Source organism: Melospiza melodia, chromosome 9, assembly GCF_035770615.1.
Source record: "Melospiza melodia melodia isolate bMelMel2 chromosome 9, bMelMel2.pri, whole genome shotgun sequence".
NCBI lineage: Eukaryota > Metazoa > Chordata > Aves > Passeriformes > Passerellidae > Melospiza > Melospiza melodia.
In genome coordinates this window covers 22,330,545-23,483,977 of record NC_086202.1, presented here as the reverse complement: position 1 = coordinate 23,483,977, position 1,153,433 = coordinate 22,330,545, and the positions used below count along the sequence as shown (strand labels likewise).

The window sequence follows — 1,153,433 nt, the reverse complement described above, 5'->3', positions numbered from 1 at the left end:
GACTGTTTGGCTAGGAGGTACATCCAGAGCCACTGTCTATCCTACAGCCAAACAATTTTCCCTTTTTTTGCTGTACTCTGTTGCCAGCTAAATCCTACTACAGTATGTTGGTTCTCTTCACAAGATGTCAGACATCTGTGAATGCATTAAAGATGCCAGCTTGGTTTTCCGTGAATATGAAAAGCCATGATAAATCCAACACTTCACACCTTTGCTCAATGAATGTTGTATAACTACATGGATTTCCTTCACTTTATTATAAAATACTATAAGGGAAACTAGAAAAAAAGATCAGAGCTTCTTTGTACCAATTTAAAATGAACCCCACAACTTTATTTGAGATAGGTAGATGATTATGAGGACCAATCAGAGGTCAAATATTTGTTTTGTCATGAGCTGGAATGGGAAATATTATAATTAAAACTTATAGTAGAAAGCTTTTTTGCAAGTTTTCAAAGTTCAGTAGGCTTGGGATCTTATGAAGTGCTTAATAATGAAAAAATTCTATGGAGAATTTTAAGGCAAGGAAGAAGAAAGATGACATTTCTTAATTAGTCTGTAGCCTGTTTCCCCATTGGGCAACCACGCCTCTCAAAGCATTTTAAGTAAAGCAATGTGCAAGCAGCTGCTCCTGCGACAGACACGTCTTTGTGTATTCTCTGGATGGGTGTTTGATTTGGCATTTCAAAACCAGTCAGATTCAAGACAAGGAGGAAGAAATCACCCAACAGTATTAAACCATATGAATACCCAGCAGATATTTTCATTTTATTACAGCAGTAAACATAACCAAATAGCCTTTGATTCATCTGCAGTGTTTGGTAAGACCTTCACCACCTACTGAGAGATGAATATTCAAAGCTCTTACTATTGTTTTCAAAGTCGAGCTGTACAAACCTTTTCACCTGGACAATGCCTCACTACCCTCACAGTAAAGATTTTCTTCCTAGTACCCAATCTAAATCTATACTCTTTCAGTTAGGAGCCATTACCCTTTGAGCTCTCACTTTGTCAAAAGTACCTGTCCAGGTTCCCTGTAGGATCCCTTTAGGCACTCAAAGGTGTTAGAAGCTCTGCTGGAACCTTCTGTTTTCTGGGTTGAACAGCTCCAATTCTCTCAGCCTGCCTCCACAGGAGAGGATAAATAAAAACTTCAGCATATAAAGAGCTCAGAGCTTAGAGCCTTTTAAGTTTCCTTACACTGAAGAGCAGGTCTCCAGCTTCTGTAAAATGTGTGCTTTAGTGAATTCCATACAGTGTTTAGGAGATGCTTGGAGGAAGAAATCTGTGGTACAGGAAGCCTTATTCTACAAGAAACTGGAATGATGACATATATTCTTCAATGCCATCTGCTGGCACTTCATTTAATAGTGAATTTTTCAAAAATGTCTACACTTAACATGCTTGTAAAAACAGGAGTCTGAAGTTTCATATTGTTTAGATTTCAACACCTAGCCAAAGAGAAACATGAATCTGTATTGCTCATGACCACTGCTCCACTTCCCTCGTTACCTTCTATAAGGATATTTCATGGATTTTTATAGTGGCAGGAATGATTGAACTATTAAAGGGCCTATTTAATCTTTAACTATTTTCAGCTCTTAATTCTGTTAGCTATTTCATACAGTAACAATACTGAATAATTTTTTTTAACCGGTAAGGAAGGTGTCTGAGATACTCAATTTACAGGGGATTTCCTAAATCTATATAAAAATATATAATCTATATTGATATGTAAAAATAATGAGAGCACTAATAATTACAACTAATGTGCTTTCAGTCAATGTTTCACCTCCAGCCAGTAACTGGAGCTTTTCCTTCCTCTTTCCTGAGCCTGTAGGCTCAGTGCACAGAGCAAACAGTGACATTCTAAAGCAGAGATATATTTATAACAGGACCAACAGCTGAAAAATCAGAAGACTTGTAAGAAGCTTAATGTGCAAAAGAGCTTGATGCTGGGGTGAAAGGGAGGGCACTGGGACAACCAGTGCTTCTGGTCTCTGCCTAGTCTCCTTTTAACATAATGACAAATGATCCTCAATGATTTCTACATTATGGACTCCTGATTATACTTAAATTATTTTGAAAGCTTAGATTTATGGTAAATTAACTCTTTCTCATGATTTCTAGAATAAGGCTGTCCAGTGCTGTCACAGACTGTAAAGGAGCTTTTGCAGTATTCAGGGTTAGTCTTGAGTGGTCCAAATTCTCTAAGACATTTATCAAGTAGTCATGCAATTAAGATTGTTTTCATACTTCTTCCATTTGAGAGGAGCAGCAGGATGGTTACTTAAGTTTATTGGCACTTATTGTATTCACCCTTTTGTGTGGTATTTTAATTATTCCAGGACTAACATATTTCAGAAGACCTTCAAAAGTAATCAGATTATAAATCAATGGAAATTATTAACCTATTAATATTTTAAATTTTATGGAAACACTTCAAACACCACATATCAAATTCTGCATTCACTAACTGTCCCTGCAGAGTTAATCCAGGAGGAAAAAGTCACATGGGACACAACCAGACTAAAATTACTTGAATAGCACAGGAAGATTGAAATGGTTTGTGACATGTAGCATGTCATTCCCCATTGTCTTGCACCTTTTGTAGTCATTTATATCAATACATTTGTAGCAATGTCTGTAAATGGCACACACATACATGATTGTATTCCCAGGAAACCCAAAGACATCAGACCCCATTTTTACAGATAATGCACAAAGAAATGGACTACAATTTATACCCTGTTATTCATCCATGAAAGACTAATTTAAGGTTTTGATCTACACAATATTCATATCCTTTTAAATTATGTGAAAGCTACTCCTTTTTAATAATGGTGCCTCTTACCCATATTAATACAGAAAAAATCACTTGCATTTAAAAAATTCTACTTGGTCTTTCTGTGCAATTACTTCCTTAATTTTGTGGAGATGCATTGACTCTTTAATTTCTGAGTTCAGTACGAAACAAATGGATAAATCTTTTCAGGATATAGGCAGGTTAAGAAGCCATAGAGGTTCTGTAAGCCAAAATGTAGAGGCAATCATTCAGCTCCAAAAAGAAAGAAACAAACAAAAAAAGAGAATAAATTTGAAGATAAAATCAAATGCTTATCAGCTTACCTGTGACCCCATTCTTATTACATTTGAAAAGCTCAAGTCCTCCAATTAAAATAAATTTTAAAAATACAGAAAATATATTTCATGAATGCATTGAATATATTTTTTGTGCTCTCACCAGTAAGACCTGTAGGAGTGAAGTTACTGAGTTTCAGAAGAATTAGCGTGGGCACTTGTTTGGGAAGACTGACATTTATACACAAAGGTTTGTATTATGGGAAAATTATCAGGTTTTGGTACAGTGCTCATTGGTGTAAGTCACATTTTTTCCAGGAAGACCTGATCCAAACTGTGGTACAGCTATTAATTAAAAAATGAGGACTGAAAAATTGTTGATCTGGTTTTCTGATAAGCTCAAAATTAAATCAATCATATTTCAAACAATTGGAAAATTAACTTCTTTTTACCAATCTCTAATTTAAAAACGTATCCAAATATTTTTGGCATAAAGTTTTCAAGAGGGAGAAAGGAATGGTGTGTCCTACCCTAATGATAGTCACAGAAGATGAACCAGAGCTGACAGATCTCCTGACAGAACCAGGAAGAGAAAGTACCCGATGTGGCCACAGGTAGAAACAGTGTCTATGATCTGGCACAGTGCTGTGTCATCAACAGTTTGGCACAACTATATCTTGTTCTGTCAAACACTCCTTGTGATGGCAAGTGAATTGTTCTCCTAGAATTTAGAGCTAGGAAAGTAAAGGGGAAAAGGAAGGAATGTTCCTCATGACTAAAGTGGTAAACCAATATACTCTAAAAACACAGAGACTGAAATCTATTCTTTGTATAAATCGATAGGATTTAATTCAAGAATGAATTCAGGGTGAACATTGCTACCTAGCCTCAAATTAGAATAAAGATTTTTAAAAAGAGAATGCACAACAGCCTCATCTCCTTTCATGAAGCTACACAGATTTACATGCACCTATCATTTATTCCCTTCTCTTGATTAAAAACTAATTTTTTTTGTGTCATTCCAAACTCACATGGGTTTTGCAGTTCAGGAGATGAACTAAAATGTGGGCACTGATTTTGCAAAGATGAAAAAATAAAAAAAGTAGGACTCTAAAAACAAAGAAAGCATTGGGGAAAAGTAAAACCAATCCAGTAATTATGTAAAAAAATAGACTGAGGCATTAGGATAGGAGAAAGAGCATACCTTCCTTCTGGGCCCGGCTTCGCCTTCTCAGGAGACAGAGTCCCTAGTAAATGCATACTTCCTTTCTCCTTTTCTTTTTTTTTTACACTGAAAATTTAATGTCTGTGACATAAACAGCTGGAATTAATGACAGCTAGAGTCACTAACTTTAAAAAGTTGCTCTGAAATGCATCTTTCACAAAAAGCTTGATCTTTTGGTTTTGATCAAAGCTATCAGTATTTTTTTGAACTCTCCTATTCTTTGTGTTGACAAACAAAGGAAATATGACATCACAAGCAAATTCCTTTTCGAGAACTAAAAAAATACCAATAGATCACTCAAAGATAAAAAGTGCTTATGTTACCAGTCAGAGAATCTCTTGAACTAAATGACAAGGACAACCCTGCCCAGAGGGATATTTTGTTGAGAACAGTGGTACCACGCATCAGAGAAAAAAAAGCACTCCTTTTCCACAGTCAGGAAAGGGATAGGGGATATTTCCAAAAGTACCCACTATGTGCATTAAGTCTTTCCTCACTAACATCAATCAAAACTTCCAGCAGGATTAAATTTTTTAGCATTCTAAAATGGAAACTTGTAATACTCAGAATATTCTGCAAAATCTGTGAGGGGAAAAAAAACCAAAAAGAAATCAAGACCGAGGGAGGGCTTTTGGAGAACCACAGTATAGAGGGCTCTAGGATTACTAATTGGATTTCAAAATCTCCATTAATTTGATCTAACACCATGAAAAGTGACAAAAGTTAGTACAGGTGGGTTGGAAGTAGTACCTTAATATTGTGATATTGCAATAAGAATCACTGTCCCAGAAGGAAGCACTGCATCTCTACAGCATCACATCTTGCAGGAGGAAAACAATTTTCAAAGTTTTCAAATTACTTAAGATATTGTTTGGGTTCATGACTATTAGGGGAAAAAAAACCCAACAGCACAATTTCCTAGCCTATAAGACAATCTCTTAAGAGAAGTAAAGGAATATACTATGATTTCCTAATTTAGGAAGGATAGGACAAAGTGCTGGAAAATATCCTGTAGTGAACAATATAACATTTGCCAGTAAGTTGCACAAGATGACCTAATTTGCCTTTTGCGTAAGTTGTTGATTTACCCAGATGATCTAATTAAAAATATTCATCTGAGGATGACTGATTACTAAGCAGAGCTGCACAATTTTGGAAAATCTGTCCCATGAAAAGTCCCATTTTTAAAAAGAAATGTAGAGCCCAGTGAGTAGACCAAGTAAAAAAATCAAAGCTACTGGAGATATTATAAGCAGGGAAAAAAACCCAAAAACCAGAACAATTAATTGTTAGGTAATGCACTTTTTCCGTTTCTTGAAAATGCTTCAAATTTCTTTCCAGTGTCCCAGTTAAGGGACCTACCTGGGATCTGTTCTTGCCCCTAGGTGTCTGCTCACTGTTACACTTGAAAACTAGTTTTAAATTATTGTCTAGAGGAGATAAAAAGTTTTCCTCATGAACTATAGGGGAGGTGCAGTAAAATTATACAAAACTATAGATAATTTGAGATAGTGCCTACCTCAGCATCCCTATATCACAAAGTCCTGTTGCTGATGCATGGATCTCTCTCTTATATATTATATTTGGGATCCATTAGTAAGAGTAGGTATGCACTCTGTGCCACAGGTACCCAAGCTGTTCTAAGCTTTACTACTGCACTGACATGAAGTTTCTAGCAAAAATATATCCCACTGCTCTAAAAACCACAGCTTGGATGTGTCAGGCAGCCTTCTCCAAATGCACCATTTCACAGGCTCAATTTTTTTATGTGCTGTTGTTAAATCTGAAACACAAAAGTTGGTTTGCTCAAAGCAGATGTTTGAGTTTTCAGTCAGGAACACACACTTCTATCACCTGCCCAGAAAAGCCTGGATTAATTTACTTTTCAAGCATTTTTGATCTCTTAACTCAATTTCTCAAGCAGAAAGCTTAGAGTATTTAGGTGAAGTCATGTGTTTGAAGCAAAGGTTAGAAGTGCCTTTAAACTGATTTGCCTTTATCATTTTCTATTGTTTAATTAAGTGGGGCTACTTCCAGAGATTACCTGCAGGTACATTTTCCACACAGCAAACATTATTATAAAGAGAGAAAGTGCAACAAACACAGTGTTGTGGTTTAACCCTAGCCAGCAACTCAGCTCCAGGCAGCTGTTCAATCACTTCCCCCTGGTGGGACAGAGGAAATCAGAAGGGCAAAAGTGAGGAAATCTGTGTGTTGAAATAAAGACAGTTTAATAGGGAAAGCAGAGCAAGGACTTTATTCTCCACTTCCCATGGGCAGGCAGGTGTTCAGCCATCCCCCGGAGAGCAGGCTCCATCACACGTAACAGTGACTTGGGGAGACAAATGCCAGCACTCTGAGCCTTCCCCCTTCTTTGCACAGCTTTACATGCTGAGCACAATGTCATATGGTCTGGACTATCCCTTAGGTCACCTGGGGCCAGCTGTCCTGACCTTGTCCCCTCCCCACTCCTTGTGCACTCCCAGCCTCTTCCCCAGTGGGTGAGGAGCAGAAAAAGGCCTTGGCTCTGTTTAATGCTGCTCAGCAGTGAGGAAAACACTCTAAATTATCAGCACTGCTTCATACCCAAAACACATACCCAAAACACAGCCCATGCCAGCTACTAGAAGAGAATGAGCCACCCCAGCCAAAGCCAGCACAATGCCATGCCAGGGCACAGGGACAGGGCTGTCACCAGGGCTGTGCGGGGGCACCTCCTGCTCACAGGCCAGGCTGGGAGCTCTTCTGAACTAGCCAAGCCTCACAAGTGAGCCAAAATGCCAGGGAAAGGCTGTGGGGCCTGGAGGGTGATGTTCAGCAAGACAAATGTAGAATTCTTCAAGCAGCTGAGAGAGATATCGCTAGAAATAATTTGATGGAATTGAAAAAGGGGAAATTTCAGTGTAATATTTTGACGGTCTCATCAGTGTCACCAGGACTGGTGAGACTTGTTCAACTGTGTAATAATTATTCAGGAAAACAGATGAAGTTTTGTCACAAGAAAAATGGAATAAAAAAAATAAATAATTTGACACATCATTCAGATGTATACTTTCTGAAGGAGTTCTGTACCAGCAGCTAGATAGGAGAAACCAGCTTTTTTCTAGGTCTGGGGCCAACTTCTTATCAGTATCTCTTCTCTGAAATTAGGAGAGTAATCCTGCCTTACATCTGACAACCTGACATTGAATTTCTGTGAGGCTTAATGTCTCCCTACAAAACACCTCCACTGAAGTCTCATAGGGATTTTGACTCTGCAATAATGTGACATGGAAATTTCCAAATTGATAATAGAAAGCTCAAATATATCATAGGAATAAGTGGTTATTTCTTGCTAAAACATCCCTATGACAGTGCAAGAGACCTGATGCCTATGACAATTCCATGCCAGCAGTGGAAGGAAGAACACAATCTGTTACTTCATGGATGAGGAGGCATGTTTAAAAAAATGTTTAAACATCCCTTGTTTTAAATGCAAAGCAGTTATCAGAAAAAAATCTGCTGCTTCCCATTTCAAGTATTTAATCTGTAAGTTGCATTTTTTTTTCTTTTTAAGAGAATAGACAGCTCTGCAAAAGGAGTTGATATTAGGATACTCATTAGAGGGCAATTATAGTCTACAGCAAAAGCAGTCCTGGAACTTCCATAAAATTCTTCTGCCCCTTTTCCACTGGTCATAGATCACATTTTCCAGGCTCAGACATCAGAAACCTCATAAGTGAGTAATCCTTAAAGAGTTTGCCTTCATCTTTTGCAACCTGCAGGGAAAGGTTTTCTCTGAGATCCGAAAGCTCACTGATGGTAAATGGTTCAGGTGAGACCATTTTCTCCAGCAGTTTTATCCTCACTGAAGTTAAACCCACTGCACTGAGTACTCAGTTGCTGTTTGAAGAGGAAAGGAAGAAAGAAAAGGAATGAAACCTAGTCTTTCTCCAGCTCAATCCAAATGCCTTTTCTGTAGACCTCAGAAACTGATTGCAATTTCAATCAAAGGAGCTTATCTAGTGGGGGCTACCATTTTCTCACAAAGCCCCCTGGCCAAGGAATTGTGTACAAAATGCACCCCAGGAGGATTAAATCTGAATGGGAGGCTCATTTCTCTCTGTCACTTAGTTTGCTCCAGCATGGGAGGGAGTAGTATGTTATCAGCAAGGGCAGGACCCATGATCTTAAACTCTTGCTTTGTCTGGACTGTGAGAAGTGAGACCTGAGACTGGAACAGTCACCACTTCCCTGCCTAGGCATGAGCCTGACAGCTCAGTCAAATGTTTCAGCTATGGCATTTCATCAAAGCTCCCACATTTCCCACAACTCCAAGCACACACACACACAACCATCCAGAGAGGTGGAAATATTTAGGAAATAACAGCAGTGTGCTGACAAATGTTCATTGTGAAGGGTGCTGTCATAGCAGCAAAGGCCTTCCTAAATCCACACAAATGGTTCCCATTAGCAAGATCTGATGATACTTGCTCACAGGAGGCAAAATTACCATTTATGAAAGACAAAGGAATAAAATGAGACCATGGTTAGACTATTAAAATATATTTATGTATTTGGGTAAATTGTATTTGCATCACTTTGTTTCCTTTTGACTATGGAAGAAAGGAGACCGACATCTGCCAGTCTTTACATTGTACTTTTCTGACAGCAGGGCTTGTGGAATAAAATCTGTTTATTGGCCACTCATTTATCACCTCAGCTAGAATTGGTACTAGTGATGAATGGTACTCATATTGCAGGAGTGAATTAAAGATTTCCCTCAGAAGAGATGTGTGAACCTGGACTTTTCCCCAGCACTGAGCTCTCTGGAGCAGCTCTGTCAGGAGCTGCAGGTGGCACACCTGCATGGAAGGATGGAACACCTCAGCCAGAGCCACAGGAGGCGTTTTCAGCCTGCTGCACATTTTCAGCCTGTCTCCCGTGTGCAGGATGGGGAGCTGGAGCACATACCCTAACTGAAGGACCAAATGTATGAATTTCAGCTGCTTCTTTTCCTAGATTCCTGCAGACAGATCTCAAAGGACAGCTTGGTATAGATTTAAACAGCTCTTCTAGAAATTCAGAGAAAATAAGAAGAAAATAATGCCAGGCTGCTCCTTGCAGGATCCAGGACACTTGTTTGGCTGGACAATGGGTGCAAGACTGTGCAATTGTTCCTTTACAATGTATGTTCTGATAGGTACTTCAATGTATGCCCTCCCACAGCTAGGGGAGACAACTCCTTGATTTTTGTTTCATTGTAAACAGAACAAATAACATTTTTTGTCATTCATTAACTCTCTAATATTTTCTTAATTTAATCTCTTCCACTTTCAATTATGAAAGCCTTTGAGATTTGAGTTGTTAGTCAGGCATGGGGGTGCTTCATTTAAGGGCTTTTTGCAATGGTTTAATTAGCAATCAGAGGCTTGTCTGCTTTGCTCAGAGACACTGTCAGAAGTAATAGTGATCCTTTGATATTAAATTTGGAGAAGTAGATTTCTGCTGATGTTTGATGAACTGGGATAGTTCAGATTATTTTTCCTCTCTCTATTCTCAATACCACTATCATAAATATGTCCATTTTCTAGTTGTAATCCAGGCAGGTATTCCTTCTCTAACCTTGGATAAGCAGAACTTGAAATTTTCATAACGTAAACAGCAAAATTATTAAATTCTTGAGATAAAGGATGACCATTTGGTCTGATAATACAATGCTGGATGAGACATTCATGGTCAGGTCTGTATAAAAACTGACATGGCAGTGAGCAGAGATACTTTGTGTAGCCCTACATCATCAATCAGTTGCTTAGATGCTTGAGATCATCTGCACATGCCAATTAACTGCACAGGCATTTTCTGCCTCAATTTCCAAATAGATTATGAACCTGATACACTTTAAAGCACCTTTTCTTCAGTTAGAAAAACCAGTTTTCATTATGTAATGATTTTTCCATTTCAAATCCTTAATTTCAACACATAAAGCCCTCCCCCTGTGGAAGAATGGGCATCAGAATTCACAGTATATCCATACTGGATGCAGTTGCTTTATTTTAATGCATTTGGTGTTATCGAGGGAGAGCTGGCAGCATAGATCTCAGCTGAATACTGTAGATTTTAATACAGGCTACATTTTGAATTTTAAACAAGACTGTGTGTACTATGAAATTGTAATTCATCAAGCTACCTAATTAATGCTTAGAGATAGCTGAAAAATAAGGGCTAGCTTATTTCCTGCAGTAATTTTGACATTCAGAATTATTTTTTGTACTGGGCTTTTTAGCACAAAGGTATAATATGAAAGGGTGTTAAGAAATGTTTTAAGACAATTCTAGAAAGATGTTAATGAGATGTTTTGAATTACCTCATTGCAACATTTAGTTTCTATGTTTTCATCAGAAATATAATTGATTTTTTCTCATAGAAAACTGTATCTTGCATTATATTCTGCTGTGAAAACTGACTAAAATATTTTAAACTATGATATTTCTGGTTATTTAAAGTTCACATGGGCTACAGATGCTGTGAAATATCATATATAGAGCAGATAAAAATGTATAGCTTTAAGGCCTTTCTTCCATGTACTACTAAAGCTGTTAAAAACTGCTTTATTTCACTGAAAGTGGAGCCTCTGGGATAGCACAGTATTCTGTGCCTAAGTGGCCCGGAGGGAATTGTCACTAGGATTTCAGATGGAGTTAAGATAGCTTAAGGCCATTACAGGTCACTTTCCTGGCTAGGCCAGGATGCTTTCAATGTCTGGAGCATCATGTGGAGTATTCCAGGTACTGCAGCAGCCCTGCCTTGCCTTGGCTGCTCTGGCTGGAGAAGGGATGAGAGGGCAAATGAGGCGCTGCACTGGCTCCCTTCCTTACGTCTTGGCAGCTGGGGAGGAGACTCTGGCTGGAGTGCCAGTTATTTCCCTAAGGACAGTTTGCTAAAGAGGGGGGTAAATGAAGTGGGAAATACCTACACGATGGCCAGACACTCAGCTTCAGGACATGAGACTGCTCCTAGTGAAATCTGAAATACTCTGAGGATGCCAGCTGAGTACCCATATTCCTTTGGTCTGGGTAGCTGTAGAAAGCTTGATTGATGGATCTAAAGGACATTATCAGAGCAAGAGTAGAAGACAATGGCAGTGATTAAAACCACAATGATCCACATTATGCCTCATGTTTTAGATAGGGTGAGCAAAATCATAAAGTTTAAGAACCTTTGGTCTATAAAACAGAAAAAAATTTTTAAGGCATCACTACAGAATTCCACAGGAACAGCCCTCTCAGACTTGGGAGAAATACAAGTAACCTAAAAGGCACTGGTCATGATTATATCTATTACTGCAATTGAATCTTTGGACTTAAAGGAGTGGCAATGATGATCAGTTACTGATTTATATTCCAGAAATATGCTGTCAAGGATTTTTTTAAAAGTATTTTTAATATATATTAAAATATTATATGTTTATTACCTATTGTAGGAGGCCTCAGCATTATGTAGAAGTATTTAAAAAAATTATGCTGACAGAATTGCAGAAGAGGTTAATATAAATAGCTCTTCTAGTGGAAACAAAGTGAATATCTGGGCATCTGAGCTAGATTATGGCTGGCTACTGTGTGTGCATGTGTGAATGTGTGTGCCTAAAATGACCAGTTTCCCCTGCAGAATGCACCACTGGGGAGAGAATGATACAGGGAATGGCTTATGGCCTGTATGTCTGATGGTAAAAATCAATGACTCGCCTTATTGAAAGGTGCCCTCAGGGGCAAAAAGCAGTGAATAGCTTATTAGTTTGTGTGTGCATGCTGGCAGATGATAAAGCAGCATTGAAATCAGTCATAGACCATAATAAAATACCCATCCCCATCTTAAAGCCAGTGTGTACTTCTGTCTCAGGGGAGAATGCCTCCATTAACCCAAACTGTGCAGTAACTCATCTTTAACCACAGAACAAATATGCAGTAGAAGAGGAACCAATAACAATTTCTTATGGTTACTGATGCAAAAAATATAGCAGATAAATTACTGATGTGTAGGGCAAGATTTTTTTGGTGTAATATTCCATAATTCTATTTTACTGCTATTTGGAATGGTATGGAAGAGTTCCACTGTGGATCTGGCCTGACACCAAAAATATTTTACTCATTTTCAAATCAATAGAGGAAAACATACAGTGATGCAACAAAGAGTGGATGCAAGAGACTGAATGTTCTGACCTTTTTATCCTGTCAGTGAACTCTGGTTCGGAGTATATTCAAATCATCCTCTCAGATACATAAACTCACATACAACTATGTTGTCACTGAAGTATTTACTGACCTTAAGATGTTGTCATCTTTGCCATGATATGCATTTGTTGGCATACATCTGATCAATGCCAATAATGCCTTCAGCAAACATAGGAGTCATTAAACGTGAAGCTTTCCCATAAGAACACAAGGGTAGATCAGGCCTAAGAAGCAGAGGTGATGATTTCTCCTGGTTGCAAGGTGAAAGTACCAACTTCTGTAAGTATTTCATACTTTAATTATTTCCCAAGAGATGCTGAGGGCATCTGGGCTCGCACCCATGGATATAAAAAACTAATACAAACTGTGTCTTTTTTAAAGGACTTGGCCCTGCAAAAATGCAATATTTTGCCTTGAAATATGTCATAGTGATGTCTGTATGGGGCAGAATAAATCCCTTAGCTGGAGCAACTCATGTGTAGCGTTTATTAAATAGATGGATAGATACATGTATACTCACACAGATCTGCTAACATTATGATAGCTGTGGCACTCCCTGAAGGACGTGCCTCTAGAAACCACAGGCAGAAATCCTGTCATCATATTGTTATATAGAAAGGTGCTAATGGCTTCCGTAACTGAGCTTTGAATGAAATGCTACAGGAAAAGAGTTCAGCATGGAGCAGTGGCATCCAGAGAGTCAGTAGGACTCTCGCACTGCTTAACTACATGTTCCTGTCTTAGACATCATTTCTGAACTTCCCACTGCTGCAGCTGCTGAAGGAAGAGTGATTGGGCTGTCTTTGCAGCCCTGCTTATCCCAAAGGAGCCTTGTAGCAGGGAGTTTCTCAGGTGTAAATTCAAGGGAAACAAGAGGGAAAGTCTGACTAAGCATCTGGCTTCCACTGAGATTTGTGCCTTGGAAAGAAGTGGTGGAAGGATTGGTGAATAGGATAGAGATACCCAAGTAGAGAAATCTACAACTAGAAGTTGTCCCTTCTTCTTAAGGAAGCAGTCCTTATCAGGCACAAAAGATGATCCTCTTGGATTTAGAATAATTTCTCACACTTCATCACAGTGTAAAAGACTACTCCCTTTCTACTGTGGCAGATGTATATGGATTTACTGACTCCACAGAGTAATTCAAAAGAAAAACAAGAAACAGAAACAAAAAATCCCCATCAACTTGATACAAATGTTTGTTTGTTTGTTTGTTTGACCGCTACACATAATACCACTACTCAGCAGTAAGTGGCCAAGAGATAGAGCACTTGTCCTCTTCTCTGTCTTCTTCAGAAAAAGTAATGTGTAATATTAGGCTGTAAATATTTTCAGTTACTAATTTCTTCATTCCACCATATCAGGCACTATTTTGAGGGTGGTCTACATATGGGAACTTGGACAAGCCAGTCCTTGTGTGGTATTTTCCCACCAACTGTGTAGGGCAAAAGCACTTACAGCAGTAGCATGATGAACTGATTGTGAAGAAAGATTGTGAGATGGCAAAATCTTTGGTAATATGGAGAACATATGTATCTAAGACAGATTAATATTGGCATACTTTATGTGATATATTATATAAAATGTGTTTGAAATTTGTCAACACGGCACTGGTCCATTACGGATCAATCTTTTCCTTATCATTGCATTTTAAGCTTTCAACACAATCATGAAAGACATAACACAGAGAATCTGCATGCCAAGAGAAATGAAAGAATGGGAATTGCACTTAGAAAAGGAAGTGGGTCTTTGTGTAAAGAAGACTGTCTTATATCTCCTCACAGGCCATATGCTGAGGAGGGCAAGCTATTCCCCAGATAAACGTGCAGGAAGGAAACGCAGATAGAAAGATAAAAATGAATACATTATTACTGCTAATTTTAAGAGAGGAAAGACAGCCTTCCTTGTACAGGGCTCCCCTAGTTCTTCAGAAGATACAGAGTAGTTTTGGACTTGTTGCACTGCACAAAGAGAGAGAGAATCAAAATGCCTGTGCTGCCAGTATGAACAATTTCCCAGACGTTTTCTCCCAACCAAGAGTAACTTGCAACAAGACTGTACACTTGATAATTAAACTTCCTCCTCAGAAAATACACACTAGTAACTTCACCCGCTGGGTACCTCACTCTCCTAACTCAATTCTCTCAAAAAGAAAAGGACAACTGACAGCCTTATCTGGGGACTGATCCCAAATCTGCTGCATTCTATGTCTGTATTCATGTTCATGTTTTGGATGAGACAAGGCTTGTCCTAGAAAAAAATCCTCCACTTTTCCCCATTTACTGGGCTTTGGTTTGCTTTTGGAGAGCACTGGATTCTGTTTAAATGAAACTAAATGGGAAATGCACTCCAGGATCATCCCTATGCATGCCAGCTCATGGTAGGTCAGTCCGTGAAACTAGACAAGAACTCAAGTAACCCTCCATTCCCAAACACGCACCCTGTAGGTGCCTTAGCAGCCACTCTTTCAAGCTTCAGATGCGCTTCTCTTGTGCTGTCCTCCTTGAGAGTAAAGATATAGCTGAAGAAATTCCTTTCTGGACAACTGACACATGCACAGCCTGACAAAATTGAAGAGAACCCTGCACAAACAAAGGGGAAGATTGGGCAGCTTATTAAGTCATGACACAGATTACCAGCCAAAATGGGAAAGTACATTTTGTTTTTCTGTAATTTGACCTTTCTTCAGGAACTGCAATTTTGCACACAGAAAAGAAAATAAATGCAAAAATTACTGAATTGCTGTGGACAGTAACATTTTTTTTGTGCTTTCCTGGGAACCTTATAATAAGACTATCCTAATTCCCCAAGGAGGTAAATTTGATATTTCTCCAGTGAGAATCCAGACCCCTTCTGGATATTAATCCACTTCACAAAGTCATTACGAATAATTTAGCATAAAAGCAGCCTTTTTCCTCCCAAGACAAAGCACAGAGACCGAAGCATTTGCAGAGCAGTGTGAAAAACATACTGTAACTGCCTTGGCTCCATTTGGATGGAGTATAAACAAAGATTTTGGCTGCAAATCCTGTCAGTCTCTTAGTCTTATTTAGGACAAATATTCAGGAAAAACAATGATAATATAATTTGGCTTGCCTTTTTTTTTTCCTTTTTTTATTTTCGTAGTGCTAAGTCAGTGCATAATTACTGGAAAGAATTTCTGACTGAATTTTAGATGAGCATTTTGATAAAATATAATATTGGAAACAATCTTTATCAAACATTCATGTGTAGTGTGAGAGATAAAAACAGGAATCCATAATTCATATGGCAGAATGTATTACCAAGTGTGAATAAGAGGCTGAATTTAAATGAGGGGGTCTGAACAATATTTTCTGTGAGGCATCTGCTTTAATCATTTACATTATTCACTAGGTTTTCCAGAACTGTAAATCTTAAATATATATTTGTGTTAGTGAGAATGTGTATGTAAATACACACATATATGCACCCATACACAAAGCATTATACACAGCCACACATTAGCACATATTCACACAGATACAGAAATGTGTTTGTATACAGAGACACAACAGCTCAGGGCCTGATTACAAATCATTCTACATGAATGAGAAGACTCCTATTGACAATGATGGATTTTGGGATCAAGACCTTAGTGCCTTGGTTTCTCACCTCACCCTGAGTTTGCAGTGAGATGAATCAGATTAAGATTAAAGGAAAGATAAGCCTTTATTTACCTTAAAATAATGGAAACATTTACTTGTTTGACACACATTATAGGAAAGAGAAAAACCCACAGGAAAACCCTACCCTGAGATGAAATCCTTGAGACTTTCGTATCAAATGTTATATCCAACTGATCTCCTCACCCAAGTTTTCAGTACTGGCTCTCTGTCCTTGGGGGTGCAATGACAAGAAAGACCTTGTCTAACTGTCCAGGGCTTGATCAAAGTCTGCTTGGGGGCCCCCAGGCTTCCTTTACCTCACTGACCCACCTTAACTCAGGTGGAAGGCATTTTAATCCTCCTCCCAGTGGTTTTCTCTGCCTGGTTCATGTGTATATGTTAATATGTTATGTTTATATGAGTTTATACATTAATTCTTGCCAAAGTAGCAAAAGGAGTCACTTAACGATCGCTGGGTGCCTCACTAAGCCCTAGACAGATTTTTGGTCCTTCACGATTAACCAGGCCCTCTTCTCATTGTGCTTTCAAATACCAGAGAGGCTTTATTTTGTTTTTGGGGGGTTTTTTTGTTTGTTTGTTTTTGGTTTTGTTTTTGTTTGCTCGTTATTTTGTTTACAACATAATAATGCCTAGATTTCACATAAGCACCTACTTGCTAGCAATACTTAATGCCTTCATACAGGTATGCTTTATGTATGAAGCAACTTCTGGCTCAGTTTTCACTTGTGTGAAGGCAAGTGAGGCTGGTAATGATTTTGAGAGCCTACTGCTCCCCACTCCTCTTCTGGAAGGACACCAAGATTGTCTGTCTTTTCCCAGTTGTGGTCACTGTGTACAGTTCAGCCCTCTTACCGAGAATTCCTTTTCAGGGACTTCCTTAGGACAGTGTAGAACCAAAGGAAGATTCATGATGGCAAATAACAAAAGACAAAGGCCAGCAGAACCCAGACTCAGGGTCTGATGCTCACATATTCATTCTGACATTATATCCCACATAAGGAGCATCCGCCATGCCAGCTTCTGTGTAACTATGTCATCTGCATAACTAATCCCTTTATTTCCATGTCCCAGTTTAGTGCCTGGTAAAGCAATGTCACAAAGCAGTAGCTGTCACTTTGTTTCAAGAGAAGGGCAGAGGATTAGAAATGGCTGAGTTCTACTGCACCTCTTCTGACAGGGCACAGGAATTGCCTGTTTGAAGAAATCAGCCTCTGCTCCTTCCATTACTGCTCATTTGCTACAAACAACCCACTTTCCCCCCACCCACCTTTTTTTTTTTTTTTTTCCCGTTGGAACTCTGTGTGCTCTTCACGTCTCACTCCCTTCTATTTAATAATGTGTTTCTTGATTCTAGCAGATCTGTTTGTCAGGTCAGGAACAGCTGGTATTGTTGCACAGGAGGTTGTCTTACTCTGGCATCTATGTGCTTACTTCAATAATTGTTGCTTTCTTGGAGGGTAACAGTGAAAAAATGATAGAAGAAAAAGACTCAAACACTGCAGATCTTTCTTAATACAGCATTCACTGAGTTATATAGGGCATATTAAAAAAATCACATTTTTTAATTATGTACTACAGACAAGTGGATGAAGAATCATGCATGAGATCCAGGCACTCTGAAGACCCATGAAAAGGAATTTCACCTCTTTTTATGAAGCTGAGACCAAGTGATTAAAATGATTGTATCCTATCATTTTAATTCTCTTTCCTCTAAGCTTTATTTAATGGTGCCCTCGTCCTCTGCTTAACCAAAATGATGAATTAATCCAGTTTCTCCCCTGTGGGGCAGAAGAAAAGCAATACTCACACATCCCATTCTGCCTATACTTCATTCACAAGGCACATTACATTTACCCATTTTTTCCCTCCTTGATTGTTTTATATTGTTATCCTGAGGAATAGACACAGATCATAGAATTTGCGACTGTGAGACATTCTGATAAGACAAGAAATCAGATGCAATGCAAAACTGTGCAATGTAATTTGGAACAAAGCACTGCTGAGAGGATGGGGAGGAGGGACAGACATGTATTTCTAGAAGATAAAAAGGGGCTGGCTTGCCCAGGATGTGTTGAAGCAGTTACAGAGCCCTTACAGCTCTGTGACCTTTAGCTGGCCACTTGGGAGTTCTGACACTGCTCACTAAAGTGAGCTGGGAACCTGGACTCTGGCTGTGCCCCAGCCAACCCCTTAGGGCACTTGTGAGGGTATCCTCAAAGCCAAATGCTCTAACCTTACCTAATCTGCCCTAACCACACCTAGCTCTTCAGGGCTCTTGTATTTCCTTGCTGGAAGTTCAGGAAGTGTAACTTAGGGCCTTTGAACAATGTTCCAGGGCTTGGATGAACCATTATCCCAAAGCGTCCCTGGTGAAGATTGCCTGAATCTACCAGTTTGTGTCCCACAGGGCATAATGGCATAACTCTTCACACCAGGCCTCACAAAAAGTCCTGTCACTCCAAAGCGCGCTGAGTCTCCCCAGTGGCTCTATGGCACATCCAAAACATTTATCCTTTCCACACACGTGATCCTCACATCAGCATCTAAATCCACTGTCAGCTTCTTGTCCAATAGATAGGAGACAGTTTGGAAGTGGGAGGTGGTTTAGGTACTCCTCTTCAACATTGTGCATCTCTCCTAAGATACTTTGAAAGGCTTTTCTGAAGAAGCACTTTCATTCACAGATCAACTTGGTTTAGTGTCTTAGATGAAAAGAAATTTTGTATCAGAGTTATAAACAGAGTAAAACTGAAAATAAGACTGTGACAGTCTCTCCTACTTAGATTTAGATGCATTCCTGCCTCAAGAATGAGCAACCACTGTAGATACTTGTCAGTGAAGTTGCCGTAGAGTTTATACATTATTCCAAATGAGGAAGGCAGGGATCCAGTATTTTCACCCTAATAGTTGCAGGGAAGAAAAATCTGGCTTACAGATGTGCCTGTGGGCCTTCTCCAGCCAAAGAATGGCCACCACCCCAAGGCAAGTTTTTGATGGCCTGGCCCATGCACAGTTTAGGCAGTCTGTGTTGTGCATCTGTGTCTGCTGAGGCTGATCACAAACCTCACTCCAGTAAGAGTTGTTATTTAGGGCTGTGTACTTGGCCAATGGGTCCCTTCATCAGCGATTCTCTGCTCCATCTAATGATCATGACTTCAGTGATGGAAATAGGTCATCTCAGAAGATGCCAACCTGTCTTGAGTCTGAGTGACAGCTGGCTGCTCTAAGCTGGAAGTCTTGATTAAGACTTTTTTGGTGTATCTTCTCTGAGTAATATTTCCCTAGTGGAAAGCTCCTTCCATCTTCTTGGATAAACCTTAGTGACAAATAAGGAGTAATGCAGGATGTCAGTGAATTTTCTGGGTTATTCTGCTCACAAAAAGGGAAAGACTGGAAGTGGGGTTATGTATTGAATGAAATCTTTGTTACAGGAATGCGAGTAGGGTGAGAGACCTCCGTATTTGGGTCCAAACTTCAGGATCATTCATTATCCAGACTCTTGGCACAGGGCAAAATATTTTCACTCGATGAAGCCTTTGTCATGGTAATTGATTACTATATTGTCACATCTTTTATTTTAATCACATCTTTTCGGACACTGCCAAGGTCTGGGTTGACTGCAGCGGGGTCATGAAAGTTATCATTCAGGGAGAGAATAGATTGTGACAGTATCACAGGGCACCCAGATGTTCCTGAAAAACATCTATTTGAGTGCCCCTTTCAGGAGGCTAAAACAGTGCAGAAAATGAAGGCTAGAAGTGGCCAAGGACTTCTAGATGGCACAGAGTGAGTATTGGGCAGATCAGTGAGGTGAAGGCAAATACCAGAAGGGCCTTGCTCAGGGAGCTTAAAGAACAACCTCTGAACAGTTTGAAGGTTTGTCTAACCATGTGATATGGAGATGTGATTGATTTCTCTAAGTAGTTGTCCTAAAAGTCTGAATTTGCAATGTGTAGCTCAGGCAATATCACTGGTGGAGACCCCCTTCCAGTGTCAGCAAAACCATTAGCACTAAATGATGACCCAAAAACTTGAGATAGCCAGCAGACTTCTTTCACTGACCTGTCACTTTTACCTTGGAGATGAGAGGTTGTTTGAGGCCAGTAAGAAAATCTTCCTTTTATGCTTCAAGGCTCAGTAGGCAACATGAAAATAAAGAAAGTGAACAATGCCTTCATAGGTTGACCAACAAAACAAAGGAGATGCCCTTAAATGTGTTTTCCAGCCTTAACAATAGCACCTTAAAAGGAAGCAATTTTAATGCTTAGAGCAATTGAAAAATGACCCAGAACAACTAAATCCGTAGCAGCAAAGATTAAATAAAGCACATACCACCTTTTTTGTATGGTCAATTTCTCCTTAAGGAAGATAACTCAAGCCTATGTATACATTCATGAAAGAGCAGATTTAGATGAAATATTGAGCTGCAACTTGAACAAGAGCAATGTTAAAAGGTAGTTTTCTAATAAAGATTCCATCCACATAAATAATGTCATTCTGCAGCCTAATAAAGCTACCCCTCCTACATAATTATGTAGGAAGCATAATACTGTGCTGCCCTGGTCCAACAGTCTCCTCCCCGTCACACACTCACACACAAATTCCATTTGTAATTAACAGGAAAATTCTCTGTATTAATTTTCTTTGCACTTTATAGAATAACAGAGAGATTAATTAAGAGGTCTGTATTTCTATTTCAAGGTTCAAGTATTTTCATTGAGCACATTGTGCTTTCAAAATCTGTAGTGTCAGCAGAAATCCTTACTTCAAAACACAGACATTTCTCTTCCTTAAGTTTTACTTTTATATATGCATTAAATGACTGTGAGTAGTTAGGAGGCCCAAATCACACTGTCACCTGTTATGTATCTAAGCTGTGCTGTAGATGTGTACAACACAAACACAGAAAAAAAAGTTTCAATGATGCTCATGACTTACTGCTGTCTTTAAATAAAGCCTTTCATTAGCAAACCAGCTACATGAATAGAGAAACACTGTTTCCCCTCTAATTATTATCTTCTGTGACATGTTTTTTCTACTTTTTCTTTTTTTCCAGTGGGTGAACCATCCCATTGAGAGGATTATTTATGTAGCTGGTAATCCTAAAAAATATTTACTTTTGTGACTAATTTCTCTACAGGAGTACTGCCTCTAGGTGTGAGAGTTAGTTTGGACAACAAGGGCTGTGATATAAACCACTCAGTCCCATTCAGCAGAAATCTTTGAGTTTTGCTCACTAAGTTTACAGCTCTCCTTAAAGATGAAGAGAGATTTAAATGACCACCCTGAAGAGGAGTCTTGGTGTCTGCAAGTGAATATACAAAAATCAGGAAACAGTAAAATTTTACTCTCTTCCACTTGTGCCCAGAAAAACATTTCTCTGCTGTTGTGCCATAACTCTAGCTCTGTGAAACAGGACGGGATTTCTCTGGAATGAGAGAAATGTTATCTCATGACAGAACTGGATAGAGATCTGGGGCCTGACTTCTGCTTGTTTAGCTCCTAAGCAGCTGAGCATTTTCAGTAACTCCCATGGAGATCAGCAGGCATCAAGAGCACTCACTCACTAATAAGGCACTGCCAATCAGGCATGAAGGGGCAGTGCTTTTCTGTGGACCTTTGTAACCAAGAATCTAAACTCAAGGTCAGTGTTAAAATGAAGAAAGGAAGGGAACAATTTTCCTGCAAGGCAGGGGCCAAGGAGTTGCACTTTGAAGCTGCAGTAATTCTTTTATGAAGACTTTATTGTTGACACCATCAACACACAGAGTTCTTGTGAGGGAGAAAAACACTATCATTAAAACAAGAGGAGTTCCAGAGGCAACTGATCATTCTGGGACGTGCTTGCAAGGGCACTCTTTTTGTCCATCAGAGTTAGCTAGGCTTACTTTATATGATCCTGCATAATTTTTAATATATAGCTATCACAAAGGAAAATACTAAGCAGCAAATAATAACTAACAGACCTAGATCCAACCATTTACATTCTAATTTGTTGCTGAAAAATTATTGAGAAATAAGGTATGCTTATATTTTTTAAAGTGATTGTAGTGAAGTGCAAAAAATTCAATATAAACTGTGAAGACAGTTGTAGCTGATCTGGAGCATATAAAAACATCTGGGACCAGACTCTGAGATTACTTCAGCACCTACTCCCTTTCTTTTCATAACCAAGAATAGCATTGCTTAAAGACTAAGAAAAGGAATGGGATTTACATGTATTAGAAAATACATTCTAAATATGTTTTAAAGGCCTAAGGCAACTGAGTGCATCATAAAATATTCACTGAGTGCTCCACATTAGTGAATATACTGGAATATACTGATTAACAGATCATAACACCATTGTTTTAGACAAAGCCTGGATGGTAAAGACAATCCAAAAGTCTAGCTCTTATTCAGAAAATGCAGTGGATGCCATTTCCCAATAATTTGGAATGCAGCTAAAATTTTTGAGCATTTTTAAAGTTCTGTACACCAGAAAATTACGACAAGCCTTAAATCAAAGCAAATATAAGAATCACAGAAATGAGGCATTGTGGAAGAAAAGTCTTGTCTCTGTGCCAGCAGCAGTCACAACACTGACAGGTTCCACTCTTGCTCAGCCCCTGGGCTGCATCACCACTGTCAGTCTCAGGCAGACTTGAGCATTCAGGGGTGATGCATTTCAGTCAGACAGTCCAACCCAGAGAGGAGAACAGCAAAATAAAGTAAACAAGCTAGAAATATCTTTTTTTTTTTTTTTTTGAAGGATGGATAGATTTTTGTGTGAAATAAGACCTGTTTTTTTCCCTGAAATATTTTTTGAAATAATTTGCAATGCTAAATAATTTTTGAAATAAAAAAAAGTTGTAGCATTTTTATCTGATATACGTTGGAAAATCTTGATAATTCTATCAAGAAGTATTCTGTTTGAAGCTTGCTTGCACTGCCTGAGAAAGTTCCCAATGAGATAATGTTCTGCAGGCCTTTTTCCAATTTATAGTTTTCTTCTCAAAAATCAGAGAGCCACTTGGCAGTGCTTGCCCTCATTATTGAGAGAGAGATTTGAAAAGCATTGTTATTAAAACATTATTTTTAAAAAGAAATATTCCCATTGTTCAGGTTGATTGACTTTAGATAAACATATTGAGATAAGACTGTATGCCTACACCAAAGAACTGAAACAACATATATAATTTACAGACAATTATTCATGATAATTTAATTAGCTCTTTGTTTCCCCTTGATTCACCATTGAACTGTAAGACATTTTGTCATGAATCTGCAGAGAATGAAAAAAATCAGAAAAGTAGTGAAGCATGTATTTCAGAAAGTAATGAAATTTTTACACTTTCTAAGTAGTCTTTAACAGCCTGTCATCCAAGGGAAAATCCCCACGGGTCTTCTAATCCCAAACAATATTTTTGGAAAATCCTGTCATCTCTTCCTACTACAGCCTTCTATAATTGAGACTGAGAACAGGATTCAGTTAATCTTTGGGTCCACCTAAGTATTTATCACCCTTCAAGTCTGCTTTTCAAGGTGCCTATGTAAAGCTCACTGTTTTTTGAAGAGAAGACTGCTAAATCATGCTGTGCTGAAGATTTCTTTATGCAAACAAGATCTGTCTTAAAAATTGAAAAAAACAGAAAGCAGAACTATTTATTTCAAGCAAGGGAAACTCCATCTGCCTTCAATCAGTACATGGACAACAAAGAGAGAATGCAGATTTTCAGACATATGCTTTTGCACAGATGTGTGAGCCAGAGATTGTGGGTGTGTAAGACACAGGCTAATACAGATCCTTGTGCATAAGTTTATGCCCATCCCCATAAAAGACAGACAGACACATGCAGAATTGCCCTTCCTCACTAGTTTGTGTCCACAGCTTTGCACAGCCGTTAGAATTTTTTAGTTTAAGTCAGAGTTATTTGGGGGTATCTCATAAAAGAAAAAAAAAATTAGAAAATTGTTTCATGTTCTTTTTTTAGGATGACTGAGGGGAAAAAAGGATCTTTTAAAAAGCCATTGACAGTGACAATAGTTATGAGGTTAACCTCTACTAACATGACCTCAATCTGAGAAACATTTTCATCACCAGCTCAGATAGTAGAAAACAAAAATCATTATAGATCAGGTAGTTGTTCAGAAATCTAAGAGGGCATGAACGGAGTACCTCGATCTATTTCTTAGTGGATAAATATGAATTCACAGTATGCAAATGCTTCTCATGCTGTCAAAAGTCACTAATTAGCTGTGATCAAGGGCTGATTAGGAATCATAAAGAATATTAATCTTTTTTCCTCATCTAAAAAACCACTTTCTACAGAATAGGGCAGAACTTAAAGGATGATGGTGGCTTCTTTATATGTTCATAGAGGTCAACAAAACTGGGCCTGCACCTAAGGCTGTTGTGTCTGGTATCTCTCTCACAGCTGCTTTTGTACTTCAGTAAAACTTTGTAAATTTATGCGTGTTAAGCCATATCTGGTTGGAGCTCACATTTAACCAAACCTTGTTCCTGAAACAGATTTAGTATAAGAGAAGGAAACTTTTTGTTTCCTGCAGCAGTGTCATCGCTCTCTTGCCAGGCCCACACTCTCTGTTCATCATCACCTGGTGGGGTAAGGAAACACATCCCAGCCATGAAACCCCCTGCACTGATCTCCCCGCTCCTTCTCCCTTTCCCTCAGCCCTCCTGAACTCTGCACCTTCAGGAACAGGCCTGCTTTGCTCTGTGGCTCTAGAATAATTTAGTTACAGCACTAACCTGTAACAGTACAAATGCTGTTCTGCAGAATTCCACCAAATGAATTTATTTTTAAACCATGTGTTTTAATTTTTATATTCAGCACATTTTTTAATGGGGAGTGTGACAAGAAAGCAGTGGTCTTAAAATATTTTCCTTTATACTTATTATAAAACTTTGGTGTTCCAGGAGGTAGGAAAATAGCATCATTTGTTAGCTTTTTCTTGGAGGAATGGGAAAAGGAGCAGATCACCCAGTTTACTTCTGCTGTATCCTTGGGGACTGTGCCTAGTATATCTGCACAATGCTCAGTTAACATATTTCATGTTTTAGGAGGCATAAAGTTCCACCCCATGGGATGCATGGCCCTAATAAGCCCAGTGAGATGTGGCCAGACTTGTCATCTTAGTGGGCTTTCAGAAAACAGTGCTAAATTCATTGCCTTTTTCCTGTAAACCTGATTCTAACTTAGGTCTCAAGCTGAGAGGCAGCTGAATTAACCTAATGTGCCCACTTGACTCTCTCCTAAGTATCATGATAGATTTCTTTTAATCTGCTGCAGAAAATAAATTGCTGAAGAAAAAAAATAAAGATTTGTACTCTTTAAAGACTAATCACTTTCAGGCACTGTATGGCAAACAGCAAGATTCAGAATGAATCCTTTCACTGCATTACTCATGACAGCTTACAACCCAGACTATTAAACATTCATCAATAAAAATTTAACATCCCATCTTCCCTTTGATATCCTCAACTGCTCCCTACATAAGACAACAAGAAGGCTTTCCACAGCTCAGTGTGATGGCAGGACATCAAAGCAGCCTCCACAACCAGCCTGCTTCGAACAGTGTCTTGTATTTAGAAAGTAGAGTTGTCACATGGGAGGAGAAAAAGCAATGCAGGAGATTCTCTCTGGTTTGAATATATATAATCCCTCCCAAGGGGTGCATTATGGCCATGTTGTGGCTAAGCAGCAAGTTGCAATTCACTTTTCTTCTTATAAGGATATGACAGACCACACAAAAGCAAAAAGAAGAGCTGGATATTTTCCTTTGTTAAGCAATGAGCACTACTCATTCCTTTAGCTGCAGGAAAAAAAGAACAGGCTTTTGCTTAAAAAATTACCAGGTTTTATTTATATCCTGGATTGACAAATTTGTTGTAGCTACTGTTTGCTAGAGAAGTGAAGACTGTAAACAAATAAATCTCTTTGCTTTTCTGCCACCTACAGAAGATTTGTGCTTGCCATTGAAAAGCCAAGCAGGGAATTTTCAGTGGGCAAATTCAGTTCAGCTGAACAACTTCCATTTTTAGCTACTTAATAGAAAAGAGCTGGAAAATTAGACCCTGACATAACCCTCTTCCAACAACTGCTGGGCCTGTTGTACTTACTGTCCTGACCCTGACTCAAATCCCATTGTAAGAGCTCTGTGATACAGGTAGGTTTTGGATTGGATGCTAAACTGAGCAGCCTTAGGGCCGACAAGCTTAGGCTTGTTCCATCTGCCTTTCTCCTGCTCCTACATCCTAACACTGGACATTTTTGCTGCCTGCTGTCCACCTGCAATGGCCTGGGGTTTCAGCAATGCTCCTGGCCAAAGCCTGCCTGTTTTAGGAAGAATGAAGGGCCAGGAGCTGGAGAATAAATCCCACATCATATATTGTTTCAGTTGTTGTGTTTAGTCAGAGCTTTGCTATGAGGAGGGATGTAAAAGGAAGAAAGCAAAAGTAAGAAAGCAAGGCTTTCATGGTGGTAGTAATTCCTAGGTTTGTGAATCATTTGATTGGAAACTTCCAGTAGCTCAGCATAGATTTTGGTAGCATGTTACAGTATCAGTTGAAATAATAAATTGAATTTATGTTAGCAAAGGACATGGAAAGAAGAGCAAGTACAATTATGTCTGATTAACCTGGTTTTGCTTAGTCTTTAGTGACCTGTTTAGCAGGTGGTGTGCTGCTAAGAAATCTTAGAAAGGACATGTTCCTTGTTGGCCTCTCTGTCATCCTGTGTTATCATCAGAGAACAGAAGTTGTTCAGATTGCACACGAGTTGCACCCACACCTGCTATGAGTGTTTGCTGTGGCCTTCTCCTCAGCTTCGTTTGTCTCACTCAAAATCCTTTGAGCTCTGTTCAATTATAGCACTAAAATGTTTGCAGAACAACAAGTTAAGTTAAAAAATGCAAGAGAGGTGATATGTGCAGGTTTTTTTTTTTTTCTGTTCTTAGATTTAAAATAAATTTACAGTGTTTAAAAATTTTCTATAGCAATAGCAGCAGCAACCAATTCCTTTTACTGAACCAAAAAAATTGTCTGTCATAAAGTCACAAATATTTTATACAACAGTTAGTGGTCTAAAAATTAGTGGAAATTAATACATTTTCCTATTTGTTTCCCCCCTTTAAGAAGCAGATTTCAATGTTTAGTTTGGGTTTTCTTTTCAGTTTGGAAATTATTCTGTATTCAGCAACATGGGATCTCTCTGTAATCTGCTTAAGGGCTTTCTATTGACTTTCAAGCTCTACCAGTGAAATAAAATGGGGTGAGAGAATGAAATGATCTGGGTGAGACAAGAGATTTCATTTGATTTTGAGTCAAGAAGAACCAGGGAAAGAAAATCACACCTCTTTATGTTGCTTCAGAGATGTAAAATCATGTCAATACCACCAGGGCAGGCACTGTGCTGAAATCCTACAACTGGAAGTGCAATCAGTCGTGCAACCACTGGCTATTTCAAAATGGCACAGTGCCTTCTATGTCTCAGACCACAATGTCATTTTTGTCTCAATGCCAGTTCATTCTGTGCTAGGATTGCCTTTGCAATGAACAGATGTCACAGAATCAGTCCTGAAATAATAAAATGGTTTGGATTGGAAGGGACCTTAAAGATGATGTAGTTCCAAAATCCTTGCCATGAGCAGAGAGCCTTCCACTCTATTAGGTTGCTCAGAGTTCCATTCAACCTGGCCTTGGACATATCTAGGAATGAGGCAGCTACAACTTCTCTGGACAATCTGTTCCAGTGCCTCACCACCCCCACAGGGAAGAGTTTCTTCCTATTCTCTAATCTAATCTAATCTAATCTAATCTAATCTAATCTAATCTAATCTCGAACTACTCTCAGTTTAAACCCATGCCCCCTTGTGCTGTCACTACATGCTCCTGTAAATAGTTTCTCCATCTTTCTTGTAGGCACCATGTGGGTACTGGAAGGCCACAACTAGGCCATCCAGAAACCTCTTCTCCAGACTGAAAAATGCGAATTCTCTTAGCTTTTTCACATAGGAGAGGTGCTCCATCCCTCAAATTATCCTGGTGCCTCCTCTGGACTGAATCCAACAGGTCCACATCTTTCCATCCACCAGCACCCCCAAATCCTCCTCAGCAGGGCTGCTCTGGATCTGTTCACTCCCTGGATTGTTACTGGGGCTGGCTCCAACCCTGCACTTGGTCTTGTTAAACCCCATGAGTTTCCCAAGGGCCCAATGCCTGAGCTTGTCCAGGTCCCTCTGGATGACAGCTTGTCTTTCAGGTGGCAAAAGCACCACTCAGTTTGGTGTCATCTGAAAATTTGCTGAGGGTGCACTTGATGCCTCTGTCTGTGTCATTAATGAAGGTATTAAATAACACTGGTCCCAATATAGAACCCTGAAGGACACCACTCATATCTCAGCAAAGACTATTCAGACTGAAAATTACTTTTCTGAAATTAATTTTCAGAAAATTTTGGACATTTCCCAGAATTTGTCATGTTTTCATGAAAGTGATATGATTAAGCATACATTCCCTTCTGAGATATTTTTCAAGAGAAATTTAAACAGGTAGGACATGATTCACAAATATGATTTTGCCAGGATAGTGAGAATAGAACTTTTCCTTTCTCAGAAGTTCCATATGAATTTTAAAGCCAGCATCCTTTGAAGCAGTCTTTCTTTGCTCTTTCACCTAGTTTCCATGACATTCCTGAGCAAACCCAGTGCAAATACACGCCATGGTTTTTGGTTCTTCAAATATGCTAATACTCTCTGCTAATGGGGGTGTGGTATGCAGGTTCAAGTCACGTGGATTTGATTAGTGAAACTTAATTGACTGAAAATTGTATTATAAACATGCCTATTAATAATGACTTTTATTCTTTACCACTAAAATTGGAGCAGAAGGCATTTCTAATTTTAAACAGGACAAATTCTTAATATAAAAAGCACATGATATGCAGAATAAGGCTTTGCTGCAGGGCAGAACTGCATCTGTTACCTCAAATATGTAAGCTGTGACTATAATTTTAAAAGCAAAATGATCTCACTTTAATACCTATGCATACAATTTTCATTCTCCTTAAATAGATTCCAACTAACTGCAAAGCAATTTGAGGAAATTCTCAGCATTTTGGTCAAAATTCACACCTGTGCTGAGAGACTGCAGAGACTATCTTGTCATTCAAGTCCCACTCCCATTCAGTGAATCTTGCCTCTACTCATTTTCTAAAAGATGATGAAAGGGGAAGGTGCTCAGCACGTCAGAAAAGCAGGCACATTTTTTGTAATAGTGGGCATTCACCGTTTTCAAGTGGCTGGGGTAGGTGTTTTGCACAGCAATGAAAGAATTCTCTGGTTTAAAACCATATCTAGTTAGTTATAATTCTACATAGAAGCAATTTTAGCTCTAAATTTTTAGAATGCTCTAAAATTCACATGATCTTTTCAAATTTGCACCGAGATGGAAGAATCAGGGGAAGTAAACTGTACCAGTACCATTAGTAATTTTAAGTGGCTTGAGGGTGTAACAGCAATACAACAACAACAGTGCAACTGTAAGCTGTAACTGTATTAATGCACAAGTCAGTCAAAACTGACTTTGACATTTTTGCAGTAGAAACAGAATATAAAAATAACTCATGACAGTAGCATAATAAAAACTTCAATGATACTAACACAGCTGGTAGTATCACCACAGCAAAAAAGTTCTGCAGGCAACAGGGGCAAAAGAAGCATCTCAATACAGTGGACCTCCTTTTCCTGCAGGTAAAAGAAATTTAGGGTCAAGCAGTCTCTCTAACATCAACCATCTATCTACACCTGAATGTTGTGGTGAAAAAGTCCTGTGTGTATAACAAATGCTCTTGTAAACTTCTCTACTCTTGCATACTGCAAATCTGAACTAAAAAGAAAATGCAAAGTATAAAATTTCTCCACTCAACCACTTTATTCTAACAACTGACAATCAAAAACACATTAGCTGCTGTCAGTCACCATCAAAATTTTATAATATTGGTATCTGTATAGCAGGAATTTAATCAACATATCAACTCATTTCACATATGTAAACACACAGAAGCTGATTCAGTCATGATAACCCTTACTATGCTAGAGATTTTCAAATAACTCAATTTTTACTCCTCCAGCTTCCACTGAAATATATTATGAATGAGAGAATTTAAAATAATTGAAATAAAATCCTCAGTCTATAGATAGTGGAGTAAAAGCACAAGCTTCTGTGGAATGAAATGTATCACACTGAGAAAACCACAAATATCTAATTTTCAGTGCTTCCCCCAGGGGCAAAGGAGACCAGAGAGTTCAGGGCTGACACCTAAACCATTGCAGATCAGTGAAGTCAGTGTGGACCAACAGCACTGAGGAAATGCAGTTCTCTCAAAAAATGCCTCCCTCAGTTAACTCTGGAGTTGAAACTCCTAACACACAGCCCTCCCTAAGATAACAGAGGTTTAGTTTAATTACAGCCATGGTCCCACAAAGCCCTGCTGTAGGAACCATTGGTTTGAAACTAGTCTGCCCAGGAGCAATCACTGGAGTGATCCAACAACCCATAACTTATCCTGAATTACAGCTGACCACCAGAGTGATACCAACAGCACCAGTGCAGAGTCCTGAGCCAATTCTGCATTCCTCAGAGTTTGAATATTTCTGTGTGTTTGTTTCAATCTGAGACAAACTGCTTGAGATTCAAAAGTCTCTGTTAGGGAGTTGCAGCATAAATGCTTAACCCTGTATTTGAGCTCATCATTCATTCACAGGCTTCTCCTCCCAGGGTAAATTTGGCACAAAATGTGCTGGTCCAGGGATTTCTCACTGCTCCCACTGTTCACATACAGACTTTTCACACTGAAGCACTTGGCTGGTGTTGAGCTCCAGACTGCCTCAAGTGCCACTGAACTTACTGGGATGCAAACACGCCAATGAGGGAGAAATTCTGAAAGCAGAAATGAAGAGCAGGCAGGCATTTAACACAAAATACCTGACCAGCACATGTTTATATACAATGAGCTGTCAGCAATAAGAGTAAAAGTGGGCAATATAATGTTGAACTGGTAATTTTTCACTTAATTTTTCACTTATTTCATTTAGTGCAAAACAGTTGTTTTGAAGGAACTGTCGGTAAACCACTGTTTTGATATTTTACAAATATAACCAAGGCCCTGTAATAAAACCACAAAGCCTTCTGCTGTGAATGCTGCCCATTATTTGTTGAAGTGTTATTCCCCATACAGCTGGAAGTGGGGAAGAGAGAAAGTACTATCATAAACAATGATATTAAGGCACAAAATCACAAAGAGTCACAGCTCTATATCTAGGGTGACACTGGTTTTAGAGATACACCATCAATAGAAGACAGTCCATAGGCCAGAGCTTAAAGTCAGGACTTGAAACACAAGTTGGTTACACTTTATGGTAAAAATCCATTTGAAATCGTTTATGGAGGGTTAATACGTGGTTAATAGATATTTAACACATATTTTAAGCTCTTGTAGCTTTTTTGGTGATTATACATGGCTGCAGATATTCCATGTACATCAGCAGAAAGTGATGGACGGTTATGAGTCACATTTGACCCTCCTACAAACAACCTATAATTATTTATTAAACACCCACTAATCTTTTATGAACTTTTCACACACTACATATGAATTTCTTGGTTCCAGAGCTGACTAGCTGTCATTTCTCAGAACACTCAACTTCCCCAATTATAAAACAAAGATGAGGAAATTGAAGTTATAGACCTTATAAAAATGCTAACTAAAGTTAAGGTTCTGTGGCATGAGTTGTACAAGTCAATTTGAGCTACACAGTTCATGCCTACTCCTTATAACAATTCAATATATTTATTTATCACAGAAGAGCTCCATGATACTTAGTTTTTGTGAAATAAATTCACAATCCTGGTTAAAGGCTCACTGCCTTATTTGGTATAAAATATCCACACAACAGTCTGTACAAATCCAGAACTAAGAAAAAAAATTATATCTCCTTTATGTATATGGAGACATGCAAAGATAAAGGACCACATTTTCCTGGGAGATCTTTGCCTTCACCTGCAGCTCATACTTTGTATACACTGAGGAAAATGCCTGGGTTCATTTTCAAGATAAGGAATGCAGAGTAAAATCCAGTGCTCCAGTTTCCCAGCGCTATGGGATATAGTTGTGCTTTTACAACAGGATCATCCTGTCACTACTTGTGAATATCAGACATATATTTAGATAAAGTCATCAAAAATTCAGGGCTGAGGACACCTGGGATATATATAATCCCATTCTCTTTGTGTGGGATCTTTGTAGGTCTGCCAATCCCAACTCAAAATAATAAAAAATGTGAGCCAGGCCTCAATATTTTTTTTTTTACTTCAGTTTTTCTTTTTGAACCACCTTAAAAACCTATTAGTTTTTATCAATAAATAAACTCATTTTCCAAGCTTTGCAATCACATCTTCCAAGTACAGGAGTTAGAACCTTGCTTTGCAAGTTTTTAAATGGAAGCTAAATTACTTCTGAAAAAACCAGCAGCCTCAAAACTTGCTAGAAAACCAAAGGAGGTGGAGATAATGTATTTTTTACCACTCCTGAACATAAAATTTTCTTCCCAGTTAAACCAGACATTCTGCTTATCAGGTAAATAAATTTGAATTATGCCCAACTCCAAGGAAATCCAGGGACCACACAGTACAGATTTTCTTGAGTCAATGAAAATTAATGTAATTTCCACAAATTTCTGTATGCCATCAAGACCCATCCTAGCATTTTCATAATTTTTATTTTTGGTTCAAAGAAGAATATAAAAAAGGAAAAGAAGCTGAATTATTTTAAACTCAAATTAACTGATTTTGATTGAAAGACTGGGCAAAGCTCCAGTGGTGAAGTGTGTGTTTTATACAATCCAGACTGCTTTGCCCTTTCCTTCACATAATGCTAATGAGTCACTTGAAAATCTGAGCAGTGAGGTGTGCTATCATTTGGGTTAGTCTATTCCAGTTTTAAGAAGGATTACGGATTGGGAACTACAGCTCTGCTGAGGTGTGGAGCTGCATTAATGGGTTTATTTGTAATACTAAATCACTAGACCTGTTCCTGCCATTCTTAAGTATCAGACTGCATTTGATTCCCTTCTCAAACAATTAGCCCAAGAATCTACAGTGCAGGAGAACAGAAAAAGCAAAGGGGAGTCATCAGGTGTTAAGCAAGAAAATGCCTGTACAGTCTGCCTATACCATGTAAACAACCTGACTTTTGCAAGCCATCCAAGAAGGAAATCAAGGCTGAGTACATTTCTTATATCCTTATGAGCCAAACAATATTTTTATCTCTTGTCTTCAGGGGAAAGTAGTTAACACAATTGTTTGGAATAATTTTGCATGGAGATGCTATATTAAAAATTTATAATATTCTGGAGTAACTCTTCAAAGATGACAGTGATCCTGACTTTGGAACAGGAAGGCTGCACAGTTAGCTCTTTCAGAACAGGTATTCTCCAGTAGCTAAACTGCTATGTTTCCTCATGTAAACATGGACACTAATGGATTCTCTTCAGATGATTAATCCTATTTATGCTACTTTTATCCAAGGGAACAGTTTCATTCTCAACTAAAACTGATCTGAGTCCATGCTTCTGTCAAAAGGGATGGTCCCTTCTCATCCTTCAGTTGCATATGCCTGCTACTTTTCTCTTGTAAACATTTGTGTTTGTATGATTGCTCAGGGATCCAAAGGAAAGAAGAAAATTAATCCAAGTCTGAAAAGGGATATTTTTCATCAAGATCAATATCTGATCTTCCTGTGCACAAAGTTCTCTAAGATGGATGCTGGCAGAATAAAAGATATTGCAAGTGCAATAAAAGTGGGGATATCCCATTTAGTATCCATGTGAATTTGTATCAGTTGAAAGTAATAATGACAGTGTACCCTGGCATAATTTCTCTTTTTTTTTCTTTCCTTAAGATATGTCTTTCTCTTGAAATTATAACATAAAATATTATAAAAATTATAAAATGTAAAAGTTATAAAACAAACAATTTACATAGGAACATAGTATTCAGGTGACTTTTTTCTTTTCCCCATGAATTGAAACTTTTTGCTACCAAGATGAATTTTTGTAAAATTCAAAGCTTGATTTATACATTAGGTCCAAAATGTAGGTCATTTAATGTTGGCAAGACAAATGATGACAGCTGGGTTACATAATGCCAATAACTTCATTTAGCAAGGGACACTTACTGAGTGACTGGCTGCTGTCAGGGCTTCATTGTCTGACAGCTAAATAAAACTTGAGGTGCCATGCCTGGAAAATTGTGTCAGGCAGGGAACATTCATAGCACTTTACTTTAGGCTCCTAACTCAGGTGAATAAGTAAGAAATTATTATCTGGATCCTATATATATGCACTAGAGAGACAGAAGCTTCTCTGGAGCTCAAGTCAAAGCTTAATGAGCGTACTGTAAATGACCACAAAAATCTCTCCTTTTTACTTGTGACTCTGCAGAGCAAGATTTGACTTAAAGGGAAAAAAAATAAAGCTTGAATTTATCATGTTAATAAAAAGAATGAATGATGTATCTTAGACCTTATTGGAAAGAGTTATATAGTCCCAGGTTTCACACTTGATTTGTTTGAAGAGACTGGGTGGAAATGAAATAAGACAGAGAGAGTGAAACTCGTAAATCATAAGAATTAAGGGTAAGGAGGAGAAGCTTTGCTTTTCAATTCCACAAGCTCTATAAAGGAAAATGGACTTTTCAGAAATCCAAGACCAAATCACCTTTGAACAAAGTAATCATTTTGTCAAGGAGGATTCTTCCCTAATCTTCTACCGAGGTCTCTCTATCAAAAGAAGACCACCAAGAGTGCTGCACCAGCATTTTCTTGGTATTGTTCTAGATCATCAGGAATCTTGATGTTACAATCATGAATGTTTTACTCTCCCTCTTTTTTTTTTTTTTTTTGTCTTGTGGTTTTAATTAGCTGAAAGATGGAAAAGGCTTTTATCCTTTGATTATAGTGTGAAAGTGTATTGTATGTACAGGAATCTCTATGATCCTATAACATTTACACAAGGAAGAGGTCAGACAAGCATTTGTGAAATAATTTCATAAATATACACCAATATTGAGTTCTAAACTAATATTGAGACCAGCACATTGATTTCTTCACAGTCTGATTTGCATAATTTTAGAAAATGTTAATTTTGTGGTTATGAACAGTAGCCTATCACATTTGGCAGCATTTTCTAAGTGTTAAATTTAAAAATACTTTTAGTATAATGCATAAAAGGGAGTCTATGTTTCTTTGATCAGTAATGTGTTTCAGGAATCTTTCAGAGTCCATTTAGTTATGAGCAGGTTGACCTGAAATCCCTGAGCAGGCATGGACTCACACAGAATTCACATCCATTCCCATGTGCTGATTACATCTTCACAACTGGCCTTGCAGCTGATGCAGCATGATAAACAGACTTGTTTTCCTGCAGAGAACGCACCTAAACTTTCTTTTCTCTTGGTTACACTGGCCCCACACCAAGCACTGCCCCATAAACTTCAGATATACATTTAATGCAAGTACAAATATACATTTAATGCATGTGCAGCTAAAAAATAAAGTCATGGGTGCCAGCAGCATACAACCAGTTGCCTCAGGCCACTAGAGGCTACTGTAGCCTAGTAGTAATACTCATTTTCTAGACAATTCTGCCATATATTGTTTTAAAAGAGAGGGCATGGAAACAAGCAGGGAATAACACACTTGATAGAATGAAGTAACTTGAAAAAAATAAAGAAAATGAAGTACATCTATAAAGAACATTTTTGCCCACTCCAAAAGATTTCTACCACGAGTCTGAACAGTGGCATTAATTAAAAACAGAAATTGTTTTTTACTACATAAATGAATCAGTCTTTGAATTACCTTACACTAAAGTATTAGAGAAAAATTCAGAATTTCTCTTTCCTAACCCTCAAAACCCCACAAATCATCCTGTTTTGCTCTCAAACAGGTTTCTAAAAAAACACAGTAGGAACAACCCACTGTTGCCGTAGGCTTTGGTGAATCCTTTAAACCAAGGTAAATGATATTAGATTCAGATTAGAACCCCTCATGTCTACTTTATATTCTCTCTCATTTTCATAGAGATCAGAGAGACTCAGGCTGATAAGTTCTCTATTTGCTTTATAATTTTTTTGCTCTGTTTTCCTTCAGATGCAATAGCACACCTTTTTAGTTACAAAGAAAAAGTGCATCTACATGAAGCAAACTTATCTGGACCCAGAGAAGTTATGTGCATTTCTAGTACACAATGGCTCCAGCACTCATTTCTGAGAGCTCAACAGTTTCTTATAGCAAAAAAGAAGTGAGAAAACACATCCAACAGTTTGCATAGTTTATCTTCTTATCCAGGCTAAGATTTCGGGCATCTGACAAGTGAGTAAAAAGCATGATATAAAAGTAATCATTAGCAGCATTATGTAGAACTTTTTATGAACATATTTAACATTATCTCCCAAGGGAGATATTTAAAATGAGAGATGAGCTGCTGCAAAGGGAATATAAAGGGCACAAGGCAAAAAAGGGATTAGGAACTCTAAAGCTAATGAATTAACATCAAATTGTTGCTGCAAATTTACTTATCATTCAATTCTTAAAGAATTTGCACAGATTCACCCACTAAACCAGTTGTAGGACATTAACCATATTCTATGTATTTTAATGCTGACATTAGTGGTCACTCCAAACCCCTATTTTCTCCCTACATTGTGTTTGTACAGTAGCCAGCACGACAGAGACCTGCTTGTGGGCTAGGCCTTCCAACACTGGTGTCTTGCAAGTGAATAATTCAGGGAAGATGATAGTGCAAGGGCACTAGTACAGGGAAAATTCATTCATGTTTTTCAATCTCTTAGGTCACCAGTCCAACTGACAGCAGTTACCAGATTTCATTCACAATATTTTTAAAAGCTACCTGCTCTCAGTTAGCTGCTGTTTCAGAGGTTTCCAATTACACTGTCTGAAGCAAGTGTATTTTCCCTCCAAGATGGTTTTATCTTATCTTGTTTTAACCCCTGTTTTCCAAATAGGCTGTGAAGATAGCACTGCCAAAATAATCATGATAGTGTACTATAATGTATAGGGGTTATCAACATCACAATATGGATCAGAAGAGAAACTGGACCACAACTTGTGCAGGGATTTATCACCAGCTGGTCTGTTAGCAATGAGGACTTCAGAGACACATCTCACTCCTGGCAAATTCCTGCTAGGGCAGGGCACTGCAAACCTCAGCCTGGCCTGGGGCCCATGCAGCAGGGGACAGGTGCAGCAGGCACTGCCTTGGCCCCTGCCCACTTTGGGCTGCAGCAGGGGACAGGTGCAGAGAGGTGGGCACTGTGCTGCTGGCAGCCTTTGTCTGGAGAAGGTCCAGAGCCAGCGGCAGGCTGAGCTCTCAGAATCCAGATGGAAAATCAGAACAGACATTAGAGGTGTGGGAGGCTCTAAACAAAGGCTACCTCTGAATCTAAGTCAAGTTTTGAGTTACACATGCTCTGATTAGGACAATAATGAGTTGTCAGTCTCCAGGGCAAAAAAACTAACCCTGGATTTTTGGATCCAGTAACTGGCTTTTGAGTTACTCATTAACAGATATTTTAGGATGCTTCAAGAACATCGTGGGCCATAATGTCTGTTCCTATGAATAAAAAAACACCAAAGGAAAAGGAGCTGCATGACATTTTACTAGTAGTAAGTTTGGCTTTAAAACATCATTAACATAAATTACTGACACAAGTTTCATAAGGGCTTTCTAGGCCTTGACACTACCTCAGAGCAAAGAAATGAACATAATGTTAATATCTCTCATTCTCGGGGTATAATACTGGCAGTTTGCAACTCTTTTGGGCTCCCACTCCTGAAGTTTTTGGTGACCTATGCTAGCCTGTGCTGAAGCACTTTGACAAAGATGGACAAACTTAAGCATATGCCTAACCAATTATTCAAGTTTGGATAGACTCAAATGTAATCTGCTATAGCTCCCTGAAGGCTAATTTGTACTAAATTTGAGAGAGAACATTCATATTATAAATAGAAAACAGACCTAACTCAAAAATTCAGTGACAGTTTAGCCTTTGGGGTGTTGTGTCAAAATAGGATAATTATAATAGGCAAAACTGGAGAACTGCTGATGAAACTAATTTCTATTTCTTGTTGAACTTCAGTCTCAGAATATGATACCCTAGTTCTTACTAGAATATATGCCTGTGGTAAGAAAATCATCAGTGTTGGCACTGGAGTTTTCAGCTGATGATCACATAAAGGATGGTAGTAATAACTCTGATTTCAAGCATCTTAATAACCAAATCTCATAGACACTTATAATGATTCATTCTAGGATCTCAATAGGGAGGAAAAAAATAGAAGTAAAACACCTTAATCATAAGTCATTCAAATGACAAATGTGAAACATATTTAAAACCGTATATCCATTTCTTTTTGGTGTTATGTGAAGAGTCTTCTAATCTGGAGAGGTTCCTGGTACAGGGGCTGTAACTGTGTAAACCATGGACATATTAATAACTATAACTACATAGTCAGCCATTAGGAGCAGCTCATATTTTAAGAGGTGTCAAAATAAGTTTGAGTGCCTCAGTATTCACAAAAAAGATGCTTCTAAAACCACTAACTTTTAAAAATGCAGATGGATAATTATAACCCGTTTATAGCCAGTCATACTAATACAGTTAAAATTTAGAATATATTTATGCACACAAGATTATCTGAAAAGGTGTGTGAACTAATTTTTAGTGAGAGATAAGAACTAGACATTTGCATTTTGAAATTATTTCATTTTCACCCACATGTGTGTAACTTTAAGTGGCTATTTCAAGAAATCTTATCCATCACTTACAAAGCCCACCACACTCTTTGATGACTCTTTAATCCCTGAGAGGAGCAAGGAGTAAAGCTTTTAACTACATAATACAATGAAAGGAAAATAAAGAGTTTTTAAAATTCTTCCATGTTCTAAAGACATGGGAGAAACAATCCTGCTGAGATGGTGGCTGCCAATTCACTCTGGTTTTTCAATGTTATTCCCCTCTAGCCCTTTGCAACTGGTTTTCAGACTTCCCTGCTGCTAAATTTGGTCTCACTACTGTCAGTTAGTGATTTCTACCTTGCTGCTACATTTGTAATGAAAACAATGGCAAAATCCAACTTTAGGGAAGACCTTCACATGGTGTTAATGTCTATCACCTTTAAAAGTCAGTACTTCTCACCATGCAAGTGCTAACTTTGTATATCCCCACAGCTAATCTTCAGGATCTGAAAGGATAAAAGCAAACAGGGCTAAGGACCAACCTGTTATAACTTTCACTGACAAAATCCCATGTTTACATTAATTCTAAAGAAAAAATATGAATAAAATGCAATGGGCCAGAATAGCATTAGAGGAAAGTGCAGTGGCATTAATGCTTTTGGTTTTCATTAAAATCAGAGGACTGAAGAAACTGAAATGTCTTCTTCAATATAACCCCTTGGCTAAGTCAAAATTCATTGAGAGACAAAGAATTTAAAATAATGTACTGTTGTAGCAGAATAACATATAGCAATGATTTAAAGCAATCTCTTGTTAATCTATTTACATACTTGATGAATATAAAAGCATAATTTGTAACTTGTATGAACATGTCCTCTGTATCATTAGGTTTCAGAGACAGTTTTCAACCTAACAGAAAGAGTGAAACTTTAATCACAGTCAGCTGAGTTCAGCCCAATGCAGGAGGAACACTTCACAATTAATTCTCTTGGCCCAGACACAGATGTCTGGAAAATACATTAAATAGGTCTGCTAAAACATTATTTGCCCTTATTAATGCGGAAGTCCAATATTTCCCACAGGCTAAATTAGATTATTAAAGTTCTTATATACCTTTAAATATCTCATCTTAGTTCTTCAAACTAATTTTACTTCCTCAGACCAAACCTCCCTCTCATTGCTGAGAAATTCACCGTGTCCAAAATTTCTCCTACTCTAAACCTTTGTTTACTTAGTCCAATGTCAAGAATGTATTTTATTACTTCCTGATTTCCTTCAAATAACAATAAATAGTGAATGCCCATAGTCAATTTTGAAATATCATTACTGTTTATACAAAATTTAACAAAAAAAATCAAAGGATTCCACAGCTGAATTCATGAAACCAAATATACAAATCTAAGCCCTGTTCCTGAATAATCACACAGAGAAGTTAATACAGAACACCTTTTCCCCTCTAACTAATGCCTCTTATTCTAGGGTTTCTTTTAAAAAGGAAATCTGTGACAAGCAGTATTTTCCAGAAAGAGTAGTTGTTGCATACCCACAGCAGTTGCAGGCAGCAACATTCAAACACTCTGTGGCTGTAATGTCCACTTGATTTCTACACCTTTCCTCAAGGACTCACTGTCTGCATGGCAAATAAGCACAGGTTCTTGTATTTTCATTTCACTTGTAATGATAATCAAGAGGCAAAGAGCAAGGACTAACCTATCACAAGTGTTATGATTACTGTGTAATTACTGAGTTTCTAATAAACAGACTTCAGATTTACTCTATTGAAATAAAAAGAATGATTTTAATAAACAAACAGAAAAAAATTCTATTAACGGGTATAAAAGGAGCATATTCTCTCAGTCTCACACTTGATTGATACATTCCACAATGAAATCAACATAACAAGGCTTTTGTTTTCTTTGTGTCTGTCATTTTACAGCTTTGACAAGTAAACATTGTTTAAGGAAAGAAATGTAAATATAAAGATGTCTGGTTTAGCTATCAAAGCTGGAAAATCAGACTGACTAAACAGGATGCAATCACAGACACTACCTTGCATGCTGGCTGCACTCTAGGCCTTGGAAATGGCAATGGCTGCTCTGATTAAAGGTGTCACTTGTTCACTGAGAAAAATCATGCCTGCCAACACAAGGGCTACCCAGAGAGAGGCATAAGAATGTGGCAGTGCAGCAGAGACAGTAAGCTGAGAGCCAGCAGGGCCCACACAAAAGGAGATTTTACAAGTAGGAGAGTGATGAGAGAGCAGTTACACAACCGGGATTTGCATACTGCCCCAAAAGAAGTGAGACAGACTGGAAATTAGCTCTCACACTGAAGGAAAGCCAGTGTAGCCAGCAGCTGAAAGAAAGCTTTTATTGCACAGTCTTGGAATGGAAAGACAAAGCAAAATCTCAAAGTTGGATGGGCACAACCTTATGGAGATTTAATAACACTAAAGAGGAGAAGGAGGGGGTAACAAAGCAGTAGGACAGCCCAGTGGTAGCCATGTGGGCTCCAGGAAAACACTCCTGGACCTCGGGAACAGCCTGTTTAGCAGCAGCTCATTACAGCCCTGGGGATATGCTTGTAATGTGTCACTGCTTGACACTGCAGCCTGTCAGATACAAGGACAATGTGCCTCCCTCCCTCTCCAGGCCTTTCTGGGACTCTAACATGGCTGTTCTCTCCAGCCTGGATCAGCTCACTGGGATATTAACTCTGACTGGGGCATGCCTACAAGGGGGTTCAGGCCTGCACCTCGCTATTTAAGATCACTCTTTGGGCATATCTGTGTAAAAGAGGTACAGCTGTGTGTATGCCAGGCTCAAGTGGATGAAATAAATACTTTCTTATATATTCATTTTATTTTGTGTTCAAATGCCCCCTGCACTATCACAAGCCAGCCAGATGCACCAACACCAAAGAGACCCTGGGAGGACACCAAATTATTCAGTGACATCAGCTCTGTACCCATTTACCATTCTCAGCTGCTCCTCACTTCAATACTGAAAACTTTTTTGAACTATACTTTCATAAAAATATGATCAGATTACGTTCATTTTTAATGGACAAAGCAAATAGGTCTCACATTTTTTATCTTCTTTACATTTTGTTACTCTTTTTATGTCATTCCACAATGTAGTAATGTCACAAAATGCTTTATAACTGCTGCTACAATGAAGGAAGATTTGGAAAATTGGTATTTCATACTGAAACAGTTATACTTTTTCCAGAATCAAGGGGTTTGTTGTTTTGTTTTCTTTAATTAGTTCAGCATTTCCTTGATAATAATTTTGACTTGTATTGTAAAGTAAAAATTAACATTAAAATATTTAATGTCCAATTATATTTTTCTGATAATTTATATTTTTCTGAAAATCTGTATGTCTTTATCCAAATTGAAACTTTAAAAGGGTGCTATTTCTTGTACAATTAAATGCTGATATTTTGGTTAGCTTTACACTTCTATGTATTGAAGAATGTCACAGTAACTTAATGGTGCAGTCACTGACATACAGGAGTGACATCCACTCGAATGTGAGTTTTGTGGCAGTCCCTGCAAAGCGTGCTGGCTCTTTCAGTTCAGCTCATGCATATATCCATAATTCTGGTCTGAATTCATGTCAGTGCCAGGGGTTAGATCTGCACTTGTAGCAAGGGAGGAGGAAAGTGACACCTGGTTCATGCCTCTAATTTGGATTTTGGAATGAGAGTGAACAGCTGGTAAACCTACTGGCTTTTCTTAATATGGCACCATCAAGGCTTTCTAAAAATGTGGTATGATGTGTGGGTCAGGCTGTTTTCTTTGCTATTTCTATCACCAAATTGCTTTTGTACAGATTTCCATATTCTAGACTGTGTTAATTATGCATTATGTAGTTTCTGTGAACAATTCCTGGTAGCTGAGCCACTGTTCATTTTGACTTGACATATGGGTCACAAGCATCCTTGATTAAGTAACCATGTCAGTAAGCATCAGCTACTCAGAATAAATATGATTCTAAATTAGAAATTCACCCTCTATCTTCTGTGATACCTCTTTCAAAACTATAGAAATAATAAAAGCACTTGTTCCAGAAAGCGAATACTGGAAAATCCTTGAAAGTTGAAATTTCTAATATTGAGACAAGCAGCCAAGAAAAACAATGAAGTATTCCCACCACACTGTGTTCATACCACTCCCGTGCTTATAAGCATTTGTCTGGAGTTCAGAATTCTAATTTTTGTTGCATAAAAATAATGTCAGATTCTCAGTGGGTTTTCCTATATGAAAAAAGATTTAGAAACAAAAATGTTGGAATAATGAAAATATCTGATATGAGACAAACATTAAATAGTGTGTCACAAAATTTTATATGACATGCTGAATTTTGAAAAATTTGGGATGATTACTGATAGCTTTTAGATTTTTTACCTTTTTTTTTACTTGCAAAACATTTCTAATGGCTCATTCTCTTTGGATATCTTATCACAGCCTTTATTTGATTTTTACTACCAGCAACAATGTCACAGAGCTACATAATAAAAGAATGATATAAAAAAATATGTGTGCTACGAAAGACAAAAAATGAGACACATTACAGAGCAGTATTCAGGAAGAGAACGGTGGTGCTGCATACATGACTGATACTGGGCTTGGTGAGGCACAAAGGTAAGAGCAGCCCTCCCCTTGCTGCATGGAACGATGACTGGAATTGACCCTGATCCAAGATTAGCAGTCAGGCGTGTCATTGGAAACTTTTACATAACCATATGACAGATGTCACAGAGCATACACGGGATGAATGCATCCTAAGAGTCAGGATAAGCTGCACTTAAAACTGATGTGCAGTCCTTCTGCTTCCTGGGATTAAGTGAGACGAGTTGCAGGGTGTGCTCAGTCACTGCAGCACACATTTGAACCGATTCTCTCATCTTCTCCTTTCAAGCAATTTAGCACTGGTGCTCTTACTGTATGTACTTCCAATTGGGGGAAAACTAGTTGAAGGGTTTTTTAGATTATAAATTTGTTTCATTTTTTGATTGATTTACTTTGATTGTTTTGCCACAGAACACCAATGTATCAGGGAATCAGTCACCTGCAATAAAATATTGCCATCTCCAGGAAGCAGTTATTCTGCACCTGCAAGGCACCTTACATTCTAAAAAAAAAACCCCCAAAAGCTGATAAATTTGGCAACATAAGAAGTAGTTATATAGATAAGGTCCCAGAATTTTGTTCTATATAATGAGAAATGCTTGAAAATCTCTCAAAAATTAGGATTGTTTCATAATTTATGCAAAATTACAGCATGTTCTAAACACACTCCAAATATAAAACTTGTGGATGAGATTAGGATTAATGTAGATTCAATTTCAAAGTAGAATTTGAAGCTCTCTCTTGCTTTTACCCCTGTAAATATCAAGCTGATCAAGAACTTCAAAATTAAATGGCCAGACATTTGATTGGCCGGTGATTTAACCTGCATTGCCACTCAGATTTCTTGTTGGAGAAAACTTTAGTCATTCACTGTAGGAACAAATAAAAACAGACAGTGACAATAGAGGAGCAGAGAACTGGCTGCTTGTAGAAGTAGTGCTTAAGAAACCACAGAAAGTGTGCACATGAAACTTAAGACTTGTCTTAGTCTAGTACTTCTATTTCATGTCATATCAGTCAGAGTTTTTAAATTCAATGTTGTGTTTCACAAGAGAGTTATGGACTTTTTAACTTTGCAAGAAAAGTCAGACTTGATTTACTTTTGCCATTTAAACAGCTCACAATATACAGTGTCAACTAAAATTTCCATATTTGTATTCCATGTAGACTCTTTCCCACATCTAGTAATAGACATATAATAGTATGAACAAATGGAGAACTGTAAGGAGACCAATCCTTATACAAAACAAGAATTTGATATTTTAAATACGTGGATTTATGCCAGTGCAAAACAAATTTTTCAAGTACTGCATCAACTCAAACTCTTACTTGGCAAATGAAATTTTAATTATATAATAAGACCATTAGCAAAGTTTTGTGTTATACCCTTAGCATAACAATCATAATTTCTTCTCTGAAAACAAAATATTTAAATTGCTTCTGCTATTCATTTTGGTAAAGGAGATGTGACATGTAATATGCAATACAAGAAAGAGCTAAGCTTCTCTGAATCAGCTGAATCAGCCCTGCTGACCAAATCAGGGAACAGAAAACTTGGAGTGCTGATAACAACTGCAACTTTGATGGCTTAGGAAGGAAGGAGGGGGAATCCCTTACAAAGTCTCTCAGGAGAGGTTTGTGTGAATGAAAAGAAAGCACTTTAAAAGCAGCATCTACCTTTCCATCCACACAACCTCATCACAAGTTAGGAAGCAGATGTCTCTGCAGGAGCCTCCACTGAGCAAACAAGAGAACATCCATAGTCTGTTTTATATATTTCTAAATCACTTGTTTGTTTGATAGTACTGACTGATCCCTCAGACTAATTTAAAGTCCTTAGATAAAAACTTCAATTACAAGGAGAGCAAAATGTAAACAGAACTTGAGATACCTATTAAACTAAGTATAATGTAACATTACAGAGTATAAAAGCATCAACAATCTTTCACTGACAAATCAATTTTCAACTAAGAAAAAAAATTCCTTTAAAGCTGTAAACAATGAATTTCATTTGAGATTATAGAAATCCCCTATTTCCAAGTCTTGGAAACATGGAGTAAGTCTAGGAAATTGTCCCACTGACAGCTGTTTTTTAAGACTCCCAAAGATTCAGACCCATGCAAAACCCTTGGAAAACAATAAGTAATATTTCTGAAACTTTCACGCAGGGGGCATACTGTGTGAAAATCTAAGTTTTATGGTAAGAGAGATACAGAGTTAGGTTAAGTAAATACTCTTGTTTGTGCTATATTGCACTGAGATCTCCATGGTTTCAATTAAAGTCATAGAACTCACAGACAGGTAGGATTATAGGAAACAAACATGTCTTTCTTCAGCTAAAAGTTACAGGTTTAACATGGACTGAAATACCAGAGGTTTTCAAATTTTGGCCAGGCCTTGTGCTTGCAGTTCTCTGGGTTACTGCAGATAGAACATATTTCTCCACTTACACTCCTGTTATAGTCAGTGGTTACGGCTCATAATCAGCAATACCTACTGCAGATAACAGATCTAAAATAATCAGCAAGAACACCTATATTTTCATCACTCTTCCAACAATTATAACCATAAACAGAGCTGGTCCTAAGTTTGTGTCAGAGCTGAAACTAAACTTATGGTATTTGCACCTTTTCCATCCCCCTGCGGTACATCAGGAAGCTTCAAATTAGACTTTTAGTCCTCCCATCCCATTCATACAGATGCTGAGCAGCCTGCAGCTCTCTCATTACCACTACCCGATGCTTACGTGTTCTCTGTCACACAGCAGGAGACAGACTGAACTGTTGCATAGGTCCCCAACAGCAGCCTTATTTCAGGCAATCCTGTATTTGGCAAATGATGTTTATTAGGCTTGTGGGCTGCAACAATATCTAAAGCCTTAAATGCCCTTGAGGAACATGGAACAGAGACTATCTTCTTGTGAAACTGATATTACATGAAAATAAGTATGAGTGAGCGATTTGAAATCCAAAGGAGTTCTGCAATCTGCTTCAGTGGAGCTGGATTTCAGCAAGAGCCTATGAATGTAAATCTCACAAACTGTAATACGCCCGGGCCATATGCTCTCCCTCGTTGCAGACACTCATGGTGGAGGCAAAGCAACACCAAATCACTCAGCGCTCTTCCTTCTTTACCAAACATGGGCACATCCCTCCCTGCGAGTCTTGCCCACCAAGGGAGGAAAGAAATCAGTGTTGTGCATGTGGCCTTGTAGATATAATCCCTCAGTGCTTTGGTGATCAAAGATACATCAAACTCTGATCCTCCTGGGCTGTGCTACTCCCTCGACTTGGTGTCATTGCTGTCACAGGAGCTGCATGGCATTCTTTGTGTCTTCACAGGTATTTGTCTGGTACTGCAGGAACCATGCAAACAGCTGAAAGAAACTTCTTTTGGACTATAACTGTGCCTCCCAAAAGAGACAAGGGCCTCATAAGGAAAGCCCTTGATCTTGAGGGAGAAAGGATAATTTTAATGTACTAATCTAAATGCCAAAAACCACAGGGGTAGACTTGTTTCCTTATCTGTGAAGATAAAGATTAGATGAGATGAACTTGCCTTTGCATCTCTTACATATTTTAAGGCATTTACCCTCAGCCTTCATCTGGATTACTATTCCCAACAGAGTGTTGTGAAACTATTCAGATGAAATGCTTTAAAGTGTAGAATTGGCAATGTTTTATTGTCAGGTATAAAACCTTTATTTAGGTTCTACCTTTTATTAAACTCCAGAGTTCTCCTATTGTCCCTGATGACATTATACTGCATCAAAATTAAGGCAAAGCTTTTACTGGGAGCTGTGCTATTTCTCATTACTTGGTAGTGCTAATGTTTAAATTCTAAGTCCTCTTATTGCTGATTAAACCCCCAAAGACTACAGGAAAATTTCTGCTTCACTGCTAGGAAAGAAGAAATCCAGCACAGTTTGTACCAAAGAGATCACTTGAAGAATGTACGTAAGGTTACTGCATTAATGAATAAAGCAAAGCATTATCATTTTTAATAGGAATTAAACAGCTAGAGGGAGAAGTAGGGCAATGCTGTGATCAGTGCAAAGAAAAACAATCTAACCATTTTAATTAACTGTATTTTAATAGCTTTAGTTATAATTGAATAATTTAAATACCAAGGGAAATAGTTAAATCTCCTAAAACTCTTCTTTTTATTTACATTTTAAATACAGTTCATGGAGAAGGGGTGGCACTGTGAAGGCTTAAAATAAATGGGTGGGGAAAACCTTACTAATTTCTGCAGCTGCTGGACCAACAGGAAATATTTATGGCATCTTAGTCATTGCTCTCTGCAGGAGCTCCAGTCCAAACCCTAATATATTTTCTGTTTTTCTCTCCAGTTCCTCAAAATATTACACAGTCCCTGGTGCTTCTACCCTTGACTGTTATAACCATAAAATGCACAGAAAGATAAATGTGAAGCAAGGATCATCTAATCCAATTTTTTTAAGTAGGCATTGGTGAAGAGGATCACTGCAGAAAATATAACTGTTGGTCAATGAGGAGTTTCACTTAGATTTAGACAGAATAAAGATATTTAGACAGAATAAACTGACACACACATTTGTCTTTTATAAAAAGCCCAATACCAGTCATAAACAGAGCCCTTCCCTACGATACTTTTTGTGTTGCCTGTAAGGATGATCACTGACTTCTGTGCTGGTTTTCAGAGTCAAGCTCTTATGAGGCTCATTCTCCCTCTCACACAGACTTTACCTTTTCATGGTTTCACTGACTCTGTTCCATTGCAGCAGTTCAAGTGAGAGGGGCAGGGTTCCAGCCCTGTCACTCCATCCAGTCTCTGAGATGGACCCTGCCTTGCACTGAGCCCACTGCCCTGCCTGCCACAGCACCCAAAATGCCAAACATGCCTTTGCAGGCTAGACACACAGTCTATCTCTCTGTGATACAATCTTTTGGCACCCAGAATTTTTTTGCAGTTTGGAGACTTTCCCAGCTAGAGGAAATATTTTTGTGTTTGAATAACATAAACCAGAGTTTCTTTCCAGTAGTATCTCTACATGACTTTTTAAAATGCTGTAAACTTTTCATGTCCAAAGTCTCCTATGGTGAAGCCTCTCTGCCATGCATTGCCTTCTGCTCTTTTGACCCTGCCATTACTCAAGGCCAATTAGCTCTTCTCTCAGAATTTACACTAAAGATAATTTTCCAATCACTTTTGCTGGCTGGTTTGGGATTCAATAGACCTCCGTCACATTCCCCCTCACTGGTTTATTTTCCAAACTGAAGAACCCTAGTCTATTTAATCTTTTTTTTTTGTAAAGTTCTTCCAAACCTTCCATGTGCCCTTTCACACACTACCACCTCTCTAAATCTCCTAAAACCTTTTCAAAACCAGAGAAACAGTGAACGAAAACAGTATTCCGTTCACACTCTTTTACCTTCAACAAAAGCATATTTCTGGTTTTTTCCCTCTGTTTCTCTTTTATAAGATTTTAAGTAAAATGTGGAAAGTATTATGGATGTACAGCATTCCACAAAGGATAGAGGCAAAAGTGTCAGTAACTCTGATATGTGGAAATAATCAATATAAATGCATAAATTAAAATATCTGTACATAATTCATGAAAATATGTAAACCCAAATACAACTAAGGAACAGCTCTTACGATTTTTTTTAACCAGGTGTTAATAATGACATTATTAACTGAATAGAATTTTGTCAGAATAATGTGGGTTTTAATGGAATTATTTCTCAAGTGTTCAAAAATCCTGATCCAAAAGCCAGCCTATAAATTTTGATAGGCTCAGATTTCTAATTCTGGCTCAACTTTTTCTGAAAATGTAAAGACAATGCTATTGAATCTCATTTTTATTGTTTTTCTGGGAGCCTGAAGGGCATTAGGTGCCTCACAGGCTAGGAAAGAGTCTGAAGTCAGTCTCAAAATGCTTCCAACCTAAACACACAAATTTGATTAAGACTTTAGAGGGTGGACCCAATGTGAAAACAAGATGGTCAGTCTGGTGTGGCTGACATTTTTCACTAGGGGATATTTGGCAATACCATAATCTCTAAAATTCAGTTCTTCTAGACATTCTTAAATGTCTGATTCCTAAAGACCTGAACCCATCACAATCAGGGTTAACCTTTTACTCAGTTTTGGCTTTTGTTTTCTCATTACCAGAAAAGTCATGACACACCTGCTTGGTATTGCATGCTGCACATTTGAGTAAAACCAGGGATTAGGAGACTTTTGTTGCCATGAATGGCAAGATGAAGAATCCCACAATTAGGAATTGTGACAGCATTCCAGAGGATGCTTGACCGTCCCAGTGTACAGAGCAACGGGGACATCTAATCTAATTTGTATCTTATGCCTTTCTATTATGGAAATACAAAATAAGAAAAACATCCAAAGTTTCAGTCCTGCCTTGAACTTCTCACTGATTTCACTGGAAAATTTACTGGTTTTTTATGAAATGCATGAAAGTTTAAAAACCCAACTGAGCTTTTAGGCAACTGGTTGCAAAACAGTCTATTGACTCAAAATCATGAAGAATTAAGTTTCTATATTATTAAACATAGGATATAATGAAAATTCTAAGCTCTTTATCATTAGTTTCCTGAAATTTCCAATTCACAGTAAAAAACAGAATAAAGGAAAAAAAGAACCAAAACAAACTTTTATTAAGCCATAAATAATTGTAATTTCTAAATTTTTATAATAGTCTAAGAGAGGCTTTATTGTGATTTCTGATTCATGCTTAACATGAAATATTTTATGCAATTATTCTAGATTCCACTTGGCAACAATGCACTCACATTGTTTATTTTTGAATCCTGAATTCATTCAGAATACATTTTTCTTGGTATTTTACTTCCAAGTCAGGCCTGGTTTCTGAAAGTTAAAAGGCTAAGAGTAGAGAATTATGACAGTACCATATATGACAGAAAAAAAAACCTTTTCATCTAAGATCAAGATTTTTTCCATAGCTGGAAAGCATTAGGAAGAACACAGTGTTCAGCAGGTCTCTGGATGGGGAATATTCACAGTTATAAAAGATGTTGTCATTATTGCAGTAAGGTGAAAAGAACATGAAAAATGGCAGCAGGAGGAAATTCCAGGTTCTGGAAGTGAGAAAGTAGAGAGGAGGAGGTCTTGAATTCCCCAAAATTGTCTAACATTTGTAGTAGCAGTAGTAATAATAATGATAATAATGATAACAACAACAATAATAACAACAATAGCAACAACAACAACCAGTAAATGAGGCAAGAAAAAGCATAAAACCACTTTATTTTATAGTGCCTGCCTATATATATTGACATCATTTGGACAGGAAACCTGTGCAATTCCCAGATACACATACAGACTGAAGACAAGGCTACCTCCACATTTGCAGCTTTAGGAAAATTCCTGTTTATGCTATTGAGGAATACAGAAATGAAAAGCCAGTGGGGATCCTAGGGGCCAAGGTTTTTAAAAGATATAACCCATATCTCTCAATCAGATCATGACATTCTACCAATTACATTCTGCATATAAAGACACAGTCAGAAGTTTTAATATGGATAGCATAGATCTCCTTTCCTTCCCTCGAGTTTCTTTGGATGTCTATCAACATACTTATTAGGGATCTGATCTAATCCCCAATGACACATCTGTGTGGGTGGCACTCATTAGAATATGCTCTCCAATAAATGATCTGCTGAGGTTATGACAAAATAAATGCTTATTTTCATTATCAGTCACTCCCTGCCACTTCAAATGCACATCCTCCCAGGTATGGCTTCAATCCAAACTGACATCTGAATTACAGTCAAGCATGATGCCAGATTTCAGTTGATAACATGAATGTGCACATGTAAAAGTGGAAGAGAGTCACAGCTATTTACAATACAGGAACAGCCTCAGAGGTGAGGACAACCAAAAGAAAATAGTGCAGTTAATTACCTAACTGGAGAGTTTGCAAGAAAAAGAAGAGGAAAAATAATAAAGAATAAATAGCAGCAGTTTGAAAAGCCTAGCTACAAACATTTTGAGAGTTCCACCTATCAGTGAGAACAAAGAACAGAAATAGAGTGGTAACAACTGATTTCATTACTGGATTGTCCAGCAATCTGTTAGCAATATGTACACCTGATTTCATGCAAAGCCTACATCTGTCTTTCTGAAACTTGTCAGAAACCAGAAAAGTGATGCAAAGAAAGGATCATCAGGGTGTGTGTTTGTAGATCTGGGGTCACCATTAGTAGGGAAAGCTAGACATGCTGAAAATAACTATATGATTCTTTTTGACATGAAACTAAAAGTAACGAAAGTATGTTTACAGTATGACTCTTTCTCATAAGGCAGAAAGATGATCTAAGCTGTATGACAGATGTCAAGAAAACTGATGTGTGGTTTAGGAAGATGCTTTTAATGACATGCTTGCAGCAGTTGGAAACAAACTGTCAGACAAGTAGCAATTCTTTTTACTGCAGACCAGCCCAAGGAAGTGGAAGTTCTGCCTTGGAAAATACTGAGGGGAGAAAGATTTGACTTACCCCAAGCAAACAACTTTTCTAACATGAGACAAAAATTTTCAGAGTTAAAGTTTTCATCTTTATCATCTTCAGTGTTCAGGGTGCAGTGGTACATGTTAAACTATCAGTGAAATGCTTTGGACCATGGTATTTTACTCTTCAGCCACAGCCATGCCCTGCCACTATGCTTCAAATTCCACAGTGAGTGGATAGGTAATACTCGATCCTAAGTTTAGCAACCAAGGCACAGAGAGGCTAAAGGACTTGCCAAGGTCATACATCAATTGAGCCAAATCTTCTGAGTCTCATTCAATGCCCTAATTACAAGATATTTGTTTCCCTTTGTAGCAAAACAGGAGATTTACCTGGTGTGTTGCTGTGTTTGAGGTAAGATACCCCACAGGATTTTTTACAAAGCAGGCTGAAAATATGGGAGGGAAGAAAGCAGAGAAGGGGGTTTGTACTCTGCTCCTTCATGACCCGGGGTGCTGTGCTAAGAGGAGCTACTTAGGCACTTAAGGGAGCAAAACTAAGTAGAACTATGGGAATCTCTAGGGAATATTCGCAACAGGGCAGTAGTTGGACTGTATGTCTCTCTGATGTACCATGAGAACTGAGATCTTTCTTCAGATTTTAGCCTCTCTAGTAAATTAAAATCTATACCATGGTAAACAAACTAGAATTCCCAATCCCTAGTTAATTCTGCAAATTAATATTTTTCTCCCTGTTCCAGATGCAGTTGGTACTTTACTTTGTTTCCTTTCCTACTTGATAATTTAATGCTACAGCACAATCTTAAACAGATGGCAGCACTTCAGAGACAGGTGACTTCCCCAGAAAGGTCGGCAGTAACGCACAATCCTTGGAGATGCAAACAATTATTTAAATCTATTGTTATCTTTAAAAGAAAACCAGTGCATGATTTCTGTACACCCTTTTGCATCAGGTTTATTCTCAAGTCTCTTCTCACCTAATATTTCAGGATCCTTACTTTTCTTCAGAAGGCAAAGTTTCCCTTCCTTTTTCACAATGTGTTTTTTATTTCTTAGCAGATGCAGGACCATGCAGTACAGATCTTTTCCCTCTTATGATGATGTCTGCATAGGTTCTCCCATAAAAACAATTAAACAGATCTTGAGAGTTAAAAGTTGTCCACGGCAAGCAACCAATGAAAATCAGCAGTGAAAGAAATAGGACTTGAAATATTTCAATTTAACAAGAAGTTACAAATACAGTTGTTAGAAATAGGTAGTCATTAGGTCTGTATTGTAGACCTGAGATCAAGACTGGAATGTAGTTTTCTCCTCATATCTTCTTTTTTTCTCTCTTTAATTTTTTTTTTAAAGAGACACATGGTAATTTTTTTCTTTTTTTAAAGGACTACTCTAGCTTGGAGAAAGTAAATAAATGCTCTACACTTAAATCTGCATTTTAATGGCATCCTCTGTACCACAAATGGGTCTCTGATTATAGCTATGATCTATTATTAAGTACCACTGAAAGTTCATTACTTCAATGTGTAAAACATGGTTTAAAATATGACAGAAAGCAACTATAAAGTAACAAATCAAGTAAAACTGGACTAAATGTTAGTATAAACAGCATAAAAATAAATCCTTTGAAAATTAAAACCTACTTTATTAGCTTTGGGGTTTATTTTAGCTCATTGTAATTTTTGTGCAGTGAACATTTCTTTTGGGGCAAAAATCCATTTCCTAATAAGTTTACATAATGCACATTTGCAGTCAGAAAATGATAATGCAGAATGACTTTTACTATTTAAGAAATGGAGTACTTCTATCGGCTATCATTTCAGATGTAAAATTTTTCTTGACCACAGGCAAAATATCTCATTTATAGATTGCAGTAAGTGGAGGGTGAATCCTGTGGTCATAGTACAAGATGCAAGTTATAGAGTTCAAGGTTATATTCCAAGCTCTGTCATACCATTCACAGGTGAAAACAAACAAGTCACAAGTTCACATATTTAAGGATTAGTATTGATTACCATTATAAGCTGGAATTTTCTGGACCAGAACATGAAAAGTAGATATTGCATATTTTAAATAGGTCTCACAGTACTTGGGAATTACTTGATGCTACACTTTTATGAAAAAGGTAAATATATCTGGGTATAGTTAGTTTTAGTCTTTCCAGAAGAACTGGGGAAATAGAAATTGCATTGTGCAAAGTATAAAGCATAGGGAGAAATTACTCTGCTTTGCTGCACCATACATGTTCAAGAAAGTATGCAAAAAGCATGCAGAAAGGTTTTAGCATGACTGGGAAGTAACATGAGAAGAGCCTTCCTAGGAAGTTGAAGAGACCTGAAATTGTTTCTTTCCTTGAAAATTAACATACTTATGGATTATGGTCCATCAAATACACCAACTTGATTGAGAGCTGAGCTTTCAATGCTTCGGTTCACACCTGTATAAGAACAAAGAACAGCAAACTAGACAGAAAAGTTTCGACAGAAAGATGTTTCAGCCACCAGAGAAATTAAGATTTCTAATGCAGCAAATAAGCTGGTTTAGAGATGGAGTTTGAAGAGGTTTATGTTGCTGCTGTTTTAGTGGCAAAGTGGATTTGATGACCCAGAAGTTCTGTTCCTGCCAATGATGCAATTTCTCTGTAAAATCACCTCAAGTCCTGAAATCAGGCTAATGTTCTGCTTCCTCCTAGTAAAACTGTCACCAACATTTGAGAAGTGTTCAAATCCTTCAATGTTGACTGCTATAATCATATCCTATCTCATTAAATCAAAAAACCAGGTTTGCAATAACTCATCAATACAGCAAACTGCTTACACTATTTATTAGGCACTTTGTTTAATTCAGACAGATTTCCTAATTCTGAATGATCTACCAATATGCAGATATTCACTAAACTCATTATGGCAGTATAAGTGTTTTCCTAAATTGCTATTTAATAAGGTTAAGAAAAATTTGTAACATAATATAAAGTTTGCTTTGTCAGTACTTCATCACCTTGGGCAGATATACATGAGATATAATTTCTAGAATACTCATTATTTCACAAAACCCTCAACATCACCACTAACAGTCAAAATTTTACTCTCAAATCAGTTTGTAAGGATTTTGTCTAATATAAAAATGACTGAAGTCAATAGGAACCCTCCAAAACTCCATAAGATTCAGAATAATACAAGGAAGAGCTTTTATTAATGTCAGTTTTCCTTTTTTTTTTTTTAAACCATGAGTAGAGAGCTATTAACTTAAGTTCCATTATACTAGCTGCTATACTGAGGCAAGAAACCGTGGTATATATTTTTGAGAGTGATTATTATTTGATGGAATTGTTCTATATTGTTTATGTTAAGCTTTCAGTTGAAGCTTGCAGATTTAATTTATGGAAAATGCCTAAAGTGTTTGACAGATGCTATAAAATCAAAATGAAATAATTAACTTGTAATGAGAATAATAGGTCTAAGGACAAAGACATGAAAAGAACAACAAAGTGATTCAAGGTGGGGGAGCAGGGGAAGCATTAGGCTCCATATAATCAGAGTTTTCAAAAGATGACTGAAGACTGGACTCATTGCAAAGGCTTTCTAAAAGCAAAGAAAAGGCAGTAGAAAGTGAGGTAGAATATGGAGGTTCAAATATTTAGTTGGTTAAATGTCAAAAAACCAGACCATGGGTGAAGATTTACCCCTGGAAAAAAATAGCCAAAAAAGACTTATTTGATAGGTTCAAATGAAGACAGGAAGTCTTTCTTGAACAAGTACAGGTTAAAATAATTGAATTACTTAACTGACTATGCTGGAACATGTAAAGCACAACGGTCTGTGAAATACAAAAGGTGAAATACTAAAGTAATACTAGAAGGGAGCACTGTAATCACTTCTTGTGTAAAACAGGTATTGTGGCAATCAGAAAACTGACACACAAGTGTGCTAATAAATTAGTCTATGACCTGCCCAATTTATGTGCCTCTTTAAATGTAGGACTGCCCTTATAACAGGATCTGGGCATTAAGTTGCATAACTCTGTTCTGTCTCTCCCTCATCCCACATCACAAACAGACCCATCCCTGTTTGATAGCCACAGTAAACACATATAGGAGTTGAACTGCTGATGCAGTCAACATGGCAGATATTTTAGTTTCTTCACAATAACCTCAAGGCAGAGCTTGAAGACAATGTAGTGGAATTTTTAAAATAATACAAAATGACAGGGAGGCTACCATCACACAGCAATTGTACCCTACGGTTCTTAAGAGGCACGAGGCAGAACCAAATGCCTCCCTGACCCCTGCAGGCACGATTATTTTGTAATAACCATGCCCACACCCTGCAGCTGCTGTTTGCCTTATAAAATGTATATCACTGTCCTATGGTGAAGAAAGAAATTGTCATTCTTTACTAATTAAAAACACAAAAGGTGGCAGTTAAGCTTGTAATTAACAGCTCTAGTAGACCTAACATTTAAAAAGACTAGGCCAGTAAAATCTACTGGCCCTTCTACCTACCAGAGACATCAGTGTCTGTTATGTCCTAGTAACACGAGATTAATCTTAGTCTGGCTTTTTAAAGCTAGGCCTTGCAGCTTTCTGGGGTGCTCAATGGTTCTTTTCAATAAAAGGCCCCTTTACACCTTAGAAAGAAAAAAAAAGGAAAAAAAAAAAAAACCAAAACAAAAAATACCCCCATAAACCTGTTTTATTGTATCCTTTAAGCATGGAAGGATAAATCTCTATAGTACAAGAATAAACAAACAGAGTCATCATAAGCAAGAGAGACAAAATGCTCCCACGTGCTTCCTGCCTTTCATAAGCAGGTTCTGTCCTCTGGAAATGCTGCCATTCCCTTACTGTTTTACAAAGTTCAGTAAGGAGATGCTGATATGAACAAGGACCAGCTAGCAATTTGCAGGCAACTGCAAGTGTTCTTAGGCAATCAATAGCTTCCACTTGGGCTGTGCAAGGAGGAGCCACCTCCTGTACATCAGTGGCTTAGTAACTCCTGTTGTTTGTATGGCTCCCTTTGACCCTTTTGTCTGCTTATTCAATTTGTTTGTAAAAAGTATTGTTAGATGGTATTTTCCTCCTGAGCTGCTGGACAGTCAAAGTAGACTTCTTTTACCCAGTAAAAGGGAGTGAGGTTAGAGCTCTGGGATCATGATGTCTGTGCTACAGGATTAGGTAGAAAACAGACTGAATCCAAGAAAAAGTGTCCATAATCATCTAGAAACACATAATAGCAATGTGAATATATACTTTAAGAAGTAAGAAGGGGAGCTGGAGAGATGTTCTTTTTTTTTGCCACAAAGTAGAAGTCTTGTCTCGAAACAAGCATTTGAGATGCAATTATTACAGTGGTGAAAAAAGACCTGACATAACAAGAGTTGTGTAAACAGAGTTGCTTGAGGGCATCCTTGCTATTGCTAGCATATGGTGGCCCCCTATTCCACATAAAATAATTAAGCTCACAGAGTTGATACAAATCTGTTGCCCTCAATAAATTCTTACTTTTGTAAGACTGAGTTATGTGATTGCCTATTTGGGAAGATCCAGACTAAGCCAGCTGAAGCTATTTATTCAGGTAACACATACAAACACCACAGCCAAACAATGCCAGAGCACAATAGGAGATAATAGGACTACTTTCTAATGCTGTTCTTCAAAATGCCCTTCATTAAATCATAATAAAGCTTCTTTGCTATTACAGTTCATTACAAACTATACAACCTCTCTTTGTAGTCTGAGAGCTGCTTTTAATTCATCAGATTTAATCTTTCAAATGAATACCAAGTTTTCCCCTCCTTAGCCTTTCTTGTAGTTTCTTAGATAACTTACAGTCTCTAATGGAGCATTGCATACAGAGCAGCTTTCTCCCTAATCAAGTTTTTGAAAATTACACCAGACACCTTTTAGACCTAAAGAAAAAGAACAACAGCAACTATGCTTGATGGAAGGAGCACTCAATCTTATAACAACCTAGCTCAATGATTCATGACAAATCATGGTCACCAAAGGGAAACTTGTGACTAACTGCCCCAGCTTTTAAGAGGACAATTGCCTGAGAACCCTTTAATAGAAGCAAGACTTGAGAAAGAGACTCTTTGCTTAATAGTGCTAACAGGCTAACTCAAACCTACACCCTAACTGCCCAGGTACAGCAGCTCAAAAGGAAGATATGAAAGCACTTTCTGCAAAGTTTGAAGCTAATAAAGGGAGAGAAAAAGCAAGAACAGGAATGTATTTTTCTTTTTAACTCTTGTTTTCCCCTGCTGTCCCTCACAAAACATCTAACCCCTAATAGGAGCCAAATTGACCCCCCTGAGCACCTCCTTTTTACAGAGTGCTGAAGAACTACTTAATTCTTGACAGCTGGGTCAGCCCAGAGACTGGAAATCCCTGTGCTTAGGGGATGCAGCTGTGGACTTCCCCCCTAGTCAGGGGAAGTGTTAACTCTTTCCAGAACCTGCTCCAGCAAAATCCATGCCCAGTATCTGCTTGTAAAGCAAGATTGAGCTGTGCACATGATGAAATGCTGAAGTTTTTTGTAAATAGCCTGTAAGGGAAGTATTTCTTCAATCTATGTCACTGGAAATCTTCCTCAAAGAAAGTGTCTCAAATTTTTTCTCCCCTGAAGTTAACATTTTCTGAGACTGGTTTGTACCATTTTGTACTCAGATTGTATTTAGCTGAAATTCAGCCATGCTGATTAATAAATTAGTCAAATATGCAATACTAAAGTATCTGTATACTCACATTTGGAGAAAATACTATTTAAATCCATAAAACTCAGAGAAGTTAATGACAAAGTGATATCAAATCAAATTAGCAACCTAGGGGCTAAATTTGCCTAGATCCATTGCTCCATTAAACTTTCTAACTGTGTGGGGTTACATGCCAATTAAGCAGTCTAGCCTATTTAATGGTATGAAAAACAAAGTCAGATTGTGAAGCCAGCAGCTGAGCTGAGGTGTTTGAAGGAGAGCTGTCTCATTCACTCATTTGGTCATGGCACAAGGAGTGCCTCTCCCTCTTCACATCTTGCTGTGTGCCCAGGCTAGCTGCAAACACCCCAAGAGCATTTTTCCTCCATGCTCTGCATTCTGTGTATAATTCCCACAGTGCTGGTCCAGGGCAATCTCTGTCTGTGCTCATTCCCATGGGCTCCCTGGGCTGTTCAAGGGCTGGATAAAAGCCAGAGCGCTCAGATATGGTGGCCACAACCCACTGCATTCATTAGCCATGCTGCAGGAACCACACTGGGCCACTGGGCTCACTTCTGCTGGCACAGTTACAGAACCTACTCTCAAATAGGAGCAAGAAGCTGTAGATTGAGATGCTGCCATTTACTGCATCCAGACAAAACTCCTGTGCCTGTACACAGCCATGTTTGAGACTGGGTGATGAAGGTACAGGTATGCAATGGGTGTTTTGTAGGTACACTTATTTCATGCATAAAAAAAATACAGTGTCTATCAAATCAGCAGCTCTCAATCAAATTATTGATATTTCAACTGTCTCTATAGCCAAAAACAACTGCAAGCTGCTCTATCACTTCAGTACCATGTATTGTGTGCATGAAGTTCATGAAAAAGGCTTAACAAAAGGCCATCAAATCCTGTTTCTCTGGAGTACTAGCACCCATTTATAGCCCTTTTCATAAAAGTATCAACTTCTGATAATGTTTATTAGACATCTAATCAGCTTCATTCCATCTACACAGCTATTCCAAGACCTCTCCCTTAGGTAGTAAAAGGGTCAGGAATTTTCCAACCTATTTCAATTCACAGCAAGCTTAATTTAGCTCTTTTCTCTCCATGAAGTTTATTCCTATGAATTAATTACATAATGTAATCTTGTTACCCCCAATGGGAAAGAATAGACTATACCCAATTCATTCTAAAAAAGGGTTCAAATCTATATTTTTATTCATTGTGTTGACTCTTGGCTTTGGATAAAATACACACAAGAGTTCCCACAGTTTTTAAGGTTAACACAACCCAGCCTCATGGGCTGCCAACTGTAGCTACTTGTGTGTATCAAAGCCGTGTGAAATTTGAAGTTACCAAGACATCCTTGCTAAAAATAATCACACGTATCTAGACCTTTTCTGGAAAACTTCATCTTTCACTGGTAAATACAGCAGTGAGACATTATTCAGGAAATGGCCAATTAATCAAATATTTGAGAAAGAAAAAAAGTAAATCAGCTCTCAGCCACAATGAAAATTTGTGTTATTTGGAAACATGCAGGGGTATTTCACTAACAGGGAGCAGAAACCCTGTTGTGCAATACCTGCTTTAGAGCTAGGGAATCTGCCACTAGCTCATTAGGGGCTTTTTCTGTTGATTAATACTGATAAATTAGTTCAGAGCACATCACAACAGCCAAACTGTCTTTTACTGTTTTAAAATATATCAAAGGTTAGTCCTCTCCTAAAGGCCTTCCAGTTAGGCTGGTGGTAGGCTCATGAGAGGAAATGCTCTTGTGATTGTGGTACTCACTATGAGACAAAGCAGAGTGTATCAAACTTTTATTCAGATATCTATTACCCAATGGTCATCCATTTGCACGATGATGGAGAAATGAGAGATCTGTGGAAAGCAACTCAACAGCATACACTGGAAAATTATTGTCTGATACTGTGCATCTAACAATAAGTTACAGATTTATGCTTCAGGTGGACTGTGTTTTACCTCTGAATCTCCTTCTCTTGGGAGGGGGTAAAAATGGAATTGGATTTATATCCCTGTGTTTTCTGAACTAGGCACTGCCTAATAATATAGGAGTCTAGGTACAGAATGGCATTAAAGGCTGTAAGTATTTGATGTTAATCAATGGATGGCTGTCTCAGAGGGAGTTTGCTCATTTCTGCCTTAAGAGAGCTAAATTGCTACATCTAGCTATGCTGGGCAGTATTGAAGCAAGCAGTCAATACTTTTTTCCCCAGAATCAATATATTAAAAAGTAGCTCAATGGAAGTGACCTGAGAAATGTGCTAGAAGGAAGAAAACAAGAAGCAGTCCACCTTGTGCACTATAGCCCATGCTGGTTAACCAGACAAAAACATACACACACCTGTAAGAGGATACAGAATTTCACAGAGATTTTGCCTGGCCCAGAACTGGTTATGTAAACTTCACAACAGTAAGACTGGAGGTTAAAAGCAGAGAAGACAAATATTTCCCCTTCCATTGACACCTGATACTGAAAAGCACTTAATCATTTGCTTAAGTCTACCCCAATTCAGGCAAGCTGTTAAGCTGAAGTGCTAGAAAGTCGATAGGATGTAAGCACGTGTTTAACTGCATTGCTGAAAGGGGCAGTCTGCAGCTCAGGGTGTGGAAGACATGACATGAAACACTGTTTTCTGCATTGGCCTTTGCCCATTGCCAGACCCAGCTTTCATGGCTGGCAGCTGAATCCCTTTCCATCCTTAAACTGAGAGAATGGTAGAGATGTTACAAGTTATACCCTCTGAGAAGTGCTGAGCACTGGGAATTCTCCTGATGTCTCTAAAGGACCACAATGTCTCCAGTGCAAAGTGAGGGAACAGGTGAAAGTCCCTAAGAGATTGCAATAAGTACATTTCTGACCCAAGGTGGAAGAGTGCCTTGCTGAGTCCTCTTACTGCTGCTGATCTTCATCATTAATCCAATATTTGGGGAGCACTGGAAGGGACTCCACACTGTTTTGATGGGAGAATAATTGACAGCCTTCCTAACATAGTCTGGTGCATTCCTGTGAAGCAGCTGAAGCACAAATGAATTCAACAGACTGGATAACCAAAGCCAGGGATAATGTGCAGTGACATGGTAACACTGGAAGCATGCAGTAAGGGTGTGTGCCTGTGTGCTTATGTATAGGAGGAGAGCTGCACCTGTGCCTCAGTCCCAACATCTGCTTTATTAATGGGCAATGCGTGCACTTTACAAAACCAATTTTGTTACACGATTTGTGAAACGTGAGTCCCAGGAGTGTTTTAGTGGAAGAGCAGAGGTAGTCTGCTCTGATTTCCCCCTCAAAAAGTAAACATGAGATACAAAAAAAGGAATGATTATATTTTAGAAGTAATATTTTCTTCCATATAAGCTTAACAATAATGCAATTCATTTTTCATGGTCTCAGAAGAGGCAATTAAATTTGCTGTGTCACAGTACCCTACAAATTAGGAAGGAAATATGGGTTTGTCGTGATGTGCTTTTAAAATCACATCCACTCTGCTGGTAAAAGCTCTTTTCATATACATGGAGAGGTGAGACCAAGTGTACTGTGAGAGGCAGCATCCTGGAAATGAAGAGCACCTCGGTCCTTCTGTCAACCTGGATTGTTGTGATATGTGTCAGAGATCTTTACTGACAGCTAGTATTTGGGGTCAGATTTGCACCTAAACTGATTTAGGTGCACCTTTTTTTTCTGTAGCTTTTTTCTTATATGATAGACAAAACAATAGCTTGCTGGAATATTTTTTTCCCTTTAAGGTTATCAATTATGAAAAGTATGGGTGCATGGAGCAAATGCATTTGAGTTATTGCTGTTTCTCTGAAAGGGGTGAATGTCTACTGAGCAGTATATGCAAGCAACCCTTCACCTGAACCAACAATCCAAAAATAAGCTCAAGGCTCCCAGGAACAGAAATATGTCTCCTCAAAACCTTCAAGGACTATTTTGGGTGCTAATATTTTCAGGCATTATGTCCTGGGAGAAAAGCAGTCTCTGGGCATAAATCATTAGACTTCTGACAAGAAGCAGCAACAAAAAGAGCCTCAAAAGTTGCCCATGGCAGCTGAAAAGAGATGAGTGTTATTGGACATGACAGGAAGTGATGGGGAGCTGGTTGCTAACCAGGTGTACATAGGCTGGAAGTAGATGATTAAAAACACTGTTATCCTGAAGTGGTAGGTAAAAGAAACAGCTAATTTTTTTTTCAACTTTTTTTTTAATAGAGGGGACAGACTTTTTTTCACTGTGACAAAAGTAAATCCAAAATTATTTTTATCTCTGGCTCCAGATAATTAATTGTATTGACAGTCCAGTTTGATGGTAGTACTATAAAAATCTAGCTTAGCTGTTGTTCTTTTTAGTCCTTCTTATGCTGCATGTCAGTCATCTGGGATACAGGTTGAAAGTAACCAGAGTAAATCATGCTCTGGTTGAAATAAGCAACTTACAGTTTAGGAGAAATTTTTTTAAAAGATCATCTGTATATGTATTGTTTTTCCCCTGGTCTTTGTTACATGAGTTTTATGCAGCTTTTTCAATTCAGCACTGGCTCAACTTTGGAATCACACTTAGATAATTTGAAAAGTGACATTTTCTCTTTTCATATCCAAGCTTGAGTATAACTACTTCATTCAGAGAAAAAGTTTTAATACCTTTTAATGAACAAAGTTTGGTTTTCTGTAGGTTGGGAAGAAAATCAAATTTTAAAAGCTGCATCAATAAATTCTGCCATTACTCAAAGCTGTGGTGACATCAGGTTTATGGTGATTTGTGAAGATTTTGGGGAAAATTGTGGAAAGGGGGTGTGTAGGAAGACATACAGCCCAGCCTTGTATCAGTTTGACACATCGCTCTCTCAACTGAGAGTTGAGTTGAAAAACAAGGCTACTTTGGTTCAGTTTCATTCCTTCAGAAGGAAAATGAGAACCCAGTATTTAACACAAACTGACACTTCCACTGCTGATGTCTTGTAACATGTTAACTAGATCACATTTGATCATTATTCCAGTGTCTAGAAATGTGGTCAGTAATACTTCTTTCATACTTCTAGAGACCTCTACAAGAATCAATTTTTTAAAAAATCCACAGCTAACTGAGAAATGAGTCTTTTTCATATGCCTCGGGGCATATAATTGATAATACTTACCCCAAATGGCACTTATTGCAGAAAAATGTAACCAGCTGCACAGCAATGAAAAATCAGGATAAGACTTTCTTTTACACACCAGTGCAGCCAGAAACATAACCTGGAAGGTCCCATTGGCCATTAAAAACTGTTCTGACTGTGGTGAGGTCATGTTAGGTCAGCACAGATGCATATATTACTGACATTTGTATTGTAAGTAGACATTAACTTGAAATCAGATGGCTATAACCCACTGGAGATTAAAAATGAGTCTGTGCTCTGTACAGCTGGAAAGGAGAACACAGGGAACTGGTACACAGAGCTGCAGCTCCCCTCCAAGAGGTATTGATAGCAAAAATCAGAAACCAAAAAACAATAAAAGCAACACCAACCTGGAGACACAAAATGTTTACCATCCTGCTTCTAGAAAGGCATTGGGAAGAGAAGTAAAACAACTAAACTTAATGGTATTTTCCTTTGACTGTGCATCTCACAATCACTCCCAGTAATTTCCTCAGTTTCAAAAAGATGTCCTGGCACCACTGGGAAGGCTTCCACTAATTTGAGTGCAAATATACTCAGCTGAGAAAATTTTCATACAAAGTGATTATATAGTCATAATATCATTAAAGGAGATTAAGTAATGGTTAATAGAGTTAAATTAATCATAGCTAATTGATTAAAGTATATGAACAATTTTTTTCAGCATGACACCTTCATTTGAAAAGCAACTTGGTCTAGGTATGTAGGAGTGGGGAATGGGGAAATTAAAGTAGAGAAATGTATTGAAGGAAGATGGCAAACCCTGAGAAGTACATGCCACTAAAATTTGTGGGACTTAATATTTCAAAGTACCATGTAAGTCCAAGAGAATACTCCCAGACTACAGATGAGAATGATACAATTTTGGGAGCAGCAAGGATAAACACAGAATATTCCTCAAGCTACGTCTCACATGTTGCAGTGCACCTGTTATCAGACTGAACCTATTTACTCCTTCAGCATTTAATAATGACTGGAAACTTTCCAAAAATCAAAAACAATGTGAGTATAATAAAATATTGATTTTAGTGTTTTATAGTGCCCCAATTGGTTTCATTTTCTTGAAAAAGGAAACACAGATTTAATATCCTAATTCAGCCAAAAATAGAAGCAACCATTTAATTAATTAAAGTTCATGTCACTCAATTAAATTATGAGTTTAGAAACCAGCAGACCATTTTTATAGTTTTACAAAGCTATCAGAAATACTTGCTGTAGGCTGAAATTTTTGCAATTTTTGAGTTAGGTTGGTTTGTTGATTTTTTTAATTTTTCTTTTTTTTGACTAAGAAATCCATTTTGGTGTTATGAATAAAAAAAGTAAAAAACTCCAAACTTTTAAAATGACGGCTACTGAAACAAAAAAGTCATGAAAGTGGCTTAGAAATATTAACAGCTCACCAGTTCTGTAAAACCCACAGAAGGTTTAATTTATTCACATCTCCAAGAGATATATCTCATTTTTCACTCAGGCCAGTGACCCTTTCCAAATTTCAATTATAGTGTTTATCTATTCCAGCTTCCCCTTTTTGGGTAGAAAAAATGTCTATAGGAAACAGTGGTGGAAAAGGAGCTATATTTATGTAGTACCAGACAATTACATCTAAATTACAAGGCATCAATGTCCTTCATTGATTCAAAGCCTTTAGCATGAGCAGGAAGTGTTGTGTGTATAGCATAGTGTGAGCTGTGTACATCAGTGGTTGGTCCAGAGCAGCAGAACAGTTTTCAAGTCTATATCATGTTATTTCTGTTCTCAGAGTGTTTTGGTGTTCATAAATTAGAATCCACTTGGAGAAAGCTAATCTGAAAGATCTGTCACAGGTGCACATCAAATGTGCACCAACACCTTTGGGAATATATGGGTTTGAATAATTTCATCCTTCCTACAGTTTCAGACTTCATGGATAGCTGGGTGTTCACTCCAGGGGACCAGACTAAATTTAGTCTAGAGGAAAACACCACAGTGAGTTAGGGTAGACATAAAGGCTTTAGCACCAACTGTTTAGATCTACTGCCAAACTCCTATTGTGCCTAATTACCTGCTGACATAGTTACAGCCTAAAACTCTGTTGCTCTAATTTAGGGTCATTACTTCTCATTCTAGATAGTAAAACAAATTACTCTCTGAGTAAAAAATTCTCTTTCTCTTTTAAAATAACATTTACATACCAGAACACTGCCTTCACTCAGTCTTCAACAGGCATCAAAGCCTAATCCTTCACTCTTTCAAGACTTGTCTCCTGGTTTTTATCTGGAGCTGCTCTAAGTACTCCACCCATTCCTAGAGTTGTGGTGCCAGCCTTTAGTGTGAAAGGCAAGGCTTATTTCATGTATTTTACTAGAGATGCTTCTCTTTTACTTTCCAATACAGGATCTGCATTTTTCCAGTAAAGGAAATGGACATAATGCTGATTCTTATTCACTTAAGCTCTGTTAGAAGGCATCCTTTTGTACAAAATTGCCCCACAAGAAGCTGTTCTCTGGTGCATGTCTGTGAAGCTGATTATTGCTCTCTAAGCACACAGCCTCACGCAGCGTGGCCTACATAACTCGCCAGCAGAACTCTGTGAAATCTTCAGTTTCTATTTCATGAGAAATTTTGCTTAGAGTCCCTGCAATCATTTATTGGTACTTCATTTCATAGGAAATGTTGTCATATATAGACTTTAGGGATAGAAGACAAGTACTTGTGTTGAAAAACTTGATAAATTTCATTCTTGTTTTTACTTGATAAAATTATGTGTCTTAGTCTAAACATAAATGATTGAAACACTCATTTCAAATTGAAATGTGCTTTTGAAGAGCCTAAATGAAACACTTTTAGTAGCATGTTTTCCAGCTTTCAAAGAAATAGCATCAAAATTGATGTGCTTCAGCAAAATGTTTAAATGAGTTGACATTTTTTTATACAAAAGTTTACTACATCAGAAAATTTTTGACCAGCTAATCTCTGTGTGATGTCATGGATAATTTCATTCTGGATATTGATTTGAGAAAACATTATGCATTAAGAAATACCTCAAATGTTGATAATCAAGAGGGACTGGCTCTGTAAAATGCGGAGAATAGTATATCCAACTGAGATAAGTCTGCATTTTACATAAACATATTAGAGAGTTTAGAGACAGTACAAGCTGGCCAGTTGTTAAATAATGTGACAATAGACTACAAATTGTCAGTGTCTGAAAAATGGAAAAATTTCACTGAAACAGTTCTTCATTGCAGATTGTATTGAATAAACTTTTTATGGACAAAGTTAAAAAAATCTCAGAACAGAAATATCTCAATGTGTTATTAAATAATGTGAATAAAATTATAATAAAAATGCATGGAATTGATGAAAAGTTGAACTTTTTTTCCCCGCTAAAGCCCTTGCACTGTATTTAATTTTCTTAAAACACATTGAAGATAAATAAATTCATCCCGATTACTTATAGTTTCAAAATCTCAACAAACACCTTAACAGGGCCTGGCTATTACTTCAAGACCTGCAAGTGCTCTCCATATGAAGCAGAAAAGTGTTAGCAACTAAATCATCTCTGGATGCTATTCTACTCCAACAGCAGCAGATTTCAAGGTAAGAATTTCTGTCTTGGTCTTAAGGTACTTCTGATCTGGGGTTTTAAGATGAACCTCTGTAAATCATTCTTTAGGGCTCTGTGTAGTAATACAGTATCCAAAAAATTGTAAGCAGAATTCATTCATCTCATCGTCAAAGCATGATACAAACACCACTGATACAAACATTACATTTAGATGTTATTGTCAGGTGTTACATAACTATAGCTCCCTTTCCACCACAGTTTTCTATAGACATAAGCAACTTTCTGTTTCATACATGAATAAAACAGGATGATCCCCTTTTATTTTTTTTTTTTTGTGATAACTACTCTGATAATTTAACCTACTGATTTTGAAAACAATTATTAGGAATGATACATGTTAATTAATGTGTACCTACAATTGGCAGAGAGTTAGTTAGCATCACCCATAGTTGCTGGGCATTGCACTTGAGCAGATGGTAATTGTGCACATGCTCTGAAGCTGAAGCAGTAACCCAGAACACACAGCATAGAATGAAACATAACTGAATTACTTCTCATGGATTTCTCTTTCCACTTTCAGGGACTGAAAACCTAGAATTACCTTCTCCCCTTTTAAACTTTCTATCCACTTACCTTTCCATTTGTCTTACTCTTTCTCAAACACCAAACTGAGCTTTAGATCACAGATTTCACCTGAGACTCGCCTGCCCTGAACTGTGCACTGCTTGCTGGCTATGCATCTTCTGTGGATATTGTCATCAACTTGTTTTACAAGTGAGAGCTCTGTCCCTCTGCTTCACTCAATGCAGTGCCCAGCACCATCAGGTCCCACTCTCTATCAGCAACTGTGAAAATTGTTAAATCAAGCTGCAGCTCCAGTACAATTTTTGAAAGGTAAAGCTGCTTCTCTGTGTTAAGTGATGAAACACAGCAAATTTCTAGCCCTTTTTTCTGTTCTTTAGCTGGCTTACTATGCACTATGGGTCTGCTTCTCAGTTATAATATTACTTTGACAGAATGAAGGCTCTAAAAGTAGATGTAGAAAATTCCCTCAAAATCCACCTTCTAGAGTGAGCCCTTACCCTGCAGCCTCTGTGTAGCATCAAAAAGGCTAAAGGGTTTTATAGAAGCCCTGCTTCCAGAGCCCAAATATTGGTAAAACTGGGGACTCTACATTATTTCAGGTAATCTGATGAAGGTATACAAAGAAAATATGCATTTCATCAAACTTCATCAAGTCGGCAGCACAAAGGTCATCCCTCCATTGGGAAATTCCTACAAACTGGGAGTTAGCAGAAAACTTTGAAATATTGCTGTTTCAGGGATAACAGAAAACAAATCCACACACAGAAATCACAAGACCCCACCTATGCCAATATATAGGCATTTTCAAGTCCTGTCTATTCTCTTCCCACTCTTTTAGCTGTATTAATTGAGATTCAGATAACAGGGTATAAATAAAAAATCTGGATTGTGCTAGTGTGTTCTGGTGGACGAAAAAAGCCATCTGCAAAAACAGGCGATTAAAAATATCTGCTTAGAAATATCAATTTGAAATGGGATTACACATTTGTATTTTTTCAGTGACAGTTGAATGTGGCAGTTTGTGGAATATATACGATTTTCTTCTTCCAGATTCCTCCCACTAAGTAGAGGAGGTCGTCCACCTTTATTGGTAGCATTTGATCTACAGCAATTCCCTGTCCTTCAGCAGCATGAAAAGCCTCTAATCAGCTGGTAGTGTGGACCCCAGCTGGAGAATGCTGTACACAGTAGTGAATGTGGTACCTGTTCAGAATGAAAATGTAGTGCTCTATTTGCTTAAAGCTATAGGCACCACTCCTTACATGTTAGTCAGTTTGGATTTGATCTTTGGAAAACTGGGGTTCTGAGAATTTGCAGCTCTTGGAAGGTGGCAGTGTTTACAAGAACATTATTAAAATGACCAAAGATTTCCATGCAATGGTGCTGTCCCCCCACCCCCATACTATTCTTTTGAATAATTCATGAAAATAAAAAAAAAAAAACACCTCTGTATAACACCCTGTTTGTCTGACAAGGAAAAGAGCAGAAGATGTAAAGTATGCAAACATTTTTTTGGTGTATAATTTTAGCACAACAGTTGTTGGCAGTCTCCCACAAACATCTCTTCCCAGGCAGAAATTAGTCACCAGGAAATACACAGACATGACTGTTTACCAGTAAGGACAGGGCCCAAGACATCCCCTCTATAAATGTAGTGTATGACAATACTGTTGCCTGAAGATGTCTTCATAAATGCATTTAGCAGATCTATCAGATGTGGTACTTGACACAGTAATTCCTCAAGGCATTGTACAAAAGAATTAATCAACTGCATGCAGAAAGAAAGATACAGACAGCAACTATAAAAAGAAGGCACACACAGGCAATTTTTACATTTTGTGTTTTTCAGCAACTCCGGTGAATGCAGCCAGATAACAAAAGTTTCCTCAATAAATGCACCCAGGAAACCAGTGAAGTTAAGTGAATCTGTGCAGGAGCCACTGCAGCAGTCAGCAAGGTCAGAAAGGAGGATTTGCATTTATATAGCGGATAAAGAAAAAAAATAAAGGCTAAAACAAAGATAAAACCAGCTGTGATTAGACCTCAGCCATGCAGGTGAGGAAGCAAGGAAGAAAGGGCAAAGACCCAGTCAATAATTTCCATTCAGACATGAGGTGGTGCTGTGGGGAGCTGGAGGGTGGCCACAACTCTCTGGCCCCAGTCATGTCGAAGCTGGTGAGGATGTGATGAAACCCAAAGGAGAAAACCAGCCACCCATACCAGGTACTAGGCCTACCCCATATAAATACTGATATCTGCCTGTGAAAGTGGAGTGCAAATTCTGATAACTTCTACTAAGACATCTTGGCCAAGAATAAACCAGGGTAATTTTCCATGTGGAGAGCTAATATCTATACAAAATATTTCCCTTTCAGCAAAGAAGAAGAGAAACAAACAGATGTGACAGGGCAACCTGTGCTTTCAACACCTTCCTTATCCATGTCAGCTCTACCTTGACCTTTTTTCTCAATGGTGCTCCAGAATTTCTCAGAACAGATCTTTGGGCTGCATCTCTGGCTCATAAGCTCATCTGTGTTCCTAACTGTAAAGCTTTTTCCTTGGGAAACTTTCAACACATCAGCATTTATTTTTTTAAAGCTGCCTTCTAAAGCATTATTTATTGGCTCATTTAAAGTATGTACAGCAGATAATGAAACAACATGCCAGACTATAAATATTTTTCCTCTACCAAATGCTTGATCATTCAAGCATTATTAACCTCTTTTCATTACAGCTACTCCCACCTTTGGCTAGAAGAAACATCTGTATATTGTGAGAGACCACAAAGCCCTGTTAGCATTCATAGATATTTCCAGTGCAGTGCTGGGAAAATACTCAGCCTCCTTTCTCCTTTTTCATCACCAGGACAGGGCTGGGAACTCCAAATTTTTTCTAGAACGCTGGAACCAGGCTAGCAGTACTCCACCCAAATAACAGCTTTTCCATAATTTCCCTTGAAACTTCAGGTATTTTCTAGATTATCCTTGCTATTACTCTGAGAGAGATTTTCCCAACAGTCTATTGCTTTTGACTTTTTACATGGGGAAAATGTTAGAAAGGTAAACTGAGGTACATGAGAGAGAGATAGAGAGAATAGTTTTTTTTTTCTTTAGTCTCTTTATGCTCACATTTTCCATGATGTCCATGAATCAGAGGAACCTTACATGAAGTGTACAAGTAGGGATATTAGTGAAAATGTCTTTGACTTAAAAGCAACACAGACAAATGCCTAGCAGGGAAGTTCTTGTTCTCTTTTTATTTTATTCTTCTTCTTTAATAATGATACATAAATTCATGTTTTTATTTAGAATATGGCTAAACCCTAAGAAAGAATGACACATCACACATTTTAAATAACTACTGTAATAATCAATGTCATGGGTTCTCCAAGGTTGAGAGCAAATTAACCAATCAACCTCCACTTTAATCAACTCTTAGGTGATTAGGGCAAGTGATTTGCAAGGAGCATGAACAGCACATATCAGCTTGCTGAGTTTTTGCTGACTCAAGAAGCCTTCTGTGTTTGCATAATAGATCTAATAAAGATTGAGAACTACAGCTGTGGAAGGCTGCCTGATATGAAATATTATATGAAGGATGTTATGATGATAATCTTTCTACTGCTGGCATACAAATAAGTCAAGTTGTATATATGTTTTGTTTGCACATATGCCCAATTACTGGCTTCTACTCACAGTGCAGCTTTTCAAAACAGTAATAAAAACATAGGCTGCCTCTATTTAAACACCTAATATGACTAATCAAGAAATTCTGTTCAATGTCATTTGCTTCTTCCTCTGATAAAGCTCTTCTGACCATCTTAAATGTCCTCCTGAGAAAAAAAAAATCACTCCTGGATATGAAGTGTCAGGATCCTGTCCTTATCTGGTGGCATAGAGAGATGAGAGAGATGAAAGATACCTGGTGATTCTGTAACCAGTAAGTGATTTTACCATGTGCAGCATATTTTCCTGAGAACTTGTGTCAGTGTATGCCACATGCAAGAAGGGATGTGGGGGGAAACTGTGCCTTCAAATCCTGACAATATAAAACATGAAGTCGAGGATGCAGTCTAAGTTATCCAGAAGCCTATTGTGCTGAACACCTGCAGACTCAGGTGCTTCCCCAAGAAAGATGCAGTTGGTCAGGGCTTCTGAGGATTTATGCAAATAAGATTAATATTACTAACAACAAAAATTTTCTGAGCACTTTCTCTGGTGAGAACATGCACAGATAAATCAAATAATTATACAATTGAACCTAGATATTTAAAAATACCTGAGACTACTTGTATCACTGCAGTGCCTCAGGTACATACACTCAGGCAGTTCCTCCTGCCTGCAGGGACAGTTATATTTTGCAATGTAAGAAACACAAGTGGCCCTTTTGCTAAAGCCATCTTCTCTCCCCTAGCTTATTACACCTCCTGCTCCACTGAATCTCGGCAGGATTTTCTGGTCCCTTCTTGCCTTAGATATATTCTCACAGTCATAATCTCATATAAATCAACAACCAAGTGCTGGACAGTCCTGTCTCTGGTCCCAGGATATGGGAATCTCAGTGACTTTCACAGGCTGCTGTCACTCTGGGACTTGGTGAGAAATACAGCCTGACAATGTGAGATCATCATGGGGCAGTATCTGTCTGAATTTTCAGACAGTCTCAGGAGAGTCAGTTGCTGTAGCTTCTGAAGCTAGACAAGGAACTTTCAGGCCCTGAAGCCTAAATCCTTAAGAGGAAATTGTACTGGGCACTCTGAGGCAGATTAAGTAGACACCTTCCCACAGCTGACCCAGGAGACCTCCCAGAAGTTCCTACTGCTTAATGTCCAGCCAAACTTTGCATGTGTTCTGGCAGTTAACATTTTTTTGACAAAACTGAGTTTATTACCTTGTCAGTCGCTAGCAGCCTCTATGGCAGACATAACATACAGCTCAGATCAGCACCCACAGAAATCAATAAAGGCTCCAAAGAGTAGAAAATTAACCAAGGGCTGATGTACAATTTTTCAGTCAAGAAATAATTTTTACTCTGTATCCAAGCACCCAAAATATGTTTGAAAAAGTAAATCAAGGTTCAGAAAGGAATAATACTTTAAGAACCAAAACTGAAGATATGCTGTGCAATGTTACAAGGACAGTCATGCTTTTTCATCAGGAACTGAAAATCTAAATAAAAAAATTAAATGCAAGCAACTCTGTAAAACTATCAACTGAAAAACATCTGCCATTTCACACAATAAAACAAAGAAAGGCATTCCTTAAAAAGTCACTTTCTTTTTTTTAATGTGTGTTTATTTGCAGATTTCCATGTATTTATGTTCAGAAGGACTTGTTCTCAGCCTTAATCAGATCAACATGCTTGTAAATGTGTATATTTTTCATAAACTTGGGTGGGCTACTAATCGTGTAGCCCTAATAAAAAGGGCTGTGTGGCAATTAGTTCTAACCCGCCCCTATATATAAGCACTATTACACACTGGCAGCAAATTATTGGGACAAGTCATTAGAGTTATAATAACGAGATCTGGAATATATTGAATGTCTGGTTACATAAACACAATCCAGCACACCCTAGGAAATTAAAGGAAATATTACCCAAAGAAAAATAATCAGTCTTTATTTCTATTGTAATGCCTTCTTTTTTTTCAAATGTTTTCTCATTTTGTCATATAAGACATTTTAAATCAAGCTGTGAAATAAGAAATACTAAGTGGCAAACTGTGGCAGCAGCTCTCTGGCCACAAAGAGCAACACATAACTTTCCCAGGCCTTTCTGGGGAAGGCTGTGAGAAGATCAGAGAAAAGAATGAGAAACAATTCTTATCTTAACTTGCTGCACCTGTTATTGTGAACATGTGGAATATGTTACAGAGATTTGTTTACCAGAGGGTGGTTTCTTAATTAGCCAGTGGTGATGGTGTTTTAATTAAAGGACCAATTAGGTCAACTTGTATCATAACTGTCTATAAAAGCAACAGGTTTCTTAATAATGATAATAACATAACAAAGAGATTGATCAGCCTTTGGTGAATCATGGAGTCAATGCTAATTATTAGCAATTCACGGACGCTTTGCAATGACAGCAAACCTTTCGGTAAACTTTATTCTGAGAGACTTGAAAAGCAATCCACTCGCAATGGATTGTTTGAATTTTGTGGGCAAGATCTAAATTGCAACTCGTGTTTTGAAAGAGAGACAAGAGACAGGTACCAGAGCAAGTCTGAAAGAAGCTGATGCAATGAAAGAGCATTGATTCATAGAAGTCTTCAGACTGCTCATGTGAGCAGGCTATTGTATATTCATACTATCTTCAGAGTGGTCTACTACTTGTCACAAGAACCCAACCAGACCTACTTCCCATCTCTCCTGCAAATTCTTTCACACCGAGACAGGAGAGCCCATGGTGGGAGGATTTGTGGCCAGGCCAGAGCTTTGGCTCTTGGCAACAGCACCACTGGCTTCCATCCCCAGTTGGTCTCTCAAGGAGCAAGCCCACAGTCAGCCTGGACTGCGGGGGTCACCAGCAGTGCAAAATCAAGAGTGGACTGAGATATCTTTAGACTGTAGGAAGAACATCAAAGGAATAATGCTCAAGGCACTTGGGAGTGACCCAGAGGAAAGGAAGAGCCTACATATCAGCATGAGAAATTACTCATCAGCAGAGCAATCCCCCACAGGGCTCTCAGGGTTAATCAATTTATACTTTATGTAAATCACAGATGAACCTGTCGCCTGTTTGCTGGCACTGTGGTCTTTAGCAGTCTGTCTGCTACTGGATTATTTTAACATTCTAGTGACCCCATAAAGTCACAGCAGTGTTCTCAGTTTCAAGCCACACCTGAGCTCAGGAGCAGCACCAAAGCTTGAAGGAATGTACATTTCAGCATCCATGTACCACTAACATTCCAGTCTGTGGTTGTCTTGTAAACACAAACTGCCTATTTTTTATAGCTCTACTAACAGTGACCTATATGGTCAGCCTGTGCAACATTACAGGGACAGTAAGGCTTTTTCATCAGGAACTGAAAATCTAAATAAAAAAATTAAATGCAAGCAACTCTTTAAAACTACCAACTAAGAGTTGATAGTTGAGAGGACTTGAGAGAAGCCAGTGTCTTTTAAAATACAAGATCTCTAAAAAAATTATCACTCTAGTTCTGGTACTTATTTACCATATTTTGAATTAAAGCAATGTATCAACTTGTATCAAGCCATTTGCTTTATTCCTACTTATAAGCTGTATTTACTAGTTATTTGAATCTCTCATTATTTGAACTATCCTGAAAGTAGGAAATACTGATCTCAGTGAAGAGTCTTGATAACAGAGTTCAACTCTGTGGCTAGACAGAGAGAGCATAACTTGTTCTGCATACAAACTTGCCACTGACTCCCAGTTATCTTCAGAAGCTCCATTAATAAAGCAAGGGCACAAGCCATGGCTCAACACCTAATAGAAAGTTTGGCCTTTGATCCAGTAGAGGAACTTTATTGTTTCATTGAGGATTGCCAGGTCTTGGCTTCTGTCCTGAGGACGTGTCATTCACCAGAGAAGTTTGCTGTTTCTGTTTGTTCTCAGTACCTGCACACATATGTAAAGGTAAGCATGTGCCTAGTCTCTGCAGGCCTTGAAACCTATTTTATCTGCCACAAGAGAGTAACATTCAGTCCTTATAAAGTAATTGTATTTTTTTCATGTAAAATGCTTTTAATTGCATAAGACTTTTTTTAACATTACCATACATAAAGGAAACTAGTCAGAAGACCTTTTTCTGGGACTTAAGAAATAAAGGTCAAACATTTCCTTTATTTCTGGTCTTTGACACATAGACTTTAAAACATAGCCAAGAAACTACACATCTGGCACCTTTGTTCTTGCTGTATTAATCTGTTCCCATCCAGTATGAGGCCTGAGTTAATGAATCACTGGTGCTGGATATGATCCTCAGGGAAGTTTTGAATTTACTGTGCTGTGTTTTATATTGATGGCATGGTGCTGCAGAACTAAAACAGACACCTGCCCTGGCTCAAAGGCATGTCTTTCACATGATTCAACTAATAAAGTTATATGAATAGGAATTTATTACTGAATTTTAGGAACACTAAAGTCACTGTTTATATAGTCCAAGGCTGGTCTGATCCTTTAGATGCTACAGTAAATTATGCTGCAGTGTACTGCCAAATAAACTGAGCTGGCTGTGAATTAGCCTGGGTACCAGAAAGAAATAACCATATTAGCATACTGTTCCAGTAATACATAACACCCTGATCTACCTTTTTCTAAGCTAATATAGCAGCTAAAATTATTTTAATGGAAAGTTACTCTAACCAAATGACTACTGTTTCTCTTTGCTCAGTTGCACTCAGCATTAAGTGAATGGTCTGATCAGACACCATGACTAGAGACACCCTTCCAAGAGTCTGCTATTTCTCACCTAGGCTAGGCAGTTTTCTCTGAACTAGCCAGAAGAAGGGATTAAATAGGTTAGTTGATCCATTTCCTCTCTTGTGAGCAGCCTCGCATAGGCCTGAGGGGGAGATGCGAGCTCAGGAATGCTGATGAGATTCTACATTTATCTCCCTGATGAAGAGCTTGTTTCTCTAGTCTCTTCCTTTCACACAGTTCTGCCTTTTCAGTCCCCTTGTACTGCCTGTGCTAGTCAAGGTACTGGTGCAGAAGGTGATCTCATTTCTGTTCTCCTCCTGAGGCCTGGGCCCAGGGTGTTCTGTGCTTTGCCAGGGGCAGCACGGCTGCTGGAGCTCTGCTCTGCCCTTGTGAGGTGAGGTGTGCCCTCCTTCCCCTTCCCTGCTGCCCTGCTGCTGCTCCCTGCACAGATAGCCCTCCTGGCTGGGTTCAACAGCAAGGGAGCCTGAAGGAAACAGTCTGTAATCCTCATGGGGAGCAGGAAGGGTTTAATAATGGAACTTGGCCTTTACTCCCTATTCTCACAGACAATCCCTTTTCTGTCCAACAGAATACAGAGGGGTACTCAATGCAAGCAGATTTCTAGGGAATGACACCAATTCAAATATTTCATTAGCATTCCCCCACATATTTAGTCAACAACATTGTGACATCAAAGGTGAAAGATGAAAGATAAAAGAAATTTTAGAGGGAAAGCAAAAGAGTCTGGAAGACATATAAACTGGCTTAGTGTAAGTGAAAACAACATACAAAACTCATAAAAAACTGCTGCTTTTACAGCTCTAAATCAGTGTCCATTGAAATGATTTCTTCCTGTGTCAGTACTGTCTTGCTGAAGACTTTCAAGGCACTTACTCATTCTTGCTACTCCTCAAGATCTCCCAAATCATTTTGGTAGTTACTAACTTAGGAGAGACGATTAGCAACCTCTTGTCACTAATCTATGTTCGTCTTAACAACTCCACACCATCTCTAGTCTTTATTACAGCCTATAAATGGAAAATTAATGAGAACTGTTCAAATTGCCTCACTGAAATTAACTGAGAAATGAAAATATCTACAATGCAAGAACCATAGACTGATGCTGTACAAATATGGTTATGAAACAAGTCAGGCTATTCAGGCTCACCCAGCCTCCAGTAATAGACAAGACTGAAAGCATCGAAACATCAGCTCCAGAGAAAATTGGCGCAGAGAGGATCTGACAAGAGCTGGAAGCTGAAGCTTAAGAAATAAACCTCTATTTAGAAAAAATAGATACAATTTTAAAATCTTGATTACTTCTCTATTATATTTATTACAAGAAAACAATTTACACTTTCTCATATTTACTGATTATTTCCCCAGGTTTTTTTGTTTTGTGGTGCTTTTGTTTGGGTTTTTTTGGGGGTTTTTTTGTTTGTTTTTTTTTTTTTTGTTCTGTACACATGCATGATGTATGACTGGCATGGTGTCACACAACAACAACAACAGTAGCAAAAATGCCTCAATAAACAATATAAATTTATCACACTAATTAAAATATTTATTGTAAATTAATTTTTTAAAGTCTAACCTTCCCTTCTTCTCTCATTCCCTTTTGCTTTTTTAAGGATAACTCAGTATGTAAGTCAGAATATGGATGTGAGCCATGCCTTCACTATAGATGCTTCTTACTCCCTTCGAACTTATGTCCTATCTAGTAAAGCAAACTATAGCTACACAGAAACTCCAAGTTTTAGTTTGCCAATGCCCCTGACAACTTCATCAATTAGTCTCCATGCTAGTAGGTTGATCTTATGTTACTAAACTTAAGCAGGAAGGGACTTCTCTTCAGAGGCAAGCAACCATAAAGCAATCAAGGCATCCAGTCCCAGTTAAAAGCCACCAAACTTTCCCAACTCCTTTACAATGCTAGGACAACTGCTTCAGAAGAGTCTTTTTAATTTCTAAAACATATGACTCTCAGCTCTATTTGTATCAGTATTCTCTCTAAAGGCAAATAGTCCTTTTTCTTTTCCAGTCTTTCCTCCTAGCAGAAAGAACATTATATTAGGCTGAATAAATCAAGGTGTTTTTTCCTTTTGTGAAAGTATGTAAGTTTCCCTGTTCATTCCAGTCAACTTTTTCTGTTACACCTTGAAATCCTCTTTCTTTCCTAAGAGAACAGTGTGATCATCATTCCAAAAGAAATCTTCAACACTATCAGTGTTCCCTACAGAAATATTTTTTTAGACACATCCTCAGACCACACCTTTTCCACAGCTGTGTTCACTGGTGATCCATAACTCTACTGTGATGAACTTAGAGGCCCAGAATTTTTCCTTCCCTGTTGTTTCCATTTGTATTTCTTCTAGATTATAATATGAACTGCTGCTTCACGATCTGAACAATTAATCCCACCTTTACAGACACCATAATCCAGTTCTCTTGTGACATTCTTAACCTCCTGCTTCTAGGAATCTCTTATCCACTTCTCATCAAGTGTCATTAGCTTGTGTTTATTTTCTGTGTCTGGGTCATTAAAAAAAAATTAATATTAGTCCTAAGAGTGGACTTAAGAATCCTTAAAGGACTACCTGGCTGTGGCCTTCCTTCCCCTTTCAGCATAACCCTCGTCTCTTCTTTTCAGCCAGTGCCTTATCCACTTCATAGTCTTGCTCTAATCCCCATCTCACCTGCCTTCACCAATAATTTCCCAGGTGGCACCAAATGCTGTATTGAAGGCCAGAAGGATTAGAACATTTCCCTTGTCTTCAAACAAGCTATTAGACAAAACTGGGAAACAAGGGTTGAATGTAGATAAAAAACCCAGTTAGAAATAGGCCCTGTCCCAAAGGGAATATCAGTAAACACTAATGTCAGGGAGAAAAAATATCGACATCAGGATGCTTTTGGTCTTTGAACAAAATAGGTGCCATTTAGAATGTCTTGGAATGACTTCGAAAAGAAAGAGTACAGTAAGAATGTTGGCTCCTAAATGATGTTTTTTTTCAGGATAAGTGAAGAGGATTTTGAGTTTTAGCGAAATAAGCTGAGAGAGAAACTCCCCATGAACAGTCCTGGATAGTTGTGCTGCGGTCTTATGACAAGTGAGAGTTGAGTCACTTGAGTTTCAGGCAGCAGTACTGGCCTTTTTTGATGCATGGATCCCTAATAGTGATGAATTAATTATCCATGTGTGTGACATGGTTATACTACCAAATTAAGCTAATCGAGGTGTCTCTTCTCTCCTTTGCTCCTCAGCCCCTGAGTCTTCCAAGTATATCCAACAAATCTTCTGACAGAAGCACAGCCTCACAGATTGTGACACGCACACATGCAGTGTCAGCATGGTTTGCATCCCAGATAATTCAAACATGCAATTTAGCCACAGCTTTTTCCCTGTCACTGATTTATTCACACAAGTATTGGAGAAATTAGCCTTGGTTTTCAGTGAGGACTTCTTGATCTCATATGTTTTAGAGTAAAAGTAATTTAAATTATCAGAGCAAATTCTTACACTTGTATGTGCTATTGCTGAATGGATAAGTTCTTTGTCAAGTATGACATGAATTGCTACATCACAGGCTCTAAAATTGACTTTGGAAAAAAAGAAAAAAAAACCAAAAGCAACCAAAAATGTTTGAATCAACACTTTTGTTGCAGTACATTTCAGTCAACATTTTAAATGCAAAATAAAATTTAAATTTAAAATCTAAATTCTCTTTGAGAAGTAATAGGTTATTTTTAAATTGGACTCAGTCCACTTCAATCCCCACAAAAAACTGACTCGGCCACATACTCAAGTTCAAAAAGAAATGTGGCATGTTTTTAACTGCTAAGAATGATTTTTCTTTTCCAATAGCAGGTTCAGAGGATTAATATGAAAATAAAGCCTTTCCTATCAGCTTGTGCAGACAATAGAGCAGCACAGGATATTATGATCTGCAAATACTGTGAATTCATGTATCCTGCATGCTACAAGTGGGAACTTCATTTAAGACCTGAGTAAATTGGCATGGCAGGGGCAGCAGGAAGGCAACTCAAGTAAAGACCTAAGGACCAGCCCAGTAACACAGAGTGGCCCCAACCTTTTTTTCTGGCCTCAAGAATGAAATAACAGATGTCAAGATCCTTTGTTGTAGTCCTGTTGTGGCCTGCCTATAGATTGGGATATTTGAATTTCATTTCCCTGCCTCCACTAAGAGTGTCTTTGAAAGCCTCATGACATTGGCTTTGTGTAGGTGAGGTGGATTTCCTCTATAGTTCGTGTTGGCACAGTAGCACTTGAAATGCAAAACACAAACATTTTCTTAACAGTGCTAAATGTCCTCATTATTCAAAGGCATGGAAACAGGCCAGAAACTGTTCAGATTACCAGTGAACCATTCAAGCTAGCTGTACAAAAGTAGGTATTATAACATGTGAGAAGGTACAGAGAAAAGTGATGACTCTGTTGACTGTAGGAACAAAGGCAGCGACAGTATAGGTAGTTTATAGTGCTTAATCCCTATAATCTGAAAGGTGAGAAAGGATCAAGAGGACTGTATTAACTGAACTATATCTGATTTTAAGGTTATGGTTGCTGCTGAGAGATAATCAAGCACACATTTTAGAACAGTGTGATTTAGAGCACAAATAATTTCATACCTGACGTTGAAATTACTTATTCCAGAAAAAAAAATTATGTATCAGATGCTGTCTAAACAAAAAATACTGCAGAGGCAGGGACCAGAGGGCTCTCCTGCATCATTCAAAAGACAACCACCATCATGTTAAATAAAATAACTTTAAAAAAATGAGCCTCAATGGGCTGAAGAGCCTTTCTTGCTTCCGCCATTCCTGATGTTTGTCATAATGTGCCTTTTTTTAAAATTACCCCCTCAATTAACTCATAATTGCTGTCCGTGCCATATGAATTATGCAGCATTTGATGTAAATTCAGATTCCCTGGCACTGAACAAATCTAAGGGCATTTCAGAACTTGGTGTAATTACAAAAGTAATCCCTTTAGACTGAGAAAGAAAATGAATACTATCTTTTTTCATCCCGGCTGGTTTGTGTGGTACTCCTGTGCTACGTTCCCCTTGGGCTGCCACGAAAGTGCATGGATTTGGTCTGGCTGAGATGGAATTCATTTTCCACACTGCAGCCCTAGCAGGGCTGTACTCCACTGGTGGCTAGAAGGTGTTTCTAACACACAGTGTTTTGGCCCCTGCTGAGCAGGACTGGCACAGCATCAGGGCTGTCTCTCCAAGAATTACCCCTTACCAATAGGCTGGGAGTGGCAGGATCTGGGGAGAGACAAAGCCAGGAGAGCTGACCCAAAATGATAAAGTGCAATAAAAGCCAGGAGAAAGAAGGAGGTGAGGAGCATTTGTTCTTACATTTATTTTCCAGAGAAACCACTAGGCATACTGAAACTGCTTCCTGGAAAGGGGTTGTACATTGTCTGTTTATGGGAAATAGGGGATAAATGTTTTGTTTTCCTTTGTTTCTGCTGAGGAGGAGTGATAGAGAGGCTTGGTGTATGCCTGGCACCCAGCCAAGGTCAGCCCACCACAGTGCAATAGCAAGGAAGATCCTAAACTGGGGTAAATGAGCACAGGTCAGGAGAAATGAAGGCATCTAGCCCAGCTGACACCAGTGGCTGCAATTTCTCCTCAGATTTATCCTTGGTGACTTATCCACTGAAACTCAAACTGAACTAGAGTCTGACTGGAAAATATTACTGAAAAAGAAAAAAAAAGGCAAAGAAGTCTTGCAATGTACTATGCTCTGAATTATTCAACTGTTTAAAGATTCAACGTTTATCCAAAATAAGAGGAGCAGGGACAGTTAATTGGTGCATTTAAATATAGGGCAACTTGTAGAACAGTGGACAAAGGAGTAAGACAAGAGGCAATGGTGAAAAACTGATGCATAGGAAGTTCCACCAGAATATAAAAAAGAACTTTACTGTGTTAATGACTGTGCACTGGAACTGACTGTATAGAGAGGGTGAGAGGTCAAACTGTCTGGGTGAAATCCTGTGCAATCTGTTCTAGAATGACCCCACCTGAGCAGAGAGGTTGGGCCAAATGACCCATGGTACTCCTGACTTTCTTCTTCAATCTCTGTAATTTTATGAATATTTCTCTAACTTGTTATGTTTGTTTCTGAAATCAGGCTTATAAGAGAATAAATAAAATATTCTAGAAGGGAGTCTGAATTCTAAGTAATTTCTAATGTTCTTGGAAACTAACTCTCAACAAATGTAAAAAATACAATAAGACTTATGCGCATCAAAATTTTTCAGAGTACCTAGCACAGAAAAAATTACTTCTGAAACTTCTGCCTCTCTTCATCTGCAGATAGGGGTGGGGTGTGTTTCCAGGGCTGAGGAGATCCTAGTGAAGCAGTGACAAGAAACGCTTGGAGGAGCTGAAAAAGCAGAAATAGAGCAAGAAGACAAAAAGCAAGGATGGGAGACAAGATATCCAGAAGATACTCTGACTGGTAGCACAGGCAGATTGCACAACAAATCAACAGTTCTTAAAGCCTACAGATTTTTAGTCTGAATTTTTGCCAGAATTTGGGCAAATTCTATGCAAAACTTCTCATTTAAACAAATTTGCACTGAGCTTGACTAAACTCAAACTTGAGTTTTCATGGTTAATTTTTCTTCAATACCAGGAGACATAAAATTGCAAGACAACACTGAAAAAAGTTTTGCATAGAAAGTCTCAAATACAGACATGCCTAAAAAGTCAGATGAATGAAAGTCTATTAAGAATCTCTCCAAATATGTTTCTCTCACATTAATTAAATAACACTACCATCAACATATACAAATACAATTCATTTTTTTAACTCCTCCAACCTGACCATAGCTCTGATTCAGTGATACAATGACATTTCCATCTTCTTAATCTATTTAACAAAGATGTGTTGCAACCAGTACAATTATAAGAAGGAATTTTTGAAATACATCAAGCACATCAATGGAACTGATAAGACTGTGATTTTCAGCAATTTTGTTATTGTGTTTGCTGCCCCTGATCACTCTAAGAAACTTCTGAAGCTGCACAAGTAGGAGTGAAGATGGGCTTTAAGCCATGAAGTCACATCCTGCTATTGACCCTGCTGTCAGGGATGTTTATGCAGCCCTTCTGATGGATTACCTGAGTTTATTATGATCTTTATTGCAAGGAACGTATGAAATAAAATAGTGTGACTATTCCTCCTTTACAGAAGAAAGGTGAGAGTGAAGAAAGACGATATGATTTTCCTGAGACAACTTAAAAAAAAAAAAAAAAGTATGCAAAATCATGGATGCTAAATTGAGCATGGCCAAACTTAGGCTTCCTCCCCCACAACAGGAGATAAGTAAAATTCTGCCTCCAATTTTTAACCTGGCAATCACATTCATTTATCTTAGTGTGTGGGGGGGAGAACAATCTAGCTCCTTTCTCAATATACTATAAACACAGAACTTTTTGCTGAAATAAAGAGCTGAAGAATCAAACTGAATAGATACTAAGTTCCATACAATATTGAAATAATTGCTACCACTATTCCTCACCTTTAGTATTCTTGCCTTCTGGTGGTATTTCCTGACTGTCATAAAGGGGATCATTAATATTATCCCTGCTTTGCTGCCTCTTTGTCTCCCCCTCCCCCTCCTTTTCTCTATATGGAGACAAGCGCTGTAGTCTCTACTGAAAGCTGAAGTATAACAATCTAATTGTTAATCAGCCAGTAGAGAGTGGCTGATAAAGCAAAATGCCATGATGACTTCCACTTGAGAGTGTAAAAAATTAGGTAAAATTGATCTTTGATGTACTCTTACCATGACTTCTCTTTCTGGATACTCAGAGTCCTAAGCCCACATTCTTAAAATCAAATATCCTTCCTTTTTAACAAGCATTATTACAAATCTGAAGTCAGTTGATGGTTTGTATTGCTTTGAACAGGACAATAGTTAAATGATGTGCCCAAGGTCATACAGAAAGTCTGTGTGAGGATGAGGAAGATTTTATTAGCTATGTACATTAACATTTTTTCTCTCTGGCTATGACAGCTCTAAAATTTATTGTCATTTCCCTAGGTAATGCCCTGTATTGCTAGCCTGATATCATCTGAAGCAAAATTATTTGCTTTCAGAGTTTTTTTAAGTATCCTAAAAAGATTACTGAGTCTGACTTTATTTTCTGACACTTGGAAATAAAGTTGCATTGCTACTGAAACAAAATTCAAGAGTAATTATGTTTCTGTCTAAATATTTGTCAGTAAAGCTTTTTATTCCGCCTCCCCTTCAAAGTCTGCTACATTCAAAATAGTTAGTCACACCACAGAGCACAGAAATTCCTTTCTGAACATTAGCCATCCAATCCAGCTTTTTTTAGAAGCCACCAAGAAAACGGTGACCCCTTCCACACACATATAATACAGACAGTCACTCATGCATTAACAGCCATAAACCCCCAAAGGTCGTTTCCATGACAACCCCAGGGTCCTTAATGACCCTGACAGTTCAATGATTTTGTTTTGTTTGAGAGTGAAGGAATAATAAGTCTTCTCCCATCACCCCCTACCCCCTCTGCTGCACTGATATGCTGTTCATTATCTGATCCCAGGCTCAGCCCTGGAGACAGAGCGGCAGCCAGCTCTGAAAGACAAGAGCCTCGCTGCAGACAAAGAGCATCGAAGGAGCTGAGCGTGCTCAGCATACTGCAGCAGCACCAGCCTCATTAATTCCATCACTAGCCCAATGAGTTTAAGCGAGTGCCAGGGGTATTACAATAGTTTGTAGCAATATGTTGCATAAGTGAGCCCCAAATCACTGTACAGTTATTTAGAAAGTACATTTTGCATACCACTAGCAGGACTGTTTCTGTTAATGATGTGTGCCAGAAACACAATAAGACATTGCAGCTAGTCTGCAGCAAGACCTATAATTTTAATGACATGATGAATAAGGCAATTAATGTACTTCAATCTATTTCCCATATGTATCATATTTAACTTCAGAGAACTAGAGATATCCAAGAGAAAGGAGTGTAATAATGCATCACTAAATGGGTAGGCTACTCCTAATTCTTTGAATGCACGTTTCTTAGTACTGCTCTGCAGCTGAACCTTCTATTCTTTAATTAGAAATCAGCTACAGGCATATGCAGACTTCCATTCCCAATATTATATAGAGTCTTCATTAAATGCTACAGAAACTGGCTTGTTGATCCAATGTCATTCTTTATGAAATTCCACTAAAAGCAGCTTCCATTGTTTACATGAAACTATATCCATTCATTTGATCCCAGCCCAGCATTACCTCGTCATGACTATGGTCTTACTAGTGCCAGATTAAACCAGCTCTTTGGTGACCTATTTTATGGATGGATGAATCTAAATTGCCTTCGTTTTCCTTCACTTCATAGATTAACTATGCATTGAACATAAATGGTATAAATTACGGCTTCCAAAAGGTTTCTCTAAGTAGAATCAATGGCCATTGGCTTTCAGAGTCACTACAAGTTGCAACTGTGTGGGGAGACCACAGTTGTGTTTTCCTCTTCCTACTCACACAGAGACCTGGATGCAGTATCCTGGGACTAAAACCCTCAGTTACAGCTGAAAGGTCCCTGTCTTTACAGATAGATATGCTACTGCTAGTTTTGTACCTGTAATGTAAGAGGTGGCCCAACCTTTCTAATGAGAGTGAGAAGCCTTTAATGTGCTTTAGATCAAATTATAACAATTTTGCTGTGTTCAACTTTACTGTATAACATTCAATCCTTTGATTTAGAGAAGTGCTTAACTTCAGATGGCTTTAGGAGAAACATGATATGGCACAATCCCCTCAGGGTACATGCGTCCTTAGAACACAGACCCTATAATGCAGCCATACAGAACTGCCCCTAACTCTTTAGTTCAATTCCCTGGAATTTATTTAAAAAATGTATCTTTTAGACAAATTAATATTCCCAGAGAAACTGTCTCCCTCCATACTTGAACTCAATGAGCAGCTTGAATTTTTGTTGCTATTTGTATATTACATTCAGTCATTATTTGGGGAAAGTTAATCAGTAAATTTTTGCTTTATTTTGAATAGTAGAATCTCATATGAATCAAACTACTCACAGAGGAAGTCAGAGATAGGACTGAAGCACTGGCACTAGACCCTTCTGCTCTCTCCAAGCATTCAATTTCCACTCCCTCAAATATAATGATATGCCTTTTAATCTTGCCTACACTAGGTTTATTCCCGTTCACTGCAACCTAAAGCAAGGTCACTGGAAAGTCAGAGACAACACGGCGAGTCCAAGTTTCAAGCAGGAAAGAATAGAGGTTTAAAGGAAAAATGCAGCATCTTGCCTCTACAGTTAATCGTTCCCAGCAGCATGTCTTGATTGTACACTACAAAGGTAATCCAAACTATCAGTTACAGCCACACTGCAGCCTGTGTGCTCCCAAAATATGACATTTCCTCCTGCATGCCATCCATGTTTCTCTCCATGATGGCAGAGTTTCCCAAGGTCTGCAGAGCTTCCCCACAGAGTGCTATACACGCCTTCCTAAGCAAGGCCTTTGCTCTCAGTTTCATTACCATGTTGTATGCATACCCCATGTTATGCAGAAGTAGTCTTGGTCTGATAGCAATTAAATATGCCCAGAGGCCTGGATTCTCTCTTCGAGTGCACATGCAGCTCTCATTAATGTTAATGTTGGCTATGCACCTTATCACAAGGAGAAGCAGGGAGATCTGTAAAAGTACCTAACCTGGGGAAAATCTGGCTGGGAAGCAAAATGATGTTGAGTGTATGCACTTAGGATGTAGTTCTCCATTTCAATGTAGTTTTCATAAACAGTGGAAAGTCTTCAAACCCACAAGGCAAAGAAATTAAGCACCTAATATGTCAGGATTCTTATACAGCATCCAAATATAACCATACTCTGTTTCTGCCCTGCTAACAGTACAACACAGTCAGCTATGAAACACAGTATATAGTTCTGTAGGAATTTTGAGATTTTTTATTATTTTTGTGACAACCAGAGACACTTAGCCCAAATGGGATTAGGATCCTACTGAAGTCTCCCCTCAGAAAATGTCTAACGTCAGTGTCTCTTCCCTAGTAAGTTTAGACATAAAGCAGGTAAGACAGACAAAAGAAGTGGTTATCTCCATTTCACATGCTAGCAGAAGAGGCATAAAGATGGAGTTACTTTCCCAAGTTTACAGCAACAGGAAGCAGAAAGAGATGGCCAATTTCCTGAAATCTATCCCTACTCTTTCACTACATCAATGTCTTTCCCCAAATCTGAAAGCTTCATCTCCCATCTCATTCACTTCAACAGTTCATGAAACAAAAATGCATCCCACAGGATTTTTTGTGGGATTGCCTTTTTCTTACATTTCATCTTGTTAAAGGCATGTAGCACATAGTAAAAGACAACGCTTCAAATTCCTTTTCCAGCAGGGAACAAAAGACTCTCACAGGACCAGGTTCTACTACCTTTAGGAGACATGTTCCACCTAGAAGTAAAAGATTGACCCAATATACAGGATTTTACTTCTTCCCCCCAGCTTTTACTTTTGTTTATAATCCTAATTTGCCAGAGACAATTTTAAAAGCTGTTCTTCCGCACAGTTATGTACTAAGCCAGTATGGTGCAGAAAGAAAGAAGAAAATCTGTAGTTTAAACTGAATGAAGATATGGGATTAGGGAGCAGATCTTCCTGATTCCCATCACATGGCATGGAGATCAACCAGGAGATCAGGTTCAGCCAGCAAGAATTCATAAAAGACAGGTCGCTCTTGATGAACCTGATCTCCTTCTGGCACAAAATACTCTCCTTTATGGACGAGGGCAAAGCTATGGGTGTTGTCTACCTGAACCTAAGTAAGGCTTTTGGTACCTTCTCCCCCAGCTTTTTCCTGAAGAAACTGACTTGGGCAGATGTTCTGTTCCCTGGATAAGAGACTGCCCGTGTGGCTGGGCCCAGAGAGTGGGGGGAATGGAGTTACATCCAGCTCATGGCTGGTCACCACTCTTGTTCCCCATGGCTCAGTACCAGTGCCATTCCTCTTTAATATCTATATCTGTGATCTGGATGAGGGCATTGAGTTTGCAGACAACAGTGATTTGAGTGGGAATGTTGATCTGACTCTAAAATTACCAGCAAGGAGGGTGTACCGAAGTGGGTATTAGTCTCTTCTTCCACATAACTGTGATAGAGAGAAACCAGCCTCACATTGCACTGGGGAGGCTTAGATTGGGATATTCTGAAGGGGTTGCCAAGAATTGGAGCAGGCTGCTCAGGGAAATAGTGGTGTCACCCTCCCCAGAGGTATTTAAAAGATGTGTAGATGTACCACTTAGAGAAAAGGTTTAGTGGTGGTCTTAGAAGGGTTAGGTTTATAGCTGGACTTGAGGATCTGAAAGGTATTTCCCAACTCTAATGATTCTGTGATTCTCTGAGGCACATCTGAATATTCATGAATCAAACCTTTTCCATGAGGGCATTGGTAATGAGGGGAAAAAAACAGCAATTCAGTGTCTGCACACCATGAGTCATCCCTTCCAACACCACAGCTGTTAAGTACAATTTTGTTAATTCATTTGGAAAACTTGGAATTTCAAGTTTTCACATATATACTGACTTGTGAAATAAAATTGCCATGAAGTAAAGATTTTAATGACTAGAACAAGTCACTTCAACTGAGCTTCTATAAAGCGTGTCCTAAATGTCTGAGGTGATATGAAATGTACTTAGGATTTCAAAACATTTTAAGACACCCATATGGACAATGATTCAATGTAGGGATAAGTGTAAGGGAGTGTTAAATAAGTATAGGTAATTATTTACATTAATGTAGTATCTCTCTTTGCATATATAAAATAAATGTGTATCCAAAGAGAAATTTCTTGAATTAGGATAATTTAAGAGCCATTTGAAACTCAGAAATATGCATTACCTTTTTTTCCCAATGGCACTGCTCACAGCTGTAATTTCCATAGCAATGAAAAGAAAGGCATCTGAAATGAAAGTGTTAAGAATAACAAGCTTTTTCCATTTCACTGTTAAGAGCAGGACAATAACTGCTAAAGTTCAGAAACAGCAGACCTGAAAAAACATTATTTTTATCACCTGCATTGCTAAAATGTAATCTGTGGCAATTTGCCCAGGCCTCCTGAGGTTGAATCAGAAGATACTACTGTTATTCCTCCCAGTACTTGTTGTTTGTGCTAGTCTGGGCACAGTTTGATGTCAAAAAACAGGCTTCTACTGCCAAGAGGACAGGTATTTAATGCTGGAATAAAATACACTGAACCACAGTAACCTCTAGCTTTGATGGTCTACTGCCTTATATTGGAATTATTATGAAACTTGGATGTATATTGTACATTTTTTTTACCAGCTGAAATTTTTTTACATTATTTGTACAATCATTAAGTTACAGATGATTTCTTCAGGTTCTGCAACTAATGACAAGCAAGTATTCTTTTCCCATACAATAAAATGATTCATAATCAAATCCTAATGCTTGTGCACAGTACAAAAAGGACGCCCCAATGGAAGAATAATGTGCAAGGCAAAGGTAAAGCAGAAGGTGTTATGTGCTGTAATTTCCAGGAATCTGCTTTACCAAAGCCATCTTGGCATTCTGGAGGACAGGCTTTTAGAGGTTGTAGGTGTTGTTCTCAAAGGATGTAAGCATTTACATGTCTGCTTTCTACAAAAATCAAAAGATGAATTGCATAAAAGCCCCAGCTGAAGGCAAAGCATTCCCAAGATGACACAGATAATTCAATAATGTATTAGAATTTCCATTTCTCATCTATATAAAACAAATTCTTTTGAGACCTTTACTTTCTTCTGAGTCTGACGCAATAGGATGTTGACCTGCTCTCTTAAACCAATTTATGGAAAGCATAAGACCTCACCTAAAAAGTATGGAAGTTTCTCAGATGTAAGGGATTGTGCTTGGTACAGACATCACGCCCTAAGCAACCCTTCCTAGGCATTGCCAGCCTTGAGTGTTCACTGCACCAGCTATGAGGAGCAACATATTACAGACACAGGTGCACTGAAACCCACAGGCTCACCAGAACACAGCTCTGGTTTTGCTCTGTCAAACCAGAGCAACAATCACTAATAAGGATTTTGCAATTGGTTTCAGCAAGAATAGTTTCTTACTGTGTGAACACTTATAAGCTTTTCTGATCAAGCTAACTGAGGCTACCTTACTGATTCATCCCCAGAGAAGTCATTTCGATTTTCATTTTTCTACATCAGGCAAGGAAAACTGTATATTTTATGCATTAATTTTCTTTCCATTTTCTAGCTGATATCTTGTTTGGGCTGCTTCTTTTGAGAGCAATAATGGTAACCCAAATAATGGTCAATAAATATTAGTTAAGTAACAAACTATCAAGAGGTGAGTTCTAAAAAGCAAAAGTTTTAAAAAGTAATTGCTTTCAACTTTTGAGCTTTATGTGACAGAAGAATCTGAGAACTTGCCACACAGAATTAATTTGAACACAACAAACTTTTCATTCATTTTGCAAACAGTTGTAAGACAGCACTCATGGCAGCACAACACTGGCAATTAAGAGGCAGATAGCGAGCTGAAGGTGCACTAAGAAATCCAACTAAGATGCTGAATCTTCTCTATTGAATTTTTTTTTCTTATTTTCTTCTCACCCTGGTGCTCCACAGCACAACTGAACATTTTGTCTCTTATTGTGTTTCTTGAACAGGTGTGCTAAAATAACTCCTCTTTTAAAACAGGGCATTCAGGATTCCAGATAATATGATAAACCTTTTTAGGTTTTTTTTTAAATTAAATGCATAAAAACATACTTTCTCATGCAGAAGAGTCTGTGCCTACATTTATTTCTGTATCTATTCATCTATATGTTCCCATAGGAACATTAATTTGAAAACATTTTGGTTAAAAGAATCTCAGATTAATCACCTACTCTGGCACACCAGGACTGGATTTACTGTTTCCATCAGCCCGTGAACGCTGCAGTGTCCTGTTACCAATTGCCATCCTGAGTGTGTTTTGTAAGCAAGGCCACGCTACACTTGTGGACCAAATGGTGTATGCCAAATGATTATGCAGGCCTTGAGGCACTCTGAGTGTATAAACATTTACACTACAACAGATCTTTGGCCAAGTGGCCAAGTAATTGATTACAGGGCTATGAATGTCACTGGATTTTAGTTATAAAAATCCCATGACATTAGCTCTACTTTGTGCAGAATTTGCACTGACAGTTTTTAAAAGTAGCATACTCTTAGGTAATTCAGAAGCAAGCAGTCCCTGCAGAAAATCATGGAGAACAAAGAGGAGAGGTTTCACCCTGGCTAACACTTCTTCTGAATTCAGAATACCTGACAATTAGGCAAATGCATTATGAAGGTTCCCTGTTTTGCTACAACATAAGTGAACATGAGGAGGTCTTTCCTATATGAATATTATATAAAGCCACAACAACACTAACCTATGTTAAAAAAAAAAAAAAAACAACAACCAACCCAAAAGAGAAAATAATAAAATGCATCAGAAGTATTTTAAAATAAAATCAGTTGAATTCTTGCTTTAAATAGAAATTGAATAGAAAATGTCAAATGCTGGACAAGAGACAAATTATTATAGGAAATATGTTTTTCAGTTTTAATTAATTTTCCCAACAAATCTTAATTAATTATTTTGAAAGGTAAGGAAAAATTCTGTGGAAAATCAGGAGATATAGTGATAGTCAGCTGTATAACATTAAAAGACAGAGGCACCATTTTTATCTTTAGAGGTGGCATTCTTAGACACACATATGATAATGAGGAGCCATGCAGAAGCATATTGGCCTTTAGTTTTAACATCTGCCAAACACCAAGTCTCCGACCCATAAAATCATATGGACAGTTAACTTTGCACACTGTGTTAAGCGTCTTGACTGAGCATCTCATTCAAAAATGCACATAAGAGCACATTCAATGTGCTTCTCTGGAGCTGAATCTGCTGTCCTGATTTCTTCTCAGTTTAAATTTTTTTTTTCCTTTTTCTGCTTAACTGGAAGAAAAAAATGTGCAAGTGCAACCTAATTTGATTCTCAGCATCAGACACAAAGGATAAATTCACCTCAAGTGACTGATAGACAAAAGCAAGCTGTAGGTTAGAGACAATGATTTTTACCATTCCCCTTGTTTGTAAAATGACTATCTGTCTAAAAGCTATGCCTTTGCAGGGCTGATGAAGAATGTGCTGCATCCACAGCATTTGTCAGAAATCTGCTCAGTGTGTTGATCTCGGGAATAACAACACATGCACTCTAAATGTGGTTTATAGACACTGTTCTCCACATGCTAGGTGATTATAGGTCCTCCTCCTAATTTACTCGAATTTCTGTATTATTGGTGTATTTTCCTTTCAAACACCACCTCTGGCAGAGATAAACAATTCTGCAAGCAAGCAACTGTGAGCATCACCACATCCACAGTGACAGCAGTGGGTCAGGAAGCCCATTCCAGAGTTCTGAGTTCACCATGGAACACCATGGCACTGGCTGTCTCCAAATCTGGATACACTCATAATAAAAAATGATGCATTGTTCAGAGTTAGTAAACAGTGTGCAAACCTGGACTTGTACAGCTCTTGCTGTATTTATAAGTGGTTTATAAATGGAGAGAGTGAAAAACTGAACAGGTAACAATTCCGTCCCTCAGTTTTGATTGTTCCTTTAAACTTCTGAGCAAAACCACCCAAGAATGAAGTTCTGGCTCTAAGATCCAAAACTGTTTTCTAGAACAACAATACTAAATGTGCTACTGATACCAAAAGTTGCAATCCAAAACGCAACATATGAATTGAACTTTTCTGCGATATAACTAGAAAATAATTACAAAGATATGTGGCATGTGATATTTACATTAGAATAGCACCCAGAATTAAACACTGTTCAAGCACTTTGTGACTGTTGGGAGCAATGCCAAGCTGCTTCCTGGCCAGTCAACAGACCCAAGGAACACAAAGGTGGTTTGGGGTTTGCTTTGCTTCCTTTGAAGTCCTGCCCTGCACAAAGGTTAGTCAGACTACACTGAAGGTCTCAGAACAGCTAATATGTTTTTCTTTGTGCAGGAGCCGTAATTGGAAAGCATTTTGAGCTGCAGGAGGGTAACCAAGCAGTTCTGAGAGAAAAGTAGTGCATTTCCTCTGTCACAAACAAGGAACAAATCACTTTTAGTAGTAAGAAGCCAGCAGCAGTATCTCTAGAACACCTGTGGAACAGAGCTGCCACTGTTAGAAATGAAAAAGACTTACTGATCTTCTAGTCCAGCTACCTGCAAATTTAAGACTGTACTCTACAGGATGTCTGCTATTGTTTATTTTCTAGACTGGTTTCAGAAGACCACATATTGGTAATCCCACCACTTTCCTGTTAAGTTTTATTCCAATTTCACATAACTCCCTGTCAAGAGGAGGTGAAGAGGGTGAGACTGCTTGTTATACATACTTTTTTTGAATTCCTTGCACTGTATCTGAATGTCCCTCCAAATATTTTTTTTGTTTCCCTACCTAGATAAAGTTTCTTTTTCATCTTTCTTCACCCAGATTTAATATTGCATCAGGAACCAGCAGTCCTCTGAGCGCTCATTCTGGTCAAATGACCACCACTGGACATTTTCTGGTTGCCCATTGCAGCTTGTTAATTTCTTTCTTTCTTTCCAAGCTCTGTGGGCAGCATAATTTTAGCAATGAGCTGTCCAGGACGACAGGCACAGCAAATAAGAGTAATCTAAGAGTGTAAGGACCTAATTAATAAACTAGGAGAAGCATGTAAAGGCAGAGTGTCAGAGCTTAAAATGAAAACAGGGACAAACATGTTGGTTTCTTGGAACCTTTGTAATTGTTTCATGTCAGAAGTGCCCAAGGCTAACCAGCCTTTAGTGGATTGATAAAGGACCAATGTGTCGGGTCTTATTTAGTGGAAGACCCAATTAATTATTATACAGAATTAGATGCCATTTAGCATTGCTTATATTACTGATGACTTGCTAATTTGGCTGGCTCTGATGTAATTACAATTAATTTACGTCCTTAATCCTAATGCTCTAACCTGGCTTTGATTTAATCAGGCGATGTGGAGGTATCACAATCAAAGCAGCATTGAGGAGCTCACTGCTAAAAAGAGATAATTACATCTTACAAAACATATCCTTCCCACCACTGACATGTCTTGAAATACTGAATCAGAACAGTGAAATTCTCAGTCAGAAAATCTCCAATGGCAAAGCTCAGAGAAGATCTGAGACCACTGCCCAAAACTCTTCTTTTCCTTCTCTCAGAACATGTAAGAACAGTTCTAGTTATTCAGCTGCAATCTACAGATCTTTGGATAAGCCCAAAGAAAAGCAAATCTTCATGCCATGCCACCAAGACACAAGAGGTGACAGACAGTAAAGCCGAACTGCCTGTAACATCTGGAAGAACACATCAGTGAAAATGAATATAACAGCAACCTAGAGCTCAGCTTCAGCTTGCCTTGATGAGAAGTCAAAGCAAGAGAAACTAACAATCCCTTTATCTTGGGGATACTGGTCTCCTGCACCCATTACGCATCCCTAAATGCCAGCTCCCCTTGACCCTTCCACACTGTCACTGCCTAGAGACAGCTGTGCCCTCTCTCTTATCCCAGAATGCATAGGATTTCTCTATAAGGAGTTCTAAAGGTGGGGAGGTCTCTCTCTCTGAGCCATTCCTGCAGCTGTCAGAGAGGGCCCTTGCTGTTGGATTGTCCTCTGGTGCCAAGGAGAAAAGCAATTTTGAGGAATCAGTCTTCAGATGTTTTCTAAGAAACTAGATGTAAGGCAAGCCTGGAGCCACAGAATTTTGCTGTGAGTTTTCTTACCTTGCTTCCTGATTTCCCCTTGGGTTGTACATTTGTCCCCAGACCCTAACAATACAATGTGGCCTCTGCCTGTTATATGTCTCCAAAGCTAAACTATTAATCTATAAGTGATTAAGTTAATTTTATTAATTCTTGAAGAAATATTTTAGCTCATTCATTCTTTAGCATATAACTGAAATGTGCTCCACTATGAAAAGCTTCTTTGCTGTTGCAGAATTGAAAGGCACAGAAAGTCTCTCTCTGTTCCCTGTCTTGGAGACCAGCCTGACAAAAGACTTCAGCTGAAAAGACTGCCATAGCAGAATGCACACAGGGGCAATGCAAATCTGCTTATTCTTTTGCAAACGGCACATCCTCTTACAGCCCAGAATAGCACATGCTAGTGAGGTTATCATAACACTGGAAGTTAAGACAGTTCACAGGCTGGAATGCAAGAAACTGTTGAGTGTGGGGAATTTAATTTCAGTTATCCTGGTTATGTTGCTTTGCAGCCATTAAACTGTTCTTTTTTCTTATAATCTTACTGCTGTGTAGTGCTGTACTGCAGTTCGAAAACAGTGAGCTTACCATTACTGATGGCAGTCACAGCAACTGCTGTACCTTACTGTCCCGTGTTTTGTTAACTAAAAGCAGGACATTTTTATGAGAAATAACATTAGCTTCCACTTTTGCTTTCTTGCTATGATACCTTCTAACTGCATGCAAGATGAAAGATTGCTTTACAGGACCCACAACTTCCCATCTTTCCTTTTAGCAGTTCATAGCAAACAACCTGTACCCAGGTGTAATGGGAAGAGAGCAGCACTCACCCCTCATTTCCTCTCCCTTTGTCTTGTTCATATTATTGTATTCAGGCTCCTGCACACTCAAGTCATCCCAGCTCAGTATAGCACTTAATCTTATCAAATATGTGCTTAAGTGCCACAGAAGTCCCTGAGAGTTAACAATATGTTTGTATGCTTTGTTGCAAAGCAGACTGTCAGAGACCTGCCTGTGTGCTCTTCATGAACAGATTGGCTCCAAATTGTTGCAAGCACTTTCATTAGTCAGTCTCTAAGACAAGCCTGCTTTTATCAAGCTGTCAGATTTTGCACAGAGGGGAAAGAAGAGAGGGTAGTTTTGAGAGGGAAGGAGAGCTGTTCCTTCCCTGTGCATGCAAACATCTCCCCAACAGCTGACAGAACTGCAGATGTGTTGTTTTGAGATGCCTGCTCTCTCTACAGCAGGCATGCTCCAGAGGAGATAATGGCTGCCATCCCACCGAGAGTGCTGTTATATGATCCTCTTTCAGTTATTTGAAATATGGACTTCACTCAGAGGATTCTAGGAATAGCTGCTCCAGCTGTTCTGGAGAGATAGAAAGCTGTCACAGGAGACATTGTTAGACTCTGCTAAAATCAGCGGCTGCACTAAAGATCTCACATAAACTCCTTAATGGTTTGTACCATTCAGTCAGGAGTCAAGGAGAAGTGAAATGTGGTCTGTGACTATAAGGCAGTTTGTATTCCATGCATCAAGGCTATGCTTGTGTTTGGCAGACAGAATAGGAAAGACGCTAAACGGATCCTTTTATCAAGTGTCTGAGCAGTTACTTGATCTAAGAGGTTTGTATACCTGCAACCAGCAATGTAAATGTCTGAGACAAATTACAAGGCAGCAGTAGTGTTACAGTGAAGGATGAAAGTGCACGCAGAAAGGCAAACAAGCAAAGCATTACAACAGCCACTTAATGGCAAACACATTTATTAACATCAAGCGCAATGTTTGTAGGTTTTCCCTGCCACAACCAGCTGCAGATGCCAGCTACTTAAAAAGATGAAACAGTGCAGTGAATAAAATTGAGGGATTTTTTTTTTTTTTTCCAATGTAGCCTGCCTGCATTCTTGGCAGAGGAAGCAGGCTCCTAGCTCTGCCTTCGAATGAACAAAAGGCATGCTGGCACTCAGTGAGCAACTTGATTTCACAAGGCCTCCTGGGAAGGCTGTACGGGAGCATGGCTCTGTGTCTGGCAGCTGCATCCTTGAATAAAAAGAGGAGGAGGAAAAGGGCAGGAAGGAAAGAGCACACAAGGTCTCCATACCACACATGAGAAGCTTTTACACACAACCAGACATCCTTGCCCCAAAGTATTCAATAAAAGAAGTGTTCAAGGTGAACCACTATACTTACTGCACACCACAGCAGCACATTTCACAGCCTACTGTTCTTTTATTAGAAACATTTCTCAAAGGTTTTATTGCTACTCATAGATTGTAAGGGTTTGGGGTTTTTTTTAAGTATAGGAAATACAGTGAAGTATAAGAAATAAATACAAATTTGAAAATTTGAGATACTTTATAAGGCAAAAATAATCTTTGCTTTTACTTTTTGCTTTTACTCAAGAGAAATAAGTAGTCAAAATCCAAGTGAGAAACTGTCCTATTGCAGCAGAGTACATCAGTTTATTTCAGTTTAAGGTATTGACTCAAAATAGGTATTTTAATCATGCCAATGGTATGACATGGACAGAAAACAGCTACAAAAATTAATGCATGACTCAGTGGAAATTCAGACAGAGGTAGAGATATTCATATTAGTGCTGGATTATATCTGAAACATAAGAGTGTGAGATAAACCTGCCATACATATGATACTGATTCTCATCAAGTCCTTAAACTGGGTAAGCAAGGTACAAGTACAGGATTGCTCACTTCAGAACCTTAAAAATATTATCAAGTTCAATGTAGTTAGGACACTTTTTTAAAAAGGCACTTTACTTAAAATGTTCCTCTGTGTTTCAGAGTCCTAGAAGAAAACTTCTAGACAAACTAGAAAAAAAGGAGGGCAAAATTAGTATTAGCACAATAATACTGGTGTCTCAGCACATTTCCAGGATTGGCCTTTTCATTTAACTCCAGTGCATTTAGACTCATGCAGAGAATTAAATTAATCATTATGCAATGGAAATCAGGACAAGTTTCCTTAAGGGCATATTGATGTTTTATCTCTCTTGTTCATTGACAGATGTAAACAGGAGCTGCAAAGGAGTGAGAATCTCTTCTCTTGCCTATTTCACATTCGTGAATCAAAGTAGGGCTTAATCTAATACTCCTGTTCTTTCAGCTGGAAAGAATGAGGGAGGGCATGCACTCTCTGAAAGTAAACTGGCTGTGAGGCCAAAGAAGGAGTGTTCAATTCTTTAAGGAAGATGGTTATTCTAATAAAAATAAACATCTAGTTATCTGAAACCACCGTCAGAGAAAGTGTTTATTTTAACTATTAGCTGTACCTGGTGTATCAGATTAATTCTTCCTCCTACTCTGAATATATATATATTTTTAATCATAAGTAATTTTGCTGACTGCAGAAGTCATAAGCAAGATTGTTATGGTTGTGAATTTTAGACAATAGAGCCTTTAAAGAAAAAAACCCTAAGCAAACAAACTGAAAACCCCCCAACCCAACTCAACCTTCATCATGTTACTTGCATGCCAAATTCTCACTAATTAGGAAGTGTTTTCTGTGTCAAATACAAGTTGCTTCTATCTTGCAAATGTTTCAGGGAGTTTATGAAAATTATGTACTTCAAACAAAACTGTCTTGGGTAGTCCACAATAGTCACTTCATTTCTTTGTTGGCTGATCACCTTGGGTTAGTAGTTTAAGCAGCTTACTCTCAGCAGAATCAAGTAATCCTCCCTGATCATCCACTTTACATCTTAGCAGTGTTTCCTTATTCACCTTTAGCCCAGTTCATCTGAACAGTGATGAACTTGATTCTCTTGACATTGTTTCTCTGAGTTTGCATGCAGCATCTCGTTGCAGTGCCTTACTCCAGCTTGTGAGTCACCAGTGGCCCACTCTGCCATCCCTCTTGGCAAGCCATGCACAGCACACGGCAGCCCTGGAGCCAGGCTCCTTCTCACAGACAAACTGAACAACCACCTTTTATAACAGACATAGGACCCACAGCAATTGGTATATTTACTTCTAATCAACTTTTAAAATGGCATCATTCAGCTGTGCTTAACCACATTACTTAATTTGCACTCTGCTTTGCTATCGATTTCTTATATCCTCTACAGATATAGGACATCACTCAATACAGCCTTTTTTTACCTAACACATTTATCTGCCAGCCAAAAAGCTGAGAAATTCAGTAAATATGTTTTTAAAATTAGGATTACAGCTCTCTTATAAATTAGTTTATAAGGCTATTTACTGAAAACATGCAGAATTATACACACAGTCTTTTCCAAAAAATCTCTGAAATAAAAATTAACATAAGGTACTAGAAAAATTAGCTTTGGTTTAAAAAAAAGAAAAAACCAAAACCAACTAACATCTTTTTCCTTAAAGAAGACCCTAGCTCTATGTCCAAATTCCTCTTATTTTCTATTCAGATCAGAGGATTTTTAGAGTCCATTGTTTTGTGTGAAGAATGGTAATTCTTGATGACTTATGAACAAAATGAAGGAAGATACATCTGGAAAGCTGAGGAAGTGGGAAATACTACATTTCCACTTAATTATTAGTTATGGGACAGAAAGAATTATGGATTTGTCCAGTGAGGAAAGAAGAAACGGGAAAAACACAGAATGCTTTTAGATATTTATCAGTTGAAACCCTGACAAAAGCATGAAAAGAAGTTGCTGTGAAACATTTCTACTCTTTCTAAAGTACATTTGAAGGGGACCTCACAAGTGGTACACAGGGTTTTCAGCTCCATCAATTCCCAAGATCTGATATTAAGCAGTTACATGGGAACCTCATTTTACACTGAAATCTGAGCACATTTTCTATCTCTCTTTGCAAGGCGGGACATCAAGAGTGTGGCTTGACTATTCAAATTTGAGAGCTCAAATAGCAAAATCAAATTTTAAAAAAAACCACTTAATGGTCACAGTCCTGTAAAGATATATTAAAAAAATTGCACAAATTTTTTACATGGGTTTCTTCATATTTGAATGCCCATTCTTCTCAAAATTGAACTTTTTAAAGTAAATTCTAGAAGAATAATTCTTACTTATATTGCAACAGTAATGAGTGCTTCTTGCTTTAAAATAAAATAATTATGTTCCAAAAAGTAGCTTAGTTCAATGAATTTAAACTGTTTGTGAAATCATTACCCACAAATCGTTGAGAACTCAATGAGTGGTTAAAAAAAAGCCCCTATACATTTGGTAGAAAATATGCACATTCGTACAGTAAGTATTTAAATAGTCATTTAGCATGTGCATTCTTCTGACTGTAGTGTAGAGTCCATGATTCCATATCCCCATTTTAGACAAGTAAAAATCTTAACCTGAACAAAAATAGACTCTAAATCAGAACAGGCCATTATCAAACTCTACATTTCATCAAAATTAATAAAACACCCTTTGGTTAAGAAAAAAACGTGATATGACTTATTAACCTCTTCAAAGTAACTCACAACATAAATTTCATGGGAGCTGCTTGCTCACATCACTGAAAAGAAGAGCTAAGCAAACAAAACCTTTGCCTGTAGGGACTAAGGCGTAGTTAAATATGTTTGGTTTAGCATTCACTTCTGTGCTAACTTCAGCCAAGTTGTTCAGTTTAAAGGGAATGATGGCTGTGAATGAAGTTAATATTTTCACAAGAGATGAAATTTGAAAAAGCCAATGTGGAAACCTGCTCTTATCAACAACTACATTCAATCAGGGGATTGTGTGTGCAGTCAATACAATTCAAATTGCAAATATAAACAATGAATAGCAAGCACTCAAAGGACCACTGACAGAAAACACGTTGTCAGCAGTTCACTGCCTGAATTATCTTAACAACAAACATTTGCTGAGTAATTGCAATCAACAAATTTGTTGAAACACATCCAGTTGACAGACAATTTATCAACAGGAAAAAGAAAGATAAACATGTGAAGAATCTTTGTAGTTCTTTCATTAATATTTGTGGTCCATCTTCACAGATTTGGAATTTAGAAAATTACCACGGGCCCTCCTGCCTCTGCTGTGATAATGCCACTTCTAATGCTATTTATAGCAGAGTTACAAGTTACACCCATACAGGTAAATAGCCTGAGTCTTCAGATAAGACTTTGTACTGTAAGATTATCACAAACATTTGCTTTATTTGCTTATTCTCAAACTGTGTATGTACTTTAAAAAGAGTAATAGGGTCAGGTGAAACACTGGAGACGGAGACTGCTCTTTTTCCTGGAAAAGAACAGTGTTCTTGGAAAGCCAAAAACAGCCTGTGGGAGGTAGCACAGAACAAAAGCACAGGATCATTACAAAGCACAGGGATTCTGATGCTCACATGCAGAAGCAGAGAGTTTGTGGGAAGTCCCAAGGAGCAGATAGTGATCCATCCAGGTAATTGCAATGTGAGTTGCTTTTCAGAAAGTCACCATGGTGTATCCACAGAAGCATTTTAATAGCTCAAAAGTGCACTTTTTAAAAGGAAATTTCTCAATTCTTCACTATTTCACACTCTTCCATACTTCACAAAACTCTGATGGAACAAAAAATATGGATTCCTTCTGAGTGAAATTACACTGAAAATAGTTTTACAGGAGCAAAACTTGTGTGCTTTGGGCACATCTAACCTAAGGGGAATTCAGTCTTACAAGGTATGTGGGTGGATGTCACTGTCTCACCACCAAATATTTCACTCTACAAAAACACCCCTGTTGCCCTACAGTACCTGTTAACATGGATGTAGCTTGAGGTGATGGAAACCAAGCCAGGAAGTAAAGATATATACACACAGTCCTGATGAGCTTACTATATAAACCCTGTATTCTGTCTCACATGCCCATTTCAAGGTTTTCTTGGTGTTAAGTAGCCCCTTTTAAAGTATAGTAAAATTTGGGCTTTTTTGGATTTACAAGCCTTTTGTGTTCTGACAAAACAAAAATGTATAGTCAGATTTCAAGGTTTACTTGACCACCACTTGGTCATCTGAATGTCATTCTTTGAATGCACTTGCAATTTGGAAATCAATTACAACTGGAAATAATGTTCCACACAAACATTAGTAACAACTATTTCCTACTGACTAGAAAATGAGAATCTCCCCATATGTAAAAAGGCAAATAAGCAAGACCCAGGGAACTACAGCCCAGTCAGCAGCTGGAAAAATCGTGGTGCATGTCACAGTTTCCACCTGGAAACTGCTAAGGCATATGTAAAGTAAGGAGGTCATTGATGAAAGTCAGCATGGCTTCACTAAGAGCAAATTGTGCCTGACAAATTTGGCCTTTTATGACTCGGTTACACTCATGATGGATGATAAAAGAGTGACTGATATGTTCCTGGACTTGTGCAAGGTATTTGGCAGTGCACTACATGACATCCTTGTCTCTACATTGGAGAGACCTGGATTTGATGAATGGACTACTCAGGAGATAAGGAATTGGCTGGATGGTCACACCCAGAGTGAGGAAGCTTGAGTACAACACCAGGCTGAGTGGTGCAGCTGGCACACCTGAGGGATGCAATGCCTTCCAGAGGGACCCTGGTGAAGAAATGGGCCCATGCAAATGTCATGGGTTCAATGAGCCCAAGTGCAAGGTCCTGCACCTGGGTTGGAGCAATTCTGGGCACGGGCTGGGCAGTGGGAAAAGCCCTGCTGAGGAGGACTTGGAGTACTTGTGGATGAGAGGCTGGAGATGACCTGGCAGTTTGCACTTGCAGCCCAGAAAGCCAGTCATCAAAAAAGCTGCATCAAAAGAGATGATCAGGGGGTTGCAGCATCTCTCCTATGAAGACAGACTGAGAGAGTTTAGGCTACTGAGATTTGGAAAGAGAATGCTCCAGGAAGATCTTACAGCAGCCTTCTAGGACTAAAGGGGGCCTACAGGAAGGCTGAAAAGGAACTTTTGAGAAGGCCGTGCAGTGACAGAACAAGGGGGAATGCTTTTAAACTGGCAGAGGACATGCTTAGATTAGATATTGTGAAGAAAATTTTCATCCTGAGGGTGGGTGAGGCATCAGAACAGGTTGCCCAGAAAAATTACAGATGCCCCATCCCCAGAAGTGCTCAAGGGCAGGTTGGAAGATGACCCTGCCCATAGCAGGAGAGTTGGAAATAGATGACTGTGAAGGTCCCTTGTGACCCAAACTATTCCATGATAATTGCTAGTGGAGCAGCATTCTAGCTCATTTGTCATGCTAAGGCTGGTGTTTGTGCTTTCACCTATCTATTTGTAGATGCAGTCCTGGTCATTTGCATACCCTGTTGACAAGCAGGTGACAAGCAGGTGACAAGCAGGCTTATTTGGTCCATCATTTCAAAGGTATTCCCAGCATTAAGCCCTGCAGAGTATGCTGCACGCCATAGGGAAATAATAAAAGGAGATTAAGATCTTTTTTACATATTAATGTATAAACTAAATTCCCGTAGACTTAATTCATTGCAATACTCAGAAGTGGTATTTTTTTTCCTTCCAAAATAGAGAATATTTATGTAGAAGAGAGTAGGTATGCTTGGGAACAAGCAATGAGTATAAATAAAACTAAAGAAATCAGAGAAGACTTGGCATAAATAAGCCAATTACATAGACTCTTGAACTGAAATCTTTAATAATGCATAAAGTAAAACACAGACATGCAGCAGAGCTAATGCTTGCAAATGAGCAAGTCTACGATGCGGAAACATTTTCCCAAAGCGAGGCTAACATAAAGAGTACAGTATCTAAAATGATCTCTCCAAAACCCACCCCGAACCAAATCATGAACCGAAAAAAAAAAAATTAATAAGATAAAAATATATAAAGAAGAAAATCTATTTAAATTGCATTTAGAAAAATTTCAACTGAAAAGAAGTTGAAGTCCAGTGGAGACCAATATACCATAATAAACCTTCTGTAAATAAATTATCATGTTTCCTCACAGACCCCTTTGACAATTTAAGATCTTTGCAGCCCATTCTCTCTATTGTAATCCAGCTAATTTTATTCAGTCACTAGGTAGGCACGTGGTTAGTTCAGCTCACAGGGGTTCCTGGGGACAGCTCCTCTGTTCCACATTTCCTCCTAAATCTGAGTTGCCATAAGATGCTGGGAACGAAAGCCCTGAGCACTAAAAATCACTGTACAATTGCCGGAAAGCTGAAATGGTGTAAATTCCTTCACACTAATACAGAAATGGAATTGAGGGGAAGACTGCAATTAGATGGCAAAGGGCAGCTAGAACTCTCATTTCCACCAGAGTGTTCCTCCTCAGGCTGCAGAGAGGTGCAGAGATCCTGTGTGGGTTGCATGGGGACAGGCATGGAGATGCTGCAAGGACGCATCACCAGTCCTTGGTAGCACAGTGCAAGGAGATCTCCTCACACACTGGCACCCTCCCAAATTCATCAAGGTGCCACATGCTCGCTGAGAACTGTGACTCACAGAATAAAATACAGAAACTGAACTATGCCACAGTTTCTGGGGACTCAGAAAATATGTTTTCCTCTTGTCTCATGTTGCTTGACTTTTACAGTGATGCGAACATTGGAAGAAAGATGAAAAAGAAAGTTGATACCCTTTGTATGGTGACAGTTCTGTGACCATCTTCCCTGGCCATTAGCAAATAGTTGAGCTTATTTGCAATATTTAAAATTTATTACATGGAATTTTTTGCCTTACAAAATGTTTCAAAATTAAACTTTTATTTATAATACATACCATAAAAGAGTATTTTTAAAATACTAGTTAATATATTTGGGAATAAAATTTAGTTCCATCTAACCCAAACTCCATTCAAATACTTTGATTTTTTTCTCACATAATGCATTAGGCTTGATAAAAATTAACCTTGGATCTTTTGAAATGAGTATTTCAGTAATTTCAAGATATTTAAGCATGCTTTCAAGTATTCCAAAGTTTTGGAACACTTTAGAAAATTCCTCCAACATTTTAGAATGAAAATTTGAACTTGACTCACATTTTCTCATTTTTTTCCTCATGAAACCATATTTGGTGAGAAAATGTGCCAAGCTTTAAGCAGAACATTATATATTCTATTACATCAAGGGGTGATTATTTTGTGACTAGTTTAATATCTCACTTCAGGTCACACATGCAAAAGCTGTAGTCGTTTTACATATTTTACCTTTTGCTTTATTCATGAATAAGGAAGTAGGATATTATAGGACCTGACCTGTTGGTCAAACTTCCAATAGCAATTGCAAGCAATTATGGCAAGGTGAAATGTCACTGTGCACTGAACCCCTCCTTGTTACTCCATCTACAGATTGGGCAGAAACCATCTTTGTTTTATAATGGAGTCTGAAAGAATTCCCACCTTAATCAAGACAAAAAAAAAAGTAAAAACCTGAATTCTCTCTACACTAGATTTTCACTGCTTGAAGAATCTTCAAAAACTTATGTTATGCTTCCTAGATGTATTTACATCCCATAATTTTTGTTGTGTGACTCATTTGAACCTGATGCTTGTATGCCAAAAATACAGGACAGATTATTATTTTAAAATATGTACTATACTGCTTATTTAACGATATAAACACTGATAAAGTTTTGGCTATCTAAAAAAAATCATTGATGCTGTCTAACACCACCAATTTCAATCTGCATGTTTCCCAAAAATTCAGCCAAAAACTGATCCACAAAGCTAATTACATATTACCAGTTATGAAGTCATGCATAGATTTTTCAAGTTTATTTCAATCTTTACACTATAAACCAACAGGAATGCAAAAATCAACTATCTTTATATTTTATTACTGATTATTATCTAACAATTATCAATTATTTGTTTCTATTTGCAATAAAATCAGTTTACTGATTTCCTTACAAATAGAAATAATAAGAAATGTAAAATAATCTATTGTGATATAAAATAATGTGTGTCTTCTGGGATCCACAAATCCCTCCAGCAAAATTAATTACCCAATAACTGCAATTAAATTAAATCAAATTCCAGCACCATAAAGCTAATCAGCCCAGAGAAAACTCCAACAGCCATCTACCTGTAAGGTCCATCCCCCAGGATGCATCCTGCAGGGATTTTTGGGTTTTTTTCTACAGACTGATGCATGACCAGATAGAAGAAATTCAGGCCATTTGGTAGCAATGGAGTAATCAGGTAGAGAGAGTTAGATCTCTTCACAAAAAACATCCTTACAACTCCCTCTAGCACTTCTTCATGGCAAAGATGATCCAAATTGGACTCTGAGGGAATTCAGGTTGTGACTGCAAGGTCCTGGAAGGACAAAAATTCCTTTTGTAACAGGAATTTCTGTGTCTTAGGGCTCTTAATATCATCAACAAATCTTCGGGCACATGTTTTACAATCATCAGTTTAAAAATGACCTTCATGGCGATCTTCAGGTACCTACTAGTACCTGAAGCAGATCCAAGATCAGAAAGGTCAACATGCTTTAATGTCCCATGCTGGAGTCACTTTCTGGCCAAAAGAAGCATGACAAAAGTCTGGGGGAGAATGGCAGGAACCAAAGTGATGGCAAGGCCAAAATCTGTCACCATCTCTCACTATAATCTGATAGATGAACACCTTAATGTATGGGACAAGAATAAGAAAAGCTACTACAAAAAGAATTCACGAGGACAAAAAATAATTCTAAACTATGAAATACTTAAAAGTTACAAAAGAGACATTTAGAAACAATGGAGGTTTTGAGGAGTAGGGTAAGGAGAATAAAAAGTTGTGGCAGGGAGGTAGAGAATGTAAGAGGAAACTAAGTAAAATGACAGAGAATTTAAGAATTGTGCAGGGTGTGAAAAGCCAGGAAAAAAAAATCCACTGTCAAGCCAAGACACGAAGCAGAGATGTAACCATTCTTATCTGTACTTGAGGGCATGAAATAATTCCTTTTTTAATTTTGCCTTTTTAATCCTGTCAATTGGAGCTGTCACTGTGGATGTAATAGCAAGTATCCCAATCACAATATCAAAGACTCTTCACTGACACTCCTCAAAATAGCATTAATATCTGCTCACTGTGGGTACTACATTTAAATGTTCATGTGCAGTGCTGTAGCTCCCCCTTAGTCAGGTATCAAGCTAATATTTCCCACTCTGCTTGTAAAATTGTTAACAGCTGGCCTAACGTTAGATCACTGGAGTGTGATTTGCTAGAACAAGACACTGCTAATAAGACTATTTCCTACTCTATCATGTTATTACTGACTCTGTATTTCCAAACATCAGAATTGGCCTTTAAAATCAAAGCAGGATTTAACTTTCCAAGAACAACGGGTCTGAACCAAGATGTCAGGCTTAAATTCTGGGGAAAGACGAATTTAAAATCTGAGTTCATGAATTCCACAAACATTCTCAAAAAAACCCTGGCTCAGTAAAATCCAGGTAGAAATGTCATGTAAAAGAGAAATATTGAAATCCAGGCAGAAATAGAGAGGGTGAATTTGTGATGATCCCCACAAGATCCAATACTGCACCATCTTGGTTAATGTTGCTTTATCACTACCCTCAGACCCTTGCTCTCACTCACTTTGGCATACAGAAGCGACAGGGACAGGAAAATTTAAAAACTACAAAGTCTTATACAGCAATACAGTAATTACTAAGTTCATGGACAGCTACATAAGAGAAAATGAAATCACATGATATGCAGAGGTCAAGCAGGTATATAGAAAATAGTAGTTTTATACCTTAAAGCAGTGGACTGCTTTAAAATGTTACAAGTTGCCTCTGAAAATGCAGATGATTAATACTGAATGACCTGGGGACTCCTATCTGCTTAAAGGATGAAATATCTAATTGGTTCACTGGATAGCAGGCAATTCAGAGGGGATCCATTATATTATCAGTATATATTAGAAATATAATAAAATAGATAACAAATTTATTGCTTACATGAAATATTTGTCTAGGTAAGTGATAAAGGGAAGGATAAAACATGTCACTCAGAAGGAAATTAAATAATTATATAGGAAGAGACAAAGTAGCTACTGAATTTATTTTGAAAATAGTATTATATAGTTTGGGGGTTTTTTTTGTGAATGTGGTATCACTAGGAATTTCATAAAGCTTCATTAAAATTTGGTGTGTGCTAACAGTTTTCTGTAGGAGCCTAAATAGATTAAGTGCTTGTGACCTTCAGTCTGGATAAGTAGTCTCCCCTTGGGAGGTGTAAAGCTGAGTGTATGCTTACATGGGCAGTGAGATGGAAGTGATCTTTTCTGTGGTCAGGCAATGTTCTTAAACAGATAGAAGGCAGTGTTGTGCTTAAACCCTTACCTTCTAGAAAATGCACTGAATTAAAAATTTCCTTCATTGCTTACCAAAGAACAGGACTCAGGTATCAAAGAACTGATGTCTTACACATTACAGAACCATAAGAAGCACTAACAGCAAACCCAAGGAATAAAGCACAAGAGGTGCAACTCTCATGAACCACTACAACTGGGGAGGTGCACAAGTTAATCTGACAAGAAACATTATCTGACAGTAAATGAATTTGCATTCATTTACTAATTTGTAATGCATATTTCAAGTTGATTGACATAACTCCTTGTAAGGAAACTTAGTCAATGCTCAACGTTGCAGTATGATAGTATTTTAAAAAACTGGATTAACACCTTGGGAATGCATAGGTAAATCTAGAATTCCCTTAAAAGTAACAGAAACATCAAAAAAACCCCACCCAAAAATAAAATTTAAAATCTAGGGATTTAGCAATATAGAAGATTAAAGAGTTTCAGATTTTGAGAGCCTGCTCTGGGGAAAAAAAGCCTCTAGATATTGGGAATTATATAATCTTAATTCTGAGAGATAGTAAAATTTCCTATTTACACACAGATTATGAAACAGTCACGCTGAAAGTAGCATAACATATTATCATAACATATTATTTTTGTTTCATGCACATTTAGTGAAGCTTTTCCACTTGGGCTAACATCCTTAATTTTGCAAAAACCACTGTGGAAATTTATGGGGTCAGGATTTGTACTTCACCTCTTCTCCAAAGTACTTATTAATACTGAAATGTTGCACAACAAATTAAGAACTGTCTGAGAAAGGCATTAGCCATCTGCTCTGTTGCAAAAATTACTTCTGTTTTTCATATATATCTACCACACACTTTTAGCTATTTCTAACATGGCAGAGATCAAGACAGAAATGTGGGGGTTTTGTGCTAGCTGAGTTCAGGGGGTGCTCAGGAGCTGCACCAAAATCTTTCATGTCTCTGCCCCCTGCTTTCCCCCCACTGCCTCATGTTCTGCACTCCTCTCCATTCCCAGACTTTGGCAACTCACTCTGAGCTCATTTCTCAGTTTTCTATAGAGGACAGAAACCATTATCATATAAATATTTAAATTGCCTTAGAACAATGGAAGTACTGCTACCTGCAGGTAGGTATGATGCTGAAAGCTGCTAAGTGGGTACTACCAACTACTTTTTATTTTCACCCAGGCCAGGAATGACCTAGGGTCTGCTGACCAGATAATAAGTTATCTCTTCCCCTAAATTTCCAACACTTTCTTAAATTTTCATCAATAAAAAAAGAAAAAAAAAAATAATAGCAAGGCACTTACTAATTGACTGAGTGTAACTTTCCAAGTTATGAATTGATATCCAGTGCAGGCTTTTGCATTGTTCAGCCAATTGCAAAACATGTAAAACATGTATGTAAGAGGGGAATTAGTCTTTTAAAGAGCCAATGACTGCAATAGCTCCTTTAATAGACTAATTCCCCTCTTACGTGGCAGATGAAACTTGATCATTCTCTGGACATGGGAGAACACAACCTGCAGAGTTCTGATTTGGTGATATGCTACACTACAATTTCTGCACTGCCAGCAGGTGCAGGACAGCTAAGTACATTAACTTTTGGCAGGAGATCTCCACAGCACCATCCTCCTAGTGTTACCACTGACCTCTGTGGAACAAAGTTACATAATTTTTAAAAATTTCTGTTTAGAGATGCTGAATATCAGTCCCATGTTGTTTTCAGCTTTCGCTCTTCTACAAGCTAAAACATTCACTCTGCTAAGGATGTCTGGAGCCATACAAACACAGCTTTGTTGTATTACTGAATATGGAGGCAGGGTTAACTGTTAGCATAGTGTGTGTATAACAGTGTCCAAAATGCACAAGTTAGCATCTAGGCCCAGATCCAAGACACAGACTGAAGCAAAGACTCCAGAAATTATATGATTATGCATCAAAGAAATTTAAACAATATGCTTCAGATATTTTGTATTTCAATGCTTTAAATGTGAGATAACGTTTATCAAGACCAAAAATCAAAGGACTTTGCCAAACGAGTTAACCTTGCTGTACATGTAAGGGAAGGTTTTGCAGCCTATGAATCCAAGCGCACAAAGTAGACTGAGAATACCACCATCAGCATAGATGCAAACATTAATAAAGGTAGTTGGCTCAAAGGGATTTGCTTGATGTTTAACTTTGTAGCTTATTGTGAATCTATTGTGAAACAAAATACTTGAATGTGTGTTTATTACTTATGGAAAGAATTTGATTATATAGTCCAATACTGTCATTGCTCTCATCTCTAACAGGATCACCTAAATTAATTTACACAATAATCTGAAATTACAAAAGCAGATATCTCTCTTAAAGGTAGTAGGCAGAATTCTCTGTGAGGCAATGGATTTAACAAGAATCTGATGAGAGAAAGGACACAAAACCAAAATAACACTTGCTGGGTTTAAATGTTAATTATCCTTCCTATAGCCCTTTGCTACAAAAAGTCCTTACTGACCATAATAATCAATGTATTCTCTGTAGAAAACCATAGAAAACCATTCATAATAATGGATCAAGGTTTTAAAGTAATGTTTGGCCAATACAGTAATTTTGGCCAAGATCTCGGAAAAAAAATTATCTTCTTACAAATTTTTAACTGAATTTTGTTGCTGTTCTATTTTTGTGTTGTTCTCCTGTGCAGCTACCAGCAATATAATATTTCCTGTTATGTCAAACGAGGTTCACACTGACTAGAAAGATGTTTCATGACATGATGGAAACATTTTCATACATGTTCATCTCTGACAGCTTCAGAAACCATTACCATACAAAAGATGACAGGATAAGGAGTATTTGTGCAGCAGAATCTAGACTATTCAAAGATGGAAAGAACAATTAAAAAATCAGGATACTTAATAAAGGAACACATGCAAACTTTCCCAATGATTTCTCTGGTGTTTTTTCAATTTCCTAGAACAAAGGACATCCCAAATCCAAAATTTACCTTTGTAAAATTAATACTTTGGAAGTTCATTGCCTAGTTCTCATTAAGTCAATGATATTTACCCAATTTAATGACTTTTTTTCAAATGGAATTTTCTTCACTTTGGGGTTCCATGTCATGTCATATTAAAGTGTTTTGTTTTGGTTTTCCTGTAATTTTTTAGTCATGACAGAACCAAAAAGATAAGTAGGCAAACTCTATCTGCAGATCTGTCCCAGTTTAATTTTTTTCATAACTGTAAAAATCTCCTCCTATGCTGAAAAGAACGCTACAAGGAGCAGAATCCCTTTATTCTCTAGGACTAAATTAACAACACTGCAACTCAGAGGCATTTCTTCTCCTTGCATTGACTGCATCTATAGAATGTGGTTTCTACATATTTCCAAAAAGATCCCCAGAGGACTGGCACTTGAAGCTTATGGCAAAAGATTGAACAATGAAACAGGTCAGCTTGTCCTAAGAAATCAGGTCATTCAGCTGCATGTCTTGTTATCATTTTGACAACAGGGGCGGGGGGAACAGACGCAGTTGTAAGGCAGCTCTTTGGGAGAGCCACTTACAGAGCACAGGGAAATGGCAACACTTCCACTGTGAAACCAAAGTTCATATTTAATACATGGTCCAGTTACTATGGGTGCTGGGATATCTGTTTTTAAAATCTATTTATGAGGAGAGCAAAACTTGAAAGTGATTTCAGATTCGTGACCCCACGAATTGGGGTTGTTGCTTTTTGGGGCGGCTTTTTTTGTTTGTTTTTCTGGAGGCAATGCAGTACTATTAAAATATTCACTATGGAGGACATTTTTTGCTGTGGATGTTTGCAAGAACAGATTGAACAATCACAAATTAAACAGTGACATGTTTATTTAGAGAATTTTAGCTTCTGGTAAGATGCTCAAAGCTTGAAATGGAAATTTGTTCAGTACCTATACATACTCCTATGGTTACAGAATTTCCTTTGCTTAGTTATAAACTCCAGGGGAAATACAAGATTTTCTCTGTGTACCCCCACAAATAATTTTGGCTCTGTCCTTAAGGTCACAGAAGCTCTCCTGAGATGGGATAGTTCTGATATATTTTGTCAGTCTCCATCCACAGGTAGCCTAAAGTGAAGACAGTGGTCTTTACACAGCCTCTAACTACACCCCTCCCTCAATGTAAGCAACCAGTGTGGAGAGTCAATCAGAAGGATAATGAAGAGAATTACAGGGATGCCTGATGGCTGCAACATCTTCTGTGGATGCCAAGAGAGCAGGCAGCTTGGAAGTGAACTTTTGATCTCCTAATAAGTAGAAATAGATGGAAATTGGAGAGCTTTTCAATTTGTTTGACTTTAATTTAGCTGTACCTGGGTGTATCTTGAAAAAAATAATTTTGAATGAAACATTGCTATTTGTTGGAACCTCTAATTTAACTTCTGCAGACAAAGAGTTTATGCACATGTGCACAAATGCATATACATCCATATACAGTAAATTTCCAATGCTTTGTTAATATCTTCCCTTTCTCTTGAAATAGTTAAGCTCATTTTATATTCAGAAAGTAGGAAGAGTAACAGTTCATGTAACTGCAAATAAGAGAGAAGGTAGGTCTGGTTGAGATGCTTTTCACTGAAATGCAATCACTATCTGAAGGTGTTTCCAAACCTCTAAACAAGCAAATAGAATAGAACATAATCATATGACACATCCAACACACCTACTGATTCTGATTCTTGACTTACACCTACCTGACAACACACAATTCTAAGTGTGAAACGAGAAGTTGTGAAAATGCCATCAGGACCTTCTATTGGCCTAGACACTGCAGATTTTGCCAGAGGTACAAAACCAAGAAACACAAGAGAGCAGGACCAAGCATGGTGGGAAGATCACCCCATACCTGGTACCCAGCTCAAAGCCAGACAATTCTAGGCAGGAGAAGATCAAAACACACATGATGTGAGCAGCAAGGACTGTACATTTGTATGTAGGTAGCTGGGCTGGGTAGGTGGCCAGGAAGCTAAACACTACTGAAGAGTGTGGGGTTGTGCATGTTATATTTAGAGAGGAGCAGCTAAGGCTGTTTGCTTCCTACTCTCTGGACAGCCAGGCTGCACTGCATTGCTCTGTGACCAGCAATGTGCAGTACTTCACTGCCACTCCACTCACAAATCTTCCCGAATAAAGGAAACCAAAAGGAAACCAAAAGGAAACAAAAAGGAAACCAAATTAATGATTGGTGCATTAAATCAGGTGTCTCCATTAAGGGTCGCATATTTTTTGCCAGAAGGTCTTGGAAGGAAAAGCCACAATTTAAATTGCGGTTTGTTTGTTTGTTTGTTTTTGTTTGGTTTTGTTTTTTTCTTTTTAAGAATGGCCACATTTACCAAAAGAAATGTTTCACTGTAGTTTAAGTAAATTACATTAATATGAAAGAGCCTGTAGAATTTTAAAGAATTTTAAACTGAGGTACTGACCTAAATCTTTACTAGAACAATATAGATGACTTCAGAACATTTACCTTGCTTTTTCTCTCTTTAATTTTGCCAACCAACATTTTGTGCTGGTGTTTAAATAATAAGCTACATTTTTAAAAAAAAGCTGTTCATGTCTGTTTCCAGATGAACTCAAAATTGGGAAAAATAAACCAAATTCCAACTTGGAGAGAATCTAAAGTCTGATTTAATAGCTAGCCTTTGACTGGAGTGCCAGGCCCTGAGATGTTTGCAATATTTAAGGTGCCACCTAAAAACCTATGAAATGATGCTTAGCTACATCTTCAGAAAATATTTTTTCTCTGCTTCTCAAAGATGCAGAATCTATTGAAAATACACCCATCAAAATCTGTACTACGTTGATACACCACTTCCTTTGATAGTAACTTGTTCTGTATTGCATCGGCCATCAGGCATTCAACACATATGTTGTTCATGAGGCACCAGATTCAAGAGAATAAGAAGCAGTTGTACCATTATAACTCAGCTGGCATTCAGCAGTAACAATTGCATTCATTTCAACAAGCTTGTCTTTTAAAAATCTATTCTCCTCTATTCCCCTGGAGAATTCAATATAACCATAGCTAGGTGCACATAGTATACAAAACACCTTCATCTTACTGTGAAATTCTAAACCCTACTCATAATAAAAAAAGGTGCAGAAAAACGTCTGTGGATCTGCAGGATAAAGTCTTCTTAATATCAGAAACACTCTGGTCAGAACATTTGGAAGATGCATTATCTAGATAAGCATTAACAGAAAGGCCTATCAGGAAAATTTCACCCAAACTACCACATTTTATTAAACACAGGGGAAATTTTAAAATCACCCCATTATACTGATGGCTTTAGTGAGCCTGTTTTCTCTGGCTCGAATATAACATGAAAGAGATCTGGCTTAACCCTAGCACTAAATAATGTGGAGAACCACCTTAATGTCAGAGTCAGATTGAAAGAAATATTTTCATCTTGGCAGACTTCACAGGATCAGGAGTAGTGCCTTTTGATCAATGTCAGCCTAAATGCCAGCTGGTTGGCTAGCACTTGAGGACTGAGCTCCACATTAGACATATTTTAACCTCACCCACACTTGCCACTTATTTAAAAGCCAGGGATCCTTTATGGAATTTCAGAATTGTGAAATCTGTGACATCTGGACCATGAAATGTTAAAAAAGATTGTCCTAGGCATGCAGAACAGTTTGCAAATGGAGAGAAAGAAAACAAAACTCTCCAGACAGATATGTTCATTCAGTATCTAAGAGAGATAATGATGACTGTTTGAGTGAAAAACAATAATATGAAAAATATAAACAGCAAAAGATTTTGAGATGACACTGATATTTTAAAGTGAGGAAAATGTGGTGTTCACAATCACAGTTTTAAATTATTGCACCCTAATTTTAAAGTGTCGTTTATATTGAAATATAAATGGGCAGAAAAACCCAGTACACAATTGGCATGTAGAGATTTCTCTAACTCACAAACTTCATTAGCACTTTATACTCTCCTCTCATCTATGCTTATTCTTGATCAATTAGGAAGACTGGCAGACATCTTTCAATATATCAAGCTAATTTCTTTATTAAACTGATTTTAAGCTGTTATACCTGTTCAAAAGATACTGTCCAATCTTCTGCATCCCTCTGGAATAATACTTTTTAAACACGTCTTCAGGTCACTATTTCCATTTTAGCCAAGTTGTAAATATTTTCTGTTTCTACATTTTTTTTCCATCTTCCTCCCTACCTCACTGTTCTTTCTTTGGAAACAGCAGTTGTATACTTTAGTACAGCATTTCAAATGTATCAACTAAATGGTCCCAATTGCTCTTATGCTTCTTGAGCCCTCAGTGCCAGGAACTGTTGAGACTATTTTGGATGCTCCATACAAATACAAGCCTATTGCTATGGACTTGTTTTTCTCAGTTCATCCTTTTTACAGACCGCAAATTCCTCATATCTTGAGAAGGTTTAAAAAGGTTTCAAGTTGAAAAAACTTTATAAATTGCTAAGGACAGCATACAATTCTAGGGATTAGTTGTTGCTGGACATAATTTTTAATTTTTAGACCACTCATACATCATTGATAGCCATCTATGGTTTCAGTGACTATTAGAATATACTTCAAGGAAATTCATACTGTGGAGCTTAAAATTTGTTCCTGCCAGCTCAAGATCTTTTTTGCATTGTTTCTTGCTTATTATTCATAAAGAATTTAAGATCACAAAAGCCAGATTTTTGCCTGCTGTTTCAATGAATTATAACTCAACATTACTGTTTCGTTCCCTCTCTTCCAATAAATCTCCCACAAAACTTGTGCAGTGTCTGTTGTTGAAGTCAAGTAATGGCTAGAAGGCAAAGAACTGTAACTGCAGTAGCAGTACAGATGCCTAATTCTGAGCAGCTTGATGATAGCTTAGAGATGATGCACAGCTTTATTCTTACTTCATAATTATGCCAGGAATCAGGATAGGATATTACATAATTTGTTTTAAAGAAAAGAAATTTTAATTAACAAAAAAAACTCCTGTGAACAGCTACACTGATAGCAGAAGAAAGCATGATCTTATCATACAGTCTAAATTTTGGTCCTATCAAAAATCTCTCTTCTAAGTCATCCTAGATTATTTGGAATCACCTCTTATGGAGCCTCCTGATCAAATTTAATTAGATATACTAGATAGGAGTGAAACCGTAATAAGGGGAGTTTTGAAATAATGTTCCTTGTGTTTAAAAAGTGCTAACACACTGATGGGCTAAAGTTTCCCCGTGGTCCACGTTGCCCTAACAAAAAGTCTGGATAAAGGCTGACAGCCAGGTCTCTCTCTGCTTAGGTAATTTTGCCCAATGAATTAATTGAGACTAATGATCAAAAATGTGAAAATATCAAGAACCTGTTGGGTCATTTGCCTCACAGTTGCAGAGGGGAATTCCATATCCAGGAGGAATCATCCCCCAGCTGTCTAGAGATTTACCATATCCAAGAGTACTCTCCCTGAAGGTAAGGTCAGGATATGCTGGAAAGGCTCTGCAAGAGTAATCTACACTTTGTCATGACTTATCCTAAACATCATTCTCAAGGGAGACATTGATATGCTTTATGACAAAGCTGGCCTGGGATCCATCTATCGTACACTGTGAAAAACAGAGAGGCAGGACCAAAATTTACAGCACACCACCCATGCAGACACACAATCCACCTTGGAAAAACACTTCCCAAACAGAGAAGAACCCAAGCCCCTTTGTATTTTCACAAAGGTACTGTGGTAACAGGTAGTAGAGGAAAAGGGCTTTTCATGGCAGAGATGAGCAAGGATGGTGCCTGTCTAAGGCAATAAGGGCAGGTGTACTTAACAGTCCATCCATAATGCTTAAAATCTACATCATGGGTAGATTGCAGGTTCAAAGACAGAAAAAAAAGTTTTCAAAAGGTGAAATACATTAACAACCCATACTTCATCTTACTGATATACATGATCTGGTCATGTATACATACTATACATGACAATAGTCATTATTGGAAACTTGAAATGCATCTTTGCCAAATATTATATAAATTCCCTTTGAATGTGAAATTATTTTCATCAGAAGAAAGTCAGTTTAGTAGAGATTGATTTTCTGATAGTGGACTTAGTAGCTGAGTATTTATTTACACCTCCTTCATAACTATTTGCTAAAGAAAGAGAAAAATGAATACCTAGTCAAGTATATTATTGCATATACTCTTGAATAATTTTTCCCCCTCAAAATTCCACCCAGTACACCTTGGGCTCGTTGCAGAACTGTACCAGAGAGAGAGGAGGACCATTCTCCCCAGCCCAGTTTCTTCTCCATCACCCACTTAGATCTTGGACCTTCAGGCCCAATTGGTAGGGGTAAGTCTGTTTTGTTTCCTTCTCCACCAGGAGTGCTAAGCTTGCTGAAGGGTGGAAAGCAGGCTTGCAATAAGAACACACTTGCTCTAATTCCATTTTTTAGAAACAAGAAACTAGTTGCAATGAAATTGTAGAGATTATAAACATTGTGTTCTATATTGTGCCATCAGATTTCAAGCAGATGGCTCAGTTTATTCAGCAGATGTCTGGGTAGTATGATCCATTCCAGTGTTTGGCTACAAATAAACTGACGAGGTTGACCAACCCTAAAGGAATTCATGAAAACTTCTCATGTTCAGAGTAGTTCTCAACAAGTATATTTATATATTACTAGCTTTCCCATGTAAAAATATATATATATATTTTTATTACTGGCTCCATTCATGATCTCACGGCTTTTTAGACATATATTAGCTTTCCTCTTCCAGAACAAAGTACCATCATCTTTGAAAGTCTCAGCTGCAAAATGTAGGAGTGAAAATTATGCTATGAATTTTTTATGATCCTATCCTATTTGGTGTAAAGTTCAAAGGTCTATAAATATTCAGAGATATGTAGGATTCTGTGGAATGTATTTCTTGGTTATATTCAGATCTGATAAAAAAACATTTGTGACATGAACTAGAAACAATTTTCAAAATGTGTTGTATTAACTCCCTGCTCATAATGGCAGATAAGAACACAGGACAAGAACTTTTCAAGTCTGTATAACTTTTACTTTTGAATAAAGTTCTCTGTAGGACTGCTAGCAGATGAATATTTTGTTTTCATGACTGAGCTGAGAGCTACAAAAGAATAGACACTGCTAGTAACCAGGAGCTAAGCATACTAAAAGAATGGAAACAGAACTTCAGAACCAAGTCAGCGGAGCTCTGCTGACAGCAAATTTTCTACTACATAAAGATCTGATCAGTCATCTAAAAATTTCTTCCAGTGGCAGAAGTAGCATCTAAAGAAGGAACTATTTATTTCAACAAGATTAGGATAAATGGTGGTTACATTTTTGTCATAGTAATTACAACAGTAATTAAAAAATCTTTCCTAGGTGTTTTAGAGCTTCTTTTATTCCAAGAATTGGGAAGCTTGGGAATCTCTTTTTACTTGATCTTTTTGTGCACACATTTGATTTTGTCAACTTCCTTACACTGTTGTATTTTAGAGTTTGAGATAAACACAAAAAATTTAGTTCCACTTCTGATGTAACATTTACAGTTTGTAAATTACTTAGTTTTAGAGCATTTATAATTCATGGCATTGGATGCAGATATTTTAGAGAATCTGTATTCCAAAATGTTTAAAAGTAAGCATATGCTTAAATTTGTCAATTAACTGTTCCTTATAGCTGTCATATATTTCACTCTCAGAGGAAATTAGAGCTTGGGGAATAGGAAATGGGAATCCTTACAACATAAAAACATTAACTGCACAACAAACTTTATATGTCATTGCATTTGTGGATCACTCATCCCCAAAGAAACTTGAAAACAGAATTGAGCTAATCGATATAATGGCCACACCTACAGATGTGTTACAGGTTTACAAGAATCCTACACAAAACCTAGAAATTACTCTCCTGAAAACTAATACCAGTTATAATAAAATACATATGGGCTGAATAACACCCAAAATTCCAGATATTTTACTCTAACAAAACCTTACCAAAACCCTGTTTCAGGGCCATGCTAATGCAGGCAGATTGCTTCTGGGCTCATACTTGTGTTTCTCCAAGATTTGTGCTGTGATTTCATACAGACCTGGGGTTCTGCACTGCATTGCATTGCACAATGAGCACACACTACAGCAATTTTACAGGCAAGTCAACCAGGTACCTATGGATTAGCAGGCACTTAAGCAATGAGGAACAATTTATATGCAAATTGGTTTTGATCTGAGACTCAAACTGCAGCTCAGGTGAAACTGAAGTATGTGAATCCCTTTTTTGAATCCAGAACTCTATGACTCATGCTTTTCAGATCTACCTGAAGTGCACAGCAAAGCAACAGCACAGTGGCATAAAAAGCAGAAGATAAAACTATTTTGCAGTAGAGAAATACTGCAGTGAGCTTGAAAGTGAATCAAGTAAGAAAGAAAAAAAGAAATAGAAGGAAAAACAAGTGAGAAGCATAAGTCTGGGAAAGTAATAACATTCTGCAAGAAGTTGCTGCAAAGCAAACATGAGTGAATTACAGTTTGCCAAAGTAGCTTAAAGCACCCTGAAAGAAGCAAAAGTCTGTCGGTGAGAGAGCATTTCCCTTCAACTCTGATCATCAAGTTTAAAGCTCTAGGGCTGTCACCAAAAGGAGCACAAGTTGTTACACCAGAGACGTTTTTAACTCGAGCTACATAACAGCCTTGCTTTTCAGTCACAAGGTGTTTCATTCTGGGGCACAGAGGCTCACTTTTAACTACCAGAGGACTACTTTTGTGCAGCTTGCTAGTTCCACTTGTGATCAGAGTTCCAGCCATGAGCTACTGTCTCAGCTCTCATCCTGGCCTCCTTGCTTTCAATTAACTCCTTAATTGCTGCTGTACTCAAGTCAAAGCACATTGGAGTGTTCAAATGCTCTGTTTGAAAATGCCTCAACTCATCATTGCAAGATGAGAGAGATCTCAGTAACATTCCTGTGCAGTTTTTAACTTTCAGTGCAGAATTATGTGAGTCTCCCCGACTCATGGCACAGACCACACCAGGACACAACAGATTTTTGTCCCCTCTCGAGGAGTACTTGGAGGATGCCACTACTGTTAAGTCCTGAGCCTGAAGTGAGGCAGCCCCAGTAGGAAAACTAAAATAAAATTAAAATAAAATTTAAAAATAAAAAAAATAAAATAAATAATTTCAATATAAAAACAAAAACTTTTAAAATTTTAAAAATGAAATAAAAAATACAGAAATTAAATTAAAATAAAAAATAAATAAAATAAAACAAACAATTACATTAAATTAAAATTAATTAAAATAAACTAAAATATAAATAAAATATAAATTAAAATAAAATGGCTAATAATTTTCACAGTCACATTTTGAACACTTGGTATTCAAAGAATTCCATTCCATCTGATCTTTGGATCAAGCTGTGAAGTTCAGCTTTGCAGCCATTCCCACTTCACCAGTATCATTCCACAGGCAGGGAGTTCTCCTTTCACCCTGTGGGAGTTCTCACTTTCACTGGGATAACAGGAGGGCCTGTGGTGTCCTCAAGGTCACTGAGGTGTCTGAAAGGATAGACAAGAATCTAGAGGGATTTATCAGCAGCCTGGCAATCAGTGGTTTTGGTGCAGGTCAGACTACTAGATGGTTCTGAAAATCCCAGTTCAAGCCTGTTTCCAGCTATAGGCACCTAAATCTCTTTAAAACAGGATTGCATGAGAGTCACAATAAGGTCATTTAAGGAGATCAAGTAAGCTTTAAGTGGCATGTGGCTATAAAAACAACAAAAGCAGCTGTGAAATGATAACAGCTTTGGACATGAGCTACAATAGTTAGGATTCTTTTAAACTGACCTTTTAGATAAGATAGAGATTAATAAAACAGCAACAAACACCATCCAAAAGTTCTCTTCTAAGTAGAAATCTGTGGCCAGAATTTTAAAAGTCACAACAACTAACTTTTTCTTCAAAAGAACTAATTGCACACTATTTTTCATTTATTTAGCTGTTACTAAAGAAATTGTCTGGACTGAATTTTAAAGTAAGCATCAAATTACGAGTTGGACAAAGAAACTGCACTGATGAGGTTGTAATCTACATTCAGGAAAACCAGCTCTGGTTATCCAATAGTTCTTATAGTCAGTGAAGTCTTTGGGTTCTACAAATAATGTACAGTGAAGTTTGTACAAAACCTCTGGGGTTCCAGAATACTCCCCAGCACCTCCAGGAGCCAGTCCTCAGCTTTTCCTCTAGGAATGATGACTCCTACTACTGTTCAAGAATTTCCTTCTCTGCCTTCCCCACCTCAGCAACCTTTCTCTCCACCTACTCTGGGCTCCTGGGCAAGCAGGGAGAGAGAATACCTAGAACAGAGCTGGCTCTCATGCAGAGCAGGAGTGGGCAGGACAAACATGAAGATGTAAGGGACAAGGGAGACACAAGTGATGGCACAGGGATCCTCCCCTGCTGCCACATATCTTGGCCACCTAGGAGGAATGAGAGCGGAGCAGCTGCCTGAGCTGGGAAGTACTTCAGGCCTATTTTCAAATCAAAGACAAAGTTGACAGTCTGATGTTCTAGGCAAGAGACTAATTTTCCATTCTTAATATATGACTGAGACAAAGAGGTACTTGAGGAAAATGGTACAGGCAATAATCCTTAAACAAATGAAAATGAAATACAGCATTTTATTATTAATTACAGTATGGTCAGCAACAACAAATCACACTAGTAAATTACTATAAGAGGCAATTCTATATATGCAATAATATTTTCATTGCCTGCTTATTTACAGGAATTTTTCCATGAGATAAGGAGTATTGTAACTGCTACTGAGACTCAGAGCAGGCAAGTGACATCAGATGACAAGGGACTGGTGCAGCTAAGCCAGAAGTGGAAGCCATGGAATCCCACACCATCACAAAACAAGGAATGTGTTCTATGCTTCCCATCGCAGGGCTCTCACATTGGCCCCTGCTGACCTTCTATCAGGGCCTGAGCAAAACAAAGCAACTCACTAACAAAAGCCATCTAGTCATTCTTTGCTTTCAGAATTTATAGATAAATAGCCTGTTTGCTAACCTTCACTGAGCTGAGCTCTGCATTCTACCAAAGGCATAAATTTGATCCAAGGAACCCTTCTGTGTCAGCTGGCTTCATTTTAGTCAGAATTGTGATGACCATGTAATGAAGTCACATAAAATGAATGCATTTTAAATGCCAGCAGTGCTACAACAAAAACAAATCTTTGCATTTCTGAAGGGTTTCTATTTCACTTACTATCACATGACTCTAGATTTGTGATGTAACTATTTTAGAATGCCTTTTTCCCCCTCCCAACATTGTAGTTCTGCAGATTTAAATGTCTAGGGTTTTGTCCTAACAATTCAGCAATTTTAAACTCCTCAGATTTGCTCTAACAAACACTACGATTTTGAAACTTTCAACTTTCAGGTGAATAAAAATCAATCCCAGTTTGGAAGTAAAATTCTGGAAAATGTCTTTTAATGTCCAAGGGTTACGTAAGCAGCCTTTCCAAGCAATTTCACCTAATGTGGGAGTACACAAATTCCATTTCCTTCATTTATGTACCAGAAACTGCATTCAGCTGCTTCCACCGTCCCTACTGCTATATTTATGTACATTTACCTTTTTCTTGGGTTTACATGAAATTCCTAATTATTTTGCCATGAAGTTTAAATTCCCTTCTTCATCAACATGGAAGGTCACAGATTTTGATAATGCAACAAGCTCGGAGGAGAAACCCCCAAAGTTCAGGAAAATGTCCTTTTTGGTACTAGCTGCAACTAATGAACCCTTCCTCCATTACTGATCACTGCTGCTCTGTTCTGCCCATACTGGTGTTTGTACGGTTACATTCAAAGTAGAAATGATTTATTTATTTAAGGTCAGAGCTACTCTTTATTTTTGTAGAGGGTTGAGGTTTCTGCTTAGCTGTTTTTCTAAAACCAGAAACCTTTTAGTTGACTGGTTTGCAGTTTAATCTCAAAAGTTGGTGTAGCAGTGCAATTGAAAAGGCAATGAACTCCTGCACTGAAATGAATGTCTGGGGGCAGAGAGAGGTGGGAATGTCTAATCTGGCTTCCTTCCCAGAAATGACATGACACAAATATGTTGTTTTCAGTGAAGCAAAATGCTGAGCCTCTAGGTAAATATTCCTATTTATTTTGGGTAGAAGGGTAATTTCTAGTCAGGCTAAGTGTCTACTGAAGTGTGTAATAATTAACAGAAGACTTAAAAAGCTAGAAAAGTTAAACTTTTTTCCCCATGAAATACTGCTCATAGCAGTCATCTGCCTGATTTGAAACAAGCTTCAAGGATCTCAGCAATAATAACTCAAGTTTACCAGAGAGGTTACAAACCCCAGTTCTTCACGGGACTTGAAAAACGAGCATTTTTCAGAAATCTAGATCTATAGTAGTTTTAATTTTCAGATAAATATTTTAAGACTGAATTTTTAAACATTTTGACAACTAAAAAACATAGGTTTAGAAGTTGTATTGAAATAAACCTCAATTTTGTTTCGAGATTTTTTCAGCTATCCCACATGCACAATATACATAATTCAAAAATACAGCAACAGATACAGTAAGAATTATTATTATTGTTAAAAAATATACATAGTGTAGCCTCCAGATACACAACCATATTTGGATAATCTTATTGAGAGAAGTTACAACTTATTCTTCCTACTTAAAAACCTGAAAACAATCACCGGGCAAACAAACACTCTAAGACCCATTTAGCATTTCTCATCAAACTACCCAAAACAGTGCACAAACAAGTATTGAAATCTGAATAAAGATGTCATAATTTTTATCAGATAATCAAATGATTAATAATGATTTGTAATTTTGTTTTTGTAAACATACACACAATTACATTTTCCCCCTAAATACTTCTGGTACTAGTGTAGAACAAAATATCAAATACCACAAAGGCTACAGCTCCAAGCGGAGTCCTTAATGATTCAGTAACATTTCGACACAGCTACCTGAAGTGCAATATTGTCAAAACACATAAAGAAGGGGTTACCCTGCCTTCCCCATACAGTCTACAGGTATCTTGTAATCTCTTGATTTGAATGAAGCCTCAGTCTGATGACACATTCAACTCATTGAAGCTCAAGTGCACCAACCCATTAAGCTTCCTCTAAAATGCAAGGCAATTATTAATAATTGTTGTTGTTTCATTGTATAAAAGTTCCTTTCATTTGGCTGGTATGTAATGACAATGCACTATGCCACTTTCATTTATATTTCTTTTACCTCACTTACTTGAGTCTGTCAAGATCCATAGAATTCAAAACAGACTTTTTTTAAACAGGCCTGCTTCTCCTCCACTTGTGCCTGCTATCAATTTCTAACAAAAATAACACTTAAATGAAAAGTTATAAAATAAAAGAAAAATTTTATCTTCTTTTAATGATGTTTTTGTACCTATAATACCTAAACTATCGGAAAGTTTAAACATCAATTGCTTTTGTTAAAAAACTACTCATGAAGTTCATATGAAAGCCAGCTCCATTGGAACAAATGATAACAGGGCACCGTTTATCTCTAAGGATCATTTTCCACACAATCTAACTCCCTTATTTTGTCTTTAGTCCACTTGCTTCTGTGCTCAAGTACTTAGATTTCGCAAATAAAATAAACTCTTTTCAATTTATTTTCAAAAACCTGTTTTATTATATTTTTACCTCTAGGGATGTTTTCTTTTTCATTATCTGGCTGGTAACAAGCCCAACACTAGGTTGGAAATTTCTTCCCTTGGAACCTGACTGTATCATATTTGCTCTACATTTCTTGATTGTAATGGGAATCAGATCATCAGTAATTATAGTACCAAATATATTAGCCAGAAACATGTCCTTTCATCCAGTGTCACATCAAACATTAAAATTATAGTTCCAATTCCAGAAATTTGCAACAATTCTCTTGAGTGATTGAACTCCTTCTCACATTTTCAAACCAATTTTTAAGAGTCCTTTTATGGCAGATGCATTCAGAAAAATAGTCTCTTAGAAAGCTGATGCAAAGACCCCCTCTAAACAGGAATTTCCAAACCCTGCTCATGGAACCACATCAATCACAGAATTGTTGGAAAAGACCTCCAAGATCACCAAGTTGGGCCTTTCTGAAATTTGATTTTAATTGCTAGAGGAATGGCTGGTTGAGCATTTAAGCTCATGAAACATTGCAGTGCAGAGAGCCATGTGCTGGTGGGTGTGCACACTTGCAGGGGTACGAACTTCAGCCGTCCCATCCACTCCTGGGGCATTTCCTGGCATCACCTGCCTCTCGAGGTTTCCTCAGCCCACCTGGAAGCTTTTACTTGGTATGGAAAACAAAGAATTCTCTGCCTTTTCTGGCCCCTAAATTTCAGGATTTCTAGCAAATTATTTGTCTTCGAGACTGTCATTCCTCTTTCAGATTACATTTGAAAGTAGAAAGGGGCATTAAAAATTAGCAGTAGATCACTGGCAGACACAGGCAGTATGGATATATAAATGTTCCCATAGAAAACAAAATTAAAATCTATATAATATAAGCTTATTGATGGTTTCAGTAAGGATCTCCTATTACACATCTATCTCTGCATCTGATATTGCTCATGACAATTTGGCATCAGAGTCATGCTGGTGTAGCTCCCATTACTTTCATTGAAAATAGCTGTGGACTCTGCTGAGGAAAAAATGGTCTTAGTGTATCAAAGAGAACTTGTCTGGATCAGAAAAAAATAAAGGATTTATATTCTAAGCTAGCTTATTATGATATATAGCTAAACAAGTAATTCTCTTTAAATGGATTTCATTCATTATCTATTTCTGGTAAAACATAAAAGCGAAATAAAAAGGTGATGATGCCATGACCAGGAGTGCACAGGCTCTGCCCTGAGTGAGGAAATACAGAAATCCTGAAAATCAGATAAAGGGACTCAAGCCAACATGTTTTTATGCCTGGCAGCCAAGTATTTATGCATTTTCCACCTAAGGTGATGAATCTATAACCTCAGAGTGTAGCACAGTGTAACCATATTCTATTTCCATACAACAAAACCTTTGAACTTAGGCTGAACTCTGTTCAGGAGTTTTCTGCTGAGAAAAGAAACTCCATTTGCATCGATCCTCCTAGCAGCTGTTCTCTTCAGAGCAATGGGTTCTGCATTCTCGGTAGGCCTAGAGTCAGACTTTTTTCTGACATGGTGTTTACATAAACAGAATGAGCTGTAAATTTCCAAGACCACAAATTATTTCTTAATGAACTTGCCTTCAAAATACACTTTTTACAGGGAGCAATGCTTCCAATAATTGCACATTGGCTGTTTAACAGAATATTTCATATTGAAATATGACAAGCTAAAGTGATTTTCCCTACATATTTACTCTAATATCAGATACAAAATGTTGACAATTTTATGTGAAACCAAACTGGCTCCCGACTTACACCTATAGCAGTGACTGAAATCGAAGCAACAAAAATCACTGGTTTTAACTGTAATTATATTAATCGCAAAACATACCATTTATATTAAAAAAATTAATTTGATTTTTATTTGTACATTTTAATAACTTTTCAAAAGAAAAGCTGACTCTTTTTAGGTATAATTTGATATTTTACTCTGATGCATTTATTTTGTTTATTTCCTCTGGCTGTATTTAACTCTGTGGTTTTACCTGATGACTTCATGTTTATTTTATTTCTAATGTTTAGCTGTATTAGAGAAATTAGCTTAGAAAATACATAAGACAATAACTTGTCAAGTTTGTATAAGGATGGGGTTTTTAGAGTTTATATGTATCAATAAGATTTTGATAGAAAGTGGAATCTGCTTAAGATAAAACAAGCAATTTGAAATTTTATTTGTTAAATAAAGTTGTTTTAAATATCTCTGATTCCTTAGATACTTGAAGTATTAATAAACTAATTTTCAGTGTAAATTCAATTTAAGTAACATGAGTATTTTTCTCCATTTAGTGATTTAAACACATTACTTCATTCTTCCAGGACTTTAGGACTCGGACTGTAAGATGCAGGGGAATAGCTGTTGCTTTTTCTGTTCTCCCAACTGGATTTTAATTTTGCAATTAATTAATTATAAATTTCCTGAAAAAAAAAAACCCGGAACACTAAAATATTCACGCACATGGGGAAGGCAGTGTTTCTATCAACAGCTGGCTTAATATTACAACAAACTAATTCCAGAAAATAACTGGCAGAATATCTAGGCTGCTCTTGCTATTTTCAAAGGAAAATTGTTATAATAGTTTGCAACAAATATATTGATGATATAGATTACTTTAATTTCTATGTGTATATAACACTTTTTTAAAACTAGTAAATACATGTCTAGAAAGTCAAAATCAAAATAGATCTCTTTTTTATCTACCTTTGAATGAGAAATATAACATAGACTGCTGTACTCTTAAATCTTGGAGGGAAACCCAAAAGTGGTTACATTATGAACTGTGACAAACCCACTGGTCAAAAATTAAATCTGTGAAGTGCAATAATTAATATCTTTTTTACATAAGTAGTCTTTCACCTCAAAGAACCCTGAAGCACTTGGCACATACACCTGAAATATACCTTCATAAACCTTGAGATTCATGCAAGAGCTTAAAGAGATCCTGTAAAAATTAGCCACTTATCCAGGATCTCCTTTTCACCACATAACTAACAGCTACTTCTTCAACAATTCTGAAAAGCAAATTCAAAAACTCTCTTCCTCTAGTAGCACAGGAAATTAAAAGCATCTCACAAATTACTCCAGTCCCTGCTACAACTTAAAATTTCTCTGGGGCCACCTGACATACTCTTCTTTGATCTCCCCTTCCCCTTGTAAACCACATAGCCCTTAGTCCTCAAATTGAAAACACACAGCCTTTTCATCTCCAGTCTCTGCAAAGGTAGCTGATGCATTGACTCTGTGCCTTATGGCATTGTCAGCTTTATATTGCTCCTATTACACAATGATTTACAAAATTGTTCAGTGGAAAGACACTGCTCTATCTTTATTTGTGTGTGATGACTCCACTGTACATGTAGATTGAAAAGTTCTGACTGATTGGTGAGGATCCTTATCATTCACCTGCTTACCCTGGATCTGTTAATGGATTTTATAATTTACCAGTGGACAACTGGGTTATAAAAACTGTTCTTGCAGGACACTGTGCCCACACAGCAGTTGTCACTCTGTCCTTTCCTCTGTCCATCAAGTCTAGAAGCTCATTTCCTGCAGTGGCCAAACACCTCATCATACACCAAATACCTCAGATAATTACACAGTAAGCAAAAATTTCTTTCAGACCCCTGCAGCAGCTGCAATCTGCTTACAGTTGTCTCACTAATTGCACATTTGCAGTCCTCATGCACTTCTTAGTGCATGTGATGCTCTAGCTTGTCAGGTACTTTTCCCCTACAGTCTGCAAAAATATGCCTTTGGCACAAAAAAGCCCCAAAGACTAAATGACTAATATTTATTTTATTTCTTTTAAAAATTCCACTAAGATACTTAATAACATTAGGCCCTTACAAAGTAAAGATCCAAGTTTTTGAAGGAATTTCATCAGAGCTGTGATAAAAACCAACCAAACACACCAACCAATCATTAAGCTTTCTGTAGTTCTGCCTAATATTTGGCATGATCCCACATTTCCCCAAAACCCTCCAGGCTCAGGGCTAATGGAACAGTTGCAAATATCTTTTTTGAGTCTCACAGTGATGAACCAAATGTTATTTTGCTTTTTAGTATTTGACTTTCCATCTCAGGTCAGTGCTCTAACATCAATCAGACTCAAGAGAGTAACTGGAAGTGACATAATTTGCAAAATACACCCTGCAGCACAATGAAAATGATGTAGTTAAATAAAAACAAACAGTCTGCTGGGTAATTGGGAGCTGAACTTATTTATTACATATTGAATGACTCCACAGATCTACTAAAACGCAGCTTCTGAGCATAACTAGCAAATGCAAAGGCATCATTGCAATGTACTCACTTCTCAGGGTAAGGGTATGCTGAGATCATCAAAACACTCACAAAGGAGCTCCAAACTTTGTTTCCCACCTTGACTTACCCAGCTGCTAAGACCCCATCAAAAGGGCAGCAGTATCAGGGCTACCTTATTCCTGGCCTTTTAGGGCTGTTCCAGCAGTTGAAGTTTGCTCAATGGTCAGGAAAAATCTAGTCTGCCCCTGCTCTGAGCATGAGAGGGTAAAGAAGTGGTGCTGGGAGGGACTGCTCTGGAATTTAATAACTGGAATATGCTCTTATGCTCAGGACATCCTTTACTGGTCCATTAAACTGACCACAAGGAAACCATTCCCTATGTACAGCTTTAGAAATCAGTTGCATGTTCCAACTTGATTATAATTCAGATAGGTTTTATACAACAAACTGTTGACATTGTCATTTCCTTATTTTATTACCCCAGCAAAGTGGTTTTCATTTATATCTCTGTTTGGAATTTTCACTTTGAAAAATATAACCAGTTTCAAACCAGAACAGGTAATTTACAAACACACAGAGACAGCTGACAAAGTGCATTCTGTTCCATAGTAAGAGTCAAGTCTTAATGAAATGAAAAGGTAGCAGAAAACAAACCAAAAGAACTCAAAAATTTGGTGACATTCTGTTTAATGCCAGGGCAGAAGTTTAACAGCCAAAGAATTTTTTGTCAAATGATAATAATGGAACAAAAAAGAGTCAAATTAAACTACTGGCAAAAATATGACAATTTCTGTACCATGGAATATTTTAATATAAACACCAAGCTAGTTACAAAAATCTAACAATGAACTTATGATACAGTGGAGAAGGAATGAGATAATAAGTGATCATTCAAGAACAGGCTCCTGTATCATGTCAAAGTTTTCATTTACAAATGTTATTTTTCCTCAGAGGAGCTTGACCTGTCTCTCAACAATGTCACTTTCTCCTCTTGCCATGCTGCTGCTTTCTAATGACTTCTGTTCTGACCACAGCATGTTTTTGCATACTTGTTGAATATTTTCCCAGTAGTGCTGCCATCCTCACGACTTGTAACAAAGGATCCCAAAATATCTTTTGTTGGCTCTTTCTAGAAAATACTGCAATAGTTGGCTTTGGATGACATGATTTTTCCTCTCCATTAAGAGAAATCAGAGGGTTCTCTGTAAGGCTGTATTTAAATACAAGTCCTATTTACACTGCCTTATTTCAGCCAAGTAAATTTCATACAGGTGTTTAAGACACCTGTTATTTTTCATACAAATGATACAGGCAGGCAGAATCCCTAACCAAAACACAGATATACTTTTTCTCAACAGCAGTGCACAAGCTACCTCTGATATTGAAGCTCCCTTTTGAAGCTAGTATAATGATTTAGTACTCAGTAGTTCTGATTTAATATGCAAATGACATCTAGCCTGAAACCCAGTAACATTCTACTCCTGTTCATCGTGCATTCCCAGGGAAAAGAATCTGTCATAAAGGAATGAGAAAGAGTTCTGGGTTAAGATACAAAAAGAATGCTGTACTTCAGTGGTTAAATGGTTCCTAACAGAAATCTGCTATGGTAATTTCTTTAGAACAGTTCAAGAGATTTTCTCTAATTTTTTTTCTTGCTGCTGTAGCTACATCAGTAACTGTGAAGACACTTCAGACCTCAGTCTTGGTGTGAATAGGCTACAATGCAGAGTATTGCATGTTACCTTTTTTTAATTTTCTATGTAAAAAGAAAATTTATCATCCATCCTTGAATGTTTTTAGATCGAATTCAGATCTGGTATATGCAGGTTGAACAGTATCTTTTGAGAAAATGTTAGTTTCATTTCCTACTAGTACTGTGTTTAGAAAGATACCAGCTTGAATTGTTGTATTTGGAATAAACCTGTGCATTCAGCAGAAGATGAGGGAGAGAAAATAGAATAGGCACCAGCTGAAATCCAGTGACAGATAGAAACTAGAAGGACTAAACCTTTTGATCAGCAGTTTTGTTTGCTGCAAAAAAAAATAAAAAAAGCATGAGAACCTCTCAAAATCTTTTTTACTGCTTTCCCATGTTTCTCAGAGTTATGTGATATATCTCAGTGAAGCCGTGCTTTAGAGAAAGACAATGTTTACAGCTAGATGAAAGGTGGCAAGACCATAGAAGCACAACTGTGTGAGTCACAAAAATATTTTGGATTCACCATTTACTTGCCCTGCATTTATTTATCTCTGTATGAACAATATCTGATTTCAATGATGACAAAGGCATTTGAGGCTCACACCAGCATTCATTCCATGAGGAACTAAATTTGGTTTTGGTGCCAGCACCTGCCTACTTCAAACTCTTAAAACTTACATAATTCTGTCATATTTCTTCTTTTCAAAGGGAAAAAACACCCAACATATTCATAAGTTCACTACACTGTGTCAAAAGCATAATAACTCGATCTTATTCTCCCTCCTCTTTGTTAGCCACACTTAACCAGTCATAGCACAAAAATATTGCCATGGCAACATATAGTGATGGCAACAACAAATAGCAAAGACATGGAGAGAACATCATTTATGTACAGTCCAGAGGCTTTTACTCACTTGAAACATTGCTGAGAGATTCTGAATAACAAATTAAAATTAGCAAATTTGCAATAGCGGAAGAGAGAAAAAGAACTCAAGGATCTTCTCAAAGAACACTCTTCTCAGACTTTTTCCATCTTTATGCACTTGTAACCCCATTTTTCTCACTCTCCCCTGCTGTAGAATGCAGGAACTTTCTGTATCTGCCACCTGGTATGTAAATCAAAAGTGTTCAGGATGTTGTATACTTTCCAAAAAACTGGAAATGCATTTATTTGTGAAACTATAACATCTAGGTGAGAAAATCATGCCTGCAGAAAGCAACATAGTAACTGATATTTTTATGTAGAAAACAGATCTGCCCAAGACCTGATATGCTAGAGGGCAAGACAAATTCTAGTGAGATTTATGCGTTTTATAACCCAAATTTAAGTCAGACAACCATTTTCTGACAAGCCATGATGGCAGCTTGGAAGATTGCTTTCGTTGTTGTTATTCAAGGAGAGAAAACCAGATGTTTGATCTTAATGAAGATCTTCTGAAATCAGACAGGTCTTAATGGATATAAAAACAGCAGTAGAGCAAAAAAAAAAAAAAAAAAAGAAAATAAATAGAAAGATTGCTTCATGGCTTTATCAGGAACTATCTCCAGTCAGGGTGCAGATGTACAGAGGTGACACGGGCATTGGTAGCATCAGGCTAGCACGAGACAACAAACCAGTAGATCTGGATGTCTCGGTACGGATTTCAGGGCAGCAGAGCACTGTTTGTGTTAGGAATGTAATACCCTGCACACACCTGATATCTCTCAGCACAGCTTGCTGAATGACTGCGGGGCCTGCAAGGGTCAATTTGGCAAGCAGGCCTTTGTAGGAATATTAATTGCAATGGTGGTTTCTATGCAAGTCAACTATCTCACTGCTGTCAGTGAATAAAAATGAAGTAATGCCCAAAGTATGCCAATAACTAACAGACTGGAAGCTAGTTCTGTTGCTATTCCCATTATTTTTACAACTCTAAAACTTTCCGGGTATAAACTACTCTGTTTTAACCAAGGAAGATCACACAAAAATTCTTCTTATTTGTCTTGGATCTGAACATCAATACAGAAGAAAGACCTGACACCAAAGCCAAGTGCACCACTCAGGGATATTCAGAAGTCATGCAGTTCACAAAACCAACAGAAATATTTCTCCCTTTCTCACTTATTTGCTTGCTACAGGGAATAATGATTTCTCAGTGGGTGGAATTATGATGTTTGACTTGGCAATGCAGTGGAAGCATCAGACTGTTTATAATGAAGGCCCAAAGTGCTATTTCTATTATTGGTATCTGGTTATGTCACCAGAATGTTCTCACATGTCAAGAACAGGTGTCCCCACTGCTGATTATAAATAAAATCATGAGCAGTCAGAATTTGGATTTAAAAGGAAAGAAGCAGCAAGTGACTAACTCCTGCACCTTCAAAGAACAGAATCTATCTGGGATCACTTAGCTGTGAAAAGCAAATGAAAGTTCTATCAAAACTAGAGGGAGGAGAAACCAAATTTGCAAACAAAAAACTAGCTGTGGGAATGAGAAAGAAAGGCAGGAATGAGAAAACTGAGAGGGAAGCTTGAATGGAGAACAAAGGACTACCTAAATTCCTTCAGTATAAAGTTAAAAGTAATAGAGAAACTGAGTGAATTCCAGATCCTTGAAAATCAAATTCAGTTCCTTAAATACAAGCCCAGATGGTTGACTGGTGTAAACAAATGCAACTTCATTAGTCCAGAGGGAGCAGTATCAATGCATACCAGGTGAGGTTTTGGCAAATCCACCTTCTGAGGTTCAATCAACACTCACAGGTTCTCAGGTCAGTGGACAGAGATTTTTAAGATCCATTCCCAACCTACTGTGATGACAAACAGATTAAATAACCATTTTTGAGGTAATGAGGAGATCATTGTTCACCACAATCATTCTTCACTTCATTTTTCATGCTAGAAAATTTTACATATTAACATCACCAAACCCATATTTTGGCAGACTCCACTGAATCTTGCCTGCCAGCTTCTTTCTATGACATACCAAATAAGTTATGTGCATGCTACTGCAGAATGATTTTCAGATAATTATTGGCCTCAAAGAAGTACAGTTGATTTGAATTATTTTAAGAAAGAAAATATGATCTGCACCAACAGGCCTATAAAAAGACATCTTCTCAATGCATTAATACCAGAGATCTCTCATTTGTGCCTCATCTGTAGGTCTGATGTTGGCTTGGAGTAACAATTACAAGCAGAAAGGGAGAATTTCAGTCTCACACAGTGATTTAGCTCTTGGACTCTGCCCTGAGAATGCAAATTAGACTACTGCTTGAGTGAATGACATCTGTGCAACTGGTAAAAATGCACATGTAACTATTGACTATTGGTCAAGTCAGCAACAGCTCAGTTCAGAATTCATTCCACTTGTTGTCCCTAATAAGACACTGAAAGCATCAAGTCCTGTGGCATTGTTTCCTAGGTCTTACAAGCTCAGAGAAGTCTAACAACTTGATCAAGGATATGATGGATGGCAAAGTGCTATCAGGGTCAACTCTCTGCTAGCTCCCACCAGCACATCTGATTATTCCCCACAAGGGAAACCACTCTGTCTAATGTATTTCTCTGCATATCATGGTGTTTATTTCTCTAACTTTAGATTTGTAGACAAAGTGAGCACAGGGAGTAGAACATGGGGAAAGTAAGAACTATTACACATAACAGGTGAAGGGAGATGAGAGAGCAGAAGCACTTGTAGATCCTAAAGGTGGTCATTTATTGGGATTTTTTCACTTTCTTGTCTCCACCATCATCAATAAAAACATATTTCCTGAAGAGAAGTGAGGAAGATGTAGAGAACACAGCAAACCAGTGCAAGCTTTCTCCATGCCAATGCTTCCAGGTAATGGAATATGACACTAATTCAAGCCATAAGTCACAATAACCAAAACACATACTTGACATCTGCAAAAATTCCAAAGCTGAGCAAAATACTTGCTTTGATATTTATAGTAGGAAGTAGAAACATTTGGTTAAATGAAAATTTTGCTGGAGATAGCTGCATATGGATTATTCTAAAATCAAACTATTTTTTGAAGAAAAAAATGCAGCTATAATAAATACCCATAAGCAAGCCACAGCCATTTAAAACATCTAGTACAGACAGCAATGTGAATTGAATACTAGCAATATCTGGGTGAAGACATTTGGTTTCCAGGTTTTCCTAGTCAGTTTAAGTACCTCAAGCAGGTGCTAGCTGTCCCTTTTAAAAATCAATGCCCCATATGTAAGAGGCACAACCTGACCTTCCACTGGAAAACTAAGTTATGCACAACTACTTGTGGTTTTTCTCCTTGCACAACCCTGGGAAGCATGTTTTTCACCACTAGGTAGTGTTAAATTGGGCACATCATTAAGTAACATGTGTCTTTGCAACCCTAGTTTAAAGCATTATCACTGGATAAGTTTATAACCTAAATAAATGCATATAACTATCCAAACAACAGAGCAAACTTGCTGAGTCCTCTCTTCTGGCTGCTTGAGGGACACTTCAAGTCCTTTGTGCCAAAAGCATAGTTTTATTTCTACAAGCCTCCAAGGACACCAAGAAGTCAATTGCTTCTGGGGGCTGAGAAGGGGGGAATGCTGCCACCCTAGCATTCAATATTTGAATTACTGAAGGCTTTGGAATGAAGGGATACAAGACACCAAGGGAAATACCATCGCGAAGGAGTCCAGAACTGCTCCATGTACAGCCACACAGAGAGCCTGCAGGGCTCGTGGTCCAGCCTCAGGGTGAGCCTCAGGTGCCTTTTGACTTGGAGGAAAATGCCTATCCTTTTATTTGGCTGTACTTAGGTTTTGAGCAGAACTTGCCTAGGAACATCCTTGTATCTGAATTGTGTGTAGGGCCTAAATTCTGGTCTGAGCCACTTCTCCAGTTACAAAATAATGAAAGGAAACAAAGATTTGTAATGAGTTTTGTCCATAATATTTAAGTTGCTTTGGAAGAACATGCTTTAGTAATCCAGCACAAGCAGTTCAATATATAAAAAAGGACACTGATTTTCAGCTAGGAATGTGTAACCTATGGTGCTATAATTTTGATATTGAAAACATATTAAAAGACATTCAATAATAAGTTAAAAGCCTCTAATTTCCTTAATAAACCTTACTGATGACTTGCAGGAGAATATGCAACTAGACATTTCAGATATATCATCAGTCTCCATGCTTTGCTGCACACTTGGGCTTCTTACTGCTTTATACAAACATTGAGTCTGAAGGTTGTTTGGGTTCTTTTCTTAAATACATCAAGTATTTTTCTTCACTTTCTCAGGGTCTGAGTACATTCTATGTAGCAAGAATTAAGCTAATTTTTGTTTGCAGGCTGACAAAATTCACATTCCAATTGTCTTTCTGGCAATAACAATTGTTCTGTCAAAGCTTCTGAAGCTAATTCTGGATTTGCTGTTTTATGTCATTTTATTTGTGAATGATGGGCTACTGCCCATCATTATCAGGCAGATTAATAAACACACAAGTGTATACTTTACATGCACACATTTGTTAAAGGACTTCATATTAGCATCAAGGATATTTCTCTTCTGGACAGACAAGGAAAGATACTCAGTCACATTTTAAGATGTTTTAAAACTCACTTTAGAGAGGCAACACTATTCTTCCAAAGGAAGCATTAGCACTGAATTGCAGAAACATGACTTCCAAATAACCCCAAAGCTCTAAGATGTCCCACTAACATGAAGTTCACTTTGGGAAGAAAGACAATCCTCAGGATAGCATGGAAAAACCCAAATGTAGGGTATCCTAACAGCATCCTGGGAGTGCTGGAACTCTGTAGGGCCTCCAGACCTCCAAAGGTTTGGGCATATACAAACTCTAATAGGCTTTGCAGTAACACTCTCTGGTCAGTTCTCATTTACCTGTTGAAATAATCCACAATTTCTGGAGGCCTACCTGGCCTCCAAAGCAAAACAATTCTTTAGAACTGAGATCAGGACCCTCAGAGGTGGCCTCTTTCAGCCAATGAAAACAAAATGCAGCTGCAAGTTTGGTTTAGCTATGGTGACTGGAATGCAGAGCTATTGCCCCAAGCTCTTCAGGAGAAGAGAAATGGGCAGGCTGAGACTTGTCTGTTGCTTCTTGCAGCATTCTCCTCCCTGTGTGGTACTGCCTACCTACCTCTCAGCAAATGCAATTATTCACTCTCATCTGCAAAGAACAAGGAGTTAAAGGGTATCAGCTGACAGAAATTCCTGGAACTATAGACCAACATGGTTTATTAAAGAGCATTCACTTTTCTGCTGCTCATGTTGCAAATAAGAAGAAAAGAAGTATTAAAATTACATATGACATCTGAGATATGAAAAGCAGCAGTCTTCCTAGTTCTTCCATGTGGTTTATACCTCTTATCCTAAAGACTTTAGAACTACTCAGCAGTACTTCTGACTCACATTCCTGAGCTCCTGGAGGCAGCCTGCAGCCCAGTGAAGCTGGAATAAATAGGTTCTAAAGTAACATCAGCAAACTTTTAAAGTGAGCCCTTTAAATTCAAGAGTCTAAAAGAAAAAAATAGCTTGTCAGGTGTTTGAAACCAAGCTTTCAAAGTTTTAGTGCATGACAATAATTTCTCATTATTTAAAAAAATGCTTATAGTGAAAAAACTAGGATTCCCACACAATTTTTTCTATTTTCATATGGGATTTGCTCATTATTGGTGTTAGCAAATGAGCAACGGAGAAATTTCCTTGCTGCAGCTCCTATATTCTTGCCAAAACTATGCAAGTAAAACTTAACCTTTTTGAATGAATCACAGAAAACACAGAAGAAATTCGCTTGCTCTTGTCTTGTATCCTCCTCCAGAATAAGCTTTTTGACCTTGCCATTTTGTACAGGAACACAACAAAATTCTTATATGGCCAGGAAAGTATTCCTAACTTATAACTTTTGGACAGACTGAAATCGTTCTCAGAAGCAGATCTCTCAATAGTTGTTAGGTTGTTTTTTCTTTTTCAAATGCTTCTTGTATTTCTCTTTCTTTAATACATCAAAATAAAAGGAACAGATGTTAACATACCTCAGCCAAAACTCAAGTAAGCCCTTATGGTCAGGTCTAGCAAGCCAGGAAAGATATCACTACAGTGGAAATAATTCCAAAACTGATAAATGAACACAAGAACATATAACACTACACAATGTCTGTAGGCCAATCCTCTTGGTAGTGGACATATCTTGTGCACTTCTGTAAAGTATGCCAAAATAATTTTCATTTCTATGTTAAGGATAGACACAACAACTGTGTCCTCTCTCCATGCAGTCTACAGGCCAAGTGCCACCTTGACTTACAGCAGTCCAAACCCACAGGATGGCCAGCAATACTGGCATAAAAACTGGCATCACTGTTTGGCATGTCATGGTAAAATAATGGCAGCGCTGTAAAGGATATAACATAACACCTAATTTTTAATTGTCTTCACAGTCCAATTCTGCATCTTTGGAAATGACTTTGTAGGACTCACTTGGTCTACTCTAGACCAATATGTCCAGTGTACAAACTCTTCCACCACCCAGGAACTGTCACCAACACAAGCAGAAATCTGCAACTTAACTTCATGTATGTGCTGCTCATATCACTGCTGGCAATAAAAGGTTTTGCAATATCAAATCAGAGCCTAAAACCACAGCTATTTCAGCAGCTGCCCTTTATTACCACCCTGTTTGTTGGCTAATGAGAATGTCAGGAAATTTCTGTCTTATTGTAGACTGGGTAAAGCAATCCTGTGCAACATCTTTAAATAATGTTGTCATATGCATAATGCCCTTCCTTTCCAAAGCTCTATCATACTCAGCAGCTATTCACTGGAATTTAGCTGGATGTCAAGCTCTTGGTATATAACAGTAGTACATAGACCCCCATGTCTCAAAAGCATAGCTTTGTTATTTAACACACAGCAGCAGAATTGAAGACACTCAATATGTGCAACAACCTAAATCTATAGGAAGAGGCTCTGGAATGACTCCACTTAAACAGGGAGGTTGACCAGATGACCCACTGTGGTCCCTTCCTATCTGACCCATCCTGTGACTCTGTGATTTTCTTATTAATAAAAATTGCAGAGAGAAAGGCAGCATCCATATACAGATTAAAAGGAGGCAAAATAAAAACCTTGGGGTTTTTTAGGCTAAACCTGACTGATTCTACTGATTCTACATTGGAAAGATCATTAGATTGTCTTCATCTGATTGTTTATGCTCTGCTATTTCAACAATATGAAGCTGAATTAAAAAAAAAAAAAAAAAAAAAAAAAAAAAAAAAAAAAAAAGGAAATGTTGGCAGTATTTAAGCCGGAAAGCTCAAAGCTGTGTCTAAAAACAGACAAAAAGGCCTCTTTTTTTTTTCTAAATAGTATTTAAAGTTCCATAGAATATGAGTTATGTCTGGCTGTCTGCTACAAGCTGCTTCTCAGCACTGCAATAATGGAAATAGCTTTCCTGTACTAACCCCACACTGAAAGGCTGAAAACAACTTTTATTAGAAGCAGTTCAAACCTCCAAATGTTCTTTATGTACAGGATAATTAGAGGTCAGCTATTTACTGATGTCTTCCTGCTTTATTTAACCTGCTTTATGCAGGAAGAACTGTTACATCAGCAGTAGTCTAAACTGTACAAAGATGCACATACCTTATATATTTTACCCAGCCCTACCTAGCAGTGCAGGGTGAGCGCTGAGGTACCACTATATTGTTTAGACAAAAAAGTTCTGAAGTCAAGAAAGAGGCCACTAAGGCCACTACTACAGGGCATTTTCTCAACCTGCATCAATGAATCAAAAATTAGATTAGCGAAAAGATGCATGATCCAGACATGAATATGAAGTCATAAACCCTTTCAGCCTAAAGGCAGCAGATCTTTCTTTTGAGCTGTGCAAAAACTTGTGCTACCTGTTTTCTTTTTGGTGGCCCACAGGAAGGAAGCCTGCAGTATCACCCAGGAGCAAGTTGCCCCAGGTTACTATAATGTCCAAAATCCAACTACTGGATGAAAATACAGATGGAACTGGGACAATCATTTCAACAGCCTGGCTGTATAATGACGGCTACTACATGTACTACGTGGCAAAAAAATCAGAGGCAGAGAAGATTATGAACTGTGCTTTTCTCCCCCTCTGTTACCACATTTTTAGAAGACAGACAAAAAATAAATTAGGGACGAAGCTGTAATTCTGAAAGTGACAGCAAGGGCAAGAGCCTCTGTTCAAGATTTTAACAACAGTTCATAGCTTCACACTGATTTTTACCCTTTATTGGTACCAAGAGATTTACCTTGAATTCACATTGCCTCTGTATTTATCACCTTTCTTTCTCATTCTTTGTTTCAGACTCTCCATTTGACAACATGTGTTTGTAGATGATATTTTTATTGCAGTGGATGTGATTTTGTCTATTTGAATGGTCTGGTAAAATTCAAAGAGGCTTATGGCACAAAATGAATAGAGTTAATTAACTATTATCTGTGGTATATAACCCTTCTAGATGGAAAGGTCTTACTTCAGCAGTCCTTTAGTATGATTTGCTCTATATTGTAGCTTCAGTAGAAAATGCCATAAAAGATTACTAATTAAAGCCAATTCTGTAAAGCAGACTTAAGTGTTGATCCAACACATGAATTAATCACTTACACAAACTTGTTCTGTTGGTTTAACAGGTTTTCAAGGTTTTGAAGCTTTGTATTGTCAGCTCATCCCTCAAGGTAGACAGCATCTAGCCAACATTTTGGTTAATTCAAAAGAAATTCAATCCTTCTGACTTGCCAGGCTGAAGTCAAATTTCTGTGACAAATTCAGCATGTTGTAGGTCCAGCATCAAAGAACATAGAACTAGAGTCTCAAGCTCCAAATGAAAAGGTAAGGGACTGGAGACAATCTTAAAACCCTGTGTTGGCTCTCTGTATTAGAGATCCATGAAGGAACGCCAGAATTTCAAGGAAGTTCACTGAGTAAAATGCATATCACTATCAAACAGTGTCTTGTATGAGATAATTTGCTTCACATTTTGTAAACAGTAATTATATGAAGAAGACTTTACCAGAATTGCCTTTCATGTGTACATCCACAGTTCTGCTCTCCTGACAGTGCAGAAATTGAATTCCATAGGCTGGGCTGCCAGAACGTCCTTCACTCTGGCACACCTACGTTCAGATTTTAACTTCCATAACATGCCAGCTCAGTGCCCTGCGTTTTTCAAATTACTAACACGTAAAGAAGATAAGGCCTGAAGCATTTTGAAAACAAAAACCAGACCCATCAATAAAATAGCTTCACATATTGCAAGTCTGCAGGCCTTCTTGGAGCCCCTCTTCTAAATCCAGACTTCCCTCCACAGTTGCAGACCCATCTGATTTATCTCTTTCTGCATCCTTTTGCACTCTATGTCATGTGTATGTATAAAACATACAGATACATAAGAACACACATAAATCATTTTTATAGAGAGAAATCTCCCCAAAGGCAGTATGCTGCAGACTCTAAATCAATCTATTTTAATCTGATCTTCATCTGTAATGGTTTTCTTGGCTGCAGCCATCAAGGAAACATCCTGGCAGGTGGGGAAGAATGAAAACATATAATATTTTTTTCTAATGGTTCCTTTGCACCATGTAGTTTTGACTTTCTAGTACAGAAAAGCCTGAAAACTCCATGAAATATGACTGAGCTTAGAACTAACCTCCAAAGCAAACTCAGATCTGCACAGCTGAGAACTCCCTAAAATATGAATATAAAGATGTCAGAAACTTCCTAAAATATCTTCAAAATCATTGAAGCCAAGTTGAAAACTGAACTTTTCTACCTAAGAACAAAGGTGAAGTTTTTTTTTCCATATAACCATTTCATCAAATGGATAGCCTTTTCTATTTCTAAGACTTTTCCTTCTTTTCCCAGTACACAAGTTTCAAGTCACCCATATTGGTTTTCTATTAGGAACTAAGACCACAAGCCCCTAGGAATCCATGTTTTGTCAGATTTTCGCTCCCTGTTGCCAAACTTAGTGCCTCAGTAATTGCCTGGGGCTGCAGTGCTTTGCTTATAGAAACAAATTATTTTCTTGATGGAACAGCAGGATTTGCACCTGCAGAGACTCGGCTTAGGAAGCCTGGCAAGCAATCAAGTGGGCAGCTGGGGAGCCTCTGTGCCCAGCAGCCTGCAGGACAGTCCCTGGAAAGCCAGGACGCCTGTCAGGTCACCTGTCAGCTGGTGGGCAGCTCGCTGGAAAGGGGGCTGGCAAAAAAACAACACCCCAGGACAGCTTAGTCTATCTATCTCCTAACCTGGCTTCTGCCAGTAACCCTGATGAATCAACACACCGATTAAAAAAAATCTGCTCTGTGACATCAACATTTAGAACAAATGAAGTAGAGTTCAGAAAAAAACTTTTTAAAATGCTAACCACAATTTTCTTAGATCCCTGAGCCCTCAGAAAGAAAATCAGCTCGAGGTTAAGTCAACGTTTCTTGCACATGTTGCACTGTGGAAAATAACTGAGAGCAGAGCAGTAAGAAACGCCCGGCAGGACCCTGGTTATGTGTAATGTAATGTCTGCACCACATTGGTCAAGGTTGCTCTGGGGCTTGTTCTGTGAAAGGCCACGGCTGTAATTCGCCTTCATTCACACACCTCATAAAATTGCAGAGCTGAGTTACTAACAGTGGTAACCACTTATTCTTTTGACCACGAAAACAATAAAAAGTCAGTTTGATTTTAATTTATTAACTGAAAGGAGGTTGGTGGTCACAGATTAGTCCTCTCTGGGAGTCGCTGCAGAACCCAAGCAACACTTGGTCTGGCACACAATAGGTGTGCTACAAAACCCTGCTAATGAACAGATAAAGCGGAATGGACACCAAAAATCTGCTTGTTGCTTTAAGCCACACACTTCAGAGCCACAGGCAACTTTCTATCAGAGGGTCAGACTCTGCCAAACAGGAATGTGCACATCACCACATGAGAAAAAGTTTTCATCTCATCTATTACTCAATAGGTTTGCCCAGTTTTCTTTTTTTTTTTCTTTTTTTTTTTTTTTTTTGTCAAATTGATCTGACTGCTGCAGCTGGCAGGAGAAACTAATGTTTTCACTGAGCTTTCTGGTTGGCTTCTTCTCCCAAACCAGACCTGTACAACATATTCTGACTTAAAGAAGAGCTACTGAACATGGAATTTTCTATCACATTTCTTACAGAATCATTGTTAGGTCAAATCTCAAGCAAAATAAATTGTTGAACAAACAAAACATGAACATGAAAAAATACACAAAACAAAGATTAAATATCTCTATTAGTTCAGTTTAAATTTCTGAAAATGCTCTCAATAAACACAGGAGAAAGACTACCCAAATAGTGTCCCTAAAACCACGCTGTCTCTCAAAAAAGCAGTAATTTCACACTCAGCTCTAAATATTGCACTCAGTTGCTGCAAAGACATTTCAATTTAGCCTGTAAAAACAGTGATTTCTAAATTATCAAAACAAAAAACAAATTAAGAAAAAACAGAAATAAATAGGATGAAAAATAGTAGAGCAGGTTTTCCAGTCTCCCTCTCTCCCCTCCCTCAAAACTGGGTCAAAAAGGAATACATGCCAAGAAAATGTGTTTTATTCACATCAAAAAAATCAAAGTCAGCATCAATCACTTTGATCACAAAGTATTGGTCCAGCTACTGCTCAGACCTCCAAAGCTACCATCTCACGTCTCCTGAAATAAAATGCCTTTTCTCCTAGTACATTAAGAAATCCATATGGGAAAAAACTGACCTCCACATCATAAGAATTAAAAATTAATTCCAAGACACATGGGTTTGGGTTGCATTGACGGGTTATATTCACTGTAACACAAGGCAATATGAGCAGCTCACAACACAAACTGTTTTCTTCTGCAGGCTGTTCTTGAGAAGTGCTGATACAAGAATTCAAAGGAATTAATATAATGAGAAATAATCATTACTATTCAGCAGCTATTGGTATAAATCAGAGTTCTGGATGAAGAAAGAGAAGTGAGGTAATTTTAAGGAAAGCTTTTTAAAAGGAAACAAAAATATGTGAAACAAGAACTAAAAGCAGCTGTGAGCATTCTAGGATTTATAAGCCTTCCAGGACACTGATATTTTCATCTTTGCCATCTCTGTTAAGTAACTTGCTTTAGCATAGCTTCTGATTACAAAGCCAGAATGGGACAACTGCAGATATTGCCACTTGCCAATCCTACCACACATGATGACTGTTCAACACAGAACTTTGCTGGTTCATATGGGGTTCTATGATATATTGAATCTCTTTCAAATAATCACACATACACACACAAAAAAGAAGAGTTACTATTAAGAAATCAATAAAAACTTGAATATTTGAATGCAAAGGATTCACGTCAAAGATCTTTTAAAATCTTGATAAACTGTTTCCTCCTGAAAATTTAACCACATATCATCACTGTAAGCAAAATATCTTTCATGAAAGCCAGTTCCTATTTTTGATCCTGACAGAGCTCTGTAGAGTACAAGGATGAGGAGCAAGGAATGTCTCCTTTCCATACCTCAATCCACTTTTACTTAGAACAGGAAAATTATTGTAAGCTACTTCTTTAGTCACACCTTTTCAATATTATTTAAAAACTCAACCTGCCAAGAAATCAGTTCCTCATCCTCTCTGGACTTTTCACCCTTTCTCACTATCTCAGGCAATCGACATTATTCTGTTTAGTTTTCCATGTGAAATAGATACATGTATATAAAGCTACTAATCTTTATTGGCATCATATTTGGTTTGAACACCTTAACCTATTCTTTTCTTTCTCTTTTGTCTCCCACAATTATCTGCTTATTTGAGATTTAGTGGACCAACCAATCTAACTTTCAATAAAGGAACCATAATAATCCCAAACTTACTACCACTACCCAACTGCTATCTAGTTTTTTAATATATTTCCCATTGTGTCTTGTAACAGCTAAAGAACATATAAAGTACTGAAAAAGCTGTAGCTGTAGACATACTACTAGCTTGACCTCAGCAGTTTAATTTTAAAGCCATTGCTTTTAAATTTTTCATGCTTAACCATCTTCATTCTTAGGCAATATCATTATAAATTGGGTAGAGTAAGAACCCCATAACTCCATAACAGTAAGAGGTTTTGAAATACTATGAATTGACAAGGCACCTTTTTTCCCCTGCAAGATGACTATTAGCTCTTAGATAATGCAAAGAACTTAAAAGAATCTGCAGGATCTTCTTATTTCTCACTGTTTCCTATATCTAGGGAGAATAAGAATTATTAAATATTTTAGTCCCCTACTAACCTCCAAATTGCCTGTAGTACACTCATTTCAGACCATAAGCCAGGTGAAAAACAAGATCACTTTTAACTGTATTGCCAAGTCTTTCACTATAAAGCATCAAATGTAGTCTTTGTATAGAAAAGTGCCCTCCTGAGTGGCCTAGATAATGGAAAATAGTAGGTACCCAACATTTCAGTTTCCTTTGAAAGTCTCTTACATTTTTCAAGTAACAGCAAGTTAAAAAATGCCCTTTTTCCTTAAAAATATTTAGTGCAATGTAAAAGGCTGTTTGTCTGCATTCTCACTGAAGGTTGGAATAGAGTTGTTAAGTCTCCCTGGCTATTAAATACAAAGGCTGGATAATTTCAAACATATCCATATTAAACAAAGTGTTCCTGACTTTTAACTGAGTTCTTAGCACTGTGACAATGAAGCAATAAATACCTTCTATTCTTTTCACTCCTCTAAGCTACTTTCTCTCTTCTTATATATCCATAAGAGAATGAGAACAAGTTCATAGCATTTAAACTTTTCCAGATATGTCAGCGTCACAAGGAATGTGTATTTGGAGCTGAGGCAAATCCTCAACTAAGAAAAGCAGTAGATGGGGTTAGTGGTAGCCCGTTTATTTTGCTGGTAATTCATTCCATAGTAAAGCAGCTCTATTCACCAGCCCATGAACATCACATACATTTACACTCCCATTTCACACTGCACTACATCAATCTAACACCATCTCTCAAGGGGAACTGTCTATATGCAGTCCAAATGGCTTTTCAGATGAAAAATAAGGGCAATGGCCTTCTATCTCAGGAGACTTGGTTCAAACCCTTGTTCAGGTCACAAGTTAAAATTAGTTTGGTGCTCTTGTCCTTCCTTACATTTGTGCTCCGGACACAACTGCTACTCATTCAGGCACAATGGGGTGTGACTGGCAGTCCTGGCTCCAAAGCAGGCTGCCCATGGCTACAAAGGAAGAGGATACTGCTTGCAATGTGTGTTGGCATGGAGAAAAAAGGGAACCCGAAAGGGGATGAGAAAAAAAGAGGGAAGAACTCAGGGTTCTCATTGGTTTTGGCAATATGAAAAGCCAATTTCTTTCTACTATCCTGGTCTTTTTTTTTTTCAAATGGGCAGCAAGCAGATTGAGGCAGAGCTGTATTTCTGACTTTTGAAAGTGAAGGGCCTTCTTATGTGCCTTGGTTCCCTCCAGAACACACATAACATCTGCAGTTTCTCACTGCCTACTCACACAACAAAGTGAATGGGTAAAATCATACTTTAAATATTCTTGTGACCATGATTAAAGAACCATCATTTTTCAGACCTATGTACTGAATCTTTGACATTCAGAACTACCTGACAAAGAATGGCCACCTGTCAGGAATTGTGCAACAGAAACGCTGTCTTGGACTATTTACCTCAGGCTCTCCCTGGTTTCCAGCTTTGAAGATACTCAGCTAGAAGGAAAGACAGTCTAGAATCTTGTTATTCCTGCCCAGAGCTGTCAATCCACTCTAACAATGAAAAACATCCTTTACTTTGTTGAACATAGCAGTAAATCAGTGCCATCTGCATAGAACACAGCAGCACCATCTGCATTGTGAATGTCTCACTGAAGTTCATTATTGCATTATGCCAATTCAATAGCAAGAAATTGCCAGAAACTCTGTTGTACACCCAAGTGCATGTTAATTTCTAGCTTCTCCTACTTTTCACTCTACCGAACAGTTTTCTAGACATATGGATCTACAAAACACCGACATGCATGTATAAGCAAAGTGTGTTGCACCTAAATCCACATAACAAGCTTATCTTAACTACATCTCCAAAGTGAAGAATTTAACCACAACATAAACTCTCATATGTTTATTCACAACCATATTCCTGTGAGATAAAGCCGGGTTATCCCCACATTACAGATGAAAATTGAAGTGCAAGACAGAATAACTTGCCCAAACCTATACAATAGCCATTCTGTGACAAAGCACAAATTTGAACCAATCAAATTCTAGACTAGCTTCTTTTCCACATTTCTGAGATAAGCTCCCAGCAAAAAACACTAAATACCATTTTCTCAAACAGGATATGATGAACAAGAAAGAAGACATGAATGACTAAATTATTTTAAATGGCAATTCAAAAACATGTAAAATAAAAAAGAATCTGATAGCTACCGTGAAGGAAAGGACAATGTCCAAATAAATAATTTTTACAAGTATTTGTGCTCCTCTCTATGATGGACATGAGTTTTCGGGAGCCGGGTACAACAGAAATATGGCATAAATATAATTTTTCCCCCAAAACTGCATTTCCTTCAACTGAATTTTATTTCACTTATATTCCCACTTGGCCTGTACATGTCTAGATATAGTTTCTTGAACAGAACTTAGAAAAAGAATGGATGCTTGTCATATGGGCTGCCACTCAACTTTGGTAATGCTCCTGTATCTAGCCAGCTGATGACTGAATGCTTAGCTATTCACTGCAGGTTTGTGCACGCCACTATCGAAAACATCGATATTGTAATGTGTAATCTGCAATTAATTACATGAACCACTGGATATGCCACTTACACTAATTAAACTTCAATAGGCACTACTTTGCAATACATGGCTAGTTCACATGCAACACACTTTCTTAAATAAGGCACTTCACTAAAGGATACTGCCAGGATCAGCGAAGGGTTTCACCATCAGAACTGCTGCAATTTATAGCAAAGGGAATACCCCATGTTAATGGTTGAATATCTGATATTGCACTCAAACTGTACCATTTGGTTACTATCATTACCTAGCTTGGCCTGCTAGGCATAATCAGACAACATCAAAATTCATTTGGGGCATCTAGGCTAAGATGGCAGGTTTATTCATGTACCAGGGCTTACAAAAGTTTAGGAACCCACAGTCATCCCTCATAAGCTTTTGTAAGACCAGCTTGGACTTCTCTGAAACTCTGTTCTAATCTTACTTTGAAACTCAAGTTCCATATTTTGATGTGTCATTTTTCTTTATTATGAACATTCAGGGACAAATTTTCCAAAAGTGTTTAGGCACCTAGTGATGCAAATAGGCAGCTTGTTATTTTTCAAAATCACTTAGGCAGGTTAGACAGCTAAATCCCTCTGAAATTAGAGAGAGTTAGGCATCTGACTTAGGCACTTAGAAAAATTTAGCCAATGCTTATTTGCATTTTCAGGCTTCTAATCATTTTTGAACATCTGTACGATAGGCTTTGATTTATTTAGGCTGGTTCCCAGTACATTACTTTCTCTCACCTGACTGAAAGAGCATATCTCATTAAGCAAGTTACAGATTTTTCTTGCAGACCATGTTAAGAAGACAAATAAGTGAAAGAGATGACAAGGTTGGGTTTTTTTTCTATAATTTAATACTTTTATTTTAATTTAAATAGGTAAGGAGGCATTGTGGAATAGTGGATAATGTAAAAAGACTGTTTTATTCTAAAACCTACTCATTCATTCAATGAGCTTTTTAATAGTATTTAATTTTGTTTAGCACAAAATAGAAGGAGGGTTTAAAAGCTAGCAAAATACAAAGCACTAAGTGTATAACTTGGTCAGATTATTTTGCTTATCTTAAAACAATATGAAAATCAACCCCAAAACAATTTCTCCACAGCTAAATGTCAAATTTGTCAAATTTGTGTAAAATTGTAATTAAATTTGAGAAACATATCAAAAAGACCTCATTTTATTGTAAAATATTTGTCTCTCCAGATGTTTGGTTTATAGTTTTTCATTGAATGAGAAACTTTAGGTTATGAAATATTTAACCTCTGAAATTGTACAAGATTGAGATGTATATGTTTTAACCATGAAACTATTCATGTTCAAGTTTCTTACTAGAAAATAACAAAATATTTTATCTTGTTTAGTTTTAAGATGAAGTTCTATGGAAAAGGGATTAATCAGGGTATGTCACACTACAATGGGTCCTTTACACCAGCTTAACAGCTTTTGAATCTGCTACAAAAATGCCACAATATCTGAATTAAAACAGATGAGATCCCAAAAAGAAGTTCTTAAAAGTTCCATGAAAATTTTCATCTGATTTTCTTGAGACGCTATTTTTGGTTTCACATATATGTTTTTTAGTCTGCGACAATTCTCATTTTTTAATTTTCATTTTTAATCAAAAATACCCTCAAGCATTTTTAAATACCCTAAAGAATATCTGAGATTTTTTCCCCCAAACTGTTATTTTGCCTCCTTTATAAAAGGATTTTTTCCAGTATACAGTTCTTTTCACTAGAGTAAAGGAAATGAAAGATTTGACTACCTCTGATGATTCATAATTGTACATTTTGTGGCTTCAATGACAGGATTTTTTTCTATTTTAGCAGGCATTAATTTATCAAAGGAACACAAGTCTAACGCTGTCTTCCTACATATATATGGCGCGGTTTTACTCAAGGTACAAATTTAATCTTTTCCCATCTTATGTTTACATAAAGGGAACAGTGAGGTCCAAATGTAAGACGTTATATATTGTAAAATAATAATCACTCTAATGCGTGGGTGCTGAAGTTGATTACTGACTTAAAGCTTGTAGAATAGATGTACCAGGAGAAGGGAAGAAGCGAGGAAAGATACATAGAATATATCAAATTTGATCAGGCAAATGCATCCCTCCAGGCTACTTAGCATGACCTAAGCTTTCCATTGGGAAACCAGAGTTCAGAATAGGATTTCTGCAATGTAATTTCAGGTGCAAAAAAGTTACATAATAAAAAAAGTTTAGAAGCTATTTCTCATGCTGTAATTTGTATGGCTAGAGAAGCAAAGGGCAGGAAATGTCCACAACAAACCTATTATTGCATTCTGCTCAAAATCCTTTCATTCCATTTGCCCACATTTGTATAGTGTGGTCCCAAGATCCATCTTTAATTGAGTCATGTCTTTGACAGGGACAGGAAAAGCTGTCGAAAAATTACATCATCTAGGTTTCCCTTGAAAGAGTTTAATTTGCTTGAGCCAAAGTAATTGGGTTGAAAACAAGTTTCTCTAAGATTTATAAAACTACTCTCTTTCACTGCCTCTTTACACAGAGACCCCACTTCACTAATACAACGAGTAGAGAGACAAACCCCAATCAACAAATCATTCAGCTATGAATTATTAATGTATACAAGCATGCAAAGGTGTATTTTTATAGATATTTATGTACACACACACAGAGATATGTGCACATGTGAAAAGCTGTCCCAGATCATTTCAGTGTAAAACTCCATACAAACCACTGTAAGCAGTAGGCAGGACAAATAACAGAAGACATCCTGAATTTACAAACCAGGCTTGGGAAAACATGTTCAGTGCAATGAAAGGTTGGAGTTAGAAGTTCATGGGGTTTTCTCTTAAAAACTTTGAACAGCAAAACATCAAGACAAACTGTCCCTCCAGTTTATATCTGGCAAACACAGATGAAAAACCCTCACCTTATGACACAGGCATTGACAGGACCAATTCACCTCAAAGTATGAGGCACCAAGGTATTACAATGAAAGATATAAAACCCCCCATAGTGTCAGAAACTGCAGATGCCTGATGAGAAGATTCTGACAGTTCTTTTCAGTGATGAAGATTTATTTGGAGGTTCAGGTGTCCCTAAGTTTAGATGCTTGTCTGGACCTCCGCACTTGTGAATAAATACAGGATTTCCATCATCACATGAAAGGTAACACAAAAGGATGGAGGTAAGGAAGCTGTGGTAAAGATGAGAATCTCATGGTATTTTGATATTCTGCTATTTATTTCAGAGAAAACCCGGGAAACAAAGGCTGACAGCTTGTTAAGGAAGCAGAACTTAGCAAAGACAAATTGCATTCCCTGTTGAGATTGATGAAGATTCTAAATTCAATACAAGGTTTTGGTGGAAAAATTAATTTGGCACTTATTTACTACCATCTGTTTCAGATATTCCAAGTGTGAACAAACAACATATCACAGACATGTGAAGGATTTGAAGCTGTAGAAGTAAACAGTATGGAAGATGATTGCTGCCTTCAGGAAAGACAATCCCTCTCAAACATACCACATTCTAGGCCTCAACCATGAATTAAATATAGGCTAAGTTGGTTAAAAATACCAACTAAAACTGTATCATTTCAAACTTCAGGTACAAGTCTAACACTATTTGACTGCATTTGACATGTAATAGTAAAATATTTGAAAATAAAGGGATTGGAAGAATGGAAACAAGTACAGAGGAAGCATGCTTAGCATGCCATAGAAAAAAAATCCACATTCTGAGCATGTTTTACAATCATATTTAAAATTGTTATTTTTATTGAGGTTCACAGAAATTGAGAAAATGCAGAATTTATCCCAGTGACAACTTCTTCAAAGATTAGAGAGCAGCACCACATTCTCCCCACTAGTCTGGCTTGGTATCACAAAAAATGATGAGTCCCAGCCCAGTCTTGTGCTATGTATCAGGCACAAGAGCTTCACTCCCACAAGGGTGAAGAAGGGGAAAGGGAACACATTCTTGTCCTCCTGAGTGCTAGTGCTCCTCTTTCTCCCCCAGTACTTCACACATATCCCCTTTCTTCCCTCAAAAAAAAAAAAAAAAAAGAAAAAAAAAAAGAGGAAAAGAAAAATACTTATTTGTTTTGGATTAATTGTGTGTCTAACAGGTAATTTAGGTGCCAACTGCTGCTCTGGGTGCACTGGTTGTCTGGGAACAGGTAAGGCAGTGAGAGAAGACAGAGGAGATGCCAAGAAAGATTTTTCCAAGGGCTTCACTGACCTTCATCTTAAGCATTAAGTGATATTACAAATGGCATGTCTGTATCATTAAAGATTTAGCTGGCAAAGCCTTATCACACTCACTATCACCAATTTTCATTTAAATTAGGCATCCAGGTTGATGAAATATATAAAATCTATCCAAGTGAAAAAGGAGCAGTTTTATAATTTCAGAAGACAAACTAGAGATTGCATTTGAGGCTACCTGGTGGGAATTTGGGGAAAGGTCATGATTGGCTAAAGGTTTTGCAGATAGCTGAAGTTTTGTGTAGTTCTTGATTTAGTGCCAAAAAAAGGAAAATGAACTCTAACTACCACTTGTGTGGACAGATTTCCTACTCACAGTTGGGCCTGCCTCTCAAGGAAATGCTACTTAGGGTCACAAATTTAAGAGTTGGGGTGGGTTTTGCTTGTTTTGGTTTTTTTTAATAGCTCTCTGTTCTGTGAGAGATAATAGGACCATCAATTTTTGTGTGCTTACTCTATTTCAGCAACCAGTGCCAAAATTACCTGGAGTATAAATAGGCCACAATCCCATGGATTTATAAATGAGTGTAATGAATCTGCCAACAAAGCTGAAGTTAACTGCCCAGCACATACTTAACAGGCATCTAGAGGTAACCAGATATCATATAAACCTGACAGAAATCATCACAAGTGCCACATCTTGTAAGAGCAGCGTACAGATCACAAAAGTGAATCAAAAATTGCCTTTGTTAGAATTGGGGGGGGAATTAAAAAGGGGATATTATGATTATGATGACAACAGAAAGGCAGCTCAGAAAGTTACTTCAGCTTTTATCTTACTGTCCTACAGTAAGGCATCTTCAATTTCATTTATTTTGTTTTTGTTTCTTCACAATGTCTCACCTATTTCTTTTTACACCACTTCCACAAGGAAAAAGAACAAATCACCTAATATGTGACCATCTGACTTTTTTTTTTTTTTTTTTTGTAAAAGGCTTCTAGAAGGATGTAATTGAAGTCAGGAATTTTAAGACTAATGAAACTTTTTTGCCACCTTTAATAGAATTCGATTCATGCCATACACAGTATGCCTGATTAAAATATCAGGTGTTTCTACCCCTTCAGCTGAGGGGTGTCTTTGTCTGTTATTGGACTATTTTTGTCCTTCTATTTTACCAGTTTCAGACACAGCTCATAGATCACATTCACTAAGGCATTCAGCCATTTAAGACACTGCCAAATTGCACTGCTCCAATGCAGAAGTTACTTGGCTTAGATATGTCTTAGAAGTTAAGGTTCCATTGCCACATTTTTCTTTTTCACCTACAAGTAGTTCTGTTTATTCCCAACTGAGCAGCCAAGCTATTGATTAAGTTGGCTTAGGTCAGTCCACCCTGCAGTTCCAGCCTCAATCCCTGCATTGTTTTCCAATAGCTTGCTTTATTGATTTAATGTTCTTGGCTCTGACTTGAGAATCTTGCTTTTAGCTTTAACTCTGTCCTGTGTTCCTTGCTCAAGTTTTATTTTACGGTTACCTCAAACTGTCCAAAGAAATTGCAGTCAAATGTAAAGATGCATTGGCTGACCTAAAAGGGAACAAACCAAATTAGGCAGCAGTAAAAAGGAACACAGGGCCTGTCACACACTAGTTTCAGAACACATATTTTTCAATCCATGTTCATATTATGCAATATCAAAAGTTCTCTCCATAACAACCATTGTACCATTTCTTCCACTCTACTAAAACTTTCGGGAATCACTGATCCCCTCTGCATAGCTGACTTGGTGGTCTTGGATATCTGAATTCCTAAAATGTTTTCTATTTATGTGGATTAATTAAAGACAGCAGTCCAATTTTTTACCATGTCATATCTTGTTGAATTACATTTGTGCTGAGAAAACAGTAAAATCTCATTATTCCTCTGGGGTAAACTTCTACACTCTTTGTCCTGTGGGGAATCAGACATACAAATCAGACTTGAGGTGTTTCTGTGAGACCCCCCACCTGTAAATCTGAGGGCAGAACGGGTCCTCTACAACACACATAGTTCCAATATGTGAATTTGCGTTTTGCAAAAAAATCCAGAGGTAGTCACTTTTGCAGTTCTGTATTACACTTCTGCAGCTGCAATTAGCATTCTGTCAGTGCATTTAGTTTGTTCTATTTATTTTACTGAAAAAGCATGGAAGATTTGTGTGTGAATAGTTCTAAATATATATTTTTTCATTGAACTAAAATATTGTTTGGGTTGGTCAGTAAAAGCTTTCAAGAAATGTATGCTTATGAAAATGTTTATTTCTGCAGAAAGAAATATTCCATTATTTGCGTAGTTGACAGTCAGCTTTGTTGTAGTTCCAAATGAAAAAGGGAGTATGCTGATTAGAGAAAATACAGCTATGTTCCATCTTCCTCCCCTGCTTCAGTAAGAGAAGAGCATTTGCATATTAATTCTAGGACTGAACAGCTGCATTCCCTAGAAAGCTCCATTCATTGCAGCACTGAGCCCCTGAAACAGGCAGGAGGAAAAAAAAAAGGAAAAGAGAAAGAAAGAAAAATAAAGGAAGAAGTGGGCATAAAGCTTAAGGTAGATAGAGACTAATTTTGCAGTTCTTTATTTCCAAAAGGAGTACTTTTCATTTTAAGGACTGCACATAGACATTTGCATAAGGCCTATCACAAGAGTATTCCAACCATCTGATGGGCACAAGGAATACTCTTATTTCCATTTCACAAAAAGGCAAACAGAGGCATAATGGGATTATTTACTAGGCTTCAAAAACTATTTATCTACAAATTTAAGTCTCTATTCTGTGTGAGAGCCAGGTGATTTGCCCAGGATTACACAAGAGCCATGGCACAGTCAGAAATAATTTCCATCTCTAGCTTCCACTTCCATGTCTTATCCTTCACAGTACAGATTCATGCTTGTCTTCTCTACTGTTTAGTTATGTTACATAACTTTAAAATATACTGAACACAGAGATACAGAGTTGTTTTGACAAGAACTACAACCAAGGCTTTGGTTTGTTCTGCTCATCTGCAAAAATTGTGAAGATAGAAGACAAAGGCTTCTGTGAGGCACTGAGCATTAATAAGTACCATAAGTTGCTATGTTTGAAGCACAGAATAATATTGACAGCAAGAAAAAAAAAATCATTAATTCTTGTCTTAGATGGATGCCATTCATGTTTTTTGTGAACTATGTCTGCAGCTGGTGATTGCCTCTGTGATCAAGAGATGTAAATGAAAACAGGTAGCCTCCCACAATGCTTCAGAGAACAGGATTGGTGGGAAGCAGGAAAATCTCTCTTCACTCACAAGACAATCTTCCTGGCATCACACACTTAATCTACGCTGGCATCACAAGTGTAAAATCAAACCAGAAACATATTAGAACAGACTGGCAGAACTTTTCTTGTGGAGGGTCTATTAAAAGAGTAACACTTGACATTAAAACACACAAAATTACTCTGCTGAAGGTCCAGTCCTGGACACATTTCAGTACCAACATCAATATGTCCAAACAGATAAACAGGGACTACTTTTATGAGCAATGAAGCTGTAAAATTCCACAGCATATTTATCTAGTTAAAGAAGGTCTCCTGCTTCCAAGTTACTTTGGCCACTGATATCTATTCCTACACATACAGATGCTCCAGAACCACTTGGAAAATTCAATTAATGCAATTACACAGTCTAAAAATAACTCTCCAAAACACTGGTTTTGATTCAGTCTGTTTGAATTCAATCACCAATGCCCGACTTAATATCTACAAGCAATGCAAGCAATGACAAAATTCTTCATCACAATGTTTCAAAGGATTGCCATTTATCAATGGTTTAGGGAGAAAAAGAAGCATTATTGATCTTATTAAAGATCATAAGTGCCTCCTGACCCTAAAGTTAAGGAATTAGGAGACAGCTGTTGTACACAAGAAGTAACTAAATGTCTTTAGCAGGTTACATGCCTTCTCCTCCTCAGCAGGGTCACAGCCACCAACCATATTTGCCTAGTCCCCCACGCTTGGAGAGCTCTTTGTGCAGCACAGCCTGCAATGTGTGGTAGAATGCCATCTTTTCTACAACTCACTGAGTCCCATGCACAATATCTGATTATTTGTTTTCTTCAAAAATGTGTGCTATGCACTAGCAATAAAAACTAGGAGCTTGCTCAGCTGCCTTCTGGAACTTCCAACAGTGTTTTTATAGAGACTTTTGCTTAGTCCTCCTCCCCCATGTGTTTTTCTTCTTCTAAATTAGAACTTAATGGAACTTTTGAAAGATAGAATCCTAAGTTAAAGGCAAAGTAACATTTTTAAAGCTTATTCAGCTGCAGCTATGAGATCACACGGTAAACTACCAGGAACTGAAATCATGCAGAGGAGAAATGTCAACTGTTAACAGAAAATGTATTTGAAAGAATTGTGGTTAAAAAGAAAGAGAGGGGAAAGTCAATAGAAAAAGAACTCTAGCATTTCTAGAAATGCTACCATTTTATGTCAGCCATCCAAAGGACTCAGATGAGCTTCTATCTCACAACAGATTACATGATTTGAAAAGAAAACATACTTGGTCTTGGCTTTTTTTTCTTTCCTCCCATTTTCTAAGAAGAGTTCCTGCTCAACTGGCAATTAGCAAGAGCATTACCAGTGTATCATACTGTGTTCAGGAGAGCAAAACCAGCCATAGAAGAGAAAAATCATACCTTCTGCAGAGATCTTGCACAAATGGTTTTCATATTTGCTGGTTTTCACAATGCAGCATTCCATCTCCTGGAGCATTTCATTGTGAGTAAGAAAGGTTCTTGTGGAACTTGTGCCTTGTTAACCAAAGCAACCAGGAGTCAATGGGCCTCAGCTCAAGGCACCCAACAGCCATGGTGACATTTCCACAGTTCTGTCCTCCTTCAGCAGTACCCCTGTAGATTTAAAAAGAGCTGTAATGATTGTGATGGTCACATTTGAAAATAATTTCTGCAAAATTCTACATTTCTGCAAAGCTCTTCCATGAATTTTCTGCACAAAATCATTTCAACAACTTCAGTCTAAGTATGACAAGTGCAGGAACTTGCATCAAAACTGTAGAATAAGCCCAGTTTGAAAAACTTCAGCATCAATTACACTCTAAATACATAGAATTTTAACATCTGGGGAAAACTTGAATTTTCATCAAACATAAGGCTCAAGTGATGTCTGACTGAGCAGTTCAAGAGGGCTTCTTTTAACTAAAATACCAAAACATATGTTGCCAGGAATTTGGCTGGATATAAACATTTCCTACGTCATTTAAATGAAAGATTTTTCTTGCCCAAAGTACCCTTTTCACAGTCACAATACCAGCCTAGGTCTAATTAACAGCATTATTTCACTATTTATGCATTTATTGTATAACTCCTTGAAGGTAAACTAACACAAAGAGAACCAGATTGATTATTTTACATGAGTTATAAGGATAAAATTTTATGTATAATCAGGTTTCTACAACTATATTGATGATAGAAATTTTATAAGTACACTAATATTTAAAATCTTGAGGAACATCTTCAAGTATTCTTCATTAGTTTCTAAAAGTATTAATTTTACTTAGGAAGTCAAGAGGTCATGGGCAAGTCCCCAGATGTCAATTTTGTTTATTTTTGGGGTTTGCTAGCTTGGTTTGGGTTTTCTTTTTTTGTTGTTGTTGTTGGAGGGGAGGACTTGACTTGTCTTATTGCCCTCAGGAAAAATAAAAATGTGCCACCTATTTCACAGTTTCACATCTTAAGCTTATTGACACCTTGCAGGTATACCTCACTCCTAAAACACAAGATCAAAATTTTATGCTTTTACATTTTTTATGTTTTTATACCTTTTCTTTCCTGGGCAATTCATGTTTAATATACATTCCAGGTGGTTGAAAGAGAAGTACATCGTTTGGCATAGACCTACCACACACTTTTGTCTTGCTCAAGACAAGCATACTATGTTCATGTCCTTAGCTTAGCTGAATGGCAGATTTATACTGATGTCAGAGAATGAGCAATTAAAAGAGTTCTCCTTATCAGCAACCTTGCCTGAATGATATTAGAGAGGACCAATCACATAAACCAGGACTAAATTCCTGCCAGGCTCTGGAACTGAAGCCATTGAGCTGACTTGGCTTTATGCACAGAGAATTAACGACAAGCTAAACACCACTTTGCTGTTACAAAGCAATATTTTACTGCTTTCCCCTGACTAATCCAGATGTCCTGTATTTACCTGTTTTGGCAGAGAGGAAGGGAACTGCTTGCAGCATCACCTTTCTCTCTGCTCTGTTGCCCACTTTCATACGCAGGACAGGGTCACACAGTCCTCCAGCTAAGGGATGACTTCTGGTCAAACAAGTAGAATCACACTTTCAGTTTGCACATGAAGATAGCTGGCCATAAAACTGGGATCTGGAAACAGCACAACTGCCAGGAGGTAGAGAGGGTCAGCTCCATCTCAGAGCTGCTCTGCTACAGTTACCTGGTGACCCCAGGGTACACACACATGTCCCTTTCAAGAAACTGCACACATACACTTGGGGCTTTTTGGTTTATTGTTTTCCAGGCTTAAATATCAGACTTTACAGTCCTAAAACTTTGGAAAAAGGGCTTAAAAGAAACCAAACAAACCTGAAGGTTCAGGAGACTATCATATACACACATACACACATACTGGATGATTTTAAGTAGAACCATGAAAGTTTTCAGTGTCAGCGTAATGCCACTCTAGGGAGCTATAAGGTCAGGAGAGATGCACAACCCTCAGCATCCACATGAATGAGCCTGTTCTGTTCAAAACCTGCTTGTCAGGTACCTCACCTGTGTGTTTAACCAAGTTCATGGTATCTGAGCTGTACTAAGTGCCAGGAAATCACTGCCTGAGTTCATGTGCAGATCAAACACATCCCCAACTGACTTTACCCACCTCCTTTCTGGGCTATTTGGTTCAAATTAGTGTTCTAAAGAACTCATATACTTAAACATGAATAAATGGCAAATAATATCTTTCCTATCACAATTTTCATACCAGACAGAAATAACTATGCTACACACACATTGGACTGAAATCATTCTGTTACAGGAGGCTGAGGGAAGATATGTAAAGCAAAAACTACAGACAATCATATAAAGATAATAATCATATTAAGTTATATAAAGATTATGAAGTCCTGGTACTATTCATGGCATTTGTGCCACTGTCAGCAAGTCAAGGTTATGGTTGTGAAGCAGCCTGAATTCAGCTGAAACATAAAAAAATAGAAAACTCACAAATGTACTGGAAACACAGACAGGTCTTGAGGTTAATCTTGGTATGATAAAGAGATTTTGAAGTGCCACAGAGAGTTATAAAGGACTTTAGAGTATAGCCGCACACAGTTTAAATGCTACCAATGCAAAAACAATCTTTGAAATCCCTAGATGAGAAGAACAGTTAGATTTGAATTTATGCAAATAATTAAGCTTGCTTAGTGCTTTGGAAGTAATCAGCCACAGTAGTAGAATTTTCACTTAGTGAATTATCTTCTGAGTTGCAAAGTGCAAAACAGATTATATGCTGGGGCACTGCAGACAGGTATTTCTCAGTGTTAATTCACTTGTAAACACTGGATATTTCTGTAAAATGGACATATTTTGATCCCCTCCAACTGACTCATTACTGCCCTAAATCATTAAGGTTTAAGAAAAAAACACTATACCATCTACAGTTACCTCCCCCCAGTTAGTTTTATAAGGGTAGGAATATTTACTTGAAAGCCGAAATCATCACAGGATATATGCCTGTAAAATCAATGTGCTGTGTCTTCCCCAGTCACAAGCTTCAAATACCCCTATGTTCCTATTTTTCATGAATTCTTATTTACTGGAAATAAAAGATCAAACCAAATTTGGAACTGAGCAAATTACCTGGTTTTTGTGTACAAGATATAAAACTGCCAAAGGCATTCTACAGGTGAATGAATATTCTCCCCGTTATTCCACAGAAATGTGTTTAACTTTGTGTGAAACTTGACATCAAACTCAGATTTTGTTACTTAGTGAATAGCAACCCTGCAGCCTTTGCCAAAACATGATCAGATTTTCTCACTAGATTACATATGCTTTACATTTCTGGAAGTCACAGAATTCTTTTAAGCATATGAGAGTATTTTCATGCTAAATTACAGTCTCATTAAAGTGGAAGGATTATAACACAAAACATCATGCAGATGCTATATAAAATGACTGAGATACATCCCAAAACAAGAATGCTTTTTCTCTATTTCTTTTCTCCTTAAGTATAAAATCTCAACCTGTTTTTAGGGATTCCTCAAGAATACATTACCTGCCAGAGCACTCAGGTCCAGCTGCTGGGATAAATGAAAGCCGTCTTGTGCTATGCTCAATTGTCCTTGTGCTACTCCTCATTTTTCCTAACACATCTTTTCCATTTCACATAGAGAAAATCTAAAGTACTGAACTAAGTACTGATGTTTGTGGAAAAACAAAACAAAATTAAAGTCAGATTTTCAGAGCCTAATGAAGCAAGCAGTAATAGAAGTTAGATGTGGGTGTTTCCCAGGCATACCATGTTATTCCTGCCTGCCGTGCTGGCTTTGCCAATGTACTCCGTTTAAATTCAACATCTCTTTTGCAAGAAAGATCTTGCAAATGCAAAACAGCTTATATTTATTATTTTCATTAAAATACAACCTGTGACAAACATTTTTATGATACTTTGACCCAGGATTAGCTGATTTCCAATACAATAGGAGAATAAGGCAACAACATAATAAGGAGCAGGAAAAAAAAAGTGAAATATAGAAGACCTCAACATATCAGAATGTCATTGCAAGTATATGTTTGCATTCCTACACTACATAAGATTTGATTCTAGAATTCTTTATCAGTCACATAGTGTAGAAAGTTTAGTGATACTAAAGGAAGTCTATTACACTGAAGGGATATTAGTACCTTCTGAGAACTCAAATCCAGCCTGAAAGAAGAGACAGATCTTACTCATTTAATTCTTTTTGCCCTTATAAAGCAAGAAACTGCGATATCAAAAGAGGTAAACAGGACTCCCAGCCTCTGAATTAAATCTCAGGAAGCAAAGCTGAGGGTATCTTATCACAGTTGTCAGTGACAAGGCAGAGAGAAAGCCTGTAGGCCTGGTTGTACTGCTGCTATCGACTACAAAATATCAGCAATTTTACACATCTGAAGTACATGGTGTTTGTACTTTAGTACTGCATATATTACTCCTCTATAACCATTTTAAAATAAGTCTTATCTTTATTTACTTATCTGTAATCTGAAACAAACCGTGTTGCTTGCTGTTGTACAAATAAAAAACCAAAAATAAAGGACCATAAAAAACATTCTTCCATTCCTAAACTTTGCTTGACATAAGGCTCTGTATTTATATTCCTTCATGGTCCTCTGAACTAACCTGCCACAACATAGCAACACAAATGACACTTTTTACTGAGCTTCTGAACAGAGTGATCTGTGTCACAAATAAAATTACACTTTTCCTTCTGTCACAGAGATTTGATTGCACTCATTTGGGGCTTCCCAGGTCCATCTACATCTCTCAACATCTCTAATCTAAATACTAGTGTCTTTGCTGTCACCCTGTAACGCTACTGCAAAGCAGAAAAGGAAAAATCCATCTTGTAAGCCTGTGTAAGTTTGTAAAAGTATCAGAGGCCTAGGATGCACGACTCCATCACCACACGGCAGAACAACTCCCACCATGGCTCCCCTCAGAGAAATTTTCAGAAGGATACCTCATTTCTTATGGCTGTGTGGCAAAAGAGAACATGATGGCAGGTGTCAGGGTGGCTCAGGACTGGGGAGAAGGCTTGTACCACAGTTATTTTGTGAAGATCTTGGGCAGGTCCCCATGCCCCCCGAGGCCGGGCCATGGCGCACGGCCCACGGTCAGTGCCACAGGTAATGGCGGCTGCCACGGCCCCTCACGCCAGCCCCTCCTGCGGCAGCACCAGGGGCTCCTCACGGAACCATCTGGGGAGGAGCTGTTTTATTACCGAGCCTGAGTGGGTCGCAGCTGGTGATAGAGAGACGGTGAATCTTGTATCTTGATCAGAAGGCTTGATTTATTAAGATATTATATATAATACATTATGACTATACTAAAAGAATATAGAGAGAGGTTTTCAGAGCAGCTAGGCTAGGCTAAGAATAGATAGAAAAGAATCTACAACAAAGTTGTGTTCAAGGACTCAGTCCCCTAGCTTGCGCTGGTGATTGGCCCTTAATTATAAACATAGGAAATGAGCCAATCAAGGTGTCCCTGTTGCATTCCACAGCAGCTGATAATAATTGTTTACCTTCTCTTCGGAGGCCTCTGGCCTTCCGAAGACACAGAAATCCGAAAGAAAGGATTTCTGTGGAGAAATGTCTGCAACACTGTTTCATACAGGACATTCACAATGCACAACTGCACATTACTGCTCTGTGCTGAGGTAATTCTTTGCAGGCTGCACTATTATTTTCTGAAGGAACACATGGGGCTACAGCATTGCAGCATCACATTCTTTTACATTTCAGGAAAACACTTCCTCCTTTTTAATTAAATGATGCTCAAGCTTCTTACATTCCTGATTATTTTTTATTCTTCAGTTGAAGAGCACTGAGCTGGTCTTGCCATCATTTCTAAAGCAAGCTTTCATACCTGCAATGTGGTCTAAATGACCATGCAAGGGTAGGGGGTGCTGTGCCCTGGTACAGTCTCTGGGCCAGCACAGCTTCAAAGACCAGAACCAAGTGCTTCCTTTCTCTGCCCCAGAGAAAAGGGGGAGAGACAAAAGTTAGAAAACTTCTTAAGAAACCTCTCAAACCACACATCTACTAGTTATATAGATCCCTCTACAATACATAAACACCAAAGTCCAGAATGGCTGAGGATGGAAAAGAAAAGCATGTTACCTGTTACCTCTGCCACAAAGAAAAGACAGCAACAGGTCTTTGGTCTTTGACATGGATTTTAATGCTTTAAAAACTAAAATCATGCTGCTTAGAAAATAGAATGAGGATAGCATAGCAACTGACCATTCTTTTGCCTCAAAAAGAGCAGAAAAGAAAGAGAGAGGCCCCTTTCAGGCTGCAAACAGAGCATCTGTACAGAAAGTTTTAGTTAGCAACCAGAACAGCTAACACTTATATGGAAGAAGGAAATTCCAGCTTGAAAAGCCAATTAACTTCTCTTCCTACTAATGAATTTGATCTAACCCAAACCAGATTATTTGGTTTGATGCTCAGAATTTTAACATACTGACTTGGAAGTCTGACCTCTAACAGGTTTCTAATATGTCAGCTCATGAGGTCCATCCATATAATTTTCTAGTGGTCCAAATCAATAGGATATTTTTTGCTTGTTTTAAGTTGTGCTGTATTTTCATGCTTTAAACTGCCAGATACCTCGATCAAGTTAAAGATGTAATTCAGTGCAAAATACACCTCTTACAGAGGACAGTCACAATAAAACACCTCCTCACACATACTGAAGAACCAATAGAAGCACAAGTAAACCCCAGTTCGAGGAAATTTAAGTCTTTTAGGCTTCTCTTAATAAGAAACATTTGTGTAACATCAAAGAAAGAGTTTTTATTCAGCCAGTCTTTTGTATCTTTCACAGCACACACATGCATAGAGAGGTAAACTATACATCTCTAAGAAGATTTTTCTTTTATTTTACAAATCCTGTGACTTGCTCTGCCTACTGTAGCACTCGAGGCATGTAGTGTCACTGACAGTGCATTTCTTTTTGTACTACTCCTTACCTCATCCCATCTACCTGAGACCAGAATATCAGGACTTTTATTTGTGCACATTTATAAACAGCTCCCTGGCTAGTAAACAGAAGTTAACTGCTAGCAGTTCTGACACAGAAGACACAGAAAAGCTATCGAAGAGTAAAAGGATAGCCATCTCTTCTGTTCTGTTTGGCATAGGTGGTGTTTCAAGTCCCTCTAGCAAGTATAATTTTGGATTAAATAGGATGGAAATTCATAATCATAAATTATTGCTGAGTTCTCAGACACCTCAACATGAACTAAGCTTGACATTGCCATTGTAGAATTATAGAATACTTGAGGTTGGGAGACACCCACACAAGGATCATTCAGTACAACTGGAAATCTGGAATGCTTTAGTTTGTACCACAGGGCTTCACAGAGGAAAAAAAAATTGGGCAGAGAGTACTTCCTTAAAATAAAGTAAGAAAACATAAATGTTTTGTTGTGTTCACTGTTCTTAGAACCACTTTCTCTATTCCACCAAATCCATTAAATATTACTTTTGCAAAAACCATAGTGACACTGTTATTACACCCTTGAAACAGAAAATCTTTCAGCAAGTGGTAAAACCCCACTGTGAAGAGCAAACAAAAACTATGGTTCATTTCTATCATTTCCTCATCTGTCTTAAAATTTATTGCAGGCTCTCCATTTTCAGTGATAAGACCCACACCTCCAATAGCTCACTTCTATAAAGCAAGGCTCCTGTTCAAACAACTGCTTAGATAATCCATGTTCAGAAATTAGGTGGGGCTGAAAACACGAGGACTAGAGGGAGGTTGACATGCAAGATAATGTCCTGATAGCACCTTCCTTTCCCCCTTCCACTACTGCTACCATTTTTCACACTTCGTAGTCTTTAAAACTGTCCCTCAAATCTGGATGCAAACTGAAGGAGGGATTCTGCTGCAAAACAGGGACAAGACCAGTGAACAGAAATTAGGAGATAGCAAAACAGAGGCAAAGGACAGATGCACGGAGTTCTGTGGAAGGAAACTTGTTTCAAAATTCCCTTTTCTTAGAGAGATATTTATGGCTTTGGCAGTCCAAGACAAACTCCCCATCTTACACAAACATCACACATGCATTGTAGTTCTGTAACAACACCTTAAACATAAAAACCAGAAGTTATAGGAACGGAAGTACACCACATCTTAGTTCATAATTTAAAAAATGAACAGAAGCTTTTGCCTCTCCTTTGTCATAGAATAAAAATAAATACCCAAACTTCAGGTTCTGACCACCTTGACTATTCTCTTTTTCATGCTAACTAGAAAGTCATAAAATACATGAAATCCTTTGAAGCTGATCTCCTTCATCACATTAAACTTGAAAATCAAATATTATGGACATATTATGAAAGAAAAATCAGAGGTTTGTATTTCCTCATTCAAATGGATACCAAGAAAACAACATTGCTGATTCTAAACAACAACTCAAGTGAAAATTTAAGAAATGCCTGCCAATACTTGCCAGAAATCAAAAGCAGCTACAGTATCTCTGTATTGAGCAAAAAGAAACAATAAAAACAGATGTTAGAGCAGACAAAATATCCTGTCTTTAGGAAATGAGACACAGCAGGGATTACAATATTTTAATTGGTCACTACTACTTTTCTTTTTCTTTCATTTAAATAATGCAATCTCATATTTGTAATCTCCCTCCCTTTGCCTTGGTGAACACACAGACAAATAATTTTTTTGTCTTAGTGCCTTCAAATGAATTTACAGAGGTATATTGTAACAGCAATAACCCAGCTGCTAACACCAGAGTCCTCAAAAACATTTAGAAGGAACAGTATGGACTTGCTAATTTATTTATTTTTGCCAAAAGAAGTCGAGCACCAGCAGTTCTTCCTATTCAAGCTTTCCTTTTCTCAAGTGAACAAGTACATGAAAAGCAATGAGATTGGAGAGAAATGCAGTCTGAGTGGAGGACATACAAGAAGTGACTAGAGACCAATCAAAAGTACAACTGCACCTATTTCAGTGATTTTCTGCATCACTGTAGTCCTCTCCTCGCCTCTGATGCAGCATTACAAGAGTTTCCCCATATTACTTTCTTCTTTGCACATGGCTGGTACCTCCTGTAACAGGTTTTATAAAATAAGATCACTGAGTTACTGTACCAATTTTATTCCTATTAGAGAGGTATCATCTTGCAGTGGTACATATATGCCCACCATAGGAGTACATAGAATATGAAAGAAAGCAATAGGAGTGGAAAAATGCACAGAAAAATATTCCCAGAAGATTCCAATTAGCAACTTTTTTCCCTTTCTGGCTAACCTAAGGAGAGCCAATTAAGCATCAGAAGTAAGAATAATAATTGAACTTACTGGAATACCTATGTACTAAAGAACCATTTACTTCTGTCAGTAGAAGACTACAACCAATTAGATTTGCACAAATAGGTTTGAATTCCAGACCTTTCCCCCTTGAATAAGTCCAGTATACTTGTTGGAGTCTCTTGAGACATACCAGTATATGGAGCAAACTTTTCTGATGTGTAATTAAATTACCTGAAATAAATTACAGCTTTAAACTCTTAATAAAATAAAACCCAAATAAAACCCATTTTTTAGGGTTCCATTCTTTCTTTGTATCATCATCTGAGGGGCTTTCTCTTCTGAGCATCTGGGAGCCATCATGTCAAGCTCCGGATATTAAATGTACATGTAGTTCTCTGCAGGCCTAATGAGTTACAACAGAGGTCACATTCTCCACTGCCCAAATGTAATTTGAACAATTCCTCACAACAAGAATTGTGACATACCTGTGTATAAACACTTTGACAGTAAAAATGACAGTAAACTTTGTAATTTCTCTTCTTTTTTTACAGCAGAAAGATCCAGAATAGCAACCCAGTTTCCCTTATCACTGCTACTATCTGTGACTTTTTTCCATTTGCTGCTCCAAGTAAATTTTTCTGAGAAAGTTTCATATGTTTTCATAGTAAAAACATAATACACAAGATGTGAAATATATTTTGAGAGCTTGGAAACAATCCAGCTGCTTCTAAGCAGTGCTCCTAAGTCTTGAGATAACAATGGGTTTCTCTAAACTAAAAACAGTGTGTTGTCTTTCAAGTAACTATTTATTTTTCTTTGTTATAACAGTGAAATTAAGATCCCCCCCCCCCCCATATTTCAGGGAAAGAAGGAAACAAATTCAAATATTGTTAGATTAAATAAAACATTTCACATATGGATAAATGCTAACTTTCTAGCATGGCAGGAAGACAAGCTGAACAGGATCATTTCTGCCAAAACCATTAGCAAATTGCCTTACGGTGATTGGCTTGGCTGTGAGTCTTAGGTTTTATGGGTTTGGGATTTTTTTCCCTTCTCTGTTTTGTTTTGATTTTGACTTTCTTTGAGGATGGAGATGTTGGATAGGGGGAGGATCAGGGAGTTACATTAATCCACACATAGCTTGTAAGTTAAGTCATTTCTTCTGGATATTTTGCTACTTAAGTACATCTGGCTTTGTTTAATGTCAGTTTTTTAACTGAACCACATTTCTGCTGCAGTAACCTACCATACAGTAATGAAAAGCTTGCAGTTCGCAGAGGCTAAATACAATTCATCCATTTCTGCCCATTTCACACTGCTGCCACAGTCACTGACTGTGTAAAAGTGGTTTTGTGTCTTACTACTTTCCTGGAAACCAGTAAGCCAGAAATGTTACAAACATGCATGCACGTACATACACACACAGTTTCACACCACCTATCTCTTTCTGGTTTTCAGCAAGTGCCCTGCTTTTTTGCTGTTTAAAGAATTCTTCTGCTTTCTCAACTACGTGACATCATTTGCCATTATGTATATCCCCTGCTGGAAAGCAGCCAGCACAGATTTTTCTGAGCCCCCTTTCTCCATCTCACCACAAACTCAGTTTCAAGCCCTTCCTTGAAATGCTTAATCCTTCTGCTATTGTGAACTGAACATTCGGGAGGAATCTGAAGCCATGACAACAGCTTGCTTCCTGAAGACTCTGCTCTGGGCCACTCTGGAGGCATCCCCACTGGCCAGGCCAAACAGTTCAATGCACTCAATTACACAGCTTCTCCTCTCTATGGAGCACTGCATTTAATGCCCTTCGTTTAACGAGGGAATCTCAAAGTGTCTGAAATTTGGGCTCACCTCTGTTAAATGCATGGATGTTCAGCACTTTCTTTGGCATTTCCCAAAGCCTGTAAAAGCTCCACCCATCTTTCCAATTTAAGTAAGAGAAATTGGTATTTCTGACATTGTAAATTCTGGAGAATGAAGATTGTGTAGAATTGTCTATTTGCAGCATTTAGAATCTTGTGTTTTTTCAATTTCCAAATGGTTCACACTGTATAAATTTAATAATATTTGAACTGAACAAAAGCAATCCACAAAATTCAGACAAACAGCAGCTTAAGAATAATGATAAATAAAAATAACAACTGCAAAAAAGCATAACAATGAAGCCTGCCACCTCAGGTTCTAATTTCTGTGGCAGTATGACAATAGTCCAGAATACTGCACATAAACAGATGAGAGGAAATTCTTGGATATACAACATGTGATTTAACCTGCAGAAGCTACAATATATGGCTTCACTAAGGCACTTGGCCTTCCTGGAAGGATCACATACATGTAAATCCCAAGAAATACATAGGGTAAAAAACCACGAATATGGCAAAACACACATGTCATCATGAATAGAGAGCCGTTTTTTTTCTAGTAAAAACAGTCTTTATCTAACCCATTGAATATTTAGTAGGTGTTTGATTTCCCATTCCCCCTCCCCACCACCCCGCCCCCCCCCCCCGGCTTGAATAAAACACAAAGTGGACAAGAAGTATTTTGTGAGAACTTTTATGGGTTTAGATCAATTAAACTCAGAATAGAAACTTTCATCTAGATTCATGGGTTCACTAACTTGAAGATTCTGCACCTAAACATGATATTTGAGCTACTGAACTAACAAGACAACATACAGAGTCCTATCAGTCAGCATGAACATTCCTTTTAAAAATCATGAAAAAAACAAACACTCTTTAAGCAGCAGAGATTGGTGGAAAACTGGGTAACCCAGCACTAATGTCTGGGCACTGAAATTCAAACAGAAGTGGAGAGGCAGTTCACTTGTTCAGAGCCTGACTCTGGGCAGCATGAGACTGAGGCGTTGCACAGGGTGCTCTGCAAACTCTGCTGGCTGCCTGCATTGTTTGTTCTCCCTGTGTAAGCAGCACTGAAACAAACACTCAGGAAACACAAGGTACAGGCAGTTGGTCAGGGAGAGAGCAAAATCAGGATATGTAAACCAACTAATGAGATCAGTGCAAACAGCAATTGCACACTGTGTTTCAAGATATGTGTAACTTATTTGGTAATTTCAGGCTGCCCTTACAGCATCTCTGGTCTCCTCCTTCCCACTGGGGCTTCTGGATCCCTAAGCAGCACAAGTAGCTGAAATATTTTGGCTACAAATCCCCTCCTCAATAAATCTTGTTAGTTAAAAACATGTCAGCATTAAAAGCTGTCTATCACACTATATAACTGCAAGTGCACTCTGCAATATTTTCAGTGCTTAGCAAACAAAAATTTTGACATATTTTATATTTGTGGATGTGAAAAAGATGTTCCTTGACATTCCATCTCTTTTTCCCAAAACTAGGATGCCAATGATAAGGGGGTTTGTTAACACTGTTTCATTACATACTCTCTTGTCTCCACTGACAAAGACTTCACACGGTATTTTCTGAAGACCGGAGGACTGGAAAAAATTCCTGACTACAGAAGGAAAGGCATATTACTGCATAAAATGTCTTTAAGAGAAAAAAAGGACAAAAAAGGGAAAAAAAGAAAAGAAAAAAAAATCAACCAAACCCAACAAAACCTACCAGACCCCAACATTTGGGTGCTGTAGCTGTTCATACAGGTGTGCCATCTTCCCAGGGGTCCTGTCTGAAAGCAGCAAGACCACACTGTAAAACTAATTGTTTTGCCTGTATATTTTGCCAGTGGATCATATGACACAATGAATAGATAGAGCCTGTGGGATCAACAGCAGCCAAAAAAGTGCTTCTGTCATTCTTCCCTGAGTAAGGGACATGAGTAAGCCCATTCCACTCCTCATCTCGAGACACAAGGACACAGAAATACAAGGTGCAATGACATCTATTGTTTCCAGGTAAAAGGGATTTTCTTTTCCCGAGAACAGGCACATCACAGGCATAGAACAGCAACATTTCAGCTTACTATGGGGAAACTGAAGTTTACCTATAGCCATGTGCATAATTATTAGAAGAAATTTATTTCCAGATTGTTTTCTTGTGGTATACAATTATGCTACCCGTGGAAAAGCATTTTAATTTACAATATTTTGTTAATTTTGAATTATAGTCTAAGTTCTACCCCACATGCAGGCACACTCACTGTCACTCATACTGAAAAAGGCAAAAAAAAAAATTCAGTACTGCATCTGGAATACTTACCAGTCAGAAATTTATTTCAAAATACTAACATAATATTTAAATTATTAGTCTGAGGACTCAGTTCTCTCTGAAACTAACTTCTTTACAAAAAGAACTCCCTCCATTTCTCTTTTTTTTTTTAATTCATAAAAATTGTGTCTAAGTTGTCAATTTTAAGTGACCTGAACTTATTTACATGCACAGAGCAGAGAAGAGAGTGCTTATAATGGCTCAATACAGGCAGCCCCATGAAGCAAGCCAAGCATTCCTGCTGGTCTTACATATAATCAATGAGCCTGCAGTGCATTCACTGATGAATTGGACAATGAGACTGAGAGTCTGAGTCATATTCAATCAACTCCATTTCCAGCAGCCTGTCAGGGATGATGGCAGATCTATTTTGCAATGCTGTACACATCAACCCAGTTGGGAGAATGCGTTTTTATGTGTGTGTGTCTGTGTATATAAATGTGCGTACATATAGAAAATAAGTCTGTTGGTGTACATATAAAGATAAATTGATGAATTTGTTCAAGAGTACATTTCAATGCAGCTCCTTGTTTGCCTTTTCTTAGCAACTGCATGTCCACCCAGAAGCTTTTTTCCAGCAACAAGAAAATTAAAGTACAGAGAAGCATATTCATAAAGCTGTGGCCATTCAGACTGAAGATAAAAACATTACAAGAAGATGGTAGATGCTCAGCTAAAGAGATGTGTCTCAGGGGCAGACCTCTAAATGGTCTATTAGATAGGATGAGATAGTAAATCTAATTTGCCAAAACGCAGGCGTGCTCATCAACGTTTCATGCTGTCAATATTCCATGCTAGCTTGCAGCCTTGATAGAGTTCCCATAGTAATGAGCCTGAGAGCTTGGGAGGATTTGGCTATTCCCTAGCCAGTCACCCTTTGTCTCACCAGTGAATTAGAGCTCCAGAATGTGCTCCACACAGTGGCTGAGCAAACAGCCCTTCAGGTGGCAGAGCTATGGCAACTGACCACTGACGTAAAATGCAGGAACAGCTCCAAGAAACACATACCTCCTAGATTCTCTGTGCCAGAAGGAAAAAAGGATGAAACTAATATTTTTTTGTTTTTACTTTTAAAAGTTCCAGATATGGATTCATTTGGGAAATGGACTGTGCCTCGGAAGGAAGTAGGCTGCATTCTAAGAAACAAGCATTAAGAAAAGTTGTGCTGAGGTTTTTGATTTTTTAACTTGGGGATTCTCCTCTCTTCCTTAATGTTTCTTAAACTAAAGTTTTCATCTCTTAAGCTTAAGCCTTGACCAAATGCAGGTCCCAGATCTTCTGCAGGCTTGTTTATCAGACTTCAGAATTCTGATTTCACACTGCAGCATCTACTTCAACAGAATATTTTGAGAAATATTTAACACAAATTTTAACAAATGCTTCTAGCAGAACAAAAGTATGAGCAAAACAAAAGAATAAAAAACCAGAGAGAGTACACAGGGTACTGGAGTGACATCTGGTACACTGACCAGCCTTATTTTTTGTTTCTGAAGGATGTTTTTCCATTTTCTTTTGATGATCTTAAATGTGTGCTTCTGTGGGCCATATTAACAACGCACTGGTACCAAAGTGGGAGAACAACTGCAGCACAACCTCCCTTCTTCAATTCTACCTGCTCCAATGCACATGAAATTCCCTAGTAAACTTACCTAACTCATTAATCCAGCAATTAACTAACCCAATGCCAAAAAAGTAGGTACTACAGGCAATGGAGGAGCATGGCCAGAAGCAGACAGATGTAGTCATAAACTCTCATAAACCAGTCACTCCTTGTTTACAGCCTACTGTCCATAATCCTGTCCTATCTCATTTCCTAAGGCCAATCTGGAGAAAGAGCATATCTGGATGTTACTATTCTAGTCTTCTGGTCATCAGAATAGGAGTCCTTTTCTTAGCCTTATTTGACCCAGATGCAAATGATGGGCCTGATCCAATGTGAGTGATTTTTCTCTATCCCACACAGGAATAGACAGTCCTGAAAAAACCCTTTGGGGAAGAAGAAGGGATAAAAAAAAAGTCTCTACTTGGACAAATCCAGATATCCTTCCTGGATATCTGGCCATTCTGATGCCAGAGACCCAGGAAGTGGATGCAAACTGAATTCCCTGCACTCAGCCAAGAGAAGTTTGTGCTGTACGAGATACTCAGCTGACAGCCTCTGTAGTTGTCAGCTGTAGGATTTTCCTGTGAAGAGCACCACTCATCAAGGTTCAGTGTAGGGCTGTTCTGAGGTTTTTTTCACCTTCTACATAAAATCAGATGCTAACTCGCTGGCCTGTTTTAGAAATCAACTTCTGAATTTGCTGCCACTCAACAGAATCAGGCTTGGAGCAGAGGTTGGACTTAAGACAACAAAGGTCCAAGCCCCATCAGTAAAAGGGAAGCAGGTTACAGAGTACTAAGGCAAAACTGAGGTCCATAATAGTACAACATCATCCATTAATTGTCCAAAGTTCTTCCAATAGCTACTGCAAATGACTGATCTTAGCCTCCTGTTACAGAGAGTTATAATATCATTTAAAATGCACAGTCCTGGTGAAACCTGTACCGAGAGCCTATTAGCTTTTAGGGACATGTTGAGTACCTGACATTGCTTGACAATTAACTTGAAACGAAAAAAAACCACATTCTGCTACTGACAAGCTCCTTGAAAATTTGTACTTTTTTTGTATCAAGACATAATTTTTTCCAGTAAAGAAAGCAATCAACTTGATAAAAAATCTAAAAGAAGGCAGCAGCAATAAGCTTATGGTGTGAAATAAAAATCACCTGTGTTTCACACTTACTGAAGCAATAAAAAACCATTTTCCCTCTACCTCTGACACTTTTGCAGAACTGAGTCTGCACAAAGGCTGTACTAAACGCTGTTAAATGTTCTTTAAGGAAGAACTTTCACCAGCATGCTGTGGTAAAAAGATGGCTATTTCAGCAATGTCCTGCTCAATGGACTTAGAAAAAGAAGTTCACCCATGTGCATTATCCTAATTACATGTTAACCACACAATATCCTTTCACTTTACATTTTTAAGCTAGTGCAGATTTTTCAGATTCTACTGCAGTAGATCAAGAGCTTATTAATGCATCAGAAAAGCCAGATCCTTCATGCTCAAGAATATGCCAGAACAACATGGGATGTTATGAACAATACAGTATTTCTAAATATGAAATCATAACCTTAAGTAGAAGGTGGGTTTTACTTTGCTTTATACTAAAATCAACAGGAGTTTTAACTATCTTGAATTTGGCTGGTATTACCAAAGCCAATAGTATTTTTTAAAACCAGTAGGATTTAATGCTTCTTATAACCAAATACAGCACACAATATCTTCTCTCTGGGAAACCAGCAGAGAAGGCCTTAAATAGAAAAACAATTCCTGTACTTTGGTTAGGGACATCTCAGCAAAGAAAGTAGATAGAGATTTTCCTAGGAGAGATCTGAACAGTGAGGAAAGAATGGTTCATACTTAAAACATTTCAAAGCAAGAAAGCAAGAAGCATGAGCCACAGAAGGAGAATTACATAAGGAAGTAGCTAACATACATTTCTGGGTGAGCCACAAAGAGAAAAAAGTTAGGTCAGACAAACTGTGTAAAGGTGGTAACAAGGAACTGTTTAGAAGCTACCTGAGGCAGTAAGTCATGGATTTCAACTTGAAAGGTTTATCTTCAAACCAAACTTTAGGGTATGTGCAACAAACATGAGGTTCTAATGTTGAAATCCATTCAAAGGGCATTTGAAAACATCTGATGTTCATATTTCAGTTTTCAGCAAGGCTCTGAAGTTTTGATCCGGCACTTTTATCTTTACCTGTTCTTCACTGAGTTTGTTGGAGTCCTCATTTTTCTAGTGTACATTTCTCTGCCTAGTTTCTTTCATTGGGCAGCTGGCTCCTGCACTTGGGTTGAACCATTCCTTGTTATTGACTGAATAGAGTTTGCAGTTTGTCCTTTTCTAGCACAAAGCAGTGGCTCTTGTGTATGCTCATTGGTTTGCAGGCTACCCAAGCCTCACATATCCACCACGCTGCTTTTTTATCCCCATTTTGGATTCTGTCACAGTTCAGTTACACAGGTACAACAAATTTGTTTCAGAATCATTAAAAAATTTACAAAGCCAAATTACCCTAAATAACACTGAAACCAATGTATAAAAAAGTGAAACGGTATGTAACTAGCTCTGAAATCCCAGTGTTCCTAAGTACCTGGGTTATTGTTTATTCATTTTGTGATCTAAGTGTCTAATTAGATTTGTTTTCTAATTAGATTCTCTAGCCCTATACCCATAGCTTGTTGGGGAGTTGCTGGTTATGTAGGCAAACACAAAAGCCTGCCACCATTCCCATTATATCCAGAACACAATATTCCATGATTCCCAATGAATGATGCCTCAAAACTAAAACTTGCCTTATGAGTTTTTATTTCAGGGCATTTCCTTTTCACCTCTTCCCCTCCCTGAATTACAGCTAAAGAAATAAATATATTTCATTTTTTCAATAGAACAATAGCTTAAAAAAAACCAAAAAACAAACAAACAAAACCCCCCCCAAATGGTTAATGTAAGCAGTAACTCACAGTTTCCAAATATTAAAATTTCTTTTCTAATTTTTCACACAGTGAAATTTCACAGAGTACACCTGTTTTTTTTTTCTAACTGCAGCTACCACCCTTGCAAAAGGACAATCCTGGGCTAATTTCAGCAATCTTGTAACAGACTTGATATTTGGACTTCTCTTCTACAGGAGGCGTCCTGTCCCTGTCACAACTGTGGACATGGTAACCAACAGCTGTAGCACCATGAACATCATCTGTAGAATTAGAAAACCTGGATGCTGCAAACATTACAGCCTCACAGCTGACATCCAGGGAAGTCTAAGATGAAGGAAATACAATGCCTTTCACAATTGTGCAGTGTCACACATTAATATTTTCAACACTTTAATTAATACTTCAGTAAATGCAAACTTGCTGCCTATATCCACCAAAGCATTGTGGTTTGGTTTGCAAACAACTCCCTTATTTCACAAGATACCATGAAAGAAAAAAGATTCATCACATGGCTCCTAATGACAGGGCAGAATTCTCCACAAAACGTAAACATTTCCTTCCCTTGATAAATGAGTTCTCTGGATTAGCAGTCTACAGAGAGCATTGCCAATAGTCTATTTCTACACTTTTCAAGCATCCTTATTCTTATGACAGGAAGTCAGAGGAAGGCAAAGTCCTAAAAAGAGATGCAGAAGATATTATTAACATCTCTGGCAGGTGAGCCTGATGCCCAATGGAAAAAGAAATGTAAAATATTTTGTTGAAAGATGTGTAACTAATCAAATTTGTCACTACAGCAAAAGCAGAGAGCCTTCAACAAGACCAGAAATACTCCCCAGTCATCAGAGTAGAAAGCAGAAGGGTTTAATGGTGTCAAGAAGCTATGGAGACTGTCACACAACCTGATCCGAGAGTAAATGATAGACATTTGATTTAACTACTCCATCTACTGGCAAATAATTATGGCTAGTGTAGAGATACAGGAGTTGCATATAAAAAGCTTTGTCCACAGAAAAACTCAGAGTTATTTTTCCCTTCTTTGAGCAAGTAGCAAATGAATTATCAGCATTGTAGTTCCTTTGCCGTTTCCAGATTCTGGGTTTTATATTAACACCATATCCCAAATGACAGTTTCAAGCTGAGTTTTACTTGAAGGGTGTGAAGATTTTTTTGTTTTTCAGTATAGCTCATAAACACACAAGATTTATATGACCTGCATCATGATATACTTAAGTTTTATTTGTAGTCCATCCAGTTGATTCTTACTTTGATTGCTTAGGAACACAGTAAACCTTAGGCAGATTATTCAAAGCTCCTCCTAAGCAGTCTTCATCACAGCCAGTGTGTTAAGATACAGTGACTTCACAAAATACAGATTTTAATTTCTTTTCTCTTAGAGAGAGTACAGAGTAGCAGAGGTCTGTAGGAAAACACACCAAACACCAAAGATCTACAAGATACAAACTGAACACAGAAACTGGAGACTTTCTTTCCTTCAAATAAAAGTCTCCTAAATAGTTTATTTTCTCCAAGACGTGATGTCATCTCTGAAACCTCATCTTTCCTACCCTGAACATCAGGGCATTCATAATTTTATGTGTACTATTTTTACAGCATGACTATTATAGAACGCCAATAAGTCTGCATTGTCACATGCAATTAGTTAAATTGCCTATTTAGTCTTTTCTGCCTTTATTTTCTGAATCCTTCATGTTCCTAATTTTTGAGTTGTCTAATGTAAATTCAACACAACAAGTAAACAGCCAATTTTCTTCACCCCAGTGGAGGAATGAAATTTGTGAACCAGACCAAACCCTCTTCTACACTCCTGTCTAGACTCCCAAGAGAATGTTGCCTGGGTATAGACACTACAAACACACTGTCATGCTCCTCTCAAAATCCCAGAAAAGGTTTGCCAGAGTTAGGGGAGCAGGTTTTGGAAGGAGAGGAGGTGACAGCTGAAGCACTCTATTGGTTGTGATGTTAAAACCAACAGCCAACCCCAAGACAACTGCTGGAAACGTGGAACAGCAGGTAATAATGGGCTTCTACCACTTCTGGGAAATCTCAGCCCTGGTAGAAGCATGGGAATAGAGTATGAGCAAGAAAAACACAATTAGCTTTTACCTCCTAACATCTCTGGAGTCACTTCTGTAAGTCCTGGAGCTGCAGCTGAGATAACAGAATTAGACCTTATAAACACAAAATACAGTTCTATATCCACACACCATCATCTGCGCCCTTTCTTTTAGAATTGGTCCATGAAATCAAAGTTTCTAGTCACAAGATTTTTTTTCTCTTAATCACTGTCCAACATTTTTCCCTAAAGCTGCTTACTACAGATAAGTACATCCTTGATAAGACAATTGCAATTTGTAACATACTCACTGTTACCTCCAAGGGGACAAAGCTGATAGATTTAGACCAAGAAGTACCAACTCAGTCATGTATTTTATTTCACAGCTATGCTCAACACAAATGAAAAACATGGGTATAATAAGATTCAAATAGTACTAAGGGCAGGAACTGCAGTCTGATTCCCAGAATCCTTCCAATTGACGCAAATGTGATGGCTTTTAAGAACACTGTTCAACAAAGAATAAATAACAATGATCAACTAATATACTTCCTATAGCTTTGTCAATTATTTTTTCATCAGGGTTTACAAGTTTGCAGTTTAACACCTTCTGTGTGATGATTCTGGAGGGTTTGGTCTGTGTGTCAAATCTGTAGTTTTACTTTACACCTCTCAGGGTCAAAACAAACTCTGGGATATGTTTGGTTGCACTAGTAACTATGGGTGTGTTTCGCATAATGAAAGGTTTCAGACTATAAATTGGGATTACTGATTACAGTCACAAAAAGTGCTGTTGGTTTTTTTATAAAAGTTTAAAAAAGCTCTTGAAAACTTTGCTGGGTATTGCCACAGGAGGGGAAAAAAAGTTGTACAGAAAAACAACAAACTTTCCCCTTTTCCATAGCTTTGAGATCCAGACAGGGAATGTGGTGAAGTTCCCTCCTTCTCCCCTCACAGTGCACCCAGCTGTGCATGTACGTGCAAGCTTCAGCCCTGCTCCTGGGTCTCTGCTTAAAGCATTACACTCCTGTGCCAAGTTCAGTGTTTAAACAAAACACTGGTCTGTTCCTTTAGCAAAAGCTATTCAACAGGATAAGAAAAAAGTTGATTTTCAGTGATGATTTAAATAGCCACATATGTTTTCAATGTCTATTCTTCTGGGGAAAATTTTTGCACTGGAATATTGGCAGCTCGGGCTCTGACCTCAGGAACATCTCTCATGGTTTCAGAAGGGATCTCTGCACCTCTTGTGTTTAAACAAGATAGAAATCTTGTCCACATTTCAGATGTTTCCCACTGCTTTAAGACAAGTGAAAGTCTGTTCCACTGAAATCAACAGTAAATGTTTTAACAGGGATAGGACAGGGGTTTTGCTGAATTTCAATAAATGGTTCCTACCATCTGCAGGGTCAGTGGTTATGAACATAACTTCAAAAGGAATACATTCAGATCCTCTAAGTTCAATAAAAAGAAGATGGACACCTAAGTGACTTCGGCATTAAAAAAAAAATCACCTGTTCTTCTAATTCAAGTGTAAATTATAGACAACTTTTTCCTCTAACTTCTGCAAAAAACTAATCAACCACATTCTTCATGTCTCTGTTAATACATCAGATTTTAAGTGAAATTACAAAACCTGCTTGACCAAAGCATTAGCATTGTTAAATGAATCAGGTGAGAGTTCATGGATCTGCATTTTTTCATAAATATATTCAGGCAAAATCTTTAGGCATCCTGAATTTGGATTTGAAAATGGATTCATTTGAATGGAGAATGCAAAGAGTATGGACTGGTTTCCCTGTCAGGAGCCAGAGGATGTCCCTGATCTCTGAGTGTGAACACAATCAAAGTTCTTTGTGCACTCTCCCATGGAGATTTCAGGCTGATTCTTTGTTCAGATTCAACAATTTTTCAGTAGTCTGAAAAAGAAGAAACTTCTCTTTCTATGGTGGTCTCTGAAAATAATACTATTTAAAATTACAGCATTTTACCTCACCATATGCCTGCAGGCAGCAGAAGCAATTGTCAACAAATATCATTGTTAATTAATTGGTAGAGGTGGAGAAAGATGAACACAGGCCGTGTTAAGATTTATATCAGACCCAGGAGTACAACTCCTCTTCAACCTTTATTTGTTTTGTCAATATGTAAGTGTCTAAAATGTGCAAGTCTCTAGCTCCCAGCGAGGGAAAAAAACTGTACAGAATAATATATCAACACAGCACCTTTAGGAATTTTCAAAAATTTTATCAGGAAATCCTTATGGATTCCTGACAGTCCCCTGCACTTGTGCATTATCTGATTCAAATTAGCCTCCTGAACAGCACACAGAACTTGAGCTCTAAAAAGGAGCTTTATAGAAGCCAAGAGCAACAGTCAAACACAAACTGTGCCATCCACACTGTGCATAATTATATTATGAATTACTATTAACTGTTACCACACAATTGTCAGCTATTAGCCTAACTGTATTGCAAGAAAATTAGCACATATGGGAGAAATTAACCCTCTCAAATCCTTCCAGTGAATACTGGAGTAGCTGTACTGTCTCTTTACTCTTCTGCCATAGTTGGAGCAGCACTATAACTTTTGTACTTTTGGCCAATGTGCCTTTGGGTCAGGCCCCTGTTTCTACCTGTGTCAGTGTAAATGGTGTAAATGTCAAAACAAAGAGTGCAAGAAATAAGCACAATTGTCTGTATGCACTCATAGACCACTAACTACCATTACATAAATTTTTATGCATCCTGTTATTAACATAATATTTAATTTTGTAAAACATATTTGAAAAAGGTATTTTCCCCTATTTTATTGCCATACACATGTTAAAGAAATGTGAGAGGTATACCTCAATTTGGTACACACTGATCTGGCTATTACTTGCAGACTCAGACCCTTGGACTTTTCTATTTCAAGTTAAGACAAAAAAGCAGAATTTTTAAAGAAATAAAATTATTTCACAATGAAGAAAACACTATCTCAGATATGTTTTATGCCTTATTTTTTGAAAATTTTTGCAAGAGCTTAGGCATGCACAGAACATTGAATTTCAGCTAGTGCAAAACTACATTTGGAGGCCAGAAAGAGCTGTTTCAATTAGCTCTTCTTCTCTCTCACAACACACAAAATTAATGTCTCCACCAGTAGTTTCTATATCAAGATCAAACTTCAAATTGAACAGCATATATTTCAAAAAGGCAATCAAGCTTTAAAGAATTCAGTAACACGTGGTAAAGGAAAAAACCCAAAACACAACCAGAGGTAAAAAATGAACGGAGAGCAGCTATTACAGACCTCAGAACATGCAGTTTATTCCTGTACCCTCAAGGCAGCATTTACTTTTACCCGAGCAGCTTGGGGTTTATGCTTATCTAATTGGTTCTTCAATCCTCTGAGGAATGTTACTTCCACAATCTCCACTGCTTAGTTTAGGAGACACCTACATAGCTGCTTTTTTCTAAACAAACAGCTGAACATGACCTATATCAATGGCTTTAAACACGTTCCTTTGGTGTGGATATAATAAGAACATGTCCTTAACTTAAAATGTTAAGGGATTTGGAGCCAAGTCTTTGAGTTTTAATTATTCAGATATCCTTAAAATATTTAAATTGATGACATTTCTTATGAAAGACCAAAGGTAGACTGGGCAGAATGGTGCATTTTTTCCCCTCATTTTGCACAAGACTCTGGTAAGTTATTTAGTATTGAAACTTAAAAGTAACTCTCATTTAAAAATTAGAATGTGCCTGAAAAAACAGTTCTGGATTTCTCATATGGCAGTTCAAAGCCATCAGGATCTGAATTATCATTCCACACCAAATTTCTGAAATAACTGTATGCTACTAGAAACATACTCTGCCATAAAAACCTATTTCCAAACCAAGTTGTCACCTTACATTGTGAATTATTCAAATTTGGTTTTATATGCTTCATGATATTTTGCACATATATTAATTGCAGACAGTAGGGAACACTTGGAGGGAAAGCCAAGGTGGGGTTCAGAAGGCCTTGAGCCACTGTTGGCCCCTGGAAGGATCAAATAGGCCTCATTACCATACCTCATTTCCCCACTGCTAATAGTAATGCCTCAGAAAGCAGAGCTTTCCAAGCAGAGAGGAAAAGAAAAAACAGCAGCTGTTTTACCTTAAATATGGAAATTTTTCCTCCTGCTACTCAAGTAGACTCCAAATACACCTCCTCCTTTTCCCAGGTAAAGGTTTTATCTATGAATTGCATCACTCAAACACTGAGATTCGTCTTTTTGGGTTTTTTCTTCAGAGCAGCCCCAGACAAGCAGAAACATTACAACTTTCAAAGGGAATGTTTGTATTTTCAGCTCAGCTGTATGCTACAATCTTTTTAGGTCAGGTCAGTTCGAACAGGGGCTGTGTATGGAGGGGGGAACAGCAAACATATTTTAACTGTCAGTCGGAACTCAAAGAAACAGCATGAAAAGAGGCAGCTCAGCTATTGGTTTTGAAGCAGTGGCATTTGTCTGTGAGCGCATAGCCTACGAAGGCGACAGGTTCTAAAATAATGGTACTGGAGCAGGCACTGAAATGTAAAACATATGTCACACTTCTCCCTGCTCGCAGAGAGCTTTAAAATATTTATAATGCTGCACCTTTCCCTGAAAGGTTTTTGCAGCGTTCTTGGGTTCACGGGTAGGTGAATCATCTCCCTAGAACTGCAAAGCTGATGCAGATTTGTTCCTCTGCATAAAGAGAAAGGCACAAAATTTAAGGTGCAAAGGCACGGCTAAGCAGCAGCCCTCAAAGAGCTATTTTGGCATTATGCGTTCATCCTGGTGCAATGTTTGCTTTCTCAAGTGGATTTTTTGTTTTAAACTACTGCTTCATTCACAACACAAGCAATGATATTACTACCTCCTTACCTGAGAATACGACAAATTTGTCAGGAAAGTGAGATCTAGGGCTTTAAATTAGGTAAAAAAGAACACAGAGCATTGGTGTGTCCCTGCGCATCCATAGACAAGGACACAAAGCTAGGTGATATGCTTTGTTTCTTTATCAATATTCTGTAATGTGCATTTGATTAGCATTGGAGAGGAAATTTTTTAAGAGTAAAACTAAAATGGACATCATCTACTTTTTCATCTAAGGAATTAGAGAGTCTTAAGAACCATCTGCCCACAAGACATTTGAACTGTGGACAAACACTTCTCTATCCCCAAGCTGCAAGAAAGTAACGGGCTGGCCTCTATTCTCCAGGCATGTAGAAAGGCTCAGATTTCCCAACTAAAAACCTTTTTAGCAGCTGATGTAACAATCTTTCAGCATCCAAAAAACCTGGAAGTCAGTTAAACAGAGGCAGATGGGATGTATGTGCAGAGTCTCATAGGAATACATGAAAAAGTTCTTTTTGAGTCAAAACGAACCACACCCAAACACATATATCCTCCTAAAGACCTGTCTGAAACCAACATATTTGACATTATCTAAAAATGTGGGGAAAAAAATGAAGGCATGTCCTGGTCCGTAATTCACACAGTGATTTGGAGGATGTATGGATCTTACTAAGACTAAAGGACAAAACATTTCTGTGAGTCCTTGTTCTGCTTGCCTTCTGTTACTAGCAAGGGCACTAGCAAAATTGCTAGATATTCCTTTAGAGTGGCACTAAAGCACCTCTAAAAGTCACTGCATTTAGTTAGAACTGCAGTATTACAAGTATGATCAGATTTATGACTGAGATGAAACTCAAAATTAGTTCAAAAGAAAATGAAACTGAGTATATCACATCACATTTTATACAACTTTGCAGCTCTCAAGATGGCACGATACCTCCCAGATTGGCCAGAGAATGCAGCTGAAGCAGAACTTTTGCTGCCACACGGGATATGTATGTCACCCATTCTCCCAACCTGAGGTGATACCACTTCAGTTACCAAACAGCCTCAGCAGGTTTCCCTTCACTTCGTTCTTTCCTGCAATCAAATACTATTTCCATGGTCTGAGACACCAAACAAATAGTCAAAATAAGAATACAAGAATGAAACACAAGTGTGACCCAGAATCTGGAATAGAGAGTATTTTACTAACAGGAATGGGGGGAAAACTACAGCAAACTCTGTATGAAGATTGGTTTTGACTGTGCACATTAGACTCAGAGATAAATGAGTAGTATTAGCACATATATTAAAAATACATTGTACATTCCTGTCTGAAATCCTTGGAGTGGGGTCCTGAGCAATTCCTCTTTCATTTTTGCTGCTGCCCAAGGGGGTTGACTCCTTAGGTTTTATGAGCAAAAGTAGGATTACATACATGTAAGGAAAATGGCATATAAAATGCAACATTTCCAAAATAACATACACAGCGAGGGAGTAAATTATGAACTGTCCTGGCGTAGGTTTCTAGATAGAATCAACGAGAACAATTTAGGTCACTCCCTTGGTACAGCAAATTATGCTCACCAGGCAACTTATTAGAGACAGTTTAGTTCCTCACAGATTTACAGGTGTCAGCCTGTAAAAAATGGTAATGGCTTCCTCATAAAATGTTCTCAATTTGAAAAAGGGAAAAAACCAGCATCATTGCTGTGCTCTCCCACACAAGATGAAATGAGTAGAAAAGGAAGTTGCACAAATTTAAGAAGCACTTCAAGCTTATTCACTGTATGAGCACAACTCACTACTGTTCTGGTCTGTGAACTTCTAATGTACACAAATTTGAGAGCATGAACTTACAATTTCGACATTGCATATACTTCTGTGCAAAATTCTGACTGTTGAGACAGGTATGGAAACTCGAGTATCAAGGATACATGAAAACACATGATAGGCATTTAAACATGTAAAAATATTCACTGAATTTTCTTCATCTGCTCATATCTTACTTCTGCCTAAATTCTACCAGACTGGAAGTTAGAAAATCGATTCCAATAAAATTTATATCTCCTACTGAATCCAATGTTATGACTCTTCACAATTTCCAGGAAAAAAACAGTCCCTCATAATAATTCTGATCTTTTAATCAGAAAACATTTTTATGCACTACTTTTTCTTGGGCCCCAACAGTACCAAAGTTACTGAAATATCACCCATAAAAGCATATTCAGAGATAAGCTGGGACACATTCAGTGAAGTATTTATCACAGTCAAGATTCCAAATTATTTTCAGCCTTGTGCAACTCATTTAAGTTTGTATTAAACTTAGCCAAGCATCTAAAATGTTATGTATCAGAACCAAGCCTATGCAAATCTGCTCTTATGTGATGCTAATCATCATTTGAGAGCAATAGGCACTCCATACTCAGACACAGGCTATTAGCAGCCTCTAGCTTTCTAATTGAAGGGGGGAAAAAACCACCAAAAAAAAAACCACCTCAACATTTTCCCCTGTTTCTTCATCTCAATATGTTCCCCAGTTTTTTAATGTTCTTCACACAGTGCTTGTGTGAGCACCCACTTCCTTTTTTAAATACTTTGCTTCATCTAAGAATCAAGTACCTGAAGATCTTTTTAAGTATCTGGTTCTGTAATAACATTTACCAAACCATTTCCTTCTCTCCACAGTGAATTACTTCTGGTGCATGGTAGCAATTTGGACAGCAGGCTATGCAGACGAATTTTTGTAGATAATTAGCTGAGAGGATATTCAGCAGAAGTGGGTCATATTGTACTTGTTCACAGATGGTTCAATAGAATGGATTTCAGCACATCCACTTCTCTAAATGCATAACATTTTGAAAGAGGAAAAATAAATAATTTTGTATGGTTTAGGAAATGCTAAAGAATGAATCCTTTTAGTGCAACAGATAATAGGTAGACAAAGGATTTGACATGTGCAGTGAATACACTGCATTGCAAATTAGTAGACAAAGAAAGGCACTTTTAGAAGAAACTTGCCAAGAAAGAGAAGGAGCAATCTCTGCACCTACAGACTCTGCTGTGTTACACGTGTCAAAGAAGTCTGACCAGAACTGTCATTTCTCTCCACACCATCCTCAGCTGCAGGTACTGCTGACTGAGTGGATAGCACCTGCTTAGGCAGTGCACAGGCTGCACTCTGGCTTGAGCAGAAGCTGGTGCTTCCAGTGCCATTTCCCACTGCAGCAGGATGCATCACCAACCAATCCTCCTCTCAAGTCTGGCAAAAAGAGTCACCATAGAATCATTATAAACTAAAAAGCACAACTCTTCATTTTCCTAGGATAACTCCACATGTGGACAAAACATCCTATAGAGCCCAGTGACAAACAGCACAAAGACACCAGGAGAGAAGATACAATTAAGCAAGCTACTAAATCCTTCAAGAGTTATTGCCAGTCTTTAACACCACCAGTGGAAAACCAAGGACTTCACAACACTGATGTTGTGAGTCCAGGAGTCCAATCTCTTTAGTAACTTATTACATTTCTCCACAAATGTGATTATAGCAGCGGCATTAAAAGATGGAGAAATCTTTCTGTGGCATTTGTTGTAGAAACCTAGTAAACTTATTTTCTCCTAGCAACAAGCAGCTGACATAGAATTATCACAAACTGAAAAAGATTTACCTCCAGATGATGAGACACCCCCATAAAATGCAGCCTAAATGTGCCCTCAGAGTTTACAGTGGTCACTGATGTTCATTTTGCAGTTTTCTGTTTCAGAGCTCAGACTGTGTTGAAGACTGTTTGCAGAGCAGATTCCGCAGAGAGAAATTCATGATATTTTCATGTTTTCCAAAACATGCAACTGACCAGATATTTAGTCATAAAGGGAGCATGAGAACTCAAATGTTAGTGTCAGGTGTTAAATCGCTTTTTGCTTTAAAAGATATACCTCTAACAAAAGTTTGTTACAAAGAAACAAATGTTGGAACAATTTACTTGGTTTATATTTATGTACACAAACACAGCAGGAGTCTCTTGCTTGCTGGTGGCTCTGAAGATTTTGATGTACGTATCAAAAAGTACCCCCCAAAAATGGGTATATATGCAAAATGCTGAATATCATTTGTCTGTAGCATCACTTCCAGAGTATCACACAAGTAGTGAACACATTCACAGACATGAGATTTTGGCCTACATGAACCAAAAAGGTGGTCCAAATTCAAATAAATAATCAACAAATAATTTAGCTGCCATCAAGTTCTTGATCATTATGTTTATTTTTTCACTATACCTTTCCTGATTAAAGAACACTGTTACATAGTAGCTACCTTACATCCCAGAGCTTTATCCCAGACAACATCCTGTCAGACAAACTTGTTGTTAGTAGAACAACATGTTCTTCTCAGGTACCTGCAGTGTCAAAAATTAGTGTGTAAGGTGGGACTGAGCACTTTCATCATGTCTGCATTCAGAAGTTGCAACTTCACTGTTTGACAATTCACTGTTCTTACAGTTAAATATTTAAAAACTTACCCTTTGCAACATATCTGCTAAAAGACAAAAGATTGAAAGGCATGGGGAGGGAGGAGAGAGTATGTGTGCCTTCCAGATCAGCAATTTCAATTCCAGGAAAATAAGACTGAGCTTTAGAGTTGCACACAGAGTGAAGCACTTAAAAATCTATAAACCAGTGATTTAACAAACCACTAACTAAAAGGAGGCATCTGATTATATAAAATTACTAAGCAGATGCCAAGAATGCTGTTATGGTTTCCAATCACTTACTGCCTAAACTTCACTCCAAAAGTGCTCCTAAGCAGCCCCAAATCTAGCCAGCATGGTGGTTGGGAAAAAATCTGGGGAAGCAGAGGGATATGACATGACACCAAAGAGAATCAGAAAAAGCCAGCACACACAAATTATTGTCTCTTTCCAGTATTTTCCACTTCTACCTTTCTACAAACAAGATATTTTAGCAACTCAAAGAACCAGCACCTAAATCAGAAAGAACTGGTTCAAGGAGGTAGGAATAAATTAAACCTTATTTGTCACTCAAGTTTAAAAAGGGAAGGCAGCAAATTAACAAAAAGACCTAACAGAATTAACAAAAAACATACTAACAGGCTTAGAATCCCTTGAAGAGTTTCACTTAATAATGCTTAAAACTCACCAGTCACTCATTTATACAAATGTTAGCAGAACATGGATAAGGAGCTAACATTTAAATAAAATCAGCTTTCAGTGCAACATCAATCCATAATCACATATAATTGTTTCAATATTACACTCTAAATTGTTTTAGAGATGGCTAAGATGCAATAAGGCTGACAGGTTGCAAAACAAATGATCAGTGTATGCATTAGGCCTGGAAGTTGTGACTTGCAGTATAAAATATGAATGAAAGCAGGAAGAATTTAATCATTCACCATTGCATAATTCACAGCATTTTTCTGCCTTTTTTTGTCATGGTGTGCATCCTGTATAAGACCTTGTATAATTACATAGGTAGTACAACATGATGAAGTTGCTATTCTGAATTATAGGTTGATGAATTTTGTATGTGTACTTGATACATAGAAATAGGCAAAATAAGCCACAATCAGTACAAAGAATATCTGAGGGTGAATGCAGTATGTTACACCTCATGGAGAAGTATCTGCAGTGACATTCTCATTCCCTTGGGAAAAATAGGGCCTTCATGGACTCTCTTTCCCAAGGAGTCATTTGAGCTTAATTTTCAAAAGGCATTAACCAAAACTTTGCTGAACTGAGCTATTCCACTTGGGTGCACATAAAAAATATGACAGAATGTTGTGCATTTTCTTCCAGAAAACAGCTAGCTGATTCATTCCAACCATGTCCCTGCATGGTCATTCAGGCTTTAGCAAATGTATTCCATCGTATATTAAACCATTAGGAATAAAGGCACTTGCTATTTGCAGTTTAATTCTGACTCATCTCACTTCTACTTTTTTCAACCCTTCACACTTGATCCTGAAAACTAAAAAACAGGAAACATATACAACTAGATGTAAAGTGCCAACTGGTATATTTTTAACACTGTCCCTCACTGTCACAAAGATAGGGCAAGAGAATTGTCCTCCTTTCAGTTCTATTTCTTTATGCAAGCAGAATGGAACATATTATGAAGGTAAAGAGAACAAACTGAGGACCTGATAAAATGATTTGTGGCTTGCATGATACACAGAATCAACTCACCATGGTTTAAAAGTAATCAAGTCAAGCAGTAGGAACAAATTTTACTTAAAAACATTTCAGAGTCTTGCAAGTGGCAACATCTGATAGACAGTGAAGAGATTGAATCCAAGCTGGCCAGGATTATTTAGAGCTCAGAAGCCTCAGCTCTCTCCTGGGTCAGAAAGAAAATGCCTCTATATTATGAGATACTTTAAAGTAGTGCAAGAATTATGCCAAGGGAATGGAAAGGAGGGAGGAAGATTATCTCAGCTTGTGTTCACAGACAAATCAGAACGGACTGCAGTTATTCCAAAGGGGCTCTGTCAAAGTATGTGGAAGCATTCTATTTTTTCACAGCTAGTCCTCACTCCCCTGTGTCCATTATTCCTGGAGTGCACAGGTTCCAAACCCCACCAGTGCTCAGAGAGCACAGAGTGCTCACTGCTGCTGCTGCTCCATGAAGATGCCATTCAGTGTGCACAGCTGCACACCTGCTTCCTTATTTAATGCTTCCCTGTTCTTTCAGCTCTGCTGCTGCAGTCTGCTGCTGAGTGATGTCTACTACCTGGAGTGAATTCCATCACAAATAATCTATTCTCCTGTTGCTTAATGCAAAGCCAACAAAAATGCAAACACTTGATTTCCCACTGTTCTCAGCTGCTGTTCTGGGGAGCTGACTAAGCCAGCTCACTTCCCAAAGGAAAAGAACTTCATTCAGATTTTTCTAAGGCTTTAGGGATCCACTGAAGTCAAGGGAGGTGGAAAAGGAGAAGGAATATGAGAAGAGATTAATGGAATAATAATATTTCCTTATAGCTTTATGCCTTTCAAGAACAGTACAAAGTATCATGTCTTGAACTGACCCACTATATGAAATGCCATTATATTTCACCCAGTCATCCCCTGCTACTCATGCTTTGTCAACTTATCTTCCAATTTTGATATAAAAACCCATCAATTCTCATGGCTTTCTATTCAAAGGGATAACCATGTTATCTGAATGATAGATAAGCATGGATCTCCATGGTCAATGTATACAAGCCAGCACCAACACAGACCTCTCTATATTAGCCATTATTTCTACCGTGCCTTGAATATATTTCACAACCCCCTACAGGCTGCCCCTGCATTCTGTAAACTTCCCATTACAACACAGATGTAGCCAGGCACCTATCCAGAGGCACAGAGGAGGAATTGTTACTTGCTGAACTATAGGAGACACTAAAAAATAAATGCCACCTGCCACCACCATGCCCACTGAAATGCTGAGCAGTGATAGCAGTGTACTTTGGGAATTCCTTGTTCTAATTTCTCTCCCTGATTTTTACATAGTAGCTACTTCAGGAATGATCTGCTACATTCAGCACAGATTTGCTGTACAAAGACAGTGAATGCACCTTTATTTAGAATTAACTCATCGATGCCTGTAAAGCAATTTCAAAGCTGCAAGTTAAATATATGCAATCATATGCAAAACTATTATAGATGGATAACTTGGAATAAAGCCCAACACTTCAAAATTAATGTCTGCAAAGTTTGCCTAAGCACATAGGGAGGGTTCACACAGAAGACAGGTGTCAATGGATACATGTAACATGTACAGTTACAGAACAAATCCATTCATCTTGTTTCCCTAGGTTTGCAATAAGCTGCTTTTCTACATCAGAGTCATGGGGTTTCCACATTGGAAACAGGATATGCTGTTTCCAATTTCTTCAGTGGAACCACCCACTGCCAGGTGCACAGCTGACACCTACTCAGCATCTTCAGGCAGTGTCAAAGATGCTACTTCTCTTACTCTGCAGGTTTCTCCCACATTTCTTGGTGCGAGGTGGAATCATTTACGTGGAAACCAGAACAGTAGTAAAAACTAGCAAGCTAAAATTTAGGTCAGTTTTTTAACACACACTCAATAGTACTAACAATTTGAGAAGAACTCTTGACAAAATTATTTTGAAAAATATAAATAGGTTCACTATTTAATCCATCATCTCTTTAATTAATAATTACCTTGCTGTTTCATTGTACAAAAATGTAACTCTTTATTTGAATAAGGCCCTGGAAAGAAAAAAGCTGCTGAGAATTGTTCATAAATGGTTAAAATCCTCGAATCATTGCAAATCCACTTCAGTCATACTCAGAGTCCCTAACTGACTACTGCACTGAATTCACTGCTATGTAATATCTGATCTGGAAATTGCTTCGTAACAACGTAAATGCATTTATGTTTCAAAAGGAAAACACGGTATTTTTTTTATGGTTTCTTGCTGTCAAAAAACCCCAAAGGAAAACAGGAAGTCCACGAGACAGATTTGATTATAGTCAGGAAGAAGGAATACACAGTCTTTGATTATCACAAAAACAACGCCACAGGCCTGTGACGACTTTGACTTAAAAGTAATAGTTTAAGCCAGCAGCAACCAAAAGATACTGGTACATTAAAATGCATTGACTGAAATCTGATTTTAGCTAAGTAAACAAGGTAGCAACAGTTGGGTTGGTTTTTGGGGGGTTTTGTTTGTTTGTTTTATTTTTGTTTCAAGAAAATATTTACTGTGTGCAAAGAATTACTTTAATCCTAATTAACATGTACAAAACTGAAGTTGTCATTGGATCTTTTCTCAAACATTTTATACCAATAATGAAAAAGGCAAATACACATCTTTTATAAGCAGTGCCCTTATGGAATAGAGTTCAAACAGAAGAGAGAAATGAATTGGAGGAAAGACATTTCAACTCTTTTCAAAAGCACAGGAAATTAAAGAGAAAAACCTGGATGCTCATGTATTCCAGCAATTAAAAGACACAGTGATTAGGAGTTATTTCTCTAACTCACAGTTGTGGAGGAGCTTGGCAGAACTATTCTGAAATAACAAAGAATAACTTAGATTAAAAAGAAGTCTAAGCCCAAGAAGGGTTTGCAAAAAGGTTGCTAACTGTTGCAGCATATGCCACAGCCCATGCTGCAGTTGAGAGAGCCACAACACACAGAGAGTCACCATAAAATATCAGAAAGCTCCAACCCATACACAGTAACACCATACCTCATTAGAAAGCTTCAGGCATCTGCCCACACAGAGTAACACCATTCCACCTCAGAAAGCTGCAAGCAACTGCCCCTCTTGTCCTTCAGCCCAGCCTTTTATCCCCTCCTGCTGATGCACTGCACCTGTGTGCCCTCTGCTCCCTTTGGTGGTTGCTCAGTGCCCCTGGGCACTCCATGGCTCGTCAGCTCCAATGGGATTCACCTGCTGCTCACAGCTGTGCCCACTGGGGATGAGGCTCAGCCCAGCCCCACCCCAATTAACACAAACTGTGCACCTACACATAACATCACTTAGGTTTATTCCAAGTGTTTGGTGAGGACTTCCCCCATCTTTCCCTGTTAATCTTTCCACATCCCCACAATTAAAAACACTCAGAGAAAAATGCAGCAATTCACATAAGTAGGAGTATCAGAGGGGACAGAACTCAGAACTTTTAGATTCACCCATCAAGTAGCAGATATGTAAAAAACCTTGCAAAGTCTCTCTTGCTTTCAGAGCAGCTCTGTGGCCTGGGATTGATAATGCCAGTTTAGTTTTGCAGGTCCTAAAATGTAAACATTGCAAACAGTGTGATGTGGCAGCCTTCTAACTCATCCCATGCGTCTCTTGGTCAGTCTCAAAGCCCAGCAAAACTGAGTGGGAACCTGCTGCTATTCTTATCCCACGCTTTCTGCCCCTCTAATTGTATGTGGCTCAAATTCTGAATTTGTTGTTCCACAACAACAACTGGAAATTTTAAAATTACTAAGAAGAATTTCAAATATTCTGTTCATTGTAAAGATAAGCTTATAGAAATCCAAAGCAGTGTTTGAACTTAAATGGGAAACTTCTGATCATTCTTCTTCTGCCTATACACACTTCTGCCCTGCAACTTACAGCACATGGAAAAAAAAATAGGCATATTTGATCCCCACTTGAGGTGTTTTCCTTAGTACTAGTAAAGGTAGAATTGCTGCAACAAGCACTGAGGAGAACCCCACAAATTAATACAAACATGTTTTAATCCATAAAATCATCTAGCTAATTTCTGTGATTTTTCTTCCTTCTTTCATCTCTAACCTTTCCTGGTTTTTAACATCTTATGCTTCAATTCACTTATTCCACCAGGAACCACAGTAGAAGTTTGGATAACTACAAAGCAAAGAACAAGTCTCCACACTCCTCAGGGACAGCTCAGGGCAGAAGGTACATGGAAGGCCTGTTGGCATGTCAGCTGACAGGCTAAACCCTCAGTTTCACTAGTGAGAAAACAGTGCCTGCAGAAAGCAGCTTAGAATGACAGCTGCATGCACACTCACACAAAACACCACTCAGAAGCCCAGAGTGGAGCTGCAAAGGCAAAAACTTCAGCATCACATTTCATGCTATTACCTCTGCTTGCTCCAGAACAGTCTGCAAAAGCTTTGCCATCACTTTTCTGAAGAAAAACATGCTGATAAATCTAGAGGACAGAAATAGCTACAGGAGAACAGTGATTTGTTTCAATCACTTATTTTTTCACTCACTTATAGAAAGCATGGGTGCAGTTATGCACAAGAATCAGAAACAATACCAACTGTTACTGAACCCAATAAGCAACTGCTCAAAGGCACCAACAAAGTTACCTTGGGCAAACTGCCTTATGTCTTGCACCTCCTTGGGCTACAGCTAGAGCCAACCAAAGCTGACACAGGGAAATTAGTGGGAGTTACTGTTGGATACAGCCAGATGGCAGAAGACAGAAGGCCAAGATAATTTGGCTAGAAATGAAACCTCTAACATTCATTTTGCAAGTATCATTCAGCATTTTCTGCCTCCCTTAACAAACTGAACGACCACCCTGCAGCAGAGTGTGAGGCACTGACTGCCACTGGCTTCATGGGCAGGGCCAGCACACATGCAGCTGAAAACACAGGATCTGAGGATCTACAACCAAAACATATATGGCAAAAAAGAAACCACTGCTACTTCAAAGGATTATCATACCAGAGTCAAGGAGTGAGCAATAGTGCTTCCGACAGGAGATTGAGAGATTTTCTCAGAATCCATGCAATTTCCAGTATGCTGCAAAACTCCAAACATGCAAAAAACCTCTAAATTAAATAGCTATGTAAAAGTTTGGCAACACCAAACACTTGGGAAATTATATGAGCCTGTATACCATGAGGTCAGTTTTAAATTTGTGAAAAGAATTCAAATGTTAGAAAACAAAATCTATTTTGATCTGCTACATACATGCAGTAAGACCTCCTTGAAATATTTCACACAGTGCAATACATATTAAATTTACATTGCATGGCCCAAGTTGCTTTTCTCTAATATTTTAAGTTTTGACTGAAGGGTCATATTCCTGATGTAGACACTTATGCTAAGAAACCAGTGTACATCCAGACACACTGTTTTTAGTACTGCCTTAGCACACGTTAAGAATTTCAAAAGCTCAGGAGAATTGGTCTAATGAGGGATTCATTCAAACTGCAGTGGCCACAGCCAGTTTTCCATGTACAAAGCAATAAAATTAAATGTCTTGCAATATTGAGCAGGACCTGTCCAGAATTCACCCAGATCTGCACTGGCTGTCACAAGCTTTGGCTGTGGATCTGATTGCAGGACGGACAGATATGGGCCTAAGGTGCCAGCCTAAGACACAAACTGGTCTTACTCCTTGTAACTTCACTACCCAGCTGGTCAGAAATATCCAATTTATTTACATATGATCCAAAACATACTGTCAAATCACAACAGTGTAAATTATTCTTTTCACAAATCCTTCTTTTAAAGGCATATAGACAACTATAAATCTATTCTGCTGATGTTACTAATTAAATCGTGTCCATATTACTATGAAGGCTTAGATTTGCTTTCTTATTTTATGAGATTGGTTTTCTCTTTGGCCTAGAACTTATGGAAATACATTTATCTGGGTGTTCTTTCAAGCAGCTCTAAATGACACAGTTAGCTAAAAACATTAAAATGGCAAGTGGTTATACCACTTTAAGTCCATCTATGCTGATGTAGACAAGTTAAACTCTGCATATGTATACATACACATCAAGCATACAATTTTTCTTAATCTACAATTCAATTCTTATTTTGTTTCTACTTGTTTATGATTCTCTTGTTAGAAGAGTAATATTGGCCAACACTTAAAATAGTTAAGCTACAGTGATGAAGGATTTCAGTACATGGAATGAAAACTGGCATTACTGTAAATCTATTTTGTAATTTAAATTTAACAATAAAAGTTACAAGACCACACACTCCTTTGCTCTGCCTTTTGGGAAAACACTGGTTTATGTTACCATACTGGGCACTTAATTCACACTTGTGATCTCAGTTAAACAAGAGGCAGACACCACAGAGTGTTAAATACAATGGTGTGCACATTTTTTTTTATTGTCTTCATAGGGATAACAGTTCAATCTCTCTGGACTGTTAATGTGCTTACTGAGCCAAGTAGCATTCCTGAGCTTAGGAAGACTTTCCAGATTAAAGAAAACAAAAATCTCTTGCATGCCTGAGAGATTATATTGCCCAGGGAGAAGGAAAGGAAAGGGAAATCATCTACAATTTAGAACCAATTTATTTACCAAAGCGAAAATAGATAGAAGATGTGAGACTTTCAGTTCTAATCCAGGTTTTATTTCCAAAATCTATTTGAAGCACAGCCTGATGTGCTATCAGTGAGTCTATTTTCCCCATCTGCCTTGCTCCTCTCTGTATAAAACCACCACTGCCATGCTGTGAACTCTGTGGGTCTCCTCATCCTCTGGCCCTGCTTGGAAATGCTGCTTCTGCTTAAAAGCATTCAAAGCCACCCTTCTGCACCCATTCATCTCTCAGAAAATACACCCCACTACTGAGCTGGGTGGGCAGAACCAAGACACTTTCAGCAGGAGCTAGTCCCTTTCTTTATTGGGAGAAAGCAACCTCAAACAGGCAAATCACAGCCCTGCAATCACAGCCCTGTTTTGCAATGAAATAGCAACTTTTGCTTCCAGTTTGGGGTATGAGGGTGGAGTCAGGACACCCAGGAAAAGGTAAAAAAGAAACAAACCCTATGTATATTCCAAGTATGTGCACACACATTGGGAAACAAAAAAAAAATCCTTTGGTTAGTTGCAACAACAGCTCTGCATGACTTGGCCCCATGTTGTTAACACTGAGCCTCGGAGAAGGCTCATGCTGGACTTCATTTCCATCATTTGCTCACCTTTCTGGAGATCACCAGCATCTAAAAGGATTAGAATTATGATGCAAAATATAATGCACTTTACCTAAACACTGTACATATGCAGCTTTATTTACCTTCACCCTCCTGTTATACATGGCCAATTAGTTACAGCAGGCACACCAGTACAACAGGAATGTTTCCTACGCAGTTTTGTTTGCTAAATAACCTTTGTGACAGTTTCTTGGCAAGAACTGCTGCAGAGAGGTTAACATATGTTAAGAATACATACAGCAGGCATTCCTAGTTAGAATGCAAGTAAATAGGAAACATCACAGCAGTAGCATTTCCCATGCCCACCATCCAAGTGAGATTGCTTCAGAAGTTCAAGGCAGATTTCAACAGCAGAATCTGCCACTACAAAAGCAATCTTCATCCACAGATTTATAGTCAAGAAGTTTGCTCATTAGTGATCCTAATCCATAACCAGCCTCCTACTTCAGAGACGGTGGTCTGAAAAGTAAAATTACAGGTTGGGAGAGGTAAAAATGAAATCTACTTAGAGCATAGGAGTAAAAGAAAAAATCCTTTTTAACATAAAGCCTAGAACTGCAAAAAAAAAAAAAAAAAATTAAGATCTTCAGTTCTTTAAGGCATATGAAACATAGCATTTGCTTAGAAATTGCTTCCCTGTTAGCACCAGGAACATCAATGTTCAAGATTTTCTCCTGTTCTTGTCACAACCACGTCCTTTCTTTTCCCACACTGGAAAATGCCCAAGTTGTCCTCCCACACTGCAGAGCAGTACACAAGCATCGCTGGGTACCGATGTCAACAAGGGTGAAAGGCTTAACAATGGGAGATTCTTAGAGTTGGAAAGGTTTCTCTGAGAGCTGCCTGGAAGAAAGCCAGGTGAAAGGTGCGAGGAAGGGAGCCCTTGGTGTCGCATGCAGTGCTCAGAATCATCTCTATTTTTGTCATCATAAAACTGTTGGAACTACCATAACCTTCCCCACAGTCTTACACAGAGAAACCCTGACAGTGGCTTCCTTACCAGCATCATGCAAACTACCTTAACTCCTCCAAAATCCCCTTTCTTTTGGCTACTGCAGCAACAGACAGCCTCCTTCCAACTCCTTACCTCCATCCCAAATCCCAATAGATTCATTCCTCATCAGTGACTCCAGGCATTGCTTGCTCTTTCCTTCCATTCCACTCATACCACAAATGTGCATTTTATCACCCTAAGGACAGTAAGCCTTGAGCTGATTGAGGTCCCAGGTTCAGTCCTTAAAAACAGGACTCCAGAGGTGAGACTCAACACATCTCTGCAGAAAATGTCAGCTGTTAGTGATCCTACTAAAGCCAGAACGAAAATAAAAATTAGAAACCATACATATTTCAAGTCTGCTTCTCTGCATTTTTGGAATACTTACATGTCATAATTGGTCATCCAACTGTGCTACATACTGTGTCACAGGAAACAAAATTAAATTATTACTGCCAGCATAGCAGAGTGAAATATACATAAGCATCACAGAAAAAAAGAAAGCTCACTTCAGGAAGAATTTGAAGGAGACAAGAAGTTACTGGAAGAAAAGCAGGAAACACTTACCAGAAAATATAACAAGTGGGTGATAAAGGAGGCCATAAGAGGCCAGACTTAAAAAATCTCAACAGAATGAGAGAATGGTAGGAAAAGCAGGGATTGAATGTGAAGGGTCTTTGAAACCAAGTGTCCTTTTTTTGATACAAGTATTTTTCCCATGCTGTTATTCTTGAATGTTTCATAAAACCTGGAATTTTCACCTTAGCAATAAAGTTAACCTAAAAGAATCCTAGGACTGTTTTCTGGCCCTAAGCAAGACTTGTACATGTATTGTGCCTGAGATGCAGGACTTTCCTGGACCAATCCAACAACCCGTGCACAGGGCACTCAACTTTTTCTAAGCAACTTGTTATTTAAGTTGAGAATTACATCTAGTTAACATGTAATAATTTGTTATGAAAATGACCTCTGAAAACTTTTAAGGATGAAAAAGAGAGATAGAATTTGAATGTAGCCACACAAGCATGTTACAGAATAGTATTTGTGGGGAACACGTGTAAAAACACAGACAGAATGCTTCACAAGGAAAACTCCCAGTGTTAACTAAAAGATCATATAAAGGAGTGTTTCTTAATCATTACAGATTTGTGCTTTATTCTATATTTCATATTGAAAGTGTAGTCTAGACAAATTGATTTCTTGTCATTACCCATGCAAGCACAGGAAAAAAAATGGATCTCTTGAGAAAGTTCTGGGCCAAGTTTGGATTTTCCGGAGCTACTCTGAGAAATGTAGTGTCTTTTGCAAAAACATCAGGAAATTAGCAGAAAATGAATCATGATAGAGATCTTCTCCTAATGTTTTCCAGAGTTTTCAGTTTTATGATGGCATAACACTGGCATTTGGAATGAAAATTGACTGTTTCCACAGCTTTTCTCCATGATTCAGCTGGTAACTTCCTCAAGGGGAAAAAAAAAACCCAAATCCTGACCAGAATATTCTAAAAATCCCACCAAGAGACTCCTTCCTTCTCAATCATTATTTGAAGCTAGAGACACATGCACATTTTATCCTGGCATAAAGTAGCTCCCATGACTATTAAGAATGCTGCTGCTCACCCCATTATCCATTAATTGCTATTGCATCACCCCAACCTATTCATTGCTGCAAGTCTTTGAGCAGTCAGCCTGTGAACTGGATTGGAGCTAAAGCTGCACACACTTTTGGAAAAGGGAGAGTGGAGATGATTTTTGTATTGCTGTCCTTCCCTGTGTGGCCTCACACCCAAAGCCTGCTCACTCAGCCTGTTTAAACATCACAGAGATGGGAGGAATGACAGGAGTTAAGAAGTTGTCTTCTCACAACACATTTGCTCAGATTTTTGGAGCTTTGGGGGATGTGCATTAAACTCAACATCACCCAAAATCACCAGGCTAAGCACAGATGCAGCTATTTCCTAAGAGACATCTGACCTTGCTACCTAAGAGCTAGATGAGTTATGACTACAGATAGCTTGATTTTTTTATGATCTGGCTGTGAGTGTTCCAGAGCCGGTCACACAATAGTAGCCCCCACAGAGCTGTTTCCTTATTTGCCCTGCTCCAGGGAACCTGTCACCCCCTTGCCCAGTCTCCTTCCTTTATTCTTGTTATTCCTTTTCAATCATTCCCTCTGCTTCCCTTACACAGTTAATAATTTGGCTTTTCCCTCTTTCTGAAGGCTAAATTTGTTAATTTTTGTTTGTTCTTTCCCCAGTATCTGTTAATTTGCTTCACCATCCATGTAAGTTCTTTCTAGTGCTTCTTTCACTCTCCTCTAAACTCTCAGATGCACTTGTGTTTGCTGCTCCCTATTCCCCTAATCTTCTGCTCCAGCTTTCCTTTACAAACATGTCCCTTGCTGCTTTTTTTCCACTAACTACCACATAAACAAGTAGTCTGCAAACAGAATGTTCTGTGGTATTTTCCTGGAAGTATTGTATCATCTATTCTCAGTCTGGAGGGCTGATGCCAAAAAATGAAATAGCTCTACCAGAAGGGACAAAAAACACTTTGTTGATAAACAGACACAGTAGAAGTGATAAACTCCCCAGTGACTACAACCTCCTATCAGGTATTTCTGGGGAGAAATGAGGACCCCACCCCCCTTCTCCAAACTAAATCACCACAATTCCCTCAGCTGCTGCTCTCAGAACACATTTTCTAAACCCTTCACCAGCTTCACTGCCCTTATAAACCTTATTTATCTCATTCTCATTTTAGGAGATGAAGGGAGAACCCTGAAGATTCAAGCCAGGCTTTTTAGAGAATACAGGCATTATCAGAATATTTGGAGGAGAGAATTCTGAACTAGTCAGATAACTTTGTATTTAAATCCTACAGCGACCTAATAAAAATAATTATCAGGAATTATAAATTTATAAGAGAAGACATATTTTCTGTGTATTAAAATCTACTAAGTCAAAGTCCATAGAATACATATTTTTATAATAAAATGTGAAGCTATATGATCCCTTTGGAGGTACCCACAGAAGTGCTTTTGGGCTTCAGGAATCAGATCCTTTCAATCTACCTGTGTAAAACCAGTTTAAGTTACATAAGGAACTGTACTAACACACACTAGGATGTGTAAATTTGTCCTGAATTGTGATATGAGCTTCAGATATGAGTCCATTTCCACAAAGTTCAGGAGAAAATCTCCTGAGGAGTACCAAAGGTTTCCTCTTCTGGGAGTCTAAATGAAGGAAAAGAGCTGAACCTGGGTATTCATTCATTTAGACAGGACAGCTGGCCTCTACTTTAAACAAACTAAGCAAGAAGGGAGAGAGACAGAATGGCCTCTCTCTTGAGCCTCCTACTGTCTACAAGCCAGCACATGGAGCTCTGGGAGGCTAGAACTTGCACTTCACGGGGACAAATTTTTAATTCTGTTCCCTTGATCAGCAGATATATATAGAGATATATAGACATATATATATACACATACATATATATATATATATGTACATATATATATACATACATACATGTATCTAAATGCACTGAGGATCTGAACTCCAATAATACATATTTTTAAATATAGCCTGTAAATACAACTAGAATGCCAGCAGTTCTTTCAATTGGATTCCTGGTGAATACTTCTCTCAAGCAGCACTGACCTCAAGGTCTTTTGTGGGCCTTTCTTGAAAAAGAAAATAAATTAAATTATTCTCCCAGATGGTGAGCCCAGCAACTCAGACGGTAATCCCCCAAGCTCACATCAGCCCATTCACAACACATCAAAGCACAGATCTTTTTTCACTCCCTAGAAAACATTCAAGCAAGTGGAAGAACTAATACATGCCTTAAGAAAAAAAAAAATTGTCAATCAAAATGTAAAACATTAAAAGAGATATTTGAAGAGTGCCAGAAAACAGTCTGTTTCTTTCATAGCTAACAACAGGAAACAGAAAACACCCCAAATTCTGAAACTGCTGCAAACTACTTCTGTTGTTAAAATAATACTGTAATACATAGTACAAGCAGTGTGAATCATATGGAATTTCTGTACACACACTGCTATAAAATTCCAAATCACAAATATTTTGCAAGCTGCTTTTCTAGTAACTTTCCTGAAGTGCCTGCTGCACAGCAACTAGAGGTTAACCACGCCTGCAAGGAGGCTCAGGGCAGAAAGTGCATTCTGCAGATGACATCAGGACTAATAGGGACCCCATCAACAAGACTGTTACAGCTAACTGGTTTTCATTGACCAGTGTGGTTTTGCTTCCTTTGCTCTCAGCACCCTTGAGCAAGTGGGAAGTCAGGCTGCTCATTTTATTGCTATGTGCTACTAAGAACACTTATGGTTAAGGTGAACACACAAAGCGTGGCTCCTTACTGAATATTTATTGTTATTGAGAAGGGAGATTTTATCACACTAGAGATCTTTAAATAGCCTTGCTAGAAAAAAGAGATATGAAGAGTTTTTTAGGTAAGCAAACACAGCTCCTCTGAACTTACACCACTGCAAAACAGTAATGGATTTGACAAACTCCAGTTCTCAGTAGTTTCAACCCAATACTTACATTTCACTGCTGTTCTAATACAGAACAAGGCTCAGTCAAAGAATTCAATACCAACTTACAAAATATCTTAATAGGCTACAGGAAGATGCTTTCATTTCCTAATAAATGTATTGAGCACTAAAACAGAGTCATGAGGGAAGTATCCATTTTGTTTTCTAAATACAGCTAAGAAATAATGGCAATGAGACTTAAAACCTATTTGATTCTTTTTATCTACACAGAAAAATTATAACTATCAGATGTTACTAATGCAGGAACAAAGCAATTTAAGTAGCTACAATCATCAAGGGTGGTGAGTTTTTTAAACTTACTAAGTACCACCTTATTAATGGAGATAAGGCCTACCCGGAAGGACAACTTGTCATTTTGGGTACCAGTTAGCGCGTAGTGGGGCAGAGCAAGCCATAGGAACTGTTACCAGTGATGCTGGGTTTTACAATCTGCTGCATACCTCTTGATGTGAAGGGAAACATTAAGGACAAAAAGCGTTGAGAGGAAAATTTTTTCTCATCCTTTGAAGAGAACTCTTGCTGGGTCCTTCAGCAAGAGCAGTGGTGGGATACTTGGAGGAAGATTACTAGTGGGAGAAGAAGAGCTGTAAGAAAAGGGAACAATGAGATTAAAGGGCCTAAAATGACAGGTAAGAGCTGAAGGTGCAAGAGCACCTGCACAGGAAATTTTCTGTCTGTTCACTAAAAAGGCACCACAGTACTGAGATCATTCTGCAGTTACTCTCCTAGAAAAGAACTATTTTTTCACTATCCATATTTTTTGATTCAATATTGATTGTTTTAGTGTTGCCAAAGTCTGATGTGAAAGTAACAAGTGCCACAGAGGCCAAGCTCCTCAAATGGAAGAGCGCAGTTATTTAATAATCTCTTCATTGATCTGGCTCAAATTAGGCTAGGACTCCAAAAGCACAGGGATTCCGCCAAGCCAGACTTAGGGGATCAGCACCGTGGCTTGAAGATACAACTTCCACTTGTTCTTTTACATAGTGTGATAGAAAGAGAAGGGAAAAAAAAGATCATCCAGCGCACCCCAGATTGCAGAAGTAAAATAGAGAGCCAGGGCTGCTGGGGATTCCAGCTCCACGGGATCATCCAGACAAGAAATCAAAAGCACATGGGTTAGAAACAAAAACAAATCCATATGCTGCCTAAGGGAGGAGTGCTAAGCAAACACACAGCAATACATTAACTTCTTTTTCTCTCCTCACAGCCAAGATGCACTTCACTAGAAAATGTCACTGTTAGACAATGATATGATTATTTTTTAAAGCCTTTAAAATTTAATTCTCTAAAAATTAAAAACTATTGCTTCAAAATTATTTTCTAAGTCTTTTGATGATTTTACTGTTGGCAAAAGAGGATAACACTTTTGCATCTCAGGACTCCTCACTGAGCATACCGTCTCAAAAGTGGCAGGAAGAGCAGCATCTTTCCTCTCAGTTTCTGGAGTTCGGATTCTCATACAGCTTCCAAAGCCTGTATAAACACTGCTGCCCAAGCAGGGTGCACATCAGCATTAGTTCATAGCAAAGCAAAGTGACAGACTCTGACCTTCACTGACAGCAACAGGGAACAAGGAACCTGCCCTCCAGCATTCAGGGAAAACAAATATCCCTGGCTTCCATACTAGTTCTCACCTTGAATTCTTTGGGTCAGTACCTCCTGATGCCATTTCACTGCTGAGTTCTCTAATCTGCTTTAAACCCTCACGGACCTTTCATCCCACCTCAGTAAAACCATTCCAAAGGAAATCCCTTAAGGGCGTGCCTACCATCAGCACAACATGCCAGCTCTATCACCTGTAAAATGCTTTGTTCCACCACACCTCGATTTATACTGAAATTTGAATGGCTTTGATGTGCAACTGAGAATCCACTACTAGGATCAAGCAAAAGAGTATTCACAGAGGTGAGGATTTGCAACCTTTTTGCCTTTCTTTGTTCCACAGAGTACCAACAAACAGAAACACATCCCTATACAACTGAAGAGTAGCCGGTAGCCTACTGTGTGACACTACAACAGGTGTTAAATCGAACGACTATCAACTGTTTGAACTTTGATTTAGGAACAGGCAACTTAAATTAATATTAGGCAGTATTAAAGGACTAAATCTCCTGTGAGAGACAAGACCATGCCACAACAAGACTGAAGCAACTGAATGAGGTCTCTTCACTCGGGCAGCACAGCTCCCTGGGTCTGCATTGATGGAATTACAGTTCCATCTCAAGACTCAACAAACCCTCCTCCAAGGCATTATATTATATATACATTGAAATTTGATGCTTATTAAAGCATAATTCAAGAAGTTCACTGCTATTACTTGAGACCCACACCTATCACCCCCAAATCAGTCAAGCCTGTTAACTGCCCTTAGGTGTCATAAGAAATCAAATAAATGTCTTGGTGAGACAATTTCTGTACAGATTCACATTTAATGGATGTTCTTGCTGAGTGCAACTGGAACCTCTTCCACTAGGTCAGGGGCAGAAATTGATGTGGGGAGCCACACATCTGAGCATCATATGCAAGCACACTTTCCAACAACATAACATTACCTTGGTACTAACCAAAAACCCTAAAAAGCACAAAGGGAGTTTCACCTTGAGTGGCAAGTCTACTATGCTGTCGTTCATTCGTTGATTCTGCTCACTGCCAAGTAGCTGACTGAAATGCCAGTTTGATTTTTTTTTTCTTTTTGGCTATTTGGATTTGAAGAAAATTACCTTTCTTCAGGTTGTAGTAACCAGGAAACATGCAGCTGAACCTTCAGGTCAGAACTGACCAGTACAAGCAATTTCTATGCTACACATATTTTACAGAGATTTTTATCCCAGCTCCCTTACTGGTGGTGACACTGAGAAGATTCAGAAGGACTCAGCATAATTTTCAGATTTACATTAGCATCAGGTATTTCAAAAATGTATTTGTTAAGTTGTTAGGGAATAGAAGTGGAAAAAAGTCATCATATTGTGCCTCTTCTACTATGTTAAGACTTTCAATTGGCTTCAGTAAGTTGGTGTGTGAAAGCAAAAACAACAGAAAGAAACACATGATCTCCCACAAGGGGAGTTACTGTTCCAGGCCTTCAAGTGTTTCTTTAAAAGAAGAGGGGAAGAAAGTACCTAAAACAGCAGGAACAGATATGGATCAGTTCTTAACCTTTCATTATTTTGCAAGTCTGGCCTTTATATAGTTTTTCTAATTTTTTTTTTTTTTGCATTATCCTGCAACTGTTGCCATTTCTCAAGATCCAATAACCCCTTAATGTTAGACAAATACTCATTCACCTGCCCTATAACACTTTCAAAATAAAAAAATAGTAAAAGTGCCCAAAATATCACCAAAACTGGAACAATACAAGCCAGCTTCAAGTGTCATGGCTTAGTACAAACACATAGTATCATATTTGGACAAGGATTTCAGAATAATCCCATGCCAAGTGTAAAAGGAGAGATCTTAATTGGCCCTTACTTCAGAGGAATTACCCCCTATGATATTTTCTGTTTGCCTTACTAGAAGCATCAAATACACACCACACATGAATAGACATGCACAGGCATTCCTACAGATGGATGGCCCTCAAGCAAAGGGGCAGAACCAGAATCCCTCAAACTCCTTCAGCACAATGCACAGAATTCAGCCCTGCAACACTGCGACTTGGTCCAGGATTTAGGCCAACGAGTCTTGAAATCCTTGACATATATTTCCCCCCTTCCAAATAAAACTCCCAGATTAAAAATAAGACCTATTTTATAAAACCCTACATAGCATTGCTATGCTTGATACGTTACTTATAGCGGTTCTTACCAAGTTGTATGTGAAAAATAAACAAAACCACTAAAGGAGGCAAGGAAGCAGCAAGTTTTATACACTTCTTGATGGAAAGTGAATTGTCCAACCCAAGGTTTCTTATCTGTCTTAATTCACATGCAAAACAATAAATCCTTCACAGCATCACTAGCAAAGTAACTCTACAAAATAACTGCTCAAGAATTCTACAAATCAAAACTATGATGATTTTCCTGCAGTGGAAACTACATATTTAGGGAAAAAAAACTACATATATATAAAAAACAGAAGAGAATATCTGCAGAACGATCCTAAATTTAGTAGAAATAACTGAGTGGGTGAGGGGGAATTAAGTCTAGCAATTAATTTAACAAAAACTTTAAGATTGACTTGACTATTTTGGATAGTAAATACTCAAGACCTGGATCACTCATAAAAAATTACACCTAATGTCCTGTTTCTCCTCCTATGACATAAACTTTACAAGATGATTCATGAATATACAGTATGTATTTAAATTACATGCACTGAGCTTGAAGCAACACAACCCTGCTGCACAAGAGTAAAGGCTGGGCTATTTGAGAACAAAAATATATTGAACAAAAGCTCTGTTAAAGCAGCTCTACTTTGTAAACATAGTGAGTGCTGAACTGCATAAGGGCCTAGGAGGGAGCCTATACATACTAAACAAATACCTGCATAAGTTTTGCTTTAGTAGCTTTTGACTGGAAACAGGTAGACAGTAAAAGTCAAACCCTTACCTTCCAGTTCCACTCCTAGCTGATTGATGATCTAGTAATTTTACATGCACTGCTGCTGAGTTTTTATATTAGGGTACAGCTGAGTGATTCTGTAGAGGTTTAATCATTTGTATGGCAACATAAAATTGCAATAACAATTCACAATGAGTTCTAATTAGTACTAATGAACTCAAAAACTGAACAGGTTGAGGTTTTTTCATAGTTAATTCAAACTTAAAATATCTGTACTCTTATAAATTAAAAAAATCCAGGGAAGGAAAAAAACAGCCCATGGGGTCAGTTCTGCAAAGCAGTTACTCCAAGGAGAAATGCCTCTGTAGAAGTCACTTTTTCCAAACAGTTCAGAACATGGTTAATTATAGCAAAGTGTTCATCAAAACATGTTGGAAAAATTTCTCAGTACATTTATAAAGCAGAAATTCCTAAGCATCAGAGTACGGCAAATCACAAATAACCACACTACAGGAACAATGAAGAAAACATGCAATTTTTCCATCTCTGCACAGATGCCAACTTCAAGGAAAAATTCTCTTCATCTCTGAAAGAAACAGAGAAAATGTGGGGCTTTTTCTGGTGCTAATAAGTGAATCAGTTGGCAGCTCCATGCAACAGGATTGGGGATTGAAAAGGAAGCTGCTGCTTGTCTTAAATGGAGAAAAAGCAGGTGTTTTGTGAGAAGACACACCTGCCTCCAAGCTGGTTTAGCTTCTAAGCCCAAGCCATGTCTCCAGCCTCCATTTATACAGTGCACCAGAAGTACAAAAGCCAGAGGTGACCAAGAGTCTCCAGAAGAGGTTAAATCTGATGCGCGCAATTTCCCTTTTTCAGGAGGGGAGAGGATGACAGAAGATGGGGACAGCAAGGAAATCACTTCCATGTGCCCTGAATACACAGTATGATTTGAGACAGAATTTCTCAAACAGTTGCTTAGTCTGCTGAACATTGATATTCATGCTGATGGCTTTCACTGACAGACTGGACGTCTGAGTTGACAGAGGAAGCTTTATTTTCTGATGGGGTCTTGGTCCCTTTGGCTATTGGTCTTCAGACACTGGGCACAGGACATGAGGTCGTGTCACACAAGAATATTTCATGACCCTCCTGCAGCATCACTGCTCCCTGTTCTTACACAGTCCTACAGTTCAGGGGGCCAGTGTGTCCTCTGCACTGGGGAAACCCCAACCACAATAAAGGACTCAGTGTTACTGTCTGCAGGTAACACTTCTTTAAAAGAAGAGGGGAAGAAAGTACCTAAGTACTTGCAAATTAAATCAGGAGGTCCTGAGAAGTTAAAAATATTTGCTTCTGCTTTGGAGGTTCTCCTCCCAGTTCAGAGCTCTTAGCATCTGATTAGCCATTTAGACATTTTCACCAGCTCAGGGTGTGTTCATGGCAGAAGACTCCTGCACAGCTCACCAGAATTTCTCTGTCTTCTCTAGGACACTCTTCATAAGTGAGAACCTCTTAACTGTCATCATTTAGCTATCATATTTTCTCCGTGTTGGTTTTGAAATTTACATAAGGAGAACACAGCACAGAAAACACAAATAGAAAATAATTGTCAATAACTTGTCAAAAGCATACACTTCTAAAAGCCAGAAAGATCAATAGGATTCATTCCCAAATGGAAAACAACAGGAGTCTGGGTGACAGGCAAGTAGATGGGAGAGTACTAGTTATGAAATGCAATCTCTGAGCTGACTTGATAGCATTTCTTATGTTCAGTATGTACAATATTAATTGGTCCTTAAAAAGTTAACCCAGAGGCAAGAAAAAATCCTGTGTTCCCTCATAATTTCTGCTGTCTTTTTTTTCATTTCCCATTGCTGCTGTCACACTTTGCTTTTCCTTACTTGTCATCTTACAATTGACTTAGAAGTATTCTTTTTCTATTCTCTGATTAAACATTCACTCCCTCTTCCTCCCCGAATGTATTTAACAGAAATATTTACTTTCCTCATTGTGCTTTTTCTTGTTAAGTATTTTTCTTTTTCAATAGTCCATCTTAATTGCAATTGTAGTGAATTCTCCAAAGTGTAGTCTCTGAGATCACAACAGGAATCTCTGCATGAAGAACATGACATAGCAATGCCCATGGTCACCACTTACCTTTCAGTCAAAGCACCTCTAGCTTGTCCAGAGTGACCCCACCAGTCATCTTTTCCTGGCTGATTCAGTTGAGTAACAGTCCCACAGAAACTCAAACTAGCAGAGGCCTGCATGACTAATATCCTCAACCACTTTTATCTCCTTGTCTTTGCTGTTCCACCTCTGTTGGAGCCTGCTAGCATTGTAGTTTCTTTACAGAGGAATCTGTAATGTTTCTTCGCTGATACTTGTAAGAGCAAGCTGGAATATATCTCAGCTATACCAGATTTCTTCCTTAAAGGTTACAGCCCTCCTTTCCACAGCAAATGGCAGCACAAAACCAAGTCATCAAAGCCATATTTGTTTGAGACTAGATATATACATATAACCAGCATTTATGGGAAACCACTTCTCTGTTTGACTATACATTCTTTCTTTTTAACTAAGATAGTCATACTATTTACAGGGAATATGGCAGCTTCTATCTCACCATGGCTGAGTTTATTATGTCTACTGACTACACACAAGTCCAATATTTTCCCCTTTTCAGTATGCTTCCCTAAGCAGATTCTCCAAATATTTCCTGGAAAGAAGAAAAAAAAAGCTGGAGGAGGAAGGAGGGGTGGAACAGGACCAGACCAGCAAGCCAAAACTATTTTCCAGCAGATGGTGCAACAAGGAACTGAAAACACTTGGCAGTAACAAATGGTTTTCTGAAAGTTAGTTCAGCTAGTTCAGCTAAGTTCTTCAGAATCACCCTGCAGCAGCCTGAGAGTTCAGATGTTTTGGTGAAGTCACTTAAGTTATGAAAAAAGGCTTGAGTTACTGCAAGAAGTTCAGGCCATCTGCCCCTCATATGTTTACACATAATCATTCAGGTGCAAACAAGAGCCATTAGCACAGGAAGAATTACATCCCTTGCAAACACATTCAAACTGTCAAAGAGTCAAAATAATGCAACAAGAGCTATAAAAGCTAATGTGAAAGGTCAAAGGCAAGAAAGCAATTTCCTTTTTCAGAAGTTTAGGACTACAATCATACAGTCAAACCTCAGCCAAACATCTTGACTGGTTTTTTTTTTTTTTCAGATAGGATCATTAATCTTTTTTTAAGATCTGAAAGCAGTGAATAGCCCAAGGATCAGCCAACAAACAAGTGAGCAATTAACAACGATTTGAACAAAGTCAGGGGGTGTGATGAGCTTCAAGACTGTGACCATTTCTAGCTCAAGCAGTTTTAAATCAAGAGGTGCAAGGAAACCTCCAGAAAGAGCAAGAGGATAGTTTCAGTCTCTTATTGTTACACTGTTGAACAGTATTTTTTTCAAGTGGCTGGAAAATTGTTGCTGCGCAGAGAGGCTGCATCTCACACAGCAAAGATTCCACCCTGTTCTTAGCTGGCTTTGCAGATATCCCAACTAATCTCTTCATTGAAAAGCCAGCACAATTTTATAGTTAGCTGAAGATAAGGAGAAGCAGTCTCAAAATCGCTAATAGAAGCAGAGCTGTCAATTGGCAGCTACAGCACCAGGAAACAGCAGTGACAAAAGCACTGCAGAGAAAGCAGCAGCAATGTGTTTAGGGAGCCAACACAGCATGTGAAAGGCTAAATGAAAGAGCAGATAGAAGGTATAAGTGGATGAGAACAAATCTTTTTGAGAAAGCATTTTTCCAATAAATTGTTTACAACCTGCAAACTGGGAATAGTTGAGAGTTTCTCTCTGTGTCTTTCCCCTTTAGCACAATTTCTGCTCTCAGGACTGGGAGATTTCTTTCTGTAAAGGACTGTGCCACTTCACTTTCTTTGGGTCATTTCTAACTGGGACAGGTCACTGCAAGGCCCTCTTTATTACAGCATGTATGTTGATGCCACACAAGTGAAAATATTTAAAAGACAGACTTTCTTCTCTCTCTGCTTTGAGCATCAATCTTAGGGCTGATTAACTAGAGCTGCATTCCTTGATTTGCATTCTGAAGGCACTCAGGAGAAATTGAACACTTAGATGATATTCAGGCAAATGAAGATATATTTGCAAGAGCTGCCATTTTTGTTGTCATGGAAGGTTTCATGAAAGAAAAGTGGTTATTTTGCAGGCTGTTTTTAATGACAATGACAATAATTTTCAATATTTAGTTCCCAAAAGTAAGATGATATTTGTACTAAAGGATAGACAAGAAGACAGGAAAACACAATTCTAACTAATCCCAGACAAGGGCCCTGCTGTCTGTGGTAACCTCATTTGCCAGTTTCTCTGACTGTACAACTTGAACAGTGGTACTGATGTTGGTAAACCACAGCCTACTGAACAAGAGGGTACTAGAATTAGATGCTACTACATTATAGCATCTAAGATTAAGCATACAATTGATCCTTTAAGTTCCAAGTCTTGCTATCAAAAGACACCTTTTTTATAATTTAATAAGTGGCTTTGGATTTAGATGTAAATCTAGTGAATTATCCCTGCATGAGAAGTGAGAATAAATAATAGCTGTTTCTAGTACTGTTACAGTTCACTAAGGTACAAAAATAAACTACCTTCAAAATAAGTAAGATATCATTGAAAATTATGGAAGGCACAAATATTTTTAAGCTACTGCCAGTTTAGACAATTTGCCACCCTATAATTCAAAACCTCATATCCCATATATTAATCATTACATGAACCATGCTTATTTATGGATATACTAACTTCCCAGACAACCAAGAGGATATTTTCCTGTTGTCCCAGTAACTGAACTATGTAACATTTGTTTGGCAAGCAGTTTAACCTGAAAGATAGCTAAAAGTAGAGATACTCATTAATTGAGAATACTATTTATATTATTTATAGAAGTAAAAGATGGGGATATCTGGGGGTATCTTTGATTTGCATTTGGGTATGGGCCAAAGCAATCAGAGCCAATAGCTGCTATGTGAGGCTAAGACCACTCAGCTTGCCTTCTGTTCCCAGAAAGGTGCAAATAAACAAATAATGAAACATTATTTATAATTTATGTGTACACAAAACTCAAAGATGAGTAAGAGTTAAAACAAATCAATCTAAAAGAGACCTAAAAGGTAGGAACCATATGGTTAATTACTGCATCTCATCTTTACAATACTTCCAGCACTGCTTCTTGAAAACGATTTTGGGGGAAAAAAGGACTAAAAAGGAAATCATGAGAAGAAATGTGCAAAGCTGACTGGGTTCTGCATCAATTGAGAGTAGTTTATAACAAAATCTATTAGCTGGGGTTGTTCATACATCTGTCCTGGATCTGGTACAACTTAATTATCACAAGATATAAACGTAATAGAGAATAATATATATGTTCCTTCTTGCCTGCCTGTCTGACTGCACAGAAAGGAGGAAGAGCAAAGACAAACCTCTTAGGCTATCAGTTTGTTGCACTGGAGAGAGTGAAAAACGAGGTGAATCAGTGCTCCAGGCTTTCATCTGGGCAGATATTCCCACTTCAGGCCACAGGGTTGAAAAGTTTACCACAAATTGAACTACCTTGCAGGAAGGTTTGAGGGTTCCTTTTCCTTCTTCAGGCTTTATAATCATAAAAGTTATGACAAAACTACAGCACAGTGACCTCAGAGACAAACACTTAAGCAGCCCTGCCCAGCCAAAGGACAGATCTATTGAACAATGCTGAGTACACTTAAAAGCCTACAGTCTTCAGTCATCTCTTACTGTAAGACTAACACGACTTTTTGAGCACATAATACCTTGTTCTCCAAACCCAAAATACACTGCAAAATCTGTATCCAGTTTATTTAATAGTAAAATATTTGCGCTATTTTGTATATTTCATATGTTATTTTTAGAAAAGTGTTTTCAAACAAAGAGGTAAGGATCAGTTCCTTCATCATTCAATTCGAGTCTCATTGTCATTTATCTCTGCACTACTTAAAACTTTTCATTCAGTAGGGAAATGTCACTTCAAAAGTTCTGTCCTGGAAATAATGGCAGTCTGTACCTCCTTACAACATTTTACTTATTATACTTAAAAATATAAGCCAAACGTTTTTTAGAAACACAAAACCTTTAGAATTACTGTATGCAAAAAGAATAAAGTGTCACTAAAGGAATGCCACTCTTCTCTTGGAATGTAATTTAGAACCAATTTCCATTTCATTAAAGAAATGCTATATTGTTTTCATGTAAAGAAAATAAACATTAGTATTTGCCTTATATTTCATTCAAAACATCTGCATTGCAAAGTTTTCAGAGTTTTCCATTTGGAATCACACAACTTAGGGCACTATTTTCCCCCATAGATGAACAAATCTACAGTAGGGACTTATATGGATCTAAAAGAAATCAGGGAAGCAATCATTCTAAGCATTTTGAAATGCACCAAAATTTTGCAGATTCAAGATAGGGCACAAATTAGTTATTTCATTTTTTCTGTTTTCTTGGCCTCTTATTCTGTCATCTGGCCTTTTCTGACTTCCCTTGAGACAAGCATGATTATGGGCTACCAATGCAACAACACTGCTGAACATTAAAAAGACTGTAAGCATGATAATGCCGGTGATTGGAGACTATAAATGGAAGAACTTTCTTATACAGTTAGAAAAAAAATTATCAAAGAGGTATTTACCCATGAAATTTGTTCCTCCTATTTTCCTTTTCTCCATTCAAGCCCGTAGGGTTGATTGGCACAGGGATTCATTATTACTCCCTTTCTGATAAAAGGCACCATACTACTTGAAGGCAACACAGTATAGTTGGTTTATATCAGGCATAAAGCTGATCTTTTAATTTGACATTTGCAGTGCTGTCCTTATTATCATGTGTGAACAGCCTAAAGAAATCAAATACACCATGTGGGTAATTTTGTGCTTTTGCTTGAAACTCTTTGAAAAGCTTATATGGAAACTGAAGATGGAAATAGATGACAGACATTACTTTGGAGACAGAATCAACTGAGTAATTAAAAACATACATTAAGCACAAACTTCACAGTAAAATCATTAAGGGAAAAGGATTACTTTACTAAGTAACAATAAAATTTGCCTTAAAAATGCAAAGATTGTGTTGGATAGATCTCCTTTTGGTATAAATCAAGCAAAATTTTTTGATTGCAATGCAGGTAAAATAAGCTCCCTGGTTAAAAGGAAAAGCCCAATCATACTGTGGACCAAAGATCCCTGAAGTCCAGGACTTGGCAGTGGATGCTCATGCAGAGTCCCAAAACCTGAACTTGATCTCTTCTGTGGATCTTACTGTCCTCTGAAAGGTCAATAACTCAGGAGTTTTGTAGTCTAGATATCAGATTTTTGTATTTAACAGCTCACTATGAACCTTTCTGTAAAATTCTTTAGGTGTTGACAGCATCACATGAGTTGGGTTACACAACACAACACTTACCCACAGCATGGGTAAAAAACTCCAACTTATTTCAGTCATATAATCATTCTCTAATCACTTCCCCCAGGCTGGACTAAGCTCTCATGCAGTCTCCATTCTGCCACTTCTTTTCAAGCTCAAGGGCCTGACTGTCACCTTGAAAGAAAACAGTTTTTCTACCTCACCCTTTTTAAACCTTCTCTGTCAAGTGTACTGTTCCTTCAGATGCTTTATTCTTTCTTCCTGGGGAAAATTAAAACCAAAAGAAAATTAGGAAAATGCATTCACCTTCTAATGATATAATGTGGGCGTGGGGGTTTTCTGTATTTAATGCAATAAAATTAACTTTGTAATAATTTTATTGGGCATTGGACAGCTTCAGAGTGATGAGCTGATGTTGTCAGAAAACTGCTCTTAAGAGGCTTGTCTAAGCTGTGGGACCAAAAGAAGGATTCTCTTAGGGGTTGGTGAGAATCCTCACCAGCTATGCACAAAACCAAGGTGTAGGTTCCCACCTTTGCCTGTCACAACAGACATGTGTAAGTAGGTGAAGTAGAGAAATGTGCTCCAGTAAGTCCTCCAGTTTATATTCCTAAAGAAACACAGCCTTTGGCACAACATGAAGAGCTATCCCACAATTAATATGGAAAAAAATCTCTACCATCACTTCGCTCAGTATGAATTGATTTATATGCATGTACACAGAGAAGATTATATTTTTACCTGAATATGATTATTTTCTCTCATCACTCATTTTTTGACTCAGTCACAGTACCAGGATCTTTCAGATCTGGCCCCATACACATTTTTACCCTAATGAGAAATATTATTTGAGGGGTGAATTCCATAACTTTGAATACAGGTTATAATCCTCTCCGAAACATGGAGGGAAACCAAGACAATCACCCAGCTAACAGATCTGTAGAATCAAAGGCAATGAATTCTGTATGCACACAGAAATATGCCTAAACTGATCTAACTGCAGGATCTAGTGTTAAAAACTAGTGCTTCAATAACCCAGTTCTTTAATATGAGATATTGTTCATTTGATACAATTATCTACTTTTATCCAGATAAAATAATCAATCTACACTTTCAGATAATTTTACTTGAGAGCATTGACATTAGGCAAAATTAAACTAACTGTCAATTAGGGAAGCTGAAACAATCAGCCAAGGAAATAGGAGTTAGGAAATCTTTTCCCAAAAGGCTCATCTCATGGGATGACAGCATCCACAGGCCACAGTTTCTACTCTAGTCAACTCTGCATCAAGCTCTCTGCTAAGCATATCCACTAGAAACACACCCAGGGTTGATTGGAAGATTGCAAGAGACAGACACCCACTACAGCATCAGGTACACTGTTCTACTGATTAATTGCCCTTGCTTTTAAAAGTTCACATCTATTCTTCAGCTTGTTTATCTTGCCTCAGCCTCTGGCCTTCTTCTACTGGATTTAATACCAAGTAAGGAGAATACACAGATAGACTACAGCAGAGCAGACAGGAAAAAGCAAATAACCAGGAACACTATTTACTTCACTTTGGAGCTCATAGTTCCAGGCTTTCCTCCCAATTATCATCATTAAAAAGAGCCCTACACACAGAGCTACCTTCCACAGTCCCCAAGCCTGCTTACAAAACTTCTACGTTTATTTTCCTGCAGTATTTCTGCTGATGTTTAGTACACATCTTCCCAGCTCTTGAAAGAGGAATTGCCAATGGAATGACCTAACACAGATCAGTACCTGGTGCTGCTGTCTTTTTGCTCATTTCCCAGAATAGTCTCCCCTTGAGGAAAAAGTGTCTCCCTCTCAGATTGAGTATGCTCAGGGGCCCAGCAGTGTCTGCACTGCTGTGCTCTGAAAACCTCCCACATCCAACTTGCTGCTCCCAACCCACTGCAACTCAATCAATAATGCCAGAGTTACAGTCCAAGAGAGATCGAAACTCTGAGGAAGAAAACAACCACAAATTTGCTAGCTTGTCAAAATAAAGTGTCACAGTGATAGTGTAACACAGCCTGTGCCCATCTACAAATATGTCTTTTGCTATCTTTGATGCTTCAGAGGTTCATGAATTACTGAGATCTTGCTTGCATTACTGAGTTTGATTTGTTTGCTGCCTGACAGGTTAGGAATGGCAGTTCACTGTTATGAAGTGAGCCCTTTAGATCTGCAGAAGGAAGTGAAGTGTCAGAGCACTAGCTGTAGTCATGCAAGGAGGTGACTGGAGGAGACTACCCCAGTGACAAATCAAAGCAGCAGTTGTGAAAGAAGCATGGGGAGGCTGCAGGAGGGAACAGTTCACTTGTCACTTCTGTACTAAATAACACGACCTTTACAACCCCATGCGTGTTCTCTTGAGAAAACAGAAAAAGGAGAAACAGCAGAAGGACTCTGCCAGTAGATTTCTGCCAGTTTTGGATGCCAGAATAAATGTGCAACCAGAAGGAATTTGGTAAATGATGCATAACTTAAATCTATATGATATGATGGGATATTCCAAGGTGTCAACAAATGAGAGAATTCAGGCGTCAAGATTGTGCATGCTGTGGCTCAGCCAAATTAACTACACTTAACCGTGATGGAGTACTGCACCAAAAAAGCCATACTAGTACTCCAGAGCCAATTCATGTATATTGACACTACATTATTTTGTAGCTTAGCAATATAATCATAAAGCTTGTAATAAAAAAAAAGTAAAACTAAACAAATAAAAGCTACAAAACAAAACAAAAACACAAAAGGAACTATGATACTGAAATATTAAGATATAAGGAAATACCTTAGTGTGTTATACTAAGAACCAGAAAAATAATTTTGCATGCACTGAACAGCACTGAATGCAGAAATAGAGCTTCCGTATGTTTTGTGACAAAAACGAATCAAAACACAGCATTCCAGCGTGCAGAAACCAAGTGCACATTGTTTTTAAAATTCATTAAGAGGCATCTGAGGTATTAACAGTCTCCATGGCAGCTTCTGAACAGGCTGCAAATTAACACTCCCTGACAACTGAGCCCCTTACCTATTTGAATTCTTCATTGACTGGTTGAATTGTTAAGAGCTAGAGTTCTATCCTGTCTTCATTTTCCAATTATTCTAATATCTCTTTCTGATCTGTTACTCCTTGACACAAAAGGATTAGCACTGCTCTACCTGTCATTCTCCAGACAACCAGTGGAATCTATTTAAGTGCATAAACACATGCATTATGTCCGTATGTACACACACACACTTAATAAATACATGTATGTTTTAGTAGCACATTACCAAGATCTACCAGAAGCACTCAAAAGTCAGGAATTGACTCGGATAATAAGAGATTGCAGATCCTCAAAAATGAGTGAAATTTCAGGAACAGGGGTGGGGAATGAGGCTACGAAAAGGACCCACAGCAAAAGGCACACGCTACACTAGGTTTTCCCCCAGAAGGAATACACAATCCTTCAAAAATACCAAAAAGCAATTAAACTAAGAAGAAAAGGAAAACACACACAATAATTCTCAGAAATATCTGCACAGCTATGAGATATTCCAAAAGGACTCTGCACAAAGCAGGGACTTGGAACAGAAAATATGAGTCTAAACAGTTAATATTTGGTAAAGCTGTAAGCAGCTGAAGACAAAAGCCTACAATGGGAAGTGTCAGGCATCTTAATAGCCAGCAATATAAGCACCACCTATAATAAATGAGGGAGGGACAGAACAATAGTACAAATAAATTAACTAGAGCCTAGAAACCTCAAACAAGTGTCTCACTTTGCTGAAAATAAGATTGTTTTTACTAACAAGTACAGGATTTTTATATGACATATTGAGAAGTATATTTCTTTGTGATGCTGGTCTATCTCAGAGGTATCATAAGTACAGAACCATGTAATGTGGCTGTTACTATGGAAACAACTCCTTTTCTAAGGAAAATCAGAAGGAGTAAGTCAAGTAAAATCTCAAATAATTTCTTGTGACACTGGTCAGAAACCTTGTTAAATTGCACCCTTAACTTATTGCATTCCCATTTCTGTCAATTCTTTCCTATTGCTACATGTTTCAGACAGAAAGAAGCAATACTCATTTTTCCCCACATTAATTGAAGTAATATATCCTGAGTATGCAGCACAGATTTCTTCACCTCAGCAGTGATTGCAGAACAGTCCAAGATAGGCTCTGAGGATACCATTGCTAAAAGATGAGCCTTGTTCACACAAGAATATCTCATCAAGGCATAACTTTCCACCTTCCATTCTAACAAAAAAAAAAAAGAAAAAGAGACAAAATAAAACATGATGTCAATTACACAGCAATTTCTTTATTTTTCTTACATAAATAAAAATAATTATATAAAGTTAGACAAGTCACTATAATAAGTGCAACACTCAGGAAAACAGAAAACAATGAATTGCTGAGGGTCACCACTACAAATTCACCTCTCTCCTAAATGTTTAAGGATGCTATTTGCTCATGACTCTTACTTGTCCTCTCCAAGTATTAAGCCTCAAATGTCCACAAAGTCTCTCCCTGATAATTAATTGTGAATAAAAGCTATAATGTTTAACTTCTGTTTCTGCAACGTTATCCAAGCCTGGTCTACAGGCTGCCAAATATTCTTCCCTTATTCAGTCTACCAACTGATTTTATCAACTCTCCATTTCCAAATCCATTTTTTGTTCAGTAAGGTCAATGCCAGTGTAGATCTGCTCCTTATTGCCTGTATTCAAGTAAGAACTGGCTCATCACACTTCCTGGAAAAAAAATGGGGCTACAAATCATTATAAGTTTTTTCTTTCTCACTATCACTTAAACACATAAAGGCTTTGTGCTACAAAAGGTGACAATTTGGGGTCATGACAATGCTTGACACAGAAAAGCAAAACAAACTTCAGGGAAATAAAAAAAAAAAAAAACTACACTTTTTATGTGGTTCCAACATTAAAGATATTAAAATCAGTAGACAGGGGCCTGACTGTCCCCTGCCCTACTACATCTGTAAACATCCAGCCCTTACTTTGCATGAATGTAACAGGAGAAATTTAAGCCTGAATACCCACAGCCAATATATTTTACATTAGCCTTTCATCTCAATGAATGACACCTCACTCAATGCCTCTGTGATGCAGAAAGGGAAAAGATTAAGCAATTACAGGGAATTTCAAATTCATTGCTGTCTCTTTGTTTTGGAAAACAAAGCATGAGCACTGTCTCTTGTCTGAATACTTTTCTTCAGTATAAAGATTATGCTTAGCCAAATGGGAGACACAGACTCTCTCCACATGGTTTTGGGGACCAGCTGCAGCATCCAGAGTCTGTTACTGCTCAGTACCTGGAAAATTATTACCTTATATGAGCATCCTATAAAAGAAAAAAAAAGAACATGGTTGAGAAAATTTGAATAATACATAAGTTGAAAGACATTGTCATCTGCTGGAAACTGCACAAACAGAAAAAGAGGTTTCAGTAATTCATCAAATAAGCTGCTTGCCATGAATTATTCACTTAGTTTTACTACTAAGGCTTCCATGTGCTTCAAGTCACACAAGTGTGATAGGGAGATAGCAACCTGGGAATCAGGGTTGTCGAGGTCTTGCCTGCTCTTATATTTTCCAAGAGAGGAAATGAAGTTAGAATAATTATATTTTTCTATTTTTATCTTTGCTATTAATCTCTTGGCTGGATTACTGAGGGATGCAGTAGCTCTGCTTTGCCCTTTCAATGCCCATTTCCTTTATAAGTCACTAAGGGGAATTCTTCCTTTCAGCTGTACTTTTCCCCTTTGTGAATAGTCTCTAATGATCAGAGAAGTCTAGAAGTGAGCTAAAGAGCCTGTGGATCAGACTTGTCTTCAGGATGGTACCCATATTCATGAAAGCAAGCAATCCAAAGAGAAAAAGCTTCAAGAGAAGTTTGATGATAATATTATAAAGAAGGGAGAAAAGAAGAGAGGAAATGAGAGCCACCTAAGGAACAGCATGAAATAACCATTAAGATGCAAACAGCTTAAATGTAGAATCCCTTCTCCTTGAGTTCTATTTAAATGGAGCTGAAGTTCCAAAATATATCAAGATCACAGAGAAAAAAATCATGTTCTTCTGATAAAAGACACTACTGTGTTTTCTAGATCTCCAGACAGTCAAAAAAACCCCATGTCTGAGAAAATAAAGGTCCTTCCTTAGTCCCTATAGGGCTGCAGAGGGCAGCCTGCATTCTTGAACACATCTGCAGGTAAATAAGGTCCCCTTAATGCCTGACAACAGCCCAGGAACAAACAGAATATTCTATTTAGTAAAGCATTAATTCCATTTGCTGGAGCTCTAGAAAACAAGCTCAGGGACACACACAGTGAACGTCAATCCACCCTCACAGGTTGAGGACAAACGCACTAATATCCAATTGGATTATTCCAACTTTTGTCTTATAGTTGTACACTCTTGAGTCTTCAAAGAAGTCCAAAAACTGAATGGAAATGGATTCTGCCGTCAACAGTTCACCAGATGTGAAGAATTCTGATATAGTTTAGGGAAGTTATTTGATGTATTTTTCCAAATGGTATTTTACTTCCCTATTTTCCATCTTTCAATCCTACCTGTTGCAGTATAACTTAAAACTAGCAAACATGTGCAGGATTTTTATTACCTAATAGTTGTAAGATTAATAGTAATGGGTGATGCCTATATTTAATATATGAATGAGGCTGTGATATCCAAGTAAAATAGTTTTAATTCATATTCATTCTATTTGTGAACCTACAAAAACACTTCAACCAGAAAATATTCAAACCAAGATCAGTATTGATTCTGATCCCTGAAAAATGCAGGCATTGTGATAATTAAAAATCAGACACGTCTAAAGAATACTTGCCAATACTGACAGGAAGAGAGGTATCTAGAATCATATGAAAACAAACTATGATGAACAAATATGACATTTTTCTTACATTACTTATAGGAGTCAGAGTAAAAACATACCATTGAGAAAAACCTAAAGTACTATTGCCTGCTACAGGCTCACAGCTACTTGGTCCCGAGGGCAGCACTGTGCGAAGGAATTCCATTTGTTTTATATCATAAAAGGATTTGTAATAATGTCCTTTTCATTTCTCCTGACAGTTTACTATAAATATATCTCATTCACTTTCAAATGCCACAGCCCACCAGCTGAGAAATACTACTCTGCTTCTAGAAACTTGCTGGCCACCAGATGGTAGGGACAGCCAGGTTCTCCTGCTTCCACCCTGGGGTGCTCAGGTCTGCTGCTCTGTCCTGTCCTGACAGAGGTACTGCCCATGGCAGAGGATGCTGTCACTGCTGCAACAATCAGATTCTGGGCCACAGTTTGCATCATCAATCAATAATATCAGTAAAGTGGCAGGTTATCTCTATGGCATAAGTACAAGGTTAATGTTACTATTAACCTTCTCATAAGGACTATATAAGTTATTTACACAAATATATACAAAAATATAAGTTTCTATACCCACCTATTTTTAAAAAACAAATGCTAAGAAGCAGTTAGCAAGCTGCCAGTCACTCAAATTGTCCTGCCATGCAGGCACGTCTGGTCTATGGGGTTTAGGGATGTTTGGCAGTCACTGTGCTTATGGTCCATCTGCTCACAGCAATATCAACAATGTGCCAGGTTTCTAACTGTATTCTTCAGCTACACTGTTTATTGTTCAAGTAGATTGTTTTCCTACCACTCAATACTGATTTGTAAACTGTGTCTCTTTTTAGCATTGTTTTCATGAAAACGAAAGGAAACACAAATGAGTAACAACCTTTCCTTCCCTGCAGTTTAGGGGAGGGCAGGGGGGAGCCCATTATTGTTGGTTACAGCTAATTTACTGAATAAGAGAAGGCTCTCCATCTAAATTTGAATATGTAAATAATCCAGTCAGAAACACATATCTCTCTGCTGTGTATTTAATTTCTACTTGCTATGCTATTCCCCATGCTGTTTTGCATCTCTCTGTCTTCAATTATTATCATTGAATCAGTCACAGAGTGTACATCCTGACTGTCACATGGATCTGCATCAAAGTCACACAAATATTCTCATGCCTATAGTTCAACTTGATTGTTTCTATGGTTATGACAGATATATTAGTGCTTTTCCTTAATTACATACCTTGCTATTGACCACTCTGTGAGCCAGCCCCTACATTACACTCTTTACAACAGGGCCTGCTGACATGAAGAACTAATATAGAAATCTATTTTTGCCCCTGAGCTGAGAAAAACTGAAGGCTTGAAGAAACTGTACAATAAAAGTCAATGCAGCCACAGATAACTATGGACACTGATTTAAAGGAGGCAGTAATATGAGACCTATATACTGTATGCAACATTTTGTGAGATAAGTGTTTTGATAAGCATGCTTCTGGTTTTAAGCCACTTAATCACCATATCAAACTTCCTGTGGATTTTGCTACATGTCACATGACACTGTACCCTAATCCTATAGTTGGCACAACAGTAGCTGTTTTCTCTCAGACATCTTGCATTTTATGCAAACTGCAGCCCTTCAGCAAAAAACATGTGTCTGTTTGGAGAGTTAATAACAATATCCTGCTAATGTCACAGAAGTTTATGCTGCTCCAAACCTAGCTAGCACCATTATCTCATTGTCTGCCTAGCATGACTCACAGAGGTTACATCAAGTAATCAGCCTAACTCTTGCACAATGGCCAAGCTCTTAAGATTCCTTGCTATGATCATCGCAGTGCACAACATCAGCATCCGATTCATTCAGCATGTCAATTCAACACAACTATTTTACACCAGGTGCCATCAGCATCTATTCATTGTGACACAGTACATTTTAGAAGAAAACCTTTCTTTAAGAAAAAGAATGGAAGCTCAGAGAAAGAGGGATTTCCACACTATTTCATCTGCCACAGCTCACTAGGCAGTGTGGCACAGTCACAGTCACTCTCCTTTCTGAGGCCAATGCACTAACAAAACAGAGGACTGTGCTTCTGATCTTCATGCATGCACTTCTACCCCCAGTCTCCAGAATCTTTTGGGAGCAGGTGGTTAGTACCAACTGCTGGTTCTTATAGCTCATTACAGCACCCATTACAGCACCAAGACATGTCATTCAGAACAGCATTGCAAAGAACAGGACCGTAAGAGAAATACCATCCCCTCCTCTTTATTGTGCAAACTGAATGCCGTGGAGACCCAAGACATTTCCATCTCTTCATCCCTCTGCAGTAATACCACCTTAGATTATACAGACAAACCAAAAAACCAGATGGATCTAACTTTACACCTACTGAAGTCTGCACAGAGCCCTGAAACAGCTTGGTCTGCCTGTGGAGGCACAGGCAGCAGGGCAAGGTATTATGAATGTAGAATTGTGACGTGAACAGGATGCACATGCACACCATTTACTTGTGAGCAGACCGAGTCCAGAACAGAAAACCTCACTACAAAAAGAGTATTATAAAGCACAAAGACTGGGGATAACATTGGGGGTGGGGGAGAGGAGATCAATACCCATGATGGGACACGTGAGAAAAGGAGAGAAATATGTTGGACAAAATACTCCAAGTACTGCAGAAGAGTCCTGCAGAGCAAAGAAGACACTACACCCATTGGAATGGCAGAGAGAAGCACTAAATAAGAACAACCTCTAATTCAGTAAAAGCAAAACATAAAGGAGGGATAGCCTACAAGTTAAAATAATGATAAATAGCATCTTAGACTTCCCCTTTTCCCCAAAGCACATCAGACAGGACAATCTAGCAGGGAAGGTGTGGGCTGAAGCACAGGGACTGCTTAGCAAAGCACACAGTAGTGAGGGGCAGGAACACAGGGATCATCACACTCAAGTCAAAAGGATAAGAAGAACTCAGAAAAACAGAACTAATTACTTAAACTGGAGTCTTGCCTGCTATAAAACCTTCAAGAGGTAGAACATCAGGTACAAAAGAAGACTGGGAAGATCACATATTGGAGTTCTGAGAGCACAAAAAGGAAATGCACCACAGAGAAAGAAAGTAAAGCCACACAAGGGGCTAAGCTAAATAACAAGAAGTTGCAAGTGAATTAAGAACATGAGGTCAGCAAAGGAGACAGTATAACAGTCCTCTAAGAGGTAGGAACTATAATTTATTCACCAGAAGGGGAGGAAAGGCAGTAATTCAATGTGTGCTAGAGCCAAGAATCTAAGTGTAAGGTTCAAAAACTACATATTCTGTCAAAGGAACTTGAAAGAGAAATAGCACACCAGGTCAAAACATTAGAATGGGGCAAATTACTTGGAAAAGATCAACTAGAACATCACTGGGTTTAACCAAAACCTCAGCTGTAACACAAAGATGCAAAAGCAAGTCATGATGGGGATGAGTTTTAAATAAAGTTGTAAATAAAATTTTACATTCCTGATGGGAAAAAAAGAGAAAAATAAAAAATAAACAATACATAAGTAGTGCAATGAAGGTCGGTGGTCAACAGGAAGCATTTTGCATTATTAAAAGGATTAACTAAAAAAAAAAAAAGAAGACAGCAAAATGCCAAATGTCTGGTGTAAAGAATGTATGGTAAAACTAAAGTTTCCACCAACTACTGCAGTGTTATATAAGTAGTGAAGAGAAACATGTAATGGGACATTTTAAATCATTACCAAAGTCAGGACAGTAAAATGGCCTGAAAATCCAGTCATGGCATCTCTCTGGTATGCAGAAATCTAACACAGTTGGATCCCTCCAGTAATCCTAAACTGTGACCACATATTCTGCAGGAAAAGATCTGAATCCCAGTATGGAATTACAGCCTCAGGTCCCTGTGGCTTGATCCATACTTCAATAACGTATTAATGTCCCATCTGCCAAAAGAATTCTTCTACCAGCTTTCCTTTATTTTTAACAAATAAAGCATATAACATCCCCCATGCTTTCATGCCTACCAATAGGAAAAAATCTGGAAAGGGTACTTATAGACAAACTAAGTGTCATAATGATTCTATGAGCACTTGCTCATTAAACACTCCTTAGCTCCTCAGGAAAACTCAAGTGTCTTTCAAGCAACAGAAATCCAAATAATAATAAGAAATACTTTTTTTCCTCACAAATCTACATTCATAACTAAAATAAGATAATGTTACTGAATATTTTGGTATATATTCACAGAGTCACACCCACAAAGAATCCTATCACCTTCCTGATTTAGAAGCCAACTGATTTTGCATAGGATAAAATAAATAAAGACTTAGAAATAAAATGGCGAATCATTCAATTAGTTTTAGCTTTCCAATGCAGCAGCTAAGGGAAATACTGATCAATACAGCAAACATGCAGCTTCCTAAACAAAAAGCACATTTCATACAAAGCTGAACATTTTTCTCCTTGTCACACAGAATTATCTTAATTATTGTTTCAAGGAACAGCTTTACATAGAATCATCTAGGAGTCCAAAATGCTGCTCAGAAACTCATCACTGGAATAATTTATGATTTTTTTCTTCCTAACATCTTGGGCTTGTTTGATATGCTTGCCATTTCTCTCTGACAGGGAGGTCGATTAAATCACATTTATATTGTAAACGTATGCATTGCTTTTTACCCTAGGCGGTGGATGAAGAGATACAGAGCCCCATGGGAAACGCGAGCCAATCCACTTTCATATTGCAAACTTCTGCTGCTCCGAAGAAATGAATGGTTGCCAGGGAGAGCTGGGAATTACTCGAGGATGCAAAATGTTATTTTAGAATCCTTTTGAGAGAGGTTTTTCTCTCCCCCACCTCACCATTTTCACATCTCCTGCTAATGCAGCTCACATCAGTTTCTATGAAAACACTGAAGGAATGCACTTCACCAGCATTCTTCAGAGGATCTGTATAAATCAGGCTTTAACTCTGCCTGCATAAAGCAAGCCATTTCTTTACTTTCAAAGGGAGAAAGGAGAAAGGATTTGTAACATTTTCCAAAGCATTATGTCTGCCAAAGATCATTTGAGATGAGGAAGGTCACCACATGTTTTTGAACTAAAAGAAAGTGCTAAAAACAGGGAGGGTAAAGGTCATTGCTTAGGGCCATGGAAAAATGAGGCTGCAGTATCATTAACCTAACAGAACTAATTAGGAAACATTCAGCTTTTATAAATTATGCAAAGCACTCCATTTACACTTTTTCAGATTTTTACCATAACAGAGATAATTAGGAAACATTTACAGCAACAGTGTAACCTAATAAAGCAACTCTTTCATATCAGGATACCTTCCCACTAATACCTGCATATCTACAACAGTCAGAAATAGGTTTTATTATCTGAAAAACCTTTATAGAAATAATTTCATTTGTGACCACAGACCAACATAATCATGTTGGTATTTCCCCTTCACTTGAGGCAAGAGCAAAAGTCAATCAACTTAACTAAGTAAATAACTGACTCTTTGTAGTTCTGAGGGCTTCTTGCTAGTTTAATTATAAGAGAAAATTAGTTTGTGTGATTTAACCTTAAGAATATAAACCTTGCCATTCAGGAATTATGTAAACTCAGGGTCAAATCCTACAGTGGAGTTCACTTCCACTTAGAACCCCTGAAAAACTGGAGAGATTTGACATTTTAGTATTAAATTTAACAGCATGAAGTACTCTGAAATATCAGCTTGGTTCTCTGATTAATTTTTACAGGACTTACATTGGCTAAGTGTTTTTAAAAGGATGCTCTAATGAAAAATCCTGAAACTAGGAATGCTCAGCAAATAATGACTTCTTTTGCAGATACAAAAATATTAAAGTTATTTATCTCCATACATCCTGTGTTTGTTTTCAAAACATGGTTTGTAAAGCTAATCAGATAATTTTCCTCCTCCCAGGGAGAAAGAGACCGAGAACAAAATATAAAACATGGTGAAAAAGAATGGGGGCTGAAATCAAACTGGGGAGGGATGGGTTAGGGGTGGAATTGGATAAGCGGAAAGGGGAGGTAAGGAAAGAAGTCTCATGAAAGTCTAAATTATAAGAATTCAACCACCTCTAGTATTTCAAGAGGTTAAGGAGATAAACAAATACATTCCTCCCTTCAGAGCTTCTATTTGTAATGCTCTAAAGGGTGACTTAGAGTGAGACTTAAAGGAGTCAGTGGAAAGATTCCCTGCACTCATCTTTAGATGTTCTGTATGAAATACAGCCTGATTTGGCTATAAGGTTTTGATGACAACACAGAAGACTTAACATATAATCATAGAAATTCAGCTTGTGAACTGGGGGAGATAAAGACCAAGAATGAATTTTGGCATACTACAGCTTTCAGAAAAAGTGCAGAACATAACTCAGAGAGTTTTCTTGTCTATCATCCATCATGCTTCCTCCCATGAACTGCACAATGAAAACATATACCATATGACTAGAACATCCACGTACATTTCTGATATTTTCCCTCTTCACTAAAAATTAAGTTTACACAAAAATATTTGGAAAACTTTGATGCTTCTACTACTGACATAACTCTAATACTGACCAGCTCTACAGAAAAATAACTCTTGAAACCTTTTTACAATATCATTGTATAAATCTGCTGCCATGAATCAGATTTAAACAAACATAGCTTTTCTCCATCACCCATGTTTATCTAGTTGTAGCAAAGTCCTCACATTCCAGTGCTCCGGTCTCAAAGCAGAGGATCAGCCCCTCAGACAGGTACACGGCACTCCCTGATGCATGGGGGAGTTTGCTCAAGTACTGTGTATAAAAACCAGCCAACATTGAATGATATCTAAGGAGTTTTAACCCAAACATTAACATTTTCCTTACTAGAACTGTCAACTCTCTAATCTTTATATTGGTTTGTGTTTATTGTTGTAATTCTATTTATACAAAGTACTGCCAGTGTATGAATCTCTTGCTGTTCATGCATTAGAGTTTTGTTCATGATTTTACATAGTTTAGCACTACTTGTACCATAAATGACAGGACAGCAAGAATTTACACTATATCATGAAAAACTGTTACAAGAACACCACAATCAAAATCTACAACAGTATCATTCAGTGTAGTCTGATACTTTTAGTGACATTAGCCCTAAGCAGAAAACAAGAAAACATGAGATTATATCTTTGGTTCTGCTACTCATCTGCTATGTAACCATGGTAAAATAATGATGGCTGCCTACTTCCATTTCTCCTCCTCTTCGCTTCTTAGGTGCATTAGGCAATAATTGTTAGGCAACAATTTTGCTCAAAGGTAATAGATACAAGCATAATCCTATAATATTACCAAAAGACAACATGGGCCTTGAAAGATTAATTACGTTTTATATTTCAATGCTTTGGATTACCTGACTGGAAATTTTCAGCTGAAGACTCACTTACCTGGTGAGTCACGAGAACATTGCACAGACAGACAGTTGTACTGGACATCAGGATGTGCAGTAATAGATCTCTGGTACAACTTTTCCAAACTTACTGCAACTATGGTTTAAAAGACAGCCAAGATATTGAAACAAAACACAGAATAAAAAAGAAGCTGTGACAAGTGCTTCATTACTTCCATTTACACTTAAGAAAAGACACCTTCCACAGTTGGTGTTGAATGCCAGAAAGCAGCATTGCTCCATTTCATAAACAGAGAATTCCAGCAGAGCTGCCAGAGTTGCTGAGTGAACTTGGAGAGCTTTGTTATCTTGGGGCTACCATGAAGGCTAAACATAGAAATTTATCCATACCTTTTCATAAACTGCAAAAGGTGCAAAAACAAAATAATATTGCAGCTTTGCAGATGGCACACCTTGAAAGCTCAGCTCTAACAGCCACATCTGTGGCTTCAGCCACTCAGCAGAGCCCTACCTACAGATTTTTCAGCTGTTCTCAGATCACCCAAGGGCACTGCTGTGGCTACAGCAGAAATGCTCTGTGTCAATTAATGTGATCTCTCATTACATCCAAATCCCATCCATGTTTCAGTCCTGATATGATGATGTGTCGTTTGTTTGTTCTTCTCTTGTCTCGTATTCCTTTAAGAGCAGGTGGCTGAGCAAGTTCTCCCTGCACAGCTAACTTTTTCAGCTTTAACAACCTACTCCTGTCCCAGGCTTACAGAGACACATAATGCAACCCTACCATCCCATAGCTAGTTAGGAATAGAGAGAAATTCCCTCAGCAACTTCTTCATAATATTTAGAAGAACTCTGAAGTGGAAATTTTCTCAAATCTTCCAACACCATCAGTGGTCTTTAAATAATCTTCTCTAAATTCTACAAGAGCTCTGTAGCCAGGACCCAAGTTTCATGAACCTAAGCCCATTACCCTAGCTGTTGTCATCTTGAGCAAATGTCTTTTTTTAATAATGCAAACTGATAAATTTTTTTTTAGCCTCAAAAAGCTGAAGACTCAAAACAGTCTTTAAGTAACCCTCCCTTCATTCAACTGTTCACCTAATAATTCTTTTTCTCTTGAATTCCATGTAAGTACAACTATATGAATGAGAAACATTTGCCCACATAAATAAAAGCTGCCTTGCCTGGTCCCTCATTAGTACAACCTGTCCTTTGTTTTCAGCTTCTGGGTGAGAGGAACAGATACACACTGTATTCATTAGAGTCCTCATTATGACTCTCACTACAAGAACAAGACACCCTAATTGTAAGACAGATGAGAAAGACAGCGGCATCCTGTAGTACTGTGACCTTTCCAACACTTCATATTTTGACTTGCTGACCATTCCATCTGCTTGTTGCACACTGCAGGGAAGAACAGGATAGTCATGCATGACGGCAGCTGGGAGGGAAGTTAACCCATTACTGTAAACCAATGTAATCTCACTACAAGCTTTAGTTCAGTCCTGTCTCGAGTCCTGCTAAACTGCCAGGGCTTACCCTGCATTTTTGTTAACAGAGGCAATACACATTTCTATTGCATCTCTGAGATCACACTCACAGAGCAAGCTTCTTTTGTGAAAAAGCAATGATGGATTACTATTCTGGGCAATTCTTTACAAAAAGTGACAAATCACTTTTAATTCCTTGGATATTCATTATCATACACTAATCCATCTGGCATTAAGGAAGGGATAATATTCAGGCCTGTATTCTTTCCTTTGCAATTTAGTACAAGTCTTGAATAGCTTTTGAGATCTTATTATCAGAGATTCCCCAGGTACTTTCATATCACATAAAATACTCCAAAATATTACTGGGACTAATGTCTCAGAATTTTTGTAACTTGACTTGAATATTACAGCATGAAGTTCTTCAGATAAGACTTGGCCTTTCCAACAGCAGTGGCACTTGATAACATCATTACTCCTCGTTGACTCTAAAAACTGTCAAAATTCCTTGCTGAGCATAAATGTTTGCAAAACTGAAGAAAACAAAAGCCTGAAGCAATAGTCCATACCAGGGAAAATGGGACAGACTGAATCTCTCCAAGTAGACCTGCAGACCTCAATAGCACCTTCCAGCACCTAAAGGTGGTCTAGAAAAATGCCAGAGAGGGATTTCAGAAAAGGGCACATTAAATAAGAGGGAAGGACCTTAAAGTCAAAGAGGACAAGTTCAGATCAAGTGCTAGAAAGAAATGCTTCACCATGTGGGTTGTGGAGCACTGGGAGAGGTTGCCCCAAAAAGCTGTGAATGTCCTACTCCTGCAAGTATTCAAGGGCAACTTGGATGAACATCCTCCTGGTCTGGTGGAAGGTGCCTCTAAGGTCCCTTCCAATTGAAACCATTCTCTGCAGGAAGTCATAATATTAAGGCACAAGCTGTGACAAACGCTACTCCAAAAATGACCAGAAATATATATAGATAAAAACATACATATCTTTAAATAAAACTTCAATTTCTTTTAAGATGATGAAGGAAGAACTATGGTAGAATATTACAGATCCAAGATCTACATCCGTGTCTTCTTCCTCTGAAGACTGACTGAGCCATGGAAGCAATCTGAAAAGGGTAAACCTCCCCGACATGTGACCAAGGGCCAAGAACAGGAAGGAGGTCGGTTACAGAATTGTAGGAACAGTTTCAAGGCAACAGTCCAGACTAGAAACAGGAAAAAGAAATACAGCAGAGAAGAAGGTGTCCAATATTTAAAAGAGCAACAAAATAAATAAAAGAGCAACAAATGGAATCAAACTTTCCACAAAATCAAACAGACAGACAGCAGAGGGCTGAAAGAATGAGCAGGAGTTGGTTACAGCAGCACAGAAGTTATGCTAAGAAAAAGAGAGGGAAGCAGAGCTACAGGAAAGCAATTGAATTTGAGATACTGAATTTAAGACAGCAATGGTTCAACAGAATATATTAAATATATAGTTAAAACACAAAACTGCTGAAGTGTTGCAAGGAGGTCCAGAGGAATATATAAAGCAGGGAATATCAAAGTTAAAATGCTACCTTTCCAAGAGCACATCTAAGAGTACACATATCCACGTGGGAAATCTAATGGAAATGTGATTGCCAAAATTACCCAACACAAACCCAAAGCAAAATCCAACAACAGCAAAAATACAATCCCAAAAAATGGGCAACAGCCTGGTATTCTGGCTTCTTAAAGTTTGATAAAGCTACACCTTTCTAATTGCTCTTTCCCTAAATACTGTTCAGTATGTATTATGTATTATAAATACTATTCAGTATGTATAAATAATCCTAGTCATGAGGAATTAATAATTCACAAATCATGAAGTTAAAATTAATTTTCCCATGTCTGATTTTCTTTAAAAAATACATTACACACAGTGGAAATGAAAATGGCTCAAGCTGTTTTACACTGACTAATTGTATTCATGTTTTCTATAGAGGACTCTTTCTCTTTGTATGAGAACTGTTAAGTCTTATTAATATTATTATTTAATAAGATTAGTAAAATTAAACTCCATCATTTAAAAACTCGAGAAACATGCTTTCCTTTGTTTACAGGTAATTAGGTAATTTTAAACCAGCACACAGAGAAAGAAATTAATTAATGGGGAGGGAGGGGACACAATGACTACAGAGAAGCTGATTGGTACTGTATGAGAACTAAGGCACACTGCTGTTTCATATATTCCAGTTACATAGCAGTATCTAAAGTACAGAGAATTTGAAATGCACAGAATTTTGCAATGCATTAACCACCTTTCCTGTGAAATAAACCATTTAAATCCTGTATTACAAATGAAGAAATGGACAGATTGTAAGATTTTCACAGAGATTTTTCATGTGCATTTATAAAACAACACCGCGAGTCAGTGATGTATCCAGTGCTGGATTGCAGAAACTCCTGGCATTGAAATAAGATGCAGAGTAGTATCTGCAATTATCTAAGGGATGAGTCCTCATGTTGGACATTTTGTTTCTCAAAAAAGCCTTTGATATGCAACGTGTTGGAGTATGTGACTTATTGATGCTCAACATGCAGCAAGGTAAATGTATATGTAACTGCTGAGGGCCTCATGCTGGTTTCCCCTAAATCACAGAATGGATTCAACATAAGATTTTGTACTTAACCACAATCTGCAAAAGGAGCCTCCAAATTACCCAAATCAGCTACCCCAACACATGCTAAGAAATACACATACTGAGGGCTGCAGGACAAATGGACAGAACCAATCACAAGCAGAATACACTTCTGCAGTAAAGGCTTGGCAAATACATTAAACAGGTGGAAAAGTCACTGAGCTGAAAAAACTGAGTGCACAAGAAACAATTTTATACCATTCTGAGATAAAGAACTGCAATAATTCATTAGTAACAGAGCAGCCATTTACGTACTCATGACTCAGACTGTGTGAAGACCAGATTCCTTCAACAAAAACTCCAATTCAGAGAGGCATTTAACCATGTACTTAACACTAAGTGCACACACATGCCAATTCTTATTCATCAAAAGGTCACATGTACACTTAAAGGCAACAGAGGATTGAATACTTTGGCATTTGAACAGGGTGACCAGGCTGGTCCAGCTCTCTCTATTGCAGCTTGTTGCAGCTTGTTAGCCAAGGAGGGCAGGGCCTGCCCTGCACGGGGAGCCTGGGCAGTTGAGCCCAGACCCCTCCCATTTCTCACCTATAATTTTGCTATAATGTACTGAAAGAGTCCTCTCATTAATATGCTTTGTGGGTCAAAGTACAAACAAATGTTCTCAACTTGTCCATCACCTGAGTCTTGTAAAGGGAAATCCCTTTCATTCCCTGCAAGAGGCTCTGAGGCAGAGATAGACATTCTTCACCTCTCAGCAATGTGGGGCACACTTGATTTACACACTGACTAATGGCCTTGATTCTGGTGTATATGAGCACTGAAAGGTGACTCCTGAGCCTTCAATCTTCACACTGGTTTGTGGGTTGCAGGTTTTGGCTTGGGATTTTTGTTTTTGATTCTTGGTTTGGTTTTTACTGGGTTTTGGCGTTTTGTTTTGGTTTGCATTTTGCTTCCTTTTTTAATACTTTTAGTTTGGTGGGGGGGAGGTAACCAAAAGGAAACAGAAAAATACCCCAGGACTTCAGCCTTCAGACATTATTCTCTCGTTATATAAACACAAACAGGCATTGATTAAGTTGTTCCTGAAACTGAACTTCTGAAGTTAACCAACATTAAAGTCTGTTACTAACATATTTGAACAAGATACCAATAGTTCACTGAAAATTCTATTTCAAGTACAGTGTGAAAGGGTGAAAGTACACCCCTACAGAACATCGAGATGTGGTCAAATTGAACATAAAACTAATGATTATAACTCATTAGGTTGACATTGAAAGTCTGTGATAGCAATAGATTAGAGTACAAAGCCATGTGACTGCCCAAATTATGTGACAGACACCAGGGTGCAGAGCATAAGCCGCATAACTTGATAATAGTAAAAAATACATCCTTCTTTCATTCTTGGCTTAGTGAAGCAAAAAAAAATCTCAAGAAATAAAATGGATGTGCATCATATCTTGATAATGTGTGTCATACAGTGCCTTTCATGTAATACTTCCCTATTTACCACCATTAACGTGCCATTTGTGCTAGATCATCTTCAGTCAAGAAAATAAATGTCAGGCTATTCTTGAAAGACCTGTAGTTCTTGTTTTGAAATACCAATCGGTCATACTGATTTAGAGAAATACCAGTATAGTCATATTATCTTGAAAATTCATTTTTAGTCTTTCTACCTCTACTACCTTAATTCAACTCTATTAATTACAGCGTTTTTCTCAGTGAGAACTTTGCTGTTACAGAATCAGAAATCTAATATTCAAAAACAGTCAAATAGTACAGGATTACAAATCCAATCTCAGCTATGGTAGAAACACAAACACAGCAGATTTGCAGCATTTTTTTAAAAGATTCTGCTGTATCAGTACTATAAACATAACAGTGTCTGTAAAAAAACAAACAAATCAGAAGCATCTAGAACATGGTGTATAATTTTTAAGATAGTGTTTGCTAGCTCCCTAATCCAGAAGGCATTTTTGGAATTTTGGTAAGACACTACAGCTTAGGCATGGCCACCTTCTTTTCTAAGGCAACCAAGAGATGCTCTCACTACTTAACACCTTCAGTGCTGATCGACTGCTCACTGATCTCCTGGCACCCTAGTTCCCAAGAGGGACTACGTTCAAATGAAGCCGTATCTGAGGATTCTCACCACAGCTATTATTTCCTAGGTGTACCTGGTGGAAGTCTATCAGCATTAGAAAAGTTAATTAGTCAACTGAGAGCTGGAATCTCACCAGGCTAATTTTTGCTGTCAGGGATAATGATAGATTTTTCAAGCCTTAAACCAACAATTGGTGCAAAAGATCAACTCACTAATGATTGTCAATTAGTCGTGTGACTGTTGACTTCATTTTTCTGCCTTTGAAAAACATGTCATCCTCATTCAACAACAGCCCACGCCACCTGTATTTTGCAGCTGTGAAAATACAGATATTCCAAATGAATCCCCAGAGACACTAGAGCCAAATGTTTTTCAGTAAACAGTAAAAGCCTTATCATTGTAGTGTTATTAACTATGTTAATTTGTCTAGCAAAGCACAGTGCAGCATTCATAACTGCAGAATAACACAAACATTTCTGACAATAAACTAAGTCATTCATTGTATTTGCTTATCGCTATCTTCGCACGAGAACAAAAAACAAGATTCCAGTTAGAAAAGTGAAGGTTCCCTCTCAGAGCACTGTCATCTTCAACAAACATGACTGTATCAAGATAGAGAGTTTGCATGTTCAGGTACATAATCTATAATTGTTGCAGCAGCAGAAGGGGTGGAGAGGTTCTATAAAGGAGAGTAACACTTTCCAGAAAGCAATTCAGGTAAGAGAAATTTATCTTCAACCCAACTGAACACAGCCTGTACTTTAGCAAGAATTTCCTTTCACATGAAAGAGCACATTTCAGTGAAAAATTTCAAAGCGTCACCTCACTGTATAATCTCAGCAACCACAGCCCAGGAAGTAATGGGAACTTCTTGAAGTCTTCCTAATAAATAAGCACATGCTTTTCCAAAGTAAATAGAAGGCTCTACTCCCACAGCAAAACCTCAAATTGGTGTGAAGTTTTCCCCTCACACTAATTCAAGGTCGGCCTCAAACTGAGTTGTTTGATAGAGTACCTCTGCCTCAATTCTATTCCGGCCACTCCCACATGATTAGCAGAAGCATCAAGTAGTCCTAACAAGAGCAATACTTTTAGCAAAACCTCTGCTATTAGAAATCCAGTCAGAATCAAACTAGACTTTACCCTTCTTTCACATTTATTAGTGTAGGTTATTAGCAATATAGACACAGAAATAACACCCCAGCATTTAACTGACAATGTTGAACACTGAAAACTTGGTTTTATGTGCAAAAAACCACACTATGGAGCCAGGTTCATGCAGAGAACTGTACAAACCCTCCTTGATTCCTAATCCCTTTAGCCTTTTTATCATCCCACCAGGCCCCCAATAAAAAATCTCAACTACAAGTAGTTTAGCACCCTTTACCAAGTTTTTTAGCCTTGCATGGCAAGGTCAATCATTTCACATAAAAAAAGAACATCTTCTCTTCCATCTCTCTCCAGCTGTTACTGACGGATACAGAAGGTCTGCCTGTGTCCTAAAAGCCTTCTACACTGGCTTTCATGGTCACAACCACTCTGCCTCAGCCCTCGTTACTTGAAAAAGGAAAAGAAAATGCAAGGATCAGCCCCTGAAGACACAGTATGAGGCTGACAGATCTATTTCCCAGATCTTACAGAGAGGAGTAACAAGTTCCCAAGGGACTGCAGGAGGACCAGTCAGACAAAGCCTTAGTGAACAGGCACACACGCCACACTTAGAACATGAAGCTCTGAAGGTTATTATAATATATTGCAACATGCCTTTCAGAAGATTTACAGAGACTGCTATCCAAGCTCTACAGAAAGGCAAATATCAATACATGTTCAGATCTAGCATGCCTTCCTGAGCTATCTGGAGGAAATTACTTTACTAGATAACCTGTTCATTATTTTGGAAAGAAGATAGTTCCAAGAAATCTGTTAAAATAAGATCCCTGTGATCTCATTCAAAGACTAAAAATTGATAAATGTTTTCACTGTATTCTAGATATAAAAAAAAAAGGGCATTGGGAAGCTCAGCAACCAGTTAAGTTCCCCTCATATATCAGTGGTGCTGAGAGGAACTAAGTTGTAACACTAATTTATTTACCATTAAAATCTAAGTAATTTATATACATAGAAAAGTAGTTTAGGGCTTACTTTAATAGTTCAATAAGAAGTTCAATTATCACTTAAGTGTTAGGAACTCGTTGAAAAAAGATTTTTAAAATTGTCCCAGACAATAATAATAATAAAATGTTACTCAGATGCTGGAAAAGGGTGTACTTTTAGCAAATTTAATAATTTTAAATACGCCAGATTTCTCATAAAACTCCATCTGAATTTTAAGGTCACAACCTAAGCATATCACACCACAAAAAGCCTTGCTTGTAGAGCCACACCAGTCTCAGTGTGTGCTCCTTCTGCTAAAGGGTTTCTTTAATGACTGCTACTTCCCACTGTCCTTCCTACATATCACAATTGTCTTTCATCCACATTTCTCTCTTCTCCTCTCCTTATGTGTTCATCTGTTCCTTCTACCAGTGGTCTTCAACTTTTTCTGTGTATTTTAAGTCCCTGTTCCAGAGCAAGCAAATACTAAAGATTTAGTAAGCCAGAATTAAGGAGTGCCTGATATTCTGAGTAAAAGCTAAAATTTATAAAAGGAGAAAAAGGTGTTCATCTCAAAACCTGGCATGAGAAAACTCCCTCGGAGAAGCTGTGGGCACTCTATGCAATGCATAAGAACATCTAGGAAAAACAAGAGGTAATCTTAAAGCATAATGCTTGATTCTACCTTTATTGATAACTACTAAGATTCATTCAGAATGAAAGCCTAGATAGACAAAATTCATCAAGATATATCATCTCCAAATTATAAGATTTGGAGCTTGGTATTTGATGAGCAGTTTTTGAGTCTCTCCAAATTGCAAGTTTCCCATCAGAAAGGGTTAGGCCTATTTACTGATTTAGTAACAGCAGCTGAATGGATGGTGCAATTTCCTGATTCTGACAGCTGGCACACATAAAAAAACAACAAAACCCATGACAGATCTAATAAAAATCTCAAGAAGTGATACTGCCCCCTCTTACAAAAAGGCTATGAAGGCCAACTCTCCAAAGATGTTGAAAAGATACTGCTCAATCAGATTGGGAGCTGTGAGTATTTACCAATTCCAAAAGCAAAAAAAAAAACAAAACACAAAGTACCCAGGTCCCATCACATATCATGGTCTAGTAATTAATGTACTCTATTTCTGTATGAACCAACACAAGGAAAGCTGATGCTAAAGCAACTTTTTAATTATAATTTTCCCAATTTCCCACATGGAAAAACAACTTTCAGTGATCTTAAAATCAGTATTCAGAATTCACAGGCTGGAGTGTAACTTCTTCTAATTCAGGTCCTGACTTGAGAGCAATGAATGACAGGGAGAATCTTCCACCTGGTACTGAATTCTGTTCACCAGAATTCCCATGTTGATTATTTCCACCAATTTTCTTTTTATTATTTATTTTTTAGAAAGCACACTCCTGGGAGCAGAGACTGCATTCTGATTTATGCCCACATGAAAAAACACGATTCCATCTTAGCTGGGGATTTCCATCCTGCTTGAGGACTGAAATGAATTAACCTCATTTGTGTTTTTAAAAGCAGGCAAACACAGCAAGCTGACCAGTAAATGGAGCAATGCCAGTTCAATTTGTAACTTCCATGGGTATATTTCAGGAACAGGGCATGCTGTAATGAAGCTTTGGGGGTTTTTTTGGGTTTGTTTTGTTTTGTTTTTTTTTATTTTAGATTAAATCTGGAGCTAGGGTAGACAACACATCATATGGGAAGAGGGAGAAAAAAACTTCATGCCATTGGATTCTGTCTCAGCAGGGGCCGAGAGCTTGACTGTTCTTTGGTTATTGCTATGCTGAGTGCTAAGATGGCTGTTAAATATTTTATCAGCCAAGACTAAAAGCAAGAAATGTGCTGAAAACAAAAGTTGAATGATCTCTGTTTTGAGTCTCACATTGTGTAGATACACAAGCAGGTTTTCTTTCCTTTTTTTTTTCCTCCCCTGCTTTTTCTATTTTCATTTCTCTCAAATGCCTGCCCCCAAAGCAGCTACTCTGAGGGTTTTCTTTTCCACAGCAGCAGCTGTGGTACAGTGCACGTTATCAGGGCTGACAGTTAACCGAAGTAAACATAAGGACACAGCAGCATTAGGGTTGTCAGTCTGAAAATAGAATTTCGTTGTAATTCTCTGCGTGAGGTCTCGGAACAGCCGATGGCTGAATTAAGAACAGTGCTTTTGCAGATTTTATGGGACTGATGCATGTGACTACCCTCCCTCCCTCTGTCACACTAGAGGCTTGGATGATAGAAAATAATGCAATTATCTATGTGTGTATGTATGCATGCACAGCAAAACATTTCTGTTCTCAGGTTCTAGTTTTTCCTTTCTCATGTCAGCTCTTTCCACGACTCCCAAACACCAAATACTCTGTTTTAGTTGTAGTGAATAGGCACAACAACTAAAAAAATGCTCCTTTACCACCTTAGCCCACTTCCCCTTCCCCTCCCCTGCACACACCAAAAAGACCCTCTTAAAATCCGTTCTGCAGCAAACGCTAACTTCCAGCTCTGAATTCGTCTTTGCTTTCCATTGTCACCTGCTAGTAAGTGTTTTTATCACCATCTGCAACATTGAGCTCTTCCTGTGGTTTCTCTCTGCCATTTCTAAGAATTTGACAAATAAATCACATTTCTTCGACAGATCAAATGAGAAAAATACGGGCCCCGCATTCCGGCTTTGTTTCAGGGAGTTTAAATGACAGTTTAAATGTGTGCGTCTCCTAACACACATGAGCGGAACCAGCGAGAGCCCCGGTTCAGGCTGAGCACAGTCCAGAGGGGGGAAGGCATCTGGGACTGGGCTGGAGGCAGAGCGGTCTGACTCTGACGGAGCCCGCCGAACGCGAGAATCCTGCCGAGCCCGTGCTGTGCCTGGAAAGGGTCCATCTTTGTTTCATAAGGTGGAGCCATTTCCTTAAAAGTAGCTGGGTGTCGATAAGCGCAAGAGGAGCTGGCAGTGAGCGCCGCGCTTGGCCGGGTGGTCTGTGCATTTGTCGGGAGCCCTGGGCTGGGGGCGTGTGCGCGGCGGGGCCGCGGTGCGGTTCCCGGGCGAGCGGAGGGAATCGACCGTCCCCAGGCAGCCGCTCCCCGCGCGGCGCTGCCGCAGCTGCCGCCGCCCGAGCGCTGGGAACGGCCCCCGCATCTGAGCCCATTAGTCACCAGATGTCACCTTCTGCTGCCAGCGCCTCCAACAGCCCGGCACACAATGTCCCCAGCATGCTGAACATGCGAGCGGCGGCTCCGGCAGCGGCCCTGAGCCATGTTCACAGTGACACCTACAGCCCGAGGGCACCGCCGCCGCCGCGGCCAGCGCGGGGGGGGGCTGTTCTCCTCCCTCCGCCCCGCTTGTTGGGGGGCTTGAATTTATTTTAAAGATACACCTCTTCTGAAGATGTAATTGATTTTCTTCACCGGAGGAAATACCAGCTTCTCTATCGATTTCTACATTTGCTGAATTTATTTTGTTTTCTCCTCTGTGTGATACCATAAAATGTTATTAAAAAGGTGGTGTACATCAAACAGAAAATTATTTGTTTTCCCCTGGAAAGACTAATTTTTAAAAACCACCATATTTTAAACATGTCCGCTCGATGGCAGGGAAAGAGATTATTTAGCATCCACAGCCATTACCCGGTGCTCGTTAGCAAGTTGTTTATGGGGCTGCAGAGCGCGGGGCAGAGGCGTCTCTGCACCTTCCCTGCATTCACCATTTCTTTTACAGCCTCACCAGCCTCCCAGCATTTCACTGGGAAGGAGCAAGCATGTATTAGAATAAGATTTTCAGATGTGTTTTAAACAGTAAACAAAATCCCATAGAGAAACATCTATGAAAACTACCAGTGCAATAAAAAAATAACATTAATAAGACTCTGCTGAATTAAGTAGGGGAGTGCGTACCTGGGGTTGTGTTAAGAGTGTTATACTCCACAATCAAAAACTGATTAGAAATTTGCTCTCAGTACAACAGTGGTGTCAGGATACTTGAGTAATTGTTCAAGTATTTCTGAGATGAATCCAAGTACAAAAAAGCCCAAACAAAACAGATGTCAATCGAAACCTTTAGGTGCTTCTGTTTAGACCAAGTAGAAACAAATCGTGCTATCAACTAACATGCATACTGAATATGAAATTTAGAGGGCATTTATGGTAAAATATACCAGAGAGGTGTGAGATCTCAGAATTTTCAAGGCAATGAAAAATTTAAGTTAAGCACATGTTTTAACATGATATAACACTGCATAAAGCTTAATTATTTTCAAATGTGTAAGAAAAACATTTTTTAATTTCTTAGATCGTATACCTTGATGTTGAAATAGATAAGTACATTTTTTACAGATCTTCTGTAAGGTAAATTCCTCTCCTTTGTTTACACTTTGGGTTTGTGGTGGTCCTGTTTTTTAATCTGATAAAAATTTTCACATGTAATTGTGATCACACAGCAAATAAAGGATGTTTGGCTACTGTATTGAATGGGCTAATAATCCACTCCTACACTTTGAACAAAATATAGGAATTAAGCAAAAATGCATTCGGCAGTAAAATAAAGTAGCATTTTGCATCAAACACAAAAATAGCTTTTTTGATACCTTGTACTAATGCTGTTTTTGCAAAATATTAATTTTTGAAAATACCTTTCTTATATTTCAACTATATGTATGCATAAAAACAAATACACTTTATCTGTGGGATATTTCACAATGAGGTCTAGATAGTAGGTTTTAGATTTGGATATCCTATGAGATTGCTGCAGCTTCTGCATCTATTGCTGCAGCTAAGGTCAGATACCTTGAGGTACTGAGACACAGAACCCTATTTCCCATGTTTCACTTTAAAAACTGGACTGTTCTTATTAATTTCCTTTAACTCTCCTACTTCATAATCTGATCTGCATGTAGCAGGGGGTTTAGTTATAGAATATTTTTTTTCTTTTTTGGAGGGAAGGCTTAGTATCCACACCATGACAGAAATGAACTGGTACATTTAAATTTATGCATGACATATTATAACACAGGTGCAAGAGTATTCAGGTTGCACAGTTCAGGAGGTTGTTGATACTTGTTTCCTGTGCATGTTTATCCCATTCCAGAGCAATACTGGGGCATCCTTTTTGTCTGCTCAGCCTGAGGCTGGATACTATTAAATGCAGTCTGCAGTGAAACACCTGAAGTTAATGGAATCTGTCTGAAATAGACCTTAGTATTTTCAAAATTCCCAGAAGTTCAAGATTTGTTTCTAAAAACAGCTATTAGCACAAGTGTCTATGAACACAGATCCTTAACCACCACCTACTGGTGCAGGGCACGCACACAACCAACATATTTAATTCTATGTTGAACTCCAAAGTTATTAATTCAAACAGTCTAAAGTGTTTAGAGAATACTTTCAAACCATTAAGAACTGCCATTTGTAAGACTTTGGAATCTGCAAGTGCTTCATGTAAAAAGCTGTTATGCTTCTATTATCAACACGCCTCAGGACTTAATAAAGCAGGCATTTCAAAACACAGCATGCTGAAATTTGGCATTTTCATTTAAGTGCTTACATGTTATTGAACAGAGGGCAATGTAAGGAAGAAAAAGAGAAAAATCTAGCAGGAAGGTCATTTTCAAAATTACGAATCTGTATTGTTGATGTTGTTGGTCAAAAGGTGCCCCAAACCATGTAAAATTGATTTTCTATTTTAGCACTAATGATCAAAATCTAGGGCACAGGCTCTGAATTAATGATCAGTTGGGTGGAGCTGATTGTATTAACCTCAGGTGCTCATTAATCCCTACAACTACTTCTATCAAGGTCATTAATGCTATTAAAAGCGAAATATTTACCATACAATTATGGGGTTTTGCCTTATGAAAAGACTTTCAGCACAAACTCATTGATTTTTGTTGTGTAGGTGCACTTTCTGGGCTCCCAGTAATATATCTACAACTTGAAAGAACTCACAAAAATTGTTGCCACATTTTCTTACCTTGTTGTGATGGAAATGAATTTTAGGGACTGGATCCTGGTATACCTAAATATAGACAAAACGTGCACTTCTAGTCAGTACTTGTTATTTACACTGACATGCAAAGGTAGCAGAGCTGGCAAGGACTCACTCAAAGCCATTCTCAGCTGGGAGGCAGGACTTAAATCCCTTTCCAGCTGAGACAGCCCAGTGCACAATTTTTCCTTTTTTTGACTTTTATCTCAAGGAGGTGGCAGGCTGTGATTTCAGCTTGTAATGAGCACCTTCTGCTCCCACCTCCTAAGAACAGAGGTGAGCTCTCCTGCAGTGGGAGCAGTGTCATGTGAAAAGCAGTAACTAGGTGGTGGTGGTCAGGAGGGGTTTTTGGAGTCCCTCAGCTGTGCTTTGTGACACATGGCCTGTCACGCTCTGTGCTGACAGAGCAGCCTGGTGGCAGAGTGTCTGCAGCCTCACTGGGTCACCCCAGGTCAAAGCTCGAGCTCACACCAGGCCAGGCTGACAGTGAGGCCTGAGGAACACAGGAAATGTTTATTAATTCACAAACCCACCCTTCCCTGAACTCTTGTGCACTTATTACTAGACTGAGTGGCATAGTCTTTATATCTGAAAACACAACAGATTCAATATTTAAGTTAAAAACATGAGCTAGTTTTGATTTGTGCCATAATATAAATTGACCTAATATTTCTTCTTTGCAGCTTTCTTGGTCATTGTCATAAAGTGAGATATAACTAAGTTATCCATTTGGGATAGCACAGCAGCAAAAGGCCACAGGCTGGCAATGATTTAATAAACTGTGACTCTCATCCCTAAGACCAGTCTACTCTGTGTGGTAGGTCTCAAACCCATAAGATTTTCCTACATCATAGTTTTTACTTTTGTCTTTTGAAAGAGAAACAAGCTTATATTTACTTTCCCAGGAAAGAAAACAAAGCCTGTAGGAAGTGAGCCTGAAATCGACCTCCTTATTATCAATTCCAGTTCCCTATCAGCAGCACCATATAATGTAAACTCCTTGGTAATTTCTTGCCCTTGCTTCTTTAATTAAAAGGTTACTTCAAAGCCTGACTCCTTCCATGACAAGGATCCTTCTTCTATTTCCAACCTAAAATTTATTCATGACTGACTACTTTATATCCATTTGTTCCTCTACCTGTCCTTTACATTAGGTAGCTCATCTCTTTTCCCTGTTTAAACTACCTCCACTTTGTTTGATGTCCAGTCAGTTTTATTGTCCAAAGTTAAATGAGCAATTTCTTTTCAGCCTCTTCTCACAAAGGCTTTTCATTAAGCTCCGAGTAATTCTGTGTACCTGTTACAGTTTGAGTTCATCTTTCTGGAACATGGATGAACAAACTTGTAGCCTGTAACGTGTGCCATTATGTTGCACTACTGAGCTAACATTATTCAGTTTCACATGGATATTCTTTATTTCTCAAACTCTAGGACCATGTTCCTGCCCTCCTCCAGCTGTCTCTCTCATGGACTGACTGACCAACATGCAAGTCTTACTCTAACCCTGTCATTTCCAGCTCACGGTCTCAGCAATAGTAAAATCTCTATAAGCTGAAAATAAAGAGGAGAAACTTACTACAAAATCTCTTTGTGATTAGTCCTCCACTGTGTTGAAACCAGTAACTGGCAAGACACCTCAAATCCCAATAAAAGCTCAAAGCACATCCAATGTTAATAGTCAAATTCTTGATGCATTCATTACCCAATGTTCCACACAATAGCAAATTAATCTATATATCTATATTTCTAGTAATAGAATACCAATAGTCTAAGGCTTAGGAGGGTTTATTTTCCAACCAACATGGATGCTTCAATGCCTCAGGACAAAAAAAAAAAAAAAAAAATCCAAACAAAACAACCCACCACAAACAACAAAACACCAAACCGATCTCTTGATTCTGTAAGCCACAATATTTTCTTTTATATTGAAGTAATGAAAAAACTTGTCACTGCATACAATGACATTAAGAGTCCTTAATTAGGAGAACCTAATTTTCTCAAAGTTTGTTCCTGGCAAAATTGCAGCTCTGAAAGAGTTTTTTGTGTGTCTATTTGCATCATTTTGGTTACCTACTTGCTTAAGTCCAGCTTAGCTGCACTGTCACAGACATTTTACCCAGCAAATTAGCCTGCTAGGGTCAGTACTTTCCCCAAGCAGGTTTAGAGTTTTATTTACAGTCTTAAGTTTGGCTACATCAAACCTTCAATCAATTCAAGTTTATTTTCTGTACACAAAATATTTGTATCACTAAAACAAACAATGAGAAAAGAAACCGCCACTAAATTGTCACATGCCACCCTCTGTAGACATGTGGGGCACGTGAAGATTTTTGAGGGAAAAGCAAGGGGGTTTTTTTTGATCCTTTGTAAGCTAAATGAAGCTTCCAAAGTGGCACACAGAAGCAATTTTATACTAGCAGAAAACTGCCACAAGTTTGTTTCATCCTAGAGGAATGAATGAGACAAGCAGCAATTTGTACCCACAACTAGCATCTGTCAGTCACCATTGATTTCTGTGCTCCTCAGGCAGCACCACTGTGGCCAGCATGAGACTGCATGGTAACAACTGATCCCTTTATTTCAAATACAAAATTTAGCTGGTGGGCTGCTCTCAAGTTTTCAGCCAAATCAAACTTCTCAGTGTCTCTTTGTACTCATCCTGTTCACTTCTGGCTAATTCAAACATGAGAAAATACAGCTGATATTTTCAAAGGATAAAGCAATTATTTAAAACTATAATTAAGAGTATTAAACCTGTCTGCATGTACAGGCATTTCATTAAAAATAAAATCTCTGAGAAAAAATAACCCTACTTTTCCTTTCTTCAAAGATTCACAAACATCTCAGCAATAAAACCAGAGTTCTATTTAGCAGTGATGTAACTGGGAAATAATTGTTAATATTTCACACATGCTGCAGAACATTCCGTCCTTCTTCATAAACAAATTAAGGATAAGCAAAGTGACTAAACAGAAAAATACAAACATTCATTCTCATTAGGAACTGTAAACAAGGTTTGAACATGCATGTGATGTCTGCTATGAGAACTCCTCCTGTCTCTAGAGACAAGATTGCAAAAGAATTTCTCTCTGACAACTATTCAAAAATATAATGTGCAGAGCACTGTCTTGTTAGAAAAACCTAATATCAAGTTGGTGTTGCTGTAATATCAAAAAAATTTGTCATTTTTCCACAATTAAACACTTGAAAATGAGGGGAAAAGCAAACTGAATAATAACAACAGATTTTTCTGACCAAACACACTCAGCAATGCACACATTTATAGTGATCACCCTTATAGGTATAAAAAAAGAACATAACCTTCTACAAAATCCTAGTGAAAAAAATTCAGTCTCACTGATTTTTATGTCCCTGAAAAAGCCTTCCTCCCCTCCCCGTATACTTTTTGTCTGAGATAGCAGAAACTATTTAGTGCATGAGGTGAGATATAGGCCAGGGCGAAGAAGCACACAGCAATCAGCTTATGCAAGGGCAGTTTGAATAACAGAGTAGTTGTCTGCAACACAGTAGACTGATGGGCTGCTATTCCCCAGCACTTCACCCAATCACATATTACGGAAGCATCATATGCTAACAGGTATTATTTAACTCTTCATGCTCTTTCTTTATTCTTACATCAGGATGTAGCCACCAGCACTGGTTTGTGGGAGCCCTCATAAATAAAGAAGAAAGCAAATGCCTTCAATACCTTATCATTGAACTGAGCTAGACAAGCAGGAGGTCAGCAAGAAACATTGAGCACAATAAGGCTATACAGATTCCTTGAATATCTGTACCAGAACAAGTGAAATTGCAAAGAAAACATCTATTTAGATATAGTGAACACAGATCAGCATGAGCAGAATATCTGGCAGATAATATGAGGTATCCCTATGTAACTGAATCACTCACTGCAAAAAAAAAAAAAAAAAAAAAAAAAAAAAAAAAAAAGAAAAAAAAGAAAAGAAAAGAAAGTAGGAACTTGAATCGTTCTCTGTCATGACAGCGTCTCTTATGTGTGGGCATTCCACTGCAATTTCAGCAGCTGCCCCCCAAGGAGCAGCCAAGTCTAGCAGCTTTCAGGAGGAGCTACAACACAGACAGCAAGCAGGAAACAGATTTTCACTTTAAATACCCTGTTCCCTGAGGCACTCCTGAGAGGACAACTACATTTCTGATATTGTAGCCTTCCCTACGCTCCCCAGTTACATCCTATTCCCAGTGGAAATTTAATCACTATTTTATGAAGTACAGTATAAGCTACAGAGCATCTCATATCTATGTCATCTAAGAAGGTGCCCTGTAGACAAGTTTTCAAACAAAATGCTTTATGTCCTTGTCAGCAAGAGCCTTATCATTCCAGTAACACCTTACTTCATACATTCCTCCAACAGTGAGACTTCTGGTACTGGTGTGGTACAGTTTCATTCACCTTCAGTAAAGGCTCAATATAATCAAATCATAGATTGGCTGAGGCTGGAGAGAAACCTTTAAGTGTTATGTAGTCCAAGCACACATGACCTCAGTCAAGAACTGTTTCACAATGACAGCAGCCAGCTCCTCACCCACTGGGGCTGTATCTCATCAAGTGCCACGGATTTATGAACATCCAGTTAATTTACAAGTTCCATAGCATGCTCCTCTTCCATTCTAGGCAAAGTACCTTCCTCCAGACTTTCTGACTGGTTTGAAAGACCTGTGTCCTGAACATTAGCCTCACCAGTACAGACTGAAGCAGAGAAAATGTTGAGTACCAGTTCTTTTTCACACCCATTGATGTAACAGACATATTACAGCGTCCTGAGTGGGTGGCTGGAGGTGAGAGAGAGACGGTGAATCTTGTTTCTTGATCAGAAGGCTGGATTTATTGATATATGATATATAATACATTATGACTATACTAAATAGAATAAAGAGAGAAGTTGCAGATGCTTGCTAGAGCTAAGACTAGAAAGAAAGAATCTAAAACAAAGTTGTGTCCAGGGACTCAGTCCCCTAGCTTGCGCTGGTGATTGGCCCTGAATTATAAACATAAGAAATGAGCCAATCAAGGCAGTCAAGCCATTCAGTAAGGAGGAATTTGTGTAGGACAGCACAAGCTTGTGTCTGTACTTTTAAATGAAGCTCACTAGAGAGTACTTTTCTGTTACATCACTTTCCATCGCAGCATCTTTTCACATTCCCTGCTCAGGTCTTTTCTTTTCTGCTTTTTCCTGACTTCTCAGTGGAGTATCTGCTGCCCATATCCTTGACCTGGCCTCCAGTGATTCCCCAAACCTGCAGGATATTTTCAGTGAGAAATGACTATAGCAGTGCAAAAGGAAAGCTGTAGGGAGAGTAGACATGCTCAAATCACCAGCCGGTCCTGACCAGACAAAAAGAGCCTGTGCTTCAAACGAAGCAGTTTCTCTGATCCTTCTCCCTACTGAAAAGCTACACCTCTTCAACATAAGGGCCCTAAAATTTCTATTGCTCTGAATATTCCTAGCCACTTGCCTGTCACACTTCAGCCATGTGGATTTTCTTTTGTGAACCCAGGGGTAGTGATCTGGGCTTGCCAGGTTGCCTAAGAGACTATAATCCCTTCCATTTCAGCTTCTGATTTTTATGTATCTATGAAAAAACGTACAGATACACATGTATAAAAATGTACAGACACACAGAGATATTCTAAACATCAGAATCACATTCCCTGCATCCCAGGGAATCAGTTTAGTCATCAGGAGTACTTGGGATGGCATGAGGGGCCATCTAAGTATTGCAGTTTTGCATAGAACGCACTACGGCAGTTTTTACACTGTCTCCTATCTTAATGCAATCTCTTATCCTTTTCTGTCATAATCTATGGGCTGAATGTGCTCTACAGGAAAGAATTTTTTTTCACTATATATCTTTGTAGAACCTTTAGTAAGTCCAACTCTCAAAGTTGGTATTCCCTGAAACACCTTTCCCAGAAATAACAAGATGCTATGCTTTTCACAAAACAGGATGTCAAAAACAGAGGGAAAATAATCAGTCTTATGGCCCAAAAATTTAATTTTTTTCTTCAAATTATGCTGGAGTTCTCTACCTATTCTTCATATGAAGTCTTTTTGACATCCAATACTTCAGCCTCCAATAAATTTTTACTTTTGTTGTTTATCTTTCACAAGATTTTTTCATAGATAAGCTTAGAACATGGAAACCTATTTTAGCCCATTTTATTACCAGAATTAGTCTTAACAAGGCCTCCCTTTGGCATATAATTCTCCTTGATTACAGTATCACAGATGCAGAGAGAGAGCTGCATATTAGAGGTCACAGAACCCACCAGTACTTTCAGCGGTTCATCTTTGCGTATATATCCATGTTGCTTTACTACAAAACAGTTTTAAATCACAGTTTTCAAACTAAGTCCTTATTTTCACTCCAAGTAATGACCACTAAACCCATAAATCATTTTACAGAACACAGTCCCTTTACAGAACAGTCCCTTTTCCTTAAAATTTTAAACTAATTTCTCATTTGAAATTTCACATGTGAAGAATTTCAGTAGTTTAAAAAAATGTTTCTCACATGAGTTTACTCATTATCTGAGCTCACACAAGTCAGTCTCAATACATAACTTTCCCTTTTGGCTTTGAAATTTACCTAATTTTATAAATTTCACAAATCAGATTGTTACACTGAATTGATTGTTTTTCATTTATTTTACATGTCATCCTCCCATATTTTCTTCTGTCCATTCTTGTCATCTCATCCTAAATCAAGTCAGAAATAAATTTCCTTTACACAAAATCGGTTCTATTTTATATCTACATTTAAAATTTTTTCTAAGGAAAGGTGAAGCAAACGTAGAATTAAGCACATATTGATGGTGCAGTGCAGCTAAGTCATGTATTGCATGCTGCTAGTTTTCTATAAGGCATCAGACATTAAAGTTGAACTGTTGCTTGGATTCTGTCATTTGAGATAATCTATTTCTGCAAGGAGACACGTTGGCTGTGTCAGGTAAGGATCTTTGTGGTCTAACTGAACTAACAACCAAGCAAGGCTTTACAGGAAAGCCAAGTATTGACCACAAGGAAAAGGAGAGAAATAGCAGCTTGTAAGGGCTGACAGGAAGCCCAGCTTCCCTTACCACTTAGTTGTGTGTATGAAAAGGTCAGAACTGCACTGCAGAATTGTCCCAAGCCTTTCAGACAAAATAAATAAATAAATGAAATAAACTAGTCTGGTTTTCTCTCTTCAAGCATTTCAGCTCATTGTTGCAGGTAGATGAAAAATTTCCTTGCATTTCTGCAAAGAGAATGTTATACCTAAATGGTCCCTGACAGAGCCACCCATTATGGCATCGCCTTCTGTGGTCGACAACGAAAGGAGGCACAAATGAAGTAACTGGACCAAATCCTAATGTAACTTCTTTCCAAACAGATTCTTTGTTCTGACCCATTTAAGCACCATCCAGGACCATAACATGGCATGAGGCTCTTAATTTTCCTCTGTGGTGGGGAGTGCCCTACCTATTTTAAGTGACTCGCAGGCTATGTCATGTTTGTCTATGGCTAAAAAACTGCATCTTGTCATTCCTTCATAACTATTAATAAAACCCCATCTATTAATCAGGGATTATTCTCTGCAGAAAAACAAATTTCCTCTTTTCCCTCCAAGTTATTTTATCCAGCTCAAATATAGTCAATTAAAACAAGTCTATGCATATAAATAGGGCAGATATTGCTCAACAGTGTGCAGTCTCTGTAAGCAAGGGAACCATACACTTGTCTGTAAGAGTTATGGAAAAGAGTAAAGAACTAATACAAAAATGTCTTCTACAACTCAGAAAAAATTCCTTTAATAGAGGTCTTCCTTCTTTTTGGTTTGTTTGAAGCAAGGGTTGTACTTGACATGCAGTCCATCTCCCTTCAGATTTTTTCCAATTAGCTCCTGTTTAAATGTGTCCCAATCTACTAAGAAATAAATTAGATATGTATACATAAATTAGTTACAGCAGACATCTATTATGCAATTTGCTTTTTTGTGTGGCAAAATTGCAGCTATTCCATTTGACGCGTGATTTCTTTGTTTCGCAATCCAGAGGCTGCAAACATTAGCCAGATTCAGAAAACACATCTCAATGCAAGTCCATTAGCCATCATTCCCTTACAGAGGGGGATTGTGTTTACCAGTGCCTTTGTAGTCCTCCCAACATTTCACCAGGTTTTTTATAACTTGGCTTATTTAAAATGTTGCCTACTAGAAAAGTCAGCTTTTATAGTTCACTGTTGCAGATCTTTCAGAGATAAACAGTTCTCTGACACACCTGGTTACTAATTCCCCTAGTTACAAATACCTGTGCAAAAGAGAGTCTTTCAAAACTGGCTAAGTGTCTTTGGAGAAACCAACCATCTAATTACACAGGTGCAGAAAGGAATTGTTATCATCAGGAAGAACCTCAGTTCACCATAAAATGCACACTACATTTTTTAGCTGATTTCTTTCTATGCCAAGTTTTCACAAGTTTTCACATTCAATGTCTCGGTTTTTTAAAGGTCAGATAGCACATAACATATTGAGAAAAAAATTGTCCCCTATAAGCACTGTTAAGTGGAGGATCTCTTGTGGAGAGAAAGGCATTTACCTTAAGGTTGGGCTGCTGTCCTTAGTCATGCTCTTCTAAGTTCTAAAGAATGAAATAAAGCCTAATGATCTTTACATCTCTCAAAGATCACAAATTTATTTAAAAAAATTTTAAAAAGACCAAAACAAACTTATTTTGTACACAACCAAAATTTTTTCAGGTTTTGTTTTCATATTTGAATTAAATTCAAATAATTTCAAGAAAGATGTCCAGAAATTACATTCTACTTAAGAGTACATTTAGATGCCTTTATCTGTAAGAAGATACTATAACTTTTCAGCTGCTTGAAATTCATAGAACTTGACTAATTGAATCAAAGTGCTAAAACTGGTGGAGTAAGATCAAAATTTCAATATCAATTTCAACGTCTCATCTGTTAAATTTCACACATGAGGCAGGTTTTCCACTTTGGGCATTGGGAATATAATTGAAATAATTTACATCGTTCATATGCAACAAGAGATGTTACCAACATGCAGTGAAAGAATTAAGTTTAAGGTCAGAGAAATAAGATTTTTACATTTGGATCTTTCAAACAGCAGAGGTTTTTATTTTCCTAGGTACCTGAAACCAGAAAGAAGTATAGACAGTGTAATTAGTACCCCACCCAGAGATTCTCTGCTACTGCTACACAGTACTGCTCAAGGTACTCAAATACACAGCACAACAAGCACAACACATACTTGGATCAGTTTTATATAGCTTCTTTTCAAAATCTCCCCTGCAGAATTCCTTATCACAGCAGCTGGTTTCCAGCTAATCAAAGGTGCACAGGTGAGAACACCACGTGCAAGCTCACGCTCTAGTGCCATCCTTGGCCTGGGAGTGACCCACAGCTAAGGGACAGGACTCTGCTCCCATCATAAGGCAAAGGCTTCCAGCATGTAGAGAAGGAAATGCTGCTAAACAGCCATTTTTGCTTTTGTCAACCCTCCAAAAAAGGATTTGTCAATATAAAAATTACGTACCTTACTGAGCGTTTCCTTCAAAACCCTTCCCATACCAGCTTGCTCCAAAACCAACTCTGATCACACTACCCAAACATTTATACAATTTTTGCTTCATCCACTCTTTTTTTGACCTACTTAGATCTAAAATAACCAACTAGAAGTTTCTTTACTCATTTTAGTGTTTATGCTGTACATTGCCCAAAACTGAGTAAGCAAACATGAATTCATCTTTTCCTTGCTGTTTGTAGAGAATGAAAATGAGATTTCCACTGGAATCTCTCAGTCACAAGCTACTTGAGAACCCTACCTCTTTTCACCCAATTTTGCAGAAGTGTGTATGCCATTATAAAGCTAGTGAAAAATAAATATTTGCCTATTGAAAGTAGTGCCCATTTTGCAGGCTTCCTGCACGCACTGCCATGGAGTGTTTGAAACTGCATCCCAGGGCGGCGTTAATTATGCATTACAACAGCTGCCATGGATCCAGCAGTGCCAGCTCCTTAGGATAGGTAGGCTTTGCTATTTGAGTCATGAATACAGGAGTGGCACACTGACAGCACTGTGCCTCCCATCCAAGCTGAGTACAGTCATCAGCTGTGATTCTAGTGCTGCTGCAGAATGCTCTTAAATCTGGATTTAGTCATGTTAGCCCTTCCTCAATGTCAAGAGCTTTGCATTATGTTTCATCTTAAATTTTATCAGAAAATTGTAATGCTCCTACTTCCACACCTGGGAATTTTCAGGGACGCTACACAGAAAAACAATATCAGAGATGACAAAATCCCTGTCCTTGAAGCACCTTGGATACTGTGAAATGTAGCAGTAGTAGCTGTACAGAAGAGCTTGGTGATAAAGCTGCTTGTGCAGAACACAAAGATGAAAGAAAAGACAGGAAAATACCTGGCAGACCAATAGAATTGTGTAGCAGAATCCTATCTAAGTGGAAAATGCTTCTGGTTTTAACCAAAGAGATAAAAATATTTTGAAAAATATAGAGGGAACAGGACATGAATGCTAAATACATTTGTCCTGCAGGCAAAGCAGCTACTTTTAATGAACTAAATGCAAAATGCTTGAGGTGAAATACATCTTGGAGACCATCAACTACATTTATTGTATTTGTCTTTCCTTATGCTTTAATATTTCTGCAAGGTCCTATGGTCTACAGTGACGACAGTCTAGTTAGAGGCCCTTGTACATACCAGATAGAATATAAAGGTCTAAAAGATTTATTTTTGTAATTCATGTTAAATTTGTATGTCATACACATAAAAAAAAGGAGAGGTTTAGGAGGAGAAAGAGAAAAACATCAAGAATAAGCCTGTAAAAACAAAAAAGACAACTCATTTGTCCACTGTCTAATCCCTGTAATCCACACAACATTCTATTCTCAGCTACCACTCTTAGCAGTGCTTTCCTTATTCAGGAGTCCCTTTCCAAAGCAGGACACTCACACCTAGCTGTGATAGCATCGCACCCACAGTATTGCTTTCAAGAGAGGAAGGGAGTGTTTAATTCTCTATTTTTCATTTCCATTTCATTTTCTAGAATAGCTGCTCATATCCAAGTTGGAAGCATTTTCCTGCAGGAAATGTAAGCACTTAAAGTTTTGCTGACTCTTAACTGCAACATGGTATCAGCCAAAAAAGGAAGGTAAAATAGAAGTCATTCTAAAATTGCACGTATTTACCTAAAACTTGTGTGCACACAGTTGATCTGTACTTCTCTTTCTGTCAAGGAGAGCTGACTGTTCTCCCACCAGCACCTGTCTCATGGAGTCATCTTCTCCCCAGACTCTCAGCTCCATCATCATGTGCTGCTTGACCCAAGACATATGGGCTTAGGCAAATCCCAGCTCCACAAAGAGCTGGGAGTGGTGACCTCCTCATTTTTATCCACTTACTTAGTTTACAACTTTGATTTTTATGAGCAAGAACATCTAAGAACCAGGAGCTGGACAGCATTTTCTTTCATAATAAAAAATATTTAGGCCCTAATCCAAAAAAGCTCTTAAGGATGGATGTAACTTCCATTACATTGACTTCAGTGGGATTACGTCGAAGTGTTGCGCTGGATTTGAGTATCCGTGGACTAAATTTATGTATAGCCAGCACTGTTGAACTGATCTAATTACTATATGTTAATTACTACAATAAACATTTCGGCATTTAAACATTCAGGCTAGGATCTGCCAGTACAATAGTTTTTGTTGAACTATTCAAGAGAAACAGTAAGCCTGCAACAGATTTTCTGATAGCAGATGAGCAGAACTGAGTTGACAACTGTTTGCGATGCATTTGGAGTCTGAAATACACAGAGCTCTCTACACAGATCTTCTCCTGAGACGCTTAAAAAGAAAGTGAGACTGATTTTGAAAGAAAATACTTGTCTATACCAAGCATACCCCTCCCCCAATAGTTTAGAAACAGTTTATTTTGGTTATTTTACATTTAGAAATACTCAATGAGCTAACAACATTTCTAGAGGAAAGGAAACATATGTAAAAAGAAAATTTTGGAAACCAAAGGATGTACCTAGCAAAAAAGGATCTTGTAAATACTTACACGTTTTGTTTTTCAAAAGAGTATTTTGGGTGAAAAAAGGCAGGTTAATTAAAACTATGAATCAATTCATACAGACAAAGGAATGGAAGAGAAAAAAAAACAATCTTGCTTTTTGGATTATGAGGTGCCTGGATATTTAGAGCAGATAAAATTTTACACAGGACCACACAACAAGCAAATTTCTCCCTAAAATCCTCAGCTGAAACCACTCCAGACCTGGAGGCACTGTTGAGTGAAAATGCAGTGCTGTTACCATCGTCCTGTGTCAGATACCCAAAAGTACAGCAACTGAAAACCCACAGATTTTCCTCAAAATGCAGTATTATGAATTATTAATGCATACTCTGGGAATTGCTTCCATTCATATTATTTGATTGTTTTTCATGCTTCACTCACTATCCCTCCCAGACTTATGTTCAGAAATAAGCTTATATTCTGCTCATTAATTTAAGATCTGAATGAAATTTCAGAAAAGATAATAGAGTATTTTTTCTTCTCCCTAGAATGAGATAAATTAGTTTGAAAAGTGCCAGAAAAGGTGGCAGTAGAGAAATCTGTTCAAGTCACCACTGTAATTTTTGCACCACTGTGATTTTCAGGAGTGACTAGACTGTTTTGGCTCAGGAAAGTACCAGATATCAAGCATTTAAAATGTTGAACTAGTTGAAGACATATTAACAATACTTTTTAGATTTGATACTGATATATTATGACAATTCTTGTAACAACAGAAATTTTGAAATTCTTCCAAAAATAAATGTTGTTGGAAATACTGCAGGCACTGTTTTGCTGCAGATTAACACAGATATGCTTCATTCAGGTTAGTGCCAGGACTAGCTTTGCAAGATTCTCGAGATTATGACACCACTGTGGATATGTCAAGTGATATAAGTCTCCACATCATCTTTCAGAAAGAACACTTGCACTACAAAGCTGATGTCCTCCAGGTACAAACTTTCACTTTTGAAAGCTTTTTACGTACTAGAATTGCCTTAAAAACCCCTGGGCTTTAGCACCTCATTGAAACTTTCTCAGCATTTTTAAAAGAGAAGCTGATAATAACAGAGTAAACAGTAACTCCATCACAACATCAAGCAATCACCAGGAGTCTCAGTTTTAGATATTACTGAAACATACCCCACACATCACATTGTATTTAACATGAAATCCTACTTTATGTATTACAACGTCCACACTAATTGTCACCTTTAATTTTCTGAAATGTGCAAACACTGCCATGTCCCTGTACCACATTTGCCTCATTTTACCCACACAGATTTCTTGATGGCACCACAGTAATTTGTTAAAACAGTCCTAAAACCCTCAGGGCCGCTCATTTAGCCACAATTATCCAGTTAAGAACTTCCACTTCAGAGGTCTGTCTCCCACAAATGTAAAAGGAATGAGGAAATCTATACACAAGGACCAAGCTACACTCACTGCATTCCCTTCTGTTACATGGGGAGACACCCAGGCTGAAACCCTGGATTAGGGATTTTATAACTGCAGTTTTTTATGGATGACACCATTGGAAACTTATGCTAACAACAGGAACATCATGTTTGCTTGCATTGCATTGCAAAGAAGGAATATTATCTCACTTGAATAGTATAGAATTCCCTTATTTGTCATTATTTTTTATTTTAATACTATCACATTGAACCAATACAGCCCAAAAGCTAAATACCCATGGCAAACAGCACTGCTGAAATCAAATGTTAGTAGGAATGACCACCTAATACAAAGAGGGGTCATCCAACCCCCTTATCCAGCCAAAGCCTCTGGAATTACTTAAGCCTTCACACTACTGGTAAGCTTTTCCTTCCTTAGAAACATCATCTAGTGGCTACCAGTAATGCAAGGACATTGGATTGACAACCAGCCATTATTGATGTAGTATTAAATCCACAATGCTACAATTCCTCAAGTAGTTAATATTAATTAAACAAGCACTGTTCTAGCACCATCAGCTCAGTCAACTTTGTTATCCAGTGGTTTATATTATGTATTTTGTGATATAAATTACTTCATATTAAACCACATTAAAAAAATATAAAACACTACAAATTTCCTAAAAACCTGAGCCTAATTTTATTTCTCATTAGTCCATACTATGTACTTACTTACAACTTGGTACTAAGAAGGGATTACTTGGTTTCTTGTTTGCATGAACCTCCCTCAGATTTTTAGAGACAATTAGTATAACAACCCTTTAAAAGAAAATGACTGATCCACAACTTTTCCTGCCTGGCCTACAGGTTTGATATGAGGACTTGTTTCCTATGGAGCAAATATCCCTCCATTGACCCACCCACACAGCCTGATCTCCAGAGGGAGGGCATAGACAAACTGACACAATGCACAACACCTCAAACCCCACTCCTGAAAACACACGTAGTTAGTTCACTATTAGCATTCTCTGCTGATAACACAGTGCTTGCTACAGGTCATAATATTTACACTCTATCTGGCTTTACATAATAAGGTCATGTAAGGCCAGCAGCAGTGAAAACAGGGTAAAGCTGGGATATGAAACAGAACAAGTTTATTTCTACTTGGAAGAGAACAATACAAGCCCTTCTGCCAGCTGTAAAGCAACACCATAACAAAATCATCTCAATCAATTTAAATAAGAAATTAGAGGCAAAATATTTAATTCCCAGTTAAGAAATTTCTAAACCATCAGTGACACACACGCATCTCCTATAATGTATCTCGTAGACTTTAACCTGAACCATGATCAGAATGGTCTTGATCTCAGTAAATGCATTTTTAAAGTACTTATAATGTACTGCTTCATCACTGATATTTTTACAAGGTTGTCAAAGAGAAATATAATTTTCATCCTCCTTTATTTCACTTTACTTCAAGATGTAGTAATTAACAAGAGGCTTTAGATGCTGGCAAAACTGTCCCTTTTGAAGTTTCTACATAGCTGTCACCCTGGAGATAAAGGCAGATTATTCAATCTTGACATTATAATGGTGAATTCAAGATAAAAGACTGGATTAGCAACTTCATAACTTCATGCCTAGAAAAAAAAATGAGATCACCATGAGGTAATTTTGCTTCTAGTTTTGAGGGTTTATAAAGTTTCTCAAGGATGAAGAGAGGAAGAATATAATGTCTTGAAAGGATAAGAAATGAATTATATATCCTTTTAAGCATTCCAGTAAAAATATTAAAGTAGCCTTTTATTTATAAATCATACAAAAATACTAGGGTAACCACCTGGCAGGCAACTTATTCCTACTTAAATGAGGAGTACTTTTATGTGTTACAGCTACACGTCTTGTTATATTTTTTTTCCTTCATTTGAACAGGAATAACAGGAAATGTGGAACTGAGCACATCAGGAGACTGACTGTCCCAAACCTTTGCACCTAAGACACTGCAAAAAGAAATAGCCTGAACACCAAAGAACCCTGTTCCTATAGGCTATCCTACAACTCTTAGGAGGTGTGTACAGTGGAGTTCATCTCCAACTGAATGCATTGTGTCTTTCTCATAAAACTGCAAACTCTGAGGCTGACAATCTGAGTTCTAAATCACAAGGGAAAATTCATTGTTAACTGCCTCTTACATATCTTTGCAGTATTTTGGTGCATTCTAAAGGAACTGTATAGAATCAAATTCCTTTGCCCTTGGAACACTACTGATCCATTCTGTGGTAAACAGGAAAACACCACAGGAAAATGACCCATCAGGATAGAATTCAGAGATTAAATTTAAGCCTTAAAAAGAAATATTTCATGAGGTCTCCCAAAAAATCAGAGATGCAAACCTAATGTTGTAGCAAATTCAAAAGGCTTAGTGTGGTTCAGAAGCTTATCAATGAAGAATCTCACTATCAGCAAATCAAAATGACAGAATGAAACAAGCACAGCTCATCAGAAGAGTAAGGAAGCATCTTTGGAGCAAGATATCATTCAGAAAGCTGGGGCTGTCATCAACTTAAAAACCCTTTCAGAACTAAAAGAAGAAGTTAAACAAAACCCCCCAAGGTATACCAAAAACAAATTCAAATACAGATTATCAGGACTCATAACTGCAAATAAGTTATTCTCCGTACACATCAAGAACATAAATATTATAAGAGAAACCGTAGGAACACAAATAATAACAGATAATCTGAAGGGCTGGTGATGATCACAATACACATGAAGGTTTCAAAGGTGCAGCAAAAAAATCAAAATCATTTGAATCAGTGCTGATCATGGAAAAGACAAGAGAGATTCCCATGCTGTGGTCCTTAATTTTGGAGGAATTCTAAGGGTTTCTTTAAAATTAAAATCCTCTGAAGAAAATAAGGGAAAACTAGACAAAGTGTCCAATTCCCAGGACTAGGTTATACTCAGCTAAGGATTCAAAAGGAACTCAGAGTGGAAGTTTAATCACTAGCAGTAGCATTAACAGTTTTGCTATGAGCAGTTGTAACACTTGAAGACCAATTAGTAGCAAATGTGACTCCTAGACAAAGAGGAACCAGGAAGATCCAACTCAGGGGAAAACTACACAACTTCAGAGAGGAAAAAAGTACCAAAGTACCAGTACAAAATGAAGATCCAAACATCTGAACAGGCTGTAAGATCAAAAGTCCCTATAACACAGGACATCCATTTGCCACATTGTTACTCGTCCCAGGGCATGCACTTCTGGCCACGGTCAGAGATGAGACAGACTGGCTACATAAGCATCCTGCTAATCAGAAACAGTACAAGGTTCTAAAGTCATGTTAATGCACCTAATTAAAAGTCCATCCCATTATTCATGAATTTTACAAAGTCAAACACAAAGACCAGACCAAACAGACTAACAGCAATCCTGACATGTAATTGACTGGATTGAGTGAAAAAAACTTAATAATATGCTAGGCATATGTTTAATAAGCTCCTCAACCCTATACAGTATTTATGCTGAAGGAATAAATATTGCATTTATTCCTTCAGCATAAAGGAAAAGTGATCATCTCTATCTCTGCTTGTACAAAACACACAGCTTCAGCATCTGATAGAATCCCACAAATTTATCATCTGGTAACAACAGGTGCTATTTCATTCTCAGTTTATTTCAGTAAATGATTCAGACATGAAAACTCAACTAAGTGAACATGTGTGGAACCCTCTCTTAGAACTCTTGAACTGTTTGTGTCAGAGGAAGCATTATACAGCTCTTCTTCCTCATGCTCTGCTGGGATACCACAGGGTTTTCCATGGGGATGAGTGAGAATCTCAGCACACTGCTACCAATTGCATTTAAAGAATTTTGATGGGACTAAGATTCAAGGTACAAAGAGCAGGACCTGAATGGCATCGCTTGGGAAACTGATGTAACTCACTACAAATCTCTAAAAGATCTTCATTTGAAACCTTATAAAATAATTCAAAAGCCTTCATGTTCAAAGAACATTCATTTCTATGATGATTACCTATTTTAGAGTATTTCTCAAATATGACTGTTTAGCCCAAAAATAAGGACTTTTCCCTCAAGAAGTCATTTACATCTCTGTTAAACACCATCTTCCAGGTTATGTGCAATCAAAACACTTGTCTTAAATCAGAACTCACTCCTTTTAAATGGATTAATTAGATGTGATCGCTGTTCAGCTAAACCCAAAAACCTTTTTTTTTTTAAACTAGAAAATATACCAGTAATCTTCAAAGATATGGAAACCTGGGGAGCAGTGCACCACTTAAAGAAAATCCTTTTAGATAAAGTGTTTCAAGAGCAAAGCCAGAAAAATCTGCAGTTCTGCTGGAATAGATGGGTATTTGCTAAGCTATGATTGTTAGGAATATTTTTATCACAGTAAAACAGAATAAACACATTATAAAACTCATTTTGAAGACAATAATTTGCCATGAAATTCAACTGCACATGTGTTTTCTTCTTTTCCTCCCTACACAGTTTAACAGTTCATTTACATTTGGTAAATAAGATCTTACAATACTGCACACTTTGACCTCCATTTCCTATAAAAAGGTATTTTTAAACCAAGGCTTTCTCCAATTAATTAATAGAGCAACTGCATAACACTAAACTCTTCTTTTTTCTTTTTGGCTGTTCCCACATGCTAATTGCAGTGACGCATCAATAAAGCAGATGCATTTTTCTGTCACGATTGAGTTTAGTGCATATTTAAAGTGACTTTTTTCCCTTAAACATCCCAAAGTAATTTGCAACCCTGAAATATAAAGTCCAAGAAAAACAGGTGCAGAATGCACATTTTTCTTTTGCAAGTTCTTACTCAAAAAAAAAAAAAAAAAAGGGTAAAGACAGCATGAAATGCAGGGTCTAGGAAAAGGAATGCTCAAAATCTGAATTTGATGAACTTAGCTCATTTTAAAGTTAAAAAAACTAACTTGAACCAGCTCTCAGCTGATTCACACCAGATTCATACATTTTAAATTCTCATATCTATATCACTATGTGAGAATTCACAGAGCACTGAAGTTGCCAGCAGGTCTCAGCTGATTCCAGAACAGAATTGTGAGGAGCAGGTACTTGAGCACACCCACTCAGTCTGTTTAAAGAAATTTTGACTGTTCAACCTTTTTTTCTAAATTCAGTATCACATATCTGTTAATTCTTAAGCTCGAGGAATTGATGTCTGTTCAGTGTGATGCAGTATTACTCTACCAGTGCTTAGCTGCAAAGAAACAGCTCTAAGATTTATGATTACTTCAGATTACAAAGTTTCAACACCTCTGGAGGCTGCTGGTGCAGGACTTGAAATGAATTGAGCGCAAGTCACACAGCACACAAAACACTGTCAAATTTGCTGTGAGAATTTCTGTACTATCAGCTTCAGCAAAGAGCAACGAGTCTCAACTGAGGGGAGGCTCAGCTACCTCCTTTCCCCCATCAGATCAGACCAAGGCAAATTAAAAGAGAATTCTGTACTTCTGACGCCTCTGTTTTGCCTGTTCTGACATGCAATGCCATTATTTTCTTTACATTTCTGTGAATCTTGCACATTTCATCAGGAGCCATTTCCTTTCTGAAGTCCTGAAGAGGAAGTTCACCCTCATAACAGGAAGATTAGCAACATGATAAATCACAGATTACTTTTAGAGTACCCTAAAAAGGGAAAGGAAGAAAAGAATACCAGGAAAAAAAGTCCCATTATCAAGTGTGTGTCCTTATATTCTTTAATTTGAAATGTTAATGAAATTACTGGCAGGCAGTAATCTGTTACTGTCACATGATAGCAGAAATGAAAGAGATGGCTTAGTACTGTCTTTAAATGTTTGAAATAAATTCATAAGAAGCAGGTGTCAAATTATAAAATCAATCAGAAAAAATTATGTGGTTTTCTGAAGATTTATTAATATAAAAGCAAACACTTAAGAGAACCCTAATATTATTTTGGTGGCATTTAAAAAAATTAAGATATTGTAGAAAATAAAAGATAAGTACTTCCAAATATGGAAGTACTTAGCATTTTAAAGTGCTATACAGCATGTGAAGAACCTCTCATCTCCAAGTGAATCATTCTTACCACTAGGTTAACTTGAGCTGCTGCTATGTCATCAGTGACTATACAAAGACAAGGGCAAGTACTTCAGTTAAGGATTCATGCTTGAGTTGTTGTTGATAGTTCTGATGAAAGGGTTTGGGTTTTCTTCAGGTTTTTTGTTTGTGCATGTATTTAATACGTGGGAAGGATACTTTGCAACCTTGGACAATCCTCCAGAGATAACTGAGCGCCAAACACATGATTTATGAAGAAACTCCTTCTGGGAAAGTCTGCCCATAAAGACAGAGTTCCCAATTATTTCCATAAGATCAGGTTTTCATTCTTACTATTAACTTTAGACTTGAAATAATTCTTAACAAAATAGAAAAAGGGAAAAAAAAAAAAAAGGTGATATCCTAGAGAGCACCAATGTTTCTCTGACTTTCCCTCTAAGATACAAAACGTGAGAACCAGACAGTAGTCCAAGAGACTCAGCAATATAAAATGGCAAGGAGAATTACAGCTCCTTTCCATAATACATTTCCAAAACAATCAAACAATCTGACAGTCAGGTTTAACTACCAATGAAACCAACTCTGTCCTTGAAATTTTATGCTTGAAGAAAATGCTCCTGTCAAGGCATCCTTATCAAAATGACCAGTGTGCAGTTTGTAGCAAATCTGTAACTCCAGACAGCTGAAGTCCTCCACAAGACATATGAGGCAACTCTTAAGGAGATGAAATAGAGGATAATGACAGAAGGTAAGTCCACAGGCCCTACTCCTAGCAAAGAAATCACCTGGCACTCCTGTACCTGACCTGAGCAGCAGCTGTGTGGCTGGAGACAAGGGGCTAGGGGTTCATGTGGCACAAATGAGAACAGACACCTATTTCTTCTCACCACTGGTAAATCCTATTATCCTTTAGCTCCTCGGTCCCAACTTACTTCCCATAAGAGCCAGTTTCAGAAATTTAAATAGCCTCTGTGGTTTCCCATAAAAGCAGAAATAATTGGCAAAATCAATTTCCTTCAGTCAGAAGGGGTTTTTTTGGAACACATTGCAAAGAGGGGAGAAGAGAGTTTTCCCATGCTGTCAAAATATTTTGACACATTCCAGATTGAAATAGGCCAAATTTTTAGTTAGCAATAACCTTTTATTTTGGTTTGCTTTGTGAAGCGCTTCTTTCAACAGAAATGCTCTCTGCTGTCCAGCTTTGCCCTCCTGCAGCTTATGGGACAGCACTGGACTCACCTTCTTGTTGTGACCTCCAGCAGCCCTTTATGCGAGCCAAGAAACAGCAGCAAGCTGTCACTTCTACATGGCCATACACTGCAGAGGCTTAGCTAGGAAGAGATTAGCCTGATTGCAAGTTGGGGCAGAGGAGAAAACTGCAATCTGCTGTTAGTATTAGAGGCACAACCACAAAAATGTTAATTCCTTTTTTTCCAATTACTTTATTGTTAATGGATGTGTTCAATCCCAAGCTCAGCTCTGGTCATGTTGATTTTTTTTTTAATTGGTAGTTTAAAGTCTAACTAGGTAGCTGGGAATATGAATACTGCCTCTACCCAGAGAGAATTCCAGTATTCATCTAGGAGCTGTACCTAGCTGCAGTACATTTATATTACATGGAGCTGAAATACTTCAATAGAACTACAGGCAGCTTCTAATTAAACAAAACTGTACAAAGGAAAACTCAACTAACTGTGTCCAGTTCTGGGCCCCTCAGTTTAGGAAGGATGTTGAGATGCTTGAGAGTGTCCAGAGAAGGGCAACAAGGCTGGTGAGGGGCTTGGAAAAACAAGCCCTGTGAGGAAGGACTGAGGGAGCTGGGGGTGTTTAGCCTGGAGAAAAGGAGACTCAGAGGTGCCCTTATCACACTCTACAATTCCCTGAAAGGTGGCTGTAGCCAGGTAGGGTTGGTCTCCTCCAGGCAGCAGCTGACAGACCCAGAGGACACAGTCTTAAGCTGTGCCAAGGGAAAATATGTGTTGGATATTAGGAAAAATTTTTTTACAGAAAGGGTGATAAAGTACTGGAATGGTCTGCCTGGGGAGATGGTGGAGTCACCATCTCTGGACGTGGTTAGAAAAAGATTGGATGTGGCACTTGGTGCCATAGTCTAGGTGAGGTGTTAGGGCTGGGTTGAACTCAATGATCTCTTCCAACCCAGTGATTCTGTGATTACATGCATTCCACCAGTGAAGACATGCAACAGCATAAGTTAGGAGTGTGTTTAAAGTTTAAATCCAATGTAGCCAGATAGATTTGGAAGTCTGTCAGCAAAAACTTGAAAACTAACCCAGTAATGTCATCTAGTACATTAAATGGTCCCATTAGAGAGACATCATAATAGCAAAACATGAATCTTGACATCAGCCCAATAGGGGACAACTTGTCCTACACAGCTCAAGGGGAGGAAAGAGCAGGAAGGCTTCCTCTCTGATCTGTCCCCAGCAGAGAAACTAATCAAAACTATTGTCCTCACACTTCACAGGGTAATTTGCACCAGAACTTGTGCAGAAAAGTATGACAGCAACATACACCAAAAAATCTCCAAGCTCCTGGAATTAATACTGGGATTTATTAATAAAGGCTCTGGAAACAGACACAAAACATACCACTACCTATGGGAAGCAAGGACTAGATTAAGGAAGGGGAGAAAATGGTTCTGCTTCACATAACAAAAATAATTAATTAGGGAAATCAGCCTACACCTTTCTAATGGATTACAGCATGTGTGCCCAGCCTGCCATGACCTGAACAACCCATGAAGAGGCAACTCTGTTCCCCCATACCCTTATGACACATCATGTTGTCCATATACTGAGGCTTAACAAAAACTGTTTTTCAGAGACGGCTTGAGGCTAAAGCTCGCAATGCTGCAGCCTCACCATGCACAAAGAGCACAGGCCCCATGACTCGCCCTGCTGCAGGCGCAGCTACAGCCCAAAAGGCTGCTCTGAACCCCTCCTGGAGCACCTACTCAAGCACTGGGGCTCTCCCGTGCTCCCTGCCCCGGGGATATTAGCTCAAGTCTAGCCCACCATAGATATGCTAATGCCGCTCAAACTGAGTGCTCCCAAATGAAACTTTTCCACTCACAAGCATATTGTGTGCTTAAATGCCATGAAAAAATATAAATTGTTCTCCTCAAACCCCAGCAGGTTCCTTAATGACTAAGCTCCACTAATTAGTAACAGCTGGTAATGAAGTGAGCAGGTACAAACCTAACCTCTTCAATTAATGCATAAGATTCTTAGACTAAACTAAAATTCAAAGGAAAGCTGTTGAGTTAGAAAAAATAACATTCAATGGTCAATATTTTTTTGTTGCCGAGACCATATTTTTTCTTCCAAAGCCACAAAAACCAATGTTTATCAAATGTAGAACCTATTTGTACTAAAACCTTACAATTTCCATACAGCTTAGGCAAACACAGCCTGCCATTACTTTGAAAAAACTAATGCATCTTTTTTGAACAAATAAGTCAAGACACAAACACAACAATCCAAATACAGAACACTGTTAATGGCCAGTTAACTCTATAATTACATCTTATCAAAAGTTATGTTTTCTGAAAGCTTGATTTGTCAGAGAAAGAGTCCTTAAAGAACCTGGGAAAGAGCTCTCCATTTTCCCAAATATGATATGACAGTATTCCAAATACTAGTCCTCTCAATACACCTGTTTTCATTTTAGATAGAATTGGTGATACCTTGTTTCATGATTATTTACAGAGAATCACTGCACAAAGAGATTTATAGCTATCTTGAAATGTCCTTCTCAAGGATGAAATTAAATTATTTTTCCTGTTATTCCACTAGTGAGGAACCACTACAAGTCTCCTGTTTATCGAGTCCCCAGTGCTAAGAGAAAATTAGATCAGGGACTTCCACTGTCCTCCAATGTAGTAGATTTTCCATCCAAAACATTTAATTGCCAATTAAAATAAAAATATTCAAATGAACACTCAATAGAAAGTTTGCCTTTAACTGCATTCTAAACCTGCTCCACTGAAAAACCAAGCGAAATTTTCTTAAATATAAAATGCTATGGAAATCTCCTGTTATTAAAGATGCCATAAAAGAAGGAGGAAAGCAAGTGAGGGAAGGGAAACGCTTTTACTAAGTTACTTGCAAACTGTTTGCCTAACCTTGATTACCACCCTTTGTACTGCAGGCAGATCTGTGCAGATGCCTGGTTAGAGCTCTTTAGAGATCCTTTGGGGGCTTCTCCATGATGAAGTGGCAAATGGGGAGATATGACTGGGGACTAAGGGTTATGTATTTACATATTGGCCTTAAGGATCCCCACTTTGAAATTCTTCATCCCAAGCGGTATTAGTTTTAAGCTAATAATCACTTAGTATCTTAGGTAATTAAAACTATAGAAACATCATGAGTTATTTAGCTAACTGTATTAGAATATAAGTCTGGGATTACCCAGTAGAGGGATTTTTGCTCAAATGGAATATGCCCTAGAAATTCTGAAATATAAAAGAAGAAAAGAAAAGAATGATCTATAAGTAATGATTTACCATAATGAGGCAGCTTGGGAGAAAATGGGCAACTCCAAAGAGCATCATCATAAAAAAAGAAAATAAACCCTCAAACGGATGGTCATCATCTTTTAAAAATAAACATTTGCTTGATCTTCGCAATTTTTTGGTGTGTGTTTGTATGCCCTGAGCTTCACACAAGTTCTCAAGACCAAATCTGTACAAGCCAGTGGAACACCCCCATTCATATGGCTGCACTTAGATCACTGCATTGAGATCTGGGTCCATAAATGTTGTCTGGACACAGATCCTGGACCAAGGTCTCTGAATTATTTCACTCTTCAGCCCTTGTCCCCTATGTAGTTGAAGATATATAAGTGCAATCTTGCTTTATACCAGCATATCTTATTCCCATTTCCATTAGAGAATACTTTGCCATCCCCCTGAGTATTCTCTTTACTAAAGGATCTACCTGTGGGTTGAGCAGGGATCTCATACGCTTTCATGTGCAAATAAACCTCAGATTAAGTACTGAACCTCGCAGTACAAACCCACATGGTCATGTGAGATTGAAAAAAACTCTTGTAACTTCAGAGGGCACAGTGAGCATGAGCAGGGTGGTAGTGGCAGAGTAAGATTTGCTGAGACTTCTGGATGCCAGCCATGCAATTCAACAAGTTGCCAAGTACCAGCTGAATAGGCAAAGTGGGGGGAAGCTGGTCTGGAATTGACTGTGAGAGCCAAACAGTGAACTACCAAGCAGTAGTTGTTACAAAAAGTGGTAGCTTATTTCTACTCTGGCATGAATATAATTGTGAACTCAATTTGTTTTGTTTTAAACAAAAGATAGCAACAAGATATTTCTGAAATAAAAGCTTTCATGGTTTTTCCTTTCTATTTAGTCTTTCCTTAAGCCATACAAATTTCCTTCCAATTGATACCTTCAGAGTTAAAAGACAGTTCTGATGGCACACATTCCTCACACAAAAATATTATTAAAATACACTTAGAAACACTATTTACAGGAATAAAAACAACTTGTTTCCCTTCATTGTCTTGTTCAGCAAGATCTGTCCAGAATAGGCTTTTACTTTCCCCTCCAAATCTCAAAACAACAGCAGGAAAAAACCAACCAACCTACTTTGCACAATTTACCAATAGCTGACTTTGTGCTCAACAGAAGCATTTCAGAATGTTTTACCAACATTCTGAGGCTCTAGGAAAAACCTAAAGTCTTCCTCTGGCCTTTAAGATAAATCACAAAAATTTGAGGCTCTGCCAGACATCTTCCAGCAAATCTACCTCAAATTGGTTTTACACTGTCACACTCTACTGTCTACAGTGTCCGTCTGCAAAATGTTACTGATCATAGAGAGTTTCCCCATATAATAAACCCAACCAGTAGCCAAAAAGCCACCTTGACCACTTTCAAAAATAGTACAACGTGGCTGTCTTTACTAAAAAAAAAAAAAAAAAAAAGACTACTTTAAGTCTTTAAGTTAAGGATGGGAAATGTAGTCAAAAGCTAAACATAAGGCAAAGCTTCCAGATGTTTTAAGTAATGCAAAATTTGACACAACTTCAGTATTGGACAGCAGCAAAAAACACAGGCAGTATCATACAGCAATTTTTCCCAGTATAATTCACAGTACCAAAAGGATATTATTACATATCTAGGAACTGGTGTTAATGTTCTAGGAACTGTAATGATACTGTTGATCTTTCAAATGAGGCATTCAATACACCTGTCTAGGCCATAGTTTTTAGTCAGTCTGCTCCCCCTATCCTTGTTTGGTTTTTTTAGCCTCCACATTAACTCTGTTGCTGAGCACTTTGGAAATTACCAGCAAATAGTGAGATTTGCAAAAGCACTTGTTCTTTGCTGGTCAGGTTGCAATCTACACAAAACAAATCTTAGTTTCCCTAAAATCATAAAAAAATCAGCTCAAACATATATTAACCATAATAAAGATTAAGATGATGAGATTTCTTCCAGTTCCTTTTTGTCACAATCCTTTCCACACACAAATATAAACACAATCCATTTTATATATATATATATATATATATGTATATATGTCTGTGTGTAGATATAACCCATAAGTCATTGAATATATGCATTTGAAAGTAATATTGAAAACTTGTTTACTTTGTAAATTTCATCTGTGTGGAGTTTGAAGCTATAACAGGACGCAGTCACATACAGAACAAAAGAAGCCCAAAAGAGTAATTTGAATCTGTCTTGAGTGAGTACATTTAATGAGTCTTCTAGATGTTAAGAGGTTTTATACACTTTAAAAAAAAAAATCATTTCCCAAATGCAGCGCCATGCTATTGCCTCTGAGGGCTGAGATAAAGTGATACGCATATGCTCAACACATGGATGGGAACGAAGTCGTTACCTTGGCAACAACAACCTTGAAAAGCTTCCTTCTACTAAATTACAGTAGTGACTATTGGAGAAAATATGTTTTTCCTCAGTCAGATTTTGAAAATAAGTTATTATATTTCATTTATAGATTTTTCAGAGCCTCGGACTTTTTGCAGTTAAACTACACCTGCTTTATCCCATGTACCTTCAAAGTTCTAATACATAGAACTTTCATAGTATTTGGCTTATATTGATTTCCAAATTCAATAAATTTCTTATTCAAATAAAGCTGCAGGTATTTAAATGGACTGAATTTGCCACCATTGTCTGCAGCTGCAGATATTCTACATGCAGCAAACATATATAAAATAAATATTTTTGCAGGGTTTAACAAATAGCTTTTAAAAATAAAGCCACACATAAGAACCTGTTAATAAGAAAAATATATTTCCATTACACAGAACATTTCCAAAGAATTGCTGTTTCAAAAACACAGCTTCAACTAAAGGATTTCCATATTTCCAAATTACTTTTCTGCTTATGAAAGTCCTGTGTCACATACAGCTAAAGAATGTATGCCTGGGAGAATTTGCCCAGGCCATCCTTGGCCAAAAGCAAATATGTTCCCTTTTCAGCTAGAAGAGTCTATAGAACATTCTTATCACATGTGCTACAATGTGAGACACAAAATACTTCCAAAAAGTTAGCAAATTTTTGATTGTTGACAAAAGACCAAAAGTCACAGCTCAGTGTACCAGAGGAGGAAAGCAAGAAACCTCAAGGACACAGTGGATATTTGATCAGGCATCACTGATGAATCCAGCATTCCCACATTTTGCACAATGTATACAGGCAAAGCCCATAAAGTCTTGTTCATAAGTCATATCTTTCTAGGATCCCACAGGTTTCCCAGTGCCTTCAAGAGATTCGAAGTTTACAATTAATCTCTCAGATACAAAGTACACCTACCAATTTTTATTATATTCGGCCTTATAATGGCGTAAATTACTCATCTTGTTCTTGCTTTCATTCAGTGTAGCCAGCCACTAGGAAAATCTTACATTATTTAGTTACCACTTATTCAGAAATACCTTAAAACAGTATATTAGTATGATAATCCAGCCCAGTCCACCTACTTCTTGGACAAAGGGATAGGAGGGTTACCTCTTTATTATATTGAAATTTGTGTTCAATACATTCTTAAGCTTTTTGTGCTTCAGGAAAGATATACTTTCTGAATACTAGTCTAATATGATAATTACTACCACCTATTAATCACTAGGCTCAAATTATGTTAACAAGTCATGAACCAGACAAGTCTTGGGTACATAAATTTGCCAGTATCCTACCAAAACTAGACAAAGAAAAGGCTGTCATGTCCAGCATGTCCAGTTACAACTTGATCCCAGTCACATCAGACAAAGTAATGAGCTAGTGAAGACAACAGGAAATTACAATTCTCTACCTCTTCCACCTTCAGTTTCATACACATGGTAACCTAGGAGCAGCAGCACACAGAAGTAGAAATCTTTCTTTAGTTTACAGAGGAACATGGAAATTGCTTGGATGAAAAACTACAGCATCCGTTGACATCCACACAAGAAGAAATTCTCCAGTTGTGCCCCATGCCTTTCCATGGGAGAGAATCCCACCATGGACTGCACCGATGGGTATAAAGCATGTACATGCATCGGACTATGAGACACACGAGACAACACAGTCTATAACATACCTTGTTATACCAATAATAAGAGGCACTGGGGACCTGGATGAGGAATGTACCTGCTGGAAAAAGCCATCAGAGGAACAGTTTATCATCAGTGTAATCAGGGACACCCTTTGTTGCCTATAATCTACTTAAAGGACACTGCACAACCAGAAGACCTCCCTTCTGTATATGCTTTCAGCCTACACATTTAGAGAAGCCCCTAAATTCAAGTTTCAAGCTTGAAACTTGCATCCCTCCTAAATCCAGCCATCCCCTTTGCTCACTGCTGAAGCCCCACTGGCAGCACATGACACAGCTTATTCATTTTTTTTTCGTTGCTAAGAGAATGCACGCTTTAGCTCATGACTTGCTTACCCACATTTCCCGGTCATTTGGAAACTACTTCTAAACCTTTCTGTGCTGGCATCATTTATTGGAGCAGAAATGTCATTATAGCATCATTTAGCATTAACATCTCTCCCACAGAGTTAACTGTTTGTGACCCCACAAGTCAATTACTGTAATTCCTTTCCAGCAGTGATCTGCTGCTTCTGCTTAGAGCCTGGCACACACAGGCCCAAGGAAAGATACACTAAGCAGGATACAAGGATCATATGCTAATAAATGAAAGATGTACTGGGTATCCAAACTGGGGAGAGACAGCTCAAATTAAAACTGCAAGTGCTTCAATAATTCCTAAAAATTCTTTCTAGTGTTACAGAGGTTTCTTAAAATAATCAATGCAACCAGATTAGAACAGTTTCACATCACAGTGCCATAATTAGCTTCAGCATCCCAGTACAATTACATAAGCAACAGCTGCTGAACTAAACCCTCAACCTTCCAAAGAGCTTCTTGCTTTCTAACTGCCTAGAAAGTGGATGGCCTAAGGCTTCTCAGCCTCTAAGACACTACACAACTTATGTTTTGCAAAGTATAAATATTCCAGTCTCATGGCAAAACGCTCATATGGCTGATGGCTTGTATCCATCTTACTCTGTTGGGAAAATAGTCACAAAAGAATGGAGCTAAGTAAAGAGACACTATGTACTTATATTTTTATCCAGAGTTAGCTAAAAAGAGCACAGGATCACCAGATTCCAGACTCTAAATGCTATTTTAAATGCTAATTACTGGACTAGAATCTACTCCCTTCTGTATGACATAAAAGTAAATGGAAGGGAAAGATACATCCATGAGCATTGTTCAAATGAGGTATTAAGAAAAATGTAAGCTTGGAATCAAAGTTGTGCAGTTCAGCAGTTAGCATTTATTCCATGTATTTGTGTGTTTCACTCCCCAGATAGTTCGCTTCAACACAATCTTACAGGAAGATACTTCTTGTGATGGATTTCACTGAATCCGGGCGGACATGACAACATGTAAACTTTTGACTAAATTTTTGCTGTAAATCAGTTGCAATAAACTTTTGTGGAAGAATTTTCTTCTAGAAAATTCAATTAATCTAAGTTACAGTTTCTCTATAATATCTTCAATCTAGTAAGACTTTGATTCCTAAAACATCCAGTTCTCTGCTACATGTTGGCTCATGTGTTGGTTTAACATACGTGTGCATGTCAGTTCAACATATCAGAACATGTGGGATGTGTTCTTTTTCACATCTAGTCAGCATATACCAAATGATTTTGCATTCTCTCATTCCATTCCAGCTATCTGATGAAGTACAGCATTTCCAGCTACTGGAAGAGCAAAGCACACGATGTTTCAGGGCGCTACTACAGCTGCCCATTAAAGAACTCTTGATGGTATGGATTTCTGGAGCAGGATTTTTAAGCAGAAAGGTCATACCCATGAGTCAGCAAGTAGAAGGACCTATAGCTGTTAATTTAAGATTATGAAAACTGCCATACTAGACTGAAATAAAGCTCTATCTTATCTACTGCAGACACAGGAGTATGCATTGTAAAACAAATAATAATAATAACTTTTAAAAGATAATGGCATATTTCACATTTAGGTACAAATGTAACTTATTGATTCATAAATAAACCATTTTAGTAGAAAACTGAATTCTCAATTACTACAGTTAATGCCCAACAAGAGCCAGAGGCCCATCTAGTGAGCATAAGAGGAGCTATTCTTCCTTTCTTACTCTTACCCGGCTCTAAAGAGTCTAAATTGACCAGCTAGGCCACAGGTGAGACAGGAAACCAAGGTGCAGTAAGGTGAACTGATTTGCTCCCTGTCACTTCCCAAATGCATGTCAGAAGTCGTGGACAGAATCAATGCCCTTAGAAATCCAAATCAGATTGCTTTTGTGTTTTGTAGCACAGAACTTGAAACACAGCTCTGTGAAACTATATAGGGCATTTGAAGATTTGCAGGTCTACAGCATCGCTATTTTTACATAGAGGACCTACAAAACAACGGAACATGTGAAACAACTTAATTCCGGAAAAATCTGGATGTTGCATTTTTTACCAAACAAAACAGATGTTGAAATTAATATGCTGCAGGAAGCAGAAATGGAAGGAAAGAAGAGGTATGAGATGAAGTCATTTATATCACAGTTCAGCAACTGTATGTAGCTCCTTGCCACCACAGATCTGCTTTCCAACAGCAAATAATAAAATTATACTTTCTGTGCTGTTAATTATATGCAAATTAAAATTGGGTTCACATTAATGCAAAGAGTTGAATATCCATTTAATCAGATCCTCCCTGCAGGGTCCAATGATAAAAATGACAGAAGACTTGCATTACTAATTCTGAACTTCTCACATTTTGTACCTACTTACCTTGCAAACGAACAGCTACTGTGACACCTGCCTGCTGGGCTGAAGGTTTATGCTGATTAGGTCCTATAGACCTAATGGTAATCCTCCTGAAAGGAAAGTTCAGCTCCCTGAGCTAGGAAATCTAAAGAGCAAATCCCTGCAGTAGCTGCAATCATTTAGCTGCTAAAATCAACAAGTTCCTAATATTCAAGATGATTTGATAAGGATTTAGGCTGTAGCCTATTCTAACATGCTCCATGGTGAGGCCACTGATCTATTGTTTACATCTCACTTCCCTCCCTTAAATCAGCAGGAAAGAGAAGTATCTCTAAACTATCTGATGACATATATCATGTCCATTGAGTTTTCTTTCCTGAAAAAGAGCTGCTGGGTATCTATCCTTTTCTCAAAGTCTATTTTTTCTGCTTTCATCTTCACTTCTAATTCTAGCATTGAGAGAAACTTTCCAAGGAATAGAAGGGCAAAAAATCTCCTTGATGTAGATTCTCCACATTAATAAAAGTGACAAGAGGACCCTTAACCCTGTTTAATAGCTAAAAAGACAAGTGGCAGGGGAAGAAAACAGACATTTTTACGAATGAGACCATATTCTATTATGCTGCCTCACACTGTGACAGAACAGCCTCATGAATTTTCATCTGACATGACAGTTGAAATCATTCCCTGGGTCCTAGTGCAGGGAATGCAGATTTGCCTTCCTCCCAACCTCACAAGACTGTTCAAATCAGCACCAGGTGGTCTGGCTTCTCATGAAGTCAATTATAGGGAAGAAGGATAAAAATATTCCCACACCACACCCTTCAAATACACTGCTCCATGGACAAGGTGCAATTCCTTTGGGATAGTAAATACCACCAGCCTCAGGAAAGGCTCTCTTACTGTGCAGATGCACAGCTTTGCCTAAAACCCCCAGGCAGTCCTGTTTAGCAGGTAATAGTGATAAAATTGAGCTGGGGAGAGGGCATTGAGTAGCAGGAGCAATACTTGAAGGGTTAGCTAAGTGTCATGGATCAGCTTGCATTCCACCCAAGGCTGCAGAGCTGACAAGGTGAAAGATGCAGACGTGATGGGTGACAGCAGTGGGCCCTGATGAAAACCCTTCCTCCTGGGTACACGTAGGAAGGACTTCTCTTGGAGCCAATTGCTGCAGAAAAAGTACACACGTGCTGGAAAATCAGTGCCATCTCAGTGCAACCCTCTCTAGGATCTAGAGTATCTGTGGGTCTAGAAGGAACTCAGTTACTGTTCTCTTATCAAGATCAAAGCAGTAAGAAATTGTTTCTTTTGATGTCATCTAACAAGATCAAAAAAGCATTTCATCACACCATTCAGCCTACCTCATACAGCACCTCTCAGATTCTGCCACTACTTTTCTTCAAAGCTGTGATCTGCAGCAATACTGGGGTTTAAAATCTGTTTCATTTCCTTACTTTAGTGGTTGCTAATTTAACATTGGCTATTAAATAAGCACAGAATATTTTGTTTAAAAGTTTCTACAGTATATTATACATATCTTGAAATTTCCTTAATTAGACATGCAATAAATGCACAAATGTAGACTTCAGAGAGAGTATTCTTTCCTCACTTAAGTACAATCACCGTATATAACTGCCAAGTACATCATTAAACCATGACAATGTTTTAGGTGCCACTGTCTCCCTTGCAAACAGGAATCTTTATGAAACAAATTCTTGATCTAACCTGGTATAGCTCCCCTTAGAAGCTTTTTTACTATATCCATTTTGCTACCGCCATAAGACACACAGCTGTAGAAGAGTTCTTTTCTTGAATGAATGTTTGGGGTTTTTTGGTATTTTCCAAACACATGCTGCTTTCTTGGTGTTCCTGATTTTATTTTTTTAATAAGCAGGGGTAAATAATTTCAACCTTCTTAATCAGTCATATCAAAGCCAGATTTTTACTTAAAGTCATATTTATTCTCAATGTCTACTAAAATTGGCAATAATATTTTCTTCACTGGGTTAAACTTATTGAGAAAGTAAATGTTACTTTCAAAAGAGATTGTGTTCTCTTCCATCTGTAAATTTAGATACAAAAGACTACAAAACTGGAAGCTCTACAATTCTGAAATATGTGGGAAAAGACAAAGTTGTTTAGACACCTAAAAATAGGTTGATGGACCTTTTGCTATCTATACCTTTGAAAATAGAGTGTGCTGAGCATAGATATTCACTACAGCTCATGTACTTTCAGTAGTTACTGAATGAGAGAGCTAAGTTACACTTCCTCAGTGTGTGTTTTTTACAATCATGTACTCATCTCCTTATATGTTTTTTCCTTAAGTAACCTAACCAATCACTTAATTTACATTCCATGAACCAAGGTATGCTTCTTGAAAAACCCTGCATGAGAAAGTATCCTCATAGCAGACAAACAATTCACCATTCTCTAATGTCAGAAAATGCAAAAATTAACAATATAAATAAATGCATATTGAGTGATGCAATTACTCACATATGTGTTTTTATAGATCTTTCTCTATTAACAAAATATATTATTAATTAATAACATAAGATTGCATCTGTTTGCAAATCAGTGTGTTTTAATTGTTTATACCTACCAACAGGACTGAAATTTCTTTAAGAAAATAATTAAGTACAGATTAAAATTAATTATCTAAATACAGAGCTCCTGCCTGCTGACTTACATCATGATTAAAATTGGTGATTTAAATCAAGCCACCCTACTGGGACCTACCAAAAAAAGTTTTCAGAATTGTAATGAAATAATATGCAGTATTCAGTATTAATTGGAGTGTTTTATGTTAGCCCTGGTTTCTGGAATAACACAGGCAAGAGCTTTTCTAGGACTGAATTCTTAATTTCTCATTTCCCCTTTCATTACAGATGCCAGTTACAAGGTTGTATTGCATAACATGTACAGTTTCCTTCATACAGAAAGCCACAAAAGATGGAGGGCATGGAACTGCACTGTAAGAGACAACCTTTCCAAAATCACTGAAATATATCAAATGAGTAACAGGCTGACAGAAAGGCAGGTATGGTCTATCTGTATCATCAAAATACCTTAAGTACCCTACAGAAACTCATTGGTCAAATTTGTTCATATCCTTAGATCATTTGTGACCTATTATTCTGACTCAGATTTCTAATTACCAACAAAATAAACCCTTCTGAGAGTACCTATGCATGTCTCTTGTCCAACATACATAGAACTTCTAAAGGTTTCTGCATTTAGCATCCCAGCAAGCACGCCACATATTCAGTTGCATGGAACTCTAAATATATGTTTTCCCTTATTGTCTTTATATATAGTCTTTCACATTACAAAGAATAATTAAACCTAATGCTGCTCACTAGCAAGTCTGCTTTGGATCTCAGAAAAACCAGCCTTTCTCACAGTTTGTGCATTTTGACTTTCAATCTAGTCATGCTTGCATTTGGCAATCTTTCATTTGCATAGAGAAATTAAAGACAGAAAAGGAGGTTTCTTAGGCAAAATAAGATGCAGCCATATAATCTCAGAACAGCATACAGACATAGTCTCTACCAAGAAAATTTCTCCATTCCCTAAAAACTCACTCCCTAAAAGTTATATTTGTCAACATCTCAGGAAAATTTTTCACCTCCCACAGATTACCACAACTATTTAATCATTAGGACATAACTATTACCAGGGCCAGATGATATCTTGAGATCTCTAATTACAACAATAAGGCAGGGAAACTAGTTCAGGAAGAAATGCAATTGCATCATAGAGCTAACATTAGGAGGATGTAGTTTATAAAAATGATTTTGTGCAACTGAAAATTTACTGTTTTGTCATAATGAGATACATGGCATTGACCTTTGGAGCTGTAGTACTGCACAGAAAACAGGGACATAGTAGTTTATTAGATGTCCATCAAAATTTAGTTTACCAAGAAAATTAAAAACTATGAAAATATATCTGCATCTCATGCTATTTCAAATTCCAAAGTCCTGGGAAAGGGACTTGATTACAATTCTGCCAAATCTCCACATTTCCTCTGGGTTCTTCTTGGGGCAGCAAAAGAGTAAACATGAAAAAAAATATTTTGACATTATATACATCTCTACATTTAAAGTTGCAGCAGACACTATTAGCTAACATATGAACATACACTTGAGTGACATTGCTGAATCTTCATATTAAATAATTTTCCCATTGCTATGGAAGAAAAAAAAAATGTATATAGCTCCAGTAAAGCTGCTCAATTCCATTCACAACTGCAGCGTCTGCTGGAGGCCAAGTGACAAGCTAATATGATAGTCAGCGGTGTGTCGCTTTGAAGTTAATCAAGCCAATACCTACACTTCAGAAATCCTGGGCTGGACTTCAAAAGATTGCAGGAAAAAAAAAAAATCAAGAAATCCTGAGGGGGAAAGTATGATGAAGGACAAAGAGTTGCCCATTTAGATAATTATGCAAATGGTCACAAAACTATGTCTGTGAAACTCCAAGACACTAAAGGGAGAAGCATTCATCGCAATGAATTACCTTGATTTGAAATGCAACAAATCAAAATTTGCACAGAGATCATGTCTTTCATAATTTAATCAAAAGCGTCCTTGCTCAACATAATAGTTTTTAAAACTTAGCAGGAACATCCAAGTTAGAGTTACTATTACTTCCTATTATTTCACCTCTGCTTGTGTGCTGCCTTAATACAGTTACTTTTATCAGCCAAAAATTCACTGCTCAAGATGGTTCTGGGCATCCACCAAAAAGCTCACAAGATAAAAATCCTAACAATTCCTGAATGAAAAACAAACCAAAACAAAATATGAGTGACAAAGGAGTAAGAAAGCTACAGTGTGTGCAATTTCCTCCCTTAGTTCTTCCAAGTAAGAACTATCCCAAAATCCTCCAGGGAGGTTTTGAAGGTCACAGAGGAACCTGAATATCTTGGGACATAGACCCATATGTGTTTGATCTGGCTGTTTGCCAAGAAAGACTTGATGTCAAAAGATACATGATGTTCCTCTGCATCAGTCCTCATCTCTACTTTCCACGAGAGATAGCAACACAGCTGTTGCTTCAGATTTCATTTAGCAATTTTCAGGGAGGGTCTTGAGGCTCTATTTTGGTTCCCACTGCTTGCTACTTTCAGGCAACAAGATGCACTCTTCCTTGCTGTTACTGTCGTTTTTATCACCTCTGGTTTATGTTGCATTTCTCTTCTAGCACTCTGCACTCACCTACTATGGCCTCTATGTATCATCAGATGCTGGAGTTACTCTCAGATATGTGTAGTTCACAAAAGGGCTCCTGTACTTGAAAAACAATTCAAAGTTGTTACAATGCAAATAAAAATAGGTGTTTTATATTAATCTTCTCAGGACTGAATGCTTCCAATGCAGAACTTGCTCTGCAGTGTGAAACCAGGTGACAGGACTGCTTGATTTACCAGAATGTCATGCTGCACCTTGCTAGCATCCTTCCCAAAAAGCTTCACATGCAAAATAAAAGCCTTCAAATAAAGGTAAGTTGCCAGAGCAGGGTCAGGCAGAGGAACAAACACAACTCAGCAACTTATCTGTCCTTATTCTGTGAGCTATAAATCAGGAAGAAAGATGAGAAGGTTCTCAGGTTGGTCATGACAGAAATAGAAAATCCCACAGTTTTCTCACCAGCTAATGGAACAGAAAATTCTAAAACACAAATACGTCGTATTAATAAAATATTAATTTAGATGCACAACCATCTCAATAATGACTATTAATAAAATTTTCCTGAAAATTGATATTAGTCTATAAGCTTTCTTTTTGCAAATAAAGAAACTCACTGAGACTAAAAACAGTTGAGGCTTCAGACACTTGGCCTCTGTTCACTGCTGTAGAGTTAGGAAAATTTTAGTGATTGTGAAGCTAAGAAAATTAGATAGAGAAGGTGCAAGACCGTATCCTGTCATCAGCCCAGCCCAACACTGCTCTTTCAGGTTTCTTCCTGTTCTCCATCCTCTTCCCTTGCTTGGTTTTACCAGCATGCTCAAAGAACAGGGACACAGATTGTGTTTCACACTGATCTTATGAGGGGATCTTCCCTCCCTGACTTTGTTGCACTATAACTTCAGTGCTTGGGAAGAGACAGCTGCTGAGCCCACAAGTCACAGGGAAGCAGCTACTCAGGCCCACATAGTCTTCTACTACTTTTCTTTTCAACTCAGGCAAGACTAATACGTAGGTTTTGGTAGCTGGGTAATCTTTTGAATCTTGTTCAATGGTTTAGAAAGCAAGCAGAGGGTGAACTGTTGTATTTCAGACAGATAAAAAGAACTCTGTAAGAAGCATTTTTTTCACCATTTTGCCTAGTTTGCTGATAAACACAGACCATTGCACTCAGAGGGATGGGGAATTTATAAGGCTTGGCACATTTGTTGTACTACTAAGGCATTCAAACACACCAAAAAAAAAAAAAAAAAAAATCAAAGTTTTCATCAGGCCATGAGCAGTAACACAGCCTGCTTCCACTGCACATTTGTCAGATCCACAGAAATTAGGAATTGGAATTGGGTCCTACCATTACATGTTTACTGCACACAAAATGTGCTTGACATTGTGCTGGCTCACAAAATTAAAACTAATTGTCATCACTGCCAATCAAGTCAGGACATAAGATGAGACATCCCTAAGCAGCTTTCTCAGACATCAAACACTAAATACCAGGAAAAAATATCCCTTTGGAAACCTATGTCAGCATGCAAATTTACCTTAAGATGTTCAGCGACACCTTACAGGAAAATTTGAATTAAAAACCAGCATCAATAAGACTTCCAAAGTACTAGAAAGCCTCACGGAAACTCAATGGCAAATTATCACCAAAATTCCATAGGCTTCCTATATAAATTTCAGCCAAATTGTAATTATGCAAATCTGCTTTGGATGTTTGGATCAGCATGACACCATAATGCTTCCAAGTGAAACATCTATTCTATAAACATCCTCCAAGTATCACTGTTTGTTCTCTGACTTACTCTTCCTACTCTCTCTGTGGGCATTTTGAACTTTAACTCATTTGGATTTTCTGGCTTCATTTTATTATTTTGATGGGGCGATAAATTAAAACTCAGTATAGCAATACAATTGATAACAAACTGAAGTTTCTCCTAAACATTTTGTTAGGAAATAAAAGTCACGTATTTCAAAGTTACTCTTGTTCCTAAATATTTTCACTTCAGCATTATCCTCTAACTTAAGGATCATTTTCTTTGACAGCTCACCTTACATAGAAATAAGAATATTGTGCCTCTGAATTCATAGTCAAGAAAATTCTGAGTTGAACCCAGATTCAAGCTGCAGAGATATTCATAAGCATTAAAACATAGATGGATGGTTATTGAGTTTCAAAAGCACCTGAAGACACTGAATTCTGAAGATCCCTCGTGGCATCTCTTCGTACTTGTGTTGTCAAATATCTTGAAGTCTGACTAGAATTGATTTTTCTGAAAATACAACAATATTTATGGGTAGCTAGAATTTTGATCTCATTTTTAAAACTACTAAAGATCCCATTGTTCTCAGATAATTTGGGCTGGAGATTTATTCAGATGATGAAATAGAGCTTTAGCAGTCATGAGGAAGATTCTTATTTTTAAGTACTTAACTAGATTTTGAAAGGACAGGGGAAACAAATAGTTTCACTGTCCTTTATAATGCTGGACCAGTCACCTTGTTGTTCATGCCAAAACAGCTCCCATTTTGAGTATCTAGTCCAGCTAAGATGACATTTCTATTGCCAGGCAGGTTAAAGATGCTGGATGACTCAAGAAAATGAGAGGGGCCCTCACTGGCCTCTGAATAGGAAACAGTCAGAACAAGCCAGCATGGCCTTGTCTTTAGTCCCCCAAGCTACCACTTAAAACTGTGTGCACTCCCAAAGACACAAAAGTTAGCAAGGAAAGATTCAGTTCAGTGAACATTTCATATCATCACCCTGGTGATTTTTTTTCAGCACACTTAATTCCTTCCTCAGATACTTTGCTTGCCTTTGGAATGCGAAGCAACACGGAGTTACAGCTAACAGAGCAGTGAGAGCCTCTTTGAAGACTTGAGTAAATGCTCTGACACAGAGAACCATGGTGATTTCCAGAAAACACTATGATACCTGCTCCATCATGTAAAAATGAGACTTTACAAAGCCCAACTTCAATTCATTTGAAAGCCTCATTTGAAGATCCCATTTTAGACCCTCTTGCTGTAGATTTCACTTCCCCAGCTACTTAACATGCACATTGGACCCTCCAACACTGAGCCATATAGATTTGTCTTTGTCTTTTGTGTTAATTATTAGCTGCTGCAGAGCTGTCTCTGTGGGTGAACGCACACAGAAACAAAGGCGGTAAGGTTGTAAAACCTTTTATCTCTATCAGGGCACATTATTTGATAAGGTGCTAAGCTAATAGCAATGCATGTCAAATTGTGTTTAGACAGATCAGTGTGCTGGGAATTGGAGGTTATATTTGTCTCTGCAAACCAGCACCTGCAGAAGCAAAGAGAAATTCATACTAATATTCACAACACTATGTAAACCATAAAGCATCTCAAAGTGGTTATTTTACAAATGGCTCTAAGATAAAAAAAGCTCTGTCAGTTTATTCTTTTGAGCTTTAATCATTCATATTCTCATAAAAGCTGTGAAAATAGGAAACTGAAAAATGGGCAATAAGCAACATCATATGGCCTATACATTTGGAAGCATATCTGAGCACCCAACTGGAGGCATTAATTTTGCAGTAAGATCTAAAAACCTGTCCTTGAGAAACTGACAAGGATGGGTATTAAGGCACCTAAAGCTGACAAAACAAACCACTTAAATACCCAAAACATTCTGCATGTTAAAAGAAGTAACACGGTGTGAATTTAAATCCAAAAAATCATTTTTATCTTCTGAGGTGTGCAACTTTTTTTTTTACCTGTATTTACCCACTTCCCTCAAAGGTACCTTTATCCTGATTTTAGTTAACTATGCTAAATGTTACGCAGCATCTGGACAAAACCACCAAATGGAAAGGCATCACTTGGCCCAAATGTGAACAAATGATAACGGGACCTAGTCAGCCTGGAAAACACACTGTGGCTCTTGCTCCAGAGACCTTCACCTTTTCAGATGGCTTTGTCAACTTGCACACTTGAAACCTGAGTCTTGTTAATCAAGGCTGTGTAAGTTCATTGCCAGAGTGTCTTTCAAAACCCTTAAGAGTTTTTTATGTGAAGATCTTGAGATATCACAAGGAATTACCCCAAATGCTAGGTGTCTAACTTACATAAAGGTCACAATCTTGATTATCTCAGTCACCGGAACCAAGAGACACATTTAGAGACTAGATTTCAGATACTCAAGGATGGCTTCAGCACAGTTAATAATTGGACAAAGTTTGAAATAATTTAGGTTCAGATAATCTGAATTATTCTACACACAAAGTCGAGATTAATTCTTTCTGTACATACCCTGTTATCCTCTTGAAATTAAAATCTTGAAATTAAAATCTTTCAACAGTTCAGTACTAAAAATTGCACTTGCAGAGCTATGTTAGATTGAGCTTATATGATTTTATGAGAGTTTTTAAGGGGACACTTAGGCATTTTTGTTCTGTCACTGGTTAATGGGCAAATTTGGGTGCAAAATGCCACACAGACTAAAAAGCACATAAAGCAGATGATTTTTTTTTTTCTTCAATCCCTTTTTAAGGAGAACTGTTGATGAAACATCTTTTATGTGAGTAGTGGTAATTAAACTTCACTCTTCCTCTTAGTTCTGAAGATTAGGCTTCCAGGGGAAAAAAAAATCACTCAATGTTGCCTTCAATTAATTCAAGATTTTCCCTGCTGGAAAACCTTTTGCATTAGTTTTCTAATACTGCATATTGTCTACATCAGCACTGATACCAGCCTGATTTGCTTATGGTACAAGCCAAGAAGAAAAATACTGACAACATTCAGTATTCAAACCAGGAGTCCATTTTCTACCTGGTAAGAATAACCATAAGAATAAGCTGGAAGACATGTAAATTAATTGAGTGTGAATCAGTAAATGAGGCAAGGAGCTCTATCTGCAACTATAAGGCAAATTCTCCCTTTTTGACCAGACGACCATAGGAGCTGCAGATGCCACACACACAAAAATATTCCCTCTCAACTTTCTCTTTACTGTGTGTCTGGAGTAGAGACCTTTTATGTACTCCCTAGTCTTCTGACCACTGCTAATTATACATAATCGTCAGAGAAACTGCTTTCTTCCACCCAAGTTACCCAGTCACAAGTTGATCAACATCATCCAAGCTCTTGATTTTGGACACAGGAAAGAGAAGAAAAAAATTCAGGGTGCAGCCCAGGCCTTTCCATTTGAATAAGCAGGCCAGCAAATAGGCAGATGGCAGGAGCAACACAGATGAGAATTAATAAACCATTACACAATGCTTTTCATCCAAACACGTGCAAGTGGGTAAACAGAAAGTTCATAATCACTATTCCGATCTTAAAGGTTAAGGCATGCAACTCATACAGAAATGAAAACACTTATCCCAGGAGGCCAGCAACAGAACTGAGAATAGAGGCAGCAAGGAAATGCACATCTCCAGTCCTCCTTTCCCTGTTCTCTTCCAAATGATTCTGTTCATCCTTAGAAATAAACATGAAGCACCTGCTTTTTTCCCACTCCTACTAAATATAAAGTTATTTTAATACCTTGTAAAATCCATCCTTCTCAGTCTAACTCTGCTATTAGTGTAAGGTTGATAAACAAAATATAACTATTGAGTCAAAACATGAGAAATTATTTCTTACAATATTGATTTTAACAACATCACTGGCTTGTATGTCATACCATTTAAATATATTTTCCAGTCACATCAATATGCTTGCATAGGGCTTCTGAGCCACAAATATATGTAATTCATAAGAGCGTGACACTTCAGCGAGAGGATGCAAATGAGAGCAAACAGCACAATCCAGAGAAACCTCATCCACCCACAAAGATGGGTTGTGCAATGTCACATTTTCCAGCCTATTTCTCTTAAACATGTTTTGCACTTTCTAGAGCTAAAAATAACTGTTACATTAGAAAAAGAGCAGTGTCAGAAACCAGTGCTTTGCTGGCTTTCTCTCCCCCAAACACACCATTCTTTATTTTTGATAGACACAATTTATCTGTAGCTTTTCAGACACATTTAACACAGCTGTTGAATGGCCATATTTAATATGAAATAAGCAGAAAACTGTATTTATTTTGTCTTGTGTAGATCTCATCACATCAATTCTGCTTTTACTGACATCCCTGTTTATCAAGGGGCTGAAAGAAATCTCCCAGCTGCAAAACTAATGAGGGTAGAGTGACTTGAAAAGTGAATACATATGTGCACACACCTAGACATTTTTTTCATCTGTGAATTTCACAGAATCACAGAAATTCTAGGTTGGAAGAGACCTAATAAGAATATGCATTTATTGTATAAGTTACCACACTGGAAAAGCAATGCAACAATGACTCTCCCCTCCCCATAAACAGAGATATCATCTTCACAAGACCATGTTTTGTTTTACCTCTTAGGACAAGATGAAAAAATTAAAGTGAACGTGGAAACAAAGCTATATGTTAAAAACGGATTTTTTTTTTTTTTTTTTGTAGAGAGCTCTAAGCCCTTTAAAAATAATTAACCCTTGATACATACAATTTAAACATGATTACTTCTCCAGAATTTTTCACACGAGTCCAGCACACCTACTCCAAGTGTCAGTTGAAAAATTAGTTCCATAGGTCTTTTTCTTTATTATCGATATAACACAGAACAGCCTTAGACACATTTCATATATATTGAAGTATACAGGAGTTGTTACTATTCCTTAGGAGAAAGGACATATATACCTGCTTCTTCAGACTGGGTACCTTATTTAGTGTTTCCATAAAAACCCAATTGAAAAAAATCATCATATATCAACATATACCTGTGCACTGAAATAATTAATGGTGTTAAGCAAAAGTCACCAAACAGTGCCACCTGCTGTAACCTGCCCAACAGTGCCAGCCAACAGGCCTCTTCTCCACCTCCTGAAATCAAGTACTGCACAGCCAAACACCTTCATTCAAAGGAGAGACTAAACAGCTATAGAGAGAAAGGAACAAAGAAACAAACAAACAAACAAACATCATTTAACAGGGCTCTGCTGGATTCAGAGTGATATAAATAGTCTGTTGTTCCAGTGTCTGTTTTTTAGTGCCACCCAGATCAGTGAATAGGCAGCAATCTGCTTAAAAAAATCCTCATAAAAACCCTGATCCTCATAGGCTGATACTGATAGGCTCAAGTAAATGGCTTTAGGAGCTTAATTTATGAACATCTCATTAATAAGTGTGATATGTTACTACTGAGATTCTAACAAGAACCTCCTACAGGTTCCAGATTAATGATTTTGCAGTTGAAGAGACAGAACAAATTGCACTGCCACAACCTGTGTGTCACAGAAATCAACAGCAAAATTCCCAAGATGTTTCTTCAGTACTTAAAAGTAACTAAGATATAATTTCACTGTGAACTATAAGATAGGGTGGTAGGAAACCTTAACCTGAGTATATATATTTTGTGGTGATGACAATGAGAAAAATAATTAGTCAAAATATTACAATATACTCAGGAGATACCTGAACCTGAGTGTGTCCAAAAGACAACATGATTAATTCCTAAAATAGCCACAGCTCATGAGAGAGACTTTATTTTTAAGGTGGTCTTCCTACAATTTTCACAGAATGCTGAGAAACAAGCATAGCAGTTCACACAGCAGAAGATGAACTGATGTAGTTGAATTCACAGAGTCAAAAACAAAACTAGGTTTCTTCATGCCCACGATGATAAAATCCACCCTAACACAAGTAAAGTAAGCTAAACGTATTGAAACAACATATTCAGCCAACATGTGGATAGAACAAGCTTTCTACACTTTCATAAATGTCTTACACTTGAAGCTGGTCAAAATGATCAGGCTGGCATCCCATCTTAGAGCAGAGTAGTACTCAGCACTGTCTTTCACCATTTGGATCCTTTACCTGGGGCCAAGAGCTCCACCTCTGCCAAGCTTTACAATTGCTACAAGCCATTTGATCATCACCACCTCAGAAGTTAATCAAGTTGCTCAGTAGAAGCATTTCCACCCAGCAGTTAACCAAACACAATGTGGGTGAAATTAGTCAAAATGAATAGAAAATGCTGCATTAATGTAAATTTTTATTAACAGAACCAAGGATATTTCAGTGCTACTTCTATCACTAATGTTTGAAGCACATCTCTACATGACTTTTAATTTGGAAAAAATATATTAAGTGCTGATTGATTTGTATTTTCTAAATCATGATGAAATTTCAGTTCAAAGTGTCATGTCACAGGTAAAATTGAAAAGCCACAGTAGTAATGACAGTAATGAAAAAGTATCCATTAATTCCTTGTATGCTTATCATGTAATTTATTTTTTTTTAAGGCACTGCTTTTCAGTCTTGTGAACTGGCTTCACTCAATAAAGATAGATCAGGTGAAAACACTGGAGAGACAGATTTTTCATATATCCCTAAGGAGCCCTTCTCCTTGGCTCACTGCAAAGGAACTCTAAATCAAGTAGATACTGAACTGAAGGCTGCTACAGTATCCCCTGCACAGTTATTCATATTCTGAAAAACTAAGCTCTAAGCTCTCATATCTTTTCACTAGGTGAGATCTAAGCCTTCAGGCTTTCCATGTCTCTGCACTCTTTCAAGCCCTATTGCTGTGACCAAGTATAAAACTTCATGCTGCTATGATACAAAAGTGTTTGCACAGAAATTAGCCTTTCCACTAACATCAAAAAATACCAACATACGGCAATTGCAGGTAAACTATTTCCCTGGAAACTCATGTGATCAAAAATTCATATTGTTCATACTTGGAGTTCAGTACTAGACAGGTTCAGAGCACTTGGGCTTGTTAACACCGGGCACTGATTAGCTCCTTCACATAAGATTATGGAAGTATTTTTTAGACACTAAAGGAATTAAAACTGAAAACATCCTCGCAAAATAAGAAAGTTCTAATGTCTTAATACAGATGGATGAACTGATGAGGCATTGAAACATTAAGGAAAACATTCTTAACTTCAGGTAAGGTAAAGCATACAACTCCTAATTCATGCATTTGAGAGAGGAACTGAACACATGACCTTACAGATCAAAATGTGGCGAAAAAGTTTCTAAATCCAGTGCTAAATCCAAACCCCCAATTAAAAAAACATTTCAACATTCTGTCTGAAGCATCAATTAAATGAAAGAAATAATTAAAAATAGTCCAAAAAAACAGTTACATAAATACAGCTTTCAGGTTACCTCGAAAAGACAAATGTCAAGTTTTGTTTTTCTTTTTGATGGCACTAGTGACCCAGAAATCACACCATGCTGTAGTGAAAGACGACTCACTTGGCAATTGCCACAGCCTCCCGTATTCAGGAGTGCTGAAGTGTAATCTAATGCAATTATTAAAACTGTCCAAGGTAGACACCAGTTTCATATTAGCATATATTATTACATATACCTATTTAACTATGTGTGTACAAATCCAGCAGAGAAACTTTGAGCATTTTTCTCCTGCTTAGTGTGTGCCAACAGGACTGAAACTGATACGGGTACTTAAACCCTTCCTTATCCCAACTTCATAGAACAAATACAAAATGGTGCTTCAAACATTTTCTTGGGGTCTCACCCCCTATATAAAAGTTTATTGGTACCTTCATTGTCACACTGAAGTCACTTCCAGCCAACCATCTAGAAAAAAAGCAAAAAACTTGAAGAGTATTTAGTGAAAAGGCTGCTTTCTATGGCTTGTACAAGGGAATGAAATTTTATGTGTGTGTTGCAAACAGTGTTACTTAGAAAACTTAAGTAGACAAACCCTGCAAGTTGTAATGAAAATATATTAGTTCTTACTATACAAGGTAACTGGATTTCAAGGGAAAAGTTCCAAACTACAATAAATTTTGCAACATCCATTCAAACAAAATTACTACTGGCATAAGTAGCAGACATTTTTCCTGACTATTACATGCCTCCAAATTTGAAAAAAAATTGAAAGACCCCTTTTTATAAACATATATCAGATACACCCAAGTCAAAAAACATGAAAAATTTCAGCTAAAATTTCTGAATATTTCACTAAGCCATTACCCATAGTATCATAAGCCACATGCTTAACTCCTTTATCAAGACTGTCAAGAGAGCAGAGACATAAAAGCTGTACAGCTGCATATAATCCACATGGCCACCATCTCTGCACCACTTCTAAAAATATCCATTTGTATTCAACAGTTAAATACAAGAGATTCTTGGATGCAACCTAGGATCAATCTTAAAGTATATGTATTCATCTGCAGCCTAGGAATATAAAGATGGCTCAGAGATGTGCAGGTTGATACTCTGACTTCAGAACCTATCCAATGAACACTATTTTAAGCATCTTCACTAAGATGTCACTTAAAACAGTAAATAGCTTTTGTCACACTTCTGCACGAAAACCAATTTCAATTGGAATACATTCAAAGAGGACCTATTACAGTGATTAGGAAAATGGGAGTGTCAGCAAAGTGTAGATAAGAGCAAACAGCTTTATTCTGCTAGAAAAATAAATGCTGAGAAAGAATATCTGACTTCATAGTATAATTATCAAGGAGGGATAAAAACCACTTAGGACAGATTACAGATCAAATGGCTTTACATTACAAATAGTCACACATATTATCCCAACTAGTCCTACAAGAGTACTCTTTCAGAGTAGCTAGTACAAGAAATATAACACTGTTTTTAAGCTGAAGAGAGAAATTATCTCCATATTCAAATCCACATGTATCTGATGTGGTCTCTCAAAGAGAGCACTTAAAATGCAACTAGATTATGATTTCTTTTTCATTATTTTACCTATGAATCCCCTACATCAGGACAGTAATGGCTACCTACAGAAACCTGGAGAGGAGACACTTTTCCCACAGTCAGCACAGCCTCAATTCTGCATGAAAGAATAAAAGAGGAAGAAAAACACTTCCGCTAAACAAGTGGAAACTGCATGCAGCTCATTAAAGAATTTGGGTACTGATGTTTCTAATGACAGTAACATATTTCTATTACACCTAAAATTTAATTTTTCTAGACTATTCTATCTATAATATTCTTTGTCAAGCTTAGATTTCAAGAGATCATTTGCACTTTATTTTGGTGTTGAGGATTTTTGAGGTTTGTTTGTTGTTCGGTGCTTTTTATTTTGCTCTTGGTTTTGCAGTGCTGCAATCCAAAGAATCATCTAGGAACTAAATTAATAAATCCATTGAGCCCCATTGTCACTACAGGATCACTGATGTATGCTACTGCCCTTCTATGTCTTACATACACAGACATATTTTAAGTCTTGATAACATATTTCTTACTGTCGTATCATAGGGAAACTATGTACTATATACACACATTTATGTGTATGCAGCTATCTATGCATGCAAAAGATACTCTGTGGATTCCTCTAAAGTAGATGCCCACTTCAACATTACTTAAAATTACTAGGCAGCTGCTTGGTGAACCAGTCTGAAAGTCTTTCCCAAAACTTGCTTAATTATTCAATAGTCAGCTTACAAGAGAGTTGTTATGGAGGATAGTACTTTTAGTGCACTCCTGCAAGATATCCATGCTCTAGTAGGGAAACTACCTGGCAGGTAACTTCAAAGACAACTAGCAAGCTGAAATAATTCCTGCCTCCAGTTGGCAAACTATCTCCAGATTTCTCAGAGAAAAAAAATGTACAGTGTTTGTCCAAGATTGGCCCATTCAATTTGCTTGTGGCTAAGCTTCTTTCTCTCACTGCTGAGGCACTATGTGGAAAATAAATTTAAAATCCTATGAGTTGGCAGTTGACTAATTGGCAGCAAAGGGGCATCACCAACTGCAGTAAACCACCATTTAAGCCATGGTTCACATGTATGATTTGTACTACAATTGTTAAAAATGTTCATCTTGACTGTAAATAGCAGTTCAAAGAAAAGAATTTATTAACAAACACAAATATATGTTTCCAGATATAAAAACATAGTTTTAGTTGATTTTAATTGCAAACTCATATTCAGTTGCTACAAATCAATATTTCTGATTATGGTCTTAAAACCACAAACAACCTGTTAATTTTTATTTCTCTGTTACAACAGTGACAATTACTGCACTCATGAATACTTTTATGCATGTCAGAAGCTACTTCAATTCCTGACTCTTTACAAAGCAGCTTGGGAACACATACTCCAACAACTGCTTTCTTCAAAGGACAAGTAAAAAGAAAAGGAATTGAGCAGAAATTCTGCTTTAAGAAAAAAATTAAGACCATGAGGGTTTGTGTACCCTTTGCAAGGCTCTATGCTTCTTCAAACTACTTGGAAAACAACTTGCAAGATAATGAACAGAAACAACATCACTCCATAGTGAGTTCTAAAAGCATATTCTGACCACTTACTGTGTTTTAAGACTATGGATATGAAAATTTTACGAAACAGCCTATGGGGCAGTCAGTGTCTGTACCAGAGAAATATAAGACTTAATTTACATCACCACACTGCTGCCTTGCTCTCTGCCTGGGGCAGAGACTGGTATACTGGGCACAAACATCTTTTTCTTGTCAATCCTCCCTGTCCCTTTGGTACTCCTATCTCAGCTCTTCTCTTCCTCTTCCCATTTCAATTTTTCCTCACCTTCACCTTTAGCAAACTTTCTCACTTAACACCTCTATCTCAATTCATTGACCCATTCTCTTCCTTCCAACCTTCCCAAGTTCTTTTTCTTCGTGTTTTCCATGCAATGAGCTTTGTGTATCCTCTGAAGGTAACAGTCCACATCAAGATCACATTCCTCTGTTCAGCTAAGTGATCCAGAAAATAAATGGGAACATCATGTCTCAAGTCTAAATCATTATCAAACCATTTTACTGTCTATGGATCCAGACAAAAAAAAAAAAAAAACACACACCCATTCCATGGAAAAAACGTCAGCATATCTTCAAGCCAGAAGTGCACAGATAGTCAAATTACAAGTTGTGACTGTAACACATCTACATTAGCTATGAATGCCTAACCACATCTCTGGTATTCTCCCTCTTGCTCAGCAGACAGCAAGAAGGAAAATTATGTTAACCTTATGTGCACGATAAAATAGGATGCAAAAATTAGCATTACATTATGTTTCCTATGTTTGTATAAGAGGTTTACACCAACAGGTCAATAAATCTAGGGGCTCACTGGTTTTGCATTAGTAAGTAGCTAGAGTAAATTACCACAAGTGGAAATTCAGTTATCAGCAGCTAGTGGAAATTCAGTTATCAGCCAAGAGTGATGGTAAGCTGAAATTTGCTTCCAATAGTAATATAAGTGACAATTTTTACAGTTTTGCCTTCCTGCTCCTGAAAATACTGAAACTAGCAACTGATGCCATATGAGTATGCCTAAAATAACAAAGAAAAAAAAAACAAGTGGGGGGTTGGGAGATGGGGGAGGGTGTTTTTCCAGTTGTTTTTTGTTTTGGGGAGGGGGAGTGTGTTTGTGGGTTTGTTTTCAAACTGGAATAGTATCAAGTCAGGCCCGAGGACCTTTTATAAGCACATGCCTTCCAATAAGCTCCAGGAGGGTTTTAATCTTTTTTTTTTTTCTTTGAAAAGGGCATATTTCTTCCAAAAGCACACATACAACTTTTGATTTCATGAAAGTTCAAGGCTGATGTAAAAGATGCAGGCAGTGGATTCAGGCTATTTGCCAATTTGGCTACTATTTCCTGGCTTTATTCTCTCTGCCTATTTTGTGACTAAGCCAGCCAAGTGGAAAATGCTGATAGCAAATAAAATCTAGACAGGAATGAGTAGCTTCAGCCGTTAGTTGTACTTTAGAAGAAAATTCAGTACCTGGTAAAAAATTATATCTGGTCTAAGTTGTACTTCAAAAACATAATTGTCACAGAACTGATGCTAGAAACAAAACAACGTGGATGCATTATCCTTTTTCAGCCAGACAGAGCAGGTACTCCAAGCCCTTGGCAAGAGCACTGCACCTGCTCCATCTCCTCTAGTGCATTAAGCAGTCTCTGGCACCAGTGGCAATGTGCCACCTTCGGAAGAAAAGCCATCCATCAGCTAGACTGCTTCAGACCCACTTACAGCTTATGTTAATGTGCACATGAAATGAAACCCAATTAGACTACAGCCTCCAAATTCAGAGCCAAACTTCCTATGAAGTTTAACCCCTTGTTTGCAAGGGAAAAACATGGGCAATCTTGAGATGAATAATTCTTCTGTGATAAAGCCACATCTTGATTTTGAAATCATTACTTCCAATTTCATGAATTCTGGGAAAACATTCTCACCGAACTCCAAGTGTCATGGGCAGGGCGCTGTGACGTGTGGACACAACAGACAAAAAACCAGTCAATTTTTTATAAAATAGTACAGTGCTATCTCCCAGAGCAGAACTTCAGATTCCATATTTGCCCATAGCATTTTGCCTTACAGAAATTCAAATCAAAACCAAAACAACCAAACTTATTCTCTCCCCAGAGGGCAATTGTTAAGCTGATTCTTTATATATTACAGGACTCTTCTCATTCCAAAAAGATATTCAAAGTGCTAGCTAGGTCTGATCTATAAAGCTTAGGCATATTTTAGCATAAGCTTATTTTTAATATTCTTCAGGGTTCCCTTTATTACAGTAATCCTAACTACTGTCGGTTTGAGGCATAGAAAGTTGACTAGAGAAGCAGCACCTTTTGGCAAGGGTGTTGTACACAATAAATATAAAAAGTATATTTTCATTCATCTTGGATTTTCTTTGGTTTATAACATCTCCTAAGACTAAATGGAATGTATCATCCTTCAGCAAAAAATTGCATCCTCCCTAACTACTAACATTTAGGGTATTTTTATTTCATAAAATTTGTTGTGGTTTAACCCCAGTGTCCCCCACGACACTAAACACCACCCAGTCACTCATCTATTCCCTTACATAGTGGAACAGGTGCAAAGTTCTACCTTAGCTGGCTTCTAGCATTCCTGTACTTCTCCCAGCTAGCATTCACATCATGCTAAAAGTACACAAAGTATTGCTGCCACCCATCAAGGAGAAAGGGGCCACCTGAATCTGCTACTTGAAAAATGAGGTTGATGGGCCTAGTTGTGGATTTTTTCAGCTGTGGCCTCAATTCTCTTCTAATATAGGCTTGTCCAGAGCCTAGCAAAGAGAGGCTCCAGCCACACATCTACTAGCATGCAAATAATAATATAAATTTTCCTGGGATAAACCAAATCTGTACATGTATGGGTAAAGAAGCCTTAAAACAAAGGCAGCCCAAACAGAAAAGTACTTTTATCCCCTCTAACTAGAGTTATTTGAAGAAAATTCTAACTACATAAACATGTTAAGAAGGTGATGGAGCAGTCTTTGTCTCTGGCATTCTTTTTCTTGGGTAGGGTTCACATAAACACATTCTGTAGAAAGCAGTACTGATAAGGACAGGATTTTTTTAAATTATCCTGTATTAAAATAGCTGTGAACAAAATGGTCTCACAAATTATACTCCAACACGCTATGGGACTGCTTTCCATTCATATTTAGATAAGGACAAATTAGTGAGCACTTACAGACAAGACTATTTACCACAGCCCTGGTACATCAGTTGGCAACCTGCATACATAGCTACCCCAAAGTCACTCTGAAATTCAAATGTACAAGCTCAGGCAGGTGTAAAGCATGTTAGCTTTCTGATGAAAGCATAGAACACCCGTAGCAACAGTGAGACGACTAGACAAGGATGTCTGCATATTAAAATTACATTACAGATGTAAAATCCCTTGAAGCTGGAGCAAAATACCCTGTAACTTTATAGGCTGGGCATTTTCCAAGAAATAATTTCTCAATTCTGCCTCAGTTCTGCTAAAGGAACCCAAACAAACCCAAGTGTGTTACTCAGTTGTATAGTTTTAAAAGATTAGAAAGAGATGACTGATTCTGTCTGTAGACTGACTTTTTCCTTCCCCATGAAAGAACTGATCCATTTTTTTCTAGTTCTCTGGCTTGGAGCAGGAGAGTCAAAGTATTTATCCAAGTAATAGGAAAGGATTACACATGTAGATGGATTTACGAAACATCAATCCCAGCAGGCTTCTGAAATTAAAAGAGCCTAATGTATGAGCAGTGATATATTTTACAATAAGGGAAATGTCAAGCTGTGGAAAAACTATTCCAGAAGGTAGCTCTGAGTTAAGTACAGAGTTCACTTCTGTTGTCACTTGATCCTCTCCTTAGAATTAAGAACTGAACTTGCCATTTTGAAACATGTAGAGTAGCAGCTACAAAAATCCACCACGAGAACATTCGTATTTGGAATTTTTTTCTTCTTTTACACAAGTTTAAGGGATTGTCAGAGGTCAAAGAATTGAACATCCCTGCTGAGTCACTTCCATGAAAGGCATGCTGTGGAACGGTGTAGGTGTACTTACTCTTCACAGCTATACAGACAGGACTAAAAGAAAAAAAAATGAGGGGAAAAAAAATGACAGACTTCCTCATTATGGAGTCCTTAGGCCTCAGGAGGGACTGATATTTTAAACAGAGAAGCAAGGATTTTCTACTCAAGAAAAAAAATATTTTCGAATATATTTCCAGTAACCACTAACACAATTAATTATGGCTCTTAGGACAAAGTAAGTGTGGTCATTGGGTCACTGTTAGGTTAAATTTGTATAAAAAAAGATTTTTTTTTTTGTCTTTTTGCAAAACAGCAACACAAGACACTTGCAGGTCTCAAAATAGCTTTTAATGAAAAACAGAACCACTTCTTGGCACAGAATGACACATACACCAGCTGCCCCTCACCAGCTATCTATGGTGGCTCCTCTCTCGCCGTAGGTGGCAGGGGCCTTTCCCAGGCAGCCAATACCCTGTGTTTCTCTGGCTGGGAGCAGGCTAATGAAGCAGAGTAGGAGCATAGCTCCCATTGAAATGCAAGATTGGGCTGAATGTTTGTCCAAGCTCTTAGAGATGCAGTGATTTTATTTAAGAGACTAACAGAACAACTTCTTACCTGCTTTTAAAATCTAACTGCTGATGAATGCAAATTTTTCTTGCATTTAGAACACATTAAAGGAAAGATCTACCAGTGTATAACATCATCAGAATCCTTACATAAAACAGTATTTTAATAAATGCTTTCTTAAAAAAACTAACCTTCTACATTCCAGCAGTGCATTTATAGCAGAGGTTGGTGCTAGAAGTAGAAGAACTATTGCATTACGTTCAGATACATTTCCTTACTGCAGCATCTCCTGCATTTAAAGGAAAGCTGCCCCCTGGTCCTTCCTGAACAAATAGCTTTATATGCCACCATTAAACTACACTCCTTGTGACACACTTGTCCCTGTGGATGGTTAGCAAAAGTGCATCAATAAGTTGATCTCTGTTCAGGAAACATGTTAAACACCTAAGTGCTTAATCTGTGAGTTATCTCATCATCACTACTCCTCTCCATGGTAGGTACAGTGAGCTGTCATCTGCATGTGAATTTTCTCCTGATTTTAACTTTCAGCATTTATCAGCCATAAAACTTTGGCCTGTGTAGCTCACTCTTCTAAAAAGAGTTTGGATTTAACTGTAATCATGGCTGTACATCAGATTGAATGCAAACTGTCTGTGTGAAAACCCACACAATGTTTTTTGTTCTAAGACTATCTGGAGAAAAACACCTTGTAAGTGCTAACTAAAGGCCTAATCAGGGGTGAATCAGATGAAGAATTAGTACTTCCACCAAGACATTTTCCTATTACTTACAAGAAAATTACTCAGTGTTGCTTCACAACGCAGTTATGTATAGACCACAGAAGCTCAGCAGATATTTGCATTTCCCTGAGTGCAAGGAAAGGACGCTCACAAACAGTAAGGTCAAAAGGAAGGCAGAGCCATCCCAAATCTCGGTCCCCTTAAACCTGAGGATTCCATGCTGTCTCGTGGCAACCACCCAGCTGAACTGCCAAGAATTGATAACAGCATATTCATAGCCTCTCCAGCATTATGGCTTACACAGAGAAGGTCCTAAGAAACCTGTCCCTGATGGAAGGTGGACAGCTGTCTCCCCTTTTGATTGAGGCTACCCAAATTTCTCTATATTCCTGAGGCCACTGCTGGTGGCAAATATGCCTAGTTGCACATCTGATCCTGTAAGAATATCCAAAGAGTTATTTACTGCTACATCTTAACTCCTTCACACCTTAGGAACTGCAGAGAATACAAAGGCTTGATTACTGGATGGGGAAAACACATTTTGGCACTAGTCAAAGCTATTGACCACTGGAGTCTGGTACAGAAACATGATGCACAAAAGTCTACCCAAAACCAAGGCAAAGTTAATGACAAACATTTTATAGTATCTGTATCAAAATGGCATAGAGGGACATACATAAGACTGGAGTACAGCACAAATAGGATGGGTGAGTTCTGACAGTGGAAATGCAGCATTAGCAGCAATATCTAATGTGCTGGTAGGCTCCAAGAAAGACTGTTCTCAGACAGCAGCTATCATAATTGCCTTTAATAGCAAATTATGCTTCAGTGTTTTTTTCAAAACAGCATAATAATAACCTTTAAAGCCTTGAGGCACCCATTGCAAAAATTAATCTGTAGTAAACTGCGTTTCCAATATAAGCTAAGAACCAGTGTCCATGCCTTCAGGAGGAAATCAGCCTATGAGAGTACATTCTGATGTGTTTCATCTAAGTGACTGCTGGAGCATGGCATTTCTCTACTCTTACTGTAGAGGTCCAGGGCTAGAGTTCACTCTGAGGTTACATATTTTTTTCAGCCTGGCTAGAGATAGGTAATTACACAGGCTGCAAACTCATGCCTGCTATGACAATGGGTTACATTTCATTTTTCTACTACTGCCCCGCACACCCATTGTATGGGTAGCATTTTGACTCCATACTAAAGAGATATAAGTGCACAGGACTCTATATATATTTTTTTTTAATTAGGGGTTTTTAAACGCAAAATTCTGACAGAAGAAAATTACAAACCACTGAAATAACTCCCATGCTTTCTGCTCTAGGTGATTCCACATTAGTAACACAATCTGTATTCAGGTCATTATACATTTAAAGCCAGAGCTCTAATTGAATAACTGGTGCCTGGTGAGTCTGTAGGTTAAAAAAAAAATCCAACCCAAGATCCACACTAGACCTGAAGTGCTTCTAGTAATTCTACCTTTGAGCAAGCTTTAAAATTAAAATTAAATGAATTTACAACATGTCATTATTCCTAGACCTTATGGAGAATATACTTTACTGCCAACAGAGACAGCTTCAATCATACTCAGCATTAAGTTGAATTAGTGTCCCAAAGTGCTTACTCCCCTCCTCCTTGTCGCTGGTCTTTGTTTAAGGCACAAGGTCAAAAATGGAGATGGGCTACATGCTGTTTCTAAGTCCCTCATCTGCCTGTTAAGGGGGAATCTTGAGTTTTATGGGTTTATGTCAGCCAACTATTATTAACTTAATTTATTAGGGGAAGTAGGGAATTATATGTTTGAAATAATGTATAATCAAGCTATTCTGGCAAGACCCTATTGACTTATAGGCAAACCTGTTCTACTCAGTACCTCTATATTACAAGTCCAACTTTCCCTCTGGGCTTACTGAAGATGTTACCGTTTGTATTTATCATCCTTGTGATCAAAACTTGCCATTCTTTTCCCCTAACAAAACTCCCTCTGCATTCTACTCCAAGGTGGCTCTCCTCAACCATTCATTTTTTTTTTCCTCTCTGCATCCTTTGGCAATGTTGTCTTTCCTTCATCTTTAGAAGCATGAGTCATTTGCCTGCATGAGGTCCAGAAGACAATAAGAACTTTAAACAGAGAACAAAGGTAATCCTAATGGAAGATGTGGAGGTAGACTTTGTATTATTTCCAACACTGGGAGCAGCTGCTTTTCTATGTAGAAAACACACGTGCTTCTAGGATTTGTTACCAGTTAAGTCAAGACAAACGTAAAAATACTATTTCAAGGGATCCCCTAATGGTTCATGAAGCTGGATGAAACCCTGACATTTGTAGAAAAACTTCCTGAGGCTGTACTAGCCTTATTGGTACAACTGCACAGTCCATAAAGAAGTGTTAACATGAGTTAAGGTAATTCCAGTGCCCCACTGAAGCGTGGAGATGGATCTGAAATGCATAATAATTCACGTGCCAACAGCTACTACATTCACTTCTCACACTCATCCCAGCATCAGCAGAGTTACTGCAACAGTGACAGATTATCTAAAAGTTTCCTACATGATCCAGACTGCAGGATATGAATGGTACTAATATATAAAGGGTATTAAAGAAAGCACATATTCAAAGCATATTCATCAGGCACTACCAAAAAAAAGTTATAATCCTTCACATGTTCACTCATTTTGGTAAAGCACTCAAACTCTGTCTTGTGTTATTCAAATCAGAAAATATTTAACAGAATATACCGAGCAATCTGCTATTGTTATCTTCTGCTAATGGTTTCTCAGTGACTTGGCTCCCCCTCTGCCCAGCCATCACCAGAACGCTCATGTTTAGGTAGATTAACAGCTGATTACCTAAAGAGAACCTAGGAGCACTGAAGATTTATAGCTAAATACTGCATAGGTATCTTTTAGTTACAAGAAGATCTTGGTGTCATTTCTATCCATTTGTCATTAAAGATTACTTTACTCTAAAGTTATTTTTAAAAAGAAATTGCAGGAGAAAAATCCTTCCATAATAATTTAATTTTAAACTGCATTCTGCTTTTCAAATCTAGACAGACTTACTATAAACTAAAATAAGAGGTAAAAGGAAAAAGACCTTATTTTTTGTCCCATTATTAGTTTATCAAGTCTGTCATCAAGAGGTTTGATTTAATCACCTCCACAAAACCTGTGCCATGTTCACGCTCTTACCAGTATCTCCCAAGGGCTGTGGAACTCGGATGCCAAAGAGTACAGAGGTGGTTAAGATCAGCCCCACTTAAACCCTGGCTTCATGTCTCCCAGGTATCCTTTCCCAGCTTGGCTCTGGGGATTCATTTTGTAGCAGTAACAGTACTGAATTTGAGTGAATGGGATATTCATATTCAAATAGAACTTGCTGAATAAGTTTTTATGTCAAGACTGACATGCTAGTAAGTTTCTTGAGGGTTCAATAGGAATTGGATTGAGTAAACACAGGAAAATGAACAAACAATATTAGCTATATCCTTTGCATTATTAAGACATTAGAACATTGGGAAACAGCCATAATACTGTAATTATCAACCCAAAATTTTAGGTACTGAATTTCTTCATTAACAACTTTCAACATCCAATTATCAAAACTGAGCCTTCAGTGAGAAATGAACAGTCATGGATATTTAACAGTGATTTAGAGCTTTGAAATAGCACAATATCGTACTTCTCTTAAAATAGCAGAGACAATTTTCTTTCATACACCCTAGCTCTGGGCTTCACTCTCTCTACCACTAACACACATAAGAACTCTTTACGGTGTTGAAGTGCAGAGTCCTGGAATTCTCATAAAACACTCAAGAAATGAGCAGCTGGAACATTAAGGTATGGAGAAGACAAACTTTTCCAGAAATTTTTTCAAATAAGCATCCATTCCAAAGACTTGCGTTAACAGAAAGGCTGCGGCTCATGCAAGCAGGTTCACAAAGATACTTCATGAGCAGAAGTTGGTCAATCTCTGTTCAAATACCTCACCTGTGTGGGGATTGGCCTCTCGTGCACTGGGTGAAAGAACCCATTCTGGGACAAGTCTTCCAGATGGAAGTTTACGGACAAAAGCAGGGAAGCTCCTACCCAGTGTAAAGCAGGGAAGTAGACATACAATGCTGAGGGTACCCACAAAACAAACTCTGCAGCTAAGTGAGCAGCAGACCCCTAGGCAGCTGCAGCCACAGACCAGCTGACCACACCACAGAAAGCAATGCTGTGCACATCCTGACCGTGCACACCTTGCATTCCCTTCACACATTTGAACAGCTTGAAAGGCTAATATCACATTCACAGTGCCCTTTGTTGTGTATACTCCAGCGAGCTAGGATCAAATTCAAGGGCAAGAAACAGCAGGGTAAATAAATTCCTCTCTAACATGTTCTCATTTTTCTCCAAGTCAGGTTCCACAGCTCAATCCAGCTTCAGTTTTGAAGAGGCTCTCCAAAATGCAGTGGAATATCATGGTGAACCAAATCTTCTGAAAAGCATCTCCAGGTCAGGAACAGAATAGTCTATCGGGTGTAAAGTGCGTATCATGTTAACCAGCACACATGGAGTAAAAAAAGAAGTTCCAAGACAAGACTATTTTGCCCAGGACAATCTTGTAGGGAAATTCACCAAAAAGCTGAGGAAGGGAAGCTAAAAAAACTGACGACGAAGAGTGAGGCATATGAATAAAACAGTCTGCTTTTACTTCACTTCAATCAGCACAAGCCAGGAATTATTTAACTACATTAAGCACAAATAAAACGCAATGAAGTCAGGTCTAAGGGAAGAAACTCATGTAAATAATGCCAAAGTCAGCTTGTGCATTACCAAGTGGGTACTAGAAAGTAAGAGTAAATTTCAGCAGTCTGTTTACACATGCACATCTCTGTCTGCCATTCTTTAAATAGATATTTTCCCACTCTACCTGCCACATCTAGAAAAACATTTCCCAGAAAAAAAAAAAGAAGAGCGTCTGCAATCATACTGCCATCTATCTTCTAAATGCTGTCTGGAAACAGATTGTCCTCTCTTTCCTTAAGAAGTCTTAATTTCTGTCTCCTTGCTACCATTTAACTTTATATCTGTATTATCTAACCACACATAGACTTTGAGATATCATTTTCAACAAAGATGCTATAAAATAAAGTGTTACTACACTATATCATACTACATCACTGTCAGGGCTCTTATCTGAAGTTCATTCTCCTCTGCAGTGAATTATTTGTTCCCCAAGATAAACGATAAAACAACTCCGAAGAATTCTTTATTTCCAGTTCAGTCTGGTGTGCATGTGTCCAAAAAAGCCCAGCTTATTGCTTCAGTGTTTTATCTACAGCATGCAAGATGGATTTTTGTGTTCTTGTGGTGAAGGACTGACACTCAACAATTTAATGCTTTATATCCTCTATTTAGGGTTATTTACTTCTGCTTCAAGGCAAGCCTACTATCTACCGTAAGGTGCCATAGCCTCAGAAAAAATTCCATCACGAAGACATTTCTCTATGAAAATAAAAACACTAAAAATCATCTCTATTCAACTCAGGAAAACCTCAGCAAGATACTTGTTGGAAAGATTTGGTAGCATTTTCTTCAAATGTGCTCACGTAGTTTAAGCAATACTTCTTAATACAACTATAAGCTATTCCTTTTTTAAGTTACTGTATCTTATGATGTCTTTAATACTTTCTAAGATTTTCTCCCACTATGTTGGCTATTTATTTTCATGCATTCACAACCAAAAGTAAACAAGTATCCACCACACTTGTTAAGCTCCTATCTCCTGGAGACATCACCTCTACTTACCATGAAATGCTCCTGTTCAAGCAAACAATCTGCTGTTTGCAATTTAAAAAACATTAAAAGAACCAAAAGTAGCAGCCTAGAATTAGACAGACACAGCTGATGACATCAAGTCTTAAACCATTAAGTGTCAGAGTTTTCACACCATATTAGCTCACTCTTCAACACTAATTTCAGCGATGAAAGGCTTTTCAAAGGAGGGTACTACAACCATTTTTCTTAACTATCCAGTTACAAGATAGAATCAGATCTAGACATCGTGCTGTAAGGTGACGCAGAAAGTGTTTCTTGAGTATCTACTTGCAGCCCAAGAAACCTCAGTTACAATATAAGGCATGGGGTTTAACAGCTTGGTCAACAAGCCATGTAGCAATACTGTGAAGAGAAGTTGGGGCCTAGAGCACAGTAATGGAAGTAGTTTATAGAAAAATGAAATTATATTTTGGGTAGTAATTAATATCACAGAATATCCTTGTTTAATACTCCAATACCTTGAAATAAACATTTTTAATTCATTATCTGATTGTTCTTACTGACCTCAAATATTCTGTAGAAGTAAACCTTACTCTCTGGGATTCCTACTAAATTTCATCTACCAAGTTAAACTCTCACTTCACAGACAGCTGCAGAAAGCTTTAATATTTTTATTCAATGCATCTGTGCTCAGCAGTTAGAAACTAATGTTCTGAGACACAGGAACCAGCTGCTGTTTTCTGAGCAAAACCATTTGGAAAATTAATCACTTAGAAATATAGGAAATATGAGAAACAACCCAACTTTAGCCCTCATTTAGGATGGCAGACATTGCCCAATAGGATAGGTTTTAGAACAAAAAAAGCGCCCAAAACTAAACAAAAACAAACTCATCAGAAAAATACAGCACACTGAAGCACAAGTGCTAAACAAGAAACAGAAAAGGCAGTAACACACTTTGTTTCTGGTAAGTATAAGAGACAAATTGTGCAAAGAATCTGTTCATTTTTGCAACTTGTCTAAAGAACTTGATGCTGGCTGCATTCGAGGTCATTACATGACAAAGAGGAATTAAAATGCACAACTTAAGGAAAGGCCAGCAGCTGCAGCATCCAAAAGCACAGCACACCAAAAAGGAAACAGCATTCAAAAGAGACAGTGCAGACCAATCCAGATACACCCCACAAATAGCCATGTTATTACTAGGTAGAGATAAAAGGAGCAATTTCAAGAAGGTAGAGTTGTGTCAAAATAAGAGCACTGAGCTTCATCAGTACTCCTAGAATTTTTATGCAAGAAAACTGGGTCACAAAAGACCTGAAACCACTGAAACAGATTATGTAGATACTGCTTGACTGAATTACTGTGGTTGCTTCACAAATCTCACCTTGTGTTAATAAAAGACTTTGCACTTGAAAAAACACACATCTAAGCCACATTTCAGTTGACCCAATTACTTTTTTTTTTTGTCCAAAAGAAATAAGGAGCTTTTAAAATCCGGTAGAGCCAAATTTAAAAAGTTTATTTCTTCACAAACCAGGATGTGTATCTGCCACGCTAATTTGCTGTCAAGATGAGCATCATTTAAAAGCCCAAATCAAACATGAACACCACATACGCACACAAAGACAGAATGCTTTCCCAAAACCTAGCTAAGTGCTGCAGAAGGTACTGCTCAATTCAAGGCAAAATACAAGACCACAGTTGGGAGAAGTCTCTCTCTAGTACACTGCCTAAAAGCAAGTGATAGAAACCGAGAACTTACACAGCCTCTTTTTGTGCAAATTTGAAACTGTTTTTTCAAACAAAACACAGACAGCTTCATCTCTGTCTCACAGCCAAAAAACAGGCAAAGTAGCAAACAGTCCTTGTTCACTGCAATAGGGAAGATGTGTTTACAAACAATTCTATGGGTAAAGGTATGGGAGTTAACATTTTTTAAATGAGGCTTAATGTCTCTACTAAGTTCAAGCAGCAGGTTGTCTCCTGAAAGAAGTGGGTCTGCACAATCCTGAATTTTAGAACTTTGGGGTAAAATGACGGGCTGAAGGGAGAATATATGGTAGGCAGTTTGGGAAGGCTGTATCTTCCTGGTACACCAGCCAAAGGGGAAAGGAAGAGGGCAACATGCAGCCAGGAGTTAAGGAGAAATGGAGGCTGGGCCCTCTGAAATCTCAGGTGAGAAAATCCTAGTGCAATGTGCCCTAGTGGACTCTTTCCCTTTATTCGAATATAATCCCCTTTATGGACACTAGCTTTTCTTAGCCTGTTTTTCCACATACTGCTGTGCTGGGAACAATGCAGTACAGCACCAAGATACAGGACAACTACCCATGACTTAGCAAAGCTTCAGCTGCCTAAAGTATATCTGTAGTGTGATAGCAGACAAATCTGTTCTAATCCCTGTGAGGAGCCAGTACTACTGGTCTTGTTCTGCTACAACTTGGCTTGCTCTCCCAAACACCCCAACTAACACCCAGATTTGAAATACTACTACTGAGGAGACTGCTTTTCCTACTCTTGGCTTTCCCAATGCAAACAGACCACGACAGTTTAGTTGTAATTCTTGAGGCGTACAACTTGTTACTAACTCTCAAGTAAAAGGATTCATTTTTAGCAGGTACAAATGAAACTACATGACCGACTTCATTTGCTTTCCATTTCACCCTTGGTCTCTTCTTTGTACATGCACTTCATTACCATTGCAAAAGAAATGGTTTTGTTTGGCAAGCTTCTTGTGTCAGCCAGTATTAGGAACACAAAGATCCTTTTGTATATTGTACTTGCTATTTTTCCTTCCTCACTCCTCTTCCTAGCAGACAAAATATACCTCATTAAAAATTACTTTGCAACTGAAAAATGTTTCAGTTACTTAATGAGGTCTTGCTTTTTGCCTGTCAGTTAACATAGTGAGTTACAGAAAGGTACTTATTATCATGCTAACTAAATAAATAGGAATTTATCTAACTGTACCAATCAGTAACTTGTTTAAAACATAGGAACAGTAATGTACATTGCAGCAAAGGTAATGTACTCAAAAATCTCTGCAAACACTGACATTGTAACATTAGGAATACCATGTGCAAAAGTATCTAACACTGATCAAGCATAGTATTGAATTTCTGAAATATCAGAGCTTTACTCTTACTACAGATAGAAGTTCCCTTTGCGTATAAGTTAAGAACAGAGGACACGAAGTCTACATTGACAATGCAAAACAATCAATTGCACCTGATTTCTCATCAGCTATCAGCATGATATATCTACTGATTACCAGATTAATTTAGATCTAAGGTTAAGTCTGTGCCCATGCTTGGGACCACCTTTTGAGAACTTTACTAGACCTGGGTGTATTTTCATCCAGTTTGAAGACATTTCTAAGCTTATTTTTCAACGTTGCCTCATCAGCATAGACAGAAGCATTGAGAACCAGCACAAATAATTCACTAAGTAAAAACTGAGAAAGAGCAAACACCAGGAACAATGTCTGAATGCCCCATCTTACTTTTGAATAAGACTTTCTACTGAAACATTATCTCGACAAACTAGATGGTTTTTACAAATAAAATAGGGCTTTTTCCAACACAGAGAAATTTAAAATTTCTTCCATTGAATGTGGTTTTCTTCATATCCCTAAAACATTGCCATTTGTCTTTTACTAGAATGCGAACTCACATTTTACTACAAAGGCTTCACTTGGTTTTATCCTGCACTTTGTTACTATGAACTTGACAACAGAAGTCCTGGAGTTTACAGTGCCTCATCCAAGGGGCATGCTGAAATCAAAATATAAATAATTCAGCAAAGAATCAGAGAGTGGCTCACAAAGGACAGTTCAGATAATGGATGATCCAGGGAGCTCACTACGATAGAGTATCCTCCTACAAGTACAAAAGGTGTGCTAGTTCTGCACCTGTTCAAAGGAATATAGCTTTGTGTTTTCTACATACTACTCAAAATGCAGTACAATCAATCATCAGAGGAGTTCAAAAATCTAGCCACTGTAGTCTTACAGAAGCTGCACTTGAAAACAGACCTGAAATTAACTCCTCCAAAATTAAGTGAAGTTTTGTTCAGACTCAAATCTATAAGAGAAAAACCTCTTTCCTAAGGCCTATGGATATGGTCTTTTCTGCTCCACCTGTAGAAGTGAAAATTCCAGTTTTATCAGAGAACCAAACTAATGTTAAATACACACTATCAAATGGACCTGCAAACTTTATACAGCAGACCAAACCAGTCATTTAGTTTTCATGACAGAAACACCTTTACATGACTGCTTTCTCCTTTTCCTGCTGTAACACAGGCCAAACACTCATATTCATCAAGTGGCAACTACGAAAATGAAAATGACAGAATTGGAAACAGAGGGGAAACGAGTCTGAGCGGAAAAAAAAAGTCTTGCTTAAAATAATGGTAATCAATTGATTATAAGCCCAACAAGGACCCCTTGTAGTGTGACTGCTGTAACTTCATAGTCCCATTACAATTTTCTCATCTCAGTAGAAGGGCTCTAAGTCTTGCTCATTAGCACACCATCTCCAACACTTAGCGTCTTTGACAATGTCCTAACTCATGATCCATGCCATTTGTTTCATATTCTTCTTATTACCAATTCTGTTTCTCCTTGACATTGTCAGGCTAGCAGGTAAGACACTGCTCTTGGGTACACAGGCCCAGACAGCACTTTAACATAATGTAAGAAAAAGTTTGAACCAGGCAAAATGGTTGAAAACTTGTCACCTATTGTGCTGCACTCAAACAGCAATAAAACTGTCTTAGAGCATATCATTACAAAAGATGCACTTGAATAATTTACAGAAGTCTCAGACAGTAGAATAAACCATTAAAAAGTTTATTTTCTCCCACCAGATGACTGTTTCGCATTTTGAATATTTAACATAATTTCTCGTATCAGCTCATACAAGAGATACCAGGGGATTTGCAATGTAAATTTAGCAGCTCAGAGAAATTTTTCAAGTGGTTTGCCACTACAGTGGTTGTTTTTTTTTTCCCTCCCTCTGCTCAGTGAATGATTTCTGATTTCAATAGGTGTTTGAGGGACCAATTTAGAAGCCAGCAATGTCCTTCATTGACTGGCTCCCCCAGTATAGAGTACAGGCAGCACTCCACTATAGTGAGGACTTCTATACGTCTGAGTTTGAGGCATTGCTCTGTTGCAGAACATTTATGAAAAGCTTCTTCTGCTCTGAATATAAAGGCTATGACATATTTTCTTCTCTTTTCCTTCTCTCTTTGTTAGTTTTCTTTACTTATCCAGTTGTCTTCATTTCCAAAAGGAAAATTAAGGCAAAGACCTTATGTCAGGATTTTTCTTCTACTAACCCCTAAGTGCTCAAAAAATATGTTTTGGCAATTACATTCAGTTTAGAAAAGTATTTCTCTGAATACCACACTGCTCAGTCTGCAACCAGCATGGGCCAGGAATTGCTCCACTGAAAAGACCACAGCGATTTGCCATCAATAAATAGATCAAAATCCTATGTCGGAACAATTTACCACAGCATGTGAAAAATCAGAAGTGTTGTCATAAAATTTTATTGACATGGTTATGCAAGAAATTAAAAAATTTTTGAAAAGAAAAATCATTAAATACCACATTGGAATCCAAAACTTGGACTACTTTAGCCTTGGAATCTCCAAATTTGTCCCAAACTATAGAGTATATCTCTGTCAGAAGAAAACTTCAATTTCAGAACTAAAGCCCTCTAATGTCCTTGTTCTGCACAGGCTAAACATGTTTGTTAAAACACCTTCTGGACAAGCTGGTAGTACATCAGAGTTCAAGATCCCAGTAACAACCAAAATCTCACCAGGCAGTTTCATGATGTCCTTATAAAACTTTTCTGCAGTGCTGAGGAGCCTCTGTCCTCATCACAGATTACCATCACACAGCAGCAGCAGCACACACACATTGCTATGCTGCTCACGTCCCAGCCTCCCTCCATCCAGAGACTGCAATCAGGTACCTGATAGCAATGCAAGTCACATCAGCTGGACTGCTGCCGCAGTGAGCTGATCCACGCTGCTGCCTTGATGCCAACACAAGGACACCAGGGCCACAAGACACAGGAGCCTGGCTTTGTATTATTGCAAATACTGCTCTCCAGATGCAGCATTCCAGGCCTCTTGCTTCTCTTGCAGGTATGCAGTCTACCTACATTCCCTCTTAGCCTCCAGCTGAGCAATGGCATTGTGTGACACATCAAATAAATAAATGAAAGAGTGCTGCAAAGAGGGAGTTGTGAGAACAAACACTATTCAATCACTACTGTGTTTTCAGTACTGTGGCTCTACTGCTTACTGCAGGTGATGGGTTTTCTCATCATCTTTGCCACCATGTGAAAACTTGCCCAACAGCCTTGAAGCACTGAACTTAAAAAAAAAAAAGTTCTGTCAAACACATTTAAACTGATTACTGATCAAAAAATAACTTCTTGACCTTGAGTTTTGTCACAAATCCCCATCTCCACATTGCCTATGCAATTTCTGTTTGGAGCTTTTCTGTACACAAAGAACACCAGGTACATAAAGAGAACATAAATCTGAGTCTCATTGTTCCAAGTATGTACCACTAGTACAAGCCTTTTCAAGGTCCGAGAAACAATGTTTTCCATACTCCAATGGTAAAAATTGCATCATGCAGTTTTCTACTCTGTCAGAGATTACAGTGTGGTAACGTGGTTCATAGCTGCAAGGAAGCATCAGGGCTGGGCTAAGCCAGCAAACCTGGGGCTGATGCACTGCTTCCTTCCAAGTGAACCTTTGTAAACTTATATACCTCCCTTCAGTATTTGCAGAACTGAAAAAGAACCCTGAAGGCCATGCTCAACAGTAGTTTAGATACACCACCTTAACACAGTCCTCAAATTCTTTGGTTGCACAAAATCAAGGTCCTGGGTGAATAAATTCGAAAGAACTGAGATGCACGGAAGCCTAAGGCCACTGATAGTGTTCCTGCACCCAACATTTCTTGTGAAAGGTGTCTGATAAACTTTTTGATGACCCTGCAGTCACATCTCATTCTGTCCTAAAAGACACTGAATGCTTAATAGTCTACTTTTTTTTTTTTTATGGGATAAAGATAATAACAGATAACCGTAATTTTGCCCCAGAGTTTCTGCAAAACTTGAGAGTTCAGTCATTTCATTTGAGTTGCTGCTAATGTGTTACCACAAAAGAAATGGAGCTAAAAACTCTGATACCAATGCACTAAATAGACACTTCACGAAGTGCAACACCTTAGTAAGTGCTGGTACTGTTCATTGTCCAGTAAGTACCTAGCTGGGACTCATAGCACTAAATACAGCATACATTCACATGGACAACTGCAGGATGAAGCTTCACACAACAGTTGCCACGAGACATAGAATCCTGCCAAGCCTTTGCAAAAAACCCTCACAGAAACATTCAGAAGTTAATTTAAAGTGCTACACTCTGTGCAACATGGTTAATACCCATTTGCCTTGTTTTTCTGACAAAAGCTACCTTTACATCTGCAGTGGTTGAAACCTGATTCATGAACCATATCTGTGCTAACGTCAGGCAAACAATGGCACATTTTCAATACACGTGTACGAAGGACTTGAGCACGCTGCCTTCATGCTCATCCTTTCCCAGATGATGGAAAACTCTAGTGAGACAGAGGACACCCTAACAGAGGATTATTCATTAACAAACAGCATAAAAGAAGCATGATCAAACTTACTTACACAGCTGAACATAAGTCTGCTTGATGCTCCTCTTTGCAGCACAGGAGTCAGTGGAAACCCAGAGATGCTCCAGCCTCAGTCGGCCGGGCACAGGTGAGGCCGGGCAGGGCTCTGCCACAGTACAAAGCAGCATCAGGCAGCCCCCAGCCCACCCAGCTCATGGGGACACCACAGTTTGGCCCCCATTTCAGTTTTTCAGAACGGCTCAGCCAACTTTTATCAGCACATCCCCACATACACAGCGGATCCTGGCACATCCCTGAGACCACCAGCGCGCTGTGGGCGCCCACAGGCCCAGTCAGCCCCCATCTGCTCCAGGCCTCAGCCGCCCAAACGCTGTATGGAGGAGGGACCCTCAGCCTCCCTGCACTGCTCCTGCTGGGGATGGACCCTCACCTGTCCTCCTCCATTGCTCATCTCTGCACCTTTTCATCCTGGCATGGCCCAGACTTGTAGTCCAGTGCGCCCTGCCCAGGCCGGGCGTAGGCTCCGTCAAACACCTGACTGCAGTGACCACTGCTGCGGTGGGAGCAGGACACCGGAGTGCCCGGTGCAGCTCAGGGACCCAAGGCCAGGGCAGGACATGGGAGTGCCCCATGCTGCTCAGGGACCCGAGCAAGACACGGGAGTGCCCAGTGCAGCTGAGGGACCCAAGGCCAAGGCAGGACACAGGAGTGCCCCATGCAGCTCATGGACCCAAGGCCAGGGCAGGACACGGGAGTGCCCGGTGCAGCTCAGGGACCTGAGGAGGACACGGGAGTGCCCAGTGCAGCTCAGGGACCCGAGGCCAGGGCAGGACACAGGAGTGCCCAATGCATCTCATGGACCAAAGGTGATCAGAGTGGAGTGACAGTGCCTGACAGACACCTGTGTGAGCCAGCTGGTGGTTCTGTGGTGCTGGGGATTTTTTTTTTCTTTGCTCTGAGGGTTATTTCATATCATTTGCTTGTTCGGTTGAGACGTTTTGGTTTTTTTAAAAAACATAGCCCTGTACTGACTTAAGATATCAAAAAGCTTAAACTCCACTCTTCTGGGTTTGCAACTTCCACTTCACACAACACTTCGGTAAGTTTCAGTGTTTCTACTCCAGATCAAGGTTTTCACAATTTTTGCTCATTTGTTTGGAGGTTTGTTGCAGGTTTGTTTGTTTGGTTCTTGTGGCTTTTTTTGCCTTTTTTATACCCTTGATGCAGAAAATACTCAGCAAGTTACGAAACAGCACTGATAAACAATATGGGTAAATTGAATTTATCATTTGCCTAAGAGAACACTACATGAAAATTATTGCACCTACATCCATTTTATTCAGAATGAAGGAAGCAGATCCTTTGTTGTCATCTTTCAGTAATAAAGGCTATAGTAAAGCAGATGATCCATGTCTAAAACTGAAGTAATTCAGAAGTTCAGAGACAAATGTTTTTAATTGAGTAATTTATAATTTTCAAACAGAAATTTACTAAAAAAATGAAATTCAAATTAAATGCAATATAAAGCCTCTATGTAACTAAGTCCAGAGTTGAAAAGTGATCTCCAGACTGTTATTTTTAAACTCAAATGCCCATAATTAATGCTATTTCAATTAGGCAGGAGGTGCCATTAAAGCTGGCACCACACAAGGTATCAGATGATTGTTTGATATTATATTTTCTTTTTAAGAAACAACTTTTTAATTTCCAATGAGGAACTCCATTGTTGATCTTTAAAACAGGGACTTTTCCTGAAGCAGGAACAGAAAAGCTCCTGAAAGCAGAACTAGCAAGGAAGGAATCACATGTAAGCAGAAGCAGTTTACTCATTGTGTGCTTCAATAAAGACAGAGTCAGTAAAAACCTCTAAGGCTAACAAGATGAAACATGTTACAAAAAAAGCCTCTGCACAAAGCTGAGGACTTAAGGAAGGACTCTCTAGCAATAAGCAGATGTTATCTAGGTGTTGCATGGGAAAGCATTGCAAGAGGCTCCCAGCACTCTAGTAGCAAGACAGCACAGAGTTTCCCAGCACGACAAGATTTTCTCCAAGCCCAGTTTTCTTCCTAAAAGAATACTTGGGCTGCGATGTTCCCAGCTGTCTGAATTGCTGTGGATTTCAGATTTTTTTTTATGTTACAAGAGGGAAAGGAGAAAACAGAGGAAATTTAACATATTCACCACAACACAGAGAAAAGGCTGACAGGCTCCTGGCTTATTTTGTAAACATCCCTTGAGAATATTCTGCTCACAGATGTGTTTCAAAATAACAGCAGTAGGTGGTAAACAAACACCATACACCTTTCACCAAGGAGCTTCAGTCATCTCTTCCTGATCTTAAGCTACCAGATATGCAACAATCCACTGTACCACATCATTTCTTTAAATGCATTTTCAAAATACAGAGGATGCATGCATGCACAAGATATTTATACTTGGACATTAGCTTTTGATGATATAGGACTGTCTTTGCACAAATGCAAAAAATCTGTTTTTCTTCAGCAACAAAATGCTACAAGAAAAGCTACAAAAATTATTTTATTCTCTAGATCAAATCCTAATGAATTTTAATTTTTCAGTGACAGAGAAAAATGCTCTGTTCTTTTTTCCACCAGCTGATCAGACATATTAAAACCAAAGAATGCCATTACAGAGTAATATAATTTTCTGCTTGAGATAGCACTTAAAATGTTAACCAATTGCCTGTGTGTTCAAGCCAGAAACTTGTTTGATCAAATTAGACTTTCTAGTCTCTACCTGAGGGAATTAAGGCAAACAGTTCTCTTGACACTTCGATTCAACAGTTAATCAACTTCACCTAGCAAAAATTTCCCATTTAATTTGAATTTTTCTGGGTTCAGCTTTCAGATATCTATGCTTATTTAGATGAAATAAGTATTTTTCTATAATCATTTCCTTCAACTGGAGGTACCATAACATCGCCACCAAGGTACTGCTTAACCCTTCGGCCCACCCAAACATATCCTTAAATCAATCAGTAAAGAACAGACTTCAAATAAATCATGGTTTCTTTTTCCTCCTTCCTCCCCTCAGTATATTGCAAATTTGGATTGAGTGCAAAGCATTCCAGTACTGGCAAACTGTGCTTAAAGACACAGGGTCATCCCTTATTTATGTTCTCCCCTATTTGAGGGAAGATTGAACATGAAGGTTCAGACTGGACATCTTCCACTGCAGCACACTTGGAGCTCATACCAAGTCACTAACCCATTACCAAGATCACAGAGCCACTGCTGCACAGGACACAGCTCCCAATTCAATGTCCACAGAGCCACTGCTGCACAGGACACAGCTCCCAATTCAGTGTCCACAGAGCCACTGCTCTATGTGAGACAGCTCCTTATTCACTAACCATGGGTTAGCTCACCCTCAATATCTGACTTTGCCAGCAGCATAAAAAAACAGTTATTTCAACAGACATGGGTCACCACACGGTGTCAACTACTCTAGAATGCTTTCCTTTCTTCTTGACTGTTCATTATGCTGCTTGTCTCATATGTAAATATATAATTAAGCAGGTGTCTGAGTATTTGTCTAAACTACAAAATGTGCTTGAATGGGGAAACACAAACTTACATTTAAGAAGCTGTATTTCAGCTTAGTACCAGAAACAAGGTTGTTCTCCATAGGTCTGATGCTCTGTGCTTCTGTGCCTCAGTCGTTTCCAATACCTGAGCTCACTCATTCAAAACTATCAGGTTAGCTCTGCTAACCCCAGCAGCCGGAAGCAATTGAACACAGTAAGATTTAAAGCTCTTTCCCACATAAGAGACACTACTTTGACCTTGGCTGTAGGGAGTCTGGCTGAGGGTTATAGCTGAGCAGTATAACCCTCCTCCCCAGTCCTCAGCCATTTCTCATCTAGCTCTGAGGACACCCTGTTCCCTTTTCCACATGCTACTGTACTTCATAAGTTCTTACAACCATTTCATGTGTTGCCTTGACTCCCTTATACTTACTGCCATACACTTCCCTCCATGTTTTGTAATATAAGGAAAAACATGAGACTGTCTACTGCAAAATGCTCCCTATTACCAAAAAAATTCATCTGAAAAACAAACCACCCATATAATCAAAGAGCAACTCTGCAAGCCAGGGATCCTGTTGAACAGATGGCTGAATGCCACCCAGGCTAACTCAGATTAATCTCCTCACTTGTTTACTAAACAAAGGCAGAGATACAGCCTGGAAGTTGGATATGTGGAGCCAGGAAAAGACAGTAACAGAAAAAAAAGTGAGGGAAATTTGAGCAGTTTTGGTGTTAATCCATCATCAAAGTAATTGTGGGAACCTATACACTTACAGATAAAACCATTGCCATTAGCAGTGCAAAAGGCAGGTAACAGCCTATCACTATTGACAAAGAAAACAAAAAGAGCACTGCTCCCCTCTTCTCAAGTGCTGAAGCATCAAAACACTTCAATAATTTGTTTAATTTTTGGTAAAGCTTAAGAATTGCTGCAAGACAATATTATCTCACTACTATGGTCACAAGCACCTTGAGGTACTTCCCTGGACCTCCTTCCATGAATTTTAACTATCATTTGTGCTTACTGTGCAAAACAGCAATGCACCAAAACAGCAATGCATCAATACCTTCTAAAGCAGCAGCATGTACTTTTGTAATGCAGTTAAATGAACATAGAGTCTTGCAAAGGCCCTCCGTCAAGTGCAATAGAGTACAAATAAGATCCCATGATCTGCTGCATTTAAGTCTGTGGCCAATAAAGGATAAGAATTAAAGCCATGACTTTTAACACAAGCACTGCTCTCCTCCATGACGCAAAAGTATCTCAGTAAGTCGCATTGAAGAGAAAAACAACAGTGTATTTCCAATAGGTGTTCAGCACTTGGAAGAAGCACCTGATAGGTCTTCAAAGGTCTTGCATGACATTTTCAACTGTGGAATCTACTGTGCTTTTTCCCAAGCTGGAACCCAGTAAGTTTAACCTGTCAACTGTGCTTCAAAACAACTGTGAGATTATTCTGCATTCAGACACGTGGGTTCCCATATTAATTGGCCCAAATTTATTGCAAAACCTGAAGACTACAGAAAGAGTTAGGTAGGTGAAAATCTGAGCTCATATTCCATACCAAGAAAAACTGGAGAAAATTTTTCACACTCAAAAGAACTTCTCCTTACAAGAGTTCATAATCTGAGTAATATGCATTAAGAAGTACTGTTCTGTGAGGTGCTGATTTAAATAGGCATTCTCACTTTTTCCATTCTCAATTATAAACTAGACTAGCTCCAAGGATGTATCATAGGGCCTACAACAGATGAGAACAGAGTAGCTATAATCTCCTATAAATCTTTCCTGCTTCCATGCACACCCTGTTGCATTCCTATGGCCAAACTGTGACAAGGACAGCAGTAGAATTATTGTGCCAAAAAATAAATCCCTTTACAAGAGAAATGAAGTGAAATGTACAGTACAAGGGACTGAATTATTCAGTAATGCACTTGGCACTGGAGATGTGGAACTGCCACTTTTCATTAACATCATCAACCTTATATGTCTACATAGTTTCTATATTCAGGCCATGTAGCACAGAGGTTCCAGTCACTTGAACCAGATGGGTCACATAAGTCATCTTTATTTCCTCCACATTGCTAACTCCCATCCTTTTGGGTCATGTCAGCAATCTGAACCACACAACAAACTCTGGCCCAGAAGCAGGTAGCTGTATTAAATCCCAGCCTAAATAACTCTGCCCATTCCAGAACAAACATAAAAATCCAACAAGTCTTCAGACTAACCCAAGGACCTTATGTACCTCAACAATAACCACAAAGTTCTGTAAGATCTTGCATCCCTAGACCTGAGTCTGAGGAACCACAGCTCCATTTGAACAAGATATTTTTCCTGGAAGACATCTCTGCTGGTGTCAGTGGGGTACAGTTAATTTTCATCAGTGTCTGGTGTGGGGCTATGTTTTGGCTTTGTGCAGAGCACAGGGTTAAAAACACAGAGATGGTTGTTATTGCTGAGCAGGGCTTGCACAGAGCCAAGGCCTTTCCTCTTTCCATACCGACACACCAGTGATGAAGTTGAGGGTGCATGGGAGCCTGGGAGGAGACACAGCCCGGACAGGTGACCCAGGGTGACATTCCAGACCATGTGACATCTTGCTCTATAGATAAAGTGGATGGAAGAGGTATGAAGGGGGGACATTTGGGATGATGGTGTTTGTGCAGCTTCAGTGTGATGGGGCTCTACTCTCCCAGAGATGGTTGAACACCTGCTGGCCCACCCAAAGGGACAGCTGATTGTTTTTCTTGTGGTTTTGCTTTCCCTGTTAAACTGTCTTGATCTCAGTCCATGAGTTCTCTTTTACCCTTCCAATTCTCTCCTAGTTGTACTGGCGGGGGAGTGGCAGATTTCCAGTCAGAGGGAATATATCTTCACACACAGTACATCATGACACCACAAGCGTTTTTCCTGCATGAACCACCTTCTAATCTATCCATCCTTGTTAGCACATTGGAAATCATCTGGTGGTCTAGAGAGAGGAACTTGAAGCCTTTAACTACTTCTGCCAGACCCTTTCACCACCATGCATTCAAATTATCAACATTACAAACTGGACTTCTCAAAATATACTGTGTCAAATAACATCCCCAAATAACAGATCAATGAATGCTGTTTGCTGGTACTTGAATCCAGAGCAGTCTGTCAGCAGTACACAAACACACCTCCTCAAGGCTCTCAAAAGAGAAATTGTAGAGCTGGCACATGAAAACACATGAACCAAGAGTTTTCCTACCCCCAAACACTTTTTGCCTGATTTGAGTTCTGTGAACTGATCAATTTGTTGGTTGGGGATTTTGTTGTTTGGGGTTGGTTTTTTTCCTACATAGGATAAGAAAAAAATTAAATAGTAAACCAGTGATGGCTGTAGACTCCTGAAGCATTCATCTCCAACCACAGCATAAGTGGCCAAGTTACTCCAAACTACACTTAGAATCCTCTCATCTCAGGGTCTCTAAATACTCTACAAGCACTTAAATACTAAGACAGCCAACAATGCTTTGATAAGGACAAGGAAATGCATGAAGAATCATCACCTGTGTGCAGATGGTTTTAGTCTATTTTCCAATTGGAGACCAAAAAGCATAGGCATTTTTATAGGAAAAAAAATACTAAACCCCAGACGCTTCCTTGAAGTGTTTCTACACACATGCACAAAAAAGAAAATTTGCCTTTTTTGAAGGGAGACATGAAATCCAGGTGTCTGAATTCTAAACTGTACCCATGTTTTTGTCTGCTGTGGAATATTTTGTCTTCATGTTTGGATCAAATGGGTATTGACACTAAGGTTACTTGAATTTTTCTGGGATTCAGGATGTTAGTAATTTTTTTTTTTCATCAGCATAACAGTTGGGAAAGCTTCTTAGTCGTCTAAAACTCAAAGCTAGAATTTTGCCAGAAAATATTTGTTGAAATGTTTAACTTTTTAAATGCTACAAAACATCAGTTTGATTATTAATCAAATTTTTCTGTTTGACCATCACTGTGCAAGCCAGAAGCAGGATTTTGAGAAGGATTACTGAGAAAATTCTGTATATCAGCATTGTTATGAAGAGTATTTAATTTCATCACTGGGCAAACAAGGCTTCAACTCTGCTATTTTGTGTTGTCTTCTAATTTGTCTGTTCGCAGATTTCAAAAAGTTTGACTAAACAAAACAAACATTTCACCAGTTGGCCATGTTTCTGCAAATCTAAAATGAAAACCCAAAGACCTTTGTTAGATTGTCTTGGCCATCATCACAACAATCACCACAGAACCAGCTTCTTTCTCCTTCTAACATTAGAAGGTCTACAGAGTTCAAAATGACAGTAATAACTTTAATTTACCAAACATCTATACACAGAGTACACATCTCATAGTGTAGTACAACTTGATTACACAGTTCATCTAGCAAAATTCACTTGAGAATCAGCCAACCATCCTAAAGAATCTAAGCCAAATTACATGCATTTTCAGTCATGCTTGAATAGCCACTACATTAACATAAAATTTGCCTCTAAAATCAAGCAAGCCAACCACTACCTATTTATCTATGCATCTATCTCCTCTTCTGCCTTGAAGAAAACAAGTGTGGTGGCCAGTTGAGAGAAGAAAACACCATCCCAAAAGCCTGCAGTATGCTGTATCCTGGGCTTGCTCATCCAGCTCTTTGTGCATGTTTCCCAGACCCAGGTGACTGCAAAAGCAGACAAATGAACTCAGGACTCACAGAACCCAAACAGGCTACTGAGCCTTATTGCTGGTGTTCAGTAACAACAAACTCACATTTTTACTAAAGGGTTTTAACCAAGCCCCACAGAGTTCAAGGAGTGTTTGAACAGCACTCCAGGCATGCGATGTGACTCTTGGATGTGGTCCTGTGCAGGGCCATGAGCTGAACTCAATCCTTGTAGGTCCCTTCCAAGGCAGCATATTCTGTGACTACCAACCACTGCTCAGAGCTCTTTAGGCATTAAGTGAGAACCACTGCCTTGGCACACAGCACCTCAGTGTGAGACGTGTCCCTCACATGACCATCACACCCAGCTGTGTGGGGGTACCAAACATGAACTGCCAGCGTGGCGCACACAAGTTGGCCAAGCACACATAGATGGTATTTGAGTCTCAGACAGAATCTTTCTGGAACCAAGCAATAGACTGGGTCTAGATCTGGGGTTGACTTCTTATCAGCACTCCTGCCATTCATGAACTTTGCACTTGATCAATATAAGCACACATATGCACTCTGATTGGTTTTTAAACCTCAGAATGAACACCAAATAAGTCACTTAATTGGAAGCAATAATGTTGAAAAAACTTCAGGCAAAAAGGCTAAAGGTCACCCTCCTTGGCCATACAGAGTACTTGAGGTACCTTTTTGAGGAGTTTAATATTAAATTTTACATAACAGAATTTCTCTGTAAAGATAAAGCCAGTAAGTTTCAAGAAAAAAAATTATCCAAATTTAAAGAGATAAAAGTAAGATCTCTCAAAACTTAATTATCCTACTCTGTTCTACTTACCTCATACAGAAACAGACATTTATTTTGCCTATACAGTATTTAGTTTACTGGAGACAAAAACATGATCAGTAGTTTTCCAAAATGAACCATGTTTACTTGGGTTGGCAGCAGGGAGAGCTTTTTTTCTGAGTCACATCCATGCCCTGCCACCTGTGGCAAGAAGCTTGTTTTGCAACAGAACAGTGCTAAATTGTGGATGAGGGTTGGAAAATTTAATTAAAACTCACTTCAAAACCAACACATCGTGTAAGCATCTCAGGAAATCTATAGGTTCATCATTAAATTCATTAGCAAGTTTATAAAATCCAAAAACAAAAAATCTGTTCAAATATGCATGAACACACACAGAGAAAGCAGCCACCCCCAGTAATTCAAATTCTCTTGGACCTGGTGTATTGTGGTGAGGCCCCCGGAGTAAGGCAAACACGAACGACCATCTGTTATTTTTGTCTGCAAAGCAGCAACTTCCCCCTGATGAATCTTTGATAGCAGCCAAGCAATGGCAGCAACTGCTGTGGCAGGAACTGACAGCCAGCAGCCCCAGCCTCCATTTCTTTTTTCACTCAACCTGCATGTTAAATGGCTGCTTCAAACCCAGGAGTAGCTCTTTACATATTAAAACCAAATATGCCTTTTCTGCGCTTTCATTTAAATTACAGCAAATGAAGGGAAGTGTCAGGGAGCAAGCGAAGGGAAAAAAGAAAGGGGAAAGAATTGGAGAATGAAGAACCCCTCAGGGAGCATTCATGGTGCCAAAGAGATACTCATTTTCAAGCACCATCTGTCAAGAGCTACTTGGAAGCTTTTTCTCTTTATCTTAATACCCTCCCCCAGATTTTACCATCTCACTTGCTATATACCAAGTGGCAAAAACCTCTACATCTCACAGAAAAACCGACTGGCCTTCCACTATTTGAGGAGCAAAATTGCTCTGCAGGACAGATTGAACTATTATGAAACTCAACATGAAGCTCCACTTAGGTGCATCTTGGATGCAGGAGACACGGACTGCAACTGACTTGTAGGGTTTTAGCACTGCTAAAGTACCATTTCAAGACAGCAAAAGAGTCTGAGATCTGCCCTGAAAGCATAGATTATTGTGGCAGCTCAACTACAGCCCCCATCCCACACAGCTTCTGGGCAGCTGCACTCAACCAACCTCTGTGGCAGAGCAGAGGAAATCAAATTAACTTGTTTGCACCACTGTAACATAGTGACAACTTCCCCATTTTATTTAAATCCACCCATCATCTGAGTTCTCACTCACAGCAGTTGAGCAGCAGAGACAAGAGAATGATTCTTAACTCATAGGTAAACAAACACCTTCACAGCTTCATAAGTAGATGTTAGTGTCGAAAATGTACATTGGAATGCAAGTACATGGATTAATGACTTATTAGAATTGGTATGCATATCTAAATAATCTCTGAAAACACAATGGAGAATGTAACAATCACGAGAGATTGCAAGCTGTTGGCACTCAGGAGCAATGCATTTATCAGCAGTGATGGGAGCATCAAGTCCAGCATGGTTTTAAACCAACAAACCCAGTACTGCCAGAAGGGCTAACTGTGATAACAGGGTTGCATTTTGCCAAAAATTCTGGACCCCTTTCACCTGATTTCTTCAGTCTTTGATCAGCTCCAGGACCTTCTGAAGTGTTTTTACAGACAGAAACAGGGACAGGCAGAATCATCTGTGGATAACAAACAGATCAGCAACTAGTTTTCCATGGATGTAGTATATATACCAGTTCTGGAGTTGAATTCACGTTTTTCCTATATGCCAGGCAAGGTCTTAACCACTAGAATACAGTTTTCCAGCTTTTCTTTGAGTAAGATTATAGAATTATTTAACACAATTGGGGTTGAAGAAAAGGTACCTTCCTCAGGCTTCGAATAATTTGACTCAAGCACAGAGCAGAGCTGGAACCTCCAACCCAGAGCAGTGGCCTAAAAAGGTATGGATATGGCAAGGGGGACAAGAGGCCCATGCTCAGTTAGATTCTCATCCCAATTCTATTGAGAATATGCATCACAAATAGCATATTTCACTGAAAATGTTTCTATATGCTAAGTGAGCCACCAGTGCATAAAAATATTTCCCTGTCACGTTTGATTGGAAGATTCCATACTTGAAAACCATCAAACCAGATCAAGATCAAAGACTGCCAAGACTGATTTTGACAACATTGTGGTTCAATTTTTCAGCTTACATTTCAGCTTTTAAGATGGACAATTTTTTGTACTTTGATTACAAATGTTAGAATCATAAAGCTTATGTTTACCTAAAAAAACAGGGTCTCAGCTTTTTTCAATTACAAACAAAAGCCAGAACAGTTGGTTGTAGTAAGCATCTAACCTGACATTTCAGAGGCAAGAGTGAACTTCAACCACCAACTATTTTGTTGTTTCCTTTTTAACCAATTCATTTTCTGAGGCATCACAGACTTCCGGCCCTTTAGAATTATCAATATCTTTTTCATAAAGGATGTATTCCTCCTGCAGCTTTGTTGCATACAAGGACAACTTCAAGATGTCAGACAACTATTTACTTTGCTCTACTATTCACCTTCTAATTTTCTTTGCTTAGTGAATCAGAACCACCTGTGGGAATGAACCAGAACGCCAGGTCAGCAAGATGCTGAACAAGATACACAAATACACAGAGTTTTAAGCATCTGCATTCCCTTGCTGTCTTGCAGAATTCGGCCTGTGAGATCAAGAAGTCCATGGTGATGTGTACACTCTATTCTGGGGCCCAGAACAATTCCCAAAGCACTGTTAGATTGATAAACAACTTTCCTCCAGAGCCAGTCCTGAGAAGTGGAGACTTATTTCCAAAGCAAGAGCTCCTAAGCAATTCTGAAGGTAAAAAGGTTCTCTTATACCTAGTGGGAAACAGAAGAAATCTTCAACTATTTTATCAGCAGTGTAATGGCCTAGTCAAGAGCTTGATCAATGTGGGAAGTAATCAAAACAGGTAATACCAACTGGAAATCGGACAAGACTTGTTATTTCTATTTTTCTACCATCCTACACACACCACACCAAGAAATTCATTTACTTTAAATTTAATAACTGAAAATAAAACAATTATTAGGCTTTTTTTGTTCTAATACCCCACCCATTCTAAATCCTTATTTATAACTAATTTTCTTTAGTTTTTTCTGCCTCAGCAGCTCTCTTATCCTTTTATTGATAAATTTTTCTTGCAGTTCCTATATTCTTCATTGGTGTTTGTTGTTGATGATGGCTCACACTCCATTCTGTTTCCCAGTTCTAACATGCTAACTCTACCTCACTCTACGAAACATGACCCAACCTTCATCTCCACTTGCTTTAACTTCGTGGTGGATTATTTTCCTACAGGGATTTTGACTGAAGATACAGGATTGTCAGTCTCCCAACTACTTCTTGAAATATAAACACCTACTTACTGCTATTTGACAGAGGAGGAAAAGAGAAAAAAAACAAAACACAAATCAGTGGAATTATCATTCAAGTAGAAAGACATGAGCAAACACACACTAACAATCTTGCTGTTCTGCCACCCAACCACTGCTTTCACTAAAGGGTATTGCATTTCAAAGTCTTCAGAGTTGTTCCTGATGCACTCTAGTTTAAAAAGTACCATTAATCTAACATATTGCTTTCTCCAAAAGGCACAACCAAGGAATCCAATTACAGTTCATGTTTGAGAGAATGTCTAGAGAGGATATATGATATGGGAATTCAAAGAAAAATTTACGTCTTTATGCATGTTTCACCCCAAATATTTTTCAATCCTGACATCATCTTGTGTAAAGTCCTTGCAAAATCTATTAATTACACTGACAGGCTTTAATTTAATGAAAAATATAGTCACTATCACTAACAGCTCAAATGAGTGCAGATAAACATCTATTCAGACATGCATCTATGTATATTTGAGTACGTAACACACATTACACACAGAAACATGTCTCCACAGAACAGCAAGCTAGATGATAAAAACACCATTCAGTCACATAGCATCTCCAAAGCACTTGGAGTGCTTTAACATTCCAGAGGATGTTAGTGATTTTTTCCTTGCATTCTGTTTTTCCCAGGTACATAACTAAGTTTGTCTTTCCGCCTACAAGAACATGGATAAGGCACAGATTTCATCAATACAGCAATGAGATACGGGACCCCCAGTATTACAGCGACCTGAGGAGGTCTTCATGGTGACAGAGAGGGACGAGAATCTTGTTTGATGATCAGAAGGCTGGATTTATTGATATATGATTTATAATACATTATAACTATATTAAAAAGAATAAGGAGAGAAGTTGCAGAGGCTGCTAACCTAAGAATAGAACAGAAAGAACGAATAACAAATTTCTGTATCCAGGGAATCTGTCCCCGAGCTTGGTCCTGTGATTGGCCCCCAATTGTAAACACGGAGCATGATCCAATCACAGGAGCACCTGCTACATTTCGCAGCAGCCGATAACAATTGTTTACATTCTTCTTCTGGGGCCCTCGCTTCCCAGAAGATGCACAAATCCCAAAGAAAGGATTTCTGTGAAAAAATGTCTGCGACACCCCAGCTTCTGGGACTTAATAAAGATTGTACACAATCAGTCCCTGCTTTTGAACCTGTACAAGAAAAAGAAAGTCTGAAAGAGGATTTGCTATTTGAAAGAAATAACAAAGAACTGAGTTGCAGAATCAGACTGATGTACTATCTCCAATTGCTCTAACAGGGGTTTTTATTCCTCCCCAGTGTATTTATTTTGCCTCAAAGCACAAAGAGTCCTAATTTCTAGAAGATTTTAATTTTGTTTTCATTGTGCCATAATAAAATGCATCTTACACAAGCGCTATTTACAGTAAGCATTCAAATTAGGTTGAACTCCCTGGACATTTCACCTCACTTCTAGGATCTGAAATTAGAGGCAAGATGTGCTCTGTGTCCACAGCATCCACTTTCTTGGCTGTTGCACCTTCTTCCAACTTGTCTTGTTTCACCTTAATAAATACACTATTTTTATGTAGCTTGAGCATCGTACATCTGGTAGGAAAACCAAGTACTCACGTTTCCCATAAGTGGAAAAACATTTAGCAGTTGGTTGCAAATTTCTCAGGTACTAAAAACAACAGCCATAAATAAAGTGATCATAAATAATCCTAATACAATTACCTAAACTGATAACTGGCCAAATCACTGCAAGAACTTTCACAATCACTTATAAAATCATCATACTGGTAGGATTGCTTTATGTCATTCATTGAACAAGTGACAGAACAAGAGTGTAATAGCTGGTTTGCCTACTGCTGATCTTCAAGCTCTTTTACAAGTGCACCTGGCTGCATTTCTGCCATCTTGACATAAAGGACTCTGAAGGAATAATTTCTCATTAAAATCTTATAGCTTCTCTGTGAAAGGATGTTGCTTTCCTTAGCAACATTCTCGCCAGCATATTCCAAACTCATGGATTAAGTGAAACACTATCTTGAACAGGTACCTCATTGCACAGTTCTAATTATTTCATCGAAAGACATTGACAGAACAGAAGATCCCTTTAAGCAATGCATATGTAAAACTGAAAGCAAATACCCACAGCTCTGTCCTACAGGCTAGCAAATGACCTTAAATAACAAAGACAGGCTAAAGAACTCTGCACTGTTTTCCCATTCACTGAAAGGAAGATTTGAAGCTCCTATCAAGTCCTCCGGCATATTTTTTTGCCTTATAGAGAACTTGCTAGATGCAAGCAGTAGCTTGATACACCAGAGTTCAGGTGAATCCAATTCTACTCCTATTTCTCCTTGTGAAACCAGTGGCAAAATTGCTACTGCATTCAGCAAGCAGAAGTGGCATCACTTCTTCTGAACTGACATGCAATGGAGCTGATCATGGTCTTGCATTTTCCTGAAAGAAGCATCAATAAACCTCTACATAATCTAGTGCATCCTGCACTTGACTTCAGAGTTTGAGTTCCATGCTCCCAATGCAGTTAGGATATCACCACCAGAAGTGTCTGGACATTGGTATAATCACTCCTGCATAAGTGGGGAAAATCAGAATTTCACTGTAAAGTGGGTTAATTCTTTGTTTACAAGTGCATTCTTGTTAGTGGAACAGGTGCAACAGCAGCCAGAACACTACCAGTGGGCATCACTGAAGACTGTGGCAGCAAGAAATTAATGCAGATAAACAGAGAAGAGCAAAAATGGAGAAAATAAGGTAGTCCTGCAACCACCACATGAGCTCCTACAACTCTCTCTATTAATTGTCATTCAATTCCCCATAGCATTCTAAAACCTAGATGATCAGATAATAAGAGGTTGAGTGGTATGCATAACATCAGGCTGATTAAATTTGTTTACTGATAATTCTTTCAGGTTCCTATGAATATCATGTAATTTTCAAGGTTTATTTCAAACAAATTTTATGTAATGCATTATTGACAACATCTTCATGGACCATTTCTACAATGTCATTCAGGATAATTATTTCACAACAGATTTTCAGAGTCTCTGATTCCTGTTGGGATTCACTTTTGCATAAATTACAGAGCAGCATATTTAATCAGTGTCTCTATTAGAGCCCTATGGCTTTTTTTTAGGAATAAGGAATGAGAGAATAGAAAGGTTTCAGGAGAGGCAAGGGAAAGCAAAGAAATATTTGTAAGCATGAATATTTTCTGAAGTAGCAAAGTCAAAGGCTGTCCTGCAGCATCTTTGCCTTTTTAAAAATAAACACTGGCATTAAACTTTTGACTTCATTAAATATTAATTTTACCAAATCATGTAATGGAGAGTTTTAAAAAATTCACATTTACATCACGGTCTCCTTAGGGTTGTTCTAAATAGTGAATTAGCCCCTCCATAATAACACCAAAACAACAATGAATCCAAGAAGTATCACTATGAGAATTCTCTATATTTCTTAACATATACCCAGAGAGATAAATACTGGACAATCATTTGACACCTAAACATGCTGAATCCTTATGATTACAACACATTCATATTTATTTTCTTATCTAACATGCTGTAAAGTTTGAGCATCAGAGCAGCATACCATATTACTGATTTTTTTAAAAAAGTTAATCAAAAAGACAGACAAATATGGCACCATAATTTGCCACTATATCAAAAACGAAAAAATATTAATTATTTTTCCTAGTAGATTGAAAGTTGTCCACTTCTGTCTGCTCAGAACAGAGGGTTTAAAAAAGTTAAAAACCTAAATCTCTTTGACTGGTATCAATCTGGCTTTCCCTGAATAAGGACAAAACAAAGTATTTACCATGATCTACATGTGATACATAAAATAATTTTGTCTGAGCAAGGCAGTGTTTCAGGCCACCAGAATATAGAGACCACAGCCAGGGGAAAGAGCAGTGCTGCCATTGCCTGGTGTGAGCCAGCCAGCCATTCTCATGTTTTATGTCTCCGTCACAGAGGCAAAGTGTGTTCCTGCTGCAGGGGAAGGGGCCCAAGTGCAGCATGAACCCAAAAATAAACAAACAGCTTGAGGAGCAGATGGGGTAGTGATTCTCTCCACAGAGGATTTAGCTAAGAAATCATGGCTAGCACTGGGACAGGCAGCACAGGAAAGGACACATCTCACTTTTCAAGCTCAAATTGCACCCAAGATTCACCAGAAATGCAATGCACCATGAACTCCAGTTTTGGTGGGTAGAGCTTCAACTTGCAGTGTTTAAAGAGTCACTGAAAGCTGGATGCCAGAGTATCTCTGGGTCCTTTGCTCAGCACAGAGTTCATCTGCAAGGACTCAGAGCGGTATAGTTCTCCTGTGTTGCATGCGAGACTGACTCCTTGAAGGCCCCATGGAGCAATCAATGAACAAGACACTCTCACACCTTACCAAATGCATTTCTATTTGTGAAGGATGTGTCAAGAGCTTGAGCCTGAGCTGTGTGAAGCTCTGCATCCTTCATGCAGAGCCACTATCACTCATGCATATTCATAATACCTGATCAAATGCAATGATGTCAACTTATACACATAAATAGTTACTCAAATATAGAAGCTACTGGATGATAACACTTCAATCCCGCTAAAAACCACCAGCTTAAACTCCTTAAACTAAGCTACTAAGACTTGACCGTGTTGTAGGGTCTCTACAGAACTCACAGACACATTTTTCTTACTCAAGACATGATTTCTCCAGAGCCACCTGGATCACAGAGCTAAGCCTTGCTGGAGCATGCAACATAGAGCACCCACGTGCCAGCATGCCACTGACCAATTAGAGCTCCTAGTTGGTGGCCATCAGGGTCATCATGGCTTGGCCTTTACAAGGAGCCTGGAAAGGCCTACACCCATGCCTTGCTTTCCATGGAAAAAGGCTTTCACTATTCTGGCATTGGGCCTTTCCAGCATCTTATTAAAAAAGTCAAAAGTAAATGAATTCTCTTTTACCATTACATACACCTGTACCAAAATAAATAAATCTATAAATTGTTACAATTGCAAGATGTTTGAGCCTGAGGCTACTAGCAGCCTGAGGCTCAAATGTAGTGAATTCTGCACTTACCCAGGTGCCAGACCTCTATTGTATCACTTCCTGATATAAGCTGACAGCACCTAAATGCACAAGTCCTTACAGAAAAATGCCTGCCATTCTACATATTTGGTAGGCTACTGGTCATATTTGTACTTTACATGGAGGGCAGGAATTGAACTAAAAAGCCAGCATCTAACTCAAGTTACCAATGGTTTTGAAAGGCCTTATATGGCCTTGTGGTAGAAGTCGTCATACACTCATGGGTACAAACAAGTTGGGTTTTGTTAAAGCAAAACTTTTGAAGTAATCCCACTGCAATATATTCATTTCATCCCTGCATGCAGACTTAAAGAAGCAAATCCAAGTAATTTGTTCACATTAAATATACAATTCAATTATCATTCATCAAGAATAAAAGCTTTAGGAGTTCATTGTTTCTTTTTCCCAAAGCAGCTTTAGGTTGGGACTTGTTTTGTTAGGTCTTTTTGGGTTTTGGTTTGGAGGTTTTTGTTGTTGTTGGATTTTGTTCTTCCTAGAAGTCACCTAGACAATTATAAAAAGTGTAAAGATGGGTAGATCTCTATGATACAAGAAATTAGGACCTGGTAAATATCACCAATAGCAGCAACTCATGACTCCGCCTGTAAAATAAGCCCTTTAAACTCTGTGTTGGCTATAAACAGAAGCAGCTCTAGCTTGAAATACAAGTACTAAAAGCAAAGCTGGCCTTCCCCCTCTTCAGTACAAGTCTGGTACCAGAGTATATTGTTGTATGAACTCAGTTTGCAAAAGATGAAGACCACTGCGCTTGAATACCTTGAAAATACTACAGAAATCTCATTTAAAAGCCTTTTAAAAGATACCTTTATTAAGATAATTCTACAGATACTGCCTGGAAAACTCCAATAAAATACATTTTCCCATGTGCATACACATAAATGTCCTTGGTAGATGTTAAATACCAGAAGATGTTTGTTACCACAGTACAGAGTATCGTATGATCTTCACCTGTATCCTACAGCAGATGGCAGAGGAGCCAAACTGCAGGAACACAGAACCACACAGAGTCTGACAGTGCTCTGAGGGTTTCTCTCCTGCCTCACAGCAAACCTGTGGGCAGCAGCTGAGCGAGGCAGAGCCCAGGGACAACAGAGGAGCCCCAAACAGCTGGTTAATGCACCATCTTCTCTGCCCCAGGAGAGCAAAGGACACAGCAGCAAAAACACCATGATGATAATTGACTGCCAGAGCTTCAGGCATTGGTGTGTCCTGCTCCCACTACTTAACACCAGCCTGCAGCTGAGAGGCAGGAGCCAGCTGCAATGGGGCCATCATCTACAGCATCTCCCTCAGCAATAAGAAAGCATACATGAAATTGCCAAGTGAGGACCTTTGTTCTGCAACCCAGACAGGGTCCTGGAAAGAAGCCTGGGATGTCAGCTTCCACTGACCAGTGGGTACAGGCAAACCCCACTGCCTCAGAGCCTCACACTATGGGCACCAGCTGTGCCAACTTCTCCAACACACGGACACAGACACACCAATGCCTGCAACCAATGCCTCCTTACACAAATCAAAGCACAGGCTTGGTGCTGGGGCACAAACAGGAATTACAAGCTAAAAAGGAGGAGGAAATCCTGCCTGACAACCCAGTCCTCTGACATGGAAAACACCACCAGATATTAGAGGTCTGCTAACATCTAAGGAAGCTCACGACAAAATAAATGGGAAACAAACTTCAGTGGACAAAATGCAGTAATCAGTCTTCAACACTTACTTCCTAAAAGGTAAGGCTTGATTAATCAGGCTCTTCTAACAAGCAAGGCTGGCTGACCTGCATCTTTCATTTTTATTATTAACAAGGATTAAAGCTCATTATTCCATGCGTTCCCCACCCTGGTAACTAGAGCAATGTTTGCCAAGAGTGATATCAGCCAGATCATCCTGCATCTTCATCCACAGCAAATACCTTTAAGGCCAGCAAAGGCTTTCAGAGTCATGGTCCCTTACCCTGCTGCATCTGAGTGAAAATCTAAACCAAATGAAAAAAGTTATTCACCAATGAAGAATCCAACCAACCACTCAGGCTCAATGTTAGAAGTGCAACCATCTTCATTTCATAGTTTACTTCATAGTAAAAGTCTTGCAAAGTCCTTGGTATGAGAATATTTCAGTTCAGGTCATCAAGAAAAAAAAATATGATTCATTCAAATACAAAGTGACCATAGTAAATAATTGCAAGGGTAAATTATAATTTTATTCACAATTGCATTTGCATACTTGCTATTTCCTTCCATTTTTATTTTCTGCAAGTGAGGATCCGTTTTTGATACTCAAGATAAAAATCTATATAAGTGACTTAATTTGAGTAACAAAAAAAGAAAATCAACAACAATTAGAAATTACCAAGAAATGTGAGAACAAGCAGCATTAGTGTTTATGATGACAATCTTTGGAGATGACAACTCTTACCAGACTCTCTCCCATGAAAGTAATGCCATGGGACAGAACTATGCTAATCAAATCCCCTCCTCCTGAATGCTACTATTTGAATTGAGGTAGACATCTAAAAGCAAAAAGAAGAAATTCACTGTTCTCCCCACATTCATTAGAGGGTTTTTAAATGCATTTTATTAATCTCTACCAACGTCTATTATTCTCTGTAGGAATATCATAGTAATAGCTCATAGCAGATAATTATAAAGCCGTGCACACAAAAATATATGTGCAAGCTTCAGTAACCGGAGACAAAGAAGGTGGGACAAAGAATTACTGTTAACAATTTAGAAATAGCATGGTATGAAACAAGGTACCTTTCTCCTCCAAATTACTTGAAAATGCTCTACAATATTGTGTTTGTGTGGCAAGGTTTTGGTCACACGGGGACTCCAGAGGTGGTTTCTGTGAGAAGATGCCTGTGTCTGACAGAGCCAAGGCCAAGAAACTCCAAGAAGCACCTGGTAGCACCTCTGAGTTAGCACATCCTAAAACGGGAAGAGGGGAAATGGACAGTGCAGCTGGAAAGAGGAGTGAGGATGTGAGAAAAACAATTCACTTCAGAGGCAGAGAAAACCAGCAGTAATGCCGGGCCCAGGAAGATGTCACCAGTGAGGGAAGGCATTTGAATATTTCGGTTTTATTTCCTCATTAACCTACTCTGATTTGACTGGCAATAAATCAGTTTTCCCCAAGCTGGATCTGTTTTTCCATGACAGTAATCAGTGAATTATTATCTCAACCCATGAACTTTTGTTATATTTTCTCTCCTGTCCAGCTGAGAGGGGGAGAGAGAGCAGCTTTGGAGAGCACTTGGCAGTCAGCCAGGGTCAACCCACTTCAGTACAAAACAAAGCACTAGTACATACCAGAAGCACAGAAGTTACCAATTCTACCATATATATATATGAAACCCAAGAGGTAATTTCCATTCCTAACAGCAGATTCTGTGGTACACCTTACCAAGCTGCTGTTTTTTCCCCCAAAAGTACCTCTGTTATATATGATCCTATTTTCATCATTCTTAAAACTTTCTAGAGTTGGACAGCATTATCAAGGGTCTTCCAGTGAGAGTGCAGTGCAATAATTTTCAGTAAAGAAACCCCTTTAAATCCTACACCATTATTTTGGGCTCTGTTTCAGTGTGCATCCTGAAAAGATACCAAAAAAATAAGTTCTTGCCCACTTTCTTGATACGCATCATTAATAAGGATTTTTCACCTGACCATGAGGGACTGGTAAGCCCAGACTGTGATTTTTGCCTCCTTGGAGATTCAAGTTGTTGAGAGGTTCCCCAAGGATCTGACATTTGGGGCCTGGGAAGGAGGGTTTGCTAGGAAGCACATCTTAGGAAACAGGGCAGGGCTCACCAAGAACTTGTGTCCCAGCTGACATGGGACACAAGCTCTTAGAGTTATCTGCAGACAGCCATTTTCTTTTTACACCTGTATTTCTGCTCTACATGAACCGACACACATCAGAATTTGAACTATGGGATTGGACAGGGATAATTGACATTTCATTCAGATAAAGGCAATTCAGCAGGTTTTGGTCTTTCAGCATCATCCCTCTGAGAGGGAATATGGCAGGTAAACCCAATAAAGTGAGAACACAGGGATGCTGGCTTTCCAAATCACAGCCAGCAACAGCAATGAAAACAGGACTGAACACCAGGCTCACCCTCTTTTATGAGGGGAACCTCTACTGCAAGTCAATCCTGAAACCTCAGTGCTTCCAAAACACAAGTTCCTACAGCACACTTATTTATTTGCTTTCCCTGGATGGGTCTTTACAGAAAAAAAAAAATCTTCCCCAACTCCCTTGTCACATTTTTTTCCCCAGCTTATATTTTTTTAAGCACATGAGTTCCAGTGGGTTTACCACTGGAAGCTCACAGTTAATAACTCAGGAAGAAGGCAGAAGTTGATGAAAGGAAGCACATATTGAAGCAGAAAGGACAGGATCTAAATTAAAGCATTGGATCAGGCACTAGCTTTTCCTGTGGGCCTTCACAAGCCACAGCCTCTTTCTGCCCCTGCTCCCTATCAGCAAGATCATTAGCTGAATAAATGATAGTTAAAAACCCATTAACAAAAGTCAGATTTGCTAGGCTTGATCAATTAGGTTTTCCAAGTGTAAGAGGATCCTAATTCACAAGCCTTATGGAGGAACTTGCTTCTGCCAAATGTATTATGCAATTTTTGATCACTACTGCCCTTTTCCAAACCCTTCTCCATGGCTTCTTTAAAAGCAGAGATTTGGGGCAGGTAAAGATAATAGGTTGTACTTCCTGATACTCACATCCAAGACTTTCTTTCTCTAAAGTTTAATTAATTTTATTCATTTGACTTTTTTTCTTTCCCCATCTCCAAGTCTGAGCAGGGAATGGAAAGCAAGATGGATGCTGCTAGATAAATACAACTGGGTTCTTGTTCCCAGGATTCACACCAAGGCTGCAGTGGTACTGTTGGCTGTAACCATTCAAGCTCAACAGCCCAGTGGGACCAATTACTGCATTTACAGTAAAACATGCAAGGAAATCTATCTCCCCATCTCCATATAACCAGGTTTACTGAAGGATAACCTACTACATTACACAGATTAATACTTCACTGAGTAAATTAATCCTCAGAATTTCACTCACTATTTGTGCCTTATAAATTTTAATTGGCTCTAAACTGCAACATGAATTTATGTGAGCGTATATTGATGAAGTAGAAGGAATCAGAAATTATTCTATTAACACACAGAGACAACAGCAAATGTTGGGGCAAACTCATAAACATTTATAAATGTTTACAAAGCAGGATTCAAACTTGGTTTAGAGGTATATCATTATAGCTGACACAGAACTCCAGGAGGAAAGCACAAGCAGCATTAGCAGAGAATGAAATGCACTGAAAATGAAAATTTCAGAAAGAGAAATGCTCCCAACTTCGCCAAGGCCAGATGCAAAGCTGAAGGGTAAGCAGTGCTTGTAGTATATTTGATTGTACCATTATTGATCCCAGTCAGTCAATACTACCAGTGCAGCAATCAGAACAGCTTTCCAACACATTGACATGCTGGCACACCATAAAAATGAGTGCTTGTACAAGAATGAAACACAGCACCAGATGTTCAAGTACATCAGAAGTACCTAACAATACAGACTGTCCACTTAAGGACATCATACAACTTCACAAAGTTTTATCACCAGGATAAAACTTTCCCTTCCATCCGTTCACAAATGTTCAGTTCACTGATTGAATTTCCAACTGTGTATCATGACAGAATTAGATCCCTGAAATATTACAAGAAAATTTTAAACAGTGGCTTGTTGGTTTTTTTACCACTTACTATGATATGCTAATCCTGAAACACAGCACTGATATTTGAACATCAGTACCATATCCCTACCCATAACAGCAGAGGCATTCACTACATATTATCCATTTCTGTGAAATACAACAGCAGCTAACAGTTCAGTGAATCAGAGACCTGACTTATAATTAATGTCAAGACTTCTCAGACTTGGGCATATGAAAGGCCAGCCCTCTCTCTGTGGCACAAACAAGTAATTATGACACCATATCAATCAATTTGATATGCTATGAATGTAAATAATATATGAAATAATAAGAGGCTGCTTTTTCTCTCATCTCAATTTACACATCTTTCTGAGGTTTCCACAAACATTTCTGAGAAGCTTCACAAATTGCTTTGACTTCCAGTAGCTAGTTATTGGGATGGCCCATTCAGCATCATTAGCAGGGATGCTGCTGTAGAGGAGAAAAAGGCCCCAAGGCTAGAACAGCCCATTGTGCCCATTTCCTCTTAGGGGTGGGTCACTGAACTGCTCCAGCAAATATTTTAACAGGAAAATAGGCAGTGCATCCCATGCTCAGAGCCCCTTTCAGACTACACTTCCAAGCTCTGTGAACAGATCCTTGTACTTATTATAGGGCCTACCCACAGCTTTAGCCCCTATGATCACAAGACCTCACTAACAAGAAAATCCTGTGCCCATATTCAGAAACCTTGATAGCATTTATTGTTTGAGTAAACCAGGAGCAGAAGGCAACTAAAATTTTCTTCAAGGCAAACTCCTTGAACTAAAAACGCTGATATCATATAGCAAACCCTGAGATTGCCCTGGAATTCACAACACCCCTTGTAACACTGACAAAAAATAAATCAATAAAAAGAAAGGAACCAGAATTTTTACCATCATATATGCACTAAGCTATCAATTCTTACATGTCTTCAGTTTACACCCTACAGCTGTGGAGGGCATCACCAAGTAAAACAACCTGAAAGAAGCAAAGCTACACAGCCTCCAAATTGTGAGCCATGTTATACTTTTTCTTACTAAAGAGATTTTACCAGCTCAAATTTTTGTTTTCAATATTGACTGAACCAAAGAAGATCTTTATATAAAGTCACCTTTAAGGTCAAAAACTAAGGAGTGAATAATTAGATATAATGACAAAAACCAGCCTTACTTATAAATAGTTTTTTCCTAATGTAGTCACTTCACCCACTTAACATCATGTCCTTTTTTACTTTACTACCTGCTGGTTTGCTCACTTTTGATATTGTAAAGAACAACTTCAAGTTTAGAGGCAAGGCAAACTGCCTCTTTTAGCTTAAAAGGAGAGACACTGCTGTACTCACACATGTAACTTCCTGCTCTTTGTTTTAAGCATTTCCAACATCTGAATAAAAGCAATTAAGCTTCTGCAGTCTTAAACAGAAATCCCAGAGTTTTCCTACCTTTATCTGCACTCAGGACTTCTTAGGGCTGCTCTCCTTGAATTTCAGGATAAGTGATGAATCCCCAGAGCACTCAGAAATATCTTAGTTAAGCAGTCACTCTTGCACCTTCACACCCAGAAGAAGTGAACCAGCAGATGTTCAGCCTCCCACTCCTGCTCCTCATTGCTCTGAGCAGCCATGGGGGGAGGAAGGCCAGGTCCTCCCCCAGGCAGCAAGAAAAGCTCCCTGGCTCACCTGGCCCTGATGGGCAGCAGCTGTGCTGCATCAGCACCCCGCCAACCCTGGGGCACAGGGAATGGGCATCAGCTGGGCCTGGCACAGCCCCAGCACCTGCCTGGAGTCACCACCCTTCTCCTCTGGGCTGGCACTGGCCATTTTGTGAGGCTCTTCAGCCTGCTGGCAGGAGGAGGCCTTTATTGATAAAATACTTATCTTTTTTTTTCATAGAACAAAGAGGGAGGGGGGAAAAAAAGGTGTGGTTGAATTTGTTGTTCTACATGTTAAGACACAGTAGAGGTACTCTAGTTTCACATCTCTCTTTTTATAATTGTTTCCATCTACACTGCATGTGTCTTGATATGAGCTCCTCTTGGTATGATCTCAGCACTTTCAAGTAAATAATAAGCAATACAACTAACACCTATCAAACATTAATTCTTTTATTCCATTTGGAGAAAGAGGAAAATATAGTAAAGCATTTTATGATGCTTGATACATATTTGATGGTGTTGTCCTCCATTTCTGTTGCTGCATGCTGCATGCTAAAATAAAGATGGCTCTTTATTTTAGTTTCTCTCTCAGGTTGCCTTACACAGAAGGGATTCAGAGTTGTCTGGTTGACAGTTTACAAGGGTAAAAGTATCATCTTTTGTAATGGAATTTATTGCTTTGACATCCTTTAGGAAAAGAGATGCAGAATGTAGCCCATTCTTTATTTTCCAAAAAGTGCTGAGCCAAAATAGAAAAGTCCATCAGAAGAGACTTGGCTAGAGACATTGCACAGACAGACCTAGTATGTTACATCTAGGCCAATAAACTAATTAGATAGTAAATATCAGAAGACCTACTTGTTCATTAAACTAATTGAGCTAATACTGTTCAGACATTAAAAGATGAGGAGTGAAAGCTATGTGCAAACAAAACAGCTGTAATGACTTTCTGATAAATACTGCCTGGCTGCATAAGACTGTGGGATATTACTCAAGGGGAGTAAAAATATTTCCTTTGCACAGCATCAATAATCTGTATATTCTGAGAGAATTTAAACACATGATTGAGATCTACAGCACACCATGTTCACTGCAGAGGTGGAGATGTTGCAGCTAAGCTTGTATTAGAAACCAGCATCCCTGAATTGACATCTCATCTTCAGGAAGGTATTTTATATTACATTTTTGGAGAAAGAGACAAGGGATGTTTGAACTAAAAGGTTGGCAAGAATAAGAGAAAGAATCAGTTATTGGAATTGTCTAATTTAACTTTTACTGCCTCAACAAAACAATCAAAATAAAGAGAGAAAATAGAGCTTCTGGGTCTTATATACTTAGAAGATGAATGTAACTCTTCTTTTTAAAGTTCAGATTTTAGAATCATCACAGAATAGTTTGGGTTGGAAGCAACCTTAAACATCATCTTGTTCCAACACCCCTGCCATGGGGAGGGACACCTTCCACTACACCAAATTGCTTAAATCCCCACCCAACCTGGCCTTGAGCACTTCCAGTAATGGAGCATCCACAGCTTCTCTAAGAAAGTTGTGTTTCTCCAATAAGATTGTGTGACTGCCACAAAAGTTCAGTTCAGCTGTCTCAAGTTAATTTTAAGAATCCACATTCTGCCTGGAGTAACTCAAATGGAATGCATAAATCACAGTGCTTCTTCCTTTTGAACAGTTAGAGGAAACAACATTCATATCAATGCCTTCAAACCTCTCAATGGCAGTTGACTGCTTTGGGCTGAAAGGAAACAGGAAACTATTCCAAAGATCATTTTCAAATGGACTGTCCTGAAGTTGAGGGTTTCTTATGGTCCTGGCTGTTTATACTACTCCACCTGTATCCAAGTGATAGAAATTCAATCACCCATTTATGAGATATCCTCTAATCTGATAAGAAACTGTAAAAATGTTTCGAGAAATAGATCTCAGCAGAACTTACTGCAGATGCCCTACAAGTCTCTTACAGCGAAATCATTTATTAAATATGTGAGAACCTGTCAGGAGTGAGGATTTCTGAACCTTGTCTTAGATTGTTTTTTATATATGGATTAATGAATGAAATAATAAATCAAGAAAGACTGCTGTGCTCTGATTATTCTCAGTTCCTTGTATACAGCTTCTTTTAATGTCCTACCTACAAGGCAATGGGGAGAAATAGCACAGAAGAAGACAGGCCTGGAGAGAATCAGCTCTTCTTTTTGTAGTGATTCTACCTAGTGCTGCTTACCCTTTTTTTATTCTATTTGCTCTAAAAACTGGGTGGGAAACGGAATTATTCCCTCCCTCAGAACACCCATGAGACCTGAGGGAATGAGTTTCTTCAGACATAGCAGAATTACTGACAATATTTCAGAAAACAGTATAGATTTTACAGCATATTTGTTCTTGTCTACAGTGAAGCATGGAAACACATGTAACAAATTTAGGCATTATTATATCTTTTAGTCTTCAAAAGCAGTCAGCTGTAGCCTTACTACTACTGTCAGTTACAGTCCTAAAGGTCACAGTTATTACAGAAAACCGTGTTGATTATTACAGAAAACAGTTGATCTGAAAGCAAGTGAGAGCACCAACATGAAGGTGTTACACCTCTTTACCAATTTATTTAATTTTTAATTATGTGAATTTGCCATACATAGAAACCCAAATATCTTGGAAATTAATAAACTTTCATAGTCTACACTGGAGAGTACCTGGCAGGTAGTATACAACAGGCTCCAAGAGTCTTTTCTCAGAAGCAAATTTTCCTTCTGTAGCTTGTAGAATCTGTCTAGATTTATTTTCTTTCAGGCATTACAAAGTCTTTGGGAAGAAGTGTAAATGAGGAGGAGACATTTCAGGTTCCCAACTGTGGAGGCTATATGACTTGTAATCACAAGTGCTCTGACAGTGTTTGCTATTCTGTTGCTGGAAAATCCCCCTTGCCTATCCTGAAGCTTTTATTTTCTCTTTATCCCTCATTTGCATTCTCTCTTTCATCCAAACAACACCACAAGTTCAACATTTTGACAGGTTGTCATTAGTACCATCCCTATCCTGAGGGCTAGATCCATGATGTACAATTGTTCTCCACGGCCTCTTTCATCTTTCCTATGGAGCAAAGGAGGATGCAGAGAAATTTCAATGTTTTAACATGCAGACTACTATAGAAAGGGGAGATAATGCATTTTAGCATTCAAAGGGGTAGGTGCCAGATTAATGTGACAAACCTGCAAGAAGCTGGATAGATAGCCAGGAAGAGATGACATAAGGTGCAGTAGAAAGAGTTTTAAATTGGTGCTGAAACAAGCCATGTTAGCACTGATGTCATGAAGTCATGGAGTGTTTGCATACCACAGCAAGTGTTTGTTTTCTCCTTAGGGACAGTTTGTGTTTACTATAGCTGACAAGAAGAAAGGTGAGGAAGAAAGAGACAGTCTGTTTTAAAGCAGGATAGGAGAAGAAGAAAAAAAAAAGGCAAGTCTTTCAAATTTTCCTGGTGTTTGGAGAATATTTTGCTCTGCAATTTTAACAGATTGTAGCTGGTGAAGGGTGGGAGTCCTTCAAAAGAAGGAACATGAGAAAACAAAATGGAAATTGTCAGTTAAATCCTGAATCTGAATTCACCAAGATGGTGTAGGGTAGAGGGGTCTAGAAACTTGAAGTCAAACAGGACATGTGTACTTCCTGATCTTATCAATCTAATATAAAATGGCCCAGACTTTATTTATCCTACATATACCTAGACTGTATTTATCTTACTGCTAAAAGGAGCAGATCACCTGAAATTTCAGCATGCACATATACTCATCATATATATATATACATATATATACTCAATAAATATGCACACATACTCACCTGCAGTGCAGTTTGGGTCAAAAAATATCCCAGCAGTCTAGGGATTTTTGGTTAGCCCTGTGCACATAGAGGGTTTAGAAGATAATAGCTGATGGGAACCACTGAACAGTCCCACTGATAATAAACCTGGGACAGTTCATTTCCCTTTGTGGTCCTGGGTTGGCTCCAAAGACAACAATTGCCAAAATCAAAAAGAACTCTTTCAATACAGTGACTCAATATACTCACTGAATATACATAGAAAGACTGTATTAAAAATATTTAACATATAGATACATTTTAAAAGTAAGTACTTAGCCTACTTAGCCTAGTACCATATCACGTTTTTAAATGAAAGAGATATTCTTCTATGTACTTCAAATATACTTCTATGTACTTCAGAATTGAGATGCTAAATAAAATCAGTATTTCAAGGTAGAACTGTGTCTCACTGCTTATTGTTCAGTAGCCAGAACAGAGTAATTTCCTGTTGAAATTAGAAATTAAACAAAAATTAAAGTATGGCTCGTCTCAGAAACTCTCAATGCAGACAAGTGATGGTATTGTTAACTCCAGTTTTTTGTAATCTATGTAGAGCTTTCTTTTTCTAATTGGAGATCCCTAACAAACACACTAAAAGAGACATGTATGTGGTGAATTTTTGTGTACAGACATGCCCAGAACATGCCCAGGTTAAATATCTTTAGGTGACACATCCTTGGACAGGTAATTTCTTGTTTTCTTTTGCACTAATGCTTAACAGCCCAGCTCAGAGGAGACCTTGGAATTCCTTAGGCCAGGGAAGATGTAGGAAATAACATAATTTTAAAGAATTTGAGAGTTGGTGTATTTGTTTTTCTCAGCCTTCATTTAGATTTACAGCATTAGGGAATGTTTTTAAGTATTTTATCCATGTATCAATTATTCTCTGAAGAGGGCTTCACTGTATATCTACAATATTGCACTTGTGCAGTAAAAACAAGCATCTGAAGAACCCTCATGAAAATACATAAAAGCCAATTATTGTGATTTGTGTTTACATTCCAGCTGTCTTCTAATGAGATTTTTTCCATGCCATTATAAAAAGAGGATAGTGCTGTCAATTTCTGGACTCAGAGATAAAGTTCATGAAAACATTTAAGTATCTATTTCACATTTTGTCTTATTGAGAAATTTTCCTGAAAAGATATTAATTTAAACATATCCAGGAGTGCCATTATGAATTAAAAAATCGATTAAATAGAAGCAAATAACTGCACAATGAGAGTGAACTCAGCCACCCCTTTATAGCCATTGTCCCTTCCCAACTCACAGGAACTGCTCACCTTTGATGATAAATACCCAATGTATTTTGGGGCAGTCAAAAGGACAGATCTGGCTTCCAGAGGAATTCTTCCAGACTACTAATATTTCTCCTTGACTTTGGGCAGGGGATAGATGATCCAAGGTGTGACCTTGTTACTGCCAGCATGGGAACTCCAGGCTTATGGAATGCCCCTATCTAACCTGCCCAGCCCAGGCGTGGAGACCTGGAGCCCCACACAGACACCAATGTCCCTGCCCAAAAACACTTTGCTGAGCATCCCAGCACAGCTCAGGCACCTGCCCCACATACAGGAGAAGTTGAATGAAGCCCTGTGGGAAGTGGGAGGGAGTGAGTATGCCACAATAACACACCCAAACTGCAGCTGCTGTAATAGCACAGTCAATGCTCCCGTTTCTTAGAGGGTGCCATTCTCAGTCTTAATTACAAAACAAAAAAATAATATGATCCTCTCACTGTATGTCTTTCTTCACCCTCTCATCTGCTCTGGTGTTTTAAATACCCAAGTTTTAGTTAGAAACAGATGCCTCAGCTTTAGCATACTCTTGTAATGGCTTAGTACTCTAGGTAAGACCAAAGACAGAGGAAAAATACGCTACGCTGTGCATAACTTCTGAGCAAATGGACTTGAATATTCATTAAACAACATTTAATTTAAACACCCAAACCCTAAAAGCAGCAACATATGGGCCTGTTTTATTTTACATAAGCTGAATAGGAGGTTGTGCCATTAGTTTCTGCAGACATAATGTTCATTACAAATGAAGTATGTTTTCCTTTAGGGAATGCACCACCATTTCTGTAGTGTTGTCATTCCCCCAAAAGGTTCAGTATACTTACCATATGAAGTACTATTCTTGGCAATGTGCTTCCAAATGTAAACAAAATTCCCATAGATTTTCATCGACAAGGGGAACCTGAGGCAAATTAAATTCCTTAATAAGAAACAAACAATGAAAAGAGCCTTCCCTTTTCAGTATTTTACCATATTTAAAAGACTATCTCGACTTCATAGTTTGGTACAGGGGTTTTTCTCCTACTCTTTGTGATGGAACATTTTTGCATAACTGTGTGATACGTGGTTCTACAGTCCTCTGCTGGCTAAAGGATTACTTGCACAATCCCTTTCTGAATCTAGTTGTCTTCTTATATGTGCCTTTACTAAAAAGAAAGATATTTGCTCTTGAAGTTTGCATAGATTAAAAATGGCTGGATAAAAACATTTTGATTACTCAGCAAGGTCCATGAAAAAATTTTGCACATGCTCCTGCACTTCATATCCCAAGATAGCTACTTAAGGGGTAAAACAATTAAAAGAAAAAAAAAAAAAAAAGTCTGGGAGAACTAAGCTGAACTAAGCAAGAGAAGATTCACTACAAAAGCAATTATTTTGTATCTTTGCTAAATAATACAGTTATAATGTAGGACTGAAGAAGTGTAGAATCTTGATACACCTGGGAAGTCTATCCCCTTTCATCCACATAACAGCAATATAAAATGCTTTGCAAACTTCCCTTGACCCTGCAGACAGCACCCTCAGGTTTCTGCCAGGTTTTTTTGGCACTTGTACGCACAGGGGTTCCAGTGGAGTACTGATAAACCACTAGGAAAGAGAGTGATAAATAAATTGCTTTGTATGAACTTTGTGATTATTATAATTCTTACAGGGTCTATGGGAACATAAAGATAGAAAAAGCACCTGCAAGCTGAACAAATAAAAGAAACAAAAAACCACTGGGTCCATATGCAACAGGCAGCTTGAACAGAGACAAGACATTCTCTTGGCTAAGCAGGCTTGTGGGTTAAAGAAACGTCAGGAGTCCTTAAGGGGACAGAAAAAGATCAAAGATTGAAGAACTAACTAGCTTCCCCACTTCTAAAACATAAAAATCAGTAGTAATCACACAAAGTATTTAAAGGACAAGGTGTTTATGCTATGGGCCAATGAACTTTGCTACTGAACATGGGGATTCAAGTTACAAACCTTAGAGAACGCCCCTAGTTAGGCTGCCAGATATGGGAACAGCTCAGTTGTGAGACTAAAAGGGTACAAAATTATGTTTATCTATCATCACTGACAGGAGTTCATCCCCACACAGTAAGTCTAGAATGTTCCAGTGTTCCCATGTCACACACACCACAGAGGAATAAAGTAGCAGGATATTTTAAGTACCTCACTCTTTTAAAGGCATAAGTGCAAATATACTTCTGTACAAATACATAGAATAGACTATTTCAGTTGGAAGGGAACTACAATTATCATTCTGTCCAATGATGTGACTGAGTCAGGGCTGCCCTTAAAGCAGATATAAAGGGCATTGTCCAGGGAATTGTAAGGTCATCCAGTGACATCCTGCCAGGTCTGCAGGAGCGCCTCACTTGTCTTCAGCAGGACAGGATTTTCTCAGGAGGCTCCCCCAGCTCTGTCTGTGCAGCACACCACATTAAAGCTCCTGTAAAACTATTTTTTACTCCTACACTGAGGCTTCCACCCAGGTCATCAGACACTTCATACCAACAAAGTATTGCCAGGAGCCAAAACATGGTCACACCAAAATAAAGTATTCACCATGCTGAGGGGACATTTATTTTTTTTTTTTCAAAAGCACAAATCCGAGTGACAAAAGGCAATTAACACAAATGAAGATTTTCATGCTTAATAAAAATGAAAAAAAAAAAGATGCATATTGCACTTAGTGTTTAATGACAGATGTTTATTTTTCAGCATTTCTTTGACCCTGGACACTTCAATTTCACTCTGTTTTCTGTGGTTTACGCATGAGTACAGTCCTTCAGAGCTTGTTTTTACAAGCACCATGCAGTTCAATGCTAGGAATAACCCTCAGTTTAATTAACTCCTCAAAAACATACAAGTTTAGTATTAGTGTGTGAATAGGAAGCAGCCTCTCCCAGTCCTAGGTCCTTACATGATTTTTTCCTTTTGTAATGCCCTGAAGTAGGGCCTCAATCAACCTCTCTACAATAACTGGAATTGATCAATTAAAATAAATACTTCAAACATAAAATCTCTCAGCTCTCATATTTTCTGATATCCTTCTACTTGCCTGAAAAAACAAAACAAAAACTTAATTTCACCTCTTGTCTGTGGCAGGATCCATCACAGTATCAAGAGAACAGGGAAACAAGCTATGCAAGAAGTATTGACCAACATTTAAGGAATTCAACTGTTTCCACTCTTTTAATTTAAAAACATTAAGCTGTTTTGATTGTTATTTTTACATTGGCTGTTGAACCAGACAGAAAACATTGAAAAAGCAAAATGTCAGTCCCAATTTTCTACTTGCAGCCAACACTGTGCAGGAGATATGGATCTGAGGTCATCTGTCACAGAAAAGTTTTATTATCAGTGATTGAAACCTGTTATCAAATCAACACAAATGATGCCTGGCTTAACAAACAGGCTAGCAAAAATTGACAGAAAATGATAGCAGGGTAGCAGCTCCAGTGCAATCAAATCAGATCATCATGAAAGGCAGCGAAGCATGTTTCTCCTAATGGGGGTCAGTGTGCAGCCTGGCCAGCTTCATTAAATAACAGCTGTATTTTAACCCAGTGAACACAAGTACAAACTGTTATCATCCACCCCAGTGAAGCACTGCACTCGTTGTTTTTGCTGGTTGTGCAACTACTGTGTTAGGAGAAGGCACAGGTGCTCTGAATCCTCTGCCCCAGCACATTGCTGGACTTCACCTAAGATCTGTGTATGAACAGCAGCCACAGAAAGAAGATGGAGCTTTGTCAGAAGCACTGGCTGCCAATGGCCAGCTGTAGGAATCACAGTTACCACACAGGATGTCTTTTAGTCACTTCTGCAGCTGCTTCATTAGCCACAGTCCTTACAGAGAGCAATAAATTAAGAGGAAATTTATGGAATTCGAGATGTGGACGAAATTTCCCAGCGCATATTTTTAAGACGTAACAAGAATTCAAAAATGTTAGCAACAAACTCAAGTTTTCATTTAATGCCTTCATAATAAAAGTGTCCAAAGACATGAATATAATTAGACGTGCCTACTCCTGACACTGATTTGTAAAAGTTTACTTATTGGAAAATTTACCTGCTCAGACGCAATTTGACCAGCATTCGTACAAAAAATAATTAACTACTCTAATCTCATCTCTTAGCAGTACCAAAAATCCCATCCAAAAAAAGGTTCACTAGATCTTGTTTTGCTCAAATAGAAGCACATGAGCAGGAAACATTGACAACAGGTATTTCAAACTTATTATATTAATCTAGTGTCATCAGTAGCTGTTACTAGACATTCTATTTCCTTTCTGTAAGAAACCAATGACAATAAAATGAATTTTTTATAGGAACTGACCAAAACAATATTAACAAGTTAATTTCTTCGGACTGCTGCAAACAGATTTGATAGTGACCTATATACTTCAGTTCCTAAATGACATATTTTCTATCAATAGAAAGAACTGACATTGCCCATTCAGCTGACTGTTGGGACTGTAGTCTTCTCAAAGCATACTATGCCTCATTTATTTCAGGCCACTGTTCGTCAGCTTCATTTCTTCCCTTCAATATTTCTTGTCAAACTTGTTACAAGCTGGTCCTTAGACAAAACCACATCATTGCACCCAGGTGGTGCCAAATTTTGCCCTTACCAAAGCTCTCTTCTTCTGTGCGGCCAGGACCATAATCTCTGCTGCTATACAATTTTGATTCCTACCTACAGGAAAACACCAACATTTTTTGTGTGTGCAACTCCAACAAGCCCTGGCCGTTGTAAACAGTGATTATTACAAGTCTTTCCACATATATAAATTTGAGATTGCTTGCCACCTGATTAATTTAGAAGTTGTTCTCCAAAATTCCTTCATCTTCTAATCCAGATTTCAGACTGTTGTTAAATAGACAAAATTACTGAGATCCTGAAATATCAGGGCCAGGCCAAGCAGGCAACAGTGACAAAGCTACACTATCTCTAAATGATGGGATGTGCCAAGTTCAGCAGGAAATAAAAGGGTTCCTTCAGCACACAGTAGGGAAAAAAGCGAAAATTCCAGTTCCACTTAATTGTTTTATCTCCCACAGGAAAGGGGATTAACCTAGTGTTCACAGCATGACATGTGCATTAAACCTCTGAGTTACAGACAACCTGCTACACCTTGCTTAGACTGGAGTGCAGAGGCAAACACTGGCAGAGCAAACCCACAACTGCTGAAGCACGATGATTGCAATAATATGGCACCAAGCTGTAACCATTTCAATCCATCTGCTTTGCAGCGTTACTGTACTACCCACATAAACAAATCTGTATTAAATAAAATGTAAGACATTACAAAGCTGAGGAAGAAAACCTTCAGTACTCAAATTCCAGAAACAATTTCTTCTGGAGGCAGACATCCCCCTCCAGAACAGTACTGTTAACTATGTAAACTCAAAACATCAATCCCACACAAGGCACTGTGCCACATACCTTTATGCAAGCACTTATTTACAGATCCTTTCTTGATTGCATAGCATTAAGGTAAGGAGGCCTCTGAAAAGAGCAACTAGAATTTGTGCCAGCAGACTAGAGCTTTCAAGTAGTAAACATTTGAAAAACACTAACTCTACAGTCTTCACTGAAACAGATGGTTTCCATTGAATTCAAACCAAGAGTGAAACAAGCATATCACTTGACTTCCCAGCTCCTTCACACAACTATTTTTAATGCATGTCTTCAAAGAAATTGACCTCTTTGGCAGGGGACAATTTGGCCTCCTTTCAGCCTATTCTATGAAAAATTGCTGTGTGTCTTCCTTGTATTTGTATTGCTGTGTTCACACCACCCCCTAGTGATTGTTCTATCACACTAAACAGTGTCACTCCTCTCTCCTTTCATGCTGAGCATTATATATGGGAAGTGTTTACTGCATACAGCATCACAGCTGTATGAGCTGCACAGCTAACAGTGTGATGCTGCTCAACACAGACAGCAACTCCACCAGCTCAAGACTCGAACTGAAGGTACTACAAGAGGCATTCAGTGCTTCTTCTATACTTAGCAGATCCTGTACAACATCCCCTTTCAAACTCTTTAACAACTCTTAGCTGTGGTAGCACTGGTTTTCTCCCTCAAACACTAAAAGCACTTTACCTGTTTGACAATGTGCTGCCCAGTAAAAAGGTAGTGCAACTCAAAACCAATGCATTTAGGTAAAAAGTCAGAGCCTTATTCAACACAGTTGCTAGAGCTGCCCAGTCTGTTTCAGTCCTACTTAAAGTACAGAATTTCTGCTTTCCATACTCCTCAAAATACCTGCACACCAGACTGCCCACACTTCTATCTTAAATGGCTCTTGTAACACTATCAGATCAAAAATTAGGCCTTATTAGGAGAATTAAGCTGACACACAGCTTGCAGGCCAGAGACAGACAGCAGAGCCTGTCCTGATAACTCAGGAATACAAGACAAATCCTTCCTAATGCCTTCATTAGCCAAAATCTTAACTGTGGAAGTAGGCAGCTCTGAGTGCCTCTGTGTGCATGTTTGGTTCTCCCTTGCTCTATGTTCTAGAGGTCTATATAAAACAGGCAGCCAAACAAAAGGACTTTGTAAACACAGTTTGAACAAGACCATGCCTACCTCCAACACTGCCTGCTTGGAATTAGCTCCTACTACTACCTGTAGGATGCTGTGGTTCACTTTAAATTGATACTCAAAACAAGACTTGTTTAATTATGAACAGATTTTAATCCAGTGCAAACCATACACCTATAATGAATTTCTCAAACATTACAAAATGGTAGCTTTTGGATCAAAATTAAAAGGCAAACCAGTATTTTATTGACAGAATTTATTGATGTTAAATTTAGATGAGCATTCTCTGCTTTCCAGAGTTATCCATTCTCTATTTCTTCATAGAATGATGCTGCCTGTAAAGGAAAAAACAGATCACTAACAGACAAAAACAATTTTTACACTTGTGCTTTTATAAAGCCTGAAGGACTGTTTCCCAAATAAGTAAGGTGAACCACACTGCTCTTCTTGTAAGAGCATAAAGCTCAAAATTTCCTAGCACTGCCATGGCAATAAATGAGCCTAAATTATAGCAATTTTGCAGAAGAGATCAACAAGCTACAACTGCTTTGACAGATTTCCGTTTAAGACATTACACTCACTATATCAGCTCCCAGACAGACTGTTTAATGTTTAAGTTCCTTCCAACTGAGTCACTCAGACCATTTGTAATAAAACCAGTTTTTTTCTGGAGCAGTCATTGACCACAGCACTTAGGTTCTCCTGCAGCAAAGATATAAAAATGTAGTCTGACTTGTCTGTAAGAGCATCCCGTTTCTAAGTATTTACCTCAAAATGAGTACCTGTAAGAAAACAACATACATCTCTTCCAAACATAGGTATCATGCTACTTCAATCTCTTTTAGACAATAAAACCCAAACATCTATCCTCTTCAGCATACCTACAAATTAAAAACAGTAACACTAAAGAATCAGCAACTGTGGTAACAGTAAATCTGAAGTAACTAATGTACTATTTCAGTCTTTATACTGATCAGGTATTTCATGCAAGTCAAGTCACATAAGATACCAAATCAGTAGTAAGTGCAAAAGTGGTTTGTAAATATTCTTAGCCTTAAACTCTTGCACTGGGTTCTATGTCTGCACAGGTACCAGAGTCTTTGCAAAAATAAACCTCAGAGTTGTTATCATAATGACCGCACTGCTGAATGGCTGCCCTTACAAAGCATTCTGAAGGCATACCTGTTATCTGTTTTCCACCTGAAGAATGTTCATTTACTGAAAAAAAGAAAGCATCAATTAGTAACAATTTTATCTAAATTCTACTACTGTAGAAAACTGAGCTTTGAGGGTTTTTACTGACATTCATGTACTGTTTTCAATTAACCACATTAAAATGTGATAGGAAACCCTCGAAGTTGTGACTACTGCAGAGACAGAAGACTTAGATTTCACTCACTCCCTTAAACTCAACAGCTATTTAGAGCTTAACTAATGCTCAGAATGCAACTGCCTGTTCAATTACACCTACAGGCCACAATGGCTTCCAAGTGCTTACCCATCCACACTTCTGTTTGACAGCCCCACCTGTCAAAGGCTGTCACAGCTACAGCTGTGACATTAAAGGGAGGGAGGAGATTATTTTGCATTTCAGTATCACTATTTTGAATGCAAAGGCCAGGAGAGGCACATCCACATATTCTTGTTCCCAATTTTAGCAAGCTCAGCCAGCTCTAGAGCCACAGAATGTATTAAGTAACACAAAATATTTGAAAATTCTTCTCTTGAAACTGCAGGGAAAATAGAATGGGAATGCTAAAGGAGTAAGAAGTGAAAAGAAGCATCAAAGAAAACAAGTCATCAGCATAGTTATGTCTGATTTTTCATGACTACGTCATATGTAACTTCTAGAATATACACTTGCCTAAATATTTCTCAGAATCAAGTACTGACAGAGTTACAAGGTAAAATAATTCTCACAGATTCTGTAGGTGGACTCAGAAATGTGTTCCAGGGCTCCTATTAAAAATTCTTCCACAGAGCTGTGATAATGATGATGAACCATACCACATCATGATCTCTGAACATACATTTCTGAAGACAAAGCTCAGTGTATTTCACAAATGGTTTTCTATAATGCAGCACAGAATTCTTCTCAAGTACATTGTTTGGGAAGTGAACAAAATAATTCATCTTAAGTGACAACACAAAGATTAGCAAATCTGGTAAACAAGTCAAATCTAACCCATGCATACTCATCAACTGAAAGATCATTTTAAAAGACATCAAAATATCTCTAATCAAAAGCACAGTTTGCCTGCCACTACGACTACATGTTAGTTTGACAAGCACTTGATACAGAAGTCACATCTCCCATGTAACTGCTACAAGGCACAATCCCTGCCTTCAATTTCTGAACTGCTGATATGCTGTAGGAGCTTCTATGAACTGGACACCATTAATAATTCAAGCAAGTCATCTGCTCACTTTTCATTAACACTCAAAACCAGCTACCTTCAGGTGCAAAAATCTTAAAAGAAAAAAGTTCCTCCATACTACTGGGATAGGTGCAACACAAAATGGCTCCCTTGGCACTGACAGAAGTGTGTAACATTAGGTTTTACTACTAGTAGTAACATTAGGTGTTACTACTACATCAAATGCTAATTTTGTGCCATAAACCACTGTAGGACTTCATGATTAAAACAGCATTAAAGCACAAAGGAAGAAGGCTCTTAATGTTTTCCAGCAGAGTAGTTCCCTGATCTACTAACTGTCAGTAACACTTGTTCCCTTCCACCCAGGGGTAACAAGAACTTAACTTGTGTAGTTACCTCCACTAACTACAAAATGTAACTTCACTAAGATTTCCAATTGCACTGTAATTTGTGTGTTAACTTGGAATATTGCTGGGCAATAGTAAATAAAGTTTAATGCTGACAACTGTGCCATTTCCAAGCACCATCTCAAACGTAGCAGGTGTGATGTGACTTAGCTTTCACGTACACCACTACTTTCACACAATGGTCAGGTTACACATGCAAGTGCACTGTACTGCTTTGAATCAGATCCTGTGGTGGCTGATCCAATGTCTCAAGTCAACAACATTGAGTTACTTGGATTTATTCTCACTGGGAATTATTATAAAGCTGATACACTAATTTCAAAAGGTCTGGTTTGCTAGTAGCCAAATTTTACTTCCATGTCACACAAATAAAATTCATTATGTCATTAAGTGAACCCTCACATGACAGATGTAAGTTCAAATCAAACATGCATACAAGGCAGTACAGTGCTTCCATTAAAAGAACAGACACATTTCAGTGATGTGTAATTCAGGCACCAAATCCATGCTCATTTCCAGTACCTGCAGATACTTCATTTCTGATGGAGAGTTCCAAGAAAGTAGGAAAAAAGCAAAAGTGAAGATTACTACAGTTCAAGATATCAAGGTATTTTCACAGCTACAGAACTAAGCATCACAACCCATTACCCTCTCTCCCCTTGTTAAAACACCTGAAAAAAAACTCACTGGCCTGCACAGCTTATTTAATTTTTATCAGAAGATGGAACACTGTGAGGGAAAGTGACTGGCTTCCCACCCAACCTGTTCCTCAGCTTTGGTTTTGTTTTATGATAGAAGTCTGCCTCCCCCTAACCTGCCTTTATCAGGTCACAGCCACAGCCCAGGGGTCTAGCCTCAGCAGAGGAAGACTCCACCACCTTGGGCATCAGTCCCTGAAACCCCAAGGCATTCTACCTTATCTTTCTTACATACTGTCCTCACTGCCTACACCACACATCCTTAACAAACTTACCTGGGTAAGGAACACCATACCAACAGTAACTTGGTGGAGTAAGCATTAGGGGTTTAGGCAGTCTGATTAACAAGTGTTAAAATTATCTCAAGTGTGTATTGCGAGACTGAGTTATGTGATTAGAGCAACACTGTTAGATTGATGAAGTTTAACAGTGACACAGAGGAAACAGTAATTTAGGAAGCATTGTTTCATGTCATATCAGCTAGGCTGGCAGCAGTGAGGAGCAAAACTAAGCTACTGAGCTGATGACAAGCTATACAATACAGAGTTTACCTTCTGTTATCCAGTAGAACAGGTGAAAAAATGGAAGAAAAACAATGTTATTCTGTTGTAGAACTCATAATCAACATTTCAATGGCATATGTTCACTCTGCCTTAAAAGATATTCTCATCCTACCTTCTTGCCAGCACCAACATTTGCCTTGGCTGTGCCCCTGACTTTCTTCATTCTGTTCTTACGCTCTTTTCGCTGCTTCCTGGAAGTCTTCTTCTTTTCATACAAGCCGTGCTATTAGAAACAGTTGAAAGTTGCTTTTAACATTGTTTCTCTACTAACAACTCTTTAATAGTTCTAGAATTTCTGAAATGTTCAAAAAAAGTTTACATATGAAATATTAACTAAGTAGTGAGATCATTAACTAATGAATGATTCAACATAGAACATAAACATCGCAGAGGCACATGGATCAGCCCCATTTCTTATGCTTATTTTATACTCCAAATACAGCTTTGTTAAAAGTTACTGCTAAACATCTCTGGTATTATCAGTTTTGCCTTCCCAATTCCCTAGCAATAGAGAATAAAAACACACTCAGCCTATTTTGCAAGTGCAGAAGTTAACATGTGCTATTTTACGAGCTCTCATACAACTGTACTTTACAAAACCTGAGTTTTTACACGTGCAAATCCTGATTTCCAGACATGAGAAAACAACATACCCTGGCAAGCCTGTGCTTGGGTTCGTTTTTCTTTGCATAGTCCAGGGAATCATAGATCATGCCAAAACCAGTTGTCTTGCCACCACCAAAGTGAGTTCTGAAGCCAAAGACGAAAATTACATCAGGGGTTGTCTTGTACATTTTTGCCAGCTTTTCCCTGATTTCTGTTTTGGGGACTGTGGCCTTTCCAGGATGAAGAACATCAATGACCTGAGAAAGAATTTAAACAATTTGATAAAAGGTCAATGTCCAGTACACAGCCCCACCAGGTGCTACAGTCACACCATGAGCTCAGCATTTAAACTAAGGCACTTGAGGAGCACAAGCTATAATTCATTTGACACAAAAGCATTCAGAAGTTTCTTGCTTCACTGAGTTATTTCAACTGAAAAATACCTTTAAAATTATTAAATCCAACAGTAGATGCAAACTTGTCTCAATGTCACTAAGCCATGTTCTCAAGTGCTACATCTACATGTCATTTAAATACCTCCAGAGATGTTTTAACCACTTCCAAGAGGAGCCTACTCCAATGCTTAATAATCCTTTTGGTGCAGAAATTTTCCTCAACATCCAGTCACAAGCTGGTACAACTCCACCATCACAATTTACCTTGAGCATACATCAACACATTTAAACCCATACGCTCTTACAATTCCTTACTTAAGAACCCCAGAGATTTTAAGGGCCCCATATTTATAGCAGCTAAGCCTTCTTCCAGCCCAGAACCACCAAAAAAATAAATGCAATTTTCTGTAGTCTTTTACCATCTGCTTGCGCTGCAGAAGTCTATTGGTCATGAACTTCCTGGTTCGGATGGTCACTGTGTCATTCTGCAAGAGAAAACATGCAATAAAACAAAACAATAGCTACAAATGCAACAGAAGCTGAATATGAGCACAAATAATGCACACTACCACAATGTTTAGGAGCCTCAGATATTGACAGTGACCTCACAATGTACGTGGGCTTGTCTTGGGCCACAGAAAACACCTTGAAGTAATAAATACAGCGAGAAACTGACAAACTCATCCCCAGCGTCCAAACAGAACAGCAACAAACACACCTTCACTACCATGAAAAGCTGACACAGCTTTCAGTAAAGGACATGGATTTCAATCCCAAGTACTCTAACAATACAACAGAAGCTTCCTCCTAAGCCCAAATGTTACTGCCTCTATGGCTTCCCACCTCTAAGCACAAGGGAGCACCCAAGATTCCTGGATGTTCTTGCTTGAAAAGAAAAACAGGTCAGTAGGTCCAGAAAAACTTAGCCAGTTTTTTCAGTAAATTACATGCTCAGCATGGCACTTGCTGTGTTAGCACTGGACCTCAAAGTAAGGACATGAAGTGGGTGGGGGGTAAAGCACAGGGTGAAAGGGAAGTAAGGATATAGAACAGAATGATTGACCATGCACTGCAACAGTAAAGAAACTCTTCCTAATCCTCACGTCAAATTACCTGGGCTCCAGTACTACTGCCTAGCACCAATAAACAGAGTCTGGCTGCATCCTCTGATACCCCCCTCCAAACACTGATAAGGCAGCCTTTCCATCACCTCTTCTTGTGCTGAAGACGTTCAGCTCTCTCAGCCTTTCTTCACAGGAGAAATGCTCCAGTCCCCTTCCACTGGAACCGCTCCAGGAGCTTCATGTCTGTCCTGGACTGAGGAGGCCAAAACTGGACATTCCTCTCCAGGTACAGCCGCACCACGGCTGAGAAAACAGATCAGCTCCCTCGAGCTGCCAGCTATGTTCTTCCTGACACAATGTACAAGTTTCTCTAAAAACCCTGCACATCACTGCTTCCACAAGGCTTCCAGAGAGGAACAGCCGCAATAATCGCGGATGTGACCCACGGCAGCCCCCAGAGAGCGGCAGCACACGGGTGCTTCGCTATCAGAGTACGGACACAGAGCGGCCCAACCCGCAGCACCGCCCTCACCCCGCAGGTCGCTGCGGCCGGCAGGCACAGACGCGCGGCGGCCCAGCCACAGGAGCGGGGGCTCGGTGTCCGCCATACCCCCGCGGGCGGGTGCGGGCGGGCCGGGCCGGCAGAGCGCGGCGGTGCGGGGGCGCGGCGAGGCACGGATGGCGCCGGTACAGGGCGGATGGCGCGGCTCAAACCAGGCACTCACCATGGCTGCCACCGCCGTTCCTGCAACCGGAAGAGAAAGAGACCGACAACCCCTCCCAGGCCAATTATAAGGAGGCACAGACGTGCTTCCACCAGTAGTAGAACTGAGCGTGGCGCCGCCCTTTTTAGCGTCGGTCCTGGCCCGAAATAGCGATGGGCGTGGCTTTCGTGTGCCCTATAAAAGCGGTGGTAGAAAGCGCGTAATGTCCTGATGGGAAAAGGGTGAACTTCCTGTGTGCCGCGTATCGCTTTTGGCCGAGCTCAGCCCCGCTGTGTGCTGTCCCTGTTGTCGGGCTGTGCCCGCTGGGGGTCCCGCCGCTGGTGACTTAGGGCTGCTGTGGGGACACGCAGAACCACGGACTGAATGTGGCGGCGCAGCCTGGTTGGGGAGTTGCGTGGGGCTCCGGGAGTTGGGCTTTTTTAGCCTCGGGAAGAGATAGCTGACAGAGAGCCTCATTCGTGTGCATAGAAAAGGAGGGGTGTCAGAGAGCGGGGCTGGGCTCGGCTCCGTGGTGCCGGCTAACAGGCCAAGGGGCGGTGTGCCGGCGATGCTCGGGAAGTTCCCCCTGAACACGGGGAGTAGTTTCTTTGCTGCGCACTGAGCACCGGAGCGGCTGTGGAGGTTCCCTCCGTGGAGGTGTCCCCCGGTGCCGGCAGGGGGCGCTGCGGGCGGAGGCCGCGCTGACCGCCCCGGCCCAGGCCCCGCGTGCAGCCGCCCGGGCGCCGCTGCAGCCGCCGCGATGGTGAAGGAGCAGTTCAGGGAGACCGATGTGGCCAAGAAAATGTGAGTGGGATCGTCCGGTGCCAGCGGGCTGTGGCGGGGAGCGGCAGAGTTGCGGGGAATAGAACCGCTGTAGCCGGAGCTGGCAGTGTTGGTGTGGAGGGCCGTGGTGAACGGCTCGTGACACGGCTGCTCCGCTCATCGGAGCGCTGCCGCAGGCTGGGCTCTCCCACATGGGTGACTGTGCCTGTGTACAGCTAGGGGGATGCCCAGGAAGGTCGATAAGTCTCTCAGATAAAAACCACCAACTCACCGTAAAACAGCTTTATTTTTTATAGTTATTTGAAAAGATCCTGTTTCAGCAATGTTTTGACTCAACCTAGCTACCTTTGCATTGTTTTAGAATGCTTTGGGGTCCTAAGAAGGGCAGCGAGGCTGCTGAAAGAACACCAGCCCTAGGGGGGAGCGTCTGAGGGAGCTGTGGTGTTCTGCTTGGAGAAGAGGAGGCTTAGGGCAGAGTTTATCTCTTTTTTAAAACCACCTGAAAGGAGGCTGTTGGCAGCTTGGAATTGCTTTCTTCTCCCAGGCAACCCGTGACTGAATGAGAATGCCTTAAGTTGCACTAGGGAAGGTTTAGATTGGGAATGAGAGAGAACGTTGTCACAGAAGGGATGTTGAAGCATTGAATGGTCAGCCCAGGGAGGGGTGGAGTCGCTGTCCCTGGAAGTGTTTAAGGAAAGCTCAGATGTGGTACTCAACGCTGTGGTCTAATTGACAAGGTGGTGTTTGGTTATAGGTTGGGTTCAGTGATCTCTGAGGTGTTTTTCAACCCAGTTGTTTCTGTGATAACTTGCATGTAGGTGTGCTTGTCATTATAAGTAGTTTTGCATGTGTGTGTATATATATCTATATGCCTATATGTATGTACCCGTACATATATTTGAAATTTCCTATCCCAGAAGCCACATCTGTTTTGGAATGAAGTCTCCAGAAGAGATGCGTCAGCAAGCTCACATTCAAGTGGTCAGCAAGAATTTGTATAGTCAGGACAACCATCACTCTCCGCTGCAGTATGGAGTGCTGGACCATCGCATGGTGAGGACCTTTCTTTGGCTTTCCAATCTCTTTCTGGGGAGTTGCTCAAGTGGTTAAAAAAAGGTTGGGGTCACTGAAACATACTGTTTGTCCAAAGTAAGTTCAAATGAGTCTTTACTTGAAGTTCATAGACTATTAGTTGCAATGCCAGTTACTATTTTTACAGTTTTGGTAGGCAGGAAGTAAGTTACTTTTCTCCCAAACTGCTGGGATACCCAGAGGCATGTGTGATTTAAATGCCACAGTGTAGATTGTAGTAATCTGTAAATAATTTCTAAGTAACAGTCTGTAAATAATTTGTAAGAGCTGCCCGAGTCCAGGTCATTGTTGTCAGCAGGGGCTGTGTGTAAAAGCCATTTTTCTTAAGGGTCAGAGTGACTGTAATGCTATTGCTGTGCTTCTGATGCTGGGGAAAAGGAGTGGCTTTGCTACTAGGATTCCTGACCAGTTTATAAACTGCTGTGTTCTGTATCTATCCTATCAGTTACAGCTAACTTTTCCTCTGCATGTGTGTTGTCTTTCTCCCAAAGGGAACCAGTGAAAAAGACCGTCCCTGTGAAACCTGTGGCAAAAGTCTGGCTGACTGCTTAGGGCATTATGGGTACATTGACTTAGAACTACCATGCTTTCACGTTGGGTACTTCAAAGCTGTGATAGGTATCTTGCAGGTAAACATGATCGTGATTTCCTGTCAGTTTCTGGTCTAAAAAAGGACATTTTCAGTAAAGATGATGCTTGAAAGTAGTTGAGAAGGCCAAAATAAGGTTGCATTAGGAACCTATGTTTGTGTACATTTTCTTCTGTAAAATACATGTATTTAAAGACCAGTCTTAGTGATGTTCTATGTAATCTCAGATTGAAAAATTATATTATTTTTCTGCAGTTTGAATTAAATATATGCAGGATAATTTGGCTTTCAGAACATCCAAGTAAATCAAAGCTCTGTTTGCTTTATATGGATTTAATGCCCTGCAGAGCTTAGGTAATTATTTGCCTTATTGACTGTATTTTTTCATGTGCTTGTTAGTGTATATTCCAGTATGTGATTTGGTCTTCTAATCAAGACAGTGGTATCTCATTCAAAGAAATGCACTGTGTTGAAGAACTTAAGCTGTAGTTCAAGAGGTTACATCTCTGAATGTGTCTCTGAAACAACTGTGTTTATATATGTTTACCTTTAAGATGATCTGCAAAACCTGTTGCCGCATCATGCTGTCAGTGGAAGAAAAAAAGCAGTTTTTAGATTACCTAAAACGACCTGGCCTTACATATCTTCAGAAGAGAGGGCTGAAAAAGAAAGTGTCTGAGAAGTGCCGAAAGAAAAACACTTGTCCCTACTGTGGGGCCTTTAATGGTGAGTATCAGCATGAGCAGTTTGTGATGTTATCTGCTTTGGTGGTTTTCACCTTGTGGTAGGATCCAAATCTTGAATATGTTTGTTCATTGCACAGCTAGTGGGTGTTCTCTCTGGCCTTCATTAAGAAACAGGTAATTGCATTTTTAGAGCCAGGCACATCCTTGTTAACCTCATTTGTGTGGATACTGACATTTTCCTAGTTGCTTGTAGTATTTCATGTTTCATGTTGTAACCAATATTTGATACTTCAGTCATGACAAAAACACCCCATTTAATGTGTTTTTAAAAATATTGGGAGCTATTGGCAATGATGAATATGTTCATACAGAAGCATTGATAGCATTTGTAATTTTGAGTGAGTATCATTTTTCATCACCGAAGTAAATTACCTTAAGATTATTCCTTCTTCAGGGCAGAGTATTTTTGTAAGAGTTTGTATGTGGTTTTCGAAATAGGTCTTGTTTTTTTTCATTTTTACTGATCACCTGCTACTGCTGTTTAAGGACTTGGTCTATTACAGGTTTATAGTAGATGGTTAGTCCATAACTTAACTTCTAACTCATGAAAATTGTGGGTTCTTTGCTGAAATGTTAAGCAACTCAATAAAAGTAGAGCTATTTTATCATAGGTGCCCTGTCTACACATAGGGGGCATAAACAGTGGGCATTTAGAGAAGTTATATGATGGGTCAGAATACTTCAGTGAAACAAATTGAGCATTTGGATTTGTCTGTGGAAGTTTGATGAATCATGTTAGCTGTGTGACATGAAAATATTTATCAGATTTTTCTGGTAATCCACTTCCAAAATTACTTCAGAAGATACTGGTAAGATACCTAAATGGCACTTCTTAATCCTGTTTTTAGTGTGGAAACTTCTACTTTAAAAATATCTGCTGTGAATGAGAGGAAGCTGAATTAAAGGTGTGGGCTAAACCACCTACTTTCAGCCTCAGAGGCTGCACCATCATGTAGGTATACCAAGCCATTCATATGAAAAGGTATAACTTGATTGTCCTTTTGTTTTTCTGAGTTTAGGAAGCTGCTTAATAAAGCTGATAAAGTTTTAACTTTTTCTTATGTTCACTGAAGGTTTAGCTTGTTTTAGAACTGTAACTTAAGTTTTGGTGGTGTTTTGTGTTTTTGTTTTTTTTGAAATAAAACCCCAAGGCAATCTATATTTAATTTCTTGCAGGAACTGTGAAGAAGTGTGGTTTGTTGAAGATAATACATGAAAAGTACAAGACAAATAAGAAAGTTGTAGATCCAGTAGTATCTACTTTTCTCCAGTCCTTTGAAACTGCCATTGAATATAACAAAGAAGTGGAGCCCTTACTGGGAAGAGCTCAGGTGAATTTTATTATTTACCTACATTTTTTGCTCTTTTTTGTGCATGAAATAAAACTTCTTAAAGCCTTGCAATGTGTCAGCTCAAGTCTTGTAATGACCCAAGAATTTTGTATATCAAAAGATGGATGAAGAATGTTTGTATCCAGTGCAATAATGTTAATTTCCTAAAATGAGAAATTTAGTATATTAGCATGTTCTGGTACACCATCATCTGCCTGTAAATAATGTTCTCAGTGTGTTGTGCTTCTATAAACTAGAACAGGAAGAAGAAACACAGGTCCATATAAAGTTTGCATGTATATATAGGTTTACTGTAAGACAGGTATTAATTCCCATGCATGCGTTTTTTTCATCAGAAGTTCTTAATGTTGAGAAAGAGCAGACTTAATTTGCTATTTGTTTCATTAGCTGTCCATTGTATTCAGTTTTGTTTCCTTCTGCTCGTAGCAAGCTGGAAAAATCTCCAGGTACATACTTGGATGGAAAAAGTAATGAACACAGCAGTAGATGTACTAAGACGAGAGAAATATCTAGGTAGTACTGTGATCATGTGATTTTTTTACTAATAAAATGACTGCAATGTACTGTAAGTTTGTTGTAGGATATTAATTGAGTTGCTTTCTCTATTGACAGTGAGATAGTCTCCATTAACTCTTGAGACAACAGAGCAACACACTAGGAAGTAAACATGCAGATACAGGGGAAAAATGGAATGAAAGACTATATAGCAAGCTAACATTTGAGATGCTAAAAACATTGGTTCAGAATAAATAAACCATGTTTGCATGAATAGTTCTGTATTTGCCTTTGAAAATGACTATTTCTGAGCATCAATAAAATAAGGGGGGGAGGGAGGCATTGGAACTTGATACGATGGCTTCTTCTCCCCATTTTCCCAATGGATTTTGTAGGAAAACTTGAATCCTTTGGTAGTATTGAACCTCTTTAAAAGAATCCCAGTGGAAGACATCCCTCTACTTCTAATGAACCCACAAGCAGGTAAACCTTCAGATCTGATCCTCACACGGCTCCTGGTGCCTCCACTGTGTATCAGACCCTCTGTGGTGAGCGATTTGAAGTCTGGCACCAATGAGGATGATTTGACAATGAAACTGACAGAGATCATTTTCCTCAATGATGTGATAAAAAAGGTGAGTCAGCCTTCACCCTCTGAGACTGCTGCCTTCAGAAGGATTTGTGTGGGATTGAATATAGCAAATGGGTTTAGTGCTTACAGTCTGGTGCTGTATTTCTATGATGTTGGGCATTTTACTGAGAGACAGGAGCAGCTTACTTCAGATGGGACTGGCTGAGTGGCTGCTTGCAGTGTAGGATCTGCTGAAGGTCTGCTGGGTTCTTATGAGAAATGTTTCTTCATTTCAGCTCTGATCCATTTACTTTTTTTTAATCTTTTCTTTTTTTTCCCTCTCCCATGACTGTCACACTTTTTGCATAGTTACTTACAATGAAAATATTACACCTATTGATTTGGGTTTGATTTTTTTCTTGTAGACCTTCCTCTTTTCTTACATTTTTGTGCTTTATTTATTCCACCATCTGATCTTGAGAAATCAGGTTTCATTTAGCATAGCTGTCAAATTGAGACTAAAAGATGATTTGACATTTTATCATTTGCTTAGAAGAGGGCTTCTACCAGAATAATACTTTTCACACTTGGCAAAACTGTTCCTTTGTCAGGCAGACAAAATGAATTGAATACTAATTCTTCTGTGATGGAAAAACTATTAACTACTGATTTTCCTGTCAGTTAAGTTATATTAGCTTAAGTTGATTGGGAAAAATGTAACTGAAAGAAATACCTAATTTTGTGAGCATTTGTTCAAAGCCCATATTAGTCAAAAGATTTTTCTTTTTTGCTGGGTTCCCTTGTGATGTGCCTTATGCTATAGTAATATGCATCTTCTCACGAAGTTATTTTCCCTTTTTCATTCCAATTGATGGAAGTTTCATGATATTTTTTGCAAAGGAAGAGTTGTACTCATACAGAAAACTTGTCTAGTTTAATATATGTTGTTACATTTATTTTCTGAATTGGATTACTATTTTGTTTAGCATAGGATATCAGGAGCCAAAACACAGATGATTATGGAAGACTGGGATTTTCTTCAACTGCAGTGTGCCCTGTACATTAATAGTGAGCTCTCTGGCATACCCCTCAACATGGCACCTAAAAAATGGACCAGAGGTTTTGTTCAGAGACTTAAGGGAAAGCAAGGTTTGTCTAAAAATTGCTTTTAATAATTTTTTTATAATTGAACCACAAATCTTTCCTGTTGCCAAGTCTCCTTCTGCTACTGCTGTGTAGCACCTCAGTGCTGTTCCTTAAATGATGTTCTAATGTACTGTCTTAACACATAACATTTTGACAACTTTTTATTTAAAGAGTTTCAACTGTTTTATTTTGCTAGGTCGGTTTAGAGGCAATCTGTCTGGAAAGAGAGTGGATTTTTCTGGCAGAACAGTCATTTCACCTGATCCTAACTTGAGAATAGATGAAGTAGCAGTGCCTATTCATGTTGCTAAAATATTGACCTTTCCTGAAAAGGTAAGTAGTATAGGACTCAAAAACTTTTTCTATTCTATTTTTTTCCCTAAGTCAGACCTTGATGATGTTTCTTTACTCACTGTAAAAGGGAGGGAATGTACTGCATTATGTTGGAAATGCCATTCATTGATGCTTTGCCAGTTCTCTTGCTGCTGGCAAATAAAGATCTGTGGTATTGGATGTAGGCAAGTGCTGGCAAGGTGTGGTGTAAGGAGTGACATGTCTACAACTAAGACTTTTGCTTCATGTTTTTTCAATTCATTCACAGATTTTTGCAAAGGAGTGGATGGGTGCTTTTATTTCTAAGTTTCCCTCCCAGATTTTTAATTTAATTTCCCTCTGATATCCTGCTCTAAGATAGGCTGGTGTTTTTCTCCTCTATTCCATCCTGCGAGTTCCCCTCGGCACTGGAGGCTGTGTAAGGGGGTTGTCAGTTGAGCCTAAAATTTGAGAATACAAAAGCCATCAGTAAAAACAAGATCCTGAAACATGTACTGCTTGTTTCTGATTGAAGTCTTTATGCAACAGGTGAACAAAGCAAATATTAATTTTATGAGGAAACTTGTCTGCAATGGTCCTGATGTTCATCCTGGAGCAAACTTTATACAACAAAGGCACACTCAAATGAAAAGGTATTGTGCTTATCTGTAATGATTCACTTTTTATTTCTCCCTATCACCTTGTTCTTGTTGGTATATGAAGGCAGTTATATCTGCAGGGATTAAAATTTATTTTTAGAACCTTTCATACAGGGCAGTAGAGAAAGATATGTCTTTATGTTCTCAGGTTTATTGTACCAGTTTTTAAAATAGTTTCTTGCATTTAAACTAAAGTGCACATGTACTAATGACGTTGAAGTGCAGTTAGATTATTTTATGTCTGAGTTGATCTTAGCTGAAATGGAGGGTGTAGAACAGACACAAGTGAAAACAGGTGGTTTTGGGCAAGTTGTACTGGCTGTTTTCATGTGAGAGCTAATCTAAAGTCAGTTTATATGTAGGAAGGAGGGGTAATACATGAATGAAACTTCCTATACTCTGATAGAATTGAAATAAATTCTGTGCACTTAAAAATGGACTTTTTTCTTACTTAATGCCTAATCACTGTAGCTTTGTTGACTAATGCCAAAATAGGTTCATTGCTTAGAATAGCAGTGACTGATGTTCAGTCCATACCAGTTTTGTTTTCTAGGTATTGTAATACAAATACTCCAGTGTTTAATGGAAAAGTTGGCATTATAAACACAGAATTAATTTTTAGTTGTCTTTGTTTAGTGTCTGTGTATCTTCTGACTGCATTGTTCTCCCTTCCTATGAAGGTTTTTGAAGTACGGGAACCGAGAGAAGATGGCCCAGGAGCTGAAGTTTGGTGACATTGTGGAGCGTCATCTGATCGATGGTGACATTGTCCTGTTCAACAGGCAGCCCTCTCTGCACAAGCTGAGCATCATGGCCCACATTGTGAGTGCACACAGGCTGGCACAGACAGTGCAGCCTGCAATGCCAGGCACTTGGCCTTTATGGTGTTTCTGTCTTACACAAGCAAAAATCAACAGCTCCTGCTGAAACAGTGTGTGAGGCAAGGATGAATGCAGTGCAGTTGTGCCTGTGTATGGGAATTGATGTGTACCCAGACAGGATTCTGTATGCACACTTCTTCCAACAGCCATAGTTGACCTTGCCATGTCTTCTTCTGTGAGCATTTCATTTTTGTGGAGTTGATGTGATCTCTACAAAGCATGTTGTCTTGTGTGCTTTTAATAAATATTTCATAATGAAAATTATTAGCTACATTTCTATAATATAATCTGAACACAATTTCTGTCAGTTCCTGCTGAGTCAAATCCTATAATCAGGAATTTTGATTCATTTTTGTAATATAAAAAGGAAGCACTTGAGCATGGCTTTTTTTTAGCCATGATTGACTGTGTGTACCTAATCTTTTTTTTCCTTTTCCAGGCTAGAGTAAAACCTCATAGGACATTCAGGTTCAATGAGTGTGTCTGTACACCATACAATGCTGACTTTGATGGAGATGAGATGAACCTTCACCTTCCTCAGACTGAAGAAGCAAAAGCAGAAGCACTTGTTTTAATGGGGGTGGGTAGATAAAATGCTCATGTTGGGATTTTGCTGGTGACAGATGGGCTGAGTCCTTTAGTTATTAACTTGCATGTGAAATCTGAAGTACTGTCAAGATTGCTGGGTGTGGATATTTTCCAACTTTGAAGCTGCTTGAAAACTCTGCAAAAACCACTTCAGAATAAATTAGGACTGTTACAACCTGGTAATCAACTAGCCTTTGGGGAAATTGCAGTGTAGATGTCATGAGTATGCTTCTGCCTGACTGTCCTTAGAGATGGCTACCAGGGTGACTCTGTTACCAGCAGATCCATCATTTGCTTCTGGTCTGACAGCCTGGGAATTGCAGTTGGATGGACCAGCTGGAGATGAGGTGGTGATACTGGGCTTGCACTGGAGAGTGCAGCTTCCCAGAGAAGGCAGGAGGGAGTGGGCTCATAGAGCAGGTCAGAAAGGGAGAAGGGAGGGAAGATAAATAAGGATCTGATGGTTGCAATCTTTGATCTGTGGTATGAGTCAGTAGCTGAGGGTTTACAAATCCATTGCTCCTTTAGCAATACCAAATGCTATTCTCAGTTCAGGTGTACCCATACAATTGTTGGCTGCAGCCTGTTGGAGCTCACTGAACTGACTTGTGAGCTTAAAAAGAACACCCCCAAGTGTGTGATTCAGGTCTGTGTGAGAAATGGGTTCAGGCAAAACTGCTCCATGGGTGGGGGTGATGAACTGGAGCCGTAGTTTGAGTAAAACAGAAGATCATGGGGCTAGAGGTGGCCTTATTGTTACCCATCAGGAGGGATTACACCACTTGCAGTATTGCAGTTGATCCCTATAGTGAATGTAACACCTCTTGTCCTTTCCCCTGTTCTCAAAGCTAGCTTGTCTTCCCTTCCCTGTCCTACCAAAACACATCAAGTTGTTTGCCACTTCTGTTTGGAAACAGAATATGCTATTTCCAGTAACTTTTCTCAGACTATTCCTTAGCTGTCAGTAGATGTGCATGGATGAAAGTGAACTGAAACTTCTGACTTCTTTTTTCCATCTTTTTGAAGAAAGCTGTAGTTCCATTTAGAATAAGCTTTGACCATCTCACCATAAAATAAATGTCTTAAATGATAGATTCCATTTTAAATAGCCAATGGAATATCAGTGTCTTCAAATGCATAACATCTTTTTGTGTCATGCAGACTAAAGCAAACTTGGTGACACCTAGAAATGGAGAGCCTCTTATTGCTGCTATTCAAGATTTCCTCACAGGTGTGTATGAGCTGGTTTCAGAGCTGTGTGATCTAACAGTTGTTCCTTCAGAATCACTTCCCTTTTTCAGAGATTTTCTATATTAATTAAAAACTTCCACCTTTCACAAGTCAAAGTAACATTATTAAATAAGGCCCATGTTTTCCTGGAAGATAATGATGCCCTCAGAGTAATTTCTGATGTTGTCTACCTTTATAGCTGCTATTATTACTACCTTTGAGTGTGTTTTTCTGCAAATGAATGTTTGAGATCTTTGTCTGCATTCAGTAGACAATGTAAACTGCTTATGATTATGGTAGAGGAATTAATTTCATTCAATAACTATTAGCTTTAACCTCCAGTATGTACCTTCAATGTCTTTAATGTGTTAGGAAATGTTCAATGAATATAAGGAAGAAGGTTTACAAAAATAAATACTGAGGCTTTGTTTTATTTAGGAAATAGAGTCTGAGATCAAGAGAGTAAGTTATATAAATAGACTCTTCGTAATTTTTAGACATTTAGTGTGGAGCAATTCAACAAAATTCTGGAAAGGATTTACAACTAAAGCTGTCTAAACTATTGTTGTTTTGCACAGTAAGTAGCTGATTCATATAAGAATGAAATAATTAACACTGAGTATGCAATGACTTTTAAATGGAATCTAAATTCAGTCTGTCATGATACTTTTTTCATTCCAGGTGCTTACCTTCTTACATTAAAAGATACCTTTTTTGATCGAGCCAAAGCCTGTCAAATTATTGCATCTATCCTGGTTGGCAAGGATGAAAAGGTCAAAGTTCGCCTTCCACCCCCAGCAATTCTGAAGGTGTGTCAAACTATTTTTTTCATGTTACTAAGGTTTTCTTTATTGTGTGTTCTTGACCCATAGTGATGCTACATGAATCTTTCAACTCCTCAAGTTTGAAATCAAAGGTACTTTATAAAGAAGAATTATGAATGTTGCACCCTCTTTCAGAAATGAAATGACAGCAGCATCTTTGAGGTTTTTTGCCTTTTCTAGTTAGAAAGGGGAACTCCCTCCCTCTAGTTAGAGGGAGCAGTAGGGCATGTTTCTCTGAGTGCATGCTCATACCCTGTTGTCAAGGATAACCATTCAGCACCAAGGAGGTTCAAATCTATGAAAGGGGATGTGTTTCAAAGGAATGCTACCATGCATTTCTACAAGTATGATTCTCTGTAGACTTGTTCTGTATGTCAGGCAATTTTACAATTAAATTCTTGCTTGCTCTTTTCCTGTAGTCTTAGCATAAACTTGTAATCTTTATTCTTCTGTTTCTCTCAGCCTGTAACACTCTGGACAGGAAAACAGGTTTTCAGCCTCATCCTCAAACCCAGTGATGATTGTCCTGTAAAAGCCAACCTACGAACCAAGGGCAAACAGTATTGTGGCAAAGGGGAGGACCTGTGCTACAATGATTCTTGTGAGTGACACTTCTAAAGCAGTGTTTTGCAAGTTGTCAAAGAAATCTTGGAAATTATTGAGCTTCCTGTAGGCATTGAAGCTGTGCTTGACATAAGTGTTCTTGAAATGAAAATAAGATCTTGCAGTTTTTCTCTAGACTTGAAGTCTGTTTTCTTAAACTGAAAGAAAAGTTTTGTATGATGCTCAGTTTGTCGTGGTGCTTTACTGTTTGAAGGTGAGAGAGAGGAAAGCAAAGCTTAGGAAGTGGTTGTTCAGAGGGCAAGTGAAAAAATTTAGTCTCTTGATGGGGGGTACTAATGCAGGGATTAGAAGTCAAACACTGTAAGGAGATAGAACATGCAGGGAAGATAAATCCCTAGGATATCAAACCATCCATGTCCTTCCACTTAGGGATGTCTGTGGCAGATGGAATGCAAAAACCACCATGGTTGAAAAGGCTGTAGAGGAAGACTTTTCTTAGGATTACTTTAATATGCATGTGGTGACTGTTGGAAAGGAACTTGAGCAGGCAGGCTTAGGCTGGTTCCTTGCTGCTCACAAGTGTAAGTTGAGGAAGCATTGATTTACACTAATTCTGTCATGCAATGTTGCCTCAAGAAAGAATTTCCCAGTTAGCACTCAAGCTCTCTCTACAGATGACTGAGTGGTTTCTGCAGATGAAAGGAAAACTCTGTGCTATGAAGTCGGTTGTAAACATTGTGGAACAATTTTTTAAGCTTCTAAATATTGTAGGACAAAAGGCCACAAAGCAATCCTGCTCACACTCCTGTGAACAAAAGACATTGACTTTCACAGTCTATTAATTTCATAAAATACGGGAAGAGTCCATTTTCTGAGTTACACAGGAGCACATGATGTTGAAAACTTGCAGGTTTTTTTGTTGGCTGTTTTCAGTTCTCTGAAAAAAATGCATTTCTGCAGACGGAGTAATTCTGAAAGTCCTCTGCAATTTCTCAAAAGTCTCAAGAAAACCTGAATCGTATTTTGATTTGATATTATAAGTGATAGAGCAGTGACTTGTACTTCAAGAAGATGATGCCTAAATTCACATTGAAAATTCTGAGCATAGACAGAGCTTCTATTTAAAAATTCTCTCCATAAGTGATTACTAATGGGTGGTGAGTGTTTTAGAAAACTGGTGAATTCTTTTTGCTTTTTCATTTCTAGATGTCACAATTCAAAACAGTGAGTTAATGAGTGGCAGTATGGACAAAGGAACCCTGGGGTCAGGATCCAAGAACAACATCTTCTACATCTTGCTGAGAGACTGGGGCCAGGTGGAAGCTGCAGATGCCATGTCACGTCTGGCCAGACTTGCTCCAGTCTATCTTTGTAAGTACGTTTCCTTGTAAAATAATACTTCAATACAGAAATAGAGAGCAAGCAAGATTTTTGCTTCATGTGACATGCTGTGCTTGTAAAAAAGTATGCTTGTTTTGAAGGTGGGAGACAGTGAAACAATTATTGTTGTGTTTATGAACTGCTTGTGATGGTCACATGATGGGAGGCAAAATTGAAAGTTCCCAATAGTATTTCCTGGGTTTAATTTTTTTTCTCTATATGAGATTGAACTCTAAATTTTTTTTTTCTTTTTAATAATAGCTAATCGTGGCTTTTCAATTGGAATTGGTGATGTAACCCCTGGGCAGGGCCTGCTAAAAGCTAAGTATGAGCTCCTGAATGCTGGCTATAAGAAATGTGATGAGTATATTGAAGCTCTGAACACTGGCAAGCTACAGCAGCAACCTGGTTGTACTGCAGAAGAGACACTAGAGGTACAATTTTTAATTAAATTAACTCTCCATATGCAGTAGAGGCTTCACAAATACGTTCTTGTACATTGAAAGTCTATGGTTGTCTTCTCAAACCTTAAAATACAAGCAAATACAGTCCCTAGGCATGTAACTTGAGCTGAGTCTGTACAGGCTTTAGGTGTTTGTATGCATCTAAAAAAGCTAGCTTAACACAGAACAACAGAAATCCTCCAGGGTGTATTGGGGTGATACTGGAGAATAAAATTACACAGGTAATTGGAATGAGTTAATTACATTGATCAAGATTTTTGTGGTTATCTTCTGTGCAGCACTGTGTGACTTAGAGCTTAGTGCAATGCTCAATTTAGCTGATATTTCTGATGCTGATAAGAGATTGTCATGTTCTTGGATACCCCTGTCTTATCCAAACAAAGACATTTTCTTCAGCAAACTGGAAGTTAGGCAAGCTGAAATTTAAAATAGTTTTACCTGAAGGAACAACTGGGTTTCTTTGTCTTCACTGTGTTTTGCACTCCCTTTAACTATTGAAGGTGTTGATGGGAGTGATAGAGTTCTGTTTGTGTGTTTTTTAGCAAATTCTGAACCTCTGAAATACTGTATTTCAGGCTTTAATCCTTAAAGAACTGTCTGTTATCAGAGATCATGCTGGCAGTGCCTGTCTCAGAGAACTGGACAAGAGCAACAGTCCCCTGATCATGGCTCTCTGTGGTTCTAAAGGTAGGGACAGCTGAACTTGGCATGTAGGTTGCTCACTCCTTCACTTAGGTGGAACTTTGTTCTTCCATCTTTATAGTTTGTTTTATACTGTCAGTTTGCGAGTTCATGTCATAGGTGTTTCAAGTGGTTAAGTACAGTTGGATATAGTTAAAGTCAAGGAGATGTTCTGCTATTCTTGTGTCTTGATTTTTAGTGCTAGTTGCAAAATATCTTGTTCTTAAGACTTACTAATTAATCAGTTAAAGGTTTTCAGTTGTGTTTCTACTTCAAGTATTTATATCACATAGAAAAATCAACAGTAAATGGTACACTCAGAATGGGAACCAACATTTTGTAGAATCATGGAATTATTTGGAAGGGGCTTTAAAGATCATCTGGTTCCAACCCCCTGCCATGGGTTGGACCTTCTACCAGACCAAGATAGGGCATCCACAGCTTCTCTCAGCAACCTCGTTATAAAGAGTTTCTTCCTGATGTCCAATCTAAACCTGCCCTCTGACAGTTTGAAGTCATTCCTCCTGTTCTATCACTACATGCCCTTGTGTCAAGTCCCTCTGTGTCTTTCTTGTAGCCCCTCTTTAGAAGATGCTATAAGGTCTTGAATTCTTGAGGGAGTTTTCATTTGTTTCATTTGTTTCTTTTAAGAATTTGAAGAAGTCACTTTTGCTTTTTTTGGCTGTCTAATAAATTTTTTTATTTTATTTCTAACAGCATGTCACTGCGAGGCTTTTTGTGGAAAGGCTCACAGGGGCATGTTGTATTCTAAAGAAATACTGAAATCTAAGACAAGAAGTAGATTAAGTGTATCATTTTTGTGGGGGTTTTGGGGGGGCATTGTTTGCAAACATATTCAGCAATTAAAACTTCTGAGTTAGTGACTTAATTCTCTAGGACTTAATTTGTTCTAGGAGTCCTGGTAGACTGAACTCTTTATGAAAAATATTGTTGAAGTATGTTTATTGTTTATTGAAGAAATTGGGAAGCAAAATATGTAGGTTAGGATCATGGGCTGTGTACAACACAATCTGTGATACAACCCAGGATAATAAAAGGATGGTAGCCAAATAAAGGCATGAATGTCTATGACTCAAAGGAAAAAAAATGAAAAATTGTTGCCTGTGTCATAGACTTCAGTGCATAAATGCACTTAAGAGTTTGCATAAATTCTGAAATTACCAGGACGAGTAACAGCAAAGCTTCTCTAAGTCTTGCGGTTCTGATTTGCTGAGCAGCTATGAGGCTAAATAATTCACCTTCATGGAAGTGAAGATAGCCCTTCACCCTCAAATGAGGAATATACTGCTTCCCTGATGAGCTTTCTTTTCCTTGTCTTTTCAGGCTCCTTCATTAACATATCCCAGATGATTGCTTGTGTAGGGCAGCAGGCTATCAGTGGGTCCCGTGTTCCTGATGGGTTTGAGAACAGATCCTTGCCTCACTTTGAGAAGCATTCTAAGGTAATTCTGGGGGTTTACAACAGACTGTGAAGGAAAGTGGAACAAGTTTCTTTAAACATTTTTGAGGAGACTGTGTGATGAAACATGCTGCCATGATATGCTGAAGGATCATATACGGTCAATGTAAAATGTTTTGTGTGATTTGGGAGTTAACAACAGTGCTCTGAATTGCCACAGGATGTCTAGTTAGCTTGACTTTTTACAGCTAATCTTTGCTTTGACCTTTCTAATTTAGTAAAGTTAAAGTGAGGTGAGGATACAATTTTGGTTCTCTTGATAATCCTAAAAATAATTAGCTAAAGTTTCTCACTGGTGTTACATTTGACTGCACGAATACTTTCCAGGAAAACTGCTGAATGTGTCTGGTGTCTTTAAAAACAGGTGAGAACATGCCAGATCAATCATTCTGGTTTTTCTCTTTTTCCACCAGGATGGCTACCATGGGTTACTCTGTGTTTCATGTTTTGGTCCTACATGAAGCAAGTGACTCTCATGCACTTGTTAATATAATCCAGTGAGATGAATTTCTTTCAAGTGCTGTTTGAAATCTAATGAACACTAGTGAAGGTTCTGGGTATGAGCCCATAGTCTAGTTTGTGTGCTAGCTAAGTGTCAGATGGTAGCTATGACACATATGTGACTAAATGTCCAAATTGCAACTTCTGAGTTCTGTAACATACTGAATAAGTAGAAAAGGAAACAATATTTAATGGTTTCAATGGGAAGGTAAAATGTAGCTCTAGCTGTTTTTCTGATTTATAAAGCATTACCTGTTGTTAAATAACAATAAACAGTGATTTTTGACTTGAAGGGATGCCTGTGTAAATTTCATTGTCAAGAGCTTTCCTCAGGGGTGAGGGAAACCATTCAAAAAAATTAATTATGTACATATCTCCAGTTGTATTTTTCCTAGCTTCCTTAGTCTTCAGCAAATACCTTTGCACTACTATAGCAAAATGAACATTCTTAATTGCAGTTTCTATTTTTGCATATTTAATGGAAGTGTTGGTGTAGTTTTGGGAAGGAATAGCTGGACATGTGGCAAGGAGGAAGGAGCAACTGTGATCAATTAGTTTGGGAGAACTAGGCAAGGTTTCTGAAACCTTTATTCAGGTCTAAAATGCGAATATGGAACTTGAGAGCTAAGCAGAGCTGAGGTCATTGTCCTGTGTTGGTGGGGGCATTGGCTAACTTGCAGAAAGCATTTAAATGACATGCACCATGTCTTTCTGTAACATACAGAACATGCATTGCATTTTAACTGTGTGTTTCCCACTCTTCCCTGCAGCTCCCTGCAGCAAAAGGCTTTGTTGCCAACAGCTTCTATTCTGGCTTGACTCCCACAGAATTCTTTTTCCACACAATGGCTGGTCGAGAAGGTCTGGTTGATACAGCTGTAAAAACAGCTGAAACTGGGTATATGCAGGTAATGGTCAGCAGAGTGAGGGTTTTATCAGTCTGCAAACGTGGATATTTCTCTTGTGCCTGTTGAGGTGATGGATCAGGGAGAACTGCAAACCTTGTGTGTTTTCAATGTAAACAGAGTAATTTATACTATGAAATACATGGCTTGGTCTTCTCCAGGAGGTGTGAAGTTTGTAAACAAGACCTCAGCTAGTGGTACAAGAATATGCTTGTATTAAGCTGTTTCTTCCTGAGTATGGGTAAAAGTCCTTTTTCCATGCAATTGTTGAGCACTACTTTCTGTGTAGTGTGTTCCTGAACCTGATGTGAGTGATGACAGAAATGCAGCTAAAGCTCCCTTTCAATGTCTGCTCTCTAGGTAAGAGGGACCGTGGTCATATAGGCTTAGACTGGTTCTGTAAGATTTTAGTGTCTTTGGTTGTAAATATATGTCCTTCCAACAAAGCTTCTTGCTTTTATGTGCAGTCTTAAGATTTGTGTTCCAACATTTAAGTAGTATGTGAATTATAGTCCTTGTCCCAGTGTAACAGAGAGCAGAAAAGCCAAGATAAGTTGGGGCTGGAAACACATTCCAAGATAGACAATTAAGTGTATAAAGACAGAAAAAAACCCACCTTTTGGAGTAGGTGTCTATTAGACCATTTGTCTCCAAAACTAATGGAATAATCTTGGCATGTCTGCAGGTATTTGCGTATATATAAATATAATAAGCAATCTGCAAAATATTTTTCCTCTTCAATTCTCTTCCTATATCAATGAATTGTAGCACTTGGACTTTGAAATGTAAAAAAAAAAATCTTAACATTTTATCTTAGCTTTTTTCTCACCAGTGAGAAAAAAAGTACCAATTCATAGTCTAGTTTAGGTGATCTAATGTGCTTTCATGGAACAATGAAGTCCATCTTTCAAGTAGAAATGTTTTAACCTAAAATGTTTGATAGCATGCTTTCTTTTGGGGAATGCCAAGGAATATGATAGTTAAGGGATTTCCCAATATAAGGAGTTAATGTAGGAGAAGCAGATAACCCAGATAGAAAAATGGTTTTAGCACGTGACCTCTTTGTTTTTTTCTCAGTGACAAGAATCATTGAGAGGCTCTGCTTTCATATACAAAAAGTATTGTATCCCTTGAGAAATAAATCTGCTTGGAAGAATATGAGTGTTATGTCAAAAAACCCACCCAAATAAATCCCTCAGACTACAATAGGTTTTTGCAGCTTAGCCTTAAATCATTAGCTTTTCTATATAATGGAATTGTAAATGTGGAGTATTGTGTTGTTGCATGAAATTTTCTTGACTTGAATCTTCTGTAGAATGTACAGTAAGGCCTGAGGGGTAATAGTTGATTTTAAGTAGGTTTTCATGCCTGCTGATCACTGTGTCAGATTTATTTCCCAAGTCTGTTTCTGTGCTTCTTGTATTGCAAATCAACAGCTGTTTTTAAAAAGATCAGTTTTACTTTCCTTGTACTTTTTTTTTCCCTTCAGAGACGTCTGGTAAAATCCCTTGAAGATCTTTGCTCACAATATGATTTAACAGTCAGAAGTTCTACTGGTGACATTATACAGTTTATTTATGGAGGGGATGGCTTGGATCCTGCAGCTATGGAAGGGAAGGATGAACCACTGGAATTCAAGAGAGTTCTAGACAATATCAGGGTAAGGATTGCTGAAATCCTTATTCAAAGTGTGAAAATACTGTTAAGCATGGAGAAGAAAGTAGTAAATAATAGGGAAAATTGTTTCAGTGGAAAGACTTACTTTCAAACTGCCTTTTTTGAATGATCCTGGTCAGTCTTTCAGGATGTGTGTTCTAAGAGTAATGGATGTTTTTTTCCAGTGGAACAGCAATTTGTGTATAGAGACCAAACCGTGTATAAGCTGTGACAAGTAAAATTTCTTTCTGTGCTCGAAAATAGTTTTGTGGCCTGATATCCAGCTCAGTAGATAATTACTGCTGGCTTATTTGGACACTAGTTTGGTACATTGCACAGATTAGTTCTCTATTAAATCAAGACTTAGATGTTCCTTGAGTTCAGCTGGCAGGCGGTTGGTCAATAATATTGTCATGTTTGAAGACTTGTATTGTTCAGTTTTGGTTTTGTGGTTGGTTGGTGTGTCGTGACCCCCTTCCCCCAGAAAAATGCCTTTTGCTGAAGTAACTGTTTAGATTTCTGTAATATGGGTGTAAAAAATGGGTAGAACTAGAAATGTCTGGGTGTATACCTTCAAATTTGCAGAAATAAGGAAGAGTGGATGTGGTTCTTCTTCCCACAGTAGTCTGATATATAGTGTAGAAAACCAAAACCAACCAAAAAAAACCCATTAAACAAACTACAAAAAGACACAACCAGAAATAAAGAATGCTGTTATTCAGTTCTCCATATCTGTGTTCTGTGTCTTTGCAATGGAGTTTTTGTGCATGTGCTGTCTGTGGATAACTCAGGTTTTTTCCTGTGAAGGCTGTCTATCCATGCCGAAGTGAGCCAGCCCTTAGCAAAAATGAATTGGTGTTAACATCTGAGTCCATCATGAAGAAGAATGAATTTCTTTGCTGCCAAGACAGTTTTCTGCAGGTAATTATCTCACTTCCTTATCACACTGTGATTAACTTTTCTTTAGGATTTAAGCACAGGACTTTAGCCTGTCAGGAGACTACTTACATGGCTTTTAAGGGTGAGTGAAGGTTCGCATGGCTGCTTATACTTTGAATTGTAAAATTCAATCTGTTTGAAAGAGCATTGGGCAATTTTAATATTTATGAGAGCAGCCACTCTCAAGACTTCCTTGAGAATCAGTGATCAAAGCTGTAGAATTAACCTGCCTGTAGAATTAACCTTGCAGCTATATAAAGCTGTTACCTTGATGAACCTTCTGATTACTGGCAGTGATGAGAAAAAATTCATTTCATGACCTGTATTTGAAGGGGTGCTTTTTAATAGATCAGAGTGTTTCAGAGCACAAGGTAAACCTGAGTTGCACTTCCATTGATAGAGTCAAATGACATCTGTATTTGAAATATGCTGTAAATCTTAACTGTAAGTCTGAAGGAAAAGAAATCAAATAATTTAATATTAGAGTTTGTGGATAAAGCTGGTTTTTAAGTATACGTATTGTAAATAATATAATGAAAATTTAAATAATTGTTATTAATTTCAGAAGTACAGATATGGCTACATCACCTTAGTGATAATTAGCCTAAGATTTTTTAAGTTTTAGATAGTTACGTTTTCTTCTTTCCTTTTTTTTTTGTTCATCCTTGAAGACATTAACTGAGACAGGTTATGAAAAATATAATGAGGTAATTGTAGCATGTGTGTGCCCTGTGTGAGCATTAATGTTAGTGCTTTTTAGCTAGAGATGTGTGTATAGTGCTAAAGTAATTGATTAGCATATATACATTACTGCTTGTTAAATTAAGACATAATGATCATCACAATTATTTAACTTAATGTGAATATTGTGACATGTTAATACCCATTGCTGAATTCAAGGATTTTGAGGGAGCTTTCTTTCAGTACTTGACACTTTTTTCTGGAAGTCATTAATTTACTCTCTAGGAATATGAGCATGTTTTTCTGGTGTTTCCCTTTCCCTTCCTTCACTTTTCCATTCCAGAACAGAGATGCTGCTTAGTGCTGTTATTTTAGCCAGAGGTTCCTGTAATGGGCTTATCCACTCCAGTCCAGAACATTGTGTGTCTAAAAAAAGTCATTTTTCTGTGCTTTTTTTGAGATGATGGAATAAAAGTGCTGTGAATGTGATGCAAACACACCAAAAGCTCAGCACACAGCCAGTCAGTGCTGCCCTATGCAGAGTTGGCCTACTGGGTCTGCCTGATCTGGAGAAGATTTTGCTGAGTCTCGTGGCACTGTCTGTGCCTCTGTGCATTCCAGAGGCTTCTTCCCTGCACAGATTGCCATGCAAGCAGTGCTTCTGGTGTGTGAGTGTGTGACCCCACTAACTTGGCTGCTGGACACCTGATGCAAACCCTGAACTGCCCTTTGGCCTAGGCAGCAAGGAGGAGCTGGCAAGGCCTGTGTTGAGCCACATTTTACTGAGCCTGTTTGGTGCCTCTTCATTAATCTGGTCCAGACTAAGACTTCATGGATTTAGAAGCTGTGAAAAAAAAAATCAGTGTTTTTTTGAGTCCACTCTGGAAGTTACATAGCTATGCTCATAGAGTACAGTATTGCACTAAAGATAATAAATCCAGAGAGAGACAGAGCTAGGCTCAGCAAAGAGTGAGCTACATTTTCATTCCATTTGTAGCAAAAATTAATCCATAGTTTGGGTAAACTGCCAACATATACTTGAGAATAATAAGTAATTTCCTCTTTTAGGTCTTCTGCATGAATAAAAATTTGTCAATAAAAAATAAGTTTTCAGAGATTTATCTTCTACCATTTTTTACTCTGGTCTATGGAAATAACATATAATTTGATTACCCTATTCAGAATTATATGTAATAGCTGATTTATTGTGTTGGAGTGGTTTGGATTTTTTAAAGTACTTTGGAACTCGGGCATTGTCAAAGAGGAAAAGTCTTCTGCAAGTCCTGCAACATTGCTTTTTTTATGCATGTGTAATGAAAAGATTAACCTGTCTAATTCCGTATTATTGCCTAAACATTTATTTTAGAAAAAAAATCACATTATGAATTTTTTGCTAATATGTTGGGGTCAAAAGCCTTTAAAATGTCCAAGTATATTTGTGAATAATGCTACTTACTGCAGGGCAGAAAAAAGGGGCAAAAACATAAGAATACATCCTGTCATCCAAGTGGGGAAGCAGCTTTGGAGCGTCCATTCCAGCAGCACTTCTGTTGCCTGTTCTTCCTTTTGAACTTGGTTCTGGTACTCACAGAAAAAAATGTACTTTATGGAAGTATCTTGAATGTCAGTAAGAATGTTATTTTTGAGAGAGAATTCTGTTAGAATGTAATAGAAATGTTTTCATAATGTTTCTATGAACTCGGCTGTGGAAAAAACAAATGGCAGTCCCTCAGATACTTACTCGTTTTTGCAATTAATTGCCAGTGCTTAGCTGACTGTGCTGGTTGCAAGGGGTCCAGTACCTAGTGCAGAAGCGGCAATGCTGTGTGACCATCACTCTGTTTGTTAGGTAGGACTAATGGGATAGAAAAGGGTTAAAAGGACTCTAAAAAATCCAAGTATTTGTTTCTCTATAGAGGCTTTCCTAAAATGTTGGTTGAAATAGATGGCAAGGATTTCCTCTTGCTTTTTGTTTATATTTTGGTTTTGATAACCTGTGTTAATGGTCATGACTTGCACCAAGTCCATGTTTGTGCAAGAGTTTAATCATGGATCTCATATTTCATGACTTCTAGTGTAAATGTATATGTCCAATGTGTAATGACCAAATAATCTTTTATAGAATACATGTTGGATATTATTCTAGTATTGTTTCAGTTTGTGTTCCAGTGAAGACTATTAGAACTTCTTTTGGGTAAGCCTGGTAAGAGAGTGAAAGGTCTATGTAGTATGACGTGTTGAATGCAATTATCTTCAAGACCTCTCCACAGCTTGGAGGAGTTATTTGAATCATATTAGGGAATCATATTATATACATGTGTATATAATAGTTCTGAGGTTTGAGGTTTCTTCTATCAAAGAAAGTGCACCTCAGATCTCTGATATATATCCAGCAGATATACTTCATATACTTCTTCTCTTGCCACAGTCTTTCCATTTTGACTATTTTGAATAGTGAGGGTTGAGTGAGAATGTGTTTGTGTCAGTAGTGCCAAGAAATAAGAATTTTGAGTTGGTGTTTGAGTTTTTAAATCACTTCCAGTAAGTGGGGAGTAGGAAGGGTCAGCCCAAGTCAGCTATCTTCACCAGTCAGTGTGTGCTCAGGAAGGATGCTTTTATTCAGCGTGGACCACAGTCTTCATGTCCCGCTACTGATTTGTGGCTACACCAAAGTGGATCTGGATTGCTAAACTCTAATGTATGTGTTTGTCTGAATTTTTATGTTCTTTTCTTCATACTGTGCATTATTAATTTATTGTAAATATTTGGAGCTTAAAGTAAATAACTTACTGTTCAAGACTTCAATATGGACACCATGTCTTTGCTCACTATGATTTTAATGTGATTTCAGGAAATTAAAAAATTCATCAAAGCTGTTTCTGAGAAGATAAAAAAAACTAGGGACAAGTATGGAATTAATGACAATGGCACAACAGAGGTAAATAACTTCAGTGTTGTAATGATGTCATTCTTTTCCATCTCCATAAGTTGATGCTTTTCCAACTATTCCATTCTCTTTTCAGCCAAGAGTTTTATATCAGTTGGATAGGATTACTCCAACACAACTAGAGAAGTTTCTAGAGACTTGTAGAGACAAATATATGAGGTGAGTGTTTACCCTGCTGTGTTCTCACTGCTGCTGTTTTGTTGGTAACATCTGGGCGTATTTTGCTGTTTTTACTGTCTGAATGTTGGTTCTGTTATGAATGCAGTACAAAGAATTAGAAACAATTGGCTCCAATGACATAAGCATTGCAAGACAAAGGTAGGATGCAAAAAAAAGGCATCACTGTCTATGGGTGGGCTTGTTGAGGTGGTTTTGCACAAAAGTTATAGAGATGTAACAGGTGGGACTTTTACGTCTGTCTTGAGTCAAAATCAGATCCTTTCATTAACAAACTTTGGTATCCTTTTACATTGTAAAAAATGCTTTATGTTTCATTTTGTTTCTTGAGCATGCAAAGCTACCTGCTTGTTTTTAAGCAGCACCTTCCTTCTGAAGTAATAGTAATCATACTAACAAGCAGTTTTAGCATTTAGCTACTCATTACTTATACCCACAGACTGTGTTTTGACAGCAGATTCTGGTAAAAGCCAAAAGTGATAGGATTCAGAGTAAGGAAGGATATTGTTTAAACACTTCACATTCTTACACCCACTGCCAGACATGTTTTCCTCCCCCTCTTGCAGGAGGTTTTTGAAAACCTTCAATGAGTCCATGCAGAACAAAGTCTAAATAGATGAGTTTCAAATTCAAATGAATCTTGATAGCTATTCTTGATCTACACAGTCTGAGGAGTTATATCACACTTTATTCTTAAAATGTTCTTTGATCTCTTATGCACTCATTGGATCCTTTTGTTTGTTATTCTTGGCTTCTACCAAGATAATGCTGGTGTTGATGTTCTAATCTCTTTATCCATTGAGATTAATTTCATTTCCTTAGACTTTTGGATTTGGTGATCTCTCCTTTGTGGCCTACCTGCATCAATTGTTTCCTAATGATTTATTCTTCTGGAAAATTCATGTATATATTAAGTTCTTAACTATTTTAAAGCAATTACCAGTTTTTTGCTTTCCCTTATTAGGAGTACTTGTTTACATTTGTCTTAAGTGTTTTTATATGTGAATTATCACTTTTACTATAATAAGTAAATGTTAGCATATGGTATTTCCCTGAAGGGAAAATGCTGGATCTAGTGCTTGATGCATAGGAGGAAGAAGACAAGCATTTTGTAATCTGTTATTGAAGTTATACTGAATCTAGTTATACTGAATCTGTGGAGTGATTATATGACAGGGCATCTTCTTGCTTTGTATGAGATCAGTCTTAAAGTATTGGTGGCCTTTTAACTGCTCTTGTTTATTTTTTACTAAACTATGTTAGCAAACTTCTCATATATCTACCAGAATAGTTTCTGTTGCTGTTTGCTTAGGATCTTATACCTTATTCAGTTCCATATCTCTATGTTTTTTTTTTTTTTAATCAGGGCACAGATGGAGCCTGGTTCTGCAGTAGGAGCTCTTTGTGCACAGAGCATTGGTGAGCCTGGCACACAGATGACTCTGAAGACTTTCCATTTCGCTGGTGTTGCTTCAATGAACATTACTTTGGGTGTGCCAAGAATCAAAGAAATCATTAATGCTTCAAAGGCTATTAGGTACAAATATTGTCTTGATCTGTTGAGGTTTTTTTTCCCTTTGCCCAAGTGAAACCTACTGGGTAAATTTGCAATACATGATAGCATTTTCCTGTCCTGAGCAATATACTAGACACCATTCAATGCAAATACCTAAACAAAAATATGTCTGCCCAACTGTGATATTTAAGCCCACAGAGAAAAATCAAATAAAGGAAAATGATTATTTAAGTATAATATTTCCTTAGACTTCTTACTTATTGTGAAGTGCTCTGGTGCTTAGCAGTACTTGAGGCATACCTATTTCTAGGTGTGCATGAAGCCATGCTTAAATAATACTAGAATAACACATGCCATGAAAACAGTCACTAGTACTTGTGTGTTTGCTTGTTTTTACCAGCCTGAAGTACCTGAACAGTAATTGTTCTGAAATACACCTGAGGAAGCTGTAGATCTCTTTATTTTACTAAATACTGCTCTAGATAAGAGAGAAATTCCATAAGGCAGGCTCTAATTCAAGTTGCCATCTCTACTCTAGCTGAGCAATTTCCTACCTGGGTTTTCATGTGTGTGTGTTTATTCTTGTAGCACCCCTATTATAACAGCACAGTTGGACAAAGATGATGATCCTGATTTTGCCCGTCTGGTTAAAGGAAGAATTGAGAAAACTTTGTTAGGAGAGGTAAGAAAATTGTATTATTGCTAATGCTTTAAATGGATGCATTAGCCAATTGCAATGCAACTGCCAATGGCAATTTTAGCCTTTTAGCCATTTATGCATGCTAATTGTTTTGTCCTTGTCTCTTAAAGATTTCTGAATATATTGAGGAAGTGTTTCTTCCAGACGACTGTTTCATCCTAGTGAAGCTGTCTTTAGAGCGCATCAGACTGCTGAGATTAGAGGTGAGTTGTTCAGTTCTTACAGTTCAGTTCTTATACCTTGGATACATTACACAGGGTGTCTTAATCCTGTGTCAGTAATCACACCAGGGGAAGCTAACAAAAAGGAAGTGAATGATAGATGTTGTGTAATTCCACATTACATCTGGAAGGGTCTCTTGTATTTTTTCCTTGCAAAGTGGATCATTTCCCGTTTGTTTGGAAGTGAGAGAACATACTCTGGTATGGTGTTTTGCTAAACACAGGGATGCCATTTCTGTCCATTGGTTAATGTACAGGCTGGTAACCTTCAGCCTAGGATACTATTTCATGCAATTTATAAGACTAAATGAGAAGAGAATATTTGGGGATTTTCCCCCTACATTTTTCCTTTTTATAACCTGTTGAAAGATGGCTCCATTTATTTGAGCACGTTGATACCTGCTGATAACCCCGATGTTTGCTGGCTGCCTTTTGGCACAGGTGAATGCCGAGACCGTGCGCTACTCGATTTGCGTCTCCAAGCTCAGAGTGAAGCCTGGGGATGTTGCTGTGCATGGAGAAGCAGTTGTGTGTGTGACCCCTCGTGAAAATAGCAAGAGTTCCATGTATTATGTATTGCAGTCTCTCAAGGAAGAGCTACCAAAGGTAAAAGCCAAGGCTGTCTCATGCTTTTGTAGGAGGTAATCAGTAGTAATAATTTGTTCCATGGTGGCAAGATGAAATAATTCTTGTTAGTATTGACAGTGATGATAGGCCGGGTCAGTAACGCAGATTGTGATGGTACTGCCTTGCTGTTGAAACTAAGCCATCCTTTACTAATATTTGTAAATAGAATGGGTCTGCCACCATTCAGACACGCAAACCAGAGTGTGGCAATGTCAGACATAAAATAGAAAATGTAGCTAGTGAGTAAGGTTTGTACTACAATGTCAGTTTTGCACTAGAGTATTTAAGAGCAGGAAATCTTACTCGTATGTGTTTTGAGTTAATCTTTACTCCATGTACTAGATCTTCTCAATAGGCTTGAGTGCTGCTAAGTGTTACCCTTTTTACTGTGTTACTGCATATATCAAAGTTACTAGGGCTTTTTTTGTTTTTGAAGGTTGTAGTGCAAGGCATACCAGAGGTTTCCAGAGCTGTCATTCATGTTGATGAACAAAGTGGAAAGGAAAAATACAAGCTTCTGGTTGAGGGTGATAATCTACGAGCTGTTATGGCTACTCATGGAGTGAAAGGAACAAAAACATCCTCTAACAACACTTACGAGGTAATGTCTGAATGGGTGCTGTGGGGTTTTCCCTGTAGCATCTTTATTACAAGTGCTTGTTTGTGCTCAGATGCAGCAGTTGATATGGAATGAAGCCTGATTCCACTAATACATGTCAGAATGCATTAACACAAGAGAATAATTCACTGGCAGCACTGTTCACCACAAAGAAGCTGCTTCTATTAATATTTTTTAAATGGAGAAGTTTAAAAGAGTAGCCATAGAAATGGAATATCAGTATGCTGTCAGATGGTATTTATTCCAGGAGTGTACTTGCTGCAAACACTTGATTCTTCATTCATGTAACATGCAACAATCTCTTGTGTAGGTAGAGAAAACTCTGGGAATTGAAGCTGCTCGGACAACCATTATCAATGAGATTCAGTACACGATGGTGAACCATGGCATGAGCATTGACAGGAGACATGTCATGTTGTTGTCTGATCTAATGACTTACAAGGTTGGTACTATGGTTTTTCTAAATCTTACATTGGCCTGTTTAAACAAATTAATTTAGTCATGTTTGAGAATGGTGGGTGAGCTCAGGAGATGGAAATTCATTCTGGGCTTAAGGAATTCCAAGTTGTACTGACCTAATACTCTTATTTGTATTTTACCCAAAATGCTTAATTACTCTGGTTCTTTGGGGGAGGGTGGATCTATTTTGACTGAAAACTAATTGATATAATGAGTAGGGAATGATAATTTGATAATGGAAAATAAGAATCCTAAGCATGGTGATGTGAAAAACAACTGTTTGGGTAGCCATGCATGCACTTTAAGGCTTGCTGTGTAGAAAGCCCCATGGGGAGTGGTTTGTAACAGCTGCGCCATATGTGAAGCAAAGGATGCAGACATTACACGCAGAATCAGCTGACATGAAAAGTCTTACTCAACGTGTTAGTACAAAATCATCTGCTCTTTACTGATTGATTTTTCTCTTTCACATCCAATATGGTTTTTAGAGTTGACTGCACTTAGTGAAGTAAGATTTTGCAATTTGCCTGCCAGAGTGCAAGGGTTTAATTTGGGTGAAATGGATGGAGTCGTGATTTGTTCCCAAACTGCAGAGCTTTGTTGTACTGAGCAGCAGCAGTCCCCAGGGCTGTGACCCTGTGAAGCTGCAGCACAGCAGTAGAAAAGGGATCAGAGTGCCATGTTTTCAACTTGGTGGGCTCCTGCCATGCATTCTTTTGCCTGTACTTAGACTTCTATGTGCTATCTGATATAATCAGGATGTTTCTAAGAAATAAGAAACAAACAAGTTGAGTTAGTTTAGAAAGCTAATTACCTTTTTTCCTGGAGACTGAAAAAGATGAAGATTGAGCATCTTCTGTAGTCTCCTGGCAGCTGAGGTCAGATTTATCTGTAGGTAATAGGCAGTAGATTCAGCATAGTACTCTCAGACCCCACTGAATTTTGTAGTTCAGCAGCCACTTTGTAATTGTCGAGTTTTTTCTCATGGCCGTGTTTCTTTCAATTTGTTCAATACTCAAGATCTATTCAAGAGCTATTAACCATTTATACCAGCTTCTATTGTATAGAAAGTATGATTTTTGTTTTATGTAAGTATTCATTACAACCAAACTACTAACTTTCAGGATGTTCAACTGTGAATCAGTGTATTATGACAGTACTATATTGTAGATAGCATATTTATTTATTTATTTACTCAGGCTTACTCTTTGGGTTTTTCCATCAATCAAGGGTGAAGTTCTGGGCATTACCAGGTTTGGACTGGCAAAAATGAAGGAAAGTGTGTTGATGCTGGCTTCTTTTGAAAAGACTGCAGACCATCTCTTTGATGCTGCCTACTTTGGACAGAAGGATTCTGTTTGTGGTAGGTATTGCCAAGTGTGTTACAGTTTTTGGTCCTTACCCAGCATCTGTAAAACCTCTTCAAAGCATTGGAGTTCTGTCTTTGTTAAGCTTCCTGTTCAGCTGGTATGTCAAAAACTTCAGGTTAAGTTCAGACTTGAGGCTAATTCATTCTAGAAGTCCTGGAAGTTTGTTGTGTTCCTCTACTTATCATGATCTCAGACTGAGATCTTGAAGTCAGTTGGATATTTGTTGGATGTTTCTTGAAGTAGGCTTTGAGTAATTTGGTTTTATTTCTCACCCTAGATCTCAGTAAAATACCAGGAAATCTGTCTTACTATCAATAGTTCTGGTTTTCCAGTTGTGAAAATTTTTTTATCTTCAACACCTAGAGCTGTTGAATAAATCTAGTACCTCACTCAGTATTTAGGTTTCATTTTCATTCCTGCTAAGAAGGGGGACAGGTACATCTCAGCCTAGCTGAAGATTATACTCTTACCTGATTGCTTAGGTCATTTAGCACTTGTACCTAGTAATAAGCAGAAGGGCCAAGTTCTTCATATCTTCATTTATTTCTACTCTAAAGAGATTAATATTGTGGGTCTTTGTTTTTTTAATCAGAAGTCTTGTTTATCAGTATTCACGTCTTTAACAGCAGACAAGATACTTGTCAGAAATTTCTTTTTAAATATATGTGTTCCTGAGTTTTAAGTTTAAGTACATTAGCAGCCACTGAATCATCTTAGTGAGTTCATGAAAGAATCTGCTAAATTTTGGCTAATATATAGCTACATATGCTCAAGTGTATGCATGCCCATATACATACAGCAAACAGAAAAGCCAGTCAATGAGTTCTGGCATTCTGTTTATCTCTTTCTTTAGTATTTTTGTCATGTGCTCAAATATTTGGAATTGAAATAATTTTGGGGTTTTGTAATGCCTTTGCCCCCATTCTTTTCAGGTATTCTTCTCCTTTAAGCTACATGTATTTTGGGACTGAATTATTAAAAAGTCAGTCTAATAGGTTAAATGGAGAAAAGAAGTAAAGCAGGTTTCACTCTTTTCAAGATCCGTTTATGCAATACCTACCCTCCTGGAGCTGAATTGGGAGTTTCTGGGTACTAATGAAATAAAGAAATATGCATGTGTTACGCAAAAGTTAACTAGTTAACTAGATATATCTTGATGGTCTTAGTGTAGCCAGTTGCAAGCAGTGCTCTGTGTACAGTGTTTTCTGAATCTTCATTTGTGTACATTCAAACTATGAATCAAGTCAGAATTTTAATTCAGTTTATTTCATCCTTTCTGCATTCAAATGTACAGCTATTTGTTACCTTCCTAAACATTTATGTGAATGACAGTTGAGTTATACTCCTGAGAATGTGCAAAAATGTCATTTAGATCATAACAGCATGCTGAGAGAGAAACACTGATATCTGAGAGCTTGCTTTGAGTGTGGAACGTTCATTCTTTGGAAAAGTCGTGCACATTGGTAGGTCTGGAATATACATGTGTCAGCACATTGCACTGGAAATGTTATAACCATCAAAAATCATTGGGACAGATTCAATCTTGCACTTCAAAACAAGCACTTTTTGAGTGGTGGAAATGCGAGGAGCGTTACAGCTCAAGTAGTTCTGTGCCTTTCTCACTGGGAACTTGGGGAGGTTTCAAGGGAGCCCTGCCAGGTTTGACTGAAGCCTTAGCACTGAGTCAGAGAATGAACATGAAGTAAGCTTGCCTTGCATCTTCTGCTATGAGCACTGTCTTCTCTAAAAACAAACCTTCTAAAGGGCTTTCATTACTGGACAAGATGTTTAGGTTAGGTTGAGTTTGTCCTGTAGAGTTTAACACTGTTAAGTAACATACTGGTTTGATGACCATGACATTTAACTTTGTCTAGTGAAGAGGCATTGGTCCTCACCTGTGAAGTTCAAGCACTTGCCCATTCTGTTTTGTAGGTAATACAAAACAGAATGGGCAAATGAAAGTAGTTTTGTAAATCCTTACTGTTCAAATGTTCACTGTGTTTGTTTTGTTTTTTCCTAGGTGTTTCTGAGTGCATCATCATGGGAATTCCAATGAATATTGGGACAGGTCTCTTTAAACTGTTACACAAAGCAGACAAAGAATCAACTCCTCCCAGGAGGCCTCTGATATTTGATCATAATGAATTTCATATTCCCATTGTTACATAGCACTTGGACAGAAAACAAGATAACAAACCGAGAAATAGTCAGCAAACAATATTTAAATTAAGCAAAGTGTATTATTGGTTCTATGTCTCTCATAGGGAATTGGTAAGTGAAATTATATCAAAAGAATTGCCCAAATGTTCACCACCTGTGGTTAGTACTGACCCTGAAAGAAAGAGTGCCCCAGAGAGTGGAAACAAATTTCAAGTGGTTTTCACCTGATAACATTTTCTTTCATGTGACAGTGTTAGCTTTTGCAGTTACCCACTGTGGGTGCAAGCTGTTATTAACTCAATATTTATTTAATGTACATTCAGATTTTATTAAAAAACAAATGAGATTTGCAAGAGAGTTCTGTGAGCTTGCCCAGAATGCTTTTGGAAGTGTTCTTTCAGCAGGAGCTGCAGAGGTCAGTCTACAGCTTTTAAGAACAGAAACTTCAGAAAGCTGGAACGGAGTCTGTGATTAATTCATCGTGAGTTCAGGAGCACAGTTCAAAGTGTTTGAAATCGTTCTCTGTGCTTTTGGCAGCTTTAATGAGTTTTTCTTTTTCCCAGGTTATTAGCCAGTAAATTATTTTCCTCTTCAGGATTCTGTTTTGGGACCGTATCTACAAGAAGCTGTATTTTATGGATGCTACTAAATTCTGAGAAGACTGTTGTAAGAATATTGCAAGTTGGAATCAGTAACTTAGAGCAGTCCTAGTTTTGGGAAGGTTTCCTAATTGAGCAGGATCATTGAGCAACCTACTTTGATTTTATTATATGGAGTACAAACTGAAGGATGCTGTTTTTATGCATTGCCATGAAATAATTTGGAAGTATTTTCAGCTGTAGTCCACTGAAGCAGTTATCAGAATGAATATAGAGCTCAAATCATTTCAGTGTAGTATGTTTAAATTTATTGTGGTGCTATGGAGGGAAAGTTCAGTAGTGTTTTCTCAGCAGTGTTTGGGTACTCAGGGTGCTCATGACATGGGTCAAGGTTGAAGAGAAATAAGTAAAGGGAAAAGTTGAAATTGTCCCCTCTTGAAGAAAAAGTAGGCTGCTGAGTATTCTAGCATTTGAAAATGAACACGTTTTGCTGCAGTTTTTCTTTATGTCCACCAAAAGTGTAAGTCTACATTCAGAGACTGTAAATCTATTGGTCTAAGTCTTCAGGTGCCACTGTGTCTGTTTTTTAATTCATCCTCCGTGCAGACAAGATCTCATATGAAGTTCAACACAGCTATGCTCAAATTATTTTGTGGTTTTGGTGTGATGCTAAGATCTACATTTGCCTAGATTTTGGCAGGGTGAAAATGAAGAATGCAGTGCATTTACTATCTGCTGTAAAAGTTATATATATTTTACTATCTCTGTTTTAGCAATAGAAATTTCAGAATAAATTCAAGTTTGCTTTGTGATCTCAGTGAGATTGCCACTTACTCATTTGTCTATTTCTTTGTCAAGATGTAAATTTAACATGGGTAAAGGCTTCGTGGAGAGAAAGCCCATAAACCTTTCCTGGGGTTAAGTACTTTGTTTTATCAGGGGAAATTCTACTGATAGTGCTTGACATTTTTGTGAATTAAGATTCTATTCAAGGTCTAAGTGGGTGCAGTTTGTACTGGAACAAATAACCACATCTTTCCTTTTTCCATTTTTTAATTGGTTGGGTTTTTTATTTGGTTGGTTTTGATTTTTGGGTTTGGTTGGTTTGGGGGGATTTTTGGTTTGGTTTTTTGTAAATATAGAAAAATGAGCTACTTAAATGCTGGATTTACTCTCTTGTATATTTTAAAATTAAGACTAAAATTACATCTTTTATCCTTGTCTTAAATATGACAATAAAAAGAGGCAGAGGTAAAGAATGTGTATCCCTTGTGTTTATTTATGGGTATATTCTATTTGCATAATTTATTTATGAATGAGCTAACGTCCATTTCTTTGTGTAGTTAGACAGTGGAGAATTATTCAGCTTAAATCTCAGGTGTTTATAACATAAATGAATAAGTAATATAAAACCTATCTTGCATAAAGCCACTATGTCTTGTCCTCAGAGCATGCTCTGAGCCTCATGCGTGTTTCAACCAAAAATAGATTGTTTACAAGAGCACTCTGAATTAGTAATTATTGTTTGAGCTCTCTGTACAGTCAGTAAACAAATTAGCTGTTGGATTTTACTCATAAGCGGCTTTTTTAAGCATCAGTTTTAACAGTCAAGAAATGGAACTTTGTAGTATTAAAATTGGCGTTTTGAATAAAGTTTTTAGCCCTAGTTTGGGTTTAATTTTTTTTTACACATAAATACTATTTTTATATTTTCCCCTCTTTTCCAATTAATGTGCTAATTAAAATTAGTTAAGTGTAAATTTTCAAGAAATAATTTTGATTTTGAATATCTGTATCCTGCTTTAATTTTTTCCATCTGTTTTAAAACAAATTTAGCGTTTTTAATAAATGAAGCACTTTGTTGGTGTGTTTATCAGGAAACTACTTCAAACACATCTCTTATCTGCAGAGAGAGAAGAAAACAGCTGTGTGTGCTAAATAGGTTTTCTGTTATGACTATGGAAAGTTGGAAGTAAATCCAGAACTGTGCTGCCTTGGTCCATAACTTGAAGAAATTCAGTATAGAGGGCTATTCCCTTTTTTGCTTATCTATGTTTAAAGAAAAAAAGCAAAGGAAAGCATGTGAATGCTGTGTTTTATAAATTAACTACGAGTAGAAAAAAATTGCTTGTTTCAGGACAAAGACTCCTTGATGTCTGAGCATTTGTCACTGTTTCAGTAGAAGTTGAAGGAATCACTGCAGTAGGAATTCCTCAGTTTTGTATCACTGTGCCTGTAGACAGCAATGTCTTTAGAAGCCCATAGCAAGGATATGGGATACAGCAGGATACAGTTTTTCATAGTTTTTGCATATTTTGCCTAAATTATTCTGTGCCAGTAACTAACCTATCTTCAAAGTGGTTGGCTAAGCTTTGAGTTCAGACCTAGGAAAGTCTATTGGTAATTCAGTATGTTCAAAAAATCAAAAGCAATTGGCATATTGTTATATTGTCTAAGAATAGACAATCTGAAAGGGACCAAATTAAAATATATGTTAATATTTTAATGGACCACTTCTTGGCAGGTTTAGATGTTGTTATGGTTCTGATATAAATGCATAGCAAATTTATCTTGAAGAATGAGTACCAAAATCTCACAGGCCAATCCAAAAGAGTCATAGAAAGCAAACAAGCCCTGCTACTTTTGTGTTTCAGTGCTTGTGAAAATGAATCCAAATTTCTTGTGACTGTTAAAATGAGAATTGTGTAACATTCCTTCTAATGGAATTAGGTCATACTATCATCTTCCACTAGAGAGCAGCGTTTTCTTTTGAGGAAAGAGGTATTGGGTAGCTTTCTTTTTCTATTGAAAATGGGGTTTTTGCAATATCAGGACATAACTTTCCCTATCACAGTTACATTTATCTGTTAAGGTGATGTACCTAAGGAAGGAGATGAAGGGACTGTATTTTCATAAGAGAGAGAGAGTCCACATATGCTTTTTCATTAATTAGTAGAATTTTCACTTTCATATCACTTGTCTATCTGGCTTAAAAAAACAAACACCCAAAAAGCAGTATTTCAGTAAAGGCTATAATCATTCCCAAAAGTGTGTCATGAGCTACTCCTGTAAAGTGACAGCACAGGCATCTGCACTGAGTGAGGACATGTCTTTTGCAGCAGCATTTTCCATGCAGCTGAGCTTGTTCCAGTCTGCATTCAGCCTCTCCAGCAGGCACTGAAATGCAGCTCCCAGAGCTGCTCTGAAGTGTGAAGTTCTGGCAGCTGCCTCCAGAGTGTCTCACATCCTTCAGCTGCTGCACAACTCCAAGGCAAGGCTGCATTAAAAACATTTGAAGGTGATGCTATTGATGCAAGAGACCAATGGTTAGGACTGGAAATAACATTAAACAGGTGATCTTTGTGTATAGACAGCTACAACCAGCAAGATTTATGGAAGATGACTTCCACATGAATATCTGAAAGCCACAAGGATGCCTGTAGTTTGGTAGTTCCTATTGGATTTGTGAGAAGCTGGCAGTGGCTGGATGTGCTTAGGAGTTCTGTGGGCCTTGAGCTGCTCTGATACTGCATTGCTTTAACCACCACCTTTACTTCTGTGTGCATCAGATGGTAAAAGGTGTTTCTTTATCCAAAGGGTCTGTCCTGTGAGTCCAAGCCTTCAGGATCAGGAATGATTGCATGCTCTTTTCAGAACCTAAGACAGTAGATAGGACTGATGTTGCACAAAAAATGGTGGTTTCTGCAAGTGCTGAGGATAGAGGGAAGAAAACTGAAAAGACAGGAGGTTCAGAAATAAGCAAGTGTGTGTGAAAATGGAGTAGGAATTCAGGTCTGCTTGGGGAAGAAACAGAGATGGCAGCTGGGTAAAGTGACACACAGATACTCATAATCTCTTTATGAAGTCCTAGTGAAGTAATGGAAATAGCTGAGAAAAGGGCAGGTATTTATTCATTCCTGTCATTTGTCCTGGGGATTGCTCTGAGTGGCTGTGACAAATGGTAGTTAAATCATCACTAATTTTGTAGATGACTGTTAATAATGAACAGTAACCCTGAATTAAATCCTTCAGGTATTGTATCTGTTTAGTTATAAAGCTCTTTCAACCAACTGTGTATAATTACAGCTGCTGAACTACAGTGATTGCTACTGTTAAGTGTAAAAACTGCTGTTCCTGATGGGTTCTGGTACAGCTCATGTGGAAAATTGTAACTATAATTAGCAGGCAAATAGGAATCTTTTAAAATGTGTTAATACCTGCAGTTAGATCAGAAATATTCCTAGAAAATCCTTAGCTGAGGTGTTTTTAATAAGATGTAAGTTGTGCTACTGGGACAAGAGACAGAAATTACATCAATTACTTTCAATTACGAATTACATCAGTTCCTTTCGTGTGTCTCTTCCTAGAGGAGAGGTGACAATATATATGAAGAGCAGACAGGTAATTCAAGGAAATCTGTGAAGCAAAGCTTTTCTATGTATTCTGTGTTGCTGTTGGTCATAGCCCTGTGGTGGCAGACACTCATTGCAAGCTGTCTTAATTTTAATGTTGGTTTTAGAACCAGATAGGCACCCACATGTCCTTTTTTACCCATTCCTCTGCACTTTCTCACTTTGACTTTTAGGATCCACAGAAAGCTGGGGAACCCCTTCAGATTTCATACCAAGTTCTTCTCCATGACAGAGGTGTTTCGCCTGGTGGAGACAGTGTTGGCCTGAAATGAAGCTGTTGCAAAACCAGCAGGTACCTGGATTATTCACCACAGGCATATTTTTCTCCTTTTTGTGAAAGTGTAGGTTGGTTGCTTAATCTTTTGACACATATGATAGTTTTCTCAGTGGGCATCTCTTTTATATGTTAAATTATATAGATTTTTAGAAGCAAAATAAAGAAAATTAACTGCCAAGAAATGCAAAAGCAATAATGAAATTGTGTTGGTAAATGTCACGAGTCCCAGAAAATGCCAGAATTAGTTGTGAGACTTTGAAGTTACTTTTCTTGATTTATGATTCCAGGTTCATTGGTTTCTGGGAGTTAATTAGTGTGGTGTGATTCATGCTGATGTGTCACAGGGAGGGGATTCTTTGGCTCAGGTTGACTGACAGCACCCCCGTGGTAAACTGCTGATGGTGTTTGGAGTGATGAGGATGGCTCTGGCCATGCCATGGTGCAGGCTTGAGGCAGGGATAGTGTGTGACTCCTTTCTCTAGGGCACAGTGGGTAGGGAATCTCTTTCATGGGTAGGAAGGACACACCTCACCCCTTACTCTGCCCTGATCCCTGCACTTTTCCAGTTCAGTGATGCTAAAATATCTGCTGTATCTGTAGGTACCTTGACAAGCCCACACAGTAATTTGCTCCCTTTCCCATATGCCATTCTTCCAGATCTTCCGCTCATGCAAATATTTTCCAGTTAAATCAGAGACTTTCTTTAAACTTTTATTTTTCAGAAGATACATAGTTCTTCTGACTAATGCTACTGCTGTGCATTTTCTAGTTCCCTTTGCATTTATTTCTGTCTCCTTGTCCTTGTTTCTCCCACAGATTCCTCCCTTCTGGACCCGTAGTGACTGTCACTGCTGGTGACACTGCTTCCCTGCAGCAGTGCTGTGTCAACCATACTGTGCCACTGGCTGGATTCAGCTCAGCCATGCAAGGTTACTGTGAACACTTGCCTGGAGGATAATTAAACCACTCAAGGAAGAAACATCTCCTCAGCACATCTGGATGTGAAATCTACTGCCATCAAAATTACAGCTATGGTCAAATAACTTTTGGAAAAAAAATGACCTTATTATATAAGGTAATATATTTGTACTTTGAAATGAAAGGCATCCCTGCTTCATGTGGCTCTTTATAAGTGCTAAAAACTGTATTCAGGCCTTTAGATCTCCATTTACTTTTGTCTTTAGCCTGTTTCTTTCTTCTTCAGCCTTCCTACTTAGCTGGCACAAATATCTTCTGCCTTGCGTGTGTTTGTATGTGTTCTGTTGAAAATAAATGTGGGGAAGGATGAGCAGCACAGCAGCTTGGGAAGTCGCTGGCAAATGCAGAATCAGTGAACTCTGGCTGCTACAGACTTAGGAAGACCTGGGGAAATCTTTAGACTCTGTACTTTAGATTCAGTCTGTGAAAGACTGTTAAATTAGAATAGTCTTGCCTGAGCATTATGGTTGTGAGAGCAGATGAGAGAATCATCAAGGTGAGTGAAGGGACTATGCTTGTGAAAACACACATGTTATAAGGAGTACTTACTTGACAGGATGTGGGGATTAAAGAATGTGATTAGCATCTGCTGTGTGTAGTTCTTTTCATTCTTTCATCTTCCAAAGAAAGTCAAAAAGGTTAATAGTTGGTGCTGTTGCAGTCAGCTGCAAGGCAGACACTGACTTGAGCTGGAAAAGGAGAGGGCAAAGCAGTGAAGCTCTAGGCTGCCATTAATGATCTTGGAAGGGGAGGGTGGCAGCTCTGAAGGCGAGTTAAGGGGGAAAAAATTCTAGGAGTACAAATAGCCCATGGTAAAAAGGATGATATTTGGCTTGCCTTGCTGATGAAGTGTATTTGTGCTTTATGAAATATCCCTAGCAGATCTGGAGACTTCTTATTTTGGTTATTCTTATGCATAGTCTTTTTATTACCAAACTGAGGCTTAATCCAAATCCCCTGGAAACCAATTAGAGATCTCAGCAGAACTGGATGAGCTTTGATATATGCATTATATTAAATATTTCTATCCATCAAACTCCCACCAGATAATCCATCTTTATAAGTTTCAAACAGTTGAACCACACTTCTCTAAATTGCTGCAGACTTGATTAAAAAAGAATAATTTTAACCTAAATTCTTTTTAAGGCTTCTATGCCACTCAGGCCTTTGTCTCAGATGTTTCTCCTTATTCTGGGCTGTGCTGAATATACTCTTTTCCATTTTGTATGGAGGTGTGCATTTTCTGTTTGTGTGGGGAGTTGTTTTCGTTGTTCAATTTTGACAAATCTTGGTATTTATAAAATTTTAAGTTCTAAATTATTTTTGTGCTATTTTTCTTTTTAAAAAACTAATTTGAATTGCTGAATGCTTAATTTTTACATTTGTGTTATGTGTGGGAAAAATACAAGACAGGTTGAAGATCTGTAGTTTGTTTTAAGCCGGATGATCAAACCTAGTGGAAGCTGGTAATGCAGCTGCCACTGTGCCAAGCTGAGACATTATTTCATTCTGGAACTCTCTGATGGCTTTCCCATCCCTCCAAGGCACGTAGGCTGAAGCAGCGACTGGAGTAATTTTGCCTTTCAAATGAGAGTGTAATTTAGGAGTTACTTCATTTCACATTTGTTACTGTTTGCAGAACTGATTTCAGTTAAGTCCAGTATTTTTGTCATTTTAACCACCCTTCAGTCTTTAAGTTTCATCTTGGTCCATGGTCTGCTTTGTCTGAGCAAATTGACTACAGCAAGTTGTACAAGGGTTTCTCTTTGACTTTATTCTCACTGTCATCCCAATGTTTTGTTTTCCTCCTACAAAAATCTTTTCCCTTTCCTGCCCAAGGAATGTCCTGCAATATTAAAAGTAAAAATTTCTTCTCCAATCAGAAGCATATCGAATTTATGTGGTATTTCTGTAAACAGAAATCCATGTGTCACTGTCAAGTAGCAGTTCAAGTCTTAGCATGAGCATGACACACGATTTGATGCAAATTTTTCAGTGTTCTGACCATCTACCTTTGTCTGGCTTTCACAAGCATTTGTAAAACTGTACAAAATCCATTAAAGTACACTAGAAATGCTTCTCCTGTGTCATAAACCAAGTGAATTCAGAATGCTAGAGCATTTATTATGAAGTAATAATAATAAATCCCCTCCAGCTCCCTACAATCCTGTTTCTCTTTTTCCACACATGAGGAGCTTTTGCAGTTCAACCCCATCTGAGTATTGGTCTGTTCCCAAATGTGGATGTGCTGGGTTCTGGGGTTTTTTAAGAAATGGGCTGCCACCTCTGTTATCCCCTTGGCTTAAGCATTGCAAAATAGATGAGCTGTGGGACGGGCTCTTCAGGCATGTGTGGATAGACAGGTGTTGCACAGCATCTAGAGAGAGAATCACACTTGCATGCACACCTGTCTCCGTTGTCTCAGGGAGCTCTTTGGGCTTGGACTAGACACACTTGGACTACCCTGGAATTTTGGAGGCATATTGACTTTTCTGGAGCCATTTTGTTTGAGTTCAGTTATGCCATGATCAAAGCACTGCCCCTGGAGTCCCTGGAAAACTTACCTTGTATTTGACATGGATTCAACTCTTAAACCCTTGTACGTCAATGAGCAGGGCAGCTATTGCTGTGAAAAGTACAAATGTCATTCTTAGGGCTAAGAGATGGAACATAAGGAAATGCTTTTGCTTCTTCAAGAGCCTTTAGAATGAAGTTGCATTTGAAAATACTCATTGCTGACAAAACCAATGAAGATGGTGAAAATGCACTGAGGCATTCTCTGGAATCTTTACTATTACATTTGACTATCTTCTTCAACTGCAGTTTGGGTTTTCTTCCTACAAGCTCCCAGTTTTTGCATGGCTTGTTTATAGAAGTTGCCATGGATGTTTAGGGCACCCATTTGCTTTTATCTCCCTGTTAGTGCTAAAAGAAGTAAAAGCAAATGATTGGTATAAATAATCTTTTGCCTTGACTTGAAAAGTGACCTAGAAACTGAACCAATAACAAGCTGCAAGCAACAGCTTTCAAAGGAGCTGTTTAACATCTGCTTGCTTATAGAAGTTAACCACATTACAAGCCAGCCCAGTCTTCCAAAGAAAATTAAATCATGCCCCTGGTCTGTTCTAAGCAGATGGGTACTGGGGATTTGCTTGCAGAGTGTCTTCCCTATAAAAGCTGAAATCCTTTCACCCCTGCAGGACTGCCACCACAGGGTTTCTGGTTTTCTTTTGCTGCCTCTTTTTGGAAACAGTTGTCTGAAAAACAGAAGTGATTGCGTGTATTCACAGCTCCAGGAGGAGATGATTTACCTACCATTTTCTTCTCCCCTCCTCACTCCAAACAAACAAATACCCTTCCTGCCAGCTATTCTGCCCTTGAGGAAGGCCTTTTCTTTCTCTTTTAACAAGTTGATTAAGTAAAACAAGTTTATTTGCTTTTTGAGCAGCCCAGGGGGGAATCTAAAACCTTCATCAAACAGAGTTTGCTTTCTGTTGAAGCTTGTTGAAGCTGACTCAAATAACTGTCTCATCTTCATTTCCATTTGCCCAGAGTGGGAAAAGACCATAACAATTTCTATCTGAAAACTGCCTAGTGCAGTACAAGATGAAGTGACTAGTAGGTTTTATAGCTACAAAAAAAAAAAAAAAAACAAACAAAAAACCAAAAAAAAAAAAAAAAAAACAACAAAAAAAAAACCCAAAAAAAAAAAAAAAAAAAAAAAACACAAAAAAACCCCCAAAAACAAAACAAAAAAAAGGGCAAAAAGTGGCAACATAATCCTCTGGTCTGCTTTCCCTCATAGTATGTCACGGATGTTCAGTGAAGAAAGAGCTAAACCATTTCCTGAAGTTCACAGTTACACGTTTTTGGGAAGATAAATGATCCTTGTGCTTCTGTGAGTGTCCAACAGCAGCTCCCTCAGTCTGCAGCTGCAGCAGGAGCTCTGAGGAGCTCAGAATTTATGGGCATAGCCCATTCCTGGATACGATACTGCCTGGTGAAATATTTTCCCTGGGCACTGCTCAGACTGCTCACATTATGGTTTGGGGTTTTTTTAATGGCTAAATGAGATCCTTTGATCTGCTGGCACATTAAACCAGCACCTTACTATCCTGCAAGTGCTAATTAATTGTCTATCAGTTACATTAATATTAAAAATCAAGCTGCTGTTGAGAGCTGCTTAGCTGCTAGTGTTTTGTGTTACACCCATGACCAAGTCTCTGTGGTGTTCACGTTGTACCTAAAGAGCTCTAATCTTGCTGGTTTCCTGTATTTTTCATATGCCTGTCTTGGAGATTGCATAACCTTCCTTCCATTAACTTATGGTAAATTTCTCAATGTTTTTCTCTAAACCTTCATCTGATGGTTTGAATCACATGATTACATGTGTGGCTTTTGTTACAAAGCCGTTTCTGGGATGCACAACTGCCACTGGAGCCTGAAGACCTGTATCCTAAGGGCTCCAATATCAAAAAGCAACTGAAATGTCTGCCATGTACTTAAACTAAATTTTAAAATCCTCTAATCTTGAAGAAAATCCTCCGGTTTTGGCCATTAGAATGTGTGATTGGTTCAAACTAAGGATTTTGAGGAGGGGATTTACCAGGAAACCTACAGCAGCGGAGCTGCTGCTGCGACTTGGGCAGCAGTAAGCAAGCAAAGAAGGAAATGTTTAAGGAGTGACAACTAATTTTACACAGAAGACTACTGTCCAATGAAAAGTTCCATTAGAATGAGTATAATAAGCCTGTTTTAAAGCCTAGATAAATCTAAAGGGTGTCCTATCAGAAAATATCAGCATTCTGGCATACTGTAGTAATCTGAATTTGGGTCACTGTATAACTTTTGGCATAATAAATTTGCCTCCATTTCATAACTTGAGTCTTCAAAATATACCCATGTTTTATGAAAACTTTCCCTGCACTTGCTAGAGAAGGTCTACACTGAGTTGGGTAACAGCAAGGTCCCTCTCTTAGACAGGCAAGGCTCTGACAGCTGGACCCATGGAAGAGACATTTGTGCAATGAGAAATTTATCTGCATTTTTCTGAGAGCAGACTTACCATTTGCAAGACAAATGCAATGTTAGAGACTCAGATACGACAAAAGGGTAGAAACTGCATTTCCAAAAAGAAAGAAAGAAACCTGGTACAACAGAGATCTACCTGCTACCTGGCACTGCCTGAGAAGGGCAACAGGCCATATGCATCTGCAGGCAATAGCTGGGGCAGGCAAGGCGTGAGGAAAAGATCAATGTTTTATTTTGCAGAGAAGGCAAAGGACTAAGACACACTTCTGGGAGAGGCAGGAGCAGCAGTACCTAGAGCCACCACTTCCCTCTAGGTTTTGAAATGAGACTCAAATAGCCAAGTTATGCCCTGCCTGAACACTGCCATTCCTGTGTTACTGCAACCCCTGGTGAAAGGTGCTCTTCAGTGCCCAGTCAGGAAGAGGAGGGAACTCAAGATTGTCTTCATTATTTCAAGTAGCAGAGAACAGCTGCATCGACCTAGAGCAGGGCTCTTAACATAATGCCTCTTAATGAAATTTGATGGCATGTTTCCTTTCCTTTACAGGAAACTGTTTAAGCACATACACAGTACAATAATATTGTTAAAGGAGATTAGCTGAGATTAGAAAGTCTTTAAAAAAGGACATATTTGAATAACTTGTGCAATCTTTCTTCAGTCTCCCTGTGCATGTGCCTTCCAAAAGCTTTGCATTGCACAGTGTCCTGAGGCAGGCACAGAGGGCCCTGCTGTGGCACTGGCCAAGGGAGGTGTGCTTAGTGGGTGACACCAGGCAGCTTTCACTTCTCACCTGTGCTGTGAGGCCAGCAATTAATGCACTCTGGTTAGTGAGCACTTGTGGATTCTGCAATTACTTGAGCTGCAAAACTGACCAACTTTAACTAGAGAGAAATAGGCAGATTTTCTTATAAATTCAAATAGACTAGAACTAACATAGTTTGCAGGAATTTGTAGCATTAGTCATTAGACAACAAAGGTAATCTCTGTGTATTTTGTATAGCAAAGAAAGTTGTTGAAAAAAAACATGGATGCAAAATTAGAAATTACTTTACAGGAGCATTAAATAAAAATGAATGGACCAAAAAAATAAAAATGAATAGGCCAAAAGTGAAGATACTTACTTCAAAATCACCCCATAGTTTCAAGTATTGTTGTAAATAATGACTTAAGGTTGAAAACAATCCCTAACTCCTCTTATTCTCTGTCTGCCTTTGCCAGAAGTAGAATGCCTAGCACAATTGCATTTCTCTCATGTTTTCATATGAGAGAAATCATCATCTACTGAGCTATATAAAGTGGCTTGAAACTCAGTTCAGGACCTGAATTCTCCCACCAGGTGTGTTGACAGGAAATTTTAGGCAACAAAGGCTGTCCCTTGTACCTCACTGAGTCCAGGTCTCTGGACATTAAATAAACCGCAGGGTTGGTTGGACCGGAGACTGTCAGATAATTGCAGTTCTTTCTTGATATAATTGGGTTACCACCACAACCAGTAAAGCCCTTTCAGTTTAACTGAAATGTATGAAATGTGAATTTAAGATGAGGACTGTTTGTGGTCATTCTGCAGTCTGTTTGCAAATTAAGCTAACATATGGTGCAAGTGAAGTTGGCAGCCCGTTTACTTTCAGACAGAGAAGTTGTTACTCTCCTATTTCTTTGATAAACGATTGTGTCCCTCTGCTACGGCTGACTACGGACACATCTGTACTCTATTCGTCATTTGCCTGGTCTCTGGTCATTCATAAAACGCTGAAGAAATTTACAAGGGAGAGGAGCCGGCAGCTATTACTAGTGTTTAGATCTCCTTTGCAAACTTTTGTTTTTGCAAATTCTAATGGACAAAGCCCGTAAGCAGTCTGTTACTATGTTGACGTTTAGCTTTTCCCGGTTTAGGACGAAATAAACCTTGCCGCCTGGAGCTGCCGCCCGGTGCCGACTCCGGCAGCCTCAACAGGCGGCCGCTCCCGCCTTGGGAGAGGGCAGCGGCACGGCCCGCCCGGCCCCGGCCCCGGCCCGTCAGCAGCGCGGCAGCGCCGCCTTTGTCTCGCCGCCGAGACACCCGGCCCGGGCACCCCGTCCTGGCCCGGCGGAGCCCCGGAGGGAGGAGCGGCGGAACCTCGGGCAGGCCGCGCCGCGGGTCCCTCCCCGGCCCGCCCCGCTCGGCGCCGCACGGGGGCCGGGGGCGCCTCTGACTGACGGCCGGGGGCGGGCGGCGGCCGGGCCGGGCCGGAGCGGGCCGGGGGAGCGGCGGCCGCTGCGGCGGGCGGGCGGCGCGGGGCGGGCGATGCGATGCCGCAGCCCCGTCTCGGCGCAGGCGGCAGCTTTGTGTAGCCAATATGGCTGCGTGCGCCCGCCGATGAAAGGAGGCGCCTGGAGCTGAGCCCGTCTCCCCGCACCCCCTCCCGGCCGTGTGGCTGCGGCGAGCGGCGGAGAGAAGTTATCCCGACTGCCCCGCGGGGGTGCGGGGTGCCGGGAAGCGGCGGCGCTCCCCGCGGCTCCCGCTCCCGGCGGTCCCCTCCCGCGGACAGGCGACAGGAGGAGGAGAAGTTGTTTCGCCGCCCGGGGGGGCGGAAAGGAGGCGAGCGGGGCGCCAGACGGAGGAGGAAGAGGAGCAGCAGCCCCTGACGGCGGCTCGCCCCCCGCCTGCTGGAGGAGGAGGAGGAAGAAGAGGAGAAGGCAAAGCCGCCCTCGGCCCAGGTCCTGTCCCGGCTCCGCTCCTCCTCTCCGGACGAAGTTTCGCCGGGGGCCGCTGCGGGGGCGCGGGGTGCCGGAGGAGGGCGGCCGGCGGCGCCCGCCCCGCCTCGGCCCGCGCCTCCCCGGGGGCGGCGGTGGCGGAGCGGCGGGGCCGGGGGCGGGCGAAGTTTGGCCGGCGGCGGCGGCGGCCCTGCAGCGGCCATGGAGCCCAAGCACAAGGAGCTGCTCGCCCAGTGCCGGCAGAGCCTGGCGCAGGCCATGACCGAGGTGGACAAGGTGGTGGAGCTGCTGGAGGCCGCCGGCGCCCTCGGCCCCCGCGACCTGCGCGACCTGGAGGCGGCGGGCGGCGGGAAGGCCGAGCTGCTCATCGCCCTGCTGCTGGGCAAGGAACGGGACCACTTCCAGGACCTGCGGGTGGCCCTGGAGAAGACGCAGCCCCACCTGCTCTCCATCCTCTACCTGAACGGCGTGGCGGGGACGCCGGCCGCGGCCGAGACGGGCGGTGAGTGGGGCCGGGGGCGCGGGGCGGGAGCCGAAGGAGGCGGCGGCTGCCCCCGCCCACCCCCGCCGGGGCAGCGCGGGCCCCTCGGGCCCCCCGCCCGAAGGTGGGAAGGGAGCGGGCGGGGGTCCTCCTTTTCCGGTGGAGAATAAAACTCTCCCGTGTTTGCTCTTGGGCTCTCGGTGCTTGTTTTCTGCTTCCGACCCTTTCGCTTTCTGTCCTGGCGGGAGCGCTGGTACTGGTCCCCGAGAGGTGCCGCGGATGCTGCTCTTTGCCCTTTGGAGAGGCCAGGCTAGCCCGGTTCTTGGGGCTGCTGCTGTTCCCCTAAGTCGGCTGGGGACTCGGGAAACCCGAACCCCGAGGGGCTATTCTCCCCTAGCACCGACGCCGGTGGTGTTCCACAGCCGCTTCTCGGCCGGGCAGAGCCGAAACTGCCCCGTGCAGCCACTGTGCCGGAGTTGGCCGGCGGGCAGGGCTCCAGCAGATGTGCCTTGGAGTAAATCTCGTAACTCTTTCTCTGGACAGACATGTGTTTGTTTGAGGCTATATTGTAGTAATTCTTCTTGGCGGTTAGAAAAGGGAAGAACATTGATTATAACAGATTAGGACATTGATTTAACTGCAAATCCAGACGAGAAGATTTTGGGTGTAAAACACCTCCTTAAGTAAGTTGGGGTTTGATCCACAGGTCTTTCCCCGTTCTCCTCCCTCCAAAACAAGTCACAGCCTACTTTCATGTGTACAAACCAAAGCTTTAAAATTACAATAGTTGACAGTATATAAGGTCTTGCAAGTGCAGCTCTGTTTCTAAATAAAAAATTGGAGTAAATGGTAATTCTGTGTTAAAGTGATGTGTAGGTATCATTATCCAGCGTGACCGAGTTGACTGATTCAGAAATGTGGGGTCTCTCCACTGTTGTTACTGGGTTCAGGATTTACAGTGTCACTACCTATTTTACATAAAGAAATGCTTTCAAAGGGCTTCCTGACTCTTACAAATTATACAATTTCTTTAAGAAAACAAAGCCCTTTAAGAGCTGCTTCTGTCTGGAAAGTAGTCCTTGCATGTGTGGTTGCACTGTGTACTCTGCCCTTGCTTGAATGATGCTGTGGATGGTAAGAGTTCTGTAAATGCAAATGCTTGGGGGTCTTAGGTTTTGTTTTATTTCAGTGTAGTGTAGTGTATGGCCTTTTCTAATGAATATATGGCAGGACCTCACAAGATGGGGGAGAAATGGACTGAACAATAGACCTCAATACTTGAAACATTATGTGGTCTGACATCAATGGGTGATGAGGGCACTCGCTGCCTTCCAGAATGGCACCCATGATGGCTTTGTATGGTTAGAGTAAAGCTCATTCTTGTCTCGTTGAGAAGATGCATTGATGGTACTGTGCTACCAGCACTCCCCAGGCTTAAAATCAAAGGTGTAAAGTATGAAAAATAGAAAAAAAATGAAGTGTATGTTGGACGCAGTAATAGTCTTAATTTTTAAAATGCAAGTTGGAATCGAAGAATGTCTCACAACACAGAATTTTCCAGGGAAAAGTACTTTGATTGTCAAAGTGAGCTATATCATGTTTGACTGACTGTGTTCAGGAGGCTTAATCTGAGTTAAACTAACGTGTGTGGGGAAGAGTGTTTCCTAATGTGATGAGTTTTAAAATGTTATTGCTTTCATTTATCAATGGTAATAAAAGCTAACTTTGAGAGTTTTCTTGTGATAAACATGTTTAAAAATTAGTTCACAGGAGATTGATTACAGTGAGCTTATTTAATAGTAGACCATAGAAAGGTAGTGGACCTGAACCTTCAAATATTGGTGCAAATATTCCAGCACCCCCCTGAAGAGGTGTTATGGTAATTAGTCATGAGACTGCTTCTGTGTCCACTGAAAATCTCTGGTAATTCCCGGTCTTTTTGTGAGTTTGTCCTGGATGTGTTTCACAAAGAGTTCATATTTGAGGGTAACTGTGATGGAAAGGTTCATGTTGAACATGTAATCAGTTTTATTCCAATATCTCCGTCTAGGAAGTTTGACCGCCCCTCTGCTCTTCTTGTGCCATTTGGGAGTTCTACTCCTTTTCACTGGAGATATTGGAGGTGGATGAGTCAAGTTACTTTTTGTTTTTTGGCAAGAAGTAAGATGTACATGTGGCAGTGAGAAGTGCTGGATTATGTATTTAAAATACCAAAGTGAAACAGCCCATGTCACGTAAAATGCCTTTATTCTTACAAGTAAAAAATATATATATATCAAACATCCCTTTGATTAAACCTGTAGAGGTGAATAAGTTTGAGTTGAATAAGTTTTTAACATACATTAGTGTGTGTAAAAATGATAGCTTACAGTGGTGGATGTAATTTTAATATTGTTTAGAAGAGGAGGCTAATAAAATGCATATCACCTGAATGCTTGTTGGAGATGAAAACTATTTGTAATCAATAATGTCTTGTAGTGGTGTTTGCGAATTTCTTTTTTCCAGTATGCTGCTGTTGTGAGGGAAGTGAGAAGGTAATTTAGCAACATAATTTTGTTCAAAGTTTAAGAAATCAGCTTACACACCACTCACTACAGTAGGATGAGTGTTTCTTCATCCATTTTGATGTGGTTAACATGTACCATTACTTGGTGTTTTCTTTCTTCTCAGTTTAAATATTGCCTCCTTTTGTGCTTTAAAGGTGATGTGTGAACTCTGTTGGGAACTCTGGTTGTTATTTATACCAGCAGTTCTTGTGACTGGCTGGACAATGTAGAGCTGACACTTTTATAAGTATTTATCTGTGCCACACAGAGGGAGGTAAACAGCTGGGCAGACTGCTCAAGGGAAATAACTGGGGTCCTGGTAGCTGCTGAAAGATTTTTTCATTCTTTCTCTACTTTACAAAGAGCTTTTTTATCTTTATAGAGTTTCCCCCTGTTCAGTCACCATTTAAAGAGATTTGTCTTCTATGGGGACTTCTAATTGCTGATTTTAAACCTTAAACTGTATAGTTTCTTCAATAAAACGTATGTTTTTAAAGTTTTCTCAATTTTGAAATAAAGCATAGTATGCGAAACTAATGTTAGTTAAGAGGGCAAGATCAAACAGGAAATTACCTTCTGTAAAGCAGAAGCTAAAACCAAGTGGGATTTTCTGTTTCATTTAATCATGTTTGGAGACTTTAGTTCTTCCTTAAGTAAAACCTTTGATTACTACATTGTACTTCTTTGTAAACATTTGAGAGAAATTGACTCTGCCCACGTGAGAATGGTTGCTTGGCTGTTTTGAAATCTCCTAGTGTTTTGCACATGGATGAATTCTTTAAGTAGTGTGCTATGTTTTTTGTTTATTTACTTGGGGGTCAACTTATAGATTACCATTAAATACTTGATTTGGCAAATGACCTCCATCACACATCTAGGAAATCCTTATCCTGATTAAAGAAGTACATATCCTTTATGATATGAAAATAAATGACTTCTGAGCATTCAGTTGTCTCTTAGAGATCTTGGTTACCAAAAAATGTCTCATTCTTACTATTGCTGCATGTGAATTTTACGTCATATAAAGAGTCCATGACAATAATGCAATGGAAGGTGCTTCATTGTGACAAGTGCTATGAAAATATATTTTCTTTACGTGTAATTAAAAGACCAGAATGGAAATCTGAGGAACCTATGTAAGTCTTCAAAGTGCTTCAGATAACATAGAGCTTTGTACTTACATTTTTGTGGTACTACAAAGATGGGAAAAGGCAGGTTTGGTTGTTGAGCTTGGCATTTGTTTCCAAGATGAACACGTGGGGCTACAGAGATGCAATTTATCTTGAAGCAGAGTCAATTGCTGAACTCAAAAGCTTCATTATGGCTTGCACAGTTAATAAAATTTTAGGTTCAGAGTTCTCTTTCCTATTAGCAGTTGGTCTTCTGTATTCCTCCAGCTGCAGACTGACTGTGTTAGGCTTTAAAGGTGTTTTCTTTAACAGTTTCAAGATGAGAATTTAAGTTTTAGAACTCAAAATTGATTGCATATTTAAAAAGATCTTTAAAGGGGCAGGAAAGAAAGAAGATGGTTGTAGATTGACTTTGAAATTTTTTCTTCTTTTATTTATTAAGGTTTATTTTTTTCTAATTGTGTTTGGTCGGACATAAAATGTTAATTCCCAGTCAGAAAGTAAATGTGGATATGTTTAAGACTAGGGAAAAAAGGAGGGATTATCTCAACTTCCTCTGTCTGCTTTGTATATGAAAAAATGAACCAAATTGTTTTGGACAATATGGGATTTGAAATCACAAAGTTTTAGATATTTCAAAGCCTTTCAGCATATTTAAAACCAAACACAAAAGGCAAGCTCTGTAAGTAGAAATTTAGGAGATAGGCAGCTGGAACCCACTTCTCTGACAGCATCACTGGAGACCCACAGGAAATGCAGTAATTCCAGGGCTGACCTTGAAGAGCTGGAATCATGGCTGCTTGGACCTGGTGCTGGGACATCCACATTTTGTTTCTTCTTTCCCATCTCTCACAAAGTCTTGACTGATCCCCCCCAAAGCATTGGCTGGTGACTGGCTAAAGGAGAGGGTTTGAGAGCTGAGAGACTCTGGAGGAAGGGTGTGAGGTGGGGAGGCAGGATGTGCTTTCCATGCAGGCACGCAGTTTGTGGTGATTGCGGTGGGGCTGGGCTGAGCCTCATCCCAGTGGGCACAGCTGTGAGAGGCAGGTGAGCAGCACTGACAGCCATGAGCCACAGGGGCTGACCAACCACCAGAGGGAACAGAGGGCACACAGGTGTAAAGCATGCAGGGTGAGGAATATAAAAGGTTGGCTGAAGAGCAAGAAAGGTAGAAGCTTAAGGCCTTCTAAAGTGGTATGGTCTTATTCTGTATGGTGATGCTTAAAGCTTTCTGATACTGTGTGGTGACACTCTGTGTATTGTGGCTGTCTCAACTGTGGCATGTGCTGTGACACTCCTGTAGGAGCAAGGTGGAACAAAGGGGAGCAGATACCCTTCTCCAGGAGATGAGAATTAGTGCTGTAAGTGTGTGTTCCCGGAGAGAGGGGAGAATGAGGAGAAATTGTAAAAACATCATTTACTGACTCAAGGACTGAACTGACAATTTTTTAATTAAGTACAATTTATACTCCCTTCTGTCACTGAAAATTGAAGAGTGGGAGAAGTAGAGCAGTGTGTTTGGGTTTTTCCAGACCTGTTATTAGTTCCCAGGGTAGCTACGCAAGTCGTGTTGCAGGATTTCTTAAATCGTGTTGATGAAAAAGCAGGCAGTGTTCAGAAGTCACCTTTGGAGCAGTGCAGCTCCTCAGCAGCACTGAGCAGCAATTAACCTTGATAAAACACCTGGCAGTAGTTTAGCAGTACCTGTGTCTTTTGGTGATCTCAGATTTTTGGTATCTTGTGGAATTGCCAGGCTGAAGAAATGCAGGGAGATTCTGGCAAGTGTCCGGATGGGTATTCCCAATGAAATGTCTAATAGTGGTAAGTTCATGGAAGTAGGCTCTCAATTCCAAAGAAGGAAATGCATCTTGTAGTAGTTCATAAATCCCAAGGGTGGTAGTTCTCAATTACATTTTTGCTGTGCTTAGGGAGGGAGTGGAAAGAAAGCTGCCCACAGTAAACTCCCAGGGACATTGTTTTCATCAGAGTAAAGGGAATAATAACCATTTTTGTGGTGCTGGTGCGTCCAGCTATCAAGTTGCTTTGGACACACACAGGACTTGGTGTCTTAAAAAATTAGACATGATCATTAAGGAAAGCCAACAGCTTTCTGTAACTTGCTTCTTACTTACTTGTTAAAGCTTAAAGATTGCCTGTTTCAGAGGTTTCAGATCTTTAGCTGGTTTTAACTACCGCTCTCAGTCTCATTGTTCTCTTGCAGCTGTAACCAATCCTAGTTTGTCAGATTTTTTGGACCCCTTGTCTAGCTAGTGAAAATCAGTCCACCACACAGATATTGACTTTGGGCTTTCCAGTTCTCTCAGCAGTCTCTAATATGAGCTAAGTATTTTTTTTTCTCCCATTTGCTGCTTGCTGTTGCCACTTTCTGGTTTTTTACTTTCATTTCTTTATTTTTGCTTCTTATTTTTCCTTGCTCCTATCAATTGTTACTTTAATTATTATTTTATAGCATTAAAATTCCTTATTCAGAATTCCAGTCATTAGAAAGCTATCAGTAAGTGTTGATAAACTGCTTGTAAGGATTCCTTACTCTGTAAAACCCCAAGGACTGAGCTGGTCAGTCCTATCATGGTTTTGGCTGGGGTTAAACCATGATAAGCCACCAGCACATATTGGGTTTTAGTGTGAAGCAGTTAGTTCCTGTTGTGGATTCTTTTCATAAGAAGAATTGAAAAATGCTGTATGTATAGTAATGCTAAAACGTTTCTTTATGTAAGCCGTTCATAGTGTTGATGGCGACAGAAAAACGTGTTGTTAGTGGATGTAACTTTTTGTGAAAAGAGCTGTAGTCACGTAGGTGAGACATCTAGGTTATGGAGCTATATTGAGTAGTTCATGGTGAAACATTGTTTGTGACCTTCAAGATGCAAGTCGTTGGCTGCTTTTTTGGGAACAGTGGCAATTTGGAACTGAATCATTCTGATGGAGGAGCTGGCAAGTTTGCAGTGGCTGAGCTTTGGCTTGAGGCTAGCGGTGCTTTTCTAGTAGAAGCAGACAAGAAGGGTGCTGTCCTCTGAAGAGACCGGTGTTGTTAGTCTGTCTCAAATGTTGGAGCCTGGCTCTTCCAGAAGGGCCATTTTTTTTGAGTTCTCAGTGATACTCTGGTATATTAATTCTTGTCAATGGGAGACAAAATTACTAAAATATTGAAGGAGGTCCATGGTGCTATTACTTAGAAACTAATTCAAAAAAGCCAGTGCACAGTGTGATGTGCAATATATGCCTGTCATGGGTTGTGGTGTACTAGCAGGTGTGTTGATGCTGATGGGGTAATTCCAGCATCCACTCCTCTTGTAGCTAACAAATAAGGTTAACTCTGGGAGCTCCTGCTGCCAGCTGTTGTGCAAGAGTGTGATCTCCATGGGACACCCTTTCCAGGCATCAGGAGCTCATGATAGCAAGAACTGATGGCCCTTGGAGTTGATGGAAGTACTTGGCCACTTGGGGTGAACGCTGAATGACATTTTTCTAGACAGTTACTGGGCATACAGAATAACATCCTACAACTGGAAAGCCCTTCTTACCCAAACTGGTGTCAGAGGAAGTTAAAGGCAGCCTGTTTCATATATATAACACCACTTTCTTCCTCACAGCTTTCAAAACCTCTAATTTCACCGTTCATGGGTTGAGCTGCTCAGCAGTTTGCTTGTTCACAGCATTAATGTGTTTGTTCTGGTGAGCTGGTCTTTGTATTTTTGAAAATCATAAATTTTTTTCTAGTTGGCTGATGAAGGCAATGTATTTTAAATAGCCTGTATCATCCTGATTAAGATTTGCTGACCTGCAGCTGGAGAGAAGAATCAAGTGAGAATGTAAAACCATTAAGTGTTTCAACTGGAGAGTTGAGGGGTTGGATTTTCGGAGACTTTTTATGTCGTTGACAATTTATTATGTATCAGATATGAACCAAAAAACTTCTTCCCCGCCTTCAAACCCTCAAAGCCAATGTTCTTTAAACTAATTTCAAAATCAGTTTTCCTAAAAAAAATCTCCTTTCGCTCTAGCTTTTTATTCTACCTGCGCATAATTGCTGATTCACAAACATGTTTATTATTCATGTACTTACCTTCCAGCATGTGAGTAATCCCCATTTATATGTATCAGGTTGGGCATGTGCAAATGTTGGCAGAATCCAGGCCTTGCATGCTGAGCTCTCTGGGTTGAACAATGTCATCAGTAAAGTACTTCTTGTACCTTAGAAAGTGAGGCTGATGGTTGTTTGCTGTTCAGTAGTGTTCAAAATGGAGTTTGTGTGGGAAGAGATAGCTGGGGTGTAGGTAGGAAGGTATTTTCCTTGAGGATGGATGTAAAATCTAGTGGGAATTGTGAACTCACTTTTGGTATAAGTGAACTGTGTTCTTTTGATGTCAGTGCACCAAAATCCTCTTTCAACTCTGTTCTCTTTTTCTGAGACTGACCAACTGACAAGTATAAGTATGGTTTTCTGTAGAAGAATCAGAACTTGTGGGTTGGGGAAATAAAGCTGGTGTAGACAATTACCAATCTGTCTGAATTGTTGCATAGGTGTTCATGGGGGTTTTTAATAAGCACAAAACTATATTTATTATCTTTATTGTTTGTTTTTCTTGTTTGTATTTGGTTTTCTTGTGGCTAGCTTTCCTCTGTTGCATGCTTTTGTGGAAAAATCATTGTAGGGGGAATTTTGGGACTTGGGTAACCATGTGATCTAGCTCTTTTTGGAGCACTTATATAATATGAGTTTGCCTTCCAGAGTTATGATCCTCTTGCAGAAAGAGCGGTTGATTGAGTTGTTGGGAGTTCTTCAACTAGAAAGTGACACAAGATTGACAGATGTTGTTTTAATAACTTCTTTCAGGAAATCTTGATACTTAATTTTAAAGTTCTCTTAAACACTTCATGCATAATCTTGTGAACACTTGCAGTGATTTTTAAGAAGGTCTCATTCGCATTTAGGTCATGATGATGTGTTTTTCAGGTGGTGAGCAAATGTATGTGTTTAATGGTGGTGAAATCAGGTTATCTAAAGGTTTTATTTGAGGCTAAATACATCAGCACAACAAAAATACCCAGTTATTAACTTCACTTCTCAATATCTAAAGTAGTCAGGAATTTCCAGTCTGGTTTTTCTTTTCTGAACACTTTGATGAGAGAGAGCAATGTTATTTGAGAGCTTGCTTAAGCTTTAATTGAATGTAGGATGTGTTTTTACTCTTTCAGTTTAAAGGCCATTTGACTTAAGTAGGTGTGGTTAAAAAGAATATGAAATGCTAAGGCCTTAAAGAAAAACAAAACAAACAAAAAACTCCTCACCAAACAACAAGTCATAACAGTAGGCTTCCCTTTGTAATTGATTAACTGGTTTGTTATTGTCATCAGCTGTTCCATCCTGTGCTTCTGATGTAAGACTGGACTCTGAACAAACTCTGTCGGTGTACCTGAATTTTAGTAATACTGAAAGCACAAAAAGCAGTACAAAATCCTCTCAAGATCACAGAAGAGGTAGTCTCAAGAGGGCATTCACTTTCAGTTCTATTATTTTCACCTTGAGGTATTGGTATTTTTCCCTTCTTTTAATAAAGGGTATTCTGAAAATCTGACTTGTTCGATCCTTTTTCTGCTTTCTGTGGCAATCAACCATAGGCTGCTCAGGCTGCCTGTTTTCCTCTCTGTATTTAGGTATTCTCTCACAGCTTTCCTTTGCTGTGCACAAGCAATCTTTGCTTTTCTGATGGGGAAATTTAAAGTTTTGAGGCTTCTAGTTACCTTTAGGGCATATTGGGAAAGGACACTTTGTGTAAGATGCATTGACTACTTTTGGTTAGGGGTCTGATTAGTTTGCCTCAAGGCTTTAACCCTGCTTCCCTCCCTGTTGAATAACCAAAGGCTGACTTAATATAGACTGAAGACATGAACTTTGAGAGACACGTAGTGAGATATTTTTCTGAACTGCGGCCCTTGAAAATGTGTAGGCCAGCACTTTAAAGTATGCTGTATTTCAGATATATTCATTTGTTATCCTGGTTCATGAACCTTTCCTATTTTCCTGGCACCTTTGAGGTAATCAGGAGTATTTCAGGGGCTGCATGCTGCAAGTGTCAGAGCAGTGTTTTGGCTGAAAAGAACCTTCCTTGATAACACAGAGTCCTAGTTTCAGATCCTAGGGTCAGAGGTATTTTCTGCCTCAGAATTTTAGGACTTGGTAGAGTATGAGGAGCATGGGTATTAATATGAAAATCAGTAAAAACATACAAGAAAAACTTGTCTGTCAAGGCTGGGGGCAATCCTGTTCTGTACAACAATGTTTGGCTGAAACCTGTGTGTGGTGTGTGCTGGACTGGAAGGAAGCACAGTGTAAATGCTGAGCTGTTTTTCTATCCCTGGCTGAGCTGATCTTCAGTCATATGCTGTGCATACATGACTTGCATAAAATTTCATTTGTCAAGGAGTACCTCATTATATTGTCTAGAATGTCAAATCTCAATTTAATTTTAGAGCCAACTATAGCAAATTTCTTCAGTGCTGTAAAATGCCAAGTTGTAAGCGTGGTTTTGATTCTGAGCTTGTCTTTTGGGGCCTGTGATTTCCTCCATACCAGTGATAAGCAGAAGGTAAAGGCAGACTGGAGCTGGAAGGATTGTAGTGGCTATTGCTTGGCTGCAGTAATGAGCATTTTGTTGCACTGTGTTCTCTTGTAAGGAATTTCAGGGTACTGCTCTGAAAAGTTCTTTTTCTTCTGCAACTCTGCATTGCAACAATACAATTTGGAGTTGATTTGTTTTGCCCTGTATCTGTTCAGCTTTCTCGTGGGCACATGAGCCAGATCCTTTCTGAGGGTTGTAGGTGCTGATGGAGGAAATCCACATTATAAGTTCTAAGCATTCATCTCATCAATTGTGTTATATGGGTACATTTGTGTGTGGAAATTTTTAGTACATGCTTTTTTTTAATGAGAAATACTTTAAAAAAATATGTATTGAAAGTAGATTATATTTTTCAAGACTAGTTTTCCCCTATCAAAATATTTTGACTTATTCCTACAGTGCACCCCTAAATTAAGCTTTGCTGAAGTGTGGTTGCATGCATTTTTGTTACTGTGCAAGACACAAATGCACAGCAATAGCTAAAGCCATTTTATTGCACATTGTAGTAAAATAATAGCTTTTGAGAGATAATAAATATTCAGAATAATTCCAATGTCTTATGACAGTAAGAGGAGGTGAATTTGGATCACTGAGGCTGTAGGATTTCTGACCTTATGGAATAGATCATGAAGCCTTGGCCTTGATTTAATTCTAAGTAGTGCCTAGTGTAGATAGTGTCTGCATTTTGTATGATCTGTTTCAGAAAATAACCAAAAGCGTGCTTCATTTGCTTGATTTCAACAGAACATTGTTAGCTTATGGAGTGGAATCTCATTTGGCTGGCTAATCTCTGTTCTCGATTTTCTGCTGTGCTCATGTGTTTTCCAGTTCACATGTGGTGTGTTGTGAAGACAGGCTTCTCAGCTTTCCCACTGAGTACTCAGTGTCTGTTCATGATGGCTGTGGTAGAGGACCTGTTCTCTCTGTTTGCCTATGTGCTTTGTGGATGATAAACATGAGAAAGAGCCTAATAGGAGAAATAACTCTGAAGAGAGATCCTTATGATAAGCACAGCTTCTTCAGTGAGACTCCGAAGTTATAATTACCTAAAACATGAATTTCTGATGTTCATGTTACAAACTTATTTTGGTTAATGCAGTTTTTCTGAACATTTATAAATAAAGCTAATACATGAGGTGACATGTTGGAAAGGGGAAATGAATTGTCTGTGTCTGATGATTGGATTGCAGGGTATACCAGGGGCTAGGCATTTCCTGAAAGGATTTTGAAAGTCCTTGAAGAAATAAAATTTCTCTTGAGTTCTCTTATTAAAGTACAGAAGTGAATTATGGAAGGTAGCCTTTCTGCTCCAACAGTTTTTTCATGTTGTGTGGGTGTTTTAATAAGTGCATCTTAAATACATGTATCTGCAACATTTTGAATATAAAATTTGGATTTGCCAAAGTGTTTATTCCTATCAGAGATCTTGCTGAACTTTCAGGGATTTTTTTCCTTCTTTTTTAAAACATGTCAAAGAAAATGCTTTGTGGTGCTTTTTTGTCTTAATTTTATATCAGCCTCAAGAAATTTACAGACTTTTGTCTAAAGAGGAATTACCCAAAGGCTAGTTTTCAGTAAGCATAGGCTAGTTATCATAATGAAAACAATGAAAAATATATAGTTCTCCCTGTAATTTTTTTTCAGATCAAGATTAGGATTTAAATAAAGTAACATGGAGTCTTAGACAGTTTTATTCTGTACACACTACAAAATATAGTGTGTGTCTTCATTTTTGTCTGGAAGTGGCATCATGGGGAAATGATGCCATTCTCAGTATTCCAAGCAGCTCTAGGGCTGTGTTCATTAAGAACTTCATTAAGAGCAAACCTGCTAATGCTTAAGTTAAAAATGCTCATTTCATCTCATCATAAAAAACAATTTCAGCTTCAAATAATGCTCTTTAAAAATGGCACTTCAGAGAGAAGCTTTTTTTGCCAGCTGCCTTCTGATGGTTTTTTTTCAGCCATTTTCTGGATGTCTGAGCTGAACATTCAGCATTACTGATGGTAATTGTTCTGCATTCGTTTCCTAGTGCAAAAGTAAAGAAGGAACATCATGTAGGTAAGTGTGAGAATGTTGGTCATGGAAGGATCGTCTCTGAAGGACTTCTCTGCTGTGGAGAAGAGGGAAAGGATGTGTATTCAGAGCATGATGTGAATAATGCGTTGTAAATGAAGCATGAGGCAACTGATCACAAGGACTGCTTTAATGATAAAAATCAGGTGGAGTTCTCTAAGAGCAAAAAAAATATATAGTGGGAAATTATGTGTGCTTGCTTAAGCTCTGAATTTGTTGGCAGACCTAAGTGACCTTTGAGGGGCTCAGGCTGGGGTGGCATTTAAGTGTTTTCAACTTGCCTTGCAAATCAGATGTTTTGTGAGCTTGGGGTCAGAGGAGAGCACACCAGCCAGCCTGGGCTCAGGGTCTCTCAGCTTTGTGGCAGGAGTGGAGTGATCATGATCTTTCTCGGGATTCAGGGCTGACGTGTAGAACGTGGCTGAGAGAAGTGAGAGCACCTCAGCCACCTCTGCTGTGGTGGCTGTGAGCTTTTCCTGGGTGCTTTGTTATGAAGGCAGTTAAAATAGCTGAGGTTGTCCTCACTAAAGGTTAGAGTTTGCACAAAGAACTCCTTGCCACACATTATAAATGTTTAAAAGCTTTTTGCTCACTGCTGCTGTTATAGTTGCCACTCCAGTGAAGTACGTCTGCTTTTGACAAATCATTTTGAACATCAAGGTCAGGATATTTGTTGCCCAGGTCCTTAGCATGGTCAGATAGTCAGTGATCCATAATTAAAAATGTGCATGAATACCCTTAAGTCTTCTGTTCTTAAATGTGTCACTTCATGACCCTAGAGTTAATAGTTGGAGTCTGAACGCTTTACCATTACATCTGTCTATTTTGTGATTCCTTTCTCAATTCCTGTGTAAAAATCCTCAAGAAAGCCCTTTGCAGTGCATGGGAGGTGTAGCTGATTTCCCCAGCTTGGATGGGATAACTGGTAAAATGGTTAATGCAAATTTAATCTTTGCTGCTGCTTTCAGATAAACAAATGGTTCATGTATTATGGTGGGATGTGAATTTTCTGCATTATGTGAGGATAAAGTATTCTTTTTTTGCTATGCTTAAATACTACTTGCACATCTTAAATGGAAACTTAGTAACATTGTGCAATCTTAGTACTGTTTTCAGACACGAAGCAGAAACTGTAGGTTTGTGATTAGTGGAAAATGCCAAACTACATGCTTTATGCCTTGCTATTGGATATTCCTCTTCAATACTCCTGGTATAAGAAACTATAGAATGATAGTTGAGTTCTAGTTGCTATACCATGTTTAGATGTAGGATTACGAAATTCACGTGAAAAGTTGATTCTTAGATGATTGTTAAATGGATCGTGATATTGCTGGCTCTTATCTCAAAATTGGCAACAGTTGTGAACTTCCATGAATGCATGGCTTTAGTGACAATGATGGAAACCTCTCCACAAGCCTTCAACTCATTATTTGGAGGAAGCCAAGGTGTGCATCCAGACACCATGGCAGAGCAGAACATGCATCACAAAACCAGAAATGATGTGCCAAGGTCCAACTTCAAACTTTTTTTGGTTTTTTTTGGAATTTAGGTTCAAAATCATGTGTTTTATACAGTTAATCTCACTTTAGAGATTCAGAATGGTGGTAAAATAGGGTTTTACAATTGGAGAGGTTTGAAGCAGAGGAGGGAGGAATTGATCCTGAAGGGTAGAAATGAAGCTGGGAGTGCAATACCTTCTCCAGTGCTCTGTGAGACGTGCAGCCTGCAAAAATGAGAGTGCAGCTGTAATTTTTTTCAAAGTTAGTGCCGTAAAGTATATGATGCACGCCTAAGCTAATATAAAAGTGCTGTGAGTATATCACAGTAGCTGTGTCTTCCTGGCGTATTTTGATAAAAATAGCCTACCAAATACAAAGTAGAAATACAGGAAAGCCTGTAACCTCTCCCAGTGGCTTACTGCTGATGGACTTTGTAATTACATCTGTCTATCTCCATCTGTACCCTGCTTGGCTAGAGGCTGGATTTAAGGTTAATTGTATGATGGAGGAGCCTGGCTTAAAGCTATATCTTAATTAGAATTCACAATCCTCTTTACATAAAAATATCTGAAAACTCTTTTAAAAAAACACTGATTATAGGGCAAATGAAAAGATTTTGATATTTCTTTTTTCCTAATTTGTGAATAACTTAAGTATATATAAATATATTCCTATGCCATCTGGTTTATTTCTCTCTTCATCTTACTCTTGGCTTCTGTCATCTTGCTTATTGCTCTTTGGCTTTTTAATTAAAGGAAAAAGCAGTAGAAATTACTTTTGTGATCACAGTAACATTTCAAAGGTTATTGAATGCTATGAAAAATAGTGCTGTTCTGTGTTTTGAGGTTTCACTGCTATTGAACATAGCTCTGACATGAACATACTAAATCCCTTTGACTTGGGTGTATAATATTCTAATTAGTGTAATTAATCAAATTTTATTCTGTAAAATAGAGTGTTTTTCAGAAATATATGGTTCAGTTCTTGAACTACCATACAGGGATTGCACTATCCTTGGTAAGGTTGTTACACTTAACTCTTATGTTCTGATGGTGTCCTGACTGAAATAGATCTGTTCCTAAAAGTTGTGGTTTGGAAGTAGTTAATTAAATGTGTAGGAATTAATGATTACAACGTTCTGAGAGCTCTCGGGATGCAATTTGGTGAAAACAGAGAAAATTCTGTCAGTTCAATGAGTTGTGTAAGAGAAAAAGCAGGAAAATACAGGCTTATGTTTCATTTTGATTAATTTCATGTCAAGTGCTACAATGTAACTTTGGTGTTGGATATTTTTGTTTGTTTTGTTTGCTTCATTTTTTTCAACTTGTAAAATCAGTTGTTTGGTCCCTAGAGATTTTTCTTGAGCTGAAGTGAGTTTCTATAAACTAATCTCTTAGGTCTTAAAAAAAAAAACAGAGGGAGAAGAAAAAAAAAAGGAGGAAGTTCTAAAGACCTTCCTTAAACAGCATCACTTGAAAAATTCAGTTTAACGAGGTGCATAAGCATATGCTCCTCTTTAGCAAGAGAACGCTTTGTCTCTTGGGTTGTGTTCAGATATTGCTGCTTGCATGAGTTAAGATGATTAAGTATGACCCTAATGTTGTTAAACCAGTGCCTGAGTTCCTGATATGATAATTTGCAAACAAAATTTGCTTTCTCATAGTGTCAGTTGCATTCCAGTTTGGCAGCATTTGGAAGTTAAATGCCCGGCTTGGTGATTCCTTGCTGCTGTCGGATATCATCTTAAATGGGAAAGGAGATGCTGGACTGAAGCTAAAGCATTAAGATATTTTTTCAAACCTCAGGATTTCACTGCTTTTATTTAAAAATTTTGTTAAGCACCTGAATCATGGGATAATAATTTTTAAGATCATTTTCTCAATTTTTAAACGAAGTTGATTTTTAACCCAAACATAATGTATTTTGAAAATACAAAAATATGCAGATTTGTGTACTGATTGTTGTCACTGTGGATCCCAAGTACAGGACTGCATGAAGGTCTGCCACAAGGCTGTGTAACTGTTCAGAGTACCTGACTCAAACTCATCTCTGATTAGCAAGTGATCTTTTTTAGTCATACTGCTAGAGCCATACTAAGAGTGAAGAAGGAAAGCATCTGTTCTGATATTTTTATTACTGCATCATCTAGGAACTTTTCGACTTTGTGACGTTTCATGATTAAATTACTGGCATGGTATAGATGTGTTGTGATTTTTGCCCCAATTTTTTCTTGTTTCGAGTCTGTCTTTATTAGTTTGGCATGCATGTTTGGAACTGGTGGTTAAATGAGGAGAGTTGTGTTTGGGGGAGCAGCAGAACTGAGCGGAGAAATAGTCCTGTGACAGCACCTTGGGATGGAGGTGGTGAGAAGGGCAGTGCAGTGTGGTGGGATAGATGGTGTTAATGCTGGTGGTGTCCTCTGCAGAGAACAATCCATGCCTGGGTTTCTTTGTGAGGAAGTATCTCTTGAGTTTATGTTTGTACCATGTGTACAGAACTGACAAGCCTCTGTTTGTGCTGGAGTGTTGTGCCTTATTGCTGTGCCTGAGTGTGTGGCAATGGGGTGTGATTGTTGTACTTGCTAATTGCTCTGCAGCTGCTCCCTCCTTCCCTCATCAGTGCCTTGGCTAACTTGGTTACATAGTTCTTTAAGAGGAGGTAACACAGTATCTTTGCAAACTAAAATTGTTATACATATGTTTAAGTTACTTTGCTCATCTCAGGATTTGCACTTTAATTTTGCAGTAAACTTTATACAGAAAAAAAAATCAAGCAGCGTTGCAGTCCCTTGCCTAGATCTGGGGTCAGCCCGAAGGCTGGTTGCGCAAAGCCAGTAATACTGCTTTATAAAGGGGTTGTACCGCGGCGCTAAAATTCATCCGTGAGTGACCTCTTGGAACTCTGTAACTCTACACCCACACATCCTAATTGTCTGCTTAGGTCACAGCCAGCCTTTGATGTGCCACAGAGCGCGGTAGGGTCCTGGGCCAGCTGGTTCAGCCGCCGCCCGCCGCTGCCGTGGAACAAGAGCCCTTTGTTGCGCGCGGGACGGAGCCGCGGCGGCGCTGCCACGGCCGGGCCGAGGCCGGGCGGCGTTTGCGGGGCGCTCTGCCGGGCCCCGGCCGGGAAGGGGTCCGCTCTGCGCGGGCTTGGAGCGCCTCAAATGCGGCTGTCGGTTCGGGGGCACTTAGCCGACTTCCCAGTTGGTGCTATTGCGGGAAATCTGCTTATGTTTCAGTTTATACCAGTGGAGTTTCGTGTAAAAGCTTACTAGAAAGTGGTTTGGGTTTCTTTGGCTGGTTAGTTGGGGTGCGGTTTTTGTTGTTTTTGTTGTTTTGGGTTTTTTTCCTACTGCTTCTCTTCAGCGGCTCTTGGGCAAAGACTTCTACTCATTTACAGTTAAAACTAATGCTGGAATGTCTTCTCCAGACCTATGCTGACAAATGTTCTGCTATCAAGAATAAATTTTTTAACAGAAAAATGTTGATACATACACACTGTCTCATGATTCCAAGTGTTTGGAGAACCAAAAATCTGAGTGATTACAGAGATGTTGCTTTAAAAGAATATTGCCGTGCCAGGATGTGCATGAAGTATTTTGAACCTGTATCTAAACTGATTGGCATGCAGACATGAATTTGTGTTTTATTTATCCAGATACTGCTCTTAGGATTGTTAGTGCTGATTTTATAGCTTCTTGCCACTTTAATATAAATTCATTCTGAAGCTTGACTTGCAGTGTTCCAGTAATTCTTGGTTGTTGGGCATACAGAACTGTAATTTCTTTAGGCCCCCACACCACAGCATTAACTTATATTTTTAAATCACAGAGACTGAGCTCAATTGTTTGATCATAGTTATAGTATATGTGTTGGTACATATGCAGTGCTTGGCAAAAGTAATATGCTTGCTTGTAATAATGCTTCCTGTGTGCTTTTTACCTAGTTTCTTATTCCAACTTTTTGTTTTCCAGCTTGCATTAACTTAAGCTTAAGGCTTATTTCACGTTATGGGCTTGCTTGCTGATCTCATTCATCCCGAAAGCAATGCTGAAGAGGGGAACAAATACAATTATAGCTATAACATAGTAGAAATAAGGAAAATGAAGTGTTATGCAGACAGCACCTGAAACCAGGTGATAATGACTATGGTTATTAAGCAGACTTGTCTGTCTTTAATCAGAGACCTGTTTGTGGAACACGGACTTGATGAGGAAGACAATAACAACGTGATAATGACAAAGCTTAGCCTGGCTGGGAGGATTTGGGAGCAGCATATATGAGATACTGTCTGTAGAATCAACCTGTAATCTTTGGAGTTGAGAAGGAAGATGAGTTGGAAGAGAGCAGAAGCAGAAATGCATTACTGTAAAGCTTCACTGAAAGGTATGGGAAAGTTGAGTGGTTGCATTGCTGTTGAGAATCTTTATGGGCTCTTTGTTAGTATTCCTCTGGCTTTCTGCTTGGTTTTGGAAAGGAAATGGTTGAAGGTTGTGAAAAATTTGGAGTAATGTTTCTTTTTTCCTTTTATAATTCTTTTATGTTACTCTTCTCCTTTTCTGAAGGATTTGATTTTTCGTAGCATTTATCTGTGGTTAGATGAACAGTGAATACATTTATTTCAGCCATTCTTTTGAGTAAGTTGGCTGTAAAATACAGCTAATTGCTGTTTACAAGCAGAAACTAATGGAAATAAATTGCCAAAATTCCTTTAAAGAAGGAAAAATATTTTGACTGAGAAATCAAAATCAAATATTCAATACAGCTTTTGCTTTATAAGGTTCATATTAAGAATTGTGCAGCATGAAGAAGTGAAACATTCTGTGACCAAAATCAGAGCATTTTAGTGGTTTGGTTGTGGTAGTGTCAAAACCTACTTCCCTCTTTCAGTGTTCAGCAGCATGGGAGGTTCTTCAGCTCAAGTCCCCACAACCTTGGCTTCCTGTGTTTGTGTGGAGACTGATTAAAAGCAAAATGTGGGAGAAAAGAATTATTTTTTTTCCTTCCGAGACAAGTGTGTGTCTTGGTTGTGTCCCTCCCAACCCAGGATGTATGTTCCATTGCCATATATGTGCTGAGAAGTAATTTCTCCTTGAACCACATTGCCTTCTTAGTTTTGTATAGAACCTGGAGCAGTTGGATAACTTTTCAGGTCTTGTGTGGCTTCCCAGGCAGTCAGCTTTTCTAGAGACAAACTAAGGGATTTCTGGTAACAGGTTGCCAGGAGCTAAACTGGCATGTCAAAAAAATTTCAAGCAAGTTATTGGTCCACATGTGTCATGTAGATTTTGGTAGAAGGGAAGGGTCCTTGTAAGTGTGCTGTTGAAGTAATGAGTGTGCAAGTGTGATGTGTCAATTTATAACTTCCTCCATTTATCATCATGTACAGAGGATATAGTCTTACTACCAGGTGAGGCTGGAAAATGAAAGCGTTGCAAATCTGGCTTGGACATCAGGGTTTTCTGCAAGTGACTTGTATGTGAACAGAGGTTTTGGGAGTCACTGTACTCAGACGTGGTTTTTTCATTTCTGTATCATCCTTCCCACACCCTCCATTATTTTATTCCTTGTCTTAAAATCTTGTGGAACTTCTCCTGGAAATCCCATGGCAGAGTTTGTATTGGCAGTGTATGTAAGTCTTGAGCTGTGGCAGCTGCAGAATCAGGGGGAAGTTGCTGTGTTTTGGATGTTCTGCAGCCTGTATTTTAGACGAAGTGAGTGCCATAGTTTGTGCTGTATAAGTTGATTGGCACAATGTTGGTTCTGCATAGTTTGTGTCAAATGGGGCATGGCTGAAATCATCAATTCTGAAGCTTTCCTGGCTCTTCCAGAAGACCTGGTGTACTGAAGGCATAAGTGGGGCTGCAGTTCGGAGGTGTTGCTTTTTTATGAAACTGTCATTCATAGTTGAACTTATTTTTTAAACAATACGTTTAATTAGAAGAGTGAGATGTGTAGTTGATGTTGAAACATTTTCCAGATTTTTTTGTACCTATACGTACACACACAGGTTCCTAGACACATCTGTAATGTACACCACTGCAAGACATTCTGACAGAGGACGTTGTGCTTTTAGTGGCTGTATGAAGCTGAAGTATTACACATGCTCAGTTCTTTAACTGGTGCAATAATTACTGTAGTATTTCAGTTGTGAGAACAGATTTCAAAATGAGCAAATTGCAATAAAGTAACAAGGTTCATAGTTTTGGAAACATGAGTAGCATTTCATCCTGCATATTAGCTTCTTATTCCACACCAAAAGAAAAGTCCCTGAGGACGAAAATAAGCATTAGATGGTGCACAGCAGTTGTCTTCTGCTGGCGCTGTGCTGAGGCTCAGCTTCTGAGGAGCCTATGTCTCCTGCAAGTTATAAAGAGATCTTCTGTCTGTTTTGATGAAAAGTGAACAGAATGGGGATCTCTGTCAGCTTGGTGTGAAGACTAAGATTTGAGGTCAGCAGCTTTTTCAGTCTGCAGGGAAATACAGCAATAGAGATAATGTGCCTTTACTGTTTGCTTCACTGATATAGAACTTAATTTATGTGAGACATAGAATTTATGTGGGAAGTAATTTTTTTTCTTTTGCTGTCTCACATTATAGCATTTGTTGTTTGAGCAGAAACAGGAATATTGAGACAAATGAGCATTGGCTCCGACTGTAGATCAGGTTTCTCCAGGTTTTCAATTTCATCCCTTTGTCCAGCAATTTAAAAGCGCTCTTCAGCATCCCTCTCAGAAAATTTTTGCAACATTCCTCTTTAGTATTTGCATTCAGACAATAAGCAGAATTTTATTGGCCTGCCTTTTTAACAACCACAGTACTGCCATACTGGAGCTTCTGTCTTGATAATAGGAGTGGGTTGTGTCATTCTGGTTTTCTTTGTGTGTACAAGCCATGCTGGCAGATATTCTGCTGTTGACAACTAAACACAGGACAGAAGGAACAGGGGTTCTTAAAACAAAAGTTGTGATTTGTTGTTTAGGGCTTCTGGGTCATGAATCTTACTTCTCTTAAAACACACTTTTAGAGCTTTAGTGTTGCTTGACTAGACCCATAGAGAACATATGCATACTACATTGTAACTGTAGGCATTCTATCCAGGATATTCTTTTGGTTTGAGTTTGCTGGAAGTTTTTTAGTAGAAAAAAGTCAATGTGCTAGCATTAATTTTTGGTTTTCAAATTGTTTTTTTTTTGTCTAGGTGTTAACATAATTTGACTTAATACCAAACTACATGAAAAAGGTGTTAACTTTTTAAAGATTTATCATATTTTACATGACTGTGATTTGGTTTCTGGATTTTTCTTATACTATACCTGCTTCTTGTTGTAGGTGTATGAAGTTGGGAGCTGTGTTTCAGGATGAGCTGTCACAAGGAGATCACAGAGGCTGGAGAGCTTGTGTGCCACAACACAGTTCAGAGTGCAGTCGAGAAAACTTCCCTACTTATCCCTCCTGCCCTTGTTCTTTGCATTATTTTCACTTGATGCCATCTGTGCTTAGACCTTCTATTCACAGGGACACAGGAGGTGTCAAGTGCCCTGGAAGTTTGGCATAGGAAGCAAAACACTAAAGCATGTGTTAACATGGGTATTACTCCATGATAGGTGAACATTTTCTTTCACACCACAGCATTTTGTCCAAACCTATTCCTGCTGTTAATTAGCATGGTAGTGTTTTGTATACCCTATTCCCCATTCTTTATCCTCTTTTTCTATGCCTGTGCCACTCACTAAAATGCAGTGGTTTATGGATGACCACTAGAGAACAGACTGAGCTACTATGAGTGTTCTGTTTCTCAGGAAGCTTTCTGCTTCCTATTAATTTTGGGAAAAATAAACAGTAATTTAACAATTGTTAATGTTGATTTCTGTTTTTTTTAATGTTGAATATTGCTGGCTAAAATGTCTGGCTGTTGAAACCCCATCTGTTATCTTTCTTCTTTATTTTCATTGTTTGTGGGAAGAACAATACATGTATAGTCTATGGACATGGTGTGTTTTAACAAATTTTAATCAGAAATTTTAAAACCACTAATAATGCTTTCAGTCATCACTAGATCTGTATTCATGCTCTTGTAAATGTAGGCCAGAGCACTTAGTATAAGATACTGTTGATCTTGACCTCAGGTATAGGAGTCGGAATTTTTTTTTTTAATAGATCATAGTTTTGGGAAGATAAGCCTAAACATAATCTTGCTTCTGTGCATTAACAGTGACATTCTTAATTTTTTTAAAAAATCTAGTTTTAAAGAAATTAATCAAGCTGCCTTATTGTTCTGTGCCAAGGCTTGCAACAGAAAATTGTTGTCATTTGTTCCAAGTGACAGCTGTTTGTTTAACTCATAACACAGAAAGCCCACCTTGGTAAATTGAATTAAATATGCAATCCACCTGTGTTTGTGCACCTCTTGTTGCCAGTTAAGACTTCAGGCTTTTTCTGCTTAATGAACATACATCCTTCAGGTACAGTATTCTATATTAAAAAAAAAAAAAAAGCCAAACCATTTCCTTACCTCATTTCTTGAAAAGTATAAGAGATAGACCTGATTTCTGGTTTTGAAAATAGAATACTAGATATCTAGGTAGGAGACAGGGATGTTGATGAGGTGATGTGTGTTTTGAAAGATTATCATATGTGTGTTTGGAGCCAAGGTCGTGGTAAGGTGTTTCTGGCCCTGTAAATGTTTGTCTGTTTGCTTTCAGAATACAGCTTTTCATTCTCTTCCCCAAAAATACAAATCATAAGAGCTCCCTCTCCCCACAATAATCAAATTTTTAATCTTTTTCATGCTAAGACAAACAAAAAATTAAAAGTAGGAAAATGATAGAAGTTGGCTTCAGTATGAAGATCAAGAGTATCTCAGAAAGCTGTGAAAGATGATGATAAAAAGATAGGAGAGATGTGTTTAGTACAGGAGTCAGCAGGTTCCTTAGGGCTCTGACTTCTGCTACTAAGGGGAGCATCTTGTGTGTTTGTTGCTTTCCATTGCCCTCATGGACCAAGAATAACTTTGCTAGTGCAGTGTGGATTTCCTTACCCTGTTTCTACTGATTCTAGTAGTTGGGGGGTTTTTTCCCATCCAGTAGAAGGGGGATGCTTTGTAAGATCCACTCTGTTTTGAAAACACAAAGCAAATTCTAGTCCCTCACGAGATGTGCCAGTAAAACATAATGGTTGTTTTGTGTATAGTCTTTCAATTTGAATGTTTATCTCCACGATTTCTTTGAATCATTGTGTCTTATGATCTCCTTAGCTGTCCATTATCACTGCTATTTATTTGCTGTATATTGCTTTTATTTGTATCTGCTCTTACTTTGTGTAGGTGATAAATGTGCAGTTGTGTTTCTGTGTGTGACAAAGCATCTCAATTCCCAATCTGCCAGCACTTTGTTTCTGATGAGTTCTGCCCAGGGAGCACTACTTGCCAGGCAGGCATGAATCAGTGAATGATCATTTAATCTGTGCAAATACTTGTCCTTTTTTGCTCGAGCTGAGGAACCGGGGAGGTGACATTTTAAAAACACTTAAGTTGTGACTAGAATCATCCTGCCTTGAAAACCAGATGATGCTGGTCTGCTGTGCCTAAATGTCAAGTGATTAATAGTCATGGTTAGTATTTGCACTTCTAGGGATGATTACAGGGGTTCAGCCTGACAGTAGCAGGAAGGAGCTAAGTTCTGTAACCAGGCAGGGCTTGTTCTGACTTGTTCAGAACAACATACTTCCCTGATGCAGATTTTTAGTAAAGGGGTGTTGCTCATCTCTTCAAAGGGCCATGGTAGCTCAGATATTCAGGGTTTAGTTTTTCAAAACTTTCCTGATGGCTTCTCTTTATGTGTGATAGTTGCTGTCTGATGGTGTCACCAATGAGCACTTAAAGTTGTGCTTTTTGATGGGCCAACTTCTTAATGTAGAATGAACAGGTTCTAGATGATCTTATATACAAACTGAGCTCAATTTTAAATTAAGTTGTTTGTATTCCTGGGATGGTGTTTCTGCATGGTGCATCTTGGGTAGTTGCAAATATTGATCAGCTCCTTGGTTTTGTTTTGTTTTGTTTTGTTTTTTTTTTTCCCTATTAGCCTACCTGAAGGTAACAACTTTGTTGTATTGCCTATTGTATTATAGAACTCTGATGCTTGGACTTGTTAATAGTGCCAGGGGGCTGAGACAGGAGCTCTGTTTGGGTGGATGAATAGGGTTTGTTGGGTTTTATTTGTTTTCTCAAACAATATACGTTTGTGCATTGAGATTCTTCCCTCTGGTAATCTGTCCAGACAATGGAGAGAAGCATGCTTTATGAAACTGAAAAATAAATAAATATGACCAACATCCAAGTCTCACCTGTCAGGAGATGTAACTGGATACATACAGAGAACATGCCAAAAAATAAGAGTGCTCATGGGATTAAATCTTTCTGGTTCATCCCATTGTCCTCATACTGAAGATAGTAGCAGCATGTAGGTAATCTGACTTTTGCTCTTGATCAAAAAAAGTCTGAGCCTCTGTGAAAGTCTGTGAAGTCATAAATGTTTCCTCTAGTTGGGAACAAGTTGCTGGGTGTTTGGCTTTTTTGTTTGGTTGATTTTTTTTTTTTTTTTTTTTTTTTTACCTTCAGGATCTCTTCAGTGGCTTGGATTTCTTTCCCCTCACTTATTTCAATTATCTTAATTCTGTACTTTTTTTTAAAGTCATGATTTATTAAGTATTTTTGGAGGATCTCTGCATTTTAAATAAAACAGAATCAGCACAAGCATCTTTAATTAAAAAGCAAATTTAGCCCTTAAGTGAAAAGTTGCAGGATTTATTTTCCCATCCGGGTAAATGGTAGCAGGGAAGGGAAAGCAATGATTTAAAGAGCTACATGCTATCAATCCTTTTTTTAGTTGAAGAATTTAAATTTTCTTTGAAGTTTGCCTGTGATGTTATTTGTGAAAGAAAGAGATAGTTATATGCTTTTGTACAAATTAAAACCCTTTTGAGATTTGTTGCAGTGTGGATTTTGAAATGTGAACTGCTTTCTAATGGATCCAAACTAATATTCACAGTTGTTTTTTACATATCTTCTAATGTACTCAAAATGTCAATTTTTGGAAGATATTATCCGAGCAGAGAGAAGATGTAGGGCTGAATATTCCCATGAGTAATTTGTGGTTTATAGCACTCCTAGGAAAGATGAAACTGTTGAGCTGAGCTCCAGTCGCCTGTTTGCTTTTACATACTTCTGTTTACACAATTAGACTTCCTTTTTTTTTTTTTTTTTTTTTTTTTTTTACTACTTTGTATTCTTAACAGTAAAATCATGCAGCAACATAAGAATTTGGGATTTGGGAAAATTGTGATTGAATGTAATCCACTTGTTTGTAATTTCAATGTCTTGAATATTCTTGTTTTATCTAATGGCAATGTAGAATAAGAATATCTCTGTAACAGCAGCGGTACTATGGGAGGATAAAGAAAAAAGTGGTGAAAATGTCTTGTAGAGAAGAGTTGCTCTAACAAAGATGGCTATAGTTCATGATGAAAGATTTAATACTGTGATAAATGGTGATGGTTCTGAACCTGTGTCATCTTTATTTCCTAAGCAGTTTCTCATGTTACAGAGTAGTTGAATTTGGTCTTCGTTGTAATGTCTTTCAAATATTTGGTGTTTGTGGGTGCAGTAGCACTGTAATTCATCCCACTTCAGGCTTTAGGAGGGGTTTTTTAGAGGGAAGCTTTTTCTTAGTTTATAGGACTTGGTTTTGATTATAGTTTAGTTAGTGCTTAACTGTATGTCAATGTTTCATGCTGGAAGCTGTATGTGAGGAAAACACTGGATGCAATGAATGTTTACCTTTTTTTCCTTAAACCCACTAACATTCTCATGTTTTTTTCTGTCCTCTGCACTCTTAACATCACTATTCTCATAGCTATTGTTGAAATGGGAAGCACAATGGAACACTTGATCCTGATGGCAACTAGTTTTATTGATGCCATCTCCTTTAGGAAAACCTCCAATATCTGCCGAATCTGTTCAAGGAAAAAAGATCTAATGAAAGCCAGTAGAAGAGAAGTGTCCAAGCCAGCCATGAAGCCTGCACAGCAGAGCTTGCTCAAGGCAACCTTTGGAGACAGAACATTTACTGGCTCTTCTGTTACTGATGTGGAATCAATGAAATGTGGGTGTTTATTTGGTTAAATGAAGAGATTGCACAGTGTTGCAGTTTGCTATGCCCAACCACCTGGCATATTTGAGGGTATGTTTGTGCTGTCGTCAGTAGGTGAACCTGAATGTTAAAACTGTCCCCACTCCATCTTCATGCCTGAAAAGTGGTGCTGATGGGGAGGTAGCCTCTTTATTTGCTCCTCTGCTCCAAAATGAAGATGCGAGATGGTTAAGGAGAAACCAGACCTTTCAGGCAGGTGACTTCCCAGTCATGACAAACCTTGACTTGTTTATTGTCTTAGTCATCTCTCTTGGGTGAGAGGCCACTCTTTCTCCCCTCAACAGCTCTGACTTCTGCTGTCCAATACACCATGTTCTACTTCTTCTGTGTTGTAGTCTTGTTTTCTTTCTTTCTTCTGTTCTTTTGTCACTTCTGTCTTAGTGGACTAGGGTATTATACTTGCATTTGGAGTAGCATGCTGGACATCATGTGCATGTGCTGAATTTTTAGCCTGTGTCTCTTCCACAGACCCCAAGGAAGTCAGCTGCACTCCATATAGCTTAGTGTGTGGTGTCAGGTAATGCTAATGCTATTGCTTCCTGTCAGAGTGTGATTTCAGGCTTTTATCAGTACACTGTTAAGCTTTAAAACTTTTTCCAGAATTGATAGAGCCAATAGCATTTGGCTGCCTGTATTGCAGGCGTTGCCACCCCTTTCCCCCCGCGCCCTTAAAGTTGCTCTTACAGTGAAAATTTGGGTTCTAGAAATCCTCCCCTTAGTAAGATCTGCCTGCCTCTCACTAAGGCCTCAAGTTCCCACCTATTGCTGTGTACACACACAGCAACTGGTTGCTTGGTAACCCAGACCTGTTGGTTTAAAAGGTCCTAAGTCATTAGGCACTAGGTGACTTGCTACACTTGCAGCATTTGCATTTCTCCCAAAATAATAACTACAAAAAAGCTCAAAGGCCAATTTAGTATGTTGATATCTTTGCTATGTAGGAAACATCCTCTCTAGACACTCAAATGGTTTTAGTCTCCATACAGGGTCTTGTTGTTAAGAAGCCACTAGGAACATCTGTGTATAAGCAAGGAAACTCCTTTGACGGTGAAAAGCACTGTGTGGCTGCCTCCCCACTCTATCAAGCCACAGCAGAGGCTGGGAACATGGTCTCCTCCTTGTCCTGCCATGACTGAGAGAGAAGGAAAAGTAGCAGCACTGGTGTCCTCCAGAGAAGAGGCAAAAAGCAGGAGTTGGAGCTATAATTGCTTCCAGATAAGTTCCTATTTTTCCAGCAGTCTCAGCTCCTAGGTAGAGTGAGCATTTGTATGCATGAGCACTCTGTTACTTGGAGGAAGATGGCTTTTAGTTCTATTTAGTTACATGTGTTACTTTTGCCTTTAGGAAGCTTAAGCACTGTTTTTCTGTGTATTCCATGTGTGTGTCAGGGAGAGATCTGCTCACACACGACCAGTGGCTGAGGTTATCGGGCTGTCACTGCCCCATCACAGCCGAAGGTTACCTCTGGTGAGGGATGGGCAGTTCTTGTGGGTGGTGCAGCTGTAACCAGAAGAGGCATGAAGTTCATGCCTGGGGATTTCTGCAGCAAGCTATTTTTGTAAATAGTTCATAGGTAATAGACTCCTGTAATAATCACTCAGTACAGCAGAGCAATTAAGGACATACTTCGTTGTGTTGTTTGAATGAGAGTGTAGGTGTGGTTTCTTTTTTCATATCTGTGTGTTTGTCTTTGGAAAAAATACAGTCTGTGGATCAAATTTATTCTTAATTGATGTTGTTACTTTCTCTGCCCCTTCTGAGGTCACAGCTGTGCTTGGAACTTGCAAGAGTTGTCTGGTGAAGCTATTAGCTTTGTGAAAACTGATAGATTTCTGGTAAGATCCTGTATGGATGCACACAGAATGATTGCTCCAATCTGTCTGGGTTTTGAGAAGGGTCTTGGTCACTTGGCCATGGATTTGACTTTTCCTTTGTCTGTGGTACTTGGTGTGTGCAAGTAGCTTCACACAGTTCTGATGACCTTCCTGTAACTGCAGATGTCCTGAAAAGGACTTGGGCCTGAAGTCTCTAGGTGACGAGGACTGACCTCTCTTACTGAGCAGAGTTTTGTACTCTATGCCTACAGAATAAATATGTATGTGTTTAATATGCAATTACTGCTGGCAGTAGGATTTCCTTATCTACAGCACTGGGAGGGGAAAAAGCTGTGGTTTTTTGTTCTTCTTTACTTGTGCTATCTTAAATGAAATTGAGTGTCAAGGAATAAAATTAACTTGCCAAGGCGACAAGAAGATTCAAATCAAATTGTTTAGCTTAGATATATCTTTTCTCTTAGCATTTTAAGTAAAAACTGCTATAAACAGAGACAGACGAAGCTTGGATCTAAGTGCTCTTCTGTATGAAAGTGTGTATAGTTTTTTCCATTGTAACAACGCAAAAAAGTTGAGTTTAAAACCCTTCTGTAACATAGCTTAATGGAACCATCTGGGGACATTTTTTTCCCCTTGTGTTTTTCTGAGTAAGGGTTGAGTATTGAAGTATGCTATGAAGAGCTATATAGAGAGAATTCATTTTTTTAGGGCTTAGCTGGGGAGTATGCATCTCCTTTCAAGGTTGCAAGGAAGCTTCTTGAGAATTATGCCAGATGTCACACAAGTAACATGAACCACTCTTTTGAGAGATGCATGGGTTGGAAAAGTCAAATCTCCCAACATGACTCGTAATTTCAGAGGAGGCACATTTAGTAGTGACTCCCATGTAGTCCAAGTTTGACTGGTTGTGTTGATACGTCTCTTGCAGTCCTAAGAGCAGAGGATGTGAACTGGTTTGTAACTTGTGCAAAATGAGGATTCCAGACTAGAAACATCAGGCTCATATGAGGAGGTACTGTGTAAGTAACTTCTTCAGTCAGTTGCTGGTTTGGTTCTTCAGTAGTAGTGGGCTGCTTTCTGAGAAGAGCATTCCATCTACTTTGTTCTGGCTCTTGTTAGAACAAAGTCAGTGTTCTAACAAGAACTGTTAGAGCTGTCAGTTGGCCCATGTCAGTGTGCTAGGGTTATAAAAATCAGGATATTCAGAGAAAATAGATAGTATTATAAGATTGTATTGTACTTAATGAGTTTAAAAAGGTAGATAGTATCAGGAGATGCTATCATAGATAATCCAGCATATCATACATAATCCAGCAAGGTTTATCATACGTTATCCAGCAGACAACTGAAATGTTCCTGATAGCTAGAAGGAAGAAAAAATGGATGCCTTTGCCTTTTTACCAGTGAAGGGGAATGGATTCCACAGAATATATTAATAGGAATTGTTAAAGCATCTGTGTTAAAAACAAAAATTAAAATAATTAATAAGAAATTTGTAGTTGTTTGATAAGATAGTTGTAGTGCCACATCATGTTTTAGAAGAGAAGACAGCACTGCTGCATTGATAATAATCAGCTCATGTGCAATCCACAAGCTGAAATATAAGATAATTTGCTTCACGTATCTGCACTGCATTTTTACTAAAACTTGATTTTGAGTTCAAATTTTTCCCATCTGCACTAAATACTGAGGTTGAAGAATTCATAATGAGTTACTCTTTTCTCTGCCTTTTGTGCATAAGCCTATGGAAGTAAATATCTCTCTTGTTCAGATGTTGCTAAGAAAATAACAATTTTACAGCTATTTGTCTAGCATTGTTGTTGATAGCTGAAGATCTGATGCTGTACTGACTGACAGCTAGGAACTGAATTCAGGGCATCTTTATGGATGTCTCTGGCTTCTGGCTTTTGAATCTAGGCCTTAACATAAATTGTCATATTAAATCATGATTATTACTTAAATCTGACTTTAGGTTCATTTTTACTAAATGTTTCAGAGAAAGGTGCCTCAGTCCTTTTTCATGTGTGAAGTGTTCTGTCCTTAACGAGAGTGTATTTGTAATCACTTAGAATTCCAGATTGACTTAAACAGTAAAGCAGCTATGTTTTCCCAAACAGCTCTTTTAATATTAATATCTAAATATCTCATTAATACCTCATTATAAAAAGTTTTTTCTATTGAAAAGGAAAATAAGCTTTTTGAACCTCACCACTTCTGTAAAACTGTTACAGACCAAGCTATTTGGGAAATAAAAAAAATGTGGAGTTTTAGCTGCTTAATTATTTAAAAAGCCATTTCATGTTCATTTAGTTTTCATGGTGTCCTAAAAATAGATATACAGAATAAATAACAAAGCTGTGCCTGAAAGCAGACAAGGAAGAAATAGCAAACTTTTGGTGAAATAGCATCTACTTCTGTTTGACCTTTACTGCTAAGTTTGTACCTTTGTTCTTGGAGTTGCTCATATCCTTCTGGGTAAATGGCTGTGAAACATCTGAAATAAGTGTGACACAAGTGGAAGCAAATACTCCATTGAAGGTTTTGTATGAGATCAGAATTTAGTGTCTGAATTTCACACAGCTTGCAAGCAGTGACCATGTCCTGTGGTTTGTGACAAACCTGGGTGCACAGGCTGCCATGGAAAGAATGGCTTCAGAGACAGAGCAGGGCAGATCCATGTAGTCTTGAGCTCCTTGGGCAGTTTTGTTTTTGTAAAGGCAAAGGGAACATTGAATTTTGGGTTGTTTCCAGTTGTAATCAAACAACTGCTCCCCCAGCACGTGGGAGTCCTGCCAATGTCTGTTTGGTTTGGTGCATGGAGATGTGGATAAAGCAATGTTTGTTGTGCTGCCCTCTCATCCGGTGCATTGGATTTCCGTCAGAAAAATCATTTGCTGACAATAAGTTGAATCAGCTGGCAGTCACTGCACTGCAAAGGGAGGTGGGAGGAGGAGCAGAATTCAATTAACAATGGAAATTTGTAGCTGAGGAGCATGGAGGGTTGTTTAACATTATCCTTAAACACAGAGAAGTAGAAAAAGAAATTTGTATGGGCAAAGGCTCCTTCCAGTCTCAGTCCTACATTAACTTAAGTGTTCCTGGTTAGAAATTGTGCCTAATTTAGGAGTCAACCATACTGCAGATGTAAATGCCATCCCTAAAGATGGATGACCTACCCAGAGCTGTGCAGCCAAGATCTGAGCACTCCCCATCATGTGAGATAAAACACCTCATGCTCCTTGAATAAACCCCCTTGTTCTTCACTCACTGAAGCAGGTTCAATATACTTGTCTCTTTGGCCCTGTGCTGAGGGTGTTTGTCAGAGAGAGGAACTGTTGTGACACAGTTTAGTTCATATAATGAAGCTTGGAAGATGAAATAGCCTTCTTTGAGTCGAGTTGTAAGATAAGGGGGGAAGGGAATAATTAGAGGATTGAAGGTGTATGTGCAATGAATTTTGCAAAGGTGAATCCCTGTCCCTTCTTTGGCCACTGCAGTCCCCTGGGATAGGCTGTGCTTTAGAGCTGTGAGCAGAGCCTGCGTATTTGTGTGGAGGAGGATGAGAAGTTTCTGTGTAGTGCTGCCAGTTGACAGCTTAGTTCTCTTAATCTGAACACTGTATTTTTTCTCACAAGTCATTCAGATATCATACTTGATCCTTTGTACTACTTTCTTAAAGAAGGTGCCAAGTTCAAGCTTGTTTTGGAGACATTATTTGGAGACAGCTGGCTTGGCTTTTTGTAGTTTCTCCTTTAAGAACAGGTGATGTCCAGTGTTACATGGTGTTTCACAATTCAGAAGTTAGAAAGAAGAGAGAAAAGTTCTATTTTCATTTTGTATGACTGGTTTAATTCCACCAGTCTTGATTTGATACTCCTGATCAGGATATTGCTGGCTTAGACAATTGCAGTCTTCTCAGGATGTGTAACTCTTCTTTAGGTTTTTTCTTTCTGTTTTTTTTTTTCCTGTTTCCACCATCATTTTCTTTCTTGTCAAGTAAAATACATATCACTCTTTCTGTGTGGCTGTTGTGTGAAAGATGAAGGCAAACTGGAACACACTTCTTTGTTGTCTCTGGAGGTGGCTTCCACACTTAAACAATAAGTTCCTTTCCTGAATCTGTGAGTTCTTAAGTGGCCTTCCTGTAATCTGATTAATAAAGACAGTAATAACTTAAAGAAATTTGACTTGCTCTAGTTGTTGAAAATAGAAGGAAATGAGTTTCTTAAGGTTCTCAAGTATATAGTGTAGCAGTTTCTAAATCCCTATGCTCTGCCAAAGCTGTTTAATACAGCCAGGAGCTGATCCAAAGCTTATGTCTGGATAAGTAAAAGAGAAAGCAAGTCTGCCATGTCAGGACAGGATGGTCATGTATTTTCCCTCGCCATGTGAATGTGAATCTGTAGAAGATATGCTTGGGTTTTGGTTTGCTTGTGCTTCTTGGGGTTTTCTTTTTGATGTAGTTGCTGGGTTTAGAGTTTTTTCTTATTTCTATTTTTAAGTAGGTATAGGTTCTACTGTGTTTCTCAGCATCCTGTCATTGCAAGTGTGGTCTTAAACTTTAGAAACATGTCAGCAATTATTATAAATCAGTGAATTGAAATCAAATGTAGCAAGTTTTACCACTGGGGGATTTTACCACTGGGGGATTTCAGTATGCAAAGTGAATACTAACAGAAAAATATTAAAGTGAACTATTTGGAAAAGTGTGGTGAAATGCCTGTGAACTAGGTGTGAAGCACTTTCAACCTTTATCTAAAAAAAGTGTTTGTCTTCTTACTGGGTTTAATGTTCAGATCTTCTTTTCTTTTGGTGCAATTTGACGAGATGGACAGTCAGAAAACAGTAAGAACAGGAAATAAAGTGGAAAATTCTTTTGGGGGAAGGTGAATTTTCAACAAGTTAATTAGAATACCATGGCTGTGCAGCTTACAAATAATCAGGGTGTTCTAGTGCCTTTGGTTGTAGAAACTGACGTGTGCCTTTTTCTTTTATTTTTTTTTTTTTTTTAAACCTGTATCTAAATTGTTGTTGGGATGATTTTGAGTGTTTTCATTTATGTGAGGAGGCATTCTAATGAGTGGGGAAATAGTGCTTGAAGCATTTGCAGGTACCAATGATATATTGCTAGCTTGATCAAGCAAAATATGCCAAGCACAATGCCACTTTAGCCTGGATTTAATACAAAGATGTATGCCAGGACAGTACCTCAAGATGAATTTTAATATTGTGACAGCTGTGTAGGGACCTGGTTGTTGTTTCTGATGCTTACTAATACTAATGCTTCTGATGACAAAGGTGGCACTTGTTACAGATAATGAACTTGGACCCTGTGTAATTTAAAAACAAAACGAAACCAGACAATGTGACTAGATTGTTGTTGTTGTTATTGTAAGTGAGGAATTATGAACGGGTCAGATGATTCCTCCCCTCTTCACAATTGTAGGTTTTCTTGATAGCATGCCATGCATACCGGAACTTGTGTCTACAAATATGAGCTAATGTTTTAAGAACATGGCTTTGGAGAGTCATATTTCTCCATTGATGAAGTCAGCTTCACAAAACCTTTCTGTCCATTCCAGAGAGCAGAACTTAACTCATCTTAAGTCCTGTCTCTGGCTTGTAATGCTGGACAAGAAGACAGAGAGGATTAGTTTCTTGAAGATAAGTGAAATGAAGATCAGTTAAGATGATGAGATTTTTGAGTCTTTTAATTCTTCACTCTTAAAAGCAAAAGCAGCTAATAATTGCTACAAGTTTCTTTAGATATGGAACTCCTGTGTAATCTTTTAGAGGAACTGGGTGATTTTGCCTTCAATTGCTGAGCATAATTAAATATCACTTCCTGGTACAAGATTTTGTTGTGCTTGAGTCCCACACGGTTTTGATACAATCTCAGTACATGTGGTCTATCATAAAGATGTCCTACTCTGTTTAATATATTTATTTGTTTTTTTCAGCTTGTGATTCTAGTCAGTCTAGGTCCAGACTGCAAGAAATACTGCAAGGCATATGAGTTTAGAATATGCAAGGAGGTTAAGTATAACTAATGTGGAAATTATTTAGCTTTTAATAAGCTTTAAATTTCTATTATTTGAAAATGTCTGAAATAGAAGCAAAAAGGTGCAGCAGATTTTTTCTGAAGCCAGTGTGTCAGTGATGTACTTATTGTATTTTGTTTAAGAATTTGAACAAAACAAAAAAATTAGGTCCCGTACAATTGAATAGAATTATTGTACCAAATATATTTAAAATAATTTTTCATAGAGATTTTTCAGTTTAAACAGTCTACTTCAAGATGCAATTTCTTGCTTATTTTCAATTTTTTTCTTTTTTGAATTGATTTTTCCATTATTGCTTATGTTAGTAAAATTATTTTATCAAATCTTGGCTTTCATTCATCTAACATCATAGTTACATGTAGTTACAGATGTCATGCTCTTCTCTAGTAAGAAGCAGAGGAGATGAACAAAAACTAATTTCTTTTTTATTTTCTAGCCTATCCTTCCTTCAGTCTATTCCATGCAGTTATTCCTGCTGCTTCTCAGTTTTTATTTCTTCATTTCAAAGAAACTAGAAGAGAGAAATATTGAAATATAAGAAGGAGGGACTCTAGCAAAGGGAGCTCCTGAATTTTTTGAAGCAGCCTTAGGGCTTGGCTGTTGTGAGCACAGCTCTCTCATCCTGGCAAGTGCTGAAAATAGCCTAGATTTAATGGCTTTTGTACATAATCATTGCCTTTCTTTCTACCATGGTGTGTTTATCCTGTCTGTGAGGGATGGTGGAGCTGTTTGGTTAATGTTTTGAAGTAGGACCTGTCCTTCTAGTTCTTCTGGTAAATAAAATCTGGCATACTTCTAAAATAGCTAAAATAAAGGGCTTCTCTGTCTGTTGATTTAGTAATACATGAGTAAACTTGCTGCTTTGTGGGTCCTTGCTCTTAAGGCCAGATACTGAAAGTTGCAAATGGATGCAAGCAAATTTTATTTACAAATTAAATGAAATTTTTAAGTGTGAATGAAGTTTGAGAAGAAGAATACCAAGTAATTACACAATGAATTAGGAGTTGGTACATGTAAAGACAGGAGAAACCAAAATAGATTGCCACTGTTGTCACAAGTATCACTCCTAATCTTCTGTAATAGACTTGAAACTCTGTGTTTTCAGTCTGTCTGAAATAACTGATGTACTTAATATTTTGCTGAACTCATTTTTACCATGTTATCCAAAATGGTGTTCTACCACAAAAAGTGCTCAGTGAAGTGTTCATTTACAGGTTATGCTTTGCCTGTTAGATTTTTGTGTCAGTGATGTGTCTTCTCTCTGATTTAGTAATTTGAATAATTTTAGTATTTTTAGTTAATTTATTTGGCGTCTACAGTATCAAGGAAATGAATCATAGCTTTTTTTGTAGAGAGGAAAAGGGGAGAAAAAGTTAATACTATTTTTATTTTCCTGATTCTAGGGTCCACCTACAGTGTGTTGTCCATAATGCCTTCTGACTCGGAAAGCAGCAGTTCTCTGAGCAGCATTGGTGAGTAAAGCATTAATATTAGAACTTGATGAGTGTGTCTTTTGGGAGCTGGGAGAACAACTTTTTAAGGTTGCCTCTGGGAAGAGTAGAGAGATATCCTGGTCATAAAATCAAACAAGTTGGCCTATAAGATGTAACCATCCATCTTCACCAGGAACAAGTGTACTTTCCTGCAGTGCAAGCTCAGCCTTGTCATGGCTGGCTGCAGTTGTTGCATGTAAAATCTGTTACATTTGAATATATTAAATGATATAACTATGCTTTGTGTTATTTAGTAAAATGGTGTAAAAGTGGCAACATTGTGTTTACACAAATCTGGACATATGAGAATATATTTAAGCATGTGTGTGTGTATGAATTTCTGTAGATCTGAAAATTATGATCAGAGTCAAAAGCATCATGGAAGTTTATTTATAATGTTAGCCAAGACCGTAGCCTTCTAAACCTTTGACAGTGGCTGTAAGCTTTAGCATTTTTTCCCCTGTGTTCAATGAATTGCTACATTTTCTCTGTTTTTAAAATCATTGGGAAAGATAAAATTGGAGGTATAAAATAGGAAAAAAATTGGAGGTATGAGAAACAATATTAGAGGTGTTTTGTCCACAAGATGCTCTTCAAGCAGCTCTATTTTTTTCCTCATCTTTAGTTTTACAAATACCTTCTGTTGTGAAATCTGTATACAAGTCATTTGCCCTGGATAGGGAATGCAGGCTCTTGCATATTTAAAGTTCCAATGTTGTGTCAGGCATCTGTAGACTTCCCTGACAGCACCAGGCAAGTCAGTTGTCTTTTTAAGGATGTGGGTAGACATCTGTTGCAGTCATTGAGTTGAACTTTTAACTCCAGCAAGCAGGAACAAGATTTTAGGCCTGAATGAACTATTTACTGAAAATACTGGAAGCTGTGACATGTTAGTTTGATTTTAATCAAGACCACACTTGTGTGCTACTGCCTGAAGGAAGGGTAGATTTCATTTGCTGCAAGTAAATTGGGGACTGGAAATAGAAAGAAAAAAGTTCCTAAATTTTTAGGACTTTCAGAAAGGCACCTTCCAAAGAAGGTAGTTATTCTAAAACAAAATCCAGTAAGTTTGTGGGATAATTGTATGAAGTGATGGCTGAGACAGGAGAAATGTGGGTGGTACTGTCTACTTCCACGTTCTTCATTTTAAAAAGGAGTGGCACATTTAAATCTTAATTTTGTTTACTTTTTTTTATGTTATTTCCCTCAAACTATGTGTTGTTCATATTTTAGGATCCTGAAGTTCATACTGAATTTGGATCTATGGATTTGATATAAGAGACTGTCCTCAGAATTAGTTTGTCTTTGGAGTTTGCAGTGATTGAAGTTGTTTTATGACCTGAAAATTAAATGCTACTATTGTCCATTATTTTGTTTTATTCAAATTATTAATGAATGCTGGGTATTTAATAGTCAAGAGATTAACAGCCAGGCGTGTTCTTTGTTTGAAACTGTTTATTTTATGGTGTGATTGTAGACTTGTTATTAATGAGTCTGATTTTTGCTCCAACTGTTTTGTCACCCTCCTGTCTTGTTCTACAAGAGACAGTATTTTTTCTGATCCAATATCAATAGAAAAATTGCTTAATAACTGACATACACTAATAGACATCTTTGCAAGTCACTTCAAAGATTATTTTAATACTGATGGATTTATTGAATGACAAACCATCATAACTAAATCTGCCTGCATGCCAGCTCCCCTAAGGCTTCATATGACTAGTTTGAATGGAATCCTAACAGATACTGAGGTGCTGTAGCATTTGAGGAATTTCCTATACATCTTGCCCCCTCTCTGTCCCAATAATTTTCACAAGGGTAGTTCTGTGCAGTTGAAATAGTAAGTTTAAACTATGAAATGAATGCATCAGTGAAAGTAGGTAAATATGTCATGTTTTGGAGGTAGTGCAAGGTTTTGAATCTGTGCAGTTTGACATTGGTAGTTATATGTGCACGCACATGTATATAAAGGAGTATTTTTAGTTCCCTGCTCACATAGACCTTCCTCACAGGAAAGATAAGGGATCTATTCTATTATAGCTGTGTTCAAAACACTGGTTTAAAATTAATACCTTGATTCTGTTTGCTGAGTAGCTCAGAAACAGATGGGCACGTTTGACTTTTTAGGGGAAATGCTAAAGGTTTTGGGGCCACTAAGTACACCCAGATAAATCTTCAGATAATTAAGCTTAGCATCGTATAATTAGGAGAGATAATACCATCTTTCATATGTAGTCGTTAGACTCCAGAGTTCATAAATGTAACTAGAGACTCATATGTCCATGTGCTTCTTCTTTTCTTCCCAAGCCTTAATTACCCTAGCTATTGTTAGAGATGGTTCTGTTGCCAGCATTTTTAATTGCATGATCTTTTTCTGAAATACTTCCAAGTAAGTCAGGAAGTTGTGAAATGGAGATGCTGCTATACATTTTACAGCTATCCTGGGTTTGAGTTAATTTATGAAGCTATAGTATATAACAATGGGCTTATTTTCCAGAAAAAGACTCTGATTTATGAACTAATCTTAAATAGAACTAAGATTGTTGTTAGTTCTGAGAACTTGGGCTCAGTCTCAGTCCAATAAATAAAGCCTAGTATTAGTATTTTGAAAGGAGAGAAAGATAAGACTACATCATTTGATCACTGTGTAAAACCATGGTGTACTGAAGTCTTGGGTGTGTTGGCAGTTCTGATTCTCTCATTGAAAGCCAAGAGTGCAATCAGCATGGAGAGCAGCAACATAGATGAATGAACAGTTATCCAGCAGCTTCTTTATGGGGAGCAAATGGCTATTTTTGAGTTCTCTCAGTCTTCAGTAATGTCAATATAAAAGTAGAGCAGAGAGTGATGCAATTTGCACAATGTGACTCAGGGATAAGCTTAGGGCTAGTCTATTCTGAGTACTCTGTTGTCATCCAAGCTTTTTTTCTCTTTCCCTGCCTCTGTGGGGCTTGCAGAGCATGAGGGAAGCAAAAATGAACTTCCATCCTCATGTACATGTGATAGCATAAGCAGTTGAGTGGAAGCCAGTTTCCCTCCCTGTGTAATGGCAAGTTAGCAGTCTTGAAGAAGAAACTCTGCCTTTTTATTCATTTGTATCTGTATGTAAATAAAAATGCTGAGTGATAGCAGTTTTTTCTTGTGTATTTTCTTCATTGTTCAAAATTATTTAAATGGCAATATTTTTTTGTTCCTCTTTTGCTTTCCTCCGTTTCTTCCTGATGTTTTAATAAAATTCATCCTGTGAGTGTAAAACAGGTGGTTTTGGTGGTGTGGTGAGCAAATACTCACAGTTTATTTCCAAAAGAGGTACCATATAAACTGCTGTAATGGTGTAATACCGGCACTGGCTGTCAGCCCCAGCTTTGTCCCCTCGAAGGAACAAATCCTCGTTAAATTGTCGTGGTCTTTCTCTGTATATCCTTTCCCTTTGTTCTTGGTCAAGACAAAGATTTTTGTGTGTAAATAAAAGCATCCTTCATCTGCCCACTCGCTGTGACCAGCAAACTCTCTGAACCAGAACTATAGTCCTGTGTCTCCGATATCAGAACAATTATTTATGGGGATTCAGTGCCTGCCGTGCCAAGCACGGAACAACAGTGTCACTTGGGAACTGGATAGAAACCAGTAACACAGCTCTGTGTGACAGTCCCTGGCAAGCCTCCACTTGACCAGTCATGATAACAGAGAGGAATAGAACGAAAAATCAAGACCCTTTTTAAAAAACAAAGATTTTAAAAAGTGTCAGTTTGTTTAGTGCACTTAATAATTTGGCATTTGATGCCATGACAGGATTATGGTTTCTAGAATCAAGCCATTTTTCACCTATCCTAGTACCATAATGAAGCTTCAGAGATGTTCTTTAGTGCTATAAAAATGGTTTTTTTCCTCCTGTCCTCAATGCTCAGATGTTTGAGGTTTGTTCTGCTTTGGTTTTAGGAAATGTTTTTTAATGGAACACAGCAGTTTGCATGCAGGTGACAGGCTGTGACTGGGAAGATGCTCCATACTAGTTTTTTTTTATTACAATAGTTTTTAACAGAGAGGCATTGCATACTCTTTCATTCTTTTAAAGTATACTGAGTTCCTAATTAGATGAATTTTGGAATGGAAAAGACCTTCTGTCTTTTCACATGTATAAATTTCTTCTTTCCACAGCCGGACCTCTTTGCATTGTTTTGATTGCAGCTGTCAATCTTGTAGCCTCTTCATTCCACATTGCATATTAGCACCTTTCTCTTTTAACAGACTATTACTTTTCTAGCTGTTCAGTTCTTTGCAAATGGTATCTCATCTTTTTCATCAAAAGTGTTTCTTCTTATTCTCAGTTCATATCACTGTGCTGCAATTTGCTGTGGGAGCTTACATAGATATAGGGCTTTGTGATACAGGGGTGTGAGGCTATATATAATGTTGCAAATTGTAGGATAGATCATGATACGAACAGTGCAATGGGGAAGAAGGTAAGGAAGTAGAAATCTATTTTTAGACTGATGGGGATTTTGGAGTTTATAATGAATTTTCATTGTCAGAAGGAGGTGAGGCTTTCTGTTCCAGAGTAGATGTAGATTGTTATGGGGATTAACATTGGTGGTGGCTCTACAGTTTACTGTAGAGCCACACCACTGGCTCTACAGTTTTATGCCTTTCCTTGCAGCCATCAGGTGGTCTGTCTGCACCAACTTGTCCAACTTTGACTTCAACTGACAGTATTTCCTTGCTTAACACTTGTTTAGCTTATCAGCCTGACAGGCTATTTACAAATTGGGTTTTTTCACTAATTGCGCTCCAAGTTGCTTAATCTGAGAGCCTTAATTCTTACTCCAAAGCAAACATTCCTACCCTCCCATCAGATTCCTTCCCAACAATGTTAGTCTTTCACTCCTCATTTTCATGTTGGCCGTTTTGACAAGTGTCCTTTCATGTTGTTGTGATTTCAGTTTATTGCTTCATACTTTCTACAGCTGGATGTAACAAAGTAATTGTTTCCACTATTCACAGGAAGGGTTCAGTTGCAGGTGTGGCTTATGATGCACTTTTTGTCTAAAATAAACACTCTATCCTTGTCTGAAAGAGTTATTTATTTTCCCTGACAGCCTATAGTAGTCTCTCCTTGTATTTCTTGCCTTTTTTTTTTTACTGACAAAATGTTCATATTTGTTAAAGACCCCTCAACAGCTAACACAAAGGAAAAAGTGACGACATTACACTTGCTGAAAGGCCATGAATAAGTAAGGAGAGGTACTAGGGACACTACCAGGATGTCACATCATACTGCTTTTCTGTAGAGCAGTAATTACCTTTGATGTTCTGCCTCCTCATCCATCCCTTTTTCTGTTCAGAAGTCGTTTTCCTTGGTCTCAATGACTGAATTAAAACTCTTCATCTAGATTTATTTCCTTTGTAGTAAACTACCCATTTAGTTTGCTGGAAGCAAGACTTTCAACTTGGAAATACACTTAAAGTAAACTTCACTCTCTGGTTTTACTGTTGGCAAATCATGTAACTGTCTCTAGGATTGATGCTTAATTTCTAGGTGATTTTTAGCGTGCTTATTAATAAATATCTCCTGTAAATAATAAGCATTATGAATAGCGTTAGTGTGTTATTGCTCTGTTCTTTGGTGTCTGTTTTCAGGCAGCTGTAGTCTGATATTAGTCATGCACAAGGTTCTCTCAACTTCTTTCTCTTCAAAGGTACTTGAGTGTGCTTCATGAACATCATGCCCTGTTTTTAAAAATGCAACATAACAATACACAGGTTGACTTTTCATTTATACTGATGCAGTATAAATCCCTTGAAAAAGGGACAGTGGGGTTTTTTTGGTGAGAGAGCAACTAATAATAGAGCTGTCCACTTGCTCGTGTTTTGCTTATTATAGCATCTTAACATTTGGCAGCTCCATGTAGGAATTGTTGAAGATTTGGTTGGTCTGCAATGATTTCAATGGAAGTAGTGTATGTGAATACCCATCTCCTGCACTCCAGACAGCACCTCTGGAGCATGGTGTCTTTCACTGCTCCTTGAGACCATTTATCAGTCTGTGCATTCAGGAAATCGTTTTGGTGACTGTGGTTTTCTTTTGGAGCTGAGAAGTTGATGTGGTGAGGCAGTGATCGCCACTCCTACAGGAGAAGATGTGGAGGATGGAGTGCTGGAGGAGCCTCATCCCCTGGGTTGGTGTGCAGCTGGTGACCATTGTCACTGTCCCCTTTGGGTTCAGTGTGCAAACTTCAATGTAGGCTATATTTTCAGTACACAGTTTTAAGCCTGACAAAGGTGGGATTTGAGCCAGGGAGTTCCTGTAAATTCAAACTCAGAAGCTCCCAGCTGTATATGCCTTGGTCATGGTAACAGATTTTACTCTCAGTTGTATTTCAGCTCAGCAAAATTCTGCAAGGGCTTCTCAAACTGATGTGTCTGCCTTTTCCCCACTGCCCCCATCTCTGCTATTTTTTAGTTTTAAGTTGTAGATTTTTTTTCATGTTGACTTTCCTAGAACCACTGTTCAGTTCTTTCTATAGTCTTAAACGTATTGCTGAGGCTGAAAGTTTATTTTAGATGCTGCTGGCTTTGTTTAGGTTTTTATATTCTGAATTAAAACTATATACTGAAATGCTACCCATCCTTTTTCCTTGCATGTTACATGATTGTCACTGCTTTCATAATCTGTTAGGTTTTCTGTCTGTCAGATGAAACTGTTTCTACAGTTCGTTATACTACCTTTCATTTTTCTTTCCTCAATGTACTGCTGCTTGTCTTTTCTGAAGTTTTATTTACGTGCATGCAGTTCTGTTCTGTGCTCTCTGCTGTTCCATGATCAATTCAAAAGGTACATCTGAAGAAATGTATCTAAACGATAACTAGAATGTAATTTAGATTTTAACCCTTTTCTAGCGCTCATAAATTATTGAAAGAAAGTAAATATTTTAGAATGCAATTTTCCTACACAAGTCTTTACTCTCAATACCTTCCCTAGCTTGGAGAGAAACCCTGTTGATCATGCTTTGCGATACCTCTTGCAAGTATTTTTTAGCACTTTCTATCATGATTTACAAGACCATGAAGAAATAATATCCTGAACATCTCAGTTCATTTTCTTTTTTTATGACAGAAAACAATACAGAAGGCTTGACTGTACAATGAGTAGTCTCCTGCTTGTTTTCAAGCGGGAAGGAGCACAAATTTATGAGTTTATGAAAAATCATTGTAAAAATAAGCCATTCTGTTAGCTTGCCTTCTGAATTAGTTGAATCTGTTGTACAAGTTTATTTCTCAAAGACCAAAGATTTTATTATAACTCAAAATATGTTAATGTTATTTCTTAAAATTGGCTGTTTATGCATTGGTACTCATTTTCTTATCACAACTTACTCATTTGGCATTATGGTACAGTTTGGTCAGGTTAAGTTTTTCAGCCGTTTCTGTTAAAATGTTCTCTTATTCTTCAAAAAATATGCTACCCCTTCCTCACATATGAAGTTAACTTCTTAAGCTGTAGTTTCTGTGTGGATATATCATCTCTTCAGTCATTGTTGATTAATCATCAAGAGTTCTATTCAGTATGTTCTACAGTAATGGATCTTTGTAGTTTCTGTGGAGTCCAGCATTTGGGCTGTAACAGGGAAGATAGGATTGCTCCAGCTTCTGTTTTTAAGGCTTTTCTTTTATACAACCTGTGATGGAAATCCTGCAAAATGTCACTTTGGATGAAGTCAGTGCATAGTCAGGACTTAGTGACTGTACTGCATTGTGGGTGAAGTGTGTTCTGTCCACACCACACATCCCTGCTGCCAGCTGCTCCAGGACTTGGTGAGTGCTGCTCACTGGAGACTGGCCAGGGTGTGACTTGAGAGAGTTGAGTCCTCAGAACCCAAGTGCAGCTCCTGTCAGGAATGCGTTGTGGGGCTCATCGAAGCAGATGAAGGAGTTACACTTGGCAGGATATGCAGTAAATGCCTTTTCCGAAATCCAGGTTGTCTGAGAAAGGAGGCGAGTTGCTGAAAGGTGGCACAATTTGGATAATGGAGATTTAGCCTTCAGGCTTGTGCGTTTTAAGATCTGCGTGACGGGTTGAGGTACAAAAAGGAAGTACTTTTGCGTAAAATACGCAGTCGAATGGAAAAAGAATATGAAGCTGGAAGCACAGGTCACTTTTCTTCTGCTGCATCAAGATGTCTGATGCAATAAAAGGATTTTAGCATTCAGCTCTAAAAGCTCCTTTAAAAGAAACCAAGACTGGAATTTTTCTGGTGAAAAAGGATTTCACTGAATGTGTGTGCTTATTTTTTAAGCATTCAGAAATCTGATTTAAGTTTTCTAAGACCTTTTGTACAACTATTGAAAATGGAAGCCTGTCAGGAAATAAAGCAGAGGTAAATTGTGAGTCTCCTTCTAAGGATAGGAGTGGGAAGAACTGCATTATATTGATCCGTGTTTTTACTGCACTTAAGAGGTATACATCTTGTGGCTGATATTTTGTGTCAAAAATATCATTGCATTAGAGATGAAAGTATCTGTTGATGTACTTGTAAAAATTGACAAGTTAATGAAAAGTAAGCCCTTTTGGTACTAGGACAAATGGTTTCACAATTGTGAAAAAAGCTTCTTTCCTAAGGCTAATTAGCCTGTCTTTATTTAAAGCAGACTTTTCTTTCTTGGCACAGTTTTGGTCTGTGCACAAATGTTCTTGCCTGAAGAAGATTGTCACTTGGATGCTGTTAAAGCTGTCAGGGGAGGCTGAGGAGCAGAGGTAGATCTCTGGCCTGCTTTTATTGTGCTTAAAGGTCCCCAGGGCAGCCCTTGGGTGCTGTCGAGGCCTTGTGTAGCAGACATTGTCCATGGGACTGCCATGGGGTTAGCAGTGATAGTAGTGATGGGCATTGTTCCTCCAGTGCCCTTTCCTCCCTGGATAGCACAGCAGCCTTCCTGATTCATTTCCTCCTTCCTCTTGACCTCTTGCATCCTGTTCATCTGTTTTGCTTGCAAACAGCCTCAGGATGACATAAGCTTTTGAACCTCTCTGTAAGGATGAGAAGGGGATTTTTTCCATGTTACACATCCTCTGATGTGTCAGCTCAATTGAGATGATGTGCAGGTTGCTGCTGAATTTATCAAAGACCATGCAGCTTCTCAGTACCTGAATTTGATTTGTCTGCCTTCACCTTTTAGATTGTTTATGAAATTCCTTTATCATTGATGTGTCTAAACTCTTTCAAATGATTATGTGTTCTGCCTTTTTGTATCTACTTAGTTATTTCCTTCTTTTATTCTCTCTATCCCCTGTATCATGTGTATTATTACTGGTTTCTTTCCATAAAAATATGTAGAATATTTCTCATCTAAAAGAAAGGCTAACTTCATTTTGGCAGTGAAAATCCTTAGTCCTTATGGACGAAGGGGCTTTGTCTAGATGCAGGAATGAAACAAAATAGTAAGAAAAGCAGCCTGCATTGGGAGTTCTTCAGAGTGATGTTGAGTTTGTCTTTTTCCAGAATGTACTTTCTTTCTGCTCTTTTTTTTATTTCTTCAGTTTGCTATTAGTGTGTTTGCATATATTATTAGGAAATAGATTAAAAGAGCAGCCTGTGCTCATAAATTGTCATTAGAGTAGCAGCTGGAAGGTATAAAACCAGAGATCCTGTTATTGCAGATGCTGTACATATGATAGTCCTGACACTGCAGTTATTTTGGTGTGGGAACTTCAAAGCACAGGTAGTTTTGCTGAAAAGTTGGAGGGGTTTTTTACATTCTGCAGTACCTTCATGAACTGGATTTAGGGATAAAAAGCCAGTCCTTACAATTCATTAGCATTTGATCCAGTGAAATAATATTGAGTTTCTTTCTTTGAAAGGACAATGAGTGGAGAGCATTGTTTTTCTATTCTGTTGTTGCTTAATTAACTAAAAAAAGGCCTAATAAAGGTACATCTTGACAAGTTAATACATATGGCAGCAACTTGTTTGAGTTGTATAATTTTGCAAACTCTTTATAAAATTTCTCTTTCGGGTAGAAAATAATTGCCTGTATATGTTTAAGCCTTTAACTTTCAGATCTGTGACCTGTATCTTTGAGTTTGCTTTCATGTGTCTGAGAGATACATGAGCAAAACTACATTTACAACTTAATTTTAAATGAGCAGAACTAAAATTAGAGTCGAATTACTTGTCAGCAGTTGTTAGGACGTGATATACCAGACTCTGTTCTCTTGGGAAGGAGACAACCTTGTGCTCTCACAGTTGTCTGAGAGGACAGTAGCCATCATTGTTCAACTCTGATATTAGGAAAGCTGAGAATTAAAAAGTCCCACAAAACACTTTAAAGTATGACTGCCCCGTAGAGGAAATGTGGTGTGTAGTCCAGTTGCAGTGATTGTAATGTGCTTGTGTTAGCCAATGTTGTTAAAAATTAAGCCCTGTTTTCATGATTTGTTGTTAAGTGAAATCCTTAACTTCACATACTAGACTAAGAAATTGTGAACTATGAAGACACAGAATTGCATTAAATGTTTTCTGTAGCCCATGGCAGAATGGTATTTCTGTGCTACTAGAAAAACAAAGGGGAGAAGAGCCCCTGTGCTGTAGTAGTTTCTTTGCTATCTCTGGAATAAGCTGATATGTCTATAAGCTGATATTTTAGTGTTTTTTGGGGTTTTTTTAAGCATGGGGATTGTCCTTTATTTCAAGGAACTTGACTTCTGTCAGTATGTCAGTTTGAGGTCTTTGCAGTTGTTATTGCTGACTTGCCTTGCCTTTTGAGCTGCTTGTAAGTTCCTGAGTAAGCAAGGCACCTGCCCATGCAAACTGAACTCGCAACACAGGGTCTTTCTGCTAGCAAGGGATCTGACTGGAGTTATTCTTCTTTCAACTCGCTGGTGAGAGCTTATATCAGTTGCTTCATTTTTGAACAGAATTCTGCAGACAGAAAGACAGGATTTTTTAACATTAGTGTTCACTTCTTTAGTGAAATTGTATTGTTCTTTTGAGCTGTTTGCTCATTGCCAAGTATTTCTCTCTTGATCAGGTACGACTGGTAAAGCATCATCTCCACCACCCGTGATAGACACGAGACAGATGAGTGAGAAGCTGGAGACGATTTTGTATCAGCTCCGCCAGGTGACTCGGGAGAGGGACGAGCTGCGCAAGCAACTTGCGCTTTCATCCCCTGGCTCCACCTTCGATGACTGCAGGTAAACAGGGAGGAAATGCAGCATTTGCATTTAGACTTTGATCCAGTGAAATAATAGTGTTTTCAAGTGCCTTGGCACTTGCTTGCCTGGAAAGCATCAAGGAGCTTGCAATGTATACATGTTGCTTATAACCTCCTTGCATCCTGGTGAAGTGGCTACGTCCATGTTTCAGAGCTTCCTGTTGAGTGCCTATCCCACTTTGTCCAGCAGTTTTTCTGTGGGACTGAGGGGAGAAGGTTTCATCTCTATTTGAGAAAAGAAAGCAAAAAAGTTGCTTAGACTTCATGGGCTTTGTTGTAGGAAGAGAAAAAGGACAGTGGATGAAGTATTTGGTGTTTTGAAAACAAGAGTGAAGAAAGGGAAATAGCTCAGAATACTTGGCTAGAGAACAGAAATGAGGAGAGGGAAAAAAATCTCAGCTATTCCTATGCTCCTGCAAAGAGAGAGGTTTGGATTTCTGCTGAGTGGAGTAAGTATTTTTTAGATCAGCTTTCTGGTATACATATGTTGGGGAACTTGTAGCAGAAATATGTTGAGAATAAGGAATTCTCCTCGATTGAACATGCTTGTTAAGTCATTTAACAGCCAGCAGGCTTGTCAAGCTCATTCTAATTTGGGGCCTGACGTTATGAGGAAGACAGTAGTCCAAGTATAAATTAATTATGAAGAAAGGTTTTTTTGGATAGGCAATATAATTATTTTATTTTGAATGGTTAAGGATCTGCTAATGTTTAAATATGTCTGGGTACACTGAGAACTTTTTGCCTGTATATGGTATAGAACCTTGGAAAAAAATTGTGTATCACTGAATCTGAAATAAGAGCAGAGAACAAATTTTCTGGGAGGTGTTGCCATCCTGTGTAACTTTTCTGTACCTTAATGTTGTTGCTGCTTGTTACTTAATCAGCTGTGTCTGTATGCGGTCAGGTGGTTAATTAGATTTTTTGTCTGTATGAGAAGGTTAAGATTTGAACCAGTGAACTGGCATAGAGAGAATCTGGAGGTTTTATAAACTCGATAGCTTCTTATCTTAATGCCCCCTTCCTCCCTCCTTAAGTTCTGAGGGCTCCTTTAAGAGCATCATCTTCTTTGTAGCCATCTCAAAGCATTGTGGGGATGGCAAAGGAAAAGATTGTCAAATGTCAACATCTTCTGCTCAGCTTCCAGTTAGTTAAATAGAAGGATTTCTTCTTTGAAGTTACTGGAGCTTAGGCATAGAGGATTTTATAGCTCACAATAATCGTCTGCATAATCCAGGATGCTATTAATAAAGTTCTGATGAGCTGTCCTCTAGCCTGCCCTAGTTTTCCTTTCTCAAATCAATCCTTTACTTTCAGTATAGGATTTGTATATTGTATAAAACATGAACGTTTACAGCTTCCAGAACAGCCCATCAAAGTAAACCTTGCATTTGGGCAGTCCCTGGACAGAGTATGTGTTAGATGGAGAATGCTGGCTTCCAAACAATCAAACATTTCAAGAGTGGGAAATGAATGAAGATTTTTATTGACTTACTTTTTCTTCAGTGTAAAAGCAACTACTGCTCCCACCTGCATACACATCTCTGTTTTTTGAAATCTTACTGGTATTTTGTTTACTTTTTGAATTCTTTCCTCTTACAAAATTAATCTTCATCCCTCCAGGAGTCCAAGCTCAGACTTGGTAAAATGTTAATACTGAAGTGTGAAAGCTGAGAGATGATGATGTGGGTGGTGACTTTTACTACCCTGGCTTTATTTTCCTGGCTGTGTGTGCTGCTGTAACTATGGCTGTACCAAACACAGGTGGTGCAGAGGCAGACCTTGGCACGTCACCTTGGATGCCTCACAATAGCTCACAGAACATTTGGGTCTGGACTGTGCTGGCTGAGGAGGTTGCAAAACAGAGAGCTGTTTTCCAAAGCAAATGTTGACTAAGTCTAGAGCAGTGGCAGAGGTGCCACAGCAGTGGATTGTGATGTGCTGAATCAGATCAGCATGTGCCATCCTGCTGGCCAGGAGTAGGATTGCTCACGCTGTGCCTGTGGATTGACAGTGACTGTGTGTGTGTATGTGTGCTGGAGATTAGGTGAAGGGTTGACCAAGTAATTTACCATGCTCAAGTTGCACTTTATAGACTTAAACCTGCTGTTATTACTCACATAATAGTAACAGTAGAAGAGAACCACAACACGAATAAATGCCCTGAAAATTGTGTTTCATAAGAGACTGTTTTTTGTGTTATCTGTAATAATTGTTGCAGTTACATTAGTAAATGATAACTCCTTAGAAGGTGTTAGGTAGGAGTGCCCACAGAATTGGACCTGTGGTTGGCATTAGCTTTTATGTGAGCATCAGTTATATGTAAATGTCAGTCTGGCTGTGGCCTTGTTTTACAGCCAGGGTAATTCCACTATAGCATGAAGGATTATGGGCCTTTGACACTAGCATTTTAAGTTTTGCTAATGTTTGAACAAGTACTTCCAAAGTAGTAACTGATACTTCTCCTTTATTGAAATTGTAGCTTTTAGTATTTTCTGGGGCATTTTAGCATAAAACTCTGGTGGTCTTGCTTAAACAAGAGTCAGCCACTACATGCAGTTGAATTGAGTGTTTTCTTGCAACAGTTTTGATTTTTGACTTCTCACCAATATTCCTTCTTCTCTTATTCCTGTTTTTCTTGCTGAGACATAAAGCCTTAGAACAGCAGTGTGGAACATATGGCCTAGGATATCCATGTGGTTTTTATTTCTTGTATGTGAGGTAGAATGCAGAATGTTGGTGGCATTGTTGGTCTTTCCTCGCTGTGTAGGTTGGCTAACTTGTGTAGTTACCTTTGTGGTCTGCATATGTTCATAGGTGGTTTGTTGGGTTTTTAATGTTGGTTTGGGTGTTGGTTGGTTGGTTTTGGTTGTGGATTTTTGTTTGGTTGGTTTTTTTTTAAAATAGTGTTAGTGTTACTTCAACAACATATAAAACACACATGATGGATGTTAGACTTGTAGAACAAGTTTCACCATAGCTTTCAGACTGGCCTAATAGTTTAATATGAACATCAACAGTTAATAGGTTGCAGTAAGCTTGATGTCACAGCTGAGAGTAAAACTGTACTCCAGTTAATGCTGTCATTTAAGACTGTGGTGGACAGATGGTATCTACTTTCAATAATTTCACCCTGAGGTCTAATTTAAATCAATAACTTGGGTTTTAATGATTCTGTCAAGGGTGTAAACATTTCAAATCAAGATTAACTTATGCTAACTACATCTGAATTTTAAAAGAATAACCCTTCACTAGTTGCAGTGATAAGTGTAATACTGTATGTGTAAGATACAGTTTTTGATACCCATCAAGAATGAATTTAAAAATACCATAAAAGACACCCCTGTAGGCAAGACTTGAACATTTGATTTATGTGATTTTGGATTTTAATTGTTGGTCAAGTTTTTAATCAAGGAGGGAGTTTTTGTTTTTTCTCCCCAGAAGCACTTCTCTAGAGAAAGGAGAAAAGGAGGAATTACATTCGAAGGCCTCAGTATTCAGCAACCCATATGCAGCTGAGTTGCCAAAAAGTACCTTATATCATACACACACTCCCAGAAAATCTGTGAACCAGATGTGGCTGGCATTTCTTTTTTTAGGTTTTAGTTTTTTATTATTATTATTTTTCTAACAACTGTTACCACTTCAGTAGTGCAAAACCATTTTCATTTTGATTCAATTGCCAGCTGCATTTCAGTTCCAGAATCCATGTTGCTGGTTTTTGTATGAGGCAAAGAAAATTCTGATTGCTTTTCAGGCTGTGCTTACAGAGAAGCCATTTGGAGGAGTCTGAGGTTTGAGGGAGGAAGAGTGATCTGTGCAGCAATGGAGCAAATCTGATATGAGAAAAAGCAGAGTTGAATTAGAAAGCAATTGTTTTCTTTTGGAGGCATTAGTTTCCTCTTTTGATGGTTTGCTTGGTTTTTTTTCTCATTGCCTGTGGGGTTATAAGAGACTCAGGAGATGATACAGGGACAGATGTCAGAAGCTTCATTTTGAAACTAGAAAATTCAATGGTGTGAAAAATCCTGTGACTGTACAGAGGAGGAACAATTCAATTCAGTCTCTTAGAAGCTTAGTGCTACAAAGCAAGAAGATATAATCCTGCTAATTTAGTTTCTAGCATATATACAAATCTAATTAATTCTAATCTACAAAAAAGGTATCATGTACAAGTACTGTACATTCTAGACATAATCTATGCTGTCAATTGCTTGACCATGTAGATTGTTTTAGAAAATTGCTCTCCCAATCATCCAAAAGAAATTTGAGTAAAAAAAATTATTTTGATAGATTTTGGCATTTATTTTGAAAAATGCTTGTCAGAGATTATATTGTGTTGGAGATTACTAATAACCCAAATTTTGTTCAAATAATTATCTTATAGAAATGTGTGGTAGACACTGACATGTTTTCCCATTATTTATCATAGCTTAAAATAATATGGTAGCACACAAACAGGTGTGTAATTCAGCACAATGACTTGGTCAAACTCTGCCAGCACAGATGTCTGTGTTTGATATTCCTTTGGAAGTCTTTGTCTCAAGTCTAACTGTCCTTCCTAGGGAGTTAAAGACAAGGTCCTCTAGATGCTGCCTTTGAGAAGCTTTGTTTAGCCCAGGCCTCCATTCACACCCAGCTGACTTTGGCAGCCTCTTCCAGCCCTGCCCTCACTGCGGGTCTGGGCTTTGTCACTGCCACTTGAATTTGGTGGCCCAGGAAAGCCAAGTGTGCCGTGATGAGCTCGTTCTTGTCATGTTCTGTGCTGGTGTTGCTGCTCAGAAGAGAGGAACATGCAGGTTCAGTATTTTTGGCCATGTTAGTGGTAATTAGACAGAATCATCCCATTATGGGATGTTACATTGCAATATAAAATTAATGTAAGTTCAACTCAGTGACTTTTTATTAGTAGCTGCATCTTAAAGGGAATTGGTCAGTATTTAAAATAACACATATTATAACCTAAGTGTCAACAGTTGTGTGATAACACTTCTATTGGATAATAATTTCCCAGGCTTTCCATTCACTTTGGTACCTGCTGTTTGATCCCATATTCTTTTTCTATGGTAGGCCTAGTCCAAAACCCAATCATGATTATGAAAGGCTGAAGATTCAGTGTATGAAGGCCATGTCAGACCTACAGTCTCTGCAGAATCAGCATACCAAGACACTGAAAAGGTGTGAAGAAGCAGCAAAAGAGGCAGATTTTTATCAGTAAGTATTAGTAAAGCTGTTCAAGGTAAGAGTTTACCAGTCTGTGCCCTATCAAACAGTATTAGAATGTGGTAATCAATTTTTTTTAATCCTGTTTTTCCACTTAAATTGCAAGATAGATAAAATCCATAAGATAAAACATTTCTGGCCTGTTTGAAATGATCAAGTATGGCCTGCCTGTTTTAGGAGTTTGAGATAGGATCTCCAGTGTGTTCATGGGATCAAAAAAGGAAGCCTGATTACTGATTTGAAGTTGCAATCTAACAGTTTTACTGTCAAGCTAGAGAGCAGAATATAATCCAAGAGAATGGAATTTCTTACTCTCTTTTAATACATCGTGGTAGTTCTTGTGACAATCTGTGTAAGTTATAACACAGGTTTAATTCAGCTGTTCTTTTCTCCTGCAGTAGTTGTTAAACCTTTGTGTTCTTTTAAAAAAAATGTTTGCCTTCTAAAGACTTTATCATTTGCACTGCAATCTGAATGACAGCAGGTTAGTAATCTGCATGCAAAGATGACATTTGCTTGATTGTGGGAATATAATTGGGAATATAATTTGTGAAAATGCTTTTCTTTTTAGCAGGGTGTTCTAATTTTAAGGAAAATTTTTTAATGCTTTGGTCATTCTATGCAGGGAGCATTAGTACTTCATTTCATGAGAAAGAAATGCAACATATCTTAGAACACAAATTTTTATATATAAATACATATTTAAATATGTAAATACCAGCAAGTATGAGAGTTTAAGTGGAATCATTCTGTTTCAACAATAGAAATACTTGTCAGTATTCAAAACTTAAGTTTTGATCTGTAGTAGTAAAATAGATTCAGTTGACTTATCTGCTGTTTTTCAGCATTGCTTTAGTATAATTTTAGGCTTGCAGCTTGCATTTTAATCTGGATGATAGCCTCCTCATGTGGCTCTCAGCTGTTTAAGTGAGAGGGTATTTATTTCAATAATTATAGCTGCCATAATGAACTTTGGAGGAAATTTTTATCTTGAGTGTAGTTGAAACACACACACTATGGTTTTCTTGGTTGTGGGGTTTTTTTGATAACTTAATGGTTTTTATGTTTTTGAAACAGTAGCACACAAGGAGATTTTTGTCATTTTCATCTGTGCTTTGTTTAGCTGCTGTTCAGCTGAGGAGCTCAAGACAAAGTGGAAATGAGTGGTGGGATAATGGCTATTATCTCAAGAATCATCATATTATGACATTTGTGTTTGTCTGCCTGCTTTTAATGGCTATGAAATGGCACTGACAGGTGGCATAAATCCATCATCTCTTCTGATGAGGTTTAAGGGTGCTGTGTATGTCTGTGTATTTTCACACTTAAGCCCCTGTTGGTTTCTGGTTTTGGTTGTTTTTTCTTTTTTTTTTTTTTTCCCTGGTGCTTGGAATACACAAATATGCAGAACTGAGTTAGTTTGACCTGCTTTCTTGGTAGGAAACTCATGCTTGAAATGAATTCCTCCAGGACTTTGTCCTTGCAAGCTGGCCTCTCAGAGTGTTTTTTGTGTGCCCTGACAGCACGCTGCACAGCCGGCTGCTGAGCGACCAGTCCCAGCTGAAGGAGGACATGGACACCCTGAAGAGGAAGAACACGCAGCTGGTGAGGGAGCACAACCACCTGCAGCAGTCCTGTGAGGAGATGAAGAGGCTGCACGATGAGGATCAGAAGGAGATAACAGACCTGCGCAGCCAGCAGCAGCAGGTGAGCCACGGCCTGTGCTGGAAGAGATCTTGGCTTCTTCCTGCCACAGAGAAGTGGGCTTGTGCAGCATTGCTGCCTTTAGAGTGTCTTAATGGGTCCCAAACAGCCTCCTTGCCTTGTACAGTATTGGGGAGATAATGACATTTTGATTACTAATTAATATTCTTTGTTTAACTGGAAAAAAAAAAAAAGTGTATTTAAATGCAGAGATGAAAAAGTGTACATGAAGATGGTATTTGCATGATTTTTTTTTTAATGGGTAGAAAGGCATCAGAAACCTAACTGGAAGTTGCAAAGTGATTAAAAAGATTACTGTTTTCCTAAGGTATTTTTATGGGAGCAGGGTTTACTTTAAACTTGCATGCAATGTTTGTTGTTGATTTTTTGGGAAGAATCGCAAAAAGTTGATTCATGTTTTTGAACTTGAAACAAAAAGAGACAAAATTTTCAGGACTGGAAGAGTTGGACATTTCAGATATTTGTATCACACACTGTTTCCAGGTCAGTGTTGTTCACATATTCTAGAAATTTAAAAAACAGTAATGTTAAGGAGCAACTGGTTGTATCAGGTCCACTGTTACCTAGGAAAAAGTCTGTTCATTTAGTTAGAATTGTTACAGTAGCATGTGGAATGGTTAAACAGAGTATCTGGGTTCGCTGTGTGTAGGCTCAATCACAGGGCAAACTTGCAAGTCAAACATTAGGCTTCAGAAGCAAAATCTATGCAAGCCAAAATAATTATTTGCTAGGGCAGGAGGGGCAAAGGTCAAAGCAAGCTGGATGTGCTGAATGGTACTTTAGGAGGTGCTTGAAGATGTGCAAGGAGGAGTGAAGATAGGTTCTTCCTTTTTATCCATTTTTCTAACACTGGCTTTTGAGTTGTGGTGTGAAACTGTTTAGTGGATCGGTTCAGAAGATAGCAGAAATTATTTACTGTGTCATCCTGGGCAAATAGCATAATTAGTCTGTGCCTCAGTTTCCCAGTCTGCAAAGTAAGGATGCAAAACCTCTGAGAGAAGGCTGTTCTTCTTTGCCATTCTGTCCTGAAGCTTGGAATTATGTGGAAGCACAGAAGGAGGCTGATGTATCATTGTCAGGGTTGATTTAAAGAAATCCAGTCTTATGTCAACATCATGATTAAACCTTTAAAGAAAATGATGTATGTGACTCTTAGTGGGAAAATCGTCTAACTCCATTTCTCAGCTTGTCAGAGTGATTCATGGTGTCTTGAAGGGGTGCCAAAGTCTTATCTTGTCCCTGTAATTTCTCATATGAATTAGTCTAACTCTCTGTTGATCCCTCTGATGTGTTGTTTCATTGTTAGGCCATAACAAAATGCATCTTGGTGGCCTCAGAGAGCACAAGCTTTTGATCAAATTACTCTTTGTGTGGGATTGTCATGGATTTGCTGTGTAGCAGCTGACCAGCTTAAGTTTCTGCTGCTCACATATGGAGTTTCATGTTGCCATGGCTGTGTTCCTTGGGCCAGCTGGGACTATTTACTTTCTTTCACTGGGATTTTGAATGGGAGATGTTTATTGCACTGGTGTCTCCATCTTCCTTTGGTAGGTCTGGGTTAGCAAGTTTATGCTGAATTCCATCAAATTTCTTGTGTATTGAGTCTTCTTTAATTATTTAGTGTGTTTTCAACATAAAGACATTCTATATATGCTTTGGACAGTGAAAAGTGGTTTATTTGAATTGCTAAATAATTTGTTGCCAAAGCTGTTCGTAAACTCATTTGGGAAGTAGTCTTGAGGAAAATGGCTTTCTTGGGTTTAAGTCTATGTATTTGCGTTTTACATATGCCTACAGTTTACCACGTGTTCAGCTTATCTGAAGTGGTTCACTGAAGCATGCTGGCTAATCATGTGTCCAGCTCTGTGTGGCTTGTGCTGCTGAATCCATTGAGGATTTTGATATGTGTGGAAATAGCCCAAGTGCAGTCTTGTTCCAGGGCCACTTTTATATATCCTGGCTAGTTAAAGGAGACCAGTGTCAGGCTGCAGAACTTTTGTTCTGTTATCTTGCCTGTGTAGCCAAGTGGTTTATTAGCAGTGACAGTTGTTAGCCTTCACCTCTGGGCAGTGAAGAGTGGGCAGGCTCTTGCTCTCCCCTTCCCTTCTCGTCTGCAGGCATCCAGGTTCCTCCGTGTTCAGGAACTGGTCCTTATTCAAATATAAGTTACAAAAGATGAGGAGCCCATTTGTGCAGCATAGCTGCTGCATGTTGGGTTTCAAATTTTTACAGTGCTCATGTTTTCTTCTGTCTTCCTTCTAGTTCTTCAATCCTATTTTATTTTCAGATAGTTAGGGATACCTCTGTAGGCTAATTGTCAGTATTATATAATTCTTGGCACCTCTCTATATAGAGTATTCCTGTTTCTTCGCACTGCTCCATCAGGGCCAGATTTCAATTTAAAAGACAAAACCAGAAAAAAGAAGCATAGAACAACAACAAAAAAGCTTACTGCTTTATTTCAGGCATATTTTTTGCCTTTTGAGAATGAACAAGAACTAGATTTGCTGACACTCATTAGGACTTTATGTTGCTGCTGGTCATGTATCATCAGTGTTGCAGTTTACAGAAAGATTCCTACGTTGATGTAAATTAATTTAAAACTAAGATTCAGGTCAGGCTTTATTCATGTTTAAATGGATTTTTCTCTTCCTGTTCATCTTTTATGTATGCTTTTTGAAACCCAGACCTCTGTGGGAAGTTCTCAGATGAAATATTGTATGAATATTAAAATAATATGCCCGAGTGTATAACATATTTTGGGTAGATCTTATTTTCATTATGCTTTTAATTATTTAATTAAGTCAGAGGGTACAGGCAACCTATCATGAATGCCACCTCGTGGGCATCTCCTGAATTGCCACTGTCATCTTGGTGATCAAGTAGTGATTGCCTCTTGTTAAAACTACAAGTTCTTCAAAAACAACTTGGTTTTAATAGGTGTTCATAACAATTGCCATAAGAGAGATTTTCATACACTTGTGCTCTTGTGATAAAGCAGATGTTTAACTCAACAGAAAGCAGATGTAATAATGCTTAGAATAACAGTGGCACTTGAAAGAAGTTCAGTATTTCCTTAGTCATTAAAAAATAAAAGGTTACTGAAATTGGTCTATATATTTTTGTTCTAATTCTGTTTCTTATGTATACATTCTAAATCAAATTTCTTGAACTGATTAGCAGTAAAGGTTATGGATTCCTGGCATTTTTTTAAGGTTATGAAGCAAAATGGATCATCAGAGATACTGAATAAACTTTACGACACGGCCATGGACAAGCTGGAGGGCGTGAAGAAGGACTACGACGCCCTGAGGAAACGGTACAACGAGAAGATCGCGAGCCACAACACGGACCTGAGCCGCCTGGAGCAGGCTGAGGAGGAGAACCGGCGTCTGCAGAAACAGATTGACATGCTCATGAAGCAAAGGGACACAGCAATTCATTTCCAGCAGCAATATTCATCCTCTCTTAGGAGGTATAACTGAATTTTCATACCTTTGACTTATCAATGCTAATGTAGCATCTTACTTCCGTTGTGCTAGAATCATAAATACCTTTCTAATATTTTTTCTAAAATTTTCCTCTAGTGTATGTAATCTTGCTGTGATAAGTAAGCATGTGTATTTATATAAAATTTTCTGGAAGATTCTAGAATGTGTGATGGGGTTGCTAATTTGGAGAATTGGTGGAGAAATTTTCTTACGAAAAGGGTTTCCTATTTACAGTTTTGGAATTTTATGAGGAATTTTAACCATTGTTTAGCCTGTGTGAGGAAGGCATACTCTACTTTTCAACCTATGTTTATTTTTAGTTGTAGATACATGAGTCAAATATAACCAGAACTTTGTTAAACCTCAGGCTTTGTTCTAAACAAATTCTTTAACTCATGGCAAGCCTGTGTATATATGTCCTTATTTAAATACTAAAAGCAAATCAATAATTTCTACAGATGTTTCACAAATGAAGATCATCTCAAGCCTAAGTTAACTTTTCATGGTGTTAGAATTGCAGACTGTGGAGGACTGTGAGACAGGGCTTTAGGGAGGAGCAGAGTTCTCTGGCTGCAGGTGTTTGGGAGTCTTGCTTCACTGAGAAGATGCTACTATGAGCAGCACACATGTTAAAATACAAGGGCACAGACACTCATAGCACACTTACCCCCACTCTGCTCCTTGGTGCCAAGCCTGCACAGTTAACCATATGGGGTGGGAAGGACATCAGCACGCGTGAGGACTGCAGAGAGCATCCATGGGTGTGTTAGGAATGGTTTCATTGACTATTAGGGGTGATACACAACTCCCACAGACCAAAGCCAAAAATGGTTTTCTCCACTTTCGTAAATGGTTCCTTATAATTGTTACAGTTCAGTCCTTAAATAGGTTCTGTACTATTCCTTAAGGTTCGCTAACATTCCTAAAGCAGTGGTTATTTTGCAGCATAGAGAATACATTTTCTAACAAATCCTCTGGCATTATGTTTTATCCATGGATACATGTGGTTACCCAGCCAAATCCTTAATGTATGAAAATGAGTAAGAAGTGTCTTACTGATGTTTCTGCTTGTTTTCAGGTTTGAATCAGTACAGCAGGAACTAAGCAATGCCACAGCACAGAACAAAGAGTTGCAGAGAGAGATGGAGAGATTACAGTCAGAGGTGACAAGGTTCAAAACAATGCAGCTGAAAGCAGCCAAGGATGCAGAAAAATACAAGGAAGAGAGGGATTCAGTTTTCAATGAGTACCGCCTCATCATGAGTGAGAGGGATCAAGTAATCAAAGAGGTAGATAAGCTGCAAACAGAACTGGAGCTTGCTGAGTCCAAGCTGAAGAACACTTCTTCTGAGAAGCGAGTGGCCAGTGAAGAGATGGAAGCTTTGAGACAGGTACTAAGCTATTGTCTTAGTGGGGAAGGGAAATGGGTGTATGCTGTTGATGCTGGAACCAGGAATGTATAACTGATTAATGGAAAACAGGATCCACTGCAAAGAGGGAATTGTGTTCTGATGTTTTCCTATACAATACCTTTTTACTGTCAATTTCCATGTTTGAACAGAGTACCTGCCTGCTGAAATTTCCTATACACTTAATTCTGTCCTGCATATTATAAATCTTTTCCTTTGCTATGTTAGTCTTTTAAATCTTCTTAAGTAATACTTTCTATAATAATATAGCTCTGAATGTCCATTATTTTAAACCTTTAACCTCTACAGGAACCGCTGGATACTCTCTGCTGTGACTTAAAACAGTACACGATCAAGTAATCTTGAATGCTTCGGCAAAGCCTGTGCTGACATGCCTGTTCTTACTCATTTGCCCTTCTACTGCCTCTAAGTTAAAGGGGATATTTTCAAGACTTTTTTTCTTTAGAATTTAGGCATGCCTTAAAGTGTGTAAAACCGGAACTTTCCAATATGTTCTTGAAATGCTTGTTTAACAGCCCTGTCAGAATGAAGGTGTTATTATTTGCACAACAGTTTGCTGTTGAGTTTCATTTCTGCTGACATGCATTCACTTTGCTATTTGGTTTACAAATACTTAATTCAGCATGAAATATATACAAGCAAATGTATTCCGTTGCCTATAAATCTTATTTTAGTCTTTTCAGAGCATTACATCTGAACAAAATATTCTTACAAAAAATTAAAGGTGGAGCTTTCTTTTAAATAAATAACACTATTTTTTGAGGAACATAAGTGAACATGTGGCATCAGAGCTTCTAAGTATGACTAAATTCTGGTGCTTAGAAGTCATATTTTCCAGCCCTGCATATTTGTCAGCTCAGTAATTCAGCTCTACAGTGAGTGAGGTTTTAATATGTTTCATACCTCTTCTACTTTCATCAAAGCATTTAAGCCAATCAAAACATCTCTTGATTTCAGTGGGATCTGGGTAGGTTAGGAATATTCACAGAAATAGCCACAATTAGTTGTTCTGTTCCAATTTGTTTTTTCTGTCATTGTGGCACTATGAGTAATTTGCCAAAGTGCCTTAAGGGATAGGGAATTAAAGTTTTAAATGCATGGGTATTGACTTAAATGGGTGTTTGAACAAGAACCAGCAAGAGCCTAGGACTGGGGAGTGTGGTGCTGGCAAGGCAGAGACACGTACTTTTCTTCACTCCCAGAAGTGGCCCTTCAGACATCAGAAATAACTGCTGCTGTAATATTCTGAAAGGTGTAAAATAGCCTTACTTGAGTTGTCTTGTTGTTCCTGTTTTTCTTTCTTGTAGCCATGACTCTTCCCAGGAAAAGGTTTGATATATTAAAAAAATGTGTCAATCAATGCATCAATTGACTTGAAATAGTATCCTGAAATGTGTCCCCTGTAAGTGGGATTGCCCTCTCTGTGCATAGTTGTTCTGGTGCTCCTTGAAAAGGCAACATAGTGGCTTTCACTTTGCCTGTGATACATGGCACCTCTAAGTGCTCTATAATGTAGTGCTCATTGATTGTTTAAAACAGCACTGAACTCATTTAGGTAATTTTAAATGTAGTTTCTCCCCTGAAGCTTGTATTTTCTAGTGCATCTTTGGTATCCTAGAGAAATTGTAAAGCAACTGAAATGGAGAAGAGGTTGATTTTTTTTTTTTTTTTTAACATTATATCTGAGCAGCTACTGCTGAGATCACACAGTTAATTTCCAAGTTAGACATGTAAGCTTTTATTAGTAACACATGCCCAAACTTATTGGTTTAATAGACATCTAAAATGTACAAATTTGGTATTTATAAATTATAGGAGAAATCTCAGTATTTTCCACTAATGGACAATTTAGGATTAAGGTCTAATGAACTTACCCAATCAAAGCCAGGGGTTGGATGTTACAGATTTCCCCCTCTCTTTTCTCCAATGGTGTTTTTTTGTTTTGCATAATTTTTTACTCTGGCAAATACTTAGAATGTTATGTTTCATTTCAGTGGTAGTCAGTTTTCCCCTCAGTTTAACTGTTCTGTTGTAGTTTGTCCTTATGTTATATTCAGGTGTGAGAACTTCCTTAAAATATAAAAATAATTCACAAATTCAGAATCATTCAACTCAAACTGCTCTACTGTTATCAAACAGAAGCTGTTCTAGTTAGTGCCAAATGTGGTGCATTCCCCTGTGCTGTGTAGTTGTAATTTTGTGCAAATGTCTTAGGAAAAAGACAGAGGTGAAATTTTATCACTGACCACCAGAGGCAATGCCTGCTCCTATTCAGATGGTTTATATTGAGTGTGCTGAATTAAACTGTGGTGGTGTGGTTTTTTTTCCAAACACTTCAAAGGACTGTAAATTCTTGTTTAGTGAAGGTCTTGCTGAGAACTTTCCCTCAGCCTTGGTGACTTTTATCTCAACTGCTTGTGGAAAAAGACTTAATATTATTGTGTAAGTTTTATACACACATTGAATGCAGATTTTATACAATCTCTAGTTAAACTGTGCAAAATTCTGGTTTCAGTACTAAAATTAGCCTGCAACAACAGACAGTTCAGGGATTTTTCTCTCTTCAGAATTACTGAGCAAGGAAGGTCTCACTGGTGTTAAAAGCACTTGGGTGTTATGGTAATTGAGATTCATCTACAGAGTGAGTCATTAATTCAGTGCTCATCTACACTCTACAGCAGAAATGGCTCTCTTCATGTCATTGTTAAAAGTCTGACTAGCCTTACTTAGATGCACATCTCAAAAACAATTCTCTTAGTACGGCAAAATGCAATTGTCAACTGCGCTTTAAGTATTCAGTTTTATTCTTTGCAAACTGTAGAAGAAAATAAAATTAAAATCAGTTTCACATAGTGTTTTTCTATCCTTAAGCACTTCAACTTTTTCTTTTGCTTTTGAGATGCCAGCTGTCTCTGGTGAGCTCTTAGCAATCAAAACATCAGTAGTTTCCAGCTAGGAGTGCCTATGTGTAGGAGGACTGCTTTGTAGACATTGACTGAATGCTTCTAGAGACCTGAGCCGTCTTGAAAATGTAGTGGCATGAAATTGGATTGTTTCAATGACCCATTCTTCTAATGGGATGTCTAATTTAAATAATTCTAGAAGGGCAGATATTATTTTAGAACACTACTACATTTGCCTTATATTTTTTATTACAATGCAGTTGAATTCCACACTTAAGATGTGCTGTCATTCCACTTTATAGAATATTGTAGTTTTATCTTCAACCTTCTGTAGCACATTGCTATCTTAATGGCATATAACTTTAAGGTTCCTTTAAAGTTTATAGAGAAGCTGTAAGATGCTTACGTAGCTAAATTATCTACATTATTTCAGTCCTGTAAAACTGAAGCAGTTTTTAAAAAATATTTGTGATGTATTCTTACCCTTTGACATATTTAACAACAATTTTTTTTAAAAAACACCAAGTCTGTCTGATTAATAACCTTTTCTCATTTAGGTTCCTCAAAGCTATCAGTGCTCCCAGAATCTTGCTTACTTCTGACAAAGCACTGTGCTCATGTGATGGTGTGATATTTTTAATACCACATTTAATATTCTTTGCTAGTACTTACTTGTATGTAATGTGATCTGCCCCCATTATTCAGAACATTAGTGGTAAATCTTTAGGCTTTCAAGGTGTCATGACATGTATTCAGTTGGAAAGATGAACTATTTCCTTCTGAACTTAACCTACTACAAACAATGGATCTTGTTTTAGGAGCTAAACTCTGCTCTAGTGGAAAGAGATCGAGCGATTTGTGAGAGGAATGAGTTACTGGAAAAATACTGTCATGAAGTGAAGGACAAAGCTGAGGCCCAGAAGGAACTTGATCAAGCTTGCAAGGATATAGAGACAGTGAAGGAAGAAAGAGATGTTGCCAGGAAAGAGAGAACAGAAGCTATCATCCAGAGAGACCATCTGCTGAGGGAATATTATCAAGCCCGTCAGGTATTGCAAGTGATGCCTTTAATGATGCCTTTTTCTTTCTTACCTTAGTTAAGTCAGTAACTTGCAAGACATTAAAGGTCTGGACACATTGGGAGTCCTCCCTCTTTTTCTCAAGTCACTCTAAAATACAAACATGTGCATGTATGTTCTTCAAGACATACTGACAGAAATTCTTGTTTGGAAAAAATGTGGTTGTGCTTTGTGTTAAGATTGTTTGTAAATATGAAAAGAAAAAGTTTACATTTTAACCAAATTGTAAGTCAATAGGTCTAGATTGATTAGTTTCATTTACATTCTTGAAATTAACCACACACAGTTGTTTGCAAGCCCACAGCTTCTGATGGGCTGTACTGTTGTAGTTGGCTTGTGTTATTGTGCTGCAAGCTTGGAGTTTTCTTTGTGTATTTGTCTTACTGTTGTCACCATCTCTCTTATTCAAAATAGGGAGTTTTGGGAGGGACAAGTTAACTTTAGAATAAAGTAATTCTTATCTAAAACAAGAAGCATTAAAGAAAAACTTTCTTTCAATTCCATTGCTCTTCAGTTTCATTACTTTGGACCTGTATGGATCCCAAGTATTGGGATTGTTGTCTCAGGGTAAATAATAGGTGTTAATGTGGGAAATATGTGGTGTCTGTCTATACTATATATATACTATATGCAGTTGCATATGGTAGTGTATCTTGATTTCTAAGCGTACTTGAAGGTTTCTCCTGTCTGCTAAGCAGATCAAGATTGAAGCACAGAATGCCATCTCTGAAATATGACACATTCACTGATGTTATTTTCAAGTGAGGGTTCTTATTCATGTAGTTGTACCAATTTGTGTGCTGCTGGATGAAATGCATTTCAGCAGGTTTTATCTTTCCTCTCAACGCTCCCAAAGTTGTTGCTGAAATAAATTAATATTTTTCATTAAATCATAAGAATTTAATACATCCAGCAACATAAAGATAGCAAAAGCTGTTTGTGCATATGTATCTAAAAATTGTGCCTAAAATACTTATCTGTTTCTTAATTCCTAGATACAAGATTCTGCTACCCTAGACATAGAAAGAGCAAACAAAGAAATTGAAATGCTTCGGAAGCAATATGAGGCAATGTCACAAGAACTAAAGGAAGCTGTCCAGGAAGCAGAAGTAGCCAAGTGTAGGAGGGATTGGGCCTTTCAAGAGCGGGATAAGATTGTTGCAGAAAGGGAAAGCATACGGTAAACAACTGCTAGATGATACCTGAGTGATCTCTGTAACACCGGCTGCACAGCTGATGCAGTTCTAGGATGGCTGCATTTTGCCAGCACTTCCTCTGCATTAGCTGTCACATGGTGATTTTTTTAAAAAATATTGAGGGCACCTTACAAGATCTTTGTCATTTTCTGTGCTTTCATAACCAAAATGTCTCTAGTAAATACCCTTCAGTCTATCAGCACTGCTGTGTAGGACCAGCCAATCATGCAATCTTTTAGGCATGCTATACTAATAATCCTGTTGTAGCTCTAGTCCTGCACGTAATTCTTTGCCTATGGGGACATGCATCAAAAGTATCCAACAAATTTGCTACTAAATATATCTAAGGAACTAAGAAAAATACTTAAATAAGGTTTTTTTCTGCTAGTTTAAAGAAGATAAATAGAAATAAGATTCTGAAAGGGATGAAGAATTAACACCTAGCATATGTCATTTTTTCTTCCTTATCATTTTTTATTTTGTAGATAGAAACCTTTTGAAACTGCTCTTTGAAATTTTACATTAACTATACAATGTGGTAAAGCCATTTACTTCAGTAAGATTTTAAGTAACTAGATTGAAACCTTTTTCTTTTGAAGAACTTTGTGTGACAACTTAAGGAGGGAGAGAGACCGAGCTGTGAGTGACTTGGCTGAAGCTCTGCGCAACCTGGATGACATGAGAAAGCAGAAAAATGATGCTGTTCGTGAACTGAAGGAACTGAAGTATGTTAGAGAAATGACCAAACTGCATTAAAGTTGGTGATGAAAACTTTGGTTTGTTAGCTGTGTTCTTAAGAGAGCCATATGTTGTTGCAGCTGTAGGCAGCATGCATTCATGTTGTTGTGTGTGGAAACAATGCCTATATTTTTAGTTATCATGGAAATTATTATGCTGGACAGTATCTGTTTTATCTTATTAATGAGACTCCTAGTGTAAACTTCCTGCTGTGGAGATGCACTTAAGCAATATTTGTATCCTTTCACTGAAGTCTTATCATCAACTGCAGCCTAGTTCCTCTCAACTGTTTACTCACTGGTTTATGGGAGATGTTTTGCCATTGGTATTTATCATGCCCTACATACTAATGAATCTCATCTGAGGGTAAATTAAATGCATTTTGGAAGATGTGATAAACCTGGTTGTGCACTTAGTCATGTAAAAATATTGCAAAAAATGTAAGACTATGTTAAGACAGTATATAGAAATGGAAAGTCAATTTGAGAGCAGACCAAAAATATTGGAAAGACAGAAGCCGAAAGAAATTTTTGACAGCTTGGATTTGTGATTTAGAAAACCAAATATAATATCCATCACAATCTTACCATTATTTTTCAGTTTATTGAAAAGGGGGTTGTCTGTGTCTGCAAGTAATAATTTTCTTTGCCTAGGGAAAAGATGGAAAATCAATTGGAAAAGGAGGCCAGATTTCGTCAACTGATGGCCCACAGTTCCCATGACTCAGCCATAGACACAGATTCTCTGGAATGGGAAACAGAAGTGGTAGAATTTGAAAAAGACAGAGTAAGTAAAAATCATACACTGCATTGTCTTGTGTATTGGATAGCCCTGAAGCCAGTTATAATGTTTAAATACTAGTTAAGATTAAAAATATGATTTTGGTTGTTTTAGTTCTTTATTGTTTGACAAAAAACTGTATGGGTGCACGTGGAGGCAACAAGTGCAGTTATAGCTACATGAAATAGTTGATAAAACCATACTGTTATATACAAGCTTTATAATTTTCTTCATATGCATGATAAATAAAAATAGTTCCTGCATCTAACGTTGCAGGGTACCCAGGTCCATGTAATGTAATATAGTGGTCTTTAAGTTTGTGATTCAGTGCAGACATGGTATTGCTAAGGCAGACAAAACTTAAAATGTGAAGGAAACAGGGATATTAGAGGCTAATCTTTTACTGGCAACAACCCTTAAAATCTATGCATAAAATAGTTAATGTTTTACATTAAGTTATTTATCCTACTTTTGCTCATATATGCTGATTAGAAATTTTAAAGTATCAAAAGTACTTATTCATGGTGAACATGTATTTTAGGGCAACATTACTGTTCAGTTTTAAAATCTGAGATGAAAGGAGATGATAATCTCTTGCTTGTCTGTAGAGGAAATTTAATCTCTTTTCTATATTGGCATATTAAGTAAGGTGCTTAAGTTTAGCAATCCAGATAACCTCTACTTCTTATTATCCTAGTAGTATTTTTCTTTATATAATTTTGCTTTTTTTTTATTGTAGTCTAAAATTTTTATTTGCTTCAATGTATGTAATTCTTTTATGCTCTTCTCTGTGAAATGCTTGGTTAGTACATCCCACTGTTAATGGTAACTTTTTTGAACATATAAAATATGCAGTGGTCTTCCAGATCGTGATTAATTTATCATAGCTTCTGTATATACCACAATTTCTTTGTCATTCCTGAATGACAAACTTTAGTGATTAAATTCTGTCCAATTAAATCCCTTTTATTCTACTGCGGTATTCAGGGGTCATCTTTTCTTATGCTCTTCCAATCTGTCTATGTTCTGACAGTGCATGTCTACAACATCATTGGTATGTTTCTTTTTTGACACAAAAAATATCATTTAGTATTATTATATTTTGAAATACATATTGGAAAGATAAGATGAACTGAGTACCAATGTTGATCCATCAGAATGACCATCTTTAAGGTGTTTCTGAAGTAATAATTCCCCTTTGACCAGGCTGTTTCAGCACTTCTGATCAGCTCCATCAGTTTTGTTCCTTGCCATCTCCTCAGTTTTAACGGATAACTAGTAGTTTTGCTTTTCCATTGTCTGTTTAATTAACTAGTAAGTCAAGCATATGATGCGCCTGTGCTAACAACATTGCAGCGTGATGAATTTTCCCTTCATGTGTAGTTATTTAGTTTTTCTTTACCTCAAAGATTGCTCTACATGTCTGCATCACTGAGATCAAATATGTGCACTTTGTCATTTGAATGTGTTTCCTTTTTTAAACATAGGGATTACACTTGCAGCTATCAAATTATAGTAATAATACTGTGCCAACCTTGATCAAATATAGGGAAAAATCTTTGCTGACCTACCAGGATTTGAATTCCAGAGTCAAGACTATAGAGTTTAATACATTTCAGTCATTTTATTTTTGCTTAAACTTCACCTATCTGATTAAACTTGTGTTATACGTAGTCATTCAGCTCAAAACTGAAATAATGCTCACTTTTCAGCCCTGATGCTGTGTAATGATACTGTGATCTCTACTTGATCCTTATTTTATGGCAGCCTCATGGTCTTCTCTATGAATTTTTTGTCCTACATGGGACATTTTGAAGAATCATAAGGATTTTTTTCATATTAGATTTTAAACTTAAAGTACCATCACCCTTCATTATGCTGAGATGGTTGATCCCGTCGACAGCTTCAAGTAGAGTTCTCTAATTTTTAGAAGTGCATTATTTAACAGTGAACAAAACAATAATAATTTAGTTTGTGGTTAGTTGATACCAATGTGCTATTTTTTGGATCAGTTTTTTTCCTTACAGTGACCTTATTATTTACCAAAGCAAGAACTACATGAAAATTTCCCTGATTTGTTCAATGACCAATCTTTTAAAGATTTCTGTAATTTTTCACATCAAGAATGATCTAATTTGGGTCAGGCTAGGTAGAATATCACCTCTAAATCTGTATTTAGAAACCGTCCCCCATAATGTTAGAGCTGTTTTTCTTGTTTATTTCTGGTCTCTAGTCATACCACAGCAGAGATCTGCCTGAGTTCATCACTAACACACAATGCTGTTTGCTTACCTTGCCAGTTGTTTTTTCCCCCATTCTTAGGAAACATGTCCTTGTTTTCCTACTACACAACCAATATTGTACCTTACAACAGGTTATATGAGTCTGAATGGGCTTTTTCACATGCTCAGCTGCTTTTCTGTTCCTCCTTGGCGAAGTTCCCATTTGTATTATTTAAGCCTTAATCTGAGAGAGAAGGATCATTCTAATGCCATAAGACTAATGGAAATTGGAGTTTATATATTTATATATAAAAAAATAAAACCTTACCTGATGCAGGAACCCTGTAAATAGAAGTACATAGTGCAAACATGCAGTAATGCCTCTTGGTAACAGTGCAGTGGTATCACTTGTTATTAATATTTTCCAGGATGATATGGATTTGAAAGCACTTGGTTTTGATGTGGCAGAAGGTGTGAACGAGCCGTACCTCCCTGGAGATTGCGGGATCTTCGTTACCAAAGTAGACAAAGGAAGTATTGCTGATGGTCGGTTAAGGTAGGCCCTGACTTTGGAAGATACCTGTTGGTTTTTTGATCATAATAAACTAAATCTCAGCATATTGGGAGTTGTCATCATTGTTCTTATTTTTTTAAGTTCTTTTTTTCTTTATAATTTGCCGTGTGTGTATTATTAATGTTGGTTGGGAAATCAAACTGAGAAGACCGATGCCTAAAAGCATTACAGAAATTAAACACTGTTTGACTCAGCACTCAAAAGTCAAAAGAATTTGAAATGTTCTTTTGTTGCCCTGTGCCCTGTTTACTCCATTATTAGAATCCCCACAAACCTGTATTTATTTAAATTTTGGGAAAGACATGAGGGTAAGTTATTGAGGGAGGGCAAGAGAAAAGGGAAGTAGAGCAAGGGGTTGTTTGGAACCATCTGTTTTTCTTGGTGTTGATAGAAGCTTTTTACTAACTCCTCTCAGTACAAAGCATTTCTTTTTTACAAGAAGTAGTCATTAGTGATTTGAGCTTATTCTTTTCCTGGTGAAGAGCAAACTAGTAGTTCTGGTTTTCATCTAGCTGCTGTTTAATGCTTTTTCAGGAATGGATAACTCCAGATAATGAAGGATGATTTTATTGAGATCAGCTCTGTTGCATGCCTTTTCATGGAATATTATTCATGTGCTGTGTCCAGCAAAGTGTGCTTATAACTGACCTGCCTAATTCTGTATATCTACCAGAGTGAATGATTGGCTGCTGAAGATAAATGATGTGGATCTTACCAATAAGGATAAAAAGCAAGTTATAAAAGCTGTTCTGAATGGAGGAGGTGTTATTAATATGGTGGTTCGAAGAAGGAAATCTTTAGGTGGGCGAGTGATAACACCTCTTCACATCAATGTTTCTGGACATAAAGGTAATGACTAAAAAGGATGGATGTAAATGGCACATGTTTGTTCAGCAAATAAGGCTTGACATAAAGGTACATGTTCTCTGAGCCTTTGCTTAAATCACATTTGCATGTTAATGGCCTCCTAGAGGGCAGTTTTCATTATTTTTTTAAGAAAACCAAGAATGCTGTTATTGATAATAGCTTCATCTTGTATGTACAGGTTTTCTTTTTGTCCTTGGGTGGGTTTTAGTTGATTCTTTTTTTAAATACTTGTCTCTAGTTGACTGCCTGTTTGGAATGTTTGTGGGAGTGTAAACAAGTCTGTTAAACCCAGCTACCCCATGTTTGTGTGATGATATTAATTTCTAGGATATTCAAAGTCCTTGTTTTCCCTGTCTTATTTCTTTGAAATGGTTTTCAGAAATTGAAATTCAGCTAGATTGGAAGTCATATTTCTTTCTTGTGCAGACAGGTCAGACATGCCATTTGAGCAATATATTTGAATTGCAGAATCAAATTCTTCTTTATCTATTTCAGATAGTGGGCTCAGTCTAGAAAATGGAGTATTTGTTGCTGCTGTTGTGCCCGGAAGCCCAGCTGCCAAAGAGGGTTCCCTTACTGTGGGAGACAGAATAATTGCTGTAAGTCTTAAAAATCCGTTTGCCTTGTTAAACTTTTATTTATTTTGTAGTGTTATCATTGGTGCTACTTATTAAGATGCCAGACGTTCCAATTAATTTTTACTTTTGCAATATTAAATCCTTTTTGTAAATTCACTGGATATTTATTCTAAATTAATGTTTTTGTGTGCTGAGGGATGAATATAATGTGCAGCTTATTTCCTGAGTTCATATGAGAATTTTTGTCGGCAGCATTAGCTTATTCTTTATACTTGGCTTTTATATATGTACATATACCTATATATGTGTATATATACACATACACACACACACACACACACACATATATTTACACATATATATATATCTGTCATTCTTACACTGACTATGAAGGGTCAGTTCCAAAAAGGCATCCCTTCATTGAATGAGAGGTTCCTGTTGGTACCACAGCTGTCATCTGTTCTGGGGAGGGATTCTGTCCCTGCAGCCTTTGCAGCCTTACAGGATTGGTGTGGTTTGTGCACTATGAAAGGGGAGGTGGTTGTTACTGGTACAACTGCACAGAGGGTGTAGTGAACTGGTGGTGTCACCCTGTGTCCCTGCAGGAGTAGCAGATTTGATTTAGGAGTTGTTCATTTTCCACTTCTGACAATGCACAAACATCAACCACACTTCAGTCACATATACATATGTTGACTAGTGTTTTCTCTGTCTCAGAGATCATCTACCTGAAATCCTTCCTACTTATTAGCTTTGATTTACAGATGTCTGTTGTGGTTTCTTTTTTCTGCAGATCAATGGCATTGCACTAGATAATAAGTCACTCACTGAATGTGAAGCTCTGCTACGAAACTGTAGGGATTCCCTTACTCTGTCACTCATGAAGGTGAGTAGCAGAAGCTAAATTTGCAGAATTCTCTTGAACTTATTGTGCAGAATTATTGTAGTTGTTCAGGGAAGAGTACATGCAAGGAATGAGTATATCAAAATGGGAACAAGACAACCATCTGGATGCATTTCTCTGGTGGTACACTTCCTCAACAGTTATTTCCAAAGTAAGGTTCTTGTGCCATCTAGTAGGAAGTTAGACTAACTTGCTGTCTTCTTTGCCATTTGTTTGGTGGTTACATGAAATGAGTACTACCACAATTGCTTGCTGCTTCTTGGGTTTTGCTTTAGAGCTGCAGCACTTTTGTACATGAAAGATAAACTGCCTGCTAACTAAAGAACCTTTTAGTCAGGAGGGAGCTGTGCACAAAGCTCAACTCTTGCTATCACGATGATTAAGTACGAGGCTTTGATTTTCAGTCTTCTTTCTATAAAATAGTTATTCTGTTTTGCTTTTTGAGCTTGAAATCCCATTATTCTGGCCCTGTTGCATGGATTTTGAGTTGTAATTTCAGATCTAGAGAGCTTGAGGTTTTAAGAAAGTAAGATGATGAAATGTTTGAGGGGAAATGGGCAATGAAATTTATCTTATTGGCAGCACTTATCAGAGGCAGAAGTAGAATGCAAGGCCCTTCACTTTCAACTGAGTACTTTTGCCACCATGTGCCCTTTTGGAATTGTTCTGAAAGTGTTACAATAATTTTTCTTGTTTCATTTCATCTGATGTTCTGTGCTTTGAATTGTAAGATACTATGTGTATATTTAGATAAGATAGTAAGTGTATATTCAGATCAAGGAGGCTAGGCTATGACTCATACTAAACAGAAATGAAACACAATAATAAGGTGATCACATGTGGTTTTTGTTTTAGGTTTTTCCTCAGAGTTCATCTTGGAGCGGTCAAAATATATTTGAAAATTTGAAGGATTCAGAAAAAATGTCAAACTGTAGAGTTCATGCATCAGAGATACAAGCACAAAATAAAAGAAATCTGAAACTCAACAGCTCAACCCAAACTGACATTTTCAATCCAGACATCATGGATGGCAAGAAGGAGCAGAGCGATCAGGGCAGCACTTCATTTTGTGATCACAAACCTTTCCCTAGTAACACATTACGAGTTGACTCTCGTAGGAACACAGTGCACAGTTGCCATAGTAATTCAGAGCACAGTCTCAGCTCCTTCAGCCCAGAGACTTATGGGGACCAAGGCTATGGAGCTGTTGACTTGGACAGCAGGAGGCTGCCTTACGAACCAACAGGAACTGACTGTGTGATGGTTGAGACAGCATTTGACAAAGGACATGGAACCAAGCACAGTGGTGGTACCTGGCCAAAAGTCATGGTTAATATCTCAGCAACAGAAACAGAGAAGTTCTCTGTGTATAAAAAGCCAAAACAAAGGAAATCTATCTTTGACCCTGATACTTTCAAAAGGCCACCAACTCCTCCCAAACTGGACTACCTTTCCCCTAATCAGGTGACAGGCCATTCACCTCAGCCATCAAAAGCTGAAGTGGCTTCAACTCCTCCAACTCCTCCTAAGAGAAGTGACTCCATCAAATTTAAACATAAACAGCAGGCAAGCTCTGCATCAGAGTCTACGGTAACAACGGGATCACCACCCACCAGCCCAGCCACTGCCCAAGCTCCAGTTTCCTTGGCACTTAAACAGGACTCTGCTACTCTCAAGGGGCGCAGCAGGAATGCTGGGCATTATTATCGGGAGGAGGGAATTGACTGCACTCACCTGGCTTCAAGGAAATCCTGTGAAGATGACATTGGCTTTCAGAGAGTTGAAGAGCCAGAGATCAAAAGACCACGGCCAAAATCGGCTCCTGCTCTGAGGCATAAAATGACCCCTGTGCCCATTCCTAATCCTGCACCTCAGGTAGCATCTTGGTATATTGAAGCACAAAACTAGAAACCTTGAAGTGTACTAGCAGTGTGGTTTTGGGTGCCCAGTTATGTACCAGAGCAGGAGAAGCATAGCCCATCCTCAGAATTCAGGTCCTCTGAACTCAGGCTCAGTTGGCCCTTGGCAGTAGCACAAAATACAAAAGCAATATGTGGATTCCAGTATTTAACAGGCAGTGGTGGCCACCACACAGAAAGATGGTGTTCTGCTTGGCTGCCATACCTGGAGTTTTAATGGTGCTTGTTGGAACATCTGGGCTCTGGTATACTTTTGACAATATGGAAAGATATTAATAAAACCACAAAGCATCAGGTTTAGAAAAACTGAAAATAGGGTTTCTGAAGTTTTACTAAGTCATATTGGTTGTCCAGATCACTGTACAATTTAATGGACTAAGGTGTGCCACCCATGATATTGGTTTTTTCAAATTCTTTCAATGTGTCAAAATAATTTTGTACATCTTATCTGAAATTCAAAGGATGTTAGGCCCGTTACACTGTAAAGGTGAACTGTTTATTAGGCTATGATGCGCGTTCAAAATCAGCATATAATTTGTTAGAATAAAGAACCCTGCTGAGAAAATGGTGGGCCATGTCTTGACAGAATGGATGGAAGAAAAACTTTTTGTGCTCTGGGAAGGTCCTATTTAGATGAGTGCATTATATAAACTGACATAATCAATAATGCTGTTTCAGGTCCACTGCCTCAGATTTGCTCAGCTGGCAGATAGAGATTTTTTTTTTAAATTTTCCAACTGAAAACAGAAGTTTATAGAAGTGTTATTTTTCTTAAGTGTAACTACATCATGATGACTAAGAATGTCATATTCTTTTCCCTTACTTGTTTATACCTGGGTAATCCCACCCAGTTCACAGAGTTTTAGAAGCAATACAGATGACAGAGCTGAATTGGAAATAGTGCAGGATAAGAGCCATATCCTGCAAAAATACTGGTGTTAGAGAACACCTGGCAGGTTTTTATGCCTTTTTTTTTTTGGTCTGCTCCCATTTTGTTTTGTCTACTTCCATTCCTTATGCATTTCCAAACATTTTTAGGGAAAAATAGTTATGGAGAGTTTTAGGCCCCTGTGTCAGCACTGCTCAGCAAAAAATGAAACACATCTCTATTACACAATCAAAAACCCTCTAGTCCATAATAGCTACTATGAAGGACATTAACTCTGTCCCAGCCAAAACCAGCACAACAAATGACTGAAAAGCATAAGAGTTTAATTTTGTAGCTGTAATCAGCAGATTTGGTCTGAAGAGCATTATGGCTAAGAGAAGGGGTCACAAGAACGGCGCTGCACGAAGTGAATGAGGGCGTATTGTGATCTCATATTTTAGCATGTGTGTAACAACAAAATAAGATCAAGATACTGAACACATTTGAGTAGGTGGTGTTTGCTTTATATAGAATATCAGGTCGATCCATTAGCACTGATAGGCCCATTTTTCATTGTAGTGCATTGTCATGGGCATATGCACAGCCCTGGTTATAATTGTGGTAATGTTTGTATAATGAGTAAAGAGTTGCCAGTTGTGACAAGGACACATGTAGGTGGGGACTTATGCCCAGGAGATTTGTTAGCTGGAACAGAGTGGGTGGTTTTGGCACTCACTGTTGAGGAGACCCAAAGGGTGCATGGGGACATATTGAATTTGCTTCAATGTGCTGCCAAGCTGTGTTTCAGGTGGCAAGGTAGGTGTTGGTTTGAGGTAAAAAAGAAAATTATATAATAGAATTACAATGACTTTTGTTTTTTTTTTTTTTTCTTAAGGTTACTTTATGTCTTTGTTAATTTTTGGTTTTAGGATTAAGTTAAAACTAGATTCTATGATTCTTTTTAATTTTTCTTCTCTTTCCCCTGTCCACCCAGAAAATAGGCAGAGCTTTGTAACTCTGAAGTTGTTGGCCAGAGAGCACAAGTGATATTGTGCCTCAAAATGTGGGCATTAGTCACTCTGAAAATTTTTTTTCCGGTGGAATTGCCCTTGTCTGTGGCAACTACATCACACTGGTTGTGACAGTGGTGCCCAGTCAGCATGCATTCACTCCTGAAGTAGTATTTGTAATGGCAAAATTTGTAGCCATAGTGGGTGTTGTAATTTTGCTTAGATGTGTATATACATAGCTAATTTTGTGTACTTTCATAAGTTGATAAATTTAGGTGTGCTTAATTCCTGAATAGTAGGTGGAACAATTACTAGTGAAGACATGAAAATGATCAAGTACTGTTCTAAGAAGGCCCCTCTGCCTTTTTGAGTCTTGGTGTTCTCAGTAATTCTTCATTTAATTAAAATACTGTTATCATAAAAACTTCAAGTACATTTTCAATAATTATTTTTCACTTTTTTCATGCATCAGTCACATATTTTGTATTATACATGTCAAATGTGTGAACGCCCCGTGCTGAGCCCTGCATTTGCAGCTCTCCTGCATCTCTGTCAATGTCTGAGCTATTCTTGTATATGCTCTTAACTCACCAGTGTCTACTTGCTATATACAGAACAGAAGTTGTGAAGAAGAACTTGTTGTTCAATAACAAGTTGAATTGCTTGTTGAAGAGAGGTTACTCCACATGTATCTGGAAATGCAGGCTTAGAGGAAAATGCTTTCTGACTTTTCAGTCAGATTTTCTGTAGATACCACTCATGACAATAGCAGCTGAAATATTCTGTGAAAGCAGAAAAACGTAACTGTATGCTGGGTGTTTCATTAATGCAAAAGGTATCAGTTAAATTGCAAATATTGGCCTAAGAAGATTACAAAATAATAAAAAATAGTAACAAAGTAGGATGGAGGAAAAATGGATAGAAGGACATCATTGAAAGACAAATGTGTAAGAGGCACTCTGGTGGCACATTCTGGAGCCGTTGCTTGGAAGTTGATGTTGCTTATAGTCCCACAGTTTGGCTGTTTTACTCTTTTAAATCTCTAACTTCCTGTAATCCAATTTCTCTGTTCTTGTAGGTGCAGAAATATGCTCCAGCTAGTGAGGAGCATCTGTCTCCAGAGCTACAGGAGTGGGCACCATATTCCCCCAAACGTTCTGCTAGGCACAGCGATGGCTTTGTGCCTCCTGCCTTATACCCTGGCAGCATGTCAGCAGGTGAGTGGCAGAACTCCAGACTGCTTTCTAGGAGTGCCCCAAGGCACTTGTCCACATTGGACAACATTGGGGATTAGTCGTGTTGAGTACAGAAGAAACTCGACTCACCAAACCTGTTTCCATGGTCTGTTGTAGTCTGAACATGGTGTGCTCAGATTTTGGACTGTAAAGAAGTGAAGCCTGGTTAAGAATCACTAAGGAAGCTGAGCAACTTCTGGCTGAAGGATTTGTGTTTCATCAGTTTCTGTGCAGAGGAGTTCTCAATACATTAGTGCAGAACAAGGTGTAGCCTGTCCTTTAGGAGGAAAAGTAAAATTTTTAGTATTTTTGAAAGTAAATGAAGGTATCCCAGGGTTTAGCTGCTTTATTTCTGAAACTCTTCCAAGGAAAAAATCTGATATTCAGGCATTGAAACATATTAAGTTCTACCTGTTTGAAGCATTTGGGGTATCTAATGTTGAGTGCCCAGACTGGCTCTGATCTTTATCAAAGTGAAAAGTTAAATGTGAGTATGTTTGAGATATTAAGATACTGAAAAGGGGACTCACAAGAAACTCAATATATATCAGTATAATCAGGTGGAACAGAAAACAGCATTTTATCTCAGTTGATAGAACAGTTTTCAGTATTGAAGTTCATGTTAGCAGGTTTTGAATTGGCACTGACTAAATGGAGTGCTTAAGGAGGTAATTAGGATATTATAGCCAAGCATTTGGTAAATGTGTTTTTTAGATAGATTGCTCAGTCTTTAGTGTCTAGTTTTAGGTTTCAGTTTTCAGCAGTAGTATATTAAATTTCCAGTCGGTGATACTGATTTTTTTGAGTTTATCCTCTCTTCCTGTAAAATCCCCCCCAAACTCCTCCTCTAAGTTCTAGAAGTTGTGGAAGATTTTATTCTTACTGGAGAATATGAAGGTAATAATCTGTGTATCTGGAACAATGGAGAGCTTCAAGCAATGGTGCCCCAATCAGTTGAAAAGACATGCTCAAGAGTAGCTCAGACCAAGAAGCTTTTGCTCTTCTGTGCTTTCTTTTACTCTTCTCTCACTTTGTATCTTAATTGCAGCAGCAATAGTATTAAAAGTATTATGTCTAACCTTGTAGTTAACTTTTATCTTAGCACGATACTTTTGCACAATAACTGAGTCAAGTCAAGCCTGCTATAGACAATATTAGATAATATGAGTCTGTCTTGAAATTTTTGCTACTGTGTTCTATGCTACCAACTCATTTAAGAGGAAATTTTAAGTTAGATTTCTGTTTAGTACTGAAGGATGAATATACTTAAAGCAGCTTGAATAATAAATTCCAGTAATAAATATTAGATTTTAAAGTCACAATAGAAGTGGGACTTTTTGAGGCAACAAAAGAGAGGAATCAGAATAACTATAGCTGCAGTCAGTTCAAGTGCCAAATGAAGTCTTGCATGCTGCTTGGATGACTAAATTCTGCATTTCTATTCCTCGCTGAAAAACTTCTGTACTTGAAAACAGAAAATCTTTTATTTACTAGCACATATTAAAATCCTATTCTGTGAGTGCATTCATTTTTGGTAATACAATCCACTTTATTACTGACTCATTGCAGAGTTATAAAGAAGATTTTAAACATGCATGTATTATCAAAAAGGTGTCATATGGTGCATAATAATGTATTTGTATACTATATTTTTATCATAAGTGTAAATGTTAAAATATATTATTATAAAATATTAAGGTATGTTTTAAATCTGGACTTTATATGCTAATAATGTTGATAAGAATATGCTTCTATCATTGAAGCAGGGACAGTACCAAGAAGCTTAGCGCCGTGTCCTGCAGTGACTGCTGTCATGAGAAATCCAATCTATACTGCCTGGAGCCATAGAGTTCACACCAGCAATTGCCCATCAGTTGCCAGCCAAATATGTCATCAGCATCTGCATCCCAGGTGTTTTAAAATTTATGTCTCCCTAAAATTTTTTTTCATTAGGGTAAAATTGCTTCTAGCAGTTTGGTAGAGTGCAGACTGAAACATGCTGCTCATGTGTGTTATTTTGATCCATTGGTCTCAAAACCGTTATGGCATATAAATGATGTGCCAGTTGCTTTCATGTCTTTCAGTAACTGATGGTTTAAAAAACTGATGGTTTTCCTCTGTCCCACTGACTGATACTGACAAAGAAATTAATTTTTTTAATTAACTAATTTCTAATTTTTTTTCTTGTCACTGCCAAAACAAACAAAGCTTTCTTCTGTTTTATAGTACTTCAGGCTAATTTTTTTCTGGCTTCTAATAGTTCATAAAATGGTGGGACAATGTGGAAGTGGAAATGAAAGAAGCATTCATTTTATTCCATACATGGGCTAACCAAAATTTTTTGTTGGCCAGTTTCTGTTTGCTGAGGTTCTTTGCCCAGTTCTAACTGTTGCACTATTCTACTTTTCTTTTGATGTAGTTCCCAGCATCAAGGTCGCCTGAGTTTGGACCTAAGTCATAAACACTCCAATGACTACCCTGAAAATTCACGTACAAGAGCATCTCATGGCTCAAATTCGTTGCCCTCTAGTGCCAGACTTGGTAACCAACTTTTCGGATTTATTTTCTGTGGGATTCCTGTATACTGGAAAAAATTATAAATGGAAAACGCCTTAAATACCCTTCTTATGGGATTGTCATGGTTGGCAAAGCCTGAAGGCTTCCGGTGTTCCTTTGCTTCATTTTTTGATGAAGAAAATAATATTCTTTATTTCTTTTGTGTGGATTTATGACTAAAGGTGTTCCCTAGAAGTTGCTGTGTTTAATTTGTTCTTTACAGTCTCTTTGAAATAGTCTCTGTGTGTGAGGGATCCTCCTTTCCATGCCTGTTACCCTTTAAAAGTATCCTTAGAGAGTTGGGACACAGGGCCAAAGGCTGAGGTTCAATGAGCTGGTGAGAAGGAAAGGAGAGAGTCCCTTGAACAAAATGTCAAGGATGACTAATGGCCAAATGTAAATTGTATTCTTGGAAAATAAAGTATACTTATGTCTAGTTGATTGTCATGTAAATATTTTGTTATGCCTAGCCTAATGATACCAAAGCAAATGCATGCTTTATAGCGGTAGCATTTTAATATTTTAGATTTATTTAATTTTTTAGTTATGTAATAACTGGGGGTTTTATCTGTGTTTGTGTTCCTGTGTTCCATCAAATATTGAGTAGAGCATGGTAGCTTTATAAGCACAGCAAATAGGGATGTAACCATTTGCAGCCAGTGTCAGTGGTCCTGTATTCATCCAAGCAGAATGTAATCAAAATACTTTAAATGCCCTTTGCAAAGTCCCATGGATTCTTAGTGAACAGACATTTTAGATTCTTGCTTGGACTTGGAGTGAAGTTTAATTTGGTAGGAAAATACTAAAAATATTTTTTCGTACAAGAATGTATAGTGCCTATATACTGTGTACCTGCATTGTGTTCTGCTTATGCTGACTGTGTAATCAAGATAATTTGCTATAATTGAGGTATTCACATTTATGAGGGTAATCATCAAAGTTTTTGTCTTGATCCTTTAGAGGTCACTTTAGTGCTCATTGAAGAAGTACAATCTAAATGTACATTTAGTTAATTGTAGTTGCTTTTACTTTTGTCTTTTTAATTTTTCCTTGTTTTAAAAATAGGTTCTTCGACTAACTTGCAGTACAGAACCGAACGAATTAAGATCCCTTTAACACCAAGATATCCAAGGTCCATGATGGGCTCTGACAGAGGTGAATTATTTTAGTAATTTTAGTTATACTGTTTTCAGCATAACCAAAACAAAGCCCTTGCAGTTGTTAAGTCAGGTTGTGCCACAGTCTAAGTAGGACAATTTTATTAAGGTTACAAAATCTACATTTTGCCAGAGAAATGTTAAAAAAGAAAAGAAACTTTCTAGTGAAAGTTGTTTTTTCTGGTGGTTGACTTGAGTACCGGCACAGTGAGTAAAAGTGCAGACAGAAGTAAGAATAAGCATTGCTGCATCTTTAGTTGTTCTTCTAGAATGATGCCTTGAAAATTTTAACAGTGAGCTGACATGGGGTTTTTTTGCTTTTTTCTTTAAGTATATGATTTGCTTACTGTTGTATCACTGGTTGTAAATTATACTTTGAAATGCAGTGAAAATATTTCAGTACTTCACTCAAAATTGCCTAGTGGAAGATGGTTCAAGACAAGCAGTAGTTGGAGTGCTTTAGAATCAGGAGTTGGCTGACAGCAATCAGCAACTCTTTGCTGCCATCATTGCTCAAATTTTCTGCAGCCTTAATGTATTGTGTGCAGTGCTTTTCCTAACTGAGCCAAGAGAGTTCTGAAAAATCACTTTCATTTGTGATTAATAGTTTGAGGTTTATTTTCTGTAGCTTTTCAAAGGGAGCAAAATGTCAGGGCAGTTGTTCTATAGATTACTTAGGAAGGCTACAACCAGGGTAAAGATACAATCTAAGTTATGTCAAGCTTGTTTGAAATATCAGAGCTTTCCTGTCTCTGTGTAGGATGCATGCTTGACTTCTGTTGTCTTTTTCAGGTGTCACATAATGTACCTCCTATGTAAAGGGAAGGGCTGTACATAAATATTTTGTTTGAAAACAAACCTACATATTAGATTTTTGTTTTACTTCTTTCCTGTCTTTTGTTTTTCTTTAAAATGCTTTTCAGACACGCTCATGTTTTAGCTTGTCTGTAAGCTTGTCTCCTGTTGAAAATGGCTGTAGTTGTTTGCACTTGGAGAGGACAGGTTTAACACAGTCATTGACAGTGAGTTTGCACTGTCTGAAATGAGTTACCTGGTCTTCCTAAGCCATGACTAATAGATAGTGAACCTCTATTACCTCCTCTTTCACGTCTCAGATGTGTGTGTGTGGTGTCTTTCACTGTGTCTGCGTAGATCTGCCTACCATGACAGGTGCAGGACACTAACACTCAACTGTTGCCTCTTCCTAGGCTCCTTGTCACACTCAGAATGCAGCAGTCCCAGCTTGATAACTCCTCCCCAGTCACCTCTGAACTTGGAAACGTCCTCCTTCACCAGCAGCCAGTCTCAGAACTCCCTTTCCACATTACCTAGGATTTCCATTAGCCCCGTATCTGTCGGAGAACGTAGAAAAGATAGGTAAGGCCCCCACATTTTTTGTTTATAATACTAATGTATCTGAGGAAATTTTGTGTGTTTGTTTATTAGTCTGAAGGAATGTGAACATTTAATTTAAATGAAAAACATAGAGATGTAGAAGTGCATCTCAGGTCCTGTTATTGAAGGTTTTTTTTCTTTAGAAAGTATGTAAGCGATCTTTTTGTGGATTTTAAGAATAGGTGATTTCATAAAGGTTTTGTTTCTTCCATGTTAGACCAATGGTAACACCAAGTAAGAGCAGTTTAAATTGGAATATACCCTTTCAGTTCAACTACCTCACATGCTTATTTATGATAACCTTGTTCTATATTCTAGAAATCTAAACAAAATTAAGACCTAGTAACGTTTGATAGCTAAATATCAAGTGCCTTAGCATGGCAGAATACATGCTCCAACCATTGTGCCTTGTTTCCATGTAACCAGATAACATGAAAAATTGAGCACATAACTGAGGAAGAACAGTACAGATGCAGTTTTACTGCAAACAATACAGAACATATACAGATGCAATTTCACTGCTCTGACTGATCCCTTTGGCTGTACCTGGACCACTGCTAGTAGTAGCATTTAGTATATGTGTATGTGCTTGCGGAATTGAAATCAAACATGATAGCTTTCTTAAAAACATGTGCTTTGTGTTTAATGACCTTATATCTCACAATGAATATTTCAAAGTTACATTGCTTATAGTATCAGTCTTGGACATCTGTTTTCCTTTTATCTTAATCTGGCTAGACTGAATATTTACACAAATTTGAAGCATAGAATAGTAAGACACAAATTTGAATCAGACTTTTATTTCCAGTAAGACAGCTAAGTGCCATTCTGGCAGTGTAAAAGAGCTCTGATGTGTTGAAATCAGATTTATGTCAAGTTCGAGACACTTTTGTATGCCTAATTTATGTAAAAACACTGACCATAAAAATGTGAATGATAATATTGTGAGGATATTCTGTATTTTAACTTTTCTGGTGGTAATAAAAAATTGTTCATAAAATACTACCTGAAACTTTTGTCTTGTTTGAAGAATTTGTGACTAAGTTATTGCAGCATTTATAGAATGTCTTGTATACAAAGAACAGCTTTATTTGAAAGGAAACATAAAGAGATTTTTGTGAATTTACATTCTTACTTCAGTGTGACACTTGTAGTACATGTACTCAGCTTCTGTTCTTGTATAAATGTTTCTCTGATTGTCACTTACAAAATCTGAGTGTCTTTTTTCTTTCTCATGACTAATGATGTGAGTGTTCAGCTGAACAAGCTGGGGTTTTGGCAGTCTGTATCTCTGTGTCTTAGAGCACAAGATACATTTTCTGATCTCTGGGAAATAACAATTTTTGTTACTCTTGATCATATTATTGAAGTACATCCGGGTTCCAGCCCTATCGCACTTGCTGTGCTTATGTATAAACCATAGTCTGAATTGATTTTCTAAAAATAGTATAATTCTAAGGTTTGGTGGTGGGTTTTTAAAACAAAACAAACTATTAAACAGTTCTCAGTTTAGGAAAGTAGCTACTTAAATCTATCTTAAGAAGTTTTTGAATTTTGGGTGGTTGTAATAAGCTTTCCATTTCCCACAAAATACAAATAATTCATTTGGCCTTTCCCCAGATAAAATTAATAATTAAATAGATTTTTAAAAAATCAATGTTTCTATTTGTTTATTTTAATTTAAATGAAAATTACAAGATCTCATCAATAAGGACTTTTTACTCCGTGTCTAGTGATTCTGGCAGACAGTCTGAATATTATAGGGAAGTGCTTCACTTGATTTTGATAAAACTGCTTATCAAATAAAATACCTTTTTAATGTTATCCTTTATTACTTTATTAGTGCTTTGCTGTACAGGCATAATTATCTGTCATTCTGTTCTTACTAGAATTCTCAGATACATTTGTATAGGTTTGATTCCTTCTTACTCCAATCTGAAACAAATTAATAATGGGTGTGGTGGATGAAAAAACAGAAAGATACAATAAACAAAGCTCCAAAAGATGCAGTTTTAGTTTTTAGTGTGGGAATAGACCTTGGTAAATTTTGTGACAAGAAGAAACTTCATAGAATATTGCTTACATGCTCATAAGTGAGTGAAAAAATAATCAGTTTTCTGCAAGTTATCAGAATTTAGTTAATTTAGGTTACATGCAAAAAATGTGAGTATCAGTAATAAGTTCACTACATGGGTAAGCAATTGCTGGGGGCATTACCTCTAATGGTGATATAGATGGCTGAGTTCCAGACTTGCATTTGTGTCAGCAGCCAACAGTTTTTATCTCATATGCATTAATAAGCTGGCAAACTATTGTGCCTCTGCTGCAGAAGGCTACCAAAAAGATCCCTTCAAAGACTGGCAATTATGCATGGTTATGAAACAATGTCCCCTTCCCTCTGTCCCCAGCCCCAAATCCTACTTTTCCCAAAAATACCCTTCCTCAGCCTCGTGCACTTTGGTGGTAGTCAGCGAAGTCCAGTTAACTCTTCTTGTTTCTGAAAAGCACAATAAAATAGTTTAAGCAGTTGGCACAATTTAGCTACCATCTATGTGGCATAATGAAATGCTAGGAAAGAAAGCATTCAAATTAATGCATGCCAAATGCAGTACAGTGTTATTAAAATAAAAAATACACCACACCTGGTGCCCAAGCTATTTCATTTGCACTGAGCTAAACTGTTAATACCTGGTGGTGCTTCTTGCTGTGTAGACATTTTAAAGTTTATAATAGTGAAAACCGGGACTTTTTAGAAGGCTACTCTTGGTTTATGCACATCATGGATGGACCAGCCTCATTTGTACAGGTGGATACATCCCAAATATGGGGATAGGAAAGGGGAAGGTATCAGGGTATTTGTTTGTATAAGCCTTTTTCTTGTTATACTTACTAGTGTCTTACTTCTGTTTGTCTTGTTCTAAGTGTTCTTGTCTTCTCAAATCTTCTGCATCTTTCAGATATCTGTTCCGTAATAGGTCTTTTCTGAGAATCCCTGTGGCTCCTAGGCCTAGGTTCTCATCACTAAGGAGTTTGAGGTTGGCCTGATCTAAGGTTGTCCTTCTCGAGCAGTATTGCGCACTTTGTGCTTTTTTTACGTTTGGATAATTGCCCTAAGGAGAATTTGCATGGTAATTGTAATGCTACCATGCAAACTGCTGTCCTAATGGCTTGAGTTTGTAACTGCTTAATTTTCATTACTAATTTGTGTTTCCCAGCATACAAATATGAAATATTATATTTGTGCTTTGTTGTCCTTTGGTTTACCACCTTACTATTCATTTTGTTTATTTTCACTGGCAATGAAGACTCCCAGCATTTGTATTTGTAACATATCCTTCTGGAATATGGTTTTACAATGACATATTATATACAGTGGTTCAATTACTTTGATATAATATGCATCTGGAATCTTCTTTCCTATCAACTTCATGACCATTCTGTTTATAATTCATATTTGCCATCATTTTTGGAGCAGTCATGTACCTGGTGTACACTTACTTCTGCCACTGTACATTGCATGGTGATAAAGGAATGCATTTAAGACTGTTGGCAATTAGTGGGGCTTTTTAAGTAACTGTTCAAAGCTGTTTTATTATTACAGTTCAGACAGGCATAAATATTGCATGTAACTTTGGTATTGTGGTGGTTCAAGTGCAATTTTTTCCAACTCAGTTTTAAATTTCTTTTTAAAAGGCCCTACATGGAAGAGCCACGCCATGTTAAAGTGCAGAAGGGTTCTGAGCCACTCGGGATTTCCATTGTGAGCGGAGAAAATGGTGGAATATTTGTTTCTAAAGTAACAGGTGGGAGCATTGCCCATCAAGCTGGCCTTGAATATGGTGATCAGTTACTGGAGGTAATTGTTTGCTTCCTATTGCTAAGGTTTGATAAATCTGCTTGTATGGCTGCAGCCATATCTGCCTTGCCCAAAACAACTATGTTGTGAAACCTTGTGCACTGTGAGATGTAGCAAAGAGTACACGCTATTGTAATAGTCCATAATTGTGATTGTTGTGGCATTTTCAGGGTTTATGATAAAAATCAGTCTTTTGATGGTATATCTTCATCTTGTCTTATACAGATGTAATTAAATTTTAAGCTAGTTAGTTTCCATCCTTAATCTTAAACTTCAGTCCCAATCCCATGCTCTGCCTGGTAAGGGGAGTACATCTTCAAGCAGCTGGCTTTTACCAAGTTTCATGCTGTTGTTGCTGTGCCATATTCTTAGCTAAAGATACCTGGTTAACAATTATTTATGTAGGCTCAATGATGTTTCTGCATACTGTGTTAGATAAACACATGGAGTAGCCTTTTATAAAGTACAGAACTGCTTTGTAAGTGTAATATCGTATTAAAGCACCTTCTGTTGCACAGCGTGTTTCTGATACTAAAATAGACCTGAATAGATCTGAATTTATCTTTAAATTCTGAATTTACTCATATTAGTGATCTGAATCAATTTGTATCAAATCATAGCACAGCTCAGAATATGTATGTCTTGTAAGAGTGAAAGTATTGTTAAACTCCTTGTCAAGTTACAAAGTATTTGAAAATTATGATTATTCCTTCCAAGGAGTAAACCCTAGAACTCACTGTATAGCAACATTTTCATTCTCCTGTTTTCTCCAGTGGGAATAAGTGAGCATTTAGACGTTACTCTAGTTAGGACACTGAAAGAATGAGCTTGCTGGTTTCCATTTGCAAACTTGACATTCTGGTTTGTGCAATTTTCCCATAGTTTAATGGAATTAATTTGAGAAATGCTACAGAGCAACAAGCTCGACTAATCATTGGGCAGCAGTGCGACACCATCACTATTCTGGCTCAGTATAACCCACACATGTATCAGCTTGGCAATCACTCACGGTCAAGGTAAGGCTGGCTAGACCTGGAAAAAGACAGCTCTCCTGTCCACACAATTATTTAGCTGATAGCTAACTTCTGTACACTTAATATGTTTGCAAATGTGAGCACGCGTGTGCTGACAAGTGTGATTGCTTTGAAAAATAATTGGTGAATGCATGTTTGTCAAAAGAAGAATGCTGGATACATCAAAATATATTTTCTCTTCTATTTGGGCATAATCCCTAAATATACTAACATAAAATCCAAGATGACTTCTTCCTAGGATTATGAAATTTTAATACTTCAAGTATTTTTTACTTTTTTTTTCCCCCAAAATCAGAATTTCCAATGTTAATTAGAGAAGGCAAATGACCTGGTGAAATTAGCCATCTGATTTTGATGCATGATCACACTTCAAAACAGAGCTTTGTCTTTCTCATAGACTTATGGTGAACATATGCGTTTTGTCATGCCCATTTGAGTTATAGGGTTTGGGTTTTATCTCTGTTACTCTAGAATTGACTTACAGCCAAATTAAAAATTTTGAGTGGGAAATATTTAGCATTAACCCAGAAGTCTTTTCTTCTGCTTTTTTTCCCCTGTCTTAGTTCTCGCTTGGAACCTGTGAGTAATCATTCCACCCCCCAAGGCAGCGGAGCTGCAACGCCTGACAATCATTCCGTGATCGACACTGTGAGTGAGCAGGACGAAGGGACAATGACACCCCCATCCAAACAAACCACTCCAACTACAAGTCCCCGGAATTCCTTAAGGTAGAGAGGGAAACTTCTGTCGTAAAGGAAAATAAATGGTCATGATTGGGATATGAAGGGTATTAAATCCGGAAGTGTACTCCTGTGAATGCTGTGTCTGGTTAAAATAAGTCAGCAGAAAAGTTAAGTGGACCTCAGGATAGAAATGTACATGTTTTCAGACTGTTTCTGAAAGATCTGCAAGGAGTGAAGAAAGCTTTCTGCAAGATTGGTTTAGTTGGAAAGGTGCTGTTTGTTGTTGAATACTCTGTCTGTAGGTGACCTATTCTGAGTAATATTTATATAAATATGTATTCTTCAGATGGCAAGTTGATTTTATGCATGGCAAATTTTTCAATTCTAGTACATGTTATTTCTATTTCTTTCTGTCAAAAGGGGCCCTGTGGACACAAACAAAAGGACCCCTGAACCTAGAATTGTTGTTGTTAAAAAATCCCAAGTTGATCTTGGGATCCAGATATGTGGTGGAAACCTGTATGGAATCTTTGTCTCAGATGTAGATGATGACAGCCCAGCAAAAGGACCTGATGGACTGGTCTTGGGTGACATGATACTTGAGGTAAGCAGTGCACTGTCTGCAGTGCACTGACTAATGGCTGGGATGGCATAAAGAGGGAGGTGCCAAGTGCTGTGCGGTCCCACAGTGTGGAATGTTCTGTGAGTGTGGAGTTCCTGCCCCAAAACCTAGGTAAGAATGGTCAGAAAGCAAACTTGAATTTTGGCTCTGCAGAACATGAGGAGCTCGATGATGTGAGCCTGGAGTACTATCACTGTTGATGGCACCGGATGCCTCAAAGTTGAAAGGACTCACATATGTCTGCCTGTAATTACTAACAACTGCTCCCTTCATCTAAATGGGAAGCTTTGAATCCCATGGCTGTATGTAGGAGAGAGGCAAGGATGTAAAAGGCACTGTGAAACAGAGAACAATATTGATCTTACCACTATGAAATTCTAAAGAGATTTTAGGGAAAACCATGTATTGTGTCTTTGACTCTGCTGTCTGTATCTGAAATGACAATATTTATCTACTTGTCAAGACTGTTAAATCTTTATGAGCTTTTCAGATACAAGTGAGCACCGAGACTCTCCCTTTGAACTTCTAGTGTCCAGATTTTGCTTTGTAATCATGTTTGACTTCCTTCAGACCACTTTCTACCCCTAAAATAATTTTTTTTTCAGTGTGAATTTTATGATTCTCAGCTTACACTTGGAAAACTTTCTCAGGAAGTGCTCTCTCACAGTACCTGTCTGCTGTTTGCACTTGAGTTTTTTGTTTTCCACTATAATGCCTCAGTCTCTTGCTAGACATCTGAAGGTGCAAATGGTAGTTGAGTTTTAAGTGACAAGACAAATATAGAAACTGCAAGTGAGAAAAACCAATTGTGCATGTTTTACAAGCTCATCTACTTCTATGGCTTGTTGAATACAATTTCACATCTAAAGGTTTATTTTTGTGTTTTGCAGTACGGGTCCATTGACATGCGAAATAAAACAGCTGAGGAAGCTTATCTTGAAATGTTGAAGCCTGGAGAAAATATCAAAATAAAGGCTCAATATAGGATAGAAGAGTTTAATAAGATAAAAGACCTTCCTGGAGATGGATTCTACATCAGGTATTTGAGCATGACTGGTAATGACAACATAAGGCTGTTAGGAAACACTGCCATGTTTTTTTAAATTTGAAATTTACTGATTTATCCAGCTATTCCCTCACAGCAAGTACACAGTCTAGTATAGCAAGTCTCTCTCTCACTTTTCACTCATGTATTCCTGAGATGTAGAGAATCCCACTAATCTGTTAACTTCTTTCAGAAAAGGGGTGTTTTTCCCTTGAGTTGATAGAGACCAGTTGCAGAGCCTGTTTGTATTCCTTTCCAGAGCACTTTATGACCGTGTGGCAGAGATGGAGCAGGATTTAAGCTTTAAGAAAGATGACATTTTGTATGTGGATGACACTCTACCACAAGGAAATTTTGGTTGTTGGATGGCTTGGCAGCTAGATGAGAATGCTCAGAAGCTGGAAAGAGGACAGATTCCCAGTAAATATATGTAAGTGACCTCAGTTACAGGATTCATCTTTAAAAAGTACTTGTTTTTACAAGTCTGACTAGTGAGATGCATAAAAGACTTGCTTGCTTCTGTTCTTTCTGGAAGATTGTAATACTTAGATATGCCATTTTAAGGATGGCATTCTTTAATATACATTGAATTATATATATTGCTGTATCAAGTTGGTTTTAATGCTGCTAAATAGTAAACTAGAAATGACAATGTCCTGGGGCACATCAGGCACAGCATCACCAGCTGTGATACTGTCAAAAGTATTAAAAATATAACTTTAAATACCAGCCATTTTGTGTGTTTTATTCTAGGATGGATCAGGAATTCTACAGGAGACACAGCATGTCTGAGGCTAAAGATGAAAACAGTTCATCTAAGACATTGTCAGCAGCAGCAAGGAGGTCATTCTTCAGAAGAAGGCATAAACATAAGCGAAGTGGTTCCAAAGATGGAAAAGATTTATTGGCTCTGGATACAATCAGTACAGACTCGATTCCTTTCTTGGATGGCAAGTACCTTTCTTATACTTGGGAGGGTTTTGCCTTTACTTCTCTTCCATTTTTAAGAAGGTGTAGCACAGCGCAACAAATACTGTTACTTTCTAATTGCTCTGAATACAAATGGTGATCATTATCTCTAATAAGAAATTTTTTTGTATTAAATTACAGGCCAGTGTGTTTCAAAATATTTTCCTAATTTCTCCCTGAACCTATTAGCATTATTATTTCATTTGGAGATAGAGATTCTTTTTGATGCATGGTTTTGATCTTCCTTTCAACTATTGAATTTCAGTCCAGGTTGCTTAATCTAGACAGAAATCCTGTGCACCACTCAAAATCTTCTCTTTTATTTCTTCACTCCTTTAGAAAAATCACATTAGTTATAATGCTTACTGCCTTGTAAGAGCTCAACAAATCAAGCCAGATATATCAAATATTGTGTATTGTTTACACTTTTAGGGATGATTGGGGAAGATGAGGGTTTCAATTTTTTTTTAATTCAACAACAGGTTCAGTTAGAAAAATCTCTAGTTTCAGCTGTCAAGTGGAAAAACTTCCATAATGACCATATTTTGTATTTTGCCATCCCTTGCGGAGGAAGTCTTCTCATAATTCCTATAATGATGCTTCTGCTTGTTTGAGGAATGCCTGGAAATGTATGCTTTTACAAATAAATATCTTCTGTGTGTGTAGATTCTGCAAGTTTGGCTTATCAGCGTGTCCAGAAAGTGGACTGTACGTCCCCTAGGCCTGTCCTCATTCTAGGACCTTTACTTGATGCTGTGAAAGACATGCTGGTCAAAGAATCCCCTGGAAAATTTTGCAGGTGTCCCCTTGGTAAGTATGCCAATACAGCTATTTTACCCATGCTTAGAATACACAGTAGTAACATCTGTATAAATCAACAAAATGTCAACACAAAGACGGATAACGCCCCAAGAATCTGGATTTGCAGACATTGTCGTCTCAGCCTTGTTCTGTGCCTAAGGAACAGTAATGAAAGGGGCTCTCTTGTGTGCAACAGAGGTTATGAAAGCTTCCCAGCAAGCCATAGAGCGGGGTGTGAAGGATTGTCTGTTCATCGATTACAAACGGAGGAGTGGACATTTCGATGTGACAACTGTAGCTTCAATAAGAGAGATAACAGAAAAGGTGAGTCAATTTTAATGCTGTAGTTCTTTGTACAATTTACATACTTATGTTGGGGGGTGGAAATTATGTTAGCAGTGTCATCCTTTAAGATATTCAGGGAACTGTTCTGCAGGTTACTAAATAAAATAAAACAAAGCTTACTTTTGCATGTGACTATTTAAAATGAGCTCACCTTTATAGAAACTAGAAGTGTTCTTATTCTTTTACAGTATTACTAAATAAAGTTAGAAATAATGTTCTTAAATTCCATGCTCTATCACCTCCAAAAAAGATGATTTAATTTTTTAAACTATTCCATTTAATGCAGTCTTATAGAATATAAACATCGTCATAATCCTGGAGACAGATGTTTACCTGAAGTCTGTTCACTGCTTACAGTTTTCAATCAAACCACATGAAAGTCCTATTAACACTTGTGTTTGCTCATGATTTCTGAAAGAGAAAATTAATAGGAATATTTAAACTTTGAAAAAGTGTAATGCATATATTTCAATCTAAGTTTTCATGCTATAAGTTCTTCAAGTATGTTTTTTTCCATCAATGCATGCTTTTGGTACTATGAATGCTATTTCTTGCAATTTTTCATCTATTATCTTTTGTTATAAATCCTTCGGGTACAATTTGCTCAGTAGTCCCAAAATGCTATATGTATGGCAAAATTGTTGGGTTATGATTTAAGTGGGGGAAGAAATGGGGGATTTGCATGTGTGCTTGTGCTTTTTAACTGAATGAGTGTTTTGCATTTGCATTTGATCTTAGGATTGTCATTGTCTGCTTGACATCGCTCCTCATGCCATCGAACGACTCCACAGTGTTCATATCTACCCTATTGTAATATTTATTCGCTACAAAAATGCTAAACAAATCAAGTAAGTCTGTGAGGGGTATAGTTCAGGAATGTTTATTCTACCTTAAAATAAGTCTAAGTTTACCTTTATTGTTTATTTCATCCTAGCCATTTTAAATCTCTTAGGACATCCCGGGAGATTGGCTCACTTGTCAGAGCCTGGTGCTAATAACACCAAGGATGTGGGTTCTATCCCTGTATGGGCCACTCACTGAAGAGCTGGGCTCAGTGATCCTTCTGGGTCCCTCCCAACTCAGAACATTCTGAGATTCTGTAAAATGGGAAAATAGTCCTTATAAAACCCACTATGAGGTATAGGGTCTTAACTTCATTTGGGTTGCATGACAATTTAGTGAATCTATCAAAGAAATAGAGACCAAACTGAATTTCCTCTAGGAGGATCTTTCCTGCTAACCTTTGTGGTACATTGCAAGAGTGATGTGGGTGAGGTCCATTGACATGTTGACCATGAGAAAGAGCTTTTCTTCATCTTCTTAGAAGGGCCAAGAGTATGGGTGCAGTGCCAATTGATTCATAGCTTCAGCTTTCCCACCTTCATTCTCCAGTAAACAAAGCAAGGGAAGTCCCCTTTTGCCACATAGTGCAAATACTGTGGTCTTCTCAGGCTGTGTTCTTTCAGTAATTGTGAAATTCCTGTTTGAATATAGCCAGGAACAAAGCACAGGACGTGCAAATGCCAGTCTCTCCCCTGATGCTTGAAAAAGCCTTCACACATTTTGATAGATTGATTTGGCAAGAAGGGAAATCATCTCCCAACATGAATATTGAGGAACATTTTGCTAAAAAAATCTTATACTTGTGCTGTCTTTGTATCTAAAGTTGAAGACTTCTTATATTCTTAATCTGTAGGTAAATTTGACTACTATCTATTTCATAAAGAAGATAAGTATCACTACTTTAATGTAGAAACAGGACATAGAGCAATGAGGTGTATTTCATTACCACTATAGGATTGTGATAAATGGAACTGTCGTGGCTTGACCACCTTTGGAAATGAAATTGTGACCATTACTGCTGTTTCCTCTTTTTGGAAAGGGACAATGGTCAAACTAGTCAAGCAAGGATTTCTGGCAGTCATCGGTATAAGTTGCACATTTTGTCTGCCTGTTGTGTGCACCAAAAGTTTGTTCAAACACCCTTTTTGATATAGCACAAGTTGGCATTCTCTGAAATGCACCACAGCAATGATAGGTTAGTTTAGTAATTATGTTTTTAAATAATTATTTTGGCATTTGTATTTCTCTGTTTTTTCATCTTTTATTTTCAAGAGCTTGTATAATAGAAAAGAGGCATCTCAAAAATGTGTCATAGGTATGATAACATGAAAATACTAAGTTTACTTGGTGCTTGATACTTCACAAGCCCTTAGAGTGATGCTTGTGCCCAGCTTTGTGTAAGGAGTACTGGCATGTGTATGAGATGATGATCCAATTCATATGAAATGGGAAAACTTATATTCTTTCTTCATCCACTGCCTCCCAGTCTCTGAAACTTAAAAGAAATACCATCTTGGTCTGAGAGCAAATAAATTTGTTAGCACTGAAATGATCCTGATGACTGTTGATGCTGCTGAGACACAGTAGATGGCACTCGGGGCCTAGGAGTCTGCTTGCATGTGAATTAGCCTTTCCTGTTTGCCCAACTAGAGGCAGTCTTTTCAAGTCCATAAAAAAAATTACTCTCATACAAGGTGTTTCTTTTTTTTTTTTTTTTTCTCTTTTGTTTGTTTATTTTTTCAGAGAGCAAAAAGACCCAATCTTCCTGAGGGACAAAGTTACACAAAAGCATTCCAAAGAACAATTTGAGACAGCTCAAAAAATAGAACAGGAGTATAGCAAGTACTTTACAGGTTAGTATTTAATAAAAGTTTCAGTAGGAACACAGTGGTAATTTAATCCATTTGCATTTTAATTCAAGAGATCAATGTCCTTTCAGTGAGCAGCTTGGTTTTTTCATTCTGCCTTCCCTTTTGACTAACTCTTGTTCTCTTATTTTATTTTAACGGAAGAGGAAATGTCAAGATAGAAGTCTCCTTTGTTCTGAATATTAGAATCTTATGATCTAAAGAGATTCTGAAAAGGTTTCATTACTAGCCAGTAGTATAGAAAGTATGGTCAGGATTTGATGATTTCACTTAGTGTTGTCAGTGTTATACCATGTCAGGAGTAGAAGAGTTTTCTAAATTGTAAAAATCAATCAAAACAACAGAAACTCCTGGTAGTTTAAACTAACAAATTATGATTTCTAAAGGTCCTTTCCAAACTCAACCTCCCTTCTGTAATTGTGTGATTTTGATTTGTGAGACATACTTTAAATGTTTCAACAATGGAAAAAAAATTGTCCAAGGCTTCTTGAGCATGCATTGGAATTTGTAATAATTAAATTCAACTTTAGAAGCCTTTTTAACTTCATAAAATTATGAAATCAGTCTTGGATTGTAGTATTTTTACTGGAGAAAAAAAAAACCAAACAGTGTTTGGAGATTCTCTGTTCATGTCAGCGTATATTTCCCTGTGGTTCCACATACCTAGAATTTTATCCCCACTCTTTTGAATGTATCTTGATGTTCGTGGCAACAAAATTTAAAAAGAAGAACAAACACCCTATTAGCCAAAACCTAACTTTTCATCTCCTGAACAATGGGATTCTTACAAAAATATTTTGAGGCATAACTGCCAAAGTGGAGAGACAAAAGGGTGTGTTTAGTTTAGAGCTCTCTCAGTGGATCCTGAGAGAAGCCATGTTCTCAACAAATGTTATATAATAGCCATACAAATGTTTTTTACATGGTGCATACTAAACCTACAGAGAACATGACATGAACATGGCCAAATTACATCACCACATGTTATCTTCTGCTTCTTGTTTAGGCATTTGTGGCATCTTAGTCTGAGAGAGTCTTATGTGTGTCTTCTGTTGGTGCCTCTGTGCTGTGGGCTCCAGCTGTCATCAACACTTCCAGATGCTGGTAGTCAGAGAGAGTTGGTGTTCAAATTGCACTGACATTGAAGTTTGTTGAAGTTATAATACTGTACATGAAGTAAGCCTGTAGATAGTATCTAGATAGATATAGGCATGGTTTATCTATTAGGTTAGTCATAGGGCTATAGGTCGTACTCTTTAACTGCTTCATGGAGTTCAGTTTTTGACTAATGACTTTCAAGTTGGCTTTGTTTCCTCTACCAAGTTGTGAATACAGTGTGTAATCTGAATCACTTCTTTTGCCATTTGTCATTTTTCATAGACCTTTTCAGTTACTGTGTTCTGTATCCGAAGTCACCTGACATGATTAACTGTAGTATATATTGCAGAGCCAGACATTATATATTTGTGTGACATCCTATTTTCTCTTCTCAAAAAGAAAAATTATGCCTTAAGCTGTGTAAGACTTTCCATAATTTTTCAGCATTAGTGTTAGCTGTAGCTAGAGGCTTTGCTGGCTGACATATTTCTTAAGTCAAAAAGTTCCTCTGTTTTTAAGTATTGAGGACAGTATGTTGTCCTCTCATATGTCAGTGGTGGCATTTTACTTTTTGTTTAGCAAGGATAGAATAAAAGGTTTTCATTTATCTTGTGAATTGATTTTCAGGGAGTTGCTTGCTGTTGGCGTTTTGTTCCTTGAATCTGGTTGATGATAAGAATTGGAGTAGCAACCACTGCTGTTTTATTTAGCTCAGCGATCTGTGAGCTGCTCATAATTTACTTCTAATATTTGTAAATAGTGTCTAGTTGCTACAGCTATAGTCTCTATGTATATTACCCCGTAAATATAAAACTCTTAGCACCACATGTTGAACAGAGGTTTATTATAGCAGGTTCTGACCATCTTTAGACTTAAACTTTGCCACCTGATGCCTCTGAAAATAGTACATGGAGGCTACTTACAAAACAGTTGTCTTAGCTGATTATAGCCATCAGTTCCTTGACTTCCCTGGATTGTTTTAGGAGCTAGCAGAAGAAACTGTGCATTGAATGCTTGACCTCTTTGCTCTGTTTATTTTTTTTTAAATAGAGACATGCATCTGTCAGATACTGAGTTGACTTGCTTAATTCTGATCTGTTGATAAACACTTCGGATATAAATGCAGAAGACTGTTCTTGGTAATTACTCATAACTGTTTGCTCTCATCTCATTTGTATGTGGGGTTTCCTTTTCTGCAGGCATTGTCCAGGGAGGAGCCCTTTCAAGCATTTGCACTCAGATTATGACAACTGTCGACCAAGAACAAAACAAGGTCCTGTGGATCCCAGCTGGCCCACTGTAGATTTATTTTGCTGTGAAACTACTTTCCAGATGTAAATAACCAACTAACTTTCTACCCAACGGACTCAGTTCATTTCTGTCTTTATAAAGATATCCATAAGTGATTTCTGTTTTGTGAAGGGGAATGATAACACTGAACACACGAGGACCTGACGAGGCATGTGGGAAGGGTAGATCATCACTTCACCAAGCTTGTCTCTCACATCGTACGTGTACACTTGACAGGTCGTCACGAGGGTGGTGACCTGTATGTACTTGTCCATGAGTAATGAATTTAACAATGCTGCAAAACCCTGTAGAATGACACGTTTACAAAAACCTTTTCTAAGTATTTGGTTCTTGCTGTTTACTTGAATGTCTTTTTGTTTTGTTTTGTTCTTTTTTTAACTCTGTGTCCTTTCACTTAATGAGGTAACTCTCCAAAATGGAGTGAAATTTCTTAGAATGAGCGGATGGTTTATGCGCAATGTGACTCTTAGTTACAATTTTGACCATTTCTAAGCACATTGTTGACTTGACAACCAGGTAATAATGTGGGATTGAATCGGTACGTCTTGGGAGTAAGCTCAAAAGGAAGTAGACCCCTGCACAGGGCAGACCACTGTTTGTATCCTGTCAATGCTTGTCTGTCAAAGATATCGTTTCTTGTTTTATGCATGAAGCTAATATTTAAACATCATAATGTATCTAAGCAATCCAAGTTTAACATGTGTTGACAAGTAATAATTTTTGGTTGTTGGGCCTGGATTAAGTACAGGTGGGGTAGAGTTATAAACTAGGCCTAGCATGCTGTGTTCTGTCACTTTTAGATACTGTAAATATGGAAAGCTTATGTTGGTGCAATTTTGCAGGGTAATTCTTAAGCTTTGTACTTCAGTGTGTAGCATTCACATAGACTGTTTTTATTTAAGAGCAGACCCAGTTTTAGGGCTTTGGTTAAAAGCCTTTAGAAAGGTACTAAATTGTTAGTGTTTTCACTGTCAAAAAATAAGTGATGGTTTAGTTTTGGTTGCAATACTTATTTACCTGTTGTACCAAACTCTATTATATCGGTTCCCTTTTTGGTTTTTTGCACTTCGGGCTCTGTGTTCCTAACACAGGTTTTGTACCTGTTTCTTCTGTCTCTTGTGCCATGTTTCCTGGGTACTGTATTTTAATTGTTTTTAAAATATTATTTGAGTAGACTCGCTTCTCAGTCACTGTTTCTAACATTTCATTATGTAGGGTTTCTAATTTTACACTACAGGCTGTAATTTTGCTTTTGTTTGCAGCTTTTATAATTAAAAAAAGGGATTCTTCTTGCACAGTTCTTCAAGAAAGATCTGGTCCTAAATTTAAATTCTGTTTTACAGTTGGTATTTTATAGTTCAAAATACTTTTTATAGTATTTATGTGGTTATACACTATATGCAGTATTCTGAACTATAAAAACATCTAAAATATATATAGTATTATACCATACTATTATAATACTGTATATATAAATTAAAAAATATTAAATTGAATGGGTTAATTAGTAGTTGAAGTACTTCTCATGGTGAGGGACAGAAGTTGTTTTTTGTTTATCCCAATTTTTTGTTTGTTTTTAAAAGTTCGAGATCATAGTAGACTCCAGTGGTACAACTGAAACAGACAGGTACTGTTCTGACATGGATTTTTCTGTACTAAATGAAAATGTCACTTTGTATCAAAAAAAAAGTTAAAGAAACTGATTGATAAATAAAGGTCAATTTCTGTAACTTCACTTGTGTATAATGGGTGCATAGAGCTCATGCTCTTCTTAACTCTGTTTAGTTGAGTCCTCATATGAGGTTTGAATTTCTGACTAAAATTGGTATACCCACCTGATAGTTTCAAATACCCACCTTGAGAAGCACAAGTTCGTTTTCTGCTGTTGCCTATCCTGGGATGTATAAATACCAGAGATGTTCACAGACTGTAGGACACGAGAAGTTAAAAAATGTTAACACAAACCAACATTTATGTTCTGCCCCATTGGTGTTAAGGATTTCAAATGGAAATGCAGCTGATTTCGATGGAGGCTTTAACTGAAGAATGAGTCTATCACTGATATTTTCAGGGGAGTGTCACTGGGGAAAAGTGAGAATATTTGCTCAAAGGCACATCGTAGAATGCTCTCAGTTTTTACACTTGTGACAGTCCAGTCTCTTTTGTTCACCGAGTTATCCAAAAGCCTAGGGAAGATAATTATGTACTAACTTTTCTGCTTTATCAGTTTCTTTATTCTCAGGTGCCAGATAGTCAGCTTCAGCATGAACCCAGTTTGTGGATGGACAAGTCTTGTAATCTGCATAACTAGTAATAGCCTTTAGTCATAAGGACTTGCACCTTACCTGCTCTTGAAAAAGCCACACCACAGTAACAGCATCTAATAGGGGATGAAGAAAATGAGAACAGGCAGGTTCTGGCAGGTAGGTGACAGCCATACATTGCATATCTTCTGATCACAACCAAGTAGAAGTGAAGTCATGAGTGAACACTAGGAGGAGATGCCTTTAGCTCAGATCAGGAGTTTCCTGATATACCGTTTTCTTTTATAACATGCCAGACATAGATTTAGCCCTTGTTCTGGAAAGAGTGTTTAAATAAAGAATGTAGTTATGTGGATATTTTTAAAGGAGTTGCAAAATAGTAACATTAGAAACAAAAAGTCTGAAAATTTCACCCTTATTCTTACAAGCCACAGTTGGGCATTTGTGGCTGCAGGTAGAATTAACTAGAAATAAAAATCTTTGAACTTTATTTTTCCACAGCTAAACTGACATAAAATGGCTGAAGATACTGCAGCCCAAAAATATCATTTGTTGTTGACAAACATCTACTTCCTTTCAAATCTCTACATTCTGTTCACATTGACCTGAACTGCAGGGCAAGTGTTTGCCTGATCCAAAATTACCCTGTGACAGCTGCCAACCTCTCTGCCTCAGACAAGGGTTCTTTTTCAGTGCCTGATGAATTTGGAGGCCATATCCTAATCCTTTGTTGTGAATGCAAACATTGCCTTAAGCAGTCTTGAACAGCTCTCCTAGGTCTGTCTCTGGTGGATGTATTGGTGGTTAAAATACCATCTTGTAATCTTTTCTAGACTTAGGTTCAAGGCTCCATGTAATTTCTACAATTCTGTGCCTGCACTTCACATGGACAGTTTCTGTTAAAGTAGACTGACACTAGAGCAATATGCACTGGCTTGGAAGCTAAAGAGAATACTATGAGAAGTACAGATACCCAATAGAGCAGACTTTGGTCTTGTGCAACAGCTAGTGAAGGCTCCAGAACTGCAGCAGAAGCTGAACAGCAGAAAAAGGGTGCTTGGCCTCTTGTAAATTTTCTTAGGTTGCTCTGCCCGTGAGTGTGAGAGTTTCTAACTCATTCGATTGGGTTTTTTTCCAATGTAAACTTGTGTGTTGTTTTGCTTAGAAAATGGCTGAAAAAGTACATTTTTAAGTACATTTTTTGTAACATCTGGTAGTAAACTTTTTAGCTGTTCAGTTTATAATTTCTCTTTGAATACAAAGATACGCTTTTGCTAACACAACACAGACGATGTGAGCATGAATCCAAAAACCAGGTGAACAGGGGATCCTATTACTTAAGTGTGAAAGTACCAGCTTAATCTGGGATTGGTCAGCTCTGTTTTCACAAACAATTCATTACAAGTTTTTGTAAGAGTAGTTGTCTTTTACAGTGTCTATAATTTTAGGTGAGGACTGGAGCTTTATATTTAGACAACTTCATCAGTTGTCTGTCTACATGGATCCTTTTCTTGAGCAAACTGTGGATAAACTGTGGTTAACTGTGGAAGCAGACTGTCACTAAAGAAATTGAAAACATTTTCAGTTCTGCCGTTATCTTGTATACTTCCAGTGTGGAAGATGTTTTGGATGATTTAATTTTTTTTAAATATTTATTTAATCTTATTATTTAACTCACTTGAAAAACAGTGAGAAGAGGTATATTAAAGTTTTTTCAGATTTCCTTAGATCTCATTTAATTAAGCAATTTTAATTAATTTTCCTCTACAAAATGTACCTGTTAAAGATGAAGAGGTTTTATCCTCCTGTGTGAAGTGTGAATTTCTAGGTGATTTTTTTAACAGATGTACACACAGGTTTTTAAAATATGAGTCTTTGTTCTAAAAATGTAGGAGGGAAAGTGGAAGAGATATAATAACTGTTTCAAGAATCAAATAATAAAATCTTAGTACTATATAGCCTAGTTATTTCATATTATGGTGAATTATCTGTCATTGATATGTTTTATTAACAGTACATCATATACTGAATGTGTGTGTTCACTGACATATTTTCTGTGTCTACCATATTGAAGAAAATAGCACCTAGGGCTGAGGAAGCTTTCAAAGATGCAGTATCTTCATTTATGACCCTTTTCCTTCACTGGCTCACACTTTAAAGTGTCCAACAGCGCTGCTGCTGTTAGTTAAGAAAAAGAAACTACCCGAGCCTGAAACAACAATGCCCCCCCAGCCCGGCCAAACCCAATGTACAAAACAAAACAACTTCTTTCCCACCAAACCCCATGTCCAAAGTGTCCAGTTTGGCTTTTTTATGACTTCATGTTCTTCCTGTCTTCCTGAAGACCTGTGAAAATTTAATATAAAATGAAAGACAGCAGTTTACTCTTAATTCACAAACATACTTCATATTTCTCCAGAATTAGAAACAGGTCTGTAAAAATGTTAAATTCTTTCAACATCTTGAAAAAAATCTATCTCTTGATAAAATGACACATACATTTGCAATAGCTTTTTTAATTTAAAGTTTTTTTCAGTGCAAATGTTCATGACATTCCTTATGTAATATTCCCTATACCCTTCCTCTGAAGGCAGGGAATGATCAGCTTTCTGAAGATGATGACTTTGATCTTCAGAGTAAGTGACCCTTTTTTTTTTTCAACTTTTGTACCTCATTTTGCTGCATATTAATCTTATCTTGTTAGCAATAACAGCAATCAATTTAAAATTATCTTTATTCCTTCATTTGACAAATCTGTTTGGTCCACAAATGCTTACATTTGAGTTCTGTACATTTTAGCTCAATCATCAGATTTTTTTAACCAGGTTGAGATGATATTTGTAGCCCACTGGGATAAACTTAAGGTATTAGGTTTCAAGCTTGTCTTTTTGGCTGGTATAAGAAATAAAAGGCTGAAAATGCTGCTTTGGATTTTTTATCTAAATACGTGCAAAGAGTTTAAATGTGATTGTAAGTTTCATAGTTTTGTGATGAAAATAACTGTTAGTTATAACATTTTGAGAGGATAATTCCAGCAAAGTCAGCCAAAAGAACCTAAGGTAAGAGAGAGAAAATTGTCCTCTGCCGTGAAAATAGGATTTAAGAGTGTCAGCAATTGCTCGTATCATTATAGTAACAAGTAGGTTTGTGATGCAAAGATGAGTAAGTGCAATTGCTGAAGAAACCAAACACATGGAGCTGAATTCTAGAAAGGTGATGAAAACTGCATGTCCTCAGCAACTGCCAGGGTTGGTCCCGTGGTGGCAAATGTGTATCACTTTTATCTGGGGTTGGCTGAACTGTATGGCCTTGGAAGAGCTTCTGGCTGAGAATATATTTCTAGCATTCAGATGAATTCTCATACTTATACCCTAACTTGTGCTATATTAAAAAATGTGTTGTTAATAGCTGCAATTATAATGTGATCTGTTGAAACCTGCTCTGACTGATTTTCAGTTCAATTATTTAGAACTCATTTGTCAGGGTGGCACCACATATTTCTTGCTAGAGTGACTGTTTTACAGCTGCAAAATAATTCAAGTGAAGTTGTAAAAATCAATTGGACATCCTCCCCTCCTCCTGGTCTTTACATGGCAATTTCCCTCAGAGCTGCAAGTCTTGAACTGCCATGAGTTCACTTGAGTTCGTCTGATGTTGACACTACTCTACTGTCCTGCACAGTGATCAGAGCTGTTCCCTGACAGTGTGGGATGAGGAAGCATTGAGTCTTTGCCTGGGTTAAATCTAGCAAAATGTTTCCAGTTCTGGCTCCATAGGGCAGTTCTGTGCCTTCCAGAGCCAAAATGGGATTTCTGATGGGCAATTGCTGTGTTTTCCTTTCAGCAGTCCCTTTTCTGCTATGTAACCATACACAGACATTGAGTTTTATCAAGTGTTCCATGAAATTGTTCTCAGGAGTGAGGTTGTAGTTTGTGAGAGCTGTGTTACGGATATATCACAAACTTTCCCCTTCTTTTACTGTTACGCGTGGCTTTAGTTTCCCTTTGCTTTCTAGTCTTTCTATCTCTGGTAGATAAATCTTCTTTCAAGGTGTGTCTCTTATCCAGTGCAGCTTTTTCTGTTTGCCCCATTCCTTGCTTTATGCTTCACTTACACATCTAAACTCTCAAAGATTTTTTCCATTGCTGATGCAACCTAATCCCTCCCTTCCTCGCCCTGTTATCTAATGCTGAAGTATTTTGGGACATTATGTAAAGTCTGTTTGTTTCACAAAGCATACTATGTGGTTGTTTATTAATCACTGGTTTGATTTTAAACACTTCTTGTCCTCGCTGTTGATGATCTCGTGAGCAGCAGTGGCTGATCCACTCCAGCATTCAGCAGGCAGCAGTTTCAGGTAATGTTTTAGCAAGGTCTGCATGTCTGCACTTTCTGAAAGCGATGCCTTGCTATGTTTCCAGCAGTGTCAGCAGTACATTTGTAGCAGGACATACTTGGTAAGCCACAGAAGACAGCTTGAGAAAGTCCACAAACCTGCCTTAAGACTGTGTCACCTCTGCTGGCTTACAGAGGCTTCAGTGTTTGGATTGATTTGGATTTCTCCATTCACTATTCAGATTCTGTGATTAGCCAGCACTGACTGTTAAGGCATGCGGAGATACAGCTGAATTGATTTGCTGCAGATTACTGAGATCCACAAATGGTGCCTGACCTTCACTAGAAATGAACTAATATTAGTCTAATTCTAACCTGCTTTGCTATCACATAGAATATTACTGGAGTTAAAAGAGGACAGTTTATAAAAGAGTTCTGAAACACTGAAATTTGCCAGAAGTAGCCATTTTTATCTTGTTTCTTTTCCATCCTACTCTTGCCCTAAAGCCCAGCTTTTAGTTTACACCCTCTGTAATGTCAGCTATTTCAAGATGCAGGTAGTCTGTAATACACAATCTAGTGTAAAGGACAAGAGCTGCAACAAACCACTATTTCATGTTTCAAGTTATGGGCCCTTAAAATCGTTTTTCAGTTCTCTTAGTTGTAAAAGGAGCCACTCAGAAAGATAAATCCTTTCTTGAAACAATTAAGACAGAGTTTTCAAAGTTATTTTCTTTCTTGTTCTCAGTGCTCTTATAATGAGACTTCCAATATCTGGCTCCCTTATTTTTAAAAATCTGATGTCCAAACCAAAAGCATCTGTGGCACCTTAATACTTGTTCCTGTGAAAATACTATTTTAGCTTCTCTGCCTCAGGGTATGTACTTCATTATGTAGACTACTTTCAACTTCTGTTTTATCAGATGTAAGCCTCATCTATTTCAATGATTTTGGATTTACGACTTTTTGTTACCCCCTGCTATTTATGGGATGTGGTTTTTTTGTTTAAATAAAGGGTTTTTTCCTTCATAACCCATCATCCAGATTGATGATGTGAATCCATGGTTCTACAGTAACTCTAAGCTGAATCATCTTAGTGGGGAAAAAAGTTAGGCCAGCTAAGTCAGCCAATGTGGGACTGCCCATGTAATGTATTTATGTCCCTGTGTTTTGTGAGTGGAGCGGTTTTTTCTTTTTCTTTTTCTTTTTTTTTTTTTTTTTTTTTTTGGGATAAGTTTTAAAAATCTAATTCTGCAGATACCACACGCCCCAAGAATGTGTCTTGAAAATCAGTGGCGCTATGGATAAGTAATTGACCAATATATGGATTTTTAGTCATTGTGAAAGGAAACATGGGAAAATAGTTTAGAGTGAAGCTGATGAGTCATATAAAATCCACAAATCCCTTATGCTGTTTTCTATTATTTAGCCATGTGTTTAATTGTAATATACCTGCCTTAAAAGGGTGTTATTAGCCTGAAAGTTACATTTGGAAAATAAAAGCTTTGGAATGGGATACTTCATTTAATAAGCATTGAAACAAGACATTCTTGAAAAGGAAAGCTGTTCTGTTCCATCTAGGTATTTACTCTTTTCCTGAGAAAAGATCAGTAATTTCTGAAAAAGAAAGTACCGTTTAAAAGAATCTTCAAGCAGGCTAATGAAAACAGGAGTTATACTACATAATTACTCATTGTTCAAAGTTGCGCTTGTGGATTTTTTCTTTGTGTAGTACAGAATGTAAAGTGATTAGAGAAAAAAATTATTTCTGGTATGTGAGAGAGAATAAATGTTTTTTTTCACAGTGTGCTAATACAGCAGTGCAGAAACTACAACAGAAGAAAAAGCACTAAAAACTATTTCTTCAGCAACATGTGGAGTATGACTTGCATTTATCAAATTATTCTTTTAAAATCTGAGAACCTGTCCCTTGATGCAAACTTACACATCGAACAGCTCTGACACACTATTTATTTTTAGAGTTACAACATCTCATTTATAGTCAATTCATGCTGTATATAGCACTGATTGTTTTTCTTGCAAGATTAAGAGCAGAGTTTTCAACTGTCTTCCTCAAGGTCACAAGCCTGGCAGTAAATTCTTCTCTATTTTTTTTTTTTTTTTCTAAATCATGAAGTACTTCAATAACAAACAAAAAACCTTCAAACAAAAAAAAGTAGCACACAAACATGCTTAGGTTTATGAAAATCTAATTGTATGCATTCTAAGACAATTTCTTCCATAAGACAGAAAGTATCAGCAAAATCGATGGTGAGAACTTGCAGCCCTAAGTGAAGACTCTAAATCAGCAGCTGCCAGACAAGGCATGGAAAAACAAAATAACTGAATCTTAAAATAATGTATGTGGCAGTCTATAATGCAAAATCAGTGGGATTTCAAATATTGGTGGTTCTGAGGGGATTGAAAAGTATTGCATATTGCTTATCTGTAGATCCAAGATTTCTAGTGTGTTAAATTCAGACACCTATTATGGGCTATTTTATAACAATCACTCTAAATTGATGAAGGCATACTAAGCCTTGTATGGCCACGGACCTTTAGTTGAGACCAGACAATAATAATCTAGTCTCTCAAGTATGCAAAAAGCATGAGAGAGCATCAGGCTCACTGGCTTAGTGTCAAGTCCTTCTTATAAAAGGTATGACTTAAAATGGAAAGCCTTTGTGACAGTTTATGCAGACTAACTTAATGTGTATAGCCTGTGCAGACAGTTATTTTCCACCTATTCGTGAATACACGAACTAGAATATTTGGCTTTAAACATAGAGGGGTGCAGAGAGTTCTTTTGTTTAGTCAAATAAATACTTTCCAATATTTAACCAGTTTTAATTTATGGGGAACAGATGGTTTTTCTTCATTAGTAATTGTTTTTCCAGAAGATAAGCTTGTATTAAAATTTGTGAGGATTCATGAGCTCTTTATTTTAAGTTAAGCTCTTTGTTGAAACCACTAAACTTTTTAAAAAATAGAAGAACCAGGAGATTTTTTTCAAGCTTCCAAATCCTGTTAGTTTCTTATATTCTGTTTCTTTCTTAGAGGCAGAGACTTTCAAACATATTGTTGCACTCTTCCTTGGAAGAAAAGCCTGTAGGTGCTCCTAGGATGCAGGCACAACAGAAGCTCACTAAAACTGCCTCTGCTTTTAACTCAGGTAAGATGCAATGGCATCGATGAGGATTTCAGATGCAAGTCCTGAAAACTTTTGAATCCACCTGTGACTAAAATTAAGTGTTCACAATTTCATGAAAATGAAAAGATTTTGGTTCTGTTTTGGGACTAGTGAATGGTTGGATTTTTATGTCTGCATCCTTGTCCCACTAAAACAGACACCTTGCTCCCTGCTATAGGAGCAAGAACAGGAGCTGAAGCCCATCACACTTCAAATGCCCCTGTCAGAAGCATATTTCTATGAAGTTCTATCTAAAGTATATTCAGTATTTTGAGTAATGGAAGCAATAGCAGGCAATTTTAACCTTCATAACTGATATGCTGGTTTGACAAGGCTTTCACAGCAGAAGTCACTGTTGTATAAGCCTTCACAGATACAGTGCTTTTCTCATTGTGGAAACATGTACAGCTTGAGTAGCATTTTCCTTTTATGACATATTCAGAGCTCTCTGCAGTCCTTTACAGTGTATTCATACAAATTTACAGAGGAAGCCCTCTAAGGCACAAGTTTGACATACCAGTTTCTAGTTACTTGGACCTTGAGCTTTTAATTTCCAAGGTCCAGAATTCAGTGATAACAGCATATTTCCCACTGACAAGATGTACACTTTCAGGTACCAGCTTCCAAAGTTAGACTTACAGAATTTCCTTGTACTTGATAAAACTAGAGTTGCATCTTCTTTTGTTTAGCCACCAGAGTAAGCAATGCAGTCATTAAGTTGTCAACAAGCTCCTCTGCCATGTGTTGCTGTCTTGTACCCAGCGCATGCAAATCGTCCCAGTGCCTCCCGAGAAGTCTCTACGTGTCTTTCCTTCTGTGAGCTGTGCTGGGCTGTGACCTTTCACTTTGGAGTTTCTTTATTCAGGTTACAGACGACACCTCTGTGTGCAGGTTCTGAAGCTGTGTGTGCCTGTTGCAGTGCTAACCTCTGCCATCAAAGGGCACAAGGAGCAGGCTCGCTCTGCATGAGGGGGAGCGTGGCTGTGCTCCAGCTCTGCCTGCTGTGCTTTCTCTGTACACTTTGGGCTGCTGCTTTTGAAGGGACTGAGACACTGGCTGTGTTTCTTGCTTCTCTCATCACCCTGCTAGAGGCCCCAGAGCCCCTGTTTGCTACACTTTACTTTTTCATTTGCTTTGACCCAATGGATGTGCTGTAAAATTACCTGTGTTTTACAGGTGTCTTACCTGTCTGCATTAGTACAAAATCTCACATTAGAGAGAAGGGATGAGGCAGGGGGGTAAAAGAGTGCTTAACTGTTCCTTCAAACAGGAAAATAATTAAAACAAGCTCTTTAACAGTGAAATTCTCTGTGAAAGGCAGAGCACCATGTTCCCAGATGTGATTGCAGGGGCAGGGGTGGGAGGTTTGTTTGAGTGCCTCTGGTTCTTGAAAGAGCTTGTATTTTATCCCAGAAGATTATAGAATCCTTTTTATGCAGCCTAATGTTTTCTTACAGATATGATACAGATAGGAAGTTGCATCCTATTTTACAGACAGAAAGTTGTGAGGCAAATAAAGACCAGGTTTGAAGAAATCATGTGGGATTTTTAAAATATGGCTAATAAAAGGTTCTAAATGATGCCATAAAGAGCAGAGGCATGCTAGAGCTCTAAGAATGTAGCTTCTCCAGAGAGCTGTGCTACACAAAGCTGTGTGAAGTGTCAAACTACCTTAAGTGTAGCTTATTTCTGGGTACTCACTGAGGCAAATAATTACTCCAGGAAATAACATTTCAGTATCTCGCAATCAGCATTTCTCTGAGTTTACTCCTCACATCATCCTGCTTCTCTTTCTTCTGGTCTTTCAGAACAGAGTTTGAGCTCTTGCCCAAGTGCTGCTGAAGGCCAAGAGCATTTCTTTTGCAGCTCAAAGGCAAAACTTGTTGCTGCCTTTTGTTGTTTTTCAGTGGCCCAACAATTCTGACCTGTGAGGAATGCGGGGGTAGGGGATGCAAACTTTTTGTTTTGTTTTTTTTGTTTTTTTTTTAAAGCAGAGAGACTGCTCTGTTGTTTGCGGGAGTTTGGTTTCTAACCTTTTTCCTTCTCTTTTTGTGTCTGTGGGGGTGTTTAGAGTTCGTGGGACTTTTTTTTTTAAAGTAAAATTGAGTTTCTCTTCAAGTATAACCCTGAGCAGTCCCACATAATTGATGTTGCCATGGCCTCCAGCCAGAGCTGGAGGAGTCATCAGTTAGTTCTAGCCTGGAGAAGAGCAGAGAGGGACACAACTCCCTCTCTCCAACAAGATGTAAATATTTGGCTTCTCCTTTTTGCGAAACGTGTAGAACAAAGGGAGCAATTTGAAGGAGAAAAGTCTGGACCATGTTAATTCTTAGCTTGTTAATGCAGTTTGTTCTGTTCTACCACCACTTGGTGCTAGAAGATCAGTATTTGTTATGCAGCTGCTGTGTAGCTCCAGTTTTACATACAGGACATCTGAAAGGCAGTTGAATCACAGCCTTGATGTCCAGCAGGCCCTGTGTGCCAGCATCCCATCCCTTTCTTTGCTGACAGGAGGGAGTCCATGACCAGGAACTGCATGGAGCTGTGCAGGGCACCTCTCCAGTGCCCTCCTCACTGCGCTTGCAAATGGGGTGTGCACCTGCCTGGCCTTCTGTGGTCTGTCCTTTCTGCCCAGAACGACAAGCCCTGCCTGTGCAGCTGCTGGGCTGCAGCAGCTTCAAACACAGACTCAACCTGTGGCTCTTGTGACAATGTGAAGGGCGTTAGACTGCCTGTATTTATTGACCTTCCCAGCAAAGTCATTTCCCCCTAATACAAAGGTATTAATTACAGATAGGGAGAAACATGGTGACTCCAAGGTCAAGAGATGAGACCATGCAATCTGGAATTTGCATCACAACTGATTATGATTATGCTCCAGCTATTAAAAGTTACAAGGCTGCATTTGTTATGTGGATGCTTGCTTCTAATTAAAGAAAATGCCTATCCTTTAAGAGCTCAAGAATAAATAGGTTCCAATTTTTATCTTCAACTTAGTTTTTCAATAGCCTTTTCATATGAATGCTAGGTTATTCATTTTCTGTGCTAATGTAGTTTGTGAATTTGTTGGATGAATTAAGGACTCCATTTGCGCTTACCTGATACCTTTAGAGACAAGCTTTGCCTGCAGCATGAGATAAAATGAGATTTGTAGCCCTGTCTTATTCTTTTCTTCGTCTATGGTGCATCTCTCTTCCTTATTTACTGTCTGTCTGTGTGGAGGTGCTTCAGACAGTTAATCTAGTCAGGTGAATTCAACATTGATTGCACAAACCAAAATGGACTGTGTGGATATACTCATTCAAGAACAGAGGCTTTTTGAAGTAAGTTACACTGCAGAAATAAAAGCTCTTTGAATTTTGATTCACATTGCAATGTGAGATGTGCAAGTGCTTCGCTTACAAATAAATTCAAATTACTTTTTCCCAAGTGACTCTTTGCAAACACAAAGGACTTGGTTCCCTGTACTCCAACATCTTGATAAAAGAATAAATTTATGTGTTTTAATCCTCACCCCAGTACTGATGTCTATTGTAGCAGAAAGATATGCCAATTTCCTGTATAGAAAATATCCTGTTTTCACCATTAACCTTGCTGCTCTATTTGTGTTTCAGTAGTCACATTTGTACTCTCTGCCTGCCTTCCTTATTGCTCTCCTATTTATCTTTTCATTATTTGTTATGGTTTGCTTATAGTGTAGATGGAGTACTATTTCTTTATGCAAGTCCTTTATGATGTTTATTGATGAGACATTTGTGAGAACAGCCTCATTGTACCCTGTTAGCATTTGTGTTTCACGTTCATGTGCAGCTTTTCAGAGCCTTTCTGTAGCTGCATAAATGAGACTCCCAGCCGAGATCAGTTCACAACATCTCCCTTTGGCATGGTAGCTGCTTTTCTGTTTTAACTGAGAGTCAGTGAATATGCTGAGTCTTGGATGAATATGTGCATCTGAAGCTGCAATAGTTTAGATGAAGATTGCAAGGGATTTGTCAGGTGTGTGCTTCCAAAGAGATGCTCGCTTGTAGCTGTACATATTTATCATATTTCTATTATGGGGCAGTTTTCTGTCAGTCACATAGCTTTGAAAGTTATATCAGGTACTTTTTTCCATCCTTTTCAGAGCCCTTGATGTGTGTCTTGACTAGAAAAAGGTAGGGTAGGCACTTACAGACTCCTGTATAGAGCTTTTCTGTCTCTAAACGACAGATTATTTTTTTTCCCAGAGCCAAGGTTGCATTCAGTACACTGGAAGTGGTGTTGAAAGATGCAGAAATAAGGAAGGAAGGTATGATAAAGTACTAGGTGAGGATTCAGAAAATTGTCTCCCATTTCTGGGAAATGGTGCCTTTTATTATCCTAGGCAAGTCGGCTTGGTTTGATACTAGGTATTCTGTGAAAATCTCTGAGCTGAAAGGAAAAAATATTACAGTAATAATAACCTTGAACTGGAATAAATCTACCTCAAATTCAGAAACTTTGCCCCAGGTTGTCTATATCTTCTGGAGTATGTTTTCTTCATGGGCCATCTAGGCTAAGGAGACTCACCCCAAAGAAGTGTCATTCTCTGTCTCACTTGGGTGAAGAATAACACCACTTTTCTTTCCTTGACAGTTTCTTTGACTTCAGACTCTAGCTTCTGATCAGTAAATCTGTATAAAACCTTGTAGAAAGAGGTTAGGATCTCATTTGTGACCCCTGAGCAACCCAGATAGGAAAATTTCCAGAACTGTTATACATGGAATAAAGCATTCATGTAACAGCTTTTAGACAGCATGTCTGTTTGGTGAAAGGAGGGGGCAGGAGCTGCTGGAGCTGAAACCGAGACACAAACCAGGGAGTGTTATTTGCTGGTCACAGAACGTTCGGTGCTTTACAGCGCCCAGCTGAGTGACATGAGAGAAATGCTGGTTCTCCCTGCTCTCCTTGCCCCATGCCCTTCTGGTCTGAGCTCTTTGAGAGTCCACAGAAATGGTCAAATGCATTTTCATTGCACTGCCAGTCTGCATCTATCATGAAGCTTCAGCAAACAAAACCACAGCATTTGGCAAACAGAGTTTAAAAGCAGAAAAGAAACCGAAGGGCACAAGTGTCACGATGCAGTTTCTGATTTATAGAGAATAAAGCATTTTGCAGGTACACATAACAATTAATACATAAATGGATAAACTGCAGAAAACTGGCTAATGGAATATATATAAATGAATTTAATGCCAATTTTCAAGCACTTTGGGCAATTCATTGTGTGCCTATCCAAAATTTTGACTGCACAGATAAATGTATTGATTGCAGAGCAAATGTGTCCCCCTTCATTCTTTCCCAATAATGAAAATAGCATTTAGTGACGTGGGAGTTGGATTTGCAAGTACCCAAGCAGTGAAGGCTGAGGTCAGGCCTGCAGTGACAAGCTTTGCTGCCAACTGCTGTCGAGTGGCAATATTGACAGCTTGTAGCATCACTGGAATGCCCATCTTGTGGCTGTCCCTGCCAGCATCATGAACTTCTCACAGAGATGTTTTATAGCTGCAGCAATTGTAGGCACAGACTGGGAAAGAACCCAGGACTTTCACCTGTTGCCATTGCTGTTATGCTGGCTAAAATCAAAGGGCTGGGGTGTTCAGGGAAGAAATCCAGAAAAGGGAGCACTGCTGCTTGGGTGAGGGAAAGCCTATGCTGAAAGAAGAGCATCCATGTTCCAAGAGCTTTGCAGGACAAATGAGTGCAAGTACACTGTATGCCTTGGGCATCTTGTGGGTAATTTTGGACAGTAGGTGTTTATTTCAAGGAATGCTTCCTCACCAGGAAACCTAGGGCACTGCAGGAAGGAGCACTGAAATTGCTGTGCACAGGTCATGCCTGAGCTCGGCCTCCAGGCTGGCCATGGGTACAGATGTCTCTTTCTTTGGGGGGCTCCTATTGCTTATTTACTTTTATTACTGACAGCTGCTCTCTTTTGCAAGTATGATATCCTGGTCTGATATTCTGGCCAAATTCTAACTATAATCCTTACCGCCTGCTTGACTCAAAATAGCCCATACATTAAAATGTGTCATTTCTCTTCTAACTGAATGTGATGTTTTTAAACAATTTCCATTTTTCACCCCAAATATGGCTCTTTCAGCTTTGGATGTTTCTCTATTTCTAGCTTGTTAAAGTACTTGGAAGGCATTATGCATTGCATGCATAAAGACAGGCTATTATAAATATTTAGCTAGCTAAAGCATTTGTGATTTTTTAACTTCAGAGTTAGAAGTAAATGGGATACTTGTAATGACTCTTGCATTTTTTACAGAAAGTTATCTAAGTAAATCTTTCACAATAGCTTAGGACTTTTTATGGTGTGCCAAAATATATCCTACCTCGATACCACTGGGATTCAGGAATTAGATGAAGTGTCAGAGAAGCTAAAACAAAGACTCATGCCTGGAATATTCCTAAAAGAATCCAAAAAGCATCAGTGTTCTGTGACTGAGTGGTGCTGTTTGAGGAGGGTCATTTGGTAAGTTAGTTTTCCTTTTTATTCAGGGAAGGAAGGGTGTTCCAGTGGAGTGCCTTTTTATGTTTTCCTTTTTCTCAAAGGCTCTGGGCAATCTCTACAAGGTTGTTCAGCCTCTCCAGGCCTTGCTCTTAGGCTATAAAATAAGAGCATTGGTACACCCTTTTCACATAGAAACGTTTTCTGGGTAAGACTGTGAGGTACTTAGTTCTGGCTTCTGCAAAACAGCTGGATAAATGTTTCTTAATAGTTTGATTAATATCCTATTAGCACAGTACAACAAATAACTGAAAGTACATTTTGTCTCTCTTTTAAGAAAATGGAGAATTTTATCTATGAGCAGTATTCTCATCTTAGCAGTATTTTAGCAAGGAAGTTTGAAGAAATCATGGCAAAAAAATGTTTGTGAAAGAGCTAATCTTAGACAAATACAAGTATTTAAAGAAGGCAAATGTTGAACTCTAGGACAACTGTTTGTGAAAGCAGTCTGGTTTCACTCTAATGAAAACAGCTCACATGAGCTATTCATCAAGTGTTTTGCAAGACTGGGGTTTTAAAAGTTAAATTTTTTAGTCTTTAGCTTGAAAACCTATTGTGGAAGTCACTTGGAGAATATTGGTAGCTGTGAGAGTCAGAACATGTTCAATAGCAATTCATAACCAAAGTATTTTTTCCAGTGTGTTAATCTCCTGGACCAGTAGTTCTTTCTAGATGTGACTTTTACCTTGCAGTCAGGCACTAAGAATGGAACTCTGAAAAGGAAGGTGTTCAAGGTTGTTTTGTTTTAAGATTATCGTGGAGAAGTTCCACGATGAAAGTCTTTCTGGCTTTTCAGACCAGGTTTAAATCATAAATACACACAGGGTGGCACAAGTACTGCTCAGTCTCAAAGCCATCCTTGTCTGCCTCTTTGTGCTAAAGGCATCACAAGCCACTGCAGAAAGCATTACACATTTCCATCATGTGTTTTTATTTTATTTGGACTGGACTTAAGCTATGTCCAGATGCTCTTTCAAGATGCTGCGGCTTTCATATTTTTCACTGTAACTGACCAGAAGTGATAATTTATATCTTGTAGAGCTGATGACTTAGCACTTTCCAAGTTAGATCTGGAGCCAAGCTCTGCAGTAATTATTCTGCAGTTGATTTCTAGCAGACCTTTGAAAGCTCAGTGTGGGGATGGGTGAGGCACAGAGGCAGAGCTGCAGAGCCTCTGACACTACAGCACAGGGGGTCACTAGCAGTTCATGCAAACTCCAAATCTCACCCTTGCCCTTTTTTTTCAAAAGAAGCTTCCAGTCTGTGATGGGAGTGACTGGTCTACTGATCTGTAGAAAGCAGATCAAAAGTATAACACATGTATAGTTTGCTGAAAAGATGTGCTAAAGTCTTTGCAACCTAATGCATCACATTTTGCTGCTCCTTCCAAAAACTGAAGATCCATAATCGCATTATTCAACAGCCTGAGGATCTCTACATCTGCTTTTCACTTACAAGTTTCACTTCTTGATTATTCTTTTTAGCTCCGAAGACAATATGAGTTAAAATGTATTTCAGAAAGAACCAAATGTGGAAAGCACAAGGGAGTCAAGATACTGCTCAAACTCCAGGGGCATATGGACACTGCCTGCTAGGTGTGATGTTTATGTCTGTATAGATTTTACCTAGCCCTTTTGTGCTTGACAGAAGATGAAAACAAGGGAGAAGCAGTTTCTAGCCATACTTGTGCATAGGAAATAGTTGTCTGCCTTTCTGCCTCTGCTGTTTGCACCATATTTATTCCGCAGTAGTTCTGCCAGCCTAATTTGTCCCGTAGTTCTCTTCAGTAATTTCTTTGGGAATATTATTTGTTTTATAACCTGACAGCTTTTAAAGTAGGAGTTAAAATAAAACTTTGTTTAGGCAGAGTGTAAGCCACTGCCTTGCCTCCTCTCCCAGCCCCTCAGAGTCAGCTCCCACACGGGGTCCCTGTCCTGCTGACCCGTGACCCTGCGAGTACACAGTCGTGTAGGAACAACGCTTTCCAAGAACTGGGTATGTGCTGCCCAGCATCTCATCGTGACTCAGGGAGTTCTTCAAATCTCCTTCAAAGATCCACTCCTTACAGGACTATTTAAACTTCACCAAGGTCACTTACTACAGTGCCATGGTAGGCAACCCGGTGTGGACATGAGATCATAACTTGCAACAGCACTTACAAAAACAATTGAGATACACATTTATTATATTAATATAATATTATATTACATTATATTAATATAATAAATGATACTGAGAAGGCTTAGAGGGCATCTTCACATATACTCAGAGCAGGAGATGTATATGCATTTTCTGTTTGCTGCAAGATTTGAGATGTGCTTTGGCAGCCCCTTGGTGCTCCCATCTGTCCACTGGGAATTGAGCTGCATGAAGTGCTTTGGGAAGCGATAGTGCCTCTTGCTTTTGAAACAGATCTTTCAGAATGTCAGATGCAATTTCATGCATTTCAGGATAATGCAGGGTCTGGAAATCAAACTGTGATTGAAAAGGTCTTGAACTGTCTCCATGGAAGTCCGTATTAAAGTAGTCCTACTCTAAAAATAAGGAAAGAAAAAACCCAGAAAGCTATGTAGTGTTGTCATTTCCAAGTTATCTCAGGTGAATATCCCTTTTCTGATGCAGAATTATCTCAGCCAGAATTGAGAAATGAAAGCTGCCAGCACAAAACCAGCTCTTTTTGGCATATCTAGCAGAATACTCTTCACTGCCCTCTCACCAATGCATTACCTCACTTCCCCTGCTACCAGTGCCTGAACACTGCCTATAAAGCCTGGCTTCTAGTGATATGTATAGATTGAGGGGCATGCTTGGGCCTTGGTGTAGAACTTCTGAAATAATACAGTTCATCCAAAGTATCTCTGTTGGATTTAATGGCTGATTTTCATTGCTGCTTTGTTTTCTTCCACTGGCATAAACATTTTCGGATTTTTAAATTTTGTTTGTTTTCAAGTCCATCCTCCCACCTGGAGTATTTACTTCTGTTTTTCCAATAGCTGAGAAATGCACTGCCTCATTTGTCTGCTATAATTGGCCCTTATTTCCATCCCTCTATGCCAAACACTGATTTAATTCCTCTTGTCTTGACCTTCCTTGTCTTTACTCAGGGAAGATCTGGTAGCTTGTTAATCTTTGCTTCGAGTCTTGTCTGAACAGTCAAGTACAGGAGAGGGTAAATCTTGTTCCCTCCTCATAAAGGGTCTTGGTAGACATTGCATATACCCAAAGACTGGGTGGAGAGGGTATCCTTTAGTCCTACTCACTCCAGAAGTGTCACATTTTGATTCCTCTTTTGGTAGATATTTCCCTGTGCAAGGGTACACTTTTGCAGAAGAAGACATGCCTATTTGGCCACTTGGCTAACCTAATCATGTTTTCCTCTCATTTAGGTTTATTCAGTTGGAGCTGCCACGAGCATCCTTATGTCAGTCATCTTTGACTGCCCCCATGTAGGCAGACTAAAAGTCATCAGAGTTCTTTCTTTTTGCAAGTTGAGATGGTGGTATACTCTGTCTCAGGTCTCTTTCTTACAATTTCTTGAGTAGGTCATTTCCAAAGTAATCTCTCTTTCTGACAGAACAGGAAGAACAAATCTGTTTTCTTGGTTCAAGGCCCACCACAGCAATTTTTTTTCTGACCCTCATGTTGCAGACTATTTCCTTGTTTCCTTTCTTGGCAGTCTCCTTCTTTGTGGTGTAGCTCCCACAGCTTCTGCTGGCCAGTACCTCTGAAATCTCCCTGGCTCCGAGGCAGTGTCTGCCTGGCTACTGCCTCTGTCTCCCACAGTGGAATGTGAGTGCCGACCACTCTTTAACTCCTAGGCCACTGCTTCCCTTGGACACACACACCAAATCCTACCATCTCCTGGTTAGCCAGGCAGCCCCTGCAGAGCTCTCTGCAGAGACAGAACTGCTGTTTGCAGTGCTCAGCTGCACTTCTACAACTGTTCTCTGACCAACACAGAAGTGTGCTTATATTTACTGGTGGCCTACCTATTATAGCTCTTTACATCCTTTATTATGGTGCTTTAATGACTTGCATCTATCAAAATATAGTTGAGATTTCCTTCTCTTCCATATGTGCTTAGGCTTGACAGGAGGGGGAATATCACGCGCAGGCAATAAGCCTGCCTTGCTTAGTGAGCTGAATAATTAGTAATTTACAAACTCAGTAAACAGTAAATGTGCTCTTGACCTTCCACTTGCACCAGCTGCCTGATGAGGCACCCAGCTGACATGTCCAGCTGCCTAATGCCTTTTCCTTGTGCAGAGCCCCCTCCGAAGCTCCTGCTTGCTCTGTGCCGGTGTTTCAGAAGGCAGCATGGTACTGCCTACGCTGCATTGTGCTTTCTGATTCACACTAATCCCCTCATCTTCCTATGGAACATTAAACATAATCACGATATTGAAAATGAAGGCGTTGCAGATTTAAAAGTGGGATCTGCTTAACTAAAAATAGCATTAAAGCAAACCCTGTCCTTCTGTACTGAAGGACTGGCTGGTATTTACAGTGCTGTAGAGTCATCAGACTTGAGCATAGGAATAGGAAAGAATGCCAACCAAGAGGGACCAGGAATTATAGGCTTGTTCTGGTTTGTTCCAAGATCTGCTCCTCCTTAACTGTGTGACCTTGAGCTTGTCATGTGGTGTGCCCTCACCACCACTTATTCTTCTGAAACATAGCTATAAGGCTGGTTTTGCAATGCCTGCATGTGAATGAAAGAATTTGTATTTCCAAAGTGCTTCAGGAGCCTTAGAGCTCTACTAGTGATCAGCAGGCAGCCATGGATATAGTCACTTTTTATTTCTTTGAATTCTAAAAGAAAAAAGTTTTTATAATAGAAAAGTTGAAGTCATTCCTTGGGAAGAAGATATCTATAGTGCACCTTCCAGTTTCCAGCTCCAACTGCCATGATTTCAAGATTCATTTTGGACAGGACTATGCAGTTTGAAGCCAACCTTTAAATACTGCATACCAAGGCAGCTACAATGGAAGGAAAACATTATACTTTCTTACCTTATTTTCATTTAGCCCTCTGTGCTCCTAAATTTTGCTGGTTCCTTTCATACTTCCATGTGATTCTGTCAAAGTAGTACTGACATTCAAAACAAAACAAGTAGTACTGACATTCAAAACAAAACAAGACTATTTATGTTAAGAACACTTTACTTCTCAGTAGATAAGTTGTATAAATGGTGCAGCTCCTGAATGTTTTTTCCCCTTTCTAAAGGATTCACTGTTTTCACTAATGTGTAATTTCAGAGAGGCTGTTACAAATGTAATGTTGAAATGACCTGGTCAGGAGCTAAAAGTATTCTAATATTAAATTAAATCAATCTCTTTCTTTAGTCCCTTAATTCTAAAAGCTGAAGCTCTAAGGAAATCACCAAGTGTCACCAGTCTTGCCAATCTGCTTATGCATCTCACATTATCAGTTTTCTTTCCCTTCACTCTCCCTATTCTCTGCAGTTGACTCAGGCATTTTTTCTAGGTCTTAAAAACCTATTTAAAACTCTACAGCTTGCCTCCCACACTGTCCTCTCTATAGTAACAAGCAGCTACAGTCTGTGTTCACATGTCCTGTGGTCTGCTTAGGGCCAGCTCGTCTGGGTGTGGTACCTGTGTTCAGTATGTCAGGAGAATCTAAGTACTCAATCTTTTACATCAAATCCAGTGAGAAATTATTGAGCATGATAATTACCGCAGGTCTCATTAGCACTGGTGAGCCAGTTAAAGCCCTATTCCATTAGATCTCGTTCCTCTTTTCATTCTGTGAAGTATGAAGAACACATGAAGAAGTTGTCTTTCCCTTTTACCAGAAGTAAGCAGTCTTTGATAGACATCCCTGCTTCTAGGGCTTTCAGAATACTTGATACTGGCCCTTGGCTGGGCTTAGGTAAGTCTCTTGATTGACTGTGTTACCTTAAACCACCAAGGTACCTCTTGCACACTCACCTCTCAGCTTCCAACCGAGGCTTGAGCCAGGGGAAAGCTGAAATGTTAGGGTATTTCTGCCCTTGGAAATGCAATGAACAGAATGCAACTCCAGGCAGTCAAAACAGTGTGAAAGATAAGAATTGTGGTAACAGTTGTCATGGATAACCCTGCGTTGTGAAGGAATAAAACTGCTATACTTAACTTTTACCTTATGTAGAGCCAAAAGGAGTTACGGTCCAGGCAATGCTTTTTGTTGTGACTTGCTGGCTATTATTTTTGGAATGGCTGCCTGAACCTCAAGAAGACAGTATTGTAAACAAGGTTGTGCTTTTCTCCTTCTTCTTGTCCACATTTAGACATGGAGTGAACTATGGTGATAATATGTGTTTGGTTTCTTTGTGTCTATGAAGTTGTCATTTGCAATAAGGTGTTATTGTATTTTTGCTGTCATAAAATTGCAAATTTTGAGAGGTCACATTTCATTTTGGATTTTCTACTGAGGTTTATTCTGGCTTAGGTATTTCTCAGACATCTATTACTGCTGTCATGGCTATAAAATAGAAGCAAGGATAAGCAGGCTACGGGAGATATATTTTGAACTCAATGGAATTAATATTTTTTCTCCTATCAGGCTGGATCTGCTCTCTTGGTAACATACCCATAGTAATAAATCTGGTTCTATATATAGCCACAGACAGCAGCAGCTAACTAAATTGCATATAGACAGCACAGGCATGGAATCCAGGATCCACTGTCTGAGAAGCTGCAGGTCTCCACCACTGCTGTTCAACAAGAGCAGATTGTGCTCTCTTGGTGGCTTGCAGTCCATCCTCCGTGCAGGGGACACTGTGACAGGCACAGGGCGAGGCACACGCTCTGGCTGAGCTGATGCCACCCAGCAGATGCATACATAAGCAGACATTTACATAACAGAAGGTGGCAGAACTTATGTAAACTTGATGTTTTATCTCCAATGCACTCAAACATACTCTTGGGTGCTGCTAGCCAAAATTCAGATTTTTCTGCTTCTAATTAAAAGAGCATCTGTTTTGAATATTCTAGAAAATTATTCCAGGCTACAAGACATATCAAAAAAATAGCTGCTCCTCTAATTAGGACGCTGAATGCTTATCTGTTTTTCTTCTTCCTTGTATTAAGTGGTCTCATTGAATTTGGTGTTCACTTCCATTGCAAGCTATCCAATAAATCAGAAAGGAGTTATCAAACATGTACCACATTTTAAAGAATGGTTTATGTATTAAAAATAAAACAATGCACTGTTTCATGGCATATAATGACATTTACATAAATGGCATGATGAGCATAATGTGGGGTATGGCATTCCATACTGTGCTGTGACTTGCCATTTTAGTGTTCAAGATCTAGCAGATATATTCAATAAAGAACAGCATTTATTTTAAGGAGAAATGTTTAAAATAACCCCCTGCAGTAGGATTTTATTTTATTTTAATGACTTTCAAAGGTCAACATGATTCCACAGCCATGTAAAGGAAGTAATTTAAGAAATTTTTAAAAATTCCAACACTTAGTCTTTCCAAGTAGAGATTGTTTCCATGCAGGCAACAATGAATATTGCTCATTAAAGCTAAAACTGGAGTATTCTATTAGAGGTATGAAAACTTATCTAAAAATCTGGTTTTATCACATCAGAACTTAGGAAGGTTTTGAGATTGTTGTTTGGAGCAAACTGTTGATCCAGGGTATAAAAGGAGCAGTCAGGGAAGATAAAAGGCATTGCTGAAAGCTAAATATATTGGCTGCATCACTATTCAGGGAAAAGGTGATCAAAGAAATTCTTTCACCTATACTTTTTTAAAACTAGGCATTAATTGGAGAAATATTGAAGATACCATAAAAGAGGTGTTACTTACAGAAATCCTCTACTCTCTTAGTAAAGAGTACCAGGATTTAAGATTATTTACCTTCACATTCAAAAATATGTTAAATTAAAATGGTTCATGTAGCAACGTGCTGTTACCTGTTTCTCAAAATGTTACCAGAGGCAGAGCCTGGGATGTGTCTGCCTTGGCTCTAGGCTGCAGGTTGGCTCAAGTCTGATTTGCATGCTAGGCAAATTAGTAGAACTGTAATAAAGAATACCATTAGCAGACACAGGTAGCTGTAATATACTGGAGAAGAGGTGAGAGAAACTTTGTAAAAGGAATGGCACAACCTCACACCTCTGTGTTTATTAACACAATCAAAGGCTTCATGAGATCAGAATGCAAAATGATTAGGATTTTGGGAAAGCAGCAAAGGAGATTGTTCATGAGGTCTATAAGGGCATCTTAGTAACCCTGGGATGAGAGGAATAGTTCAGTTCTGAATTAAGAACAGAATAAAAGAAACGGGACAACTCAGTGCTTAGTTTTCCATCAGAAGGATGTTGCCAGTTGCCTATTCCTATGTTATCTGTAAAAGAGAGAAAAAGTGGCTTGACCAAAGTTCCTTCAAGGTGATCAGCTCAAAAGCCAACTACAGGGAGTTGTAAGATGGCAAATGCAAAGCAGTTTACAAAAAGAAAAGAAACACGTGTGTGTGTGTGTGTGTATGTGTGTGTGTGCGTGTAGCTGATGCCATTCATAGGTAACCACTGAACTTTGCACGCGTGTTCCCCACATGTACGTGCTGGTGTCACAACACTGCCATCCCTGCAGACCCAGGAAACTCCACAAGTGGCTTCCTGCATCATGGATCCCCAAGGCTTCCTGCTCCTGGTTGAATGAGGCAGCAGGTAACTGAGAACAGAAACACCTGAGGGAAGAAAGCAAGGCAGGTAAGCATGAATTTGTACAGAATATATCCTGAAATGGTGAGCCCAGCCCTTTGCAAAGTGAATCCAGCCAGCTTATGGGCTGCTCTGCATAGTTAATAATGTCCATGAAGATCCAACATGGGCAGCAGAAGAGCCCAGCAGCTATCATGCTTTCTGTGTGAGAAATATAGCCATCAATGTACAAAAATAATTGTCTGCATACTTTATGTCAGCAGCCTTGTCAGTTTGATAATGGCTTCAATTCTTTATCTGGTTACAACATTAAAAAAAAAATTTTTTTTTGTATTGTCATTATAGACTGCAGTGGTAATTCTGTCTTTTTGATGATAGATTCTTTCCAAGGTAGCTCAAGTTTGGCCATAGCATTCGTTCTGGCTTGGCTCATTGAAAACATATCTTACTAAAAGAGACTGAAAAATAATAACAGCAAATGTATGTTGCTGGTTGTTCTGCTGTTTTGTTGAATTTTCCCTATCTTTGGTCAATGGTAACTTTGGCATCTCCAGTTGGCATCATTATAAATGATGCTTCATGGCTGCAAATGGCCTGGGCTGAAGAACTGTACATTTTATCACTTCATTGTAATAACAAACTTGCTGTCATCTTCAGAGAAATAAAAAGGTGAATTTCCAGGAAAAAAAAGTAAAATATTTCACTCAGGATAACAAATGAAAAGTGTACAGAAACTTTAGCACAGAACTGGAGAATATAACTAGCATGAAGACAGGAGGATTTTGCCATAACCAGTGCCTTTCTCTGACAGGGCTAAGTGAGAAATAATTCATGGTCAAGAGTTTGTCAGAGCCAGGAAAATAATTCACATTATAGGCATTTTTTTCTTCACAAGTTCCCATACATGTAGATAGTTCCTTGCATCTTGGTGGGGGCAGACCCTGGTCTGAAACAGGGTGTGTGTTTACATCTGCAGCCATCAGATGGGAGTTTGGATGAGATCTCAAATGGCAGTTTCTCTGTGAGCTTGTGTGAATCATTATTGCACGAGCTAAAAAACCAATCATTATTTTTTTTTAGAGGCTTTGCATTTCAGGAACCCCTTGTGAGGACTCATTTTTAAGAATATTTTAACATTTTTTCAGTCCAGGATCTACAACAAATTTTAAAAATACATGCTATTTTTATGTATAGCTACATTTGGTTACATGAACTTGTAATATTTTGAGTGTTTTTCCTGAGTGAGTGACCATGAAAAGGGGGGAAATTGCACTTTTGGAAAGCAACTGATGCTGATAGCTAGGAAGTTTTGAAATTCAGTATCTTCATGTGAACAAATTCAAAATCCCATTCTTCATGCTCATAGAAAGCAAAAATAATGAGCTAAAATTTAAGCATTTTTGCTTAAAACAGTAGGACAAATGGCTAACAACATGCATTTTTTATATACATGTAGTAAAGAGTCATTTGCTTCCCTTCCATACATGATACCTAATCAAAATAGATTTAAACCAAATTAACAGAAAACACGTTTTAAAACATTGTGAAGGCCCAACTGATGACTATGTTACTACTTAGCATTTTAGTAATTAATCTTGATTTAGCTAAAATAGGCTTGTCACTGACCTTTACTAAATTGATTTACTATCCCAAAAATGAGTGTATGCAGAGATTTACACTCAAATAATCATGTTCTGCACATCTTGGATTTGATTGGTATAAATGCTTGCTGAGATTAGTTATTAGATGGGAGGGAAATGATGATTCAGGCAGCAGAATGTGAACATTTCAGATGTGACCCCGTGGAGCAAGCTGGCTGGGGACACCAGCACAGACTTGGGCACTTGAATAAAGGCTGAACACTTGCTAGCAGCTGTTGACGTGGCAATGGAAAATACTGAGGGTTCCAGAGATTGCAGAGGTATAATTTGGCCTGCAGTGAAAGTAAGCAGAAATGCTCTCTGAAAAGAACTCCTGTTGTAATCAATGAGGTTTTGCCATTAGCTATAATGAGAAAAGCTAATGGGTATTTTTCTCTGTGTACGTTTTCGCTCAGTAAGTATTTTAACAAGTGATTTTTATGCATCATAGTGTATGAGTTTTTTTATCAAGATAGAATCATATCTGGTAAGCAATACTTCCAGCTGTAGTTAAATCTTCATTGTATTTAAAATGCATCAGAATATAGTATCTATTAGAAGCACAAGGAATAAATGTTCCATAGTTCACAGTATATATCAAATCTATTAGAATTTTGGAATTCTGCTAGGAATTTAAAGTGCTGCTTTTCATTTTGAGTTTACTTTACATTCACAGATGTCATTGTTTTAGGGACCATTAACAAGCCCTCTAATTAATTTCATGCTATGTAATACACAGTATAATTAGCAGAAAAACATTGTTCCCAGAAGGTGTGATCCTGCTTTCTTTTGAAATCAAGAGAGGAGATTTTGTTGTGGCATTAGATCCTACTACTGAATCATCCAGAAGAATGATAGTTAAGGTTTATAAAGTTTTCATAACAATTATGAAGCTCTGCGCCAGGACTACTGTCCATATGAGCACTAAACCATGAACTTCATGGAGAAAGACTAATTCTGGGTGGGTTTGTGGGGAAGGTGGGAGGAAGGAGGAGAGGAGTATTCTACCATCAAATACAATTTCTATGGTTTTTTTTCATGACTGTCTTTGCAGCCAAAATGACTTATGGTAAAAAGTTAGAATCCTCCCATCCCTGGTTAATTAGCCACACAGAGAAATAAAATCTTTAATAGGTTTGGAGAACTTAATTTGATGTGGCTCAAACAGAACACTTCTTAAAATCCCCTCTTGCAGAAATGTGTAGCAGACCTGTAACAATATTGCCTATGCTAAAAAAATATTTGACAGACAGGGAAACAAGGTTTCATGTTAAATTTATCATCGTGTGTTCTTGCTTCACTCATTCTATATATTCTCCTCAGGAGTTCACTCCTCCTTTGGCCCCTTTGGATAAAATTTCAGTGTGACTTCCCTATGCCCAGAAGTTTCCTAATGCTGTGGGTTTTCAGATCAAAGAGAAGCATGCATTCTGGGCTCTTATTGTTTGTCTTGAGGCAGATCAGCCAACAGACCTATCCAAAATTAGTTTATCATAGAAATAGCTTATTTCATGGTGACCTTTCCCAAAAGACAAGCAATAATGAAAAATTATTTAGGATATATTTTCTCCTTATAAGATTTACTGCATCTTTACTGATAACAAAATAGCAACATATTCCCTACTCTCATGATCTTTTCTCATCTTTAAAATATCTCAAGTATGTCTAATATTAATTTTCATTACCGCTGTCACTATGAGATAAAATGAATGCTATCATTCCTAACTTACAGATGAAGAACTGAAAAAAGCAGTTATTTATTCTAAAGCTGTTCCCTGGTTCTGACAATCTATTTTCATACATACAGGAATAGGATTTTTTCAGAGCACTCAATGTTGTGTAGCATTTCATGAGTTAACAGAATAATTAAAATCTGAAGTTTACACCACAATATGTTGAATTCTAAATGAAAATAGCCCATATTTTTAAAGCAGTCACTTGGACAGAAGGTCAATCAGCAGATGTAAAGGATTAAAAAAGTCACTTAATATGCCTAAGTGATGTTTACAGGATTCCTAAGATCTGAGGGGGAAGAGTTTTATAGAGAAAAATCAGAAAAAGAAACAATGGAGAAATCATTTAATTGCCTATTTCCCCAGCTGCAGTGTAGCATCTTACTTTTACATTTTCATTCCAGGATTATGACTGTCACACCACATTATGCTTTGCAAATGCCTTCAAGAATAGTTGCCACTTTGTAAAAGCACAAAACATTTAGAAAATACTACTTTAATCACAAAACTTTGTAAAAGCACAAAAATGTTGAAAACACTACTTTAATCACAAAACTATTTTTCTTCCACCAACCCTAAACAGTAACTGATTTAGTGTTTATTCTGCTTCTGACAATAAGAAGCATTTTGAAAACAGCCCTTCCAATGGCATTTTTCACTGTGACATCCAAGTTGTTATATCCTCTATTACAGCATGACGTTTAAATGGCTTTTGAGAGAAATATTAAAAATTTATTAATGATGATAATTAAGGATTCTGAGGGATAATCATTGGAGAGAGACCCCAGCCAGGCAAAGAGAGGTTTCTTTATTGTTACAGTAGCTATTTTCGTCTTCTACCTCTTCTTGGTAGATATTTTCCTGCTGGCTGATGCTTAGCTCACAACCTTAATGTCTCTATAGGATTCTATAGGATTTGGTCTCCTGTGCCTGCAGCTGTTTTCATGCTCCAGAATGCATACACATTCTGCTCACCCTTTTAACAGCTAAAGTTTGAAGTAAAGAAAGTTAAAATTCTTTTGATAGTTACCATATCTTCCCATGCCTGGTAATTCCTCCAACAAGCTTGCACTGGATTCCATTAGTGAAGCAGAAGTATCTCTTGACAATCACAAAATATAGTGAACAACATCACTTATTTTTTTCCTTAAAATTACCAGTTCTGAGTCTCCAGCTAGAGGTTCTGCACCAGAAATATAATGATTTCACCTGCAGTGGCATCAGCAGCAAGCATCAAATGAAGAGAGATTAAAATAGAGAGAGAGTGCTTCTATTTCTCATTCTCCTCTGTGCTTGTCATCATGCTGCCATTTCAGATATTGAGATCACTCAACCTTGACATGAGAAAAACTTGTCTCTGAGGACAAGATGGCAAGTGAAAGAGCAGCTTTTAGACGAGAGTCTCTTGAAAACACATCCTTGCAGACAATTGTGAAAATTCAGCATTTGCCTTCCCCAATGTAAACATTTTCCTTTTTACTTCCAACACGTAAGTATACATTCTTCCACCTTGGAAATGAGAAAGAAACCCAAAATTTTCAGCTTTTTGAGGATATTTGAATGATCCAGCCATCACAGTGGCTACAGTACACAAGCTGGTAAAAACACCTGTTTCAAACACAGTCTGATTTGTTTTAACCAAACTTTGCTGGCACTGAAAAACCATCCCCATAGAAATAAGGAGCTACATTCTTGTGCATCAAGAAGCTCTAAATGTATCTTTGGTTTTATTTCCCCTGCACTTTTACTGTTTCTATCAAGAATCACTCACAGACTTTTAACTGGCATAGTAAAAAAAGAGAAAAGAGAGAAAAAGCATTAAATGGAGTGAGGTTTCATATGTCAGACAAAAATTTGGGCAAGTGGAGCTCTTATTCATTCTGACAGTTTTCCTGGAATCCTAGGTACAATCTTAAACATCTCAGCTCTGTTACCCATCAATAAAATGGAGGAAATTGTACTTTATCTTTGTTTCACTGGGATGCATTGAAGACAAGTACATCTCAAAATTTAAGTTTCATAGATACTTCAGTAATGGGCAACACAGAAGAATGAAAAATAGCAGCTTCCTCAAGAAAGATGAAATTTAACAAGTTTAGCCAAGGCAAACTCTTAAGCAGTGAGTAGACAACATTCTGACCTGCGTTGGTGGATGATCTCAAAGTGTACCAGCTTCCTAAATAATCCTTTCAAGCAATGCTTTCCTTCCTTAAAGAGCCTCAGTGGGTGCCCTGATGTCCTTTGACTCTTTTACACTGTGCCTGTTCTGCCGCGCGGGTCGTGCTCGGGAGCAGCTTTCTCTTTGCACATCAGGACTGTGTGATGTGCAGCACCAGCAAAAACTCAAAACATTTCCTGTAGCTGCTGGTACTGTCCCTCCCTACGGCTGAGATGAAGACAGGAGCAAGTTTCAGGATCACAGGTGTGCTTTGCATGTCTGCCCTACTGCACAGAGATGATTTATTACATCTTAGGTTAACAGGTGGTAAAGGAGGAAGATAATAAAGGGAAGTGCAGGGAGGCACAGAGGTTTCTGTGTTGTTTTTTTCTTTTTTTTTTTTTTTACCTCTACAGAAATAAATTGAGACTTTCTGAAGATCAGAAGGTTTTGAACATTTCTTTGAGACAGAATAGAAATGTCCTACTGAGACATTGAGTGATTTCTATCCAGACATGCTGCTTCTGTGTTAAGTTTCATCTATCAAGGTCCTTGACAGTGTTTTGAGAACATTAGCTATAATGAGATGAGTTTAGGAGATCAAGGAAGGACAAAAGTTCTGACAAAAACTGCTACTGAAATTTTTGAAATTCTCACTGAGAGTAACTTTAGCCATTGACTACCCCTTTTTACTTCTGTTAGATCACAGTTAAATTTTAAATGGAACAGCACCAGTAGGATCACATAAATCGCATTTTTCCTGTCAAATTTGTTTGATTTCTTTTTGGTGTCATGTGAGCTTTAGTTGATTGTTTCCTTTATCATTTTATTAGTGATTACTGACTGAAGAAGGAACTGTATTTGTCCTTGTTAGGCTGGTGCCAAGCTAGAAATATATTACTGCTGCTGTCCAGAAAGTTGAACAAGAAATAAGATCTTTGTAAGGCATGGCAGGGGTCTTGGGAAAACACAGTCAAAATTTTCTTGACATATGTATCCAGGCTGAAATCACTGGTTGGAGAATTTGTCTTTCATCTGTTTCAGTACTTTCTGTCTCCTGTTGAAATCAGGTTTGCATGCTGTGTAGATAGAAATATTTCAGCTAGCTCTTTGAAATTTCATAATATATTTTCTTTGTGGTATTGGACAAATACTACTGTTGGGAGTAGGGAGTTGGGGCAGCTCTTAAAGGCCCAGCTCCCTCAGGGTCACACATATCTCTGCTCTCCCTTTCAGCTGCTGCTAGATGAAACTTGTAGTAAAAATACCAGAAGAAGAAAGGTGTCAAGACTTTGATTCCCAGTTTGATGATTCCCAATAAAGGTAAATATGAAGGCAATGATAGCAGCAGCAACTTCTCTAGGACAGGCTGTGTGCCTGCTCGGGTGGAGCTGTGTCCTGTTTTTCTGTTAGTCAGATGGAAGCACTGTCAACACCCTGCTTCGTGCCAGCCTCTCCTGGTGCAGAAGAGGAAGGGATTGCTGGTTTTCCAGTAAAAAAAATGTGATGGCATGGAATGTTTGACAACTCTGCAAACCTTGGAAGCAATTAACGGCACAAGGACAAATAATCAAAATATTTTGTTTAATGTCTAATAAAAAGTTATTAATGATTAAGAGGTTTTCTAGATAAATTCTTAATATCTCTAAAGACATTAATTAATAATATAAAATTTCACCCCATTTCAGCTGAATTTTTTTAGTCTTTCCCTGCATTGCTTCTCAAGGCTGGGATCCTGATGGCCATGTGGAGCTGTTCTTTTTATAACCATTATAACTGTTTTATAACCGTTCTTTTTATAACAACATTTAGGTTTTGAAAAATCACAACCATGAGTTCCTTCAGTCTCCGGCATTGTACTCTGAATTCCTTCTGGCTTTGTTAAGGGTCCTCTTCCTCTAAGCTTATTATCCTGTTAGCTGTTTTAATGTGTGCTCACTGCATCTTGTTACAGCTTTCTCTGTGCATTGCTCCTGGCTCCTGTTTAAGACTTTACCTCAGTCGAGGCTTCATCAGCACAAAGCAAGGTGGAATAGCTTAACATGTAATGGATCTGGTCATTTTATGCATTTAAGATCAGAAAATTCTGCTCACCTAGTTGCCTTATTTTTCTTCTGTTTTATTTCAGAGTTTGAAAACGAACCTTTGTAAGCTCTGATTTATAGTTCTACAGAGCTCATGTTGCCAAGACAACTATTGTAAATGTTCTCTTCTGGAAAAACCCTTGTAGACATAAGAAGCTTTCCCAGAGATATCATTCAAGCTGAAATGTTGTAAAATGAATAGTGAATTCACTAACATTTTTCCTTACACTGTCCATTTAATTGACAGAGTGGGGTTATTCCCCATTCTGTATTTGCAGTTTGTCATTCTTCATCCTCGTTTGAGTAGCATAAAGGAAAAAAAAAATGTCTTGATGTTTCTTGAGTTAAAAAGGACCGGGAAGTGTTTCTGGTCAAATATTTTAAGTACTAGAAATGCATGTTCCCTGTGTTGCTCTGACATCAGTTATCAGTATCTTCATAGGGAAAAAGCGGGGGAGGCTTAATTTCTGGCAGAAATATGTTAGCTGCTAGAGCAACTAAAGAAATTAGCAAGATTGTTGTTGGGTTTTTTTATCGATTTCTGGATTTTTTTTCATGATTTCATATTTCACTTTCTCAGCTCTGCATAATTCAAGGTGTCTAGAGGCAACAGTACTGACCCTGGACTGATTATTCAAATTTGGAAGCTGTAGAAAAGAGAGATATAAGCTACTATCTTAATTTTACCAATGGAGTTAATTAGACCTGTGCTTCAGTTCATTAACATTGGCATGGGTCTTTAGTGTTCATATTTGTTTACAAAAGAGCCAAAATCACATCACATGAATATTACAGCATCCATACTGAATAATTTAACGCTGCATCTAAACTGTTATATGAACAATCATCAATTTACATTGTGGGTGTTAATGAAAACCATGGGAAATAATCCATGTAATATTGTGAATGAAAACAGCTCTGTTTCCATCTTGAGATGGAGTAGTGTGGTTATTGTACAGCTGGTTTTGGATAAATTAAATCTCTAGATGCATAGCACAATCTCCTCTTGAGAGGAAGCCTTGGACATTGCATGAGCACATAGTGAGGAGTCACAGCTCGTGGGAGAGGAAAGAAGTTGAAGAACACTGCACCATGAAACACTACAGCAAAGCTTTAGAAAGAAATTAATATAATAATAAAAGGTAATGCATTTTCACACAAACTCAAACTAACCTGCATAAACTCAGCATCCTTGAAAAAAAAATTGTGTGACTGACTACTTAGCATCTCCTGAGCAAAGTTGCTTGAACTGGAATATTTTGGCCATTGCTCTATTTTCAATCCAGATAGGTAACACACTATTTACATAAGCAGATTCCAAAGCATTCTATGTTTGCAAATGGGTTAAGGTGCAACTGATAAATGCACAAAGGGCTTTAATTCTCCATTTATTGTTTCTTTTTCACAACAGCTAGTTTCAGAAAGCCCCAAAAGAGCTTTCAGAAGTAGAATGAGGAGCTGGTGGGAGCAGCCATGAACACATGCAATCCCTTCCTCCCACCAGCCCTCCAGAGGATACAAAGTACTGGGAAGCTCATTTCAAAAAACTATCATTAGCCATGACTTTTCAAAAAGGCACAAGTTTTTACAGATATAGCTGTTCTTGTTCTAAACATGTTTCAGTCATCAGAATCTGGAAGATAAAGAGACATCTGAAACGCTGTACAACATAATGGCTGATTAAAGATGCTGCATCCCCAAGAGCATGTGAACACAGCTAGGACAGAATTTTCTTTCTTTTGTAAAAACACACACCAGTTCTGCATTTATATAAAGTAATGCTTTAAGGTGGATAAAAAGAGGTTCTTGGCAACAGAGAGGTCTTTGTGGAGGAATATGTTACTTTCTGTAGAGTTCCATCAACATATTCAAATTTACTTCCAAGAATCTTCCAAGGATTAGCATATTTTTTTATAACTCCTTCTCAGATACACTGTGTCACTTGCTCTCACAGTTCCCATTTATAACTGATATCACATGAGCGTCATTAAGACACGGAGCAGAGCCTGAGTTGTTATGACACAGAATCACATATATGGGCACAAACTTTCTTTGGCAAGTAGTTTAGAGATTTTTTTATTATTGTTTTTAAGATAGTGTATCTATGCTAAATATAACTGCAGTCAAAACTGAAATAAATGGGGGTCCTGGGTCTCATCAAGGTTTAGCTCCATTCCAGATCATCTTGGCAAGAGAGCAATTTCCCAGAAAATTGTCAAACACTTTCAGCCCCAGGAACCACGAAGCTAGACACCAAACTCAAATTTCTTTCACAGTAACCTGTCCTCTCATTTGAAGGTAAGAACCCAGCCTTTATTTCAAGCAATTTTCTTCAATCATGGTGGGGAGAGCCCAGATCAGGCTGCAAAGCCTTGTGGTAGGTTTCCACCTCCATCTCTGCACAGTCACTAACTAGAGTAATTTACAAGTTTTATTTATTAAGCTCCAGGTGTGATTTCTCTTGACCCCTCCTGTTTCCTTCCTGAGGTACATTATGCTGAAGATATTCTTACTGCGGTGCTGTCCTGTGACCTGTGCCATAGGCAAGGAATAGATGTTGTGTGACTCTCCTGAGGCAGATATCTCCTCATGGTTACCTGAAACTGGGAGTGCTGGTGGGGTCACACCCTGCCTGCCTTCCTGTCCCATCCTGTCATTCTGTCTCCTGACAACATTGCCAGCACTGCCATCCCTGCATCTCACACACAGAGGAAGCAGACAGTTTTAAGCTCCACAAATGAAATACAGCTATCAACAGAGCTGTGGCAGACTGGAGCTCAGTGTGGGCTCGCTGCCTGAATATTTATTTAGTTCCTGGGCAAGTTTTCCAGCTGAATCTGTCTGCAGCAGCTCCATGGCTGGAGCTTAGCTGTGTGAATGTGTGCATTAACCTGCAGTACAAGCTTGAGAATGAGCTGCAGGGAATGTAGAACAAGATGACTGGCAGGAGCACAAGAGGATCGGGTGCTTTCAGCCAACCCCTCCCTTAAGATGTCCTCCAGTGATTGTGTACCAGTCTTACAAGTTCAAAGTTAAAGAACAACTTTCAACCAAAGTAAAGACACTAAAGCAATATGGTAGACTGGGGAATGATGCAAACTTTGGATTTTCTCTGATGGTTCAATGGCTCAGCAAATCTGCATTTCCGTCATGTACAGGGTAAGATTCACAGTTTATATCCTCAACAAAATGTTGAGAACATGAATCATACTGAATCTTGCAACTTCAGGCAAAGAGAGAAATCCCAAAGCAGCCATATTCCAAGAAGAAATAAAGAAATATACAGCTACCTACTACTATCACAAGTATTAAAATATATCATCTCTAATGAAAAAAAGCCCAGTGCATCCAAATAAAAAGGGATAATCAACTTGTAGATGGTGGCAGACTCCATAAATCTTATGACTCCATAAATCAATGGTAGCAGTACAGTGCTGGGTGGCTATTAAATATACCATGTTACAAATTACAGAATGCAAGACCTGATCCATACAGCTATTTGGATACCAATGCCAAGGGGAGGGGACAAGCAGCCCTTAGGGCAATTAGCATCTCCCAATGGGCTGCTAATGCAGTTGGAATCTTCCTCTTTCCTCCTCTGTGCTCTTATTTCTTCTCATTTCTCAGGTAAGTAAAGTTCAGGTAAGTAAAAAGATAATGTAAGTAAAAAGCTTAGGAAAGTAAAAACTTCATGTAAGATGAGAGAGATTCCTTAGATGTACCACACAACATGTAACAGAGTTAGGGATTACAACATTCTCTATGGCTCTATTACTGTCTTGTTGGAGATTTTTCTTCCAGATATTCCAACAGCAAATGTTTGCACAGTGTAAGAGATCAGAATGATAAAATAAATAAACATTGTCCAACTGAATCTGGAAAATCTCAGCTGCTTTGCTAATGTGTGCATGTGTATGTATGTGAATATACACACACTACATCACCAGGAAGAATGTGAAATGGAAGCCAGGGAGGTCAGTGTGACACCAGCAGTGCTGCTGGATCTTAAGCCGACTTCACTGAGTGAACTGCCTCTCTACAACCTTTGTAATTTGCCATGCTCTCTTTTTTTGCTCAATTAGAATTTTGTAAGTTGCTTTTGGTCCATGTAAATCTGTACCTGTTTGAATTTATCACCTTATATTCCCTATAAGCACTCTGGGAACTCTTGAAGACTGAAGTAGGATGCAAAATGCTACCCAGAAAAACTTAAACCAGCACTGTCTATACAGTGAGCATGGATTCCAAGGGGCTTCAGGGAGTACTAGGTTATGTATTTGGACTGCAGGGCAAAGGGAGACTTTTGGAACAGCATGTACATCTAGATGTCTTCTTATCAGCTCTGCAGAGACCCAGGAGCTCTATGTGTTGCACTAAGGGCATGGTTGAAAGCCTTGTTAGGAGATGGAAGAATGTGAAGAGCTGTAGCGTGGTCTCCTTAGCTGGCATTGCTACAGAATCTATCAGCAGGAACATTTGTCACAGTATAGAAAATGGAAACTTTTATTTTAGTCTAAATAAATATTCTTCTTACAGTAAGGAATCAGAGTTGAAGTGTGCGTGTCCTTTGGCAAAGAGTGATTCCCTAGTCTAAAGAGGCTAGGAAAAAAGATATTTCTAAAGAAATAAAAAAATATATTCTGTTCACTAATAAATTTTGCATTTTCTTTCTCATCTGCACAGAAGTTTATGAAGCACTAAAATAGTTGTTACACAGAAGTGCTATCCAGATTTTGCAGGGCATTGCTGCCTTCCTGCCTGCCTTGGCCTCAGTATGAAAGGAAAAGAAGAGGAACCGGGTAACCAGGAACTCCTCCTCTCAAGGTGGAGATTTTGAGTCTGGATACCCTTGAGTCCTGCCACGGCCCCATACCTTGCTGCATTCAGAGCTGTGGAAGGGTAAGCTCAGAGCTCTACCATTGTTTCTTCTCCTATTTCACTGTTATGTGAGTCTTGGCTTCATCTCCAAACTCCCCTCAGCTGCAGTGGTTGTGTGAAAGGGAAAGCTTTGCTAGACTTGTGCCAGGCAGCAAAGAGCCCTCAAAGACAGAGAGAACTTCAGCTTCTCTGTGTTTGATCTGGCTAAGCTGATGCAGCACAATCCGTGGGCAGGTCTCCAGAGCTTTTCCCAGCAGAGTGTGCAGAGTGGGGCTCAGGCCAGAGCAAGGCTGACAGCCAGCAGTGCAGGGAGCTGTTTGGGCTCCTGCCTTCCTTGTGCCTGCCTCAGAACCAGCTTTCAGCCTTGCTACAGGTGCACTTATACGTGGGTGACCAGAACATACTGGTGTGACCGGGAAGGAAGTGGCAGAAGAAAGCCCAATGAAAGTTTGTCTAATTTTTCACACATCAAAGACTTCCAGCACCACGAGGATTAATTATCCATCAGTCTCCTATGAATTACATAGGTTTGTACTACATGGGGTTAGAACTGCACCAGCAGACAGCTCATTTCACATGCTAATAGCCTTTAATATTCTTCTGTCATGTTTCACAATCCAATTATTATTCATTTATTTAGCAAATAAAGCTGAAAGGGAGAGGAAAAGTGTTATATTATAGAGAATCTTAGCCACAGAAGTGGCCTTTATTTTAGAAACTGCCCCTTTCTTTTTTTCTTCATTGACAGCTGGTGACATAACTGGTATAGAGCTTAGGAGGGAAGGGTCTTACCCCAGCATGGCATTCTGCCATGAATTCCTGTGACCTGGCTGTTCTACTCAACCAGGTCCTTCCATAGCCTCTATTTGTAGGGTCCCTCGTCTCTTTAATTCACCATGCTGGCAACATTCGTGCAGGCATTTAAGCACTTTATTTCCTTAAGTCAGATTTGATTAAAGTGACACATCAGAGACACTTCCTGCTGTAGTCCTGTCCTATCTATCCACCTGTTTTAGGGCATTCTATCCTTTAGCTGGTCTTTTGTTATATGCATGAGGTCCCAAGAGTGAGTTTCTTATTACCAATGGAGCATCCCTCGTTACCTTTCAGCTCATGTCTCCCTTTTAAAGTGCACTATAGCTTTTTTTATTCAGCTTCACTGCACTGATGTGTAAGCTTGGTCCTCTTTGATAACTGTTCCAGAATAAATCAGCATCTTTTCCTCCCTCTGTGAGAAGGGAAGGGGAAAAAATTGAAGAAAAGTTTCTAGAAAGGAAAAAAGCATAGCAGATAAAACTTGAGGAACGCCTTACAATGAAAACCTGAAAAAAAAGAACAAGGCAATCCTGTTATTTCCTTAAGGTGCAGCCTGCAAGCAAAAGGCCAGAGATATATATCCTGGACCCAAAGTAAATAAAAACCCTTTTCTTTTCCCTATTTTGTCTTATTTTTTTCACTGAAGAGGAGAATTACTAAATAAGAAAACATATTTCTTTGCTATGTAATGATGCATGTAAAAAACAAAGGAGTAGAATGCAGAGAATAGGAAATAAAATATGAATGTTAGCTTTATAGGACTGAAGGAGAAAAACCCTGCAGGCATTTCCAAAGCCTCTTGCTAATTACTGTTATTTCTAGCAGTTACTGAATGCATCCAGAGTATGACCATTGCTTGAATTCTGCTTTTGAATTTTTCATCACTTTTACTTTCATGTAGAATAACTATTTGCAGTCTTTAAGCCTTTAATTTTGTTTTCATTTAAACATGGAAATTTGGGGAGGATCTTGAGATTTAAAGAGATGTAACTCTGTTAAAAACCTTGCCTAATCAGGAGGGAGTATGAGAGACAGCAAGTAGGAGTATATCTATAGCTGTAGCATACTTCACAGCCAAAATGGTCAAGAAGGTTAAGGGGACACAGAGCCAAAAAAGATGATCTTATGTAGGGCAATGTCAAGGCCAGGAAGAGAGCACAAGCTTGTAGCTCCATCCCTTACATGTGTGTCCTCCTTGCCTCTGACCATTGCATAGTTGTTAAACAATGAAATTACAGTTTTTTCCATCTATTCAATTTAAAGCTGCTGCTGGCAAGATGGAATGTCAGATGAATGTGAACTCTTATAAAACTCTTTGTATGTATTTCAGAAAATGTTTCATTAGCCTTCAAACTTTTCTTTCTGCCTTTTCATTTCCAAGCTCCACATGGAAGTGGATGTTGGTGTCTCAGCCTTGTGCTTTGCAGAAAACGGGCTGCCATTCTCTGCTCACCTAGCTTTTCACGGTCTGTGTTCCTAAAGAAAGGCAGCTTGCTCTGCTGTCCTTGTCTGTTTCCTGCAATTGCTATCTCTCTCAAATCACTTTTAAACAGTTGTCTGATTTCATCTTCATTTGGGGGAAATGCAAAAAATCTGTAGGAAAATGAGATTTCTACAGATCAAGGAAAATATACTGGGCTGGAAAGAGAGGGGAGATTCTGCTGGTGCTCTGGCTGAAGGAGGGGCTGCAGAATAAATCTGAAATCTGTCCTGCTCCTGATACCCAAAGAAACTACTCTCCTACCTTTGCCCTGTTCCTGTTAATCCTATTGACTACATTTGGGTCACTTACTAGGGAGAAAGAAAAAACAAATGGTGGAAGTGCTTTTCACGTGAGCAGTCACCATAAGCACTAGAAAACATTGCTGGATTCCACATAAGTAGAAGTACAGAGGGGACACAATTTTTCTCAAACCTTGATTTTTTATTTCCATTAAACTGTTTTCAGTTATTTAGAACTGAAACATTTTTGGCAGTTTTAAAGCTATTTTATTTCTTTTTATTCATACTTCATTTCTATGAAGGGAAAAATTTAAATAAATAAGGTGAAAAGAAACAGGAAAAAACCCAAAGTTAATGTCATAGTTTCTGCCATTTCCATTGAAACATTCCCCTCAAAAAGTGTTCCAGTCATTTACAGAAGAACCTGTAGTCACATTATGGTCTCTTTCCTCTCATGGTTCAATCCATTTAATTTCAGGAGACTTGTTTGTTCAACCAGCTTCTTCCTGAAAAATTGCTATTATTAAGAAAGGCTAAAATTTTTACTTTTCTTGCGAGAAATGAATTGGCAAACTCTCAAATGATCTGTCTTGACTATATTGGTTTGTACTTCCAGTTTTTGGTTAAAATATCTGTCTTGTTTCAAATGGGATATATGGTAAAAGCCATGCTATTTTATTTTCTGCTCTGTAGCTAATGATGAAGCATCCCTACCATCTGAATTTTTTCTAGCAGAAATGAAATCTAAATCTGCCAGTTAATAATAGCTCTCTCAGGGATTTGAGGCTTTTCAATCCCTTTACACAGTCTTCCCTCGTATTATTTTGTTCTCTTCTCTTGGCAGGTGTTCTGAGGCTGGGATTTCACTTTTAAGGTACTGTGAACAGTGTCTGTAGAATCTGAATTACTTCAGTTTGCTCATCTAAAAGGAAAGCTAAAGGCAGTGAGGCATCCTGTTGTATTTGTTTACTGTGAGAGATATGTTTTTTAAGATGGATAAGATGTGACAGGGTGTCCATTAGGGCTACCCCTTTTTAGCCTCCTTTATGGAATGAAAATGTCTAATGATGTTAACTGCTGTTTCTGACAGGGGCCTAGAAATCAAATATTACATCTTGGACTGCTCACAGAACCCTTTTAAAACACATAAAATGAATAATCAAATGGGCTTTGGAAAGAGAGAATAATTTACTTTTAGTTTCTAGAGGAGGAATGCACTCATACATCCTTGTAAAGATAAAAGGAGAAACTTGTGGTTTTAAATTAGATCCATTACTTGAGGAACAGATATCTCTGAGTTTGAAATTGCATTGTGCAAAGAGCCCAAACACACCACACAGAATACAACCCAAATGTACAAAATGACTGAGGATGATATTTGCAGCTCTGTTTTTTATGACACAAGAAACCCTGTGAGAGAAAGTTTTTGTTTTGCCTTAGGGAGAGTATGTAGGCTCAGGGGAGGAGGAGATTGATAATCACAGCTAACACAGTAATGACTCCTGCCAGAAAGTAGCTAGCTCCCCAGGGTGGTAAGATTAGAGTCTTTCCTTCTGGAAGAGCAGGCAATGCACCAGAGCTGAACTGCCCTGTGCAAGTATGCAGTAAAAGCTCAAGCCTGGGCACAGCTGTGGCACTCAGTTCCTGCTGCTGCAGCTGGACAGGCAGCTTTACTATCTCATCACCTGCTAGGTGGAAATGAGGTTTTGTAGCTTTTCCAGAAAAGTGCAAGGCTGGCTGTTAAGACCCATCATCAGTTTTCCCCTTTCCTTTTGGACAGGAGGAAGAGTGAGGGCTGTAAATGAGCAGGCTTTTTTCTGGCAGCAGATGGTTCAGGACGTAAGCTCACATCCCTAACCTGAAGGGATTTGGTGATGGGATGTAGGAATTGCCACTCTCAGTCATTACTTCAAATCAGGTCTGTTATTTCTGAAGATTTTACATCACTGACCCAGTAATTTAAAGTCTGAGGTCCTCTTGGGGATGATGTAGCATTGAAAGTTTATTTCCTAAAGAAAGGAAAAAGCCACAACCCAGTCAACCAACAAACCAACAACCACCCAACAAAAAAACACCAAACCAACACAAAAAATGAAAAACACAAAAAAAGACCTTTGTTGTCTATCTCATATAAGACTGGGTGAAAGGGTTTAGAAGAAGACTTTTGCTTCTGTGGGGAGTAGCCCACCAGGGCTATCAGCACTGCATATTTTCTGTAGTGGCACAAAAGAGCTTTACTACAGATGTCAAAAAGTATGTTCAGACTTTTTGCATGTCACTTGAGAAACTTGCTTGAAAACCTCATTTCAGAAGGTTTTTTTCTATACTGCAGTAATATTTAAAATAATAAGGAAGGCAGAAATCAAGACATGTATACTAGTAATACTAGTAACTTCCACATTTTTCTTAAAAAAATCTGTATGGCTGGACAACATTATAGTATGAGAAATTATGATATATTAGATTACTTCAAGCTAGCAAGTTTGGGGTTTTGGTCAGTTAATAGAAAGTCTCCATCTGACTCCATGCACATTTCGCTTTGGTAACAACTGGTCCCTGATTGAAAACCTTTTAATAGAATGGAGTTAACGGAGTCAGCCAAAATGCTCCAGACTTCCTATAGCACATGGATTCTCTGTTCAGCTCAGTGCTATACTTCATCCTTTGCTGATGTATTTTGTGCTGTGGTATGTCAAGTAATGGGAACCACATAGGCCGGATGTCACCGCATTACTGAGATGGTTAAAGCCTGAAACTCTTGACTTGTCTTCTGAGGAACAGGCCCTTTGAAAAGCAGCACCTTCTATGTGCTATCTGGTCATATTGTGTCTTCTAGATACAGTAATGTATTCCTTACATCACCAGCTGAGAACATCTTTTTGGGACTATCAGCCAAGAAGATTAAGGAAACTAATACCATTTGTCTGCTTCGGATCCTAACATCGATTAGAGGAGAAATGGAGGTAAGAGAGAACCAATGCACAGATTCCTTTGAAGAAAGAGGGAAATGCTTTATATTTCCAATGGGGAACCATTCTTCCTAGGCAGCAATTAAGATAAATAATGTAATATTGTTTATATAGGCTGTCAGATAAAGTCCTCGGGAGCATATATTGAGCAATTGCTCTAAGTGGAGCATTTGTCATTAACCTGAGATGTGCTCTCTGGTTGGTGTGGCTTGTGTTACAAACTGAAGACTGAGCCTAAACTGGGGACATAAATTTTCTGACTCTCTCCTGTTTTGAAAGTAATGTGGTCGATAGCTGGGAGAAAGCCATGTGGCTGAAAGCCGTAATTGCCTGCCTGGCACAGAAATATCATCTCTCCTTTGGTTAAAGACATGCAGGGAGGGGAGGCAGGCTGCAAAGAGTCAGAGATAAAGTAGCCAGGGGCAAGATCTTTGCCTGAGAGCTTGGGGTGACTCTGGCCAGCTGGGACTGCCTTTTCTTTATCTCATGTGGTCATACATACACCGGTGCTACAGCTACATTTTTTCCTAAATGTGGCAGGTCAAGAGAGATTAAAAACGCCAGTGTGAGGAGCTCTGCCATGAGGCAGAGTGATGCAGAAGTGGAGAGGAAAAGTCTAAGATTTTCTCTTTTGAACAGACCTGTCACAGTCACTTATGCCTTGTGTTAACAGCCCATCGACCACCTACTGCTTAACACACAAGGATTAGCAGGGAAATCCTGACACCTGCATGGATTAAGGTTATACACCAGGAATAATTCATAAAAAGCTGGTTGTCTCTTGACTGTGAAACTGCATGTGCTGGGTCAACAGCAAAGCCTTCTTTGTAGCACAAAGTGGAGCATTAGGCTCCTGAAATTTGAAAGTCAAAATAATGTTTAAGGATGCATTTCCACTGCTGTTAACCAATTAAACTAATCAATGTCTAAAGGACATTAAATCAATGGATCAAGGTCGGTGTAAAATTAGCAAAAGCATTTTTACATGTAGGCTGGTAAGACTGTCTTTATGCTTATTTTTACAAAATATAATTCAGTATGGCTGAAGCAGAGAGAGGATCTTGCCTGGAGTGAACATTCTGATGCCCCAGTGCCTCAGCTGGATATTATTTCTAGTAGAAATATGTTGACTGTCCTTTACTTGAATAGGAAATGCACAAATCAGTAATTAAAAATGTCCAGAAATTTAGCAATGAACAATCAATTGGGGTCCTTCTTATTCTGGGCATCTAGTATGAGACCCCTTGAAGTGATTTCAGAGGAGTTTACAGGAATTGTCTCTGACAGTGTCACAGGTTTTGCATCCTGAAGTGAAGACACTCTGGGAAACCTTATGCTAATCATCAATGTTAAACCAGTAGAGTCTCTGTCTCCATTTCAGAGGGAACCCAAACACAGCATGTTGTTTACCTTCAGAATTTGATATTTTTGGTGGCACGTTTTACTTTCACTAAAAACATGGGCTGTGTAGGGTTTACATCCAAGCAGCCACTTTCCCCAGCTGAGTTAGCACGCACTGTTTGCCAAATGCAGACCTGGAGATATCATAGGAGCCCCACCCCTGCAGCCATGCTGTAATGCAAACCTCTTGGCATTTCTAAAAGAGCAGTTCCACATATCAAAGCATGCTTGTCTCAATTTGTGTTCAAATTTTCTCATCTGCTGTAACAGCTGTCCCTTAAGGAGCACAGAATAGGCTCTGCAGACAAATCCTACCATGGGAATTCTCCTCCAAGGGAAATCTTGCACTGTGGTAATTAACAGCTCACATGTTCAGAGTGATGCATGCCAGGCATCTCAAGCTGGGGAGATGTTAAAGGAGCCCTGATAGGGAAAGCTGACTGGCTTCAGATTCTGGTGTAGGACAGCACTGTTCTGCATAACTCTTCTACACATGCCAGTGCTCAGGAGTTACAGAGGAAGATGCACAAATGGGGTGTCTGAATGGAACTGAGAATTGGTATTCTTAACTGCTTGGCTTCGATTGGTTCTGTTCCTTTGTGCAGCTTACCTGGCTATCTCATTATTTTCCAACTGTGAGTGAGAGAATATTTCTCATACTTTTACTTTTCTGCAGATGTTGGGGGTCACAGCAAGGCTTGGATTCATGAAATCTCTGTTAAAGCTTTTCTGAAAGATCTAGGGGAGGGGGTCTAATTCCAGGATGACCTCAAATTCTGTGTCATACTTTTCTTCTGATAAGCAAGTGGTGAGGTTTTTTTTTCTATTTTTTACTCTGTTCAGAAGCCATTGTCATAGCAACTTCCCCTTGAGTCGTATTTAGGTGGTTACTATTCAACCTCAGGGCTATCTATGTAACTGCTCTGATTTTACCTGAAAAATTAAATGATTCTTAGCTTTAGGGAATAAACAAACATCATCTAAACCCCCATATTTATATGCTCACACACTGCAAAGGACACTACTGCTTCTACTGTGATATGATAAATAACCAAGCCTCATTTAGAAAGACTTAACAGTACAGAGTTAATAATTTTCATTTTTGAATTTTAGCTTTTCGAGAAAGGGACTATAACTGAATTATAGTTCTATCTTAATATAATAAAATGCATAATACAGAAATCTAATAAAGGTCAAAAATCTGAGCAGCTCTCAAAATGGAACAAGCACAATCACCCTAAAACAGTGCAAAGCCTCAGAGAACTTAAAACACCTTGTAAAATTTAAGGGCTCTCCTGTCTCCCCATCTATTGCTACTGCAGCTGTTCCTGCAAAAGTTTCCTTCTGCAGAAGTTAGTTTTAATATCAGTTGGAAAAGGAGACTAAAATATTTTTGCTATGATCAGTCCAGATGAATTTCACACCTCTCCAACAGAAGCAGCTAGGCCAACAGCAGTGAAGTCACACTTAATCCTTGTTTTGAGGGTTTAAGGGAAACATAAACCCTGTGCTGGTTCTCAGCTGAAGAATTAACGCAGGGCAAAATCTGCCCCTTTCCTTCAGCAGCTGGGGACTCTTGCAGTAAGCCGGAGGCAGCAAAGGGGAATGCGGCGCACAGCACTGTGCAGGTGCTGGGGGCTGACCCAGCAGGGGCTGTGCTGTTAGCAGAGCTGTGGTGCTGAGTGCTGAGCCCCCAGGACACGGGGGGGCCCTTGTCCCTGTCCCTGTCACAGGGACCAGCGCCCACAGCTCCCAGAGCTGCTCAGGCCTGGCTCGCCAGCCTGCGCTGGGCCTACAGCAGGGACTCTGGCAGGCCTCTGTGGGCTAATTGGCTTGACAGCTAATTAGAGCTCATCAGCCCGAAGCACAAAATAAACATGACATCCATGCTCTGCCTTTTATAACGCCGGCATTTCGCTTGTTTTGGTGAAGCCTATTCATGACACATAGATTGAAATACCTTGTTGATCCTGTTACCCATATGACTGCCCTGAGCACATGGTGATGCCTCTCCTAATGCCAGGAAGCATATGAATTACACAATTTAGGTCACTGCAGTGTTAACACAGGTCATCCCAATGGGAGCTCTCCCATATATTCAGAGATGTGATTGAAGGATTGAAAAAAAATTATTATTATTATTATGTGGAAGGACACACATATGGAAGATTGTTTGCTGAGCAACTGTTCCAGTGAAGGTTTGAATTGGATGCAATAAGTAGTGAAAAAGGAATAGCTGCTAAAAATGATGACTGAAATGACGATATTTTAATTCATAGGAAAATGAAAACATGAGTGGCTGATTCATGAGTTGTGGAAAGAATAACCTTAATACAATTGAGCTGATTCTGCTGCGCATTATGAAAAGAGCTGCCAATTTTTACTCTATACGCTGAAATATAACCATCATCTTTACTGTTATTAGAAAATAAAATTACCAAAATTAAAATAAAAAACCAAAACAAACCCCCCCGCCAAAGGAAAAAAAAAAATAAAAGAAACAAAACCCAAAAAACACCCCAAAACAAAAACGCCCAAAATATCCATCAATTTCTTCATAATCGAGCTGTATTTTTCCAGATCTAAAGAGGATGCCTGAAAAGGAAAAGGCTGACCTGAGGTGTCCATATCCAGTTTTCATGCCAAAACACAGAAGATGCACTGCAGTGCTACAATACATATTTGTTAGTTTAAATTGAGTGCTAGAAAGTTTTTGGGCAAGTGGGGCTGTCTGTTTCATCTGCAGGTGATTTCCAGACCCCGCACAGAGTCACACAGGCATTGCACTTGTTCTGTTTTGTTCTATTCTGTTTCTGGGTTCAGTTTTGCCTTCCAGGGAGGCTTCAGACATGTAACATCATCTCTAGGGCTGAGTCTGGACAGTAAGTACAATTATTCTTTCTTATTCAACTCATTGTTTAGAAGAACAGCTGAAGCAAACCTACCTTTTTAGGTGTAATTTTATTTCCACAAGTGAAAATGCCACCACATCAGGTTCATTTTAAATTTACAGTTGGTATATAAATGATCAGAAACACTGCAGCCTATACCTTAGCTGTTTATGAAAGATGCAGATACCACAATGACAAACATCACAGAAAACATTACAGTTACCCAAAGAACTTTTCTCTAGCTATGGGTAGAGAAAAAATACCATAAAGTATTGTTTTAAAGTATCCAATTTCTTTAGTAAGCTCGGGGAAAAAAAAAAAAGGAGATGCAAAATAGAGCTTTTTTTGCATGAATGGTAGTTACAAAGCACTTCAGTATCTGGTCCAATGAGATTCATCCTGATTAGGACATCCAAGTCCCATTATAGTACAAACAGATAAAACATCTAGCTATGCTTTATATGTAGGTATGTTTAATGCATCATTCCAATCAGGATTCTAGGAAGAAATACTTACCAAAATCCTTATTTATCAGGGATGTGAAAACTCAGGCAATAAGGGAAGAATCAAAGATTTTTATGGAAAAAGAAAACCCTGAACTTTGTGTTTCAAAGGCAATTACTGCAATTAAGTATGAAACAGCACCTTTCATGCCAGCAATTCACTCTGCATGAATTCACTTGGCCAGAAAAGTGCAGTTTGTTCTTAAAACTAGAGCTAGAGGAATGCAATGTTCAATCTGGGAAGATTTCAGCCATGTGTTGATAGGGTAAAGAGTTGCTAAGATTAATAGGAAGGGAAGGTCCCTATTGAAACCTATTCCTAAGGTTGAGAGAAAGGAAAAAATGCCATTTTCTTGGGTAATTGTTTCATTCACAAAAACAGAGATAAAAAACATGTGTAAGAACCCATGTGTGAGAGCATGGGGGTGAAGGATGGGCTAGTTGTGATCCAGAAAGCATTTTAAGTCTCTTATAGAGGAAAAATTACCCTAACTTTCCTTGAATTAGTAGGCAGGGGTTCCCATGAGCCTGGTTCATTCTATCACTGCAAGAAGTAGGGTAGGTCATATTCAAAAGCCACTTCTTTCACATTGCATGACTCTTCCTCTTGTGGTGTTTCAACAGGATTTTCAGTTCACAGTCATAGGATCATCACAGAGACTATTTGCCCCACATCCTTTAATACAGGATTCCATTGTTTGAAATGACATAGCAGCTTCTATGCATTTAACCAGTTCCTAAGGAAATGAAGCATGTTTATGAGTCCAGTTCTCATGTAATACAGTATATTATTGATTTTTACCTACTAAACAAAACCATTATGTCTTGGGATTACATATGTAAAGAATGAGCAGGCCTGAAATTAAATAAGATTTTTAGTGAATATCCCTTACTACAAAGTAGTAGATGCACATCTCAATATTTTACATGGTATTCTTTAATTATATTCGCTTTTAGACTACTTTTCACAGTCTGTATGATTTCCCCATTATAATTTCATTCTCATGGAAAATGGTAAAATGCTTATGATAAAGACTCTTTTGAGCCTTTTATTAAGTGACATTGTTTCCAATTGAGGGAAAAGAAAAATATGACTCATATATACAGGAGGATTCTGAGGATCTATTTCAGGACCTGTCATCAACCTGGTAGTAGTAATAACAACAACAACAAAACAACAACTATTAGTATTAGTATTTCTCCAATGATTCTGCAGTTCTCAATTCATAAGCAAGAACCTCAAAACTTCATGTCAGAGATATTAAAGGAAACAATCTCTACGCCTACCTCATTAGAAGGAGTTGCTCAGGAACCTGTTGTCCTTCTATACAGATTGCCCCTGTAAGGCTGCCAATGTCAGCAAGACCTTGGGTGCATCTGTCATGCTTCTGACTTTAGACTTGATACATGTTCTTCTGTGCGTTTGCTCATGAGTACAAAAAAATTCTTACTTTTTATTTTTGTGAGTTTGCTCCCTTTGCTTCTTGTGTTATATGAAAACAAGCAGCTAGAATCAGAAGACAAAGTCTCTTTTATCTACAGAATACTTTTCTCATAATTGAGTTAATATTGAAAGTCAAATTTTTTGTCTGAGACTTCAGGTCCTGAATGGACTGTATAAGTCAACAAATAAATTCCTTTAAATATACTAGCTAAACAAAATAAGAATTTTGTAACAATACTTGTATGGATTTTCAGGACCTGCTATTTTACTATCTCAGTGTACAAATGTCTTTCAGATACTTTCCTTGAAAGGTTTCTTCAGGATAAGAGTGCCTGTGGTACTGGTGGCTGCTTGCACTGAATTATTTCCTAGTTCACAAGGTGGTCAGCGACAGATTTCTTCTCACTGCTGCTCTGAATATCACTGCAGCAGGCTCAAATGCTCAATTTTGTGCAAGAGTGATTCCCTATTAAGAGTGTTGACTCTGTCCAACAGATCTTGTGATCCTTCCTTTAATGGCTGCTATTGTCTTTCACCACCTATTTGTTTTTAATCTGCTTAATGTATGCCTTATCCTGCAGTGCTCCCAAAGCTAATAGTTTATAAGACATCTCAATGTAGTAGGGCTACATGACTTGCATAAATCTACTAAAATGGTGACCTATTGCATCTTGCCTTCAAAATCTAATAAGCATTCAACTTTGTTTCTTAGCCAGCTGGCAGACCTTTGTGATATCATTGTGATTTTATGATGAAACACTGATGCAAAGCAATCAAACAGATGCAAAGCAATGATAACTACAGCCAGCTAACAGAGATAACAAATCTGAACCTAGAATGAAAGGTGAAGCAAAGGTTTCTATAGAGCAGCCCAAAAAACATAAAGAAAATGAGTGTGATGGCAGCCATGGCAATGCCACCTTGGGGTCCCAGCCCATTCTGCTGCCTTTTGCTCACATTTGTTCTCATCACACACCAGAAAAGGACTGAGCATTGACACTGCTTAATGTCTGTGTCCATGGGAGCATCTGATGTTTGCACAAAAGTGTTTCTCTGGTCAAGACACAGAAGTTGAAATTACGAATCCTGACTCCAAGGCTCTAGAAGTAATCCTCCAAATGGAACCCATTCCTGCCACAGTGGAGGGAACCAATCGAAGTATGCATGATCTGCAAAGCTTACATTGCAAAATGTGTGAAAGGGAGAACACCTAGTTGACATAACAGACATTTTTCCTTCTGGCTTTTGGAGTTAATGAGAAAATGATAAATAATCTTTCCTAGCAATCCTATTTTTCAAATAGACATGCTACTGCAGGAAAAAACCAGAGATTTTCTTCAAAAATAGAGATGAGAGCTTTGTGACCAATGATATTCAGTAGGCAATGCTTGGAATATTAAGTCCTCTTTTTTCAAAAGGTAAGGAAGAAAGCATAATGATAAATGAAAAAAAAAAGCCATGCCTTACTGACAAATGTTAATTTGTCCAAAGGTATTTCAAACGTGAGCCCCCAGGAGAGCAGGCACACCTGCATTCTCATTAGAGTTGAATGGTTAATCACAGAACTGGTTCTCAGACGTGAAAGGGCTCAGCCCTGTGCTCATCTCCAGCTGGGAGGCTGCCTCCCTAGCTAAACCTGGGCATGGCTTCTGAACCTGTCACTCACAAGACTGCTCCAGCCAGGAGCCCTATGAGGCTCAACCTTGCAGGTTTCACAGAGCAAGTTCTGCTACAGAACATTGTCATTCACAGTGACATTTCCTTGACTCAGTAAAGGCAGGGAGAAAATGTACTGTAATTTTGGATTTAGACTTCCCAAGTTGTCTAAGTCATCAAACAACTATTATTGGGATAAGTAACAGCCATTGTATGTCTTTTTACCACAAAAATGGAATTGATGTAATTCATGTCAGACACTGACATTGTGCTTTGTTGTGTAATGGGAAGGTGATGTTGGATTTGAGATTTGGTGAATGCAGCCAAAGTTTATCAGATGGTTTACCAAATCGAATACCTCTACAGGCATCATCTTTTTGGACAGTGATAATATCTGCTTTAGGATTGAGCCAGATTTGCCATTGTTTTTAACATTGATCTGTAAACTAATGTGATTTAGAGTTGGGAAAGAGGAATTACAATGATATTAAGGCGATAACGACGCTTAATAAGATTTGGCTCAGCCCTGTCACAAGATAACTTTCTTAAAAACTCCTGGCAGTCAGATATATTCAAGGACAAGTCAATTTTTTTTAATGCACACGGAGTAGGGAAGAAACTAGTGTCTCTTGTGGGAAGGCGTGAGCTATCTGAGAAAAAAGTGATGTAATTAATTTCCAAATCCCCCTACAAGACTGAACTGTTATACACCTGCTGAATTTTGTGCACCTCTCAGACTTAGCACTTTTCCTTTCCTTTTTCCCCCTCACTCCATCTGTTCGTATAGCACCTGTACTTCTATGCCTCACTGACTCTCCATCTGTTTCTAGAATTTGTATCTTTCTCCTCTGCTCATGGCCCTTGAAATTTATAATAGAAGTAAGGAGACATTAGGAATGAATGCCTCACCATGTTCATCTGACAAAGTCTTTACACTAATACTTTCAGTTCCTGCCTGCTGCAGAAACTCAAGCCTGTTCCTGCCACTCCAGGGCAGCTTTAGACGATTTCTAATAGCCCACCATCTGGTTCCTCTAAGAAGTTAAGCCTCATTTTCACCCAGCTGCTGCTGCTGATGCAGTTTGTACCTTTGTCCATGTTCATTCTTCATTAGAGAGTGCGATCCAGCAGCAGGATCGCTGCAGACCACTGTGACCTGGTTTTGTGCTGCCAATGACTGACTGGCTTAGCTCATGCTATACTGATAAAGTAGGTTTCACTCCCAGCTGGATGTTACTAGCCTGAAGTAAAAAATATTTCTCTTTCTGTGTTGGTATTGGCCATTTACCAAGTTTACTCTCACCTCTCACTTTGTTTCACAACAGACAAATTAAAAAAGAATTAAAAAGCTGCCATTCAGTGTGAAATATAAGGCTAGAAATTGATCCTCTAGTATATTAAAACTACAACACATTAAGTGAAGATACATTTGCATTAATGTCTTTAGTTACAAAACTCAAAAAATACACACACATAGGGATATTACTGCCAATGCTATTAAAGCAACCCACACGCTCATGCTCTACATTACAATACTTCAGCAGGAAAGAGAAGCTGAATAAATGGATGGTACTAAGCCCTTCAGAACCTCAGAACTTCAACTATATTTTAATACATATGATGTTAAACAAAGTCCAGCAATGGTTAATTATAGGGTGGCACTGTAAGTTTACTGGCCACATGAGAGTTAGTTTGTGCTCTTGTATCATGTATGGTCTGGTATGATGAGGGTTTGGTTACAGCAGTTGAGCCACTGCTGGGAAATTGAGTGTTTGGCACTTTTAAAAAGAATGATCCAAGATTCATGAAAATTAGGAGAGGTGTAGATTGTAACACCATTGGTGTTGGGGTGAAACCAAGATGTTTTGGATCACAAAACATCTGTTTACCAAACTAAAAGTCATAGCCATTTCTCATTGTACACTCTGTCAATCAACTGATTATCAAAATGGAAAATCTTCAGGAGTTATTATTCCAAAGGTCTGAGCCTCTCTGCCATTTTTAGTTTATCATAATGCAATTCAATCTGTCAGTGAATGTCACTTTGCTCATGTACACTTTGCTTGTAATGCTTTCAGTGTAACAAAATATAGTCACTCCCACCATTTCTTAATCTTCTGCTGGTATTCAGGCCATTTTAAGAAGGTGACCTAGTATCATTCTCTCAGGCATTTAGTTAATCTGGTGCAAAAGAACTTTAAATAAGTAGCTGCTCTAGTCTGTTTTATTGGAGAAGACATGCAGCTTTGCACAAATCCCCATGCTGGATGCCTGAGACATAACCTGGAAAGATATGTGCTTATATATTATTAATAAGTCATACTTTGAGCTTTTAAAGGACCTTTCACCTAATGCTCTAAAAGTGCTGTAGAGATATTTACCCCCACAATATCCTTTGTACAGAAGTAAACACAGGACCCATGGAGAGCAAGTAACTTGCTCAAGGTCACAGAGCAAAGGCTGCCTGTGCATCTTGGCCTAGTGATTCTGCTCTAATAACTAAGTTACAATTCCAACCTTCAGAAAACAAGCAAAAAAAATCCCAAAACATAGTAATTTTCTGTGGTCTGGTAAGACTGGCTGGAAGTGAGGTATACTTTGGACGATTGCAAAATGACCTCACTCAGGTGGGTAAGTTTAAAACTCAATTTAATTTTATATGGAATTATAACAGTAATGAAATGAGATTGAACTCAAATGAATAATGAGTTCTAAATTGAGGAATGGTGTGATAATACTTTCCATGGTTCAATTAGTCAGCCATCTGTAGTACTTTCTACTAATAGTTACATTGCCTGGTTTAGAAGAGATTTAAACGCCTCTGTCTGGTTTTCAAGAACATGTACCCATTATACAAGAGATATTAGGCATATAACAGGAAATGGTGTGTACATTGACCCACATCCAATGGATCTAAGTTTAATACGAAGACAGACTAAATATTCAAAATACTGGAAAATAACTGGAAAAAAAAATCTGACTGCAGCTGAAATGACCAGGCATTTCCTCTGTAACCAGCTACTTCAAAACCCTATCTCAGACTAGAATATCTTTTTGCCTTCAGTGCCCATTTTCACCATGAAGCCCCTGTCCCCACCAGGATGTTGCCTGGTGTGTTCCCACTCAGGGCTAAGGGTAGTGCTGTCTTCTATCACACTGCAGAAGCATTTGAAAGCACTGATTCCTCACATACAGCTTTATCCTCAGTAAGGGATATCTTTTCCTTTGTACCTTGACTTCATAAGGATCTCATTCTTCATCAAGGAGAGTTTAAAAAGCTCCTGAATTTGGATGTTTTTATTATTCTTAGACTGGGATGCCAAGACAAGATGTTTCTGTGCTGCAGAACTATTGGTCCAAGGTGAGAGCTGGTTAACATGGTAGGTTTGAAGAAGCTGGAGCAAGCTGAAGAAGGTAAGAAAATCTGTTCTGATTGTCCAAAGAAGAAATAGCTCTACCTCTACTATTTCCTGGAACCTGGTATTATCCCAGAGAACACTGAAGAGGTTACACTCCATGTTTAAAAATGGTTAATACTGAATTTATTAGTCTGGAAGGCAGGATTTGTTCTCAAAAGAGAAGTTAAAACATGGAGGAAGGTTGGCTGTATGTTTTAGTTTGTGTTAGAAAGCACTTACTGTACCATCCAGGAGAAAAGGCAGTATAAGCCCTCTTTTTTAAGAAGAAAAGTTGACATAATCTATGTCTTTAATGACAGTGATAAAGCCTGGGTAAATCTTTTACTTTGTGATTCATGCAATGCATACAGAAGTGTGTTGCATTGACACATCAATTAGGATCTAAACACATCTTAATTAGTTGCCAGTGCCTGTCACTGAAAGGGCACTAACCTGATGCACAATGAATGAAGTATATTGCCTAAATATTGTCTGTGAAAATAGTATTTATTTACATTAATGTTAACCTGCCCTTGGCAAACTTTTGTTGTCCTATGGCTCTGTTGAAGTTAGTTAATAATTTACTCATAATTACTTACCTATAAGAAGCTGAATCTTTCATGAAACAAAAGATGAAGTGTTTTATGAATGCGTTTTTATGTAAGCAGGGTGCATTTCCTTCTAGAAAAGCAATTTAGTAGTAAGCTGGTTTTGTCCATGGGACAAAAGTACCCTTGAAATTCTAATTTAATTTTTCTTGTTTTAACATGGCATGAATGCTGTATGGCTAGAGCTTCTCCAGAACCACATTTATATCACTGAAGTACTGGTTATTCTATGTAATATAATGTTAATATAGCTGTAGGGTTCTCTAGCACTTAAAACAATGGGAGTTTTTAATTGTGAGAGATAAACACTTTATATGGCTTTGCATTTCACCTGTCTTAATCCTAAGAGACATGGAATGATTATACAGCTTCATCTCTTCACAGACCTTGAAAAGTTCTAGGCTTCCCATTTCTTGACACAAAAAGAAAACACTAGAAATTTGATATTGTGGACATTCAGAGAAAAAAAGTCTTGATGATAAATTTAGTAAAGTTGATAATTCCAAGCAACACTTTATAATACATATTTATACACATAATACACATTATATATACATTTAATAATAGGTACAATTCATAAAAAACAGATCAAATTCCATAAACCTGTGTAAACATTAGAAACATTCTAACCATTGCAGTTGTCAATAGACTGCATAGATCAGTTTCTAACATGCTGAGGGCAGGTGAGCAATAAAGTATTCTCACATGTATAGCAGTGAACTTCCTTTTAGGAGAGGAGACGCTGGGAAAACCTGTCGTGTGAGATAAAGTCATAAAATCACAGGAGTGTATTATCAGAGACTTTGAATGGGGCTTGACTGAGTTGGTGAATAGGTGGAAGGTTTGTGATCAATGTGTCTCACAGTCAAATACAACTCAGTATTCCATTGCCTAAACCTTCATGTTAATTAATAATTAAAAATTATCTGCAGAATATCTGCCTGTGAACATTTATGAAAATACTTTATTATGCTTTTCTCCAAAGATATTGCTCCACTGATTACAAATTACCCTGTATCTAACTATTGTTAGATATGCACATGTGAATTATTATTAGATATCCACGTGTATCCTTCATTGATGCAGCTACAGACTTGTATTCAAAGGCGAAGCTGCACCCACTGCATGACACAAACAACTCATGCCTCTTCTCAAATAACTTATCATAGTTTGACCATAGGTTGAATTACAATTAGCTTATGAGAGGAAACAGAAATTAGCATCTGCCCATAGATCAGATTAAATTAAAGCCATGAACATGAGTTCAGCATATGAAACTATTCAGTCAATAAAGCTTCATTCTACCATTATTATATTGCCCAGAGGCTGCAACTGAAGGTGAAAACTGCACTTCCTTTATGTCAGTTGCCATTAGGTATCCCAACATTACACTGAATTTAGCACAGGAAAAAAAATTTTGCTGCTGGAAAATACTTCATTTTTAAGGCAGCTTTCATTTTGGCCTTGAACTCAACTATTTTGAATTCAGCCTGAGGGTATTTTGTTTGATAGCTTGCTGCAGTCTTAGTACTGCATGTAAGACTGCTGCATTAGCAGAGCTCTGACATTTGACACTTATCTGTGACTAATGATACATATTTGAGCCTCAGCAGCACCATTGACTTGTGAGGGGACATATTTGATTTTATCCATGAGAAAACAGAAAATTATGTCTTTAGAATGCTATTTCAAAGATTCATCTTTTATCAGGAGTATAAAAAATGTCAACCACAGATCCTTCAAAAATTTTGACTAAGTTGGGTATTAATTTTTTATTATTTTGTTAAAGAACATATAGTTCCAAACAGCAAAGAAAATGCAAAAGCTATATTAATTCTGGAATTAAAGGTGACCTTTTGCATGCTAGCAAATACAGCCCCAGTAAGATATACATGCTGATGAAGTCAGCAAGCAATTAAGGACATGACTCCTACACAACCTCTTCAGCTTACTAGTCACTTAATCATACAAGGTGTCGAGCCTTGTCACCCTGGACCTAAAACACATGCTTAATTTTAAACATGTGTCTTGGTTACAGGATTCTGTGAGATTACTTGTGCGTAACATTAGACACCTGTTTAAATGCTTTGCTGGATCAAAGCAGGAATGCTCAGCATTTTGCAGGATTGCCTGTTAAATGTGTTTTATCTCATCCTCCTATTGGAAAAACTCTTTGGTGGATATATGCTTACGTAATGGGAGGAGAAAAAGTGTCTTAGCATCTTCTGATTATGGTGAGATTCAGCTTTTCAAACCTTGCTGTATGGACTGATGTTTGATAATAAAAGACTTACTTTGTTCCAATTTATTTTCAGTTGAAAATTGCCAATTCTCAGCTACTTACCTCCAGACAAGTGTGAGAGACAAGAAAGCAAAGCAGGTCATTGCAAACACTGCTCTTCCTGAATTATGTTGAGGCTATTGTCAAAAATAAACACCACGTTCCTAAATGTGAATATATCCTGGGGAGAGCAAAGTGTAAGTGTCATAATGAGTTGCAAAAAAATGGCGTGGCTGCTTGTAAACATATGGTCTCCCCTTTATGCTTTTAGTATGATGTCTGATGTCTGATTTTTCAGTGTTAAGCAGATTTACACCCTGTGGATTTGAAATTAGCTAGTGCTCAGGGCTGTTCTTCTCAGGGGCTGGTTTCAGAACACACACACACTTCACATTTTTCTTGGTTTTTACATTTAGCTGACTTTTATGAAGATTTCCCTTGGCCGAATAGGAGCAGAGCAGCAGTACTGTCCTGCTATTGCTTTGCTCCCCAAACCACTCAAACTGTTCTCAATAGATTTTGGAGCCCTGCAGTAGGCTAAGGCTGGTGGCTGCTTTCGGGAATGACTGGCAGAGCTTCCATTGTAGGGACTCTGACTCTGACAGCAGTGACTCACTGCCAGTGCCACGTGGCAAAGTTGGCTGATGGACTTAAAAAAGAATCATCCAATGCAAACAGGCATCTGCGGGTTTATATTCTACAATGATGCTTTTTTCCCCTCCATAGCCTTTTAGTTATGCCTTAGATGGTTCCTAGAAGCAAGCAAATAAAGCTACCTGGCCTGCACAAGCCCAGTATGCAAGATACTTAGTAAAAAGAATGGAAAATTCTTCTAAAAAGAATGGAAAATAAAAGATGAGGCAATAAATATTTAGTTCTCCAAATTAAATCCATTAGAAAAAAATTAGTATTTGTCTTTGTGATCACTATGGCAATATCTGAGCAGTTCTGGAACGCTGTGCTTGTAGATAGTAGCTATGGCCACAGCATGAACACTTGGAAACTGGGGGACGCTGACTGCTCTGTGCTGTTATAGCTATGTAACACACAGGAGACAGATATAGATATACACACACACACATATATATTTGCTGCACTGCTATAACAGTTGCTGTACTGCTCCATTAGAAATTTCTGGGCCTATCTGGAATGACTAATGGGTGTCAATATTTATACAAAGAACTGGAGAGCTTCCACAAAACCAAAAGAAAGAAGTCCTGGCATTACCCTGATATGTTTGCAGAGTGAGGCAGCTGTCCTGATTTGATACAACTGAAAAAAACCCAACACAAACCACGGAGAAGTTTTACCCTGCTTCTTCTTACTGCTCCCCTACAGTGGTTCTTTGCACGCTACTGCACTTCTCTGTTCTGTCATCACCATTCAGTAGAGGGCAAAAGTTTGCTTCTTCTCTCTGGTTTGGTCATGAGGGCCCACTCAGAAGATGGGGAACTATTGCTTTAAGAGACATATTTTAAAGGTCTTTTTACGTATGTGATTTATTTTCCATTTTGCTGACTGCTATTTCTGTAGCTCCTTTGTTAGTCTGTGTGTTAACAGTGACTGCTATTATTCTGTCTTCAGAATATCCTGATATCTTCCTACTTTCTTCTCTTCTGGCTGGAAGGAAATCTCATTAGTACAAACAGTAATAAACAGGCCCTGGTTTGCAGGAGTCAAGAGTGCTTGTAAGTGTGTGGATTCATATTTATTAAATGTACTTACAGACCTCAGGCCGTCCAACATGGCTTAATTAATATCACTTCTGAGGTCATCATTTTGCTGTCACATTTTTTCAGATTCTGACTACGTGTTAATATTCTGTTAATGCATAAACCATACTAATTTTCCAATAAGAAGTGATCCTATTGGCAAGAAATGTCACATCTAATCAAAAGCTATGTGATTTGGGAAACTTGGTAAGAATGAGGAAGTATGTATGGGTCTAACTCTTAAGCAAAATACAAGGATATGAAGAATTGCTTTATTAAAATGGTAAAGAAAAAAAACCAAAGAAAATACTCTATGTTTGCAATATTCATTTGAATTAAATTTCTATTCATACCATATGGATTAGGGTGAACAAGGGATTTTCTTTAATATTTTATTTGGCTGGATTGAGTGCAAGGGTTCCAGTACAGATGATCACTCTGAATGACTGGGTGACCCATTAAAGCATTCTGCTGAGGTATGCCTTTGTCCTGCCAGCTGGAGGATTTTGCCAGGGTTAAGTGCCAAAATAGATCTCAATACAAAAGTTTTAACTAATTCAAGGAAATCATTACATAACCACACTGCCAAGAATAGTGTTCACGTATACAGTTACAGAGAGATGTGATGAGGTTGAATATATTCCTATTTGCAAAGTACTTTGATAAGAAGCTGTTACAGTGTGCAATATATTATCATGCTAAATATGTACTTCAGTCTTTGAATAGGGATTGGGCAGATAGAAAGTAAACTAAACAGAATTTTCCATTAGTATATGCTGAAATAGGTTGTCTAAATTCTGTGAAAAAAGCAAATGCTGAAGATAATAATTTGCCATGTGTAAATATATAGTTATGTGCATATTAGTATAATCTCCAGCTAAAATTTCCTCTTTTGAGTTTTTAATAAAAGGACAGTAGATCCAACCTTATGTGTTTCACATCAGCATCTCAGACAGCAAACATTTTGCATTGCAGCAAGAATCCCAAAATTATTTCATGATGTGATTTTTTTCCAGTATCCATCTAATCACTACAAATGTATTAGTTTTCAATTTTTTCTCAATAAAAAGTAGGAATAGTAAGGAATAGTATTAAAGTGAGGCTCAGAATTAATTATGCAAGACATCTGTGCTTATATCTGGAGTCTGGTTGATAGTGCATCTCCAGCCTTTGAAGTCAAGACCAAGTGCCCCACTGACCTCAGAAAGACAAACCTAGCCTCCTGACTAGAAGTACTTTTTATTATTATTTTATGCTATTTCTGTGTGTAAGTGCTTGCCCTGCCACAGCTACTGATGTTACATAAAACCCAATGGTGTATTCTACAGGGATAACACAAATGTGAAGAAGCCTGTTGGACACAAACCACTGGAACTCTGGGGTTTTTTTAACCTTGGAATGTATATACCTTTACTGACCCTTAAGCTGCCTCTTTAACATTTACTCTGTACCTTAAATCAAGGTTTAGGAAGCTTCTATATATAACCATTTAACAAATACATCGTGCTAAACAAGTTTAGGGTATATATAAAGGCTTTCAGCCTTTTTTAATATAATTTCCCTCAAGATAATAGCAAATGCAAAGGTTTCCTATCATTTACCTGGATTCAGTTAGACCATATATGCCTTCAGGAAGAACTGGGGAGTACACATTTATTCTCTCACATTATTCTTCTTAAGAAAAAATTTATTCTTTGTATAATGTAGTCATCATTTAGAGAACACATAAATCTTCACACTGTTACTCCATTCATGTGTTGGTTTTTTCTTTTCCCCTAACTGCCATGCCAAATTAATCCCTGGTGCAATATTGTGTCACCAGGGAAGCTGTGCCACTCGCCTGGACTCTAGTTTTAATTGAAAGATTTATCATTCCAGAGTTTCTTTGTCTTCTGTACTTAGTACATGGATCCTTGGAAACCCTGACTGCTTTACCATTACTGTTTCATTCTTTAAATAGTGTATCTTTTCCTTGTTTTTTAATCATGGTTTCTCTTAATGGAATGTGTGGAAAGTTTCCTCATATAAGCAAAATAAAAAGCCCCACTGTGATTTGCACTTGACTCATATAGGTACAGCTATGCAATTTTATTTAGCTTGTTATGTTTATTGCACTTTATTAAATAATTTGTTATTGATAATGTGGAACTGGGCAAGCTGTATTATGATTAAATGCAATAGCTTGTTCTTCTTCACATATGTAATTGCTAAAACCAAGAATACCAAGGGGTTTGGAGAATTGATGAACAGAGTTGGGGGTTTTAATTGCAAAGATCCAGGACTGATGAATATTTTAAATATTTTTGTGATACTCTGCACAGAATATCCACAAGAGGGAACTGTTTTACATAAAGAGGAGTCATTCCCTTGCTGCTAAAACACTCATTTCTGGAACCAAATCCTCCAGAATTACATTGAGTAGGCATGATTTTGTCCTGGACTACACTACATGGTAAGAACAGGAAAAACACAGGTCAGCACAGCGTTTGTTTTGTTCTGTAAATAGTACTGTTAACCAAGTAAATTTTGAGCTCTTGAATTGAAATATTAAACAGACAACTAATCTGAAAACAAATCCATTGAAGTTTTCTGTTTGTTTGGAATAGATCTCTCCAGGATGCAGAGCTTGAAAATCTTGTTTAGTCTGAAGGCAACATGGAGTTGTTGCCTCAGTAAATGAAGCATACAGCCCCAGGGAGCTTTCTCAAACTCTGCTTTACAGAGCCTGAACTGGAAAGCTGGCCTTTCTTTATTCATAAAGGAGTAAGCTCAAATGGGATCTAATGGAAGGGATATTCATTTAAGGATCATTTTTACCTCTGCCTATGAATCCCTGAATAAAATTCAAAGTTACCTACTTTGCTTTGTCTTTTGCAGATATTTCCTAGTAAGGAAACTTTCAACTGGTAAGGTAAGTCTCCCCAGTTGATATCAATATTTACTTTTCAGTGTGAGTTTCACAGTAAATATTTGTAGAACTGAGCCATATTTATGTAAATAAAAGTTTTGTTTATACGGATAAAACAAAAGGTTTTCCCCTGGATATATAGAGTGAAATTTATATACTAGGACTCCTACTGTATGCATTGGTTCGTTGGTTTTGAGTACCAGAACTTAAAAGCAGCCTTTAACAAGTGATCACAATAAATCTACTATCTTTGTCCAAATCTACAAGTAAACTCTGTGTGAACATGTTTGAATCAAATTATTTGAACATACAGACTACATTTTGTGGTGCACTTGCTTTGCTTTAGTCAGGGTTTTTCTTTAGGACCATCTTGGGTATGTGGGGGTACAGTATTATGGGATGATATTTTAGAGGTGCCTAATGATCCTGTTTGCATCTGGAGTGCTCGTGAAAACAGTATCTGCCCTGCTCAGCTGCAGCAGTATTGAGTCCAAGAAATACCTTTTAACTCATACCTTCTGAATGTATAAAGCAAGAAAATGGATTTTCAGACTGCAGCCCCTCTGTCAAATCTTCTTGGCCCTCTCAAACAACAGCAAGAGAGGATGTATGTTACAGCCATGGCTTCAGAGACTCAGCTCTTGTTATCTGCCAGACCAGAGTATGGAAGAAATCCCACCATGCAAAAGCCTTCCCTGGGATATGCTGTGCAGCTGCTCTGCATTGTCGTCATCTTTCAAGGTGCACGGGGTTGTAGTTTCTATTAGCTGTAAGAGTGCCTGTAAGTACCCAGCACTTCTGAAGATCAGGCATCAAGTGCCTGTGTTACGATGTTCCTGCCCTTGTTCCACTCCTGGTGTTTGCTGATGGATAAAAGGATCCCTAGGCATGTGTGCAGCTGTGAAAAGGGTGCTCATCGCAGGAATGCCGAGCAATGACCATGAGGACCAGGTTCTGAGCCCTGCAGCCAAGGTTGTGTGATCCTGTCATGGCAACACTTTGCAGTTCAGGTGGCTCTCTAGCTGTGGGGAGGGTTGGCAAAGAAAAGCCATGGGAGGGGGCAGCAGCTGCGGCAGGGCAGTCTGGGCTTGCATGTGGCAGCTGTGACAGGCACTTTCTTTTCAATCTGGCTAGTTTTCTACATCTAGAAATTCTCAACCAAGTAGTTTCCTGGGAATGGCCTGCTTCAGGTCTGCTATGTAACTGATTGTTTTTCTCTGGGACAAAGTAATGTGGCATTTTTCTTACATGTATACCCTTCCATATCATTATCTAATGCCTTCTCTATTCAGAGGCTCCTATTAAACCCTTCTGGAAAAAGGAAGCCTTCTCTTGAAGGAACAGACTGGAAAGAGACATCATGATAAACTCAGAGTCAGACAAACAGTGGTGTTATTGCATGATAAAATTGGGGGTCAGAGGGTTAGAGAGCCCCATAAAAAGCTTTGGGAACTCATAAAATCTCATTACCTTCACTTAAGTAGAAAACAAAAACAAGCCCCTGGCAGATGTAGAAACAGAAACTACTACTACTAAAGGTTAAGAGATTACTATTTCATAATGGTGGTTCTCTGCTGGTATAGCAACTAGATAAGATGGGGGAATGTCACGCACACAAAGCCTGCTGTATTTTACCCTTGGAAAGATGTCAAGAGGATCTGCATAATACTTGGTACAGACAACCCAGTGAGCAGACCATGTGCCAAACAGAGATTTTGATTTGTGTATAAATGAATACACATATAGACATATAAATTTCTCTGCTTTTCAACGTGAATCTGAAAAATAAGTAGGAGATGACTATCCAGATCTTCTTGCTGGCTTCCACTTTCACCCCCATCCTCACCAAATGTGTCATTTTATATTGTTATTTACATTCCTAAGGGTTAAATTCAGGAATGTTCTTGGGATGTGCGGCAATTTACGGCGTGTTTGCGGAGCATTTGCAGTACTTGCCCGTGTCAATTAAAGACAAGCCACGAATGCCTTCAGCGGAAAAACCCACGCCGCGGTCCCCGATGTTTATTTCACGCTCCCTTAGCGCGTTTCCATGCCAGCTCCCCCTCCCGCGCCGTGCGCATCCCCGGGCACCTGCTGCTGCAGCTCAACCGCCTCCTGCGAGCCCCGAGCGCGCCCCGCTCCCTCCTCCCTCCCTCCCCCGCTGCAGCCCCGGGCCCGCCGCCCCCGAGGGCGCCCTTGCGGAGGGGTCTCGCTCTCCGCGGTGCCGCGCGGCGCGGGATGCGGGCGATGGGCGCGGGGGCCCGGCGGGGCTGCGGGGGCCGGGGCCGTGACTGCGCCGTGCGTTGGCCGCTGCGTCATGACATCCTCCGAACCGGCCCCGCGCACGGCCGGCGCGGGGGGGCCGCTGCCGCCTGCCCCCGCCCCACCGCGGCTGCGGAGAGCGCGGCGCGGCGGCGATGGACGCGCCAGGGCCGGCGGGACTTGTTGGACCGGCAGCTCCCCGGCGCGGCCGGGCACCGCCTCGCCGCCACCTGTGAAGCGCCCGTCTCGGCACACAGCCCCCGCTCCCGGCTCGCCGTCCCCTCCGGAGCGGGCGCTCGGCGCTTCGGCGGCGCCGCGAGCCGGACCGAGCGGGCGCGGAGCGGGGAGCGCTGCCCATGGGGCGCCGGGAGCCCGCCTGAGCCGGCGCCCTCACCCCGGCGGCAGCGGCAGCGCGGCACCCCCGGCCCGCCCGGCACCCCCGGCCCGCGGGGCCTTTGATGCGCTCCCGGAGCGGCCGCGGCTGCGGGCGCGGGGCCGTCGCGTCCCCCGGCGGCACAGAGGGAGGGGCGGGAGCCGGCGGCGCCGCTGCGCGTGTGGGAGCAACAGCCTGAGCGACAGCCGGGCCCTGGAGGGAGCTCCCGAAGGATGGGCGAGGAGGCGGCGGCAGCGGCAGCGCACGCACAGATGGGCCAGCGGAGGATGAATTAGGAGCCACAGGAGGCTGCTGCTGGCACCGAGGGGGGAAGAAGAGAGGAAGGGGCTGGACTTGAAAGAGGAGGAGGAGGAGGAGGGTGCGCGGGGAGGGGGTGACTGAGTATCGCTGATAACAAGTTAAAGACTAATAACAATAATAAGAGACCACCTCCGGGAGGATCCGCGGCGGAGGCTGAGTGAGGGATCCCCGCTGAGGCCAGCGGGGTCGCAGCGCTGGGTATCTCGGAGAGACGCTCAGAGGCATCAGTTTGTGGTGGTGGTGGATGATTTTTTTTGGGGGTGGGCGGGGTAGGGGCTGTGTATGCGGGAGAAGGAAGGGGTGGGAATCTGAGGAGGAGACTATATTTTTATTATTATTTTTAATTTTTTTTTAATATTATTTTCGCCGTACAAAGAGGACGCTCGGAATTCACCGGCCTGTCGGCTCCCGAGAGGGACCCGGGAATTGTGCGGTCGCTTTTCTTCACCTGCTTTCTTTTTCTTTCCGTTTTTTTTTTTTTTTTTTTTTTTTTTTTTTTTTTTGTTTGTTTCGTTGGTTGGTTTGGTTGTTTGTTTGTTTTGACTGGGGGCTTTTTAAATTTTTATTACTCTCCTTATGGTTCCCCGCTGAGCAGCGGCGGCAGCAGCAGCAATATGGCTGGTGATGGGCTTTTTGGGGGGCGCTGGCGGCGGGAGGAGCTCTCGGAAGCCCCTGCGCGCCCGGCTCGCTGTTAGCTATGGCAAATGGCAGCGGCGGCGGCTCCTACCCGGGCGGCAGCGGCAGCGGCATTAGAATGAGTAACAATATCAACGCCAACAATCTCAACACAGACTCGTCCTCCTCCCCCGTCAATGTGCCCAAGATGGATGCGCTCATCATCCCGGTGACCATGGAGGTGCCCTGCGATAGCCGCGGACAGCGCATGTGGTGGGCTTTCCTCGCCTCATCCATGGTTACTTTCTTTGGGGGACTGTTTATCATCCTGCTGTGGAGGACCCTCAAGTACCTGTGGACTGTCTGCTGCCACTGCGGGGTCAAAAACAAGGTAACTCCCCCTTCCCTTGCCTTCCCCTCCTGCTGCCGGTGGTGGTTTGGTGCGGTGGTGGTGCTGAGGAGGAGCAGGAGCCCAGCCTCGCAGGGCAGGACACCTGGGCGAGGTGGCTCAGGGCTGCTGGTGGCACCGTGCTGGCTGCTCTTGGCTTGGGGCTGCTGGGAGAGCTGCAGCGTGGGCAGTGCAGCTGGAGGGTGAGGTGGTGGGTGCAGTCCCGAGGCGCCTCCCCGCTCCCCCTTCTCGTTTTCCGCCGGTGGCACGAAAGTTACACCTGCTGTGCGGCACTCAGCCTGTCCGAGAGGGACACGCCGCTCTGGTGGGACGGGGCAGAGCTGAAGTTTGTGTGCACCCTTGGGGCCGCATGCCATGGCGTGAGAGCTTGCATATCCTGATCTAAGCTCTCAGTTGCCTTGTGGAATGAGAAACTTTGGCAAAATTGAAAGGGTCAATTTCTCACTCAAGTGAATCTTTATGAAGCTAGTTCCATTCCCTGGGAATCTTTGACATTTCTGTTTGTTAAATTGTTTCTATCTAGAAGTACTCTGTACATTTGTAAGTATTCTCTTAACCTAAGTATGGAGTCTTTGAGGCAGCCTTTCTGCCCCTTTGGTTTTTGCATATTTCCAGCTGGAAGAAAGCATAGTATGTGAAATAAGTTCAGTTTCTGCTTTGAAGGGTCTATTTTCAAACCAAAGCTAAGAACTTGCTCAAGTCCAGACTTTCGTTTTTGATTACGAAAAATGAGATCCAAAGTGTTACCACTCTGTGTTGTGAAAGTGGATTTTGACAGACCCCAAAATAGACCAGCAACTGGAGTTTCTCCCCTTCCCTTTTCACATTTTTTGAATTACAAATGGAATAATATCTGCTTCAGTTATTCCTGGCACACAGACACCCACAAAAACACACACACCTTTTAATATATGGTTGCTAGGTTGCTGGTTTGCTTTGACGTACAGTGAGCTGTCTTCCCCTTTCTCCTGTCCCCTCCCCCTAACACACAGCACATACACCCGCACTGTGGAGGGCCCAGCATTTAGGGGAAGCCAGGAACAAAGTCAGAGCATGAGAAGTTAATGTTTGTCGTGTAGTTTGGGTTGCTTAAATGAACCTCCACGTTCCAATTGGAAGTTAAACTCTTACAGTGAGCTTGGCCTGTCTATGGAAGGAGTGATTGCTAAAGTTAAGGAATAAAAGCTTTTAAGTCAGCCTTAAGTGTCAGGAATTCTCTCAGACAGCACTACTTTTCTATAGGCTTTTTTTTTTTCCATTCAAAACCAAACCTGAACTTTCTTAGAGAAGTGCTAGCCAGATATGATGACACAGCTCTAATGAATTTGTGATAATAAGATACTATTTCCTACAGCAGTAAAAGTCAATTTTCAAGGAAGGGTGAGTAGTGAAGACTTAAGCTTTGGTTTTGTTGTGTATTTAGCATTTCTGCCTCCACAGAACGAGACGAATCTACAAAGGCTCTCAGGGATCTTGACGAAAAAGAAAAATCTGTGTGCTATTACCTTGTTATTACCTCATGCTTCTTCCCTTGAGAGAGTAAAAAGTTAAAGGCTTGTACATAGACTTCTATGCATGGTTTCTTGATGGGTGCTGTTGGTCAGATAGTCCATCACTGGGACACAGTCAGTTAAAGCAGATCAGTCATTTCTTAACCAGTATAGAAAGATATGTGCAAATTGTTTTTAAAAACCTCTTGGGCTAAATGTGGCAGTTTAGTAACAGGCTTTGTTGAGGGGTTCAAACACTTCCAGTCCCAACAGTTTGATGTACTATGGCTATGGCAGGTTGTAAGATTTCAGTTTATTTAATCTTTGAGAATGAAGTAGTTCCATGAATGTCATTCCCCGGGGCAGGAGGATAAAGGGCTCTGCAGGTAGGGGGAGATAGATGTCTCCTTTTAGATCCTATTTGTTCCACTTATAAGGATTTTCAAGACTCTGGCAAAGAAGAACTTTCAAGGGCTGATCCTGCATTCCTTATACGATAAAATGGGGAATTGAAGGGAATTCTGTGTATGCAAGGACGTTAGTTTTAACTAGTTATTGCAAAACACTTTTCTAGTATTTAGGGTATAAAGGCTAACTGAAGTAACAACAATTATCTGCAACTTTGCTGTTATCAAGCATATACTTGCTTGGTGAGTTGGGAAAAGCTGCTGAGGCTCCTGGACAGAACTGTGAATTCATATATGTGCTGTGTTGACTCTATTGGGCCTGATATAAAAGCAGTTTTGGAAGAAGTAGCTCCTCCTACTGCAGGATTGAAGAAGTTTTCTGCATGTTAGGAGCTTTCCTTTCCTCTGCTGCCTCTTCTGCTGCTCCACAGGTTGCAGGGGAGTTGGGCTGTCCAGCATCATCTCCCTATCTACACAAAGAGCAGTCCCAGTGAGAGAGCTGAAAGAAATCTTCCTCATGTCTACTTTCTGTGGCCTCTTATTGAATAATTCACATAAAAATGTGAATAATTCAGAGTTACTCTCCTGACACTCATGTCTGGATCTGTTATTGCAAAGTACTGCAAAAAAGTTTCATTTTTTTTCTCCCTGCTATATTCTAAGCATGACATTGCATTCCATGAATTTGTTGATGATTGTTTGGGATGTAAAACTTTTCATGACTATGTAGAAGGATTTAGAGTGTGGTTTGTTTGGAGTATCCCGCTCTTCAACTCATTTAATTTAAAGCTGGAATTTAAAACCATGATACAAACAGTTTATTACTTTGTGGTATGAAATTTCATTAATTTTTTTCCCCTTGGAGATAAGAAAGTCAAGATACTTTAAGTCAAGAATATGAAAACAGCTAACAGAATCATCATCATTGTCCCTTAAAATTCCATATCTAATTTATGTAATTGTATATGAATAGAACATGACTCTTAATCGTGTACTAAAAATGATTGTTGAAGGTTTAGGATTTTCATGCTCCATACTTGCTTTGTGAATTGGCATTAAAAAAAAACCAAACAAAACTGCCCAGAAACTGTAAATCTTTACCTTTGTTGTCAGTTTCATGTAGTGTGACAGTCATTACTATCAGAGCCCTTGTATTTCTTTATTTAATATGGTATATAATTTTAGATGCAATTTTTCAAAATTACCTACAGTCTATTTGCAACCAGCCTTGAAAAATGCGGTTTTTCTTCTCAGCGTTTACATCTACATTTTTAGTAAGGCTTAGATACTGCTAAAGAACTTGTCTGGTCATTGCTTGTTTTTTCTCCCTTGACCAACTAATTTCTGTTTCTGTATGAAAAGTAGAATGTGAGATTAAACTTCATTGGGTTGGACACTGACATTAGCTGTTCTTGTTTGTGATAACAGCAGAAAAATAAAATAAATATGCATGCTAATGTACACAGAGGGGCTAAATGCATATTATACAATCTATAGTTCTTTTGATTATATGGATCTGCCTCTACATATTCTATGCTCCTGGAGGGCATTTTCTGCTGACATTATCTGTTGTGGCTTTGGACAAACTCTAAAACCATGAAGAAGGAGCAGTGGAATGAGAGAGCACAGGTTTGGGGCACAGTCATCTCCTGAAGCTGGTCAGTGCAGAATCGAATGGAATTTGTTTCCTTCTGAAAAGTATGACACCAGAGCCTTTATTGCTGCTCCTTGGCTCCCCACTGAAGGGTACCTCTTACAGACCTTATATCATCGGGCTCTGGCAGGTAGAATACATCCTTATTGTGATGCTTTCAGTGTTTTGGAACAGCATTTCCTCCCCACAACCCAGGACTTGTACACATATCAAATGAAATTATGATTATAGGCAGCAGTTATTAGCCTGAACTTAAAAGCCCTTCTTTGACCTTGGTCTACAATTTTTTGAAATATAGTAAGTTACACAGTGCTTTTTACTCAGTAGAAACCAAGCAAGGTTCCCATTTGTTTTGAACAGAAAAAACCATGGTTTTGCTGGAAATACAACATTTGCAGAAGTCATCTTGGAAAAGTTAAGAATTTCAACCCAGAATTCTAGAGCCTGAGAAAGCTTGTAAGTGGGAAAATTTAAGTTGTACATAAAACAAGCAGCATTAATTCCAAGCTGGCTCTGGTGTGGGTGAGGCTTGTTGGTTTCTGAGCAATGCCTGCATTAACATCCTCTCCAAACAAAGAAAAGGGTTTGAGGCGCGATCTGTTGAAGAAAGTTGGAGTGTCCATGGGAGGACATGTGTGGACACCCAGGGCAGGAGAGTCCTTCATTTCAGTCCGTGCGTGGAACCGTCCCCTTGGCTGTGGTGAGGACGAGCTGGGCAGCAGCGTGTGGCGAACAACTGGGAGGGAGGCTCAGGGGATTAGCGGGAGCTGTAACGCGTTTTGTGCTGGGTCACATGCACAGCCTGGCTCAGGCCTTCCTGTCCCATGGCTGTCAGGTGCTCTGCACCCAGTCCCTCCCCGAGAGCCTCCCCAGACTGGTTGCCAGTGCAGAGGTGGCCGTGGTGGAGAGGTCAGGGTCTGGGAGAAGAGGTGCTCGCAGCCCTGTGCAGGTGGTGGTGTTTCCACACGCAGAGGTGGGCGCTGGTGTGGAGGGGTGCGTGCTGCTGCTTTCCACGCTCTGCAAAGGAAGGTACTTCTGGCTCTCTGGAGCCTAGGAAGGATTTCACATTTTATAAACACATGCTAAAATAGGTTTCTGCATGCAGAAAAGAGAATGCATGGACAAGGATTTAACCCGCAAACCAAACATTCTCAACCAAAATCATCATACTTATTTTCAAGGCTCTGCAACACATACATTTAAGGAGAAAATCTGCATGCAAAAAAAACTTGAAAGTCTCATGTTTGCAAATCCGTAAGTGCTGGTTGAAAACCATTAGATTTCACTTTTTCCCCCAGTTTAGCTCAATAGAAGAAATGCCTGTAATAGCAAACAAAAAGCTTTTAAGTAACACTGCTCCGTGTACTCGGTTTTGATGCATTGGGATTTCTGAATGAGGGCAGTTTACAGCCCCAGAGACAGAATCACTGAACATTTAGAGAGCACTAGCCCCAAGTATAATCTCTGCAGGGACAGGATCTAATGATTATAATTAAAACCAGCAATGATGGTACTTGTATGTCCTGTATTATTGAAAGAAAGTGGATTGTGAATCTTAGTCATTGAGTGTCCTTCCTGGGACAAATCCCACAAAGAAGCTGTAATCTCTAGTCAGGTGCAGCACAGAGCAGCAGTCAAGCGTTCCTTCTGAGATTGGCTCTTCTGTGGGATCCAACTCAGAGTGACAAAAGTTTATATGAATTTCAGGGCTGGCTGGTGATAATTCCTCAGCAGGATCAGGCTGTGGTTCAGCAGCAGCAAGGCATCCTGTAGTGTGAAGTTGGTAGGGCAGCAGTCGCTGTGGAGGTATAAACATGAAAATAACACTAGATGAAATAGGGGGACAGGGTATCCCTTTGGTTCTACTAAACATACCTTGTCACGTTGCATAAAATTGTGTATATTTTACATGTATGAAAATTAGTGAATTATCAGAAGTCTGAGGAGGGCACAGTGAATGCAGCTTGTGGAGGTTTTCTAAGGGAAAGATAGCTGAAACATTTTGTGTGGGTGTTAATGGTTAAAAAATATTTTTCTCCCGCACATATGATTTTAGTGGCAAAAGGAAAGGAGCTACACTTTAAAAAGCTGTGTTTCTGTAATGGGTTTATATGCTACTACATGGCTGAAGGTTTAGAATCATAGAATAGCTTGAGATGGGAGGGAGCCATAAGGATCACTGAGTCCAGCTCCCTGCTCCTTGCAGGAATACAATGCCTGACTGGGAAGTGAGTGCAAAACTCTGTTAGATCACAAGACTACACTGGCATTTATGCAAAATTACACAGGGCTACACACACCAGTTCCAAATTAGACCTCCTGTTTTGTCAGTGTGGGCACTTTGTCCGGGACACACAGGTCACCCTGGGTGACAGTGGAGGGTGGAAGAGCCGCAGGGTCTGAGTAAATGAGAAGGAATGATACCTCTCTTCCACGCCTGTAAGAGACATACTGGTCAGGAAGGGCCCATTTTGAATCCTGGTGGTATTTATAGCCTGAGAATACATGGGGTTTGCATCTTTGAGAGGAACACTTCATTTCCATATATAGTATCCATGGTTCTGTTTAAATGAATGTGCTGCCACTGAAATGTGTTGAGTTCCTTTGCTTTGAGATGATATATTGTGTGTATTTGTCTGTTTGAGAGGTACAGAAACGAGAGAGTTATCCAGGGTCTGTTGAAATAGAGGGAAGCAGTCCTAATAACTTCAATGGCTTTGGACTCAGGCCTAGATGTTACAGTGTCCTAGATGAATCAGATTTTTAAAAAAATAATATCCTAATGTTAACATTTTAAGCTTTTAAAAGCTTTTTTCTTTTATTGTATCAAGTTGTATTTACTTGGTTTGTGGCCATCATGTCTGAGATTTCACCATTAGAAACATAATATTTAAAAGTCACACATGGTATGTTTCCATTCCAGTCAAGAATTATACCTTCTGCCAGGCTCCCCTGGGGAATCAAAAGTTGAGTGCTTGAATGGCTGATAATAAGGGCATCTCTCCTGCAAGCTGATGTGTGCAATGGTAAATATTGGCTCTTTTTTTAGAACTGCAGTAAGGGCACATTTAGTGGAACTGGCAGAGGTCCCTTGCCCCATGGATCACCTGCAGAACAGACACATGTGCAGCTGCAGCCCTGAGTCCTGCAAACCTTTTTGCATGTCCTGAGCTTCACTACCTAAGTTAAATATCAGAACTGGTAACATAGAGTGGAGAAAATACCCTAAACTAGGACACAGAAATGGGGAGGAGTACTGTAACCTCATCAACAACTGCAGCATCACACACTCATCTGAACAGCTTTTCACTGTAACTGTTAAATACAGGTCTACCATGTTGTTTTTGTATTGCTCTTTATATCATAAATTTATACTACAGTTTTGCTTCCCCTTTGTCCAAGAAAATCATGACTAAATATTTTGGCATACTTGGATATATTTCATTCATTTTTCATGGCATCTTTTACATTTTTATCTAATGCTTAGCTCTTCTTTTTTTAACTAAAAAGGTGACTCACTTTTAATATGCTATTACTATTATTATTATTATTAGTAGGGAGATTAGCATTACTGGTGTTGGATTAATTTTCTATTTTAAGTACAGGGAAAACCTGGATACAGATATGTCTAAAAAAAACCTGTTTGAAAATGGTGACATTAATATTGCAAAAATAAAGAGAAATGTATTAGAATGATTCTTTATTTAAGCATTTCCTAAGTTTTCTAGTATAAACACTGTTCAATTTATTTTAGGTGGGATTAAGCACAGATATTCTGTAGGACAGCAATTGGAATGGGTTACTGGGGTATTCTGTGACCCATGGTGGTCCTAGTTGGTGCAGAGCACTTCAGGTGCTTCAAATAAGGTGAATCCTTTGGCTAGAAGTGATTTGACATCGCTTTTTTTGAAAGTGAGTTTGCAGATCAACAGGCAGAAGGTTTGTGATGTTCTTACATTTTCTAGGTTATCATACTAAAAGTATTGTTTCATAAAGAAGCTGACAAGCTCCACTTGGGTTTTGAAGACTGAAGAACAAAAATCTCCTATTCTTTTTAGTCACAGGAACAGCTTAGGTAGGAGAAAATATTGCAGAGTCTGTCTGTATGCGGTGCAAACCTTTTTCCCCATGAGGGATCTTTTTAATGCTTTGATTATGCACTTTTGATAGATTGATTTTGTTACATGGGAAGTTTTCCCAGCATTTGGTGTTAGTTTTCTTGTACTATATATATATATATATACAATACACTTATACCTAAAGGCTTCTGATTCCTTCAGGATCAGAAACAGGGGACTACTGGCTTTATGTTTGCATAATTTTTACATCACTTAAGACCCTCAGCTATAAGTCTCCTTCTTTTCTTTCACCCTTTATGGGTCTGGCTTCTGGTTTAAAGCCATACAAAATTTTACCTGACTAAATGCTGGTTTTCCTCCTTTGACACTGCCTTAGATGTATAACTTCTGGTGTCTTTTTATTAGAAGAGCTGAATTTGTATTACAGATCTCTTGTTTTGAAAGAAAACAATACAAAAAATGTCACGGTTTTGATATTTGCAAAAATAAGTTTGGTTGCTTTGCTGGAATGCGTCCCTAGGATATAATAAAATTTTAATTTATAAAAGTGGAAAATGCTGTCCAACATGTGGAGCTTTAGCTCTGCCTGTTTGATGTAAGTGATCAAGTTTTAATGTTAACCTGATGATATGTACAATAGGAAAACTGTGGTATCTCTGTGTTGCCAACGGAATGATTCTGGGAATGACAGAAAAAAGTGTCTGCTTCTTCTTATTTCCAATTTGTGGTATTATGTTTGTTATTAAGTTATGCATAATTTTTAAAGAAAACTTACACAACAGTTAGTTAGGTTAATATATGGAACTTGCATCACTTGCACAAAATAGCTGTTTGGACATCAAAATTTCTATTTAAGATCTTAATAAGATCTTAATCTGAATTGATTTCAGACAGTTTCAGTTCATTACAGAAAGAGGTATTGTTCTTGAAAACTTTTATCTCTACACAGATGTTTGTTCATTAACATTTTTTTTTAAATTTAATGTTGACTTTGCACATCATATTCTGGACTTGAGTTGGGTTTACTTAATCCCCTGGCTTCTCTGTATATATATATAGGGGAAGGTAGTCAAGTGTTTGTAAAGTTATGCACTGTTTTAAAGCTCCATAAAGCAATACTGTCTCTTGCATTAACATCTAATAGTCTTAATTTTGATTTTCTTTTAGCTAAGAGGTTGATACATACCCAGTAATAAAAAAAAATGTATATTATGAGCTGATTTCTCTTAGAAATAACTATAATAAAAATTAGGTTAAAAATAATTTTTCATGCTCTCATTTAAAAAATATTATAATTTCTGTGGCTATAGTTGCTTTAATAAAACTGTATACAAACGTTTGTCTTTATTGACTGTCCATGTGATTCTTTGTCTTTGGGTTTTGTGTTCTTTAAACTTTTCTTTTTACTTTTTTAAACAAAAAGGCAGACACAGAATGTCATAGGCTTGTCTGTTTACTTTTTATAGAATAATCAGTTTGAAGATTTCTGCTTGCAGCAGCTGAAGAGTACTGCAGAAGGGACTCCAGACTTGCATCAGGTGCAGCAAGAAAGCAAACCTGCTGAGTTACTAATTGTTAAAATCCTTCATTAATGATGATCCAGGGCGTTGCTGATTGTTGTTGAGAGGAGGGTCACGTTTCAGAGTGAGTTGATTTGAGGAGTGTGGGTGGGTGTGTTGGAGGTGACTGGGTGACTGACAGAGCTCCAGACTGTCATCCAGCATTTGGCTGTGCTGCTCCTGAGTGCTCTGAAATGTAGGGGCATACCCACTTGGTTTAGAGCATAGCTGATTGCATGATTATTTCTGTGAAGGTGCCTAAGCTGCATTTTATGGTGTTTGCATCTATTTTATGATTTGGTATGAAGGTAATGTAAACCATACCTCATTTGATCTAATGCCTGTTGAAGCAAAGTTACATCACAACTTTTTTTAAACACAACTTTAATCCATCAGAGCAAGTGAAGTGTTTTGTCACAGCAGAATTTTTTTTTTATTTAGTCTTCTTATACTGGACTTACTGTCCTGAGGTGCTGGTTTGACAGTGCTAATAAATCCAGACTGATACTGTGAGACTTGCTGCAAGGTACCTCAGCTGTGTTGACTAGTAGGTAGTGGTAGCTCCACATCCTAAACCTTTCTATGTGTTTTAAGGCCTTTTCACTGAGTAGAAATGCTTTAATAGGTAAAAATTGAATGCTGAAAGATTTAAAAAGAGAGGTTGTTCCATTATTGCCATGTTAAATATTGATTTCATGGTGTCCTTTGCAGGATAGGGCTTTGTTGACTCTAGCATGTAGCTAGATAACTTTTGAAAGTAAGCTCCAGCTTTCCCAGCATGGTTAGGTGAATTCCCTTCAGGTGACACTGTGTGGGAAGATGAGCTCCATCAGCACACCTGATCTGCTCCTCCTGTTCATGGGCCTGTAGTCCCTGCAGCTGGGTTGAATTAGTCTTGTGGGTATAAATGCTGAAGTGCATTTATAGGTTCTTCACTCCTTTAATTATATTGGGGTTGGATCCTGGATGCCTGGTTTTACATTTGTCGGTTTATTTGTGTTAATTGGGCTTGCTACTAATTTGTGAGACCATCAAGTTAAAGTATTAGGTGATTAAATCCACTGAGATTGGCTCAGTTGGTCAGAGTACAGTGTTAGCACCAAGGCTGGGGGTTCAATCCCTGTATGGGCCATTCACTGAAGAGTTGGACTCAATGATCCCTGTGGGTCCCTCCCAACTCAGAATGTGTGTGATTCATTCTTTTAAACAAGCCCTAGCCCTTACAAATCAATTATTTTAAATTAAAAAAAAAGTTTAATTCAATGTAGAAATTGTAGCAAATGCTACATTTATAGAATATATTTTAAAAAATAATCATTATAGTCCGCAGAATTTAATTTTAGGTTGTTTTTGTTTGTGCTCTGGCTTCAGGCATTTGATTAGATTATGTAGTTGAGTTAGCATCTCACTGGACTTCTGAAGGTGAAAACCTAAGATTCTTGTTTAGTTGTGTGACATTTGGAGCTAAAACTTTGTGCAAATGCTTTGATATCCGAGATGCAATAGACAGACTTTGGAGAATGGGCGACTCTTACAAGTGATGCAAGCTGGTTTGTGTTTTGTATTGATACATTTTAAGTAAAACTGTGCTGTGTGTCAATGCTTCTGTATCATTTAAGTTCTGTTTCGAGGACTAAAAAGCTTAAGTTATTTTGTAGCATTTTATGCAAGTGGGAAAATTCATTATTAGCGCTCCAGGATATGGTTGTGAAACATTCCACCCTATATAAAGAGCATTGTGCCTTCAAAATTTGACTTAGCAATTTAGAAGATGTGTACTATTTTTCTGTTGAAGTATGCTGAGGCCAGCTGGTTTTGCTGGCTTAGTTGTGCCAGATCCTCTTACCAGCTTTGGCCAAGGGGCAATGCTCTGCCCCATGCATCTCATGCTGTAAAAGCAGATAATAAGGAGAAAGCCAGGAGAGGAGGAGGACTGTCAAAAAACTGATTTGTCCCAGCCCATGTAAAGCAACCTAGTGATTAAGATAAGCAGATGATATAATTATCCACTCACCCCTTTTGTTAAATTTATGAAGGGAATGTAGTTTATGAGTCCTTTAGGGCAGTTACTGTTTTGAAGAGCTACAGGTAGTTATAAGTTGCCCTGCTGATCCCAGTTCCTGTGTAGATTTATTTTTTACATGAGCAGAGATTAAAAGGAATTTTAAAAAAAAGCTTTAATTTGGATGGAATGAAATTTTACCTGTAGTATATTGAGGAATTTTTAAGGAGAGAAAAATAATGTGGTGAAGGGAATGAAGGCTGATGACAAGAAGGAGGGATTCTGTCTAGTTCAACAAGCAGTGCATGGTATTCACTTTATATGCAGACACTTGGAATATGCTTGCTTCATTGCCATTAAGAAATAATCAAACACAGTTTTTGAGTTCCCATAGCCACGTTGGATTTAAAGAATAATGTTACTTCTAGGCTCTAGGAAGGTTCCCAGTTAAACATATGCTTGTTGGTTTTACTATTTTTAGCTTCTTTGAGCAGCACGTGTTCTCCTGAGATATTTATTTGTGAATGTTGTATTCTGTTCTTAAAAGGAAAATCTCTCTCTGTCTAGATTCTTTTTCTGTATCCAAGAAAGGAAAGGACCGGGGTTCTTGTCCGTGCTTTACTTCTTGGAAATCCTAGGAGACAGGGTAAATTAATTAAATCTAAAATGGATCCATCTGGTAGTGCTAGCAATGCCAGGGGAGAACAGGTGAAAGAATCTGAGCCAAAGAAAACATATAGTGCATTATATAACACGTCAGGTTCTTTGGGGCATGTTGCTATCAGAAGGCTGATCTTGGTGTTAGGCTTTTTACTTTTTGTTTAATCTTGTTTTCAAATCAGAGGGTTAAGGGGGTAGTTTGAAATGCTTTTTTCTGTTCCATTGCTAAAAAATAACTTTTTTCATTATTAATAAAAGGCAAATGTATTTAGTCCAACATGTGAGAAACACACCATTCCCTTTGGAATGGTGGTTTGGGTTTGTTTGAAAATAAATGGGTTGACAGCATTTGAAACAAGAATGAAATGAAGTCAGTTTCAGAAAAATAATTTATCTTTTAAATTTAGAAAGCTGTTAGGCAAAACAAAAATCAGGGAAGGTATGGTGCCAACTCAGTTTTGCCCCCAAATTTGTATAAGAAGAATACAAAATCTCTATGCAGCCTATTTGGTTGTCGAAATTACCTTGTTTAAATTCTCAGCAATATTTTCAAGGTAGTGATCGCATCCCTGGGAATAGGAACGTAAAAATGATTGTAAAAATTGAATTGTATTACCTGTTTTGGGAGGCATGAAGAGGTAAACAGTATAAATGCTGGGAAGAAGTGAATTAGATTAGAGGGGAAATGGCAGTGAGGAGATTAACGGAGGGTGTCTGCTCGCGGCTCCGGGGTTTGGTTTGGCAGGGCTCCTCAGCACACATTCCCATTTTATTGTGGCTCCATTCTGGCATGGTTTCTGTGCCACTGCCTGTGCTGTGGGGTGTGTGTCTGAGAGAAGGCTGCTGATGTGCAGCCTCTGGGGAAATCTCTTTCACCGGGGCAGGTGAAATGCCTGGCCCTTTTGGCGTGACTTTGGAACAAGTGGAGAAAGTAGGCCATGGAGCTTTTTGGGAACTTAGGAGCTTAGCAGCTAGATCTTTATCCAGCTTAAAAAAAAAAATCCATCCCATTATGTACCTTTAAGTCAAATTCCATCCTTGTCTATAATTTTTTTTAGCATCCTCTGTTCTTTTATTTCATGCTGCTCAAGTTTCACCTTTTTTTTGTAGTTTAAAAATCCCAACAAACTTCTGTGACAACATGTCACATGCAGGTTGGAAGGAAAATTCTTGTTTGTCTCACTTGAATTTGCATCTCTGAAGTGGAAGACTTTAGGTGGTTTGTAAGATTAACATAAATGTTAGTTGTCTTTTTGTAGCAGGGAGAATTTAATTCCATTTTTGATAAATAATTTTCAGGAAAATATACTTTCCCCCAAATTGGAGTACTTTCAAAACACTAATACAGTTTCAATAACTAGGGGAAGGACAAGGATGATGCAGGAGCAAATTTTTTTTTTTGGTCAGGTAAGAAATATTTTAGCTTTTAGTCCTATATTTTATTTCATCTTGTAATGTCAAAACCAAAGGCAGTTAACAGCTTGATTCATGCTGCTTTGTCAGGAATCTTATTTTGACAAGTGTTTATAGTTTTCAGGAGTTGTTTCCATATTAGAAGTTAATTTGTTGATCTTAAAACTGTGTACATCAGTTCTACTCTCTGCTGAGCTGTAGTATCTGAATGTTTCCATTTCTAGGGTATGGCTATATAAATATTCATGTCATATATACATTTATAGATATATATATAAATATTACCAAATCTGTTATGAAAAATTATGCCACAGTTTAACTCTTTTTACAATGTGCTCTTCTATTAGAGTGTATTATGTTCATTTTAATCTCTGTAATATATTGTGGAAAGTATGCAAGAATAGGAGATTAAATATGTTTCTCATTTGTAGAAGTATAATAAATTCTGCAAAACCCCTAAATCGGTTGATTGCATGACAAGTGATCTAGCTGCTAAATTACTGCAGAAACTGTGGTCAGCTATTTAATATGTTTCATTGGTTTTAATAACTCTTCTATTTTCTTCTGTAGCTGTAGATTTGTGAGGAATTTTGTGTGGTTTATTTGTGGAAGTAGCTATTTCAGCAGACGCACTAGCACATTGGAACAGGCTTGCTCACTGAGTGATGAGCCCTTGGGAAATTTAGCACAGCTTTTGAGCATTGGAATGAAAGAAAGAAGTGGCAAGCTGAGAGCAATACAGATCACAACTGGTCTGTAAGAAGACAGTGAAAAGAAAATGTTGAATATTATGTAATTTTTTTAAGTGCCTGGTGCATTCATGCCTTTCTAGGCCATTGCTATGCTGGGTTTTTTACGTGTGCCTGTTGTCTTGTGGAGTTCCCTTAACTCTTCAGTGCAGGGGTTTTAGACTTAGCATTTTAATGCTGTTTTCTTTTATCTCATCTGAAATTTATCCTCTCAATACAGACTGGAGTATACATGGCCATAAATTACATAGAGACTATAATTCCCTGTTTTAGTGTTGTTCTTTCTTTTGAGTGAGCCATTATGATTTGGAGGCCTGTTGCTATATTGACTGTAATTCATAGTTCCTGGTTAGTGGCCAAATTTTGGCAAAACTGATTAGCAGAAGGCAGAGAAGGTTTGCTACAGGTTCTGTATGTTTACATGAGAAATACATTGGTGATATCTCAGAGTATTCTACTTTGCAGAAAGAGGTCTGAAACAGTTTTTTGCAATAGAGCAGGCTGATGTTCGATGTTACTGCACTTCTACAGTGTTGGCCAGTTGAGCTGTAAAACATTAAATCACAACATAAATTAGCAGTTTTATACTGAAGATCTGTGCTCTCAGTTTTTTTTTCTCCACAAGAAGATTAGGTATCTCACTTTCTTCCTGTACTGTCCTCCTTACAAGCCCAATGAGTACTTCCCCAGCTAAGTCTGCATGAGCCCAGGATTAGGCTTAGTCCAGAAGGAGGTCTCTAGGTAGGAGCTGGTTGATCGGTGCAGCAGAAATAACCTGTGGCTTAGAGGAGCTCTGAACTCCTGGGCTCTGTGGGGGGAGAGCTGGCTGAAGTGTGGCTTCAGCTGGAGCTGCCACTGTGCAGCCTTGGTGAGCAGTCACACCCGAGCTGTTGCTTAATTTATCCAGATGACTTTGATTACCTGGATTCTGTAATAATGTAGCTCTTTTAACCTGTTTGTAAGTAGCTTTTTGACCGCAGAACTTAAGTAGTAAACCTTCATGGTATATGTATTTAAAATATAGCTCACTGACGGGATAATGTCTAAACCAGAAGTTTTCTACTTTATACTTTCCTAGTAAAAAATCAAGGTTGAGCAAATTCCTTTAGGCAGTGCTACTTAAAAACTTCTGGTAGGAATACCTGGAGTGGCTTTTATTTTTCAATATATTTTTAGATATTAATCCACAAATCCTAACATTGTCATAGCTGGGATCTTTGTGTGTGGCATTTATACAACTGTACAGCCAAAACCATTCAAAAGACTTTATTTAGCACAAATTTAGTATTTATTTTAATTTTTTCTTTTAATCTAAATTACAGTACTGTGGTACATTGCATTAAGAGATACCATATAAAAAGTTTTGCTGTACTGCTTTTGTTCAGGACTTCACAGCAGTTTTATTTTTTCTTAGTGGTTAATGCTTCTAGGAGTAATTCTCCAATTAAATACTTTTATCATCATAGACTTAAAATACTTATTTTTGTACAGCTGAGTATCAGTTTGTTTACCCAAATTTTTCCTCTCTTCACCCAGTTCTCTGTTCCTTTTGCAAAGAGCAGCCATTCCACGACTTTGTATAAATACAATACACTTTTACTGTATTGTCTCTGTGTAATTTTGGATAATACATGTCATGCAGTGCTGGCCCATTCTTCAGTAATTTATTATGATGTGCAACTTAGTGTTTGTGTACAGATCCCTCTGGTGTTCTAATGGTGCGTGTATGCTGGGGATAAATGATAAATTCCAGGTAATGTATGAATCATATGGGAAAAAGTGAGATATGCTTGCAGGACTGGAGGATGGTGGTTGTGGATATCCATCTAGTCTTGGGTGCATCTTCCTTGGCAGCCTGTATATTACTTTGTCTGAGGGACTGTAGGGCTTCTTATTTTTTTTATTTCTTTAATTATTACTCAGTAGGTAACCTTCTTGACACTTTGATAGGAAGTTTTATTATAATGCAGACTTATTTTACGTTTCAATATTACAACAATTTCCTCCACAACCCCCAAGTGGAACTTCAGCTCTGTGTAGGTTTTGCTGGAGGAGTCCTGTGGAGGCTCTCGATATTGGGCTCACCAGCTGTAGGTCTTTCCTGGGAATTGGAAGTAAAGGAGTATAATACAGGCGTTTTCTCATTCCAGAAAAGAAATAACATTATGTAGATTTACAAGGTTTTCACATTCTTTTTCTTTTAAATGCATCCAGCAAGTATTCTCAGTCATATCAAGTCTGAAGTTGTACTTAAGTAATTTTATCTGATCAGGACTGAAGCACTTGTTCCATGATGTTCTGAGAACTCTCGGTTCATATTGAAGGCACTGTCAGCTGAGGTTCTTAAAACAGTATGAAATTCTTAACTGCATAATTTATTACTGCTAGGGATACAAATGGGCCAGTGCCAAAGCCTGAATTTAGGATCCAGTCCAGGAATTCAACGTAAATGTAGCAAATGCTTGGCCAGAGCTGGTCCCTTTCCAGCACTTAGTGTCCGAGGCCATTCATTGTCATTGGTGACATCTCAGCATTTCAGTGTTTGCTGTTCTGTAAGTACTGAAAGCCTCCCAACAGCAGTCTAAGGAGGTTAATGAGTTTAAAAACCTAGGATTGCCAGGGGTTTGTGATCCCCAGAGTAGACTTTTTCCAGAGATGAAATTTTCTCATCATTTTGAGGAAAATTTTGTAGTAACAGATTTTCCACAGAGATTAAGAATTAATGAAGGAAAAATAAGCAATCCCCAAACAATTCACAGCCAAAAGTACTTTTATGCCTTACAGGGCTGTTATTCTCTAGTACCAGAAACACTATTTTGTTTTTATCTACATACAGATCCTGGGGGTTAATGGAAGATTACATGATGCTTATATGATTATATTTTTTAAAAATTGTATATTAAGCTCTGATAATTTCCCAGATTCCTTTAAAGAATTTTATTTATTGAAAAAAGAAAAAAAATGTCTCACAAGTTTAGGATAGATGTCTCAGATTTTGATTAGCTATAATTAATTTCCCTTTTTAAGTTTCAGAGAGTCCTTGCTAAGGAATGTACCTGCTTAATTATTTGTTCTATGATCACTGTAAAATAGAGATCTAAACCAGCCACATGTAACGCAGCAGCAGTTTCTGAAATTTCAGTATGTTACATAGGAATGGGAAGTTAGAGCTGGGCACAGTACATCTCAGAAAAAATGTGTATGGACGTGAAGAACATCAGTCATCAGTTAAGTGGAGCATAGCAGTTGTGTATGAGCACATGGAAGCACTCCAGGAAAGAAAGAGGAACAAGAAATATTATACTTAACACAAATTTGGCTTTAGGTACTTAAAGGTGTTTACCCACAATGAAATTTCTGGCAAGAAGCTCAGAATTTAAAATAATCTCAAGCATAAATGCACACGTGTAATTACTGAGAGCTGTGAATGAACTTAGAAAAGAAGCAAATTCTGCATTTCATTGAAAAGTTGAGTTTTGGAGACTGTGAGGATGAAAAATGTCAGACCACATAAGAGCCTACCAAACATAATTCACTTCTCCACCCACATCTATTCCTCATTCTCTTTGTGCCCCATAAACTCTGCCTTTTCAACTTCAGTGAAGGCCTCCTTTGTCTGTATTACTCAAGCAAGATCACTTTCTTCTTTACTCTTGTGTGCCCTTCTGAATCTGTGTATTGTGTGACTTTGTTTGGGAGGAGAGGGAGTGACAAAAACCTGCCTTCAAAAAAACTGAGATCCAGGGGCTGCACATGAGCATCAGCTCATGGAAGTCACACAGGCAAAATGTGCACATCCCACATCCCACAAAATGGAGGGGTGCAGAAGTTGTGTGGAATATTGGAGAATGCTCTAGCCTTGGAAAGGGAAAGTAGAATCCTGAATGGGCACAAGGAATGGTCTGAAAATATTCCTCAAGCTTCAGTAAACCCAACAATATGAGAAATTATGTTAGTCACAGGCCTGATTTATGGATGGATAAATTGCTGTATACAGAGAAATTTGTCACCTTTTGTTTTTGCTGCCTGCAGAAGGAAGAGTGAGTCTTTTACTCCTGAAACTTCAGCAGGAAGAGAGCAAAGAGTAGCAGCTATGAACCTTCATGGGGCTGAATGTTTGAATTCAAAATTCCTCATTTAAAATATGAGGAGCAGAGAGTGCAAAAAAACCCAGCAGGTACCACACTGTTCAGGAGGATGGATTGCAGTAAAGAGGGTGGGAGACTTGGATAGAAGTTGAAAGTCAGAATTGAAAAGTTGCTAGGAAAGAAGAATTCTTTTTACATTTGCTTGGTCAGTGTCCAGTACCTTTTTATCCAGTGTAAATAGGAAAAGTTTGTAGCACGTCACTATTGGTTTTGGTTTGTTGTCCAAACACTTATTTTGCTGACTTGAGTGGCAATTTAGTGTTTTTTCCAAAGTCAAATATTTGTCTCTGGTTTTAGAAAAACAGTTCCTTAAATAGATTGCCACTTGTGTTTCTTTGGAGCCTTTGAAGGCTAGTGAACTGCTGTGAAAGTTCCCCTTTTTTAAGATGAGCCACAGATACTAAAGGAAACAAATATTTGTCGTAAAATGAGCATAATTAAGTCCCCAACAGGAACAAGAAGTTTACTTGGTAGAAATGGAAGATGAAATTATGTAATTGTTGTATGTCTCTTGGAAAAACAGTTTTTTAAATGACACAACTTTGAAAGGGCAGCAGTACAAGGAGGATATTTTTTTAGTTTGAGTGTGATGGAAGGGCTTCCTAAATACAAATGACCTATGTAAATTCCAAGCTAAAAGCATGAACAGAATTTCTTGGGTTTTATTCAAGCTTTATGGAAGAAGGTAAGAATCCAGTATGTCACAGAAAGCAGAGAAACCTGTATGGTGCCAGAGGGTGCTGCTGGTCCTACTTGCAGGCCTTGGCTTTACTAGATGATTGGAGTTTTAATGGAAGCAGGTAAACTTGGCACACCTGTGGTCCCGCTCTGTAATACAAGCATCACAGTATCTTCTTTCCTGTTAATCATAAATGTCAATGTCTTTTACTTTGAAATAAGGTAATTGAGAAGTCTGGTATGCCTTTTGATTCAAATATCACATTTTCTGGCAACTGCTGAGTTGGAGAGCTACGTAACTTAGACTTTTCCATGTGAGATTTTAATCAATTTCTGTGCTCTATTGCCCATATCAGTTACAAAAGATAAGCACAGAGTGAATGAAAATTAAGAGGTGACCCTAATTAGGCACAGGCTATAAGCCTTTAAAACCCATGGTCTAAGAAGTGAAAGGTAGATTATATACTTTAAAAGAAAATTATGGTGCCATGGAAAAGAAGTGAAAAGGAGGGGAAGTTATGAAACCTGCCTTGTGGCCTCACTGTACGGAAATTCTCAGGTCACAGTTTGGAGGCAGACACTGAATCTGTAGAGGGATGAGGTTTACACCTTAATGGTCTTGAGCAGGTTTCTGAATGAATTCCAGATATGGCAGAAGTGCTCCTGGCTCCATATCCTTACATGGATATAAGCATGAGGTAAGTTTTCGCCCCTTACTTACCCTCCTCTGAGTGTGGGGTAAGTTTTAACTGTACATCTGCAAGTGTCCTGAGCCTCCAGAAACCAGTCTGTTCAGCATGCCTGTGCACCCAGAGCAGCTGGCTAATATCAGTCTTCCCCCATTTCTCATTGTAATAATTCTGGTGTGGTGCCATCTGCTGTTCTTTGGAGACCAAAAGATAAAAAAAATGGTACCTCTAATGTCTGTAGCCCCATGTAGCACAGTCTTTGCATGTATTGGAGAACATGAAAATGGCTGCTTCTATTGAGATCCTTCCCAGCACAGTGTGTCTTCATGGATGAGTAGCTACAGCTTTTACCTAGATATTTGGTTTAAGTGGGATTGTAGAATGTTGTATTTAATTTTTTATTAATGTGTGAGATACTAGCAGCTGCTAAATTTATAGGTATATCTAAATATTGGCTTATTTGTTGAGACATGCAAAAACCATACCCTGTCTGAGGCAGGAACTGAGTTGTGGCACTCAGTGTAACTTCAACTGTCTTCCCTCAGAAACTTCAAATGGGCTTTTTTGCATTCAGTCAGGCTGATAGTGTGGTGGGAAGCTGGAGCTGCTAAAGGAAATAGGGAGAAAATACAGTCTTAGAAGAGATGGTAGTACTAAGTAGCTGAAAATGATCAAATTGGGAACTTGAGACAAATGGATAGTACCTTTCCCTCTTCCTTTATATGAGGATAATGGGTTAATCTAAATTAGAGCAAAACCCTGAGACCACACACAGTTATATTGAGCAAATAAGAAATCTGAGTGCCTGGACTGGTATTTAACTTTTTTAAAACACAACTACCTCAAATATGGATAAGATCCAAAACTTGTAAGCATGTTTTGACCACAGTCCACTGGTGAGCAACATTCACTCTTGCAGGGAGCTTCCACTTAATATAAACTGTAAAAAGCCTAAAGGCAGAGGTAGGGTGTTAGTGGTTTTTCACCCCCTCTGGGAGTGCAGTGCATTGGGCAGTGGGTTCTGCTGCAGCTGTGTGCAGCTCAGGGATTTGTGCCTCTGCCCCTGTGACAGCTGGCACTGCCTGGGGGAAGTGCCCTGACCTCTGCTGTCATGGTCCAGCATGGACCAGGGCAAAACAGGTTGGACCTGGCCCTGGGAAAGTGCAGTCTCAGTGCTGAAGACTTCTCAGAATGTAGGTGCAGCTGCAATGCAGAAACTCCTGGATTATGTGATTTATTGCTCAGAAGGCTGTTTGGTAACACAAGACCTGGACAAGAAATTTAATCTCTTTAGGCCCATGTCTGATGATCGCATTTTGAATTCTTTGTTTTTGGAACGGCATCCAAACAATTCTGACAATGTCATTGCCATTATGTTTATCTGGTCTCCTCTCAGCTTTTAATTTAACTATTTTTATAACGTCCTTTGAGTTTTGACTTTATAATTTCTGAAAAAGTTATACAAAATGGATTGAATGTTGTCATTGTACTCTGATAAACTTGTCTGTGAAGGATAGCATCTTTCTGGCTTTCAAGGGACCAAGGTCTATGGAATCTGCTCTCTTATTGGCATTGTTCAATATTTGTTTCTCTATTTTAATGGCATCTTAATTGGGCTTTTTACCAGCTTTATGTAGGAAGGTAACAATTTATGGCAGATCTGTGGCATTCTAGTAAATCAATTGTAATGTTGTTCCTATTACTTACCTTTATATGATATTAGAAACTCAGACTTAAGAGTTTACTGCAAAAACACAGAAGGATTTTCCTTGGCTCTGAACCATGTGCACCTTCTGTATTCGTAATTAGCAACAGGGATAAAGTGCAAGTGGTGAACGCTGAGAGGACACATGCAAGGCTGGTTTCTTTGTGATTTGCCATTTTGATACATTTACTTAGATTGTATTTTAAGTTCATGCCAATTCCTTCATGAAACACTTGCAGCCTGAAAGCTCAAAAATCTCTCTGCATGCAAGTCTTCTAAATGTCTAAATTCTATATGAATATTCAACTTGTCTATCAACTTTTGCTTCTTGAGTATGATTTACATAGGAGAAAGTGAAAACTTTCCAACTCTGCTTCACAGATTTTGTTGGCTATAATTTTCAAGTCTTAAAGCTGCCTCTGTTAGCATGTAGTGAATTAACTGTACTTGGAAATTATCTATCCACCATTGGAAGATGCCTTGCTAAGTGTGTGTAAATAAGAATGTAAATCATAAAATTTTAGAAAGATCTTCAAGTAGACAAAATTATGTTTGGTTTTCTTGAGGTTGATGAAATTGCACGCAAAAGCATTGAGTGTGGATCTTGGTGTTTTGGAAGAGAATTCTTCATCTGTTCTTGCACTTGTAATGATGTTGTATATACCTGCACTTATGTGAAGATCTTAATATTGTAGGCACCAAAGCATATTAGATTGTCTTTGAAAACTCTTAGAGTGAAGCCCTGGTTTTGTTGGAGGCAGATTTTCTTAACTTCAAGGAAGGAAATGTAATGACTTTTGCCTTTGGTTTGGCTCCTCCTTGCCCTATTCCTGAGGCAGCTGTTGAAGCTGCCAAAAAGCACTGAGTCAGAGGTTTGCACTGACTAGTCTGCTGTCGATACAATATCACATTTGCTTTGCAGAAGTGCCAGCTTACAGAGTGGCATTTCCTGTTGGAGTGAGCAGAAGAATGGCAGGAGACAGAATTTACACAGCTGTCTAATGAATATGCTAAAACGTTTTGAGTTATTTTAAAATGTGGCTCTGAAATTCCCCATTTAGCTTATGCAGTTGTGAGGAAATAAATGCAACTGCCTCCAACGTGGTGAAACACTTCTGGAAGTTGCTTTTCCCAGCTGTGCTACTACAAGGTCACTCGCTGAGCCTCTGCCTGAGGGGAGGGAGTAATTGGTGTCCATGCAAGGGTTCAGCTCACCGTCTTCTCTCTTTTAGTTACTCTGTGTTTTCTACTCTAAAATCCTTCCCATGTTATCCTTCCACCTTTATGGCATAATTGCTCCTGTTCCAAAATCCCTGACTTGGAAAAGATGGCACCATTTGTTCTGCTTTCTCTGGACAGGGCATATTGGGTGCTTTTACCAGTTCTTTGGTGACTCTTAATGAGGTGAACTCCCCAGTAGCCAGGGCAAGTGCAGGGGAGAAGACCTGCATGGAGACAATATGTGGATGTATAAATAAGGGGAGTTTGGTCAGCCTCAGAGCTCTGCCAGTGCAAGAGAGGACAGTTTTTAGTGACATGGGCCAGATTTGATGGTGAAAGGCAGCTAAGGGGAAAGTGCAGTAGCTGAAACAAATAATACTGAGGATGCAGACTCCAGCACTGGTATTACTGAGGAGGAAAGTGCTGTAAGCCTGATTGTGAGGGAATAAAAAAGTGAATGCCAGTACTACAGCTAATATGGATCTTCCGATTTTGCCAGGGTAGCAGGGCATGTGTGAATGGATGTGGGCAAAAGGGGAACAGGGATGTAATGCTGAGCAGGGAGGAGAGGGCTGAGTAATGGGGTGATTTTCCAGCTGTCATAACAAAAGATACACTGCATAAAGCTATGAAAACAAAGTTATTGGGTGATACAGTGCTGCTTTTTGCAGTGTCTCTATAGCCTAATACTACATGTACTGAATCATAAATGCTTGTATGCTTCATGGAGGTTCTTGTGTGATTCAGCTAAGGAATTCTGACCCAGAAGTTTCTCCAGGTACAAAATAACTAGGAATGGAGGAAAGAAATGGAATAAAGCCAATTTAGATATATTGGTTTTATTCAGTGCAAGGGGCATTTACAAAGTATATGGATGCATTTTATGCTTTAGAATTAATTGTTAAAGCTTTTGATATTATGTGTTCCAGAAAAAAGTCAAAATTGTGTAGACTTTTAATTTATATACAAAAAACCACTAGTGAGACTATGTGCATTTGATTATTAACACATGAAAATAGCACTAGTTTATGTTTTCTTGAATTTGTCCTTATTTGTGTCTCACTTTTGGTTTCAGAATCTAATTTCACAAAATTTGCAGAAGCAGTAATCAAATTTTTTTTTTTTAATGGTTGAGATTTATCAGGTTTCATCTGTGAGTATGGAAGTTGAGTAACTGGATAGCAGGGAAAGATGCTGTGTGATCTTGGACTTGCTGCTTTGTGGGATATTCATCTGCTACAATATATACTTGTATGCTGTAAGTTTTTGGTTTGTTTTTTTTTTTTCCTGTAAAATGTACAGGTATTACAGGCTGAGTTTTTTTTTTTTTTCTTTGTTTTTCTGTATATATCTGGCACTATAATATATGCAGATGAAGCAAAGCTTTCTTATTGCCAGCTAGGGAGAGACTCGCAGTGTTGAGAGGATGTTCCTGTTTTTCTGTTGTGGTTTTGTATCTGATCACATGCCATGTTGTACATTCCTAGGCCTCTCTGTGTAAAATGGTTTGATGGGGCAGTGGTTGCATTCTGGGCAGGATAACCTGCAGCAGCTGAAGGGGCAGTGGCAGCCAGGATTGAGGTGAGCTGCCAGTTTTCCATGGGTTGTGGGTACCCTGTTGTGTCAGAAGGCTCCTCTCACTTTCTCTGCCTCAGGACTGTTCTGTGCCTGCTGATAGCAGGAGGGGGAGAGGAGGCTTCTCAACAGGCTTGGAGCTAAAGCCATGCTGCCTCCACCTCCATCTGCATTCAGTTGTCATAAATATTTCCTGTATGAATGCAGCCTCTTTGGTCCTGTTCCTTGAATCTGAATGTAAACAAGATGTACGGGATGGACTAACAGCATTGATGATTTTCTTGTCTACACAACTGGAAAACCACATCCATTCTGGCACGAGCTGGAGGAAGCTCTGGGCTCACATCCTGATGAGGTTTGAGTAATTGGTTGGGAATTTATAGCCTCCTTCCTTATTACGCTTGAGGTGGATACTTGTTTTATTCATCCTCTTCCATTAGATCCCAGCTTGAGTCAGAGGGTATGCACAGAAATGCTGGCTGTGATTGGCTTTTGGAGACAGTGGGCTGTTGCAAGTTCTTGCTCCATTTCCTATGGAATATTTTTTTTTTCATATTTTCCGGTTGCAACCTATTATAGCTACAGAGGCATGTGAGGTGTGGGTTTTGATTTATTTTTAATTGTGGTCATACTTCTGATGACTCTACCACTGTCTGCAGTCACTGACACATTGACTCTCCAAGGTGGAGGGGTTGCTTCTAGTGGTTTGGACAGGCCTAAAAGTGCTCTTTTTGTATATGCCTATGCATTCTCCTGTTTCAAAGGGATAATGCAATGTGCAACATACAGCATAATCATGTTGCTATTCCTGTGCCTCTTTTTAATTTGTAGATCAGTAATTTTGAGTATATAGGTGCAAACATAATGAGAAAATAAATTAACAGTAATAGGAAAGATGTGAGTTACTTATAAATAAATTATCTTTTCAAATGTCATGCAAGTAACAGGGGAATTTTTGCACACAGCCTGAATTTCTATCTGCTTTTGCAGGGTGGCCTACTTCTTGGAAAAAAAAAGTTTTAAAGAGAGTTTTAGCATTTAAGAGCAGTAGGGATCTTTTTATATATGTGTGTAGAAGTAATTGCTAATCTAAACTGTGAATGATTGGCAGATGATGGAGAAGAAACAGTGTTCTAAAGTTTAAATAGCATCAATTTCTCACTACAGCGCATAAGGAGGACCACAACCAAAGTAATATGACATAAATTGTTTTTTTTTTTTTTCTATTTTTATTAAGTCCATGCCTGGGCTGTAACTCTTCACCACTGACAGCAGCACAGAATGTGCTACCTGTTTAAATTTCTTGTCATGGCATAGATGAGCAAGGAACAAGGAGAGCGCTGATGGCTGTAACCTCAAGTAGAGCAGAATGTAGAACAGGGTACTAGAGATTTGATCTATAGTCTCATTTCTAGCTGAGAAGAAAAGAAACATGAAAAGCATGCCATAGGTAATGTGACATAAAAAGTTAAACATATCTTTTAAAGTACTTAAATAGCTAATACCTGTACTTGAAATTATTTGTTTTATATGAAGGCCATTTGGAAACACAGGGCAAATGCAAAGCTTGTGACAGGATACCAAAGAGAAAAGTAATCTCTAATAATAATTTAGAGACCTAAAAGTCATCTGAAAAATTATTCCTGTACATACTGCTAACTGGGACTACAGCCCTGTTTTTTTTTTCCTTTCTGGAGCTTTCAGCACCTTTTATATCTTCAGCTGAGTAGCTAAGATATGAACAACCACAAGACTTGGATCTTGGCGGTGGAGAGTGCAGTAGTGAGGAGCATCTCTCATTGACAGCATTAGTATTAGTTACTGTAATTCTTGTTATATGGAAATAGGTATGAGTAGCACTTTTGGATTTGAATGTTTTCAAGTCTTCTCTGTGTGTGCTCTATGCTTTGGTCTCTACAGAATTATTTCTGGCTTTCTTCCAGGACAGAACTTTTTAGGAGTTTGCTATCTGTGGGGTATGTGTATGGGGTTTTTTGGTGCTTTTCTTTGGTTGGTTGGTTGCTTTTGTTTTTGTGGTTTCATTTGTTTATTTATTTTAAAATTCCTGACTTCTGCCTCAAGATTCCTTTCTGGGTTTTTTAATAATAAAAGTTATTCCCTAATAGACAGCTCTGTTAGGGATAAGGTTAGGGATAAGTCTGTAGTTGGTGAGCACAAAGTGTGTGCTGCTGGACTTTTGGTTAGCATCATTAACTTTGTAATGTTACAGCTAAGAGATTTTGTTCCTGATGTGGGGTTCAGCCTGAAGTGGAAGTCTGGAAGTGGCTTCACAGTGCTGTTAGTTTTCTGAAGTGTTAGTATTTTTTTTTTAGTAGTTAGTATTTTGTTGGTATCCTGTAGTTACCTCGCCATAGTGTTGCAGTGAAACAGCAGGACAAGGAAAACTGAGAACAGTGGTGGAACAGCTCTGTTTTCAGAGCTCACATGCTATACTGTGGTGAGTACTATACACTCACACAGACTGGTGTGCAAGAACATTTTTAATTCCCTCAGGAAGCAGCAGTCACAGTGTAGTCATCTGGCAAACTGCTTGCATTCAGATGACGGGGCTGTTGGTTAATAAATCACCAACACCCCACCAAGGGACCATGAGGATGGGGAAGAAAGTGCAGTGGAGGTGAGTCACAAGGGCCCCACCAACAAACATTTCTTAGGTGGAAGGAATGTGTGCGGTGGTGAATCACCAGCTCCACCAAAAGTCTGTGTGTGCCTGTCCCAGTGTTTGTGGGATGACGAGTGCTGGTAATGAAAACCTCAGTAAGTAAAAATCAACACCTCTATAGAACACACTGTAAGGTTCTGGGCCAGTATTTTAAACCTGAATTTGTTCTAACTACAAGAAAATGTACTTTTAGGAGACTCAGTTTTTTGCTCTTTATTTCTTAAGAATTTTTTTTTTGAGGTATCATTTTTATCTGCCCAGGTTCTCACCTGTATTATTGGTGTCTAAGGTGCTGTGGTTGATTTAGTGGCAATTTGAAGAGGGGAGAATAAAAGCCTTCATATTCTACATTTTTTTCTCTTCATTCAGTGGAGTAAATAAAAAATGTTACCTGGTTTTTTGCTCTATGAAATTTTAGCCTAGGATTGACAAAAACATTATACATGTGGTGATAAATATAAAGGCTGATGTAATTCTCACATTTGTCTGTATCAAAGTAAAAGAGACTTGGTGCAAGACTTTCCTAAGTAACATTAGGATTGGCCAGATAACTGCATGCCTCCAACTTCCTCATTTCTCCTCTGTGCTTCATAGATCACCTGTGCTCCTTCCACAATATTGCTGCTTCTCACCTGTCCCAATCAGTGGCCATTTTCTAGTCCTAATAAGGTGTGATCCATAAGAGGAATGCTTTGTCTCAGCAATCTTTCTTAATGGTGGTTTCCAAATTTTTAATTTACAAACATATTGGACATTTGAGTGGCAATATTGATGCTTGTTTCAGTTTCCAAGAGGACTTGCCTATAGTTAAATGGGATGCTAATGGAAGTTAGGAAAAGAAACTAGGATTTACCTTATGGTAAGGTACAAGGCCTTGAGTATGTGAAACATTAAACATTGTGAGTTAATTATTAATAAAATTTAATAGACCTTATTGAATGAAATCATTACACAATTAGAAATTACTAGCAAATGTGCACTCTAGACTGCATTTGTCTTGGAGACAATTCTTGAAGAGTCTTGGAGCATTGTCTTGGAGCATTTGCATGAGGAGAAGGTGGAATTTCCCTTAAATAAGGGATTTTGTTAACTAACTGAGCTTTTCCAGCAAGAAATGAGTTCAAAGAAAGTGATGTCTGTATAGTGTTTCTTAATGAAAAAGAAAACCCAAACAAAGAAGAAAAGAGAAAAGGAACAGCTGCAACCTGACCAGAATGAATCTTCTTTCAAGAGCAATGTGCTCATTAGGAAGGGTGGGGTTTTTTTTCTGATCTTGGGGATTGTTCTTGGAGTACAGTGGAGAATGCAAGGACTTGAGGAATATCCAGAAATTTGTGATGGAAGGATGATGAATGTGGGGGGATAGAATGTAAGAAAATAAAGATAGAGCAGAAGGTAGTCTCACACCTGAGGAGTTGCAGCTGTACCAATCACCAAAGATTAGGAACAGGCCTGCCCTTAACAGGCCACAGCTGTGTCCAGTCAGAAGATGAGTGCCACAAAAGAGTGGGTGAGCAGAGAGCTGGAGTTTGTTGGTTGTATGGTGCAGAAGAAGGAGTCAGTGCTGTGAGGAGCTGCACATGAGAAGTCACCAAGAAGGTATGGAACTGTTGTGATAAGAAGACAACAGATGAAGGCTTTGCAAAATGCTGTCTAAGACGAGTGACTCTGGTAGTGAGGAGTCCTTGTTGTTATAGAGAAGGGTTTCTGATAGTCCTAGGGACACTGTAACATGGTGTTTGGGCTGTTAGTGCCCTGCCCTGTTCTGGGGGAGTTCAGAGTGATGACCTTTGGGCTGGAGCTGCTCAGAGGGGGCTGTGATGCGTGCAGGCTGTGGAGCTGTGGGAGCTGCAGAGAGGCTCTCATGAGGCGTGCTGTGCTTTGGCCAGACGTGTGGCATATGTTCCAACAGTGTGAACTCAATATCAACATGTCAGCAGTGGTGACTCTCCTGCATGTGTGCAATGTGCCAGGAATGGCTTGGCGTTGCTTGGATGGAAACCTCTTTGATCTTGAGAGTCACCTGTTGCAGAGGCAGCTGGGGAGTGATTCCAGCTCTGGGAGCACCGGTGAGCTTGTGTAAGCTGATTCCTGTGATTCCTGGCTGATTCCTCACCCAATAGCACAGGGCTCCTGGCTTGTCTCATGTCTGGCAAGTGGGTACACTTTGGAACAAGTGGAACTGCTCTCCCTGTCTCAGCAACTGTTTGTGGCAAAATGAGGATGTTGGAGAGGAACAGAATTCCTGTACTATGCTCTTCCTTAAAGAGGTGCTGCACATGCAGAACCTTTGTTTCAGCTGCTCTTAATATTTGAGTAGTGACCTTTAAGTGGGTGCTGCTTTCAGGGAGGTGATATGAGCACAGCTCACACATATAGATATGCTTAATTTATCTGTGCTCATGTTTACATGCTGAATTTGCAATTTGCTCATATACATCATATAGATATATCTGCTTTACTTACATAAAAAAGTAGTGTGTAGGATATTCCTTTTTGTAATGGCAAGAGCTAATCCTATTAAGTGTACTTAGCTTCTTCTGAAGTGGGGTTTTGTGATACCATGCTTACACATCTTTTGAATATTGTTGAAGAGAGAAAGCTGAAGAAAAGCATTTCTATTTGCTTTTTAAAGAATAGCTGTACAGTATAAAGACTTGTTTATTCTTCAAAAAAATATCCCCTAAAGTCACAGTTGCATCTTTCCCTCACATCCTATTTTTCCATGATCACAACTCAACGTTTTTTTTTTTCATTTTAAAGAACTTGCTTAAAATGCCTGCTAGCTTTTTGAATGACTGTGTAATGGATGTCCAGATCTATATATCAGAAGAAAATTATTTATTTTCTTTAAATAGAAAGAAATAGAAAGGTGTGTGTGACTTTTTTTTTACTTTACATACATATACACACACAGTTGGAAAAGAATTATTATTTCTTATCTTATATGAAGCATAACTTTTCTTTCATTCTTCACCTTTTCAATGATGTAGAGAGTTAATTTTTGTGTAGTGATTTGCCCCCACCCAATCACTTTGCAGTGAACTGGGATTGCAGCATAGAAACCTTCAGCTGTGTTTCAGTGCACAGGTTAGCTGATAGGAAAGCTCTTTTCAAAGTTGGTCCAGGTGAAACTCATTGTGAATTAGTGGTGAGTTCATGTTTGCATTCTATTTGCATAAACTCTGGTTAAAAAAACCCAAACAAACTATGACACACATTTTTATATATAGAGGCATATACATGTAGGTCAAAGGGAAGTATTGGCTTTTTAATAGCTTGACATGTTGACATTTTAATAAGACTTGTAACTCTGAAATTAGCATTTGTTTATTTTTAAGAGATGTTCTGAGAGTTGTTTGCTGCAGGAAAGGGGATTTTGCAATTCCATGTTCTTGTATGGACTTAGGTAAAATTACTGGAAGACAAGAAGCATTGCCATTTATGTGAAGCTTTTTTTGGCATATTTCAATCTATGATCATAGTAAAACTACCACTATATATCACAGGCTACTAAGTGGCAGATGCCAGATAATGATTTTCACTTACTTCTGCTGATTTGAACTGCTAATCTAATTCTGGTCATATTTTAGAAGGGCCAGATCGTGTTCTTCTAGAGAATGTAGTGCATCTAGTGCTTTTTCATTAGTCTTGTAGATCTAAGAGAATGAGTGATGCAAGAGATGGGAGGGATTTTATGCATTCAAAAGAAAGAACAATATTATCTAGCAGTTTCAGGCAAAATGTGGAATCCAAGGTTCATTTGAAACTCATCTCAATTAGCAGTGTTCAGTTTTCTGCTTTTAACTCTAATGGTTTAATTTAGTTTTATTCAAAATGTAACCCCCAATATCCTGATTCAGGATGCTATAAATAAAATAGCTGTCAGTGCAATGCCATCCCTGACTCCTCACTCCTGTTTCACTGGGGATGCTGTTTCTCTTCACAACATCTTGGCACTGGAGTTCAGCATTCATTTACTGGTGCTGCCATGAAATGTCATTTAATTCTTGGCTTTAATGTAACCATAGTTATTACAACTACCTTCAGAATGCTTTTGGAGGTACCTAGAGGTCATGGTGTTAGTCCGGCCAGCGTTTCATCCTGAATGTAAGGAAAACAGTGAAACAATAATGAAATCATGATTCAGAATGAGCAAACCCCTCAAACTGACCCAACAAAGAAAACACAATATGAAATTTATGGCCACACTGCCATGTGACTATAGTTAAGGAGATGAAAATTACACAGTGTAACTGTGTCTCATGCATATAATATGTCCTCTTAACATTTAAAAAATTAATAGAGCTAAGAAGATGTTTGGATTCAATGCATTTAAAGCAGTATAAACAGTTTGATGCCACAGTCTGTATCCCTGTTGTTAAGAACATGCTTTGTAATAGGCTCACAGCACAAAGAAGTACAAAATGCAGATAGATTTGTACTTGTGAGAGGTTAACAAAAAACCAGCTGTGAATGTAAATAACCTATGAAATGTAAGAAAAGAAAATGCATGCTTGTAAAACAAAGACTTTATCAGGATTTCCTCACCTCAAAATGGGTTAGCTGGACATGAATCAGAGAAAAGCACGTTGCTGCTTTTGAAAAGTGAGGTGCTGTTCATTTAATGGCTGTGCTGCCAAAGGCCTGGTTGTGGATGAGGGTTATGCTGCATGCTTGCAGCGCTGGGCACTGTCAGCCTTGGAAGAGTGATCTATAATATGCTGGTTAATTTATTTAAAGCTTTGGAACACATTCTCTTAGTACTACTTGGCTGACTTTCTGCAAGTTGCCTTGTAAAGCAGAGTAGGGAAATGGTGACAGCTCCTCCAAAATACATTTTAGTTTTTTTGGCTAATGTTTCATGTGTTTAAGCCCTGCAGTTTTTTTGGTTTTTTCCTCTAGAAGTAATAAAGATTTTTTTTTTTTTGTTATTTTTCTGAATTAAACAAGAGACTTCCATGTTATCATGACTTTAAGGATACTGAAGACAATTTCCCAGATATCACCAGTGCAGAAGGTGACATGGTCAGATTGGATGGTCTGGATCATCCAGTTCCTTTAGATTATAATATACAACTACAAAATACAATTGAAGTGACAGTGTTTTAATTTATAGCTTTCCCCTATTATTGCAAAGATGTGTAAAGCCACTGTCATTGGTGGAGTGACTATGGAAGTGAAGTTTCTCTGTAGCATGGCTGAATATAAACATTTGTGCTGCCCTGGCTGCCTTCAGTTTGTTCTTAAGAATCCTTCATTTGATTATGTGACTGATTGCCCTGGTGGATTATTTCTGAGCAGCTAAATGAGACATGCAGGGAGCCTCTGAATTGTCACTGTGGGGTATTTGTGAAATATTTTGTTTTATTGAGAACGGGACAGATTATCTCTCTGAAGCTGGTCTCTTCCCTATAACTATTGATAGCAAGCATATTTTGATGATGGATTTGGCCTAGTTCTTGCACTGAGTGGAAGATCAGGGCTCATTAAAGAGCAGCATTCCTAATTGCCTGTCAAGCGCATCCCGTTCCGTTGTGTTTTGAGAGTTAAAGTCTCCATTGCAGTAATTGGTGCTTGCTCCCAGCTCAGTTCCCTTGCATGGTTGTCTGCCAGTCAAAACCTGCCCTGACAGCTTTTGCTCTTTCCTGATCAGGCATCGTGGAGGGATTCAGCTGGTATTATCAGTCCCACATGTAATGTATGGCAGGACAGAAATTACAGATGGTTGAAATTACTTTTGTACAAAAACCTACTTAATAAAGTGGATTTGTGTAAGAATGCTATTCTGGACTGGCTTTTAGCTAATGTATTGTAATAGGAGTGCTTGAAATAATAAAAAGTTGTCAAAAAATGCATCCACCTTTAGCACAACTCTATCATAGCAGCATTGCCAACCTTCCCAAGAGCCAGCAACCAGCAGCAGCCTGTAGCATTAAAGCAGTTACAGAAATGCTAATACCTGAATATCAGGAGACTGTTACTAAGTCAGAGATGCCGTTCTTCAAGGTCACTTCCAGGGGCTTCTTTGTGCTTTTTACAAATCATTACCACTTAAAGTTAAGATAATCTTGGGGGGAAAATGGGAAGGGCTGATCCGAATGAAAAAGGGGGGTAATCTAGAAAAGCAAGACTACTGCTATTAAGAACATAGATTAAAAAATATCTCTACTTTTTTTGTCCTTTCATTTAAGCTAAAATAAAAATACATTTACGTATATATATATATAAATATATGTACTTACATGTACTCTAATAGCAGCAGCATTTTTGTTTGAATTGTGAAGTCATAGTCTAATTAGTCACAGGAACTTAATATTAAGTCTTCTCTAAGTGGTTTGCAGACCAATTGGAATAGGTACATAACACAAAGGAAAAGAGCAGGAAGGAGAGTGGAATGGCAGACAACTGCTGTGTTGTGGCCACTTTGAGTTAGCAGTGGACATCTTTGAAAAATAATAACCTAAGGGGCAAGCAAAAAGAAAGAGGATAAAAAGAAAATCTTTGAGAGACCAGGCTGGGGAGAGGAGACAGTACCTGAATCCTGCCACTGGTGCTGTGATTTGGGGCTTTTTCTTGCTGTCCTGGGATGAAACCCCAGAGATGGACCAGGACTTTGGTTTGTGCCAGGGGAGGATAGAAGAGGTAGAAAGGACCGGTCAGACTGGGCTAGCAGTGCTCGCAGAACAGGATGAAGCTGTGGCCCTGCTCCATGGCTCCCAGAAGTTGCTGCTGCCCTCTGTCCTTGAGCCTCTTGGTCACAGCAGTGGTGGCACAGGCAGCCTGGCTTTGCAGGGTCGAGCAGTCAGTCATGGCTGTTCTGCTGCTCCCCTGTGTTTGCTGTCCAGTGCAATTTGTCTGCTTTATCCCTGCCTAGAATTGACTCTGCTGGAGGAGGTTGCTGTCCAAGTTAACTTAGATGCTACCAGAGGCCTACTGATAATAAAGGATTGAGTGTGTATTGAAAGAGTGCCAAGTCTTTGTTAGATTGTGAAAGCAGTAAAAATTCTGTTTGCAAAAAATGACTGGAGCATGCAGTGTGGCAAATGTATGGCTTCTGCTGCTGGAATTTGAGCATAGAGTGCTGATGATAGTGTGACTAAAAAGACATGAATATTTAAAAAGTATTGAAAAGAGTTAGGAGTGAGATTTGCAAGTGCAAATGTCTTGAAGTCAGAGTAGGAAAGCTTTTAAAAGGCAGAAATGGGATTGCTTAGATATCAAACTGGTTTTATTGTATGCCACTTTGATACTTAAAACAAGCTAGAGAATTCTCTTGGGGCAAAGCTGGAACATCCAGGCTTAGTGAGTGAAAAATAGTAATTTGGTTCTTGCCATGGTCAGACCTGCCTTGTGTTATTGAGTGTGCCATAGTGAACCTCAGCTGAGAATGTGATGGTTATACCTTCTTTCACTTCAGTTTCTGGGAGATTCTGGATGTGAGCTTGTGTTATGTTTTCTGTGCCTGGTTTCTTGGCTGCCTCACGCTCACCTGTTGAGGAGAGGTGTCCTTGAATAGCAAGGTAAGGATCCACATAGAACCAGCTCATCACTGCAGAAGGTTTGCTGCACATTCTAGTGCAGATCCATCCCTAAATCTTTGGTGCCTTTGCACAGGTCACCTGAAACAGGAATATTACTAGTCTGGCAGGAGCCCAGGCGAGGCAATAACATGCATCATCAAATACTTACATAATGCTGTCACTGGAATAGCTAATGTTTTTTTTCTTGTTATCTGGCCTAACTCCTTGCATGACATATAGATTAGTTTTATCTGCACTGTGTGAAATTAGAAGTACAAAACCTGAAATAAAAAGTAGCTTATCAGCTCCTGTTCTGCAGACACAGAAATGAAAACTGTGTAAATATTGGCTATGTTTCAGCATCCTGTATTAGGAAACATGGCATGCAAATGGGTACGGGGAGAATGAATAGGGGACTGTACTTTTAAACACAAAAGGGCTGAGGGAAGAGACATGGCTCTGCATGAGCACGGCTGAAATGTGCATCCAACTCTGCCACTGCAGCCTGGGGCCCATTTTTCAACCTGTACTGTTGTACTGCACAGATTTTTAGGTTTGGATGTGCTCAACTCTGTAATGATCAGTAGGTCCAGCTCTGTGTTTTTAGACAAAATTCCCCCCTCACTTACTTTTTAAAAATATTAGCATCCTTCAGTGATAGGGAGTATGGTTTGCCAGTTTATGCACTGCTGTTGGATCAAAGATAAAATTACCAGTCAATGAAATAGGAAGTCACTGTTTTGGTGTCCTAGCTACTTACTTGGGTCTCCTAATAGATTTTGGTTTTTTACTGTTGGGAATAGTGTTTATGAGCAGTACTAGTCACTGTCTGGGTCTCTCTGGTTTATGCATTGTAATGGTGCAGACAGTTGTGCCTTTGAGCACGATTCCAATAGATTTTATTTGTGTCACTATATAATTGTCTGTAAAGTGTGTGCTAGTAATTTTTATACTCAAGATTTTGTGTAAATATAGGGTGTTTTAAATTAAGGAAAATCCTTTAAACCCATTAATATAACGAACACCTTGAGGAAAGTGCCTTTTTTGTTTTTGCCTTTAAGAATTTACATAAAGTTTTTGAAGATGGGTAGAATTAATCAATAACAGTAAAAGGTACCCAAATCTATGGACCAGATAATAACCTGAAATGGATGTTATAGGTTACAAAAATAGCTCTGGGCCTGATCAAGTAGCTTTTCTTAATGGAGGACAGGCAGCTAACATCTTCTGACCCTTGGGAACCAGCTGCCTTGCTCAGCTTTTGCAGAAAATATCTCACAATTTCTAATTATTTTGTTAGATACTCAAGAATGAGTATGTCCTCCACCATTGTGAAGCAATTTTGAACTCAGATCTCTGCCCTAAAGTTAGACTGCTGCTGTTCAGCGTTGCAAATTGAAGTGAGGCAGTTTTGCTCCCTGCGATCTCATCATGCCAAACCACTTCTATTTATACATGCACACCATCTTTAGAAATTCAGTAGGGCGTTTGTAAGGAAATGCCTGCTGCTTTGGCAGCTGGGTGGGGAGGAAAGGAGGTACTGAACTGTGTTTTTCTGCAGACCCTGTGAAATTACTCCTCGTGGGAGACCTGTGTGTTCTGAATAATCAGACTGCCTGCCTTTGCAGCAGTTACAGGTGGGCCTGGAGCTGGTGGGGACAGCGTTGCTAACTTTGAACTAGACAGCCTGAGGAGTAATCACAGCAATGTAGCTATGGCAACACAGAGCTCTGCTGGGCCTAGGCACTTCTTCTGGGCCAGTTTTGGAGCCCATGTGGAACTCCAGGCTGTCATAGTTATGCTCCCAGCAGTACTTGGCATAGATGGTTTTAAGTTAACAAGATGCATATCCTCCTGAGAGGGGTGTGGGACTTGCCCACCATTTGGGATGGATCAGTCAGGCTTGCTGAGGGAGAGCTGTCCATGCTGGTGTCTTCCATCAAGCCCTCAAGGTAGTTGGAATATTGATAGGTCTATTTACTACGTGTATATTATGAGTTGTTGGGATGAGTGTGTCTGGCAAGAGACCAGACAATCTTTTTGTGCAGTGCAGCCTTTGGTAGTCTAGGTCTGATCAATCAGCCCCTTTGAGGGGAGGGAAGAGTTTTCTTCCCTGAGAGCAATGAACTTGTTCAGGTAGAACAAGCTTCAGGAGTACGAGGGGGGAGCAGGGACACAGCTGGAGAGAGAGGAATTAGGGATGCTCACAGCAGGAAGACCAATCAAGATAAATTGTGGTGAAGAGGGACCTTGCCTTCCCCTAAGAAGCAGACTTAGAGAGCCAATTATAACACTTCAGTCAGAATGTGGATCCTTGTTTCAACTTGAGAAACAACCAGGAGTGGATCAATTAGAAAACGAGGCTGGCAAATGGGTCATGTCCTTTCCTTTCCCCCATCTGCTGCAGCAGATGTCTATCTTTTGCCTGTTTGTTTTAGTTATATTGAAGCATTGCTATAGTAGTTTTCATCCTTTTAGCAACTTCCAGCAAGTTCACTTTTGTAAATATAGCCCTGAAGTAGAATCCATGGAAGCAGCCAAATCTCAGTTCAGTTATATTTGCTTCAGCTGTCAAGTACTGTTGAAAGAAAGAAAGGAAGAGAGTGCTCAGATCCATGTTGGGAGAGCTACTTGAAATTATTGGGAGCAGTGATGGGAAAAGCAACTGCCTTTGGTGCTGGTGGGGAAGGAACATGCCACTTGGTTGATCTTGCACTGTTGTTTTGCCTTCAAGAAAGGGTGATTGAGTTCTGTCTCAGAGGCTGGCTCTTGTCCTAATGATCTTCACTTAAATGTTTTCTTGTAGCTGTAATGTCATCTGCAGATTTGTTCTGCTATCACATGAGAAATACAAAGTGCAGTAGTTTTTGATAAATTACTTTCCACTATATACACAAAAATAAGAAGTCCCTAGTTTATAACTATTTTCATTTTATTGCATCTTCTCAAGGGATACGTGCATGTTTTGTTTTAGTTTTCCTACCCGACTGGGAAAAGAAACTCATTACTTATTCAATTAAATTAGTTTCTATAAATTAATCAGGAATAATTGTGTTTATATGGGCCAAGACTTCCTCAAGGGGGCATTAAATGGGGAGTGATTTAAAATATATTTATTTAGAAATCAATGGCAGTGATTTGAATCTACCAGTTGAGATGAGTGTGGATGGCAATAGTGCAGCAGTTTGTCAGATTTATTACAAGAATTGTGATAAATCAAAGAAATCTTGTTAATTTACTTTAACAAAGAATAAGCAAATAACAAGCACAGTAGGTTTGCTAAGCCACAATATTGAGTCTTCTTGAAACTATTTAATGAAATCCAGATCTGATTTATGACTGAAGAGTATAGGTGGGGTTTCATCCTTGCAGAACAGCAAGCCTGCAATCCTAATTGAGACTGCAGTGTGTATCCCAGGAGTCCAATTCCATGCTTATAACTGCTTTCTGTGGCAGCTTCTGGCAGTGTAGCTGTCCTGTTGGGTGAGTGTGTGTGTGTGCAGATATAAAATATCTAAAGCTCGCTTATGGAAGTCAAGCTGTGATGCAGCAATGATATGAGAAATTCAGTTTCATGTCCTTTGTTCAGAGAGTTGAGTTACATCTGCTACCTGCTATTTTGCCTGTCCCTTGCACTGGACATGTAGCTCTTTTTCCATCTGATCCTCATTCTTCTTTTCTACTCTCCCTGCTATTTTTACTGTCTGTCAATCCCTCTCACTGTTCTGCCCTGATTCTTTTGGCTGATGGGATACTCCTCTAACAGTTACTTTTTTGCTGTGTAGTAAGTAAAACTAAACCCAAATAAAGCAATTTGAATTGGTTTGTATAAACTTATATGCAATAAATACACAGTTTATATTATATCCAGCACAAAACAGAAAATATAAAAGAAAAAAGCAATGACCTGATTTCTGGGGCAGGTTTTATCCAAAATTTGTCGGGTCCTTGGACTTTACCAGAGATAGTGAATATAAGTGAGTAGCTTTTTTGGTGTGTGTTTTATTTCTTTTACCTAATCTTGTTGTTAATATGTCTTATTAAATATACAAGACAAAAATGGAGCAAATAATTTGATTATTACCAGTTCATTAGGCTTAAAACATGAATTAGAGCCAACTTCAGCTTAGAGATTCATTCACGTGGCTCACACTGAGGTTGGTGAGAGGCACATGCATATTCACAAATCCAGAATTTGGCTTTATGCCTGAGTTTTTAGTAGACCAGTGTTCAGTGAAAGCTCTGAGGTAGTAGATCATTTGTTATTTACAGCAGATAATGAAACATTACTCTGATTTTATTCAAAGCTTTGTTACATAAAGTCTTTAAGTTGGTAACCAAAATATACTCTTCCAATACATTAAAATATAAATTAGAAGAGGAACTGTCTCTTTTGTAAATGACTGAAGATCTTGTTTAGAGGTGTTTTAGCTGACAAAATCCTTGGACTCGGTGTTTCCCTGGTGTGGCATTGGATCTGGCTGTGGCTGAGTCACAGGTGCAGTCGCCTTGCTCCCAGCAGCTGGCTGCTCCAGAAATGCCACTTGGAGCTGGAAACATTCACAAATATTTCACAGCGTTCTCGTGGCGAGAAATGCTTCTCAGCACGTGAGGGTCGGGGCTGGAGGGGCTGCCAGGAGCTGTCCCGAGGCGAGGCCGCCCTTGCCGCGCATGGCTCGCGCAGAGGGAGCGGCTCCAGAGCCCGGTGCCATTCCCTGCCCGGGAAACCTGCTGCCCTTGGCCCAGGCTGGGCACTGGCCTTATCTCTGCACACATAAGGCATCCTTTGGGATGCACACTTGTTTTTCAATCACACCGTGTCATTTAACTGCTGGTTTGGGGTTTTTTTTCCCTCCTTTGCACTGGATTTGAGCATCTCTTCTGCAGTACCCGTGGTAATGGGGATATAAGTAAGGGCTGAGCTGTGCCAGCATAGTCTTTGATCATTAAGTTTGAAATAAGCTGTTGATCAGTGAATAAAATCTTCTAAATTGCTGTTCCTGGGTTAGCTCCAGTTTAAAGGGGCATTGGTCTCCCTGCTGCCAGGTGTGTTTTGAGTAACCACGAACAGGTGGTGCAATGCTTCATCATCCAGTACTGTGGCTGTGTTACCCACACAGGTGCTGCATCATGTATCATTACAGTCCACATATCATTACATGCCATGCAACCACAGCAGCAAAATTGCATCATGATATCACTATAAAAAATAGAGCAAATTGAGTGGGGTGTGATGGGGAGGTTTGTAAAAGCAGCTGATTACCTTCAGCTCCCTCCATGCAGGCAACTGATTTATTTCTCAGAAAAATGCCTTGTCTCCTTCTTGCTGCAGCCAGAGATGACTTCAATGCTGAATGGCTTTAGTCTTCTGTAGGGCTTCATTTAAGGAATTTCCCCCTCCTTGTCTGCACACTGGATAGAACAATGCCCTAGAAATCAAAAATAGAAGTTAGTGTCCCAAAGGCAATGTCTGTCTGCCAGAAGTATGTATGACTTGTTTGGTGGCAAGTGTTTTAGAATTATGAGCATGAATTCATTTGGAAAAATGTAAAACCTGATCTCTTCTCCTAGATTAAATGCTGTCCCTCTTCCTTTATTTTTATGCTTGTATTGTGCCCTATGAATTTTAATTCTTTTAATTTATGTCCCGTGGCAAGTGCATCTGTGGAGCTTCTTACCCACAGTCAGGTTCTCTGCAGCAGGTGTTGACAGGCTTAGCTGTTTGCCTCATCGAGATGTGCATCCTGCTATGCATTTATATTATAACCCAAATCATCCCTTTAAGATACTATTCTCAGTGCAGCTTTAAATATCTTCAGGGTGTCTTGAGATCTGAGATGATTGGGAAATCCCTAATTCCCATGACCCCACCAGTATTTCCATTTAAAATGGAAACATTCTGTCCCAGGTTGAGCTTGCAGGAGACTGAAGGTGACAGGGAATTTGTGATTGTCTTCTAAGATAATTCTCTTTGGGAAAGAAAAAAAATAATTGCATGGATTATTCCTTGAAGCCTATTTTAAGTAAAAGTGTTTCCCATTTTCTTTGTGTAAATGCTGATTTTATATTTTTTTATCACCATTAGATCAGGAATTGGCCTCTTAAAAAAACCAAAAAACACAAACCACAGACCACCACTTGTATACCTTCAGCACAATCTGACACAACCTGATGGAGAGGCTGTAATGCTGCCCCCCTAATGTATGACATGCTCTGTGTCCCTCCTTAGATTAATGACGAGTCCACAGCTTTGTAGAGAGTGGCAGTCGCTGAGAAACAGTGCCAAGAGCTGGGAATGCTGGATCTTCAGTCTTCTTGCAGAGTACCGCGTTTCAGGTCTTAGCTGGAGGTGTGGGGAGGGAGTGGGAGCTAAAACTAATGAGCACTCGTGGCAGGACTTCCACAGAAACAGGTGGTGATAATCTGCGCTTAGTTATATTTCCAAAGTTACAAATTGAGTAATGACAGATAAGCCAGAATTATTGTTGAGGTAGGAGTGCTAGACCAGGAGGCAGATTAGTTACATGCAAAAGTTAGTTTTATAAATCTAGTAGCTATCTCACGAGCCATAAATCTCAAGAAAACTTGTATTCTGCCCTTTGATATTCTTTCAGTATTTTCTTTTAAAATTAAATTTTATCTTAGTGCTATGATACATTTAAAAACTTGAAATTATATCATCTTGCTACTCTGCTAGTTGCTTGAAGTATATTAAAATAGATTAAAAATCTGCAAGCCAAGTTTGTTTTCTTACCTGGCTTGCCTGGCTAAACACGAAACTAGGAATCCTTCCAAAAAACTGTTCTTCAATGGAAATACGATTCACTGAAATTCTCTGAATGAAGTTAAAACCCTCAAGTGAACCTGTTTTTCAGATATTAACTTTACCATAGCACAGGATCTAACAAGTAATTGAAATTCATAGGTTGTTTTAATTTTGTCACTACAGCTGAAACTTTTTTTTTTTAATTAAAAATTTAAAACCAAGACTTGTAAGACTGCTTCCCACCCCATCTCCTTTTCTTATCTCAAGGTAAACTGGAAAGATCAAGTATCCATTACAATTCAGGCTATTACTATGTAATGCCTTGTGTGTACACACACACACACTTCCATCTCCCAGGGAAATCTTGTGTTGAAGAGATTTGTTGGTACAGGAGCTATAGGTGTACATTTTTGTTGTCTTTATGATTTTTACAGTATACTTTTTTGGATTCTTTCATTACTTTTATCATCAATAGGATACTATTCTACTCCTTTTTATGTTTTTCTACTGACTCTGTTATAATAAAATTGAGCTTCCACATACCTTTCTGTGAATTCTGAGGTAATTGGAAAAGGTTTCTCTAGCCTGAATATTTAATTAAAGCCAAGTATAATAGCTTCAGGGATGCCAGAGTTTAAAAACCAAGTATGCTGAGGTGATGGTTTTTTAAAAGAAATTTTTCGAATTTGCCTGTGCAGTGGTAAATTAAATTTTAATGTAAATTTGAAGGCACAGAAGTCTTTTGTGTGTGCCTTGTGTTTTTAATGAATACCTGTGAAGTTGAAAGATTGCAAATACATAAACCTCCAGAGATTTAATAGTTTGGAAAATAAAACCTAAATTTTGTACAAGGTGCTATGTGTAGTTCTACATTTCATGATGAACCTGCACATTTCTAATGGAAGGCTGGACAAAACCTGTCTTTACACTGGATGATTTTCCAGGATTCATTGAAATCTGGGTTCACTACCTGCAAAAAATGTTGGTTTGCAGGGGAGTAAATGACCAACTAGAGTACTGAAAGTCTTGGGGTTTTGTTTTATTCATCTGAACCGTTTCCTTTGGGCAGAGCTGATTGAAAGAGAAGGAAAGGCTTAGACAGGAGATCTCAGCTACAGCTGACTGGCAAACAGCCTGCACATTCAACCCCAGTTTATGGATTATTGATTGCAGAGGAGATGAAGTGCAGCTCCTATTCTCAAGGCAAGCAGACTGCCTTACACAGAGTGCAGCTTAACTTTCTTTCTTAATTAGTGTGGAATACATAATGTGTGTGGAAAAAAGGAGGTCTTGTTAACAGGTCAGAAGAAGTTACGTTAGCCTGTGTATTGCCTGTCATGATGAAAGCAAAGTCAGGAAAATCAACCTGGATTTTTTTTTTTTCACTTAGTTTATTTAGGTATGTTTCTCCTTATATGTATAAATATTGTGTATATACATGTTTTTCAGTTGAGTACATCATCAGGTTTAAAAAATAAGGGGTTTATCACAGAAGTCTAAATTCACTTCAACAGAGAATTTCAAAGAGCTGAAATATCATAAACAGAGGTGGCTCTGCAAGGAGTGGACAGTGAAGCTTGATTAAACACACCTCTTTCCCTCAAGAGCTACCAACAAAATGAAATGCAAACAACTCTCACCTGACCCCAGCAACAACTAACCAAGGTCTAAAAATGACGCTTTTGAATTTAATGGAAAGGAAAACAGATGATGAAAATGGCACCTTGGGCAATATTTTGAAATCATAAACATTTGGGCAGTCTATGAACATAAACAGTTTTTAATAATAGAGGGAAATAGTATGGTATCCCCTCAACTCTCTAAACTTAGTCTACTATGAAGCAAGTGCTTGTGTGCAGTTATGACCTGAATATGTAATACTCTACATGCATTTTTCTTTTCTCCAGAGCAGCCCATGGGATTTTGAGTTAAACTTAATTTTCATATCTAGTTGGCAGAGAATTTGTGCAGAAATTGAATTAGAGTGCTCTGCTGGCTTCTGCTGTGTCTGCTGCAGAACAAGGGAGGGAATGTAAGATTGATGATATGAAGAAGCAGAGTTCCCCATATCTGGTAATGCGTCATAGTGGGGTGATCCTTAAAGGAAATCTTGTGTGTTTTTCTTCTATCATCTTGGGCAAGGATTTTGCAATCCTGTGTTTTTGAAATTATTTAGGGTGCTAAAAAAGGCCAATTTATTTACTGCCATTATGATTTCAGAAACCAGCAGGTATTACTTGTACAACTTAGTGAAACATTATTTGTGTTGCTGTAAGGAAAATTCTTGAACATGAGAAATAACATAGATAGACGGCTGAAGTGCCATGTGGCAAAGGATGGAGATAGAACATAATACTTTGCAGTTCAGGTGTGAAAAATGTGAGAGCTTGTTTAGTCAAGGTGGATATAAAACAAAGAAAAACCAGAAACCAATAAAAAACCTTATTTTTTCTCATAAATGTTCATCAGGAGGGGAAGGATGAAATCAACACAGTGCTACAATGTAATCAGGATGGGAAATGCTGCATATTAAGAAATATGTTCAGAGTTGTGTGTCCTAGGATAAAATCTTATCTGACAAAGAAGAAACTTAATTGGTTGGAAATTCAAGAAAAGGTCAGGGAATCATCTGAAATTTATAGAAATCTTTAGAAAAGATAGTTGCATTATTGTGCAACACCACATTTTTAATTTGATTAGGAGTAATGATTTGACTTCTGCAGGCCACTGCTGTGGGGGAGAATGCCTGTCAGCGAGGTTTATTTGCTGTCTGAGAGACTTGACAAGGGCAAATACTGCATTCTGGTATAAACCTAATTTTAGAGTTAAGTCAGGAATAATTTGCTAAAGTTTCCTGACCTACAGGAATGTGGAAGTGTGGTAAATGATTTGTTGTGTATACCCTCAGCAGAAAGAAAGAGTGATTTTTGTGATTGCCTGTCAGCAGTCACCGCGGTGCCAGGGTGGGTGTCCCCCTGCCATGTGCCCTGTGACGAGCAGCAAGGGCAGCTCCTGGACCCCTTCACAGGGACCCTGCAGCCCCTGGTCACCTCGTGGGGGTGTGGGGAGGCTCCAGCTGGATGATCACGTTCCTCCTGTTATCCAGTGGTTCTGCCAAGAGAGTGGCGAGCGTGGACCTTTTTAGACCTTATAATACTGCTTGCTGAGAGTGAATTGTGTTGAAGAGTTGATATTTTAGTTCGAATATTTTCCTTTCAGAAACAATTAAAGCAAATGGTGGCATAATGAGAGTCACCACAGAGGAGTTTGCAGACGTGGGAAGGGGATACTACATAGGAATACTACATCAGGGCAGTTCTTTCCTCTGGTTTAGGGCAGAGGCCTTTCATTAGGATGTTATGTGCAGGTCAGCTGTGGTGATTGGGGTGGGGCTGGGCTGAGCCTCATCCCCCATGGGCACAGCTGTGAGCAGCAGGTGAATCCCATTGGAGCTGATGAGCCATGGAGTGCCCAGGGGCACTGAGCAACCACCAAAGGGAGCAGAGGGCACACAGGTGCAGTGCATCAGCAGGAGGGGATTAAAGGCTGGGCTGAAGAACAAGAGGGGCAGTTGCTTGCAGCTTTCTGAGGTGGAATGGTGTTATTCTCTATGGGCAAGTGCCTGAATCCTTTTGCTCTGAGGTATGGTGTTACTGTGTATGGGCTGAAGCTTTCTGAAACTGTTCTGTGATACTGTGCGTATCCTGTCTCTCAGCTGCAGCTTTTGCTGTGAGAGTTATGTGTATGAATGTTTATTCAATTGCCCTCTTCTTTGAATTTGATCTGTGGATTAACAGAGGGTTTCTTTTCCAGAGGAACCTTCTGATATTTCTGTATTGCACTGATTGTATGCACATTGCTTTTATACAAGCATGAAAAAGCCACAAATTCTTCTGTGAACACCTTGTAGCATAGTGGTATTGAAACAAAACTCATGGATGTAATTCAGAACAAGAGATCTTACAATAGAGTAATGGAAAAAAAATTGCTGTTTTCTACGCTGTGTGAGACATTTGTTGCTTATCTTTAGTACACTGGCACATTAAAAAAAATTTGCAACCCAAGATAACTGAGGACATAGTAAGGATATGTATCAAATTGTGTACTAATGCAGATAATGCTTCCTAAATATATGTGGGGAAGAGTTCTTGATGCTAGTGTTAAAGTATTGAGTTGTTAACATATTGTTCTATAATTAGTGTAGTAGTCTTTATAGATGATATATGAGACAGAATGATTTAGTTGTAGGTTCAGAGGTCTGTTTTGCCTATCCCTTCTGTAAACCACTCTCTTGTTTTGAGTTTACCACCAATTGTCCTTCTGATCACAATATGTGCATCTAGAGCTGTACTGCCTTTGCTTGCTGAATGCTGTGATAATCAGCAGAATACCTTGTTTTGAAGGCTCTTTTTTTAAGGTAAAACTTTATCCCTGACAAAGATTGACAGCTGTTGAAACTACTATAATGAGGGTTTTACTTCCACTGTCTCTACAAATGTATCACTGAAGTTTACTTTTCTCATTTACCTGTGGAAGTGTTTACCTCTGCTGTTTTTCCCCTTGTTATCTACAGCTGTTCTTTTCCTTATCAAAACAACACTGCTGTCTGTATTTTGTATTAAAATAAAAAATTCAAGTCGGTGCAACAAAGAATGGTGGAAAGGCAAGGATGTGCTCCTTTAAAATAAACAGGGTCTTGTTATTTGTTCTGCAGTGTTTTCCATGGTTACACATGGCCTGTGGAATACAATCTGAAAATTGTATTTTGGTGAGCTTTTTTGCCAGCTGTTTCTTGTGATGTCCTCAGCAGGGTTTTCCTTCTCTCTGACATACATGTGTCAGGAGGTATCAGTAACCACTATTGATGGGTGGGAGAGTTGTTCAGGTCTGCATCATTTGGTAGCTGCATGAACAGCCCAGCTTGCAGCACTTTGCTAGGAAGCATTCCAGGTGCACTTGTCTGTGCTTCCAACTGAATGAACATGAATTCACTCGTCTGGGAGCAGGTTAGAATTGTAAACTTCATGGAGCCTTTCTTAGAGGACTGCCAAGGTGCAATTAACCACTTGAAGCATCTGGAAGGTCGCTGGTGGTTTTCTTGAGGTGGGAGGCTGTCATCCTGCATTTTGTCAATTCCTGTTTGTTTCTGCTGCCATCCCCCTGACTACACAACAATATGCAAAGCCAGGCTTCTTTTTCTCTTAATGAGGTTTGGGCTGTTTATTTTAATAAAGCAGTGACTGCAACTGTTTTTTTCCATGTATACTGCATATAAATGTGTGACTTTATAGGGCACAGAGCAGAAACCATAACAATGTATGCAGAATTCTGGAAAGGAGGAGATGAACATATTCACACAGTAGCAAAGCCTTATTTGGCACATAGACTCATCCAGGTAAATGAGTCATAAGCAGGAAAGAAAAATAAGAATCATAATCAAAGGAAATTAGTTTTGGAAAGGGACATCCTAACTCACTTGCTGATTGAGCTTGTCTTTGTTTGTCTTTTTAGCCTTGGCAACTTCTTAGTTTTGTTTGATGTTGTCCTTATGTTGTGAAGGAAATCTTATTTTTAGTTCCAATTTGAACCTCAGATAAAAAGGAAAAATACAGGGACCTCACCCCTGCCCCCAAATAGTTAAGTGCAAAAGCTTGTGAAAGGAAACCTGTATAAGAAATGTAACATATAAAGAAAAGAGAGGATAATATTTCTGAATATCGTAGCTCACTTCAAAACCCCAGAGAGCTTTTCTTTTATTATCATGAAGTATTTTAGTACACATCCTGTTAATATGTATTTCCATTCTTTAGTCTTTCTGGCCTACAGATAGAAAATTCCTTCACATTGCTTATCATGCTTTCCTGTTTTGTTTCCAGTACCATGCGAGCTTAGCTTTACTTCTGTCAATTTAAGCTACTTTACATTAATATATTTGCTATAAAGTATTCACATACCTATTGAAAATCCTTTAAGCTCTACCAAAATGGAGATGGCCTGATCTGGAACATCTTTGATAAACCAGTGTGACTCATCCCTGCTGTGACAGCTTCCCTCAGAAGAGCAGTGAGTGGAGAGATTCTCTGTGTTTTTTTTTTTTTTTTTTTTTCTTAGATTAAATGATCTGCTTTAGAGATCTGTTTGTAGTGATACTTGGTGGTTCTTTCAAGGATTTTGGTTTTAGACTCATATTTGAATGGCGGACTGTTGGGAATGGAGATGTTGCAAGAAAAATTAACTATGGCCTTTGAGGAGAAAATATTTTGTCTTGTATGAGAATACTAAAACTTGAATGTGATCTTGAATGTGAATTGTGTGTTTTACTGGTAGTATGCATAATATTTAGGAAATTAAGAGTATTGAACCATATTTCTTTCAGGCACTAACATATCCCATTTATGTAAGAATTAGCTCACAGAATTTGCTTCCTGGAAACAAAACAGTAGTGTCTTTAAATGAGGTTAAAAAAAAAAGTGATGTCTGTAAACCAGCTGAAATAAAAATATAAACGGAACCAATAAAAAGTAAAATTGCAGCTAAATGTACAGAATTTTATTTGTTTAGGGATTGCCAAGAAATGCTTCAAGGTTTTGAATGGATGGTTTTGTGGATGGGCCATTTTTCACTTTGTGTGTTTACTGTACAAATCCCTGTGAATTGTTGTCCATGTGTGAGTACACAGACTTTTCTCTGGCTGTTCCAGTTACATCCATGATTGGATTTTGCAGCCTGTGTGTAACTCTACCTTGTCTGTGTTTTCTTACCAGTTTGCAGAATACCAGCAAATAACTTATCAGGTCTGTAGTGAATAACAGGAATGGGTTATCCAGTGGTGCAAGCTTCTAGTGCACCTTCTCTTTCACTCTTAGAGTGGTCGTTACTTCTTTCCTCTTGAAGTTGCACCACTTCTAATAACCAGTGTTACTGGAGGACTTGCTTCCTTCTGGAGAATAAAGCAACTTTCAGGACACTTGGAGAAGATTTGCAAATGCCGCATAAAAACGCCTCAATCAGAATCAGAAGTTCTTTTCATGCTCTTCCTGTCATTGAATGATGCTTTAGCTCTTGTTCAAGCATTCATTAACTAAATTACATTAAATGACACTGTTCAGGGATGGGATATTACTTAGCATGGCCAAAGGTGATATAATCTAGCCCAAATGCCAGTTTCCAGTTTGTATCAGCTGAACAATAATAAAAATGAAATAGATTAATTGGCACTTTTGGGATTTGCTGAAAATATGCTACAGAGGCATGCATTGAACTGTATTCAAAATAGCCACAGAAATATCTGTGCTGTTGTATTTAAAATTTGCTTTGGCTGAAGGACTGACTTTTCCTTTCTTTTTTTTTCCCCCCTCTTCCTCTTGGCTTTTCCCTCTGAAGCAGTGTTTGGGTTTCACTGGGAAGCACGTACTTTATAATGGTAAATACTGTTCAGTGTGACATTTTTTCAGGGAGATAATGTGCTTGGGAGTGTCTCCTTCCAGGCCCAATGACTCAGAAAGCTCTGAAAATATATCATGGTGTGGAACACTTCAGAAGCATTGCAGGAGGAATTGCTGGTGACTAATTTAGTGACAAAACAGTGGGCATCAGATGAATTTTGTGCTTGTGGCTGATCTGTGCTTTTACTTATTACATCCTCAGTGTATCTGATGGCTACCAGTGTGATTTGGAATGTGATTTGGAATAGCTGCTACTCTTCTTACTATTTGTTACCTCAAAGTATATATCTGATATGCATGCAATATTAATAATCAATCTTTAATAATCTTTTTTAATATCCTGTCTGCTGTATGTTTGCACAAATTACACTGAAACTTTTGTCTTCTGTAAAATCTCTTTATATTTCAAGATTAGAGATTATTTATGTTAATTTAAAAGTCAATAAAGAACTTGCTGATAAAAGTTCAGTATCTGATACTTAAAACAGAAGAAGAGCTATATATCCTTATGCAGCACATTCCAGTTGAATATGAAGGAATATAAGGACCCTCAGTTAATCATTTTATGTAATTTTAAAACCTGAGAAAAGTGGACAGACTGGTCCAGATACACTGATACAGTGTTGAGATGAGATCTTCTTGTCTAGTGAAGAAGGGCCCTGCTCTTTTGAAATAGAAGTTAAGATCCATCTGTGTGGCCAAGTTAAGCTTTTGGGGGTTTATGTCTATTGTAGGCACGTTAACAAAGACAATTATTCCAGCCTGTACCTTTTGTTTTTGGAGGTCCTGATGGGGAAAAAAAAAAATCTTTTCTGTTTCACAGCTGCGAGATGTCATTAGGGTGGGTTTCATGTTTATTTCAGTGTTTCTGAGAAACTTACATTTGAGTTGAATGTTCTTTGGTTACTACTGTTGAACGGACTCTGTGAAATAGGGATCCTGCAAACACTTGAAAGATAGGGGGAAAATCATAATGACAATAGTGAATTTATTTATTGAAATAATGTCAGGGATGCAGTTCTAGTAAGCACTAGTGAAATAATTTTGAAAGAGGTTTTGCAAATCTATACGCTAGGGAAAGGTCTGGAAACTGAATTGACTGAGAAGTACTACCCTGAGAATTTACCTGCTTGAGTGGCTTTCAGGAAAACAAAATCTTAGCCTTAAGCAGTACCTGTTAACCTGTGAAGGTGGTAGGTGGAAGGTTACTAGAAATGCTGGAGTTTGGCAGAATCAAAGAAGTCAGGAGTTCTGGAAAATATCCAATTAGATGGTTAACTGTCACCTACAATAATAGTGAGGCATTACTTTAGATGCATAAAAGCAAAGTGGAATTAACTTCACTCTTCCTGGGCCATTTTGTTTTGACAAAAGCAATCTGTGTAAGAACTGAACAACAAGACATATATTTTGTAATGAGAACATCTGTCTTGGGTAAATAAAGTTGCACAGATACATGTCTGGAACAGGGAGTGATTTTAAAAATTTGATTGCGAAGCTTACATATGTTGAGGTTTTAAAATCTGCTAGAACGATCTCTTGACCTTGGAAAATACTTTCTCTGTTAGCTTCTTTAATAACAGCAATTATTAGTCCTTTCTGCAAGAGGCCTGTGAGCCTGGAGAAATTGCCATTTATTTTGTTAGACCAAGTTAGTCGTAAACAAAAAATAAAATAAAATCTGTTATTCTAGTAGGTCCTTTCTAAAGGACAGCACTCCCTTCACAATTCTAAATGTCACTGAGAGGAGCAAACACTAGAACCTGTACAGTGAGTTAGCTCAGATTTAGAGCTGCTGTTTGACTCTTGAGTTGGAAAGTAGTATGGGGTCCTGGTTTTGGCTGGGATGGAGTTAATTTTCTTCCTCATAGCTGCTACAGTGTTGTGTGTTGGATTTAGTATGAGAATACTGTTGATGCCACACTGCTGTTCTAGGTGTTGTTCAATGATGCTTAATTTAAATCAAGGACTTTTCAGTTTCCCTGCTCTGCCACCAAGGAGGTGCACAAGAGTTTGGGAGGGAGCACAGCCAGGACAGCTGATCCAAAGTGGCCAGAGGAATATTCTTTACCATGGAACATGGTGCTGTGTGTATGAACTGGGGGGACTTGTCTGGGGTGCCATCTGCTGCTGGGGGCCAGGCTGGGCACTGGTCAGCATGTGCTGAGCAGTGGTCACCTTCATTATTCATCTTCATTACACTCTCTCTCTCTCTCTCTCTCTCTCTCTTTCTTCTCTTTGCCATTGCTCCTCTCACTGCTGTTATTGTTATCAGCATTATCTTTGTTTTTCCAGTTCTCCTCCCTGTCCCACCACAGGGGAGAGGTGTGTGACCAAGTGTCTGCATGGTACTTAGTTGCTGACTGGGGTTAAATCACAATGTATGCAAATAAAATGGAACTTGAGGTTTAGAAAAAACAAGGGTTGTTGTTACTACTCTATTTTTTTCAACTGCCCATCAGCAGTGGTGCCAGACAGACCAAACATTTAATTTTTATCTAATTAAAAATGAGTAAATGTCATCAAGGAAAAACTTGCAACAGGCAAATAATGTCAACTGAAATAAAAATTTCTCATTCAGTTATAAATAAGGTATTAGAACTGATGTACATACTGGGAGCTGAAGAACAGAACGTGCAGAAGATGCTGCCTTGGAGTGCCCTGATGTTAGTGTGCTTCTCACTGCTGCTGCAATTAGAGACCAAACCCTGCTATGAATGTCCTGGCCAGTCCTTGGGGGCACCCTAGTAGCTGTAGGGGGTTCAGCCTCAGTTCATGGTGACTTTAACATAACCCGCTGCAAAATGGTGAGGGTGCATGGCAAATTCTTTTGTTTTCACTTCTAAGCTGCCTAGAAGATACTGGTACATTAGGAAATGAGAAAGCCAGCATAATAGAGGATGCTTGCAAGTTACTGACCTTCACAGTGTTCCCAGAACTGAAGCCAAGGGTTTTGGTAACTGCATTTCAGTACTTCTGGTGAAAAGGGTCTGGCCTGCCTTAGTATTTGCTCATGTTAGATTCTCATCTGGAAATGTGTGTTGCAATTTCCAAACAACTTGCCCTACTATTATTAGAATTGCAGTAATCCACTGAAGGAAGTAGCAGCAACACGTTGGGAGTATAGAGAACTTTATAAGACTAATTAGAAAAGAAAGTAAATTTAGTAAAGGAAATTTCCTTGTTGACAATTCAAATTGTATGGACTTGACCTAATTTGGATTTTCTTGAAGTCAGTGTTAAAAGGTATCAGAATGGGCCAAAGCAGAGTCCCTTAGGAGTCCTACTTCTGCAGAACTTTAATTTCAAGTAGTTTCTAATTATGACTCTTCTGCATTTTTGTGCTCAATCCTGATTTTTGTAGTCCCTGTTTGGCAGAAGGCACAGTCTTGGTGTAGTTGGGATCCCAAATGTGCCAATTCTAGAAGGCAAAGCAAGAAGAAATCTGGGTAACAATGAAATAATAGATTTTTCCCTCTTGCAGTCCTCATTCTCATTATCCTGACATAGGGGGCAAGAGGGAACTTGGGGATAAAACTAAAGGACAAAAACTTCCCTGATTGGCATGGTGGATGCATTCCTGAAGGGGCAGTAAACACACTATAGCTCTGTGGTACGTGGTAAGGTACCGCAGAGTATTATAATTGTTATATTATTATAATTGTTTTCTTTATTATAAATGTATTTTAATTATTTTCTTTACTACTAGAAAGCTTTTAAACATGGTCAAGATTTCTATGGTGCTATCACAGAACAGCTGCATACACATCACAGTGCACCCTTTATCAAGGTGTTAGTGCTGACCCTTCAGGTGAAGATGGCTTTTTCCCAAGAGGCAGCCTTATTCTGTCAAGTTAATAGAATTCAGGTGATAAATCCATACTGCTCTAGCAATACAGAGTGATCATTAAGATACATCACACCTGCAAAATATGCCATACCTTTGTATTGGTGGGGTTTTTACCTCTGCTGTTTGGACCTGTGATGGTGGTTTACTTCTCTGTAAGGAGAGAATAAATTTCTGTAATTAAGCAGGTTGGTTGTCTCCAGGAGTTGTTGCAGATGATATTTTGATTCAGCAAAAGCATGATGCATATTTATTGGCCTCAAAACATTTGACTGGTGGTTTAAATGCCTTTTAAGGGCTTAGGAAAGGCTCCTAGGATGTATGAAATAGAACTCAAAAAACAGACTAAAGTTCATAGTGATGACAGCTGTTTTTCAGGCCTGTTGGATGTCATATTTGAATTTTGGCTAGTGCAAATTAACCATATTTGTGTATTCCTATGCATGCACATGTGTAAATGAGCCATAGGTTGCCTGGATAACAGAACAGAATTGACCATCTAAATACATGGAATTATTTGCATAAAGCCATATATATTAGAGAAGTTTATTTTCTGCATTAAAAGCTACAAGAAAAGTTGTTGTTACATTTATTTTTAGATTTAATAATCTTACCTTTCCCTTGCTACTCCCCATGAGGTATTTAATCTTTGGTGTAGTATAACTACAGTAGTAAGTATTTGTAGTTCAAGTTATATGAAATGCTTATAGAATTATTTTATTTTAACCTTTTTAAGGTGAATTTATTACTTTGGCAGTGGATCAGTGCTGGTAGTCTTGGAGGCCTGACTCTCCATGTCTGTTCAGGTGCCACCTCCCCTCACACACATACATGTCTTTATTCTTTTCAAGCTTCATATTCTAACATTCTGGACAATTCCTGTGGTTTTTCAGCGTTTCTCTGAACATGGCATTAATAAAAGTTTCCACCTGTGATTGCAGTTTGAATACTATTTTCCTTATTTAGGAAAAAAGTTAAGCTGATTTTGGACTGCTCTTGCAGCCTGGTCTAGGTTGTGATGATCAGTTTCATGAGGTGGATGCTGAAATGTTTTTAAATCCCTGAGGTAGATTCCCTCCTTTGTGGTCAACCCTGCCAGAAATTTCTCCTTGAATGTTGTGTTTTCTGCCTGTCAGTTGCTGTGCACGTCAGTTCTCACTTTTGGTCTTGTTTGGCTGTTGTCCTTCAGCCATTACTGAAACAAGGGAGCACTAGCTAGCTAGAAGGTTATTAAGAAAGGTTTTTTAGACTTGGCAGTCTAAGGTAAGGGGCAAACAGAGAGAGCACAGCTGACCAGTAATACCATCTGGAGAACAAAAATGGTTTAGTCCTTTCAAATCTTCTGGTGACTTAGCGCATCTCTTGATTAAATTGCAGGTTTGGCACAGAGAAATAAGCTTTCTGCCAGTCTGCCTGTTTCAGAAGTCTCTGTATGGCAATGGACTTCATTAGAATAAATGTAGAGAGGAATAGAAAAGGTCTTTATAATTTAGGTAAAAAAGGAATTGTTGAAATCTCAATAAACAGCACTTAAAGTGCCTGACAGAGTAGGTGCCACAGAGTTCTGAATTTATCCCCTACTGTATCTATGTCATGTAACACATGCAAAAAATAACTCTAAACACTCTTGGACTGAGTTACACATTTTCTGGCTTGTTGGTTGACATATACAGGTGGTAGAGTCTGACCTAATTTTCTGTGCTGGATAAACACTGTAATAAAACTGGAAAAATAATTGGTTTCCACTGTATGTCAATTCAGATGTTTTACATAAAACTTGTGTGTCCCAACTTGAATTGTGAAATTTTATTTTTTTTTAACATCATCTCATTTATTTTTGGGTATGCAGATTACCAGAGGAATTCTTGCAGAATTGGTTTGTAAGTCTTCTGCCATAGTTTTTGTCTTGTGTACTTGAAGTTACCTTGCAAATATATGCATGAAATATAATTTTATAGTCTCTCTTGTACTCCTTCTTTTTCTTTGACCATACAGCTGATAGACCAGGTATGAGTGGCAAGTTCTACAGCTCTAGAAGCAAGTTCTAAGTTTTAGGCTCAAATGTACTTCAGCTGTTAAATACAATGAAATTATAGCTGTGATTCAATAAACTATGCCATAAGAGTCCAGACATTAAATTATAATAGTAAAATGTAGTCTTGCAGTCAGGACGATGAGAGGGAGGAGGGGAGAAGAGTAAAAAATGCAGCTGCTGCGGTGGCCCATCAAAAGATAAATTCCTGGAAAGGGCAGGGGATGTTGCAGAAAAGGGAAGAACAGGATGAGGTAACAAGTGGAATGGAAGAAAAATTCTCAGCAAACCAGAATAGGGTGAATTAGGGGGATTTTTTTCAGGAAGATCATCTTTAATTGATGGAAAACCCCAGAAAATGTACTTCTTTTGCTTCCTATATATATATAAAAGGCTTCGTTAAGCACAGGGGAGGAGCATTTCAGTGCAATATAGTAACTCAAGCCTTTGTTCCTTCAGACCTCTTTTCTTCACCTTGGGCAGTATGACCATTTGGAGAATTTTCTGCTCCTCTGAGTTGTGAAGAGCACAGTGAAGAGAAATCTATTCATAGCAAAGTTATTATTCATAGTTAAAAACCTTTGTTTACAGAACTGCAGGGCTGTTGGCTGAAAGAGGAAGTTTAACTTTGTATGATTGACCTGATCAGTTTTCAACAGTAGAAACAAGCATTGCACACTTTATACTCTGTGTATTCATACAAGTTCAGATTTTAATATTGAAAATAAAGCTTAGGAGAATAAGGATAAAATCCTCAATAGCTTTGATATTTGAAGAGTATTTATTTCTCTTTTAACCATGCTGTATACTTTTATATGTATCATTACCACACCACGGACCTGCTTACATTCTGTCCTGTCTATGGGCAGCAGCTTCATCCTTTTTATTTACTGCTTTTTCTGAGGAAGCCTCTTGCTTAGGATTTACAAGAGCTTTGTGCCTTACTTGTCAGTGTCTTGATGGAAGACAAGGCTTCTTAATGCAGTAGGCATCTGTTTTTTAATGGCTTTCAGTTCAGAAAGAAAAATCCAAACTGGATTTGTACTGTGTATTCGCAGCTTTAAGTGGTGGTTGATAATTTTTTCTCCCTCTGCTGTTCCTCTGAAAACAGGAGCTGGCCACAAAAGGTACTGCTGATAAGATGTGACGCATGTTTAATGTGTAACAAAAGTGCCCTGCAAAATCAGAGGATTTAGGAAATGTTTGAAGATATTGAGGTTGCCTGAGGGACAGCCCTCAGCATGGCAAGATACAGCATGTTGGTAGCTGGAAATCCAGCCAGGTTTAGTATGACCAGGCAGGCAGAGATGAGCTCAAAATGAAAAAGGGAACAAGCCGCAATTTTTCCTCTCCAGACTGAGACCTCCGAGTGTTCAGAACACTATGGAGAAATACTTCACAGATTTATATATAAATCTGTAAATGTCTATATAGATGTTTATAGATTTCAGAAGTGAAAGTAAAGCCAGCGTGGTCTGGGAGAGCTGCCCCTGCTCCTGTGCAGAGGAGCTGCAGCATCTGTGGGCTGAGGGACCAAAGCAGAACCAGCGCCTTGCTCTTTGGCTCCTCACTTCCTCCTTTAACTTCCTCCCACCTCCTCCACCTAAATGGACCCTGAGAGGGCAGAGTGGAGTTAATCTGGGTGTCAAATACAGTCGTGGTGTTTTTAAGAAAAGGAGTCTTTAGCAATGCATGCAAACTATATCCTGATTATAAGTCTACTCTGATCTAGAGCTTTCCAAAGCGCTGATTCCACAGAAATCTTTAGTGGCTTAAAGGTTGGTTTTCAGTCAGCACCAGATTTCACCTTAAATCCCTGAAGTGACAGTGATTTCAGAGGGTCTCTAGATACCAAAAGCCAGATGTTGGCTTTTTGCTAGCTCTTGTGTTTAGTGAGTATAGTAGTTTGCTGAAATGTTCGGTTATGCTTATTCTTTTGTTATTGTTATCGTTATCAACAGGAACTATTTGTCCAAACCTCAATAATTGACTAAGCCATCAGTCTTCACTTGGACAATTCCACTGAATTTAGTTGAAACAGGAAACTTCATATCAAAATACTGTATGTACAGCAAAGGCCAGTTATGCATAAATTACCATACAGTGGCTTATTCACATAAGGGAAAAACCAGGCTATGGTCTAGAAAAGAAAAAAATCATAGGTTAGGTTCATATTAAATTTGGAATGCATTTCATTATCTTAAGTGTAGGTGTGAGCATATTTTATTCTGCTTTATTATATAGCATACTGAAATCCCTGTGGAAAAAATTGTAATACCTTTCCCTTGGGGCAATTAGGACGCCAGTTATATCAACTTTTACTGTTGGTCTTTCTGTTTCTCCTGTAAATATCATTCTGTTTTTCTCTTCTTTGTAGTTAGTTCCCAGCTGTTGCAAAGAATCTTTTCCTGTCCCTTTGCATTAATACATGCCTTAAAGATTGTAAATAGGCTTTTCAGACTAGTTTCTTCTGGCTTAGAGACAAAGCATATCAGACATAACTATTTTTCTTTCGCCGTTCCTTGAGAGGGCTGCTTATTTCCAGTTGGAATAGCTGTAAAAGGATTCCTGACAAGTCGGTTTATCATGCACTATTTCATCCATTACTTTGAGAGAACCACTTTAAGATTCAAACCTCTCCACAGGGTATTTCACACGTCCAAATGAATGATGTGGACTGTTGGGCTGCATAACTGTCATCCTGCTCAGAGATGCAAATTGTACTCTGAATTTTTCCTTACTTGTTTAATCTTGTTCTCTCTTCACCAGTAACTTAAAGATTGAGGCTTGTATGAGCCACTTATTTTTTTAACACTCTGTCAGTTACAAATTGAGTGGACAGAGGCCGACAGGTTTTTATTTTTGATGGCATCTTCTGTTTTTCTGTGTTGTGTTTGTATTCCTTTTCTGATGCAACAAAACTTTTTTTAAGACACTGGTTAGGAATGTACAAGATTCTGTATAAAAGGCCTGATTTTGATTTAAGAATGAAAAATTCTTTTCTTGTTCTCTTGAAGGAGGGATTTTGCTGGGCCTTGTGTTATGAACAGTCACTAGTGGGTGAGATTTTCACTTTTCCTTCATTTCCATATATCAAATAAATAAGCAAAACCTCAAATGCAAAATATTTAGAAGTATTAGATCACTAGTAAATACCAGATTGCCTCCAAAGCCATTTGGTAGAGATTTTTCAGAGCATTTGTGCTGGTCAGGGAAGATTATGTGTAGACCTGCTGCACACACCAGGTCCCGCAGCTGGTGGAGTATTTCTGCCTCTAGCAGTGCTGCTGCTCTAAGGAGAACAGCAAAATAATGGTGGATGCCTCTAGGACACAGAGCAGGCAAGAGCACAAAGAATAACCTGCATGTCCAGAGTTTTGGTAGGCATAGACCTTGCCTAAGGATTTAGTAAGTATTAGTAAACAGAGAGAAATAAACAGGGAAAGAAAATCTATAAATGGTTTTGTTTTCCCAGCTCATATAGGAAAACATGAAATGGTGAAAGTGTTTTAGTTGTTGACTTTTTGTTTTGTTTTAACTGTCTCAAAATAACTTGGTATTTGCTCTCTGTGGCTGAGAATAGCTGCCAATTACAAGTTGTTTGTGAGTTCTGCAGACAGTGGTCACGGACAGTGGGTTATGTTGTGAGCACCTTCAGCCATAAATATCATTGTCTGGTTTGTATGGCATCAGGGCAGAGATCTCTTGATGTTGAGTTGCTGCCTCCCTGTTCTCTCTTCGTCCTCTCACCCTTCTTTTTCCTGTGTCTCTTTGAGTCCTGGAGAACCAGTTGCTCAGGAGATACAGGAGGTGGGATACTGTAGGCTGGTGACTTCACCTTATTCAGTGTAGGCTGTGGTTAAAGAACCTGGAAAAAAACCACAAAAGGCATTTTTAGCTCACTTTTAAATTTGAGGCTTCATGATCTGCATGAGCCGTTGTATGCAATACACAAGAGTTGGAAAAAAGTGGACTTGCTCAAATTTTGATCCCACAATTGTGTGTGGGTAAATTGTCCCAAAGAGAAACTGTAGGACATGGAAAAATAGATAAAAATACTTACCTTTTTTGAACTTTGCTGCTAAAGTTTATTTTTCCTATGGTTGCTGGCTTTCAAGAGAAAGCCAGGCATGGTGCACTGTTATTCCCTTATGCTGTAGTAGCTGGTGTGCTGAGCTGCTCTTTGCATGTCAGAGTCAATGTATTCTTTTGCAAAACTGCAGTTGCCTGTGGTGCTTAGGTGAGTGCACACACAGCAGTCTGCATTAGATTCAGATAATTAATTTATAATTTAAATGATGTAATAGTGCCTATTCTCACTTAAATATTATCTAATATTTGTCTGGTTTATAACATTTACCAAGTGGTAAATATGAATGCCCCTAATGAAAACCTCTTTTCAAAGAGCCTTTTGTGCAATGTCCTTTTTGAATGTGCCTCTGTAGTTTTATGTTGCTATATTTTTTTAGCTAACAAAATAGTGCTTAGTTACAGTGGCCAGTGTTTCAGTTTATGCAGAAATAAAAAGCCATTGAAGTTAAAAGTCAGCAAGTCTAGGACTATCCTGTTTTACCTTACTACTCAGTGTCAACCTTCTCAGAAAGGAGTGAATGGAAGAGAACTGTTAGGCTTTTTTATAGCTGATCTATGAGTATTTTTGTCTTTAATTTATGCAGTACATTTTTAGTTGTATTGTTCTCAGATCATAAACTTTCAATAGATAATAACTGCTAGTGTCATAGGGTTGGGTTTTTTCCACTCTTTCTCGTGTTGCCAAGATAATAAAAATACTTCCTCCTTGGTATGTCTGTTTGCAGGGAGGGTCCTTAAGCCGTTTAATTCTTAAAAATGCATAAAATGCTACCATGTTTCATGATAATGAGCTGTTAAGTAGCTAGTACAAGATGTTAGTTAAGACTAGCTCCAAATGTGCTATGATTTTTTTTTTTCTCTGAAGCTTAAAACATTTCATAATGAGGTAGAAACAAGCTAAGGGTGGAGTAGGCATTGCAGGTCTTCTTATTTGTTATATACTCTGCCGTTTCTGACAGAGCTAACACATTTTAGATAACTTTGGATTACTGTTTCCACTCACCAAGCAACTGTTCAGAGCAAATTAGTATTTCTTCTGTACCATATTTGTGTGTGTGTACATAGACATGCTGTATTGCTTGTGAATGCATATGTATCTACTCTATGTATGAAGTAAAACTCAGAATTCACAGTCTGAGCTACTCATTCTGAGTTCAGATGCACAGCTCAGCAAACCTTGGCCCATTGCTGCTGGAGATCACAGTTACATGACAGCATTGGCAGGCTAGAGAGGGAGACAGGTATGGATGGAGGCTGATTTGTCCCACTTTGAAGGACAGCAAGAGGAAACACATTTTCTCCTTGGAGGAACAGGTGTTATTTTTGTATTGTAGTGTAGCAGAACTGGCTTTACATTTTTACTAAATTTAACTTTTTCTGTGCGGATGTACCAGGCCCTTGACAGCTTTCAACATGGGTAAACATCGATGCTGCACAAGAGAAGGGAGAAGGAGGCACATAGCCATAGCAAAGCTTATCCTGCATTTTCTGAGAACACGAGCAAGTTTGGCTGTTCTCTGAATAATGTATATTGGTATTGCAGACAAGACTTGCAAGATGAGATTTCTGTATGTAGGTCACATCTACAACAGGAATGCTGTAGCCTTCTAGGGCATTGGTATGCTCTCCTGGCAAGGCAGCTGCAAAGCAGATGCAGTTGTACTGCACAGCTGTGTTCTGTACTCACCACTGCCTGTGCTGCCCAAGCTCCTTTGCTGCTTCACAACAGATCCTTCCCTAGCAAATTGTCCTAGGGACTCTGCTTTTTCATGTTGCAATCGGTGTTGATTTTAGTTGCCATAGATCTGTCATACAGATATTGCTGTTGTCTGAGCACTGTGTTCCAGGCCACTTTAAGCCAGTTAAGTACTTTGGAGAGTTTTTCCTTGTTTCTCCCCTGTTTAGCCATTGTGTTAGCCCAGTGCTTTGCACTGTGCTGTGCCGTGGGAATATTTGTGCTGATTTCTGGTAAAGATACTTGATATTTCTAGTTGGCTAGGCTAGTGCTTCTGACTTCCTTTGGATGTGTAGGGAGTTAATCACAAAAAGGAAGGAAGAACAGGATGTTTCCTATAATGCTGCTGGCCAAGAGACCAATAAATTGTTTCTTCAGCATAATGTAGAAATAACTTTGGACTGCTGGGGGATTAAGTTTTACAACAGATGGAACCGTGTGCTAATGGTATCAAATACTTTCTGCTTCTGTATTGTCAAATGGTTACTTTAAAGTGTTGAATGTTAGGTATGCTGGAATATTTCTGCCAGTTTTAGAAAGTCAAACTTCTGATTCTATTTTTTCTATATTGCTATTTCCATGTTCCATAACAATACCACCTGCAGAAATAGTTACAAGGGAGAAAACCTGAAGTGTTCTCAGGTGTGGCACATTATTAATTCACGCGGTGCCCTTGATGTGTGCACAGAGCTCACCTGTGAACGAGAGCTGCCTTGCAGACCGAGGCAGGGCATAAGTGGCTTAATCTGTAGGTTTTAAGAAGCGCTGCAGTGTCAGCAGTGCACGAGGGATTTAGTGTGCAATGAGCACAGAACACGTCTCCAGGCTAAGGAGCCAGGCAGTGGCAGGTAAGCTGATTGTCTGTGCCAAAGCAGAGTGGAGCTGCTGCTGGAGCTGCAGGAGGTGGGGCTCTGCAGCCAGTGCATTTCCCTGCCTGCAGAATGACTAAAGATGAGAATGGAGAGATCTCTGCTGGCACCATCTGTGATTCACAGCCACTTCATGGCGTGCTCATTGCACTGTGGGAGTAGGCTCAAGCTGGCAATTCTGTGAAAAGGGGCTGCAATGTGAGGGCTAATGCAGAACTTTGAGTCACTTCAGCTGCATAACAACAAATGGCATACATAATTACTTGTATTGGCAGAGAGGGGCTTCTGCCTTATTCTCTGACTACATTCTACTAGATTATGCATCTTAAATATTTTTAATTGTTTAGAACAGAATAAATTAATTGCAGAATTCTATCATTTTAGACTGTTGGTAAGGAATTTTTAACTGAAAGTATCCATCTGGATTTAACCCAGTTTCTTTTTCTTCCAATTTATGAACAGATCGTGCTTTTGGCATTATGACAGACTTTAAGTGAGAAGCTCTTTGAAATCTTGTAGAACAATGTACTGGTGGTGGCCAGCCTGTGTCCGTTGTGTCATTTACCATCTTCAGTTTCCAGTGGTTGCCAAAATACCTGATCAGCAGATAGGTGATTCACTCTAAGTCCTCTTTTAGCAAATAAGCAAATTCCTCTTTCCAGAGGATTGCTAATAATGAGGCTTCCTGCCCAAAAATGGGCCAGCATAATTCAGAGCAGGCACACGTTTACTTTTTCCATTTCACGTGGACATGAAATGAATCATAAGATGCCATGTAGATGGAGTATTCCCACTGCCATTCTGCCAGTGTTTGTTAATTTTATTTTTACATTTTAATTTTGAGGGGTACTCCTTATGCTTGTATGTTCGCTACTGACTTCTCTCTTAGCAAATGTCCCCATTTGTCTGTAGGATGGTCTGGGAGATGTTGGGAACTCTGAATGCTCTGCACTGCTGGGACCTTGCCAGTCTCAGCTCAGGAGCCATCACCTAGTGACACAACCTCTGACTTGCTCGTGCAGTTAGGCAGGGCATGGATGCCTTCTGAATTCTTAGCATGCTGTTTGGGTTGTTGATGCCCCAGGGACTGCCAACACCCTGATTCCACTGTTTCATTGTCCCTGGGAGGCACTGGTACTGGGCTTTGTGTGCTTACTTCACTTAAACCACTACTTGATCTTAGACATGCTGAAAGTTAAAAACATAACTTGTTATAATAAATTTATTTGTGGTGTTCCATGCAAGGTATAGGAACTTGGAATTGGGATAGCAATGAAGTGCAGCCTCATGCTGTGTTTCATCTCAAGGTTATTTTCATAATTGCCTGAAATTTTCTTGGAAACTGGTAGAATGACAGCAAAATGCTACTTTGGGAAGTAAATCTTAAAATCAGATCAGAAACATGTTTTCTTTGTCTTTAAATATTTTAAAAGATGCTTAAGGTGCTTGAAGTAAGTATAAATTATACTTTCTTGCAATTCAACATACAAATACTGCATTATCTTGAGTTATTAAAAAATACTGCATTAATTCCAAGTTTATTGCTTAGAGCATTTGATTGAAACTCCCAAGTTATTGACATAGAGTTTCACAGACCCCAGCTGGACAATAACTGTCCTGTTCAGCTCTCCAGCAAACAAATGCTTTGTTTAAGCCATCAGTGGGAAATCAGCAAAGGGCTTCTGTGCTCCTGAGGTATGAGTAATGTACGAGTAGTACAATATATAAAGGAGAATGGCTTCCAACGTCTCTGTTGAATAGTTTAATGCCTGATAACAGCTATCAGAACCTACCAAGTAATATTTTTAAAACTACTATTTACAATTTCGGAGACTTCTACGGGGTATATACTTAAAATGAATATGAAAGGATTGAACTGATAAGCTATGAAACATTTTGATCATTTTGTGTTGAGTATTTAAGAATAATTTCCTTTTTACTCAATATGAGATATTCTAGTACAAAAAAGTGATGAAGCTATACAACCCACACTGAAGCTGGATGATTTTGAATAAAGTATCTAGCAGAGATAATGGTCTTAACTTTAGTGGAGGGCTGCTTCCCCTAGATAGTAATTCAGACAGTTATTTCTGTCACAGCTAACTGAATAGCAACATAATTCTCAGTGAAACTATTGTAATTCAAACAAGTCTATGTGTATTGAAGGATTCAAGATGAAAAATGCATATCTGTTTTTGACTTAAGGTCAAATAAAAGTTAACAAAAGCGTGAGGATAGAGGAATACTTCAGAAGTTGTTAGATGTGGGAAATGTAATCAGCTGAGACAAGGTTTAGTTTTTCCACTTAATGTAAGTACTAACTGCTGCATTAAAAGAAGTATTTAGTGCCTTTGTCTAAAAACTGTAACACGTGTCTTTTCCAAGAATGTGTAGATCCATTTCTTTGAGATGAAAGTTCTGTTCAAAAACTACTTTGAAAGTATTTTTCAGTCTTTTTTACTAAGAAGCAATTAGTTTGGTAACAAACAGTTAGTGCCCCTCTTTGGTATGTTCTAGTCAATTGAAACTCACTGCCTTCCTTAGGGTATTGCAAGAAAATGGACTAAATTCAATGAAGGCATTGCTTGCCTTGTTGCCTTTTTTCCATTACATTTCACTTCCTCAACACAGCACCTTTGGCTTTTGTCTCTTTTATTACCTTGTTCAGGGGAAGTTCACTCTCATGAAGTTAATTCTGATCCCTCTTCTCTTAGTGTGGTCTGTGTTCCACAGTCAGGTCAGGCGTTATTTCTATCTGTCTTTGTGAACTAGTTGACTTATCTCTTTTTGATTTATGCTTAATGGCAGTGTTCTCTTCCCATTACCCCAAATAGATTTGTGAATATTAAATTGCCTGTTATCTAAGGTATAGTAGCCCTTTGAGAAAGGGTTGCTATACTTTATTCTACATAAAGTTAAGCATCCCAAGCATAAAGTAAAATGAAAAAGAGGTTGGGTTTTTGTTACTTCCTGAGTAAATCTCAGGGCCATGAGAAGCTGTGCCTTCTGGCCAATATAAACCAGAAAATGAAATGTGTGCATGAAATAACTCACCCAGTTCATCTGTAGGCATGTAAATATGACTTGACTTTTCAGAGGGTCACCTTCCTCGAAGCAATGAACATTATGATGGCAAAGCAGAGGAGTTACACCTGTAAGTGTTGCTCTCATTACCCCTAAAGGCCTAACAGGGCCGAAAAGAGGCTAGGCTTAGTAGGAGATAAGATTTTTAATTTAACTGAATGGCACTCTCCATTCAGTTGGAAGAGTAGATGTAGTTGACTAAAAAAATCTCAATATCATAATGATATTGCTATTACACGTGCAATTAGGAGGCCACTGGCATCAAGCTTGCTCATATTTTCCAGAACTCATAGAGGCCAGTTGGTAAGTCTGATTTTTTGTTGCTGCAGTGATTGGTACCTGTATTAGACTGGCAAAATTACTTTTCCACATGGTTGAGTAACAGAGAAAACTGTTAATATTTTCCCTCTTTCTCTTCCTTTCTTTCTTTGGTGATGGTAATGTAGGCACATTCTGTGCATAGTGAATTTTAAGCAGTGCTTGAATGTGAATTTTGGAATTGAAGCAACTGGGGACAGAAGCACACATTACTGTTCCCTTGCAAGTGTTCTTGGAATAGCTGTCAAGGACGAAGCACACAGCTCCTTCTGGTGTCTGGCTTCTGCGGGGAAGATTTAATTTCAAGCATTCAGGAGAATGCTGCTTTAGTGAACAGTTTGGATTTTTACTGATGGCATTATCATTTGGTATGCATAAGTAGGATGTTTTAAGTGGGATCACTGTTAAGTTTCCTTGCTGGCTCATGACCGGTTGTTGCTAAGAGATGTTCACACGTATTTGCTGTGTGAGGGAGTTCATCTCTGTTATGTAGATTTTGATAGCACGATCCAGAAAATATGAATATGCTAATGATTGAGCAGTACAGAGTGGGGGAAGAGCATGAAGCTAAAAGCTCTAGAATTTTTTTTTTCCAAAATTAGATTCTGTAATAATTTTGTGTTATCACAGCCATTTTCTGAAATATTTCTCTGGTCTTCTGAACAGAGCTTTCTAAAGGGTGGTGAGGTCATGCTGCACACCAGAAATCATTACTGTGTGGGAAGGTGGCATCCAGAATGGCTGGTGGTGTGAGCCTTCAGCACTGGTGTGGACTGAGCCCTTGTAGCAAATAATCCTTCCAGGAATGGTTGATGTGTTTGTGTTGTGGTAGAAACCCTTGGCGAGGTGCAGCGAGGGCGGGATGTAAGGGTAGGGTTTCTCTTACCTAGGGCACAATGTTTTTCCACTGCAAAGTGCATCTGAACCCCCACTACTTCAGTGAGCATTGCCTATTGATTTCCATGTCTCTGTGCTTCTTATCAGTGGGTGGCATCAGATGGTGAAAAACGAAGCATTACTGGAAGCGTTTCTAAGTAGAGCTTAGGAACTGTGGGGTTTTAATGGCGTTTGGAATCGGAAGTGAGAAAATAAGATGGTGATGTCGTGCTTTCCATGTTTTTTCTCCTGAAAAAGGAAAACCACAAAATTGTGATGTTGATGCTGTTTTTAGAGGGCAGAATTTGTTTACTTTTCTGCCTGCAGGCCTATAAATCATGTTGCTGATGTCAATTTCAGAAGGAATTTCTGTGGCCTTAAAACCTGATATTTTTCCATGTTCCTCAATTTAAAGATGAACTGACATGGTTTATTTGTACTAGAACTACCCTTTTAAAGAAAATGTTTATTATGGCAATAGTGATGATTCTTCATAGCAGTAATTTCGATCATAATGGATAATGATTTCACTTTTGATTGTTCAAGTACATAAATATTGGTGTCCAGAGAAGTAAAAACCAAGTCTCCCGGCACTGACCTTGTCTAATTGATGCATATCCTTTTTTCCAAGCTTTCTTTTTTCGGAGTCATCAGAATACCTTTTCACTTCAAAAATGCATTCTTTCTGTTTTTATAGATATAAATGTATTCAGTTCCAGCAGTCTGGCAAAGTAATACCTTTGGTATGTGAGTTTCAGGTAGAGGAAACAACTTTTTCATTGAAGAAACAGATTTCAGTTTCAAGCTTGGAAGAAATAATCTCAGACTATACTGATACTGTTCTAATTAGGAAAAATTACCTTGACTTTGTGTCCTTAATTGTTCTCCAAATGTGAGATAGTAATGACCAACTCAATACATTCCACTGGTTTGACTTTGAAATAATCCTGAAGGGCTTTGACTCTGGGAATATTGAAAGTAAAAAAGGGCAATGCAGAGCTAGTTGATGAACAATGCAATATGTGCAGAAGTAACAGGCAAAAGATGATTTACTGAGCTAGGAAAACATTCCGGGATAATTTAGAAGTTGGGCAGTGTTTCTGAAAAGCAAAGGAAACTATCTCCTTCTGGGCTGATTGTGCTAAAATTTCCTGAAGCTTTAAAAAAATTGTCCTCTTGTGGAATTGTGTTAGAACAGAATAGATTTTGGGTGGTGAGTAGACCCATCAGCCTTGCATCCCTTTCAAGCTACCTTCTGATGGGAACTGTCCAGTACCATTTTGACTGTTCAGGTTAACTGTAATAGTGAGGCAGAAGAACACCTGAAGTGCTGTTTTGGTTCTGTTGGACTGGGAGACTGGAACATCTTTTAAAGTTTTATTCTGGAAGGTGAATGTCCCCTGCAGCTGAGCTGTGTGTTGGGCAATATACAGTGGCCATGATCTTATATGTACCCTGGTATAGGTAATTTGGCTTTTACATGGTCATGGAACAATAAGTAAGCAACTCCTCATGAGCAGAGTTGGAACAGGGGCAGTGTGGATTTCAGTCCTGCAGTCCTTTGGAGAAATAGCCATGACATACTCTTTTAGTGATTGCAAGGTAAGAGTGCACTGAGAACAAGGGAGAGTTTTATCCACTTCAGTCAACCACATTGCTTCTAATCTTGTGGAGGGCCCTCAAAATGTCTTTTCTAGTTCTGGCTTAACATGAATTTCAAGTAATTTAAAGGCTCAGCACAACCTGAAGAGTTATCTTGGTTCCCCTGGTGCTTCAAGCTCCTGTTTTGTCCTGTGCTGGGTAATTTGTGTTTGTAAGTGCTTTCACAAGCAAATGTCCATCAGTTACTCAATTACAGGCACCAGAAATACTGATTGCTTCAAGTTCCATACCTGAGACATCATGTGGTTTATTTGATACTTCTGTATGAAATACAGAGAACTGGGATGGTTGAGCTCCAAAACCTTGTCATTAGTGCAGGATAGGTGAGGAGTGGTAAACAGATAGCTGAGAGCAGTTAAAGGCCCAATTCCAGAGGCTATCAAAGGCCCTTCAATCTAAATTCCTAACAGAAAATTCCCAGCATTCATCTTGGTTATGTAGTAGGTTTTGAATGATTGCTGGTGTGGAATACAGAGTAACATTCTTATTTAGTAATGAGGCTCTGCTCAGGTCTACCAATGCAACAGAATCTGCCTGTAAAATAATTAAAAATGGTATTTAAAAAGAGTAGGGTATTTAAAAAGAGTATATTAATATTGTCTGGCATTTTTTGCCAAGATTAACCATCTGTATCTAGACATAAGATAAAGCCACAACGGAGATTGTTAGCGGTAGCAGTTAAATGTAAATGTAATAATTCAAGGAAATGCCTTTCCAAAGACAGCTCTGCCTGTGCTTGATACCAAATGTGGAAGCTCAGTAACATTATGGTGAAAGATCAGTTTTTGTCAGTGTGGAAAGGCCTTGCCCTGGAAGGTGCATGGGCAGCCTTGTTCTTGTGTTTGTGCCTTGGGGTACCTTGCGGTGTGTGCTTGTGCCTGCAGCCATTCTGTCGTTCTATTTGGTTGCCTGTTCTGCTTCCCCTCAACTCTCCCTTTTCAGCTGCACTGTTATAAACATCCGTCCAAAGCTACTCCAGAGCCTTCACCATTCATCACCAAGAGTAAATTATGCACTCGGTAACAATGCAGCTCCACTGCAGCATCCTCCTGAAAGCTGATCTTGAGTTTTCATATCTTTGCCCCCAAATATTACAAATATCCTTTTTGAAAGTTTATATCATATATATCTGCCTCCTAAACCACTATTTCACCAAGGCTTCTTGTTTTCCTTCAGAAAGACTTTTTGTGTGTGTGGTTTTTTGTCCCTATCCTCCTTTAAACAGATCCAAGGCTTTGAGAGCAGCTTATGGCATTAGATGCTTTTAAGCCGCTTTAATGCCTTAGATAATTTTGCATTTCCCTTACTTCCCTTGTCCCATAAAGTAAAATGCTCCCCTGACCCCAAAACCAAAAGCACAGTTCTGAAGTGAAAAAGAAAGATGTGTGATAATGGATAGATACACTAAGGCAAAACCCTTGTAGGGCTTTTTCAGTGTAGTATCCTTTCCCTGAAGTGTATTTACTGTGGTCCTACATTTAATTGGTCTGAATTTTGTTGCTAACTTCAGATCTCCTGGAAAACTATACTGAGTTCCCTCATATTAGCTAATAAGTATTTTATTTAATTTAAGAAAAAGCTTAAGGCATTTTAAGGCAGTCTTCTCTTACACAGAGTTGGTTTTAAAAATAAAACAATTATTGTAATGGTAGCTCTGTGAAGGAAGTCAACAAGTAAGCACACAGTAAAAAAGTTTTGTACATGCTTGATATGTTATTAAATGTGCTCTGTCTTGTTTCTAAGCTAAAAAAGGTGACCTAAATTGAGGGAAATTTGGGCTTCGGGTGTAGGGGAATGATCACAGACTTGCATTTTGGCCAATAGTGAAAAATTTCACTTGTTTAACAGAAAATTGAATTATGTGGGAAGGATAGAAATAAGGAAGGGCCTGAGGTGCTTCTGAAATTACAGAAAAAACTGAAATCAGTTGAGATTTTAGGGGGCAGGGGGAAGGTCTGCTAGAGAAGATTATTTAAAACTTCAGACTGTCCTAAGCTTTGCTCTGTGAACAGTTATTACTGTAAGGCTGAATTTCAGCAGAGTGAGAAATTGCTTTCTAATGTGGGCTATACAAAACCTCTGAGAGTCTTCCATAGTTTTTGATAGCAGGTAAGAAATAGTAGGAATTATTTTTAGTGTTCGGAGATGGGGAGATAATATTTAGGTCCTGCTGAACTAAAGATAGAAATTCTACTAGGTCAAAACTGTGACAGCAATTAATTTCATAGTCTTGCACGAGGAGGAAGAAAGAAAAGGTATGTGAGGGAGCAAAGTAGATACAGGTTTCATTTGCTTGTCATATCCTTGAGGCTATGCCAAAATAAAAAACTCATTGTGCATTGTGACTCTTGAGTTCTACATCATGTGAATAGCCTTACCAAATAAGCTATTTCCCTGTTGTGTCATCTTAAGGACACATTGTCTGCCATTTCTGGCTTCAAAGCATTGTGCAAATGGGAAAATTTGGTTTGCTCACCAATGATTTATTGTCTTCTAGTACAACCAGGTTAATCTGTTTTTAAAAAATCTATACAATTAGCTAGTAAATAGTGTCTTGACTACAAAGATGCGGAAGTTTATTAAAGGAAATCATATGAGACTGAAGTGAAATTCAAAAATTTTTGATGTGTAGTCATGTGGTTATTGCTCTCACTTCAAATGAGAAAATTATGTAAAAAAGTATTATTTATATTTTGTTCTCCATGAATAAGAGGCTTTCCATATCTTCTTGTAAATATGTCTTTAGCAGAGCCTAAAGTGATCTGAACAGTCATTGGCATTTAAACTGTGTTCTTCCACCTGTGTCTGCCAGTGTAATTACAGATTCTAAAACTAAAGTGAATTGTACATAGAATTCACACCTGAATTATCACTAGAAGTAATAGAAGTAGTATTTAAGTACTGAAAAAGTGATAGCTTGCTTGAGGAAAATATATAATTCTCATTTTGCTTTGAATGCTAATCAACATTGCCAATCCGTCAATTTTACTGTTTTGTTATATGTTAGGGTTCACACAAGATTGTTTATTGTGTGTTGATGAAATATACACGGGCTGCCCCCTTCAAGTTTTTTATATGAACTATGCACAGTTGCAAAAACTTAGTGCTCTTATTCCCTGAGAAATCACTAAACTCTCCATAAGGGCTTACATTTCTAATAATTTCTAGTCTGTTTAGCAGCCTGATTAGCAAGTCTAACTTGAAGGCTCAGGAAGACCCTCCTTCATAATTCTTGATATAGCAGTACTATGGTTTCTGGACCTTTAAGTTCTAGACATATAAAAATCTCTTGCACTGTTTTACATCAGTCACCTAAGTCAAAGTGATCCACAGGAAACTGGCATTAAATTAGTTATGTCTGATCAATTGAAACCAGGACCAATTTCTAAGGAAGTACTTAAAAATTCTCATTTCTGTTGATAGGAAATATCTGATCTCTTGAGTATATTTGGATCCAAGGGAATTTTGGAACTTTTGTCCATCTTGTCTCTCCTCTAATGTGACTTTCTGTGCAATATCCATAGGAAAAGCAACTGTACTAATACCTAACTTGTTTATTTCAAATGTTGGTCTAAAAATGAATGAATACCAGGCAGCTAAACAGTGGTGTTAGAAACCTTTGCTTTTATTTCTAATTGGGTCAAGAACAGAATTGCTGCCATAAATTACTAGATTCCTTGGCTGGTGGTTTACTTCATCTTTTTCAGTAATTCTGAACCTGAGAGTGTCTGCAGCAATGTTTTCCAGTTCTGTGTGTTTTGGCACCTCCAAGGAGTGCAGATGGATTTCTCTGGCACCTGTTGTTGTACATTCTGCCTCAGTAACATCCAGAAGGACTGATGTAACCTACTTGAAAAAAGTAACGATGGACTGTGTTTTTCATCACATCTCAGCTATCCTTTCATTGTGACCCAATGTGACTTAGGGGACAGTGTCAGTGCAGGGAGGAGAATTTTCAGACAAGGATGCATTTCCACATGGTTGTGCAAACAACTTAGTATGTAATGGAAGGTTTCAAGCTCAAGTTCATTCCAGGCCCAAATGTTGACTCAGAGAAAGGGATCTTCTGTCTCAATCCCACAAGCCTGCCTGTTGCTTCTCTTTTAAGCATTTCAGTAAAGACTGTGCTATTTCATCTAGAGTGGTATGAAGTTTTTTTCCATTTTTCCTGGATCAAAGAGATGGGCTGTGTTGTTCCTGTCTGATCACATCTTTTTGCTGCTAAATTTATCTGGTATCCTCAGAAATGTGTACATCTTGCAGACCTAATTTGATACTGCATTACTGAAGAATTTTTAATTCTTACAATGGCTTAGGCTGTAATGAAAAAATCATTTACTACTGTATTAAGGCTATCTTCTACTACAGAGACTTTTCTGTACCTGTTTTTCTCTCTTCTCCCTTTTCCTCACTTTTTCTGTAGCAATTACTTGGTGTCTGGCAATGTGCTCAGAAAACTGCTGACTTGAGAGCCTGTATGGTGGTCCCTCTTGTCACTTTAATGACACTAGAACCAAAAGCAATTCCAGATTTCTCTGTAGATACCCTTTAGCTTTACCCTAGATTCCTTACTCTCTGTCTCAATTCCCAATCAGATCCCACTCTTAGTGCATTTCCACCCTGGTCAGATGTGTTTCCATCACTGAGGCTCAATGTCCTTCAAATCTAGGCTTGCTTTAGCAAGAAAAAGAGCAGCGGTCTTAAATAATTCTTTATAAGTAAGTTGTCAGTGTGACTTCTGAGTCTATTAGGGCATTTTTGGGGTTGGTCCTTACAGTAACACTGGACATAAAACCCATCCTAGAGAAGGAGTTGTCCTTCAGCTGCCTTTTCTTCCAGAGACATCTGTCACATGCAGGGCATTAAAAATAACCTAGCGGTTAATAGCCATCTCAAAATAACAGCCCAGAAAGTATTTAGGAAAAAAAGGAAATGAGAACTAAAATTATATTTCTGAAAAGTGTCACTTAATTACTGATTTATTTTAACTTCTGGAATAATTTCTGCTTGGCTGCCTATAACTGGTTTTAGCCAAAACCAGTGTGTCTAAGCCTGTGGGTATGTTTTTAGAGCTACATTGAGCTGTCAGCACAGAACCACAGCCCTGCAATAACTTGATCATGCTTTAGTGTGCCACCAGGCACAATTTTTTCTGTACATACCAAGATTTTAAAAGCTGTTTTAAATATTTCTTGCATACTACTGTCATATTTTTGTGATTGTTTTTCTGCCAGTGATGGTGTACTCGAGTATTTAATATGAGGCAACATATCAAACATTAAACATAGTCTGTAATAACAGAACTGTAACACCAAAGTCTGGTTAAAAAATCCAATATCCAGAATTTGAATAATGTTAGTTATAGCATGCTTTTATATTCAATGCAATTTTGCTTAAAAATACCAATAGAAAAAACCTCAACTTTAGAAATGATAAAGAAAGGTTATTTGTCTGCGTTTGAACAACCTTCCATAGGAAAGGAAACCTGGTAAGGTTCAGCACCTACACCAGCTGCTGTTTCTGATGCAACTGAAGACCTAACCATAGCTGAATTTTCATTTATGACTTTCTTGGAGTGATTCCTCTGCCTAGGGTGAGAGAGGTTAAACTGTGTTTTGAGACTGTACAGTGATCTGTTTATTCAGTCTCTAGCTAATTCTCTAGGGCTGAGACAGCTCACATCTTGGTGTTCTCTGTATATAAATTTGAAATGTTTTGAGAAAACATATTTTATGAATTTCATTGAGAAGAAGAGGTAGAAAATATGTTTTGCATCTGCATTCTTTTTTGGGATAGATTTAATATAAGTGCTATTGGGATTGTGTGTGTGAGAATATCTCATGTGTCAGTCACAGAGGACTAATGTGCTAAGGTGCCAACTGGAAAATATCTTCCTGTACTTCTGCTTGTAGGTGATGGTTTTCCAGTGTACTAAAGCTCAGGTGATGCTTATTTTTAAGTACTTTATTGGAATCTGAAATTCAATTTGATTTGGAGTATTTTAACTTTTTTGGTATACCCATTGAGGGGGACCATTAATATAACAAGGCAGACACAAAAAGATGGAAATTCAGTCCTTTACCAGTTAGAAAAGTCAAAAAAGTCATGTGGTGGTCACTATTGATGCACTTTGTACTCTTGCAACAGATTCTTTTGTTATTGGGGTGAGGTTTGAGGACAAGTTTTTTTCTGAAGTTTTTAGCAGTATGATACTGTGATCCCTCTTCCACCTCTCTAACTCTTGCACTTTGTGTCACTTCTGACATCCCAGCTCCTTGGAGTGATTAAAGAAAGGATTTAGCCACTGTTGATTGATGGTAACCATTTCTTGCTAAGTGCAAAGCACACATCTTGCCTTGCTCCGTGTCCTACCTTGTCTCTAGAAAATTAAACAGTGTTAGCAAAGGCCACTTTTACCTAATGGATTAGTGTCTGCTTGTTATCACATCCAAAGGAACAGATGTTAAATAGTGCTCCAAATGATAGAAGAAATTCACTTTCATTTGGAAGTATTTGAGAGTAAGATTTATTGTGATATCTTATGAATACTCTCTACTAGTCCTTTTCAATGGAGACTAATGGAATGTGAATATGGGAGTTAGAAAATTGCTTTCTGATGTCATGAGGTGTAATTAGCTGGCAGAATGGGCATGATAAGACCATCAAGCCTCCTTAACAGGAAACCAAAGTTATGCATCATGCCATGCACTTCAGTCTTCAAATGTGCAGTTCTCATTTAAATGATCTATTTTCTGTGAAATGTGTCTGACTTGGCATTAGCAGGAGTGGCTTCTGGCAAACTACAAAATGTATATTGCAAAGGAAAATGCAACTTTACTTGTCCTTAGTTTGAACAAGGAGCTGTATTGTAAAGATACCTCCTGAGGCTCTCTGAAGATCCTTACATTTCCTCATTCCTCTGTTTCTTGGCCTTTCCACTGAGGTTTGTATCCAGAAGTGCCTATTGTTCTCTGTGGCCTGGAGTGATTATCTAGAGAGTGATTTATTAACTGTCTCAAGCTACTAAATAGCTCAAGCTAATCATTGACGCTGATGACTGAAAGGTTAAAGTCTTCTTCAGTTTATAGCATGTCCCCTTCAAATGACTCTTGTGCTCAGGAAGATACAGAAAAAAACATGTTCTAAGCCTAAAACCAATTAAATACAGAAGTTTCCCTGTCACCTTTCCCTTCATTAATTCTAACCATTCTCTAAATCCCCAGTCTTTTTATGAGGTTTCTTGTGTATGACCAGTGCTCCTTTATTTGTAATGCCTGTATATAAATTATAAATAAATATGTATATATCAGGGATGCACATTCAGAACTTCAGTCAAGTCACCTATTGGTTTTGTCAGTCTTTTCCACTGTACAGGGAGTTTGGTCAGAGAACAGGTTGAAGATCTTAACTTGTAAAACTAAAGCTATTGTCAAGATAGAAGAGTAGGTGACATCAGCTGAGATCTTTAAAATGTGTATTTACTTCAGTTGGATTTCCTGCTTTTTAATGCACTATATTTCAGTATGCTCTAGTTTTAAGACTTGAGGATTAGTGTTGAGGTTCTGGAGCTTTGCTGTATGGTAAGATTTCTTCTTTCTGAATTTACTTTATCTCAAGAAGTAAAATGAATCTGTTTGTATCTGTATAAACTAAAGGTTTAAGTTTGATATTGGTATGTGCAGACTAGTTAGGAGGTTTATTCTATATCCCTAATGCTGCTTTGATGTTTCTGTCAGTGGATTAAAGACAGGTAATTTATGGAAAATTTCTTGCACTTGTGCTGTCTGTTCAAAGCCATATGTTTTGGTTTTAGTATTGTTTCAATATTCTTCAAAGGAATTTATGTTCTTGACTTTTATACTGGATAATATGCATGGGGAAAATAATAGGTAACTTCTCTCTGCCTTGAAAATAAATCTCTGCAAAAGTGCAACATAGTATAGACATAATGGTATCAGTGACCTTTAATAGAAGCTCTGGTTTCAATGATTCTAATCCCAAACAGAGTTGTAGTAGGTTAACAAAGGCTGCTGGTACTTCCTCTGCAAGTAACACAATGCAATAGTCACAGGAATATTTAATCTGTTTATGATGTGGCTTTGGTTTTATCATTCTAAACTCTTTTTCCTGTAGTTCAGTTGATAGAAAATGCTGTACAAAACAACATCTGTACTGTAGAGTGTGATGGAGGTTTTAAAAAAAAAAATTTTAGGTTTCTCAATAGTGTCCCTTATGTAAGCAAAGGAATAGAGCAGAATGCCACAGATCAGCAATTTTTTGTGTTGTTGAACACAGGCTAAACCAGTGAGGAATAATCCAGTTTGTGAACTGGAGGTTTCCCTCATATCCCACTGGATTACAGGCCATGGAGTTCTGTAAACCCATTGCTTTTGGAGAAACCGAATTGGAAATTTTTATGGATTGTGTGTGCTAAGAGCAGCACGATACAGGGTTTGGATGTAGTTCTTTCCCAGAAATCTGTTCCTTTTTTGGTAGTCAAAATACCCTGGCAGTGCTCAGGGCTTTCAGAGAAGGGAGAGCCTGGTGTGGCCCAGATTTGCCCAGCCTAAATGCCATCTAATGCCACCTAAGTGCTTTTGTCTAATGTTTCCTACTGGCCACATGCTTTTGGAAGCCTGGAGCCAACCAATGAGAACCAACAGGCATGGGGCCTATTGTGGAATTATATGGGATTAAAACTGTAAATCTGAGCCATGGCTATGCTCTTCTGTTTTTTCCCCAGGTGTACCAAACAGCACCAGTCCTATCTGAGGGTGGTGTGCAAACCACAGACTGCACTGTCCCAGTGAAAATGCTGCTGACTCTTAAAGTGTCATTACAGCCACTGTTCCAAGCCTGAGCTTCTCCAGCAGCACCTGAGGATGTTCTTTTAGTTCCTGCTTTGGGAATGTGGAGAATGATTTGTTGGACACTTCTAATGGGTGCAGGCAGTGTTAGCAAGGGCATTGTTGACCCACACAGCTGGCTGTTGAAGTGGAAAATACTCTGTGTATAACAAATTGTAAGATTATTTTGCAGGATATATTTTGAAAAAAAAAATAGTAAAATCTATTTTATTTTATTCTGTGGTTCTGTTCTCGAGCCTCAGAAAACACCAGGTCTTTCATACTTGGTTATGGTTGCAGGAGAAGTTGAATTGTAGGTGGAGTCTTTTGTTTTCTTTGCCTTCTCTTGTTGCTTTAGGAGTTGTTTTTGGTGTGGAAGTTGTTCTTTTTTGGGTTTTTGTTTGTTTTAGGGACCTGGTACTATCTTTGGTGGGATTCTAGGTAAGAGAACAATTTTTTTATATCTGGAGCTTTGAGGGATAGACTTGCAGAATTGTATCTGGATATGTTCTCACAAGTTTTTTTTCCTGGTTACAATGTTTTGGTTCTAATAAGAATATAACCTGTGCTGGCTTACTACTTTGTGCATATTCATGCTTAATCTCTGAAGCTTTATGACTGTTCTGATATTCTGTATTTTAGGGAAGCTCATGCTTGTCTTCTCCAGTTCCTAGGCCCTTCACTGTGCCTCACAGCATGGAAATTGGGAAGACAAAGGAGAAGCAAGTGAAAGGCCCATTAAAGTTCAGATCGTTATGTTATGAAAAATTTAACAATGGCTTATCAAAAATTTAATTCAGTCTGATGAATGAACTGCACAAATCTAGAATGAATTCTTTGCTTTGATTAAATAAAATGGAGGGACTTAAGAATTCATTCCAGTGCTGTAGGATAAAGTGCTTTTGGACTGTCATAATAAATGCAGAGCTTTGTCTTTCTGATGTAAGTTATTGAGGACATGCATATTCTTCCTCTCTTTCTTGGAATCAAATCAATTTAAATTAGAGCTGAAATCTGTCAGTGGAGGTCATTGTTACTGTTCTTGTTTTCAGTATTATTTGAAAAGCCATATGGAAAAGAATTATGTTTCTTAGGGAGGGGCTATTACATACAATTTAAAAGTGTTTTCATTTTAGAATAAGTGCTATGAAATTATTGAATACCTTAAAATTTAAGAATTGTTGCAATTATTTTATACAATTGTGTATGTTTTTATTATTAAGGTAGCAGACTGCTAATTGAGGTGGAGGTAATTTCATGGCAGTGGTACACTAATAGCTGTATGAGGTGCCTTGTGAATCCTTTGAAGTGTAGTAGTGCTGTGGAACAATAAAGCTGAGGATATGTATCCCCCCTTAAAAGGATTATTGCTTTATAATGTATTTAAACAGTTAAATGTAGTTATTTAGAAAGTTTCATATGATTATTTCATCATCAATTTAGATCTAGAATATGCCTTCAGAGAATATATGAACAAGCATAGGTTTTTGAGTGACCTGTATGGAATGGCTTGTTGCTGATAGTTGAGTTCCATGTTAAAGCTGTCAGAACCATAACTGTTGCTAATAGAAATTACTTTCTCAGTTCCTCTATTTTTTTGTAGGCGAAGGTACATTTGAAAACTGCTGAGAGCTAAATGTAGTTCACCCATAGGCTTATTGGATAACAGTTCTGCAGATAATGTGATAAAAGTAGACTAAAAGTTAGTGGTTTTGGTATTGGCTTACATGGGGCAGGACTGCTATCATCTTGTCTGACATGTTTCATCATTGTGGAAATTGCTTGTATCATAGAAGGGGAAAGCAATGAGAGCCTGAGAGGCCAAGCTAGGGTAATATGCCCAATTGCTTCACAAGAGAATAATGGATGGTAGTCAGATAGTAATGTTTTCAGAACAGGTACTAGAGGTAATTGTAAGTCTGGGCTCCTTGAAGAAGCTTAGCTGCACGTTTTACTACTGCCTGATCCAGTGATGAATTTGTCAGATATGTCTAGTTACCAATTCCATCCACTTACTATTAACTGAAATGATGTTGTGGGGTGTTTTCTTTGGTTTTGCTTTATTTTTCATGAAGATCATGAAGAAACATAAAATGAAACCTATTCAGCGCTATGGGTATTGTCATCTCTGTCCAGTTTGTTCTTCTGTAATAAAAATGAGTGTTTCTGAATACTTCTAGTGAATAGAAAAGGAAGGAAAAGATTCTTGTAGCATTATGTGGCCTTTCCAGTCTGAACTGCATAGCAAACTGGTGCTTATGGCACTGGTCTCCTTTGGAGGATGATGTCTATTAATTGCCTATTAATTAAGCAGTATGTTGCACTCCAGGTGATTCCAACAAGTTCAGGATTCCAGATTCTCTCATTTAGTCTTGCTGTCATCAGATTTTGTTTTCTGTGGCAGCAAATGAGTCTCCCTCATTGCTAAAGGGAACCTTGACATACTAAAGTAATCACTGGATTATTAATATGCCAAATAAAAATAAGGTTAATCAATAAATCACTGTAGATAAAATGGGATAGAAGAAAAATGTATGTCAGTGCTTGGAGTGGGGTGATGATGAGGGCTTATGGAGGAAAAGATTGCTCCTTGGAAATAGCAGCATCCGTGGAATGAAATGGGATCAGAAAGGTGAATTAAGTGGCCTTCAGTATCTGTAGGCAAGGGTTTAGGATTAGGAAGCAGACAAGCATTGGAAAGCTAATGAGAAAAAGCTCTTGCTGGATAAGAAATACTGATGACAACAGCTGAGTTTAAAAATGCCAGTGATATTACTTCTCCTTGAGTTGATAATACACATTACTTTTTAGCATATTGCTGTGCCTCTTAAAGTGTGATTAAAGTAATTAATAAAAAAATAAGTCTACTTATATGAGTTGCAGTAATTGCAGTATATTCTATAGGCTGCCAGCTCTGAGTGACATAAACGAGCTTTTCTGCTGAGTGTTGTTGGCACTCAGCTCTTAGTGCACCTTCAGTACCTCTGATCTAGTTCCAAGAGATTTTTCTGTACAATACAAAAGGTATTTTTTTCTTCAGGACTAACTTGATGAGCAATCTGCATGGCAGGAGAAGCATTTTTTGTTTCCAAGAGAAAACTTGCATTTAGAAAAAGCAAGTCCAAACTATTGATTTCACAGTCTGACTTTGGGATTGTTTGATCTTGATCTGCCACTCTAGACAGCAGTTCTGCTACATTTGGTGATAAAAATTAGGAACCCAGAAAGATTATTGGAGTTATAAATATTTTTTTTCCTTTCTTTCCTTCCTCACTCATCTCAAAAATTCACTGCCTTTTAGATAGATTGGTGTGGAGGTTTCAGTCTTATTATGCTGGTTCTGGATATTTTGACAGCTTGTAGGATCTGTATAGGGAGATCAGAGGTGAGAGGCTCCAAATGTCTTCAGCAATACTTAAATATAGGAAAAATACAACCATGAGAACCTTGTAGATTTTAGTATTTACTGGATAGAAATTGTTTTTTAACTAGACAAAAATAAGAATTTTGAGAGTGCTATTTGTATAAGAAAACTTATGACCAAATTCCTACAAATCAAATGTCATTTGACGACTATTGTAGAGGTTTTTTGACTGTAGCAATCACACATTGCAATCTACGTGTGTCCATAGTTATTTGAATTCTGATCTTGGCAGAATAATTCCTGTTATGTCCCTTGTCAGAGATAAATTCCTCTCTGAGATGAGTTATTTTGCTTGACAGCAGCTCACTTCCACCCCATACCTAAAGACATAATTTGAGACTTCTGATCTAAATTGAATACTTAATAGCTTGTCACACTTACTATAAATAAATCTCCTTAAAGGCCAGCTAATGTAATTATTTTAATTAGGAAATATTTTAGTATGATTGCTCTCCTTTGTTCTATTAATTGCTCATCACTGGCAGAACTGACTCCATTTTTCCATAGTCCTTGATACTTTGCCACTTTTCCCCTTTTCTCTTATTCTTCTGTCTATATCAGCTACCTTCTCAAAGTTACAAGTGGAAGTTCTGAACTTGTTGCTGTGTTTTCTGCATAGAAGTTTTTAAAAAAATTTTTTTATTTTAATTTTTTTAGGTCTCGGGTCTTAGTGAATTTTCAGCAGCTGGTTTCTTTCTTACCAGCTTCTTACTCCTTTATCATTCTCTTGTTTTCACAATTTTGGTTAGAAAAATAGGCAAAACCCCCCTTTTTCTCTGTGCCTCAAATGCTTGTTACTGGTCCTCAGCTGGGCCTGCCTCATGTGCTTCCCCTTGGTAATTCTTGGTCATCTCAGGGGAGGTCATTGGATGGGCTGCTCTTCACCCTCTACTTCAAGAGCTGTGCCTAAACTCTAATGGATTAATTTCACAGCATCTTTTGTTCACAGTGTGCTATTGCCTTGTGTACTGGCAAACTTTGTCAAAGTTCATTAGTAAGGCAATTGGAAAGAAGGCAGTGAGTATAGATAGTAGTCAGCATTGTGGTTTCTGTCCTGAAAGTCCCTACAGGTTTCTGTTTGATATTTAAGAAGGGTTTTTTTGTGTTCTGCTTGCCTATGCTCCCCTTGATCTTTCCAGAGGCCGTCCTCATATTGCTGGAATACTTTTCCTCAAGCTCTGCTGATTTGAATTGATTTTAAATTAAGGTAATTAATGCTAGTAAATTATGTATTGGGGAGGAGGGGATGGGGGGCAGGGCATGAAGGTGACCCAATTCTGGGAAGGCAGAATCTGAAAATAACCTTAAGGCTTTAAGAAGGAAAAATTTAATCAGTTTTTATAATTAATGAATGTTCATGCTCCAGCAATATTTCCCACAGGGTGCTTAGAATTCAGATTTTTGAGCTCTGCATCTTGTATGAGAGTGATATGCTTGCTGTGTTTTTTGTTTTGTGCCTATGAAAAGGAAATTTCGGCTTCTGAGAAGATATGAAAATCTTTAGGGCGTGTATAGAAATATGAGCACACACTGAAGGATGAAGGATAGAAAGCAATTGGGTTCTGCTGTGTATTTGTGTATTATTGTTATCATTTCTCTTCTGCCTTGTAGTCTCTGCAGAGAAATGCTGAAAGCTCACTGCCTGACCTCTGTGCTCCAGAGCTTTTCCCTCTAAGTGGAACATTGGATGAAATTAGTACAGGAGGACGAAAGCTTGTTTTCATGTTCTGTTACTAGGAAAAACCCAAACTGCTAAAGATGTGTGCATAGGGATTTTGAAGGGTGAAGATGGAAAATTTATCTTTTTCACTAGAAGAAGGGTGGAACAGCTAACTGTTGGTTTAACTCAAAGTGGTGTTAGAAGTAAAGCAGACCATAAAGTCTGTGCTTGCTAACTTTTAATTTTTAGTTCTACAAGACTCATCCTGAGGTACTTAAAAATCTCGGAGGCTGTGGACCAAAGAGATAAAACTAACTGGAACTCCAGAGTGAGGAAGATGGGTCGTACTGAGCAGCATTTACTCGCTGGGTTGTACTCACCAGTGCTTTTTATGTGAACTTCCACGTCCAAATTTTCTTGACCTATGCAACCCAAATATTATTTGACTGAAATTCGAGTACAGTATTTCCTGTTTGTTTGATTTTCCAAATTGCCAGAGTCTGGGAGAGAATTAGGTTTGAAAGTGTCCCTACTGTTTAATATCTCTGAAGAAATAAGTATTTTTCCCTGATTATGCATCTCAGTTACTTACACAGTTTAAGTGATTTTTCAGCTTTTAGTATTATTTAATTTTATTCTTGTAGAAAGCAAAACATGGGAGATGAGAAAATCTAGTTGTTGCAGTATGGTATTGGACATGAGAGACCTCAATTAAGCGTCTGTGGTGTCACAGGCTTCTTGGTTGGCACTGGGGGAATCTTGCTGGGTTGGTGGTTCCTTTGCAATTGTGTGATTCTATGGCCCTGCAGTTCTGTAAAGAAAAGTGGTGAAGAACTCTAGAGTCACACTGTAGCAGAAGCCTTCCTAATGGTCTCCAGAAATAGAATTTATCTGATATTTGGACAAGTAATTGATCATGGAAGCACTGCTTCCAATTTACTCCTGCAAATAGTTATCTGATAACAACTCCTTAGAACAAGTTAATTTGCATCTACAGTAGTCTGCAAGAATGGCATTTGTACAGGAGACTTTTTATATCCCTGATGTGAAATGTAAACTTCAATAAAGCTCTTCATCTCTTTTTAACAGTAGCCTGTCCTTTGGAAATCTTTATGGAATGATTTTGGTAAGTTTGAAAGATGATGTCAGTGACTCCCAAGAGGCCTCTTGAGGAAGTTCTATCTCCCTGGGTGGTTTTTTTTTTTTTGTTTTTTTTTTTTGGTGTAATTTAAGTCACTGATAAGGTTTATCTGGGTTACTACATCATGATGCTTTATATTCCCATTCTCTCCTTGACTGGCAGCTAAAGATAAGATTGATGACAAAGATACTGAATGTCTGGCAGTAAGGATGCTGTGATTGCTGTGTTGTCAGAAGGCAGAGCTGAGGAAGGAACCCAATTCCCTCACTGATTCACTGTGGTCAAATCTGGACACAGCTAAACTCACTTAAAAGGAAGGGTGAGGAAGTGAATTTTCTTTCTAATGAGCCTGAAAATAATGAAAACATTGTTAATAATGCATAGATTGAGGTTTGTTTATTTTTCTTACATTTTTAAATTAATATGCTGTAATCAAGTACTAGCATGAGTGTTCACAAATTCTCAAATGTAGAGAAGTTTCTGAAAGGTAGATCTGTGCCAGGAGGGGATAAGTATTGATCAGACAATATATGTTGTGATTACTTGAATTTTGTATATTATAGAAAGGAAAAAAAATTCTAAGCTTGGCCTAATTCTTGTTTTATTTCCAGTAACCATCTCTTGCCTTTACTAAAGTATGCAGTCTGTGTAATTTTTTACTAGTGGAAAGTTTAAAGAAACTTCAGGAAAATGAGTCTAAAACAGCTTTACTAAAAATCTGCTAGAAAGTAACTATGAAGAATTGTTATGATACCTAAAAAACTGAATTGTGGTTTGTGGTGATACTAGGAGACTAGAACTGACAATGAGATGAAAGAAAGGCTGGAAAAATAAAGCTGATTCTTAGGGAGGGTACTATCACATTTTTATCATTAGCCAAATTAAACTTACAAAATCTCCCTATTTAGTGCCATGTTTAGCAAAACATGCTTCATCTGTGCTATCCCTTAGAATGTGGTTTCTAATCCAGTCACTCCATGGAGAGCAGGGCAAGAAAGCAAGAGACACAAAATCTATGGACATGGTACTTTGATTTGCTTACCTACAGTGTCATGTCTTGTGTGAGGAGCAGCTTCTGTTCCACTCCAGGTTGGGCAGAATCCTTCCTGCTAGCTAGTTTCACAGCCTCCTTCACTGTCACAACAGTTGGGTGGTTGGGCAAAAATACTAGATTATGTTGTCATTTTTTAAGCTTAACTGCAAAAATCCAAGCCAGATTTGTCTTTGAGCTCGGTCTCTAGATGTGGTTTTCACATAAAAACTGTGTGTAATGGGACATTGGTGAGTAGGCAAGATAAGCTGAACTTGGTGGTGTTAAGGGTGCCACTGTAAGGAATTCTCAGTACTTATCTTTCATTATCTTGGCATCTTTGATACACTATACTAATGTTTTGAAACATTATTTTCATATAGTTTTCACTTTGGCACACTGAAAGTGGTTTCCTAGCACTAAGACTAGCCTTGGTTCCATTTACTTAGTGTAACTGATTTCCTGCAAGTCAGAATTACTGTGTTAAGTTTATTTGGAGGTGTTAAGCATCAGCCTGAAGATGTAGACTGTTGCTGGAGAACTCTTTAAGCTTCTGCTGGCCATAAATGGCTCAGCATTAAGGAAAGATCTGAACACAGACATCAGTAGAGGCACTTGGCCATTATGAAGTTACACAACATTTCAATTCCTGCATGGAGATGTAATAAAATAAATCTGGTTTTATATGCCAAGTGACGCTACTGTAGCAATGCAAATGACAATTTTGATTATAACAGTACTTATTTACAGCAGAATTAATTTCAAGTATTGTTTCATTTAGACTCTGAAGGGAACTCATCCCATTTCTCTAGATAGTTTATTTTGTCATTCTAGTTTATAACTTCCATTGCTTCCTTTAATCCTCATTAAATCTAGACTGTTGTGTAATTCCTCTGTGCTCAGTGACTTGAAAAGTAATTTTCAAAATCAATTATTATTATTTTTTAAATTAGATACAGCTAATCTGGGTAAGTAAATGATGCATTTCATGCTAACACTGATAGGACATGACATAACAACCTGTTAAGTCTACCAATGCTGAGAAATTAATGCCTGAATTTGCCCCTTTCTCTAGTAATAAATTATCTCTACTATTAGTTGACCTGAGATTTAGTGAATTGTTCTCAGTTCCATGTGATTTTAATGGGACTTAAAAAATCCAAATATCTCTTTCTTGAACACAATCAATGTCATTATTCCTATGTAAAGAAACCCTTATAAATGTAGCAGTAAAACGATGAGACTGTCATCATTCTACAGGGAGCCATGGCATAGAGGGGAGTAGGTTTGGCATATCTGTAGGATTTTTTCACCCATCACAAAGTAGGGAATGTTTCCCAGCATTCTGTATTGACCGACATGTGCTGGTAACACAAAAAAAGGAGCAAGGAATAGTTCAAATACATGTGATCCTGACCACCTTTTTAAGGCAACAGAAAGCCTTGGTCCTCATAACTAGTTTGTCTATCTGTTTTCTCTGTGGCTGGAGGCAAATTCTTTTTCCTTTTTTTTTTTTCTTCTTTAAAAAATAAATTTGTTTTAATCTTACTATTTTCAATTGTGTTGGCTCAACTAAACCCAACTTGCCCTTGCTGTTTTAACGGGCAACTTGTGGTTTTAACTCAGGTTGGATTAATAAAATGCATTAACTCAGAAAGTCTGTGTTGTAAATCCAGTTGTAACATTGCTTCTCAATTTTCTGGGAAAAAAGCTTGTACAAGAGATCTGATTAGCAAGTGAAGCTACTTCTGTCTAGCAGACAGGTAGTGTGTCACAGAAGCAATCAATCCATCTGTGACTAAGAATTACGTAGAAATAGAATACAGGAGTTGCTGATGAACAGGGGAATACAGAAATGTGGATATAGGCATGGATGTGTCTGCATGGCATACTCAGTGGAAAGGCAATATTCCACATCCCTTCTTGTTCCTGTGCAAGAATCATTTGGCAGGGATCTGTTTTCATGAAATTCCTTGGTGGATTCAGGCTGAGAGGAAAGGGAGGGAGAGAACATTGAAATACTGAATTGTTGCCATTTGGGGTCTTACTTCAACATCTGAGTCTCTAAAAATTCCCGTTTCTCTGTTGTGAATCCTAATTTGTCTCTGCTGGATGTTTGCCGCTTTGGATGGCACTCTGGAGAGTGCCAGTCGTATCACCAGGTGCCTCTAATTGGATTAGACAGTCCCACTCCTAGCCCTTTCCTAAGATTTATCCTGGCTGCCATTTCAGAATATGATTTCTGACTCTTTCTATATTTAGATTGGATGAAAGCTGTGAGATACCTGCAAAATGGAAGGGGCTTTGATCCTGTCTCCCTTGAAATATTTATATGGAAGAAAAAATGTTTTTTAGAGCTTCTGAATCACAGGAGCCAGGAGCTCAGTTGGATGCCAATTAAATCTCTCCTGTCTCGCTTTCCTGTTTGCCATTTGCCCTTGTTTATGTGGACAATGCAGATCCACTTGCTGCTTGGTGAATAAGCACTGTTATTTTATTTATTGTGACACATACTTAAATTATTCTCTAGTTAGAAATATTAGAGCAAGGTGACCAGAAATTAACTTCCATGAAATTTGTGATTGCATTTTTTAACATCAATGTGTTTTCATTGCTGCTAATAATATATTTTCTGTCTTTTAATATGTGAAATTAACCTATAATTCTGGGTTAATGCCTCTGCTTAGAAATTCAGCAGTGTTTCATTTATCACTTCATAAGCTTGTGTACTGCTTCAAGATTTCAGAAATCTCAATTACATTTCTAACAGTTTAGCTGCTAGGTGCACATTTATTCTGAATAAGTGTTGTAGAATTTTTCCTTTGGGCATAGCCTAGAATAAAGTTTTTCATCTATGTCATCCTTCAAAATGGTAGTAAGGGTTATTTCTGTATTCTGTTTTGTAACAGAATTGCTAGACTAGTCTTGAAAGACTAATTCCCCCCAGTCACTAAGAGAACTGTTCTTCTTAGGTCCCCAAACGAGAGTCAGAATGTCTTCCATGATAGATAGATGTTTTGCTTTTGCCTTGTGACTTGATGAAATCTTTAGATATGTGAGGCAAAACAACTGCAAGCATAAATTCGTGATCTTCTCTTACTTCCGAAGTAATTTTCAGCCAATGAATGGTCTTGAACCCTTTTTTTCTGAAGGTCTTTTCTCTTTCACCCAAGAGAGGTGAAACAAATATTTGTAATTTAAAAAAAAAACAGAAGTGAAACAGCCTAACACCCCCACCCACCCAACAGGCTCATAATTGATTAACAATTTCCTGAAGTGCTTGACCTCTTTTCTTCCCCCAGAAGGTATAAGTTTAGCTATTTCCATTTCTGGAAAAAAATTTAGACTACTTAAGGCATTGCCAATTGAAACCTCATACCTTTAATATGCACAATATTACATGTATATATGTTACAATGGTAGTTGCTTCTACAACTTCAGCTAATATTGATTCTGTGGCAATAAAATAATAGAACTCTGTAACTCTGTAAGGCTATAATCTTGGGAATTTTCTGAAGGGTCTTCAGGCCATTCTGCTAGAAACAGCTGGGAGATATCTAGAGCTTGGAAACAAGGTCCTTCTGATACATCAATAAATGGTGACAGTTTTGAAACTGGAAAACTCCTTAAATGTGGTTCTGTTGTGAGGAAGGCAGTCATGACTTGTGTAAGCTGATGTATTAACACACATGGAGTAAAATTCTACTGAAGCCATTGCAGTTGATAGGATTTATATGTGTTAAAGGCAAAGACTGTTGAATCTTTTCCTAGTAATTATTTCTAAAATTAAAATAAGGCTGTATTTGAGTGTCTTATGTTGATTACTAGAAATCCTGAGATAAGATTTCAGTGGAGAGCAAGCTTATGTTAGAAAAAGAAGCAGGGGAAAAACCCCCTCAGCCCCCGAGGGTGATGAATCTCATGAAAGGATTTTTGTAATATTCCACTTCTCTGATATTCTCCATTTTGCTCAAGACTTCTGGTGCAAAATGTAAAGCTTTTTTGTTAATTTGTTTGTGAAGCAGTAAGAAGAAATGCATGCTATCTTGATCCTTTTGGGGAGGGCAATTGCCAGAAGCAAACTGTCTTCTAAACCAAATATTAGTCTGTGAGAACACATGGTGGAAGCTGGGTGTGTGAAGTTGGGTGTGAGTGGGTTTTTGGTAGGTTTTTATTTTTGGCCTGTCTGGCGCCAGCTCTCAACCATCCTTCAGAGAGCTTTGTTTAGAAATAATGGCAAAAAGTATTTCATAAGCTACCAAATTTGGAAAGCCAGTAAATGCTAAATGGAGTTTTTGTTTTGTGATGGATAACCCATATAACATTGTGTGGCTTGTCTTTAGTTGTGTCATTGATTTAAATATCTCTTAAATGTTCCTCAGTGAACCTTCATCAAAAAGAGTTTTACATGTTGCATTTCTGAATTGAACGGTTATTTACATGTTTGAAGTATGAAAAACAATAGTGAAAGTTTTCATTCCTGCTGTGCTCTGTAAATTAAGCTGCATTTACAGTGAAAGGGACGTAATAGTTTACATTTTCTTCATACCCAGGTATGTTTTTTGTCTACTTGACATAAATGAGGAAAATAGCAAGAACATGGGCAAAGTTAACTGTAGAAGGTGATGCTATGCTCTAACTTTTCATCATAGCAAAGTGGCTTTGAATTCTAATTTTTTTGTTTGTTTGTTTCCTTTAAATACTTAGGAAACAAATCCTAAACTGCCATTTGACAGGTATTGCTCATTACAGGTTCTCCTGGGGAAAGCTGTGACTGAAGATGTAGCTGCAAGGTTCTCAGAAAAGTACTCTAATCTTTCTTAGCATCCATTCTCTTTTTTTAAAATTTTATATTAGGATATTTATAGCAAGTAGAACTGTATATTTTTATTCTTATTTAGAAACCTGTCCATACCCTGAACCTCATCTTGCATCTCTTGGGCTTAAGTTGGCTTTTTCTTAACCAGTCATACAGAATGAAAAAAGACAAAAAAAATCAAACTGAAGTTCCTACTTGTTCCTTGAAATAATGTTTCCTTGTGTTGAAGCCACAGAAGAATGAAAACTGAATGGATAGACAAAACCAGAATTACATGAATGAGATTACATGCCTGACCTAGTTTTCATAGACTGCACAGGCTTGAATGACTGCAGTAGCAGCATTAGAAAAATAAATCAAAATGTGTAGATATTATTTGATTTTTTTAAATTATGGTGATCTTTTAAGATTTCTAATGCAATAATCACATAATGTTGTTTGGTTTACTTATTTTATGTTTAAGCTAATAATTTTTAATATAAATTTTTCAGCTAGTCCTCTTGCTTCATTGAAGCACATTGACAGCCAGATTTAATGAGACACAGCTGAATCTATTGGTAAATTTTGCAAGCAAAATCTCCTTAATGTTACCTGTGAAGAATGAATTATCATTTCATTGCTCAGCTAGCCTGGGATGGACAGTACCTCAAAGAGGAACACACAAAGAGTACTGAAATAAAACCCCAAACATCAAACAAATAATGCAGTTATTCCTTGTTACTGGTGTTATTATTTTGTTTTTTAATCAGGATAATTGAGGCCAGGTTGATAGACTTGTTTGAACTTATTTTACCCACTTCCCTTGTAAAGACTGCTGTGTATGAAAAACCAGGGCTCCTGCTGTATGTGCTTATTTTGTATTTCTTTTAAAATTTTATTGGCATTACTCCTCATTTACACTGCTATTACCGCACATACAATAATGTTCTAGAAAATATATGTAATGCCAGAAATCTAAACTTGAATAAACTGAAAACTGGGACATATTTTTGGCTAATAATGATGTGGTTTGAGGACATTTTATCTTTTTTTGATGACTGTTAGAAGAACAGAGCCAATATAGGAGATAATAATTTGCAATTATAATTCCAAGAGCTACTGAAGTGAACCTTTGTTAGGAGGTATTCCATAACCACAGAGCATCTGAGCCAGGAAAAGAGTTTTGTTATATCATTAGATTTGTATGCCTCTGTGTGGGAAATGAAATTTCAAATGTTTTCAATACAGATGTATAAGCATGATGTAAGTGGCACCTTTTAAAGATCTGAACTTTTTGACATAAAAAAAAGGAGCAAGTAGTGTAACAGTGGACTAATTAATAAAAAATTCCAGCTTTCTGTGATAATTTTGCTAATAAATAGTATAGAAAAGCAATAACTGAAGGAAGTAACGTGCTAGTGAATGTGGATTGTTTGGATGTGATTTGTCAGTTGTGATAATTTTCTCCCTTGAAGGGATTTACACTTTCTGTCAAGTGCTCTGTAAGGCTGTTGGTTCTTGGTGTGTTTTTTGTTTTTAAGACTTTTAAGTTTGTGAAGGACGGGTATTATGTACAATTATAACTTTAGACTGTCAATTTTCAAGGCCCTGATTGTGCTTGGAGATCCCAATCACAGTTGGTTGACATTAAATTTCGTAGGTTTTCAGTTTAGGAAAGAAAATCAAATACTGCCTGCTCTGTAGCATGGGACATCTGTCTTGCCTGTGCCAACTGAAATCCTACTTGGAATTTATTTTTCTATGTGTTCTTTGGCTTCTTGTTGTAGTCTTTGAATTGTATTTCTCTGCTGGTTTTTTAATGGGCGACTTTTATAAGCATCAAACCGTCTACTAACTTTAGGGAATGCCGTGTTCATATTTAGTTAGAAGCTTTGAGGCTGGCACCGACCCACCCTACTGGATGACAGAAAGGAATTTCTAGAGTGTCGTACTATACTCCTGTTTTTTGCTTTTATATAAATTCATAGACTTTCTCGAAGCAATTATAATTTATTTTCCTGAACGTGCCCGAAGGTGGTTCTTGGGCTTCAGCTGTGTTTTCCATCAAACAGCACTTTCCTGGAAACACCATAGGAAGAAGTAGAATTCCAAAGACAACAGCTGAAAAAAGCCACCTTACCTAAACCTATTTCTGGGAAAACCTCTACACAGAAAAGCAGCTTTACAGACTTCCATAGCATTTAAATGAGCAAAGATTTGGAGTTGGTTGGTTTCTTTGTAATGGTGCAAAGAAATGGTGCATTACATAGCTCAGAAACCAGTGCAGTTGCCTTTTGATTTATCTCTAAGCATACTGAAAGGAAAGAAAGGAATTAAGTTAAATTCTCTTGACTCTATTCTGTGCCATCTTCTAACCACTCCCATTTTTGAAAAAGCACATATTATTGCAGTTTAGGTAGTTTCCCACTTGGAACCCAGCACTGGAATTCGCAGTTGCCCTAAAGTCAGTTTCTTTGGGAAATGTCTGAACTCTCTTGTGTTACTGTTTTCTTGTTTCTAAAACAGGAACCATGCATATCTGAGAGGAATCTCTGACTTTTAATTCAGTTAGTTTTCATGTCCTTACCTGGTGACAGTATGAAGGCAGTTGTACACTGTGATTAAAGCATATCTTTTTGGTGGGAAGCAGTAAACTTGCCAGGAGAATGTTTGGACGCGAGTTTCTGTATGTTTCTTGATTCCATGTATTTGTGCAAAATTGTAGGCAAAGGCTGTATTTTGGTTCACCTTTCTCTCAGGTTTCATTCTTGTGCATTTTTAGATTATGTAATATTAAGAGCTCCTGTTATTTTTCATCAGAGAATCGCCATAGAGCCATTGTTTTACCTTCTGGTGCTATGTGAATGCACCAGAATTTCATCTTTCAGTTAAAATTGATGCTGATTTTTCTGAAGGTAAACCACATAAAATCTGATGTGCAGGAAGGGGAATATTATTTTCATGATAGCACAGCCAATTTGAATATGCAAGACCAAGTCTTAATACCTCATCTTTCTTTATCTTTCTTATATACCTTCAGAGATTATATTTTCATACAGTATATTTACCTTTTATTTATTGGTAGACAGAAGCAGGCTTTGAATTTGGGAAAGCAATACACCTGTTTTTTTGCTTTAAACTCCCATCTCCTTCATGTTTGTGTTACAATTCTTTCAAGGGAATCTCATTCTCAGTTACCTTCATGTACAGAACCCCAGGACAATAGTGTTCAGTCATTTCTTCTGGTGAGTTTGGTAATTAAAATGTAATTTTGTAATTAGACTTAGCCCTTAAAATAAGAAGCAGTTGTGCTATGCATTATTAGGTAGTATTAGCTGCATAGACCTTTTGTGAGTACATCAGAACCTACAGAGAGTTCTGAAAATAAGAAATAAAACTTACAGTAAACCATAGCAATCTGTGGAGTGAAAAGTGTTTGCTAAGGTCTCCTTTTCTGTTTAAAATCTCCTTTTCTGTCATTCAGAGCTTTCCTCGAGCTTGTGCTTTATATGGTGAAATTGTCCTAACTTGACTTCTGGGAAGGAGTGATTTTTGGGTTTGGAAAGTTCAAATGTCAGAATATTGGAGGGACAAATGGGAAGAGATGGGATTGAAGTGATCTCCCCCACCCCCAAATCTCCATACAGACAGCTGAAATGTTGAATTATTACAGTTTGACATAAAAATAGCTCTGGTTGCTAGGCAATGATGAAGATCTGTTCTATAGGAAACCAGATTTGTGTGGCCCAGGATCTAAAATTGTGTGCCTGTCGTGTGTGTGTTTGTTTCTATATGTATGAATGCATATGTGTGTACATATATATGCTTGATAAATTAAAAAAAATTATATGAACTTGCCAGTTTGCATACACTAGTGGCTTGTCGTTTTTTTAACTTAGATTTCATACATGAGTACAGCAAAGACTTAATTGTTCCAAGCCCTCTCATTCTTAACATGACTAGAGTGTCATGAAAATGGAAAAAAAAAAACCTCCATAACTTCTACGTTCCAGTATTTTAAAAATGGAAATTTAAGAATTTCCATTTAAAAAATACTGTAATGCAGAATTTATGGGTTCTTTGACAGTAAAAATATTATAGGTAGTTCCTTGTATATAGGTGATGTAAGAACATAGAGTCATAGTACAATATGGAAATAAAAATATTGTGATATTTCAGTGAAAATATAAATGTATTTGAATTAAACCAGTAAGTTTTATCTCCTTAGACTTGCTTTTTGGTTTCGTTCCATTTTTTCTCGATTTCACAACCATTCATTTTTATTACTGTTTTTGTCTGATTCACTATTATGTAATTATCATGAATTTGATAGATTTCAGTATATTTTATGTCCTTTGAATTTTCTTAAAGGTAACGTTAGAAACTGCTTTGACTTTTCTGTGTTCTAATAATACAGGGACCAGCCAAACTTTTAGTTTCCTCAGCCAGCTCTTTGGCTCTCCTGTAGAGCTGTACCTTCATCTCAGGCAGTCCTTAGAGCCAGCTAGGTCTGAATTAACTGCAGTAGCAATACTTGCTGCTCCTAGGAGGCTGAGTCTCAGCCTTAATTGGCAACTTCAGTCATGCACATGGAGCAGTATGGTTTCTTCAGTGCTTATTTCTCCATCTGCAGAGAAATGTGCTGCTGTTCTTCTCTGGTGTTTTTTTTTTAGCATTGCACAGCAGTGTGAACCCCCACCTCAAACCTAAATGCTCTACAGACACAACAAATTGTAAGAGGATTTCTGTAAACAGGAAAATTAAAATTCCTTTTAGCATACTGATTAAGCCAAAAGCATATCTAAATTGGGTTTGACAGTGGCAAGAATAAGAGCTAAAATAGGGGCCTGTTTTGCACTTCATAAAAGGGAAGCATAACAATGGGTGAGGAGTGTGTCAAACATTGCAGAGGGGCGGAATACATATTTATCAGCCTCTTTGAACAGAGTACTTGAGCTTCAGTTTCATCTGCTGCTATAAAGAAGCAGTATCAGAGCGTGAAATTGGCAATCAAGTAATACATATGCCATAGCCAAAAGCAAAACAATTAGCTGCACGGATCCACAGTTTATCTACTGATTCTATTGCAGTTGCAGCTCCAAACTTGATGGTTTTTAGCTCACTGAGCAGCAAAGGCAGTAAACAAAACTCATTTGCTGAAAAAGTATTGTTCTAGCCTGCAGCAGCAACATAGCCTTGTAACTTTGGTGGGCAATATGGTGCATGTAGCATCTGTAGGGAATGGTAACATGTGGCTCTGTAGTGTAGGCTAAAATGGACTAACTCCTGTTAAAATCAGTTGGAACTTCGTGTACTCCAATATATATCTTCATTTGTGGATGTGTTAGAGAGAACCATTCAGAAATGTGTGTTTAAGACCAAAGCTCATGAGCAGTGCATGTTGGTCAGGTTTGGATTTTAGTGCCTTTAAGAAGTGGGAGCATAGCTTATGATCCTTTGCACTGTGAACTACAAATATGCTCCTCTTAAGTAGTGTTGGATTTTATAAAGTATCAACATATTAGTTGATACTTTAACATATGAGTTAAAAACCTCCGTTTGAGTCCATTATTTTTTTCTGTGCCTCCTGATAAAGTTAAATCAACATAAAATTGCAATGATGGATAAAGAAAATGCCTTTTTTTAAATTGCAGAACCATTTATAGGTGTGGCATCTATAAATTATGGTCTATGGCATAAAAATTGCCTAAGAAATCATTGTGTTGCTCAAATGTTATATATTAAGTAAGGAAATCTTAAGGCTTTAGGCATTTTTCCAGGCACAGTCATTTTGCTAGACTGTAATAAGGTGCACAGCATGCACTGGATCTCAGTTAATAACATTTATTTATAGTTTAAAGATGTTCCCTGTAGCCATGTTTTTGTGCTGTTTGTTTGCTCTTGTGGGCAGTTACAAAGCAGCATCCACTGTTCTGTGAGAACAGGCACATATGGAAGGCAAGTCTTAAGCTCTGCCTTTCTAATCCTTATGAATGGGGTTTTAATTCTGGGAGTTTAACCTATAATCAGTGGTAGCCACAAATTCCAGTGGAAAGGATCTTCATTTGGCATATCATGGTAACAGCCAGCTGTCCTTCAATTACAGAATTACACATGCTATATCGGCCTTTTAAAAACAGAGTTAGAGAATGTTTCCTCTGGTGTTTGCCTAAAGGCAATTTAAAGAAGGAACATGTGAAGGAAATAAAAAAAAAAAGCACTAGATTTAATGCACTTGTCATGTGAATTTTTAAAGTAATCAGGTATAGGTATTCCTATTCTGTATCTTTTTTTCCCAAGATGTTACAGCAAAGCAAATTTTACAACAATCAAAACACAAACCTGTATAAGCTAGATTGTGTTCATAGGCTTTAAGTCACCAGCTTTCTTATTTTTTCTTTTTTTTTTTTTAATTTCTCTTCCTTCTTTAGCTCTTCTTTTCTACCTGTAAACTTGATCATACAAGGAGGATATTCCTTGACATAGCCATGTGTGTAACTTGCAATTTCTGACACAAAATGTATATTTCTATGTTGTGATAAGTGACTGTAATTCTTTTAGCTGTACTGATTCAAAGTGTTTCCTTTCTTTATGGGGGCTTGTTTGCCCTGCTTTTTTCTTTAAGCAGTTAAACCAAGGCCAATCGTTATTTTCAATAATAAAAGTAAATAATTCCCTTTTACATAAAGGGAATGTAATTAACAGCTTTGTATCAAAGATAAATATAGCCCAATATTCTTTTGCAAATGGTAGCCAAGAATGGGTGCCTATAGAAGAGTATTTAAGCAAGGCTGGTATATATAATTGTCCCTCCTTTTCCCTCCAGACCTTCAGCTGTTTGCCATGTGAATTGTTTTTGAGACCTGTCTAGTTAATGTGTGGTAAACACAACATTTTTTTTACTGCAACAATTGTCGCAGTACCCAATTAGTAAATGGCTAATTTTTCTTCCATAAGCGTGTTCAGTGTCTAACCAAACCCAAACAGATCAGAGCAGTAAACTGCAGTTTTTCCAACTGAATCTAGTGTGTTGACCAACACCATTTAATTTTTATGACTAATGTTGTCGCTGTAAAGGTTGATACAAGCCCAGAAGTTATCCAAGATGAATTTCAGGTCAAAGATAAGTGATATTAACATTTTTCAAAACAAAATTTAAACTTTCTGAAGGGGGCTTTTCAGAAAATTGTGTGTTATGGGTGATTCAGAGACACTTGCATTTCCATGTGCGAGAGGAGAAATGTTTGGTTTTCCCTTGTTCAGAGTAAAGGTATGCAGAAACTTTATCAGTGATATACAACTGCTGGAGATTTTCAGATCAAAATTTTCTTTACTACACAAAGCAAATAGCAAATCCTCAAGGGCTGCAATCAGACTGAGTACAAAATTGCTTATTTCCTGCCCTTTTCTACAAGTCTCCATTCAGTTATCATAGGAAATCTGTTATCTAAGGAAAGTAAAAGTGGATGGAAGATATGGTCTTGCTTAATCAATAAAATCCAGCTGTTCTAACCTTGGGCTTTTTGCTCATCCTACATGAAGGACTTTGATAATTTCATTATGTAAGACTAAATAAGATTTTTTTTTCTGGTAGATGAGTATTTATAAATTTATTTTCACATAATTATACTGTACTTTCACTTCACTATACTAGACTACTTTCACTATTTTTCAGGTGAAGCTTCCTGTAACCTTTAGCTTATGTTCCTATTGATATAATTCTGATCACACTTTGTTAAGGGAGATGAGAATTGTTCTGGTAGGTTTTTGAGCACTTAGTCAAGTGTTAGTTTATTAACTATAACTACATTGTATGATATAGTAATTTGTCACAGTTGTTGCACAATTTAAAATGGTAACAAAATTTTGTATGTACATATTTTACTACAGAAATGTTCATTGATGTGCAAATATATTCAGAAGGAATTCAAGGTACAGCTAATTATAGAAGAGCAAGCTTTCAAGAACAGGTGCACTTGGCTGGTTTGTTTGTTTGTTTCACAGCGGGTCACTGAATTGTTCATCAGAGGGAAAATAAAGTATTATCACTATCACTGTTCTATTTATTTAATAGGTTCCAAAATAGCATAATTTCTCTTTCGAGTATGTGTATAGAAAAAAGGAATAGAAAATGTTGAAGAATTAATACTTCTTGATTTTTATGATCTCTGAGGCATATGTTGTTGACTTTATGGTTAACAAGTACAGATAAGAAGTATAATTCAGAAGTGTGTTTGAAAATGCCAGAAGACTATAAAAACTACTCTGGGAGAGAATTCTGTATGTTGTGGAAATTTTTAATGTAATTTTAAAGAATGAAATTCAAACAAGTTGTTTAGTGTCTAAAAACACTGTATTGAAGTGGCTCTTCAGTGGTTTTATATATTTTTTGTCTTGCAACAGATTGGCTGTCATTAAGTGGAATAGGAATGCTAACTGCAAAGCAAAAGGAAATCAACAGTAAGACACACACACAAAAAAACCCCAAAATGCTAACCAAAAAACCCTAAAGCCCAAAAATTAGGAAAAATGAAAATAATGTTGTAATACAGTTAAAGAAATTGTAGTGAGTCCTAACTGGCACAATAAGAATTTAAATTCATGTAATTTGGTGTTCACAGAGCTGTTTCCCATGGTATGTTGATTAAGAAATAGGAAAGTACTCAGCAGTAGAGCTTCCAGGAATGGCCTTCTCTGTTTTAGAAACCTAAATTTCAAAAGTGTTGCTCCTAAATGTTAAATGAATTGCTATCAAAAGACTGTTGGAAAAGTTCCATGTAGCTTTTTATTTGTTGCTTTAAACTGTTTCATAGCTGGTGAAGAATTTTTTTGCTGCTGTTTGGACTGTAGAGTAATGTTTCAAAAATGCTCCAGGAGATTTTTGTATTCTGTGGTGAAATGTTTCCTTGGCATTGTGTTAAGGACTGGGCATATCACCTTTGATCTTGCAATCCAGGGATTATTGTGCTAACTGGGTGCAGTACTGGTTAATAGTGATAGTTTAGCTTGTTGAATGTTGAATTTTTAGCAAAGCTGAGGCATAATTTGAGATCTGACTATTCAGGAATCATAGCAGCCTGTTCCTGATTATCTTTAGTCTAATGTTCACTTCTTTCTTTCTCAGTTACCAAAAAGAATAAAACACAAACTGCTTTAGTATTGTTCTCAGCCAGTGGGTTAGTCCTCAATTAAGAGATGTTGCTTTTGTATATACTATGAGTCTCTGAAGTATTGAAGTACTCTGTACTTAATTCTGAATTATTAGCTTCTGCTTCCTATACCTCTATATGCAAAATAACATTGTTTAGAATGAGATAATGTTTTTGCTTTGGTCATGACTAATTCAATATAACACCAGTTTTAAATTCTTACCTCTTTTGACTGTAGTACCACTCCTCTTCTGAAATAATTTTTTCATGGAATCATAGAATGGTTTGGGTTGGAAGGGACCTTACCCCGAAACAGATATATATTCATGCTAGAAACAGATATAACTAGGCAAACCTATTGCGATTTTCTTAGTACTGCAAAAAAAAAACCCGAGAAAGTGATGTTAAAACTAGTTTTCCTATTTGCAGCTCTGATATAGTGAGCAGAAACTTCAGTGAAACAAGTAAATCTTGTTAATAATAGATAATTACTAATTAGAAGCCTATGGAATAGGTTTTGTTTTTTTAAATTTTGAAGGTAAAATACATGTGTGTTGGTGGTAAAATCAGGTTTAAAACTTTGTATATGAAATAATAAAGGCTTTTAAGTATTCAATTATTACTTAATTGAACACTTAACATTAATATTACATGTTAAAAATGTCTAGAAGGTCATAGAGTGTGAATCAATACAGGTGATGCAATACATGAAGCATAGCTTGCAATTTTACATTACTGGAAAGTGGAGGAGGAGTCATAGCATAGTAGTCAAGGTAAGGGGAATTATGGGGACTTGAGTTGAGAGGGAAACTGATTTACCCAGCTAAAAAGAAAAAGTTTACCTTTACTTCAGCTAGAGAAACAGGACAGAGGTATTAGCCCTTAAGCCTTACATCTTTAACCCCTATTTATGCAGCTTTTTGTTTGTCTTTTGAACCCTGAAGACAGACTGTACATCTTCTTTTACTGTACATTGACTGGAAAAAAAAAACAACCAAGAAACCAAAAAATCACCATATGGAGTAACTTATAGAGCCATATGTTTTGTCCTGTCCCAGTGGGAATGTGTGTTTATAGTTTCTGGCTCAGATCCTTATTGATTCTTATGAATCAATACACCTTTATTATTAAGGTCACTGGCTTGGCATTTCTTTAAGTAAAAACAAACCAAAAGCAACCCCCCAAAAAAACCCAGAAACAAAACAAAAAAACCCCACAAAGCAAAAAACCCAACAACAACAACAAAAAAAAAACAAACCCAAAAAACAAAACAAAACAAAAAAAAACCAACAAAACCCCTAGGTAACCAGCCAAAATCCTCCTGGTTTTGTTCTGCCACTAGCTAGTTTTCTACCCTGTCTATTCGAATAACCAGGACTATAAGTTTGATTAGACCATCTGGTCCATTTGTTGATAAAGCTATGTTTTGGTTGCAAAGACACATAGGAAGAGGAAGAAGGATTGGCTCTATGCTCTAGAGATAAGTCTGCATGCATTCATAAAGGTGAAAGCCTTTGTTTTTTCGTCTTCAGGGACTTCTGCAGAATTTATAGTTCAGAGGAGCTTGTGAAAGATTCAGAGTAATCAGAGGTGAAGTTTTTTGGATGTCTGAGTATGTTTGGGTAAAAACATGGATAGCATGAACAAATTTGTTTTCTGGGGTAGCTTTGTCACAACATGAGTATTGAGTAGGCTGGTAAATGCAGAGGCCCTCAAACAGCTCTTTTGTCTCTCCAGCAGCTCAGTCCTTGCATTTTGTCTGTGCTAAAATCTTCTCTTAAGCCTAGGGAGTATCCTGAAAGGAGAGTGTGTGTACATAAGAGAGTGAGTTAATTGTAAAACAAACAAACAAGAACCAATAAACCTCCAACAGAACAAAACCCCAAACTCACACTGAGGGAAGGAGGGAAGAATTTTATTACAGTGAGTTGGAATTTGTGTTAAAGTATATAATTTTGTCATTACTTTTTCTCTCTTAAGGATTCAATTTTTTTTATCCTTTTCTATGGTTTTACTTCAGCCATCTCATAAACAGCCTACCTAACAACAGTTTGAATCTGGCCTCCAACAGAGCTGACATTCTTATAATGATATGCCTGTGTTGATGAAAAATTTCCCCCACTAAGGTTCCAGCAGAACACTCTGATTACAGAGAGTGCAGAGCACAGCAGAAAATCATACATTTTTAAAAATGTATTTTTTTAGATGATTGATGATCACTTTATTAAATATCACTGTTGCTAAGTCTCTGAGTAATGAAATTAAACACCCTTCTGAGCTCCAGGGTCTGTTTTTTTTTCCCCCGCTAGCCTTTGTTGTGTGTAATTGCTTAGAACTTTGTGTAAAACATGCTTTGTTTTATAAAATATTAGTACACATTGGAGTTTGCTTAGTTAATAGTTTTCTGTTACTCCTATGGTTATATGCATGAGAAGAAATCGGTGTAGGAAAAGATTTCTGTGGATCTGAGAGATTCCAACTTAATTTGTAGGTAATAGTAGTGGGCTTTTAGAGGAAATATAATTGTTTCATGATTTTTGAATTCCATAAAAAGTGAAAAGTGAATGAAATTTTCAAAGTTTTCCATTTGAATGTTTCGAACTTTCTTTTCACCCAAGGAATAACGAGGAGACTCTTTTCATGGAGAGCCCTTTAAAATGTATTTCAAGTCATGTTTTCTTTAAACACCACAGTACAATAATCTGATATATGACTTAGTCTTAAGGAAGAAGCTTGTTGCAGAGAAAGTTCATTTTATTCAGCAGAAATCTTTTGCAACCTGGGATGAGGGCCACTGGATGCTTCTAGGCCATGGTGGCTGCCAGTGTGGACATGAGGTAAAAAACTACACATCAGTTTTAGTTTATTGGGCACTTTAGAGGTTTTAATAAATTGAAGCATTTGAATTGTGCATGGTGCATCCCATGGTACCAGTGAGGACTTAGAAAGTCCTTAGAAAGTCCTTGAATCCTTTTATTCAGTTTTATATCTGCCGACAAAATGGAATTTGTTGTACATAAGACTCCAGCTTTTGTAACCTGCAGATCCCATTTTGTTTATTAAACTTCTTTGTTAGGATAAAAGCCATACTTTTAAACTCAAAAAAAAAAAAAAAAAGAGCTGATCCTACAGTTCATGCTTTCCCTTCCCAACCCCCCAGTTTCCTTCAGCTGAATCTGAAATGCAGAGATATTATTTATTTCTCAAATGTATCCCCTAGTTACATGTATTACTTCAATGCCTTGTTGCTGAATAAACTAGAATCAGATATTTGGAAGATATGAATTACTTATGTATGAATCAGTACTTTTTTTTTTCCTAAGGCTTGATTAAGCCCTTTCTTCTTTTAAGAAGTAGTTAAGGTGAAATTTTTAATGTCATGTGATACTTGCATAGGCTTGTCAATGAATCTCATTCACAGATAAATTATGGGAGGGGGCACCTGCATCTTGAAAAGCTGTGTGAGGTGATTATGCAGCACAGTAAATGGAGAAAGTCTCTTATGGTAAGAGACTTATCCATGGTAAATGGAGAAAGTTTCAAGCTGATGAGTAGGTTCAGTAAAACACATCTTGTGAATGGTGCACAGTGTGACAACCTGCTTTGATGAACTCTTCAATCTTTATGCTGCTGCAAAACTCTTTGTCAAAATAATTAATATAAAATTTAAAAGAAAAAAAATTGGAGTTCTAGGCCCTGTAATAACATTATCACATTGCCACAGAATTGCAAGATATAAACAAGCAGCACTGAAGATTGAAATTTCCATGGTAGCCTTAACTTTATTATCTGTCATTGTAAACTTCTGCTCTGATGAAGGTCGAGCAAATTAAAACTCAATATTTTTTGATGATTTAACAGTAGTTGTACTTTAATTTCCTCTTATTTAATCTTACCAAAAGAGCTATAAATTTAAAATTACCTATCCTCTCACCTCTGTTCATTACCTTTTCTGCTCAGGTGACAATAACTGCCTGCTTTGTCATGCATAATTTATAGGCAGAGTGAGTGTTCAGAGGTAGCATATTTTTGTAACATATGCTGTATCTGCTGCTTTGATAAATTTTGAAACCAAAAACTGCAGAGTCATGAGACAGAACAGTGCCTGCCTCACTGGCCCTCTGCTACTCGTGCAACTCTGCCAGGGCTGCTTCTGAGCACTCAGGCCTCTGAGGAGCTTCAAAGAGTTGCTGTTTTCATTTAGAAAATGACCTATTCAGAGTAGGAGCTTCACACAGAAATTTTGGTATAGGCAGATTCAGTCCTCCCTTGGAACAGGATGCATTATGAGAGCCAAGAATGGACACAAGGTATTTTTATTTTCCACTAGTCCAACTTCTGATTGCTTAAAAAGGCAATGTTCAATGTCAATGTCATGCATCAATTCCTAGCATTGCATCACTGCACACTAGAGCAGGGATGATCTCTGTGCTGCTTTAAGTTATTCCTGTTATTTAAGGTGATGAAGTTAAGAAAGTCAAAGAGAACTCACTGAGGTTGTTCTCATTCTATATAGCATAAGTAACAATTAATGGAGATGTAATATGCAAGTCAGTATCAATTTCTTCTCTCTGCCTCAGATTTCAGTCACTATCTGTAAATTTGGAACAACTGTGTGTGTTTCCTTGTACCATAAATATATCAGGTGCTGTATTTGTAGTCTACAGGTGTTGACATTGGATAATTTGGATGCTGCTAGTTACTGTCTAGGAAGAGAGCCAAAGTAATATGAGCTACCGAAAAGAAATTTAACCTTAAAGAAGAAAAAATTCCTTGTAGAATAATGAGATTAACATTACATAAAATTGTTTTCATAGCAGTGGGTAATAAATCAAGTCACATCTACTTGATTAAATAATAGCACTTGTACATTTTTTACAATGTGATGTAACTGGTCTTTTGGAGGGAAATGCTGAGTCTAATATAATTATTTCAACCTAATCATTAAAACAGTTGGCAAGTAAATCTGCATTTTCAGTGTTTTGAAAAGTAGAGCTGTATATCTTTGCTCCAGATTCCTGCACATTTGTGTGCTCTCTGACTCCCCCCTGTACCAAGTTCTTGCAGTCTGAAAGCTGCATGGCACTCTGTAATCTCAGAGTGAGAAGTGTTGTGTGCTAGTAAATAGTTTTAATTGCTTAATTGGCTGACCTGCTGCTCTTCAAATATTTATGTGCTGCATACTGGAACTTATTTTCCTGCATCAGGATAGGCTTAGATATGGCTTTGTATCCTACAGAGAGCTGCCTTTAATTCATTGGGCTTTCCTTTAGGATTGTAATACAATGAGAATAAATGTTGTGCACTACCCTTGAATAAAAAATGCCTTAGAGACGACTCTTTTATCAAATTTGGCAGATGACAGAATGCTTCTCTGCCAGTCTTCAAATTATTGTTATACATGTGTTTTAGGATATTACCAACCTGTTATGTTTGTGACTCTCTCAGGTTTTTTTTGTCCCACTGCCTTTCTCCTTCATCTTTTATGCTGTAATCTTTAAAACCTTCTGAAAAATCATAAATCTATTTATAAAAATGTATATGCAAATAAATTTTATTTGAGGCTCCCCTTTGAGGATTGCCACTAAATTATTGAAAACTTGCTATTTTATGTATAAAGAAAACTCAAGTGTTAAAGTCCATCCCCTTTATGTGAAAATGTTTGATTTGAGTCAAATGAAGTTCTCAAATTCCTGTCAGCAAGTTTTTGAGGAGAAAATGTGTTCTTTCAGCTAAGGAAATGAGTGGTTAATTCTCTTTATGTAAGGACCAATATTCCTGTTTTGGAGTAGCTATAGTACTTTGTGCTTTGTCCTTTAAGCTGGGCATTGCTTTTCCTAATCCATGGATTCCTTGTGATTTTTGGGCAATAGAAATGCGATTTTGAACATTAGTTTGTCACAGGTGCTAGCTGCCTTGCCACTCTGTATTTCACAGAAGAGAAGAAGAATTTCCTTTTGCAGTTCAGTCTAGACATCTTCTAGGATACCGCTGATAGCACGAGTGAGAGATGACTGGGAAGTTAATGCAGTGAATGAAAACATCCTGTTTGCTAGAAGGTACAAACCTCCCTTCTGTGACTGAGCAGGATGGAGAACAACACACAACTGACAAGATACTGTGAAGTTTCACTGCACTGACAAAGCAGTTTGATACTTATTTTGTAAATGGTGCTTGAGTATATCTTGTAGTGAAATAAACTTTCTATTTTTGGAACCTTTTAATGACTTAATTGACTATTCCTGGCAGTGAGTAGCTATTTCATTATTTTTCTTACTACTGGATCTATCACATAGTCATTTTGTGAAAACTATGCTTGTAATCTAGATCCTATAGGTCAGAAAAGATTTACTAGTCATACTTCTCTTAAAATTAGAAAAACTTAAATGTGGTTTCTTTGCTATCTTTCATTCTTTCATGGCAGTAAAAAAAAGTGCCAAGAGGTAATGACTGAAAATCTTGAAATTGCGTATTACTTAATGCTAACAACAACAACAAAATTACAAGCAATCAACTAGAGTACTTCCTGTAATCAAGATAAACAAGTTAGGTAATTTCCCCACTGTTTCTTACTACTTTCTCATATTTGAGACTGTTTTTTCCCATTTGTGAAGCACTTTGAGACTTTTGGATAAATCCTGAAAGCATTTTGTCATCTGTGACAGATATTTTTCACTCAATAGGATATAGGTAATTCAGCATTTTTCATTTCATGACAACATCTTTATCAATTTTATTTTCAATTGTGTGCTTAGTTTGATTTGCCGTCTGTTAGGTGGGAGGAAACAAAAAGAGGAGGGTAACAGAAAATGCGTGCACCTTTGTCCTTTATGCTTTTCTATTCAGGAACACTTGTCTGTATTTTTTATAATTTAGTCCCATCTAAAGTTCCTTCATATATTTTTGCAAGTTTAGGTTCTATCATACTTAAGGCTAATCTACTTAAAAGGATTTTTAAAGGCATATTTTGAAAGAATGATTTCAATGTAAGGCTTGAACCACAGAAAATACAGTTGAAGACTAATGCCTTACATGGTAATTGTCTAATTTACTTAATGGACATATTTCTGTGATGTGTAGTGACCAAAGAATAATGAAAAGTATAATTTCATTTTAATTCAGTGCCCCCATCAATAAAGTGAAGTGCTTGTTTGCCCTCTTGCCTGCTACTTGGTAATTGAAAGGGCCTTCAGAGAATATTTTAATGTGGTAATAATTTGGTCTTAGTAGAGAAAATTAATAAGAAATGCTCTGTTAACTATAAAAAAGGAAAATAAATGTAAAGGCTAGGTATTAGTTTGACATTTTGTGAAATATTTTCAGGGGTAATTTTAACCTGTACATCACTGACTTATCCTATTGTTTTATTTACTTATGTATTGCAGACAGTAAGTTCACTTGTTACATAATCTTATGACAAGTTCAGAGGTTACTTATTTCTAACAATGTGGTCTGATACACAATCAGAAGCTCCAAAAGCAAACTTAGTTCTATTTTTATCAGTAAAATTAAATGAATTTTTTTACCCAAAATTCTTAACTTATAGTGAAAGCTTACATAACTATTGATATAAACACTTGCTAAATTGAACCAATCATGTTTTTGAAAAGCACTGTTTGTCTATTTGAACAAGAAGTTGCAGTGACTTTCTCTCCTTTTTCATTTCCCTATCTTGTCTGGAGTTCTTAATTGCTTCTCTTTTACACGTCTTAATGTTTGTCTTATATAACTAACCTAGCAGCTTTTACCAGTAGGTTTTTAGTGTGTTTTACTTTGTGATTTCACTTAGATTATGTCTGCGTTGTCTGTCTTGGTGAATATCAAGACACTTAAAACCCTACGTGTATTTATCTTTTTAAGATTCCTATGCAACGGAAGCTGTTGTTGCTTTTGTTTTACAGCTGCAGGGTGAAGACATGAAGAGGTTAGACAATGTGACTGAGGACTTTGAAAATTTGATAGCAGAACAGGGAGATTCAGCATTCCTCTCAATTATTAGGCTGGAATGGAAATGTGCCAGACAGTTTTTCAGTTATTTGGAAATACTGTTTCACATCAATGAAAGTGTTACATCATAACATTTCCATTAATGTGTAGAAATTTTTAATCTTTGAAATGAATCTTTCTGTACTTAAGCTTTCAGATAATGTAGGTGTCTGCTGTTTCTTATTCTTAAGTGAGAGCCATACCCGGGAACCCTTCATTTGACAGACTGGAGAACTATTTGTGGAATCATGGGTGGAACACTATATTTTACTAGTCTAGTTTATCTTGTCTCTCAGGTCAAAGTTTTAGAATTAATGCAGCAATTTTTGTCAGTCAAAGCAACGATGTGAAAAGGGAATTCTATAAGAGTAACCTGTACCAGAAATATGAAGGTCACAGAACATGAAATCTGTGAGCATTACTGAAGGTTTGGACAAATGCAACAGAAAAGCTGGTCAGTGCAAGAAGAAGAAAAAAGATTTTCTGGTGGTCAGCATAGAAAGTAAGGCTCTGGTTGTAAGGAAGGACTGGCAAGGTGTTTCTTAGAGATCCTTGGGAATGCAAAAAACAGAGTATAACATCTCAGTCTTAAACTAATAAGAAAAGCTTTGTATTCTATTTTTGACTTATTTTTCTTAATCTTCCAAATTTGCAGACAACAAATTTATATGGCTTGTGAATATTTTATGAGAGCAAAATGCTGGGTTATCTTATCAGCCATGTTTTCCACAGATCATTCTGGTTCTCTTATTCAGTGAAAGCAATAATGTTTGTCTGGGTATCAATAATTAATCTTTTGAAACAAGTTGAACCATAGCTACAGTATGACAGTTGACGTCAGTGAAACCTAATATGCACAGAAATGCTGTGGATAGGCCAGTTTAGAAGTACCTCTTACCTCACATTTAGTTAGTTTAGCCTTGGCTTTCTCTTTTCTTACAAGTCTGACTTAAAAGAGGTTTGGAAGTCTCCATAAAGCTGTTCATTTCTCACATCGCCATTTGTTTTCTTTATTAATATTCCAGTGAAAGCTTGTGTTTCCTAAACTGCACTAGAACAGGTGAACAGCTGCAGGGTGGCTTTTTTGTTTTGCTTGTTTTTAGCACTGGATGAACTGGTACTCAGTAGCTGTTTAGATGGAGACAATAGATGGTAACTTTATCTGACAGAAGGCTTCTGCTATGGCAGTAGGTACCTGAAGTCTTAACAGTCACTGTACATTGCCCAGCTTCAGAGAATGCAGCATAATATAATATTATGGTTTTATATAAATTTAAGACCCCTATTTGGAGATGTGAAAATGGTGAGTGGATGTATTGAAGGACATGAAATTAAATTATTGATAGAAATCTAATAATTTTAAACAGTGTTTTAGACATTTGCCCAAGAGAAAGGAGAAATAGTCTCATATGCAAAATTATTTCTCTTCACATAGCACCTCTTGGTGGCTTTGGTGAAACAGGCAAATGAAAAGGAAAGAAACGTAAATACAAATTCCTAATTTGTAAGAATGGCATTATCATAGTGTTGTTGATTGATATAAAACATTTCATAAAATGCCAGGCTCTAGGAATGCAATGCTGTTAATTTAAGGGCAGTTAATAGAGATAAAATTATTATTTGCTGGCATCATAATCTAAAGCAGCCCTTTCCTAACTGCTCCAAATGATATTTTCTTTTTGTATTATTACTGCATTCATTAAACTAGGAGCAGCTGCCATTCTGACAGGCCCTTTCTCATCTCATGTTATCTAGGGTGGAAGTCAAAGGCCAATACTGTGTTTGCCCAGTTGGTGTTACTGTTTTTAAACATCTGCTTAGACTGAGCATACTACTTTCTCTTGAGTGATGTGGTCATGACTCATTGCTCTGTATCTCATTACAGGTGATACTTAATGGTTTTTGTGTAATATTCAGCTAGTTACATGTTAGGTAAATGAGGTTACCGAATCCTTTTTTTTTGTTTCATCACATTTCAACCCAGGTATTTTCCCTCACGTTATTGACTCCCTGTTTCATATGTTTTAAAACATATCTTAACAAGATAGCAAGTTTTTTCAGTACCATATATCAGAGACTTCTTTTCAGGTTGTGTTCATGTTTTCCTGTGTTTTTAGGACTTGTAAAAAGATTATTCTTAGATGATCTTTTAAGGTTTCATAATAATTTTCTGATTTGATTTTGTGTTGTCCTGAGTTGGATGAGGTGTCTGTGCAGTGGTTCTATGTTTGTATAGGTATTTTAGAGGTGAAATGGAACAGGCAGGACTATGTTTTGAAAACTGTTACCTGTTTTTGAGTGAATTTTGCCTTTTTGAGTTCTTCCTTAAGGTGACTGTCTTCAAGAATCCCAGAACTTAGGTAATCTAAATCAATACTTATTGCTAAAAATAGGAGACAAACCATTGAAGTTTCTGGTCCAGGTCTGTGCCAAGCCATTGATAGAACACTGAGTACTGATTCCTGTACACACACCTCCTCATCATGCTAGTTTCCATTTAGTCATTAAGTTCAGGAAAAATATATTTCACAAAATTCTGCTTCTCATTTCATCTACCTGCGTGTTCCTGCCATGAAGTAATTAAAATAATGAAAACTGGTAAGCAGAGTGGGTAAAGATCTCTTACTTGTGGTATTGAACTTGTAAATAATTAAGCAGCTATCGTCACTGTCAGGTTATTACTTTAATCACCTTTTTCAGGTGTTGGTTACTCAGTGCACTGGGATGAGGAACTAGCAATGAAACAAGACTATATCCTTAATAACAGGACTGAATTTTTTGCTCAGTATAAAAAAAAAAGGCAGCCTTTAAACCTCCTTTAGTGATCACTGCACAATTGCATAATGACTCAGGGATAAACTTTTCCTAATGCTCAACTGCCAATTAAGTAAGATAAAAGCTAGCTATGTAGATAAAAAAATATAAAATATCCCAACTGAATACAAATATTACATAATAGCAACTAATCTGCATGTTAATTATAGCTACAATAATGGCAGGAGCTAGGCTGATCATGAGAGTCTGTTCCAAATCATACTTGCCAGGGGATGATTATTTTACTTAAATTTTAATTAAGAAATAATATGGGTGGGAGATTTTCATAGAGGTGAAGTAAGTAGCATAAATACAGAAATATAGCCATTCAATGCATTAAAGACTTTAATACCTTTAGAGAATCAAATACTGAATAGGTTTGTCATGTTTTACTGCTCTATTCTATTGGCAACGAAAAGTCAATACAGCAAAAGAACTGTAGGTTATGAAAACCTTTTCAAAATATAAAAGCTACCTTTCTCCTTCAATTAAGTAAATTGCCTCCTATTTGAGTGCTAGGAAATTTTAAATTATTTTCATATCTTGTGAGCAATCACATCTATTGACAAAAAGATTGGGGGTAAGGAAAATGTACACAATAAAAGAATTTTCTAACCTTAATACAAGTTCAATGAAATTGACTTTTTTATTCAGCTTTTTGTTTAGTGATCTGTGGTTCTGTGACTTTCTATAGCAAGGTCTGTAGTTGTGTTTTTAGCAAGGTGTGCATCTGTGCACTTTTAAACAAGCACTGCTGGGTAAAAATATCAAAAAAACCTGTGGTTTCATCCTGGCTCTGCCAGTGACTTCTCTAGTGACTGAGTTAGGTACCTCATCACCACTTCACTTTCTTATCTGAGAGCAAGAGATAATTATACCTCCTTTACTATGAAAGCCACATTGATTCATTCAATAGAAACTTGTACAGAGTATGAAAGCTCACTGTGCAATGCAGAGGAGGACCATGGAGTAAAACTGGTGCGAAGCTTACAGTTCTGAAAGACAAGCTCTAGCAGTTACAAAAGGCAGAGAATCTGGTGGGAAGAGGGAAAGAAATGTCATGTGTGGTGTTTTAAGCAGTCTGTAGCTGTCAGGGCTGTGGGCCTCCCATGGGCCAGGGGCCTGCCCAGCGCCATGGCTGGGCTGGAGCCTTCTTGGGCCAGCCTGGGGCAGCAGCCCGTGGCTCAGGCGCAGGGAACTGGCTGTGGCCTCACCAAGGCTGGAAAGGACAGGGCTGTGGGAGCCCTGGTTGGGGCTGAAGTGGTGTCCTGGGCCACAGAGGGTGTCTGAGTCACGGAAGACCCTGGGGACAGCAGCTAGGATCGGTGAAGCCTTGGAGATATGTCTGTGTAGCCTAAGCTTCAGTATTGGTTGGAGTATAGAGCCTAGTGTTCTCTTTCCTGGTTTGTAATCGAAACCTTGATGGTGGTGAAGGCATTTCATTGGGTCTGATCTCTGTGGCTTTGGGTCCCAGCTGGCTCCAGGCAAGCGTTCCTGTCGTACATTGCTGTCCTCTGCAGTGAGCTCATCTGTAGGTTGTGCTCGGTGCGTGTGCGGCACAGGATGCATCTTTCAACGCCGAGAGTAGAACATCTGATTCACTGTGTCCAAATTTGTCTGTGAATGAGGTCCAGCTATGCAAATACAAAGTAATTTTAAATTTCTGTTGCATTATTTGCTTGGGAAGTGTACTGAATTACTGTTGTAACTCTGAATAATTTGTTATTATCAATATAGTAACATCACACTTTGCTGTAATCGCTCGTAAGAACATGGAGCCTGCTTTCTGGGAGGGAAACTAATAGAGAAAAAAGAATCTGATTAGCTAATTAAGTTGCAGTGTTGAGCTTCTCTGAAAACAACTGTTGGTCTCTGTTTTACATTTTTAGCATTGTTCTACTGTTCATTGCTGACAGATTTAATGACATTGCTTTATTAGCTCAGTGTTACTCTCAGGAAGTTCCTGTACCCTTGTGTCCAGCTGTGTCCTCAAGGCCATCTCACAGCTATGGGTTTTGACCATCACAGGATATACTTCTACTGCAATAATTATCACATGACCACCATTTATACAGCATCTTTGCTTGTATAAAAGATATCCCAAAGGGAATTAATGGCAATTGATTTCCTGCTTACTGGCCTACAGACAAGTAATCTGTAAACAAGATCCTTCAAGCTGTTGGTCTGTGCAGAGTGCTTGGAACACTAATGCAGATCTAGTGCTCAGGACTTGCTTCACTGCTGAATTTTGCTGCCTTTCCTATTTTTGTTTAGCATAACTTGTCAAGTATTCAGGAAGTCATTAGTATTATGCTGTCACCAAAGGCATGCTCGTGGCACAGTGATGCTTTGCATGCAGTATGATTTAAACACTGTACAATCCATGCTGGCTTTTCCTGTTGTTTCCCTTGATGTTTGTGCAGCACCCATGACTGTTGCACATCACAGGCAGTCACAGAGCACGACATCCTTGCTGCAGCATCCATGAGAGACTGATATGAATTCCAGTGCATGTTACTCATCAGTGAGCTTGGTGCAGCTGAGGCTCCTCTAATTTCTAGCTCTTCTTTCTGTGAGAGCCACTTACTGACAGAATAATTCCTGTGATGTATTAAACACTTCCATTGAAACACAGGTTCACTGATAGCGTGGCAGCTCCCTGCAGATTCTTTATGATGGATTTTGTTCCCCTCACACTTCATAATTGCTGTCTTGTTACATCATGCTTCTCAGTGAAGGTTTACTCAGATAATTAATTCTAGTGATGGGAAATTAAAATTGTACATAAATTACGTTCACACCTAGTATGCAGTATTTTGAACTGATACATCGAAAGGTCTTTGGGTGTATGTCTGACAGATTCATTTGTATGTAACTGTGTAATTGCAAATGGAGCTGTTGTCAATTATGTTGCTTGTAACAAAGTAACATATTGTATATTTAGTGCTAAGTATACGTTTTGAAGATGTAATGTCAAGGAGAGTATTATCTGGTTAGTCTGGTACCTTATAGAACATTTCTATTTCTCTTATTTCTAAAGATGTGGCCAAGTAAGTTCTTAGTTTTACCTAGCAGGGATCCAGGAAGACAGATTTTCTGGTTTTTATTACCATTCTTGGCCCCACCTGTAGACTGAATTTCACTGTCAAATTGCTAACATTAACTAACCCAAATACTTACTTTGCAGGAGGCCCAGAAGATCAATGGTGGTGGAGATACACAGGCAGATGGAGCCTGCAAACCAACAGATGAAAAAGAGGAGAATGTGGCAGCAGAAGTGGGATGGATGACGTCTGTGAAGGATTGGGCAGGAGTCATGATATCTGCCCAGACATTAACTGGCAGAGTACTTGTAAGTTTTCTATGATTTTCTATGTTTTTATTTTAAAGGAAGCACTGTGTCCCAGCATTAGTGGAGGATTTTTGATTGGTTTGTTGCATCAGCACTGAGTCAATCCCAATTTTCTCTGCAAATAGCAGACTAGTTCCCACTACAAGAGAGAGGCAGAGACAGCAAGTAAGAAAAAATGACTGCCAGTCCACTCACCAGCCTATTTCGCTACACTGCCCCATGATTTCAAACTAGAAACAGTGAATTTATTAATTTCATATTAGGTGTTAAAACGAAGACTATAAAATATAGACCTATTTTATCTGAAAGTAAAATTGTACTTGGAAGAATGGAAGCAAAACTTGGAAATTAAGCCCAGTGTTACAAATGTAGAGAGTGGTCAGAACTGTAAAGCAAAGACAAGATTGAAATGGCTATGCAACGAGATTTGTGATATATTCAATAGACTAATAATGATTTTATATTCCCTTTATATTTTTCTTTATTAGTGTAAAAATCCTTCAAACCTGTGAGCAGTTACAAATTAAATGGAGACAGATGATAATGTGTGGTTTAAAGGGAAAAAAACTTTTTCATTTTTCACTTTATTTAAACATAATTGCTTTAGAGCATTGTCAAATATTAAAATACAAGGGTTTTCTGTGGAGTTCGCTGCAGTAAAAAGTGTCTCCTATGTAATTTGGATTAGTTTTCTTTTTAGAATGCACATACTTATAAACTAGAAGCTAAAGTGATTAAAATAACTTCAGAGAATCCCAGTGAAATTTTGTAACTAGTTTGAAATAAAATCATCACTGAAATATAATGTTCTTGGTGCCACAACCTTTGAAAATGTGACTTTTGCTCTTCAACAATGTAGATGGGAATTTGACATGTGATTTAAAAATGCGTCCATGTTAAATTGCATAAGCACATGATTTGAGAACATGCTAATTGAACCCATGCAGTTCTATTTACATTTGATGTTGAATGGCATAAATATAAATAGCAGTAAAAGGTACAAGTTTGCATAAAATCTGTTCAGGAAAATACTGATTTACTTTGAAGTGCTGTAAAATGCTGTAGATGATGGAAGTATCAGATTTCTGAGGTGAGTTTCTCAAAGAAGAATCAGACACATTCATAATCTCAAGATGCAGGAAATTAAACATGTTTATGAACTGATTTTGCTTCCTGAAATTATATCATTTGAGTAAGAAGAAAAAGATTTTCTTAATTAGATGGAGTGTTTGATATACAGAATGAAGTCTCATGTATATTGTTGAATTTGACACAGTTCAGTCAATGGGAATCTGTAGACCCTTGACTGGGCTTCTGAGAAATTATTAAAAAAGGGTAGAGGGCCTCACTACTGATTTGGGGAAAACCAGTGGATCTTTAATTATGTAAGTGTTTATAGTAAATTTTCCTGGGAAATATAGATAGGTATTTTATGTGCCTTTTGGTTTGTTTCCTTGTGTGTTTTGGTTTTTTTCAGTATTTTTCACAGCTAGATTTGTACTTGCTGCTTTTTATTTACTTTTAATTTCTTTTTTTTTTTTTTTCTGAATGAGAGGACTGAAATTTTTTTAGCATTGAGGGGGGAAAAATCCCCACAACCTCTTGTGATATGTAATAGTTTTCTAGCTGCCAGAGTGAAATGTAATAGTTCAGAAATTGTGGGGTTTCTCCCTGTTTCCAAAGACACAGTGGCTGTTATCTCCTTGCTTTAATGAGAATAGGAGCTCAAAGGATAATTTGATATTGATATTTGACAGATAAGAAATTGGACAAGCAGTTGTGGCTGGTATGCACATACATTTTTTGACAGTGTTCTTGACAGTATCAGCTATTTCACCAGGTTTTCAAAGCAAGAAGAGAAACCTTCAGCAAACATGAGTATGCAACAGTTCAGAATTCAAATATGAAGCTTAATACATTTTCTCAAGGATCAGACAAGTTCTCATAAATTTCTTTTTTTTCTTTCTTTTTTTTTTCATTTTGGATCCCTCTCATCTTGGAAATGTCCTGTAACCAATCTTCTTGTGAAATTAACATAGCTTTTTTTTTTATTTTTTCTGAGCATGTGTAATATTCTTAGGATGCAGCTAATCTGAATAGAACTTAATTTAGAAAAAAATATATTAATTGGCAAGAGAGTAGGAATTGAATGCATGCTTCAGTGATATAGTCTTTCATACTCATAATGTTCCAAGCCTTTTACAAGTCCAATGTAGCATTAGTTTTGCAGCAGTGAAGCACGTGCATTCTTTGATAAAACAATTTGTTTTGCTCTGACATTACGATTTTTCTTAGGTTTGGTGGGACTTACAGAATACCCTAGTCAGGCAAAAATAAATAGTGCCATATCTTCCCTTTAGCTGTGGTCTAGGTTTCTGAACTTAAAGGAGAACAGGGAAAGTCTTTCTCAGCTTCTAGATCTGACTGCACAGGCAGGAATCACAAGATGTTCCATGCCCTGGGTGATATGGTGTGGTTTTGCTGGTGGCCCACCCCTCTTTGTTTTTCCCTCCTCTTTTTTGGTTTTGTTTGCTGCTGCCTTTTTTTTTTTTTTTTAAGTTATTTTAGTTCTTGGAGATGGAAAGAATTACATATGTATTTTAGATTATACACTATTACATTTGTATAAAAGTTCCCTTTTCCTCATTGAGGTCAAAAAGGAAGAGAAATTACATAAGGGTTGAAGAGCAGATTCTTCCCTAGCTGGGGCATTTGTAAAAAGGCAGTGCCCAAAGTGCTGAGCATCTTGCAGGGTGTCAGTGTAACTGCACAGGTCTGATCATTGCAGATGTTCAGAGATTATGAACTGCTTGTCAGTGTTTGGCACTCACCTGCCAGCTGTTCATGGGGAATGGTTTAGATTCTGCTCATCTCTATTGAGAAATGAACTTTGTCTGTTTAGTTATTTTTAATCTTTCATAGGCCTTGGTGGCACATAAATGAATCCAAGGGATGAGTTCTAGATTGCCTTCATCCATGACAATGATGGGGGCTATTTCCAGGGTTTCCATAGGAATAGGAACAATGTTCTCCATGTAAGTTCATGAGGTAACGATAATGGAATAGAGTAGGAAGTGTTGAGTAAGTCTTGTTTGTTTCTATGGTAACTGCAGCTAGTTTAAATTCCAGTTATGCATTTTCTGAATATTTATTTATTATTGACAATAGCAAGGGGGGTTTTTGCAGTTTTTTTTTTTTTGTTCTGGATTGAAGGGTGGGCTTCTGCTCAGAGTCTGGTGAGAAAGTTCTTCTATTACACATAGGTCTTTAAAACTGCACATAGTTGCTACATTTAGATGTAGCAGTTCTGATTGTTGTTGTACTTTTTATTTTTGGGAAACTGCTGTAATTTCAGTGGATCTTGTACTTAAAGGAATAATGCATACTGCATGGTGATTCTTGGGCTGTCCTGTGCAGGACCAGGATCAGGATATAATGATCCTAATGTATACCTTCAATTCAGCATACTCTATGAATAACGTATGCTAAACTTAAATTTTCTTTTCTCTGAGATTTTTCATGAGTTAAATGGCTAATCAAGCATAAACTGTGTGTTTTCTACTCAATTTTACCAGTTTTAAGTACTGCTATGTGGAGAATGGATAGGGTTAGCATAAGGTACATGTACTGGCAAAATCAAATCAAGAAATGAATAAAGAGTAGATTTTATAAAGAAATTACATGAAATATACTCAGAACTGGACTTAAAACATTGCATTTGAATTCTTAACTCAAAAGGTGGAAAAGTAGAAAATTAGTGTATACATAGCACATGCAATTTATCTTATATAAAACTGCTTATTTTTATAGGCCTCCTTTTTGTAAGCCACATCTCACTGTAGCCTACTCTACCTTATTTTCAGTCAGGTTATAGCTGCTGCTATGGAAGTTACCCATTTTAAAGTTATCTTCAGACTTAGGGCTGTGTTGCAGTGACTTTTGTGACCTTTAGATAGTTGGCCATGCTTGCAGAAACCATTCTAATAGTATTTAAAAGCATGAGGCTTTTCCTAGAGTGGGAATAAATATCTTCTGCTAATTTTTTTTTTTTTTTGCCAGTACCACTTCTTTTCTTGTCTAAATTAAGGTATGCATGGCATTCTGTCATTAAAACGAAGAAAAGCAAACACACTTTTAAAATAATATTATATAAAGTTTTGAATGGTGTGATTATTTTGAGGAAGTCACGAACGTGTCTGCTCTTGAGATGGCAAACCTGGTTTAGGTAAACTTCTGTTATACAGTGCTTCATTGGTGAAAAATTGGTGTAAGACTGCACTATTGATAACCTGTATTGCTGGATATGCATGTCAAACATAAGTAAGGGCAAGTCTTTGCTACTTTTTTCTTGCATGAATCTAGCACGAAAGTGTGTAAATACAGAAATGTGCCTTGTGGTAATGGTGTGTTGATCCTCTTGATTAATGTGTAGTACAGGGGAAATTTATCTTACACCTATGGGCCACTGACAATAGCCAGGTATTGAACAAAAGATACAAACACAATTCTGCATATTTACAAAGCTTACTGGAGGAGACAGATGGCTTCCCCTAAGGCATTTGTGCTGTTTCTATGTGAAGGGCTGCTCTGATGATGCAGTTGATAATATTGGGGTTTTTATGGTGTTTTATTCTCTTTGTGCTTAATATATTTGAAAAAATTGTGCTTGTAATTAAAGCACTGATGTGATAATGAATATTTTGGAAGAAAATTCTGTGTATGTTTTTGTACAGCTCTACCATCAATCATTTGTTCTGATGCATGGGGTAAACGGCACAAACTGCTAAGCTTGTGGTAAAAAGAAAAAAATCTCCATTTTGATGTTCAGCAAAATTTTCACACAAAATATTGTCTATTAAAATCAGTTTCCATTTCCTTCTTACCTAATTTTTATTTTCCTTTTGAAACTGTTTTTAAGTATTTCTTGAATATTCAGAGGTTTCTTGAGGAATATTCTCAACATATCCCTCAGTAGTTCTATGTGGCTCCTTAAATTCGCGTTGCTTTGGCACAGGAGATTCCTCTCTGCTTTAATTAATGCTTTGTTTTAGCTTCAAATGCTGCAGCAGAGACAACTTCAAAGCTTACTACCAAAGCTGCAGGAAGTCCCACTTTTCCTGTGAAGTCTGATGTCTGTACTGGTAAGGTTTGGAAGGCTTGGTTCAATTGAAGTAGTAGTAACTCTATATTTGCCTTTCTGAAAAGGGAGCAGGTAATCTAATGGTAGAAACTAGCATGGAGAACTTGTCAATTAGAAGTAAAAATCAGGGAATATTAACTACTTGTTCCGTATCTTTTACCTAGAAGCTGGATGCTCTCAGAACCTTCCATAAATCCAGAGCAAAAAGCCATGAGTTTAAGGGAGGAACTTCCTTGTTCTCTTGAATGATCCTGCTCCTCCTTCCTAGTTAGTCCTCATCCTGCAGACATTTCCCTTCAGCTTGGGATAAAGATAGGAGAAAATATTTTAAGTTGGGGGGGGAAGGGAAAGAGACAAAAGCTCTTCAGAAGTTTAAAACAGTCCTGTTGGCTCTGTGAGTCTTGTGAAGACTGCTTCTATTCATCAGAGCTATCTAGGATAGGAGGGGGAAAAAGCAATTTCTGCAATGTAATGCCATGCCTTCTTATGAGCTATGGAATTGCTAACTGTGACTGTGAAGGAGTCGTCACAAAACTGACTTAATTGAGGCAGGGTAAATATAGAATGGGAAAGGAAACAGTATCTGATTCTTCCTCTATTTCTGGTCCAAATTTAATAAAATAAAAATTTCAAACACAGTGTACTTGTTACTGCTTAGAATGGGGATACCACTTGGGAACTAAAAGTGAAATGTGGAACCCAATCCTGCCTTCTACAGACTGCATGCAAACTAAGCCATCCAGTTCTGTCAGATGCCCACAGTCCCCTCATTGAAAAACATGTAACTCCTACAGACTGTTAAAAAAATCAGTTTGTGCCTGTCAGGGGTAAAATCTTTTAAAAATTACTTCAGTAGAGATGAGTAGATTTTAGTGAGCCATCTGATTGTTGTGATATACAAAATGTGATGCTGTCATGAGCCTGCTGTAGAATACTGAGCTCTTGGTTCTTGTCAGCCATTATATTTAATCCTGTAACATGTATTCTGAAGGTGTTGAATGTCCCTTGAGAAAGTATAGCTATGTATCTTGGTAGCAAGTATGAGTATATTGTCAGCAGTTTAGTAACAATGCAAACTCTTTGTAATATCCCTGTCAGCTGTTTAATTTTATATTTCTTCCTTATTTTTTTAATCTGTTCATTATGACAAGGGAGAAAGTCTTCTCTTGTGAGTTTGAATGCTTTGTTTTGGATTTTAAAATCGAGCCAACTCAGATGCTGTAAGGTTGAGTTCAGCTTTGGAGTGGCGTTGGGGCAGTTGGCACTTGATGTGTGTGGGCTGTGAGTGTCATTGGACTGTATGGACAGTGTTCCCTGCTGCCATTTCTTGTCCATGCTGCAGTTTGGCCCCCATGCATATGGGAGCTGCACCACTCACTTCTATTGTTTCAGCTAAATCAGAGTTCTACGTTCTGCTCTAAGAAATTCAGCAGGATATTTCTTGAGAATTATAGTAGTTTGTTCAGATTTATTTTTTCAAGCCTGCAAATTTGTGGTTTTTGTTCTCAACCATGGCCAGAGCAAATGTTGTCATTGGTGCTTATGTCTGATTTGCTTCAATGAATATGATCAAGCCGCACACTGTCAGACAAAGTTTGAAAACTGTTTTGTGCTACTTAGAGGATTTTCTAAGAATATCAAAGTAGATGAGAATCCAAAGTTTTTTCTCTATTACAAAACAGCAGAATAAATCATCATGTCATGCTAATAGAAAAGTATTGGAGAAACCCATAGCTATTTTCATATCAATCTGTTAAAAATGTTGTAATAATTTCCCTATAGATTACATTTTCTGATTTGCCTTGTTTTCTCTCATGGTAATTATTACAAAGTTATTTTGGATAAGTTGGTGGTTTTCAATTTGCTGTTGCAGATGGCTGAAAAGTGAGAAGTAACTAAGAAAATCAAGTTACCAGATTGATAGGTTTACAGTTGCTGTTTGGTATTTTTAAATACAATGGATAATTTCAAGTGTGTCTAGGCTGGAAAAGGTTGTCAGCCACTGGCTTAAAGCTTTTGGAGGAGTTAGCTGGGCAGAAAACCCTTCTCTATTTGAGGTATCATCTAGAGGATTCGCAATAGATGGTGTGGTCCATAGCAGAAACTTTAAATTTCCTAAGCATTTTTGGTCACTCTTCAAAAATAATGGGAACAGTGTGAATTCAATAGCTGCAGCGTGTGACTGCTGAGGTTTGATATGTTTTCTGTTCTCATATCTAACAGTAACTTGCATGACTTTGAACATGCAACTAAACTTTGTATTACTCCTTTGTTTCTGTGCAATATATGATTCAGATTAATTACCCATGCTTTAAAAAACATTGAAATCAACTTTTAAAAAGTAGTGAAGTCAGAACTTTTTTTTTTCCCCAATACCCATTTTCTGTTCTAAAATGCATTTCTGTCCTATATAGTTAAATCAATCTAGTAATATGACATGCATGTGACATCTTTATATAAATTTTGTATATTTATACATGAATGATTTTTACTTCCATATTATGCATTTGGAGATTGTGCACTCATATATCAATTTTTTTGACTGTACAGGCTCTTTTCCTTAGTGTTTTTGTTCTGCACTTCTGCTTTTTTAAAAATTTCTTTTGGGTCTGATAGGTGCAGACAGATAATCTGAATTTTTCCTTGCCATTCAGTCCATTAGAATTATTATGTATTCTCTTTTGGAAAAAGTCTTGGGCATCAACACTAGTTGCTTGTGGTCTCTTTACAGCTAATGGCTCTTTATATGAATGACCAATTTTTTAATGATGCAGTTCCATTGGATATCCAAAGCCACTGTTTTATTTCTACAAATGAAAAGCTTGTCTGTGTGAGATGTTTTATTTTACTTAGAGAATGCATCTTGTAGTGTAAAAAAAATGTTAGACCTGGTTTTATAAAAATGAAATTATATATCTAGTTGAGTTATCATGAGTTAATTCAGTGATATTCAGGAATTACAAGAATAAGTGTGTGATGAAGCCTGAAAACTTTTAGTTTGCCACAAAGTAAGCATTGGATTGAGAGAGGCTTGAGTCTTACCTCCTGTAGCTAAGAATACTGACATCAGATCCTTGTACTTGTAATGGAATCTCTACTTGTCTTGTTGATTTTTTAAGGAATAGGAATATATGAAAAAGCTTGGAAAATCTTCATTTTTGTTACACTTTGACAATTAGCATACTAATTGAAAATAGCTTTATTATCTGCTATTAAGTTTCATTTGCAGGTACAGTGATGAGTATGTGTGAATCCTCTTTCCCATTTTGTTTCAAATATGTTAATATTGCAACAACTTCTGACTTGGCATGAGTATTGGTGTTTTAGTGTTATTTAGGTGTTTATATAAGAGGGCCCATTGTTTTTGTCAGTAATACAAAATACATAGAAGAAACAGTTTTAAGTTTGGTTTGGTGCACTTGGGTTTGTTTTTATGTTTTGGGATTTTTTTTTCTTTTTTTAATTATTAAGTGATGTCTGCATTAAATTAGGCATCACCATTTGAAAGGGTTGGATTCAAATTTCAAGACTCCCAAACTTTTGTCAGCCAATCATGGCAGCATGAGCTGTTGAGGAATGTTATATGTAGTTGCCAGTAAAATACTCTACAGAGAGAATTTTGCTAAGCAAAGCCCTTTGTTTACCTGATGGAAATGCAGGTGGGTGGAACTAATGATACCATATTTCTCTAGGTTTTTCACATTAATCCTAATGAACATTTCAACCAGTTCACTTGATACTAAGCTAAGGCATGCTCTTTTGTTCTTTTTGATGTGATAGCACCTGATACAACTTGAATACTGTAAGACGAACTACTAATGACCTACTGGTTCATCATATAATTTATTCCAAATGAGGGAATTAATGGTTTTTGTCATCAGCGCAGCAGGTTTATTCTTAAACATTCAAAATGCTTGGTCCTTCTTTAATCTTGCCCATGTTTTCTCTTTCTACTGAATGTGTCAGACTATACCAGACTGGGAGGTTTCTATGGTTGTTTCAAAGATTCTGCTTCAGATCAGGGATTTTTAGTCTGAAATGCAGTATAGTCTCTCATGCTTTACCCTTAAGTTGAAACAAACAATAAAAAGTGTGTTTTGAGAAACTGCCTTGCTCTCGTCTCTCAGGTTAAAAGACCACCTTTGCTTCTTATGCTTCCAGAGAGCTGTGTACATGCCTATTATTTCCTAACATAATACATTTTCTACAACATAATACATTTTCTAATGTATTTTCTGATAACATAATATGTTTTCTAAGTTTTGTTCTTGTGGATGATTCAAAGTCCTTTGATTTCTCTAACAGAATATATCATTATGTCCAAGAATTTTAGTTTAGACATTAAAGGAGTACAGTAAGTGCTTCCTGCACCTGTTTTCTGGTCTTTTATGCTTTTGGCATAAGAGATGTGAAAAAGTGACTTTTTGTTATAAAAATGAATAACTGACTATTAAGAATTTAACTTCACCTGGGCAGCAGTCATTAAATATTAATGCATATAATTAGTACTTCTATCTTTTGTACTAGTTGCAAATATTATTGAGTATTTATTTGGTCTGTGTGTGGATGTTTTCTACTTTTTAGACTGGAGAAAAGGTAAACCAGTTGAATTTTAAAGCCTCTATGTAGAAAAAGTTGACAGCAGTATGTCTGCTGTGATAAGCAGTTACACTTTCAAGAACTGTAAAAACAAAATACATGCCTTTATTTGCTAGCAATGCCAAAAATATCTAAAAAGCATAAATTAGCTGACAGAAGTGTCGACAAGTGTGTTATTTGAGTTACCTTCCTCTGCGTGCTGGTTTGCTTCAAAAATACGTAGTGTGATTCTTTGTCAAAATGCTAAAAAAGAGTTCAGAGGAAAATCTAAGGCACTGTAAGACTAAAAGCATATCGGAACACAAAGTTAAATTCATTTCTAGCTTCTGGGTCGAGTTTTGGTCTTGTGCTTAACTATGTAATTTAATTGAAGTTAGCTCAGTCGATCCATATTTACACTGCTTTAATTGAGGACAGATGTAGATGGCTAAATTTGAGGATGAAAATAACATATATGGAATAGTATGTTCCTGTCAGAGAGCCAAATGAAGCTTTATCAGAACTGCAGACACCTGTCTTCCTACTAGAAATTTAAAGAGAATACATGTGCAGGCGTATTGGTAATTTAAAGCTAATTGTGCATTTTTCCCCTAAAGGAAGAGGAATAGGTTTTAGAATTAAAACAAAGCAGAAAAACTCTCCTGCCACAATCCTCTAGGGAGTTTCTAGGCTCAAGGTCAGATGCTGTTGAATAGAAATGAGATTCTGTCCAAACTCCTCTGTCAAGCCTTTCCCTTGGCAGGACCAAGTATGAGCATAATATTTAATGGTAGTGGCAGTTAAAGTTTGAGCAAAAGTTTGGCTGAAGCAGGTTCTTAAAAATTTGGGGACATGCTGGTTTTATATGGTTCTCTATAGCACTTGCAGTTTTCTAGACATCTTTTCAGTGTTGGGATACTGTGCCTTATTTGCAGTTTGTGTCTGTGAGCTTCAAGATGGAAAACTGGTACTGGAAATTTTAGTAAAACTTTTAGACTTGTCAGTGAGGTCTTTTCTCTTGTGTTTGACTAGAGAATTACATTTTTCCCTCCCCCACTGATGGAAGCCTTGCCATTTTTTCCTTGGTAAAATTCTGTGAAATGAACGAACCAATTTTTTCCCTGTTTCTGTAGGAAGGGAATGTGAACCAATAAGTTTCAATGAAATATAATTTCTGATACAGTCACCTAGTAGTGCACTTCCTGCTGAACTGAAGGTCTGTTAGGTTCACACCCCTGCTTACACGGAAATGCATCCTTGTGATGGTTACTTCCAAGGACATGAGTATCTCTACATGTTGTACTTCAGTAATTATATTCCCAAAAGACAGCAAAGGAAACACAGACTCCTTAGTGTGTGTATCTTCTGCTGATTCCAGTGGGAGCAGGGATAGACAGAATATGAACTGAAACTGTATGCGTAGGTTTTAAAGGACAGGGATTAGATTTTGGTTAATGGTTTTGTTAGTCTTTTGAAACAGTACTTGCTCATTTGCACTACAGTGAGGCAAAGATACCTGCTCTAAATGCAGAATTGGATAACTTGATTTCTTTTTTGAGTTTGTCTTAAGGACATTTCTCTTTACTGCCATGCTGATTTCCTTTAATGTGGCATAGATAAATCCATGTTTGATAATAAATAAACAAAGGAGAATTTTATTCTTGCAATTTAAACAAGATTTAAACAAATTTAGATTTGCAGATTTAGACAGATTTAGATTTGTTGACAGATTCAGTGTTCTATGAAAACTGTTAAAAACCACAAGCTTTGTATTAAATCATGTGTACTTTCCTGCACTGCATGATATTATCTATGGGTCTATAGATAAGATTTTTTTTGTAAAGTATTTTAATGCAGCCATGTAGAGACCTTCATGCTGCTGTATAATAAAGCAAGGTCAAGGGAAGTTATAATGCAAAGCTTAATGCTTGGGGTTTTTTTCTTCATCTTAATATTTTATTTTTATAGTTGCAGGAAACCATGTTTTTAATGTGACCATTGCAGCAATAAAGTTTCATAGTATTTCACTGAATAGAGACAACAGTTAGAAGTAAAAAGCCTTTATTGCATGGGAGGCACATGTCAGCTTAGTTTATGGTAGTTGGAAAAGGAAAGGGAAAATTATAGGGGTTTTTCTTGTCCTGATGTACTAGAGCCCACCCCACTCCCCCATTTAGCCAGGTTAGGCCAGCCTTGTGGAAAGGTAATACATTTTATACTGAAAGCATTATATTAGTGTCAACATTTTCATTTAAAATCAATAGATCTAGCAATGTTTTAATTAACATAGTAAATTGCAAAGCATTTCTTTGAGAGGTACTTTGAAATAGTTCCATGAAAAGACTATCAATCCAATGTTAATATTATGAAATATCTTGACAACATAATGATTTCAATTAACTCTGGTTGGAAATTTAACTTGTACTCATGTAAAAAGCTTGAAAAGAGAAGTTGCTTAACATAAATTCTGGCAGGGGTGTAGTAATACTCATCTAAGTTATGTGAATATAAGACATAACCTGGAAACTGCTTCTTGGTTGAGCCAGCAACATTTGGCTTTCCCCTGTAACATTTTATGTAGTTATATGCTACCATCTATGGAACACAGTAATCCATTATATTTTGTTCAGTTGGATGATGAGTGCAGGCCACTGAGCCTCCACTTCAGAATCACTGACATCCATTTGTTTGAATTTTTTTATCCTTTTTTTGATTTTTTTTTCTTTTTTTTTTTTGGAAATTCTGTTCTTGTTTGCATTCCTCTATCCCCTGGTACAGTACCCAAGATTATGATGGGTATAATGTTGTTCTTACAGATGTTCTGCTACAGGTGCAGTTATTTTGACAAAAGTTGTCTTTCCAGGACAGTCTGTAAGAGCAAATAAGTTATCAAGTACCAATTTTTTTAAACTTGTAAGACTCTGAGGTATGACTCATTTATTAGAAGAATGTTTCATTACTTAACTTTTGAATGCTAGCATGGGAAAAGTGTTCAATTTCTCTTGCTTCTTTCTGTTTTCACACAAAGACTCTGGTTGAGTTTTCATTTGAAGGAGTGTACCATGTTCAACAGTAGCAATAAAGTCCTTTTGCTTTTCCCTGAAAGACAGAGATAGTGTCAGAACCATGATGTACAGGCTGAAATTTCATATGAGGCAGAAGTATCTACCACCTGAAGAAAGAAAAAGCCCAAGAATAAAGGTTTTCAATAAATTTAGTTCTTCCCCCATAAATTTTCTTCTCATTTGTGCTTGGAATGTAAAGGCTATGCTTATTATTTATGTTTTTGTATGTATTTATTTATTCTATGAATGTTCATTTGTCATATCAGTCTTACCTAAAAACATTGAATGAGTTTGCTGTACTAATTTAACAGAAAACTTTATTAGTAGCTCTTACTGTTTCACTAAGGCCCTGTGGGCAAAACAAGATCAATAAAAGAAACCTCATCTAAGTTTAGGAAACAAATGCATAAAAACTGTAACATTTTCATCATGTCTCATAAATCAGAGCTAGGCTTTCCTAAGCACTGCAAAGACACACGAGCATGAGCAAGTGCTTTTCTAGAGAGCTTTCAGTTTGATTAAGATGGAAAGAGGATCTATGAGAGCCAAACTCACATTCTGTAATGAATCTTGACCCAGGCTTTTAATAGCCAAAATCAGAACTGAATATTGATTCACTCTGCCTGATTGTTCAACAGTTTATTTTGTTATTTTTATGATCTTACATTACATCAGTTCCAGAAACTCATGACTGCAGTTAGTTGTTTAATTAGTGAGACTAAATAGACAGTTACGCTGTTTGGAAGAAATACCCCATTCTTTTGTGATTCTGGATGTTTGTCTTGTAGTAATGAAGAAAAAGGCCTTATAACTTCCTTTTATTTTGGAGAAGAACTAGCACTAAGAAATAATATTGGTTATACTCCTTTCCAGCCTTGCAAGGCAGAAGGAAAACTTGGGCATATTTAGCATTGGCTTCCTTTGCATCTCAGATGGCTTCTTTATGATTGTGTTTGCGTGAAGGTGACTTGGATGAGGGGAAATCCCCTGGGATCTATTGTGCAGACAGGTTACTATAGAGGGTTTTCCCCCTGGCCCTTTGAGATGAGGTAACCTGCTTTCAAATAGTATTACCTTTAAATAGCATGCCTGGCCAATTCTGTCAGATTGTATTAGGAAACTCTTGTTCTACCTCTGTTTGGAAAAGAAGAGTAATATTATTACATAACAGTTGAAGTCGTTTCTGTTGTGTGTGTGGGGGAAAAAAAAACCCAATAAGATTATCAAAAGACATTGCTAATCTTACTATGCTTAATTTCTTAAGCTTTGAAATATAAAAAAAGACATGTATCCTAAAATGTTATAAAAAAAAAAAGCCCGCCAAAAAACCCAAACCAAAACGAAAGCAAAAAGCATCCTCAAAACCTTGAACACCACACCAGAAAATTTCAGAGTATGAACCAGTTAAGAAATCAATATGAATGTAGACTCCTTAACTTTCTCTATCATCCTACTGAACACTTTAAGAAGAAACTTGAAGCGAACTTCATGCTGCTTGTAAATAATGTAGTAGTTAGGTAAGAGTTTCAAGCAGTAGTCATTATGACCATGAACTGTAGAAATTCCAAGATTACCTGTCAGGTTTTCAGACCTGTCGCTGCACAATTAGTTCTGTGCTGTGTTGTGAAAAGCCTGCCATAGGATGGAGAGAGGCTCTGTACAGTGAGTGCGTAATGATGGAAAAATCAGATTCTTATAATGCTAGCTTTGCAGTTTTCTTGGGTGTGTTCCCCTACTTTTTTGTTATTGGTATACAAAATTTCCCTTTTTTATCTTTCTATACACTGTTTTTTACCAGAATATACTTTAATGCTGAACTAAATATAGTGGAAGTGGAAGTAGCTGTCACCTTCTGTATTGCATTTAAGTGGGTATGGAGACTGTGGGTTTGACTCTGCACTTGCCTAGAATTCCAGAACACAAAACTTCAGTTTCTGGTTTGTATATTGCAATCTAGTTTTAATATGAAAAGAATGTTCTCTTGTAGCATTCTTCATCACCTGCAAAATGTTTTACTCAATTGCAATGCCACTTTACTAGAAAGGCTTGCTGCAAGTTGTGTTTTGAAGAGGATTGAAAACAATGTCATTTGACTTCTGCTGTCTACTTAAAAGGAAAACTTAAAAGGTATACTTAAAGGAAAACAACTTTAAAGGGAAACTTAAAAGGATAATGTAGGGATGATTCTTCTCTTGACTTGGTAAAGAAAGAGACTTAATGCCTGCTGATTCCATTATTGTTTTGCTGAGATACTGGGATTGAAGATAGTAACAGAAATATTAGTGGTCTTGTCCACCTGTTGAATCTTGTACCTACTTCAGTAAGAACTTATAAATGTTCTCTAAAAACAAATTTTAACTATAAACTCTACATCTGAACTGGGTTACTAAGTAGCTTCTTATATTTTTCAATATACAGATTTACATATATATTTGTTTATTCATCTGTAAATAAGAGTAATGGTGAAACACTGGCAGAGGTTGCTCAGAGAAGCTGTGGATGTTGAATCCCTGGAAATGTTCAAGGCCAGGCTGGATGGATCTGGTGAAACATGTCCCTGCATATGGCAGGATAACTACAACTTGATAATCTTTAAGGATCTTTCCAACTCAAACCATTCCATGGAATATTTATCCCAACAACACGTAATACCTGAAAGCTGCAGCTATTACGTAATCATTCTCTTGGAATAAATTCTGGCCTTCTGGATAAAAGTTTTATGATAATTAAATTTCTTTGATCACTTTGTTATTTCTGCAGAACCGGCCTTTTTAACGATACCATCATTAAACAAAGGTATCTAGTTCTGCAGTCGAATGGTCAGCATTGTAGCAGAGCTCTGGTATTCAGATGTTTAATTCTTCATTTGTCCCTTGACAAGGTTTGGTCCTCATTCATGTTTCCAATTTGCTGACATTTATCACAAGAGAATTGTGATAGGGTTTTTTTCCTTCACAGGTAAAGACTCAAGATGAGCAACTGCTAAGTGATGGTTTCCACCATAAAAAGGCATTGTGATGTCTCTTATACTTTTGGCACCCTGTATTCAGATGGTACACCAGCTTAAATATTAATATTGGACACTATTAAAGTAGTACCACATGTAAAACAAGACAAAAAACCAATTCTCACAAAGTAGAGATTGTTTGGGGTACTTAATTCGCTCATTTGCTTCTTTCATTTAGACATATGGATGGCAATAATAGCATCACTCTGTGCTGTCATACCTGCCTATATGCTCTAAACTGATTAGACACTGTCTTATCTACTCATGCAGATGATCAAACATGTGCACTTCTTTAGTGAGATAATTCTGTAATTTAATAGCTTGGAGCACAGTCTGTAATCCTCAGACTGAATTTTATCTGCTGGCTAAAGAATTTATATATTACCTATATCTTGTTGCTAAGCAAATTCAGGGGTTTTACATCTTTTTATCTTTAATTTTTTTCTGTCATGTTTAATACTGACATTGTGATTACATCACAAATGGTACATGTGCAAAAATATCCTAAAAGTCTTAAAGTTTTTGCAACTTTTTGAAATGCAGGTCACTTTCAATTTGTTCACTTTTAATGCTGATCAGGAATGGAAAATACAATGTGACAGTACAAGCTTTTAATTAAAAAAAAATCTTCATCCAGACTTACTTCTAATTCTGCCAGTGTTTTTGAAAAAACTGTTATAAGGAAACCACTATCTTTGGACAACTTTGTGAGACAAAACAAAGATGCATGGAAAAGTATAACCAGCCATACAATTTCTATGGGATTTCTACAAGAGTCCTACTAAATGCATTTTGACTGTAGTCTGATTAGCCTTGTTTATTTCTCTAATGCTCACATCCACTCCTTTCCTTTCCACAAAATATTATGAATTATAATAAATGGAAGTAAATCTTAATTGTCTATGTCCCTGAATCCAAGGAATTGATGTTGATTTAACTTACTTGACATTTAGTTTAATTTAATTATGGGAAATCTCTGTTGGTAACTAGCAGAGAGTGTACATGGTTTCCTCATTATCTTGCTGTGAGAGTGTGTGGCTGTTGTGTTTGCTCATTGTCTTGATGCTTGTTTACTCAGGGCCCTCAGGGAAAACCATATTCAATAATTTTGTGATCATTTTTCCAGAAACAACAGCAAAAAAATCTTAGTGTTTTCCAGTTTTCAAAACTGACAAAAGCCAGTGAAATTTAGCTACTTTATAGCATGACTTCAACACAAGTGGAATATATTGTTTGGATTTGGAAACCCCACCATAAATTCTTAAGAAACAAGGATTTCTAGAAATAATATCCAGCTGAAGGTGGCTATTTTCATATAGTATCTAAACCAGCATTAGAACTTCTTTTGGCAGTCACTGAATGACAGTGCTTTAGTGTTCTATGGGAAGCTACAGCAGTGTGCAGTGGCCACATGTGGGTGGCATGATGTGGGAACAGAAAGCTGTAGCTAATCAAAAAGTTAATGCTGCATTAGTTCCTGCATCAGAAATCTGTGCCAGTGTGCCTGGCTAAAATGCTGTTAGCCTGCTGTAACCATTGCCAGGCTTGTAATTTCTGTTGGGTTGCAACACAAAACAGAAACTTTCAACAATTGCATTGTGGTTACCTGCTATTCCAAGGTGACCCATGAACTAGGGCAGTTGTACTGATACAATACTTGGTGTTCCCAGTTATTGAAGTTAAAATTCATTCCAGTCTGTCATGAAGTGAATGATAGGAGTTATTGAAGAATCTTCTGGTTTTCAAGTGAGCAATATGACATGATTCTAGAAGAATTAGAGGCGCTCAATCAGCATTTGCTACATACACATCTATAACAAATGGAGTATGTTAATTAAGATGGAGTTTTTAATTTCAAGAGCCATACGGAGCCATATATATACACATATACATACACATATATATACTCATATATAAAGCTCAATCTGTGCTACATATCTGAACAATAAGCTTGTGGCTCGAATTCAGTTATGAAACATGCTCAGAAAGCAAAGCATGTTAAACAATTTGCTTTTAAGGAACTAGAACTCCTTGCTGTCCTGACCAGAATGTCATCTGGGGCTCATTTGCTTTTAGCCATTTCTTGGGTATATTCAAGTAGTCTTGATCTACAACAGGTATCTTGTATTAGAATGTGATTTAGAGGCAGACCAAGAAATTTCTATCAGCAATTGATTTTTTTTTTAGTTCTAAAATATGTAACGGTAATTACACTTGCTCACTAAAGGATAGGTAGTGGAAGATAAAACAAAGAAACCAAAATATAAATATTGAAAATGAGTGCAAGAGGTGAGACCAGCCTTTCAAGCAAATCAGGATGTGATTGTGGACTGTAGCACCAAGTTAGTATTGCTCCCAGAGATTTTTTTCTGTCGTTTATGAGGATTTGTTTTTTTTGTTTTTGAGCAGAAAAAGCAAGTATGCATGTGTCCTGCTGTGCTTTACTGTGATCTTTCTAAGGAAACAGTGAAGTTTTTCCATGTACATTCCCAAAGTATGAATTTCCATTTAGTATGGCACTGTTCTGCATACCCTCCAAAAAATGCCTCAAAACCCACACCCAAACATCAAATCCAAACAGGTTCTCATTTTACATTAGTGTTGGGCATTAAAGTTTGAAATGACAGGAAATCTTGCCTGGTTTTCTTCACAATGGCCCAAAGTGGACTCTATTCTAGATAAATACAGATGAGCATGATGGTCACAGGATGCAGCTTTGTGGCTTCTTGTGGTCATTTAAGGCAACTTATCCTGTCTGTTTCTGACAGCTGTGAGGCCAGAAAGGGAGTTTCAGAGTTCTTTCGCTTTCAGCACTCTTGAATGATGTTTTCTCACATATCACTGTGCTATCACTTCCTATGGCAGGCTGCAAAAATGGTTTTTGAGAATAGCTTTTCCTGATTTTTTTTTGCAATTAAACTTTATCACTGCCATAATGCATCATCTCAGTAAATGCTGTTTATTCTTAGACTGAGGACTCATTGTACCCACCCCTTAAAGGACAATAAGGTTCAGGGCAAGTAGTGCTCTCTTTCACTTGAATATGGTTTTTGTGGACCTTTCTCCTCATTTTATAGCTTTTATCTTGACATGCCCAAGACCAGAATAACAAGAGAGAGCCTGAAACTGAAAGGGGTGTTTTGTCCGATGTCTTATCTAAAATTGTGCTTTTTAAAAATAGTGTTAGCTTTTTTATTAGTGTAAAAAGTAAAGATATGGTTAGGCTAAGAGGGAATTCATCCCATATTATTTAAACTATGACAACCTGGCTATAATTCATCAGGTGTCTCTTTCAGTAACTATAAAAAAAGGAAAGCCCACCAATTAAACTTTTAAAGGAACTGAAATCAGCAACGAGCAATGTAAATTGCTCCTTTTGTCGTGCCTCATGTTTCTGTTGGTGAAAGATTAAGTCTGTGTAAAACCTGTTTAGAGTGAGATAAAGCAGGAATAAAAGGGCATATGAAAGAAATCAGTGGAAAAACACAGGCTAGCAGGACTAATCCAGATTACTTCTTGCCTACGAAGTATATGAATAATAGGTATGATCATTTCTTACTGGTTTTTACAGGGGTAATTTTGTGTTTACTTGGCAGCTGAAATTCCTACCCACAAGAAGGATCTCCAAGGAAGGGAGGGTTTAAAGACATCTTGTCCTGTTCAAAACTAGTAAAAAACAGTTTTTGGGAAATGGCCAGCAGTGTTTCCAACTCTGTATTTTACCACATTTTGTAGTTTTGTATTTTAAACCAGGAATTGTTTTGCTCTAATAGTTGAGAGTATCTAATCCTAGGGCTCAGTATTAGGGATTGCTTGTTTGAAACTGGTGCAAGTATTCCTAAAGGCACAATAGCCATTTTCTTCTCACTTTCAGATTGCTTACAAAAGAATTGCTTACAATTCCCTGTTTCTATGATTTCAGGATTTTGGTTTCTCTTATATAATGGACTGTCAACTACTCATTTTTGTTTTATGATTTAAACCACTAGCTCTTTGCAGATCACTCAAAATAAATCAATTGCTTCTATATGATCTTGAAACGTCCCTCATTACTTGTTCGTGTGAGATTGTCCTTTAACATCACCCTAGCAGGAGCATGTTAGAGGTCCTATATTAGACACAGTATAATGTGCTAAGTAGTGCATTAAAATGACAACATAAGAGGTAGTTGCAAGCAATATTCAGTATTTCAAAACACGTTCAGTTTGGTATTGCTGCTTGTCATTGAATGAGTGCCACAATTTGATCCCTTGGTGTTTTGTCCCTCATCTTTGGCACGGTTGACGATGGTTTGGCACAATGCAAAGAGATTCATCAGAACATTAGAGCACATGGAAGTTCAGGAAATACAGTTCTCTGAAATGTACATGCAGTCTCTCTGAAAGTTAGCCCCCTTTTTCAGTACGGAACTCTCTGAATGTTTGTCGTCTTATTGTGGTATTAAAAAGTAATTTTATTTAACCTAGCACAATGACTATATTAGGTCTGAGGGAGCAATGTTCCACTCTTGACATGGTGGTACACATGTGCAAATCATCAGATGTCAAAATTAACTTGGTGAAGGTTTGGTAATGCAAATATTGCTGTTCTTTCTGGAGATCTCAGGCAGGCAATGAAAATGTAACTGCTGGAAAGTCTTTTTTAGGAGAGGATGCTTTAGGGCTATGCTGAGCAGCACTGAACATACTGGTAAGACAAGATGCATCAACAACTAATAAAAATAATGCAAGCTTCCTCAAATATTCAATCTCCCACCTTTATTTTATTGTTAGTTTCAAGCAGGAGTGTTGTTGCTTGCAGACAGCCAAAGTGAAATATCTTTGTTAAACTGCATGCTGACAAGCATCTTAGTACATGGAACATAATAATGAATTATTATCTGCCTGCAGAACAGCGTTTCCTTACCTCGATATCAATTTTGGAGTCAATCAGGGCAATGTCCTTAGAGCTGGGATTTTTGGATAATACCCCTTATGAAGTGCAAAAAAAGGTCAAAGCCAGAAAATGAATAGTGACACATTTTAGAACCACCCTTGATAAGAAGGCTTTTGTGTATAAAAATTCTCAGAAACTGGGCTGGGTTTTGAACTCCTGTCTCTAATCACATAAAGATTAGGACCCATGGAGTGAGCTAACCTGTTTTGATTAACGTAACCTCTTTTGTACTGATTTCAATGTTGAAGGTATGAAGCAAGTTTAAAATACCACCCAGAAATTCCACCAAGATGCCTTCAAACAAGCTTTTCTGTGTACAACATAAGGACTTCTTCCAAAACTTGATTAAACTGCCAGACTGGATACTATAAATATTGGTGATGTGCTCTCAGTATACTATGAATAGTACTGATCACATCACCTATAAAAAGACTTAGCAGTAATGTAAAGCATGTGGAAAGAAAAAGAACCCAAAAAACCACCAAAACAACAACAACAAAAAACCCAAAGAAAACAACTGCCAGCTGCCTGAGGTGAAAAAGAAATATTCTAAATTGTTCAGTATTTCTCTGTTATTTTTAAAATTCCTCCTGAAGATATTGATGTTCTCAGGCACACAATAACTGGAGGAGATAGGAAAGTGACTACTAAGCCAATCTGATTAATGACATGGGCCTTTCCTTATTTAATAGACCTGATTTTACCTACTGGTTAAATTGATGTTACTGTGTATGTGGATTGCATAATGCAGATGTAAAGTTATTGTAATTAAATAATACTGATACTGTCTGTAAAGGGTTAACTGTGGCAGTTCTCTATTGTAAATTCAAGTGAACAAAATATTTCACGGAGTAGGAGGACAGACATTTTGATCAGAAGGTCATTGTCCTATTAATAAGGAACTAATAGGTTTTCCAAATGAATGACTTGTATTTTCAATTTGAGCAGAGGTGAGAGTACGAGGTGATAGAACTGAGGTTCAATTGAGAGTTTAATCCATGTATCAAGAACCTTTGTCACTGAAATGATGGTGAATAGATGAATTCATTTACAAAGTGTAATGAGTTCCTATTGAGAATTAATTATCTTGGAACTTAGTTCTGAAACTGGAAACATATTTGACCCTTGAAATCAATCTTTCTTTTTCTCCCTTCATACCACCAGAAACTAGATAAAACTTCATGAGTTCAACATGATGGAAGTTAGGATTTGTATTTTAAAATCTTTTTTAACACGTTGTAATGCAAGTATGGACGATGTTCTTATTCTCTTTGTTAGTTCTGGTACATGTCTGAATTCTGACTGCAGTTATTCCTGAAAATTGTTGACTTTCAGTTAATATATGTGGTGGTTTGTACTTTTGGCATTGTTACATCCTAATGTAGTTGAGCACCTGGAAACATAAAGAGAAAAGCCAAGGATGATTTTGGAATTTAAGGCAGAAAACAACAGTGAGAGAATAAAAGCCTCAGATATTGCCAGGAAAAAGAGGAAAATCATGGAAGGAGCAGTGTCTGTCACGGAGAGAGACATTCAGAATAACAGACTAAGTGGCAATGCAGATTATATGACTGGATTTCATTATATGAATTATGAGGCAAATGACCTGGGCTGTTGCATCTAATTAGTATATTCCTAGAAAGTAAGCAGTATTTATAAAGTAGGAATTTTTGGGTTTGAGTGTTAATTTATTTTCTGTCAGCTCATATCTTTGCTGCTTCTTTTTTCTCTTGTATCAGTACTGTATTGAAGGGGAATTATAGCTGCAATTGCTGTGAATTCTTTATAATCTGTTAAATGCTTTAAAATTGGTTAATCTTAAAAGGACAACCCTCTAAAATCTAGATTTTTTAATTATTAAAGTAGTTTTAAAAATTAATCTTGTCCATAGACTTTTTAATATCTTCAGTTTTCCCTGTAAATTGTGGGTTGTGCTCACAGAAATTTAATCTAGATGACAGGCGAGACTGATTTTCAATATTGATCGCAAGCAATCTTTCTAATTGTAGGATAGAATACTCTTTCAGTTCTTCAACTTTTCTGTAAGAAGTTGAAGATGGAAGATTCTGTAAGAAGTTGAATTTTTTATATTTATGCTTGTGGCTGCTTATGCAGTTGGTTCTTGTTGATTTTTAAAGGTTTAATAAATGATTAATTTCACTTTGTATGTAAGCCTCCAAACTTCAGAGTTCTTCCAGAATATTCTCTGAAGGGATACCTTAGACCTCATAACTGGTAAAAAGGTCATTCATCCTTTCTTTGCCAAACGCCTTTCTAGATGTATAGTAGATTTGGGAAGTACAAGTGTTTGATTTTTCAAAGCAGGGTAAATTGTATCAATGAGTAGTCAGCCTGTGTAACCTAGGGAACTCACTGTGCCAGTTCTTCAGGTCCTGTTCTTCACTTGTCTCCTGAGTCACCACCTCAGTATCACGCCCTCTGTCCTCATAGTTCTGAAGTCCATATAGAATAAATCCAGTAGTTTCAATTCTTTCAGAGTTTGCATGTACATGTGAGCAACTGGGAAGGAATTGGAAACTATGTGGTTGCCCAACCATGCTTTGTGGTAAGTGAGGCTGGTGATCATCTGCCCTACTAAATCTGTCCCAGTTAAAAATGTATGCAAACACTACAGCTGCTTTCAAAGAAGAAAAACCAAGCAAACAACCAATATACAGAAACCCCTCCAACAATCCCCAGCCCAAAAATCAAGCATCACAATAAAAAAGGCCCTGATTGCAGCTGGTGGTTCAAGAAAAGAATAAAGATATTCTCTCATCCATTATGTCACTGAAATGATTGATTAATGTCAATTGAATTTTTTTTATGGAAGTTATTCCAAAATCAGTCTGCATTTCATTGGTGATTGACATGATAGCTGAGCCACTGGCATAACGTTGATGTTTGAAGCAATGCATTCCTGGGGATGCTGCCCTGGGGATGGTCCCATTATCATGACCGTGCCTTTCACTGCTTTATCCTTATAGCTACTCCCTCAGTGGTCTGACAAACCCTACTGCACCATGTTTTGAAATCTGCCTTTGTCATCAAGTTTCCACTGAAGGAGCAGAACCTGAAATCTAAGAGGACGAGCACTGGAGCAATAAATCCTGTTCTGTTGTGTGCAGTTTATAAGCATCTCTGGCACAGATCACTTTATTAAAGCAACATCTGCTACAAAATCAGTACTTGGATTAGGGATGACAGCCATTTGCAGCCAAATGAACTCTTAAAAATAGAAGATATTTAAGTTTGACAAGGATTAATGTTTTGTTAGCTTGCTAAATTCTGAAGGTTTACAGTAGCACTTTCTGTGGTTGTTTTCTGTGGATGCTCTTTATATTTAGTCTAATGTAAGTGTGATCTGCATCACCAGTTTTCTCAGCTTGCCTTATAAGATTGATTGGTCTTATATCTGTCTGTTCTCTGTCACGAAAAATCATGAGGTTAGGGATATGACGGCAGTGCTTTTCCCATTAGGGAAGCACTTAGAAAATCGTCTGGGAGGGCCTGTCTCTTCAGACACTTCTCCCAGATCTACTGCCACTGGAACATCTATAGCCAAACACAACAAGCTTCTGTTCAAGCCTTGTCAGTGTCATTGCTATTTTTTCCTGCCACAGGATCCTTACTGTACTAACTTGAAATATGGATGGCTTGGTCATTTCCATGCTTCAATTAGCTTCTCAATCACACCATTTCAAGCTGTTGGGACATAGTAGCTGATTCCAGCGGCAACATCTGCCCATTGACTAGAACAAGCAAATTATTTTATGGTTTCGTCTGGTCCAGCATCTACTCCTTTTAATTTCCTTTGTCTAGTCAGAAAACATTCAGGTCTGTTTCTCAAAGCTTCACTCATATAAGTAGACTTATAAAGTAAGTGCTGGGGAGAACTTTTACCCAAGTGAAGGAAAAAAAATCCCACTTTTTAAGTGCATGTGAAGAAATGCAAGCTGCCATGCATTCAATTTAGTCAGAGAAACCAGATGGTTCATGTTGCATTGATTCAGTCTGTTGGTTCATATGGTGAAAAAGATGTAGTTTGAAGACAAGTCACTGGCATGTTTAAATGTCATGTGTTACAGCTAACTCCTGCACTGACTGCATGGTGCTGCTTAAAAGCCCAACCTGAGACTGGTGCCAGGTAGAAAGGTCAGAAAATTGAAATAATAAAGATCAATCTCTGCTCTGAAAAGCTTATATTTAAACAAGACAGTTGAAAATTTTGAAAGAGATCTTAATGCAGAAAGCTGCAGTGCTTTGATTTTAGGAGAGTCTCAAAGCAAGTGCAGACAGAACAATAATTCAGTCCTTTCTGATGTTTTTCCCAAACCCATTGAAAGATATCCATACTGAACAGGTAGGAGATGCTTCCTCTTTTCATTGCTCCTCCATTTGCAATGAGCATGGCACAAATCTTTCCTTTGAGACCCAATATCCATTTTCCCTCAAGTAATGTCTGCCAAATACAATTTTTTGTGTTTTGGTGGGCTTCTGAGTTAATATATTGTTAACATGGTGCTTTGGATACGGTTTTTTCTAATTCACTGCTTTCATATCCTCATCTATTAAATGGCTGAACTTCAACCAACACCTCAATTTTCTGATAGTTTTTCTCCTTTTAATATTTTTTTTCGCACGTATTGTCATACCTGGAGTCAAAACTCTTTTTTTATTTTATTTTTATTGAAGGACAGCTCTTAATGAAAATATTGAGCAAAAGCTTTTTCTATCCTCAATATTTGTTTACTGATCTTCCCTTTCCACTCAAAATACTTAAAACAGTATGAAGTTTGGAGACACATTTATTTTTTCCTTTAGAGTGGGTTTTGTAAGAGATATTGGTCAAGACATTTGACCACTCTCCACTCTGTGTGTCTTCCCCCACTCCCAAATGTGTGTTATGGCATTTCTACCTTGTGGAACCTGCTATTTCACCTAACTAGTGGTTAGATACTATGGTAACAGGGGCTATATAAAGTAAGTAGGATACTTGACTTTGATATGGAATGGCTTGTCCTAAGGCAAAGCGGCAGGACTGAAAGAAACATGTTAGGACTGTAGGTGATTCTTTGGGTGCCCTGTTGCTCCCTTACCCAACAATTTTTTTTGCCTTGAAAAACTTCTTGTGTTGATTACTTAAAATTTTCTCAGAGACTTAATAATTATTTCCCCATTAATCCAAGTCTAGAGTGCAACTTAGTATCTGTTCAGATGTACTTCTCTCTGGTTTTCATACTCTTTAACCTTTGTGCTCTGTTTTTCCTGTGTCCTTCCAAGGTGTTCAAATGTTGTCTGTAAAATTATGATCTTAACAGTTGAAGAAACCTAAGAAACTAAAAATGCTCATTTGTTTAAATATGGACACTCTCCAGTTCCACCCCCCCAGCATAACGGTGACAGAATGTTGTGTAAATGATGGGTTTCTCAGATTTAGGTTTATAATATTAACTACATGCATCTAAAATGGTTAATATCCAGGCTATACAGAAATGAAGATGTTTCCTTAAGAGCTTTTGTTCACCTTAGACCCAAAAGGAGTGATTTCTTCATAGCATGTATGTTTTTCTATGATCACCTGATTCAATTTGGTTAATTACTCTTACAGAATAGAAGTGCGTCAGATACTGTGGAATCAATAATATATTAAATCTCAGAATGTTTGAAACCAAGAAACACAAATGTTATTTTGGATTAATTTTACCTAAGTGTTTAAGACATTCACTGTAGATGTATCTTGATCCTATACAGTCTATAGTCACTTTTTATAACTCAGCTAATCTTTCTTGAACACTATACTGGAATGTGTAGTGTGTGAAGTTTGCATGGATTATCCTGATACTTTTGGACTCTGAGCATACATACTTGCATAAAAGCTTTTGAATTAGGTACAGAAACTATGCTTTAAATCTTTTGAAAACATGGTTCCACTGGCAAAGTATAGTCAAGGGTAAAAAAAGGGTAAAAAGTAATGTTAATGAGTGTAGTATATTTTCATTTTGAAGGAGATTTGTTTTGTGCAGTGGTTGAGAGCTATCCACTGGTTCCAATTCTGTGGAAATTTCTGTGTCAGGAGGGTCTCAATTACCAAGATAATTTGATAAAATGCTTGCTGTGTGACTGTAGAAGAAAAATATTTCCCTCTCCTCATTTCAGAAAGAGAGAGATGATTTAAATGTGATCTATAGAGTTTTAATGCATTGCATATACTTTTGTATCAATTTATTTTTGGGAAATTGTAATTTAAGACATTTATCATATCTCCCCCTCTTTCTGCCAGGTATGCTATGCTAATATATTGATTGATATTTGATATACTAGTTAGTGAATCATACATGAAATTAATACATCAGTCATTATGTCAAACAAGGCTTTAATACCAAAACATTCCTAATAATTAATTTAATCAGTTAAATAATTAAAAATGTCAAAGTTGACAACCTACAGATTTTTTCAAGTAAATTTAATTATGTCAATAGAGCTAGCTATATCTGGTGCCTCAAAGTATCAAAATATATTTACATATATCTTATAGTAATATTTTATAAAATGTTACAGAATTCCCTTGATTCCTTGTTTTTTGAGAACAGTGGTTTCTCAAGGCAAGTGTTATGCTTCATGCTTATGTAAGGCACAGGATTTTGGCTGTGAAAAGCTGATTAATAATGTATAGTTTAATTAGCAATATAAATAAATGTTAATTCTGTCAAATGTCACAGGAACGGTTGTCATACCTGTGGGAAGGATCATGCTTACTTGATTTCTTCTTTTGCCTTCACAAAATTTAGATGCAGGACTGGGCTTACCTTAGCTTGTAAAGCATAGGAGAGTTCTTTATAGATGTCAAATGGTAATACATTTTTTTGATTGGAAGAAAACAATGATAGACTTCTCTGACTTGCAGGATTTTGCTTCATTATGTACTTCAATGATTGCTGTTATTGAAAGCCCTTGGGTAAATACATACTCGTGAAGAAATAGCAATGTGATTATTCCACTGTTTGGCAGATTTCAGTCCATTTAGTCTTCTCTATTAAATTCATAGCTCCTCCTTTAAGTGAGTAGCTATTTCTGGAACATACGCAACCATAAATTTATTTAATAACAGTGTAGCTCTTATTATCTGAAAACAAATTTAGTTCACAAATAATAACTTTTTTCATGGGGCATACATAAGCATGAAAAGCGTGAAAACTATAAAAAAGCATTTTTAATGCAGGTTGTTCTGGTGATTAGCCATAACAGGGAAAACTAATGAATGCCTTGTTATGCTGTGTTGTTGATAAAGATATAAGCATTACACTGTATTTCATTATTATTCATTTTAGTCTGTATTAAGCCTTTTTCTTTATTTTATACATTCTTTTCTGTTTCAAATAGAAGTCAGAGTCCTGAGATAGCTTAGAAAAACAGAATGAAGCCTCAATAAGTGTTGAATGTTCTGTTGAGGAATTAAGTTTGCTGGCCTGTGAGCTACTGAGCCTCAGCCCTGTAATCCATGGAAGGCCAAGTTAAGAGCTTCATGGCATCAGGACAAACTCTTGGTTGTCTAGTCAGACATTGAAATCTTAATGTGGATTAGCATTAGAAGCTTCTATAGGATTCCATTTTCTGAACAAGATTCTTGCTTGAAGTACACTATTCAGAATTACAGATGTCATCAGATCTTAATGTCATTGATGAAATGAGCATTCGGCAGTTAAATGCATATTAATAAAATGATATATAGTATTATCTAACTCTTTTTGTAATCTTTACTCTCTAGATTATGAAAACCTCTTCAATAAGGATGTTTTCAGAATTTAGTAATAGACTAGTTTATATGTTTTTATGGCCTCTGAGTTGTAGTCTGTGTTATAATTGTAGAATATTTTTTCTTCTGATTCATGTTTACTTCAGCTGTGCAGGAGTACAAGACTGTCTATGAAGTCAACATCATTATAGGTGACTAGAATTAGATAAGGTGTAAGCGTTTGCTCGCTGTAAATTATTTTGTTCCTTGGCTCTGAGATAACTTCTCTCAGCAATTTCTGTTAGTTTCATATTGCATTTACATCTGATTTGGAGCCTGCAGAGTGTGATTGAGCTGTGTGATTACTTCAGCACACTGTTAGAACTGGAGAGGGCAAGCAGCATTCTAAGAACCTGTGTTTTCAACTTGTGCTAGGAGACAGATACTGGAGTTCTGACCTTCAGTTAAATTTTTTAAAAAATCATACAATTTAATTGAAATTTAAGTATAAACAATCAAGTGAGTTTAAAAGTTCTAGCAAGAACTGATTGCAATTATGTAGTCTCAGTTCTGTCACCACAGATTAGACTTCCATGTCTCTGAATGAGGGAGAAAAAAAAGAGGAATGAAACCTAAAACCAGCAGGGACGAAAGCTGATACAGAGGGCAGTTTGGCATCTTGATTGAATTTTGTAGCCTTGTCCTCACCTCAGAGGACCTTTCTGAAGATGCCACAGGCAGAAGCTGTGAACTGCAGTGTTGGTTGGAGTGGTAGAAGGATGACTGGCTGAAATTGGATGGTTCCAGAAATAGTGATCACTGGGGCCTTTTGCAGAGGAATTGTTTCTTGCTGAGTTTAGTCGCATTCCCTTGGTGTCTTATGCTTGCTAATAACAAAATAATGGCTTGAATAATGAATTGATCTAAATTATATAGAAGGGAAGCCCCAGAAGAGAATTTGGCTTAGCACCTTCCAAAATTGACAAGGGAACAGTATGGAATAAATAGCTTATGTAACAATAAGTCTTGTAATTATACACTTGTTTCAGCAGATGGATGTGCTATTTTGGGACTGAATAACAACTGAACATTAACTCTAGTAACTTGCTTTTTCAGTGATGGCAATCTGGACAAATGTGCTGCAACTCCAAGAAGCTAATGCAGCTGGTGGAGGCAGATCTCTGCGGGCTGGCAGCCTGCTGTGCTCCAAGCCTACACCTTTAGGGATGACTCACTTTTTGTTCCTGCTCATGCTCGAGGCAAAGCATTGATCTGATCATGGAGTAGGAGTGGACAGAGTAGCTTCTTTCTGTTTTATCTGCACATCTAAAATACCAGACAAATGATCAAATATTAGAAAATCCACCCATGTGTAAGTGTTGGGTGGAAAGCCTACACACACTGAGAAATATTTTGTTGTATGATAAACCTAGCATGAATGACTTTATCCAGTTCCACTCACATCACCATATATATCTCTTAGTACTTTTCTGTAAGAGATCAAGTTTTCTAGCCTTATTAGAGCTCAATATGGGGAAATCATTGCAGAGAGCTAACTATGCACAATTTCCCTTTCCTTAATTTTATACTGGAACTTCTTTCATTGTGTAGACCCTATATGGTATGAGTATTTTCTCTGGTGGGTTTTTTATGTTCTGTAGTTATTAAAAGATAGTATCTCTTTGTGTAAGTTAGGAAATTTAGAACTGTACTGCTTTTTCTAGGTAACACAGTTAAATAAAAACCTGGTTTAAATTTATGTTTTCCTTTCAGTTTAGGTTTTCAGAGATGGCATTCAAACACATTAACAAGGCAGTCCTAAAATATTTTTATTATTATAATCATCATCATCCTCCTCCTCATCATCATAATCTTAATGTCTGAATTTTGTTTCTGAGATATATTTCAGATTTGTTAAAATACCTTAGAGTCTCTTTTTTATATTTTAAAATGTTTTCATTATATGCGGCTCTTAGAAATGAGAATCCATTTATCATTATCAAATATTTTGCAAGTGTTACACAGGCAGATAGTTTAAATGTAGGACTGTCTTCTGTGCAATTACTTTCATTCCTCCTTGATGGCTTTTTTTTTGATTCATACACAAATGACATCTTTTGTTTCTTGGTTTGTTTGCATTGAAAAGTAAAGTTAATCTACAGAAACACAAAAAGACTACATAAAAAGAAAACACATTTCACCCTTCTGTTTGTTGAATACTAAATGAGAAGAGCGTTCAATATTTAATGTGGTAAATTGCTTTGACAGTATCTGCTTCTAGGGTCTCCTTGCAGGTGTGTTTTGCTTGTGTGCTTAACTGGCTCTGTAATTAGAGCAGTTTGAAGCTTGTTCCATACTCTGAGCTGCTTTTATTTGGGTAGGGAAGCCAAAACTGTCATAACATGTGGCTCATAATTACTTTCCATGTACGGTCAGAAAAGCGCTTTGGAAAAAACCTCTCAGAATTCCTCAATAGGCCCTGTCCTGTTCTTGTTGGGAGAATAATAGCATAGCTTGAGATGTGGATGAAGTGTGCACGTGATTTTCGTCATTGAAGTTGATTTTTTGGATTTTAGCAAAACTTTTTGTATGTTCTCTCACAGTATTTTTCTGGGAAAAATGTCCAGCATAAAGCTATACAAGTTTGTAACACACTGAGTGGAGCATTGGCTGGTGGGTTGGGCTCAGTGTTACAGTAAATGAGATTACATGGGGCTGGTGGCCAGTCACCAGTGGGGCTCCACAGGCTCAATTGTTTATAGATCACCTGGACACAAGAACTGAATGTACATTGAGTTTGCCAACAGTACTACAGTCGGAGGAGCCTTACAGAGATCTGGACAGACCAAGAGCTGGATGTCAAGCAACTCTATTAACTTTCAGTTTTACAAGAACAAGTGAGGCATTCTGCACCTGGGACTGGGTAGTCCTTGTTACACATCTGAAATGGGGGCTGAGAGGCTGGAGAGCCTCACAGAAAGAGATCTGGGAGTTGGGGTTGATGGCAAGTTGAGTATGAGTCATGTGCCCTGGCAGCCATAGGGCTGACCATATCCTGGGATACATCAGGCAAAGCATTGCTGGCTGGTTGAGGACAATGATTGTTCTGCTCTGCTCTGTGCTTGCATAGCCTCACCTTGAGCACAGTTTTGGGTGCCTCAGTATTAGAAGGGCATCCACAAAGAGTGTGTCCAGAAGAGGAGTGTGACAAAGATGGTGGAAGGTCTTAAGGGCCAGACACATGAAGAGCAGCCGGAGTCACTTGGTCCCTTCAGCCTGGAGAAGAAAAGGCTGAGGGGTGACTTAATCCCATTCTGCAACTTCCTCAACAGGGGACAGAGGAGGGGTAGGTGCTGGTCTCCTTTTTCTGCTTATCAGTGAAATGGGATGAAGCTATGTCAGGGTAAGTTCAGACAGGACATTGGGTTTTGCTCCTTCAGTGAGAGGGTGGTCAGTCACTGGAACATGTTCCCCAGGGAGGTGGTCATGCTCTTAGTCATATGATTTACTTTTAAATATTCCCATGAGGATCAGGGAGTTGGAATCAATGATCCTTATGGGTCCCTTCTAACTTGAGAGATTCTGTGATGTCCTGGTAATTCCATATTTACTATATTACCATATTAAATCTACTAAAGATGTTTTCAAATAGTTTATTCTGACAATTTCCATTTACAAAATGCAATTTTCAGAATCAAGCTGTATTCTTTGTCTTCAGTTTGTGTTTTTGGCATGAGAAGAATAGTCGTACAGTCTTTCCAGAGAATTAAAGCATCTTTCCTTTCTGTAATAAGCTATTGGGTGATTTTCCAGTACTTAGGATGGTTTGGGACTTCAGATGCTTTTACACTCATTTTCTTTCCCCAAACCTTTTAGCTCTTTAGTGGGCTTTAGTGAGGCTCCTATTCTACTGAATCCTAGTATCAGCTTACTCTTCTCTTAATCTCAAAGTATGTAATTGTGCCTGTAATTGGAAATAGACTTGGGTGTATAAGCAAGCTCTATGTGTATTGATTAATATGGAGTCAAATCTTTGACCTAATGTTGCTTAAGAAATTAAGCATAACTAAACTATCTGTAACGGAGATTTCTAGGATTCTCAAATTAATACCTCTAACTGAGCTGCGGGATGAATATGCTTGTCTTTATTTTTCAGCTTCTGTGTTTGATATTGACAGTCATGACAATAAATGTGGGGTTTTTTTCACTTAGTCCCAATGCTGCAAGGGAAGACAACATTATGTGTCACCTGTTCATCAGTCAGACAAACCTGCCTTCTTAGAAGTCAGTTAAACAGAGATGCCCTGAGTTTCATCTCTGCTTAAAGAAACCAGCCAGCTATGACTTTTATATTGCCTGGAATAGGTGTTTTCCCATGTACATATGTTGTATGTGTGTATATATCGTGAGGCTTGATTATATAATTCTTTTAACTTAAAAAGCAGGTGGGAAGTTGAAAATTAGGTATTTGATGTTGTTTTTATAAGGAAAATTAACTATTAGGTAATGATGCAAGACAGCTCCATTAAAAGTGTTTTACAAGTGTTAAGGATGCCAAAGACAAGATGACAGAACTGGTCCTGCCAGAAACCTTCCCCAAAGACCTTAATTTTTACTGCTTGGGAAGAACTTGCAGTACCTAACTGGAAACTCTTAATCACCTGAGTTAGGTGCAATACAATTAGCTATAGATCTATTTTTCTGGTGTGTAAATCATGCCAAAGACTAAAAGCATCTGATAATGCTAAGTACCACAGTTTTCAGAGATCCAGGACTTCCAAAACAACCTGTTGGTTTGATTCACAGTATCAATGTAAGTTACAATTTTTCTCTGTATACATTGAAGTACTCTCCCAGCGCTTCAAACCTAGTTTCTTCAGACAAGAATAAGTTATTTGAATGTCAATTTCAAAATTCACTTATGGGTGCTGGGATTTTCTTACATTTACAAGAGGAAATATGCATCTGTTTCTATGTTTACACTACAGTACAGTACAGCTAATATCAAAGGATAATTGAAACAGGAAATGGAGATCTGGCTGTAAAAGATCAATTACTACAGAATAGTAATTGTCCTTAATGGGTCTAGGCCTGAAATTATTTTTCAGACAACAGCTCCTTTAATTTGATTTCATTAGTTTCTTGGTCTGTAAAAACTAATAAGGCCTGGGATTGTAATGCATACATCAAAGAAAATCTCCACAAATAGTTATGATTAAAATATTAATTCATAAAAAAAATCTCAAAACATGTTTTAAGACAGGAAACTACTAAAAATTTGTATTTAAAAAAATATTTGTATTACTAAAAATTCTTTGTTATAAATTAGTAACATGAAATTCAATGAGATTAAGGATGAAACCGAGGTTTTTAATTCTTCTGACTCATTTTTTGGTATTTATTTTTTCATGTGGCTCTGGAGTGGATCCTTAATTTCTTTCTGTTTCTCCTGTTTTTAGCTAAGGCAGCTTAAGGAATGATTGTAAAATCATCTGTGTCAATACCAGACTCACAGAAATCTTGATTTTCATACTGATTTCCCTTTCCTCATAGATTACTTGCCCCAAAGTAAGCTGGCTAGTGGATTTTGAAAAATCTAGACATATGCCACAAGCAACTTTTTGTGGTCAAAATGGGTTTGTTTCCTATACTGAATATATAGCATCTCTTGTATAGTGTGCATTTCAGTCTGTCTGGCATGAGATCACCAAACTTTTGATAAGCAGACGTGTATGATATGTACAAATGTGCAGCTGTATGTGAGGAGGACTAGTCAGTAGCTTGCTGATGTTGAGGTGGCAGAGACTCAGCCTTCTGGCTTTTTGTTCGTTTGTTTTTGCAGTAAATAGGAATTAGTTGGTCTCAGTGCTGATTCTAATCAGGAAACATACCACCAAGGCAGTTGCAATACTATTTAGCTTCACTTTGATGCAAAGGAAAGGAATTGTAGAGGAAATTTGTTTCACATAACTGACAACTTAAATATTTGGTTTGGAGGCTGAAGTAAGCACATGGATTCTCCAAATAGGAACAACATGGAGAAAATTTTCTGTGGAAGATGGGAATGAATTTGACAGGGCTCCCTTCATAGGGCAATTTTGCTGCTGGGCTTGACAGCAATGTCCCCCAAATGTCCCCAGGCTCCCACTGAGACAGCAGAAACTCCCAATATAGTAAGCTATGTCAATTTAAATACAGCATCAGGGTGTTTTGCATCCTTTCACAGCATCCAGACACAGCAGCTGACATCATGCATTTCCATTATATAGGTCTGATGTTCATTGCATGATGTGCAAAGAGACACTTGGCATTCAAAACTCATGAATAAGTCTAGGCTGCTTCTTCTGTTCTGCACATGGTTTGTATGGGCATTTTATTTCAATTTGTGACAAAGAGGAAATCTTTGCAGATGTTTACTTTGACTCAGTGATGTATTGACAGAGATCTTTAGGGATATATATATAACTATGTACATACCTAATGTCAGGAAGCTAGATGCAGGCATCATACTATTTTGCATTCATGTTCTTCCTTGTTTAGTTAATGTAAGTTTAAAAAAATGCAAAGCAACAGCAAAGATGACTGAAGGCCTTATATCACAGTACAGCATCATGAGGACTCCGCTGCTCAGTAACTGCTTCCAGCCATCTCTGGCTAATTTGCATGATTTGTGAGGATGCTTCTGAAAGGTTGAGCACAAATACCTAGTCCAAGATTAGCTGCAGATAGGCACTAAGCTCCACCAGAGAAGCTTCCTTTCATCACTCATTTGCTTCATTCCTAAAAACCAAGTTAAAATTTTGCAGGTGAATATATATAAATATTTGTACTCTGTGTTCCAAGGATTGACACATTTCTTCAAGGGAAGGCAATAATACAAGTTTAGTGAGTGAGATTTAATGGAGTTAATAATATGAGTTTAGTGAGTGAGATTTAATGGAATTCACTTTCTCCATGCACTGACCATGTGATTTAAAAATCAAAGATTGCTTTCATCTATGAATAATGATTAGTGAAGAAGGTAGGGCTTGTATGAAATTTTTACCACATACAAGTAGAGCAGGTGGTTGCTAGAGGCAATGAAGTGTTTACTGGACATTTTATTGTGTGAATGATTTTTAGGCTGTGCTAGACAGGCAGATTTTAGCTTGCCCGGAGCTTTAGAAATCCTTGAGCTGGCAACAGTGGTGTTAACAGTCTTGGCAAGATGAGCCTCATAAATATTAGAAGAAGCAAGAAAACTTTCAAGTCTTTAACCATGAAAATACTCATGAGGGTGCCATTGCTTCTAAACTTTAGTTATTTCTGTTTCAAACTTCCCTAACTTGTTTCTTATCCAAGTATGTTTGTGATTAGCATTTGCAGCTCTAACTCAGTTTCTCTTTGGATTCTGCTAATGCTGTTTTCATGAAGAGATCACTTCACTGAGCACTTTCTGTAGAACTTCTCTGGAAGTCAGTCTTGTTCCTTGTTTTTCCTATGAATTTTTTCTGTCATGCACAGTATATGGCAGGAACAATATAATTTTAAAAGTAATTTTCCATGCCCTTTGAAAAAGTCTATCAGCACATAGAATAACAAACTTCTATGCAATGATTTGGCACATGTCTTTGGGGCAAATAGATTATCTTTAAATCTTTATAAATTGGCAAAAGTTGTTTAAAACCAGGAAGTAAGGGTCTGAAGTATTCTCTCTTGCAGTGTGGTCCCACCTCACCTCTTTGTGTTAGCATTCAAATCAGATGCTTCAGGAGAACAGTGGAGATAATTTTTAGTACTAAACCCACAAATTGTTAGCCTAACCTGTTGAGTGGAACATACCACTAGCACTGAGGAAGATACAGCATGCATCATTCACGGTACCACATTTTCATTACTGTAAAGAGGAGGGTTTTAAGCAGGAACTACTGCCAATTTGTTAGAGTAAGGAGGCTAGCATTGGATTATTTTTCTTTTTTATTTGCTTGGGCTGAAATTACTAGCTGCACTTTCAGTGTAGTAATTAGTAATGGAAAGGTTTGATTTAAAAGTGATTTTCCTGCCTTGGTCACTATAGCAGCATTGTCCCACTGCATGGAGTCTGAAAGACAAAATTAAGTTGGAACTTGCTGGTGCTAAATATAAAATGGAATCTAGCCAAAGTTATTTCTTTGCTTAGTTTAGAGAGGCCACTAGTCTGTGATCAGAATTCTTAGTAACTATATAAATGCTTCCTAAAGATGCACATGCTTTAGTATAATAGCTTCCCAAAAATAAAACTCATTATTAATGTGCTTACAAGATAAGCCTCAGGCCAGTGTCATATGTGCCGGCACATGGGGTAATCTCTTCATTGTTTTATGACTAAATTGTTTACTGACTGATTTACGTTGCTGTGGTGCTCCACAAATATTCCTAAAAAAACAAAATATGTTTTTTTCTTTTTGCTTTAAAGTAGCTTCCCTACTTCCTTAACATACTGAGTGCCCAGTGTAATTACCATACTCAAAAGAAGTATACAACAGCTTTTTGCTGTCTCTACTTCATGGAGAAATCAGAAACTGCTCTTGTGTTGAGTCACGTACTTAATTCTATGAAATGCGGAAAGTATTGTAATGAGAAATAACTACCTTCTCTACTTGTCACCCCTAAGGGAAATGGAAACAAAATCCAAAGCACTCAGTATTATAGGATATTTTGGAAGAATCAGGGAGCCCCACCCCCTTACTCTTTTTTTAGCTGGTAATATTTGCCACTCAGCACTGGCTTAGATAAGTGGATATAATGAACTCCCTAACACATTTCATGGTATATAGTGAACCAGACAGATGCACTGAGGGCAGAAATGCTAAGTTAGTTGAATAGCATCTGCAGGAGGCCAGATTTATTAGTTTTTAAAAGCCTGAAGCTATTCTGTGCATTGCTTTCCCACAAAGCAGTGTTTCTCTGTCTGTGCACTCTCATGTTTCACTCTAACCTATATAGCAGGATTCATTTCTGGATCATGTAAAGAGCCTGGAAAGGCACAATGCTGAGCTTACAGGGTTTGAAATGAAGACAGATCCATAGTCTGTCTCACACGCTGTTTTAATTGCTTGTGATTTATTCAAACTTCCAGGATCACCAAGTTACTTTTTTGTGGGATAGATTTTAAAAACTTTTTTAGATGTTATTATTGCTGTCATTAAAAGGCATTATATAATTTTTGTTGCCAGATAAAACATCTTTTAGAGGTACCATTTTCCCTAAGGGTCAGTGAGAGTGCAGTTTGCATTCAATGTTCCCAAATTGTTGCTGTTGCTTTGTTCATGAGCACCCAGATAAATGGGGTGTGATAGGCAAAAAGAAAATGTAAATATAAGAACATAAAGCATAAAAGACGGAAATCCTTTACAGGAAAGTAAAGAAAATTCAATAAATCCACTCTTTTCTATGCCATAATTTTCATATGAATATAACCGTGCATTTTAAAATTTGACAGTTATAAACCAAGATTTAAGAGAGATTTGAAATGGGTAAGGGACGTTTCCAACAGACTTGTTCTATATTTGAAATTCTTAATGGAGTTCAAAACTGTTAATTTCCAAACACTAAGTTGCAAATAAGGAGCCAAAAATTATCTCATTGGTGCTGGCTGACTGAATCAAGATGTGGCACTAACTGGAATGTACTGAAAAGTGAATTTCTAGACTCTTGAATGTTGTTGTTGGCTGTTGGGTCTTGTTCATGTGACTATATAAAAAGTCAGTCCATTTTCCATGAATCCTTGAATGACATCATAGTGAAATTGAAGTGACTGACAGAGAAAAAGCAAGGAGCAAAAGAACAATTTAATGGCCTCGGTGGATTTAGGACCTGATCCAAAGCCAAATGACGTCAGTAGAGATTTCTGTTGAGCTCTTTGGACTCTTAATAATTCAGATCTTGAAATCTTGAATGTAAACAGTGTGTTAGCCAGTCCAGGTGTTGCAGGATGCAAGGAAAACTTATGGGAAGTGTACTTTATGCTGTGATTTAAGGTTTTTAAAAAATTTTTCTGTCTTTCGAACACATTGCCTGACTGTACCTCGGAACTTCCAAGGCAGATGAGGAAGATATAAAAGAAGGTGGTACACAGACTGCATCAGTGAAAGAATTTTTAGCACAAGTAAGAATTTCATGGAACTAGGATTGCTTTGGAAAACATGGTAAGATGAGAACTATAAAAAAGGAAAGTGTGATTCTGGCAACCACATCGCTTTCAGTAGTGCGAGTAAACATGAACAGAGAAGGCTTGTATGTGACTAAGGGGTTTTACCTTGCTCTTCCCTTTTGAAGATGAATAGATGTGTATAGGGGTTGGTTGTAAAAATGAATGATAATTGCTTCTAGACCACTAAGGAAAAAGACTTCAAGCAATGTATTTAAAATGGTATGTTAAAATAGAATGCTTATCAATAAGGGACCTCTTTAAAATATATTTTGTTGAAAACTGTACTCTCAGTTCTGTGAGGGTCTATATTGTTAGTGTATATGCAAAGTTACTCTATAATGGGGAACAGCTATATGGCTGAAGTAACTGTCACCCAGCAGTGTTGCATTTTTAATAAATCCAGGCACATGTACCTGTTTTTTGGAGCTTCCATGTAATGGATGTTCAGTTTACTGCAATAAATAGGGTATTTAAATTTTCTGCTGCCATTTAATTTATGAGAATTACCTTCTGAGGGAAGTGTTTAAACCTTCTCAATTACATTGACTCTCCTAAAGTTTTTTGTTCCATTGTTTTTTCTCAAATAAGAAAATATATCCAAGAAAATATATCCATGTATGTGTATATCTCCATATGCATGGAACAGTGTAACTTTTTGAAATATTTTGATGTATTTTGTTTGCAATAGAGGGTTGTAGTTTGAAAGCAGCAATGGTTTTTACTTCCAGAAGCTTAAAAAATAACATGATAATGCTTTCCAAGCCAATTTATAATAGCAGGTATGATTCAAAGGATGCCTGAGTCATAGTAGGCAACCTGTTCTTGTTTGCCTTGAGAAATCTCATTGAAAGGTGACGGTAGGCACAGTATCAACACAGATTTCTGCAGCTATCCAAATTTATTTTTTAAGTAAGATGACAAGCTAAAAAGTCCACATCTGTGTTATTCAATAATAATAAAGTTAAAAAAAATACAGCTGGCTGATGGCATAGTCATTATGGAGATTTCCATCATCGTTTAAAAACTCAGGCATGATTTCCAGGTTACTAGTGCCACTCAGGATCAGCTGTTTGTTTTTTGGCCACTGATATGATGACCCCATGTACTTTTTTGTTGGCTTTGTCCATCTATAAGGAGAACTGGTCTGAAATAATGTTCGTGTATCTCTATACTTCCAGTTTGTGAATAGCAAAGTTATGTTTTCCTCTTCTTAGGTTCCCTCTTAAAAAATGTAGTCATTAGCACTAACTTTTCTTTAGAAAGGACTCTTAACTCTGTTCATCCATCTAATTGGCCAACAGCTGTGAGACCTCTGTGTGTGATAGAATTATCAGCTTTTCAGAGTTGAGATGGCTCACAACATGGTGTGTGTGTGCACATCTGTTGTTCTAGTGGGTGTATAATATCCTTGGACAACATTTTCAAAGCAAAGAGGTTATGCAGCACCTACCTCTTATTTTAAGAGAAACATTTGCTCGACAGGTAAACTGCTCTTTTTAATACCGTGACAATGAGAAGAGGATGAGAAAAACAATCAAGCAATAGTAACTAGCTCACTTCAGTAGCCATTTAAAAGCAAGAGCCTGATTTAAATGTTCTGATTTGTCATCTGAGCCATCTTAAGAGAATGAGTCTTAAAGAAATGAAAGGGTTTTTAAAACATAAATATATAATTAGTTTTAACAAATGAGATTCCTAAAGTCAAAGTTCTGATTATTTTAATTAAAAATGAGAACAGGATCAAACACCTTTTGGCCATAATCAGTGGGGATATACCATCTTAGCAAAAGGTAGAAATGTTTGGACTATATATGATTTTGAAATGCCTTTTTTGTTTTTTTTCATTTTTCCCTCAATTCAGAGCATTGAACTAGGCTAGTAACTTGAACATTGATTTTAGCCAGGAAGTCAGATGATAAAATAAATATTTGAGTAAAATTAGTGCATGTTACAGATCATTGCTTCTTTTCATCCAAGTAGTGAGCGAGCCAGATGATACACTTTTCAGGAAAATTATAGCCTTTTCTGAAGAAGCAGAAACTGTTGAATGACTTGCCTTTTTACCCTAACTTTTCCTTTACTTCTGCTTTTCTCCTGCATAATTCTATGACTACGTATGCAGAATGCAAATTTCCAAAAATAGTTAGTCGATTTTCTGAGCTTCTTTCTACTGAGAGGGAAATCCAAATTTTGCCGATAAAACCCCCTGAGCCTCTGTGTAAATTCTGGGTGGACAGTATAGTTAAAAATGCTTGGCACTCTTTCAGGCCAATTTGAAGTATATGCTTGTGTGCTTTGTTTTGATTCTGCTAAAGTTTGACAAGGTTTAGAGCTATTTTTCTGTTACTAGTTCACAGATTTAGACAAATAGTACCATATTTCACACAGTTCTAATATGGTGTAGTCTGAACCCGAAGAGTCTTCAGTGTTTTTTTGTTCTTTCTTGCTGTGACATTAGCCACTAGAAATTCTCATTACACTTTGTTCTCATTAATCAGTTTGGTGTCAGGGACCTTGCATCTGTTTTTTATATAGACGTGTCACCATGTTGACAAATCACCTTATAAATGTTACAGCAGAAGTGCTGAATGGATTTTAATGAGAAGAGATTCACTGGGGGGAAGGAAGTGTTAGCAATAGGAAAACATAAGTAGGATTTCATCACAAGTATGCAGTGCAGTAGAAGATATTTGCCAGAATCCCAAACACATTTTGAGGCTGGGGAGTTAGAGGGTAAATGTGCTCACATCACTGTGAAGTCTCTGGCTGTCATTGATTTTTATTATGTAAAACAAAGTAATAGTTCAGGCTTTGCACATTTTCCAAATGACAATGTATAAACATACCATAAAAAATTGGTCCTTTATCTGCAGAGCTTATGATCTCTGATTGCAGCTGTCAGAACAGATTAGATGAATGAATCCATTTTTTCAGCCTAGATACAGAAATTTTTAGAAGTCCTTTAGATACTTGTGAAATAACTGCACAGCTTTCAAGTACTTAGAATGGTGTGCCAAAAAAATAAATGGATTTTGTCCACACTCCATTTGTTTTTCTATATCAAAATGCATTATCTGTCCACAATGTTTGTGTTGAAATATTTTTTTACTATGTTGTGATTTGTTATGTTGGAAGCATGACACTTTGGCTAACTGGCTGCATGTTTTTAAAATATATTTTATTTTATAAGCCATGTCCTTGACCTCCACATTTCTATGAATAGATTTAGTGAAAAAAACCCCATATTATAATTAAGGTGGTCTAATGAATTTGTAAGTTTTGTCTTGAAATACAATAAGGTTATAATAGGTACCCTTTAAAAATGAAGGACATATCACATCTTTAAAATAGTTTACTGTGAAAAAATTAGAAAAATGTTGTCCTAAGTGTTATGCTGACTATTCATAAGAAAATTAAGGACTATTCTTTTTTTTGTTATTAATCAGTATTGCAATAGCTGTGTTGTTTCCATCTCTTCTGTGGCCCCCAAAATTCAAAGTGTCAGTTCGTCCATCCTTATTGGTATTTTATAATCTCCATATATTTTAGAGCTTTCCATGTCAACTTAAATTATTTTTCATCAATGTAAAGAATTATATTTGCCTTTCAAACCTGATCTTTTAGGATATATGAATGATAGATTGTTTTCATCACAGAATGCTTCATTAAAAAAGGCTTTACATAAACACATGTTTGTGGAAAAGGTCACCCGCAAATGTGTTACAAATATGACAGTTTTATTGTATCTCTAAGAGTATTGGCTTGTTTTTTTCTTTTTAAAACTTAATTAAAGATATATTCAAGAACCTCAGGGCCAAGCTTAAAAGCATGGTCTCTAGCTATTTCACACCAGAAGATGACTAAAAAGAACACTGAATTTAGGTCTAAAACAAAGTTTTTTTAATAATTGATGCCTGACTTGTAAGCCTTGTACATTTGGGAAGGATAATCTGAAAATACTCATTTTTGTTTGCCATACAGTGCATTTGTAAAATTAATACCTTCTTTAATGCTGTCCCTGTCATGTGATCATGTAATAAACTCATAGGCTAACTTGTGACATTTTAAAGATTGAAATACAACTTCAGTAGTTCAAAGGTCAGAAGAAATACAAAGGGAACAGAGAAAAGGATATCTATGCTCTAAGGAACATATTCTGAAGAAAATGAGTAATAGCTTTGTGCAGTGTGTAAAATTCAAGTTTTTAAAACATATTTTTTTCTCTGCTAAGGACTTACTGTGGTTAGTGTTGCTTCATAAATTGTCAATTTGTAGCTGTTGTTTCTATATGCCTTCTTGTAGAAGAGAGCAAAATTGATTGAGGAGGCAAACTGAAGTCTTCACTGTGTTCTGTGTAAATGCCAGTGCTTGCATGTACAACATCCAGGAGGAGATCACTGGTGGAAAGGCTTCCCAAATAGTGCTTAGTGTATGCTCAAGTTTCACTTGTCTTCCTGAACTGATAATTTCCTACAAGTCCTGCAGAAATCAGTCAAGTTTCTCAGCAGCTCAGAATCTTTGGTCTCTTTTATTTGATATTATTCCTGCTCTGTGGTTCACTTGGTATTCTCTGTTATTCAGTCAAGCTTATTATTGGAGTTGGGAATATGCAAAGTTTCTTTTCAAAAAATCTGCTTACACCCCGATAATTTGAAGGCCCGTGCATCACAACACTTTCTGCAGGTTAAACTTGCTCCTATTAATAAAAAATCTTCAGTGAGAGGCCTTAGAGATGGAAAGTAACAGGTAACTTCATATCCAAAATTTACCTGATCAGTGAAATTGAGAGTTGTAGGTATGGCTTTCTAGACTGTTCTGAGTCACCTGTTCTATTTGGATCCTTTGCCCTTTGATCTGGGCTGTGCATTATTAAGGGCATATCTGAATTTTTTTTGTCCTTTAAGTGCCCATTAAGCAGAGAACCTTTACCTGCTGTTTCACCTATTGCACCTCAATAGCTTGTGCCAGGGAGGAACAGGGCTGACTGCCTTGTAGGGAAAAGGAGAGTGGCAGGCAAGGCCATGCCCTCAGCAATCAGGGTCATTCATCCCTACCCCCAAAATAATTTTGTTATTTTAATGGAATCAGATGATAGAATTAGGCATTATTTTCATTTTTTTCTTTCAGGCCAATTATAGTGATGGGTGCTTTTTACTTAATTAGCAATTTTTGAAGCAACCATCCTGCTGAGATTAATTGTATGAGTTTTCTGTTTTCTCTGAATGCTAAGACTGTCTGAGTCTGCAGCAAAATGCAGAGATAAAGGGGATGTTTGTATTCAGCTGCTCAGATGATATGGTCATGGTGATTTAAGTCCCATTCCTGAAGCAGGACTGAGACTCAACTACCATTTGTGATAACTGCTTGAGAAAGCTGTCACACCAAGCTGCTTTTCAAACATTTTGCAAGTCTGTATGTGCTTTTTTGAACTTGAACCTGTTACAGTATTAAACAAAATATTAGTTTTATATCATAACATTATTACAAAAATATATGCACTGTACTAATAATATAAATTACCAATATTAATAATAACAACAATTTTCTAGTAATATTCTAAGCTCAGGCAATCTGCCAAAATCTTGTTGGGAAGTCCACCTGACAATGCCAGAAACAAATGTGCCATTGGTGTTGGTGCACATGTGTAATATATGGAGCACAGTCTTGCTTAGAACACATTTACTGTGGTGTCCCTGGAGCTGCAAGAAGATAAATGGGTACTCGAAAGGCTGCTTGCTATTTAATGGTAGAATATGCTGGTAACTTATCAAAATGTTGTTACAGCACTTAATTAAACAAGACTCCTAAAGCTTTGGACTCTCAAGCCCCAAGTACTGCAGTGAAAGTAGGCAAAGTAGAACTGGTGTTAGTGAAAATGCTTCTGCTTATGCCACCTTTGGGTTTTGCATATGGGCACCCATTATTTGGCTGATTTGCCATGACCATGGCATTGCAGCACAAGCTTTAACAAGCCTATAAAGTGTTTCTTATAAAAGTGTTTGCAGTTGGACAGAACTCAAGTCAGGAAAAGGCTATGGAATGGATATACATTTTCCTTTTTAGCTTTATGAAATTGTTGACATGCCAAATATGTTCTATGATGTTATAATGTACAAATAGCAACTCTGATATTGTACAAGATGAATTTGCTCCATGACCCCTAATATCTCTATTTATTTCAGCTGATTTTGCTGTGCTATAGTGTCCTCCACAGTGTGTGTAATAGAAATGCATATATATAAATAGTTTCAGACTAGAGTTTCACTGACTCTCTGCTCTGCTCATCCTTCTGCTATTCCTCAGTTCTGGCAGTGGTATTCCTGATCTCCACTTAGAACCTTGAGGAAGAGGAATCGAATTGACAGTCACATTCTAGTAATCCACTTTGTCTTTGTACTTGAGTGACCAAAACATTTCATAAATACATAAATTTAGTATTTTAGATAAATTATTCTTTCAGCTCCTATTGTCATTTCTTTCTCCTTGATAACCTCCTGCTCACCTGAAAGGACTAATACCCAGGTATGAAGTAGTGTATAATTATTGCCAAGTGTGAGTAGGATGAAACAGAGAGAAGAAGCAGCAAACATGTTGGTGAACTTGGCTTCAGGATAATAGGCATTACTGACTTCTCATTAAAAAAAAACCCCACATACAGAATCCTTTATTTATGGAATAAAAGTATTTAGAAGCTCCAAGATAGTTCTGACAGCTTATATGTATCTAAGCTGTTCTTTCATTTTGTAAGGTTGATAATGCTACACTAATTCATCTTTCCAGAATAAAAGCAGTGATATTTAAACGAATCAAAGTTCAGATTTTGGATCCTTGAGAAACAAATGATGCTAGAAAGCCATAGAATGCTCAGGCCCTAGTTGTGGTTGATAGATTTGCAAGTATTTTTAATGCTATGACCTCATTAATATAAAGCAGAAGAGCCTACAAAGGAAAAAATGTTTTAGTCTCTGTTTAAATTTACAGATTCTCAGCAGTCTTATTTAAAAAAAAAAAGTGTTTAAAAGGACTTCATAGTGGTAATAGCTTTTCTTTCTGTAGTACAGTCAGGGATCTGTAGCCTGGCTGAAGTCTGGTAATTCCACATAATTTTTGTCTTTTTTCCACGTCTTCCCAGTACTTAGCATTATAAACTATCTATCCCCATGCTGTATTTAACTTCCTAGCCATCAAAGGGTTTATTTTCCTGCACCTTTTCATGGTAAATTAACTTGTTTAGAAACAAGGTGATTATGCAACTTCTCTTCTTCTGTGTCTATTTCCATCAGAAGACTGACACTCTAAATCCATGCAGTTAATCCATGGTGAAATGTCTTTTTTTCTCAATTCCATTTGCCAGGATACAATAGGCAACAAAGAGGTGGCAAAACTATTAAATTTAGATAAACATTATTATGTTTAAATCTGTTTTATGATTTCTTTAGACCCCATCCCCCAACCTCTTAATAAAAAACAAAGCTAGAAGATGAACAAAAAATCTAATAGTGGGGAGAGAAGGTGATTGTTTTCTTTGGTGTGGGCTCCATTTCATGCTGCACTAAAGCATGAGGCCTATTGTAATTAATAATTTGAAAAGGAAGTGTTGAATGGGCCTAATGAGTGTAATTAGGCTCTATTAGTAATGTTAGAAGTTGCATATGCATTAAAGGGAAAATACAGTCCTGAGTTTTATTCTAGCTTTCCATTCAGTGGAACAGAGCATTGCAAAGTTTCATAATATAGGTTCCTACTGTATGTGGGTCTTACTGAAGAAATCAAACATGCCAATACATGTGCTTTAGAAAAAACTGGTTGAGAGGATGCTGTTCTCCTTGTACAGACACCTTTCCTAGATGAATGTGACATTTGTGTAAGAGAAAGGTCATTGTTAGGCATGAAACAAGACTGCTTGTCTACTGTAATCCTCTGCAGATAATGCTTTAACTGTAACTCTCTAAGATCCTGCTTAATCTCAGTTTATTTTTGTCCAGGTCTGTTTATAAGAAATTTAACCATGACCTTACAGCCTCCAGGTAAAAAGGCTGTTTAAAATGAAAATAGACTTATATTTGTGATCATTTTTAACTACCAAAACCACTGATTTTAAGGGAACATTTCTATGAGAAGCAACATCAGGCACATTGCACATGGCAAACTGCCCACATTACTTTAATGACCTTGAAAGGGATATTATAAAATACTTCAAAAAAACTTCTGAAATCTTAATTTTCAGCTATTATATCCTTGTTTCATTTTGTAGTTTATCTGAAGTTGTACTTTTTTTTTTACATTCTGGTCACCTCAGTTTCTATGTCATCCTGCTGATCATTCTCTTGGTCTTGAATTTCAAATTTATGTTAAATGTATGTTTGGTTTATTTTTTTGCAGTAGTTACTTCATTTTTTGTTTTTAGACTTTTTTTTTCTTATAATCATATTTAAGAGTATTCTGCAGTCACCTGACTATGCAATTTAGTTTATTATGTCTTTTTATTTCAGAATTTTGTAAAATTCAGCAATGTCATAGCGCTTATAAACTTTATTTACTCTTCAGATTAACTTGGATAATGCTCTTGGGCCCAAGGTGTGATTCTTGGGATGTCCTGTGCTGGGCCAGGAGTTGGACTTGGTGATCCTGATGGGTCCCTTCCAACTCCATGTGTTCTATGATTTTGTGATTGTGGGCTGCTCATTCCCCTCCAATTAGGGACTCCACAACTGATTATTAACATATAGCTGAGACAACTTTCTAAAACTTTTGCAGAATGAATCCTTGCAGGAGTAAACTACCAAAGAGATGAGATCGGCTCTGGCTTTATTTGACTGAGTCTTGAAAGCCTTCAAGGACAGGGTTTCCATAATGTCTCCAGGAGAGCTGTTCCTGTTGCACTGGCCTCTTATGGAAGCCTTTTTCCTAATGACTGGCAATGGACATGTTAGGATGATATTCAGTTTTTTGGTGAAATTCTGCATTACAAACAATTATTGTATGTTTGAAAAGTAAGCACAATGTAGTGAGTGCATGATCGCTACTGGGTCATTCTTCTTGTATGCATTCTGATTCTATTAATGCAAATGTGTAAAGAGCTACAGTAGAAAAAAAAAAGTGATTAGATGGTAATTTCAATCCTGATTAATGCATGTTTATCCCTTCAGTATATTTATGTACTAAGCAAAATTATCAAACTCTAGAAAGCTAGCACTCTCCATTATTCTCAAGTAGTTCTATTTTTTTCCTTCGTTTATTTTTTTGTAATATGGATGAATGAGTTGTTGAATTTGGTTAAATGTTGTGAGTATGGAAATCTGACAGCAATTAATGACTTAAAATTCCCTTGGCAGGAGATGGAGAGTGGGTTGGAAGCAGAGCAAAAAAAATTGGTCAAAAACATAGCAGGGTGAGTGGAAAAAAACACAGGAGATTTTGTAGAATGAACAAAGGAGGAAAGAGATGCCAATTAAAGTGAGCACAGAATCAACATCATATTGTCCATAGGGGCATACTTTTAAAGCTTCTACAAGGATTCTACCACTCCTCTAAAAAAGGAATAAAACACAAACTTCACCTCATTTAAAGTACCAAATTTTTGATTAGATGAACCTCAACAAAAAAGAAAGCAATAATGGGGAAGAACAAAGGCTCAGAAATTCAATTTGGTTTCACCGTTCTGTAATAGCCTGCAAGAATTCATTTTTTATTGAACTGTAGGTACAAATAAATTTTACATTTTTTTTAGAATACATTTGAAATGTGTAGTATTTTTAGTATATTGGAAGTTTGTTTTCTTTCTGGTTTTTCTGTGGCCCATAAATTCAAATTCATGAACTTAACAACCAAACTTAGTATATGTGATTGTGGACTTCTCTAGATATATGAGAGAAAGGATTCTCAAAAGAGAGAATCCTCATCCTCATATTTACCTTCTCAAAAGTTTTAGCAAAGGAAAAAGTAGTATTTCTGGTGTAAGCAGAGAAGATGAAGAATGTGTTAAAATATTGTGTTGAACAAGTAACGTCCTGTAACTTTGTGTACTGTCAGTCTTTGTCGTGTAAGTGAAAGCCTGTAAATCCCTTTGTTAATCTCATTAGCTAGATAATTTCTTAGTTAATCACAATTAGGTCTGATTCTGAGTATGTCCTTGTTTACTCTGTATGAAAATATGAAATATTTTTACAATTTAGAAATTCGGGATTTTTTGAAATATCTTAATATAAATATCAAATAATAAATTTTCATGGCATTCCATTGATATGAATATTTTAATGAACAGAAAATTATTTTAAACAGGTGAGATTAAAAATGGGGGAATAATAAATGAAGATGTGACTCACACAAACTGAATGCCACCAAATGTATTATTATTTCTAGAATGAAAATTGTTCTCTTGCTGCTCTGGAAGTTATTGTACCTCATTGAACCAGAATGTCCACAGCTGCTTGTAAAAGCAGTTAATGAATTACCGGACCAGTTTTAAATTGGAGTCAAAGTAATGTTAATCAAGGAAACCTGCAAATAAATTTTGAGTTTCCATTCATAGATGAAAAAAGCCCTTCAATACAGAGAAATGCTAAAGACAAGTGTGTGACTAGAACTGGGATCTGGGAGACATATTCATGATATAGTGCTTAGAAGTGTGGATATCTGTCAGGGCATGCTAATCTTAAATACTGTAGCATCTTAATTTTTCTAAAATAACTATTTCTCAGTATCACAACTATATTATTCATAACTCTTCCTTTCTTTAATATGTTTCAAGTGCCAAAACTGTACAAGTTTGCAGTGAACATTCATGTTGGATGTTCACATTGGCTGAGTAGTGTTTTGCGTGAACTTTGTGTATGTTTGCATTGAAAAAAGTAACACGCACATCTATCCCCATTCAGACTTCATACACAATCTTGCAAATAGCTCTGTTTCAATGAGAAATTTTACACGTTAAAGTAGCATTTCATGAGAAGGGTGACAGACCTCAGCAGCTGAGTAATGCTTGTTGCCTTTAGTTTACCCAGTAAACTCCCACATTACCATTACTCAGTTTGGAAAACACCAGGAGAGTGCTACTTGTGCATCTGTGATACATGTTCATTAACCCAGCACAGATGTTATTTTCAAGGCAGAATGAATCAGCTTTGTTCTTTAAAGTATAATTGGTAGTACTGGGGTTTCACACCTAGTTCTATGAAAAGCAAATGAGGTACTTCTGGCAATAAAGAAAGGGCAGATGGAGCTTACTATACATTTGGTGTTTGACTATTTATCTGATTTCTTGGGAAGTTTGTGTGTTGTGTGTGATGTTGCCATGGAGCTGCTGATCTTCATATAGCTTCATTATATGTAGTTGTCTTGGATGTAGCCTTTGATATGATCTGGTTTATTGACATATCCTGAAAATGATGTCTCCTACTTAGGTTATTTGTACAAGACTGGATTCTGTATCTATCACCATGTTTATTTGCCAGTGGTATATTCAGAAATTCAAATCGCACTTTGCTGTGTTGGTCTAGACACAGTAGAGATCAAAATATTCCAGAGCAGGTTGCTTACTGAAACTGAAGGAAAAAGTGTGGTTGATACCTAGCTGAAGTTATTTTAAGAAATTGAATATTTTCTAGGAATAAAATTATTTTGAGGGAAATGTTTTTTCAGTGCTATTCTGCTGGGTACAGCTGAATATTAGCACATACCAAGTGCCAGGCTTTATTAGTGATAATCTTCCCCCAGGGTTTTGTGAGAACTGAGAGCTTGTATGAATGTATATCTCCGTTTTAGAAGCAGTAGAGAACATGGTTATCAGATCGGTTAAAATCAAAATACAGTTTTGTCTTCTAAGTCTTAAACTAGTCTGGACTTTAATGCCTTGCAAAACAAGTATCTGTCAAAGCCCACGGCCTGTTTTACCTTTTTTAGTTAATGGAAACATAGTCTCCTTTTTTTCATGTAAAGTTTGCTTTTTATTGTGAGTATGTTCAATGAAATTATCCTTATCCTCCACTATTTTGAATAATTGTGTAATGCCAAGTGTTATGCAATGCATGTGCTCTGTGTTCAGCCAGCCCTGCACGGAGATTAAAGGCAGGGCGAGTAGGTTTGCCAAGGAGCAGTTCTGGCCAGTTAACAGCCTGGCGAGGCAGGGGCAGCCAGCTGACAAGCTCCACGCTGCAGAGTCAGACCCTGCCCTTTGTCATGCCAAAGGCAAACCTGTTTAGGGTGTTTAGATACATGGAGCACAAAATCTTGCTACCTAAAAATCTAAAGAATATCTTTCGAGGAGAAAATGCGTGTGGAAAAATTGCTTATGAGGAATGTTTGAAGGAACTGGGGTTGTTTAGCCTGGAGAAGAGGAGGCTTAGAGGTGACCTTATTGCTCTCTACACCTTCCTGAAGGGAGGTTGTAGACAGGTGGGGTTGATCTCTTCCACCTGCCAGCAAATGACAGAACAGGAGGACACAGTCTCAAGCTACATCAGGAAAGGTACAGGTTGGATATTAGGAAAAAGTTTTTCACCGAAAGAATAATAAAGTACTGGAATGCTCTTCCTAGGGAGGGGATAGAATCACCATCTCTGGATGCGTTTAAAAAAAGACTGGACGTGGCACTTGGTGCTATAGTCTAGTTGAGGTGTTAGGGCATAGGTTGGACTCGATGATCTTACAGGTCTCTTCCAACCTCATTGTTCTGTGATTCTGTTTGTGAATGTAAGGCAACAAAAGAAAGGAGAACAGGAGCTGGTAAGAAGTGTACAAATGGAGGAAACAAAAGAAAATGGCTGCCCCGTCTCTTTAGTTTGTGGAATGTAATTTAACAGAACAAAAAATATTGGTAGAAGTTAATTATGTTGGTATGAGGTAAATTTCTGTACATGTCTTGCTTTTAAAAGTTTAATAAGGGTTTGGAAGATATTTGATAGTGTATACTGAAGTTAGATACTGCTTGACAGAGAAATTACATTAGAATAAAGATACAGTTGGCTGTTGAGTATAAATTCAAGTTGGACCTATCAGAGAATTTTTAACTTCAATGTCACTCCAAAAATCATGAAGTCAAACAAAATTAGTTTCTCTTTGCCCCTGTAGCAGCTATGCAGAGTAGATAAAAGGCATACACTGAGGCAGAAGAGATAAGGTTTTGTTCACATAATGCAAAGCGATCCTTTTGCTACTGATGCTACTAATTATACATTAATTACCTTGTTATGCTGTGACATCATATTGGAGCTGAAAACAATGAGTCAAACCTGATAGTGTACTCTGTTTTGTAGCTTATTCATAAGATACTTTGAAAGGTTTATTTATTTTTCTTGCCCCAACAGCACTTTACAGTGTTTGTTAGGAGAACAAACTAAACACTTAAACCTGTGAATTTTAATGAGTGCCTTTGCAAAGTGGAAACTCACCAAGGAAATTAGTTAGTAAATCAGCAAGGCCCTTGAGAAGATGATATATTTCCAGATGGGTAATACTTTAGCAGTAATAATCAGTTTCATTTGGAAACAAAGTAGAGGCAGTAAAAGAATAATGAGAGTGGTGGAAATATATGTCAGGCAGGTTATTTTTGTGATGTCTGACAAGTTGGTACAATTAAAGTTGCATTTGATACTACATTATTTTGCACAAACCAGTAAATAATTTTCTTACTCATCAAGTAACCTTTATTTATTATAATACAAAAAAAAAGTTCTGAAATAAAATTTCCAATGTGTTTTTGAAATGGTTGAAATAACACTTTGATCTTTTTTATTCCAAATAATATAGAAAAATTCATACAGGTTACATAATTTTGGTTGTGCCAAAAGTAGATTTTAAAAGAAAAACTTACTGGATGGAACAGTTTATCAAGTTGATGAATGCAGAGGGACAATACTTTCCTGCTGTAAAATGTACCTTTAACTGAGGTTTCAGTAAGCCTTCAGAATTGAATGATGCCAGTAAGTTGTCTTTCTTCTTAAATGGAAAAAATAGTATACAAAGAGAAACACTTTTCATTTTTCAAATGTTACAAGTGTTGTTAAATGTAATTTTTTGCTCTCTGTGTATACCAGTTAGGCCTAGTGTACCACAGCTTCATCTGTTGAGATATCTGAGCAAGTATCTTATTTTGACACTGATTTATATAATATTTGGCATTCAATTTTAGAACATTGCTTGTATCTTTTTTATATTTAATATTGTCATATTATTCAGCTTTACAGGCCTCACCAAATTAGAAATCCAAGAAATCATATAAAACTCAGGAAGCTCATACAATAATCAATGAAAAAATGCAATATAATTCAGCTGAAAAAAAGAAGGAACTTGATTAAAAAGTATTTGTTTTGACTGATTGGTTTTAAATGGCAAGTTGCTTCTATATGGTGAAAAAACCTGAAACATATGGATGTATTGTAAACCTCAGTCCATGAAATTGCAACTAAAGGAGCTCTTAAGTTCATGGCTTATGCAACTTTATTGCAGTGACGTTAAAAGCTGACTAACACATATTAGCTGTGATAGATCATTAAAGAGCTTCAATTCGTCATCGCAGTGAAAAATAGGATAATGAAGATGGCTGAGTGTCAGTTGTTAGTTCAAATTTGAGTTTGATTTGGTGCAGGAAAAAAGGCAATCCAGGTTCTCTTAAGTTCATGACTCAAAGTAGGACTTGGAGTGAATTTTAGTCACACATACAATAAGCAGAAGAATTCAAAATAAGGATGAAGCTAGTATTTTTATGTTTCAGAACAGGTTCAGTTTTCACACAATCAAGCTCAATTGTGGTCTTCCAATTAGAAGTTCAAACATATAGATCTCAGATTCAAAACACATCTTCCTGCACAAGGACTAGCAGAGAAAAACCTGGCTCTTTAAACAATTGTCTTGCCAGGACAATTTTTGAAGTACACTATTCATGTGGAACTTGCATGGCCTACTTTTCAACTGTGTCAGTCCACATGGTGTGAAAGAGAAATAGTGTGAAGACCATGTACATTCTATAAACAGGTGAATTCAATATGTGGGATTTTAGAGTTAAATAAAAGCTAATGTATATGCTGTGTATATTATTTTCCTTCTTGTTTCGGTCAGTCTGTGCTTTGCTTCCGGCCTTTTCCCTGACACAGCCTCCACAGAGCCCTCACCATCCCTGGTGGGCTCAGCCTTAGCAACAGCAGTGCTGAGTGCAGGGAAACCTCCAGCAGCTTCTCAGAATTCACCCCTGCAGCCCCCCAGCCCTACTACCACAAACAGGTCGTGCAAACCCTAGGGAGTTTTATAGCAATCGAGATCCTAAACTCCCATGCACAGTCTGAGCTTAAAATATGCAAAACCCCATTAATTCTTGTGGTTTCCACTACTATATCAGAGTGTTCTTCAAAGTAGTATTTCAGCGTCTCCTTTGAGTTCTGCATCACAGTGAAGAATCTTCAGGAGCTTGAATTGAAGGCAGGAACTTTTGTCCACTAAAATGTTTTCTGTTGTAAAAAAGATGAAAGAATGAGGTTTTCATCAGTCTGCTGGAGACAGTATTTTGTGCATGTGAACAAATACAAAAAGATGGTAAAATCCTCATACTTTATGTCAACATGAGAAAATGCTGTTCCTGTACTGAGAACACTTCGCTCTGAGATCAGACTAATAACAGTTTCTCTTCTTTTTTTCTGTGAAAAAGGAATAGCAGTGCGCTTGGGTAATGTACATTTTACATTTTAGTTTGTGTATACACCAGGTGACTGGAGAGTGAACATCAAATACATGAACACTGACCTGGCCACAGAGTTTAAAAGCTCCTGGACAAAATGAGAACTATTTAATAACTGACTCATTGATGTTAAATACTTGATTTTAAAAAGTGATGAGGTAATAACTTGACCAAACTTTTTTTAGTGTCAAGATTATTGAGGTGGAAGATAATTCATATTAAAATCTTGCTCCATTTTTAGAAAGTGGGGGGCATAATAGAATGGACCATTTAACAATAAACACGAACCACAACAAACAGGTGCTCTATTTATTCAGTGCAGTGGTCATTTGCTTCTAATTCACTCAAGAACTGGTCAAAAATAAGACAGTTTGTTTGGTTATTGAGCAGCTTATACCTTAGACTGTCTGTGGCAGAGTGTGCAAAATCAGTGTCACCTGTTCTAGCAAAGTCTCTCTTCATCCACAGCAGCCTTTCCTCATGCCCATGTTTTATGTTGTGGAGTAGCCCTGCAGCATGGTCTTGTCACTGGTGACGTCCTACTCTAGTTCTTATAGTTAAGAGAGAGCTGCAGCTTTAATTTCAGTCCTGTAAGCACATGACTGTGTGCTTGGTCTTCCTGGTGTCTAATACACCTGTAACCATGATAAGAAACTAAACTATGGCTTGAGAAACTGCTTGAGCAAGATATCTCCGAGGAATGTGTCAGTGCTGCTGGCAGTGGCGTTAATGAATCAGTACATGGACTCCCTTTCAGAGTCAGCAGTCTGCCTTGGCACGCTTTTACATGGGTCTTTGTTGTAAGATTGATCAGAGAGGCATTCTGGGGTTTCAGGCAATCAGCAAAATGGAATTTTAACATAGTGTTTGAAATTATGAATGCTGAAAGCTCTGTCTTCCAGCTCTGCCTGAGAGTCAGAAAGGAAGCATGTCAGCCAAGCTGTTGAGAAAACAAATTATTTGTTAGCATTAGGACTTGATAGTCTTCCTTCTTGTGCAGTGTCATCACTGCAGTATAAATATTTCTCATTTTCAGATTTGGTATAAACACTTTTCAAGTGTTACTGCCATTTTTTAAGTGTCACTGAACTACTTATAATAATTTTCTTGTTTTTGCTCACTTTTTGGTCCTGTGTGTGGGGCTGTAAGTGCAGTGAAGTGGTTCAGAGGAGGGAGGAGGTCATTGACAAAACCCAATTGATGAGATTTTGGTTTGATAGAAAACCAAAATAGACCACTCACTCACCCTGATGGTCTTTCTCTTTTACCTGCCAACTTTTCCTTTACTAGACAAGAACAGTGTCTTTAGGGGAGGCTGAGCATCAGAGAAGTGGATGTAGCGCAGTGGAGGAAAGCAGCTGGGCCTACAGCTGGGACAGAGAAACTTCCTTACCCAAGCTAAAGACTTAAATTCTTGTTACAGATAAAGATGTGCTAAAAAGGTAATTTCATTGACATCTGCTTTTCAAACTTTCTGTTTAAGAATAGATTCTAGAAAAGTGACCTATTTTAAAATAACATGGTTTTTGAATAAAGCAACATTGGACTGAATCTCTGTAGGAGCTCAATAGTAAGTAGAGTTTCAGGGGCAGGGCAGGAAAGCACATTAAAAGAAAAAAGAAAAGGGTTTACACTTCAATGGCATAATTTACCTTACAGGAATCTCAGCCAGGTTCTGCAGTACTTATTCAGAGAAAACCGCTTTGTGTTTCACAAGGTTTGCTCCTGGATGTTTTTTATAGTTCATGAAAAATATATATTTTTTTTTGCAACACTTAAAAAAACCTTCAAATCCATTATTTACTTTCAACTTCTACCCATTCTGTAATGTTGTTAAAATGTCAACTAAAACTGCATATTAACATAAAGACATGGAGTTGTAAGAATATATCTTATAAATCTTATTTACCATGACAAGTGTGTGATTGCCTGGTAGTTTTTCCAATTTTGTTTTTGTGGTGGTTTTCAGAAGTGCCTTGGAAAGAGACTATAGCTAGGCTGAAGCAAGCATGCAGAAAAGGGGAAAAATTATGTACCAGCTGACATTTATGAAACAGAATATAAGCTGAAGTTGGATGTTCCTCATTCTCCACCCACTTTTATGCCTGTGAATAAGACCACATCATAATGAACTTGGTGGCCTTTCATTCTTACACCTTTATAAAGGACCCTATAAAGCAGGTGGGATAGTAGGCAATTTCCTAGGTCTCTAGCCTCAAAATGGTGTCTGCATGAAAAATAAAGATGCAAGTCTTTGGACATATAGAAAAAGATTCTCAATAAAGCTTGCAGTTTTAAAATTATAACTACATAGCAAAACAAAAATTGCAGGGAGCAGGTTGGATGAATAAATCAGTCTTTGCATCCTAACAGAGAAACTAGTCTTTCCATCCTACTACTGAGAAAAAACATTCACTGCAAGAAAAGGTTTGTTGTGTAAAATAGCTTTTACTTTTGCTTGCTGCATCGTTTGTTTTCTGCATTGGTCTTTAGTGATAGTTGCAAATCACTGATTTTATTTCATACCTCATGTAAATTTCCTATCATTTGGTAGATAGTGTTGAATCATAATTCCAGATTAACAATATTCACAACATGACATCACCTTGACAATTACAGTATGGAAATCACCAGTGCCTGTAATTGATGGCATCAAAGGCCTCCTTGTCTTTCTCTGAAATATCAAGGTCTGCATATCAGTGCAGTCTTGTGAGTCAAGATTTGACCTACAGAAGCATATAGTTATGCTTATGCAGATTTTACCTAAGATAAAAGGAAAATATGTATTCATGTTTATTCAAGTTGCAGAAACACCTGTATGAACTTTTGTTCCATGTTATTCCAAAGCCCACTGAAACTGGCTTTCTTAATATGAGTGAATGCTTACCCATAAACCAAGATCACCACAACCCTGAACAGTCTACTTTAGGTTTACCTGCTCCTTTGAAATTGCTAAATTTTATTTTTTAATTATTTGGAGAACTCACATCTCATGATCAATGACTGTATCAAATAATTAATTGGCAGCCTTTTCAGTTCAAATTAGTCTAAAAACCACAAGAGCTCACATTGTCTCTTTTTTTGTTGCTGTCGGAAATTGAGAGGTCTGATAAGAATTATGTTTTGACATAGCCTCTGTAAAATTATTGAGGTTTATGCCTTTGTTTGGAACTATCAGACTTCTTCAGACCAAATTACTAAAATTTAGTGAGTGCTACAATTTACAATGCTCAGACTTGCACTCTATAGTTTTATTTTGTACACTAATTAAAAGCAGCTTTTTGTATTCACAAATTCTCATGTATAGCTGGATGATTAAGTAGGCTTAGATTTATTCCTAGTGATAAAAAAGTCAATTTTTTTCATCTTCAAAACAGATTGGTTTGAGAGAGATTTTCCTGTAGCTATCAGTCAGAGTGATCAAATTTGGCAAAATGAATGAAGGACAAACAATGGCAGAGAAAAAGGAGGAAAAAGATGCTTGAAAAGGTGACTTTCAAAAATACTGTGCTCTTTAGCTCTATCGCCAACTTTCCCCCCTTCCTACATGACGTAGTTTCCTTTTGCTCATTTTCCTCATTCATGGTCCTGTGTTTGATATCTCTGTTAATTGTCACAGAAAGCTTCTGATATAGTTGACATTAAGCTGTGCCAAATTGCTGAGCAGAGAACATGACTTGAGGAGCAGTGAGCTCCTGAAATTCCTCATGTGAATGGCTGAAGGTTTAGTGGTCCCTATTCAAAAAGTCATGTTGATGGCTACCTCCCTTTAGAAGTCTATGAAACAGTTATGGATTTTTCTAGACTTACAGTAGAAGTTGACCAATGTATTTGCAAGTATTAGAAATTGTTATACTCTATGTTTGGTCTGGAAATGGAAGTGCTAAATTAAATTTATTATATTATATTATAAAAGGTTTAAGAGAAAACCCACATTAGGTAATGGTACATGGAAGATGAGAGCTGTGATGTTAGTACTGCAGCAGCAAACTCCTTTTGCAGCCTGTCAGATGCATTTAGCAGTGAGTCTTTCCCCTTCTGTGTCTTGTTTTCATAATGTTTTAAAGTACATTCTTTGACAAGCATTCAAATGCTCTGTTGTGTGCTGAATGATTTCAGCATTCTTGATTCAGTCTTGAATGAAAATTTACTAGGCTTTACTGAAGCCAAATACGTGCACAGCTGTATCTACCTTTGCTGTATGTGTGAGTTCTGGTGACTGAGAACCTAAAGAGTTCAAATGGGAAGTTACTTGTTGCTGTGTTTATGGAGTTCAGCTCTTTGAAATTTGAGAAATAGTAGCAGGAAATCCGAGTAACACAAAATCTGAAAATTTACCAATTTATTCAATTATAAAACCTTAGTAAGGAGGAGTAACCTCTTTCTCTATTTCTTCTTTGAACATTTATTGGCATGACTGTCTGTTGTGTAGGTTGCATGTCAGACTAATGTCAAAATAACTGAGGAATGTGAGGATTCCTTTTGTCTGCCATACAATCTAGTATTAATTTTGAATGTATAAGGTAAATAATTTCATTAAATGTCATCCTTAAAATGATTCATTCACAAAGAAATGTACTTCCTTTCAGTAATTTCTTATGGCATGGCAGTAAAGCTTGAGCTCCCTTTACCAGTACTGTTAATATGTATAATATTGTACCAATGCACTGTGAATTGGAGGGAGAGGCCTAAATTCTCAGAAGGTCCACATTTGGGACTGCATTTTTTCTTGAGATCTTGTTTGAGTGGTTTCCTTACCTTAAACCATTTACTTCAGAGACATCTTTCTGATTTTAGCATTTTAAAGACACAGCATTTTGTTTACCCTATTGTATTATTCTTCTCTGGTGTTTTTACCACTATTCTTAGTTTTATGTTTTGTATTATCAGCCACCAGTATAAGACCTGCTCTGGTGCAGTGCAGGGTGTGATAGGGGACCCTTCCCTGAGTTCTTTGGCCTTTGTACAGTTCTGCAGTTGAGCTGGTTGGTTTAATTTTTGCAGGATCTGATTGACAGTTCATCACTGGTGTCTCTGAAACAACATGCCTGACACAAGCAGGATTATTGGCAGCCTTTATCTGCAGTGAGACAGTGAGGAGCTTGGAAAGGAGAGCATTGACATCCCCAGTAGGGCGGGTGATGGTCACCAACAAAACACTTTTGCTCAGCATGAATGTAGACCCAGCCACACATCCACTGTGAGAACTATTCTTCTACCAATGTACAAAGAGTGAATTTGACCTTAATTAGGTGACTGCTAGGTAATCAGGAGGAAGAGCCTTTTAGGTTGGGGAGCAGAAAAGCCCCTCAAATATGCAGATATTTACAGACATACAATTCCATCCACTTATCTCCAGAAAGTGGCACATTTTGATAGAAGGTACTGCTATTTTTTGACTAATGATACTGAATTGGAAAAGTTGCATGTATTTTAATTGGTCATATTGCCAGGCACTTTCCCAGCAAACCTCATTAACTTCAAGCTACAGAGCACCATTAACAGATGGGACTTTTTGTCTTGTATTTTTTCACTAATTAGGAAATCTCAGTCTTTTCACATTTATAGATTTAACAGAAGTTTTCATTTTATTGTCAATATGTCAGTAGAAAGTTGAGAAAAACCCCAATCTGTATCAAGAAAGCAAAGTGAAGCTGAAATATTAACATATATTGAAGCATGTACAGAACAGATGACAGGAAAAATGCTTTTTGAAAATCTTTCCTCAAATCATATTGAAACTGTGTGTGGCAAAGTATATAGAGGTACTTTTTTGTTTATTTGTTTAATTTTTGTTTTTGTTTTTTTTTTTATTTATTTCTGTTCCTGATGTGTACTCTAATAATTCCTTAATTTTGATTTCACAGCATTCCTTATAAAAAGCAGTCTGCCCAAATGAGATGTAGTCTGTTCAAGTCTATGCAAGAAAGCTGAATCTTTTATTGGAGAGAGAAGTAAACAGAGCTTGTGGCAGGGAGACTGAATTTGCTAATTCTCTTTAGTATGATTTCATTCAGAGATGTTTCATATTCTATTCCCCGTGACTTATTACATCAGTTACTTACTACAGTCATGAGTAGTTAGGCAAGCTCACAGTGATTCAGGCCTTTACCATGGCTTTTACTTGTACCTTTCAGATATTCCCAAATTACTGCTCTGATGCATAAATTAGATATTTGGGAACTAAATATGTGCGAATTTTTTTTTGGTAACTCTTCTCTGTTTGCTCTTATCTGTTTTCTGTCCCAGAAATAATGTTGTTTCTATATTTCTTATCAATATTATTCAAGTCTGTAAAAAGAGATGCATTACATATGAACTGTATTTTTAAAGATGTATTTACCATAAGTACAGAATTTTAGTTTTAGTAATAAATTAAAACCTTACTATACTGGGTAGTGACTTAGTGGTACTAAAAGTATAGTTCCAGAAAAATTGGCAAGAAGTTTATCATAGAGTTACTGACACCTTTCTACTTAAATAAAACCCTTTAATGCACAAACCCCCTTTGCTGTCATAGGCAGTGCTGCTGCCTCTGATGCCATGTCCTGTTTGGGGTCTTGCTGGTTGCTGTGGCCTCAGGAGAGCTCTCAGCTGTGCACGATCCCCTGCAAACACCTGCAGTGAAGGGAGTGGGTGCCCTGATGAGTTGACATGGAGTATTCCTGCCAAATCCAAGCAAGAGGGAGAATTGAGAGCCTGGAGAGGTCGAGTAATGTGCTTGTCACACATCACAGGAATGGTAGGACTAAGGACAATAACCAAGATTTCTGATTACTCATGGTCATCAATCAGAGCTCTTGCTGGACTACTTTGATGCCTTTTGGTTTTAAAATTAAATCCTTGCTATGAATTTTCTGACAGACATTTACGGAGAATTTACTGCCCACTGGTTTATCAGGTAATCATTTCTCACTCCTCTTCACCTCCTCTTTTGGATAAACTCAGACTTGTCTTGGAAAATGTAAGCCTATATGAGCTTTGCTGAATGGGAAAATTTATATAGCAAAAAATCTTGTAAAGCTGCCAAATTTACAGCACTGTTTTTATTGTGTGCTGATGACTAAATTAGTCACTGTAAAATTTAATACCTGATGAACTTTTTATTTAACTCCTTTTTGTGTAATAGCAGTAAACAAAAAACAAAATAGTAAAATGTCACTGAAAGGAAATGACTTGCATGTAAAATCTTGTAAAAGATTTTCAAGTCTGGGTTTCTGAAAAGTTTTTAATGTGGCTATAAAAATTGCAAAATTTGGATTTAGTGTTTTAGTTGCTTCAAGCTCAAAATGAAGATTTAGTAACTCAGAGTTAGCAATTAAGTATCTAAGTTAGCAATTAAGTTAACTCAGTTACTAAGAGTTGGCAATTTTAGGTAAGATACTCTGCATCTTCTATGGTCAAGAAGGTCTTACTTTTGTTAAATTGCAGAGATGTGGGTGCATCTCCTAGAGTCTACAAAGTAATGCTGGGATTGCCAAGCCAGAAGGAACTGATAACTTCTGAAATGTAACTTGAAGCAGGTGGATCCTTAGGTTTTTATGGTTTTCATTCCTAACAAATCTGGAGAAGCAAATTCTGTCTGTCTATCAAAGAACTACGATTGATTTCTTATTTGATGGTTAAATGACATTTGGGGTTTATATTTAAGTTATGAGAATTTTCATCCAAGTTAGACCAAAACATCAGGCTATTCACATCTTAGCAGTGCAGACATTTGTAACAAAAGTTTGATGGATCATTGAGGCTTTAGCTTTATGTATACAGGAACTAATTAGTGTTCTCCATAACTAATTATAAATATAAAAACAAATGAAATTTTATTTCAAAATCATAGCTGATAAAACTGAGTATCTTATTAAGAAATTTTACTGTGTGAATATAGAAATGAAAACCAAGTAAATTTCAAAAAATATTAGTAACTAAAAACCTACTATATTCTAAGGATTACAGTGGCTTTTGGGTAGAATAATTTAACCATAGAATAAGAGTTTGAAAGAAACATTTTTGAAGAAGAGTACAGAAGAGATTGTTGTCAGAAAAAATAAGAACTCTCTGATGCCCCAAGGTGTTAGGGGTTACAGATTTCTGAAAGTTTTTTTTTTTTTTTCACTGCATACATCCTATTTTAATACTTAATTTTGGAGGAAAATAGAGAGATGATTATTCCTTTTGGATTTTCTGCTTTGCCTCTTGAGTTCTATGCTATTTTGTATTAATTATGTTTGGATAATTTAATCTTGTATAAGCACGAATTTGCCTTTGAAACTTCAAAGAGTTCTGTTTCAACTTTCACAGGACATTCAGGTGTTACAGGGTATGAGAGTCTGAAGTTCCTGCTCTGGAGTCTCTTCATTAACAACTGTAGCCCTCCTGTCTAATGAACCAGCCTTCTTGCTTTCCCCTTTATCTTCAGTAGTGCAGTTTTGGAGTTGTAGGGGGAACAGTGCCACCCCTTGGATTATCCCTTTGTTACATGGGCTGGGGCCTGAGCCTATTTGGGACAGTGTTTCTTGGAGTTGGTGCGTGCCTGCAGTATTATTATGCTGTTACACCCTTATCAAAACTCCCCTTTTTTTCTTTATCTTTTTTCTTTTCATATTTATTATGAATGCCTAAATTTTGACTGCAGTCAAAGCTCTTCTAGAACATCTTGGAATCAGTCAAAACATTTTTAGTTTTCCTTAGATGAATTTTATCTGCAGCTTCTCTGACTCTTGCCATAAAAAGGCATTCTTCATTTTTGTTTAAATCTGGGGCTGGATTTTTCTGTTCCTTTTTTTATGATAGATTTAGAGATATGCAGCAAATATTCCATGTATTTCCCCCTCTTTTCTTTAATCAGATTGGTGTTTATTTTTAATTTGTTAGTAAGTGCTTAGTCAGTATAGCTGTTAGCAAATGAGTTCACATTTATCAATCTTATACAAACAGCAAGCTATTATAAATTAAAGGATTCTTTCCTTCTGTAGAGAGGGTTATAATAGATGTGTAGCAATTGCAATGTTTTGGCAAACACTTTGAAATAATAAACAAAGGAAGCAAACTTCTTGCCATGGCCTAGTTAACAAGAAAGGCAGTAATTCACATACATGTGTGCTTTTCCCTCCCTCAGATTTGAGTTGCTGTGACTTTGGGGTATGGGTCTATGTTTGTGACACCCCTCTAGCCTAGTAAGGTCTCTAAAACAGTTATTATCTTCCCTGGCAATCTAGGGAACACTAGAGCAAACTCAGTAATTGTCATCCTGGGTCTGGATAACCAGCTTACCCCCCACGTTCTTTAAATGGGAATACAAAATCTTACATCTGGGACATTATCATATAGCATACAAGAGTTTGGGGTTTGTTAAAATCTATTTCTTTTTTTAAAATTTATTTTATTATGGCTTTAACCTGATTGGTTCAGGCTCTGCTTTTCCCACACACTTGGTGGTTTCAATTTCAGCTCAAGTCCCCTGTCACTTAGAAAAGGAAAAATGTGTTTCTCTGCTAGCAGGTAAAAAAAATGGGGTTTCATGTTCCATTCTCTTCTATGGTTTGTTGAGACATTATGTATCATGTTAGGTATGTGTTTCAAGGCAATAGAAGAGAAAATAAGCCTTGATTTAAAATCAGGCGTGTATATAAATATATATATATTTTTGCATTTTAGTGGCAGTTACATGGACTATCCCAGAACACCTGAAAGCCTTAAGTGTTTTGGAAGGTCTCGCCCAGAATCTCTATAAGATTTAGGCAGCACAGTGATGATTAGCAAAGGATTGGCTATAACTGAAATGTAAGGCTGATGCAGTGTTTTGCTGGGTTTGCTCTACAGGACTCCTTTGGGTCAGAGGCAATGACTGAAAGTCATAACTCAGGACTTGCTATGTGAAAAGGAAAATAAAAGTTTTACAAAGCCCTTGTGTGCTTTGTGAAACTTGAATGAATAAGAAGAGTATTTATAGAGTCCCAAATGGATTACAATCTTAGTTTTTAAAATTTCATTTCCAGCATTAAGTGGCCATTTCAGCATTCTGCAACCCAAGACTCCTGCCATAGGGTAAATCTCTTTTGTCCTGTGGCTTTTTTGGGGTTGTTTTTTTTTTTCTTTTCTTTCTTCTGTTATTTATAGATTGTTTGCTTTTTATTGTTTCTTTATTGCTGTTTTCTTTCTTTCTTTTTTTTTTTAAGAGATACCTATATTTAATAGCGGCTTTGAGGATGCTGTTACTATAGAAATGATTCCACAGAATGCAGGGTAAAACATTACCACTAATACTTGACTTTAAATTATTTGAAAGTGAATAGCTGTGTTTAAAACTGGTTTGGGAAAAGCAAATTTTTTGCCAAAAATTGTAAGCTCTGTGTTCTCAGAACACTCAGCACTCTTTAAAAATTTGTTTTTAAAAAAAATCAGACTTCACTTGAAATGGATTGATAATAAATTATGGAGCAGATTTGATTCAGATTGAAACCGTGTTTGTATCTATCTTGGAATATTCCAACAGGTAGGGCAGAGTATGCATAATAATGTGATTCCCACTATCTTAATTCAGAGAAAAATGGGCCTTAGGATTGCTGCTAATCATAATTTGGGATATATTGTCAGGTAACAATCCACATATTCTATTCACCACTATAATTTCTTGTGATGGTGAGACTACTACCAGTTGATATGCATTTAATAGCTTATTTCACCTTGCAACACCTGTACACAATGAAAGAAGATTTAAACTCTAGATGTTAACACAAATAGATTAGACTTAGGTAGTAAAAATGTTGTTTCAATGCATTTCATGCATTGATTCTTGAATTTGATGGACAGTTCTCACTGGTTCAGGTGATAATGCATCAGACAAGACAACAGATACTTGTACTCAGGCAAAGTACTCTTTTTCAGAAATTCACAAAGTAAAAAATATTATGGTCAGCAGGATATAAAAGTAAAGAAAAATCATTTAAGTTTTCAGTTGAATAGTTATTTAAACAATTAGTATTAATTGTGTAACATTCATACATTAATGACTGTTTTATTGGAAGATATGTACATGTTTGATATTGGCCATGCAGAACTTCAGAGTTTGCTTATGTAATAATTATTATACCTTGCTTCAGATGATGCCTTTACAGCACTGAGTGACAGCTGGGAGCAGAGGGATGTCTACACTGTTTCAGAAAGTCTACTTAGAATGAAAACCTTGTGTGTCCCCTCCTTGCACTGTTATCCTCACTCAGGCTTGTTCATAATACAGCAGCTTCAGAAAGAAGTCTGAAGCCTGTATTGAATCAAGATGGTTTTATTCCAGTACTCATCTGTAGCTTTAAATGTTAAGACTGTCAACAAAACTTTTATCATGTGCTGCATCAAGTTTTGCTTTAAACTGTTTGACAGTTCTCTGTAGTCTCTATGGACATGAGTGCATTCTTACAGTTTTCCTGTGGGTTTCACATCCATGTGTAAATGGAAGTTTGGTCACTCTTGGTTTATGTACCAATGAGCAATCCTGACGAAGAGGTCTGGTAAAGCCAGATTTTTTTGTCTCTTTGTAATGCAAGAAAGCATTCTTTGATGATATATAATGTTTGAAGCTCAAGTAGGACTAATTTCCTAAAGAAAATAAGAGCTGAAATTAAAGTAGCTTATGATTTATTTTTGCTGTCTTTTTTTTTTTTTTTGTTTTTCTATGTAAAAGAATTAATGGTTAATGGTGTTAAATAATTACTCTTTTCTTTTCTTTTGTAGGTTGTCTTAGTCTTCGCTCTTAGTATTGGTGCTCTTGTAATATACTTCATAGATTCATCAAAGTGAGTATTTGAGTACATTTTCCTTTCTCTCCTTTCCTGCAGCAATTATACATCTCGAATTTCTCCATTCATCTACTTCAAATCAGTGCTTGGTCTCATCGCCTGAGTGCAAAGAACTCTATAATAGCAAAGGTTCTACAAAAATAACTCAAGGAAGGGAAAAAAATATTACATAAACTGAATTGAACACAGTCACATTGGATCTGTAGAATGGAGAGGAAAACTACTTTTGTGTAGTTAGATTATACGTACTCTTGCAAAATTATAGTTTTTATATTCATTACACATGTGTAGAATCTTTCTTTCAAAATCAAGACTAGGATAAGAAATGCAGGCTAAAAATATTTGTAAGAAAGTTGCAGTTTGGAGGAGGAAAAAGCATCTGGGGAAACTGACAAGAATACTTCTGAAAACCTCTGCATGCATTAGACAGTATGAGCATCTCTGTGTTTCCAGCTTCTGAGCGTGATAGGTTTCTACCAAGATAAGGTGAACTACTAATGCTCTGCAAAGCATCTCAGTATTTTTTAGGTTTACTCTGATGTTATCATACAGTGGTGTGGTTTTGGCCAGGCAGAAGAAAATTTCATCAGACTGGGTGGTGGTTTGATACAAACAAGATATCTCAGACCATATTCTGATACTGTTCATACTCCACCCTTGTGTTCACATCGAGCTGGGCACTGTCAGTGTTGTAACAGGCACACTGATAGCCTAACACAGAATAAATGAATAAAAAGGGACTTAAAAAAATATTCTTCCTTGAATACAGCTCTTTTGGGAGAGTGATATTCTGAAGAATCAATAGCAATTTAAAGTTCTATGATGACATGCTTGTGCTTTCTCTGAGCTAGTTTAAGGCTTTCCATTTCTGCAGCTGTTAAGATTGTACGCCAGAGTCAGTCCATGTGAGCCTGCCTAGTGTCTGTAATGGTAGTAGTAATGTTCTAAACCAGTCATTCTGTGACTCAGAAAATCAGACATTCCACTGCTGACATCTGTACATCCTGGTATTTAGGATGTGGTGGCACACAGCAAAAGACGTTCTTGGGTATATGGATGCCAGCTCTGTGTTGTGCGAGTTTCAAGCCGTAGATGTGTCAAGTATAATGCAAATAACTAAAGCAGAGGTTTTCTTTGTGGGGAGGAGCCATGTGGTGGGAAAACTCAAGGTCTGTCTTGAGCTCCCTTGGAGTGAGGACAATTGGTTTTCCTTCTTAACATTGCAATGAGTGTTTCTGTTAATTTTAGCAGTTTTCCCTTAATATATCACCACTGAAGTATATAAAGTGGTCCCTTTCTGAAGACTTCTGCAAAATTTTTTAAAGCAAACTGGCAAAACTTCTAGATACCTGATATTTCCAGGTCAAAAATGTGGAATAGATAAAAACTGGTTTTTACTTATGTTTCGATTTCAGATCAACTACAGCTATTTGTCAGGTTGATTGGTTTCTGTGAAACTAGTGGAATATATAATGAATTTTTGGCACTGCATTTTTGAGTCTTTGACTGTTTTCCTTAAGAAGAACAAAGCTGACAACATGGGAGACTTGAGCTTTCTTTGGGCCACCCAATCCAAGTACTACTACCAGCTTATTGATTGCCTGATCAACAAGTGTTTTAATGGGGCATTTCTCTTGGTTTTCAGTCAACATTTAACTCATGCTGCAGTTTAAATTCAGGAACCTGATGTTAGCATACTGTACTATACTGTACTTGCACACTTTTTCTTCAGTTTCTCCTCCTTTCTCCCCTTTTACCCTTCTTTAGTTCTACACACACATCTTGGTCTTTTCTGTGGTGTTTTGTTTTGGTTTTTTTGTTTTTGTTTTTTTGGTTTTTTTTTGTTTTTTTTGGGTTTTTTTTGGGGTTTTTTTTTTTTGGGAAATGCTTAGTGGATTAATTTATGGTAGAACACCCTATATATATCCCCAAAGGGAAAAGTTCTGCTTAATTTTATTCTGCTGACCTGACACCCATTTCAGCAATGCAGAATCAAATACAGTTTTATACCAGTGTATTGAAGATCTGCAAGTGCATGCTTGTAAAAAGTCATTCTTTTGAGAATTTGGTCAAATTATTTTGTATATGGATGACTTTTCGAAAGGACTGTGATTCCCTCGAGGAAAACAGTTTTCTTGTGCTTCTTCTATCTCCTGTGATGCCTTTGAGTTCATTTTTTGGCTGTTGTATTTATTATTTAGGGTGAAGCAAGTCTGTTTTAACTATGCTAAGAGTTAGACTTCATGATTCCAATCTAGGTGATTTTTGTCTACTTGTTCAGCAGCAATTTAGCTGGAAACATGTCAGAGATACTATACTAGAACTTACTTACCAAAACATTGCAACGTGAAAAGTCTGATTTTCTTGTTTGGGAGGATTCATGCTGGTTTCTTGCCATTGCATGAGAATAAATTAGGAAGGAAGGATGCATTGGAAATCTATATATTTTTTTTGAGAAGTTTCCTGTGTGACAGCACCATGAGATAGGTGTCATTAGCAAATTCTCTTGGAAAGTCTTACTAGAATTTTTTTTTTCTCCTGAAAGCAGCACTGTGTTTCAAGTCCTTATGAATTCTCTTGTGGGAACATTTGAGGCTAAGTTGTGATAGTGTACTGTGTTTGGCTTTCCTGCTTGTTTGCTACTGCTTCTGTGTTTTGTCTTTTGAGAGACATTTGATTTTGCTCAGCAAAATCTTCTACAAAAATCCTGCAAGCCTGGTGATTCATTCAAATTTATTACAGATACAGTGTTACTGCCCAGGAGAATTCACATCTTTTTCATTTGTGTAGTCTGTGTTACCCCTTTTACAGACATGTAGGAGGTATAAGGTTTATCTGAATAGTTCAGTAAGTCTGTGTAAACATAAACACTCAAGTGGTTTTAGATACCAATCTCATTTTCATTACAAGTCCTTAAGCTTTTCCATAGTAACTGGAATAATCTGTAGAACATTTTTGATGATTCCTTCTCAGTTTCGTGGCCCTTCAAGGAAACAGCAATTTTAAATTAATTCGTAAATCAACAATGCTACATCTGAATTTTAAGTGAATCTCATTGGCCTGATGTATAAAAAAATATGAAGATGAGTCTAATAGGATCAGAAATCAGTTAATAGAAAAAGCTCAGTTTGAGCTTTGATTTTATTATAGCTTTAAGGTTACAATTTGTTTTTCTGAATGTATTATTTCTTTTCAATTTGCAAGGCATAGAAAAGTAAAATATTGATTCTTTTTTTTCTCAAGTAACCAGTTTAGGGCTATGCTGTATCATTTTGCTGAGGACATCCTGTGCAGTTCATGGTTCTGTACTCCCAAGTAATGTATTTACCAGTACTTTGGGTGTGCGCAGATTTTACATAGCCTTTCAGTCTTCATATTTGAGGAGTTAAGTAAGTAGGACTTCAATTGTACTAAACTTTGTTTCAAGCGTTCGTGCTTATAGTGAAATCTACTCATGCAAAAGTATTTTAATTATGTTTATAAAGTTTGCCTTAGAACACTCGTTAATCCCCACTAAGTGGCTACAGGAGCATTCTTCATGCTAAGTACGCAGTAGAATTATTTTATATATATATATATATATATTTTATTTTTTTTTTTGTGATGCATGACTAAGAGATATAGAAGTTGACTTAAAATTCTGGGATCTGGTTCAAGGAAATGCTGTTAGATTATGTTTACCATTGCTGAAATTGCTAAAACTTCAATGGTCTGTGTCTTGGCAAGTAGATTAAAACACTATTATTCCCTGACAGTATTATTCCCTGCATTCTTGTGAGGGGAGTTTACCACAGTACCTTGCAGCTGGTGGCATTGTAAAATTTTAATATTTTGCTAATTTTAATTTTGTTAGCACTGCATCAGTTTCTGTGAGCTGATAAATTTTGTTCCATGCTGAAGGAAATCCAGTTTATATGTGTTCTCTTCGCCTATTTTTTACCTAAAAAGGGAAAAAGAATCTTTAAATTCCCCTTAGTTATATTAACTGCTCACTTGTCAAATGGAGTGATAGGTGTAATTTTCTGATTCAAATAAAATTTAGCTTAAATATGTAAGTGAATTTCTTGTAAGTATTTATTTTGAAGTAACGTGGGTTTTAATATTATAACAGAATTTTAACTTCAGTTGTTCCTACTGCTGATTCTCAGCAAATCACAAAGTTTGTGTTCATAAAGCCTCAGTCCATACCCTTTAAACTGATACATCATTAAATAAGATTTTTGGTCATAAGTATTTTAATTTTATCTTTACTGTGCTTGTAGTCGGTGCTGAGTGTACACCATTATTGCTTTAATTGAAAAGTTATTTCCAGAAGAAAGCCGCCTTAGTTGTGACAATGAACTCTAATTTTCTTCACTGCTCTGCAAATGTTCCTGGGAAAGTGTCCATAGCTAAGATTCATTGCTCTCATTAGCATGCTGCAGTGGAAGCCAGGTGGGTGAGCAGCTCAATGCATGGCCTCTGCAGGCAGCTGAATCCAGGAGGATTGAAGGTCTTTGTTAGGCACAGATGGTGTTAATTATGAGTCAAATCCAGCAACAGCAGTGATATGATTATTTTAAGGCAAAAACCAAAAGAAACAGGCCACAGTGGAGGGGGAAAACCACCTGGTAATGATTGTCCATGTGTTGCTATGCACTTGCCTCTCTAGGACAAAGGGATTAGGTATGATTATATGTCTCCTAGTTTTGTTGTTAGACATTGTCCCTTAACCACCAATTGTGTATTGTCTTGAATTATTAAAAAAATCTGGATGTAGTGAGGCATACTGAAAAATTAGATGCATGATTTATGTACTATCAGTCTCTTAGCTCAGTGTTTGCATTCATTCTCTGACATGTTCAGAGAGCTTGAGTTTGGCAAATTATTTGCAGATAAAATTTGTATAACACTACCTGAATAACTCCTCCAATCTATTTACGAGATTATAATAATGAATAAAGGAAATTCCTCTGTATCTGTTTATCACGTTAATGAAATACATTGGATTACACTGATTTTTGCTCATGGTACAGAGTCTCTGGTTAGGCAATATGGAAATATTCTGAGTTCTCTAGACAAACCACTGTAATGAAGTTTCTGTTAATCAATGCCAGTAGTTTGTGTTTGTTAAGTAATGAAAATGAATTGTTGCAAATGAATTAAATGAGCAACATTCTGAATGATAAAATGGCAAACAAAAATAGAGTTCTTTCATAATAATTGGCAAATCAAGCTCTGGGGAAATTTTCGGGTATTGTTTTTATCCCTTGGTGTTCTACAGAAATTCTTAGTAATTGTAATGCACAACCTTGATGATGAGATAAATTCCAGTGGGATTACTCGTCTGAAGTGTTGGGCCTTGTAAAAGATCCCAGTAACTGCCACTGAGTACCATTGAGTGAAATTTGACTCTCTTTTCTTAATACCTGAAGGAGGCTCCTTCAAGTGTTTATAGGTGTTGGTAAGATTATTTGAGCCTTTGTCAGACAGAAGAGCCTCTCAGCCCTCCTCATATGACAGGGCTCCAATTCTTTAACATCTTTGTGCCTTTCACTGGTCTCGCTCCCCTGTGCCTGTGTCTTTGTGCTGGAGACACATTTCCTAAAGCAGCCTGGAAAATGCTGCTGACCTTCTTTACTGCAGGAGCCCATGGGTGGCTTAGAGTGAACTTCTTGACTCAGGTCATTTTCTGCAAAGCTGCTTATCCAGCTGCAGCCAGTTGCATGCCATGCTAAGGAATCACTGAAGTTCAAGTTTGTATAATTTTATTGTTCTACAAATAAGTCAGTAATCTGAAATAGCAAAACTTTGTACGTGCAGTGGTATTTACTGACTTTATTTGTATGAAAATGTTGCTAGATAGGCCTTTAAGTAAATATCTGTCACCTAAATTAATGTGTTTGTACTGGACATAGCAGGCTTAAGAGCTCGATCATTAAATAGCTAAGTCCTCACTTTTTCATAAGCAAATTCTTATATGGTTTAAATTCTTGTCATCTCCTAGATGAGAGTACTGTATTTCAGGAATCAGATCCTTCTTTTTTAAGGGTTAAGTGGAATGTACTGTTTTTTTTAAACATTTGGTCTTTAGTTTTTCCTTCTCCAGTTTCTGGTTAATTGGCAGAAATCTGATTTCAGTCTAGGCAAAAATCTGTACCACTGGCACATTTTTAGGACAACACTTTTTAGGAGAGTAAGACATGCTGTGCTGCTCTTTCAAGTTTCTCTCTTTGAAGAATGAATGGGGGAAATTAATCAGAAATGGAGGTCTGACTTAGGTATTGTCTAATTTGAGTAACTTGTTAGCTACATTTATATTACAAGGCTTTTTCAAAGAAGCAGGATTTTACACTAAAATGTCACACCCTGTTGAATAGGGAGGGCAGACATGGTAGTGTTCCAGTAGGGAAGTGGAATGGTACTCATAGGTCATTTCATGGAGAAATGATAAAATCTATATAATTTGCAACTGCAGATTTAGTTTGGAACTTAAGGAAAGTTTGATAGCCGTGACAGTGGGGAAATATTCAAAAAGTGAATCAAAGGATGATCCTGGAATTTCCTGAATCACTGGTATTTGGCTTGTGCAAGTTATACTTGGTGATGTTTTGGTTGGTAGGATGTTGGAATATGTGATTATTATGTCTTCTGCAATGTAAAGCTAACTATGTGGCCTGGAAAGCTAGATGGAAATTAGGACCACATTTTTGCTCTGAATATCTAAGCCGGCAAGAACGTCAAGTGTGTCTATACAATTTCAATCTTACAGGAATATTTTTTTGCCAAAAACTGCCATGGAGAAAAAGTGAGCATTTAAAACCTTCATCTTTTGTAACTTCATTACTGATATTATAATAAACTCAGAGACACTCAGAAGACATATGGATCCAAGCCCAGAGATGATGTATGATCCTAGCTCAGGGCAGACTTTTTTTCCTACCGTGTTGCTTTGCAGTTCAAAGCCAAAATTACTTAGATAACACTTTGGCCATTTAGTGTGACTGGTCTGTGAATGTTTTGGGTTTTGTTTTTGTTTTTTTAAATCTGGAGGGTGTAGATGTTTTAAATCTTTCTGTGTGTAGACATACAGGAATGTTTCTGAAAATTTCATGTTAGATGCTAGCATTTTATTTCTTATCTAAAAATGAATAACAAATGCAACAAATATGTAGTACCACGAGGTAGAAAATTATTTTTCTTCCGACTGTGTTCCAAGTCCATTCTGACACTTTATGACAAGTGACATTTATGGCAAGTGAGTTTGCTGCTTGTTCTGGAGCTGTTTGTAAGAAATACATTAAAACCTGTATGTTTGGACTTGGATGTTATAAAATGCTTGTGAATCAAATTCTTTTCTCTCTGCTGAGGGGTGGTTTGGTTTTGTATCTCAGGGGTGCTTTGGTATCCCCCATGAAGCATAAGATGAAGCTGTTATGCTTCATATGGGATACCTGAACTCCTTCAAGTGGGCAAGGCTTGACAGAGGCTGTAGCAGATCTTTGTCCCACCTGGCAGGTTTTCTCCAAGCCTGTTGTTAAAGGACATTTGAATAACACTGGTATTCAACCCTCCTGTGTGCCAAACTGCATCTTTCTTTCCCAATGAGTTGCTTCTGCTTGTGTCTACTGAGAAATCCAAAGGCATCAGCTTAAACATCAGGCTGAAAAAGAACTACAGATTGACAGCTGCTTCTAGTTGATTCCTGGCAGTCTTCATTGATTTCTAGTTCTGTTTGGGGAAGATTATTCCCATCTGCTCTAAATTCCATTACCTTCTGTAGGGCAGGATCTCAAAGTTTGATTTGTGCAAGAGTAAGGTCTTTCACCTGGAGGTTCACCTGAAGGCAGATGTCAGGCATAATCAGGCATGTTTAGAAAACCATACTTGTAAATGATATTTTAAGTTCAGGAGCTTATCCTCTGCTGCCCTGCTTGCATAAAACTTGCATTAGTTTTGATACCATATGCAATTCATATCTCTGCATGAACTCAAGTTTCTGAGTCCAATGAAATCAGAGTGTTGAAAGTTATGTCTGTTTTCTAAAAACCCCTGAATCAATGCCCTTTTAAAAATTCTTTCCATGACTATGGGTAAAAACCAATTGTAATAGAACATCTCCATTTCTCATTCCTGTGGTTTGCTAGTCTTTTAAATTTATATTTATTTTGAAAATTATATTTGTGTTGCAGCACTACATGTTATGCAGCATCTGAAGCCCAAGCTTGCCTGCTGGCATGAATTACAATTTACTAATTATTGTTGTCTCTGAATAATAATTTACTATTTCTAGAGCATCAGTAAAATAAGCTTATTGACACTGTTATGCTTACATATGCATTTTTGGATAATGACTTGGATCTGACTTAAGAAATATGGATAAAAAATAGTTAGATTAGCATTTATTTGTTTAGATTTAATGGCTTAGGTTCTAGTAACTTTCACTGCAAACAAGTTCTCAGGAAACCTGCCCCGTGTTGGTTTTCACCACCTACACAATAATTTGAAGGTCAGTTTGTGTAAGGAAACTGTATAAATCACATTTATGGCCTGCTCAGTTTCACTTCTCTGTTTTCATAAATTCATACCATGTTGCTTGATGTGTTTCCAGTATTGCTGCGGGAACATATTCTTAAATGACAATTCAAATTCTTTCAAAAACCCCACCAGTGTATAATTGATTTACATGTTAGAATCTTTCCTTATTTTTTTCCCGCTTTCCAAATGAATGTCTGCATTTTTTGTTTCATCCCAAAGCATCTGACAATGCATCTGCAAATATTTTGTCCCATGCTTTCTTTCTCTGTAGACAGATTAGTTGTGCACACTGAGATAGAAGCGTTCTTCCTTAGCACTGGACAAATTCCCAAATCTATATAATCTAGAAGAGGAGATAACTCAGCTGAGGTTTTAAAAATACCAGACCATAATACTGTTATCAAAACATGGCTTGCATAGAAGATTGCTTTTTAGAGTGGAGTTAAACGTATAATCAGCCCTACCCCTCTGCTTTTAAGCTACAGATACAAATAAAGATGTGACCTCTTTTGCTTTTTTCCCCCCTCCCTTTTCTCCTGACAGCTTGACAAATTGTAGCTTTTGGGACACCCCAGTAGTTGATGAGTCATTTCTGCTTAAAAATAGAATTCCTTGCAGCAAGGACACCCATTCCGCTTTGGACGCATGTGTCACTTCTGACAGAGTCACAGGGCCAACTGTGCCATGTTAATTAAGCAACCAGGAGGAAAAGAGCTCTCTCTCTTCAGTAAATACCAGAGCTGGAATCCAACAATACTGAAAAAAAGAAAAGGGAAATCCCATATACATGGACATGAATACCTGCAGGCTTTCCTCCCTTTCCTGTTCTTTGTGAGCATTTTGAGTCCTTTATAGACCCCCGGTGCAAAGGAGCAAACAACACTATCCTACCTTCCTTCTGTGCCACCCCCTGCCACTTTTTTTAAATTTTTTTTTTTTTTTTTTTTAATCCTCAAAGACCTGACAGAAAACCAGCTTCACAAATGGAATTGCAGGGTCTAATTACTGTGAACAGAAGAAAATTTGTAATGGAGCATTGCAATATTGTTATCTTTTATTAGTGAGGCACAGAAATGGTGCTGCACAGGAACAGTGATGAGCAGTCAGCTGTGTTCAGCACCAGGTACATGTGACAGAGTACCCTATGCAAGCCTCAGTAGGAGAAAGTATTAAATACAAATGTGATTAATATTAAAATGGCAATTTGTGGCATTGTAGTAGACCTTGCTCACTTTAACATTCATAAAGTTTTTATTACTCTTATCAAATCTAGTGCAATTACAGGGAGTGGAGCAGGTTGTTCTTTAGCAAGATTTTTAGCTCGTGGCGTATTTATTCAGCTGCTACTGATGGGAATTATTTGGCCTTGAAACTGGGGGGCAGCCCCTGGAGTGGAACAATTATGTGGTGCATAAAACCCTATTGCTGCAATGATTTTTCTTAGACATTTGAAGATTTGTTTTTCCTCACAGGTTTTGTACTTTGGTAAGCATTAGAAATAGGGAATTTTATGCCAGCTCAGCATCCATAAAGTAATCAATTCTTACAATTCAGGAAATGGCATGAGTTTGCTGGAGACTGTGATACTGTAAGGTTCTTTAAGAAGTGTAAGTCTGATGCAAATAGCCCTAAAAGATACTGCATCAGCCATATATTACCATTTTTAGCCTTTTCATTTGTCATCATTTTGAGCCTAATATTTTCTCAAAACAAAGTGATTTTCCATTTTCATGTAATTATTTAAATTTGTCTTAATTATACTCCATCGCTGCTGAAAAATATCATTTTTCAATCAAAGTGGCTCAGTTTCTATCCATTCCTGTAATTAAAATGGAATTTTAAGAGTAACGTTATATGGATTATACGAAGTATCTTTTGATTTTATTTATATTTATACTGTTAAACAGTATTAATTCTGAGTAAAAGGTGAGATGTATCTGAACTCAGATAACTGGTCGCTGGTTTGCTATTCAGAGTCATATTAGTCACAACATTCATGGGTGACTTAGATTTAAAAAAACCAGAAGTAGATACTGGTGTCAACAGTCAGTATCCTATTATTTACAGAATATCCATTCATCACTGCAAATAATCTTTCTGAATAACACTAATACTTAAATTCTTGTAAAGCTCTTTGATAACTTAAAGATCAAATTTTTCCCACCTTACATTTGAAATTTGGTGTCACTGATTTGCATTTTGTTGATATGATGAAATTCAGGTGAGAAATAGGACTCATAAAATTGTACCAAAGTCAATAAGTAAAAAAAATTACTATTCTTAGTATCAGCCAGATTACTAGTCTCTGTATAAATTTAGATTAAATTTTTAAAGTATTACACTTTTCCTGTAGATTGAAGCATTGCAAAAATTTTGTGTAAAATTAAGGGAGTACAATACAAGCAAAAATAGAAAAGACTGAAAGTAGGTTCAGGATTATCTTAGTTTGCCTTAATTAAAATTAAATTGCAACAGGGTATCAGGGATATTATTTTAATTGAGAATGCTAAATGAAGGAAACGTCAGTTGAAATGGATTCTATTGTTTATTGACTTTGGAAATTTAGAAAGATGAAATAAAGCTAAAAATTAAACTCCTCTTGAACTACTGGTAAGTAATCACTATTGGTGATTACTTATCTCTAATGAAACTAGGACATACTTCACTTTATTAATTTAATTCTTAGATGCATATGAAGACATTATGGTAGCTTAGGTTAAGCATTTCTTAAGTAGTTTATTTTTTAAATTCCTGTGGTTGTAGACTGGGGAAAAGGCTAAAAGAGATTGTGAAATACCACTGGTTCTGGAATTTAAGCCAAAGGGCCTATTCTAGTCATTTTGTCACATTTCTCCATATAACAGTTTATACAGTATTGTGTTTTAAACAAATGTCTTGTGATCAGAAAGATATGTAGACCTAATTTTAAAGATGTGGTGTGTTACAAAGTTTTCCATTTGCCTGGAGAACTACTTGCAGTGGTTAACTTATCTTGCTTTTAAAAATGTGTCTTAGCTTTCACTCTAAATCTTTACCTCTATCTTCCATTTACCTCTTTTTTTTTTTTCCTGTTGTGATATTTCCACTCATGTTTTGTAGAGCTATTTCTAGACATGTTAAAATCACATTTTAATGCCCCTTTTTTGGTATTAATTTAACAAACTCATTTTCAGTTTTGTAAAATAGTACAAGGTCTTAAACAGAACCATTGTAGCAGGTTTTTGGGTTTTTTTTCCCCTGAACTCTTTGGTAGTTTTATTTTATATATGACATTTCCGTTTAAGTATTTTACAGTCCGTATTGGATACTATTGGACATTAAATTCTCAGTGATTTTTGAGTGCTTCATTTCAATGCATACCTGCATTTTCCTTTTCTCCTCTGGCTATTTATGAAAAACATGATAGTTATTTATGAAAGGCAAAATTAATGCAGTGCTCTCGGCTTTTACTGCTGCCCATTTAGTTAATACACAAGGTATATCATGCTATAAGTCATGAAGAAAACTTTTCCTTCAGTTCATGTTGCAGAAGCTGCGTATTATTTGAACTGATGCCCAGAATTTAATTTCTTTCCAACTGCTGAAACCTGTCTTCAGTGATAGTTGTATTCATGCTCACATATTATATGTGCTGGTTGGCATATATTGCATAATGCTGTGTTTTTGTGTGTCTGTGTAGAAATAACCATTTTGGAAATGGGTTCTTAAAACTTGAATTGATCTGAATAGTCTGTGCACATAGATCTGCACAGCACTTTTCTGTAGTGGCTCAAATATTCTCTTTGTTCCCCCAGTTTGTCTCACAGCTCCTGTGTTGTACAGAATATTAAGAAAAAGTCTTTGATGAATAGAACAAAAAATGCGTGTTTCTGTTTCTTCTGGATAATTTCACAGCAGCAGCATTACTTTGTTACTGCTTGTAAAAGCCTGTAAATAGAAAGGATAAAAGGATAAAAATAAATCCAAGTTTTGGTGTTGAAGTCTACTACAGAAATGCATATTACATCAATTTTTCTAAATATTTACATTTTCTAGTCTGTTTTGAGAAGTATTCATTCCATCTGTATTTTATTACTGTTTCGGTGCAACTATACCTACCTAAAGGCTGTATGACTGCATTAAAAAAACCCCTTTAACTCCATTTCAAAGCCCACTAATCCTACACATCTTTGTTTAAAATATTAAGTTGACAGAAAGCAGATACAAGTACCTCCCTCCTGCTTAAGGCATTCAGTAGTTTAAATGGAATATAGACTCATCGCCATTTATGTCCTGGAAAATATATCCTGTCGCTGTTCACAACCCTGTGTCTTAGCAACAGTGTTTGGAGGGGAAAAAAAAAAAACAACAACCAAAAACCCACCCCTCAAAAACCAACCCACGCAGCAAAAGTTTTCCAAACAATACTGTTTATATTCACTGATCTACATCCCATGTTACATTTAGTGATGACTTGTATGAAAGAGGAAAACCTGTTTTCTCTTAGTTTCTGTAATGCAGTGAGAGTTTACAGTAGACTTATTTATTTCTATAGTTTGATCTTGCTGGATGAAATGCACAACATGGAAAAAGTATGCAGTAACTAGGAAATTGTTTTATATTGATACAGAAAGAATTGGGGTTAGAGGGTTTTTATGTTTATATTTAAAATGAGAAAAACATAAAAAAAATATCACTGGAACATCTTGATATGAGTCAGTGAAGCCAGAGTTCCCTTCCTCTGGTTACTCAGGCTGGGACTTCCCAAGGAACTGTAGGGAGTCTGGTTTATATTCCTCCTTGTGACACTGCATGCATATGAAGCATTGCCTTTTTTTGGGGGGGGTGGGGGGGAGATGTTTTGGAACCTTCCTTGATTTTTGTCACTAAGAAAATTAATTCAGAAGAGGTAGAAAAGTATTTCAGATCTTACTGTGCATTCTGGGCAGTAACAGAGCACCATCTGTCAGCACTAGTTATGGTCATGTGAAATATTGCATTGCAAAGAATCATCACAGAATCTCAGACAATGCTGACTTGGAAGGAACCCACAAAGATCAAGTCCTACTCCTGGCCTTCCACAGAATTACCCCCCTGTGGAAGAGTCACACCCTGTGCCTGAGAGCTTTGTCCAAGCACTGCCTGAGCTCTGTCAGGCTGGTGCTGTGACCTCTGCCCTGGGGAGCTGCTCCAGCCACCCTCTGGTGAAGAACCCTTTCCTGATATCCAACCTAAACCTCCCCACTCAGCTTCAGGCCATTCCCTTGGGCCCTGTCACTGTCACCACAGAGCAGAGATCAGTGCCTGCCCCTCCTCTTCCCTCCACAAGGAAGTTGTGCCTGCAGTGAGGTCTGTCCTCAGTCTCCTCCTGTCCAGGCTGAACTGACCAAGGGACCTCATTTGCTCCTCACATGGTGTCCCTTCAAGCCTTTCCCCATCTTTGTTACCCTTCTTTGGATTTTATAGCTTAATATCTTCCTATATTGCAGTATATATGGTAGGAAGTCGGACAGAAAAAAGATTTTTCTGATCTCTTGAAGAGTGGCTTGAGAGAAATGTCTGTGACAAACATTTATTTCCTGAAAAACTGCAAGGTTTATTGGTTCTGCCGCATATTGCACTGTATCTCCCATCTTCCCCCCTTTTCAGCCATTTGACTGGACCTTGCTTTTTTTGTCAAAAATAGTAATTTGGACATGATTTTGATGGGATTTGTTTTCTCTTTCTGAGATTTCATTGTTTTTAATCATCCTCTACTTTCTGCCTCATACCGTACTTTAGAATTAGTCACGTAAGTCTATGACCTTGATTATCTGAAGCTTCTTGGTTTTTGAAAAATGAGTAATGTCCCTTTTTTTCTATCAAGTAACAAGAGACTTAAGTTTTCCCAGGTCCAGCAATGTTAGGTGTATCTCATCTGCAAAATTAATTAGGTAAAATCAAAATTCAAGTAAGTAATCTACAACCGATTGACTTTGTTTGAAGGTATAATTTTCATGAGGCACATTGATAAGAAGAGTGAATAAGAACCTCCTCTTACCTGTCCTAGATATGACTGTCACTTACGTATTTGCTTATAGCTTTTAACTGTCCACTTTGGCCACTGGCCCATACATTGGTGTGTGCAAAAGAGGCAAGATGCCATTTACTGAAGGTGAACTTCCCAGGACAGCTGACCAGTTAGGGCAACTCAGTGTCCTGAGGGGGTCCCAGAAGAACAGCTCTAAGTCAATTAGCCACTCAACAGCATTTAGATAGATCCTTATTCTAGGAAATATTTCTTACATCATTTTAATTCTAAACTGTGGTAAATTGTAACTACACCAAGCAAAGTATTTTGAAGACATCTGAATTCTGACTTTGCTCCATGTCTTCTTGGAGTACTGTAAATGTAAACAGATTTGCACTATGGTAAATGTGAGGGCCAGGTGTGTGATGTAAAAACAGAGTAAGCAACCTTTCTAATATTTCCTTTCAAATTTCTTTATCAAGCTTCAGATAATTTCTGCTTTATAGAGGGGAATCCTGTCAGGTACAATTTATTTTTATGGAGATTGCTGCTTTTTCACTTATTCTCAGTGCAGCTCATACTCATGTCACTCATAATCTCAATTTTCCAACAAATATATTGGCAGATTGTGATACAGGTTTAGAAAGCATAGTAATAACTTAGTGGACAAGAAGATGTGCATCATGGTTTTATTGTGAGATTTAGTATGAGGCTGTAGCATTCCCAAAGAAATTAATAAAAGAGGTAATGTTGCTGAGGCATTATTTGTTATTGTTAAACCAAGAGCTTAAGAAGCATTTGGGGTGTTTTGATAATTTTTGTTACTAAAGATACCTTATGCAGAAGATGTAGGTTGGTTTTTTTTTTTTTTTTCTTTTTTTCCCAGTGGAAATTACTTGCTCCTAAAAGCTTAATTGACTAAAACCAATGGAACTGAGCATGCCAAGCATGCCAGGAAATGTAAAGAAAGACAGGGAGTGATTCTTCCCACTATATAATATCCATATTTGATTTTTGGTGGTATTACTGTATGAACTTCCTCCTCCTTTGGCAAAGGAAAAAATTATCTTGCCAAGTCTAAAATGCCTGTTGAGATTTCAGAGCTTGCAGATGACTCAAAAAAAAAAAAAAAAAAAAAGCAATCTGTAGCAAAAGTAATTTTGGAATGTTGAAGATGGGAGAGAGGACTAATCTTAAGCCTGTGGGTTGTATGCAGTTGATTTGGCTTGTTTTTGTGTTCATGTCACTGCTCATTAGGTTTATTGTGCTTATGTGGGAGTAAATCTGTTAGTAGAGTTTATAAACCCTATAATTTTAGAGAGGTGATTTTTAAAAAAAAAGTGTATTATTATTTTTATACTGACTTTGTTTATGTGCTCTTAATAGTAATTAGTGTCCCTATAGGAAAGTAGATATGCCTGGTAGAGAATGAAAAGTAATAAACTGGAGCTACTAATGAGCCAGAATATAAACTGAAGTGGTAGCCTGGTCTTTTTCTGTAAGCATATGATTTCTTGATAAAAAAATTAGCATCCAGAAGGTCTAGTGGAATTATTATGCTGGAAAATATCTTAAAGTTTTAAAATTGAATTTTGGGAAGTATATCTAGTGATCTGTTTACATGTACAGATACTGTTTGACAAGTACGGAACTACATTTAGTGTTTCACTGGAAAAATGAAATCAAGATCATTTATTGTCAATGTATGACTGGTAATTCCTTACTGAAAAAGCCCACAAATTTAGTGTGCTTCGTTTTCTTAACTGAATACGTGTAAATATTTATATAAATGAAGCTTATATGTAAGATAAAATTAGCTACTTCCTGAAGTTGTAAAAATTTTAGCTGTTAGATACAGCTATCTAATATCTATTTTCATAGTTTAAAATTTTTCAGTCTTTGGTGAGCATGTTACATTTATTTTATTTTTAAACAGCAGTTGGATTGTTAAGTCGTATTTATGGTTGACTGTCAAACCAGGTATATGGGATTTATGCTTCTAAGGAATGCATTGGGTTTTATTTAGCACAGAGAGTTTCATGAATCAAATGTTTTGTTTTCTCTCAGTGTTAGCATTCAGGTCTGTTTCTTTGAATCTTCCATATGGAGTGTTTACAAGTACTGTTGACCATCTGATAGAAGCTAAACAAAGTAGGTAAATCATAGTTCACAGTGTTTCATTTTTCATAATGTGTGTCTGAGTAGTTACAATTTCCTCATAGTCCCCTTACAAATGTAACAGAAAATCTGGAAAAGGTGTTGCTTGGAGTTTTTAAAATTTTATTTCTTTATACATATTAGATTTTGTGTTTGTCTTTCTCAGTTTCTTGATATTATTGTGACTAGATCTTTAAAGAATGTTGTATTAATTTTTCCCATTAACATTTTAAAATTACAGAACACAGCTTGTTAATATGTGAATAATAATATTTGAGTGTTCTTATCTTTGGAAATAATTAGTTCTATTAAAATATTACTCCTACTAAAAACCAGTAAATACTTTACCATACTGGAACATTTGTGTAAAATGAATGACCCCCAGTGGTCATGTTGTAGATTAGCCTCTGTCTTTTACCACTTTTCCTAACAGGAATAGAAATGGAAATATTTTAGGTGGGACATCTTTGCTAAATGATTTTTATTCTTAAGAGTTACTTTCAACATGGAGTTGCAGCAGTCTGTCCTGAAATATGTATTTTAGCATCTGAGGAGAACTGCTGCATACAGACAATAAGGAAAAGGCAACTCTAGCTGGAAACTGTCCTGTTCAGAGCCACGTGTCCAAAAGCAGGATCTGCACTCAGTTATATTTAGGCTTCTGCCAAATATATTTGTTTCTTCATGTTTTTAAGAGGCATCAACTAAAGGTCCTTCTAAAGCAAAATGAAATGTCATCAAGAGACCTTGTTGTAATTGGCAAGAAATTTTGCTATCTGCTCATCATAATTAAGTGTTAATGTTTTGAATTATTATTATTCTCTTAATTATCTAGATTAATCACAGACACAGAACCAAAAATTTTATCTTCAAAAATCTTTCCAGTAATACAAAAGGAATATTTTGTGGTTCTGATTCAGTTCTAATCAATAGGATTTGAGGATTATTGGACTCAGTTGGGGATTGGGACCTTACAGGCCCCAATGCTATATGTGGCATAAACAGATCTTGGCTTTGTAGAGATTTTTTTCCCCCCTTTAGCAAGTTTATTTAGTAGCTTTGTTATATATATTTGTCATATATGTTAATATCTATGTTAGTCTACTTAAAGTATCATTCCTTGAAATATAAAATATATATTAATGATTCTAGTATTATATTTGTGATTCTATTTTTTTTCTTTTGGGGGACTTATATTAGACTAAGTGTTTCAGCAAATAGTACATACTCTCTTTTCCCTATATTTGAGTGTATGCGTATAAACGTATGTGTTTAAAATCCTATGCATTCTGTAGGTAGTTACTGAACATGAGTAAAGCAAAGAAGGTTCACAGCCACTCAGCTCTAAATCAGACTTCAGTCAAGAAGAACGATGAGACTAAGGGTGATAACTTGCCCTCATTTTTCAGATATTAATGAGCCCCATTTGTACTGAATTTCAATTCACAGCAGTGCTGAAAGTAGCAATAAGAAAGAATTGCAGGTGAGAAATACAATTTTAAGCAGCAGATCAGATTCTTTAGCAAACCCAGGCTCAGCTTCTGACAAAAATGGAGGTGTCATTCATTGCTGCATTTTGCACACTGTCCTTAGGCTGCTTACTCCCACTCATGCCAGCTGCCAGATCTTTTCCAGCCCCCACTCAGCGTCTGATGTAGGCTTTTACATCAAATGTAGTGGAATGAAATAAACTCTATCTGGACCTCACTGTGATTCAGGAGACTGATATCTGTTAACACTAAGGGAGACCACTTGAAGTCGTGGAACCTGAAACTGATCTCAAACAACATGGGCAAGGAATCATGATGTAAACATTTCATGATCATTATGTAACTCCTAAGGGATTCTCTAACATAAATTCAGTCAGTTCAAAGACAGTAATGTGGAAGCACATTATAGACAGAATTAAATTCTTTAAATCCATTTTTCCAAAAATAGATGGTTGAATGGAAAGATCAACAGAAATATGATAGATGCAGCAGAAATGAAGAAACAGAAAGCTAAGCCCTAACATGTTCTGTATGAGAAATGCGGAGGCCCACATAAACAGAGGCAGGAAGAACAGAAGTTTAGGCTATTTTATTCATACATAAATTCATAGTTTGGCCACAAAGTAGGAGAATAAAAGGTATTTAAGAGGGGATGCATATATACAATATTAATCACAGTTTAAGAGGACTAAGTAATATATTGCCTGTTAATTTATGTGTTGTCAGTATTTATATCAGTTAATTTATGTATTATCAGCATGAGAAGGGAAACATTATACATCTTTGTACTACCCCAGAAAAGAATAGCAACCCCTCCTCACTAGTTCTTTGTTTACAACTTAAAAATTGTTATTATGACAAGTTAGGAAATCAATGTTGACATGCTGATATGTAAAGTGAGTTCATTAGGTACATTTATTAGTACTCTTTCATGGAGAATATTTTCTGTCATACAATTTTAGTTTTTATTACAGTTACCACAATTCTCTAGAGAGTCCTTTGACTTCAGGTCTTAGAATAACTATTGATGTTATAGACAAGCTGAACCTGTGCTGTACATTAAAGTTATAGTGATTAAGTACATAATGCAACATTTTTGGGTTCTTCCTAGTCAATTGACCACTGTATAAAGCAAAAATCTGTTCTGCTTATTCTCCTAAGTGAATTTAAACAGAGCTGAATTTAATCAGTTTTTGATGTAAAAATCTGTTAATTATTCCCTTCAGTGCTATCCTCATCTTTACTAAACTGAATTTACAGTATAGCGAAACTACACAAATCTCACTATGTTAGTAGTAGCATCAGAAGACCAAAAAAAATCTTGGCAGACCTACAATATTTATACAAGGTTTGATAAGTGAGTTGTGGTAATTTTCTTTTACTACCCAGAGTTGTTACCCTGTCTCTTGGGGCTACTTAGTGCACCACAGTGTGCTGCTGCTGTTATAGAAATGCTAAATGCATATTTACAAAAGTGCAATAATGATTTGTCATCTTCATAGATCTCAATACATGTGCTTGATGGATTTGGAGCATGCAGATCCAAAACTGTGCTTATGTCTCATCTTTAGTCCTTGGAGTGCTCTGTGCTCTAGCCAAAATCATGGAAGGTGATGTCAGGCAGGGTAGGGTTAACGGCAACCCAAAGGAAAGAGATTGTGCTAGGAAAACATCCAAAGGAGTGGAGAAAGTCTGATTTCCAGACTTCATAAACTGGAAGGGCTCAGACACTAAGAATCAGTAGGTATTTTAGAGGAACATTTTGTTCCAGATTTAAAAAAGACTTTTATTTTTAAATGCGAGTTATTGGGAAATTTAACCTTTATGGGTATAACACAGAGGCTGGGTGTTATAAGCTGTGTTTTGCCTAATTATTTAACTAATTGATTCCTTTTTTTTCATGAGGTCTTTGCACAGAATTTACAGGAGTCCTTGATAGATAGTTTCCTTAGCTGGTAGTTTGCATTAAGTATAAGGTTAGATATGATTTAGAAAAAGAATTAACTGACAGCTTGTGAAGAAAACAGACAGCTATTAAAAAAAGGTGATTTAGCTTTGGTTTTATGTGACATTGACAGCACTTAACCTTTGGTTTCCTTTGAGGTTTTCGGTCAAAAACCAATTGAATTTCATGGTTGCTTTTTTCCCCAAAGCTGTGAGACAGCTACAAAAATTTGCAGGGGTATGCCAGTTCATATTATTAAGTTGTGCTCTCACATTTTAATAACATAACATTTCTTACCTGGAGAAGATCCTCCTTTTAACTCTACTTCTTTTTCATGTGAGAGGCCTTGTCACCTTCATAAAAACATAGTAAGTGTAATGCATAATTTTCTCTTTTTTCATTAGTACTAAAAAAATTTGACCATTAAAATGCAAGTAAGGGGGAAAAGGGGCTAGAACAGAAATGCACTATTTTTCGTTTGGGTTTTTCATTTTTCAGGTATATTCTGTTAGCGTGGGCTACAACTTTTGTAAGAGGAAAAAAGGAAAGAGAAATGTTAGAAAGAGTTGAGGAATCAGAGAAGTTCCTTGTCCTTAAGGATCCTCTTAATTTAGGGTATGTTACCGGGGAGGCAGGCTGTAGTGGCCAGGGTTGAATGCTAGATGGCCCAGAGTGGCCCAGCACCTCCAGTGCTTCCATTGTCACTGTCCTTCCCAGACTGCCTCACTCATCTTGTGTTCTGACATTCCTTTTGGTTTTCCCAGCTTCTCCTGCTGTTCTCTAGCACTTCCCACATGAAGGAAAGTGATCCCACATCACATCACAGTGATCCATTTCTCCCAGTTGAGTTTAATTTGAAGCTGTCTGGAGCTTTGGGAAGATACGTTTGAAGCAGTCAAAAGATATTTAATTGGTGACTAGAAGCATACATGCATGAGTAATCAAATTAGTTCTGTTAAGCTTTTTTAATACTTGAGAATATTTAACATTTCAGAGTAAAAGAAAATTGGTTATAGACAAAAGCTTTGATGTGGTCACTTGCAAGAGAAATGGGAACCTTAAGTAAACCCTGGCACATGTGTGAGACTCAGGCTTTAAAGCAATTCAGTAAAAACATGTAATCACTCTGGCAGATGCAATTTCAGTGCTGTCATGAGTAACAAGAATAGAAACTAAATTCTTCAGAGCTGTAAAACCAGAAAGTTCATGCTGATACTTTTTATCTCTCCCCTCATAATATAAGCAGTGTAACAATATAGTTGGAAATCAAATCTGCTGTATTTAGGAGCTTTTTACAAAAAATTTTTATAGCAGCTGTCAGCATAGGAAATTGTGTATATATATGTGTATATATATATATTTAACGAGCAGATTCATACTGAGAACATGCTACTGTAGATCTACCTGCTGATTTAACTAATGGTCTGAGCTCTTTTTATTTTTTAATGTTATTTTAGAGTCTGTGTATTTTTGAATGTTCCTCTACTTGTAATGCCTCGTGTCCTTTCCAAAATGGTACCTGTCTAAATCTGAGCTGAATGACCCTTTTCTCAGAAGCATTTGATAGCATTATTTTTACATATAAAAGGGATATGTTTTATCTCTTGGAGTAATTTACAGGTTAACTGAATTGTAGGTTTCTGAAATCTCATCCATTATGTTAAAAACAAACAAAAAAAATTCCTATATTTTCTTCAAGTTTTTGTTCTTTCTTTACTGCTTTAAGCAGCACTGATGGAAACATGAATCCCTCATACTGCACATTACTGAATCATTGTTTAACATGGCAGTTTCCTTAAGTCCTTTTCTTTGTCCACTGCCATGTAAAGTTTACATTTCTATGAAAGTGTATGTAGTTTGAAATAAGATCAATATCTGTTTTTCAATAATTCATAATAATATTGATCAACCATTTTGAGACTGAAAAGTCTTTATTTAGGTAAGTACTTGTGAAAAAGCTACCTCTTTAAAATAAGCCCTCTTATTCAGTTTCTCAGAACTGTTTGTTCGCTTTTGATTATATCAGAAAATTGGCATCTAATTAATTGTATAGCATACTGTAAACTAGAGTTAATTTATGAATTGTTCCTTTTGGCTAATGTAGCCTCTAAATATTTTATCTTTTTATTGTATTTGAGAGTGGAATAATTCTGATGTGGGAGAATAGTGGATAATTTTCCTCTTGTAAGAATATATTTTTTATTGTGTGACTAGAATACTGCTACTTTTCTGAGAAGACCATATCAACTGATCTAAATGCAGCTGACCAGAGACATTTCTATTCATAATGGGATTAGATAGCATATTTTTTAAAATGAAACACAATTTCCATGCATTTGTTATCCGTTTGGGCAGGGCACACAGATGTTTTCATTTTGCAGACACCCACTATCTTGAAGTTCAGCATTTGTGGGCTGGAGATTATACAGGAACATTTTCTTATATATGTTCAAGTGCTATAGAGAAGCATGAAGGGGATTTAGCAGTTTGCCATGAGCCTCTGTGCTGTAATGTTTATTAGTTAAAACACTGTAGTTAAACTGCCAAAAAGTCTAGCCAGGGATACAAGAGTTCAGCTTCTCCAGCTGCCAAAGAATTGTGATCTATTCATGGGCAGGTAGGAAGGAACGCTGGTCAGTTTTAGGGGCTTTTTTTCCTTTTTCAAGGAAACCCCTTTCCACAAGCAAGTTTCATGCATTTATTTTAAAAATGAACAGTGAAGCAAACTTACAGAACAACCAGTGCACTTTAACAGTGTTTGAATGGCTATAATGGGCCTGCCTGCATAATATACATACTGTATATCTTTGGAATGAAATCTAAGAACTGAACAACACATGCATTGGCTCTTCTTGACAATTACATGTGATGACATCTGTTGACAAAGTATTGTTAGCAGCAGAGATCAGAGAGACATGGCATGTGAAGTCAATTGTAGCTGCCAACAGCTCAGATTGTATTACATGGCGGGCTTGGAAATCTCTATTAGACTCTGCAGAGTGTCAAAATATAGGTAACTTGACAAGGTTGACTGAGAGGTTTGTGTGTAGAGTAAAAGGATTTTCAACTGCTGAATTAAGGGCAGATGTTTTACAGTGAGAACTTCAAAGCTTTGGATTTGTAGCAAAGCTGTTTACTGCAATAACAGTGATGGGAGTCCTTTCATTCTTAGGGAAGCTTTCAGGCTTCCTGTTAGCTCTCTGGCTGGCACCGAGAAGGTGATTGCAAAGAGAACTCAGTTATTCCTCCCACAGTAAGCTGTCATTGTGATGTAATATCACATCCAAGCTTCCACACAATCCTAGTATGTAAAATGGTAATAAGGAAAAAAGTTGAAAGAAATGATGCCCCAAACATTGGCTAATCTCTTTGTAACTGATTTCTTCTAACAGATGTTGGTAATAATGTGTTTGACTCTAAAAGTAGGACTATGTTAGTAAAAATGGGTAGTTGAAAGTCAGACTTCTTCTTGGGCTTAAAGCTGAAGGTGTTTTAGGAAACATAGCCAAAAATTTAGTTGCCATAGGTTTTGTTCTAATGCTTGCTATTTAGAGGTTAACCTACATAAGATTCTATCAAGACTCAAACTAAGATGCTAATAATAAAAAAAAAGCAGACAAATATAAAAATAAAAATCAGTATGCTTTTTTGCAACATTGTGTTAAATTTTAACTTTCCTAAATTGGACAATAGTATTTAAATCTGCAGAACCAACATTGTTATGAAATGTGTAGTAATCAAGCAGTGGACCTATGATCTTTTGTCAGTGTTCTCCCAAAAAAACCATGACAATTTCTGCAGCCTAATAGTCATTGCATAATTAGTCATTTCATAAGTAGTCATTTCAGTAGGACTTCCATAAACTGTGTTCAGAATATTTTGTTCCTAAATATATTCCTGTTGTTTTTCTCTGCTATCAAAGTACCATTTAGAAACTTGCCTTTGCTTTCCTTTCTTTCATATTATTGTTATCTTTTAATTTTGGGATAGGCACTCTTAATATTGCAAACTACATTTTGCAAAAATGCACTCATGGCTAAACTACAGGAGAATTATATTGCTGTATTTGTGGGCTTCCTCTAGACTAGAGCAAAGTAACTTTTTTAAAAATCCTTTTATTAATGAATGCATCAGGAAAATGCATTCCCATTGTTCTATTCATTGTTGTGTATGGTAATGACAGGTATATGTTTGTCAGTGCCTTCAGAATGCATAAGGAGTGTTATAGGAGTGGCATTATCTTAATGCTACCTATTTTTGTAATTACTTTTTTCTTTAAAATAACACAAGATAGTGATTAACAAATAAAACAGATAAATGCTCATATTGAGTTTTTTCCACCTCATTTATGTCCTTAATGTAAAAGCCATAATGTTGTGTTTTGTTGTCTTTAATTTTCACTGCTTAAAGCCCTGTAAATTAATTTTTAGTGTGGACTTCAATTCAGAGAGCACTTACTGGGGAGGAGAGATTAAGAAATCAATTTCACAAATAATACTTTGCAGCATTTACTTAAAAGTAAAAGCAGCAATTTTTAATCTTGTGACTCCTGGCCAACTTTCAATATATAAGCCTGTGACAATATTTCCATCAAAAAAAATCCCTTTGCCTCTCAGCCATTAAAATTTTCTCCAGGGTTAAATATTCACTTGGCACATTTAGGCCTAGAAGGAGTTTTGTTCTGGCACCCACAGGGGCTGCTGGGTTCTCAGGCTGCTCGGAACCTTGGCTGCGGCAGAGGTGCTGCCCCAGCCCCTTCCCCTGGCTTCAGCTGTGACCTCTTGTGTCCAGCCAGAGCTCCCTCCTGCCTTGCCCTTCCCTGAGGAGCAGGACCCATTGCTGGCAGCACTTGCGGCGGTGGCCAGGCCATTGTGGTGGCAGGGGGCCAGGTGGCTGTTCCCCTGTCCCAGGTGTTCCCCCGTTCTTCACCATTCTCTGATGGTGGGGCTGGCATGGCGCTCCTGGGGCGCCCAGCAGAGAGCCCTGCCAGGCCCTCCCTGCCCTGGCCTTGCACAAAACAGTGCTAGATTGAACGACATTAGAAAATCACTCCTCAGTGGTAGTGAAAATAAATAAAATAAAACCTAGATTAAATTCCCCGAGAGCTTGGCAGCAATTTCCAGTCATCTTAGCTGAGAGAGGTGGGGAAAATGAGCTTCTGTTTCAAAATCTGGTGATCAGTTTATAACTGAACTTGTGAAGAGGCACCAGAGCGCTCTGTCTGAGACTTGTTAGAGAATCTGTGGAGTCTTGGTTGCAGAAAGCAGTTAAAAATGAATTTTGGGAGTATTCACAGATCAAGGACATCTTAAAATAATTGCTTTGTTTGAAGCAGTTAATCTAAACTTCATCTTAAATTGTATAATCTATGTTCCTCACTAGTTTGCTCTTAGTTCTTTCTTTAGGCATACCTTTAAGCTGTAGGTAAAACTAAGTAGGGGCAGTGCTTTTATGTGGGCCACCAAGCAGGCACAGAGTTGGGTTGTTCTTTAATCCTTGAAAATCTCCCTAGTAATTTTTACCACGTTATTAGATGCATGTACTATTCTATATTATAATATATAGAATATATTTCATGGTTTTGTGGTTTTATGCAGGTAGAACAATTGCTAATGTATAATAATTTAGACTTTCATCGAGATGTCATGTAGTTACATTAACTTGACAAATAAACTGTGATCTACTTCCATTTTCTTCAGCACTAAGCATTTTTATTGGAAAAGCTGAGGTTGTGAACTTGGCAAACTGAGGTTTGTACATCTGTACATCATAAGATAGGAAGGTTTCCATGTAACTCCCAAGTTTTTAGGTAATTCAGGGAGAAGACTAGTAATTTTTCTTCTGTGCTGTGTTTGTGTTACTCTGAACACTGTAAGTCCAAGGTTCTAGTTCATTGGATTTTTGGTAAATAGAGGGTAATATGTAGAAAATTATATGAGCTTAGGGTAAGATGAATAACAAATGGATGGAAAACCCCCAGTGAACAATCCTAGCTCAGTTTTAGAGCTTGAGGAAAGATGCACAGGCAGAATGGTTTGGGGAAAGGAAAACTCAATTTGCTTTTTAATATTTTGCCTTACCTACAGAATCAGTGCTGTATTTTAGGGTTTATTATCATTGTATTCTTTCTTTGTTTGTTTAGTACTAGGCAAACTCAAGTGTATTATCCCTGGTGATTTTATCTGTCCCATAGCTAAACTGCAGTTTTGGTTGAATGTTGTAGCTGAGATATTTCTTTGTAGTTCAGATTTTGGTCATATGTGTGTAGAAATATGTGTGTTGAATTACAAACACAGGAAATGTAGTCTTTTATAAGATCATAGCAAAACCAGCAGCTGTACTGTGAGCTAATTTTTCCTAGTGGTGTTTGGAAAAGCAATCTCAGGTAGAAAAGACAGTAGGTTTTCAGTATCCATGCATCACATTAATCATTGCAATAACAGTTGGTGTGATTACAGAATGTATTTAATGGATTTTAACATCGTTGTTGTTACTGGTAAGCCTGAGGCCTGTGCATTTTAACCTTTAGAACCTTTATGTAATTTGTGCAGCATAAAAAATGAGAAAACAATCTCTTCTCTACTAAACCCAGAAATAGAGTAAAAGAATTTACAGGTGTACTGTGACTTTGTATACATTTTTTTGTGAGCAGTTATTGCTAAAACACCCCAGTTTCCATTTCAGTTTTTTAGGAGGTTAATGGATAATAGTTTCTGCTAGTTGATCTGTGAGTAATGAGATCCTTTGGGTTCACCTGAATGAAATATGAAGATTGAATGTTTTAAGTGCATGTTTTCTCTTTATACAACACTATATTTATCAAGATTTTGTCTTGGTAAATGAATAGTAGGCAGAACTGAATCCCAGTGGGTTTACAGTGTGACATGAGGAGTTTTGATTTTGTAAGAATCTGTAATTTTTAATCTACTTTTAGGAAGCAATGCTTTTTCTATCTGTGTGAAGATATAAGTCCTTTAATGTAGTAGTACTTGTAGCAGCTTGTAGTACTTGGTTGCAATGAGAAATGTGAGAATTTCTTCTCAAGTAGTTCAGATGTTGTATGTGTTATATGTGAGCAAATTTGCAAAGCCATAACTGATAAACATGATGTTCTGGGAGCTGGCACAAGAACCATGATTTTTTCTGCCAACAGAGCATTATCATGGTTGCTTACTACTCATTTAAAATGATAATCTCCCAATATTTTGGGAGGGGGACGATTCATGTTGTGAGGTGGAAATATTAATAAATTTTAGAGCAGATTGATCAAAGGTATCTTTCTTCTCCACATAGATGTGTTAACTCACAAAATTTTTAATTGGTGCCATAAATGGCATTTAAACACATCTATACCATATTTAAAAAATTATATTTAACTTGGCTGAGCCCCTCTCAACACTTAAATGTTAGACCTGCCTGTAGCTATTATGAAGCATTTGAATTGCAAGGGAAGAATGCTTAAATTATAAAAATATTGTGTGTGGTGCTTATATTGAATGCCAAATATATGTATTGTGATCACACAGAACATTAGACATATTTACTCCCTTCCCTTCCCAATTTATGAAGCTGAATTTCACAAGAACTTTTTAAGAATCAGTAAATTCACCTATCTGTAAAGTTGAGAGCATGACAACTGGATATAATATATTAACAAGGGTGTTTTCAGTGTATCTTCCTTTATTCTATTTGCTCCTGAAAAATTCTCTCAGAAGTTATGAAGAAGGCAGAGAAATTAGTAAAACACATTTTTTCTTTAAGACTTATCTATTTAATGGACTGTTTTTCTTTGCAATAGAGATATATAGATACATAGAATTATGTAGGTATATTTTTATACTTTCAGTTACTAGAATTTTTTCATTATTTTCTTGTTCAGAAAAAGGCTCCTCTACATGTCCAACTCCCCTTCCTGCCAAAACCTCCTCGCCTGTGCAATTTTGCACACTGCATTGGTTAGTTGGATTAAGTCAGTGGAGTGACTGCCTGCTCTCATCATGGAAATCAGACAAAATTCCCTTCTATTTATTTTGTAAAGCTTGTTGAAGACCATTACTGTCTACCTGTATAAATCTTGTTTTTCTCAAATATTTGTTGAAAAGTTAGGGGGCAATTTACAAAACACAAAGCAAAGTCTGCACCAATTGTTGGGAATTATTTTGTCTCATTGATGTTTGCTATTGAGAGGGACAAGCCCTATTACAAGAATTGTTGAAATTATTATTCTTATTATTTGTTTTTAGTTATCATAATCAATAGAGCTGTCAAGCACAAAACACTTCACTTTGTAGGCCAAGTCTGTGTTTCTCAGCTAAATAATCAATCAGTAAATTGAAAGCAAGGTGCTGGGGTAGGATGATGCCAGCCAGTGATACAACAGCAAACAGAATACTGACAGCCTTTTGGAAGTTTTGCATTGCTACATATATAAAACTTGGGTTTATGGAGAAAGAGAATTTTTGTGTGTAAGTGACTAACATTGAAACGTAAATTGGAAATCTTCTGTATTGATTAGGAGTGTCACTAACACTTTTATTGGGTTTGGAGAGACAGGAATGAACCTGCCTGTGTAGATTAATCAGTGAAATCACCTCTCAGGCAGGAGGTAAATGAAAATAAATTACTTGCCTGCATGAGATCTAAGTCTGTTGAGACTGCTCTAATATCATGTGTGCCTCACTCAAAGGCTGATCCCTGATGAACATTTGGAGCCTTCCTCTTTTCTTTGCACAAATGAAAAACACCCTCACCTCCAGGACTGAATGCCTAGAGGAAGAACAGAACAGAAAATTAGGTCTAGAATTTTAGTAAGCAAGCAGACAGCTACAGGCTAGTGGTAAAATACCGCAGAAATGGGAGGGAAGAAATGGAGTATATTTGGCAGAGTGACAGCTTTTATTTAAAGGCAGATTTTTCATTCTCTGAGTTTCAGATCTAAAAATCTAAAAATTGGCAGACATTACACTGGAGATTGCTTTTTCTCAACATCTTGAAAAGCAGTCTTTGGAATGATGTACTTTTTGGCATTGTCAGAGGATACCAAGTAGGTGATACAGTGTGCAAAAGCAAAGTCTGTGAGGTGCATACAAGTGCATATGTAGTACTTAAAAAAAAGAACCATTCATGAAAGAACAGTTGCATAGAAACAAAATTTTCCAAGGGAACATTTCCATGCAATCAAATGTAGTAACATACAATGGAAATAGACCTTAGCATGACAGCAGGCCTGCTAAGCAAATTAATATTCTGAGCATTAATTTCATGCCATGTGGCTGTAAGATTTCATGCAGGTGCATAGTTGTTTAGTTAAATATTTTTCCTAATAATCATAAAGTCTTGGAAAGATATTTTAGTAGAGGAGGAGAGGGATTCAGTGGTGGCTTATTAAAATAAATGAAGATCTGTTTCTCTTTCAAAGTACTGATTTGGGTGAAGAATTAAAACTCATAACCAAAAGAAAAACAGCAGGTGGAACCTGGAGTTTGGAAATGCTAACTGCTGGTACCACTGTCCTGGTATGTTGATCAGGGTATCAGTTTCACAAGACAAGTATTGAGAAGCTTATTCATAGCTCGGGCAGAACTATTAATAGAGACACGTCCCCTCTCTGTACCTCTGCACTCCTAAAGAGTTGCTGCTTTGCTGCAGGGAACAAGGGCAGTATTACCCCTGCAGCAGCACGCTGTCACTGTGGAGGGCGTGACACAGCCTGACCAGGGTCTTGTGTGACAAAATAGAGAAAGGAATTGACTTCTCTTGCATTTAGAGGGGTATGAAACCAGTCTATCCTCTACTCTCAGCATTCCTTGAAAATATTGTGGGGAATAGGAAGGGGTCTGTGGTACTTCCCTTGTTTACTTGGGTTCATCTTCTGCCTCCTCTGACTCAATAGCTCATGCACTCTCCAGAATTTTGGTTTGAACGATGGGCAAAGCAGCCTCCTGCTGAAGAGAGAGCAGAACTGGCTCATTTACTCAGTCTGTGCTGCCATCTGAATACAACTAGTAGTTCTATGAGGTTCAAATGCAGCTAGGTCCTTATTCAGAAGAGATAAAAGGAAGATAGTATTCCAGCTAGGAATTTGACTGTTTGTTGGCTGAAACACATGAGATGGAAAGGAACCAAAGGGTGTGGGGATTGTGACATTGAGTGTTCAATAGGATTTGGGCGTGCCCTCAGTGCCTTCATTGTAAGTTCTTCTAAACCTTCTCGTTCACTTTCATGTCTGTTCTTAGAAATGAAAGTCATGTTAAATTGAAGAGTCATCTAAAATTAAGGTATGCTTTATATTTGTTCCTCTACAGGACTTGGTCAGCCAGGCTTATTTATTTGTAACTGGCAGAGGAAATATCAGAGGAAAGAATTTAGGATTCATAGCTAATGTTTAAACCATCTGTAGGGATACTTCAAGTACACTTCCTCGTGCTATCACCAAAGGCAATTTTTTTTTCTAAAAAGGGCATCTTAATGTTCAACTGTTACAAGATTTAATATTTGTTTCAGCAGTCTTTGGGGTTTTGTTATATTTAAAAAGGCCTTAAAGCTATCAGGACATTTTTGTACAGGCTAATTTTCCCTCCAACTTCCTGCCACTCATTTCCCCTTCAAGGAGTCACATAATCTAGCTTAGAATGAAATAAGTCTTACAGTGATTTGGTGTATATGAATCATTGGAAAAATTGTGTTCCTTCAGTACATAAATTTATTCAAAGTGAAGAGACACATCCTAGACACAAGTTCATTTTTGGCTAAAGTTGTTGCATCTATAACAAATCTAGATGGTGGTGGGAGAATAAAGGAGGAGTATTAACCTGTAATGAGAGCTTTTTACCTTAACAAAAAAAGTGACAGAAAAAGTCTCTTCACAATAAAAAAATACATGAAAGCACGTTTTATACATTTTACTCATATTTTTCAAAGGTTTGCTGCCATCCTCGTGCTGGTTCAATCTAGGACTCAGAGAAAGGCTCATCCTCAGAAAGGCTGATCCTCAGTGTGAAATGTTCACCTGAAAGCTGAATCTAATTTTTACCCAGTTGCTATTTTCTTGGAAACCTAACATCCAATAGAAAATATGCTGTTCATTTGAAATGTCACATTTCTCAATAAGACACTAGTATAGAAACCAATATGGAAACACCATTACCCACATTTACTCTTTTGTTTCTCTAAGACATCTTAATGATGCAAAGGAACGGGCAAGGATGGAGTTCATCAAGGGGTAGCCTCATTCATTGGGTAGTATTAAAAACCTCTGAAAAATATGAGTAAAATGTATAAAACATGCTTTCATGTATTTTTTTTATTGTGAATTTATTGTGAAGAGACTTTTTTTGTCACTTTTTTTGTTAAGGTAAAAAGGTCTCATTACAGGTTAGTACTCCTCCTTTATTCTCCCATCTAGAACCATCTAGATTCCATATAGATGCAACAACTTTAGTCACTGGATTCTGATATCACTTGCTGTGTCCTTCTTTTCCCTGGTTATATCAGCACTCTATCCTTGCCAATTGTTTGTGTAGATATGGTTCTTCCAGAGGATGTGAAATGCTTTAACTTATTTTTAAAATTCCCTTTTGCAATGTTTACTTTTAATCTTCTATTTTTTTCTGTAAAATATTTAATAAATTATAAAATCAATACATATGCAATGGTTGTGCATGTAATCTCAAACACACATTCTGCAATGGCAGAGATTTGAGCCTGTGCTTTAACATCAACAGTTAGTAATATTTGTTGTGCTAATTCACTTACATGGAACTGCTTCAAGTATGGAATCACATTAGAGAGAAAATCCTGGGCAGACGGGGGCAAACTGTTGTGTGGTCCTTAGAGGGTGTTTATGGGAAGAATTACACCATTAGGGATATAGTGGGGTTTGTTTTTGTTTGGTTTTTTTTTCTTTTTTCCTTAATGTGAGAGAAACTGTCTGGGAAGGGAGTGAATTTTGGAAAGGAAAAGTAATGGGCTTGCTTGAGCTGGGGACAGAAGTGAAGTAAACAGCTACAGCAATCAGGATAGGCTGGTGTTATTCCAGCCTGATGTGAAAGGATGACTAAGTACATGCATTGTGGACTCTTTGAGCATGATATCTCAAGGCTTGTCTCAAGGCACTCTTAGCTCATAGGAAAGAAAGCTTTTTCTCTAAACCAGCTCTCTGTCATAAACATGAATGTCTGATGCAAATTGAATAAGCTTTGCTGCCTAGGGAAAATTTGAAACTTCAATGCATTTGGTTTTGTAGCTAAATGCAGTGGCAATGTAATTGTTGAAATCACCACAGGTTAATGGATATGAATCCAGTCACTCTGTTGTTCCTGAACTTGCTTATGTCCATCTTCAGTCAAATAGTTCATAAGTCTAATTAACTCACTTACCTGGTTAAGTGAAGCCAAGTCCTCAAAACAGAAAACTACAACTAGGACTTGGATCCCTTGTTTTGTCAAACTAAACTTTCCCAGTAATTGGTTTATCAAAAGGAGTTTTATGTTCAGGGATTGGAAGGAATTGACTCCAGGGCTAAATATCTCAGAAATTTAGTTACACTTGATAGTTCTGGTCATTTATTTTAAATAGTACACTACCCTTCATAATGATTAGGTTTTATAATTTGCAACAGACTTGTATGAACTATGTAAAGTTTGTTATGGCCTTTGGCTACAGCAAAAGAGAGAAATTCTTGCTATTTTAGATTGTAGATTGTTAGGAAATAAATGAGTTTGATAGCTTCTCTCCAGCTGAAGCAGGGAAACTTTTCTAACATGAGGTTGGTTCCGACCTGCAATCTGAAAACAGATGAATCTCTTCTTACACGTAATAGTTAAATCTCCAAATGAGCTGGTTTTATAGCTAAAAATCAGTGTAGGACAAACTGTTGAGTAAATGAATGCTAAACTGTGCTGTAACCTGATCATTGGAGATCCTTACTCTTGGAGCTTCTATCATGCTCTGCTGCATTAGTAGCAGACACCAAGCATATGATTCTTCTCCTGTTGTGTTTACTATGTTCTGTTCATATTCACAGTGATGACATTGTAGAGCTCAGACCAGCTTTGTGTTGTGCGAATCTCGAGGATTTCTCTGTCATAACTAAATGAAAGATTACTGCTGTATTGTTTTTATTGAGAAGAAATTTAAGGACTGCTTTTCATCTTCTTGCTGAGTCAATGCTTTTCAAGTTACATAAGAAAGATTCTTCTATTTCCACAAGAATGGGAAAGTGTCCATATATAGTATGTATCATTTGTGCTGTGATACATACTTATATGTCATAGTACATACTGTGTATGCCACAATTCCTGACTGTACTGGAGCTATTTGAATGGTACACTTTGGAAGTCTGTGAGTTCCAAAATTTTTGGGCTCCTCATCTGCTTGCATTAAACAATTTACTGGGTTTCTGGCTTTGTCAGCAGTGCTTTAATTGCTCTTGACTAAGTAACCTCCTTCTCAGGTGATAACATTTGCATGCACTGTGCAGCAGTTTGTAAGGGCATATCTGTACACCCAAGAAGATATTCACATGTTTAATAAGCAGCTAATGAAAGATTCTGCTAGCCTTGTTAAATAGCACACAGTGGCCAAAAGTGGTATGAGTCTGGACTGCAAGTTCTGTTTCTTTGAAAAAGTTAGAAGTGTTTGTCTGGAAAAAGAATGTGAATTTCACTATGTAAGAGTAGTACAATTGGAGGTTTTATATCTGGAATTAAAAATTTAGAATTTTTTTTTTACCTGTCAAATTACAAATATATTGACCAGTTTCTCTGCAAATATTCTAAGACATTTCAAGAGGCCAGAAAATTACTTCTACTGTCAATTATTTGATTTTATTTTAATCTAACTTTCTATGACAGTTTAACAACTAAAAAATTAATATTTCACAAAGTACTAGTATATAAAAACAAAGATACCAAAAGTAATTGTACAGCAAATGGATAATAGATTCTATTAAAAATCTTATACAGTAAGTGAAATTTAGTTTTCTTGTTAAAGCTATTTTTTGATGTCGTGTGAATTGCTATCCTGCATAAGTAGTTTATATATTTGTGAACTGTGCTAAAAGTAGAGTGATAATATACATTTAGAGGTAATTAAGAAAAATTGCTTGAAAACAATATGCCTATTGATAAACATGGAACAAATCCTTTTGTAATGGAACACACATAATAATATGTTACAATGCTACAAAATCATACAGTTATCGTCACAGGGTAGTACCTCAAGTGAATGCTGCAATAAAATAAATTACCTGCTCAATTAGGTCTTTCTGAGCTCTCTGGAATTAGGCTATGCAGTACTGTGCCCAATGTACATGATTTAGAACAGGCTAGGTGGTCACTCTGTAATTCCAGTCATGTTGTTATGTTCAGTGCAACTGTGAAGGTGAGTAAGGTAAAGGCAATTCAAGACAAGTTCTGAAAAAAAAAGCTGCTTAATTCAGCAGAGATGTCTTTTACTAGAAAAGCAGCAAAAGGTGACCAAATAAATCACCCATATCAATGCATCCTTTTTACTGTCCATATTCATTTAGTTTGGTTGATTATGCATTCAAATCAGTGAAGCTTGTGTTTTTTGGATCCCGTGCACTGCATTGAAAATTCACCTCTGCATATCTGTGTGTTTATGATCTTTAGTTATTCATCGATGATTGAACACATTTGACATTTTGAAGTTGCTCTGTATCTCATTATTTCATCTTTTTTTCTTCAAAATATACTGAAAATTCAGGTTTCCTTTGAAAGCTCAAGTGAAATTATTTTGAATGAAATAGCAAATGCTTATTTAAAAGAACCAATTGGATTTCAGACTGGTTACTGTAATTTATAATTCCTCCTCCCTCTTCTTCTTTCTCATCCTTTTTGTCCTCCTTTCCAAGCATCTTCTCCCCATCCCTGAGTAATACTGGTGCTATGTACAGTATTTTGTTTACAGTAGTATAAACATTCTCAGCCTGTGACTTCATTGCTGAAATAACTCACCTCTTTCATATCAACTCTTACCTAGGAGCCGTACAGCAGACTCATTGATGTAGGTTTTTTTCTGCATGGCAGCCCAGGCCAAGCTGGTTTCATTGCATGATGCAACTTCACCTTTTTTGGTTGTCTGTGGGATTAATTATAATCTATTCTTGTATTGCCTGTGCATGCCAATGTGTTTACATAATGATGTATACACTGAATGCAGTCTAGAGCATTAAGTGCATGAAATGGAATTAAAAACAAAACCATAACATAAGAAAGTTTGGGCAAAAGTAAATTATGCTTATCACTAACTTTAGTTAAGCTATTATAGCATGAATAGGACATAATATGTATCAGGTCTATGTATTTAAAATTTCCAGCATATTACAGTAGTTTAATGGCTAGAGGGACAATTTTGGTGTGGTCAAGATGTGAGGAGGAAAGGATGTACTAACTACCCTATTGTGACAAGGACTGAGTGGTGTCAGTAGTATCAGAAACACAAACCTTTCCCTGCTGTCAGCTTCAGCAGCAGGTGACAGTGAAAAGAGGTAAGATTGTAAATAATTTCTTGAAATTCAGAATTTAGGATATGTTTTAACTTCAATAGGTTTTTGGGTTTTTAAATGATAAATAACCTGCAAAATAATTTAAAATTTATTGATTTACAAAACACATGGTGACATTCCATATGAAGAATTGTAACCCTACTTGAAATTTCCTTTACAAATGACATTGTGACAATTCTAACCAACCTGTTATTCATATGTTCTTAAATGTATTCAAATGAACCTTTCATCAGCACGGTATAAGATATGATTGAATTTTTATCCTATTCTTTCCTGATAAAATGATGAAACAGCAGTCTGGGAAGTGACTTGAAACGTTGTGTCTGAGCACAGTTTCTCTAGTACTGTTGATCAGTGCAAATGTTTAGTGTATGCTTGGAAGTTACAATTTGTGCACTTTTTGGTGTCAGAATTAATGTGCAGATTTCAAATTAATATTCATCTTGATGAGTAGGTTGTATAAGTTTAACTTTTAGGGCCTATAATATAGAATGTTATGGATATTTGAAAAATGGTCATATAGAAAACAGATATATATAAAGGAAAATATGCTCTTAGTGTGTACGTTTAGGCAGGTAACTTAATGAATACATACAATATATTTAAAGTAGTACAAAAGACAAGTAATTTCTACAGCTGTTGTCATGCCACCCACATGCTGATACTATGCTTTCCTAAGAATTGGTGCTATTCAGGATTACCTAGGATTTAAATTTTTTATATTATTCTTGGAGTCCATATATAATGGCAGGTTTTTTTTTCCCCCCATTACAATGAAGGAAAGTTCTGTTAGTACTCTAAACCAGGTCTGATATGTTATCTCACAGTAACATGAAATTCTTTCTGCTCTCAGTGCAAATGAGATTATTTTACCAGTCCTTTTGACTTCCCAGTAGCTCAGTGTGTAAGTTCAGCTACACACCTGTTCTCTTGTGCACAGCAGCCAGGATACAAAGGTGGTGGATGTTACAGTGCAAGCCATTTTGAGAGGTGTTAGGTAAAAAAGGCCACTATGTATTAATTTTAAACTCTACTATAATCCTCTTCTTATATTGATGTAAAGTACTTTTATATCAGGATTCTAATAATTGATTTTGCAACTGCTACAGCTGTAGGCAGTTTCTTATTCCATTTGTTAATGGAGATAAAGTTACTGCTGTAAAAGAAAGGCATAGTGTCATTAATCTGCCTAAAAGCAGCCTTGTCTTTCCCATTTAGAAAAAACCACTGGGTGAGACTTTCACTCAGGCTTCAGGCTAATTTTTTCTGAAAGTTTTAAGTATTTTCTTATTTTTTTTCTTTGTTTAAACTTCTATTATTTTGCAAGGTAAGTGTGGCTATTCAGTGAGTCTTTCATAGCATCAGCATTTTGCCTTAAGAATATGGTAATTGCACTTAAGCCAGTGGTGCTAAATAATCAGGTCTCACAGCTGCAACAGCTGTGACACAAGCTTTTCTGAGAAGGAAAATTTACTAGATTGCAGTTATGTAGATGTGGAAATTAAACCACAGCAGAGGAATTTATGGGTAGAGAAATTTATAATGTGTTTCACTGGTTAAAGGTACATGCAATTAAGACTCTTCAGGGGTCTAGATTAAAAAAAAAAAAGGAAACTGGTAGAAGGGATTTTCATGACTGTTAATGTATGCTAGGAGTGAATGTGGCCTTGATTGTGCCCAGAGCTGGTTCAAGGCAGAGGAATTTAAAGAGCTCTACTGTAATGCTCGGGGTATAATCAAAGCCATCATGAATGGTTACTCTTGATAGTTGCAAGGTTTTTTACTTCAAGTCATCTGTTCAGTATCGCTAGGAAAGTGTAACAAGTACACAAATACAGGCTTCCTTGTGGCAGGTTACAGGGATATACTCCACATCTCATAGTTTGGAAGGGGAGCAGCTGATCTGCATGACCTGAGGTACCCTAAATGTACCTTAGGGCTTAATTGAGCAAGGATCTTCAAAAAACCTTTATACTGATGGGGTAGGTAAGGCTAAGAGGTCCTCAGGAGGAACAAGAGGGAGAGTCTGAAATTATGAAAATTTGTTTGGGACTAAAATATCTTTCAATTTTGTTTGATGGCTCATGTTATGCCTTCATTTGAAATAAGAAAAAATATATCATGCCTGGTGTAACTGCTTATTGGGTCTGCTTTAGAGTTGCTATTAACACAATGTGACTAGGTTTTATTGTGTTACTAATAGATTTGGATCATGCTGTTAGATAGCCTGACCAAAGAAGCTGATCCAGGAATGTAATGTCAATTTTCTAGCACTTTGCAGTACTTCTGACTTACATTGTTCATTTACATTATTCACTGTTGTCAAAGCCAAATAAGATACTTTAGGCTGAAGTTTATTTCTACTCAGTAAAACTAGAGAGTAGCCAGATATTTTTCATCACAATGTCACAGGAGGGAATTCTAGAAATGACAGACATGAATGAACTGTGAGTATTTTACACTCCAGTTTTTCTGGTATTCTTGTAATTCTCAGTTAGAATGGTTGAAATAAGACAAAATTTCATAGGACAACAGTATTTTTTTTATAAGTTACATACAGTATGCATGCTAGCAAGAAATGTATGGAAAGTACATTCAAAATAATCTGTAGGAATCAGTTATGCATATAAAATAGAAAATTAGAGCTCTGTTCTTTGCTAATATACAAAAGAAAAAAATATTAATTTCTAATCAAAGAGGATAGATGGAGAACATTCTAATTTTGTAATAATTGTATATATTGTATATATTTTTTCAAATAATTCAGTCAGATAAGAGAGAATTTTAAAAGTTGCGTGACAGTATCTAGAGAATAATCAAAGGCACTGAGATGGAGGAGTAGTTGGAGCTGGAAATGCATGATGATGCTGGGCTGTTGAAAACTGAGTGAGTGAAGTGGACAGCAAATGTGAAAAGAACTGTTAGGTATTTTTAAGAGATGGCAGCTGCAAACAAATAGAACAAGGAATCTCAGGAATTCATTCCTGTTGCAAGGTAAGAGTAGCTATAGATAAATTTATTCAAACAGGCACTTATCTAAGAGTTCTGTGATTTGTAGGCCCTCTCCTAAAAAAAGAGGAAATTTAAGAAATATCTTAAAGATCATTCTATTGATTAATGCAAATGCAAGGACTGTAAGTGGTCCATATTAGCCAGGCTGAAAAGTATTTACTGTTTTAAAATTCAGAGATTTGCGATCTCTCCAAAGAATCTACTCCAGTGCTTGTCTGTATTTTATAAATGAAAAGGTTTTATGCTGCTGATATACTTCTCACTAACCTTATTAATTTCCATTTGTCAGTTCAATGTCAACATGGAAAGAGTAGTAGTATTAATATGACTTGCTAGCATGTCACCAATTTTCTCTTTTCTGGGGCAAGCAGCTACAACTTACTACTCCTAGACAGACTTTGATAAAAACTATTAGGTAACAATGAGACAAGAAGTAATAGAAAGATATCATTATGTAGAAGATAAATTATTAAGATTGTCGACTTTAGTAAATGAGGTATGCAGTTCAACCAAATCCTTTCATAATACAATCAGTATAAGAGATAAAACTGAAGTGGCTTATTAAAATTTGTCCAAAAAGTAAGGTTAGTTGAAACAGTATACACATATTTTTTTCTTTGAGAAGTTAGTAGTCTCACACAAAATCCTTTTTATTAAAATGAAATCCTTTTTATTTAATTAAAAATGTGATCCCAGGCATTGTTGTGCTGTCATTTTCCTAGAATTGATTTGTCATCAGGGAGATTGTTTTGTCAAGGTAATGTCATGCTATTTTTAGTCGCCAGTGTTCTTGATTAGCAATTAAGGAATGCAATGCAAAATAAAACAATAAGCTCTTTCTACTTATCTATGTGGTTCTTAGCAAAGGTTTTCAAATTAAGTTACCTTAGGATGAGAATCTTACTGGTGTATTTTGCAGGAAAGCCCCTGCTCTGTCTTTTATACACTACTGAAAGAAGTCAGAAGTTACGGAGAAGGATTCTAGGCCATTCACTTGAGCCACTTAAGCTGTTATAACACTGAGCTCCTGGGTGTTTTGCTGTTCGTCAGGGACCTTCCTTTCACTTCTGTTTGAAAAATTAGAAAAGATACTTACTGCAGACAGTAGTGAATAACCACACATCCTGAGGAAATTATTATGCTGTTTTCAGAGTGAGCAATTTAATGCATTTTTTCCTGTATATCCCAATAATTAAATATCAAATTTTAAGCAATTTTTTTTTTATTGTACGTAATTTTGTGTTTGGGCTGAGGAAATTAGCTCATTTCAATCTGATTTTGCTTGAGTGCTGTAGAACATTGGCTTGTGTTTGTCTGGGGAATCTGTGAAAGAAGCATGATGTGCTTCAAATTAATGGCAAACTTGAAAAGGAGAGATTGAAACTGAGCATTATGCTGAACTTTACAAATTTTATTAATTCATTTAGGTAAAATAATTATTGTCAATGTTACTTGACTGTCACTTTGTTGCCAATTGCAAATAGCTCTGTAAATTTGGTAGCATTACATAGGCATCAGGAAAGCAGACCTTTGTTCTGCAGTTGTACCAACTAAATTTGCCTCCTAATTTCGTATGTGAATGTTGCAGGAGTTAAAATTAGGAGCTTCTTTTTTCTTTCCCATGGGAAATCCACAACTGTCTTAGTTTCTAAATGGATTTAATTTTGCATTAAAAACTGCCAAGTTACAGCATTTAAATATATGTTTAAATTTTAAATAAATTTCAGTCAAAGGGGAAAATAAGAACAGCATAAACTCTTAAGGCCCATTCTTTATGACATGATGCTGAGAAGTGAAAGGATCAAAAGAAAAAAAATCTCTGATTCTGAGAAAAATGTTTACTAAAAGACACAATTGTGCCAATTTAGTACTTATTGATCTGGTTTTGTTGGTTTTTTCCTTCTGATATTGGATGTTTTTTTGAAGGACAATAGGGAAATCTATTCATGTTTCCCCAAATTAGTCTGAGAGCTTGCCAAGGTTTCCTCCCAAGTTATTAGGAAGATTGCAAAGAAGGACTAAGTTGTAGAATGCATTTGCGAATAGATGAGTCATGATGACTTGTTTAATTAGGTTAGAAATAGAAGGGTTAATAGTCTATTGCCAGCTTGTGGTCTGTCAGACTTTAAAGAATAGTAGAAGATGTTGTAATGAAATTAGAAATGGGAAATAAGGACAGACATTTCAAGTGTTCTTGCGTTTTGTTTTTGTTTTTTTTTTTTCTGAAAAGCAGAGTGCTTGCAAATTATGAAGTGTAGGTTAAACACAGTGTAAGAAATCTTGGAAGAGAGCTTTATTTCATGTTATTCAACAGTTTTATTTTAATCAGACTTCTATTTTACTTATTTTGAAATTGAACAACGAGGAATCTGATTGGTGATGTAGTTCAAAGACAGCTTAGTGTGTATGAGTCTAAGATCATCAAAGTATTTTCAGAAGGAATGTGTGAGGTGCATATCAAAGTGAAGAGGGAAGGCCACTCCATGTGTATACTGCAGAAATGGAGATGGAAACAAAGATAGTAAAACAGACTAACCCAAAATAAATTCATTACATGCTGAAGTTAAGGGGGTTTTGTGAGTGGAAAGAGACATAGTTTCATCCATTAAGCAAAGGGGAGGCAGAATTGAGAATTGGCAAAGTACTCCAGGATTTGACATTGACACACTTCAGGAGCAGAAAGTTCACACACTCTTTGTGTGTATAGGAGAAACAGCTAAGAATTTAGACGTAGAAGGTTGAGTGGTCAAATAGGATTTAAATGTAAATAAAATAAGAAGATACAAGAAATGATTGCAACATCATCCTCAGCTATCAGGCCATAACTGTCTACAAAATTTGGTGAGAAGGGGATCGCTTCTCCCTCACTCACTAGCTCCAGGTGCACGAAACCTCTAAAAAACATCTCTAAGCAGGGATGTCATGATCCCATAGAGTTTTATGGACCCAGGCCTTAGGGCTGTGACAGCAGATTATGAGGCACTTCTCCTACAGGCCAAGGGCGTCTTCACCTTGCCTTGACCAGTGCCTTGTTCTGGTGGTCCAGCTGTCTGTCCTTCCTCCTTGGCAAGGAAACCACCTTCACTCTGCCCGCTCTTCCTGCAGCACTAACTGAAGGTGCCGGCAGCAGGAGCTCCCCAGCGGTGCCCCACGTCATGGCAAGGGACAGTGAGGTGATTCAGACTTGTGGTCAAAAACCTCATTGGTGCAATGACTCAAAGAAAGGCTTTCTAAACGGAGATGCACTTAACAAGCATCTTGTGTTGAGAAGATGAATGCAGATACAGTAAGAAAATAATGTTTTTCTTACTGTGGGCTCACAGGGTTAGGAAGTGAGGAAGCTGCTTGAAGTAAGAAAAAATATGTTATGCTCTCTGTCCCTTTTAAGATGTTTGGCATCTTTGGTTCTAATTAAGTCTTGGTGATTTGCTTTAATTATGATATTTGTTTCCCAAGGTATCTATTTGATGGGCATCTGCGCTATTTTGCTGTTTGTTCATGCCTGTTTCAGTAAAGAAGGTTTTAACTGCTTATTCCCTTCTGGGCTGTGTGACTAAACCATAAAGGAGTAAACCCTTCTGCCTTAAATGAAAATTGCTTTTACTAAATGATAAAATGTGGCTTTTCTATGGTTTTACTTTAGTACTACATCACTGAAACAGAGTTTAAAATCCTAACCATAAGCAACTTATTTTTCTTTTTTGCTGTACTGTTCAAAATATGTATTAAAGGAGTATAAACAGACACTACTGTATCAAAATTGTGCCAAATTTTTCTACTCTAGTCTTCATAAAATGTGGTTTGCTCTAGAAGTAAATTGCAGGGAATTCAATATTAAAGAGGAGCTTCCAGTAAAACAAAATAATTTGAAAAAAATCCCACCACTTTAAGCAGTTTTATGTACAAAGAAAATTTAGATGCCCAAATTGAGGTATTAATTGCATTGAAATACAATTGGAAAGTGCACTGAGTAGAGTGTCAAATGATGCCATAATAATGAACTTCTAAATATTGAGTGGTTTCTCTTATTTATTTATTTATTTGTTATTTATGTTTTAGCAGCATCGACTGGTATTTCTGTACATAGCTATAATTTCATTTTAAAATTTACTCTCCTCAATGGACATTCCTTCTGATGGAAAGTGTGCATTTTACTGTCTTTTCGTATAATGTCCTGTTGTGCACTCTAAAAACTGTCATGAGTACAGAAAATAAAAACTTCTTTTTCATATGATTTTTCATATGATCACTACTTTAAATTTTATGTTTTATTTTATTGATATGAAATTAAAAATATTTTTATCTTGTTTCTCTAATGGATTTGGCTTTTCCTCCACCATTCAAAAAGCAGATTCACTAAAATTAAAATTGTAAATTAGGAAAATTCTCTGAATTTCTAAAATTTTCAATATCTTCTTAAAGTTCTGAAGTTGTAGCAGCTGTAGTAAGACATTAACATCAGTACTTAATTGGTTGCAGTACAAGTAATTACTTCTGTGGCGGTTTATGAAAGTTTTATATACATATCTTCAAAACACTTGACAAAATGCAAGATTAATAGATTAATATGTCTTAAAATAAACATTTTCCCTTTTTTAAAAAATAAAATTATACACAGGTAAGGATTAGTCTTTGCATGCCTTGTCATTAAAAAGTAAGAGAAAAAAAAGGCAAAAATCCGTTAGGAGCAGACGGACACGATGTGCCAAAAAATAAAACAGTCCACTTTCTTAGCTAGGAAGAACTGTAAATTGCATATTGTATAGTTATTTTAAGTGCTGAATTGGGTGTACAAAAGCTTTCCCATCATTGTGAGGAACATTTAATGTAAAATTGTCCAGACAGGTGTCACTGTGATTGCAAAGCTGGTCGAAAGTCTGAATGACTTTCCTGGAACTCCTTCTCCTTGTTCTGTGTGGTCATGATGGCAGTGGCTGCGCTGGGACAGAGCGTGGTAGTTCTTACTAAGGCCTTGATCTGAAGGTTGCAATGGGCTTTACAGCTCCTATCAAGAGGTGAAAAGATACAGTAAAACCACTCAAGTTATTTTCAGCTCTGTTGCAATTTCAAAAATCCTGGAAAAATCTGAAGGCTTCTGTGGGAATTTTCATATTAATATACTCACAGAAGCAATTTCAAAAAACATTAAAAAGCATTTTTTGCACTCTCACACTCAATTTATGACTATTCAAGGAGTAATTCCAGTAGAAACATTTTGATGCATTACAAACATTTTAAGCGAAACAGAAATAAGCGAGAATAATAAATACATGATATAAACTGGTGGCAAAAATAGTTCTTTAAGCAGCAGTAGGGTCTTTTGAATGGAAGTGACAGGTGGTGCAGCATGTGATAAAATTGTCGTGCACAGTGTTGACTTCAATGCTGATTGCAGCAAAGCTTTAAGGATGCTGGGAACACCTTGTCAAAGTTTTGCAGGAAATATGTAAAATTAAATGGAATTATTTTGTTACCACTCTTGTAGTCGCTCTTGCTCATTGAAGTAGTTTATGCTTATTATAACTGTACAACTGGGCCTCATAGCTACTAGTTTTGTTGTAAAAATTGTATAGATAATCAAAGATGCTCTTTCAAAGTACTTAAAATTATTAGAGAATCATAGAATCATTTATTTTAGAAATGACCTTTAAGTTCTCCAATAGACCACGTCTCTAAGTGCTACAGCTATACATCTTTTAAATACCTCCAGGGATGGTGACTCAACCACTTCCCTAGGCAGCCTCTTTCAACGTGTGACAATGTTTCAGTGAAAAATTGTTCCCTAATATCCAATCTAGCCTTCCCCTGACACAACTTGAGGCCATTTCCTCTTTTTCTGTCACTTATATCCAGGAGAAGATGTCAACCCCCACCTTGCTACACCTGTCCCTAGGGAGTGGTAGGGAGTGATAAGGTCCTTGCGGAGCCTGCTTTTCTCCAGGCTGAACAGCCCCAGGCCCTTGTGCTCCCTTCCCCACAGTTCCCTTCTGTTTTATCTCGGCCCCTGGCTCTTTTGCAGTGTGGGGCCCAGAGCTGGGCACAGCGCTCGAGGGGTGGCCTCACCAGGGCTGAGTACACAGGGATGCTCCCTTCCCTGGTCCTGCTGGACACACTGTTCCTGTTATAAGGCTGGAAGCTGTTGGCCTCCTTGGCCAGTTTGGTGCATGCTAGCTCACAGTGAGCTGGCTGCTGATCAGCAGCTTTAGATCCTTTTCCAAACACCTTTAGAGCTGCTCTTCTCCAAGCCTGTAGCACTGCATGGGGTTGTTTTGACCCAAGTGCAGGACAAGGCATTTGGCCTTGTTGAACTTTGTACAGTTGGCCTCAGCCCATGGATTCAGCCTGTTCAGATCCCTCTGCAGAGCCTTCCTACCCTCCAGCAGGCCAACATTCCCACTCAACTTGGTGTCATCTGTGAGCTTACTGAGGGCTCACTCAATTCCCTTGACCAGATCATAGATCTACACTCCTTGGGCTCAGCCATCCAGCCTTTTACCCAGCTGGTCCAAGCTATGAGCAGCCAGTTTCTCCAGTAGAATGCTGTGGGAATTGGTGTAAAAAGCTTGACTAAAGTCTGGATAGCCTTCACAGCCTTTTCCTCATCCACCAAGCAAGTCACCTTGTCACAGAAGGAGATCAGATTGGTCAAGCTGCACTGCCTTTCGTAAACACAAACAGGCTTGACCTGATCCTGTGGTGTCCTACATGCGCTCTGTGCTGGCTCAAGATGTGCTCCACGACCTTGCCCAGCACCAAGGTCAGGCTGACAGGCTTGTGGTTCATGAATCCTTTTCCTGATCCTTCTTGTAGATGAGTGTCATATTTCTCAATTTCCTGTGAGGTGGGACCTCTCCAGTTAACCAGGTCTGCTGATAAATGATGGAAAGTAGCTTGGTGAGCATTTCTGCCACCCCCCTCAGTTTCTTTGGGTGGATTCCATGCAGCCCTTTGGATTTGTTCTAAATGGTGTAGTATTTTACTGACCATTTCCCCTTGGATTGTGAGGGCTTCATTCTGCTCCCTATCTGTCTTCCAGCTCAGGGCACTGGGTACCCAGAGAACAGCTGCTCTTACTATTAAAGACCGCAAAGCAGGTATTAAGTACCCCAGACTTCTCCTCGTTCTTTGCATTATGTTTCCCCCATGTCCAATAAAAGATGGAGATTCTACTTAGCTCTCCTTCTGTTGCTAATGCATTTCTAGAAGTGGTTTTTTTTAAATTTTCTTTTATGCCAGTAATCCGATTTAGTTCTAGTTGGGCTTTGGCCCTTCTAGTTTTCTCCCTGCATAACCTCACAACATCCTTGAAGCCCTCCTGAGTTGCCTGGCCCTTCTTCCAAAGATGGTGCACTTTTATTCCTGAATTCCAGCCAAAGTTCCCTTTTCAGCCAGGCTGATGGTCTTCCCTGCTCATCTTTTTGACGCATAGGGATGGCCTGCTTCAGTGCATTTAAAATTTCCATCTTGAATCATGTCCAGCCTTCCTGGACTCCTTTGCCCTTCAGGACTGCATCCCAAGGGTCTTTCTCAACCAGCCTCATAAACAGGCCAAAGCCTGCCCTCTGGGAGTCCTGCTGGACCCCCTCATTATTTCTCCAAAAATCAAAATCTATTGTTTTGTGATTGCTGTGCCAAAGACAACCTCCTATTGTGTCATCAGCCACCAGTCCTTCTCTGTCCAGAAAAATAGCTCTGGCGGGGTTCCTTCCCTAGCTGGCTGATTTACCAGATGTGCATGCCAGTTGTTGGAGTATTGATCCTGCCACTTTTTTCAGGGGGAGGTGCCCATTGCATTTACAGTTCCATTGTTACTGTAAATTTTATCTAGTTATATGAAATCTTTCCTGTCATTGCTAGTATGCTATTTCATTGATTTTTCTCAGACATATTCTTCTGTCCTTTTGTGGTATAAATGTATGAAACCATGCATGGAAGGGGAGTAAAAACAATTCTAATAGTCTGTTGTCTTTTTCAGAAGTGAAACCTTTGCTGCTCTAACGGGGTGAAATCCCATAGGATATGCCACATGATTTTAATATAAACCAGGGAGTTTTATTAGTATTATTGCTGGTCCTGGAGACCCTTGTGCACTACTAAGAAGTACAGCACTTCTGGTGTTGGGAAACTCAATGTAAAGACAAGTTTCAAATTGGCTTCTTTCTGCAGAATTGTGCAATGATAAACATTACTGGCCCTGTTTTTCTTACAGCTCAGATGTCAGCTACTAGTGAGAAGAAAAATCAAATATCCAAACGGAAAGTTTAATTTAGAATGTTTAAAATCTTTTATAATCCATCTGTGAAAAAATTGATAATTTCTTCAGCGTCATGCCCTTCTGACAAAATCATCATTTGAAATAAAAAAGAAGGATGCTGTGTTTGTCTTTGAAATGGACAACTTAAATATTGAAAGAGAGGGATTCTCTCTGAAATGAAGGAAGTTTAAAGGATATGACTAGGAGAAACAGTGGTTTTGGTGAACAGAAGTTACTAATCAGGATTGTCATCCATTGGGCTAAGTGTTTTGCCAAAAAAAAAAGTTTTATTTTGCATTAGATAATTTGTCAGATCTTGTAGGTTTTTGTAAAGGACAGTGACACTAAAGTAGAGCTGTTAGCTGCAACCTTAGCTGACCTTAACTAAAAATTGCTCTCTATCCTGGTTATAAGCCTCTGCAGTCCATTAGCTTTGGTGAATTTCTCCAGCTTTTGCAGGAGCCTAACCCAGAGTTAAGGGCTGGTGCAGGGTTGTTGGTTCTGTTCCTCTGTATTTCCTGTTGGTAGGGTGCACTGTGGCTCAGTGTGTGGCCTACCTTATTTTGACAAAATCCTTTGTTCTCATTAGTGCTTTACAGAAGATTATCCAGTTGGGTTCTCAAATTACATCCAGTATTTTTGTAGCTAAAACTGTGTTTGTAAATATGGGGTATTGTCTGCTCTCCTGTATGTTAACATATGGCTTCTCTTCCCTTCTGCCTGCTCTTGTAAATCAATTTTATTTGAACTATAACAGAAGTGTCTCATAACTTCAATGCCTTTCAAATAGCCTTTGAAAAACAGTTTTAATACACTTTCCTATAGCACTGAAGCTTCTTAAAATATGAAGCTATTGTACATCAAGGAGAATTTTGCTGTATACATTCATGCATCTAGAGACAGGAGAGAGCATGCTGTAATTAACTTGTTTGACCTGAAATGTATACAAGGAATGGAAAATCTGGCTGCATGTGTAATGACCTGGTAGTCCAGGTAATTTCCTTTATGCCTTAAGTTAGGTACCTGACATTCATAACGCATAGAATCTTGCTTGTTGAGCAGTCTAGCATTATACTTGCAGAAATACTGCTATACTAACTGGTATTATATTCATGTTCAGTGATTTATTTGATCTAGAAAGCCAACAAATTTCTGCTTTTCGAAAAGGAGTTTTCTAGGGCTCCAAATGATCAAATGATCTACATTCTAGTTTCCCTCTATTACACTTGTGATGAACACAGGATCATTTGCAATATATGTGTGTATATATATGTATATATGGTGGGACATTATGTATATATAGTATATACATCAACATATATTGGGACATGATTTTCACTTTGGTCTATGACTACAACATTGGACTGTGGCTTCAACAACCTGTTTTAGAAACCTTACAAATAAATCACTGATGATACTTATGGAAGTTACCACCTTCCTTAGATAAAAGTATATTTATAAAGTACCAGTTTGTATAGAGCAAGCTTTGGATCTGTCCCACTGTCAAACAGAGCATAAAATAAGAAGCTAAAATTTGCAATGGCTGCCTGAGACACACAAGGGTATTTTAATTAACATGCATGCAGAAATTAACCCTTAGAGTACTGCTTCAAATTCTTCAATTTATTTTGTTATTTAATTTTACCAGTGGGCTATGCTGCTTTTCTACTCAGTTCATAGTACTGTACATAAAGTACATTAAATGGCCATACAAAAAAAAAAAAAAAAGTGAGAAAAAGAAAAAAAAATCCAATCAACTTTTTATAAACAAGGGATTCTACAAGACTAAGTACTCCAGGTTGCTAATGGGTAATGTATTCCTAAGCAACTATTTTTTTTAAAGGTTTTATGAATTAAAAGCATGTAATGTTTCACTGTACCTGTGTACTTGTTAGGTTTCTTCCTAAAGTATCATAGGTGTGTCCTTTAGAAAGAAGTCAGTTCTTTAAGGGTTAATGTGGGGTTAAGCAATCCTGAGGTATTCTCCTGCTTGTCCTCTCCTAAAGGTATCTGCATGTTAATTCTCAAATATTACCTGAAGAGGTGACTATGAATACTGTATGAATGACTAACTGAATGAATGAAATAGTTCCTTTGAAATGCTTGCTTGTATCTAGTAAAGGACTGGAAAACAGAAACCTGATTTCTGGATCAAGGTCTTTAATGAAATGCAAACAATTCTCAGCAGAGTAGAAACTCACATACTTACAGTTTATTCTGATTTCTTTGTCTTTCAAATAGCCCAATAGAATCCTGCCAGAATTTCTACAAAGATTTCACATTACAGATCGACATGGCTTTCAATGTGTTCTTCCTACTCTACTTCGGCTTGCGTGTAAGTAGTGTCTTTCTGGTAGCAGGAGGCAGGGAGGGAAGGCAGCTGCTGTATATGGAGATTGAAATAGAGATTGTATTTTCTTTGAAAAAAAGACAATATCTTCTTTAATGCAAAGAATATGAGCATGGTTTTGAAATGTGCAAGTCAAAGTTTTAAGACTTAGATCTGCTCCATTAAATATCTTCATGATGCACTCGTTTTTTCCCTTTATTTGTATTTTTACATTTAATGTTTATATAAAGCAAATGTTTCAATTATTTTTTAATTATTAATCAAATGCAAATGGCAGTTTCACCTTATTTAAGCACATAGGCAAGTTCTAACTATGATGCCCATGGCATCTAACCTTGCTGCTTTCCCAGGGCCGATCTTGTATTCAGGAGAGAGAAACGACCACATGGTTTCATTCAAAAGCCTGAAGTGCTGCTGCAGTCCCAAACTATGCCTTGTAGGAGTCACCCTGCTGATCTCCTCTGGACTTGTAATGATGGGACTCTGTGAACAGCTCTGTATTGAGAAATTTGTGAACACCAAATGCATGATAAGACTACCACCAGCATATTTGGTGTGCTGGAACAAAAGTGATGTGCTTCCAAATACTTTATAATTGCCTGCAATTTTCTAATATTACTGATACATTGTCAACAAATGTGGAAGAACTATTTTTAGCACAGATACTACAACTGATAACATAGATGATCTATCTCTCTAGTTGGACCTTTCATTTTAATCTCAGTGTTATTATCAAGAAATTCACATTACAGACTTCTTTCCATGTTCTGTCTGGACTGACCTAAAACATCAGTTACTACACTAACTTTTGGGTTTAATATTTTAGAACAGATACCTGCAATCAGCATGATAATAATCTGATTATTTCATCTCTTCCCCTCTTTTTTTTTTTCTTTCCAGTTTATAGCAGCCAATGACAAGCTATGGTTTTGGCTAGAAGTTAACTCAGTGGTAGATTTCTTCACGGTCCCTCCAGTGTTTGTGTCAGTATATTTAAACAGAAGTTGGCTTGGTAAGTAATATAGTTTAACCTTTAAAATGCTTGTTATAAAATTACTTTAGCTTTGCACATTTGGGTGGAGAATCTGTTGATCTTATGTCATTGTATAAATAGAAGAATGTTTCCAAAGTAGTTTTCAAAGTGAATTTTAAGCAGAAATGTGGATTTTGTCAGAAAAAGCACTTACTATATCAGTTTTGTTTTCAACTCTTTACTAATCTCCTACTCCAAGGGGCGGAGAACTTCCATTTTGGAAGTACTGTGTAACTGCCTTTATCAAACCATGAATTTGATTTGTCTCAGCTCACAACCTGAACAGGTGATCTAGATCATTGATTCACTGAACTGGATTGCCATGGATCATTGTCAACAATGAAATCAATATATTCTCATTGCATTTTTTTAAGCCAGTGTGGATTAATTTTGAATCCACTGAAGTGACTGATTTGGGAGATACATTTAGACACTTAATATTTTTACTGGACTGCTAGAAATGCAATAGAAAAGGTGTGCCACATGTAAAAGGGAATGCAAAATGAAATAGAGAGGACACTCAATTAAAAACATCCATAATATGCCAAATGGAGTTTCCTGTACAAGTGTTATAGGAATTTTCATTAGGAAAAATGAACGTCAAATGTTGTGATTTTTTTTATTCGGAGAAAACATCCTAAAAATGGCATATATCTTTAGACAACATATGAAACCTCACAGTTTGGCAATTCATACCTCCAGAAATACAGGCACTTATTGTCCCTGAAAACTGAAGAAATTCTTATCTTAAATGTTTCATATGGAAAATCAAATAAACCAGAGGGTCTTTAGTAGTCTTTTAACTTTTTCATCTTAATATAGAAGTGCAAAGATACAAAAATTATTGATGAAATTTTTTTTTATGGAAAGAGATCAGTTAATTTATAACCACAGTAAAGGTCATATCAGTGGTTATTAGTATGCCAGGGAAGAAAGCAATAAAACAGCCAGAAAAGATCACTACACATCCTCATATGACTACTCTCTTTATCACATATCACTTCTGTCACATATAGAAAACTAAGTAAGACTTTTGAAAGGGAAAATGTCATACAGCTCCACATTATGTTAGGGAATAAAATTTAAAAAGGAGGTATGTAAGTAAAAAACATGCTTATCCTTGAAAGAAAATTGCCGATTTCGGTAGCTATAACTTTATCTCAGATTCCTTGCATTATGTGAATTAGAGGGATGGATTTTCACTCCTGTATGGGATATATCTGAGTTTCCCAAAAACTTTGAGGTTGAAGTCCTTAGAGATTAAGTCTGTCTGAGAGAATAAATAGAATCACAGGATCTATTGAAAAGGAATATGAAATGAGAAAGTAGCAAGACCACAAACTCTGGGAAATGAGGCAGAGATAATTATTTGGAATGAACACCCTTCATGAAAGTGACTGCGTAATTGACTGACTCATGGTGACACAGCAATCCAGCTAACAGTACTGACAGGGATAATGAGAGCTTTTGCACATTTAGCAGTTTCTGCTGCATGGATTTCATAAGTTTTATGTCAGTTTTCAGGAAGAGTTGAGCACTCATAGAGTTGAAAGAATTTCCATATCTCTTAATTCCACCAACATCACTTGATCTTGATTTCTTGTTTAAAACCCCACTTTGCCTGTTTCCTTGTGGAGTTCCCCTGAGACATTTATCACCTGCTGAGGCAAAAAACTGATGTGTTTTTTAGTGTAGTCATCTTAGGAATAACATATTTACAATGTTCTAGCTTTGCACCTGCTTCCAGAGGGGTTTTCATTTTAGATAAATCATCCTTAGTGAAATCATTCACTAATTCAGAAACGTGAATGTTTTGGATTCCTAACATGGCTTTAATTTAGACCAGAAAGTTATTTTGAGAAGCTGTGATGAAAGAATTTTTAAGTGAATATATCAAAATGTATTAATGAAGCCTGTATATTCCTTTTTACACCTTTGAAAGGGATGGCCAAATTTACTGCCTGTAGAGCTCAAATCATACATGTAGGTAAATACCCTGGTAGGACTGAGTGTGTGAGTAGAGGGGAAGGGAATGTGTTTAGACCACATTATTTAGTTTCAGGCTAGATGGCTACTTTGCCTTTTTCTTTTATATAAATATTGTAATTGAGAGAGATATCCTTCTGCTGAGGGGGATTCAGAACAAATAAGTTGTGGGTTTTGCACAAGTTGTCCCCATGTGTCTGTAGGATTAGCAGGGAGGTTTGCCTTTTAGTGAGGCAAAAATCATACAACATTGGCACATTTTAAGAATTTCTTAATGATTTAGCAGGTTGCCTTTGTGTGCTTTAGATTTCAGGATCATTAGGAGCCAAAATAAAACACACCATCTGGAATGTATTGTGCATCAGGATCTTTCCAGTTTATTTCATTATTGATTCATGTCAGTCAGCTGTAATGAGTTCATTGAAGTACTTGGCAGAATCCAAGTTCCCAAGTGGCTCTGAATGCCCAATTCTACAAGAGCTGTCCTGGTTTAGCTAACTGACTAGTATCACTATAGACCCACAGTTTGAGCAGTATTTTAAAGAAACCAAACTATCCTAAACAAATGATAAGCTTTGCCTATGGAGCAGTAAGTGCTTACAGAAAGATGTGAAGCATAGCAGAGGACATGCTCTGGATATATCATCTGATCATGTAGAGAAGTGGAAGGCCATTGGTTTCTTCTGTTCTTATGCTGGCTCACAAATGCCATCATTCAACTATTGTACAGCTCTTAGTATGTGAAGCCTTCTCCTTTCCCTGATACTCTTTTGTATTCAGCTGTTCTTTACATATATTTTTGCATCTTGAAATGCTGTATATGAATTAAATTTTCAATCAGTATTCATAGAGGATATTTCAAATCTAGTCTTCTACCTAGATTCCAGTTTGCAGACAACATTTGGTATTGAAAGACAGATCAGATTATACTTTTTCAAAAGTTTTCTAGGAATATCATTATGATCAATGTCTAAAGTAAAGATGAAGGCAAAACAGCACTTCAAACCTGCAAAATACCAGATTTTTAGATTTGGTAAAGCCTTCAGAAAGGGTTTCTGTGGTATCGTTTTTGCGTGCAGAGGATAGCATAAGAAAAGGAAGCACGTGAAAAGAGTGCATTTGGCATATGAAGAGAGCTACATATTATTGATAAATTTGAGGAAATAGAGATAGGAAAGAAATTTTTAATGAATCTGTATAATTTAGTGATGTATAGTGCTTTATCGTGCTATATAATAATTTCTTATGTTCTGACTTGAAAACTGTACAGAAATGAACATCAGTGGGTTTTTGGATGCTCATTTTCATCTAGATCCCCATGACATTTTTCCAACACTGTTTTGCAAACAGTAACATTTGTGTAGATACTTGCTCATGAGCTACAGCTGTGCTTTATCAAATCATATGTATTGCTTGCAGAACTCTCTACAAGAAACTTTCTGATAATGGTAGGACAGTTCTCCAGGTGCAGGATTCTACAGAGTGGAGAGATTCTTCCCAAGGGAAGAATGAGTTACAGGTGACTTTGGCAGTGAATTTTAACCAAATTATTTCCATGCATTGCTGAGTTTGTGTATTTTGTTTATAGTCCAAGGGAAGGTAGGCTAATAGGGTTGTTTGACAAAGATAATTTGCAATGGGAGAAATAATGGCATGGTAAATTTTGTTGTTTGGTTTGTTGGTTTTTTAACCACAAAGTTGTCATAATTTGAGTATCCTAGCTAAGTTTCAGATTCAGAACTTTCTTCCTTTGGATAGGTTGTGGTCTGAAAAATTGGAGAGTCCTACAACAAGTTAATGTCTTCCAGTTTTATTTAGTAAAGACTCAATAACACTTTACACGCTTAAAACCCTTATTCTATCTTCTGTGATAGCAAAGCCAATTCAAATATCTGAAATGCCTTTAATCATGTACTTGTATGCTTATGAAAAAAGAAATATTGATTTTATGATCTGACGGTATTGAACTAAATTGCCTTGACAGGATTGTATTGTTAGAGGGGGATTTAACATAAGAAATATGATCTTGGCTTCACATTTTCAAGACTACGTGAATGAGGAACAATCAGCCTTAGATTGTGATATTAATACAAAGTTATCAATACAACATAATATATGAATTTGATAGTGTCTTATTATTGAATCACAGAAATTAAAGATAAAAAAGGTCTTTTAAACAATTTTACTTCCTTTTTCTGACCGTATGTTTCATCTGTTCTACTGTACAGAAAATCAAGTGATAGAAACTGTTTGATTCCTATAAATTCTATTATCAGGAGGATTTTTTGTTCATCCTTATTTCCTCACATGCTTTTTAGTCTAAGTTGCTGCTGATGCTGTACTTTTTTTTCAGAAAATCATTTGAGATATATAGTGGGGTAAAGAAGAGAGACAACACATGCAAATATAGACACATGCAAAGCATAGAGAACAAATCTCTTCAGGTGGTGATTAGTGTAGTTTGGGAAGGGGAGAATTTTTTCCAGTGTTTGCTCAAATTCTGTCCAGGTCCTGTTCGAGACATGTCAATTCATTTTGGATGAGACTTGTGGTTTCAGTACCAATGCCTGGTCAGAGAAGAGTATTTCCAACAACTCTGGTGGAAATTCAGGTTTCTTGTTGAATCAGAGAATGAAATTGGTTTAGAGATAAATTTGGAGAAAAATTGGTTGTGTCTTATTAAGGTAGTTAAGGCGATGGTGTGAAGCATTCTGCCCATCCAGCAAGTGTTCCTCAAGATAAAGCTTTAGTTAAAAATCTGTATATGAAAACATTTGTTTTAATATCCTGTAGACTTTCTTGCCATAATCTCTACAGAACAGCTCATCCTGAAAGCATATTTCAATCTGTAGAATATTTGATTCCTTTTAGAAAACAGTTTAATAGAATTTAGTTACGCTGACACAAAGAAGCCTTCTGATAACTTGGTTATAGGGATACCACTTTGACTTTGCATTAATTTACTGGATTTTGGTGCATCTACAGGTTGCAAAGCCCCCTTGCTCAGCACCTTAAATTTGCAGTAATTTGCAATAACTTTATCAAGTGTTGTGCATTTCTGCCATCTGTTGGTGGAATCTTTGAGTGCACATCAAAATTCTACAATTCATTTCTGGGCTCCCAGGTGGTAAGTTAATATGTATAGTTCCTTGTAGGCATTCAGTCTAGTCTTTATACACTCTCCCGTAGTTATTCCCCTGATAGCTTCATCCGCTGCTTTTTTACTGTATTTTTTAAAATATTTTGAATCTGTGTTAGTTTGTTGCTGAGTGGGATCTGCTCAACTTTGAATTTTGAATGCTTGTTGTTTACAAGCAACTTTATAAATAATACAATTGATTTCTACCCAAATCCAAAACTAGAAGTTCTTATACCTAGAACATGACATTTTATATTTTGACATTTTAACATGAATTCCATGATTTCTCGTTACTCTTTTTGATCTTTGGCTCATTTTGCATTTCTAATTTCTGTAACACTGCTCAAAGGAACTATTTTATTTTATAAACCCTGGACCAGAAGTACTGCAATGTCCATGTAGCTCTCATTAATTCAGCACCTAGTGTGCCTCTAGTGTGCTCTGTGGTGCGTGAGTCTGGGTTTATGTGGAATTAAGAAAAGATGCATTATTCAGTTTAAGTAATTAAAACCCCCAAACTGCATATCTGTGTTCCTCCTGACGTTTTTGCAAGACTGAATTAATCAAAGGCAAATCCTGTTGAGACTGAAGTTGATATAAACTGATGCAAAGATAGTTGGGCTTTCACTAAAAAGATTAGAAGTTAAGAATTCCATATGAGACTTGAGAAAGTTCTTCTGTGTCTGTTTTTTTCTGAATATCAAAGGGCTCTGATGGAACTGATGTACTCACCTGAGACTGGAATTTTATTTAAACTGGATCATTCATATCCTTCCTGTAATCTTTTGGCAATTATTTCACTCGACTTTATAGATATGAAACTAAGAAAAGTCAAGAGAGAATTTGATTAAGATTTTTCACTCTTGTTATCATTCTACATTCAAAAGGAGAAACTTCATTAATATGGTCATTTACATGCACTGCTTGACCATCACCTGAGAGGTCCAAACCCCACTGGGATTAGGAAGGATGACTTCTTGTGCTTCAGTGCTCCACATCAGTATGAGAAGAGCAGCTGGTGAGAGCCTGCTGCTGCTAACACCAAGGCTGTGGGCTCGGTCCCTGTATGGGCCACATACCTGGGAGATCCTGGTGGGTCCCTTCCACCTCACAATATTCTGTGAATGTGTTAAGTTTTGACCTTCCTGCTCATGTGACATTTCAGAATTAATAGTTGGATGGCTGAAAATCTGTTCCTTTATCCACTGTTCTGTCTTTACAGTTGCAGTATATTGCTATACACAGACAGACAACATACAGAGAAGGAAAACTTGGGAAGTGTTCTTACAGCTGAAATATTTAAGGCTTTTTCTGAAGTTTTAAATTGCAAGATATTTATACCATATGGCAGTTTCATACAATGTTGACTTTAGTCAAGGGAACAGTATCCTTCATAGTTTGTCACAATTTGCCACTAGTTTCACATCAATTTTTTGAATGCTTAACATTCTCTAGTACTTCTGTATTTATACTCTTTCAATATACAGGGCTTACACTTGATTCACTGCTGACCCACAGATATTTAGCCTTCGTTAACCTTGTTATCACCTTCAGCAGTGTTTAGTATCATGCTAACTCCAATTCTGAATGAAAATAGAAACACATAGAGCAATCTGTTAAATGAAGGACATATTTCTGCACCACAAAAACATCTCTGAAGTTATGACTCTTCCATTGCTACTTGCACTGCAGTGGCTTACCTAATGGATTGCCAGAAAGTTTGCCAATAAAGCTAATGATGCTCAGAGGTCAGGATATACAGGTTCTTTAGATCTGTCTCCTTTTTTGTTGCTTCTTTTAGTTTCTTCTGTTCAGGAAACTTTAATTTGTAATGGTGTTAAAGAAGATGCTGCTAAACTTGGGAGTGCATTTTTGATTCATTTAGGCATTTAGTTTTTAATTGATTATGTAAAAGTCAGTACATTGTATTTATAAATTTTATATAGTTATTAAAGATTTTTTTCTCTAAATCTATCTAGTGAACTTCTCTGCTTTGGTATATATAAAGGGATATGAAGTGAAAAAATTGTTTTCTTGGTATTTTAGGTTTCAGATATCAAAGCTTAACTTGTCTTCAAAATTACGTTTACCAGAAGCAGGTTTTCCTATGATATCTCCCCAGATGCCCTTTGATTCAAAAGCTGAATGTTGGAAAAGTAGTGTATTTAGCTTCATGATTTCATTTGTTTGTTGCTAGTGAATATATAACATGAGGCAATACAAAAAGAGAATAATGCGTATTTTACTTTAAAAATAGTGTTAAACCTTAGAAAAATGAGGGTTTCTGCTTAAGTAAAATGGCTTAAGCAGAAGTATATAACTTCTGCTTAAGTATAAAAGTATATAAAACTTTCTTTCTACAACCATTTTATTGTTGTGGTTATATGTGACTTATACAGGGAAATTATTTTGCCGTCTTTTAAAATCACCTTTTATAAAGTAAGGCAGATGCAACTGTGCTACATAGACAGGTTTAGTCCACAGCATTTTGTTAAGCATTATCCTTCAAGGAGTGCTGGTTTTATTCAAAACAGTAATATTGAAGCATCACTGTGGATGTTTAGCTGAAATGGATCAGCTATCATCTGAAGTGTGAAGTTCAATTTGAAGAGGTTTTGCATTTAAGTTGGGATATCTAGCAACCATAATCTTCATAATCAAAAGTAAATTGTTGTAGTCCCTTAGAAACACAGATGACTGAGAGCAAAATGCTTTTTGAGATTTCTGAAGTACTCAAACTCTCTAGTCATTAGTTCTCCATTATCACATAGTTACTCTGCTTCTCTGTAGAAATTATCTGTCAGCTTTATTGTGGTCCTAATTGCTGATTTTGTTTTTCTTTAATCAGCCCCACACCATGTGGTACATTTTCCCACAAATCTGAAGGAGTTTTTGTGAATGGGTGAGCTCATGGTGCACTACAGAGCCACACTGGTGCCTTTCCAAGCCCTGTGCAGCCAGCAGTTAATGCCAGTTTCATTCGTGCACTCTGCAGCCCCATGGCCGTCCAAAATGTCATTTGCTTGAAGACAGGGAGCAATTGCAGCTGGCCCTGGGCTTGGGGGTGTGGATCATACCTGCAGAGCCCAGCAGGAAGTCTTTTTTTGCTGAGAGCTAGATGGAATATTAGTAGCCAAATAGAGCACTGACATTGCGTGCTGAAAGTAACATGAGGATTATTTTCACATTTTAACAGTTTGCTCAATTTTACTGAATTCTGTTCTGGGATGCTTTTCTCTGAAGTTAGTCAAGGGAGCCAGTGAAGTTCTAGTATTGATTGCAGTGTTGTGACAGCAGAAGAATGAATCACAGCAAGATAAATATAAATTCCTGATATGGTTTTAATATCTTCCACAACCTTCACATTTATGTATTTATTTTTATTTTTCAAAATGCAGCCTTTGAAAATGTTTCCTATTCAACATTCATCTTCCCTGATACCAAAAATCCTAAGTCCTGGAGGGGTTCTTACCAATGTGTGTGTATGTTAGGGCTGCTGTAGGTAATGGGTGTAAAAGTTCAATTTTTAATTACTAACAGAAGTGATTAGTTAAATATGTAAGTAAATAAATTCAAAATATTTTATTAGAAAATATTAAAATTTGTTATGTAGATACATAATTTATAAATATTCTATGCAATTTCATTATTTGAAGTTTAGATACTTATTCAAGCATAATTAATGAAGGGTTTCTTGATGGCTAATGTGGTTGGGACAATGATAACTCTGAAGAAAAAGTTTTTTCATAGTGGCTAGTGTGCAGGCAACATATATTGTGATGGAGTTTCTACATGTGTATTATTGTGAATATGAATTAAAAGGAGATGGGATTCTTTATAAAGCAAATGGTATTATTTGGGCTTTTATTATCTGTTAAATTCCATGTTTGTTTTTTTCTGTGTTGTTTCACTTTCCTTCCTGTTCAGAGCCAAGTGCAGATATCAGCACTGTAAGAGCAGAAACATCTGGAAATATCATCTGAATTCTTTCGTGTTCACTCTCACCTGGGAAATTAATCTAGATAAAATTTTATATCATTGCATGTGGGGCAGATCCTGTAAGAAATATGCTGCATTCAGTGGAAAATAGCCAAAGATACATAGATGTGAGGAACAGTCTTCTAGGAAAATTTCAGACACCTACTTTACTAGGCACTGGCTCTAATCTACTCTGATAGTGCACGGAAATTTCACTATCTTCTCTTATTGATTGGGCAACATCAGCCTTTAAGGGAAAGCCTTTCTGTGCACCTGAAAATGCGAGAATTTTCTTCTCAGTAGGCAGATCACAGATTTTCTGTCTAATGTGAATTAGAAGAGGAGAGTTTTAAATGCTCCTTCCTTTACTGGCTTTATTCTTGACTCACTCTTAGTGACGAATTGGCACTTGCAGTTCTCAGACCTCGTGTTTAAACATGATGCACTGCTGAGGAGGTGAAGACTATTTTTTAGTACTGATTGGGGTGAAATAAGGGGTGCTGAAACACAGTGTGTGGATCTATACAAGAGTTGTGTTTCCAAAAAGAAAAACACCATAATCTTTAACTTCTGGAATTTTATGACTATTTTTTAACTTATGGAATTTTATGACTAAGTTCTTAATCCTACAGCTGGTCAGAAATACTGTTTATTGTTTGTACAATATAAATTTGCACAATATGCAAGGAATCATTCTGTATATTGAGTAAAAGGCTATTGCTTTACCAGGACAAGCATAATTTTTTTTTTAATATTTGTCATCTATCTTGTCAGAAAATAGAATTAATGTTTTTTGCACCTGGATCAAAATCACATACAGAATTTTGTGGTGCATCATTTTCATAACTGGTTTCTCATAATTAATTTATCTGCATGTATCTGCTCATATCCATTCTTGAACTATTTTCTTTGTGCAACTCAAAGGCTGAAGAGGCTCACTGAATAGGATGCATTATATCATACTAGTTGATTAGAAGTGAAATACTTGACTCCTTGTCAAGCCCTGTTTCATGGCATGCTCCTTGTTTCTTTGGCAGTTATGGCCTGTGCCTTGTGACTCACGGGAGCAAAGACAGGCACAATTGCAAGGCTTTTTTTAAATCAACCTCCTGCAGCACGAGTCAGGCTTTAGATCTGGCCTTTGCCCTTCCTTTGCCTTTGTTCTTATCATTTGTTCTGCCCTATGGTTACAGCCTCTCAAAATAGCACATTCCTGATTTTAGTGCAATTTGTTCCTGATGAATGCCAGGGAAAATTATATAAGATGCTAACTTGTGGTTTTTCAGGAAGGGAAACCTCTCTATATTGAGTTGTAATGGCCACTTTAGAAAGCAACCCCCAAATTTCCAACCTCCTGTGCAACCTTCTTTGCAAGGTTAGCTTGCTGGGGTTTAATCTCTTTTTTCAAGGCGCATTATGGTTTCTGTAGCACCATCAGTATATTGTACAATTAATATTTTTCTCCCCAAATCACGGAATTAAAAATATATATATTTTCCATCTATTTTGAATATGGAATCACAGTATCTGGAAAGGATTACACAAATGTAATATGAAAAAAATAGAAAAACGAGAGCTGAATAAATTCTTTGCCTTTTAAACTCTTTTTTACCCACTAGGTCAATATGAATATGGTTATTCTTCCCTTCATGGTTTCAATCTTTTGTTAAAAATGGCACCAACGTCACTTTGCTGGGATAATACTTCTTTTGTAATATAAAATATTTACAAGTTAATGGTCCCTGGTTTTATGCAAAGATCTGCTCTTCATTTACTACTGGCTATATCTGTGCTTGGTTTATGGAATATGATACAGTTGTTGCCTGAAGTGGTGTAAAGCAGGAAAGTGAATGTTTACATATTGAGTGACTGGTTTTATTCTTGCTAATGCCAAGCTTTCTGAAAATGGTTTAATAGCTTAAGACTTTGAGACTAGGAGGTTAAAAATAAATAATGCAACTACATGCGTTTTCTCAGGAACTCACGGTTCGATTGTAAATTTACCTTCTAAATAATTTAGTGAGATTAATAAGTGGTAAATTCTTGGCAGAATGAGCATTATTCTGGTTTTGTCATAATCTATAGATGTTGCTACAAAGCTGTACTAAAAAGTAGTTGTTGACCAAGCTGTAGAGCTTTTAAATTTGGACATGGCAGGTTATTTTTTTTTTCTATGGATAATACTTTCACCATTTTTTGAAATATCAGCAATGAAAATTTTATGGGCCATTTTGTGTACAGCAAATGGCTTTTACATTGTCATTTCAGAAGCAATTTAAAAGAGAGAAAAGGTAATGTTGGGAAACTTCTGTGTTCACTTATTGTAAATTAAATTAAAAATGAATTTTCAAGGAGAGATCAGTCAGAGGATATAACAGTTATTTTTCTCTGCAGCAGGTTTCTCCTTGGCAGGTTTCCTTGTGTTTTGTGGCTTTTTGCAGATTGAGGTTTTGAGCACAACTATAAGCAAATAGCATCCCACAAAAGCACAGCAAATCCATCACCCATGTCTAACCTGTGGTTTAAAGGACAATAATGTGATACCCACTTCTATCCACTACATTGGTTTTCCGAGGCAGGATCTAATCTTCCCTTGCTCTCCTTCAAGGTGATATAGCAAGTACCTAGTCCCTGCATAGCCAAAGGTAAAGTGGAGCTTAGCTGCTGACAAGTCTTGCTTTCTTCTCCTGCATTTTTAAGCTTAATAGCTTCACATTTGGATGGACTTTGAAAGCAAGTTGTCATTTAATCATAGCAGTACTTCCATAAGTATGTAAATCTGTTTTTGTGACAAGTTCAAGAAGGGTCATGGAATGATGTCCTTCAAGGGTATGCTTCTGTAGAAAATACGAAAAACTTGTAAGTACCTTGGATTCATTGAAGGCAAAATAGGTTGTTAAAAGTCATTCTAGAGCTCTTTATAACAAAATGTTTGTTGATTAGTTTGGATTAAATACTTCAGAGCAGACGTTTCAGGTACTGCTGATAACACAGGGCTTTGGAGTTTTGGGTCTGCCTCAGACCAGGAGGCCAAGGACCATGTCCTTCACAGGGGCAGGAAACAGTGATAGTCTACTGATGGCACCACCTTCATGAGCTTAATTGGACTCCAGGCTTTCACTCAGATGTTCATCTAAGCTAGAATACTTAAAAGGTACTTTTCTGGATAGCTGAAAAAAAAAATTAGTCTGCAGAGAACAATTTTCTGTAATCTAATTTTACATCTAATATAAAAAAATTGACCAAGTAATAGATTGATGTTATAGATGGTAGCAAACTCTAAATGTCACTGAAAATAAGAAGCTGTCTTATGTAATCGAGTTGTAGAACAAAATACTAAAAAATAGTTATTTGGAAAGCAGAAATGTCTGCACAGGAAAGTAATACCAGTAGCTTTGTGTGGCTGGCTGTGATTTTAAGAATGCTTCTCGGCACAATATGCCATCATCCTGCTGCTGCTCAAATTTATATACATTTTTTTTAACTTGTCGAGCAGGTTTACTTTAGATATAATCCTAGTTTGTGTCATTTAATTTATGTTTTCAAATTTTGATGTATGCAACAGATTAAGCAGTGCACTGACCGAAAAGAAATTGATAAAAATCTGGCTATGCCAGGAAGCTGAGGAGTTTAAACAATACTGTCAAATTGTTAAAACCAAAATAATAGGTCATGTAAACTAAACAGCATGGCTCTTGCTATTTATTACTTAGGTCCTGTTTTCCTTTAAAGACATTCCAGGCTTTCAAGGTAAATGGATTCTACACCCAAACATTTGCTGTACTAAGTATAAAGTACACTAATGATAGGTTTAAAATTGGATAATAACAAGATTACAATACTAGTCAAGAGGAAATGCAGAAGGAAAGGAAAATAGTGTGCCTTATATGGTAAAAAGTTAAGTAGGACGTGCATTCAGTTTGAGCTGTACAAGATGTGATTAGTAACACAGATAAGTACTACCCCATTCAAATCTTTTCAGTTGGAGAGGAATGATTCAAGTGCTCACAGATAAATCTTGGATGTTTGTCACATGCAGACATAAACCCCATCCCTACAGACTCAGTGGAACCTGACTGTTGTGACCAGTGGGAACATAACCAGGTTGTTTGTAAGAACTTAGTGTTAAAGGTTACAATGTAAAGGACTCACTGAAGTAGTTTGCTTCACTATCTGCATGTTCCTTATAATTTGAAATTTCTGTGTACTACAATCCCCTTTATATTTGGCAGTCCACCCCTTAATAACATTTCCAAAATGCTTTGAAATCCTGTGTATTTCATATAAGCACATGGTGCAGCCTATTTTTGTGTCTGCTTTGCATTGTACTCCAGATGGCATTGCTATATTTGTGGGTCTTCTGAGGCCAAAAACAAGGGGAAAAAAAGGAAAAGAAAAAAGAAACAATAAGCATATTCCTCAAAATGAAGATAGCTTTACACAATGAAGTTTGTGTATTATGCTCAAAGCAGGAAAAATCATGAAGAAAATCTATCATATGAAATGGAAGAGGATGATTACTTTTGATTTGTAGAGTGGTAGTTGACTGAACAAAACTCCAGTTTTGTGAATATTCATAGAGCAAGTCAGCTTGAGAGAGCTGTGGACTCTATTCTTTGCGCTCATGCTTGATGGCTAAATTGCTTTGAATTCTTTTTCCTTCAGTAAGATAGTTGTCATTAACTGGGATTGGAGGAAGGGTTGTTGTGTTTATTTGAGGTTTTTTAATTTCATCTGAGATAAATCCTGTAAGAGTTGACTGATTATGTTACCTCTGCCTTCTGCATACCAACTTTAACTGGAAAACAGACATGTGAGCTTGCCAAAGAAACTAATACACAGTAAATAATTCCCTTTATGTACATATATTATAAGAGCTATATTCTTTGCTGGAGTACTTGTTCATTCCAAGTGAACAGCATCATGTTTGTGGGTTTTGAATCAATGGGTGTGGTTCTTTGATGTATCTGAAAGAAGCTTATGTGGTAATATCCGGATAGAAGATGGCTTTTAAGCTCTAATACATCTCGGATCAGAGGAGCATCTGCGCTGCCTGCTTGCTTCTGTGATTTGTTTGCCTATCCAGTTTGTGATAGCCTGTTTTGTCAAGCTGAGTTTTGTATTTGAATTCACTCCGTTTGTTTCAAGCTAACGGAAATGAACTAGATTATACTGCATTATCTTTTGATAACAACCGGTAAAGGGGAACTTTATCTTGTGTCCAGTTAAACAAATCTGCTCCCAAAGAGAAGTTCTGTTAAAGAAAGGACTCTGAGCTGTCTCTCCGTGTTGACACTGAATTAGCAAAAGAAAGGGTATAAATCTGTGACCATCTTTGCTGTTAGTGAGTGCTGTGACTGAAGACTGCATCACAGTACTTCGCTGCAGTGCTTCTGGAGCTGAAGATACAGTCATGATTCCCAGCAAGATTTTAGTGTACCACAACCCTTCTGGGGGCACGCGTACAGAAACGTACAAAAGTACTAGAAGGCGTAAAAAATCTCATGGAGAATTGTTCAAAAATGGATATCGTGTCAAACCTGGACATAATATCCCTGAAAAGGAAGAGCAGCGCACTTTGCGAAACTCCTTGGTGTCTTGTTATAGGGTCGGCTCATACTGGGGTAAGGTCCAACTCTGAACTTTTTCTTCAGAACTGTTATGCTGTCTCTGGTGCTAATATTACTGTATTTCTAAAAAAGATATTCTGTTTTATATTTTAACTTAAAAAGAAAAAGCTGCAGTATTTCAGTTGCTTTATAGGAAGAATTTTTTCTCAAACTTATGCAATATACTTCTCTCTCCCCAGCAAAGGGGTTCATTGTTCACCTAGAATCAAATAATCCAGTCTTTATTGAAGGATGGAATGTAATATTCTGCAGTGTTGGTGTGATCAAGAAATTTTGTTTGAAGCTGCTGTCATTTAAAAGGTGTAATATCAAGTTGAAGGAATGTACAACAGAAAGATTTATTCTAAACTTGATTATAGTTTTACTATCCTGGTCATAGAGCATTGATTTTTTTCATACTGCAGGCTATTCCCTCCTCTTGTACTGTTGCATAACAGAGGTGGGGAAATGTATAAAAATATTTTGTCTGGGTTGGTTTCAAGGAGTGACAGATTCTTTTCCTCCCATTCTATTTCTTCTTTTTTTTCAGTTTGAGCTTTCATTTTCAAGTCTATCTACAGGAAGTAAGATCTCAGAAAATTCTGCTGTATTCTATGAAGATGTTCAAAATGGGATTATTTTGCATCCTAAAAATTATCCCTCCATTCTGTGTCTCAAAAAAGGTTCCTAAATATGGATTCTGGGTTTTTTTCTGACTTCAGTAAACTGTGTGATCTTAATGAAATCTAGGGTGGAAGTAGCCATTGATAGCTTTGATGAAGATGTTGTTCTGATGAATGGGTGAATGGTTTGTCAGTAATAAAAGTGGCAAACAGAATCTCTGTGTATTGAAACCTTACACCAATATTTTGGACATATTGTTGTCTCTTAGAGAAAAAAATAAGCAGCCTAAGGCAGTAAGATGGGGATTACATATTTCATTGGTGAGAAACAATGTAATGCTTGGTGTTGTTCTTGTCGAGTGACCTCTCATGTCGAACGCAGAAATATCCCAATTCCTCTTTCTATTTATGAGAATCTCATTTCAATCATATACGTATAGTTGTCATGATTTCCTTGCTTTTCGCTTTAAAGATTTAAAATGGGAAATTTCCTTTTTTTTATTTTGGTGGGGGGGAGGGGGGTGGATTGGGGTTTGCAACCTATAGCTAATCCTGGTTGCTTCTGGATATTAGTCCAGTGGAAAGCATCAGTTCAGCAGAGAGAGTGCCAAACTGTCTGACAGACAGGAAAATACCCTATTGCTTTTAAAGTCAAATAAAGCTGTAAATAATACTCCTTGCTGTAAGCTTTATAGATAAAAATAATTTTCTACTGTAATTGTGTTGCTACTGGCACATAGTCTGTTGGCCGTGTCAGGATCACTACTCTGTTCTAAAGAATCCATCCATTTTGCTGGGTCCTTAGTAAAGGGTCAGAAAAAAAGTACTCCTGCTATATTCTAGATGTAGTCTGGTAGTTCAGCATGGCATATTCTTCCTATTGAACAGATAATTGATTTCTTTAAAACTGATTTCAGGGGTTTTTGACAATATGCAACTTCTCCTAGTGACAATTTTTTACAGATTTTAGGTGGAATACCATGATATGAAATATTTTATATTTCATATATTTTCACATATTTTATATTTTCAGTGTAATTTGAAAACAGTCTGTTTGCTGCACAGGCAACACAGTAGCTAAACAAATATTTTTGCAGTAAAAATAATCCTGTGGAAGAGTTGAAGTGTTCATTGAAGGTTTATTTGAATCATTATACCTACAACTCAAATTATTGTACTAGAGGCAAAAGCTATTGACTAAAAAACTTTGTCTCATATTGGTTTTTGTCTGTTCATATTGTTTATAATCATAGAAGTTTTTTCTGGTCTTGATATCTATGAATATCTTATCTTTGTTCTGGATATTGCAGCTGAAATGAACTCCAAATCCTAAGCATATTTTAGTCATCCATTTAGAAGCAGAAGACTGAGAAACTCAAGAGGTCCTTCTTTTATTTTATCTGTGTATTTTTTCTTTTATTAGAGAGATATTTGGGGTAAATTAAATATTTTGGTACTTACTTTTTTGTATAATTTGTTGTATAGCAGATTAAATCCTATTCTGATCAGATCCCATAAGAAAATTTGAATGTATAACTCCTTGCCAAGAAAAAGTTAAGTTACATGATGGAGAGAAAGTAGGAAGCATTTCCTGAGCATTCTGTTTTGCAGTTTACAATTAACTTTAGCAGACAGGGTTATGGAATGTGCAAAATTAGAATGGAATTCACTGTAATTCATAAGAAACTTACCATATCTCAACTCTTGGTGAAATCATTTAAATGTAAAACAGTTTTGTAGGTATTTCATAAGAAAAGAAATTCTTCTCCAATTGTACAAAACACAAACTTTGCTTAGGAAAGAGAGCTGTATGCATTTGTATGTGTAGCTGAAACAGCTTTGGGGAAGGGGAAATTTTTGTTGCGGCTCCTATGAGTGAATTTTGCTTTCTATTTTTGACACACAAACAAATATCGACTGTTTCTGTTCTCGGTGAGGGGATAGCCCTGAGAGAGGTGGCATGGTCTCAGTTGTGAGGCAGTGGGTGTGAGTGCCCCCTCAGCAGGTGTGCAGGAAGCACCAAGCTGAGTGGTGCGCTTGGGGTGCCTGAGGGGACGGGATGCCATCCAGGACCAGGCCAAGTGTGAGAAGTGTGTCTGTGGGCATTTCCTCAGGCTCAGCAAAGCCAAGTACAGGGTCCTGCACCTGCCTTTGGGCCGCCCCCAGTGCCAGCACAGGCTGGGTGAGGAAAGGGTTGGAGGCAGCCCCTGCAGAGGACTGGGGGTACCTAGAGATGAGGAGCTGGACATGAGCCAGCAATGGGAGTTTGCAGCCCAGAAAGCCAATTGTGTGCTAGGCTGCATCCAAAGCAGCATGGGCAGCAGGGCAAGGGGGGAAATTCTATCCTCTTCTCCATTCTTGGGATCCCCACCTGCAGCTCTGTGTCCAGCTCTGGGGCACTCAGCACAAAAAAGGGGATGCAAGACCTCTCTGTGAGGAAGGGCTGAGAGTTGGAGTTGTTCAGCCTGGAGGAAAGAGGGATTTGGGGAGAGCTTATTGTGGCCTTTCAGCGCCTGAAGGGCGCAGACTTTTTAGCAGAACCTGCTGCAATAGAAGAAAGGGTAATGGTTTCAATATAACAGAGGGCTGTTTAGAATACAGATAAGGAATTTTTTTTACCATGAGCATGGTGAAACAGTGGAACAGGTTGCCCAGAGAGGTGATAGATGCCCCAACCCTGGAAAAATTCAAGGTCAATTCAAAGCCCCAGACAGGGCTTTGCAAAACCTGATCTAGGTGCTCATTGCAGGGTTGGTTGGGCAAAATGACCTTGAAAATTCGTCCCTATCCAAACTATTGTATGATTCTGTGAAAATCACATAAAATGAAATACATGTAGGAATATAATAGGAAATCTGTTCATGCCAAGGAAATTTCAGTATACTGGAAAGAATTAATTTGCCATGTATTAATTGCTTTGGCTTTTATAATTGAAAGCCAGCCATATTTTGTAGTTTAAATGTCCAAGCAAACACTCTAGTGATTTGTTCTTGCTTTTCCTAATTCTGTTCTTGAAGGAAATTTTTAATAATTGTGTGGGCTGCAGCAAATGCAGGACTTCACCTATAATGATTTTCTTATTCCACAAAAAACACATTGAATCCATAGTATTTTTCATCTATCATATGATGACTCAACTATTAAAATATAACTTAAGCCTTACAAGGATTTGGAGATAGAGCTTTTATTGCTAGCTTAGATGTTTCTCAGGTTTCTTTGTGAAACATAGCAATGATCTTACCATTAGCTTCAGATGCAGTGATAAACATTTCAGAGGCAGGGTGTTTTTCACTCCAGCCATGTTTCATAAAAGTTTATAGGGAGCAGAGTGAGGAAAGCAGCTGAATGAAAAAGAGCTGGAAGGTTTATGGTTGCTAGTAAGGATCCTCCCCTTCCCTGTCTAACCACATCCTTTGGATTGGAGTAACAACTGTGGGAACTCCTGGAAGTGGAGCAGAGGGATGTGTCTCTCACAGTTTCAGCAATGTGATCCAAAGTTATCATTCTCTAATTGCAAATGGATCTGACATTTAGCATTGTTAAGCTTCATTTTATTGCTTTTCATTTAGGTCCCTGAATCCATTTAGCAAGCTGTGATTAATTTTCAGAGTTACCCACAGTCAGTAATTAAAAAGAAACTTTATATCCATATAATAGACAGGAATGTACTTTAACACTACTTAGGAGTTTTAATAAGGCAAAATATAAGAGCAAATATTTTATTTAACAACTGTCCAATAATACTGCAGGAAAAACTTCTTGATATAAACACATCTCGCCACATGCACCTTTCTGCTTGAGGGGAACCTCTTATTCCAGTGAAGTGATGAAAGCTGTGACCAGGTTTATATGTTTGCCAGGATCAGTATTTCCTTAAGTTTCTAGAAATAAAAAGTGGATTCCTGCACTGGAGTTGGGTAAAACAGATGTCAATAAAGAGAATCTATGAGAAGAAGCTGCTCTGGACCTTCTTGTTACAGTTGCAATATCACATTACACAACTTTTATGTAACTCCTGGCTGTACTCTCTAATAGAAATTATCCTTCATGCTTTACTTTAATTTTCTAAGCTCTGCATATGTACAGTACAGAGTGTACTTTCATTCATATGCCAAAGATCTGCAGCCAAATCATTTACTATCAGCATAAGACTATTTTAATAATTTAAGCCCTTAATCTTCTCGATTAGTTTCTCTTGCACACACACTCTTTGTCTTACTGACTTTTTAGTTGTCTGGGAATTGCTATGCACGCAATCTGATTTCAGCAAAAAAAGGCTATTTATTTGTAAAAATGCTTTTTGAAAAATAGTGGTATGTAATGTATTCCCGTAGTTATAGACTGATGGAAAGAATTGTAGTAAATTTGCCATTTTCAAGAGAAAAAGTGTGATTTCTCTGTTTTCCTGCATGAGGTTTTTGAAACGAGAGTGGAGATAGGGAGCATTATCACTATAAAAGATTTTACGTCATTAAGATTTACCAAATTTAATCAGGCATATACAGTCTACTTTATCCAGGTTATCAGATCTCTTGCCCATGATCTGTTATTTTTCACTAAGCAAAATCAGACCTGCCTGTGTCTTTGACAGCCTGAAAGAGAAGGACATGTGCACTGCAGCTGCCAACAGAAACCTCAGTGAGGTTTTTCCCCCTCAGCTTTCAGCCTGTGTGTCTCCTTCCATTACTTCCTACAAAAATTAACACTTTCTGGTAGGATAAACCTGTTATTAGGGAAATAAACTTAAAAAAAAAATTGAAAAAACCTGTTAAGGATCCTTGAACAATTAAATATGGAAGAGCATTTTAAAGGTATTTGACATTTTGTATGTTACCTGTTTTGATTTAATTGATCACTGTCATTGTGATATGCTGTTACAACTTGAATTATTCTTTACTATAACTTTGTTTTCTTTTACTGCAGGTTTAAGATTTTTAAGAGCCCTTAGACTGATACAGTTTTCAGAAATCTTGCAGTTTCTGAATATACTTAAAACAAGGTAAGACTTTTTCTTGGATGCTGATTTAGTTAATTGGTGACAGAATGTAAATAGCTTTGATTTGGGGCCCTAGTAACATATGATTTTCTTTTCTGGAAAAACCCCTGCACTTGTTATCTATTTTTTAAGCCTTTTTCTGCTGATGAATGATTTGTCAGTGACAGCATCTTTTGCTATGTCATCATTTTAACTGATGCATTGTTATGTTTGAAATACCGAGCAAGGTTATGTGTTGATAAATTAAAAGCAGAATTATTTACATCGCTGTGTACTGATTAAACATTGCTTCTTTTCATATAGTCAGTCTGTGTTCTGCTGTCTTGAAAAACCTGAAATCAAAATTCATTAAAAAATATGCAGTTAAAAAGTATTTTGAGAAATTCTCATTGTGGCTCTTCCAGTTTTTTTGAACTGAGCATCTTTTTTCACATCAAAAATCATTAAATTTACACTGAGCTATCTTTATATTGTGTTCATTGTCCTTAGTATTTCTTCCATATAATAATTAAAATTTTTCAATTAACCTTCTGGCTTACCTTTGGCCTATTAATACATCAATGTTGTGCAGGAAAAGCACAGTTTTGGACAAAAGATCATTTTGAAGGAAATGAGGAGAAACCTTCCCATGCCTTGCAGTTGAAGACACATTGTTTTTCATCATTCTCTAAAAGGCTGCAGGGGAAGTATTGACCACAGCTTCCAATAATTACTGTAAAATCAATTCCATTTTGAAAACTTCCCCTCTCTGCAGTGGTTGCTATAGATCTGTGAGGGCTTTATATGCAGGTAAATCCATTCCTTGCTGTGATAATTTGTAGCAATAGGAAAATAGGTACTGAAATTTGTAGAGGTTCACAGTAAACAGCTATTTCTTCAACCCTAAACCAACCTTGAAACTATTCTCTGTGCTGTAAAATTCTCATACTATCTGTCTTTAGTTACTGGAAGGAAGCCAATTCTGGTCAAACAAAGACATCAAAGAATGTAAGGTGAGGTCCCATAGCTCAGAATTCTCAGTATGGGAATGGAGAATAAGATTTAATATGCGGAACAACTCTGCCATAAGAAATGGCAGTCATTAGAGAAGCCCCATAAACTCAGAGATTTTGGATAAAAGCTAATAGCCCCTTCAGTATTGGGGGATTTGGTGAAATTCCAGATCCATAAATGTGCATTAATCACTTTCAAGGTACTTGGAGCTGGTTTATTTAAGATTGACCTGTTCACTGAAATAGCCTTTCTCTGGGGCAGAATTTACTCTTATATTAGATGTCATTATCTCTGTGATTATTTATACAACTTCCAAAATATCTATAAACCTCAAATGTTGATTAGTGAAAGCCGGTAAAGTAAAACTTTCTTATATGAGTGTTTCAGTTTAGTCAGGTAATTCATTTTTAGCAGTTCACACTAACATCATTTATTTAACTGAAAAATTGTCACTGCCTCAAAACAGTTTTTTATGTCTCTCCCTGTTCCTGGTAATGCAACAGAAAGTCATGTCTGCTCTCTTTGTTGCCATACTTATTAACCTGAAATGACCTGAATAATGTTCACAAAACATTTATTTTTTTTAATGGATGTGTCAAATTAAAACAAATTAACAGAATGCAATTTGTTTTAGAAGAGTTTCTAGTTACAACTGACATAAATTTGATTGTGTAAGTGCTTGAGGTTTCTTTTAATGATTTCTATGAGTTTAGCTTTTAGAAAGCAGCAACCTAGAAAATTCATTTATTACTGCTACCTTTAATGAGAAATTTTCAGTGTATTCTGAAGGTACCATCGTAACTGCGGTTCACATGCTGCACACATTTTCTATTTACAGTACCACAATACTCTTAAATTGAGAACTTCTGGTTCTGAATTATTTTGCTTCCTAAAAAAATAAAGTGTGCTGAGCCCTTGTGATTGATGGACAATCTTTAAAAAATTTGTACAAGTTAGAGCAGTTAAACTAGTAGTTTAAACAAATCTAGTATTAGTTAAATAAAATTTACTTCCCTAAATTCAATCAATGATTTCAATTACATACTGTGGCCTTAGACCTTTATTATTACTTTAAAGACTCATAGAGTGTTATATGCTTTTGGCCTGCCAATGCAACATTATTTTGCTCAGGGATGGCAAAAAATAATCTTCTAGAATTAAAATATTTTAGCATTTTTTGCAGTCCACTTCTAAGGTTTTAGTGAATTTTTTGACATTTTATGAATTTTGTGAACATAAAGACCAAGAGTCAATGACAGACCTTGAATTGTTGAATTGGGATAGAAAATTCAGTATATCATTACTAGCTCTGAAAATAAAGTAGGGAGAAAAAAGTACTTTTTATTATTTAAAAATTCAGCAAAAGAGAAGACTTCTCTGTTTGAGGTGATATGTATTTATATGAAAATGTATGGAACTAATTTGACCTAGGCATTTCAGTGCATTTGGCACTAATAAAAAAAAAAATGCGAAGATGAAATAATTGATAGAGTATACTGGGCAATACTATGGTTTTAATATTTAGTGCAATTGCAGGGAAATTTTCTCCTCCTTTTCTCTTTTCTCCAGTAAGAAAAAAAATTACCGTAACCTCTAAATGAAAATTACTCCTGGAATTATTGACTGAGATATGAGGATTAAAGGAATGTGTATTATTTACACAGTGAGCAGAAAGGCCGTTCCAAAAGCTGGATCCAGTGAAAGAAGGTGCACAATGCAAAACCAGGGACTGCAAGGAGACTAGTAAAGTGTTAGGTGATTATTAGAATATCTGAAAAAAAGCTGAGTATATTTGAAAAGATCCTGTCAGACAAAGCAAAATTTTACAGTGGCGCTTTAAGAGACTGTACTCTGCCAAGGACCCGTTAGTTTCCCTAATTTGAAATTAAATGTATTTCACTCAAGACTTTTTGTTCCCATGTTTTATGGAATTGAATTCTACAGTTTTCAGAGTTTTCAGTGGAAAACTGTATTCTTTTCTAATATTTTTCAAAAAAATCTTCAGGGGCTTAAGCAGGGCTCACAGTAAGGGATTTTGCACAGATGTTGGAAAGAGCTTAAAGAGGGAGAAAATGTTTATGACTAATCCTTCATCTATATTTAGACTCTGGCAGAAACACGGGGAGTATTTCATAGAGGACAGACAAGGCACAGTGTTTAATAAATCTTCAAAAATAAAATGTACCAAAGAAGTCATGTAAATAGTTACTATTAATGGGTGTTACAGTGATATGAAGAGACCAACAGACACATAACTTTTTATCAGGAACATCTTGTGTTCTAAGCTCAGATGAAGGATGATAGTCAGCCTTTGATAATGGAGCTTTGCATCAGCATCACTCCTATGATTTTGTTTAATCTGGGAACTCATTGGTTAGGGTCCTGTGCTATAAATGAATGTTACCACTAAGAAAATAGGGAGCTTAATCAACCATGGTTTAAGAAAGAGAGAAATAGGGAGTATGTTGATGTTGGTGAACACTAATGACAAGACTGCTGATATGCTATTTTATTTTTGAATACAGTATTCTTTTCGTCTGTCATATTAACCAGTCATATTCTATTTCTTGTACTCCCATGTGTCTACTAACTGTAACTTTTAAAATATCTTTTAAGGACCTGTACCAGCTAATTGTACTGGTTATTTTGTTCAGAAAAGGATGCATTTTTATTGTCCTTAAAGTGTTATAAACAGAATCATTAATTCTACCAAAAAATTACTACTGCTAACAATGATAGCGATTTTGTTTTCAATTTTTATAGTTTTTAATGTATTGCTTTAAGGATAATTGTGGGGTCTTTTCTGAGGCATTACCTTCTTATAAATATTTACAAAAGCAAGAATAGGTAAGATTGTTTAAACACAGTCATACATGGACAGCAGTTCCTGATGTTACTGTTGAATATCCTTCTTAGGACAGTGATTTTTGTAAGAGAGAGAGCAGGTTTTATTTGTATTTCCTCCAGAAGATTTTAGAGTATGGTGTTTTCCTGCAAAACTGAGCGAGGTCTTTGTTTCAAAATCCCTTCTGGTTAGAATAGGGAAAATACTACTCAATGTGACTAAAAAGCATTTGCATATGTTTTTGGTGGGTTTAAATTACACTTTTTTCTTTTTTTAGAGAAAACTGTGAGTGTGAAATATGAAATACTCTACTTTCATGTGAATTTTCCCTAAAGAGTTCCATAGGAATAAGCAGAATAATATGAAAATACTTAGGACTTTACACAGGAATTGTGAAATACCTTAGCTCTTTAATTTAAGAATCAATTTTCTCATGTATTTTTTATGTATTTACATGTGAATAATTCAGAGTGTATAGCAGTGAAAAATGAAGAGGTGAGTGCAACTGAGAGGCAACCAGATTATCTGTGAAAAAGCATTATTTATTTCTAGTAGTTTGTTTTTGACTACTGATGTAGCTAAGGTTTCTGTTTGGCTTTCTGCTCCCATTCATTGGGACTTTCTTTTCAAGCTATCTAAATGATGAAAATATGAACTCTCCAAAGGAAAAATAACATATATTATACATAAACTTTTGAATAAGTTTTTTAGGGAATCTTCCTTTTGGGAAATAATCATCAGGTTCTTGAGTCTAAAGTTTGCAGTTGTATACAGGTACCTCTAAAAAATATGTGACAAATTCTAGTCTAAGCTCCTATTTGCTCTGTTTATTTCCAGTAATTCCATCAAGCTAGTGAATCTGTGCTCTATATTTATCAGCACGTGGCTGACAGCAGCTGGGTTCATACATTTGGTGAGTGCATTTGCAAACACTTGGTTAACTTTTTCTGCCGGACCGCGGGCTCCGAGCTGCTTTAGTGCTGCTCTGGGTAGCGCCGTACCCGTCGGTAGAGTGCAATAAGGAGGAACTCCAGCTCCCCGCAATAAGGAGCCGTGCCAGCTCCCCGCAATAAGGAGCCGTGCCAGCTCCCCGCGATAAGGAGCCGTGCCAGCTCCCCGCAATAAGGGCATGCCAGCTCCCCGCGATAAAGAGCCTTGCCAGCTCCCCGCGATAAAGAGCCGTGCCAGCTCCCCGCAATAAGGAGCCGTGCCAGCTCCCCGCGATAAAGAGCCATGCCAGCTCCCCGCGATAAGGGCATGCCAGCTCCCCGCGATAAGGGCATGCCAGCTCCCCGCAATAAGGAGCCGTGCCAGCTCCCCGCGATAAGGGCATGCCAGCTCCCCGCAATAAGGAGCCGTGCCAGCTCCCCGCAATACGGGCATGCCAGCTCCCCGCAATAAGGAGCCGTGCCAGCTCCCCGCAATACGGGCATGCCAGCTCCCCGCAATAAGGAGCCGTGCCAGCTCCCCGCGATAAGGGCATGCCAGCTCCCCGCGATAAGGGCATGCCAGCTCCCCGCAATAAGGAGCCATGCCAGCTCCCCGCAATACGGGCATGCCAGCTCCCCGCAATAAGGAGCCGTGCCGGCTCCCCGCGATAAGGGCATGCCAGCTGCCCGCGCTGAGCCCCGCCCGTGTCCCCGAGGAGGTGGGCCGGGGCTGTGGCTGGGGCTGTGGCTGCGGCTGGCGCTGGGGCTGGGGCTGGGGCTCAGTCCGGCCGTGCCCCGGCAGCGGCGCGGGCCGGCAGCAGGGGGCGCTGTCCGCCCGGGAAGGCCCGAGCGAGCGGCGCTCGGCCGGAGCGGCTCCCCCTGCTGGCGGCGCACCAAAGCTGCATCCCGCCGGGCAGGAGCGCGTTCCAGCTCCTCCTCTTCTTGCGGGGTCAGTCGTCTCATGGTCGCCCTTGTGAAGATGCACAGAGGTTTTGAGTGTTTTAATTTATGGTCTATTTCTCATTCACGTAGAGTCGTATTTTTACACTCGTCTGAGCAAATGTAGCGTTTTGGTCTAAAAAAAATACCTTTTTTTCCTAGTTTTTACCAAACAGCACAACACCCCTTAAATACTACATCTAGAGCAAGGGAATGCTGTTTTCTAGGATTTTTCCTTCGCTTTCAACAAAAGCTTTTCTATTCCACTGTAGGAATACTCAAACTTCAACTTCTTACTATGGAGCAAATTTTAGATGGCACACTCCTTTCCCACTGACAAATCTATAATTTTATCTTTATGGTGACTGGCTATTTGAAAAAGTAGTAGCATTCCACTTAAGGTGCCAGTAATGCCTTCAATGGAAACATAATCTTTTAAAACAAAACATTGAGGAGTGTAATTGCATAAAAATTAAGATTTACTCTGAAAATATTCTGAACACATTTTTATAAATGGACTTACCAAACTACATGAGTAAGTTACATTATTTAGTGGTGCCTGGAAAAGATACTTCCCATAAATGATCTGAGTAGCAAGGCTGTATATACTGGCACAAGAACTGCAGTGCTCTATTTGGCACAGGGTCAGGTTCTGTATTTGATGAAAATAAATCACAGGAAAGCATTCAGAGTTTGTATTATATGCCAAATATATATCTATATACACACAAAGGCACGTGCATATATGGGTAGAGTTAATTTGAGGTTAATTAGAGTCAGTTATAATTAATATAATTCATTATATGTTTTCTTGTACATTGTAGGTGGAGAACTCAGGGGATCCATGGGAAAATTTCCAAAATAATCAACCGCTAACATACTGGGAATGTGTTTATTTGCTGATGGTTACAATGTCCACCGTTGGCTATGGAGATGTTTATGCAAAAACAACCCTTGGTCGCCTTTTCATGGTCTTCTTCATCCTTGGGGGATTGGTAAAAATTCTTCTTTATGTTCTTCTTAGTACTCCAGTTACCTTAAAACTTGATCCTCTATATCTCAATGTTGTAATTAAGGGAACAATAATATCTGGATTATTAAACAAAAATTAATTATAAAACATTAAATTATGTTTAATATGCATTTTTTCCTGTAGATAAATATTTTGGTAGAGCTTGTCAAATTAGTCCAGAATTAGTCCGGAATTAGAATTTTTCAAATCCATTTAAATGATTAATGCATGTGAATATATGAAGTGCCTTAATATTTCAACATAGAATGTTATTTGTAGTCCTCTACTTGTTAGTGACTGGCTGTAGAGCATTTCTGGAGGTTGCTATTGATATTTAAAGGCACTTTGCGGTTTCAGAGGTCCTACCCACCCTTCTGTGTTCCTTCCCAGAATTCCAACAAACACTGTGGCTTTGGACTGCCTTAAAGAGCAGCTTGCCTGATCCAGATGATGGCAAACCACACTCCCTTTAATTTCAAACATCCTTTCATGTCATGTAGTACAGTTTTAGCTCACAATTTATCACGTTAATTGTGAGCTTATCCTTTTATAACACCAATTTCTCATGTTCTTTGTCCTGTATGTGAATAGCGCCCAAGTTACTGTCTGTCTTGCCAACTTTTCCATTACTTGTCAGTGCTAGTAATATTATTACACCTGTTGCAATGTTCTCTAAACTAGCCAAGTTTATTTTAGTATTTACCCTGCACAAGGTGAATGCTATGTGGGTGACTTGTAATGTCTGTTGTGCCCATGCACACATCTGTATATTGTTACCTCACCCTCGTCCATTGGTTTCACATATACATGCATCTCACAGAGGTGCTGTGTATATAACCAAGGTTATGAATGCCATATATTGGACACACACAGATATGTATGAGGATTACATATATGCATTCTCATCTCTGTTTATTGACATGTGAAGACTAAGATCATGTCAAATGGCAGTAGCTCTTCGAAGTATCCAGCCACAAGGAAGCTGTTTGTTGGACAAAACATGGCAGAATAATTTTTATTTTCTCCTCAAAACCTTTTTTCTATCACATGTTATTCCAATCCTTCTAAACCCCAGAACTTTTGGAAAAGTTTTTTTGGGGGGCGGGGGGGGTGATTTTTTTGTTTCTTGATGGGGACATGACCCCTGATTTAATCTTTTTTTTTTTTCTTCTTTTAAATTCTTAGAATGGGGGGAAAAGTCTGTATTTTAAAACAGAAATGTGACAGTAATGATAATACTTGGCTTTGGTATTTTTTACAGTGGGGCTTGGATAGGTTTTTTCCCCCTCCCCTCTTCAGGAACAAATAGACAAAACTGGTTTTTGTGACTAGATACAAGTTTGAAGTAATTTTGTTCTTGTTTTGTTTTACATGTCCATTTTTCCTCTTTTGACCATTTTCTTTATTTATAAGGTGTGTACCTTCTCCAATATCAACTTTTACATTGAGCCTTCTTGTTTTGTTTGATAAGAAATTTTTCTTTTTTTTTTAAATTTTATTTTTAAACAACTGCATAGATCTACTTCTTTTGCATTTTCAGATCTTAAAAATATATATCTTCTGAAAATATTCATCATCCCCCTTTCTTTGGCCTCTCTTTTTAGTCTTTTCTTCTGTCTCCTATCTTCTTCTTAGGCCATGTTTGCCAGCTACGTCCCTGAAATCATAGAGTTAATAGGAAACCGCAAGAAATATGGTGGTTCCTATAGTGCGGTTAGTGGAAGAAAGTAAGTATCCCAAGAGGCTCTGCTGCCTCTGCTGCAGTAGAACACTCTCTGCATGCCATTTTCTTTTTTTTTTTTTGTGTTTTTGTTTCATGCATGTAGGCAATGTTTGCTCGCTACGTGCCAGAAATTGCTGCTCTCATCCTTAATCGGAAGAAATACGGCGGAACTTTTAACTCAACCCGAGGCAGAAAGTAAGTCCAAAAAGACCAGGTGTGGCTGTGGGACTCTAAAGAGCCCCTGAAGGTGGTAACAGCTGACTCACAGCTTGCGAGGCTGTGTTCTTTGACATCAGATGTTACCGCTGGAGAGTTATCACACTGTAATTAGAGACCTGGGCTGTGCTATGGTACAAGTCACAACATTTTGTCCCTTCTTCAAGAGAGCCTGGATTCCACTCAGAGTACACTGACACACCTTGTAAAAAGTACTGCAGTTACACATGCAGTTCACTTCTGCAGCAAGGGTGAATTGTCACTCCACCATTTTGGGCATCAGAATATCGTGAGGTTTGTCTCTTAACTAAGTGACCATGATAATTGGCATGATCTTCAGACAACTCAGTTCTTAAGAAAACTTTGTTTTACTGGATGCAAAATAGGAGATAATATTTACCAGTTTTTTTGGTTGGACTGACTATGTAAGAAGTCTAAGAGCCTTGTTTCTCCATGTTCAACCAGCAGATTCAGATCTCATACAACTTTTTCTGACCTTCCATGGGTATTGCAAACTCTCAGTTTAGAATCTGTGACCAGGGATTTTAAAGCAATTCTCTTCCCTGTATCACATTAAGCATATCTGAAGAAGAGCAGGCAGTAACCTTAATATCAAAACAGTATGGTAAAAAACCCAAACCTACTATTTTTACCTGGTGGCAAAGGTTAAATTTTATTGGACCACATTACCTCATTACATTTCTATTGAAAGCCTGCTTGTTTTTTTGACCAAGTTAAAGCTAGCTCTTTCTGGCATTCCCAGCTCCGGGACATGCTGAGATAAAGCCTTTACTGAGCTAGCTGTCCTTGGCCATATAGAGATCGCCATCCTTCATTTCATTACGTACCATTGTGACATCCACTGGTAGAGTATATTTGCCCCAAAAGCCTAGTCATACAGAGAGTCCTTTTCATATGATAAAGTACTGCAAGAAATTTATTTAATGAATTGTCCTTCCTACTTTAAGGAAGATATTTTTTACTTTGTTCCTTTCAAATCATCACCCATGCAACGTATTGTTGAAGTGGATTATGGGTTTGTTGCTCCTCTCTGTATAGCACAAAGACTGTAAATGTCCCAGAGAGCTAATTCTAGAGCACTTTTTTGTATCACTGTTTAGATAAATCAAAGTTTTAAAAGTAAATGTAACTATACTATTTTTTGTTCAATAATACTCAAGCAATTAGATAGGAAACTTCAATATGTGCATTTATTGAGATACCCTCAAATGTCTTAGGTAAACTGTGAACACTGATGCTGGAAACTTTCATCACTTACCTAGACAAACTAAATGCCTTGATTTATTTCTGGGAATGAGTAGTATTGTTAATTTCCCAAAATATTTATTTGTCACAGAGGCCAGAACAGTTTCATATTTATATTCATACTTGTTTTCTCAAAAGAAGTTTTTCAAACTTAGAACGTATCTCTCTGTTTTCAGAGCTCTAAAAGAGTTAAAGCAGAGGGCAATCTGGTTAAAAACCTGTTTTGCACACAGGGTTTGTTCCTCCCCTTCTACATTGTCACTAGTACCCAGCATTGCTCAGATGTCTCTAAATTTGGACCTGATCTTCAGTCAGAACCCCACATCCTGAAAAGCTCAGCTTCAGATTACAGGCTTCTGCTAGCTTTGGGGCGTGCTTAATTTTATTTTTTCACTTTTTTTTTTTTTTTTTTGGTCTTTCTTTGTATGCACTGTTTGTTTTTATCTCACTCTGTCAGTGATTTCTCTGCTGATCTCTACTGCTCATATAATTTATTGCTTGAAACTCATCTCTGTCATCAGCATAAAAACTGTTCAATTTACTTTTTGCATTGTTTTCTGGTTCAATTATTAATTACTAAGTAGTTTAAAGATGTCCTTTGCTCATGTGGGTCTTTCATCAGAGAATCTAAGCTTGAGAACTGCACAGTAAAAAGCCATTAGGACCCCTTGTTTGATGTTGCTTTTGCAGTCAGTAGAACAAGATTGATGAAATGTTATGTTTGGCCAAAATTGAAGTTTTCATTTGGAATTCAGTGTTGAGAGAATGGATTGTCAGAACCAGTAAGTTTTCCTTTGCTTGGGATATGGGCATGTGGTAGTAATTAGCAGTATAAGGTCTTTAGTTGAGCAACCAAGCATAGATTCTGGCAGCAAAAGTAATGAGAAACTACAGTTGTTCTTTTTCTAATGTCAGAAAGTTTCCAGATTAAATACATTTCCAGTATGAAAACAGCTGAATTTTGGTGAAAGATATAGTTTCAGCCCTTGAAACAGAAAATGTGTGTACTTTTTAACTCTGTACAAAATACATTATGATCCCAGTACATGGACTCTGCTTTGTTACATCTCTATATGTGTTTATTGTCGTGCTTTGTTACAACTATATATTTGTTTATATATTGTCATGGTTTAACCCCAGCTAGCAGCTGTGCCAGGAAACAGCACAACATGTTGCCTCCTAAACTCAGTGTGTAATAACATGATTATTAAACATTTAGGTCAGAAATTAAAACCAGTGTATGATTATGTATGTTGTTTTGAGTTTTACACCAAGTGACTTTAATACTACGGAGAGCCTTGCCATGGAATTCTAACTATAAAGGAGCTAGAACGTAGGCATAAAAATTATTGATACAAACTTCACTAACTAAAGAAGAGAAATAACAAACATCAAATTTGAGCTTACATTTCATTTTGCTTTTCAGCCAATGAAGTCCCCAGAGGATCATAAACTATACAGGATTCATTTTGCATAATAAAGAACCTTATTTTTGTTTTAGATGAGACCCATACATAGAAACTTTAGAAATAAAAGTAGTTTGTAGACTGTTATCACTGGTTAAACTTACGAGATAATAGGTTCATTTAGTTGTGAAAGTCCAAAGGGAATTTTTTAGATTTTAAATTGAGTTATAATTTCTGCTTTATAATATTATTGTAAAGAGACTTCTAAGAAACAGGAATGTCTTCATAGTCTTTCATTGAAGTTTCACCTTCAGCTTTTAAATGAACAGCAGTGCTTACTGTTGCATTTATACCAAAATACCTATACCAATATATCTATACAAAATTTATTTTGTATTTACTAATTTACTTTTCAATCAAGATTGTTCTTGTTCTATTTCTGTATTTGTGTGTGCATTCAATCAGACTGAATTTTAACTCTGTGAAATATTTTCCAGTTGAAGATATTAATTTATTATAAATCAGCATGCACAAAGCTTTAGAAAGCATATGGAAAGAACATTTGTAAACTGATGAACTCAGCCTGGATAACTTCCTGATTTTTTCAGACTTTACATTGAATTGATGACTTCTAATTCCATGGACTAAATTATTTTGTCTTTTTTATGCAATCCTGCTATCAAATCCGATGCAGAGTCTTTGTGGGGGCAGAAGGCAGCTTTGCCTGGGCGGGTGTGGCAGAGCGAGCCCGGAGCCGGCTGAGCACGGATCTCGGGCCGGAGCAGCCGCTGTGCTCCCTTCCAGCCTGGCCCATTCCGGGCCCTGCATGTGTTTGTATAAACTGCTGGCTTTGCCACCATCGTACGGGTTCATGCTAGACTTCATTACAGATTTAAAAGATGTAAAAATAAGTTATCCAGAGGCATTGTTGTAGTTAATGTGTAAGATTAAAAATGCGTTTTAATGGAATCACAGTCCTTTACTGTAAAAGGTATTAGAACCTCCTGTTTCTCTTCTCTCATGGTCTGCTCTGTTTCCCAGAGATTTCTACAGATTTCTTAAATTTACAAGCCATAAATTACCAAATCATCAACATATCAACAGGAATAATCATCTGTTAGAAATTCCTTCCAGAAGGAAACATGGGATTCAATAACTAAACTTCACAGAGGAAAATAAAAACTGTAGACAGATAGATATGGTAAACAGAAAGAAAAACAGATAATTCAAGTTGACAGGTCATATTGAACTCATTAGACATTTGAATTTCATTACAAATTAGAAAAAAGAAAAGTTTAGGCTTAACCAAAGAAAAGGTCCATTTGCTGCAGTAATGAGAGGCATAGCTCCAAAGAAAGTGACATTAAATTCTTATATTAAATAATTTGATGCAATATGTAAGATATTATTTTTTCAGTGGGATGAGAATGTAATAAGAGAATGTGACATGGATTACATTATGATCCCAAGGGTGTCTCTATTTCCCATCTGCTAGCCATTCTTCTAATCCCACTTTTTTAAATGAAATTTCACTTAGTGATAAAGAAAATCTGATGAGTGTTAAATAGACTGACAGATAGAAGAAATAGGCAAAACTTCATTTTTTCAATTTTGTGTGCATATTCAACTATATCCATTCTTTTGAAAGTAAGAAGGGAAATGTGGGAATTGACATATAAGAACATTTTGAATTTAAAATGTATATTTGAGGTCTCATACCACATTCCACTCCTACAATAACAGCGCTTCTTTATGTTTCAAGTTGAAGTTTTAAAAGTTCCTTTTCTCTGAGTAAACTTTGAAAAACCCTCTTGGGTTTGGCACCAAATAGCAGTAGATGCTGTTCAAATTTTGACCCAAGAAAGACTGAATCTGGTTTATACATCTGCTGATCTACCATATTCTACAAACTGTAAAGTATATGGCATTCCAGGCTGTGTAATGTGAGATGGCAGAAGTGATGAATTGTTCAGCAAGTTTTAGAGACTTCTTGCTTTCAATCAGGTTCTGTTGCAGAAAATTGCTTGTGACATTTTGGGATTATTTTTGTGGAAAGAAATGCACTGGCTCGGTTCATGGATGAAATGCTCAAAAGTATGAAGATCCTTTCCTAACCTCCTGCATTGCTTACAAAGGATTTAATTATTTTTTGACTCATTGAGCACTTAAAAAACATGTAAGGTGATTTGAAAATGAGTAATAATGGGAGAAAACAATGTATTTATTAGAAACTACTTTCGGTTGAATTCATAAGTAAAAACAGGATGGCTTGTGTGTGTGGTATCTGCCCCACAAAATGTTACAAAAATGAAATCCAGGGTTTGGAGGGATTGGGACAGTCAGTTAAGGTCTGTTTGCAAGTGAGATGCTAATGCTGGAGGTGTAGATTGCCCCTGCATTTAACTGTAAGCTTTCCAGTACGGGCTCCCTGTGCATGCTCTTCAGTAGTTTTATCCTTCTGATTATAGTAAACTGCTCACTTTTGTCTTCTGGTGATAGACATGTGTTGTGCATAAATGTTGTGGTATTTTTCATAAATAAAATTTTTCATAAATAATTTTTCTAAATAATATTGCCATTCAGACTGAATGAAAGAATGAATATTCATTTTAAGCTGTAGTGGAAGTCCCCACTAATCCAGACCCTATAAGAAACAAATCACTGTACTTTCACTTTATTATGGCTGATTTGGAAGTGTGCATCAGAGAAAGAATATTAACTTTTAAATTGGTTTATAGAAAAACATTGCAAAATTCCTTAGGTCATGATCATAAAAATGCAAGATAAGTTCATCTAGCTGTAGCTGAGCAAAGTTTAAACAAAGCAGGCCAGAGTGAGTCATGCAGGATAGCATGCCATTGCAAACAGACTTGGATGAAAGCTCTAATGTGTAGTTTAAACGAAGAAGTGTGCTATTTATCCTGGATTAAAGGAGCTGAAATGCACTCTTGTATTGGTCACAAAGTGACTTAATATTTGCATCAGATGAAATTTCAAATGCCTGACATGAACAATTTCCTGTTTGTGTTAATCTGCTGTAGGATCCAGTAGGGTTCCAGCGATCCACATACTGTGCACCACATACTGAATGGAGCTTTCTGAGGGCTTCCTGGTATTACCTGATCCCTTTTTCTTTATTCATGAATTAAGGGAGAATCCAAAGGCACGGAACCTGGTGGAAAGAAAAGATATTTCATGTCAGAATTAAGCACATCAGCAGCACAAACACACTCTGGTTCCTAAATAGCTGACAGTTGAAGCTATCATGTCCAATTTACAGAAATTAAAGGTACTTGAGATATGTTTTCACATACTTCAATTACATCTCCTCTGACAGTATGGCCATATGCTTGTGCACTTTTAATGTTCACACATATTTTAGTTTCTGCAACACTTCCTGGTAACTACAACACTTTTTTGATTTTTAGTCCTTCAGGAATAAAGAGAATAATAAAAATCCACTTTTGGACAGTTGCAGGAGAAAAAAATGATAAACTTGCTTGACAGTCAGTTTGCTATATCCTTTAATATACTCTGTCTCCTTTAAACTAGGAGATTTATAGAGCCTGATGGGAGAATCAGATTGAGAAATTAGCTTACACTTTAATGATTTTTCTACTGTACACGTTGGCTTCGTAAGATATTATTAGAGGACCATCGTGTTTGGGCTCAAATCTTCTGTGAAAAAGAAAGGGAAGCACTTCAGATTGTGGCTGCAGAGCACTTACTACTCTAACAGAGTTAATCTGAGAGGGCAGTTTATGTTGAAATAAGAGAAAGACACAAAAACACACACGAAGTTTTGAGGTGAATTATCAGAATCCTGAGTAATGTTTGGTAAATCATGAAAAGCACAACCATCTAGAAATGTACTGTAAACCGGTATGTTTAAGAGTGCATATCACTGATAGATAAACAAGCAGACCACATATACAGTCTCTGTTGACGTTTTTTGACTTTTTTTTTTAGCAAGAAAACGTGACTGACATCCATCATTTCTTTGAGCAAAACCTGTTGTACTTTACAAGCTGCTGCCTGCTTCAAACAGAGCAGCCTGTTGTTGGTATATAAAGAGTTTAGATGGTCAGTAAATGAAGGAAGGAGCAGAATGCTAAGCAGAAATACCATGAAAAGATCTGAGCATATGTATTTGATATAAATATCATTATTTTATAGAGGCATCTAGAGCAATATGCACCCCACTTCCTTTAGTTACTTGACAAGTGAACACCAAGTATTCAACTGAATACTGAAAAGAATTTTGTATTTGTTATTGTTGATTTATTAAAATAGACTAGTTGGAGTAAGTCTTTTCAGGTTCTTTATACTTATTCCAATAAAATGGATGTTTTTTGCAAAATAAACAGGCTAAAGATTTGCATTTTGTATTGTGTCCTGTGAAGGAAGAGCCATGCAAAGATCCTTTTTTAAGAATCCCATTCAGAGTGGATCTGTTTTCATTTACAGTGCTATTTACATGGTTTAAGTGTATGTTCTCAATTATCTCATGCCAAAAATCTAGATGTTTTAACTTTTGCTCATTTTATTGTGTTCCTTACTGAAACAGTTTGTCTCCATAGTAGCTTTGTATTTTCTGTCTCCATATTTGTTTACCTTATAAGAAGCTGGAGGATTTTTAGTAAATTGATCATTATGTCAATACTAGGGTGGGAAAAATTAGTTATCATAGAGAATTCCAATTATGTAGAATCACAGTTCAAATCAACTGTGTACATCTGTGCCAGTTCTTCATATTTGAAATATTTTCATATTTTTTCATATTTATCAAATTCATTTTGAGAATGCTAAATATATATGGAGACGATGAATTAGCCTATCTTTGTTGATAGAATATGGCTCCTGATAAGCTTTTGATTCTTTGTAAAAGGTTTATTTTGCAGCCTCACAATCATACAGTATGGATTCCCACTGGTATATTAAACCAGTTTCATATCTGATATGTGTACCAATGACAACGCCTACTTAAAAAAATCTTAGTCCTCCCAAATACCTATCACTAATAAAAATGTCTAAATTCTTAAATAATGTTTTTCAGTATGGCAAGGGAATTTATAGATTTTATTTTTAAAGAGTAAAAAAAAGAAATAATAATAATGTACTGAGGTTTTTCAGAAAGAAAAGCTTAATGCAGAAGTTAGATATTTCTCTTGACCAAATGAACTTAATTGTGTGTCTTTCTACTAACCAACTCTTTTGCAGAAAACAAAAGACATCCACTATGTTGGCTTTACTTTCTCAGTGCATGAAAAAAATGAGTGTTTAAAAAAATTGAAAAGTGAATACAATGGTTACTAAAACAAACAGAGGAAGTTATAAATCTTCAAATCATGTACAGGACAGATTGAAACATTATAAGTTCCAATATAAACTCTTCAAGTTTTCTTAAATAATACACCTAATAACTCTCTATGGGCAAGTAGGAAATCTGTTTTCAATTTATTTTACTTCTAAGCAAAAATATGACTTATGTTAAAGGAGCATTTTTTTTGGTGGGAGTTTTCAAGCAAAAATTAATGCAAGTATCTTGTCAGAAAATATTCTTTGAAATCCAGGAGGTTTTGTTGCAGTCACTGTTTAGGACATTGCCATGCACTGTATAAGAATAGCAAAGAAGAGAAGAATAGATTGTGTCCAGCTCCAAATCAGAGTATAAAAGGAAACCACAGTGCAGATGCCTTTTAACACTCCAAAAACAATTAGTCCTGATACCCAAATGCAAGAGTTTTTGGCAGCCAAATTTTTTTATTTTCCCTGGAGCAGATTGCTGTGAGTCCCTACTCAGGGAGCGTCATAACAGGATTGTACCAAATGCACCTGCTTGTAGCAGGAGCTTTTTGTAGCAAATACCCTCTGGAGGTATCTGAGGGCATGAATTACCTTGTAATCTTCTGATACTCTGATTGATAATTTCTTCTGCTATACAATATTTTGGGTTGCACAGCCATACTTTTAAAATGTGGACTCTAATTAAAAAAAAAGAATGACAGAGAAGTACCCACATGAAGTGAAATCAGCCAGGGAGGTAATAAATTTTCTCCATGGGAATGCAGTGTATCTGGAGAGCATTCAGTAAGAGACCCAGCTAAAGCTAAAAGCACTGGATCTGTACAAAGAACCTCCCCTACAATCAGGAATTATTTCTGCTATCAAAAGCTATAAGCTATCCAGATGGAAAGTTCAATTTCTTAATTAGTAATAGATGGAGACATTTGAAGAAAATAATACCCATAGTTCAAAATCAGTCGTCTTGGAAAACATGCACAGACAGTATAAGGAATACAAATTATTATTTTTAGATGCTGTTTATAATTTCCCTGGGACTTGGTGAGTTTTTGATGCTATATGGGTTTATAGTCAGGAAAAGTCTGGAATACCACCAGACAGAAAGAACTTGCCTGTATGTTAGTGCAATGTAGCGTACCAAACAGTCTGTTCAGAGTTCACATCAAGTAAACTACTAAGGTTTTAAATATCTCTTCAGAATCTGAAGCTTCCTGAGGTTTTCCATTGCTGCTTTATGTGTAACAATGCACTAAGTTGCCCCTGCACACCTCTGGCAGCTCAGGCAGGTGAGCAGCAGGGAAGCAGGGGCAGAGTCCTGCTGGTGGGGGCAGTTCATGGTGCTCCCCTGTACCCAGCGTGCTGCAAAGCTCCCAGAGGAACCTCCAGAGCACCCCTTGGCCAGAGGAGAAAGGCTGACCTGATTTATTTTGTGTCTTGTTTTCTGATACTGTGCTTACCATCTCATAAAACAGAAAAGCTTTCACTTGTGTTTTTGTGATTTTTGTGTTTGCAGTCCAATGACATTTACTGCGCCTAAAACTTATGTTTAAAAGAAAAAAAAAAAAAAGGCAAAGCAGAAACTATGAATAGCAAGTTTAGCAATAAACATTCATGTATCGAGTCCTATGTTAAATACAAACTAGCATGGCCAGACTCTCTTGTAAACTTGTATTTCTTGCCTGTTAATTCAAATGAAACAATTGAAATTTTAGGTTGTTGTTATTTCTAAAATCACATTTGAGTCCTAGGGGTGTCTAAGTACTCATGTAAAAGGAGTTATCATATTTCAAAATAAAGGTTTAACACACTCTGCTTTGCCAAAAAAGTGATAATAGTAAACAATGACTTTATGTTGTAAAGTACTCCCCCTCTAGGATTTATGGTAGGAAAAAGATTTCTTGCCACTTGTGGCCTGTAATTGGAAAGCTTTGCATTACCTTCCTTGGCATACAAGTTTGCTTCAACTATAGAAAAATATTGAATCATTTTAGGGAGACTGGCTGTCATAACCCAAAAATTTAAAGAGTAAATCTGATTAGAGGAGTTAAAAATATTAAGATGTGTAAAATGAGGAAATATGACTTTGAAAGGGACTGGTTAATACAGTGCATAAACATACATATAACTGATCCTACTTATTGTTAAATGTGTTATACAACCTGGGCAAATGGCTTTACAGGTGATAGTGTGTACATGGATGTATTTGCAGTTGCAAAAACCTTTTGTAATTTGTATTTTTCTTCTCTGACTTCGTGGAATAGGATCTAGAGAAACACCAAGAAGAGACTAATGCTCTTTTTTCTCAATAAGTTATCATTTCCATTTCTGCTTGCTTGCTTGTTTTACCTTCTTTGCAAAATTAACTCTGATTTTTCTGTAACAGGCACATAGTTGTCTGTGGTCACATAACACTTGAAAGTGTGTCGAACTTCCTGAAGGACTTCCTGCACAAGGATAGGGATGATGTCAATGTAGAAATCGTCTTTCTGCATAAGTGAGTAATCTTTCAATGTTGGTCTTATCATCTCTTACTAAAACTCATTAGGTTAAGCTGTATCTTCTGGGAAGACAGAGAATATTTAGAGTACCAAATAACCATAAAATTAATATTTGCATTTATGTTTATTAAAAATATGTCTTGAGAAAAGGTTTTTTTCCATGCATTTTCCATAACCCTGTACTAAACATATTTGTTTCAAGCAGACAGACTTCAGACCCAGTTGTATTGTCTTTCAGCTACATAGCTAAATGTATATTTGAAGTGGGGATCAGGTTATAAAATAAAAAATATTGAAATGGAAATAAATACATCCAAGATTGTTTTAGTGGTAAATATTCCTAGGGAAACTGCCAAAATACTGATAGTTATATCAGTAAAACTAATGAAAAACACTGTATGTTGTACAAACTTATGGTATCTGAAAACACCTTTTCACCCTGGATCTCTATAGGAAAGTGCTTATTTTAAAGTCCAGAGTATTTATAGAATGAAAAATGTAGGTGCAGATTCAGTTTTAATATAACAGATACTCTACACATGAATTGACAATAGAAATTGAATTCTTATTGTGGTGATAATCAGTACTGCTCTTTATTCCATTAATATACACATACCAACACACACATAGTATCTTGCCTCTTTCTTATGTGGAATTTGGAAAGGTGTCTTAATGAGGTTGATGTTTCTTTCATGCTCTACGTGATGTGTAAGTCAATGATAATTTAATAACTATTACAATGCCAAATAGCCATGCCTGGGAGGAACTGCTTGAAAAAGCCACATGATAGGAGACAGTATCTTTTCTGTTCTGTAATGGTGTCTGTTTAGAAGAGTTGCAACTTATAAATGTTATATTTTTGGATTCAGCAATGCATTCTGCACTTGTTGTCAAAGAAAATGATTAAAAAGTTAAGGATATAATTTGTGATGATTTAACAGTGAAAGCTGAAAACTAAGCATCAGCAGTAGGTCCACAATTTTTCATCTAGTCCTTTCAATTTGAGCTAGAGATGACATCCTCAAGTAACTACCTTATTTTATTTTACTTCCTCTCCATGCAACAACAAGTGACTGTGAGAGGAAATCAGGGATCAAGTTTTCCACAGTGAAAATGTGTGCTGATAGGAATCAGGAAACTGCACATTCACAAGAAATGAGTTTAGCACCTTGCTGCTTGTTTGTGCCTGTAGCTATTAAATTCCTTATGTTTTAATGATTGGCACTAGAAAAAATATTTACAAGATTGGTGTCACGTTATGCAATTGACTGTAATCAATTTAATTTTTCTTTTTGTTTCTGGCAAAATAAAATGAGACAAAGTCATGGCATCATTATGTTTGTTTTAATTGTAGCTCATAGAGGCCTCAGGGTCCCTGTCTGGTATCTTTTTCTGATTTTTAGAGATCTTGCTTTGAGTTGTTCTATTCAACACAGTCAGCTGTTGTGGGAATGGTAGGGACATGCAGAGGATGATTGTGGTACTATATAATTTCTGGGTAGAATGCTGGTAGAGGGTGTTTACAAATGCTTGCACCCATACTTCTGGATTCATGTCCCTTGGAAATGTACACACAGTGAACATGGGGAGTAGCACAAGGTGGGCCAAGAGCACTGCAGAGACAAGTAAGGCAGTGAAAGCAATTTAGTGTTTGTCTTTTAAGTAAGGCACACTCTTTCCATGCCACAGAAAAGCATCAGCAGAAGTCTAAATATCTAAAATAAATAAATAGGTGGGTTTGTAAATGCAGGAAATGGAGCAGTTATGGAAATTGACCTCTCATTTGCTCTTGTCTTTTCTTCTTCTTTCCACTGCAGTATCTCCCCTAACCTTGAGCTGGAAGCTCTTTTTAAACGACACTTCACTCAGGTGGAATTTTATCAGGGTTCAGTCCTTAATCCCCATGACCTGGCGAGAGTGAAGGTAACAGCTCTGTTGTTCTGTTCTGCTAATTGACCTTTTTCTAAGTACTCCTTGAATTATTTGGGAAAAAAAACAGACACTAAAGCCCTTCTTCATGTAACCCCAAAAGAATGTTTTTCCATTTCTATTATGTTAAGTAGCTATACTGGTAAACCTTTTTTCCCCCATATCTTTAGATCTTCAAAGCTACAGCAACAGTGACTTAAGATACATTGTCTGCCATTCCATTGAACACTTTATGAGTTTTTCATTGATGTTTCATTAAAAAGTGTATTTTACATTAATATTTGATATAGCAAGATATTGTCTTACAGTAATTGCTTAAAGTGCTGTTGTCTTAACTTCTCAGAACAATTGAAAAATATTTTTTCACCCTCCAAACACTTTTTCTGTTGTCTAGAATCCAGAAAGAAAAATGCAAGCTGAGATTTTTGGTAGATAAAGTTAGATAGTTTTACTTATTTAGATATTTATTTTCTAGAATTTCTAAATTGTAAATTATTTCATTCTCTTAAAGCATGAAGCTTTAAAAAAACAAAAATTAAAGAAAAATCAGGTTGTCAGACACATCATTAACTTTTTCATTTCTTTTTTTTTTTTTTTTTCCCAATGGAATGCAGCTGGCTACTTAAGTCAAGAATATTTTATTAGTACTATGTAATTTACACTTTCTGGAATACTAATCGTGTCTTTTGTCCATTTTGACTGCAGAAATTGCCAAAGATTTTTTTAGGCTAATGCACACTGTTTCAGTTCATCAGAGCATGTCCTAATTATGATCATAAAATCATGTGTTCTTATTTTGTGTTCTGTATTCCACCCTTCTTTGTGTTGGTATTTGGTTGTATACACTGGTAAATACTTTTGTCATCTACTTTGAGTTCTGTAAAGCTCAGGTTTGTGTGAATCTAGAGCTGTGGATAGATCAGTTGGCCTCCTCTTGCTTTCTAAATCCAGTGCTCAGATTCTAAATCAGTTCTGCCACCTCTTCCTGTCTTGAACAGGAACGTACTTCAGTTCCCAAACAAAGCTGCAGGACTTGTGGGAGCACTGTACTGATGCAACAGGAACTTCTGATGGATTTAAAAGTCTAAATTCCAGTATCTGGTTACAAAAGATTAACATTAGCACCTTTGTGTCTCAGCTGATACAGAGTAAGAGTTGTCAGTGGAACTGCTGACCTGCTCTGATCACCATAAGCAAGTTTCAAGAAATTCTCTGTGTGCACAAGAATGGTCGTGATCACTGTCATGAACTCCTATTAGCCTAGAAACATTTTTGATTAGCAATATTAGCACTCACACTCATGCAGCCAGTGCTGGATTCCATGATAGTTTATGAGAAAGGAAGAGCTGGAAAGAGATGTTGCTTTATGTGTTTCCTTTTTCTTTGGTGTCTCAGATAGAGTCAGCAGATGCGTGCCTAATCCTTGCCAATAAATACTGCGCTGACCCAGATGCTGAAGATGCCTCCAATATTATGAGGTAAACTCTGCAGTTTTTAATAGCTTTTTGGTCCTTAACTCTGATTAGCTAATTTTATATCTGATATGTTGCACTCAAAGAACACTGTAGGATTTTTTTCTTGAGGACAAAATAAAAGTTCCTCACCAAAATCCAGAGGTGAAAATACCTTAAATTCCTACCTCCGCTGTTTCATCTGTCTATTTTGTGTGTCAGAAGAGCCACTTGGAACAGAGGCTTTGATGCGCTTATTAATTTTGCAGGAGCTAGGGTTTGAGTACTCCTAGCAGAACGCAGAGAGGAAGGGAATGCAGTCAGATTGTAGCAACAATGCATGCATGAGTGCATGCACTGCAGGGGCTGTGCCAACGATGGGGCAGAAGCACCTTCAGTGCTTCATTCCTGCTGCTCCTGCAGGTAGTGCACTGCTCAGGGGATAGCAAAGATACAAGGCAGTTTCTCCTGTCCACATCCTGCTTTTTTTACACTGAAGACCAAACATTGCTTGTTTTGATTGACAAGGCATTTACAGCGTTAGGGACCCCCAGATCTCCTCCTGCTTTCCTCCTTGTAGTCTATGAAGGGAGGAGATGAAACAGTCAGTCAGTAAATGGCAGCTAGAGTTACAACAAACCTAAGCCATTCCATTTTTTGTTTTGTTCATACAACCCTAGTTTTAATGAGACCAGTCTCCTTTTTAAAATTAAAATCTCAGTCAGTGATTGATTAAAAGTTCTCTAGTATTGTTCTCTAGATTTTACTGGCTTGTCAGATGTTTGCATGCTGTGTATTGAAGGGAAAGGGAGAAATAAAAAAATGCTACTAAAGTTGCTCTTCTGGTAAACTACTCCTGTGTGCAAGAGATGTAACTGTCTGAAAGACACAAAAAATACACCTAGTTTCATTTTGCAAACATGGTTTGAGTTGCAATGCAAGAAATTTTTTTTTTACATTGATTGCATAAATACATTAAAATATTCTAGTCACAAGTTGATTCATTCTTAGTAGATTTAATACATTTAATGTAATAAAATGCAAAACTTTTAATGTGAGAGTGGAATTCTCTTGTGTTTTGTCACAATTTAATTTTAAAAAATTGAATGCTTAAACAATTCAGCAAGAAATGGAAAATTAGAAGAAAGACTTGTTAAAAGAATGCAATATTTTACTTTTCCTGTTCTAGCTTTGATATGCTAAAAGCACGAGCCAGACCAGTAGTTTACAAGATGCATTCTACAAAACACTTATGACATTCAGTCTTATGAAACTGATGATTCCATAATAAGTCAGATTTTTTTTTTTCATTGCTTTATCTTCTTTTTCTACCTTTAGGTTTTAAATGCAGGACTTTTTTTTTTTTTGTTTTTGGTTGTTCATCTCTTTAATTTTGCTCAGTACTTTTTTCATAGTACAATATCAATCCATGCATTTCTCAAACAATTTTCTTTCAAGCCACTTAAAATCTATACACAGTTGAGTATATCTTGGATTCATTAAGTAATTTAGATTGCAGAAAATGTGCAGATTATGCAAGTAGCCCCATGTTTTATAGATTCTGCATTCAGTTATCAGTTTTATATTGGTCTTTAGATTAATCCATCAAAATTAATAAATTGGCATGTGTAACACAAAATCATTATTCAAGGTATTTAGATATGATGAATATCTACCAGCTACAAAGAAATAATATGTGATGGGGTAGAAATTAATTTTTTCAGGCATTTATCATTGGGAACTTGATCAAGTATGTTGATTCAAAGGCACAAAGATAATCCCTGAGGATGAGAAGGATGTAACAGTTCCAAGTACATTATTTTCCTAATAGGATGAGTATCTGAATAGTGCTGCTAAAACAAGTCTCTTTTTCTGCAAACTCCATAAGGACAAACCATTCAACTGAATATTTCTAGAGGCTTATTGCTCTCCAGTACTAGCCACTAATTTTTAACCTCAGTTTGACTATGTGTAGATATTTCAAAGGTCTAACATCAATCAGTTTGCTTTACAGGCAGATGAATAAGGGGGTACAGTTTTAATTGTGGGACTTGACAATGCAGTAAAATAGAGGTATTTGGATGCATTATCTAAATAACCAATCAGTTAAAAGTTATTTTAATTGGTTCTTCCTTTTCTTTTTAGAGTTATTTCCATAAAGAATTATCATCCGAAGATAAGAATTATCACTCAGATGTTGCAGTACCACAATAAGGTAATATGATGGCCAGTGTTTCTTCTCAGAGTTTTTTTGCTGTATTGTATTCACTCATACATAATTTTTCTAGTCCCAGTAACAGCAAGCATTTTCTTTCACAAGTAAAACATCTTAATAAACCTTGTCATGTAATCCAGTTACAAGGTATTTTAGTTTTATTTGTATATGCAAGGAACTTTATCAAAATCTTGACATTTATGAGTTGCCTAGGATCTAATTCTCAAAGCTAGTGTCCATGGTTGATACTGATTCCAGATGACTTTTCACCACCTCAGTTCTCTAAGTTCTGCTCTTATTGTCTTACTGGAGGTTATTGTCATTTTTTTATTCCAGCATGACCATGTAGACGTGAAATTGCCAAGCAGTAGGTACAAAATAGATAAATTTGTGGTTTTCAATATAAAACATAGCCCAGTTATGAGATTTAGTACTAAGAATGTTGTGAAGTTCAAGATGATAAATCCACTTGGGAAAGAAATTTGAAAAAAAATTTTACGGTAAATTTGTGACCCTTAAACACAATGAAGTCAATTTATTCAATCCTGAGATGAGGAAGTCCATAAACTGCTGACTAACAGGGCTAGGAAGGATATATCAGGTAACACAGTGCTCATGTGTGGCCTGCTTCTTTTATTAGCTCTGAAAGAATCAATCACTGCCCAGTGTTTGAGAAAAAGCATGACTGGGTAAACCTTCATTTGATGAAATACACAATAAATCTGGCACTAAGAAGGTTTGATAACAGCTCCTTAAACCTGTAGCCTGTTGCTAGAACAAGAGCAATTACTGTTGCTTGTTATGTGCTCTTCCTGCATGTTATGGAAGAAGCCTGTCTTTTTACAGAATAAAAGCAAGGAGTTTCTCTGCTTTAAACAGCCACAGAGGGGAAGGGTTTTTTTTAAATACTGCAGTTTGTTTGCTATTCTGATGGTTATGTCTTCAAGAATAGCTTTTATCAAAGTGCTGAGCTGTGGAATTAACTTAGGAAGGGGAACAAGGAGGAAAAACTCTGTGCTTCCTGGTGTCTACACAAACATAGACACCAGGTGTCTATGTTTCTCATGTCAGAGAAAATCCAACAATTATGCCAGGAACTGAACAATATTTGTCTTTATCTAAGTTATCAGTTTCAATACTGCAGATATGTCTTGCTGAGTTATTTTTTTCATTCTGTCCTTATAAATAACATTCTTAGAAAAAAGGGTTGGTTTTTCACTGTCAGAAAGGGGTTGGTTTTTCACAAGTACTGTTCTTCAAGGTGGGAGAAATGAAATAGAAAAGACAGATGATGTTGTATGCATTTTAAAATTCTAGTATCCTTTAAAGGTTGCAGCTTCACATAAGTTGAAATCTGAGTTGTATTAGCTTCCTGTGTATTATGTGTGTTCCTCATCAGTCAGATGGTAGCTCAAAGTGTTGTAAAAGGAACATGCAGAAGGGAAGGAAAGCATTTACAACATTGTTCAGGTGTGAGCATGGACCTGACAGAGTGCCACAGCCGGCATGTCTTCAGTAGTGTAGCATTTTATCGTAGTGGGTAAGAGTGGAACATTTCTCAGCACAGAATTAAGCTATGAAACACTTGAAGTGCCTACTCAGAAAAAATCAAGGCATTACCAGAGAAAATGATTCAGAACTGTCTTCTGTTTCTGGTTCTTCACCTGCGGGATATTTTGTTTGTTTGTTTTCCAGGCCCATCTACTAAATATCCCAAGCTGGAACTGGAAAGAAGGGGATGATGCAATCTGTCTTGCTGAGCTGAAGCTGGGTTTCATAGCCCAGAGCTGCCTGGCACCGGGCCTTTCCACAATGTTAGCCAACCTCTTCTCTATGAGGTCCTTCATAAAGGTAATGCCTTTCTCATTAGAACATATTAGTCTGCAGTTCAGCTTGTCAGAGACTGGAGTAGAGAACATGACTCAAATGTGAAACAGATAGAAAGACAATAACAGATTTTGTAACACCAAAACAACCAGCACACAGTTCCATGCAAATTTTTGCTGAAAACTAGGCAATAAACTAGGTTCTATCGACTTGTGAGGTTTTTTTAAAATTTTTATTCAGCAAGTGTCTGGCCTTTAAAGTATTTTCCAAATCATCATACATTTCCAGGGAGATATTTTTGGCATTTTGTGTTTTTGCTTGATTTTAGCCAAACCACATGTTTGTCTATTAGAAAAGTTGCTGCTGCTAAAACAAAAATACAATTTATCTAAGTGCCATGTGGCAAAAAATTGCCAAGAAAAAGGGACTGGTCATTTTTGTCTTTGACATCAAAAGACTACTGGACCTCTGACTGTGAGTAAATAAGGAACATGTGTTAGAACTGAGGCCCTAACTTCCCACAACATCATTCATGTGTTTGTTCCTCCTCAGTCTAAGAGCTCTTTTGGATTTAGATTGCAAAATTATAACCCAGTTAGACTTCTGTGCAGCTGTACTGGTTCACTGGACCAAGGCCTCAATTGCAGCAATCATTGCATCCTTCCTGGTGCATTTCAGGGACAATGATTCCAAACATAAGGGTGGGCAGTTTCCAGTCTGATGAGTGTTCTTAGTGGGATGGGAAACACTGGAGTGAAAGGAAGGCCATGGTCCACTCCATTGTGCAAGTAAGCCAAAAATGAAAATACCCTCATGTCCTCAGATGAGAGAGCCAGGACTGCTCTCTTAGAGGCGCATATGTTGGTGCATGACAGTGAATCTTTATGGGCTTCTTATAAAGTCCTGACATTATTATGAAGGTATCCTTAGAAGACAGCAGGCTCCCATGAAAAAATATTTCATACTATTACATTTAATTAAAAAAGACCAGTTTTCAATATGGAAGCAGGTCTGGGCTCTGCACTTTACTGCCTGCAGTTAGAATATCTTCATCTCTATTTACATTCTTAAAAAACCCAACTGAAAGAAACAAGCAAACAAAAAAGTTGTTTTACTTCAGCAAGCCTGGAATCTGTCTGTGACTCTACAACATATTTCCAATTTGATATCAATCCTTTCTATCTGTATCCTAGAAGAAAACTTTAAGCATCATTCTCCTTGCCAGTCAGTTTGGTCTCTCTCACTCCTGTCTGCTCTGGTAACCCAAGACTCTCAGGAGTGTCAAACATTTGTGACAGTCTCACTAATGTATGCAAATTACTGAGGCAGCCTCTTGCATGAACTCGGGCTCTGCAGCAGAGTTCATATGAAAAGTTTGCTCACCTTCTGTCTTTCCAAAATCAGGAGGGGTTAGTTTTCTCCTAAGGAGATCCAAATATATTGGTATCCTCAGAAGCCTCAGTCTTAATTAATTTTAATATATTATATACATATACATATACATATATATATACATATATATATATAGTCTTTATTTTAATAACTGTACTAGAAATACACACTTTTATGGCCTGGATTTTTATCTAAAAACATTTAAAGAAGTCAAAACCTGGATATGTACAGGTATCATGTTTCCAGAAGTTATATAACCACTTGTGCTATTATCTTAGCCAGCTATGTTTGATTATTTTATAATACATTTTTACAGTCGTTCCAGTACAGTTACAGATTAGATCTCATTGATGAACACTTCTAAGCTGAAGGCTCAGCTTTGCAAGGCGTTACTCAAAGTACATTTAAGTATTTCTCTGTATACAGAATAAGCATAAACATAGCAATAAATTTGATTTGGGGGAAGCTGTCATTGTCAATTTTGCTCTTGTGTCTGATTATATAGTTTTAAACAGAGTAGTGTGCAGACATTCCTTAAATTTTGAGACTTCAAGTGTCACCTTCACATGTCACTTGGAGGAAAAAATGCCATAAGAGAGCACATTAAGATTGCAATACTCTGTTAATACTGGTTAAAAATATATTTGCCATATAATTAAGAGTGAATTTTCTAGGCAAGTAAAATGCGCATCTTCGCTTCCGAAGATCTCTGATTAATTCAAAATCTGAAGCCGTATAAAAGTGCAAGAATTGAGACACATTTCTTTATGTGACTTTAACCTTGTTGCTGATAACAAAAGGTTCATTTATTTAGCTGAAAGAATGATCTTTCTCATGTCTGTCTCACTCTAAACACTTGAAAAAGAAAACTTACTAAATAGTGGCTGTGAATCATCAGTGCATTGTAGGAGAGCAGCTACATTGATTAGGAATGCTGAAGAGGACTCTACTGAAGAGAAATATGTCCATTCCCTAAAATAACTTTCACCCCTTTTCATTAAGAACATTCAATTTAAGTACTGTCAGACCTTCATAAATTCCTTAGGTAAACATTATTAGTGGAGTCTCTCACCAGTCAGGAGATTGCCAGGAAAATGTATGGAAACTTCTGTATTTTTTAATGAAAGCTTGAAATGTGGGTTTGTTCCACCTCTATAGCGTGATTAGAATGTGATTTAATGTGCCATAAATGTTTGGTCAGTCAAACACAAATGAACATGATTGATGGTGACATTGCACACATTTAACTCATTATGGGTTACTTTACAGCAAAATTATTTGTGTAAACAGTCTGCTCAGTGTTAGAAGTAAAACAAACTAAGAAACCTCAAAATATTATATTTGTTCCTAATATTTTCCTTTTGGTTTTAGCAATATAATATCATATGGAATCCCTTATATTCTTTTTGGCACCAAACTGAACAAAAAGGAAGTCAGCTCAAAAAGATTAATATTCTGTAAACACTTAAAGACAGATTGCACCAAACTATGTGATAAGGGGAAAAAACCCCGCAAAACATTACACCTGTAAACTGTATTTTAATAATCCAGTCTTCTTATAACATAGACTGTTACTGTTGTATTAAAAAAGGAATTTGGACTCTTTATTAACTTGCACAGTCTGAGAAAAAGATGGAAATACTGTACTGCAAGTTCTGTATTGTTTGAATTATCAAGTGCATACCAGAAGTCTGTCTATATGAAAAACATTGCAAAAACCAGATACATGGAGTAATAGGCAGAAGTGATTAAATTTTGTACAGGCCAATCCTACAGGCCAATGTACAACCTAAAAGCCAAGTTAGTATTGTTGTGTAAATGAATAAAATGTGGAATGTGGTACTCGAGTGTAACACAAGTCCACAGCCAAATTAGTTTTGTCTTTGCTCTATAGGTAAGGCAGCCCATGCACCTCACTCCAAATGTCAGAATTATCTAGAGCAGTCTCTATTATCCTCTAAACTATTTTGAGGGCAGGAGTTTTTTGTGGGCTCTTTCAGCAGCTTTTGCTCACATCTACACAAATGCAATGCCCACTTGACATTCCTTTCTTGTCCAGGCTGAAAGAGAGAGATAATAAAACCACACAGATCACAGATTCATATCATTGGGATGCTTACTTACACTGATGGAACACACCAACTTGTTTGCTCTTTATTTTTGACCACCTAGGCAGCCTTGGAATATTTCTAAGTGTAGAACTGGAGAATGAACAGTGAATTCCTTGACATGTGGGAGGGCTTTAAAAGGGGGAGTGAGAAGGAAATGCAATGTTTCAATTTATTGTGAGGTTCTTCAGGAAGTTGCATAATAAACTGATTGCATGATCCTACTCACAAGGACCTAGATCAAATATTAAATGTAGCCCATTACCAAATACATTTATCTTCAGAGAGCATGTAAAGATCTTCCTAACTGTAGTGTTTTTAAATCATTGATTCTAGGAATTAAAATCTATTTTAGTTTAAAAGTCTTTGCTGTGTATACATAGCATCAGTCCTTGTGATAAGAGTGTATTTGTCTTGGGCTAAAGTCTACCATGGGACTGCATTTTCAGTCAATCATTTGAACAGATCAACACCTGTCTATCCTTTGACTCATGATTTGATAGAAATCTTGTCCTGTTTTGTATATTTGAAACTATTGGATGTAGAGCCTGTATGCCTTTCATTTCAAATCCAACAAGGCCAGAATCTAAAAAGAGTAACATGTCATTCTATTTCAAGCATACTCTCTCTGCCTTGACCCACTACAAAATTCTACATTAGTATTGATGGGGAAAAGTGCATAAATCTCATTTGAAATTAGAACTAATCTCAATCAGTATATTTGATGTTTTATAAAATATAGTCTTTTAATACGAATTTTAAAAATCATCAGTGCATACAGAAAGCTGTGGAAGTAGTTGACTGAGATTGTAAAGTGTTCATAGTACAAAGGATATTTATTAGCTTTGATTTCAATGGACAATGGAATTGAGTAAAGAAGTAGTTGATAATTTATAATAATTAAGAAAATGCAATTATAAGACTGTAAATCTATGAAGCTTAACTCTATGATATGACCATAAGAACTGCTTTCAGCCAGTTACTTCTCTGTCAGATTTAGATATCCATATGCAAAGGCATAACAAAACTAGACATAGATTCAAGCAGTTTGGGTGGGCTGGAAGGGCATTATGGGTGAATGGGAGGAAATATTTTAGCTATATTGCTTTCACTGTACACATCCTTTTCAACTCCCATTCAAGAATATTCAAGGCCATATTGAGTTTAGACAAGGGATTATGGCTTTAACCTGGCACAGGGCAGGATTGGATTAGGAATTAGGATGAAATTGTTTCCTGTGAGGGTGGTGAGGCACTGGAACAGGTTGCCCAGAGAAGTTGTGGTTGCCTCACACCTGTGAGTGTCCAAGGCCAGTTGGATGGGGCTCTGCACAACCTGCTCTAGTGGAAGGGGTCCCTGACTACAGTGGGGCAGGTGGAGTGAAATGGTCTTTAAGGTCCCTTCCAACCCAAACCATTCTATGGTTCTGTGGGTACTTCCTTTTCAATCTCATCCATATTGTTTGAGATAGAGAATTGTAACTTTAAACATCCTCGAAGACTTTGTCCCATTTTGTGCTCTTTCCATGGTGGTGAAGAGCTGATCTTATTCAATGCTAAGGAGCAGACTTTACATCTCCTTTCACTGTGCTATAAAGGAGCTGGATATCCACCATCCTTTGCCTTGCAAATAGCAATGAATAATCCTAGGTCACAATGCAACTCTAGCATTTGTTCTCTGTCTTGATAGTGATGCTTAGATCTTGGCAGAAGAGATTTTATAGCATGAGCAGGTTCAGATACACTCAGTCTTTCATGTACCCATCATTACACTGAAGAGCAAATGCTAGGAGCAAGAGTTCTTTTGGAGCTACAGAGCTCCTGATAATTACACTGCTGGGTGTATTAAAGGTTTTCATTTTCTTCTGACAATACTAATGGCTGTGCTTGCAAGAGCTACATCACTTTTTCATATCTCTGTCACCATGTCTTACTAGGAATTATTTTATGTAAATATATTTGCTGGTAACAATATTGTATCTATATATAACATAGAGGAGAGCAGAAGAGTATCGTGACTTAAAAAAAGATTCAGATGAAAATTACATTTCTTCTCTTGGATTGCACTATGTAATTTTCCAACTATTCTTCGTATTGAAGAAATGGCTAATTGAAGCAGTGGCTAATTTGTTTTGTGACTATCAGGAGACAGAATTGCAGTGCAACTTAGTCAGGGAGAGATAATAATATTGCAGTACTAGAGAGGAATCAGAAAGATTCAGGCTGAAGTTGTTTTGGTAGTATGGCCCATTCTGGATAGGTTCCATCAGTCACCTAAACTTTAAAATATCATCACAAAGGCTTAAAGTAGTGAAGTGCATAATGACTCCCAAAGTATTTTTCCTCACAAAAAAATGCCAGGCAGATGACCATCTGTCTCTTTGAAATCACTGGGAAAATGTCGTGGTTCAGGTGGAGATAAAACAGAAAGATCATCTTTAGTCAACTGTTGCAATCATCTTATAATAATATTTTATAGCATCCCAAATATTAGCAACTCTTTTAATTCTGTAATCAACATTTTGTGGTATTCTAACAGATCATATCTTAAATACTCCAATCACTTAATGAAGTTTAATGTAACACTAACTGGCATCAATGGAGGTTGGTCATTGCTTTGGGAATGTTTGGTTTTTTCCAGTCCCTTCTTGGTCCTTGACTAAGGGTGAGTATTTAACTATAGACTGATCTGGAGTTCCTTCCTCTAAATCAAAACCATCTGCCTAAAGAAAAGAAAGCAAGGAAGGAAAGTCAAAAGGGAGATATGTAATGTATTTGTATATTTTTTTCCAACCCCAGGTGGTGTCAATGTAAGAAAAAGCCACAAAATAGACCAAAAGTTACAAACATGCCCTTGCTATCATTAGTCTTAGTTTTTTACCAAGCCTGGACTTTATCTCTCTTCTGTATATAGAGTTGCTGATCAGCAACATTTGCAAGCTTCCTATAAATAAAAGGGTCATAAAAAAATGTGATATGGCTTCTCTGTGTGTGGTGGGGAATAACACAATGCAAATTCCTTTTACCATCCCACATGGCCTCTGAATGGTGGAACAATTTCTGTGGAAGAAATTTCTCCTGATTGTTTGCAGCCCACTTGTCAGGCTGTATATGATTTGGAACATCTCCATATTGCAATTTATTCTTTCAGTGGTTTACATCTCCAGAACTAAAGTAACTGATTACTTGGCAGCCTGTCAACAGGAGGAGAGAATAAAACAACAACAACAAAAAACCAACCAAAAAACCAAAACAAACAAATCAAACAAAAAAGGCAAAACCCAAGCAAATAAAAAAACCCCATACCCTACAAAAACACCCCAAACAAAAGAAAAAAAAAAGGAGGAAAAAATCATTGTAACTTATATTTCACCAGGTTTCTTAACAAGTTTCCGTCCTCCTGTTCTTTAGAGCATTTTTTTGGAAAGAGTTTGAAAGAGTGCCTTTTGGCTAGTTCAACATGAGAGAAAGATTGATGAATCCTAAATTAATAACCAGCCCGTGGAATAAAAATACAAACTTATCTAAAATACTATATTAAGTCCTGCCAGAATATTCCGGGTATGCTGAAATTTGAAAACCTTACATTTTTTGGTCCAGGAGAATCATAGAATCACAGAATATCTTGAGTTTGAAGGGACTGACAAGGATCTTTGAGTCTGACTCCTGACCTTTTTCAGGACACCCCGAGTCACACCATATGTCTGAGAACATTGTCCAAACACTGCTTGAGCTCTGTCAGGCTGGTACTGTGACCTCTGTCCTGGGGAGCTGTTCCAGTGCCCAACCACTCTCTGGTGGAGAAACATCTCCTGATATCCTATACCTCGCCAGGGGTAGAAGCTGTTCAGCCTGGAGAAGAGAGGGTTGTGTGGAGATCTTGTAGAAACCTTCCAGTATCTGAAGGGATCTGCAGAGAAGCCAGAGGGGGATTCATTGTTATGAACAGTAGTGATAGGACAAGGAGTAGTAGGTAAAAACTTAGAGAGAAATTTAGGCTAGATATTTGGAAGAAATTCTTCACTGTGAGAGTAGTTAAACACTGGAATAGGTTGCCCAGGGAGTTTGTGGATGCCCCAGCTTGGGCAGCGTTCGAGGCCAGGTTGGATAAGGCCTTAAGCAACCTGGTCTAGTGAGAGCTGTCCCTCCCCATGGCAGGAAGGTGATCTTTAAGGTCCTTTCCAACCCTTAACATTTTGTGATTCTACTATTTTTAAAAAGATAAAATTTGGAAACTTTTTCCTCACGCTCTCTACAACTTTATTTCACAACATGCTCAGTGTGCTTGAAAAGATTTCAGTGTATTATTTTTGCATTGATTTACTGACTACAGGGACTCTGTTTTGAGGGGTTTTTTCAGCATTCTAGCAAATCCCTTGCAAATAAGCCATGTTAATTGCAGTAACAGTGTACTGACTTATGTGTTAAAATCTGATTCATGTTTAAGCAGTTGCTTGTAAGTTTCAAAGAAAGCTGTGGTTTTGACTCAGAACTCTGCCTCTGTTTCTTTGGTTTTAGATTGAGGAGGATACGTGGCAGAAATACTACCTGGAAGGAGTTGCAAATGAAATGTATACAGAATATCTGTCTAGTGCCTTTGTGGGTTTGTCCTTCCCTGCAGTTTGTGAGTAAGTAGAAATACATTTAATATGCAGAAATATTTACCTTCTTGTAACAGAAATCTAAGTTTTTTGCATGAGACCTTTTCACTCTAATGTGAGGACTCTAAGTCCTAATGTTGCTGCATCAGATAGTGTCTAATAAAATAAACATTAAAGCAATCACACTGAAGAATCTGAAACGTGGTAATGCCTGGTTACAGGAGAGATTTGTAATTAAGTGATTGTAAATTAAAGCATAAATGTTTTTTGTCTTGAACAAACTCATAAACAATCTTTTTAAATTGAGTAATTTGCTCACAAATACTATCCTGTTATTTTTCTAATGATTCCCATTCTTTGAGTAGTGGTGGTCAGCATGACCATCTTGGCTTTTGTTCTGTTCCAAGGAAACTATTCATTAATTTAAACAGATGTCATGGAGTCATATAAGCACTGTGGCACTCAGAGCTCCATAGAAGTGGTTGCAAACCATTTGCAACAAGTAAAATATATGAGAGAAAAGATATGTCTGTTCAGTTATGAGAAAGAAGCACATAGTACATAACCATAGTGCAAGCTTTGTTTCTGGACACTGAAAAATGCTTAGCCTAGAATGAGTCTGTGAATGAGAGATTTGTATGCAAAAGGTTTGTATGATAAGTACTCTGTCTATGTAATCAAGTTAGTTTTGCACACTCATATTTCCTCTTTGCTCCATTCCTAGAGGAGGAAATGGAGAAGTAAAATACAATCTCTTATGTAAAGGAGGATGAGGATGCTTCTACTCCTCTTAACTTTCCCACCTTTCCCAATTTTAACAGGAGCAAAAACATGGCATAAGAATGAGGGGGAGACAACTGTTAGACTAATATTATCCATTTATAAATTGTTTAGGATGTAGCTATGACAGAGCCCAGTCTTCAGTTTCCTGGTAAAGTTAAGGGGTTCTCAATCCATCCTTCTACTGTGTCAGCCAAACTCTCTTGAGTTTACTGAGGGAAAAAGTTTTTTACTGTAGGCACAAAAATTTGTGATTTACTGAAACCGGAAATCTCACAACAAGCAGAAAAGTGTATCATATTCAGAATGAATAGTAGTCTGTGCTGTTAACACTAGCTACAGTAATGAAAATTAAATCTCCACACCAAACCATTTTTAACTGTGTCAAGTTTCTATATGAGTTTGTAGGAAGATATAACTGAGACTGTGTTTGACACAAAGCTGACATTCATTTATCTGTGCTGGTAGAATGGAGATAAAATAATCAAGAAAGAAAGGGTGCTTGTTGAGATTTAGAAAGATATCTAAATTTTGGAGGTCTCCTCAAGCACTTTAATTAATGAGTTTAGTGCATAGGTATTCTCATTAATGTAAGAATTGACTGCTCAGTTTCCAGAAGAGCCGAAGGACAAGGACAGCAAAATGTCCATTGCATTGGTTTGTGAAGAGGAAATTGAATCAGTGTAGTCTTAGTGTATTCAGCCACCTGTGAAATATACAGACTTGGAGAACAGGTCTTGTAGTGTAACTTTTAAAATTCATGCAGGCGACGACATTTTAAAAGTCTGAAATTGAATGAAATGTTCTGCTTCCTCAGGTTATTTGTCATAAATGCAAATCTAGGAATGTGATTCTTTTGTGAATAGGCTGCCATGCAGTCTGGATAACAAAGAGTGTGCAGAGACAGTGAGGATGGGACACTCAATATTGCTGAAGAATTTCCATCTTCTGACGTCAACACTAGGTTGAAGAATTAGATGGAAATAGAAGTTAATATCACTCTGCAAGTTCTGTTTATAGCTCCACGTGTGTGTACTGTGTGAACCTCTTCCAACAATATATTTTGAATATGTGAATGTAGTTCCTGATATTCTATGCCCTTGGATATATCTGGACCAGGTGTGAATGATGTTATTGAAGATGAACTCACCAGTCTGTCTCCTACTAGTGCAGAGCCTTCTAATGTTTAATGTAAGACTAACCTTCACCCAGGTTCCAGGCCTAGCACTCTCCACCCCAAAATGTTCCTAACGAGGCCAGCGTATCTCTGCAGCGATACTCAAGCAGCGGGAGCAGCCACCTGCCCGTGTGTGGTGTTGGTTGTGCACAGGCACTGACTGCTGGCTCTTGTCTCCCTGCAGGCTGGTGTTTGCCAAGCTGAAGCTCTTGATGATAGCCATCGAGTACAAGTCGGAGAAGCGCGAGAGCAGGTACGGCCCACGGCACCGGCCCGGGCAGTGCTCCAATGCACTGCCAGGAATTTGGCCTGCTTTGTTTTCCAGAATGAGCATAGCTACTCCTTGAAACATTTCAGAATGTAATTAGCATGCCATCGCATTGCAGCATTTCGCATAGGCCTGAAAGGGACTTATTTCTGCCCTCTTCCTCCCTAAAAGTAACCCAAGTCAGAATGTTTAGTAAAAAGTGCAGTAGTACATGTGTCTCATCTCAGGAGTGATTTTACTTACGGAAAAGCTTACAATTTTTGTGTTTATAGCATATCATTTTTAATCAGACATCCAACATACACTACTGAAAACAGAAAAATGGAAAACAGATGTGATATCAAAATTCATTATAGCTATGTGTATTATCACAATACAAATTTCATTTAAATTAGTTTGAGGGAACCAATTTAGATATGTTACAGGATAAACAAATATAGGGTAAACATAATATTTAAATAAAATTTAAATATCTGTTCTGACAAAATTTACATGACTAACATAATGAAACTGGAAAAGATTAATTTAGCCTTGAAATTACCAATTGGCTGGCTATTTTCATTAACCAAAAAGAAAAAAAAAATCATTATTCTTAGTACAGATTCACAGATGGGAAGTGTTTCTTGCATTTTTGTTTTTGTGCAAAGGTTCATAGAAACATGATTGAACATTGGAGTCAATCTTCCATCACCTTGTCCATTAATGTTTTAAACAATATTCATTTTTATGTAACGAAAACATTATAAATGTTCCCTGAAACATGTGGAGGGTCATCTAAAAACATATGGCAATACTAACTCTGAGAGGAATTTGATTCTCCTCTTTTGCAATTTCATTTTGTATTGCTGTAGTAGACCTGAAGTGATACATAGTAGTTCATCTTCTTTTTGGCCACTAATTACCTTTTTGTGGCCAAAGGGCACTTTTGGGGACAAATTCTCCTTCTCACAGGAGAACCAATTCTATCAATTGAACTCATTCTACATTTTCTGTGGTTTTGAAAGTTTAATACTTAGCATTAACTTTGATAGTTTTTCTTAATTAAAAAAAAATCTATAAAACCTGTGTTAGAAATTTGATATGGAAAAAGCAGTGTTGCAACCATTTATGAGCATTTCCATGCCCTATAGTTGATTTTACTGGATTCTTCCATATATTATAAAATGAAATGTGAAGTGGTGTATGTACTATTGCATATAATTTTTGATCACATTACGCTGATTAAGAAATCCTTTTTTTTACTATCAGATTTTTTATGCTGTATTTAGCTACTTTGGGCTCTTAAATTACTTTTCCATTGAAAGACCTCAGTCTGCATTGGCTAATGTAAAACAAACAATCTATTCTTCTGTCTATGAACAATTTAATCTTTTTCTAGAAAAAGGAAAATACAATAATAACAGCAGTTGAACAATTTACCAAATTTTGTGTCTTCAGTATTAGGAAATATTTGGTTTCTGTTTTTCTCCTAACAAATATTGGCCAGCTTTATATTGCCATTACTTCAGTTGTTGTTAACTTACATAAATGCTAATATTGCAGTCTTTTACAGTAATAACAGATTGTTCTTGGCTTCCATATCATTCTTTGCATTAACTTCAGTGGAAGTTGGATTGAGTTCTTAATCAAAAGGTGATGCAGAGGATCCCAGAAAAAGTAAAAAAGTGTGATACAATCATATATTTCTTACTTAAAGCCACACAGGTAACAGCTTGCAATAATTATTATAGTAGGGAAAAATAGAGCCTAAAATTGCTGGAAGCAATATTAAGAAAGAGATATTAACAGCTGGATTTGTTGAACATGTATGTAGAAAGAGGAGGATAAATACGGTAGATAGTCAGATTTTCTTATAACCCTGATTCACAGCAATATCTGCTGATTTTATTAACCAGTGGCAATTTTATAATCATTGTTTGATCAGTCACAGAGCTACCTGCAGCATATTACTTTTCTACTTGCTCCTGTGCTCTTCAAGTCAAATATGTTAACTAGTTATCTGTGGTTTTCTGATCTTTTAGTCAAACCACAAAGGTAATGCAACAAAACTTCAGTTTCTCACCTCCTAAAAATACTTGCATTTCTGTGCATCTTATTAAATGAAAAGATGCAGAATTAAAATAAAAGTTAGAATTACACAGTTTAGAAGCACAAGCCATTTTGAACAATGTAAATTTGTCATTTGTCAATTATGTTTGTTGATACTGACATTGGAAATATGTTATTCTGCTATTATCCAAATTTCTTCCCATAAATTCTTCATAAGGTGGGAACTGATATGGATATGGATATTCAAGTTTTCAGTCTTTTGAGAGTGACAGAAAGTAGATACATGCTGATTTATTTTATAATTATACTTTGCGTTCATGTTTTGTAGAACTGTTATGGAAGAAGTTTTATATAATTTAAAATTTAGAGAAACAATGTTAAATATAGTTAAAAATTTAAAACATTATGTAGATGGCACCCTTTCGTTAAGATCTAATACTCTAATTCTGTTTACTGTAGGGAATTTGAAATCAATAGTAATTAAAAATTATCAGAACTCTATCCAAGTTAATATTGCTGTACATGTTAGTGGCAGTTGAGCTTCCTGCCTGCAGATGGTTTTTTCTTCATTTTTCCTGAATCCTAATAAAGCTACACAAAACAGAAAGCACACCTTGATAAGTTTTGTCAGTTTAGGTAGGTAATTAATAACAATTATGATTTTACACAATTGCTTAAAAGCTGATATTCAAGCCTAAGTACAATTAATATAGTTATAAATATGATAAATGTATATTAGTTTTCATATCATGGATAGAGTATCTAGAGTACGTTTATCGTTTTACACAACTGCTTCTCATTAAGGTATCTTAAAGATTCATTAAAAACCTTATGATTAGATTTCTTAACCTTTGCCTTTATATATTTAATAACATTTAAATTATTTCTCAGCTATCAAAGAAATCTCTGACTTTACAGAATTCAATTTAGAGTTTCTGACTAGCCACTAAAATCTGCACTCTAGTAACTCCAGCTCACAATATCAGTCACCATTCCTTCATCTCTAATTGCTTTCTGGGAATGTTATAACCCATGATTAAGAACAGGAAGCACTTAAATTATTTTTTGTCTCCCTGATGCAAGCCAAATACTATCACTTAAAAAGTGTTATTAGCTTATTTGGAGAGGTTTTTCTTTTTTTGTAGAAAAATGCAAAGGAAACATAGAGAACATGAACCTGAAAATATCCCAATGTTGAATATATAGCAAAAAATAACAGCTCAAAATTCAGATTTTCAAACCCCTCATCTGAAATCCCTTTTAGAGAGATTTCTGCCTTCCTTTCCCCCCTGTATTTTTATCCTACATAACTAAGCAAGAAGGAAAGCCTAACCAGGATTCTTCCGTCCTGCTCCCCATTTATACTCCACTTGTAAAATTTTCTCTTTGTCTATCCATATATTTGTTCTCATTCTCAGCAGAAAAACCTTTAAGCCTTGAAGACGTTTAAATAAAGGGTTTTTTTGCTTTTGCTTTGGTGTCAGTTGATTTCTTATCCAAGTGTTTGATTTGCAATTTTTTTCTTGTCGTTTGCAGAAGCCGAAAGCGGTATGCCCTCTTCGTTACCTTTCCTTCCAACCTCAATCCTACCTTCACTCCTTCTAACTTCAGGACTAATTCCTTGCCAAGAACACAGGAAGATAACATCTTTGTCTATCTTTCTCTGTATATACACACACATATATATTCATACATATTCATCTATCTATGTGTGTGTATATATATCTCTGTGTATATATTTATATATGAGCCCCCAATCTCAAAGAGGAGAGAGAGAACCGCATTTTGTCTCTCCAGTGTTTCTTGTGACTCACGCACTAACTTCTTTGCAGGAAGTACAAAATATAACAGGATTCATTTTTTAGGCTTTTTTTCCCCTTTGTGGAGTCATTGGTGTATCAGATTGTTGCATTTGAAAAGCAGATTTCACTGTTAATATCTCCTGTCCTCATTTTGACTGTATCATGACGATGTATATTTCGTCTTTACCAGCCCTTGTGCTGCCATGGTTGTTCATATTCACACCGTCATTGATGTCCTTCTTTCCCCAGCTCTTCCTTCAAAACACATCTTACAATACAGTAGTTCATGTTCTCTTGAAGTCTCATTCTCCATTAACAGCAACCAAATACCTGATTCTTTGCATTTCTGGTCCTGTTTTGAGTCCAGTTACTCATAATACAGTACTCATTTAATTTTTTGTACTGTTCCAGTGAAAGTGCCATGGATAGTTTATTATATGTCACATTCATTTTAATGACATTTATTAACTCATTTATTAAGATGTTACTGAATGTATTTTTTTTCTCAGCTTTGTAGTTTTTTTTTTTTTGAGATGGCATGTTTTGCATTTTCTTTGGTGTACCATGCTGTGAGTCCCTCTCTAGTCTACATTCTATCATGCTGCTATTGGTTTGGAAGTAGATAAGGCATGCTCTTTCATATCCTTGTCTCTCCTCATCTCTCTTCCCCCAACAGCTTTTTTTTTTTTTCCTAATTGCTTATAGCAGTCTGTCTGACTGTCAGTGATGGTCTTTGGAGACCTGCTGTCATTGTCCAGACATTTCAATTTCCGTCTTCATTGTACTCTTCAAACTCTATTTTCTGTGTCTGTTCTGTTGTGTATGTTGTATGTGTTATGTGTATTTAAGTTTTAGTCTTACCTTCCTATAGTTTCTGAGTAGATGTGTGATAAGAGAGGTGGCTTCCTGTCAGTTTGGGATTATTGATATGATCCAACTGCAGAGAAGTTACTGCAACACTTAGCATCTCCAAGGATCTGCAGCTGTTGCACCTCTACTTTGCTTCTTGCTTTTAAGTATATCTTATCTTGTGGTGAAGGCATGTTAATGCTGGCATGATGAGCAATATGAAGAGGTGTTGTACCAGGTGAAGTTGCTTGCTCCCAGAATAAAGTTTATTGTTCTGCCTCATTGTACTGATAATGAACCACTTCTGGAACCAGAAGGAATAATTTAATTGTTTTCAAGTGTATTGAGTTCACCATCACTATTGAACTAGTTTGGAGTATGCCCAAATAAAATACCTCATGCACATCCTGTAGACCATGACTTAGGTGCTGTTGTAAAAAACTTAAGTCCTGGGAGCAACCTTTTATATGCTTGTAGTAATTAAGCTTTAATGTACTGTAGCATGTAATGCGCACTGTGTCTTTTGCCTTGTATTCTTTTCAGTGTCTTACTAGATTTTGCTGTATAGAGCATTATGAATTCATGTCAGTGATAGAGCCCAGAAAAAAGAAGCAATATTCATGAGTTACAGTTAGTGTGAGAACTGGTATGTGCACAACTCCCACTATGGAATTTGTGCATTTACACTCACACTGCACTTCAAAACATACCCTGAAAAGAAATATTTCCAACTACTTCTGTAGTTGGATGAATGGCGTGGTGTGTTTTAAAAGGCCATTATGCTAATAGTGGTACTTTTAATCTGGGCATAGTGTGAAACAATCAATAATAATAGCTGTTTTTGTCTAAAAGTATAGTAGCTATAGTAAATGATAGCACATGATTTTGTTTTAGATAATGTATTTATAGTACTTAAAAATATTATATCTTCCTGATTACTAGATAATATTGCTACTGTTTGAGTTGCATGGGGAATGGTACAGTACATCTACCACAAGATTTAAAACAGGATTGTTACAGCTTTTGCCATACGTTTAGTCAAAATTTTGGTGTTTGTGTTTCATTAATTTCAACAATTTGTCTTTCTTTAGAGTAGGGTGATGGCAGTCACACAGGGAGCCATACAGCTGAAAGCAAACAAACAAACAAAAAGAAGTAGGGTTACTAAATCAGACAGGTTTCCTTGATGCAGGGATGAACTGTTCAGTTGGTCTCTGATAATGGATTTCATCACACCTGACTTTGTCAATCAAATTGTTAAGTGTCTAATCTCCTGTTAGTTGTCCAAATTTAGTCCATAATTGCAAGGGAAGAGAGAGACAGTTCTTGAATGCATTAGAATTCGATCCTAAAGTAGATGAGATGAATCCCACCTTTAGTGCTGTCTAAAATGTAAAGTTGAAAGTAAGACCAAACAGGAATGACTAGTACATAACAGAGGCATGGATAAGGAAAATCCTTAAAAGGCCTCTCCTGCTCCATGTCTCTATTGGTTGACCTTATCTGTGCTTTCAGTTTGTAGTCCTCATGAAGTGCTGCTAAAATGTCATTACCCTTTGCACATTTGCTGTGCTGTACTTGCTAGGCATCTCCACGTGCCTTTGTCAGCTCAGTTTAAAGATTTTCACCGTACTGTTCCATATTATTAAGGTCCCTCTTTTGTTCTTCTCAGAGAAGGCTGACAGTTATGCAGATGACAGATCTGAGTGTCAGCTACTGTACTACTGTGTCGAGATCAAGAGTTCAAAGTTCCATCCATTCACAATTCAGCAGTAGTGGAAGCCTCCTCAGTTTCAAGCTGCGCAAAGCAAATTGTGGAGCTGTGCCACTTAGCAAGTGGCCTGCCAGTAAATACATTCTGCATAGTGATGGATCAGACTCTGACACAGACTGGTTGTTTATTCCATGGAGTTCACCTAAAAGATGGCTGAATAGTCGAAAGCTACAGGAAACATTTTTCATCTCCTACTGAAATCTTTTGTATGCTGATAAATTATTAGAAGTAATGTTTTAAATAATTTTTGTATTTTGAAAAGCTATCAGCTTTCCATAACTTCGTAGGAGTGTTTTAGACCAAGAAACATAACTTGAGTGAAATATGTGTGATATTTGAAAGCAGGACCTAGCAGCAGAAATGAGTAAAAAGTAAATAGCTGGAGGAATTAGTCTCACCTCAAATGTCAGTTCACAAATTGTCTTACAGTTTGAGTCTCCAATTATTAGGCTCTCCATCAATTACCTTTGCGTTAAAAAAACCATAGAAGATACACAATTAGTAAAGGAAACCTTAGCTTACTTTTAGTGCTTTAAAGGAAGATATAATATGGTATGCTTCAGCTAGGTCAGAATATTGGTGTCTTTTGGAGTCAATCATCCATGCACTACCAAAAATGGTATTGAGCAGCACTCGTGTTCTGGAGTAGTTTCAGATGGATAAAGATGGATGAACTGATATTTTCATGTATCTGTATTTTATTGAAGGTAGCATGTATACTTAAAATATCAGAAAGATATAATTCAATAAGTAAGTTGGGCACAATTAACACACAGTGAGAAACATGAACAGATGTCTGTTCTCCCCTGTCATATGAAAAAGTCATCATGTCCAATCTGAAATTTTCATTGAATGTAAAGAAAACCATAAACATTTGTCTAGAATTTCTGTGACCTTGTTTGAGTTTTGGGGTTTTTTTTGAGACTGTGTATATTTCCATTTGTTTTTCACCTGCTAATATTTCTGTCAGTCTGGGAACACATTTTCAGCTGTGTAGATAATATTAATGATTCTTTCCTGTGTTTTAAGTGTTGAGTGTAAAATTGGATGGGGCTTTGAACAATCTGTTCTAGTGAAATCTGTTCTAGTTACCATGACATGGGAGTTGTAATTAGGTGATTTTTGGGGATCTCTTTGAACATAAACCATTCTGTGATTCCTAAGAGTCCAACTGAATTCAAAGGTGATATCCACATTTTCAGTGTGGGACATTTTCATTGCTCTTAGGTTCATGACCCTGCATCTAGTCACCAAGTGAATCTTTAATAACAAACAGGGTGACTTTTGCAGATAAGTGTAAAACACAGATTTCCACAGTGCATATTCTATTCCACAGGTGGCTTCCTAATTGTAATATTATCAAAAAGTAATGGAACCGACTTCTCCTAAGTTTATGATGGTGAAGTACATTAAATTCCCATTGAACACATTAAATCATGTTTAATTTACATGGCTTTAATTGCCATGTGTCCTAAACATTCATGTGTGAAGGAGCAAGCAATCATGTGAGCCCTGTCACGAAGGGTTTTGTCCTGAGGGATGTATTTCTGGAATTGCAGTCATTAAAGAAATGATGACTACATGGTTTTAAGCTTGCTATTACTTGACTACTCTGTGTGATAACCTAAACTAGAAATGTTATAGAATTACAAATTTTGAACAAGATCTTACAAGATTCTAAAGTTCTTGGCCTTTCTTGCTTGGTTTCATGAGCTGATTTAGGAGAGAAAAAAATCCAGTTGTACTTTATGTTAAAAAAATGTATTTGGAAAAAATCAGTGTCATTTTCATTAATATTTTTTCTGATGTGTGGCACAAAATGCATATGGATTAGCTATATGTATTGCTATTAAACCTTTTGAGTTTGTAGTTTTTCACCTTTTTGTTTGTAGCCTTGTATATATATAAATGAGACATTAGCTGAAGCTGTCTCTCCTAAAACTCCTATTTAGTTTACCATGTACTTATATTCTCAACTATGAGGATAAATATGCATATTTTCATATTGAAAAAAAAATGCATCTCTAAATAACTGATGGATGTATTTTCCGTGGAATACTCAGAAGACTGTTTTGTTTTTCTCTGTGTTGTTTGTTCCCTATATTCTGTTTTAATTCAAAACGTTTCCCTTGCTGTAAATATTAGAGTGAGTGCTTATCAAAGCATAACTTCAGTTAAGGACACTACAGGTGTCATAAGAAATAATTGAGTTGCAGGTTTCATAAGCAACTTTTAATGTATCCATACAGCTCAGTAGAAATTGCTCATGATTTTGCTCTGGTGTGTATATAAGCCCAAAGCTTTATGAGCTTTTTCTGTAATTCTTAGCCAGTAGCAGGGATGGGGCAAATTAATTTTCATTTCCAACAGAAGCATTAACTGTGATCACATCTATATTTTGTAGTTATAGATACATTGTATTTGTGAAAGGAGGTATATGTGAATGAAGTATAAAATCTGACAAAAATAAAGTCTGTACACTGACCCATGTGAATTGATTTAATGTCTCAGAAAACCCTGAGATACAAAATCATGCTCACAATACATTGCATCCTAAATGAAGCCAGTTACTTCCAATTTAAGACTATGTTCCATGCATCTCCAAAGAACTGCTTCATTTGTTTATTACTTCATCAAATTTTAAGTGTCATTATGAGAAGTGAACATTTATAGATCTAGTGGTTACTTCAGTTTGTGGAGTTTGGGTTGTTGAGGTTTAGGTAGGATTTTTTTTTCCTCTTGGGTATGGTTTATCCATATCCAAGAATTGTATTGGGGGAAAAAAAACCAGCCTGGGTCCATGAAAATAAATGTGTTCATCTTTTTACACTGAAAAGATATAACACTTATGTGACTTAAGAATCAAGTAAGGAAATAAAAATTATTTTTCAGATAGAGCAGTACCCATTTGTACCTAAGAAAAACAGCCAACCCAAATTACAAGACCTTACTTCTTTTATAAGGAGCAGTATAATAAATACATGAGATTAGCCTCTACAGAAGATTATTTAGTTTAGCAGCTAAATTCTCAGTGTAATGGCAGGTTACTACGTACTAGCAGGCAGGGAGGAGGAAAGGCGGAGATTAAGATGGCCAGTACAGCACTCTGCAAGTGCTAGGAAGTACTTTGTGTGTTCAGGTGACAAAAGCTTGTGCAGGAAAGCTAAATTTGCCAGCCTATTTTTGACCTGAGTAACTGGTTTCACATGAAGAAATTCTTATGTGGTTGTTTCTTTTTGTTTTTTTTCCTTTATCTGTTTTATTCCATCTTAAACCTGTGAAATTGCATTTTAAACCTGCATTAGGTGGAAGTTTTCATTGCAACTGCAGCCATTAGGCCCAATTCGCTAACAAAGAAATGCTAGATATGACAAGAGATGATACTAGTTGGTGGTGGATGATACTAATTTAGCTGTGTAACTTTATTTCATCCCATTTATCTGTGTGTGTAATACAGGTGTTCCTTATACCATCACTTTTCATTTTTTGCAAATATTAGCAAAGTGTGCTGTGGAAATGAACCTGCTTTCTGTGGTGATACCTTCCAATTCCTGTAGTTCTCCTCTCCTTTTTATTTGTTGCTAAGCTTGAAACTGTGAATGAAGGAAAGGGAAGGATATCTGGGTAGATGCTTTCTTTGAGATTTGGTTTCTGTTCCAGCCTCTGACACAGGCTGTCTGTGTGAGCAGGAGATAATTTAGACCTAACTTTCTGCAGCTGATCTCTGATTAAGTATATTAATTATTTTCCGAATCAGAGGCTGGGCTTTTGGAAATGCTGAGCATTCTCACAGCAAAAGTTCCTAGAAAGTCTATATGAGCTATGCAATGCTAAACACTTAGAAAAATTTGGCCTGTAGGCATCCCAAATTAATAAATACTAAATCTCATAGTTACTTAATCTCTCCTCTGTAAAATGGGGTAATACAACATCTTCATTCTTTCTGTCAAAGAAATTGTTTATGAATCTTTTGCATGCTGTAGTGATGAACATTGCAGACTAACACATGAGAAAAATATGATGCTGATTTTCAAGAGAGATAAATTACAGGAAGCCATGCCTGAAGTAATGGCAGTAAAACACCACTTGAGTGAAGTTTCAGATTGTGAGAAGGAAGAAGTTTGTGGGTATTAAATTAAGAACTGTATCATAAGGTCTACATAAAGGGGGCTGAAATATGACTTCATGACCAACCTTTTACTTCTGAACTCATGAGCACTTTATTTTGTGGCCTGCATATTCTTGTCATAGGGTGTTGTGGGCATGTGGAATTACACAAAAAAATGTGCACATTATTAATCTTTCAGATATATTATGTTGTCATACTAATTCATTCCTAATGTGTAGAGAGTACTTAACATATTAAAAAAGAGATGTAATGAGATCCATTTCCCCTCCTATCAATGGCATGAACCTTCAAATTTTAGTAATGTATGTCTGTTCAGCATTGTGCTTTATTTTTGTATATATGTACTTCCATAAAATCAATTTTTGCTAGATGGACAAGTGTTTCAATTCCTGGTAGTCTTTATTTACTCTATATTGCATATGCATACCACTACTACATTTTGAGTTAGAAAAGCTGAACTTTAATAAAAGATGAAGAGAAAACTTCTGAAAAGCTATATTAAATTTTAGAGAGCCAAAAGCTTAGATATATTTAACATGTATAAAAATTACTGGAGAATATATTTATATTTATCTGTATATTCACATTTAGCTTGGTGCTTTGCAAAACACCTTTCCTAAAGTCTAGATTTAAATTATTATGAAAATAAAGATATTTCATAGACATGGAGTACCTCACTTGTTGATACTAGTTCCTTTGTCAAAGTTAGCTGAGGCTCTTCTGCCATGGTGGTTGGGTTATTTTTGTTCTTTCATGGCTGCATAGCAGTGTTTTAAAAATTTTCTATTCATTTTATGTTTTTTCAGCTGTCGTGACTGGTTGTCTTGTACCATTCCCCTTGAGTGTATGTGTGTATTTATTATTTTAAACAATAACATTATATGTCCAGATAGGGGTCCCATTAACTTTCTATTTCACTAGAAATTGGCAAAAATTTGCATCCAAGGATTTAGTTTCATAAGTGATATTTTTGTTGTTATTGAGCAGTGGCTGAAGGTTTTTTCCTTTTCACCATATTGTGAATTTGTCACCACTTTGCATGAGACAGCAAGCAAACAGCAATGCTCAGCTTCACACTTCACATTTCTGAGAGGACTTTGTGTAGTCTATAATTAAAGCAAAGAGATAAGAAAACAGATGTAAGCACTTAGATTATGTGGTTATAGGCAGAGGCATTTGACTGTCTCAAACTAAAGTTTTTGTAAAACGCATGTGAAACTCTTATTTGATTGGAAATATCAAGGAAGAAGGGCTTAAAATTTCCTTGTGGCCTTTCCTAAATAGTGGGTCCCCTATAACAGAATCAAATAAAGCTAATTTGGAAGATTCAGCTAAAATTAATATAAACTTACTGTTTTGTTGGTTTTGTTCTTGTTTCACTGAGCAGTATATTAATCAATCCTGGAAACCACGTCAAGATTCAAGAAGGTACCTTAGGATTCTTCATTGCAAGTGATGCCAAAGAAGTAAAAAGGTAATTAAAATGTTTTTATCTTTGAATAGAAACAAACATATTTAATTTCAGATTTTTTCTTTACATGTAAATTCTTCACCTAATTTTCATTATCATCTTTTTAAAAATTCGGAGAGGGGATTGAGTTGTTACTCCTGAACCACCTATGTGCATGTAGTTCTCCTAACTATTGTCCTAAGTACCAAGGAACTGAAATTTGCAGCAGATATGAAAAGAAATAAAGAGACTGGGTTTTGAGTCCTCCTAGAAAATGTGAAATATTTTCATTTGTTTTCTCTATACTTATTGTGTCTCAGAGGAATTACTATGAGAGAGGAGGACAAGGATGACACTTCTGTTAGATTCTGGTTTAGAGGAGTTCTTATCTACACAGACTTTAGCAAATTCTTGATGCGAGTTAGCTGCTGTGTTTATTCTGTAATTGCATTAGCAAAATAATATTTATGTTCTTGTCATTTTCCTTTAATGGAGCTGCAAACTCCGCAGCCTCATAATAATAAATCAAACTACAAAAGTGCATTATATCCATTGCAGCCAACTTCACAGGCTCAATGTACCTGGGTGTGCTAGATTTGGGGTGAAGGAAAAGGAGTTTTATCATATTGTGTTGAGGACCAAATGTGTGTAATCTTGTTTGTTGGGATTATAGTATGCTTGGAAGGAACAAAAGAGCAATGTGATAAAATAATTTTTCAAAGAAAAATATTCAGTGTCTCTATAATTAAAAAAGAAAAAAATTAATATTTGCAACTGAGTTTTTCCTCATTATTTGTATCTTTGTTATGAGTCATGCAATCAGATTTTTACTGCTGTTCTCCATGAGTTTGGTATTTTAACTAAATCCTATACTTAAAATGATATTCAAATGATACTCTTCATTAACTTCCAACCTTTTAGGATTAAATACAGTGAAATAATACCTAACAATGCCTACTTGCCCTGCATATATAAAGAAAGTCAAAACACCAAAACAGTGAAATTGGAGAACTTGACTTCTACTTTTCTTGGAAGAGCTGAGGTAGATTTTGGCTAGGTGAAATGTACAGAACAGGGCAGCAGTGCTCCTGTCCTGTCACATCTCCAGCACCATCTCTGGAGCCTGTGCATCCTGCACTGCCTCAGGGACTCTGCCTTGCAGCATTCTGTTCCTTTCCTCTCTGCTGCTTTCCTCCACTTGAACATGCAGAACTGTCTGCACATTGCTTTACTGAGCTGCTAGTTTTCTTTCTTTTATAAGGCATTTTACACTCTGCAATGAACTTTTTCTCAGACTAAGTGAAATGGCATAATATTTTAACTGCTAAGATTAGGGAGAAGTTAACTGTTATAAAGGCGTTTAGACAAATTTTTCACATCATTCATCTGCCACGTTTTATTTGATAGTGAACATGAAACAGGATTTCCAGTTCAGTCTGGCTTTTGGCAGAAGGCTATGTTTAGAAATACTCTGCCTCCCTTGCCACGATTCTTGGCTGCTCTGTGCAAAGCAAATGGTTATCAGATGTGTTTCTACTAACAAAGCCAATTATGAAAAGTGTTAATTTCACCCTTTGAGCTATCAATCAGACTCAGAAATATGTTCTAAAATTGAGATCTTTTGGAGGGAAAAATGATTTTACAATAAAGCATAATTAAACATGTTTTATACCTGAAATGCAAATTAAATTATTCTGGCTTTGTTAATGAAGACATTTCAACCCCCTTAAGCTAAAGTCATTCATATTTATATATCCCACAATGAGATATAACCTACAATGTTCAATTACTCTTTCTGTTAGAATAATTTTTGCATTTTCAGAAGAATAGTTTCCCATAAGAAGCAATTACACCTACAAACAGTTATGCCTAGGTAAATAGCTTCACATACAATGTTAACTGTTTAAATATAATACAAACTACCTGAATTGCATCTTCATTATTCCTTGTTCATTTACATGTTAGTGTGAGTGCCAGAAATCCACATTCTTCAAATCCACTTAATTTATCCCAATTATCTAGAATAATTTTATTACAGCAATAACTTCAGGTATTTGTTCTTTACTTTGGACATGGGATTGAAGGTACCCTTTAGGACAATTGTGCTGCAGTGAACTTCAGAAACATGATTTCTAGCAATGACCAGTATCCAGTTCATGTTGTGAAGTTTTTGTGATGGACTATTTGTGGTAGTTGATTCTTGTTTAATAAAGGGGCTTTACAGCTGGACTGAAGAGAAATTTTAAAAATTTGAGGCAGTTTTCTCTTCCTGGCTTACATTGACATTTACTCATGGTTTGAAAAACACTTTCTTCTCATTTCCTTGGAAGTAGTTGATTTTCTTTTTGGTGGAATGTGAATATCTTGAAGACCAGAAACTTTCTGCAGCAAAGTATACATGCTCAGAGAAGATGTTTTCCTTTTACATTTTGCATCTTGGAAATACTAAGGCAATTTCACAGCCTGAAAGAGTAATCTTCCTGTGAGTTTCTTAGAGAAATAAAGTGTGCTAGGTTTAGGACTTACATATTCCATTGGTAGCTTCATGTTATATTGATTTTAGAAATGTTAATAGCATTCAGTGAGGTCTCCCTGCAATTTCAATTTGTATTTGAACCAGTATGAAGTGTTGATGTGGTTCATCTCCTCTATGCTAGACCTGATATCTTTCTCATGATGGGTCACTTAACTACCAGTATAGTTCCACTTGCAGTGGCCATGCTATAATTAATCTAGAAGAAATAGTAGAAGAAATAATCATCCTGGCTGCAGGGGCAAAGGCTGTGTTTAATCAGAGGCTGTAAATAAATATTGGTTTGGTTTTGTGTTTTTTTATATTTTGGACTGTAGATTTGTTTCAGTGGCCTCCTAATTGTTGTAGCAATCTAATGTTCTCATACTGTCAGCAAAATGTATGGGTTTCATCTGAAAATTTGCTGAGGGTGCACTTGATGCCTCTGTCTGTGTCATTAATGAAGGTATTAAATAACACTGGTCCCAGTACAGATCCTAGAGAGACATCAGTTGTAACTAGTGCCTGGTGGGACTGTGAGCCCTTGATCACTACCCACTGAATGTGGCCATTCAACCACTTCCTAATCCACCCGTGGAATCCATCACTCCAGTTTGGAGAGAAGGATGTTGAGGGGGACCATGTCAAAGGCTTTACAGAAGTCTGGACAAATGACATCTGTCGTACTTCCCTATCTGCTGATGTGGTCATTCCATCATAACTGGTTGGTCAGGCAGGATTTTCCTTGGTGAAGCTGTGCTCCCTCTCTTGAATGACCTCCCTGTCCTCCATGTCCCTCAGCACAGCCTCTTGGAGGATTTTTACATGATCTTTCAGGCACAGAGGTGAGGCTGACAAGCCAATAGTTCCCAGGGTCATTGTTTCTACCCCTATTTAAGATCAACGTACAGTGTTGATCATACAGTAATGATCAAATGTCCAAGCTGAAAAATTGGCACAGGGTGCTAGACAGTCTTTTAAAAAAACCACCCTGGTAGCTGATGAAAACAAAAAGTCCTTTTTTGTGATTCAGTTCATTAGATGCTCTTTTTTCTAAGATGAACAACAAATAAACTAATACACTGTGGCATAGTTATCATACATTCTTCCAATTACTTTTCAAATAAAAGTGTATTAAAGGAAATACTGATTTGGAGCTTATTGTTGAAATTAATGGTCTTGCAGCAAATATTTCCTACTTTCAATGTCCAAACCTTTGCAAAGATAAAAGTAAATTAGCATTGGTGTGTTTCTTTAATTGGTCACTGCAATAAGATGAAATATAGGACTAATTTCATTTATAAGGATTAAGAAATGTGTCAGTTTTTCCATTCTGTCTCTCCAGGGCATATTTTTACTGCAAGGCCTGTCATGATGACATCACAGATCCCAAAAGGATAAAAAAATGTGGCTGCAAACGGCGTAAGTAATATTTCTATCCCTCCCTTCCTCTCCTTTTCATGAACTGTTCAGCCCTGAAGAATACCTGTACATGCATTTACATGTTTTACACAGTGGTACAGAAAGGCTAAGAAATAAATGCACAGCAGCGTAGTAAGTGCTATTTGAGTTTCTGAAGTCCATATGTTTTTGTTACATTTCACACCACTCACACCTGTGTCTTCGTTAAAAAGTAAATTAAGGACCAATGCTAACAAAAACTGAAGAACTAAGTCAAGCTAAATTTAACTGTGGAAATTTCTGAGTTAAGAATTAGCCAACAGTGAAGTTTTTCTCTCATTCATAACATGCAGATTGTGCAAGAGAAGAAACTAGGGAATTATATTTTATCATATCGCTATTGAAATTTTTTTTCTTTTTAAATAAATGAGCAGTTTTAGTGGAGGAAAGGGTTGTCTGGAGGAAATGAAATATTAGCATCTCTTACATATATGCTTTTAGCTGTAATGCTAATATTAAGTTTAGTTAGGTTCTTAAACTGTTGGGACAGTTTTTAATGAAGAAATGAGTGTTTGAATGGAGATGAGACTTTGCATCTGAATTTCTATAAATATGTAGCAATCAGCATTTTACCCATATATGCTTTGAAAGGACCTTTTTCAGGAGCTATCACAACCACACTTTGACCAAAGATGTGCTTGACCCATGCATATTTGTAATACCAATAGCAGAATTATTTAGGAATCAATTTCTCATTGAATATGTAAATATTTATGTGCATTCCATGGCATTCTGCCATGACAAACATAGTTCAGTTTAAAAGTATTGATTAAGTAAATTGAGAGATCTCAGAAGGGCTTGATCATGCCTATTTTACCATTACTTTTAAAAGGGGAAAAGCTCTCTTATTTATAGCTTCAGTCTGCTATAAAAAAAGCTCTCTTATGTAAAGCTTCAGTTATCAGTGCACTGTTATAGAGGATGGAAGAAAGCCTAAGCTGAACATTCTCTGCCTTTTGGAGTACCTGAAATGGATGAAGTCTTGAAGATCATTTTCAAAAGAAAAAAAAAATTTCACTGGAGATTTTCAAAAAAACTCCTGTCCTCCAAAACACCACGAGTGTGGAACAATAGTATGATAGGGAGAAAGCAGCTGGAACTGACAGAAAATGGTATTTATCTTCCCAGTAGCCACAAGGAGAGCAAAGCACATGGAAAGCATGCCTGATGTGGAAGGAATGTATGCATTGCCTAACATATTGGAAAAAAATTGTTCAAGAACAGTTTATCCATGTGAGAATGTGACCTTTGAACTGCTGCCAAAGCCAATGAGTCTGCTGAGTAAGTTCTGGTAAAGCCAGTTACAGATGCCTCAGGGTGCCTGTGACTCTCATGAAATCTTTTTTCAAAATTACTCAACAGTTAAAGAGAAATATGTTACCTGCTTAATTTTATCTGGTTCTGTCAGGAAAAAAAAAACAAAACAAAAAAAACTATTTTATTTCTATTTTCTTCTGTACTCCTCCTTCACATGGTGTATGCTTTTTTAAACATGTCCCGCTTAAAAATTTAATAAATCCCAAAGATCTCTCAGTTTAACATGAGACCTACACATTGCATAGAAGATAGGAATCAGGAACTCGCATTATAAAGGTTAAGAGCCCTTTATTTTTATACAGTAATGAGAATAAAGGTAACCTTCTCAGTACTTTGAAACTTGGGAGGAAACGGGGTATGACCCAGCCAACACAATGGATATTAGCAGCAGCAAAGCCTTGGAGAGGCAAGAGTAACAATTTGTGTAAGTAGCAGTTGGAAGGGTTACAAATGGCATGGTCACACATATGAGTGCAATAAATGAAAGTTTGTTGGGCAGATGAACAAACGGAGTTAGGGAGGCAGAAGGAGGAGGTGGCTCTCAGAGCTGGTGCAGTGAGCACTGAGCACTAAGGAGGGAATCCTCTGAGTCAGGTGAAGAATAATGATCAGTGAGAATGACATCTTAAATTTCCCTTTCATTGTCTCCCCGCTCCTCAGTCTGCCCTCTCTCCTGCTGTTTCTTAGACACACAAGGGGTCACAGATACCACAACAGTGGGCAGCCTGTGGAAGAGCTGAGAAGAGCTTTCAATGAGGAGCATGCTCACAAGTATTATAAATAAGGCAATTGCTTTTCTTTTAAAGAGCTGTCAGAAAAATTAATGAAATGAAAAATTTCAATAGTAATTAGTGATTTTTGTTTCTCAAGTTTTGTTGGCAATTTTGAAATCCCTTTTATGGGACCTGCTTTTTGTGTTTGGGTTTGTTTTTAAGGTAAGTCTTTAGTGCAGAATGTTATTCTCATAAAATGTTTTAGCTTTCAAATCACTAATCACTTTTGAAAAGACTTAGATATGTTATCCATGTGCAAATGATGCAAATCATTGGTCTTAAAAATGCAATTCTAACCAAAGCAAAGCATAAATTGAGAAAACTTTCTCCCTGTTGGGTTAGAAAACTATCAACTATTATGTCAACATGTAATACATCACTAGGCCAATTTGATTTTTGACACTGCATGCACATGCATCTATATAGTTCTATATGACAAATACATGCTTTAATGAGTGAGTAGCATGGTAATTAGAGGCAGCTAAATGTGGAAAATATGTAAGATGAAAGGAAAGGTTGTATATAAAAATATTGACACATTCAGGTGAATTAGATGTGAAAGAAATGGAAAACTTAATTATGGTGGCTCTAATTCATGCAGTTTCCCATAATACTTAATTCACATTCTTGAATAATGCATCTGAGGTTGCACTTCAGTTTAGACACTTTCTGAATATTAGCTTGGGGTATTGTTGGGGTCTAAACGTGAGTCTGACCTACATAGCCATTTGTCCAAACTCGTTAGGCCTAATATTAATAATTCAGGGCAGATCAGTACATTTCTACAAGGCCAAGGATAATTCATGTAATCCTGCTTTCCTTTCGCAGTTTCTTTGCCATCCCTTTCTCCTTACCCATCCCACTCCCTGAATAACACATAAATGCTGATGGCATATTGTCCAAAGAAATACTTGTGTGGAAATTTTATTCACAGAATGTTAATTTTTTTTAATGTTTTCAATCTCTTTCCTATTCCACTTAACTGTAGTTTTTGCAGCAAGAGGCCAAATATATGTATATATTTGTATAAAATGCTGCTACGTTGGGATGAAATCTCTAAACTGGATGACCTGTTCCTCCTGTTTCTTTCATTTTGTACAACAGCTATGGTCTAATTCTCTATATATTTTTTCCAGTGACAGTGCTTGCTGTGAACGGTGGGGGTTGAACCCCAGAGGGGACAAATCATGTGTACATTGATGTGTTTGAAGGAATTTCTTGTAATCTATGACAATTGACAAACTTTTGATTTATTTTTCCTCTTGCTGCCTTGGAACACGGCCCCTACTATATTTTAACTGCACACTGATAGTGATCTATTGTGAGTAAAAATGGGTTCCCTGTAGCCCAGAGTGCGGTCCAACCTGTCTTTCTCTAGCAGAGAGTATTTTTGTTCAGTATTTTGGTTCTTTTCTTTATTTATGTTGCATGTAGCAGTGACGTCATACCCACAAGTTTCTCATTGTTCCCACCAATGGAGATTAGGGTGACGAAGAAAATACAGCAGTTTTCCCTTCTTCCACCTATTTGCCCTTTTTTTCTACAAGCTTATTTTTATCCCTAAATGAAAATTAGATCTTGGCAATAGTATTTCCTTGAAATTATTCTAGGGGTATCTCATGAATTTTTAGGGATATTGGTTAGGCTGGGGTAATTGCCACTATAGCACTCTTTGCTGGGTTAAACACAATTCATCTGTCAGGTCCCTGTTTAGGTTTTCAGTACTTTGTCCTTTCCATTGCACAGCTGACACAAAGAGTAGCACAGCACTTTTACTGTCCTTACCTAACTTTTTTCTCCCCAATGACAGAAAAAAGTGTTATGGGAGAAAGCCAGACAATTAATTAAAAGTGTGATTTTTTAATGTATAAACCCAGAGATACCTTCAACAGGAAACAAGCTGCAGTGATTATTTTCCTGAGCTTGCTGGTTTTGACACTACTTACATAAGTAGACACACACTGACTTTCCAGGGCCTTAGCTGTAAAGTTTTACAGTATTATTATATCTAGAATATGAGCTTTATGGACCACTTCATGTCAATCCAGGTCATACCACTTGAAAGCGTGCAGGATCTTTGAAGGCTCTCATCAGCCACTTTGTGTGTACACTCATGGTAAATACAGCATTTGGGACATGGAAAGAATTTGCTCTTAGAAGTACAAGTGCTGCAAAGAAATGCACTGGTTATAGGGCAGCGTTGGGATTATATGGGCTTGTTCTTTCGAAGAGCAAGGGGGATCCCACAGCTGCAGTGCAGCGTTGCTGTGCCAGATTGAGGCTGTAACTTTACTGTGTAGCTGCAGCTATTCTAAATAAAGGAGGCCTCAACGTGCAACTTCAACATTTTACCAGATATTCTGAATTTATTTTGTGGAAACACCTCAGGTCTTAATCAGGATTGAGATATTTTCCCCCTCTCATCTATACACACTGTGGGATCTTGCAAAGAATGAAGGAATAATTTATGCTCTTGATAAAGAAGGCTCTGGCCTTCTTGAAATTATGGTGGCCTGCATCATCATTATTTGCTATTTATTTTATTGTGGAGCCTGCAAACTATACTGAAGGATTGAGATCCTGTTGTGGAAGAAAATATTCAAGGATAGAACAAAAATTTCTTCAAACATCTATTTTTAGCCAATAAAATGATGCAGCAAAAAGATGTAGCAGCAGGAAAAAGCAGATTGTGAAACTGGTCAGCGTGATAAGAACCAGCAGTAAAACAAATAAATTCTATAGGTGAAATGGTGAATCCTATTGACTTTGAGGCAAAATACTAGAAGTAATCTGGATGTATCTGAAGCAATGTATTTATTTAAAATATGTTCTTATGTTGAGACCTTTGTGAACTAAAGAAATTCATTTAAATTGTAATAAATAAGTGAAGGAGTTCTTCATGCTGTGAAAGAGCTAGAAAAAAAAAGGTCATGTAGTTTTGCTTTGATTTTTTCCATTTCCCCAATAGCTTAAGTTTGTTTAGAAAAGTAGTTTGCTTTGAGAGTGCACTGGCTGTGAGTCTTCTGTAAGGTAATGAAGGAAAGGTCATGATCAGATTTGAAAATTAAAATGAATTGGTCTATAAATGTGCTATTACATCAAAACTTGAGTCATTCTTATATCTACTAAAATAGGGCAAGATGTCCACTCAGATCTCCTGCTGTTTTTCAGTTTTGACATAGAGCAGCAGTTTGTGAATTGGAGCAAACAAGTAACCAGTTGTCATTGATGGCAAAAATTGCAAGAGAGTGAGCAAGCTCCCTTGCTAGTCTTGACGTTGACTTGTAAAAATTAAATAATGGAGAGATAGATTTTCCTGTTGTGTTAAGGTGAATAAATTCTCACCAACAGGTTAAGGTACTGCTGTATTTTTCAGGAAACTGAAACTGTGCTGGGGGAAGTCCTGTCTGTGTGTCAGTCTCATGATGCTAAGCAGCATTGCTGGCAGGCGATCACTCCAGCCTGGTCGCCTTTAATGCTGATGATTTTTCACTCACACTTTGGATCATGAGAACTTGACGAATTGAAATAACAGTGTGCATTTCAATTCTGAAGTGTCTTGGGACCTTTCTGTACCTTTTTGTACCGTTGGGGGGTCAGGAAGGCTCCCGCTCCTGCTCCTGAGCAGCTGCTGCCCGAGAGAGATCCGCTAGATGTCCTCGGAGCTCCACCCTGGCTGCGCTGAGGAGCAGCCCCAGCACAGGGGGCACAGCCCGGGCCTTGCGAAAAATCAGGAGAGAAGAAGGAATACTTTGTTCTGCTTTCTTTAAAGAATAGGGAAAAAAAAAAAAGAAAAAAAAAAAAAAAGAAAGAAAAAGATAAAGGAGCTGTTCCTTGACATTTTAGGTAGAGAATAATCTGCAGTTTCCTTTGCTTATTTTTGCAGCTGGAAATATTTCCCATTACTGTTCGTGAACTCTAAGTAACACTTCAGATCCAGACAATCTACACATTTTAACTGTACTTTTTGACTTTTTGAGATCAGAAGTAAGGTCTTGTGAGAAGCGTAGACATCTGGGGAGCTATTCTTTCTTTTTATAAAAAGGAAGGCTACTACCTTCTGAGAAAAATTGCATCTGGAAGTTTCTACAAGTATTTATTTACTTTCTAAGCAATTGAAAGAAACTTTGCTCTCCTTTTGCTCTTAATGAGTAGTTCATATGTGCCTTGTTTTGTAAATTATTTAGGCAGTCTTAACTTAGTGTCCACAAAAGCTTCCCCTGATATTTTTACTGATTAGTTTTACAAATGTTGTGTGATTGTCATCATATAAAGTACAAGGATCTGTCTTTTCTTTTTTTTTTCCCTATTTATTATACAATTGAAAATAGGAAAGTAGTCTCCTTAATTTCCCAACTTTTGTTTTCACCAGTATCAAATTACAATTCTATTCAACATTTATAACACATCTAGGAATAGAAATAAGTTGATTCTTACGCAGGTCCTACAGGTGTCAGATAAATTTAACACACACACACAGAGGCTGTTCTTAAGGTCCCCCTGTCTCTCTGATGATTCCCATTTTCTGTTAATGTTTATGGAAGTTTTATAGAAAATGGTATGTGTGTGGCTGAACCATTTAAAATCATTTCTGTGCTGTCTTTGACCTTGTCACTAGTCATCCCTACTAATAATGCGTGTTTTGTTTTATTTGAAATAAGTATTGTATTTGGTGTGAATGTAACTGACTGTATAAAAGGAATGAAGAGTAACAGCATGTTTTCTTTCCAAAAGTTATTGCTCTGATATGCAGTTGCTTATATACTTGTTAAAATCCTTGTGGCAAGTCCTTTCTGCTGCTTATATTTCCAGGTCCAGGCCTGTTTCCTGCATGATAATGATGTGAAATATTCAAATGCTGCATGATCTCCAGAACAACTGACAATAATAGTTAAAAACAGTCCCTGAAGGGTATTGCTTTTGAGAAACGCCATCATGTCCTTCCCCTATTGAAGAGAAGGCCTTAAATTTCCAACTTTATTGGTTTAATTCTGATGAAAATGGTACAAAAAGTTTTCTTTCCTAGCCTTCTTTGCCCTTAAGGATGATTTCTTTTTAATTTCCATAAATTTGTCCTATCCTGTTATTGACTGTTGACAAGATATGGCCAGAAGTAAATGAAAACCAGGGACTGTTACTAACCAATGACGTAGCAGTTGGGAATTTCTGAGCAGTGTTTTGCTACAGCATTTGATTAGAAAAAGTCCTTCAAAACAGCTATAATTACAGCAAAATGGGCCTGCTTTTTCAACCTCACCTACTGTCAGTGTGTTGCACAAATACCCTTTATTTTTCTTTAATTTCCTTAAAAAATAAGAAAGTAGGCATACTGGAAAGACTGTTACACTTTTGGTAACCTATTTCACTTTTCTTTTACTGTCCAACTTTTCAACTTTAAAGAATGTGTTGGGAAGAGTTAGAGGGAAAACACGGGAAAATGCTGTTTTGAATTTTCTGTGTAGTTTGAATGTGTATGCATCAAAAGCTGCAGTGGAAACCTTCTTACTAAAAGCCAAGCTCTGAGGAATGATGTACTATGCAATGAACAAGCCTGATGCTGCATGATGAATTTCTGAACAGCTGTAAGATAACTCTACTAGGATGCTAAAAGAACATGGCATCTGTCATGCGAGCAAAGTTTTAGAGGAATGGGGTCGCTGCTGAAGAGATCACTCATTCATCTCCCTCAATGCCTGTTTTCCACAATCATAATGTTACCCTTGCTTGACAAGTATACTGTATGGCAAGCCATCAAGGCCTTAGAACAGGACTTGACCCATCTGAGTGATTTCAATCCCTCTTTCCTGGTGACTGTGGGATTAAGAAATTGGAAAAAAAAATTCTTTTAAATTTAATGTCATTACCATAAAGCAAAAAAGACATCCTAAACTGAAGATACAGGCCAGAGAAACATTACCTTTTTTCTGCATTTGCTTTTAAGGTTCTGTTTTTGCCTGTCAGTGTTGTTTTGTTTTTAGTATAATTGAGTCAGTTCAATCTAAACCATTACCAAAAGTTGGTTCAGTGCAGCATGTGAAACAATCTAAATGGCCTTTGGATTCCTTGAGACGTAAACATGCCTGATTCTGATAACATGTAAGATTCCAGGATGGTAATTATACATGAATTTATAAAATAGGATGCTCTATATTTCTAGAAATACATAACAAGGACATTCAGATGACTGAAAGATAAAGATGTTCTGTCTGACCTGGCACTTGTTTTGGAACTAACACCTAATTCTAAATTCAGTTATTTTGTTCTTGATTGACTTTTGAATCCAAAGCAGAAGCCATGCCAATGATTGGCTCAGCATGTTTCAGTGGACCAATGCTCTGTGTGCTTTTGGTGATGCCTTATTTGTGAACTGAACTTAATGTTGAGCATATTTACCATTTTTAGTTTTGTCTCCTATATGGGCAAATTTTGGTATTCTGTCAAGAGTTAATTTGAATTCCTGAAGATAAAATGTAAGCAAAATTAACTTTTTTGGAGAATTTTATTAATATCTTGTAACTCTTTAATAATGTATAATTAATTGCAGTTAAGGTGGTTCTTGGCACAGTTTAATACCAAAAAATTATTATAATACATTTAAGAATAAATATATTTATATATATGTGTGTATGTATAATGCATATGTGTGTATGAGTGTGTGTATGTAAGAAAGCATTTGTATGTGTGTTTCTGTGTGTGTATACATACATACATATATTTATATATGAAGAAATCTCTGATTTTTACAGGAAACAGGATAGGCTAAAATACCTAATGGACTAGTGACTTTTGCTTTCATTTTAATCCAATGGTATTAATTGTGCCAAGGGAAAAGCATATTCCTATTATTCTGTGCTTTTACTGTGTTCTATTGTGATCCGAACACTTGACTGTAAACAGTAATTTTTCCCCATGACTGCGGTCACCCTCTAAGACTGAGCAGAAATAAAGAGCAATTAATCTTTTGCCCTACTTTTAATGTACAGCCAAAGTGTTATCAATAATCTCATTGCATTTTTTTTTCCTGGGTCAAGACTGTTAACATTAACTAAGGCCTGTATTAAATCCCTTAAATTACCTTCCAGCTGCCTTGTTATATCTATAACCTTGCCATTAACCTGCTGCTCTTCCTCTCCTCCCATCCAACACATGGTTATAGCCAAGATGTCCATCTACAAGAGAATGAGACTGGCATGTTGTTTTGATTGCGGACGCTCTGAGCGTGACTGCTCTTGCATGTCAGGCAGTGTACATAGTAACATGGACACCCTTGAGAGAGCCTTCCCACTTTCTTCTGTCTCTGTTAATGATTGCTCCACCAGTTTACGTGCCTGTAAGTTTTAACACCAACACATGCTGTTCCATGTTTGTGGTGTCTGTGGTATCATCCCTGTCTTGTGTCGTGCATTGTAGTTCTGTGAGTTTTTACTGGGCTGATGCTTTTTCGAAAAATCAACCCCAAATTTGATCACAGCTCTGTATTTATATTTCTGTTTTTATTTTTAATGCAAAAAAATGTAAATCATTATTTTGCTTTATGTGCTCTTTATGAAGCATCCTCTTGCAATAGCCTTCAGGACCTTAGTAGCGCAGTATGGTGACATCTTTTCTCTTTAATTCATACAATACAAATTGTCATTAATTAAGCAATAAGTGCTTTGGTGGAGGATCAGACCTTTGTCTAAATCTGTGACTGGTGCCAAGTGGGAACCTTTAATAATACTGGCACTAGAGCATCATACAATGGGCAGTGAATAAATATACAGGATACAATATAGTAGATGGAATTCTATTCTATGCTGCTACTTTTGCCTTTAGTTTTGTTTGTAACTCTTCATTCTCAGTAAAGCAAGATCTTCCATCTAATACAGAAGCCACAGAAATGTTCGTACTTTTTGTAAAATCAGTTGTTCTTTTTGTAGCACCTTTTTAGAAAAACTAGGCTGGTGCAAATCCCTGGTACAAATGTTTTGAAATTAAATGTAGAGTCTGTTCCATAGGACAGTAACATTCTGGAATGTGCCCTGAAAGCTCTTTTGAAAGATCAGAGTTGAGAGGGAGAAGACAGAGAACCTAGAACCATTCTGCATGGCGATTAATTATTCAGACAAGCTGTAGGGATACCAAAGCTTGGATTATCAGTGTGATGTCATCAACTGAAAAAGATTGTTAAATGGTTTTTTGTGTGTTTGTTTGTTTCATTTTCTTGTCCTCTTTAGTCATTCTTAACAGGCAAAACTATGTCTTGGGACAGGAGCTGTTTTCCTTTCCCTACCCAAATGGCAAAGGAAAGCTATAAACTTATTCAGCTACAGCTATGAGAATAGATTGGAGTTTTGGTCAGGAAGCATGTCCATTTTCCAAGGCAGGTCATTTTGGACCAAAGTGCCTTCTGCTATGAAGACTAATGTAGATTTTAGATTATGCACCTGGTTGTCTTTTGGTACCATATTGCAGTATGTAGCCCAAGTGGTGAATGATTTTGCTTTAACTATTTTGACTTACGAACTATTTTTCCAGTCACAAATATAAAAATTCTATAATTGTTACATTTCTTTTGTCTGAAGACCGTATTAATTAAAAATATTCTCATAGGATTTCTTGGAGATTTTACCAAAAATCATCTCTCTCTGAGTATAAGCACTCTGAACATCCTAGCAATCTACTTGCTTGCAACTCATGTATCACCATAAGGTGGACGGTTCCTAGTTTTAAGTCTTGTTGTAAATCACAGGACTTAAAACTAGGATAAACACAGTTTTATCCTTTAATGAGAATTTTATCAGGGTAAAATGTAGTAAAGCATACTTTGTTAAGAAAAGCAAACAAGAAACCTTGTTTACAGGTTACCTGTACAGTTTTTTGTACAGTGTGTCAGCCTCAGTAACACTGTGCCTAGTAGAGTTTGTAGGGTACAGACTGGTACAGAGAGTTTGTGGCTGGGCCCTGGCCACTGGTGTTAACAGCAACCAGATTAGGGTAAATTAATATGTCCCCTGCAAGTGGGTAAAATTTCTGCCATTAGCACTGTTTGGCAAGGAAAGAAAAACTAATTTGTAGGTTTACCATGGCTTTCAAGTCCACTTAAGACTCTACAGAGGCAGATAAAGTAAACATTTTTGATTGTGTTGCCTGCTGAGCCAAAACCCTCCACAATAATGGTATTATTTCCAACAAAAGCCAGAGCTTTTTGGGAAACATGTTAGAGCTATGTTATATTTTGAAGGATAAGTGATATTGACAGCTTTGAGGATTTTTAGCATCCTATCCTTCATGGGCCTTTTCCCCCCTTCATCACTCCTTCAAATCAAAAGAGATCTCAGTCTTCCCCTTGTGAGGCGAGTCACCTTTGACTGTTAATAATAAGTACGAAAATCAATACCAATTCACATGCTTTGCAAAGCAGCATAAGCCTTTCTTTTCCAATTAAAATATATATATGCACGCAACATTGCACTGGCAGGGCTTCAATAGAAATCAGTGTGTTTTCTTTGCAGCGCACGGGGGTTGGACGATGCCCATCTTGACAGAGCTAGTTAGCTCAGAGAATGGTGGGGAGAGTCAGCTTTTCATTAAATATGAGCAGATGTGAAATGTAGAGTGTTTGACAATTAGAAATGGCAGCAGCAGGGCCCCAGAATCAAAGTGAGGTCAGATTGGTGGATCAGATTACCTCTCTTACATTCTTTAGTTGTTCTGAAAATCATTTTAAATTAGTGTCAGTGGAGCCATGATGGGTTTTGCCCTTTGTCTTTTATGCTACGACTGTATTGTTTCCCCAGACACTCATTAAAGGTCATTATACTATTACAGGGCTTGCTTTGGTCGTGGTGCCCCAGTTGAGTTGGTCTGCTTCCACAATTGCTTAATGTACTTCTTTCTTTCCTTTGTTTTTTTTTTTTTAACTTTTGATTATAAAAGCGGGCTTTTTTTCCAAGGTAAATAAAATCACAGACCATTGTATGGAGCTTCTTGAAACAATGTGTAGGTTTTGTAAGAATTAGTGCTGTTTCTAAAAATCGGATGTTGAGTAGAAGATGTCAATTTACATATTCAGTGGTGTACACAGGATTTAATCTTCTAATTGCATAATCTGCAGAGAAAGTAACACTTGCAGTGTATTTTCCACTGTGAATGAGTGTCTTTGTTATTATATTGTTTCTACTTTCAGCAAATGAAAATTGGTATTATGATTAGGTATAATTACATTAAAAGAGCTTTTGAATTTATAGGCTGTTTTCTGGAAAAATATACTGATAGTTTTTCTAAATGTAAGGAAAGAGAATTTTAAGTATTTTTTTTTTTTTTGTATCTACATTTTTACAGCTTTAGCTGTATTTGGTAGATTGCTACATGAATAGCAAATGAGCAAATGGTCCAAATACTTCTCACATTGGAGACTCAAGTCAGAGTGAAGCACAGCACTTAGCCACTGAAAAACCTGGGGTGGTTTATGCATTGAAATTATGTTATTAGCAAGTGTGATGTTTCTACTTAGGTCTGTGCCAAGTCTTGGGGGGTGCCATTCAAATGATTAATTGATACAGACAGAATCTTAACCTGAACCATTTATTTTCTGTGTTTCTCCATCCCCATATGGCTGTGCTTCTCGGGAACATGAAAAGTTCATGTTCCTAAAGGAAACCTTTCCTAAAGTTGTTGCTGCACCCACTACCATGGGAAACTAAATTTTCAAGGATATTCTTGATATTAGGCCCCGACATATCTAATTGAACTTGTAAGAAAATGTGCTTTGGCATGCTCTGGTAGTTCTGAGAAGCTTTATGGGAAGACTTTTGCTGTGGTGAATATAAAGGATATTTGGAGACAAAAGAAAATAATAGTTATTGCTACATTTTGAATTTAGGGTTTAATCCAGACTTTTAGATATCTTGCCTAGAAAGACCATACTAAGAAAAGTTGGAAAAAGTGTAACTTTTGAAAGAAGCAAAGCATGTATCTACCTCTGTGCCAGACCAAGTTTAAAGCCATATATTCCATATAATCTTCTAGTGTCAGCCCATGTTTTATTCTGTACAAACAAGTTAGCTGCTGAATCTTTCTCAAAGGACCAAAAATCACATTCTGCAAGGTTAGGTGAACATTTTGGGTACCAAGGTTGGTAAACTACTCAAACTATAACTGGTGATGGGACGGACCTTCGCAAGTTAGGCCAAGAAAAGTTCCAGCTTCTTCATTGACCTGTTACTTCAGACCCTGCCTGTGTGTCTTTACAAGTGAAAAAGCCAAATTCTATACTGAGAGTTGAAATTATGTAGAACTCACTGATTTATCCAGGGAGATGGATGTATAACAGATATTGGTCAGTGTATCTAAAACTCATCAGTTGTATAAATATGCTTGGGCTTTTCTAAATGGGTTGACAATTATCAAGTCCCAGGTTCTTGAAATACTGGCTGAAAAGCCAGCATATTCTATTTCTCCTAAAATGTGAGAGAGCATCCTCTCATTTCTACAGAGGATGTGTCCTCTGCTTTTCTAGCCTATCACTTCTCTAGTCCTGCTGTAGTAGCCAAGAGAAGACAAGCAGCTGCCATGCATGAGCTGAGGAGCAGGAAGGACAGGTATGTGACCTCTCAGGAGACAACTTTCAGTGCTAGAATTTTCTGTTCACCCTTTAGAAACAATGGATTTCTGTTCACAGGATGTATGTACCACCTTGTGCTAGCTAGAGACTATGAGATGCTCATCCAGCTATGAATATCATCATATTTACATTGCATTTATAATGCTCTGATAATGACAGGGTGGGGTAGTACCACTGCTCTCTCCCTCTACACACATTTTCTGAGCTGTGAGACTTCTGCAGTGGCCACAGGAGGGAAGTGGGTCTGTTTGCTTGGAAATCTTACTTTTGCATATGCTGCATAAATCCTTTCTCTTTTATACAACCTACTCACCTCTGTGTGGTCACACTGTCTCATCTTTGTCCTGCACAAAAATCCAATAATATGCTTTTAATGTTTTGAGGAAGAAGAAGAGATTGAGGGAATAAATAGGCAACTGGGTCTTGGAAATAAAAATTGGGAAAGACAGATGCTCTCAAGACTTTCTGAATGGCATAAGGTCCTAAACAAATGATTATAAACAGATTGTTGTGGTTTTTACAGCTTACTTCTATGGAATGACCCCATTTCTGTGTACTGGACAATTGTTGTATGGGCTAACTATTTTTTTTTTTTGTGAGATTAATGAAAACAGAACATTAGAATGAGACATAGTGCCAGATAAATTCTTGGTAATTCAAAGGCGCAGAGAATATAAATAATAACCCCAAGAAAGGAACTGTGTGTGAAATACCAATTTATGTAAAACCAGTTCCAGATATTGTCCTTTTTAGGGTGACAGATTTTTACTTCAATTAGATTGGTTTCCATGCATTCAGTGTTGTATTCCTGATGTTTCTTCGAAATACTTTTACAAGACTATGTTTTCCCTTTCAAAATAATGAAAATAATGTAAAAATGGGTACCTGTGTTTATTTTAGTCGCCAGTTTGTAAGAAAGAACACTATTTCAGACAACTCAGTTAAGATACAAGTCCAGTACCACTGAAAAAGAAATCAAGCATATACACCTTAACAGTTGTTACTGGGGCATGAGGGGAATCACCTTCCTAAGCCATCTTCTGAGAATGAGCCACTGTTGAGAAAGCTGGACAGTGGGGTTTTAAAGCCCATAAAACCAGACAAAGATGCATTCAGATGTTTCCACTAAAGAAGATGGGAGGAATTGACTCAATAAATGCAATCACAGTTTTAACTAACATTCAAGAAACTGCTTGCTGGAGCAGGGGTTTCACTGAGCCAACCCTTTGTGTGCCTTTCTTGCCCTCCTGATGTCCAGCCCTCCTCAAGGAGGTGATCCCCTCCTTGAACCAACTGTACTTTGCTCTGTATTGGTAATAGTGAAACAGTGATCAGAATGGGCTGGTAAATGGCCTCATGAGTCTCCAAGAATCTATTCCATCACTTTCTTCACATATATGAGTGCACTGTGACTTCTGTATTTCCTCTTCAAACACTGAAGAGACAGCACTAATTGCAAAAGGGGAAAAGTGACAGGAAACAATAGGGCTTTTGCAATAGGTGACTTCAACTGTGTAGTTATGCTCTAAGACAAAAAATGAATCCTTTATTGTTCTATATTTTAATAGAATCTGAGTGCTTCTAAATTATTTAAGCTTCTTTTGGGCATAGTATGAGCATATAGGTGAATACTGAGAGGTAGAAATGTTGTAGTAGGAAAAAAAACCCCAGAACCCTCCAAACTAAGCTTTTTTCAGAAGGTAAAATGGTATAAATGAGACAACCTGGCTCATTGCTAGATTATATAAATAATGAGGCATGCGCTGTTCCAGGTGATTTTTGTGATGCAGCATATACCCCTATGCTGATGAGAGTAAGCTCTGCCCACTTTGTGATGTGTGTAACAAGGAGATGAACTCTCACATCATCATGGGTTGGAGGCACTGCTAAGTTTAGCATTGAAACCTTTGAAAAATTGGGATAGTGGGGGAAGGAAAGATCAAAAAGTCTGCTTTTAATTTCTTTAGGCCTTTATGTTGAGTAGCAATTCTTGCCAGGGTCACAGGAAGGGGCTGGGGAGTGCCTTGCTTTTATGGGTACAAGCTAGGAAAGATGCTGTCTGCATCCTGTGGAGTGAATTTAGCAGAGGGCCTTATGCAAGGTGACATGGAAATTATGTTTGCATTTTTAGTTCCTGAGTGTGGCTGGTTGTCACGAAACTCACCATGACAGTTTCTTACCACCAGGCAGCAGATTCTTCCTGTTACCTCCTTGGTGTGGGACAGATGCTGGCCAGTTAGGTCTCCTTCTCTGCTGCTTTCCAGCTATTTCAAGCGACAGATGCCAGAGCTGGCTCGGTTTCAGCTTGAGCATTTCTGTCATAGCCCTGCCTTGAGCCCAAATTCTGACCTTTACTATATGAAGTAAAGTATTTATGAACAAGCAGTGGCTTGATCCAGAGCAGGCTTAGAGCAAATGTCAAGTGTCAAGTCAGTCTCCTGCCTCCTTATACCACCTGCATTAGGAACCTGGATTAGACCCTAGACTACAGCATTGACTGCCTTAGGCTTTATGGGTCTGGAGAGACATAACTTATTAACAAAGAGTTATTAAATTTTTATCAGTTTTATAACGCAATGTAAATGCCTTCTATGAATCTACATTGTATTCATTATCATTTAAAACGTTAATTAAGTCAAAGTTGCATTTAATTTACTTCTAAATGTGCCTTTGGGAGGAAGCTTTTTAAAACAGCTGTAGAATTGAGAAGCTCATTGATGCTGGGAAGTTGTTAGTACCATTTTTCAGGATAGGTCCCCCAAATTGATTGCCATTTTGACTCTTAGCTAGTTTGTGTGGATGTTATTGGGCAAGGTCTCAAATTAATACTGAAACAACAACGGCAGAAAACTATCAGCTCATGCTAATCCCAGAGACACTTTGATATGTAATTCATGTTCTTTTCCAATTACTTCAAAACTAAAAAATTTGCTATGTAAATCCTGTACATGTCATACTTTTGTTATAATTTATTTTATTTTTCCTTATTCTTTGTCTCCTTTTATAATTCAAGGAAAAAACATGTTCACCAATTTGGAATATTTCTCCTCAGATTGAGAGAAAAATAAATCCTCTGGCTTATATCTTACACATTTTATGTAATCTGAAAGTATTGTAGTAAATATAAGGAGGGGGTCATTGAAGTATATAACAGACCAAAATATTGTTTCAACATATAAAGTGGAATGCAGTTTAGTATAAAATCCCCTAGAATGAAAGCCCTTGCTTTATGCATGGCAGTGTTTTTTATTTTGATACATTTTGATATAAACACAGGAGAAATATGGAAAATATCAAACATAGTGAATCCATCATCTGATTATTCCATGGGACCCCTAGCATATTAAATATGTGTGTACCTTTATTCAGGTTTGCATTGACATTAGTAGTCACTAATATGAGTTCCATACTTCTAGAACTAGAAGCAGTGGCAGCCAACTTATTTCTTTCCTAGCCTAGGAAAATCTATTGAATTAGAAGAGGAGATCTTCAGATTTTATCAAGATCAGTGTGGGTCCAGCAGAGTGGATCAGCCCCCAGTCTGAATGTCAGAAGCAACTTACAAGACAATTTTTCTGGGTCTTTGTGTTTTCTACTGAGTACCTAGATCCTTCTGAGGTATTTGTGTGTGCCAGAAAACACAATTTCGTGAATTATTTATGTTCTGCATGAAAAGAGGAGATTGTTGTCATATAACTCCATATGAGGTTCTTGAAGTGCCACAAGACAAGTGCCCATGCTGTACTGATGCTTTGATTGGGGTTATAGTAGACAGGAGGGTGTTGGACAGAACATATGAGGAAAAGTTTTAATTTATTTTTAAGAAATCATAAATACATTTATTTCAGTATGTAAATTTTTAACTATGTTGATAATATACTTTATAATAAAGTTCAGTCATTCCTTCACTGTTTGAGACTATTCACCAACTTCGTTTAGCATTTTTTATAATATATTTATAATATTTTAATATAGCTTTCCTTATGATACTTTTCTTAATATTGAATGCTGTAATTCTGCGATTCACTTATTACCAAAGATTTTAGGAAGCATGATGTGTGCTATCTCACACAGACATGCTTCACTGATACTGATCAGGTCTTGTTAGCACAGTACAATAATTCTCAAAAGGAAGGGTGGAGAAAGCATTATTAGTGTGTAAGATGTGTCTGGTGTTATCTGGTCAAACACTCCTGTGTGCATTTTAGTTTGACTGGAAATTTTACCTAGGCAAAAATGGGAAACAAAAGTGCTGCAAGGCAAAGATCCCAATCTTGACTGTGCCACTGACTTACTACGTGACTATAGTTCTTCCCTTCAGAAAATGAAAATACTGTGTTCTCAATCTATTATACTGTATTGCATTTTGTGCTGAGAAGTGCTTTGAGATCTACATTTTGAAGTCCTAAATATAAGTCTAAATGTTGTTTTGACATAGGCATTCCCCTTCAGAGGCCAATTTTCAGATTTTCTGATCTTTGCTTAAGAATGTAGATGCATAGCAAGAACGAGAGAAGAGTGAAATGGGGTGGGGAAAGAAGGTGTGGGGAAATTACCATAAATGCCTTAGGGCTGTCTAATTTAGAGAGGTTTAGAAAGGGTATACTGTATGAGAGGGCAGGGGTAACTTGAGTTTATCTGCATCAGCAGAGAAGTATCTCTGCTGCCATATTTTTAAAATAATCTGAAGTTTTCAGCTGCTTCTGAACTTTAATTGGAATGCAGACCTTGTTTACTTAGAAAGCTGCTGAAGAAAAACCAAAAATTCATTAGAGCATCTTTGATCTTTGTCATGCAATTTCCTTTGTTCGTTCTTGCATAAAAGATTTTGCTTTCACTATGCATGTTCCTTTCTCTATTCCCATGTTCCTGACATTATCTTCACTCTCACTCCATGGTGCTGTATGTTCCCTGACACAGCAAGTCTGGCAATATGGAGAGAGATTTTATATCACCCTATGCTATGAAGGAAGACTGGCAGCAGGAGATGGAGGCTCTGTTTTTGAGCAAACTCTTGTCAGGTGTGCATCTAACAATGGACATAGTTTAGTCCAAGATTAGCCCTGCTTCTGTCATACTTAGATGATCCCATGTGGGATTGGTCATTAAGTAAAACTAGCAGCTTGACACATGGACAGTAATTTGTAAGTCAAGATAAATATTTGCCTAGCTAGTAAAGTTTTATTGGCTGATATGACAAAGATTCTTCTTGAAGAGAATAAAAACAATTGCAAGTTCTGAGCCTAATGTAGAGATGATGCTTATCCCTGTTCCATGAGCAATATGTGGTGAATCCATAGGTGCAAACTGATAGCATATTTCATTAGCAGGCATTTGTCCAAAGATTATTTTTTTCCTTGTATTCATGCTTTAGCTCTATTAGAGTAATTCCTGATCTACCAGAAGATGCAAGGACTGCCAGGTTCTCTGTGATCAGTCAATCACAAGATGGGCGGCAGCAAGGGAGTGATACAGTATTTATTTAGAATTGCAGGGTATGAAAATGACAATAATTCACACGATGAGACAGCAGAAGGATGAGAAAAAGTGAGATGCACTGCTGAATAGAACAGGGTGTACTTTTCTGGCTTGCACTACATACTGTCCTTTCCAACATATGGGACATGTGTCCCAAATATTCAGATAACGTACTAATATTTCTCATCAATAATGGACTCATAACAATTCTTGTATCTTGTCTCATTTTTGACAAGAAACAATGCTTTTTACTTGGTTCTGAACAAAATGAATAAGCTTTCCAATGAGTAAAACATAGTTTGCAAACTCTTGGATGTTAATAATTGCTTTTGGTGTTCCACAGAAAAAAGTATTTACCCTGTTGTGTGAGGTTGCACATTTTAAGTTCTACTTATGTTAAATTTTAATTTTTGACAAATTATGTTTTGTGAAAATTGAGACATGAAAGTGTAATTTTTGTTTCATTTTATGAACAAAATTCAGCAGAGAATAAAATCTGTTTAAATTTCAATAAATTTTCTTTTTTTTTTTTTTTAGAAAGATCTAATTTTTTCAATAATTCTTAAAAGATGGATTTTTTTTCCACCAAAACTTGTGTTCTACAGGAAATTTACTCAAGGAAAAACAAATAAATAGATAAATACATGTGAATATATATGAAGAATTTATTTAAATATGTTTTGATATTTTGTGTTCGAGAGTCTCCTTGCCCTGAGTAACAAGATATACCTTACTTATTTCTTCATTCAGATATAGGAGAAAAAAGAGAAGACAGTAGGGCTGGGACAGATGTCAGTCTCAGCAGAGATCTTGTAATGGTAATCATAGTGCTAAGATTGCAGAGCCTGGAGTCAGTAATGTGATCCTCACGATTTGACAGGATCCTTCCATACAAGGAGTCCAATGTGCAGGCATCTTACACTTCAGAGAGTTACATGACTCAGCAGAAGCCCTTGGTTATGTTTGGAAGAGGAGTAGATGAACAAACAATTTGCAGTGCCAGGGAAGACAAGCCAAGAATCCAATCACATAATTTGGACTTGACTCATCTTACATCAGTGTGAAATTCTGTAAGAGCAGGGATTGATGTTCTTCTAACTCGCTGACACCAGATCTTCCTGCATGTTAATTTATAAAGTATGAATTCTGTTCTCTATCTGCACTTCAGTATGCCATTATCATAAAGGTTATGGCATTCTTAGAACTACTGACACCTGAATTTGCCTCTTTCAAGTGTAGGATTAGTTAAATTTTTGTTTCAGATCTCCCCTGTTACCACTACCACATGTAGTTTTCATTAGAGCATGATCTGTGGAGAACTTTCTGTCTTTCTGTTTATTCTGAATAATCCCTGAGAATACTATCTCCTGCTTCATGAAAGTGCCCACTCTGTGTTTGGATTCAGGATTTCTAGTGTTAGCATGTCTAGTGGCTGATCAAACTTAAAAGGTCGTTTTGATTGGCTGATGGAGTCTGTGAATGCTGCAGCTCATTCATCAACAGCTTTACTGATACTTCTGCTGCTAAGTAGCAAAATTCTTGTTTTGCATTTAAAATTGTAGCTTGAGGGCATGCCAGAATCATATCTTCAAGTTTGTATATTCTGCCTCAATACTCAAGATCCACATACTCCTCAGGAAACATCCTAATATTGTCCCTTGGGTCTCACAGATTTCCCCAGCAGTATCCTTGAGTTCTGCCCATGAGGAACATAAAATATGTCAAAATATGCATTTGGTTTTAATCTGCCCTTAGCATATAAGTCTTTTGTGCGCCCTCTTCTTTCTCCTCAAACAGGACAAAATAAAACCCTCAGAGGTAGAGCTCCAAGCAATTTGATTTTGGAAGATTACTTTCTTGACAGCTGTCAGCGTCCCCTGAGCATAGGATTTCTGGATGCTTTCAGTATCTGACTCTCAAAACATCTGGCAGCAACAGTATTTCCAAATATATTGGCATCCTGTGGCATTTGTGTTTGATATAGTTTCTTTTAGGGTAGTAACTGACTTATAAATCTTATGGAATTTTATACATCAATTTTTTCTTTGTTGGAGAGAGTTCCTCAGCTCCAGGTGATCATAGAGTTTATTGTGAAGTTGGTGTGATAATACAACAGAAATCCTGGCAGTTCTGTGGTTTCCTGCAGAATCTTCTTTACTTTTTTTAAATTTTAGCAGTCTTCTTTCTTATCATGCTACCTACTTTGAAAAGGGATATCACCTGTATTTAATTTTATGCTCTTAGTGTTTAAGTGATTTTTGTGCTGAGCACACCAAGTGCTCTATAGAACACAACTTGGTAACCTGCTAATTCAACACCTTGACAATCCTCTCGAAAATTCTCCATTGCTTTTTTCCTCTTGATTCATTGCACTGTGTGAGAACAGTGAGGGTGCTCTGTTGAGCTCCCTTCTCTTTCTTTGGTAATGCCCATATTCTCATCAAGGTTTGGTTAATGAATCCAGAAGTACCAAGCACAATGCAGTTGGGTTTCATGAAATTTTCTTTCTAAAGCTGTTCCTCATCATGGGCTGTGATGTGTCTGATCCATGTCATGAGCTAAGCTAGGCTGGCATCTCTCTGTAGCTTTAGTATCAAAGTAAAACCTAAAAGGACAAAACATATGTAGTTATTTTTTTTTAACATTAATATCAGATTAGTTGGGTAGATTCAGTATTACTTTTTTTCTTTGTTGCTAGCCTATGTAATTTCATGCCATTATAGTTGGTCTTAGATGAAGTGAATGAGGTGGCATACATTCCCCTCTCACAGTATTTCAAAAGAGATGAACCCTAGTTGCTACAGAAGTGTCAATCTCATCAGTAAAGTAGGTTTTTTTAATAATAGAGAAATTATCTGAGAGAATTCATTACAGTAATTTTTTTTATTTTGTATGCAGGTATTTTAAGCCTATTCAAGTTGTGTTTGAATTTATGATCCTTGCTGTATACATCCATTGTTTTGAGTATTCCTTCTATGAAAAATCAAAATTATGATGTTAGTAACATTGTTATTAGTTGTAACCATTAGATTTCTTAGCTTATGCTTTATTTTCTGCCCATATGGGGTGGATTGCCAGCTCTTGCTTCCCATAGCAATCAATTTTGGCCAGGCTGCTGTGAGCTTATTGCAGAGATATGAGTTTTGGAGATTTTTGTTATTATTGTGCTGGTTTACTTCCTTTTTTTTTTTTTTTTTTTTTTTTTTTTTTTTTTTTTTTTTTTTTGCGCCAGTATTTACCTAGAAATTATGTACTGTACTTCCCTAAATTTCCATAGCAATTGATTGTATTTCGTCTCCATTTTTGCTATCACTACTTTGCTATTGTTTTGTAGATTTAACCTTTGTTATTTATATCTTGGTTGGTTTTTATGTTAATATATTTAACAAGTAGTATTGTTTTTTTAGATGCATTTGTTAAAAGCAAGAAAAAAGCTTCAAAAGAATGAAGTACATTGTGGAATACACTAAAGTAGGGATCACTTAGGAAAAAAAATACTCATTTCTTAGTGTTATAAAGAGTATTTAACTGTGTATCTGTATCTAATAAAACCTGCCTGTGTGACAATAGCCTTTTAATACAGCAGGTTCAATCTATTTGATTAATTTTAATGTTTACCCTGTGACTTACAGTACTTTGCATAAAACAATTTGTTTGTTAACATTGCCTGCTTTTATGAAAGCCATAATTCACCTAATAGAGTATTGTTAAACTGCAGCAAATCTGCTAAAAATCTTCTCTGGTAACAACATTTCTATGTATAAGAACAGCTGAGAAATAGTGCACTATATTTATGCATGGATTTGGAGACAGGAAAACAGCACTGGGTCTTGAAACTCCCTGTAACCAGCAGGTGGTGGTGCTGCCTTAGAAATCAGTAGTGGCTGAGGAGCCTGCAAGAGCCTCATTATGTATTGCTTTGCTAAGGAAACAATTTTATTAAAAAAATATTTCAGATGGCTCTTTTAAATGGTATACAGTTTTTTTCCCCATACTTGTTTCTAGAACCTGTATCTATGTAAGTAGGCTCAGCATTTTATACTTTACCTATGAAATTATATGATGGCCACACACATAACAGGAGTGTGAAGACCTCCATCCCAGAGGAATACTACAGCTAAGTCTGAAAGAGTATTGGGGATCACTGAGCCTGATCCTATGAAAATTTAGTAAATGGAAGTTCTTCCACTGATGTGGGTGAAAACTGAATAAGACGAATGATAAGAAAGCCAGAGGTGAATGTTAATATTTCAGTTCTTTTTGTTCAGAAACACAGACATTTCTACACCCTTTTTTTCAAAGATAAACACAAGCCAAAAGAAGTTTAATGGTATCAAATTTTACAAAGTAAAAAATATGAATAAACCCCCAATTTATCAGTTGCATAATAACCACCTAGTTAAAAATAGAAACAACCTCAGCCAGATCCTCTCAAGTGTGTTTTCAAAAGTGAGGCGACTCATGGGGAAGCAGAGGAAGAATTGAAAAAAACTATGTAAAATCTTTGAATTTAAGAATACAATCTCTTGGATTTATAAGAAGTGTAGGAAAATCTTTACTTCACCGTGGTATTGGCAGGGACCTAGTCTGTCTTTTGTAATGAACAAGGTAGATAAAATTTTATTTCAATTTAAAACTTTAGAATATGTATGTTGAAATTACACTGGAAATATGTATTTTTAAGATGTTAAGATAAGTTGGCACTTCTAAATGGAAAAGAGAAGTAATAATTCTAATTAGATTTCTGCAGGATGAAATCTGCACTTTCCAATGTTCACAAGAAGGAAACAGTTGCAGCAAGGCTGAGCCGGAATTTGTGGAGTCCTGCTCCAAAGACATGGAAATATCGCTTTCCTGTGCACTGAAATACTCTGCCTGACAAACACAATCTATGCTGTAAATATAAGATTTCTAATCCCAAGGAGTGGAGCAATCACCAAGGACTCCTATCCTTACTTTTACTCATAGCTACTTCAAGGCATTGTATATTTTTCTCTGAATTTAATGGAGCAGGGGGAGTATAAATAGTAAAGAGATCATAGGCACAATGATGAGTAGCCTTTCAAATTTAGATTTTTCTTTTTTTAATAGTAGCTTATTTTTTGTCCACAAGTAGAACGTCACTGTTTTCTGCAGTGACTGATCAGATTGTGAGTGCTTTTAGGGGAAACTTCCTTAACTTTGTAAAAGCAAGACAGATTCCTCCTACAGTTTAGCAGAACTACATAACTACAGTGTGCCCTTGCTAGTGTCACAACTTCTTCCTCTGTGTCCCTTATAGTTGGTGTCAAAATCTTCTTTGAGGCAATAGGACAAAGGACAATACAATTTGGGTTGCTGTGCATTGAAACAAGGATAGTCTATGACAATGCATGGAATATTATAATTTGCTAAAGTATCTCCCAAAGATGTGTCTTTTGGCTTTACATGTCACACCTTGGGGATCTGTCAAAGGGCTGCTCATAAGGAAATCAGTGCCCTTTAATTGACACTTTTTTTTAAAGGAAGGGAAATAGAAACACAAAAATAAAAAGGATGTTACAGTTATTCAATGTTAGAGGCACACTTTCATGTCTAATAAAAAAAAAAAACAAACCACCAAGCACTGTAATAACAGTATCACATATGAATACAGTATATTTTTATGGAATATATTCAAAATGTACTTTTCAAACAACAGTAGCAACATCACAGTCTTACTAGGTCTGAGAAAATTATAGATTAACAGCCACAATTTCACATCACTTGGTCACTTGAATTCTAGCAAGATCTGTGACTAATAAAATCCTTTAAAACAGAATTGTCTGCAAGTGAGCCACCCAATGCTGTGTAACCCAAGATCAGTGGTTAAACTAAATCCCCAGTTCTCTGCCTGTAGCCACGGGGTAATAGGGCAGTCTGTTAAAATGTTACCAACCATGTGGCTTTAAGCAATCCTTTTGTACTTTGCTGTGCTGAAGACAGCAGCTGGGGCTCCAAAATCGTAGTTCATAGCTGCTTGTGACTTGGTAGGAAGCACAGGGTCTGAACAGCTTTTTTCTGACACTTGGGGTAACATTTTCTGCAGCTCCTCCTCCATGTTCAGAGCAGAAGGGCTTGTTATAATGAAGTAATATAATTTAAAATTTAACTCAGCATATTTACACTTGCCATAACAAGGAGACACTTTGACTTTCCTTATTCTCCAAAGTGCACTCTGAAAAGACAAAGTTAGTTCCCTTCACTTTGATGTTTGTCTGGAGAACAGACCCCCCTGAAAATGGACCATGTTCTGGTTTAAGTTCTGCAGTTTAGGGACATCTCCATTTCTTCACTCTTTCCCAAAACAAACTTTACTTTATTGAAATAGTATTCTATATGGGTATGGCATAGTGGAGAAGTCTATTGGACAATTAAATGGACAGGGAGGACAAAAAAGTCCACGGATGCTTTGCTTTTTTTTTTAAACTTTTCACTTGACATTTTTCCAATAACAGTTTAATGACTTGAATAAACAATTACAGAGTGAATCATAATTTGAAAAGGCAGTGGAGAATGAAGACTAAAAATCAAGAAAAATGTATGAGAGAATACTAAAATTTGATTTAGAAAATATGTTCAAGGTTCAATGGACCTATGACTTAGTCTAAGTATAAATTAGCATTTGATTAGGGATTGAAGTAGCTTTTTTTCTACTGTGCAGACTTGGCAGGGAAAAGAGAAGATGTTTGTTATGTACAAATATTGTCCTATTGTCTGTATACCTCTGTATTGGAATGAGAAATCAGATCCATGAAATCAGAAGCCTTTCTTCTCAAAATTGCACACGCCATTGTGTGTAAAGTGCTGTATATATGGGAAAGGCTTGCTTCTAATTTATGACAGCATATACATGAGTTACGAACAGCTCCTGATCTAAAGTCCACTGAAGTCTGGGTAAATGTTTTTTCTGACTTTACTGGACTTTGGATTAACCACAGTTTGGAAAGCCTTAAACCACTTTGCTTGCTGAAGTCATAGTAACAGAGAAGTGATAATAATTAATCCAGCATTCATATTAGTTGTGTTATTGAATTAAACTGGAGGAGCAAAGAAAAAAATACCATATTTCTGTGGTAACCTTAGGAAATTACTCTTAAAAACTAGCACAAATGATGTAAATCCATATGCCAGACCTTTTTCACCAAAATATTCAAGTTATTGGTTTTCTGGATTTCCAAATTGCTTTGTAGTCTATTTTTCATCCTATATACAAGTTGCTCTAAAAGATCAGGAATTTAAAGTCTGTATTGATTTCACTGAGTATCAGAGCAGCCATCTTAAATTAATAACAGGATCCAGCATGGCAAGATTCCACATTTGCTGGTAACTGTCTTTTTTTCAGTATTCAAGGAAAAGCAAAGATGAGAAATATATCTGTAGCTGAGTTTCAGTTCTTAATGTGGGAAAATAATTAAGACTGAAAGACCACGTATTATTAATACAAAATTTAGGTATTGGATACTAATAGAAAGAAAAAGGAAAAAAAGAAAGAAGTGGTCGACACAATGCATTTGTTTTGAAATTTTTTTGCCTTTAGCCAAAAAGTACAAGCCTGGGACAAAAAGAGGGGAAAAAAAAAAAAAGAGAAATGTTTCTTCATCTGCAATTTCAAAGAGAATGTCTCATGTAACACCATTCAGTATTTGCAAAATGTTCTGATGATGTATTCTTGACATTCTTGGATCTTGATGTTTTATCCGCTTTAAGTGGCAGACACTGCAACCAAAAGCCAGCTTCACCTGATTTTCTAATGGTGTTAGTGTGTAGATACACAGCGTATCTTTTTGTATTAAAAAACCAGAATGAAATGCATTTCCCTGAGTATGTAATGCACATAGAAACAAAAGCAGCAATCCTGTTTCATTTGGATTACCATTTCAGACACCTAGCAAACACTGCTCCGTAGCTTCTAAAATTAACATTCTTGTATCTCATCAAGCACCATTATATTGTAGTTTCTAGTCAACGATTTCATTACATCTGTTACCACCAAAAAAAAAAAAATCAAGTAAATTTGTTAAATAAATAGTTCACTGGCATGAAATGATTTTTAGAGGATGAATAATGTGGGGTGGGTTTTTTTTCCCCCTAACAAATAACAAATGTTTTGATTAAATCATATTTCAATACTATGCTAAATTCCAACCCCAACTGATTTGGCACATTTCCTTTTTTGAAAGTACCTTTGATAAGAAATGCATTACAAACTCATCAGTTTAGCTTCCTGTTAACAAAGAGACAGCAGCCGTCTGGATTATTCTAGATCCGCAGTGAAACTGCCACACTATGTATGCTCAAAGTAAAGCTGTGCAAGTTTGACAAGGGGCAGATGAATCCAGGAGTTATTGTGCAGGGGTTTAAGTCTATGCGGCAGCTGACGGTTGAAATAATCATCTATACATCGCTCTGAGCTAGCTGAGGAAAGGTTGAAGCTGTATATTTTCAACATATCTAGCCTAATGGTTAATCTGTTGTCTTGTACAGGGGGTGCTGGGTGGAATCACAGCAATAGCTGACAGTTTGGAGGAATTGCTGTGGGTATTTTCAGTTGCCTGATTCACAAAGTAGGTAGAAAAAAGTCTAAACAGGCTTGTCATTGAATGAGGCAAGTCATGCTCGTTGTCACTCCCATCAAAAGAACTCTGGTAGCCAAAAGCTCAATCAACATATTGATTATTTGCTTTTAGAAATACAGGGCTGCAGCTTATCTTCACCCCTCAGCCCATGAAAGCTGAGCCAGATTGCAGAAGGGTGACTGCTCCTTTGGAGGTCGGCTTGGAAGATGTTCAGGAGAAAGACATCGGTTAAGCTGGGGGGAGAAATAAAATATTTCTTCAAACCAAGATAGTTTAACTGTTAGGAACACTCTCTGTATTTCTAATGCTGGATCTGACATATCTTCACAGTGACATGGCATTACTCACTGCAGAGATTAAGGGGGTGCAGTATGAATTAGACTGAAACAAAAATGAAGTATCTGCAAGTGACAGCTCTGGCTGATGGCTGACTATGAAGGAAAACACTGTGCTAGTGTCTGGTGAAAAACAGTGCTGAAAGCCTAGCAGCTGATAGAGATGGGGGAGGAGAGGAGCACTGAGTATCAGTGGTGGTTGTTTAGAATGTCTGGTTTTGGTCAGGATATTTTTTCTCCTTTAAAACACATTTTCATCTTCCCTTCCAGGCAAATCATGCTGAAGCCAGTTTCAGCCATTTTGTTGAAAGCGCTGTACTGGTATTCTGCCTTGTTACATTTAAATTAAAGCTCAGCCCAGTTTTAAGTTATGGCAAGTGTATGCTCACGAAGAATAAATAGAGATTGCCACAGGCATTAGTTTAACTACATTTGTTGTTTTAAAAATGTTCAGGGAGTTGCAGATTGCAATTCAAATTATCTTCATTAAAATAAATAAAATGTATAGAAATAGAAACAGGCATGATTCCCTAACGCAGTCTGTAGGCAAGTGTATATTCATTGAGCTTGAAAGGGAGTTCCTGAGGGTGGGGGTAAGGAATAGGAATATATGCAACTTCAAAATACCTTTACAATTACATTAGTATATCACATTTAATACATATTATTTTTTTATCTCTCTAATGCTGACAGGCTTCTTGGGCAAATTCTGCGCAGCATTTATTAAAAGTAGATTGTGTTCACCCAGGGTGCAATTAGAAAATACTACAGACAATGGAATTTCTTACCCTTACTCTACTTTTATCCTGTTCCTTACTGTTTGCCATTCTCAAAAAGTAGTTTAAAATTTGGTCTCAAAATGGCTCTCAAAATATTCTTAGGTAATAATAATGCCTTATGGATACATGAAAATGTACTGAACAGTTCTAAGGAACTTAGGCAGCATAAACAATGCAGGCTTGTGACTGTTTGCATTGGAAAGAAAGTCATATGTCATGCTACATAAAAATAAATTAATCTAACTATGACTAGTAAAATAGTCCTGTTTTAGTGGACCTGGTGGTACTAAATTCATCCCATACTTAGTAAAGAACCCTGGTGGATTTGGTGGTTGTAGTTTGATGTTGCACAGTGGTACGAAGAATTACCCCAGTCCAGACAGTTTGATTGCCAAACCTAGTGAGGCAGTGACAATATGTAAGGATGTATTTAGTTCCATAGAATTAACAGCAATCTTTGTTTCCCAAATATGTTTTTTATGGAAATCAGCCCACATAATAGTGCAATCGGATTATAAAGAAATTATTGATAAAAATCAACTGTCTTTGCTGAACTGGGGAATGCTCCATAAGTGTTTTAGGTTCTGCACACTATAGTCTGTATCTGCTGAAGCTGACCTGTGTTTCTCACCTGGTTGTGCAGAACTGCTTCATCCAAAAGCTCTGTGCTTGCCCGTGTAGTTCAGGGTGTATTCTGACAGCCCCATGTGTGTGGCACAGTGTGCACCTTCAGACTATTTACACTAAGAGTAACCAGTTTCACTCTTCTGTGGTAAAAAAATATGTGTAATTTTAGGAGGAATGGAAAAAGAGATTATTATCTCTACCAAAGATAGGTCATTCAGATATTATTCTGTAATCCTTGCTTTTGAAGACTGAGTAAAAAGACTTGGGCCATAAACTAGTGGAGAAAGAAAATTGTCCTATGTACAAATAATTTCATTACTCGTCCACTGTTGGGCTTCTTCCGCTTTGATCTAAGCTCTTGAGGCAGGAGGTTAGAGGTCATGGGATGAAACCGGTAGTTAGAACTTTTGAATCTGGAATAATTTGACCAAAAAAAATTGGCAACGTGTTATGCCCATGCCCAGTGGTAGTACCTGTCCACGCTGTTGGAAGTAAAGGGAAGTAACTTAGGTTTTAAGCAGCTCAGTCCGCCTTCCTGCTGAACAAGATCATGTGGTGCTGTTAAATATGATGCCAAGCTCCAGATATGAAACCATACCAAAAGACAAGTATTTTTGTTCTGACACATGCTGTGCCACTGCAAGCACAAAATCTTAGGAAAGCTTGAATTTGTCTGCATGGAATATGCCATAAAACATACACTGCAATGGAAGGTTATTGCTTAATAGTCAGGTCTGGTATCTGAAACCATCACTTATTGAACTCCAGAAGAGACTGTAAAAAGATTATGGTGTTTCTTATAACTTGATTAAAGGGTTGATAAGCTTAATAGATTCTGGTCTTCTTCCATTTCATGTGAAGATACTTTGATAGAGGATGTGGATTTTTAAAGATTATTTCCAGTACTATTATCTGCACTTTAAAAATAGAACTGAGTTGATGCATTTTGAGGCCTTCAAATACATGCTTGACCAGTGACGTGTAGGGAGATAGTTCTCTGCAGATATATTTTATCATCTGAAAATTATTTCACTTGGAGGAATATCAAAAGTAGAAGTACAAAATTTGATATAAAACCCAGTAACTCTGAGGTAGAATTGATAATTTTCATGTAGTGTATTCAATATTTTGTCTTCTTGTCATTATTGCTAATCAAAGATATATGCTCTCTTCTGATGATTTAAAATACATGTGATCTCTGGTGAGTATGCATTATTATTATTATTATTATTATTATTATTATTATTATTATTATTATTATTATTATTATTATTATGTTACTTCTATTAGTAAAAATGAGAATAGTATAATAAATTAGTTTTTAGTTCTTTTCTCACTAATTTTTCAATCTACCTCAGAATAGTAGCAAACCATCAAAAGGTCATTGAATTGGAATGGGTGCTTTGCTACCAACCTGTTCAACCTTGTTAAAAGGTACCTTCAAATGACTCTTGTAATTCCTATACACTCACCTTTTCCATGAGAGAGACAGATTTTGTGCTTGAAGAAAAATGGCAAGCATGGGAATGCTATTTTTTTATCTTTCCTGTTACCAGATGGTGTTTCTAGCTGGTGGTAAACTAAACAAAGATCCCAAAAAACATGCTGACCTCAAATACTTTGCCTCTACTCTCTGCTCAGTGTTCTCCATAGAATCTTTAAGGCAATTGAAACATATATATATGTTTCAATAGTAAATAATGCTGCAAGTTTATCAGTCCGCCAACTACTCGCTACCTAAACTTCTTACTTCATTATACAACGAATAATAAGGTCTTAGCAGCTCTGTTCTGTACCTTCTTGTCTATACTATACTCATTCAGAATGAAACAAGCATTAGGGGAAGATCTTTATTGTGTGTTTTTACCAGAAAAATATTTTGTTCTTGGTTGTTACTGCGGGTGCCATTTGTTAGAGGTATTAGTAGATAGGGTAGTGTTTAAGTAGCCTTGATATATTATCAGTGGAAGACAAAGAGTCACAGTTTTAAGCTAAATCCATATTTAGGAAATTGAATTTCTTAACTTTCTTTTCAGAGGTACTGTGTATGACCTCCTGAAATTTACAATATTCAACACTGTTGAATACTCAACAATTTTTACGTGGGTTCCTTAAAATCAGTTTAATTCCATAAGTATGCTTGCACAATTTTGAAGTGGTGACCTTATGTTTTCTATGATTCCTTATTTATTTTAATAGCAGCAGAGTGCTTTACCTCCCCTGTCATTTTCAGTAGTTTCAAAGAAATAAACATCTTCCACAGATAGTAAATCTCAAAGCCCTTATCAACATGGGGAAATAAGTATTACCTCAGACATACTTACCGTAGGATGGGATTATTGCTTAAAGGTGATAATATTGTTGAATAATCTTTCTATAAGTACTCTTCTATAAAGAGTCATTTTTAGAGGAAAAAAAGAAACAACAACATAAGAAAGCTGCAGGTATAAACCTTAATTTCTGCTGTTGGAACTGATATCTTAAGCTTTAATGTCTGTATTTCCACATAATATCAAAATTGATTCATTCCTGTAGTTTTAAATGTTTTTTTATTACAAAGAAATTAATTTAAATTTTTTTTTATTATTTAGAAGTAAAGAATGCAGCTAGACCAAGTTACCCAAAAGGTTCATATCAGTTCAAGAATGCAACTACTAATGCATTGATTGATGCCAAGTCCACTGAAGGAATCCCGGAACCTGTTCCACTTGTTAATAACCGTAAAGGGAGCCTCCTCCTACCCAACAACCCCTCGCTGCTGCACCTTAACTTACTGAGTTCTGTTGAACAAGGAAAATCTACCTACTGTAGATTGCAAAGGGCACTCAGCTTGCCTGTAAAATACCGCTACCATTCCCAAAAGCCTGGGTTGAACCAAGATCTCCGTAGGTAGCCCAGTAGTTGGATGCATAAGGCAATACAGAATGGCTTGTGCATGGTTTTGCAGTCTGTCTTCAATGTGACTATGACATTACTAATGCTCTGTTAAGTGCTTACAGATGTGGGTTTCTCCAGATGTGGTGATTAATAAGTTAATCGAGATAGCTAGTCAACTAATGTTTCTGGGTGGTTTGTGCTTTACCTTTCAAAGGATTTAATTGCTTTGGAGCATTTACATGCTAGGCAGAATGAACTTACCAGGTATCCCAGTTCATGTGATGTTCAGTAACATCAATGTTATTTCAAATTTCAACTCTTTTTGGTGTCTAAAAAGGCATCTGTAAATTAGTGCAGCTAGTGACCTGGGAGAGGCAGTGAACGAGACAGTGTTGTTTTAAAAATAGCTAGAAAATAACAAAGAAAAAAGTTATGAACTTGTCCCCTGTTTTGGAAGACTTACTCTTTGTTTTTGCTTTAAAAATGAAACGAGGATAAAAGTCAAGTGATATGTGGCTACAAATGTTCAATTCATATTAAGACTGTTAAAATTACCAGCACATCTTAAACCAATTCGTGGAACATTGTCTGGAGGTTATGTCATTGAAATAATGAACACTCTTTACTCAAGAATAAGCAAACATGTGAAAACATCAGTGTAACTTTAAATTAAACTCCAGCATAAAACTGAGCGTCTGAAGCCTCATTAGACTCGCCTGACATTTTTTTTTAGCATTGAGTCTTCCTGAACTGCAAAACTGTTATTAGACAAGCGAGCTCTGGGTTGTTACAGCAGTACAATAAGTGTTATACTTAGGGATGTGCAAACAAGCTCTTGAATGTTATTAGAACTCAGAGTTCCAAATCTATAAAACTCTGTGTCCAATTCTTGAACTTCCAATTTTCATTAAAGCGGTAGAAAAAGTCTCTGTAACATAATATGGCTGTAGTTAATAAAAATCCTGTAGTATAAAGACATAAAAAATGGGGACTCGTTAACAAAAAATAAACATACAATATCAGAATTTATTTGTCATATATCACAGCCCCACTATGCAAATATGTTTGTCTTTCATAAGAACAAGTGAATTTAAGACTCCCTTTTAAATTAATGCAGACACAGAAACCATGAAACTAAAATATTTAATAACCTTACTAAAAATTTTGTGAGATCCACTTCTTTAAATAGGCAGGAAATTGATAGGAGTATCTGAAGGATAATAATTAAATATATTTTATATCCTACTTACTACTAAGAAACCACTTGTGAATTATCACTGCAACATTTTTGGGAGCCAAGCCATAGGTAATAGCGTCCATTAGATACTATTCACATATTTCAACTTCATGTGTTCCCTTCCCTCATTCCTATGGAGCCGTGTTGCTAAACTGCAGATGCCCTGTAAACTCTGTGCAGAGATTTCAATGAAAAATAAAACTTGATTTCCTGTCGTATGATGAATATAGATCTACTTCCATTGCTACAATGAGAATAAATGCCTTTCTTGGTTAAGCAACAAACTGAGACCCCTCAGAAGGCTTTGCTAACAGGAATTAACCAGTCAGCCTTGCCAACCTGGGGCTTTGCAGGCAACTGGTGACAGTAACATGATTTGAATATGACAAGCACACATCCAAAAAGGAAGCGTATTTATTGCAGATGTAGTACCAATAACAAGTGCAGACTGCTAGAAATGTACTTCTAAAAGTTGTTATTTTGGATGGTTACAAAGTAAGACTTTGATTTTAATTGGGCAGCAGGTTAGCATCACCTGGCAGCACTGCAGAACAAAAATGTTGGACCATATAGTACAAAAGCATCCTTATTGTATTAACTTACAGAATTTGAAAGGATCAGGAAGGAGTCTTATTAGCTAGCTGAAAACCTGAAAGAATATTATTTTTTAATATTGTTTTCTCTTCAGCAGAGAAATATTTCTGGTTATAATATTATCTACAGTTGACTTGTGTTACTGTAAGATTTTTGCCTATGGTCCTGATGGATGTGTATCTCCCTTGAACTGCTAAAATTGTATAACAGCACACTTGTGGTGCCATACTGCATCTCTGGACAAACATTCTGTAACCCCATGGTAACAGATTAATTTGAGGGAAATTTAGAACTTTTACTCCCAAGACAGTAAAACAGATCATTTGTTGTTTTCTGGAAGGAACATTTTGCATGATTCTTGTTCATTTGATCTTTTAAGTAGTGGAACTGAATATTTATATCCAATAAAGAACAAGAGAGCACAGTGGATATCTTGAAAGCTGTTGTCTGTGCGGAATAGCATGCAAATAACTTTTTGGTAAAGAAGTTTAAAACAAGGCTAGGCCATTTTCAAGAGAAGGATTTGAAGAGGGTGTTCTAAAAATCACAAAGACTTGTGCTTTTTTGCAATCAGAGCTGCAAAGATATTACCAAAAAACCAATTCTGTGCATGTTCACTTCATGGTGCATGTAGCTAAATACTGAAGCGATCTAGTTTAATATGTGCAAACTGTCACAGAAAGAAAATTTCAATTTGTGTATTTTTGAGAATTTTCTGTGGGCTTATTTATTTCTCAGCCAAATTTGACTGAGAGGCATTTAACTAACCATCAATAAGCATTTATACTATAGGACTTTGATTTGGAAAAAGAAAGAAAAGTCAAATGAGAAGAAAATTCCTTTGTCTTTAGGGATGCTGCCTAAGAAGAGAGGAAACTTAGTGAATAAATCATTATTAGACAGTCATTGTTCTGATCTAAGTATTATCTTTTACACCACTCTTTGGCACATTTATTTTAGGATTAGCTTTGTTTGGTCGCTTTGGGTTTGATTTTTCTCTTTGCAGAGTTTCTTTGGTTGTGACTTCCTTGTTCTAGATGATGCCAGGTCATCTAAAAGCAAAATCTGTCTTGTCAGGGCTCAGCCCTTTGGTCTTGACCAAGGCAAAATGAAGTTCCATAGCAGGCTTGGGCAAACAGACAGAGGTGGTAGGCTGGAATGCAGTCTGTAATAAAGTAGTGTCAGAAGAGAGTTATAGCAAAAGACTATTGTTTAATTTCTTCACAGATAAGTCTGGTGCAGGTGACATATATCCCACTTTTGTTGTTTTTCTTATGTATCTTATTGCAAATAGTATTTTTTTCTCAACCTCTGCTTGTGCACTGCTAATGTGTACTGAGCTCTTTAAATATAGCAGCTACTATTACTACTACTGATGTCTTTCCTTTTAGCTTTAAAGTTAAAGCTTCCTAGGCATCAGTTATAGTATCTTCAAATTAATTTTTCAGTTAACAGTAGGATGGGAAAAAGTTTATTTTTTTCTACTTTGTACCAGAATAAAGTCACATTAGTATGAACCTGAGAAAGCAGGCATGAGTTTATTCCCTTTGATAGTACATGTAAAAGCTACATACAGATTATCAAGTGCAGTTACAATCTCAAAACTGGAAAGATGGTGGTTAATTCTTATAGATGAGTTCTTAGGAAGCTGCACTTCTTTAAGCAATACATATTGTGACATAAGTTATCCAAGAGTAGTTTATGACTGACAAAACTCGAAGTGGTTTTCTATCTGGAAATCAATCTGTCCTTGAAAATGCACCTCATGCTCATTAAAAGATTGCATAACACATGCATTCTCTGTTATACAGGTATTGTCTCCCCACTTCCATTCAACCTCATTCTGTTCACTCCTGTTAAAGCTCCGTTTTGGGAGGAGAGTAGAGCGATGAGGTCTGACTTGTGCTGGAGATCTGTGCACAATGGCAGGCTGCATTCACATTCCCGACTAACTGAATCATTGAACATCAAGGCATTGAATATTTTACGTCTCTTCATGAAGACTCTGTTGTTTGGCATGTGAGGAGCGAAAACCAACTGGTGTCTAGTTCATTAGCAAAAGCAGGCTGGCAGCTGTTATGTTGATATTGAAAATAGTACTTTATCTGTCTGGGAATATAGCAGAGCACTAATTCTATTTTTCTGTAGCGCAGATTAACTGATAATAACTCTAAGAATAACCCGAATGTGGTTCCCCCGCCTTTGTTTTTGAAGTATGAAACCAATTTGAACACCTGTGTTCAAAACCCTGGTATTCTTCTCTGCTTCTCCTTCAAACCAATCTCTTCGACTAACATGTATTTGATTTTTATTACTGTTGGCCTATGTTAGCAATGAAGTATCAGTGCGTGAATGGACATAGAGTGTGTGTTCTTTGCTACTTCACTTGTATTTCACATTGCACTCAGAGCAGTACTTAATCTCATGAGTTCCTTATATTTCCAGTTGAAGATGAGCAGCCGTCGACACTATCACCCAAAAAAAAGCAGCGAAATGGAGGCATGCGAAATTCACCCAACTCCTCACCCAAACTGATGAGGTAAGACTGTAAGAAACTCATATCTTCATCTCCTTTCTTTCTTCCTTCCTCCTCTCCTCCCCCCACATCAAAAATAAGGGGAGGGGGTGAAAAAAAAAGATTGTTAGATGGTTTCTGAAAGGCTGAAGTATTTATTCTGTCAGCTTGTCAGCAGTTAATGACAGAGCTGAAAAAAAATTCTGTCATGAAAAACAGTTTGAAAAGCTGTTTGAAAAATACATAGGCTTTAAAGTCTTAGCTGTCACCCTGTCCTGTCCATGTGTAGTTCTTAAACAGCAGTGGCACTAATGATAGCACTAACCAATCAGGGGAACTCATGTGGTTAGTTTGCCTCAGGCAATTCTCTTTTTGTTGGATTCCCTCTGAGTACTGTTTTCTGTACTTAAGGCCATATGTGAGATGTATCATCACAATCAAAAATGAACCTGAATATTACCTTCCTTTTATCCTGTCGATTGAAATCAAATTTCTGTTAATTGATTTAGACTGATGAAAAAGTCTAATAATATATGTACTTGCCAAAGCAAAGTTCAAAACTAACGCAGTTTTAGTCAAGCTAAAAGCACATTAATTATGAAATACAGGGATTTTTAAGAGGGTAGTATATGCTCTAAAAGTGGGTGATGAAAACAGCATCTTGTTAGTGATATTTTCCCCTCTTGCTATGTGTACATTATTTTACGCTAGCACTCTTTTGTATAACTATGTAGTTTCCTTTTATAGGATAAAATACCTCTAGGACATTTGTTAAAACTAGAACTGCAACAAGAAATTGTAATCTCTTAAAATATTATGTGATTTGCATTCTATCTCACTGTGCTTTTCCTTTTACCTGCTCAACTCAGTCAAAATTAGATCCCATAGTAGATAGTTTCCGACAAGGCTGTTCCTGCTCTGTTTTTGCATATCCTGTGAACCCAGGATAGACCCTCAGTCCATAATTGTATCCATAAATACTATAGCAGAGATTTTCCCCTCTGTGTATATATATGTACACATACACAGAAAATGTAAGCTTATTTGCATATATAAACAGACACATTCGTGGAATTTGAGATTTATGTGTGTATAACTGTGTCTGCTAACAGAGGTTAAGTGAAAAAAAAATTGATACAAATATATAGTTCTTTCCATAAATAAAATCTCTTATCATTTTTGTTGACAATGATTTTGTTCCTGTAATGATTCTGGATACAGGTAGGTGATATTTCTCTTTGTATTTCAGTCACTAGACTGGAATTTTCTTTGGGTAGTTACAGAAGCATCCATATTTGTTTATTGTTTCTGCAATATAGGGCATATTCAAGGACATAACTTCCACAAATCGTCTTCATCTCTGTTTAGACTACAGAACCAAAAGTGAGATTGATTCACAGAGGGAAAATGCACCCAGCTGTGGCTTTTTTTTCCCCTATTGACCATCTATTTCTGTAGAATGTGTCATTAAAAGTTCTCTGCCTTCCTGTTAGCTCAGCCTTGCCCATATGACACTGATTTACATGCTTGTTTACAGTTTATGAGGAAGAATAAAATGAGCATACTGGCAAACTTCTCATTTTTATAGTGCCAGTTGTCATGCTAGCATAGTTTTCAATTTACTTACCTTTGGTCAGTCCTCTTATCTGGTGCTAATTGTTTTAACTGCTTAAATTTTAAACATGTGGAGATTCCCCCCCTCACCTTCTCCCAGATTCTAATTTTGGGGAAGTAGAAGTAAAAAGAAAGAGAAAGGGAGAGAGAGAGAGAAGGAACTGAACACACTGTCCCTGTTTGCTATGTAAAGTATGCCTCATTTCTTTGATCTTGAGTAATAATAATTCTGGGGAGTTATACTGTTTTCATATGCTTCAAAGCTGTGTCAAAGTTTTGCTGCTTAAGGGTACTTCTTTATTCTATTGGCTCTTGGGTACTGAGATGACAGGTCCTCTGTACTAGGTGCAGGCTTTTTCAAGTCATAGCCTTCAGCAAAACATCAAATTACCAAATACAGGGTAACATACTTCTACACAAATGCCTTTCCTGTAGATATATTATACCATATATATTAAATACTTTAGTGTTACACGGTACATTTTATGTGCAATAGAAAGTGATGGTTTGAGGTAGCCTTAGGGGTACTTTTTTCCACAAGCAGAAAAAGCTAGTGTATACCGTATCAAGTATGGTTTTTACAGGACTTTCTGCCCGAAGGCCTTTGTAAATAAGTAATGATCAACAGATTGGCTGTGGGTTTTTGAAAAGCATGCCTGTGTCAGTTTGCATGATGGGGGAAGATTTTCAAAGTACAGCCTGCTTTCATTGCCTGCTGAAGAGGGACTGAGGGAGAGTAGTCGTCCTGAGCCTGAGCTGTCTGCTCAGTAGCACATCAGAATTGCTAAACACAGGTTGAGCAGCGAGTGGAGAACTTGCCAGGCTTCCAAATCCAGACATTGTTTTCTTCCTCATCTCTGTTGCTGCTAAATTTATTCTCCAGCCCAGTGTTGGCACCCTCAGCTTCTCCCCAGACCCAACCGTCTCTTCCTTTTGCTCTTTATCTACACTGACTTAACTTTGGTCCAAGGTGCTAGAAAAGACAAAGTGGATTGAATCAGCTCTGTTAAGATTTGTTTGTAATGGTCAAACTCTTTTCTCCTCTCTGGAACAAAGGTGGACTGTATAATCTGCTATTTCTTATCCTTGTAAATTACAGAAAGTGACAGGTACTTGCTTTCCTGCCCAGAAATCTTTAGTGCATGTCAGCTAGAAGTACCCAAGAGGTAAATCAGCTAAAGCACTGTCATGTCTGTAGCTGATATTTATCTTTAGAAGTTTTTTTGTAAATTTGCTTTAAAAACTCCTTTTTCAAGTCAGTTTTTCCCCTGTCTCACCTGCCCAGAAATAGCTGGCTATTTTGCAAACTTTTTCTCAGTTGTGGTTTGAGATCCAGAGGATCTAGAAGGAGCCTGGAACACAAGAAGTCTGGAGTGTGAAAACAACAAATATGTGAAAAATTCATTAATAAATTGAAATCCAAATTGTGACTTTTAAATCATTCTGAGCAGCCCTAAAGTTAAGATAATGTTGAAAATGCTGCATAGGTTTTAGGTTCCCCCAGTGGTGGAGGGTATTATGCTATCAGACAAAACTTTGGCTTCTTGTATTGCTTGATTAGAACAGAGGATGGAAATGGTATCACAGGGATTCCCTGGGACCTCGTGACAAGTGGCCTGACCTGGTGAGAGAGTGGGAGTTTTTGAGATTTACTAACACATAAGTAGAAATCTGCATTACCAAATATGAAATGGATAGATAGATTGGAATCCTTTTTAATGGCACCTTTTTAATGACTCTAAATTACAACATATTACTAACTGATATAAATAGACAATTGATATACAAATGCTCTTTGTGTGCATCATAGATGGTCTAGACTCATATTTAGGAAGTCACTGTTCTAACTGAATGCTGCATCACATCAAATGGCATGGGCAGAATCACACTGATGCAATACTAGAAGAGTCTAATGATTCAGAAACAAATCTTTCAAATTCCAACAATACCTACAAATCCAAATTAACCAGAAAAAATACTCAGCATTGTCATGACTGTTTTTACCCCTTTTACATCAGCAAAAGTTTGTCCCATTAAAGGTACAAGAACATGGATACTTTTTAAAAATAACTGGAACTCCAACAGGAAAAAATATAAGTTAAGATGTGAACACAAGGACATGCTATTGCAGTAAAAAGTAAAATTTAAATAGGCAATGGAAGGAAAAGGAAGGCAGGCTGTGACTGGGAGAGTAGTCACATATCATGTATCCTTCATGAGGTGGAGAAGAAAAGTAGAACTGATCAATGCCTCTGGTATCATGCAGCAGTATCAGTCCTTGTTCATCATCTCAGTTGCAGGTTCTGATGTGTGTTATTGATGAGCAGCCACGTTAACTATGAGGAGGCCATGTTGCCTGAATGTCAAATAGCAAAGCTAGTTTTTAAAAAAATGTGTCATTTTGGATTCAGAATGACCAGTAAAAATGTGAAAAGCCCTGGATATGAATCAAAAAAGCCACTTAAATGATTGTTGCTGAACCTCAAGTCTGTACTTATTGCTTTGGTAGCTGCTACTGCCTGAGTGGAATACACTGACTTGAAGGAAATGTCAGCCCAGCCGAGTTAAACTACCTCTTAATGCAAGAACAAATAGCATATGACAGGGCCCAAGGGGCCTGAAGAGCAAACAAATAGTTTGTCCCTGTCCACTCTGGATGTAGTGGTGTAGTTGACATAGGCCTCTAGACAAGTAGCATACTCAGCAAAGGGTCATTATCATTAGTGTCCCTGATCACATAAGAATCAGAGGCATCAGAGGACACTAGGTTTTCAGTGTGTTGCCAAGGAGAATTTCGTAAGCCTGAGGATTTTTTCTGATTGAGGATCTAAAATAATTCCCAACCAAACAATAAAACTTGCTCAGAAACTGTCAAGACCCAGCTAAATGACACAGAAAAACAAGTGAGCTCTTTGGCATACGTTTCCAGAAGCCTAATGAGATTATTTATCTGAAGTTGAGGAGGAAACCTCCTGTCTTTTTTCCTGAAGTTGTGTATAATATTTTAAGTATATGAAAAATGGCTGTGCAAATTTATCTCCTCATCCACCCACTAAGCCACATACACTTAAATGTACATACACATTTTTGCTAGTGCCACTCAGCATGAATATGCATTGCCTCTGCCATTTTAGTGCTGCGCTTCCATGAAATGAAGCTGTGAGCTTTCTCATAGGAACAAAAAAAGAAAAAGTGATGGCAGATCCAGAGAAGCATTTCTCAAGCCATAAATGGTAAAATGAGTTGACTCTGATAATTTTCCATGACTCCCTTAAACCAGACATGAAGGTAAGGTTTGAAAAAGTGAAAACCCATGGATGAGCCATAATAATGGTATATATTTATGTCCCTCAGCCTTGGAAGTTTCAATTTTGTACTCAAATTTATATCCAGACTATGTGCAGTGCTAATATGCAATGATTAACAAGCTGCAACCCAGCAGGTATATAATAGCATAATTCACTTCTTGGTTCAGTTTTACAAGTTCACTAGGGAGCAACAGGAGTAATTCAGTGATTGCCATGTTTCCTTACACCAATTTTTAACAATATTATAGAATCAAAATATTTAAATTTGGCAGTAGTATCTTTTAGCCTCCTGATTCTCAATCCTATTGGTAGACCAGGAACTGGTAGGTTTGGTTTCCTGTTTAATTTGTCTCCTTTCCATTTCTTTGTTGAAGGGCTGGCTTCTTGATCAGAAGTATGGTACCCAGGTTTCAAGAAGACTGTAGTGGGTTGGTGCTGGCTGATGTCAGACACCCTCAAAAGCTGCTCTCTCACTGCCCTCCACAGCTGGAAGGGGAGATAAAATAGAACAAATGGGTCATGGTTTATGAGATAATGACAGAGATTACTCAAAAAACAGACTCACATTAGAGGTATTAATTTAATTTATTGCTAACAAAATCAGAGCAGGATAATGACAAGTATAAACAGACCTCAAAACATCTTCCCCCCACTTCTTCCTCCTTTCCAGCTCTACATCCTCCCCCCAGAGGTGCAGGGGGATGAGGAGTGGGGTTTCTGGTCAGCGATCACATGTCGTTTCTCCCATTGCTTAGGGAGAGGATCCTTCCCTGGCTTCAGTGTGGGGTCCATGCCATGGGAGAGTTCTCTGTGCACTTCTCCAATGTGGGTCCATTCCATGGGCAGCAGTTCTCTGCAAACTGCTGAAATCTGGGTCACTCTTCCACTGATTGCAGTCCTTCAAGGACAGGCTGCTCCAGCAGGGCTCCTTCACAGGGTCACAGGTCCTACCAGGACCTTTTCGTTCCTTGTCCTTAAATCTGTTATAACAGAGGTGTTACCATCATTTCTAATTGGCCCAGCCTTGGCCAGTGGAGGAAATTTCTAGCAGTTTCTTACAGAAGCCACCCTTGTAGCACCCTGGCTACCAAAACCAGGCCATGCAAACCCAATACAGTAGTTGTGTTATAAGCCATGGTAATAAAAACAACATCCGATTTTTTTTTTTTTTGAAGTTACTCAAAGTCTTGGACAAGTCTTTTTGGGATGAGAGAGCAGGAAAGGAAAGGAGAATTATCCTGCTGAAGAAAAATACAATTTTTATAAAGTTCAGGGTAACAGGAGCTGCATTCAGATCAAAGGAATAGAAATAAAAAGCTCTTTAGCTATAAACTAGGTTTAAAGAAAAAAAAAAGTATTCTTGTAAACATTGACTGGCAACAGTGCTTTCAACATAATGTCACACTCTTCATTTATGTGACAAAAACACTCCTATAATTTATGATGCCAATTAACTGTGGGTTTAGTTTTTACAAATGAGAAATTATTTTTTCAGGTACATTCTCCTACCCCTCAAAGATTACTAGTTCTGCAGCTTCAGTGGATCTAAATGGGAAATCTTAAAAACAAAAGACACATTGACTGTGTGCCTTGTCTCCCCCTCATTAAATTGCTTATGGAAAAGTCTGGAAGTTAACAATTTTGTTCTTTTTTTATGTGAGAAGCTTCATACTTCAGAAGCATATTTTGATTGTGTCCTTAGGTATCGAGATAATTTAAATAACAAAGTTCTTATACTAAGCAGCTTTATATCATTGTTCTTAGTAGTCTTGATAAATTAATGGAAAATCTTCAGTAAAGCTTCTGAGAATAGTAAAACCAGCAACATCTGGTTAGAGCAAGAGGGAAGAAAGGACAATTAACACTGTAGTTTGGCCCATAAACTGGACAAGGCAATAGGTACAAACTGTATTAGATATAGTCTTCTTCCTAGATTTTGGGAAAAAAGACAGCATGAGATTGTAAAAATGTGATGATAGCTTCTGAATATGACTATGAAAGCATTTAACAGTAAAATGAAGGTTTTCTTTCTCTTGTCACACTGGGTTTTCTTCTCTAAAGCCTGGTGCATCTGGGCACTGAATCCTTACAAATTTCGTTTTTGATTAACCTGTGAAAGGAAAGATCAGTGAGAGAGTGTCATTAGTGTAACACACAGAGGCAACAAATTCTCATTACCACTTAATGCCATCCACACAGACTGCAGGGTCACAGGGAATGGCTAATGGTAGCCGACAAATGTTGGGTGTATTAGTCACAAAACATTTGCTGAATTCCATCAGAATGTCGTGACAACCTTCATAGCTAGTCCCAGCAAGCTGCTGGAGTCACTGGAGTTTTCCTGTGACAAGCCGTCACTCTGTCTTGGTTGAGCTTTATAGCACCAGTCAAAGCAGTCAGAGAAGATTGAAGTGACACAGGCCCACTGAGTAAATAGTGAAACATGCAGCACATCATGAAATATTCAGCCAGGGTGTAAAAGCTCTAAATGCTTTTTCAATTATTAGCACCTGCACTGGCTGCACACATCTAACACTAACAGCATGTTAATTGCCACAATTTGTTAGGGTAGTTGTAGGAGAAATTTTGAAGGCGTGAGATGTTCTTTAGCGTGTCTTCAATTCCTCTCTTACCTTCAGCAAACCCACTCCTTCCTCCTAAAATTAAGCATCTGTGTGCCTATACTTGCTAAGACATAACCACAAACCCCTAAGTCAGGTAGGAAAACTCAAAATTCCTGAACCACAGGCAGGGTGTCTCTAAAGACCCTGAATCTTGTGCAGGAGACTGCTGAATATCTTTTTGTGCGCAAAATCCAGATATGTCTACCTGAGAAAGGCAGAGTTGCAGACTTAAACAGACACAGGTTAAAGAGGATTAGTGTTTTTATCAGGTGTGGTTCGCATTGACTTTATATAAGAGAATTTTATTGGAGGACAGAACAAAAACTAGCCAAGGCATTGTCTTAATAATGCGTAAAGACTAAGAGATTAGAGTTTATTTTCAGGCAACGCCAGGGTTCTCCCTGCTGGTCACACAGCATTCTTGTTCCCAGTGCTCAGCACTCAGGGTAGTTCCACTGCAGACCAGGGAGGGCATGTTGCTCTAGTTCTCAATTGCACGTGTATAATAGCATAAGACAAGGGTGACATAATACAAGGGTATGTTTAACAATAGCCATTTACTGAGGCAGCCCTTTAGTCCTGAATAGTCTTTTCAGTTCTGTCCATCCCCAGTGAGTTACCCAAAAGTTTCAGACTCAAAACCTCAGATTTTGCAGTGGTTATAACTGTGTGCTAGGGAAGCAATACTCTTTGAAATGTAATGTTGACTTCCTTGCAGTAGGTTTGCTGTAAGTGGGATTTATGGTTTTGCTTTAGGCTGTTGTCTTCCAGGCAGGCTTTTTGGGTTTGCAGCTGTAGCTTGGCATTTAGCGTCGTTTTCAAGTTTAATTGCACATGAGTGGCATTATAGGCTCTTCAAAACCTTGAAAAGATGGCATTTTGCTCTTCATTTTAAGTCATGCGTATGTAATGTCTGCTATAAGAACCAGAGAAGCTATTTTTAAACTGGGGTTATGGATGAGGGAAATTTAACTTCTGTTCCTTCCATATAGGCTATACATGTCTTTTCCCAGCCAGAAGGACCAAATGCTTTGGTCATTGCAAGTCATAAAAACCAACATCTCAATTAAAACAAGTACTAGGGGTTTAATGGACAGAAAGTGCTTTTCTTCATATGATTTGAATTCTTGAATCAGAGGACTTTGCAGCCCTGGAGAACATAATGAGTGCAGTGTGAATATAAGCATTTCTGCAGTAACCTGCCTATGTGACTCAAGCACAGCTTGACAAGGCCATCTTCAAGGATCAGGAGGCAGAGAGGGTCTAGAAATATTCAGTCCATTATTTGGCTGTAAGGGCAACAACTGTAATGCTTTGTGTAATATAAATTTTAATGGGAAGAGGGTGTCCAAATGCCTTAGGCAGATTTGACAGCTTTGGCCTCTCTGTGTGTCTATCTTAATTAATTTTAGTATTTGCAAAAGAGGTTTGGATTATCAGATTAATGAGGGTGTATATGTCCAAAGTAGTAATACTATTTTATAACTGTTCTGATCAATTCAGTTTTTAAATACATAAGTCGTATCTTCTGATACACTCAGTAACATCTGAGGACAAAGTTGGACCTAAGTAGCAACGAGTTTCCAAGGTCCACAGACAGCTTCAGGGATCACTTTAGTGAGAATGAAACAACATTGAATAAAGAGAAATTTAAAAAATATCTTAGCCCAAAAGATTTAAAATTACTAAGTCCACTTACATGGATAACCCCACATATTGTGAAACAAAATGTGGCTAGTCATATCACAGAGTCCTTCTCAGGCAATAATCCATTATCCTGGAGTAAAAGTAGAAAATACTATCTCTTAGCATGTTTTCATGTTGCGTGTCCCATCCTTTTTGCTTCCTTTAAGGTTCCCACTTGCTATACTCCAAGCAATAAAGCAGAGTCTAAACTGTCTATGATGCTGCCAATAAATGCATGTATTGATAAAAAAAACCCCAAAAACTAAAAATCCAAAGGGTTTTTTTAAAAAATCACAATTTGTTGCCTAAAAATTCAACAGGGGATTACATCTGATGATTCACATGCTCTGGTTTTCTCTGAAAGCAATTTATGTTTATGCCTAAAATATTCTAATAAACCTTTGGAAGAAGGTACTTTGAATGTTCCCTGTTAGGATGCAAAGCCCTAAAGAACTGTGCTGGGCTCTAAGCACTCACACTAAAAACTGCCTCAAACCTCAAGGCAGTTGACCGTAATTGGATGTCAGATATCTGATACCACCTGCTTTGTTATAACATTCCTTTCAATTTGTATCATTTCTGTGAATCATTTTTATGTCTGGGATTAGAGTATTGCTAAATAGTCACTTGTGTTAAAGCCTCAGATAATCTATTTAATTTTAAATCTCAGAGCAGAAAGGAAGCACTGACTACAAAACTAGAATATGGCATTGTTTAAAAATTGATTTATTACAGTTCCTCTGATGAAGGATAGGGGGGAAAGGAAAGTTCCTTCTTAAATGTTCTTGATTTCTGAAAGGAAAAGATGTGATTTTACTGGTGAACTTTGCTTTTGTAAAGTGAACTTTTCAGTGCTCCTCTAGAAAACTTATGAAGAAATGTTCTGTGGAAGTACTGGGGTAAAAAACCTAACCCTGAAACAACAGAAAGAAAATCATTCCTCAATGGAAGCTCCTGAAGATTCCTAATATTTTGGCAAACTTTCTTATTTTGAAGCAAATAGATAACACATTCCATTAGAAAAAATAGCTGGGACAGAGCACCACTAAATGTAGTCTGAACATTAGTGCAGCCTTTAAATTGAAGCGTGTGCAGGGCTGCAGATCTTATTGTACCACCTGCAACTCTGAGCAGATGGGGAATGCCCAGTGAGTGGCATCTCAGCTCTCAGACAAAACTACCATGGCTGCATCTTGCTGATGGATGCAAGAGAATGCAGAGTCTATATGTTTTTATAGAAATTTTAAAAAAGCCAACAGAACAACAACCAAGCCCCCACAACAAAGGCCTTTGATACAGCTTTTTCATCTCTGCTTCCTACAAAAGAGGGCACACACTATGCAAGGCCTGTTATTATTCATCTTGGAGCAGGAACAGAGACTCCAGGTAGTCCAGTAGGGCTTCCCTGCTGCTAGTGGGTTACAGTGAAATCACTGAACTGTATTCTACTGAGAGAATTAAAAAACTTTGAGAACATACTGTTTCTTCTTTCCAGATTAGTCTGTGTCTTTGCCATGTGGGGCGTTGATTGTCTTAAAGCATCAGAAGATTCTGGTTTAAATGGAACATTGTATTAATAATTTCTCAACTTTTTTTGAACCACTTTCTTTGGAGTTGACCCTGAGTGAAATACATGAGAATTTTCCGCTGATTTCAATGGATCTGTAATCAATGGCTATGAAATCACAGTAATTGATCACCCTGACTGAATTTGAGATTGTACTTTTCACAGGAAGCAAGCGTTGGTTGCATGGTAACTTAGCATACCATGTTGAAGGTAAATTAACCTATATCACACACCATGTTCACAGTCTGCTTTAGCAGTCCAGGCAGAAGAGAGGATGTCGCCGCAGTGTGCTGGTTCAAATGATTTAAAAGCAGGAAACTTTCCTGTTTTAAGAGCTCAGAGCGTATGGGCATTTCTTTAACAGGCTTCAAAGGGCAAACTGCTTTAAAATTTGGATACCTGTCTCAGAGCAATTAGCATATTCTTGCATTGCAAATACTTCTTTGAAAAGTTACAGTTCTATATCAAGATATTTCAAGCATTCATGACAAAAACCTGAGGTAAAGACTGTAGCTTTCCAGACAAAGCACTATTGAATCATGCTAAATATAAGATTTTAGGGTCAGTTTACCCTGTACCTTGTGAATATGATTCTGCTAGTGCTATTGCATAATGCAGTCACTTAGGGGTCTTCACCAGCATGTGAGTGTTGGAGTCACTTAGTACTTAATTTAATGTTTGATTTTAGCATATAAATTAAAGGACTCTGTGTCTGTGCTTAGATGTAGCTATATAGCTGGAGAGCAAGTTCATAAAAATATCTTTTATTTGCTTCTCCTTTGAGAAGCCTTGTGCTTTAAAATATTCCAGCAGAAACACTTAGAAGGTTATCACAGGTAGAGTTGTCAGAGAAAATGGACATTGTTGTTTGGTATTAAAATCATGTATTCCAGATGTGGGCATTTGTTAGTCAGTCTGCTCTAAAATGACATACTGTTAAATCTTTAAAAGGCTTCAGTTTGGGAAAGCAAAATATGATTGGGCAAATTGCTAAAATATTTAAAGTGCAGCCTGTTAAAGCTTTTACTGTGAAGAGCATCACGTCAGAAGTTGTATGTGGTAAAAGCAAGTAATTGGCTTTCCATACTTATGCCAGTCAGTCAGCATGGGGCTCTGTTCCTATCCCTTCTACTTCACTGCAGATGCCTATAGGAACTTTGATATTTATTTCAGAGGGGTGGGACTGGAAAGAAAAAATCTTGGACGGATGTGATGGTGTCAGAAAACCGTATTTAAAATTAAGTTGTTATTGGCATAAAAGAGGATAGAAAGTCATTGAAACTGCACCCAACATTTAAAATTTAATTTTTTGTTTTGGTATGCCGCTTTTGTTTAAAAATGTCCTTATTGAAACCATGTTAAAGTGTAAATACATTTAATTTTTTTACTTTTGTCCCTCTTTGTACATAGCTCTTGGGATATCTTTCCATCCATAATTCATAGTATTTTCCATTTATGCTGTCCTCAACTTGTTTTTCCCCAGGCATGACCCCTTGTTAATTCCTGGCAATGAGCAGATTGACAATATGGATGCCAACGTGAAAAAATACGACTCTACAGGGATGTTTCATTGGTGTCCAGCCAAAGACATCGAAAAGGTCATTTTGGTAGGTATTGATGAGGAGTTGTGTTTGAAAAGAGGTTATTTAAACCATATAACTGATGTCTAATGGATAAATAAGTTCATCTCTGTCACAAAATCCAGTGTGTTGAAATCAGGAGCAAGAGTGATGAAACCAAAGCTAGGATTTTGGTTAAAGAATTTTGATTGCATAAATCTTTGTGCCCAGTGCAACAATAAAAAGTCATCCAGTATAGGGAATTTCTTTTTCATAAATTGAAATTTATGTATTTGTTTTACATCTTTATAGAGAATTAAGATTAGAAATACTTGAATTCTTAAATACCCCACTTTTCTCTTTACACAAGAGAGTAATGATTCTAACACAGACAATTGATGTTTTGACTTATCTCTTGTTTATTGATGTTTTATTAATTATTGTTAATTTATTTTTATTAATTTTGCTCTCTTAGAACTCCTCTCTCAATTCCCAATGTTTCAAGATGCCCAAATAGGCCAGAGCAAGTAATGCTCCTACTCTGACTCTAGCATGTTGCAGTGAGCCCTGTCTATGTTTGTTTCATTCCTTTAACTGGGAAAACCATCAAACTGACTCAAGTCATTAAAAATAATTAGGAGGCCTATCACAGTCTATTTTGAAAGTTTATGCCACTTGTGTTCATGTACTTATACCTAAGAGTAGCAAGTAACTAACCCCAGATCTCACACGCAAAACTGATTATATTTGAAATGAACTCCCTGGTGGATCTTCACTTTGTCGCACTTCATAAAGCTTTTCCCGAGCCTGCTCTCTTAGATTTTCCTGCACTGTGGCATGGTGTAGCCAACGATGGTGACAGCCCCAGTTATTCTAGCAATCAGGGGTTAAAAGCTTGTCTCTAGTTCTCCTCAGGGGTTTCTGTAATAACTCTGACATTGCCTGGAATTGCAATATCAGTGTTTAAATAGCCAAGCAAGTAAATTCTAAATTTTGGAGATGGAGCTTGAGATGGGGTTTTCCTGAACAGCTTTAAATAGCATCATTTATTTGTAATCAGCAAGCAAGAAGGGGTAGCCCTGCTGTACAACATTTTAGAGATAAAATAGAGATAAAAATCTTCCTTTGTGGTACACATTTTAGCTGGCAAACTGCATGTTGCCCTGCTTTGAAAAGTGTTCCCTCACAAATGGTGCTGGGGAGTGACTCAGTCACCATCTCTAGGTTATGCCATGTTATTTTTTTCCACTACCAGCCTGAATCTGCAAGTTTGCCCCGGTTCTTTCTGCTTCATGCATCATCACCAATACACTGCCAGAAAAATGCTTCCCTACACCTTTTCAAACTCACAGTCCACAATTTATGTCTACATTCATATCTATGCAAATTTAATGCTGTCCTTAGAGACCGCACAAGAACAAATTAGTGCATAATTTGAAGATGATGAGATTTCCCAGGTTGTCTTCTAATTGATACTTGATGATGTCCCAGTCAAAAAAGAATTAATTTTTCTGCCCAGGATCTGTTTTGGCTCTGTGACATTCCAGCAGTATCAGGTAGTTAGAAGGGATTTTTGCCATACGTGGCTGCATACAGATTTATGGAGTGACATTTTTTACATACCTGCTTTCAAGACTAGGTCTCTGTCCTGTAAAGTCTGAGTATTCCAGATGCATGGGCAGAGGCATGGGACAACTTAGATGCTTCACTGGAGGATTCAATCCTGTCTTCTGCTGTTTGAAGGGCCAAGACAACTCTCTTGGTCAAGCTGTATGAAAATCAGTGTAATTTCTCTGGAGAAACTGAAAGCTCATGCATTTTTTAACTGATGAGAAAACTTCTAATCAGAGTTCCCATTCTTCTGACATAATGAGCATAACTGCTGCATATTCCAATCTTAATTGCACACCACCATGCTTCTGTAGTTTAGAAAAATGACTTATACTGTGGATAAGTGAGAGGAAAATTTTGCGTATTGCCACTGGTTTAGTTTTGTTCATTGGCAAAACTTCTGTGTAATGGTAAAGAGTGTACAATTTCTTGGCAATATGGTAACAGTGGTTCTCCAACTACGTGATGGAGCACTACAATGCCAAGACTGGCTTCAGAAATTAAGGTAATTTTTTCCATGTGGCTTCATTTAATCATCTTGGTGTTTGAGTTGCCTGCTCAACTGTACTAAACAATGCTGAAATTAGTGCAAAAAGTTATTCTTTCACTGAGACAAGAAGATAATTCTGGACACTATTCCAGAATTCTGGACACTATTCCAATATTCCAATAATTCTGAAATATTGTTTGAATATTCTCCGTGAGACCTTTTCCTCAGTAAGTCCAATTGGCCTGAAAGTTTAGTACTAGTCACAAACTTGTCCTTGTATTTTGAGAGAAGCTCTGTGGCATATAGTGGGCATCCACTGGAAAGCAGAGCAGTGTAGGGCATTCATGGATTGCTTCTCAGAGAAGCAGCAGCTTCTCCTTAAATAAGAGCTTTGACTCTAAGAGATTATGGTCAACTCACAAGATCTGAGTAATATCACAAAGCCCTACTAGGAGCACTGGACACTCAACATCTTCCTTTCCAAATTGGCATTGAAAAACCCCATCCAGTGATTTGTCAACCAGGGCATGACTTTGCATCTCTTTTCTGTTATCCTTAGCTAAACCTACAGTACTGTGTAGCCAGAGTCACAATCCACATGTATAGAAACTTGCACAGCACCAGAATTTGGTCCAATACTATATCTTCCCATATGCCAGAGGACTTGTAAACAAGAACAGTTGTTTTTTTTTTTTTTCTGCTGAGCACATTTAATGAAATATAAATAAGGGTAAAATGAATAGCTGTATCAAACTATTTCTTTGTGCATGAACAATATTGACAGTTGTATTTTTCCTGGTTTTAAACTCAATATATGATTTAAGATTCCCTTTGTTTCATTTTTCCCTTGTCTTTTTGTTTTGTTTTGTTTGTTTGTTTTTAGACTCGAAGTGAAGCAGCGATGACAGTTTTAAGTGGGCATGTAGTCGTTTGCATATTTGGGGATGTTAAATCTGCTTTGATTGGATTAAGAAATTTAGTGATGCCATTACGAGCCAGCAACTTTCACTACCATGAACTCAAGCACATTGTGTTTGTGGGTTCACTTGAATACCTGAGAAGGGAATGGGAGACACTGCATAACTTCCCCAAGGTTTCAATCTTGCCTGTAAGTTCAAAAGCCATATTATTGATACTTTGTTATTTAGGACACCAGCTGGATAGATTCGTATTGACTTTGATCTTAGGCTTTTTTACTTTTGTCTACTTATAGGCCTGAGGACTTAGATTTTCCCTTTACTGTGTCTATGAAAACGGAGCCCTGTGAGACCTTATTAGATGTTATTTGCTGCAGTGTTTGGTGCCTCATCATCCTCATCGGATGAATTTCAGCTGCTATCAGATGTATTAGCTGTGTTATGTATTGACCATTCACTGTAGCGCCCTGCATGGAGCTGGTTCTGATGTTGTGATTTCCCTGACAGAATGACAGTAGTTCTTTATGATATTATTTATGGTTTTATACCCACAAAACCTTTGAAAAATTATTGTTACTCTGTCAACATAATATTTATATGTATTCATAAAGACTTCCTGTGGACTGGCCTGCTTTTTAAGGAACACTGCCCTGGCATTTCAGTTCAGAGTCCTGTATGAAAGTACAGCAAAACCCTGACCCTTTTTAAATCAATGAAAAGCTCCTATTGATCTTGGTAGGCACAGTCACTAAAACTACAAAAGCCCCTTTTCTCCTATGTATCATTATGATTCACTCATATGACCACAATATAGAATCAAGAGCTCCAGGACTAACAAATAAAGTCCCCCAAGCTGGTGATCTTAGGTGACCACAGCTATAAATGACATGTGGGAGCCCATGGTATAAGTGAAAGAAAATGCTCAGCATGTTACATAGCAAAGTTAGTTTAGATATTTTTTAAGAACGAAAAATTGTAAGTTTACTAGTTTCAGTAATTTCATTTCAGCAGTTAAAAATAAACAAATCAATGATGAATGTAACTTTAACTGAATAATTGGGAAAATAGCTATAGAATGAAAGGACTGTCTTTGCTTTTTGATTAATTCAGACTGTAGGTCTTTGTTACTGTAAATGCAGTTTTAGTGTTAGCCCTTGGCATTTTTCTGTAACCTGATCCAACAGATGGTGTCACAAGATTCTCTGCTGTCACAAAAATGGTGTCAATATCAGATTTGGTCAGTTAATATCCTCCTCTTTCTGCCAATTCCTTTTAATTCCAGTCACTGTGAAGGCTAAAAACTAGAGAATCAGAATTAAATTGATAATACTGTTGAACTATCAAGTAGAATAGAATCCCACCACTGTTTCCAGTATATAAGGTTTATCCATTATTACAATATGTTTTTGCTAAGTTTTGATTCTGAATTCTGAAGAGGCATAAAATAAATATACACCAGCTTTACTTTCCCCAGTTTACACCAAAATTCAGAATAGCTTTAGATTAATTTTGACTTGAACTGCTTAAATAGTTAGTTGATGCAACTTTAAAAATACAGGAATTTATAAAGGAATTGTATCTGACATAGTAATCAAGAGTGCTGAAGACCACACAGACTTCATTCCTGTTACTTCCATTTTTTTTTCCAGCCTATCTGGTTCAAAATGGTGATATAAAGTTAAAATATCTGATGTAATTTTACTAATTTTAAAATGTACTTAAGGGTCTGAGATTATACTTGTAGGAACCTGTTAAAAGGAGGCCACTTTCATATTTCCCTGTGCTTTGGTTCACAAGGTAAAACTTGCTGTTGATATCTGATGGAGATGTGGTTACAGCTGAATATGAAAACGTTTGTTCTAGTTAAAAAAAAAAAAAAAGTGGAATTTAAAGTCTGTATTAAGAGATGCCTTTAAGCTGCTGAATAAACTCTTAAAAAGTAGGCAAATGCCAATTTTAAATATCCTCAGGCAGCCTTAATTCTGTCCCTTTGCATAAAATCATTAGGAGTGAGCCTCTAATTAATTACATGATTGCATATTATTTTTCCCCACAGGAACCCTGCTTCACTTGGTGCACAGTACAGGCACAAAGGGCAGGATTAAGGTGGCTGGAATAATCATATTCTAACTTTGGAGCAGTTTATAATGAAATCATATCTGTTTGATACATACTTTTCACAAGGCTTCATGCCTCAAATTATTGAAAATTACATGGAATAATTAAACTGGCAAACACTGAATAAGAATTGAGCTCTTCCTTCATGTGTGCATTTTAAATTCACTTTTGCATTGAGTACTCTCAGAGGAGTTCAGGAGGTATTCACCATGAATGATCAGGAGATGGAAGACCAGGGTCTTGACTTGATTTTATGAAAATCACTGCATGACACTGGGACAGTTATGTGTCCTCATCATCAGGGTCTTTGGGTACAAATCCATGTGAGGCAGCAGAGTAGAATCCAGTTTCCATTTAAAAAAAGGGAATATATTTCCTGGACCTTGCAGCCCCTGTGATGTAGACTTAATATTCTGTAACTACAGTTGTGGACTGTTGAATGTGAAAGGCAAGTGTATTTTAAACAAAAAATATCATGTTAAGTGTCATATCTCAGCTTTGTTAACTATGAAAAAAATCCACAGGCTACCACAGCATTTCATTTTAATGATTCCGTTCTCTGATTGAGGATTGTGGAACAGGGAACGTTGCACAAGCTGTGCCCATTAGGATAAAGTCCTGCTTCTGTTTCAAAGGGTTTAATCACACAGCTTTGAAGCTCAGTGTGTTTTCCTTCTAGAAGCACCAAAAGCGTGCTTTGAAAAGGATTAACCTTTTCTGTGTATTGCTTTAGGTAGAAAAAAATAGCTTTGTCCTGATTGCATTTCAAATGTGCAGGACACGTAATGCTTTCCTGTTTAAATTGCTGTTCTTTTGCCCAAGACCATTGTGGCTTGGTAGTAGATAAATAGACATTTAAAACACCCCCCTTGTTATATTCAGAGAGCCAGAGGTTGCCACATGATAGCAGCTTAAATCAAGACAATTTCAAGTCACCGATGAGATGTAGAATGCTGGCATTATTCCTGTTTCTTGTTTGTTAGTAATAGCTTGACTGAGTATTGAGACTGAACCTAAAATGCTGCCATCAGCACCAACTACCCTTTAGATTAGCACACATCTCCTATTCCCTGGCACATAGTTAGACCAGCTTAATGTCAGAGCATAAAAAAGATACTTGTTAAATAATTTCCCAAAGCTCCTTCTCAATCTTTAATTTGTTTTTCTTTTTTTTTTCCCCTCTCGTGCACCCCCCTTTTCTCCTCGCTGTGCCGAAGGGTACGCCATTAAGTCGGGCTGATTTAAGGGCTGTCAACATCAACCTCTGCGACATGTGCGTTATCCTGTCAGCCAATCAGAATAATATTGATGATGCTTCGCTGCAGGACAAGGAATGCATCTTGGCGTCACTCAACATCAAATCTATGCAGTTTGATGACAGCATTGGGGTCTTGCAGGCTAATTCCCAAGGTAAGGACTGCCCTATAATACTTCTCTGCAGTGCCTACAGGGGACAGGACCTGGCAGGAAGAATATCCCTCACTCAGTAATTCAAAGAGCCCTACATCAGCTTGCTTGACAGTTAAACCTGCTGATTGGTATGATGGCTTTTAAAGGGACAGTCACGTAGTTTCTCTGCTACATCACAGAGCACATCTTTCAAAAGAAAAATGAATGAACATGAAACTGGCATTTTTTCTCATTTTGAAATTTTCCTAGATAATGTATAAAAACGTCGTTTTCTCACTGTGGCTTCCTTTTCAGGGTGAGTTGCTGTTATATAACTGGTGATAACTTGCAGTTAGTCTTTGGAATACCTGAATTCTGTCTAACAAAATTTATTTTTATGTAAAACACATTGAAACTACAGAGAAAATGCAAGTTTTAGTAACACAACCCAAAAAGTAAAATAAAAACAACAAGAACTTTTAATTTTCTTTGCAGCTTTGGCACTTCTTGCTCAAGAAGCCACAGAGAATTAACTCAAAGCTGATTTCTTCCCATGGTTTGACATGCACTCATCCCATTTAAGAACATTGAACAAAATCTTTCAGTCTTTCCAGAGAGAAGGGGACTGATTCATAGGTTGCCAAAGGCTATTTTACACCATCTGTGCCTGTGCAAAGCAGCTGCAAAGCAGTCATAAGCACCCTGGCAAAGACCATCAGTGTAAAACAATCATCTTCCCATCCCTGAAGGGTCTTGCAGCTTATGCAGCTGAAGTCCTACCTTTGATAAACCTATTAAGTGCAGCAGTAAATATTCCCTCTGGATCTAGTTCTGCTGTAAATGTAGGTGGAAAGGATTGTGCTTTGGTCTGCAGTTTCCCCGAGAGCCTGATCTAGAGATAGGTTTCCCTCAAGGACTGTGAGAACTAAGATTAAGTTCAGATTTTCCTCTTTAAACTCTAATCAGGAAATAGGAATTATATGCCAAAAATCAGAGGATGCAGTGGAACTTCTTGAATATAGAAACTTGAACATAGAAAATTCTTTGTTAGAATCAGCAATAAAATAGTGGAATTCAATACTGGAATTAAATTGTTCCTGAAAGCTAAAAGTTTGAACTTTTCAAAGTCAAATTGGACAGTTTTCTGGATAAGAAGTAGATTTAGCGAAGAAAAGGAAGAAACTGATTGTTTTCAATCCCATGAATGTTGAAAGTTTCAAATCTGTGGTCTGGAAATAACAAAACCCCAAATATTTTAGAGTTCTTTCTTCACAAAATTTTGAGGCCAACTTGCTCACAGTCTGATAGCTTGTAGTCATGATTAGGAAACTCATTGCAGAAGTGGAAGACATGCATAGAGGTTCCTTCTTTTGCTGGTTTAGCCCTGGGATCTGAAATTCTGTGTCTCAAAACTAAATCTGTACTTCCACTACCAGGCTAATGGCTATTTGTCAAATCTCTCTCAGTCTCCTGTCACACACATAATTAAAATAATCAAGAATCTCTTCTTGAGCACAAACAGTCTGAGAGAATTTTCCATCTTTGCTTAGAAGTTAGAGACATTTCCAGCACTTGACTGTTTTATTTTACCTCTGGGAGTACACAGGGTCACACCATCCCTCAGTGAGGATAGAGAAACCTGTCAATATCCAGTCTTGTGCACCACATGAACACTTGTCATTTTTTACTCTCTATCCTTGGAGGTATTCAAGACCTGACTGCACAAAGCTCAAAGAAGCTGATCTGACCTCATGGTTGACCCTGCTTAGAGCAGGAAATAAGACCAGAGACCCTCCAATGTCCTTTCCAGACTGAATTGTTCTGTGACTCTCTAATACCCAGGTTGCTGCTGCAGCAATAGGTCAGGAAGTGTTTGCTGGCCACAGTCCAAATCCCTTTAGCCCTTTTAAATGTTGCTGATGCAGAGAAGCAGAAGAACAATAGGTGAGCACCGTTTTAGAAATTTTTGACATTTCTTCAGGTAAATACCGGACTGCATGTTAAAAAATTAAAGGTGACTCTTTCCATAGCTGTTCCGGGGAAACAGGGCATAACATAAGTCAGGTAACCAGCAGCCTATTTTAATTGGAAGCACTGAATGAGGAGGGGTTCTTGCAAGCCCAGTTGCTTCAGAAAACAATTATCTTCACAGTAAATTCTCTGTTTATGAAATCTACAACTCCTGACTTGGTTCTGCTCCTTTCAGTACTGTAAATTTTGTTGAAAGACCTTGAATAAAATGATTAGACTGTCAGAAGCAGTTAGAATCAGTCAATAGTACAAACTTTACTGGAAATTATATGCAACGTGACATTTTTGTCTCTGAAACGCAGCTTTAACATACGGTGGACACAACTATCATGACATTTACATAAAGTAGGTGATTCAACTTTTGCTGGTCAAGAAGCAGCATATTAGAACAAACTCACAGATTCTTGCTGGCAATTAAGTACCTTTATTTATAGAGCAAGTTGTCATTTTATATTTTGTATTGCTTGCCTGAGTTTTTCTAGATCTTAGTGCATGATTTTGAATTTAGACATTCTCATCAACACCATGCTTGGATGATGTGTTATTCTTTCATGTTACTTCTGTTACTGATCATCAGAAACACTGACAATAGAAAATATGGAGGTGTGGCGGAAGGTCAGTTGCCCTGTGACAGGGTGTTGAAAAGAGAAGAAATAAAATATGTGAGCAGTCTAAGAAATGTATGGGGTGAGCTGCAAGATTTTTGGTGAGGGATTTAGCAGTATTTGCTATTCTGGGTGAATAAATAGTATTTCATATGTATAATTATGTAGTCAGTAAGTGATGGAATCTCATATGAAAACCTGATATATAATTTCATGCTTACATTTCTGAAAAAAAATACAGTCGTTTAATTGATAAGTTATTGAATATACAAGGATCTTTCTAGTGTGTATCTGTGATTGTTTCATTTCAGCTTTAGGCAAAAGGTGACACCAGTACAAGAAGGATGCCATAAAACCAGGATGCGAATTTATTTAACCATCAGATAAGCCATAATTGTTGGCAAGTTTGAAGTACAGGCCTATGTCTATAACTCCTTTGCTTTAAGTTGGTAGCAGGAAGAGAATCCACACATTTTGGGATTTCATTCCATTTTTCTTAGAGCTTCATCCTCATCACCTGCTTTAACACCAAAGTCACTCTCAGTCCTAGGCATATAAAAATGTATCCATCCAAACATGCCCTTTCCAGCCAGAGATGTAGCTTTGAAACAGAACCCAGGTGCAATCTGAGAGGAAGGATCTTGCAGAAGGAGCAGGTGGGTGGACACATGACTGCATATTTGCTGAAAGGGAAATTTCTGTAACAATAGGGCTAGCAATTCCCAATGGATTAAGTGCTGAAAAATCAGCTCTGAATTAATCTGGTTTGCATCAACAAAGGATTTTCTGACTACTAGTGCAAGATGAACTTAAAATACACACAGCCATTCTCATACAGAAGTGAAGATTTGATGGTATTTCCTTATGGTGTAATAATATCCCCAGGTTTTCTTACTGGTTGACAGTAATTATCAATTATCTGGACCTTCTGTAAGTAGTGCAGCAACATTTTTGTCCTCTGGCTTGCCCATCTTGGGTCGTAACTGATCCTGCCAGAATCGCATCTCATCTAAGCACAGAGCTCTGCCTCGACCATCCACAGAAGAAAAATCCAACTCAAAGTTCCAAGACACAGGAAAAAAATAATAATCTGGACCAGAGCTACAAATGACCTAGCATATCCAGAGGGGATGGCAGTAAACTATCTAAGTTGTCAAATCTATGTTCATCATCAGCTGTCTGGCAACATACGACCAGATGCATGGCTACACAGAACTGCTTGTGCAAACAACCTGTTTTCCTTAGGAAGAAAAGCTTACTAACAGTTTTGAAAGGATTTTTTGGTCTCCTTTACATAAAGTATGTACTTCTACTCAAAAAGAAAAGAAGCTCTTTGAAATTAAACCTGTGCTGTTGGAAGTTGTCACGTTGAAAGTGTTCTCAGGGCTGTCTGCATTGATCGTTTCAAAGGTGACTGAGCAGCTCTGTAGGCTTGCTAGAGGTTAGGGCTGCAGACTCTAATGCCCTGAAAATGAGCTTTGGAAATCATCCCGGCAGTTCATTGCCTTTGGGAGACGTAGAACCTGGATTCCAAGGCCAGAAAGGCCAAAGTGTGTCCCACTGAAGCTGCAGCACACTATTGTTTCATTAAGATATCTCAGATTTTGAAGCACAAAATGCTGTAAAGTGAGAACTTGGCTCACCTCTTCACAAAATTATTTATAAACTCAACCTTGTTTTTGTCAAGGAAGCCCTGTGCTTGTCTTGATCACCTCTTAGAGATCTTCACTGATTGTCTTCCTAGAAAGATCTGTAAAGAGGTGTGTATTTATGTTGGAGAATGAGGTCACCCACAGGTACTGGAGATTGTTTTTTATTGTCCTTTCTGTTTCTCATTCTGTTCCCTCAAACAGAAATGAAGATTATTTCATCAAGAATTATTTTGGAGAGCAGACCAGAGAATTTTAGATCCATAGTCATACCATGTGCTCCTCAGTCATAACGTTTTTCCAAAGCACCCAGGAGGACTGGATGTGTGATGGGTTCTGCCTTGGCCGTTAAGCTGGGAGACCTCCAGTAATTTTCCTTTCCTTCATTTTGTTGGCATTTCCATCCTTTCTTCTTCAAGTATCATCCATTGACTGTTCCTATATAGTTTTTCATGCTTCTTGATTTTTTCTTAGAGTCCTACTTTGTGGGGATTTTACTTGTTATTTTATCCACCAGAAGAACATGGCCCGACACAAAATATTTATCTTCAGTTGTAACTAAAGCTGCTATTTGGCTTTCTTCCCAACACCCAGAAAGACAATTATACCTAACTGTTTAGAGATTTATAAATACTGTACTGGAGTAGCCTCTGGGTAGTAACTTTAGATATCCAACTCAATAATTTTCTTTTATTGGATAGTGATTTAGAGCATATTTTGAGTCCTATATAGTCAGAGCAGTACATTTCATTAAAAAACACTTACTAAACAATAAAGAAAAGTGATCTTATTGCTCCAAGCAGGTCTAAAGTACAGAAAGGGGAGGCTGTATAGTAACATTTTGTCCACAGACATTCTAAGACAGATCACAGTACAGCAGTGTAGACGTATTTCAGCAAAGTAACAATTGCAGCTGTTTTCTGAATGACTTCAACTTATGAGAATTTTCCCTAGGAACACTATTTCAACACAGGAGAGATCTTTTTAGGGCCCTCATTCACAATTCTCATAATAGATCCTCCAACAAGAGAGAATAAAGAGAAAAACATGAAGATTGGATGAACTCCTGTGTAATACATTTCATACATCATGGCAGGATTATTCTGGGGAAAATCCTATAAAATCAAGTAAACATACTCAGAATTTTACACACTGACTTCCAAGTGTAACAAATTGCACAAGGTAAAATAGCCCCGTACAAGTTTCATTTGATCCAGTTCCTTTAAAAATCACTTACAACTTCATTGTCATCTTTTGTTGCAGCTGTCTTAAACTTTGATTGAAAGGACAGGAACAGCCAGAGTTTCATTAGACTTATTTCACAATCTGATAACTAATTCTTGTATCATTACAAAGTTTTATGAACTTAGTCTCACAAGTTGCTGCAAGAAATTCATTAATAAAATGAATTTGAGATCTGCTTTCCATTGTGATTGCAGATAATGTATTCTTTTCCACCTCTACCAATCAATAAACCTTGATTGTTTTATTTCTGAAATGTTAGCAAAAGGCAGAACAACCGTATTATTGGGATTGAAAATGAGAAAATTCTTAAATAAGGGGAAAGGATAAATACTGTCTGAAGTCCTTTGTTAGAAATGGTTTTTGCTCTTTCTTGGAGATAACTGTATTTCAATGCTGCTAGAGAAAATTTTTTATAAATTCAAAGCAATAGTTTTATTCCTGAAGGAGAGGGGGTTTAGTGAATGTTGAATCTCATATCCTTTATTTTATAGTCATAAGGTTTAAAGTTAATATTTCAGAATATAGGCTTGGATAATCATAGATTAAGTTAATTTTTAGGCTTTTATGGAATTCAGTATTCTGTGGCAACTCCAGCACTGTTTCCTCTGTTTAATTTGTTATATTTAATAAAAACGTAGGAATAAAGAATCTTGCTTTTTTAATGCAGAAAATCAAACTTTATTTAGCTGCACTAAATAATTGCAGAATTTAAGGAGCTACTTTACCTCTTTAGAAAGCTTATAAGTAAATGTAGAATGTTAAATGTAAATGTAATATTAAAAATAAATAAGAGAATAGTGCTGGCAGAAAGTGAAAGATTTGGGGTAGTTTTTAAAAGTGAGCTATGACATTAGCTTTATTCTTTTCAACCCTTAGATTCCTGTGTGTCTGTGTATATCAATGTCTTTTAGACTGCAGAATGTTTGTTATACTTAAACTAGCTCATAATTACCTAATTCATACAGATGTTTTGAAAGCTACTCTCCAAGACAGTATCAATCCTATCAGTCACATTTTCAAAAATGGTTTTCTACATTAACATCAGGTTTATTGTTTTGCAGGATTGATAGTTTAGTGTAGGAGTTAGCACCTGATTAAGGATGTTTTTACACTGGTTCTGAATGTTCCTTTTGTTAGCATCAGTTGTTGCAATAATAGTAATAATCCAATTAACAAAATTTTCTACTTGGTTGAGTGATTATTTTTTAGCTAACTGAATTTTAAGTGGTTGTAGTTTGGTTTCATTAGCCCTTTTTGAAACAAAGGCTGACCATCCTAATTAATGAAGTTAATAACTGAAAAATGAGATAAGGGCCAGACATGTCCCATATCACTATTTACCCACAAAAAATAGTCCAATTTTTGAAGATCAGGTCTCTGTGATAAATAACTCAGCATTACCTTTTTGCAACATGCACATAATTTCTTATCCTGCTGAACTAGATGGATCAGTTGATAGCTGTTATTTATTTTATGGTAGCACACTGGAGCTCTAGATGGAATTAAGAGCTTGTTGTCATAGTCCTGATATATACAAGAATAAAATATGGCCTTTGCCCTGGCAAGTTTATAATCTGATGCCTTGCTTGTTCCAAAACTTATGTGCTCAATGTTATACAGGTTAATAAATCTCTCTGACTTCAATGAAGCTGTCCACCTGTGTAAAGTTAGATTATGTGCAGGTCTTTGCAAGATTTGGACTTAAATAAACTAAAGAGTCTGTGTGGGAGAGAGGCTTTTCACTTAACTTTTTTCCTGTGCTGTAGAAACCAGCTCTGTGAGGACCTTGCTATGCTTCCTGTCTTCACATGAAACCCTTGGCAGGAAGGATCCCATGCAGCATCCTTCACATTTTTGGTACCTTTCCTTGCAGCTGGACACCAGTGTTGCCTGCTGGAATTGCACACACAAAGTAGTTCCCCACATCCCTCAAAGTTTTCATGGAAAGAGAAAAATTATTAAGAAAAGAGGGTTTTCAATTTTATTGCTTATAACAAACTAAAAATGTGTTGGATGAATGGCTGGAGAGACATATTCCTTTGATACAATTTGCTCTGGTTTTGAGAAATACTGGTAAGGTCCTGGCCCAAATACCTTTAAGTTTTCACAATTGCTTCTTCCTCTTCTGCTTTAAGATATCTTCTGCTTCAGCCAGAGAAAAATAAAACAGGATGAAGGAGGTAGATAATACAGTACATCAAATATGTGATCTCACACTTAAACTCTATTTAAGCATCCCAAAACTGTTGTAAATTTATGGTAACTCAAATTTATTATTATTTGCTATTCAGCGTCTTGAAAGCAAACCCCCTATTATGAAGGTGTACTATTTTGTGCATTTCTGATGCTGAGGAATAAAAAAATGCACTCTTTTTATGAGCATTAATTATACACCAGGCAAGGAAGCAATTGCCTCTATGTTATGAAATATTAAATCAAAATGCTTCCTGTTCCCAGATGTCCCAGAGATAAATACAGCAGTATTTTGAAGCCCCACTCGGAGCTGTTTTCCCTGCAAATTTATAGTTTTGTCTCCATTTTCAGAAAACCCTGTTTTATGTGAAGTATAGCACTCTTGGTAGTTTTTAAGGAGCAAACTCCTCTGGAGTTGCCTATGTAGGCAACAACTCTTATGTAGATTGCACACAAGGGATCTGAAGTTGAAAGGCTCCTTTAAGATGACAAATGGGTTGAAAGTGTTATTGTCTTTGATTGCATGCCTTACATCATCTGTATGTAGGAATAAGAGAGCTATACTTTATCTTTAGCCATTTTATAAATATTTAAGTCCTTAGAGTTGCCTAAAGATATTAAAGCATATTTTACAGTAGTTGGAATATAAATATTATATATAGCACAAGATACCAAAGTAGTTTAATGAATTCATAATTTTCTGTTCACTTTTATTGGAATGTGTTTTATGTTCCAAAACTTCCATTTAAAGAATAAGAGACCATTCTGCTCCCTGACAAGATGTGAGCTGATAGTGAGCGTTATCAAGGTTCCCTTAAATGGTGATATGAGGCTGCAATTAGCAAGACAAAAGGGCACATGAGTATTAGAATGTACTGCACCCACCTCTGTGTTTTAACTTTTAAAAAAACTATTTTTAAGAAACCATATGTAAGTCTTTAAAAAACTGTAAGGTGTTTTGCATCTCCCTCTGTGTATTTTCTAAAAGTTCTTAATTGCATAAGAAGTTGTGCATCTAGATCCAATTATACTGAGGAAAATTTTTAAAATTTGAAGGTAATTTTCAAAGATAACCAACCACAAAAATTTTACAACATGAAATGTGTAAAAGGTCTGTGTTTCATGGCTTTGAATACAATGTATGTTGTTGTTGTAATTCTAAATCTTTCAAGTTCCCATCAAATATAAAAAATTCTTTTTAATATTTCACAGTTTAACTATTTCCCAGTAGGAGTCCATGCTGGGTAACGCTTGCTAATTACCCACAACAAAAGTAGACACACAATGCTGGTAAATTACCTGACCCTTTGCATTTTAATGAGACAACAAGGATTTCATGAAGTGATGTTGTTTCAGTGGTTAATGGTGTCAGCAATGTTGTAATTGTAGGCTGAGGCACATTAGCTGCACAACCACATGTAGGAAGGGTTTCTCTCAACAGGCCCTTTGGAGAATAGAATAGGGTATTATCATTAAGCCTATGTCATTTGCATGCTGCTAATCACTTACTTTATTATCTTGTGTATCCATTGTCTTTCTTTAATTGCTCTTTAAATGAAAATTAAAAATAGTTCCAGTGCCCAGGATACTTGTGATAGCATCTTGATTATGAAGATAACTTCAAGAAAATGGAACATATAGATAATATATTGCAGGAATACAAGATAGTTTGAGAGTAATGTTCCACAGCAGGCAGCCTCATGAGCGTGATTCTGGTGTCTCTCTTTGCTTCACTACGTATTGTTTGCTTAATAAATGGTTATTTATATTCATAAAGGTGATGGGGTTTTTCTAGAGATCAATGTCACTGGTTTTGCTTTACTGTGGAAGGAGGTACGAAGCATCAGTATCTAGCAGACTTTACCAGTCTAATAGCAATACAGGAGAAAGCTGGATTTTTGTTCTTTCCAGTTAAATCCTAGCCTGTGATCTCCAAAGCAGAAAAGCAGAATCTATCACCTGCTAGTGATTTGCAGAACTTTGACAGCTTAAGATAAAATTTATAAAATTTTTAGCATTCTGTTTTCAAGAAAGACCTCTTGATTTAAGTTTGACATGATTAAATATGAGACAGCCCAGACTTTCCATAATAAGCATTTTCTAAAAGATTGCTAGCTTCTGGTTATCAAGAACCTGCTACTTCTTTCAGCATCTGCAGGATGCGATATTCAGGCTGACTTGAGGCACAGCCTTTGTTGAAGAATCAATACTGCTGTGCTCCTAATAATACATTATTTTTGCAGCTTTTCCACATCTTAACATACTAGAGCTGAAAAGTAAATTATTAATTTTGTAAATGATGTGGTAGGAATTTTTGTTGAAGAAAGTTCTGAACTAGTTCTTTAATTTATTTCTATTCAACACACCCAAATAAGTTTATGGCTAATGGAATTTTTGTAGTGGCTTATTTAGGGACAAGATTAAGATCTTACCAAATGTCTGTAATGTCATAGCAATATTTGATCTTTTGCAAACTTTCCTTAGAACTTTGAAGCATATCCTGTGGAAATATAGTGGAGATTCCAACCTTTCATGCTGACTTGAAGTTTGGTTGCTTGCTTAAATTTTCTGTTCAACTTCAATTGTCAAATACTCTAATTTAGGAGCATGATTACTGGTTATTAGTGAGAGGGAAGGTATCCCTACAGTGTTTACAGTATATATATTTTCTGTAGGTTTGACAGAGTTTTTTCTTAAATGCATAGACAGGCTGGTAGTATGTAGACAGGCCAGTACACCCATGTAGGGGTTCCTGTTTCAAGGTTCCTGCCACTCTGCTGGTTCTGTGACTTAGCAATGCATCTCCAAGCGAGGGCAAAGACAGGCAGGCATTTTCAAAACAGCTCCTCTAAAAAAAAAGAACAAGAGACTGAAATCAGGCAGCGTAGTGTGGGGCCTGAGAAAATGTTACTTATTTGTTTAATTGATTAATAGGACTAACAACTCTACAGTTACATTCTTAAGTCATTAGCCACCAGTGCGAGCTTGCTCAAAAATAGTTTATGCTGTAAGAAAAAAAATCAGATTCAGAACAGGGGCTTGGCCACTTTGTTTAACATATTCAGTAGTGCATTTTAGAAACTGTGTATATCTGTTGTAAATCCTCAATAGTTTGCAAATTGTTACTATTCTAACTTCTAACTAAATATCTGCTTCTTTAGTGGCAATGTAAGCTCATCTGTCTGGACCTATCTTCCATTTTCAGTGGAAGATGTAGACTGAATTATATAGACAGAGTGCTTCTAAAAATTTGGACTGTGTCTAGATTTTCTTTAATGGCAACTTGCTCACATGTCACATGCAAATCAGTCTTTACAACTTATCTGCAGATTTATATTTTAGATTGGCCCAAAATCACCACTTCTTAGCAAAAAAAGTGCACATTGCAACTTGAATATTTATTCTCAGAATCCTATCAAACAATAATAAATAGACTAAAATCTCTCAGAAATATTCAAAATGCCTAATTATAAGGAAAGCTATTTCCACTGATATTGGTACTAATTAAATTAAAGCAAGGAAGAAAACATTTTATTTTTTATCAACCCATTTAAGTCTCAACTAAGCAATAATAAATAGGAAAGTTAATGTATTAAGTGTTTGTAGACATTAAAGTAGTGTTTAGATTCATGGATGATAATAAGTAGGCAGTGCTGAAAACCAAAAAAACCACAATAAACCAAACCAACACAAATAAAACCCCACAAAAAACTGCTGGAAGTTTTCAGGATGTCTGTACTGTGACTGGATACTGTAGTATACATTTTATGATTGCCATTTAATTTTCACTACTTAAAGAATACCACATTATATTTTGCTGTTATCACTGTTTTTAGCAGCTTGTTTGCTAGTTTAATGGGTTTTGAATCCCATATAAATAAAGTAAATAAGGAGGTGGTGTAGAGACACTTCTGTAGATACTTCTTTAAATATAAAAAGACTTAGCTGTCAGAGGTAAGGAAAACTCTTATAGATTTTAGAAAAAACTCTGATAAAATAATGAGTCATTCTGTCATGACAAGGAATTCATTTTCTTTTTAAGATTAATGTTTGTAAGAGGAGAAAGACAGTGAGCCAAAACAGTGCAGACTTAGTAATGGAATTTTCTCTTAAGAGCAGACTTTACCTCACTGGTTTTCTGAATACCTTTCCTTTTTTCTTGGTATATTTGAGCAAATAACCTCTTTATTTACACTGCTGACTGTATGCTTTGGATATGGCCATCAGAGGCATGAGCTGCTCTCTGAACTCGATTCTGACTGAAGCAGGGGTTTCCACACTTTACAGGTTGGGTGAACCCAGTGGCACCAGTGGTATCACTGCTGACCTTCAGGCAGTTTTACTGACTCAACCTTAGGTACTATCAGTAGCTAATATATTGCTACTGGTACAGCATTCAAAAATATTCAATTAGAAAGCTACTTCAGATTCCTCCTGATTCCACAGCTGTGCAGTTTGTATTTGGGTTTTTTAAATGGTGAAGAAAAAAGGAGTAGAAAGAAAAGGTTGTGATTTCTTGTGCTTTGCAAGGGGAAGTTGGTTGAGTTAGCGTTATATAGACTGGTATAGTTAAAATCAACCTGATACTCATTTTCACACATGATATCTACAAAGATGTCTTCAACAGACATGCTACTCTGAAGTTGTGTGCTACAAAAGGCAGTATTTGAATGACAAAGAGCATGACTGGGATTTTTTTTCCATATTTATGATGTTCAATTTGGAGTACTGGTAAAAAGTTTTGGCTTGCAGAAAACCTTTGCAGTGGCGTGCTGAAAGCTTGAGTGCCAGCATTAAATTCCATGTTAAAACCTCTTTTAAAGAGAATATATCCGTACATGAACACAGGATCCATGTTCCTTCACTATGAGCATTTAATAAAGCCCTGACATTTTTAAAATATATTTTTTAATCAACTGCCTACTGGCACTTGACTATCTGCATAGAACAACCTGTCCACTAAAAGCTTCTCTAGGATTTGGTGAGATCTGGCAGGACAGGACATGTGCACAATGGGCTCTCTAGTCAGCAGGCTTTGAGAAGTTGCATTTTACAATATAGAGCAATGTAGAAGAGGAGCTTTTGTATACTTGCAAATAAATTAGACTGCAGGAAATATGCAGGAGGGCCTGTGAAGCATACCTGCCAGAAAAATTAGAGGTGGTCTTGATCTGAGTCCAACCTGTGTCAAAGCTCAGCTCTGGGAATTCAGTTCAGATTTCTTTGATAAAATGGGGCTATAGCCTTCACAGTTCAATCTTTGATCCCCAAGACAGCCTTGAATGTGGGATTTTAGTTTTGACACAGCCTGTAGAGAAATTAATGATGTTTTACCATAGGTTTCCAGCTCAGTTCCAGCTTGAGTAATTTGCAAGTCTGCTGGCACTATTTAGCCCACACAGACCATGAAGTCGGCCGTAAGTAAGTCCAAGTTGATGGAAAATCAATATTGCTAGAACAGAGTGACAGATGTTGATTATCATAAAATGTCTGTTTAAGCATTTTGTACGTATCCATTTCCTCACTGCAAACACCTGAATTTTTTGTAGAAGTTACAAAGTAATTGTACTTAAAGATGTGGACTCGTCTGCTAAAGAAATTTTCAGAATACATATTCCAAAAAATGACTGCTGTCGTTATTACTGTTGCTGCTCAGGGGAGCTATTCAGATGCCTCATTTATTGGAGCTTAATAGATTAAAAGTCCAAATTGAGTCTCATGATATAAACCTAATCAAATTCTAATCTACATAATTTTCCCATAAGCAGCATTGGGAAATTTGTTTAATTTATGTTTCAGTAGTTGCCAATCAGATGTTGGACAACACTGTTACTTTTATTTTTCAAATATTTGAATTGATTACTTGCTATGATATCTGTCTTTGCTCTTCCTTTTACACTAAGGAAAAATTCACTTTTTTGATATAATGACTTAGTGTAGAGTCTTGTCTTACATGCCAATATATCATTTTTAGTGGTGAGTTTTCCATTTTGTTTCTAGTTATTGAATACCTGTCTCTCTAAAATAGGTAATGCAGCTTAATTTATTTGATAATTTTTATTCAGCGTATTTATTTTTGCCTGAGGTCTAAATATGCAGAGTTGACTAATGATTAAACTGAAAGGAGTTTGGCATTGTTATATACTAAATCATTTTAGCTGCAAACCTGTGCTACAGTTAGATGCTACTAACTTTGTGCCCTAGAAGCACCTAGTGTAGAAAACTATTGAATAGTAAATGAGGAGAAGAAACAATTAAAAAATAAAAATTATAAAAAAGTAGCTAAAAAGGGCAAATTTAATGTTGTTTACTGCATAGAGAAATAGAGTTTCCATTCAGGCAGATTAGAGGGAAGTATGGCTAGCAAGTACGTATAATCTTGCTTAAAGTGAGAAAAATAGGGAGAAGTGAACATTAAGGCTGTGCTCTGCAAAGTATTAGTAAAGAAAGCCCATTTGTTTTGGTAGTTTTGGGTTGTGTAAGCTTGTGGCGAACCTTGGCAGAGTTAGGGTTTGGGTAATTACCACATAAGATTTTGTGAAGGGAAAAAGATTCCTACAAAGCCAACCACAAAAAAACCTAGGCAGTTTCAGGTGGACTTTGTTTCTTGGGTGTGTATGACAGTGAAACTCAAAATGGCACTGAAACTGGGAAGAGATTTATATAAGTACCTGTTAACAGACCCCTCTAAGTTATACATAATTCTGCCCTAGGTTTAAAATATTACACTTTTCTAATATATTATGCTGTTCACAATTGAAATGGAATCAATGTGGTGTGATTCAATGCTAGACCTCAAGATGATGAAACTCCAATTCTTCTCTTGATCTTTGTTTTTACAGCTTAATCCTACCTTGTTAGAGCAGCCCAAGAACCTGCAGGCCTATAAATCATTTACACTTTGAGCACAGGGGGCCACTAACTCATCCAGGAATGGATCTCACACTTTGGGGAGCGGAAACTAGCATTGAACCCACTGCCCTGTGCTTCCATTAGAGCTTTGATTTGGATATTTTCACTGTAGGTTTCTGTAATTCAGCAGAAAGTGAGCACAGCGACATTAGAGAAGAACACTTTCTTGGCAGAAAGTGGCAGCTGGTTCTGTGTGACATTGTCTCTCAGAGTTCAAAGCTCCAGTGTTGTTTCATTCCCAAAGCATTGGAGGGTTGCTAAAGGTGAGAAAGGTGTCCTTCTTCAGCCTCCACTTTCTGTAGATTCACCTTGGCCTATGTTTGGGCCTGGAGTGTCTCTGAAGATGCTCTCTCTCTCTGAGAGAGCTGGGAGCTTGTGTAGTCACATCTGGCCTCCCACATTCCTCTCCTTTTCCAGACCTTTAGCGATAATCTCCAAGAGATTATTGGATATTCAGCACAAATCACAGTAAAACTCAGAACTGAAGCCAGAATTTAGGATTTCCAGGTTCTCAGGCCAAACTACAGCTCTCTGTCTCAGAGCCCATGGGACACTGAAGCTAGAATTGTTTCTAAATTGAATGGCTGTAACAGATTCCCATGAATGTCAGCAGCTCTTTAGCTGCATGACTGCTGCTGAACTTTCCAGGTATACCCAAGGGCTGTACTTTGGAGAATAACAGGTATAGTCTATCATTCAATTGAATTCACAGGAATATTAATGACATTGTCAGCAAACAGTAGCAAAGGGATACAACTGTGAGGTCCTTTCTGAGAATTATTTCTTTTTGGCTGCCTCTGCTTAATGAAAATACTTGTCCCATATTTCTGCATGATAACCTGTCGAGGGCGTGTTTGGCAGTTCACCACTTATGTGTTATTCATATTTGCTCCAAATATTATTATTGTCTCATATTCTTTAGGTGAACCAGAGGTAGCTGGATGTACATGTGCTTTTTAAATTATATTTGTGGACTTTAGTGCATATATCACCCAGTAAATGCCATGACATCTTTCCCGAAAATAGCGTTATTTAAAGGGTGCTATCAATTTACGAGGTTCTTTAATAACAAGGCCACAACATTTAGGTCTGTCAAGTGGATTTTCAATTTGGGATAGTGCCTTCTGCCTGCACAGAGTTCCAGTTTAGTAAAATGTGTATCTTTGAAAAGGAAGGGAGAAAAAGAAGAAAGGGGCAGAGAAAAAGGGGAAAAGAATCATAAAGGATCCATTATGGTCCTTAAGAACGGAGGATAACTTATAAATGTAGCATAAAAATCCATTTTTGTGAATATGCCCATCTGGGTCATGGTGGAGTCAGTGGAACAGAAGCAGCGCACATCAACAAGACAAATTTCCCTCCACATTAAAATCCCAGTGAACCTTTATTGGTCCCCTCAGCAAACTCTAAGAATATATTTACTTCTATGAAGAGCAAACTTTCCTGCATTTTGTGGGACGTTACTCAGTTAAGTGACCTGCAAAGAAACAAAAATTAATGGTTTATGGCCAGCACAATCAGGAGATCATTTGGCCATCAGGCCAGTTGTTCACACATAAGCAGAGCAAAATTGGTGGTTCTTTCAGTGGAAAAAATGCATGTTTAGCCATCCCAGCATTCTTTAATTCTGAACTTCACTGCAGTGCCACTGTAGGTCTCAGAATTCCTGCATGTTACTGCTGAGACACAGTTAGTGCCTCCCCGGGAGGACCACGGGTCAGCTGGCTCAAGAGACACAGAGCTCACGAGCCCAGTGCTGCTCATGCCTTTGTTGGTGCAATTTTGTAAGGGACAGAGAGGTTTCATAGCCACCTGGCCATGCTGAGCTCAGAGCAGGGGAGCATCTCCTGGTAAAAAGAGCTTGCCTGCTATTACCGAGGAAATTTCCCCTGTGCTCTCTTTCCACAAAGGTGAGAACATCTTTAAGATTAGATTTTTGCTTCTGATGTAATTGATTAGTTTTTGCCTACTTCTGTGAGCAGTAGTATCTTAGAGGGAGCTGGGAAATGCTCTTTGCTCAAAATCAAGACGTTGAACCATCAACTTTCTGCAGAGAACTGCAGGAGGCTCAAACTCCTTCAGAGCAGGTAGCTGAGGAGGGACATGTGAGTCCCTGCCTGTCCTGTCAGGGAGGGATGCTGCCGCCAGGAGAGAGGCAGTGACTGCTGACTGCCAGGCCTGGCTGCTTTGGAGCATGTCAGGAGCTCAAAACCTGTGTTCCTCTCAGAGCTGTGATATTCTTAATCCACTGCTTGGCAGTATCTTGTTTATCTTGTTTCAGATAGGGGTGGGCTGCCTCCTACTGAAGCTTCCTCAGTTTGGTAAGGGAGACATTGCTGTCTCCAGCTACCTGGAGGGAGGTCGTAGTGAGCTGGGAGCTGGTCTCTTCTGCCTGGTTACAAGCGAAAGGACAAAAGGAAATGGCCTCAAGATATGCCAAGAGAGGTTTAGATTGGGTATTAGTGAAAATTTCTTCACTGTAAGCGTTGTCAAGCATTGGAACAACATTCCCTGGCTGCCCACGGAAGTGTTGGAGTCACCATCCCTGGAGATATTTAGGAGACATTTAGATGTGACATTTAGTGACATGCTTTAGTGGTGAATTGGTAGTGCTGGGTTAGTGGTTGGACTTGATGATTTTGAAGGACACTTCAGACCTAAATGATTCTGTAACTCTATGTTGTAGTGATTATCACTATAGCCAGTGGTGGTGGGTTGACTGTGACTGACAACTAAGTTCCACAGTGGGAAAAAAGCTCATGGCCTGAGGTAAAGCCAGTGAACCACTCTCCCAGTACAGCAGTTTAGTACCAGCTGCAGTGACTGCTGGAACTGATATGATTTCGCTTTACCTCCTAATTGTTAGCAAAGAGAATTCCCTTCTCCAGAAGTCTCCTCACTGTCACTGCATTTCCTTCCACAGGCGCTGTGCTCAGACTTGCACAGACATGTGAGTTTTGCTGCAGAGGTTGCTCCCATTAAGCAATTGTAGCCAGAGCTCCCCCAGTTGTTAGCAGAACAAGGAGATGCTGTGTTTGTGAGATCACAACTATCAGCCCTGTTTTACGATTTTTATGAGCATTAATGGAACAAGGTTTGGGGACTGAAGGAGAAAATGGAATATGAAAAGGAAAATGAAAAGAGGCTGTGAGGAAAGCATGTCATTTCTAAATGAATGCTCTGTGCAGAGGAATTGAATCTTTTCACAGCTGAAAATGGATCTTAAATCTGATGCCCTAGCTTGTTTCAGCTTCTGTAATGAAATAGAGTTTTCCTAATACCCTGTGACCTGAATTTCTCCCTGCTTTATGGGTGCTATTCCTTGACGTACAAACCTGTATTTTCTCAAGTCAGCATTTGATGATGGATGTCAAAATACAGGTCATGTATTATGCATATAGCATTACCGATTTAAGGTGTTTACTTGTCAAGTTGAGGAAATTCAAAAGTGTCACATTCACTGAATCTGCACAGCTGTCACTTGTAGTTTTTCATGCCTTTAAATGAAAGTTCTGATAAAGCAGGTTAGTTTCCTGCACTTTTTTTTTTGTTTGTTTTCTCTTCTGGAGGAAAAAAATAGACAGCCTGTGTATGGAAATTAGTTTGTGACTTGGGAGCAGGAATGTGTCTTGAGGGTGTTTGATAGCACACAAAACCCCCAAATATTTCCTCTTCCTGAAAACATTCCACAATTCTTATATTTCTAGAAGTGTCTGAATTAAGTACGAGCAAGAAAATTAAATTATCAGATACTTCTCACATCTTTCAAGACAGTAGGATGAAAAATATTAAGGCATGAGTCTATTTTTCATTCAAGGAGAAAACACAATCCCTTTAACATGCTTCCTGCATTTCAGACTGAATGCACTATGTGTGCAGTGTGCAATTACAGAGCTTCTGACAGTCTGTGTCTAACAAAAATGCCACATTTACTTCAATCTTCTGACGCCATCCCAGGAAGACAAATATTCTAAGGGTTAGAGAGGTGGCTACAAATGGCCTCTGATGGAGAGTGTGCGTGTCTGTGTATGTGCACGTTGCAGTGAAGGGGAGGCAAGAAGAACCTGCACATTTGGCTGAGTTACATTCACTAGCTTACTTCTATTTGCTTTTAACTGGCAGGGAAATACTGCTGTGCTCCTACCACCTGAAGGGCCTGATTCACTAGGAGGTGGTTTAGGAAGTGTGTCCTGAGATGTGGGTAAGAGGCTTCAGGAAAAAAGGGAGAAGCAGAGCCTCCAGGGATACTCCCAGCAGTATAATCCCTGGAGTGCATGAGAACAATATTAGTTTTGTTTATTTTTATATAAGTGAGCATGAAAAGTCATCATGTTGCCATTTTGACTTGTAATTCAGTGGGGGACCCAACTGGGCCTGCCACCTTAACTGCACAGGGAATCTGCAGCTACCTGAGCTTTTTCTAATGTGACAAAGGCTGTATCTTGCATCTCCTAAACGAATGCATTCCATAATACAATGCAAGACACTGGATCCTGCTGCAGAAGGAGGTGTCACACTAACACCCACCTGTCCTCAGATAGCATTTCCTCCCCTTGGAGTTCCACTTCAGTTTTTCTGCTGTTGTGAGAGAGTCAGTGTTACCTGTAACTTACACGGTGGTGACTGAAAGACATCTGTCAGACTGGTGAGCCTGAGGAATCTCAGGCTCTGCCACGAAGAGATAAACATTCAAAGGGCCAAAAAAGCTCTCAGTCATAGTGCCAGATGCAAGGAAATATCTGCAAACTGAAACTGGCTGGGACCACAACTCCCTGTCACCAAGCTGGTCTTTGTGAGTTCAGCACCACAGGTGGTGTGACACGACTGACTGTTAACATTTCTGATTGCCTCTAAGAAATCTGCTTTATAAAGATTTTCTATCCACTGATGATATTATATAGAATTTCTCTACTGACTTAGGTTTCCCTATGGCAATGTTTTTGTCTTACAAGCCCGTTGAATATATCATATCCACTTCTTTTCTCCTGAGGAATTTCTTCACAGACTTTTCACTCTCTTTTTAAGCTATCCTGTCTGTACAATCACAATGTTGCATCTAGTTTTCTTGTGATAGAAGTAATTCTTACCAGTACCTTCTGCAGAGCTAGGGAAGTCTCTTCCCAGTGATTCTAGTTTTATTACCTGTATATTCTCAGTGCGATACAGACAAAACATAGAGATAGATGAATGGAAGGAGAATATTAAATCCCATTAAATCAAGAAGCCCAGATCTAGTGGTCCTTGTAGTTTAGGGGCAGTTTAAGAGTGATGTAATTATCACTGGAAGAGAACTGTAAGTCCTTAAGACAATATAAACCAGTACGAGATGCTAACAACTACAATTTAGTTTAGAGATTTCCTGGTCTGTAAATTGGTCCCCAAGTAGAAGGCAAGGTATCATATAATCATTCTCTGAATTCAGTACCAGGTGAATGTATCCATGAATTTAACGGAGTGAAACAATTTTCACACCTGCAAGAAGATAGTGAATTTAAGTCAGGAATTAATTTAGCTGTGAATAAGTTAAGAATAAGTGTATGGAGAATTCAGCACTAGTGACAAAGGACCAAAGGTCTGTCACCTGGATGTCAGGTGTGAAGTCAAAGAACTTGGAAATAATATTGAAAGAAAAAAAAATGGAATGTCTTTTTTTTTTTTTTTTAAGTGTGTTTGAAGTAAACTTGGCTCAATTTTATTCCTAGCAGACAAATATTTATGTAAAAATGCTGCCTTGATATTGGTCTATTGGTCTATGAAACCATAAAGTCACTTTCTAGCTTTACCATCACTTCTGCAATGACATTAAATGAGCATTCACATGTTTTCTATAGCTTTACTGGAAAAGGGGGATGGAATGCACTAGTCAGTCTCAGTGGTGAATTTCCAGGCCTGCTATTGCATGAGCTTTTGTATAACTACCCATTTTTCAGTACTTACAATCAAACTCCAAAAGGTTTTGCTTGGGTATTTTTTGTTTGAAGGAAAAAAAAAAAAATATAAAAACACTCAATGTCAAGAACTCCATTTCAAACAGTAGGCAATCTGGCTGAAAACAGTCTTTTTTAAAGGTGAATGTTGCTGGTCTCCCAATTTTTTTTTTCTGTGACTGCCTTCCAACGTGTTTCTTCTTCCACCTTTATTTCCTTCAAATTGTCACTCTTTCCAGTTCTTTTCAAGCAATCCTCTCACATAACATTTGAAAACCTATGTCTCTTTCCTTTCATCCTATCTTTTTGTCTTGTAGACTGGACCCTTCCATCCCAGTATTCCTACAATTGTAGTCCTCATAGAAATGCATATTATAGATGGTACACATGAAAATTACAAAGACCCTACTATGTGTGGGTGGTAGTGCTCTTGGAAAACAGTTGGATAATTTTAAATCTTGACTACTGCTCAAACCTAAAACTGGCTAATGGAAGCAGTTTTTTCCTCATGGTTGTATTACCATTTACAAACAGTACTCTTTAAAATCTTAATTGCTGTTTAAGCAAAGGTTTTTGCTTTGGAAAAGTTTGTTTTTTGGTGGTGGTTTTTTGTTTTTTTTTGTTTTTTTTTTTTTGTTTTTTTGTTTTTGTTTTTGTTTTTTTTTTTTTTTTTTTTTTTTGCGTGTAGTTTGTACTCTGTAAACATTCTCTGTTTTTCCCTCTTCTTTTCATTTTTTTTCCTTCCTTTTAGGCTTTACACCTCCAGGGATGGATAGGACATCTCCAGACAATAGTCCAGTCCATGGCCTTTTACGTCAACCCTCCATTACAACAGGAGCCAACATCCCTATTATAACAGAGCTAGGTAAGAAAAGCTAAAATATATCCTTCAAATGTACATTCCTATGTCTTTTTCTCACTTTCCTTGTTATGTAGATACAGAAAAATTACCCATACTGTTACATTTTCTCTTTTGATAAGTGTTTTAAATTACTCTCTCAAAAGAAAGTTTAGGAACAGTTGATTCACTTTATTTGAATAACTGAAATAAATTTCCCTCCTTTGGGTTTTCTCCATTTTCTTAAATAAATATTCTATCAGACAAGATGATTTTTGCATAGTGTAACAAACAAGCAAGGGTCTTTGGGCTAAGATTAGAAAAGGAAAAAAGGCCAGAGTAAGTGTAAGCAGATATTTCCTGTGTATTTAATCAATTGTAAGAGGCCATTTGTTTATTTCTTCATGGTCCAAAACTGTTTAATCATGTGTAACCAAACTCTGTTTAATAGTATGAGATATTTCACTCCTGAGAATATGATGATGGTAGGTAACTAGACTCTGATTTCCACTCTAGCTGTGGGTATTCATGTTGTCAAGCGGTGTGATGTGAAGTGCAGAAGCTGTTCTGTTTCTTTCATGGCAAATACAAACTTGATTTGTGGTCCTTTGTCCTTCTGTTTTCTTTTTCAGTTTTATTTTTTAGAGCCTTACCTGTCTTTTTCCCTTACTTTATTCTCTTTCTGTACTTTCTTTCCCCCCTAAATACTTTACTTACTAGCTAAGCCTGGCAAACTTCTGCCTTTGGTTTCAATCAGTCAGGAAAAAAACAGTGGAACCCACATTCTAATGATAACTGAACTGGGTAAGAAGTGCCTTTTTCCTTCACATCACTGTGTTATTTTCTGTTGTTGTTCTTACTGTCATCAGCTTTTCCTTTATTTATCTGGCTGTATCAGAGGGGCTACCCTCATGGCACTGCTTTGAATGTGTTTTATTTGTGGTTCTGGTTGAAATTGACTGTCTTGTTCTGGTCTTCTTAATGATTTTTTTTCACGCAGCATCAGTAAACCTTTGATCACACTCGTCTGACCTGCCGGCTGTTTTCATAGCACCTCCTCACCAATTCATTTTTTTTGGCCTAAGTCCCCACCTCCCTGGCCCTCACTCTCCTACACCAATTTCTTTCTTCTTTTCTCTTCTTTCTCTTTTTTTTTGTTACTTCAGCCCGTTGTCAATTTGGTGGACATGCCTTAGCAGCTTTTCACAGGAAGTCCAAGAAGAAGTAAAAGATACCAGAAAAAACCCCAAGCATCATAATTTCCCTCAAGCTATTTTTTTTTTTTTTGTTTATTTTTTAGAGTAAGGCTTTTTCTCAGAAGCTCAGGTTTTGAAGCTGTAGAGGAGCAGCCAGGCTCCTGCGTGGTTCCCTCTCAACACAGAGTGCTCTCACCAGCCTTTGGAGCAGCGTTTGATGAGCTTTTCCCTATGGCACAGCACCACCCGTTGGCACCCAGCTCTCCTGGCCCACAAATCCCAGTGTGCTAACTTGCACCAGGAAGATAAAGATGCTGAGGATAAACACAAACCTGCAGAACTCATGATAGATTTTTAGTGGCTCAGGAACTGACCCCACGCATGGCTAGCACAGTGTCAGGTGTTAGTCTGCCCGATGGAAGTGGAAAAAGAGTGCTACTGTCAATGGTGCCTACTCTCAACTAGCAAATTAAACTGAGATGCAAGCTGTTCAAAAAGTACATTTTTCAAAAAGTACAAAGGCTTTCAGACACTATATTGCTTAAAAATCTACCTAAATTGATAGGTACTGTACTAGAAAAAGAAGTATTGTGGATCCTGGTGTTTTCTTGGATGAAAGTCTTCTGATTACCAGGGCAGACCATTTCTCCTATTACAGTACTAAGGTGTTATGTTTTAACAATTACATCAGGAGGTGCAAAGACAAGAGTTTTAAATTCTCCCCTCATCTCATTTAGACAGCTATTATGAGGCTTTATCTGCAGTAATTCATGTTTTGTAAGTTAAACATAGCAAGCACAGTAGTATAGAGAGTTTGGAAAAGGAGTGGATGTACAAGAAAACTATATGGGAAGAATTGAAACTGTATGAGAAGAAAGATCAGAATAGTAGGCGGAATCATTTCTGGCTTTAGAAGACTAGAGCTGAAATCTGATCAAGTTAACAGCAGTTCTCATGTTATTTTCAAAGTTTGCTGGGTTGGCTCAGGAGACGTGTTCACATGGGGAATAGGGATATCATCAGTGTGTGCAGTTTCAAATGCTCAAAAACTTTTTCATTTCCCTTTCTTGCATGGGAACTGAAATTAATTTGTCATTTAGTAAGCTGAAGGGTATTTCAATGGCATAGCTAAGCAGTCTGTGCGTTCATGCCTGAGGGAGACTAATATGGAAATGAAATATTTCATGAAATACAATCCACTTGATACACTGATCTCAAGGAAACAACTCTTTTTAGTTGGAATGAGTTGGAGGCAGAGGGCTTAACTGTGACAATGAAATGCCAGAGAAAGTCAAAATGACAAATACTACTTTATTTGGGCTTTTCTCTGAAACAGCCTGATTTAGACTCTTTTTCACACTGGCTAATGTAGAATTTGTGGCTGAGAAAGTGAAGTTATAGAGACAAATATTTGAACAAAAGACAGTGCTGCAAGAGAATAACTGCTCATTCATTCAGATAGATGCATGTTAAAGGGACAGTTTATCCTCTTTTGAGCCCTAAGTGCATTAACACCACTCCAGCAAGAATCACAGCAGCACATCTAACAGATGCCTGTGGGCTATATCAGAATTTTTTTGACAGCCTCTATTTTACAACAGGGTTCTAACTTTGTATCTTGTGATAGAATTTCACATTAACTCTACATGCATACAGCCTCAGCCAATATACCAAGATTGTCTCAATATACAAGTTTATCATATATCTCATTTTGAGCGCAGGCAACTGGTGCCACGAAGCTGCTTTCCAGGAAAGGGATAGGAACATGTCAAGAACAAGAGTGTCACCTCTTACAAGCAAGATAATGAGCAACAGATTTTTAAATGCACATTTTCACATCCATCTTGATTTCGTTTTCAGTGACGTCAAAGACACAAGTCTGTGTTTCCAGACATATGCCGTTTCTTTTTCTTTGGCTGTGTGATGTGTTAGGTCACATGCTGGTGACCCAGAAACATCTTTCGTTTCCACTCTTAATATTATTATTGTTATTTTCAGTAAATGATTCAAATGTTCAGTTCTTGGACCAAGATGATGATGATGATCCCGACACAGAACTGTATCTCACTCAGCCTTTTGCTTGTGGAACTGCATTTGCTGTCAGCGTGCTGGACTCCCTCATGAGCGCAGTAAGCAAACAAATCTTTTTCATTCCCTTCCATCAGACTTGCTGTGAAAGAGAGTGGAGGTGTAGAGTCTTTTCCAAAAATAGGCAGAAGATGCTTTTTTCTTAGTGTCAAGAGAATTTTGTAGCCTAAGCTAGGTTATTTTCTTAGTTGGACACTCTAACTGAGATATCTAGGACTTCCACAAGTCCACAATTTTGTAAGGAAACAGTCTCATGTCAGGTTTTAAGAATCATCCTTTCAAAAAACAATTGTCCCTTCTGCCTAAAATCCAGACTCAAATTCAGTGTGTCAGTCCCTGTGCTCACCATTCTTGTCAGACAGCATCAACTGTGTTTTGAGCTTTTAATTTCCTGTAGCCATGAGCAATGCTCTGAGTATGAGTGCTGGGGGACACTGGTAGAACTCCACAAAAGCCATTGTACACATCTCATGAACTCTATTTGTGTGAAGAGAGGTTATCCTCTCTTTTTCATAAGAATTTCCTTATTAATCAAAACTTCAGTGCATGCCAGAAACTACAGATGGTGGCCCTTGGTTATGTCTACATTGGGGCTTTTGTTTGCAGCCATAGCACAGTTCTGAAGCAAGCCCCTGGGTCATGCTCCTTTTCATCCTCCTCATATTGGCCAAGCTTCCAGACCAGCCTTGCTCTGTGCGAGCTACACTTCATCCAGAGGGACCCTAAACTCTGCTAGATATAGCAAGGACGTAGTCTTTTTAAAATCTGAGCATGGGCTTTCTGAGCTCCCCATGGAATAAAGTTCATAGGGCTGGGAAAGATCTGTTGTAGACACCAACTAACACCATATATGAGCAGATGCATTTCTCTAAAGGAGCCAAGTCTGACCTTCACCTGAATTCAGAATGAAACTTTTTTGCTTTTAAGAAAAATGTGTAGTGATCTTTATGATTTATTATTTTATTTGTATTTCATATTTAGGTATCTGTATTTTGCAGTTTTCCCTGCTATATTTTCCGTATGTTCGATCCACACATAAATGAGTCTACACAGATAAAATTTTATTATATACATTATTATATAGTTATTATATAATTTATATAGTCACATTATAAATGGGCATAATTTAACATGAAGGTTCCAAATGTTTACTTAGAGCTGTTTATCTACTCCCATTATTATCTAAGTCAATGTCTCTGAATGTATTGCTCAGTAGGGCACTTCAGAATCAAGAACAAGTAGGGTTAATCCTTCTGGTTGCCACAGAAAGAGTGAGATACTGTGGACAGTATTGCTTCCTTGTGCAAAGGTGTCTCAAGTAAATAATAGTGATGCAATGAAAAATAGGTACAGCATGCCTGTTCAGAAATTCTAGTGTTTTTAGTTATTGCTAGCTTTTATTAACTCTTAGTTTTGGACAACATGCCCTCTGTTTTTGCAGTTCCATTCTATAAAAGTCCTTTTTCTGAACATTTTCATGTCTAAGTGGTGATATTATGTGTCAGGGACAGTGCAGCCTGAAGCCCGAGAAATGTGATAACAAGAGTAGAAAATTCTCAAAAAAATACTAATCAAGAAGAAAGGCAAGGATTCAGTCAGTTAGAATTGTTCACTATCCTGTCTTTTCTTTAACCAGTTTTCTGATCAGTGGCAGTGTTATTTTCTCTTTATTCCTCAAAGGCCCAGCAAGGAGTTGGAAAAGAACAATTCTTCTTGACCACTCAGAAAGTGTAAAATGTGTGAGATGCTTTCCCTTTACTATCCATATTCTCATGGGGAAGGTGTGTTATCCTTTTACTTCTTCTCCAGGGAAAAGAGTGTTTCTCACACAAACTAATCTGTTTTCACTATGTTATTTCTTACCTTTATTATCTTTTTTTCCTGAAGTACACTTGGTTTTAGCAAACAGCTTCTATTTCATGTGTCTGACTTCATACTTTCCAGTATGGGAAACTGAACCCCAAATCCTAGCTAAATTGTGAGATCTGTAGGCATGCTTTCATCCTATTAATTGCACAGGAATTCTGTAAGAAGTATATAATGTGTGCTCTGCTGCCTTTTACCAGCTCACTTGGAGACAAGTATATAGTTCATTATTCTATCTACTTAGTGATTCAGTGGGTTTTACTGCTTATTTTTGATAGAAAAATTCCATTTTATGATCTCTGTTGATATCTGTGTAATGAAAATTGCTTATATAGTGTACAATGCAAATTTTCATGAACTGCTCCTTTAAGAATCAATCGCTTCCCACAGTAGTGGGGTTTTGTAGTAAAACAAAAGTCAAATAATAGCCATGCATACAGTATTATTTCTGATCTGTGGGTCATTTGAAACATGCATATAGATGTACGTGTAGGAAAAAAGCTACAAAATATATTCAGAATAATTTACCTAAGTATTTCATTATTGGACAGTAATAATAATAATAATAATAATAATAATAATAGTTCTACAGTATTCATCAGTATTAAATTATAAATTTTTTTATAGTTTTGTAATATTGAAGTAATTTAACCCAACTCATGAGTCTCAGATTAGAAAATGTGGTAACTTTCTAATTCAAGTCTGACTGCTGGAGATCTTTACATTCTGCTGGTTTAGCATTATTTCCTATAAGATGACAGTACTAGATATTTTAAGTTTGAAATTTTCTGTTATTTCCTTCTTTCAAAGGTAAAAGGCTTAATGTAGTTTAGTTTTCAAAGTGCCATGTACTGGTCATCCCAGTTTGGCTTTGCAGCAAGGGCAATATTTCCCACAAGGCCAGGATTCACAGTGCAGTAGCTCAAACACCATTGCTCAGAGGACAATAACCAGCTCAGAACCTGCTCTGTGTTGTTGATGAGTTGGGAGCAGTGATCTCACCAGGTTTGCTTCAAGAGCTTTACTGTGCTCTGTGGGAAGGCTCTGGGCTTGGTTCATGTTTTAACTCTGGCAGAGGCCATTGTTAAAATGCTCCAGCTAATCATTGCTATGTCTTTGAAGAGACATCTAGTGCCATCAGGTACTTAAATGCCTGATATATTAATATTTATTTTGTCGTTGCATATGCAAACCCAGGGAAATAATACACATTGTCTGTCAGTCTCAAGGCAACACCACTTCTGGAAAGCAGAGCATGCCTTTCACTAAGTGAAATGTAACTAAAAAGTGTGGGATTGGAAGCATCTTTTAGGTTATGTAACTGGTTTTTAAAAATGTTATCTTCAGCTATAGAAAAGTTATGTGACATAGGATAGAGGAGCAAATATTTGAGCAGAAGGGCTTATTTCTGGGTCTTGTTGAGATAGTTATTCCATAAAATCCTGTACATGCAAGGAAACCAGTTTTCAGCACACAGAACCTTCAAAGGTTTGAGCAGTTGTCCTGAGAGCCAAAGCTTCCCCATTCCTGCTTTTGGCACTGAAGCAGTGCAGCAGTGGTGGCAGGCTGGGGTCCCTCCCACACCTGCACTGCGCCAGACCCAGGTGCTGCTGGAGACAGGTGATACCACTTAACATTCACTACCCTGGAATCCCTTTCCGTGTGCCAGAACTGCAGGTGTTGATTGTTTTCTGTATTACCAAATCCTACATTTTCTTCATATAAACAGAAGTACAGAATGGAAGAAAATCATTAAAACATTTAAAAATAACTTTTCATTATGTCCCATACTCAAGAATTCTCCCTAATGGATCCTCACAGTCTTATTTATATAGAAAAGAAACTATTCTAATCTTTGTTATGAACACAAGACTATTTTCCATGCAATTCTGTTCAGAGAATTAGTAAACAGCATCTTGTAACTTAAAGTGTCCCAAACTTCTTTAAAGTTTGGACAATAGTTTCAGAATTAATAGATTTTCAAATGCTGAAATGCTGTTATTTATTGTCTGATGTTTATTCTGTCTCAAAGACCCTTTTGTTATTGGTTTGAATTACTGATGTTAGCTTAGTCGTTCCTCAGGTTTGGATGTATATTATTCCTCCAACTCAATGAGAAAAGCAACTTAAAGTATTTGTTTGAAAGTGAGGTTAAAAACCACATGTGGTGGAGGAGGAGGAGGAGGAGTCTTCTTAAAAGAAATTCATTTTAAAACCCACTAGCAAACACAAAAAAGGCAGACATAACTTGAAAAATGAGAATTTTAGTGTAATTATAAATGAAAGGCAAAGTGCTATTAAAGTTAAAGCAATATTATTAAAAGATGTGCTAATTTTCAGTTAAATTTTCTGTAGAAGACCAATTAGTTTAAAAGACATGACAGCATTAACTGCAAAACATAAGCACTCTGGTAATTATACTTTAAAAATGATTGAACAAATAGGAAAGCATCCTTGAAACATTTGAAAGAGCTGCACTACAATTCTGAAGCAAAGGCTAGGTGGCACTGCTAGCTCAGATATCTGTGTCACAATTTCCTTGCTATTTACCCAGTTTCAGTGTGTATGATGCATTTCTTTTTTTCTGTGTTTAGAATACACCTATTTCATGCTCTCATTCCAGATGCTGATTAAAATGGTGTCACACACATGTCCAGTGTGGGGTTTGGTTAACGACGATAGCAAACAAGTATTTCTTCAGTTTTGATTTTACACTCAACAAAAGGGATTCTTTGCCATCACTGGAAAGTGCCTTGTTACTTTAAGTACAACAGCACCTTTCCAAAGACATTCTGTAGATCAGTTTCTTATAAGTACTGGCATATTCAGGCCATGTACCCTCCCACAGAGCAAGTAGAAGATCACACTCAAATTAATTTCAGTGTATTATTATTCCAGAGGAAATGGATATCAGCTAGTTCAGCTTTTCAGTGTTCCCCTAGTTCCAAACTGGCAAGATGTAATGAGGAGTCTGATTTTTGTGGCAATCAACAGCATGGGCAGACAGCTTTTTCTTGAGGAGTGCTAAATACTTTAGTACAGAAGGAAGCAACCCTGTTTAGTGAGGGTGAGAAGTTACAGCTTCCTATTCACCCATCTTTTCTTGCTTATGGTTGGACATTTTCTGATCAGATGCAATGCTGCAGCAGTTTGTCCTGAAACTTGGAATATTTTCTCCCAATGATTGCAAAAAAAAAAAAAAAAAAAAAAAAAAAAAAAAAAAAAACCAACAAAAAAAACCCCCCAACCAAACAACAACAACAAACAAAACAAAACAAAAAACAAACAAACAAAAAAAACCCTTAAAAAATAAAACAAACCCAAGAAATATCTTTTGGCTGCATTCATCCATCTGATTGAATGGTGCCATCCACATCAGTCATGGTGTGAAACCCAAATTAAGCTATTGTTCCACAATAAATGCTGCTTCCTTTGCTAATAAGGGTCTTAGCTTTGCCTTAGAGTATGTATAGCACAGTTGCCAAAGAGGGTGACTCTGATTTCATCTCTGGGACATCAAGAAAGAAGTAATCATGCCTGAATGTCTTCTCTCTCTCACAGTGGCAATTCCTATTAAACATCATGTAATCGCTCCAGATTACATTCCTGCAAGGGGTCACATTGATCTTTCCATAAGTTAAGAGAGGTTTCAGTATTACACTTGAATTGTTACCCAGTGCATCCACATGTGTAAGGGCTGATTTGAGATCAGCTGTTGATTTAGACTGGCTGAATCTTCATGAACCTCTGCCTGTGTCAGACTACTCCTTACAATATGCTTTGTAGCTAAGATATGTAGTGCCTTACACAGGTTAACTTAAATAATTGGAGTTGATGAGATGCAAGTATTTGCTTTAGGGCATGTATAACAGTAAGAATATGTTCCTCTCATTTTAATTTAGTCAACAGGTGAATGGCATATATGCCTATGTAAATAAGCAGAGAAGCTTGAAGTTAGGAAACTTCAATGTAAATTGAAAAACATTGCTGCGTAGAACTCATTTTCTTCTGTTTTATGTGTCATCTCCAGCAAACAATGAAACTGAAATTTCGTTATACAAAGAAAGAATATCAAAGCAACATGGATAGGAAGCCAGTTCTGCTTTTTGATCTCAGGATAAAATATTTCAACCTCTACCTCAGTTTACCCATGTATTAAATGCAGTTACATTATATGGCTAGAGCAGTGAATTTCATTGAAAAGTATTATTTTAAAAGTCTTATCTTTAGACAACAAGCACTGTTGGAGAATTCACTATTCATTTTTACTTGGTTGGATTACAGGCATTTGTTATAAGTCCTAAATTCAACAAAATCCAGAAATCTAGTAATGTCAATCCTGTGTACTCTACAGTGAGCTCATTTTTTCCTTTTATGTTCCTTGCACTTTCAAAGCTTCTGAAAACTCAGACATTGGTGACATTATAAGTGACAGTCTTTCCTTTTTTTTTTGTTCAACATTTTTTTTTGCCCAGTACAATACATTGCAGATGTTTAACTGAGTATGTCTGAACTATACCAGTATACTTTTAAGTGAACTTGAAAGTCATTCATCTGGATTTAAATTAATATTTTAAATACCCATTGTTTGCCTGACAGACCAGCAATGCTACAGATGCTGGCAAAATGTCAGTGTGGAGTAAATCTTCCCTAATAAACCACACTTACCCTATACCCTAGAGTTTTTTAAAAGGACCACCAGGATCCCAAACTCATCATACATTTATCTGGAATGAACTCAAGATGTTTAATTGATATATGCTTATGTCTGAACACTGTCAAGTCTCGTAATAAGATGTTTAGTACAATACATCGGTTAGACTGCTAGAGTCCAGCCACAGTAATAAGTAATGACATTTGCAGCACAAAGGCAGCTCCCCAACGAATTGGTGACAAGAGTAAAAAGGCAATCTAGCCTGTGTAAGCTCTAAATGTGGTCTGAATTTTACAATTACATGTCCTAAAGCCCATTATTAGACATGAGGGCGATGAGAAGGAAAGCAGTCATTGCATCACTACTAACACCAATTATAGGAAACATAAATCATTCAAATTTTTGTACTTTAATAAAAATCAGCCTGAATTGGTGTTTAAAAGGAAGGATCTAGTATAGGAGCCTAATGGGAAAGAAGAAAATAGAGTAATTGGAGGCTGCTGTCTTTTCACTTTCTATATAAAATTATTTGAAGAGACAGCCAAGAACTTTAAACAGCAGAAACCCAGAAAAGTTGTAATTTGGATGTCTTCAGTTGTGACTTTAATGGTGTTTGCTTAAAGAGCTTTCTTTTATCTCTGCAGACATACTTCAATGACAATATCCTCACACTGATACGGACATTGGTAACAGGAGGAGCCACACCAGAGCTGGAAGCACTGATTGCTGAGGAAAATGCATTGAGAGGAGGTTACAGCACGCCCCAGACACTTGCAAACAGGGACAGGTGTCGAGTTGCTCAGTTGGCTTTGTATGATGGGCCATTTGCAGACCTAGGGGTAAGATCATGAGGGAAATGCAGGACCAAGGCTGGTCTGTGCTCTGTTAGCTTTCTCTCAGACTGAGTGAAAAATCCATCTCAATAAGCATATAATTTCTATTATTGAATCTAATAGAGCTTTTGGATTGTTTAAAAATTTATAGCACAGAGGGCCAGGTTTGTTCTTTACCTTTTTAAGAAGCTGTATGACTGCCCAGGATCCCTGCCTGCGTATTTCATACAGAAAATCCTGTGGCTCTTCCTCATTGTCAGCTAAAGAGATGGATGAGCTGATATGGATGATATAACCATTATAGCAATAATGAATTCCAATTTCATTCAATAGGTATAGATATACCTTTTTTGGGTGCTGATAAGCTTATTCAGTGTTTTCACAGAGCTTCCAGTTCTTGAAATCTGCTTATTAGCTTGAAAACAAAGGTTTGTAAGGTTTGGTTTCTGCTGGTGTTGGATGAACTAAAATTCCTATGAAATCATAATCTTCTGATAATTTGACTGCACTGTTCTAAAGGTGAAGTCAAAAAACAAGCAAAAAAAAAATAAAAATCCCAAACCAGATAATTAAACGGTCTTTTAAAAATAGTGCATTATATAAAAATAAAATATCTAGAAATGTTTTCTGGACCACATTATGTAATCTTGAGGTAATCCCAAAGCACCCACTCTGCTTTGATGATGATGTAGGATTTGATGTTTCTTAAATTAACCCTGTGTTGACCAGCTCTGTCCAAAAAGAGCAGAATGACCTTCACAGAAATGACGGGGAATCCCTGTTTAGGGATTAGGGCAGGAGTGCACAGATAGAAGCCTACAGCCTTTCAGTTGATGTAGCAGTCTAGTTGCAGCTGAGACTAGCAGCACATCAAATACTCTTTGGCATGCAGCTTAACACTTCCACAAACAAACTAAGCAACACCAATCTTTTGAATGCTGTTTCACCAGAGCCTCAATTGCACTACATCTGGGAAGGCAGAATGCATTGACACTCATGATTATTTAAGAATCACTATTTTGGATATAGAAATGAGCAAATCTAAACTTATTTTTTGCTAGTCATACATTTAGTCATAATTTTACAGCAGCAGATAATTTATTATCCTTTTAAACCCATTGAATTCTAATTTCTGTTGTGCTCCTCATTTTTTTTTTTTTGTCTGGATGACAGTATGACTGCTGCCAAGAAAGGGTCAAAGATACTAACAATTTTAATACCACAGTTAATGTAATTTGTAGAATATGCATTGTCTGGTACAAAAATTTAGATTTCCAGCTTAAAGCAAATGACTCACTCTTTCTAATTTGACATTATTTTATGGACTAAGGCTCTCCAAAATAACAATCATCACTTTACACTTTTCAAATTTACTCATTTGAAATAAAACATTTAGATTATTCATTTCCTTGGGCTCTCATTTGAGACAAACAACAGACTGTCTATACATTGCCCCTTTTTTATAAGTTCATACTGCATGACCTGTTCCCTGACGGAGTAAAGAAAGGAAAAAAATGTGCTTTTCTCTTTTTTTTTTTAATCTCCTCTCTTTCCTCTAGGACGGAGGTTGTTATGGAGATCTGTTTTGTAAAGCACTGAAAACATACAATATGCTTTGCTTTGGAATTTATCGATTAAGGGATGCACATCTAAGTACTCCCAGCCAATGCACTAAACGGTGAGTCTGGTCTTTTAGAACATCTCTGCTTCACTGCTCTGCAGTCTTCTCAGCAAGGAAAAGCCCAGTGCCTGTAATAAATATAGAAAAAGAGCTTGCTCCATTTTTGTATAACTTTTCCACAATCCTCTTTAAAGATTTCACCATGATTCTATCTGACTTTAAATCATAAGCTGGATATCACAGTGTAAGTTGTCAGCTGATTTTATTCAAAAATTTTTAATTAAATATTCAGAGTGCATCTTTAGCTTGTTTGCTCTATGATGATCCACTGTTTGCCTGCAAGGAAAGGACTTCAGTTCCCTTATATGAATCAACTCTAAGTTGTGGGATAATAATTTAAATTACAGTAGCTAGTCTTTTTTCTGAATGCCCAAATAATACTCCTGTGGGCTTCCCATCAGTACCATCTGTGTCTAAGCATAACTTCTTCCAGTAAATGGAAACCCTTCTCTTGGTAGACTACATTTTTACTTCAGTAGCACCAAGCCTGACCTTAGTGCTTTAAATAGAGCAGACACATTTCCATCTTTGCAAACTGAAGGCCGTTTAGCAGCTTGCTTGAAATGTGTCTTAATTAACTGCTTCCTAGAAATACACACACAGACCCATACCAGAAGTATCACAAATCTACCATCTGTTACTGTTTCATGCTCTACAGAAAACATCATTATTGGGTGAACATGGCAATAAACAGCCCTGCAGCCCACCAAAGCGGCTTCTTCTATAAGAATTTGAATAAATTGGGTAGAAAAATTGAGTTGCAGTTTAGATTTACACTGTAGTTACTATCTTTGGGATTATTTGTTGGCGTAATAAGGGACTTCTGTCCCTGAAGCAGCTAAGCAGATTTCTTATGAGCATTGAATTAATTTGAAAAGAAGTCATGAGCTTCACGTTCAGTTTTTACTCATTTCTTGCTTGGACAGAAAATGCCGATTGCCTCGCTCAAGTCTGTTTTTCACATGCATGAAAAACTTAGCAGCTGCTCTTATAAGTCCTTCATACCCTGAAAGGCCATTAGGTGAAGGTGGGGATTCTTGAAATTGAGCAAGTTTTTATTTCAGGCCTGGGATTTATACTAAGCAATAAACTGGATTCTTGGATGTGCAGATTTCTCTTTATAAATGCTCTTTGAGGCCATGAATGTACATGTGGAGTGAATTAACAAAATTAACCTTCCTATAAAGTTATTGATGTATTTTCCGTAACTTGTTTTAACTACAGTCACAATCCACACCAATAATTATATCCCTTGTTCTGTTGGCTATATTTAAATATTTAATAACTATGTAAATATGTATTTAAATGTGATATGTATTTAAATAAGCTGCATGGGAAATCCTCCTCTCTCTGCCTTTCAGCCATTCTTTTAAATACTGTTTGTGGTGGGTATGGTACTGGTTTTTTGTCAGTATATAAATATATTCGCTAGAGTCATTGCATTATGGTGCAGTCCGAAAAGGACCATGATTTGTATGGTGGTTTCTCTGAAAAATCATTATGTGACTCACTTGAAGAACATCATTCTCAGGCATTTTGTCTGTCTGAAAGAAAATATAAAAAAAGTGACAGCTGACTTAAAAAGGTCCTAAACCATAGCGGGAATTATGTGAGCTAAAACTAGGTACAAATAGAAATGCAAAAATTGGACTAAGTGTTCCTGAGCTAACAACTCTAGAAGAAATTTTTTAGTATAAATCTAAACCTGTTTTCTTTTACTTTCTTTTTTTCTATCTTCCGTTCCTTCCAGTTATGTTATCACAAACCCACCGTATGAATTCGAGCTTGTGCCGACGGACTTGATCTTCTGTTTGATGCAATTTGACCACAACGCTGGCCAGTCCCGAGCCAGCCTTTCTCATTCCTCCCATTCCTCCTACTCTTCCAGCAAGAAGAGCTCATCAGTTCACTCCATCCCTTCGACAGCCAACCGACCGAACCGCACCAAGAGCAGAGATTCCCGGGACAAACAGAAGTATGTGCAGGAGGATAGACTTTGATATGTGTATCTGCTCCCACTGTGTGTGAAACTTGCATTCACCACCCATTCTCCCCGGTTAATGTTTCCAGCAGTAATGTTCCCTGTTTTCCCATGGAGTTCTCCCTTTTTTGTACACATATTTTGCATATGTATGACAGTGTGCATGTGATTGTCATTTTTATTTCACCACCATAAAACCCTTAAGCACAACAGCAACAAAGCAGACGGACCAAAAGTTATTTATGATGCTAGGGGAGAATAAAAAAAGAATTCCAAACCCATAGGCACACTGAAAACATAAATAACTCACTGCAGTTACTCTACATATCCGAAAATAGAGTATATTTAACATGAACACTTGCTCTTGATGTCAGAGTTACACAAAGAAAGTCATTTAGTGCAGAAGTGTTGATGTATGTTGCAGTAGGTTTTTTTAATACTTATATTTACAAAAGCTCATACATTTATTTGAAGCTTATAAAACTCTCCTATTGAAAAAAAAAAAAGCAAAACAAAAACCATGCAAAAAAAAAATTCCTGCTGATTTTTCACTCTCAAAGCTTATGTTATATAGGGCTTACACTCCTTGTATAGATTATTGCTAGACATCTGCTTTATACCAAAGCAATATCAGGGACTTTTCTGCTTGTTCAAGAACTTTCTCTAAAATACTAGGCTTTTGGAGATGGTATATTTTCCCTTTAACGCTGAAATTGTCAGGGCATGAAGTTTTACAACTCCAATGGTTTAATTTAAGTTTAGAAAGAGTCTAATTGCATATTAAATTATTATTCTGTCTATTTATATTGCCACATGAATAGGTATATTTTCTTTCACTTTTGACATTTGGGATAAAAAGCCATATGTATCATAAATATTGGATGTAAGTCATTAAAAACTGCCTTCTTGGGACTTTTACGTCTTTAAAAGGTGAATTAGTCACCTTATGTACAGAATAAATAATGTTCAGAAAAGAGCAAGCATTTTTCTATGCTTGCATATCAGATCTCAAGGGACTTTGTTCCCTTCCCCAGATGGTAGTTTAACTTTTCCAAGTTAGTGTTCATATAAATCTTCCAACAAGGGTCCTAATATGTGAAGAACCTCCAGAAATCTTGCTGCGTGTTCTACCTGTTTTTCTCAGCAGGTGCATGCCAGTATGCAGGAATACAGGGAAGACAACTGAGTGCCTTTAAGTCTCTCCCATTTGGGGAGAAAAGGTGCTGTGCCCCAGACTGTTAATGAGGAGAACAAGAGGGCTGGGTTGGAAACACTCACAGTGCTGAGGCGTCGTGTTCCGTGCACTTGCCAGAATTCAGTTCTTGCAAATTGTCACCAATGACACATGTAGCCAAAAAAAGTTGTGGCAGGGAGCTAAATAAAGTAGTGGCAAGGAACCTGCCCTAGACAGCCATAGGAATGATAGTTCAGGCTTGCTTTTACTTTTTTTTTCTTGGTTTAAACTTCAGAAGCCAATGTATATTTTGAAATATACAGCTATCTCTAGGTTTATGGAGGGTTTCCGAGGGTAGGCAGGGCAGAAACACATACCCTCTTCCCTGGCTATCCAGCGAGAAAGCATGCAGACAGAAAAATATTTAGATTTGGAATGATTAGCATTGTAACTGCCAACCCAATCAAGGTGCTTTTATGGTTAGTTTTGTCTTCTACCTTCCCCTTCCCCACGCATGATAATTTTGAAGATTTGCTTGCTGTGTGAATTGACAATAAAGCCAAGCACTTTTACTGACAAAACCTGGAACCGTGTAAGTGGGCTACAGAGAATACCACTGTGCAGTGCTGAGCATAATGATTGGAATACAGTCTATATGTGTGAGTGTGCATTCAAACGCAGCTGTAAGTCCAATCAGTGAAATGCATTGCAAATTATGGTTGCTCCCCTACAAACGAGACTATTACAGTTGCTCTTCATCATAAAGAAAAATTCACGTGTTCCTTTTTGCAAAGAAAGTTATCGTGTTTTGCCCTCAGAATATTTATTGCTACAAGGATGTGCCAGTTAAAGTGCTCAACCAGAAATATGACAGTTTAAAAGCATTGTAAAACTTACATAGCTTACTTCTTTTTCTAAAGTGCAACAAGGATGAATAGAATGGGCCAAGGTATGAAAATTAATGGTTCTGCATGACCTAGCAACTGCTGTGGGTTTCCCTCTATAACTTTGTCCTTGTGAAAACTTGTGAAATTAAAAAAAATAGTTACAAACCTTATTCAGTTATTGGTTTGTTTGTTTGGTTGATTGTTTTGTTGGTTTTCTTTTGCCTTTTTTTTCCCACCAAACCAGAAGTAAAACTGGCTGCTGCTGCTGCTGCTGTTTCTCAACCCTGTTTTGTTTTTTTCTCCTCTCATCTGCTTGCCTTTCTAATTGCACGTGTCCTTTTGTAAACACCCAGGTTCCTGCTCAATGAAGATGCCTATCGTGGTGCAGACATTACTTTAATTTCCCATTCCTCATTCCAATTTCTTTCCTACTTTCCCCTCCCTACTCTCCTATTCCCCATGTATGTACATGAGCATCTTTTTATGTTGGCAGAATTGATTGAAGATAGTTGAGAGCAGTTACACATGTTGGAAGAATGTTAATGGCTTTGACACCAAAATGCTTTTCCATTAATGTTTTATCTGTTTTCCATTTAGCAGAGAAAGAAGGGTGTTAATATGAAGCCACTTGTCACATGCTACATAATGATCTTTATCCAAAAAAAATAGTATTTGTATAACAGTGCAGCTCAAATAGAAAAGACATAAACAGTGTACATTAGAGAAGTAACTTGACTACTTTGTGAGCAGCAGAAGAGGATTATCTAATATAAATCTAAATAAAATCTAAATTCTTCAAATTACATTGGAGTCTACTCCACCTCTGTCCTCTATCCTGAAGTTAGAATTCTAAAACTTTTGACTTTTAGTAGTATTGTGTATAATTTCCACTGCTGACTATAGTCAGATTGATCAAATACTTTATTATAGTGATGAAGGTTTTCTGATATGGATATACTAATGGAGGTTGATCATTATAAGTAGAGAAATACTTAAATCAACTTTATTTTGGTGTTTATATTGAAAAGTAAGAGGAAATCTCCTGTTCTAGCCCAAGTCAGAGAACCATAGTAGAATGGTTAGTTTTTGAAAGTGAAGAATTATCACCAATGTCAGGAAGTGACATTTTAGGATTTTAAATTAAGTTCCTGCCATTTATATCAGTCCCAGCATGGTTTCAGTGTTGGAAACCAAATTCTAGCATTGACACAAAACCATGTCTAGCAAACCTGCAGGATCTTGGCATGGGTTCCTGTTGACCTGAACAGAGAGAGTCAGGCATTTTCCAGTGAAATTCCCATTGTCAAAACTAAGAATTTTGATAGTTTAAAAAATAAAAAAATCAAGAACGAGTCCAGAACATTATCTTTGTCACAAAACTTTAGTTGCCCTGGAGGAAAGTAAAGTTCTTCATAGAAAAAATAGTTTATTCTCTCTTTCCCTGCAAATTTCTTACTGCCTGCTACATGTAAAATATTCATCTGCTAAACAAAGAATTTCTGAATAGGTGGGTGGAGAAACTTTCAATAATTTTCTTTCTCATGCAGGAACAAATTACATGGAAGAATTTTCAGCTTAGTTATAAACAAAATGGTTACATGCAGGGAGGAGACACACAAACACATACATGTAAACTAATTTGAAACTGCAAGTGTCACTGAAGACAAAAAAATGCATGTTTTAAACAGTTGAACGGTAACCTGGGATTATGGTGAGAATACAAATATAGTAAAACCTTTGTGTTGTGTTTGGGTAGTATTTTCTTTGCCTCTGCTTAGAAGAGAGGGTGTTTCACAGTGACATTTGCTCTAAGTTGCTACTCAGTCCAAAATTAATGATAGAAATTTTAAAGCACCAATACAATGAATCTCTTGGAGAGAATTGCTGCAATCCTATACAAGTTGAGGAAAACTGTATTTTGAGCTTTTTACTTTGGTTTTTAATATCCTTTTTTTAATGCTGAGGGGAAGAGTGTTCCACAAAAACATTAATTTTTATTTATTTGTAATGTGAGCATTTAGCCTTTTGAACCCTCATGGATGCACTGATGGTGATAGGCCATTACAAACATAGATGTCTGAGAGGAGAGTAAGTGTTTTCTGCCATCTGATACATTCAGTTACTGAGCTGTTCCAATTTCTCTCAGGTGATGCTGTCAAAAAGAAGCCTGTCAAATAGCGTAGGAAGATCAGGGACTTTTTTAGCAGCTCTTAAAAAAATAAGGTACAAAACTATGCCTGTTGTCACTATAATGTAGAAACATTTCTGGTAAGGATCAATATGCATATTACAAAAGGGAGAGAAACAGACTCAATGTGACAGAGAGCTTAAAAATACTTGGTGAATATAGCAATATATAAAGACTTTAAAAAGGGGGTTCCTGAGCTGATGTAAATGAAAAAGTAAATATTAAAGATAAAAATCTGTATTTAGACTCTGGAACACATACCAAAATCAGGCTTTAAGCTTAGCATAAAAGACTGAAAAGTGTGTAGGGGCTTCAAGAAGAACATTTAATGACTGGGAGCAGAATATCATAGTGTCCAAGAGTAAAGATCAGGGGTGTTAAGCTCACATTTCAAAGTTAAGTAGAGAGGCCGATGAATTTGCACAGGAGATTCATCATTATGTGGTCAAAGATAATTATGACAGCAGAGAGGAACAGGAAAGGTATAAAGCTGGATCTAAGCATTGCATGCTGGAAATGATAATGCTTGGGTCAGGGTTTCAGCACTGGCAAAAAGAAATCTAAACAGCAAAAGACATTAGAATCTACTAGCTTCTGCATTTATTATTAATGTTCTGTATGTATTACTTGCCAGGTAAAGGCAAAAAGAGACTGGGTGGTGTCTTTTTAAAGAACAGTTCCCTATATAAGAGTTCTATTTTAAATTTAACACAAAAATAAATAGCTTATTTGGATAATTTTAGGAAAAGCAGGGCATTTTGAAGTGCTTTACACTGGCTGCTGAGAAACACAACACAGTTCTGATTCCTAGCACTCACACAAGCCTCCCCTTACTTGGTACAACAATGAATTAACTTGCACCAAGTTCTGTTTGTAAGGAAAGTTTTTGCACCATGTGTTAAAAAAACAAGGTAGCAATGAAAGTTCACGGTGCTTAACTTGCCTCAAAATCATTTTAAACACAAACCATTAGAAAACTGTTAGTTTGAAATTGTTTATGTGATCTCACAAGGCTTTTAAAACATGATAACCATCACACTTTACACCTCTCTGAAAGGTTAGTTTAATCGTAGATCACATAAAATTGGTTTCCACAAATGCATAATGGTTCATGTGTCACACTTGAACTAAATGGTTTTTTAAATGGAGCTGAAATTATTTTGATGTGTACACATTCCCAGACTTCTTTTTCCTACAACCTTTCTTAAACCGGCCCCCATCAGGAATCGTTCCCTTAAAGTCTCATTAATAATTCAGATGTTCTGATTACTTTAAAAGATCTATGGAATTGAGGCTTTTTTTTTTTTTTTTAACTGCTTGACAAAAAGATAAATGAATGTAGAAAGAAACGGTAGGAGTCTGGCAAGCTGTAGATCATCTCTGAACAGATTGTAACTTTATCATTCTGTCAGGAAGAATAATTTAAAGCACTTAATCAGTTAGCTTCAGTGTGCAGGATGTAACATTATGAATTCCTATCGTCCAATCTGTTCAAATCAAAGGGAACTTAATTATAATAGGTGAGAGAGAGGGAGATGGGAGATTGAACAGCGTACAGACTCAGGCACCTTTAAGGGGGCAGGGCATTATTTAGTCTGGTCACAAATTAGTAGGATATTTTTAAACACAAGTGAAAAGCATTTTAGAAAATTACGAGAAAAACAATGCAGTAGTTCCATTTCCCTTCAGTAATAAGCCATTAAGTAATATAATTCCTGGGTTTGATTTAATTTTTTAAAAATGTGTAAAAATAGGTTTTAATGTGGAAGGGGATTTGGTTTGTAAATTCTAAAAAATCTATATAAAGTGGAAGTGGTTTAATTTGTTATTCATGAAAGTAACTGAAAAGTCCAGTAATTCTGGAGATTAAGCTACTTCTTGAGAGACTTGAAACTTCAAAGGTCTTTGTTTATTTTTGTGCAGTTATGTCCAGGTATTTTTCCACTGTTTTTCTCAGCCTTTCAATTTATTTCCTCTCCTTTACCTCCTGAGCTTTTGTGCTCAGTCCTTGGGTTTCTAAGGTGAATTTTGCTTGCTAATTTTAAATAATTTATTTATTAAAAAATGAGCATTCTTTCCACTCCTGTTCTGATTCCAGACACTGCAGCATTTCAGTGGTTAGAAAAGTAGCAGTTTCTGTTATGTAAGTGAGGCACTAAAGCTTCTGCAGCATTTTGGATTCCCCATTGGAGTGAGAAGTAGCGCATACATGTAAGAGTAGCAGCTCTGGTACAACACACTTTGAACCTCCCATGTAATAATGAAATGCCCAGAACCATAAGTGTCCACTGCTCTGCCCACCCACCTCTGGAACCTGTGGAAGGAGGACAAGAATGGAGACAGAACTCTGTTCACAAATGCTTGTCAAGGCACAAGTGCACCTAATGGCCATCAGCCACTCTCTAGATCAGGAGTTCCCAACTCTTGGAATAAAGTTTTCTTGTAAGGTTACATACCTGTCATTGAGAAATTACAGCAGAAAATGCTCTCTAAAGGGTTTAAGAATTATTTTGTTTTCTTTTGTGAATTTTAAGAAGCTTTTTTCCATAGCTGCAATGGAGCAGTGCAACAGAGGGGTTACAGTGCTGAACAGCTGGGAAAGGGCTGCAGTGCTGCAGCCTCTCAGCATCCTCCCACATTGCTCCCAGCCCACCTTAAAGCTGCACCATAAAAATTCCTCCTGTGCTCATGGAAACAGGCATTGCTCAAGGACAGAAAAGAAAGAGCTTCCTCTCTAATTTTCCTTTAAGTCCTCACTTCCTTTGCCTTGCAGTCACCTATCCGGGCTGATCCATTCAGGATTAGCTGGAGTCCCTGCCACCGTCACCTGCAGTGTCTGCTGTGTTCCCCAGCCCATTTTAACCTCCAGAGTTCAGCAGAGCCCCAGCACCTTGTTTCAGAGTAGGGATTTAATGCCCACCCTGTGCAGCAAAGCTGCTGTCTGGCAGCAGGAATGCAACTCCTATTTATTCTAGCACCAACTGCAGAAAGTTCTTTATGTTCTCCTGCAGGATTTTCTGGGTCAGCTGTAGCCACCACCCCAAGGCTGGAATGGTTCAGAGAAGTCTCTGACTCTTTAGGTGCTCCTCTGTGCATAGACTCACATGCTCTTTTCTGTATTACCCTTATCCCAGCTGCTCTCCTTGGCTTCTTAGTTTAGACTTTGATTTGTATTTTTTTTTTTTTTTCAATAAATGAATCACCTGAGCATGGGCACAAGAAAAGAGCTCTCTTACATCCAACAAGCAAACTAGCATATTGGCAGTTTTCTTTAGCTTCTATTATCAAATCTGCAAGTGTCATCCTCCTTTCATGACTGTATTTTCAGAGGTATTAATCTAATGCACTGTACTGCTAGTAATTGGTCATAGTCACCTTCTATTGATCTCTGTTTTCTATAAACTTTACTGACTGCTCCCTTTTTCTTTTTTTTTTTTTTTTTTATGTTTCTGTGGATGTGTGCTTCACTAATTAACACTTTCATTTTTCCCTCCTTATTCTGTCTCTACCCCTTTTTGCTCCTTAGCAGAAAAGAAATGGTTTACAGATGAGCCGGATAATGCCTATCCCAGAAACATTCAAATCAAGCCCATGAGCACTCACATGGCCAATCAGATCAATCAATACAAATCGACAAGCAGCTTGATACCACCAATACGAGAAGTTGAAGATGAATGTTGACTCCTTCGAAGCCAGAACTATTTTTATAAAGCCTGACAAACTTCATGAATGGTGATGTGACATTTATTCCTCTTACTTGCTGAACCACTGATGGAGAAGTTAAGAAGGGCACGCTTAATGGGAAAATAAAGTAGACAGATCTTTGTTTGTCTGCCTTTAATATTGCTTCCACGTATTTTGGAAACTATTTCATTTATAAATGAACATAATCAAAACTAGTTCATGTATAGCCTCTAGCATTTTAAATTATTTTTATTTATTAGAAAAAAATATATTTTTCTTTTTTTTTTTTCATTGTTAAGTATTTTCCCTTTAAAAAATGGCATATGTGGCCAGACTCCTAAGAATTAAAAAAACCCAACAAACCCTCAGTCTTTGGCTTAAAGGAGAATGATGGTCACAGTTATAAGGATATGTAATTAAGAGAGACAAATGATATATTTACAAAAAAGAAAAAAGGCCCAACTTGTATTTTAGTAAATCAAAAAAAAAAAAAAAAAAAAAAACCAAGAAAAAAACCCTACACTTCACCAAAATGTTTCTTTATCAGAAGATGTGTATTTTGTTCAGCATTGACACCAGCTCTTAATAAATTGAACTTATTTATTTTCAGAGTTGAAAGTCATATTTTTGTACATGTAACATTCTTCAGAAATATTCTTTGTTTTATGAACATGAGCAGATCACCTTGGCTGTGTGGAGGTGCAGTGGCCCCGGGCTGTGCCCTGCCCCTCTGACGGTGGCACCAGGGGAGCACGGTGGGACACAGGCACAGGGAATGTCACCCCCAGCCAGGGCCAGGGGCTTGCAGGGCACTTGCTAGGAATGGCAAACCTGGCAATTGCACTTCACTTCCCATCAGCCATCAGCAGGGGCTAATTTCAGGAAGGCAAGCTTGGCAAATCTTCTTCTTTTGCCATTACTACAGTGATTTAATCCAGAGTGCATAAAATAGTGCATGGAAGCATCAGTTATAAACCACCTAATCTACCACATTTTGTTACTTCCTTACTTCAGAAGTGCTGATGGCCTTTCATTGGTCTGAGATGGAATAAATTCTTCCTGATATGTACAGAGATTTAGCTCCAGAGCCTTGTACTTTAGCAAAAGCTCATACCCTGGTAAAGGGCACACTGAATCTCCTTTTGGTTAATTCAGTCTGGGATAAAAACTGGTTTAGCTCCAGCTCTACAATCTCACAACATGCTGTCCTCAGTTAATTCCTACAATAAGCAACATCTTATTTTAGCAGTAGTTTTTCTTAGTTTTTTTCTCCTTTTATTTATTTTTACTTTGCTGGGACACCACACACAAAAGTACAGTAAAAACCAAATAAAAATAATAAAAGTGATGAATGTATTTATTATGATAACATGCAAAAGGCCTTTGATGGGTGCCTTTTGTGTCAGCAGTTTCACAAAGTTGCCAACAAGCTTTATAGCCATCAGACAAAAATGTGATGTTTCATATCTGTGCTGCAGTATCCACCCACCCAAACATTTATGTTCTAAATGATTTAGTTACTCTCTCTATCTCAAATAAGCAACATCTGACACAATTGTGTGGAAATAAAAAAAAAAAAAAAAAAAGGAAAGGCTGTGATAGTAGGGAAACAAAAACCAAAACCACAAAACCAGTCATCAGGAAAAGCAGATTTTCATCGTGCAAGTTAACTTTAGGCTTTGTAATTTTGCAGAATTGTTAAACACCACAATTAAACATACCGTGGTATTTTTATCATTAGAGAAATATCAGTGAATCAAACAAATACAAAGCAAATGATGAATTTATTGTGAAAACAATGATGTCCACTATGTAATCCAACATTAAGCCAAACTATCTCAGCTTTAATGTTTGTCCACTGGCTGCAGTACAAGTATAACCATACTAACACCTAATAGACTTTATTCTGGAGTGACTTCTTGGACTGTGACTATTTTGTTGTTACATTTTGTAGAATAGCTATTTAAAGACAATAATGAGAATTGTTAATACAGTATCTGTAAAATTGGATTGTTTAAAATATTTCACTCTCCTACAGAGTAACAAAACAATACAAGCAGTTTTTCATTATTACTTAGATGCATGTTTAATGCATTTCACAGTCCCCAAAAGAGAAGATAATTCCAGTGAGTTCTTCCAACATATGCTGCTTCAGCTAGTGACACGTTATAATTTACATCCAGTCTCTGCATTGGGTCATGTTAAGCCTTTTCTTTGAAGTCAGTGCTCCTTTTTCATTTATGAACTGCATTCATATTACAACCAGAATGAAAAAAGCTGGTCTTGAGTACAGGAGAATTGTAGAAATTTGTGTTCAACCTCACCAAATACATATGAATTTTGTTTTTCCTGAGAAGGCTGGTGTTTACTCTAGGGGCATAGAACATTATGTCTTACACCTTATCATATACAGTGCCACTTCTGAGTGTCCTTCCTTCAGAAGTGAACATTCACTGGGTAAAACATACTAATGAGTCAAATACAGCACCCCTACATTGCTGAGGTTTGTGTGTGTCTGTCCAATTTAACAGTCACACCCCAAAATGCCATGCTATTGTTTATAAATAAAGGACAAGACTGAACACATTCATGGGCTTTCTAGCACAGAGAGCTCCATATGCAATGGTTGATTAAACAACACCCACAGAGAGCAAACAAGACAGAGAGAAACAGGTGGAGTTATGGGTCTACATTTCCCATTTGCAGAAAGGCTAGAATCAGTGATATTTTCTTACTCCTATTTTTGATAATCAGAGATGCAGGACGGATGTCTGGAAATTAGATGGAGGAACAGATAGAAAAGGAGTTGGAATCTTTGATATTCAGCCATTAACCACTATAATAAGGCCAGCACCAATAAATGGATATTTGAAGTTATATCAAAGCTGGGAAAAATGCTGGGAAAGGGACAGCTGACAGACCACATGATGACTGATACAGAAATAAGTTCTTGGTCTTTTTCAATAACTTTTACCCCTGTCTCAGAAGGCAAAGATTTAAAAAAAAAAAAGGGTTTGGAGGATTTCCAGGTTTTTTGTGGTTTTTTTATGTTTGTTTGTTTTCTGGGACTGGTTTTTTTTTTTGGTTTTTTTTTTTTGCATTAATTGCATGCACTACTGACACAGGCTATAGAATGCTTTCTGGTAACTCATGTGTTGGATAAATAGTGTGTCTGTGTGTGCGTGTTTGCGTATATGCATGTCCACACATGCACACACACATAGCTATCTATGAGGGCACACACATGCACACAGATATGTATGTGGGTACAGACACACACACATGTACAGGGGTGTGCAGGTATTTGATAGAGTCATCACAAGAAGGTGTCATCATTTTTATTTTCCATGAGCTGGCGTGAAGAAAGGCACAGAAAAGAAGAAAATATGACTTGCAGGGTGGCATATAGAAGAATTTTTTCCTGCTATCGCCACCTGGTTTGACCAGAAGCCAGCCATCCTGGTTAGTTTTATTATGAGAGATGCACGGAGATTATGCTGCAGAGGATAAACTCTCACTGCTGCAGCTGGGCTGTGCGCCTGGCCCTCCTCACACCCTGCAGTTCTCTGCTCCCACACTGCCAGAAAGTGTGCTGGCTCTCTGTTTCATGCCTATTGGTTTAATTTGGCCCCTGAAGCCCCTGAGCACCATGAGGAAAGGATAAAACTGTCCTCTGATAGATTTGGTGGCAAGTGCCAAGCACAGCAAAAGCTGAGGTATAAAGTAAAGATATTCATAGTCTAAATGCAAATTTTAACACCTTGATGTGATTGCGTAGTTCCTTCTAAAATAATAAGTATATGATGTATTTGTTAATAGGGAAAAACAAGATAAAAACATTTCCTTGTACATTTTAAAAGCATTCTAAAACTGTCACTGACATTTTAACACCTTGTCTTTCAAATCAGCATCAATGCCCAACAGTAGGGAATACATGGGACAGAAAGTACAAACCCTTTGATCTGGGCCAGGCATGGTCAACTGGATGTGAAAAGAACTAAATGGCCTCAGCCAAAGGCAGGACAGGACAAATGTAGTTTGCAAGGCAAGGCACAGGAGACACTGAAAAAATATTTAGACTTTTATTATACATTACTGGGTGGTGGTGGATGAGGTTGGCTGTTTTTGGCCTGCAAAGGAAGATTTTGCATTTCTTGAATTCTTCATGTAGTAGAAGGAGAAGAAGAAAGTAAAATAGTGTGTTCTCATTCAGGTTTTGCTGGGGCTGTGTGTGTCTAAACCACAGCTAACAACTACTGCAATAATTGGTTGCATAAACTGGTGAATAAACATATATGACAAAAAAAGAGCAATAATTTACAAATGGCCAATGATTTGTGTTTTCACTGCTTGGCCACTCACTGGTCAATCCATAAAATTGTTAACAACTGCCCTGGACTAGCTGACTCACATGGGCACAAACGGAAACACAGAGCAGGTGCTTAAATGGTTTTAAGAAGTGGATTGCTAAGGGCTCCTGGATCCCAATGTATTTGAAATGAACACATATTGAGGTCAATGTGTGTGTGTGTGTGTCTTGTTTTTACAGCTGTTATCATTGTGAATTTCTTCAGCACCAAAAGAAGTGTGTGTCTCACCTTTCATTTCTAGTTTTGAATGTGATTAAACAAAACAACCAAGAGTGTGAAAGGCGATGAACGGGACAAAGTGAAAACACAAATCTGTTCCCAGTGTTGCAGTGGATTAGCCTGGGAATATCTGTCAAAGTCAATGGCAAGTGCATTAAAAAATTCAGAGGAAAGGAGAACTCTTTATAAGACTTCTGTTTTTCTCCTTTCTGTGGCATCTGAACCACCGAAATCCCCAACATGCAAACAAGCACCTTTTTAATTTTATTTTTTTTTTTAATTCTAAAGGTTCTTGAATAATCACAGGCTTAAAGTAAATATTTTTAAAGTCATTATATATGCACACCAGGTCTCCTAATATTCCATTCATAGTATTTTCATGCTGAGCAATAGCAGTGGGTGTGGGTTCCAGCCCCATCTGAAATAACGAAAGGAATGTAGTGGCTCTTGTGCTGCAGTCACTGCCCAGGATGGTGTGTGGGCCTTTAGTGTGGGTAAGTCAGTGCCAGCTTTTATCAGAGCTGTATTTCTGTCAGTGATGCACCTATTCTGCACAGGTCCTCTCTGCTCCAGAGCGTGCAGCCACGCTGAGGCTGGGCAGCTCTGAGCAGCATTCTGTACACCAGGTGAATTCCACTGGAGCCAGCAGTGAGCACTGCTGCTCTGAGCTACCTGCTCTGCACGGTGGTGTGGTGCTGGTGGCTGCCAAAAGGAGAAGGGGTAGGGAAAATGAAGAAAATATAAAATATAAGGTATTTCTTTTCTTACTTTGGTTCTAATTTAGAGCAATATCTAACTTAGGAAGCTAAACAGTAATGCTGCATCTAATTAGAACCTTTATGATGTTGAGACAAGGTTTCTTACTGCTTCAGTCAATGCATTTTAGAGGACATCTCTATAAAGTAAAAAAAGCAAACAACCCAGAGCACAGCATATAGGCAGTTGAATAAGTGTAATAAAACCCATAGATTTTTCAGAACAAAAAATTGTGGCATATGAGCATTTTGTTGACTGGATGATAACTAGTAGGAACCAAATAAGAATGTCAGCAGAAGTTATGTCAAGCAGTTAAAAAATTTCTGCTTCTGCCATGGTCCCATAGCTTGGGACACACATGCTTAGCCAATGCAAATACTCTAACCTCTGGTAAGAAAAAAAGAAAAAAAAAAGAAAAAAAAAGGAAAAAAATATATTACTTTAACTTTCTCATTTCTGTAGAGTTCAAAACTGATGAAACCACTTTCTTCCTTTGGAAAAAACACACACATGCAAATACATATATACAATATCTTCTGATTGTTTCACATGTCTACATTAGTTATATTTTGGAAGTGGAGATGGTGAGGGGTACACTGAGAACCAGCTAGCATCTTAAAAGTTCATCAAGAAAAAGGAGTATGACTTCATCACTTTACTTTTACCATCATGGGTTGGTGAGAGAGAACAAATGCTGGTGCTCAGAAATGATCTACCTGACTTTGTCATATGTAATATCCAGTGAAAAATATATCGTCCTGTAAAAAGGGTTTGTACATAACTTGTACATGGTTTCATTTTGTATTTTTCTCAGATTAAAATTTATGTATTTGTGTTCTAAAAGAAGGAGATATTGCTGTGGTTTTTTTTTTCTCTTCTAGAAAAGTTTGCAACTTGTATCACCAAGTCATAAATATTACAGCATTCATGAAACCAATGCTGTTAATACATTGACTGAAGTCTAACCCCACAGACTTTCTCTCTTGCTTACACTCCAGAATCACGCTCCTGGCTAACAGTAATTAATATCAGCTGCAATGGAGGATGCTGTGGGCACTATAAATGAGTAATTCTGCACAACAAATGGCACACTAATACCAGCTAATACAACAAATAGCACACAAATACAGAGAAAGTTGGTATAATTTAACCACTTTTCATGGTTGAGCAGACCATTTCATATCACCTTTAGCTCTGATAGATCAAGTTAAGATGGATTGATAATTTTGCTAAACAGCACAAGATTTTCTACTTTCTCATGATGATTACATTTAAAAATTATCTGCAAGTTTTGGACTATGTTTCCATTTCAGGGAATTAGGTATCATCCTATATGCAACTGTATGGTTTTTGGTTTAAGAAAAAAGAGTCTCCTATTGGAATATGTAGGATCGTGTGCATGTGGCTGGCATTCTGCTAAAAAATACCCTTGTCATTAAGGCTGACATAATTAATCTCCCAAAAAAGCTCCCCCCACCAAAAAAAAAAAAAAACCAACCCAAAAAACCAACAATCTAAAACAAAGAAAAAAAACACTCACAAAAAAAAAAAAAAAAAAAAAAAAAATTAGTCTCTTTTCAGTCCTCCCTTACTTACCACAAGTCTGCCCTTTGCCACCAGATGCCTCTAGGGGAAAAATTCTATTTTCAAAAAGACTGTAAATTTTCTCTTACTTCAAAGACAGAAGACATTCAGACCTATTTCTAAGTAAGGGCACTCAAAGACCCTGAGCTTGATTCCTGGCTGTATGTACTTGACTGACCTCTCCAAAAAGCACTCCCCTTCCCCCATGCTCTAGCTCTTAAAACAAGATTTATTAATATACTTTTTTAAAAAACATTCATTATGCTAAAATTTTCACCTAGCTCTGGGTCTAGTTTGCCAGGTTTTACTTTCCCATTTTTTTTCACCAATGAGACACAAGTCTCCAGTAACCAGACATATTCTGTCAAAAATAAAACCAGTCAGTGGGAGAGTGAGTTCAAAGTATCCCAATGGAGATGCTGGAGAGGGATGAACACTCCAAAGCACTTCTTAATTTTATTACAACTTTATTCAATTTCCACTTTCCTTTCCTGCTTGGAAGAAGAAACTCCTCTTTCCAACATCCTTGTCTTCTTAGGCTCTCCCCAGCGACTTGGAAATCAAGCCACAGTAACAACTTGTAAAATATTTTATTGCATTTGAAACCACTGACTCTCGAGAAACTTTAAACATATCTGTTAATTTTTCAGTTTATTCACTCAAGTGTTATCCAGTAAATTCTTTTTTTAGACATCAGATACATAAATACAATATATATATACACATATACATAAATGCAATACAATACATATATGCAAAAGCATTCATTGCAAGATACAGTGCAAAACAGATCAACAAATGTTTTCTCATGGATCAAAGACTTTCATGTAGGATGCATAATCCATATGTGCAGACTCAATTAGGTAGCCCTTCACTCCAGGTGAATAGCTTGAATGCAAAACTTGTCTGGAAATAAAAACTCTGGTGATACCAGAAGCCAAGAAAACCCATGATTTTCACATATATATTATTTTCCCACTCAGGAAGAGAAGGTTTCAAAGACAAGTTTTCCTTATGATAAAATTTCTGAAGGATGCTGTAAAATTCATTTCTTATTCCCCCACTGTACATGCTCGGATATCCCTGTTCTGTCTTTTCTTAATACACAAGCTTCATTGCTTCTTCAGCAATATTCTAGTCAGATAATGAAAAAAAACCCACTCTTTCATCATTCTGCATATGGACATAGTTGCTATGAAGTTATAATAATAAACATGGGCAAGACAGTGGAATTTAGGAAACCTGGAAAGTTTTCAGGTGAGGCTACCATGGAGTCACCCACACTGATGAACTGCTTCTTAAAATACAGGTTAGAGAATCAAGTCAAAGCAGGTTATGAAAATTATCAAATTATTTAAAAACTTATGCACTGACATGGAAACCTGGAAGGAGAAAAATAAGAGATGATTATGGGAGTAGACTATTACATGTGGCAATTGAGCTGGAGAGTTTTACTGAGGGGGTATGGACAGATAAAGTTTGGGTAGTTGGGTAACCCACCCATTTGTATGGATGGCAAGTATGACAAAGAAATCCCTTTTACATTTACCAGTTGTATTGGAATTCCTCTTTCTAGTGTTGGATCAGTTTCTGCAAGGATACATTACTAGGTTTTGCAGGTATTTCTCATACTTGGACTCTGCCCAAATAATTTGCAGGGAAGATCAGGGCACCAAGCAATGAAACTGCTTGTAGTTATTTGATACAATTTGTTGTAGCTGGACTTTTAAGAAAGAGTTCTGTTAATGTGTGCTCAAACATCTGCAGGGTGTTTTTTAGGGAAACCAGCAGTCTGGTCTTTGTAACCTGCTTTGATGTGTCCAATCTCACTGAAAACTTTGCTCTGGCCAGAAGGAAACCCACTGCTTTCCAGCAGCAGGGCAAGCTCCAAGGATTATTGCCCTTTCTAATTCACATTCTTTCTTCAAGTCAATTATTACCCTCATGCCCTCTGCTTACTCCTAGGAAATCAAAACTGTCTCTATAAACAATAGGAAAATCTATTCTTGTTTTACATTATGTTTTTCATCCACTTTTGCTAAAAATACCCAAGATAGGCCTGGAAATCCCTTTCAGAATCAAAGTGTCAGTCAGTGTATGACATGCCCAACATGCATAACATGCTTACTACTGAAAATAGTAGCTGGTACTACCCAGCTGGCTACCCATGCTTAGCTTTATCCCCTTTAACACTTAGCTTCGTAGTATATGGGAGTTTTAATATTATTATGATTATTGCTACTTCCTATCACTAGGATACACATCAAGAATACTGATCAGAGAAGCTCTGTACAAAACAGTATCTCTTCCACTTCTGCTGGCACAGGATATGAGTCCTGGAAGAAACTGATGTAAATTTGATTACTGTATGTTTAAAATATCATGGTGTTCTTCACAGTGACCACTGGGGAATTTGTACATGGTCTGGGCTTTGACACAAGCACACAGGGCCTCCTCCAAAAACAAACAACAGGAATGCTTGCAGTCCTGGTAACAGCTGGCTCTGCAGGATGATTTGTACAGTTATTAGCTGGGAGTTATTTTCTACAGAGTCCTTGTAGTCCATTCAGTGCTGTTGGAGGCTGCAGGATCAGCTCATCATCCTCCAGCCGTTCTCTCATTAATACACCTCTGACCTGGAGGCCTCTTCTGAGTGGGACAGAGACTCTCTAGTCAGTTTAATCACCTGTCTCTTGGCTATGCTGTGAAGACATAATTATCAGGATTAGATTGAGAACATTAATTTAGAGCAAAAATAATACTGTCTGTAAGACTTTGAAGATTTAAATCCCCAAGACACAGTAGCAGAACCCTGGTAAAGCCCATGTTGTTGGACAGTGACCTATAGCTGTGTCCAGGTCTCACAGAGAATATTTATTTCATGATACCTTTAGCATGCTCAGTAAGCACATGCACCATGTTCCTTCCAGCAAACAGCAGCTCTTTAACATAAAATGCCTTTTGAAGGCAATTGTGAGTCTTGATTGTCTATGAAGGCAGACTAATGTAACTGGGTAACCAAGACACTTCAGTTTAAGTGGAATGAATCTATGCCATGTATTCTGTCATGCCTTTATGGAAGAACAGCTCTGATATACTGCAATGAAAGACATTTTGGTAAGGGGGATGGCTTAAGGCCACCTTCTTTTACAGCTCACCTATCCAGGGAAATAATAGTAACATAGAACATGAGCTTTTGTTATAACAAAGTTATTTTTCCGTTTAGAAATAGGAAGAATCTCCAAAACCTATGATACATATAATTTTCCATGCCTCTGTTCCTTAGACCCAGCCCATGGTGCATAGCTGAAGAAGCAAACATTTACTCCATGTTTAAAGTTAACCTGAAATATAATTACATGGAATCTGCTATTGTTTATTTGGAGCAGTTAGCTTTCACATGCTCTGCAGATTAAAAGAAAGTTCTGAACCCCCTAATTTATGAGACCAACAAAGAAATAAACATTATTCAAAATTGTTAAGGAAGAGGGTAAGAGAAGCAGAAAGTATATTTGGCACATCATTAAGAAAAGATGTGTTGGAGCAAGTGGAGTGGAGAAGACAGAGCAAATGGCCAAACATTAAAACAGAAAAGCACAAGTGCTAGATCAGGAAAGGAAACCAACTGAAAACATGAGGATGGGGGGGAAATGATACAAAAGAGCTCATGGTGGGTGCAGAGTGATCAGGCCAAAGCTAATGAGCTTCTTCTCACACTCTGAAATCGACAGATCTACCACGTGCTCCAGCGAGCTGTGGTTGCTTTCCATAGCGAGGCGGATGACTTTCTATCAGATGTGTCATTGGGGAAATAATTGCCAGCAATAATGGCGCAATAGCAGCACACTCCGAGCACAATTTATCCATGTCTGTTCTATCTTTCAACTTCAAAGCTTCTACTGCCTCACAGATCACATCAAAATGACACCTCTGTCGTTAATAACAGTGGTCTAATGCAATACTGAGAAGTCAAATCACTTCTCCAGATAGGCGGAATGCCTCATACAGAAACTAGGCATGTGCACGGGTCCTGACATTCCTATTCAGATTTGTATTTGTGGGGAAGAGGGTGGGTTTGACATACAGATTTATTCACATTTGCAACGGCCTGTTTTATAAAGCACAAAATTCACTAAAATTAGAAAGGAGTGGGAACCAGAGTAGCATGCAGAGCCTTAACTTATGCAAAGTGAATGCCTGGATGTAGGAAATTTCCCTTTGCACAGCCCACAGCACATGTTAGCCAGTGTCACAGGTCAGAGATGTGATTTGTCTTTAAAGAAAGAAAGAAACAGATGAGTCAAATAAAGAAAAATGTACCTTAAAATGCACACTGTCCTTGTAGGCAAATGCACATATTTTTCTGGATCTAGGAACAAAACAAGCTGCTGTGAAGCCCCTCCTGGTGGTCATTACTCAGGTAAAGAAGAAAGCTGGCAAACTGCAGTTATTAAAAAGAAAGAATTGTCTGTTTATTTTCCAGTGCTGTTTGAAAATTACCATAGAACAGTAAATCTCTAAATATGAAAAATATGTATGCTTCTTACATAGTATACATAAACACACATGCAGCCAACATAGTGGCAGGGACACCATTTGTTTAAGTTTCATTAAGATGTGTAGTTAAAAGCCTTATTAAAAAGGTCCATTTCTCACTTCAGTGAGTTCAGTGAAATTTATTGCCTGAGGGTTAAGTACTGCTTCAGAGGAAAAATGAGATTTAGGAATATTTTCATATGTTACCATCTTTTCCAACAGAAACATTTCCTATAATGGCTGCTTGGATGGAGGGTTTAGACTTCACTGTATGTTTTCACAGTGCTTTATGTATTAAAATAGACAATCAAACAAAATAACCAGCTCTCAGCTTCACCTCTAAGAAAAAAAAAAGGGAAAAAAATCTTCTTTGGGTAGAAAGCAAGGCAGATTTTTTGTAACAGATTTATTTTTCTCAGTTATTATTGCCATTCCACAAAGATGCTTAGAATACTTAGTTAAAAAGACAAATAAAGAAAGGGAAATCAATGGGAAAGGAAAATTTTCCCAAACTCCACATTTTGACCTGTTTGGATGGTGAAAAGGAGACTTTCTAGCAGCCATTAGCAGTGTACTGCCATTGAATGGGTCTATAGTGTAAATTACTGACTGAATATTTGTGTGCTTTGTTTCGTGTGCTGGTGGCCTTGTTATTTACTGATTGTAGGCATTTTGAAACAGCCTAACTTGAAAATCAGTTCTGTGAATCAGATTTTGCTTCTAGATTATGGGCTAGGAGAATGCTTCCATGAAACTGAAATTCCTCATGGGCTGGGGAAGTTTACAGATGCACAAAGAAACTGTGTACACCTAAATATAATGCACTGAAAACTGCAGTGATTATCCAGTGTTTTGTTGCGTTGGTTTTGTTTTTCTTTTTTAATTATTTATCTTGAAGCTGTAGACAGGAGACTGCAGAGAGATTGACACTGCTCGGGTGCTGCTGCCGTCTTCATCAAGGGAACAAATTTCAGGCAACGTTTATTTCTTGTTCCGTAAATATTAAATGGCAGCTCAGTCATCAGGCCTTGCTTTGGGATAAGGAGAAGGAAATTGTGGTTTGGCTTTTTCTGAAGAAATTCGAATGTTTATTAATACTCTTACTTTCAAGCCAGCTTATTTAAGCAATAATTTTAATGAAGTCTTAATTTTGCATTTTTCTGGTGTTTAATTCATAATTTTTGTGTTAATTTATGTCCATGACCACAGACCCTTTCCTTCCCCTCCCAAACACCAATTGCACTCATGTTACTGTGTAAAAGTTGAAATCGGTTCTCTTCTCTTTCTGTGCATAGACTCCCCTCTGTCAGAAACAGCGCCCAGTTGTGCTCAGACAGAGGGGTAGAGCACATTTCTCCAAACCTGCCATGACCATTACTTTGCTGTCAGTCAGCAATTTTTGGTGTTAATTTTTTTCTTAAATTGACCTACAGTTTTAAAATTGAGAGACTGTCTATGATTTTAATTTGATTTATTACATTATTTAAGTTTATTTACTTCATTTTTGCCTCAGTTGGCTTTCCTTCTATTCTGATTTTTTCATAATGTTTCAGCAGGAAAAAATACAAAAGCAGGAAGTTGGAGCAGCAGCAGAGCATTTCCAGTTTCCCTCTTGGTCAGAAAATTCTGCACAAACTGCACATCAGAGGTGGCTTAAATGAGAGAGTGTCTCTATATATTCTCCATTATTTATGCTCACTGCCTTTCTAATGTTTCCTCAAGCAATAAATGTTGCATTTTGTCCAAAGGAGTGACCACCAGTAGCTGCTGCAACAAGTATTTTTTTTTTATTTATTTCAGGTTCTAGATTACGTATATACTAAAATTGCAGGGGAAAAACCCCACGGGATGTAAATTTGTCATAGCAGTAAGCTTAGAAATGCTTTTCTCCCTATGGTGGCTTTGTAAAAAGAAATACTCCTCAAACCTCTGCCCTGTAATCAGCCAAGGACCCTAACGAAAAAGCACTTTTAGAAAGTGCAAAGATATAATAGTCCCAAGATGAATCTGCCCTACAGTTCCATTTTCTGCCATACAAACGTTTGGGAGCTTATCGTTGAAGCCACATTAGTCTTGATTTAAGGTCTTTTGACACATTATTACAGCACACTGCCATCACTTCACACCTGTCATTCTGTCAGTCAGAAGAGAGGGAGGGGAAACAATTTTGATGTCAATCAACAAATCCTTCGGGAGGTGTAACCTGTTAAGACATATTACCCTTTGCCCATTGCGATTTACAGGCTTTGAATGTAAAGGACATATGCCAGAAATAATTAAAGACTAATCTTTATTGTACTCACTTACGAATGAAGGCATTTAGTACCACCAGCACATTTATACTGTCCAGAAGAAGAAAGAGATAGAGGAGCAGAGTGTGATACTACATCTACTCTTTCCATTTCTATTAATCAATTGTTCTGTCTGGATGTTAAAATCCTCTGCCCTCATGGAGCAAGGTGGTCTTTCCTCTTACACTTGTATTAATGTCCTAGCAACATACAGATGATTCCAGTAGGATGCAAGATATGTAACATTGTTTTTGAATCAAAACAGTATTTTAAAAATAGAGAGAAAAATGGCAAGGAATTGTTGAAAAAATTATCAAGTGAAACAGGAAAAAAAAAACAAAACAACAAAACTAAAACAAAACAACGAATCCTGTCCTCTACATCTTAATGTCTACAAAAATCAATCTCAGCCTGGAGAACTACAACTTCCATAGGCATGGCTTTGGATCACCTCGTAACTACTCTGTTGTAATTCACTTGGAGGCATCAAAGGAGTGATGTCAACCTCAAAATCTGAATTTAGGATCTAAATCCTGAGTTGAAGGAGGCTATTTTTTTTTCCCAAGCTAGGTTTTCAGAGTGACACAGAAGAAAGAAGCATTACACAGCTTACTTGTTACTGTTCACAACTCATCTCTGGAAGAAACATCTTGTCCTTAGACTGACCTTAGAGCTACAATCTAAAGGAAATAACAGCAAAACAAGAATAGCTATGGAGTAAATAAAATAACAGGCAGGGACTATATAGTCTGGAGAGAACCAGAATAAAAAAAATTAATTATATTGTAAATTTTTTTACACTACTGCACTGTATTACTATACATAGAGCTGGTTTGGGCGGGAAGTTGGGTGGAATTGTGGAAGCTCTGACTTGCAGCTGCCACCACACGCAATCAAAACCCTGCTGGGAGGATAGTTTTGCAGTTTTGATAGCTAATTTAAAACAAACTTTGGGCTCATTGTCCAAGAGGCAAACCCTGCATCACTAACTCATCATCACAGAACATTTTCTTGCCTCTCCTTCCAGCTGTACCTCCCCCATTTACGTGCAGACCCACATACACACAAACACACAGGAAGAGACGAGTGGAGGTGGGAACAAGAGAGAAATTGCCCCAGCTGTGCCCCAGACCTCTAATGACTAACACAGCACTCCCAGATGAGCACATTGAGTGTGGTGGGCTCTGCTGGTAGGTGGGGTATCACAATCACACAGGTGATCTGGACACACATTTGAGCGCCCTCAATTTGCATTCACAAATAGTTTTCACCAAAAAAAGGCAGAGATTCACACGCAGCCAAAAGCATTGTGCCTACATTTGCTTATTAATTTTACCTGTGGGCTTTAGCTGGTAGTAGTGACAGAAGTGCACACTTACAGTAACAGTTCATTTTTCATTTCCTAAAATATGGAATCAATCTCACATATTAAAGACTACACCATCTCAGCTCTCACAGTTTGAAGAGGTATTTGAAGGAGTGGGAAGTTGAAAGACAAGGAAGTTGTAAGGAGCGGTGGATTTTAATTCACCATTTTTCACAGAGCTAGGAAGAAAACAAATGATCCCTCATCATCCTTCTAAACAGATACTCTTTATCTCTTTTCACATTTTCATTACACTTTCCTCCACCTCTACTTTCTGCTCTCTCTGGAGGTGGCTCAGACATGACCATGTCAACCAAACAGACCTTTTACCCCAAATTCAACCTGCTGGGGCATTCATATACTTTCAGTCGCTGTGGCAAGTTAACATACATCAGCAGCTGTCCCTTAACTGTAAACTATAGTGGAAGCAAAAAACAGTACTCCAATTTTTACATGAGAAGCCAAGACTCTCTAGGACAGGCCAGAATTGCTGATTTTGAGGAAAATCAGCACTCACAGCCATGCATAAAGCAAAAACCAAATAACTATAGCTAATACAGGAGCAAAAGATTATAAACAGTGTCTTGTCTAGTATTTTGTGGTAACTGTAACATAAAGAAGCTCTGTGTTACCTGCTGGCAGCTGATGCCTGATTCTGCCTTTGAAGAGGCAACATTTTTAAAGCAGCACAGGCAATGGAGTAAAGCAGGTAGAAAATGTGATTGAGGCTGGTGGAAAATGTGAATGAGGCTCTCAGCTTGAAGCTGGTCAGAACAGAACCTTGTCAGCCTGCAAGACTGTCGAATATGCTGTGACATTTAATCAACTGCTTGACTACAGGCTCACCTTTAGTGTCTGTGGTGAAGTGAACATGATTCCCCTCACCTTGCTTCACATCACACATCACTTTTCAGTGCACTGCTGTAGAGAGTTGGGTTATAGCCTTTTTTTTTTTCCCTAAGAGGAACACAGTAACAGAGGTCAGCTACAGTCATGAATTTTATGAAAGGTTTGCTGGGAAACCACATTAAATGGCAACATCAGTCCATACATCAGCCCTGTAGTGCTTTTATTCCAAGACTCTGCAGCTGAGTGATTTGCAATGTACTTGCATTTCATGGCCATCATTTTTAAGCAATGTCATTTGCCTTGGTATCCGACACTTCAGCTGCACCAGAATCCACCCAGCTATTCATGATAAATTTCTTCCAAGAAAAAATCTCCACAAGAAACACTCCCTGGATCCCCAAACTCCAATCTTCAGAAGCTTTGGATATAAAAACAGGCACAGACACCTCAAAATGCAGTATTGACTGAAGAGAAAAAGCCAAGAATAAAATTACTGTCCCGGAATTCAGAGAAGTAAAAAATTTTGATTAAAAATTGAGGTCAACCGGATGCTATGAAAGCATAAGATAAGGTATATATCATTAACATGGCAAAAAGAATGCTTTTTTAAAAAAAGTTTTTGAAGGAAAACTGACACAAATTACTTTTTTCTCCAGAGAAATTTTTTTTCCCAGAAATGATATCAACTCTATTCCAATCACAACACTGGGTATTTTTTTGTGTTTACTATTGTAAAATATTCAGTTGCAGAAGTTATGTCATGTCTATCATGTCATAGATCCATTTAATTGTCAATATGAAATTGTGTTAAAACACTGGGCCTCTTAATCCCTTCTGAGAAAGGGGTTACTTGAAAGGTAACAGTAAACACTCAGATTTGTAAGCAGGTGTGTTAATATTTGAACATCAAGGAAAGACTCTCTATCATCATAAGTAAATTTTCATGAAAGTCTAATAAAAGTCATACTCCTACTGGGATATCTCAGAGAGCTGGACATTAGGCAGCAATCTTTATGGAGATTTCTTATGGAGATTTCTTGCATTTTGGAAATTGTCTACTCTGGCATATTTAGGAGTGCTCACAACTCAGGAAGTATGTTCCCAAAATGGCTTCACAAACTAAATTTTTAAATATCAGATGTCTTTTGACAACAGTACCTACACATGCTCCTAATTTCACTTAGGGATTCTTAGGCCAGAATTCTGTCTACAAATCAAAGGAAAGAGAGCACAATGTAGCAGGTGTGACAACAGCACAGCATTTGGCCCAGTATTTAGAAAAGAGAAAAAGAGGAAAATGGTACCCAACAGCTATGGACCCTTAACAGCTGGAAGTAGCAGCTGTAAGGCTTTTCTTGACCTTCCTGTTTTGACAGACTTAATTTCTATTGCAGAATTTCCAATAATCACTATAAACGCCTGCAACACCACATAGCCCCTACTCTAAATCAAAGCTACTTTAGCAGGAGGACTCAAGCAGTCCATTATCTCCACCTGTTAGGAAGGTAATCTGTATCCATGACAGGGAGAAACTGCATGGCCACACTTAACTCTTGTCACCAGTCATGAAACCCTATTTGTTGCAGACCCATTGCAGCCATGGCAAACTGACTCACCTTGGATTTGTTCCTGTCTCCACTTTAGCTCAATGGCTGTGCAGTCAGTCCACAGAAAGCCTTCCACTCTAGGACCAGGGAGACTGAGTGCTTGGAGCATTGGTCGTTGGCTCAGTATTCAGAAAGTAACACTGCAAACAGAACTGTAGTAGATAACACAGCAAGAATGGTCAGTTACATACTTAAAATAAACACTTTTTTTCAACCAGAAACCTCATATATTTGTTCCATGTGAAATATCCCTCCTCCAGGAATAGGAGTTCAACATGCCACCCAAGGAAACTGAGGGAGCTGAATGAAGGTGCTGGTAAGATGGGATCAGAAATCACAGTAAATCTGCTTTCCATTTATGCCTTAAGTTTTATACAAAGAGTAACTTATTTCCTCAAACCTTCTCTGTGTTTAGCCATGGATCAAGAAATATTAATAAAGAATTGGCTGACCTCTTGGTTGTGGTAAAAATTAGAAATGCATGTTTGCCTGAGAAAATTGAATCCGATCGCACTATTTAAGCCAAAACCAGAGGATGTTGTAAAGGAAGTTTCAGTTCAGTATATCATTTCTCAGATGTTAAACCGTAAATCTGAAGCCCTTCCAGGTCATGCCAACATCAGTGGTTGTCTGATGATGCCTAACAGGCACACAAAAAATGAATTCTTATTATCTTAGTTTCAATGCCTAAATTAGAAGACTCCTCATTAGAAAATGGACACCACAGAAAATACTATCTGTGGTACTTGTTAGCTGTTACCACATAGCAAGGAAAAGCCAAAGCCAAAAAAAAAAAAGGCTTTGGAAGAAAGACAAAGTTTTCTTTTCACCCATTCTCTATGCTTGACAAAGAGGACAAACTGATAGGGCATCTACAGAAAAATCTACTGAACAAGTGTCTTGCTTTTCTTTATATTCTAGCAGTTCTACAGAGTGAGAGAAATGCAGTCCCCAGCTCTGCCAGCGTGCTGTTCTCCACAGGAGAAAAAGGAAATGTGCACGTCCGTAAATTTCAGCAGTAGAAAAAGTTTAAGGGTGCTGTCACCTCCTCCATGGTATATACAGCTTGGTAAATAAGGGAGAGGGAGCTGCTCTTGGCAAAACCATTCGGCATTCTGTGCCCAGCCTTCCCTCCCAAAATAAAATACAATGCTCAGTTTTTAATGGTTCTTTGATGTATGGCTCTGTTCTACCTCATCATTCTAGTATGATTCAACAAACATTAGAGAGAAATTCTTCTGTTTAAATCCTTTACTGCAACAGGAGCAAATATCTTACTTTTAGAAAACACATTTCTTAAAGATAAAATACAATTCTACAATACTCTTTCAGATAGAATTGCCATAAGTCAGATACCCTTGTTCAAATAATGGACTATGAACCTAATTTATCTTGTGCCTTCAAGAAGTACAGAACTTGCTCTTATTAAGGTGCTCCATTATGAGAGTCTGTGACTGGTACAATGAATTGTTTTTCAGCTGTGCTGTGGTTGCCATTATAAGTCTTGTGGTTGAATGAAAAGGCAATTAAGGGGGAAAGTATTTAACAAGAGATCAGAACAAATGATACAGTTTTAAGGACACATCATGATCACAATGACATTTAAAGTGTCATTCAGCTAAAATAAAATAACAATATAGAACTGCACAGGACTCTGGCAAGAGTGACAGAAACAAACCTATTAACTTAGGAGAAAAAAAGCCACTTCATGCTGTAATAATACCTTTAAGTCCCAAACATTTGTTTCCCACCTCCTTTTCACTTCTCACCAAATTACAAGCATATGCAAGAGCAAATATATGTTTCTTATTGAAATGACCTTATCAAATCTATACCTGGATGATTGACATACCTAGATGGAGTTTTCTAATGTTCTGTTTTCAAAAGACAAGCTTCCTTTCAAATTCCAAGTTTTAAATGCTATCATTCAAATTTTGAGGAAACTGCTAGTGTGCATAATAAATCCAGAAAAACCCTCCAAGTTCTTCTATTACTTAAAGAATGTAAGTCAGTCCAGTGTGAGGAAACAGTCCTTGTGCTATGCAAAAATACAGTACTCAAACATGACAGCACTGGACAGCACTCTATGCTGTAAAAAAAAGTAAGCAGAAGTAAAGAAAAGCAAAGCTGTGAAATGCTTTGATACTGGCTTTTCCTGTCAAAGCTGGATTGCACAAAGTACAGTGTAGGTCTCCTGAGGTGTAAACACCTGAGATTTTATTTAAGTTTTTCCTAAAGAGTCATCAAATCAAATCCAAATTTTGGTCCTCAACACCAATGTTTCAGCAAGGTACTTCTAGGAGCTGGTGTATCTGATACTACCTGTAGTAAGCCAGTCTTGTGCTTTATTCTGTTTGCCTGTTGACTCTTATTTGACATTTAAACACTATTTGCTCATTTAATTTTCTGTTAGTTCCAGAAATTCAACCAAACTAGGTTTCAGCAAAAATTCTGTTTTTTATAAAGTTGTGTCTGGGTGCAACTTTTATTCATCTCTGTATTAGTTTCTGCTGCCTTTAATGACATTTCTTCATCTCTTTCCCAGCACCCTACAGGAGGCCTTGTTGGAAGAGACAGCAAAATCAGAGCTTCTGGATTTGCTGTCATTTTGCTTCTAATTCAACTGAAGGCAATAAATAACAATTCAAGAGAGTGGCATCTGAAACCTTCCTTCCTGACTTCCTTCCCTTAGCAGCAGTATTGCTGTGAAAGGCAGCTACAGAGTACCTGTTAAAGTCTCTTTTTCTTCAAAAAACAACAGAAATGGTAATTAATGAATGACTCTCACAAGCTGCCCTTAGCAGGCATATCTTTCTTGAACAATTTTTATGGACTTTAGTGTAAAGTCAAGGAAAGTTCCTTCTGGCTCTTTCTGTCCTCTCCCACCCCAAAGTTCCAACCCAGCTGTGAAGTTGCTCTGTTGCTCACACTGAGTAGGGGTCATGTAGGACAGTTCTTAATGACTAACAGGTTTATCAATATGTGTATGCTCATTTTAAAAACCATCTTGCAAAAAGTTTAACTCACAACACCATTGACAAGAGTTTCTCTCTGTAGATCTTTTACTTGAATTGCCACAGAGCAAGTGAAGGGGAAATTAATTGCGATTGCAGAAGCATCATGGGACCAATTCACATCTGACATGAATCAAATTCCACTGAAAGTGTGAGAATATCTCTATGAACACTGGGTATGGCATTTCACAAGGAGCAGAAAGAGCTTTTAGAATTATTTGCCTACATCAGGTAAATCATTTAAAAACTAGGAGATAGTATTGCTTTAGTCAGAAAAAAAAATGCTTTCTATTGTTATTGTTAAAGAAAATACAGATCAAAAAGGTGAAGGAAAAGCAGAAGGGTTTTTTTACCCATATTAACAAAAGGATACATTTAAAATGGATTTTTTAATTATGTGGGGAAATAATACACTCATGTAGTGGTTGTTAAATATCAGAAATTAAAAGGCAAGCCTGAACTGCAGCCTAGAGTTTTTAGAGCAGTCTCAGAGCTTGGAGAATTCATAAACCAAGCACACCTTCTGACATAACTATAAAATGTGGTATAAAGCCTAGGAAAAAATAGCCATCTTGAAAGGGTAACAGCACTTTTATGAGAATTTCAACTGCACCATGGCAACATCAAGCCGTCAAAGCAAATGAAGGGCAGTAAAAGTAAAATTAAAAATGATGAAGGGGACACCAGCTTGCTAACAGCTTTCCAAGCTGTAAAGCTTTCAAATATTATCTCTTCATTGGTTTGTTCAATCACACATGCTGGTTACCAAGCTTTATCATATTATGCATCTTTTCCATCACTGCAGACTGCCAGGTTTTGATGGACCTAGAGTGAAAAAATAAAAAAAAAGCCTTTTCCCTCTCGGTTCACACCCCTCCTTCCCCCTTATTGGTTTGCCTCTACTGGTGCATATTGTCTATATGGTGACACCTTCTTGTATAAACCAAAGATACTGAAATTATGAGAGAGTTCAAAGTACTTCTGGCCACCTCAGCTTTCCATTCCTGTCTCCTCCTTGTTTCAGCCATGTGCCCCAGAGCCTGTCCCCACAGCTTTCAAACCCCAGACTAGGTTTGGCTGCTCTCTCAGCTGGGCCATGTATCACAGCACCCATGGCTTAGAAGGCCTCTCTTCAAAGGCTTTATCACCTGCAAATAGCAATTTCCTCGTTGGCAACTCATTCATTGTCTCACAGTGAATTTGTTTTACTCAGTTCCTTGAAGCACTCTGAGATAGTTTTCATGCAAGACTCAAATGCAAATGTAGAGTTACTGTGCTGTGTGCATTGAAGTTGAATCTCATATCTGCTCATAGGCCTTGGTAAAGAAGCAAAAGCTCAGTCTCTCTGATCCATTTAATAGCATCTCACAATTAATATTTCTACATTAAAGAGCCACAGCTTTCTGCCTGGGCCTTTGCTCCTGTGATTCCTCTCATTTTTTATTAGCTGCAACATGATTCATGTTTTAATAACTTTCTCATTTAAAAATAGCATTAAATCAGATCATAAACATTGTATATATGTTTCATTGTCATTAAAAAGACCTTATACTGCAAAAAAAGGTGTACTTAAAAAGAACATTAATAAAGTTATAAGTAGAAGGGGCTTTTTAAATTAAAATCAGTCATTAAAGGACCTCTATCTTTCAAGGCAGAGAATTATCAAAATGTAGATTGCTGAAACTGTAACACATGACAGTTTCTTTTGGGGCAGAAAGTGCTTGGACACTTTTATATTTAAGTTATTCATTAGTAGAAAGGACATTGCATGCAGGCATGGTTTATTTCAAGCCCAAGATAAAAAGAGCTCTGAAAATGTAACTAATAAATATGAAATATCCTTTTTTTTTTAATTTTGTTTGTTTGTTTCTGGAGAGAAAATTTTTGTTATTTTCTCCAACCAATCAGATCAGTATTATGACCTCCACAGCAGCACATGGATGCAATTCAAAAAGGAACACTGCAGGTCGTTACAACTTCATCAAACCCAATGGGGTATAAATGGTCTTTTTTCCTTTTTGGTCCCACAAGGTTATAACCTGGGAGCCACAAGGTAGAGTAATTGTAGCCATATAAGAAAATAATACAAAGTAGGACAAAGTTTAGAGTAGGGCTTCTACTCCAGGCCAAACCTTGCTAAACTGAAACTTATTATTTCTTTTCCTTAGGAAAACTTTTTTTTTCTGGCACAAATTAGAAAAATAAAGCAAGTTATCATCTCTACAATAGTTGATACCTTATGCCTATGAAAATGGATTGTTGCTTATCAGTGTCCTGGATCTGGCATTGCTGAGCTAAAGGAGAGATCCAGGTGGACCAGGATCTGCTCCTCCAGGATCATCCTGCCCCAGCAAAACCTGAGAGCACCCTGACTCACTACACCTGCTGCACCACTGTCCTGAACACTCCCTACCAGTTAGTCTGAACAAGCCTCTCTGAAACTTCTACAATGAAGCAGAATTACAGCGTGGGCCCAGAGATCTGAAAAGCAATTTCCCTAAACAGGTTACGGAAGTTAATAGAAGTTTGCTTGTATTAACCTATTTGGATGAGAAAAGTGATGAAAAGCTATTGTATTATCTATAATCTATCTAGAGATAAAATTGCACTCACACAGCACAGTACCTCTTGATAGGGACTAATATTCCAGCAAGAGTATTTAACAAATGCTAATGAATGTTTAATAATTCAATGAATGTTTGCAACTCCTGTTCAAAACACATTCAGGGATGTGTTTCTTTCTGGTTTTCCATTGATGCCAAACTAGATAAAATTCAACCGCTATTTTTACAGAAGGGTATTAAAAACTTGTCCAAACATACAAGCATTTACAAAATGTGTATTTTACAACATGTTTCAAGGAAAAAATATTAATAGATTTGAGATTAAATTGTCTGGATAAGGAAAAGAAAGCATGTTTATTCATTACCTCTAGTAATAGAGATTTGCCCTTTTGCAAGTGCCTCTAATATACACAAAAGTGAAATTTATTGTCAAGTTTGGAGAACTCAAACCTATTTTTAGGCTTTTCTAAAAATATGTATGTTTGCTTTGTCTTGCTTCACAAAAGAATGTACTCCTTGTGCAGACGAGCAGCTTCCTTTTCTGGACTCTCAGCTGGCATAAGCACTGTTTGCCTGGATAGTTGTCTGTTTTCTAAATCTGCTTAATAGTTTCTAGCATTGAACGGTGCTGCTCAGACAGAATTCACACAAAAGAGGCAATGCAGTTTGGGCAGGTCAGTTTAGTGAAGCTCCTCAATGGTGAAGACTTTTCAGACTTCTTTGTTTGCCTGGAACTTCTCTACTCAGTGTCTGGGTTCATACAAGTAAAGACGACTGGAAGTAACAGATTGTTCAAGAAAACATGGGAGAAACATCAATGAGTGGGGAACATCAGCAAAAGTACTGATGAAAAGCTTTGTTGACCATATCGCTATTCATTGGACGTGAGAGTTGACATAGATATCACACTGAGCATAGAAGTGAGGGTGGGCAGCAGAACAAATCATCAGTGATAACATTTTCTATATTTAAGCATCTTCACCTCAACTATCTGCCAAGAGGAGTGCCTACTCTGGCACTTTGAGAGGGTAGAAAAAAGCATTTACAGACATAATTGCATCATGCAGCTGGATGCAGGATGGGAGTTCCAGTATCAACAGAAAGGAACTTGAGAAAGGACCTGGTCTGTCACTCGGTGCAGTCACATAGAAAAGGCACCTGCATGAATCTGAAACAAAGATGTTGGCATACCAAAAAAGGGGAGATAATATCCCAAGGATCAGAGATTATATCCACTAATCTCTTGTACTTTTCTTCAAATTTAAGTCATTTTTCTATAATCCTTGAATAAACTTTTGTACTAGAAGGTGGTAAGCACACTCTAAATGAGTTTCAATCTAGTATTTTAGGCACCCTATTCCATGCCCTGCCAGAAAAAATCTGGAATCAGCAAGGAAAAAATCATCTTCAGAATGTTAGCACTGCACATCTGAAACAGGCTTTGAACTTTTATGTTAGACCTCAAGAGATGAAAGTTTTGGTTTTTCTCATTATGCTTTTAGGAAAAAATGATCAATTACTTCCCTTCAATCAAGCCCACAGTTCTGTTTGATTTCATTTTCTTATGTTTTTACTGTGTGGTGCCCTGAGACATTTATTTGATAAAGTGCCCCATAAATGGGGATTTTTACTGCTATTGTCGTTGCACTTCTTAGGTCCCAAACTATACATTGTTGCCACACTAACGTTTTAGACTGTCTGATTTTTCATTGCTGAGAAGGATTGATCAGTCTTGTTACTCTTGCTAGGGAGACCGATATATTTTGTAATTAATTGAGTAGCCTCTTGCAGAGCTCTGTGTTGGACTGGCTGCCTAAGCAGAGCCTTGTTCCTCTTCACACACACCTCTGGATTTAGCTAACAATGCTATAACAACAGTAAACAACAAAAATACAAAGTTCCCCACAATAGTTCTGTTTCTTTGGTATTTATTCAGCAAGGAGCCCACCTCATCCAAAAATCCAGTGCCCTCTGTTCCCTTTGGTGGCTGGTCAGTGCCCCTGGGCACTCCATGGCTCATTGCTGTCAGTGCTGCTCACCTGCCCCTCACAGCTGCAGCCAACTGGGGATGAGGCTCAGCCCCACCCCAGTGACCACAAACTGTGTGCCTACAATAAATGATCAAGTAGAGTAATTTAAATCAGCATTCACACCAAGCTGAGTTTTGCTTCACTTTTCTTTACTGAATATGATCTCAGTTACAGGAAGTCCACAGAAATTCAGTTTAAGTCAATGGAGTAATAAATGACTTACTCAAAAGTAACAGATCAGGATGTGCTCATCTCACACATGTATCCAAAATCTGATCTGCTTACCTGACTGATATAAATACATTTAAATACTTTTATTATTGTAGCTCAACTGGGTCTGAAATAAAATTAGTACCGGTGTACTAAATACAGTAAGAAACTTGTGATTTTCTACCCTGGCTCCTTTTGGCCAGAACAGATGGATCTGTTTCCATTTTTCATGCCCTTTAATCCCTTGTGCACAAGTTGACATCATGTTGATAATTTTGCTGTAGCTGCAATATAACTCCTAGCACTTCCGAGGTTTTTTAATCTTGGTTAATGTAGCTCTTCCGTACTCTGGAATCTGCTGCAATGGTGGATGTGCCCACAGCTCTCTTTTGCATGAGGGAAGTCAACTTCTCACACCAGGGTGCTCCGACATCTCGGGAGAGAACTGTAGTCTTGCAGACTGCCAGCATGTACAGCCACAGAGGGATACAAGGTTCCAGCAAAAATACAACTTGTTATGCTCAATAAAACCACACTTCCCTATCACACACACTATTCTGTCTTTGCTAGTCACCTCCTTACACGTTTCCTAATCAAAAGTATGAAAAAAAGTCCATAATGCATCAACAACTTGACAGGGAAGGGAATATAGATAGCGCTGCATACTACTCTGTATTGAGTTGTCCCATTTCATCCTTAGAGGCACTGGAACACAGCCAGCAAGACATCCAGGAGGGTCAGATAGAGCCTCTAGACAGATCTTGCAGTTCAGATTTTCAGAAGCAGCTACTATGAGCCAGGTGCTTACAGACAACAACCACCTCTCTCAATAACCTAATGATTTGATATCTCTGCCTATTAAAATATTTTTCCAGCTACACAGAAGTTGCCATTTTCATTTTATTTTCAGCTGAGGGATTTGGTACTATTATTTTGGTACTATTTGGTACCATTATTACTATTTCGTATCAGTTTAATATGGGCATGTCATGGTTTGACACTGGCCAAACACCAAGCACCCATGAAAGTCACTTGCTCACCTTCCCCTGCCACAGCTGGGCAGAGGAGAGAAAAATTAAACAAAAGGTACATGAGTTAAGGGCCAGGAAAAAAAACACTCCAAGGGCAAAACAGGCTCAAATTAAAAATACTGTTGATAAAATCAGAGGAGGCTAATGAGAAGTAAAATAAGACCTTAAAGATACCAACCCAACTTCCCCCAGCTCCAATCCCTCCTTCCCACCGACAGCACAGGGAGACAGGGCATGGGGGTGTTGGTCAGTTCATCACCAAGATTTTCTTCTGCTGCTCCAGGAGAGGAATCCTTCCCCTGTGAGGCCATGGGGTCCCTCCCATGGGAGACAGCTCTCAGTGAACTTCTCCTGTGTTGTTCCAATCTCATGAGCAGCAGCCCTACCACACGTGCTGCAATGGGAATGCCCCCCACAGGCAGACAGTCCTCCCAAAACTGCTGCAACGTGGATCTCTCACTTTCCACAGGGCGCAGTCCTCCAAGGACAGGCTACTCCAGCCTGGAAGCAGGGCCTTCTCTCCACTGGGTCCCCACTGCCTCACAGCCTCCTCCAGCCACCCACCTGCTCTGGCATAGGCACCTCTCCAGGGGCTGTGGGTGGATCTCTGCATCCCTGCGGATCCCCACAGGCTGAACAGACACAGCTGCTTCACCATGGTCTGCACAGGGGCTGCAGTGGAACCTCGGCTCTGAAGCACTTCCTGCCCCTCCTTCCCCCTGACCTTGGAGTCTCCATGTTGTTTCCCTCACATGTTCTCAGCTCCTCATCGTCTCTGGCTAGGAGAAAGCTGTGTGCCCTTTGTTTTTATTTTCTCCTCAAATATGTTATCACAGAGGCCTTACCAGCCTCTCTAACTGGCCCAGCTTCAGAGCCAGCAGGGATTGGCTCTGCTGGACATGGTGGAAGCTTCCAGCAGCTTCCCACAGGAGCCACCTCTGCAGCCCCCCTGCCGCCAAAAACCAGGCCCTGAAAAAGCAACACAGGGCATGCAACTGTAGTTTGTGTTAAATCAGCATCCTGTGATAATAAAATGAAATAATCTCAAAGTAACCATGTTTGCACTTTTCCTCATCTTTGAGTTTAAACATTCTAGAAAGAGCAGTCATCAAATAAAAAGCTTGATAAAAATGCCCGTCCCGCCATGAGGGATCTGCTTCTCAATGTCCTCTTCCCTTACCCATCTCAAAACTCAACTTTCTGCAGAAGAAAGGTTGGATTGTGGTGGTCATCCTCTGATGTTCACCTCTCTGCACCTGGGCTCTTACCATGCATGTCAGAAAAGCAGTCACTGCTTTGGAAGTGGCCAATTGAGTCCTTAACCATCCACATTTTAGTCTTCAACATTTCTCCCTGCAAAAGGAGAAAAACTGAAGCTCTGAACTTGCTGTGAATACCTACACTATTTGATAAGAGACATCTCACCAGTGTATCCTATGATAAATGGGATGATAGATGAGAGGATTTCAGCTGGGGTTAAGCAGAGATAGATCAGGCCCAGTGTAACCCAAGTGAAAAATTACTTTCTGTACATGAGCCTCACTGAACTTCTATTTTGACTGCATCTCCAAGAGTGGGACACTTGTTTAATACACAAGTCTCTGAAAGGCTTTGCATCCAAACTAGTAACTAAGCAATTACCTTGTAATCAGATACAGCGTTGACAATGCAGTCAGGTGGCAGCGTGTAATTACACAGGGTAACATCACATGCAGTATTTTGCTCCACACCTTGCAAACTAAGTGCTGCCATACTTTTTTCTCAAGCTGAATAAGACTCTGGAGATTCTACACAACCGGAAAACATGATTCTCGCAGCTTTTTTGTTGACATAAGTGAAATGCCTAGACAGGCCAATAAAAAAAAAAAAAGGTGGAATATACCTTCTCCACTCTCTTTTATTTAGGATAGTATGAAGTGTCTTAAAGGAAGGGTTTGGAGACCAAGTCATATATCTGTATCTTTCCCCTGGGGCAGATTCTCCAACCACTGCCAGCTGGAAGACCCACTCTCTGCACAGGCAAAATTTAGCAATTCATCATGTCAAAGAATAAGGAGAACTTCTCTGACTCTGGGGATCGATCTTAACACCCAAGGGGCACAAGGGCAGGATATAAAGTCTCTGAGTTACTGTTAATGTTGCCTTCTAGTAATAAAGGCCATCCATTCCATCCATTGTTGTTAAAATTCCAAACCTATTGTTCCTTCCGATGAGAAAGTACCCACACTTTTGGGATGTCTGAAAAGTGACCCAATTCATAGGAGTAAAATAAAGGTAAAAAAGGTAAGAACACCACCACCAGCACCAAATATTTCAGGCTACCATTTAAAACAGAAAAAAGAAAACCCACAACAACATAAAACACAAACAACTTCCCCATAATTTTAGAATAAATGTTGCACTTCTAATTTCTAGAGTTCTCCAGACAGACAGCTTAAATTGATGGTTTGTTAGTGAGGACTGGCCCCTTTGTGAGATGTTTTCAGAATGATTGATTTACAATAAAGTGGCTCCTGGTGGGTGCACGCAGGTGGAACTGATTCAGATCGATTCCACAGAAGCTGACTAATCAGCTGTTTAAACTGGCAGAGTGCTCAATGACAGAAACAGTGCAGCTATCATTTTCTATCTAAGATTACAAATTAACTTGTTCTGTTTATCCTGTATGCCATCAATATGGAGAAAAGCAGCTGAGAGGGAAGTGGGATTCCAGACTGATGGTATAAACCCTTTCCTGCAGATATGCTCTTGAACATCGACAATAAAGGCACAAAGGGAAATTTCATTACATATTAATGAAACCAGTGGAGAGCAACACCAAAAGAGGATGACTTCTTCAATTAATTAACTAGGATGGGAAGTCAACAATATTTTTAAAATGCGACCACAAAAGGATAAATCAATGCCAAAATGGCCAAGAGTAAATATGTACTGTCCCACACACACCATCAGTCTGCTCCTCTCCATGCATTTTATATGCACCCCAGAGGACTAGCATTTTTAGAGACTGGTATTTCCAGAAATGATTAATGCTAGGTAATCAACATTTCAGCCTCTACAGTCATATCCCTGAAAGTGTCATTTTTACAACAAGATGAAAAACTCCATGGGGAACACAATGTATGTGGGTAAGTGAAAGGTGTCAGAGAGAATGTGGGTAAGTGAAAGGAGAACAGATATTCCCTGCCTCCAAGCTGATAACAAAAGCAGGGGTAAAAGGGGAAGGGGGGCTTAGCAAAATAATTTTAACAATCTCTCATTTCTAAAGCTTCCTTCATGTAATATTTCTAGCATTTGAAAAATCTGTGATTTCTTTTTTTTATCATTCTTCCTCATCCCACATAGACCTACTCCATCTCTTAATTCAATTTAAAGGTGCAGAAAAATACCAAGTATGCCCAAGTTCAAAGGGTAGCTACCCTATTTTTGCCAGCAGGAGACAGAGATGATGGTACTAAAAGATGAGGTTTAATTAAGTTACCAGAAAAGCTCCTCTTCACTAGCCTCTTAAGGCTTAGATGGAAAAAGAAGTGAGACAGAAAAAAAGTATAGCTCTCTGTAACCATCAAGTCCCTCTCTTTGCAGAGCTTGAATAATTCAGTGATAATTGCTCACAATTTTAAGGGCCCTTTTATGTACCTATTAATGGTCTGAGAGCACAACCTGGGGTTAAAAACCAAACAAACTCAATCCCCCTGACCATCATCAATACCTTTCAAACTGATCCAAACTAAAATGAATCACTGAAAAGTGCTGCACTAACACCAATGTTTATCCTATAGAAATTTAGATTTAGTTACATTAGTAACTTAGATACATCAATCCTTCAAGCATTAAGATGACTGTCAATCTGCTTTAGTATTTGCACACATTTAAGGATCGACACCAAATCAAAACTCATATTTTATTGTAACTTTGGAGCTGCATGATACATGGTCTCACTGTCATCTGCTTTCCTCTGGCATTGATAACAGAAATCAAAATACTAAGCAGATACTGACATTAAATTTGGTGGCCTAGGAGGTAAATATTTTGACAGATGTACTGCTAAAGCTACTTTTTATTGCTACAGAAAGCAAAGTAAAACTTGACTGTCAGCAATAAAGCAAAACAATATATTGTGTTACTACATGCATGCTAAATGTGAAAAATAGTCAAGCATGTTTTTAACATGAAATAAGTCTATGAAGGGCAATATATTTGTGTCTAAAAAGGAAAAGCAAGACAAAACTCTTGAGCTCTTCAACATCTTACTATAATCAGACAATAAATGCTACTATTTCTCAAGAAAGGAAAGGACTTGAATTTAGAAGAAAATACTTACTAGGTAGGATAATTAGGAAGGCACGTGCGACATTTAGATGTGTCACATTAATTTCTGTGTTCATCTGCTTTTGAGAAGATTAGCCTCTTGACCTTTGCTGTCGTAGCCTTGGAAAGTGTTGAATGCCCAGCATACTGAGGTAAAATTTAGCTGTCTCATTGCTGACTTCCTCATGAGTCCTCAACCCTGACCTGAAGGGATCTTTTCTGCCTCTCCATCTCCAGAGAGGAGAAATAATTCAGTGCTCCTGCACATGTAGGCCCAGCTCTCTCTTGAGCAAGCTGCCAAAGCCAGCTGAGTTATGTGGGCTCGTATTGTGATGTGGGCTTCTCACAGCAAATTGATCTGATCGTACTGAAGTCATTTCATCTCAGACCTTCAGGTTGATATGCAGTCTCAGAGGTGAGATAAGCTACTTGGCTCTGAACTGCAGAAGACATGTTTCTTCATGATAAGATTGCCAATTCAAAATCAGACACTGCTTGGACAACCAAGCACAGGCATCGAGCATGATCCATCAAACAGAGTTTTGTTCACACATATGTAGTACAGAAACAGAGACACAAACTTTTGATGCCTGAGACAACAAATATAACAATGTACTTTAAACAAAATCTAGTGTAAAATTCAAGGAAACAACTTATCAACTGACTAAGTAATGTGGGATGATGAGATCATGAGAAGGGATGAAGAATCCCAAAGCACAACCAGTTCATTCTGGGTTTAGAAAGCAGTAGTGATTCCAGACTGAACAGTGTATATTGCTGGTTTCTGTTTCCTTTCACCATTACATCTTCTCACCATTGTGTCACCCAATTCCCACATTTACTGCAGACCCCTCTCTGAGACTTCCCTAAACTAATTTTTGATTGACCTAAAACATTTGGGAATGTATTTAAATTTTTCACTATGAAAAATCAATTACAGCCTGAGCAAATTTAAACAAAAATATTAAAACATACGGCTTTTCTTGTTGCAGCATATGTTGCAGCTGAAACAACCACAATACACAGGGCATCACCACACAATATCAGAAGTCTTCAACCCATACAGAGTAACACCATTCCACTTCAGAGAGCCTCAAGCACCTGCTCCTTTTGTTCTTCAGCCCAGCCTTTTATCCCCTCCTGCTGATGCACTGCACCTGTGTGCCCTCTGCTCCCTTTGGTGGTTGCTCAGTGCCCCTGGGCACTCCATGGCTCATCAGCTCCAATGGGATTCACCTGCTGCTCACAGCTGTGCCCATGGGGGATGAGGCTCAGCCCAGCCCCACCCCAATTAACACAAACTCTGTGCCTACGTTTTCTGGCTGTCAATTCAAAAGAAACTTTGCATTTGAGAAGGAGTCAGCATTAATAACTCTTTTCTATCGGTAATGATAACCTTATAACCAAGTAAATAAACCGTTAAAAATGGGCAGAGTCAGATACATAACCAACCTAAACCTTTAGGCTCAAGCCTTGCTCTTATGGGACATTCAAAATAATTCTGAACTGTTATTTTCAGCGGTCACTTTTCTTTGGTACATATACCTCTTTCAAGGTCCTGGACTGACCAGAGTTCATGACCATGCTCTGTGAGATTCATTTGCATAAGAAAAATTGGAGGGGAAAAGGAGAGAGTAAAAAACAGACATAATGAAGACTTGCATAAAATGGTACAAATGGCAGTAACTGATGCAAACTGTTTTACTGTAACATTTAGGGAAAGGTCTGGAAAAGCCAGAATTTTTTAGTACAATATTGATGTCGAGAAATTAAAAGAATCATTGGTATAATTAAAACAAACATTAAAATTTTCACTGGCATGTGGGTTCTTACACAATAACTGATAATTTATTCAAAATCATTTCTCAATAAAGAAAACATGAAAAGTTCTCCCCAAGCTAGGAAAAAAAGGAGGCCATTCTTGAAACAAAACTGTATGTCAAAGATATATCATTAGATGTATATATAACTGTTGAACAGTCAGACATGACTGGGTTTTCAGTGCTGCTTTTAATCTTGCAATAGCATGTGCACAACTTAATTGCCCACAGGCAAGAACTGAGGGAGTTTTTATTTTATTTTATTTCATGAAAGACCAGATGTCTTCTGTATTCAAAACCTTTTGGTCAAACCAGACCTTTCACTTAATATTTCTCATTGTGATTTGTGTACAAAAGGTAGAAGAAAAGAGACATTAAATATGGAATTTTATTAAAGATTTGCACTCTGGGGAGCCAACGTTAGATCTAAATCTAGTCAAGAATTCAACAGGGGTTTCTTCCCAGGTGGGGAAGAGGGTAATTAACATAATGCAGGAAAAGAAATTAATTTTAATAGATTAGAATATTTTATATCAAATACAAATTTCCAATTGATTTTTGCACTTGAGTTCTAACAGTTATAATATATTGAAGATAGGGAAGTATAATAATAATGATGACATTAATAGCACTCTAGTGTAAAGAATTATTAAGACTTAAATGTGATACTTTTCAATAATGGTAGACGAACTGAATTTGAGACATGTTCAAGGAAAGCTTCAAGCATTGATTTAATTTAGTTTTATACTCAGTAAATTGGACTAATGTCATGTCAGTATCCTTAGGCTTAAAAAGTAAGAAAATAGAAGATTTCCCTCCTCCTTCCCCTGGCTTTTATAGTTAAACTCTCTCTGGGCAGTAATATATATTTGGTGCTATTTTTACTCTAAGCAGCATCATAACAGAGCATTTAAGATATATTGCTTTGGCAGCAGAAATGGAAATATACCTGCCTGCTCACACCTGCCCAGGATGGATTATCTACTGGAGCTTAACATGGGGAGTCTGGACAGAGCAAGACTCATCACACCCTGATGTGCTAGAGCTGCAAAAAGACACTTTTCTATTTGTGTAAACAAAAGGGGCTGGCCTGACTGGGAAGGCCTTTTTGTGTTTGGTCAGCGAGCATTAAAAATCCTAACCATAAGGCCAAAGTCTTATGAGGCTCTCTGTATGACATGGCATGTTACCAGTCTTCACCAGAAGATATTTAACTTACAAAAAGATAAAAATAATAGAATCCTTTATAATAACATTTATAACAATAACAACAGTTTTCAAGGTTTTCAATGCCTTTCAATATTTTTTTTTGATTTCACATTTCTGCATGCTTCTTTAAAGAGCAATCTCTTCCTGTAATGAGAAAAAGAGACGGTCAAGTTTAGAAACACATCTTAAATGGCCATTAAGCCCTGGAAAAGGAAAATGAACAGAGAGACTGTTTTGGGCAGGAAGACCTAAACACAATCTACCAATCACTATTTTCATAGAATTTGAGTTTTACCATGAGCTTCATGACAAACAATTAAACACAGATATATCTTGAGGCTGGTGCAAAAGCCTGTCGTTTCTGACATGGGTCACCAAGAGCAGTGTGTTGCTCCTGTTGCCACAAAGCATGACAAACTGCCCAGATTTGCTGCCTTGTTTTATCTCAGAGGAGTTTAGTGTTTTTTTGGTCTGTAAGCAAAGTTATGCTTGTCTTAGGTTTTCAGGCCCAACATCAGCAATGGAGGGATGGAAAAAAAGCTTTCCTCTCCAATACCAGATTCCAATGTAAAAAGACAGAATAAAACACTGAGATCTACAGCAGAACTCACAGGCGGAAATTGTATGACTGTATAATTATCTCACATTTAGCTAAGATCCACACAATTCCCTTATGTCAAATTCAGGCAATTTTACTATCACAACCTGTGGCATTATTTCCCTAGTAAAATATTAAGAATTATTTTTAAGGTGGCTTTTGAGACTCTACTTATCAAGAAGTTTGAACTGTGGATAGACTTGTTTTGCACAAAATAATAGGTTTGGGTGTTCCATTAAGCTCCTTAGAGAGGAAATGAGGCCTCTGTAGCTTTTATATCACTGACTGGACTGGCGAGAACAGCCAGGACTCCAAAAGGGCTTCATTGTGCTGGTGGAAGGAGTAACAGGAGATAAATGAACAAGTATTGTGGTTAATGCCAAGCTGTGGTTGCCAGCATGGGCTGAGGAGGTAGCTCCCCTCTGTCCTCAACACTGCTGCTCCTGCAAGGACCTGCCCAATCCTCCCCGAAAGTGTTAGTCCTCCCGGAGCAATGAAATCACACATATACATAATTTTCCCTTTGCTAAATGTGATTTTGAGAAGGTGACAGGCACATTAGGTATTCAACTCAGGCAGAGTACTGAAATTACTATCAGATGGATTTCAGGTGACATCTGAGTTCCCTCTCTCACTGAGGGCCATTAGAGCCATGAGTGCTCAAAGATTGCTTTCTCTGTAGGGATAGGAAGAAATTTCTTTTGTACCAAGGCAGCATGTGCAGGATTTTGAGACACTCTGCAGGGGAAAACACTCTGTATTTGAGTGAAAAAATTAACTGTATGCAAAAGAGTTGCAATTACTACTGAATAAAGACTTTAAAATAGGCAAGCTGGAGTTTAACAGAACTGAGCAAGAGATGAACATTGCTAAAATGCAAGTATTTGATATTGAGGACAATGCTGGATGCTATGGGGACTCAGACTGGGAAGAGCACTTACCTGTCCCCACCACCCCAGGCAGGAGCTTACCAGGAGCCCTGCATTGGGCAGCACACAGCTGTGTCTGGGGACCTGCTTGGTAGGACACAGCTGTGTCTGGGGACCTGGTTGCTCAGCAGACCTGAGAACATGACTAAGATTTCCTTTATGGATGCAGTCTTCACGGACCCATGCCGTGAGATCACACCTGAGTTTCACAGGTAGGAGCTCCAACAAAGGCCAGAAAACAGCTCTCTGTGTTGGTTCTTCAATTTTTACTGTGAAGTTCTAATACTGTGACACTGCAATTCCCAGTGTTACTTCCTGTTTTAAATAACAGGCTCAGATGTCGAGGGAGTAATGTAGAAACTGAATAGGAATTTGAGGTTCTGAAAAATACATTTCAAAATCAGTCTTAACTAGCACTGTGATTAACAGCTTTCTGGGGAAGCACTGACCAGGGCTTGAAACCTGCAATTTAACAAAGTGGAGAGGAGCTGGGGGAGAAATTGCTCAACCAATTTGTAAAAATAAGTGATGCAGAATAAATAATGTATAATTAATATACACCATTCTGAAACAGAAAGCTTACAATCTTTCCTCTTACATAGCATAGAAAAGAGGACCTATACATTTTTTCACAGTATATGAGTGTGGCTCTATGTAAATAACATCCCTTGAAATATAACAACACTTAATAATGAATACTTATATAAAATATTGCCTTATGATGCCAATAAAAAAACTGTAATGCTAAACATGTAACAAAATGAATCATATAATTAAAGGGTATACTGATTCAAAGAAATTGGCCAGAGAATTAAGATTAGCTTTGCAAGCTATTGTTCAAGCTATCGTATCAATATGAAATAAATGTAAAAAAGAAAAAAATCTCAGCTGTTATTAACTTAAATTACCTCCAACCATATGCTGAATATGCAAGCAACATAGGTCAAAACTAATCTCACCAAATATACGCCATTTAATATTAGCTACCTACTGTAAGGTACTTGTCTTTCTCCAAAACTTCAGCATCATAAATGTCTCAGTCTTGCATCTGCTAGATCTGGTTGGACTCCATTATTAAAAGCACCTCAATTCTCATGACAATTAGTCAACTTTTAAAATTCTTCATTACCAATGAAAAATATTGAAGTTTTAACTTCAATAACTCTCAGTCTGAGAGTCAAATTTGTACTTGAGTTTTAAGAGTCCTTCATAATGTCAAGTTTTGTGCAGAACATCTGGCAAATATGATTAGGATATTCAAAAAAGAGATTGTCCTTTTAATTATAAAACTTTATGGATTTGAAACACCCTGCTAAAAATGGTCACTATTCGGTCTGATATCATTTATTACACAAACTGTAATGAATTTTGAACAGAGGAAACATGACAGTATTATTTATTGGGAATTTAAAAGTTCAGCAAATGTATCGAATCAGCAGCACCTTTAAATAGCATATTCATTGGTAAATTCTCATGAAAAGTTGTTCACAATGAGCAAATGAGGTAACTTCATCAATATTAACAGAACAGAGTCCTTAATAAGTAGGGTGTCTGAACATCATGTTAGTGGAATGATCCAGCTTTAGCTGTGGAATTGCAAAAATACCTCCATTATTCATGATCTTTTCTAAGGCACATTTTTTCAGGTATAGACTGTGCTTTCTCACATGTAATTCATCTCATAGGGTTTTTCACACATCTATCAAAGGTTAAAACAAATCTCCTGCAAATTTTACCTCCAAGATAGCACACTCTTCTTCTTAGTGGGGCTTCAATTGCCTAAATTTGCCACATGACTGTCCAAATCATTAAGAACTGAATTTAATGTGTATTTCAGGATCTCTCTGGCAAGGGCTTTTAATTTTATACATGTAATGTAAATCCATAAAGCAGCATGATCTAAAACTCCTAACAAACTTATTAATGAATATTTAAATATGCATGTGTTGTTGGGTTCTCAATTAATTATATAGCAATATTGTCTCATATACACCTTAATTAAATTAATTATTGATTAGTGCACTTTCCACTGATATTCCATTAACACACAATAACTGTCTCTTTCTATCTGGATGAAGTTTTAATTCATTAAAATGTGGCTGAAAGTGCAAAGTTAAGGAAACAAATTCAACAGCAGAATCATTTAAATTCAAGTAAGTGAGTAAGAGTAAAAATGTTAATTACATTAAAAAGGAAGAATTAGCCATGAAACTACTTTGGCAGTTTAAAGTAATTGATTTAATAAAGGATTTCTAAAGGATTACAGTCTTAACAGCAGAAAGGATAAATCTGTGGATGTGGCAATATAGGAGAATTCTCAAATTATTTTGTTGTATTTGTAAGATTATATCCGTGCTTTCTTTCAGACAGAATCCCTCATATTTTAGGCAGCATCATAGATTTCTAAATATTTCATTATGACTGTTTATTTTCAAACTGATCACCTACAAGCTATTTCAATAGGTTGATGCTGTAATTCTCATATGATCTGGCAAATAATTCACAGTGCTTTTATGTTGTCATTAACTGTCACATTTTTTGAGTTAAATATGAGTCCTGTCAATTGAAAGTCAAGAAGCTGCTTCTAAATTTCTCAATTTCATTAGCAATTGATTCAAATCACTTCCATAAAAGAGTCTAGATTGACATATGAATTGCAATGGTTCCACAGTTTAGTGATTAATTAAGTAGGCTGTAAGACTCACATTCAGCTATTTATTAATCTTAAAATTCTTGCTTCATTATACAAGGCTTTCTAATTATTACATGTAAATACTGTATTTATCTTTTTTGAGTTTTGAAAGAAGTTAATTGGTGGGAAAAAATAAAAAATCTTTTTGATTGGTAAAGCTGTTGCATCAGTAACAATCATCTGCAGGCAGACCTGAAGCAGTGTTAGAATTCTTTGACAAGGTGGACTGTGAAAGGAAGTCAACATAAAATAAAAACACTTATTTTAAAAATAGAAAGTTATGTCAGCATGTGACGATTAAGCCACTTATGGTGCAACAGTACAGTTTATACACTGAACCACGTGCTTTGTGCTTGTTTGTATATCCTCCATATGATATTAGATCTAATTTGAATGCAAGAAAACCGAATTTAAACCAAAACCCTTCTTTTGACCTTGTCAGTAAAGAAAACTGGATGGAAATTTGACTAATGTTCAACCAGACAAAAGCCATAAATGTAATATACAAGAGAGTATATTGATTATTTGATAGCAACTCACTGACTTGAAGTTTTAAGTTTGAATAATGCAGATGTTTTCATTTTTTTTAAGAAGGAATCAATAAACGTAGTTCTTTGCCTGAATAATTCCAACTTCCTTCTTCTTGAGAGTATGAGTGTCACAGTGACTCACCCAAATGTTGCCAAATTAGTTTGCTTGGTGTCCATTGTTTTTAAGAATATCTACAAAAAGAGAGATTACAGAATTCCCCTTTGCTAATGCTCAGTTCTGGCAAGGTTCTCCTAATAATGATGAAAGGCAACTTTTTTTTTTTTAATTGTAGTTTCATTCAGGTGCTGCAATCAAAGCCCAGGTTCATGCAACATTTATCATAAACCTATTCTAAATAGTGCTCACTTTATGAAAATGGGATCTCTTCAAAGGAAGACTGAGAGATGAGGGCATTGCTCTGCATGATTTAACTCCAGAGATGCCTGGAAAGGCAAATAAAGGATGAGAGTTGCAGAAGCTCTGAAACAGCAGGTCCTCAACAACAGGTCACAGCTGGATCAGCACAAACTAAGTCCCAGCAACAGTCCAGAGTACTATCTTCTGAAATTAGATTTTTTTAATCAACTGCCAGAGGCATGTAAGATTGTAAATCCCATAGACTTTTAGTGTCAGTTGTGCTACTAAATGCCTTAAGCACCTTTGAAAATCCCACCTTGGCCTATTCTGTCCATTGGCTCATCTAAAAATGCACCATATGTGGTTTAGTAACTATAAGCAACCTGAATTTCAGCTTTTCATCTCAAGATGTCTTCTTGAGAGAACAAATTGATTTTGTGGATTATCAGTTTTAAGCTCATGAAGAGCATAGGCAGAGGTTCCTAGCAGTTTGGGGATCTGCACAGTTAAGTAGGGCTATGCTGAACAGGCTTACCTGTCCAGGATGGGGTCGTACAGCAGCACTGATTTATTTCTGTACCATTTTTGGAGCAGCTGGCAAGGGTACAGTGAACTGGGTGTCTCAGCATTTGTGCTCACTTTACTCTTGCAGTGACATGGCTGACACAGCTTTTCACATCTCTAGTACTTCACAGCCAGTTACAGAGTCATATTCACAGAGGAAAAGTTTTCCCCATCCTGCATGACTGCACTAACTTCAGTAAAGACTTTAAGGCCTATTGTTTTCAGGACATATATATTATTGGAATGGAGATATCAAATCTACCTGACTTCACAGTCAGAAACTTTCACATGCACTCTTTTACTTCTACCTCCTAAATGAAACCAACATCAATCAGACTCACTGCACTTCATTGCAATTTAGCATTGTATTGTATTTTACAGCCTTAGGGAATGCAAAGAAATAAATTCAGGCGCTTGTAATTTAGAATTACAATAATTAAGTTAGCTTGAAAACAAAAGGTACAAATTAATAGGATTCAAAACATCACAAATAGCTACATGTGGTTAGCTTCAGGTGTCATTACACAGTGCCATTGCCCACAAGATTGCTGCTTCCACCGGATACATCCCATGAGAACTAATAGAGCAGTTTCATTTAATTGGTCTATATACATTATTCATGTGACTCTGTGATAATTCTGGACTCATTAGAGGGGAAGGGGCAGCAGGTTTCCTCACTATAGAGCACACAATGCTGAACATAAGTTACAGTGCTGTTCTAAACATGAGAGATTAGAGGAATTGTGAAAAGGAATTGGCAAATATTGTAGGGAAGAATAATAAAGAATAATTTGATTTCTTAAAACAAACTTCTGAAGGTAATGAAAAATGTAATATCAGGCTTTAGTACAGCCCAGGACCTCCAAAGACTCACATTAAATTTATTAGATGCTTGTCTTCTGAAAGGAGTACTCAGACTTGAGCATGATGACTCCATCACAGTGCATCCTCTTTTTCCCTGCATCCCTTTTCACCAGAGAGAACTTAAAAGAAAATGGTAGGACATCATAACACCATTGGCTACACCTATGGCCAGGTGGAGAGACTTCCATCCTCTATACGAAATATGCAGTAATCCAGTCTCTTGGGTTTTCTACAAAGGTATCAGGGAAAAAGACCAGTAAATGCCCTGTAAGTCATCCTAATTCTACTTGATTTTGTAAACAAATCTTAGCATGGCAGAGAAACAGAGATGGAAATTATAGCAGTACAAAGGCTTTCTAGCCCAAAAGATGCATTTGTAAATTTATTAAAAGTACAGAAGGAACAAGACTGAGGCTAGGGACCAACTTGTTGGTCTTTACATATAAAAAAAACTTTAAGAAGTCTGTTAGTCTGAGTATTGTTTAAGCAAATGACAATGGGTATTTCAAAGCTTTGAGAAATCACATTCATGAACTGTTCCTTCAACTACTTCAAAGTAAATGCTTTTTTCCTTTTGATTAAAATACAATATTGCACAGTCCTTTACACAAACTTGCCATGAATATTTTAGTATATGATTTTACAGCTATCATGGGCATGTGATCTACTGAGCAAAGTGCAAGATTAATGCACACCTGCATGCCTTATTCAGAAACATTTCAAATGAGTCTGCAACTTGCACACAATGATCAAACACCAGCAAGAATTAGAACACACTCTGGTTGTCATAAAGTGAACTGACTGTCATCTAAATGAGATTCAGATTTATAAGATGGCATTAATAATGAAATACTTGCTGCATTCCAATATAAACAGATATTTAGATCACAGATGGTAATCGCTTTAACTGTTACAGTCAATTGAGTGAATAATGCAATCTATAACAGGGTTCACAGATGAAATGGAATTTGTAGTTGTTAATTTTTACTAAGAAGTCAAAGAAGACTTGCATGTCGAAAAAATACGCAATAAAAACAATGTCTTCTACGTCCTTTCTGTTTTAATTCATGTTCACATAATAAAATAGAAAAACATGTTTGGTTTATATGGGGAAAAGAGACACGGAGAAGTGATTTGAAGTCAGATTGTGCATTAAGAGTTATGAGATACACATTCTCATCTGCAATGTAAAACAGACTTAGCTCTACTTACTCTCACTGTCAGTACAATCAATAAATAACATTTTCCATGACACAATGTGGTGAACTGCACGACAGTATCAGCAAAGACTCTTTTCCTTTCCTTGTTGACAGGTGTATCCACTCTTTGCTCTTTGTGGTAGAACACACAGAAAAATATTAAAGACTGCTACACTCCAACAGAAAATGCAATAAGCTCATCATAAAATTCAAAGGAAATGTCTGTTGTCTAATTTCTATCATGCATAGACAGAGCCAAATAATCACCAAACATAGTTTCTCACCACAAAAACCCTCAAAGTGCTACAGAAATTTGCTAGTGAGACTGCATGCAATTAATCTAAGCAGCTTCTCTCTTTATAAATTTAGAATACGAAAAGGTATGGAAAATACTCTTAAAAAGAGAGTTTCAAAGAGAGCAAAAAAATCCCCAGGCAATACAAAAGAAAACACAGAAACAGAGTGGAGAAGTCGCAAAAGAAGCCGATCAATGTAGTAATGAGATATTTAAATTACTAAATCAGACTCCAGGCTTGATCTTCAGTTTGGTGTGCCCGTTACCTGCTCACATTGAGCCAAGAGAGGAAAGTCAAGCCAGGAAGGCTGCCACAAGAATTATGATTCCTCCTTCTTTAAAAAGTAATTACAGCATATCCTTGACAACATGGAAGATTGTTCTGTGAGGAATATCTTGAGAATTCCTGTTTGAAGAACAAAGGTTGTGTATGTGTATCTAGATATACACATATCTATCTACATATATCTTAAGGTAAAGAGGAATGTTGTTCCCTACTCTGTAGCCACAGCCACAGCTGTGACTATTTTGCTAAACTTTAAACACTGTCACCTGCTCCCATCAGCCAGGGTTCTGAGCTGTGTCACACCTACCACGTGTGCTGGAAACAACCAGAACACAACTGCTGTTTCCTGAGTCCACTTCTGGTCACTTTCAGGACACCTCCTGGTATGGTCATAACTTAGGTTTAAACAACCAAATGTGGGAAAAGACTAAACAGTTCATAAGGCGGCCTGCTGAATGAAAAACAACAGTGCACTCCCTCAATAACAAATGAAAAGAAGCTTGAAGGGCAGCGCCATAAAAGTATGAGCCAAACTTCAGCCCAGATGCTGGAAGCAAAATCCTGTATAAATTTTTATTAGTAAATAACAGCTTGTGCTGTGCCTCTGCATAAGGGAAAAATGTACCTGAAGTGTCGCGGCAGGCATTGTCCAGAGTGCCAAGACTTTCCCAAGGAAGTGGCTTGGAGGTGACACCTCCTTGGAGGCACAGGCATGTCTGTGCTCACACCAAGTGATTTCAGCTCTTCTGGGATCTGGGTGACACAGAAGGAGAGATGGGGTCTTCCTGTGGGGCTCCAAGCACAGCTTTATTGACCTCCTCCCTCCAAGACACCCAGGAACGCCGAGCCGCTCCTGCGCGCAAAGTGGGGTTTATATATGGACCTCAAGGGGCAGGGCAGAACACCAGGGCCAATGAGATGAGGGCACAGGGGTGGAGCAAGGGGAAAGGGCCAATGGGATACAATAAATCTGCATGTCACAGCAAGGCATGCTGGGAGGAGGAGCCTTTTAGCTCACCCCAATATGGGTGGTTTTCCCTCCGGGGGGAGTGTTGTAGATTCTTTCCCTGTTGGCCCACCTGCCTTCACACTAAAGGAAAATATAAAGTCTAATGTAGGAATCAAAAAACTTGGGGAACAAAAAGCAGCAAAGAGCCAAAAATGAAGTTCTAAATAGTAACAATATTTCATTGCTGTGAATTGTTATGCGAGGACAATGTATGATTCTGAATGGCACAGGGAGAGCTAGGTCCATTCCCTATGGTTGCCTAAAATGATTTTCCACGGCAATGTTAATTATGGCAGATCAGGTAGAGCCATAAATAATAAATTATTTATATCCTCTCCTTAAAAAGCCAACTCACCAAAAATAAACGCCAACCCACAGTCCAGCTACCCTTAGTTATGCTAGAAAAGTTACATTTTCAATTATAAATTCAGAGGAATAATGTTTATATTCTTACCCTCCAGGGCCTTCAGCTAACTGCTAACAGATTTATATTTTCTGAATTGACTTCAACAGAAACTACTTTAAGAAAGTCTTATTTTCTGTGACTACTATGTGAAGCAGAATTAATATAGAATAACAATAATAACAGCCTAAAAAGTCTTTGGAAGAGCTGAGGCTTCTTTGTGCTGCACAATAGGATGCCCTCATGTGAAGTATTCTTATGTTTTTCCCTCATCAGAAGTACAATAGAACAGAATTGAAGAAATCTACAAAGGGGAAATAGAAAGAAGCATGATGGGACATACATCTATTGAAAACTCGGAAAATTTTATAGTTATTCAGTTTGAAAAGGTTGGATAGCTACAGAATACTTGAAAACAAAAAAAATTGCAAACAGCAAAATGAAAAGTGATCAGATTTCAATTTGAGAGTATTTAGTGCCTGGCTAAGAGAAACAAGAGGAAACATCATAAAAGATAATTTGAAACCAATTAAATGAGATACTTTATGCACCGGACATAGCTGACATATATTTGTATTTCTTATATGGTGAAGTACTAATAACATTTTTAATCTTGGCTTAAAGAATCTTTTAGTGTTACCAGACAAGCAATTGGAAATTCTGATTGAAATGGTGTTTGTAGTGGTTTCAGCAAGCAAGTATATTCCTGCCAGGAGAGATAGCAGCTATTGTGACTGTTGGAGTCTCACCTGAAAAAAATTGTTACAGGAGTTGGCCAGCATCAAGAAGCTCTTCAAAATGGAGCTACTCATTCCAGTTAATGCAAGTCTGGACATACCACAAGAGGGATTTATTTTGCAAAACCTCTTCATCTTTTTTGTGTTCAATATTCTGGCCCTGTGAAACTACATATTGCAAACAAAAATAATGATCTTAAATAACTATGAAAATTACAATAAGTTGTCCACTGCCATACCAGTAAAAACTTATTCTTTATTTTACAAATTCTCGTCATCAGAGAAGAAAGATCAGTGCCTACCCCTCAGCTTCCCCTTATGAGGATGCTGAAGACCACAGTGAGGTCTCCCCTCAGCCTCCTCTTCTCCAGGCTGAACAGACCAAGTGACCTGAGCCACTCTTTATATGGCTTCATTTCAAGCCCCTTCAGCATTTTCACTGCCCTCTTTTGAATTTTACTGGCTTAATACCTTTTTTATATTGTGGTGACCAAAACTGCACACAATATCTGAAGTATGGGTCAACCATCTAAGGAGAGTCTCAACGAGTAAAGCAAGAGAACTCAGTGATCAGTGTGTCAAACTGGGTTTAGATTATGATGAGGTCCTTTAATCCTCTAGAGCAGAACCATGTCAGCTAGTCTTAGGCCAGCCTGTTCCACAGCTCTCCTGGCTGGTTTATATGGGAAAGATCCCTCCTCTCCTCCCTCTTCTCAATATCAAGCTCTAGTGAGGATCACCATAAAAGCTGACCAGGAAAAGGTTGAGGCAGGCTTTAAGGATAAATAATGCAGTTTCATTTCAGATCTGGAATTTAAAATTTGTCTCTAAATTAAGCTATTTTGCATAAATTATCAACAGCTATGTGTATTGTTCATAGAGGAATAAAAACCAGACAGAATAAAGAGGAATCCTTGAAAAGGATAAAGATTTTTTCTTAAAAGGACAAAAGACCAACATACTGGGGGAAAAAAAAGTCCTGCAAATTTTCACTTTTGGCCTGTAATACCTAAGGACTTGATTAGATTAGGGAGGAGTCTTCTAGGTTGTTGTTGAATGCTTAGCACTAGAACAGCAATTGTGAAAGTATTTCATCAAAATATTAACAACCATCCATTAGATCTTGCATCTTTACTAAAGTAAAGAACAAATGCATCAAGTAGTTAAATAGAGAAGGTCTCAAAAATTACTTTAAGGTCCCACAAAATTAGCATTCAGGAAAACTTCTCCAAATGTAAAAACACCTACTTCAATTCTTGAATGAGACCAAGGCTACTTTTAGTAGATTGGCAATAAAAAATAAAATAAAATTAAGCCTAAATATTCTATTTTAGCCTAAAGGGTCCCATTCAAAGCTATTGAAAAAATTTTAAAAGGGTGATTACGCTCCTAATTTCAGTGCCATTAAGAGCCACTTTGGCTGCAAGCCGTATCCCTCTTAGCCAAATCAACATTCTGATGGCATACAGGTATTCTGCAATATGCTGAGCTTTCACTTTTAAATACATTTCAATTTAAACTAATACAATAATCCCACATTTGCTCAGTCTTTAATTTAAATTGCAGGTAATGTAATATGGATATAGCGGCAAACATACTGTCTACTAGCAGTTTTACAGTGAATGCTTTCTGGAGTCTGGAATTTTAATATTATTTAACTGAATGCCACACAATACTCCTTCAACTTCAAACACTTTTTCTGATGCATAGTACATATTATTTTCTTTTCCTGTCTGACTACTTTGTATAGAAACACATTTTATTTAATACATAAAATATGTCTATAGCTCAGACATAAATACTTTCTAAATGTATAAGATTAACACTTAAAAAAATTAAAATTGTGAATACTACTAATTATATGTATTTATGCCTGATTATTTAATGTTGACATCCTAAGGCTGTATTTTCACTAAGCAAGAAAGCCTCTGGAGCATCAGAGAATGGCAGATTTGTTTGGAAGAGGAAAGAATTCCTGGCTCTGTGTTCTCTTCTGTGTAACAAGCAACTGCCTGTGTATGGGCCTGAATGAAGAAGATGGAGGAACCTTTTTTTTTGTCCCAATCAGACAGTTTCTTCTATGTAACAGAACCAAGTATACCTCTGCAACTTTGAAAGTCCAAAAATGCAGGCATTGCTTCCTTACCATGTCAGACCTGGACTAATTCCAGAGATTACTCACTGCATTTGCTAAATAATGGTAAAGTATGGCTATCCAGAATTTTCATTTCACAAGAGAGGACTAGATAGTTCCAAGCAAATAAATAAAATTTAAAGAATCTCAGAATGTTAACCTGACAAATATTTTCCAAGTCAGAATTCTTTATGTAAAATTAGTCTGGCTCAGGGAAAGGGCATATCCTAGACCAAAAAAATTTCTTAATATGAAGTGAACATTTCAACATGTTAGGAATGGTCCTAGCAGCCAGCAAGAAATAACTATAAATGCAAATACAGGAGCACATATTCTGCCTCTCAAGAGCACCTCTTCTGAAAAGAATTTGAGACATTCTATATTTGTGAAACATTTATTCCTTTCCATTGAAAGGGAAAAGGAATCATAACCATAATCATCTCTGACCATAGTACAGCATGTGAAATATTTAATCAGTGGGAAAAACCTTGGACAGTTGCATTTTTTGTTCCAGATCATGTTACTGGAAAACCTTCCTAGTTTGTGTTCTGAGATATGTCTTTCAAAGACTTGTTTTTGCACATCTTTCTCATTGGCAAATGCCACAAAGAACATTCAGAAGGCCGTGCTGTGAATGAAGTGTTAAGACACTGACAATACTTCAGATAACTTAGAATCAAAGCAGAAATATTAATGACTCTGTGATTAGAAAAAAACTGTTTCTAATGTGTGGGGAAATATTACTCAGTACTTTCTCAAATACTGGTGCAAGGCATTTCATTATTTATTGGGTTAAACAAGAAAGTCAATAAGACACTTCTGTCAATAACCTAAACTATTAGCTGATGATTGGATGATTGTGTATTGGATTGAATGGAGAGAAATGGTAAGCTACTGCAGCCAAGCACTGATATCAACATCTTCAGTCAGATTTCTTATGATATAATATGTCCTAGGCCTGGGTAGCCTTGCAACACTTCAGATAAAGAGTGAAGAGTAAAACTGAAATAATTCTTACTTTTCAAAAAAACCCCTTTTCCTAAAGTGCTACTTCTATAGCACCATTCTTTCATTTGCTGCCCATGGCCCCAAGATAAGAGCTCAGCCTGTATTGACATGTTTTCAAACAATATTTCCCAGTTACTAAGCTGTGTATGAAAGATGATTCTTCACGTAAAAAACTTTGAAGATTTTCCTTTCTTCTCATCAAAAATCAATGTACAGGAAATTGCTCAAATTTGTCAGAATAGCCACTTCTGTTGCAGCTTAATCATTAGACCTAGCCTGCAAGACAGCCAGCTATACTACCTTTCCCAAGGAAACAGCTATCGTGTCTTCCAACCAGTTAGAATTTTTTTTTTCAAATCAGTGGCTCTTTTTCACTCCTTTTTGCCTAAATCACTGCTGAAACCATGCTTGTTCCAACCAAATGTGGTGTAGTAAGAAACTAATTTCTAGAGACAGTAAAGATCACACACTCAATATAGCAAACACAAGAAGGAAATGGCTGAGAAAAATATGCTTGCACTGTACAAGTGAGAATTTAGAATCGTGAGCTGTGAGATATGTCTTCCACTTGCCATTACCCTAAAGCTACAAGGAAAGAGGGAAAAAATATTAGTTACAGGCTGCTACACTTTCAACATGATGAAGAAAATGTTCCATATATCACCTAACCCTCCTCTTTCCAAAATACTGTTTTTCCTTATGGATATATATGTCTCAAGTATGAGGAGTTTTTTTCCCCATCTTGGTTTTCTTATTTCTTTCTTCAACCAGAATCATCTTAAATTACTTGCAAGCTACCTAACTCAAAGAGCAAAAATTAGAAAAGAAAACAAACTAAATAAACAGTGGCACATTCTTCCTTCAAAGTAAAGAAGCTACCTGGGCCATAAAATATCAAATCAAGGCAGGAAAGTGCCCTAAGCAGCCACAGCCCTTCTGTGTCTGCTGGCCAAGCTACACAGAACTACCTGTAAATTTTGTAACTCTAATGAATCATCAGTGATTAATACTATTGAGGTGGAATGTACTTCATTGAAATATTCAGTGTCTCATATCGGTGTCACACACCAGAGCATTAATGGGATCAAGATGCAACAATAATAGTTTCCATGACAATGCAGCGCATGCTTTCAGCAGCACCTCCCTGGGTAAACAGTAATCCTTCAGAAAAACAAGAAGGTCATTACAGCAACTTGTCAAATCAATGCAGAGAGTGTCTGAGCCGATTAAGGCATCTTCTCTCAGCTCTGACATGGTGTCAATAGTACTGGGCCACTAGTGCTCAGTCAGATGACTGAAGTGAAATGCCCATCAGTCAGAGAGCTGAGGTGGACTAATGATTCCCTGTGCTGCCTATTAGAACTACATGACAACTCAATCCTGTTTGCTTTAAAAAAAAAAAAAAAGAAAAAAAAAAAGAAGTGACCTTGTTGCTTTGTTTGAAGCTGAATTAAATTGACAACAGCAGCTAATCTTTACCTAGGGCGATTAACAGAATTAAAGTACAACAACAAAGGCACACAAGGTTTTATGCTTTATATTCTTAGTTTGATAAAGCTTGCAGTCTACTAGGGTCTTTACAATCAAGTACATTGTAAACAAGTATTCCAAGCCAAGCTATATTTGAATGGATTTGAATTAATCTGTTTGTAAGAAGACACTATTTTGAGTGAGTAAATGTGCAGGGATAAGGCAGAGTTTAATTACAGCAATAATCAGCCAGTGGTCAAAAAAAAAAAAAAAAAAAAAAGAAAAACACAACTGAAAGAAAATTTGCAAAGCCAATGTTTAAGGGGAAAAATCTACACATGTGGGTGCTATGCTAGGTAAGGAAAGGATATGGTCAAGAAGAACACGACTTTAAAATTCTTTAGAGCTGTAGCTTTTAGTGTGAATTCCCTGTGTCACAGTATGTTCTCCAAAATGCAGGACTACAGTATGAACCTCATTGTTCTACAGATATCGTGAAAATATTTAACAAATATTCAGTATAAAGCAAACATGTATAAGCATGTAGGTATACATGTTTTTCACCTGAGGCCATTCTAAAATGATAAGCTAGATCAAAGTCCTCATGTCCACATCATGTTTCTCAGCAGTTTATCAGTTTACATTACTGACCTACTCAATCAAGAGGAAAACAGAAGTGACGAGAAGGAAGGAATAATCCTGGGCAGAATCTTTTTTCTATGTTAAAGAGAAAATCTGAGTTGTTAGTAAAGTTGGAAGATTATCTTTCTTTATCCCTTTCATTCACATTTTTCCTTAAATATGCAGTTTTTACCTACAACACTGGTAACAAAGTTGATTTGACTTCAACCTGTGAGCTTTCTGAGAAATATGTACCAAACCATTGAGCCTGAGATTCAGACTGCACCAAGGAAAAGGAGAAAAAATGTGCAGCTGCCCAAATTCTTTTCAGTGGAGCCTCAAAACGTAGCAAAGCCAAAGCCACAGTTAATTGATGTTGCTGGACTTCGAAACAAAACATCATTTCAAGAGCATACATCAGATGATGTGAATAGGGTTCAAATCTACAGAAAATCTACAGTAAAAAATGATACAAAGCCTGCAGAAAACCTGCTGCAGAGCAACAAGCATGATGAGGACAAAGGGGATTTATGTTTACCAAGACATAAGTCATTGGAAGGACTAAATAGCTCAAGGGACTGGTACTGAGTTTGAAAGCTTTTCACCTCTTAGTATCAAACTCAAATCTAGCCCCAAGCTGTAGCTATTGAAGGTCATTATCATCCAGTGGCTGTTCAATACTGTGAAAACAGCCCAATTCTCACTGGACAGGGAGTCACATTTCAAAGACAGCAGCATTTCTGAGGTTCATTAGAACCCATAATTTTGGTTTCAGCATAGAGCACTTTATCAGCTGCTGAGCATCATGCCTTCCAGAGGCTGACAGATCAGACAGGGAAAGTTTGCAGTGCTGCCACCGTGATAGCCGTTCTGCATGCAACAGAGACTTTTATCACTGTGTCTCAAATCTAGCAGCCTTTGAACTGTAACTGCACAAGTTAGAAAATATAGAATACATTTAAATATTTCAGTGCTTGATCCTGGTTTTATTCAAAAAGCAGTGACAATTTTGAAACAGTGGCTCACTCACACAATCTCAAATAGCAGAAGACAAGCTTTTAAGGGTGAATTTCCACCAGCATTTGCAGTGAAAGCAAGCCTTAGACAGGAAATACACAAGCTTATATTTCCTCTTAAAGTTGTCATTCTGGGCTCTAAACAATTTATTAGTGGTGTGTCATATGACGTTATGTGTTACCTTAGTTCTCTCAATATTAGTTTTTACATTGTGTATTTCTCCACACCAGTTGACAATTGCACTCCTAGTTAGTTTATGTTGCACAAAAGGTTCACATCAGAGTTCAGTTTTACATAATTGTTTAAAGCACATACATGTCAGCAAGCCTCTGCAATTTGCTTTCAGGCAAAGTAAAAATCTGCTGTCCCAGAAGAAATTCACCTTTGTAGCATGGAATTTCCAGTGGTACTGATAACCATACATCATTATTTTGATGCTTTGAATAGAAGATTCTCTGGACAGAGCCATAGGATTTTACAACGCCCAGCCCATGGTGGCCCAGCATGTCCTGCTGGAGTTTGACAAAGCACACCCAACACTATTCCCTCTGTCCCTGATGGCAGCCTGCTAATAGGTACTAGATCTATACAGCCCAATAGCAAGAATTTAAAAGTATTAAGGCCTTCCACAGGGGAATGATTTAATTGTCAGTTGTTAATCAAGCTGACCATGTTTCACTAATCTTGAATTACTTGTAATCTGACAGTACATGCACACATGAGAAAGAACATTGGAGAAAGAAAGGATTTTATGCATTAATTCTCAAATGTGAGTAAGAGCTCTCTCATTTTATATGATGATTGAAACTCCATTTCAAGTTAGCCAAAAAATAATGAGGGAAAATGATCTATTTCTACATGCAAATTAAATCTGATGGGACGTTAGACCATTCTGAAAAAGAAAATTCCAATGACTGAAGAAAGAAAGCTGATTTCTTAAAATTAAGTGGGATTTTCCCAATAAGCATGAGCTTCTTGAAGACAGAAACTTTTATTTGTGATACTATATGGATCCTGAAACACAATTAGGAAGAAGAATTTCTTTCAGGTTTCTAACAAGCATAGATAACATCAAAATTGAGTCATTTCCTGATTGTTAGTCAGGTAGTTAATTGTGATGACAATTATTGTCTCTGTCATGAGACAATATTTAATTTTAATTTTAATTTAAATGTTGCCATCACCAACTAGAAGAATTAGTGAGAAAAGATATATAGATTTTCTGACATTTGTGTATAAATAAAGGTTGCTATTATTGCTAAACTATCCCCTCATAGATCAAACAGAAACTAAAACCAAATGAAGTTCTCAAGAATGCTTGTTGGGAGAGTTTTGTGAGCAGTGTATCTCTTGGCATGATGTTTTACATATGCCTATTTAAAGTTCTTGCTGAAGCATTACTGCTATTTAAAATATTAAAATTAATTTTAAAAACCCTTCAAAGTCACAACTGATACTTTAAGGGTGATAGCTTATCTCAACAAAAAATAAATGTCCTGGAGACTAAAGCCTCCGACCTCTGTTGGGTAAATCTAGAAATATTTGTTCAGTGTAAAGAAGGTGTACTTTATTTTGAAGTCAGAATTTGAGGATATTTGCATATGCCTTCATTAATATCTTGAATTTGCTTTGGAAGTTTAAATACTCTTAGCAAAAATCATAGGATCACAGAAGGGGCTAGGTTGGAAGGGACCACAGGGGGTGAGCCTGGCCCCACCTCTCTGCTCAGGCAGGGCCATCCCAGTGCACAGGGCACAGGATTGTGTTCAGACAGCTCTTGAATATCTCCAGTGAGGGAAATTCCACAGCCTCTCTGGGCAGTCTGTTCCAATGCAGGGTCACCCACATATTAGAGAAATTCTTCCTCACATTTTGTGCGGAACCTCCTGTGCATCAGTTTCTGCCCAGCCCCTCTTGTCCTGTTGCCCAGCACCACTGGGCACAGCCTGGCTCCCTTTTCTGACATCCTCCCTTCAGATCCTTACAGGCACTGATAAGGTCCCCTCTCAGCTGTCCCCTCTTGAGGCCGAGCAGGCCCAGCTCCCTCAGTCCATCCTCATAAGAGAAACACTTTTATCCTAATCCTCTTTCTCACCCTCTGCTGGACCTGCTCCAGGAGTTCCATGTCTCTCATGGAAATAGAATATGAACCACAATATTTGTCAACAGTGAGTGAAAGGATTGCTGGAAGTGAAGATCAACTTCTGAGTTTATGAAAAGGATGATAAAAGGAACACTTCACACTCACAAATGGTCCTCAGACTGTCATAGGCACTGAAGAATGAAGATCTTGCTAAAGGGAGACTCAAATTTCTGTGAATCTTCCAGAGTTCTTCTTCTGTTTTACAGATGTATACTTACAGAAATGGTATTGTATCTCTTATGTGTGCATATTAGGGGCATACATCTAATGTTAGAACACCTAAAAATGAAGTCATTAAGGTTGTAAGAACTTTCTGAATATGTCAGCTTCAGATGCTGTTGTACAAATTCTGTTCTCCCTAGCAAATGCTCTCATGCTCCCATAGGATGTGATGTAATGGACAATGGTGTTCATGCCCATGAAATCATGCAGCCCAATGGGAACCATAACAGAGAACTTGTAAGCATCAGCAAGGGTTTGAATGACTGTAATTAAGTAACCTACTTCTCCTCTGGTGTCCCACCATGACAGCTGGGGTCAGCTGCAGCACTTGAGTCCCTGAACTTAAATGTCAGGGGATGTTGACAGGAAATTCTTAGCAAAAGCCCTTCACCTCTGGAATTTACTGCTCTTATTATAGCTTTGATAGAGCCCAGGTCAGTTGACAATCAAGATGTAGAGGCAAGACCTTTTCATTAACACTTCCCAAAAGAGCCATAAAGATGCCTTTTTATATGCTATTGTGACTAATTAGTTACTTAATCACTCTAAATTAAATAAGAAACCATATTTTGAATTCCCATATTTTTAGACATGACACACATAGCTAGAAACACTTTTTCCTTTTTTTTCCAAATCAATCAAAAATTTCAGAGAGAAGCCGTATATTAAGAAGTTGAATGGAAGGATGACTGAAAACACAACAGACACACAATGTTTACATCTGTAATGAGAAAAGCAAAGAAAATGTACAGTAATGAGGGGTAATTTAGAGAATAATCAAAGTAATATTGTAATGACTACAACCAGCATATCATGCCTGAAGGGAAATAGCCTGAAGGGATATCTTGCCTAAAGGGATATGGTCTATACCACAAAAGCTTGGAGCCATTGAAACCCCTAGAGAAAGACGATAATGGCCGTACATAAAGTATAATTTATTTACAATTTGAGGAAGGCTTCCATCAAGTCCCTAATGACAGGCTCACTAGTTACATTAAAAGCTGTGCTGATTCTGATAAAGGCATGAAGTCAATAAAGTAGGCAAAAGGAATCTGCAGTACAAGGGGAAAATGGATGTTGCTTGCTAGGCAAGAATAGAAATAGAAGCCTGGATAGCAACATAGACTTAAAAAATACATATTAAAAGAACTCTCAATACATGATCTCACGACAGCAGACAGATTGTGGAGACTACTAATAAGGAAGCATGATCTAATGTGAATCTAACAGCTCTATTATCTGGGAAATATTGAGAGACCATTACAGAGATTCATTTGTGTATCTTTGCCAGTATTTTATTCTCACCTAGTCTTTCCTTATGGTTTTAACTGTTTGTGAGAAAGGGAAATTGAAGGGTCTTTTAGGTGTAGAAGTCTTCCAGCTATGTTTTGAAGTGCCTCTGGATAAATGAGACATCTGTAGATAAGTACATTTGTAAGGATAAAAGAAGGAGAAATTTTTAAATTGCTGTAAAGGACAGTATACTATGTAGAATAAAAACAAACAACAGGAAAGTGCAAAATAGTATGCGAAAATAATTTTTATAAGAAATTATTCTTTTGACTCAGTAATATGAAACAGGAGATAATCCACTGGTGTAAAACTAATGAATAAAGAGGAAATCACCACTAAAAAAATCCAAATTTGGAAGAGGTTGCTACAATACCAAAGGAGAAAGTTTGCCACCTGCTTAATGGAAATTTGAGGAGTTCATATTAATTTTTTCTTAATTCTTGTCACATTTGTGGTGGTTTTAAATAGCTTGATTTTTGGTGAGGGGGAAAAAGTCAGCCACAAAAGTGGTTTTTTTTCTGTAAATATTTGCAAGATACCACCACTGCAGCTACAGCCAATTCATCTGAACTTGTGCAATATTTAAGACCCAAAATCTGATTGCTGGATTGCTCTGCAGATCTTAGCCTAAAAGGGGATCTCCTTGAGATGAAAAATACTTTCTTTCACTCTTTTGTTGTATCAAAATTTCTATGGCTAGTGCAATTGAATAGTTCAATAAATTAATTAATTAGAAGAGAACCGTCAAGGTTTTTATCCATGGTTTTGTTTTAGTTTTTCACAACTCAATACTTTTTATAACAATCAGCACAGAAAATGTCTTTACCTGCTCATTCTACAGGATATGGATATTTCCTGCAGAGCTCTGAAACCTTTACACCTTCTGCCTCATGTGACCATTAAATTTCAGGGCTGAAGCATCATTTTCACTGAGTCGATGAACTGATCTCTAATTCTTTTGTGGAAAATATGTGGTACATCCATCAGGTCAGGAGGGTACCTGCAGGCCAGAAATTCCTAAACAAGACTAAGGATTGGAAAATCCTGATAGGGAACCAATAAACTCTGTGGAGTTGGAAATAGTGGTTTTGAAGCTCTATCTTCCCCTTTGGGATGCATACAGTTTTAAAGGCATGTGCTTGCTTTACAACCTAGAGAGGATTTAAGACTCTACATTCCTTGTAGAGATAGAGGTATCTTTATGAAGATTTGTATACTCCTAATGGTGATGCATATCTCCACATAAGTCAGGCATTCCTCTCTGAATTTCCTATGGGGTGTTCCCACTCTTGGGTATCTGCTGTAGGTGCCATCGTGAGATTCTTGACAATTCTCATACCTTCAATGCAGAATTCAGAGACCTCACCTAAGGCTCTCACTACTGGTCTGAGAAGGAGGCATCTAAGGATTAATAAATAACCACAACACACAGCCTATACCCATCTGTGACTTTTGTCTAGTCCCTCAAAAATATAAGCAGGACGTGAAAACCTAAGCTGTTCAAATGACTACATCTTGACCTTTTTTTCCTTGAGCAATCAGTAAGCTTGTGGTAGAAAAATGTCAAAGGATGGGCTAAAGAGCAAGAATGTGTGTGTGTAGCATGAGATGAAGCAATCAGTCTTTATGAGGAAAGCAGCATTTTTCCAATAAGAATTTAGTCACAAAACAAAATAAATGCATCATTTCAGAATTATAAGCAACTTTGGAAGGAAAAGCCGAAGTATATGAAAAAGAAAAGTTTGTTCACAGGTAAAAGGACAAGATGGAAAGACCCACCCTGATTCTAAAATTCAGAAAATGGAGAGCATGAAGGAGAGTGGGGTTTCAGAGGAAAGAAATGTAAATGAAATATTGACTTCTCATGGTAGTAGAAAAAGACATTACAGAGATAGTCAAGTTATCACATGTCTATGACTTCTTCACTCGCAAATGCTCTCTTTGGGAGCAGTAAGACAGCGAGAAACAAGGGAGATATTTATTTGAAGCTGTAAAAATTGGGAATAAGAAATACTGTAATCTTGAACATCCATCAGAGCATAATTGCAGTTTTCCATTTAGTGGCAAAGTATGACTTTCCAAGGACTGCTGGAAGTACCAACATTTCACAAGGACAGCTCTGATGATGAGTGATGATCCTGGTGTCCTAGTCAGAAGCTTTAATATCTTTTTTTCTTGCCTTGCCTTCATCCCTTGCAATGCCATGCTGCCAGTTATAAAAGCTTGGTGTAATCCCCAGGGTTTATAAAGAAAGTGCATTAGGTGTAAGGAGGGTAAGGCAGACATTGGCTTTGGCAGCTTGTGTGAACTGATGAAGAGCAGCAGCTAACTCCCACAATGGAGCAGGAAAAATGTTCTCCCCCTTTGAATCACTAATCAGACAGTACCAGAGCAACTTATCTGAGACAGAAGTTCACCATGTTTCTATGCATTCACATACCTAGCATAGACTTCCACTAGACAATAAATATTTTCCTTTTTTTTCTGAGTTTGCATTAATTCTGTACCTATCTCTACAAAGTCAATTATGGTTTAAAAACCTGAGTCTAATAAAAACAAAATTGAACCTTCTATGATGAAACTGTACACAAGGTGAGAGGTAGTAAATTCAAGCATTTGGGATTCTGACTTTGATACACTTCTGGACCTGAAGTCTCATCAGGATAGGAGAACACAATTTAAACAGCTTTCTCTTGCATTGGCTTATTCACATTAAGTACAACAAGTTGCACACAGCAGGAGAATCTCAGCCTAGATTAGCAATACCATTTTTTCACAATGTGCAAGGAGGGTAAAGATCATGCAATTAAAACATGCTGCAAGCAAACACAATCACTTAGCACTGAAAAAAACCCCAAAAACCTCACCTAGTTTTAGACAGTAAAATAAAACTGCAAGTAATTAAACATTCACTTGAAAAATTTTCTAATAACACAGCTTCTTCATACAGCACTACTATGAATTCCTTTTCTGCTTTCTTGAATATAAGCCATGATGTATCTAAAAGCTGGTAAGACCTACAATGGAGTTTTTGCTAGATTCATTGCAGTTTGCTGTCAAGTGATCAAATCCACATACTTATTTTCTACCAATATTTTTGTGTACATTGCCTCTGACTGCATACCACAGCTAGTAAATGTATGGTATATTTAAAGGTCCTCATCAAGTCATTAAATTATTACTATAAATAAAATTCTTTTGAAGCCAAGTGAAATACAATAAAATCAAGACTTTTTTCAAAAATCCTTCTGATTAAGAGGATTTTGAGCCAACAGAAATAAGCCCATTCTGATGATATTCATGAACTAGTATTGAAAATGTTGTTATTTAGTTGCAAAATAAGATCTTCACTGAACTGTGAAAACCGTCTGACAACCCATAATTCAATTTAAAAAAATTATTCCTTCACCATCCTCGTTTGCATCAAGTAAATTTCTTGAATGTGATCCTCAGTAGCTTTTTGTCACGCCATGAAGACATCTCCCTTTTTTTCCCCCTCAGAATACTTGGTCCCAATGCTTCAGAGGCTGCTTTGCAAGGATCCTGTACATGTAAACACAGGATTCTTTCACTTTGTATTTGAGAAATAACAGTGCCATGAGACACTAATTGCAGACCATTCAAACAAACAGTAGTGTGCACCCTAAAGTCCTTATCTAACTTGACAGCAAGTCTCAAAAATGTGGACAGCTTCCCCAGGTATTTTTCTTTGTCATTGGCTGCAGGTATGGAGACCCATTGGCTAAACAAATCCCAAGGAAGGAAAAGAATCCTTAGTGTGTAAACTGTTGCTTGTTAATGGGCTTGAATGGTTCACAAAGCCTAAAGAATTGTCTGCTTCTGACCTTAAGAGAGTCTTAAATCAATTTAGTCTGAAAGTACTCAGCTCTTGCTGAAGAGTGACCCAGAGACTGGTTCTAGCTTTCTGGAGATTAGCCAGACCAGCTGGTGTTCACCAGTGGCTCTGGTGCTTTTCTTCTGCTGCAGTCTCAGCAGAAAACATTCCAGCACCTTTAACACATGCACTGTGTGTGTACAGACACTTCTGATGCTTTTGATGTTTTAAGAGTTCACTATTATACCAACAATACAGTATTAGTTATTCATTAATAACCTTTATAGATGAGAATGTATGCTTGAAAAGAGAAAACAAGTCCGTTACCTTTTAAAGGTTCCTTTCCTGCATGCCTCTTCCCCCATGTTGTCCTTGCACACTGATTCACAGCTCCTCAGAGGGTTACAATGCAAGCACCCAGCGTGGTGAGAACTCTGAAACACAGAAACTCCAGCCTGAATCATTTTGTCACTCCTTACATGTTAAGACCAACTTGTGCTTTCCTCCATCGTACAACAGTCCTAAACCTCTGTAGTGCTGTAATCTGACATAGCAAAACTAGTAAGGGAATACAACAAAGAAAGACTTCAGGGATATTTCTAGTATTTTTGTGTTGATGAATGTCCCAGTTTCCATGTTAAGAACTGCCCATGCTTCTTTGCAAATGATCAGCTGTATCTTCACCTAGGTAATTGCTAAAAGACTTCCAGTAGATTCTCCTACTCTGATGCCTTCTGTTTCAGCACCACGCTAGCTTTTTAATGAGGGTGCTTTTTTCTAATGACAAAGCAACCTGCAAGCCACAAGACTTACAAAGGAGAGGCTTTATTTACTGACCAGCTGATAGCATTCTGCATTGCTACAGTTTTGTCACAGCTCATACTGATGAGTCAGCTAACATGTGATTGCAATTACTGGAACTAGAGAACAAATGCAGTTTTGAGAAGTGTTGCATTGCCTCACCCCATTTAAATAAGCTAAAATAAGAATTGAAAATACCCATCTGCCCCTGTGTGGGCAGTCTGTGGGGCTAAACAGCAATAGTATAGGAGAGGAAGGAACAGGTTCATAAACAGTGATTTCATGAAGTAAACATGAAATTGAGTGAATCAACAAAAAACCCCAACACTGAAATTTAGACAATATAAAGAGAGACAACATTTGACGTGGATGACCTGCACAGAGAAACAGAGGAGCACATGCATATAAGAGAGTCTAAGGACACTCTTGAGCCATGGATGCAGTGAAGTTCACTCTGGAGACATAGTTACCATTTGATTTATCCAAGTTATAGAGATGTGTACGCAGATATAAAAGCTGCAGCAGCTGTGAAAGCACTTAAATACAATACTTAAAAGCACTGGGATGTACCAAGTGGTACAGAAGTAGGAAACCAGTATTTACAACACAGAGTTGATCAAAGCCAAGAAGGCCGGAGACAGAAATGAGCACTATTTACGAGAGGTCTGTGATCATATTCACCTCAGGAACCAAACGGCTGGTGTCAGCCTGTGCCATTCATCTTCAGGAGGCTGTAATAAGTGATAATGATGAATGTAATCCACACAGCCAACAGCTTTGCCAGCAAGGTAAATCATATTTAGCATTCTCCATTTTTGAAGTATGTGCCCTAAATATTAATTTACAACCTTCCATAGCTCTTATCTTATAGACCAATATTTTTCATCAACTAATTTTTAGCCTTTATATTTTCATATTATTCTTCTGGATACTTTTAAGCAGCGTGGAGCTCACTGAAGCTTTTTAGATGCTAAGCATTTCCTGTGCAATGAATTAATATATGCAGTAAACTAGACTTGGGCCTCAAACAAAAAATATTTCCCAAAAAGCAATTCAACTACCTGAAATAAAAGATGGAGCCATCTCCTAAAAGGGGAAAACAAGACAAAAGAAGAGGACTTAATTGCAGATATCTTTTCATAATGTGTGAACCTACTTTTTAGATGTCCACTGCTAGTTCTCACTAAATACTCCACAAAACATAAGCATCTTCCATTACACTCATACAACCACCAACAGATCCCTGATCTAGAGGCATCATCTTTGGACTTCATAGAATTTAGAGAACTTTTATTTCTTGCCATCAGTTAGTTTTTAAAAAACATATATAGTATAAGCAGTCACAATGCCCTGTGGCAAAGTTCAACAGCTTAGATTTTCTTTGTAAATAGAAACAATTTTTGCTTACCCATTACTTGATGCAATTTTAGTTTAAGATTGTTATAGACAGTGGATAATTACTCATCTTTCTATGTCTGCAACAACCTGACAAGCTTTTTCTTATGTTCTTCTCTCTGTGCATCTTTTAATTTCTCTCATTACAGATTGAAAATTCCCACTTGAGGGAGAATATCTTGCCATATTTCTCCCCTCTTGTACTTTTCCTGCATTCATTACTGTTACTGTGGACTGTAGTTTCTACATCAGCATTTAAATAGACACCTCCTATGAGAATGATACTACTTTGATTCTCTTGCTTATTTTGCACAAGTTCTGGAATTTTATTCAAAGTTTGATAAGACATCTCTTTTAATCCATTTTCCTTCTTCAAGATCCAGAGTTTCCCCTATTTATTCTTACCATTTTGACAGGAATCTCATGCCTAACTTCTCTGGAAAAAGCATTCCAGCAGTTCTTTTCACCAAATCCTGCCTCTTGAGATTTCACAGAATCACTGAGTATACATTTCAGTTAGGCCACTAGGATTTTAAAGAACAGCAGCTCTTTTAATCACATTACATCTAGACAGCATCTGAAAGCCTTAAGTGTTTGATCACCAGGTCTTTGGACACTTTAGCTCACACCAAAGGCATAGATCACAATTTGGACCAAGCATCCCTGAGTCCAAGTTGCGTTGGGAATGGCTGCACAGCAGGAACGGGCGCGTTTGCAAGACTGGGAAGTGACCCTGCTGCTGCCAGTACACACACCACAGACAGGGGAGTTACAGCAGGACATTACTGGTGATTAAATGAATTCCTAAAGCCATGACTATACATCAGTGTCATAGCTAAACCCAGTTGTATAGCTATGCAATAAGACAAAATAACATAGTTCCTTAATCTTGTGTCCAATAACAGTATGATTCAGTGTAAGATAATGTATCAAATAGTGTGTCCTACTCTTTTTGGACATTAATCTTGACAGAAAAATCTTTAGCTTTGTATGGATTAGTCAATGCAAATTCATTAACTACTTGTCATGCTTCTAATACAATCTGCCCTGACCCCAAGACTTGACAGTGTAGTGTTAATCAAATCTACAGAAGTTCCCATATAGAGAAAACAATCTGTTTCAGGTTAGACAGATTATTTTTCCCTAAAAAAGAAGGGGAAAAAAGGTTGGAATAAAGTATGTAAGAAAAATATTGTAAAATATGACTCCATTTTTTTTTTTCAAACCCTTTAATATTAATAATATTATTCACAGTTCTCTGTATTGAAAAAGGTTTAGTTTGGTTATTTTTAACTTGCATCTAGAAAACAGCCACTTCTTTAAGGTAGCAAGTCTACCTTACAAAACAATGAAAACTTTAGTTTCAATGAATATATCTTTTTACCAAAAAAAATATTTGAGTGAAATTGATATACATTCACCCTACACACTAGGTGACTTGCAAATAGCAGAAGAATTGCAACAAACACCTACCAAACTATTTTAGTTTTAACTACCCGGTTATAGTTTGCCCTTTGATGCATTTGGCAACTATAGGATTCACCTTTCTCTTTGGATTTTTGTCTGTTTATTCACTTCACTGTTTTTATTCCTTTTACAAAAATCTTTAATTACCTCTTTTTGCACATAGGGCTGTTTATGGATTTATCTTCATAACCAAAGGCAATATTTCTTAAGTAATTTCATTAGTTTCTGACTTATTTAGGAGGGTACCCCCCCTCTTCCTCTTCCCCCTTTTATGCTAGCTTCTTAATACCTTGTTTTTTAGTGTTCTGCTAGTTATATTGGCTATCTTAAGACAGTTTCCTCTGACTGTAATTCATCCAGAGATTTGCCTGGAAGGGATTAAATGTACAAATCTCAACCTTGTTATCACCTAATTTCATGGTTTGTTTTACCTTCAAAAAGAAACGTCTTTAAGCTCATGAAAGTAATTTCTTGCATAGTCATTAGATCTGCATTTAATCACATGCATGGTTTTGAAGGTTCTCTACCAGATTTTCTTTACTGCAGAGAGATATCTCTGACACTGAGGTGAAGCCTTAGCTAACATGTAGGCATTTGGGGATTTCTCTCCTGAACATTTCAAAGATCTGTGTAACACACACCCAGATGATGGGGATGGGACTGCTGCTGGATATTGAAACTTCATATTTAGATTAGCCAGATGCTAAGAAGTGAAAGAACAGCGCCAGATAAGACTATCAAATTGCTATATATAACTTTTAGCATCTTAATACACTGCAACATCGTGCTTAGAAGTAATAAAGTCACACAAGATTTTTCTGAAGCATTTCAGTTATACGGGACTACTTTGTACTCGGTCACTTCAGATCTTTTGAAAAACTTTCCCAGAATAATTTAGGAAAAGGTTTTAATAACCAAAAGCAAATAAATTGAAACATAATCATCTTTTTAACTAAACTGAAGCAAGCAGACACCATTGTCCTTGTTATTTAACCAAGCAGCTTGCTTAATGTCTGAAGTGAGAATGGCTAATGATTCCCCTTGTCTTTTAACCAGACCCCCCACTCTGAACTCTTATAAAGAAAATATCAGGGCAGGGAAATTCCTGTCTCCTGTCACCCCTTTGCCACACAGATTGCTGCCACATACTCATTCTCACTCACAGACCAGGGACTCAGTCTTGCATATCAAGAAAAGGTCTTGGTCTCTATGCACAGAGATCAGCAAACTGATCCTAATAAAACCCAGAGGACGTTTAACTTTTAATAAATTAATTTGCTTCTCAAGAAAATGATTTTAGATGTCTGGTGTTTCCTTTGCCTTGTTATGAACTCAGACATATGTCAAACCTACCTTTTCATTTCTTTTTTCCTGCTGTGATATCACTGACTGGAACAGGGCATTCCTTACTAAAGCACGATCAAAGAGGATGAAATCGTCACGATGTAGATACTAACATAAACCAGAACCAAGGAACTTCTGCTTTGCAAAACCAATCACTGAAAGGTCTAAAAACTTATCACATTAATTAAAAGGATGAAACTTGAAAAGTACATTTTTCTCTCAACATCCATCATGAAACAAACATCATGCTCCTATTCTACTTCCTCAAAGGAAAAAAAGTTGTGGTCCAAAATAATTTCTAAAAAATTTTTCAATAATTGGTTTTGATGTCAAAATATGTATAAACACTATAGAGACATTTGTGGGTTTAATTTTATGGAGGAAAGCAAAATGCACCTCTGTCTCACTCTCTCTAATGTCTATAGATGCAGTTTTGAAAAAATAATTTTAATATTTATTTAAATGTATGTAAAATAGATTAATTTGCTAGCAAGCAATACGCATTCTTATATTTTCTATGAAAATTCAGTAGAGACAGTATTAATATATACAAATAAAATAACATTTCAAACAATTGAATTTAAAATGCTTCCATTTATTTTCTGCTGCATTCTCTGTTCTCATATCAGTCACCAGCTCTGAAAGCAAGTATCTTAAGTCTTTTTCTTCTAATTTTAGGAAATCATCTTTACCCTATTTGAAACGTACAACTTTGGTTAAAAATAGAACAAAACAAATTGTAACTTCAGTATAAATACCAGTGTTTTGAAACCCCAATGACTCTGCAATGTCACTGTTAAAAAGTCATCCGTCCCCACAGAAAAAGTATAACCGAAACCTTCTTTTCTACAAGGAATTTGAAGATAAGGTGGGGAAAATTGTTGTGGAGTGGAAAATTATTAAAGAAAAATAGAGCCATTTAAAAACAGCAAAGCATTTCATATTGCACCAATCGAACTGATTGCTTCAGGAGAGCAGGTACCTCACAGGGGTCCAGCATTTACCTTCTCCCTGTGGGCACTTGTACTACTTCTTGGTATGGCCTATATCTGCTGCAATTTAAAAGCTACATTCTGATAGCTACTCTCTTAGTAAAGATTCTGTTCCTGGAGAAAAGTTTTAATAGAGAAACTGTATTCAATTCTAGTTATATATGTTTATGCAAGATCCACAGGGTGCAGATGAAGAAATTTTCAGCAGTATCACAAAGTAGGATGGGTCTCCAGCCATCCAATAATGAAATTTGCCAAATAAGGAGAACGAAGGATTTAATTACCCATGAGAGTTACCCTTCTCCTATATTGAGAAAAATCCTGACAGAAGAGTTGTCCTTTAAGTCTTTCACCCTGGAGATTTCACAATGCTCTTCTTATTCACCTGTCCTGCCACATATTCTTAAGGAAGCTATCTCTGACTGAAAAAAAATTCCTTTTGGACTTACTAGTGTCTGAAGTCTCCTTTGTAACTAAACTATGACAGTGCTGGAGGAAACCTTCAATCTTAAACATCTCAAAAAAAAAAAAAAAAAAAAAAAAAGAAGAGTCATAGAAATGCCTATGTCCATGCTTTGTTCAAAAACTGAATATGACCCATCCACGAATAGCACTTTGGTTCTAACAGGCTGGGCATTAGGAAAAGAGAAAGAATTTAGTCCAGCTCAGATACTGCCCTGTTAAATTTTAAAAAGTTGTCAAATGCACAGATAAATTATTGCCACATGTTGATGAGACCCATATGTAGGTAAACTAAAGCTGGGAACATACATGCTACTGATGGGGTTATTTAATGGTTAATAAGGGATGTCTGGTTTAAAATTAACAGAGAAAAGAGTTTCCACAATTATTAACTGAAGACTAGATAATGAATGCAAGGCAAAAAATAATTAAACTAGTGAAAAATTTCCAAGGGAATTAGCTAATAATTAACCCAGAAAAGAAATTAATTTGTGTAGGTTACCTGAAAAGTAGCTAATGTGTAAATCTGGTTATGGGTGGTTAACATGCATTGAATTGACAAACTGATCAATGAATGAAAAAGTTAATGATTGATGGGGATATACCAATTAACCCAGGTTAATAATTAAGGAGTCATTAATTAGTTAAACCTGGTAGCTTGGTGAAGAACTGCAGCTTCTTAACTGAACACATGTACATTTTTTTAATGCTATCATAGCTTGAATGACTCTTGGATTTATATTAGTTCTGCCAATTTTAAGCAAACATTTTAAGTTTTGGAGTGCTGAGACACATAAAGACTATATTTGTTTATACACATCACAGCTCATTGTTCACTCTTGGGAATGTGTATTTGATAAACGAAAACAAAATTATTTTGAAATACATGTTGCTATTTTCCCCAACCAAATTAGAAACATCCTGCCCTTATGTTCAACAAACACAGTGGGGTGTTCATATTTAAAGATTTCTACTTGCATATGTGCAACTTGTCAGGTAGTTTATGAATATTTACATATTAATTGGCCTGACATCTGTCATAATTGCATATTAATTATTTTTGTTTTAATCTGATAATTGATTTATTATACTGCTGTCTGCAACTCTAGGGAAATGTCCCTGAGGGACAATGCATGCACACAGATTTGGTCTTCTGCCTACAGCACTCCTCTGCTGATGATCTGAAAAAAGTTTTGCTGTTTTTTTTGTAGTAGAAAGATGCATTTTAGAACTTGAAACAGTGCTTGTCAAGAATTAGCTGAAAGACAACCTTTGACTTCAGTGAGCCTCAACACAGGCCTGTAGTCAGTGTAACAAAGCATTTCTGAAACAGTAGAATGACAAAAATCAATGGACTTTTTGATTCTGGATCAATGGAGAATTACGATTTCAGTATATAAATTATCCACGAAGAGGAGGCTAAGTTACAGATGTGGGAGAGTCACAGACTGCATCAGAAATGGGCCCTGATTCTGCATATGAACAGAAATAATGTTCCGATTCTTAATTCACTGAAAATCGACACTTAAAAGAATAAATAAATATACGAGCTTCACTAAACTGTATGTGTGCTTTCTGCTGAGACAAAAATGTGCTGTGCATGTCAAAAAAACAGGTAAAGCACATATATCACTGTAGTGTAGCAATGGGCTATAGGAAAAATATCCAGGAAAACTCTTGAACTAGGCAAGGAAATGCTGGAAATGGCTTAAACCCAACCAGGTCAGGAAAATCTGAGAGCCTGTTGGAGCAGAACTCTAACAATGCAGATTGCTGTGAGAGCAGTGACATGCTGACCACTTGACAGAAATACAAACATTTTCAAAAGAAGGTTCTCCCACCCAAATCTGACTGATTTCAGACAAATAAGACAGTCTGAATTTTTAGCACTTTCCCACCCCTGAAGGAGTGGGAAGAAATAAGTATTTGGATTACTGGCACAAGAAAACCAGTCCACTGCTCCCATAAAAAGCCTGATCGTGATATTCACGTGACATGAGTCAGCCTGGAGCACCCATTTCAGTGGGGTATCCCCTTTGTGCTGACTGGGACAGGAGGAGAACAAGAAGGAAACAACTCCAGAGGTGATCCCATGCCAAAGCTGTAATAAAGCATGGCAGAGGAGAACGGAGATGGAAAGCAAATTGCTTTGAAGGGGCCATTTTCAAGTTCAAAGCAATGAGCATCCAACAATTTGCCTGTTATGGCTCATCTGATGCCAAAATCTCTGCACACTTTCCCCCAAAAAGGTTCATTTTATCCAACATCACCCTTATAAACATAAAGCTAACTGAAGTTTCAATCATTTGAATTACAGATGCACGACTGCTTATCTGCATCTCTGCCACAATATGAAAGGCAGGAACGAGAAAAGCCTCAGCAATATTCTGTCATTACCACATGGCAATTAGACTACTATATATATATTTCACTTGACATTTCATTGATATAGCCACTTCCAGTAAGTTGTACTACATCTTTGAACTGGCCTATCCTAACAGAGTCTAGCATGGATTTGGATTGGCACCAACATCACTTCAAACCCTGCCAGGTCCCTCAGCCATTCCATTTGTAACTTTCACATGATTTCTCATTCACAGTTTAGACCTTGAGCAGAAAGGAACTGCATGGCAGCCTGCCAAAAGAAGTGTTTATTGTTTATAAATTATGAACAACGTGTGTATTTCTGCAATTGGCAATTTCTATCTTAACCAAAGCAAGCTATATTTATAGAAAATTGGAACATCGTGTTTTGTACTATGTTATGGCAGATATTATCTTAGATGAAACAAAACACGTGCATGAGCCACATTAAAAACTAGGGCTTAGTTTGTCCAGACCCAAAGGGTACATTCTAGTTCTTGCATTATTAAAAGTCATTACCACTAATTAGCATACAGAAGTAATATTTTATACATATCTAGTGGGAACCTGGTTACTTTTCATGACATCTGCAATTTTTCTAAATAAGCCTTAATAAGCAACATTAAGGCTTTAGTGCAAATCCACAAATGGAAAATGGCAAATCAGATATTGAATCTGAATGCTGAAACTAATACTGAAAAAAAAATTAAAATGTTTCTGCTGCACCTTATGGAAAACCATCAAATTTATTATGTCGAAAAGTGATATCAGAAATTCAAACAAAAAATAAGTTCACTAATTTCCTGGTTTTCTTTTTAAAACCTTGTCTATTGTTCTGTTTCTTATAAAGAGAGTCTAAAGGATCACGAGGGCACTGTTATGAAAATACCTGCAGTAGTGATAGAAATATCGAGTAGCTCTCAAGTATTCATTTCTAAATAAAAGCTTGAAAGAGTGATTTCAGTTCCTGAGAGCAGAGTCTAGCAATATTTGAAAATAATGAGAAACAATTACTTGCTGCATTGATAAATATCTTGGGAATATCTCCACAAAGTATTGTGACGTTTTTAAGAATGGGAACAATATCGTTTCTTTTCAAAGCTAACTTGTATCTAAAGTGTATCTTGACCACATAATACAATTCTAAAGCAATCACCTATAGAAACAAAGAGCTGGAATGGAAGCAGGAAACAAATGGAACAGAAGAAAGGGAAGAGGAGAATAAAAGGAAAAGACAGAGAGAGAGAGAACTAAAGAGTATCTTAAGCCACTCTTACCCTGTCTTTCTGCAAGCTGCAGAACACAGATGATCAGGAGAGAAATGGAAGAAAGAAGAACAGGTTTGGAAGCTTCTATAATACAGCATGAAACAGCCAGGAGCAGGAGTCCTCACAGAGTTTTACGAGGAGGCTGCTGAGACAGGCAGGAGTGTTCCCTTCCTGCTGTCAGGACAGCCTCATGCTGCTGCCCCTCATGGCACTAGCCTCACTGCACGGCTGCTCTTCAGACTGACTGGGTGACAAAACAGATTTAGCTGCCTTTTGGGTTTTTGGGTTTTTTATTTTCCTGCTCTGGCATCAAGGAGACTATGAGGGCAATGGGAGTGTAGGAATCACCCACAAGATAGTAGAGGGAAATCCATGATTACAAAGGAAATTTCTCCCCCAGTTTCAGAGATGACAGTGACCCAGACTGGGAGTTGATTGTGTTGCCAGCCCAGCCAAAATAAGGTTCTAGGGCAAGGAGAGCACCAACAGGCTGTGCACAGACCCTTCTGCAAGAGGGTCCTGGAGCTTTGGCCTGGCACGCTCCCGCACATCCCAGAGAGAGGCCAGGCCCACCCCGGCCCCGCAGGAATGGCGGGGTAGGGAGAATGGTGGAGCATCACACCCACCTTGCACTAGCTGCAGAACTGCTGCCGAAAATGAAGGTAATTAGGAGTTAACAGAAGGAAGGAGAAGGTGGGAAAGCAAGATCTGCAGGGACATGACCAACATGCCACAACACTTTTTGTACCTGTATTATGTTTTGTTCTCATATAGAAAAGTATGTCACAGCCCATCCCTTGTATTAGATAAATAAATCTGGGAATAATACCTTTCTCTTTTCTCTACAAGCTTGACAGGTTTCATTATAACACTGTTTTCACCTCCACCTTTCTGGAAGGTGAACTCAGAAGGTAGCTGTGCCAGAACCTCCTTCCCAAGATCAAACCAAGAGATAGATATGTACAAGTAAAAGAAATTAGGTGTGACTTTATATAAAGTGTCACCTTTACAAATATATCAGCATAACACAAGTCTGATTTTGCAGGATTTCCAGCCATACATGCACATACAATATTTTGTCCTTCTAACCTCTGAAAAACACAATTTTAAGGAACTTGAACACCAAAAGTTTTAATACCTTTTAGTTTCTATGTGTTTCAGCTGTTTTAGTTTCTATGTGTTTCACACTTAGGAATTTGTTACTGAGGACACCTGGAGAACACGAGAAAGTACACAGCACTGAAACCGTGGTGTTCTGCCTTTGACATAACATGACTAAAAAAGCACCTAATTTAAAGTTTAAAAAAAAGCCAACTACAGCATAGCCTTCCTACATGCCTCAGAATATTTAAATATCCCTGCTTGGGGTTTCTAAGTGGCAGCTGTTTTAATTCAGACAACATATTTATAGCCCTTATATCTCTGTCTCCCTGTGTGTCACATTCTCCACCAGAGAGGCAGCTACTGAACATGTCTACACTTTGGTCTTTTTTTGGCCCCATTTGATTCATTCGATCTCTCAGTAGCCAGTAATTATAGCTATATATATAACCTTTAGCTTCCCAGTGATATGTATGGTTACACCTCTCCTCTCTTCTGTGAAATCCTTTAGCTGAGTGTTCTGAATTCATTCCTCTTTTGGGGATAATGCATGTCTCAGTGTTTCTGCAAGGGTACAGATCAGGGGCTATGGTGCTAATTTAGCATCAGCATCACTACTGGAGAAACAGTTATACTCTGTATTGACTAATTTTTCTCCTGTGACTGTATTGAACCTGCTCCTCAACCTTTTCTTCACAGAATGCCATCACCATCTGAGTAATACATCATGAGTGCAGTTCACTCTGATGATGTATTACACTAACATATCATTAGTGCAACAGCAGAGCAAGGCGCTTTGATGATGTATTAATGCAATACATCATCGGAATGAGTCACTCCCATGATGTATAACTCAAAAGATGGTACTATCCAGGGAAACATGGACATCCAATAAATCAGGGACAACATTAAAGAATAAAATCTAGGACATCTTCTAGGGAAAAACAAAGCTTCAGAAACCTTTGAATGAATACAGCATGAGGTTTTCCCTAAAACAAAAACAAACAAACAATAATAGAAAGAATACAAATTTTCATATTAATTTTATCAGGAATGTAGGTTTCTGTGAAATACAATTACCATGATATTCAAATTTGAATTCTCTTCTGCAATGACACATGATATATGCAGGGCATTTTAAGTTAGAGAAAGATTATGTGGTACAATTGGTAATATACTCACTTGAGACTTTTCATATCCTACCTGGAAGCAGAGAAAAAGGGAAGCAAATGCAAAAAAAATCCAAGTCTCTTCCCTGCAAGAAAAAGGCGGAAACCTTTTTGAACTGCTAAAAGGAGCAATTAAAATTTTGTGTTAAGATTTACTACACACTTTACATAAATCTAACAAATCCGTCTATTGACAGTAGTGCAAGCAGAAATGGCAAACTTTAAATAAGTATAGCACTGAGGATTAAAAGGCACTTACTCGTAAATATTTACCTAAAAATGTTAGCTCTGTAGATACAGTTAGTAGGAAAAAAAACCCCCACATATCCATGGATTTACACAACTGATATCAACCTATGAAATGTCAGATCCTAAATACAGCAACAACTCATGAGAAAGCTACTAAATGCAATTCTGAGTGAGTTGCAAAGTTATAAGAAATTTTAATTAGAACATTTAAAAAAATAAATTTGAATTTCAACATTCTGAACAAACCTAATATAAAACAACAATGCCTCCCTGGTCAGAGAAAATACATATTTTGGGAAACAAAAAAGACAGAGGGTTTTTTCTCACTCATCCTGCGGGTTTTATGGCATGGCCAGAAAATAACCACTGCATGAAATATCAGATAGCACTCTGCTCAAACAGTGAAAGACGTCTCTGATGTTACATGTTTATTTTTGGGTTTCTTATTCAAACAAACACCCGTCTTTTGCTCACACATGCTTGCACATGCAGACACCCTGCCCACCACATACCTTAACGTGCTTAAAAGGGGTAACTTCCGAGCAAGCCTTTCATACCCTGAGAGCTATTGTTCAGCAACAGCTCTGCAAATCCCCCTGCCATGAGAACAGATAGATTTTTGTTGATGTTGTTTTGTTTTGTTTTAAATTGGCCTCAGCTGCATTTGATTGCTCCAAGCTTGTGGAGATTTTCCAGCTGAGGCCCTGAAATCCCCATTAGGATTTAACTCCTCAGTCTCACTTTCCCCAGCTCCCCAAATCCCAGTTCTGCTGATACAAATAATGAATGTGCTCATATGTGTGTGTAGGAACGATAGAGGGAAAATCTCAGTGTTTAAGTGGTAACCCTGAGCCTTTGTGTTCAGAGAGAAGCCTGGTGCTCCCTGCAGACAGTGATCGCAGGGCTGGCTGAGCCCTCTCTGTGGCTCAAGCACAGTCCCAGCAGACCTTGCTGGCTGTCATCACTCTGAGCAAAACTCTGGCATTTCAAGTCATCTCAGTCACTTTATGAAAGAAATCACTTTTCTTGAAGCATTTCAAATAATTGTGGTGTCTAGTAGGAAAATATATTTAAAACATATTGAAAAGACCCCTGAAGATGGAGCAGAACTGGTAAATATTGATGAGAAAGAGAGGAAGTGGGGCTGCTCTGCAGAGGTTTGTCTGCAAACATCAGCTTCCTTCAGCCTGTAACCTACACTTGGGGACCACTGGCCCCATCATAGCAGCCCTACTCTCCGAACCAAAGCTGGAGGTGCCCTGGGACTGGAGAACATCCCTGTGTGTCCCTGGCCAGCTGGCATCCGTGGCCGAGGCAGAGTCACAGAAGGAGCAGCTCCTCCCTGCCGTGCCCCTCTCTGGCTGGGGATAACCATGTCAGTAAATGTCACAGTCTGCAGCGAGCTGCAGCTCTGCTGCTGGGGTTTGAAGGCAGAGCTGCTGATTCAGAGCTGCAGGCCAGGCTGATGCTGGCCACGGCACAGGGGGTGCTGGGGTTACACAAGAGTCCGTCCTATCAATAAAACACAGCTGCCCTGAGGGGCATAAATAGTATACAGGGTTCTTAATTGCCTCAGCAGTAGCAAAGAGAGAAAGAAGCTTTTTTTTTGTTTTTAACAAAAGGTCTTTCCTGTGCTGTTTCAACTAAACCAATCCTGCCTGTATTCCTAGGGAGTTGCAGTTCCTTACAGGCATTTAAAAGCCTCTCTAAAACTCACCAATTTTCTAAGTGCCTTTGCTGGCCAACAGCCGTAGTTTTCCCTTTCCTTCAGTGTCTTCATGTCTTCATGGCACCATATGAAGTAAAAATAAACACATTTTGTGCAAAAATTCAAACAAATGTGGAAGAATCCTGCTTATGTCTCTGTATTTTAAGCAGTGGGGCCAGGCCATGACTTTCCATGTAACAAAGGGTGTTGAGGCAGTTGGGTCAAAAGAGAAAAAACAAGCAGAAATTCTCCCTATCACAGTAACCTTACACTAACATCTACCCTCTTTTAATACGTGTGAAAGTCAAATGCAGAGAAAAAAAAGGCTGACCTAAAAAGACAGTATCAAGTATGAAGTAATATCAAGGAGTAAGCCTCCTCAAGTCCCACTTCTTTGCAGATGTTGCTTTTTTAAGGACATGGTTCTGTACATTTTGAGTAGGAAAGGAGCCTTTATTATTTGGCTTAATTCTTAATTGAAACCATCCTACAAGCAACACAGACAGTAGTCAAGAAACGTAGATGAAAATCTTAATACCAAAGTCCTTGTCAAATTCAAGCGCAAATAAATTAGGAGTATTAACTACATCATGTGTGAGTCAAGACCTAGTTATTTCTGCTAAAGAGGGCTTGATTAATGAGACTGTGGTTTTACATTTATATAACAGAAACATCTCTACTCCCTCAATCTGCAGGGCATGGGCACTCAAAACGAACACATTTTAAATAATTACTCACACTCGATCTCCTCATGACACAGGTCTGAAAATTGCTCAGCCCTTTCCTTCTTACTTTTAGGAAAGGATTCCATTTTAACTTCTCTCCCCCATTTTGTATGTAACCAGTGAACCTGAAATCATGTCAAAGGACAGCTTTAAATGTAGAGTGAGGAAAATAGTCCATAAGCTCAATCCTAATAGTTTGATTTCTATACCGCACTAACAACTTTCTTAAACACTATGCTCTTGGGTTTGATCTTCTCTGAGTGGTCTTTTTACATTTTATTTCTTTTTTTCTTCCAATTAAAACTATTATAATTTAATGTTAAGAGGTTGCCATTTTACTGAGACTTTTTCCCAAATACTCTTCTGAAATCTGGAAAATAACATCCACAGAGTAAAATGCAACTCTGCTGAATAAGAGGGAGTGTTACATTTGCAACTAAGCACACTATCTAGCACTAGAGTCTGTATGTAGAGCAATTTTACTTGGATTTCATGGAGAGAATCCTGAATATATATTTAATTTCAAGCCATTCTGCGAAAGAATCCCTCTGAAAAAATTTTATTTGGGCATTCAAGCAGGGATGTTAAAGACTGAGTCATTCAAGGATTTTAGTTCAGAATCATTTTGTCAGTATGAAAGTGTCTTTATATCAGTCAGAAAAGTCAAAGTCTCAAAGTGAAATTCTTTCTCTGGGCACTTTTACCTTGAAGTTCAAATTAAGTTATTTATTTATTTCATCCAAACAGAAAGTACTAGGCACTCTACCCAAAGATGGCTTTAATCCTCAGACAGTTATAGACGTTATGGCAAGTGTTTACACTTCTCATGCTATTTGTCACACAGTATCCTGTTAACGGTTTTCATGTGTCATGGCATCCCTTGGGATGGCTCCCCACCTAAACTGAACCATAAAATAGCTCTGCTTATGGCACCTGTGCTTTGAAAAACTGGGTGCAATAATAAAGAGGCAACTTGCAGGTTAGAAGAGTAAAAAGGATCTCCTAATTCCACTTATCATGAATTTCATTACAAGGGAGCTGTGTTTGGTGATTCAACATAACAAATTCTGCACAAATGGACAAGCACAGACTTGATTCAGTTCTGGTTATGCCAACCACTAAATACACTGAAGCGGTTCTGTGGGAACATCAACATACATCAACATGTTCAAGAAGCTTTCCACTTTCATAGCAATAGGTAGACAGTAAGTTTCTGAGAATGGATACCTGTGAGTAAGCTACAAGCAACAGAAATATGCACATCTAGCCCTGCTAAACTTTTGTAATGCCATCTTAAACTCAGCTGTAATAAATAAAAACCTCTCTCTATTTTTTCTGAGCAGTTTTACAAGATGGAAGTGCAAGTACTAATAAAATATATGGTTTAATTAACTAAACTTATGCTGCAGTGTACATTAGAAGTGGATGATTTACAGAGTGTTATCCTCTTCAGGACAGAATAATGCAAACAGCATAATTAAAAGTTGATGAGAAGTGTATTTATTGAGTACACAGGAAGAATAGACACTCAGATTTATGATACACAAAGTGTACCTTTCATTTGCAATATTAACATTTTAAAGTCCAAAACATCAGCATAATGCATCCAAAGTGTTCTATGCAGCATCCATATAATTCAACCCTGTGAAACCTCACACTGCTGATGGTAAATTATGTGACCCGAACATATACAAGTGTAACATGATATATTGTGATATCATGATTATGTTCATTGAGATGTCTGTGGATGCAATATATCACATTTGCCTGTCTGTAAGTACATGTGAAATAGTTGAAGGGCCATTCATTTATTTGTGACATGAATTTCAGAGCCATCAGTCATAGACCCATCAATGTAAAAGAAGTCACTGTTTAATTTTAATGAAAGTGCTTTTAGAAAATTCCAGCTAGTATTCATGCAGATCAGGGCCTGTTGAGCCTTGGGTATTTGATATATTATTTTGAGAGTTCAGAGAGTGCATAACCATCCCAGAAGATAAAATGTAAATTAATACCCTGGGAATTTTCAAACCTGTAAGCTAGGTAGACACAACCTCACAAGACAATTACTTTTATTTCTGTCCTATACTAAACCCAGTTCAACATCTTGGTATTTGGAAAAAAACAGTATTTTGAGGTATAGAGGCAGATGCTATGAACAACACCTATTAGCCAGACATTAACACTACTGAATATTTTAGAGACACACACACACAGATATCATGTACCAGGTAAGGCTTTATGTCAATATCTAAACCACCAGGTAAATAGACTTCAAACCAGCTGTAACACATCTCAGTTATGAAATGAAGTTGTCTTCCTTGTAAGCTTAGTGTATTTTGAACAATTTGATGCACAAAAAAAATTATAATGGGGGTTTGAAGATTCACATAAGAAAAATAATTGTGACTGTAGTTATAAAACCAAATTTGGAGAGAGATGGCAATTTGTGGGAAAAAGAAAAATAAGCTTCTTTATATAGCACCATCTCAACATATACATTCTTTTCAGAAAAGAATTTTTTGGAAAGGTGAAACTAGATGAAAAACATCTGCTGGTCCCTTATAATTAGGAGTTTAATTCTTTCTGAGAACTTCCTTTAACTCCTCTCCCAATTTAAAATGTATTTACAGCAAAACGTTTGGGTTCATTCTATAAAGTCAGCAGAAATGGCAAACAGGTCTGCTAACAGAGATTAAAATCGTTAGTTATTTAGCAGGTTTTCCATACATAACATGATGCTTTTGAGAAGACAAAAGGTACTGTGACCTCTAATTAGAAATTTCATATTATCCACAGGTAAACACACGGGAGCAAATTTACTAGAAGAATGGATGGTTAGATTTAAAGCACCAGTATTTGCTTCTCCCATTACCAATGCTCAGCTGTGAACCTGGGTTCCCAGTTATGTAAGAGAGGATCACCTGTGTTTGGATAGATCCACTGCCACTACCAGCTACTCCTGTGGTGTCACATTTGTGCACACAATCTGCCCCAAATGTGCTCTGGCCTCTGACCTAGCCCTGCTGCATGTATGCTTACAGTTAAACAGTATTTTAAGGCTTTTAATAAAGGTGGCTGAGTAATCACCGTGCCCCAAGCTCTACTCAGCACACAGTCCTTCCTTTCAACAGAAATATGAATAGCTAAAAATACACACCAGATTTTAACTAATGACAATCACTTTTAAGTTGATAGAGTCTCATTATAAAGTAGTAAGTAAATACTAATTACTGAGGATTTTTCTTTCCTTCTCTGCCTATAGCTTTTTGGGGCAATTTCCTCAAAAGTTTAAAAAGAAGGTCAGAGTGTTCTCTTGTGCATAATTATTTCAATTTGAATATATGTGGAGATTTTTTTGATTGAGGGGTGTGTGTGTAATTGCATAAGACTAACAATAATTGGGCCAGGAAGCAAAACGTACCACAGATATCAGGCTATGTATTCCCAGATAAGAAAACTGGAATTCCCCTTTTACCATATCTTCATTTTTTAATTATAGTTTGCAGGTAATATAAAGAATAATTTGTGGCTCTAGTATGGATTTGCGGTGAAACCTTGGGAAGACTACTTGAACTCTTTGTATTATAGTGTTTTCATCACTTCAAATTAACCAATAAGCAAAAAAAATCTCTGCCTTTTAGATGTTACTATTAAAAATGTTGCTATTAAGAATATAAATATTATTATTGAAATGTTATAATAATTGAATTATTATTTTCAGCCTCAGTTCAATTTAGGAACAAAATAAAATAAATTAAAAAGTCATCAAACTAATGAACAGCCTCAGCTAAATTAAGTATAATGAAAGTACTATCCATTCCTTTTCACAACCTGCTTTCTTACTCTTTTTTGCACTTATTCAGTTTTGGTTCAATTATTTTTATACTATTTAGAAAGATATAAGGATTGGGATACTAAGGTTCAGATTACCAATCAATATTGGGACTTTAATTTGTTGACTCTTCCTGGGAATAGTCAACACCAGCTACCTAACATATATGAGCCCAGCTCACTTTTGCTTAATGGGAAATGTCTTCTCAAGGGCAAGTCAGGATATAGCAAAGGACAGAATAAATTATGTTTAGTGATGGCCCCTTTGGGATAAGGCTAATTTTTCCTAAAGTTATCTGGGAAATGCATGTATATTAATGCAGCAGCCACCTCTACATAATTTCTCAGGATAATACATTTTCTCTTGGAAGCAGTGTCCACACAGCTTATTTTTGTGGAATAATGTCTTTTCTGAGGTTCTGACATTTTTCACAAAATAGACCCTTAATTAAAAAAAGATGCCAAAATTTAGAGATTTACTATTACTCATTCTACTTGCATGAAATTTGGCATGAGGAGGCTGGTTTATAGAAATCTTTTTCTCTTCATTTTCTTATGTGAAGGGCCCTTTCCAAACTGGCTTTAAATAAATGGTGGCAGTGACAGAAACACTGGGATTTCCATACTTTCCCTTCTATTCCATGGGATACCAGTCCTGACACTCAAGTAAGGGATAAAGTATCCTGACTGAGATATTTTTTAATGATGTCAGATAGTTACTGCATTGTAAATTATGTTATCACTTTAATTCAGTTGGGAATATAATTTAAACAAAATCATTGGAAGAAACATGAGTTCAGCTGGTGGGCAATACTTTTATTTTTACTTTGGTCTAAAGAGAGGAATGGTCAAAAAGAACACAAAAAGATTCAGGCATCTAGTCTTCTTCTGAAAAAGGTCTGTTGCAAGTCTGAACTCAGATATGAATCTTAACATCATGGCTGGCCTTGCCTGCTTTCCAGACTGAAAAAATAATGCTTTTACTCTTTGAAAATTTCAAACTCTGCTTCACACCCATTTCTGACAAAAAATGAATTACAGATATGAACTCAAGCCCCTAACTCTTTTTATCCTCTCACTTCATCCTTCCTCATGTATCTGAGTTAGATTTGTTTGTGATTAGATTTATTTGTGATTAGATTTTTTTGTGGATTAGATTTTTTTGTGATTCCACAGCAAGCACAGCCACTGCTGTGTGTTTCATTCTTCCTATCACTCCGTACCAGGTGCTGAGCACACCTCGTGCTCTGATCCCACTGAAAGCAAACATCAGGCTGGGCTTCTCCTCCCTGTATTTCATCTTTTTCCAGTGTCACAGCACACCCTTTTGTGAAAGGACAAGGGTTCTCCATGAGAGTTTACTGTGGTTTTTGGAAGCAGCTACCTTATGTAATGCATGCTGTCTTCCCCTCTTGCAGCAGGGTCACAAATGTGTCCAGAGTCCCCAGCCTGACGATCCATTACAAATGCATTTCCAGCTAGAGAGGTGAACTCAACACAAGATGTACTTGAATCCACTGATCCATCAGCACTTATTATCAAAAACATTTCAGAAAAGGAAAAGAAGAAGATTGTGTGAAAACTTTTGAAAGGCAAATGTTTTAGACAAAATGGCTAAGAAAAGCCTTCCTTGCAACAAACCCAATAACAAATTAATGGTAATATTCTAAAATTAGACCTTACAAAAATCTAAAGAATATGAGAACCAGAGCACTTCTGAATGAAGCTGAAACATGTGAAAGTATCATACAGTGGAAGATATAGGTAAATGTGTCTTTTCTTCACAATTTATGAGCTTAATTTCCCTAAGGCCATTGTGTGGCTATGGTGACCCTAACCAGTAGCAAAGCTGAAAGGAAAACAGAAGAAAAGGAAGTGGAAGAGTACTGGGGCAATAAAACAAGCAGGTCCTCAGCAGTGGTGAGTTGCTGAAATCTGTTACATTTCAGCTACAACCAGCGAGCTGCTGATGGTCAGTCAGTGGGAGAGCAGGACAAGAAAAGAGTTCGTCCACTTCCAAGCTTGCCAAACAAGCCTACCCCCTTGAGTAACAGAGCTCTTCTTACCCAGGCTCCCTGCAGTTTGTGCACAATCAGATTTTCACTTTCAAGTGTTTTCCTCACCGCTCTGCAAAGCCCACTCTATCCCACCCCCAAATTTCAAACCCAGGGAGCTGCTGTGGGAGGGGGAAAGCGCATTTCCCTTTGCTGTGGGTTTCTCCCTACAGGCTCAGCCAGCCTAGCAGATGGTAGTGCACCAGACTTTTTCTTTTTTCTTTTTTTTTTCCCCTCTGATGCTAAGCATGATTTACAGGCTTGAGTTATTATTTATCATTATTCATTTTCTGTCACCAGTGCATTGAAGGTTAATAGAAATGCCAGCATGCTCACTGATTTACTTAGTAAAATATTTGTTCCAAGGTTTAGGTCAGATGATTGGTGTCTGAGCGAGCTTGAGGTTTATGCATTATGAAAAGCAAGCTGACTTGACCTTGAGCCACTAGCACCAGCACTATATATTACTTTAGTGGAGTGACCTTCAGAGCCCCAAGACACACTAGATGTATTCAACACATGTTTTCTTCTCCCATGCTACTGACATTGTATACATTCCAGCTGAACTTATGTAATGTAAGATGATACTCACTTTTCATCTAATGAATTTGAGTAGGATGACACATTCAACTAAAGCCCCCACCCTAGAGGTAACAAACTACCTTTGACTCCCAGATGGACTGAGGCTCAACAAGTACTTCAGGCTCATTGACATGCTTTGTCACATGGAGCATCTGGTTCACAAACCCACACAGGATGCAGAGGGCCTGATTCTGATATTAACCACCTTGGTACGAGTCAGGAGTAATTCCAATGACCACAATATTAAGTGAGAAAAATATAAAGCCCATGGGTGAAAATTCACAAATTGGCAGGATTTATGCCTGGATTATACTTCTTAATACTTGAGTTAATAATCCAGCCCTGCATGCCATCTCTTTTTTTTCCTTTGTAAATGGACCCCTAAGTCTGGTACGGTGTTGTCAGACAAGAATAAACATATGCAAACAATGGTTAAAGAAACTATTTTCTTACCCTTGATTTTCACATTGGCCCAGTCTTCCCTCTATTCTCACTTGTGCAGCAGTATATAAGTATCTTCAGATGATTTCTTTTTGTTCTATTTGTTCAAACAAACAATGGCCACTATAGCCAAAAAGAAAAATCTTAACAACGCTGAGATTTAATATTATTAATTTGAAAGGCTCTCAGTTTGCTGTCAGCTACACTGGGACAAAGCCAGACTAATTCCAGACTCTTTAGTGGATCTACTCCAGATTTACATCAGCAAAAATAAGAGCAGTTATTTGGCACAATACTTGTATGCATTTTTTTCCAGCTTCTCCTTAATTCTTCCCAGGTATCAACCAGAGAAACGTCATCCCTAAGAAGAATTAAAAGCAGAACCTTTTGCCTCCATACCCTTTTAAGACAGAAACACCTTCTTAATTTTTCACTTCCCCCATACATGACATTTTGAGATAGCTGAGATTTATATAGGCAGATTTGGCAGCCTTTTCATATTTACTTACACTCAGAGATAAATCAAACTCAGGGCACTCTCTCCAAGAACAAGTTATTTGTTATCTGACTAAGTAAGTGTTAGTGGATCAGACATAGGAAAGGTATTTCTATTATAACTGTGTTGTTTGGCTATGATTTACTTTGGTAGAAGATAATAATTTTTTATTCTTGATTATACACTGTATTCTCTTATTGTCTTATATTTTTCAACATAGTTAGTTACTGGAAAGGGTAGACAGAGAGGGAGTTGGACTGGTGTTTGACACATTAACCAAAGGAAGGAAACAACCCCATGAGCAGAAGGAGAGAAAACTTAATCCTGCTGTTAAATCAGAAACAATTAAACTCATGTGGGGTCTGCCAAGAAAAAAAAAAAGCACTTCTAGAGAAAATGTGGGTGAAATTTAATTTTTTCACTTGATATCTACATTAATCCTACAAAAGTCCCTGAAAGGAAAATGTTTAAATACTCTGGGTAGTAATTTAACACTCCTGCTATCCACTCTGAAGGAGAAAAACTCAATGAGAATAACACCATTATGTTCTCAGGGTGCCCTAATTCTTTTCTTAAACTTCTTTCTTAACTAAGAGCAACAGATTCCTCTTCCATAAGCAAAATTAAAATTTCTCCAAGACCACATCTTTTTCATCTTTCATCCAAGCTGACATTGTTTGTCAAATAGAGAAATGTAGGACTGCTGATTCCACAATTTCAAATAGTGGTGAGTTACTTGCCTTTAAAAATAAAACAATAAAAATGTATAACTTCTGTAGCAACATCAGAAGCAATGTTGTGGTGGGGCACAAGATTGGTTGAATTTGAAGCTTTCCTTCAGCAACTAAGAAAATCAAAGCTATTAAAAATCTAATATTAAGTCCAAGAGCAGAATTTTGCTGACGCAACATAATGTGATGGTAAGAATATCTTAAATGCACCTCTTAGTCAAGAATTGAGTAAAATAAAACAAATTTCAGTATATAGTAAAACAGATCCTCTAGCTTTCCATGGAGGCTGCACCATCAGCATCAACAGAGGTGTTACTGTCACACCTCATAACTTATCTGGTACAAAGTCTGGTACTTTGGTAGACAACAGTCCCAAAGCACTGCAGTAGACAGCACTGTACTCACATGCCACAAATTTGTCTTTCTTTTTCTTCAGCAAGATTTATTTACCTTCTCTTTTCAGCCAATAAAAAGGTTCATTACCCTGCTCACATTATGGTACATACTAGGGTTTGCTATTAAAAGTAACCAGCATGCTCTCAATTAACCTTTTCTTGTGTTTCCCTGGTGACCTTCCTGCAATTTCCAGAACTGATCTAGAAAGATAGAGAAAAGTAAATATGCACCAGGAACCAAAACATTTTTTAGCATACCTATCTACCCAAAGCCATAAAGTATGATAGATGCTTTAAAACAAAATGAATGTCAGTCTGGCTGCTGGAGACACCACAGAAGACAAACCACTCCTCTCAGTAACAGAAATGCTAGAGAGAAAATCATATCCTGTGCACTCATGGCATATTATTTACTGTTTGTATTAAAGCCATTCAGAAAAATCCCTTCAGAAACAATGCTGTATGAACTCACACAAAAAGTCACTGTCCTCAAAGCTCATGCTCCAAAGAGAAAGATATTAGTTCCTCAGTTCCAAGCTAACTCCCTAATGAAGGCCAGGTTTCCAAACCCTCAATGTCCATGATATGTACAGTCAAAGATCTAGATATGCTGAACTAATAGGACTTTTTTCATCTATCCTCCCCACCAAACCTTCTCTTTCCTTTTCTGCACATCAGCCTGGCTTCTTAACTAACTGCATGATAGAGAACTGAGCTTCAGAACAATCTGTCATTGTTTGGACATGCTGGGCCCTACTGGCAAGCTAGAGCCAAGAAATGGAAAGAGTGATACAGCAAAACAGTGTTGGGGTAAAGACAGAGGAAACCCAGCTCTGATATGAATGGCAGCTTATTACACCTAAAGGAAAGAGGAGTCTGTTTACAAATTTATGTGCTTATGTAAATCAGTCAGTCAGTAATAAAAAAAAGTAACCAAAAACCTCATAAATTATACTGATGTCTGTGAAACTCCTTCATCTGCCTGTTGAAGCCAATTTTTTGCCTTTTCCCCACCTTCCCATTTCTCTGCCTTGCGTTGCTCCACTATGACCACTCCTGTGTTTGTGATTCAGACTTAAAACACGTACTTTTGAATAGCCCAAGCTTAATCCAAAAGGATGCCTACACAAGTTCATGATGAAAACCTGGTCATTATGGTATGTAATCATCCCCAATTCACTAAGTTATAATGAGTATGTACACTTTCAATGTTCTCAGTAGTGAACAGCCAGAAGAGCTTGGAATTTTAATGTGCAACTTCAAGCAACAGATGAAAACACATAACACCCTAACACACAGAGGATAAAATTAGATAATATCTCCCATCATGAGCTAAACCAAGGTGCTAAAGTCATTGCATTCGGCACTTCACCTCTAGAGAAAGATATTTTCAGGCATTTAGAGGATAAAGGAGCAACAATATCTAAGTAAGTAGTGCCATTAGTTTACGCTGCATTTGCCTTTCAGGACTACAAAATAGCTCATACGATTTTCGTTTCTTTCTTTAGTAATCATTAAAATATACCTAATAAAAAAGATTATTTAAAGCTATTTAGGAAGAAAATAACTCCTGTGTTTTTGTTAGAAGTACAAGTGGTGATACAAGGCATCTGAAGTAATATTAATTGCTTCTTGACAGCTCACTGTCTTGACGAACTGAAAATCTGTTACTTGTTCCAAGCATAGCAGTTGGTCATTGTGCCATAAGTTTCCTATAATAGTGACATCAGTAATATTGGCAGTTGGAATAGAAAACCTAAATTTTTGGGGTGGCATTGCAGATGACATTGAGTAAGTTAAGTTTATTTAATTTGATATTTTAAATCTCATTTGACATGTTAAATATCTTTTTTATAAAGTCCACTTACACAGGGAACTGATTTTCCCCAGAATGGAGGTCAGTAAGAGTTCTGCAGACTAAATAATGATTGCTAGAGCATTAGTTCCAGACTAAATTTAACTGATTTTACCTTTATGCTTGAAAGCATTCTTATAAGGAAAACATTGACACTTCCTCTCTACTGAAGAGAAGTGGTGCACTGAATGATCTGAGGCATGAGGGCAGTGAAGTACTTTCCCTAGAAATGCAGAGGCATAGAAAAGAAAATTATGATAGGAAGACTGCTGAACGGCTACAGAGTTGACCTGCAAAATTCTGACAAAATCTTACCTTTTGAAGAACTTCTGTGAGCAGAGAAAGTGGGTCATTTGGAGCAAAACTGAATTCAATTTATATATACTGTAGTTTAACTGGGGAAGTATTGTTTAAACATAGCTCCTTGTTTTCAGGCCTTGCTGGGCCACAGAGCAGAAACAGGATATAGTTCTTAATGAGATGTGAAACAGATGGTCTCTTCCCTCAATAGTACTGAATTTCCATCACCCTTCCTTACAGACAATCTCCAAGTGCTTAAAAATGCGTTAATACGGACACAACCGTAGCAGGGTGAGCGTTGCTGTCCCTGTGGCTGGGGGAGCTGTGCTGACAGACACAACGATTCCCTGGCAGCCACTCAGCACCATCCCTGCAGCAGGGCTTGGAAGGGAACCCAGCTCTCCCAGCTCTGCACACCACAGATCACTCCCCCCTTTCTGCCATTCCTCCTGCTGAAACACTGGGCTGCATATCCAAAATCTGAAAGTCTTTGTTCCTTAGAAGCATGATTGGACTAATTATGGCTCTATTGTCATGGTCTGAAACAATGTACAGACACAGCAGACAACATTTCTGGCTTTAAGTATGGTAAATGTCAGTGTTTATGTTTTTGTTAGCTGTCCTAATTATCATGTGTCCTCTAAAACTCTCTGTTGTAATTACCACTCACCATACTGACACCTACTGCTAAGGAGAGAGCTGATCGGCTGCAGGATTTCTTTATTCCTGGACCCAGCCAACAAACTGCATGTGACACCAACAGATGTTTCTGGTTTTAAAACAGTGGGAACTTCATGAACTGTTTTCCCCAACCTCCCAGGAGTAAATGCCACCATAGTTGAAAAGTTGGAAACATTTGTCAGGCGCTGAACAAAGCTGTGAACGAATGCTACAGTAATTTACTACTTCTATAGTCCATTTTTTTTTAAAAAAAAAGAGAGGACAAGACTACAGAAAGACCATTAGCAAAAGCAGTACTGTGGGGGTTTTGCCAGTACAGGCTTTGTGTCCACATCTGTATTACAGCACATGGAGAAACAGCTAAGGAGAATATCACTCTAGAGAGTGTTTGTAACTTGGTGTCTTTTGTAAGGGAATGCCCATTAACTCTCAGGGCTGTTCTGAATTGTGTTTGCAGCATAAAGGGAATAGCTTGGCTCAGATTCCATAGCTGTAACTGTACAGAGAAAAGGGAGAAAAAAAAATCAATAAGTTCAGTGTAAGCAAGTCAGAGCAACCTTTAAAATAATAAGACAAATCAATTTATTTCAGAAATGTCTTTATTTCCAAATGCCATTGTTTGGTACTTTCTACTGTCATTGCCCATGACATTTGAGAAAACTTGGCTCTTAGTCATTTAGGTGCAGCGGAAATTATCATGTAACAACCATGTGAAAAATTATACATTCACCTCAGTGCAGATCTGTTGTAACAACCTTGTCCTATGGGGTAAAGAGTGTTTAGGAGGCGGGGGAAGGCAAGAAAGACAAGTTTTAAATATGGACAGAAAAGCCCTACTTTATTGCTATATACAATGAAAAGTAATTATAGAGAAAAATGAAAGCTGCTTCTTGCTGTTAGCAGGAAGAATAAGGGAATTCTGCTCCTTTTTAAAGCTTGGAGTCCATTTTGATATAATTGGTTCCAGAATTATTTATGACATTAATTGCTGCATTATCGACTGCCTGTCAGCTCTTCTGGCAGTTAGTCCATCTTTCTTACCACAGAAAGCCAGCTCAGCCCAAACTAGACTGACAAGCTAATTATACCCATCTTCCCCTTCAATGACAAATGCTGCTCATCGGAAACCTTTCTAGAAATAAGCTTTCATTCTTTCCCCTTTTTCCTGAGCCAGACACAACCAATATCTCAAGGTACAGATCACAGCTGAAACTCTGCTCACAGGGCTATTAGCTCTGAACATCTCACTTGAGCCAAAAAACCTAAGCATCTTATGTTATCAAACTGTATGTCATTCCCTGATGCTAGTTTTCAGAGGATGTGCACTGGGCCGTGGCTGTCACTCAAAGCCGTGGCAGATGGAGCAAACCTGACTGCATTAGCTGGGCCCTTCTTAGCAGCTGAGGCAGGACTCTGACAGCCATGCCAAGGCTCACAAGAAAGACTCTGCATTTCCCTCATGTAAACTTCCAGAATCAATCGTTTACAGCTTTTATTTCCCTTTATTCCACAAATGAATGGTGACATTGCCCAGAAAAAAAATATTCTTTTGGAACAAGGAAATAAGGAGTACTGCTGTGAGAGGAAAGACATCTTGGAAATGAGGGGAAAGTTCCTCTTTCAGAGGAAAAGAAAGGACCTGGTTCAAAACAACGCTGCCACCTCCATCAGAGCACAGGATGATGTTAAACCATCCTGGTGCCCTGGATGCTCACCTGTGCAGGGACCTGGTACCATTCTGGCATGATGGTGTAAACTCTTCTGCACCACTTAACCCAAAGTCAGTACCTCTTTTCCATTTTTCAGTACTTTATATATAAATACATATTGTGCTTTTTCAATATTTTCTTTGCAACAATAAGGGATTTGAACATCTCTGGGTTAATTTCTTTGGGGTTTTTCCCCAAGATTAGAAACACCTACACTGTGACAATTGTTACCAGATTTTGGTCTTATTTACATAGAGGCCAGAGTAGTAAAAATTAGGATGATCACAATACTAGCCTTGATATGTGCTCCTCAGTGTCTATTGATTTGTCCTCTGGTTCAGCTCTTTGAATTCTTCTTTGAAGAATTCAAAATGGATGTGTTGGCTGGTAAGAGAGCAAGGAGTCAACATCTCTTCTGAATGGAAACAACCATATATACACTTTGTAGAGATGATACAGAGTGGACTCAGTCTAGCTTTTTCAGAAAATGTTCAGCATTACAACTCACACTACCAGGCCCCCCTCCACAGGTGGTCTCCAAATAAAACCCAAATACTGAATTATACCTCTGCCTAGATGAAGGTCTAAGATAGCTAATCTTACCACTACCTAAACCTGCTATCCAATGCATTCAATCTGACACCTATCAGCAGCACTAAATTTACTGAAACTGTACTATGAATTTCAACTAAATAAAACTGAGGTCTATATTTCAGGCCTATAGTCAAAAATGTCCAAGGACATTGCAATGTCTGTGTTAACTTCTTATTTCATGCAACAGCACATTAAAAAGTAAACATGGACCTGGAAAAATGGTAAGAATGCCAACTAAAATGACCACAGGGCTGCCTTGATTTACATTCTGTCCTTTTATGTCCTTATTTCAGAAAACACCTGCAGTCTGCTGCTTGGACTGAGCAGGCTCCTGGTAGGGCTGTTTTCTTTGTGAACACCAGGTAGACAAGCAGAGTGGGGGTTGTACTTAACAGTCTTGTGCATTTTTCACTTTTTCTAGGTAAATTCCATGGGAAAAGCAGAAGATAAATTGACTCTGAAGCTTTACAAATTGGTTACTTAAATCACTCCACACCTATAAATTGTGTAGTGCTGTAGGTCATCTTTCTTTAGACACTCATGACAAGAAACACTAAAGGAGAGAATTGAGACCTGATAAGCAGATTAACTGCATGCTAAAGTGTTATGGAGCAAGTAAGAAGAAAGAAAGATATGTAAACCATCTGCTCAGTAGATGATGCAGCAATATTTGAGTCAGTGCTTTGTGGTTTTCTGTAACAAATTACACACTTTTGAACAGAAAGCTACTGCATTAATGGGATTCCCAGAATTTCAAATAGATATGAAATGTGTCCCTGATATTTTGAGAAAACAAGACCCAGGAAACGATAGGCTAGTCAGTCTTGCTTGAGATCATGAAGCAGATCCCCCTGGAAACCATGCTGAGGCACACAGGAAATAGGAATGTGACTGGTGCCAGCCCACGGGGCCTCTCCAAGGACACATTGTGCCTGACAATGCTGACAGTCTTCTGCAGTGGGGTTTCAGACTGGTGTCTAAGGGAAGAGCAAAACACATAATCTACCTGGATTTGTGCGCATCTGACACTACCCTGCACAACTTCCATGTTTGGAGGGACATGGATTGGATGGATGGAACACTCAGGTTGGATGGTCACAATCAAAAAGTTGTGGTCAACTTGTTGAAGTGGAGACCAATGATGTGTGGCATTCCTTAGGGACATTGAGATTGGTGCTGTTTAATATCTTTGTCAGTGACATTGACAGTGGGATTGAGTGCCCTTTAATATCCCTTCTAACCCAAACCATTTAATGATTCTATGATTCTTGTACAATTTTCAGAATCAGACCAATTGTGACAACAGAATCTCTGGTAAAGTTTTGATATTATAAACATGGCAATTTCACTTTAATTCAGGAATGTGCAATATATTCTATTTTTGTATATTTTGTAAGGTAATTTTAGCTCTAGACTGTGATCATATAAAACACAAGTTAAATCAAACAACTACTCATTTGCTGGAAGTAAACTCTGGGAGATGTAAATTGTTTATAAATGCAGCAAGATTCCTTTTTTCCTTAGTACTTGGCATTCTGAGAGCGTGTAAACCCCCAGGAAGTGATTATTAATGCAATATATTAAAAATCTGAAGGTTTTCCTATTGCTGACTAACCCTAGACTTTCTCCCCCTACCTATCATTTCAGTGATCATAATTCAGAGTAGCTGATAGAGAACTCCCTACTTTTTTATGTTCCCATGTTGCAGTGGTCTTTATAATGCTTACCCACATTAAGCACTAAACATGTTTGCAGAACACTAAATACTCCAAAAGAGAAAAATATGCTTTCTTGTAAAACCATCAGTAAATATATAAAGTAATACTCAGCATGTCAGCATTTCTGCCCAATAACATAATGAGGTGATAAGTTACTTCAAGAGCCCTAAGAATAATAGCCTACTGGATTTTAATTTGTTGAGGTTAAATGAATAGCCTTATGCTTTAAAAGGGTACCTTCCAGCACCAAAAGCAGAGCAGGACTGTTAAGGACTACTTGACAGCTGAAATAAAGTTCCTGGGGCTTGTATACTGCTGACCTTGATAGCTTTTTAGTTTAAAATGCTTTAAAGGTGCATGTACGACAACACTGGCGAGGAAGAAAAAAAAGAAAACAAATGCCAGGAGATCTAACAGAAGCAAGATGCATTTGGTTTTGACTTCTAATTAATCAAGATAACATCTCTTTCAGCCATTAGACAGTAAAATCAATAACCTGGGCAGTCTGACTGCCAGTTAGACTTATACACCAACACCTATTATTGGCAAAACTGTGATGTATTTAACTATTTCATCCTTTATTATATTAAAAAAGGTAACCGGCCTCTGTGAGAGAGTACAGGAAAAAGTCCATCACCACAGTAAGTTGCCATCCATCCCCTGGCAAAAATTCCACTATTGCCCCTCACTGAAACCTTTCTCTAACTGCTCCTTTCCCTTATCAGAGTGACTGACTGTTGTAGAAATTAGTAGTATTAGTAATAGTAGTAGTAATAGTAGTAGTAATAATAACAATAACAATATTGCAGCAACCCAAACCTCAGCTGCATCACTTCTAGATCTTCAGGGAAACTGAAAATTTTATTTTTTTTTATTTTTTGGGAATCAGTGATATTCTGACCTAAGCAGAAAATACTACAAGTGATGCTGCTATAATATTGCTGCAGGAAAATAAATGGCACCTGACCAGAACAAGAGGCAGATCTCAGAAATCATTACAGTGGCTTCACTTCAAGGACACATTAAACTAATTCTTTTGCATAAACAGACTATTGTGAGGTCCTGCAACCTCTTTTCCTGGTAACTAATCCCATTAAGTCTGTGACATTCCTACAAAAGTGCCAAATCCTGAAATATTTTTTCATTAATTAGCTCATTTCCCAAAAAATCTTATTGAATTTAGACTCTTTTAAGAAGAGCCGACAAAACAAGCTTACATCCCAAAGAAAAGATCCAGACCATTTTATCTGATTTTAGGAAGTCTTTCAAGCTTTGGCCTATCTTAATATATGAGATGTAAATGTGAAAGGTTTTTTCTAAGGCTGCCACTTTGAAGGTCACAAGAACTTTGTAACTATTTCTTTCCACTAGTCAGAGAACCAGAGGTGGTACCAAGTTCTCAACAGATCGCTGGAATTAGTAACTCTGTTCAAGACCCGCAGTCAAGGCTGCTCCATTAACCCACAGAATCTGTTCAACAATGTTGGGACTTGCTGCTGCACAGCACAAGATTGTTTTCCTTCCTCTTCCCTAGCAAAGACTATTTTCTAACTGAATCTCTATTAAACTACTTTTACCACCAGAAGGCTTGACCCTTCATATTAAATACAAAAAATCAGTAAAAAATTTTTACTAGAAAACAGAAGTCTAGGAAATGGTGGATGTTATGGAGAGGCCCAAAATAACATATAAAGGTTTGTTTGTTTTCAGTCCTTCCCACACACTGATGATAAAAAGATTCCTAGAAAAGATTAAGCCTTTATAATCAGCATAGGATAAGCAGAGTGCAGCACGGCTCAAGACATGAAATCAAATTATTTAGCGGATGCATATTTAACAAGGACAATAAAAATGGACCAGTAATTATTATATTAGAGTGTTTTCATGCTATCTTTGTCTTTTTCTATTCTTTGTGGTGATCATATGTACAGTTAATTACACTTAATAATGATAATTATGGCTTTATTTTACAATGCAGGAAATTATCTCAATCAGGCATTTCATAATGCATAGGATGCTATGGAAGTTATTACAGCAGAAGGGAAATATTTAAAATCAACATTGCACTCTAGGGGTCTTTTGACTTATCTTCCTTTGCAGTGCCACTAATCTATTGTACAGTGTGGGGTACCTCCCATTAAGGCAAATGGGAAATCTCTAGCTTACATAAATCCTCTGAAACTATCTGGCAGAAAACTGAGTTTCATCTGCAGAGAGAAATGATGAACTTACATTGCTGAAGAGTATGCAAACCTGTTCTGCAATGGCACAAAAATGAGGGGATGGAATCCAACACGATAATTTGAATGAAGAGTCTCTCTTCTCTACTTGTCTCTAGTTTCTTTGAGATGATAGCCCGTGTATGAGAGGGGACAAAGATAACTATGTCCTGTCTTCAACAGGAAGATGATGCACAGTGGAGAAAAAAGATCAGGGATGGTCCTTTTGCCACAATATTAACTCTACCCTGTGGAAAACACTCACTTCCAAAGATCATTAGATCCATACATGATTTACAAAGACTGCTAACTATAGCCATTTATATATTATAAAAACTGTTGCAGAATTTTTTCTTCTATCCTCTAGGTCCTTTAATACTCTTCATCACTGTCATAGCTGTAAAAGAATGAGCCATTCCCTGTGCCTTTTTCCCTCTATACCTTTCTTCTTACTGATTTTCTGATCCTTTATAATTAATTTCACTGTTTGTGAAGGAACATAATACACGTAAAAGCTTTTGTTGCAGGAGGTAGATTTCCAAACACATCCTGACAGAAGGACATTATAGTGTCCCCAAAAAGAGCAAAGAATCTACCATCTCAGCTTACACATTCTTACATTCCAAGTCCTTTGTGCATCAGTCTTCAAAACATAGAAAGGGTCCCCACTCTCAGCAAAACAATTTCAGGTGTCATGGTCTGCCAGCAACAGAACCACCTTGTGCCACTGTAAATGGGAACAAAGGGACGTGGTTTGCCTCTCAAGATGCAACTTGACCTGTCAGAGAGCAGCATTGATTTACATTTCTGCTGCTAGTTAGACAAGGCTTATTTCCTCTGTGAGGTACCATTAAATATTATATGGATTCCTCTCTGCTATCCCTACGGGTCTCAACTGCAGATCTTCCAGGATGTGAATTTTGGGGTGAGTCCATGTACCATGGAAGCTGCAATCTACCCGTTGCATGCAGAAAGGGCAAAGCTTCCAGCCAGCCTGTTTCCCTCCACTGGTAGCACTGTGGAAAAAGAGCTCAGCCTGGCACAGAGAGTCTCTGTGGGCAAAGCCAGCACTGCCTCCTCTGCCTCTCAGCTGCACCAGCTCCTGCTGCAACTTTCTCCACCATCCTCCAATGCAGACACACAGGAAGGGGTTCACTGGTTGAACACCCCATGAACACAGCCAAGGCATAAAAAACCATGTGAAATGCAGATGTTCAGTTGTGAGCATCTTTTTCTTCTGGGGCAACCAAGCCAATCTACATTTTAACATCAGTGTTTTCAAAGGGAGAACCTTGACATAGTCAGAATTCAGGTCTTAGCACACTAACTTGATTTCTTGCAAACTTGTGTTTTAGAGTAGAGGAAAAAAGGTGAAGGTCTCTTTGGATATATATATATATATTTTTTTTTATTTCTGACCTAATGAGAACTATGCCAATATATGGGTTTTTTTTACAATGTTTTCAAGCTTTTGGCTCTGCAGTTGGGTATAAAGATAAAAAGTAAAAACACTATTTAAAATATATTTTTGAACTTCAGACAATGAAATGATACAACATTCCTTCTCAACAACATGATGGCTAAATGGATAGTAACAAATATATTTTTCAATACTCTAATAAAACCGTACAAAAAATGTGTATATTAAATGTATTCTTCTATTGAATTTTCTCTTCCACTACTGTAATGCTGTGGATGTTTTGAGTCTTTCTTAACATACAGAATGGGGAGGACTGTTAAAACCCTGCTTGATTTATCACCATGCCTAGGTAGCCAAATGATTTAAGTAGAAACCAGTCCAATAGCCTGTAGGTACCACTGACTTTTTAATACAAAGGATTTTTATTTTTTTCCAACTTGCCAGAGGATTCACATTATCAGAGGCTGATTGTATTTGGAAAATGCTTAAATTGAATCTTCTCTATTCACCTCCCAGGCTGCTGAATGAAAAAGTATCCCCTATGTTAAACTGGAAGTTAGATGAGGAGCAGGCACTCATCCACTGCAATCAATGACAAGCTAATGGGGCTGTTGACTATAAATTCTCTGGAAACCTAGATGTGAAGCTCTTGATTCAAGTGATCTGTGCTGCAGACCCTGAGCCACTGCAGACAATCAATTTTATGTACACAAACTTTTTTGGCCAGCAATAAAAGACACACTATTTGAAAGAGCATGCCAACATGATAACTCCAAAAGAATGTTATTTTATGCTGCCTGCACCTCAACCTTACAAGGATGTGAAATATCCAGAGGTGGTACAATCAATAAATTATTGGCTCCTTGGTACAATAATCACCATCATGGTCCTGATCCTAAGCTAGTGTAAATAAATAACATGGGTCATGCATGACAAGTTGCTTCTTCGGTGGCTGAAGCCTTTTTGCCTTTATATGTTTTGATTATTAAGAAGTATCTTTGGCAAGTCAGTGCTATTTCTGAATAAACAGTTCATGCATTTGGGTCACCCTTAGAGAAAGCTTGAAAGACTTATCCCTCTGACTTGGGGGAAAATTGTAGAAAAAAGGGTGCTGACCTCCTGTCTGTCTACTTGGTGGCTGGTAAATGTTAGCACAGCTTGATAATATCAATTAGACTGGCAAGCTTTATTTTAAGTTTTTTGAACTATTACTACTGCCTGCGTCCATTTGTCTTTTTTATTCTCGAGATGTGCTATGACAAGGATTAAATGCGACACACACCAAACTTTGAATGTCCTGCAGCCAGTTCCAATGGCTGGGGTGCTGTCATTTCGAGCCACATCAGGAACACTGGCTCAATGGCTGCATCTGTGACACATGTCAGAAACTTTTAAATGTCTGCTCTTTTTTTCATCAGGATGCTTCTGTATCTTAGCTAGGGAAGAGATGACATTTTGTGTTTGGGTGGAACTTGTTGTGGTTCCCTCTTCCTGCCTCCTCTAACTGTCAGCCTGAGTTTCCCCTAAACATATCAAAATACAGACAAATAAACCTTGTCATTTAGAAATATATTCAGTAGTAACCACGCTTGAAAACAATGTTTTAGGAGGAACTTGGGCACATTTTCTCATAGAATGATGAGCTACACGAAACACAGCGCTAGGCTATTTCTGACCTTTGTTATGTGCCGCCTTAGAAGATTGATGTGCACAACTCAGATACACACGAATTCCTTAACATTTCTGTTCTTTTTCCATTAAAGTGGAATAATTTGGCATATAAAATACACTGTGTACTGGGGTGTTTTTTGCAAAGCTTGGAAGAATTAACATTTTGATAAGAATACATAGTTCAAGGGTAGAAAATGGATCTGCTAATGGACACCAAGGAGTCTCAGGGCAGGACTCCAGGATTTGAAAATGCAACTCTGAAGAAGAGAGCAGTCTTGTGTCAATATCAGTCACTGAAAAATAAATAAATGTCATTCTTAAGATCCAATTGGGATTTTTTTGTCTTTCAAAACAAAAAAAAAGCTTAAAACTAGACTCTTTGATTATGACATTTGCCCTTTGGGTTTAATTGATATAACAAACACTAATTTTTTCTCCTTTTCCCTGAGCAGCTTGAGATCTTCAGATTCTCCTGCAGTTATTGGTGACTGTGTATGGACACCAGACATGTTTCACACAGTCAGACACTGTGTAATTTTTCTCTGGGGCTCTCTTTGCCTGTTTCAATTGGCCATACTTCAGCTGAACTTGACTACCAGTTGGACCTAAAATTTTCATTTTCTTAAAATAATTATTTTGGCTTTTTGTTCCGCTTATTTTTAAAAACAAAAGAAGAGAAATGCAATGATGGCACATGAGCTTGTACATACGTGCAAACATACAGTTCAATCTCATTTTTTGAAAATATATCATAGATTCCATATTAGGTCTAGAGGGGTCCTAGAGGGGTGAACTCCTTTTCAGGGGGAAGTATTCTGCCTTCTTACATCTGATTGTGGAAAAACCTGGGTTCGGATGGGAGATGCTCATTTAGCAGAGGATAACCTGAAATATTGCAGAGGGCATTGCCAAAACTCCAAGTAAAATGCAGCCTCTCCCTCTGGATGGATGCATATTCCAGTCCTCAGTGCTGTGCCCAGCCTTTGCTGGGTACTCAACACACTGTGCATTCAATCATTTTGGCAATAAGTTTTTTGGTTTTTCTCTGAGGCACTGCTTCCCCGCTTATTTCATTGCTAGATAACAGAACATAGTTACAAATATAAAAACTCATAAGCTTCAATTAAACGCGAGCAATCACCTTAAAGGTGAATGCCTCCGCAGTCACCTTTTTCTTGGTTGCACTCAAGGCTAACTTAAAAAGTAAATACCAAACAAATCATAGAAACATGTAAACAGAACTATCACTTCACAGTGAAGAATTCACTTTAGCATCCCATACAATTAGGAAATCAGTGACTGACTAGCAGAAAGAAAGATGGAAAGGAGCAGAATATATTTCATATTACCAATTAAATAGGCACGACTATTTAAGAACAAACAAGAATCCCAAATCCTTCATGATCCTGCTTTTCCTCTCTGGGGGGATGAGGAGAGGTGGCCTACAAGCTGGTGGTGAGACTTAGCATAAAAGGAAGGATTCTGCATTCCAGCCAAGAAGTACAACAACTTATGCAAACGTGATATAGCCATTATTAAACAAGAAAAGAGTCACAGCCTTCTTTTGCTTTAAGACAAATAAGCAGCAATGACACAAAAAAATAACTTCCAGAAAATATGTCATACTGTGGCCTCAAATTCAAACTGCTCCAAAAAAAGACAACTGTTATCATTGCTATTTATGTTTTAAAGCCCTTAAGGATAAATTTTAACAGTAGCATTAACAGTGACATTTAGGATTTAGTTTTACTAAAAATAGAAAAGAAAAAAGGATTTTAAATATGGCATTTTGTATAAAATAAAAACAGAATAAGCAAGATTCTTTTGGTATATTATGCCAATAGAGCTGGAACATTTTAATTAATTAAATCTCAGCATCCTCTCAGGTCAGGTTATATTAGCTATATTATTGCAGTAGGAAAACTAGGACATATATTTTTACTTTGATAAGTTTTTAAAGTAAACTGCTAAAACTGGCACAAGCTGAAACCACCTATCCAGTCTCATAGTCCTGAAAATCACTTTCCTGTTTTCTATAAAATGTTCACTAGCACAGTCTGCAGGTCCAGTGTTCATTCAGATTTCAAAAATTTCAGTGAAGCTGGCCCTTGAGTTTGGCAAAATGTGAACTTGCTAGACCTTAAATCCAACAGGAAAAATGCAGCGGGATGCTTTATAGATGAAATCCTTCAAGTTTTGATTTGAAAAAAACCACAAAGAAAACCAACCAGACCTCTCTAAAAGCTTAAGTATAATTAATTTTGGAATAGATTAAAAATTTGTAAAATAATATTCATTTCTATTTTGATATATAAAAAAATGTTTTCACTGTGTAAAATTCCAGAAATTTATCATTCAACAGCTGCTTCAAAACTAATGAATCTGGGTTTCTTTCTTAGTATGGGTGATAACACTCATTTTTTATTGTAGGGGCCTGAGTAAATATATGTATTGTAAATATATGTATGGCAGTAAAAGATCTCTGTATTGTATTAGTGACCCTGCCCTGATTCTAGTTATTGTAAATGGGCTGCAGCTGTGATGTCCTTGATTGGGCAGCAGCTGTAGCCCATGGAGGTAACTGAGATAAAAGGGGGTGAGGTGGTCAGGGAGAGCCTTGGAGAGGAGCCCTGACTGAGAAGCAACAACACCACTGCTGTGAAGGTCTGCTGTGAGAAAACCACGCAGAAGGTATGAGACTCAGGAAATATGATATGCAACAATATGAATACAACATCTGGTGACCCCGACGTGATAAAGAACATGCAGCTAAACATCGAAAGAAGGTATGGAACCCCTTGACATCATAGAAAAAAGGACAGCCGAGAGCTGTGGCAGCCGGAGAGCTGGGACAGTGGAAGATAGGACAGCCGAGAGCTGTGGCAGCCTGAGAGCTGGGACAGTGGAAGATAGGACAGCCGAGAGCTGTGCAGCCAGAGAGCTGGGACAGATATGTATATTGTAACTGTGTTATTGTATAATTGTTAAAAGAAAAGGGGGAAATGTAGGGGCCTGAGTAAATATATGTATTGTAAATATATGTATGGCAGTAAAAGATCTCTGTATTGTATTAGTGACCCTGCCCTGATTCTAGTTATTGTAAATGGGCTGCAGCTGTGATGTCCTTGATTGGGCAGCAGCTGTAGCCCATGGAGGTAACTGAGATAAAAGGGGGCGGGGTGGTCAGGGAGAGCCTTGGAGAGGAGCCCTGACTGAGAACCAACAACACCACTGCTGTGAAGATCTGCTGTGAGAAAACCACGCAGAAGGTATGAGACTCAGGAAATATGATATGCAACAACATGAATACAACATTTTATATCACATCTTTTGATTCCTTATGTCAAATGCCCTGTTTTAATGTCTATTTTGATGACCCATAAGAAAATGCCAACTGTTCCAGCATGACCCTGAGCCTTATGCTTGCTTCTATATTACCACTAAGTACTTCAGGGTGCAAAAGGGAATGTGCAGATGGTGTAAGACATTGAACAGTACAGAATCCTACCCTGACTTTGTTGGTTTAAGATAGACCTTTATTTTTTCCTTTTAAACTGAGTGTGCATTACTATATTTTGTGATATTTGCTCCTACTGCCACTGATGTTGAAAGCTTTGCCACTGACATGAATGGAAAGAGGATAAGACTCAGAATGTGCTTATGATATAAACTTGTGATTAACATTAACAGCTGGTAGGGGTTTTTTTACGCTAAGCCTCATAAATACAGCTGAGAAAGCATTTATCTGAAAGTGGAAAATGAGGGCTTAGCTAGAGCTGTGCAATCTTTTTGTAATGAAACCCAGAACTAGCCAGATTTGGGAGAGCTGCTAGAGGTCTGACATTCAGGCCAGTTTTGCTAAACCCTCAGTGAACACAGTGGATTTACAGTTTCAGATGAAAACCACATACAGCTCAGCAGAGATTTTGGCTGAACGATGCTTTCGGCTTTTGCTCAAACTTGAAACTTATTGGGTGTGAACACACAAAACCCTGAACTTACAAGGCAAAAAAAAAAAAAAAAAAAGGCTGGCATGATTACCACGTGGGCAGAAACCATGCAGGACTTGCAGAACAGAAATCCAGGCACTGCAAGGGGTGGTTTGGGGGAAGATATGCTGGGCATCACAGATGTAGAGATCCCAAAGCTGTACCCCCATCTCAAGTACCGGACAGAGGGGGGCAATCAGGGGAGCTCCAGCTAACCATACCAGGCACCCCATGACAACTGCAGTTTATCCCACAGCACTGACATTAACACTGCCTTTTATAATATGTGCATTGTATAGTAGGTGGTGATTTGGTGGTTTGGGAAGTAGCCAAGGAAAGAGACTCAAAGTATAGTGAACTTCCTTCCAAAATTGATGTTGAAATTTGGCTACCTGAAACACATTACAAGTCATGGCTAAATCAGTAGGGTATTAAAAAGGAAATGACTCTTGAGCAGAGAAGTTTTGCTTTTTGCCTCTCTTGCATTGTAATTCTCTGTCCAGCCCTAAAGTGACTACTAAGCTAAAGGAAATTAAAGAAAAGATGAATAGAAAAAAATCTCAAGCTGGGTCAAATTCATCCCCAGTGTAACTTAGCTCAAGTAGAGTTAAATCAATGGAGTTCCACCAGGGATGAATTTGGCTTGTTGTCAAAAGGAAATGAAGCAACTGTGCCCTCATTTACAGCTATCAACTTAAACAGAAATTTCATTATAAGGGAATTTCTGAAAACAATTCCTAGGTAAAAGAAAATTGCTAAGGTTGAACAGCATATGTGTTTGGAAATTCCCTGAAGTCCACAACTGTCTGCTTACTTGGTAGATACAAAATGCCAGTTAATTGAGTGCTCACATTGTTCAAAAGGTCTTTAAAAAATCAGAGAAGACTATAAAATGAATAAGCAGATTGTCTTACGAAATCTTCTTTCTTTGTTTTTCCTGTAGTGAATCTTAAATACTCAAGCGCAAAAACACTGTTAAATTAAAAGTAGGAGGAAAATTGCAGATAAAAACAAAGTCAGGAATATATTTTTTGGTTACCTTCATATTCTTTACTTTATTTTCCCAATTTCATTGTAAAAGTAAGGTAGAATTTAAGCTGCACAATTCTGCCATTTATGTTCTCCAGAGTGGAATCTGAAGAGATCCTGTGAAGCTCCTCTTTATTTCCAAATAAAATACTGAATTAAATCTTACATTTAATACAGACATTTCCAAACTGCTTCCTTCCTTTTCCTATAAAGCTACAATATCATTAAGATGTAGTTTTTTTCTAAGAGGAATTATGGATGAGAGTTCAGTGATCTGTTATAAAAGTTGTAGATTAAGATAAAACTAGGCTAAAAATCCCCAAATTTGACTTTACAGTTTTGGCTTCGAATTGGCAGCAAAAGTTTCAATCAGAATGCAAAATATTTGCAAGAGATTTTACACTTGTTTTGAAGGATGCTTTGAACACCTTTAGAAACTTGGTCTCACAGCCTAAAACTTGCATGTAATGGATAATGCAGAATATATTTCACGTTAAAACCTATGAACACAATGAAGCTAGAACTAAACATATTTTCCAAGATGCTGTTTTCCTTAAAATGCTGAGGATTCTGAGATGATGATGATATTTTGTGAATGTGCCATGACCACGACTTAGCTTGTCCTTAAAAATATCTGCTCCTTGAAGGCTTGTGAAAATCCTGATCTGAAATCTTAATCTAATTGTCAGCAACTCTAAGGAAGGGTCAGCTTCAGGTTGACAACACCACCAGAGGCAAGTCCATCAGAGTCACCTAACCTAAAAGGTAACTTTTAGAAAGATTCAGCTGCTTTAGAACTGCATGCGGAAAGTATATTAATTCAGCTAGTTGTGATGAAGTAGGAGTGCTGAGTATATCCTGAATGTTCTCACATAGCAAAAGCCAAAGAAAATACTCTTAAGGCTTCTTAGGAGCAGGTTATAAATCACTGGAAGATGCCATTTTTCTCAGGCCTAGCTCTTATATAATCCAAGTATATAATCTTGGTAAGGTATTTGGATAACATTAGCAGAAATGAGCATTAACTCATTTTAGGCAAGACAATTTCTCTAGCCAAGAGAGGCACCAGAAAATCAAAGGCTTCAGCAGTTTTCCACATTCACAGGCTAACTCTGAGGCTTCCAATCAGATCTTGGTCCATCAATCCACTTAGATGTGTTTGTGAATAACAACGCTCACCTGTGTCACAGCAGATACCACAGCAGATGTCACAGTCGAGGCAGCCACAACACACAGAGCATCACCTTACAAGATCAAAAAGCTTCAGCCCAAACAGAGTAACACCATACCTCATCAGAAGACTTGAGGCATCTCCCCTTCTTGTCCTTCAGCCCAGCCTTTAATCCCCTCCTGCTGATGCACTGCACCTGTGTGCCCTCTGTTCCCTTTGGTGGTTGCTCAGTGCCCCTGGGCACTCCATGGCTCATCAGCTCCAATGGGATTCACCTGCTGCTCACAGCTGTGCCCATGGGGGATGAGGCTCAGCCCAGCCCCACCCCAATTAACACAAACTCTGTGCCTGCACACCTGTCCCTCAGAGTTATTAGCATAGGCATGGTCCCATAGTAAGATTTTTTACATGCTTATTTTCTCACAATCATATGTTGTTTGTTTTGTTCTATTCCCATTACTAGGAGTAGAAAAGACGGGGAGAAATAGTTTTTAACTAAGTAGCAGAAAAAGACTAACCAGTGAGATGTAACTGTTATCATGTGTAGATATAAAACCACCGAAAAAACAACTGTGCATTTCAATTGTTATACTATGAGCAGAGAAGAAGAAATTTCACTTTAAAAACTTTGTGCCATCATTTGCTTGCAGTGCAATGAGATGACAATTGAGCAGACAAGGACACAGAGATCTTCGGTAACAGAGGACAACAGCTAGCAGGCCATGCTAGACCCCTGACTCCTTATCACCTGATTTGCTGTCAGATTCTGCAGGCTGAACCTGCAAACAGATACTTCAAAATCCATGTCAAACATAAAGAGTCAGTCTGGCTATATGGTTACACCTCTGGAAAGCTGAATTTCATCTCTTTCTTTCACATATGCCAACTATTTAACAAAGCAAAAAGACAGATCTACAGAATGAAGACAATAAACTTTCCCAAAGTGGGCAAGCAGAGATTCATGTGCCAACTATCACACCACATTAAGAAGAAATATGTGGTAAGACTCAATGTGAGTCAGTGTAAAATGGGCTGATTCAGAACTTCACCACAAAGGCTGCATCCAGCAAAGTTCTGCTGGGGGCAAACATTTCCCAACATACTCATACTGTTGGCAGGAGTGAAAAATACATCCACTGGCAGCAAATGAACCCTTTTATTTTACAGAAAGCATTTTCAAAAGCACAAACAGGTTTGTTTCTTTCTTCTGTCTTAAATGGGAGCAATGGTACACCAGAACACAGTGACTTTTCATCTGTAAGGATGTGAGAAATCAACACTCAGCAGTCAAGTAATGTTCTGCTCAAAGAACAAAAGCATTTAAAAGGGCTGCCTATCAGCCTCCCAAAACTTAGTAATTCTAATTCTCATTGCTACACATTGACTTCAAAGATACTCACAGTTTGAGTAAGGCAAATACTAGAGTCGATACTGTGAGAATCAGCCCTAAGAAAGGAGAAAAAAGTGGCTTCAGTGGTGACATACTTTCAGCAATCCCATAAATCATTTATGCATGCCACAGATTCAATTAAAGCCAATGTGCTCTAAAGTTAGGTTTGTGTATCCACAACAGCAGGATTTTCACTGAAGGTCATTCATCTTTGTGACATTGAAGTGAATTTCTAGTTTGGATCTTTTCCTTGTTTTTCATTTTAAGGTTAGGGATTAACATTTTCAATACACTGAGTTACAATTGCAGTAAGCACAGCTTCTCTAGGCATCTCCTAGTAAAAACATTTGCCTCCATGTCTTCATTTGTGATTTCTGACAAAAGGCAAAGGGCATCTCAAGACTGAACCTAAGACTGAAGTTACAACTCAAAGAACTAAGACTGGAGTGGTTCCTTTGAAATGCACATACTTTAAAATATTTTTAATTTTGTAGGCAAATCTTTTATTTTTTAATAGCCTAGTTAATCTTGAGAGTAAAAAATGGGCCACATATGGGGAAGGGGGAGCAAAGGAAAGAGAGTGGAACTTCTTCCTAGATTACTGTACTGTAACTTTCATGCTAAATGATAGTTCATTTAAGAAATTCAGGCACAGTTCCCACTTAGGAATGAACCAAGTACAAGTAGCAACCCCAAGTGTGAAAATTCTGCCATCTCTTGAACCAGAATTTCAGCAGAACATATCTGAAAATATAACGCTCTGCATATTTAAAAAGAAAAAAGATGTTTGCATAAACAGTAATACACATCCATGCATGTTTTTAAATAATATCTTAATCCATGCTAGTAATACAAAGCAATTATTCACAGATTTTCTTTTGGATTTTCCAGAATCAGAGACATTTAATGTGAATTTCTTTCAAGCAGATTTCAATTAGTGCTTTACCATATTTAATTCTAGGTACATAATCCCCCAACTGAAAACAAAATCCAAAGTGGAGGAGAATTTGTTCAAATTTCATTCCAAAAATATTTTTGCCTCCAAAGCTTTGCTAGGAAAAAAACACTCCTGAAAATGATACAAATGGTTTTGACATTAGGAAAAGTAAACAAGCAAAATAAAGATGGAAAAATCATGCGGTCAGTTTGCAAGTGCTGTTTATTGTTTGAGGCAGGGTTAAAGCCTTTTATAAAGACAAGAACATATATGCAAACAGACTGAAAGTGACATTAGGTTATTCTAAACATCCCTATTCCAAATCCTGCTGCCTATAACATTGCCATAGCCAAAATGTGTGGAGGCATTCAAAACAGACATCATGATAGGAACAAACTAAGATTGCTGTTATTTTGGTGACCAAAACAGATGACAAGTGCCCTAAATATTTCTATTATTATTTTTGATTAAAGAAAAAGGCATGTAGTTTTCATTTATCTGGTATCTCCTCAGACTTGCCATTTGAATTGGCCTTTCATTTGTGGTCATGTATGACATTAGAAGAGGCATGACCAGTGGCTAGAACGTGCTTTCCAGACACCATTCAAACATCTCAGAGCTCCATTTGAGCTACAAGTGGTGTGAACTGGATCATTCTGTGTTCATCAGTGGTTTTAAGTATCTGTTTAAGATTTATTATATACTTGCAGAGTGAGCAAAGGCTTCCGTTTACTGAGTGAGGCCTAAAATGCTGAGCAGCAGCAAGCTTTCCTCTGGCACCCAGCCAGTGCCTCACTATTTCACCAGTCACATCTGCTTTCACCACTGCCTTCCATGTTCAGGTCACTTCCACCTGTAATGCCAGCTGATAAAAGCCCCCAAGGTAGACAGTTTCTAAAGACTAGTATGTTGTTTTTTTAACCAGGAAAGTGAATAAAGACCACCAAGTAATTTCAAACAAACCAAGAACAGCTAGGCATTGATAGCTCTCAGCTGGGATCAGTTATGAATGGGTTTGGAACAGCCAAGAGGTCAGAATTTTTGCATATTCCTTGGCCAATCCCATCGTATCAAGTAGAATTTAACACAACATATGCATGAAGTATGAGACTTTATTTTTTTCCAAAGTAACAAGTTAATGATTCTAAATATGTCCAATCTCTTTATCAGAAAAGCAGAAAATTCGCCATGCCTTTTTATTTTCTTGACTGAAAATTTGATAATAGCCTTTCTTACATAGATATCAAAAGGTAGATATCGTCTCTCTAATATATTAGTAAAGCTGCTAATTATGCTAATTCCACCAGTTGCCTTTGTTGACCTTTTTCCCCTCTGAATAATCACACCCATCTGGTGGCAGATTTATATCACTCCTTTTAAGCACTTTTTTCCCCAAATTTAAGCATTTAATTATAAACATAATCCCTAAAAGTTAGAAATAGCTTGTGCAATAAACCAGGAATAATACACACTATCAATATCACTAACAAGGACTTCCAAGTGTAAACAGTTAAGCGATGACAATTATTTTAGAACATAAAGAAATGTTCACTTTTCTGAAGGTAAGAGCTAGTAAACATGAAGATGTGATTCAAGAATTAGAAAAATTTGTCTGGGAAATTATAAAATCCTTTTCCTTTGCATATAAACATCCATACAAATTGACAGTGCTTTGCATGGCCAAAATGATGTCAGGATATATATTTTTCCTTGCTGAAAGAAAAAATAATCCATCTAGGCTCATTTTGGGGGGTGGGTGGGTGTGCTACCAAACTGTGAAAGGATTTGTGTAAGCATGTACGAGACGATAGAAACACAAGCACTTAATTCACAGGGAAAAAGAGAAGAACAGATAAGGGCTGTTTCATCTGAAATTACAGCCCCTCTCCTTTATAAACACTCGGGTATCAGCGGCACTTTGGCAGAGCAGGCCAGGCAGAGATAAGGGCGTGCTTTGGGAGGCGCCGCGGATGCAGCGGGCTCGGCCCAGCCCCAGGTGTGACCCTGCTCTCTGCAGCACTCGGGCCAGGCCATCCATCACCGTGCTCCCCTGCCAGCCCCCTGCTCGGCTGCAGCTGTCTGTCACGCTGGTGGATGGGACCTGCTCAAAGGCAATCATGTCAATCTCGATGTGACTACTCAGACTAAGATAGAAGGATGATCTTGACAGGCTTGGCAAAGTCAGCAGAAGGCACTAGAGGACTTTAGTTACATGCTTAAAATGTAAATGTGATTTGTGCTTCTCATGTGGAGGGATTGAAGAGGCACCAAACAGCACTGTGTTTTATAGCTGGTCATCTCGGATGAATCTGTTGCCCTCGGAATGTTTTCCATAGTAAATGTAGCGACATTTCCCCAAAATGCCTACAATAAAAAGGAAATGAATTACAGTTAGGATGGAAGTAGAATAACATGCAATAAAGCACATAACTTGGGAAATTTGAAAGAGGGAAAGGAGCATTTTCTCTTGTCCTGCAAAAGAAAGAAAGTTTGTGCATTTCAAATATTCAGTATTGCCATTTCAATCAGCAGCATTGAATACACTTGAAAAATGTGTTTAAATACCTACATGAGTTATCCTGTTAAACATACATCCATTAGTATCTTCAAAACTAGAACTAAATGACACTGAAACATTATACAGTGTGTTTTAAACCAGAGTACTTCTCTCCTGCTTCTAAAAAACCACAAAGTCTGGGTTGAAATTATATTTTGTGCTTTCTGCTGTCTCCCTGCTATGTGCTTAAAAAATTTTCCTGATGAATGAAACCAAAAAGAAAAAAAAACCCAAAACAAACAAAACAAAACAAAAAAAAAAAAAAAAAAAAAAAAAAAAAAAAAAACCCAAAACCTCAACAGCAAATAATGCCAGTTATTGTGGATCCTGGAAAAACCTGTCAAACTTTTCCAAAGTCATACTGCAAGCACCTAAATCATCGTTGTTTTCAGTGACAGAGAGCTGAAGGGAGTGGCTGAAATCCATATGGGAAGCCATCGACAGACACGGGCCAGAACAGTTGGCCTCCCCAGACTCCAGCATTTTTATACATACAAATAAATATTCAATAAAAACATTTTCAAAGTATCTCTCCAAACAACACTGCAACATCCCATGAGCAAGATACAATTTAATTACGCTAAATATTGGCACATGTGGGATGCTTTCAATAATTAGCCATAATACTGGTTTTGGGAGGCAAGGCACATTATTCACAGTGAGTACATGCAGAAAGATGCCTGAGGAAGGCTTAACTGCTGTGGGTGAGACACACATACCTGCAAATCTCACTACCTTATTCAAAAGCATCCCCTCTGGTGGTACTAAGTGGTATGTGAAAGCGTAAGTTCACAGTTACATCCCACCTGTGAACATGCTCAAAGATGCTAAATTTTACTAGCAGTGTTGCTCTTTGAGCCCTCAGACATGTATACTCAAATTAAAGTCATCTCCCATGAGCAGAAAGAAGGTGGAAGGGTCTCCTCTGCCTTGGGAGTGTCTTACCAGAGCAGTCACTGCAGTATCCAGCTCACCTCCATAAGGGCAAACATAACCTAGCCCAAAGGAGACAAGCACTGCCTTGCATAAAGGGTAAAGAAGGGGGAGGAGCAGATCTTCAATTCTTTCTTGCTTTAGATTTCCAGAACTCACACAGCTGTTACTGTTCCCACTTGCAGTATGAATTAACTATGCAAGCTTTTATATTCTGTGCCATTGTTTTCCAGTATAGTGTCTGGATATAGTTAAGATACATAAGATAAGATACTAAAGCTTTGGAAGGCATGGGTCATGAAGGATTAATCTAAATCCATGCTCTTCTTCCTCTCTAAGACATCATGATGGTAACACGCTCCTATGAGGGTTGTGGGGAGGAAATAGATCAGCCTGTCATTTGTTGTGAAAAACACTCCTCTTCAGGATAATGCAAATGCAGTGGGAACTGTACAGTGCAGTGCCTGATCATTTTCCCCTCCTGCACAGAGCTTTCTTCAATAATTTCAATTTCAATAATTTCACTAGTCAAGCAGTTTCCACATGCAAAGGATGATAACAGTATTCCTAAACAAGAGTCTAATGACAACCAAATTATTCTTTCCCTAAACAGATATCCCAAGTAGGTAACAAGGACATTCAGAGCTCAAAATGCAAAGGATACGAGCAGTTTATTAACAACATTCTTTGGACTCCTTTTTCACTGGCATCGATAAAAGTCTTGTTTGAGGTCTGCTGCATTTCTTAAGGACTGGAAGCAAGACTGTTTATAGAGATGCTGGTGAGAGAGTGCTGTTTGATGAATGCTGGAGACTATAGCTAGGTGTCAGTGCTTAGAAAATGAGGCAAGGACATGAGGTATTAATATTGTCAATGATCTCCTGACAGGAAAACAGATACTGTATTCACCGTCAGATTTAAATAGACATCAAGTGCATTAATGACAAAAGGGCAGACTTCAAACAAAGGGGGCTGTATGGTGCTGTGCTGAGCCAGTCTCCAAGTTGGCAATAACCTGATCTGAAAAGACACTGTCAGGGCTACAGACAGGCCTGGGATTGTGTGCGGTGACAGAAAACAGAGATGCTGACAGAGATACCGGTGCCATATTATGCCAAGTATATTCTAACACTGTCTCCAGTCCTAACTAAATCTGACATCATTTCCTATCGCTTATAGTATCCTCCACTGCTCTGGCAGAATATTTCTCCCCAGACATCATTACAAACTCCACTGTAGTTTTAAAGTTACTGGCAGGCCTGTGCTGTCGTGGAGGCTGGGTCTAGAGGCCTAAGGATAACCTCAGTCAATCTAAATTTGGAGTTTGCTGGAGAAGTGCTCTCATTTTCACTGATATCTCAGCTACTTGAGGTGATCTGAACGCTAAAGTGTGAGGAGCTGTCACCTTGAATAAAATCCTTAAAGTAAAGACGCTCTGTTCCCGGGATGTTCAGCAAAGATGTCGGACAGTCTGGCAGCAGGAAATGAAATCCAGCTGCTGCTGCTCGCCTGGGGATAAAGGTGCTTGGGCTAGTGACAGTTAAAGTCAGCTGAAATTTTTGAAATCCTGCAGCCTACAATTGTTTAAATTAAGGAAGTGTTGTCTCCGCAGAGATTCCCTACCCAGGCGCACAGCTGTGATTCGATTGCCAGGCATATTACACATGCTGCTCAGAGAGCCTTGATAAAAGCACAGTTGAAAATGTTGCCATGAGACCTTGTTTATCATGAAGGTTATTTGTAAAACAATAATCTTGCTCATAAATTAAATGCGGTGACTGGCATGGTTATTTGTTTTGCTTTGTTTTTCCTCTTTATGTCCCACCTCCCTTTGGCAAGTACAGAAAGCTCAGAGAGCTGCAAAATGTTTGTGTGCTGCAATGAGAATTTTGATGCTAAGATATGTCACATGTGAATTTAGGAAAGCTACTGCTTTTTTTCTGCCTATCTGCATGTATTCTTTCCTTGCAGGGCTGGGAGTACACTTGCTCTTTTGCACACAGACAAGGGAAAGAATGAGGGGAAAACAATACATCTGTGGCTGTTCTTGTGTTTTTAATTAAAATATCCAGCATTGGCCATAATAAGCTAAGTATACCCCCTATACATCAAAACAATACACAGCATCCAGAATGAGGTTTCTGCTCAAGGTTCTTAAGAAATGACAACACAAGGTCTCTTGAGGGATCATCTTCCCTGAATGAGGCTTCTAATTTTTCTTAAGTAGCTGATTCTACCATCACCACAAGCTGTTAGAACTATAATTATGAAAAAACTGCATTGGGAAGAATCATTTTTAAATTCACTCTTTATCTTTTAAATGTTTCCATCCTTCGGAATGGATGTTCTAATTACGCTGGGTAAGTAATGACCTTGCAGTTGCTTGCATGTGTTGTGGTATCAGTCTTTCTTCACAAACACATTGTAATGTCAGCAGCACCAGCCTTTCCTTAGCTGAGGGAAAACCCAATTATCCAAATAAATAAATACATACATGCATGCATACTAAAGCATGTGAAAAAGTTCAAGTCATGTTAGCTCCTTTTAAATTTGGCATGTTTTGCAGAGAGCTATGGTGCTTTTAGACCTCTATACGCTTTGCTAGAGCACAAAAAGGTTTGCAGATGTATTATATCACAAGTGGCAAAACCAAGTTGCAATGGGAAGTGTTAGACCTATAGATCATACAGCCTTAGTTAGTTACAGCTCAAAATTCATCTCAAGCTGACAGTGATCTAAGGGAATTGTTGTCAGGTAGCATCTTGTTGCCTTTTTCCTACCACATTAATCCTCCACATTTAGAAAAACCCACCTCTCAGTCATCACAACTTGGGCAGCTTCCAGCAACACGGCTTCCTCCAGTAGCATTCAGTTTTCTTTTAAAAGTAATTACTATAGCTAAGTAGTCAAGCCAAAAAATTTTGCCACCCTCATCAAAACCTATTGCCACATCTGCCCAACATCCCCACCAGGCACCCATTTTAACATCAAATGTTTTTAATAAGCCCCTCTGCAAGTGAAAGCAGCAAAGTATCCACAATTAAATGTGTTTGTCAAACGCTGGTCTGCAGCATCCATCAGGGAGTGGATTTCAGCTAACAGCCTTCTGCCGGTCTCTCACATGGACTAACCACAGGGCCTGCCACCAGGAGCTGCGGGCAGACAGAGTGTGCCACTCCATACACAGACTCAATATTCTACTGGAATTCCACTTCACCTAACTTTAATTAGAGCACAGTACCTAAATCCTCCACTGCCAATTTGTGTTTGATCCATATTCATCTCTTTTCGCACAACCTGCTGTTGCATAGTTTTGCTATGGGCTATTAAACAGCTGCCATGTTCCACCAAGAAGCTGGGTGCATTTCAGTGTGGTTATACTACCAATCTGTAAATTGTTTTGAGACCCTTCAGGATGAAATATCAATGCCATTATAATTTTTTTCATAGGCACTTGGGCATATTCAACAATTAATGAACAGAAGCTGTGAAATTCCCTTAAATATTAATATAAACTTCCTATAAAGGAAAGTAATTCCCTACTGACAACATTTAGAGGAGAATAAATACCTATCTATGAACAATTTAAAGTCTATAATGCTACTAATTTAGGCAAAACACCTCCATGAGTCAAGTTAACCTAAAGCTCTTAAAAATCTTTTTATCTAAGTGATATGTAAAGGTGGGGGAAAAAAAAAAAAGAAAACAACAGCCCAAAAGCAAACCCTTTTGTACAGCAGTTTAATAAGTTTTCAGTTTGTATTTATCTACCTGGAAACTCTAACAACTTTAACTAGCTGTCTAGTTGACAACTTATTTTCATTTCCTTTTGGTGAAACAGAATACTTGTTTCTATGGAATACGATCCAGCCTATGAATTCTCTGACACAGGAATCTGAGACGATCCCTTGGAAGACAAGAAAAGGTGCAAAGGGCCATCTGGGTCACCAGGCAGCCCCCAAAGCAGCCAAGTGTGTAACCCCGAGAGATGAGACTTGCGCTCTGCCCAGCAAACACAGCCCTGCCAGCGTGGGGAGGATGAGCTCACAAAGTGCAGCGTGACACAGGACAGCAACACAAGAGCTGCAGCTGTCCTTGCTCATGGGATGGCTCTCTGGCTGCCACCATTTCATCTGTTTGCTGCAACCACATTTCCAGATTGCTCCCAGCTGGAGTCAAGACACAGGAGCTCGACTCCTTAAACCAGAGAAGAAGTAGCAACAGAAAGAGGAGAATACAACTGATAAGAAAGCCTTTGGTTGTACCACAGCTAAATGCTGTGGAAAAGAATCGTAAAATTACCTGAAATATCACAGCAAGAAACAAAACCCAGATAAATTACCTAAAATATTATCATAACATACTCACAAGTGCTTGCATAACAAATGCACAAATATTAACGTTCCTTCTACTATAAACTAGTTAATTTATTTTTAAGAGGATAGAGAGGGTAAATGTAAGCAAAAATGATGCATAAAGTAGCTATGTATAAAGGGGTGAGGTTGTGCTTGAGAAGTCTGGGGACAGAGCTGGCTGTGGCTAAGGCAAAATTCCTTCACCAGGGCCACAGTCCTCACGGAGTGTTCCCCAAATACTCCCAAAGAAGTGCCTGTGAATTAGGGATTGTGGTCCATTGCAGGTTTCCTGGAGAAAGGAGACATATCTTCAGTAGTAAACTGAAATAAACTGCTGATCCCGACTCCCCCCTCTCTCTGAGGGTAACAGCACTCAAGGAAGGTAACCTTCCCATTCAGAGGAGATGAATTACCCCTGCTCTGCTCCCTGCACAGGGATGCCGAAAAATGATAACATTTTCCTCTGGACACCCTACAGCACGGGGCACAAAATGGTCTTTCAGACTGAAAGAAATTACTGAAAGACACAAAATCAAATCTGTATCCAGTCTACAGCAATGGTGTTAGAATTACACACCTAAGCTAGAGCTGAGAGGAATCACAGAAGGCAAAGTAACACACTGAATTATTGCAAGTATCCTGCACAGACAAGTGCTGTGACATGTCAAGTCTCACTGGCCTGTTTGTGGGAAGGGGGAAAAGGAGGGGAGTATGCAGGGAAGTGAGAGTAGGGGAGGGGGGAGCAAAGCAGTCAGCAGGGAGGGGATGTTGGAAAAATTTGCAATGAAGGTGATAGGAATACAAAGATGTGAAGTTTGCATCCTGGGCCAAGGAAGCTGCATAAATGTTCAGTGTAAACTAGCAGTCAAGCTGATGTGTGATAAAGTGCAGCCTGCTGTAAATACACTTCAGGGCTCCCAGTGCAACTAGGGAAGAAACTTGTAATTTGGAAGTGGTGGGAGAAAGAAAAAGTAAAAAAAAAAAAAAAAAAATGCACTGCAAGCTTTTTCTCACATAATCTGTTACTGGAAAATTGAGAAGCTTGTCCAAGTCCGTGGGAATAAGCTGATGAGCTGATACTTAATAATAAACCATATTGTGTCATGGTGCGGAGTCATCTAGATCCATTCAGGCCACAAACTATATTACTTTATACAGCCCTGGCTGACATACATTTAAAGCCCTCTACACATTAAGGAGCCATTAGGCTGACAGATTAAAAGTTATCTTGGAGCTAATGTTTCCATTATGCGTATCCTGGCAGTGGAACAATCAACACACTGTTCCTCAGATGTCATACTTTGTTTAAAAAAAGGGTAGGGGGGAGAGCAGGGGGAAAGGAGGGTATCCTTCCCTCCTTGAATGACATTGACATGATCAGCTTTGATCTGGGCATGTACTGTCTACAGATTCTTTACTGTTGGCTAAAATAGGAGCATTTAGGGCATAATACTTTAAATCATTAACCAGTTCCATACTCCTCTGGGTATCATTGTTACAATTTAAGGTTCTGCACTTGGGATTTCTTTGGAATCTTTCCATGCTCGTTGTAACTATCATCAGAGAAATATGTTGGGGGGTTGGAATGCCTCTTCCTAGTGAAAATGAAACAAAAAATACACAACCAAATAAACAGAAACTCCAAACTAAATGCTTTTGTCTCTTCAGCGTACCTGTACCTGTTTTGCGCCGTTACTGTCATGGAGAGAATTAATGCTGACTTTATAATTAAATACTTGCTGTGAAATATGTTGCAAAATTAGAGCAGACTTTTTTTTTCAATTACTCAGACTCATAATTTTTGTAGTTTGCTAGATACTGTAATCAAAGAAACCCAAGCGCACAGAAAGCATCAGTGCGCCAAATTTTAGGGGTGGACTGATGCTTACATTTGGATATACTGAACACCCTTGAAGGAGATGGAGGAGAGGAAGTTTGGGCTCGCAGCCCTCTGGGTCTCGGTGTATCTCATTCTCTCATCACGGGTGTGGATGAAAGCAGAAGAGTAAAGCCAGACAAGGGCGGTCAATGTTTTAATGGGTAAATGCTCTGCCCGCTCGGGCCCCAGCTGTGCGGGCGGGCCCCGGACACTAGAGGGCAGCAGCTCTTTGTGCCAGCCCCGCCGCGCCGAGCCGAGCCGCGCGGGCGGGCGGCGATCGCGGGCGGCCGCGCTGAGCGCGCCCCGCTGCCGCCGGCGGAGCCCTCAGTGCTAACAGCGCTGCTTCGCAAAGAAGGCAGCCTCTCGCCCGGCAGCCCGCACTGTAACACCGCTGCTCCTGAAGGAAGGCAGCCTCTCGCCCGGCAGCCCGCACTGTAACAGCGCTGCTCCTGAAGGAAGGCAGCCTCTCGCCCGGCAGCCCGCACTGTAACAGCGCTGCTCCTGAAGGAAGGCAGCCTCTCGCCCTTGCAGTGGTACCGGCTCTGCTCGCAGCCTCTCGCCCGGCAGCCGGGCTGAGCTGGGGAGCCCCAGTTCGTGCGCTGGTGGCGGGGCAGCGCTCCGAACAAAAGGCTGGAAATGCTGTCGGGGGAGAGGCGGAGGCATTTGTTCCTCTCTCGTATTCACGGCGTAAATGCCAGCGCTGCTTTGAACCACCTTTCTCTTACTTTCGTTAATGCAACGGTGCGACCGCCGAAGTGATGTAAGAGGCGCTTTTTACACATTCAGAATGATGGAGGAAAAGGAGGTTTTAAAATCCCTTCCCGACCCTATACGAAAGTTCAGCTGTTCGGTGTACACTCACCATACAATTAGGAGATTTTCAGTTAATTTGGCTAACATATGCAAAAATGGCCTTTCTGCTGGCTGCTCTATTCTTTGGGCTACATTCTAATAATAAAACTTACACTACTCAGCAATGGAACTAAACCGTAAAGAACGACAAGGTCATTAAGAAAACAAAAAGTGACTATAATTAAATCATACTTCACAAACCTTAACCATGCACAGATTGCATTAGCAGTAAAACGCGAGAGGAAAAAAGAGGGAAGTAAGTTCTTTTAGTAACAGTGATAGAATTAAACAAATGTACCATGATTTATGGGGCAGAAAGCAAACTTTGGAATAATTGTTCGGAAAGTCTGCAAGCATTCCAATAAAATTACAAATTCTTCTGTGAAAAAAATTTGAGCAGCAGGGCCCTTCTGGAGAGTTTAGACATAAATTTGGCTCATCTCATGAGTAAAACTTGCTTTTGGATCTCAAATGTGTTCCTGCTGCCTGAGTTCACATTAGGGGAAAAAAAAAAAACATAGAAAATTCAGTCTGGCTCAACTGGTTTGAAATTTCTCAAGAGAGTCATCTGAAATAAAGACAAGTTGCTTTTTATTTTTAAAGCTGGGAAAGAAAGTCTCTCAAATAAAATTAAAGAGCATAATTAAATAGTGCTGCTGTCACATTATGATACAGTTAAGGGAACCGTCTTCGTCTGCCATTACTTGCTCCTTTCCACAAGCCCTTCCTCAGAAACAACAACAACAAAAACTTAAGTAATTGCTAATGATAATATTAGTATGATTTTTCCTAATACAAAAATAGATGTTTTTTGAGAAGCAGGTACAATACATGGCCCTGGATTCTCTTGATTTCCAGCAGAACTTGAAGGCATCTGGCACTTTGTAAGTCACATCCAGAGCCCACAACAACGGGTGAGCTCCTTTCTCTCTTCTGTCACTATTACTATTTAGCATCAAGTGTAATCAAAACTGCATCTGGATCCAAACACAAAGTATTCAGAAAATATGTAGTTCTCTGGACTAAGTCTGGGCTTGCCTCTTAGTAGAATTTTGTTCTCTTCTATATGACATATAGCACCATCTGCTATTGCTAAATAGTTACTGGCCATAGTCTAGTTCCCGACCTGCCTCCAGTACTGAAAGCCAAAATATTGTCATCGTTTTCTATCCTCAACTCTTTTCCCCTTTCCTCAGTCTCCTTATAAAATATGCTAATGGGAGGGGGCTGAAGGTTGAATCACAGGGGCCAGTAGAACATCATTTACAGGTGCACTTTTATTCTCTATGGAAGCTTTTGCTAAAGATAAAAAATTGGGGACTAAGAAACAGCTCGAGAGGCACATTAAAACCCCTCCACTAGGGTCAGAGTCATTAAAGTTTAGTTAAAGAACTAAAGACTTTCTAACAAGTATTCTGCTTAGTAAACATTTTCCACCAGAGCGTGGCTATTGGTGAGAGCTTTTGGAGTGTGTCAGTTAATCAGTATTCGCCTGCTTTGACAGCTTGAAATATTACTCACTTATTTGGCTGGTTCAAATTTGTCAGACTTGACTATGTCACAAGTTTACATGTCCCCATATGAAAAAGGAGCTCACTGACAAAATGTTCATGATGGACTAATAAAACACATGTGGCTAGAAAATAATCAAGTAGCAGTGGTCAGTTATCACTCAGAAGGACAAGAAAGGAGTGAATGTCTTTGAGACTACCAAGCTGAACAGGAAGGAATAACCTGTTACTTTACCAAGTATCCTTTAAATGGTTAATGGAAGAGTAAAATCTCTACCACACTCAGAGATTTATTAAATCGCTTGGTTAAAGCTGCATATATATTTTGGATGTGTTGAGTCATTTGCTGGTACAAAGAAAAGAAAGGCTTAAGACAGAAGCTGTCCCTCAGTCCCGAGAATGTTCTGCAGCCAAGGAAGCCTCTTCTGCCACAGGAAGGCCATTTAGGCAATGCTCTTCACCTCTGCTCTCAGAGTGGGTGCTATTAAAACAGAAAGTCCTCTGAAGGTAGCAGGTAGTCTGGGATTAGACCATCACGTGAATTCACAGCAGGAAAGCCAGTCACACACAGCCACTGTTTGGTTAAATGTATTCAACAACAGGGCACACGAGTGCTGCTGTTAAGCCTGGGGCACTGCTGAACAGCACAAACTGCCCTGCAGAAGACCTCAAAGATCTCAGAAGTAATAACAAAAAATTATACAAGAAAGATCTTTTCAGGGATAAGGAAAGCTTAACCACTTACGTGTGTGCAGTGAACCCTGTGGTCCTTTCAGAGAGGCTCCTGGGAAGCAGCGATATGCTACTGAAGTATTTCAGTCTTTGGGCAAAACAAGCTTGACATCCCTGTTGGCATCTCTGCTGAGAACAGACACTGGCCTGACTCAGAAAACATCAAATGTGACTTTCTGCTAGCTGTGGCAAAGCTGAATACTGAAGGCAGGGAGGAGAGGTCACAGAGGAAGCAGTAGTTAACGGGGTAAAGTGAGTGTTATAATCCCCAAATTGCAGTAGGACTGAATGTTTGCAGACAATCTGCCTGTCTGTACCAAGACAGCCTCATTTTTCTTTCTTCTAGGAGAGGGTTAAGTATAATCTGAAGCCTGGAAAATGGCTGCTGTTGATACTAGTGAGGCCTTCTCTTTAACTAGATCCTTCAGGAAAAAACAAATTAATCAACAGCCAGCTGAAGTGGGTTTAATGATTGCATTCTGCATACAATCAGCTTTTCCCTTTTCAAGGGCCATCAATATGTCAAGGGAAGACATATCTGAAGGATATAGCTCTTAACATCAAGGTTATCTATTCTCCACAAGGCTCCCGCTCCTTACTGGGCTGATACTTTACACTGCCTGTGTCTAACATTTTCATCAACTCTGCAATCAATCAAGGTAATAATGTTGTGCAAAAAATCAATTAACAACGCAATTAAACTTTCCTTATTATCTCAAAGGGCTGAAATAATACCTAAAGGGAAGATAGACTCACTGAATGCAGACATCCATAACCCAATGTGAAAGTGAATTATGAGGTTAGACAGATGCAGGCATGTACTGGCGCTGTTATTTTCAAAGGGATATATCTCATCCAGGCAGTGTATCAGTCACCACCAATCCCATACCCTAAAATTCCAAATTACTTTTAAGAAATATACGATGTGCAATATCCATTTCATATTCTCTTTTAGAGATAAACCCCCCAAAATCTGAACAGGAGTATTATTCAAAGACAAAATGATCTTTCAGAAAGAACATAAAATATAAAAGCTATAATAACATTTACATCTGTATACCACCCATGTCTGTAAATGCAGGTCATCAATTATACCTAATCTGTAGTGAATAAGGAACAGAAGAAGCAGCACAACATTTAAAACCCAAAGGCTCAAATTTGCAAATACCTTGCATCAAGTACACTGAAAGAAGAGCCCCAATATAAACACATGCAGCAAAACCAGCAAGGACTTAACTATCATTCCCTGAAAATAAGACAGAGTGCCTATATTATTTTGTAATTACATTCAATCCTCATGGAAACAACATTCCCAAGAGCTAAGAGTTTTAAAATACATTGAAAACAGACAATTAACCCCTTGCTGTTGGGAGGATTTGGGTTTTAGCATAAAGATGTTAAGGAGAGAGGTGCTCAGCACACCAGCACAACAGAGTTAATGTAGTTGGGAAGCCAGGTGCAATAGCTTTGTTTTGAAGATGACTGGATAAGGATTTGAGGGAGGGTGGGGAAAAGAGGAGAGAAAGAATACATCTAAAATTAACTATGAAATGAGTGATCTTACTGCTCCCCAGTGACAACCAAAAAATATTATACAAATAAAACGACCGTGACCAAGCTAGGTATTTTGTGGGGTTTTTTGACTCCTATAATTTTATATTTCACAACCTGAGTGTTTCCCCTCAGCCCCCCCTTACTCATTTCCCAACATACCCACACACAGTCTTCACCCTAGGTTGTTGTGATTTAACATTGGCAAAAAGATAATGAAAATAGAAAACACTTAAGGGAAGCCTATGTCAGAGTGACGAGCTAGGCTTACATCCTGTAATAAGCTCAGGAAAATTTGGAAGCAGAAAAGATTTCCCTTACACACTGCACTTTGAATTCCTCTGTTAAAGGACGCTCCATTTGTCTGTGTAAGCAGAGGTGTTCTACAAAGCTGTTCTCCCAGCAGGGTTTGCTTAAGCACATAACAGCTGCAGTTTAGAAATGGCCTATTCTTACAATTAGCTCATGTAGTGCAAGTGGCTTGTTTGGACCAAGAACATCTTTTTTTTTTTTGTTCATAATTCTCCCTGTTTTTGTCTTTGTCTTGTACTTCCTGCTCTTCCCCCTGTTACCCCTATCCTGTAGAGTCAATCATGTGTGAGATACAAATAAATGTGACTAAAATTTTCCACAATTTTTGAAACATTACAACTTTCCTGCATGGATTTGGGGCACTAATATTAGCCCAGGATTAGAGAATTCAGCCACTCCTCTCTTAACCTTTAGGAACATAATTAATATGTTTTCATTTTCAATGACTTCATTGTGTGTCTATCAACTGGAACCATTCCTGCTGTGTATTTGATTCCACTGACGATGGGGTGTGTTGGATTTTAAATGATGTGCTAGCACTTCTGTTCCCTATATACTCTAGTTTATGTGTTATTCATGACTTGCATTTGGAGACATGGATGATACACAGATGTAAATGTTATTAAAGCTTTTGTGTTTAGATTCATTGTGAAAGACTTCTTTGTTTTCAGATAATTCTTTTAACCATCACAAATAACCACCAATACATGAAATTGTCTTGAGACATTTTTCTTTCCTGTTAAGGTTTTTGATAAAGAGAATTTTTTATTCTCCCTAGTGTTCTCTCATCATCAAAATAAAATACAGGATAAATTGACAGACAGCAGTTACACCTGCAGGATAACGTAGAAGTAAACCTTTTTGTCATGTGCTCATTATACAAAATCAAACCCAAAAGTTACTTTATTTTTTTAATAGCTGTCAGGACTGTGGCTCCCAGTTTAAAAAGGCTGCGACTGGCATTATTCTCAAGCTGCTTTCACCCTTTAACATCACATTTTTATTCCTGAGGAATTTAAAAGGAACATGGTAAAGAAAAAGGTATTTCACCAAATCATGGCTTCCCATCTCCTTTTTCACTTAAACTAATTTTAGATGATTAGTTTTATAACACTATTTAAATATTTTGAATATATGACAGGCATACTGTGCATCTTTGTTGCACTAGTACTATGTAGGAAAAAGCTCAAACACAATATGTACTTAAAGGCTTGGTAAACATCAGCCTTGGAAAACATCACCCAGACAGCAGTCAGAAGTAATTTTTTGTGATGGACAGATAAAACAGCATTAAATTTTTTCATTGTTACTTATTAAGGCAAGGGGTGAGCAGGTAAATTTGTGTGTCTGGACTGGTAAATCTTCAAGACAGTTGTGTGAGGTTGCTATATGTAACTACATATATGGCTTTGAACTGAAACAAAAGAGCTCTCAAAAAGCCATATTTAATCACTAATAATCCTGTCAATTGATAAATCCTTTGATATTTTCTCTCAATGAAATTGAAGCTCACTTAAAACATGAAGTCTTGGAGTTGTCACATTTTTTGCTTTAAAAGAAAAATTTTATAGCATATATTTTTACTTTTTATGTCTATTTTATCCATTAAGCCTATAATAGTAGCAGCCTCTCCACAGAACTCCAATATTCAGAAATCCCAGCAAAAGGAATTTCTTTGTCTGAAGTTCAAGCTTCTTGTAAAAATCTGACGCAGACTAATTTAGTCAAAGTATAATAGTCTGATCAAGAAAATAACTTGATAAATTTTCTTTTGCTGGAGTAGTGTGTTGGATAGTGGTGGCTTGCACTCCCCAATGTACCATTTTACAGAGAACTTCATATTTTGTTGTGAATAGTTATTGAAAAGAGATTTTTCCATCTGACAGAGAGAATCAATCTAATGTCACCCACTCTTTACCTCCAATTTTCTACTAGCACCACCTCTGTCTGGTGCAATCTTGTAAATGTTTTACTGGAGATACCTGCTGTTTTACTTCACCTGCCACTAAAGCTTACTGCTCTAGAGCAGTTTTGGAAAGCTGCCTTTGAGCTTTATGAAACAAAAGACAATTTTTTAAGCTGAACCAAACTGTAACTTAATTCAGCAGGACACTGCAATGCTGCTTCTAAGTCTTTGATGCTTTATTGAGGCAACAAGGTTCCAACCTTTCTGTCCCCCAGTGAAGACAGCTCAGGACTACTCAGCAGAGCATTTCTAATGGCCCAAACCCAGTCGTGGCTCAGCTGCCTTGCACTGCATTCCAGGCAAATTCTAGCCATAGTGGGCAGTGGCCATGCCATGGAAAGAGTAACCCCCTCCCTAGTGCAGCACATAGGGTCAGCACAAAGCAGAGTGTCCGGAGCATCATGATTAGGCCATACTATGAGATTAAGAAGCTGCAGTATTTGGGACAGGGTAGCAGAAGAGGGGAATTAAAAGAGGCCATTTTTGTGTGGCTTTGTCTTGCGCCACACAGTTCTTCAGCCTTCACAGACTGTCTGGCCAATGTGCACATTTCAGTCTTTTACTTTTCATGGTGTAAACACCTACTTATTTTTGGGCTTGCTCAGAAATGGAAATAGCTTGTCATCCAGGGAATAGATGAGCAACATTTTCATATGCTCTTCAACAATTATTTTGTCATCAGGAAGCGGTGTATGATAAACATGACACCATAAATCTACAACATTATTGAGGCAGATACAGAGTAATTCACAATTCAATATCAGTAGCCACCTTAACTGAGTAGAACCTGATGCAACATAAAAATATGTTGAGATGAATTTGTTAAAATAACAATTTTAAAAGGTCTGCCTACCATTTCTATCTAACCAGAAGCATGTTCACTGCCTGTGAAATAATATAAGATTTCTGCTCTCCTCCAACGCACTTTTCTATGGTTGCACTTGTCTTAAATAGCCTTTGGTAAAGGCTTGGAGATCTTAAAATAGGAGGGCACTCATCAAACTTTCACCAGATGACTCACTGCACTGTTAAGAGCAGTTATTTAAATGTTTGAAATATTTTAGACAGTTGATGAAGTCAAGAGAACCAGTTCAGCCAATCACCAAGAAAGCAAACAGTGACCCACAGGATTTCAACCATCCTCCTTTTCTGATGTGTTTTCACCCTACACATTACCAGAAGCTTTATGAGACCACTTTAAACCATCAAGGGTCCATCCAGGTAAGGTCAGCCAAAAAATGGGGTACTAAATGATATTACAGAAAGCAGGTACAAGATGTCCTTCTTTTTTCTCATGTATTTGAATTTTTTGTTTAACAGGGAAGAAGTCTGTCTTCCTACATAAAAACAAATGATATGACAAGGTTTTTCTTGACATAAAGAAAATAACTTCATGTGGTCTTTCCCATAGCCATGCAACTGTGCAGGCCTGGTGAGTGTGGCAGTCTTGCACAGCCTCCTTCTCCATTTATAGCAAGGATGGTTAAGTTCTGGACACACATGGCTCTAAAATTTATTGATTTCAAGTGCAATTAATATCCAAGTCTCTGGGAAGCTTATATAAAGCTATTACTCTGTTCAAAGGGGGAAAAAAAAAGACCATCAAATGGTTATACTGAAAGTTATTTTTCTGTTTTTCTTTGTCTCAAAAAAGAAAGGGGGAGATGACTGTTCCATAATTATAAATCTTCTGAAACTGTAACTCAGGAAAAGACTTTTCAAATAAAATGTTTCCCAGAAAAGAATATTTGGCAGCGGTTGGCTCTTGTTTTCCCTAATAACCATTAAAAGTCTGCCCTAGTAAAGCATTTTACTGCAACGTTTGAAATGGTAGAGTTTACATTTTATTTAATGAATAGTTGCAGAGCATTAAAGCAACATCTCGTTGGCAAAACAGCTCCTTATCCTCGCTTTGTCTCAATTGGTTTTTTTACATTTCATTTTCAATGACATGTCAGCCGTCTCTCACCAACCTCAAAGGAAAGTTGAATGCGGGGCTTACAAAGTTAAGCTGACATTTGCTCTCTTCCAATAAAAAATATTTAGTCCATTAAACATAAATACCTGTCATTATGATACATGGACTGGGTACAAGCCTCCCGTTTCCCTCTGATGTTTATTACATCCAAACAACTGCAGTGCCTGCATGTTTTCAACTTTAGTGTATTGATTAAACTTTTAAATGGCTGCCATATAACCCAGGGACATCAGGAAGATTAATTTGCGTCAATGTTCATCTGTAATTCATTAGCCATTTATTCTTTACAACCACATGGGCTATCAAGAAAATGCAGGCCATTTTTCACTCTGCACAGGCTTGGGAACAGATCCTGAAATTTGTGCTGCATACAAATAAGCTCCCCAGGCCCGGCCACTTAAACTGCTTGGCTTTTCAAAAGTTAAAGTTGGGAATAACAGCAGAAAAAAGGGAACATAAAAAACCAGAAATGGACAAAATATACGTCCTCAGGGTACTAGGGATTTAACTGAGTTTGTCCACTGTCTTTTCATCCATGGATTATGGTTTCTTATTTCAGTCAGATTATAATAACTGAAACTTGTTACTGTGCAAAGGCCATAAATAAAATGAGCTGTACCCCCCTCTAATATCTTCTAAGATGCAGTTTCTTGGAGAAAGCTAGAAAGCAGCAGTGAAGTATAAAAAGCTCATGCCTCAAGGAGGTTGTAGCCGTGAATCTAAGAAAAGGATGCAGCTTTAACCAACTCTCCCATTTATTGTGGATTCCAGTCTTGCCTTTATTTGGGAAAATGGCCAGCTAAATATTGGTATGTTTCCTTAGGGTAGAGGGAAGCCATCTGGCTCCTTGATTTGCCCTACTGACCCCCTTGGCATAGTATGAAGTGCATATTAAATAAGGAAAAGGAAAGAGAGCAGCCATAAAGCAAACAAAAATGCACATGAATTTTACATTTACAACATGGAAAGATCAATGAAATGCATCCTGGTTCCTTTCCTCTCTCTACCTATAAATTACAAAGCAGTGTCACTCTGCTAGGTAAAGGCATAGTGGTACAGCAACAGAGTCATTGAGCCTAATGGTACCAATCGAGATTCCAAAAATTAAGATCTCATAACATAAATCCAACAGGTTTCCCTGTTGCAAACAAGAATATAAACATAGTAGCACCCTGTAAGAAACACAGAAATCTTCACATAGGTCTAATACATGAGTTAGGATGTAATCATCTGTACTTAACAGCCACGGTCACTATGCTGCCATTTTAAAATGTGGATTATGCATAAAAGAAATGAGATAATTTGCTTCTAAAATCAGTTATCAGCTTACTGTTAAACATCAGCCTGGGTGAAAAGAACACTGGAATGAGCATCCTGCTTAGTGTAACCCTCCCCATGTAAGGCTGATGCCATGCCCAGCCTATTCACAGCCTCAGCAGCCTGGATCTCACCACAGGCAGGACACTGCTGGGGGAAGCAGGAGCCTCTCGTCACCTCCAAGGAACACACAGGAGGCAACAATGCATTGGACAGACCTGAGCTGTGGAGCAGTGATAGATTTTGGCCTACGCCCTCCAGCAGCTCCAAAGAATTAAATGCTGCCCTGCCATTACCTTATCACCAAAAATTGACCATTTGGGGCTTGTCTCTGCAAGTTGTATAGCAGTGCTTTTATAGACAATCTGCAGGTGGGATTGCTAAGCAGCACTTCTGTCAGTTGGCTGGCTTGTAAGTGCCCCAAAATAAGTGACCCAAAAAAAAAGAAGAAAGAAGAAAATTACGAGATACACAGGGATATACTCAAAGCGACTTTTGGATATGATTTTGTATTTTATTACATGCTTGAAATTTAGGCTGAGTTCATCGAAAGATTCATTACGGTTCATCAATCTCACAAGCAAACCTGAGCTGATTTGTGGTTTCATTTTGCACAAATACTTACTTTTAATAGGCAGGAGAAAATTAAATGAGTTTTGGTCAGATATCTGGATTCCTTTGAATCTGAAAGTTGAGTCAAAAAGAATGTTGGGAAATAAGCCAGTTTCAAAGCCATATGTACAAGGAAAGAAGCCCATTTATCCAAATCTGGATAGCTTTATGCTGTACACATAACCTGAGTCGCTCTGTTCTGCATCTGCCCCACAGCACAAGATGAAATCTCAGCTTCAACTTTTTATTTTGGTTTTCTCGGCTTTAGTCATACCTTCAAAATAATTTAAATATAATTTGTTTGGAGTAAATTATTTTTCTATTATGACAGGAGACATACCGGGAACTTCACCAATGACAATATGTGGATAACTAGTGAGTTGAAAATATTGCAATATTTACCTAGTCTAAGTAGAAAAAATATGCAGTGCTAAAACTGTAACTTAAACTAAGAAAAGAAAACCAAATCATAGCACAACTGTGGAGTTTCTATCACATCAGAAAAAAAAGAGTTAGTATGCAAAAGAATAGCAGGTGTTTTAGAACAGAGCCATTATAAATTCAGCAGAAAATTTTTCAAGCTTACTTCTGCAGATGCTGAAAGCTACCTCATGGTGCTCACTAAACAAAGTATTTCCTTAGAAACTTTATTCTTTGGTGTAAGCATTAACTTGTAGTAGAACACAGTTAAGATGCAGCCAGACCTTGGGGTTCAGTCCTTTAAAGTTCCCAGTATAACACATCTGAAACACCAATGACACAGTAAAGGAGTCGAAATCCCAAAAGGAGGCTCACCAATCCCAGACTCTAATTAAATCTTGACAAATTAGGTACAGCAGCCCAGGGGATCACAGCCATTGTGCTCACGCCGTAAAGCCTGTGTCCTGGGAATGTCCCTGGCAGGCTGCGTGCCACGGCCCTGTGGCACAGGAGCAGGTTATCTCGGCTCACCATCACACCCAGGCTCTCTCAGGCTGCAGCAATCTCCAAATGGGAAGACTAGGTGGCTTTGAACTCGCGCTTACTCCGGGGGGGCCTAGAGCAGCTCACTCAGGACTCAGCCATTTGTTTTCATTTTCATATAATGATGTGTCTAGCTCTCATGGTTGCACAGAAAACTGTATCAACTCGAACCATATGTTAACTGAGGCAGCAATATGTTCTTAAATTGGCAGACAGCTCAAAATGACAGTTCAGCAAGATGTGAACTATTTTCAATCATCTCAATAGGGTGTTAACTCTAAACCCTAAACATTGCCTGTATATATATTTTGTTAACCATTTCACTACTAAATACCTTAAGCAAGCTAGCTAAACAGTTCCTCCATACTTCTCCAAGGCAGAATATCCCAACTCCTAATTTGAAAGAATGTATACATATAAATTGGCCTGGTTATATACTTGGCTCCATCATTTTTAACGTCTCACAATCAATGTATTTATCCTTCCACAATCACGAGGCAGTGAAGTACTGTCAATTCCTTTCTAGAGATGGAGGAAAAAATGTGAGAACATGATAAAAAGGAAACAGAACAGAGATCATCTGAGCTTAAGCCTTTTGTCTGAACTAGTAGATTAGCCTTTCCTTTTACACGGAAATTATGTGGAGACAGCGAAAAATCCGCTGCATTAAAGTAAGTAAAAGAGACTGAATATTTAAGAGCAGTATTAGCCATATATGTACCCGATTTAGTTTTTAAAAGGTTGTGTGCAGTTCAGTTTAAATTAATTCAGTTCTTTCACCGAATGCCACAGAATTTTCAAGGATTTGCTCAAGTTTAAGGCCAGCTTACCATAGAGCACAGAATCTGCTGCCCTTACCTCTAGCTGGTCAGTTTTATTAATACAATGTCTTAGCTTTAGGCCATAGTACACAATAAAATAAAAAGGACTAATGCAACTTTTAAATCTTGCAGCAGTTTGCCAAATAAACACAGAATCTGGATTAGTAACACTTTTTAAGCTCAAACATGCCTAAAAAATGTACAAAAAGAAAATAATAAGAGTAAATACATATTATTTTTTAAGTCTCAATACCTTTCTAGCTTTTTTTTTTTTTTTTTTTTTTTTTTTTTTTTTTTGTGGCCAATCAGGCCAACAGTATGGCAGCTAGTGTAATTGAAACTGTTTTCCTACCCAGAAAGTACTTCAGGTTTTGAGTCACAGAAGTAAATGCATCTAAGCCAGGAATGGAAGTTGGCTATTTATTGGCCAAGTGACAATATAGATTACCAGAAAGTGTACAGTAAGAAAAACCTTCAGCCTGACTGGACTGTATGGGCAAAGATAGCTGTGTCTCCTGATACCAGCCTAAGTCACTTTCAAACAGCTAACTGCAAAAACTCTGTCTAGTTTGTGAAGTATTTTGTGATGAAAGGCACTCTACACATGTAAAATATTATTACTACATTTGCAAAATGAAATTTCTAAAAGAAAAAGCACAGAACACGCCAACAACAATAAAGCAATCAATTTCAATAGGATGCAATAACTTGCAATAAATTGCTTTGTAGACAAGGATTAAATTGTTTCAGCACCAGCCACCCAATCCAACTTAACTAACAAAGAGAAAAAAGAAATGAGAAACATTTGCTTAAAAAGCTCATAACTGTCAGTGTGTTCAGAACACCAGCATGTCCTGCTACACCTAATACCTTTGTCAAGGTGGCCTATCTGGAACTACTCTTTCCCATTCCCTGCAGACTTAAGCTGCAGAGTTTCCCTGCAGACTCCCACTGTATTTGCCAGGGCTGGATCTCTGCTTGGGGTCTGAGTTTGAGACAGTCCAGATCCACAGGCACAGCCCCCCTTGCCCGGCCCCCCTTCAGTATCACTCATCGCAGCTTAAGCTTGTCTGCCTTGCACTGGCAGTGACCTGGATGTTGCACATGCTGCAGTGCAAGGAGAGAACAATACCAGCAATGAGACTGCTCCTGTGATGTTGGTTTTTCATAAAGATGTGCTTAACATTCTTCCAACAACATTATTGGTATAATATTTTTTCCGTGCTCCGATTCTACAAATCAGCGTTACATTATACTGAAGAAGAAATGTATTTGGTCTTAAATCCTTGTATTAAGCATTCTGTTTGAACAATGGATTTAAGACATTTGGTTTACTATTCCACAAGATATTTTAATAAATCAGCATCTTAATTCCTAATACCTTCTTCTATTAACACATAAGATTTTAACTTTCTCTTCTCCACATTGTTACGTGCTACTTTAAGAAATGTCAAAAGTGAGTCTCAAAATGACAGTGTCAGGCATCCAGAAGAGGGTTGACTGTCCATTTACATCATGATCTTTGCCTTCTTCTATGTAAGACTAGAAAATTAGCACGAACATTTGGTAGCAGACTGCAGAGTTGTCATTCATCTTCATTTCCATGGGACAGATCAGTTAAAGCCTCGGTTGTACACAAAGCATTAAAACCACTTCTGCATGTTAAGTAATAACATGGCACCATGATGCAAAGTGGTGGCTGAACCACCCTTTAGGGTGCAGTTACAGGAAGGCTTTACACTATGTAACACGATTCTATGTTTTTAATTGCTGATCACTCTGCTGCAACATGACTTATGAAAACTGCATGTTAAATCATGAGTGTCAAAGAAAATCTTACGAATGTTCACATGATGATATCTTCAAATGAATTTAAAGTATTTTATAATTAAATTCACAAGAGTCCCTAAATCCCATTTTTAACTAAATTAGGTGCTTTAGAGGGCAAAAAAAAGTACACGTAGGCCTTAACCGAGCAAGATATTAGACTGGCAACAAGAGAACCACTATGCCTTTTTATATTCACAGCACAAGATTCCTGTAATGAGACTGAAAAGAAGGAGGCTGGACCTGGGTTCTACAATATGCTGCAATGCTGGTCCACACACATCCCTCTCTACTGGGAAGAAACAACTTTCTGTTCCACTTCTTTAAACACTTGGGCAAGAAGCTGCACAGACTCTGGAGGGACAAGCTCAACTCCCTTGGGTCCCCATGGGGCACATATTTGCCCAGCTGGAGCGTGGCCTGGAATCAGGACAAGCGGGCACATCTCTGAGCCCCCAGTGCGATGGAGAGCTAACAGGGTTCTCAAAAGAGATCATGGTGTGAGAGAGGAGGATTAAAATAAATGCCAGATAGCACTGGAGTGATAGAGGAAAGCCCTGTTTGATGGCATACATTCAGATCCATGCTGTGACTAGTGCGCTGTTCCCCTTCTGTCCGGTGTTTTGGAGTGAATGTGTCTGTGACTGCCACAACCTTCACTGAGTTCTGTGCTGCCCACTCAGAGACACACACACTCTCAAAAGACTTGGAATTGCAAACCACAAGAAGCCAAGGAAGGACTCAACCACAGAAGCCTCAGCACACTCAGAATGGCAGCTTCTGCTGACACATACAGCAGCAGAACATTAAGTGCTCAGGTAACTTCACCAATGAAAATATAGACAGCTTGAGACTTCCAGTTACTTATGCACATGTTTAATGTTTTATGCATTGTTATCTGCTCTTAAAAGCTTGAATCACACTCACATTGCCCTTAGAGCCTAGTGCTTAGACACTTTAAAAACACCTGCCCCAAGAGTGTGTATCTATATATATATATATCTATATATCTATATATCTATATCTATATCTATCTATCTATATATATATATATATCTAGAGAGAGAGTATGAGAATATATCTATCTCCTGCATACTTTGCTGCTTCTACTGCCTTCGCAAGGGGCTGGTGCTGTTGGAAAATGAGCCCACTACATTAGTCACATAAGCTGGGATTTACAGCTGAAGTTCTCAAAAGAACTTAGCAGTACAACTGTGCTAGATATTCAGAAGGCTTAACTCCCATTAGGCAATGAAAAGAAGCAGCTAGCATCAAAAAGCACTGTGTGTCCAACAGCTTACACTGCTCTTCATTGACTAAAGAAACTGGAAAACATGCTCCAGTAAAATGGCCAAACTTACCTTAATTAATATGTTTCCTTAATGTACCATTACTCAAATTCAAAACCATTTGAAGTTTATTGCTGTTCATGGCACCCTGAAGAGGGGTTTTATTTGCTGAGCATTTGGCAACTTACAGTGCTCTCAGTGAGAGACACTATATTAATTTCTCCATATCCTGGGTAACCAGTCTCACCATCCAGAGAAGGCTTACATTTTCCCTAGTTGTGTTTTCTGGAAAGCAAATCTGGTCCTCATTCATTGGAATTCTGCTTGCAAATATCACTCAATATTTGTGCATTTATTTTAAGAAACAAATTATTTGGATGGTTTGGCTGTGGTCTAAAGCATTTATAATTATAGATTTTTATTCTGACATGGCCTACTGACTAGTTCCAAAACTCAGGATGAAAATCCAGATATCACCAGCTGAAAACCTTTCAAGAGCAATACAGGACACGTGATAGCAGAAAAAAGGTAGATGCACCATTGAGGATTTAAAGCATCAAAAATATCCTAAAAACTGAGTGTTCCTGTGGTATCTGTGATATGCTGGTGTTTAAAAAGTGAGGGGAGAAGAGACCAGTGAGCCAAGAGGAAAAGCTGGTCTTTGAATCTCTGTTCCTAACTAATTTGTTTCGAATTCTGCCACAGTCCTACATGTGAGAAATGACATTGAGGGCAAGGGGTGATAGTGCAGAGATAAGGCAACAAGAAGGTATTCAAAATACTTGCCAAGAAAAAAGCACTCATCTGATAAAAATTTAGACAGGAAGAATGCCAAAAACCAGGAAAGACACAACGGAGAGATTTGATGAGGTGATTGCTGCTGCAGTTGTCAGGCTTGTCAGTAGAAAGGGGATGCCAGATTTTAACTCAAAAATAGTGTCAGCTTAAAAGTTGCCTTTTTTTCACCACATGTTTCTAATTAACATAACATTAGGAACTTACTTCTGGCAACTATAAATAAAACTGTTTGGGACTTAGAGCAAAAGATTAGGATGAAGAGTTTTTCAATACCTTAAAATAGAGGAAGAAAAAGAAACCTGTTATGAAGAGAAAAGCCCAAAGAACTTGTGCCATAATCCAACAATAACTTCAAGATGGTTTTGAATTTGAATAATGGAGCATTAAAAAAAAAAACTCATTAAGTGAAATTGACGACTTTAGTGAAGCCATTTATCTGTTTTACCTTGAACAAATTTTATGAAATATTCTTCATATTAACTACAGTACTTAAGAAAACTAAAAAAATGAAGCTTCTCTTACCACTGAAAAAACGTGACAGACTGAAACATAATCTTATTTGGCACTCACAATTTTTGCAATCCTATTCTTTACCACCATTGCACATATTTTAAACATCCTGCCCCAACTCCTCTTTTGAAGAAATTTACTGCACTACATCTCATGTGTTTGCCTAAATCTTAGGCACACTGAGACACTACAGTCTGAACTGGAAGAAGACACACAAAAGAAGTTACTGAAATGCCCTTTTATGTGAGTATGAGGATGTTTCTAACACTAGGGCCAGCCTTTGGGATTGGAAAAGGCAAGTCAAAAGGACAGGTTTTCAATTTACAGCCTGGATCTTCAGCTGGGGTTAGTTGCAAGACTTGGCTGATTTACACAAGGCAAGAATCTGGAGCCATGTTTTCACTCTAATGAGGTCATAATTTAAATTAAAAAAAAAAAGGGGGGAAAAATTAAATTTAAACAGGCATTTCCAGGCTAACAAGAATAAAGGCCCTGGGGACTAATGAAGTCAATGAGGTTTATAAATCACAGGTTTATAATACATCCATAGTAAATCTCTTCTATGTAGGAACTGAAAAGACACTGTCATGTTATCTAAGCCTCTTCAAATTCAGCAGCCAGCCAATATTGTGTTTAATTACTCTATGCAGGGAAGCCACACACACACCCAACCCACCCCAAGCCTGTCAAAAGGTCTATTCAAAATTCTGCAGGCCAAATGAAAACTTTCAGCACAGTAAGAAAGATTTGTGTATTGTTATATGGTTTCTCATTTTTCACAGAGTAAATATCCACATCTTTGCTAAGCATAATTGATCTGGCCCTGGACAGAATTACAAGTGGGCTGAAACACACTGGATGTAGCTGAGGGCTGGGGAGCCACTTAAACAAGGTACAGGCCCTTTCAAAAATTAAGTGCATGATTCTACTTCTCTGTTTCTTGTCGAAATGATTTAGCAGCAGTTGAAATAATTTTAATTAGCACATGAAGAGAATGGCTGGTGCACAGAGAAGGTTTCTCTTTATTTCTTGCTAGGGCGGGGATGCATCATATTCTTCTGCCTTTCAGGTTAGCAGATTACTTTGTTGTTGGAAACAACAAGCAGAGGAGGAAGCAAAGATTTGTCCATAGCCTATTGACCTTCATTCAAAGGAAGAATATACCATGGATATCATGTTTCCTTTATTATGTCTGGAAATAAGATGTGGAAGCATTTTAAAAGAGAGAGAAATCACCCACAATCACAAAGCCTCAGGATAACCTCAGATGTTCTCATGGTCAGAAGGAAATATATTCTGAGTAATGGCAGAATGGAGTAATATGCAGACTCCAGAAATGTGACTGTATCTATTTTCAGATTTCTTTTTTCCTGGAGAAGCCACAAGCACTACATAAAAGGAAACAGCAATGGACGTGACAGCCAATGGAGTACGAGAAATGAAAGCACAGCTACATCTTGCAACAGACTAAGTGAGGGCCAGGCTATTACACTGTTAGAGAATCAGCAGCAGTTTTGACATGCACCTAAACTAGTCAGTTTGTCAGTCGAAAAATGCTTTTAGCTTTGGTGCAGTTCCATTTTATTGCTGCTAAACAGCTTTCAGAACTTAAGCAGATTTGGATATGCTTAGCACCATGTGTAGAGTCAATGATCTTGGGAAATCAAGATTTGAGTGAGCTGTTGTTAGTGAACTTTGGCGAGTGGCTCAACTGAGACATCCCCTACAAGTGCTTTCCTCCAGTAATTCAGATTCTGCCTATTGTTAAAACCAAATACTCATTGCTATCCCTGCACACAGGGCACTGGAAAGAATCAACTCACAGAAGCAGATCATTTGATGATGTTCCACATCCAGGACAATATTGACTTTTACAGTGTTGTGTGCTCACTAAAGCCATCAATCCTGCAAGCCATGACAAATGGCCACAAGAGAAAAGCCTGTGTCTATTTAGGATGCTAATCCCCATTTCAATTTCTAACTGCTTTTGACATCCTTTGGTAAGGGTCACTACCATTACATCTGAGCTAGTGGAACAGCCTGTGCAAGACCCATCATCTACTTCACTACAAAGCCAGCTATCTGACTTGGCAAAATCTTCCACAGTGAGCTGAGCTGACCTCTTCCAGCTTAGCCATGACCCAGTTTAACCTTCTGACTTGGCCCATAATTTGTAACACTGCAAACCAGGGCAGATGTTCCTGTGCTGACCATCACACCACAGATTTAGCTTCTGGTGTTCAAGGAGGTTGTGTGCCTAGATTTAGGAAAATCCCATCTGTTGTCATAGGCTGTCTCTTCACTAGAAAGATATATCCATATTTGCATAGCCATTTCTATAAAAGATAATGTATAAAGGTTTCCATTGCAACCTTGCCACAAAAAGATCAAGAACTTCAAGAGAACATAACAACAAGGTGACATGAAATAACTCTCACCTGAAAGTAGGAAGGCATCTCAACACAGCAAAACACTCTTTTAAACTGGTGGGGAGGAAAACAGCAAGCTTGCAGTAAGGAGTCAGTATTGCTGTTTGCTACAATGAGTATTATGCAGCATTATGCAATGTAACATTCACTGGAGTCCAAGGGTTTGGTTCTGTTTCCTTAGTTCCACCACATATTTTAATTTCCTTTTTACCTCACAATTATGTTCCCTTCTTTCCCACCCACAAACTGAATAATGCCATGTTTCATATATTCATGCAGAAAACTAAAGAGAAATGTAGTTATATGATCATACCAACCTGCACTTTATTTACATTACTTTGTGAAAAGACCAGTTTTCTTTAGCCAACAAAGTAACGCTCCAATTTTTTTCAGCATTTGCCACACCCTCCTCAACATCCAGGTATTCCATGACACTTAGCTCCAAATATCTACCAGTGCTTGTGCTATAACACCACAGACTGGTGTTCACCCCTTATCTCCTGCAAAACCCCCACAGCAATCTTTAAAAACACTAATGATGAAAAATTAGAGGCCTTACAGAAGGAGAACGAGAGCTGACCTTTGCCAGTGTGAACTGCCCATGCTTGAATGGAGTTCTGTGCACATTCAGCAAAACTTTTCAAGCCTGTACAGCTTTGGTAGATGGCCAATATTATCCTAGCATTGCTTTTCAGAATAAAATTGACAATCTTTAATCCTAATTTGAGTTCATTGCACAGCACAGACATTTGGGATTGTGCCATTGTGTAGTAAATTGTACTCCTGCTAAGTGAAAAAATGAGAAAAAGAAATACTTGCACTTGGGTTTTTAAGGCCAGCACAGAACAACCTTTTCCTTATAATATAGCTTGTATAAGGATGAACAGAAAAACAGCCCAAAAGACTAAAACAGAACAAAAGATAGATGACTAATGTAGTAAGGATTACTTGTGGTCACTGTGAAAACTGTTCTTAGAAATGATGCCACATAAGTCAACACAGAATATTTTCTCGGTTATAAATATGTGCTTCAATCTTATAAAATTATTTTTAACTGAATTTAACCATAAATAAATTTAGTCATAATTAGAATTTGGAAGAAAATTTCAGCACTGCCCAAATTATTATGATTATTTACAACTGTGAGAACACATTAAACATGTTCTAACAAAACTAAATATATCATTAAGATAGACCAGAAATGTGTTCTGGAAAATTGCTCTTTGGAGTGTGTTTTAGAACATGCAAGAAACATATTATTAGTATCATTAACTGCTTGCAAAGCTTTGTAATACCTGGGCTCTCAGGCATAATTTAAAGTCAGAACTTCAACCTGCTGTTCCATTCCCATTTATTATTGTAGCTAGATTTTTACTCCACAAAATTCCGTAGTTCATAAATGGTAAAGAATTCAGTTATAAATAAAATTCAGTTATAAAACTTCAGAATAAAGTTATAATGTCTTCTTCCATTTCTAGTAAGCAAAAACAAAGAAAAAACTATTTACTTATAGGAAAAGAAACCAGACCACAAACTCCAAGAAAATATTTAAACATTATCTCGAGGAGGAAAAAAAAAATCCAAAACAAAATCCCCACCCAAAATCTGTAACAAAAAACTCCCACCAAGTAAATAAGTAAAAAAGAAAAAACACCAACCAAAAACCCACCGAAACCAAAGCAAAGTAAAGAAAGATAATTTACAAAAGGAAAAATGTCTTTCCATTTTCCAAATCTGCTAGCGGCAGTTGTTTTTTTCATTTGTTTGTTTAAAGGCAGGAGAAGGAGGATCTAAGAGTGACTAACAAAACAGCCCTTTCTTTTACCACATGCAATACCAGTGATTGCAGAGATTGATCCAGATCAGTTATTTATTCTGAAGATGGTACCCTGCAACCACAGCCCTCTATGTAAATACAGTCTAGAATAGAAAAAGCAAACAAAAGATGGAAGAAATTAAATATCTTTTCCCCAAATTGTGTATACAGAGTTATGTAATATAAAAATTGTTCAAGGACAGATGTACTAAGTTCTTCAGAAACCCAGACATACACATGATCAGTTTTGCTTAACGATCATCAGGCAGAAATCTGCACATAGCAAGTTTAGGCTTTGAATTACTGATGACCTACAGAATTGCAGATTATTTAGAAGAGACTAAGAGAGATTTAGTTTCAACTGGCTTTTCCAGTTTAAGAGCTGGGATTCATCAAGTGAAAACAGTTGGAAAGAACTTCAAAACAAACAGAAAGATGTGGCTCTTTACACAGAGTAGCAAACCTGTGAAATTCCTTGCCAGAGGCTACTGGGCATAGAAGCTTACATGAACTCCAAGGGAGACTGGAGATCTGTTACATGTTAGTGAACAAACAAAACTGAAAAAAGTCAAATGTTGGAAAGAGCACTAATGGGGAAAGTCAAAGGAGCTTGCTCAGTTCTTCTCCAGAGATTTGCTTCTGGACACACTTGGAGAATACTGGGGCACTTGGGCAGCTGGCCAGAGGCAGGGAGAGCATTCTACATATCCTCATGTTATGCTTTGGGATTCACATGGTCATTGAGGCCCTTTACTCTTCACCAGCTTCATCCTTTTTTCCAGGTCCAGTTCCCTGTCATGCACAGGTCTGGTTACCAATATGAACACAGTGCCTACAGTCCCTATAATGCTTTCTCAAAAGTATTGAAACTATCATTTGGCTTCCTACTTTAACTTGAGAAGCTACAACTATTTCTGTTCCTCTGGAGACTATTCATATTTATCTTTTCATTTATTTTGGCTAGTGGCTACCACATAGCACAGAATTTCTAGGTTGGAAGAGACCTTTAAGATCGAGTCCAACCGATGTTCTAACACCTCAACTAGATCATGGCACCAAGTGCCACATCCAGTATTTTTTTTAAACACATCGAGGGATGGTGACTCTACCACCTCCCTGGGTAGATGATTCCAGTATTTGACCACTCTTTCTGTGAAAAACTTCCTCCTTAATTCTAGCCTGTATCTCCCTTGGTGCAGCTTGAGACTGTGTCCTCTTGTTCTGTCTGTTGTTGCCCGGAGAAAGAGACCGACCCCCAGCTCACCACAGCCACCCTTCAGGAACTCTTCTACCTTCTATGAGAGAGCAACCCACCATTTTACCAGCCTGACTGGTACACTTTCTTTTTCAGAAACGCTGAGGTAGTAAAATAACCATATTTCTGCATATCACAGAGCAAGCTGACTTAGAAGGGACCTCCAAAGATCACTGGCCCTGCACAGCACCATCCTCAGGAGTCACACCATGGGCCTGAGAGCATTAGCTTCCTGAGCTCTGTCAGCCTTGGTGCTGTGACCCCTGCCCTGGGGAGCTGTTCCAGTGCCCAGCCACCCTCTGGGTGAGCAGCCTTTTCCTAATATCCAACCTAAACCTCTCCTGACACAACTTCAGGCCACTCCCTCAGGTCCTGTCACTTCAGGCCACAGAGAACAGATGAGTGTTTGGCCCTCCTCTTCCACTCCCAAAGAGGTGAACATGATGAATAATGGTGAATACACGAATAATGACTCTCCACTGCTCTTCTCTGAGGCTGTTCTTCAGTCATCTTACGAATAGCATGGTACACATGCAGTGCTATGATACAGACAAATATCAAGACTTCAAATAAAAGTAGAGATGACAGTTCCTGCTTAAACACAAACTCAGTATTTTCCTTTATACAGATTCCCTCCACAGTCAGAAGAGTGACAGACAAGTCTGACTGTAATAATCTAGCAGTGACTTCCCAGTCCCATACAAATGTGTAGGATGCCACAAAGAAATGTCTGATTACAACTGCTACAGCTGTTCAAAGTTGATAGAACATTTAATAGATTATTAATGTGTATGCTCTGTTTAATTTTCTGCCCTGCTGGCACTAATATTTAATCAGATTTTGGATAAATTCTTCTCTCCTAATTGAGTTTATAAAGCCTTGGTAATCATGTGCAGCTGACAGAAGAATTTACTTCTTTTTTTTCTAGTCACCCCTGTTCTTTATGCTATATATTCCTAAGGAGGAACATGTTTCCAAAAGGAAATCATAGCCATTTAATAAATTTTTACAATTTCAGCACATATAGTCCCTCTAGATTTCAATATTTTACAACAGATTTTATTTATGAGCATTAAGAATCCATCCTCCTCCCCCCCCATTTTGCTTCATATCACCAGCTGTGATAATTTCAGACAGAGCCTGTCACTTCAGGTTTATTTTTTGAATCCTCCCCTTTTCAATTGCTTCATCTCTCTGATTTCTTTTCTTTGAAAGAACTATGAGATTGTAACTCTGTAGAGTTTTTGACTGAGCTCATCAATACCAAAAGAATGGGAAATGTAAGAGAAAGCCACTAGCTGCATTTAAAAATTATTTTAAAATACGTATTCCATCAGAAATATTATTTAAGGATGCCAGTAACTCAGACAGAAATTGCTGTCACTGTGCTGTATGACAATGCCAACTCTCAATGCCTTTTTTTGAGGAAGTATTTCTCCCACCTACATTACTTCCTATATTAAGTCTATTTTCCTTTACTTAAATGGATCCTTACATGATTAAAACCAAATAAATGCAACTAAACTATCCCATCTAATTACAACATTCCCTTGAACCATCCATCACATGGGAAATCTGCTACGCACATGATTAAGCAGTACCTCTCCTTACAAGCAAGATTCACCCCCTTTTAACTTTTAGTGCCTTAAATATTGCCAGGATGAACTAAGCAGAATCAGTTTGATTTTAAGTACACAGTGACTTAAAAAATTCCATCCTGCAAGTGTCAGCAGTTATTAATGAAGAGTAAATTTCAAAATTAGCCACAGAATGAATTAAAATGCATTTGTTCCTGAAAGTTCTTCCTCCTCTTTCTCAAATAAAATAGATTAAGAAGGAAATTAAATTCTTCAAGAAATAAATTTTGACTGAAGTGAGAAATCATACTAAGAAGCTAATTTAAGAAAGATGAAATTAATTTTGGTGACATTTATTCTATTTAGCAAAAATGGTGACAAAACATATAGTAGCTCTGTTACCATGAGATAAGAGGTTAGCAATTTAAGGCTGGGCATAGTAACAGTCTACAATGATTTAATCCTTCTGGTACAACATCCCTTGTGACCTATCATTAGAGGTTTAGAGTAAAACTGACAATTATTATTAGCTTGTAATTGGATTTTGGAGATGCAGTATAAAGTTAGGATAATTTAAATGACTGTTGACATTGGAAAGATTATGTAAACAGTCTGAATCAGCTGTATTTATCAATTTATTTGGTTGGATAAAAAGCCCCCTAGCTTATCACTATCGTCAGAATACAAAATGTGTACTATTACCACAGTATTCTTTTTCACATTAATAGATAAAAGCAAAGACACAGTAAGAAACTCTCCCTTAGAGGAAATGCAGGCTATATTGGCATCTATCAAGATTTTTAACTATTAACCTCAATTAAAGTAGCTGAAAAGCAAAGTTTTATAAACATTCTATTCTTGAAAGAGAAATTATCAAATATGTCTCAAAAATACTTGAAAAATGAAAACAGTATGTTGAATTATTTTATTATATGGATTTTTAATTATCTATCCTAAGTTTTAGAAACCAATAATAGAATTGAAAATACAGGCTTCTTTACAAATTTATTTTTTAAATGGTTCACCTTACAGCTTTGAGTATACTGGAAAATTAAGCTTTAAAACTCAGGACACTGGAAAATCAAGATTTTTGATGGGTAAACAACATTTTCTGTGCTGCTGTGTTTTGCCATTGTGTTGCCATGTTTTTGGTTCAAAAACATGGCAACATCTAAACTTTGCTTGCATGCATCAGCACACAGCATCTCAGCACAGAGCATCAAGCCACATCAACATTTGATTATCTATCGTTCTTTAATAGTCACTTTCTGAAACAGGCAATTAGACACAATGCTAAAAATGTGCTTACCAATGTCTCATACTGAAATAATAACCTCCAGCCTCAGGAATTGAAAATTTCTCTTTTTCTGATCTTTCCCTCATCAGTATTTTTTCCTTTCCTTTTTTCCTTATTGCCAGTGCCCTTTACTTCCCACATGAATGTAAAAATAGACCAAATTCTCTGTGTGCCATAAATCACACCTGTCCTCCAAGCAGCAAGTACATCACATAGGAAATACACCCTGAATAAAACTTTCAAGACCTCAGGACCCAAGGTCCATGTCAGAACATCATAGAACAGAAGTCAAATGCATGAATTCACTGTGTAAAACCCTGAAATACTCCTTCAATCCTTCAATGGGTATAAAGAAACCAATATTTGGGTTACACTGGTTATTATTAAATAGGGGTGGGGAAGTGCAGTGATTTCCATTAAAAAGCCAACATTCACACAGAGTATCTCACCTCTTCTAACAACTTAGCATGACCATATGGGGAAAAAAACCCCTCTATTTTAGAAAGAATTTCTAAATTCCAGAAATTCTAATTTCTAGAATTAAATATCCTACAATCTGTGTTCAGTCCACTTGAGAACATAATCTGTAATACTGATATTTTCATGAGAGAAGATTCCAAAACAACTCCATTTGTATTCAACTATATTGTCTTTTTAAATTTAATCTTTGTTAATTTACCATTGTAATCCAATAAAAGAACTCAAAGCTCCACTTCAAAATAGGAAAATTATCTTCCGAAGTATGCCAAAATGGGAGATATCAACATTTTGTTCTGCAAATAAATCTTGGTAAAGCAAACACTTTCCAAAGCACCATAACTGTGACAGCATTTCATTTTCTGGTTTAAAAATCACTTTTGAAGATTTCTTTAATAAATATAGAAAAAACTTGTTTAAAATGTTCATAAAACATAATCACCTGCTTTAGTTATAAATGCTGATGTTTCAGCTTTTAGGGCCTAATTCAGTGAGGATCTAAATACTGTGAGAGAAAAAAAAATGTTATGTGAGTATATATAAATTTATGATGACTCCAAAACATGGAGAAGTTAGAATTCAGGCAGCAATAGTTAGTAAAGGTACAGATTTTGAACTATTTTAGATTTCTTAGAACTGGTAAAGGGGGCCAGTTTTTCAGATTCCAAAGCACAGTCTTTATCTTCTTTAGAGAAGCAGAACACTGGAAGAGCAACATCCTGGAGGATTTGGCAAAGGCAGTGACATGCAGGTTCAGCCATAAGAATACCTGAATATCACTTACTGCTCATGGCTTGTGGTCGTTAGTCATTTAATAAAACCCAGTTAGCAAGCTTTAAATCACTGTGGTTTTCAGTTACTGTCAAGAGCAGCCACAGAGTAAGTGAAAACGTTTAATTAGAACATATCAGTCATTCTGTGACTTCCTCTGAAATACCCAGTCTATATGATTTAGTCATTTACAGTTATTCAGATAGTTAATGATGTTTTCTGAACTTAGCAACAGAAAAGACACACTCCAGGACTGGGGAAAGGAATGCTGTTATGAGTCCTGGGCAAAACTCCACAACTGTGAAATCAGAAGAATCTTTTGCCAATTTTGACAAATCTGCTTTGAAACTTGGAATGCAGTCAGTAACAGCAAAATAAATCTCTATGCCTATAGCATGCACAGGTAAGTAAACTTTGAGATTAAATGACTATGAAGAGAGGACTGTCACCACATTTTATACTTTTATGCCTTCATGTGCTTGATGGCACATCCTAGGAGTCAGGAACTTGGCAGTCAGCAAGGAAGATTTAAAAGAAATGTATATGTAAAATTTAGAGACAGAAAAATATCCATCCAGCTTACCAGTCCTGCCCTCCCATTTATCTTGTTTTTCTTGCTTTTCCAATGTATTCCACTCCTACTGGAACCTTATTTCACTAAAACAGGATTTCCCTCAAATTTTCTAGAGATTCTTCACAATCCTCCTACTGGAACCTTATTTCACTAAAACAGGATTTCCCTCAAATTTTCTAGAGATTCTTCACAATCCTATAATGTTAACACTGAAAGCTTCCTTCCTTTTATTTCCTTCCTTCTGGTTAGAAAAATTTCCACGACCCCATGAAACTCTGAAATTTGACACCAGTTTTCTTCCCTCCTGATATGAGCCTATAACATTCAGCTAGTTTATCAATAGCATTCTCTTTAGTGCAAAATAAGGGCACACATTCGATGACCAAAATCAAGCAATATGGATTTTTTTTTTCTTTCTCCTTAGGAAAGGATATATGACCTGTGATATCCTTTAAAAATTCTGTTGGCTTAAGAACATCAGGAGTTCAGGAGTAGAATTTAAGTCTTCATAAATCATTGGCAGTCTTAAATCCCATTTAGTCCCATCTGAAGTGTGCTAAACATAATTGCAGAAACTAGGAAACACGCTGGGACACTTCTAAATCAATCTTAAGAGACCCTTTAAGACATCTTGAAGCAATGTCTCCCATGCTTTATATACTGCTGCTCTTCTTGCAGCCTCCACCAGGCATAAGAAAGGGCATATTTTTAGGGTTATTAAGCATAACATTTTCACTGCAGATCAGCATGAAGCTATTTGTCTGGGGCACAGGTGTTTCTTTAATTATTTAACATTTGGAAAATTCACTGGGCTTGCTGACCTTCAGATCACACTCCTACTTGTGTGGTTTTGCAGGCTCACACAAAGTAACAACATAAGGACACAGGTTGTTTCTGGACTTGATTAAGTGTTTGCTTATGTTGTTTCCCTGTTGCCTTTTATTACATTTTCAGTGTTTCTGGGAGCAACTGGCTGCTTCAATATTCCTGAACAATACATCTAAAGAGATGGTAACTGCAAAGTGGAGAGTTAAGTTAGCTATGAACAAAGACTGCTGCAAAATTCAGACCTATTTTACACTGATGACTTGAGCAAGATGGAAAAAAAATCTACATTACACCAATAACTGAGAGCATGATGACAGAACAGTTAACAGTATTTTAATCTCAAAGTGCTGTGGTACAGCTTCAGCTGCTTTCCAGGTAAGAATGGGGCTGGCAAGTATCTGCTCTCAAAATACTCTAAGCAGCTGTTATGCTATGATAGCTACGTTCATGTATCGCTAAATCCTGATCAAATATCCAGGGGAAACCACAGCTCTAGAGTCAGTTCACAGCTCTATCACTAATGCTCTTCACATCACCTCACACTGCCGGGAAGGCAGAAAAAATACAAGTGAAGACGACTGATCCAGTACAACTTGCACAGTCTTAGAAATGTTTTACAAAAGATATTAGATGAGCAAAGTGCAACATTTCATACAAGCCACCTAATAAAAACTGATCCTGATCACTTAAATGCATCTGAATAAACTGAGCTAATAAATAAACTGTCACAATAACAGCGACACCCCCCTCAAAAAAACCCTAACAAAACAAAAAACAAAACCAAAAAACCACAAAAAACCCCAAAAACAAACCCAAAAAAACCAACCCAAACAAGGTCCCATTAAATGCAGACCTTGCAGCAGGCAGGCAACAGATTAGCTACACACAATGAGGTATTCCTTAAGTTACTTAGTTTTATAGTTTCAAGTACAACAAGATAAAATTTGGCAGAATTCAAGAAGCTCTTCTACCCCTCCCTAAGGTGGTATTTTTCTCCATTTGAACTTCAGCATGCACCGTCTGGAAGGTCTGTGCTTAGGACCCCTTAGGCCAGCCAAGGCCAGCTGAGGGACGAGGTCAGAAGACAAAATGTCACCATCAGAGCTGTGTAAACCTGACAGTAATGGTGACCCTTGGGAAGGAATCTCACATTTTAATGAGAACACACAAGAATGAAAAGGTTCAGGCTGCAGACAACCCAAAGTAGACTGTTTCTTTCTTCTGTTACTTGCTAGACATCAGCACCAAAAAAGAGCAACTGAAACTCAAGTCAAACAGGCTGAAATATTCTGGTGCTAAGAGCTGTCCCCCCCAGTCTGAAATGACTGGCAAAGATCTTCATTAACTGTGTACCATTATGCCATAACAAAACAAATAGAGCATAACAATGAGAGGAAAGATTTGATGGAGGAGAAAGTTACTGAACCTTCCTGAGGCAGCTACAATGTAAAACTGCACCTAAATTGTGAAAGAGGCAGCAAAAACGTGCATTATGAACATTCCCTCTAATGTTTTGCAATAGACAAAACCACGTAATGCCTTTATTAAACAGCATGAAATCTATTTAACGCTTCTTTGGATGCACTAATTAGGTTTTCCATTGTGGGACAGAGTGATACAGTAGTAAGGGCAAAATGCTCCACTTAGTTAAGCTCCATGCTAGTCCTGCTCACGTAACACAGTGTAAGAGAAGTGAGTACATTCTGTGAGAGACACTAATGAGCTTTTTACTACTGTTTTGGTCCCAATATTAAAATACATACACTCTTTTTAATGTTAGGAACAAAATATATACTTGCAGGAGTTAGCAGCCGGTTAAGTCAACCTCTCTTCTCTGGTGTGTTACCTTAAGAGGAAGAAGAGTACTTCAGCACACAATTTAGCCTAATTCTAAAAACTGCAAAGTACTTGCTCAGTTTTACATCACCTTCAACTCTCTGCATTCCAAAGGTGCAGATGAGCTAACTCATGCACCTGAGGTTAAAAAACTTCCATAAGGTTTTGAAGCTTGCAGCTCCACTCTCTCTTCACAAAGTTTTAAGATAGGAGAAGGAAATTCAAAGTGTGTTCAAACTTTTTTACTATTTTGTCTGTCAAGTAAACAGAAAAACATCAGTGCAGAAATGCTGAATTTACAGCAGGCCTACATACATGCAAAAAATAAACCCAAGCAATCCAAAACTCAGACTCATCAGTCTCCTTTATGCATTCAGTCCTGGACAATAAATGTTCCTTCAAATATGAAAAATTAAGTTGCAAAGCCAGCACTACAGCCTTGTGGTCATGTTACAAACAGTGATACTCACTCCTGGTGACTTGGAGATTGACTTCACATTGAGAACCAACCACACTGTTTTGCAACTAGCTGTGCTCTTATTATCTTCAAGCACCTGTTTCTGCACACAGCTATACTACACAGAAAAATAACATTGGTTTCCTCAGGTTTTAGGTGGTTTGCTTTTTTGTTGCCTGGGGGGGTTCTTTGCTGAAGCCAAATCAATGGAGCTATTAGGAAATTACTATTATGAAAGCTGAGAAAAGTATCAATAAATCTTTCTCTGTATAGAAGATCAATAAGCTCCTCTATGTTCATCTAAATGTTTATATGTAAGTAAACACCAAATTTTTTGTGTAGACTCAAGATGGATAGTATTGGAAATAAAAATAGTCCAGAACATTAGATAATATGGCTTTGACTTCTAGGATTTATTTTAGCAGCCTAAACCTTAACCTAGAACTCAGTAAAATTTGTTTTACCTTCTTATAACCCTTTCCTGGCATACCTTCTTCAAATATGTGCTGAACATGGTCTGGGTGTCAGACGTGAACAATAACTCTTTTCAGAATCCAGAAAATGAGCTAAAAAAAGAGGTTGAAGGATTGATCATGCAAAATTCTCCCCTGCCCCCTGTACTGTTAGGTATTTTTACAGAAAATGCCTGTTATCCATGTGATTTTCATGGGAATTCCAAGATCTAGACAAAGTTGACTCAGTTTGTTTCAGTTATATTGCACTAACTTGACTTCAGAAAAGGGAGAAAAGGGTGGGTCCACACCTGCCTTGCTAAACTCAGCCAGAGCCCAGCTGAGAATCATGTAACTGTCCATAATGACAAGAATATTGGGTTAAGAATAAGTCTAACTTAGACAGCAAGTAAATGGTAGGGCAGAGAGCTCACAGGGCTCATCCTGGTGTCACTGCCAGCACAGGCAACCAGAGCAATGACAGCTTCTGGCTCTTGCCCAAGCATTTCCTGGACGGGACAGGCTTCTATTTCCATTTCCCAGCATCTTACTTTGTATCATTCAACACAGGATCCCAACCTGCTCGTGTTCTGCTGGTACATCCTAACCAGACCATATTCTCCCTCTCCAATCCTTTAACTGCCATCAAAATCAGGCCCACTCCCACAGTCCTGCACTTTTCACTTTCCAGGTGCCTCCCCACTATAAAAATTGTACCATGTAATTTCCCCAGCCTGTCCCCATGCCGTTCTTGCAATACATTCCCAAATTACTACTCTGATGTCCCTGGCTGCCCACAGAACACAGCTCTCAGCTCCTCCTTGGCCCTCTGTGCTCTGCCCTGAGCTGGAGCAGGGTGCTGGCATCCTGTGAGCTCTTATTCCATTTGCTCTGGAGCACAGCACAAGGATGGAGAGGCACAAGCAGCAGCAGAGGTGGGTCTGTTTCCTTCCTGAGGTTAAGCCCCCATCAGTGCCTTCCTCATTACACAGATGTGTCTTCCCACAGGTGATTTTACCAAACAAAACCATCTCTGGTTGGACTTAAGCACCTCCCCACTTACAGCTCTATAATTAATATGGTGCTAAATGACTTTATGGATTAAAGGGCTTCTATGGCTGCAATTAAGTCATCACAGACTTAATCACGAGCTGTCAGACTATGTCCAACATGCAAATTAACTCTTTCAAACATTCACAACCTGAGTCTGGAGACCTTCTGCCTGGACCATTTTACTCCACCACATTTGCCAGACGCCTAGAAGGAAGAATTATAACAAGATTTAGGCCAAGCAGCATCATAATAACACAAAACTCCTTGTCATCACTTTATTCTCTCTTTGTGCATAACAGGTAGGAGAGTTAGGCTTAAAACAGAGGGAAAAGTGAACTGCTCCATCACAAAACTACTAAGGAAATAGCAAGAATGAAGACAGACTCCGAAAAGAGTAAAAAATACACCTCCTACAGTGTCAAAATTCCACCATCCCACATGGCACTAAGCAAACAACTCCAGCTGAACATCTCACCTACAGCAATAGATCCAAGAGAAAAGAAAAATGTCACTGATCACAAAAAAAGCAGCTCTTGAAAATACAAGCCATCATTACTGACAAGAACTATCATGGCAAAAGAAAAGAGTAGCTCATCTTTGTGTATTTCTTTTATTCAGTCTCAAATCATTTCATCAGGCATTTGCATCTGTAACATGAAACTCATTGAAAACTCATTTCATTAGTAAAAGACCTTTAAAAATCAGGGTTTTCTTTCCTTTTATGCATTATATATATATATATTTCAGATTATTCCAAAATATTACAAACATATTTCTATTTACAAATATAGTGAAATTGTTATATAAAAAGTATAGATGGGCAAACCAAACCTTCATCGTTACTTCAACAACAATTTTTTATTATTAAATAAAATTGGAATTATCCTTATCAGCTCATCGAATTTGCCTGAGAGAAGATCTTTTTTCTCAGAATATTAACTCTGCTCTGTAATTACTTTAGCTGTTACACTTTAAGAGCTTAGGGCATCACCTCAGCTACTTCAAAGCACCATGAGTCAAAAAACTTGATCTGCTGACTACAAGCTTGGATTTTCATGAAAAAACTTTTCCAAGAGTAGATGGAGGCGTTGGGAAGTTTTTTGTTCCAGGACTCAATTTTTGGCCTAAATGAAAGTACTGGAAATGTAATTATCCCACACATCTAATCCCAGGGATTAGAGGGGGGTGGGGAGGAAATGGCAGAGAAAAGAGATGCAAGTGCACTGGTTTTAACATTCAGGAATTCAAAGCCATATTTTCAAGAGTCTGACTGTTTTGGAGATCACTGTTAGTGAACTCCTTTGTCAACCCTGAAATAAATATAGACTGGGGGACTGGGGATGTGGGGAGGTTATCTTAGCTAAAAACCAACAGTATTGTCAAAATGGTAAATACAGAGCATAAGAAAATCACACAAAACTTTTAAACATCCATCTAAATTCAGTGGTACACACAAGCAAACAAAAAGAATCTGGAAGATTTTCTTAGATTACTTTAGTTGCTCCTATCACTATTCCCAAACAACAACATGTAGGAATGTTTCATTATGTTTAGCTTTTAAGAAAGAATCCCACAATATCTGGCTCAATCCTCTGAGCAGCTGAGCTGGGTGGCTGCACAGGAAAGATGTGGCACAGAGAGCTTTCATTCTGCTCCTGCAGAAGCTGTCAGAACATAAGTATCTTCTACACTGTTTCTCTAGCACATGTTCCTCCAGGAACCTTAAATCAATTGTGAACTGACAGAGCACAGTGAAATTCTGCCTTGCCGCCCTTCCTCTTGCTATTAGAAAGCTGTGGCAGAAGAAGGAAAGATCCTGCTGCCCTGAACATTGATCCCAGCCACTTTACATCAACAAGTGTTCCCATAAAAGGAATTCTCCCTGGCCCTTTACAGCAAGGGTTCAACTCCTTTTAACAAAGCTGGAGTTCTTGGGGAAGGAAGGCCCTTCTTTGTCACAACTTACTAAAAAGAGTAATAGGGAACAGGCTATGAAGCTATCCAGCGTCTCCACCTACATATTTTCCATTCAAAATCTCTCTTCCCATCTCCTGTGTGTACACAAAAATTATTTCCCTCAGCTTTTTAACGTTAGCCTACCTTGAACAGACTACAAAATAAGGATGTATTTTCACATCACTGGAAGACAGGATAAAGAAATCTGCATCCACAATGTTAGGGACTAGATTTTGCTCAGTCTGTTTTAAAAGTGAATTGCCTATGGAGGTGAACTATGAGATATGGGGAGGGGGTGAAGGATCCTCAGCCAGAACCGCAAGAAAGACACCAAAAATACTGCAAAGCATGGAAAAAAGAAAAATTCAACTTGCCAGGAAAAAAAATAACTCCTACAAGAAAGAGGAACTCAATTAACTAACACATAATACAGACACACTCAGAATCATAGAATAAACTGAGTTGGAAGGGACCCACAAGGATCATCAATCAATATTTGTGCTAACATTTGACATCTTAAAATGTACCACACAAAGTCACATGTGACATCAGAGGAAAGACAAAAGACACTAATTGCTGGGAGGCAGAGATTGCTGAAATTCCCCCATAGCTCTAACAATCAAGCATTGACCTTCATGTCCATATGTTACCAAGTCAGTGGTACGCAGCAGGTCCTGTTCAAACCTGAGCATCTCCCCACTGTTTGGAGCACAAAAACATTTGTGCATCCTCCCAGCTCTCTGAATACAAAATATTTTGGAATTTATACAAAGGACTCACAGCAGTAAGTACCACAACTATGCAAGGGGGTTTGCAAGACCAGTCTTCCAGGCCACACATGCAACCATAACTCTGTCCACATGTACATTAGGATACAATCCAGTTACATGACAGCCCAGTATTTTTCAAAAAATAAACTATATGATAGCATTTTTGTTCGATTCATGCTAATTTTTTTTGCTTTGTTTTTAACTCTCAAGCTATATTCTCATACATAGTAACAATGGGCATGGCTTGGCTTAAAAGAACTTCTGGTATTCATGAGCTTAAATGCTGGACTAGAAATGCAACAGGCTTCTTCTTTATTTAAAACATAAATTTTTTGAGTGTCTACAGGAAAAATCACAAATATATAAATTTATGTTTTAAACCAAGTATAAAACATCCTCTGGTGGTTACCAGCACCATCCATCCTGCATGATTTATTCATAAACAGTGTAAGACCAGATAATCCATAACACTGCAAACAAATGTGGTCTGGTTTCATTCACATCTTCCATGCAAACAGATGCTTATCATATTTTTCTCAAAAGAAAACAGATGTTCCACTGCTGAAATCCTGGGGATACAGGTTAAAAAAAAATTGCAATTTACAGTAGGTAATAGTTTGAATATTTACTAGCATAATGTGAAAGACTATGATTTTAATCAAAAACAAGACCATAAAATTAATAATTGAGATTGCCCATCAGTTATGTTTTATTCTTGGCTTGCATCTCCACCAAGGTAATCATTATTTTAATGACAATTATGGAGGGTTGTAAAAAGTACTAGGAAACTACCAAAAAGTACTATCAAAAATAGACTTCAGATTTATGATTAACTGGTTAACACAGAGGTTTTAGAGCAGTGACCCAAAGCAGTAATGAAAAACTTAGTTTTGCAGTTTTTATAAAGGTGGCCAAATCATTAAACAAACAATTAGTGCTCACAGATCTTTTAAGCTCTCTTGGGGACACGAACTTGAGCACAGTCCAGAAACAGTGACTGAAAATCATTCCTCACTTTTATGGTATCCTTTGTAAACCCCATTTAATAAAATCACATCATTCCGGTTTTGTTCTGAGCAAGCACTTTGTACTAATTTACCAGTCTGAGCTGGATAAAGGCCTTGAAATAAAGAGAAAAGAAGTAATTGTCCTTTGAGAGAGCAAAGACTTTCTAACATGATCACAGCAGATGAGGTTGACCTGACAAAGAAAGGGGAAAAAGCACTTCCTTGCTACAGCATCTCATAACTCTAATGGCAAGGAAGGGGAAAAAAGCAAATGCTGTTGCAGCAGTATCACTGTAGGTAAGCTTTAAGAGCCAGGCATGAAACATTACTACGTAAGGCAACTCTTCTCTTTTCCTCTTGCACACACATATATAAAGTACACAGGCTATTGAACTTCTAAATCAGAGGGACTTGTGCATTTACCAAGAGTGACAGAGCGGGTAAGTGCTGGAGTGCTTGGTTTGTCTGGATTGCTCACAGGAAAGGATAAATTTTGAGACAAAATACAGATGGGTACAAACAAGACACAGTCACAGAAAGTTGCCAAAACTCCCTCTGCTCTCTTCATGCATCCAAGTCCAAAGGCAAAAAGTATCATGGCATTGCTCAGGAACTAGTGACTGTAGAGTACCTGTGCTGAGGTGACTGCAACTGCATGGGTTAGATCTGACTCCTGTAATGGTACTAAACCCCACCGTGAGCCAGAAGTGGGCTAACCAACTGAAAGAATGAAGAAACTTCAGCAACATAAAAGGCAGTGTTAGCTGTATGGACACTGCAGTAAGAACATGTAGCAGGTTAATTATCAGAGTCCAGATCAAACCTGAGCTGTGTGAATACAGACTTTAGTTACTAGGGAACACATTCAAATGAATTTTATCAGCCCTTACATCCATGCTTCATTAGAAGTAGAGGAATTTTGCGCCATATTTTTTATTCAGTTCTAAGTAACAATAAGTTGCTGTTAGGTTTCAAGATGCAATCCTAAATACAGTCTTTAAGCACCTACAACAGCTAAACAGCTAGAATATACACAAAAATAGCAAAATAATAATGGCCACTTTGATTTTTAAAAATACCCTTCTCATTGCTATGAAACTTACAGTTTCAGATACCCAGCGGATAACAAGAAGCAAAACTGTAGAGCTGGAGGGGAAGGTGGAGCCACTACCTCTGCTAACAAAAAAGATGCAAAGGACTTACTGGAATATGCAGAAATAATGCTTTGGACTCGGTTCTGTGATGAACTGACAATGACGATGATGTATGGTATTCAGTATTCTCAACTCTTCTGAATAACTGAGACAGGAATTTCCTGAAGGCAACAGCCCAAGCTACAGCTATATCCAGTGCATACTACAAATGGAACATTAGCATCAACACTTTTGGACTTATCAAAGCAAATGTTCAAAATTTTGTATAAAGACTACTATACAAAGATGCATCACAATCATGGCAATATTACATATATAAAATGAGGAGAAATCCCATAATTTAAAACAGAAAAAGAAGCCTTCATAAGTTAAGGAGGCAGATTGATTGGAAAAGGCTAAATAAAGTGAGCTGTGATGACAAACAGTTTACTATGGAAATGAAACAAATAGAATCCTGATAGTGAAGCTATGTGAAAAACTTGCTTAAACAGACAAAAATGCTAATTTGATCCAAACTCGTTTATGCCACATTTATTACTGATATGGAAAAACAAGCATAAAGCTTGAGACAGTGGTGGGTATATTAGTATAAGCAATGGTAAATTATGCAATCTACAGCAGAAACATGACTATTGCTAGAATTTATAGACACTTAAAATTACTCTTCAATATAAAAACTTTAAGATGCTTACATTAGCTCAGCCTATCAAGATCTGTATCCTTTTAGCTTCACATTAATAGTGACTTTATCCAATTTGCAGATTTCTAAGAAGGAGCGGCTCACCCCTAGAAATTGTATGAATACTTAAAAATCTTAAAAAATCTGAATACTTAATAAAATTGAAAATTTCATGCAGATATTTTCTTTTTCTTTATTTCTCGCTAAAAAGTACAAAGCTGTTGGAATGCAAGGAAAACTGAAGTCAGTTCCAAATGAGAACTTTCAGAGTCTTACACTCCATTCAATGTGTGAATAGTTCATTTGAACACTGAATGTACTGAAAATATTAAAAAAAGAAAATAATAAATTAAAGGCACGTGTCAAAATTAGTACTCCCTGCCTTAAATTTTAATAACAATGTGTGTACTCCAGCCAATTAATTTAATGTATCTTGCTCAAATGATACCATACTATTTCTCTAATAATATTGTACACATCTCTATCCTAAGTTACTTTCCAGCTATTTCCCAAACTTTTAATTTGATTAACATCTTGAATAGTATTTAATATTAGCATTTAATTAATATTTAAAAATAATAATATATTTTGCATTTGCTTCCATTTAATTTTTTTCCTTACTGACAGGTAACTGATATCTTAAGATCCTGTGTAGAGAAGAAAGTGAGTACTATATCTTCGTACTCATGCCCATACAGATAATTATCTTAAGAAATAACCAAAAATTCATTACAGTAACAATTGAAGATACTATAAAAACCTCATCACTCCTCAGTCTAAAAAAGGTATAGTCTGTTTCATTTAGAATTTCTAAAAAGAAAGCCACTAAATTATTAAGTGTCAGGAAAGAACCTCTGTGCAGGAGATCACATAAATATGCCCTTCAAGTTGAGATGACTTAGACATAGTTGTAATTATAAATGAAAGGACTTCCCTGTACATTTTACAATGCTTTTCAAATAACTATCTAAATAACTTTACATTGAGTCAAACTACTGCAGAGTCTTCTTATATTAAAGGTTACAGGGAAAAACTTTCATTTGAAAAACTACAGTTGAGTATATGCCAGAGTAGAAAATGAAGAATTAGTCGTAATTTTGACATAGCTCCTCCTGCTTGCACAGTTAATGCAACAGCCTGTTTTAGTCAAGAAATGAAACTTGTACAACATTTTTATATTGAGGTCCTTATTCTGTTTATTTTCAAAAAACCCAAAATTGTACTCTGCAAAATTTCAAAGCTCTTCTAGTTTACAAAAAAAGCTCACTTTGCAACGTCCAACTTTTGAAATACTTGACTTGAAGTTTGAGGAATACCTGGCCCAACATATTAGATTAGATAGAATACAGATATTTACTGTATGGCAAATAGTGAGTACCATAGGAAGAAGTCTTTTGACTCAGCCTATAATTTCTCTCGGATAACCAGGTAGTTCAGCATACACATGCAACATCATTATTGTAAGGATGCACAACAGTCATCTGGGCAAACTGGAACCACACAATTCTCATGTAGTTGTCAGCCACAGATATTTAAATTATGTTTTTCAGAAATCTATTTTCCTTCTATTTTTTCATGTATTTTACACACCAGCTGCTAATACTGGACTTGATAAAGGGTTTCTGAATGTGTGACATAATGAAAGATTCTTTAGCACCATACTCATATAATGCACTCAGCTTTTCTTTTAAAATCAGTCTTAAAATAGACATCTTATTCAAATCTTTAGTGGGGTAAAACTTTACTGAAAAAAACAGCCAAAGTACATGTGCTTGCGGTATTTCTGATATGATCTTTTTCCAAGAGATTCACAGGCAAGGCAATCTTAATCAATTTGATTTCATCCTAACATTTACTTCCAGTTTAAGACTTGTGTAATAGCCTAAGGAATCACTTTCTTAACTCTTCAGTAATAAAGAATCAAGAAACAGATAATTTTTTCAATTTCTTTCCATTACATTATATGTCCACATTTAGATGTATCTGGCAAAATCTGAAACCTGACACCAATGTGAGAGTCCCCAGGGATTCACAAATATAATTTCCATGCCACTCTGAACACCAAGAAAAAATGGAAAATGTGAGCTGTTATAAATTTGAGCTAATCTCCTCCTGCCATAACCCAAAATGATCGTCAGCAGCCAGGTATAATCTTCTGGTATTCGACAGCCTAAGAAGAGCTTGTCTGTCTGAGCCTCAGTGGCTGGTAAGAATGTCAGTATCTCCTAAAATACTTGCACAAGTAAATTTCTTTGCAACACTTCAATTCTGCAGCTGCTTGCTTACCTAGGAGAGGAGGAAAAAAAAAAAAGCAAGCAGATATAGCGTATAATCCTGGAACTCAGCAAGCTTATTTTCAGGGTTAAAAATAAAGTAGCTCCAATATTTTACACAAGGTCAGTGACACAAGACCAGTAATCATCTCCTGTAAGCTTGCTTTACTCTTCTATTTATGTATCCTGAAATAACATTGCTTATATATGCAAAAATTAAATCACACCTCATCCAATCCCCAGGAGGGCAAGAGGAAAAAAACCACATTTAAAACTATCAAGACATTTTCTGATTGGTCCCACTTGCCAATGCACTCTATATCCTAAGCCTTATTGGACGTTGATGGGATTTGAGTTTCTTGTGATGAACATAAGATGCTTAGGAAGTTTTAGCTAAGGATAAAAGGCAAAGATGATTATTTCAAGATATGTTAAACACAAAATTAATTACTGTTACACCACTCTTTTTAACTCTGAATTACAGATATATTGCTATAATTTCCAAAAGCTTAATTTTATTTATATGCACTAATTAAAGATCACATTGCTGTGGAGGAAAAAACATCACATCAAACAAACCTTTTCCTTATTTACAAAAACTTGTCAGGCATGTTTTATTTTTTAACCTGATATTTGAATAAGAAAATTCCATAAAATACGGCAATGCACCCAGGCATTAACATTCCTCTCAGTAATATTGCTCTTTATCAGAAACAGTAGCACTGTAAATCCTACTTTTTTCCAAGTCTGTGTTTGGTTACTAGCCTCCAGCAGCTGAAATCAAAACGTTATTTTTCTGAATTATCTGTGCAAACTTTAGCCTTCCTGCTTTCTAAGAAAAATTCGAAAATTGACCTGAATTTATATTACAAATACAGAAAGAAATCTAAAGGAAAGAATCAGTAATTATGACAATCCTCTTATTCCTCCTATATGAAAGGCAGTCCTACCCATCTTGGCTGCAATTTGCCAAAAGCATGCACAAGACTACAATCACTGAATCAACATTTTTCTTAAACAAAAACCATTGAAAGACAGGGAAGTCCTGATCAGGCAAATCTACCCCCAGGCTGCTGAAGTAATAAGTGCTCTGAAATATTTAAAATTATAACATTAACACTTGACTATACTTTGGAGAGGACTGTGTTCTTTGGTAAGGATGCTATGCTTCTGATCAGCCAGGATCAATAAAGAATAAACACTGAATATTCAAATAGATGCCTAGATCTCCAAACTTTTATTGCATGCTACAAGTTTATTTATTTGTTACCATGACTTTATAGTCAATATGTTTGATGAAACTGAATTACATAATAAAAATATCTAAATACTTTTTAACAATCCCTGAAACTACTCTTCGCTTTAAAGCTATCCAGCAACAGCCATAAAATAGCTCATGCTTTTCTAGAACCAGCTCTCAGGTATTTCATACATTTTCATTAAACAAATGTCCATTTTTTGAAGCTTTTGACTTTGCTTAAAAGAGTATACAAAGATATCAAGCCATGTGTCTCAAGGGCAAAGACAGCACTAGAACTCATCAAAAGTCATTTTGTGTAAATCACAGATCGCACATCATTCACTTTCAAAGAAAGTTTCTAACATGAGAGAAAGTCTAGCACAAAAGATTGGACTTCATAATTCTTTTAATGCATTTTATTCTTCTTTGGTGTCATCCTGGTTTTACAAGCTTGCTATGACAGCACCACAGTTAAAAAAACAGGAGCTGCTCTTGCTGGCATTGCCCTGTCTGTAACAGAGCCCTATCACTAGCTATTGAGACAACGGTCTTCAAGTTGTCACCAAGATCACGTAGCCTTTTCTTTCCAGTAAACAATCCTGTTGAAAAATTGAGCTTCCTAGCCTCGGGCTGCTGAGAATAGGTCCCAAAAAAACTGTGCTCCATTGCTACCAAATCAAACCGTCAAAAAAGGTGGTGTTCTTTGAAATGCTGAATGACAGCAGTCCACACAGATGTTCATCTGGACACAGAGCGGCTTCGCTGGCACTCAGGAATAGAATCAGGCACCGGAGCCATCAGGCAGCCCCAGCCCCCAGACATTTGTCATGCTCCAACTGGTTCTGGGCAAGGCCCTGCCTGCATCCCAGGCAGGTGGAGCAGAACAGAGAGGGGCACGGGGCTGGAGCATCAGCCCTCCAGTGATACAGCATTCCTTTGTCAGGTCATTTTAGGCCTCTCTCTCCTGTTCTGAATTCTGGGTGACAATCCTGGCTCATGTCCCCCCCTTCCTACAGGTTCTTGCAGTGTGCTGTCTCAGTTAGAGGCTCCTAGTGGAAGATATTTATTAATATAATTCTTGGTCAAGGTAGGAATCTGTCAATAGCTAGAGAACAGTACGCAGTCAGGTTTTTATCTAATGGAAAATGCTTTTTCTTCTAAGGTTTTTAGTATTTCTTTACATAGCAGAGATTATTATTAATATTAATACTGCAACGCTATTTTCAATTTACAACAGCTAGGAAGGACTACAAAGCCAAGCCTTCTTGTCTAAGACAGATGATTTATGAAAGTGAAAAAAACAAGGAAGCAAAACTCATCTTGGCCTGTGGATTGTTTTGGCATGATACCATGCTTTCCTATGGTTATGTTCATATTATAAGTAAAAATATCAAATTTACCACATTTTATTTTAAAATTCAAATTTTCAAATATAGTTTCACTGATACTCCATTTGCTCAAAATTATAATTTTCTACAAATTTCTAATAGCAACAATAGATGGAGAATCACTGCATTATGTGCAAGGTGAATTACAAGGCCTGGCATATAAGATCATCCTAAGGTCATATAAGAGGCCATCTTATTTTCTTCTGATTATAAAAGATTGCATACAGACAGAACCCTCTGATCTTCACCAGAAAACTTAATTTGCTTATTCTATAGTAAGGAAGATTAACCACAATATACCCAGCCCTACAGTACATTATAATCAATATTATGGGGTTGAATACTGTCTAAGAAAACTATATGACACACCCCTCCTGGCTGGGAATCATTCCCACTAATGACTTTTAAAATGAAATATGGAAAGGAAATAATGGGGAAAGGAGGAAGAATAAAGGACCACAAATTGGTACATTTTTGGGCATTCATAATGCACATCAAACAGAAAACATTCACACCCTTTAAATTAGCTTACAAGAGCACAGCTAGTTAGAAAGAGAGGAATCATGAAAAATGTCATCATCTCATCCAAGTCACATCCTTTAAGGGAATAGGCATTCATATGCTTGGATTTAGCACCAGAAGATTAACTGGAAGTAAATTGCTGCACTGTTTCCATCTAGGTATCAATACAATTGAAACAATATTTTTATTTCTTGGTCAAATTCTTCTCTGTTCTGGAGACTGGCCACTTTCCAGCCCCAGCAGTAAGCTTACTCTCCATTCCCCATTATAAGCTAATACTTTAAGGTTTATTTAGCAGAGTTTATTTAATTACAGTCTTTGAAGGCTGTTTCTCAATTCCATTTGAAATAATTAGTTAAATATTACACATTTCTATATTACTCTTTTGGAGTTTTCAGGCACATTCAGAAATTCAGTTGCCTTCAGGAACTGCTGCCACTGCATTTTTTTTTTCTCTACTGTAACTCAGCACTGAATTTTATCATGTCTTGGATTTTTTTTCTATCCATACCATTAACTCAATATTTACTAGTTTTTTATTTCATATTTTTGTACTTTCATTAGCGCAAAGAGCAGCAAAAGGTACCATAAATCCAGCAGGGAAACAGTAGCTACCAACACACACTTCTAAATGTCTTTCCAAAATCTTGCGCTTTATTGTTTTTGTGTTAAAGAGCACCACATTGCAAGATAATACTACATAAAATAACATTTCTTTTTTCTGATTCTCATGTGCAATTAACTTGCCCAAAATATGTAACCTATTGTCAGTGGTCCTTCTATTATGCTTATTTAAACTATCCTCAGGTATTGATAAATGAAACAAACCCTAGAGTCCCCACAAACTAAAACAACCCTGATGTTTCACTGTATTCCATTGGCAGCATTTTTGTTCAGATCTCTAGGTTTAAGGAGCAAATAGGCTGGATACAAGCTGCTATATTAACAAACATCAGCTTTATAGAGAAGCATTCTTCCCCTGTCTCCCAACAGTTACTTCAGCCTCAGCTATTGGAATACTTTACCACCCAGCTTTGATGGAATAGAGAAGCCACATGCACATCAAAATGTCTTTGTACTTGTGCTTTGCTTTGCTCTGCTGGAGGACAGGTCAGAAAGTCCAAGAGTTCTAGCTGGAGCAAGCTTTTTCATCTTCATGTGCCTGAGTACAGAACCACTGCCCTCTTTGGGGCAGTTGCTGCTGGATAGAAAATAATTCAGATGGATTGGTTTCAGGGGTCCCAGTGAGTATAATGGGGCTCACACTGGTGTAGCAACAAGTGGAAGAGTTTCAGCTCAAGTTCTGTAGCTTAAGGACAGCACTCACTTTATCAACATTCTTCCCAATAGCCAGTTACAACAAAACTCCACTAAAAAGAGATAACATCCCCACCTCATAGAGGTTATTCCTATATCTTAACAAACCTTCTGCAAAAGCTGCATGGTACAGGACTCATGGCACAATTTTTTAGTTTGCATTGACAGATCTGACATGCTATACTCTTTAAAACAAAATTACCAGAAAAAACACCTGTTAGCAACAAATCTGGAGAAATTATCTCTAAATGGCAAAGCATTATGAGAACCCTTAATAAAAACAGCATTACAGACAAAAAAAATATTATTTGTGCTTGAAAACCCAGAAAGAAGGTATGAATATTTTAAATGTCAAATTTTGTAATAAGAAGCCACCCAGATTTGTTGGAACAAAAATATTATGTTAAAAGATTCCTATATTACATATGAATATTTTCTAACTATTTATTTGTAAACATCAGCAGGATTCCTTCACCCCACTGATCAGGCCAAACACACTGAACGACCACGTATTTTCACTGCAATACTTATTCTCATGAGTTTCCACAACTCACCTCAAAGAGCAGAAAAGCTGCAGTTGCTGTGAACAAACATATGGCTCTGAGGTGCAGAGCCATTCTCCCCAGCACCTCTTCCCAGGACAGCATGCACAGAGAAAAAACTTGGGGCATATTTTTGTGGCCATTCACAGGCTTGGTATGTGTCAGGTTTTAAAATATTCATCAACTCAGGGCCTGGTTTCTGCAGGCTACCACTGAAAGCAGTTTTGGGGGCTACTTCTTTCTTTTTGAGCAAAGGAACTCTATTATCAAAGAATTTGACAAATAATGCAAACACGTGAGCAAGATCTGGATAACGTTAGGGTTGCTATGTCACAAGAGCTTATAGTTATAGCATATGTTTTTATTAAATCAGATATTCAAACAATATTCTCTGACAAGGAACTACATCAGGTATGAAAGACTATCTATGAAAAATTGGTTAAAAACTAAGACTCTAAAAGGAAACAATAGAGTAAGAACATTTGTGTGTTATTTCTTTCTAAAGCACAGAAGTACCTGGGAAATGAGGAACAAGGAAAACACAGAGGGACACAAAACAACAATTAAAATAAGTTACTAAATATACTGAATTTTACCTCCACTGCTAACCTTTAGAAAACTAGTACCTAGCTTTTAATGCAGTTAAGAATTTCAGAAATAGCACTCAAGCTGATAAAATAGTACTGCATTCCAGTTAACTGCTGTTAACTACACAAAGATACCTTGATTGGTGAAAAATGTGAGAGCCACCAAAAAAATGTCCCTGGTCAATGGCTGGTTTCTAGCACTCAGAGAAAATGATTATGGCTGGGCCTATGTGAAGCTGACACAGCTGAGGAAACCCACAAATTTTCTTTGATAAAGCCTATAAGTTTCCTGCAGATTCTTTTACTTGGTCAGTCCAGTATGACCTTTTCAACAGTTTGTTTTTTACACATATTAAGAATTGGCCAAAATAAGACATTTAAATGAAAATAATAATCAAAAATCCAGATACATGCTTGGCAGTCAATACCCTTTTGTTGAAGAAAGACCTCTTCAGTGTTCTGTCCTGCCCTGTGGATGTCATTTTGTAGTTCAGGTATCTTGACTACCAGACGATTAGTAAAATGCCCCCACCTCGAATGCTTTTGGAAACAATCCTTTTGGAAACTTCTGTGATACTCACAGAGAGATTCTAAAATACAAATGATCACATAATTTTCAAAACATAGAGGAAGAAATAAAATATGGAAATGTAAATATCTTCCCCAGCTAGTCTTTTTTTTTCTCGTCAGGATCATCATCATGTAGAAGTCATTCAGTTCGGCAAGGTCTCCGGTGTCTTCTAGCAGCAACACTTAAAAGACATCCCTAGGTGGAATACTTTAGTATTAAATAACTATAAAACACATTTCCTTTCACCATCTCAAAAATTACAGATACTTCTGCATGTAGTTATAACTCTTGAAATGTGGAAGGCAGTGGGATTACGCGGCAAAGTAACTTCTAAGTAAATTGATTGTATCCCAAAAAGACAAGAAAGTTAAAACATTTTGTCCTCTAGATTTGTCTGTGACTAGGCCAAAAGTATCTGATTAATTTTTATACAGTTTTTTTTTTCCAAAATGCAATTTAAAAGTTACCTTTAAATTGTTAGGCTTAATGAAAGTGTGTATTCTTTTCCCAGGACTAACAGGCAGAAAATAAAACAGATGAGTGAGAAGAAAACTTTGGTAAGCCACCAACCACTTATTTCTGGTGCAAACTAATTACATCAAGCAGAAAGGATTGGATGAAAGGGTAGTTTCATAAAGGAAAACCAAATAGATATATTCATACTTCAGGTAAATAGGGAAAAATACATGCTGGTACAGACAAAGTGATGTGATACACTTCCCAAAATGAGAAGGCAGAAAGGAAAATTGGCTTCAAGGATGTTCGCACTTTCAGCCCCAGCCCAACCTATGTGTCCTCCTGCACAATCTTGGGGTGTTTCTGGAAGATGGGTGAATGAACACTACAACTGCATTATGCCATCATCTCACCTTTTTCTACATCTGCATGAGCACAGAATACTCCCAGGGTTTAGCAGTGTTGGAAGCAAGGGTAGAGGCAGATACTGATTGACAAACAAAAGACATTCTTGTCCATTCTTGTCCAAATCACCAGTAGTGGATGGCTTCAGTTTTGACAAAAAGCAAACCCAGGTTACAAACTCACATTGTAACAAACAGCTGACACTAAATTAGTACCATGTATTAGCAACAATATAAAAGCTAAGTAGATTAGGTCAGCTGACATGCCAGTCATCAGCGTGTCACCATCCCCTAAGGATTTATACTGGGGACAAGGGAGGACTGGCCACATCCATAACATGTGAGACTGTCTAGAACAAAGTAGAGCTTCTAAAAATTAACATAGGGAATATGGTGGGCAAGCAGTTTAAAGAAAGTCGTAATGATGTTAAAGAAAGATGGGTTAAAGTAATTGCTTTTAATTTGAGGGTTAAAGAGACAGGGAGGGGAATTGAACAGAGGAGCACAGCAAGCCTGGGAAATTATTTTACTTCTGTTCATTCATGAGACCAGATTAGTAAAAAGAGTTCTGACAGCCATATTTTTTAAAGTGTGTTGACAAATCAGTAAGAGATGAAAAGAGCTAAAATCCATTCTTAAGGACTGGAGAAAATAAAGGGATTTCAACTGTACATTGCTTTTATTTTATAAAAAAACCCCAAAAACTGGGAGGTGATTTCATTGTTCTCTGTAGCTATTTACATGAGGAAAAAATACTAAACACCAAAGGACTAATATTCAGTACCAATATTACCAAAGTTGCTCTCAAGGCTGAAGGTGGAAGCCAAGCAGAATTAGACACACTTCTTACCATATGGTAATTAACAATCTGAACAGGCCAACAGGTAGTTCAGTAGAGTCTACATTTATGAATCAAGCCAGGGCTTCCGTGGAAGATAGACACTAGCAAATACAGCTTATGGAGTGCAGTTAAGGGATAATTACATGTGATGCCTTATGAAATGCAAGGCCTATAAGGTACAGAACATCAAGACAGCCTAAATTGCTTTGGACTGCATGAATCTATAAATATATGAAAAACAATAGGATTATCTGACTAAATGTTAGAAAAAGACTGAAAAAAACTCTGAAAAAATCATCTCCTCTGGACAGAAATAATGCACTAAATTATTTCATATAGCTATAAATGTCATATAATTATAAGCAAATGGAAACATTTAGGCCACATCAATCATTGCTGTTTTTATTGCTGTAAATAGAATTATTGTCATGCAAGCATATATACACATCAACACATACAAAAATAGGCTGTAGCTGGAATAGTATTCAAACTTCTCATCCTTGTCAACCTTTTTGACTCAGACAAAATGGAACAAGTATCCAGAGTTCCATCTAAAAGCTTAAAAAATCAGAAAGCAAATTTTAATCTACTCTCCAAACAGGCCCACACAGAAAGCACCAATTGATCTGAAAGCTGAGTGCCACCTCAGGGACTGCCTAAACAGGATGGGAAAAGAACCCATGGTATGGATGCATGTTGGACATGTATGCACAGACCCAGAGAGTTCAGCATCTCAAGGTGATGTGATCAGGAAAAGCAACAGGGAGGAAGATAAAGATCTGTTTCCTTCCAAAAGACTATGGAAAGCTGAGCTAGCAAGACATACATTAAAATCTAAAAAGCACAATACTTTTTTGTTTTTAATATACATATACGCCCACGCAGACATATATATACAAACACACACATATATACATATATATCTATCTGTAATGCTGCTCTATATACCACTGGTCTGTTTTCTCAAATAAGCATCTTGATGTGTACAAAGTGACAGGCATCAACATTGATCTTCTCAGTGTGCCTGTAACTGGACCCTGAGACAAGTCTATACCTGCTTGTCCACAGGATGCACCTCTGGTTCTTCTCCCCAGAATCCACTAACAACACTTATTAGCTGCCTCCTTCCCTGGGCAAGGGGTCTGTGCTGCCTTCTGGTTCTCATTATTATATTCATTTCAATGCAGTTCCTGAAGTCTGATACCTTAGTACTTGAGAGGTCCTGCATGTGCCACCAAACAATGATTCAACATGACATTGTGACAGAAAACAGGGAGAAGGAATAGAAATAAAAGAACAAGGGATCAAAACAACTGCATTTGGCTCTCTGTGTGGGGTGTGCCTATCAACACCAATAACTGTTAACACTGAGTCAGATGTCACATTGATAGAGGAGTCAGATCACTCACATCAGCCCTCCATTTGACTGGAAGGTATCAGTCTTTTTATCTAAAAGGATATGCAAAAGTATAATGGGCTATTAACTCTTCTTTTTTTGAATTGCTATTGAGGTTTTGGTAAGTTCTTCATTTCAATTCAGATCCTTAGTGATCCTTGTGCATTTCATAACTTCATAACTCCCACTGCTTTGAAGATTGTTCTACAGATGTGTCAAGGAAAGCAACCAAAATTCTTATTAATGTTGTGAATGATTTAACAGTCTAGTGATTTGCCTCATAAAAATCTACATGAAGAGACACCAACTTAAGGTATAAACTATGAATTTTGCTTGATTTACCAACAGTTATGGCCCTAATGCTCCATATATTTAAAAAGTCCAGTTTAATGGAGGACTCAGACTCTGGCTTGTGCTCCTGACTGGCACTGCAACATGGTAATATAGACTTTAAATGCTTATAATTTGGGGGGGGATTCTATTTCCTAACTCAAACATTAATTTTTTTATTCTTTTTTGAAACAGGTAGTATCGCTTTTCATGCAGTGCATACAGGGCCTAAATCACATAAAACATTACTGTTTAAAAACTCATTAATAATAGAGAAGATGAGCTTGCAAATAAACTCGACTCTACAAGTACATGTTAAAAATGTGCCCAGGGGGAAATGTAAGAAAACTTGATTTGTTTTTTGTCATACAGAGGTTTCATTCTCTTTTTCTGTTGTTTGCACTCATAAAATTGCCCTTGTGGGAGTCAATCCTGGAAGGATGCAGCGGCTAATTTTAGTTAATAAATTGTTTCTTTACTATGTATAGCCAAGAATCATCTGATTAGCTCTTTCTGTGTCAGAGCTGCTATATCTCAGTTAAATTTCCTAACTGGGAAGATTTAAAGACTTCTGAAACCAGTTCTTCAGAAAAGATGTGCTTCTATTAGAACTTTCCACTCACTAAAATCACTGCCAAACTTTTTTGTTCATCAGCTTTCCAGAACTTACATCCGTATTCCATTATATAGCACTTGCCAGTAAATATTATTTTGGCCTAGTTTGGGTCTTTTTCTAATGTATATAAGAAAGATCTGCTACATATATAAATCATTAGGAATTATTAACTAAGGGATTGCATAAATAATCTGTTTTATAATATATTGCAGATATTTCCAAGATAATGTGCAACAAAATGAGAAAAGTCTCACAGAGAGAAATATATTATGTTTCAAACATAATTTCTGAGCTGTTTAAATATGAAACAAAACCTTGTCAAGCTACAAGTTCCCAGCTGTTATGATATCATAAGATAAATTTACAGCTACAAAACATCTTGGTGAGGGAAAAAAAACATTTGCTTTTACAAAGTATGGAAATATAAATGTTTCAAGCACTGCAACTGTCCAAACAAATTAGTAAAAGCAAAAATAGTTGAATTCAGTATGGCTTGATTTTGTACCGGCTTCATAGCACGTGTTATAATTATTTAAATCTGTCAGCAAAACGTGATTTAATGCATTTAATGTTAGTTTAGTGTGATGCATTTAATGTTAATTTAAAATGATCTGATAAAAGTATACAGGTGGTCTCAGAGTCTAGCATTTGCTATATTTTATTAACTGAAATAATAATTTATTCCTCTAGTTAAGCAATAATAAAGCTGGATAACTAGGCTCCGAAGGCCCACTACATGTGGACGTTTAAATTCTTAACCAGAGCTAAAATGAAAAAAGAGTTTCTTTCCTCCATGACTTTGAAAAGAATAGAGTGGTGATTAACAGCAATATTTTTTTTAATGAAACACAACCTTTCATCCCTGTCATCTTGTGACCATCCTTGCTTGTACGCAGCTCTCTGACAAGTAGAATAATAATGGTCATACATCACTGCCCCGAAAGTCCAATCATCTAAATCTTCACTCGCTGCAGCCTCTGAGACTCAATTACTTTATTGACATGCAATCTTCATAAGGGGAGAAATATTGTGCATGTAAGGTCACTTGGTTATGAAGACATATTATCATATTATCTGCATGAGGGTTGCAAGGCTAAGACCTGACAGAGCTAATTATAATGGTACATGATAGAGAGCTCAGTACACATTATTTGCTTGGCTGAAACTAAAGGTGAGGTAAGACCATGACATCATGGTTTCAAAAGAAAATAATTCCCTTTCCCTTAGAGACTATTACTTTTATTGTTTAATGTTTTGTACAGATTATATTCATACACTCCTCATAAGCAAGCAAGCAGTGAGAATTTCTGAATTCAACTGTTTCCATTTGGAAGTACTTAACTCTCGAAGAAACCAAAGGCTCATCTATAATAATGTAGTCCTGTTCATTTGTGAGACTTAAATCACATTTTCCCTGCCCTTCCATCAGTCCCCAAAAGTGTATCTATAAATATAAATATGCACATGGCAAACTGATAGTCCAAAATTTGCAGACAGCTAATACATACTGCTACAGAATTTTCTACATTTCCAAAAGCATGCAAGCCTCCAATAAAATGCTAAAAAAAGTCTATTAGCCTCTCATTTTTCAATAGAAATAAATTTTAATTTTGCTTTCCTCTTCCTCTGCAGCAGCTTCCTTTCCTCAATGTACCTTCCTAGTCTATTTAATACATACTAATTCCCTGTCACTTGGCACTGAGGTACACTCCACTCTGCTCTGGGATGACTGGCATAAAATGCATCTCCTAATCCTTTACTGGCCATTCCCTCACATTAAAATGAAAAACAGGAAAGAAACAAGGCATACGTTGTGTCTTTTTTATAAATAATCAACATAAATTACTGCACTACTACACTGAACAAGTTAAAGTCTTGTTAGGAGTTTTATTTTGGTTCCTTTGGGTATTTGTTATGATTCTATTTATTTATTTATAATTTTTTTTTTTTTGCATTTCTTTTAAAGTCTTTGCCAAGTTTTATTCATGTCCACCCTTCAGGTAGGAAACACCAAGTTCACTCTTAGAATAGTTTCAGAATTGCAAATACATGATGCTAGTGCCTCAGAATAAATTATATTGTATACTTCTGATGGGGAATGCTTCTTATTGTACAAAACCACTGATCAATATGATTTAATGATTCTATGGCAAATCATGTTGCACAAGGTTTTGCATTTTCCTTGTTTGAAGGCAGGGTAGAGAAGCCATCCCAACTAATGGATCCCAGCTCCAAATAAGTTCCTTGCTCCCAGCAAGACATTGTACCATTGCACCAGTGAGATTCCAAAATAGGCACACGTGCTTTAATAATATTGCCAGACCATAAGCTCACATGTAGATGCTTTCAGTTATCTAATTTAGTGAGATTGGTCTCCTGTTAAAAAAAAAACCCCAAATGTTATTTCATAACAACAAATTCACAGGCTTCCCTACTGGGAAGAAAAAAAATGAAAAAAGTGCACTGTACTTATAAATGCCCTCCTGAAAATATCTCTTCTTATTTTCAAACTGCAAATTTTACAAACCATGGTGTGTCAGACATTACACTGTCTCCTTCCAACAATAGCTTAGTCACCCATATTTTTAATAAGTTTATGAGATTGCTATGCCTATCTGCTGTGCTTTGCTTCTCAAAGAATCCTGCCTGAAGTTGCGTAGCATTTTGAAAGCTTATTTGATTCTGTATTTAAGACTTCACACAGTGTGGGATTTTTAAAAGAATTTGATTTAAGTGTTAACCTCTGTTTCCACCAAGAGGTATAAAAAAGTCCTTGGGAGATGACTGCAGATACAGACAGGGAGATGTCAGGCCCTGCCTCTTCCCAGGAATAACATTGATGGTTAAAAGCATCTTTTGCCAAGTTTAAGTTCCAGCAGCACAAAGGAGACAGCAAAGTAATCAAGACCCAGAAGAAAAAACAAATACACCCCAGAACCATATTATCAGTAACCATCACACTGGCAGTTACCCAGCTGATGAGAAAGCAGACAGGTAGTGAGCCATGAAATTCAGAAAAAGAAGAAAAATATCTTCTGACAGCTATGAAATTCTGCCTCAAAGTGACTTGTTAATTTAAAATATCCCAGTGTCCTGCAAGATTCTGGTCTGAGATATCAATGACATGGAGAGACCCCAACATGCATGCAGGGAAATCTGGGCCACCAAAACTCCACCAAAGCACAGAGACCAAACTGCAGGCTCTGAATAGCCAAGCTACACATGTCATTTCTCTAGCAACTACGTGAATACTCAATTTATGGAAATATGAAGTAAAAGGTCACCCCCTTGGGCATCAAAGACTTTTTATCAAGGAAATGGAACAAGAACTAAGGGGAAACAAATGTTAATGTCATGCCCAAAACCACAAAACATTTTTATTGCCAAAATTGCTTTGAAACTAACAGGGCCAGGCACATGATATCAGCTCAATATATTTCAGAGCTTTGGATCACAAGGCACCTAATTCAAGCAACAAAACATGAGGTACACATGGCTAGGTGCTTTCCTCCTAGTGGCAATTAATGTGGACAACATGACATTGACAATATCAGCCATAGGAGAGATGGAACTGGGACACTCTCCAGAAAACACAATAAAAAAATGAATGACACTCAATGGTGGTAGCCAAAAGGAAAAATGAGATCCCCATATTGTACATCTAGTCTTGAGGACAAAGAACCAACAATAAGGAGAGGACCTGAATGAAATTTAAAGGAACAGGACACTGCTAAAATAAAATAAATAAAGTAAAAAAAGACAATGCCTCCCATGTATTTTTAGCACTAACTTTAGATAATGTAAAACACTCTTAGTGAATGAAATATTCAGTTTTGAATACTTTATGAATCATACAACAAGGACTACTTCATATTCTTCTGGTAATACAACCTTTAGAAGGCAGTTCTGGAAGTTGAAAAGAACATGTCATGAAGAAATAAACTCGGAATACTATTCAGGCAGAGAACAGATTATTCTATGCCAGTTATTAAAAACTTGCAAATTAATTTCCAGCAGAAGAAACAAACAATAATCTCATTAAGCTGAACATGCAGAGGTACTGTGCAAAATACAAAAATGTTTTCAAAATTTAGTTAGAAAATATTGGAAACTCTCTGAACTTCATCTAGATTTGAGAGGGGAATTAAATCAGATTTCAGCTCTAGAGAACTTAGCTGGTACTCTCCAATTTAGGATGTAAATTTTGGTGATAGTAAAAGGCAGCATTTGACATGAGACTTTTCTGTAACATTGGCTACCAACACATTGTAAGTACCAAACACATCATTTACTGGCAATGTAGAAAAGAAAACAAATTAAAATAGGTGGTCTTTTGACTCTCCTTTCCAATATTAAAATGTGAATAAGGCACATGTTATTTTTACAATACATTTCTCAACGTTCTTGTCCTATAAAATTGATTTTTGTAAGTGTCACACAGATCTAGTGCTCCATACCAAGCACAACAAGCAAACAAAACTCCTTTGGTAGCAAAATTGTGGTTTACTGATCCTAAAGTGTTTTGTGAATGAGCGCCTTGGATTTAAATTTGTTAAAAAATGGGAGACACACTAAAGCAAAAAAGAAACAAAAAAGGAACAACGTGTTTTTTCGCTGTTTTAAATTATTTTTAGTATTGTTTTTTAAAGAATTATAGAAATTTCCCAGGCTGTTAAATTATTTTTCATTTGCAATTAATAGAAATGGTACTATGTTGACAAAGGTACTTTATTGACAACGTATTGGCTTGCAAAGGAGAGAAATGTGTCTATAAAATAGATTTCAGTCCATCTGAGACTCATAGATCATCAAAGAGAATGAGAACATGAGGGAACCAAATTACAATTTCCATGTGGCTCTGTTCCAACATACCTTAACCTATATTTTGGTCTACCCCACTCTCCTTATCCACCCCATCAAGCGCACACACAGATATTAAAACCATCACTGTGAGAAACACAATTTCCAGTAAGAGGAGTTATTTGTTGGAAAGAGTTTTCAGCCAAAGTTTTTACCTACAACTCGCCTGCCAGCTGCACATATCTCTGGAAATGCAGAATTCCAGAGGGAAAAGTGACTAGCACAGTGTGGAAGGCAGGGGGGAACTGGGGGTGTCTGACATGCTGCTGTGGCAGGCTCAACACTGCCACAAAGCTGGTGGGTAAGCTAGAGCTTGATTCTAAACAATTTTTCTACAAAGAAGACAATTTTGTATATTAACCATCAGACAGTAGTAGCTTCTCAAGAACATGTTGCAAATAAATCAAACAAACATTTTATTAATTTTGGCAATACTAGAATGAGTAACACATACATTTTTGCAAGCCCTACTCTGTAAAAAGACAGATCAGTTGACTGATCAAGAAGGTCAATAGTGAATCTCTTCATTGACTTCAAAGACAGCAGATTTCTGTGCAAAAGCACTTTAGAGGGAAAATCTAAGCTTCAAGCTATGATGATTACTTCAAATAGTTTCACCAGTTTGTATTTTTGGAACCCTTCTGGCAATAACTTTTCCCTTTAAACCATTTCCCAAGTCACAGCTTGTTAGAGAAAATGTTAAATGAGGATATAATGTTTTGGGAAAAGGGTAGGAAACCCAAAAGCCATAAGAAACAAATAACAAACAGGAACATTGCTTTAGTGACCTACAGACTATTAAAAATTTGTCCAGCGAATATTGCCAACCTTTTAAGATTTTGACTCTCATGCTGCCTTTTGTCATGGCTTCAGGGGGCCGTGTGCCTATTCCATGGGTTTGCCTTTTACAGACTGGTAGGAAACCATAATAAAATTCAAATAAAGATAGAGCAGGAAAAGCACACGATCTTAAAAGTGAATAATCAAACAGTACAAAAGAAAATATTGGGAATGAAACTGATAACACACCCTGTTGCCAAAATCTGGAGATGCAGATTGCCTCTGGATCAGTCCTCAGATTGCTGTAAAATGCACCTACTTACCCTTTCACAGACTGACCACAAGAGATTTCAAAGTCAAATTTAAAGAGTAGAGACCAAGAGAAGCATTTATCATACTGTTCCACATCCAAGTAAAACAACTTTTCTATACAAATTTAAAGCTTGAATGAACAGGTGCCACGTAAAAGTATGCATAAAGTACATTCAAGCACAAAGATTGGCACAAAAGAAAACTGCAGCATTCCAAAGGATTTCTGCTTTTTCCTACCTATCCAGCCTCCAGTTGCAAAAATATAAGAATACTTTCTTCTTTTCAATATTACAAATGAATAGAAAAAACTACTCATTCATGCTGGAGCATCCAACAATATTTCCTTTGCCCACACAGTCAGGAGTTTTTAAGTGCAATCCAATTTTTAAATAACACAAGACTGTAAACTGAATGTGCTAGCCTGACTTTTGATTTTGTAATTTATTGAGTTCCATCACTATTCAGATGGGTTTTATGATGATGAAAAAAGGAAAATCTGAAGGTTTTGGCTGTTCTGATTACTTTGTTAAATTACTGGCTTTGCAAAGACAGAGAAAACATAAGTGCTAAGGTTAACCACATAATTACATACCATTTCAATCTTTTTTTTTTCCCCTCCGGTCCAAAACCAATCCATTACTACACAAAGTTGCAGCATTTTGGAGTCAGCTGTTAGATCTGAGCTCTGGAATTCATTCATCTGAATCTTCTTGAAGTGACATTGCTTGTCAAAAATCATCAGCCAATCAAATTCTTAAACTGAAGTGAGTTGTCCTCTTAAATTAAAATGATACTTTACCCTGATTTTTCCATACAAAAGTTGCATTGTGTTTCTCCTCCAGGATCAACTTCATTTTCAGGAATTTTACCACAATACAAGCATTTATCCCTCCATCTTCCATCGGGCAAGGGCGAGTGGGCATATAATTGAAATTCACTTAAATGAACTGACATAGTTTAAAGGAGTAACAAGCTAGGTGAGAATATTTCTATTGTGTTCAAAGATGTCTTCATTTTAAACCAGATGGGAAACAAAGAGGAACTCATGCCAATTTCTGAAACCTCAGTATTCACTCTCCTGCAGCTCCTCTTTCCTTCCCTTGCTGCCAGACGTGCTCACATATTCAGTCTCAGGGCAATAAATTCTGTCCTTTTTTAAAAAAAAAGAGCTACATAATTCTCTCTTTGATGAAGATTTTACTGTGGGGAGAAAGACAGACCTGCACACTGGTGCCTTCCCAACAACATTCTTTTTGGCATAGTTAGCCCAGCCCAAAGAAAGCTTTCCTGAAATGTGAGATCCCAAGCCTTGGTCCAGCTTGCCAGAACACTGTTCTTATGCTTGGTATCATTTCTGAAGACACTTTTCCTCTACAGAGAGCTAACACTTAGGAATCTTATTTTTGGGCAAAGCTAGAAAAGCACCAACTTCATCAGAAGCAACAGCTGACTCTTCAAAAGGAACAGTCTAGTAATGTCTGTCCATTTAATTTGTTTCTTTGACTCTTGGTGATGAACAGAAAGTTCTGAGCCTAGGACTCCTATGACCAATTGCATTTCTAATCTTAGATTACATATTTCTGAATTAACACAACAGCAGATAAAAGGCTGAGGTGGCACAGAAGGAATAATGTCAAAACACAAACTAGTCCACCTTTACATCATGGGACTACAGCTGAAGACAAATCGCACTGCAAATATTAAAGGCTTGGCTGAGAAATGTGGATATGGGCTCCTCTGGCATTCATTCCTTTTGCTCCACTGAGAGCCACATAAGCCTATAGGAAAGAGATGCTTAAAAAGGTGTGTGGAAAGCTGAAAGTAAAAGACAGTATTGAAGACAAAATAAAAATATTTTGCTTAAATTACAGGTAGCAATCTGTTAGAGAATCCTGAAATACAGCTGTAAAGCTGCGAAGATAATGCCAAACATTAAAGCCATATAGTGAGATGAAGCACCAGTAAATAAATGTCAAAGAAACTGGATTATAAAATTAAACAAGAACATATATTTTAATGTCTGCAAAATGTTTCAGGAAACATTAGGTACTAATAAAGAATGCCTTCAGGCTTCTGTATCACTGGATATATCAGAGGGGTTTTTTTGCAAACAATTCGGGGAGTTTACGCCTCTGGGTGCTGCTGCTATGATTTCAGAATAGAATTATCTGATGCTATGTGATTTCTTGAACCATTAGCTTTCCATTTCTTCTAACTTACTTTTCGTTTTTCTTTTATTTATACACGCACATAGTGATACAAGCTGCCACAAAGGAATAATGCAGAGACCCCTGGAAATAAAATATTACTTGATACATTCTTAAAAAATGCTAGTATACATCTGATACCATTATCTAACATGATACTCCTAATTGCTATTTGCATGCCCAATTCACTTCCAATATACATTGCAGGAGGCATTGCTGCATTCTTGCTCTGATACACGACCACCACGAAAGGGTTCTTCCCCCAGAGGGTGGCTGGAGCAGCTCCCCAGGGCAGAGGTGCCAGCACCAGCCTGACAGAGCTCAGGCAGAGTTTGGACAAAGCTCTCGGGCACAGGGTGTGGCTGGTTCATCTCTCGGGCATGACTCTGTGGAAGGCCAGGAGTTGGACCTGATGATCCTGATGGGCCCCTTCATAGTCAGGATATTCTGCAATTCTAAGAACAATCTCTTACCAAACCAGAATTGATAGACAAGAGGTAGCCAATGAGATTTAACAGTATTGAAGTGTCAATAACTCTTCTGAGGAAAAAAAAAAATTGGTCCTTGAATGCTCAAGTTGAAAGGAAGTTCTGACTTACTAAAAGTTACACAGTCTATCTACAGAAATGCATTATCATTTCTTCCATATTTGTTCCAAGAAAAGAAATACTTTTTTTTTTCCTGAATAATCAGTCTCATGCTGGTTCAGATCGAGCAACAGATTTTACAAACAGTCTGACTTTACTCCCTAAGACCACAGAATTTATAAGAAGGCCTTAGCAGTCTGGAGAGTTATGAAGCAATTTTGATTAGGAACAGATTTAATTTCTGGTGACTGTATAGAATATGGTCTAATGTTGTGTGCAATTTTGCAGTCTCATAGCAAATTTGAGACTTAATTCACTTGATAAAATTTCTTTTGAAATCAGAAAAAAGAAAAATAATGGCGCTAGAGGGAACAAATAATTTTGAATACTGTAGATCTGCAACTAGACAAATACTGTCAAAAAGAGACATTGAAATAAAATCATTTATGGATTTGAAACTCGGTATTCTAATACAAGGTTAACTATTAAAAGACAATACGATCAATATGACCAGAACAAACATAAACCTGAATGCAGTTAAAACTTGCATGGTAAAAACTTCCAACTTAGAAAGAACCAAGAAATCCAAGAGTGAGTAGGAAAAATCTTATGTACTTCAGCTACTTCACAAACAAAGCATGAGACATGATGTTGGGACGGCTACTACTCAGGGTTTTAGGCCTAAAATAGATTATTGTCTTTACCTATCATCAAATGGAGACCAATGCTGTTGATTTGTTTTCCAAGAAGAGGTAGTAGGAGGAAAAAGACATGTTCAATACTTGCTTTCCATATTTCCAGTGACCATTTATATTAACAGATCCATTAACCTAACCTTTTTACCATAACCCTTTCATTTAATTTTTAATAACAATTATACTGGTTTTAATTGAACTACACAGTCTCAATTCTGAAGACAATTAGCGCCACAAAAAAACCCCAAAAACCAAACAAAAAATCAATATCAACCATAAAGACACTATAAATTTGTCTGATGACAGATTATTTTCATTGTCTGATACCACTTATCAAGATCCTATAAATCCAATTGTTGAATATAAAAAAAAAAGGAATACCTTAAAGCCACATACATCTCAATTTAGACATCATTTGGGAGTTCATACTTTCCTGAATTTCTTGTCCAGATTATTGTATACAAAAAGCCACCCAAGCCAACAGTCCCATTTTAACTGTGAAGTGTGTTTGGGATATATTGCAAGGCTGATAAATTGTACACATCAGAGTATTGAGCATACCAGAATAAAAATAGAAAATTGGGGAACAATTGAGGGCAGAAGGAGAAGCAGGGAGAAAGAGCCCGATTTGCACTTTCGCTTACGTTTTACCATTGCCTGTTCCAACAGTAGCGTGGCTGTGGAGGCAAGTGTGAGGTTCTAGGCCAAACATGATTTGTAGCAGGAAGTAAGAAATTTAACTCCAGTAACTAACGGAGAAAAAAGAGATGAACAAGCTTTTGGGCAGATATGCCCTTCTTCAAGCTTGCTGTTCCTCACAGTCCTTGTGTGTTTCATTCATTTTTATCAGATGATCAAGCAGATATGTTTGGTGGCAGACAGCAGACCTAAAGAAAGGCATATGTGTCCAAAGAGTCTAAACATCATTTCCTCTAATAAAAGTTACTGTTGTTGTTACAACACCTGTTGTTAACCTTGCCTTGGTTCCTTTTCACATCGTGCATAAACTCTGAAAATTCTCTTAAGCAATTCAGATGCAAGGAAAGAAATAGCTGCTTCTCCTCTTGCCTCTGCACTGTTTAGTCATGCAATGACCAGAAACCGAAGTACCAAAATGGTCCAGGCAAAGATACTGCCAGGATACTTCCACTTTGACAAGCACCAGGAAGTATTAGGCGTTTCATGGGAAATAGTCTTCCCTTCAGATTTCCAGACTGATTTACAACTCAGGGTCAAATAAGCATTCTCATCTTCCTTGGCAGTAGGAACCAAAACACACAAACAGCTAAAGATTCTTCAAACTTTAGTAAGAAAAGAGAGAGGAGTACAGACTTCCATTTATTTCCTCAGTGTCTTACACTGGCTAGTCTATATCAGAATCGTTAATGACTTGAGATCTGAATATAGTTTGAATGAAAGCATTTCAAAGCTCACAAGGCTCTGTTCCCAGTAAGTCTGGTCTTTGTATAATGAAATGCATTCCTTCTGGCCTAATGTTACAGACTTGGCAAAAGAAATGCCTTTGGTATGAGCAAAAATTCCAAACTTGAGTCTTGCAATTGCCCCTTCTAAAGGGTCATTTATTGTGCATGTTGTTTATCAGCATGTGTCTGAAATGAATGCTGCTTCAATGCAAAGCAACAGGAGGTCACAATATAATTGGAATGCAATCAGTAGAATTGCTTATGACTTGGTTTCCTTTCTAAAATGGCAATCCATGCCACATTGGCTATTATATTAATGTTTTTTGCATTACTAAAAAGGACAAGGGGAAAAAACCCTTTACAGTGAGCAGCTGACACAGTTTTCTATAAATGAAAGATCACATGAGCTAAACAAGACCCAAACAGTTCACCTTTAAAATACCAAACCATCTGGTTGGCTGTCCCATGATAAATCTTAATGATAAATGTCTTCGTTTTGATGTTACAAAGGAAACGCGGATCTGCTCACTTTGGCACAGCTGCAAGCACACTGGCAACAGCAGAATGGAACTCAGATGTCAAAAATATAGAAAAAGACATTAAAACAATATATTTTCACTGCATTTTACCAGATATACAGCTTTAGATCAGTTCATGGATGGGCAATTAGAAGTCCTGAATTTTCCAAAGAAGCCTTTGGAACATTTTTTTTCCAGTTTGTTTTTAGTTGGAATTTGATTTTTAGGCATTTTTTAAAGTTTCTTTTTTTCCATCTTCATCCACACAAAGCAGAAAGCTTGAAATATGCACGACAGAAATGGCAATATGCTTTTAACTCAATTCATATTTTGTCAGTGTTTCATGGTTATTAAGGATAAATTAAAATAAATAAAATAAAATAAATGGGAAATCTGAAGGGTTATGGCAAAGACGATAACCACAGACTCACAGAATGGGTCAGGTTTGAAGGAACTACAGAGGGGTCATCTACCCCAACCTCCCTGCTCAAGCAGAGCCATCCCAGAGCACATGGCAAAGGATTGTTTCCAGACACCACTTGAATATCTCCAGTGAGGAGGCTCCACAGCCTCTCTGGGCAATCTGTTCCAGTGTGCAGTCACCTGCACGTGAAGTAAATAAATTCTTCCTCATGTTCAGGTGGAACTTTCATGTGTATCAATTTCTGCCTTGTCCTTGTTGCTCCTTGTCCTTCTGCCCACCAGCACTGAGCAGAGCCATCATTTCAACACCCTCCTTTCAGATACTTCAGGACAATGAAGAGGAATAAAAAGCTCTAATTCTGTACAGAAAAAAAATCCATACAAACTTTACCATAAAACTTCCACCCTTACCTAAAGGTACAAAAATAAGCTTTGCTATAGAATTTGTATTAATTTTCTCATGCCAATATTGGTTGGTTTCTATATTGGTTGGTTTCTATATTAGAAACCAATTGGTATTGGTTTCTAATATAGAAGAGGACAAATAGTAAACCTTCTATTCACACCAATTGATGACATCTAAAAATTTCAAATGCACCTTAAAGAGAACCAGAAGGAATTTTCAATTGAAATTTTTAAAAACAAAAACAAAAAAAAAATTTGCTGAAGGTTTCATAAATCACAGCAAAGGTGAGAAAAACTTTAATCTTTCAACATTTTCAACATTTATTGCATTTCTACAGATTGGCAAAGGTATTTCTGTTTCTTTTCACTCTTTTGCCACAGGTAGTAACTATAAGTAATTTCTCAAATCCTTCTCTAATGTCTCAGGCATTTAAATGGTCAGCTCCGAATTTCCTCTTCTTACTTATTGACCTTTGATGGCAGAAGTCCATTTCAATGTAACATTTCTGTAACCAAATTTGAAGGCTTTTCTCCAGGTAATAACATTGCAGCTTTTCCAGTATTCAGCTTCTGCCTTGACATGACTCAATTTCCTTCCATTCACTCATTTTACATAGACTATAGACAACTATCCCAGTGATAATTCTGTCTCCTTTCATTAGACAGTTACAGAATTATTATTTTTTTTTTTTTTTTGGCCAGCGAAACACATTATTTTCACCTTTCTTCATGAATTCTGTCTAGTAGGCCCTGCTTTATTTTCTTTTTCACTTGCTCCCCATCTGTTTCTGGATATCAGTTTTATTTTACTCATTCCATTCTACTGTCAGCTATTCATCAGCTCCTGCTTATATATACAGTACTTAATTATTCACAGATGCACTGCCTCCCATCCAACCCATGCTCTTCTTGTTACTTAGCAGAGATGAAACAAGTGTCTTTTACTCAACTCTTCTACTTCTTCAAAGACAATTTTCTGAGACAGCTGACCATTTTCATATCACATATTGAACTCCTAACAGGCTACAGCTACTTCTCAAACAAGTTACTCCAGTCATTACAACATTTGGATCTCCATTTACAGATGGCAAAGCAAGGGTTACATATGTCCAGTCCCCACTCATATGCTTTTATTTTCCTGTCCTGTCATACTGTAAACTTCTAATTTTCCTGTTTACTCTCACATATGTTGTTGGGTGTCATGACACAAACATGCACTTTCATGGGTGGTCTCTGTGCATCTATTCACACCATTCACTTTTTCCTAAAATTTCAGTTTGCATTGCTTTCAATATTATTTTTAGCCTGTTTGGTACTCCTATGGCCTCACAAATAATGTTCGCCATAATAAAAAAATATCATAAGGAGCTTCTAGCATCACATAAATCTTGCATTAATGAGTAGGATGCCAAGTGATAAAAGATAGAATTAGCATGGGGTTTGGCAAAGACAAAGAGAGAAGTGGAGCTACAGGACTGGACAAAAGAAATGCCATGAAAACAAAAGGTTTTGGGGAAAATCTGAAGGTCTATAACTAAAAAGTGTCGTTTGCACTACTTTGGGATTCTGAAATATTGAAATAGGCACATGGACAATAGTGCAGCAGATTTAGAGAGCATTTGGGATTTTACAAGATGATCCACTCATATTCCCATCATCTATTTCAACTTTTCCTTTGGATCCAAGTTAAGAATTCAATAGCCAATTCACACTCAGTTCTTTTTCATCTTAATGATATCAGAGCATTCTAGCAGGAAGCATATAATATCACAATTTGACTGAAGTTATCTTACTACTAGCTTTGTGTGTACTGTTGTTCTGGGAATTGCATCCAACAGAAGGTAGTAGAGGATTAAATCACAACTCTTTCATTCCTCAATTTGAATTTCATGGTGTATGCCATGTGGGTAAATACCTAACATCTCTCACTAAACTACAATGGGACAACTCCTCAGGGAGGTGAAGTCATTCCCCTGTTTCAGTGATTACAGCATGCCAGTGAGAGCTGCAATCCAAATGGCAAGACACGTTTGCCTCAGCAATTACTAGAATACAGACAGGAGATCAATGTTTGTATTGACGCTCTTTTATAAAATTTACATTTTTATCTTATGGTAAAGACTTGTGCTATTTCATTTGCTTCAGAAGCCAGTCTAACTTTTAGTATCCACACTATGTGCTGCTGTTTAATCCCAGCCAGACACTGAGTACCACACTCCCTTGCTGTGTGTCTGGGATATATTTATGCAATAGGAGCAGAATTGGGGAAAAAATAAAGGTAAAACCCATGGGTTGAGATAATGACAGTTTAGTAAATGAAATAAATTCAGAAATAATAATAATAATAGCAATGAAGAGAGAAGAGAGGATTAAAACCTCTGGACTGATTCCCAGCCAGTCCCCCAGCAGTGGCTGGTCTCTCCTGGACGACTTCCCTGTTTCTATACTGAGCAAGGCATTCCATGGTATGGAATATCCCTTTGGCAGGTCAGCTGTCCTGGCTGTGTCTCTACCAGCTTCTTCTGCACCTCCTCACTGGCAGAAGGGGAAACTGAAAAAGTCCTTGACTCAGAGTAAGCACCACTGAGCAGCAACTAAAACATCGGTGTGTTATCAACATTATTCTCATACCAAAACACAGCACTGAACCAGCTACTAGGAAAAAAATTAACTCTATTCCAGCCAAAACCAGAACACTATGACTTTCAAATAGACTTTTAAGTATTTTATGAAATGCTCAATACATTGGATCTTTTGTAGGCATCATTATTTGAAATTGGAAAATATTATTAGTGAAATGTAGGACTTGGTTTTTTTTTTTTCATATGTACAGCTAACAAGTTACCACTCTTGAAATATCTATTGTAAGCCTTTTACTAAAATTTGACCACTTATCAACTCCTCTAGCAGCTATCTAAAAATCCTGAGGAATGAATGACAGAAGGAACTGCATAGCAGAACTGGTAATGGTTTAGACCACAAAAAACCTTGAGATTTAAAGTTCCCTAAGTGGGGGGGAGGGGAGCCACCAAAACTCAAAAAGCCCCGACAAAACAAAAAACCTCATAACCAAACCATTCAGCATTTAGCATTAAAGATGAATTTTCACTTTTTTCCCCACCAATACCTCAAAGTTCTTCATCAAAGTTTTTCTTGTGGACTAGAACTCCACACAGCAGCAGGAGGACAAAGTGTGTTTTAAGTACAAATCATACTAAGGAAATACCTACCTTCTTAAGTGTTCTACACCTAAACTTATTTATGTTTATTATCAAATTTAAAATCCACTATGAATATAATTTCCTTTCATAATGTACTGGCCACTGCAATAAACAGACAGCCAACTTGTTTTCATGCTACTATATGAAGGGCATATTTCAAATTTCCCTTATCATTACTACAAACATTTTTACTGTAACTGAAAAATAACTTAAATATTTTCCCTATACTAAAAACATAAAGGCAAGTGAAACCCCAAATGATGGTTAAAATGTTTTTTTTTTCTTTTGTGATAGTAGTGTAGAAGTACCAGAAAAAAGTGAAGAACGTCTCTTGTTTCAAATGATGCTGTGGTATGATCAATTTCTTGCATACCCATGGTATTATCAAGACTGAGAAAGATCCCTTCAAAGGTTTGGACAATAAATTTGGAATTGATGCAAAAAATCTTTAGCAAGCAAACTGGTCAAAGTTTCATATAAATTTAAACAGTTTTCATTCCAAACTTACCATTTATCGATTTGATTGCTTTAGATCTTCATTATTTGTATTCTTAATGCTACTGACCCTGATGTTATTCCATTTAATGTCCTAAGCACTACTATAACTAAAACTTAGGTGGTTTTGAAAATTTCAAACACTACATTAGAATTTTCATTTTTGAAATGTCAAGTGAGGACAATAAATACATACCTAGGAAGTCCAGCTTTCCTTCTCTCCCTAAATCAAGGGTACCAGAGTAGCTTGGCTTTTCCATGCAGCAGCTGGCTCTGGCTTGAGGAAGTTCCCCGTGGAGCAAGCAGACCTACAGCACATTCCCAGCATGGTAAGGGAGCAGCAGGTCCAGGCCTGAAGTGTTAAGATTATAGCACATTTACACAGCTCGGTCTCTGCCCATTCACGGAGGGCTCAAGGGGAAAGGCCCAGCCAGGAGCAGGCTGTGGCTGCAGAGCAATCCAGGGCTGCAGCACACTCAGTGCCAGCACTGGAGGGGCTCCTGAGGAAGGCAGCAGCCAGAAACACAGCACAGGATGGACAAACTGGTCTAGCAGGCCACGTACAGCTGGAGGCATCGTTTGGGTACCCCTGCTGGAAACCATAAAACTCTATAAGCTTTGTGCAATAAGCACTTTTACATTCACAGTGGAATGTATCACAGCATCTTTAGCCTAAATGTTGCTATTTCAGATAAAGCCAGGAAGAGTATATTATTTCTTTTACAAGATATATAGAGATCAAGAACATAAACAACTAGTAATAAACATCAACCTTTATCACACTTTCCCCATTCATCTGTTGTGAATATGAATGCTGGAAAGGGCACAACCCACCCCTGGAAGAATCTCTGTTCTGCTGCCTGCAGATGTTGACAGAAAGTTCCTCCTCACTTTCCAGTGGTGATGGTTGCAGCAGGACTTGAAACTACAAATGCCTCATCTGTCCATTCTTTCTTGGAAAAGAAAAGTACTAGTCCCAGCCCCTGCTTAGCTGGGTGATAGGAGGTGATAATCCTTTCAGGAATGTCACACTTGATATCTACTTTGGGCATGACAATCACAAAATTCCAAGGAGATTAGCATTGCAGAATCCATTAAAACAACACTTTGCTATGGCAAGATGGAAGCCTAAGGATAAAACTAATAAAGCCATATAGGAAAGGTTTTTTTTCAATTACCAATTCTTGCTCCAATCTTTGCTTCCTAACATCAAGCTTCTACTGAGATTTCACACAGATGAAATTTCTACCAAATAATTTAGTGTTTTCTACAAACTGCAAGGCAAGCAGGAAGCTGGGTAATTCAGCATGTACATTGATCACCATACTTAGTATTAGTTCTAACAGTAAATACATATTCAAAAGTTCTTCCTGAACAGAAATCAGATCTCTCTAAATTTTAGTTTCTTCCTTGCAGATTAATAACTCAGTTTAGTATTTCCTGCACTTATTGATGGAAACTCATGTTAGAAATATTGGCAGCATAAAGCCAAGATTTCCTATAATGTCCCAAATTAGTTGGCTACCACAGGTTTATGGATTATTAATGCATCTCCTGTTGGCATTCTGCCTTATACCATTTTTCATTGAAATATTAAACCAAATTCAATATTTTCTAGATTTTTAGTAACATAAAGCTTGCAAACAGCATTAACCCCTGTTCCAAGAGTCTCTCATTCAATAAGTCTTTTAGGCACATGTTTAAAATCATCCATATTCAGCAAAAGACAAAAGCACATAATGGAATCTAGGTGACAGTTCAGATATTTTGCTGAATTAGGGTAAGTAATGTAATTGTTCCTATTAAATAAAAAATGCTCCACAATGAGAGGGATCAGCTTTTAAATAATGATGTTTACCTTACTAAACAGAATTAATATCTTTTCAATTGAAACAAAGAATTTGGATAATTAAGCATAAACATTCATAACTCTATTTTTGTAACAAGGAAATAAACCTTTTCTTGTAATTCAGACAAGATGCAGGATTGAGCATTAGGATATTAGGTGGAAATTTTACCTAATAGAAATTCACCACTAACAAGTTGAAAATTCACAGTTCATTTTTTTTTTTTTTTGTCTGAAGTGCATTCTAGATCATGAAAAAGGACAACTACGTACACCAAAAGTAGGTATCTGTGTTTTGTTTAACCAGAGTGCCTGATGAGATTAAATAAGACAATGGAGTTAACACACATCACGTATGTATACCAACAGAATTTAGCCTCTCATTCCTCATGGAAAGACCAGTAAAGTAGCTCTTATAAAATAATTATTACTGTATTGTTTAAAATTAAAAACTGAAATATGAATATAATTTATAAATTATAGCATTTTACCTCTTTCATATTCACAAATCCAAAGATATTAGCAAACAGTTTAGAGAGGTTAAATTGCTATCCTAACAATCTTTCCCTGATGAAACCAAAAGGCAGCAACATTCCTTCCAGATGTGCAATAAGAAGAGAGAGTCACTCTGTTCCCAGAGGATGCAAGAACTCAGAATTTCAAAGGCTGATGCCAGGGAGCCTTGCCAGATACACTTCACAAGAAATGTTTGATGAATTATTATGGTGAGCATCAACTTTTCAGATAAATGACTGAAAATAAACTAGTTTGTATCTCAATGGAGAGTATAAATTTCCTTTTTGCTTTGGGAACTTAAAGTATGGAGAAAGCTGTTGACCATTCCACCTCTCACTGAACTAACAACATTTTACTAAAAATGTGTTGCTTTCCAAATTTCCTTTACTCATAGCTCCATAAATTTAGTCAGAGAGGAAAGATATCCAAAAAAATTCTTACACAAAATTATGACAACCAAGTGATTTGCAAACTGCCTGAATCTGCACAATCAGTAAGAGGAAAATCACTGATCTGCAATGTTAAACACTTAACTAACAATTTCTATGAAATTTTATGAAAAGAAAGGAAGCTGCAAAACATGGTTCCAGTGTTGATTCTCACATACAGACATGATAAACAAATCTGATTACAACATGGGCTGTGAATAAATACTGACATGTACAGATTTTACTTAAAACTCATCAGCGTAGTAATATGCATCCAAAATGAGTGTTCTGTGACAAAGCAGAAGCAACAAGCTTTTAAATTCTCAGCCATGAAAACTCATCTTACACTTTCTCCTACACCTGCAGGTATAGGAAAAGCTACCCTCCACTCTATAGCTCTAGAACCTACATGTCTCATGAAGTATTTTTCTTTTTAACTGATGAGGACTAGGAAAGAACTTTCAAGATTGCTATAAGAATTGGCCAGCAATCACACAGCTTTATTCTGCATGTCTACAGTGATCAAAAAGGATTTCTCACTGAACAGAACTGAATTTGCAACTTCAGAACAGGCTTCAGAATAGAATTATCAGCCATGAAAGAGTCAGAAGCAATAAAAAAAAAAAGAGTATGATCAAGAATAATCTAAACATAAAGTATTTCTTCCAAATAGTGCAGACTTTTTATGTTTCTGCCTTCATCTTCCTTCTCTTGTCCCCTTCATGCTCCTAAATATTTCTGGGATTATTCAAATTGCCTAAATAAAATTCATGCATAAGAAACTCTTTTGCCTAAATACATGAGGGTTTATTACCACATTTCTTTACTGGCACAAAATCTGAGAAAAGCCTCAAGGTGCAAATGATCTGCAGTCTATTTAACATCATGGTTATTTATTTTTATGGGCACTCATTATTACTCTTTACCCTAAATTATAGGTACATTCCTGGCTCCATTTCCCACTATTCCACAATCTTTATAATAATAAGGGTTTTCAGATTTCCAAATCCTCCTCAATACCTCATCAATCAAAAATGCATGCAACATCCACTATTTGTTATACTGGGCAGAGAGAGCAAACCATGGGACCACAGCTTGGAGCCCAGATAAAGACTTTACTCATATCCCAGGACTGGGATACATGCCATAGCCTTGGTAGCATTCACTAAGAAAACCTGTTTTGCAATAGCTTCAACAGAGTCTTTGCATACAAACTGATATGCACTGAATTAGTGCTTAAATACCACAGTTCCTATTTTATTATGGATTATGTGCTGAACTAGTTCTGTCAAGTTTAGAACAGTATGCCATAATTTTGACTAAATCTAAGCCCATGCATCTTTTTCCATGGAAACAGTATTACAAGCATGCCCATTTCTCCCGTCACAGAACATTTTCATGAATATTTTGATAAACAGCTGTTATTCTGTAGTAGTTTATAGCCACAATAGCATCAGAAATGACACAGCACCAGAAGGGATCACATAACACTTAATTTTGTGGACAACACAGAAAACTATAGTTTGCATCATTTCGATTTTTGGGCTTACTGGACAGGAAAAAAACTTGTGCCTTTTTAAAAAAAGCCCTTGGCTTAATAACCATATATCCATTAAAGCCGAGCTGGGTTGCTGTCACAGTCTTTGCAATACCTTTAGAAAGGAGTGGTTTGAGCAGGCTGAATAATAAGGTATTGATCCTTTCCTGAAACTTTGTTTTGCAATTCCTAAAAGGAAAGATTGTTCCAAAAAAGGGATCCGTTAGTAAAACTCAAGTCTTCTTAATGACACTGCATCATATATGCAAATGAAAATAATTTATTAAAATGCAAATTTTTCAGCACCAAGACATCCCCTCGCCAAAATCCACTACAGATCAGATGAGTCTCCTAGAAAAATCTGTATGATTTAGAATAAACTAACCTCTAACCTTTGAAAATTGTAGTTTATCGGCACTGCAAGTTCCTTGATGTGCTCAGAAAGTTAATGTCCAGAACTGTTAATTCTCACCTGTCACTCTACATTCCCCCTCACCTTGTTGATTTTGTAGTCCATGAGATTTATACATCAAGATTCACACCTTTTTATTGAACTGTGTAGGCTTCAATGGCTATAAGGTGTTTCTGGCCAAGCTTAACTATGCTCTCCTAATGGGAAAAATTAAAAATTATACAAATATATTGAAAGATTGCAAAAATAGAAGATAAGTGATAAGTGCAAGTCAGAATGATCCACACAGGAGAACTGATCCGTGACACATTAAAACAAATTTTGTGGATAGTGGTGACAAAGGACATGCCATTAAAATTATCTAGGAAGTCTGTAGACCTCTTCTGTGAGTACTTTTATTGGAAGGGGTATTCTAGTTATTAAATCTGCAGTCCAAATAATGAGATACTCAAAACCCTACAGTGCTACAAACATTTTGGCTAAACCACTGTACATGGTGTGCTTTCTGCCTATCTTCTCAAATATGAAAGCAATATTATTTTTTCTATATTTTATTCACTGTCAATTTAACTAAGTAAATGCATTGGGCCATGGATAACTTCTTGCTACACATATGCTTGACAAAGGGCCCACAAAATACTTCAGTATTCCCAAATAAGATGACAATACAACTGTCAGAGAATAATGCTCCCTTTTATACATCCATAAGGAGAAATCATAACGTCCTCAGGGACATTTAAATGACACATAGTAGTATCCTCAACTGTTCTCCAAATCAGCATGCATTTTATTAAAATTCTTGTGTTTCAGTAAGAAACACCAACTTTTCAATAGAAATGCCACTTACATCAATAACAGATAAAAATATATAAATAAAATGAAACTTCTTAAGGCATGCAACAATCCTGCTGCAAAAGCAGCATAAATTCCTTTGTTTTTTCTCATCTCTCAGAACCACCTTTCTGCTGTTAAACGGAGGGGGAAAAGTGATGTGGGTGGGAGGACTCAAGATGGCAAAAGAGAAGGCAAATCTCATAAGTTTCACTAAGTAACCCTCACCTATTATGCTCACCTGAGTCAAAGATGCTTTCAAGTTGTTATTACCACAAATATTCAGATAGATTCTGAGCCACAGTGGGTTGCAGACAAGAAAAGGAAACACATCCCATGAGCGGAATTACTAAATCTTCCTCTAAACAAGTACGAAGACCGGAGCCGGCAGGTGCCAGAGCCTTTGTTAATTGTGCCCCAAGGCTCTGAAGCTCCCTGCCTTATGACATTAGATCATAAGGCTCTCTTCTTTCCCTGCTTTCAAAATTCCCATTCTCCCAAGCTTATTCACTTGCTTAGCCAAGCTCCACAGACTATTGCATTGTAGGTGCCCAAAGACAATCTACATAAATTATATTTCCTAAATGCAGATTGCTTTGTTTATCAGAATCTCCTCACTCCCTCTGATTTGTTACCCAAAGCAGCTTTTCAAGTCTTAAATTTTGTTTGGTTTTTTGTTATGTATGAAGCATCACAGCAACAGCATATGAAAATATTAAATTAAAGATCTTAACTCAACTGTGCAACAAGTCAGTTAGAAGAAGTTTTAAAATGGCTCAAGAGCACACACAAACTTATTAGTGCAACCCTAATATTTCCTGGGTTTTTCAAACAATCTGTGTCATTGACCTTAAAGTTCCTTCTGGCTTTTCATACTCACATGTATTTTCTCTCAGGTTGGTAAGAGAAAAGACTCAATTTTGCTTGTCTAGGCTTTTCAAAGTATTAGAGTTACATGAGGGAAAAGGTAAAAGCACAAGTTGACTAATGAAATCTGTGAGAATGTGCTTTTTTGTCTAAATATTGGAGTGATTGTCAAGGAGACAGAAGCTCTGACCGTATTTCACCGTCAAATTATGATTGTCATTGTTCATAGACTAAAAGAAATCTGACAGGCATCCTAAGATTTAAGATTCTTAAGTATCTTTTCAATGACATATTTCAGTGCATGTGATTACTGAAATTACAACATGATCTATTTCACACTGCCCCCCTTCCCCTTCTAATTTAAACATGTTATCTATCAAGCTCTCATTAGAGAGGTTAAATCTTAGCAAGCTATGCTTAAGCAACTCCAACTCTATTTTCAAATCAAGAATCACCAAAATAGTAGTGCTGATGATGATCAATCAAAACATTTAAACTACTTCACAAGAGCAGCAGAAAGTTTGCATATATCTTGGATAGATTTCACCCATATGCTTCTGCTCATTCAGTTGCCATGTAGAGCTTGGCAAACGGGATCAAAACACACAGCACCAGTGTTTGCATAAAGGCACTGCAGTATCTATAACCTGGCACCACAGGTGAAGTTCATACTTCGGAAAAAGTAATTCTCTGAGTTACCCTGCTGTTACTCTCAACAATCGTTTAAGCTGCTTGGGGCTACGCTTTAGGATGTGTTACCAAACTGACATATTGTCCGATGCTCAAAAAAGTCTGTGCCCAGTTGATGTGTTTTGCCTATAGGAAAGTGGATTTTAGACTTTTCCACACTGACCTCAATTTGCTCCCAAGATGCCTGAACCTCACAATAAGGAAGGTAGCTGCAGCTCAGTGAGCAGGTGAAGGTGCTTCCCTCAGCTCGGAGACAATGGCTGACTATCACAGAGAGCACATGGCGTGAGTGCACACACACAACTTCACATTCTCCAAGATTTTAAATTAGCAGTACAGAAATATGGCTTAGCAATTGATTTGGAATGAATTTATGAGGAGTATCCAAACAGCAATAACTCATCACATATGACATCATAACCTCTACATGTATATGTATCTTGTTTCCCTCTCCTTCAACATTTCATTACCCTGCAAGTGAAAACTTGGCTGAAAATCTGAAAAGCCTCATCATATATCCAGCCACATGTGCATGGCTAAAACACCTGCAGGCAGTTGTTTTAAGGCATAGAGATGTATAGCATGTGTATGGATTTCCTCCCCATAATCTGTTCAGGTTTAACTACAGCCACAAGGAGAAATTACCTAGAGATTCCCCTCTTGTACTAACATATTTTTTTCCAACACAGTATTTCTAACATACACATCAGAGAAACCCTTCTTTAGACTCACTGAAAAGTCTTTTCTATTAAGCATATGAGGCTTGGAAACAGAAAGAACAAGAGTCAGATACCTTTTTTATTAGGAAATAATAGAATTTGAAAAGCAATTGATTTATCTGAAAATTCATAAATTAGAGCAGTTCAAAATACCTACAAGATGGTACTAAATAGTTTGCTTTGGAAGTTTAGAAAATTCTTTCAAACCTCTTTTCTTTAGAAAAAAACAGTACGAAAACAAGGGAAAACTTCAGGGAAGGAATGTGCTACTTAATTTACTTAAAAATATAAAACCGCTAATATTTTGGAATTTGCTTTTAATTTCATTCTTTGCTCCATCACCATACTTAAAAAAAACTTCCAGTGAAAGGTAGATTGAACTTCACATATCAGAACTTGCTCTTGTACTTTTATTTATTTAAAAGCTTTTTCTGAAGATGGTCCCATTAATATTCAGTGTTATCAGAATAATTCTGCTTTAATTTTAACCAACTCATGTTACATAAGCTACAACAGTTATATAGATTTAAAACTGGGTTCCCTACTGTCACAACCTGATTTCAGGAATCAGATTCTCTTTGCCTTCCCAAATTTTCTAAATGTTATTGAAGTGATGCACAACTTTTTGAGCAACCTTAGAAACTGGTATCTTCTAAAACTGCTGCAGAATAGCTCTCTCATGTCCATAGGAACAAATCCTGAACAACTAACAGAATGCCAGACCAGCAAGTATCAAGGTTTTCACTTTCCTGCCTGGGCTACTGAAAAACAGAACGACAGACTAAGACTCAGGTCCCTGGTGAAACACTGTGGCTCCTTTAGGTGGTATGTTCACAAAAAGAAAAATATATTTTTAGATCCTAAATACTAATCTGTCAGGAAAATCCTGCCTCCATTCAGGACGCATGATTTGAGGTTACAAGTGCATTTCTGCTTGTGAAAGAAACATTCTTTTTCCTGCACACATCTTCCACTCTGTGCATTCCCAGGTACCATATCAACCACAGAAAGCTGGCATCTATTCTCACTGACAAAGTCACTTCTAGAATGCTTTGAAATTTTTTTACTCTGCAAAACATACCAGTATTTTGCATATTTCCTTTATTTATTTGCTAAACTGCAGTCTGTTTTAGCTTCTTGTGGGAACAACTTCTGCCTGAATTATGGTTCCTACATCTCCTAAATGAATGCCATCTCCAAATCTTGCAGACTATCTTAAGTAGTTCATTTCATTCAGAAATTTTTTCTCAAGGGCTATCTTCCCTAAACACACAGAGAGCAGGAAAAAAAAGCCAAACAAAATTTTATTAAGGTTTGGCAGGATAAAAGAATTACCAAACATTAAAAATATGTCAAACTCAATCTCCTTTGTGGCATCTCCTGATGTTCTAATTCTTCTGATAATATTCTCATTATGTTCTATTTCATCTCATTCTCTTTTGAATAAAGCCATTCTACTCCTTTATAACAAACAGATTTTTCAACACAAACAAATTAATTTAGCCGACAGCTTCTCTTTCACTTTACTACCGAACATACCCTGCTAGAAGAATCACTTTTTATATTGACAATGAAACAAAACTAAAGAGAAAATAGCAAAGAGACTCCTTCAGCTATCCTCCACACTTCTACTGCCATTGCTATCTAGCATCAGATTACAGGGCAGAGGCAAAATTTACATCCACAATTACCAGCTGAGTGCATGTCCACATTTCTCCTTTTTACCTTACTGTAATCTCACACCTGGTACTTATTTTTCTGTCACGTACTTTACATCAGTAATGGCTGGCATTTGGCAGCACCAAATTGCTTCTGAATGATGTAATAGCTTATATTTAATCTGTTTATTCTATGTTGCTCTCTTTTTTGCCCCCATGAAATTTATCATTTACTACCTTTAAGACAGACATAATCTGCCAAATTAATTAATTATGTGGATTTGGGAGGGATGGTAGGGTGTATTTAGCTTGTTTGGTGTGTGTGGAGGGGGTTTTTGCCAACCTCTTGGCTTTAAGACAGATTCCAATTCTTCCATCGGGGCCCAAGAGATTATTTCCATTAAGTCCACTCCTTTTATTTCATGGAAACAAAATTTACTGTTAAGCCTGGCTGCTCCCACTCACAATTCAGAAAAAAAAATAAAAAATCCACAAGTTGCCTCTCTGCTGTGAGGAAAGGTAGAGGTGGGATTGGTGCAGTTTTCCTGAGCACAGCTGACTGGAGTTAGTGCAGTCACTGCTCCAGCAGTGGGGAAGCCAAGTCAGCATGGGGAAACCCAGCACATTGCTGTGGTAGCCCTGCAATTTTGGTAATCACATATTCTAACTCCTCTCAGGCAAGAGGGAACACTAATTTAGTTCTCTATTAGATGTGAAGCCATGTCTAGTAATAGAAATGGTTTTGAAAGAGGCAGCCTGGGACATGGGCTCTTTCCACATCTCTCTACATGGCCTGACACTGAGCAAAAGTAAAAAAAAAAAAAACAAAACAAATCAGAGACTGCAGCCTTGTTTGGTCTTTAAGTAGACATCAGAAGGTTGCTTGCATCCCCTCTGTAAGCATTCCTGTGAAAGGACTCAGATTCACCAGCCCTACATTTTTCCAGCCTACTGTGCTAAATATCATGATGGCAATTGGAGGCATTCTAACAGAACTGCAATACAAATCTGTTTCACTTGAGAAGCAAAGCCTACGGTTCCTTAGGCTTTATAACCCAGTGCTTAGTACAAATTCACTGAATTTTTCCAATGCTTCACTATGTGATTTTAGGAGTCTATTTTCCCCAGTGGCACGCAAGCACTAAAACTGCACTACATTGCATTTTGCTCTCAGTGGGTGGGAAAGTGAATACTCAATGGGTTATTTTCCATTCTTTATTTCAGTTTTATGCAGCCACAGGTGGGGGGTCTTTCAGGTGGCTGCCTAGGTTTACTAAGCACTTTAGAGTCATAGACAAAAAGGGTCTTACAAAACATATCAGTGTTGTCAATCACACAGCAAAAGAAATTCATTCTGTGTAAATAGAAACAATTTTCAAGATATCTCTGACTGTAAAAGGTAACACAATGAATATCAACAAAAAAGGATCAGCCATCCTCTGTTTGGTAAGGGATATAAAACAATTGCACTTGTTTATGTTTATTTTTTACCCCTCTGTCTCCTCCCTTTCTTCTCCCCAGGTGTGATCTCTCTGCTTAAGGGCATACAAAGTTAGTGAAGGATGTCATGGGGCTTCCTATCATTTACTTTTTTTACAGCGAGGTTATTAACAGACCACAAAAATATCAAAAAAACAAAAACAAGGAAGTCATCAACCTACTTACTTATCATTTGCTTTCAGAGCTCTGCAAGGAACTTTGATCAGTAAATATATTAGATCATGAATACAGATATTCATATCCAGTAAAAAGCTGACAGCTTTCTCGCATAAGATCATGCAATGAAATCCCTCAAAGTTACCCTTTTCTTTCCTGAAATCAAATTTTTAAAAAGGGCCCTTCACTCATTTCTACACAGCACTCACTGAACAACGAAATGCAAAGTACACTGCATCTTTTTGCCTGCTCATAGTTTGAATGACACATAGATGTTACAGCAAGATGTGCAGGCTACAGAGAACAAACACACAAGGGGATAAAACATTTTCACTGCTGTTATGCAGATGGCTGCCCTTCTGACTGTGGAGGAAATTTCTTCCCTCCCCCATTTTTTAAAGCAGGGCTCTACATGTGCTGACTACGTGGGAATTAGTGCTTTTTCAGATGACACCCACATCCTCTCCATTCAGGTCAGTAACACCAACTACAGGCCAGTGGCCAAAGTCATGTCAGTATTCCATCCATCCTATCCTGCTAAAAAGTCTAAATTGTCAGAGAAACTCAAAATGAAATGGCCATATTATTTCAATCATGAGAATTATGAAGAACAGTGAACAACATTTGGATGCAGTACTACTTTCTGTGTGCATGCCATTTTCTCAATAGAAGTATCAGCTATTTAAAAACTGAGATGTACAAACTCAAAAATAAAATTCTCTGTCCCATATGTTCAAAAGCCTATATTTGTGTATTTCAAATAGATAATAGCCCAATAGACAAATTAGTTTTTATAAATACTAATGGTCTGTAAAATATTTTGTGACCACAGAGTAATATCCCACATGACATCAAACAGTTTTATCTGCAAAAGCAAGAATGTCTTGAAAATTTCCTCAAAAATACATTAAACATAACAATGAAAATTTAGATTTTCATTACAGATTCTAATTTTACTGAGAAAACACCATCTTTCACGTTTCCAACATTTGCTACACAGATCCTTAGCATGAGGCAGATATTTATTAATTCTGGAATTAAAACATGCTCTTACAAAAAAATATTGAAATGGAACATGCACCATAAAGATTTTTTTCTTTTTTTTCTTTTTGAGCAATAATATAAAGCTTTATCCTGTCTGTGTACTACAGAACAGTACAGGCTGTATGGAATATATCAACACGTGTCTATATGTTATTAAAAACAGTAAATTCCCATTTAAACAAGGGCTACAATCTGTGCACTAAACACTCATTAATGGTTATGAATCAAAAAAAAAGGGGGGGACTTGCAGCAGGTGTGCACATCTATGAATTTCAATACATTGTAAAACTGTCTGTAGCCAACAGCTTCATCATTTGGCCTTTCTGAGCCTGGAGACAGGCAATTTTTCATGATTTTACTATTTCTGGCCAAACAAAAAGTTTTTAATTAAATATACCACATGATTCCAGATGTTTGTTTATTTGTTCCAATGAGGCCATAAAAATGCCTGAATGATAAAACTGGAGGACTCCTGCAAAAACAGGCTGGACTAGAGTGCTAACTAAACATGGGGATCTCTCAGGAGACTGGATCTGCACAGCACTGGTGTGCTTTGAACCAATTTCTCTGGAAGAGCTGTAATACTGTGGCTGATGACTGGAATTCTTCATTGTAAAAAATTATAAGGCCAAGTGGCAAATTTACTTTTTTTTTTTTTAATTTCCAGTTGTATACACACTGCATCATTAGCTCTCCTATACATCCAAAGATTTTCAGTAGGCTTATGGGTTTGGATCCCAAGTTTCCACTTATAGAAGCCAGTGTTTTCTATGTATTTCTGCCACTTTTTAGTCACCCTGCTTGAGCATTCTTATGGTTTTGTCTTGCCAACATGACAAAATGAGCTATGTTGTGAAATATCAGACACTCTCTAGTCTACCAAAAATATGAAGTTACAGGCTTTTTCCTCATTAATCACATTGCCTCTGATGTGACACTTGTATGGGTGACTTGGGTCTAGACTGCTAGTTTTGGCAAACATGGAAAAAGTTACAATGAAAAACCTCAGAATGACAAAAATATGGAAAATGGTCAGGTCTTCAACAGTCAGATCAGGGAATGCACACTGTAGAAAAACGAAAGTCTCTGTAATATTTGGAGAAAAAATACTGACAATTATTAAAGCCTGCCTCAGTCTTAGAATACTAATGGTAATTTTGTGCTCAGCACCTGAGATATTTAAGAATATTTTAATCTGAATTTGATTAACCACTTAATTACTCTCTTTTTTTTTCTTTTAAAGTTTTCTTGCAGAGAAACACACCTATTTTATTCCCACAGAGACATGGCACACCAGGAAGTGATCCTCTTAGAACTTACTTCTGGTCAGCTCAATCACACCCCTTGGGTTCAGTTTCAAACCACAGAACACAGAGAAGGCTCACAAAAATATGCTGTCATTTAAAACCAAATCTTAACTTTTCTGGCCATCAAGAAAGATTTTACACAAAGCTGCAAGTCACTTTATATATCATCCCCACCTCATTTACCCCAACTTACTTTCACATGACTAGTTGCTCCCATCACAGCTATATACAGAAAGATAATACATTTTTATGCTGAAGTTTTAATAATCTACAGTATCCTGATTCAAATCCAACATTCCTTGTATACACAGACAGAAAATGGTTGACCCTGTAAGTGACAAGAATATGAATCCAATGACCCAGAAAATTTATTTCTTGAACCATATTAGTCAAGGTCACACTCAAATCCAACTACAATTTATTCCACATTTGGGAAAGTTATTGTGCTTTACAGAGAAACATGCAGATGCTGGCAGAAATTATCACTACTGAGCAAGTGAGGCAAATTGGTAAACAAACAGCACAGCTATTTGTGGCAGTTCTATTCCAGTAAACAAATAAAATAAGGCTCAGGAAAGGGACTACATGAGACCCTCCTTAAGCTGTTCTTTCATGACTGCCCAGCAAAGAAACTGCACAGCTGAGATGATCACATGTGTGGGCATTGGACCTCTCAGTTCCATTGAAAGGCAAAATTTTTGATTGTGTATCAGTTCACAAAACTGGGAGAGATGGCTTATGCATTTGCAGACTTGGCAAATACTAATACAGGTGGGCTTCTGTTATCAGCTGGAAGCATTTTACTGGAGTACCCTTCCCTAAGAACTCTGCTTTCCAGCATTTCTCCCCATCTACTTTGTTCCATTCATTCCTGCTACCCATTCTTCTCCCCACAAAGCAAACAGATCAGAAATACTGAGAAAGCAGTGAACTGGGATCCACCTTGGAAGGGAAAAACCATGTTCAGAGCTAAGAAACCAGGCACCCCAGTGAATGAATAGAAATGAGTCAGTACATTGACCTCATCTCCTGGTGTGAGGCTTGGGGAGCCTGTGGGCACCAGCAGGAGCCACCAGCACAGAAATGAGAGAAACCTGCCCTGCCCTTCTCCCACCTGCACCAGGAACACCTTGCACCACAAGTCTAAGTTTCTGCATTGCCTTCCCACACATCTGGACTAGAAAATCCCTATTCACCTCTGATGGATTTAATTTTTCTTCACATCCCTTTAACTAAAGGGAACTGAGATCAGAAAACACAATCTTTTTTAACCAAGTCTTCTCTCACACTGATACTCATCTATACATCATCACTTTGCTTTCCATGCTTCGCCCATGTATCTTGAGCTACCATTAATGTCTATTATCCAAACCAAAAACTAAGGAACTAGAACCCAGTTTCTCACTTCATATACAGGCAGACCACATGGGATTTTTTTCTTTTTTTTTTTTTTCTTTTTTAATAACAGACTCCTTATTTTAGCATTCTCCCAGAGTGTCAAAAGAAGAGGATTTCCACCCACTCCCCTGGAGGCTAAGTCATGACCAGATCACATCTCACTGTTGGGACATATTTCCTGGCACTAATAGGAAATGTCACAGCTTATTTTTGAGTGCTCCTTCCTGGAAAATATGATCTTGTCTGTTCCATGCTATTGAGAACTTTTTTTGTTCGTCTAAGGTTATTAATCTCATGATGAGAAGATCCTGGCCTAAGAAGTCTTCAGTCTAGGACACAGCACAACATAATACAGGTTAAAAATGATTTTATTTTCAAAGGACACTTTATGTAAAACAATAAAGAAAATACCTCACTGTTCACAGCATCTTTGCCTGATACAAAACTTTCACATAGTGCATCTGCTTGGAATTTTCTTATTCATCCTATCCTTAGTTATTAAACAAGTGAAGCAAATATATCTTATATACATATATGGATACACTTTTTTAACTGAATGATTAAGTACTAACCATAGGGTTTTTGGGGTTTGGGGTTTTTTGTCAGAATACAGTGCCTTATGCATTTACACAGAAAAATCAATTGACAAGCATAAAGCGCAGTTCACACTAAGAAAACTAACTAATTATGATAAGTTGCTACATAAATTGCTTTGCAACTTCCCCAGCAATCAATTTCAAACTCTAAATAAGCCTCTGGCTTGAAAACACAATGAGTACCTAACAACTGTGTCAATAACAACAACAGAGAGGACCACAATGATAATATAAACAGGATACTTATCCTTCTGGAAGTAAGTTTATGTAAAGCCATTTCCTTTTCTTTTTATGTCAGTGATTTAAAGACAGCATGGCATTTCACAATGTATGTGTAGAATAAGAAATTTGCGTATTAACATTTATTATTAAGAGGTGCATGTCAATTTTATTTCAAATATTTTTAAGTATTATATTAAAACTCTAGACCAAATTCTGGAAGGATTGATGGACATTACTAGTTCCATATGAACATAAGAATATCTATAAAGTATGGTCAAGCTGAGCAAATTGAGACAGAACAGATAAATCCTTGGAGAATAATCAGTTCAATTATACTACTCCCTCTGGCTCTCCAAAATTTCTACTTTTTTCCTTCAACGCCAAATTTTGAAAGAAGTAGGCATCCTTCAACAAGTACTGGGACTGTGAATTCCTGCCCAACTGGATGGCTAAACCCTTGCTGTGCATTCTGTAGTCCACTTTTATCTTGGTCACTACTTATCTAGACTCCTACAAAACTACTGGTTTTCTGTGTGGCACATCCCAACAAACAATCAGGAGGAATTTTGTGTGAACACACAAGTCATTAGTGAAAATTTACTATGCCAAGTACTCTGGGAACAATAGCACAGTGTAACAGTCACAGAAAAAGGAAACATTGCAAGTTCAGGTGTCTCTCTATGATTATGATTGTTTGCTGAAGAATGGGAAAGTTTGGAAAGATTTAATTCCAAAAGAAACCTTCAGCACAACTCTGTTAGACAAAGAGAAACTGAGCAAAAGCAACCTCTCACTTCCTTTGTTCAAAAAGGCTCTATAAAATTACCTTTAGAACGTTAATAAGAAGCTTTAAAATGTTCTGTTCTTGGATTTCTGGGCATGAGATTTGAATGCAGTTGATGACTATCAAGACCAGATCATAAAATAAGAAAACACATCTGTCTGTTGATTGAAACATATTGGTAAAAAAACCACCAAT

The 1,153,433-nt window shown here is 37.7% G+C and overlaps 5 protein-coding genes and 1 long non-coding RNA gene across 35 annotated transcripts in view; 3 read left to right on the top strand and 3 right to left on the bottom strand.

Moving 5' to 3' along the window:
- Positions 1-345,743: 345,743 nt before the first annotated feature.
- Positions 345,744-352,462, bottom strand: RPS24 (ribosomal protein S24). 3 transcript variants are annotated; one of them, XM_063163879.1, is made up of 7 exons: positions 352,339-352,458; positions 350,969-351,034; positions 350,202-350,411; positions 349,661-349,771; positions 348,810-348,826; positions 346,685-346,720; positions 345,744-345,837 (listed from the first exon to the last, which is right to left on the bottom strand). In XM_063163879.1, the coding sequence occupies exons 1-5, from the start codon at positions 352,339-352,341 to the stop codon at positions 348,821-348,823; spliced, it is 396 nt and encodes a 131-aa protein (XP_063019949.1). In that variant the 5' UTR covers positions 352,342-352,458; the 3' UTR covers positions 345,744-345,837; positions 346,685-346,720; positions 348,810-348,820. The 3 variants fall into 3 exon arrangements, with proteins under 3 accessions (XP_063019949.1, XP_063019950.1, XP_063019948.1); XM_063163880.1 differs by lacking the exon at positions 348,810-348,826 and having other exon boundaries at positions 352,339-352,457; XM_063163878.1 differs by lacking the exons at positions 345,744-345,837; positions 346,685-346,720; positions 348,810-348,826 and adding an exon at positions 348,885-349,539 and having other exon boundaries at positions 352,339-352,462.
- Positions 352,463-353,010: 548 nt separating this feature from the next.
- Positions 353,011-385,048, top strand: POLR3A (RNA polymerase III subunit A). Of its 2 annotated transcripts, XM_063163875.1 has the most exons (32): positions 353,011-353,121; positions 354,018-354,153; positions 354,684-354,821; positions 355,336-355,507; positions 356,704-356,858; positions 357,770-358,009; positions 358,932-359,094; positions 359,288-359,424; positions 359,953-360,056; positions 360,743-360,884; positions 361,383-361,523; positions 362,693-362,762; positions 363,443-363,570; positions 364,048-364,186; positions 365,356-365,520; positions 365,791-365,963; positions 366,569-366,680; positions 368,019-368,137; positions 369,426-369,563; positions 371,050-371,220; positions 372,024-372,137; positions 372,827-372,862; positions 375,688-375,774; positions 375,860-375,942; positions 377,327-377,497; positions 378,065-378,158; positions 378,287-378,379; positions 378,839-379,003; positions 379,461-379,625; positions 379,954-380,085; positions 381,333-381,465; positions 383,493-385,048. In XM_063163875.1, exons 1-32 carry the CDS (start codon positions 353,078-353,080, stop codon positions 383,639-383,641), a joined length of 4,209 nt encoding a protein of 1,402 aa, XP_063019945.1. In that variant the 5' UTR covers positions 353,011-353,077; the 3' UTR covers positions 383,642-385,048. The 2 variants fall into 2 exon arrangements, with proteins under 2 accessions (XP_063019945.1, XP_063019946.1); XM_063163876.1 differs by lacking the exon at positions 372,827-372,862.
- Positions 385,049-397,791: 12,743 nt separating this feature from the next.
- Positions 397,792-494,866, top strand: DLG5 (discs large MAGUK scaffold protein 5). 5 transcript variants are annotated; one of them, XM_063163871.1, is made up of 34 exons: positions 397,792-398,126; positions 433,509-433,577; positions 444,621-444,786; positions 449,877-450,020; positions 451,553-451,736; positions 454,970-455,229; positions 456,324-456,636; positions 460,397-460,627; positions 461,653-461,837; positions 462,453-462,578; positions 463,245-463,377; positions 466,022-466,149; positions 466,841-467,016; positions 467,530-467,633; positions 468,406-468,498; positions 469,372-470,391; positions 473,392-473,530; positions 475,315-475,459; positions 475,968-476,089; positions 477,170-477,259; positions 478,470-478,638; positions 481,614-481,691; positions 482,350-482,512; positions 483,395-483,528; positions 484,110-484,274; positions 484,650-484,833; positions 485,742-485,890; positions 486,156-486,326; positions 486,650-486,846; positions 487,532-487,675; positions 487,863-487,990; positions 488,750-488,859; positions 490,598-490,707; positions 493,020-494,866. In XM_063163871.1, exons 1-34 carry the CDS (start codon positions 397,826-397,828, stop codon positions 493,121-493,123), a joined length of 6,135 nt encoding a protein of 2,044 aa, XP_063019941.1. In that variant the 5' UTR covers positions 397,792-397,825; the 3' UTR covers positions 493,124-494,866. The 5 variants fall into 5 exon arrangements, with proteins under 5 accessions (XP_063019941.1, XP_063019940.1, XP_063019943.1 ...); XM_063163870.1 differs by having other exon boundaries at positions 475,312-475,459; XM_063163874.1 differs by lacking the exon at positions 397,792-398,126 and adding an exon at positions 416,316-416,385 and having other exon boundaries at positions 475,312-475,459.
- A 63,322-nt stretch (positions 494,867-558,188) lies between these two features.
- KCNMA1 (potassium calcium-activated channel subfamily M alpha 1) lies at positions 558,189-960,522 on the top strand. Of its 19 annotated transcripts, none has more exons than XM_063163849.1 (32): positions 558,189-558,902; positions 669,917-670,081; positions 736,107-736,168; positions 785,306-785,399; positions 786,315-786,426; positions 806,706-806,781; positions 811,454-811,529; positions 813,309-813,479; positions 815,132-815,223; positions 825,795-825,905; positions 827,727-827,832; positions 829,234-829,316; positions 831,435-831,504; positions 833,200-833,355; positions 841,349-841,458; positions 843,573-843,641; positions 847,242-847,253; positions 855,647-855,733; positions 859,567-859,643; positions 891,785-892,078; positions 896,347-896,440; positions 908,699-908,822; positions 911,759-911,983; positions 915,128-915,320; positions 936,613-936,726; positions 937,420-937,503; positions 939,894-940,024; positions 947,148-947,342; positions 948,896-949,014; positions 950,768-950,992; positions 953,093-953,121; positions 958,774-960,522. In XM_063163849.1, exons 1-32 carry the CDS (start codon positions 558,594-558,596, stop codon positions 958,926-958,928), a joined length of 4,020 nt encoding a protein of 1,339 aa, XP_063019919.1. In that variant the 5' UTR covers positions 558,189-558,593; the 3' UTR covers positions 958,929-960,522. The 19 variants fall into 19 exon arrangements, with proteins under 19 accessions (XP_063019919.1, XP_063019920.1, XP_063019921.1 ...); XM_063163850.1 differs by lacking the exon at positions 891,785-892,078 and adding an exon at positions 860,811-860,963; XM_063163851.1 differs by lacking the exon at positions 891,785-892,078.
- Positions 960,523-966,492: 5,970 nt separating this feature from the next.
- On the bottom strand, positions 966,493-1,030,114 carry LOC134421672 (uncharacterized). Of its 2 annotated transcripts, XR_010028655.1 has the most exons (6): positions 1,030,030-1,030,114; positions 1,029,303-1,029,354; positions 1,017,233-1,017,339; positions 976,519-976,661; positions 970,181-970,301; positions 966,493-968,562 (listed from the first exon to the last, which is right to left on the bottom strand). It is a non-coding gene; the product is annotated as an uncharacterized LOC134421672 (long non-coding RNA). The 2 variants fall into 2 exon arrangements; XR_010028654.1 differs by lacking the exons at positions 1,029,303-1,029,354; positions 1,030,030-1,030,114 and having other exon boundaries at positions 1,017,233-1,017,730.
- Positions 1,030,115-1,061,370: 31,256 nt separating this feature from the next.
- LRMDA (leucine rich melanocyte differentiation associated) overlaps positions 1,061,371-1,153,433 on the bottom strand; it is a 641,685-nt gene continuing 549,622 nt past the window's right edge. For all 4 annotated transcript variants that reach the window (XM_063163848.1, XM_063163845.1, XM_063163844.1 and 1 more), the window contains one exon: positions 1,061,371-1,063,530. In XM_063163848.1, coding sequence (XP_063019918.1) covers positions 1,063,451-1,063,530 — 80 coding nt within the window. In that variant the 3' untranslated portion in view covers positions 1,061,371-1,063,450. The remainder of the gene's footprint in view (positions 1,063,531-1,153,433) is intronic.

Coding starts and splice junctions, on each gene's coding strand:
- RPS24 (XM_063163878.1), bottom strand. Junction 349,772..350,201: donor CCAAGCACAGGCTTGCCAGG/GTATGTTGTTTT, acceptor TGTTTCTAATAG/CACGGCTTGTATGAAAAGAA. Junction 349,540..349,660: donor ATGTTGGTGCTGGCAAGAAG/GTAGGATGAGAA, acceptor ACTGGATAACAG/AAGGTAAACTCTGTATTGTA.
- POLR3A (XM_063163875.1), top strand. CDS start 353,078: ATGGTGAAGGAGCAGTTCAGGGAGACCGATGTGGCCAAGAAAAT. Junction 354,822..355,335: donor CTGTGATAGGTATCTTGCAG/GTAAACATGATC, acceptor TTTACCTTTAAG/ATGATCTGCAAAACCTGTTG. Junction 365,964..366,568: donor CTGCAGAAGAGACACTAGAG/GTACAATTTTTA, acceptor ACTGTATTTCAG/GCTTTAATCCTTAAAGAACT.
- DLG5 (XM_063163870.1), top strand. CDS start 397,826: ATGGAGCCCAAGCACAAGGAGCTGCTCGCCCAGTGCCGGCAGAGCCTG. Junction 473,531..475,311: donor CCCTGGCAGCATGTCAGCAG/GTGAGTGGCAGA, acceptor CTATCATTGAAG/CAGGGACAGTACCAAGAAGC. Junction 487,991..488,749: donor TAAGAGAGATAACAGAAAAG/GTGAGTCAATTT, acceptor ATTTGATCTTAG/GATTGTCATTGTCTGCTTGA.
- KCNMA1 (XM_063163849.1), top strand. CDS start 558,594: ATGGCAAATGGCAGCGGCGGCGGCTCCTACCCGGGCGGCAGCGGCAGC. Junction 786,427..806,705: donor TTTAAACAGAAGTTGGCTTG/GTAAGTAATATA, acceptor CTTTTACTGCAG/GTTTAAGATTTTTAAGAGCC. Junction 855,734..859,566: donor GATGCCAAAGAAGTAAAAAG/GTAATTAAAATG, acceptor CTGTCTCTCCAG/GGCATATTTTTACTGCAAGG.